This window comes from Canis aureus, chromosome 4, assembly GCF_053574225.1.
Source record: "Canis aureus isolate CA01 chromosome 4, VMU_Caureus_v.1.0, whole genome shotgun sequence".
Classification (NCBI taxonomy): domain Eukaryota; kingdom Metazoa; phylum Chordata; class Mammalia; order Carnivora; family Canidae; genus Canis; species Canis aureus.
The window spans coordinates 6417383-7496986 of record NC_135614.1 but is presented as its reverse complement, the minus strand read 5'-3'; the positions used below and the strand labels follow the sequence as shown (position 1 = coordinate 7496986).

Here is a 1079604-nt window from a genome sequence, read left to right as displayed (position 1 = left end):
ATCGGGCCATGGGAACTGAAAACACTAGGATGACTCTATGAGCAACTATCTGATGTGTTTCCTGTCTTGATACATAAATACATAGACATATAAAAACTACATAAATACATAGAGATGTAAAAACTTGACAGGTTCTCTTGCAAAGAAGAGAGTATTTCACTTCTGAGAGTATTTTTGTATTCTCTTTCAAAGTTGAGGGTTAATAATAAAATGTTTACTGGGTTGCACATTCTCACTTTCCATGCACTGATTGAACACTCACTACCTCATGCAGATCTTTTTCTACCATCCTCTTATTTCTTTGGAGCACTACTACACTAATTTGTGATTCATCCACTGAACAGATTGAAACCTATAGAGTCCTATTGTTGCTACAGAACCATCTTCATCTTGCTGGTGTTCCTATAGAAGCTGCTTTGCATTAGGCATCCCAAGAGACCCATACTCTGTAATTTCTTCTTCCATTTATTCCTTTTAGATGCTTAGGGGAAATACAAACATGCTGTGGAGGGGGAAAGAACATGGCCCTCGAACCCTTCAATTGTATGTCTTATCAACAAAGTCCCGGATGCCATGCTTAGCCCAGGACATACTGCACAGTGAGGCCTAACCATATTACTACTGAAATGGCCTGTGTGTGAATGAATGGGTCTTAGACTATGTTCAAGCCTAACTTCAATTTATTGCCACTTCGGTTTCCATTTCCTCCCTCTTTTATATGCTGTCATTGTTGGCACTAACTCAGGTCCTGTTTCTCCTGACTGCCATCAGCTGGTGTTCTAATAACCTAATGCTGTTCCAGTGCCAGCTTTCACCTTCATGTCTCTGCTGATGCCAGTTATAGCTCTGTCCCTGCTGTTTCCAATTTTCTCTTCCTCCCTCCCCTTATCCGCCCCACCACCTGCTATGCACCCACGTGACATTCATCTCTAGATTCTTCTGTTGTCATTTCATTTTTTTAAAGTTCTTTTTTTTAAATTTTTTTTATATATTTATGATAGTCACACAGAGAGGGAGAGAGAGAGAGAGGCAGAGACATAGGCAGAGGGAGAAGCAGGCTCCATGCAGCTGGTGCCCGATGTGGGATTCGGTCCTGGGTCTCTAGGATCGCGCCCTGGGCCAAAGGCAGGCGCTAAACCGCTGCGCCACCCAGGGATCCCTCTGTTGTCATTTCAAAACAGATCCCTTGAGTAATGCTGTTCAATCTCAACATTTTCTCCTAATCCCTTCCCCTACGTGGTTTGGCTACATCTCCCACTATAGTTTTCTCTTTCTCCCAGATGGATTTTTATATTTTGCTATTAAATGATTTTGTCAGGCCATTGAACAGGAGTCATGTCTAATGCTGCCTCATTTCTTGTATCTGGCAAAAGTGGCCTGAATATATGCCCAAGATAGGCAAGTTACATGGGGAACAGAAACTTCTTAATGTTGTGTTCACACATAAGAACCGTGGAAATGAGGATAGTGAACTAACATTTATTTTAGTAACAAATAAGTCTTGAGTTTACATTCAGGAGGACACTTACCATGTACCAGGACCCATTTAGATAATTTACACATGTTAACTGATTCCCAGATGGCATTGAGAATGTTACTTTAACTGAGTCTTCCTTCTTCGTTATGTGACAGGTGGTTACTGTCTGCCTCATAAGGTAAATGTTAGGAGAGGACGCTAATAATTACTGGGCACCTACTACGTGCCTGGCATCTTTAATGGGTTCTTTGTAAGCTCTTGTCTCAATTTCAAGGTTGAAAAACTCAATTATCGGAACAATAGAATACCTTGCCTAAAGTCACATAGCTCCTAAGTGGGAGACATTAGCTAAAAGCAGCTCCTGCCTGATTCCTTATGCTAACTCAGAAATGGTTCTGGTGGAAGTTGCTGTTTATTGAGTATCTTTTATGTGAAAAGTAATGACAGTACCAAGATAGATTAAAACTGCAGAAATGAAGTTCCTGCCATAAATAACTTCATGATCTCATGGGGGAGATAAGTTTCATCGCAATTGTTACAATTAAAGCAATTTATTAGGCTATGGAAAGGTAGAATAGAGTCCAGATGAATTGACGTAAGACACATGGAGGTTTGCTTTCTGTCCTGGGCCTGATACATACTGGTTTTGAGATACCCCGGGACATTGCCAGTTATCAGCCGAAAGGCAATTAGGCATATGGTCTCAGACAGGAGATCCAGGCAAATCTGAGGCTGTGTGAGCTGGAGCTCTGGAGTGGATGGATTTGCTCTGGACTAGTCCATACAGCAGTAGGGAAAGAAGCTGATCCAGACGGGAGAACCCAAGGGCACCAACATTTAAGGCAGTGGTCCTTAAACTTGACTGTGCATAAAGCCTATGGCAATACTTCCTGAACTTTCTCACCTCTTGGCATCCACAGAAATGATCCCATTGGTAAGACACCTGGGATAAACCAATGGAGCTGTTCATGCAGGAGGACAACCAGCCAGGACCTGTGGCCTTTGTCACCAGCGGGCAGGCACTATCTGTATCTTATTTAATTCATTTGTGGCAGGCTGTTTGGGAAGTTCTGACCTAAAAAATGTATGCTAACAATTCAGATTCTCAGGCCATGTCCCTAAATCTGCTTTAGTAAGTCTAGGATTCTAGATTTTTTCATTAGTACCTACAAAGATTCTGATCCAGGTAAGCTAAAGATCTTCCTTTAAGAAACACAATTCTAGGGACACCTGGGTGGCTAAGTCAGTTAAGTGGCCAACTCTTGATTTTGTCTCAGGTCATAACCTCGGGTTGTGGAATCGAGCCCGACATTGGGCTCTGTGTTCTGTGCTCAGCACAGAGTAAACTTGAGATTCTCTCTCCCTCTGCCTCTTCCTGATCTCTCTAAAATAAATAAATAAAACTTAAAAAAAGAAACACAATTCTAAGGTTCCTATGGCAGAAGAATGTTCAATTCTCTGAGAAGCGGTGTTCAGAACAACAACTACAAAAACAGAACAGGGATGTGGTTTCATGAAAGCCAAGCAAATGGTGTTCCAGAACAGACACAGAGGCTAACAGTCATGAATACTAAGAAGTCAGAAAAATGCAAACTGAAAAGTGTATATCCAGTTACCAGAAAAAGTTAGTGACTGTGACTTTGTGGAGCTCAGGGGGCAGCGAGCAGAACGCAGGAGGTAGAGCAATGGAGACAGTGGGTCATAAAGCAAACCTTGTCTGGTTCAAACAAGAGCTTACCTGGAGAAAAGTATGGGATCGAGAAAAGATTTTTTGTTGTTTCTAAAGATGAAAGACTGGAACATGTAAAGGTGAAGATGTTATAATTTATGAGAAGGATGGGATAATGTGCTCTTTAGAAGTCTCCTAGAGGGTAAGAGATGGAGGAGGGTCAAGGGGCTTAATCCAGAGAACAGCTATAATCATTTTAGGAGAGCTCTTCAAGGCTGCATATCCCAAATGCATAAACATCAGAATTACTAGGGAACTTAGAAAAAAATCAAATGTCTCCCCTTCTTCCCCCTCCTGGAGGATCTAGTTTAATAAATATGGAGATTTCAACATAATAAAAAGGCAGTAACAGATATTATTTTAAAACCCTCCAAGGAAGTCTGATAATTATCCAAGCTTTAAAACTATTGGCTGAATGTTCATTAACTGATGAAAAAGCACTTTCTCTCAGTCTTTCCCAGGAAATTAACACTGTAACACTTCCTTGGGGTGAAAACAATATATTCTGAGTCTGAGTACATGGAAGCAGAGAGCAAGATCAGTTAACCTCTGTTCAAACCATGTTCAAAGAGCAAGACTGATCAATTTCTAAAACATGGTAGAATGTTCATTACCTTGGGGCACCAATGACCTTGAGCATGGTTGCATTTTGTCGTTTGTGGTGGTGGGAGCAAACAAGATGAGAATAATCTATTTAAGAAAGTATAGCACAGGGAAGGACTTATCCTAGATTTCACTGTAGAAACACAAAACGGGCTGGGCAGTGGCATAATGGCAATAGGAGATTAAGAACCAAGGACTCCAGCATCTGAGGCAAAAGAACAGGCTGCTATTGCAGAGGCCTGGTTCAGATTCCAGCCTTTCCAGTATCTGCATGTGTTGTCAGGAGCCAGACATCAGTTTTCTGATCTATATAATTTTAGGGAGTAGTTTCAGTCGCTGACTGCCTTTTGGGAAGGTCATGGCATTAAAATGATATATGAGATGCCATGGCATTTGTTATAAACAGCCATATAGACACAATGATTGTGCTGGCCAATGGCCTCAATGAAAAATTTATTGCTTTGAATAGTTTGTCTGAGAAACTGGACTGTAAATCTTGAAGGAACTTGGCTTTCTATATGACATGCCAATTGCATCTACCTCCTATCAGAAGGAAAGTAGCGTAGAAGCATTTTCTGGCAGTTTACCAGTTTACTGATTATGGTGGCATGCTATGCAGCTGACATAAAAATACATCATATAAAAAAGCGACGTCTACCTTACTCAATTTCTTCAGCTAACAATTTCATGGATCCCTGGTTTCCTGATAGAGATGGAACAAAAGCCTCCTTATAAGCCTTAGGTTTTAAATGAGTATTAAATCTCCTTTTAACCTGCCTTGTCTTAATTGCCACTTAAAAATTATAAGATCAGTCTAAAATGTACGTCTTGGCAAGTTCAAAGTCTCTCCTATCTCAGCAGAGGCCAACAGCATCATGCCTTTATGCTTAAGCCAAAAGCCCAAGATTTGTCCTTTTACCTCCTGAAACCTCATACCTTTGTCTCCTTCAATTCACTAGCTACAAACATATCAGATCATTTTCAGTTGCTCAAGCAAGCCAAGCCTTTTTTCATTTCTAAGCTTTTGCTTTGGTGTATCACACTGATGTGAAGACATAAATTTTAACACATTTTAATATGTCTGAAATCAAAATGTGTTTTGCAATCAATCATGATTTGCAATGATAACATGGCTTTTTTTTTTTTTTTTTCCTTCTTAGAGGTATAATAATGAGGTCTTAAATCCGACAGGGGGCGGAAAAAGACCAAACCAAAACCAGGAGTGCCCTCTTCACCGCCCTCCCCCCAATCTTTGTATGGCTGGCTTGGTCCTGGCCTCCTTGTTCCAGCTCCAGCCAATGGGCCACCTGCTCAGGTAGATGCTCTGGCACCATTTCCCTCAAGGTTTCCTCTCACTCCCATCTCATCATACTGTTTGTTTCTTTTAATTGCTTTTTTGCAATTTTTTTAAAAAAAATCTAGTTATTTACTTGTTTGTTGTCTGTCTTTCCTACAGTATGTAAGCTTCACAAAGCAGAGGTTTTGGCTTGTTCTCTGCTTCATCCCTGGATCTGGTGGGCGATTAATGAGTGTTTCTCGAAAGAATCCCAAAGCAAAGGCATCTCTTCTATAGGAGACTATGTGGCCCATTCCCACTATCTCAGTATCTGAGATGAGCAAATCCTTCCTCTTCCCCATTGGACCCTATCCCTCCACCACAAGCAATTGTTGTTTAAAATCTCCACCATCAAAAAAGTAGCAGAACTTTTGGTTTAGTAGACAGTATCGTGAATAGAATTCCTACAGGGAAAGACATTTGGCAGAAAATGTACTATCTGAAATAACTCTATCCTTAAATCCATCACTGGGGTGAAGGAGTAAGGGAGTCTTAATTCTGAGGTTTGGGTAGCAATGGGTGAGAAGAAATCTCCTCCTCTAACTTTGTGATCTGCAAACCTGAGGGTGGCTGGTTTTATAAATCAGATGTAAGAAAGATATCCACAGTGTACAAATTACTCTAAGACAGTTCTGTTTCTTGGAGGTTGATGGATGGAGAACCAAGTGGGTGCTTGAGGATTGAGATTCAGTTGCCAGGAGTTGTGTCTCCCTGCCCCCCTCACCTTCTGACCCCAGCTAAACACATCCAGAATTCCTGACATTGCAGGGACTGGCCGCAATACAAAATCATGTCTGGAAACTGGAAAGTGGGACCAGCATTCAATGAGCAGACCGGGGCTAGAGGCAGAAGATCAGAAAGGAGAAGACTCTTCCTTGCTGTCTCTACTGAGGTAGAGAAGCCAAGACAAGTGGAAATTACGCTTCTTTATAAACCAGCAAACTGCCACTGTTTCTTTGCTTCTTATGCACCAAAAAGGTGAAGATAAGATGGTACAAGTACTCTTCCTTCAAGATGCTTAAGAGGGGCGCCTGGGGTGCTCAGCGGGTTAAACATCTGTCTTCAGCTTAGGTCCTGACCTCAGTGTCCTGGAATCAATCCCCTAGTAAAAGGCTCCCTGCTTTAGCAGGGAGTCTGCTTCTCCCTCTTCCTCTCCCCTCTCTCCACTCATTCTCTCTCTCTCTCTCAAATAAATAAAATCTTTTTAAAAATGCATAAGAAATCTTCCTCAAAAGAAAAGTCCGTTTCTAGATTCTTCAGAGTGCATGCTCCATGGAGACAGGATTGCATTTCTAGCATTCCCTGATGCTTTTACAGGTTAGTATGAAGTTGACCCTCAGCCTTCTGCATGCATCTGTTCATGGTGAGCCTCACAGACAACTTGGAGCATTCCAGGCCCCCCAAACAGGCTATAGTGGCTGCTCCAGGCACAGGGCCACATGCCTCACGGGCCGCTGATGTGCTGTTCCATTGCATCCTTGGATGGCCTGTTTTTCCCTGAGTCACTCTTGAGTCCTAAGCAATGTGAACATATGCCACATTGGAAACAAAAATGAGAGTCTTGTGACAGGTAAGGACAAGCAGATGGTACCCAGCTTGATGAGCAACCGGGAAAGATAGGGAGTCTGGCATGTTACAATCTGAGGCTTGCTTGCCATCTATTGGTACCCCGACCCAGCAGGGTCTGGAGGTGAGAAGTGCTGATTCTCACGCCTCTGGGTCCCTTGCTTCAGACCTTCCAGCTCTCAGAGGTCTTCCTGACAACCACATGCCAGCCCTGCTCTATCTGGGTGGAGGGAAACAGCTCAGGTCCTGGATTATTTTGTTTGTAGGTGATGACATTTTCTCCCACCCCACGAGCTATTCTGATTCAGTCCCCCACTCTCCTGTTTTGTTTTGACATTTAAACCTGCTGCTAAACCCAAGTGAGCCCCAGAATGGAAAACTAAAGCAGTCACCTTCATCCAAAACTTTCCCTAAGGATTAGCAGTGATGTGACAGCTACTCTTTAAGCCCTGGCTCCCGAAGCTGGGCTTTTTCTATAAAATTGAATGAAGGACCCATTCCTTGAAGCTGAATCCCAGTGCTGCTGATGGAAAGAAGTCAGAATTCCCCAAGGCTGGGAGGAGGTACTGGCTCACTGGCTCCCATGCAACTTTTCCCTTTGCCCCTGGCTCTACTTGTACGCATCCCAAACTGACTCTCCTACGGGTCGCTGTGGCTCCATATTCCTTAGAAGGGGCCATCACTACCGTAGGCCCCCTGATAGATCTTTCAGGTACATCAAATATAAAAACCTTCTGTACCAGGGTCCTTTGTCATGGCTCTCCCAGAACCCCAGCAGCCAGAGAGCAGATGGTTGTAAAGCACTCCTATGGCGATGCTCCCAGGGACAAGGGGGCTCTCGGGACACAGGCCCACAGGAATGGGTCCTGGTGCATTAATGCATCATACACTTCCGGTTTAGATTAAGTCATATCTGAATGAGTCATTTCTCTGCAAAACTCACCACTCCCCTGTGTCAGCAAGGCAGGCAGCCAGAGGGGTTGGGCATGGGCACCAGGTGCTATCTGGGAAAGTGCTATTTGTTTAGTGACGAAGGGAGCCTACTTATAAGAACCAGTCCCCCAGCTCCGCTGGCCTGGCTATGTCACTGAAGCGCCTGCACATCCCTGTGGCCCATGGCCCATCAGATGTCCTGCTAAGTGCACTGCCCTTGGGACAACCACTTGGCAGCAGTGGGTCAAGGTCACCTGCACCAACAATAGATATCCTGTGTAATTGGGAAAAGGCAGCACTAACCCCGAGCAAATGAATCTGCCTACTTCACCTTGTTTGCTTTCCATTTTAAGATAGTCTCTGAGGTCAGGAGATGGAAGATGTTGGTGGACTGTAAAGAGGAAGTCTTGCACCTGATGGAGTGGTAGAGATGATGAGAGGCAGAGAGCTGCAAGGTCAGACAGAGACAGTGCAGGCAGCTCACAGACATCCTGCATGAGAGAGAAAAAAGCAGGGCTGATGTCGAGGGACTGGTCACAGGCTGGCACACCTGCCCTGTGGATGGCAGATCTCACATCCTCACAGGTGTGCCCACCTGGCATCCTGCTGAGCGGGGAGACCCACATCCACATGCAGGACAGCTGCCCCTCTGGCAGTTGTCCCTTCTTCAGCCCAGGTAAAGACCCCCTGAGCTGTCCTTGGAACCGTCCACAGTTGCCAGCTACTCTGGCCCCTGCACCTTAGATGCAGCAGAGCATCCTTAACTGGACTTCTATTTGAGCCCAGCCTCTCACCTCCACCTGTCTCCAAGCTGACCACCAGCTGACCTTTCTAAATGCACATTTTAAGATGTCACTTGTGGGCATCTGGGTGGTTCAGTGGTTGAGCATCTGCCTCTGGCTTAGGTCAAGATCCCAGGGTCCTGGGATTGAGTCCTACATCAGGTTCCCTGCATGGAGCCTGCTGCTCCCTCTGCCTATGTCTCTGCCTCTCTCTGTCTCTCATGAATAAACAAAATCTTAAAAAAAAAAAAAAAAAAAAAAAAAAAAGGTCACTCTTTGGCTTAGAAAACCCCTGGGACTCGGCAGTGCCTGTCTGATGAAATTTCCCCTCCACCCCCGCACCATCCTCCTTCTCTGCTCTGGCACGGGAGGCTTTGAGGGCTCCATCACCCTGGCCTTATCTGCACTGATTTTCTCCCAGGACCCTCCACTGCCCACTCTCCCCATGACCACTGCCACCTCGTGCAGCCATGTGACAGACAGGTCTGTCCTCCCTGTGGGGCTCTCGCCCTGGGATGCAGAGGCCACTGCCACCGGGGACACAACCTGGGTCTGTGCTCAGGCAGACTGGGAGCCCAACAGATGCCCAAAGAACCAAAAAAGATGCTCAACCATCTTTTTTTTCCTCCTGGACACACAGGAAACTTTCCATGTGCCTCTGTCGTGGAAGGCTTTGCTTGAATAACAAATCCAGTCTCCCTCCTGAGCACCGAGTTCCTGAAAATTATTTCCCCACTGTCCAGAGAAGGGAAAAAAATCCTTCCAGGGATTTTCACATTAAATACAACACGAAGTGCCTGCTTTCGTCAGTCCTAAAGAAATTACTTTCTGCTTCTTGGTAACAAATCACTAGAACTTCTCCAATAATGATGTATCAATGTAATAATACTATTTTTGGAAACAGTGGTTTGCTTGAACAATAGCACTCTGGCTCAAACCTGGCTCCAATGGAAAATTCTTTCTTAAAACTGATTACATAAGTACGGAAAAACTGTTTGATAAGGAATTGTAACATAATTTTAAATAAAAAATATGAAAATGGGTTTCAACCAAGCTGCTAAATAGGGAAACTTTCCTTATTCTGATTCTTTCTTTACAATTTTCAAAATTCTACATTTCAAGTTTCAATTTAATTTTAGTTTTAATAATACATTTAGATTTTTTCCCCCAAAAAAACCCCAAATGTGTTTTGTTTGGGTTTCTGTGCTTCCCAGTTTTATCATGTTTCAGAATTAACACTTTAAACATAATACACTAAAGCTGAAAACCCCAAAATAGATGTGCCTTGATACTATAACACTGGCATCTCAAAGTTCATTAGGGATCTAGAAATTTCTTAGGACCTATGATCTGAAAAAGCAAACCCATTTACATGAAGCTTCAAGGGGCACCTGGATGGATCAATTGGTTAGCATTTGCCTTTGGCTCAGGTCATGACCTCAGGGTCCTGAGATGGAGCTGCCAGTTGTATGCCCTGCTCAGTGAGGGGTCTGCTTCTCCCTCTCCGCTGCCCCTCCCCCCTTGTACTCTTTTACACTCTCTCTCTCAATTAAATAGATAAAATCTTTAACAAAAAATAAATAAAGCCTTAAAAAACTGTACTTTCCTTATGAACATTAATAATTTCCTGCACAAGGCATGAATTTGGAGCATAGTTCAGCAGAAGGAACATAGTCATGCCACTGTGACCCTGGGAGTCCTGTGTCATTTAGAGCCAACAGTCCTGGTACAGGTTTTCTGATCTGTCCCAAGATTGCAACCAATGTGGTACAGTATTGCAGCTACCAATTAGAACTACCAGTGGCCAACTTAGCAGTTCCTTGTCCTGAGGGTCCTTCCAGAAATTCTATAAGCATCTGGTTCCCTGTATTAAACCCCTTTTGATGAAAATACCTGGAGTGGTTTCTGGTATCTCATTCAGACTAATACAAAACCAATCCTTCCCATGATATGATAAAGCAGATGTTATGTCTGCCATTTTAGAGATGAGGAATTTGAGGTATCTTGGTGATTCATTTCAGAGTTATTCCTGCTTTTCCTACCCTCCCTCCTCATGAAAAAATACTTATGGATGTGAGAGAAATTGTGTACTTTTCATGCTTATGTGAGAAGCATGAAAAGCACTTAATCAGAAGTAAGACAATATGTGAGAAGCTTATTAAATAAATTGAGGAAATCCACCTCGGACTTAAAAAAAGACTGGCATCAGAACGTCAAACTACCCGACAGAAGATGAATTTGAGGCACTCTAAGGCTGGGCTCAAAGCAGTTAAAACAGCAGGAGTAGAGTGTGTATTTAAATAGTACCAATCTTCCTGAGAATCTGTCTCTTTTATTATCCTTCATATATTTATAATCATATGAGAGAATCCTACCTGGCAAAGCCATGCTACAGGAATTGTTGGTGCTACCCGATGAGGCAGAGGGATTATGTAGACTATGAGTCATGAGAATACATCTCACAGATCTCCAACCATGGAGGGGGAGGGGGCTTAACTAATCAAAGCTTCCAGCTGCTTCTGTCCTGAAATCTACAACTAACTGCATTTGCCCCGAAGCCGCCGATTCAGCCAGTAAATGGAGCCACAAGAACAGTCAAGCAGACCCATTCCCAGGAGCCAAGACACTCCAAGCATCTGATTGGCTTGAGGACCCCCATGGCCCACTGAACCTTCCTTAGATGGCACTGGGCACTGCCACCCAATCTTCCCCTCCTCTCTGTTTCACTCTGTCAGATTTGCATTGTTGTCAAACAGCCTTCCTAGACTCCCAGAGCTCCTCTCTATTTCCTCTCATGGGTGCGGCTCTAATAAAGTCCTTAATGTTTAATCCCATCTTGGCATTGACTTCTCCCAGCACCTGGATTAATGCATTTACTAAGTTTTAAAAAAAAAAAATCTCAGTCTCTGCAGTTGAGCCCAGGGAATTAAGACCCACTCATTTCTAAAATGAACTGTTTTTGGTGGCCCATACGTGTGGGAGACACCTTAACATGCCTTCCTGAGCATTCACTCTGTGCCAGGCACTGGGAGAAGAGATAGTCTGACACTTGTATGAGGTCATCACCAAGGTTGCAACTTAGATACACAAAATCTCTATAAAAGGTTGGTCGTCCTACTGAACCTTACCCACCAAGTAGTAATAAAGCTTTCTAACTTTATTTTAAAATTTAGGCTGATCTGATAATTCACAGAATTCCATCCTACAACTCTCACCTGACCACACACGCGCGCGTGCACACACTGCTGACCAAAGTCTGGAGAGAAGAAGATCAAGTCACCTATGCCTGAATGTCAACTCTGTCCCCAAGATGTAGTGGCACACACTTTTTTTCTCTTGTATCCTGTCTCAGACCTCAGATGTTCCACTAAGCCTTCATGGAGAGCAGTGAGCCCCGGCTTCAGAATATAGGGAGGCGGCCAGGTGCTGGACATGCATCTTGTCAGTGTGGGCAGAGGTAGTGTGTTTAAAAACTTCCCAATTCCTCCAACGGCTTCCTGGCTCTGCAGCTTCCTCTTGTGGTGGGGGGTATTCTTCACAGAAGCTCTGCTAGACTCTACTCTTCTGCAGTGATTGAGCGTAAACTCTTCCTGCACAAGGCAGCAAGAGTGGATTCTGTCCTCTGCTGCTGAGCAGTGACCAGAGCAACCCCATACTGAAGCTGAAATTGCTTAGTTATCCGTCTCATTTCACTAGAGTTCCTTCAAGATCACACAGTGTTTTCATTTCTGCAACCCCAGCAATGATTACCTTACTTGGGACCTAGTAGGAACAGGAAAGCGCTCTTCCTATGGTTGACATAGCATGAAGATATGGAGCAGAGTCAACTAGCAACTGTGTATCAGAGCCTGAAATGTAGCCTTTGATTCTTCATTCAGCCCAGGATCCCTGGGTTTCCAGTTCCTGGCTGTGCTCCTGCACTTTATTATCCACCATCTGTATTCGGTCTTGGAATCTTGGCGGTTAAAAAATCCAACAAACTGTGTTATTCACTCAATATGTAACTTGTTTATCATACTTCCTTAGATTTGTGAGTTAATGTAGCTTATAGTTACTATATTTCTTTATAGGTATTCATTTTATCTTTCAAGTGTGTTCAGTTCTTCAAGAAAAAATAGATTTTTAATTTATTTTTTAAAGATTATTTATTTATTCATGAGAGACACACAGAGATAGGCAGAGACACAGGCAGAGGGAGACGCAGACTCCATGCAGGAAGCCCAATGCAGGACTCGATCCCCGGACCCTGGGATCACACCCTGAGCAGAAGGCAGACTCTCAACTGCTGAGCCACTCAGGTACCTGAAAAACAGATTTTTTCAACAGTTACAACAAATGTTAATCTTTTCCCCCCAAGAAACATCTTAAACTCAGATTAACAAACATGGTAAAAATTTTCATCTGATGTAGATTTTAAAGAAATAGTCTGATATCTTCTCTGAATTGTTATTATGAAATGAAATTGTCCTCCAATGTTCTTAGAGGGAGAGAGTTGCTTTTGGGACCTCTAAAGATTTTCTTTTTTTTTTTTTTTTTAAGATTTATTTATTTATTAATGAGAGACACAGACTGAGAGAGAGAGGCAGAGACATAGGTGGAGAAAGAAGCAGGCTCCTCACAGGGAGCCCGATGGGGGACTTGATCCCAGATCCCAGGATCATGATCTGAGCCGAAGGCAGGTGCTCAACCACTGAGTCATCCAGGCGTCCCTAAAGATTTTCTCCTTATTGATGATAGGTACAAAGGTCAGTCTTCTATATGGCAGTTGGGTATAAGGTTTTAAAATATGTAATATTGAAGAACATTTATTTGTCCTAAAGCCCTATAACGATAATCCTATAACTTTAAAACTAACCTTAAATCGCCAGCTTGTAATCAAGACGAAATTCTCTGCCCAGAAGGCAATATTAAACCACCTTTCATTCTGTGATCCCAGACTTCTCCGTTGCATTGTGATTCAATCCATGTTACTATGATAATGTATTTAAAGATTTTAGAAGAGAGAAAAACAGGAGAAAGCGTTATAAAATGATTAATAACTTCTTGGTCTCCCTGACTACACAACTCGTAGTGCTAATCCCCTGACTACAAGAATACTTGTTGTAGAAAATGATTTTATTGACACCTGCATAATGTCCAGGGAGGTAGACTGGCCTCCTGTGTTTCTACAGAGGGCCAACACTAGCGCTAGGTGTCAGGTTATACATGGTGCACGTTTCACACTCGGTCAAGGAATGCTCACTTCTCCTCCCTCTGTCCCTCCCTTCATCCTCTCCCATCTTCCTTGTCTTCCCTGAGTTCTTCCTTTTTCTTACCCTCCCACTTTTTACTACAAAATATGATTTTATTAAACCCCTTTGAGGTCCTCAACTTAAGTAAGTTAAATGCTGTCCTCATAATTTTGCCTACCATCTGCCACTGATCACAGAAAACTTTATGAAAAAGCATATTTGTGTCTATGCTAAAAACTAAACCTATAAAAAGGTATACTCTGAAAATCCCAAGTCCTTCTCCATGCTCTCAGCTCTCTCAAGATCACTTACCAAAAGCACCATTATTAACCTTTGTATATATGTATTTATATATAGGTATATGTATACACATGCAAAGGTTAGATATATATATATTTGTGTTATATATGTAAGGATAGATTTCATTTGTGTATTTATATATTATATACATATATTATATAGAGAGAGAGATGTGGATTTATATATATGTGTGTTTAAGGATAAATGTATATTTTAAAATTTATAATTATTAGTATATGGGATTGGTGTTTTTACCTGAAACTTTAGATTTCTTTGCATTATTCATAATTGCTACCTAGTATCATTGTATGGGGGAACATACCCTAGTACAGGTTGCTACTCTTTTTTTCATCGAGTTATTTCCTGTTTATAAAATCACTTATGTCCATTACTGAAAATTTGGAAAATACACGCTAGAGTAATGAAGGAAATGAAATTCATCTTCCATGATGTGCTTTGGGACTACCTGGCAGGGCTGCCCATGAAAAACTGTCTCCAAGGAGACCAACTGTCCAGCCATGGAGAGAGAATTCTTATTGAGAGCTCTTCTCAAGGGCTCAGATGGGCCTCTGAAATGACACTGTTCCTCTGAAATCAGTACAGACTATATAAGTGATGAACGTCAAAATATTTTTTTAAAAGGCTTATCAGGGGCAATTATTCTTTTGACTTAATCAGTAATTAATCTCCTTTGGGGTACAGGAGGTGTTAGCCTTGAAGAGGGAAGTATATGGAGGAGGGATCATGAGTTGATCAAAGAAATTCAGTGTGCTATGAAATGAATGTGTCTGGTCTTTGTCCCTGGTTGCTGACACAGCTTCAGAAACTCTTCAGTTTTCTGAGTCATAGGAGTATCCTTATTACGCTCATGACCTGACTGTACTGGAGATGGGCCCCAGAGAGGATCATTGATACAGTCCAATCACCCGGAAGATCAAGCGGGTCATTAGAAGGTTGGAAGTCCTCCAGGAGATTGAGCTCAATCTCATGATCAATGATTTCACCAATCTTGCCTACGTAACGAAATCCTAATAAAAACTCCACACACTGAGGCTCTGTGCTCACATCCCTTCCAAACAACAGGCCCTAAAATCAAGTGTACATAAGCTTTGCCTTATTCGTGGAATGCGTAATATGGGTGTTTTACTAAATTTCTGCAATGACACAATCTTTGTGTGACTAACTACACAAAATTATACTTCCTGTTAGTGTTGCTAAGGGAACCAGCAGAGCTGGTTTCTAATCCTCTGCTATTAACAAGGCTTGGGATCTGTGGAGTTATTTAATTTGCCTATGTCTTCTTTTTCTCATTCAAAATAAAGGGAGTTGACACAGTGAAAGGGAAGAACCAGAAGTGGGAAAAGTGCTTTGAAATGTTCCCAAGCGCTATGATCTTCATCTTCAGTATTCAGATTACTCTAGTATTGATTCATTGCAGTGTATTGAAGGTCTCTAGGATTTGTATTTATGTTGATTTCTTTCTGAGTTTACACATAGCTAAGGTAAGTGAGTGCTTCCTTACTCTTTGCTAATTTGCTCTGGAATTCCTTTTTTTTTTTTTTTTTAATTTTTATTTATTTATGATAGTCACAGAGAGAGAGAGAGAGGCAGAGACACAGGCAGAGGGAGAAGCAGGCTCCATGCACCGGGAGCCTGACGTGGGATTCGATCCCGGGTCTCCAGGATCGCGCCCTGGGCCAAAGGCAGGCGCTAAACCACTGCGCCACCCAGGGATCCCTGGAATTCCTTTTTAAATTTTATCTTAATGTTCGAAACACAGCTGTGAGTTAGTACTCTGATGCTTCTCATTTTATGGATGAGGAAAATGAGGAAGTTTAGCAAGGAGAGAATGAAGCTACTCATGGCTATCTAATTAGTAAGTAATGGGAACCAGTGCAATCTGCCTTCAGAACAGTTGACCTTGGCCACCATCCTCCCCACTTCCTAAAATAGACTGCATCACACCAGATCCCCATTCCTATAACATAGTCAAGGAAGAAATGGAAAACAGGCTGATTGTCAATCATTCTGCTCTTACATTCTTTGCTTTCCATATTTGTCTCCAGTAATAATATATTTTTTTTTCAATAAGGTCATTACTCTGCTTTGCTCAAGCACTTGGATGCTTCTTTTTAAGGAACATAGTTAACCATTTTGACTATAAGTTGCCTTTTCTTCAAAGTATCAAAATTATCCCTGACTGCATTCATTATTATTTTATTGCATTGGTGATATCATGGTTAATTATGTCCTCTTTCTAAATTCTTCTGCCTTGGTTACTCTGTTATTTTCATGCAGTGGACTGTGTTGAATAGAAATTCTATCACCTGCTTAGTAAGTAATTCATATGCTAGCAGCAAAATACAATCTATAAATCCTATAACTATGCTATCTTAGAGATTGCCCTTGATTTGTGAAGGATATTACATGGGCTGAAATTGTTTGACATAAATATTTTTTAGCTCGTATGCCAATGTGCTTTCAACTGTAATAGACCAATTTCAAGAAAGCCTTATATTTTCTATATGCTGGCTGACCACACAGCATGCTGGGGAGAGGAACCATAGTGTGCTATTGAGGAGATAGCAGGAGATCCACATTCATATACATAATGTTTGCATTATCCCACAATGGTATCATTTGCAATAATAGAATCCTTTCTTTTCTCTTGGTCCCTGGACCTTCCCACCCCAATTATCTGATATGGGAAAACAGTAAAAAGTTGCTAAGCTTATGAAGACAAGCAGTTTACAGTTTCCTGTGTCAGCTCAGAAAATTCAAGTTTCTCTATAAAGAGACCCACAAATGCCAGAAGTTTGCAACAGTAGAATTTAATTTTCACTGATGTGACAGTCCCATGTGTATGGACTGGGTGACTTTTGGTGCAGTGACTAAAGATGGAGCTCATTCTCTTTTCTGGCTCCATGCTCTCCCAGGGCCTTAGTGTCCTTCATTTCTAGCTGATAGAGAACGCTAGCATTCTAAAGAATATCAAATTTTGTTTCAATGTCAATAGGAGCTGAATCAAGCAGATGACCTGGACGGAAAAGAATGAAGGCAAGGGATGTTGGTTATATGATATGAATATTCAGTGTCATCAGGCTCTGGTGGCCTGGTGTGTCCATCTTCACAGCAGGGCTATCTGCAGGAAGGTGAATCTCCATACAAACAGTAATGGATGAACATTGCCAACTCTGAGACTCTTTTTCTTGAGCTTCCAATGTGAACCAGCTCCTTCTGACTCATCCTTTTTTTTTTTTTTTTTTGTAAGATTATTTACTTATTTGAGAGAGAGAGAGAGAGGGAGAGCAGAAGCACAGAGGGGAGCAGCAGGCAGAGGGAGAAGCAGACTCCCCACTGTGCAAGGATCTCAACATGGGGCTGGATCCCAGGACCGCAACATCATGACCTGAGCTGAAGGCAGATGCTAACTGACTAAGCCACCCAGGCATCCCTGACACATCCATTCTTTCCTAAGAAGGCCCACCCTACCTGGGAAGATTCAGGTTAGAATTGTTGGCATCAGTTGAGAGCAAATGCTTGCACCATGCCTGCCCTTCCCTCCATTGTAACTACCCCTGCACTGTGCTCACTCTGAGTACCTACATGGATACACCCTCTTGGCCTAATGAGCTTCATACTAAAAGAATTCTAAAGAATGCAGAGGAGATAGAAACATCAGCCACCTTCGATGGCATTTACGTTGTGTTAGGAAATGCTGTAAATGTTATGGATTCACAATATTTATAAATGTGTCTCATGAGCCTATTTAGCTCTGGGTCATTAAGATTCCCATCTCCAGGACCACACCCTGAGCCTCCATGATTATGTCAGGATGTATATGTTCCCATCAATCAGGCTCCGGTCAGTGATCTCTTTTCCATGAACCTATATATTCCTACTGAGATCCAGAGGATCTGCTGTTGTACACTCACTCCCACCCCCACCAAGTGACTACATGAGACATTCACTGATTATTAGCTGTCATCATGAATGATGATTTATTATAACATTTAGTAAGATATTCTATGCAAAAAAACCCCACCATTCTATAAATGCTACTAATAGGAAATTAGGCAGTTTTGTGGGAAATGATTGGGTTAAAGACAGTCATTTTCCATAAAGTGAGAGCATGGCATTTATAAAATTATGGAAAAAAATATATTGGTCTCTGCCTGTGGTTCTTGGCATAGAGCTCATCATAAGTGATGAGAGCACTATGAGCATCTTTGATTCCAATCTTTGGTCTTTGACTAAGGGTCCTGACAGAGTTCCTAAATCCCTCAGGATTTCCTGGGGGCAGAAGTATCTTGGTTCTAACAAGGTGACTCTGGATGGGCTCTGGGATTGGGCTGATCACCAAGAAAGACCAAGCCATGATGAGAAGCTTGGAATTTTCAACTCCCACACTCTTCATCCTCCAGAGAGGGGAGAGGGACTGGAAATGGAGTTGATGATCTGTTATGCCTATGTGAGGAAGCCACCATCAAAATCCCAAGAGTATGAAGTTTGGAGAGCTTCTGGTAAGTGACCACTTGGGGGTGTGGGGAGAATGTGTGCTCACAGAGAGCATGGAGGCCTTACATCCTCTCCCCCACATACCTTGCCCTCTGCATCTCTTCCTTCTGGACATTCATCTCTAGCCTTTGTCACATCCTTTTGTAATAAACTGGTAAACATTAAGTAAATAGTTTTCCTCAGTTGTGTGAGCTGCTCTAGCAAAGTAATTGAACCTGGGGAGGTGGTGTTGGGAACCTCAAATATACAGCTGTTTGGTCAGAAACATAGATGACAAACTACACTTGCAATCTTTGTCTGACAAAGGAGGAAAGAGGGCAGTCTTGTGGAACTAGCCCTTCACTGTGAGATGTGACACCATCCCTAGCTACACAGAATTGTATCTATTGAATTAAAGTGTGGGACTCCCAGCTGGTGTCACAGATTGCTTGGTGTGGCAGGCAGAAGTGCTCTGAGTGTAGTGGCCATGTGGGTGTACAGGACATGCCAGGGGAGAAGTAGGCTTTCCCTAAACAGCACTGAGCACAATTTAGGATGACCTAAGAGAATAGATGGCATCCTGGATTGTGTATTTTAAGAAAAAAAAAGAAAAAAGAAAAGACCAGCTGTCCCATCAGTTTTAGCTCAGACTCAGCATCTCCTCAGTACCTGAAATCCTCTGGTCTGCTGGGCTCAGGCCCAGCTGCTCAAACTGTGAAAGTGTAAGGGTTGGGTAGAGCAGATAACCATCAGCCAATCTAACTAGCCCACCAGAGAAAAGGGCTTGAGGTCACAGGCAGAACCACGTTGAAGACCAAAGTTCAGGGCACGTGGGTGGCTCAGGGGTTGAGCTTCTGCCTTTGGTTCAGGTCATGACCCCCGGGTCCTGGGATTGAGTTCCACATTAGGCTCCGCGCAGGGGCCTGCTTCTCCCTCTGTCTATGTCTCTGCCTCTCTCTGTGTGTCTCTCATGAATAAATCAAATCTTAAAACAAAAAAGAAAAAGAAAAAAAAAAAACAAAGATTTGTAGAGAAAGAGCATGATGCTGTCGCAAATGGCTTGAGTTCATTCGGACAGTCAAGGGTTGGCTGGTCCCTCTGGTAAATATGGGGATCTTCTAGTGATGGGAGAAAGGTAGTGTTTAAACATACCTTCCTGGGGTACCAAATATGAGGTGGCTTAGTGGTTGAACGTCTGCCTTTGGCTTGGGTGGTGATCCCGGGGTCCTGGGATCGAGTTCTGCATAGGGCTCCCTGCAGATAGGGTGTTTTTCCTTCTGCCTAAGTCTCTGCCTCTCTCTGTGGGTGTCTCATGAATAAATAAGTAAAATATTTTTAAAAAATAAAAATAAAAAATAAACATACCTTCCCCAGTAATGTTGTTTTTAGAGAGTAGGTTACAATGACAGCAAATATTCAACCAAAGTTTGCCAAAGGTATCAACATTTTTTATCAAGCAGTCATAGAAACATCAGACCTTTCCTGTAAGTTCAGCAAAGGCCTACTCTGTTTCCAAGCACTCTCTAGGCATCTTGTGCTAATTGTTCTGAGGCAGAGGCAGCAATATTCTGAAGGTAGGATCGGCCAACTTTATGCTCATATCAGGTGCAGTCATCCTTCACTGACCAGCAGGAATTCAGATTTCCAGCCCTATTCTGAACATAGTAGGCTAGAGGGCCTGCCTACTGTTTATATTTGTTCTTCATGTATAGGCAGGACCTGGAGAAACTTTTTAGACCACCAAATGTTTTCAGCACCACCTATTTATCAGTAGAGAAATTATTCCTGATATCCTTTCTTCCAATTATCAAATCCTTTGAATATGATTTTTTTTTTTTTTTTGGAGACAGAAAGAGAGAGAAAGTGTATGCACTGGTGGCTGGGAGGGGCAGAGGGAGAGGGAGAGAGAGAATCTCAAGCAGGATCTATGCTCTCTGCAGAGCCCAGTGCAGGGCTCAATCTCATGACCCTAAGTTCATGACCTGAGCTGAAATCAAGAGTTGGAAACATAATCAACTGAGCCACCCATGCACCTCTTGAATATGATTTCTATAGCTATCTTGGAAATACCTAAGCAAGCACCTATAGTCACCATCAATTGTGATCAGATTGTGGGCTTTCTCAAGGCAGGTGATTTAATTTGTTTCATGCATTGGTCTATCCCCAGTTCCTAGAATAGTGTCTAAGTGATTTTATGCAATCCACATTTGATATTTGAATGAATGAGTGAATGTTAATTATGGTTAGAGTGCTTTGCATGCTAACTAAGTTAAATCTTCACATCCAGATGAAAGCTAATTTGCATACACACATCACATATTTATGCTAAAGAATTTTAAAGTAGTTACCACAATGACAATATAGCAGCAGCACTGTTCAGGAATGGCCTCAACATAAATGGGTAGTGATATGATAGTAGAGATGAGAAGAAAAGCTCCCTGACTCTGCACAGGCATTAGAATTTTATTTATATGCTTTATATCTAGATTATCACTCACTGCTTCTCAGACATGGAGACATTTTTATAATACTGTGTTTAATACCTGTACGTAGTTCCTGCAGGAACCCTTGAGCGATTCTAAGAATGGATCTTCCCCAATCCAATCCCTATTTCTGACTAATCTCTTAAACCTTCAATTATCTGGGATGCCTGGGTAGCTCAGCAGTTGAGCGTATGTTTTCAGCTCAGGCTGTGATCCTGGGGTCTGGGATCGAGTCCTGCGTCGGGATCCCTGTGAGGAGCCCGCTTCTCCTTCTGTCTATGGCTCTGCCTCTTTCTCTCTCTGTGTCTCTCATGAAAAAATAAAATCTTAAACAAAAAAACACCTTCAATTATCCACGTGTGTTCATATTCAGCAAAAAGTTGATAACCATTACTTCTGATATTGTTAGTTCTTCAAAAGTATAACTTACAACTATTTTTAACACAAATGTACTGTATTCCTTGTATCCTGTGTTTGGGCAAAAGCTCTTCAAAATCATCTGAAAAAAAAGGTGTGCTTATCACATGCATTTTGGTTGATTGACACTTCTCCACCTACGCTTGCTCGTAATTATTTTGAGAATCTGTCAAAAAGAGCATTTCTCTTCCACATGCTTAATCTCTCTGTTTGCAACTGAAAAGCTGATTCCACTATTCCATGTATTCCAGAACCATCTATCTCATTTTATTTTAACAAGATGCATGCTAATTAAGCAGGAACAGGGCCAGACCGAAAATGCACAGCAGCTTAACCAAAGTGTCGCCAGAGAGAGGCTCCCCCAAGGGAACAGCACCATACATCCCAAGTAAAGAGATGGGCTCCATCATAGTGAGCACCTGACAATCCTGTTCTGATGTCTCCAACCCCAGATCTCTCCATCTCTCACCAGAAGCCCCCAATGGGTAAAATGTGTTAGATATGTGCCGACATAATGGTGAGTATTGCTTTTGTTCATCCATCTGTCTATTCATAAGACAAGCACTTTTGAGCACCCATTTTGAGCACTGCTATGAACCAGCCACTCTGAATCAAAAATAAATAAAACCCAGTTATAGCCCTGAAAAAACACAAGGTATAGTATGGGGGAAGCACATATACAGTGTGTGGTGACAGAGGTATCCATAGGGAATTATGAGACCAGTGAGGTGAGCCACAAAACCAGCTTGAGGAGGCAGGGAAAGATGCCCAGAGGCAATAAAAGTGGTACTTTCCGAAGTTATAATGTTTTTTATTTCATGGAGATGACACTAATGAGGGGACTGTCAGGCAACAGGAGAGGTAAGTTGAGTAAATATTTCAGAGAGATGGGGAATTGGGATGACTCTTATATCACAATATTTGAGTGGTGTGTCTTCAGCACAGAAATAATTCTTTTGAACTCATATAGATCCACAAGAATTGTAGATTCTCTGTTAAAGGAATAGAAATTTCTCAGCATGAGGTGTTGTTTTTTTTTTTTTTTTTTTTTTTTTTTTTTTTTTTTTAATCTCAAAGCTGAGCTGGGTCCACAGTAGTACTGAGCTCTTCCCTTCCCAGCTTGGTAACCAGCAGGCATTTTATTTTATTTGCTCCTTTCTGTCTGGCTTGCTGGGACCAGACAGCAGTCTGCTATTGCGATTGTTCTTTTCCAGAGAAGCCCGTGACAACATGCCCTCTGATGGAGAACCAAGGGTGATAATGGCAAACACACCCCAGGTCAGCCCGTGAGCAGCACAGACTGGGGAAGACCATGGTCATGGCATCTTTCAACACCATAGTGCTGCCCCTGAGCTGGGTGCACGCCAGGATTTACACGTTGGCACTACTTGTAGAGAGATTCACTCCTTAAAATTTGTGTTGTTTTTATTGTTTTCTGGGGAAAAAAGTAGTTGTGGTAGGGTTACCATTTTAATCCTAAATTGTGTGTTCCTCTGAGGATGCAGGCATGTCAGATAGATCTAAGAGGCTGGTGACCAGGCATCTGGGTGGCTGAGTCAGTTAAGCATCCAACTCCCAATTGTGGCTCAGGTCATGGTCTCAGGATTGTGAGATGGAGTCCTGCATCAGGCTCTGCATTGACTATACAGCTTGCTTAAGATTCTCTCCCTCGGGGGGCATCTGCGTGGCTCAGTGGTTGAGCCTCTGCCTTTGGCTCAGGTTGTAATCCTGGGGTCCTGTGATTGAGTCCCACATTGGGCTCCCCGAAGGGAGCTTGATTCTCTCTCTGCCTATGTCTCTGCCTCTCTCTGTGTGTCTCTTATGAATAAATAAAATCTTCAAAAAATTAAAGATTCCCTCTGCCTTTACCTTCCTAAACAAATTAATTAATTAATGGCTGGTGATTGGGGCCCCAAAGGGCTTTATTAACGTGATGCATAAAGAAATTGCTTGAGAAAATGAATTACTTTAAGACACTTGAGGGCAAAGGTATTGGAGTTTATGATGGAAGGAAGCATGAGAGTGAAGGATGATTTTGTAAATAGTATAATCTTTGATAAGAAGAATCTCAGGACAAGACAGCTACCAAAATAAAATGTGTGACTTGGAAACAACAAAAACAAACAACCCCATTAAAAGAATGGGCACAGGAATCGAGCAGACATTTCTCTGAAGATACACAGATGGTCAAAAAAAACCACGAAAAGATGCTCAATGTCACTCAACACTAGGAAGATACAAATCAAAACCACCATGAGATAGCACCTCACACCCATCACAATGCCTACTATTGAAAAGGCAGAAAAGAAGTATTGGCAAGGATTGGAACATTTGTGTACTGTTGGACTGTAAAATGGTGCAGCTGCTATAGAACATAGTAGGGTGGTCCCTCAAAAAATTAAACATAGAATTACCATATGATCCAACAATTTCATTTCTGGATATGTACTCAACGAATTGAAAGCTGGATCTCAGAAAGATATTTGAGCACTCAGGTTCATAGTATTATTCACAATAGCCACAAGATGGAAACAGCTCAGATGTCCATCAATGATGAGTGGATAAACCGATTGTATACATACAAGCAAAGGAATATTATTCAGCCTTAAGAAGAAGAAAATTCTGACACAGGCTACAACATGGATGAACCTAGAAGACAGGACAATAAGTGAAATAAGCTAGACACAAGAGGACAAGTACTGTATTCCACGTATGAGGTACCTAGGATAAGCACATTTATGGAAACAGGAGGTAGAAGGGTGGCTGCCAAGGGCTGGATGGAGTGGGAGAATGCAGTTACTGTTTGATCAGGACAGTGTTGCATTTTCCAAATGTTTCAGGTGGTACATTTTATGTTATGTGTATTTATGTGAGTAAAGATTAAAAATAAAATTTTTGAAAGGTGGGGGAAGAGAAAGAAAGCATAGTAAATGCATATATGTAGTGAGTGAAACATGAAGTATCCACAGTGATTGGGGAGCCATGGGCAGGACACACCACACTGATTCGGATCCCAGCAAGGAACCAGCAGACCCTAGATCATGTGGCTATTAGGTGAGTATATCAGGTATGCAGAAAACTTTGTTTTCGTAAAATCAAGTACATTTGCCTTCTAGGACTATCACCTCCCACATGGCTGCCCTAGCCCCAACCCAGGAGGGAAATTCAGTCTCAGTGATTACTGCTGCTCCACCCATGCCTATCCTCCACCCATGCCTATCCTTGGGGCCCGCAGGTTTACCTAGCCCTGTCATTTCTCTGGCCACCCCCCAGGCCACACTGAAGAGATTGCGAGATTGCAGGAGCCCTGCCCCACCCTTGGTCTGCCCTACATGATCCTTTCTTATCCAGAGGCTCTGCCACTGCCCAGCCAGGCTCCAAGAGGCAGAGTTTCTGGCAAAAGTGGGAGTCCCATAACTGAATCTGATTTCCCCTGAGGATTATTCCTTCTCCCCAGAGGCCTTGTCCCCTTGTAGACACATTGCCAGAGGACCTGGAAAATATCCCCATAGATCAAGGAGCCTGCAGATCTCCCTGTCTATTCCTTGTTATTTTGCTTTTCAGAAGCATTTTTGGATCAGGCTGCTCTTGGCTTTCCAAAGCGCTCAAGTCTCTGAGGCAAGAAATTCCAAAGCCTGGTTGCTTACTTGGTAAGGGGAGAATGGGGCAGGTGTAGGGAAAACAGTTGGGCTTCCCAGAGAGTCAAGATTTCATGTCACAGGAGGAAGGAGCGATAATTCAGTTCTTAAGCAATGTTGAGGACCCCTCCCCTTTTTTCCTAGGATCTTCCCCCAAGGGGAAGCTCAGTCGACTTCAGAGATATGGCAGGAGAAATTGCCTTGTCAACAGGATTACTTCGAATCTACCACTGATGGTTCATTCAATATGGTTAGGATACCTCCTGTGTTTCAGGATATAGACTTACTTCTAAGCAAATAACCTTATAAAATGGAAACTCCTTGTGCTAAAGGACCACTTCACCGAAGCCTTCCCCAGAGATACCATCACTAGAGGATAAGAAGTCTCCTCCATTAGTGAACAGGAATGGCTCCAGTGCTGCCCAGCTGCTGGCTGTGCCTTTATTGGTGACTGTTTTTAGATATTCAGTATCTTGCCAAAGAAAATCTGAACCTCAAGAGTACCTATCCCTGTCCCTTTTGAATCTGTCAGCACTAAAGAAGTATTTGATGAGTGAAGTGAATGAAGGTCCTTAGGGTTCATGCATTTGTAATTCTATTCAGGCTCCTTATCCTACCTTTCCAGACAGTTTCCCAGAGCGAAAAGAGCCTCTCTGCCTGAAGGGATCATTAACTCTCTCCTTTGATCTGATTTTCCCTCCGGAATGCACAGTGCTAAGGACAAAATCAACCAGCCCCCGGCTTGAATGTGACATGGATCCTTTCCGCGCTGGCTGCCTGGCAGACTGTGTTCCCGCTTGGCTCATCTGCAGAGTAAGAGGGTACCTCCCAAGGGCCCCTGTGATCCAGTCATTGGGATTCTGATGCTACAAGGAAGCATTTTGGATGTGCTTAGGAAATCTCAAAATTTTGGACATTTGGTCCACAGGCAGAAACCTGGCAAGTATCTGTCCCCATCCCTTCTAGACAGTCATGAGGCCCCTACACATCTAGATGCCCCTAAGCTGCATCTTCTAGTTTGCCTGCCACCAGCACCTTGATGTTCTCTAGGAGGAAGGAACTGGCTAATAGCAAGTTATGGTTCCATGGTTCAGTACATGAGACAGTCTGTTCTGTTCACACAGAGGAACGGTTTGCCATGCATGCCTAGGACACAGGTGTTCCTCAGAATCTGGTAGTGCCTGCCCTGGGGGAGGCCAGGGCACTTCTGCACAGTGGCCCCGTCTGCTGGTCATGGGGCACTGCTCAAAATGCCATTTCCCCGCGTGCTTGTCTCTGTCTATATGACTCTACACAACTAACATCTAAATCCCTCTGAGTTCCTTGAACTCATAACAACCACTGTGAATCAACCATCTACTATGTGCTGGGCAATTCCTGAACCCTTTCCATGTTCTTAATTCACTTAATCTTTAGAACAACTCTAGGAATGAGTGTTATAATATTGTCTTTTCTATTACATAGAGCTAAGTAACTTGCCCCTTATCTCCCCAATGATGGACATGGGGTTGAATGAGGCCTCTAGATACCAGAGCTCAGGTGCAATGAAGCCCTGCCTTTCCTACCTGTGTTTCTTTGTAAGTTACAATGTATTTAGTCCCATGAGGCAAGTGGAGGAGCATGTAGCACACATTTTTAACCTTTTTAAAAGAGTTATTTATTTATTTATGAGAGAGAGAGAGAGAGAGAGAGAGGCAGAGACACAGGAGGAGGGAGAAGCAGGCTCCATGCACCGGGAGCCCGACGTGGGACTCGATCCCAGGACTCCAGGATCGCACCCTGGGCCAAAGGCAGGCACCAAACCACTGAGCCACCCAGGGATCCCCTAACCGTTTTTTTTTTTTTTTTAATATTTTATTTATTTATTTGACAGAGAGAAAAAGAGAGAGAGAGAGTGCACAAGCAGGGGAAAGGGCAGAGGGAGAAGCGGACTCCCTGCTGAGCAGGGAGCCCAATGTGGGGCTCCATCCCAGCACCCTGGGATCGTGACCTGAGCCGAAGGCAGATGCTTAACCAACTCAGCCACCCAGGCACCCCCATTTTTTACGTTTATGATCAGCAAGCTTTGTCTACCATGGTAAAGATGCTTGAACACTGTGCAGTTCCTAATCAGGTTTTTCCCTTTATCCTCATACCCAGCTCAACCCCTTGGCTTCTACAGCCACTGGTTTTCCCCAGCTTTTAGGGGTGAGCCATGAGATAGACTACAAGACAAAAACTAAACTGAAGAGAAGTAACTGTCTATTTCCAGTTTTTGCCACTACCTAAAGGGACTGCGAGAAGTGATATGTAATGGTCCAGAGCAGCTCTGCCCAGAAAGTCTGCTTTACAGCTTACAGGGAACTGGGTATCATTAGGAATGATCTGCCCTTTCTTTGCAATGACCCATCATTTTGTGACAGCATCCCTATTTTGTGTGGTCGTTTCTCTTCCCATAGTGACACCCTCTTCCCTTGAGATGCCTTGATACTCATAGTGACACCATGACATGGGCTCCCAGGTTCACTTTGTCCATAAAGCCAGGTTAGCCACTCCAGCCTGCTTTCAGGGTTATATGGTGGCCTGCAGGGCACTTATGTGTAGAGGCAACATGTACATGATTAGCTGTGGTCATTCTCCATGCATATGTTACTAATGATCTGTTTTGATTCCAAACAGGTCCTTGAATCCTCATGTAGTCCAGAAAAGATGATCCTTTGCCCTTGGCAGTGACTGGCAGGTCTTTTCAGACACTCGGAACAGCCAAGATTGCATTTTTAAAAGTGCCACTCTATATTTAGCATGCCGAACTATCTAAGGCTCATTCTCCCTTTGTATTAGCACCACCTAAAAAAAGCTCACCTTCACATGCAAGGTCATACAGATCGGACACACATTGATTTCGCTGCCCACGGGACCCAGAATAACTCCGCTATGGGAAATGCCATTCAGGGGGACCAACTGAAGAAAAATGGATGCCAACCCATTCAATTCTGGCAAAGCATGGAGCAAAAGAGAATTTTAGCAAGGTTAGTGCAGAGAGGTCCTGGCTTACGCCGGGGAAGAGGATTCCAAGTAGATGTCAGGCCAGAACCAAGTCTCAGGGTCAGCCTGGCAAAGTGCCCTGGAGCTCCCATTGCAACTTTTCTATCTCCTCTTGTAATCTCTTATTTGTCTTTTATGATTGTCCTCTTCTTATGTTCTCCTCCTTTCTGTCCTCTTTCTCTTCCTTTCTTCCTCCCTCTTTCCCTCCTTCCATTCTTTCATTCCCTTCCTCCATACCGTTCTCATTTATTAAGCTTTACAGTACTTTGTGGACCAGTATTATTACCAAAGGTTATTAGACCAGACATTACTGTGCCCACTGCAAGAGCAGACACAAACAAGGTAATATGGCCCAGTAACAGGGTGCCACAGAGGGAGGAAGGGCACTCAGCTGGCCTCAGAGGTGCCAGGGAAGGCTGTGCTGTGAGGGAGACACCAATATGAGTGACTCCTCACTCCAAAGGATAAAACCGGTCCAGTCTTTTTTTTTTCTCTCTCTTTTTAAGATTTTATTTTTATTTATTTTCAAGAGAGCAAGCTAGTGGGGGGGAGGAGCTGAGTGGGAGGGAGAGAGAGAATCTCCAGCAGGCTTCACACTGAGCGTGGAGCCCAATATGGGGCACGATCTCACAACCCCAATACCATGACTGGAGCTGAAACCAAGAGTTGGATGCTTCACCAAGTGAGCCACCCAGGCACCTCAAAACTGGCCTAGTCTTACATCATCAGATGCAGAGGGGGAACACCTCCCTTACTTCTCCTTCTAAACCCAAAAGGTAAGTAAGAAAGCAATGTTAGAGACACTTATCCTGCCGAGCCCTGTCTCCAGCTAACTTCCAGCTTCCCTTCCACTCCTCACGTTCTGGCCTGTGGTTGGAGAACTTGCCCCTTTCCTTAGAGGTTAAGAGAAAGTCTAGAACTCAAAAATCACAGAATGAAAAATAGTCACACTCCATTATATGAGAAAAAATATTTTAAAATCTATTACCTTCATTTTCAAAGAACGAGAGCTCTGAGGGCTAATGGTGTGCCTCATGGCTGCAATAAGCAAAAACCTGTTTAAAGGGTGAATAGAGATCTCTAGTACTAAGTAAGCTTTTTTTTTTTTTTTTTTTTTTTAAATACAGTGAGGCTTTTAAATAAGAGAGTTTGCCCTTGGCTGCTGTCATGAAAGTTAGAAGATGTCTCAGGGTGTCTGTACACTTAGATCTAGTGTTGATAAGAACCTGGGACCAGAGTCTCCCACATCTTGTGATTCTGCTAGAGAATTACTATGTGGATTATCACACACATAGACAAGAACTTTATTTTCTGAAAACGAAGTGTACTTAGGTCTGAAGGCCCCACTTAATTCTGCTTGTTCAAGGAGATCTTTCAGGTTAGATCTCCAGGGTTTTCAGTTCATCCAGGCTTTAAACTCTATCAAACTCAAGTTCAGATTCTCTGCGATTTCTGTTCTGCCCCAGTATCCCAGGATGGTTTCTACATGAAGGGGCGCCCGGTTTGCGTGCGTTCACCTGGGTCCACTGCCTAGACTTCAATGCTTGATCTTTGCAAGGGGGTCTCTATTCCTACTGCGTGTGCCATGGACCTCCCCAGTCCCACCTGGCCTCAGTGAGATGCCAGCACCTGCTGCTCAGGTCCCTTTCACTGCCATATCTGGCAACGTCTTCTTACCAGCCCCAGGTGCCTTCTAATGCCTAGCCCCTCTCCTGACCTGTGATCTCCACTGGGCATGCAGGAATATCTGCATCTCCCATATGGCAGGGCACAGGGTCTAGGGTGCATGCCATATCAAGCCTTTTCTCTCCACAACCCACCCTGCTGCCACTGTCTGAACCCATGATAAGATTGGGGTTCCTTCTGAGGTGGTTCTCTTCCAAGACTTCTGAATAAGAAATAGGGGGCACTTGCTCCTTACCCATTTTCTGCCACCTCCACTCCATTCACACACCTACCCATACAGACATGAGGGTGGGTCAGGCACTGGGTCTTGAATCTCTTCTACATCCTTTCCAGGCCAGGAAGGGTTTGCATGTCTTCCTTTGAGCAAGGGAAGTTAACGTATTTTATCCCCATCTTCATTACCTATGATTCAGTTTATAAACCTAGACTCCAAGAAGTCTGGCCTCACTAGATTTGCAGATCCCCTTTTCACCTAGAAAAGTTTAGTTTTACCTTTTTGCAACTGTTGTCTCTGAAAAGGGCTTCAATGGCATTTTTCGAAGGCACAAGGCACATTCCTTTGTTCTTGTTTGGATCTTGTCCTTCCTCCTGAAGCAGAGGAGGCTGTCTCAGTCTCAATGTGTGGACAGCCTCAGGGCTGCAAAAGTGCCAAGAATGGAAAATGCTCTCAGATCATATATCAAAATATCTGTCAACTGCCTGCAAGCTCTCTATGTGCTCCCCCTCTATGGCTGGGTGATCCCTTCCTCTTGTCCCTTGACACCTGCTCCATGGCTTCCCAGCCACAGGCAGCCCTCCATTCAAGGGAGAAATGGCTGTGGTGGCAAATGTCCATTCCTGTACTTAGCAGTATTTCCTCCATCAGAAGAGGGAAGGGAGTGTCAAGGAATGTCATTCTGCCACTGTCACAGTTTTTATCTAGATCAAAATTGTATCTGCCTCCCATATGTGAAGGCAAAGTTCAAAAGAATAGGTTTGATAGAAAGCTTGTTTGATTTAACTAACCAATGGGTGGGCCAACAGGAAGAGAAATAGGGATATATATACTCACTTGAGATAAGAATGGATAAATGAGATCGCTAAACTAGATACAAGTTAAAAAAAAAAACTCTGGTGGTAACTTCTCTAACAGGTAATCAACATCTATCTTATCTTTTCCTAACAGGCTATTAACATAACTCTTACCTTTCCCTGAACTGAAGTAAGCAGTAAGTGTCTCTGTCAGCTGGGAATTGATACACAAACATATCTTGACAATACAATGAAATGCCACTGGACTATTAGATGATGGCCAATTCACAAACAGGAAAATCCCAGTTTCTTCAAAGTGGCTTAATCTAGCATGGTATGAAGCAAAGAGTTTTTCTTTTTTTGTAAGTTTAGTTAACATATATTATCTATCTATCTTTATCTCTATATTTCCTTCTCACATATATAAAGGTTGAATCCCTTAAACATCATGAATCTTACTGTTGAAAAGAAGCAAGTTACAAGCAGACAGATGTCACCCTTCTGAACCTGCACATCTCAAAAATCTCTTTTGATCGGTTCACTTTGAAAGAACCCTGTGATGGTCAGGTGCTGATTTGTAAGTCAGCTCTCTTTTTTTCTTCTGGAAAATTCTCCTTCTTTTGCTCCAAGCACATTGATTTAGTGGGAAGGAAGAGAAGAGGGCTAAGAGTGCATGACCCACTCCAGGGCAGAGTCCTGTTCCAAGGTTTTCCAAACTGGAGCCGGAGAAAGAAATTTAGTGTCTCTCTGGGGATGAAGCTAGGAATCTTCACTACTTTTCACTACTTTTATCTGTGTAACCTTGGGTGAGTTGCTTAACCTTTCTATACTTCAGTTTGCCAGTCTATAAGGATAATAACAGTATTTACCTGATAGAGTTGTTGTGAAGTTTAATTAGTTAGTACATCTAAAATGTTTAGAAATGTGCTTGGCATATAACAAGCCTACAATAAATTTTGTGGGAAGTGAGTGTTGCCAACATCCGTGTTCCTTGACTATTGGAGAAAGACAGCTCTAAGAACATGACATATCAGATAAAGGGCTAGTTTCCAAGATCTATAAAGAACTTATTAAACTCAACACCAAAGAAACAAACAATCCAATCATGAAATGGGCAAAAGACATGAACAGAAATCTCACAGAGGAAGACATAGACATGGCAAACATGCATATAAGAACAGCTATAGGTAGAGAGAACAGCAGAAGAAAAGAAGGTAGAAATAGTCCACAGGGTCTCCTGAGTGCCTGGATTTGCTGTTCCCTGAGGCCAGGCTCATGACTGTCTTTTGTGAGGCTATTACCGGACCTTCCATAAATTTCTGCTTTTGCTAAGGTTTGCTTTTTTCTTTCTTTTACTTTGAGTCTACTTTTAACTTCCAACCCTTTTAAATATGTCAGTATTTCTGGTGGGTTTCTCATAGGCAGCATATAGTTGAATCTTGCTTTTTTTTTTTTTTTTTTAGCCTGTAGCCATAATGCTACAACTACCTAATTGTTCTTTTATACTATTTGTTCTATGAGCTTGCGTACATACTCCTTCATTTGATCAGAAGACCAAGGCTCAGAATATTAACTGGTTTGCTGAAGAATTTGAGCTTATCTTAGTGCAGCTAAGACTAGAACCCCAGGGCTAGAAACGCCATTTGCTCTTGTGTTTTCCCAGGATATAGTCCTTCTTAAAGAAAGGGTGCCTGGACCTTGGAAAGCAAAAGTTATTAGGTAGAAACCAATGGCAAAGATTCCAAGAGGAGTTTACTTCCATCAGGAAGAAAGGTGCCACTCATTTAGTCTCTCTAGTTCTGTCCCACACCTGGGAGAATAATCCTCACCCTTCCCTTGCTGGCTTCTATGTGATAACTTTTGTATCACTGGGCCCAACATACATGTTAAGCAAAGATCAAGTCATGTTCATTGTGGAGCGTGTGGAGAGTTTTTGGTGCTGCTTATGTTTCTGCGCCATATCCACCACTGCCCCTGCTTTTCTGATCTCAGATACGCCCACCAGGGATTCCACCAAAGAAGAAATTATAAGAAGTTCTTCAAGACTATTCAAGAAGCTAGGTATAGTTGGAATTGTCCTTGACCTGCAAATTAAAACCATTCCAGGAAGATTCTGGCATTTCTAACTCTTGCCCCCTGGCTAACACTTCTGTAAGAATGATAATATTTTCATTTATTTTCCCCACTCATGTTAACTGAGTACCTGTTATATACACCAGGCATATTCCAGGCACCAAGGTACAGGAGTGAACAGGAGAGATATGGTGCCTGCCCTCACTGACTAGGTTCATGCCCTATTTAAATAAATATTTAATGAACTATAGTTCACTCAGAAGTGTATTGAGTATGTGGTGCCAGGCACTGGTTTAAACTGTGGGAATACAACAGTGGGCAAACAGTCCCCTCCTGTCACAGAGTGACAGTGGTGATAAGCCAGCAGGGCCAGGAACAACACAGCACTTCTCTGCCCCCTGCCACCCCTGTGTTCCTCTCCTGCCCACATCACCCAAGCACTTGGAAAACTACCTCTAAGAGTTGAAATGAAAAAAAAAAACCCTTTCCAGGGTTTACATGGTCACTAAGGATTTTTAGTAGGTGAAGGGGGAGGACTCTGAGAGCATTTAGTCCAATTCTTTCATGTTACATTTGTAGAATCTGAGATTCAAATGGGTTGTAACTTGGCCCTAAATCATTACTGCATGGTGCAACCAACACGAGGACTTAGGTTGCCTGATTTCTATCCTTGAATTCATTCTACTTGGTCCATTGTTTGTGTGCAAACAGCTGACGATCACTGTATTTGTCATAAATGATCAATGATTGACCTTTAAAATAACAATGGACTTTTTTTTTATATGGAAAAGTGTTTTTGACCAAAAATTAATGAGGTGTAAAAAAGGTGAAAGTTTGTAGAAACACTGTTATCTCTAGAGAATATTAATAATCAAAACTTACAACTTGAAAATCATCATGATTGGGACGCCTGGGTGGCTCAGTGGTTGAGTGTCTGCCTTTGGCTCAGGTTGTGATCCTGGAGTCTGCAGATCGAGTCCCGGAGGGAGTCTGCTTCTCCCTCTGCCTATGTCTCTGCCTCTCTTTCTCTCTTTCTGTGTCTCTCATGTATAAATAAATAAAATCTTAAAAAAAGAAAAAGAAAATCATCATGATTTAGACTGTCTTTTGTAGTTGTTAGTTGGTTGCAGAAAGTTTAGACAGGATATATTTTCCGGAATTAGGTCATTGCCAGTAAAAGATCAAGCCTAGTATTAAAAATTTGCAACCTAATATTCTTGGGTTTGGAAGGATGTTATTATTTGTATATTTATCTACTCATTTAAAGAATTATTTTCCAACTTATTGAATTCAGAATTGGTACAGAAATCCCTGGAGCATCCTTACAGCCACCTAGAATTACAACAGCAGCAAGAATCTAGCATCATAACATGTAGACGAAAGAAAATGGGCTAAGAGGGGCACCTAGGTGGCTCAGGGGTTGAGAGTCTGCCTTTTTTTTTTAATAAAATAATTTTTTATTGGTGTTCAATTTACCAACATACAGAATAACACCCAGTGCTCATCCCGTCAAGTGTCCCCCTCAGTGCCTGTCGCCCATTCACCCCCACCCCCCGCCCTACTCCCATTCCACCACCTCTAGCTCGTTTCGCAGAGTTAGGAGTCTTCATGTTCTGTATCCATTTCTGATATTTCCCACACATTTCTTCTCCCTTCCCTTATATTCCCTTTCACTATTATTTATATTCCCCAAATGAATGAGACCATACAATGTTTGTCCTTCTCCGACTGACTTACTTCACTCAGCATAATCCCCTCCAATTCCATCCACGTTGAAGCAAATGGTGGGTATTTGTCATTTCTAATGGCTGAGGAATATTCCATTGTATACGTAAACCACATCTTCTTTATCCATTCATCTTTCGATGGACACCGAGGCTCCTTCCACAGTTTGGCTATTGTGGATATTGCTGCTAGAAACATCGGGGTGCAGGAGTCCTGGCGTTTCACTGCATCTGTATCTTTAGGGTAAATCCCCAGCAGTGCAATTGCTGGGTCGTAGGGCAGGTCTATTTTTAACTCTTTGAGGAACCTCCACACAGTTTTCCAGAGTGGCTGCACCAGTTCACATTCCCACCAACAGTGTAAGAGGGTTCCCTTTTCTCCGCATCCTCTCCAACATTTGTGGTTTCCTGCCTTGTTAATTTTCGCCATTCTCACTGGTGTGAGGTGGTATCTCATTGTGGTTTTGATGTGTATTTCCCTGATGGCAAGTGATGCGGAGCATTTTCTCATGTGCATCTTGGCCATGTCTATGTCTTCCTCTGTGAGATTTCTCTTCATGTCTTTTGCCCATTTCATGATTGGATTGTTTGTTTCTTTGGTGTTGAGTTTAATAAGTTCTTTATAGATCTTGGAGACTAGCCCTTTATCTGATATGTCATTTGCAAATATCTTCTCCCATTCTGTAGGTTGTCTTTTAGTTTTGTTGACTGGATCCTTTGCTGTACAAAAGCTTCTTATCTTGATGAAGTCCCAATAGTTCATTTTTGCTTTTGTTTCTTTTGCCTTCGTGGATGTATCTTGCAAGAAGTTACTGTGGCCAAGTTCAAAAAGGGTGTTGCCTGTGTTCTCCTCTAGGATTTTGATGGAATCTTGTCTCACATTTAGATCTTTCATCCATTTTGAGTTTATCTTTGTGTCTGGTGAAAGAGAGTGGTCTAGTTTCATTCTTCTGCATGTGGATGTCCAATTTTCCCAGCACCATTTTTTTTTCTTGTTTTCCCAGCACCATTTATTGAAGAAACTGTCTTTCTTCCAATGGATAGTCTTTCCTCCTTTATCGAATATTAGTTGACCATAAAGTTCAGGGTCCACTTCTGGGTTCTCTATTCTGTTCCATTGATCTATGTGTCTGTTTTTGTGCCAGTACCACACTGTCTTGATGACCACAGCTTTGTAGTACAACCTGAAATCTGGCATTGTGATGCCCCCAGATATGGTTTTCTTTTGTAAAATTCCCCTGGCTATTCGGGGTCTTTTCTGATTCCACACAAATCTTAAAATAATTTGTTCTAACTCTCTGAAGAAAATCCATGGTATTTTGATAGGGATTGCATTAAAGGTGTACATTGCCCTGGGTAGCATTGACATTTTCACAATATTAATTCTGCCAATCCATGAGCATGGAATATTTTCCCATTTCTTTGTGTCTTCCTCAATTTCTTTCAGAAGTGTTCTATAGTTTTTAGGGTATAGATCCTTTACCTCTTTGGTGAGGTTTATTCCTAGGTATCTTATGCTTTTGGGTGCAATTGTAAATGGGATTGACTCTTTGATTTCTCTTTCTTCAGTCTCATTGTTAGTGTATAGAAATGCCATTGATTTCTGGGCACTGATTTTGTATCCTGCCACGCTACCAAATTGCTGTATGAGTTCTAGCAATCTTGGGGTGGAGGCTTTTGGGTTTTCTATGTAGAGTATCATGTCATCGGCGAAGAGGGAGAGTTTGACTTCTTCTTTGCCAATTTGAATGCCTTTAATGTCTTTTTTGTTGTCTGATTGCTGAGGCTAGGACTTCCAGTACTATGTTGAATAGCAGTGGTGAGAGTGGACATCCCTGTCTCGTTCCTGATCTTAGGGGAAAGGCTCCCAGTGCTTCCCCATTGAGAATGATATTTGCTGTGGGCTTTTTGTAGATGGCTTTTAATATGTCGAGGAAAGTTCCTTCTATCCCTACACTCTGAAGTGTTTTGATCAGGAATGGATGCTGTATTTTGTCAAATGCTTTCTCTGCATCTAATGAGAGGATCATATGGTTCTTGGTTTTTCTCTTGCTGATATGATGAATCACACTGATTGTTTTATGAGTGTTGAACCAGCCTTGTGTCCCGGGGATAAATCCTACTTGGTCGTGAATAATTTTCTTAATGTGCTGTTGGATCCTATTGGCTAGTATATTTATTTTATTTTATTTTATTTTATTTTATTTTATTTTATTTTACTTATTTATTTATTTATTTATTTTTTATTGGCTAGTATCTTGTTGAGAATTTTTGCATCCATGTTCATCAGGGATATTGGTCTGTAATTCTCCTTTTTGGTGGGGTCTTTGTCTGGTTTTGGAATTAAGGTGATGCTGGCCTCATAGAATGAATTTGAAGTACTCTGTCTCTTTGTATCTTTCCAAACAGCTTTAGGAGAATAGGTATGATTTCTTCTTTAAACGTTTGATAGAATTCCCCTGGGAAGCCATCTGGCCCTGGACTCTTGTGTCTTGGGAGGTTTTTGATGACTGCTTCAATTTCCTCCCTGGTTATTGGCCTGTTCAGGTTTTCTATTTCTTCCTGTTCCAGTTTCGGTAGTTTGTGGCTTTCCAGGAATGCGTCCATTTCTTCTAGATTGCCTAATTTATTGGCGTATAGCTATTCATAATATGTTTTTAAAATCGTTTGTATTTCCTAGGTGTTGGTAGTGATCTCTCCTTTCTCATTCATGATTTTATTAATTTGAGTCTTCTCTCTCTTCTTTTTAATAAGGCTGGCTAATGGTTTATCTATCTTATTAATTCTTTAAAAGAACCAACTCCTGGTTCCTTTGATCTGTTCCACAGTTCTTTTGGTCTCGATTTGGTTGAGTTCTGCTAGAATTTTAATTAACTCTCTTCTTCTGCTGGGTGTGGGGTCCATCTGCTGCTTTTTCTCTAGCTCTTTTATGTGTAAGGTTAGCTTTTGTATTTGAGTTCTTTCCAGTTTTTGAATGGATGCTTGTATTGTGATGTATTTCCCCCTTAGGACTGCTTTTGTTGCATCCCAAAGATTTTGAACGGTTGTATCTTCATTCTCATTAGTTTCCATGAATCTTTTTAATTCTTCCTTAATTTCCTGGTTGACCCTTTCATCTTTTAGCAGGATGGTCCTTAACCTCCATGTGTTTGAGGTCCTTCCAAACTTCTTGTTGTGATTTAGTTCTAATTTCAAGGCATTATGGTCTGAGAATATGCAGGGGACAATCCCAATCTTTTGGTATCAGTTCAGACCCGATTTGTGACCCAATATGTGGTCTATTCTGGAGAAAGTTCCATGTGCACTTGAGAAGAATGTGTATTCAGTTGAGTTTGGATGTAAAGTTCTGTAGATATCTGTGAAATCCATCTGGTCCAGTGTATCATTTAAAGCTCTCGTTTCTTTGGAGATGTTGTGCTTAGAAGACCTATCGAGAGTAGAGAGAGCTAGATTGAAGTCACCAAGTATAAGTGTATTATTATCTAAGTATTTCTTCACTTTGGTTATTAATTGGTTTAAATATTTGGCAGCTCCCACATTCGGAGCATATATATTGAGGATTGTTAAGTCCTCTTGTTGAATAGATCCTTTAAGTATGATATAGTGTCCCTCTTCATCTCTCACTACAGTCTTTGGGGTAAATTTTAGTTTATCTGACATAAGGATGGCTACCCCTGCTTTCTTTTGAGGACCATTCGAATGGTAAATGGTTCTCCAACCTTTTATTTTCAGGCTGTAGGTGTCCTTCTGTCTAAAATGAGTCTCTTGTAGACAGCAAATAGATGGGTCCTGCTTTTTTATCCAGTCTGAAACCCTGTGCCTTTTGATGGGGTCATTAAGCCCGTTCACATTCAGAGTTACTATTGAGAGATATGAGTTTAGTGTCATCATGATATCTATTCAGTCTTTGTTTTTGTGGACTGTTCCACTGAACTTCCTCTTAAAGGGGAATTTTAAGAGGCCCCCTTAAAATTTCTTGCAGAGCTGGTTTGGAGGTCACATATTCTTTTAGTTGCTGCCTGTCTTGGAAGCTCTTTATCTCTCCTTCCATTTTGAATGAGAGCCTTGCTGGATAAAGTATTCTTGGTTGCATGTTCTTCTCCTTTAGGACCCTGAATATATCCTGCCAGCCCTTTCTGGCCTGCCAGTTCTCTGTGGAGAGGTCTGCTGTTACCCTAATACTCCTCCCCATAAAAGTCAGGGATTTCTTGTCTCTTGCTGCTTTAAGGATCTTCTCTTTATCTTTGGAATTTGCAAGCTTCACAATTAAATGTCGAGGTGTTGAACGGTTTTTATTGATTTTAGGGGGGGATCTCTCTATTTCCTGGATCTGAATGCCTGTTTCCCTTCCCAGATTAGGAAAGTTTTCAGCTAGAATTTGTTCAAATACATATTCTGGCCCTCTGTCCCTTTCGGCGCCCTCGGGAACCCCAATTAAACGTAGGTTTTTCTTCCTCAGGCTGTCGTTTATTTCCCTTAATCTATCTTCATGGTCTTTTAATTGTTTGTCTCTTTTTTCCTCAGTTTCCCTCTTTGCTATCAACTTGTCTTTTTTTTTTTTTTTTAATTTTTGTTTTTATTTATTTATGATAGGCACACAGTGAGAGAGAGAGAGGCAGAGACACAGGCAGAGGGAGAAGCAGGCTCCATGCACCGGGAGCCTGACGTGGGATTCGATCCCGGGTCTCCAGGATCGCGCCCTGGGCCAAAGGCAGGCGCCAAACCGCTGCGCCACCCAGGGATCCCTCAACTTGTCTTCTATGTCACTCACTCGTTCTTCCACCTCGTTAACCCTCGTCGTTAGGACTTCTAGTTTGGATTGCATCTCATTCAATTGATTTTTAATTTCTGCCTGATTAGCTCTAAATTCTGCAGTCATGAAGTCTCTTGAGTCCTTTATACTTTTTTCTAGAGCCACCAGCAGCTGTATAATAGTGCTTCTGAATTGGGTTTCTGACATTGAATTGTAATCCAGATTTTGTAACTCTGTGGGAGAGAGGACTGTTTCTGATTCTTTCTTTTGAGGTGAGGTTTTCCTTCTAGTCATTTTGCTCAGTGCAGAGTGGCCAAAAGCAAGTTGTATTGGGAAAAAGAGAAAAAGAGAGGAGAGAAAGAAGGAAAGAAAAGAGAAAGAGAAAAAAAAAGGGAAGAAAAAGAAAAAAAAACGAAAAAAAAAAAGAAGAAAAAGAGAAAGAAAAAGAAAGGAGAAAAAAGGGGGTGGGGGAAGGAAACAAATCAAAAAGCAAAACAAAATAAAAACAAAAACAAAAACAAAAACAAACAAACAAAAAAAGAACCACCGGGGAGTATCTTCTGATTCTGTACACTTCTGGCTTCCCCTGGAACTTGTCCGTCTAGCTGGTGTTCTGGGGGAGGGGCCTGTTGTGCTGATTCTCAGGTGTTAGCAGTTGGGGGAGCTGCTGTGCCCCTGCCTGGTGCAGGGCTCAGTGGGGGTAGTTTACCCCGTGAGGCCGCAGGAGGAACAGCCCCAGTGGCGGGGCAGCTCTGGAAACCTGGATTCAGCTCCGGCAGGAACTCCGTCTGCAGGGCCTGGAGGCTCCGGGCGGGGCCGCTGATCTGCTCAGCTGGGGCAGGAGCGTCCTTGCTGTCCTGGGCCCTCCCGGCCTCTGCCTGTCCCGGGGGAGGCGGGATCCTGGGCTGTGTCCCGGCGCCCAGTGCTCCGGGGCCTGCGCTGTTGGATTCGCGCTCCCGCCCCGCAGCCCCCTCCGCGGAGCCGCCCCCGAGCCCCCCCGAGCTGCCCCTGGACCGCAGCCCCCTCCGCGGAGCCGCCCCCGAGCCCCCCGAGCTGCTCCCGCCCCGCAGCCCCCTCCGCGGAGCCGCCCCCGAGCCCCCCAAGCTGCTCCCGCCCCGCAGCCCCCTCCGCGGAGCCGCCCCCGAGCCCCCCGAGCTGCTCCGGGTCCGCCGTGCGCGCTGCAGCCCTTAGGGAGCTCGGCGCACTCTCCCGGGGCGCAGGTGCCTGTTAGTGTCCCCGGGAGCCCGAGGGCATCTGCTCCATCCTGGGTCCTGCTCCACCTCCCCGGGAGCCCCTTTCCCCCGGGAAGGTCGGTGCAGCTCCTGCTCCTCCGGGACGGGGCTCTCCTGTCCTGGGGACACTCGCCCCGGCCTCAGCCCGGCTCCTCGCGGGGCCCCTCCCCCTTGGAGGCCTTTTGTGTCTTTATTTCTTTTTCCCCGTCTTCCTACCTTGATAGAAGCGCGAACTCTTCTCACTGTAGCATTCCAGCTGTTCTCTCTTTAATTCTCAGGCCGAATTCATAGATTTTCAGGATGATTTGAAGGTTACCTAGGTAATTTGGTGGAGACAGGTGACTTGGGGACCCTACTCTTCCGCCGTCTTGCCCCTCCTCCGAGAGTCTGCCTTTGGCTCAGGTTGTGATCCCGGAGTCCTGGGATCGAGTCCTACATCAGGCTCCCTGCAGGGGAGGTTTCTCCCTCTGCCTGTGTCTCTGTCTCTTTCTGTGTGTCTCTCATGAATAAATAAAATCTTTTTTTTAAAGGGGGCTAATAGAAGATAAGAGATTGGCATATGTTTCAGGCCTCATCTCTGGTTTTTGTGACATCAGGGAAACCATTCTCAGCAGAGATTTGCCTTTCTGGGGAGATAGATAATAAACACAGCAAATGGGAGTGATTGTGGAGCTGAGCTGCTGAATGACAGTGACTGTGGTAGAAGTGTAGTGTGTGAATGCTCAGGAGACAGTGTCCTCTTCTCTGTATCTCAAAACATCTGTCCACTTCGGGGGGTTGGCATCCTATTCTTCTCAAGCCATTGACTCCATTTATGTTGCAAGACAGAGAATAAGGCACAAGTAACAGATTTTAGTAATTTAACTCTTTAACATACAATGTTTAGGAGTCTAATTGAAATATAATAAGATGCACCCATCTTGTACCAGTGAATTTTGCCACATGTATACATCTGCTTAGCCACTATGCTGTGAAGACTAAAACATTTCCAGAAACTTTCCTCTCCAGTCTTTGCATTCAATTCACTCACTCGAGTCGGTTTCTGTTCTAACGATATAGCTTAGTCTTGCCTGATCTAATACTTTTTATAAATTGAATCAAAGATGGACTTTTTTTTTTTTTTTTTTTTGGCCTGGTTTCTTACATGTGGCAGGACGTTTTTGAGATTCAACTACATTGCGGTAGCGGTGAATTATTTTTCACTGCTGAGTAGAATTGCACCTGAGGCCTAGTCACTTAATGTTCACTGAGGTGTTCTCTAATTTGGGGCCATTATGAATAAAGCCGCTATGACCATTCTTCTACAAGTCTTCTCAGAGATGTGTCTCTTTTTTTGAAGAAATATCCAAGAGCGGAATTTCTGGGACACGGGGTACATATGTAACTTTTTTTGCTAATTGCCAAAATTTCCAAGTGGTTGTGTTAGTCCGTGCCCTGGCCAGCCATGTATGAGGGTTCCGTTCGCCCTCTGCAGCCTGTCAACTTCTGCTGTCAAGGCCGAGTTTCTGCTTCGGTCTCCCGCCCTTCTGGTGGTCGGGTAGTACCACCTCGACGTCTGCAAGGCAGCTAAGAATCCTGAGCCTCTTTCCTTATGCTTATAAACATTTTCACGGTCTTTTGTGTTTAAGTTTTTGTTCAATTTGTATTGGGTTGTTTCTTAAAAAAAAAAAAGATATTTTAATATGGTGAAGTCCAATTGTCCTTTTTTTTATGGTTCCTGTTTTTGATGGCCTAAGAAATCTTTAACCTAGGGTGGCACAAAGGCCCTGCCTGTCTTAGTGGTTTCCGCCCCCTCCGGGCCCGCCTACCCGGCGTCCGCGCCCCGGGCCGGTATCCGCAGCCCTGACTCCGCCGCCGCCAGGGACGCCCCAGAGCCCGAGGGCGTGCGGGCTCCGGGAAGGTTCTGGGCCCTGCCGCGGGCGCGGGGCGCGGGGTGCGGGGCGCGGGGCGCGGGGCGCGGGGCGCGGGGCGCGGGGCGGGTGGGCAGCCAGCCTGAGTCTCCCTCGCAGACGCCTCTTCCTTTGTTGCTTCACTGTGTTTTCTTTTAGGGACTTTATGGCTTTATGCTTACGTATAGGTCCTACCCCAAGTTAATAATTTTGCATTAGTGTAAAATAGGAGTCAAGGTTCATATTTTCTGGTGTTTATTCATTATTTCAGCTCCATTTGTTGAAAAGACTTTTTTTTTCATGAATTGCTTTGGTTTCTTTTGGAAAATTATTTTTGAATATGTGACTCTATTTCTGAACTTGGTTTTTTTTGTTTGTTTGTTTTGTTTTTTTTTTTAATTTATTTTTTATTGGTGTTCAATTTACTAACATACAGAATAACCCCCAGTGCCCGTCACCCATTCACTCCCACCCCCCGCCCTCCTCCCCTTCCACCACCCCTAGTTCGTTTCCCAGAGTTAGCAGTTTTACGTTCTGTCTCCCTTTCTGATATTTCCCACACATTTCTTCCCCCTTCCCTTATATTCCCTTTCACTATTATTTATCTTCCCCAAATGAATGAGAACATATAATGTTTGTCCTTCTCCTACTGGCTTACTTCACTCAGCATAATACCCTCCTTTTTACACCGGTACCATTCTGTCTCAAATATGTAGATTTTAATGAGTCTTGGGATCAGAGTTTGTTTTCAAGATTGGTTTAGGTGATCTAGGGCCTTGGGCCTTGGCATCTCCATACAGACTTTAGAATGAGCTTGCCAATACCTACAGAGAAGCTGCTGGGATTAAGTTTGTGTTGAACCTGTAGATTTGGGAAAAGGGACGTATTAAAAATACTGTCTTCCAATCCCTGAATATGTTATATATGCCCATTTCTTCAGAACCTAAAAAAAAATTCTTTCTGCAGTTCTGTGGTTTTACTATATAGATCTTACACTTCTTTTGTTAAAGTTATTCCTAGGTGAAATTCTTTATAAACGTATAAATTGTATTATTTTAAAATTTTATTGTAATTACTTATACCCATTACGTAGAGATACAATAGACTTTTTGTAGGTTGACCTCATATTATGCAATGTATGATGCAAGGTTCACTTATTTCTATTGATTGGTTTGTAGACTCCTTATGTACATCATCATGTCATCGGTGAATAATCATAGCTTTATTCTGTTTTCTAATCTTAATACCTTTCATTTATTTTCCTTGCCTTATTGTGTTAAGATATCCAGTGCAATTTGAAGAGAAGTATATTTGCCCTGTTCCTGATCTTCTGAGGAGAGGGTTTTGAAGGGTAGCAGAATATGCATGCCACTTTGATATATGAGTCTTTTGAGCTGTAGACACTTGAAAAACAGCACATGCAGGGAGATGCTTTTTTCTGAACTCCTCTTATATGCCTACAGACAAGTCCTCTAAAGGGAACACAGGTGACATAAATGCCTTCCTTGGAGAGTTTCTTCATCCAGGAAAGATGGAGTCTTGTAAGAGTAGAGGAGACTACAGGTCAACACCACCCCCAAACTGTCATACCTACTGTCTGTTCTTCTGCAGGCCCATCCACCTTTCCTAAAAATCATTTACATCCCCTTAATAAGCCTATATCCCTCCTCCTTTTTCCTTATTAAGATGGTATATAAATCTAAATTCTGAGACAGAGAGCTGCTCATTTTTCCTTAAGTATCTCCCATGTATACATGTTAATAAACTTCTGTTGTTTTTCTCTTGGTAATGTGTCTTTTATTACAGGTGTCTCAGACAAGAACTCAGAACAACAGAGGGAAAATTATTTTCCTCCCTTACACCATTTTGTGTGTTGTAGAGTGCTGTAGAGGCAGGTCCTTTACAAGAATGAAGAGTCCTATCCCTGTTTGCTAAGGAATTTCATTATTCTCTACGAGAATGTATTTTTTCCCAAATGACTTTTCCTGTACCTGTTGAGATTATCCTATGATTTTTTTCCTTTATTCTCGTATTTGGTATGTTAATCTGCCAAGTTACATTGATTTTTAAATGTTTAATTAATCTTGCATCCTTCAAATAAATCCCATGTGGTGGTGATGTATTATCTTTTAAAAATACTTCTTTTTTTTTTTAATAGTTATTTATTTATGATAGTCACAGAGAGAGAGAGAGAGAGGCAGAGACACAGGCAGAGGGAGAAGCAGGCTCCATGTACCAGGAGCCCGACGTGGGATTCGATCCTGGGTCCCCAGGATCGCGCCCTGGGCCAAAGGCAGGCGCCAAACCGCTGCGCCACCCAGGGATCCCTAAAAATACTTCTGTATTCTTTTTGCTAATATTTTGTTGAGAATGTTTGCCTCTTGTCGTGTCTTCGTCAAGTTTTGTTATCAGGGTTATACTGACTTTAAAAAATGAATTGGAAACTTTTCTTTCCTCTTCAATTTATGACTTTGTGTAACTCTGGTTTTAATTCACCAGTGAAACCATTTGGTTCTGAAGTTTTCCTTGTGGAAAGATTTGTTTATTTGATTAATTGATTTTGATTACACATTTAATTTCCTTACTAGATGTAAGACTATTCTGGTTTCTGTCTCTTCTGAGTCAGTCTTTGTGAGTTGTGTTGTTTGGGGAATTTGTCCAATTCAACTAAAATGTCTAATTTTTTGACATAAGTTTTTCATTATATCTTCTGTTATCCTTTTAAGGCTGATGGGTTCACAGCCCCTCTTCATTCCTGATATTGGTAATTTATGTCTACCTTGTTTTTTTCTTAATCATTCTAACTAAAGGCTTTTAATGTTATTGATCTTTTCTCTTTTGTTAGTTCTATTTTCTGTTTCATTGATTTTTGCTCTTATCTTTAATGATGTGCTTTCTTCAACCAACTTTGAGTTTCTTCTATTCTCTCTTTTTTTAAACTTCTTAAGATGAAAACTTAGATTGTTAAATTTTACCATTTTTAAAAAAATATGGACATTCATGCTATAATTTTCATTTCAGGCACTGTTATAATTGTATCCCCCCACATTTTGATATATTTTCATTTTCATTTATTTCAAACTGTTTTCTAATTTCTTGTGTGATTTATTCTTTGACTTATGTGGGTTATTTAGGAATATCTTGCTTAATTTTTTTAATATCCTGCCATTTTCTGGATATCTTATTATTATTAGTTTCTAATTTAATACTGTCATGAGGAGAGAACATAATTTTTGATCCTTTGAAATTTATTAAGATTTGTTTTAGAACCCAGCATGTAGTCTGTCTTGGGGAATGTTTCAAGTGGATCTGAAAAGATTTTCCAGTTGTTAGGTATAACATTCCATTAAATATCAATTAGATCAGGGTGGTTGTTACTGCTATTAAAATCTGTTATATTATTACTGGTATTTCTGTCTAAGTGTCCTATTAATTATTGAGATGGAAAATGTTTTAAAATATCTAATTGAGGGGACCTTGGGTGGCTCAGTTGGTAAAGGGTCTGACTTTTGATTTCGGCTCAGGTAGTGAGATCAAGCCCTGTGTTGGGCTCTGCACTAAGTGGGGAATCTGCTTGATATTCTCTCTCTCTCTCTCTCTTTCTCTCTCTCTCTCCCCCTCTCCTTCTACCCCTGTCCCCCATTCATGTGCATTCTGTCTCTCAAAGAAATAAATAGAAAATTTTTAAAAAGCTATCCAATTGCAATTGTGTAATTGTTTCTTTCTCCCTTTACATCTGCTAATTTCTGCTTTATACCTCTCATATTAGAAATATGTACACAGAGAGTTTTTGTACGTTCTTAATGAATTCAACCTTTATTATTATTAAAGACCTCTCGGGATCCCTGGGTGGTGCAGCAGTTTAGCGCCTGCCTTTGGCCCAGGGCGCGATCCTGGAGACCCGGGATCGAATCCCACATCTGGCTCTCGGTGCATGGAGCCTGCTTCTCCCTCTGCCTATGTCTCTGCCTCTCTCTCTCTCTCTCTCTGTGACTATCATAAATAAATAAAAATTTAAAAAAAGACCTCTCATTGTCTTGAATCTTATAAGATTTGGTTTTAATATAGTTATATCAGCTTTTTTATGCATTGTTTGCATGGAATATTTTAAAATTTTTACTTCTGGGGTTGCCTAGGTGGCTCAGTCAGTTGAACATCTGACTCTTGGTTTCAGCTCAGGTCATGATCTGAGGGTCAGAAGATCAAGCCCCACATTGGGCTCCCTGTTCAGCAGGCAGTCTGCTTCGGATTGTTTCCCTCTCCTTTTGCCCTTCCCACTCATGTTCTCTCTTTCTCTCTAAAATAAATGGATAAATCTTTTAAAAATTCATTTTTTTCTTGTGATTTCTTCTTTGACCCATGGGCTTCTTTTTTTTAAAGATTTTATTTAAATAAATAAAATGAATAAATATTCATGAGAGGCACAGAGAGAGAGGCAGATACATAAGAAGAGGGAGGAGAGGCAGGCTCCATGCAGAGAGCCAGATGCAGGACTCAGTCCAGGGACTCTGGGATCACGTCCTGAGCCAAAGGCAGATGCTCAACTCCTGAGACACCCAGGTGTCCCGACCCATAGGCTTTGTAAAAAAGGTGTCAATTTCCAAATATTTGGAGATATTTTGGTTATCTTTATGTTACTGATTTCTAACGTAATTCTGTTGTAGTTAAAGAACATAGTCTGTATAATTTCAGTCCTTTGAAATTGCTAGGACTTGTTTCATAGCCCTGCCTATTTTCTCTCTTAGTGATAGGTTCGTAGAGGCTCTTGGTCTTGTGTAGGCTCTTGGGTTTAGATTTTGTTAAAGCAGGTATCTTTCTTGTTTTTAGTGGTAGGGTAAGGAAAACTACTCCTGAGATATGATCCTTATTCCTAAAGCATGGCCCTTCTGGTGTCCAGTGAAAGCAAAGTGGGTTTCCCATGCCTCTCAAGTAGAGCTAGACCCAAACCCAAACTCAGTTAGTATGGGGCATTACTGAAATCTCTATGCAGCCATCTCAGCCTTTCAGGGTAAATTCTTTGATTTACCCCACACATGTGCAGTTCAGGTATAGCCAAGGACTGGGGCTCTTCTTATTATCATTTTTTCTGTTCCAGGATTTAACCTCTAACTTCCGTCTCCTGCCCCCTCAGACCAATATAACTAGGTCTTTCTACTTGAGTTCTGTTAAAGATTATGCAGACCTGGAAGTGTCTTCAGGGGAAAAGCTATCTAAATGTGCATTTCATAGAAGTGGTTCTCTTCTTTGATTGCATGATCTCCATTGTCAGCTTGCTTTCTTTGCTCATCAGTGCCTTCAAGTATTGTCTTCAGTTTTTTATCCAGCATTTGTAATTGTTGTTTACTGGAGGGTAGGTAAGTATGTTTTTATTAGAAGTCTGAACCTGTGATTTAGTTTAAAACACAAATGGAGTATGGATACTGCATTTGGAATCTTGATCTAGACCATCTGGGTTTGCATCCTGGCCCTGTCACATTACCTATGGCACCTTGGCCAGTCTTGCTGCACTCTAACATTCTTACCTGTAAAATGGAGGTGATAATAGTCACAAGGTTGTTGTGAGAATAAAGTGAGTTAATTCACACAAAACTCTTAGAACAGTATCTGACTCTGATGTTTAATAGTTATTAGCCATATCTTTTTGGAGGCTCCCTGCTTTTCCATTATGAACAGAAAACATTGTATCTTTAGCTACTTCTCTTTGACTTAATTCCAGAATGTGATTCCAGTTAATTAAGGTCATATTAAATTCTACAACTTGGCCGGTTGTCATTCCAGTGTATTGCACTTGAGGTAAATTATATTTTATATATACTTTTCATGCCAGCAGAGCTCTTATTAATGATGTAGGTAGTTCAGTGATTTCTTTTATAGACTGAAAACTTAAGATTTAGTTTCCAATTGAAAGTATATTTAATGTGCTTTTCTCTTCAAAATATGTATTAAAAGATCTTCAAAGCTGACAGTTTATAAACAGCATGCCAAAAATAAAGGAATGATCATATTTTTGCTGCTCATTTACTTTTAAAATAGAATCAAGGTAACGTTTTTGAACTCTATTATCTCAATGCCATGTTGGGATTTTTTATTTTTATCTCCAAACAAGCATTTTTTTTTTCTTTTGGACCAAACTTAAGTAGCAATGAGTCACCACACTAATGGAAGCAAGCTCTAAATCCAGTTGGATAAGGCAACAAAATACGCTAATGTGGTAGCATGTAAGCGATAGTTGGATACGTCGTTCCAAAATATGGTTGAAGGAGTTCAGGATGTGCCACCCCAAAATATGCTGCTTTGGTATATTGATTATTTTGAACTGTAGGCACTTGAAAAACAGCAAATGCAGAGAAAAGCTTACCTGCTAAAGACAAATCCTCCTCAAGGAAGTAAATTGTCATAGATCCTCCTTGGGGAGTTTTATCAACCAGGAGAGATTGCTTCCTCTCACATGTGAGGGGACTAGAGGTCAACACCACATGCAAACTATGTCCCAAACTATCATACCTCCCATCTGTTCTTCCAAGGGCCCACTCATCTTTCCTAAAAATAATTTACTCTTCTTTAAGAAGAATTTATTTTTACTTGAGTATAGTTGACACACAATGTTACATTAGCTTTAGGTGTACAACATAGTGATCTGACAAGTTGATATGTTATGCAGTGCTCAGGGCAAGTGTATCTACCATGTATCACCTAAAGGAGTTACTCATTTTCTCCTGAGTATCTCCTATGTAGACATGAAGTATATGTGTCAATGAATTTCAGTTTGTTTGTTTTTTTTCCTTGTTAGTCTATTATTACAGAGGTCTCAGCCAAGAACTGAGAAGGGTAGAGGGAAAGTTATTTTTCTTTCCTTACGCATATAAATTATGTCTAGCTAGAAATCAATATGAAGTGCCTTGTATTTGACTATTTAAACTGCAAAACTCATGGGAGGGATTGTCTTTTTACTTTGCACATTGGAGGAAGATATCAAGAAGGTTGTAGAGATCTGGTGATAATCTGACAACCCACCATAACTGGCTATGGCAGGCATGAAATTGTATGTGTGGAAGGATGCTAAGTGAAGATGCTTCTCTAATGTATCCTCTGACAAATTGGGAACTCACCTTCCCTAGGAGCCAGTGTGGTCAGATGGAGAAAGCCCCAGACTGGACATTAAGAGGGAGTCCCTTTGCTATATGATATAATATTCAATATATATATTAGGACATTCAAACTGACCTGTAATGACTTCAAGATTGATAATAGAAATTAATGGATGCAAAATAACTTCTCATAAGACCTTTGTGAGGAAAAAATGAAACAGTAGACACAGCAGGTACTGGGATGAAATATAAAGCCCAGTGCAAACATAAGACAGTGTAGTTACTCATAACTATAAAGCAGTAGTTTCTACTTTAGGAACTGGTCTCATTTCACATCTTCATCACTGTCTTCTGTTACAAAATTGTGCATAGTCATGTCCTAATATCTGGAAAAAAAGTTAATCTTCCTAAGTCACAAAAAATTTAGTCATAGAATCAAATATACCATGAGATTTCTCTTTCTAATGTCTAATCCTTTCACTCCACTAATTTTGGTGGTGATTTGTAATGTAGAAATAACTACTTGGTACAAAAACTGGTATCCAGAAATGAAGTGCTGCCATAATAAAACTCTAAAATATGAAGCATTGGCTTGAAGACTGTTAGACCAGTGATCACTCTTTTTAAAAAAAATTATAAAGATTTTATTTATGAGAGAGAGGAAGCACTAGCAGGGAGAGAGGGAGAAGCGGTTCCCCACTGAGCGGGCAGCCCAATGCGGGGCAGGTCACCAATCATCTTATAACTCTGAGTACTTAGAATAAGCCAGGCCTTGGAAATTGAGGAAATAAGTAGCTGACTCTCCATCTCTACTTTCCCTCCACAAAATCTTCTTCTGAACTTATTATGATCACATATAACCCATCCTTCCAGAAATCAGCAGCTAGAAGGATGAATAAGAAAGGAAAGGCCTCTGGAGTCACAAAATTTAAAAACCAGCATAGCAATGGGATTTAATTAGATTGTTTTCCTAACATGTAATATAAAGGTGCAGGGTGGCTAGATCAAACCTGAATGAAAGCTGTCATGAGAGGAGGTAGAGACTGACCAGCCAGAAAGCAACAGTACTGCATGGACCATGAAGTAAGGAGGAGAGTATGGTGGGCACCAGGGAGCGAGAGATCCAGAATGGAACATGTGCATGTGCCAGACTCAGGCATTTTTCAGATCCCATCTGCTCTTTCTGTCCTCTGCGTCCTGGCATGTTCTGGCTGGAGTGGTGAGGTGACCATATGGGGAGGAATAGACCACTGTTGGAGAGCTGGCTGTGTGCTGTTGTTTAACCGGAAGCCAGACAGGAGACCAGCAGAAGTCCTGAGCCTAGCCATTCTTTGTGCAGCTCTGCACTGACAATTGGTAGGCAGAACCTGTGTTTATAGGGGTGGACTGTGAGATGAGGTCATCAGAAATAAATTTTTCTCTAATAGCAAGTATTATCTCTGTCTTCTTTGTTATCGTGGAAATCACTTTCTAGGCTACTTGTTTGTTTTTCCTTGAGGTTTTCCTAGAAAATTTTAGATTCCTCTTTGCAATCTTGGAAAAAGGTATGACTCAACAGTTTTGTAAAATGTGAACCCAATTGTGTCTGTGGAATCTGTCCCTGTGATAAATTCAGAAACAATAACAAAAAGGTAGGCCTGAAGGATTGACAGTTTATATGTCCATTTGCCCCAAAGGCTTTCAAGCTAGGAAACGAGTTAAGATCTTTCGCTAACATAGCATCAGCTAAGGTACAAGAATGTCAGATTCCAGTCAGATGCTTCATGTTTGTGGCTTCTGGGCACTGTTTTTGCAACAGTCTCTGTTATGACCTCTCTTTATCCTTTACTTACCCAAATGAAATTGGCCATTTCCAAGAAAGTCAGGTCCCAAGCTGGCTCAGAGCTTTAAGAAGGAACATGCATTGTCATACCAGGCAAAACTCAGCAAAACGGGGCATCCTCCTGGTCTGTTTTTCATTGACTGCATTTTCAATTACTTCCATTTTGCATCTAGTCCAAGTGGAGAGGAAATTAAAATAAATATAAATCACACTACTGTAGTTTTAGGAATTAGAAGAAATAGCAAGCGTTTCATTATAGCTCTATGTCTGTAAAAAGAGCAAATTCTCTCAAAGCACAGACATTGTGATGTCTTTGATTCTGTAAAATAGTAATTGATAATAGCCTAGAGAAAAATTTGAGAATGAAGCTCAGCTCTGATTGTGCTTGCTAGAGGCTTAATGTGACAGCACAAAAGCTATAAAGTGGATTTAAAATCCTAAGACACGTGAAAAGTATGTTCAGTGTTATTATTTTAAATATACTTCCGTTGACAAATTCCTATATGCATCATATGCAAATCCACAAACCTGTCAAATCCCAAATTTGTAGAATGCATTTGTATTCTCATTCTAATGATGCCTGGTTTCTGAAGGTTTGGAAACATGGAATGTTTTTGCAGCCTAATAATTTGCTCCTAACAGTGGGAATAAATACAAGTTCTTTTGGGCATACACCTAGGAGTGGGATTCCTGGGTCATAAGGTTCTTTGTTTCAGAATGTCCTCATTTTGAGGAATTGCCAACATTTCTCACAACAGCTGCACCATTTTACATTTCCAACAGCAATATGTAGGAGGGTTCCAATTTCTCCACATCCGTGCCAACATTGTCGTCTGTCGTTTGATTATAGCCATCCTAATGGGAATGAAATGAAGTCTAATTGTACTTTTGCTTTGTAGTTTCTTCATGACTAATGGTATTGAGCATTTTTAGGGGTGTGCTTATTGACTAGTTGTATACGTTCTTTGGAGAAATGTCTGTTACAATCCTCTACCCAATTTTAATTGGGTTATTTATCTTTTTGTTACTGAGTTTTCTCAATTTTTCACATATTCTCACTATAATTCTCTTATCAGATACATGGTTTGCAAATATTTTCTACCACTGTGTAGGTTGTACTTTCATTTTCTTTGTATCATTTGCAGCACAAAGCTTTACATTTTTATAAAGTCTAATTTGTCAGATTTTTTTTGTTACTTCTGCTTTTGGTTATTTGTGCTTTTGCCTAAGGCAAGATCATAAAGATTTACTCCTATATTTCCTGTAAGAGTTATAGTTTTAGCTCTTTACATTTACATTTACATTTACCTTTACATTGATATCTGTAATCCATTTTTCTGTGTGTGCCATGAGAAAAGGGTTCAACTTCATTTTTGTTTTTCATTTGGGTACCTACTTGTCCCAGAACCATTTGTTTAAGAGGCTATTGTCTTGGCACTCTTGTTGAAAATCAGTTGACCATAAATGCAAGGGTATATTTTGGGATTCTCAATTCTATTACAGTGGTTCTGTATGTCTGTCTAGCCTTAAGTCACACCTTGTAGTCTTGGTAACTGTAGCTTTATAGGAAGTTTCCAAATCAGAAAGTTTGAGCCCACCAACTTTGTTATTTTTAAAGACAGTTTCAACTTTTTTGTGTCCTTTAAATTTCTATATGAATTTTAGGAACAATTTGTCAGTTTCTTCAAAAAGGGCAGCTGAGGGTGGCGCAGCGGTTTGGCGGGGTGGCGCAGCGGTTTGGCGCCTGCCTTTGGCCCAGGGCACGATCCTGGAGACCCAGGATGGAATCCCACATCGGGCTCCCGGTGCATGGAGCCTGCTTCTCCCTCTGCCTGTGTCTCTACCTCTCTCTCTCTCTCACTGTGTGCCTATCATAAATAAATTAAAAAAAAAAAAGGGCAGCTGAGTTTTTAATAACTTCAAATTGCTTTTAATCTGTATATAAATTTGGGAAGTACTACCATCTTAATAATATTAAGTCTTCTGATCCAAACATCTGAGATGCTTTCTGTTTATTTAACTCGCCTTCATTTTCTTTTAACATTTTGTAGTTTTCAATGTACAAGTTTTACACTTACTTAAACTTATATTTTTTTCTTTTTGGTGTGATTATAAATGCAGTTGTTTTCTTAATTTCATTTTCAGGTTGTTCATTGCAAGTGTATAGAAATAAAATTTAGGGGACACCTGAGTGGCTCATTTGGTTAAGTGTCTGCCTTCAGGTTAGGTCTTGATCCCAGCCTTGTGTTGGGCTCCCTGCTTCTCCTTCTGCCTCTTCTCCCTTGCTCCCCACTCATGCTCTCTATCTCAAATACATAAATAAAATCTTTTTTAAAAAAAGGAAAAAAAATTAATTTTATATATTTATCTTATCTCCTGCCATCTTTCTGAACTTATTTCTCAGGATTTTCTAGGTAATAGACTGTGATCTCCAAATTGAGATAGTTTTAATTCTTTCTTTCCAATTTGGTACCTTTTAATTTCTTTTTTTTTTAATTGACCTATGAAAAACCTCCAGTACAATATTGCATGGCAGTGGTGGGAGCAAATATCCTTATCTTTTTCCTGATATCAGGGAGAAAACATTTAGTATTCTGTGGTCTTGTAGATGCTCTTTATTAGGCTAAGAAAATTTCCTTCTATTCCCACTTTGCTCTGTGTTTCTATAGTGAAAGGGCAAAGCCTCATGAAGAAATGTTCTTGCTGTTTGCATGCCTTCTTCTTTCTGCCTATAACTTGGATTCAATGCTGGAGTTACAGCAGCTATATTTTAACAATGACCACAAAGGCTGAAAGCTAATTTTTTAATTTTATTATTTAAAATAGGTGGAGCCCAAATACTTGATGGCATTTTTGAGCAGTTGCACTTGCCCTAGATGATCCATCTCTGAACTTCAAGCCATGATAGAAAATCAACTGGAATCTGAAACTCTTGGTAAGATTGGTTTAAACCCTTAGTAAACCCTTGGTAGGGTTGCTTTTATTCTTTATTTTTTTATTTTTTAATTTATTTAATTTTTTTCCATCATGATAAATGTACTCTTTAATCTCCATCCTCTATTTCCCCCATCCCCCAACCTACCTCCTGTTTATTCTCCATAGTTATGAGTCTGTTTCTTGATTTGTCTCTTTATCCTTTGCTCATTTTTTCTGTTTCTTAAGTTCTACATATGAGTGAGATCACAGGGTATTTGCCTTTCTCTGACTGACTTATTTTGCTTAGCATTATACTCTTGTTGCAAGTGGTAAGATTTCATGTTTTTTTATGGCTGAATAACATTCCATTATATATATATGTATCATATATATATATATATAATCACTTTATACATTCATCTATTGATGGCTACTTGGGCTTCTTCCATAGATTGTCTATTGTGAATTAGTGTTTTCATTTTCTTTGGGTAAATACCCAATAGTGGAATTACTGAGTCATGGTATTTATATTTAAATTCTTTGAGGAACTTCTACAGTGTTTTCCATAGTGGCTGTTCCTATGTATAGTCCCAAAACAAGAGTTCCTTTTACTCCACACCCTTACCAACACATGTTATTCCTTGTCTTTTTGATTCTAGTCATTCTGACAGGTGTGAGGTGATTGTGGTTTTTTTTAAATGATTGTTTTTTTTAATGATTTAATTTATTTATTCATAAGAGACACAGAGAGAAAGCAGAGACACAGGCAGAGGGAGAAGCAGGGACTCCATCCCAGGACCCCGAGATCATGACCTGAGCCAAAGGCAGATACTCAACCACTGAGTCACTCAGGCATCCCTGATTGTGGTTTTGATTTGCATTTCCCTGATTAGTGGTGTTGAGCATCTTTTATGTGTCTGTTGGCCATCTATATGTCGTTGGATGTCTATTCAGGTCATCTGCCCATTTTTAATCAGATTACTTGGGTTTTTTTATGTTAAGTTGTGTAAATTCTTTATATATTTTGGATATTAACCCCTTATAGGATATGTCATTGGCAAAAATACCTTCTTCCCTTTAGTAGGTTGCCTCCCTGTTTTTTGTTGATGGTTTGCTTTGCTGTACAGAAGTTTTTATTTTGTTGTAGTCCCAATAGTTTATTTTTTCTTTTGTTTCCCTTGCCTCAAGAGATATATTTAGAAAAATGTTGCTGTAGCCAGTGTCAGAGAAATCACTGCCTGTGCTCTCATATAGGATTTTTATGGTTTTAGGTCTCACATTTAGGCATTTTATCCATTTTGAGTTTATTTTTGTGTATGATGTAAGAAAGTGGTCCAGTTTAATTCTTTTGTAGTTAGTTGTCCAAATGTTACCTTCTCTTGATAGAAAGGTTAATGCTTCTTGGGAAGAACTGGTTGAGGCTAACTTAAACTTTTTATGTGTTTTGCATCTTTACAGTGGAATAGAAGAAGCAGTAGTGACTGTGATTACTATAAATTTGTTTTTATGAATTGAGGTTTTGTTTGTCAAGCCATAATTTATCCACCCTTTTCCACAGTCCTGCATTCAAGGCCCTCCCCAGGGCACCTCATTAAATCTTTGTCATTGCACTGACACATGAACCTATGTTCTAGCCAACAAATACTCTCTACTCCTTTCCCAAGTGCCCACCCATTGCACATGATACCTTCACTTTCCAAATTCATGTCTATCTCTCTGTCAGGTTGTTAGACCATGAAATATTTAACCATTAGCCTGAAACACCTAGCAGAGTACATTGTACATAACATTTGTTTAATAAACACCTGTTAAACGAAAGAATAAGTGAATGAGAGAGAGATTTCTAACTCTTCATTTATTGTCATTCTATTTTTCGCATATATATTCATATAAATAATGTTTTTAAATTAAAGAAAACCTGATCTAGTTTGTTCACTCACACATAGTATATATAATAGGTTAAGTGTAAATTGAATAATTTCATTCTTTAAATCCCTTTTATATTCATACATCTGTTAAAGGAAGTCTACAATCCAGTTAAAACACAATTTTTGGTTTTGATATAAAGAAGGACGCACTTTGCATGGCAAAATATCCTCAAGATACAAGGTTTCTTTTTTTAAATATTGTGCAGACAAGCATTAAATGGACAACCTAAAGTTTCAATGTAAGAAGGTAGAAAAAGAAGAGCAATGTAAACACAAAGGATGTACAAGGAAAACAGTAATGAAGAGCAAAATTCAACACAATAGAACACAATCAACAAAGTCAAAAAAGATGGTTCTTTAAAAAGATCAGCAAAATTGATCAACTCCAAAATAGATTGATTTAAGAAAAAAAAAAGAGAGAATGCAAATCACCAATATCAGGAATGAAAGAGAAGCTGTCAATCTAAATTTTGCAGACATTAAAATAAGTTAAAGGAATATTAAAAACAGTTTTAAATCAACAATGTGATGAATTAGGTGGACAAATTCTTCAGAAACTAAAATTTACCAAGATGAAAGAGAAAATTTAGATAGTAAATTTAAAGAAAGAAAAATTGAATTATCAAAAATCTTTCCAGAAAAACTGTAAGTCATGAGTTTTTCACTACTAAATTCTATCAAATGTTTAAGGAGAAAATGACATCAATCTTACAAAACCTCTTTTAGCAAATAGAGGAACCTTTTCCAACCCATTTTACGAGACTAGCATACCAGTACCACATAGCAATAGTTGACAAAGACATCATAAAGAATAATAGAAAAGAAAAATAAAATTACAGTATTCCTAGTATCACTCAGGAACAGAGAAGGAAAATTGCCTCAAAAAAAAAAAAAACACATACCAAATCAAATCAGAACATAAAAAGAATAATACATCATCACCACGTAAAGTTTGCTGCAGTTATAGAATGTGGGTTTGATGCTCAAAAATTAATCAATATAATTCATCCTATTAATAGAATAAAGGAGGAAAATCATATCATTTTAATGGATACAGTAAAAAATGATGAGCAAAATACAGCATCCTTTCATGACACAAGTGCTCCGTAAACTGAGAATGCAGGAGACCTTCCTTATTCTATTAAAGATCATCTATAAAAGTGTATAGCTGGGGCACCTGGGTGGTTCAGTTGGTTGAGCTTCTGACTCTTGGGTTCAGCTCAGGTCATGATCTCAGGGTCAGACTCTATGCTCAGCATGGAGTTTGCTAGAGGTTATGTTCCTCCCACGGCCCCTTGGCTCCTCCCCCCATTTACACACTCTCTGTAAAATAAACAAATAAAATCTTTAAAAATGTACAGTTAACATCATACTTAAGGGATGTCAACCTAGATGAATAGGTAAACTGAGGCAGTCTTGAATTACTAGGAATTGAGTTTATTCAAGAATAGCAGAGGAGGGTCAGCCCAGTGGATAGAGTGTAGAGTGTGCAACTTTTGATCTCAGAGTCATGAGTTCAAGCCCTACGTTGGGTGTGGAGCCTACTTAAAAAAATAAAAAATAAGAGAATGCCAGAGGAATTGCAATTTGGGAATTGCATGCTGTAACAAGTTGTAGGCAGTTCTGTTGATGGGGCAGGTTATATTTATGGGCGAGGGGAAGTCCAGCCAGAGTCCCAGGGGTAAATTCATTGGCTTGAGGATGGGGAGAGATTCTTTGTGGATGTTCATTGGTCAGGAGATAAAGGTATTCTGTAAATCAGGCATTTTAGGAAAATTAATCTCAATTCTTAAGTTCTTTTCTTCTGAGGGCATGTGTATGAGATTCTCCATTTGAAGGTCCACTTTAGATTGAAATCTTTCACATGGTAAAACAGTGAACCTTCCCCCTAAGACTGGAGACAAAGCAAGAATGTTCGCTGTGACTCCTCCCATTCAGTGTTGTGTTATAGGTTCTAGCTGGTGTGATAATGTAAGAAAAAATAAATAAAAGACATGAGAGTCAGGAAGAAGTAAAAGAAGTGAGGAAGGGTCAAGCCTCTATTTGCCTATGGCATCATTGTTTATACAGAAGGGTCCAAGAAATTTACAAAACAAATAGTAGAACCAATAAACGAATTTAACAAGGTTTCAGGACACAAGGTTAAATGTATTTTTATATGCCGATAGCAAAAAACCTAAGAAATAAAATTGAAAAATTATCTTCAAAAGAATTAAAAATTAAATTACTAAGGAATACGTTGAATAAAAGATGTGCACTGAAGACTGTGAAGCATTGTTGAGAGAAATGAAAGAGGAACTAAGCTAATGGGAAGATGCAGCATATTTATGAATTAGAGGACTTAATACTGTTTATATAATGGAGGTCAGTTATTCTCAGCAACACAGACCTCATACATTGTTGTTGGGAGCGTAAAATGATACAAACCCTTTGCGGTTTTATAAATCTTAATATATTTCAAATTCTATCTTATGTTTTATCTAAGCGAAGTGAAAATATATGTCCACAAAAAGGCTTGTACAAGAATATTCAGAACAGCTTTATTTGTAATAGCCCCAAACTGGAAACAGCTTCAATGTCTATCAACAGCAGAATTGCTATAAATTCATACTATGGAATACTACTCAGCTGTAAAATGGAACAGGCTACTGATTGACACAACAGTATGGGTGAATGTCAGAAGCTTGCTGAGTGAAAGAGTACTTCTTGTATGACTCCGTTTATATGATGTTCTCTGATAGGCAAAACTATTGTATGGGAAGAAAAAAATTAGAACTTTGAGGGAGTGGGGTTGGAGAGTTACTGGGAAGGCATAGAGGAATCTTTCTGCAGTGAAGTTAATGTACTATATCTTTATAAGGGCTCAAGGTTCAAGTGAGAAAAGATTTGTGCATTTTATTTATATCAATTTACCTCAAAATAAAAAATATGTAAGCAGATATGGAATTCTAATTAATGATATGCATGCTGGAGCATTTTGCGGAGGAATGTCTGATGTCTTCAACTTACTTTGAAATGCATAAAAATAAGATGGATTGATGTTTGGATAGAGTGATGGAGAGATGGATAGATCTGTAATAAGTCAAGGGCAGAAAGTTTAGTCGTTGAATGTAGGTGGTGGGTCTTCAAAATAAAGTTATTTCAACTTTCCTGTATGTTTGAAAATTTTATAATAAAATAGATAATGCTGGGATGGTAAAAACTACTTGGATATTTAGATTCCATAGGATATAAAAGATAATGTAATAATTATTTCTTAAAATGACAATATGCATAATACTCCAGAAATTATAATCTTTTTAACCATGTACACTTAAAATTTTGTTGTCAATCTCACAACATGCTAGGTGATGGATTTTTTTTTTTTTTTTATTCATGACAGACACACAGAGGCAAAGACATAGACAGAAGGAGAAGCAGGTTCCCTGCGGGGATCTCGACATGGGACTCCATCCCAGGACCCTGGGATCATGACCGGAGCCAAAGGCAGACACTCAGCTGCCAAGCCACCCAGGTGCCCCAAGGTGATGGATTTTAAACATCTTTCAGGGGCACATAGGCAAAAGAGTTGTGAAGACAGGTACGCAAAACCCGCCTGTGGCTAGTTGTGTATATTCACCATCACGTCTGAACCCATTCCCTCTCTGCAAAATTTCATACCTAGGCTATCAACCCTCCTGCCCAATTTCTATTACCTCAGGGATACATGCTATAATATAGCAGTTAATGCATTCAGTGTATGAACTCATGCTGCGCCGGTGGCTCTTCCAGGTAACATGCATGTTCTGCTATGATGCTGTGAAGAAAATGTGTTATCCAAACCAGTGACTCTAAGAGTGGAAAGCTAAAGGGTCTTGGAAACCAGTTGGGGGAGATTCTCAGGGCCAGGCGGAGCCCAGAGAAGGCTGGTTACATCAGTGTGTAGTAGAAATGTGCATGAACATTTCATTGTCACAATCATTAGGGACTCAGGTAGGTATCAGCATTTAGATGTAGGTCAGGAATGCTAAGAATCCTTCAATGCATGGGAGGGTCATGCTCATTGAAGAGTCTTCCCACACATCCTACATGATTGCCAGTGAAAATCTGACCTATGTTTATGTAAGTGCATTTTATTTGTAAAATTTCCTTTGGTGTATAAACACAAAGTATTTTGGGGGAGGGTTTAAATTTTTTTTAAGAATTCTGCTGTAAGATTCAGGAGTGATTTCTGGTTTCAGAAAATTCTGTTGCTTCCATCATTGTCCTCTTGCCATGTGATTTGCTAGTGTAATACACACCTACACACTATGTATGTAGCTGCTGCATTCTTGGTGACTCAGCAGAGACGTGCAAATATCCAGAGGCTGCACCACATCCTCTAGCGTGCTCATACCTGAGCATTTACAAGTGGAAAGATAGACCATTTTATTACAAGTGACTTTCCTTCTAGTTTAACTTATATTGCAATTATAATGGTTTCCTTTATTGAAATTCTATGTGTAGGTGGTAATATTATTTATAGATTTCATTTCCAAATAATAAGGAGAATGTGACAACTTATTTGTTGGAAGAAGGGAACACTGGTCCAATAGGATTGAGAGAGTCTGGCTTGTAATGCCCCTGGAATGTGGCATACCACACTTCGTGACCCTCAAGATCATCGCTTCACCAGTTCATGTACTCAGAGTAACAACCATATGGTGGTTGATGGTTCTTGAAGGATTTCTTTGACGCCCCTGCAGGACTGTGGGTCAGTGTGGTCAGCATTTTTGTATCCCTGCCCCCTCCTATATTCATATGTTGACACCTAACCTCCAGTGGGATCCTGTTAGGAGGTGGGGCCTTTGGGAGGTGGTTAAGTCCTGAGAGTGGAGCCCCTGTAATGGGATTATAGAGAAGACAGGAGACCCTGCTTCCTCTCTGTCTGTGAGGACACAGCAAGATGATCACGTGCAAATGAGGAAGCAGGGCCTCAGCAGACAGGGATCTGCTGGTACCTTGATCCTGAACTTCCAGCCTCCGGGACTGTGAGAAATAAATTGACGTCTAAACCATCCAGTCCATGATGATCTGTTATAGCAGCCTGAACAGACTAAATGGGCTTAAATCCTGTGATGCCTTTTTGGCAGCCTCTGCAGGTGCTTGTAATCTGAAAGAAAGCCAGAGAAGTGCTTTTCAGCACCAGTAAGGCCCTGAGAGCTGGAGCCCAAGATGGTAACAGTGCATGAAGTAATGCAACAATATGCCAGCCCCCAGGCACAGGCACGCAATTCCCAGACAACCCAGTGAGGCCCACTGGGAGGGAAACAAACATGCAAATACAGAGCAGTAGTAAACACAAACACATCTGCTTGTGGAACTTGTGACAAAGGCAGCCAGGCAGCAGGCTGTCGTCTGCGTGTGTGTACAGAGAACGCAGGGTGAGGAAATGAGGGAAATGTTTGATCTTATTATGCTAACCACTTGGCCCCCCGCCAAGCTCCACACCATAAGAGAAAACCAGGTCACTCCTACCCGGCAGCTGTGACCCAGGGTTGAGACTGAAGTGAATGAATCTGGGGACCTCATGAGAATCGTGGTGCCATCTAGGGGTGGAGGCTGAGTAGTCCCTGGGAGCCTGGAAGCCCTTTGTTCAAGTTGTCCAGGATCTTACGCTGCAGTATTTTGCTTTGCAAGCACTATTATTAGGTTTTGCTCACATGAACTATTAGCTCTAATAGTATTGCATGTTTCACTGTTTTCTAGTTTTTTTTTTTATTAATGCTATTTGGATAGGTAGTACTCATGCATGGCATTAGATGTAGAAAGTAAAAAAAGATATCAGAAGACCCCCTTAGCTCTCTGGTCCTCTAGCTGTGTGTGATTCTCCTATCCAACAGTGTTTTATGTATTTTTTCAGAGTTTTGCACACTGTATAACTATGTTTACACAAATCATTGCAAACTATATATACTGTTCTTCACCTGTTTCCCTCTTCCCCTCCTCCATTTAAGAAGATATTTCAGAGGAGTCTTAATATTAAAAAAAAAAAAACTAGAAAACAGTGAAACATGCAATACTATTAGAGCTAATTGTTCATGTGAGCAAAACTTCTAACTCTGGGAAACAACCTAGGGGAGGTGGAAGGGGAGGAGGGCGGGGGGTGGGGGTGAATGGGTGACAGGTACTGAGGGGGGCACTTGACGGGATGAGCACTGGGTGTTCTGTATGTTGGCAAATTGAACACCAATAAAAAATAAATTTATTATTAAAAAAATAATAAAATAAAAAAGAAGATATTTCAGAGATGACTCTGTGTCAGAGTATATGGAATTGATTTGCTCTTTTTAATGATTACATGGAATTTTACTGAGTCATCAAACTGTGATTTATTCAACCCATCCAATTTGGATGACTAAACAACCTAAATAGGTTATACCAAGTATTTTTGTATCATAAACAATGCTGTGAATTATATTCACATCTTCTCTGTGTGCGTGTCATTTTGCACACGTGTACAAGTATGTCTGAGTACACAGTCTGGGGAATGGAAGTGCTAGGTTACAGGGCATGTGTCTTTGCAATTTTGAATGCTTTGGCCAAAGGTTCCTTCAAGGGAAGTGGTAACAGTTTGCATTGCCAGGGGCAGTGTATATGAGTTCCTGTTTTCCCAGTCCCTACCAGCATAGTGCATTATCAGACATTCTTTCTTTCTTTTTTTTTAAATTAAAAAAAAATTTTTATTATCATTCTTATCTTTGCTAACATGATCAGTGAAAAATACTATCTCCATAGGTTAAATTTCATTTACAAGATACCATTACAAGCACCTGTCTCTCCTAATCCACATCACCACCCTGTTAGATACATGTAATTTTATTAATTTTGAACATCTTACTGATGAGAAAACCAAGGCTAGACAGGCTGAATGATTTGTAGAAGGTCACATAGCTAGAGTTAGAACACAAACCCAGAGGTTCTGCACCCAAATGCAGCTCTTCCCACAAGGCCAAAGTTGCTTCTGGATAAAGTAGCTATGGCCCAGGAAGCAGGGGATTTTGGTTCGTTAAAAAAGAAAACCACAGGCCCAGAATGGCGTCATTTAGGCCAAGTGAACAAACCAAGACTTAATACCTAACCTAATTGTAGCTTCAACCTCCCCCAGAAATGTGGTCTTAAGCCACCAGCCTTAAATCTTCTGATGGGCACCAAAGAGGGAATATGTCACTTGGCCCCCTGCTACCCCACCAGAGATAATCTGCATGGTAAGACCTGAGCCCTTCCCTCTTGCTTTTCTTTTGCTCCTTGCCTCACCCTTCTTCCTGTAAAAACCTTCCATTTTGTACATGCCTCCGAGTTTCCCTCTACATGCTAGATGGATGCTGCCTGATTCAGGAATCACTTAATAAAGTCAATTAGATCTTCACATTTACTAATTTGAATTTTTGTTATTTAACGGGTTCTTGCTGGAAGAAAAGCCTAGATGCCCCAGTGGAGACACAGGTTATAAAAGCGAGAAATTGGTTTCTGGAAACAGTCTTCTGAAACCTAGGGACTACAAGCTCTACCCACAGCCCCAGGACACTCAGACCCCGGCATCCATTTACCTGAGTCAGAGGGCTACACAGATAGCACTCAAAGAACATTGAATACTTCCCGGGGAGCCAGCTCTCTTCAGGAGAGGATCCCCCTCTCAGAAAGTAGAGATTGAAAGATTGTACGTTTTCCAGAAGTGAGGGTGCAGTAGGAACCTGGAGACCTCTGAGAAAACAGATCTGCCTCTACAACTTCTTGTTGGAGACTTAATTGCCACTCTGCCCCTGTTGAGACCTCTGGAAACTCCTGTGGTAAGAAGATATGATGGCTGATAAGGAATTGCCAGTGCTAAGGAGCTGGGGTCAAGTGTTGGCTGATCTTAGTCCAGTTTCTGCCACATGATCCCTGAGACAAGGGGCTTAAGTGCAAGTAGTTGTCTTGAGAGATACAGAGAAGACCAGGAGGGGAGTGGGGAAGTGACCTAGGGATGGGAAGATGGCCCCTAAGCGGGAGTTATTAAACCAACTCCATCTGCATGGATGTGGGGGACTCTCCATCCTTTGGAGGGGGACCTCTGGGAAGCTGTATGAAAAACACATCTCAGAATTATCCCAACTCATGGCTGAGGAAGCTTGAGAATACACCAGTTCTCAAGAGTCGCTGGTCAAGGTCTATTCTCAGGGAGGTGAATTCCCTAATGCTTTGGGCTCACGGTGCAGGAGGGCAGTATGACTGCCTACATTCCAGTAAAGGGCCTAGACATGCCAATCATGGCAGTTGCCAACTGGCAGGAGTGTATGGAAATGGCCCTGTGAGGGACAAGGGGGGGGCATAGACAGGGCTGCAATGGCTGTGCTCTGTACTCTGCACCCCTGTCCTGATCAGGGTTGAGCTGAATCTCTGTTAGCACAGTTTTCCCCACCCCTCATCTCTACTCCAGACTTAACCGTTCCTGTGAATACCACTGTTGAATGTTCACCCTCAGAAGCTCATGAATCATTTGCGAATTTGATGAAAGTTAAACTTGTGGCCCACACAGCATTTTGAATACAATTGCAAAGGTTTCCCCAGAAGATCATCTCTGGATCCCTGGTAGGTCCTTTGGAACCTGAGATCTAGATCTACCTTCCATCTGAGTGTGGCACCTGGCCAGTCTAGTGGCCATGCAGACCCTCGTTCTCTTTCCTCCTTGTCAGACACTCCTGATTACCTTGTCCTTAAAGTTGATGACAGTTGGATTGAATTGCAAGGTGATTGTTTTGAAAGGTTTTTATTTTTTTCAGTTTCACAATACAATTCTCGATTTCCACAGTTTCATTGGGGGAAATTAAGAGCATTTATGCAAAAGTTCAGCCAGGAAATACATGACAGCTTGTAATCAGATGTAGTCCTAGCAGTCAAAGACTTGAACTTAATTAGTGTTCTCCTGTTTTGAATTTTTGTAATGTGCATTTGGGCATCTTTTTTTTTTAAATCATCTGTGCTCTAATTATGCATTACTTGTGTTGATTTAGGTTTTTCTTTAGTGCCCATGTCACTACAATTATTAATCGAGGCATGTGAACTACTGATCTTCTAAGAATTTATTTACTGGAATAATATGCTAATGCTGTAGTGCTACTGTGCATGAATAATTACTGGATTGCCGGAATTCCCTTAGCGTGCATGCTGCACCTCAATTTCTCCATCTGTATGTATGTATGTATGTATGTATGTATTTGACAGAGAGAGAGCACAAATAGGCAGAGCAGCAGGCAGAGGGAGAGGAAGAAGCAGGTTCTCAGAGGAGAGCCTGATGCAGGGCTCAATCCCAGGACCTCGGGATCATGACCTGAAGCCACAGGCAGACGCTCAACCACTGAGCCACCTAGGAACCCCTCTCCATTTGTAATTCTGGATGAATACTCGGACTTAACTCTCAGGAGATTTAATTAAATCACTTTTTAATTTTCAGGCTGCGTTTTCTGGCCAAATCAAAGAAAGTCTGATTTGGAAGAAAAAACTAATTATTGTAATGTAAAGCCTTAATCATTTCCCATGTTCCACATCTCTCCTGAAATTTGCCTCTTCATTTTTTTTTCCATGGAGCCCACTGGGAACTTGGAGGGAAGGCAGGGACTAGCTGGATTCTGTCTGAAAAACAGTGAAGATAGAAGCAGTTCAGATTTCAACCTGGGGCATGGGTCAGGGATACAGACTGTACACTGATTTTATCATTTAGTAGGCTAGCCTTTGAAGGGGATAGTGGATAGTGTAAAGCTGGGGAGGAGGGTGAGCAGGTATTGGAGTAGCAAGAGTAAAAAAAGCCTGGCCACATGCAACCCAGACTAGATCATTGTTCACAGTTCCCACTCCTGGGGACTGAGAGATGGGAAAAAATAATCAAGCATTTATCTCATTGGAGGATTTGTTTTTGGAATACAGAATCCTAGATTATCCTATAAGTTATATTGATTTTAACTCTGTATCCTTTTTGGTACTACACAGAAGACTTCAGTTTCTTCACATCATTAAGGAATTAAGTAATACCTGAACATGGCAAATGATTCTCAAGACTGTGTGGAAGAGAAGATGCCTAAGAAGAGTAAAGACAATTTTGAAAAAGATACCCTGTGATAAAACTTGTCCAATAAGATGTCACAATAGATTATAAAGCTAAAGTAATTAATGAAATGTACCATTGGAATAGGAATAAAATAATGGATAATGGAACAAAGTAAATGGTAATACGTGGTTCCCTGCATGTTGAAATATTTTTCCTTATGTTTAAAATGAAAATTTTCATCTTTACAATATGCAAAAAAAAAATCCATTCTGTACAGTAAAGTTCTAATTTTATGGAAAAAATCATAGAGAGTCCTCTTATGGTTTTTAGGTAAGAAATTATTTTTAAATTAAAAAGTAAGGATCCAAAATACCTACAAAATTCATATAAGTCAGGAGAAGGACAAACAATTTAGGAATATATTGGAACAAAGTTAAGAATCAAACATTTCACAAAAGAGGTTACCTAAATAACTCAAAAAATATTTGAAATCTATGCCCAAACTTACTAACAATTCAAACAATGCTAATTATGACATTAATGCTATTAACAAAGTAATGACTATTAAACTTATGCTTCTACTCAGCAAATTGGATAAAATGAAGAGAATGTTCATGGACCATGGACAAGTCCTGTGATTCTTGAGACAAAAGAAATACAGTGATCCAGTCATACATCCACCCTGTCTTTCCACTCTGTGTCTGGAATGGTGGCTCCAGGAACTAGAGTGTGAATGTAAGAGTAGTTGGTAGAGAAAACAGAGATAAAATTTCAGGGGACTTGGAAGTTCTGACTGCTAATTTCAACAAATGTATTATCTCTGTATCTGTTTCAATTTTTTTCCCGTTATTAGTCACATTTTATGGCTTCATTGCTAGTAATTTTTTTTTATTGTAGGCTGTTATGAATACTGCATTGTTGAGAACTGGATTTTATTGTCTTCCTATAAAGAGTGTTGAGGTTTCTGGCAGGCAGTCAATTTGCACATTGGTGTGATCCTACAGAAGTCTGTTCTTGGGCTTTGGTAGGTAAGTTCTAGAATAGCCCTTACTGTAGGTCTGGGCATAACCATTACTAGGTCTCAACAGAATACCCAGAGTGTTCAGCATGCTCTCTCTACTGAGACTGTTTTGAATTCTAGTATCTCCTTGGATTTAGGACCTCAAAAACCTCTATCCAACTCACATCTCCTTACTCGCTGTTTTCTTCCAAGCTTTGCCCTGTGTTTATATGGAATAGTAAGCCCAAAGATGCAAGGATATTTTATACAGATTCCTGTAGTTCTTTCTGCATATAATTCCTTCTTTTTGGAACCCTGACTTGCAAGTTCCAGCCACCTTAGCACCACTGAGTTTTGAGTTCAGAGAGGGCAGGCAGGAGAACTGAACTATGTCCACAGAAAAATGTTCAAATTTGGCAAATGTAAGTATTGAATGCATGAGTGTTGGTTGTGAATATCCTCTTTTGTTTCTCCATTTAAATTCTCTAAAGATTTGATTTCTTGATTAACAATATATTTTCATGGCTCATAGTTCAAATGATGCAATGTCATATAGTAAAAATTTTATCTTCCAACTCTATTCCCTGGCCACACGTTTGCTTCCCTGAAGGCAACTAGTTTTACCAGTTTCTTACCTATTGTTCCAGAATTATTCTGTTGCATGTTCAAGAAAGCTATATGTTTATCTCATTTTATTATTTACACAATGCATAGGATTTTATATGTTACTTTGTATAATTTTTTCACTGTAAATTATCTTGGGGTTTATTACATATTTGTACATAAAGAACTGCCTTATTTTTTATTAGCTGCATAGTATTCCATTTAATAATGACAATAATGTATTTAACCTAATTATGAACTTTTAGATTAGCTCTAATATTTTTCTATCCCAGAAAAAGGTATAATGAAAAACTTTATACAAACTCATTTCATCTGCTATATGTGTGTATATTTGTAGGATAAGTTTGTTCTTTATTTTTAATTGAAATACAGCATTATGTTAGTTTTAGGGGTACAACATTATTACTTGACAATTATTTATGTTATGAAATGATCACCATAAGTGCAGTGACTGTCACCATACAACATCTTACAATATTATGGACCATGTTCCCTATGCTGAACTATTCTTCTCTGTGACTTACTTGTTTTAGAACTGCAACTTTGTTCCTCTTACTCTCCTTCATCTGTTTTGCCTATCCCCCTACACACCTCCCCTCTGGCAACCACCAGTTCTCTGTATTTTTGAATCTGTTTCCATTTGTTTTTTAGATTACACATAAATCACATGGTATTTACATTTCTCTCTCTGACTTATTTCACTTAGCATAATACCCTCCAGGTCCACTCATGTTGTCACAAATGCCAAGATTTCATTCTTTTATATGGTTAGTATTCCATTGTATATATATGCACCATGTTTTCTTTATCCATTCTCTATTGTTGTACACATAGGCCACTTCCAAATCTTGACTATTGTAAATAATACTGAAAAATACATAGCGGTGTATACATCTTTTCTAATTAGTATTTTCATTTTCTTTGAGAATGAAATGATTACTGAGTGAATGAAATGAATAAATGATTACGAATCATATGATAGCTCTATTTTTTATTTTAATTTTCATGGTGTTTTCCTAGTGTGAAAGCACCAATTTACATTCCCATCAACAGTGCATGAGTGTTCCCTTTTCTCCACATCCTTGCAAACACTTGTTTCTCTTTTTGATTCTAGCCTTTCTGACAGGTATGAGGTGATACTTCATTGTGGTTTTGGTTTGCATTTCCCTGATGGTTTCTTTCCATCTTTCCATATATCTTTTGGCCATCTGTTCTTTTTATAGAAGAAGGTCTATTTAGGTCCTCTGCCCATTTTTAATTGGGTTATTTGTTTTGTTGATGTTGAGTTGTATAAGTTTTATTTATATTTTGGATATTAACTTCTTATCAGATATATCATTTGCAAATATTTTCTATTCAGTTGGTTGCCTTTTCTTTTTTTTAAGTTTCCTTTGCTGTGCAAAGCTTCTTAGTTTGATATAGTCCCAATTATTTACTTTTTATTTTTTTCTTTTGTCTAAGGAGACAGATCCAGAAAAATATTGCTAAGGCCTGTGTCCAAGAGTTTACTGCCCATGTTTTCTTCTAAGGAGTTTTATGGTTTCAGAACTCACGGTAGGTCGTTAATCCATTTTGAATTTATTGGAGTGTGTGGTGTAAGAAAGTGGTCCTGTTTCCTTCTTTTGCATGTGGCTGTCCAATTTTCCCAACATTATTTTTGAAGAGACTGTCCTTTTTCCATTGTATATTCTTACCTCCTTTGTCATTGATTAATTAATCTATACCATACATTTCTAATTATAGAATTGCTTCACTTAAAAGATATGAATTTTGAATTTATAATTCGTAATTCATAATATCTATGGATCTACCAAGTTGCCCTCCTTAAAATACATACCTGTTTATATTCTCATTAGCAATACATGAAAATGCCAGCTTTCCTTTGAAAAGCAATAGCTACAATGGACAAGATTTGGTCACTTACTTTAACATATGACATATTTTATCATTTATAAAATCAAAAGAATGGAAACCTGCATTTTCAAAAATAGAAAATGCTTTAAAGAAATTATAATATATCCCTCTGACGGTATGTCATACAGTGATTAAAAATCAAGCTGCTAAGAAATATATCTGATAATGAGAGAATACCCATAAGGAAAGCTAAACACAAAAATTGGATACAAAACTGAAAGGAGATCTCAATTTTGCAGTGTTACACCAAAATATTTTTTAAGGAAATTCACTGAAATATTAACACCATTTTATTAGTTATCTGTTTTCCTGAATGGTTGAATTATAGATCATCTTAATTTTTGCTTTACATATTTCTAAATATTCTAGACATTTTTCACAAACATACCATTTTGTATGAAGGAAAAGCTGAACGATTACATTAAAAGGATGAGTTTTTGTTTTGTTTTGTTTTTTAAAAGATTTTATTTGTTTGAGAGAGAGACAGAGAGAGCATGAGGGGGTGAAGGAGAAGCAGACTCCCCACTGAGTGGGGAGCCCAACTCAGGGCTTAATCCCCGGACTGGAGATCATGACCTGAGCCTCAGGCAGACGCTTAACTGACTGAACCACCCAGGTGCCCCTAAAAGGATTATTTAACAAGAACTGCCAATTCCAGTTTGATATCTGTGACTTTTAAGTCATGGCTATTTTTACTTATCTGTCTTCAAAGCTAGTTTATCTGTAAGATTTTCTAAATATAGTTGAATTATGTTACCTCTGGAAAAGTGATTATGGTACTTGTACAATGCAAGGCAATAGCCCTGCTTGATGTAAGTGATGGAAATAAGTTCTGCAATTATATATAAGTACTCTTAAAAAGCTTTCTAAAAACCCAGACTGTTTAACTCTTTTACTCATTGAACCCAAACCAGTTTTGATTCTCACTGTGTCTGTAATTGCACAGACCCACCAAGAATCTGATTTATTGTCTAAGACACATTAAGTGAAAGCATTCTGAAAAATCTGTTTTTATTTAAAGTTTCTGCATTTATTTCCCAAAACTGTTGCAGTATATGTCTTTTTAATGAATTTATATTCAAAAGAAAAAAAAGGCAAAGTTACATTGTTTTGTTTATTATGTCCTTTTGAGATAGAAAATGTGCTTTATGGACATTAATTAGTTAATTCTCTAAATTTTGCTATAACTGGATGTGGGCTAGTGTTTTTGACTTAAAGAAAGGAAAGAATCATAAAAAAGGAAGGTGACATAAAATAATGGCTAAGTTCAGTAATAATTTGTCCTTATTAATATTTTAAAGCAAAATTTCTTTTAAAAAATTCTTCCTTTAAAAGTTCACCTTATGTTCCCAACAAATAGAACTTTTACTTCCAGATTATAACCATCTTCAATGTTTAACTAATCATAAAAGCACAGTGTTTTGCCCAAGCACTGTTTTTCTAAATAGCAAGCACTTAAGTTACCCTTCTGTAAGTACCCATGACCAAAATTCACGCCTCCTTTTTTCTGATTGCTCTGGGCCTGTTGCTTCTTTCCTCTTCATCTCTGTTGTGCCTTATGGGGTAGCAGCCTTAACTCAGAAGCAGCTGTCAGCTGTAGATGAGAATAAAATATAGCAACCATGTCTGGAAAGACACTCACAGCCTTGAGTTTTTTGACATCTGTTGGCATCAGTGGAAGCCTGGATGGTTTATAAACTGTTGACACCTATTGAGGCACATTTCTGTGTGTGCATGGTTAGATGACACAAGCCATTGTCAAAAGAGAAGAGCCATAAATCATTTCACCTGGGTCTGAAGAGACCACTGTTGCTCTTAACAGGATGTAACACCTGCAGTGAGCCATTTTAGCCAAACAGAACTTATTGCTTGCAGAAGTTAGCCAACTTCTGCAAGCAATACTGTGATTGGTCCCATGGAATGTTCAATATTTTTCATTCTGCTCTCCTTCCCTCTGGCAATGTAAGAACTTCAGGAGTTAGAATAATATGCTTTTAAGGATATGGAATAGATAGTGATCACATTTCTAGAACTGAAATCTGGCTTTCAGGTATAAAAAAAAGGAATCGTCTTGTAGAATATATAATGCATTATGGTATCCTCAGTAATGCAATTAGTAATATCAATGAAACTTTCTTTAAGAACAGAATGACTCAAGAGAAAACGTACAATTATTGTTAATAGTCCCTGAAAGTATGCCTCTCAGAATGTGCTGAGCATTTAGAAGAAAGTTTTGGTTCTTTTTAATTTTCTTTTTTTTCTTTTCTTTTCTTTTTTCTTTCCTTTTCTTTTCTTCTCCTTCTCCTTCTCCTTCTCTTCTCTTCTCTTCTATTCTCTTCTCTTCTCTTCTCTTCTTCTCTTCTCTTCTCTTTCCTTCCTTCCTTCCTTCCTTCCTTCCTTTCTTTCTTTCTTTCTTTCTTTCTTTCTTCCTTTCTTTCTTTCTTCTTTCTTTTTAGATTTTATTTATTTATTTTAGACAGAGTATGCACATGCAAATGTGCACGTGAGAGCTAGGGGAGGGGTGGAGGGAGAGGAGAGAACCTACCAACAGACTTCCCGCTGAGCCCAGAGCCAGATGCAGGACTCAATCTCACTACACCTGAGATCATGACCGGCGCTGAAATCAAGAGTTGGATGCTTAACTGACTGAGCTACCTGGGTACCCTGGTTCTTTTTAATTTTCAAAAGAACAGAACCACCTTTCATTGCATAAGAGGAGTCTCAACAATATTATTCAAGAAGAAAAATTTTTATTTTTTTATTTTTATTTTTTTAAATAAATTTATTTTTTATTGGTGTTCAATTTACCAAGATACAGAATAACACCCAGTGCTCATCCCGTCAAGTGCCCCCCTCAGTGCCTGTCACCCATTCACCCCCACCCCCCGCCCTCCTCCCCTTCCACCACCCCTAGTTCATTTCCCAGAGTTAGGAGTCTTTATGTTCTGTCTCCCTTTCTGATATTTCCCACACATTTCTTCTCCCTTCCCTTATATTCCCTTTCACTATTATTTATATTCCCCAAATGAATGAGAACATACAATGTCCTTCTCCGATTGACTTACTTCACTCAGCCTAATACCCTCCAGTTCCATCCACGTTGAAGCAAATGGTGTGTATTTGTCATTTCTAATGGCTGAGGAATATTCCATTGTATACATAAACCACATCTTCTTTATCCATCATCTTTCGATGGACACCGAGGCTTCTTCCACAGTTTGGCTATTGTGGCCATTGCTGCTAGAAACATCGGGGTGCAGGTGTCCCGGCGTTTCATTGCATCTGTATCTTTGGGGTAAATCCCCAACAGTGCAATTGCTGGGTCATAGGGCAGGTCTATTTTTAACTCTTTGAGGACCCTCCACACAGTTTTCCAGAGTGGCTGCACCAGTTCACATTCCCACCAACAGTGTAAGAGGGTTCCCTTTTCTCCACATCCTCTCCAACATTTGTGGTTTCATGCCTTGTTAATTTTCCCCATTCTCACTGGTGTGAGGTGGTATCTCATTGTGGTTTTGATTTGTATTTCCCTGATGGCAAGTGATGCAGAGCATTTTCTCATGTGCTTGTTGGCCATGTCTATGTCTTCCTCTGTGAGATTTCTCTTCATGTCTTTTGCCCATTTCATGATTGGATTGTTTGTTTCTTTGGCGTTGAGTTTCATAAGTTCTTTATAGATCTTGGAAACTAGCCCTTTATCTGATACGTCGTTTGCAAATATCTTCTCCCATTCTGTAGGTTGTCTTTAGTTTTGTTGACTGTATCCTTTGCTGTGCAAAAGCTTCTTATCTTGATGAAGTCCCAATAGTTCATTTTTGCTTTTGTTTCTTTTGCCTTCGTGGATGTATCTTGCAAGAAGTTACTGTGGCTGAGTTCAAAAAGGGTGTTGCCTGTGTTCTCCTCTAGGATTTTGATGGAATCTTGTCTCACATTTAGATCTTTCATCCATTTTGAGTTTATCTTTGTGTATGGTGAAAGAAAGTGGTCTAGTTTCATTCTTCTGCGTGTGGATGTCCAATTTTCCCAGCACCATTTATTGAAGAGACTGGCTTTCTTCCAGTGGATAGTCTTTCCTCCTTTATCGAATATTAGTTGACCACAAAGTTCAGGGTCCACTTCTGGGTTCTCTATTCTGTTCCATTGATCTATGTGTCTGTTTTTGTGCCAGTACCACACTGTCTTGATGACCACAGCTTTGTAGTACAACCTGAAATCTGGCATTGTGATGCCCCCAGATATGGTTTTCTTTTTTAAAATTCCCCTGGCTATTCAGGGTCTTTTCTGATTCCACCATTAGCCATTAGTCAGCCTTATTAAAAAGAAGAGAGAGAAGACTCAAATTAATAAAATCATGAATGAGAAAGGAGAGATCACTACCAACACCAAGGAAATGCAAACGGTTTTAAAAACATATTATGAACAGCTATACGCCAATAAATTAGGCAATCTAAAAGAAATGGACGCATTCCTGGAAAGCCACAAACTACCGAAACTGGAACAGGAAGAAATAGAAAACCTGAACAGGCCAATAACCAGGGAGGAAATTGAAGCAGTCATCAAAAACCTCCCAAGACACAAATGTCCAGGGCCAGATGGCTTCCCAGGGGAATTCTATCAAACGTTTAAAGAAGAAACCATACCTATTCTACTAAAGCTGTTTGGATTGATAGAGATGGAGTACTTCCAAATTCGTTCTATGAGGCCAGCATCACCTTAATTCCAAAACCAGACAAAGACCCCACCAAAAAGGAGAATTACAGACCAATATCCCTGATGAACATGGATGCAAAAATTCTCAGCAAGATACTAGCCAATAGGATCCAAGAATACATTAAGAAAATTATTCACCATGACCAAGTAGGATTTATCCCCGGGACACAAGGCTGATTCAACACTCATAAAACAATCAGTGTGATTCATCGTATCAGCAAGAGAAAAACCAAGAACCATATGATCCTCTCATTAGATGCAGAGAAAGCATTTGACAAAATACAGCATCCATTCCTGATCAAAACTCTTCAAAGTGTAGGGATAGAGGGAACATTCTTCAATATCTAAAGGCCATTGATGAGAAGCCCACAGCGAATATCATCCTCAATGGGGAAAAACTGAGAGCCTTTCCCCTAAGATCAGGAACATGACAGGGATGTCCACTCTCACCACTGCTGTTCAACATAGTACTGGAAGTCCTAGCCTCAGCAATCAGACAACAAAAAGACATTAAAGGCATTCAAATTGGCAAAGAAGAAGTCAAACTCTCCCTCTTCGCCGATGACATAGAAAACCCAAAAGCCTCTACCCCAAGATTGCTAGAACTCATACAGCAATTTGGTAGCATGGCAGGATACAAAATCAATGCCCAATCAATCAATCAATCAATCAGTGGCATTTCTATACACTAACAATGAGACTGAAGAAAGAGAAATTAAGGAGTCAATCCCATTTACAATTGCACCCAAAAGCATAAGATACCTAGGAATAAACCCAACCAAAGAGGTAAAGGATCTATACCCTAAAAACTATAGAACACTTCTGAAAGAAATTGAGGAAGACACAAAGAGATGGAAAAATATTCCATGCTCATGGATTGGCAGAATTAATATTGTGAAAAAGAAAAATTTTTAAATCAATTAGTTTCAATTCATGAATACTGTTGGGTATGTGCTATTTATGTGTTGAAGCATAAAGGGAATGATAACAGATTAATGTTTGGTCTTCACGGAAGCACTTGGTACGTAAACTGAGTAATCTAGGACCTGTCAAGTGTTTTTTTTTTTTTTGGAAAATGTTAATATTTTTTAGCTATGAAAATGGCATTATGGATAGGTTCTTTAAAAAAAACCCAAACCTTATCTTTTAGAGATCCATACTGAAATATTGAAAGATGAATTAGTACAGTGTCTGGGATTTGCTTCAAAAGAATCTGAAGGAAAAGGTAGACAGACTTGATGGGGAAGAGACAAATCCCATTGGCCATGAGTCGATAATTGTCAAAGCTAAGAGATGTGTACATGGAGTTCATGATACTGTTTTCTCTGCTTTTGTTTACATTTGAAATTTTCCATAATACCAAGTGTTTAAAAAAAAGATTTTCTTCAAGACTTATAGCTAGTGACAACTAACTTACAAAACTCTTGGAATGTCAAGCATTGTTTTAAGCACTTTACCTATTTGTGTAACGCTTACAGGAATCCCAGTGAGATAAATGCTGTTATTTACTTCATTTGATTTTAGGGGAACTGAAGGCACAGAAAATTAAATAATTTGCCAAAGGCCGTGTGCTGACTAACTGGCAGAGCAGAGACTGGCATCTTGGCAGTCTAGTGTGGGGATGGGGTGCTTCAGCCTCTTGGTAAAGAAACATTCTGTCTTGTTTGGCACTGATGCATGACAAAGGCCCGAGTGCCTGTATTGAGACCTAGTGCTACACAGCTCCCTCCCGATGCTCTCCTCCTGGGATACTCCACTTCTGCAATCTCTCTTCATGGTAAACTAGTTCTAGTTTAAGAACACATTTTGAAGGACACCTGGGTGACTCAGTGGTTGGGTGTCTGCCTTTGTCTCAGGTCGTGACCCTGGGGCCCTGGGATAGAGTCCTACATCAGGCTCCCTGCAGGGAGGCTGCTTCTCCCTCTATCTGTGTCTCTGCCTCTGTGTGTGTGTCTGTCTCTCATGAATAAAAAGTAAATAAAAATCTTTAATAAAAAAGAACACATTTTGAAGGACTCATTTACAAGGGCTCTATATTTTTATATTTTTTTCTGCTTACTTATTTTACTAGGATTTTTTTTTTTTGTTAAATAAGTCTTCTGTCACCTTGGGTTGTGTTTGGGCTAATGCGTCCTATAGTCCTGATTTGTGACACAAGGTGCAGAGGTACAGGGGAGGAGGGTGGCACTGAGTAAAAGGATGACTTACAGCACAGTGATGGAGAAAAGGCACTGGGATGAGGAAGAGAGGGAAGATGGGCATGGAGGCTGAGTCAGATAGAAGCCTGGGTGTTCATCACAGACAGATGCTGGCAAAAAGGAGACTGCGGAAGGTGCCCACATCATTTGACCATAGAGATTTAGAGAATTGGACATGGCAATCACCAGCTTGGAAGGGTCGATGCTGGGGGCTCGAAGCCCGAGGGGCTCATTTGGAGCAACCACGGTTGGCAAGTGCAATGTAAACCGGAAATAAATCTAAGAGAACCAAATGGAATGAGAGGCAAAAAGATCAGCAGGGAAATTAGGTTGGACAGAGATAATGACTCTGTGAGTATCACTAATGGCAGTGGCCACACGTCTCCTGCCTTTTGGACACATCTCCTCTTTGGCTCTCCTTCCCCTGCCCAGTGTGTGATGAGAGTTCACAGATGGTCCGCCTCCAGTGTTTCTTCTCTCGTTTATGCCCTGGGATTTGAGTTATTGAGAAACTCTGGTCTGATGATATCCTCAGTTGTAGGCAGAATCATGCCATCACTGCCTCCTTCCTTCACACAGTAGCCTGCTGTGGCCACAGTTTTCCTCCTCTGATGACCCCCCACCCCCACCTCAGCCATCCTGAGTTCTCCTAGCATCCTCAAAAGCAGAGGCTTGACTGTGTTTGGGGAATCTCAGAGACCCCTTTTTTTTCTATAAGATTTTATTTGTTCATGAGAGACACAGAGAGAGAGGCAGAGACATAGGCAGAAGGAAAAGCAGGCTCCATGCAGGGAGCCCGATGTGGGACTTGATCCCAGCACCCTGTGATCTTGACCTGAGCCAAAGGCAGATGCTCAACCACTGAGCTACCAAGGTGCCCCTAGAGATCCATTTTTGAGAGCTGCTATTTCTTTAGGCTGATAGGAAGGAAGTGAAATGCTCCACCATGTCCATAGCCACTGTCTCACTGGAAGCACAGTTAGTGGAAGGGGTGATGCTACTGTAGATGGAGAAATTAAGTCTCACAAATTAATAGTCACATAACCATTCAGCAACAGATCTCAACCTAGAAACACCAGATTGCCTGGCTGCTTGTATTATATTTTATTTCTGTTGGTGGTGGTGTTTACTTTACTTTTTAATTTTAATTTATTTCATTTTATTTTGTTTTATTGCAAAAAGGACCATTTGAATTAGAGGCAAATAATAATGTTCTTCAAAATTGTTACTACCAGAGCCAATATTTAACATTTTTGAGAGCGCGAGCTTGATAGAAACTGTGTTCCTACCCTGACTGTAAAGATCAGATTCCCAGGAGCCTAACTAAAGCATTAAGGTTTGCTTTCCTCAGAGCTGCTAAAAATTCAACACTGATTTGCATTTACACAGCTCCCCTTTCTTTTGGGGCCTCAGGGCCTATAACAAACATGCACCCCTCTGGTTCCATGTGAGACAGTGCCCCCCTCCCAAGGTTCCGAAGGCAGTTTGCATGTATTAATCTATCCAACCAACCATTAAAGCAGTGTGGGAGTTAAGTTTAAGGCAAGATAGACTCCTGAGGCTGCTCGAGTTTAGGAGCATTTGATCCTTTAATGTGAGAAGACTCTCAAGCCAAATTCAGGTTAGATTTTCATAAAGGTGTTACCCAAGACAGAAGATCTTGGGACATGGAGCTTGGTGTCACTCAAGTAGGGTCAGGAGACCACCCATCTTAGAATTACCTGGGTGCCCAGTTAAAATGCATTTCCTTGTCTCCACCTCAGACCTGCTGAATCAGAATCTCTGAATGGCCGGATCTGGAATCTGTTAACAAGCTCCTTTGATCTTTCTGTGGCTCAAATGTGAAAACCCCTGATCCAATTTATCCTTTTATTTCAAAGGCGATCAAAACATGTCAGCTGCAAGTGGCTGTGCTCATCCTGTCCCTGCTGTCATCACAGTATTTGCCGGCTGAGAGCCTCAGGGACATTCTCCATCTGACAGACAGGCATCCCGTAGTTTACAACTGTCTGAGTCTTTTCCAGGAATTTGAGCCTTGCCATATTCCATATGTGGGGAAAAAAGCCTTCTGCCTATCAAGGTTTATTCGAGCTACTAGAAATTATTATACTTTATTACGTGGAGCTGCCTACAACCTGGCCTGGGCTTACTCACTTTATATGATGGATGATCTCACTGAGGGTTCATGATAAAAATTCTACACCATGGACACCCTCCTCTCCATTTATAAGTTCTTTAGTGAGCTATAGTGAGGTATAGTGACTTATTCTGGAACATGCAACTCTTCGTGGGTAGCTGAGCTATCTATTTGGACGGAACCCCCTTGCTTCTCAGATTCAGCCTTCCTCCTTAAAAGACCTGATCCACTGTGGTGACCACTTGGTCAGCAGGATCTGTCATCGATGGTCACTGAGCACTTCAATTTCTTCATTGAGTTCATCCCTGACCTTCTAATTAAAGCAGCCACCCCCACACAGAAAGGCATGCACCTGTGCATGCATACATGCACACACACACACACACACACACACACACACACACACACACAACACCCTCCTCATTCTCTAGTCTCTCCCTGTTTTGTTTTGTTTTCTTCAGGGAATCTGTCACAAATGGAAATGGACTTACTTATACCTATGTTCTTGGCTGTGCTCACCCTGGAATATAGGCACCATGAGGGCAGAGTTTTTACCTGTCCTGTCCACCATTGTATCTACTACACTTAGAGCAATGCCTGGCACATAGAAGGTCCTCAGTGAATATTTCTCAAATCAGTTAAGTGAATGAATGCTTCATCTTTGGTTTTAGTGTTTAGGTGCCGGACTTGATCTACTCTTTTTACAAAGGTGGATTTTGACCCACTTTTCATTCCTGACCTTCTAGGAGAAAAGTGTACAGCATTTTAAGAAAGCCCATGTATATGTGATGGTTATCTTCTCTTAACACTTAAGATTGCTATTCTGTCTTCTGAAATCCTTTGATGAAATAGGTACGGCTTCCTATTTGTCTCTTACCCCTGAATTTACAAATGTATAAGTAGGGTAGATTTTGGTATTGTTGTCAGCGGCTCTGGAACCATCTTTAGATCCATAAGAGGAGCCCCTACCCTAAGCCCCAAAGTATAGAGACCTTTTCATGGTTGTGCCTCTTATGTTAGAATGAGGAGTCTGCAGGACCAATGAAGCATGCCCTCCAGGACCCTGTGCTATCCCCACTAGACTGTGCTTCACGTATTTAAAACCTGGGAATTCTCTGCCCAAATTGTTCCTCACCTCATGGCGTGATGAGATCTGCATCTGGATCCATTCTCCCCAAAGTGCACTGTGTTGCTGGCATGCATGCCACACACACCCAGGCCCAAGGGGCAGTTATGCACTAGGGGGTGTTCACAGAGCATGGCTGTGCTGCTGAGGAGTTTCACACATTCACACATGCATGTAAGGCCTTTGCAGGGGAGGAAGGAACCAGAGGTGGGAAGGGGAAGGGCTGAGGCCAGAGGCAGCCAGCTCACACTTCTGAGCATCCTCAATACCAGCCCAGTCCAGATCATCATGAAGGTCTATATGGCGAGGTAAGAGGAGAGAACATATTGTAGTTAAGTTTGGTGACTTAGTTTCTAAATTTTAACTATTGTAGTCTTCTGGCATGTAGTCTCTATTTTTGTCCTTGTTCTGGGTCCTGCAAATCTGAGTAACTTCTGAAAATTATGCTTGATAATAGCAGTATTTATATGTTCCATGTGTGCCTCTTAATTAATTTTTAGGTGCCTCAACTTAATTTTTAGGTGTCTGTGTGTCTTTTCTTGCCTCAGTCATGCCTAGCACTTTAATATTTAATGCCTGCTTCTCCAGTAATGACCAGATCGATGTTTGGGGAAACAAGGGAGCCAAATCCATGGTGAACTGGAAACTGGCCTTTAACGTTCCTGACTCCCAGGTCAGGATGCAACATAACGTTTCCACAAGCAGCAAGGCCGATCATGTGAGAACTCAGTCGTATTTATGTGCCTTCCGACTCATGCCTGCTCGGGGGCGGGGGGGTGCCATTTGCAGCAAACACATTTTCTGTCCTCAGTTTTTCAATCATTCTCATCGTGTGGATGGAAATGGTTTCACAAATTCATGTGCTAAATGAGTATACAACCCTCTTAATGCAGACACATTTGTACTTATTTTTAAATGTCTTAAAGGATATTTTTGGTTTTGTCAAGTCAAGCAACTTATGGAGCATCGTGCAGGCTCCATTTACAAACCCACAGATGTGGATATAGGGCCATGCCATTTGAAGGGAAAAAGTAATTATCTGGAGGGAGCCCTATAACTTCAGAGAGTCAAGTCTGCTTCAAAAAGTTTGTGTCCCGTAGAGATGAAAATGTTTCCCCCCATCCTCGAATCTGTTGATGCCTTATTTACCACTGAAATAGCTTTGGGACCGGCAAAACATTCCATTGGCCTTTAGATTTACCATATCATAAAGGCATTGTCATATATTTTCATTAGTGTTCAGAAAAGTGAGACCAAAAAAACCTCAGAATCCCAAACTCAAAGACACAGAGAACATATGGGTAGTTGCCAGGGGAGGATGTGGGGGTACAGTGGATGAAGGGGATCAAAAGTTACAAACCTCTAGTCAGAAAATAAATAAGTCCTGGGATGTAATGTAAGCATGACAGCTATTATTAATAATGTCGTATTGCATATTTGAAAGTCTCTAAGAATAGATCTGGAAAGTTCTCATCACAAGAAAAAAAAACCTTTGTTAGATATATGTGATGATGGATATTATTAACTAGACTTATTACGGTCATTTGGTAATATATGCAAAATTGTATACTTGATGCTAATATAATGTCAGTTATACCTGTCAGTTTTTTTTTCTAAAGTGAGACCAAAAGGGGGTTAGATATAGTCTTACAAACACAGAGACGCTGATTTCTCCCATGGGATTCTTCCTCTGACTCTCTTGGCCCAGCCTATACATGTGGCCAGTTCCTTCTCCATTTCTTAGGAATAGCTTATTTTCCACATCATTTTCTTAAAGAGGTTGACATGGAAGTGATTCTCACAGTATAAAGATACTAATAGCTATTACCCCTTGAAGTATGTAGGACCTCATCAACAGGAGTTTAAAAAGAACCACCAGAACCCTAGGCAGTCAATATCTACGGAGGACCTACAAAGTAGATCAAGTTCTGCTACATTGCCTTCTCCTGTGTTTCGTCTGGATTTTGAGAAAAGAGATCAAGACATAGGCTATGAGTACTGACCATGGAAGCAATGTACAGTTAATGTGCTGACCTGTGCTCTGCAGTTCGCTGTGAAAGGCTCTCTGTGCTGCTGGAATCTATTGAGGATTCTGTACTTCTGTTTCTAGCAGCTTTGCTGAGGTTTGATTAACACACAATAAAATCATCTAATTTTTTAAAAAATATTTTATTTTTTATTTATTTGTTTGTTTGTTTATTTATTTAAGAGAGAGAGAAAGAGCTCAAGCAGAGAAAGGAGCAGAGAGAGGGACAAGCAGACTCCATGCTGAATGCAGAGCCAGACATGGGGCTTGACCTCACATCCCTGAGTTTATGACCTGAGCTGAAACCAAGAGTTGGAAACTTAAGCAGCTGAGCCATCCAGTTGCCCCTAAAATCACCTACTCTTTTAAGCGTTAAGTTCAATGAGTTTAGACACTACGTAGAGCCATGTAATCACCACTGCAATCCAAAATCCAAATCTAGAGCATTTCCATCACCCCTAAAAGTTCCCTTTTTGTCCCTTGCTCTCCCCTGATTTGGAAAGTGGGATAACAGATTCAACATTAATCAGTATTAGGGCTAAAATGGAACCACAGACCTCCATTGCTGGAGTGTAGAGACAATGTTGTTTACCCAGTTCTGTCAATGGGAAAAGAAAGATCACTGCTTCACACTAGAGATTTCTTTCTTTTCTTTGAGAAAATAAACATTAAATGCCAGAGGGCCAGTGTTTTTTTGTTGTGTGTGGATATTTGGGTTTATTTGCAGTGCGTGAAGTAGAACTCATCCGAGGTGTTTTGAAGTCACTCTTATCTGGTAGACCCATGGGATCCTTCATTGCTCCATGTAGAGTTATTTTGGTCAGCTGGGCCCCTCAGAGCACCCTGAGGATGAGGTTGTAGGTGGCAGATGGAGCACAGGCCTTGGGAGTCAGGCAGATCTGGGTTTTGGTCCAAACTTTGCGGTCTTCTCTCTATGTGACCTTGAGAAAGTTATTTATTTCCTTTGTTTTCTCCTCTGTGGGTGGTAATAAAAACATCATCTCATTATATTATTATGAGAGCTAAAAAGTTTGACATGAACCTACCACAAGGCCTGGCACACAATACGCCCTGCAAGTTTTGTGTCCTAGCAGATCAACTGTAGATAATATGTGTGTCTCCAGGTGAGGCCACTACCTCCACCATGAAGTCCACCACCCGGGCCATGTGAAGGCAGCAGCACTCAGAACCCTATTGCTGCTTCAGGGGAGGCAGATAAGCAGTGCTCATGCTGCATTTCCAGCCGTGATACCCTTATGTTATCAAGCCACCACTGTCCATCTGAGCCCATCCCTTCACCAAGCCTCTCAAGCCTTTACTACACAGACACCACCAATCACCCAGAGGTGACCCTGGAGATGAAACCTGTTTGTATTCCTGGGCTGACTATGAGTTTTCTGTCTGTGTGTAAAACCTACCATACATTTTTTTGGAAACAAGACTCAATTTCATTCATTTGTGATTTGAAAAAAATACAGTTTCACATGTAGAAATTTACAGAAAAGCACATGTCAAGTGGCTCATGATCTCAAGACCCAGAGGAACCACTTTGATTTAAGGGTGACTCTTTTAGGACAAACCAGTGAGAAAGAGCAGCCAAAATGCAGCAGCAGAGTGCACACAGGATACGTGGGAAACACTTCCTGTGCCTAGTCCTGGACCATGTGTGACCTCTCTTTAATATAGTATGACTCTGAGGCACAGGAAACCTAACAAGCTTTCATAACATGCAAAAGATAGAAACTTAGCCAAAATGACAAGATGGAGGAAATCTCCCCAAAAGAAAGGTCAAGAAAGATATCAGAGCCAACAAACTAGAGTCCAAGGCCTGATGGCTTCCCAGGGAAATTCTACCAAACATTTAAAGAAGAATTAATACTTATTCTTCTGAAACTGTTCCCAAAAATAGAAATGGAAGTAAAAACTTCCAAACTCATTCTATGAGGCCAGCAATACCTTGATCCCAAAACCAAATAAAGACCCCACTAAAAAGAAGAATTACAGACCCTGATGAATTACAGGTCCCTGATGAACATGGATGCAAAAATTCTCAACAGGATACTAGTTAATCATATCCAAAGCACATTGAAAGAATTATTCACCATAATCCACGAAGTGGGATTTATTCCTGGGCTGCAGGGGTGGTTCAATATCCACAAATCAATCAATGTGATACATTACATTAATAAAAGAAAAGATAGAAACCCTATGGTCCTCTAAGTAGATGCAGAAAAGGCATTTGACAAAATACAGCATCCTTTCTTGACAAAAAGCCTCAACAAAGTAGGGATATAGGGAACATATCTTAACATCTTAAAGGCCATATATGAAACATCCACAGCTGATCTCATCCTCAACTGTGAAAAGCTGAGAGCTTTTTCCCTGAGGTCAGGAACATGACAAGGATGTCCACTCTCACCACTGTTGTTTAACATAGTACTGAAAGTCCTGGCCTCAGCAGTCAGACCACAAAAGGAAATAAGCATCCAAATCAGCAAAGAAGAAGTCAGATTTTCACCCTTTGCAGACAACAGGATAACTCTGTATAGAAAACCTGAAAGACCCCACCAAAAAATTGCTAGAACTAATTCATCAATTCAGCAGTCGCAGGATATAAAATCAACACACAGAGGTGTGTTGCATTTCTATGTACCAGAAATGAAGCAGTAGGAAGAGAAATCAAGGAATCATTCCTGATTACAATAGCAACAAAAACCACAAGATACTGAGGAGTAAACCTCTGACCAAAGAGTAAAAGATTTATACTCTGAAAACTAGAAAACACTTATGAAGGAAATTGGGGAAAACACAGAGAAATGGAAGAACATTCCATGCTCATGGGTTAGAAGAACAAATATTGTTAAAATGTCTATACTGCCCAAAGCAATCCATTATCTATCCTTTAGATAAATACCTAGTAGCACAATTGCTGGGTCATAGGGTAGCTCTATTTTTAACTTTTTAAGGAACCTCCATACTCTTTTCCAGAGGGGCTGCTCCAGTTTACATTCCCACCAACAGCATAAGAGGGATCCCCTTTCTCTGCACCCTCACCAACATTTGTTGTCTCCTGTCTTGTTAATTTTTGCCATTCTGACTGGTGTGAAGTGGTATCTCATTGTGGTTTTGATTTGTATTTCCCTGATGATGAGTGATGTTGAGCATTTTTTCATGTGTCTGTTGGCCATTTGTATGTCTTCTTTGAAGAAATGTCTGCTCATGTCTTCTGTCCATTTAAAGCAATCTCTATCAAAATAACACCAATATTTTTCACAGACCTGGAACAAACAATTCTAAAATTTGTATGGAACCAGAAAAGACCCTGAATCGGCAGAGTAATGGTGAAAATACCAAAGCTGGGGGAATCACAATTCCAGACTTCAAGCTCTATTACAAAGCTGTAATCATCAAGATAGTATGGTACTGGCACAAAAACAGATGCATTGATCAATGGAACACAATAGTGAACCCAGAAATGGACCCTCACCTCTAAGGTGAAATAATCTTCAACAAAGCAGGAAAAACTATCTAATGGAGAAAAGACAATCTCTTCAAAAACTGCTGCTGGGAAAATTGGACAGCCACACGCAGAAGAATGAAACTGGACCACTTTCTTACACCACACACACAAAAATATCCAAAATGGATGAAATACTTAAATGTGAAACAAGAATCCATCAAAATCCTAGAGGAGAATACAGACAGCAACCTCTTTGACATTGGCCGCAGCAACTTCTTGCTAGACACATCTCCAGAGGCAAGAAAAACAAAAGGATAAATGAACTCTTGAGACATCATCAAGATAAAAAGCTTTTGCACAGCAAAGGAAACAACAAAACTAAAAGGCAACTTATGAAATGGGAAAAGATATTCACAGGTTGCCTATGAGATTAAGGGCTAGTATCCAAATTCTATAAAAAATCAAACTCAACACCCAAAAAACAAAAAATCCAGTCAAGAAATGGGCAGAAGACATGAGCAGACATTTCTCCAAAGAAGACATACAAAGGAAAAAAAAAAGAAGACATACAAACAGCCAACAGACACATGAAAAAATGCTCAACATCACTCATCATCAGGGAAATACAAATCAAAACCACAATGAGATACCACTTCACACCAGTCAGAATGGCAAAAATTAACAAGACAGGAAACAACAAATGTTGGTGAGGATGCAGAGAAAGGGGATCCCTCTTATGCTGTTGGTGGGAATGTAAACTGGAGCAGCCACTCTGGGAAAGAGTATGGAGGTTCCTTAAAAAGTTAAAAATAGAGCTACCCTATGACCCACCAATTGTGCTACCAGGTATTTATCTAAAGGATAGAAACAAAAAAATAAAAAATATAAAGGATAGAAACATAATGATCTGAAGAGGTACATCCACCCCAATGTTCATATCAGCAATGTGCACAATAGCCAAACTACGAAGAGTCCAGATGTCCATTGACAGATGAATGGATACAGAAGATGTGAGGTGCACACACACACACTCACACTGGAATATTACTCAACCAACAACAAAAAAATGAAATCTTGCCATCTGCAACAATGTAGATGGAACTAGAGGGTATTATGCTACGTGAAATAGGTCAGAGAAAGACAAATACCATATGATTCCACTCACATGTGGAATTTAAGAAATAAAACAGAAGATCATGGGGGAAAAGAGGGAAAAGTAAAATAAAATGAAATCAGAGAGGGAGATAAACCATGAGATTCTTAACTATAGGAAGCAAACTGAGAGTTGCTGAAAGGGAGGGAGTGAGGGGATGGGGTAACTGGGTGATGGGCATTAAGGAGAGCCACATGATGGGATGAGCACTAAGTGTTATATGCAACAGACGAATCACTAAATTCTACCCCAAAATTAATAATATACTATATGTTAACTGACTTGAATTTAAGTCAAACCAAAGAAATGGGGTGACTCTTTTTTACAACCTTTTCTGAGAGTAATTTGTACAAGTATATAAACAATTCTTAAATCATTATATGTTCTTTTAAAGAAACTATAGTGGTCAATCAGTTTAGTAAATGTTTTTTCAGTCCCTGACTCTGTATTAAAAACTCAAAGGAATAGAAAAATCCAGAAGTCTTGGTCCTCCCTGCAAGGAAGTTGGAATAAGTGTCAGGGAAGCTGTCATGACACAGGTCAGAGACAAGCAGAATGTGATAGGAGCTCCAACAGAGCAAGACGGGCATAGAACGTGGACATATTAATTCTAAGTTGATGACATGGTGGGGCAGCTAAGTAAGAATTCCTACAGGAGGTGACATTTGAGCTAGATCTCAGAGTTGGGTAGAATTTCACCAGGGAGTGAAGGGAAAGAGAATGTGGTAGGAACATAAAGGGGACAAACACAATGATATGGATTAGTCAGTGTGCAGGCTGGGTTTGGGAAAGCCACCTTGTCTGCTGTGGTTCCAGAAGAGGGTGGGGGGAGTTTGGCAAGAGGCAAGGCTGGTTAGAGAAGTTGGGGAGGCCCCTAGGAGACAGAATGTGATAAGGAGAGTCACCTGAAGATATGCACAGCTTTACATCATCACCCGGCAGTGCCAGAAGAGACCAAATACTTCGATGCGGGGCAGGACTGTGAGAATGTGTGTATATGAACAGAGTTCCTTTACTGCTATGCACTCTGTTATTCACTGGGGCGGGGGAACATCACTGAGGCAGAACAGCAAGTGGAGGTCATGGGCAGGTAAAAGAGGAGGCACGTGTCCATATGTGGCCAGGCGGTGAGTGCAGAATTCTGCCCCGACCTGTATCCCTTACCCTGCCTTGTTAATGTCCCATTGACTGATCATCTTGTCACCTGAGGGGCCTGTGGGGTCTAGCCTTCCTTTCTCTCTTCTTGTGTGATTGTTCTTTTGCAGTGTTTCCAACCCTCCCCTAAAGGGAAACACTGAATTAAATTTATTTATGTATTTATTAATTTAATTTCTATATAATGAGGGAAAGTAAATGCTAAAGAATAAGACTTTTTTGGGTAGAGTTGAGCTTTCACAGGTCACAGACATTATTATAATATCAAAATTTTTAACCTCCCCCCACCAAGAGCCAGTTTTCATCACCTTGGTGGTGATATCACCCTCATCAAAATGCATGTCCTTTTGAGTGTATGTGCGAGTATAAATAAACAGACACATATTTTATTATAAACCATTCTAAATTTTTCTAGAAATAACTTCAGTATAAATTATAATCTTCATTTATGACATCGGTGCAATAAGCTTTCTTAAAGCAGAGGCTGAATTTGAGATACTAAACTTAGCCAGTGGGCTCATTTACAAGGGTAACATTAGTCCGGGAGTGATTTATTGCCCGCGGGGGGCTGTGGACCTTTATTTCTTAATTGCTCCCATACAAAATGTTCTGGGACTTTCAAAGAGCATAACATAAAAATAAAATTTTAAAATGGCAATGCCATTTTATAGGGAAAGCTGGGATGTATATCGGTAATATGACAGTATGAGCTGCTGATCCAAGACATTGGCCTGAAATTCAGTGAAATTAAAGGCAAGGATAAGATGAAAAATCATTACTTAATGAGAATTTCCAAGACACTTCTAATAGAAAAAATTTGAGTTGGGATTCTTTAACTCCAGGAGAAACCAAACGGAGCTTCTCTGCCATGTGAAACCCATGACATGACTTAGTTCCAGAGCTCCTGGACATGAAGACGTCAGGGACTTTAAACTGAAGGATCTCAGTGTAAAAAGGGTGTTTTCTTTGCAGACTGCAAGAATTAATGGTTTTTTGCATGCATTTGTTTTGACTAATTTTTTCTTACTGTGTTAAAATGTGCATAACATAAAATGTAACTGTCTCAGCCATTTTTAAACGTATAGTTTAATAGCATCAAGTACATTCACACAATTGTTTACCCACCACCACCATCCATCTCTAGAACTCTCGTCATTTTGCAACACTGAAACTCTGTATCCTTTTTTAAAATTTATTTTTTATTTCTTTTAGAGAGAGAGAGAGAACGTGAGTGGGGGGGGGGGGGTGCAGAGAAAGACAGGGAATCCCAAGCAGACTCCATGCTGAACACGAAGCCTGATGCAGGGCTTGATCTCAGGAACCTCAGATCAAGACCTGAGCTGAGATCAAGAGTTGGACACTTAAGGTACTGAGCCACCCAGGTGCCCCTGAAAATCTGTACCTACCTGCTCCCGGTTCTCTCTCCTCTCAGCCTGTGATCATCACCATTCTACTTTGTTACTATGAGTTCACATATACATATACATGTAATTCTTCTTTTCCACCCACAAAGAAGTGAGATCCTAGCAGTATCTGCTTTTCTGTGGTCTGGCTTATTTCATTAGTATAATGTTCTCCAGGTTCATTCACGTTGTCACAAATGGCAGGATTTCCTTATTTTATTTTATTTTATTTTATTTTATTTTATTTTATTTTATTTTATTTTATTTTATTATTTTACTTTTAAGTGGGCACCACATGGGGTTTGAGCTCAAGACCTGAGCTGAGATCAAGAGTCAGATATATAACTGACTAAGCCACCCAGGCGCCCCTTGAAATTGTTTTTTAAAATTGTATGAGCTGAGAAGTCTAGTTTTATATTTTATAAATGTATATGTTTTCCCCAAGAATTGAGCAGTTCCCCTAAATCTAAATATTAATCCTCTCTTTTCCACATCTGCTCATTCAATGTTTGAGAATTTTAGTTATACCACCTTTTGAATTGGCTATTAGTACTTCAGATGAGTTAATTAAGTCATACGTAATGTTATACCTTCCCCATTGAAGACTCAAGTTCCGGAAAATGATTTGACCTAAGATTTGGAGGTTGTTTTTGTTTGGAATGATTCATAAAAATTTTCTTCATTTAAATACCAATGAACCTGGACGTGGTCAAACCAGTGACCCAGTCATCTCACCTTTGAAAGCTTCTGGAAGCCTAAAAGAACATTTCTTGGGCAGCACAGGTGGCTCAGCAGTTTAGCGCCGCCTTCAGCCCAGGGTGTGATCCTGGAGATGCGGGATCAAGTCCCCCTTCCGACTCCCTGCGTGGAGCCTGCTTCTCCCTCTGCCTGTGTCTTTGCCTCTCTCTCTCTCTCTCTCTCTCTCTCTCCCTCTCTCTCCTCTCTCTCTCTGTTTCTCTCATGAATAAATAAATAAAATCTTTTTTTTTTTTTTTTTTAAAGAACATCTCTGGGATCCTTGGGTGGCGCAGCAGTTTAGCGCCTGCCTTTGGCCCGGGGCACGATCCTGGAGACCTGGGATCGAATCCCACGTCGGGCTCCCTGCATGGAGCCTGCTTCTCCCTCTGCCTGTGTCTCTGCCTCTCTCTCTCTCTCTCTCTGACTATCATGAATAAATAAAATCTTAAATAAAATAAAATAAAATAAAATAAAATAAAATAAAATAAAATGAACATCTCTTTGTTTCTTGATACCAATAATACAGCCATTCACATGACTTGGTGCATGCTCCTTAAATCCTCCACACTGGTTTCTTCCCTTGTAAAAAGAGGGATAATAAAGAATAGCCTAGGGGCATCTGGGTGACTTCAGGTCAGGTCAGGATCCTGGGGTCTTGGGATGGGGCCCCATATTGTCAGGCTCCCTGCTCAGCGGGGAGTCTGCTTCCCCCTCTCCTTCTGCCCTTCCCCCTGCTGGAGCTCATGCTCTCTCTGTCTCTCTCTGTCTCTCTCTCTCTCTCTCTCTCAAATAAATAAAAATCTCAAAAAATAAAAAATAAAAAATAAAGAAGAATGGCCTGCTTTTTTATACTGTTGCAAAGACTAAATGCATTATTCAGAAGGCATCTAGTACTGGGCCTAGCTGCTAGCTGTGATTAATGCTTATTAAATTTCAAAATCACCTATAAGTTAAGACAAAATTAATTAATAAATTTTAATTTAAAAATATTACTATTTCATTACTAATCAATAAAATTTTATACTTAAGGCCTCAGTAATCTCTAGCTGAAATCCATGCTCCCATCATACTAAGCTACCTGCAGCTTCCTCAGTGTGCTTAGTCTTTCATAGCTCAGCATCTCTGGACATGACCCTCCCTGTGCCTGCGAGGCCCCATTCTGCCCCTGCTGCACCCTCTTCTTCCTGGACCCCCTGCCTTCCAGCCATCTTTGAGGGCTCAGCTCAGGTCTGACCTCCTCTGAGATGCTTTCCCCAAATTCCCCCCAGCACCTCCTCTCCCCAAAACTTCCCCTCAGCACCTTGTACTTCCTTCTGTTATTCATTCACTTACTCATTCGTTAATTCATTCATGTAATAAATATCTATTGAGGGGCTATCATGTGCCAGACACTTCCTGTACCACCATACTACCAACCGCTGACTCCTGGTGGGCATGGTATGCAAACTGGCATATTAAGAACTCAAGGAATGATGACTACATGACAAGATTCCTTCCAGTATATATTCTTAAATTTTGTTTCCTGAACTCCGTTCTTTACTCCATCAAGATCCTTTTGGGGAATTCTAAAGTACTCTACAGTCTAATTCGAGCTTAAGAAGGAAGGACGCTTCTTACTAGGAAACAGATGAGAAAGCGATAATGTAACTTGGACATTCTACTATCTTCCTGGGAGAAATAAATTACTTAATCAATTTCGCTAAATGAGTACAGACAGTACTTCATAGGAACCAATTTTAGATATTTTTAAAAAAGCGTTCCCTGCTGCCATCCTCATTGGAAAACTCTTTGTGATTATTAGGATTCCCAGCTCCTGATCTGGTAGGAGGCAGTGGAAAGAATTCGACCAGTCAGAACCTGTTTCCTGCCCTGGAAACACACACACACACACACACACACACGCACTCCCCTTTCTGTAGCCCCTCTGTCCCCATGGGTGCTTACCTGGATTCTACATCAAAGAACTCACAACCCCTGCCCCTGCTCAGGGAAGGGGGCTTGGGAAGAGGCCCTTGTTGAGAGCTGTGCATTTCTGGATGCTCTTGCCCTAAAGCTCCAAAACTAGGGTCAAGTCTGGTATCTTCCTGTCTTTCTCTGGAGTTTCTAGGAAGAGGATGCTCTATAATGGGAAACATTGTCTTCCTGGTCTTATGATTAACTACTTCGCTTAGTGGTTTTTCAGCACAGACACCAGGATGGAAGCCTGTGCCGTCCTCCCGAATGTAACTGCCTGCATCCTCAGAGGCGCCGGGCTCTGGGACCCGCACGTTAGTTACGTGTGCTCCCTCTAGTGGCTCTGCAAGAGCACAACACAGGTGTTCACGTTGCAGTACGTGGCGTTTTTTTCTTTTTCTTTCTTTTTTTTTTTTTTTTTTTTTTTTAAGAATTTATTCGTTTATTTGAAAGAGTGCAGAGGGAGCAGAGGAGGAGAGAGAGGAAAAGAGAAAGAATGCTAGGCCGATTCCCTGCTGAGAGAGGAGCCCGACACTGGGCTTGATCCCAAGACGCTGAGATCAGGACCTGAGCAGAAACCAAGGCTTGGATGCCTAACTGATTGAGCCCCAGTCCATGACCCTAATGCACTTTGTTTTCCTGGTTGGGGTGAGCATGTGTTAAATTGTTGTTTATTTCAAATTTTAAGGACAGCAGGAAAACCACACCTTGCAATTTAACATTGAAGAATAGTCAAATTTAGTTTGGGCTTCCTTCTTAAAATGATTTCACTTTTAAAAAGTAAAAGTCATAGGGTACCTGGGTGGCTCAGTTGATTAAACATCTGACTCTTTATTTTGCCTCAGGTTATGGCCTCGGGGTCCTGGGATGGAGCCATGCATCCAGCTCCACCCTCAGCACAGTCTGAGATACTTTCTCCCTCCCTCTGCCCCTCCCCTCACTTGAGCTCTCTCTCTCTCTGTCTAAAACAATAATAATAATAATAATAAATAAATTAATTAATTAAAAGTCATAATTTGAAAATAATGCATACAGTGATGCAGAAATTCTCATTCATACCCTTCTCTCTGAATTTCAGTTGCTCCAGAATACAATACAACCTGCTTCTATAGTATGCTTTGAATAAAGTGTGCCAAGGCAGGAGGGAGCTGTCATTTTCGGCATGGCAAACTGACACACTACATAGGAACAGAGAAGTTGAAATCAATGCTCGGTCAGAGCCATGCTGAAGCTGCGAATGTGACCATGAGTGAGTCCTCTGTTCCTCCACATGTCACTTGCTGCAGAATCTGTTGCCTTAAAGGCAGCCCAGCCATGCATCCTTGATGCCTCCTGGCCTGGACAATAATAAACCAGCAAGGCCAGCAATGGTTCCTGTGCCATAAGGTGGCACACTTTATGGTTCTGCCCTCCTTGTTGTCGTGTGATTTATCTACCTCCATGTACTGTGCACTGCTTGCTCCTTTTATTACTTTGCAGAGGTTTGAAAATAAATATACTCTTCCCCAAGCCAATTGCCACCACACAGATGGCTGGCCTTGTCGTACAGCCTTTAGCAGTTTGAGCAGGGCTCACACTACCTATGCAGTGGCTACTTTTATGTAGCAACTTGACTGGGTTAAGAGAGCTCCACATTGCCAGTAAAACACTGTTTCTGGGTGTGTCTGAGAAGATATTTCTGGAAGAAATAGCATTTGAATCTATACAATTAGTAAAGAAGATTCACCCTCAGGGGCACCTGGGGGGCTCAGGGGTTGAGCGTCTACTTTTGGCTCAGGTTGTGACCCCGGGTCCTGGGATCAAGTCCCACACAGGGCTCCCCAGAGGAAGCCTGCTTCTCCCTCTGCCTGCATCTCTCATGAATAAATACATAAAATCTTAAGAAAAAAAAAAAAAGCATACAACTCAGAAACAGCCAGATGGAGGAGATGAATAGAGCATGGTCTGGGAGTGGGGTTGCTCAGAGCTTCCATGTCCTCTCCCAGGGGGCCATTCTCCCCAAATCTCCATGTGTTCAGCTTCCTGGAAACTCTCCAAACCCTCTCCTTTTGGGTTTTTATGGAAGCTTCATTACAGAGGCATGATTGGCTAAATCATTGACCATGAGTGATTGCTCCAATCTTCTCTCTCCCTAATCTCTTCCCCAGAGGTGGGGGTGATGTGGGACTGAAAAAATTCAAACCTTCTAACCGTAAGGTTGGCTCCTCTGGCAACCAGCCCCCATCCTTAGATACTTTCCACAAGCCACTTCATTAGTATAACAAAAGACACCTTTTGGCTCACATCAATTAGGAAACTCCTAGGGTTTTCAGAGTACTGTCCTAGGAATAGGGACGAAGACCCAATATATATTTCTTCTTGTAACTCACAATATCACAGGTTTGTTAAGAACTTCTTTACAAAGTAGCAGTGACTTTAGTAATTTAAAACTTTTGGAAAGATTGGTGTCACTTTGTAGAATAGAAGGTTTTGGACACAGTGGATTGTGTTCTGAGACTCAGTAGGACTGGTGGTATCTGTGCTCTCATATTCAGATCCCTGCATGAAAGGGCAGAGTTAATTAGAATAGAGCACATAGTAGTAGAATAGTGTTAGTGGCATTTACTGAGAGCTTACTGTCTGCCAGCCACTGCTCTCACTGCTTGAAATGCATTAGCTGCTTTCGCTAACAGGCCATGAGCTGGGTGCCTGACTGTCCTTTGACTGTCCTCTGCCTGACTGGAGCATGGAGACTTCAGTTTCAAGGTCACACTAGTGGAGATCTCAGGATTTGTACATAAGCTGTCTGGTCCTAGGTCCTAGGATCCTAAGAACCTCCCATTTGCACCCCAGGGCCTCTCCCAAGGCAAGAAGAATCACTGACTTTGGTGTAGTGAGGACAACTGGTCTACCTCCTCAGAGACCAGGGCAGGAATGATTGCTTTCAGAAAGTTTGCTCCATAGTATTGTGAAGTCCTGCTTTACTAACTCCATCTTTTGGGCTTTTGCAACTTCTTTTCTTGATACTGGTATTAGGATAACCTTAAAGCATTTTTAACTCAGTGGTATCTCCTCTTTCACCTGCAGGAGAGAGCCATAACTGTGGAATGGGCCATACAGCAGTTTAAGTGCTTGATGTTATCCCAAGGATTAAGACGTCCCCTCTGAGTGCATAGCTCTCACCTCCCAAGGGAAGATCAATGCCATTCTGCAGGCACACTGCAAGGTAAGATGCATCTAGGCTTGGTTAATTTCATTTCTCTAATAGATGTGATCTCAGAGAGAGAAGCAGCCTGAGAGAGTGAAAGGATGTTGAAGTTAGTCTTTGAGCCCCGTTTCAACTCACCTGTTTACATAATGACATGACACTAGCAGGACCATTAATTTCCCTGAATCTGAGTTTTCTCAGAGCTATGCACTGCTGGGCCTCTGCTTGCCCCATTCAGCACAGACCTCACACAGGAGAGGTGCTCAGTGAATATTTGTGAAATGAGTGAACAAATAAATGGTCAACATAGAATACCTGGCAAGCATAGGGTACAGTCAATGGATGATGGTGACCTTCACTTTTCTTCCTGCCCCTTCTTTGGTGTCATTCTCCCCTGGTACCCTTCAGGGATCAATAGAGCCTGCACCGACATTCAGAGATGATCTTTGTTACCAACAAGGTGAGTTGTACACAAGTACTCATCCAAGTTGAGGAGCCATAGCCCTTACCAAGAGGCCAAGTATAGATGCTCCAGTTTGTGTCTCTCTGAATGCCACCAGGCCTGGTTTGGGCGAGGACTTGGCTGTCAGGGAGAGGAAAATCTTTGCTGAATCCCTGTTAGGTAGCTCTCCCAACAGGGACACAGAAAGGCAGGTTTTCCTACCTTATAGTAGAAGTGCCCTAAGAGGGCCATGCTTGTACTCTTTCCAGTGAAGGGGTAAGGGTCCTGTCTCACAGCCCTCCAGCTCCCTCACCCACCATTAGCATTTGTCAGCAAGAAGACCCACACTGATACCCACCTGCCCTCATGGGTTGGCTTCAAAGGCTGCTGCTCACTTTAGAAAGCACGAGTCCATTCTGTCTTCCACCCAAGGTGGTTCGCTTTTGCAAGATGAAGCATGGTGAGGCCCTTGGTTGGTATGGAGATAACACTGAGAAGTTGTAGAGGGAATGGTCAGTAGGTCAAGATTCCTGCTTCCCCTGCCTCCACAATACATCAGACTCTTGGGACATAGCTTCCACAATGAAAAATGAAAAGTGGCAGTAGTTGCCCTAGCTTGCTTTGCTTCTCTGTGTCTTGAAGAATGTTAGAGAGCTATTAATTGCAAAACACTTAAGGCTGTTTTAGGGACATGTGCCTGATGCTCTTTCCACATAAACATTTATGATTTGGGAGAATTTATTTTAGCCATGCAAATTTCAACTGGCCAACAAGAAGTTAGGGGAGGCTTAGACAAAGTCATTAAAATCCAGAATAAAAAAAAAAATCCAGAATAAAGCAGCTACTTGGTTCTTCTCAGATTTTTAATTGCCTCTTCCTGCCATGCATCCCATCTGCATCTCTCTGCTCAGGGCCACCATCAGGGGCAGCTGCTCCCAGGGGTGGGGTCCCATGGGCTGAAGCGTCTTAGCACTCCTGCATAACTGTGCAACTCCTTTCCCAGTGGCTTCATGGCCTTTCCCTTCCTCCTTTCATGTTCTCAGCCTTGGAAACATTTCTCTTCCATATTTATGTCTTCCTTCACATTTCCTCCCTCCTCCCAGATTCATTAGTCACTGCAGAGGGCAAGCCTGGCTGTGTAGTAAGGCGTAGCTTTGCCACATAGGTGCCTTTAGTGCAGGGGCGAAAGGCAGGAGATCTAATAGTGAGATTTTGTGGTACCATCGAATGATCTAGATAGGTGTTGGGAGATGGATGGAATCCCATCACAAGGATACTTCCCATGTCCTGTAAGACTGAACTACTTTCCAGGAGTGGTGAAAACTGGGTCAGGAGTCCAGACCTATTCTTAGCATCTTTCCTCATGGTACATTGGCTCCTCACAACCTGTGATCTTTGACACTGAGCCTCCTACTGTAGTTAATAATATTTCTTGTTTTTTACTATGGCCTTGTAAAACCACAATAGCCATGGATTTAAAAAGCCTTGAATAACCGTATGTAATCTGGTGACACGGTATAAGACAAAACAGAGACTTTTTTATTTTATTTATGTATTTTTTTAAAAGATTTTATTTATTTGAGAGAGAGAGAGACCGAGAGAGAGAGAGAGAGAGAGAGAGAGAGAGAGAGAGAGAACTAGCTGGGGGAGGGGCAGAGGGAGAAGCAGGCTCCCTACTGAACTGGTAGCCCAACATGGGGCTCAATCCCAGAACCCTGGGATCATGACCTGAGCTGAAGGCAGATGCTTAGCTTACTGTTGGGGCCCCAACTGATCCAGGGGTCCCAAAATAGACTTTTTTTTAAAAAAAAACCTGTAATAAAGAAAGACTTAAAAGGAATCATACTAAACTAGGTGCAGCCCAATCTGTTCCTAGACTGGGGCTTCTGAGGCTGACTACTTCTGGCGTGGGGACATGTGTTGAAGTTTGGTTATTGCAAGATTGTTTTGTTAGAGCAGTCCTTGGGGGTGTGTTCAGTATTCCTGTGGGGGTGGTTTCACACCACCATTTGTTCTGGAAAGAAGTCACTGTTATGCCAGAAAAGAAGCACTTAGGGGGCCACTCTTAGGCTACAAAAAAGGAAAATCCTCCTCCTTTATGTGGCAGTTGGAATCAGTTTTGCCAGAAATCTAAGTTAGGGGGGTACCAGGTGCCCTTCGGGCCATGAAGGTGTGAGCGCTCCTACATCCAAGAGGAAGGCGAGTGAAAGCAGAGCAGACAGTCCTCCTGAGAGGGGCCCTGAACTTGTGGCCCTTTGTAGCAAGTGCAGACTTACTCTGTATTGTAGTTCCCTTTGGTCACCTTTTATTTAGTGGTTAAAGCCAGATATATCTGACAGCCGCAGTAAATCAAAGAGAAGAACTTCATTCTGTGGAGGGTGGAAGGAAGGCTCTGTGTTTTTGTAGCATTTGCCAATGTCTCTGGTATAAATACTCCCACTGTGGCCTATTTCAAGCTACCAATGGTTTAATGTCTGGCTTCAGAATTCCTCGTTACTTAACAGCATGTCCTTGTGAGCCAGCACAAGTCGAGCAGGGTCACCTCCTCCTGACTCCCCTCATCCCCGCCTCTCCATGCCTGCCAGAGTAGACACAGCAGGAGTGTAGGTAGGGGGCAGATGGGTCCAGAGGAGCAGCCCCTCATGAGGGTCATTGTTAGGGGAGGCAGCAGAGTTGGTCTGAGATGAGGAAGCTGGAACAGGTCACGATTCTGGACAGTAGAACTGTTGGGAGCTCATGACCCCGGCCATACCCAGTAGTGAGCTGTCACTGGCTCATACCAGCTCCTGAGTTTGATTGTTAAATACTTTAAGGAAGAACTCTGTCAGCCTGTGCATGTCACATAGGTAGCTTAAAATCGGTCCTCGCTGGAGACCTCACCTAGACCTGGAAGTCAACAAAAGCTACAAAGTAAGGCCTTTCGTTCCTATGAACACACCGCTGCCTAGAAGGCAGGTAGAGTGGATGGAGGATGTGGCTTCCCAGGAGTCACGGTGAGATAAATATCCGATGAACAAAAAGTATCTCTTGCACACGAAAGAACCACTTCACACTTGTATTATTCCCTTTAATCCCTGCAACAGTCTTGTCAGACACTGGGAGAAAATATTATTTTTTCCCATACAAACGACTAAGGAGTAAGAAGAGAAAAAGAAAGGATGCCAAGGCTTTTTAGAAGCCAGCTTTATTAAGAAGAGTATAGAGCTCAGGTGGAGAGAGGGGAATAATTGGTATAGAGCTGGTAACAAGCAGCAAAAATGGGAGAGGTCTGGAGTGTGAACAGATGGGGTAGGAAATGATTCAGTGGGAACTAGGTCAACCTGAAAGCTTGGAAAGAGAAATGCTGGAGCCTTGTTCAGGAAGCACTACAGAACACCAGGGAGGGTCCCCCAGCTTGAGCTCAGTATCACAACACGTACCCGGGAAGATGCCCGGGTGTTCCCTCCAATCTCCTCTCACCTTCTATGGCTTAGAGAGGGCCCTGCACTGATTTTCTGGGCACTGACTCCGTGTTTTCTCCAGAGCTCTGCATGGTTACAGTTCAAGTCTGGAGAAGTGGGGACATGGTGGCCTCATGATCAGGACTAACACAAGTTTATTAGCACACTGATTTTTGCAAATCATCCTAAAGCTTCATTAATTCAGAGCCACTAATCTGGACTTGCAGGATGATTTAGCCAGACGGAGATTGGCCTTATCCCACTGGACTTTAAGGAAGTGAGTGAGATCATGATGGGGAAGTTTCACTCGAGGATGTATTTTAAAGAATGTCAGTGATGCACATTCCGACAAAAAACCATCAATGTGCAGAATACACTTTCCGTAAAACAGGCTCAGAAACCGTATGAGCTGAAAGCTCCTGATCTGATGATAGATATTATGTAAAAAAAATTCAGTTTGAAATGGTGCAAAGGACATCTGGGTGGCTCAGTGATTCAATGTCTGCCTTCGGCCCAGGGCGTGATCCCGGGGTCCTGGGATCCAGTCCCGCATTGGGCTCTGGAGCCTGCTTCTCCCTCTGCCTGTGTCTCTGCCTCTCTCTCTGTGTCTCTCATGAATAAAATCTTTTAAAAAATGATCTGCAATTTGAATTCTCACCATTTCTAGCTGGCCTTTTCTAACTGCTCAGGCTGGATTCAGTTTAATCAGTAGATGTTAGAGCTAAGAGAGCCCCCACAAGAGCTAACAAATGAGTCCTGCCTATTTGAACCCTTACCTGTATTGATCGTGAACATGTCTTAAACCTCTTCTCAGTCTTTGATCTGTGATTCCTGTTTTCTCCCAAGTATCTTTAATTCTTCATTGGTAAAATAGGGAAAACTATGAAAAAAATTACTAAGAATTTTTTTTAATTTGTACAGTATGGCACAAAGAATATTTTAATCTGTGGAAGTGCTGATTGACTATAAACAATGGTTGGGAAAACAAACCCTTCTTTCCTTGAGAAAGGTGTCTCATGGCAAACAATTATGTACTGACTGGAATCTGATCTCTTGTAAGCTCCAAAGGGAACTGAGAGAAAAGAGAATTTAATCTTTATTCATGAATTTCTTTCTGTGAGGGAAAAAAAGGTAAGAGGAACCGAGATGAAATTTGTCTTCTGGGAATGGTTCAGTACGATGAGTCAGATAGGAGCTCTTCTTTTGAACATTGAGGCTCTGTTGCCTTAAAAGCACTGTACTCTTTACCTGGACGGGAACATGAGTAGGTGGGCCAAACGTTTATTGAGCAGCTCATGGTTATTTTCCTTCACACCATTTCAGAATCAGAGTAGTGGTTGGTAAATGGATTCTGGGCATTAAGGACAAAAGGGATCACAGTTTGGCATGTCTGATAGCCCATCTTCAGGATCCAGCATGGATCCTCATTGATGATGCAGCTGCCATAATGAATGGAAGGCCACAGAATCTTCCAGGTCTCACATCCATTGGCATCCCCAGCAACCTGTTCATTTCATTCCACTTCACAGCCCCAGTTAAAGAAATGCTTATCTCTCCAGATTTTATCACTATCATCAAATATTTCTTGAGGAAACAGGCAGGGTCTGCCACTTTACTAAATTGTTTCCAGCAGAGATCCTTAGGATTTCTGTTTCCTGGATTGCACACGTACTGTGGGAGCTCATTTTGACCAGAGTTTCTTCTCTTCTTCCAGAGAACATCCCTTTCACAAAGATGCTCTCTGAAAGTTTTACAGTTTAAGTGAGAAATATAGGATTTAGTCCTTGGTTGGTAATGAGAACTGCTTGCCTCTGTTTGAGCTCCACATCTTCCTCCATTACCTGCTGCACATTTGCAACAACTGTATCGTATCTGCTCTCATAGTTGCTTTGCTGACTACTCTTCTTCCTGGGATCTTCCACATGATTCTAGAAAAGCTGAATCTGGATAACCTGACAGACAGAATGGTACTACTTCCCAGGTCTGACAGTGTGTCTTGGACTGAGTGATGACTTGCATGCTAAGTTTTGCCTGTATTTGTCAAACAGTAAGCAGGAAACATTACCTTAATGCTGTAACTAGACAAAGATATTATAAGAAAGAAAAACTGTAGGCCAATATATCCCATGAACATAGACTAAAAATCCTCAATAAATGATTAGCAAATAAAACCCAACAGTTTATAAAAGAATTATATACCATGACCAAGTGGGATTTATTCCAGGAATGAAAGGCTCCTTCAACATTGGAAAAGCAATTAATGTTATTAATCACATCAATAAGACAAAAAAGAAAAATCATTATATAAATGGATGCAGAAAAAGCTCTTGACAAAAATCCAACATCTTTCATCATTAATAAAAGGTATTATAGGTTGAGAAGGTCAAATAAAACTGTCTTTGCAAATGGCATGATTGTCTATGTAAAAAATCCCAGAGTCAATGAAAACACTTTTGGAACCAGTAAGTAATTTAGGATTCAAGATTAATATATAGAAGTCAATTTCTTTTCTATATACCAACAATGAACAATTAGAATTTCAAATGAAAATCATAATACCATTTATATTAACATCAAAGAAAATGAAAAACCTCAATATAAATCTAACAAGAATAAGATCTTTATGAAGAAAACTATAAAACTGATGAAAGAAATCAAAGAACTAAATAAATGGATAGCTATCCTATGTTCATGGATGAAATGATTCAGTATAGTCAAGATGTTGGTTCTTCCCAGTTTGATCTATAGATTCAGTGCATTTCCACTCAAGATCTCAGCAACCTGTGGATAGGGACAAAGTGTGTATGCAGATGTATTGATATGTATATTTCTAGGAATTTATTTATTCTAGGTCATCCAATTTGTTGACATTTAATTGTTCAGGTGGTCTTTTATGATTTTTTTTTATTTCTGTACTATCAGTTATAACATGTCTTTAATTTCTGATTTTATTTATTTGAGTCCTCTCTTTTTTTCTTGATGAGTCTAGCTAAAGGCTGGTCAATTTCGATTGTTTTTTCAGAGAATCAGCCCTTAGTTTCATTGATTTTTTCTACTGTGTTTATTAAATCCCTAATTGTTTTATTTCTGCTCTAATCTTTGTTATTTCCTTCCTTCCACTAATTTTGGGTTTCATTTACTCTTCTCTTTCTAGTACCTTGAGGTGTAAAGTTAGGTTCCTTATTTGAGACTTTTCCTGTTTTTTGGTTTGTTTGTTTGTTTTGAGGTAGACATTAAATTGTTATGAACTTTCCTCTTAGAACTACTTTTGCTGCATGCCACAAATCTTAGTATATTTCTATTTTAATTTGTCTCAAGGTGTTTTTATATTTCTCCTTTATTTCTTCTTTGATCCACTGATTGTTCAGTAGCATGTTATTTAATCTCCACATAACTGTGAATGTTCTAATTTTCTTCACATAACTGATTTCTAAGTTTCATACCATTGTGGTTGGAAAAAATGCTTGGCATGATTTTAGTTCTTATTAAATTGTTTTGTAGCCAAACATATGCTCTATCCTGGAAAATATTCCATGTGCATTTGAGAAGAATGTGTGTTTTGTTGCTTTAGGATGGAGTATTCTGCATATATCTGTAAGTCCATTTGGTCTATTGTTTCATTTAAGGCTGATAATTCCTTATTGATTTTCTGACTGGATGATCTATCCATTGATGTAAGAGGGGCATTAAAATCTCCTGCTCTTAATGTATTACTGTCAATTTCTTTCTTTAGGGCTATTAATATTTGCTTTAGATATTTAGGTGCTCCTATGTTGCATAAATATTTACAAACATTGCATTCTCTTGTTGAATTGATCCCTTTATCATTATGTAATACCCATCTCTGTTTCTTATTATAGTCTGTTTTAAAGTCTATTTTGTGTGTTGTATTATTACCCCAGATTTTCTTTTGGTTTTCATTTTCATTTTCATAGAACCTTTTTCTCCCACCCCCTTCATTTTCAGATTATATGTGTTCTTCATCTAAAGTCAGTCTCTTATAGACAGCATATGGTTGAGTCTTGTTTTTTTTTTTAATCCATTTGGACAAAAATGGATTTTTGGATTGGAGAATTAAGTCCATTTACATTGAAAGTAGTTATTGATAAATATGAACTCATTGCCATTTTGTTAATTGTTGGCTGTTTCGAGCTCCTCTCTGATTCTTTCTTCTCTTGCTTCATTATGATTTGGTGTCTTTATTTAGTGGTATACTTTTATTCTTTTTCTTTATCTTTCCAGTGTTTATGATAAGTTTTTGCTTTGTGGCTACCATAGGGATTACATACAACAACTTATATCTGTAACCATTTAAGTTGACTAGTGATAAAGTTTGATCCCCTTCTCACACTCAACATTTTTACACTCCCCTTCAATGTTTTATTTTTTGTTTGTTTGTTTGTTTTTAGATTTTATTGATGTATTCATGAGAGACACAGAGAGAGGCAGAAACACAGGAAGAGGGAGAAACAGGCTCCATGCAGGGAGCCCGATGTGGGACTTGGTCCTGGGACTGGGGTTGCGCCCTGAGCTGAAGGCAGACGCTCAACCACTGAGCCACCCAGGTGCCCTTACCTCTAGTGTATTTTTCAGTCAACTCTGTGACTTCTGTTTGGTACTTTCTTTTTTTTTTTTTCCAGTTCTTTGTTGAAGTTCTCACTGTGTACATTCATTCTTCTCCGCAGGTTGGTGAGCATTGTTATGACCATTACCTTGAACCCCTTATCAGGTAAATTACTTATTTCTGTTAAAGTTTTTCCTGAGACTATTTTGTTCTTTTATTTGGCACATGTTCCTTTGTTTTATTTTGCTTGCTTCTCTATGTTTGTTTCTGTATAGTTAATGAAACAGCCACCTCTCTCAATCTTAAAGGAGTAGCTTTGTATAGGAGATAAACCTTGTCATTAAATCTCACCTCAGCTCTTTGCTACCTCTCAAACCTCTGTGCTGGTCCAAGCGGTTTATATTTTTAATAGCATCCAGTAGTCAAGGATGTGCCAAGACCTGTCAGTGTCTCTAAGGGGAGGGTCTCAGGACCTAAATTCAGATAATCTGGAAGCCAGACCCTCAGGCAGCAGCTTTTAGTAGCATGCTTATGTAAGTGAAAGAAGCCCCACTGGCCAAGCAATCTGGTTGTATCCCCTGGGCTGCAGTTCCAAAACTTGGGGCTCCAGGTGGATACAAGTGTTTCCTAGGAGATGAGTGGGAGCAAGGTGGTGGAAGAGCTCCACGTTGGCACCAGGGCCTGTGTTCCTTGAGAGCAGTCCCATGGTCCACTAGGTGTGCGCCAGATCTGAAGCCTGCCCCTCAGGCCAAAGCTCTAGGACAAGCAAAGAGGCCTCCTTTACAGAAAGACCTGGGGGCTTTGCTTCAGTCTGCTGTCTGCAAAATGCTATTGGGGTGTCAACTTGCCACAAATGTAAGCCCCACTGTCCACCAGAGCCAGGCCATCTAGAGTTGTTCCTAGCAGCTGCTGAAGAAATCAGGGCACCTGACAAGATATGAGCTCCTTCCTGAGTGACAACAATTATTATGGTTACATGGGAACAGGAATGCAAAGTTCCTCCCTGGCTTCCAGAGCCAGGCAGTCAAGAGGTGTCCCTTAGGTGTCATCTACAAAGATCTGGGCACAGACTATGTGTGAAAGCTTCTTTCTCAGAAGTACTGGTGTTCTGGAGCATGAAGCACCAGGATAGTGCCTACCGGTCTTCTTCCTGAAGTGTTCCAGCAGAGATATGTGTGCAATTAGTCCCTAAGGGCAATGTTTAATATAAGCAAATGAGCTTCCCTCACTTTAAGTCTGGGCACCATCCATCTGAGCTGGGCCTTGGGGTGGGTGAGTCCAAGCGTACAGGAACTTTAAGGGCCATCTCACAGATTGCTCACAGTTCTGAGGGTCTTGGGATGTGAGCCCTACTTGTTTTCAAAGTTAGGTGTTTTGGGGACTCCTCTCTCAGGTACAGGTCCTAAAAGTTGATGTGCCCAATATGGGGTTCAAACCCTTCACTCCTCAGGGAGAAGTTATTGGTTTTGAGTTTTCTCCCAGTTGTGGGTCACCATGTGGGAGGTGGGGTTTATGGTTAGATTGTGTCTTAGTCTCTTCTACCCACTTTAGTGTGGTTTTCTTCTCATTTGCCCAATACGTAGCCATCTCTCAGCCAGCTTTTGGGTTTTGAAGAGGAAACTGTTCCATATGTATAGCTATAGACTCAGCATGTCAATGGGAGGAGGTGAGTTCAGGATTTTCCTGTGTTGCCATCTTGAACTGAAACCCCATCAAATTTATTCTAAAGATTATATGAAAAGCAAAAGATCCAGAATAGCCTACACGATATTGGAGTTGATGAGCAAAATTGGAGGACTGACATTACCAGATTTCAAGGCTTGCTCTAAAGCTGTGGTGATTAAGATAGTGTGTATCGGTGAAAGAATAGACAGATGGATGAGTGGGACAGAATAGCAAGCCCAGAATTAGACACACACAAATATAATCAACTGATCTTTGACAAAGGAGCATAAGAACTTCAATGGAGAAATGATAGTCTTTTTAACAAATGATGCTAGAACAACTAGACATTCATATGCAAAGAGGTCCAAACCTTATATCTTACCCCCCCCAAATTAATTCAAGGTGATTCATAGACTTAAATGTAAAATGTAAACCCATGTAATTCCTAGAAGAGAACAGAGGAGAAAACCTCGGTAACCTAAGGTTTGGTGATGACTTTAGATACAAAAACAAAAGCATAATCCTTGAAAAAAAATCATTGATAAGTTGGACTTTCATTGAAGTTAAAAGCTTCTTGAAATTCTGTTGAAAGATTTCACATTGGGAGACGATTTGGTAAAAAGAAAAAGAGGGGTGGAGACAGTTTGGCAATTTCTTACAAAACTTAAGAAAGATACTCTTAGCATATAATCCAGCAATTGCATTCCTTTGTATTTACTCAAGGGAGTTGAAAACTTGGGTCCATACAAAAACTTGCACACAAATATTTATAGCAGCTGTATTCATAATTGTCAAAGCTTAGAAGCAATGAAGGTGTCCTTTAGTAGGTGAATGGATAAATAAACTGTGCTTTAGACAATGGAATATTTATTGAACACTGAAAAGAAATGAGCTATCAAACCATAAAAAGACACGAGGGAACCTTAAATGCATATTACTAAGTGAAAGAAGCCAATCTGAAAAAGCCGTGTGCTGTGTGATCCCAACTATAAGGCATTCTGGAAAAGGCAAAACTGAACAGTAAAAAGATCAGTGGTTGCCAGGGGCTCATGAGCGGGGAGAAGGAAGGGATACATTGGTGAAGCAAGAGAATTTTTAGGGAAGTGAAACTATTCTGTATAATACTGTAATGGTGAATATAGGTTATTATACATTAATCCAGACTAGTAGAATGTATGATATCTAGAGTAAATCCTAATATAAACTATGGAGTTTAGTTAAGAATAATGTATTGGGGCACGTGGGTGGCACAGTTGGTTGAGTGTCAACTCTTGGTTTTGGCTCAGATCATGATTTCCAGTCGTGAGATAAAGCCCCGCATTGGGGTGCTCAGCAGTAAGTCTGCTTAAGAATCTTTCTCCCTCTCCCTTTGCCCCTACCCCTATGTGCTCTCTCTCAAATATATAAATAAGTCTTTTAAAGAAAAAGAATAATGTATCAATATTTGTTCATCATTTGTAACAAATGCACCACACCAATTGAAGATATTAATAATAGGAGAGATTGGAGGGGACAGAGGCAGCTTGTGGGGGTGCTCTGTACTTTCCACTGAGTTATTCTGGAAATCTAAAATTTCTCAAAAAAACAAAATCTACGAGACGAAGGAGATTGGTACCTAGTCCTTATGTATCGCTGTACCTTTCATGCAGCCCTTTGACGATTATATGTACTTTTAATCTCTTCTGCACACACAGATGTAATCCTCCTCACTGAAATCATGTTGCTGCTGCCATTTTTACTGATTATATCAGCATTTCCAATAAAACAATAGAGTAAACCAGCACAAATAATTTTTTGTGCTTTGTTAGGCATGAAGTAACCCCTGTGTACCTGCCATCATACATGTTTTCTTGTAATCACTGTGATGTCTCCTTCCCAGAGGTCCAGGGAAGGCATTCAATCTCTAGGATGATGTTTCTGAACTTTCTTGTCTCAGTATATAGTGAGAAATGCAAATATTACCATTCTCCTTGCCCTGGGAACTTAAATATGTCTGTAAGTCCCCATAGCAGGGAGTCTGATTGGAGTGTGCCAACAGACAATCCTGTTTGAGTTCATTCCCCCAAGAAAAGGCCTTGTTTTTTCATGGAGAAATGGAATTAATATTGGAAATAGAGTTAATAATCAACCATGCCTTCATGAGGAAGCCTCCATAAAATCCCAAATGTGCAGGGTTTGGGGAGCTTCCAGGCTGGCAAACATATCCATACCTGGAGGGAAACACATCCCAACTTCATGGAGACAGAAGCTCCTGTACTCCGGGCTCTCCCAGACCTCACCCTGCGTATCTCTTTACCTGGCTGTTCATCTGTATCCTTTATCACATCCTCTAACATACTGGTAAGTGTAAAAAAAAAAAAAAAAACCCAAGTTAGTTTCAGCCTTATTGTTTAAAAGCTGATATGGGGCAGCCCCGATGGCCCAGAGGTTTGGTGCCACCTTCCGCCTGGGGTGTGATCCTGGAGACCCGGGATCGGGTCCCATATAGGGCTCCCTGCATGGAGCCTGCTTCTCCTCTGCCTGTGTCTCTGCCTCTGTGTGTGTGTGTGTGTGTGTGTGTGTGTCTGTCATGAATAAATAAATAAAATTTTTTTTAAAAAGCTGATATGATCTTTTTATGTGTGTCTATTTTTAACTTTTATTGATAAATGAATACCTTTCTTTTCTCCTCTGCCTACAGAAGATCTTTTATTAAAGACCATTCCTGACTAGACCTGACTAGATCTTAAAACTGATAAAGGGCTAAGATTGTTTTTATAAAGTATCTTTCAAGAGATGAGATTCAGTTTTTTTTGTTTTAATTTGTTTTTTGCATTTTTAAAAAAGATTTTTCTTTATTTATTTGGGACAGTGAGAGAGAATATGAACAGAGGAGAAGGGCTGAGACTTCCTGATGAGCAGGGACCTGGACCCAGGACTTGATCCCAGGACCCAGAGATAACACCCAAGCCAAAGGCAGACATTCGACCGACTGAGCCACCCAGGAACCCGTTATTTTTTTGTTTGTTTTACCGTTGCCTCCCTTGCACTAGAGCTGGAGATAATAGACTGAGAATCTTCCCTTTCACCACAGAGTTGTAAATTGGAGGAAATGGATAAATGGATGAAGCAAGAGGTCAGTGTCTAATATTCTAAGCAACAATTGTACTGTTTTCCCATTTGTGCAGATAGAAATATCATGAAAAATCTTGCTCTTCAAAATATCACTGAAGGGCAATGGATAACAGAGAAAACACAAGGAGAAAAGTCAAATGTTTACAATGAAACAAATAAATGAACCTTGTAGAGTGCAGCTTATGGGACTCTTTCTCCAAGGTTCTACTGCTTTTATTTCTGTTGCATCTGATCTGGGGACTTACCATGGCTTGCTGTTTCATTTTTAGTTGTTTAATATCCAAAAGATGTGATCTGTACCATTCTTGACTGAGAGCTATGTCTGTGCTACTGGTATATTCCCTGAAGCCCCTGGCAGAGCTCATGTAGACAAACTCTGGACTGACTAAAACCATCTATTCAGTGTTCAAGCCAAGTCTGATTATCTGCTTCAAAGAGGAGAATATAGCTGTGAAGCTGGAGCATGGGGAGAGCTGGTAGGTAACAAAAGGTGCTCCTCTCTTTTTCTTTTTCTTTCTTTTTCTCTTTCTTTTTCTTTTTCTTTTTCTTCTTCTTTTTAAAAAAATTCTCCATAAGGAAATCTTCCACCTACCCTTCAAAATGCATTTTAGCTGTCACCTTCTCTGAAACCTTTTCACATCCCCAGGTAAAGAATTTGCTTCACACTTCTGTTTTCACATGTAACTCTGTTCCAGCACTTTTTATATTGCATTGAAATTATTCTGTTCAGGGCACCTGGGTGCTCAGTCTGTTAAGCATCCAACTCATGGTTTGGCTCAGGCCATGAGCTCAGGTGGTGAGATCGAGCCCCATGTCCAGCTCTGTGCTCAGGGTGGAGTCTGCTTGTCCCTCTTCCTTCCTCTGCACTCCTCGCCCACTTGTTCCATTCGTACTCACTCTCTCAAATAAATAAATAAAATCTTTTTAAAAAGAAGTTATTTGTATTCAAGTTTGCTCCCCTTCCAAGGTAAGTCATTCATCTTCATGGCCCTCATAGTAGCCCTGGCTTGGCACGAACAGAACTTCACTGAAAGCCTTAAACTAATGAATAAAATAGTGCAAATTCTCATCAGGACCTAGGAAACAGATTTCACCATCACATGACCAGTCTGTCTTCTCTACACCTCAGTTACAGACTGTGCCTCCAACCCTACATGTTCCTAACTGCAACCAAGTAGCTGGTATGCATTCTTAAGAGATTGTGTATTTTTCACTGAGAATCTGTCAACACTGCTGAAAAAAATCAACAAAAACCCCCAACAAAACCCAGTATTGACAAAAGACAGCAGCGATAAAAATGTTGAGTGAATGTTCTTCTAAACGACAGATCAATAGTGCCATCTTTATGGAAGCAGAACAGGTTATACTATTTATTTAAACAATCAAATAATGTTGCAGAAGATTGAGTGATCCTCAGTTCTTCAGGACTTCCCAGACTGTGTGTAAATTCCATTAAAATGTCACTGCTTCCTGCTCCCACTCACCATTGTGGACATCCCTCCTCTTCTCAAAGTCCCATGAGGCACTGCTTCAGGTCTCGAAATGCACCTGTCCTGTCAGGCCCTATGGTGATGTCCACACAGGAGGAGTCCCTGAGAGCTGGTGACCAGCTGCACTGTTGTGGAGGCCATTTGTGGAGGCAGCACTGACTCCCAGCCAAGGGCCTGTCCTCTGAGGTCACCAGTGGCAACCCGCCACCCCCAGTGTCAAGGCAAGGCCACACTCTCTGCCACCTGCTGGGACCTGTATCCAGGTGGAGAGATTTCCCTGCCCCACATGCATCATCCCACCTTTGTCCCCTGGCTTCACTGAGCACCTCTTGAAACTCTTTGACTTTTGCTCACCTCTTGCTGTGGGGATCATTAAATAGTTTGTGGAGAAAGCTGGGAAGCAGGGGGATATAGGTTCCTCTATAGGTCTCATCTCTGTCAGTGGGAACTCGTACAACATTCATCTTGGAAATAATTCTTCTTTTTTCAAGATTTTATTTATTTATTTATTCATGAGAGGTACAGAGAGACATAGTTAGAGGGAGAAGGAGGCTCCCCACGGAGAGCCTGATGCAGGGCTCAATCCCAGGACCCCAGGATCACATTCTGAGCCAAAGGCAAAAGCTCAACCTCTGAGCCACCCAGGTGTCCCTTGGCAAGACTTATGATACCTAAATATGAAACGTCTTTTGGCTGCTGTCATGTCTGAATCCCAGTGTAGTCTCCATAAGGACCTCTGTGACAAACAGAAAGTTTACTATGTCCTTATGTTGGAATGTATGGATTTGATACTCCTAGGTGTCATAATCTGAATACAAGCAACATACAACTAGGCCTTGTGCCTCCAGCCTTGAGGCTGGTCTCCTCCTGGTGTGGCACCCAGAAGGAGCACAAAACAGACCTAAGAGGACTACTGAGAACCAATCTCTACCTAAGATTGCCCTGTGAGGAGTGAAGAGAGTGTCTGCACATCACCCACCAGGACATCTAGAAAATCCACTTTACACAGCTCTCCTTCTTCCCAGTTCTCCTCATGGAAGTGGTTGTCTCTCTACTCTGGGGCTGGGGCTGGGGCTGGGGCTGGGGCAGGCTGTCACCTGCCATAGAGCTGGCTCTCAAAACAGGCTCACGTGCTTTGGCATAAGCAAATGAGGAGCACTGAAATCCCTTTTTTGAAAAAAAAAAAAAAAAGAACCTTGGTAAAACTATACCTTTCTTAAAATCACTAATCAGTTTCCAGAAACCCCACCATTTAGGTGGAAAGTTGTTAATTATTTTTAAACCCCAAATTTCAACAACACAAAGTATGGTACATTCCATTCCCATCCAAGATACCCAAACAATTTTCACAATATAACAAATATAAATTGCATACCGAGCCTGGGTAGCTGTCTTGGGAAAAACACACTGTGGAGGGTTCCTGGGGGGAGCTGTGGGTGTCTTTGCGTGCTTGCAGGGGCTAACATACTGCCGGAGAAGGATGAGGTCTTCACAGAGTTCTTTCCACATGGATACAATCTGCCACCAGATGTTTCTTGTCATCAAAACCATGTCTGGTACAAGCGTATATCCATTGTCCAAGCCCCAAGTGGTGTTGAGTTGCTTAGTAAACACATTCCCTGAGTTCTAGGTCCAGTGAGGCACCACAGGCTTAGTGCTCAGATGTTCATTATTACCTCCATCACCTGGAAGCGAATCAGAGGCATTGTGTATGATCCAAACCTGAAGATGGGGGTGAGGTGCGGGGAAGATGAAGAGGGAAGGAAAGAAGGAGTAGGAGAGGCACTGATTAGGGCTGGGAAACACTCTTACTGTCACTTCCCTTTCAGGTCTACACTGCCAGTTTGGGCTCTAGTGTTGTCATTTGATCTTATTTTCTGAACATAGACATTGCTATCTCTATCTAAATCAGTTTTGCTAGTGTCTAGAATTCACATGGCTCTTGGAGAAGCTTACATTTTTAAAATAACTCCCTGGGGTGCCTGGCTCAATTAGTTAAGCATCCAACTCTTGGTTTGGTTCAGGTCATGATCTCAGGTTGGTGAGATCATGCCCCACATCGGGATGCATGCTGAGCATGGAGCCTGCTTAGGATTCTCTCTCTCCCCTCCCCTTGCCTTTTCCCCCTCCCTCCATCTCCAAAAAATAAAATAAAATAACTCTGGAATATAAATTGCTCTTACAGTAATGTGATACAGACATGTCTAATGTTCCACGCTGGTTCTAAACCTGAATCACCACCCAGGCAGCACAGTGGTGGCCTCAGCTAGGATACAGAGCAGTGGCCCGAAGGGAGTCAGATACCTCTCCCCTTCTTATGAAGTATTCAAACCCTGTAGAATTGCCAAACTGTGGAAGGAGCCTCGGTGTCCAATGAAAGATGAATGGATAAAGAAGATGTGGTTTATGTATACAATGGAATATTACTCAGCCATTAGAAATGACAAATACCCACCATTTGCTTCAACGTGGATGGACCTGGAGGGTATTATGCTGAGTGAAGTAAGTCAGTCGGAGAAGGACAAACATTATATGTTCTCATTCATTTGGGGAATATAAATAATAGTGAAAGGGAATATAAGGGAAGGGAGAAGAAATGTGTGGGAAATATCAGAAAGGGAGACAGAACGTAAAGACTGCTAACTCTGGGAAACGAACTAGGGGTGGTGGAAGGGGAGGAGGGCGGGGGGTGGGAGTGAATGGGTGACGGGCACTGGGGGTTATTCTGTATGTTAGTAAATTGAACACCAATAAAAAATAAATTAAAAAAAAAAAAAAAGAATTGTGCCTCCCAGAATTTGGGTGAATCCTGTGAATTTGTGAGGAATCTTAAGCCTCTCCCAGTCAGAAAGGGGCAGATTCATGTGAAGGGTTGGTTTCCTGTGATACATGCAGGGGTTCATAGCGTGTTTTCCCCAAAACTGTAACTGAACTCAGCGTAGTTTCCTCTGCTGCTCTTCTACTGCGGTATTCCAGGGGTTGAGGCAGATTGTGCTCGTTACACCCTCAGGCCCCTCCATGCACCAGTCCGGCACCTGGGAAGTTATGAATTCACTCTCTTGGCTCACTTCTAGGTTGGGGTTCCAGCCAAGGTATGATTAGGGATCTAGGCCCCAGTTCCTGGCTGGAAGTCCCCCTCTGCTCCTGTGCTGAAGGCAACCTGTGCATGGAAGAGCATCCAGAAGACACAACATCCAACACCAGACAAGCATTGCCAAACGTTGGTGTTCTCGGAAAGTTTCTTGGGGACGTGCAGAGAACATGAAAGTGAGGTGGGGGTTTCCATCATAAGACACATGAGAGGCTCATGGAAAACCTGTTTGTCTCTTTCTGCAATAAATCACTTATGTTGAGGACTGTCCCCAATACCTCTGCCCCCAGACCCTTCCAGGGCTCTTCACTGCTTGCTCATGGTTCTCTCACTTTAACTGAGCTTCTCTCAGCCCCCCCACACCTTTCAAGTTGTTGTTGGTGGTATTTGCCCTGGGAATCTGTTCTGAGGACTTTCCTTCTGCCAGCCCAGCCTTCCACATTTCCTCTACCTCAAATGCTATCAGAGAAAACAAGACTAGTGTGTGAGTGGGGAGAGAGCGAGTTCTCCTCTGGAAGACTCATAGGAGAGTAAGGTTGAGGCCACCAGTGGTCAGCATCCCTGTCCCTGTCACACAGTCAGATTGCACCTCAGTGGAGGGCTGGTAAAAATGCTCACAAGCTTTTCTTTCCCTTGGGTGGCTCACTCTGTCTTGCTGTGTCTAGCTGATGAGAAATAACATTCACCACACCCACCCCCCAACTTGGCAAAAGAAACTTGCCCAAGCACTGGTTTACACTTTGCAGCCCTCAGCTCGCTTTCTGCCTCATGCTTTTCCTACCAAAAAGGATGTAATCAAGTGTTCTGGTTGGGAGATGCACTCTGAAACTCCTGCCTTTCTTTCTATGTTCCACAGGGATGTACACAGGGATGGAGGCACCAGAAATCACGTTCCTTGAGAAGTGGAGCTGAAAATGTTACATAGGAGGAGACAACAGTGTTCGCAGTCACAAGGCCAGAGCCCAGGAAAGAAATTGTGTGAACGTGGAGTTCCATATGTCATTTTGAATGCAGCTGGGATGCTGGAGGGACCTGTTAATAAGGGCCCTCTGGGATTCCATTCGGACATCTTTGTGGAGGTGGGTTTTGATTACTCTCTCAAGGAAATAACATTGTATTTTTAAAGAAAGAGGTAGAAACAGGGTTTCAAGGTAGCTGTGTCCACCCCACCTGAATACTTTATGTAAAATCTCTACATCTCCCAGAATGACTGACATGTAGGAGGTGGAGGGGATGATCATTAAGGGAAGAGATTAGTCCCTGGGATTCCACGTGGTGTGCTGATTATTCACCCCTGCTCCTAAAGCTGACAACTACCAGGTACAGGGATAAAGGAAGAGACATTCCAGGAGGGACTTTTGATAACTGCGCCAATGCCAAGAAAGCTTCTAAATTAAACATATTGCCTGTTTATCTCACCTCAGAGGGACACTTCCTTGCCCTCGAATGCAACCACTGAATTCTTAACTTTCTGGATTTCAAGACAAGACTTTTAGAAAAGGAATGATGTTTAAGAGGTAAATGTGAGGGCAGCTTAGTGGTTTAGTGCCGCCTTCAGCCCAGGGTGTGATCCTGGAGACCCAGGATTGAGTCCCATGTCAGGCTCCCTGCATGGAGCCTGCTTCTAAAAAGAAAAAAAAAAAAAAAAGGTAAATGTGAGCGATGGAAGTAAGCGGAAGCTTGTGTGGGAAGTGGGGTTGGGTGAGTTAGGGAGAAGGGATTGGAGGGAGTTTGGTAAAAAAAAGACCCTGTGGCCCATTTAGAAACTCAGTACTATAGGCTGCTTACAATTTCCTTCTGGCTTCTTCTAAAATATTAGTGTTAGTGCCATATGGGTACAACTATTTCCTAATAAAGAGAGTAAGAATAGAATATTGATGTAGATAAATTTTGTCAGCCTTTGCTTTCTTTGCCATATTCTAATTATCTAGAATATTTCAAGTGTTGATAAGGTGATTGGTGATATTCACATTTCATTGCATATAATAATTTTGGATACAATCATAAAGTGGGGGCACCTGCGTGGCTTAGTTGGTTAAGCATCCAGCTCCTGATCTTGACTCAGGTCATGATCTCGGGGTGATAAGATCAAGCCCCACGCAATCAAGCCCCACGCATCGGGCTCTGCACTCAGCAGAGTCTGCATGAGATTATCTCTCTCCTTCTTCTGACCCCACCCCCAGTTTTCACTTTTTCTCTGAAACAATAGATAAATAAAAGTAAAATTAAATAAAGAATCATGAGATTGCCTATGGGTAATAAGGAAAATAATGAGTGTTTTGCTGGATGCTACATAGAGTCTGCGTGTGTGTGTACAGTTTGGAAATGCACACACAAGTCAGCCTATGTGTGGCGAGTTTTCAAGGAGACATTTTATTGCTGTGGTTATAGAGTTGTCAGTTACTTGTTTTCCTTTTCTTTCTATTTTCTTATTATGAACCTATTGGAGATTGAAACTCTTTCCCTTAGATGTGATTTTCCCCTCCTTACCTCATCTTTTACACCACACAGAGGAAAAACTAGGTCTTTACTTGCATCTATGTCCCCACACCAATCTGCATCCACGTCTGCACCCATCCTTACTGCTGTGGCTCACAATGAAAACTGTTATCGGAGATAAAAAAAATGCTGCTTTTATCTTCTCACATTTCTACATTATTACCCCAAACCAGTAATCTGGTGCTACCTCACCCCTTTCAAACAACCTTAGCTTTCTATTGTTCATTCTTGAGAGTGTGCCCAGAAAAACACTAAGAAGGTAAAATCTGGAGCCAAGAGCTATAGATGAAAGCCCATGAGTCTGATTGACAGTGTGGCAATAAATGAAGACCCACCAAATGAGAAGAGGCAAAGGCTGTTACTGAGAGCTTGCTACAGCAAGGGAGTCAGCCATCACTTGCGTTTCGGTAGAGACTCAAAGGCAAGCAGAGCAGTGGGAAAGCTTTGCAGTGAACATAATGGAAGTTTCCACGTATTCCTGGAGTGGATGCTGTCTTGGGGTGGTTGGAGGTGGGCTAAGTGGAAGCAGGACATCCAATGTTATTGGTTAGGGAAACATACTCGGCTTTCTCTGGTTGGTCCTCAGTCGGAAGCAGGAATAAAAATTAAGGAAGCTGTCAGTTATTATTAGTCAAGTCCTGGCCACTTGGGGCCAATTGTTACAGGGATTATGATCTGGCCCCCTGGATTGTTACTAGAGATAACAGCCTGACTTCCTAGAAGTCTGATTTATAGCAGGCTGGCTTCCTAGGTTGTTTGTTGTACATAGGGGTCAGTTTCCAGACCTGGTCACTGCAGTTTATGGGTCAGAGTTTTATTTTTTTATGCATGCTCTAGCTGTCGCCCATTTGCATTCAGTCTCTCAGCAGTACTGCAAAGAGCTGGAGGTAGAGCTTGGCTGAAATTTCTGAAGGCACAGAAACTCAGTCTGGATTATTCACCAATTTATGTCACCTCATGTATCAGCAACCAAAGCACCACTGAGGCTTCAGTATTGGGATCAAGCCCTCCCATTGACTCTGCCATCCCAGACAATTGCTGGCGACTGTGGGCAGGAATTGTCTCTGAGCCACACTCCCATGCTATGTCCTGGGTCCCTTCTAGTCATTGTGGCAGGAGCAGAGAGGGAACACTCCCCTCCCTTGGGCTGTAATTGTTCAGTAAGTTATTCAGAAAGAGGGCACTGTGTACTCACCATGCCAGACAGAAGCATCTGAAAAATATCTGCAGACAGTGGGCGTATTAAATTTGGCTCCCGATATTCCCATCCATCTGCATGAGGTCAGCGACAAAGTCCAGCTCCCTGAAAATGAGACAGTGAGCTGGGGAAGCTGTGGTTTTTCCTTCCTTTCTTAATTTGATCTGACCTACATCTTCTTCATTCCATGTCAAACTCTGGGATTCCAAGGTTTTGAACAGTAAAAGCAAAGGTCCTTTTGGTGCTGGAGATTGAGGATCTGATCAGATGGCTTCTTAAGGAGCAGCTGTGAAGCAGCTGATGAGAGACTCATTCAATAAATGACTGAATGGAGAATGGAGTGAAGAAATGCTTGAGTTAAAATCCATCTTGAATGTCACTGCCTCCAGGAAGTTTGCCACGCAGCCCTGGTTGGAGTGCTGCTCTGTGGTCTGCTCCCCAGCCACTGGGTCCTGTACCTCATGCAAAAGGACTTGCTCAGTTAATGGTGATGATGTCTACTACCTCCTCTCTTACTCTTTAAGCAGCTTGGGGTGAGGACCATCCTTACCTCTGCCCTCCAGCACCTGTTACTGGACCTGTGCATAGCTAGGACTTTCCTGGTATTCACTGAAGGAACACAGTATGAGTATGAATACCCCACAAGAGGAGGCTGGCATTTCGGGAATATTGGAGAGAATGTTCAGAGTATCATCATTCCTGTGCTCTTTTCCTTTAATGATCAGCCAAATGTTTTTAAAAGTTTTAGTCTAGCATGCATGAACTATTCATAAAAAGTTACCAAATGATACGATATTACCTCATCTCTGTGATGCATTTGGTCTGAGCACAGAGTCAGACTACGTTGATAGATTTAATCAGAATTTGTGCCCAGTGAAGTTCCCACATAATGAGGCAATTGTCAAGTAGTGAGATGTTTGAATGGTGTGGGTAACAAGGGGGTTTCTAGCAGAGCCATCATGGTGGCATCCGAGGGACTAGAGAATAAAGGTTATGTTATGGGGTTTGGGCGATGACAGCTTTGGGCATGGTGAATTGGAAGTACCTACCAGACTTCCTCCTAAGTGGGACTCAAGAGAAAGGTTCACACTGAAAATATTGATTTGGGAGGGATCAGTAGCACAGAAATGTAATTGAAATCTCTGAGTGAATCCTGTCCAGGTACGGTGAATAGTAGTAGAAAGATTAGGATCATGCCCTGGAAAACATACATATAATGGACAAGAAAAGAGAACTTCCAAGAATACAGAGAAGTATCTAGAGAAGTAGGAGGAGGTAGGAATAGAAACCAGGTTGCAGAATGTGTAGCTACTGTGAAGGGAAAGACTTGGAATCATGATTTTTAAAATGTCGGAGGTCAATCCTGACCCTTATGAAGAGTTACTTATATAGGTAACGCTGTGGAGAGAAAAGAAATGAATGTCTTCTTTTAAAAAAAATATATTTTATTTATTTTTTCATGAGAGACAGAGAGAGAGAGAGAAGCAGAGACATAGGCAGAGGGAGAAGCAGGCTCCCTGTGGAGAGCCCGATGCAGGACTGGATCCTGGGACCCCAGGATCACGACCTGAGCCAAAGGCAGATGCTCAACTGCTGAGCCACCCAGGTGCCCTGAATGTTTTCCATTTTGAAGCCAGAGAACTTTTCCAAAAGCCCAGCAGACGCAACAACAGAGACGATAGTTTTGAGAATAGATGGACATACACAAGTTTTCCTTGCTTGCAAAATAATAATAAATAATAATAATAGCAATCACCTTGTACTTCCAAGGTAACCTATCAGTTAAAAAAGATCCTGTTTCTTTTTAAGCCACAGACAATAGTACAAAGTATCTGGCACCATTTCTATAAACATGATTAATCCAGATATTTTGTTAAGATCCAATGGTTTATGACACCCATACTGCCTGTAAAAATTGTGTTTCCTCAATTCAGTTCAGAGACTGAGTGATGTTTGCCTGGAAAAAAGGCTGACCCAGAATAACATCCTGGTGGAGGCAGAAGTCTTCTCCTATGTCAGGAAGCAAGGAGGAAAGTATGGAGGAGGGTACAGTTAGGATTGGAGGTGTGGTAGTAAGAAGTCCAGGCATTGTTTTACTGAGAGCTTCTAGAAGGGGAGGTAATTTACTGAGAATGAGATAGGAGAGGAATGCCAGAAGAGAATATTTGGTGGAGAACAGAAAGGAAAGTTGACTAGGGAATGCGCAATCTCCAGGTAGTTAGTTTTGGATGGGCACCCCTTTAAACGTTCTTTTTTTAAGAAAAAACTATCCTAATTCCTTTTATCTGAAAGATCTTAATTTTGTCTCTTTTTTTTTTTCAAATAATAGTATAATAGTCACATGTGCTTCCATTTACGAATAGCTCTTCTGCCAAGGCACCTGTGGCTTCCTTCTGACAGTTCATGATGCTTTTCTTATTTTGAGCACCTTCCCAGTACTGCACAGCCTGGTGCTTCTCCTCTTGCAAGAGCTCCCAAGAGATCGTAATCTTAATGATTGTGATACAATCTGTCCCCACAGACAATATGCCACTCACATCTTCCATCTTTGGGGGCCATGATGACTGTCATGATTTCCTTTCCATGTACACAATAGTCTGTTACTTGTTCTGTGTATGCCCCCCCAAATGAACTGTGAATGAATCAAGAGAATTCCATCCTTAGCTATCATTTGCTAATCCAAAATCTCTGTCACTTCACCTTGGATGCTTTCTCAAAGATGTTCAGTAATCTTGTGACCTCACAGAATGCTCTGTTGGCTTCCATCTGGAATCCCACTGCTGATGTCTGCTGTTGTTGGTTTGTGGAAACCATTCAAGTGTGACAAGTCTTGTCTATGAGGCCACACTTCTCTTTTCATTATAAGGACTCTCTGTAGAGCTCACTTCCCATGGATTATTGCTTGAATTAAAATCAATAATTATCACCTGTTTTCCACCTTTTTGAGTCCACTAAACCCAAAAGCAGAGAATATCACCATATTACCAGAAAACATAATCCAGCTCTTCTCAAAAGTACCCTTCCTATTAGTTACTGACCAGGAACTGATGACTTTGACCCATTGTAGGTTACCCCTCAGTGTCTTTGTTTGGGGCTTGCTCAGAAGAAACAGGGATGTTTTACCTGAAGTAGTCTACTCTAGCCTTCAGTGACCTCCAGGGATGTCACCCCCATTGATCTCCAACTTTCTCCTCCTCCAATTAGAGAGTAAGGTGTTTTGTGCAAATTAGGCACATGGGAAATAACAATAGCCACTGCTGTGAAACCAACAGCCAATAGGGATCACATGCTTATATGTTTCCCTGTATAGTCCATGTTCATTCATTAAACGAACATGCTTCGAGCCTGCTTTGACACACAGCAAGGGAAGGGAGTGAATGAAATATGGTCTGTCCCTCCACCTCTGTCCCAATCTAAAGGACGAGATGCCATTGTGACATTATCTAAACCATTTGGCAAAAGCCAGAGTAGCAAGTCATCCTTTAATTTAGAGTGATAGGACAGCATCACAGTGTAGGGGTGTGAGACTGAACTTGGCCATGAAAATTTAGGGGAGTTAGGACAAAGGAAGGATCTAGGGAAGACCATGTGCTCCCTGGGCATTGGATAGTGCAGAGGGAGGCACAGGGGTAGGTAGATCAATGAGAGGTGAGTTAGGCAGGCTATGTTGGGTTGCATTTTTTTTTTTAATGGCTTGATTTTTATGTTAAGGAATTTGGTATTTTGTGTAAACAAATGAGTAGCACTTAAATATTTTTAAAGCAGAAAGTGATGAGGTTTGACTTGGGTTGACAATATTGAGGTTCTTTTATGTTTTCCTTGTGTTGTTTATGTACTTCAGTGTTGCCTGCATTAATCTTAAATCAGCTGGCAGCAGGAGCTGGATATGTGTGACTTGATTTCTACAGGGCTTAATAGAAGGTCAGGCACTGATGTTTGCTTTATTTCAGTATCGTTTGATGGTTACTTCTGGAACTAGATGATCTCTCAGGCTCCTTTCAGGTCTGAAGTTCTAGAAGTCTAAGACATTAACTTTTCATTACTGTATTATGGTTCTCTAGAACCAATAGAAGACATTTAGATAGAGAGAGAGATACAGAGGTACAGAGTTAGAGATAGGTATGTATAGAGAGAGACAGAGAGAGAGGGGGAAGAGAGAGAGAGACAGAGACAGAGAGACAGAGAGATAGGGGGAAGAGGGAGAGAGAGAGACAGATTCATTTTAAAGAACTGGCTCATGGGATTGTGGAAGCTAACATGTCCAAAATCTGCAGAGTTGTCCAGCAGACTGGAGAACAAAAAAAAGAGGTGATACTGCCGCTCAAGCCCAAAGCTGTCCGCTGGCAGAATTCCTTCTTGAAGGAGGTCAGTCTTCTATTTAAACCTTCAACTGATTGGGTGAGGCCCACACACATTATGGAGGACAACCTGCTTCACTCAGCCTACCCATCTAAAGGTTAATCTCATCCCAAAACACCCTCCCAGAAACACCTAGAATAATATTTAACTGAGTATCTGGGCACCATGGCCTAGCCAAATTGACATATAAAATCAGCTATTATAACTACCCATATGTGAAGAACAATGATATTATGTTGATTTCATTTTATGTAAAAATGAATCAAATATGTTTTGAGATTTAACTGGAGATTTTGGTGGTATATTGTTCATTTCTATTTAATATTGTAGATAAATGAACCGCATAGTTGTGAGTATATTTCTGTTGATATCTTCCACAATGCTGCACTCAGGGAGCACAGAACACTGAATGATGATAACAGTGTTGTCCTTGCCATTTTGAAAATCATTCAAAGAGCAGGCAGTATCAACTGTGAATGCAGAGAACTTTCACTTTTAAAATGGCATGTAACTGGTGAATCCTTTGTGACCTCTCTCATAACCACACTAAAGTGCTTGTAAAAATAGAGAAAGGGAGAATTTTTATTAACTGTGAAGTTTAACACCTATCCTCAAGCTGTTGCCATTGTGTTTGATGCAAAAATGAATGTAAATTCTTAAAAAGTGTGAATTAGTAAAACTGAATCAAAATTAAACTGGAAATCTAAGCAGAGAAAAATGTATGAAAGATTTGGAGGAAAAGATAAGCAAATTTTTCCTTCTCTTCTGGTCTTTTCAGTATTGAATTTTCATTATGTTTAATATTTTATGTATACTATTGAATCTCCATGGTTGGTTCAGCACATAGATTTCACAAACTTAATTTGATTTCAAGAATCCATTGTAGAAGCTGTGTTCATGAGACAATTTGGAAAATTCTAATATAGATAAAATTTTACTATGGATATATATAGGGCAATAATAAATAAAATGCTAGGAATTTAAAGTATAAAATACTTCAGAGGTGGTTTGATGTTAGGCAATCTATGAAGTCATCACTTCAATTGGTCCAACAAAAAATTATATGATAAGCTCAATATATTGTCTAAAATTGAGTAAAGTTTAACATTTATTCAAGATTTTTAAAAATCTTTAGAAAATTAGGAATATAATGACATATTTTTCTGTGTTCAAGAGCTTTATCTTGATCCAATAATCCATTTTGTTCTTAACTATGAAATATTGGAGTCATGTCCATTGAGATCAGGAGTAAGTCAAGAATACTTTCTAGAACCATCATTATTTAATACTGTTTGAAAAGTTCTGGCCGATGAAATTGTGTATGAAATAGAAATGAGTAACTCTGGGGGTGCCTGAGTGCCTCAGGTGGTCAAGTGTGTGACTCTTGATTTTGGCTCAGATCATGATCTCAAGGTCATGAGATCAAGTGCCATGTTTGGCTTCATGCTCTGTGGGGTTTCTGCTTGTCCCTCTCCCTTTGTTTCTCCCCCACTCAAACTCATTCTTTCCTGTCTTTCAAATAAATAAATGAAATCTTTTTAAAAACAGACTGCACCTAAAAAAAGAAAGAAGAAAATTTAATTTTCTTACAGCTTATGCAATAATATATCTAAAAAACAGAAAGTCTCCTAAAAATAGCTTGTAAGGATTCAATGAGTTAGCTGAAAGGGCAAAGCACAAGCTAAATATATAAAAACAAATAGTTTTTCTTTATATTATTAATAAATTATTAGCTGACATAATGGAAATATATTTCTTTTATCGAAGAAACAATGAAAAAATGCATCGTATATCTAGAAATATTCTGGAAAAGAATAGGTTTTTTTTAAAGTTCTCACTTATAGGTAGAATTTTGAAGAAAAAAAATTATAGAATAGATTGGTGGTTGTCAGAGGCAGGGGGTGGGGGTGGAAGGGGCTCAAAGATACAAACTTCTAGGTATAAAATAGTAAGTCCTGGTGACATAAAGTCCAATATGGTGACCATAGTTAATAACACGGTATTGTATGTTTGAAAGTTGCCAAGAGAGTAGACCTAAGAAGTTCTCATTGCAAGAAAAAAAATTGTACCTGTGTATGGTAACTGATATCAACTAGACTTATTGTGATCATTTCACAATGTATACAAATAGTGAATCATAATGTTGTACACAAGAAACTAATATAATATTATATGTCAATTATGTATCAATTTAAAAAAAACTCCTGAAAACTCTAATAGACATTTTAAGTAATTACCCCCTCTTCATATAAAAAGCTTTCATAAATAATTAAGAAAAGTATTCATATCCCAGTAGAAAAACTGGGCAAAAGCCATAAAAAAAAACTCATCAAAGAAACATAAATGTTTAATAAATGTAATAAAAATGTTCACCCTATTAATCAGAAAAAATAAAAATGAAAACACGATGTCTATCAAATTAATATAAATTTAGATAATTTAAATTATAATACTCAATATTGTGAAGGTAAAGTAAGAAGAGCATTCTGTTATACTGCCAGTGGAATTATACATTGGGACTACTTCTCAGGAAGGAATTTAGCAATGTAAATTAAGAACCTTGAAAACTTCCTAACCTTTGATTAGTCATAACTACTTCTAGCAATCTGTCCTAAAGAAACAGTGAAGGATGAAGCCAAAGAGTTATTTGTCATTTCTAATAGCTGAGTAATATTCCATTGTATACATAAACCACATCTTCTTTATCCACTCATCTTTCATTGGACACCGAGGCTCCTTCCACAGTTAAGCCAAAGAGTTAAATGCAAAATTTTAATTGTAATATTTATGACAAGGAAAACTGGAACTAAATGAATATACAACAAAGGAGAAATTATATAGTAAGTTGAGATACATGCAAAAATGTAATATCATGTAGCCATTATAATTAGGTTTCTAGGGAATCTCAGTGGAAATTAATATAATTATATTAAAAATTGCTATATAAAGCCATATAAAATAATATATAAATCGAAACTTTATTCAAAGAGCATATTTGCAATTAAAATGTTAACTCTTTAGATAGGACAGGAAATAAGATTTAAATTATATTATTTTTATTCTTTATACTTGTCTGCACTGTATGAATTTCTAGAAGCACATGTAACACTTTTATATAAGTGGGAATGTGAACTGGTGCAGCCACTCTGGAAAACTGTGTGGAGGTTCCTCAAAGAGTTTAAAATAGACCTGCCCTACGACCCAGCAATTGCACTGCTTGGGATTTACCCCAAAGATACAGATACAATGAAACGCGGGGACACCTGCACCCCGATGTTTCTAGCAGCAATGTCCACAATAGCCAAACTGTGGAAGGAGCCTCGGTGTCCATCGAAAGATGAATAGACAAAGAAGATGTGGTTTATGTATACAATGGAATATTCCTCAGCCATTAGAAACGACAAATGCCCACCATTTGCTTCGACGTGGATAGAACTGGAGGGTATTATGCTGAGTGAAATAAGTCAATCAGAGTAGGACAAACATATGGTCTCATTCATTTGGGGAATATAAAAAGTAGTGAAAGGGGAAAGGAGGAAAATTGAGTGGGAAATATCAGAAAGGGAGACAGAACATGAGAGACTCCTAACTCTGGGAAACGAACTAGGGGTGGTGGAAGGGGAGGTGGGCGGTGAGTGGGGGTGAATGGGTGACAGGCACTGAGGGGGGCACTTGACGGGATGAGCACTGGGTGTTATTCTGTATGTTGGCAAATTGAACACCAATAAAAAATAAATTTATTAAAAAAAGAATTATATAATACAATTTTAAAATATTGAAATAGTCATACCTCATTTTATTGAGCTTCATAGATACTATTTTTTACAAAGTGAAGGTTAGTAGCAACCCTGTATTGAGCAAGTCTACTTGACATCATTTTTCCAACAGGATTTTCTCACTTCGGGTCTCTCTGTCATAGTTCGCTAATTCTTATATTATTTCAAACTTTTTCAATATTATTATATTCATTACCATGATCTATGATCAGTGGATATGACTTGCTGAAACAGATGTTGATTAGAATTTTTAGCAATAAAGTACATTTTTTATAAGAAAAGTATTTTTAAATTAAGGTATATATCTTATATTTTAATTTTTTAATTTTTTAATTTTTTTAAATAATAAATTTTGTATTGGTGTTCAATTTGCCAACATACAGAATAACACCCAGTGCTCATCCCGTCAAGTGCCCCCCTCAGTGCCTGTCACCCATTCACCCCCATCCCCCGCTATCTTATATTTTTAGACATAATGCTGTTACACAACTAAGAGTCTCCATTGTAGTGTAAACATAACTTTTATATGCACTGGGAAACCAAAAATTTCATTCAACTTATTTCATCACAATATTCACTATATTGCAGTAGTGTGGGATCAAGCCCACAATATCTCTGAGGTATGTCTGTAATCTATCTAAAATGAGATTGGGAATTATAAAGATGGCTCTCATCTGTCAAAGAACTGAAAAATAGATAAATGTAAAATGAAAAGGCAATAAGCTGGGGGAATTAGCTTTAAGACTGTTAAAAGTATATTTATATAAGAAAACAATGAAGAAACAGAAAACATATTTCACTATAAGTACAATAAAAAACTGATAAAAATCTGTAATAAATTTATTTAAATCTTGTGAAAAAATACCAAAATTGTATTAACATACAAACCCTTGAAGTGTTGACAACTCACAAGGCATATAGTTATATTATAAGCATGAGAAATTATTCTCTTTTTTAAAAGATTTTATTTTTTATTTGAGATGGAGAGTGAGCATACAAGAAAGCACAAATGGAGAAGGGAAGGGCAGAGGGAGAGGGAGGAGCAGACTCAGCACAGAGTGGGGAGCATGACTTGGGGCTCAATCCCAGGACCCTGAGATCATGACCTGAGCGGAAGACAGCCACTTAATTGACTGAGCCATCCAGCCACCCCATGAGAAATTATTTTTAATTAATAATTCTTGTGTAATGTAATTTTGAAAGCCTGATTTGGTCTTTACAAATACATTCATGACCATTGCTACTAAGAGACAATTTCTCCATGCTGCTCACACTGTCCCTCTGTCCTATGGGATACAATTATAGATGTGACAAAAACAAAACGAAATCAAAATCAACAACAAAAAAACAGTGGAAATATTTTATCAAGTCATAGCATTGTAAAGATTTATTATTTCTATATTTTTGAGGGAGGTATGTTGCCATGAGAGGTCTTTTCAGTAAGAGCCCAATTTAAAGTATGGTAACATTTCTATATTACATTTAAAGAATAAGTATGTGTAGAAAAGTGACTGAGAATTAGCCTGATAAGAATATAGTATCTCCCTGTTTGTGGCCTCACATTTTTACCATTTGTTTAGGTCAGAATACAGAATGAGTAATTCCATCTATGGGCAGACCAAAATAACCAAAAATTTTTCAGTTGTATAAAAAATGTTTATTCATATGTACAGAATCACTTCAAATATCACAGACATTCAGCACCACTGAACCTTATTTAGATGATGATTATTCTAATACCATTAGAAAGATTGAGACAAAGTCATGTAATGACTTGCCCTGCCCTTAAACAAAAGAGCAATATGAAAAAATATAAAGAAATTATAAAAAATATTTTCAGATATCTTCAACTACTTATATAGTTAATGATAAAATGAATGCCTAAATCAGTATCTTTTTCTCTTTTTCCATTTTGCAAAAGCAACAATGAGGAAAAAGAATTCTACAAATTCACTGAAACAGCAGTAATTTATGGATTCAAAAATATGTCTAAGGATACAAATGACTGACACTGGTTGGGCTAAATCTGTGCAGATAGGAATAAAGAAAAGAATTATGAAAAGCAGCAGGGGAATCCAGAGGAAGTGGCATACAAGTGATCAAAGATAAAAGTAAAAAAAAAAAAAAAAAAAAAAGATAAAACAGCCACATTTTCACCAAAAGCAAAAAAGAAGAGAAAACAAATGTATAAATAACATCTTTAGTGTACTCGAAGTAAAAAGCAAGCAATCTAGAATTCTATATCCAGTGAAAACATTCAGTAAAAATGAAGGTGAAATAAAAAATTCTCAGTAAAATTCTCAATAAACAAAAGCCAAGAGAATTCTTCCCCACCAGATCCACATTGAAGCAAATGCTAAAGGAAATAGTACTTCAGGCTAACAGAAAATTATGTCACATGGACATTCAGATTGAAAAAAAATGATCTAAAAACAAATAACATCACTGTATATAGTAAATGCTATGTAAATAAGTATGAGAGATTTTTTCCCTTTTAATTTCTTTAAAGGGTAATCATTAAAATATTGTAAGGATACATATGTAGATGTATGTATGTACATATGTTCTCAACATATGTAGAGAAGTTAAATAGAAACACTATTCTTACAATATATGTGAAATTATTTAATATTTCAGTTGAATTGTGGGTAAAAATTGTAATCACTAGAGCAATAAAAAAATAATACAAAGAGTTATTAGCAAAATACTAATAGATAAAATAAAATGGAATCTTAGAAGTGACTCAATTATTCCCCCCACCCCAAAAAAGGGCATAAGAAAGGAGGAAACATATTCAAAAATAGCAAGATTGTAGATCTAAACCCAATATATCAATAATTGCATTAAATATAAGTGGAATAACACTCAAACTAAAAGGAGTATTGTTGAGTACAAATCCTTAGATTTGTTGTATTAAAATACATGATGCAACTATAAACTGTATACAAGAGATACACTTTAAATATAAGGAAATAGGCAGATAGAAAGTAAAAGATAGAAAAAATGTATACCAGCATCATCCAAAAGAAATCTGAGATGGCTATACTAACAATCATATGAAGTTGTCTTCAAGAAAAGAAGCATTAGAAGAGTTAAAATTTTCCTAATGGTGAAAGGATGGATCAATCAAGAGGATATAACAATTTAAAATGTATAAAACATCCTAACGAACTCACAAAAAGCCTATTAGAGCTAATGCATGAATTCAACAAAACTACAGAATACAAGATCTGTATGCAAAAATCATGTGTATTTCTTTACACTAACAATGAATAATTTGAAAATGAAATGAAGAAATCAAATCCATTCACAATAGCACCAAAAGAATAAAATAGTTAGGAGTAAATGTAACCAAAGAGTGCAGGACTTTTACACTACAAAGTACAAACTATTCGTGGAAGAAATTAGTAAGACTTGAATAAATGTTAAACTGTCCATTTTCAGGAATTGGAAACTTTCACTTTTTAAGAAAGGCAATACTATTCAAAGTGATCTACAGATTCGGTGTAATTTCAGTCAAAATCCCATTGGTCCCTTTTGTATAAATGTAAAAGCTGTTTCTAAAAATCATATGGAAGGGCAGCCCCGGTGGCGCAGCGGTTTAGCGCAGCCTGCAGCCTAGGGCGTGATCCTGGAGACCCTGAATCGAGTCTCACGTCGGGCTCCCTGCATGGAGCCTGCTGCTCCCTGTGCCTGTGTCTCTGCCTATCTCTCTCTCTCTCTGTGTCTCTATGAATAAATAAATAAAATCTTTAAAAAAATAAAATTCATATGGAAGAAACTGATTATGTACTATTCTATTGGCTAAATGAATTTAAATAAAATAAAATAAAATAAAATAAAATAAAATTCATGTGGAATAGCCAAAACAACCTTGAAAAAGAGGACTCACAGGTCCTGATATCAAAATCTACTACAGAGCTACAATAATTAAAATAGTGTGACACTTCTATAAGGACAGACATTGATCAAATAGAATAGAATCGAAAGTCCAGAAAGAAACCCATGCGTCTATGGTATTGATTTTCCACAAAGGTGCCAAGACCATTCAGTTGGAGATAGAATAGTTTCTTCAACAAATGGGTTGAGCCAACTGGATATCCACATACAAAAGAATGAAGTTGGTTCCTTTCCTCACACCAAATATAAAAATCACCTCAAAGCAGATGAAATATCTAAATATCAGAGCTAAACCCATAGAACTAGTAGAAGGAAACATAGGTATAGATATTCAAGATCTTGAATTTAACAATAGATTCTTAGAAAAGATACCAAAGCACAAGCCACAAAAGAAAAAAAAATAGTTAAATTGGATTTCATGCAGATTACAAATTTTTGTGCATTAAAGTCCATTATTAAGAAAATAATAGTCTACAGAATGGGTAGAAATATTTGTAAATCATATATCTGGTAATGATCTATTATCCAGAATGTATAAAGAACTTTTACAATTCAACTACAAAAAGACAAAGCACTTTATGCCTATTAAGATGGCTAAAATAAAATAAAAATAAGTGTTGACAAGGATGTGGAGAAACATTGCTGTAGTCATGTAAAATGGGGTACCCACAGTTTAGCAGTTTCTTGAATATTTAATTATACATTTATTATATGATCCTGCAATTCTTAGGTGTCAATTCCAGAGAAATGAAAGCAGATATCCATACAAAAGTTTATAAACACATATTCTTGGGATGCCTGGGTGGCTCAGAGGTTGAGCATTTGCCTTCGGCTCAGGGCGTGATCCCGGAGTCTTGAGATTGAGTTCCACATCAGGCTCCTTGCATGGAGCCTGCTTCTCCCTCTGTCTCTGCCTCTCTCTCTCTTTCTGTGTCTCTCATGAACAAATAAAATCTTTAAAAAAAATAAACACATATTCTTAGCAGCTCCCTCAAAGACTGTGATGGAGAGAGTATATGCAAGACTATTACCCAGTTGGAGGCTTATGGAACATAATGTAATCACGGGACTGCAGTTCCATTCTCTATTCCATCAGGAGAAGCAAGTTGTAGGTTCCACTCACACTCAAAGGATGAGGATTACACAGGGTGTGAACACCAGAACACAGTTGGGTACACAGTCCGGTGCAGTCACAGCAGGATCATTAGAGGTCACTTAGTGTCTTTTTCTCCATTTCCTTCCCAGAAAAGTATTCCTTGATTATCAGATCATGACTCCTTTCTACTCCCATTCATCAGATTCTGTCCCCTCATCTGTTTTTTTTTTTTTCCAATTACTTACTCAGTCATTTACCTGACATTGTACATATTTATTTGCTCCTTCTCTTTCTCCTTATGCTGGACTGTAAGCTCCGTGGGACAAGGGCCTTTTCAGTGTAATGTTGTATTTCCATCACCTATAAAAGTGCCTCACATGTGATAGGTACTTCATAGCTGTGAATGAATGAATGAATATGGGTAAAGGCAAGATTTTTTTATTTTTTATTTTTATTTTTCTATTTTTTAATTAATTAATTTCATTTATTTTATTTTTTTAAAGAGAGAGAGTACATACGTGTGTGAACTCAGGGGTGGGGGAGCAGGGGCAGAGGGAGAAGGGGGGAGAGAATCTTAAGCAGGCCTCATGCCTAGCACAGAGGAGGACTCCGGGTTCCATCTCACCACCCTGAGATCACACCCTGAGCCAAAATCAAGAGTTGGAGCGTTAACCAACTGACCCACCAAAGCAAGATATTTTTAAAAGGAGAATGGCCTTGTGTAAACTTATTTCAGGAACAAGACTTTGGCTCCATGAGGAAGGAAGAGGAGAGGCTGAAGGTGGAGAGATCAGTTGTGTGCTGTCATAGCAGGCCTAATGCCTGAAGCCAGGGTCTGAAGAGAGCGGGATCCCAGAGAAAGGCAGTAGACCAGAGACATGACAGAGGAAATAGAGTTTCATGGGTCAAGTTCATGAAGAGAGGTGGACAGAGGTACCAGAGGGGGAGTGGGGTCTTACTGCTCTGAGGAGGTCTCAGAATACCCTACCTCAGCCCTCCACTTTTGCTTCCTCTCTTCCCTGTGACTGAAGGCACAGCAGCTGTTATAGTGAGAAGGAACCGCGTCATGGTAGGTGAGGGCCCTGGTGCCACACTGGAAGAGTTCTGGACATATTCTGCCCCTCTGAGGACACTGTGGACCTGTGACTAGTGAGGGAAATGAATCTTTTTGTGGAGAGAATGTCTCATGAAGACAAAATCCTGACTGGATGCCTGCAGCCACCTAGAAAGCATTACAACTTGATTAAAGCATCAGACCAGTGGCGGCAATGAAGTCATGGTTCAGCAGGCCAAATGCAGTCAGCAGTGAGCATTTATCATATTTACGGGCGAGGGCCTGAAGCACCATCATTTCATTAGCAAGGCTTGATGGATATGTAGTGACTTCATGAGTCCAAACTGTGATGGTCCCTGGCACTCAGCAGCCTTAAAGCTGCTTGAGACTCCTTCCTCCTGAAGTTTAACCAGACCCAGAGAAGTGGGTAAACATGCCTGAGTGTACTGGCCTGGCAGAGAGAAAAGAGATGCATGGGGAGGGTGGTTAGAGGCCTCTGCCATTCAAAGGCCTACACTGCCCAGGACTCAAAGCCCCCAAGCCTTGTGATGTTTTCATGTGCTGATTGTTATGTTCCCACATGACCCAGCATCATGACCACAGAGCAAAGTGCACTTTGGAAGAGCTTTTCCAGTAGAAGATTCAGGGCATTTTAAGGGCTATTAACCCCATACCCAGCGGCTTATTGTACCTGCCTATTCACCTGTAGCTAAAGATATGTGTGTGAATGAGAAGAGGCTCCCACCAGAAGACAGTGTGAGGCAGTGGTCAAAAGGAGTCAGCCCACATGAGCTTGAATCTCAGCTCTGCTGTTGATGAGTTGCTTGAATCTCTGCCATTGATTAGTTGCATGACTTCAGACAAGTTCCTTAATTTCCCTCTGCTCCACCAATTTGTTTTTAACTTCAAAATCAGAATGATAATAGTAATCCCAACTTCAAGGAGTTGTTGTGAGAATTGAGTGCTTACAACGACCCTACATACCTTCCTAAGAACAATTTTTTTTAAAGATTCTATTTATTTATTCATGAGAGATGGAGAGAGAGAGAGAGGCAGATACATAGGCAGAAGGAGAAGCAGGCTCCCTGCAGGGAGGCCGATGTGGGACTCGATCCCAGGACCCTGAGATTACAACCTGAGCCAAAGGCTCAACCACTGAGGCACCCAGGTGCCCCTTAAGAACAATTTTAAGTGCTTAGAACTGTTCCTGGAACATGTAAAAACAGCAAAGGTTAGCTATTTTAATAAGGGTCTCAGTTACTGTAAATATTCCAGAACTGAGAAGAAAGAGCTAAGTTAGGTGCTATACTAATTTCATAGCATTCATAAGAAATTATAGGGATGAGAGTCTATGTATTGCCCCTTCCTTCCTGGACTCTTAACAATAGATCCAGGGGTGCCTGTGGGGGCTCAGTTGGTTAAGCGCCTGCCTTGGGCTCAGGTCATGATCCCAGGGTCCTGGGATAGAGCTCCACATCCCAGCAGGAGCCTTCTGAACAGGGAGCCTGCTTCTCTTCCTCCCTCAGCACCCCCCACCTCTGCTCATGCTCTCTCTCTTTCAAATAAATAAAATCTTAAAAAAATAGATCTAGGGGCAGCCCGGATGGCTCAGTGGTTTAGCGCCACCTTCTGCCCAGGACGTGATCCTGGAGACCCTGGATCGAGTCCCACATTGGGCTCCCTGCATGGAGCCTGCTTCTCCCTCTGCCTGTGTCTCTGCCTCTCTCTCTCTCTCTCTCTCTCTGTGTGTGTGTGTGTGTGTGTGTCTCATAAATAAATAAAATATTTTTTTAGAAATAGATCTAGATCATAAACACAGGATCTAGGGGACCCAAAAACCTAGTTTTGTCTTGTCCTGACAAAGCCATCCTCACTATTCCTTTGCTGTCTGCAGAGACGATCCTAGACTTAGCTTTGCAGTCTACCTCATGATGCAGTCTTTGCTCTCATATTCTCTCTGGACATATCCTCTGATTTACTGGTCTTTACTTCTTGAGAATTGACTCCAAGGCTTCTGCTGTTCAATATATCATAGCGTCAGGTGAGAGGTGCTGGGCCGTGGGACAGAGAATGCAACCATTCTCCCTCTGATGGGGGAAGAATTGGACAGATAGAGGCTTGAGGTATTTTTCATGTTGTGAAGAAGCTGAAAGCCAGCTTCCTAATGCCTTCCATTTTTAAGACATTGAAAGGCAACCAGTATATATCAGTAAAAGGGAGGATGTATTAAAGAGTTTTATAAAGATTACTCTAGAGAAAGTATATACATTGCTTATAAACCTAAAATGTTTGAAAGCATGCATTATTAATTATTTCAAATCCTCTATTTTCGCATTTATTTTTTGAGTAGCATTGTCAAAGACTTGATGGTAAGGCCTGCCTTTAGATTTTTTAATCTGGGACTGAACCTTAATGCAAGCTTGTACATGGTTCAAAAGCAAAATCAGACCAGCACTCAGACCCAGTTAAGTATTTTAATGTCACAAATCAAGCAAATAACTGTCAGATATCTCTTTATGCCTCTGCATTGACAAATATACCTTTTTAATGACTTAAAAAGCCAAATAGAACTCACAGAGGTTCTCATCATCAAGATTGGAAGGTTGGAAGAGGTTGGAAGTTCTGTCCCACATCCCTTTCCAGCTGTGGCTCCATACTGCATCACGAAGACTCACCAGTATACAGGCCTTTAGGTGCCCCCTCTACATGCCAATTCACCAAGGTAGCTCCCCTTTGGCTACCTCTCAATCCTGGGGTGCATATGTTGGCATAAGGGGCTGTCCTTAGGAGACTAGACCTTGGAAAGGTCTATACAGGTCCTGGAAATATGCATGGGGCCAGTGGAACAGGGAATTCCTGGGCCATAACTCCCAGAGTGTGACCTAGGTCTGGCCTCCAGAAAGACATGCCTCCTTGGTCTGGTCATCTCTTTACCCCAAGACTGGAGGGGCAGAGACAAGAAGTGTCCAGATAATGGAAGACAAGAGCAGAGCACACGTAGAGGAGGATGCTACTGGTCTTGGCCAGGTCTAAAGAGTATTCAAGTAGTGCCTTAACAATTCTGAAAGTTTCCCTTTTTAATTTGTCCTGGTATTTCTAAAAAATGTTGTTTTATATGTATTTCACACTACGGTTTTAATGCTTAAGCAATTAGTACAGTTATGTCATACTGGTAATAAAAATGATAGGGTTTTCTACTTGATAAAAAGAAAAACAGTATGTAAATTGATTTGATTTTGAAATTCCAAGTAAGGATAGAAAATGCTGGATCTGATTTTAGGTCCTATGTTAGAGATTATCTCTAAATCTATTCCACAATTCTAGATGATGAAGGTACAATATTATTTTTCACTTGTCTATATTAATATTATTATTGATAAACCAAAATATAAAGGTCATACATACAATTAGAAGGCCAGCCTTCCCCCATCACCCACACTTAAGTTCTATTAACAGCAGAATTTGTTATTTTTACATGTGCTTGCAGTAATAAAGTAACACACCTCCTTTTTGCTTCTGGAGTGGGATCAGAAATAAACAGCTAAAACAGAGGTTTAAATAAGATTCAGAGTTTCAGCATAATACAAAAATGTCATGGTTTCAATAGAAAAATATCTCACCATACTGAAAGCCAGTAAGATCTTAAACGGAATGAAAAAAGACACCAATTAGAAGACAGAGATTGATGGAGTGGGTTTAGAAAACACAACCCAATTATATGCTGTCTATAAGAAACTCACTTCAAATATATCAGTACAGGCAGGTTGAAAGTAAAAGAAGAGGAAAAAAGATGTATCACACAAACATGAACCACAGCAAAGCAGGAATGGCCAGATTAATACCATATCAAGTTGACTTCAGAGCAAAGAAAATTACTATAGACAGAGTGGTACATTATGCAATAGTAAAAGGGTCAACCCACCATGAAAATGTAACAATCCCTACATGTGCATGCACCACACCACCAAGCTGTAGTATGTGCGAAGTAAAAATTGGTAGAAACTGCAAGAAGAAATAGAGTATTCTTGCAGACTTCAACACCTTGCTCTCAACAATTTACTGGACAGCTTCAAGAAGGTCAGCAGGGACATGGAAGAACTCAAAATCAGGTTCAACCAACAGAATCTAACTGACATTTATAGAACATTCCATCCAACTGCAACAGAACCCACATTCTTTACAAGCCTTCTATTAATAGAATGAAGATGGGCTGCAACTTAGGAGGAAATATTTGCAAATCATATGTCCAACAAAAAGACTGCATCTAGAACATACAAAGAACTCTCAAAAACCAAACATTGCTTAAACAAACAATCCAGTTGGAAAATGGACAAACAACTCAAAAAGACATTTCACTGAGGAGAGAACAAATAAGCACATGAAAAGATATTCAAGATCATTAGTCATCAGGGTTAAATGTGGTTAAAACCACAGGAGATATCACTACACATCTGTTTAAATGGGTAAATTTAAAGAATAGTAGAAACACCAAATATTGGCAAGTATATAGAGAAAACTGGATCCCTCAAACATTGTTGGTGGAGATGAAGTCATAGTCACACAATGGCCTGCACACAAGTGTCTCTAGCAATTTTATTTGTAGTAACAACAAAACAAAACAAAACAAAAAACCCAACTGGAAACAACCTAGATGTCCTTCAATGCATGAATGGTTAAATGAACTGTGGCATATCCTTACCATGGTATATCACTCAGAAATAAAAAGTAATGAGTTATTAATAAGTACAACAACCTGGATGAATCTCCAGAGAATTATACTGAATCAAAAATAAAAGGCCAATTCCTGAAGATTATGTAGTATATGATTCCACTTACATAACATTTATAAAATGATAAAATTATAGAAGTGAAGAAAAGGCTAGTAGTTGCTGAAGTGGGAAGGAATTGTGTATGCCCATAAAAGGGGCAGCATGAAGGATCTTCTTGTCGATAGAAATGTTCTGCACTCTGACCAGAACCGTGTCAGCATATTGGTGTGATAGTGACCATGATAGTGTGGTAGTTCTGCAAGATGGCGCCATTAGTGGAAACTGCGTAAAAGGTACATGGGAAGTCTGTGCTGTGTGTTATTTATTACAACTGCATGTGAATCTACAATTATTTAAAAATAAAAAGGTCAATTAAAAAAATATAACTTGCTCCAGCAAAGTCCAGCTCAAATTTTGTAGGCCCTAGAAAAATTCACCATGAAATACAGAAGAAGTGTAAAGAGTGTTTTAAGTAATTATTTTATTTTTTTCTTGTACTTTACTTTTTTTAATTTTAAAAATTCAATTTATTTAAACTGAATAAAAAACAAAAACAGTTCATCTCTCTCCCCCACTTTTGGCAACTACTACTCTATTCTCTGTCTCTGTAAGTATATATACATAGAGATAGATATAGATAGGTATAAATTTCACATATGAAAGGGATCATATGATATTTGTCTTGCTTTGACTTATTTCAACTAGCATAATGCCCTCAGAGTCCATCCATGCTGCCACAGATGGCAAGATAGCATTCTTTTTTTGGCTGGATAATGTTCCATTATATATATCACAACTTATTTATTCATTGATGAACATTTAGCTTGGTCCTTCCTTGGTTGTTACTTTGACTATTTTAAACAACGTTGCAATGAACATGGAGGTGTTCATATCTTTTTGAGTTAGTGTTGTCATTTTCTTTGGATAAATAGTGGAAGTAGAATTCCTGGATAATCTGGTATTTCTAATTTTAAGTTTTTGAAGAACCTCCATGCTGTTTTCCATAGTGGCTGTGCTAGTTTGCATCTCCACCAATGGTGCACTAGTGTTCCCTTTTCTCCACATCTGCTCTAACACTTGTTATTTCTTGCCTTTTTATGATAGCCATCCTAACAGATGTGAAATGATATCTTATTGTAGTTTTAATTTGATGATTGATAATGTTGAGCATCTTTTCATGTACCTGTCAGCTATCTGTGTGTCTTCTTTGGAAAAATGTCTTTTGGATCTTCTGCCCATTTTTAAATTGGATATTTAAAAATTTTTTAAAGATTTTATTTATTCATGAGAGACACACAGAGAGAAGCAGAGATATAGGCAGAGGGAGAAGCAGGCTCCCCACAGGGAGTCTGATGTGGGACTTGATCCCAGGACTCCGGGATCATGACCTGAGTCGATGGCAGACACTCAACCACTGAGCCACCCAGGTGCTCCCTCCTTTTTTTTTTTGCTGTTGAATTGTATGAATTTTGTACGTGTTTTGGATATTAACTCCTTATTATATACATAATTTGCAAATATTTTCTCCCATTCAGCAGTCTGCCTCTTCATTTTTTTGATAGTTTCCTTTGCTGTACAGAGCTTTTTAGTTTGATGTAGTCCCATTTATTTATTTATTTGTTGCTTTTGCTTTGATGTCAGATTCAAGAAATCATTGCCAAGATTTATGTCCAGGAGCTTATTCCTATGTTTCCTTCTACAAGTTTTAGGGATTCAGGTTTTACATTCAAGTCTTTACTCCATTTTGGGTTGATTTTTGTGTATGATGTAAGATAGTGATTAAGTTTCACTCTTTTGCATGTGACTGCCCAATTTTCCTAGCACCATTTATTGAAGAGATTTTCCATATTGTTATTCTTGGCGCCTATGTTGTAAATTAACTGGCCATATATGTGTGGGTTTATTTCTGGTCTCTCTGTTCTGTTCCATTGATCTAGGTGTCTCTTTTTATGTAATACCATACTGTTTTGATTACTATTGCTTTGTAATATAATTTGAAATCAGGGAGCATGGTATTTCCAGCTATGTTCTTCTCTCTCAAGATTTCTTTGCTCTTCAGGACTTCTTGCGGTTCCACACAAATTTTAGTAATTATTTTACATTACTTTAATGACTTTTTAAGTGACCTTTTCCCCCCAGTGGAGCGCAGAAAGCCATGAATGATTTTTAAAAGTCAGAAGATCTTTATGAATACAGAATCTCATCCAAGCCCCATGTTAGAAAATCACCCTTGAAATCTGAGCTTTATATCTTAAGTTATATTTTGCATCCCATGGATTTTAGTCACCTAGCAATTTAAATGATATGCAAATTATGCATGTAGTTTATAGGGGATTAAAATACTAAAAGCTGGACATCTTTCTTCATCTGACATTAGCACTCTGGACATGAAAATAAAGTCAGCTCTTCCTAGCAGATATTAAAGGATTCAGTGGGATATGAATTTTAAAAGTCTTGCTTTTTATCCATCTATCATATTATGGTCATTTATAAACAGACATCAAAGGCAATATTCTCATTTATTGCTCATTGGACATTTTAATACCTACACTTGACTCTATACTGACTCAAATTAAATGATTTAGTTATTTATTTTCCTCCCAGTTCAAAACCCTGTTAAAATTGACTGTACTTAATAAGCCTGTAATGGCAGAGAAATTGAATCTTTGATTTCAAACATCAGGCAAAAGTGAGCTTGCCTACCAATCAAGATTTCTTGTCTTGGTTCTTTCATACTTTTGGTAACTACTGCAGTTTTCTGAAATCCATGCAATTATTTTACTGCCCAGTTTGTATTCATTAAGAATGCCATAATATAGAGATAGAATAATGAAACTCAGGAAGGAGTGACTTCTAGTCCATATCATGGTGACTTTGCAGTCAGCTACTGAAAAAAAAAACATTGAAATATTGATAAGCCATATCTCTGGCAGGAAAGAATGTTTGTCCCCTAGGGTCATGAGCTTTTTATAGGTAATTTTTCAAGTTCTGCTTGAAACTCAGAACAGGAAAAGCATATTGAAAAAGCATATAGCATATCACTAACTTCATACAAATTAAAATTTTTTAAAACCCTATATCCTTTCCATCATTCTCAGAGTTAGAATGCTCTTTATTTCATGATTGATTGATTGATAGGGCTTTGGATCATAAAACAGAGGCAGTTTTAGAGTTAGTATTCTCTTTGTTCAGTAATACGATCAATTATAAATAAGGAAAAAATAAATGTGTGATTTGCTTCCAGATACTTCTGAATTTTCTCCAAATTTGTAGTTCTCATCATGACTTTAGACAGATGCACGTGTACACACACAAACACACACATGCGTGTGTGGTATTAAACAAAGCTCCCTATGTAATTCTGATCTTCCAACTCCCTTATTGACAACCACTATTATGACATGTATAACAAAAGAAATTCAGATGTGCATTATAGGAGAATACTCTGAATATTAAGTATCAAGACACATGCCCTAAGAAATGGTTATTGTAATGATTAAATTGCAGAGTAAAATCTTGCAACTAGAAAATAACTTCAGTGCTCATGAAGACATTCATTTTTATAGGTCCTCCTACCAAGAGTTTCCATAATGCTCATCACAACTTTGCAAACTCTATGATAAAGGGATCAGCTCTCTTTATTGACAAATGAGTACCCAAAGCATAGCCCTAGAGAGTGTCTGGCATATAATGCATGCTTGGTAAAATTTTTGGAAAATGAATAAGGCAAATGCCCAGCATGACACTCAGGTTTCTGGTCTGAAGACCTAATTGAATGCTGATGACAATAACTTATAGAAAATGTAGAGTAGGGACAGAAAGACTGAGAGGGAGAATGGATTTGAGGCAGCTATGGGAATTAAAAGTCAAAGTCATTGCTGGTGAGCAGAAGGATGTTGGTTATCACAGCAAAAGCATTTTCAGAGGAGAGATGGAATAGAATTCAGCTCTACACTCTCCTAAATTCTGGCACAACCTCTACAGCCTACTGAGATATTCTTTTCTCCATAGCACTGATCACTTCTTATTTATTAATTTATCTGTTCCTTTATGGAGTCAAGCAGAGCAGTCCAGCTAGTCCATTGTGAGCTAGCTCTGCAATGTCTGGCAACAATCCAGCTGGGACTAAGGGCTGGTCCTTCCCCCGTTAGAGAGACTACACACGAGCTCAACTTCCCAGGGGACTAGTGGCTCCAAGGTCTGGAAGTCTTCACCTAAATAGCTGGCATCTAAGCTCATATTGTGTGGTACCTGAACCATAAATGTTTATTCTCCTGTGTAATGTTAATCTCATTTCTACCTGATGAAAAGGAGACCAGCAAGAGTCTGGGTGGTCTGTGCTACAACACTGTCCCATGGTGCGTCACCTGTTATTTACCCAAACATTCTTGTCTGTAGGATGTTGTGAAGATGAGGGACAGGTAGCCCTACTGCTTGTGAGTTCCAAATGGCATCAAGTGATAATGGCCCAAGTCGCTGTATGACAGAGAGGCTGTTGAAGTAGGGAAGAAGTTACTTTCCCCCAGAGTCTGGCAGAAGGCCACTTTGAGATGGAAGACATCACATAGGCAGCAAGAGGAGGTTACTGGGAAGGCCACTTAGTGGAGGTGGGATCTCGTTATTCATGTCCACAGGCTCTCCTGACTAAGCATGGTGACATGGTATCCATGGGCCACTTGAGCCTGGAGTGAAGAGGAGTGATGACCGAATCAAGTGATGACCAGGAGACCATGGTTGCCTAGTCTCAGAGGGGCTTCCCATGAAGCCAAGTGGCCACCAAAGCCTCAGTGTGGGGAGAACTGACAACTAGATTTATGGACCTCCAAAATCTACAATCAGTTAGGTCCTTCCTTCAGAAGTGTCAGAGCAGGAGATTCTCCATGGAGAAGGAACCTGTGCCGATGAGGAAACTGACCAATCAGAAAGGGTGGTGTACCCAGCCTATTCTGAAATTGGGTGCCACCGAATTTGAGCTCACTGTGAACAAGGGAGGGAGATGTCTACAAAGTCATAACAAGGTGAAGCCCCTCTCTAGAGCCCGCACCAGGTGATGCCCCTGGTGTTCACTCTGAACCTGTTGTGAGACACTCAAGACATCAGCTCCACAATAATGACAAGGGGCCTTTCTTTGGTTCCTTGTTTCATTGCTGCAGCACTGGGTGCCTAGAACAGCTGCTGGCACAGGTAACTGCCCAGTAAATATTTGTGGAATAGAAAGAATGAATGAATTTTTTGAATTGAGGAACAAAGGAGAATTAGAGAAGTGAAACCAAAGAGTGCAGTTCCTACAGCAGAAGAGTAGTACAATTTCTTTTGATGGCCACTTTACTCTTGGTTTAGCAATTAGGTCATGAAGCCATATAGTGTGTGTGTCATCCAACCATGGTGCATTGTAGTACCTTCTTAGAGTTCACCTTATCCTTTTTAGCACCGTACCTTACAGAATTGAGTTGGCTGTGCCCCTTACTTCACGCAAGGCCCTCACTTCCTTCTGTATTACATCTTCAACTCTCATTCCCTCTGAGTCAAGCTCACTTGAATGCCCTGCACATATGCGTTCACCATCCACATTCTAGGCGTACACTGGTATGTAAACTTGGACTGATGTTCCATGGCATGCATGGGCATGGAATTCCAAAAGGAGCCAATTTTGATGGATTGGTGCTCATGGCACATGAATTTTATCTATTTTAAGTATTTCCCCTGTAAATAGCCTTGGAAAATATATAATGCTCATTTAAATATGCTTTTAATTTTTACTAACAAAGTTGAAAATATGTGTCTCTGTTTCTATTTTTTCTTCATTCTACTTTTCCGTTCTTGTTTTTGCATGCATGCTGCTCTTACTTCTGACTGCTACAAAATGTTTCATTGCAAGCACTAACATTTTGCTTATCCACTTCTCTAAGCACAGACACAAAGGTTACCACCTTCCCCTTGCTGCCATCAGCGCCAGTGTGGTTAGGAATGTCCTACAGCATCTTTTGTTATGGAGCTGTTTGTCAAATTTTCCCCAAATATATACCAAGGTGGATTCACTAGATACAGTGGTATACATGTCTAATTTCATTATATACTAATAATTATTCTCTGTTGAGATCATCTTCATTTACATTTTCTCCAGGAGTGCATGAGGATTCTTGTGTCCTCTAATGATCTCCAGAATGTGGTATTATCTACCTTAAAACTGTCAACGATAGTGATATTGTAGTGTTGTTTTAATCTCTGCATCTTTAAATTCTAGTGAATATAAACCTGTTTTTATTTTTTTTGAACCTGTTTTTAAATAGCTGTTAGCTATTCAGCTTGTCAGTTCTGTGCTTATTCATATTCTTTGCCAGTGTTCTAAAGGGCTTCCTGATTTTTCCTATTTATTTTCATGAGTTTCGAATGTGCCAGACACGATTCCCTTGTAAGTTTTTGGAGCCTGAAAAAAAATCTTTCCCATCCATTGATATTGCTTTCTCAGTATTTTTACAAAGTGGTTAGAGATCCAGGTACAAGATCCTATTAATACTTGAACATCTACCCCCCTGGGAAGTTGGCATCTAAAGAAGGGGACCCAGAGAGTACTTGTTCATCGAGCCTATACCAGACATCAAGGTCCCTGTTTTTGGCCAGCTGCTAGTCTAAAGGGAGAGAGACGTAACAAACAAAGACTCATCCAGACAGTGAAAAACATAGGGAAAAATAACCAGTGCAAAGTAAAGTGATCACTTGACATATCTCCCTCCCCAGCAGGCCAATAGATCTTTGAAATAAGCAGCATCCCTCCAATAAGTGCTGCGGGCATAGTGGCTCAGGATTAAGTAGTATAGTGTCATGTTGCTCTAGAATGCAGCTTGTGGGGCCAGGTCCTACAGACCTTCATACACGAAGGTGGAATTCGTTCCTCTGGGCATGATCTTCCTTCCACCACCTAGAGGGTGTATTATTTTCTGGAAATCAGCTACACTGTTCTTTGGCTTGTCCTGCACAACTCTTATGGAAGGAAGCCTAGGGAGAGAGTGCAGAGTCCATTACGTGCTACCTAATTCCCAGCTCCTCCCAGCGGGAAGCCAAGTGCCGGGGACTGTCCATCCATTTGTTGCTTCTTCCTTTAAGCTTGTTCTAAGCAGGTACTCACAGAGGCTTATCTTGTTTCATCTTCCAACCTAACATGTAGTCAGAGCCCTCTGGGCTGAAATGAAGGACTAGAGTACATACTTGCTTGCTTACATTGTAATATTATGCCAATTCTTCTGTACACACCAATACCTCCTGTTAAATATTGTAAATGAAGATAGCAACTCAAAGAGATTTTCTATTCCTTCTCCATAATTTCCTTCTTACATTACCTTCTATCTTTCTTTCTTGTTTGCACTTCCTAGAGGCATACAGTCAGCTCTAATTTTTAAGGAAATAAACACGAAGAATGTGTGTTATCTAAACCTCTTGTTTCACCCCTCCTCCTCCTCTGGCTGGTCCCTGCCCACTGTGGTCATGGATATACTTAGAGGGCAAAGAGCAGTAAGGAAACAGAAAAATGGGTTCACTTTATGACCTTTCTGTATCTTTGGCTTAAAAACAAATGGGGAAAAGGACAAATTAAAACTGTCAAATAATATTTGAGATTATCTGTGAGTTATGAATAGCCATGGCCCCCATTACCTTATAAACAAATGGTTAATTTATTACCCCTTCTTTTCTTCTTAGAGTATGTCTTTCTAGATCTTTATTATGAGACTTTCCTGGGAATTCTAGGTTGGAGCTAACTCAAGAGTGGTGCCTGTGTGTAGGTGGGCAAGCTATGGTATATGGGGATGAATCTGACCAGAGCCAAAATGGAGTTGTTTTTTTCTCAGTCTTCATAGCTCTTGGCAAAGCTGAACTGAATCTGTATTCTTGATAACACTATCAAGATTCTAAAGACATTTTGAGTTTCCAAAAGTACCAAACAAAGGAGATTCACTTTCTCCAGTCTGTGGCCTGAAATCTCTCTTTGCTTTCTTCGTCTGGCCATTGTCATGGGAAGATGTATTAGTAGGATAGAATAAGAAACTCCAACAGCCATTTGATTAATCTGAGGCTGATGGCAAGTCATCATCTAAGGAGGAATCAGGCTTCAGTTGTAGAATAAGGAGAATAGACTGACTCTTATCTTAGCAAAAAACCATGGGTTGTAAAATTTACTCTTCCTCCTTGAGAAGGTACACAGTCCTTAGGATTTTAGGGTCAAAGGAATGATATTTTGCTATACCCAAATATAACAGACTCACTCCTTACTAGAGTTTTCTTTCTTATTTTATTTGTTCAATATACCTTAAGGAACTAGAACCCTGTTTCTTAACCCTAGATACACATTACCTACCATTGTTTGGTAAGTAGTATGTGGATTTTTTTTATCAATGCTTGTTTAATACCCTTTTAATAATTCCCCTGCTGAAGAAAACAAAAAGAGTGTTGAAATTATTTTTACTTTCATTCAGTTAATCAGAAAATAGAAGAATTACCAGTGTTCTCCAGATTAGCTCCAGAGAGGGTTGACAGATAAAATACAGGATGCCTAATTAAATTAGAAGTCCAGATAAACAAAGAATACATTTTTTTAGTATTAAGTATGTGCCAAATACTGCAAGGGACATACTTACACTAAAAAAAAAAAAAAACATTTATTGTTTATCTGAAACTTGAGTTTAACTGGGAATCTAACATTTACCTTTAACTAGACATCTTATGTTTTATTTGCCATCTCTGGAAACCTAACTCTAGGTCTGTATTTAGTAAACTATAGATTAGATCCAGATTAGTTTTTCATTGTAGTTTTTTAAATACATTATTCTAGGGACACCTGGGTGCCTCAGCAGTTGAGTGTCTGCCTTTGGCTCAGATCATGATCCTGAGGTCCTGAGATCGAGTCCCACATTGGACTCATTGCAGGGAGCCTGCTTCTTCCTCTGCCTGTGTCTCTCATGAATAAATAAATAAAATCTTTTAAAAAATGCAATATACTATTCTAGGCAATGAGGTGTGAGTGTTTCCATGCATGGGGAAGGCAATTTGGCATTGTGGAAGACACAGGTTAGCACCTGGGAACCCCAATGTTGTATGGGTCATTCCCTGGTTGGTTGTCCTTGGACAAGACACATGACCTATCTTAGCCCCCAATTCTTCATCTACAGATTAGGGGGCTTGTACTCTAGCTTCTCTCTAGAGCCCTAGGTTTTCACCCGAAGCTTTCCTGAGCCCCTTGGAGAGAGGCAAGCGAGCTCAAAGAGCTGGGCTTCTGTGTCAGCATTAGATATTGCTTGGATATCATGTTTGGAGGCTTAAATTAAAAAACAAAAGATCACAAGCCATCAGTATAGATATTTCCAAGGATCCTTCCAGTTCTAAATGTTACAGGAATCCTTAAGGGACGCTGCAGAGAAAAGAGAGGAGTGGGGATCAAGGGTCTGACAAAAACTAAAAAAAATGAAGCATGTATTGACCTTGACTATCACATTCTGCCAACAAAACCTTATTTGCTTCTCTTTTCCGTGTGCTTTGTATTCCTCTTGTGGGAAAATTGGTTATGTCTCCCCCACAGTGAAATACCCCTCCAGCAGAAAAAGCTCTGGCAATGCTAAGGAAGCTTTATGGATAGCCAATTTGAGGATAGAAGCTAGACAGAGAGGAGAATGTGCAGGTATCCCAGGATAGAGCTTAACTGGAGACAGAGAGATTTTTCTAAATAGCATTTCTGCTACCAGGTTATTGAATACTTTCCAAAATAGGAAAGACTCATCCACTTCTGAAATGTTCTTTCTTGTTTTATTTATTCAGTACATTTTCAGGAGCTAAGAACCCTGTTTCTCAACCCTGGATCCACGTTACAATCTCCTGGGAAGCTTTTATTTATTTGTTAGTTTGTTTGTTTATTTATTTATTTATTTATTTATTTATTTATTTATTTATTTATTTATTTTAAAGCAATCTCTACACCCAACATGGGGCTCAAACCCACGACCCTAAAGGGTCATATGCTCTACCGACTGAACCAGCCAGGTGCCCCATTTCCTGGGAAGCTTTTAAACAATGCTGGTGCCAAGGCCTCACTTCCTATGGTTGTGATTTGGTCAATGTGAAGTGAAGTCCAGGCATGAGGCACTCCAGAAACTCCCATTTCCCTCTATTGTGCAGTCACAGTTGAGAACCACTTAGGATATGTGCAGATCTGTCCTTCGTGCTGAGAAGGGACCCCCACCTGCTCAGTGTGCCTCATCTGTGCCATCAACTCACCCTTCCCTGCTGAGACAAAGGAAGACAAAGGCCTCTGTCAGGGCTAAGGCCAGTTTCAACAGTGAGCAGTGGGTCCCATCCTCCCTACAATCAGAAAATAGCAGCTTTCCTGAGCCCCTAACTTTCTTATGTCATCATAATCTCTCTCCTGACGATTCCATTGACATTCAAGCATGGCGATAACAGACTTGTCTTTATAATCATCTCTCTTGACGCTACATCTACCTTCAACCACTGCCCAAGTTTTTCATTGTCTCTTAGATCAGAGTTCAAGAGTTCTCTGCACTTGAAGTTTACACATCTTTACCTCCCAATCTCTTTACATTTTATTTTGATATACTTTATACTGATAACAGGAGTCTCATATGTATTGATCATGAAGCCTCATAATAAAACAAATGTCTGTTTTTACTTTTTGAGTTATTTTTGAGTTGAATGGGTACAAAGGATTGTCTACAATATTTGTGCCAGGCATAAAAGGTATGAAGAGTTACAAAAAAAGTGGACATCCATGTACATACACTATGTACGTGATATGACGTTCCCAGTCTGAGTCAGCTCTGGGACTCCCAGTCCCATCTTCTTCTCCCAGCCTAATTATGTACTTGGCTGAATCTTATATTCAGCATTCATTTGCTTTCCCTAGTGATTTTGTGACAGTTGTAACCTTCAGCAATGTTTAATTTGGCTTTTTTTTTTTTTACACTTTATCCAAGGGCCTCCTTGATTTCACTCTCCTTGAAGACCTAGGACGTGTGTTCTCCTGGTCTTCCACCCACCTCACATGTGCTCCTTCTCACTTCACTTTCTTAGATACTTCTCTATTTCCCGTATGCCACATATTGGAATACCTGGAACTCACTCTTCACACTTCCTTCCTAGCTAAACTCACTTCCCAGGTGACCTCGACCAGTTCTGTACTCGTACAAGCCACCCGTATGCTGATAACCCTGAATTTCCTCTCTTCTGAGCTGCAGTTTATTTAGCCAAAAGCCTCCTTGACATTTCCATTTAGATGTCTAATTTAATATTAGTGTGTCAAAGATATGATCCTTCGTTTTCCCTACCAAACTACTTCTCTGCCTAGCCTTACCCATTTCAGTAAATGGCATTTGCATTCTGCCAGTTATTTGGGCCAAAATTCTTGGACTCCTTCTCTGATCCTCCTTTTTTTCTCAAATATCACTTCTAACCCATGGCAAATCCTGTGAGTTCACTGTTTGGAACCCATCCCGAATGTGCCCACTTTTCACTTCCCCCACCACTGCCATCTAAGTGAAAGCACCTGTTAGGTCTTGCCTGGATCCTGCAAAAGCAGCCATACCGGCCTCCTCTCTTCCATCTTGCTTGCCTTCTACCCACTAACATTCCAGTCAATTCTCTACACCCCAGTCAGAATGATCATTTTAAAACATTAATCACACTGTTCTATTTAATGCTTCTTTAGTCATGTTGCTAAAATAATAACTCACACTTCATTATAAAAAACACACTCATCAGACAACTGTGCAATACATATGACAGTTGTGATACATATGTATGTGTAATACAATACATATGTTGTAATACAATACAGTTGTAATACATATATACATATGTAATATAATACATATGTTCAAGCCCTCCAGAGACTTCCCATCACACTAAAACCCACATCCAGGGGTGCCTGGGTGGCTCAAGTGTTGAGCATCTGCCTTCAGCTCAGGTGTGATCCCAGAGTCCCGGGATCGAGTTCCACATCGGGCTCCCAGCATGGAGCCTGCTCCTCTCTCTGCCTGTGTCTCTGCCTCTGTGTGTCTCATGAATAAATAAATAAACTCTTTTTTTAAAAGTAAGTAAAAAATAATACATAAATAAATAAAATAAAACCCACATCTAGCCTTTCCAACCCTGCTCCCTACCTAACTTTTCCTTGTTCACTTCACCTCTCCACTTTAGCTTCTCTTCCTCAAAGGCCAAACAAATTCCCATCTCAGAGCCTTTGCATTTATTATTGCTTTCAATAGATTATCAGTGTTTATTCCCTGATCCTTATCAAGTTACTGCTCACTTATCTTCTCAGAGAGGCCTTCCCTAGTGATCTTATCTAGAGTATATCATCCAATATAAGCATTTTCCATATCTTGTTCACTATTGTCTTCTAACCCCCTATACCACTTGGTACCTAATAGGTGCTTAATAAATATTGGTCAATGAATGAATGAATGATGAGTAAGTGAATGAAAAATGGCATGTTTCCTGCTGTCAAGGTCTTAAGAATGAAGTTGTACTCCTTCATGCCACACACACATTCATTCTACTAATTAGGAATTTGGTTTCAGAGTACATAAACAGATTGGAGCCATTTTACATAGGAAAGGAGAATTCATCATAGATGTAGGAATCTATCATTGAAGCTAATGGCAAAAATGCAAATGGATTTCTCAGTAAGAGAGAGACTGAGGGTGGAGTTAAAGAGATGTCCACCTTCCATCTCCCACCATCACTCCATGCCACCGTATCCCTGATGACCCATTCCTCCTGTTGAGTGGCTTCACAATGGGTGAGGGATGTCCAGTCCATAGTTTTCAAGCAAGCTTTGTCATCTGTAGAAAGAATGATTCCTTTCTTAAATTCTCTTCAGAAGAAAACCTTGCTTGGCTAGTGGGTGTGAGGTACCCCACCGTGGCCAGGAAAGCAGCATCACTGTGTACTGGAAAGCTTCCCTGGTCCATCTCAGCTAATCGGGAAGGGAGGCATGGAGGAGTTCGTGGGGATCGAGGCAGACATTTTTACAGGATAGCCATGACCTGTTCAAACTACAGTCCCAACCATCATATGACATGGCTTGCATTTTCATCTATCTTCTGTATTACATTGTCAAACATCTGTTGTCTTTATACTTTCAAGTCAAGAAATGAACACATGCAGGAGGTTTGCTTATGACTCCCAATGGTAAGCTACCCTCGTGAGGTGATTTCTTTCACTGGGGCTAAAGCAGAAAGCCTCAACTCTGAGAATGTTTGATTGACATCAAGATAAGCAGTCATTTTTCTCTCCTTTTCTTTTTATAAAAATGCTTTGCAACAGCAGATTTTGAACATTATATTTAGGAGCGATGCATTAGAGCAACTATTAAAGTGATCTGTAGTTTAAAAGCCATTTGGGGGCCTTTTCTCTCATCTCTGATCTTATTTTCAGCTTTTACCTAATCATTATGTTCTTCAAGTAAAATAAAGTGATTTTGCTGACTTTTTTGGGGAGCTAAGCTGATGATGGAAGCAAGGGAATTGGCCAAGCAGGGGAGATAAAAGCTGTCCCAGGACAAAGGGAAGCACAGCTACTGGAAGGAACTGAGCCAGAGGGAAGGAAAAGGGTTTGATTGATATGGTTGGCATGGGCCAACCTGGTGAGGCCTGACCTAGGGGAAATCTTGGAGCTATTTTAATAGAGATAATTTCCTCTTGCCTTTTACATTTGTCAAAAGTAGTGCCTTAGTTTGTTGCTTACCTCTTAGTATTGTGATGTGTCTTTAATAATTGCTATGTCTTGCACTTCCTCTATGATATGGGCACTATTAAAAGCACCTTGTATACATTATATATTATGTATCATGTTTAAGCATCCAATTAAGCCTATGAGGAAAGTAGTTTTACTGTCTTCACATACAAAGGGATTTACACTTGTGTCTATGATCATACAATAATAGGTGATAGAAAGAGAGTTTAGATGGAAGGAGTTTGATTCCAACTCCTAAGGCTACCCTGTGCTCTCCACTGTGGTATAACCAAATTGCTACATTCATGCCAGCAACCAAAGAAAATAATTTATTCTGTATATAAATTAATTGATGTAAGTGCCACACAGACTTTTGCTCTATCTTTGTCTTTAATTTGTGCATGTGTATTTATCAAAAGAAGTTTTAAATTTTTGCAAAAGATTTATTTATTTATTTTAGAGAGAGAGAGAAAGGCAGAGAGAGAGTGCATGCAAGCATGGGGCAGAGGACAGAGGGAAAGGGAGAGAGTCTCAAGCAGACTCTCTGTTGAGTGCTGAGCCCAAAGTGGGACTGAATCCCATGACCCTGAGATCAGGACATGAACTGAAACCAAGAGTCAGACGCTTAACCAATCATGCCCCCCAGGTGCCCCAGATGCTTTTAATTTGTATGTGGTCTAATTGGCCACTGTGTTCCTTGAAAGCTTCTGAGACTTGAGCTTTGCTATGGATACTGAGTTGTAGAATGAGCTAAGGACTTTCCATGATTCCCAAGCTACCATTTCTAGTTCTTTCTTGGCCTCTAGTTTCAACTCTTTAGTAACTAAATCTCTAATCCAAGTCTCAACTTTCTCACTTCCCAATGAGGATGAGGTTTCCTCTGTGGAGGTCATCATCTACAAAGTCATCATCATATCCAAGGTCATCTATATATTCTCCTGTGTTATCTTCCAGGAGTTTCATAGTTTGTGTTTTATATGTAAGTCTCATTTCTTTTTTTTTTTGTAAGTCTCATTTCTTAACCCAGTTTTCCAATTTACATACATTGAAAAAAATTGCCTATATTGTCTAAATTTTCAAATTTATACTTTATATTATATTAAATGTGTAATTTACTGTTTTTCTAGTTATGTCTCCTTTTTTGTACTTAGTATTGTTTATTTGTACCTTTTTCTTTGCTTTTCTGGGTCAGATGTACCAAAAATTGTCTGTTTTTATTGATCTTTTAGAGAACCAGTGTTTGGTTCTCTTGACTAATTCTATTTTTTTTTTCTTCTTTGATTAACTTGTTTTTAATCTTTATTAGTTCTGTCTTTATACTTTTTCAGTTTATTTTTGGCATCCTTTCTTTAGCTCTTTGAGATAATGCTTTGTTACTCTATTTTTGATATATTTTACTTTTTAATGGATGCTTATAAGACAAGAAAATTTCCTCTGGGTATCACTTTGGATTATATATGAGCTTTGTCACATAGTACTCTCATTTTCACTCATCTCTGCTTATAATTTCAGTTTTGATTTTTATCTTAGAACAAGAGTTGGTTAAAAGAATATTTAAATTTTTCCCAAGGGGTAGTTTTTGGTTATCTTTTCATTTTTAACTTATATTATCATATTATGATTAGCGAATGTGCTTGGTATTATCTGGTTTTTGAAATATATAATTTTTTCTTTACATCTTAATACATGGACAGTTTTTATTAATGAGCTATAGTTATTTGGGAAATTGAAAAGATTTTTGATTTTTGGGTAAGTGAGGTCAAATGTGTTTGTATGTGCATGTATGTGTGTACGTGCATGTGTGTGGGTATATATGCTTGTAAGCTGATGGTTATGGGTATGTATTAAAACTTAATTGAATTATGTCCATGCTTAAAATCCTTAATCTAATTTCTAAGACAGACACTTAAAAAAATCTTGTTATGATTGAAGGGCACCTGGGTGGCTCAATTGGTTAAGCATCTGCCTCCTGCTCAGATCATGATCTCAGGGTCCTGGAATCAAGCCCTGCATTGTGCTCTCTGCTCAGCTAGGAGTCTTTTTTGTCCTTCTTTCTCTCTGTTTGCCCCTCCCCCCAGTTGTGCTCTCTCTATGTCTCTCAAAATAAATACATAAATAAATTTTAAATAAATCTTGTCATGATTGTGAATTTGCTAATTTTATTTGCATTCCTGTCCATTTTGCTACATGTATCTATTACTTTGTTAAGTGATCAAGGATCATGACTGTTAAATCTTCATTGAATGAAATTTCTTCAAATGAAATTAGCTTTTTGGTCCCATTTAATGCGTTCTCTTTTAACAATGTTTTGCTTTTTGTTATAGATTTTATTTTTACAATTTTCATGGCATGGTTTCTTTTTCATTTCTGCATTTCAACAATTCTGTTTTTATAGTTTTTAAAATTTATTTGTTTTAAAATATCTCTTGTAAATTGGACTTTCTTTTTTTTTTAATTTTTTTTTTAAATTGGACTTTCTTTGATTTTTTGACCCAATTTTTAATCTGAAAATTTAATTTCTTCATGTATATTTTCTTTATTGATATGCTTTAATTTATTTTTTTCATTTTATTTTTTCTCTTCTTTATCAATTACTTCTTTTTTGTTCCTTTCCTATTTATAGACAGGTTTTCATTTAATTGTGGTTTTAATGTTTCACCTCCCCCCCACACATATGGAAGATATGTCTTCTGTTTCTAATCGTCTTCCCAGTTAAGCGCACGTATTCAGATACAAATTTTTTTCAAATGCTAAATAAGTCATTCACGTCTTCCCTATTAATATGAAAATAAAAGAACTCACTCATCCCCTGTTCTGTGATGTGATGATTTTACTATGAGATTGTGATTAACTCGTTTTTACCTAATGATTGATACTTACGTTAACTCAACTTTGGTTGTTCAGTACTCTTTCTTGTATCCCACAATTTTGTCTTTCTTGAGAATATTCATTTGGCTAGAATATGTATGTTTTCCAGTGACTTTTTAGAGAGAATTCATGGTTAGTTTATTTAGACTTTCTAGTGAATATGATCTTTACTTCAGCCTTACATGTGACTAATAATATAGCTGGTTATAGAATTTTAGGTTCAAAATCTGTTTCCTCAGATCTCTGATGTGATTTCTCCTGCTACACATTATAGCCAGTGAGGCCTGGGGCCCACCTAATTGCCATTTTTCTGTAGTGTGATGTTGCTCAATAAACTGCCTGCCAGCAGCTATTCTACCCTCTCTTCTTCATATCATTCAGATTTCCTTTTGTGTATCCCCTTCTCTCCCTCATACTCTGAATACTTTCTCCCCTAACCCTACCCACTGTCACAGCTTTAGGGCCCTAGGTTAGCATCAATACAGCCCATTCTGTAGGCCTCTTCACTAGTCCAGTGTGGGCATGTGTCTTACAGAACTGCAGTAGGGCCAATCTCAAGTTCTTGGTTGTTTTGAGAAAAAAGCTTGCTCTCTCTTCCTTTTCATAAACAAAGAGGATGTATTTCTCACTAAGAATGGCAGTCAATAGATAAGCTAGTTCTAGAAAAAAGAAAACTAATTCTGTGTCTAGCAGAACAGAGATGGAGGGGCACCTGGTGGCTCAGAGGTTGAGTGTTTGCCATTGGCTCAAGTTGTGATCCAGTGGTCCTGGGATGGAATATCGCATTAGGCTGCCTGCAGGGAGCCTGCTTCTCCCTCTGCCTATGTCTCTGTCTCTTTCTGTGTGTCTCTCATTAATAAATAAATAAAATCTTTAAAAAAGAACAGAGATGGAAAGAAAATGGTTCCTTGGCTCCATCATTGAGCTACCAAATCAACCAACCCTAGACAGTGGTTTCATTACTAGGCTTTTTTTGTAGGTGCCAATGCATCCCGTTTATTCCTTAAGCCTGCTTGAGCTGTGTTTTCTATTATATTTCAGTAAATTGAGTGAACAGCATATTACAAGAAAGTAACTTGTTTTCCTCTTCCTAGAAGTTTTAGAACTCCCTCTTCATCTTCGGTGTTATTAAATACCATTGCATAATGATTTTTCCTTCTTGCATCCAGCCAGAACTTCTTGATCCTTTTTATTTTCATGATTAATTCACTCCTTTAGTCATTAAACAAGTTTTTATTAAATACTATTGCCGGGCAGCCCTGGTGGCTCAGCGGCGGTTTAACCCCACCTTCAGCCCAGGGCCTGATCCTGTCGACCCGGGATCGGGTCCCATGTCGGGCTCCCTGCATGGAGCCTGCTGCTCCCTCTGCCTGTGTCTCTGCCCCTCTCTCTCTGTGTCTCTCATGAATAAATAAATAAAATCTTAAAAAAAAATAAATACTATGTGCCAAGTAGTTTTTATAAAGCACTAGGGATGCAGCAGGGGCTATGATAAAGTCCCTATCTTCGTGGAGAGACAGTACACAAGAAAATGTATAATATAATATATAAAATATAATTACGGGTGTTCATTACGTGTTGTGAATTGAAATAAAGCAAGGTAGGAAAACAGACTTGCGGAGGATGTTGCTACTTGGGTATCAGAGAAGGCCACTTCTAAGAGGTGACATTGGAGCAGAGGCCAGAAATGACAAGAGAATGAGTCATAGCAGATGTCTGACAAAGTGGTCTTAGGAGAGCAGTGAGCAAGATCCTCAGACTGCAATCAGTTTTATATGTTCAAGGAGAAAAAAGAAAACTGCTGTGATCAGAGAAAGGGAAAAGGAGAAATTGGTAGGAGAGATGGTCAGATAAGCAGAGGTTAGATCATTAAAGGCTTATAAGCCATAGTGAGGAGTTCAAACGTTAACATGAGCTTCATAGGAAACCATGGGGACAGAAGGGATCAAGTGAGCAGAGAAAGGACAGACTCTCGTTTTAACAAAAGAAAACAAAGCATTCTATCATCTGAGTGAAGAACTGACAGCATCAGGTACTACTTAATGGGAAGAGTGGAAGCCTGAAACAGGTTATTGCAGGTGGGCTGGGATGAAGACTGCTTGGATTTACATGACAGTGGCAGGGCTCACAAGGCTCCCTGTGGTTTGCTGTGGCTAGTAAACTTCACAGGAGATGTGAGCATGCTTGGTATTTCTGGTTTACCCATGGTACACTTGTTTTAAATCATCCCTGTTAATGGATTTTGTTTTCTTTTGATGTATCTATTTTGTCATTTTAAAAATTTCAGGTGGTATAAGTGACATGTACATTTCTCAGCCTTCTATCTTTCTCTAATAATAAGGTCTATTTTCTAAGAAAAAAAAACACATGAAACACTGACAATTTATCTTTTACTCAAGTGGAACATGTAGAATATGATTTAGTAAGATATCAACTATTTCGTAATAATTAACAAATGTTTTAATAGAAAACTCAATCAGTTTTCCATAATAGCAGTTCAGCTTTTCTGCATACTAATTAAATTTTCTTTGATTTTTCAACTCTCTAATTTCATGAATTGCTTTAAAGTCTGTGCTTTTGTCTCAATCCCTGCTTTACAATGTTAAAATGTATATGTATTCTTAGCACAAAGATTGAGGGTTTTTATGGTGCAGTAGAAACATTTTCCTAAGAGACACCAGCAAGCGTTAAGCCCTACTCTCATGGAAATCTCCATGGTCCGAAAGAAAAGAAGGTATTTATTTCTTCTTCCTTATCTGAGGAAAGGGATCAAGCTGAAAGCATCTCCTTATCTTCCTCTCTCAGGAAGTTGGCAGAAGGATGTTTGGCTAATTGCTATCTTAAATTTAACATTATGAACGTTAGCATTGTATCAGATAGGCATTGGAACAATGGATTTGTCTAGCAAATGCGCTTAAAGCTGGTGAGGAGGTGCGGTGTTGCATGTCTGTAGTAATGCTGGCAAAATGGGAAAGACATTGCCCTCACTTGATCATTCACAGCACATTGAAAAGGTGTGCTGAGGGGTGCCTGGTGGCTTATCTGCCTTTGGCTCAGGTCATGATCCCAGGGTCCTGGGATGGAGCTCTTGGTGGGGCTCCCTGCTCAGTGGGGAGTTTGCTTCTCCCAATCCCTCTGCCCCTCTCTTGTTCTTTCTCTCTCTCAAATAGATAAGTAAAATCTTAAAAAAAAAGAGAGAGAGAGAGAGAGAGACAAAGAGAGAGAGAGAAAGAAAGAAAAAAGAAAAAGAAAGAAGAAGAAGAAGAAAGAAAGAAAGAAAGAAAGAAAGAAAGAAAGAAAGAAAGAAAGAAAAGAAAAGAAAAGAAATGGTGATCTGAGAGTGGGTCACAGCGTTTGCTCCTCTACGTATCCTGTGCTCCTAAACCAAGGACAATATAATTGAAACTTCAAGTCCCCCTTCTCTACCCTAATACCCTCCACCCTGTGTCTCTGGCCGCATCAAGACCTTTCAGTTCTCAAATACCTTTTTTATAATAACTTCTAAAATTGAAGACACTTGTTCCACATTTGTGCACCAAATTTCAGTGAGCTCTTTAGGTGAACCGTGTTTTTGTTGTCCTTCTAAAACTGCTCTGTTATAAGTGCTAGACTACAGCACACAATGGCTTTCTTTTCTACAAACTGTCTGGCAGAATCTGGTCACATTTCATTTGGGATCTTCCATGATGTTCTATGTTCATCTGGGGTGTGAAGGTGAGCAGGGGTGGAGAGGTAACCTGCACTGCTTTGGTATCTGAAAGTATTCTTGGAAAAGAGGCAGTAGTTTTGTTTAATGTTATGCCAAGGAGGAGGCAGATACAAGAAAGAAGCATAGAAAACCACAATGAAGCATTTCTTGGGTGCCTGAAGCCAATATCCATTTGTTTCCAAGCGAATCCCTTTTTAATTACTTTTCATTTAAATGCATGGGATGCCCAGCAGCATTCATTCATGGCTAAGAATGGACAAGTGCTAAGGCAGACAAGACTCCACAGGTCCGGGTGCAGAGCTCTGGACATTGGGAGGACTGCCATCTGCAAAGTGCCTTTCATGCATGGGCTGAGGTCCCTGCCCCTTCGGAGGAGAGGGTACCGGATGGTTGATTAAATTTAATTCTACAGATATTTATTAAGTACCTCCCTTTACTAGGCATAATGTGGAATACTGAATATATGTCAGAGAATACAACAGACAAAATTGCTGCTCCCAATGGCTAGACAAAGAACATAAGAGGCCTTGTCTCCAGAGGATGTCAGAGTTTTCAGAGGGCAGCAAGGAGGCTGGTATGGCTACAGATCAGTGGACCTCCATAAGGAGAGTAGATAATGAGGTTAGAGAGAGCAGAAGGCCTTTGCAGCTGCTAGAAGGTCTTTGGTTTTTACTTGATGAAGACAGAAACCATTGGAGATTTCTAAGAAGGGGAGTGATGTAATCTGACTTGCATTCTAATAATTACTCCAAATCCTGAGTTGGGAATAGACTTTAAGGAGCAGATGATAAAGATAAAATCATGGAGAGTAATTAGTAGCTCAGTGCAATAATGCAGCAAAAAAAGGCAGTAGTTGCTTGGAGTGGGGTTGAGGGGGTGGCAGTAGAAGTCATAAGAAAGTAGAGCTAATATGTGAGGGGGTGAGTGAAAGAGGGGATTCAAGAATGACTTCTAGGAAGCTCAGTTGGTTAAGCATCCGACTCTTGGTTTCAGCTCAGGTCACGATTTCAAAATCCTAAGATCAAGCCCCTGCTTCAGTCTTCTCGCTCAATAGGGAGTCGGCTTGAGATTCTATTTCTCCCTTTCCCCCTGCCACTCCCCTGTTTACATGTGGTCTCTCTCTCTCTCTTTTTCATTCTCTCTCAAATAAACAAGTAAATCTTTAAGAGAGAGAGAGAGAGAGAATGACTTCTAGGATTTTGGCAGGAGCTAGAATGGCTATTAATTGAGAGGGCAAGACTATAGGAAGAGTTGGTTTTACAGAGAGGGGGAAGATTGGGAGTTTGATTGAGGAGGGCATGCTGGGCCTGAGATAGCCATTAGACATTCACATAGAGATGGCCAGTGGAGAGGTCTGGGCTGGAGATACTCATGTTAGAATGTCAGATGGGTAAGAAATTTCCCTCTTCCCTAAGCCCACTCCTTTCAGAAGGGAAATGATGGTTTTCCTGTTCCTAAATCTTAAATCTACGCACCACACTCCCTGACTCCCACCCCAGGCTGCCTCCATGCTGAAAGCTCAGCTTTTCTCTGATTGATGAGTTAGCAAATTTTATGTTTCAGTATCATCTCTGCCCATCCTAAGTGTTAGGTATTCTCCATTTCTTGCACTCAGGATGAACATCTAATCAAGATCTTTCCAGGTGTGTACTCTGGATGGATCCCTGAAGAGATCTTGGATTTGCAGCAGCAGTAATTACAAGCTGATTTTTCCTTTGTGGCTTCAGAAGCAGAGAGGAGGGGTAATGGAGACATATGGCAACATTTAATTGTAGACTTCTGCTGATAAAACATTGACTTTCCAGCATGGGAAATGATAACCACTTCAAAGTGAACTTTTAAGTTCATTTAAGTTGAATGAGACAATGTCTAGGAGCATGTCTCTATAAACAAATGTGAAGGATAATACATGTCTTAAGGTTCAATTCCTTTCACTGATATTCTGAGAAATAAAACCACTGGATAAAGGTCTTAAAGCTGTCTCATTCCAGTGAAATCTCTGGTCAGCATCTCCTGACTTTCAGTTCACTGCTCCGTCACCAAGGCCAAATGGAAAATTTCAGCATGCACAACAGTACTTGTACTTTTAGTTAGGGCAAGTATGAGTGCATATTGCTGCATTTCAGGGTACCAGTGAGTAATTGTTAATCAGAAAAAGGAATTCACATAAAATTTTGAATAAAGTTAAATCAATTTGCCAAGTAGACAGTTGGCACGTTAAAATAAGTATATGAGTAAAGAATGTCAAATGAATGTTTTTGATTGTCACAAGGAGGTTTTTGGACAGATGTTGCTTGAAGTAACTAAGTCTTCATTTTTACTCAAAGCAATAAAAATAGATAAAGGTACAGACCCATTGCACAATAAAATGTTAATGGTGTAGAAAGTATATACTAGGATGGGGTTGTGAAAAGAATAGTATCCTGGGAGTTCAAACATTTGGTTCTAGAATGTGCTCCTTCTGAACAGCTGAGTGATTTGGGTCTTCTCTGGTACCATCTGCAAAAGAGTGAGTTGTATGAGGCGAGTATTTGAACCTAGAATATTCTATAATACTCTAGGGACATTTACTGGTAAAGACTGTGTGCTTCATTTGGGTAACAGTGAGAAAAATGGGAAGAGGATATTGCATGGTTCATTTTATGTGTTAACATGATTGGACATGGGGTGCCCAGGTATTTGGTCAAATGTTATTCTGGGTGTTTTTGTGAAGGTGTTTTGGATGAGCTTAACATTTACATTGGTTAGACTGAGTAAAGCAGATTGCCCTTCATAATGTGGGTGGGTCTCCTCCAATCATTTGAAAGAAGGGAGAATTCTTCAGCTTTCTGGCCTTTGGACTCAATGCAGGACATCAACTCTCCATAAATTGCATGAGTCAATACCTTATTGTAAGTGTCATTCACAAACTCGTGAGGAAATGCCCAGAGATGAAGCCAGAGGATTTTTGGTTTATTTTGTTATTTTGAATATTATCTGAAAACAAAAGCTAAGTTAACATTAGAAAAATTGCAATGTATTAGAGATTCCAGAAAACACATGTGGCAGAATTGGCAAATGACTTACTGTCCATTTATTTCTTTGACACAGTGTATTATTTATATAGATTTCACCTCCTATCATCAAACAGTCCAGGAGAATTATTGTGTAAAAACTGAAGCATCTGAAAGATTCTGTAGAGTGGAAGAAGATTGCACCATGACCCTGTGATTTGCTTTTGTCTCCTGACAATTCTCCAAATGAGTGAATATTTGGCAAAAAGAAAAAAAAACACCTAAATTGATTTTTACTTCAACTTAATCAACCACATTTTAGCTAGAGTTTGCTCCAAATGACTTTGGACTGTTTTCCAAACCCAAAGCCACCCTCTATGAATAAAGATTACTACCACAGAAACATTGAAAAGTTTGTGCTGTAGATTCTAAAAGCCATTTTAAAAGCAGAGTTCAGAAAACCTTTGGAGCAATAGAAGTGGGATTGAATTGACAGACTAACTCCCTCAAGGTAGACACTGAAGAAATAGCACTTATTTGGGTATATATGTTATGGATACATATATACATATTTGTATTTATACAAATACATATTTACATGAGCCTCCCTCTATATACAGCCTTAAGTCATGTATGTTTTCATTGTATGATTGTTCTGTACCCAAATCACTGATATCTGAGGTCCCAGAGCAATAGGTAGAAATAACAGTGATATGATATTTGTACAACATTCATCCTAGTGGGCACAAAACATGAAACCCCAGAGAGGCAGTACATGAAACTCAGTGCCAGTGTCCCAGTGCCCTGAGATGGGAGGATGTAAATGGCTTTTAAGTAGTGGAAACATTTTTTCAGGAGCCACCCAAACTATAAGGGTTTCTCTTTCCACTAGCAGCCATGAGACTTCTGGTCTGTTTCCCATGGACAGAGTGAGAAAGCCTTGTTGCAGAAAACTGGGTCAGCTATAGGAACAGAAATATATGGGGATCTCGAAATGCAATTAACAACTGTGGTACTTGGAAGTCTTAACCAATTCAGGACAAAACCTCCCAGGAATTTCTGTAATTAATTAGCATATTGGCAATGACAGGTGAGTGACCAGGTGGGGATGAATGGAAAGCATGGACTGGAGTGGTCTTCAGAAGAGTTCTGAGGCCAGTTGACAGAGGGAGGATGCCTAGGTAAGATCATCATCCTGGACTGCCTTGGCTGGGGGTTCCATCATGCCTGGTAGCACATGACACAGGGTTACAGCTTATAGCAATGTTTTATTTATTTATTTATTTATTTATTTATTTATTTATTTATTTATTTATTTATTTTAATTTTTATTTATTTATGATAGTCACACAGAGAGAGAGAGAGAGGCAGAGACACAGGCAGAGGGAGAAGCAGGCTCCATGCACCGGAAGCCCGACGTGGGATTCGATCCCGGGTCTCCAGGATCGTGCCCTGGGCCAAAGGCAGGCGCTAAACCTCTGCGCCACCCAGGGATCCCCTTATAGCAATGTTTTAATTTGTTACATAGGTATAAATAGATATTGATGCATATTTATATCCTTAAATTAACTGTTATGTAATCCTCAATCTTTTGAAGTCTACTATTCATAATATCTGGAATAACAAGAACCTCTTTTGCTATTACTAGATGTTTCAGACCCAGGTGAGCCCAGGTGGCAAAGCCAGGAGGGTAGAGGTGGTGGAGTGAACAGTGCCCGTTGGCAAAGCGTCCAAGCACATGATGAGGGCTATGTGCTGCCCTGTTATAGGCTTTTATTTTGCCCACTGGGGCCTAGACATGAGGACTAAATTGCCTTGTTTGAAACTCTTTTCTCTACTCCTTTATCAGAAGTCAGAGCCAAGAATTATGACTTCCATGGCTTTGTATAGATGCTACCCTGATGGGTGACACTTCTGCCTGTGAAGCAACTTCACAAAAATTCTTCAGGACTGTTCTAACTGGACATCTTTCTCAAGGTTATCTTCCTTCTCAGAACCTGGTCCTTCCCACCTCTCTACAGTTGTGCTCCAAGAATATGATGTGCAGAGTTTTTTCCACAGCTGCCCCCTGGTAGGATGCATCTTTACTATTCAGTTCTGTGTGGCTCCCTTCAACTTAACCAAAGTTCTTTATCTTTTTATTAACTCTGAAAATAAGACCTGCTTGCAGAGCTATTTTGTGGCCAAAGAGTCAGCCAAATCACGTCGTTGTTAGAAGAAAACTGCTCTGAGAGATCATAGAGCACTAGGCCCACCCGTGTTTCTGAGGGGCTATATGAGCTGGAGTGACATGTAGGCTCAGTCCTGAGCCTGAGCTCTCCAACGTTGGGACTTGTTCACGTGGTTCACATCAGCTGATTTCATACCTTCATTCACCCTTGCCATCCAGACCATGGACATGAAGGCATATTTAAAGTGGGGCTCTGGGTTAGCTCAACTGGTTGAGCCTCTGACTCTTGGTTTCAGCTCAGGTCATGATCTCCTGGGTTGTGGCATTGATCCCCAGGTAGAGCTCCAGGTCAGGCTCTAAGCTCAGTGGGGAGTCTGCTGAAAGATTCTCTCCCTCTGCCCCTGCCCCCATTAACTCGCATGCATGCACGCTCTCTCTCTCTTTCAAATACATAAAATCTTAAGAAAAAAACCCCACAAAGTTGCATAAAAATTAGTTTATATTTATGACAATACTTAATGCGATTAAAGATTGGGTTCGGGCAGCACAGGTGGCTCAGTGGTTTAGGGCCGCCTTCAGCCCAGGGTGTGATCCTAGAGACGCCGGATCGAGTCCCTGTTGGACTCCCTGCATGGAGCCTACTTCTCCCTCTGCCTGTGTCTCTGTCTCTGTCTCTCTCTCTGTGTCTCTCATGAATAAATAAAAATCTTAAAAAAAAAAAGATTGGGTTCAATGTCTGTGGATTCTACCTCTGACCCTGCGCTAAGGTGCAATTGACCTCAGCATGTTTTTATCCTCCGGAAGTGAGTTTTTATAAGGATATTAGGTTGTTCTATTTATCAAAAAATCTTAATTATTCAGAGGCTAATTATTTTGCCTCTGCAATGCCTTGGTTATTCTTCTTCTTGGCTGCCCATCTCTGGCAGTCTTTCCCCTGAAGATTAGTAGAGTAGGTCACAAATTTTCCACCCTGCCCTCTGTTGTGCAGAGAAAACTGGCTCTGGTAATCATTTCCCCTCCTTTCCACCTCACTGGGTAGAGGGGAAGCTTAAACCTGCCTTTAAACAATCTGTCTTTTCTAGCCTAAACAGTCTCCATTTGTGTTATAATGATTGCTTTCAGAATTCAATATCTTCTCCTTCTTCTCTAATGAAGTATCTTAGAAAGTTTTGACAGTCAGTTGACCAGTGTTCCTGATTGATGCAGGGTTCTCTGGATCCCTTCTCGTCTCTGTTGCAGAATAGCAGGCTGGGCTGGGACCACCATCTTCTGAGATGCAGCTGGCCCCATTGGTCTTTCAGAATGTGGTGGCAGCCACAGTCCCTGACCGCTGCCCCTGCCTTGCTTCTAGTCATTGATAGTGCCATCCCCAATGGGCTTCTCTTGCAGACCTTAGGACTCTGCCAGTCCAGTGGTCTTCTCAGTACTGGGACTGGTAGCCAGCATTGGGCAGAAAGGGGCTAATGCTTGGGCATGCCCTATCTCAGTCTTTCACTCTGGTACAATGTTCTTTTTGTTTCAGAGGGCACTGAAGCGTTTTTAGAAGTTAATGGAATTACCATCTAAAATTATATAGAAATTTATCACCAACATTTCCAAGCCTACCATGGGTGAATCTCGTTAATGTCATGACAGGGAGGGTGGCAAGGGTGTGCCAATGAGAGATGAATGTAATAAGACTTGCTTTTTGAGGGAGCTTGTCATACATTCCACAATGGTCACAACTGTCTTTCAAGATGCTACCCATCTTGTCTCATGAGTAGCACTTCTCATCAGTGATATACATGACACACTGCTCTATTAAAACTAGGTGTATGTCTGTTTCCCTCTCTATGGTCTGTGTAGGGACAGTGTTCTATTCATGTCTGACAAATGACCAATGCTGAGTTCGGCCTGAGTCAGTGCTAAATAAATTCCTGAGAATTTGTTTGAATTAAAGTCCCTCAATTTTGCTGTAAGACTTGGATTCATCACTTGAGATTCATAGGTCTCATTCAGAGGATCTGTGACTTTCTTGAAATGATGTTCAAAATTGTAAGCATGTGCATTTGTGTACTTATATACGTCTCCCACTGTCACTCAGGGAGGTATTTCAGTTTCCAGCAGTAGAATCTCAAAGGGGTTGAAGGGCCAGTGTAACAGAGGAAAAACTGTGCTGTATGGAGTGTCTCACCAGTGTCCCCCAAAGTCCCGCCCTCCCTGGAGGTCCTGAGGGACACCAGGGCCTGAACAGATAGAAATTGGAAAGCCTCCAAACAGAAGCCTTGGCATAACTAAAGAGAATGAAATGGTTCTGAGTGATCATGATGGAGTGAGTGGAACTCCCCCGGACCTAGAGGATAGCAAAACAAATATAAATCACCAATGAAGCCAAGAGCAGGAGGCACCAGGGTGTGATGTCTCTATTTGTGAGCATAAGGGCTCTGGACAAATATGAGCTGGTGTCATTCCTTTTTCTTTTTGTCTTTTTTCATCTGAAGATTTATGTATTTATTTTAGAGAGAGAGAGAGAGATAGAAAGACAGCATGCATGCACGTGAGTGGGAGAGGAGGGGTGGAGGGAGAGAGAGAGAGAGAATCTCAAGCAGACTCCCTGCTGAGCATAGAGCCTGATATGGGGTTCGATCTCACCACCCTGAGGTCACGACCTGAGTTGAAACCAAGATTCAGATGCTCAATGGACTGAGTCACCCAGGCACCCATCCTTTTCCTTTCTAAATAGGAATTTGTTTCTCTTTACTTTCTATAACAACACTTCCCTGATGAATCACTGAGGAATTGTTACAAAAAAAAGTTAAACAGGTCCGAAATAAATGTGATTTATCTGCTGAAATTGATAAAAATGGAGCTAGGTTTTGAGTTTTCCATCATCAGAAAAACCTTCTTTGAGAAGGCATGAGATTTTGGACATGGGGGTATTTAAGCAGAGACTAGATAGATTTCTCCCTTTCAGAGATGCCACAGAAGAGGTTTCTCACTGGAAACAGAGCAGGAATAGCTGCCTACTCAAGTCTTTCTAGAAAACCTAAATTTATTTAATTCTTAGGAAACTTACCTTGATTACCTGTGTGCATAGAGGCAAAGTAACAAAGTATATAATACTTAAAGAACTTGTGTTTGTGGGATTTGTTTTTGAAATTATTTTTCAGCTCCTACTGATACCTGTTCTGTTAACACTGGAATTGGTTTAATCCCTAGAGTCCACATTCAGATAGGAGTTGACAGTTCTGATACACAGATGCTGGTTAGCAGGCAGGAATCAGCCTAGGATTTAAAATCTGTAGTAGATATTTCACAGAGCAGGGAAAGTGCATGTCCAGGGGATAAATAATCTATCAGGAATGGAGGGAGGGGCATATTCAAAATTTTAAGAAAATAAATTAGAGCCATGGGTTTATTTTCATTTAATTTGCAATATGAGAAGTAATCATTTTGGCCTCTAGATTCTTACAGAACTTTGTTTGTGTCTAACTTAAGTACCCTACACTTTTTACTTTTTATTTCAGTCATGTGTGTATGTGTCTTTCTTCTACTGCTTTGCAATTTCTGGAGGGCATAGCTTTCAGCTTTATATCATTCAGTGTTTGAAATATAGAAAAGATACAAGTAGGGGTACCTGGGTAGCTCAGTCAGTTAAGCATCTAACTCTTGGTTTCAGCTCTGGTCATGATCTCTGGGTTGTGGGATTGAGCCCTACATAGAGCTCCACACCCAATGGGGAGCCAACTTTTTTTTTTTTTTTTTTTTTTTTAGTTTTCTATGATTAAACAAAGATGCCAAATGCAGGAACTATCCAGCTAAGAGGAAATACAGAGCTAAGTGAAAGGTGAGAGGAGAATCATTGAAAATTTGTGCTAGTATCCTGTATTAGTCAAGGTAAGCAAATCAAGACAATTCTTCTATACTGTGGTAACAAAGAAATTTGGAAATGTCAATGGCTTAGTGGATCTAAAGACTATATTTGTATTTTTCAATACAACTAAAGTTTTGCTTTTTGCTTGTGAAATGTCCAAAAGGGATGTTCCTAGTTGGGTGGCTCTCCAAGATAGGTGTCCTTCAAGTGGAGACTCAGGGACCCACGATTCTTCTACCTAGTGACATCATCATTCCCGAGCACCAAAATAATGGGAAAACATGTAATGTATTTCTCAAGAAGTTTTAGGGGGCAAAGCTGGAAATAGCACACATAACTTCTCCCCATATTCCATTGGCAAGAGTGCAGCAGATGGGCACACTTTTCAGAGAGGCGGAGATATGAAGTCTTTTTATGTGCCCCGGTTAGAACACATAGAATAGATGAAGTAGGGCTGGCAAGCACAAAGCATCATTTGTCATAGTGGCCTAATATCCATTTTTTTACAAGATGAGTGTATAGAATATGTTCACCCTTCCCTTAAGAACACAGCTCAAACTCCCATGGAGCCACTGCCTCCAGCTTAAAGTCCAGGATCTCTCAGTTATCTGTTAATTTTTCAGTTTTCCTTTCCCTCAAATTCAAATGTGGCTGCTTAAAGCAATCTCTGACAAGTTATTTGGTTCTCTCCACACACTCAAGGTACAATAGTGGAATAGAGACAGGGTGACAGCAACACATACTTCCTGACAAAGGGGTAAGATGAATACTATACAGAAGTCATTGGACCATGGCAATGATGAAATCCTGTAGAAGAGCCATTGAGTTGGCTGTCTTCCCTGGGGTGGGGTGGGGAATTCTTGGACTAAATCCTGATTATGCTCTTCAAGAGGAGGTCCTTTGTCTATTTGTCTGGCTTTTGGCTCAGTCCATGGATAAGTTCATCCTTTTCAGATATCTTCCCTGGCTAGAACTGGAATCAGTGTTGAGGAGAATGCTCTCCTTGAGGCTGTTAAGCTTTTCCAGCTTGCTTCCTGTTCTCAAGTCTGGACCAAAAGCTTGTAGGAGGTATCTAAGAGCCAATGGACTTTTTAATTGGGATTTGTGTTTTTTTTTTCCCAGTGTTTGTTTGCCTTAAAATTTGATCTGTTGGCTTCCAGTTGATATTATGTGCTATTAACTATACCCAGAATTCTTTCTTTAGATGAAGTTTTCATGTCTCCTTTGTTTTCTGGCTTCCTCATCCACATCCTTATCTTTCTCAATTTAATGGCAACTACTCTGAGGCTATTAGGGCCAGGAATGCCCTACATTAATCTGAGAAGATTCACTGGATCTTCATTTTTCAGAGTCTCCAAAGTCCCTTTTCTTATTCTTTGGGGTCTAGAAGCAAATGGCTTTCCCAGTTCTGGGAGATTCCAAACTTCTAGAGTATATCTGTTTTGTTTCTTTTCTCTTACAAATCGATATTTTTACTTGAATTCATCTTTATTATAATGCCTTGTCAAACATAAATAGAAGCTAACTCAGAGGAAAACTTTGAAACACATAGCATTGTCTTTGCTACGTTGAAATATAAATCCTGAGGATTTTGGTCTTAGCTGGTGTGATCATATTTGTGCAGGACCAGAGTAAAGACTTCCTTCCCTACTGTATAATGTATAACATTAGAAATCTACTTCTCTCTCATCGTGCTTTCGGTTAATCCAACCACAGCATTGACTTAGTCATTGAGCATTGGAAGAGTTAGAAAATAAGTGAAAGACATGGCCCCTAATTTAAAGAAAGTTACCATCTATTGGGGGTAAGTATGTGGGTATTTGTCCTTCCTTCCTTCCTCCCTCCCTTCCTTCCTTCCTTCCTTCCTTCCTTCCTTCCTTCCTTCCTTCCTTCCTTCCTTCTTTCCTTCCTTCCTTCTTCCCATCTTTTTATTCTATCATCTATCTATATCTATCATCTATCTATCTATCTATCTATCTATCTATCTATCTATCTATCATCTATCTAAAATGACCCATTTATCTTCCATAAGCATGTCAGAGACATTCATCACAGTGACTAAATTTTCTGAACCCCAAATTAGAACATATTGTCTAACAATAGGAGCACATTTTTGGGAACAATGGAATAGGATATTTAAAAACAAGACCAAAAAAAAATAAATAAATAAAATAAAATAAAAACAAGACCAACTTCAGACATTGTATTGCTACACATATTACCTGGGTTGAAAAATTAGGATTATCGAAAGGCTGAAAGAACCCCAGAAGAGAGACTGGTAGGGAATTAGTAGTAGAAATCACTCCCCTGATAACTTTATAATCTAGTTTTAGTCTAGAAATGGGAACTGACATGAACAAAAAAATGAAAATTTCCAAACTGTGTGCAATATATTTCATACATATATTATTGTCTCATTCTTTCATTTTTTTCATTTTCTCAGTCATTTAAAATTTTTTATTTATTTTTTTAAAGATTTTATTTATTTATTCATGAGAGACACAGACTGAGAGAAAAGGCAGAGACACAGGCAGAGGGAGAAGCAGGCTTCACGCAAGAAGCCCAATGCAGGACTTGATTCCGGGACTCCAGGATGACGCCCCGGGCTGAAGGCAGGTGCCAAACCACTGAGCCACCCAGGGATCCCCCAAATTTTATTTTTAGAAGAACCTAACCAGGCATTCTGTTGATAAGAGGGTCATGAGGAAAGCAAAACAATCTATGCCTCATATAACTTTTAGCCAAGTAGGGAGACAGCTTTTAATCAAATAATCTTACCAATTAATATGTAAGAAAGCTCTAATAAGGGTTATAAAAGCAATTATAGAGTATGATATGGTTGCATAGGAAGGACCTAGACAGCTTGGAGAGGGTCAGAAAAATACCTCTTGGAGGAAGAAAGTCTGAGCAGCAGATGAGAGCCAGTTGAAGGAACTGACAAGGTCATGGAGGTAGGAGGTGGATAGGCAGAGAGGGTATCTTGTGTAATATTCTGGAGGCAAGGGCAAATAAAACAAATTATGTGGGTTCTATGAGGCTGGTGTGGATGGAGAACACAGAGAGCACAAGTCAAGAAGCAGCTCAGGTGGGGCAAGTTTCCAGATTTGGGTCTCTAACTTAAAGAAGTGAGATATCTCTCACTGAAAGGGTTTAACAGGAAAGCGACATGACCAATTCAGACTTCAAAAGGCTTCCTCTGGGGTAACTGGGTGGCTCAGTCAGTTAAGCATCCAAATCTTGGTTTTGATTCAGGTCATGATCTCACAGTTGTGGGATTGAGACCTGCATTGAGCTCTGTGCTCAGTGCAGAGTCTGCTTCAAATTCTCTCTCCCTCTCCCTCTGCTCCGATCCGCTCATGTACTTATCTTTCTCTTTCTCTCTCTCTCTTTTCTCCCTCTGTCTCTTAAATAAATAAATAAATAAATAAACAAACAAACAAATAAATAAATAAATAAATAAAATCCTTAAAAAAGAAAGCCTTACTGTAATAAGGCGGTAGAAAGAAATAGATGTGGCAAGACCAATTAGGATGTTACTTCAGAATTCTTGGAAGCAGTAGCAGTGGCTTTGTTTACAAAGTTCTTTGATTTGACCCTGTCTACCTCTCCATTCTTATTACAGCTTATCCCCAGTCATATTGTTCCCTTCAGACAGGTGGCTGTCACATATTTCCAGGACTTTGTACCCATTGCTTCTTCCTTCTGTATCTTCTTTTCCTTCTCCTTCTCTTTTACTCTCTTCTTCTCCCTTTTGTCCTCTTCCCCTTTCCCCTCCTCCCCCTCTCCTATATCTTTCTCTTTGTCCTTCTTTTCCTGGCTAATTTCTATTCATTTTTCAAAACTAGTTTGTGTATTAATCTAATCTAAGAAGGCTTATCTGACACGTCCCTGATGCTCCATCTCCTGTCCTGCTCTTCCCCCAGCACTGGCTCAGAAACCCTTCCTACATGCTTCCATAGAATCATTTGTATACATCAGTCACGACCAATATTACACTATATCACAACTGTTTGCTTATTTGCTTGTTTGTTTACTATACTATGGGTTTGTTAAGAGCAGAAAATGTCTGTCTTGTTTATATTATTAGCTTTCATCATAGAACCTGGCACATGGTGTACATTCAGTAAATATTTGTAGAAGAGTTACCTAAAAATCCTAATTTTTAGGATTCTTCACTTTTGTGAAGAATACTTAATTTCACGTCAAAGAATCATGTTTCTTAATAAAGTAATATTAAAAAGTTAATGATTTAAACTTCATCTCATGTTTTTTTAACAAGCTATAGAAACATATATGAAGAATATATATTTTTATTAAGAAGTAGTAGTTGATTAGCTTAGCCCTCAATACAGGACTGATTTTGATTAACTTACTCATCGAAGTTTTATTATGGGGAGAAAATGAAAAATATATAACCTCATTTAGGAAGTGACTAGAGTTGCTTCTAACACAGCATAAAAATATATTGACTGATGTCAATACTGTAATCTCACAATGGAAATCCTTCAGGGGCACCTGAGTATTGCATTCAGTCAGTTGGGCATCCAATCTCATGGTCCTGACAAGCCCTGCATCAGGCTCTGTGCTGAGCAGGAGTTTGCTTGGGATTTTCTCTCTCCCTCTGTCCCTGCCACTTGTGCATGTGCTCTTGCTTTCTCTCTTTCTATCTCTGAAATAAATAAATAAATCATTCAAAAAATGAATAAAATATCAACTAAGCAAAAATAAAGCCAGTGCATGATCATTTCATCCTGATCCTTTTCCTTCAAATTGGCCCAGGAACCAAGGGAAGCCAGCTGAAGAAAATGAATTTCAATGTATCAAAGTGTAGCCTGATAAATATGTTAGCTTTGATATGAAGACATGGTTGCTTTAAAAAAGAAAAATAAATAGAGGTGCCTGGATGCTGCAGTTGGTTAAGTATCTGATTCTTGGTTTCAACTCAGGTCATGATCTTAGGGGTCGTGAGATCAAGCCCCATGTCATGGTTTGCATTCTGCACATAGTCTGTTTTGGATTCTTTCCCCTTCTCCCTTTGTCCCTCCCATTCGTGCTCTTTCTCTTTCTCTCTAAAATAGATAAATCTTATAAAAAGAAAAATAAACATCTATAAAAATATGTATCAGGAAAACATCGACATTTATTTAGGATATAGCAAGTCTTGCATTTAGGTAGGATGCAGCAGGTCTTGGCAGATCAACACTTTCACTGCAACAACTTGAAAAGCCAGGTAAATAATATTTGTAAAGGTATCAGAGAACTATGAAAAGAACAATAATTAGTTGAATTTATATTCCTGAGAAGCAAAACTGTTCTAAGTTAGCTGATGGTCACCAACTGTCTTTTCCTCCAGGTGTATGTGTCAATTCTGTGTATAAACTGGAGGTTGAAAATGGCCTTGGAAGAGGGCATCTGCCAAAGATCAGTGAAATCAGCAAAGCTTTTAGTGATTGAACAGAGCTGGAGGATGGAAACTTGAAGAACCAAGTTTTCATGTGAAATGTTTGCTGAGTTCTGAGTTTACATGGGAGGCTGGGAGCTAGGTCAAAAGCTTCTAAAGGAAGAAGGAGCTCTAACATAGTCACTTGGAGAGTAAGCCACAAAGATCTACTAGGAGAAGGGGCTTGTCTAAAGAACACTCACAATTTCTTCTTAAGATATTTAGCAATTTTGGGATGCCTGGGGGACTCAGTGGTTAAGCGTCTGCCTTTGGTTCAGGCTGTGATCCCAGAGTCCCAGGGTCGAGTCCCACATCCGGCTCCCTGCATGGAGCCTGCTTCTACCTCTGCCTGTGTTTCTGCCTCTCTCTCTCTGTATCTCTCATGAATAAATAAATAAAATCTTATAAAAAAGATATTTAACAATTTTAAAAACTGTGTGGTGGGAAGCTGGAGATCTGGGTTGAATCTAGGAAGGGAAGAGGTGAATTTCCTGCAGTTTTTTTAAAACTCAAGAGATTAATACTTGCAAAGCTTTCAATCAAAAGTCTGGGAAGACTATGCCTAGGAGAAAGGGCAAAACAGTTGTGGATCTTACTAAATTGCAACCTAATCCCAATTTAGTATAATTTATGATTGGATTTTGGTGATTAATTCCTCACTCTACTTAAGAGAAGAAGGAAAACCTTCTTTGGTGAGAGATGTGGTCACCTAGAGGTTCTATGGTGGTTCAAATAACAATGTCTGGAATACAGTAAAAATTACCAGACACGTGCATAAGAAAAAACGATGATTGACAATCAAGAGAAAAAATAGTCAATAGGCACATATTCACAGATGATCCCATATTGAAGCTAATCTAATATGTTAAAGAATCACCAGAAAAACTGTTTTAAAAAATGTTTATATGCACTCCATACATAGAAGTTTCTTGTTGAAGGATCTGGAGAGAAACCTGGAAATTAGATTCTTTTAAATGCTTCCACATGGTTTTGAGGCAGTGTAATTCACTGATTATCTTCATCAGCCTCTTTGAGGATGCTCATTAAAATGCAGATTCCCAGGCTTACTGGGAGCCTCACTATGAGTCCACATTTTATTTTTTCTTCTAGTTTTATTGAGATATAACATAATTGACATAATATAAAACATTGTATAAGGTGCACAGCATAATAACTTGACCTATGTATATATTGCAAAATGGTTACCATAACACATTTAGATCATTCATAATTTCATATAATTACAAAAAATATTCCTTTGATGACAACCTTTAGGATTTACTTTCTTAGAAACATTCAAATATTCCATACAGAATCATTATAGTCACCATGCTGTAATTTCATCCTCAATACTTACCTATTTTGTAACTGGAAGTTTGTGCCTTTTGATTATTTTCACCCAATTCCCACAACCTCCTCTTATCCTTCCACTTTGGGCAGACACAGAACTCATATCCTTTTCTGTGAGTTTACTTTTTTAAGATTTTACATTTAAAGGAGATCATACATATTTTTTCTTCTCTACTTGACTTATTTTGCTTAGCATAATGCCCTCAAAGTTCATCCATATTTCAGTAAATGGCAGGATTTCCTTCTTTTTTTGTGGCTGAATAATATTCCAGTGTGCGTATGTGTGTGTGTGTGTGTGTGTTTGATTTATTAATTCATTCATCTATTGATGGACACTTAGTTTCTATAACTTGGACATTATAAATAATGCCACAAAGAACATGGGGGTGCAGATATTTCTCTGACATGGTAAAATCATTCCTTCAGATACATACGCAGAAGTGGAATTGCTGGATCATATGGGAGAGAAACCTCCATACTGTTTTTGATAGTGGCTGCACCAATTTATATCCTAACAGTGCATAAGTGCACATCCTCACCACTCTTGTCTTTTTTATGATAATCATACTGACAGGTGTGGGGTGATATCTCATTGTGGTTTTGGTTTACATTTCCCTGTTGAGTAGTGATGTTGTGCATCTTTTCACATATGTGTTAGCCATTTGGTTATCTTCTGTAGAAAAATGTCTATTCAGGTTCTCTGCCCATTTTTAACTGGATTATTTGTTTTTTGTTTTATTTGCTATTGAGTTGTATGCATTCTTTATATATCCTGGATATTAACCCCTTATCAGAGATTGGTTTGCAAATACCTTCTTCCATTACATAGATTGCCTTTTTATTTTGTTGATTGCTTCTTGTGCTGTGCAGAAGCTTTTTTTCCTGGATATAGTTCACTTGTTTATTTATTTATTTTTATTTTGTTATTTGTGCTTTAGGAGTCACATCCAAAAAAAAAAAATCACACAATGGAATATTACTCAGCCATTAGAAACGACGAATACCCACCATTTGCTTCAACCTGGATGGAACTGGAAGGTATTATGCTGAGTGAAGTAAGTCAATTGGAGAAGGACAATCATTATATGGTTTCACTCATATGGAGAATATAAAAAATAATGAAAGGGATTAAAGGGGAAAGGAGAGAAAATGAGTGAGAAAAATCAGAGAGGGTGACAAAACATGAGAGACTCTTAACTCTGGGAACCGAACAAGGGGTTGTTGTAGGGGAGGTGGGTGGGGGGATGAAGTGACTGGGTGATGGGCACTGAGGGGGGCACTTGATGGGATGAACACTGGGTGTTATACTATATGTTGGCAAATCAAACTTTAATAAAAAAAATACATGTAAAAAAACCCAAAAAAATCACAGCCAAGAACTGTGACAAGTTCTTTCTCTGTGTTTTCTCCTAAAACTTTTATGGTTTTAAGTCTTACAGTTAAGTCTTTAATCCATAGCACCTGAAGCAATTCTGAAAAATTGTACATTTTTAGAACCACCAGTACAAAGATTTTTTAAAAAATATTCTCATGGTTACTTTTTGTAATTCTGGATGTTCTCAGATATCCCAAACAGAACTTGTATCAGGATCTCACTTTCATGCCTAGAGTAGCCAAAAGTCCTTTATATACTGCTTTGTAAATGATATATTGCAAACTGATCTAAGACAATGAGTTCATGCACAGCTCTTGGGCCCTTTGGGTGGATAGTGTTAGGAAATGCATTTTTTACATAAATGGGAAAGTAACACTCACTCCAGCCAGAAGGACAATATTCTAGAGCTGGATTCCATTACCCTTGTAGTTATCATCAGGGAACTCTAAATCCTTATACCTCTTGACTGGAAAAAGAATGGCAAACTTTGGATACCATCTCTAAGGATAAACATTTATTGGTTCACAGCCCTGTGAGTTTCCTGAGTGAAATCGGAAACTGGTCCTCATACACAGAGAGCAAGGGAAAACCAGAAAGAGAGCACTTTAGATTGGTAGGTAGGTGGCAGGTTTAATAAACAAGGGAACTTGAGGTTTAATAAGCAAGGGAACATGAGGCTTGTTTGGGTGGCCACAAAATGAGTAAATCTCTGCATCTGCCCATTAGAATTTTAAAAGTTTATATAGAGGCCTTAACTGGGTTCAGTAATACACCTTACTCTCTCAAGACTGCCTCCTTGAAACAGCTCGTACTGTGTGGGAACAATGGGTAGAATGTCCAGTCAAGGAAGGGGAAGTGGGGAAGGAGCCTCCAACCGCCTGGGTGGAGCTCATGGGCCAGATGGCACTCATATCTTCTCAATGACCTCCCCCAACAAGGCTACAAATCCTACATAACCTGGATCTTTGAAATACTGTATCTGATCCACATACCTTGAATTGCTATAATTCTCCAATGGGAGCCCATTCTTAACCCCTATCATGCCAAGGGGTTAAGCAAGCAAGTAATTTCACCAGTGATAACCCCCTTCTGATATTTACTGTGCCCCAAAGCAGAGCTTCAGGTGTTGAATGACATGGGTGACAGGAGGGCCTGTAGAAGCTGTCTCTGCATGTGGCCTTTACTGGATAATGCTGGTTCACCACCACACCTGATTGGAAAGGTAGTTTGCTGGCCCTAATATCGACAAGGGAAGCTGCACATATAGTATCACATTGCTCCTGAAGAAGTATTTAATACCAGTTACAGACCTCAGAACAAGATTTAAAGAGGACTGCTTATGGAGGTGAGAGGTGCCCCATAGTACTTGGTGAGGTGGGGGCAGTGATTGCAGTGGCTGACAAAGTTACCAGCCCAAATACCCTGAGATGTCACAGCAGTGACTATATCTGACAGCGTAAATATTAGAGAAGTGATAATAATTGTCCTGGCTAATATTTATTGAACACTAAAGCCTGTGCTAAATTCTTTTTTTTAAGAGAATTTAAATATTTTATTTATTTATTTAAGAGAGAAAGAGCACAAGTGGGGGAGAGGTAGAGGTAGAGGGAGAAGCAGACTCCGACTGAGCAGGAAGCCTGGTGCAGGGCTCCATCCCAGGACCCTGGGATCATAACCTGAGCCAAAAGCAGACGCTTAACAGACTGGGCCACCTAGGCACCCCATAAAACCTGTGTTAAATTCTGAATGTACTTGAACTTATTTAATCTTTTTAATAACTATTTGAGGGTGATGTGCAAAAAGGAGGCTTAAAGAAGTTAAAGATCTTTCCCAAGGCTATCTAACTGGGAGTGGAGAACCCAGTAGTTAAGCCATTTTATCTTACTCCAAACCCCATGCTATTTATATAAAAGTTGGTGCGGGGGACATTGTGTGGCTTAGCACACGTGAGCATTATATAGAGATTTTAAGCAACATGAACATGGATATGAGTCAGCAGTTTGATGTGGCTGTCAAAAAAATGATTCAACCTGTAGCTCCATTGCTAATAATAGCTCATATCTATTAAGTACCGGCCCTCACCACGTGTGAGGCCCTATTCTAAGTACTTCACATGTCTTAACTCATTCTGTCTTCGCAGGAAGCTTGGAAGGATCATCTCCTTTACACAGATACAGGAGCGGAGCCTTAGAAAGGTTAAAGATCTTGCCTTGATTTACAGCAGCTAGAATGTGATGATTAAATGGGGAGTGGCCTCTGTCCTCTTCTGACTATGCCCAGAACTTCCCTTGAGTTCAGTAAATGTGTCTGTAAAAGTAAGGTGGGGGATTCAAAGTTCACAAAACCTCAAGCATTGTTTACATGATTGGTTCTTGGTGTGCAAAGTGTGCAGAGGGTGTCCACCTGGGGATTTCAGTGAAATGAGAGAGTTCCCATGCCCACACTGAGAAATGATTCAGAGTCAGCATTTTTAAACAACTGTCTTGAGTGATTTTGACTTTAGGCGGTCCTCGGAGGATACTCTAGAAATACCAGTTGAAGTGTTTTTCATGGCAGTCCAAGACTGGCTTAAGATGAGATATTTCAGTTACTGGGAAAAAAGATTCGTCCCAAAGAAGAAGGGATTATTATTTTTTTTAAAGATTTTTATTTATTCGTGAGAGAGAGAGAGAGAGAGAGAGAGACAGAGACACAGGCAGAGGGAGAAGCAGGGAGCCTGACACGGAACTTGATCCCGGGTCTCCAGGATCACAACCTGGGCTGAAGGTGGTGCTAAACCACTGAGCCACCCGGGCTGCCCCAGAAGAAGGCATTAAAAAGAAAATATACACACATGCTCATGGAGAGAGAGAGAGAGACAGAGAGAGAGAGAGAGACAGAGAAACATGTTGTTCCTAATGCTTTCACAAAAGAAAGGTTAAAAATTATGTACAATTATGTGTACAGTTATGGAGGATGTTAAGTTTTTATTTATATACCTAGGTATTTCTTGTTGCTTTTTTTCTTACAATGGCTTTGTTACTTTTATGGTCATAACAGCCATAAAAATGTGTGTACGGTGAAAGTAATATTTTAGAAAATATTGTGATACTGGAAAGCTGCATAATTTTTAAATGAATAAACTTTTTTTTAGAGCAATTTTAGGTTCACAACAAAATTAAGGAAGAAATACAGAGTTCCCAAATCCCTGCCACCCCCACATACACACACAGCCTCCCCACCAGCATCAACATCCTGCATGATTGTAGTATGCTTGTTACATACATCATTAACCACTATAGTCCATAGTTCACACTAGGGTTCATTCTTGGTGTCGCACAATCTATAGATTTTGACAAATTATTATAATGATATTAAAATGGCATGTATCCACCATTATAATATCACTCATAGTTTCACTGACTTAAAAATCCACCCCCCAACTTGTGCACACTCATTCATCCCTCCCTTCCTACCACTACTCCCCCTACCAGGAACCCCTGGTGGCCACTGATCTTTCTACTGTCTCCGTAGCTGTCATTTGGTGGGAATCATATAGTATATCACCTTTTGGGTTGGCTTCTTTCACTTGACCATATACATGTAAGGTTCCTCCCTGTCTTTTCATGACTTGAAAGCTCATTAATGTACCTTTGTACAAATGTATCATACTGTTTGCCTATTGAAGGACATCTTTGTTGCTTCCATGTTTTGGCAATTATTAATAATGATGATTTTTTTGTGTGCAGGTTTTGTGTGGACATCTATTTTCAACCTAATTTACAAAAGCACCAAAGCATGAGTTTGCTGGAGTATATTTGGTTTTGTAAGTTTTGTAAGAAACTGCAAAACTTTTGCGTTTCCACCATCAGTGAACAGGAGAGTAGCCTATTGCTCCATATTCTCAACAGCATTTGATGGTGTCAGAGTTTTGGACTCTGTCCATTCTAGCAGGTGTGCCGTGGTATCTCACTCATTGTCTTACATTGTAATTGCGTGATGACATATGTTGAGAATCTTTTCACAAGCTTATCGGCCATCTGTATATCATCTTGGGTGACATGTATGTTAAGATATTTTGCCAATTTTTAAATTGGGTTGTTCATTTTCATATTGTTGAGTTTTGAGTATTCTTATTTTGGATAATAGTCCTTTATCAGATATGGCTTTTGCAGATTCTCTGTCATTCTGTGAATTGTCATTTCATTCTCTTGACTATGTCTTTTGGAGAGCAGTTTGCAATTTTAATGAAGTCTAAATTATCAGCACTTTTTCATGGATCGTGCTTTTGATTTTGTGTTGAAAGTCTTCACCAGAGGTGCCTGGATGGCTCCGTTGGTTGAGTGTCTGCCTTCGGCTCAGGTCTTGATCACAGGGTCCTGGGATGGAGCCCAGCATCCAGGTCCCTGCTCAGCGGGGAGTCTGCTTCTCCCTTTCCCTTTCCCTCAGCCCCTCCCCCCACTCCTGTTCTCTGTCACTCACTCTGCCCTCTCTCTCTCAAATAAATAAATATATAAATAAAATCTTAAAAAGTCATCACCAAACCAAAGGTTGTCTAGATGTTCTCTGATGTTATTTTCTAATAATTTTTATGTATTTTCAATTTATATTTAGGCTTCTGATCATAATTTTTCATCCAGATGTCCAGCTGCTTCAGCATCATTTGTTGAAACATTCTCCATTCTCCATTAAATTGACTTTGCTCTTTTGTAAAAGATGACTTGCTTGCATTTATATGAGTCTGTTTCTGAGTTCTCTATGTTGTTCCACTTATCCCTCTGTCCATTCTTTCACCAATCCCACATGGTATCATTTACTGTTGCTTTATAGTAAGTCCTGAAGTTGGGTACTGTCAGCCCTCCAATTTTGTTCTTCACTACTTTGTTGGCTAATCTGGGTCTTTTGCTCAGATGAGAATTTGCCCAATTTAGAATCAGTTTGCTGATAACCACAAAATAACTTGCAGAGAGACTGGTTGGGATAACTTTGAATCAGTACATCAAGTTGGGAAGGACGGACATCTTAATATTGGGTATTCTTACCAATGACCATGAGATATCTTGCATTTAGGTCTTCTTTGATTGTTTTCATCAGAGCTTTGCAATTTTCCTCATATGTATCTTGCACATATTATATTGATGCCTAAGTATTTCACTTCTGTGTGCTAAAGTCGGTGATATTATGTTTTAAATATTAAATTCCAATTGTTCATTGTTGGTATGTAGAAAGTAGATTGACTTTTGTACATTAATCTTGTATCAGACAAACTTGCTATAACCAAGGCTTGTTCCAGGTTAATTTTTGTTCAGTTGCTTTAAATTCTCTCCATAGATGATCATGTCACCTGTGAACAAAGACAGTTTTATTTCCTCCTTCCCAAAAGATACACTCTTTCATTCTCTTTTCTTACAGATTATATTAGTTGGACTTGCAGTCTATACTGAAAAGGAGTAGTGGGAAGAGACATCCTTGCCTTTCTCCTGATCTTACTCAGGAAGTTCCTTTCCGTGAAATCCGGTATTGGCTGTCGGCTTCTGTAGATGTCCTTTACTAATTTAGGGAAGTTCCCTTCTATTCCTAGTTTGCGGAGACACAACAGAATTTTAGTATAAAACATTATACAATAAATAGTGTGTACAATTGGATTCTGATTTTGCGAAAAATGTATTTTATACGGGTAGAAAAGAGTGGAAGGGAATACACTTATAATTCAAAGCAGTCATCTTTAGCTGGACGATGAGTATTTTCTTTACACGTTTCTTTATGTTTTAAAATTTCCCCCAATGAGCCTATGTTGTTTTCTGTAACAGAAAAATAAGAAAGTATTGAGGTGTTCTGGAGGGAATGGCTTGCGGACAGAAAAACGGATAGAGGCCAAGTAAAATGGAAATCTAAGGAGACAGACCTGATTTAGTGATTGCGTCGTCATCGACGAGAAGGCAAGCCCTCTGAGGGCCGGGCCCCACTGAACTAGCCCCACAGCGCAATCCTTCGTTTTCACCACCCGGGGCTCGGCTCCGCCGAGGAGACGCTACTTTTCATTTGGCATCTGTCTGGAGCAGCGTTTTCGTGCACACGGAACCAGGTTTCTGTTTCTGCAAGTAGTTTTGCCTATTGTTTTAGAACGAGAAGGAGCTAGAGGGAGAAAGTGATTGATGGAGCCGGGAGCCGGGAGCAGAGTGACCCGACAAGTCGCGGGAGGGCGCGGGGAGGAGGAGGCGGAGGAGGAGGAGGAGGAGGAGGAGGAGGAGGGGGAGGAGGAGGGGGAGGAGGAGCAGCAGCAGCAGCAGCAGCAGCAGCGCGCCCCGAGCCCGGGCCCGGAGCGCTGCCGCGGGGTCCCGAGCCCCGCGCACAGCCGGCAGCGCGAAGGGGGCAGCAGCGCCCCCGCCTGGCTGCGGCTCTCCGGGCCGAGCGCCTCCCGCCGCCCGGGTGCCTCGAGAGCGCACGCAGCTCTGGGCGCTCTCCCGGGGGCCGCGGCTCCCGCGCCCGCGTGTGCTGGGCGGCGGCGGCGGCGGCGGCGACAGCGAGGGGCCCGGGCCCGCCCGGCCCCGCCCCGCCCCGCCCCGGCCGCCGGCGGCTGCAGCGAGCGCCGCGGACCGGCTGGAGCCGGGGAGCCGGGAGCCGGGAGCCGGGGAGCCGCCGCGCCCGCGTCGCGCCGCCTGCCGCGGGGGAGGCGCTCGGGGCCGGCGCTGCGGGCGCGCACGGGCGGCGGGGGGCGGCGGGGGGCGGCGGGGGGCGGCGGGGGGCGGGCAGCGCGCCCACCTCGCCGGGGCCGCGGCTGCGGGCGGCTCGGGCCCGCGCGGCCCCTCCGCCTCAAGTCTGGGGGCGCCCGGAGCCAGGCTGCCGCTGCCCATGGGGATCCGAGAGTTTCCCGGCGGCGCGCCCAGGGGCAAAAGCATCGCCGCGTGAGTAGCGCCCGGGTTCGGGGGCGCGGCGGGCGGCGGGCGGGCGGCGGGCGGGCGGCCTGGGGCCCGGGCAGGGGCGGCGCGCGGCGGAGCTGCTCGGGAAGTTTCGGGCGTCCCCTCCGTCGCCCCGATCGGCGCTGCCCCGAGGCTCCCGGGGCCGCGAGCGGGAGACGGGACCCGACGCCGAGGCTGCTGGGGTCGCCGCGGTGAGTGGCCCGCGGCGGGCGGGGCGGGGCGGGGAGCGGAGGGGAGCGGAGGGGAGGGCGCCGGCCCTGCGGCGGCACCTGCCCTGCGGCGGCACCTGCCCTGCGGCGGCACCTGCCCTGCGGCCGCACCTGCCCTGCGGCCGCACCCGCCCTGCGGCGCCCTGGCTCGCCCTGGAATCTGCCCCTCACCGGCACCCCCTTCTCTCCCTCCCCGCCCACCTGCCCGCGCGCGGCCTCAGTGGCATGAGGAGGTCACCGGACGTCAGCCCCCGGAGACTGTCGGACATCAGCCCCCAGCTCCGGCAGCTCAAGTACCTGGTGGTGGACGAGGCCATCAAGGAGGATCTGAAATGGTCGCGCTCCGTGGAGGACCTCAGCAGCGGGCCGCTGGGGCTCACGTCCATCGAGGAGCGGATCCTGCGCATCACCGGCTACTACGGCTACCAGCCCTGGGCCGCGAGCTACAAAAGTAAGATCCCACGTCCGCCTCGTCTCCCCCGCCCTCCGTCGGGGCGGCCGCCCTGCCCGCAGACACAGAACCAGCTTTGCAACTTCTAGGGGAGCCCGGAAGCGGAGTTCTCCAGGACCTTTGGGAATCTCCGATCCATCCGTTCTCTCACGCGCCTCCCCTTCCCACACACGCCCCTCTGCTCTAATCCCCTCGCTCCTCAGGTGTCGCGGTGGGGAGACAGACTGGAAGCTCTGTGTCCCCTGCACTGTGCCCCCCCCCCCCATCCGAAGTGTTATCGCCCCGGGTGGGGCTCAGCTGGCTCAGAGACTGCAGACTGCGGGCCTGGATTTTAACTCTTCCCGTTGTCTCCTGGCCCTGATGATAGGGGAGGATTCTGGGGCCTTGATGTTAAACCCCTTGGCTCCCTTTGCCTCCTGTCTTTATCTGTCCTTGGTGTAGAGGTTCTGTCTGGATCATTCTAGATAATGGCATGTGGTCCCTGAGAGATAAACGGTTGGTGCCAGGTGGAGCAGCTGAAACTTTTCTCTGCCAGTGGGCCCCAGCTGATGGCTTTGGCAGTGCTGGGATCGGTTGTACAGATCGTACCTGTGCCGGCAGGGCTGATTGGATGGGCATTTGTTTCTCTCACTTGGAAGGAAGAAGTTGGCCACAACCAACTCCAGGTACCTTTAACTGTAAAACCGTAATTCTTAGGTGGCCCCATCCCTGTCGTCTGGCATAGCAGAAACATTGCCGTTTACCACCCCAGTGAAGAAAGGAGTATTGCTTCGTTCCATGTGTAGTAAAGACTAACAGCTTAATGATTTTGAGACGTTTTCCCCCTTCGTTGCTTGAAATTGAAACAGTTTATTGGCCCTTAGGAAAAAAAAAAAAGTCAGGCTTCTGTGAATTAGTCGTATTCAGCTCTAAAAATATGTCTTATTTTCTCCAAAACCCTTGATTCCAAGCCAGAGGTCAGCTGTATGCTAGCAATTAGCTGGTTACTTTTAAGGTATTTGCAGGTATAGGATTTTAATGTTTTGTTTTCATGCCATTACTTGTTTTTAAGGGACTGTGGTGATTTTATTTAACTCTATAAACCTTTAAAAGGTTATCTGTGTCTCCTCTCATCTCTTCTGCTGCTAAAATTGTAGCTAATAAATTGGCTTTGGATCCCAGAAGGAACACAAGGGACCAAGTTCTCTTTTCAGCAGAATACTGGGCATAGAATGAAACAGTACAAAAATAATGCAAACCCATTGGAAACCATTTCTCTTATAGGTGAAGATAGGACAGCTCCTTTTTCTGCTTGCTGAATTTCTCTCACAAATTTCCTAGATTTCTTAGTTCCATTCTTTGCTTACTTAACAAGTATTACTTAGACGATGGTGTAAATTACAGCCTTCGTGGAATCATCTAGTCCCTAAAATCAGCAAAAATTTATCATTGTAATTTTATTTGCGACCTAGCCCCATGTGCTTTGTAGAAATTTCACCAGGGATTGTGACTTTGCAGGGAGGCAGGGAGCCACAGCAGTGATGACTGTGTTTGGTACAAGCACACTTCATAATTAAGACAGGAGACAGGCCATATGGAAAATGAGTTTCTTGTACCACCAGTAGATTCTTAAATATCCTCTCTCTGAAGCTTTGTTGTTGAAGGAATAATGTTAATATTAACAGACAAGGCTACAGAGATCATTGTGATTGAGTAAAGTCAGCTCACTCCCCTCTTTCTTATTCCTATGAAGATTCTTCTTTATTCCAGTGTAGCTCCTTTTTTCTAAAATGCTTTAGGTGACAACTGACATTTTGATGAATTAATTAGATTTTAAGTTTAAATTTAGAGAAGCTAATGTTTTATTAATATAGTCAAAGACATTTTAGGGCTGTCCTTTGGCTGTTTGCTATTTCTGTCAGAGCAGAAAGAAAAGAGGCTTGTCTATATGTTAGTATCAGTTCTTCTGTTGTTGGTTACTAATCATACTGAGCAAGCTGGGAGACATGATGATTTCAGAATAAATATTATTCTTATGGTCTGCAGAGCAGGCTGTGGGCTGCTGCACGCCTAATCCTTGGTTTTATTAGGTCACCTTTCGACCATTTTTCAAAGTGGCTTTTCTGTGTCTCTACTGAAGGAGACGCCAGTGAGGATTTCTATTTGACAGGTGCAAGTGAGCTCCCTTGGTAGCAGCAAACATTACTAGAATAACCATGTATTCATTCTTCATTTTTGGTCTTTATTTTGGGTGGCTAAGGTAAATGAGGTAATTGTCAATGGTGCAGAAATGACCTTTGCTCAGTAATTCCTACCCAATCAATGAGATGAACAAGTTTCCAGCCAGACAAGGGACTTATTGTAAGGAATTGTTGAAAAAAAAAAAAAAAAAACTCCTAAAGGCCACTGGGTCTGAGAGGGTTGGTGTGCGTGGAGCAGTCAGCCGAGAATTAAAGTAGAAACCAGCAAGCCGGAGGGGTCAAGCTGTTCTCTTATCAGTGGTTTAAGTCCTCCAAACTCCACATTCCATGTTTCAGAACCACACTGCTGGGCAGTATTCTTGGGGGATTTCTTGGATTCCTAGCTGTGAGTGGATCCAGAGCCCAAAGAACAGGTGGTCCACAGCAGTTGCTTAGTAAATGTTTGTTGAGTGAGTGAGTGAGTGAGTGAGTGAATACTGTCTGAGATACTGACCTCCAGGAGAGAGAACTAGACTAGACCAGAATTCCTGATGGCATGCTTTGGTTTTGCCCAGGGTTTCCCAAGCTTGACGCTATTGACATTTTGTACTGAATAATTCTTTATCCATGGGGGCTGTCCTGTGCATTGTAGGGAGCAAAGCAGTGTCCCTGGCCTCTGGCACTCCAGGGCCAGTCCCCCTGCATTGCGACAATGGAAAATGTTTCCAGACAACACCACGCGTCCCTTGGGAGTGTACCTTTAGATAAGAAACCCTGGTAACCCAATGCCAAATGTATGCTCCAAGTGAACTCTTCTGTTGACCAGTAGTGCCAGCTTGAAAAGCCTGCCTTCCGGATTCCTGACCTCCTGTCTTCCTTCCTCCTGGACCACTTCTTAGGTTTTTGTGATGGGCTTGGTTAGAATAAACAACCTTCTGAAAGAGCCTGTTGCCTTTTCAGCTGACATGATTTGGTACCCATTCACCAGATATTGATACCCTGTAGAAAGTACTTTCAAATTCAAAACAATGTGCATAGGTGCATGGTGTCTCTCAATGGCTTCCTTTCCCCTCCCATCTTGTATAACTGTGGGAGAGAAATGACCAACTGGAGTATCCTCTGCTGCCCCCTTGTTTTCTCCTCTTTCTGGTGTAGACCACTTAGGGAGGAGTGGGGAACAAAAATCAGGAATAAACCATCAGTATAATGGTAGCTGGACCTGACACAATGGGGACCAGTGGCATTTTGGCAGAGAGATGATTGAAGTAACCTACTTTACGGATCCCAGATGGAGACTCTTATGCAGGATGAAGGGCATTTATAAATGCTTATTTTCACTTACTCCTTATTTTCATTTACTCATTTAACAAACTTTTCTGGAGCACTTACTAAATGCCAGAATACAGTGATCAGTGATGAGAGAGGAGACTCACTGCACAGATGTGCACAGATGTGCCTTTGTCAAGAAGCATAGACCCAACAAATGCATGCATCTAAGAAATGGATACACTGTTTACAGTTAGCAGGGATGTACTTTTTAAAAGATTTCCCTATGGGTGGATTCAAGTAGTGAGTTCTTGAATATTTTTCTAGTAAAGCAACTTTTTAGGAATAAGTTAGTCAGGGGTGTGTGATCATGTTTATTGCTTAAAATGAGGTACAACTGTCTTTTGAGCAGATTTATTAATATCACATGGTGCTGGCACGTCCAGATAAAGATGATTTTATTTTTTGGAAACAATGCTGATGGGTTTAGTTTTAAGTCATTTGTAGAGAGGAGGGTGGGCTAGTCCCAAATGACCCCCCCTTCCATGTCTAGCCCGCTCCGGCCTGCAGTTGGCAAGTTGAGCCAAAGTTGGGCACACGGGAATTACTGAGCAAAACCATCCATCTAGTGGGGTGGAGGTTTTATAGTGCAAGCTGGGAAAGAGGTCACCAAATAAGTCTCCTGGTAATGACGCAGTCTCATGTTTTGGGATCCTCCAGGTTGAAAATGTCAGAAAGGGTTTGTGAGGTAAGAGGAAGTAGCTGGTGGAGAAAAACCATCTTTCTACTCTGTGTGCTATTTCAGCCAGAACCTGTGAGTATAGGTTGCTGACGTTACCAGCAAGAACTGGAACGGTGGCTCATAGTATAATTGAACTCATGGTGAGCAACTTCTTTTAGGTCCTCCCAAAATAGTAAAGGTCAGGTCAGCAATTCAGAAATGACCCACTTGTAAGAGATTTATAATTTGGTTGTAAACGTTTATCCTAGATTGGGAGCCTGGCATATTGAAATACTAGATCGAAAAGATTTTTAAAGGAAAGGAAAAGTTGGAGGTGGCAGGGGTGGGTTGCAGTGAGCAGCGAGCATAAATAACATTTTCTCACGTTTCAGAGAGTCCAGTTTATTCCTGAATACGAATATGTGTTAACAATGTAGTAAATGGTTTTCTGAGATTCGGAAGAATTAAAGAGCAGAACTGTTATCTTTTAGGGAAACGCAGTGCTCCCCACTATGCTTCAGTCATAGATGGGGGAGTTGTATTAACCCTTTGCATCTGGTTGTGAAGGGCACATGGTTCATGTTCTCACCTCCAGGGAAGCAGAGCCAGAGCAAGGAGATTTGTCATTGTTCTTCAGAAATCTCTCCTGGTTCTATTTGCAGGGCACTCAATCTAAAACATCAGTAGTGAACATTTGTCCATTCCTTAAGCAGCTGAAAAAATTCAGGTTAGTTGAGTTAAAAAATTAATAAACATGTGGATGAGCCATTGGGCTCTGATAAGCATTTTTACCCAGTGTCGATAAGGCTGCTCATTTGAATTGTAGCCCTGAGTGCAGGCAGGGCAGCCTCAATATCCCATGTTCTTGGGAGAAGCAGATGAAATGGATTTCAGGCAGCTGCCTTCATATCCTGGCTTTATCCCTTTGGAGCCCTGTCACTGCTGGCAAGTCACTTACCTCTGTGAGCCTCTCTTTTCTTGTCTATAAAATGGAGGAATGATAATGTCACCATTCTTGAAGGGTTGTATGAGGAGTAAATGAAATAATGTATATACAGCATTTGGCCCTTTGCCTGGCATATTAAATAATCCTCTATTTTCATTTATTCATTCGCCAAACTTTTTGAGCACTTAGCGTGTGTGCTGGAATCTAGAGAGAGGTGACATAGTCCTCACCCCTGGGTCTTCCAGACTAGAGGGAGAGAGTGAAACCTGAAGCTAGCTGACACAAGATGAAGACAGGCTTAGGAGTACTTTGAGAGTCCTTTCTCACAGTGGGGAGTGTGGTTCAGTAGCTGGAGGGGGAATAAGCCACAGGAAATGGATAGAGGGGAAGTTTGCCTTCCATGCAGATGAGTGGCATATGCACAGAAATGTGCAGGCACCACCCCTGGAAGGTAATACGGCTTGGCTGTAGCCACTTGTGAGTGCCAAAGATGAAATTGGTCTGCTAGCAGAAACTGACTCCAGTGCATTATGCTCCATTCATGTGATGTGTGTCATCAGGAGGGCCACTGATGCCTGTCCCCTTACCCACTCAGTTCCCAGGCTAAGTGTCACTTCTTCCAGGGAGCCTGACCATCTCAATCTGGTGAAGTATTCTTGCCAGGGGCTCCACAGTGCTGCCCCTTCATATACGTGTTGTCATGGCTGGTTCAGGCGTGTGGCAGAAACTGACAGATGGTGAGCCCTGTGGGGGCAGGGCTCATGGCTGCATCTCTAGTCCTCAGTGTGGCTCTTGGTACCTAGACTGACTCCAGTCCCCAATAACAGAGTATCTTTGGCACCTAAAGCAGTAAATGTTTGCTAAATGTATCAATGGAAGGTCTCGTACACACATATACACACACACGGCTGATATATATATCTACATTTCTGTGCTGTGGGGTATTCCAGAATTATCCTGAATAGAGCACTTCTGATTGCATTTCTCTGTCAAGAAATGAGCCTTCCATTGCTCACCGTCCTGGCTCTTCACCTTGACTCAGCTGAAAACACTGACAAGCAGTCTCACTCCTCTGGCTTACGTTAGCCAACGTCCTATCAGCATGTTTAGTATAGTTTTGATAAGCTCATGTTAAAAAATGATATGGAAAAATGAACAGAGCCCAGGGAAGAAGAGAAATGGATCAGTGGGAATTGAAAATGTGTTCTAAAGGCAAGAGTCAATTTTCAGGGGAGGGAGAGGTGAAACAGGCCCATAACATATCTTTATGAGAACAGTTGGAGTTGACACCTTTGGGAACGTCTTCCTAGCTCTCCATGGTGCCCTTCACTGTCTGGCACCACATCCTGTGGGTGGGCTCTTAGCAGCCAGACTTGTATCACCTGCGTCCTGGGCACCACGGATTAGATTGGCATGGACTCTTGACACATACTGACTCAATCAGTGTTTCCCTCTTGGAATTCCACCTTAAAATCTGAAGGTTATAGTCTAGTTTAGGGTGGTCTTTCAAGTGGAGGAGATGCTATGAAGGGTCTCTTTTGGCTTCTGTGTGGATGGCAGGCAGAGAAGGCTGATCTACATAGAAGAGTCAGGCAGGTGTGCAGAGTGACCCAGAGGGACCTGTGGTGATTTTCAGGACTCCCTGCTGGGTGCTCTTTCCCTCTTAGGTCAGGGTCGTGATGCAGCTCATCCTCTGAGCTCCAGGAGACACCACTGTGGTAAATAGCCCCTCGTGCTAAGTGAACATAAGCTGAGTTTTGTTCCCTGAAACTGCAGACTCCCATCTGAATAATATTTCTGAGCGACTTCTAGTCAGGCCCATACTAAAGAATTTTCCGTTGGATATACATATCAAAGAATTTTCCATTAGAAATAAGAAATCATGTCCTGACTGCTGAGATAAAAAAGATTATGGAGCCTCCGCCACTGGAGAGCTTCAGAAAGAGGCACTCAGTAACCTCAGCTGGATTGTTTACTTATCCTGTGTTAAGGGGATGGAGAAGATTTGTTTTTTGATTTTTTTTTACATGATGTCTTTTAGTTCAATGGTAAGTGTGCATTGATCAATAGAGTAATAGACCAGTTTTGTTTCCTTACCTTATTGCTGAGCCTAGAAAGGAGCTTGTCCAATTAGGAACATGGTAAATTCTTTCCGTTACTGACAGTGACAAGACCTTGAACAGTTGCCTAGGACATGGGCACACACTTTTATGTAGCTTGAGGTAGCCTTAACTTATGACAGCATTAGGAATTATAGGGAATAAATTGCTCCTCTCAGGTGATTTGCAGTGTGGAATAGAGGCTATTTTGAACTCCTGAGACCGAGAGATTCAACGGAACTTCTCAGAGCACTGTTCAAGTTTTGACAAATGTTTTCTGTGACATTCAAATTTTCTGCCTGTCAGGCCGCTATGTATCATCTACCATACGTGACTAGCTAAGAATCTATTAGGAAATTATTTTTATCTTTTTTCATCATCTACTTTGCAACAGCGTTGTATAATAAAAATTTGGGTATGTCCTCAAAGCTTTATCCACAAGGGTGAGAAGAGAGATGATTTTTTTTTTTTTTTAGATTTTATTTATTTATTCATAGAGACAGAGAGGCAGAGGGAGAAGCAGGCTCCATGCAGGGAGCCCGATGCGGGACTCGATCCCGGGTCTCCAGGATCACACCCCAGGCCGCAGGCGGCACCAAACTGCTGCACCACCGGGGCTGCCCAAGAGAGATGATTCTTGATGGACTTTGCTTCCTTATTTTTCTTCTTAGAAAATTGAGTCTGCTCAGGTTCAATGAATGTATATTAAGATGTCCTCTTCTTAAAAAAATGAATATAATTACAATGCGAGGTACAAAACACTTGGGTTTTCTGCAATGTTCTCATGCCATGTGCATGTGGGAGTTGAAGAAACACTATTCATTGAGCAATGCATTACACCAGAGTGCAGTACCTAGAAAGGACTCGAAATCCCTACCTCTGTACATTTCGTTTTAAAGAAGAAAATAGTTTGAAGACTATTTAAATGCTATAATCCAGAGCAGCAGATTTCAAGGGCTCATCCAAACTCTTTGACTTTAAGTCAGCATTTTGCTTTATTAAATATTTAACATGCAAAAGCTTTTATGTGTTTATCTGATTTTATGTGGTGCGTATGTTTTCAGTTATGTGTAAATAAAATTATGGAATTAGAATTTGTTCTAGAAAACATTAGGAAGACTTGGTACTGGTGTCTGTGTAATTGTGCTTGTTGTCTCTGTAACCTGCCTTGTATCTTGGGATTCTCTCGGATGATATTGAGGACTTTCAGTGTGGTGGCTGAAAGGTGGAGGAAGGGTCACTTTCAAACTAGACCCCACTGCCACCTACTCCCTCCTGAGATGCCCATGGACCGGGCAGAGGCTTCAGAAAACCGCTGCATAGGATTTCAAACACTGCTCACAAAGGCATTTATTTGTGAATGGTTTGCAAACAGATCAAACAATTGAACTCACCGTGAATATGTATCTATCCACCCCCCACCCCTAGCCCAACCCCCCATCCACCCGGTCCTGCATCCATTCACTCATTCGGACATCAAATAGTTCACTGCTTCTAAAGGGCAGCAAATATATACATATCTCTAACATAAACATAAATGGGTGGTGTAGTTACAGTTTTCTGGAAAATTATACAGTGGGGAAATAAGATAGACACTTACCAATCTGTAAAGTCCCATACTCTCCTTGTCTTTGGGCCATCTTACTACATGCGTCTTTTTGGTGTTTCCCTAACCTTAATAACCCATACCCTAAGTGCCTTGGGGTATTTGGGATCAGTATTGAGCAGCCTTACACTAAGCTCTGTATTATATACATGATATTGCACGAGAAATGCATGAGGCACGAGAAATGGTTCATAACAGGGTAGTGAGCCACAGTGAACTTCTTTTTCTGTCCTTTTGGAAGCTTGAGCTCTGCAGCCATAATCAGAGTTCTTCTATTTCATTTATTTGATGTATCCCAGCCAGTCAACGCTTTTTTTCCCCTCTTTCATGAAATCATGCAACAACCAAGATTTTTTTAACAGGGTTGATGAGATTAAGCCACTAACCCGGTACATTTCTCCCTTAATGCTGTATGCTTCAGGCATTCTGGTTCTTTCCAGTGCTGAAGTAAGCTGGCCTGAGACCTGAGACATTCTTCTTCCTCTGAGTAGGGGCCAAGCAGAGAAACAGGGGCCTGGAATTCAGAAGGGTTGGGATTACTGTCCAGCTCTCTCTGCTCATTGCATCTGTGTCATTTGTCCAGTACCTGCAGGAGAAAATTCCTGTGTCCACAGAAATTCTTTTCTACAACTTCTTCCCCTGGCTCTTTAGCTTAAAAGTCACAGCACTCTCGCATTCATGTAGCTGTGAAGGGAGTGATGTTTCTAATGGCCGGCTCTACTTTTATACACTAAGAAAAATCCGAATGTCCTGATTACCGTGACTGTTATTGTACGTGACCGCAAGGATGGTGAAGATCTGGAGTTCTGCTCAGCGGCTTCTTGCGCTATTGGTTCCCTCCTCTCATGTGGATGAATCTAAGATTCAGGGATGCACGATGCACTTAGATTGTTGGAGGACATCGTGTGCTCCCTTCTCTCCCCCTGTCTGGCTTGCTTGTCTTTGACACTCACTTTTTCTTTATGCTGAGCACGCGAGGTCTGAGCACCAACAGAAGGCTGTGTGTCTTTGGAACTGCTAATCCCTGATGGTCAGCAGGTGGCCCAAGGTTACTCCAATCGATGCCTGGGGTCCTAGATTTCTCTACTGCTTTTTGGTTGATGTGGCTCCTGCAGGTGAGGGAGGTGACTTAAGCAGCTAGGGCCCTTGGCCGCCTGGAATCTAACCTGAAGCCAGGATGTGACAAGATAATAGTTATCTCGTAGTGGCTTGGCTGTCTTGTCTCCAGGCTGGCAGCAGTGCCCTGGGACTGCCTTGTTTTTTATCTATAGGTGTCTGTATTGCTTTTGGGGGAAAGACCATATAACAAAACAAAACAAAAAAAAGACACACTGATTTTCCATTGCTTTACATGCAACTTCTCTGTAGAGTGCTTTACTTCTGACATTTCTGGTCACCAAATATATAGTAGGTTTTTCCACAGGAAACAATCCTGCAGAACCAGCTAGATATCTGGCAGTTTAACTCAATTCTAATGTTATATGCATGGAGACAGCATTGGATTCCACAGGCCAAGGGCTCCATCCTGCGAGACTGTACCCACCTCAGAAACCAGTCACAAGTCCAGGTTGTCACTGGTGCTTCTAACCTCCTGACTGTGATTTGGAGGTTCCCCCAACTCCCTTCTCAGGTTTAATTAACTTGCTACAGTGGCTCCTAGAAGTCAGGAAAGGAGTTACTTATGAGATTATCAGTTAATCTTAAGAGGGTGTAGCTTAGGAGCAGCCCAGTAGAAAGATGCAGAGGGCAGGGCAGGTGGGAAGGGGCACAGAGCTCCCCTACCCTCTCTGGGTGCAGCACCATCCCAGCACCTCCATGTGCCTGCCAGCCTGGAAGCTCTCCAAACTCCCTCCTCCAGGGTGATCGTGGAGGCCCAAGACAGAGGCGCGAGCGGTGAAATCATTGGCCATTGGTGCTTGGTTCAACATCTATCCCCTTTATTTGCCCTGGAGGGGCAAGGACTCAAAGTTCCAACCCCCTCCTCACATTTGGTTGGTCCCCTGGCAACCAGCCCCCATCGTGAGGAGTTCCAGAAGTCACCTCATTAACATAAACTCAGAGTGGCCCAGAGGGGCTTCTCAAGAATGAATGAACAGCAGAAGAGACTCATTTCACCTTTACTGTTCCTATCACTTAGGAAATTCCAAGGGTCTCAGGAGCTCTGTGCCAGAAATGGCAATAAAAACCAAATATATATATCTTTTGTTTTTTTAATCCCAGTGTAGTTAACATACAGTGTTAGTTTTAGAACTACAGTATAGTGATCAACAGGTCTATACTTTTACTCAGTGCACTGTACTCTCAACCCTTGTCCTTATTTCCCCCATCCCCCATTCCTACCTCTCTGGTAACTATCAGTTCTGTATAGTTAAGAATCTGGTTTTTGGGACACCTGGGTAGCTCAGTGGTTGAGCGTCTGCCTTTGGCTCAGGCTTCTCACAGGGAGCCTGCTTCTCCCTCTGCCTATGTATCTGCCTCTCTCTCCATGTCTCGCATGAATAAATAAATAAATTCTTTAAAAAGTCTGTTTTTTTGGTGTGTTATATGTTTCTTATTTTAAGTCACAGTACAACAGATAGATATAAATAATTTTAGAGACAGTAGGGAAAACTTGAATGTCTGTTGTTTATAAAATTATTTTATGGACTATTATTTTTCTTGAGCTTCATATTAGTGTGGCTATGCAGGGGAATGTCCTTATTCTTAGGAGACACTGAGGTATTTAGGGGCACCTAGGTGGCTCAGTAAGTGAAGCATCTGACTCTTGATTTCAGCTCAGGTCATGATCTCCCGGTTGTGGGATCAAGCCCCATGTCATACTTTGCACTCAGCAGAGTCTGCTTCTCTCCCTCTCTTTCTGCCTCCCCCCCCCCCCCGCCACACACATTGTTGCTCTCTAAATAAATAAATAAAATAAAATAAAACAAAACATACTGTGGTATTGAGGCGTAAAGTAGCATTATGTCTATAATATACTTTCAAGTAGTTCAACGAAAGCAAGGGTAGGCAGGCAGATGCAATGACAGGTGACTGAAATGTGGCAAAATTTTAATATTTGGTGAAGCTAAGTGATAGGTATATGTGTGTTCATTTTACTGTCTTCTCAGCCTTTCTGTAAACACGAACATTTTCAAAGTAAAAGATGTCATTGTTCCAGCCAGTGGCATAGCACAGGCCAGGCCTCAAAGGATTGGGTTAGACTCACATCAGAATCAGAATTTAGCCAGAAAGTAGGAAGGATTCTCTGAACTTGGCCAGGTCATCTCAGAGAAGGTGAAGGTTCAAAGGCAGCTTCCAGGCACACTCAGCATTCAGAACCACCTTCCAGATTGTACCCAGCCTAAGTGTTAGGGTCTGAATGTTCATGTCCGCCCTCCCCAGCCTCACATGTGGAAATCCTAACCCCTAGTGGGAGGGCAAAGGGAGATGTGGGGCCATCGGGAGGTGATTAGTTCATGAAGCAGAGCACTCAAGAATGGGAGAAGTGCCTTTATGAGAAGAAGACAGAGAGCTAGCTCACTCTCTTTGTACCGTGTGAGGATATGAGAGCCCTCAGAAGGGCTCTCCTCGGGGCCCAGCCACACTGGCACCTGATCTCAGACTTATGGCCTCCAGACTGTGAGAAATACATTTGTGTTGTTTATAAGCCACTCGATCTGTGGTAGCCTATTACAGCAGCCCAAAAAAGTTAAGGCACAAAGGCTGTGTTTGCTTTGGTTTCCCTCTGCCACCTCCAGCTGCGTCACGGTCCCTCACATGTGCTCATCATCTGGTTATGTTTATGAAAAAGAATGTGGTGGTGGTTTTGTGGGTGTATACCCATCTCCACACTTATCAGGTGGCATACATTAATGAGATGTGTATAGAATTTTCTATGTCACTCATACCTTAATAAGGTGGTTTTTAATTAAAAAAAAAAGACGTGTTCTTTGCTATGTGGGATGTGTTTCAGGTTTCTGAATTCTTTTGATGAAGGAAACCTACTTTTTTCCAGATACTTAGATTTCTAGCCCATTTCTCTAAATGCTTTAGCTTTGTACCCTATAAAATAAAAACATACTCGAATCCGGGGACAACTGGCCTTTGAGAGTGGATGGGTAGCATTGCATCTGAGTTTGCAAAACAGGCTGTTTTCAAAGGATTCATTGGCCTGTAGGGCAGACTGTGTTTCCAGAGCTGAGTCTGGCAAGACTCAAGAATGCTGGCATCTCATCTCTGGTTATATCTTATTCCTCTCTGGACCAACTCTCATTTATGCTTGAGCACTTTGTCTTTCCTCTTGGCTCACAAGGATTAGGGTGAGGCCATAGAGAGAAGGCCTTTTTTTTTTTTTTTTTTTGACAGATGATCCCAAGGATATTGTTCTTTCAGCTGCTACCTGGAGAAGGATGCTCTGGTGGCAAGAGCAAGAGAGAGAGAGTTAGTTTCCTGGTTTCCATGGCTCCGCATGCAAGCTACAGATGATTAAGAATTGCCATTTGCCATTCTTGGCAGAACTCATCTTGTAGGGTCCCTAGGAAGGCATCATTATTGCTTTTAGTAGCTTGAGAAATGAAAGCACAGACTAATGAACAGACCACACAGGGATAATACTACTTTTAGGGTCTGAATGTTCATGTCTTCAAGGTGAACACACGAGTTTCAGAGGCCATCTGATAAGTTACAAGGGTTTCTGTGTTCAGAAAGAGATCTGTTCCTTGAGAACAGGGAAAAGGGAGACCCTTTTTGGAATTTGCAATGGAATAGAGAAAGCCCAGATGCTACAGTGTGTGGAGAAAGTATTTATCACACTGGGAGTGGGAATAATTGATTGGTTTCAGAATAAGGTATGTGCAAGGTCAGAGAAAGGGTATGGAGCAAAAGGCAAGAGTGGGGTTTTGAATCTCAGACCATACTTGTGAGAAGAAGCACATGTGCTAAAACCAAGGAAGGAGAGATGACAGCTACTTTGTAGAGGAGCTGTGAACATTTTGTAGTTGTCCCAGATGAATATTAGCACTCACATCTGTTGGATACGTGCCCTGGGATGGAATTTCAGGGCTGCATAGACAGGAAACTGACTTTAGACCTTCTCTGTCCCTTGCCAGCCTCAGTGAAACAGTGGGAGGCCCAAATGGCAAAGAACTGCAGGTGGCCTTTAATAGTTGAGGGCAGTATCCAGCCAACAGCCAGCAAAAAACTGAGCTCCCAGCCCTACAACCACTAGAAAGTGAATGCTTCCAGCAGCCATGCTGGTGGAAAAGCACATCCTTCTCTAGTTGAACCCCTAGATGAGAGCTGGTCCCGTTAGCATCTTGCTTTCAGCCTCTTGTACAGAGAGAGTAAAGAATAGGCTGATAAGCAGTCTATCACAAGGGTAAAGAAACAGAACCAGACAAGAGGATACATCTGGATTCTGGTCTTGGCTCTTCTATTTCCTAACCGGGGTATCATTGACCAGGTCCCTTATCCAGCCTGGCTATCCCTTACTTCTTATGTTCAATGAAGGGATTTGGCAAGATTACATCCTCAGTCCCTACCAGCATAACATTTTGAGGAGTCTAAGATTTCTCTCCAACAGCTGAGGAACTCATGTATTCCCAAATGAATGTTTATAGAGGTTAAAAAAAAAATTAGGAGGCTAACCAGATTTGTGTCCTATCTAGAAAATTAGCCCAGTCTGAATCACCTCTGCAGTATGTAGTGGTGTAGTGGACAAAGCCTATGCAACTCCACTCTGATACTAAGTCCCCGGAAAGGGAAACACATGGATTAGAGAGCTCTTTTGATTCCACCCCTCATTTTCTTATTTCATTTGGTATACTGACCAAAAATATACTGACTAAATCTTCTTTGATTATGTTGAACACTAAAACATGGTATATGTGGTGTTTGCATTTCAAAGCTCTGAAAAATAAGAGAATAATAACCTAGGTTTCTAGTGAAATCCTTGAAGAATATGAGGATTACTTTTGGGCCATAAGAGCACCTGTCTTTGGGTTACATCTTTCACAGATAGAAGGAATGGCCTGGAGACTTACCACGGGTTTTGTTGTTCCCATAAGATGATTACAAGGCTTTGAATAAGTTCCCTGAGAAAGAAATTGCACCACTGTTGTAGCCACTTGAAATCTCAGTGGGTCTTTATGGTGAGCAGCTTTGTGGAGGTGTTTTCCATAGAAGACTCTGGCATGAAGCTGTTCTTGGAGGGGAGAGTAGAAATGGAAAAAGTTTGAAAGGCTGTTGACAGAACCAGCTTTGGGGAGCTGCCCCTTTGAGAACAATTGATAAAGGAAGCTCCGGCACCCCCTGATCTGGAGAGCTTTATCCTACCACGGGCAGATCCTAATGCACAGAGTTGTCCCTGGGAGCATCTTAACAAGTGTTGAACTGAGAAGGACTCAGCCCTTCTTCTGTGCTTTGCAGCAGGACTTAACTTTGAAATCTTGGGGCAAAGTTAGCTATGATTATCTTTCAATTTTCTCTCTCACTGTAAATAAGGTATTACAGTTTTCCACTCAGGAAGCTCTGGATGTTAGAAGGCTGGCATTGGGACTATAGAACAATTCATTCATTGTATCATTATGTGCTTCTTATCCCAACATACTATATGATTCCATCTATATAAAGTTCGAAAATTAGCACAATTGATCTGTGGTGATTAAAGTCAGAAGAGTGGTTACATGTAGGGTGTGTGGGCTGGGAAGGGTCACGAGGGAGCATTCTTCCTGGGATGGTGGAAATATTCTCTATGGTAGTTTGGATGGCAGGGCCTATGCATGCCAAAAGGTGTGCATGCATATAAAAAGTCACCAAGTGCTTTGCTGTACCTTATATATACCTCAATTTAAAAATCTTTGTATAAACAGTGGTTGTTTATAGCCATAGAGAGACATTGGTCCCTGGATGAATCAGGTTATTTATGGAGGATGATGACCATCTAGGACCCGTGGAAATCACAACTTAAAATTAGCACTATGGTTCCTTTGTAGTCCTTTTTGCTGTTCATTGAAATCCTGAATAGCTGGGTAGGTAACTTTTACACATTGTCCCATCTATTTTAGACATCTAGATGTTTGTAAAGAGAAGTGTATCTCATTTCCCTTTTTTGTAGAAATGCTGCCTCCTCTTTTTGCATATTCAATTCACTAATTTACCTACTGCTTTACTGCACTGGAAGTTCTGAAGAAGGTATGCTTAAAGAAAAGCATAGGTTTTGGCTGTTTACATAATAAGGACACTGAGACCATAGTAAAAATAAAAGGGATATTGTGTATGACCTTCTCTCTGTACCATTCCTTGCCATTTTATTTCTGCTTACTAGTTTTCTTCCAGATGATAGAGGACGTACAAGAATGGTAAAGCACAGTTGGCCAGCTTAGAATTTCTGTCCATTTTTAAAAGATTTTATTCATTTATTCATGAGAGACACAGAGAGAGGGGCAGAGACACAGGCAGAGGGAGAAGAGGAATGCTGGACTCGATCCCAGGACCCTGGGATCATGCCCTGAGCCAAAGGCAGACACTCAACCACTGAGCCACCCAGGTGCTCCAGTTCTGTCCATGTTAATTTTGAATTTTTATGAAGGAAGTGGCCCAAACTAAAGTTGGAGTGTTTCTCCTTATTTAAATTCCCATGCTTTCACTAATTCCAAATAGTCCAACTTATTCTTGGCCTTAATGTTGAATACCATCATCTCTGTGACTTTTAGTCTTCAGATGATTGCCGGTGCGAAGTAGAAGTTCATTTGAAAAAATATAGTCTATCAGCCTGTGATATTTAAATTAAAAAATTACAAAGTAAATTCAGTACTTACAACCACACTTTTCACATAAGAGGGGTAGAGCAAAAGATTTGTTTCCCAAACCTAGGGACTGGGAAGTATTCTAATCTGAGGACTCTAAAACAGGAGACAGCATGCCAGAGACCAGGAGTAGGAAAGGGGAAGAGGAGCTAAGAAGGGGTGGGGCCAGCCTGGAGGGAATGGTGTCCTGGGTACGGTGGGGGTCCAACCACATTTAGAAACCACATAGAGATCATCTGTGGTTTTGATACTATTCATTCCTTTCATCCTACTCCATTGGAACAAATGGTCTCGAGTTCAGCATAAAGTGCTTTATTCCCTTGGAACGTGATTGTGTAAGCCATTCACTTCCTTCACATGCTGCCGAGAAAGGTGATACAGGGCATTCCGCTAAGTGAGTTCAGGTATGTCCAGGCTATTAAATGGGTGCATATTTTATCTTTCAAATTAAAAGTGGTCTCTGCCCATATGAGCTTCCCTGAGTGAGATTTCAAAGCAAAGTGAATGGCCCAGGGACCAATGTCTCATTCCCAATTTTCTAAGACATTTTTGCTGCTCGTGTTTCCATTATATCTGCTACTAGATCTTTTCTGTGCTCTTAAGTTCCTTATTCCAATTTTAATTTTTTTTTTGAGAGAGAGAGAGAGAAAGAGAGAAAGGGGGGAGGGGCCACTGGAGAGGGAGAGAGAGAATCTTAAGCAGGTTCCATGCCCAGCACAGAGCCCGATGTGGGGCTCAATCCCTCGATCCTGAGATCATGACCTGAGTTGAAAATCAAGAGTCAGGTGCTCAACTGACTGAGCCACCCAGGTACCCCACGTTTTTTATTCCTAAAAGAAGTCTTCACAAACCCACTTATGTATTCCAGAACATTTCCCTAATAATAACTAGTCAGCTAAATGGGTTGTATTGGTGAATTGTATAATCCATATGCATTTAATTTGCTTTAAAAGAAAACTACCCTTAGACAAGAAAATAAATTCTTACTTGAAATATTTTAATGAGCTATTTTTAAAATATATTCTCATTGGAGTAAATATGCATAATGAAACGAATATAAGTTCTAAGTATGCAATTTGATGAATTTTTACAGAGTGTATATACTCATGTTTCCTGTATCCAGATCATGAAATAGAATATTACAGGCATGTAGACTATTTATTTTTGCCACCCATATAGGAGCTCTGCCCACTTAATTTTAAAATGCTCCACTCTGATGCAAAAGTAGCTAGCTTCCTACAGAGGCAAAAGCCATTTCAATGAAAATCTAGCTGTGTCCTGTCCTTTTAAAGGAAATTGTATCTGCACAGATATTTTGTTGCAATGATCCAGGTATCTTTCTTGCATCCTAATGAGAAAGTCATGTGAAAAATGGGATCACATCATGCCTCTTAGAAACTTTATGTTTACCTCATAATTTTCATGTCCATTTGAAAGAACTGTATTCCAGAAAGATCTCTGCTGCAATGCCCATCTATTTATGCATGTTTGTCTACCTGTTTTACTAGATGCCTTAACATTTAATCATAGTTATGTTAAAGTTCCTGTCTTTAAAGAACTGATGTCTGGTAGTCTTGGCATATGATTCTATTAATTGTTTTGTTTCATGACAAGGGGTAGGGGTTTCCCTTGCCTTTTTGTGTGTCTCATAATATCCTATTGGCTACTGGATCTGGCATGTACACAGAGTAGACTGTTATATATTACTCATGCCCATGGGCACACATCTTTTTGTCAGGCCATTAGTGTGGGAGGTTGAGTCAATTTAGCTGAGTTTGGGTTTTCTTGGGTTTTCCATTTTAACCCTCCTTCAGCAGCAGTGGATCTTTACCTGCATTGTGGGGGCAAGGTGATCTTCTATTTTACCAACAGAATGAGCTGCCTTTGCTCCTATTTCTACACCAGAGGCAATAGATTTTTTCCCCTATGGCTCTGGGATAAAAGAGTTTGCTGCCCAATGGCTTAAGACTTTTGCTTTGTAGGAGGGCAGGGTTGAGGAAGTGGACAGGGTGCTATGCCTGTCTCCTAGCAGCCCCATCACCTGCCACAAGTCTATGCTACCCTGAATGGCTCTTGATGTCTCTGGCCATGCCCCCAGTCCTCCTAGTGAGCTAGTTGGTGGAGGCTCAGGGTAAGAGCTTGTGAGTGGGTGCAAACTCCCTCTGTGTCTGAGACTGTTAACTCTTGCAAATTGGCATACTAGTTTACACTTTGCCTTTAAGAATTCATTAAAAACAGCTAATTTCTTCTTACCCACTGGGATGGAAGCCTCCTCTTTCTTCCCTGTTCTGCTAAAGGTAAGACAGATGGTGTGTTTCATCCCTACTTGTCACTCTTTGGAATTCAGTTTGTCTTTGACCTGTGACCTCTGCTTTCTGATAGGCTCAATAAATATTATAATTTTTAGATTTTCTAGCTCTTCCTCATTGTTTGAGTAGAGTAAAATTTTCTTGAATCTTCCTACATGCTAGCTTCGTTTTAAGTTCTAAATTAATATTAATTATGTATTTATTTTTGGTGTTGGTAAACATTACCAACTTACCAAGAGGTAGGAGTTTCTTAGTATTACTATTTATGGAAATCCTTCCTTCTTAGTTGCTGTGGCTTCCTTGGAGTCCCAGGTTGGCCTAGTGAAGACAAAAGCTACCTGTCTCAAGAAACATTATTGATCTTTAGATAATTATATGTAAAAAGGAAGCAAAGTGACATTGCTGAATGTCTTATAGTCCATGCCTGTCATTATAAAAACCCACGTCTCAGCACAGGAGAGCAGGAGGTGAGCGAGCAGGTGATTCTTCCCCTGTTGGGTCCCATCCAGTGTCGCTGTCTTCTTATAGACTCTGGCATTTTTGTAATAACCATACCTGCCACTTAGCATTTAATAGTCTCTACCCCTTCTCCCATCAACTCCCATGAGTCCAGTGGTTTATAATGTTTGGCACCAGATACGTTCACTACATCAAAACAAGACACTCTATCACCCCAAGTTTCATAGAAAAGGGAAAAATAAAGAACCCCACCTTAATACAGTAAGCGGTAGGGAAAAGCCGTAAATGAATTCGTATGCCACTCACGTGAGGACCCAGCCTTAGAAAAGGAGATGAGGGTGTTTTAGAAAGTGGCATCTTCAATAAAGGCTTTAGCCAGGCTATAGAAAGTAGCTGAATGCAGACTAAATGATGAAGAGGGTTTAGGATACCCATTCTATTTAAAATTCAAGATGTGATATACCTTTTTGATTTAAAAAAGGATAAGCAGAAAATCGTTTAAGACTGTCTGTATATCTTTGCTCCTGCCAAGTTAGCAGTAAAGACACTCACAGCCCATCTGATCAGCTCTTTGTCTATGCTTTCCCACTATTGTGAAGTTTAAGGCTTTTTTCCCCTACAAATTGGAAGACATCAGTTATTTTATGGTCACACCAAAGTGTCCTGTTACAGTAGTCTGATGCTTTGGAAGAGCAGGTTTGAGATTCTCTCATGTAGGTGAAGAGCTTTTGGCATGGTTGGCAAAGGGAAGTGATGGGGTCACATCTTCATTTGGGAAAATCTATCCAGAAAAAGAATGGAGGCTGAAAGCATCACCTGGTTTGGAAGCTACATCCTGTTGTGTAGGCAAGAAGAAAGGAAGGTGATGAGTTAGGCCAGGTGAATGGGCAAGCAGAAGGCAGGCTAGAGGGGAACACAGTGAGGGGTAGAAGTGATGGAGTTTGAGGTTGATGGCTCATATGGTGGGTGCAGGAGAGGGCTGGGAAGGGGATGATATTCACATTCTGACACGGCCACTGGTTGTGGCCATTGGCCACAGAGACCAGCGTTCATCAATTATCTGGAAGTAGTTTCCAGAATTCAGAGAGAGGTTTGGGTTGACTCTCCTTATCAAAGTACAGGACACAAGAATTAATCAGTGCCATGGCTCCCTTTGATAAGTCAGGGTTCTTGTTCACAAGAAGAAGATAGACTATCTCTTAATCATATGCAGAAAGGTAATTTTTAAAGAGCACTGAAGATTCATGTACACCATAGGAGGGCAAATAGCCTGGCCTAAAAAGTGGGCATGAATGGGGCTCCCATTCTTTGTTACTTGGGAAGCAGAGCCCATGGCAAAGCACATACCTAAGAAGAAAGCCTGCAGTTGGGTCCTCTGTCTTTGCTTTGCTTGCTCAAGATTTACAGGCAATGATTGGCTCAGTCTGGGTCACATGAGCTTCCTCTGGCTATGCTAGAAAGTTGGAGAATCTTGTGCCCCTGGCTTAGGTGGTGGGAAGCTGCAGTGGGAGGCAGGCTCAGAATATTGCCTTCTGTCAAGATTATAAGCAATGGGAATTGTCCCCCTAATGGACTTTGGGACCAACAATCAGAGCAGATAGATGCTGGGGGACAAGAAAAGGGTCATTAGACCTAAGAAAGGTATGGTCAGTGAAAAAAATTAGGCTAAAAAGTGGATGGATGGACAGACATATGGATGTGAAGGAACTAGCATGGGAAAACGAAAGAGCATCAGAAAGACAAAAGGAGAAGAAGGAAAAGAAGGTAAGGGCACAGAAACAAGGGAAAGAAAAAGCGATAAGAAAGTAGGACTGGTGAACATCAAATGCAACAGAGCATTTAAGGAACATGAGGACTAGAGAGCAGCCTTTGGGCTTATTAGTAGAGTGTTGGCTCTCTGAGCACCCACTCTCCATTATCCACTGTAGAATTTGGGCTGACAAGCATATCCCTGCTTCCCATTCTTTGTTACGATGCTTCAGTTTCTTTCGGCTTGCTAGGATCTCAAAGTGGTAGCTAGTGCTTAAGAAGATCAAGCTAAATAAATAATACTTCCTGTCTAATTGGCTTCGACACCGATGTAATTAGGTATTGTTGAGAACTCTGTGAATCCCTAGCACAGGGAAGAGGTGGAAGTCTCAGCTCCTGTTAGAAATGTCTTCTTCCCGTGGAATAAAGAAGAGCGTGCGTCACAGAGATTTGAGGAGTGGCTTTGCCACAGCTCAGAGATGTCAAAGTGCCTTAATCATAGTCATTGCTCAGTCCCTGCTGCTGACACTTAGGGCTTCTCCCGCAAGTGAGCCACTTACAGAAATCAGCGGGAATCCTGTTTAGAAGAATGGCTTACTTAAAGTGCTCTTGGGACTGAACCTTTTCGGAAGCAAGGCTGAGCATGATAAACTCCCAGGAGGAGGAGAAGCCCAAAAGCTATGGAAACCATCAAAAGCTTAGAGGTCAAAGGTCATAGTGCCCCCCCTTTTAAATTAAAAAAAGGTTTTAATGGGGAAATATTTTATGAAAATATTAATTTTAATACATATTAATGATGTTAAATATGAATATTGAAATATTCATTTTAATTGTTGAAATATTTTTTGAAATTCAAGCAGAGCGCACAGAGGATAACATACAATAATTACTTCCACCCAACTTTCTGAAACTACCTTGTAGAGGTAACTACTGTTTATATGTTGGTGAGGCTAATGAATCTACGCTAGGCATCCACATGCAAATACATACATTCACACCTATATTTTTCGTGAGGATGGGATCATAATTTGCACACTGTCCTGCAGCTTGCTTTTTTCGCTTAGTAATACACATACACATGATATTGTTGATATCTTTCAGTGCCAGTACTTGCGAGTCGTAGAGTGAAACAGCGATGCATGAATACCAGACTTATTTTTCCATTTCATTGTTCTGTGTTTCCATTAAGGAGACACAGAAAAAGGAAAACAAATACAGAGGTGCACACAAAGAGGACAGGAATGAAATATGGTGTTGGCGGTTCCGTTCCACCCAGTGGTCCCTTAGGAGCTCTCAGTCTTCTGCAGAGTTGAAAAGTGTGCTTCCTTGGTGCCTGGGAGCTCAAGCCTCTCCTTCAAAACTGGGTTCCAAGGCATAAACCAGCTCCTTCATTTGATACTCACCTGAGGAAGCAACAGTCAGATGTGATTTTGACTACATCAAACCTAACTCCTACATGAGAGGTCTTGCCATGGGCCCCCTTTTGCACTATGCTGTGTCATCCCTTTGAGCCTCTCCCCGTTAAGGGGCAATTAGGTTTTTTTTTTTTTTTTCCGATTTTTTACTCGTATTAAAATTTTTACAGTAACTCTCCTGGCACATTTATCTTGTAGATTTGTCTTTGGTTTCTCAGTGGGTAGCTGCTGGGAAATGTTGGCTAAAGGGAATGCACATTAATAGTACTGATAAGATACTCTCACTACAGAATGCTTTCCAAAACGCATGTACTGATTTTCAATACTTGCCTAGTTCCTCATATACCGGATAGGCCACAAGCTTATTTTCCGTTATTTTTCTCCATTTGCAACCCCTAAGAATCCTTTGACTAGCTGCCGCATTGTGTTTGCAGTGAGCGTAGGCAGTTGGAACAGTTAGGGAAATGAACTGTTCTCTTTCCTCACACCTTATATGGTTGTAGCTAAGATGCCAAGTCCCCGTGAGCACGCCTTCCTCTCATTTTTGTAACTATGGTTCTTCTGCCCCTCGTTGATTCTTCTGATCTTTCATTTATTCCTCACAGTACATTAGGATCTTTTTTTCTAGAAACCCATTTTATCTGAGCGGTTGTGATCTTGCATCATAACTTTGTCACTGGAATAAATGTATAGATTTAAAATCTCATCACTAGGTATGCCGAGAAGAGATAAGAGATGTGTCTTTAACCCCACGACCTAACAACTGTCACTGACTATGTATTTAGTGTGAATCCCTCTCATTAGACCAACCCCCCTAGGGGAGCCTGTGAAAAGGGAGGGATCACTGTGCTGTGCTTTTTTGCACCCTGATGTCTGGAACAGTATTTGACACGTGCTCTATGCTCACAACGTATATGTGAAATATCAATCCATTGAGTAAAGCTTTGTGTGTTGGAAAAAGCCAATTAGACCACAAATTTGGACAGAAATGATTACTACAGCTACACAGTGGTCATGTTGAGATCCATCAGTAATTATGCCAGTGCTGCCATTGCTCAGACTATTTTTAGAACTCCTTAAAGGGAGTTTCCTTTGTAAATTGCATTAGAAGGATATTCATCTTTTGAATATCTGCGGGGTGGCAAACCATAACCTTTGAGGCTAGGTTTTGTTTTTGACAGCTTTAAGGAGGGGATAGTTGATACACACACAAAAAAACCCCATACATGTTTAATGTGTATTATTTGATGAGTTTCAATATGCGCGTATACCCGTGAAAATGTCACCCAATGTACTTGACTTACCTATCCTCTACCCTAAAAGTTTCCTTTTGCCTTTTGTTTATTTTGTTTTGTGGTAAGAGCACCTAACACATTGTTAAGTGCACAGCACTGTATTGTTAACTATAGGTACCATTTAGAACTTACCTTTTATAACTGAAACTGTATACTCACTGCATAGTAGCTCCCCATTTCTCTCGCTCCCCACTCAGCTCCTGGAAACCATTCTCTGCTTCTCTCCATTCTCTGCTTCTGTGAGTTTGACTATTTTAGATAACTCATGTAAGTGGAATCATGCAGTATTTGTGATTCTGTGCAGGCTTATTTGACTTTGCATAATGTCCTCCAGGTCCATCCAGGTTGTCACAAATGGCAGGATTTCCTATCATTCACAACAACCCTGCAATAGGAAACAACTCCTATTTCCACAGATGGGTGAATGGAGGCTAGATTTTTTTTTTTTTTTGAGGCTAGATTTTGTTTTAGAAAATATCCAGGCATCATTCTGAGGTAATTTTAGCAGTGAAAATGGGAGGCTATAATAGAAATGCTCTGTAACATTCAAAACTATTTATCTCATTTGGCTCTTTAATAAACAGATTCAAAGTGGTCTGCATATGTCCATCAGCTATCAGTAGTCCAAAGGCAATTTGGTGGTTTTCTGAATGAAAAGTAGGGAAATAATCTTGTTCACAAATATTTCCCCAACTTGCAAAGATTCTGGATGGTTTTGTCATAGTCTCATTAAATTCTTAATTTTTTTTTCCCCAAGGCTCAGTTAGCCAATGCACAAATCACGTTTAGTTAACAAAATGCATGTAGACTTGGCCAACATTTGCATTTTTTACTGTGTTAGTTCTGTAGTATTAGGTCACTAATATAAGAATATGGGTGAGTGGTGGTTCCTCCCAGTGTGGAAGCATGGATAAAAGAGGAACATATAACAGTTTAGGAAAACCTCTTGAATTTCAAGAATGCCAGGGGCTCCAGTGCAGAAAATGAATAAATCGGTATCTGTTAATGTGATAACTTGGCATAAGCCAGTGAAAAGAAAAGCCAAAGATGAACCTCAGTGAGTAGCTAAAAATTGGAATTTTTTGGTTAATTAATCCATTTATAAATAAAAGTTTACAAATATTGAATTTTTTAAAAAATTGAGTTCATGGGGCACCTGGGTGGCTCAGTTAAGTGTCCGACTCTTTATTTAGACTCTGGTCAAAAATGGTCTGGTCTCAGGGTTTTGAGATTGAGCCCTGCCCAGCGTGAAGCCTGCTTAATTAAGATCCTCTGTCTCCCTCTGCCTCCGCCTTTCCCCCAACTTTCCCAAAAAAAAAAAAAAAATGTTTGATTTTAATTTTTTCCTTTATTTTTCTTTGCAATTTCCTCCATAGCCTATTTTGCCTTTTTTTAAGCTTCTTCAGTTGAACACTTGCTTCAGTGCTAGGATCTATTCTTTCTTAATTTATGTATAAATGCCCTTGGTACCCATCTAATTGCATTTCGTATTTTGGTATGTGGTCTCGCGTTGACATGCAACTCCAGATCTTTCCTAATGTCCGTTGTGGTTTCCAGTTTTCACTTCAGCATCTGGGCTCAGGGCTCGCACATCTAGGAGAGAGTGTGACAGCCGGAGCCGTGTGCCCTCACTGGCGCCGCGCAGGGGCTGCCGTTCCTCCTGGGTGACTTTCTGCCGTGGTGTAGGGCAGGCATCCAAGGTCTGTGTAGGTCAGCTTCGAGCAAAGTGTGCTGACCTCTCGTAAGCCGAGCGTTTTCGGAGAAAAGCAGATCCAATTTTCCAGTATGAAAGGGCTGAATTTTGCTGCTAATGGCAGAGAAGAGATCAAAGCTGGGACGTGTCATTAATGCCCTCCTGGTTGCAGAAACAGGTACAAGTCGTGCCGTTGCTGAGGAGCTTGTAAAGCCAGCTGCAAAGTTAATGATAAATTATGCTTTTATGATTGCGGAGGGAACAGAAAGAACTACAGCAGAATTCCTTAGCTAAGAACAGTGTTGGAACTTCTGTGACGTCAGTGTGTGACTGTGGGACATCGCTGCCAGGGTGCGTCCTCGGGAGCGTTTGGCCATGAAGTAGTAGCCCTGCTTGTGCCCAGGCGGCGCGAAGGCCGGGTGGGGGTCTGTTGTCCTGCTTGTAACCCAAACTCCATGCAAGTCGAAGAGCGTTTCCGTTCAGTGGGTAACTGCGTTGTGGCCGCCGATGCACAGCAGAAGTGGTGCTTCAGGGTGGTTCAGGGGCAGTCCCGGAGGAGCACAAGTGAAGTGTGCAAGCAGAAGAGCCGCTGGTTTTTGAGTGAGTCTTTGCCGCTGACAGCAGGGCAGCACGCAGCTTGCTCTCACGGAGCACAGCCCGAGGTCCACAGCGGGCCTCCAGGATGTGATTCAGCGCGACGGAAATAGTGAAAAACTCATTCGCTTACATTATGCACAAGAAATACACCTGTGTTCAGAGGACGTTTCAAAAGAAAGAAGCAGCAAGCATAAAGCTGTTCTTCCATTATGCTCCTTGCTGGCTATTGAAGGGAAGATTTTGTTTTCTTTTACTTTTTGACATGATACTGCACCTCCCACCCCCACGCCCCGGCTTTATTGAGATACAATTGACATAAAACCCTGTGTGGGTTAAGGTGCACAGCATGATGATTTGATACACATATATATTGTGAACTGATCACAATAAGGTTAATTAGCACATCCATCACCTCACATAATTACAACTTTGTGTGTGTGAGGTGACATTTAAGATCTGCTCTCTTAGCAGCTTTCAAGTATATAATACAATATTGTTAACTGTCATTAGATCCCTAGAACTTACTCATCTTGTAACTGGAATTCTGTCCCCTTTGGCTGACATCCCCTTACCCCTGGAAACCACCTTCTACTGTTTTGACATGGGGATGAGGTAAAATGCTTCTTCCTGAAACCCAAGCCTGGGAAAATTACGTTCCTATGATCTCAGGTAGCTTGCTCAGGCTGCCTATCTCAGGGATATACCCAGCATTTTGAAGAGCCTGGATCTACCATGTTGGGGCCAATATATGATAACTTTTAATGTTGAAGATAGGTTTTCAGAATTTCTTTCTTTTTGGTTTTCAGAGTTTCTTAAAGAGACCAGACTGTGGCACATGCAACCTGATTGCTAAATGTTTGACTTTTCCGGAAATCATGTTTTCTTTAATAGTTGAAGTAAGAAGTCTGTGATCATACATATGTGCAGAAGAAATAATGGACAGAATGACTTCACTCCAGCACATCAGAGAGTAGCTAGGAGTCTGTGGGCAACTCCCAACTCCAGCTGTTGAAGGGTACTGGCTATTCTGGTGATATAATATCTTTGAAACCAGGATTTCTTCAGTGAGACATCTCTATAAAATTCAGAATCCATCTTCAGTTTGAATATCCTGGACTATCTGACAGAGCCAACCTATTCTTGCTGACATTCAAAATGGCCTATAATTTTTTGACTTTCTAATACAATAGAAATAAAAATTAAGAAAACATACCTGATAAACATAGTTCAAGCTGTCAGTCTTGGAGACAAATATATTCATGAATAGTTGCAAAGAGTGTTTGGAAAGTGGGAAACACTTGATGGGAAAGTGTTATTGTCATTTTATTTTTATTTATTAATTTGGGAGAGAGAGAGAGAGAGAGAGAGAGAGAGAGAATGAGCAGGAGCAGAGGGAGAGGGAGAAGCAGACTCCCTGCTGAGCAGGGAGCCCGACCAACCCACCCGGGCTCCATCCAGGACCCTGAGATCATGACCCAAGCCAAAGGCAGACGCTTAAATGACTAAACCACCCAAGCACCCTGTCATTTTTGTCATCTCAAGTGTTTTCTTATTTAAAATTTTCCGTTGAATCTTTTAAAACAGTTTAAGTTTACTTAAGACTAGTGGCCCATGTGGCAGCACCTCTTAGTGGTCAGTGCATATGGGGAATTTGGAAAGCACTCTTCTGAGGTACTTTATGGAGAGAATTGCTAAGAGTGTGTTGAACAGTGGTAACCACTGAACCATGTGCCCCAAATAGTGGCTATGGTAGGTGGCACATTTAGCAGGTGCAAGTTCATTTAGAAATGGTGATGTGACCAATACAGTAAAACAGGGGAGCCTGTGTTCAAATCTTATTAATACTGTTGCCCAGCTGTGTGATCCAGAATATGTCGCTTATCTCTTCATGGCTTAATTTTACCGTCTGTGAAATAGGAGACCTGGATTAAATTGTGGGCAGGATATTCAATATAGTTGAGAACCAGGTAAAGTAAATGACTGAAATGGGTCATCTGCAAGAATAATTTTTGCTTCTACAAAAAAATCATTTTTCCCCCACTTGTAGTGAACCTGGAGACTCTGTACTCTATGTTGCTGCTTTTGATGTACTTATGGATTCAAGAGATACTAAACTTTTCTCTAAAATCTGTCCCAATAAAAAGAGCAGTAGAAACACAGTGATAAGTAGAAACTGAAATCTGGCCTCAGTTTTGGTAAGGGAACCACAGTAAGGTGTGGTAGGGACTACGGTAGCCTGGACAGATGTGCCCTTCTACTGAGGACACCCTCTACTCACTCCTGCCATCTGTCACCATGGCTAGATGTTGGAATTTTCCAAAAGAAGCTTAAAAGTAGTGTTTTTGGGTAAAAAAATCATAGAATTTTATATTTGCAACTAATAAAGTCTTTTAAAAATACTTTTCAAAACCTCATGAGTCATAAAGAACAATTCTGTGAACTGGATGCTACCTAAGATCTACCAGCTTCTGATTTTTGATAAATGATCTTAAAAGTCCATTCCAATTAAAAAATATTTAATCTATGAAAATTTATCTTATTAGTTAGCTGTGTTTCATGTTGGAGACAGGATGATCTGAATTTTAACAGGGTATCCTACATAGCATACTCCTTGGAGCAGTAAAAACAAAAATGGTATAAAGATCTGCCACTTGAAACCAAGTACAAACACATAGCAAGATGATTGGTTCTCAGTGCTAAGAGCCAAAGAGAAATCTTGGTGGGTCATTAAGTTTATTTTTCCTCCAGAACCATCTTTGGTTCTGTTTGGCCTCAGGAGGGGCAGTTCATCTCTCGGCAATGTCTTACAAAGTTAGAGGCTCAAAAGGGTTTCAGGATAGTTTAGCTGTGAAGGTTAGAAATTTAAGACACGTTACAGGTGAGGCTAGGAAGAAGTGGAAAGTTAGCTGAGGTGCTTCCATGATAGACTTACTTGCATGAATACAAGCCCAGCCCAGCTTGAGCATCTAAGATGTCTAAAATTTCTCTCCCCCACCCACTGATTACTGAGCTCGTTTTCCTATAATCTCACATTCAGACTTTAGAGGGAATGTGCCTGCCTTCCTTCATTCCCTAACTTTTCCTCAAGGATCTTGTCTTCTTTCCCTTTTCTCATGTTGGTGTCTCTGCCTTGGGTTCTCAGCCTCCACCCTCACCTTGTGTGATCCCTGAGCACACACAGCAGCCAGGGAGAAGGGGTGAGGGTCCCAAATCCCACATCTTCCCACAGTCTGCCCAGATCTCCAGGGCTAGGGATAAATGTGGCAGGTATTTTAAGAATATTGATGTTCATGGGACAGGATGCTACGAATGAAATGGCCCAGGGTGGAGGACGACCAGTGAGGAACCACGGTGGGTTTGCTCAGGTAGCATTTTGGGGGCACGAAGGACAGCCATCTATTTCCATCATTATTGACCCATCCTCGGAGGAAACAGTCTGTGGTAGAAAAAAAGAAAATGAGGCAGAAAGTGGCCACCAGTCAAGAAATATTTTCATCCCTCCCTTTCTCCATTCCTTCTTGTTGTAGATGGCATCTCAACCCAATATGGCACAGAACAGACTTTTCTTGGAAAGAAATGGTCTAAAACAGCATTTCCTGCCATGTTTATCCCTTTACTCCCTTGACGCTATGCTATTCTGTGTCTTTATCTGCTGATCTGTGTGTTGCCTGTCTTCCTTTCTCCGAGTGGAAGCATTGATTTGTTCACTGCAGTATCTCTGTGATTCTAGGAGATGTCTGACTTTAAGGACAGACCGAACAATCCTCGCTTTTAAAGCAACAAGCTCTAATGATAGTAACTCAGAATAAGGAAGTAGGAAGGCTTTCCAGTAGGCACATTTCTGCCTGGACAGTTTGAAGTGGGAGGAGAAAGAGGGAGTGGGGACAGATTTCTTGGAGAGAAGTGCTTTTCATGTACATGTTCGTCCTCTGCAATGTGAGGTATCTCTTAGATCAAGTATATCTAGATATGGTACATCAGGCTTTTGAAAGAATACAATTATAAAGGACAATACATTATTAGCTTTTAAGGCATGAGGTATAAGGTACCCCAAGCTGCAGTGGGCCCTACGTGTCTGAACAGAGACTTGAGGAGGTCTATTCTCGGGAAGGTTCCCCATTGTGAATGGGTGGGATCCCCTGTCTCGTAGAAACAGTAAGCTCTCAAAATCTTGGAAAATAGGGATTGTTAGGGTCATCCTTTCCAAAAAGAAACTGCTCAATCACCTCATTCATTCAATTTTCTATGTATTTTGGGGTCTGGGCACCTGGACCTAAGATGAGTTTGAGGCAATGAGGCTCAAGAGTCATGGAAAAGCCTCCGGATGGAGTGATGAGTGACCTGGGCTCAGGTCGTGATTGTGCTGCTTCACGGTCTGGCCTGGTGCAGGCCTAATGGTCTCCCTCTCACTGTGGCCAAAAGAGCCCTGTGCTGTCCCTAGTTGTACCACCTTTATTGCTGGCTCTGTCACTTTCCTGTGGCTGCCATAACCAATTACCACAAACCTGGTGGCTTAAAACCACAGGAATTTATTTTCTCTCAATTCTGGAGGCCAGGAGACCAATAATCCATTTCACTGGGCTGCAGTCAGAATGTCAGCCCAGTGGCACGAGTGAGTGAGTGAGAATCCAGCCTTGGCTTTTTCCAGCTTCTGGTGACTACTCCTGGTCAATGACAGCATGGCTCCAGTCTTGCCTCTGTGGTCACACTGCCTCTTCCTCCTCTGCATGGTGTCTGATCTACCTGTGCCCCTCTAGCAAGGATGCTTGGGATGACTTTTAGGGCTCACCCAGATAATCTACAAGAACCTCTTCATTTTGAGAGCCTCAACTTAATTGCAACTGCAGAAACTTTGCTATAAAAGAGAACATTCTCAGGCTTCAGGAACCAGTAGGCAGTGACATATCTTGGGGGATCCATTATCAGCCCACCTACTCTTGGATCGCCTCAGTCTCAAACTAATACACATTCATTGACGTTCTGCGATGTGCAAGGCAATGTGCTAATATGAAGTAGAAACCAGTGCGTACATACAGTCATATCCTCAGGGAGGATGCAGTAACCCAACTGAGGTGAACAAAGACATGTATGAATGAAGGACATTTCTGACAAGGAAAGAATGAAAAAAAGTAGGAGTACATGACATGCGGGAATTGAGTGGATGGTGGTATTGCAGGAGTTCATAAAGGAGATGCCTGCAAGACCAGCGGGGGTCTGTGAAAGCTTCAGGAGTCATGGAGTGAATCTGGAAGCCTGGGTGGACAAGAAAAGGGACTTGCAGGTTAGAGAAGGAAGCTTAGGAGCAAGATAATAAGTGAATTGCCGGGGTGGAGGGTAGACCGCTCTGGTGACAGTGTGTGTACGTTGGAGGAACATGAAAGGGGGAGCTCTGGGCTTGAAGTGTCCGAGTGAGTACTCAGAAAGCTGTTTATCTATTGGCTAAGTCATTCATTCATGTGGCCCTAGATTCTAAAGCACCAAGAGAGCATATGCTACTATTCATTTATATGGTTCTTACCCGACGTGACAGCTATGTTATGTTTATGTCTCACATACAACACATACACAAATGGTGGTTCATACATTCACATGTAATTAATCTCCTTGGTCATTTTAATAACTGCTTGGGATCCCTCTGCCTAGCAAAACCATAATCTCTTTCACCAGCTCCTGCTGATTTTTCAGTTAGATTGTTTCCAGTCTTTGGTTATCACAAGCAGTGCCGCAAAGAATAGCCGGCATGGATTCTACTCCCATGTTAACGAATACTTTTGTGAGATGTATGTCTGGAAATGAAATTGCTGGTCAGAGAATATCCATTGGTAATATTGATAATGCCACATCGTCCTTAATAAAAGCCATCCCGATTGCTATTCCAAACAGAAATGAGAGTACCTTCTCTCCCCCCACCCTATCGTTGTCAAAATGGTGACGTCTCACTGTGCTTTGCCAATGTGATTGGCAGGAAAAGTAGGACCTTTGGTGGGTGTTTAATATGTATTTCTCCTTTGTTGAGTGGGTTTAAGTGTCTTTCCACCTATCTAATAGCTATTTGAATTTCCTTTTCTGTGAGTTCTTTCTTTGTATTCAGTTGATTGCCTTTCTTTTAAGTGATTTACAGGCATTACAAATATATGTTAAATGTGTGATGGGATTAAAAATTCCCCCAGAGTTACAGTTTTTTCCCCTCTAGTGGTAGAGTCTGTTTCTTCATGCCTTGAAATGGGCCTGGTGTGGTGACTCACTTTGATCTGTAGATTGTGGGGGGAATGATGTTGTAGGACTTCTGAGCAAGGTCTCGGAAAGACTTGCAGCTCCCTCAGTCCCTTGAGAGGGTCATGGGAAGAAATCTGGCTCACCTCTTCAAGGATGAGGGACCATAAAGTACTGCTAACTGTGAGGCATGTGAATGAGGTCATCTGGCATCATGGAGCCGTTCCCGCTGCCGGCAGACTGCGTCTGTAAGAGTGCCCCCAGGAGAGACTGAGCAGAACGGCTTAGCTGAGCCCACCCTGAATTGCCACCTCCAGGAATGTGAGCAGATAAATGATTATTGTCTCACATCTTTAATTTGTGGGCTTCCTCTCCCCCTCCCCAAAATAGATTAACTGAAACAAAAAGGAAACTATTCGTTTGTAATAAAAATTACAGATCATTTCCTTAGTTAGTCGTAGATCTTTTGATTATCTTTGTGGCCACGGAAAAATTTTTGTCATGGTCAGATTTATGAGTGCTCTTTTGTTTTTTGGCTTCTGAGTTTTGCGTGTGAATTAGAAAGGCTTTTTTCACTCCGTGCTTCAAAAGGCACACACCTTTGCTACCTGTAGGTCTTGGATGCATCTGAAATTTTCCCGGCGTTGAGTGTGAGGCATGGATCTAACTTGATGTACTTCTGCGTTGCGACATTTGCCGTCTGTTCCGTTTCCTGAAGTCTCCGCACTTGTCTTAGCCTTGCTCTGAAATAAATCTGAGGCTCATTCCCATCTCTCCCTCTGACAGCGCCTTTATCCTATCCTAGGTTGTTGGAAGACTGTCTTCTAGTGCTTTCCTCTAGAAGGGATGAGGGCGCTATGACTTCACAGTTAGGTTGGGCTATCCCTTTCCTCCTTGAGGACTGTGTACCGCTGGTCCCATGGTGTTCTAGAACTGACTGTTGCTCTGGAGAAATCTGAGGCCAGCCTGAGTTTTGTTTCTGTTCTAAGCGGCTTGATATTCTTTGCCTGTCTGCCCCAGAAGTGGTTTTATGTTGTTTGTTTTCCAGCTTTTCGAAACACAGGAATTGACTATTCTGTGTCAGTTTCTCCTGGGACATACCGTATCCTTCCAGCGTGTAGATTCACATCCTCTTTATGACGAATGGATCTTGAAGTATTCACTCTGTAGTATTGTCTCAGGGTCCATCCTCTGAGTTATTGCTGTTATTTACATATTTAAACAATATATATGTGGGCTGTCCTTTGCCACCTTTCTTTTTTAGTCTTTCTATTTATTAATTGAGTCATATTGAGTATATATTCTTTTCTTAATTGAGCTAGAGTTGGCGCACAGTGCTCTAGTGGTTTCCCGTGTGCCACAAAGTGGTTCAGCTGTGCCATATGTTGTGCTGTGCTGGCTGCAGGTCCAGCTGCCATCTCCCAGCATGGAGCCCCATTATGGGCTCTTTGACCATACTCCCTGTGCTGTGCCTTTCATCCCCAGGATTTACTCATTCCAAAGCTAGAAGCTTCTCCCTCCCACTCCCACTCATCCAGTTTCTCCAGCCCCCTGCTCCGGCAGCTACCAGTTTGTTCTCTGTATTTACGAGTCTATTTCTGCTCGTTTTTCTTCCTTTGCCACCTCTCACATCTATCATTTCTCTCCAGTACCCTCAAGTATTCCTCTACTTTCTTCCCATTTTGCTTGTTTTTTCACTTCTAACCTCTGTTACCTGTGCCTCCAGCAGGTTCTTCCCTGCGTTTCTTATGGTTTTACCTGCGTTTCTGTAACAGTTTTGTTTCTCCTTCTGCTTCTTCCCTGCTGTCAAAGATCTAACTTCTTCAGAGGTGTTGTTTTTTCGTTATGTTCTTCTAAATGCCTGGCACTAGGGGCACATTTTTCTGTCTGCTCTATGGAAACACTTTTGGTGACTGTTCTTTATCTGCCATTTGCTTTCACCACATGTTTGCTCGCTCTTTGATGACTTATCAGCAAAGCAGGTGACGTTCTCCTAGGACAGTCCTGTTGTGTGGGAAGCTGGGGTGATGTGGCCATGGGCCATGGGCCACGGTGGCTCAGAATTCCTTAGCATCCAGTGATTTATGGTTAAATTCACTTAGATTTTATTTTCACCTATCCAGTAGGACTAAGCTCTGGGATTTCACTGTGACAACACTCTCTTCCCCACCTCTTCCACTGAGGCAGATTCCTTCTTGTGTTTTCTCCTTTATTCCTGGACCCCGTCCATCCTGCAGTGACACCTGGCCCGGGGTCTGTCACTTGCCATACCTCTCCGGGACACACGGAGCACTTAGGTGTCCCACTTCAACAAATGCCTCTCACCTGCGATAAATATATTCTGTTTGCTCTTTTTCATCCCTCTGATTCCTCACTCTTCCTTCCTCATTCCCACATGTACCCCTCTTTTCGTTTGCCATTTATTTAGATAGGCTTTCTTTTTTTTTTAAGATTTATTTATTTATTCATGAGAGACACAGAGAGAGAGAGGCAGAGACATAGGCAGAAGGAGAAGCAGGCTCCATTCAGGGAGCCCAATGTGGGACTCGATCCCGGATCATGGGATCATGCCCTGAGCCAAAGGCAGACGCCCAACCACTGAGCCACCCAGACGTCCTCATTAGGTAGGCTTTCCACCAATGTTTGGAATTGGGGATTTTAACTCTTAGCTTTATCCAAAACGGAGGTATCTTCTCATGCTTTTTCATTGCTTTGGAATGATTTCCAAGAAGATAAGGGGAACATATTGACTTTACGCCACTTAAAAGAGTGGTCCTCCCAAATGGAGGGCTTTGACCTTTAGCCTACAAGTGATGGATGACCATTAAAAGGCTTTGCAAAGTGGAACAAAGTGAAGAAAAATCTTGAGGATTAATAGTGTGGCTGTACTGTGAAGAACCATTTGACAATAAGTAAACACTAGAGCCAGGGGATAAGCCTAAAAACCTAAGGTGATATCCAAGTGTGAGACAGTCACAGCCTGAAATGAGCGGGTGATAGTATGGCCAAGGTAAGAAAAAAATACAAAAAATATTAACAAGGAAAAATCAATAATACTTGAGGGCATATTATATTTGATGGGGGGTGAGGAGTTAAGAATGATTTAAAGCTTGAAAGTAAGTGAGAAATAGAATAAATGAGACTGTGGAAAGATAGCTGGGGTTTCACTGAGGATTCATACTTTTGATAAAAGAGAAATGAGATTATCTTTTGAGAGTGAACTTAAACATCAACACAAAAGTAATCACAGTGGATCTGTACAATTACCTTAAAATGATAGATTAGAGAGAGAGAGAGAGTGCAAGGTGTTGCAAATGCCCTTCAAATCACATTCCAGAGGAGTGGAGTTGTGGCTAAGCATCCATCATAGCTCTGCTGTCCCCATGCTGTCTTGGCTGATGGCATGTGTCTGGCAGGCAGTTTTCTCAGCAGAAGTGAGGTTTAGAAGAGAGGTGGCACCTACACAGATACAGGTGATAGGTAATCTGTGAAGTTGCACAGGATAGAATGAGACATCGGTGGCTAAGGCCGCATCCTTTGGGAGCAGTGACATTTACAGAACGGAGGGAGAAAGAGGACCTGGATCAGAGTCAAGTCAGGGAGGCAGGAAGAATGTCGGAAAGGTACAATATCAAAAGCGAAAAAATATGCAAATAATGTGAGCCAACAGCAAGACATGGCTGCCGAGAAAGCTCGGGCAAGCCTGAACCGAGTTCCAGAAAACAGTGCTTCCAGACAGTCCTGATAGGTAATAATAAATCCATCGTTTTTGCTCAGTATTAGGCTCTATCTGAACCCGGCTCCAAAATAGAACCTCTTGTAAAGAAAGACACTGAGATTCTGGCAAAACAGGGTGTGCCACAAAGGGATGGGGGCGGCCACCAGATGGTAAGCCATGCCCTGCATCGTGTGGAAGTTAGATCAGGGAAAGAGGGTACCAACGAAGATGCATTACAGGAAGCCTCCTCCCTTCCACCCATGCTGGGGAGGCTGTATTGGCAGGCAACTCCGTCTCTAAGCACCTTTATGCTAGAGGCAGACACGTGCCGTGGTTTCGGGCAGCGAGATATTCATGGGAGGGCCTGAGGGGCAAGTCCCTTAATACGTATAGAGAAGCCTCCCTAGGAAAAAGCATGGTACCCTTTGCCCTTCCACCTCACACTAGGATTCGGACCCCATGCCGTGGCCCTCTTGCAACCATAAGGCTAGAAGCTCCCTGATGAGAACAGCAGACCAGGGAGGTGGAACAGTCTGGATCTTGGCTGACATCCAGAAGTAGCCACACCAGTTCAGGACCATGTATTTCCAGTCTTAGCACATAAGAAGCTGTATCTGTTTCAGCCACTGTTGGATGGATTTCTCTGATGGCACCTGATTTTGTTTTTAACTGAGAGAATTGTCCTGTTCTGAGTTGCAGGAAGGACGACGTGAATTCAATCAAGAAGGCCTTTCTGTTGATCAGAGTCATGCAGCTATAGAATGGACGTCCTTTATCTCAGTCTCTGAAACAGCTCTTCCTCCCCGTGACCCCCACTCATGCCTCCACTTGAGGAGTCCCCACTGGCTATCTGGCCACCCAGACCAGAAACGAGGAGTCAGCTTCCATTCAGCCTCCTATAACCTGTGCATCTAATTGGGGGACAGCTTAGATCAGTCCTGTCTCTGTAGCACATGTGGGTCCTGATCAGCAGTTTCAGCAGTTTACAAACGATGACAACACTTGTGAAATGTGTGATGTCATTTCATGCCACCCATGCCTCTCCTCCCTCTGACTACCTTGGTCCAGGCTCTTACAGACCCTTGTGTGTACTGCTAAGGGCATTCCTTCCTTCCTTCCTCCCTCCCTCCCTCCCTCCCTCCCTTTCTTCCTTCCTTCCTTCCTTCCTTCCTTCCTTCCTTCCTTCCTTCCTTCCTCTCTCTCTCTCTCTCTCCCTTTCTTTCAGCCTTCCTTCCTTTCTTCTTCCCTTTCTTCCTTCCCTCCTTCCTTCCTTCCAAGATTTTATTTATTTACTCATGAGAGACATGGAGAGAGAGGCAGAGACATAGGCAGAGGGAGAAGCAGGCTCCTCGCAGGGATCCCAGTGCAGAAGTCAATCCCAGGACCGCAGGATCACACCCTGAGCCAGCCAGAGGCAGATGCTCAACCACTGAGCCACCCAGGTGTCCCGCTAAGAGCATTTCTAACTGGTCTTGCAGCCCCTGCTCCTTCCTGTTGATGTTAAGTAAACCCTTCTAACTGCACGTCTGTTCCTATTCCTCCTGTGCTTGAAAACCCCACAGAGTACCTCTCTACCACCCAAACTGTTAACATTTGTTTAGAAGTGAAAAGTTGCATGTGGCTTTCCTGTGACCCTGGAACGGCCAACAGAGTCTGTATTTTAAACAAAGTTGGCAAACATTGAGGCCAGAGTACCTCGTGTCCCTCCTTCCTCATGCTCAACCCGCCTGTGGCCACCCAGCTGGCCATGCTCCAGTGACCCGCTGCTCCGGTTTCCCCAGGGAGGGGACCAGGGTATGCCTCCTGGAGCAGTTGTCCTCACTCCAGGGGAGGGCTCTGTGCTGAGCCTTTCCATTCCCTCCCTTGGGTCCTTCCTTCCTCCCCAAGTCAAAAGAGGGAAGAGAAGCACCACAGGAGAGTGGACATCTGCTTAGGTGCTGAGCCTACTTGGACAGGATAAGAAGGACTGGAAAGATGTGGCAGGGCAGAGAGGGGAGCAGGGGGGCAGCGACCCTCAGGTGTCTGTACAGTGGTTGATGAGGTGTGAGTTTTCCATGGAAGGTAACTCGACTTGAGACATCCTGCCAGTACTCACCCCACCCCCACCTCTGCTGCTCCAAGGAGGCTGCCTGCTGTGTGTGTGGGGGGGGGGCGGGGGGGCTCCAGCACCTACCAGCTGTGGACGAGGTGGCTGGGGGGCTGCAGGGCTCTGTGTGGTAGGAAAACTTGCAGGGTCCCTGGGACCCCAGGAAGGCGCCCCATAGCAGAGACAGCACACAGAGGACATCAGCCACTTCTCCTCCCCACAGTGACTGACCAGGGCCAGGTTCCAGCTACTCTGGGCTAAGGGAAGAGGCCTTTGCCTGTGTCCTGGCCTGCTGTCCTCTCCTTACCCTGAAGGACTGAGATGCTAAGAAAGGTGGGTGGGAGCACAGTAAAAGAGCCCCTTCCCTGCCCCAAGACTTCCAGTTCACAGTCCAAATACCCAAGTGGGAGGAGGCTGTTGTATATTAGACATGAAGCTGGAGTTTTAAATGGGGCGAGTTTACTAATGAAAGGAGGCTGGCGAGAGGAAGATGGCGCCTAACGCAGTCAGTGCGGTGACAGGGAGAAGCGAGAGGCCTCCCTCGTCATCCCATTAACAGGATGTGGTCTGTCACCTCTGCCTCACTTCCTTTCCTCCCTGCAGGATACCCTGCACCCAGCCTCACAGAAGCAGGTGATATTTTCTAGATGTTTCACTGACCTATTGCTGCATAACAAATCACGTCACAACTCAGTGACATGAGACCGTCACCACTTGGATGATTGCCCATGGCCTGCGTGTTGGCTTGACCCTGTTGGGTAGTTCTGCTGCTGTTGCTGCTGCTGGTGGTTCTTTGGTCTCTTGGGGTTGTGGTCAGGTGGCTGGGACTAGACGCATCTAGAAGTTCTTGGACCTGGACCTGGGTGCCAAGGACACGGGGTCTCTGTTCCAGTGTTACAGCCTCTCACTCCCCATGGCCTCTTTGGGGTCACTCGGATATTGCAAAGGGAGGAGATTTGCTGCCTGTCATAGATAAGGCTAGAGGTGTGTGTAGCATCACCACTGCTGAATTCATCATCCTGAGTGCTATTACATTTCTGTTTTTTTGCTTATAATGTTTTTTTCTGACAGGTATGTCCTACTAGATTCCTAAGCCTTCTGTGAATAGCACTTATCAATTTAAGGTAGGTCTGATCACTTTCTTTAATGTGCCTTGGACATAGACTTTTGGGTTAGTTTCTACCTTCCTCTGAGTTGGGCTCTAACTCCTGAATGGTCATGACTTAACTTTTGTGTCTTTAGTGCTGGCAGCAGGGGCTAACAGATGTGGGGTAGGCATGTGATAAGTTCTTACTTAACAGATGAGTGAATGAATCCATTCATACCCACAAGGCCTTTTCTAGCAGGGACCATATGACCATCGTAAGGATTTTTGTAGGATATATTCCAGCAAGGACGCCTGGGTGGCTCAGCAGTTGAGCGTCTGCCTTTGGCTCAGGTCATGATCCTGGAGTCCCAGAATCAAGTCCCTCATCAGGCTCCCTGCATGGAGCCTGCTTCTCCCTCTGCTTATTCTCTGCCTCTCTCTCTCTCTCTGTGTCTCTCATGAACAAATAAAATCTTTTTTTAAAAAAAGGATGTACTTCTGCAGTTTCAACCAGGTGACATCTGAGATCCTTTCCAACTCAAAGGTTTTATGAGTCTTGGTCAAGGGAGGGAAGAGTTTCAAGGCAAGAGTGAAAGGACATATGGTGTGAGGTAATGCTGCATGAGGAGGTATTTTTAAAATTATGAAATACAAAGGCAAAATGTTGTTAGACCATCAGTTTCAACATACCATTTGATAACAGTGTCATAGGACTTCAATGCAAGGTTACCCCAGAACCTCTGGAAAGGAGTGAGTTAAAGATTAGTTCTGAGTTACAGAATATAAAATAAATATACAAGCAAGTATTCAAACTCGCTGGAGTTTTACTTGACCTTTAAATACTGAGCAGACGCACAAGCTGCTGCCCTAAACCTTACCCTTTTTTCCATAGCAGAAAATAGAAAACCATTTCAAAGAATTGTTTATGTTATTTTTTTTGAACTGTGGATGTGGATACGATTAGGTACCTCCAGATGAACGAAAATAATGGAAAAAAAAAAAAACACCACAATGCTCTTGCTTCCTAACTGGTTTACTTTCCATTTGCCATTCATTCCCAGAGGCTGTTACAAAGCAACACATGTTTGAGTAGCTGATTGAATCATTTTTAATGGGGGGAGAGAGAGAGAGAGAGAGAGAGAGAGAGAGTGAGACTAAAGTTTATGCCTGTTTTCTCATCACCTTATTCCCACATATAAAGCCGTATACACTAGTTGTGCATTAAAGTTAATTATCGCTGAGTTAGGTACTTTTTAAAGAGAAGGCAGCTGAGCCTTATCTGTAGTTCCAACATTGACTAGTTTGACAGCCAGATATTTCAAAACTACTTAAACACTTTTTGCCCTTAACTACAGCTGCAGAAAACAGGGGGAAAAAAAAAAGGCAATAAGTGCACATAATGGAAATCTCTCCCCAGTGGCCTTTTCATTTCCTCTAAGCCCAGGGGAAAGCATTTCACTGGGGAGTGGGACAGGAGGGTTAGCAGCAAATGCTGTAAAAGGGGAGATAAAGATATAAAAATTTTTTTTCAGTAGTGAGTCGCACTGGGGAACTTGGGTGGGTGCCAAGTGAATATGGGGTCTGATCCCTGGGACTGTGAACATCAGTCACCTTTTAAAACTAATCAGGTATAAGTAACTATAGGCTTTAAAAAGCTTCATGGAGAGACGCCTGGGTGGCTAAGTGGTTGAGTATCTGCCTTCAGCTCAGATTGTGATCCCAGGGTACTGGGATCGAGTCCCGTATTAGGCTGCCCGCGGGGAGCTGGCTTCTTCCTCTCTCTGTGTCTCTTATGAATAGATAAACAAAACCTTAAAAAAAAATCTTCATGGAATAATAGAACATTTATTGCTGGAGGAGACCATAGAGATTGATTTTGTCCTGTTCCACATTCTCACTGATGCCCAGAGGTTGAGTGACTTGACCAGGACTATTTGGTTGGTGGCAGGGCTGGGACCAGATCCTTGGTGTTCAACCACGCCTGTGCCTCGAAATCACCAGGGAGTTTCAGAAATACCGAGGCCTGGGTCCACTCCAGATAATCTGATTTAATTGGTATGGGTGTCCTGGATGTTGGGGACCTGGATCGGCAAACTTCTGCTGTGGTTTGTTTTCCCATTGTGGTTTGTTTCCCACAGCATTGCTGTGTCATGGTGCATTTTGTGGGTGGCAGGATTTAGACATACTTGCTGCAGTGTTCCCTCTCCCACATGCATGTGCTTTCATACTCCATTTCCTTGCCTTTAACAGACTCATCTCTGAGTCTGGGGCCTGAACAAGATTATCAAACTCTAGATCACCACCTGTTTTCTTGGTGGGAACCCTGCTCACACGCGAGTGTGCATTTTGTCTATGTGTGATGTGCTAATTGGTACACAGAGGTTCGCTGGTGCTGTGCCCCCTGCTTCTCCCTCCTTCACCTGAATGAACAGTTGTACCTTCATCAGTACCTTCCCCCCTGAGCAGGTGGCCTCACTTCCCTCATCCCTGACCTTGCCAGGAGATGACAAAGTAAGAAAGCTCTTCCTTGGTCTTAAGGTGATGTAGCTATTGTCTCTCTCTCTTTTTTCTTTTTCCTCCAATCCGGAGAACCACTTTTCTCCCCAGGCAGGTAAACCTGTATCACTTTAAAATAGAATTTAGCATTGGAAAGGTCCTTCAAGATCAGCTGGGCTGATGTCTGTTTTGGCGGAAGGCCTGGCAGATGGCTCTCCAACTTGGGCTTGGATGCCCCACGGTGAAAGGAGTCATTTCCTCCCACCTTGGCCCATTTAATTGTTGGACGATGCTAATTATTAGCAATCCATCTGAGGTTAGATAATTTCTCGCATTACCCTAGCATATTTCCCTCATTTATTTATTTATATTTTAAAGATTTTATTTACTCATGAGAGACACAGAGAGAGGGGCAGAGAGAGAAGCAAGCTCCCTATGGGGAGCCCGATGTGGGACTCGACTCCAGGACCCCAGGATCACAACCTGAGCCAAAGGCAGATGCTCAACCACTGAGCCACTCAGGTGTCTCGATTTCCCTCATTTAAATTCCACCATTAAGTCCTGGGTCATGCTATGCTTCCTCAGGGAAGACAGGCATAGAAGACTGACTGGAAGGGGGACCCACTGCTAACATCCTTTTAGGGGAACAAGGATATGAAGCTTGTCTAAAATGCTTGTCATGTGGACGTTCCTTTGACCTTGACCTTGGGTGACTCGTTTTCTACTTGCCTGGGAGCTGCAGCTGCTTCCCTTGTAGGAGCAGGGTGGGGAGGTTGCTACAGTGAGCCCCATATCTCTCCGGCCCCACACACCTGCACCACTTACCCAAGTCCTAGCCTAGACCACAGCCACCCCACAGAGGTGTGCCTGCTTCCCCACAGGACCGCGTGTCCTTAATAAGTAGGACCAGTCCAGGCACTATCTGTCAACCTCTGTGTTCCCACAGGAGGCTGTCTGTGAGAGAATATTCCATGGAATCCTTCTTCAGAAAGCTACAAATGCCAACAGTGGTTTCTAGGTTTTTGCCTCAGCAGTAGATGAGGCTCCAGAAAGAAAACCCATCTGGCCTGTGGGTATCAGGACAGGCGTGGATCTGAGAAAAACCGTGAGCCAAGTGTAGTTTAACTTCGAAAACTCTCCACTCCCTTCCCCACCCCATGTTGATTGCTGTCTCTGACACCTACATTCTTCCTTCCCAGCCCATTCCAGGGACCCATGTCTTCATGTCTTCATGTCACCCTGACTGTCTGAGCTTTAGTGGGCTTCCTCTGTGTGCCTTGTACCCTGGTGTGGGCTGGGCAGCCCCTCAGCTCAGGCTACTCCTGGGAGCTCCAGCCTGGGCCCCACTCAGACCTCCTGAATTCAAATCTGCATCTCAGTGTCCTGATTGACACTTTGGGAAGCCCTGCTCTAGTGGTCTTTCACAACACTTGCCCTGTCACTCGGGGTCCCCATCTTGGCTTTCTTATAGGACCAGCTTTCTGCCAGGCGGTGGCTCTCCAGCTTACTATGATAATGTGTTAGTACCCTCCTGTGAAGGCCAGGTGTGTTTTAACAGGAATGGAGTTTCTGTCTTAACCCAGAGCAGTGATAGAAGCAGTGTGACAAAGAAGCATGTGGTGATGCGGACATAAGAGCTTGCTGGCATGTTCCAACCAAAATTTATAGGGATGAGGCTACAGAATAATCATTCTTGAAATCCTCATGGAGTTGTTCCTTCCTTCCTTCCTTCCTTCCTTCCTTCCTTCCTTCCTTCCTTCCTTCCTTCCTCCCTCCCTCCCTCCCTCCCTCCCTTCCTTCCTTCCTTCCTTCCTTCCTTCCTTCCTTCCTTCCCTCCTTCCTTCCTTCCTTCAAGAGTAAATATTGATCCTTATAGCAACGTGGTTAAACACAGAAACATATGTGTCAGAAAAGTAAAACCATCTATATTTCTACCACACAGAAAACCATCATTAGCATTTTATTTTGGTGCATATTTTTACAGATATTTTTCTAGGAAAAGCCTATGCTTTATGTAATATGGGATTCTGTTTAATTTTAACATAATGTCTAGATCAGTTTTTTATCCTTAGTTATTCTTCAAGGATGTGATTTTAAATAGGTGCATTGTGTACGTTTATCAAAATATGCTTATCCATGTCCTTATTGCTGGAAATTTCATTTCTTTTATTCCCAGCTCTCCTGTGTAAGCACATTGCGTTAAACATTCATGTCTATGAATCTTTGAGTGCACATGTCACATTTATTGAGCTCCTACTGTGCCTAATGTGGCTAATTGGTAGTCAGGCAAAATGAAGCCAAAGGGACCTCAGTCTTTGTAGGGGCTTCATATCCAGAATTTGGAGTAAAGGAAATTGAGCTCTCTGGTAGTTTCTACAGGAGGTCAGAGTTGGTATGTTAGTGTTTTTTTTGAGCACATCTTCCTTGTATATCTTATGCTTTGAGGACTTGCTTCTTTGGATGTTGTACAGGTGACATAGTCCTTAGTAAGTAGGCAACACTGATGATCACTCATCGTTAAGCATACGGTGTTAACGTCTCACAAAGGACAAAAGGTTACGTTTTCGAGATGTTCTCAAACCTCTCCAGTGCATCCCCTTTCATCCGTGAGCCTGGTGACTAAGAAGGGGATGGAATAGAAGTACTGCATGTTTTGGCACGGTAGTGATGAATTAATTGCCACACCCCACACAGGCCTCATAATAGAGCTGTAAAGAGCATAGCAAATGGCGTAGCATTTTGGAACAGCCACGGTGAATTTGGTGCATAGCTGCAATCTACTGTGAATTTGGTGCACAGTGATGGGGATGCTGTCCCAAATCCTTAGCTGTGGAGAGCTCCTAGAGCACAGAGACAGAGAGTAGCCAGATGGCTCTTTCTAGCAGTCTGTGGTCCTCTCTGCTTTTGCTCTTTCAAACTTCGTGGGTATCATTGGAACTTCTCTTCCTCCATCATAAATGATGGACCACTAATAGTGGCGGCCACACCTACTTGAATCACTTCACCCACTCTGTCTTCCTCTCACCCCCAGTGTGGAGAGCCTTTCAGGGAGAGGGGTGCTTCTGCCAACCATGAGGGTGCCCTTTGGTGCAGGCCAGCTGCTGTAAGGGGAGGTTGCCAGAATGAGGGCAGAGTTTCACAGGCTAACTAACACAGGTGCCTGCAGGCCATTTGGCCTTACAGATTTGGGGAGGTGAAGGTCATATTTTGCTTCATACTGCTGACAAATCCAGAACTATGTCAGAGTATCTTCTCTGTGTAGCTAAAAGTTGGTCATTTACTATAACCCAGTTACTACCCCACGTTTGCACCAGAAGCTTGCTCTCCAGGTCAGCTAGAGATGCCTTGGGCTCAGAGCCTTACTTCTGCTGTCAGGTTGGCCAAGACCCATTGTGGGCCGTGCCCCAGATCTGGACTCCCCCACTGTGAGGAGGGGTTTTCCCACTCAGGGAAGATTATAGGAATTTCCATAATGAATAAAGAGTTTAATGCAAAAACAGTGCCCCTTGCTGTATGAATATGGCAGTTAAAACTTCTCAGAGTGTACTGGACACATCTGGCAACAGTCTGAGGAATTGTTCCTTATACATCTGGTAAAGCCAATGTTCCAGCCCAGTGAGCAAAGTGATTTGTCCTGGCCCACGTCCCAGAGGAGACCACTGGTCAGGAGGCAGATACGGGATGTGGCTCAAAGTAGGTGCATCAGCACTTAGGAGCTACTGCCAGAAGTTCTTGCTGAAGTGGCCTGGAACTGGATGAAGGTGCTGGTCCACTCACATGTTCATTTAGAGATGCTCCCTGGGAGCCTTCTGTGCCCAGCACATTGGCATCATTGAGGACCTGACCACATGTGAGGCTGATGTGTTGTTTCAGGTGAGGGGAGTCCAATAACAGCAAAAAAAGTAAGGAGTGAGATTGCTTCGAGGGTCATGGAAAATGCCATGAAGGCAGCAGCATATCAGGAGACAGGAGAACCAGAGATTCAGGAGGGCTGCTTTGCCTAAATGTGCAGGGAAGTCTTTCTAAGGAGCCAACATTCCAGCTGAGACCTGGAAGATATGAGAAATCAGTTGTGTAAAGGATCAGGAGACGAGTACCAAACAGAAGGATGGAGAAGTGGAACAGCTATGTGGGTGCATGATGTGAGTCCTGCTGTAGTGCCCCGTGCTGTTCAGATACATCCTACATCCCTCCCAGGTCTGACCCACACTGGCCATCATCACTGCTTGCCCTGCCTTTGCTCTGACCGTGATGTTTCCCACCTTGAGAAATGATACTCATCCCAGCAGGTGAGATTTCAGAGGACCACACCAACATTAGAGCAGGGTGGAGTTACACTAACCTTCTGTGGAAGTGAAAGGAAATTGACCTGCCACCAGGATTCTTACCAGTAAAATTGTATCCAACCCCCTATTGCCACCAATGTTATGATAACTCTGGCCAGTGGGGTGTGCAGAAATGTCCTGGGACTGGAATTGTTTTTAAAAGAACCTTTGTCTATAGCCTGGTTCCATTCAACTACTATTCCAGGCTCTAGGCATGGGGTCCTTCTTAAAATATATAACTAAATGAGTTCTGTAAGAGCTTATATCCTTTTAGAAGGTTAGTAAATGTTTGTTCATCAAAAATTTGACTCAAAGAAGACTCCAAAGATATACAGGTATTCTTTAGTATTGTTTCTTTTACATTGAATTCAGAATAAAATGTTTAAGTAGGTTCAGAGCTGGAGGGCTGAAATTTTGATCCCACCCTCGTGGTGCTTACCTCTCTGCTAAATCTCTTCTCCTTGAGTGTGGGCAAGAGCTACGATATGTTTCTAAACAACAGAGTATGGCAGATGTGATAGATGTCACTTCTCTGGTTATGTTACATTAAGCAAGACTTTGTTTTGCTAGGTGTCACTGGAGAGACTCTCCTTGCTGGCTTGCTGAAGTAAGCTGCCCCATTGAAGAAGCCCATGTGAAAAGCTATGAAAGGTGGCTTCTAGGAGCCAAGGGCAGCCTCCAGCCTTGGGCCAGCAAGAAGCCATGTCCCTCATTCTTACAACCTCCAAGGAAATGAATCCTACCCATAACCTGAATCAGCCTGGGAGTAGATTCTTCCCCAGTTGAGCCTTCATATGAGAACACAGCCTGGATTGAACTGTGATTGCAACAGAAGCTACCTTTCAGCTGTGCCCTGATTCCTGACCCACAGAAACTATGACAATAAGTATGTGCTGTTGTAAACCACTAAATAAGTGCTATTCTGTTATAGAGCAGCAGGAAAAGATGAGAAAAAGTGTTCAGTAAAGAGATCTGGATCTGTTAGACCTAATCTGAATGGGGGATACACACCCACTGCCACTTTTTGACCAGCTGAGTAGCCTGAAGAAAGCCCACTCCAATGATTTCTAAAGATTCTTTAAGAGAACCATCTCTGGTACTCTTAGGAAAAAAAAGTAAAAACAAAAAACAACTTATCCATTCAGAGAACAACTTTAGAATTTCCTAAGTCACAGAAAGCCTTTCTCTGTGTGCAGGCTAATTTTATTTGGGGTCAAATGCAGATTTATGGGAGTGGAAGTGGTTCTAGGAATTCTATAGAAAAGCTAAGGAAATTCATGATTATGCTTCAGTTCCTTTGTTTTCTTTAGAGAGAAAGTATCACTGCTGGCCTTGAATGAACAAGTGTCAGCAAATCTCTAGCTCTGTAAGATACTGTACTAGTGTTGCCTTTTCCTGGGTCAGAAGCTCCTTTGTAGTTGTCCATCTATACTTTTAGAGTGGGGTTACTAAATTTAGAAAATAAAAATACAGGGTATTCAGTTATATTTGAATTCTAGGCCAAAACCAAACAATGTCTTAGTATAATTTTGTCAGATATTGCATGGGACATACCTATTCTCAAAAAATTTATTGTTGATCTGAAATTTGAATTTTATTGAGCATCCTGTATTTTATCTGGCAGTCTTATTGTAGAGGCATTTCAGTTGAAAATGAGATCCCTGTCTCAGGGATATATTTTAAACACTCTTTTAGGAACAGTATTTTATTTTAAAAGTTTTTTAAAAAAAAAAGAGATATGAGGGCACTCTGACTGCAATATCTGTTACCCTGTTGATAGGGTTGATGCGACTGATCCTACTGGCTAGATGGGTATCCTCTTGTTCCCTCACCATTCTGTGTGTCCCTCATGAAGCTGTATGTTTGAAGAGGACAACCTTCCCTGATGGAGGAGGACCATTCTTTGCTCGAGGGTTTACAAATAGCTGTACTTCCCTGCTAGATCCTCCAAACAAGGTCCATTTGTAGGAGAATGTAGGGTAGTCAAGTTTCTAGATTCCAGACACATCCAAATGAGGTACTGCATGTGGCAGTCTGCCTTTCTAGAAAACAAAAAAGTGACAGAGAGAGAGAGAGAGAGAGAGAGAAAACAGGATCATTATAAGGAATTCTGAGCATTTATAGGTAGTTTTAATTTTAGGTAAGAATTATTTTTTAAACACTATTTTTTAGATAGATGAGCTGACCAATAGAATATCATGAATGTTAATAGATTATGTCTTATAGTACCTGTTCCTTAATCTCTGTTTACATAGGAAGGAAATGTAAACTTCAGTACATGCATGGCTGCATCTGTTCAATATGGTAACCGTATTTTCATGATTACACTTATGCTAATCATTAATGTGATAACATTTTATGAGTTGAGACCAATATGGAACCCAGTCAGAAGAAATTTTATGCCAGAAACTACACATAGGTGCTTTTTCGCTTAAAGTATTTTTTCAAAGCAGATTTAATCTAGTCTTAGAAACTACAGCCCATGTTCAATAATTTTTTTCATTTGGGAGTATTAAAAGGTATTTATTTATTCTGAAGCCTGGGATAGGCTTACCTGCTAATGAAAAAACTAAGTTCTTTAATGTTTCCATTTTAAATTTGTGTTTTTTTCCTTAAAAATAATAATAATAAAACTTTGCTGATAAGATGAAACTATAATTTCACTAGTGAGTAGAAACTTTTAGGAAGATAGGGGTGTGTTATTTTCCTAGGGCTACTTAACCAAGTACAAGAAACCAGGAAGCTTAAAATTGCTAGTAGAGATTTATTGTCTTCTACATCAGGAGGCTAGAAGACCAAAATTGTGGTGTTGGCATGGCTGGTTCCTCCTGGAGGCCTGAGGGAGAATCTGCCACAGGCCTCCATCCTCATTTCTGGCTGCTGGCAATACTTGCTGTTCCTTGGCTTTTAGACACATCCCCTGGTTCTTTCTCCATCTTGCCATAGCATTCCCCCTGGCTGGCTTCTCATAAGGACACCAGTATGCTGGATTAGGGGCCCCTCTACTCTACAGTGACCATGTCTTAACTAATTGCATCTGCAATGATCTTGTTTCCAAGTAGGATCAAAATCTGAGTTACTGGGAGTTAGGACATCACAGGTTTTTCTTGAGGACACAGTTCAAACTGTAACATAAAGTATGTACATCGCAGCTGAACCAAACTTAACAAAATGTTGTTGAATTATCCTTCCTTTGGGCAGTGTTCATCCTGGATGGATTTCTCGTGGAATGTTTATCCTTCCACAAGCACTATTCGATTCAGAGGACATATGGGGAGGGCCCCTCCCACCCCACAGTGGGACAGAGTTCTTTACGGTGGCTGTGGGTGTAATCCTAATCGGCACTGTCCGTGAAGAGCTGGTGTACTTTCCATTAGGAAGCACGGCTCAAGGATTGGCATAGATGGTGCCTCCTAAGCTTAGCCTTGCTCTCTGGCCTGCCCTTCCTCCTTCCTTTCTTCTCCCCAGTGCCCTTCCTGCCTGTCTGTGGCCACCTCCTGTCCTCCCTCCTGGTGTTCCTACACCTCCTCTTTGACAGTGGGAGGAAGATGAACTGTGAAGTTTCTCTGTGCAGCTCTCCTGCTTCTTCAAAGAAAAGCTGTCACATAAAAGCCACAACTAATTAAATACTCAATGTGGAGAACAGCACAGGGCATTGGGCCTGGTGTCAGAAGGCAAGGCTCTTTTTAACACCTTTGTTAATAGAAGCCTGAAATAGTCACTTAGATCGGCATCTATTTTTCGCTCACTTAACGTGAGTTCCAGAAATATGCCATTCAGCATTGGTAAGTGCCATGATACCACGAGGCTCAGGCTCATCCTATCTCTCTGCCCCACCTTTGCTGATGCTGATTTCTGTTGTCTGGTCATCATGGCTGCACCCCAGACAGGAGGAATGGCCAGAGAAGGAGGGGGGCACACTCCTTTTGAGGTGGCCTTCCTAGCACAGCTCTCCTGGGCTTCTGCTTACGTCTCATTGAACCACCCCCACCATAAGGGAGGCTTGCTTCTAGTGGGGCAGTTTACTACTTCTTAGCCACACAAGGGTCCTGCTAGTAAGGAACTGGGGAAGAAGGTGATGGGTTGAGGCTGGTGGCCTCTGCCACAGTTTGACCCACCCTTGTAGCAACATGGGGACCAGTCAGGATACCACTGATCCTCATAGTTGGCACCCAGCCACTCCCCAGGGGTGCTGGGAAAAGGAATAGTGGTGAGGGTGCTTAGCAAGCTCTTTCAAAGAAGCTACCTGTTTCAAGGGTCTATACCCTAGAGAAAGATAAGACCTGTGGCCTCAGGATGAATCCTGCCTCAGGTTTTACCCACATCTGGTTTTGATGAGGTCTTAGACTTCAAGTTGGTGCCAAAATGGGGTAGGACTTTCAGGACTTCAGGGATGTGGTTCAGTGTATTTTGCATGTGAGAAAGACATAAATTTGGGGGCAAAGAAGGCAGAGTGTTATGGGCTGAAATGTGTCCCCCTCAAATTCATAAGCTGAAATCCTAACTGCTATTACTTCCACGTGTGGCTATATTTGGAAACGAGGTCTTAAGAGATCTGATGAAGGTAAAAGGAGATCATTAGAGTGAACACTAATCCAGTCTGATAGTGTCTTTATGAGAATGGGCAGTTAGGACACAGACACATGGAGGGACAGCCACACGAGGGCACAGGGAGACGGTGGCCATTTGCACATCAAGGAGGGAGGCCTCCAGAGAGACCTACCCTGCCCACACCTGGATCTCAGACTTCCAACCTCCAGAGAGCTGTAGGAAAATAAACTTCTGTGGTGTAAGCCCGCTAGTCTGTGGTGTTTTGTCACGGCCCTCCTCGTAAACCAAGAGAGGTTTTTGGATTAGATTAGATCCCTAAACATGCTCGCTGATCTTTAGCTGGACTTGTTCAATTTTTTTCAAGATTTTATTTATTTATTCAAGAGAGAGAAAAAGCATGAGCAGTGGAGAGGGGCAGAAGCAGAGAGAGAAGCAGGCCTCTCCCTCATCAGGAGCCTGACACAGGGATCGATCCCAGGGAAGCTGAGGCCATGACCTGAGCCGAAGGCAGATGCTTAATTCAGTGAGTCACCCAAGCACCCCTGGGCTTGTTCATTGACACTTAACAAGCAGAGTTGTTTTGTTATTACCTTCATGTACATGGTTATTCTCTTCCTCATGTCTAGACCCCAGTTCAGGAGCAGACTGTCTAAATCCAGGACATTAAGGGTGATGTTCGGGATTTGACTGCTTAGCACATCCGGGTCACACTGATGTCCACGGTGCCTTCTAGTCCAGTTATAGACTTGCCAGCCGTGAGAAGGAAGAGTCAGATGCCCAGAGAGAAGAGCTGCCCCTTTCCCATACCTGGCGCATCATGGTGCCCTCTGACTACAACCGAACATCAGAACAAAGGGGAAGAACCACTTCTGAGAGCTGTTGGCAAACAAAATCCTAATGTAGCATCTGGTGACAGCAATATAAGAGAGGAGGAGAAAACTGTTATTCTGGTCAAACCCTCTGATAATAAGTAGAGTTGTCAGAAGATGCCCAGGCCCCTCTGGTGGCTCCATGTTGTAAGCCAGGCCACAGTCAGTCTTGGACCAGGCCTCCTGAGTCTGGGGTATGGCTGGGTGAGATGAGACCCGGGGCATCCTGCAAAGGACCAGTCATCCACTGATACCCTGATGTCCCAGGCCTGACACCCCAGTGGGAAGGGACAACTCCCACTGCCCCAAGAGCTTGGTGGGAGCCCAGGGACCACATCCAGCCTCAGCTTGTGTCTGTCACATACAGGGGGCAGTAACCCTGAGTGTGAGGAGCTCCTGGCAGCCACAGCTGTCAGCCTCCTCCCAGCCGTGGCTCCCTTGGCAATGGTATTTGAAGCAATGTATTAAAGCTCTTTGGCTGGGGGCACCTGGGTGGCTCAGTGGTTGAGCATCTGCCTTCGGCTCAAGTCATGATCCTGGGGTTCTGGGATGGAGTCCCACATTGGGCTCCCTCCAGGGAACCTGCTTCTTCCTCTACCTATGTCTCTGCCTTTCTTTCTGTGTTTGTCATGAATAAGTGAATTAAAAAAAAAAAAAACACTTCTTTTGCCATTAACATCCAACGTTGCCAGCTTCACATGTGTGACTGAGTTCTTGCCATGGAGGTCGTGTGGTGGGTGGTTAAACCATGAGCTTTGGCATCACACTGCCAGGCTTCAAATCCTGCCTCAGTTTCCCCAAGAATACACTGGAAAATTGTAATACCCACATCAAGGGACTTGTGTGAGGATGAAACAGCATAATATGTCAGAAAGCATTTTACATAATGCCTGACACAGCAGCACTCAACGTGAGCTCTTTATTATGGTTTTTATTTTTAATTTTTTAAAAGATTTTATTTATTCATGAGAGACATACAGAGAGAGGCAGAGACACAAGCAGAGGGAGAAGCAGACTCCATGTGGGGAGCCTGATGTGGAACTTGATCCCAGGACCCCAGGATCATGACCCGAGCCAAAGGTAGATGCTCAATCACTGAGCCACCCAAGTGTCCCTTTATTATTGTTTTTAAAATCTCTTCCCTCTTCCCAAGGTCGTGTGAAAAGCAAAGCAGTGATTAAGGGCACCATCAGGTTTGACCTAGTAGCCCTGCCACCATCTCTGTGCCTTGGCTACCTCATCTTGCAAACGTGGATGCTGCTGAAGTGTTGTGGCTGCTGAGAGGAGAAAGTGAGCCGAACATGCCATGTAGTGAGCTCCGCACACAGTGTGCATATCCTCATACCACAACAGAGTGAAGAGAGAGGTGGCGATGGACAGGAAGGATGTCTTTCTGGTTTCTCTGTTCAGGCATGTTATTTTGGTGGGTTGGGTTATTGAATGCAGCATCCAGGTGATTTACATGCATGATGTAATTTGTCACCAAGCTCTTACGGTTAGCTCTTAAGACCTGTGACCTTATTTTAGAGATGAGAAAAGTAAGGTCCAAACAGTAGAGCCATTTAGCCATGTCACAAAGTGACAGAGCTAAAACCGAGCAGAGAGTGTCCTCACCCCTGCTCTCTGGCAGGACTTCAGGAGGAAATTTGGGCTTAACACGTTTCCATAGCCAAATCTTACTGCCCTTGTTGCTGGCATTGAATGACATGGCTAGGACCTCAAGACATAGTCATCTTGGGCCACCATACACTTGTGTGGTTCAAGGGCCACAACTTTAGGCCCATTAGTCATCAGAGAAGCATGATTCCCATGTCTCCTGTCGTACCTAGACTAATACCTTTTTGCTGCTGAAATTGATAGCGTGCGAGATTCCTAGGTTGGCGTCCAACAGCCATAGGAGTTGAGGTCATAGTCTGGGTGTCTTGGGCTGAGAGGAGGCATCATGGAAAAGGGAGCAGATACCAGGAGAGATGGCAGGTGCTCTGGGCCACCCAGAGAAGTGGCCCCAGGGGGATCATGTCTATGCATGTGAAGTGGACAGCCAGTCCTGTCACCTTGAATATCTTGGCAATCACACCTAACCCTGCAGAAGGGCACCTGTCATCCTCAACTGTGACCTCAAAGGATCCCTCAGAAATACCCAGATGTTTATAATTCTTCGATTACATCTCAGATTCTTGGGCGGAACTAGGGACTTAAAGTCCTGTGTGGGTGGTTCCTGTTGTCAAGAAGCTTCTGAGTTAGATTGAAGACAAAAGAGAGGACGGCGATACAGACAGGAGAGCTAAGGGGGCCCCAGTCGCTGTGGCCATGTGGATGGCAAAGCAGGGTGGAGGCTCTCTTCCCTTGGGATGGGGAAGAGGTGGGGAAGGAGGTGTTCACATGCATGTGGGCATGCTGGCTTGGTGGCAGAGCTACGGCAGTTTTGGTTTTGTCCTTTTTTTTTTTAAAGCTGGCACAGACTGTCCTCTTATTACATGGTTGATGCAAAAATTTTCAGAAGTCTCATTACAGGCTTGGCTAGACAGTCAACTCTGAAGAAACATTATAATTCCTCAACACCTTCATTCTGATTTTTAATTTTTTTCAGAGAGCCTCTGAAAAGCCTCTGGCTAAACTTAAATCTTGTCTTATGACTCAGTGTGTTTGCTCACTACAGAAACTTTTTCTGATGGCAATGTGCTCTTAAAAAGTGAGTTTTTCAGGAAAACATTTGAACCCATTCTAAAGGCAGTGATTATAACTTTGCAGGGTATGTTTCTGTTTGGTTTCTAAGAAAACTAACTTGAGTGGTTATCCTGTAAGCCAGGCTGGGCTCTTCCTCCTTATACAAAACCAGGGCACCACATAGTTTCCCCATTTTTACCCCATGGTTCTGTCCTGCTCATTCCCTGACTCAGTGTTCTCGATGTAGGTGTCCATGAGGACAGCATGTGTTCTTTCTCATTTCTTGCCTTTGTTGACTCTTGGAATGAATTTCTGTATTTTTTGAGCAGAACTTTATGCTCTCCACAAGCATGTTCGTGGCTTTAATAGATGGAGCATCTAGCAAAAGCATCTGTTTTTCCAGGAGCCACAGTTGAGTTCATTCTGTGTCTCAGATAAACTCAGTAAAAGGCTTAGTGTTGGAGAAGTGGATGTCATCGGCTCCTATCTGTGTGGTGCAAGTGGCAGATGGCAGACGGTTCTGAGACAAGATGCCAAGATGGGCTGGGGTCACTGTGGAAAGAGCGCTGAGGTGTGGAAGGTGAGCCAGCTGCAGAGCCCGAGGTGCTGAACTTCTGTGAAGATGGTCGACTACAGAAAGGCTGAGACCAGGCTTTCCAGGCCCCATTCCAGAGATCAGGAGTCAGGAAGTCAGGGTCAGTGCCTCGGAGTCTGCATGTTAACAACTGCCCCCACTCTTCTGATACATAGTTTGAGAAATACTGCCGTAAGAGATAGTTAAAGGGTTTCTATAAGTGAAGAAGATAAAGGAAGACATTTTGATGTTGAAAGGAAAGCACTCCACCCAAAGCTCACAGGCAGGTGCCAAAGGCATGTGTCTGTCCTCATGGGAGGTGCTTCTGCTGGAGCCCCCCCACGTGAGTGACTTGGGATCTCATGAAAATAATTCAATTATGGAATATCTGAGCAATACATGGCTCTAAGAGACTAAGATGAGCTTTGTCAATCACAGTCCCATGAGTTTGGAGGATTATGTGTTGCAGGGGAATGAGGATGAAAGTCTCCCTCTCTCTCTCTGTCTCTATTTGACAAATGAGGCTGTGGCAGTGCCAGTAGAGGCCACTGTGACTGTGTATTAGTGATGGACATGCTATCGGTAAAGGGACTCAGAGCACAGGGGCAGTAGGAGGGCCTCCAGCTCTTCCTTCTGAGCTGCCAGGGTGATGGTTGGAAGGTGAGCAAAAGCTGTCGACTGAGGAAGTAGTCAGGGGCTGCTGCTCTCAGGGCTACAACACAAGCCAGAAACTAGACCAGACACAGGAGAGACTGGAGGTCCTCACGAACAAGCTCACATGTTCAGTTTGAAGGTATTGGTTGCTAGCAGGGATGACTATGGCATCTTTCTTCTCTTGTGTCTGCCAGCTTCTGTCTGTAAATGGCAGCTCCATCTCACTCCCAGGGACTGGAAGGGTGTGCATCGATAAATGACATGCATATATATGCATGCATTGTGTTTCATGTACGTGGGAGATAATAGAGATGGAGCAGCATGAGCAAGAGAAAGGAATAAGCCAGCCGTGAGAGTTAATGTCATTACCATCCATGAGCCAGAGCAAAAAAAGAAAATATATGGGGTTATATTTTTCTTATTAAAAAAAAGAAGGGGAGGAGGGAGAGGGGATGAGGGAGAAGAAAATACAACAGATCTTCAAGAAAATGTCAATTTTTATAGCACAAATTTTTAAGTGGCCTGGCTTTTTATTATAAATATAATATGGTCCTATAGAAAAAAATGAAACTGCATGTAAAGATAAATAGGAAAAAATAGAAATCATCACCAATCCTCCAATATTAAACACAGTCAACATTTCACTGCATTCGACAGCTCGTTTCAGTTTTTTTTTTTTTTTTAAACTTTCTATTATGGAAAACTTCAGCCTTTACACAGAAGTAGAGGGTGGTGTATCTATTTCTCATGTCTCTGATTTGGAGCAGTTGCTGGTGTTCTGCGATGCCCTTGTGGCATTTTAAGCTTCAAAGTGTATATGAAGGTGCACTTTTTGTTTTTTCAATTAATGTCTTATTGTGAGTTGCTTTTTACTCCCATGTTACAGGAAGACAAAGCTAAACATAATGTGTAACACTGGGCATTATTTCCAGGTATGGCTGCCATTGAATTATAAAGAGATGTTATCATCCAGATGTGATGCTGGGAACATTCTGAGAATTGATCTGACAACGTCACGTTTACAGCACATATAACAGCCAGCTTCCTGAGACCTTTTCTGGAAGCATCTTTGCAAAGGGGATAACCTTCGAACTCACTTGGTGGAAGGGCCACTGCGCATGCCCTGTGGTTAGTCCGGCTGTGTGCGTCCGCCTGCCTCCCTGCGGGTCTGGGAGGTGGACCTGCCCCCCCATCCCTGCACCCTGCTTCTCTCGGGGCTTGTCCTGGGGCCAGGATGCTTGCCCTAAGTAGTTATCAGGATGCTTTTCCCTTCCCACAATAGCTGTTGTGTGCAAGTAACTTTGTTGGAAGGTTGAATAAATCCTCCACCTCGAGATGCCTGTGGGATTCCGAGTTGCAGTTCTGTCCCTTACGGGGGGAAAATGACAGTGAAGTCGGACGTTTGTCGTCCCAGCTCTGAGATGGAAACAGCGCGGGACCTTCAGCCCCCTCCCGCGCAGCCTGCCTTCCTCACCTGATGGGGGAGCCGCACTGCACAGGAGGCCCCGCTGTGGGATGTTTCCTCTGCCGCAGTGATGTAGCGCCTGCATTCCGGACAGTTCTGAGGTCTGCTCTGCACTCCGCGTTTCAGGCACTGTTACTACGTGCTGATAAATCATGCTAATATCATCCTTTATGAAGCATTTTTAGCCAGTGGCTTGCATCAATAAAGGCACGGAGCCTGCCCTGTGCCGCAAGCCATGGGAGGTGGTTCAGTTCCTCAGCTATTAGGGGCAAGCCCTGGCCTGAGCTCTGGATGCAGGTGCAAGTCCTGTAAGACCGGGGCGGAACAAGAGGTTGTCGAGCCGCGATGTCTGGCTCGGGACAGCGAATGCTTTTTGTTGGACGTTGAAAACAAGAGGGACTCTGAAGACCTCAGCTGCCAGGAGGTGGGGAGGGGACTCCGTATATGCTTTATGCAGGTTCAGAGACCGGAAGGCATGGCAGTCCTTAGGTTTCCTTCTCAGTTGTCCTGCCAGGTGTCCCACAGGATGTCCACATTTCCAGCATCATCCCACGTGGACATGGGATGTACTAGACTCTGGGGGAGCTGGACCACGGTGGCCAGAGGCTAGCAGGTATCTGAGGGAGGAAAGAGGTGGAGAAAGAGGGGGACCAGAACGAAGCAACGAAACAGGACACCTGGTGGCTGCTGGGACCTTACTCCTTGCTGGCCACTGCCAGTCTGCACGGCCCCTCGCATGCTGGGATCACCGTGGCTCTTGTATTTGGAACTACTGCTTCATTAACCAGTGCAGAAACTGTAGCTTTCCTATTTTGCAAAAAAGCTTTCCATTAAAAAAAAAAAAGATTTTATTTATTTACTGGAGAGAGAGAGAGAGCACGTGCATGCACATGAGTGAGGGGATGGGCAGAGGGAGAGGGAGAAGCAGACTCTGCTGAGCAGCGAGCCCTATGTGGGGCTCGATTCCAAGCCCCTGAGATCACAACCTGAGCTTGACCAGATGCTCATTGACCAGATGCTTAAATGACTAAGCCACCCAGGTGCCCTGCAAAGAAGCCTTCCTAAGGAAATACGTAGTGATGGGGCTTTTGGTGCCCCATTACCTGTGCAGAGATTGTGTGTGGAAGAGCTTAGTTCTCCAAAGCACCTGATTATTACCATCCCTCAGTGTGAAAGTCACTGGGTAACTCCCAGACAGAACCTCAGTGGTGCTGGGATGGCCATCGCACGGTCCCTGTTGGGGAGCAAGTGCTCCGGGGGGGGGGGAGATTTGCAAATGGTTTCATGTCACCAGACTCTGCTCCCAAGGTCCTGCCTCTTTGTTCTGTCCACGATTTACTTGGGTTTGTGATGTGTAAGGGACATCACCTCTGTTTATTTCATGAGGAAGTGGGGGCCAGGACCGATCTGTTTTGTGTGGTTGTTGAGAAATAAGCAAAATGGACAGTGTAGTTCAGGGCACAGGTCATGGGAAGCAGTCTCTAAAGACGGCTTTGAGTCCTTACTCAGCCGGCCCTTGTGTGCGCCACCAAGGACCCCAGAACTCTCAGCCTTGGTTTCCTCATCAGTGGGAGGAAGGAAGTGATTCCAGGTGAACTTCAGGTCTCCCTTCACCTTGGATTTTTAGCTTCACCACCCCCCCCCCCATGATTAGAAAAGCGATTGGAGTGTAAAAAGCCCACAGGAATAATAGAAGTGAGCATATGGTGAATTATTCAGGCCACACAGAAGCCAGGCCTGTCAGGCCGCACGATCTGAAGAGGAAGGACGTTTTGTCCTGATGACCGGCAGCCTCGCTTTGTTTCCTCGCCTCTGCAAATGACAGCAGCAGGCTCACCTATCTTCCAGAGACCTTACCAGGGTGGACAGGTGTTGAACAGTCTGCTCTCCATGGTTAGCCACGTGGTCTTGTCACCAGGGCAGTGAGGGCAGGGTGGTGTGACCCCCAAGCAGCTCGGCTCCCTGCACCTCACTGAGCATGTTGGACGTTGGTGGCAGTTCGAGCTGAGACCTTCTCTCCAGGTTCAGGAGGTTAATGCATCTGGACCACCTGCTCCTGGAGGTGGGTGGTCGTGGCTTCTGCAAGGTCTGCCTCCCCTGACACGGGAGGTGAGGGGAAATGTGAAGGGATCCCCTTGTGCTCTGGTTTGATAGATGAGGAGACTTGGTTACCGTCCACCTCAGCTGACCAGAGTGGCTAAAGTGGGCTCCCAGAGCACACGAAACTATCCCCTCCCATCTTGGACCCACTCATTGTGCCTTCTCCCCACATGAGTGTGCTCCCTAAGGTGCTTGAGCTCCTTCACATGTGTAAAGGAGTGTGCCAGCTTTGCCTTCACACCCGTGTCATTGGATCCGCACGAGGGGCACATGATTTACCCTTAAAGACAGGTAGGATTTTGCCAATTGGAGGGAGTATGGAGGGCATTCCAGAGCTTCCACTCACCAGGTATTTATTTTGCTCTTACTTCCACACCAGAACCTGTGGTAGGTTTAGGGATCGAAGTGTGAGCAGCCTGGCCCTGTAAAAGCTTATGATAAAGTGGGTTCGATGGCCCAGAGTCACCCCGGGATGCCTCCTGAGGGAAGATGAGTCACTGGCAACCATGGCTCAGCCTCCACCTCTCTGCTCCACATCGTGCTGGCTTTTGCAGGGCCTGTGATTCCCCAGCCCACATCCCTGGCAGATTCTTTTGACTGCTCCTTGTGGATCATGCTGGAGGTCATTGCTTTTCTCCTACAACTCTCTCTTCTTCTGAGGAAAGCAGTGGATCCAGGCAGTGGATTCTCAGCCTATTTCAGCCCACATTTCCAAATGGAGTGAAATTGTGGGTAATCATCATACCTGTGTGAAACTGATTTTTTTTTTTTATAGTGACTGATTTTAGGTGATATACCAAAATAAGCTGGGCATTTGAGCTCCCTTTGCATCATGCTGTCGATGTCACAATGATAGTAGTCATTATTGTAATGAGATGATAATAGCTGACATTCATCGGGCACTTAATTTGTGCCAAGCATCGTCTTACCATCTTTTTTTTTTTTTGTCTTACCATCTTTTATGCACTAACAAATTTACTTCTCATGACAAATCTACTAAGTAATACTATTCCACCTATTTTGAAAGTAAGGAAATTAAAGCATAGATCAGTTACTGTTCTCCTTCCAAAACCCACGTAGCTGGAAAGGGGCAGGGATAGGATTGGAACTCTAGGCAGTCTGCCTGGAGAATCCAGATTTTTAACCATTTTCTATCTTGTCTCCTTTTAGATCTAGCTAAAGATAAATTTAATAATATGTATCACTTCACTCTACTAAGATTGCCAAAAGTAAGAAAAATAGTAATGCACAAAGTAATATTCTAAAATAAAAATTTTATTTTGCATGCATTTAATTTTTTTTTAATCTGTCCTTTAAAACAATGTAAAACTGCTGTTTTTTTTTGAAGAAGAGCTGTCCTTTATTTTGAGATTTTATCCTTTCTATGTTTTTGGTGTTAAATTTTTTTATTTTATTAATATATAGTCACTAGAGAGAGTAGTGAGTATTTTGAATGCCTTACCTGGCAGAATGACATGATGTGAAGTGTGTTGATACCCAACATGTTGGGAGGGCTGTGGTCTGAAAAATGCAAGCCGCATGCCTCCATCACCAGGGCTAGGATTGACATACTAAAGACCCAGTAGTCAAAAATAATACAGTCAGTTCTCATTATTCTCAGTATTATGTTCTTAAAGTCATTGTGACCACTGGATTAGTGAATGCTGAACCACTGCTCCTGGTGGAATTTCAGAGTCAGGCTCCTGAGAGCCTCTGGTCACCTTTGGTTAATCTATCAATGCATCATAATCCTGTTTTGTGGGTTATTTCTTGCTTTAAGATACTTTAATATATATATTATTTATTTGTTAATTTGAACTCACAGCCATTGGCTCTAGAACTCATGCCCAAATGAAGCTTATCTACTGTCCATATCTTCTCTCTGAGGCACACTGCAGTCTTGTACGTTTGGGAACACGAGATAGCATTTCAGCACCATGCTTGGGGACCATTTTGAACAGCAGTATTGCCATCAGAAAACACAAAAATGTGAAAAATGTGGCACCAAGCTGATCGTTAAAAGGACACCTGGGAGCTGAAAAGAGAAGGCGGAGTGTTGCCTTGTTCCCTGGTTGGGAACATGAATGTTGGGTGATTTCGAATTTTTCACTACTCTGCATGTGTCTACAAATGACCATGGAACCTGCAGATTTGAGGTTATAAATCAACTATAGTTAATTAGACAAATTCACAAATATGTCATCTTCAAATAATGACAATTGGCTATGTTTTAATGTACTATTTTAAAGAATCAAAATTAATGCCGAAACATCCATGAGGAATAAAATAGAAAATTTTAAGTAAAGAGAGGGCTGGTATTTCTGAGTTTTTCTCCTGCCCCTATCTCTGGTGTGGCTTGCATGGACCCTGCTTTCTCTGTCCCAGTCACTTCCCAAGCCCTTACCAGACCTCCTTTTCTGGAGTCTCACTCATATCCTCACTCTCATCCTGGTTCAGAGTTTGTGTTTGCTCAGAAAAGCATGACAGGGTCACCCCTGAGAGTGTCTGTATAACTTCTCATAGCACCCAGGGCCCTCCTGAACATGAAATGCCCTGTGAAAACTAATTACAGGGGTTAATGGATCTTTCCTGGATATAAATTGAGATGCAATGAGGTGTGATGTCACCTTGCCCTGACCCGAGCTCTCGGGCTCTGACTACCTCTATCCAGAGGTGCTTGCAGTGCTCAGCAGACCCTTGGGAGCACGTTGATTCAATGATAACACCTGTGTCCTTCTTCCCAGCCACAGCCCTGCCGTTGCCCTGCTTGGCTCATGTTCCCCCCATTAGCCCTCCTATGTGGGTACCTCGTTCATAGGCCGGGTTGCTCACCAAGGATGCTGCTTTTACTCTGAACCTGTAGTTTCGCTCCCCACATTCATTCATTTTTACCTTTTCCTCTTGAAATAATTTTAAAAAGACAGGAAGGTGCAGAATGAGCACAAGGAGTTCCTGGACACCCTTCATGCAGTTTCCCCTGGTGGTCACATCACGTATGACTGTAGGACATTTCACACCCAGGAAGTGGACACGGGTGCAGTGCACAGACCTTTATTGGATTTTACCAGTTTTACATGCACTCTGTGTGTCTGTGCGTGCATGCATGTATGTAGATTTGTGCAACTACCACCATAATCAGGATATAGAACTGGTCCCTCACATAGGGGTCTCCCTCACGAGACACCATCATAGTCATACTGGCTCCTCACCACCATCCCTAACCCCTGGCCATCCCTGACCTCTTCTCCATCTCCACAATTTTGTCATTTCAAGAATACTCTGCAAATGGAATCTCAGAGTACCTCATCTTTTGAGGTCAGCTCCTTTCGCTCGTCGTACTGCCCTGGAGACATATCCAGGTTGTTGTGTGTTTCATGCCTGTGTCTTTTTCCCACTGAGAGGATTCCATGGTGTGAACATGGTATAGTCATGTGACCATCCACCCATCCAAGAACGTTTTGGTCGTTTTCAGTTTGGGGCTGTTAATAAACATTCATGCATGGATTTTTATGTGGACAGAGTTTTTCTTTTCTCTGGAATAAATGCTCAGAAATGCAACTGCTGGGTTATTGGTAAGTGTATGTTTAGTTGTTGAAGGAACTGCCAAACTTTCTAGAGTGGCAGCACCACTTTACATTCAACAGCTGTGCGTGAGGGATCCCCCTTCTTTGTATCTTCATCAGCATTTGGTGTCACCACCATGTTTTCCTGTGTTCTGATGGGTACATAGTGACATCTCCTCATGGTTTTACTTTGCATATTTCTAACGACACACGATGTTGAACATCTTTTCATGTGTTTATTTGCCATTCATGTATACTCTTTGATGAAGAATGTGTTCATCTCTCTTGTGTCTATTTCCTTTTCTTTCCATAATGCTAAATTTTGTTGGTTAAGGTTGAGTTAGGAATTTTATATCTTTAACTAGCATTGCTGTTTTTTTTTTAAATTTAAGTATAGTTGACATGCAGTGTTATATTAGTTTCAAGGGTACAACATAGTGATTTGACAGTTCAGTATGTTACACTGTGCTCACCATAAGTGCAGGCATCATCTGTCAGCGTACCACGTTATTACAATGTTGACTATATTCCCTACGCTACTTTTCATCACCGTGATTTACTTGTTTTGTAACTGGAAGTTTGTACCTCTTAATCTCATTCACCCATTTCACTCATCTTCCCACCCCTCTGCCCTCTGGCAACTACCAATTTGTTCTCTCTATTTATGGGTCTGTTTTTGGTTGGATGTGTGTGTATGTGTGTTTTATTTTGTAGGTTCCACATATAAATACGGTAAATGTCTTTCTTTGACTTATTTCACTTAGCATAGTAGCTTCTAGGTCCACCCTCATGAATGGCAAGATTTCATGCTTTTCTATGGCTAAGTAATATTATATATATATATATATATATCACATCTTCTTTGTCCATTCATCAGTGGACACAGGTTGCTCCAAATCCTCCATATCTTGGCTATTGTTAATAATGCTGCAGTGAACATAGGGTTTGCATATACTTTTTTGAAAACTAGTGTTTTCACTTTCTTTGGGTAAATACCCAATAGTAGAATTACTGGATCATATGGTATTTTTTTTTTTTTTTGAGGAACCTTCATACTGTTTTCCACAGTGGCTGTACCAATTCACATTCCTACCAACAGTGTACGTGGGTCTTTTTTTCTCCACATCCTCGCCAACACTTGTTATTTCTTGACTTTTTTATTCTTTTGTCCATTTTCTCATTAGATTGTTTGATTTTTTTTTTTACTATTTAATTTGAGGGTTCTTTATATATTCTAGATTAGAATCCTCTGTCAGATAGCCACATTGATTTTTATTGAGAATCGACTATATGCAAGACACTGACCCAGGACCCAGGGATTTAGCAATAACAAATGCTATTGTCCCTACCCATAGAGAGCTTATAGTTTAGTGGGGAGGGAGATTTTATCAGTTATTCACAGCAGTAGAGATTTTTAGCTGGTGTTATGAAGGGCCATGATGGAGGACTGCAGGGTCATTAGAACACATGGTGGGAGAGGAATTTGCCAGGCCTAGGAGCCAGAGGCTGAGCCAGGATCTGGAGGGGCAGGTGGGCTGGGGGCTTCCTGCAGCCCTCCAGGAGGCTCTGCATCTTCCCAGCTCCTGTTGGGAGCTGACTCATAGTCCCTGTTGAGGAACAATGAAGAACAATAAAGCCATCATAGCTCTGCTGCATACTCCTTCCCCTCTGAGGGCAGATCTTGCCCCACCGCTCTGTATCTCCATTGTTCAGCCATCAGAAGGTACATTTCAAATTTTTGCAATCATGAAAACGTGTGATGTTAAGATGAAAAATTGGCAAGAGCCTGATCAACCCAAAAGAAGTATTCTTTATTCCTTTTATTACCTGATCCTTGATTGAACCTGGGAACAAGTGCCCCATTACAGGAATGAGGTGATAAATTCACTTTGAACCGAATTGGATTCATAAATAATGCCCCTCATACAAATTTAATGTTTGAAAATCGAGTAATTTCACAAACCACCTACATTCTGTTTGCTCAGTACCTCCGTAGGAGCATAGCAGGCTTCCAGAATACAAATTTGTAAGACTTTGATTTTAATTCAGTTTATTTCTTAGCGTTTATGCCTTCCTTTACAGATAGAATTGCTCCCAGCGTATCATCTTTCCTGCCTCTTAATTTACACACAATAGCCAAGGTTGCTGGCTTCACATTTCCCTTGCAGCATTCCTTACCAACCAGCTTCTTCAGAAACTGCTTCACCAACAGAAATGAAGAGTCCTCATGTAATATACTTAGCTTGGGATAAAAGCACAAACTCCCACTGGTTTCTTCACCATAATAAGCAATAAATAGGGCTCATTTCTCTCAATTGAAATCTTAGAAGCAAATAAAAGAGTCTCAGGAGGTGGACTTATCTAAACATGTGTGGGTTTCCTTTAGATTTGGAAACACTGCTTCGTGAATGAAATCAAGACTGTGTGGCCTGACACCAGGACACGGTATAACCATGACTGTGGCAGTAAGTTCAGGAAATAGGGTGACCGTGCTCAAGACATTTGACTTGCTCCTCACTGTCATTCACTCCCATCCCTCCTTGGCCTTTGCTCAGGCTGTTCACCCCTATATACTGTCACCAATAGAAATGAAGTCAAGGTCAGGTTCATAATGCTCAGTGGCAGTGACGTGTTATTGTTTTTCCTGAAAGTGAGGATTCAGAAAGCTACTTGACTCTTGTCTCTTGGCTTCTGAGCTCACCACACCATGGACAACCCTATCTATGTCACTGCCATCTCTCCATAGATTTAAGCCAAAACCCAGGAAAAAGAAAAAAAAGAAAACAAAGAAAAAAAAACATGAGATCAGGAAGAGTGTATATTTTGAAGAGTGTAAAATGCCACATGGAAGACTATTAATGTTGCCAGTGCTCCTGGGGTGAGGTCAACTCAACGGCACATGAAGGGTAGGAAGAATTCACTATGACTTCGATGAAGCTGCTTTCCTAGGAGATCAGTAAGACCCCTCAATGACACATGATATCGTGTCTTCTGATTCCAGATGAGCCTTCATGTCAGAAATCATACCACTTAACCAAACAGCACACAGTATAGCTTGAGGAGACAAATCAATCGACCAGACAAGACTTGTGCTCCCTGGGGATTCTTTTTATGTGAGTTAATTACTGCTTGCATGATGCAATCACTTTTTCTCCTTTCAGATGTTCTACAATGATTGAGTCTCTATTGGAAGATGCTATCAACCGCTTCTGGAAGATTGACTTAACTCTTAATTTTCTTAATATTTTATGTGGACGTGCAGTCCTTTTGTGACCATGAAGAAAAAAAATCCCACTTTGATTCTTGCACCTTCTTGAGACCCACACAATTCTTTGTCCTCCTACCTCTTATTAGAGTCACTGCTACATGTTGTAACTTAATGAGAGTATGTTTCCAACAATATGCCTTTCTTTAGGCATTCTGGGGGTGCCTTATTGAGACTTTTTAAATGGCCATGCTAGATTGCTCTCAGCTAAAATCATGCATAGAAGTATAAGGCAGAGAATTTTGCAAACACAGCTGCCCAACAATTTTTGTGTGGGCAAAGACCCAGAGCTGTTCTCTGAGAAGCCTCTTGGTCCTGCCTGCAGAAACTCGTTGCAGAGGTGGATGCACTTTTAATCAGACCAAATGTTCTCAGTATGCCTTTTAAATATCTTCCTCTCAGGATAGCAGGGTGGTGAAGAACGCAGGCTCTGGAGCCAGGCATGCAGGTTAAAATTCTGTCACTGCCTCCTAACTGTGCAGCCTTGGGCAAGCTACTGCAGATTTCTAAGTCTTACTATCCTAGTCTAAAAGTGGGGGGTTGAATAATAGCGCCTACCTCTCATAGGGCTTTGTTTGGGGGGTAGAGAATAAGTTGATATATGTAAAGTGCTTCAAACACAATAAATGTGCAGAATATGTTAGCGTTTCTGCTTTCATCCTGTCCTGAGTATTCTTTTTGTTTTTCTTTAGTTTGTATTTTTATCAAGAATACATATAGCTTTTAAAAAATGCAAATCTTTGTTTGAGGCTTATAAGACTCTCCCTAGATTCTCTCCACTCCAGTTTTCAACTTTTGAGAGGCTGCCACCTTCCATTCTTTTTTTCTTGTTAATTACTTCCACTCTGAATATTTTTGTAGTTTTTAAAATGACTGTTTGATTTCCAAATACAGAAAATAAGGATTTAGCTTTCATGCTCTCTGCATTCTCTAGATATCCAATTAATATGTAGACTTCGTATGAGCTTGGCTCTTCTGTGTATGTGGCTGAGTTGTCCTGTGTACTGGAGGTGTGTTTCCTTTATTGTTTACATACTTTTCCTTGAGTTTTAGAATCGAATAATTTTCAGCAATTGCTTAGTTTTTATTTACATATTACTGACTGAGCCCATACTCTCTTGATGGGTTCCAACATCGAAGTCACTTATTTGTTTTATTTGTTTCTTGGAGACTTGCATCCTGGAGTCCTCTGCTCTGCTCCAATCTGAATCGATTACTCTCTGGGCCTCTGGGATTGTCCTCCATCATCATCACCATCTCAGCAATTCTCTTTTGTATTGGATCCCCTGCTTCCTGATCTCATGTTTTTTTTCTTTGTTTTCTGCCCTCTCTTGTAGAACCACATCCTTCAGTAGCTTCTTGAGAAATTGGGTAAGATTGTGGTATGCCTGTGTGGCTAGGGAGTTGAGCATCTGCCTTTGGCTTGGGCGGTGATCCCAGAGTCCTGGGGCATCAGGCCCCCTGCAGGAAGTCTGCTTCTCACTCTGCCTACGTCTCTGCCTCTCTGTGTCTCTCGTGAATATATAAATAAAATCTTTTTAAAAAGATATAAATTAAAAAAAGATATAAATAAAAAGATATAAATAAAATCTTTAAAAAAAAGATATAAATAAAATCTTTAAAAAAAGAAAAGAAATTGGGTAAGATTGGTGCTGTTTTTGTGAGCTTGTAGGTAGGAAGCTTTCTTTCTACAAGCCTCTTCTTTACAAAAAGATTTGCTAAGTATGGAATCTTAGGTAGGAAACCATTTCTCTCTGAATTTTGAAAGCAGTTCTCCATTGTACTCAAATTGGATCATGGTATTGCTGTTGAGAAGTCTGAAGCTATTGTGACCCCTCATCTTTCAATTTTCATTTATCTTTTCTCTCTGAAACCTTTTGGGATATTACTTCTGTCTCCAGTATTTTGACACATTACAGTAATATAACTTGGTTGTGAGACTTTTAAAATTATATTTGCTAGTCACCTGGTGGAATCTTTCCATCTAAAAACTCCTATCCTTTCCAATTTGGGAAATATCTTTGTTGTGCCCAAGGTCGAATCCGAGAAACCACCGAGGAGCCGACACCGATGCAAGTACACGAGGGTTTATTAACAAGCTTGAGCTTGGGTCTAAGTGTACCCGACACAGCAGGGACTTGGACCCCGAGGTTAAGAGGCCTAGCAGTGTTACAGGGGCCAGTGGTCAATAGGATAGTAACACACATAGAAAGTTGCATAGTCATGTCGGTCCGCAAGCAGGTGGCCAATTGAATTACAATTTACCCTATAGTGACCGTTTGAACTGGCCTATCACTCTGGTCAGAATTGGCGCGCAGGTTTGGGGGGCACAAGGCGAGGTTTACATTCTTTGGCGGTTAGGGGTTCCGCATTCCTATATGAGCCGGTTCGGTAAGGGTGTGCTCAGCGGCTTGACTAGGGTGGGGGAGGGCCTTAAGCAACAAGCAGGTCCTATGGGGGTTTTACATGAGATGGCGGGTGTAGCACAAAATGGAGTTAGTCCTGCTCTCCTTGTCCAGGGGTAGGGGATTTTTGTTAAATTCCTTGGGTCCCACATATTAATAGTATTTTTTTTGATAATTTCTTCCCCCTCGGTTTCCTTTTTAAATCTTTTGAGGACATCTGTCACTCAGATGGTGGAGTTCCTGGATTATTCTTAAATATCCCCTTACATTTTATGTCTTATCTTCCAAATGTCTGTCTTTTAGGGAGAGTTCTTCAAATTAACCTTTTACCTCCTCTATTAATTTCTTTCTTCCTTATATTTTAATTTTGAAGAGCTCTTGTATATCACTTTCAGTTTCTTCCCATTTCTCAAAGTCTTGAAGTTTACTGATTATAGAAATCATTAAAAAAAAAAAGATTTTATTCATTTATTCATGAGAGACACAAAGAGGCAAAGACATAGGCAGAGGGAGAAGCAGACTCCCTGCAGGGAGCCTGATGTGGGACTCAATCCTAGCTCTCAGAATCACGACCTGAGCCAAAGGCAGACACTCAACTGCTGAGCCATCCAGGCGTCCCTATAGAAATCATTCTTAAGTTTTCCTTTGTTCCAAAGGGTGCCTGGGTGACTCAGTTGGTTAAGCATCTGCCTTTGTCTCAGGTCATGATTCTGGAGTCCTAGGATCAAGCCCTGAGTTGAATTCCCTGCTCACTGGGGAGTCTGCTTCTCCCTCTTCCTCTGTCCCTTACTCCCGCTCATGCTTTCTAAACTAAATAAATAAAAATCTTTAAAAAAAAAGTTTTCCTCTGTTGTCTGTGTTGATTCTTTTTCTTCCAGAGTCCTTCCTTTGTTGTCTTGCTTTGCTACCTTTAATGTTAGGATTTTTACTCTACTGTCTGATTTTTGCTATTCATTCATACTTAAGACAGACACACAAAAAGGTCATGTGGGAGCTCCCAAGTACACGGGTAGTGTTTATCAAATGGTGAGCTCCACTTCGAGGTTGTTGGCTAGGGATCAGATGGTTTTATGAAGGACTCCAAAATCATTATAGTAACTGGAAATCTTTTTTCTTGTTTGGGTCAGTTTCTCTAGAAAGCAGTCATCTAGTGTGTTGCCTGAAAAATATGGATATGGCTGCTACTTTTTTTAGTAAAAGAGTAGAGAAGGAGGTTGAGCAGAGTCTTATCACTTGATATGTAAGCTTGAACTTAATTCCTCACTTTTAGTTGAGCAAGCTGTCCGTCGTATCCGATATCTTGCCTGGCTGTACAAGGGCTCAGGTCTAACAAGAACCTTGCACAGACTTTCTACCAGTTTCCCATTTTCAAATCCCTCTGCACCTTTGCCTCCAGAAGTACTTGGTGCCAATAATGACTGAGGTCTTCGGGGGTCCTGGCACTTAGAATTACTTGCTTCCTTGCTTACGGCCCTCCCTACCCACACACTCTCTCTCTCCTCCTGTCACTGGCAGATGTTCAGCTTTGGTCTGCTAAGTCAGTTACCATTTATCATCTGCTTTTCTGCTTCTGATGATGAATGGATAAAGAAGATGTGGGATATCTACACACAAAATATATATATATATATACGTTATATACACACACACACACACACACAAGCACATACATGTATACACACACACTAGAATATTACTCAGCCATAAAAAAAGAATGAAATCTTCTCATTTGCAATGACGTGGTTGGGCCTAGAGAGTATTATGCTAAGTGAAATAAGTCAGAGAAAGACAGATAACACATAATTTCACTCATGTGGAATTTAAGAAATAAGACAAATGAGCAAAGGGGAAAGAAAGATAGAAGTAAACCAAGAAATAGACTCTTAACTGCAGAGAACAAATAGATGGTCACCAGAGGGGAGGTGGGTGGGGGATGGGGGAAATAGGTGAAAGGGGTTAAGAAGGGCACTTGTCATGTGAGCACTGGGTGATGTATGGAAGTGTCAAATTGCTGGATTACACACATGAAACTAATATGCTCTCTGTTAACTAACTGGAATTTATATAAGAACTTAAAAAATAAAATTATATAGACATCTGACTGTTACAGGTTTTCTCTCCTATTCTCTCTGTCCTTGTGGAGTTTTGCTCTTGTTTCCCTTTTACTACTTCAGTGCAATTTGCAGAGAAATTGAGGTAAACCATGGGTTTACTCTGCCAAGCCTTATCAGAAGGCTCCCCTTGATTTTCAGAGGAGAATTTCAACTCTGCTCTTTGCCTGGCTGATTGTCAAAGCAGGGCAGCAGAGTTGATTGGGAGGTAGTAGGACATGGTGGCCTAGAGCGGTGGTCTCCGGGAATGGAAATACTATTTTAGGGGGTATACAAGATGGTCCGTTGATGTCAGGGAGATAGTAGAATTTCCATTTATATTTTTAATCTAAAAAAAATAAAAAAAAAACCCTTAGGCTTTACTGTTAATAGTGTAAGCTTAGCACTTGATACTGGTTTGATATGTTTGTCAGATTGCTCATGGGTTATATACATGGTGCACAGGACTTCCTGATAACGAAGGGGATAGGGGAGTTCTACAACCTGGCAGGTGGACAGTGGGGCCTCCTTTCTTATCTTTTGGAATACTGAACTGTATTGGCCTTTGATAGTACTACCTGGCTAGTTTTATTTAAAAAAGAGAGATGAAATAGTATATTTATTGTACTTTATAATGAAGTATAAAAGTTCCATGAGAATCATCCATTTCATCCTGAGATTCTCTGGTTTCTTGTAACACAGTACTTAGCAATGTTATCAGTCTTAAGCATGTTACACAGTCATGTTTTCCTTTTACAAAAGGCAAGCAATGTAAATTGGGCCCTCTCTGTTACAACAGGGGCTATTGGAATATGATACTAAGCGAATATTACAAACAAACACAGTCCAATTAAGGCAAAAGTAATGTTTTTACAATGAGAAAATTAAGTATATTTGGAAAAGGACCTGCTTGTCTCTGGGGAGCATTTTGAGACTAAATGTTTTGAAATGTTTCGTGAATATTTCTGTTGAATACAAGGTGTCACATATTAAACTCATACCTATGTATTTAAAAGAAAACTTGAAACCAAATCTTCTAACCAGTTTCAAGGTATTCCAAATGAAGAGTTTCAGTAGGTTTTGAGCCCATTTGTGAAAAATATGAAAAATCATACCGTTTGATTAGTTTGTATCTGAGTCCAAGAAAAATGGAAATTTTCTACCTGCATTATAACAGACATTTTCCTAACTTGTGGATGAAACTAAAAAATAAATATCATTATTTAATAAGAACAAAAATATATCTACATTTTTATCATTGTATATGTGTATATTTTACAGTCACCAGTGTCAAAACATCAAAATAAGCTTAATTTATAGCTAGCTCTTGGATCACTGTGTCATAAAGTAGTAACACAAGGTTTTTAAAAAGTCATGATGTTTTGTTCACAATTATTAGTGACAGCAAAAGATTATACTGGTAATAAAGTAAAAAATTTAAATATTGTTTATTTCATCTTAAGCTAATGCTTTAAAATACATATTTTTAGCAGTTTTATAATGGATAAAACAATATTTATTTATTAGTGTATATAATGTATTTTTAAAAGTGTGCAGATACTGAAAGGTGTACTCAAATTCTGGTTTTAGTAGTGGAGGTGTATAAAATAGGTAAAAAAAATGAAGATTGAATTTAAAGCCAAGAATTTGTTTGAGACTGACCTCAGTTCAAAGCTCAGCTCTGTTACTTATCAGCAATGTGAAAGTGGGGATATTAGCATCTAATTTTCTGTTTCTTCAACCCAAACAGTATATACACAGTTTATATACTGTGTATATTAAAGTGCCTATGATTGACTGCCTGGAAACTAGAAACTGCTCAATACCTGATCTATTCATAATAAGGAAATGTTGATGATGTTGGTAGTGATAATGATAATATAGCATGTGGACCTGCTATATTACGTGGTATATTCCAGGCCCTTGCCATATGTGCCATATATTCCAGACCCTTGGCAAAATGAGGATCTCGAATGCGCTGGTGCCTTGCCTTTATCAGAAGCTGACGTGTGTTAAATGGTGTGGGTCTCCTAAAGAGACAGACAAACTTTGGGCTGAATCCTGCTTTTCTCCCTGCACTGGGTAAATTAGTGAGCCCTAATTTCTTGGGAGCAGAACCTTGTGATGGCCTTGGAATCCTTCTCCAAGGAGCCACTGTAGTGAACTTAAGAGTTGGAATCCAGCCACCAACCTCTGACCCAGAGTGTTCAGTTTCTCCTTACTTTCTGGTTTGTCTATCTCGTTGACCAGCTGTGGTCTTTGTCACATCATTCAGCCCCCTTGTGCATGGAATATCACTAAGGAAAAGTTGTGCTGACTTGTTTTTTACATATAGACTCTACAAATTCTTTTTACTAGTTACATTTTCTTCTTTGCTCTGGCAACTGGGAAGCTCAGCAGCTAACATAGTCCATGCTTTATAACTCTACAGAAATCTTTCAGTCTGTATTTGTAGGTCTAAACTTGGTCTGCACCTACTAAAAAAAATAATAATAAAAAAATTAGATTTTTCTTTGCCCTAATTTCCTTGTCTATTTAATTTAAATTACTATATTATGTACCTTTATGAAAAAAAAACTCGAATTCTGTTTTTGGAACGAAGTTGAATAAAATAAAAATGTAAATCTGTTATTCTCCCAATATGAAGTAAAATAGCTGATGGATAAAGCTTTCATTGTACTGGCAACTGGAAACATTGTGGACAATAAATGAAAGAATGTAAAGTTGGTTGGAGAACAGAAGACACCTGACCCACAAAGCTGGTGAGCGATCCTCCCAACTCGAGAAGCCAAGGTGCTCCTTGAGCAGGAATGTGAAAGGACCGGTATGTAGGCAGAGGGCAGGAGGGGCCCTCCTCTGCTACTTCCCTGGAGATTGTCTGCTCCATCACACTAAGTAAATACAGTCAGTAAATAATATTTTATTTGGCATAGGAGCCCATGGCTGACAGTCCAGTGATGCAGCTGTTCTTGGGAGAGTTCGCGCAGGTGGACACTACTGCATGTCTGGGAATTCCAAGAGCATCTGAGAACCCAGAGCATCTGGCGTGGGGCTAGGGATGAGGGAGAGCAGGCAGGTGGGAGGAGAAGAGGGGGCTCATTGGGGCCCCAGAGAAACCCTGTGAGCCACAAACTTCAGGGCCGTGCTCTCCATGCCATGGAGGCTCTCACTAATCCACTGTCCTTCAAACGCATGTGATCAGCCTGTGCCTTGTCTGATGAGCCATTTGCTACTCACACGGGGAGTTCTTAGCTCATCAGAGCCTGAAATTAACTTCAGGTGAAAGAAAAAGACAGCCAAAAGGGTACAACTGATCATATCGCCAAACTCAGCGAGCACAGCTTGATCAGTTTTCCTGGACCAGTGTTTGAGAGCAGCCTCAGCCTTGGAAAAGGACTCCATGTACTGAATTTGAAGATCTTCTGTCTTTAACCTTGTGAAGAGCTTGTTTGGAAGCCCTAACCCACTACCAAAGTCGTGGGTTTGTGTATAATAGATTGAACAAAATCTCTTAAATCTGAAAGGCTCTCTGTAATGGATTTTTCCCATGTAAGTAGCCCTTCTGACTTAATCAGACAGATTTAGAGCTAAGAGGCCCTTCGAGACATTCTCTACACCAATACCCTCATTTTACAGACAAGCAGAGACCCGGCCATTAAATGACTTGTCTAGGCTTGCCCAACTCAGCGGGGGCACTTGAGAACAGAGCTAGCCAGTCCCGTGTTTAAATCATCAGCGACATACTTCCTCCTACAAAAGCTCTTCCCCCGAGTCAGCATGGGGTTCATCTGCTCTGAGGGTTTCTGCATCTGTTCTTAGCTTAGCCTAATACCTGGGGAATGATCAGTGGTTCTGCTAAAAACCAAGGTCCCTAATTGTACCTCTCAGGAAGTACAGATGACTCAGCTGCCCGACCTGCTGCCTGCTAAAATGAATCAGAGTGAATGAAGCATTTGGAACATTTTCATTGTACAAAAAAGACTGTCAGTTGCCTGGTTACCAGAGTGACAAATAAAAAGTAATTGTGCTACTCAATGGCCATGGAGGAAGGGTATTTAATTGTCCCCATGAAGTCTGAGAAGTGGAGTCAAAGAGCACCGTCCCTGACAGATGTGAAAATTTGTTTCTTTTGTTGAGTTTGTCTGGGTACAGTATGGGCACATGTCCACAGTGCTGTGCAGAGACAGGCCAGTGGAGGTTAGTAATGATGATAATAACAACGATAAGCTAATTTCTTTTAGCCTTTGCCGTGGACAGAAATGGTGCTAAGGGCATGATCTTTGAAACTATAAAAACACCTTGAGGCATCCATTATCCCCATTTTACAGATGAGAAAACTGAGGTGGAGAAACATTATCCAAGGTGGCAGACCTCATAAGAGGTAGAGTAATAATTTATATATAAATTGATGTAACTCTAAGTGCAAACTCTTAACCACAGGCACTATTCAGCCTCTCCGTAAATGTAGCAGGATGTGGTGTGTTTTAATTCATCTTCCCGTGCAAGCCTATGGCCTATTTCCTAAAACCTCTGGGCATGAGGAGGTTATGATCCAGAGCAGAAGTAAGCTGCCTGATTTCTTCTTGGCTTTCAATTGAAGAGTCTGTTCAGCCAGTGGGAATTCAGCAGGCCTCTTTAGCTATCTTTGTCCTCATCTCATGATGTAGTGAAATACTGTGTCTGGAGAGACTCCCCAATAAAAAGTACTTTGTGGGAATTAAGTGACTGAGTTGTAGCCCAGCGTCAGTCACGGACGCTGATGTGACATTCGAAAAGCAGTTCCCTGGGCCTCAATTTTTTCATCTTAAAAATGAAAGATTTTTGGGGCACTTGGTCTGGCTCTTGGTCTTGGCTCAGGTTGTGATCTCAGGGTCATAAGATGGAGCCCTGTGTCAGGCTCTGCACTCAGTGCAGAGTCTGCTTTAAATTCTCTCTCCTTTTGCCCCTACCCTCCCTGCTCAAATAAATAAATATAAATAAATAAATAAATAAATAAATAAATAAATAAATAAATATCTTTTAAAAAATAAGAATAAAATAAAATGAAAGATTTTCAAAGAGCTTATTTTTAAGGTTCTTCTCCCTCTTAAAAATAACAATCACCACCCAAATATAAAAGTACATCATCACCTGTGGGCAGACCTCAGGCTCCAGAGACAGCTCACTTTGATTTGAGACCCATACCTTCAGTTTCTAGTTGTGTGTTTTTGTGCAGATTTCTTCCTATGAGCTTCAGATGTCACATCTATAAAAATAGGAGGACTAGACAGGGTGTAAGATGTGTAGCAGGGCACCGGCCACACAGCAAATGCCCAAGAAATATTAGCCACCACCATCACCATCACCATCACCATCATCATCCCTATCACCATCACCAAAGGATAAACAATAGTCTAGAACTCAGTACTAAGACTGTATCTAAAACATAGCCATGTGTGCATTTTTCCATGGGATGGAGCCAGACGTGGAGATATAGAGGTTTGCAGGGAAGATATTTCCCAGGTGTTTCTTAGTGAGAGCAGAGGGCAATATTGGGAGGAGGAGGAAATGGAGGGAGAGAGAGGGTCAGGCAGCGGGCACCTGGCAGCAGGTACCAGTGGGAGGGACTGACCATGGTGGGGGTGAGAGGTGGGGACCCTCCTGTGAGGACAAACCTGCACCTGGCTGCAGTGTCGCCTGCATGTAAACAGGAGCACCCTATAATTTAAATGAATTGTCAGCTGTGCCCGGAGCCTCCACTGTGTTAAGATTGACTGCTGGTCTTTGATGGGGAAGCTGCTCTGGTCTGTGATAGAGTCGGCCAAGTGGTGACCATCTGGGTTGTTTTTAAATACTTTCTGGTGCCCTGAGAAGGGAGGCTTTTCTTTGGCAAATCTCAGGGCGTTAGCAGCAGAGGGGGCTGGTTAAGGTTCCCTGCTTTTCCTGCATGTGGCATATGGGTAACAGCAGATATGCCTGCAAATCCCCCACCCACTGGGTCCCTGAGTCCTGCAGGGGACCCGCTCCTGCTGCACCTCTTCCCCAGTGGGGAGCAGTATTGGAGCAGCACCAACACAGGCTGATGAGGCCCTGCTTCTGCTGAACCCAACTTCTGCAGCCTCTTGTACCCCCTTCTTGACCACGTGTGCATCTTTCTACCCAGTCTTTCTGGGTCTTTTTTGTTTTGTTTTAAAGATTTTATCCATTTATTCATGAGACACACAGAGAGAAGGGGAGAGACACAAAGAGGAAGAAATAGGCTCCCTGCGGGAGCCCATGGTGGAACTTGATCCCAGAACTCCGAGATCACGACCTAAGCCAAAGGCAGACACTCAAAAACTGAGCCACCCAGGCGTCTCTCTTTCTGGGCTCTTTAGGGACAGCATAGCTGGAGAGAAGTGGGAGGCAAATGGAGTTTCCCCTGTCTCTATGCCAAATGCCTGCTCAGAGTTTGCTGCTGAACTAAATTGATTTGTCTTCACCTGTATTTTATTGTCATCTTTGATCAGATGGAGCATTTTATGAGTAATACGTACATGCACACACAGTATTCTAGTGCTCAGCAATCTAGTGGGAATTTGGAAGGATGGGTTATTTAGCTAAGTATAGGTGAGCTAGGAGAGACCCTCAGGAAGATAAGAACGTGGGGCAATTTGTGGCCTCCCTTGCACACCATGCTGATTGCTAGAACCTTCCCTTTCAGGCATGTATCAGCACCAGGCATTTGTTTGCTAATGTGGTGAGCATTTTTAACCTCCTAAACTATTTTCATGCACACACAGGGCTTTTCTGAGCATGTTTCACTCTACGGTGATTGATAATGGCTCATCATCACTGGGGACTTATGAGCGATCCAAGTTCTGTGCTGAGTGGCACTAATTTGGATTCTCTCATTAGATACTGACAGCAAGCAGGTAATCTTTTTTTTTTTTTTTTTAAAGATTTTATTATTTAGAGACACAGAGAGAGAGGCAGAGGGAGAAGCAGGCTCCATGCAGGGAGCCCGATGTGGGACTCGATCCCTGAACTCCAGGATCATGCCCTGAGCCAAAGAGCCGCTCAACTGCTGAGCCACCCAGGCATCCTGCAAGCAGGTAATCTTATCTCATTTTAATAAGGTGATAAGCCAGATCAAATTAGTTAAGAAATTTGATGGAGGGGGTTTGAGTGTCTATGGGTGAGCCGCAGCCCACGCTTGTGTGTCCACCTCCGTGCGTTGTGGTGCTGCTTCTCCTGGTCACGATTATTCCCTAATCTTTGGAGGCTTTAGGGTTTGTTTGTTTTTCAATGAAATTTAAAGACTGTACATTTAACATCTAAATTTACAAAACGTTTTATGAATGTTAGGCACATGCAGAGCAAGACCAACACTTGTGTTCAGTTACTTAGCTTCTCAGTGATTTCCATTCTGAGGGAGTCCTTGGGGGTTCATACATGGAACATACATACATTTTATACAGTTCGTACATTTCCATAATTCTTCTTTTTAAAAGATTTTTTTTTATTTGAGAGAGAGAGAGAGAGAGAGATCTTGCATGGACAGGGAGAAGGGCAGAGAGAGAAAGGGAGTAGCAGACTCCTGGTGATCAAGGAGCCCGATATGGGGCTTGATCCTAGGACCCTGAGATCATGATGTGAGCCGAGGTAGATGTTTAACTCACTGAGACACCCAGGTGCCCCAATAATTCTCTTTTTTTAACTACTAAGGAAGGACAAGATTCCATCTGATCTAAAGCACTCTATTTGCAGCAAAACTCCATTAAGCATTTGCTCTGAACGAGCTGCTGAATGAGGCCACTGCCTTCAGGGTTGAGTAAGGCAGCAGCAGAGCAGGATCAGTTGCTTCCAGGGCAAACAGACATGTTGGTATCCTCTCCTGACTGCTGCACAGGGATGAATTTTGCCAGTAGTCATGCCCTTGCAAAATCTCTTATGCCGTCTGGGCCCTAACTGCCCTCCCCCCATTTTGTTATGTTCTTGCCCTTGTGGAGCTCCCAGTCTAGTGGACAAATGGCATCAAAATGGCAAATGTTATATAAAGCAGAATTTCAAAGCTTTGGTATCAGTGTGATCCAATCCAGACACAGAAAGCACACAAGTGATTCGAGCAGGGAAGTGTCGTGTGGTGACAGAGTGACTCTGAGATAGTATAGAGAGCTCTCTGGGATGCTTTAGAGCTGAGGGGGTGTCCAGAGGAGGACAACCTGGAATGGAGACACCTCCCCAAGGCTGGGGACCACACCTCGTTGGTGAATGTTAGGCTGCTGCCCCCTGGAAGGCAGAGAAATGTGCTAGTTCTCCAGGGCTACAGGTGCTCTGCAGTCGGTGGGCAGTCAGGAAGGCACAGGCTCGCTGCTGGCACTGGCATGGGTTTGCAAAGGGAGTGAGGGCTGGTGGGAGGCCTGGCACACCTGGTGTCTGAGTTGAGAAGCTGCCTGGATGGGGACAAGCAGGCAAGGGGAGTCAGGGCGCTGATGCAGTGGGAACCGCAGGCAAGAGGTCACCAGGCTGGGCCAGGGCCGCGGGGTTGCAGTGAGGCTTTGGGTTCTGCAGGATGCCAGAGACAGAGCACCTCATCCCTGCCATGTCCTCACTGCCAGTGTCCCTGACCGCCGGCATGACCCTGGAATCAGGGAGAGAGGCCCCTTCTTCCTGTGGGTCTCAGTCCCCAGTGCTGAGAAAGCTGAACCTTGTGATCATTGCAGCACAGAATGCTCCCATGAATCCAGAGTGAAGGGTGAAGTGGGAGCCCAGAGACAGTAACTGGCATCTCTGTGTGGAAGTTAATTCCAGGGCCAGCTTGGCGGTGGCCTTTTGAGTGGAACCTTGAAAAGATTCCACTAGGCACCATCTCCAGTCTCACTCAGCTTGGCTTTCCTCACCTCATCTGCTCCAGACCCTCTGACTTCCCAGCTGCTGGGTTTCATGTGGTGTGAGCACTGCTGGAAAGGCAGAGGTGCACTGTCTCTCCAGCCTTGCTGGACCCCACGGCTGATGGTCTTTAAGGTCTTGATTGTGATAGCCCAGCTGTCCTGCAGCCTAAAATGCTTCCATAGCTCCCCACTACCCACGGGGTAATGGACCAGATGTTTAGGACAGTATTTAAGATCCCCGGGACCCAGCTGCTAGCTGCCTCTGCAGTACCTTTCGTCACCTCCACCTTTCTGCTCTGCTTCTGGCCAGGCTGAACTGGTGTTTGCCGCCCATATGCCTGGTCTTCGCTCCTGCTGTTGGCACCCACTTGACTTGCCCATCCTGACTCCTTTCCAGCGGCCCTGCCACTTCACACCTTTCCTGATCTTCTTGCCCCACAAGGACCTGCCTGCTCCTTGGTCTGCTGCATGCACACCATTCCTTCGTCCTCTCTGACATGGAGGCCTTTGTTTTATGTTTCACTTACTGCTTTTATTTTGGAAAATATAGTAGCCTTCATTGAGAATGAGTAACTGCTCACATGTTCATATTTGCTCCACGCTTGCTTTTTTTTTTTTTGAAAAGATTTGTATTTATTTATTTGAGAGAGAGAGCAGGAAGGGAGAGCATGAGTAAGGGGAGGGGCAGAAGAAGAAGCAGATTCCCCGCTGAGCAGGGAGCCTGACACGAGACTTGATCCCAGGACCCTGGGATCATGACCTGATCCAAAGGCAGCTGCTTAACCGACTGAGATGCCCAGGCACCCTACACCAAGTGTGTTTTTAATTAAAAAACAAAACAACCTTACCAACACCTAGGGGCACTGGGTGGCTCAGTCAGTTGAGCACCAGACTCTTGATCTCAGCTCAGGTCTTGATCTCATGGTTGTGAGTTCAAGCCCCATATTGGGTCCCATACTGGATGTAGAACCTACTTGAAACAAAAAGCCTAAAGCATTGTGAATAAATATGTTTATCCATAAACAAGATATACCATTGTTTCGTGTCTTTAAATTTTTTCATGTATCACAGTGTAAATGTTGTTCCTCAATTTAATTTCTGCCTCAATATTTGCTTCTGTGATGTGTCCATGTTGACATCTGTGGTTCTGGTTCAATCACTTACACTCCTAGAAAATTCTAACCAGTGAATACACCACCATTTGATCACTTTCCTACTGAGGCAGTTACTTATGCTTTGTATATTCTCGGTATCACTCTTTTGTTATATGTGCTGCAAATATGACAACATCTAATTATAACTAAATATTTCTTCTTTGTCTGCTAGGCTGTAAACCCCTTTCAGGGCATGTTTGACTTTGCTTTGTAACTTTGCTTTGCTTTAATGAGTATGATACCTAATGCAGAGCAGATGCAAAACAGTCATTTGCTAAAATAATGTCACTGGGGTGAGATGCAGAGGGATCTTCAGATGAGATGCTCTCTCTGGCCAGGCAGTGACTTTCCAGTTAGGGAAGTGTTTCTCCTAGGAAATCCTATGAAATTATGGAGCAGTGCTGTCCAAAAGAACTTTTTGCCTTCATGAGAATGTTCCGTAATTCCACTAACTCAGCAGCCACTGGTCATGTGTGACTCCTGAGCACTTAAAATGTGGCTTTTATAAAAAGATTTATTTATTTATTTACTCATGAGAGACACAGAGAGAGAGAGGCAGAGACACAGGCAGAGGGAGAAGCAGACTGCCCACAGGGAGCCCCCACACGGGACTCAATCTCAGATCCCAGAATCACGACCTGAGCCGGAGATAGGCGCCCAACCACTGGGCCACCCAGGCATCCCAAAATGTAGCTGGTTTTATTGAGAAACTGAATTTAATGTTTCATTTGATTTTAAATAAGTTTAAATGGACAGCTTTAGACACAGGAGTTAAAGAAACATCTATTCATAGAAAGAGAAATGCCACATAGTATTGCTTGTATGTATCAACTAAAAAAATTGAACTTATAAAAGCAGAGAGTAGAATAGTTGTCAAGGTAGGGGAGTGGATGGGGAACTGGGAGACTGATCAAAGAGTATAAGGTTTCAGTTACCCAGGATGAATTATAGCACAGTGTCTCTGGTTAATAATACTGTGTTGTATACATGAAATTTGGGAAGAGTCTAGCTATTGAGTGTTCTCACCACACAAAAAAAGATTACTATATCAGGTGGTGAAGATGTTAATTAATTCGGTCATAGTGGTCATTCCACAATGTATGCATATGACAAAACATCACATTCCACATCTGAAATATATATAATTTTGATTCATCAATTGTATCTTAGTAAATCTGGAAAACACAAATTAATTTAGAAAATACATGCTAAAATTTTTAAAAATAACTGATATCTGCTGATAATGGAAACTACAGTGGTTTTTGTGGATAGGTTCTCAAATGACCATTTTGCTTATGAATGAAGAGTAATTTAATAGATATTTAGCAAAGATAAGCAGAAGCTTATCTGGGTGCCAGACAGTTTCTTCTTCTATAGAATGAGACCCTTGTTGCCTGTTTGCTAGGATTATGGATAGAGTTAAGTGAGATAATTATACAAAGCCTTTTAGTGTACTGCTCATTTAAAGATGGCACCTCTTAGTGTTTTCACTATTACATTTTTTTTTAAGATCTATGTATTTATTTTAGAGACAGAGTGAGTGAGTGTGTGAGGGGGGCAGGGGGGATAGAGAGAGAGAGAACTCAGACTTTGCACTGAGTGTGGAGCCTGACGTGGAGCTGGATCCCAAGACCTGAGATCATGACCTGAGACAAAACCAAGAGTCAGACACCCAACCGACTGAGCCACCCCGGCGCCCCTCATTATCCCATTCTTACCAGGCATTAGAGGTTTGGGTATGACTTAACAGTTCCTGGCCTCAAGTCTGGGGAGAGAAGACAGGATGGATGCAACTCATGGTACCCTCTTTTATCTGAGCTGTCTTCCTGGGCAAGTTGGTGTAATCCCCGTTTTCCCACTCTGAGTCACGTTGACCCATTGGCTTAGAGTGTGAGCTTCAGGATGTTTGAGCACCAACTCTTAATGATCATTCCAGGCAGAATATCCTTATTCTTCTAGGACTTCCTTTTCTAGAATCTTGGGACTTGTCACCCTGTGTCCATCTCTTGCCTATCCCATCCATCCTTAAGTGTAGTGGCAGAGCACTTTCCCTGGAGCAGCTATGATCATGCTCCTTCATTGCTCCATACTTGCCGGGAGCCGCCTCATTCTTAGAGGCCAAAGCTTACATTCCTTGTATTGGCACTCAGTGCCATCCCAGGCAAGTCTGTTTTTCCACGTGTGGTTTCTGTTCTCTAGCTCAGCTGAGTGCCCTTCGCTGTCATTTCAGCACGGCTCAGCTTTCTGACCTTGTGCCTTTGCTCATTCTGCTTCTTGTCTGCAATCACTGCCCTGCTCAGGGCATCTCTTCTCCCTCCTGAGACTGCCTCCCAGAGCCCAGCTCAGAGGCTGCTTCTACTGTGCAGGTGGCCAAGCCCTCCTGTGCTCTTCTCCCACGCTTGTTCATACCTCTGTTTGTGTGCTTGCACTGTCCCACAGTGTCTTTATTTGGGTACGTTTCCTTTCTGGACTCTGAAATCCATGAAGACAGAGATGGTGCTTTTATCTCTCCGTGTCCCTCCCAGCATCACTGTACCAAATAAGGCAGTTGTTGACAATGAGTTGAAATGAATGATGCTTTAACAGAAATATTGAAACACTTATGATTCTCCTTTTAAAGCAAAGTCCTTTTATAATGAGAATAATCCTGGTATACTCAAGATGCGACAGTTGTCCTTGCAAAGCTCTTTGTCTCTAAGGTCACAAAATACATCCTTTTAATCACAGAAGCTCAAATCCCTATATAACAAGGATATTTAAAGATATTTAAAGTGAATATGTACACCCACAGTGAATGACAGAGGTTCTAACCCAGCAAATAATTTGTACATGCAAATAGCAGGAAATACAGGCTGCTTTTAATTTCTTTGGTGAAAAGCAGCTCCCTGTTTCTGGTTTAGTAAGTGTCTATATAGTTAATTAGGGTTGCAGTCCAACTCAGAAGCTAAAGATAACAATTTAAGGCTTTGCCTTTGTCTTTGTTTTAGATTTAAGTTTGGTGTGGTCATTAATATGGAAATAGCCTACCTTTGTTCCTAGTTTTAGGCCCTGGCTGGGGACATGTTGCTGGTTAGCTATGAAAGCCTGTATGAAATTGGCAGTCTGTGTATTGACATCCTGATGTGTGGGGCCCGGTACTAGGTGCCATAAAGAATTATTAGGAGAGACATGGGAACACCCATCATGTCAAGAGGAGATGGTTTTATAAGCCATTGCTCTGTATAAGGAAAGCTATTGATTTCTAGATTCAAACACAAAAGCAACTGTTGAGTGCCCCTCTGTGACCAAAAACGGTAATGGAACAGGAGCTATGAAAGGTCTGAATTCACTGCAAATGGAAATTTAAAAATCCAGCTGTTCTGATTTGTTTTTTATAGGAGAAAAGCGAATTAGCATATTACCGAGCTTATAAATGAAACCGCACAGTTAGACCTTTGTCGAGCCTGTGGGGCCCAGGCCAGAATGGGTGAGGTGCTGCTGGGGAAGCTAATTTCTTTATTCAAGGAGAGCTGCACCCCCCCACCCCCCTGCTGTTGATGCTGTAATTGGCAACAAGGGAGGACGCTGCTACTATTCTACAGTGACAGTGATGTTCCCCTTGAGGGCTAATGCTTTAATTTGTGAAGAAACAAAGAGAAGGAAGGAGCCTTAAGCCGAGAGGCAGGAGGCAGAGAACTTGATCCTCGCTGAGGTTGGCTTCTTGAAAGGAGAGCCCAGGCTGGAGAGTGGGGCTGTAACATCTGTATGGCCACACAGAGGACAAAGCCCTGGGAAAAAGCGTGGTCTCCCGAGGGTCATGCCCACGGTTAGCCCGCCGGACCAAGACAGGCAGGAAGGCAGAAACCTGCCAACCCGACAGTGTTGGCACTTTCAGAGGTTCATGACGTAACAAGACCTTAAATTATTTTGTGAGCATGTCCCTTAGTGTAAGAGGGAAAGCCACTAATGCACATGGTATCTCCTCAAGCATCACTTGATAAACAAGCAATGCTTACTGACTCAACTCTGCAAAAGAGAGGCAGGGCAGTAGCACATTGCTGCCTATTTAGCCATCCCACGCATAGTAGAGATTGCACGAGAAATAGCGTTGGATGAATGGCTCTTGTCACAATTGTTACCAGCTATGCCACTGGAAGTTTTCATGTGGACTGTGCTTCGTGAGCCCCCAAGTGTGTTTTACGTAAGGAGTCCTCTGTTACCCAGCAATAACCCTGGCCGCAGACTGTGACCCGCATGACCCGCATGACCCTGGGTCATGTTCTGGCACTCTTTCTTTGTTTAAATCTAAAACAAAGACAAATGGGAGGGCGCCATTCCCATCTGCTACTCAAGAAAATGGAGGCATATAGAGCTTCTCAGGAATATCACTGATACAGTAGAGATACTATCACTGCCGATAGCTTTTTCGAGGTCCCAGGGTTTAAGAAATCTTTTTCCCCATTCTGTGGAAAAGAGTTTAGTGAGGAAGGTAGCAAAACCCTATATTGATGGCACTCTGCGTACTGTGGTGTATATTTGAAGGTTCCTCATGAATCCTCTGGTTCTCTACCTTGGGGGTGCTTGAATGAGTGCTGAATTATTGTTATTTTGGCCTGTGCATCATCTGCCCCACCGGCTCTCATCATCTAGCCATCCTGAATTTCTAAAGGCTTGGTAAGAGCAGTGGAAGGGCAAGCCAGTTTAAATAAATGTGTTGGCTCCAGGTGCTGAAAAGCGCACATTGACTCATCCTGCAGGAAGGCCTCCAGCTTCTGCTCGGGTGAGCTGTGTGCCTGGTGATGGGGTTTTCAGCCCATCAGAGATGTCACTTCATGAAAAGATAATCTTACACCTCTTCATTTTCTTAAATAAGCTTTTTTATTTTAAAATAGTTTTAGATTTATTTACAGAAAAGTTGTGTAGTACACGGAATTCCTAGATACCCTTTCCCCTCCTGTTAACATTGTACATTACTAGCACAGTACTTTGGGCACAATTGAGGAACCAGTAATTATTTTTAATGTTAAGTCCATCCTTTATTCACATTCCCTTAGTTCTTTCCTCAAGTCCTTCTTCTGTTTCAGGGCCCCGCCCAGTGGACCACATCACCTTTAGTTGCCATGTCTCCTTAGGCACCTCTTGACGGTGACAGTTTTTCAGCCTTGTGTTTGATGGCAGTTTTGTGGAGTACCAGGCAGACATTTTTTAAACTGCCCCTCAGTTGGAATCTGATGAGAGGGCAGTATGTGGCAGAGTTATGTGGTGGAAATCATTCTCATTACTTCACATCAAGAGTATATGCACCAACGTGACTTCTCAGTATTGATATTGGCCTTGATCCCCTGGCTGAGGGAGCGTTTGTCAGGCATCTTCACTGAAGAGGTGTGTGCTCTCCTCTGTGGAAGGATGTTACTGTGTGCAGCTCAACTTGAGGAGTGGGGAGTTGTGCTCTTCCTCCTTGAAGGCAGGAAGCATTTGGATTTCTTCTACAAGGGAGAGCTTTCTCTCCTCCTCCTCCCTTTTACTCATGTATTCAGTCATTTATTTACATCACTATGGACTCAGAGATATGTATTTTGCACATTGGGTCATGTTCTGGCACTCTTTCTTTGCTTGCTCAGATTGTCCTGGCTTTGTCCATTGGGAGCTCTGTCAGTTAGCCCCCATGTCACTGACTTTACTCCACCATCGTGTGCAGGATATTTATTGTTAGTGTTTGGTTTTGAGCACTTGGCTTCTTAGCACTACAAGGTGCTATGGGCCCATTTTGTAGATTTCCTGTCCTAGTCCTGGAACCAGCTGTTTCTCCAAGGATCTGTAGCTATTTATTGGAGAATAGTATTAGAAACTAAGGTGAGTCTCCATTTTTAATGGTGTTTCTCCATTTTTAATAATCAAATATTTATGGGGAACAAAAAATAAAGCATATAAAATATTATGGCATTTGCCTTTATGGTTTAATACTAGAGAGTCATGAAAAATGTTTAATCCATCTGATTGTTCACGTTAGAACTTGAGACCTTGAGAGGGTATGCTCCTCTAACAGATGACTCCCATAGTCAGTGGAAGAGAAGAGGACTTCTTTTTTTCTTTTTCCTTTTCCTTTTTTTTCTTTCTTTCTTTCCTTTTTTTTTTTTTTTTTTTTTGGCTATGGGAGAGAAAAGACAGTATATGATTGATGGCTTTTCCAACAGGTGGGAAAGAACAGATTAATCAATAAATGGAATTTTCCAGTGTGTGAGCCTTAAAAAACAAAGTAACATTAGAATTCATCCACAACCAATATGTATATTCCATTGAATTAAAGACCCAAACGTGGGGGATAAAAAAAACCTTTAAATTAATTAGAAAAAAATGTGGAAGGACATCTGTACAGCGTTGGAGTAGGAACTGCTTCTTCAACAAAACACACACCAAAGGGTAAAATCCCTAAGGGGCAAATATTGTTACATATAACTAGACCACGCATTTAGAACTTCTGTATCACAAAAAAAAAGTGAAGCCAGATAAAGCCTGGGAGAAAGTATAATGGAAGATATATAAGGAATGCCTACAATTAATAATAAAGATAAAGCAAGAAATGGCAAAATGAAAACTGTAAACACTGAGCTCCCAGAAGAGGAACATTAGAGCGGTCAAGGAATAAAATGCTGACTAGGAGAATGCAAATTAAAACACAACAGCAGATTGTCAAAGAACTTAATGATATGAAAATATGGTGACTTGGCGAGGTCGGGGGAAGCAGTAATCACCATCCTGCTGGAGTATAATGGAGAGGGCTGTTGGATAGAACGTACTAAGACTGTAACTCCTTTCCCTATGACTCAGATACTTAGCTTCTGTCTGTTCTAGAGAGATGCAAACATAGACTCATGTAGATAGGTTGAAAAAGAAGGCTCTCTATATTAGTGTAACAGCAAAAACTTAGGAACAGCCTAATATCCACCCCTAGCAGGATGAATAAATAAAAGGTAGAAGATGCTTATAATGGAAAAGGAAACAGCATTGTAAAGGAATGACTGAAATCTATCTTACCTATTTGCTATCTTCATTCCAAAATGGATAGATCTCAAAAATAATTCCCATAAAAAAATAAGTTGCAGAGTGGAACACAATAGTAAGTATAAATATAATGAAACACACAGAAGAATGCAATGTACTTTCTATGTATATCCATATGGATATAAAAGTATTTTTTAAAGGTGAGTAATAATTTGGGGCTTGTGGGTAGCTCAGTTGGTTAAGCATCTTACTCTTGGTTTTGGCTTAGGTCATGATCTCAGGGTTGTGAAATCAAGCCCTGCATCGGGCTCCACGTTGGGCATGGAGTCTGATTGGGATTCTCTCTCCCTCTCCCTGTGCCTCTCTCCCCTGCTCTCTCTCTCTATATAAATAAATAAATAAATAAATAAATAAATAAATAAATAACAAAAGTGGGTAACAACATTCAAAATAGCATGGTATGGCTGTCACTGGGAAGGATGAAGGAGAATGGGATGGGGAATGCATATCAGGATGCATTGTGTTGGTCTAATTTTGAATAAAGAGAATGTATTTCTGTATTAATGGCAAAATTAAAAATTGATTTTGGAAAGGAAAAAATACAGAAAGAAATTGAAGAAAAGGTAAAAAACCCAAAGTTACCCCCTTAATAAATGGAAGTGTGTGTTTTTTTTTCCCAAATACATATTTGCCAAAGTTCCAAGAGCTGTCACTTATTGCTTAAGGAAAATATCTCTCTTAGTTAGAAATCAGGTAGTTTTCTAATAAATACACCTGTTTCATGCCCATAGTACATGAGTCACTGTAATTTTCCTTCCTTATTCTCATGTGGCTTTTCTGTCTTACAGTTCCTGAATTATCCTCTCACATGCACATTTGCACCTTGTTAGGTATGCATTAATATGGAAAGTCATTAATCCCAGAAGCAATAATCTTCAGATAAAAGGAATTTATTTAAGAAGATCCTACAGAAGGAATCTTTAGCAGGAAATTAAAAAAAATTTTTTGGTCCTGATTAAAAGAATAAAATAGCAAAAGTAGAAATCCTTGAGACTTTTCTAAAATTGTTTCACTGCAGATTTGTATTTCTCATTGTGTTATCCAGACCTGGAGTGGACCTCCAGAGGTTGAGCATGATCAGGCTCCTAAGAAGCTAAGCTCAAATCATATATGCCATTTTGTAGGTCTCTGGGAATGAAGATTTGGGTCATCCACATGTTCTAAGACAAAACAAGACTAATGATAAAGAAGCAAGCTTTTCTTGTGAGGATTAACTAATCCAGATCCTATGGAGAAACCATTTCCTTGAGTTTTGTCTCATATGGTGTAATTCATAGGCTTGTAGGGATTTGAAAGACCCTGGGGAAAGCTTGTGCCAGCCCCTGAAGCACACAAAGGTTGAATTGACTTGGCACATTGGCACAGTGAGATGCAGAACTGTGTCACTATGTAAGTTTGCTTGCTTAACAGATTACTGCATACTTGGAAGATTGTTCCCTGCCTCCTACAGATCGAATTCTGGTTTGTTTGTTTGTTTGTTTGTTTGTTTTTGTGTGTGTGTGTGTGTGTTTTGTTTTTATCAGGTGGAATGAAAATGAGTACGTCTGTTACTGACATGATCATGATGATTTGATGATGGTGGTGGCAGCAGTGGTAATATTGTAGAGCTGATAGGATTTTTTGAATCCCCCTTTGTGACTGTGAAACAAATGTCTGTCTATAGGCATATGCTGATTGGGATGCATGGCTAAGCTGTTGCCAGATCCTGTTGGTACAAGGCCTCTGTGGGCAGGAGGCAGCCTCTTAGCCTGAACCTTGAAATGGAAATTATAGGATTTGCAGTTCCTATCTCTAAAAAGATGGGACGGAGGGATTGGTCATTGAATAAGTCTGTGGTTTCTGTGTGAAGATAGGGATGTGTCATGGGCAGAGCACAGCCCCCAGAGACAGGAGATGAGGAGACTCAGCCTGACTCTGCCACCAGTGCAGTCTGACTTGGGACAAAATTTTGAACCACACGATCTCTGGGAGATGAACACATTGGCTTAGATGGCATCCACGGTTACGTTCTTTCTACTACTACATTCTAGAATAATTCCTTGATTCTGTAAGACTTGGAGAGGTATCCTCAGTCCTTCAGAAGAAATCAAACTGAAGCGCTTTCCTCGCTCTTCTCTTTGAAGGTATCAGAGGTTTGAGTCTGTGAGTGCCAGCTTCTTCTCTCCTAGTCTGAGATTGGGATCAGGGATATCCCTCTCTGGAGGCTTCCCCCTGGAAAATCTTGTCTGTGAACCAGGCACTGAGACACAGAACCATATAAAGCCACCTATAGGGACTCCTGGGTGGCTCAGCGGTTGAGCATCTGCCTTTGGCTCAGGGCGTGATCCTGGAGTCCTGGGATCAAGTCCCACATCGGGTTCCCTGCATGGAGCTTGCTTCTCCCTCTGCCTCTCTCTGTGTCTCTAATGAATAAATAAATAAAATCTTTTTAAAAAATTAAAAAAAAAATAAAGCCACCTATACTTACAGGAAGGGGCCAGACAAAAATTAAGAGCCCTGATTTGGTGGCTTGTGCTGCTTCTCGGTGTCATGGTCATGTCATGTCATGGTCACGGAGCCCTCTTTTTTACTTGCTCTCCTGGTCAGACTCCTTATCCCTGTGTTTCCCAGCCTTGAGAATATATGTACCACTTTTTATGAGGAAAAAGATTCTCATAAATACCCAGTGTTTTCTTAATTGGTATAAACCTAAAAGACACTCACTGCTGCTAATCAGAGCTGTTTACTTTCCACATGTGATTTAAGGTGTTGTGGCATGGTGACTCCATTTTCTCTATATAAGTTACCAGACATAAAAACAGACTTCAGGGGCAGCCTGGGTGGCTCAGTGGTTTAGCGCCGCCTTTAGCCTAGGGCGTGATCCTGGAGACCCGGGATCGAGTCCCACGTTGGGATCCTTGCATAGAGCCTGCTTCTCCCTCTGCCTGTGTCTCTGCCTCTTTCTCTGTGTGTGTGTGTGTCTCATGAATAAATAAATAAGATCTTAAAAAAAAAAACAGACATCAGAACAGAATTCATAGAAATTCTTTCTACAAATGTCTATGACTGCTTCCCACATGAGAGGTACTTGGGATACATGAGTGAACGTATCAGTTTCTTGTCCTTGCAGAGCTTATATTCTAGACCAGGAGTTGGCAGGCTTCTTCTGTAAAGGGCCAGAGAGTGAATAGTTTCATCTTTGTGTGCCATACAGTCTCTCTCACAACTTCTCAAGTCTGCCATTGTAGCATCCAAGCAGCCACAGATACTGTAACCACCGATGAATGAATGTGTGTGTGTTCCAATGAAACCTTATTTGCAAGAACACATGGTGGGCCAGATTTGCTTCCATAGCTGTAGTTTGCTGGCCTCTGTTTAATAATAAAACTAATAAAAAGGTAAATTATGGTTAAAAGATAAATGCTGTGGAAAAGAAAGCATTGAGCAGGGTAGAGATGAGTGGAAGGGCCGAGGGAGAGAGGGCTGCAGTTTTAAGTAGACTGAGGAGGTGATGCCTGAGCTGAGTTTTGAAGAAGGTGAGCGAGCCGTGTGGCAGTCTGAGGGAAGCATGCTGGGGGCAGAGGGAACAGCTATAGAAGAATGCCTGGTTGTGAGTGAGACCCCAGCATGGCTGCAGCAGAATGAGGAAGCTACTGGAGTGGAAGCTGAGATGAGAGGGGGAGACAGAGCAGGAAATGGATCCTGGTAGCAAACTTCTAGATGGTGGTGAGCCATCTGGGTGTCATTTGGCCTTTGCTCGTGTAACTGTTCACTTGTGTACTATGTTTGCTTTGGTTCCTTTGCTCTTAGCAAACTATTAAAAAAAACTGTAAGGAATAGCCTGGCTTGGAACTTACAGGATTGTACACTCAGATGTACAATTGTACACTCAGATTGTACACTCAAAGATGCTGCTCTTTGAGCTTTTTGGTTAGTGGGTGGTCATGGACATACTCTGAATCCAGTTTCATTATTGTATTGAAAATGATCATCAGGGGTGCTTGGGTGGCTCAGTGGTTGAGTGTTTGCCTTTGGCTCAGGTCATGGTCCTGGGGTCCTGGGATCAAGTCCTGCATCAGAGTCCCTGCAGGGAGCCTGCTTCTCTCTCTGCATGTGTCTCTGCCTCATTCTCTCTGTCTCTCATGAATAAATAAATAAAATCTTTTTTAAGAAAAGAGAAAATGATCATAAAAGTGAAAGCATAAAATGTTTAAAATCTGTCATAGAGAATTCAGAGTCCCGTGGAATATATCCATCCAGTCATTTGACTGCTTTGCCCTATTACATACTTTCTTTTTTTTTTAAGTTTTTATTTTAATTCCAGTTAGCTAACATACAGTGTTGTATTAGTTTCATGTGTACAGTATAGTAACTCAACACTTCCATACATCACCCATTACTCATCATGACAAGTGCCCTCCGTCATCCCCATCACCTGTTTCCATCATCCCAGCTCCCACCTGGTTACCATAAGCGTGTTCTCTGTAGTTAAGAGTCTGTTTCTGGTTTGTCTCTCTCTTTGTCTCTCTTATTTTTTCCCCTTTGCTTTTTTATTTCTTAAGTTCTATATATGAGTGAAATCATGTGGTATTTGTCTTTCCCTGACTCATTTATTTGGCTTATCATTATACTTTCTAGATCCATCCATATCATGCAAATGGCAAGATACCATGTCTTCTTTATCCATTCGTGTATTGATGGACACTTGGACTGCTCCTGTCTTGACTATTGTAGATGATGCTGCTGTAAACATACGGGTGCACGTATCCCTTTGAATTAGTGATTTTTTTAAAGATTTTATTTATTTATTCATGAGAGATACACAGAGAGAGAGAGGCAGAGACAGAAGCAGAGGGAGAAGCAGGCTCCAGGCAAGGAGCCCGACGTGGGACTCAATCCCCGGTCTCCAGGATCACGCCCTGGGCCAAAGGCAGGAGCCAAATTGCTGAATTAGTGTTCTTGTATTTTTGGGTAAATACCCAGAAGTGTGATTGCTGGATCATAAGCTAGTTTTATTTTTATCTTCCTGAGGAATCTCCGCACTATTTTCCACAGTGGCTGCACCATTTGCATTCCCACCAACAGTGGACGAAGGTTCCTTTTTCTTCAGATCCTTGCTAACACGTGTTGTTTCCTGTGTTGTTGAGTTTAGCCATTCCAACGGGTCTGAGTCCTGTCACACACACACACACGCATACACACTTTCTCCCTTGAGGCTTTATCAGAAATTCAGGTTGGAGACTGGAGACATCTAGGGACATCTTCAGTTAGGGCTAAGTAGATGAACATATTTAGTGAACGATCAGGCTTAATAGTTAAAAATTGATCAGCATTATTTTTTCCATGTTCTGAATTCCAGAGTTCTGGGAGCAGACGCCCTAGGTGCTGTGGTTGCTTTTGAATGGGGAAATGGCTAGGAATACCCTTACTTCTCTTATTCCTTACTTCTTCTCTCTCACCCATTTGGTTCCTCCCCAAAGGCAACTTTCAGCAGCCTTTGCTTCCATAGCTGTAGTTCGCATTCTGGGGGTCACTCAGTAAATGCCAGTAGAGGATGGCAGGATCCCACGTGTACAAGCCCAGAAAGATGAGACACGGAGCCACACATCCTGAAGCCCAAATACCATTTCAGGCACCAGTTGTGATATGCCATCGATTGTGTTTTCCCTGGAAATGTGCCCCTTTTGAGGACTGCCCATTCTGAGCAAAAGCAAGCACTTCTCCCAGCCAGAAGCAGGCCCCATCTGGTCAGGGCTGTGCAGATTGTTCACTCTTTCCTCTCTCCTCTCCTGTGCATCCTTTGGGTCCCAGCCATTTGTTTATGAAGCTCGCTGTCAAGTTCCCTCTGCTCCAGGCTACGGAGAGCGGGTCTCATTCCCCTCGCTCAGACCCGCACGTTGCTCCTAAAGAGACAGAGAACCTGGCCTGGACCAGCCTCCAGGTACAGCGTCCCTTGGAGAAGGAGCCCACGGCGCCCTCCTTGCTGGCTGCTCTTCATGTCCCTAAGATGGCATGTGCTCACGCAGCCGCCGCTGGCTGTCACCTAGCACCCTCGGGAGCCCTTCTGGCACATCCGATCTTGGTCACCCCAAACCACAACTCCACTCTCCTGCAATGCTGCCTACTTGATTTCTCTTTCCAGTTTCTGATGGACCAGGAAGTGAAGGATGGGAGCGAAGTCTTCCCTGAGTCTTTAGACCCATTCCTGTCTCTCTCCTTCCCTTTTTTTTTATGGAGGTAAAGAGTAAAAGTATATTTTTTCTCACAGCAAAACACTTGCCTACACAGTTTACATAAAGTAAGTATTCTAAAAAGTTTTTTTTCCTTTGGTTTTAACTTCACCATTGGTTTTTCATGACACAAAAATTCACAGAAACCCAGATCCATTTCTGTATTATTCCCCAGATTCCTGTCTATTGAACAAAGCAGACCAGAACTATTCATTTCAGTTTTTGAAGGGGAGACATTAAGTAAGAAATGGAAACAGGCTTTCTTATCTCAGTTTTTTTAGATGTGTTTTGCAAAGCACTCCAGCCTTCCAAGCTGGATGCCACTGGCAATGCTTTGTTTGCCGATGCTTGTGGAAATTAATTTTCTTAGATGCTTGTTATCAATTTATTTTATGTTCAAGTTGATTCCAAGTGCAGTGCTAATAATTCCATTAAGTTTGTTACTGTTCTCACATTGGTCAGAAGGATGACATGCAATCATACAGAGTTTCCGCTAAGCCAGAATTTCCTTTTAATTTGCTTATCTCAGTCTCAAATTGTTTTCTGTCTTTTTGATCAGGCTAAATAAATCAGTGCTCACTCCTCAGCCCCTCCTGACAGGGGAACAGTGTGATCCTGGCTACCTCCTTCTGCTTTACTGATAACCAGACACAGAAAAACACCAGAATCACGTGGTTTATTTTTAGGGGCTTACATACCCAAAGAACCCATGCTTATCTGTGGGATGCATGTTAACTCTGTATTGGTGGCAGTCCACAGAAACTGCTGCCCTTTAAAAAACAGTCAGCCTCCACTGTGAGAAATTGCTAAGGGTCTGAGTTACCATAATAGGTCGAGAACTATGGCGTGGACTCATGTGTGCTTGAGTTTGCTTACAGATACCTCCACCCTGTGAATGGTGCATGTGCCTTCAGAGGTGGCTTCCTCATCTCACGTGCAGGAAAGAAGGACCTTGCCCAGTTTGGCCTCTTTCCCACTGCACTCTTTTTTTTTTTTTTCTTTAGAGATTTTTCTTCACTTATTTGAGAGAGAGAGAGAGAGAAAGAGAGAGAGAGGGAGAGAGGACACGCAGAGGGAAAGGGCAGAGGGAGAAGCAGACTCCCTGCTGAGCAGAGCCCAACACAGGGCTGGATTCTAGGACTCTGGGATCATGATCTTGAGCCAAAGGCAGACACTTAACTGATTGAGCCACCCAGGTGCCCCCCAACTACACTCTTGATGTTATTCCAGAAATCCTTCTCAGATCCTGAAGTTAAATAAGTAGGACATCCCTCCCAGCCTACTCATTTCCACCACCTAGGACATGAATTAAAGATAGAAAAAGTGATTTCTGAGCCAAAGGATTTCACCAGCCTCTTCATCAGATATGATGCTAGCTGGTGCAAGGGCCCTAGAGCAAGTGTTCCATGTAAAGATGCATAGGAAGAGGGAGTGTGTGCTGGGCAGGGGGTGCTGGAGGACACAGGCTAGTGTGCCAACTTGTAACTGAAATGTAGTGTTGCCTTTGTGTTGGATGTTTGCAGACAGGAAAGTGATAATTACATTTTAGTAATTCAATAAATATTTCAATAAAATTGATTTCTTTTGTCATCCTGTGTGCTTTACAAGATTAAAAACATTTTTCTGGAAGGGAGTCCTTAGGCTTGCCTTACCAGTCTGCCAAAGGAGTCTGTGGCACAAGGAGGTTAAGAAACCCTGGTCTGGTATCTCTGTAGCTACTCACCAGCCTCTGTGGCCCTCACGTCCATACTCCCACCCTGACAAGACTGGGAAGATGGGTGATAGGCAATCAAGCTCACAGAGTGTCTGGAGACACACTGTCTGGGCTCGAATCCTGGTCCCAGCAGTTACTGGCTCTTTGGTCATTTAATTCTGCTAGAGAGCATTTCCTCAGTTTGCAAGTCTTAGCCATAACAGCCCATACCCTACAGAGCTACCAGTGAAGATTAGGTGAAATACGGGCTGTTCTCATTATTCATGGTAGTTATTCTCCACAGTCACTGCCAACACCAGAGTGCAAGCACCAGGGCCAGGATTGGGGATGGCAAAAAAACTCAGCAGTAAAACAAAACAAAAAGTCAGTTCTCATTATTTGCGATAGTTCTGTTTCATAAAGTCACCATGAACCTAGGATCAGGGAATACTGAAGTATCACTCATAAGAGTTAGATTGCTGATCAATAGATAACCTTCCTTTCTGTGAGTTTTCGTGTGAAGACGCCTTCTCTAATGCATGTTATTGATTCATGAACACTGAACACCCTGCCAACAGCATGATGACGTGTGCCTACTCGACGCTCATGTAACTCATGTAAGGAACATCACAGCCTTCTTGCATCCAGGAGGAGTAAACTGTACTTTGGTGTGATGCTTGAGGATCATTTTAAACAGTCAACTTACCAGGAAAAGTACAAAAATGCCAAACACGTGGCATACAGTAGAGCACAAAAAGGATGTCTCTGTATAGTATCAGGGCTGAAACAAGAAGGCCTTTGTTCGAACTTGGCTGGGAGCATGCTGTACCTGGCGACACAAATATTTCACCTCTCTGTGCATGTCGGCAAATGATTGCAGAAGCACTTTGAGTGTTAATTTTGGAGTTAAAAATAAATGTTAGCAAGTAGGTGAACTTGCAGAAACGGAACCTGTGATGAGGATCAGCTGTACTTGACATCATAATTTCTAGAAAATATTTGTTGTTGTATTACTCTCATTACTTTAAGCTCCCAGAGAAAGACAGGGGCCAGGACTGAGTGCTGCTTCCCCACCCTCCACTTAGCTGGCTCTGCAGGGTGTGTGGCCAGAAATGCAGGAGCCAGTAGGGGAAGGATCATCCCCAGATTTCTCTTTGCTGACCATCCCTCATTTTCCCTATCCATATATTCTCCCTCTTCTCCATCCTTCTTTATATCCTTCTACACTTCTTACCATGTGTGAGGATCAGCTGAGTATAATACTGAATGCAAGGACTGTTAAGACATCACCTCTTCCCTCAAGGAATTAGAAGGTTCTGGGAAGAGAGAATGCCAGGAGCCATGTAGCCAGTCCAAAAACTTTGCCCAGTCTAGTCAGAGCTCTCTAGATCCATCCTCCTAACCTGCCTTCCTGTGCTTATGAATGAGATCATTCACAGGAAGCAATGATTCATGTATCTTCATGAATCACTCCAAAAATTCGTTTGAATCGGCATTTCTTGGACACACCTTATCTTGACAGTATGGTCCAGGGAATCATTGAGGAAATTCTTTAACTTGCCAATAAATTTATTTCAGCTCCTGCTTTTTTTTTTTCTCTCTCTCTAATAACATTTCCTCATCTGTTGTCTGCACCGATTGCAGGCTGTCTTTCTGGGAGGAATCCATTGCGTGCATGCATCAGTTACATTGATAATTCAGGTAACAGTAGCTAAATGTTTGAAGATGAAAGAAGACCAAAATAACTTCCATCTGGCACTTGTTCCAACCTGACCTGATGGAAGCAGACTTCCATGTAGCCCAGAGGAATTGCCTGGTGTATGTTTGCCAGAACCAGAATTGAGACGAAATAACAGATGAATTTTGGCCAAGTCTAAGAGGAGACTTTCTTGGCAGCTCCTGCAGCCTTCACGAGGTGGTGACCTGTGATATATACATGCACGCATGTGCACGTGTGTGTGTGTGTGTGTGTGTGTGTACATATACAGAGACTGAGAGAGAGGTTTATTTTAAGGAACTGGTTCAAGAGATTGTGGGGATAGGTAAGTCCAGAATCTGCAGGGTAGGTTGGCAGACTGGAGATCCAGGGAAGAGTTGTAGATCAAGTCCAAAGGTAGTCTAATGGCACCATAGCTTAGTCAGGTGGATGCCTAATCATTATAGTCCCTTCCTCACTAGATATCTTCAGACCCAATACCCATAGCTTACCATATGTGATTTAAAATCAATCCTCAGAAAAACCACATATTTCCACTGTCTTGAGCATGTAGGTTCCCCTGAGGGGTTGAATGGTTAAAATTACAAATGTGAAATCTGCAAATGCCAAGAGCCAGGGGTTAATCAGTTGGCAGATTCTGGTGGTCTATTTAAGGGCAAGTGAGCTGCAATGTGGCCTGATAACTGTGGCTCCAAGTAGTTCATGAGCAAGAATGTGAACGTTTCCTCTGGTGATAGCAGCAGAGACAGCTTAGCACTGATGATTCTGTGTTCTGGACCATTTCGGTGGCCACGTGAGTCAGCTCCTGCTGGTCTGCCGCTCCATTTCAAATGAAAGAAATTTGAAATCCCAGTTTTGAAGAGGATGTTTACTTCATTGTTATCTTGGGGGGTGGCTTATCATGTTGTAGTTTTAGTCATTCTGACCTAATTTTTAACATTTTGTGTTCCTATTCATCATTTCTTGGCTTTTAAAGATTTCACATTTCATTGTATTTATTCATTTACCCTTGGATAGATTCTCTGGTATGACATATTTCTATTTGCATCGTAAAATACTCTGCTTGTACTTAGAAATCTAGATAAAACCATGGACAAAGGCGAGTTATTATCACAAAGTCCTTTGGTCTTCGTGAAGTTCAGAATCAAATATTCAGGCAACAGACTACCTTTCCCTTTCCTCTTTCCCTTCCTTCCTAATTCCCTCTTCTCTTTTAGAGACTATGCTTTCCTACATTGTAAACTGGCCGTAGGAGGAGATTAGCTTGCTGAATGTTTGCTGGTATTCAGACTACTCTTTAGAAGCTCATTCTTTCTCTTTCTGTACCTCCTAGGAACCTTAGGTTTTAGAAGATTCTAATTAGCAGCAGTTCTTTCAGTGCGACAGAATTTTTTTGTGAATTATTTTCTTTCTTCTGAGTAGAATAAGAGGCCGGGATTATAGGCTGGGAAATGGCTTCAAAAGCTGCACACTGGTCTCCAGCAGCCACTCCTTCCCCAGCCTTGAAAATTCACCGCAGTGTTTCTAGGCTTATCCTCCCTGAATAAAGGCATTTTATAGTTCACACTTGAAAGGTGCCATTTAGCAAATGGCCCCAGAGCATTCAGTGGCTACTGCAGGATCCTAGAAATGCAAGACTAATACAGTAAATGAGCAGCTGGTTCTCAGAAAGCCTCATAAAGACATAGTTATGAAGATTGTAGATTTTAGAAAGAACCTCTTTCCAGCCTTTCTTCTTGAGGTGAGGAAATTGAGGCTCAGAGACACTTGCCCTGCCTGGCAGAACAGGTCTTCCAGACAGGTCTTCAGGTTCTAAGACAAAATTTCTTTGTTGGTTGGCCCTACAAGACACACTCCCATCCAGAGTACCCTCAAGACTTCGGATGTAAATGTCACCACTGAGGCTGACAGAATACCCCAGGCTCGTGCTCTGGGAAGATGGGTTCCTAGGATCAGACGGTAATGGAAGGAAGCAGGCAGCAGGGGTGAAGTAAGGGATTCTGCTTCTGGGTTCTTTTTTTTTTTTTAAGATTTTATTTATTTATTAATGAGAGACACAAAAAGGGATAAAGATAGAGAGAGAGAAGCAGAGACATAGGCAGAGGGAGAAGCAACATCCCTGTGGGGAGCCTGATGCAGGACTCAATTCCAGGACCCCAAAGGCAGACTCTCAACCACTGAGCCACCCTGGAATCCCCTTCTGCTGGGTTTTGTCATTCTCTGGACATGCTCACCTACCATCACTAATGCAGAACCCCTAACTCCACACAGTATTCCTTCTTTGAAATGAAAAAAGTAGAAAATCTTCCACAAGAACTCTACCTTTTGAAATATTTAATCTACCAACTGGGGATCCCTGGGTGGTGCAGTGGTTTGGCGCCTGCCTTTGGCCCAGGGCGCAATCCTGGAGACCCGGGATTGAGTCCCACATTGGGCTCCCGGTGCATGGAGCCTGCTTCTCCCTCTGCCTATGTCTCTGCCTCTCTCTCTCTCTCTCTCTCTCTCTGTGTGACTATCATAAATAAATAAAAATTTTAAAAAAAATTTAATCTACCAACTGGATTTATTGAGTGACTAGTTATTGCCTTCTTGTTTGTGCACAGTTGTAATTACAACTATTGACTAGCAGGATAACCAGGCCTGGCACCCAAAGTGACATGACTCACCCTGACATGGACACTAGATATTGTAATTAGGCTATGATGCTTTTGCATCTCTTGAAACTGTAGAAGAGAGCTCAAGGACTCTTGTGATCTTTGGGAATCTGTTGGGTCTGGTGGAATCATCCTTTGGTCACTACTGACCTTGCCCTTCCATGTGTACTATTCAGGATTTTATTTTTGGTTATGTTATTCCCATTGTAGAGCCATTTCTCAAGCTTTTATCTATCAAAAAATGATTTTTTTTGACAGATGTTGCTGGAACATGTAATGTGACCTACCTCACATTTATACTGTCCTAACTGTGTGTATTGTGCCCAACTTTTCACTCATAATACAGCACCCCAATGAATATAAGTCTTGATCCTTACATTGAGCATGGCCATCAACAGCTGGCTCAGGCAACTCTCAGAAGTGTTTTAGCAGTGACAGTGCTCATTATTCCCAAAAGATCAATGGAAAACATCAAAATATTTTGCATACAACATAGTGAGACATGTATTAATGCGTTTATCAAAAAGAAATGTTTAGTGATCTTCTACCCTATGTAGGCCTATCTAGTGTCTGACTCTTTCTTAGAAGCCATAAACTCTGTCTCTGCCCAAAAGTAGCTCAGTCCAGTGGAGAAGTCAAAGAAGTGAGCACATTAGTACAGTACAGTGTAGTAAGGGGTGATGAGACCATAGAGCAGGACCAAATATTTTGCCTTGGGAGGGAGTTAAAGAATTTCCCTGGAAAAGGAGGTACTTTCCCTGAGTTTTGAGGATGGTGAGGAATTATTTTGGCAAGGAAGGGGGATGAAGGATGATGGGAGGAGGGTGTCAAAGAGGTAACCCATGGAGGAAACACAGAGGTGAAATACCACAGAGAACACCCAGTACTTGGGTCATGATTTCTAATACCCTTCTCCAATAAGAGGAACCAGGGATTCTTGGAGACATACCGATTTTAGGACTGGAGCAGAAATGTGCCAATGAGCCTGGAACATCTTATCGTGCTAGGAAGTGAAGAAGTACTCAAGCAAATAAACAGGCAAACACTGTTGGGGGTATGTCATAAGGGCACAGGAGCCACCTGAAAGAATTTCCAGTGGACATTTGGAATGATTTGAACAACAACAAAAGAAGTAGTATTTAATTATAACACAAGGGATAGAATAAATATACATGAGTCTATCCTCATACAAATAAATGATTGAATACGTTAATAAGTAAAGACAAATAGACAACTCTGCCTTACAGAAAAATTCCAAATAATTTATGGAGACACTCTGCTCTCAAAGAGGTGGAGTATATTTCCTCACACCTTAAATGAAGGCTGTACCTAGTGGCATCCTTCTGAGGAGTAGAGTATAGAAGAAGGGAGAGGAAAATAACTTGACAGAGAAACCTGACAGACACTACCTCAGCCAAGTCAGTGGGGTCAGCGTTACAGCAATAAGTCATGTTGGTGGCATGTACCCTTGACATGATGTGATGAGAAGGGCACTTTACATCTAGAGTCTTCCTTCCCAAACTTTTAACATGAGAAAAACATCAGGCAGATCCCGAATGAGGGAAATTCTGCATGATACCTGACCATACTTCTCAAACCTGTCAAGATCATCAAAATACAGAAAAACCTAAGAAACTCTCACGGACCACCAAGAGGAGTCTAAGGCGACATGACCATTAAGGACAATGTACTGTCTTGGGTGGGATCCTGGAACAGAAAGAGGACATTGGGTAAAACTAAGGAAATACGAATACTATGGATGTTAGTTAATAATAATATAGCAATATTGATTCATTAATTATGATATGTATCAAAGTAATATAAGTTGTTAATGATTGAGGAAACTCCATGTAGGATGTATGGGAATCCACTGTACTATCTTTTCAACTTTCCTATAAATTGAAACTATTTTAAAATAAAAAGTTTGTTTCAAAAAAGCATGGGGCATCAGGGAAACTTCAAATGGTTCAATTTAGTTGGAGCAGAGAGAGGGAGGTGGAAAGTGCTAAGAAAGGGTGCTGAGAACAAGAGGGGGGCTCAGGTCACAGAGGGCTGTATATACCAAGTTCAGGGCATCAGGATACCTAGGATAGATGAGGGGAAGCTATGGAAAGGCTCCAAGCAGAGCAGGGACATGATTAATCTCATGTTCCAGTCCATCTAATAGTGATATAAGGAATGGAGGATGGGGTATTAGATTAGCCATAGGTTGACTAGAAGGCTTTTCTCTTGGCAGGAAAAAGTGAAAGACTGAAGTACAATGGTCACAGATGATGGAGAGAAAGGAACAGATGTGAGAGATATTAAATAAAATTGATAAAACAGTGACTAATTGTTTAGACAACAAGAAGATTTTGTTTATTCATTTATAATTCATTTATTTAACAAGCATTAAGTGAGAACTTACCATTTTTTAGCTCTGAGTATTTAGCAGTGAAGGAAAAAAAATATTCCTCCACTCACAGCTTGGATTCCAAGGAAGGGAGATAGATAGTAAAAGAATAATCTGGTACAAAAGCAAGATAGTTTCAGATGGTGATGGCATGCATGTTGAGTAAGCAGGATTGGTCAAAGGAGGAATTCAGAAGGGGAATCAATCACATAGGAATATAGTATCAATTGGGCTAGCAGGAGGAAAGAATTAAGTTAATAAAGTCAGTAAAACTGTACAGGTGAGCTATAGCATATGAACAAAGACATGATAAGGAGAGACAGCAGGCAGAGCTGTCTGGAGCACATCCTTCTGAACGTAAACATGAAGACTGAGAACACAATGAGGATCAAGAGACATGGGGATGGATGTCAGTCAGGGCTCCAGTACTGTCCTTCACCTCTGCTTGGGCTGGCCATGGCCCTGCCTTACTCCAGCTTCTGATCCTAGCAGCATTTCGATCAGATGAACTTCCGTCAGTGAAGGAAGCAGTAATTAGAGCTGGAGACCACTGTGAGGTGTGGGTAGCTCTGCTGTGAGGTAATGGTCAGGAGGAGTTGGGAAAGGCTTTGTGGACCAGATAATTAATGTGAGCTTGTGAGCCTAAGAGACTTTCCCGATGCTGTAGTTTTCCCCAACCAATGAATAAAAACTCTGAACCTGAGTGTCCACATGGCCTTGCCTGTTGGTATAGACCCAAGGGCTGGATGAGAGAGGAGACTTACTGTCCCCATGTCCTACAATGGAAGGGGGGCCAGAGACTGGGGCAAGTGGAGCTCCCCTGTCTCTACCAGCCCCAGGAGGGTTTGAGTGGGGAATTGGGTTTTAAGAAATGAGAATGTTTTTATGCAGAAGGGGGAAGAGCCATTACAGAGGCCTAAGAGACTATACAGAGAAGAAAGGCCACTGGCTAAGTCAAAGGAGGTGAGTTTCAGACAGCAGGTGAAAAGACTAGCTGTAAAAATATGGAGCATCTCTTCTTATGAGAATGGAAGACCACAGTGTCTGTCAGTGTGAGGGCAGGAAGGAACAAGAGCTCATACCAGACCACCTCAGTTTTCTCTGGGCAGTGGAGTGAGAGGAATGTTGCTGAGGCAGGGGGTTGGGGCCGGGGCATTGGGCAGGCTGGAGTCAGAAATGTAAGGCCATAGCAGTGGTTTGGGAGAGGGAGTGACTAGGATCAAGCACAACAACTTGTGGGGTGCTAAGACCAGCCAACACTACAATGAGTTCAGGCCTGTGAGACTTACATGGAACTACTGGAAGCATCTTACTTTTTATAAGTTGACTCTGAAAAGCTGCCTGTATATAACACATTGACACATTTTTTCCTTTGTGTTCCATTCAAAAAACATTTGTTGTCAATTTAGGACAAGGGAACATAATGGGGAAAGGATGGTCTCTTCAACAGATGTTGCTGGGCAAACTGGACCCTTTCTAACACCATACATAAAAATTCACTCCAAATATATTGAAGACTGGAAAGTCAGACTGACAACATAAAACTTCTTGAAGTAAACATAGGTGGGAAGCTCCCTAATGTCATCTTGGCAGTGATATTTTGGATTTGGCTCCAAAAGAAAAGACAACAAAAGCAAAAAAACAAAACAAAAAAAAAAACAAAACAAAACATGTAGACTATATCAAACTAAAAAGCTTCTGCACAGCGAAGGAAACCATCAACAAAATAAAATGGCAACCCACAAAATGGGAAATATTTGCAGAGCATATATCTGCTAAGGGGTTAATATCTAAAATATGCAAGGAGCTCCTACTACTCAAATAGCAAAAAGTGGATAGACTCATTAAAAAATGGGCTCAGGATCTGAACAGATATTTTTCCAAAAAAGACATACAGATGGCCCCCGGGTATGTGAAAAGATGCTCAACATCATTAATTGTCAGGGAAATGCAAGTCAAACCCACGATGAGATACCACCTCACACCTGTTAGAATGGCTAATATCGAAAAAAACAAGAAATTACAGGTGTTGGAGACGATGTGGAAAACAGGGAACCCTCCTGCATTGTTGGGACTCTTAAGTTGGTACAACCACTGTGGAAAACTGTGTGGGTGTTCCTCAAAAAATTGAGAGTAGAATTACCATATCATCCAGCAATTTCACTTCTGGGTTATTTATCCAAAGGAAATGAAAACACTAATGCAAAAAAGGTACATACACCTCCATGTTCAGAGCAGCATTATTTATTAGTAGCTAAGACAGGGAAACAACATGAGTGTCCATTGATGGATGAATGGATAAAGAAGTTGCAGCATATGCATATAATGGAGTATTGCTAGGCCATAATAAAGCAGGAAATCCTCTGCCATTTGTGACAACATGGATGTACCTTGAGGGCATTATGCTAACTGCAATAAGGGTAAGACAAATATTGTATAATCTCACTTACACGATCTCACTTACATGTAGAATCAAACCAAACTCATAGATATGAAGGACAGATGTGTGGTTGCCAAAGGCAGGAGTGTGGGACTAGGATTATAGGCAAAATGAGTGAAGGGCATCAGAAAGTACAGACATCAAACCAAAAAGTAAGTAAATCTTGGGGATGTAATGTAGAGCATGGTGACTGTAGTTAATAATGTTATATTGTATATTTGCAAGTTGCTAGTCTTAAAAGTTCTCATCACAAGAACAAAAATTTGTAACTATGTGTGACCATAGATATTAACTGGACTTATCTGGTGATCATTTTGCAATAGATGCAGCTAGCAAACCATGTTGTATACTGGAAACTAATATAATGTTATATGTCAATTATATTTCAATTAAAAAAAAACAACATTTCTTGTTGTGTACCTGGTTGTGCTTGGGGCTGGGCAGTATCAGTAAATAGGACACCTGGACTCCAGCCTTGTGGACAGGCTCTCTGTCTACGGAGGAAACAGATGGGCAATAAGCAGACCCGAGCCTGAGGGTGGAGCATAGTAAAGTGATGAGGACTCCGAGCCTTGGAAGCAAAGTGGAGGATGTGCGTGACTGCTCTGAGCCCCAGGTGCCCAGATCCACAGATCCTGCCCTGCCAGAAAGCCATGTGTGCAGTTTGGAGACTCCTGACAAACAGCCAAAAACCCACGTTCCTCTATTTTATTGGAAAGAATACAGTAATTGAGATCAATCTGGGAAAAAAAAATCTTTCTCTTCTTGCTATTCCATGCCCCCCTTTCTTAGCTATGTCCCTGTGCTGTCCATTCTTTTTAATTTCTGAATCTGTGCTAAATTTCTTCCTCTGTCTCTTTCCCTTTATTTTCTAAGAAATAGTTTCTCTGTCATGCTCCGTAGCCAAAGAGATTTTGGCCAAATATTCCTAGAGTGCTATTTAAATTATATTAAATAAAATGAATTAAACAGTTGACATTAAATGTAGCACTTGGCTGTCACTGTCCTTTTTCTTCTGAAGTCTGATTCAGCCAGACAGAATACATGATTCTCAAAATGATCATCAAAATGATCTTTTATTATGCTATTAAGCATAATAGCAAACTATTATGCCTACTGGATTCTAATGAGAAAACAACAAGAACAACAATAACAAAAAACCACCATCAGACCACTCTCCCCTAGGCCAGCTCTGAGCTGCATCCCGTGGATGCACGTCCCTCGACAGCGCTGCCCTGTGCTCTCACTGTTAGTTTGGATACAAGGAAACAGTGAGCCTGTTTCCTGGTGATTCGTGGCAGCATCAAATAGCAGCTGAGAAGAAGAATGCACCTGCAGGTCCCCATGGCACTGCCAGCATGCAGAACTGCCCCGACATGGGGTCTACCTGCAGACCCTCGGGCCATAGACTACAGGAGCTCACTGCTTCTACACAACTCTGTTCTTTAGGGCTAGTTGATTATTTTACATTCAGTTGGGAAAGTGCAATTTTATAAAGCACTAGCTCCCCCGAGGCTCATTCTTCATCTATAAAGTGGGATTAACCAGTCTAACACTAATTCAGAGGACTAGCATGAGAATACAATGAGACTGTTAGGTTCTATAACATGAAATTGCTGTTATTTGACGAGTTGTTGATGTTCATGTGGCTCACCTGATACACACACGCACCACGTATGCACCCATGCTACGTGGTACTATATAATTCTAACACCTACAGGATCATGCATAAAGGCATCAACTTCCTGGAATTTTAGCAAAGGAACTTGGAGTTGGAGACTAGGAGAAAGATGGATGGATGGAGTCTAACACTTCCTCTCCTGATAGACATGCCTTTCAAAGTTTGCCATTTTTAGGTCTGACCTCTGATAGCAGAGCAAGGCAAACTAAATCTTACTTCTCTGACAGTTTTCTGCCTATGTGGATGGGAATAGATTATCAGTGTATTGCTTTCCCAGCCCGTGGCCATCATTTGTGTCAATGGAGGCAGGACGAGAGAAGAAAAGCAAGTACATACATGAGAATTTGCTGGGAGTTTACATCACTTGCACCCAAAGATCCACAGATGGGTATCTTCATGCTGGATCCCCTCTCTCATTCCAAATGATCCCCTTCCTACAAGCCCACCCACTTTCTTGGTGTAGATGATCTTTCCCATAGTCATATGAATGCTCAGGCATACCACAGGGCTCATTCAAAGCCTGCTATGTTCACAAGACCATGGTTCTCACGCTGTATTGTGTGTTTCATTGTTTCTTTGGAGAGAAGAAGTCACCCCCCCATGTGTGAACTCAGAAAGGACCGAAGTCTCCTCTGGGCCCGTTGGACCTCCTTTTTGAATCCAGGCTGCATACAGGGGAGGAGCATATGACTGTCAAAGCCATAGAAGGGTCCCTTGGAAGAGTCACAGGGGAACAAGTGCCAGAATGACCCTTCTCGTTCTCTAATACTAAATTTCAGCTCTATCCGGGATAAGCCACTTGCTTATTTCCTGCTTTTTAAAATTTATGTTTCATGTATGAATGCACACGAGTCAAAGAGGTTCCATCAGGTTTATAGTCAGAAATAGCAACCCACTGAAACGCTCATCCATTTTTCCCATTCCTCAGGGCAGTCTGTTTCAGCTCTTTTAGTTGATTCTTTGGGTGTTTAATTCTGTATTTCTAAATAGAATACTTGCATTCATCATTCCTAAGTGTTCCGCCTTGGGCATTATCTGTTGACTTTGTACTATAAAAAGTAAGAATTTAGCTGTCTTTTCTTCCAGTGTTCCCAAGCACCCTGCCCAGCTGTCTGTTCTCCTGAGTCATTCAGATCATAATTTTTGAAGATCATTATTCCTGTTTCTCTTACTTAAATCCTGTTTTCTCTTGAACTTATGTAAGGTGTGATTACCATTCTTTTCCTGAGCAAGCTTTGAGTTTTCCTGAAAATACTGTATTTTTTGTTTCTTGGGTTTTAACTATCTACCAATTTTTTAAACTTTGCTTGGACATTTAGGGCACATAAGCATTCCAAAAATTTTATCTTCTTAGAGAAACCTTTTAGCGTTGGCCCTCTGTGCCTAATGCATAGCTGTCCTCTCATTCTGGGTGTTCACTCCCCTCCCGCCTGAGTCCTGCCTCACAGGGAGTCCTGTACCTCCCCGTGTCTTAGCCCCCCTCTCCACCTCCCACACTTTTCTTTGGTGGAGCACATCATCTAGAAGCATGCAGCAAAAGGGTACATGGGAAGGAGATGTTGAGATTGTGCACTTCTGCATGTGCCTTTAATCTGTATTTATATTTAAGTGATAATTTGGCTAGATTTGGCAGTAATGATCCTTGCGAGTTTGAAAGTCTTGCTCTTCTGCCTTTTAGCTGCCAAAGCTGCTGTTGGAAAGTCTGAAGCAAATTTAATTCCCGAGATGTTGAGTGCAGCTTTTCTTTTCTGTTTTTGATGTCATCCTTTCTGGAAGCTTGTAGTATTTCCCGTGTTTTAAAACAGTATGCCTCAATGTGGGTTTATTTTCATCAATTGGACCAAGCATTCAGAAACTCACGTGGTTCCATTCTACTGAATTTTCTTGAATTGTATCACAGATAATTTCTTCCCTTGTCCTTTTCTTTTCTAGAACATCTGTTATTTGAACATTGGGTTTCCTAGCCTGGCCCAGGTCCTCTAATTATCTTTGTTTTTCTATTCTATTTTCTACGTCCTTGTACATTGACTCTGCCTTCTGGATTCCTCAACTTTATTTTATGATCCTTTCACTGAGCTTTAAATTTCTGTCTGTGCTGATGTCCCAAAGCAGGAGTGGGCTTGGCTTATTCACAGAACAGAAAGGAAGCCCCTGTGTCTGGCAAGAGTGGCAGGGGATGAGGGTACAGATCAGCTGGGTCAGGTCCTGCAGAGATGTGTAGGCCAAGGTAAGGACATATTTATTTGAAATATGATTGGAAGCCATGAAGGCATTCAAGGGGGAAAGGGATGAGATTGGGTTCAAGTTTTAAAAGGACCTTTCTGGCTCTCTCCCAGAGCTCTGTTGTGTGGCAGTTATGGTATCCAAACAGGAGGTGATGGTGGCTCGGATTGGTGGATGGGATAAGGAGTGCTCAGACTCTGGACGGTGACACCCACAGGGTGTTCTTAGAGTTAGAAGTGGGGTATGCAAGACTGGCATTTAAACAGCAAGGTCTCAGGACTGGGAAAATAGAAGAAAAGCATTCTAGTTCTCAGGTGGGAAGATTAAAGAAGAAGCAAGTTGTAAGGAAGTCCACTCCTGGTGGACATAGGAGTTTGGCTGTGCTCAGAGATACCCACTAAACAGTTAATTGGAGGTGGGTGGATATTTTGAATATTGATGCTTTGAGCTCAGGGAAGAAGTTTGTGCCAGAGACATAAACTTGAGGGACATTAGCTTCTAGAAGGTCTTTGAAGCTCCAGATGGGAGAAATCATCTGCAATGTGAGTTAGACTGCAGAAGAGAACGGATGAGTAACTCTGGGGACCTGAGAGCAGCTAATGATAGAACCCAGAGAGTGGAGTGTCCAGAAGTCAAAGAATAAAGTCTTTGGATAAGGAAAATGAGCACATCCCCTGCTCCTAAGGAATTCACAGTTTGGGTGGGAAGATGGGCTTTCAAACAGATAAGTGGAAGTACAAGTTGATAAATGCTGAGTTCTGTGGGAGCCCAAAAAGAAAGCTCTCCCAACCTCAGGGAAGTTGGGGAGGCCCCACAGAGGCAGCGTCATAGTGTTACCAATGTTGCATAGGAACAACCGGGTGAGAAGGTGGTTGGAGGGCATTCCCCATCAGGGGACAGCAAGTAGTCCTGAGTCACAGTTGTGTAACTACAGTGTTAATGGAAGGGACAGCTTAGCTAAAGGAAGTACGGAAAAGACACACAGGTACTGTGTTAACAGTGAGGCAGCTACCTTCAGGCTTTTCTGTGTGGTTTTAGCTGTGGGGAATGCTGTCTTCCTGGGTAGGGGCCGGAGAGCCTCATGATGGTAGGCCTGGCTCTCCCCTGAGGGACACAGCAGCATATGAGCCTTTGGTCTTTGACATCTTTGGGTTGTTAACCCTCTGGGACAGGGTTGCCCATGGTCTGTGCCTAGGAGGACCTAAGGAGGTGCAGTTCTAGGGAGATGCTGGGGGATGCACACTGTCCTGGGGTCCACCTGAAGAAAGGACCTGAGAGAAACAGTGTGTGGGTCTGCTACATAGAAGGCACCCAGAAATTAATTCAGCCAGACTCTGCAGCTGCAAACAGACAAGACAGTTACTGGTCATACATAGTGTCCCTCAGAAGAGCTGACCGAATAAGACCTTGTAAGGTATGCATAACTTTCCATGGATAGAAACACGTGAGCCATCTCTTCAGGGGTCTATCCATCTGTAATTTTCATCTGGGTAGCTCAGGAAGATAGAAGCTTTCTTTTTGGTGACGGCCGTCATCAGCATCATTAGCCAGAGCTCACCTTGTGTAATCATTCATGAGTAACCCTGGATCTCAGTGGCTTATCTATTAAAGGTTTGTTTCTTGCTCTCATCATTGTGAACCCTGGACTTACTGGGTCTTGTTCCTACATGTTCCTCAAGGGCCCATGCTTCTTCCATGTTGAACTGCATGCCGCCATGATCTCCATGGAAGGGAAACAGTATGGGGGAATATTCTTCCAGACCTCCAAGTGTTGGACATTCATGCATACTTCCAGCCTAAAATGCAAAGGAGGCTGATGTGTGCCCTGTAATCTTGCTTGTCCAGAAAGAAAAAAGGGGATTTGAGAGCATGCATCCAGCTACCCATTGAGTCAGTCTGTTTGTCTGTCTTTCTGCACACATATAATGGTATATCTACATGACAATAGCAAACCATAGCATGTTTTATAGTTGTTCTTATAAATGCCCTTCTAGTCCCTTGCCCATTTTATATCAAAGCTTCTGCTTGCAAAGCAAAGTGGCATTATAGCTTATTTGAGGGTGTAGGAGATTGTATTCTATTATACTTAATAATTCCTGTGAAGCCTTGGTTTCCATTATAAGTACTTCGTATCTGGCACTGTGCAAAAATACATAGGTGTTCAGAAGTCATATTGATGAGTAGGTCCTTGGACGGATGGATATAATGGGTGGACAGAACAAGTTAGCGATCGTATTTGTCATTGTTTGAGAAAAGTTATATGACCTCCTCTGTGGTCTGGGTAGAATTCTCTCATATGGCCTTTTGTAATCAGTTCTCTGTTATTTACAACAAGAATCGGATCCAGTAGTGTGTGTCTTTAAAACTTTGTTCCGCTTGGCCCCGTGTAGTGGATTGAATGGCAAACCGCCCAAACTCATGTCCACTTGCACTCTCAGAATGCAACCCTATTTGGAAATATGTATGGTCTTTGCAAATATAGTAAATTAAAGATCTCCAGATGAAATCATCCTGGGTTTAGGGTGGTCCCTATGTGCAATGACTGGTGTCCTTATAAGAAAAGCAGAGGATCCCTGGGTGGCGCAGCGGTTTGGCGCCTGCCTTTGGCCCAGGGCGCGATCCTGGAGACCCTGGATCGAATCCCACGTCAGGCTCCCGGTGCATGGAGCCTGCTTCTCCCTCTGCCTGTGTCTCTGCCTCTCTCTCTCTCTCTCTCTGTGACTATCATAAATAAATAAAAATTAAAAAAAAAAAAAAAAAAGAAAAGCAGAGGACACAGATAAGGCCATATGAAGAAGAAGACAGAGATTGAAGACATGCAACTCCAAGCCAAGGAAAACCAAGGATTGCCAGCTGCAGCCAAAGCCAGGAGAGGTTTGGCTCAGAGCATCTAGAAGGAACCAGCCTTGCAGACACCTTGATCTTGGGCTTCTCACCTCTTGAACTGTGAGACAATACATTTCTGTTGTTTTAAGCTACCTACTTTGTGCTAATTTGTTTTGACAGTCTGAGGAAGTTCTACAGTCTCTGACCACCTAGTGAAATGTTCCTTTTTTCCCTCAAAAATTCTTTACTTTTGATTCCATGTGTGGAAATTCTTTTTTTTTTTTTTTCAGCCTAACCTAGACACACTATAGTAATGGTCCTTTTAAGTTTTGTCCAAATAAGATCTCCACATCTACCTTTGGTGGGGGGGGGGGGGGGCTTCCATGAAACTGTCTTCCCTTAGTTTATATGGTATTCTGGGAGTCATTCTTTAGATGGTCCATGTTAAAGACAAAACAAGACAGAAATCCCATGGACCTTTTCCTGTTACCTGTGCTTCTCATGATACTGGGGAGGGAGTCCTGGTCATGGTCCTCTGAGCTCAAACTATCATCTTGACGTATGTGCATGTTCACCTTCTTTGCTTTGGTTCCTGCACACAGAGCCAGGCCAGCTGCTCCCTGAACCCCTCCTCATACAATGTTCTGATTTTACCCAGCAAACAGCTGTCACTGACACAGAGGAAATGGTACATAATAAAGGATACAATACATAGTTCATTTGAACCTCCAGTGTGGATTATTATCAAGTTATTTATATCAGAATTTATATTTGATTTAGCATGATTGTAAGAGAACACTGAAAGACATGGTGCCGTGCTTAACATGCTCTGATGACATGGAACCAATTTTGTATTATTCCACGAAGTTAATTGCATCTCTAAAGAGAGGCTCCTACAGTTACAAGTTAAAAAAAGAATCTATTTGTGATCATAGTCTTTAAGGTATAAAAGGATGGCAGTGATGTAAAAAGAGCCCAAAGAATAAAAGAAACCCAAATGACAGCCATCATAAGTTTCTTCCTCAGGAGAAAAGAATACCTCTACATCTTTTCTTACATTGCTAATTTTAAAAATAATCTCATACTGTATAGACAATACAACTATGTTACAGAATATATGGTAATGAAAGGAAATTTATCCATAATCCCAACATCCTAACACAATTGTTTCTTAATTCTACTTTCTTTCCAGATTTTACTCTCATCTATATTTTTTGCATAGTTCATGTAGTTTTCTCCTTTTTTCCATTTTCCTTTTTTTTTAAAAAGGTTCTATTTTTGTGAAAGTGTGGTGGGTGTGCACAATAACAAATGAAGTAGCACAAAAGAACCTGCTATGAAGAGCAGTCATGTCCCATGCTGCTCACCCACCTCTAGTCCCACACCCCACTGGAAACTTCTTAACTATTGTGGCTGTTAGTATTTCTGGTAATTACTTCCATCAGCCTAAGTAATATGCTTATGACTTTATTGCTTTTCATTATGAACTATTTTCGATACACCAGAAGATACAAAAATACAATATTACTATCACCCAGTGCTATTGAATTCTATTTTGCTGTTAAGTAAAAAATGTTGCAGATGCATTTGAGTCCTCCCTCCCCCAGATCCCATCACTGTGTCTATCCTTGCAGCCCTGGAGTAACCAGAACTTTGAACTTGATGTTTGTCTCTCCTATATATACTCTTATACCAGAAATTCTCAAACAATTCGGCCTCAGAATCCTTTTGTGTTCTTTGAATTTATTGAGGACCCCAAGTATTTTTCTTGGTATGGATTATAACTATCAAGATTTACAGTGTTTGTAACAAGCACAGAAACCTTAGTGATATTTATGAATTTATTTTAAATTATAATGAACTTATTATACATTAATAGAAATAACATTTTTATGAAAAATAGCTACATCTTCCAAAGTAGAAGAGTGATGCTGTTTTGTAAATTTCTTTATGTCTGGCTTAGTAAGAGACAAATGAATTCTCGCATCAGTTTCTACATTCAGTTGTTGTGATGTCACATGTCCCATGTCAATAGAACATTCTGTTGTACATTTATGAGGGAATGAGTGAAAACAGTGTCTTCATATTATTATGGAAATAATTTTGACATCACAGAATCTTTGAGAGGGTCTCAAGGATCCCGTGAGAACTGCCATTTTGTGGCATAAGTAGATAATTTAAGCATAAACTCCATGAAATTATTTTGTTCTGTTTCAGAACTTATGTACTTTGTATTCTCTACATAGCATCATGAAATTTATTCTCTCGGGATCCCTGGGTGGCGCAGCGGTTTGGCACCTGCCTTTGGCCCAGGGTGCGATCCTGGAGACCCGGGATCGAATCCCACGTCGGGCTCCCGGTGCATGGAGCCTGCTTCTCCCTCTGCCTATGTCTCCGCCTCTCTCTATCTCTCTGTGACTATCATAAATAAATAAAAATTTTAAAAAATAAATTTATTCTCTCAACATTAAAGAAATTTATTCTCTCAACGTTATCTTTTATATTTATGAACTCAAAACACAAGCTCAAACTAATTTGGTTTAACAACTATACAATATGTAATTCTATGACTATATCATACTTTTCCTAGTCTTTTGTTGATGGATAATTGGATTGTTTTTAGTTTTTCTCTTACCAAGAAAGTTGCAATGAATATTCTTGTTCTTGTCTTCTTGTGAGATTTTGTAGCACAGGGAGTTAGATGGAGAATTGTCCTCTTGAAAGGAATATGTGCTTTCTTTCTTTCTTTCTTTCTTTCTTTCTTTCTTTCTTTCTTTCTTTCTTCTTCCTTCCTTCCTTCCTTCCTTCCTTCCTTCCTTCCTTCCTTCCTTCCTTTCTTCTTTTTGGATTTATTTATTTATTTGTGTATTTATTTGAGAGTGTGTGCAAGGAGTGGGGAGGGGCAGAGGAAGAGGAACAAGAGTCTCAAACAGACTCCATGCCAAGTGTGGAGCCTGATCTGGGGCTCTATCCCATGACCTCAACATCATGACCCATACTGAAACCAACAGTCAGACACTCAATTTACTGCACCACCCAGGTACCCTTGGCTTTTTTAGATATTACCAGATTGATCTCCAAAGTGGCCATGCAAACTTACACATCTCCTAGATGCCTGAGAATTTCTGTTCTTCTACCAGATTGATACTTGTTATCATCAGATTTTCAATTTTGGGCCAATTTAATGTGTTGTTTTAATTTACATTTCCTAAATTACCAACACAATTAATTTCTCTTTCCTTGTCTCTGCATTTCCTATTCATTTTTGTTGCCCATTTTCATCATTTATGATTTTTTTATGAATTTGTCAACCCTCTTTATAAATTCTAATTTTGACTCCTTTTGCTGGCCATATGGTAAATATCATATATTTTTAGAAATGAAATATTTATTTAAGAAGCATATAGAGATTAGGAGCATAGACTCTGGGGCCAGACTGGTTTACATCCCCATTTGTAATTCTTTGTATATTCTAAATCCACTTCTCATTTGCCTGCACTGCAGAATCTTTCCTCATGAGTGACGTTGAGCAAGTCACTTAACTTCTTTGTGCTACAGAGTTACTGTGAGATCTGAATGAGTCACCATATATAAAGCATTTAAATAGTGCCTGCCACATTAGGAAGCATCATCTGTGTGTTTGCTCTCATCACAGATTGTTGAAGTGCTCATTGGCATCCTTTTAGATCTCATTTCTCTCTCCCTCTCCAGAGGTAATCAATGTGCTAACAGGTATTAACCTCACACTTAATATTTCCTGTATTGACCTTAGAGGTGTACGTTGGTAAACAATAAAGCTTGCATAAACAGAATCAGCTTATTAATCCATGACTTGTGTTTTAATGTTAACACTTTTAATGTATTTTAAATCTCATAGCAATAATGTTTATGGAGGGCTTACTGTATGATAGTCCCTAAGGCTAAGTGATTTTGTTACATTAACTCATTTAATGTTTGCAAAGATCCCTAAAGTAGGTACTATAATTATCTTTGCTTTATAGGTAAAGAAACTGAAGAACAGCTTATGTAACTTGCTAAGATCAAACAGCTATTAAGTGTAAGAGCCCAGATTCTCAAACAGACAGTCTAGCTCTAGAACTTGGCTCTCATCACCGTGAGCTATGTACCTAGAACAACATACAAAGAATAGTAGTAGACAAGGCATAATGAATGTATAGGAATGCACCATCCGCTTAGTGAAAGCCTTCCATTGTGCCATTTTCATTGCAAGTATTTTTATTTTTTATTTTTGGAGGATTTTATTTATGTTTTTATTTGATAGTGACAAGTAGATGGAGCAGCAGGCAGAGGGAGAGGGAGAAGCAGGCTTCCCACTGAGCAGGGAGCCCAATGTGGGGCTTGATCCCAGGACCCTGGGATCCTGACCTGAGTGGAAGGTAGATGCTTAACTGACTGAGCCACCCAGGTGCCTCACAAGTATTTTTAAAGAAATAGGATATTACAGATATGACTGAGGCTTTCCTACATCTCCAGAGATAATCACTATTTCACTATTGCAAACTGAATGTTTATCATTTCCATACATACTTTATGTTTTACCATATATTGGTAGATGCATACAAGTTATATAGCACCATTGTGCATGTTTTCAAAATGTATATAAGTACTGTGAAACTACACTAGCATTCAGCAACTTCCTTGTTCAACTAATATAATTTTTTGTATTTATTAATGTTGATATGTAGCTATGTCTCTATCTCCATGGTAGCTGAATAATATATTGTGTTATCCTTTTCCTATTGATAGACATATAAGATATTTACCAGCATTTTACTACTTAAAACAGCACAGCAGAAATCATTTTATGTATGTTTCTTTGTGCATATGTAGAAGAGATTCTCCAGGGTGCGTACTGCAAAGTGGAATTCTGATGTCAGAAGTTATGAGCATATTCACCTCTTAAAAATATTGCTAAATGGCTACTATTTAATTACCAATACCAAATTAGATAATATCTAATAATATCTCATCAGTGTTTATACAAATCTAAATTTACACTGGGAATGTATAAGCATGTATAAGGTTCATTATTCTGTATCTTTACTAACATTTGGTCTTGAAGACTGGATTTTTTTTTTTTTTTTTTTTTTGCCAATCTGATGCTTATGAAGTGAATGATATCTTCTTGGGTTTTTAGTTAGCAATTCCCTACTTACTATTTTCATACACATATTGGCCATTCAGATGTCCTCTTTGGCAAATTGTTGCTCTCTGTTTACTCACTAGATTGCTGGTTTATTATAAAGGATATTAAAGGATATGAATGTATAGCCAGGTGAGGAGATACATAGGGTGAGATTATGAACAAAGGAGCTCCTGTAGAAACACTCTGGTTCACCAACCTGGAAGCTCTCTGAACACTCAACTTTTCGCTTTTCACAGAAGCTCTATTACATGAGCACAATTGACTAAATCAAGCCATTGGTGATTGTTTCAACCTCCAGCCTCTCTTCTCTCCTGGAAATCAGGGGGTGGGATCGAAAGTTCCTGTTTGGTTCCCCTGGCCACCAGCTCCCATCCTTAGGAACTTTCCAAAAGTCTCTCATTAACAAAAACCCAGTTGCAGAAAGGGGCTTGTTACGAGTAACAAAACTTCTCATTTCAGCTTTATGGCTCTGAAAAGATGCCAGGAACTGAGGACAAGAGACCAAATATTATAACAATATATAACAATGTATGTTCCCATTGCTCTTATTGCTCAGGAAATCAGCCAGGAACTGTGGACATGAAGACCAAATATTTAGGAGAAATATACTTTAATCATCTGAATGACCAAATACGTATTTCTTATGAATCACAACATTCACATAATCACAAGATTATGAAGATACTCTTCTACACATTTTGAAGAATCTAAAGATTTTTTTGTACTTAGTTCTTTAATGCCTAAAATTCATCTTTTTGCATAGTATAAAATAGACACTTTTTTTTTCAGTGTGGATACTCCTAGCACCATTATTAGAGTCCCATTGACTATAATGCCTTCTCTCTGTTTTCAATTCTTCACATATCCCTTGTACCTCAGCACCACACATCCTTAATTACTCCAGCTTTGTTATAATTCTCATCTTAAGTCACATTCCGTTTTTGGTCTTCTTCTTTAATCATGTCAATAAACTCATCCATTGTTCTTTCATGTCAATTTCAGGATCGTTTTGTCAAGGTCTGTGGAAACTCTTGAGATTTTGATTAAATGTGTCTTGATTTTTAAGATTATTTTGGTGGAGCAGTCAACAGGTTTATGACAGTCAGTCCTACAATCCATGAACATGATATGTCTCTCCTTTATTCAGTTCTTTAATGTCCTTTCTGATGATTAATTTTATGTGTCAATCTAACTGGGCCACAAGGTGTGAAGACTTTGTTTAAACATTCTGGACGTGTCTCTGAATGTGTTTTTGATGGCATACTTTTTATTTTTTTTTATAATAAATTTATTTTTATTGGTGTTCAGTTTACCAACATACAGAATAACACCCAGTGCTCATCCCTTCAAGTGCCCCCCTCAGTGCCCATCACCCATTCACCTCCACCCCCCGCCCTCCTCCCCTTCCACCCCCCCTAGTTCGTTTCCCAGAGTTAGGAGTCTTTATGTTCTGTCTCCCTTTCTGGTATTTCCCACACATTTCTTCTCCCTTCCCTTCTATTCCCTTTCACTATTATTTATATTCCCCAAATGAATAAGAACATATAATGTTTGTCCTTCTCCGATTGACTTGTTTCACTCAGCATAATATCCTCCAGCTCCATCCACATTGAAGCAAATGGTGGGTATTTGTCATTTCTAATGGCTGAGTAATATTCCATTGTATACATAAACCACATCTTCTTTATCCATTCATCTTTCTGTGGACACCGAGGCTCCTTCCACAGTTTGGCTATTGTGCACATTGCTGCTAGAAACATCGGGGTGCAGGTGTCTCGATGTTTCATTGCATCTGAATCTTTGGGGTAAATCCCGAACAGTGCAATTGCTGGGTCGTAGGGCAGGTCTATTTTTAACTGTTTGAGGAACCTCCACACAGTTTTCCAGAGTGGCTGCACCAGTTCACATTCCCACCAACAGTGTAAGAGGGTTCCCCTTTCTCCACATCCTTTCCAACATTTGTGGTTTCCTGCCTTGTTAATTTTCCCCATTCTCACTGGTGTGAGGTGGTATCTCATTGTGGTTTTGATTTGTATTTCCCTGATGGCAAGTGATGCAGAGCATTTTCTCATGTGTGTGTTGGCCATGTCTATGTCTTCCTCTGTGAGATTTCTCTTCATGTCTTTTGCCCATTTCATGATTGGATTGTTTGTTTCTTTGGTTTTGAGTTTAATAAGTTCTTTATAGATCTTGGAAACTAGCCCTTTATCTGATACGTCATTTGCAAATATCTTCTCCCATTCTGTAGGTTGTCTTTGAGTTTTGTTGACTGTATCCTTTGCTGTGCAAAAGCTTCTTATCTTGATGAAGTCCCAATAGTTCATTTTTGCTTTTGTTTCTTTTGCCTACTTTTGAATCAGTGGCCTGACTTAAGCAGACTGCTCTCTCTAATATGGGAGGACCTAATCCAGTCAGTTGAAAGCCTGAAGAGAACCAAAAGGCTCCTCTCTAAGTAAAATAATTCTTTCTGCCTTGTAGCCTTTGGACTGAGACATCAGCTTTTTTTTCTCTTTGGACTTGACCATAAACATCAGCTCTCTCTGGGTCTCAACTCTGCCAACTTTTGGACTAGAATTACATCAATGATGGTCCTGGTTCTGAGGCCTTTGGATGCATTCTGGAACCACATTGGTGGCTTTCCTGGGTCTCCAGCTTGCTGACTACACATCTTGGAACTTGTTACTCTCTGTAATTGGGTGAGCCTATTCATTATAATACATATTTTTACATAATCACAACCCATTAGTTTTGTTTCTTTGGGAAACCCTGATTAATGCAGATCTGGCAGTGAGCAGGGGGCTGCTGCTGTTACAAATGCCTAAAATTGTGGGAGTGGCTTTGAAACTGGGTAATGGGTAGAGGAGGGAGGAGTCTTGAGGTACATGTTGGAGAAAGTCTGAATTTCTGTGAAGGGCCTTTTGATGGAAAGATGAATGTTAAAGGTGATTCTGGTGAGGTTTCAGATTGGAGAGAGGAGAGCTGTACAGAAAGCCTCTATCTTCCTAGGCAATACATAGATAGTAAGAGAGAAAGTTGGTAGCAATGTGAGAGTTCTGGTGAAGTCTCAGACAGAAATGAGAAACATTGCTGATTCCTCTCCTAAGGTAGTAGAGCACTTGGCTGAATTATTCTTTTTTGTGCAAGACAACTTTCAAGCAGTGAAATCAGTTATCTGGTTTTTAGTTGGGTTCTAGTATTTAGTGGAAATCTCTAAGCAAAGTATTGAAGGAGTAGCTTGGGTTTCCTACCCACCTACAATAAAATGTGAGGAGAGAGATACATTGAAGGGATTGTGAAGTCCAAAGGAACCAGAACTTGGAGATTTGGAAATTTTTTAACCTCACCATATTACAAAAAATGAGGATGCTGGTTCTGGAGAGAAAACTAAGGATGTGGTTGGACAGTCATTGTGTAAAGAGGTTACCCCAGGTGTCAAGCAGGGGCCAGGAACAGAGGAGATTATTTTGACAGATACACTTCCAGTTTGGACCAAAGGGAACAGGACCAACAGTAGAGGTCTTCAGTCATAAACATGCATTGTCTTTACAGGGAAGGGGAGATTGATCCCAAAGGTGATCCAGAGATCATTAGGGCTGCCATTTGCACCAGAGGCCTGGTGGGGCAAAGAAAGCTACCTCTACCTCAGTTTCAAAGAGCAGGGCTCTTTGAAACCATCATGGTTTCAATAGGTGAGGCTGCCACTGCCTGGAACCTTGGGATTGAACCTGTCTGGAGCCTTGGGAGTGGAGGCTTGGAGACTAGCCAGCAGGGCCACCCAGCAGAGCTACAGGTATGGGACCCCTGACCGACAGACCTGCCTCAGTGTGTCCTGAAGACAGAACTGCCACCCCAGTGGACCCAGGAGGTGGGATATTAAGCCGAGAAGGATTATTCTTGAGCCTTTAAAGCTTAACAGAATTTGCCTTGCTAAAGATTGAGATCCCCTCAATCTTTCAGATTTTCGTAGGACCTATCACTCCTACCTTCCTATTTCTCCCTTTTGGAATGGAAATGTCTATCCTATACCTACCCCACTGTTGTATTTTGGATGCACATATTTATCTGGCTTCACAGCTGTGGGCCCCAGCTAATCACATGAATCATTAAAAGTAGAGAGTCTGTCCCAGCTGGATCAGAGAGAGATGACAGCACAAGAAGGACTTGACACCCTGTTACTGGTTTTGAAATGTCAGAGACTATGTGCAAGGACTAGAGAAAAGCTTCTAAAAGCTGGGAAAGACAGAAGGACCAGATTCTCTCCCTTGAGCTGCCAGAAAGGAATACAGCTCTGCTCACACCCTGAGTTCAGTCTAGTGAGACCCTTGTAGGACTGCCACACACAAAACTGTACAGTCATGTTCGTGTGCTAATGGCAACATTAGAAAACAAGTATACCTTTTGGTATCTGGAGGTAAGGTGCTCTGTAACATACTTAAAAATGTGGAATGGTTTCAGAATTGAGCAGTGGAAATAGATGGAAGGGTTTTGAGGAACCCAATAGGAAAAGCCTAGATTGCCTTGAACAGACTGTTAGTACAGTTTGGCATGTTAATTGTAGCACTCCTGAGGACATAGAAGGAAAGAGAAGAACATGGAGAAAACCTAACCACCTTTCCAGAATGTCTGAATTGTCATGCACAGATTGTTATGCAATAGCAATGTGAATGCTTAAGATGCTGCTGACCACGGCTCAGGAGGAAATAAGGAATGTGCTATTGGAAGTTCCTGGAAACCAGAGGAAAGGAGATGTTTGTGGCAGGAAGATTTTTGTCCTGCTTTATGCAGAAAGCAGAATTCATAAGCAGAGACCTTGCATATTTATTGTTTTAGTAGTAGCTTTATTTTTTAAAAAGATTTTATTTATTTATTCATGAGAGACACACACAGAGAGAGAGAGAGAGAGAGAGAGAGAAGGGCAGAGGGAGAAGCAGACTCCATGCAGGGACCCCAATGTGGGACTCGATCCCGGGACTCCAGGATCATGACCTGGGCCAAAGGCAGGCGCTAAACCACTGAGCCACCCAGGGATCCCCAAGACCTTGGATATTTAGCTGAGGAAATTGCCAAGCGAATATTGAAGGTTGAGATGCATTAAGAGGAAAATGTGTTCTGAGAAAAGCCAAAGGTGTGGCTGTACAGCTTTTTGCTGAAATATTAGAATGATTGAGAGATCAGATTATTCAGCCACAGGAAAGGCTCTTTGAATAGATCAAGGGTGTGACTTGCCCATCCCCTCAATCTTAGAAACTCAGCCAAGCAAAGTGAGAGAGGAAACAAGGAGAAAGAGAAATGAGAACTTCCAGCTTCAAGATGAAGAAAGAGGATAAATTCTCTGTGAGAGACATTTCTGAAGTGTGAGGGGTCTGACTTGTCAGAAAAAGTATGTCTGGAAGTTTGGGAGAAAATTAAGCTAGGATAAAGGCACAAAATAACATAAGGAAAAGTGAGACAAGGTATAAACTTCAGGAAAAACACAAAAGAAAACTATATAAGACTGTTGTGGTCCAAAAGAAATAAACTAAAGCGGGGCATGATTTTAAGCAGTAGATTAAAGGCAAAAAAGGAGGGAGGAAGGAAGGGAGGAAAAAGAGTATTTTTTTTTTTATGAGTGTTCTTTTGATATCAAACTGGAAACATTTTCTTCACATGCCTCAGGATTTATTACATTGAGCCCCACCAAGAAGCAAAGTATATTAAATATGCTTCGTGGCCATGAATTGAATAATAATGTTTACATTGCTGCAATAGAGTTTTTTCTCTATTTATTCTCAGATTTAAGCATCAGAGTGTGTAGTCAAAGCTGGAAAGATAGGGCTGCAGGTCAGAAGGTAAATGTCACTAGACTTGATGTTACAATAGTAAGGGTGTGAACTGACAGAAGTGGGGTATGCAAGAGGGAGCGAAGGGATGGGGTCCAGTGTCCTCATCCTGCATGTCAGGAATCAAGAAATCAAGAGGTGCTAGAAACTGATGGGATAAAATGTAAATTTAGGAATATCATTTAAAATTAATAAGGAAATCAGGCAGCCTGGGTGGCTCAGTGGTTTAGCGCCACCTTCGGCCCAGGGTGTGATCCCAGAGACCCGGGATCGAGTCCCACGTTGGGCTCCCTGCATGGAGCCTGCTTCTCCCTTTGCCTGTGTCTCTCTCTCTCTCTCTCTCTCTGTGTGTGTGTGTATCTCTCATTAGTAAATAAATAACAAACCTTTAAAAAAATTAATAAGGAAATCATTATTTATATATACATATATAAAATGCATATGTCTTACGTATATAAAGTATATATATATCATATTATAATATATACAAATTGTATATATATTCTTTTTTTATATATTTATTCATGAGAGACTCAGAGAGGCAGAGACACAGGCAGAGGGAGAAGTAGGTTCCCTGCAGAAGCCCGATGCGGGACTCGATCCCAGGACCCTGGGATCACAACCTGAGACAAAGGCAGACGTTCAACCACTAAGCCACCCAAATGCCCATGTATACATATTCTTATATATAAACATTAAAAAAAGGAAGAAAAGGAAGCTATAAATAAGTTTATATCTTTCAGACTGAGGGAATGATAGGTATAATCTAAAGTTGATAAATCTGGAAACACAGTTTTGGTCAAAATGCATCTGCTGTGCATTTATGCTTTGAAAGACTTCCTCTATTAATCATACTTTTATTTTATGTATTTTATGGTATTTTGACATCTTAAAAAAACTTTTTGGCAGGGGTGTCACTGGCCCTTCCTGGGCTAACCAATCCTTTGAGTGACCAGTGGGCTCAACTACAACATGTGTTTGATTTGCAAACAACCCAGAGCCATCCCTCCTGTGTCTGATGCCTGCAGAACACAGAACAAGGCTGAAATCCAGAGCCTGGGTAAAGAAGATGTAGTGTGTGCGTGTATGTGTCTGTGTGTGTATACATATACATACATGTGCATATACATATATACACATACACATATAAATGTGTGCATATGCACAATGGAATAGTACTCAGCTGAGAGAAAGAAGGAAATCTTGCCATTTGTGACAACATGGAGAGATCTTGAGAGCATTATTCTGAGTGAGATAAGTCAGACAGAGAAAGATAAATACAGTATAATATCACTTGTGTGTGGAATCTAAAAAGCCGAACTCATAAAACAGAGTAAAATGGTGGGGTTGGGAGTGGAGAAAATGGGGAGATGTTTATCAAAGAGGAGTTAGAAGATTAATTAATTCTGGGATCTAATGCACACCATTGTGGTTGTAGTTAACAATATTGCACTAAATACACGGAAGTTGCTAAGAGAGTAGATCTTCTCACCACAAGAAAGAAATGGTAATAATTTAACATGATGGAGTAACAGGTTGTAATTATGTAATGAGATGGAGTTATGTAATGCTGTGGTGGTAATCAATTCCCAGTATGTAACTGTATTAAATTTATACATCATACAGCCTAAACTTAGGCAGTGCTCTATTCCAGTCCTATCTCAGTAAAGCTGGGGGAAAAAAGCCAGAGACTGGGATGGAGAGGTTCTCCCCAACCTCATTGCCCATGAAAGAAAAAAACAAGGCAGTATATGTACTGCCAAGAGCTTTATCAGAAATGGTAGGGTCAGGGTCTGGGTGGCAAACGTAGTCAGACAAATACTTAAGCTCTTAAAAAGGAGCTGAATCAAGCCACATGGTGGCTGTGTTGCATATCTAAAATATGCCCAATATTACAATGAGGTAGGAACTCCAAAATGCCATTATAAGACCTAATTTGGATTAAGGGCCAAACTGTAATCACAAAGCATCTCACTGAGGGGCACCCAGGTGGCTCAGAGGTTGAGTGTCTGCCTCCGGCTCAGTGTGTGATCCTGGAGTTCTGGGATCAAGTCCCACATTCAGGCTCCCCACAGGGAGCCTGCTTCTCCCTCTGCCTGTGTCTCTGCCTCTCTCTGTGTGTCTCTCATGAAAAAATAAATAAAATCTTAAAAAAAAAAGAACACAAAGCATCTCACTGAAATATAGGAAAGAAGAGAATGAAAAAATGCAAAAATTAAGAAAAAAAAACCCTCTCTTCCAAAATTAGTGTGCTGGTCAAAGCTGCAAAATAAATGAAGAAATCTAATGGCAAAACAGACAAAGAAAGCAATAAGAATATAAATTCACAGCTGATGAAATTAATTTTCTAGAGCAGAAAAACAAAAGCCTTTAAAATAAATTTAAAGATATCTCTTCAGGGATAAATGATAACAGAACTTCCTTTTAAAAGCACAAGAATTTATGGGGGAAATAGAGATAAAACAAGAATAGGTAGATGTCTTATTACAAATCTTAAAAAGGAACACTTCTGTCATTGAGATAAAGAAATGCAATAGATGAGAAAATCTCTAGACTAGATGCAATTGAAGGCAATGATTAGTAATACGAAGATAGTACTGAGGAGCTCACATGAAAGCCACACACCAAAAAGCAATTCTTAGGAACTGGAGGTAGTAGTAAAAGATAAAGAGAAAAGATTCAGAAAAGAAAATTTACCATTCAATTAACAGGAGTTACGGAAGAAAAAGGAATAAGAGGAGAGCAATATTTAAAGAGAAGACAACCAAGAATTACTTAGAATTGAAGACGGAAGTGCTCTCAGTGCACACTAATTCCTGAGCAGATCCACACAGAAACTCCTCATACAGATCAAGACAGAGATGCCAGAAAGAAAAGATATATTTTGGGTGTGTGAAAAAAAAAATCTTTTTTTTCTGATCTTACCTTCACAGGTATTTGGATATAGAATTTTGGTTAGAAAATAATTTTTCTACAAACTTTGAAGGAATTTGTCCATTTTTTTCCATGTCATTCAATACTACATTCTAGAATGATCTTTCTCCCTTTGAATTAACTTCCCCCCCGTCTTTCACTGGAAGCTTCTCAGCTTTTTAGAATCCTTAGGCTGACATATTATAAGGCTGTGCTGACTCATAAATTTTGTTCTTTTAGGTTTTGTTGTTTATTTGCTTAAATTCTTTGTGCTAGGAATTCTGTGGAGCTGTTAACGTGAGGATTGGTGCACTGTAGCTCTGGGGAAAATGTTCTTTTTTATTTTTTTTTCCTCCTCTCTATTCTCTGTATTCTTTCACTTTCAACTCCTATTAAATTGGATCTCCTGGATTGATTCATGTCACTTTTCGTTTTCGTGTTTTCCCGCTCTGTGTTTTGCTCAAGATTCTGGAGGTGTTACTTTGATTTATTTTTCACCTTATTGACTCATTTTATTTCCTGAAACTTCTTTTTTGTTCTTTTTCATTTTTATAAAATAATCTTGTTTTACATAATGTCTATAAATCTCCCAGTTTATTAGATCTCTGAGGATATTGATCACAGTTAACTTTTTAATATTCTGTTTCTTGAAACATCTATTTCTAATAGCTTTTTGAGATACAACTCACATATTGTGCACATATGTCACCATTCAATGTACAATTGGGTGGTTTTTAGTACATTCACAGATAAGTGCAGCCATCACCACAGTCCACTTTGGAATATTTTCTTGACCTCAGAAAGAAACCCCACACACTTTAGCTTTACCCCTCATAGCACCTAGCTCTAAGTAACCACTAATCCACTTTCTCGCTGTACAGATTTGCTTATTGTGGAAGTTTCATGTAAATGGAATCACAGGGTGCCTGGGTGGCTCAGTCAGTTAAGAATCTGCCTTCTGCTCAAGTCATGATTCCAGGGTCCTGAGATTGAACCCCGCGTCTGGCTCCCTGATCAACCAAGGAGTCTGCCTCTCCATCTGTGCCCCCCACCTCCACTTGCATGCTTACATGCACTTGCTCTCTGTCTCTCAAATAAATAAATTATTTTAAAAAATAAAAAAGAATGGAATCGCATAATATGTGGTATTCCGTGACCAGCTTCTTTCTTAGTGTAATATTTTGTTTCAACCAATTCATTTTTCTCCTTTTGTTGCTGATACTTTCTGTGTCATATCTAAGAATCCATTGCCAAATCCAATGTCATGAAGATTTATCCCTATGTTTTCCTCTAAAAGCTTTATAGTTTTGGTCTTATATTTCTTATATTTAGGTCTTTGATCCATTTTGAGTTAATTTTTGTATATGATGGGGTAAGGGCCCAACTCCTTCTTTTTCATGTGGATATCCAGTTGTCCCAGCACCTTTTGTTAAAAAGACAGTTTTTTCTCCTTTAGATGGTTTTGGCACACTCACTGAGAATCAGTTAACCATAGATGTATGGGTTTCTATCTGGACTCTCAATTCTGTTTTCCTGATTCAAATGCGTATCCTTATGCCAGGACCACAGTGTCTTGATTATGTTTCTTTGTATTAACTTCTGAAATCAAGAAATGTGACTCCTCCTATTTTGTTTTCCTTTTCGAAGATTATCTTGAGATATGGGTCCCTTGCAATTCCATTGGAATTTTAGAATTGGTTTGTCAATTTCTATCACAAAGTTAGCAGGGATGATGATAAATTGCATTGAATATGTAGATCAGTGTGGGGAGTATTGCCATTCAACAATATTAACTTTTCTGATCCAGGAACATGGGTTGTCTTTACATTTCGATCTTCTTTTATTTCTTTCTACAATGCTTTGTAGTTTTTAGAGTATAACTTTTGTATCTATTATATTAAACTTATTTCTAAGAATTTTATTCTTTTTTATACTTTTGTAAATGGGATTGTTTTCTTAATTTCATTTTTGAATTGTTTATTGTACAGTATAAAAATACAATTGACTTTTATATAGAGATCCTGTGTCCTACAAACTTGCTAAACTCACTTATTAGTTCTAATAGTTTTTATTTATAGAAGAATTTATTATTTTGGAGAAGTTTTAGGCTCACAGCAAAATTGAGAAGAAGGCACAGAGATTTCCCATTTATTTACCCCTTTCCCCTCACACACATAAAGTCTTTCACCTTATCACAATCACTCAAGATGGTGTCTTTGTTATAGTTAATGAGCTTCCTTTTGCAATTCATGATCACCTGAAGTCTACAATTTACATTAGGGCTCACTCTTGGTGTTGTACATTCCAGCGTTTGAACAAATTATAATGGCATATATCCATCATTATAATGTTATACAGAATATTTTCACTCCTCTAAAAAGAAGTGGAATTTTTAATTCCCACCAGCAATAAATGAGAGTTCCTATTGCAGTGCATCCTCACCAGCCTTTGGTGTTGTCAGTGTTCTGGATTTTGGCTATTCTAATAGGTATGTAGTGGTGTCTCATTGTGGCTTTAATTTGCATTTTTCTGATGACATGTAATGTGGAGCATCTTTTCAGTGCTCATTTACCATCTATAAATCTTCTTTGGTGAGGTGTCTATTAAGATCTTTGGCCTATTTTTTAATCAGGTTGCTTGTTTTTTATTGTTGAGTTTTAAGAGTCCTTTGTATATTTTGAATAACAATTCTCTATCAGGTTTTTCTCCCAGTCTGTGGCTTGTCTTCTAATTCTCTTGATACTATTTTTAACAGAGAAGTTTTTAATTTTAATGAAGTCCAGCTTACTTATTTTTGTCATGGATTGTGCCTTTGGTGTTTGGGTTGTGCCTTTGGTATTTAGAAAGTTGTTTCCATACCCAAGTCATGTAGGTTTTCTTTTATGTTACTTTCTAAGAGTTTTTGTTTATTTGTTTGAGAGAGAAAGAGAGAGAACACACGCACTTGGGCGGGGGGCAGAGAAATTGGGAAAGAAGCCCAACCAGGCTCCATGCCCAGCATTAAGTCTGATGCAGGGCTCAATCCCATGACCCTGAGATCATGACCTGAGCTGAAATCAAGAGTCGGACATTTAACCAACTGACCCACCCAGGCACCTCATTATATTGCAAGAGTTCTATGGTTTTCATTTTATGTTTAGGTCTGTGATTCATTTTGTGAGAGTTTTTTTGAAGGGTGTAAAGTCTATGTCTAGATTCAAGTTTTTTGCATGTGGACATCCAGCTTTTCCAGCACCATTTGCTGTAAAACCCATCTTTGTTCCATTGTATTGCTTTTGCTCCTTTGTCAAAAATTAGTTGATTGTGTATTTCTTTCTGGACTCACTATTCTGTTCCATTAATCTATTTGTTTTTTCTTTTGCCAACGCCATATTGTCTTCATTACTGTAGCTTTACAATAAGTCTTGAAGTAGGGTAGCATCAGCCTTCCAACTTTGTTCTTCTCCTTCATTGGTATGTAAGCTATATTGGGTCTTTTGCATTTCTATGTAAACTTTAGAATCCATTTGTTTATATCCACAAGGTAACTTGCTGGGATTTTTAGTTGGATTGCACCAAATCTAAAGATCACGTTGGGAAGAACTGACATGTTGACATTATTCGTGAACATCAAATATCTCTCAATTTATCCATGAAAATCAAATATCTCTCAATTTATTTACCTAAATAGTTATCTAGGTTTTTGTAATGGATTTCTTAAGATTTTCTATATATACAACCTCATATCATCTATGAACAGAAAAGAGAAATTTTACCTTTTCCTTCTCAATCTGGATGCTATTTCCTTTTCTTGTCTAATTGCCTTGGCTAGCACCTTCACTACCATGTTAAATATAAGTGGTAAGGATAGATATCCATGTTTTATATCTGATCTTAGCAGGAAAGCATCTAGTCTCTCACCAGTAAATATGGTATTAGCTCTAGGACTTCATAGATGCCCTTATCAAAGTGATGAAGTTTCCTTGTATTCACAGTTTAAGGAGTGCTTTTATCATGAAAAGGTGTTGAATTTTGTGAATTTCTTTGCACCTTTGACATGATCATGTGGTTTTTAATTCTATTGTTATGATGTGTGTTACATTTATTACTTTTGGATGTTAAACTATCCTTGCATTCCTGTGATAAATCACACTCAACAATGATGTATAATGGCTTTTAATATATGTAGCTATATTGTTTCCTAGTTTTTTGTTGAGTCTTTTGGCATTCATTTTCACAAGAAGCATTGATCTATAGTTTTCTTTCCTTGTGATATCTTTGTCTGATTTTGGTATCAAGGTAATGCTGGTCTTGTAGAAGGAGTTGGCAGGTCTTCCTCCTATTTTTGAAGGAATTTATGAATAATTGTATTGATTCTTCTTTAAATGTTTTGTAGAATGCAGCAGAAAGATGTATAAGCCTGGCCTTTTCTTTACGGGTAGTTTTTGGGTTTTTAGTTTATTCTTACTAATTTTTTAAAAAATATTTTATTTATTTATTCATCAGAGACACACACAGAGAGAAAGGCAGAGACACAGGCAGAGGGAGAAGCAGGCTACATGCAGGGAGCCTGATGTGAGACTCGATCCCAGGTCTCCAGGATCACACCCTGGGTTGAAGGCAGCGCTAAACTGCTGAGCCACCCTGGCTGCCCTATTTTTACTAATTTAATCTCTTTATTCATAATAGTTCTATTTAGATGGTCTGTTTCTTCTTGACACAGTTTCAGTGGTTTTTGTCTTTCTAGGAATTTTTCCATCTCATCCTAAGTTATCTAATTTATTGATATACAGGTGTTTTTAGAATTCCTTAAAAATCTTTTTTTCCTGTAAGGTTATAGGAATAACCTTAGAGCAAATTAGTTTTATTGAGTTTATAATGAGTTTTATTTCATTTCTAATTCTAGTAATTTGAGTTTTCTCTTTTTCTTCTTCTCTAGCTAAAGGTTTGTCAGGGTTGTTGGCCTCTCCAAAGAAACAGGTTTTGGTTTCACTGTCTTTTTTTTTTTAGTATATGTGCTCCAAAGCACAACTTTTTCTTTAAGGATTTTATTTATTTGAGAGATAAACAGAGGGAGGTCCAGAGGGAGACACAGACTACCCACTGAGCAGGGAGCCCAATGTAGGGCTTGATCCCAGAACCCTTGGGATTATGACCTGAGCTGAAGGCAGACGCTTAACTGACTGAGCCACCCAAGGTGCCCCTCATTGACTTTCTCTATTGTTTTTCTGTTGTCTGTATCTTTAAATTCCACCATAATTTTCATTATTTTCTTCCTTCTGATTGTTTGAGGTTTAGTTTGTTCTTCTTTTTCCAGCATTATGGTGGAAGATTAGGTTACTGGTTTTGATATGCCTTCTTTCTTAATATGAGCATGTATAGCTATAAACTCTTCTCTAGGCACAGTTTTAGCTGCATTCCATAGATTGTGTACATTTTCCTGCATCTCAAAGTATTTCCTTTTTGACTGCTTTGATTCATTGGCTATTTAGGAGAGTGTTGCTTAATTTATACATCCTTGTGAGTTTCTCAAATTTTTTCCTTGTTATTGATTTCTAGTTTCTAATTTCATTATATTGTAGTTAGAGAGCTTACTTTGTATTATTTCAATACTTTAAACCTCATCAAGGTTTGTTTTACAGTTTCATGTATGGTCTCTCCTGGAGATGTTTAGGGTGCACTTGAGAATAATGTATATCCTGTTGCTATTGGATGGAGTATCCTATAGATGTCTGTTAGGTATAGCTGGTTCATTGTTTTGTTCAAGTCTTCTCTTTGCTTGTTGATCTTGTCCTAGCATTTCTATCCATTACTGAGAGCAGGGTATTCATGTCTGTAATATTATTGTTGAACTATCTCATTCTCCCCTCATTTCTGTCAGTTTCTCTTTTGGTAGTCTGTTACTAGGTGGGACTTTTGACTGAGAACTTGTGTTTTGGATTATCAAATGTTAGAATAAGAAGGGCTTTTTTCAGGGTTTAATGTTTAAGAGACCAAATATATATATATCTTGTGTTAGCTTTCATTTATTCAGCAGGGTTTTAGAAAGTTCCTCTAAGATCTTTTACAATGGCTTTATTCCATGATTCATGAAGTCATCACAGTTCTGCTCCAGGATTGTAAGTACTAGATGTTTTCCCCAGCAGGTGTGTCACATAAGATATTCCCCTGAGGGATGTATGGCTCAACCCCAACACATTAATCACATGCATTATCTTTCTTATAGTACTTGTGCTATAGCCAATTGTACCCATTTTATGTAATTAAGTCCATATAGGATTTTAATATGTGCTATTAAGTCAAGTTAATATGTGAAAATCATTGACTTAACTGCCTTAGAAAACTACGTTGGTTAAACATCTGACTCTTGACTTCACTGCCTTAGAAAACTATGCCCCAACAGATCCTCGGGTAAATCATGTATTGTTTAGGAATTATATTATCAGAGGAGACGCATTACTTGTTACCAGCATTTCTGCTCTGCTCACAGAAACCCACGACAACAAGGAATTATGTGTATTTATCTCTGTCAGTTTTGGAAGCAGAAACTCAAAGCCAGAGTAGGATATTAGAAGATCAGTATCAAAGTACTGACGGCTTTATTTTACTTTATTGGAGAATAAATTAAAGAGAAGACAGTGAAACATAAGGCCAGTTGCCTTAAGTAACCTGAAGATAGAAAAGCATGGAGAATGTCTATGATGAGAAGGAAGGAGATTTCTGGCATCATTGGGATGTGTCTTTGAAGGGGTTTATTGTACAGTTACAGCACTCACACTCGTGGGTGTGGAAAGGGAGAACATGAGATCTCAGCAATGTGATGCATTCAGCAATGAGATCTGCCTATACAACGTGCTTATTTTTTAAAGGAAATTAGCTTCTGACTTGACATTTACATTTTCAGGTCTGGGAACATTCAGGACCTGAGAATGGAAAATTAACACACATATATATAACTTTTCACTGTTGTTTTTAGGAAAAGGTTTTATACACAATATATGAGTTTGCTCTGAGTGTTATGAAAAAAATATATCATGTTCTTCTTTAGTGGACACGTGGTTATTTAGGAACTGTATGTATGACCCTTGCAAAGAACACATTTCTGACTTTTGACCTGACCACACCTTAACAACAGTTGTTTATTGAAGCCCTACTCGAACATAGCCTTTCAGTTCCAAAATTGACTGTTTCTCTAGAGGAATAAGAGTTTAAATAAGTGTGCTTCCATTTAAGGAAATTGAATGGGGGCGTGGGTGGTTCAGTCGGGTAAATATCTGACTCTTGATTTTGGTTCAGGTCATGATCTCAAGGTTGTGAGATCGAGCTCTGCACTCAGCATGGAGTCTGGTTGGGATTCTCTCACTCCCTCTTCCTCTGCCCCTACCCTGGCCCTTGCTCTCTCTCTTTCTTTAAAATAAATAAAAAAATTTTTAAAAGAACATCCAATGAATAACCATTAAAATTAAACACTATGTTAATACAGTAAAACTTCGCTGTACCTGGGGCCCAGAAATTTCAGTTGCATGAAACACAGGTTCACATTACTGTGAGACAATGAAATGAGGGAGGTGACCCCAACCAAGCAGTAAGCCTGTGGCGGGAGGTCAGATGTCCTCAGGGATGATGAGCCAAATCCATTCCATCCAGGCTTCACCTTGGCACCACCTGGTGGCACTGTTCTGCTTTGGCTTAACTATTGAGGTGATGATTTGAGGTCCTTCAGTGGGCTGGGGCTTAACTATAAATAATCCCAAGGGATTGGTGCTTCCACAGTTTCTTTAAGGACTTATAAAGAGAGACACTGTGACCTGCTAGGGCTGGGGTCTAACTACCTGTTCCTGGGTTTTTCCCCCAGCATAGCAGCTGAAGTCAGGTGAGATCCATTCTTTGCTGGGGCTCCTGCTGTCTCACTCCTGCCCAGTCCCCCAGGCCCTTGGGGTCGGCCACCCACACCCCTGTCTCTCTGGCCTCACATGGAAGCCCTTTCTCGTTTTTCCCTGCACTCCAGCCCTGCAGGCTTTCTTGCTACCCCTCAGTCCCACTAGGCTCCCCGCTGCGACTCTACCTGGTAGCAAGTCCAGGAATTGCCATGTTTGTTGGCATCAGCTCTTTCAGTGACCCCCAAAGCTGGGGATGGGAGGACACTGGGGACACAGAGCTCAGCCTTCCTGGGCCTTTCCACTTCCTGGGCTCATCCTCCTGCATTCCTCTCCCACCTCTCCCTGCCCCAAGAGTTTGTCTCCTGCTTCACTTCCTACTTAACAGGTGTGGTTGGAGGCAAAGCATGGAAGCCAAAGGCTCGCTTTCTCCCTGTCTCCCTCTCTCTGTCTCTTGGTGTCTCTCTCTCTCTTTTTCTCTTTCTCTCTCTGTCTCTTGGTATCTGTCTCTCTCTCTGTCTCTCTGTCTCTCTCTCTCTCTCACACACACACACACACATACACACACAGTATTGAAGTTTGTGTTCTCACAGGGTTTCATTGTTCCTCATTCATGCAAGTCACTAGGGAATGCATAATTCATATGAGTTAATTGTTGTGTAAATACAGCCAGCCCTTTAAAGCATTAAAAATTTCACAAGTAACTCAATGAAAATATTTTGAAAGTCACTATTATGAGGCCCTTGGGTGACTCAGTCAGTTAAGCATCTGACATGGGCTCAGGTCATGATCTAGGTTCTGCAATCAAGTCCTGAGTCTAGCTCCCCCCTCAGCAGGGAGTCTGCTTCTCCCTCTCCCTCCCCCCACTTGTGTGCGCACACACTCTCTCTCTCTCTCTCAAATAAATAAATAAAATATTTCAAAAATGTGCTATTCTACTCTGCTTCTTACAATTTTTGATTGTCAAAGCTCATCATTATGTGCTCTAGGCTGTTTTAATAAGGATATAAGGGTATTTCAGGGGCATCATGATTTCCTTACCTGCCTACTATAAATAACACCTCTGTTTAGGCTTCTTGAAACGTCAACTTAGGCTTTTGGAATTGCCTTTTAATTTTTCTTACTCTGAAGCTTTCAAATGGCTATCACTGGTACTCTTAGCATACCCACCATTAGCAAACAAGCCTACTGACAATTCCCACTTACTATATTAGAATAATGTACTATGGGCTGAAAAAACAAATAAAAACTGTATTATAATTTTATGTAAACACTAGTCAGAAGTCTGTGAATGAGGGTGTGGTATACTGTTCACTAGCATGACCATTGCACATCCCTTCCAGCACACCCAGGAGCTGTCTTTCCCTAAAGACTGACCCCGATGTGTTCAGGGGACTTGCATGGATTAATATGACAAAAGCGACACTTTGTGTTTTTTGGGCCTAGACCACAAGTAGTCTTCCAGCCTCTGCCCTCACTGTCAGTACCCTGGGACCTCCATGTGAGGAAGCTTAGCTCCTCTTGTGGAGGAGGAGAAATCTGGTGGAGAGAGAGACCCAGCCAGTAGCCTAGGGCCACATGGCACACATGTGCATGGGGACGTATTAGACTCTCCAATCCCAGCCGAGCTTCCGTATCACTGCAGGCACGCGTTTCACTCCAGGCAAAGCCAGTGGGAAACCTGCACAGATGAGTCCAGCCCAGATTGCTAACCCACAGAATCACGAGCAATTAAATTGGTTACACTTTCAAATTTAGGCAACTAATACAGGTGACTTGTGTCATTTATCTGCAAGTAAAGTACTTGGACATTAGTGCAAGGCCTTTGAGATACTAGTCTGGCTGCCAGAGGTGGGCTTTGCTTATTCCTGAATGGTGGCTGGGTTTCAGGTAACAGGAGCCTCTAAACTAGGTGACATTTACTCACATTATAAAAATTTCAAGGCCGTCCTAGGGATGTTGAAACATTTTAAAGATAATTAACAACTCGTTATGAGATTGGAAGGGAGACAGATGAGCTTAAAAGCGGTAGGAGCCTTTGCCAACTGAAAATCAGAAATGAAAATGAAACCTTTCTAAATGCGGAAGGCCAGCCGTTGTGAGCGCGAGATTCAGGGTGCCGAATTCTGCACGAACCAAACCTTCTGAAATCGTGAAAGTCCTCATGTCCCTGCCTTCTGCTCTGTGGCTCCTTTCTTGAAATGTATGTTGATGGAACTTCATGTGCTGTGGGTCCGATGCAGCCAGAATTGCTGTGAAGGATGCAAAGGGGAGGAAGTCCGCCCCGCCCCCGGGTAATTAACCGAAGCTGCCTCTAGCTAGAATGGAAGCCAGAATAGCACCCCTGAAATAGAAGGAGGCGCCAACAGGAGCTGGAGCAGGAGGAGGAGCAGAGTGCTTTAGGAACACAAGACCCAGTAATCATATTCCCTGGGAAGGTCAGTGAAGGACTCCAGTGCCCCAGAACTCTACTGCTTCTCCCCCTCCAGGCTCCCCAACACAGCCAGCCCCAGCGCTCAGTCAGTACAGCTTCCTCCTAGCCTGTTGGGTGTTTAGGACCGCGCCTCGGTTCTCAAGGCTCCAAAGGCCTCTGGAGGAAGAGCATCCTGTGTCAAGCCCCTGGGCTGCACCACTGCACCAGATGTGCTGACCCTCAAGATTCACCCAATCAAAACCAGAAGCAAGGAACAAGCAGCCAGAACCACCAGGATCTCACTGACAGCTCACCCCAGTGCCCTCAGGACTGGTTTCCCTGGTCTCTGAGGCATTCCCCTCTTGGGTGTCAATCACCCCGGCATTTGTAACCTTTCCCTGGCATGTCTCACAGCTCGGTCTTGCCTTGATTGCATTGCAGACCAGCTTTGCATGGCTTAGGAGGCCTCATTCTGTGCTCTGGGAGGACACCCTCTTGCCTCACCTGAGCTAGCTTTGTTCTGCAGGAATCAGAGCAGCGTGGCCTTGTGTTGGGCTCTGTTCCATATAAAGTCAACACAATTATTCTTCCAACCATTCCCTTCACCAAGAGACTGGCCTCCATAGCTGGGAGAAGGCATGGAGCCAGAGCGTGGTTTGAGCTGTGCACAGCCGGCTGTACTCCAGACCACCCCCTTTCCTGTCCAGCACTGCGGTCCGCCTTGGACCTGTGTACTGATGTCAGTCTCCTCCTCTTGAAAGTCCATTATTGGGCATTTCCTAGAAGTCTCTGCCCTTCCTTCATGCAAATAGGTCCTGGAAGGCTGTTGTGGGTGCACGCTGGTGAGCCCCTAAGGGACTGACAATTCCAACGTGAAGACACAGTCATGAAAATAGAAAACATATCCTTCACGTCTTCATGTTCCAGCAGAACTTTGACATTATTTGTTTCTTCTATGTACTGAAGAATCTATCCCTGTGTAGTCAAGATTTTTTAAAAAAGAAGCCCATATTCCAAATACTGTGTCCTGGTTTCAGATCATGTGGACTGATTTCTGGTTGAGATAATACGGTCACCATATCCATGTTAATCCTTTTCCATAGACAAATACGGGTGTGTCCCCAGTTTCTTTTTTTCATTAACATCCTAGATAGTTTCCATGTGGATTTCTACCTAATCAGGTCCATAGGATTGGTCTGACAGTCCACACTAATTAACATCTTTCCCTGTTTTACCCTATGTAAAGAACATGTCTGTTTCCTGTAGTGTTTTTGGCAATGGTATAACGGACATCTTTTTTATGTAACTGCATGACCATTGAGTTCGTTGTAGCTGTTGCATATGATGGCTACTTAAAAAGAGACAATGCTTCTCTCAATCTTCTGTATTTGTGCATAGAGTTATACCTTACAGGGTGCAGGGCAGGACCCAAGAGCTTATACTCAACCTCCATTCTGGGACATGAGGGAAAGGGTGCAGAGAATTACCTCTCCCTCAAGAGGCCCTGGCTGCAGCCCACTGTCCTCTCCTGACTCTTGTCAACTCTCTTGTTGCATACAGGGTGAATGTATTGCCCCTTAGGGACTTCCCTTCAGAGGGGTTGTTGTGCCTCTGCCCTGTATAGAGGAGCAATATGGTGGAGCCTAGAGATTCAGCAGCATAACAGCAACACGCGAGCATAGGCTAGCTGCCAGGAGCTGTTCAAATGCTTTCTTTATTCACTCAACAAATAGCCACTTAAAAACGTGTATGTCAGGCACTTCTCAAGGTGCTTGGGATAGCTCATTAATCAGAGCAATCAAAAATCTCTACCTTCACGGTGATGACTTTAGAATCATTTCCAGACAGCTTGTTCCCATCAGGGCTTTGTGAGGGCAGAGATGCCTTCATCTTGCTCTCCATGGTGTCCTGGCGGAGAGCCTCTGAGTGCTCGGGTGGATGAACTGTCTTTAAATTACCGAATTCATGAGTTTCCAAATCTTTGCCATTTCTCTTACCTCCAGTAAGAATGGAGCATTAACACGACAAGTAGAAATGATCAGTGTAATAGATGGGAGTCCATGACTTCCACTCTGATGGTTGCAATAAATACCATTTTTTCAGAATATTTAATAAACATCACATATTATGCAGAGCCATGAGTATACAGTTTTTCACGGACTAGATAAAGCCTCAGGAAGAAAAAGAAGGATTCTTTAAAAGATTTATAGCTTCTGAATCAGATATATTAGTAACAGCAATAGACTTTCTGAACCTATTCCCCCCTCCCCCGACTCTGTATCTCCTCCTGGTATTCCTCATTAAGATGTAATTAATGGCCATGGACCACCCTTTCTATTCTTAACATGGTAGACTCGTCTAAGTTATGGGAATTCAAAGACTCTACTGTCTCTAGGAAAGAGAGTGTCATTATTTTCAAAGGACACAGTTTTTGGCCCTGGGCAGAAAAATGAATCAGGAAGCCAGAGAGAGTACAGTGGCTCAGATTGTGAACCAAAGAACTTATGGCAATATATTTTTTAAATATTTTATTTATTTATTTGAGAGAAAGAGCACATTCAGGGGGAGTAGCAGAGGGAAAGGGTAAAGCAGTTTCCCCCTGAGCAGGAAGCCAGACATGGGGCTCAATCCCAGATCCCAGGTCATGACCTGAGCTGAAGGCAGATGCTTAATGGACTGGGCACCCAGGTGCTCCGAACTTACGACAATATACCTGAGTGCAAATAATTGCTTTTAGGGTCAGATTTATGTTTCTGATGCCTGAAATTCATTCAACAGCCATAGACATTGGAGGCAGCTTGACTGTTTTACGTGCTATTGCTCATTCCAGGGACTTCTGGACTAATAGGACAATCTTAATACTGCGAGTTTATTTTGTGTCACCCCCATCCCCCCGCCGTCTTTTCTAAATAGCCTTCCTCTGAGTTTGCGTTTATTTATCTCTGAAGAAGTTTGAGCTTAAGGAAAGGAGCTTATTGTGGCCATATGCTTTCTTCTGCCTTTTTTTTTTTCCCAGATATACACATAGAATTTCTGTTAGTGACAGTTGCCTATGCAGGTCATTTGGGCCCTTAATTCATTCAACAAATAGTTTAAAAAAAAAAAAATCTGGCTTATTTGAGAGAGAGAGAGAGAGGGAGCATGGGGGTGGGGAGCAGCAGAGGGAAAAGCAGACTCCCCACTGAGCAAGGAGCATAACACTGGGCTGAATCCCAGGATCTTGAGATCATGACCTAAGCTGAAGGCACACACTTAACTGACTGAGCCACCCAAGAGTCCCTCCCTTCAGCGTCCTCTTGATCAAGGTCAAGATGGCTGGTCAGTGGCAAAAGCTTATAACCTGACTGCTAGTCCAGTTTTCTTTTTACTGCCCCTGTGATCTCTTCTGGACCTACTTTTTTCCCCACGGCCAAGTATTTTCCCTTCTGACTTCATCGCCAGTTAATGATGGAACTCCGGGCACTCGCAAAGCAATGGTGGAAGAAGCAACTACCTACAGGAGTTTGTCATATAAGGGAGGGGATCATGTATGAACTTGAAACACAATGACAGAATATGTAACCATCGCCATGACAGCTCAATCTGTGCAGATGTACAAGTGAGTCCTGAGTGTCCAAGTCTGTGGGAAAATGAAGGGTGGTGGGATTGGAATGACTTGTGTGGGCACTGGAGTCCCAGTAGGACTAGTCAGAGCAGGCAGGTGAGGGGTGGGGGGAGCCCAAGAAGAATTTTAGGAGGAATCAAGGCTCAGGATTTCTCAGAGGCAGGAAGCAATCCTTTTTAGAGGAGTAGAAAAGTTCAGAGAAGGTGGAGGAAGCTGAATGTTTATCTAATGGAAGTGGAAGTCTTGGGACCCAAGTGAGGGAAGGCAAATGCATTTCAAGTGTGTGATACAGTTTGGTGTCCTGGGAACGGCAGTGGGTAGCCACTGAGGGAGTGTCAGAAAGGAAACACACATGGCACCAGGGAAGAACTTCTCTTACTACCTCTGGGAAATGTGACCTTGTTCTAGGAAAGAACACATATTTTAGAACACACACAACAGCGCTTGCCCAGAGACATGTCTGTAGTGCAAGTTAATGGTACCATGCCGATAACATGCTAGAATGTTGAGAATGGTTATCTTGAGAAGACTCCAGATAGAATGTGTAGGAGCACTTTCCATCACTCATTCCACACTGAAGGCGTTAAGTGCGAGGAGCAAGCTATCCACGTTGTGCAGCAATAAAGAATAAGTGAAAAAGAGTTCATTGTAGATGGCAGTGGGCGGAATCCAGAGAACATTGAAAGAAGGTTGGAAAGGTAATAATTTCAATAATTCACTACTTGATTTTTCTTTGATAAGCAAAATGCAAAATATGAGCTTATATTTGTCACGTGTTGCTGCCAGGTGGTACCAATGGTGGGCCGTGTTTTAGATGTATTATCAAAGTGGCAGCATCATTAGCTTTGACAGGAAAGGTTGGGACCTGAAGGACGTTTTCTTGGGGGCGGTGGGGGGAGTAGTAGCTCAGCAGTTTTCTTCTGTAAATGAAGGGGAGGGGAGAGAGTCTGACAGGGGTGAATCCTGTGGTGGACATGCAGAACTGTGGTAGTTAGCAAACACTTGTGAAGGATGGATGTGAAGAATCCAGCTGACTGGTAGGTTGGCCACATCAGAGTCCTGTTGGCTTCAGCCAGAGTGTGGAAACATGTGGCCTGCCTGTGTGGGGTGCAGCTGCAGGAAGTCCCCAGCCCAGTGCATTGGGGCCACCATAAACTCATGGCCCTAAGCCCCCACGTGGCCCCTAGCACCGGCTGGCACACCTCCCAGGTTTCTCCACTCAGCTTTTGCACCTGCTTTCCATGAAAAACTTTCTTCACAAACCCTCCTTTCTCTAGCTCTCTCCCTTCCCAGCAGATGACTGGTGGGTTTCTCCTCCTAGAATATGAAAGCTCTAGAGACAAAGTACTTCAGCTTTCTACCACTAAATCTTAAACCTGCCTGCATCCTCCCGCACCGTTTCCTCCTTTCGCTCCTGCTGCAGAGGGATAGTGTCTTCCATCTAAAGCCAGTCCCTTCTCCTGTGGCCTGAAGACCACCATTCCTTTCTGTCTCTCAGTACATTATTTGGCCTTTTCTCTCCCCAGTAGCAGTATCCTTTTCCGTCCTGGCTCCTCTCATTAGCTTTTAAATGGGCCTCAAGTTTCTCAAATTCAAAAAGCAAAATCCTCTCCACACCTTCTTCCCCCTCTCCCATAGCTACCATTCTTTCTCTCCAGTTTTTCAAAATAGCTGTTCACCTTCCACACTTCTATCCTCTTACCTCCTGCTCATTCCTCAGACCTGTCCACTCTGGCTCCTGACCCTGGTCCTCCACCAAAGATGTTCTCACTAAGACCCCCAGAAACCTCCGTGTTTTGCAATCTTCATTTAACTCAAGTCCACAACATCCAGCCCTGTTGGCCCTTCCTGCCATTCTGAACCAGTCTCCTCACTTATGGGTAGAGTCCCTCCCTCTACACTTTCCTGGTTGTCCTTCTGCCTCTCCAGAAGCTCCAGAGAAGGAATCTTCTTCAGATTGCAATGCATTCCATTACATATTTACATTCCTTGGGACTCTAACCTAATTTAATAAGATTTTTTTTCTTACTCTTTCCTCTCTCCCTGGCTAACCCTCAAAATAGATATTTAAATTTTTTATAGTTCATTTACATATGTTTTAGAATGCTGGAATTTCATATTTGGAGCTTAGAAACCAAAATCCAACTTTACACACCAAACACAGACCCACTGAAGGAAGTCATACCTGACCTAATAGGTCAGAACTGATGTCTCTTCATTTCCATTTAAGTGTTCTTTCCCCCTCCCTGTGTTATGACCTACAAAGAGGGCTTAAAACAGCCTCAAATTCTGACTTTCTTTTCAGGAAAAAAAAATCATAGCTGATCCCAATATTCACATGGAAATGCAAGGGACCACATATAGCCTAAACAATCTTGATAAAAAGAACAAAGATGGAGTTACCAGTTTCATAACTTACTTCAAAGAAACAGTAATCAAGACAGTGTAGGGCTGATGTAAGAATAGATTTATAGATCAGGAGAGTAGAATTGAAAATTCTAAAAAAAAAAAAAAAAAGAAAATTCTACTAGAAATAAACCCATATATCTTATAGTCAAGTGATTTTCAATAAATGTGTTAAGACCATTCAATAGAGAAAGGATAATCTCTTCTGAAAATGTTGCTGAGACAAATGGATATCCACATGCAAAAGAATGAAGTTGGATCCTTATCTCACACTGTGTGTAAGAATTAATTGAAAATGGATGTAGGAGCTAAAACTAAAACTCTTAGAAGGAAACATAGACGTAAATCTTCATGATCTTGGATTATGCAAATTTTCTTAAATATGACACACAAAGTACAAGCAAAGAAAAATAGAGAAATTATACTTTATGAAAAATAAAAACTTTTGAGTGTTGAAAGACACTGTCAAGAAAGTGAAAATGCTACCAGGAGAATTGAGGAAATATATCTGCAAATCATATATCTGATAAGAGTCGAGCATCCAGAATATATAAAGAACTCTTACAATGCAGCAATAAAAAGCCAAGCCAATTTTTAAAGAGGAAAAGGATTTGAGTGGACATTTCTCCAAAGAAGATATGTAAATTTTCCATAAACACATGGAAAGATGTACAACATCATTTATCATCAGGGAAATGTAAATCAGAATCACAGTGAGTTGCCATTTCACACCCACTCAAGGATGGCTAGAGTAAAAGTTTTTAATAAGCAGAAAATAAAAAGAGGGAGGATGTGGAGGAATTGGAACCTTCATATTTTGCCAGGGAGAAGATAAAATGGTATAGCCACTGTGGAAAATAGGTTGGCAGTTTCTCAAAATTCTCTATATAGATTCTACTGGGGACTTATGTTCACACAAAAACCTGTACACAAATGTTCAGAACAGCCAAAAGGTGGAAACAGTCCAAATGTCCACCAAACTGATGACTAGAGAAACAAATGTAGTCTCTCCGCACAATGGCATATTATTGAGCCATTACAAGGAATGCTACAGTGTGAATGAATTATGCTAAGTGAAAGAAAAGGCACATAAAAAGCCAGGAATTTTATGATTCCAGTTCTATGAAATGTCCCAAATAGGCAAATCCGTACAGAAAGAAAGTGGATTGGTACTTGTCTGGGGTGTTGTGTGAGCAGAACCATGAGAGACAATGGAAATATTCTCAAAGTAGACAGTGGTGAGGGTTTCACGACATTGTAAATACACCACAGTCCACTGAATCATATACTTTAAAATGATGAATTTTGGGACACCTGGGTTGAGTGTCTACCTTCAGCTCAGGTCGTGATTCCGGTGTCCTGGGATCGAGTCTCACAGGAGGCTCCCCACAGGGAGTCTGCTTCTCCCTCTGCCTATGTCTCTGCCTTTCTCTGTGTGTCTCTCATGAATAAATAAATAAAATCTTTAAAACAAAAATTTTAAAAATTAAAATGATGTATTTTATGTTATGTGGATTTTATTCAATACAAAATATGCAAAAAAGGGAAAGACTTTCCGAGTAATATTTAATACCTCTACCTCTCTGTCTTCCCCACCCCCTACAATTATTCACTCATATGGAATTAGGCTTACTTGGCAACATCTTAAATTCCTTCCCTTCCCATTCTTACTGCCACACATTTAATGATAATACTTAAATGGGCCCCCTTCCTCAATGTCTGGCATTTCACAGCCAAATTCATTTGAGTACACTTCCCCCTCCACCCCTCGCCCAAAGCTCTTAAACCCTATGTGAACTCATGCATCAGCCAGAATATTACAGGCTGTGACCAATTAACAAATGGCGTGCAGGCCAAGCATCCATCTATGACATGGGTAGTTGCAATTCAGAACACATTTATACCATTGAGACCATAATGCAAGTAGAGAGGGGTTAGATCCCCAGATAACTCGTAAGAGCATATGTAATCCTCAGATAACTGGCACTAGAGAACAGAATCCTAACACAATGTTATTCTGGGGATTTGTGTGCCTGGCACCAAGCTGCCAGCACTGGCTCCATGACCAGAGCGAGGACTTGGTAGAGAGGGCTGGGGTTGGAGTTGCTTGCAGTGAGCCTCTGCGATGGGGTGGGCATCCTTTTGTTACAACCACAGATTGTGTTTGGAGTTGCCCATTCACTGCTTTTCCGTACACTGCCATTTCTTGATGGCTTTTAGCTGGGATTTCTGCCCTTGCTCTGGGCCACTGTAAAACCACACACCTTTAAGTCTGGGGCACCATCCAGGTCTGGGCTCCTTGGGCAGGCTGGCAACTTGGGACCTCTTCAAAGCAGTGCTCTCTATATTTGTTCTATGAGGCCAGGGAGGAACTGGTTTTTATGTTAATATACACAACAAAGTCACATAATACATAATCTGTGTCTATCAGCAGAAGTGTCCTTATAAGATTTGATTCATAGGTCACTTTTCTATAGCTTTCATCCTCTTCTCAGGTTCTTCTGTCATTTTTTTGAACAATTTCTTGAAAAGTATATCTCCAATGACTTTATGTGTAAATAAGAATGCCTATAAGAACCACTACATCGTGCATTATTGAATTCTAAGATATCAACTCCCTGCCTGCCCAGAGATGAAACTAATTGCCTGTGTCACAAAAACTCAACCAAGACAGAGCAGCAAGATGAAGAGTGTTTGGTTTTATGTTTGCTTTGCTTGGTTTTAATTCCCAGGCTAAGGTGGTACCCTGTGGTTTATATAAGCATTGTGTGTGCAAACCGGAGTTAATTGATGTTCTTTTGTAATATCTGTTCCAGTGATATTTTAACTTACCCAGATATTTGCACCTGGGGGAGTCACCCAGTGGCCCCTCTTAGCCCTAATCTATCACCTGACCATGAACAATCAAAGAACTTTGGGAAGCTTGTCTAAGAATTATATTTTATTTTTTATTCAAATTACCTCTTGGGTGGGAAGAGGAAAAGAGATAAGACATTTTCATTCTCTGTTTCCACCTTATCTCTTCTTCCTTAATTCTGTAGGGAAAAATGAAGCCATGCTGGTAATAATGTGGGCTTGGGCAGAAGTCTTTTTTTCTTGCTGCATCTAAGCTGGCAGCTAACTTTCAGTGGTTATCTGGCTATCCAGTGGTGATTTTTTCATAGGTTTAAAAAGCAGGAATGCTCATTTGCAGAGCACTCCTTGATAGGGTGTTCTGGTTAACTGTTTTCTCACTTAGGCTCTTACATGCTGGTTTCCTATCACTTGTTCTGCTTTGTACTTCTTTATATCTTCTGTTTGTTTTTGACATGCGGTGGAATGTTATTAGCATCTGTCCTGGCTGCTCACTGTTGGACTATCTTATTTTCCTGCAGCCACATGCATTCTACAGTGTTTCTGACACAAAAGGTTCCACACAGGGTGGCAGTGATGAGGAATGCCCTCTTTTCTGTCCAGGTGTCTCCTCTGACCCCATTGTCTTCATTCCAGCGGGCTTGTGAGACAAGGCTGCCATCAGATTTCCAATCGTTTCTTAGGAAGATTTGAATAAGCTTTGGACTTCCTCCAAGAAATTTCTCATATGTATGTCTGTTCCAGAAGCACTTCATTCTTGCCATCAGAATAGCTGCCTGCTTTGGGCTGTGGTGGGTATACATTTTGAGTGGGGAAAGCATCATGAGGCAGGAGGTGAAGTAGCTTTCTAGTACAATTAAATTTTTTAAAAAGTGATTATCAACAATAAAAAAAGAAAAAGTAAGTATCACTCTGTTGAACCATTTTCTCTAATTATTGATCACAGTTATTGCTCAGGAATATCTCCAAAAAAAATGTGTGAGTGGAGAGGAGAGCAGGTTGCTCACAAACAGTTTTTTGTCTTGTAGATATTATACATACCTATGTGGCTAGGCCTTCCAGTAGATCCCGCTCAGCTGTGTCTAGGATGCCAGTACAAGGCACAGAATCCTAAGGCACACAATTGACCGGTTCCAAAAGCCTAGTCCACATAATGAAAAACAACATATTTTCCCAGGCCTAGAACCAACTAACTTTTGTGGCCTCAAGTACATGGCCTTAAGACATATATATTTTTAAAGAAACCATTCTAAAGAAATAGTATGCTATAAGAGCTTCCAGAGAACATCTGAGTTTGTTTATGGCAGGGAAATTAGCAGAGAACGGAGGGAAATTCTTGATGGCTGAGTGAAACTCCCAGCTTCTAGACTCTTCCCAGACCTTTCAACTCCAGGACTTCAGGGGTTCTATGGAAGTACAAAAGAGGTTGTCATATTTTTAGAGTCTGAAAGAAGTTAGGTGGAAAATGGATTTCAGAAGAGGCATACTGCCTAACCAACACTGGTTGTTCTTGATGCTGGTTGGACATATTATAGGATCTTCAGATTGGAGCACCTTCCTGGATTTTTTGGGGCTGTTTTTGCCCTTAGTAGGACCAAAGGGCCATATCAGAAGTAGACTTTCTAGACTCAGTCTAAATCCTAAATGTGTATGTCAGGAGCTCCAGGGGCAGAGAGTAAAGAACACCAATGACCTTGGGTTTCTGACTGTGTCTTGTGGAAAAGCACCAGTTCTGTGCTTATGATGAAGGTTTTCCTAGGCTTCCCCATATTCATAAACCAATATTCAGTCTTTAGCTGAAGAATAGTCCCATGTCTATGACATACAGCTGCATGAAAAAGCAGGAGGCAGTGGAGATTTCCCATCTAGTGATGGTAATTAGAAATTATGCATACCCAGATCTTGATGGTCATCTTGGGCCTTCAATAATAATTGGGTTTTGTTTTCTAATTCATACTGAGATTTTTGGGTAGCCAGATTTGAAGATAAACATTTTCCCAAGAATTCTTATCCTATGGCCCCTATTTCCCTCCCATCGTAATTGGAATGGGCTATTACTGTTTGACTTGAGTTCTGGACTATCTACCAATTTTAAGGTGTAATATATACCCAGGCCATCTAGTACCCAGACCTCAATATCCCTACACGTTAGAGATTTGCCCTTATTTGAAGGCTATAAAGTTTATAAGCCTTATACCTCTGTCAGTGATATTTCCTTGAGTAGGGCTCTCACTGTAAGCTCATTGTGATTATGGCTGCTCTTTGAGGGTTTCAGGTGCTGTCTGATTCTAAGAAGGAATAATTTCTGATCCTTAGTTGAGAAATCACCTGGAACTAGGTGATGTTTAGCATAACCGTTGAATTGAACCATATGGAAACCCCTATATTGTAGGTCAAAAACAGTAAAATAAATGTCAGCAATTCTGTATGTTTCTATGACAAAGAGTATAAACTTTTTGAGGTCAGAGGTATTGTGTTCATTGTTGTTTGTACCCTTCATTTTGTTTGTTGATACACTCATAGCATCTTAGCTGGTGCCTGATAAAATTATTGGAGAAATTGAGTGAGTGAGTGAGTGAGTGAATGAATGAATGAATGAATTTGGTCCTTATTTGAATTGCTTTTGTCTGACTCGGGATCTCGATATATCCCTATATGCTACATCCATCTCCTTAAAATCAGATGACCCTTCATGACACCTGAACCAGGTTCTGGAAATGGCAAACTGTCCTATTTTCTTCAAGTCTGTGGTGTGTGCTGCTGACTGGGGAGAAGGCGGACATTATGAAGGGCTCTGAGAGTCAGGTCCAGAAATTTAAACCTTCTTCCCTAGCCAACTGGGAGTTGTCATTGCGTTTCGAAGCAGAGGAGTTAGCTGAATACATCTGTATTTTAAAAGGAAACAAACAAACAAAAAAAGGAAATGCTTTTCTTAACTCGAGGGACAGAATGCTAATATTGAAAAGAGAGATAGATTTGCCTCTAAGAAAGAGATAATTTATGTGCATTCAATCCCATAGCATCTTTCACATAACACAGTATAAGCTTGATTACACATGATTAATCATTGCAGATTGCTGGAGTGCTGGGTTTTCTGGCTGGGATATATTTGTAGATCATATAAGATTTATCCAGGTTGCATAACCCTGTGTCGGCTGAAGAGTGGGTTGTTGTTGTTGTTGTGAAATGTCATTACATTAAGATGGTTGGTGAGATTTCGGAGACACCACCTGGGCTGCTGGAAAATGGACAAGCCTGGTGGACAACCTAGAGATTTACTATGGCCCTCACTCTGCCCACGCCACAGCTTTCTCTTGCTTCATAGCGATGTCTGATCCATTGTCACAGCATTGTCAGAATGTGAGGTAGACTCCTGGAAGGACTGGCAGTCAAATTTCTTTGGGTGTAATAAGTTGCCCCTTCCTCTGATCATTTTATTTCATATGCTAAGTCCTTTGGGAACTCTTTGAGACTGACCTGTGAACCTGACACGACCTGTTTGAACTTCTGGGCAGGGCAGGTGCTTGACAAAGGCATGAATAACAGGAAGTTTCTCTCCTTTGCTGCCCACTTTTCTGGCCACCAGCCCTCCCACCCCCCTTGTTACCTCTAAGCCTTTGAATGTGCTATGCCCTGTGGGGGTGGGGAGAAGGATTCCTCTGTTAGTTGGTCATACAGGATAGGGATTTCTGTCTTACCTGTAGAGCTTCTAGAAGTTTACCGTCTCTTGAGCCAGGGTAGCACCAGGGATTCTTGACTTTAATCTACAACTCTTTTGAGCCATACTTTCCTCATTCTGTTCATTAGGCAACAGCTTTCCTGAGTCCTTCAAGTATAAACCAAACTGAATCATCCCTCTGTTAAAAATCCTTGAATGGCTTCTCAGCCTACCTAGAAGCAAATCTATAGTCCTCACCTGTGACCCAGCCTTCTCCCACCTCATCTCCCTCTGCCTTCTTCTGCTCACTCTGTCGGAGCCCTGGGGCTTGCTTGGTTTCTGGGGACACACCCAAGTCATCCCTGTCTCAAAGCCTCTGCACACATTTGTCCTACCTGGACCGTGCCTGCCTTAGATAATGGCCTTTCTTCATTCATTGTGCAGGGGCCCCACCTCCACCAGTGCCCCCTCATTTTGATGTATTCTATAGTTATTTCTTTGCATTTTCAATCCTACTCCCAGTCAAATGTAAGTTCCATGAACATAAGGACTTTATGTCTTCCTAACCATTGTATTTCTGGCATCGGCAACAGTGCCTGGAGCATACAAGGAACTCACTAAATGTTTCTGAGTAAATGAATGACTGGATCTGCTGTAATAATATAGAAGCCATGGATTAAATTTTTTAAGTTTGTTTTGTCTAGTACTTTTGGAGGAAGCATTTTGTGCTTTACAGTATTTTATGTGTCTCTGTTCATGGGGAGCTTACGGGTTCCTTAAGGAATGCTCCAGGTCCGTAGATTCCACATAGTTGTTCGTGCACATGGAAAGCTGGTGGCCTTCAGTCAGGAGGTTTTGACTATATCTTACAAGAATATGGGCTCGAAAATCCCACACACTGCATTCTCTTCCTCACTTCTGTGTAACACTCAGCCGTTTAGCCTGTGTTACCTGGTCAGCCCCTGAAGGCACCTGAGTGTGCATCACCTGGAAGTCAGCATGGGCGTGGGGATTGAGAGAAGGCAGGGTTCGCGGTGGAAGAAGGTGACTAGAGAACACTTCCTGGGAATTGAGGGTGAAGCTATGGGGTTCCTGGGGGTGCCAGCCATGCCCAGCCCGTGGAGGTGGGATGACCAAATTATATGTGGGACCTTCACATGGAGGGTGTTGAGTGCAAACAGAAGAGAAGATACACTCCTGGGTTGTCTCCTACCAGTCACATGGTGTTTGGGAAGGGCAGTGGCCTAATGCATTTCAGAAGGTTCTTCCACCACCTACAGGGGAGCCAGGTGTGGCCTGGGTGGTCAAGCCTTGGGATAGATGGAGCTCTCTGGCATTTGTACCTCAAGGAAGACATAGAGAGTGTGTAGGCACACAGGGTGGGAGCGGATGCATCTGCCTCCAGAGAGGGTGGCTTGGGCCTATGACCACTCAGAGATCAGTATCTTGGCACCTCAGTCACCATGTGGCAGTGAGTAGAAGCTGTGTGTAAGGTATAGAAATAAAGGAGAGGAGACACTGGTTTCCATATGAAAGCATGAAAGATAAAAAAGAATGTCAAAGCTCCACGTGCTCAGGTCTTAGAAGCCAGGAGAACTCCTTCTGAAAGAATGCCTTCCTTTGGAGATCATATATACTTTCAAAGTAGATGGAAAGGTAGAGTGTATAAACTCTTCTTTAAAGAGCCTTGACATGAAGCAGTTCCTAAATTATCAATAAGTACTCTGGTCCAAGAGTTTGGCACTGTGTTGTCAGTCACAGGGCCACCTGACATCACTGCCTCTTTTGCCCTCAGTCTCCTGGATGACCAAGCATCAGCCTCGCTTCATGCCTTTCATTCACTCAGCAAGCATACCAGGTGCCAGGCACTATGTGCTCTGTGCTAGAAGTAAGGATTTGAATAAGACCTGCATCCAACCCACAAAGCCCCCATAGTCGAGCAAAGAAACAGGCAGGCGCACAAGCCTTCACTTTAGAATGGGCGAGAGGGATGCATACAGCAATAACACAGTGAGGAAAGAAGAGATTTTCTTCCATGGGTCCTAACACATTGTGGAATTGTTCAGGCCTGGAAAGTCCAATGTGCAGTAATGACTTTGCTTTAGCTTTGGTTTTGTTTGTTTGTTTGGCTTTTTAACTCTACAAGTGATAAATGAATATGTTTGCATCATAAAAGATTCACTCGATACAAAGATACATGGAGTAAAAAGCAAAAATATTCCCTTCATGCATTCCTACTAACCAAACCACTACTCCTCAGAAATAACCACTGTTATTAATTTGGTTTGTGATCTTTCAGACCTTTCTCTACTCATTTAGACCACATAATGTACATCCAGACATAGTGGATTCCTTGTGGGGGAGAGGGTGTTTATATTTACATGAGATCATTCCTTCTTTCCATATTATTTAGTAACTTGCTTTTTTCACTTACTCCATCTTAAATTTCCAGGTCTCTCCATATCTATCTTAAACTATTTTGTTAGCATCCTGTGGGATGATGGGGTTATATTGAGCTTATCCTGCCTGACTTAGTGCTGCACACTGATTTCTCCGAGCACCATGACTGCCCATCTTGTCCCCAGGCTGCCTGTACTGGGCTTGCCCTGGGAATGAGCTTTATGGGCTTCCCATAATTAGGAGAAACAAGATTCCCCTCCCATTAATGCCCAGCATGAACTACTGTTGCATGCCCTATTGCCACATCACAAAGGGCTCAGGCATTTAGTTTTCAAAATCCTGCTTCCAGGAGCAGTAAGGCAGCCCAACCTGGTGGAAAGAGAGCTCAGCCCCTCCCGGTAGAGGACAGGTCACACCCAGAGAGAGAAGCTCCTCCTTGAGATTTAAGTTCCAGGGACATGCTCTTTAGGAATTCCCTTCTGTCAGCCTCTCTCTCCACCTTGCTTTATCTGCAGGTTAGTGTGCAGAAGCATCAGCAGGATTTCAGAGAAGCAGTGGAGTAAGGTATTAAGAGAGAGTGGAATGTTACTCTTGGAGTCTTTCCTTCCCTCTTTCACCTCCTCTGGAGCTCTTAGACCCACACGCTATTGTGCAGTTAAGGGAAGCCCCCCCCACCTGCCCCTGAGGTTTCTTGCTATTTCTGAATACTTGCAGAGACTGTGTTGTTATAGAACGTGATCTTGGGATCAACACAGTACTGGGAAGACTTGACCTGATGTCTAGGCTACAAACCTGTTTTGTCAGGGATGCAAAGTGCTGCATGTAAAAGTGAGCATCAGGGAGCTCCTGGCTGGCTCAGTCAGAAAAGCACGTGACTTTTGATCTCCAGGTTGTGAGTTTGAGGCCCATATTGGATGTAGAGATTACTTAAATTTAAAAAAATAAATAAATAAATAAATAAAAATTAAGCATCAGTCACTGAGGAAGCATTGGTGCTGTCAAGGTGGCAGAGTCTCCACTGCTTCCTGTCTGCAGTGGACCTGGCTTCATCTATGTATGCTCCCAGGCTAATCCCTACAGGCACTGAGTTCACTTCCCTGTGGATAAACTTCAGAGTCTTGGCCTGGCTTTGCCACATAAAGTTTCTGGATTGTAGGAAACTCATTTCACATCTCTGGGCCTCAGTTTCCTAATTTGTGAAAAGCTTCTCAGGCTTTTATGTGAAGTCAGCATGAGATCATGTCTGTTTTGGCCCCCGTAAACTGTAAGGCCCCTGTAAACTGTAAGGCCTCCATAAACTGTAAGGCCTCTGTAAACTGTGAACATGAGGGACAGTTGTAACTCTTCCCAGCATGCCCTCCGGCGCCATACCTTTGCCAGAACACATGTTTGAGACCAAGATGCTTTATATGACCCAGGATGGAGCTCTTCTATTCCAAGATAACTTTCCTGACTTCTTCCCACCCTGTTCTGATGAGATGACATACCTACACAAACACTCACCCAGGCCCTGATGGTGCCCCTCCTGTGCAGTTCAAAAGGGAGAATCAGTCCACCTGAGCAAGAAGGAGAACACCAGCCTCTAAATGTGCTCCAGGCAGGGATGAAGATGAGTGGGCCTGCATTTTGCCATAGCCCCTGCGTATGTGGTGGCAGGAGTATCAAAATGAACTGGGAAGGGCTAGAAAAACTGGAGCTGTTAGAAGGGGAATCTGCAGCTACTGGATGTTTTGCCAGATGTTGGCCAAGGCCAAGGACTGCTCCTCACCATAGCTGCTCTGAGCAGGAACAGCAGAAGCAGACCACCCAGGCAGTGGGGCCCCTGCACTCCCTGCACACATGGGCTGCAGCCAGCTTGCACTCAGGTGTCAGATCAGAGCTCTAGGGGATAGGTCAAGCCAGGGGCTCCCTCATCTGGTTTCCTAAGATGCAAACTTGCTTTCACCTCTGGGGGCTGAGTGGTTGCCCAGAATTTGGTTCTGTCTGTTTCTGGCAGTGACTTCAATTTAGAGAGGAATCTTAGAAGCCTATTATTCTGAAGACAGATGAGGGAGTCTGAGCTGGTTTCTTCTCTGCCTCTGTTCTGGAGGGGGGCCAAAGAAATGATATTCAACCTCGGAACCCAACTGGAACTGGTAGGAAATTGATTTGCCTTTTAAATCCTCTACCTTCATGCTTCGTGCAGTGAATGATTTGAAGCTGGGCTTCAGAGAGCAAAAGCACGATGTGCTCATGGCAATTTCCTAAGCCAGCTGTGCATCAGAGGAGGGGCGAACTGTTATCATAGAGGCCGTCGTGGGTGCTACAGGCACTTTCTGGTTGATGCCTGTTTGTGCTAGTGAGCGGTTTCCATAGAAACAGCATGTAATTGATGGTTGGTTTCTGGGGACAGCATTCCTCAACCCTTAGGGCAGCTGTGAGTTGGTCTGAGGACCTCTGACTTCCAGACCTGTCTCTGTCTAGGCAGTTCCTAAACTTCATGGCAGCATGGGAATGGGGAGCAGGGGTGATGAAGCATCAAGGAGGCTTGGTGGGCTTTGTGGCAATTGTGGAGGTAGATTTTTATCTAAAGGGAGCAGGAATGGCAAGTACTTTGCCAGAACACATGTTTGAGACCAAGATGCTTTATATGACCATTAAAAAATGGTAAGCTCTTTCATTCTCTCTGTCTACATGTGTACACAGATCTACAGGTATATAGGCCTATGTATCTCCATACGGACATATAATAGGCACATATGAGAAAATGTGCCTCCTTACCTGTTACAGCTCTCATTTTTGTAGCTGGTCATTGCTACTAGGACTCTCACGTCTCACTATGCATCACACTTTGCCTTCACCCTCGGCCGGGTACTTGGCGGGTTGGGATGCTTTATCTGATGGGGCATCTCAGAACTACATTCCCAAAAGATATGAACTCTCAGTGGTGCTGCCATTTTTAGTTGCCATGGTTTTCCATTAACTTTTACTGCTGTATCTGAAATTACCCCCGGAAAAGAAAGGAGTGAATCATCCAGACCTAGGAAGCTGTAGGAAGATTCTGGGATGATAACCCCTTGAAGTTATTGATCTTTAACTTAGAGTAGGCCAGCCAGTATGGCTACATGCAGCGAGTTGGATTTAGCCACATTTGGGTTTTGTGTGGTGAGTATGAAGGAAGGAGAGGGTGAGGGAGCTGTGGACATATCCGAGAATGTGTATATCACAATGTGCCAAGGTGTTCCCACTGGCTAAGGATGGAAGAGCAGGCATGACAGGGGAATGGAATGTGGAAAGGTGGTAAGACCACTGGAGCCCAGGTCAAGGGAAGTGATGTGACTTGTGTTATTCCACAAATCCATCCATGCAATCCATGCATAAGTCTGATCTAATAATTTGGAGACTATAACGAATTTCTTAGGCAGATTTCATTTAAACGAGATGATTTGATGCTTAAGAACATGGGACTCAGTATCACAAAGGGCAACAGATTGTCGTAGGTGATGGTGGCATCCCTGGAACCCAGCTGCTTAGGGGCCCATCACGATTCTGCTGCTTACTGGAGGAATTCTGGCCAGTTATGAACCTCCCTGTGCCTCAGTTGCCTCCTCTGTAAAAATGGGAATAGCAGTAGTATCTGTCATAGAGTTGGTGAGAACGAAGGAGGTAATAGATGTGAAGCGCTTAGAAATGTGGGTATCATACATAAGAACTCCTGAAATATTGGTATAACTCTTGCAATCTGTCTCATGGGGTGGGTTTAGTCCCAATTCCATCCTGAAATAGGTGGAAGATTCTACTTAGATTTTTTTATTCATATATGTTTGTGTCTACCTAAGCAAGAAAACAAGTTTCTAGCCCCAAACCTGGCTATCTGTAACACAACATGCAGTTTATATTTACAAAAGCAGGACTTCAGCACCTTTTTCTCTTTCTAACATTTTGTGTGACACTCCATGTGTTCTGTAAATATTTGCTTTCCCCTTCTCAGTGTTCCCTCTGAAGCTTTTAGTGTCTGCAGGTTCTTCCTGAACTCATTTGTGTCTTTAGGAATCAAAACGTTAGCAGAAAATGGCTACCTTTCCTTTCCCACAAGCACCGTCACCTCACTCTTTCCAGCTTCCCCGGGGGAAACAGCCACCCCTTCCCTCAGTTTGACTACAGATGAAGAACCAGTTGTAAACCCTCCTTTTACATGGAAGGAGAAGGATCCTTTTAGAAGGTGACGGTGCATGACTCTGGTCATGCTGTGGAGGGTGCTTCCTGTCTGCTCACCTCCTGGCTCATCTCCACTCAGCCAGCTCTCTGTCATGTAGAATTATAGAGAGGGTAACTCCAGCTTTGTTTTAATGAGTTTGAATCTCTCCACAGCCAGGACGTGAATAACTGTTTGTGGGACATTGAAGGAACTACAAATTGTTAATCGTGGCTGGAACAAAGGACCCCATGGGCTATGGTGGGACACAGGACCAGAGAGGTGGGGGGCACCGGATCCTGAGTCTAGAAAAACAAGCATCATTGAAGCATTTATCTTGAGATGTAAGATGAGCCGATTCTGCCCTTTGCAAAGTGCCCTCTCATAGTGGTGTGATGCAAGGAGCCAAAGGTGCTGAGCCAGTGTGGTCTTGGGGAACCCAGTTGTAGACTATTTCACAAAGCTCATCATACAGTGATGGAAACAACATTTTCTGTTTGTTGAGCACCTACCTGGTACAGAGCACTTTGTATACAACATTACCACATCTAATCCTAACAACAGCCAGAGCTTCCAGTATCCCTGGCCCATTTTAGAGAGGAGCCATCTGTGCTCAGAGAAGTTATGAGGTAGCACCATGTTCAGGGCTGAGACTTGAGCTAAAGGCTTCTTCTTTCAGCACCACATACTACCTAACATCAGTAGCCTCCCCAGTCTGTGGATAAACGGGACTTAGGAGAACGGGACTCACTCGGTCAGTGGCCATGGGAATGGAGAGGAGGGTGTAGAATGGACTTGGTAATGGATTTGATGTGGAAGAGGTGAAGGAAAAGGAGACCAGTGTGACTCCCAGAGCTTGGGTTTGCCTGACTGGCAGATAATAAAACTATTTATAAATATGGGCCCTTATAGGTAATGCAGATTTGATGGTAAAGAGAATTTATAAAAGAGATGAAGAGACTAATCAGTGCCTACACACTCAAGGCACTTGCCAAGCAGAGCTGATGCCATGGTGATGATGGTGGTAAGGGTGATATTATAGAGTAGTGATGGATGGTGGTGATGGTGGAGTTGGAGGTGAAGGTATGGTGTTGGGGTGACGGTGATGATGATAGTGATGGTGGTAGGAATGATGGTGGTGGGGGTAGTGGTGATGGTGGTTGCAGCTGCATAGAAGCAACAGCTGTAAGAGTAGAGACAAATTATTGTCATTATTATAATCCTTTCATACTTTCTACTTTTTCTGGTTGAGAGGAAAAACATATTGCCAGGGAAGGCAGAAATCAATTCATGCGCACAGTGATTGAGGTCTGAGTCTCTTACTGGCAAGCTAAAATTGAATCCACTACATTATCCTTACCAGTGCTTTCTGCGAAGCAACAAAGAACAGATATAACATAATACTTAGGGTGATATGGGTTTGGCTCTTCTTGAGACAAACTTTGAGACACCAAAAAAACCCCAGTGACACTTCAAAGCAGGTTTTGCCAAGATGCACTCACTGTGCCTGTGTTTGAAGAGCAATACCAGGATCCCTGGGTGGCGCAGTGGTTTAGCGCCTGCCTTTGGCCCAGGGCACGATCCTGGAGACCCAGGATCGAATTCCACATCGGGCTCCAGGTGCATGGAGCCTGCTTCTCCCTCTGCCTATGTCTCTGCCTCTCTCTCTCTCTCTCTGTGTGTGACTATCATAAATATATAAAAAAAAGTTTTTTTAAATGAAGAGCAATACCGTTAGAGCACGGAGTGGTATTCTTTCCAACACACCTATGTCCACAAATAGTGTCTTTTCTCCAGGTATGAGGCACCTTGACCTGTGTGTGGAACAAAGATGAAGTTCAGTAACTCTTGGATGACTTGGAGGAAGTGATGGGAAGATGGTTCCATTTTACATCCTGCACCTTTGAGTTGGTGGGAGTTTGTTATCACAAGCCTAAGTTAGAAATATGGACTCAGTATGGCACAGAGCCTCATAGAATTCTGTTAACAATCCAAGAAAGTGGTAGGAGTGCTAGCAAGCTTTAAATAACAATTGCTTTCTATCGTACATGGCAGTGGTAGGACATTAATATCCAACATCTTCTGAATGATGAAGGCACGCACCGTAGTTCTTAATCAAGTAGATACAGATTAGGTCTTGTGCTGGTCATGAAACATGGTGGCTAGATAACCCTCAAAAGAAGAGACAGGAACAGAATGGAAACAAGCAAAGAGCATCATCCTCACCATCACACCCTTGTTTTCCCTAAACATTCTGAATAAGACTTCTGTGTCTTTCTCCAGCATTCCCAAGAAATAATCCCCCAGTCTCTGCTGCAGTATCTCCAATAATAGTTGGGGTACTATTATGTGTATGTATACGTATCACCTTCTCAATACATATACATTGTTCTGCAAGTGGTATGTATGTGTGAACATCACTACAAAAAGTAAGATGCCCAGGAAGCTGGTGGTGTTGGCTTGCAGACAGATATTCAAAAAAGTGTGGTGAATATTCTGCTTTCTAATACCTGGGAGTTTTTGATCGGCTCCTCTGTGCATTTTCCACAGAAATGTGCAGAACCTTCCCTAAGTCCGTTTGTTGTTATAATGAATCTAAACAGTCCTTGAACAACTTGGCTATCTGACTTAGAAATAAATAGATTAAGAATGTGGACACATACACACATTTCTTTCTGTGGAAGGGAGACAAGAGGGAAGGGGGTGTGGAGGGACTCCTTCTATCTTCAGCCTAGGCTGGTAAACGGAAACATGGTCTCCCCATGGCACCAGAAATTGATGCCTTATGCAGGGGTTGAATTATGTATGGGTTTCTTTCTACAGAACATGTAACTTCTGCCAGAAAGAGCTGTGTCAGGGGTGGAGCAGGGACACCAGCTAAGCCACTTTGTTATTCATGCTCTTTGTTGCATGTCCTGTATGTGTCTTTTGGAGCCTGTCTTTGGTGACGACCTACCTCATGAGCCTCCTCTCTCATCCTTCTTCATTCTGCTAACTCCACTCCAACCACTTGGGTCCTCTTCCAGTCCCTGGAGTGCTGACTCCTTCCTACCAGGTGGTCTTCATCTATGCCTTTCCCTCCACTGGGAATACTTTTCTGCCTAGCCTTTCCATCCCGAATTAGCTAATTCCTTATCATCCTACATGTCTCTGAAAAGGCATCCCTGAATCACTGAATAGGTCTGAGCCTCTGTACTTCCCAGGATCCCCTGTAGTGGCCATTCATTCATTAAACAGTTGTGTTGCTTTCCTTTACATCCTTCGAGCTCAGTGTAGGCAGAGAACCTCCTTTCCTCACTTGGTAAATACTCTTCCTCAATGAATACCTACTGTTGATTGCATTTATACAAGAAACACGACATCATGTTCTTGGCCTCAACACTCCTTGGAACTGGAATAAGGTAGCAGTAATAATAGAACCTCCACCGGGTTGCCATCTCACTGTCATGCCACTCTCTCAACCCATTATGTGTGCGGTTAGTCTCCTTCAAATTCAAGTGCACTTGGGACATATGACAAACACATTCTTAGCAAAGTCACTGTGACTTTGTATAGGTTGTTGTGAGGATTAAATGAGAAAATATATGTTGAGAATAGTTCTTGGCACACAGTAAGTGCTCAGTATATGTTGGTTATTTTCCTGAGCTGAGGGAGGATCCATATAGTGCTCCGACCAATCATCTAATGCCTAGTGCTTTCAACTGGGGGAGCCCAGGGCTGCTGTGACACAGATAACTGCTATGCAAATTTCTGGATTCGGCTCCCAGCCCTTCAGAAAGTATCAGTGCCAATGGCTACACAGCAAGAATTTACTCTTCCCCCTCTCCATGTGGGAGCAAAAGAGGAAGCTCATGTCTCCCAGAACTGCCATTGCACTCTTGAAAACTTGAGAACAAGATCTCAGTCCAGATTCATATCTAGACTCAATTTGTTTGGGATGTTTTGGTTGCTGTTGTTTGTTTTTTACTCTTGCTTCCTGGGTTTGAAGGAGACAGAAAAGCCGATCAGGGAACATGTCCTGGGTTATCTGAGCAAGAAAAGAGATAGAAGGCCTTTTCCAGAAGAGGCCAACTGTGTGCAAGATCCAGCCTTTCTGCAACTGTGTTTTCTTAGTCTGTACATTGGGAACATTATTTCCTCCCCATGGTGGGTGAAAGGTGGATGAGGGAGTGGCTGAGCTCTGATGCGTCTTAATGGCCAAGACGTGAGTTTGAAAGCCTCAGAAACCTTAAACATCATCCTGCCGTGTGACTCCTGCCCAGGACGTGGTCAGCTCTCTCATCTCCTCTCCGACTCCCTCTGCAGTTCAGACCCCCAGACAGGCACAGAGGCAAGCTGCCCAAGCAGCTGTCAGCTTTCCACATGAAGACTCCAAACCACAGCAGCTGAAGCCTGAACTTCTGAAAAAGTTTTTGGCAGGAAACACATGCAGATGGCCAAACAAGCTCATTTATCTACTTGTAACTGAAATAGAAGCCAAACGAATGGGAGAGAAGTCAAGATGAACAGGACAGAGCACGGGAAATTCCCTGACATCGGGATTGTCTTCCTATCAAATCTACAGTATGGAACATTATATGTCACACTCAATATAGCCATTCAAGTGCTTTGGGAAAAAACCCTCCACAAAATATATATGTAAAAGTAGCCTCACTATAAATAAGTTGGTGGAGAAGTAGAAAAGATGGGTGCAGCTTTAAGGGTAATATTTGGAACATGGCCCTTAGGTCCATACATGATAGAGACCGCAGTGAGCTGAGGTTCAGCTGGCTGTTCCTGGAAAGGTGACCAATCAACGGATGTGCTTTTGCCTGCCTTGATTATTCCCCTTTCTTAATGATTCCCTGATGTTGCCTTGGCAATCCCATGTCATTATTATTCGTGAGGGAAATGCACTGCATCTAAGCATCTGCCTTCAATCACAAGTACATCTGGCTTTCAGGGACATCCTCCAAGGCCATGGGTCTCAGAGTGTGTGGGTATGGGATAGTGTCCAGTCCTCAGAGTTGTGCATAAGCAAAAGTGCTCAGGACTCTGCAGCCTTCAGAGTCATGGGCCTCCATGGCAGTAACTCAGAAGCATCATCAGGCTGCATCATGGTTACAGGTAGAGATATACAGTGTGTAAACCCTGATTTTTTTTTTCTTTTATGTGATACAAGTGTCTGGCTCAAGTTTTTTGATTGCCGAGGCATTCATTTCAAAGAGGCATGCACTTCAGCTAAGGCTCTCTGGAATAAAACCTTGCCAGACACACAACTAGATCAAGAGCCAGGCTGCCTTCCCCCACTGAAGCTTCTTTGCTTCAGAGATCTTGTTTGATTTAAAAAACTGACCATTTGGGCCACATTTGAGGTATTTTCTCTCCCATATGCTTCTGTACCCCAGTAAAAGCAGAACCTCTGGCCTGTGAGCGAGCTGCCTCTCTCTATACCAGTGACCTACCTGTGTAGGCCCAGGGGTATGATGTAATTTCTAGGTCTTGCAAGCAGCAAAACTTTTATTTTACAGTTTCCCTCTGGCTGTTGCTGAAGGGCATCTTGCAATCATATGAAGAACCACAAGGATCGGTCCACTTGTAACATTGGTTTGGAAAGGAGAAAATGCAGCAAGATAGTCAAAAAGGAACAAAGAAACTACAGAATATCCAGAAGACAATAAGATGGTGGTAGTAAGTCCTTACATATTTATAAGTATTCTAAATGCAAATAGATCAAATTGTTTAATCAAAAGTCACAGAGTGGCTGGATGGATTTTTAAAAAAGACCCTTCAAGGGACTCACTTATATATACAAATTACAAAATTCTAAAGACTCCATTGAAAACTTTTGAAATGAATAAATGAATTTGGTGAAGTTGCAGGATGAAAAATCAATGAACAGAAATCAGTTGCATTTCTGTACTCTAACACTGAAACATCTGAGAAAGCAATAAAAGCAGTCACCTTCATAATAGCATGAGAAAAAAAGATCTATAGGAATAAATTTAACTGAGGTCAAATATCTGTACTCTGAAAAATACAAGACATTGATGAAAGGGAATTGAAGAAGACACAAACAGATGGAAAGGTATTCCATACTTGTGGATCAGAAGAATGATTATTGTTAAAATCTTCATATACCTGAAGCCCACTATAGATTTAGTGCAATCCCTATCAACATTCCAGTGTAATTTTCACAGAAATAGAAAAGGAATCTTCACATTTGTATGGAGCCACAAAAAATTGGAATAGCTAACCCAATCATGAGAAACTAGTGGCATCAAAACTCCTGACTTCAAACTATACCACAAAGCTATATTAAATCAAAACCAAATGATACCACCATAAAAACAGACACATAGGTCAGTTAAACAGTATCAAGAACCCAGAAATAACCCCCCATATATATGGTCAACTAATATTTGACAAGGGAGCCAGGAATACCTCATGGGGAAAGAACAGCTTCAATAAATGGTGCTAGGAAAACAGGATATGCAATGCAGAAAAAAGAAATTGGATCCCTATCTAAGAGCACTCACAAAAATTAATTAGAAATGGATTAAAGACTTAAATGTAACACCTGAAACTATAAAACTCCCAGAATAAAACATAGGCGAAAAGCTCCTTGACATTGGTCTTAGCAAGATTTTTGGACATGCCACCCAAAACACGAGCAACAATGGCAAAACTAAACAACAGCAAACTGCATAAACCACATAAAACTAAAGGGCTTCTGCACAGCAAAAGAAACATCAACAAAATCAAAAGACAGCTTATGAAACAGGAGAAAATTTTTGCAAACCATATATCTGACAAGGAGTTAATATCCAAAATACGTAAAGAACTCATACGATTCAGTAATAACAAGGAAATCACAAACACTCTGATTTAAAAAGGGCAGAGGCATTTGCAATGATGTAGATGAAGCTAGAGCGTATTATGCTAAGCGAAATAAGTCAGTCAGAGAAAGACAAATACCATATGATTTCACTCATATGTGGAATTTAGGAAACAAAACAGATGAACATATGAGAAGGGGAAAAAAGAGAGAGAAGCATAAGAGACTTGATAGAGAACAACTGAGGGTGATGGAGGGAGTGGAAAGAGGATGGGCTAGATGGGTGATGGGCATTAATGAAGGCACTTGTGATGAGCACTGGGTGTTGTATGTAAGTGATGGATCACTGAATTCTACTCCTGAAACCAATATCACACTATATGTTAACTAACTAGAATTTAAATAAAAATTTGGGGGGAAAAAGTAAAGTGAAAACAAAGTTAAAAAAGAAACTACCAAAAAATATTACTACAGTTCCCAACAAAAATACTGGCTCTGAAAAAAAAAATAAGCAGAAAGTCTGAATAGACAATTCCAGAGAAGACATACAGATAACCAAGAGGTACCTGATAAGATGCTAGATATCCTTAATTATCAGGGAAATGTGAGGCAAAACCATCACAATGAAATATCACCTCTCACCTGCTAAAAAGGCCATAAAAAAGACACGTGATAACAAATTTTGGCAAGGATGTGGAGAAAAGGGACCTTTGTGTACTGTTGGTGAGAATACAGATTGGTGCACCTGCTGTGGAAGACAGTATGGAGGCTCCTCAAAAATTTTAAAGAAGAAGTACTATATATGATCCATTTCTGGATATATATCCAAAAGAAATTAAAACAGAGTATTAAAGAGAACTGTACTCATGTTCATTGTACCATTATTCACGATAGCATGATGTGGAAACAACCTAACTTATCCATCACTGGGTTAATGGACAGAGAAGATGTGGTCTTCATATACAGTGGAATATTATTCAGCCATGAGGAAGAAAGAAATCCTACCATTTGCAGCAATAGGGATGATCTTTTTTTTCCCAATATACTTATTTTTATTTTTTAAAGTTTTTATCTTAATTCTAGTAAGTTAAGATTCAGTATTACATTAGTTTTAGGTGTACAATATAGTGATTTAGTGGTTTCGCACATCACCCTGTGCTCATCACAAGTGCGTTGCTTAATTTCCATCACCTATTTCGCCCATCCCCTCTGGTAACCATCAGTTAATTCTCTTTGATTAAAAGCCTTTTTCTTGCTTTGACTTTCTCATGTTTTTTCCTTTGCTTGTTTGTTTTTGTTTCTTAAATTCCACATATGAGTGAAATCATGTGGTGTTTGTCTTTCTCTGACTTACTTCACTTAGCATTATAATCTCTAGCTCTATCCACATCATTGCAAATGGTAAGATTTCATTCTTTTTTGTGGCTGAATAATATCCCATTGTATATATGTCTATCGTGTATACACACACGTACATCTTCTTTATCCATTCATTACTTGACACACTTCCAGCTGCGTTAGTATCTTGGCTTTTGTAAATAATACTGCTATAAGCATAGAAATCCATGTATCTTTTTGAATTAGTGTTCTTATTTTCTTTGGGTAAATACCTAGAGGTGTGATTGCTGGATCTTATGGTATTTCTATTTTTAACGTTTTTTGAGAAACCTCCACACTATTTTCCACAGTGGCTGCACCAGTTTGCATTCCTACCAACAGTGCACAAGCATTTCCCTTTCTCCACATCCTCACCAACACTTGCTGTTTCTTGTGTTGTTGACTTTAGCCATCTGACAGGTGTGAGAATTGTAGTTTTGATTTGCATTTCCCTGATATTAAGTGATGATGAGCATCTTTTCATGTGTCTGTTGGCCATCTGGATGTCTTCTATGAGAAATGTCTGTTCATGGCCTCTGCCCTTTTAAATTGAGTTATTTGGGTTTTTTGGGGGTGTCGAGTTTTTTAAGTTCTTTATATATTTTGGAGACTAGCCCTTTATCAGATAGGTCATCTGCAAATCTCTTCTCCCATTCCATAGATTGCTAAATTTTAGTTTTGTTGATTGTTTCCTTTGTTGTACAGAAGCTTTTTATTTTGCTGCAGTCCAATGGTTGGTTTGTTTGTTTGTTTTTTGCTTTTGTTCCCTTGCCTCAGGACCCCTATCTAGAAAAAAAATATTGCTATAATTAATGTCAAAGAAGTTACAATATTTAGGGTTTCAGGTTTCACATTTAGATCTTATCCATTTTGAATTTATTTTTGTGTATGGTGTAAGAAAGTGATCTAGTTTAATTCTTTTGCACGTTGCTGTCTAGTTTTCCCAGTACCATTTGCTGAAGAGATATCTTTTTCCCATTGGATATTCTTTCCTGCTCTGTCAAAGATTAGTTGACCATAAAGTCGTGGGTTTACTTCTGGATTTTCTGTTGTGTTCCATTTTCTGTTGTGTTCCATTGATTTATGTGTCTTTTTTTGTGCAAGTATGGTTAATACTGTCTTGATGACTACAGCTTTGTAATATAACTTGAAGTTCAGAATTTTGATGCCTCCAGCTTTGCTTTCCTTTTTCAAGATTGCTTTGGCTATTTGAAGTCTTCTGTGGTTTCATACAAATTTTAGGATTGTTTATTCTAGTTCTGTGGGAGATGCTGTTGGTATTTTGGTATTTCATAGTTAGCTATGAAAACAATATCTGTTCTTCCAATCCATGGGTATGAAATGTCTTTCCATTTATTTGTGTTGTCTTGAATTTCTTTCCTCAGTTTTCTGTAGTTTTCAGAGTATAGGTCTTTCACCCTTTGGGTTAGGTTTATTCATAGGTATCTTATGGATTTTGGTACAGTTGTAAATGGGATTGTTTTCTTCATTTCTTCATTACTAGTGTCTAGAAATGCAATAGACTTCTGTACATTGCATTTTTTGTATCCCATGACTTTACTGAATTAGTTTATCAGTTCTAGCATCTTTTGGTGGAGTCTTTCAAGCTTTCTATATATAGTATGTCATCTGCAAATAGTGACTGTTTTACTTATTCCTTATCAATTTGGATGCCTTTTATTTCTTTTTGTTTGATAGCTGAGGCTAGGACTGCCAGTACTATATTGAATAAAAGTAGTGAGAGTGGACATCCTGGTCTTGTTCCTGACGTTAGGGGAAAAGCTCTCGGTTTTTCCCCATTAGGGAAGGTGTTAGCTGTAGGTTTTTCATAAATGGCCTTTATTGTGTTGAAGTATGTTCCCTGTAAACCTATTGTTAAGGTATTTTTTAAAAAATCATAATTGGATGCTGTACTTTCTCTAATGCTTTTCCTGTACCTATTTTAATGGTCATATGGTTCTTATCCTTTCTCCTATTGATGTGATTTATCACATTGATTGATTTACAAATATTAAACTATGCTTGCTACAGGGGACAGAGGAAGAACATAAAATGCCATCATGAGAATATAATCAGCAAAATCCAGAAGAAGAATTTCCACAGAAAACTAACCAGTTTCTTCAAAAAATAAACTGCAGGGACAAAAAAATTAAGAGGGAAGGGTACTCACAAATTAGAAGAGAATGAAAAGGCTTTGTCGGAATACTGATTTGAACAAACCAACTATAAAACTCAAACCACTTATGTGATATACTAATGTCAAATCTGAACATTTACTGGATATTTGATGATATTATGGGATAAATGTTTATTTCTGGATTTAATAATGATACGAGGTCATGTTTAAGAAATATGTTTAAGAAATATCATTTTATGTGATATAATGTCTGGAATTTGCTTCAAACTAATCCAAATGTGTTGGTGGAATGTGGGATGGGTGAGAGTATAGATAAAATAAGATTGGACACATACTGAAAGTTGGCGAAGCTGGAGAATGGGTATATAGGATTCTCAGGTATACCTTTATGTTTGCAATTTTTCACAATATAAAATGAAAAGAAAATTTGTACAATAAGGGCGAATAAAATCTTAGTGCATGTAAATATAAAAAATAAACCATGCCTGCAACCCAGGAGTAAATCCCAATCGATTGTGGGTAATGATTTTTTTTTAAGATTTCATTTATTTATTCATGAGACACAGAGAGAGAGAGAGGCAGAGACACAGGTAGAGGGAGAAGCAGGCTCCATGCAGGGAGCTTGATGTGGGACTCGATCCCGGGTCTCCAGAATCATGCCCTGAGCAGAAGGCAGCGCTAAACCGCTGAGCCACCCAGGCTGCCCAATTTTTTTAATGTTAAAATTCAGTTTGCTAGTCTTTTGTTGAGGATTTTTGCATCTATGTTCATCAGGGATACTGGCCCATAGTTCTTTTTTACTGGTATCTTTATCTGGATTTGGTATTAAGGTAATGCTGGCCTCATAGAAATAATTTGCAGCATTCCCTTCCTTTTCTATATTTTGGAATAGTTTGAGAAGAATAGGTATTAACTATTCTTTAAATGTTTGGTAGAATCCACCTGTGAAGCCATCTGCTCCTTGACTTTTATTTGTCTGGAGTTTTATTACTGACTCAATTTCTTTGCTGGTTACTGATCTGTTCAAATTCCCTACCTCCTCCTACTTCATTTTCAGAATATATTTCTAGGAATTTATCCATGTCTTATAAGTTGTCCAATTTTTGGCATATAGTTTTTCATAATATTCTCTTATGATTTTATTTCCATTTCCGTTTATTTGGAAATTTCCATTTATTTTCATTCCCAATTCCATTTATTACTGTGGTATTGGCTGTTATCTCTCCTCTCTCATTTGTGATTCTATTTGCCTATTTTCTCTTGGTAAGTCTGACTACATGTTTATCAACTCTTATTTTTAAAGAACCAGTTACTAGTTTCATTGATCTGTTCTATTTTCTTTTTAGATTCTATATTATTTATTTCTCCTCTAATCTTTAATATTCCTTTCCTCCTGCTGGTTTTAGGTTTTGTTTGCTGTTCTTTTTCTAGCTCCTTTAAGTGAAAGGTTAGATTATTTGAGATTTTTCTTGTTTCTTGAGGTAGGCCTGTATTACTATAAACTTCCCTCTTAGAACTGCTTATGCTGCATCCTAGAAGTTTTGGATCACTATGTTTTTGTTTTCATTTACTTTTTAAATTTCTTCTTTGATTTCCTGATTGACCCACTCATTGTTGAGTAGCATGTTATTTAACCTCCACGTATTTGTAGTCTTTCCAAATTTTCTTCTTGTGATTGAGTTCTAGTTTGATAGTGTTGTAGTCAGAAAATATGCATGGTGTGATTTTGATCCTCTTGAATTTGAGGTTTGTTTTGTGGGCTAATGTGTGATCTCTTCTGGAGAATGTTCTCTGTGTACTTGAAAAGAATGTATATTTTGTTATTTTAAATTTGAATGTATGAATATATCTGCTAAAGCTGTCTGGTTCAGTGTGTCATTCAAAGCCATTGTTTCCTTGTTGATACCCTGTTTAGATCATCTGCCCATTGATGTAGGGGGACATTGGGGATCTCTGGGTGGCTCAGTGGTTTGGTGCCTGCCTTCGGCCCAGGATGTGATCCTGGAGTCCCAGGATTGAGTCCCACATCAGGGTCCCTGCATGGAGCCTGCTTCTCCCTCTGCCTCTGTCTCTGCCTCTCTCTTTCTCTCTTTCTTTCTCTCTCATGAATAAATAAATAAAATCTTTTTTTTTTAAGGGGGAGGATGTTAAAGTCTCCTACTATTATTGTATTATTATCAGTTAGTTCCTTTATGTTTGTTATTAACTATTTTACATATTTAGCTGCTCCTATGTTGGGTGCATAAATATTTACAATTGTCATATCTTCTTGTTGGAGTGTCTTCTTTATTACTATAATAGTGTCCTTCTTGTTAGAGTCTCTGTCTTAATGTCTATTTTGTCCAATATAATATTGCTATTCCAGGTTTTTTTGGACATTGTTATACATGATAGATGTTTCTTCATCCTCTCCCTTGTCTCTCAAGGCAGCAGCATATAGATAGGTCTTGTTATTTTAGCCACTCTACCACCTTTTGTATTTTGATTGTAACATTCAGTCCACGTACGTTCAAAGTAGTTATTGATATATATGTATTTATTGTCATTTTATTGTTTTGTGGTTATTTCTGAAGATTTTCTCTGATCCTTTCCAGTCTTTCTCTCTTTCAGTATTTGTTTATTTTCCTAAGTGATTTATTTGGATTTCTTTTTTTTTTTTTTTTTTTTTTTTTAGAAAGAGAGAGAGAGAGGCAGAGACACAGGCAGAGGGAGAAGCAGGCTCCATGCACTGGGAGCCCGACGTGGGATTCGATCCCGGGTCTCCAGGATCGCGCCCTGGGCCAAAGGCAGGCGCTAAACTGCTGCGCCACCCAGGGATCCCCTGGATTTCTATCTCCTTTATTCTTTGCCTCTTTGTGGGTTTTGATATATGGTTACTGTTAGATTTTTTATAAAACCTCTTCTGCATAGTGCAGTCTATATTAGGTTGATGACCATTTATGTTTGAACTTACTCTTTTCTTCTTTCCTCCCCATATTTTTGGTATGTTATTATATCTCGTATTCTTTTTTGTGAGTTCCTTGACTGATATTTTACAGAAATACTCATTTTTACTACTTTGTGTTTCCTACCTCTATGTCACTTTTGGTCTCTCCTTTCCACTCAAAGAGTCTCTTTTTAATATTTCTTGCAGGGCTGATTTAGTGGTCACAGACTCCTTTAGTTTTTGTTTGTCTGGGAAACTTTTTATATATCCTTTTATTCTGAATGATAGCATTGCTAGATAGAGTATTCTTGGCTGCAGATTTTTACTATTCAGTGCTTGGAATATATTTCTGGTTTGCAAAGTTCTTGTTGAAAAATCTCCTGTTAATCTTATGGGTTTTCCCTTGTATGTTAATTACTTCTTATGTCTTACTGCTTTTAGAAGTTTTTCTTATCTCTATATTCTGCAGATTTATTTTTTTTAAAGATTGTATTTATTTATTTATTTATTCATGAAAGACACAGAGAGAGGCAGAGACATGGGCAGAGGGAGAAGCAGGCTCCCTGTGGGGAGCCCGATGCATGATTTGATCCCAGGACCCCAGGATCACAACCTGAGCCAAAGGCAGACACTCAGCCACTGAGCCACCCAGGTGCCCCTATTTTGCAGATTTAAGTACAGTATGTGTTGGTGTTCATCTTCAACAGAAATGGATCTTGAGGACATTATGCTAAGTGATAGAAGTCAGACAGAGTAAAACAGATAGCATTTGATATCAACTCCATGTGGGATCTTAAAAAACGTCAAATTTATAGAAACAGTAGAATGATGATTACTAGGGTAGATGGGATGGGGAATTGTTAGTCTAGAATACAAACTTACAGTTAGAAGATGATTAAGTTCTAAGGACCTAATTGACTATAAGTAACAATGCTGTACTATATAGTTGAGAATTGTTAAAAGGGTAGATCTTAAGTCCTTTCAGCACACACACACACACACACACACACACACGAAGAAATAGCTACTATGTGACATTATGGAGGTGTTAGCTAACACTATAGTGGCAGTCATATCACAGTATATGAGTAGTCGTATCAACACACTGTGCGTCTTAAAATTATACAATGTTATATGGCAATTTTATCTCAATGAAGATAGAAAGAAAAGGCAACCCTTGGACCCCAACCTTTCATATGTAGGAAGTAGGCTAAGACTGTGCCTCAGTTCCCAAAGAGGGAATATCCTCCAATGTTCTTTTCAGATTTGGCCAAAAAAGAGTTTTAAAAAGGACTTTCTAGAGGATAGAGTCATTGGCAAGGAGACCCATACTGGAGAAGCTGCTCCTACAATGTAAGATCAGGGCCTCATCAAGGAACACCCTCTGTCCCTAAGGCAAGGATCCTGACCTATCTGCTCAGTTGGTCTTCAAAATAATTATAGTCATTGGTTAATCTATGTATCCATTTCTTCCTCATTCAAATGGGAATTTTGGTTGAAGGGATTCTGCTCCTACCATCAGGTATTCACATTGTGTATCACTTTAGGGTGGGGGAGGGACAAGAGATGGTCCTCCAATAAAGAAGAGTCATATATGTAACTCTTGCAAGATACTAGTAGGCATTACCCAGAGACTCCTGCATTTTGACCTGGAAAGTGATAGGATGGGCTTTTGGGGCTACTTCCTTTGAAGGAGGGAAGGAGGGTATTCTGCACGTGGAAAGAGAAGGAAGTATATATGATCAGGAAAGCAAACTTATTGATTATATTATTTTTCACAAGGATCATTTCCCCTTCTCCCAGGGAAAGATTGTCTTTCCTTGCCTTATTGCCATCAGGATTAGCCATGAGGTTTTCCCTGGGTAATGAAATGTGGGAGATCATCCATGTCAGTTCTGAGCAGAAGCCATACAGCCAGCTTGAGATTTCTCCTCTTCTCTGTTCCCTCAACCACGAAATCAACCATGTTCCAGTTTCAGCCACGTTCTATGTCCCATCATCCTGGGTATCAGAGCAAAGAAAATAGAGTAGAGTTGTAGCCAATCTGTAGTAGATAATGCCACATGACTATGAAATAAGCCTTTGTTGGAAACCACTGAAGTTTGTAACTATAGAGTATCCTAACTTGTTCTGAAGGATATACACCCTAAATTTGTTTGGGAGGCAATGTTCCCAGTCCTAGGTGATTCGTCATGAATGATCTGAGGCAATCATGGCAATACTATTCTTGTTTGCCAGTGATTGGCCTGAAGTGGTCATGTGTCCAGTCTGCTGGAGTCTGCTGGGGAACTTCTGGGAAGGATTTTCCTCAGTAATGAGAGAACAATATAAAAGAAGCCCATTTTACCTTAACTGTCTTGGTCTGCTAAGGCTGCCCTAACTAAATACCACAGGAGGCTAGAAGCCCAAGGTCAAGATTCCTGCAGAGTTGGTTTCTTGGAAGATCTCCTACGTGCCTGTAGATAGTGCGTTCTCTGTGTCTTCCCCTGGTTTTTCCTCTGTGTGTGTGCAAGTACACAGAGAAAGAGTGAGCTCTGGTGTCTCTTACTCTTCTTATTAGGATACTAGTCCTATTAGATTAGGTCTTTACCCCTATAGCCTCATTTAACCTTGATTACCTCCTTAGAAATCTTATCTTCAAATACAATCTCATTGGGTTAGTGCTTCAACATATGAATTTGAGGAAGAAGGTACAATTCAGTCTATAAGAAGCACCATTGGGATGCCTGGGTGGCTCAGTGGTTGAGAGTCTGCCTTTGGCTCGGGGCAAGATCCCAGGGTCCTGGGATCCAGTCCCACATTGGGCTCCCTTCAGGGGGCCTGCTTCTCCCTCTGCCTATGCCTCTGCCTCTCTCTGTGTGTCTCTCATGAATAAATAAATAAAATATTTTTAAAAATCATCACTTTTCTTTCTCTTTGCAATGCTAGCATTTGAAGACACAGTGCTTGAAACTGTTGCAGCCATTGGGCTCCCATGAGTGGAAGCATTGCTAAGATCCTTGAGACAGCCAAGCAATAGAATGAAAAAGAATATGTGTCTTTGTTAACACTGTGGATCCACCAAACTAATCCTGGAACTCCTGAACTCTATACATATTGCCGTGTGAATTTATTTAAACCATTCTAATCCATTCCAATCATTAATATTAACACAAATGATGCTCTCTAGCAAGCAACCTCAAAATCTCAGTGTCTTACAACAGAATCATTATTCTCACTCCTGGATCTGAGCCTGGCAGATCTGTGATGAGCCTGGCTGAGTGCCTCCACTATACATGGGAAGTATTTGAGTTTGACCCTGGGCTGTGGGTTAGGTTCTACTGGGCTCCACTTGCCAGTCATCATCCTTGGACTGGGATTCACTCTGCATGTGTTCTCTTGGCAAAGCAAGTCAGTGGCCAAAACCAATTATGTTAATGGGTTGGAAACGTGTTCTCCATCCACAGTAGGGAAGATACTGCAAAGGTAGAGGACAGGCTATGGGGAGCAAAGAGCTGGGACCCAACAATGTAACATACCACACCAAGTATTATATTATGTACAGCAGAGAGCATTTTAGTTGATTCAGTAGTATGTGTATGGCTGTGAAATTAAGCATAGTAGGAGAGAAAGAACACAGACCTATTTACATAGACCCGGGGTCAAACCCCAGCTTCATGCATTTCTATTTGTCCTCAGTCGATTTACTTAGTTCTCTGAGCCTCAGTTTTCTTGGCTACAAAAGAAGTTTTACAAATTAAATGAGAAAGCATACAAAGGCAATTTGCAAAGGCCCTAGCTCACACTAGGTAAGCAATAACATGGTTTCTCTTCCATCCTTTTATTCATGGCAGCAGAGTACAAATTATAAATAAATATGACTGGACTGAGCGAGCAGCTCTCTTTATGTTCCCTATTTATAGTATTTGGAAAATCTGACTTGCTTATTTGGACCGTTCTCTGTCAGAACAGTATCGATAATTCCTTTTCTTTTTTTTCCAGGTATGAATGATGGGTGTCATAAGCATAAGCTCCTTAAGAAAAAAAGACTGCCTTAATGTTATTATTTCCTAAAGTAAACGAAAGACTCCTAATCTTTAATTAAAAATATTGTTCACTTCCAATACAACCTCATGTTTGTGTCCAGAAAAATGAACTACTTTGTTTTTTGGCTTCTTTTTTTTTAACAGAGGAAAAATATATAATCCTAGTGAGGCCCCTGATTGCTTTCTGTAACCAGGCATTTTGATTTTTGGATTTCTCCCCATTGCCCACAAGTGATTGCTGTAGCAGTTACTAGATGCATGGACACTGTTATCCTAATTGTCTATGGACTTTATTTCGGGTAACAGGTGACTTGACAGAGACTCCTTGCTTGAGAAGGGTTTGAAATACCTGTCAGAAATCTCAGGGGGAAAAATATTCTACTTGAGAAAGTCATTCTGCTCTGACCACCCTGCAGTAGGGTGACATAGGTGGTTGGCACACACCAACGTGATTTTCTTTGCAGAAGGCAATCTGCTGGGAGCAGTCTTCCTTTGATCATCACTTGCAGTAGGAGTGAGTCAGGTCTTTGGCTAGAGGCTGGGATCAGGAGATCCTCACACGGCCTAGGGACTTCTGCAAGAAAGAACATTCCTGCTAAAGTGGCTTAGGGCAGGAAGGAATTTTCGAATGTGTAGGTGTCCTCTCTGGAATTTTTGCTTTAGAGCCCACAGGTTAAACCTCCCTCACCCTTTGGACATCATTCAAAAGTCCTAGTCTGAGAGAAAGAACGGAGATGCAGGTGCGTCCTCTGAAGTTTATCTCTATGTGGCTGAAGGGTGGCACTGCAGCTGGGCCTCAGAGACCCCTGTCAATGAACTTGAGCCTCTCATTGCTATTTCTCTCTACATTTGCAGACTGACTTCTCTACATGGCCTCTGGCATATTTCTTTGCCGGTACATTTCTTCATTCATTCTTTGGGCTAGCATACATTTATGGAGAAACAGCTGTATGCCAGGACTGTCTTAGGTGACAGGACAAAAATGAGCAAGTCACTCTTGGTTCCTCAGTGGTTGCATTGAGGGAAGGTGGACAAGGAGAGGGGGACGGTGTCCTTTGGGCAGGCTGGGGAGGGTGCAGTGGACACCACCTGGGTTCCGAAGTCGGGAGTATCCGTGCCATGAGACCAGGGATAGCTTCCTGGTGAAGGAGGCATTTGAGCTGGGCTTTGGCCTTGGTAGGCAGAGCTATAGAGAGATCACATGGCCCAGGGCACCCTCTGCTGCAAAACAGCACAATTCAGAGTACAGCAGCAAGGTCAGGTTGGCAGTCATGCCGCATGATGGGGAAGGTGATGGAACTAAGACTGGAAAGGTAAGATGGTTCCAGAAGTTCAGAGGCCTTGGAGCTCAGGCCAGGGAGTTTGAGGAGAAGGTAGAAAAAAGGGAAGGATTTCTGAGTAGAGGAAAGATAGAATATTGCAGCAGATAGCTTATGTTAGATACATAGTAGGATACCACTTTAGGCCTTATAATCCTTGCAAGAGTTCTTGGGTGCCTGGACAAGAGTTGGTGGCCATGGGAACAGAGAGAGGAGGAAAACTCTTAGAAACATGGGATCCAAGGTGAATTTCATAGAATGTGGCTCAACATGATGTGTGCTTCAAGATCATGTGTTAGGTTTTAGAGCAATGTCTTATATTTAGTAGGTGTTCAGTAGACATTTGCTAAGTGGATGGACAGGTAGGTGAACTTATGTTTGAATACATAATTAATGCATAAAAATAGACAGTAAATTCAATCTTTCTAGTAATCAAAAGAACCAGTAAAGACATACAGGTTTTTGACAAGTGACACAGAATAAAAAATGCTCTGTAAATTGCGTCAAACAGGCAGTTTCATCCACAGCCAATGGCAGTAGGAGATGGAAGAGCTTTTAGCCATACAGATCATATACCCTTAGGCACAGTAATTTATTTCCTGTAATTTGTCCTGAAAAAATAATTCTAATTCCAGAACAATCTTTTCTTAGCATAACAAAAATTTTAAACACTCTAAGAAGGGTATTGATCAAGTTCATTGAACTTAACATCCATATAATAGAATTGTGTAGCCCCTTAAGCCAAAGTTTGAAAGACAGAGACTCTTATTTTTATAATTCTGCGAAAAATCTGGTATAAATTCAATTGTGTGAGCAGTGGTTATCTCTGGATGGTGTGCTTTAAGAAGAAAATAATCTCCCTATTTCTTTTGCAATCAGAGGAAAGAAAGGCACCATTTATTTATTTATTTATTTAGCCAAGAGTGAATTTAACTTTGGGAACTTAGCTCCCTCTCCGCGTTAATAGAGCTTGTTTGAATGTGTTGAAGGAAAGGCTTCCTGGCTTTTCACCGGCTTCTTTCTCGGGAGCCCCTGCCTGCACTTGCACACCATGGGACCCATGCGCCCTCTGCTGGCTCAGGCAGACCTTTCCCCAGACCAAGGCCTCAGAGCAGAGAACCACAGATGGTTGAGAATTTATTCCAAGGAAAAATAAAGTCTCCGTTTAAAAGTAAAGGAAGCAGTGAAAAGGGGCTGTGAGAACATACTGACACCTATAGGGGGAGGTTGACTTTGTCCACCTGTGTCCCTGGAATCCCCATCAGGATTCTGGGAGAATCCAGTGCAAGGGAGGAGGTCTTCCTGGAGGTGGGGAGAGAGGTGAGCTAAATGCAGACCATCCCATTCTGCAGCGCCACCCTTGCAGGACCGGCTGGTTAAATCTGCACTTAGACACACAGCGGTTTATTCCTGTCATTAAAATAACAACTCTATGGTCAACTAATATCTGGCAGAGCAGGAAAGAATATCCACTGGAAAAAGGACAGTCTCTTCAATAAATGGTTCTGGGAAAATTGGACAGCCATATGCAGAAGAATTAAACTAGGCCATTCTCTTACACCAGACACAAAGATAAACTCAAAATGGATGAAAGATCTAAATGTGCGACAAGAATCTATCAGAACCCTAGAGGAGAACACAGGCAACACTCTTTTTGAACTTGGCCACAGCAACTTCTTGCAAGATACATCCATGAAGACAAGGGAAACAAAAGCAAAAATGAACTATTGGGACTTAATCAGGATAAAAAGCTTCTGTACAGCAAAATAAACAGTCAACAAAACTAAAAGACAACCTACAGAATAGGAGAAGATATTTGCAAATGACACATCAGATAAAGGGCTAGTATCCAAGATCTATAAAGAACTTATCAAACTCAAAACCCAAGAAACAAAGAATCCAATCATAAGATGGGCAGATCACATGAACAGAAATCTCACAGAGGAAGACATAGACATGGCCAACAAGCACATGAGAAAATGCTCTGCAACACTTGCCATCAGGGAAATACAAATCAAAACCACAATGAGATACCACCTCACACCAGTGAGAATGATGAAAATTAACAAGACAGGAAACAACAAATGTTGGAGAGGATGTGGAGAAAGGGGAACCCTCGTGCACTGTTGGTGGGAACGTGAACTGGTGCAGCCACTCTGGAAAACCGTGTGGAGGTTCCTCAAAGAGTTCAAAATAGAACTATCCTATGACCCAGCAATTGCACTTCTGGGAATTTACCCCAAAGATACAGATGCAGTAAAATGGCAGGACACCTGCACCCCGATGTTTCTAGCAGCAATGTCCACAATAGCCAATCTGTGGAAGGAGCCTCAGTGTCCATCGACAGATGAATGGATAAAGAAGATGTGGTCTATGTATACAATGGGATATTCCTCAGCCATCAGAAAGGATGAATACCCACCATTTGCTTCAACATGGTTGGAACTGGAGGGTATTATGCTGAGTGAAGTAAGTCAATTGGAGAAGGACAATCATCATATGGTTTCACTTATACCGGGAATATAAGAAATAGTGAAAGGGTTTATAAGGGAAAGGAGGGGAACTGAGTGGGAAAAATTAGAGAGGGAGACAAACCATGAGAGACTCCTAACTCTCGGAAACAAACAGAGGGTTGTGGAAGGGGAGGTGGGCAGGGGGTTGGGGTAACTGGGTGATGGGCACTTGGTGGGATGAGCACTGGGTATTATACTATATGTTGGCAAATCAAACTTCAATAAAAACAAATGAAAAAAATAACAGTACATAGAACACCTTGCTTGCCCTTTTCCTACGAAAATTCTGTCAGAGTTTATCTTCTACCCTTTCCGTCCAAAAGAAATCTCAGGCAACCACCCTCTAGCATTCTATCTGGGAGTTCTCCTCATCTCCAGGACTGTATGACTCGCCTTCTTAGTGGCTGGTTCCAGGAATAACCACCTCTGCCATTGCTTAAAGTTTCTGAGGGAAGCAAAGAAGTCTTATGAGCATCTGATGATCCTCTGTATCCAGGGCAGATTAAATTGTCCCGGTCATCAACAGAAGCACTTGGCCTTACACCCAAGACACAAAAGAATGAAAATGGAGCTGGCGAAAAGCTGGCAGTCTTCCTGGAGATCCACCTACACTGGCCTTTTGCTTGCCTTCCCAAGAAATTTGTATTTTGGGGGGAGAGAAACTCTGAGTGTCCTCATTATAGGCTAATATTTACAGTCCGTTAGTTTATGAGAAATGTTAAGAAAAGATGATAGTTAAGACAGACACTGTTACATGTAGATAGCATTGGAAGATGTAATGGGATTAACGATAGTTAGCGGTTTCATTATAGGATGCCCTAAAATGAAGTCTTTCTCTATACCAAGGCTCTAATTCATGGTGCATGGTGATGGGTAAGATCCTGACAAGGCGTCCCTCCCATGCCCCATGTAGCGCTGTGCTGGTGCACATTGCACAGCTGGCTCTCCAGGAATGGACCTGGGGGCCCTGCGTTGTGGCACAAGTCTGTTTCCATAGTGAAGTTGCTCCCACCGTAGCTGATTTCAAACTACCAGTGTGACATCACTGAATGCATATTCAGGAAGATATGCCCACAGTGGTCTTAATGAGCCAGCATGAGTTGGCTTGAGCACATCATGCATACCATTACTAGATCTCTACTGCTATTCTGGAAGGCGATAGCGTGCATATTTACTGCCGATGAGTGTGCATATATTGTATCTTTGCCCAAGTTTAGAGATGAAACAGATTTGAATAATATACACTTGAATATCTTTGAAAGGCTTATAATTTTTTTCTTTTTTAAAAAAGATCGTGTAGGGGTGTCTGGGTGGCTCAGTCAGTTAAATAAATATCTGCCCTCAGCTCAGGTCATGATCCTGGGATGGAGCCCCACATAGGTATCCCTGCTCAGTGGAGAGCCTGCTTCTTCCTCTGCCCCTTCCCCCTCATATTCTCTCTCCTCTCTCTCCCTCTCCCTCTCTCTCTCTCTCTCTCAAATAAATAAATAAATAGATGGATAAAGTAAGAAACAAATAATCTTTTAAAAAGATTGTGCATTTAAAGGGAATATAAGGGAAGGGAGAAGAAATGTGTGGGAAATATCAGAAAGGGAGACAGAACACAAAGACTCCTAACTCTGGGAAACGAACTAGGGGTGGTGGAAGGGGAGGAGGGCGGGGGGTGGGGGTGAATGGGTGACGGGCACTGAGGGGGGCACTTGACGGGATGAGCACTGGGTGTTATTCTGTATGTTGGCAAATTGAACACCAATAAAAAATAAATTTATTTTTTAAAAAGAAAGATTGTGCATTTGCTTCTTTAAATATAAAGAAAGGAAAATCTGTGTAATTATAAGCTGATATATTTATGAGAGGTTCTTTATAATTAAGGACTGTTGGTTTGAGAGGAGAATTGCAAAATACTACGTGATAGTTAAAATATCTGGGAGTGGTGACTGACTTGGTTTTGTTATTTTACTTTGTATACAACCATAAATCTCTCCTTTGGATTCATGAATGCTTGGCATTGAAAATGATGCCCTTGTTTGCTGATTGATTTAAAGTGTTAAAAAGAAAAACAATTAGCCTCAGAATAAGAGAATTAAAGTCCCTAGCAGAATTTTAGATTGGAATGAGAAGAAATGTCTTATTTTAGGTGTCTGGGGAGAATTTTTCATCACAGAAATATGCAGACACAAGGTGGTGCTAAAGGAGTATCTTTTAAGTCTTGTTCCTTTGTTTCAAAACAGTATCTGGAAATGAGTAATTTCTAAAGATGTGCATTTTTGCCACATGTTGAGGTTTTTAAAAGTATCTTCCAGGGGAGATAGCTACTGAGTTAGTGGTAGGAAAGTGCTCCTAAGGTCTATAAAACAAATAGATCAAAGTGAGGAGGTCATCAGGCTTTATTTACCTCTGTTGCCCTGACTTCCTGTCCGTCCAGAGAAGCACGTTGGTCTCCCCTGCTTTTGCTTGCGGCCGCCTAAGTATCCTGTCAGTTTCTGCTCCAATGGGAAGAGTGCTCGACTCTCCTGGAGGAAGCATGATGTGCAAGGGTTCTGTCTACCTTGCGGGAGCGCTTCAGAGCTTCCTTTCTGAGGACCCATTCCACCTTTCCTTGTCCCTAGCTCTGCCTCTTTTCCCCACTGCTGCCCATATATCTGTTTATATAAGATGCCTCAACTTGTGGTGCTTTGAAAATTTGTCGTTTTAATTTATGCCTTGCTTTGTTCTCTGGTCCCCGCATACATGCACATAACGGACTGCTCAGAGGACCAGAAATCCTGGTTGCTTTCTGATGGCTAACCCAAAGCATTTACCTCAGACTACTCCTCTACTTTTTCTTTTTTGGCCTTGTATAAGGGCTTAGAACCCCAGTTTGTTGCCCTAAATTACCACCCACTTCCAAAGTCCGAATAATGGAGAATAAGGTAAATCTAAGTTCCAGTGCTAACCCCTACTTGACAGGTACTGTTATTTTGAAATAAGTTGAGACTTATGAAAAAAGTTCTAAAGACAGTAAAAGAGCTGTCATATAGTCAGATTCCCTAAATACTTATCACTTACCATGCTGACTTTATGTTATTTTGCTCTTTTCTGAACCATTTGAGAATGAATTATGGATTGAATGCTTCTTTTTCCTTTACTTGTGAATACACCAAAGAAAGACATTCTCTTACATGACCGTAATACTTTCATCAACATCAGGGAACATCGGTACGATGTTATTCTCTCATTTACACATCCTCCAAATTTCACCACCTGCCCGACTAGTGTCTTTCATAGGAAAGGAAAATGTGGTGTTGGTGCAGAACTTCATCCAAGGTCACAGAGGGCATAAGTTGTCATGTCTCTTTAATGTCCCCTAATTTGAAACTGTTCCTCTGCGCATCTCTGTTTTCCATGGCCTTGACACTTTTGAAGAGGCCATTTGTTTTGTCGAATGTCTTCATTTGCTTTGACTGATCTTTCCCCCAGTATTAGCTGCAGGCTACGCATCTTTGTCAGGAACACAACAGAAGTCTTGCTCAGTGAGTCAGATCAGGATCACCACCTATGTCAGTATCCCATGGGAAAGTAGTGTTTACAGTTCTCTCCGATATAAAGTTGCTTTCTCTTATCCTTGTGATTAATCCGTATGTAAAAGATACAGGAGACTGGGTTAATATCCTGCTTGTCATCAGTCATTCATTTAATTTTGCTCTCCATTGATGATTCATATCTGAAACAAGGATTTTTAGGATCTTTGCCAAACAGCAATTTTTAAAATGCCATCATTTCTTCTGAGTAGCTTTCAACATCGAGGAAAAGTTTCCCTTCCTCCTCCCCTTACTTATTTATTTAGTTCTATTAGTGTGGGTTCGCACACTCTCATGATTACACGGGCGATAGCTTATTACTATTATTTTTTCTTCCCTGCTTATATTGCCCCACATTTGGCCAGTGGAGTCTTCTTTTAAGCTTGGCATTTATGTTCTTTCAACATATTCCAATCATTCTTTGATTAATTATTTACTTACTGTTCCAACAAGAAGTTCTAGGCTTCCCTGGAACTTTCTCAGCCGCAGCTCTGCGGTCAGCCATTTCTCCAAGGAGTCCGGTTTGTTTGGTGAAAGATGATCTTTAGGAACAGAGATCTGGGAACTACTAGAATTATCCCAAGGGAGACTGCTTTTTTTATAGCCCATCTTCACTCTTGTCATCAAAATCAGAACAAATTGAGTAAGAGAAAGCGCATTCATATTTTTCCCTGGCTTTATCAACGTATTCTCTGCTCTAGAATTTCTGGGTTCCTCTAAATGCGAGACTCGAGTCCTCTGTTGGGCTTACTTCTCCTTCCAGGACACCGGGCGTGACTCAACTCTGAGTGCTAAGTTCAGAGGTTGATCCCATACAACTCTGGTTTGAAGGGCTTTGTGCAAGTATCAGGTCTATACAATAGAGAAGAAGCCACAGAAAACTTTGAGCTCTGCAGAAGGAGCCCAACCTACCCCCAGACCCAGAGTTCATTTCACTATGCCAGGGTATGATAAAACATGGGATACCCAAACTCTATTGAAATGACTGGTTGACATTTTGTGTGGGTTTGGTTTGGTTTTCACTTAAAGAGTATCTAGTTTTCCAGAAGATAAAATAGTTAAGAGTGCCATCACTTCATGTGTCATTATGAGAAACGTTAATTGCATGGTAGATGTGAAATAACTGAACGTCATCCTGATTCGGTGTTAACATTGGTCCATGCTTGTCCTAATGCACTTTTCACCCCAAATTCCTGCTGACTCCAGGCAGGGCCTGGGATCATATGTTTTCTGCAGTGAGTTTATCACCTGATTTCCACCACTCCCCATCCCAACCTTTGTGCACATTAATGATCCTTTCAAATGTCAGGGTTAGCAAAATATGGCCAAGGGCCCTGATTTGGCCCAAGGTCTGCTTTTATATAACCAGTTAGCTTTTTGTATAACCAGTGAGCTAAGGATGGGTTTTTTAGTTTAACTGTAAACTGTAACTATATAAACTTTAAAGTGTGGATGAAGGAGGAGGAAGAAGAAGAGGGGAAGGAGAAAAACAGGAAGGTGAAACAGTGGCAGAGACCAGACGTGACTTACAACTCCTAAAATATTGGCTACATGACCCCTTATAGGAAACATGTCCCACTCTGGCTCTGTTTGATCCTCTTAGCAGCTATGTGAAGTAAAGAGCCAAGAAATTCTTATTCTCATTTTTAAAAGGAGGAAACCAAGACTCGTGGAAGTGAAGTGACTTGCCTAAGGTCACACGCAGATACTTGGAAGAACAAGAACTGGACAGCTCTTCTGACACCCTTTTAATATATTTCTTCATTTCTCCTTTAGAAGTGAACATCGTTTGTTCTTCATTAGAGGAGGTTTGAGTGAGTTGTCTAAGTCATACTGTGTTTGGCTTGGCTGCAGAGGGCAGAGCGAGAGTTGGCAGGAACCAGTGATAGCGCTGGAACTTTCTGCTCGGATGAGGCACGCGTTTTCTCCATGCACATCAGTTGCTGCCCATCCCATGACTGAGCTCAGATCACTGCATAGGGGAGTATTGGCTCTTTCCCTGGGCTTCACAGAAACCACACAACAGGGGCTGGGTGTATCATGTGCAGGGAAGGGGGAGTGCATCCTTGTGAAGGATGACACAGCCTGCTACATGCACACAGTGCTATGCTGACTGGGCCTTGGACACTAATCTTGTATCCTTTCTACAGCTCCACAGAGCCTGCCAATTCATGCTGCACATTTTTTTCCTCAAAGGGTTAAAACAAAATCTCTTATAGAGATTTTCACATGTCGTGAAGACATTGGGGATGAAAAACCAAATAACCATGGAAAACTCTGACTCGTGGCAACCTGTAGCTAATTAGTTAGGAAAAATGTTTAGAATAGCGTGATGGATCAGCCCTTGCATAGAAGTTTCTCAGTTTTGACCGTAGCATCTCCAAAGCTCCAGTGTAGGGAAAGGGAAATTAAGCTCTGGTACTTGCCATGTGAGCTTTTCACCTATCATTAGATAATCTCTTACATTCACTTCTGGTAGATGTCATCCTCTGGATCCCGTATCAGGTGACTTGCTCTTCTAATCTGAACTATCTTTAAAAAATATCTGAAGGAACTAGTATCATGGTGAGGATATGAACATAATAGCTGAAAGAACTAGAAAGGTAGTTGATGAGAAGCTGAAAAGAGCACAATCACCTGTGCTTATATTCCTTATATAGGGAATGAAGTTCCATTAGGCAGTGACATGCACAGATTTTCCTTCTTTGAAGCCCTGTCCTCAACAATTTCCAGAGCAGAACAATTGTATTTTCCTTCTGTGGTCTAGCCTGTAACTGGTGGGCTGCCCTTGTGAGAAGTACCAGCCCTGTCCCTGTGAGGGCTTTGCCAAATAGAAGCCCTGCTGTGGGCTTGCAGCATCTTCCCCTGTGGCTGGCAGCAGAGGGGACAGCTCACGCTTTGCCTCACATACTTGGTAAATACTGGAACTCCCTCTTTCCAGCAGTGGGCAGGGAGGACTGCAGCTAGAATGGTACATTAGGTGGCCTCTCTGAGTTTCTTGGAGGTGAAATGCAGTCAGTGAGAAAGGCTTAGTGGCTCTCTGCTTGTATTCTTTCTGCTACTGAGTGGAAGGTGTGTATGGGGATTCCATCTCTTATGGAATGAAGATGAATTCTCAACTTCTTCTCAAAGTATTGAAAGTCTGTGCTGACAGCACCAGATTAAAACTATACTAGGGTATATTGTTCTGGGAATCATCTTATTAATAGCAGATCAGCTAACACTTGATGGGCATCTTCTGTAATCCAGGAACTGCACTCAGCACGTTGGCACATAAATTTGAACCCTCCTTGGAACCCGAGTTCCTCTGAGCCTCTAGAACATATGCACTGTTTCCCCTTCAATTGTCGGATACAGCCAAGCATTCAAGTCCAAAGAGACAAAATTGCTCTTGCCACAAGCAGTCAAGGTCCTCTGCACATCTGGAACCAGTTCCCTAGAAGGACACAAGGACACCTGGCTTGGCGAATGTTACTGGTCTCATTTTGCAGAGGAAAAGTCTAAAGCTTAAGGCTGTCACTGTTCTCCTTCTCCTCAGCCAGAGAGAGGCAGAGTCAGGGCATACCCATGGCTTCTGTGAATCATACCAATGTTCTCTGCAGGCCACCTCATGGCCAGAAACTGTCCATGAAACTGTCTGTTCACATTTTTCTACTCAAAGTGCTCATCAGCTTTGCTCATAATCAAGGTTCCTTTAAGCATTTACTAAATTTAGCAATTGCTAAATCTAATACATTCTGCCAAATGCCCTAAAATGTTTTTGGTGTGTCTTGGTATCAATTTCCAGCACATTCCTAGTAGTTGGTCTCTTTGGGTTCAAACATGGGATGGCATATATAAGAAAAACTTAGACACTAAACCTTTTGAGGCTTATGCATATTTACAGCTCTTCAGTAGGAAAAAAAAAGCATGTGACAGGTTTCTTTTTCTTTCATTTCTGTCCATCTTATGTTCATCAGTTATGAAAATGAAAGAATACCTTTTTTTTTTTTAAGAGAGCACGAGCAGAGGTTAGGGACAGAGAGAACTTCAAGCAGACTCCACGCCCAGCATGGACCCCAACATGGGACTCAATCTCATGACCTGGGTATCATGACCTGGATATCATGACCTGAGCTGAAATCAAGAGTTGGATGCTTAATCGACTGAGCCACCTAGGTGCCCCAAAAGATGACTTTCTTGATGGCAGGGCAAATGTCATGTATTTTTGAAGAGAAACCTGGAAATGTCAGTACTTGCTGAAGCTTAGTAGTAATTAGCAGTATTGATTAAAATAGTTTCATTTTGACTTTAACATTGTCTTTACAGTAACTAAGAATTTTGCAGGTTAGTCAAAAGCACTTGTGTTGTAACAATACATCAGAGAGCATTTGCATATGACCAGTTACACTCTTTCTTCTTTTAGAAGTTGTGTGCTCCACATCATGCTTACCAGAGATGAGAGGTACTATTTTACTAGTACTGATTTTAGAAAAATCTTACTTCCACAGCCTCATATATTTAACCCTTGGGCATTTTTTGCAGTGTCACCACATTAGTATGCATAGAACTGAACACTGTTAGTCCAGAGCTTCTTGCAATGACATTCTTTCCATCTGTGCAGGGGAATTAGGAAAAGCAAAGGAATTAAAAAAAAAAAAAAAAAGGAAGAGCAAAGGAATAATGTGAGAGAAGAACAGGAAAGTCGACCTTTGAGCCTCCAGATCTGGAACTTAGGAAGTCAGCCCATCTGAGGCCTGGTGTGCAGCTTCTACAGGTGTGATTTAGGAGAGTATTTGGTTTGAAAGACCCAGTTCGATTATTAGCGATTTGAGTTAGCTAAGCAACCAGCTGAGTCTCGGTAACAGTTGGTTGTCTTGAGGCTGACCTCTCAGATGTGCTCTCTGCAGGTAGCATCTGGGAGTCGGACTTCAGTATTTGATGATGTCACAGGGGAAAGAGCCTGCAGCAGAGCATAGGTGTAATAGAAGGCATAGAGTTTTCCTACTGAGGGTCATCAGGGCTAGTTTTGCCAGAAACTTTGCATGCTTACTGGACACCAGCCACTGAGCTGGGCACTGGGGATAAAAGATACAAAGAATGCAGTGTCAGTGAGCTAGAAGCCTCGTGTGGGGCAGCCAGCTGCTGGACAGTTCCCGAATGCTCCCTAGGCAACTCAGTCTTCTGGGCTAGGGCAGCAGAGAACAGCATTCTGACCAAGACTCAGAATTTAGAATTATTAATCAGATACCTTTGATTCAATATTCCTGCTGAACTCCACCTGCAGCTCATGTTTGTACAACTTTGAAGGTAAACAGGGAAGTCACCTCTGACTTTTTTCTCCCTCTTCCCCCACCAAACTAGAATCGAGCATGTTGTCCCCTAGAGCCTGAAATAAGTTATTACCCGATTGTACGATACACAGGTGGAAGATAGTGAAAACAGATATGAGGGATAATTCTAGAGAAAGGATGAAGTGACAGAAATTGTGAATCACAAGACCCACAATTCTGGTGGTGGAGGCATGTGTGCTGTGCATGTATGTGTGTGTGTACATATGTGCCTACATGTGTGCACATGTGTGTATGTGTTTACATGCAGCTACTGGATGTAGGCATCTTTTTCCAGCTCTGTTTTGGTTCATAAATGAACCCCTGGTGTTCTCCAAGGTTGCAATGCCGCATTTCAGATTGTGGGCATTGTGTATTTTAGTTAATCAGTTCTACTGAAATTGAAATAGAATGTCTCAGGAAATAATCTGGTGTGACACCTTTATGTCTCATGCCCACCCTCCCTCATATCCTGGGTACAGTGTCAAATGATGAGACCAACACTGCCACTTTTTATGGACTCACACCTGGCCTGGCTACATTATCCTTCTTGTATCACTCAGGATTGCCTAGTTTATGCTATAGTGACAAATGATCCTCAGATCTCAACAGCTGACAACTATATAGTTTGTTTCTCACTTAAACTGTGTGTCCATTTTCAGTGAGCTTCAGCTCTGTTCCATATCATCTCTGTTGCAGAACCCCTCATCACATTTCAGATGACTCCACTTGGCTTCATGTACTCAAAAGTTACTCTTCCCCCTGGAGACGCATGATTTGTCCTATAGCTGTACCTGATGTCCGTGGGGCAAGGAGATATAACCCATCCAGGCAGAAGCAGTTGATGTTTGAGCAACAAGACAATCGGGCATGATGCTCAAGACTTCCCCACCTCCTAACTAAGCAGTGACTGCGAGACCCCCCTCTCTGGTCTTTTCTTATTCCCAGACCACCTTCCATGATGCCAATGAAATGATTTTCCTAGAAAACAGGTCTGAGCATGTCACTTTTCTTCAGAAAGATTTTTCATCATGTTCACTACTCACAAATTATAATCAAAATGAGCACAGTATGGGGGCTTCTGGGTGGCTCAGTTGGTTGAACATCCAACTCCTGGTTTTGGCTGAGGTCATGATCTCAGGTATGTGAGATCGAGCCCCATGTCAGGCTCCATGCTCAGCATGGTGTATGCTCGATATTCTTTCTCCATCACTGTCTGCTCCTCCCCCTGCTTGTGCTCTTTCTCTCAATCTCTCTCATAAATAAATAAATAAATAAATAAATAAATAAATAAATAAATCTTTTAAAAATTATCACAGCACTCACAAGCCTTCTCAGATCTGGAAGCAAGCTGTCTCTCCATTCCCATCTTATACCACAACCCACAGCACCCTTACTCTGATTACTCAGAACTCTTTAGCTCCTCTGGGAACGTAAAGTATGGGGCTAGAAGCATATGGAGTTATATGGCTCTGGGCCCAGAGCCCTGTGCTTCTGCTTGTTGGTAGCATGATCCTGGGCAAGAGCTCTACCTTCTAAGTCAGCTGTTGAATGAGAATGATAACAGTATCCATCTCACGGGGTTGTGTGGTCTGAAATGATTTAAGAATGACGAGCTCTGTGCCTGGCCTCGATGATGCTCAATAAATGGAAACCATTATTTCTGTTGCTGTGATTGGTTTTATTATTACCATTTCCTGACCACATCTTTAAGGCTCATGCATCTCAACTCAATATCTTCCTCCACCTTGAAGTCTTCTCCTCCCACACATCCCTTCACACACTGACTCATCTCTACCTGTTAAAGTCCTGCGTGTCTTTTTAACTGAATTTTTGACTGAAATTATTGTAAATTCTCATGCAGTTGTAAGAAGTAATACAGAGAGATCCCATGTACCCTTTACCTAGTTCCCCTGTGCTGACCCCTTGCAAAACTCTAATAGAACATCACAGCTTGACATTGGTGCAATTCACTGATCTTACTCAGATGTCACCAGGTTGACTTGTACTCATTTGTTGTGTGTGTGCACAGTTTGCATGCATGTGTGTATTTAATTCTGTAGAGTTTTATTGTTTTATTGTGTATGTAGGCTCATGTCCACAACCACAGTCAACATACAGAAGCTCGAGAGTGACTCCATCACCTGTGTCACCGTTGTTACTTTTTCAGAAGTACACCTGCCACAACACCCCCTTCTAATCCCTGACAGCCACTCATCTGGTCTCCATTTCTGTAATCTTGTCATTTTCAAACCCTGCATAAATGGAATCATACAACTGGCAGCCTTGTGGGATTGGCTTTTTCCACTCAACATAATTCCCTGGAGAATCATCCAAATTATAGGATGTATTAATAATTTGTTTCTTTTTATTGCTGCCTGCCCATCTTCTAAATTCTTCCATGACACCTTCTCAATGCCCTGGATCAGAATTACTCACTTCTTCCACGCTTGCTTCCCAATCTTCAGCCCTTCTCTGTGATTCAGAACTATTTAATAACCATGTCTTATATTTGCATAACTCTTTAGGGGTTTTAAAGTACTTTTGCATGCATTATTTCACACACTTTCATATAAATGTCACTCGTGTCATTGCACACATCTTGATGAAATAGAGATGTGCCCTCTCTCCTCACTTCGTGAACATGGAGTGCAGCGCCTGTCACACCATGGCCCCCAGTAACTGCCTGAATGCCGAGATCCTTTCAGACATATTTTTATAGAAAGCCATCTCCTGGGCATGATTCAAGCAGACTGGATAATGCTGTCATTTCAGTGCAGCTGAAGGGGCAGATGTTCCTGGCCCCATGTAAAAGAAAAATTGTAGAATAAGGAGCTTTTTTAAAAAAGTAAGATAATATCATAAATAGACTGATTTAAAATCCTCCTTTGTGGGATGATAACTTAGGTGTTTCAATATACAAGTATTACCATAATAAAAGCAGGGTATTAAAAATATGATGCCCTAGATTTTCTTTGAAGGGAATAAATTAAACACAGAAGAGATTTGTAAGCACGACAGTGTTCTTTTTTAGCATAAATCTGGAAAGATTATATGTTGCCTCAGAATGCACCAGAAGTGTCTAAATAAATATTGCTTAAATATCACATATACACAAGCACACACATGCATGTTTATTAGCTAAGGTCCTAACATGGCATGAGTCAGTATACCTAGTGATTTCCAGCATGCTTTTGAGAATCATCTGTCCGTTGCTTCCTCAAAGGACCAGAGCACACCCTGAGGGCTGATGGTTCAGAGGGGAAAGATGGTTACCAGGAGTTGGAAAGCCAGGGGGCAAATGTCGAGCCCAAATTGGAGAAAATGAACTGGCATCAAGTCCAGAAAGAAGAGTCCAATCTAGGAAGGCCAGGAATGAAATCTCTTCAGAAAGACATCGGAAGTTAGGAAGGAAGTGAAGATCCAAGATATTTACTCTTCAAGGAGGTGGTGGGTCTGGAGGTGTTTTGATTGGATTTCCAACTGTTTGATGAACATTTTACCTTTTGCTGTCTATATTACCTGGCTAAAGGCAATAGGAAGGTTCCAGCACTGAAAACCACAGTTTCTAAAATTGACAAACAGGTTATAAAGTTTATAGCAAGAAATGTAGACTAACCAAGAATAAATCTACATAATGATACTACCAGATTCCAAAAATTACAATGCTATGCTGATTAAGATGGTGTAGAATTGATGTTAGACTAGACAAACACACAATAGAAAGGAATATATAGTTCATAAATATGGCAAGTCATGAAGCCACTTAATTTTTCATGAAGGCACCCATGCAATATAATCTGGATGCTGAAATGATACGGAACCAGCTGGATATCCATGTGAGAATAATGAGCCTTGACCTATATCTCTCACCATGAACGAAAATGGATTCTAGCTGAACCATAGACTGAAATGTAAAAGCAAAAACTATAAAACTTCTGGAAGAAAACATAGAAAAATAAATTGATTACCTCAAGGTGATATTTCTTAGAAAGGACACAAAAAGCACTGACAATAAAAGAAAAAAGTGAGAAACTCACATCACCAAATATAAATACTTGGAGACACCATTAAGAAAGACAAGATACAAGTGCAAAAAAATTTACAATGTATACATCTGACCAAGAATTCACCCTGTTCAGAAATTATTCTTTCAAATTAGTGATAAGAACTCAAACAATCAACAGATTTGACAAAAGACTTGAGTAGGTGTTTTACAAAATAAATTCTCCAAATGGACAATAAGCATATGAAAAGTTGTTGGACATCACTATCAGAGAAATACAGATTAAAATCATAGTTTATCTCACCTAATGTTTCTGCATCCAGTTCCAGTGTGGTTTTTTTGTTTTTTATACCCAAACAGTCAGTTAATTCCATTCTGACCATGTCTACCTGGAGATAGCATCACACCCAATAAGTCAGGGGCTCAGTGTTGCAAGTCGGCCTTCTCCCTTCCAAACCCGCCCACCATCTCCAATCTCAAATTCAGGTCATCACCCGTGCTTCTGACCAACCAGCTGTAGATTAGAGGTTTCAATGACCCACCTCTTTGGATTTGAGTAACTTGCTAGAATTGCTCACAGAGCTCAGAGACATATTTACTAACTAGGTTACTGGTTCACATCATCACACACCCACTAAGTAATCGAAATTGTAAAAGATGTTCAAGACCAAGTGTTGGCAAGGATGTTGAACAAATGAAACTCTTAGACACTGCTGATGGGTGTGTAAATTCAGACACTCACTTTGTAAAAATGTTTGGCAGGATCATTAAAGATGAATGTGCTCATGCCAGATGACCCAGCAAGTCTGTTCTGAGGTATACAGCACCAGAAATGTGGGCATATGTGGGCCAAAGACATGAGAAAGAGGCATTCCCTTAACAGCCGGAAATATGGAATCTGTTCACATGTTTAGCAACAATACAATGGATAAATAAATCATAGTATATTCATATATTGGAATATCACCCAGCATGAAAATAAAGAAATACTGTTAAAAGCAATGTGAAAAAAAATTCTCGCAAAAACATAGCCTACAATTCCATGTCTATGTATTTCAAAAAGAAGCAAAATGACTCTGTGGCGTTAGAAGTGAGGATATTAGTTAACTTTGAGGTAAAGGAGGAAATGGAGATGAGGAGCATGCGGGGAGTTTCTGGGTCCTGGGATCTTCTATTTCTTGATGCGTGCACTTATGATTTGTCACTTTTCAGTGTATGTATTATGCTTGAATAAAACATTGATTAAGACATTATTATCTCCTTAAGAAATGTTTAAGAGTTTAGAAAATATGGAAAAGTAAGTGAATATTTGCACATCTGTGTTTCTGTTTTTTGACCTTGGTGCTCTAAGTGAAGGTCACAGACAGGCTGTTGGCTGCTCCCCTCACCTCCCCACTCCTCCCCCGCTTACCCAGCTCCATGCAACATCCTCCCTCATCCTGCTTCCCTCCCCCCCAGCCCTGTCTCAGCAGCAGAACTCTCCTGCTTGACATCCTGGGGGGGGGGGGGGTGCGGGGAGATGTTGATGCCATACAGTGGATGTAGGAAAATATCAGCTAAGATAGAAGGAAACCAGAGATAGAGCTGGGATTCCAGATGGTGACTGTCATCCCCGACACCTCTCTAAGCTCCCAGTCGCAAAGAGAAGGGGGCCACTATCCCTCAGTATCGATGCTGCTAGACTCTGAACACATTCAACAGTGCTGTCCACCCAGTATCTTTCTCTTGATTGTAGAGAGGAGCCTGCGGGGGGGATAGTTTTTAATAGACCCAAAACTCAGAAGCGTTTGGCAGGTGGCTGTGTTCCCGAGAGCCAGGCACTTATTAGTTGGCTTAATTTAGAACAGATCACTCGTTGCTTTTTATAAAGAACTGTTGATGCTAGGCAAATAATAAGTAATAATAATAAGGTTCTCCTGTGAAAACAAAGTTTTTGTTTATTCCAGACTATGTATAAATGTTGGGGTGAGGGGGTGGGGGTGGAGGAGAGGCCAGGCGGATTTTTTCCCCCAGCGGCAGCTGGAATGGGGAACATCACATACATTGCCTAAACACGGAGGTCAGAAGGAAAGTACAAGGAGAGGCTTCGGTGCACCTAGCCCATGGACTCCCTTCATCTCACAAGATGGAAGTCAGAGAGGATTGCTCAAGCAATCAGATTGTCCTGCTGCCTTTATGTCTGTCTCTCTGTCTCTATTTGTCTCTCTCTCTCTGTCTCTCTCTGAGTGCCTGTGTTATAGCTTTTTTGCTTATCATGAAATTAATCCATACCCAACAGGGAACATGTCAAGTAAGACAACCAGAAACAATATACCTACCACACCTCATTGCTCAGAAATGGCTCCTGTTTTTCCAGTTATTTCTTCTTCTTTACAAAACGGGTGCTTTTTATAAAACATTCCTGTTGTGCATCCTGTCTATTTCTTTATTCACTGAAAAATATGTTTTGAACATTTCTCACATTATAGAACACGCTCCTTCAACATCATTTGTAATTGCTGCTGAGGAGTTTGCTAATTGAAATTATATCTTTTTGTTATGTATATTTCAGTTGGTTAAAATAGTTCCTTGCTCTAAATAATGCTTTAATGAGCATTGGTAGGTATCTATAATTACTATCCTAAGATAGTTTCTGGAAGTGGACTTGCTGAATCTTAGAGGACAAAAAATGTCAAGGTTTTGGCATATATGACCAAGTTGGCATCCAGAGATCACAATTTCTGGCAGCAGTGTGTGAGCACACTTATTTCCCTGCATCTCCACAGTGTTTGCATTAGATTTCACCAAATCTTTGTTTTTGGTTTCAGAGAGGAAACATTACATACTGCTATTTAAGTATTTATATTTTCTTGGAACTTTTTCATGTTTGGACCATACTTCTCATTTATCCCTTAACTTTTCTATTCCTTTGCCCATTTTTATAATGGTGTTAATGTTTTAATTGTTGTTTCAGTGGAACTCCTTGTATATTAGAACTGCATCCTGTGTTGCAAAATTTTTTCTTCATTTTGCATTTGTGAGTTTTATTCATGATGATTTATGATTTCAATCTGGAGTGCTATACTTAGGGCATACTATACTTCCTGTTCCAATATTAGATTAACATATTTCTTTTAGAACTTGAATGTTTCCATTTTTGCACTGAATTTCCAGTGATAACTAGAAATTTCTAGCAATCACTAACAATTATTGCATGTTAACTTCAAGCTAGGTGTTGTTTGAAGTGTGTTACATGTACTGACCTATATAATCCTTATAACTGTCTACAAGGTAGGCGAATGTTATTGTGCCAGATTTATAGAGGAGGAAAGTATGGCACAGATTGATTAAGTAAATTAAGGACCCAAATCCAGGAAGTGACAAAGCTTGAATTCTAATGTCCTGAGTCCAATTCTGCACATAATATAATATCATCTTCAATTTTTTTGGAGGGAATGTCTTTTCAAAGAATTATAGCAACTCCCTTTTTTACGTACGTAAAATTCACCCCAGAATAGCTGGAATAACTTGTAATATGATCCTGTTTGTTCAAAGATTAAAATGAAAAAGACCTCATATACATTCTACAATAAGAAAATCAATGTAAGTTTTTGGGAGACCCACAGTAGTGAAATGTCCCTTAAATTCCTCAAGGAGCCTTCATTTGGCTTGTGTTTCAAGCATCTGGAGACCAAAGTGAAAATTGTGCACACCTCAGAGCTGTACTTGATGAAGCACTCTGTGCCACAGGGGCACCTGCAGGGTCCCCAGCTCTTCCTAATCAAGTTCCCTTTGGCACCTGAACAACAGATAAAGTTGATGTGGGGTTCCAGTAGTGCTGGAACTCCCACTTTGACAGCCTGGGAGACCCATTCTTGCCACCAGTGTCCCAACACTGGCCCAGCTGATCAAGAGTTAAACGGAGGAAAAGCAAGGCATGCATCAGGCAGTGATGTCAGGCCTTGTAACTATTGGCAGTTTTAATCAAGATTCTGAGCTAGGAGTGAGATAGTAGCTGCAACCCTCTCTTCCAGTGAGCTATTCATCCAATGGCTTAATTGAAAACCAGTGGCTTAATTCAGTGGCTTAATTATCCTTGCTCTGAAATGTGGTTGATTTTATGGATCCAGGATGCGTTCAGTGCAGCTCAGAGGCTGAACACCTGCACTGAGCCAACCATGGTGCTAAGAGAATCCTGGGAGACACGAGACCTCCCATCTCATAGAGAAGGCAGGAGGATATGTGCTCCAATGGCTCCAGTACAAAAAGACCAATAAATATGAAAAATAAGGTGGAACTGAAATAGTCCACAATGGGTAGGGTGTATACGAGAGAAGGGAATGAGAACAGGACAAGTTGTCTTTTTCAAATCATGGGAGAGCTCTGAAGGCCATACTAAAGAAAATAATTTGTTCTTTCATTTGACAAATATTTGCTGAACGTCCATTATATGGCAGGTGCTGTTCTAAGCACTAAAGACATCACAGTGAACAAAAGAGATCAATTTCCTGCTCTTATTAAAATATATTTTTTTAATTTAGAAGACAGGCAAAATTTTAAAAACAAATAAATAAAGAAAACTTACCATGTAACACTAAGTGTGAAGAAGGAAAATCAGCTAGAGTAAAGGGGTACGTCTGTAGTCCTCAGCCTCAACTTTGCCTGCATGCTGAAATCACCCAGGAGGTTTGGAACACAATGTGCCCAGACCCCTTACCTGAAAACAAGGGGATTCAAACCTCACGGATTAGTCCTGAGCTTGATACAGTCTAATATGCAGTCAGGGTGAGAATGACAACTGTACCCTCTAGAAGGGCTGCTCAGGGAGTGCCTGATCGAGAGGGAAGGAATAGGCCCTGCAGATCCTGGGAAAAGCTGTACTGCCAGCACCTAGCCCTACTTCTGGCCCTTTGTAGGCATGAAAGAGTGAGTGAGGAATGAATGAATGAATGAGTGAACTGCATCAATGTATGGAAAGGTAGCGGAGAAGCTTGTTTGGAGAAGATTAAATTAACAGGGTACCTTATGTTGGTGATCCCCCAAGCCCTCCTTGAGATTGCACGATTTACTAGGATTCACCATATGGTCATGCTCACGACTATGGCTTATTGCAGCCAAAGAACACAAAGCAAAATCAGCAAAGGGAAAAGGCACATGTTACAAGATCTAGAGGAAACCAGTTGCAAGCCTCCAAGATTTTGCCCTCAGTGGAGTCCCATAGGACATGCTTAAGACACAGAGCAATGAGTTGTGACATGTGTAAAAGATCATCTACCAGGGAGGCTCATTAGGAACTCAGCATCCATGTTGTTTTGGGGATGCTGGTCCTGTAGCACCCTCTGCCTCACAAGTACCAACGTTCCAGACTCTAGAAGGAAAATAGATGTTCAAAATAAACCACATTTTTGCCCAAAGGCAATTTGATTTAACCCTCAAGTTGCCAAGGAGTCATCATTCCCGGGTTGACAAAACAATTTACTGCACAGAAGTCTCTTTGGAATCCCTGATGGGTGGACTTGGAATTTCAAAGAGAAAATGACAAGAGTTGTGGTCAATTTGAAATTTGAAACCAGAGTTCATAGATGCCAGCCAAGGACCAACCAGGTGAACAGGACTTTTTTTTTTTTTTTTTTTTTTTAGGATTGTATTTATTTGACAGAGAAAGAGAAAGAGCATGAGCAAGGGGGAGGGGAGTGAGGGAGCAGCAGATTCTCCACTTATCAGGAAGCCTGGCATGGGCCTCGATCCCAAGACTCCACTCTAAGACCATAACCTGAGCTGAAGGCAGATGCCTAACTGATGAGCCACCCAGGCACCCCTGAACAGGCCTTTCTAAGGAGAGCAGTGTTAAACCTGTTGTGTTAATAACTCTTGTTCTGCACAATGCCATATACTACGGACCAGATGGCCTCTTTATATTCCTTTAACAACACTATATAATCTGAAAGTGGCCATTTCTTGTAAGTTGTTTAAGAGTTAGTGGTCACAAGACTAAAATCTATTACTATATTACTATGTATAGTTCATATTTTTCCTAACTGGAGACATGAGGACAATTTTTGAGAAATGTGTAATGTAACCTCTGATAACTCTTACAGTTCAGCATCCAGTTCAGGTTCTTTTGTAAGATGTAAAAGGCTCAAATGGGCAGTAAAAACTATAACTTCCTGAAACAGTGCTGTATATTCTAGAAAGAAAGGTATTTTACACTTAAAAAAAAAAAAAAAAAAAACCACTTCCAAATGGAGGCACTGTGGTATTCTATGGAAGTGTCATATAGGACGCACTTGCATGCTTATAGTTCTTATATCAGCTTTTTATATCAATATGTCATCTTTTCAATGAATAAAGAATAGTGAGATACCAGTTTCAGAGATACAAGTTATAATGAAATGGGTAGGAAATATCAGAAAGGGAGACAGAACAGAACATAAAGACTCCTAACTCTGGGAAACGAACTAGGGGTGGTGGAAGGGGAGGAGGGTGGGGGGTGGGGGTGACTGGGTGACGGGCACTGAGGGGGGCACTTGACGGGATGAGCACTGGGTGTTATTCTGTATGTTGGCAAATTGAACACCAATAAAAAATAAATTTATTATTAAAAAAAAATGTCTCTCTGCTCCCACTGATCTGCCTCTCCCCATCCTCTCTAGATTTTAGGCTTTAGCAAGTCATCCAGAAGTTCAGAAGTGATAGATGAGCACTCAGTGAGATATTCATGTTAAAAACTCAGCCAGGAAAGCAGTTTGATGTATTGGCTTAGCCATCTTTTCTTTGTAAATCTTTCATTCAAGTCCCAGGAAAGTTACTGAGCCTCCTTGCTTAACATAAAACATAAGAATAATAAGTTTGACCCTGTCTGTCTCACAGGCCTTCTTGACAATTTTTGCCTAAAGGCAATTTGATTTAAGCTTCGAGTTGCCAAGGAGTCACCATTCCCCGGGGTTGACAAAACAATTTACTGCACAGAAGCCTCTTTGGAATCCCTGATGGGTGGACTTGGAATTTCAAAGAGAGAAGAATGACAAGGGTTGTTGGCAGCTATTAATTGGACTGAATTAAATGTATCACCGGGCATTTTGCACAGGGTGGCAATTTAATTATGGAGCTACCATGCGGTGGAACAGAGATTAGTTTTTAGAGCAGTCACTGAGGACGGGCCTGGCGGACTGACAGCTCAGCGCTTTCTTGTTTGCTATGCTGATGGCAGCGTCCTCCCTGGCATTTTTGCCAGATAATATATTATCAGAAGAAGGCCAGTAATAGATGAGAGAGTAAAACTTGAGTTGATTATGAAGTTTTATTAGCTGGTGACTGATGTCCTATCCAAAGCCTTTGGGGTGTTTAGTAGGGCTCTTGCTGCATGTGGTGGAGGTGGAGGCGGAGGACCAGGCTCCACGCTGCCCCTCCCTGGCCCTGCACGGTAAGCAACTCACCTCTCCTTTGTCTGTGCTTCAGTGGCTCCACATTGCCTTTCAGAAAAATTCCAAACTAGGTCAAAAGGATCTTCATCACTGGATGTGGCTCACCAGCACTCCAGCTCATCTTTGGAGGAAACCCCTCTCCCTTTGCATTCCAGGTTACACCCATTGAACCATTTGCTAAAGCCTCTATGATTCCCAGGTGGAATACTCCTCTCTGCCCCCCTCCCCTTATGCCCTCAGCCCTTCTAGCTTCGATAGCACCTGCTCACCCTTTGGGCGTAGGCTCCGTGTCATTTTCCCACAGTGGCCTCCCTCCTCTCCTGGGAGCTCCCAGAGTCTCCTCAGTTCCTCTCTGTGGTATCATTCATTTCACTGTACTGCAGTTCTCTTTTGGCCCCATTAGATGTAAGCCAAGCCACACCAAAGACCACGTCTGTCTCATCCTCCAATCTGTGCCTTACTGCCTGCCACCAAGCCTGGCAAATGGCCCTTCGGTAAATATTCATTGGACAAGAAGAGCATAGATTATCAGAAGAATAAGCTCATGCTGCTAGAAGGCAGAGTAAAGGAACAATTATAGTCTGACATGGTTCTGAATGCCTAAAAGAGGCTTGGAGGGGGCATCAAATTTGACATAGCACTTAGCAGTTCTGTGCTTCCAGGCTTCATGTAGGGCATGATGAAAGAGAATGACAACTAGAGCTTTGCAAAAGGAGGATGTGGGACACCTGGGTGGCTCAGTCGGTTAAGCATCTGCCTTCGGCTCCAGTCATGATCCTGGGCTCCTGAGATCAAGCCCCACAATGGGCTCCCTGCTCATTGGGGTGTGTGCTCCTCCTTCTGCTCCTCCCCTTTCATTCTCTCTCTCTCTCTCTCTCTCTCTCTCTCTCTCTCTCTCTCTCTCTTCCCAAAGGCTCTGGTGAGAAGCTCTTCAGGAATCAAGAACAGGGAAGGTGCTCACCCCACAGGACTGAGCAGCTTAAGGTAATAGGAATAGATAGAGGCACTGCTGTCTGCATCAGCACTGGTGCAGAGGGCCACCCTGGTGAAGGAAGTGTCTAAGGAAGGCTTCTAGGTCCAGAGGCAGACTGCTGGAATCAGACATGGTGCTTGCTCCAGGAAAGGAATCCCTTTTCAATTGAATGGGAGTATTTACCGCCTGAGGGCATATGGTAAAGAACAGTTTAGTGTTGGGAAGTGAGCCCAGGCTCCTGTGCCTTTGATAAAAATTTCATGCCAGCCTGGAAAAGAGAGCATGAGGCCTCACTTGGAATGTGGGACCCTCGGTATGTGGTTGGAAGCCTTACAAATACATTGTGGTCCAGCATACTAAATGTGGGCCCTTTCTCCAGCAAGTTGGTCACCATAGTATTTACCATGTTCTGGATTGTAGGTATCTGACCTCATCATGGTTGCTTCTGGTCCAATGTGTATTACTCTCATTGAGAGATCAGTGTTATGTATCTGATACAGAGGGACCTCTTGTTTACAGGGGTCACGGGATGACACTTGAGCAGTGCCCTGGGGTTGTGGGGATGGTTCAGCGGCTCAGGCTAAGCAGCTAAGAGAAAAGGTGCTCCCACTCCTCTCCACTGGACCTGAAAGATGGGCCTCCATGCCCTAGAAATGGAGATCTTAAGGAGCAAAACTGAGCCTGGCAGGAGAGATGGCCCAGGATAATCCAGAGCACATGCCCATTCTGGAGTGAAGTTGTAAGCTTCCTGAGCTCCAAGTACTACTTATAATATTATTTTCACAGCTCCCTGCACCCAAAATACAGAGGTGCCCCATGGTTTCAAGTTGAATGTTTGGATGTGCAGAGCTGACTTCAGCATTCCTTCAGTTTTCATAAAGTGGGAGCAGGGGCTTAGTGGACATCAGTGCCTCTCTTAAACACAGAGTTCCTCAGAGGAAAATGTCCTTCCTGCCTTCCCAATGACAGATCGGTGTTTCTAGTCTATGATTCCTTGCAGCATGCTATCTGTACCTCTGAGCAGTGGCTTTTGTCACCGGATCTGCCACACTTGTGTATGCTTCTCTACGTGTTGTTTTTGCTTGGGTGAGTGTTTATGGTCTCTGGATTGTTCAGAGCATTAGTTGAGTAACTATTTCCAATCTTGCAATTCTTGTAGCAGTTAAATACAGAATTTTCCTTTCTTTAATTAGTCTCTGATTCACTTAGTAAATATTTACTAAGATCCTCCACTAGAATCCAAGAATAGAGAGATGAATCGATCAGGGCCTCCTTCTTATGGAGCTCAGAGTCTGGTGGAGGAGACACACGTGAAACAGATAAATGTGATAGAGCACAAGTATAATGATAGGGAGGTATCCAGTAAACTGTCTAGTGAAGAGAAGGATGGTCAATCAAGAAGATGGGGAATATACAGTGTTGGAATGAGAGGGCATGCCAGGAGCAGGAAATAACATTTGGAAAGGAGAGTCAAACTAAACTTTGTAATAATCACCATCCTCGCAGTACTGATCTTTCTGTGTGATTTTCACTGTGCTCTTTTTAAATAAGATGGTCATAGCATTTGCCAGGTTAACAAAAGTAATGTTAAATAGCACCAGACTGGGGACCAGCCTCCATCACAGCAGTCTGGGAGGTTTTCACTGTATCCTGAGAAAGTGACTGGGAACCTCATGGTGACACTAGATATGATGCCCCTAACACACTGTAGTGCTGTGAGTGGTGCAGTGTTATAATAAGGCTCTTCTAGAACTTTCAGGAGCAAAATCCATTTGGATGACATCCTAGATCACCCCCTATTGAAGGAGTTTTGGACTGAAATGGATCAGGCTTTGGGGAGCTCTAGAGCATTTTGAATTTAACCAGGTGTCCACACAGTCTTCAGATCTTCAGTACATCTGCTCATTTTTGTCTGTTTGTTCAGCTTCTGAGAGCAGTGTCGTAATATCCATCTGCATTCTCCCTATGGTTTGGTCTATTGCTGCTTTGCCTGCTTGCAGGCTGAATTATTAGAGTAAAGGTGTTTATGTGGTTATATGACCTTTGTCTTTGTTCCTTTACCACGTGTATCGTCGTCTTGTGTATCTTATGATAATTATGGTCTTTAGTTGTATTTGGTAGTAAGATTATACCCCAGATTTCTTTCTAATTTTATTTGGATAGGGTCTCTTTTCCAAAATTTTAAATGTCAGTTTTTTAATGTCATTTTATTTTAAAGTGAGCCTCTTACAGACATGTAGATGTGGGGTTTTTTTCCTTCTTCTTTAATTTATCTGGTGGTTTCTATTTGTTTTTTAGTTTAACCATTTAAATTGATGACAATAACTATAATTTTAGAACAGGTTTCTGTAGTTTTATGTTGTATTTTTCATTTAATGCTTTTTTTCTATACCCGAATTCTACTGCATGAATGAAGTTTTCTTTGGTTTCTTCTGATGAAGTATGTCCCCCTGGTAACTGTCTCTACATTTAGAATGTCCGTTGAGTCTTTAAATGTGTCAATGTCTATCTCTTCCTGCAACAAGACAAGTATTTAGTCATATCTAACATCCCATCTGTCTTTTCTTTTTTTCTTCAACCCAAGAGTTTGCTATTGCCTAGATTTTTAGTTCTTAATTTTTATGGATACACTTTATCTTTTGCCTTTTCTCTGATCCTTTTTTTTTTTCCTTAAAGCTAAAATAAATGTTAACAAGTTTCTTTTTCACATGCCTTCCCATAGCATCAGTAGCATCAGTAGCATCAGTTTGGTTTTCTTCTCTTCTTATTTAAGGCTATTTTTGGTACAAGTCATAGTGCAAGAAAACTTCCAATACATTTTATGCCTGAAAGAGTTTTGCTACATATTCATATGACAGTTTGGCTGGACATAAAATTCTAGGTTCCAGGATCCATAAAGCTGTTACTCCATTGTCTTCTTCCATCTAGTGCTGCTAATGTAGCTTCTGACATAATTTTCTCCCAGTGCTTTTGTAGATAATCTGTTCTTTTTCTAAAGAGACTAGAAGTTTCTCCTGTCTTTAATGTTAAGTTTTACTATGTTTAACAATGGCTTTATCCTTATAGCTCCTCTTTGGCACTCTTTAATTCTAATAATTAGTAACTTGCACTCTTTCTGTTTTTTTTTCTGCCCTCCTGGAATTCATAGTATCCAATGTTGGTACTTCTGCCTCCATCCTCCACATATGTTAGCTTTTATTTTATATATTCTACATCCAACTTGATTTTTATTCCGTCTACTGTGTTTTAATTTCAAGTGTTATGTTATCCATAGCTAATATTTTTACTTAGTTCTTTGTTATGGTTCCATATTATTGCCTCACATTGATCTTCCTAAATACGGTTTTCATATGTACTTTAAAACTTTAAAATTTTTCTATATCTCTTTAATACCTCTCCTTTGCTCCCCCGCCCCTCCAGTTAGGAGTCTTTCATGTTCTGTCTCCCTTTCTGATATTTCCCACTCATTTTTTCTCCTTTCCCTTTCATTCCCTTTCACTATTTTTTATATTCCCCAAATGAATGAGACCATATAATGTTTGTCCTTCTCCGATTGGGGTGGGGGTGACTGGGTGACGGGCACTGAGGTGGGCACTTGACGGGGTGAGCACTGGGTGTTATTCTATATGTTGGCAAATTGAACACCAATAAAAAATAAGTTTATTTAAAAAAAACCTCTCCTTTGCATGGTGTTTATTGTTTAGTTTTTCAAAGTCTTTTTACAGCTTACACTCCTCAGTTGTTGAGTTATTTTGATCTGTAAGCTCATGTTTCCTTGGGAGATTTGGATACTCTGGTAAAGATTTTGATAAAGGGCCCAAGGTCAGCTTAGGGCAGGAGAATTTAAGGAGGAGATTGAGGAATAAACCTCAAGACCACCCAGGTCCTGAGACATCACAGAGCCACCCTTGGTCATGCTCAGCCCTACTACTCTCCTGCTCAGGGTTTTACTTAGAAACCCTTTGGGAAGTGGTTTCAGACTTCTGCTTGCTTTAGAATCAGGTGACGAACTTGTTACAGATTTCTGGGTCCCACCTTCAGGGCCTCTTGTGTGATACGGCTGGAGTGGACCTGGTAATCTGCATTTCTAGCAAGTACCCTGGTGATGCAGATGCTGCTGCTCTAGGGACCACTCTTTCAGAGTGATGTCTTAAGGAGATGCAGCAGTGAGAGCAGACAGGCACTCTGAATTATTACTCACTGGTTCTAAGGGAAGGGAAGAGAAAGGAAGAGGGAGTGATTGCCATGGCTAGCTAACCAGCACTCACCCACCTTTACTGAAGGTTTACCCCAGCAGGGGTAAGTCATTACATACACACACCCCTGTGGCCTAAGCTCTTGCTGCAGACATCTGTAGTAGGGGACCCCCAGTAATGATTCACTTGAGGTTGTGAGGGAGAAAGGCAAGAGCAGGAAAGGCTTTCCCCTGACTGCCCCCCCTGTGGTCTCCAGCTACCCTCTCAGCACCTCACACATGGGTTCAGGACTCTTTAGGGACTTCCCACAGCTTTGTTTCCACTTGTGTTTTGGTTGTGAATTCTTCGCACTCATCCTTCAAGAGCTCGTTTGTAGAGAGGGAGTAGCAGTCGGTGTAGCTCACCAACTTGAACTCCGACACTGTCTCCACTAAGAAATCTTGTTTGACATTTTCTTCTTAAAGTTTAACTAGTGAGAGAAAAGCCACATGTTAGGAGGAATAGGAGGTTAGTGATATATCACATCTAGGGAGAGCCATGTTGCATGGGTCCTCCAGGATGGATGGGCTTATATTCAGTGTATTAGGAGCCTTGACATGTAATTAGGAAAGAGTCATCACCTGGTTTACACTTTAAGAAGGTAACTCTGGCTGTTTTGCAAAGAATAAATGATGGTTTGGCGAAGAGTAAAGCAGCGAGACCAGTCAAGAGGCTAGCATGGTAACCTAAGAGAATAGTGTTTTGGACTATGGTGGTCAGAATGAAGGTAAAGAAGAATGAATTGAACATATATATTGGTGAATGGATAAATAAATATCAGTGTATCTAGATAATGGAATAATATTCAATGCTAAAAAGAAATGTGCTATCTAGCCATGAAAAGATGTGGAGGAACCTTAAATGCATATTTCTAAGTGAAAGACTCCAGTTTGAAAAGCCTACATACTTTATGATTCTGAGTGTATGACATTCTGGAAATAGCAAAACTATGAAGACAGTTAAAAAGATCAGTGGTTTCTTGAGGTTAGAAGAGAAGGCAGGATGAATAGGTGGAGCACAGAGCATTTTTAGGACAGTTAAACTATATTGGATAATACTATAGTGATAGATTCATGTCACTGTACGTTTGTTAAAGTAGAATCTACAGCACTAAGAGTGAACGCTAGTATGAGCTGTGAACTTTGAATGGTGATGATGATGTGTCAGTGTAGGTTCATCAGTTCTTTTTTTTAAGATTTTATTTATTTATTCATGAGAGACACACAGAGGGAAAGAGGCAGAGGGAGAAGCAGGCTCCATGCAGGGAACCAGATGCGGGACTCGATTCCGGGACTCCAGGACCACGCCCTGAGCCGAAGGCAGGCGCTAAACTGCTGAGCCACCCAGGGATCCCCAGTTCATCAGTTCTAATAAATGTACCACTGTGGGGGATCCCTGGGTGGCGCAGCGGTTTGGCGCCGGCCTTTGGCCCAGGGCGCGATCCTGGAGACCCGGGATCGAATCCCACGTCGGGCTCCCGGTGCATGGAGCCTGCTTCTCCCTCTGCCTGTGTCTCTGCCTCTCTCTCTCTCTCTCTCTCTCTCTGTGACTATCATAAATAAATAAAAATAAAAAAAATAAAAGTTACATTTAAAAAAAAATGTACCACTGTGGTTGGGAATGTTAAGAGTAGAAAAGCCATACATAAGTGGGGGCAGAGAGATGATGGGAAATCTCTGTACTTTATGTTCAATTTTGCTGTGGACTTAAGGGCTCTAAAAAAATAAAGCCTATTTAAAACATATATGTATTTTGGAAGTAAGTATGATAGGATGAACTTATGAACTGGATATGGAAGTGAGAGGGAGAAAAATAAAGCAAAATGAATTCTAGGTTTTTAGCTTGAGTAATAGGGTGGAGACCAGTGCCACTTCTTGGGATGGGAAATCTGGGAACCAGTAGGGATGTGAGGTAGAGGTAGGAAGTAGGGTAATATGCCCTAAACAGAATCAGGAGTTCTGTTTAGGGCATATTATGTTTAAGATGCTTAGTTATCCGTGAGGAGAAGTTAGATAGGTGGCTAACTGTACTGGAGCACACAAGAGTCCAGTTAGAGATATCCATATAGGAATCCTTTGCACACAAATGGATGACATCATCTAAGGAATCTGCGCAGATTGGAAAGAGAAGGGGACTAGTTCTGAGTCCTGGGGCAGTTTGTATCTCTGCTGATGCTCAAGCAAAGCTGGGTAAACACCTGTTGAGGGCACTGTGGATAGGTTTCCAGCAAGAAGTGGGAACTTGGGCAAAGTGACTTTCTGGTCTCAAGCTTCTAAGGGTTTTTCTTTTCCCCAAAGTCCAATCTGAATTCTTAATCTTTCTTTATGGCATTGACATTTTTAGTTATTATGCATCAAGGACTTAGTAATGGCTTCAGAGCCTGGTGATGTGCCTACCGATTGTTATGAGATATTCCAAGAGGCTGTGATATTATGACATTTAGATGAATGGCTCCAACACAGTAATTCAGTCTTAAGAATTCACTAACAGCTGTATTCCCTCCCTCCCATCCATCAGCTCATCTCTGATGACTTCCTTCAAGAAGCAAAGAAAGACATCCCTGATCCTACAAATTCTAGGAATCCATTTCTTGTGCTCTTTTCTTCCTCCCCTTTAAAAACACCCCTGAGAATTACATTCTCACAATTAATATTCCCCAAGGAATGTGAGCTGCCTCACATCATGGGCCAAATCCAGTAGAATCAGGAGCAGGCTGTGTTATTTTGTTTTGTTCTATAGGAAGTCTAATAGAGACACACTAAAAATGTACAAATAACTAAATACTTTGTATTTTGCCATTCACACTGTATTATAAACTGCCCAGAGGAGTCTAATCTCAAACAGACTGGGTGGTACCTAGAAACCAGATCCTTTCAACAGAATGAGTGCCGCAGATGGCATTTTATGCCTTCCTTCTGAAAAATTCATAGTGCTGCTTCTCTGCCATAGAAAGGTTCCAGAGCCACCTGGGATTCCCATACATCCTGATCCCATGGGCTTTGGCTCTCACACCAGCCATGTAACCAGCAATAAAACCTCCTTCTGTTAGTACTTTGCTTACCTAGACTTCATACTTGAAACAGCAAGCTCTAGGGAACTAGATTTATTCTCTAACAGTTCAACTAATAGTCTGCACTTAAATTTACTCCAATGTAAAGGGTAATTAATTATCTGTACTTCCACCAAAAAAAATTTATCTGTACTTCCTAAGGCAGAATATATATGTGAATGTAAACTCATTGTAAATGAAGCAACTAATTTTCTCTGAGTTTCTTAAAGAACTAGCCTACTTTGGTGACCCAAATTGTAGGGAAGAGTGCTACTGGTTTTAAGGCCGTGGGTAGGAAGGCCTGGTGACTGTATCTCTTTCTGAGTGTTTCTTTATCTCCAACCAATGCTGTACCATTATCTCATACATTTTGGTCAGTTCCATATGTCTGTACTTTGTATGATTCTGTGTTGTCAAAGTATACTTAAAGGATCTCTATGTGATCCCAAGATTTTTTAAAAATATTATTTATTTATTTATTTATTTATTTATTTATTTATTTATTTGAGAGAGAGTGCACACACAAGCAGGCAGGGAGGGGCAGAGGGAAAGAGAGAGTCCCAAGCAGGCTCCATACTAAGCACTATAGAGCCCAATGCAGGACTTGATCTCATGACCCCGAGATCATGACTTGAGCCAAATCAAGAGTGAGACACTTAGCTGACTGAGCCACCCAGGCATCCCCCACCAGGATTAAAAAAAAAAAAATCATTACTCATTTTCTTTCTCATTCCATTCCCCTTTCATATCTTACCTGATTGGACAACCACATTGGAATATATCTCATATTTGCCAAACTGAAATCCACCACTGTTTAAAGCTTAGCCAGATAAGGAGAGGGTTCCAAGGCAATGTTAGCAGTGGCAATATAGCTTTCACCATGTCTTCATCCCTGCATTAAAGCAAGTAACTGGATAGCAAAGACAAAAGCCTGTGGACATTTGTAGTGGAAATGAATGAGAAGATACCCCCAGGATCCCAGAATGCACAGGTGAGATGGACCCCCAACAAGCCACCAGTCATTAAGGTATTGCTATCTGAAAGAAAGAAGCAATGGAGCTGCAGCTGATAGACCTGAGAACAAGAAGACCCTGAATAGCCAGCAGGTGTTCCCTGGAAAGAACAGTCCATTTTAAGAACCACACTAAAACTGGGTGGAATTTTGCTCACTCCAGTTCCAGGTCCTGGCAAGAAGGGCCAGATCCATTGAGTCCCCAGGATGCCAGAAAGTCACCCAGGGAGTGCCCCCTAGGACAGGACCCACACAGGACGGACTGCTGGGAGGGATCAAAATTGAATACGACGACGACGAGGGTGAACAGGGAGAGGAAGAGATATTCCAGGCTACAGCCGGGGAGGAAGACAGAGTCAAGAATTCCCAGAGAGCAAGTTGCTGTATGTGCAAACTACACAAAACAACAGAAAGAAGTCCTGTGAAATGAGAGACACGTCCTGAATCCCATTTCATTCTAAAAATAAAGAAAAACAAATTTCAAATAAAAATGAACAACAGAAAAATATTGAAGTAAAATCCCAGGCAAAGTTATTATAAGACAAAAGAGACCATGGAGCAGAATAAAAACCCTGCGTAAAAGAAGGTGGCCAGACATGTCCACAAACATCAAAACTGTATCCTGGCATTTCAAAATAGTAGAAAATTATATCAGATATGAACAAACAATATAAATCAGGACTAATAATACTCAGAAATGAGGTGATATAATTAAGGAAAGAATTAGAAATAAAATTTATTTCAGAAATTAAGCCTAATCTAGGGGTACCTGGGTGGCTCAGTCGGTTGAGCAGCCAATCTTGATTTCGACTCTAGTCATGATCTCAGCATCATGGATGGAGCCCCATGTCACGCTCCACACTCAGCAGGGAGTCTCCTGGAGATTTTCTCTCTCCTTCTCCCCCCACCCCTGCTTACTCGATTGCCTCTCTCTCTCTCAAATAAATAAATATTTTTTTAAAAAAAGAAGGAATTAAGACTAACCTAGAAGAAACATAGGAATAAACATAACTTATGCCTTAAGAGAAATAGAAGGTAAAAAAAGAGGAAAATGTCTAATTGTTTAAGTTCTTTATATATTTTGAATATTAACCCCTCGCTGGATATATCATTTGCAAATATCTTCTTCTATTCAGTAGGTTCCTTTTTTTGTTGATTGTTTCCTTTGCTCTGCAGTGTTTTTTATTTTGGTGTAGTGCCAACAGTTGAATTTTGCTTTTGTTTTCCTTGCCTGAGGAGACATATCTAGAAAAATGTTTCTACAGCTGATGTCAAAGAAATTACTGCCTAGGTTTTCTTCTAGAAGCTTTATGGTTTCAGGCCTCACATTTAGGTCTCTAATCCATTTTGAGTTTACTTTTGTGTATGATGTAAGAAAGTTGGTGGGGATGCAAATTGGTGCGGCCACTGTGGAAAACAGTATGGGAGTTCCTCAGAAAGTTAAAAATAGAATTACTATGTGATCCAGTAATTCCACTACTGAGTATTTACCCAAAGAAAATGAAAACACTAATTTGAAAAGATATACACACCCCAAGTTTATTGCAGAGTTATTTGCAATAGCCAAGATACAGAAGCAGCCTAAGTGTTCATCCATAGGTGAATGGATAAAGAAGATATGAAATATTACTCAGCCATAAAAATTTGAGATTTTGCCACTTGCGACAACATGGGTAGACCTAGAGAGTATAATGGTAAGTGATAAAAGCCAGACAAAGACAAATACCATATGATTTCCACTCATATGAGGAATTTAAGAAACAAAACAAATGAACAAGGAAAAAAGGAACAAACAAAAAATCCCAGAATCTTAAATACAGAGAACAAATTGGTGGTTACCAGAGGGCAGAGGGAAGACACTTATTGTGATAATCACTGAGTAATGTATAGAATTGTTGAATCATTGTATTGTATAACTGAAATTAATATAATACTATATGTTAATTATACTTCAATTTTATTTTATTTTATTTTTTTTTAAATTTTTATTTATTTACTTATGATAGTCACAGAGAGAGAGAGAGGCAGAGACACAGGCAGAGGGAGAAGCAGGCTCCATGCATCGGGAGCCTGATATGGGATTCAATCCCGGGTCTCCAGGATCGCGCCCTGGGCCAAAGGCAGGCGCCAAACCGCTGCGCCACCCAGGGATCCCTATACTTCAATTTTAAAAAAGACAAAATGTTAAAGTCAGGAAGAGATGAAGAAATAAGAATTTGAGAGAAAGTCGCAAATGTTGAAGATGGGCAAAAAAAGATAGATCTTATGGCTTACAGGAGCTCCCTAAGAAAGAAAAAAAAGCAATGGGACATAAATACTGAAAACTGTAATTAAAGAAAACTTTCTTGAAATAAAGAAAAAGTGAAGCACATATGGAAAGTATATACTGTGTTTTTGAGAACAATTACTCCAGAATAGCTAACACCAAGACATTTTCTTGAAGAACAACTGGATTATAGAGAAAAAGAAAATAAATCCTTTCAACATTAGAAGAAAAAAGAGTAAGTGATTTAAAAGGGAAAGAATAATAGGTTATCAACTTTTTCACAGCGATTTCAGAGGAAAATGGAGTAACATATTTATCTACTCAAGTAAAGAAAGTGTGCCAAGGATTTTATATCAAGAATAAAGGACATGAAGGAGCCTCGGTGTCCACTGAAAGATGAATGGATAAAGAAGATGTGGTCTACATATACAATGGAATTGCCATTAGAAACGACAAATACCCACCATTTGCTTCGACGTGGATGGAACTGGAGGGTATTATGCTGAGTGAAATAAGTCAGTTGGAGAAGGACAAACATTACATGGTCTCATTCATTTGGGGAATATAAATAATAGTGAAAGGGAATAAAGGGGAAAGGAGAGAAAATGAGTGGGAAATATCAGAAAGGGAGACAGAACACGAGAGACTCCTTAGTCCAGGAAAAGAACAAGGCGTGGTAGAAAGGGAGGTGGGCGGGGGGTGGGGGTGACTGGGTGACAGGCACTGAGGGGGGCACTTGATGGGATGAGCATGGGGTGTTATTCTATATGTTGGCAATTGAACACCAATAAAAAAAACTGAATAAAAATTAAAAAAAAGAATAAAGGACACAGCTCTTATCAACGTATTAGAATTCAGGGGATGTTGTTCCCATGAGCACTTCATGAAGAATCTTCCAGAAAAGTAGCTTCAGACAACCAACTGACTGTAGAGACATTGACATAAGGACTTACATTGAGCATTAAACTAAGCCCAGGTAGACTCAGAGGACATAGTGTCTGCTCTGACAGTGCTGATATAGCACGAATGTAACAATGGGGGCAAAGAATGGGAAGTGCTTACCCCCCAAAAATGTGTTAGTGTTTTCAGTAATCACATGGGTAGTAGTATCAGGATTATTATTCAGGGACTGTTACGTGTGCACTATAAGATAAAGTAGCATGATACAGTGCATTTTAATTCCATCATCCCCTGCAGTCTTTGAAAACCCACATTCTTAGTGTGCAAGAAAGAGGACCAGATAGAGCAGGAGAAGTTAAATAAAAGTCCTGAAGTCTTAGATTTGAACTGGAAGTCTCCATATGAACTGATGATGTATTTTATGTTTGGGCCCATTTATCTATCTGCATATGCAATTATTTCCTCATTCAGTGGCCAGCCTGATAGCAGTGAGTATCCCTTGCTCATTTTTAGAAACCTGCGCCCTTTGAAAAAAAATATCTCACTTCCAGATCTGGGCAGGAAATATGAAAAATGAACCTGGGATCTCTTGTAATACCAGATAGTGAGGAAGCGATGAAAAACCACAGGGGCCCTACGGGGACTCCAAAAGCAAATTTAAGGAGAACAAATTTGATGTTTGGCATTCTTCTTGTCCCCTTAAAATCTAGCCATCATAATTAAAATTTTAAAAATCAGATCTCTGAAAGATTTCCTTACACTTACTTTAATCTCAATAAAATTTATTTTCATACATGGGGATGAGGTGCCCCCATAATCTTTTTAGGGCTTAGTGTTTCTGAAGGTTTTAATCCAGCCTCCTTCAGCCTATCCATGAGCCCTGACCCAGCATTAAGAGGGGGCGAGATGGGGGCGGGTTTGTGGGGTGGGGTGTCCCTATCTGCTGTAATGACAAAATAAATCCACCAGAGGGCAAAATAGGCAAGTATAGGTAAAATTGATATCCCTGTCTGTTTTCTGTCTTCCTTTGTTTTTTGAGACAACTTTATTTCAGGGAGAATTAGTACTTTGGGACAGACTGTCTAATAAATATTTCTCTTGGGGCTATTTTCTTGTTCCATTCTTTTAAAGACTCTTGATGAACCTCCCTATCCTTCTAAATGAAAAATGCTCTTCAGTTGAGTATTATTTTATATGGTGAATGAAATCATTGGTCGAGTCCTGTGCTTTATCAATTATGACCTTGTACACACCCAAAATATCCAAGGTAAGTGATCAGAATTTAAACTGGAGTCATTTAATTGGAAGCAAGTTCTATCGCTGGCAATAATAGATTTTGAAAATTGTTAGTCTGTTCTTAAACTGACCCAATTCTGGGTTGTAAGATTTTAAAGGATTTCCTTTCTTTGTTTTCATAATTCCACTAATGCCTAGCGTCTGTTCTCCTGCCTACTTTCAGAGGTCAGATCTCTGTATTTACATAGTTGATTAACCATGTCTTAGGTGCAAGAGTATTGTTCTAGCGAAATTTCTTGGGTTCTTTCCTAGCCCCTAACAGAAAAATGTATGTGTATCTCAGAATTGGGTAGTCCATTGAGTTTTACAGTCCATTCCTTTCGCATCTATAGCAGGGAGTCCTAGACTGGGGATCAGTGACTTGTGGGGCATTTGTCCCAAATGCTGTTCTGCAGCCTGCTTTGCCCTAAGCACTAAGGGGTTTGAGAGCATATCAGCATATCTTCACACCATCTGAGATTCTCTTACAGTCTCTAGAGTAAGACCTAATGTCAAGTGCTTTCAGAAGTTCTCCAGGTGATCAATGTGAGGCACAGCCAGCTTTGCAAACCCCTTACCAGGTAACATGACTGGGTTGGAAGGGTCCATGAACCTCTTAAAGTTTTCTATTGTTAAGCTGGTTATGCGTGCATATGCACATGCATATCTTTTAGACAGCAGGGGCTATAGTTTTTATCAGATTTTCAAAAAACTGATTAGCCCACAAAGGGGCACAAACCACTACTGTATCAGGAATCCTCCTGCCTCCATTGTGCATCTATCCTGGGTGCACCAGAGGACTGATCACCACAGTGATGACAAGGAATGTCTCCCTTCCACGGAATTCTAGCAGTTAAATTTCCAGTGCATTACTCAGGATCCTTGAGTGGTTCTGGTTATGCTTCTGGTTAATAAAGTCTGCAGCCGATCAGGCACTTGATGGCAAAAAACAAGAAGACATGAAGAGCCTTATGAGCCTCTTAATTACTTGGTTTGCAGCATGCTCTTTGAGGGGTTTGCTTGAACATGCTCAGAGAAAATACTAAAAATTCTCATGTCTGCATTTTGTATTTTTTCATTTGAGCTACTCATATACTTTAAGTAGTTGGCAGATTTTTGTTTGGCCATTAATCCATAAATATAAATGTGGGACCTATTTTATGTGGAGTTGCCAAAAAGATTATGATTATGTAAATAACGACTAGAAAGGTGATGGTAATATAAATAGGAGGACTCCAATTTCAGAGTGGTCAAGGCAATCTAGAATCCCGGCTCCAAACAAGTCGATTTTTTTCAGGGGCACAATAGGATCCTGTGAGTCTTGGTTCTAAATTATGGCAAACACAGCTAAATAACACTTAAAGGTAGTTAAGTATCATTTCCTTGTCCTCCAAATGGCAGGACTGAAGACCAAGGCCTCTCTTCCTGGGAATGGCAGGGCTGGAGTGGAGTGGGAGAGTGGGAAGGGCACAGAAGTACACCCAGGCCACCACCACATGGTCCAAAGCACCCCCCACCAAGGGTTTATGATAAAGCAGACAGCACTATAGCATGCAGGAAGGACCCAGGCCACCACCAAATCCGAACAGGCTAGCCCGAGAGAGAAAACTTAAAGCAAACCTGTTAGATAGATAGATGTAGAAATTCCAAATTAAAAAAAAAAAAAGGCAAACCAAAGCCAGCAGTATATTAAAAAAGGATAATGTAGCTCGGCATGGCTGGGGTGAAATCCCAAAATGCAAGAACCATCTGATATCATTATATGAATATACCAACAGTACAAATACATATGATTCCCTCGTTAGATGTTAAATAGCATTCATTGGTCGTAACTGATTCCTGACTTCAACAAAAACAGCTCTCAGTAAACTGGAAGTCAGCAGCTACTTCTGTACAATGATGATGTATGTATCTCAGACCCACAGCCAGCATTGGATCTTGTAGAAAACAGTAGAGGCATTCCCAAAAAAGTCAGAAGCAGCCAAGAACTGTTGGTGGGCCAAGGGTGCCCACTATGATTGTCCTTATTAATGTCTGAAAATTCTGGCCAGTGCAGAAACACAGCAAAAAGAAGAAGCATATATTGGAAAAGAGCTGAAAGATTACTCTGTGGGCAATATGATTCTCTACCTGGAAAACCCAAGACAATCAACTAAAATCTATTAGCATAATGGGCAGCGATAGCTTTTCTAGCTACCGAAAATAACCAACAGGAAATACATTAATTTAAAAATCCTATTGAGCCCAGCTACAAAATATAAAAAGTTTAAAATGAACTGAAATGTGTAAGATCTGTGACAATAAAATAGCAAAGTAGCCAAGAACCATTTAAAAAAAGAGAGAGAGAAAAAAAATGGAAAGTTCTCTCACCCTGCATTGCAAGATTCCATATTATAAAGATGGCTGTATTTACCCCAAGTTAATCTGATTTAAACTGTGTTACATTTATAGATTATCAATGGAATTTTGCAGGGAAGAAACTGAAAAAAATTTAAAAATTCATTTCAGGGCAGCCCGGGTGGCTCAGCGGTTTAGCTCCGCCTTCAGCCCAGGGCCTGATCCTGAAGACCCGGGATTGAGTCCGACGTCGGACTCCTTGCATGGAGCCTGCTTATCCCTCTGCCTGTGTCTCTGCCTCTCTCTCTCTTTGTGTCTCTCATGACTAAATAAATAACATCTTTAAAATAATAATAATAATAATAATTCATTTGATAGAAAATCAGGAGAAAAGAATCAGGAAACTTTGAAGAGGGGAAAATCCTTATGGGAATTTTTGACTAAACAGATTTTAAAATAGGTTTGTAAAATATGACAACTAAAATATTGTAGTACTTTTTGAATATCTCTAGTTTAATGGAAAAAGAAAGTAAAGAAAGGGATTAAAAAACATACAGGTTTCTTCTCCCTTCCCTTATATTCCGGCACTGGGTGTTATTCTGTATGTTAGTAAATTGAACACCAATAAAAAATAAATTAAAAAATAAATAAATAAATAAATAAATAAATAAATAAATAAAACAAACAAACAAACAAAAAAAACATACAGGTTAAATAAATGCTAACAGTTGCCTGACAAATTGGTAGGGAAAGGATGGATTATCGAAAGATGAAAAAATTAGAGATCTACTTCGTACCATATTTTTTAAAAAACATACAAGAGAATTAGGGTAGAGTAATTTTTAAATGTGAAAATCAGAACATAAAAAGACATGAGAAACAATTTTTTATATTTATATGTTCTTGTGGGCAGACTTTTCTAATCAAAAGGTACATCACAAATTGGATAAATTATCTGCAATTTATACAATAAAAAGTTACTGCCCTTAATGCATGAAAATTTCTTAAGTATAAAATAATGGATAACCCCAATGAACACATTAAACTATATTTCAGATTAACAGTAAGTCAGAGAAATATGGTAAAAACAGGAACTATCTTTTTTCATATTTAAAAAATTAAAAAGAATAGAAACACTGCTGGTGAGAATATGGTAAAATAAAAAATCATACACTCTCTGTGCAGTTACAAACTGGCACAACCTCTATGGAAGATAATTTTGCAGTATATATCTGAAGCCTTTTCAAAAGACACACACTCTGACCCAGCAGGACCACTTCCAGAAATGTACCCTACAGAGATAATCAGGGGTACAATATGGAAATACAAAAATGTCCAGAATTAAAAGATAATGTTGGCAAGAATGTAGAGAAATTATAACAATCATGCAGAACTAACATAAATGGAAATGGAAAGCGGCCTGGCAGTTTGACAAAAGGTTAAACATGGAGTTACCATATGACCCATCAATTGGACTCCTAGGTGCATATCCAAGACAAATTAAAATGTATATCCACAAAACAATCTGGTACATGATGTTCATAGCAGCGTTATTCATGGTAGCCAGAAAGTGGAAACCACCCAAATCTCCACAAGCTGATGAATGGATAAACAAAATGTGGTATATCCATACAATGGACTATTATTTGGTAATAAAAAGAAGTATACAGTATGACATGGGTGAACCCCGAAAACATTATAGAAAGTGAAAGAGGTCTGTCACAAAAGATCTGAATATTGTGGGATGCCATTTATAAGATGTCTAGAAAAGGCAAATCCATAGGGACAGAAATTTGGGGGAGGATCATGAAAATGTTCTAAAATTGATTGCAGTGATGGCTGCCTAACTATAAATATGCTAAAAACCATCAAAGTGTGTTTTTAAGTTTGTGAATTGTATGGGATGTGGCTTATATCTCAATGCAGCTCTTAGGGAAGGAAAAGGTTTGAGATGATTTTTCTTATAATAGGGGAACATCTACTTGTGTTTTCTCCTCATCTGCTACCACCTCGGCCACAGTCCTCTCGTGCCTAGAGTATTGCATGGCCTTCACATTAGTTTTCCTTTCCATATTCTTGTCTCCTGCAAAGTCTGTTTTCCACACAGAAGTCAGAGTGATCCTTGTAAACACCAGCCAGGTCCTGCAGCTTCTCTGCTCAGAACTCCCCCAACACTCCCATCTCGTACAGAATAAAAGCCAGAATGCTCACAATGGCCCTCTAGGTACTTGTGGTCCAGCTCTTACCTTTCTGACATCATCTACTTTTGCTATATGTTTGACACTCTTCTATAATTTAAAAAGAAGAAGGAGGAGGAGGAGGAGGAGGAGGAGGAGGAGGAGGAGGGAGGAGGAGGGGAAAACAGAAGGGAAGCACCTACTTCCATGGTATATGTTTATGTCAGGAGACCCTGATTCTGAAGACACCGAGCAAAAGCATGATTGCTTTCTCCTGGGATAGATTCACTGGTCATTTTTTTTTTCCACTGGTCATTTTTAACATCGATGTCCTTACACAGCATCCGAGCAAGGGGGCCTGTTTCCTCTGCACATCATCTTTTCCATGTGGTTTGTTCTGAGTTTGGGTTCTTGACTTCTTTGGTCTCTTTGTTTCTTGCACTGAGAAGTCATGATCCAGATTTCAAGCAAAATTCATGCATTTGGACCAATATAAAGTAATGTGGGCAAGGGGGATAACTTTATGTCCTCCACTCTATTGACTCATATTAATCCTTCAGACCATCTTATTTCTTCTAACTAGGCTGAGTACTTATTTCCACTGACAGAATTACTTAAGAATAGCTTTTATGGTTTTTTTTTGTTATAAAACTAATACACATTCATTTTAAAAGCTTGAGATACCATGGATAAACAAGTTTACCTATAACTCTACCCCAGCAATGTGGTATTTGTCTATCCTTTCAATATTTTCCTATGAATTTGTATTTTTACTTATATTAAACATTGAGATGATATTCTTATTTCACTGAACAATATATCTTGAATATTTTACCTTAGATGTATAAAGAACTGTATAGCATGTGTCTATGTGTCTGTACCATAATCTATATAACCATAAACCCTAATCGTTGGTGTTTTAGGTTACTTTGAGTTTTTCATGACTGGACATAAGCTTTGTGATGAACATCCTAGTGGTTCAATATTTGTGCATATTTGTGATTTCCCCAGCATCATCTCCTGGACATGGAATTGGATTGTGAAAAAGCAAGCACACATTTGCAGCTTTCAATACATTTGCCAAATAATTATCTTTATTTTTTTTTTCAATTGAGTACATTACCTGTGGTGGATGAAAGTTCTGGGGACAGTGAATTGTTCCCAAAACTTGGGAAAGTTCTGGGAACAGTGAACCAAGGAGTCTGTGTTTCACTGCTTTATAAGATATTAGAATAGAACCCCCTCCCCCACTTTTTTTTCTTTTTTTGCAGGTGAAGAAACTAAGGAACAGAGAATATTTTTCCCCCATGATATCCCATACTTCTATACAAAAGGGAAAAAATAAAGTTAGAGTTTCCTGTTAACCAGTTGAACCTTTGGGCCAACATATCACTATTTTTTAATGGAAGGGGACCACACTTCTAGCTGGATCATCCCAGTTCCACTGTATGCTCAGGCTGCATGTGACCTCTTATACCTAGAGCATCATAGAAGTTAGAGAAATTTCTCACCCAAGGACTCTTCATGCACCATGGGTGTGAAGCTTAAGAGAAGATGTGTGATGTATTTGAGACCAACATTTATTGGCTTAGACTTGAACCTGCCCTGAGGATCTCAGGATCCCTGAAAAACCTTCAGCCTTGCTGGAGAAACAAGCAGTTGTAAGAACTGCTGGCACTGGGGCGCCTGGGGTGCTCAGTCAGTTAGGCATCCTACTCTCGATTTTGTCTCAGGTCATGATCTCAGGGTTGTGGGATCAAGCCCCACATCGGGCTCCAAGCTCATCAGGGGGTCTGCTTGAGATTCTGTCTCCCTCTCCGTCTACTCCTCCCCCTACTCATGCATGCTCGCTCTATCTAAAATAAATAAAATCTTAAAAAATAATAAAATAAAACTGCTGGTACCTCAGACACTTCCAAACTGTCAGATCTCCCTAGACAGGAAAGTTTTGTAAGTTAAAAAAAAAAGAAGAAAAAGGGCATTAAAATAATGTCACCTTAGGAACTGCCCAGCACATTTTGTAAAGCAATCATATCCCCTTGTATGTTCATCTCACCCCCTTAATGACCCTCTTTTCGTATCTTAATCAGAATTTTGGTTCAGTTCTAGAATTTCTCTTCTAGAACTTGGAGACCTGTGATTCCTTCCTTTCTCCAATCAGCCACACACCTGCCCACACAGTCTAGGTGGGGAGGTTGATTGAGCACCACACAAGTTCATGGCAGAGGTGCATGTTGAGGCTCGGGGAGCACCTGGTTGTCCTCGTGAGTCTGGACTGATTTGTCTTAGAATTTCAGATCCAGTTGAGTCTCAGAAATTCTAAAATCATTATTATCAACTAGGAGCTAGATTTGAAGCCTTCTATTTCCCCTTTAAGGGCTCAGTTTCTTGCCACACAGGGTGTGAGAATTGCCATGACAACTCAGGATCCTCATTAAGCAAACTTGATTATTTGTAAGATAGAATAGGTTCATACAGAACAACTTATAAAATACGATCCCTGCCCCCCTGCCACTTCCTTTAGTGCTGGAGCAGATACACCAACATCAACACAGAAGCCATGAAAGATCCAGGGCGGTCAGAGACATCTGCTGGTGGTCGCTGCTGACTGCCATTGCAGGGGACAAGGCTGCTCCATGCTTTTGTGGTAGAAGCAATACCAGTTCTAGAGCCCAGTACACAGCATCCAGAGGTAAAGCTCATGCCTAGAATAAGCATTCGGGCTCCCCGTGTTGACTTTCCTTTAAGAGCTACACATAGATCATCCACACTAGGGTACAAGTGAGAGTGGAAGACACCGTTAATATTACAGGGAGGAGATCAGCAGAGACCAGGACTGTCCCAGGCAAACCAAGACACATGGTCACCTTACTTATAGTGATTCCCAGACCTTCTCCCAATGTCCCAGCCAACCAAAAATATCCAGAAGCTCAGCAACTTGCTAACACGTGTTTCAGTAGCTTTCCCTACGGCTGTTTCCTGCTCTCTGACATAATTTCAGCCACATTCCTAATATACGTCCAGGCTGACAAGCTTCTATTCCACAGAAACATGGGTGCTCTTCCTCTGTGTGTGGATCAACAGTTATCCTTGACAGTGCAGATGACACCTCCACGTCTCCTGGGCCCGGCTTTCCTTGCTTCTCTGCACTTCTGCAACCATAGTGACAGAGGCCCAAGCCCCGGACACCGTGGGGGCCGCCTCGCTGTCCCCCTTGCTCTCTCGGCCTTCACCTTGGACTTCTGCTGTCTGTTCCACAGTCAACCAGAGGAATGACCGGCATCTGCTCAGTCACCTTTAACTATTTAGTCTGTGCCAGGCACCAGGCTGAGTATTTTTTAGTTAGTATCTCACTATCTCAAAGATAGGAGTAGTATGATCCCAGGTTTGCAAATGGAGAAACAGCATAGATGTGTTCATTGCTGGCGCAGGGTCAAACTGATAGTAAATTTGGAGGCTGGGATTTGACTCCAGATGCATCTTCATCCAGGGGTGGAGCTCTTAGGACTGCACTACTCTGCTTCCCATCATTTAGGCCAATGCTGCCTCTTCCTGGGAACTGGCAGCAACTGTTGGTGGTGGCTCTCTTCTCAAACCCAAACACCTCAGTTTGTAATAAACTCCTGGCCTCCATTCCCTTGTATCCTTTCTGGACCCACTGCTGAGTCGAGGCTCTGATGTGTGCCACCCTCTCTTCCCACCCCACCCCCTCGCCCCCAGAGTAGTGGCAACCTGACCCAGCACTGCTATGTGCAGTGCCTTCACTCTGTCTTCGCTGCTGTCCTCATCTGATTGTTCCTGGCTTTCTGAGACCCACAGCTGCCTCTTGACATTCATTCATTGCCCTGTGAGCACAGTTTGCCATTCCTGGGGGCAAGCTTTGAGAGTGGCAACCCAGGCCCTCCCCTGATGCCGACTCTCCGGCCACAAACTCCAGGGTGCTCCCTGGTCTGTGGTGTAGATGCACAATTACATGCAGCACCAAGCCATCCTGCAGTGTGAAGTGAGCTTAGGAATGTAGGCTACGTGTCCTCCTCCTCATGGGGCATACAGTGCTTTCTCTCTCACCCACTCTCAGCTCCCCAAGGTCACAATGAGGAGGGGGCTTCAGGGATTCCAGAAATTTGTCTGGAAATCCGAGGTCTCTGGCCTCGGATTAGGAGAAGTCTTCAACAGGGCAGGAAAAGGTCCCAAGGGGAATCTGAGCCCACACCTTCTGGAGTCTTCTTCTTCTTCTTCTTTTTTTTTTTTTTTCCAACATTTTATTTATTTATTCATGAGAGACACACACAGAGAGGCAGAGCCACAGGCAGAGGAGAAGCAGGTTCCCTGCGGGGGAGCCCTATGTGAGACTTGATTCCAGGCCCCAGGATCACGACCTCAGCCAAAGGCAGATGCTCAACCACCGAGCCACCCAGGTGTCCCTGGAACCTTTTTCTTTTTGAAGGAAGGCTGTTGCCCAGATCAACACTGTCTTCTGGTACTGCTCTCTGAACACATTTCTGCTCAGAAAGGGCTGACATGGGTCTCGGAGTGAGCAGCTGAGGCCACTTCTGCCCTCTGGACCTTTGGGGAAAAGACCATTTCTCTCAGGGTCTCTACTTGCTCTTTCCAGCCACCGAGCCTTAATTGTTCAAAGCCTTAGAGATAGGGACACAGGACGTTGGAGCAAGAACATCACAGAGGAACGATCAAGCCCAGAGCAGCTTGCTGAGAAGATACAGAGGATGAGTGGCCTCAGCCCTCTGTAATTAGTAAGCACTGTCTGTTTGCCTGCACGTTTCTCCTGGAACCCCAGGCATGGGGACAGCCCACCATGGCCTGGTAAATAGTGAGGTGTCGGGTGGTCTGCTTTTCTTGGGGTTCCATGGAGTGCTGGGTGCAGTAGCCCTCTACCCAGAGCCGATTCCCCGAGAACGGGAAGGGTCCCTGAGAACTGTGACCCAGACCCTGCTCAGCACAGACCCTGGGCTCTCCTCTGCAGCCAGTGCAGCTGTTTGCACCCACAGCTCTGCCTCTTGGGGAACATGTCCCCAACTTACAGGGCCTGTGCCCCAAAAGCCTGTCCTATTCTAAGGCCTCACAATGTTTTGAACTTCCATCAGGTTTTTCCCCACTTGAAATATTCAATATGTCTACCACCAATCACCCCATGTATTTGGGTGTTGATGTTAGCACCTTCTCCCCTCCTGAACACCCTGCACAGGTCAGGCAGCATGCCTCTTGCTTGTTGGCCCCTGGGGGTTAGGGAGGAAAAGCCAGAAAGCCATGTGGCGGGTGGCGCTGGTGGACAATGCAGGCAAGGTAGGGGAAAGGAAGACAGAGAGGTGAAGACTGGGGGAGATGCCCGGTAGGCAGGGCCTGCCTTGCTGGGGCAGAAAGGGCAAGGGACAGTGTGCTTTTTGGTCGAATAGGGGAGAAAGGCAGGGAAAACAAATGCACCTGAATCCATGAGGCCTGGAGCAGCCCCCACTGTGCAGTGGGTGGGAAATACTCTCCTCTTCGTAGAGCTCCCAGAGAAAATTCTTCCTGTAGAGGAGGAAGCTGTGAACCGAACAGATTTTTGTAGTGCCCCCTCGAACAGATGGCCTTATTTTTAAATTCATCAACACAACTTGGCAAGGCTCTCTCTCTCTCTCCTGAGCCACCTTGTGAACGAAACTGGTTCCCTTCCAGCCCAGCCGTGCCTTGCTCTGCAGAGGGCTCCCCTCTGGCTCAGCAGAGCTCTACAGCTAACATCTTCCCTTCTTCCTGTTGCTCAGAGCCCAGGAGAGAAGGAGCTTATCCAGAAACAGTCTGCTTTCTCCCCTCAGTTCCAAAAATAAAAGTAATATTTCTTCTCAAAAAGAAAGAAAAAGAAAATCTCTCCTTTCTAATGCAAAAAAAAAAAAAAAAAAAAAAAACGATTAGAATGCAGAGGAGAGTGTAGGAGAGGAATCAGGGATTATAGAAATTTCCCTCATCCCCTCCTCCCCTCTTCCCCTGCCCTCCCTGCCCCAGGCTCATGAGTCACATCTGACATGTGTCCTTGACCACCTGCATCCTGTCAGGCATGGCAATTAGATGGAGAGGTTGGTCCTCTCTCTGGGGCTCAGACCCACTACAGGGGCTGGTGTGGGAGCCACAGACCACCTCGTTCTTCATTCTCCCTCCCTCCCTCCTCTCAGTTCCCCGATGCAGATCAGTCACACCCTCCCAGCGGTTCAGTCCAGCTGTACCTAGAATCACAATGAAAATAACAGCTCACAATTTCTAGCTTCCTGCGTGTAGCTTTCTCTACGTCATTACATCTCATTCTGTCTCTCCTCTGAGAAAAGTGTGAGTTACATCTCTACCTCAAATGAGAAACTGAGGCTCAGAGAGGCAGAGGTTGGAATGCCCGGGGCTCCCCGGCTCTCATGGGCTGGAGCCCTGATGGGAAGGTGGACGGCCCCGGGCTGCCCAAGGACGGTGCCTCTGCATTCTGATCGGTGCCGGGAGCCAACAAATCCCAGAGGGGCACCGTGTCCAGATCTGCGGCTGGGCGTGCTGCTCCATGACAACCAACCCATCCGGAACTATTTTGATTCCCCCAGGCGGGCGGCTCCACAATATCTCAAGAATTAGACTTGTGGTAGAGCCTACAACCACAAAACACCTTTAATTTTCAGAGCTCTCCCATCTACTGTAAAGTTATAACCACTTTTGTCACAGTCAGGGCAGCCATCACAAGCTCCATTTCACAGTGAGCAGAAGCAAAGATGAATATTGAATACATCCCTCATGCCAGGAAATCCCATCATGTAGCCCCCCCGCCCCCGCCCACACACACACAGAGGCAGGTAGGACGGTCGCATTACACAGAAGAGGATGCCGGAGTGTGGGGAGGCCGGCTTCTTACAGTTCAAAAGGAAGTTGTCCTGCGGCCCAGCCCCCTTTTCTGGAAAGGACCTGATGGAACAACTTAAAGCTTTGTGGCCAGTTGGGCCCCAGTCACGACTACAGCTGTGCTGTTGTAGCTCAGGGCAGCCAACAACAGAACCTGAGCGAATCGGTGTGGCTGTGTCCCATGGACATGGCAAGCCATGTTGGGCACTAGCGCCTGCCCTGGCCATCCTGTTGTTTGGAGTCGAAGGCCTCTGGTATAGATGGCTGTACTTCACTCGAGCTGGACTGACCTTCCAGGGCCAGAATATGACTTTCAGATGATTTCTGAAGGTCTGTTCAAGATTCGTTGCAGCTTCATGTCCTTGACCTTCTCAGGGAACTGTGATGGCCAAGGGGCCCCCTCTGGGGTCTGAGTGGCCGGTGGCCCTCTAGACCCTGATGGCCTACACATCACCTTTCCCCCATCACAGCTAGGCTGCCGCTGCCTTCCAGTAACCCCCAACCCTTGGTATCCTCCTCCCATAATGAACGAGGCAGGAGTGCAGAGCCATAGCTAGGACCACCCTATAAGTGCCACTGCCCTTCTGGCTGGCATGCAGCAGCAATCCTCCCTGATTGGCATTGCAAGTGGACAGGACAGGACAGCCTGCCAGAGGGTCACCGATATTTACAGCAGTAGCTGTTAATGGCTCTTGGCATGTGGAGCACAGTGTCTGATTGTGCTGCTGACTGCCTGCCAGGAAGTGTGGAGTCAAAGTTCAAGGCTAGAATTTGCCATTCCTGGTGGGCGGCTACAGATGAGGCTTCTAGGCCTGAGAGATGGCTTTGGGGTCTCAGGGACTTAACCATGTAGAAAGTAACCTCCCCATGAGGACTCCTTCCAACCTGCTTGCTCCAGGCTAGAGCAGTCACATGACCAAATCACCCCACCCCTGCCTCCCTGAGTTTAGGATTTGGTACAGACAAAGGAGGCACAATAGCCCACCGATTAGTGGGCTCCGCACCTACACACACAGCACTGGGACCTGGGGCCGGGGTCTGGCCAGGCCACCTTAAGCACAAAGGAAATTCTCTGAGAGGACCCAGATATTTCAGGCAATCCATAGACTTACCTGACAGCCAGTCTAGAGAGAGGGTAGGACCCCTTTGAGGTATGACCTACATGATATCATGGCATGGGTTGCCCTCTCAAAGCTTGGCCCTCAGGAGGCCCAGTCTCTATGTCCTGCCCCTGTGATCCAGTTCACAGGAGAGGGAGTTAGATTGGGCTAGCTTTGGTCAGGTGTCTATCCTGGATCATTACCTAGAGCTGGGACAGATGCCACTTGAGGGGCTCTTCAGATGTGTCTGCAGCTTGATGTAAGAACCATAGTCACAAGGCCTGGGCCTTCACCAGAGCTGTGCAGCCAGTTAATGATGCAACCTTAGGCAAGCCATTCCCCTCCCAGGGCCTCACTGTTCTTCCCATCAGGTCCCGTGAACTCTGACATTCTGTGCTTCTATAATGATGGGCACCTTAAAGGACAGTGGCCTCTACCTGGAAGCTTCGTTGGGTCCCCAATGTGCCTGGCTGTGACTGCCTGAGAATAACGTTCTAGGAAGGGGTATTTGTGCTCACAGATGCCTTGTGAACCATGGGGCCCACAGAGTCATTTCAGGAGACAGGCACTCACCTGCTGCACAGGGAGTCCAGGCTCAGAGGCTGCCAGCCTCCCTGGGCTCTAGGGGATGGATACAGAGGCCCCCAGTGCCCACTACTGAAGGTGAAGCACATCCTCCTGGGTGGACATCATAAACCTTCATGTGTCTGCTCCAGCCCTGCTCCCACTTGGCCTCTTTGATGATTAATTTTATGTATTCACTTAGCTAGTCTAAATAACCAGATGTTTAGTCCAACACCAGTCTGGATGTTGCCCTGAAGGCACTTTTCAGATGAGATTAACATTTAAATCAACAGACTAGGAATAAGGTAGATTACCCTCCATGATATCAGTGGTCCTCATCCCATCAACCAAAAGTCTCAACAGAAAACAGATGACCTCCCTTAAGAAAGATGGAATTATGCCTTTAAGTAGTTTTCAACTCAAGCTACAGCACCTAGCTGACACCAAAGCTATTTCTGCCTCACCATGCCACCTTCCAAGTAGGTACTGAAGCTGAGTGGCCAGTACAAAGGTGAGAATTCAGCCATGCAGCCCACACATCTTGGGCAGATGTCCTTAGCAGGCTCCATGGTAGTAAGGTCACCAACTGAATCAGTCAGAATCCAGGGTATGGAGTGCCCATTCTGACCCAAGACCAGTCCCAATTGGCCAATGGACTGCCTCCCAGGTGTCCATCCTCTTACTGGGCATGGAAGCAGAGCTTCTGGCTCCCTCTGGCATCCTCAGCCCTTTCCCTGCAGCCCTGAGCATGTCCTGGCTCCCAGGGGTCCCCAGCCTCCAGAATTCAGCTTTATAGATGCAGGGTCCACAGCACCTATAGACCAAAAGCCACTGAGATCCAGAGTTAAAAACCACACTACAGAGAGTGCCAAGGAAGTGTATTTATACCAGGCACTTCCAGTTGTAACCAAGCATCATTTCCTTTCCACCCAAGTCACTTTGATGTGATCCTGCCATGGGGACAATAGCCCTCTCAGGCTGTTGGCAGGCCAAACCAGTCCTTATTGGGTGAAGCCAAGAGTTCAATTAAGAAATTTCATTTGCAAACTCATGCTTAGCTCACTGAAGAGGAATTTCTGTACACCCTGTAATAATATAAATAGGCTAAGTATCTCTTCATTCTGCTCACTCTTCCCTCATCCAGTGATTCTCAGAGTATGGTCCTCAGACCAGCAGCATCAGCATCAGCTAGGAACCTGTTAGAAGCACACATTCCCAGGCCTCACTTCAGACCTCCTGAAGCCTGGGTGAGGCCCAGAGACCGGGGTTGTGGTAAGCCTTCCAAGGGAAGGCACACCTTCCTGGTGTGTGCCTCCCAGACTTGGCTTGCTCAGTGTGATCATCTGGGGGGCTCTGATGAGTACTGATGCTCCAGCCTAGCCTCGGAGGCCTCAATTTTCTTGGTCTGGGAGCAACTGGACATGAATACTCTTCAAAACTCCCCTGGTGATTCTAATAGGCAGCTGGAATGAAAATTACTACTTCTGAGGGTTTTGCACAGTGGAGTGACACGATGTGATATATGTTGAGATAGATGGAAATTCCTTATGCAGAGGGGAGGAGGCCTTCCTGCACCTGGTTTTCACCACAAGCATCAAGAATGGGGCCTGCCACTGTGTTAACCATGTATGCATAGTTACCAAGAGAACAAATTAGTGTATTGATTTCTGACCCAAACTCTCTAAAACAAGCACTTTCTGTGCTAGAACCTGATGTTTTCTACTCAGAGTTCTGTTGCTCCAGGAAAGAAGGGATAGAAGAGACAGAGTCTCTCACATTTTCAGGGGTGTGATGGGGGTGGGGGTGGATACTGTGTCCAGGCTAATTTAGGAATCAGGTACTTGTATGTTTGCCCTTCAGGACTGATGACATGGAGCAGGGGAAGTAATCCAGCAGAGTCTGGGCTGCCAAGGATACAGCTAGCTGATGGATGTACCATTGTGAGATACCCAGATTGGCAGTGAGAGTCCTCACCTGGAAGCCTGTGTGTTTAAAAGCAGAGCCATCCACTTTCTACTTGTGTGGTCTTAGGAAACTTGGTTAACATCTCTGAATCTGTTTTTTCATCAAAAGCATAGGATTCTAGTCTCTGCTTTGTCCTGACATTTTGGGATGAGTTAATGCTTCATGCTACAAAGGCCTTGGGGTGCCCTGTGGGGGTATTCAACACATAAGCAATGCATGATCCATACATCTATTGCTTTTTCATTTAAAACACAATCCATCATGAGCTTGGGCAGCTCAAGCAAATGTACCCTGCTCAAATTAACTCCCAGGGAAATTAATAAGCCTGAATTTTAGGATTCCAGAAGCTGAGAAGTTGAGGAAATTGAGGTCCAAAACCTATGGCAACTCTTCTCAGACTATGATTTGTGTAAAAATTACCTGGAAAGCCTGTAATGAATGCCTGTTCCAGATCTGGACCCTCCCAAAGATCCCCATTCTGTGCAGCTGAACTGCATCACAGAAATCTGCGTTCTATAGATGATTTTTAAAGTAGATGGCCTGCCAAGCTCAGTTTGAGAAATGTAGGCTCAAAACAGCCAGCTGCCCTTAAATGCCCACTTTCATTTCAGAATACAGAGCATGGATATATCTATTTCTTAGGGATGTTGTTGTTAAATTTGTTGGCTTAAAACAACAGAAATTTATTCTCTCATAGTTCTAGAGGCCAGAGGTTGGAAATCAAGGCATTGGTAGGGCTATACTCCCTCCAAAGTCTCCAGGGGAGAATCCTTCTTTGCCGTTTTCAGCTTCTGGTGGCTCCAGAAGTTTATTGACTTGTGACAGTAAAGCTCCAATCTCTGACCCAGTCCTCATTTGGCTGTCTCTCTGTGTCTGTCACTGCATCTCTTCTACTCTCTTATGACAATGCCAGTCATATTGAATTAAGGGCCTTCCTACTCCAGCATGGCCATATTTTCACTAATTGCATGTGCAATGATCCTATTTCAAGTCACTTTTGAGGTGCTGAGTGTTAAGACTTAAGCATATCTTTTTGAGGAATGTGATTCCACCCCAACAATGGAGCAGGTTTGAGAAAACGCTAAGTGTTCAGGTGGGGGAGGGCATAAAGGTAGTAGGAATGGAGGGAGTGAGAAGCCTGACATCCCTAGAGTAGAAGTAATTCTTACCACCCCTTCCTCAGTGCTAGGACAGGGAAGTGGGAGTAGGTGCTGGCCTGATGGACCCTGAGCTCTTGCTCCCTAGGCTCCTCCTTCTTCTCTCCAACCCCCCCTTCTCTCTGTGAAATCTCTTGGCCCACTTATCTCTTGTCTGCAGAGCAGACAGCCCTGCTGAGCAAGAGAACAAAATGACACCAACCTCTTGTCTGGTCTGGTTTTTATTGGACAAACCCCAGCCACTCATGTTCCTCACTTCATTCCATCTAGACAGGAGGACACCAAAAGCCATTCATTGTAGAGCTGGGCAGACCTGGAGCCATGCTACCAGCTCTGACCCATGAGGAGGGCCTCAGCATCCCCTCCCTATGTAAAGGGTCATTCCGTGGCAAAGCTGTGTGTAGCACATGCAGGGCTGCACCGACCTGCAAGCACCTGGAGAAATGGTGGAATGGGGCCTCCACCTCATTCTATACGGAGCCATCATTTCTCCATTCTTAACTTTTCTTCTTCCTGAGGAGTGTGCAAGTTTATAAGCTTCTGAGCCCGAGTGGTATGGTGTCAGGGAAGTTAGAAGTCCAGTCCTGCCTGAGGGGCCTGGTTCTCTGCAAGCACCAGGTCAGACAGCCTCCATGAGGGTGGCCAGGCATTCAGCAGCAGTGCCTACTGTCCCCTCCTCAGCCAGCCTTGACAAGTGCCAGAGGTTGTCCCAAGAGGCCCTGGGCAAGTGTCTGTGTTCTCTGGGCTGAGCACTCCTCTCTGCCACCTTTGGTCCCCTCCAGCCTCTACTTGAGTCAAAACTAGGGTAGTAGTCACCAAAAAGGCAATCAGGGCCATTTTTTTTTCACTCAGCAAGTATCTACTGAATGCAGATTTTGTGCTAGCCAACTAACAACTCTTTGTTCCTGTAGCAATTCAAGCTACCCTGAGAAAGCTCTAAAAGAATTCAGTCTGGAACCTCATCCTTGGCTACCTAGTACTTGGCCACCTCCTTGGAAAGACAGGAACATTTTGGAATGTCTGGGGACAATTTTGGTTCTCATAGCTGGAGGGGAGGACGTGCTACTGGCATCTAACCATAGAGGTCAGGATACTGCTAACTATCCTGCAGGCACAGGACAGCCCTTACAGCAAAGAATTATTGGCCCAAATATCAAAAGTGAGGAATCCTGGTTTCGAAAATGCCTTTCTTTTTCTTTTTCTTAAAGATTTTATATATTTACTTGACAGAGAGAGATAGAAAGAGTGAGTACACAAGCAGAGGGAGCTAGAGGGAGAGGGAGAAGCAGGTTTCTGGCTGAGCAGGGACTCAGGGCTTGATCCAAGGATCCTGGGATCATGACCTGAACTGAAAGCAGACACCTAACCAACTGAGCCACTCAGGTGACCTGGAAAATGCTTTTCCACACTGTGTTACTGCCCCCTCCCTTGCCTTGTCCACTGTGCTCTAGCCTGTCAGCCTTGTCCAGTCTTCAATGCCAAGTTGTGTCCATCTTGGGACCCTGACACTCACTGTATCCTCTACCTGAAAGCTCACACTCTAGGAAATCTCCCCCAGAGTTGTGTCTTCTTGTTCCTTGGGTCTCCACTTATGAGCTACCTCCTCAATGAAGCCTTCCCTGACCTCCTAGTTTGAAGTACCTCAGGCACGCTGTATCACATCACCATATTTTTCTCTGGTCCTGGCACTACCACTGATGACCTTCTGTTATTTACATATGTGTTATGGGGCTCAACCTCTAGAAGGGAAACTTCATGAGAGCTGGCCCCTTATTTGTCAGATGTCCTTCTTGGCTCTAGTTAAGTGTTGAAATGCTAAAGCAATTAGTGATCCAATCAGATAGTCACATGGCTTTTCTGTTTAATGATAGGCTCAGAGTGAGCTATTAAGGGGTGCCTCATTCAATGACACAGTCAGTTGAGCATATGACTCTTAGTTTCGGCTTAAGTCATGGCCTTATGGGTCATGGGATCAAGCCCCATGTTGGGCTCCATGTTCAGTGGGGAGTCCACCTGGAGATTATTTCTCTCTTCCCCTCCCCCTGTTCTCTCTCTCTCTCTCAAATAAATAAATAAATCTATTTAAAAACTTAACTTCTAATCCTGTCTGAAGCAAATAAGCTGCAGTGTCCTATCAAACACACTGGGTTACTGCACCACCTGCAATAACAGCATCCTCCTGTGCTTGAGTTCACCTAGACTCCAAAATCATCCTCAGTGCGCTTCTGTCACTCTCTACCTTGTGTCTGTGACCTGGGTTCTCTTCCTACCCCAGATTACATGACTGAAGGAACCAGTGATGGACCCTCCCCAATGCAGAGTAATAAGGAATGTCCAGTCATCTCTCCCTTAGCCCACAGGTTTGCCTGGACAGTTGCTTTCATAGAGTTCTGTGTCCTCACCTTTCCTGACCTTTAGCTCCATGCTAGCCATGAGCATCCATCTTTTTATTAATGTCAAGATTCCCACCTGCCCTCTTTCTGCTCCACCTGGTTCTTCTAGCTAGTTCCTGAGCTGAGATCTCAGATGCTTTGTGTTATGGTCAGTGCCACAGCCCCAGAAACACAGCAGTCACTTTTTAAAACTATTTATTTTTTAATCATTTTAGACTCACAGGATATTGCAAAAATAGTCTGAAAGGTCCCATGTGCCCTTCATCCACTTTCCCCCAATGTTATTTGACCATAGCAGGAAATTGTCATTGGTACAATAATGTTAACTAGATTGGAGACCTTATTCCAATTTCACCAAGCAATGATTTTTCAGGCTTTTCATATATATATATATATATATATATATTTCTTCTATATATATATATATATTTCTTCTATATATATATATATTTCTTCTATATATATATATATATATATTTCTTCTATATATATATATATATTTCTTCTATATATATATATTTCTTCTATATATATATATATATATATAATTAATTTTATTTAAATTCAGTTAATTAACATATAGTGTATTATTGGTTTCAGAGGTAGAGGTCAGTGATTCATCGATCTCAAATAATGCCCAGTGCTCATTACATCAGGTGCCCTCCTGAATGCGCATGACCCAGTTATCTCCTGACCCCACTCCCTTCCAGTGACCCTCAGTTTGTTTCCTGTGATTAAGAGTCTCTTATGGTTTGTCTCCTGCTCTGATTTCATCTTGTTTTATTTTTTTCCTCTCTTCCCCTATGATCCTCTATTTTGTTTCTTAAATTCCACAAATGAGTGAGATCATATGATCTTGACTGGTCTTGACTTATTTCACTTAGCATAATATCCTCTAGTTCCATCCACATCATTACTTCTCTAATGCCCATGCCCATTCACAAAGGGTTCTGATATCTAGCTTACCAAGGAATGGAGTTCCTTGTCCAGAGCTTGAGGAAGTGGAATTAAAAAACATGTCTTTTAGCTCCCACTTGAAAGCTCACACATGAGAATCATAAAAATATTTTAAAATTATGATGTTATTACATGCCAGGCATGGTTCTTCGCACCTGATATGTATTAATTCATTTAGTCCTTACAGAGGCCTCAAGGGGTAGATACTCTTATTATCATCCCAAGATTACAAATGAAGAAAGAGAGGCACAGAAAGGCAAGTGACTTATCCCAAGTCACACAGCAGTAAGGAAGGGAGCCAGAAACTGAGCTAGGCAGCCTGGCTATGCCCGTTTAATACTGTTATGCCCACCTTTCCCAATCAGGGACACAGACTGTCTGGGGTCACAAGGTGGAAAATCAGGAGCAGGGAGGACAAGAGCAGAGGCTAAATATGGTGCCAGATTTGAGGGAGGTAGAGTACCTATTATTGCAACAAAAATAGTCATATTAAGGATGACAATGCAAATCCTTGGAAACTTTTAGGATATGATATGAGATTTTATTTTATTTTTTAAAGATTTTATTTATTTATTTATTTATTTATTTATTTATTTATTTATTTGAATGGTGGGGAGGGGCAGAAGAGGAGGGAGAGGGACAAGCAGACACTGTACTGAGCATGGAGCCTGACATGGGGCTCCATTTCATGACCCTGAGATCATGACCTGAGCCAAAATCAGGAGTTGGAGGTTTAACCGACTGAGCCACCCAGGTGTCCCTAGATTCTTAAATAAATCTTGCTGTGACCATGAACCATTCTGATCATAGCCCCTTTCTTCACCCCCTTGGCCATATTAGGATTCTCCCAGCAGGAGTGTAGGGGAGTGCTACCTTAGGTCACTGTCCAAGCATGGACTTCCTCTTCTCTCTTACAAATTCATCAGATCTAAGAGCAAGATGCGCTCAAGAGCAATTTCCTCCTCACCTCTCCAGACACTGGGGGAGGTTCTCCCCATGCCTGCTGGAGAAGGAGAGGGCTTCCCTTCCATTCTTACAGCTGCTGCCAGCATCTAGGATTCCACGCAGAGTAGAACAAGAGGCCTCTTCCAGAACTGTGCTGGGTTGGGGTGGGGAGGGTGGCTTGGCAAACAGAGCCTGGGCTGGTGTTGTCCCTGCCCATCCATCACCCTGGTGCATCCCAGTGCAGGCACAACCTGAGCAACTCCATATAGAGGTCCTATGCTTCTGTTCATGTGGTGCCACAGGGAAATGCTTGTCCACATAGTGGACACTTCCTTTGCCACTTTATTGCATGTGTGTGACCAGGAGGTAGGACCAACAAAAGGAGGCTCCTGGGATACCTGCTCACCCCATGCACACACCAAAGCCAAACAAGCAAGGCCTGAAACAAGACCGAGGAGAGATTGAGTCCATAGAATGCCCTGTCCCTGCTGCACCAGCCTTCTGGACGTTTATTACAACCTGACCTCACATTAGTAGTTTTACCCACTTTGGATACATAATGATTATGATAGCTTCTATTTATTGAGCACCTACTGTGTGCCAGATAGTGTTTTATGTTTATGTGTAAGGACACCTCTTATTGAATTGTACTGATTTCTCCTTGAAAGGGGTTTATAATCCCCATTTTGCATGAGGAACCAGAGATTCAGAGTAGTCATCTGCCTGAGGACACACAGCAAGCAGGTCCTGAAACAAATTCTACTCTACTATATTGTACGCCTATGAGCATCTGTGCCTATGCATACGCTCACACCTCCCAGCCAGAGATCCCAAAGAAACCACTTCACAGAAAAAAACCAAGGTATTCATGACTAGGAGGCTGGAAGTTCTCCTCTATGACTCAGAAACCTTGGGAAACATTTGCATGAAAAGTCGTCAGTGGGATCCCTATAAACCTGACTCAGGAACAGCCCCAGTGCTCATCCCTCAAGAACAGTGTTTTGTTTTGTTTTTTTAACTTAACCAAACAGGAAAAGTGTTCATGGTCAGGGAATGAGGGAGAAAAGGCTGAGGCCCTCGTCTGACAGAGGCCTGTCCTAAAGGAGGCTCTTACTGTCTGAGATGGCAGCAGACCTGGAGGAGGATTTTACTGCTGCTTACTATCCTATATTTTTCAAAGATCTGTGAATTTCAGTTTTCTTAGGCTCAGAAACAGGCATGCAGCTTCTGTATCTTGAGTGGGGATGTCACCATAGTTACCCTGCCCAATAAACTTTTTATTGAATGCCTCACTTCATTGGAATCTTTGCAATTAAAGTAGTTCTGTAGTACCTTCCCTGGGAAAATCTTTTCATTTTGATCAGAAAGAACCATATTTATTAACTGTTTTTCCCCTCTTATCATGTCCAGAAGAAGTAGGACAATTAATTGTTTTTCATCCTTAAGTACCATCTTAATTGCCTCCTGTGAACAACCAGCAAGAACCATTTCTGCATCTTCTGGCAAAAAAAAAAAAAAAAAAAAAAAAAAAGAAGAAGAAGAAGGATACTGAAGATAGAGGAAGTAGTTAGTTAGAACTGCCCTGCCAACCCACCTTTCCACACAAGGTCCTGGAAAAAACAATGGCTTCACACCTACTGGCTAGAAGTCTTGATCAGCCATTGGGTCTGAAAGTATGTCCATGGTTTCTTAACAACAAGGAGCCATGGCCAGAGCCCAGCCGTATGCCGAGAGCAGATGCGCAACTGGATGGTTTGTTCATGGGTTCTTGACACCAGGGGGCTGTGGCCAGAGCCCAGCTGTATGTAGAGGACAGACACGGGAATGAGTGGTATGTTCATGGTTTCTTGACAGCAAAGAGCCATGGCCAGAGCTCAGCTGTCTTCAGAGGACAAAGGAAGGACTGGATGGTTAGGTGGGCAGCAGATCTCAGAGCCTAGAGATACCAGCAAGAAGGAAGAACAGCCCAGGGCCAGGTCAGGAGTATAGGAACACGGGTTCCTATACTGATTAGACCCAGACACACCACACCCTCTTTTCACACAATCTACTCTCAGTACTTGCCTCCTTTCTGCCTCATGCCTCTCCCTCCCCCAGACACTGGGGAACCCTATAGGGAGTCCATCCCTCCCCCCAAAGGTCCCCTAACTTCAAAAATACTTCCCAAGAATGAGCACCCCATCCCCATCCCCAACCAGCCCAGCCCTTCAGCCAGAGATTGGAGGGGACTAGAAGGCAGAACCTGGTTGTTTCTCTGGGATATGATGGATCTCCTTCCTGAGCCAGATGCTGGACTTGTGTGTGTATTAACCACCCTGGGCTAAGATGATCTGAAGACATCACACACACTCCTGCTTCAAACGGCAGTTGAGGAGCCTTTACCAAGAGACATCAATTTCACAGTGGTTGTGGATTGCTTAGACTTCAAGTGTTTTAAGTAGTTAACTTTTGAGTAGAACTGAAAGCTGGTCCAGCTCTTCTTAGGGTGTCAGGATTCTACTGCACACTGTGGAAAAAAGCAATTTTTAAGCAGGGACAAAGAAAAACGTCTTACAGTTTTTAGTGTGATATTGAGAGGAAAATCGGTCATAGGAAGTCTGGGTTCCACTTGTGAAATTTTGAGGACCGTGCACCCTGTTGGCCATGAATGGTGTTTCAGGCCTTCCTGATTTCCACTTCTGTGAAAGAACAGCATCCCCTTCAGAGCCTACTGAAAATGCCTTCAGACAGTACAGTCACTCTTAAAAGCCACCCCCCATGCACTCTGATAGCCCACCAAGAGAGAACCCAGCTGGGGGGCTGACAGGTAGCTGAGAAGCAGGCTCTCTCTGTTATGAATCATCTACTTCAGAGCCACCAAGTCTCCACCTGGGCAGTTGCAGAAAATGCAGTTTCCTGGGATCCAACCCACACATACTGAATTAGAACATCCATAGTGGAGACCAGTAACCTGCCTGAAAATACTCTCCTAGGGGCACCTGGTGGCTCATTCAATTGACCATCAGACTCTTGGCTTCAGCTCAGGTCATGATCTCAGGGTCATGGGATGGAGCTCCACATTGGGCTCCATGCTCAGCACAGAGTCTGCTTGAGATTCTTTCTTCCCCTCCCTCTGCTGCTTCTGCTCTTTCTCTCTCTAAAATAAATAAAAATTTTTTAAAAAAATAATAGTCTCCCAGGTTCTTGTTATGTTCCCCAAACTCTGCTGACTATTGTCCCAGAGGTTCCAAGTTGGATCTTGCCCACTACAAAATGGCTCCATCACTGGAATTTGCAATGTCTTTGCAGACTGATTCTAGGGGGTCTTGGAATGTTGGCTGGAAGCACTGTCACACCAGGTCCTAATAACAGATGAGCTTAGGTAGTTAATGTGGCATGTCTACTTTGGTGGTTTTTCCATTGTGCAAGTCAAAGTTTAGGTTTTTTGAGTATCGTTTCTCTTTCCTTTCTCATAGCCAAACAAGGAAGCCAGCTCATGGGAATACTCAAATAGGATTCTGGAAGCTTGTTCCACAAGAGGAATTCCAAAAATGTTGGAACAGTGATAACAATTTAGTAATACGAGCACCATCCCCCAAGTCTTTCATCCCCTCTGAAAGACCATGGGTATCCATTTCCGGGTGAGTTCATAGTCCCATCCAGCGCTGGGATGTGCTGTTGATCACTTGAAGTAGGAATGAGAGAGGCAGCCTCCAGCCCACACTGTACCGGAGCTCCTACCTCCTTCACCTGCAGTCAATTGGAATAAGATTTCTTTTTTTAAGATTTTATTTATTTATTCATGACAGACACACAGAGAGAGAGGCAGAGACATAGGCAGAGGGAGAAACAGGCTCCCTGTGAGGAGCCCAATGCGGGACTTGATCCTGGGACTCCAGGATCACGCCCTGAGCCAAAGGCAGACACTCAACCACTGAGCCACCTAGGTGTCCTGGAATAGGATTTCTTATTAAGACTTTTAATAATAACCACAGTATACATATTTATCTCCCCATTTTCAACTGTTTGTATGGTTTCTCTCATAGTTCAAGGGGAGAAAATTTCTTTTTTTTATAATTTTTTTAAAGGGAAGAAAATTTCATCTCAGCAATCCTATTAGAACACTTCTACCATCTCCTTTCTCTTAAAAAAAAAAAAAAAAAAAAAAGAAAAGTAGACTTTCAGGAGTGCCTGGGTGGCTCAGTCGGTTTAGTGTCTGACTCTTTATTTCAACTCAGGTCATGATTGCAGGGTCATGAGATAGAGCCCTGTGTTGGGCTCCACATTTAGTGGGGAATCCACATTGTAATCACCCCAAATCCATAGTGTCCATTAGGTTCACTCCTGGCATTTTACATTCTGTGCTTTTGGACAAATGCATAATGATATCTGTCCACCAGTGGACAGGGTAGTTTCACTGCCCTAAAAAATCCTCTGTGATCACCTGTTTATTCCTCCCTCCTGCTCATCCATGGCAACCACTGAACTTTTTGCTATCTCTATAATTTTGCCTTTTCCAGAATGCCATATAGTTGAACTGGCATCTCCTTCTAATGGACATGGAGACTAAAGCAGAGGGGTGTGTGGTGGTGCAATGTGACATGGCCAGAACCTGGATCTTTGGGCTTCTGGCCCCACACTCCCTCTGTGGGAATGCTGCCTGAGAATTCCCTTCACTGTGATGATTTCAGACCTGAGTGGGACAGAAGTAAGGTGATGATTTCAGTGAATGGAAGAATTTTAAAGGAAGTTCTGATTAGATAGAAGGTCCACATTCTTGAGTCCCACCTGAGAGAAGCTGAAAGGTGGGAGCTTAAAAGCATTTTAAAACCAAGGCAAAAAAAAAAAAAAAAAAAGACACTGTGGTAAAAATCAAACCTTAATTCTTGAAACAGCAAGCTTAAAGAAAATGTTCAGAAATTCCTTCGTTAATACCTGTTTTCTTATCAGCACCAAGTTGAAACACACCCAAGGGAATCAAGCTTTTGATGAGCCCAAGAGCACGGTGTTCAGTCTCTTGAATTTTTACGAGTTATGTTAAAAATAATCGCACAGTTCCAGTTCAATTAAAGAAGAGAATACATGGAGTGGAGGGGCATGTAGTGGAACAAATACATGCATTATCTGAGACTGATTGCCAAGGCGGCTGTGACTTCAGCAGTGGAATTCAGGATGCTTTATTAGAAGGAAGCAAAAGGGGGGGAAATTGCTCCCCCTGACTCCGTCTTCTTCCTAAGCTCTGTGACTTTGGGTTGTAACTTAGACTCACTGCAGAAAGACATTTCAGCAATTCAGCAGTAGGACAGGACACATAGAAATCTATTCTAGAATTGTTTGGACTTGATTTCTAGATAAGATGTTTTTCACCCCTTGTCAACCTCAAGAAAGCTCAAGAAAGTGAGTGCAAGTGATGGGAGCCCATGGTTTGGGAGTATCCGGCTGTAGTTCTAGGTTGGGACATCTGTTGCTTCTGCACATGACCTCAGATGATCATTTCAGTGCTCTGGGCCTTTCTCTGATATCTATCCTTTCCAAAAGGAGGTGGCTAATTCTTCATACTTGATCTTGAAGACTCCTGCATCGTCTAGGGGTCAGTGCCTCCTGTGGCCTTTTCTTGTGCACGAGGTTAGGGCTTAGTGAGATAGGGACAGGGGAATGTCTGTGTTGACCTTCAGGTTTTTTTAAATCCTTTTCTAAAGAAGGAAGGAACCAGGAGGATGAAAGACATGACTTCTACATGACTCCTTAGTGGCTCAAGAAGAATACCCATGCCCCATCAGGACTTTAAAGTGCACACACACACTCTCTCCAAATGCCTGGTTAGGTATGAGTTTAGAATCATCAGGTCCATTTAAATAAAGTCCTGGTTCTGGGGACTTCACTCACCTCTCTTTAGTTCCTGCATCTGCCATCTTGTACTGCAAAGTCACCTGAAAGCTGATCTCAATTCCATGAAGTTCACAGAGTTCTTGGAGTAAAGAGTTCAAGAAATAAAAATCATCACACACCCAGGCAAGGAAGGAGGGTAGACTTAGGAGACTATTATTCTTTTTGTAAAATTTTTCATTTCTTATTTATGTTTTTTATTATGGAAAATGCCAAGTATACAAAGTGTAAAGAACAGTTCAATGAGCCACCATGTACTCATTATCCAGCTTCAGCAGTTAGCAGCCATTGACTAGTCCTGTCTTAGTTGTCCTCCCATCCATTCTCCTCCCATCATATTGCTTTGAAGACAATTCCGGATGCCATATCATTTCTTTTGAACTATTTCTAAATGTATGTGTTTCTAAAACTAAAAATAAGTGCCCTCTTTTTTTTAAAAAAAAAAAAAACCTCATATCATATAAATTACTAGTGTTCAGATTCCCTGAATTATCTCATAAATCCTTTTTTTTTCTTTGCAGTTTGTTTGAATAGGATTTTTTTTCTTAAGTTTCTATTCAAATTCTAGTTGGTTAGCATACAGTGTAATATTAGTTTCAGGAGTAAATTTAATGATTCAGCACTTCCCTACATTACCTGGTGCTCCTCACAATAAGTTCTCTCCTTCATCCCCATCACTTGTTTCCCCCATCCCCCCACACCTCCCCTCTGGTGACCCTCTGTTTGTTTGTTCTCTATAGTTAAGAGTCTGTTTCTTGGTTTGTCTCTCTCTCTCTTTTCCCCCCTATGCTCATGTATTTTGTTTCTTAAGTTCCACATATGGATGAAATCTGACAGTATTTGTCCTTCTCTGACTGACTTATTATGTTTAACATACTATTCTCTGGCTCCATCCACATCATTTCAAATGGCAAGATTTCATTCTTTTTATGGCTAATATTCCATTGTTATATAGGCCACATCTTCTTTATCCATTCATCAGTGGGTGGACATTTGGACCGTATCCATAATTTGGTTACTGTAGATAATGCTGCTCTAAACATTTGGATGAGTGTATCCCTTTGAATGAGTATTCTCAATCCTTTGTGTAAATACCTAGTAGTGCAATTGGTGGATGGTAGAGTAGTTCTATTTTTAAATTTTTGAAGAAGCTCCCTACTGTTTTCCAGAGTGGCTGTATCAGTTGCATTACCACCAACAGTGCATGAGGGTTCCCCTTTCTCCACATCCTAACCAATACCTACTGTTTCCTGGGTTGTTGGTTTTAGACATTCTGACAGGTGTGAGGTGATATCTCATTGTGGTTTTGATTTGTATTTCCCTGATGATGAGTGATGTTGAGCATCTTTTCATATGTCTGCTGGCCTTCCCAATTAGGGTTTTTTTCTTTTTCTTTTTAAAATTTTTTCCCCTTGCAATCTATTTGTTGAAAAGAGCAGTTTATTGGTCTTGAGAGTGTTCCACAATTTGAATTTTTCAGATGACGTCTCTGTGGTGTCGTTTAGCATATTCCTTTGTCCTCCGTATTTCTATTAGGTATAATAGAAAAAAGCTGGTTTGGATTCTGTTCTCATTCTCTGTGTGCTTTTTGTTTTTTGTTTTGTTTTGTTTTGACAGAATAATTAATATTTGGTTTTGTGTATTTTCATCACAAGATACATATTTTTGGGTTATCTATATATTAGCAACAATTAATGAATTGACTAAATCCAGTAATTCATCAGAGACTGCAAAATGTGATATTCTATCATTTTCTCTTCATTTTACTCACTGGAAAACTTCTGCAATCAGAAATTTCCCTTCACCAAATATTTCACTTTCCTGGAGTATAGTTCATATAGGAGTGGTGACATAAATTGTTTTCTGTTTTTTAATTGTTTTTTTTAAATAATAAGTTGGCTCCATTCTCCAAAGATAGCCAAGAAGTTTCTTTCTAATGAATTTTTTAAATAAACGAATGGATTCAAACATGTTAATATATGTTTGAATCTATTTCAATCTTTAGCTCTATTGACATTCTATTGTCTTGTCTTTGGCCAGAGGAGTCTTGTGTCCTTTTGACTTGACACTTTGATAGCTTCCTTCCTTCCTTCCTTCCTCCCTCCCTCCCTCCCTCCCTCCCTCCCTCCCTCCCTCCTTTCTTTCTTTCTTTCTTTCTTTCTTTCTTTCTTTCTTTCTTTCTTTCTTCCTTTCTTTCTGCTATTACAGTATGTTCCAGGATAGTCTTGCATATTTATTGCTCCAAACTCAGAATCACCCATTTTTTCTAATGAGCCTTGTGCCTTCTAGTGGGAAACAGTATTCCGAGACCCCAGGCAAGGTTCAGGGAGTGCTGTTTGCTTTCTTCAGGGGCTTCAGACTCTGGCATGTTGATCATGGCCTGGCTTATGCTCTGTCCCCTAGTGGTGAACATTTGTGTACTTTCCAGTCTTGCTGTTTCAAATAATGCTACAACAAATACACTGTGCAAATGTCTTTGGTACCTCTTGGGATTGATTGCTAGAAGTGGGATTATTAGAGCAAAAGGTAAATACATACATCATTTTGCTGGATGATACCCAGTGCCCCTTCATAGGAACTGTACCATGTTACATCTCCACCTGCTATGATTAATAGTGCCTGTTTCCCTGCGGTCTTGGCAACTGCAGTACATTGTCAAACTTCTGAACTTTTGCCAATTTGATAAATGATGAATAGTGTAGTTTAAATTACAACACATGAGGTTGATCTTTAAGTGCTGCTTGCATTTCTTTTTTTCTTCCAGTTTTATTGAGTTATAATGGATATAATAACACTGTCCAGGTTTAAGGTATATGATGTGATGACTTGATATATGTATATATTATGAAATGATCACCATAAGTTTAATTAATATCCATCACCTCACACATAGCTACCATTTTTTTCTTGCATTGAGAACTTTTTTTTTTTTTAAAGATTTTACTTATTTATTCATGAGAGACACACAGAGAGAGGCAGAGATATAGGCAGAGGGAGAAGCAGGCTCCCTGTGGAAAGCCCAACGTGGGACTCGATCCCAGGACCCCAGGATCATGACCTGAGCCAAAGGTAGATGCTCAACCAGTGAGCCACCCAGGTGTTCCTGTGTTGAGAACTTTTAAAGTCTATTCTATTATCAGCTTTCAAATACACAACACTGTATTATTAACTATAGTCACCATCTGTGAATGACATTCCCAGGACATATTTATCTTATATACATTTCTTTATCTATGAACTGTCTGATCATATCTGTAATCCATTTTTTATAAGATTGTTTGGGTCTTTTTCTATTTTCAGAACCTCTTTTATATTAATGATATGAACTCTTTTGTGTTATAATTTACATAATTATCCCCACATATTTATCTTTCTACTTTGCTTAGGGTTTTTTTTTAAGATTTTATTTATTTGAGAGAGAGAGTGTGTGCACATGAGCAGTGGGGATAGTGAGACAGGAAAGCATACTCCCCTGCTGAGCAAGGAGCCTGATGTGAGACTTGATCCAAAGACCCTGGGATCATAACCTAGGCCAAAGGCAGACACTCAACCGACTGAGCTACCAGATGCCCCTAAGGTATTTTTCTTTAAGCAATGCAAACACTTTTTTTTTTTATGTAGTCATATTTATCAGTCTTTTCCATGATTTTGTCTGTTTTTCAGAGAAACCATTCTCTTAAGAAAAATACATATTTTGTATACAAATACTTCAGAATGATATATTTTAACTTTAAAAAGGGAGTTTTCTCATGTTACTATCATTGTGAAAATCTAAGGCACCCAGGGCCTGACATGGCACTGGTAGTAAGTCAGCAGTGCCTATACCAGAATTTAGTCAGGTAAGGACTAGCCATACAATGTAGGGCTTGTTATTTAATGGTGATTGTGGCCATACGACTATGTCTGTCTCATATTTATATAACTTCTAATTTAAGTGCAAAACACCACATTGTGGGCCCACCTGCAAGGCTATGAGCGTGCCCTGCTTATGCCTTTATCCATCCATCCATTCATCCATCCATCCATCCATCCATCCATCCATCCATCCATTCATTTGTGGTTAAAAACATTGCTTCATTGAATATCTACTATGCCCTGGGCACAGGCAGAGCAGTTCACAATATATTATTTTTATCTGTTAACTTGCTTTCATTGGCATTATGAGAGGTATGAGCTACAACAAAAAAAGGATACTCAGTTCAAATCTATATTGGTTAATGATTGCCTATGTGTTAGATGTTATGAAAATACATCTAGATGTTTGTAAAGGCAACACTTTTCTAGTTCATGCTCTGCTACCACACAACATGGTTTGATGCATTATATATTGCTGTGTCATGTATCATCAGTAATTGGGTCATTCCTGAACCGTAATGGTCATCCTTTGTTGCCATTGTTTAGCTTATTGGTATTTTCTGCTTTTTATGGGAAATAGATCTTACTAAGTAAATATTCAATCTCATAGCAAAATAGTCTCCCTCTGAGTTAGTTTGGTGTCTTAAGTATTCAAGTTATTTTGCATGCTTTGTGAAGTCTACAAAGCATAGTGACTCCTGTGATAGAACATACACTGAACCTACACAAGCTATCAGACCTATGACTTTAATTTTTAGTCCTGATGGAGAAAATCTGAGAAATGAATCTCTAATGGGGAATAGATTTTGCTATTTTGAGATTTTTAAGGCCTAACATTTTGTCTCTTTTTTCATCGCCACATCACATAATGCCCTTTGCATATTGTTTGGCACATAGAGTGAACCCAGTAGTGCAGCCAGCAGGCTAGAGCAGATGGGATCAGAGGACATTCATGCCCATCCTGGCTAAAGGATGATCCTTAGGCTGATACTCGACTTCCAGGGCCTGTGCTCATTTGTTCCTCAAAGGGAGCTGAGGCCACAGCTCCATGGGCCAGATGAAGGATAAGAACAAAGCACATAACAAGTAACTATTTATTCAAAGTCTACCATAAGCCAGGTTGTGCCCTAAAATGAGAGTCCCTTGCTACTCAAAGTGTGGTTCTCTGACAAACAGCTTTGCTATCCCCTGGGAGCTTGTTAGAAATTCAAAATCTCAGGGGCCTATCCCAGATAGACCTACCGATTCAGAATCTGCATTTTAACAAGATCCTTGGGTGTTTGTTTTACACATGAGGTCTGAGAAGCATTCTCCAGAGAACCAAGATGGACATGACCCAGTCCCTGCCTCAGAGGACCAGGAAAGCAGTCCCACAATAGGAGGCAAGCTGTGTAATCCTCCTGTATCTAGATATAGATGGTGGAGAATATGAGACATAAGTGGGACTAATTGGCAAACTGGTTCACAGGAAGGAGGAACTCTTCAGGCCGGAGTGCTCAGGATTGGCCTTCTGAGGAGATCCAAAATGGTTCCAGAGTGCTGGGTAGGAGTTAAACTAATAGAAGGCAGAGAGCATTGCTGGAGTCAGGACCACCACTGCCAGGGCAGGAAAGGAAGCCCCAGACGTGTCCCAGGCTCAGTGAATTACCAAATGTGGTTGAAGACAAATGTGTAGCCAAGCAGTTTGTGGGATTCCTCACTTCATAGAATAGAGAGAAGTAGCCCTGAAAGATCGTGAGTGTTTGGCGGGGGGGGGGGGGGGGGGGGGGGGGGGGAGACTAGCAAATGTGTTTCATTTTACAACTTTAAATTAGGCCATTCTAGAGAATGCATCTCTATATTATTCACTTAGGTTGAACTTGAAATATTAGTTCAGCTCTGAGGTGGAACTTTTGGCTAGAACCTACCCCCAACTTGGCAGGGTGTGGGTCTGCTCAGGGAGCCCAGCCATGGAGCCACCACATGGAGAGCCACTGGAGTGGCTCTGTCCTGGAGGCTGAGCGCTACCCCCAGGGCTGTCCTGCCTTGGAGAATTGCTGGGGGTTATGATGAGGACTTTAAAGAGGATATTTAGAGCATCTTCCCATGTGCACCTAAGGTGTTGATTCTGAAGATATTTAATGCTTTGATTCCACGGATCGCACCAGCATCCGAGTACTTGCTGAATTTCAGGTCCATGCCTATCGTGGCTGTATTCCATGTTTACTCTGTCAGTACTGTGTTAAGATGAGATTATTCCTTTTGATTCTAGCACTGACTCTTTTATCCCTCTCCTGGCCAAACAACTGGGGGTGTCCTGCTGGTTTTAATTTCCACAGTCTGTGAAAAGAAGACTTTTAACAAAGCCTCCTATTCTACATTCTTGCTAACATGAGTGCTGGATGGACACTGCGTGAGGGCAGCATTTTCCCGGAGGTCCCCACTGACAGATGAAAACAGGCACCAGGGAAGGGCCACTGCAGTCCACTCAGCCATGGGGAAGCTGCCAGCTAACGCTCCCACCTGCAGGTGTTCGGTGTGGGGCTCACGGGCAGGGCGCAGACAACTAAGCAGGCACCTTGCCTTCATATTCCTGACTTCCTCTAAAGCACTGCTCGAACGTGCAATTGCATGGCATGGCCGGAATTCTGTTCCTGGGTTTGGTTGTTACCACTAAGCAAACTTCAAACTGACTGGCATTTGGTTTTCAGACATGGCCAGCAAGCATGGCCAGTGAGAGACTGAAGCCACATTTCAGGGGGTGCTTAGCGAGATCCAAGCACAGGGCTGACTTGGGGCCTCTGCTCAGAGAGTGGGCCAGGCAGGGTGCCATCTCCTAGCCCTGCTCTGTCCTCCTGGTCTTTCTGATTCTCTCCATGGGCCAGCCTGGCACCCTGTTTAAGCTTAGACACAATGTCAAAAGACTTGGAAGTGTCCACTGTCAGGTCCAGAAAGTGGACATGTCATTGGGATCACTGGCCATGGCCTTGACTCTTTCCAGTAGCCCTGGTCTCAAACTTTCTGTTCTGTTGACAAAACTTGAGTGCAATCATAGAGCCCACCATTTTAGCAATTACTTTAAATAACAGCAGTAACAGCAGTGAAACTTACTAGTCCAAAGTGCTGTGCTGGGTGCTTTATGAACATGTCTCATGTCAGCCTCACGACACCCCTGCCTTGATTAGACAGGATGGCAGGGGGCCCGGGATGAGCCCCTGTGAAAAGCACATAGGCTGCAGAGGCCTTCCCTTGTGCTTAGCTCCTTGTGTGCTCTCCCTCTGCCCTCTGGGCTGGCTCTAGGTTCCCCTTCCCTGTCATTCCTCCTTCCTCCTCTCATTCCAGCTCTCCTCCTCTACCTCATGTGGCCACACTTCTGGCTTTGGATTCCAGGGGAACTGGCCTGACTCACAGAGCAACTGTCCTACCAGGAAGGAAACAACAGTGGTGGGTCCTCATGTTCTGATTCCAGGACTCTTGTCCTTGCTGTCACTTTCCATCGGCACCACTGCAGGGTTCTACATGGATGAAAAAGCAAGGTGCCAACCACCACACCAGGTTTTAAATCAGATGCTCTACCTAAAGTTTCCAGCTGCCTGAGTAGAAGGAAAACCAGTCAGCCTCGCCCACATAAGCATAGTGTTGTGAAGAAGCAACTCAGTGGAGAAGAAAAGAGGATTCCAGGCCAGAACAGAAAATCAACAAGGAGCCCCTAGATACCCAGAGGGTCAGCAGGACCCCTTCAGGGCTTGGGAATGGATGAGAGCACCAATGTGGAAGACTGTTCAGACATCCCCAGACCCTGTGATAGAAGGTGACTCGCCTCCTTCCCCCGCACACCCTGATCTCAGAATGTTCCACTTATGGTGACTTTTAATCTGTTTCCCTGTTCCTGTCATGGTAGCCTATCCCATGCCCAGTTCTGCAGAGGAGTGGTTAGAAAGAGAAAGAACAGACTTCTGTGGGTCTGGAGGAAACACATATTCTGGAAGCCACTCTTGGCCCCAGACACTTCTTTTGGAGTGGGGGTACAGCAATGGCTCAGCATCCCTGCCTGTGAAAACGGTACACATCCCTGAGAAAGGCAGGGGAGACCAACCACACCTTAAAAGCAAGTGAACAGGTGGGAAGGAGGGGCCAGAGGACACACGTGGTTAGAGTGCTTCCACTGTCTGCGTCTCCCTTTGCCCCATCACTCTGCAGGCCAGACCCCTTGTGAGCAGTTGCCAAGACAGTCTTTGTCAGAGAAGTCCCAAACCATCTTGGCTTCCATTTCCTCCAGCCACAGAATGATCCCGACGCCACATTACAAATTCATCTCTTGCCTTATTTCCATCGAATTTTTGTAGCACGATTTCTTGATCGAAGCTTGACTTTATTCCACCTGATTTCCCTGTCTTGGAGCTCCCAAGCATGAAGCTGACAAGGAGCAGAGGAAAATCAGGGAACTTTTTTTTTTTAAGATTTTATTTATTTATTCATGAGAGACACAGAAAAAGAGGCAGAGACATAGGCAGAAAGGAGACATAGGGAGAAGCAGCCTCCCTGCAGGGAGCCCGATGTGGGACTTGATCCCAGGACCCTGGGGTCACGACCTGAGCCGAAGGCAGACACGCAACCACTAAGCCACCCAGGCATACCAGGGAACATTTTTTAAATCCAGATTTATCAAGGCCTCCAGTCCATGTGACGTGGGTTTCTACCTGCTTTTCCAACCTCATCTCTCAATGTGCTTCCTGCTCACTCCATTCCTGTGAGTGTCCTCACTTTCTTGTGTCCCCACTAGCTGGAGTGTTCTTCAGCCAGCTCTTTAAAGCCTGGCTTATTCTTTCAGGCTTCAACTCAATTTTCGCATTCTCTAGGAGACCGCCTCTGACACCCACAGACCTAGCACATCACCCCACCTTCCTCCTTTCACTTTCTCGTTGTTCAGCTCCCCACTCAAATGCAAGCCCCACCAGGGCAGATGCTTTAATTTGTCAAAGATAAACACAGCAAGACATTAGTTAAAATGGATTTTATTCAGTGACTGCTGCATAGGGGAAAGTGCTGAGCTCCATTCCAATCTGTACAGAGGTGACAGCTATTTAAAAGGAGAGCGAGGTGGTGGGGAGGGAGGATGGTAGACCAGAGTCAAGGAAGGGGAAAATTGCAAAGAGCAGGACATGAGGACATTGATTCATATGAAACTCATTGGTGTTTGTTAACTGGCACTTATCAAGTTAGGTTCCTACTCTCCCATAGAGGCTGAAATGGGAGCCATATCTTCGAGTGTTGGCTGGAGCAAAGAGTAGATTCTTCTGGCAGCCTTGAGTCTTCTCAGATAGGCACTTGAAGGGGGGCTAGGGTCATCCCAGTGATGGAGGCTTGAACTATTAGAAATTATGTTAGTGTTTGTTCAAGTCTTCATAGCCCAAGATCGAGGCCCCATTGAGGGCTCGAGGAGACTGGCTGGAGCTTAGGTAAGAAGGGAGTCTTTGTTAATCCTTAACCACCAGTACAGTACCTGGTATATAGGAAGTGCTCAATTAACGATTATTGGATCAGTGGACAAATGAGTGAATAAATAACAGGAGGGGATGTGGGTAGAGGGGTGGGTACAGAAGTTCTCTCACCCATGAAGGACCCTAGGGTGGAGGGTGACAGCTCAGCAGACCTTCAGGCTGCCTGTGCCTGCTGTGGCTCTCCCACAGAGTACTGCAGTCCCTGTAAGATGAGTGTTTGCAGAGATGCTTCAGAATCTTCATTGACCTTGACTCAGTATCATTGATTTGAGGGAAAAGAAATTTCAAAAGAACCAGCATCAGGCTTTAATGTGAGCATGTTTGCAGCAATAACACATCTGTTGTGTTGAAAGACCAACCAGAAAAACAGAGGCAGCTGAACGACACCCACATTTTTTTATCCTTAACAAGCTCAAATAGATCTATTCCTCTGATAAGCCACACAAACCAAAGTGGGAATTAACACCGAGATGCCAGAAATCCCTGCCAGGTCTTGCCCTCACCTGTGATATACTGTAAATATAAGTACAAGAAGCTGTGTTGGCATGTGGAAACCCACTGGGACTCCAGGAGCATTGGAGAGATTTGTAGCAGGTGGTTAACCTGTTGGATATCAACTCAGGCAGCTGAGTGATTTCAGAGTAGAAAGAAGAAACATGTAGGACAGCTGCAGGCATCGTGTTGTGCATTACATCGCTAGTACTCATTGATCTTATAAATGAATTTTGTGCCTTTTGACCAGCTTACCACCACCCCTGCTCTGTCTCTGGTAACCACAAACCTGATCTCTTTTCCTATGGGTTTGGATTAGTTTGATTATTTTTTTAGACTTTACATGTAAGTGAGATTGGAACAGTATTTATTTTTCTCTGTCTGATTTATTTCACTAAACATAATGCCTGTAAGGTCAATCCATGTTGCCGTAAATGGTAGGACTTATTTGCTTTTTTATGGCTGAATAATATTCCAACGTGTGTGTCTGTGTGTGCATGTGTCTGTGTGTGTGTTCCGACCATTGTTGGGCTAGGCAGCATATTGTTGGATCTTTTTCTCTTTTCATTTGGTTTTTTATCCATTCAGCCATTCTGTGTCTTTTGATTGGAATTTAATTCATCCACATTTATAGGAACTTTTGATAGGTAAGCATTTATTATTGCCATTTCGTTAATGTTTTCTGGACGATTTGTAGTTCCAATTCTTGTTTCTTAACCTGCTGTCTTTTTGTTGTTGTTGTTTCGATGTTTGATATCAGTATGCTTTAATTTTTTATCAATTTTTTCTTTTGTATAATTATTATAGGATTTTCCCACATGGTAACCATGAGTTACATAAAATATTTTAAACTTATAATACCCTATTTTTTTAAAAGATTTTATTTTAGACAGAGAGCACATGCATATGCAAGTTGAGGGAGGGGCACAGGGAAAAGGGGAGAGAGAGAATCTCAAGTAGATTTTGACCTGAGCATGGAGTCTGATGCAGGGCTCAATGGTACGACCCTGAGATCACGATCTGAGCCAAAATCAAGAATCAGATGCTTAACTGACAGAGCCACCCAGGCACCCCTATAACACCCTACTTAAAACTGATAAGTTCAATAGAATTTGTAAACTTTACACTTTGCTTCCTCTCCCCCTCACATTTGAAGTTTTTGCTGTTACAATTTTGCATATTTTAACTTAAAACAGATTATTGTAGTTATGTTTTTTACTTCATTTTTTTAACATTTAAACTAGAGTTGTAAATGAATTATGTAACCACTATTACCATATTGCCGAATCTAACTATGTATATTTACCATTACCAGTGAGATTTACATGCCTTTTATGTTGTTAATTAGCATTCTTTTACTTCCACATAAAGAACTCCCTTTAGTACTCCTTGCAAGGCAAGTCTGGTTGTAATGAACTCCCTCAGCTTTTGTTGTTTGTGAAAGTCTTTATCTCTTCCTTGTTTCTGAAGGACAACTTCACCAGATATAGGATTCCTGGTTGAGAGTTACTTTCCTTCAATGTATTGAGTATATTATTTCTTACTCTTGTGCCCTGAGAAATCCACTGCTGGTACGGGGATTCCCTTGAATAGAACTTCTCTCATTTCTTTTAAAATTCTTTGTCTTTGAGTTTTGACAACTTAAATATATGTATCTCTGTGTAGCCCTATGTAGGTTTAGTCTGTTTGAGATTCTTTGGACCTTATGGATCTGGATGTCCATTTCTCACCCCAGGTTTGGGAAGTTTCTAACCTTTATTGCTTTAAATATACTTTCTTACTCCTTCTCTTTCTCTTTTCCAACTGGAATTCCCATAATGCGAATATTGTTTATATGCAATGTGTCCCGTAATTCCTGTAGGCTTTCTTCACTTTTTTATTCTTTTCTCTTTTTGCTCTTCTGACTGGGTAATTTCCAATGTCACTGACTATTTCTTCCGCATGGTCCAGTCTTTTTGGAACTCCATTGAATGTTTTAGTTCAGTTATGTATTTTTCAGTTCTCAGAATTGTTTGTTTATGATTGCTATTACCTTATCAAACTTCTCATTTTTTCCATGCATTGTTTTCCTAATTTCATTTTGTTGTCTGTTTTCTTGCAGTTTACTAAGCTTCCTTAAGAGGATTATTCTGAATTCTTTGTCTGACAGTTCATAGTTGTCCATTTTTTTAGGGTCAGTTATTGGAGCATTATTAGTTGCCTTTGGGGATGTCATATTATAAAATCATATCAGACTTTTCATGATCCTTGATCCCTTACATTAGTAAATGTGCATTTGAGTAATGGGGCTCCTTTTCCAGACTTTACAGGTTTGCTTTGGCAGAGACTGATCTTCACTGGTCAGCTCAGTTTGGGTTTCTGAGTGTTTCTGCTGGCAATGCCCTTGGGCAGGTGGGGCCTGCTATATGGTTGATTTTTAGGTGAAGCAAGTGTTTGAGCACTGAAGACAAGGATAAGGAGGTGGGGAGCGCCACTGGCTGAGAACAGTTGGATAGGACTGCTCTGCCCAAGTGAGGCTGTAGGATGGTCTCCATGGTTGCCTGGATTCTCTGATCAATCTTACTAAGTATTCAGAACTGGATACTATATTCAGGAAGGGGGCTATAAATTAGCCTGCCCGTCCTGGAAGGGTAACAGGCCAGGATTCAGGGCCTGTGCATCTCCTTGTTTGGGATCCTATATCAGTCCAGCGTATGCACTGAACTCCCTGGTCAAGTGAGGCTATTGGCATTTCGGCAGATGGAGAATGCTGGGAGCTATGCTGTGTTCAAGTGCCACTGTATGTAGGGCTATTGAATGGGCTTCATAGCTTCCCATGTGCTCTGGTTAGGGTCCCTGATCAGATATGCTTAAGGCTGCCCAGCATTCAGCCATGAGCAGGGCTATGAATTATATTCTCTGTCTAGACACAGCAGAAGCAGCAGCCCTAAAGCTGCTACAGTTTTTTGTTGTCTTAACTCAAACTGGCCTATACTCCCAAGTTCTCTGGCCAAACAGGGCCACTGGTTTTGCTCTGCAAACTATCAGCTCTATCCATTTGCCTCTCTGCTTGAGTGTCACTGGGCCATAGAACTTCTAGAATTTGTCTCCAGCCCTTCTGGTCAGATGGGGTCTGAAAATACTCTGCACAGTGGGTGGATGGGGCTCTGTCTCTGGGTAGGAAGGGGAGGGGTTGCTCCAGGCTATTCTTAATTTCGCAAACAGGCTTTTCAGTTGGGAGGGGCCAGGAACTTCCCTCAGCTTTGGCTATGAATAATCCCTCTGCCTGTACAAAGCCCAGGAATGCTCTGTGCTAAGTACTGGCTTTATGCTGGGGGCGAATAGTCCTGACTGCCCGCCTCTTGGCTGGAGTGCGGCTAAACTGCACAGCTTCCAGGATGGGAAGATGGGGCCTGGAAGGCACTCTCCACAGCAGGTGGGGCTGTGACTCAGCACTCTGCCTGGGCGTGGGCAAGGGAAGAGCTCTAGGGTTGGCAAAGCTCTCCTTTGAGGATCCGGATCTGAGGATCTGATCAGGCAGATCTATACAGTGCCAAATTCCCCCGCCAGGGGATGGAGCCGGCAATAGGGCTTAGGTGAGTGCTTTTGGTAATCACAGGTGAAGTCCGTATAGAGGTATTTTTACTATGAATGCCATTACATCTGCTAGCCATAGGGAGACGTTAGATTGAGAGTTTGGTATCCCCCACCTGATTCTGCAGATGAACAGAACCACCAGTTGGGATGACTACATGAGCACTGCAGGTATGAACTTGGCCTGCCAAGACCTCTGTGATGCTTGTCCTAAATCCCTCCCCCCTTCTCCATCACCCGGATCCTCAATGGTTGAGCCTCACAGATTCACCTGCAGTCTCCATGGTACGTACGAAATCAGAGTAGTGGCTCCTGCACAGTGACCCATGATCCTGGGAGGGACTGATTTTTCCTCCTGGGTTCCCACTGGAGGAACCAGTTAGTTGCTCAGGGGAGACCTGTCTGCATGGTGTTGCTGGCCTGGGGTAGAGGCAACATGGGCAACATGTAGTCATTTCTTTTACCCTTGTAACACAACCAGTGTTAGTCTCTGTAGTCAGGGGTTGGAGGGCGGGGTGGTTCTTCAGTTTCAACTCCACATTGAATATTTTCAGTGGTGTCTTGTTCTGGAATAATTGTTAGTTGTTTTTCTTGGGTTGGGGAATGAAGTCAAGAACAACCTATGTCATTGTCTTAGTGACACCAGAAATCCCTTTCTCCTTTCCTAATGCCTTCCATCAGTTCTTGCACAAACATTTGTGTGGCCCCCTCCACACCTTGCATCCTGTAGGCAGTAGAGATCGGTCCTGTCCTCCTGGAGCTTATTCAGACAGAGCAGGAAGACCTAAGACTAAAGAAATATGTGCCTAACGGCCAATTTGGGGAGAAAGCAAGTGTTACGGACAGGTGACCACCCATGAGTGACTGCCAGCATGCTGACCTGACCAGGGGTGAGGGCCAGAGGAGGCATGCTACAAGAAGTGACACAAGCCAAGGGTCAGAGATAGAGTAGAAAGAAACAGGTCAGAAAGAAAATGTGTTCCAGCACAGGTGAAGGCACCAAAGGAAGACGAGCATGTCTGCAGGGAGGAGGCAGGTGGGTGATACACAGGGATTGGATCACCTGGGCCTGGAGGGCTGACACTTTAGAAAGACCCCTCTGTGGCAGTGAACAGTGAAGAGAGGGTAGGATTTGGTGTCATGTGGCCATTTAAGACACTCTAGTAATAGGGCTGGCCAACGTGCATTGGAAAATGAACTGGAGTTGAATTAGAATAGACCCAAAGGAGACACCAGACTGTTTAAAACACATGTATGAGAGAGAATCAGCAGAATTTAATGAAAAACAACACTGGAAGAAAGAAGGTTTAAGCTACACTAGACTAGCAGTTGGCTCCATTGCACACTGCCAGGCCCAGGGTGCTTGGCACCTGACAGACCACAGATTGGCCTGGCATCAGTCTGAGGACCCCGGTAGGCAGCTAGGATTAAAGAAATCTATTTTAGTTGATTTACCAATCCCCTTACTGATATGTCCTCAGATTCTGATGCTGCAGTTGCTGAACTGGGTGGTCTAAAATTTTATTATCATTTATGCATCATTAAACTCACATTGATAACTTGAAACCATCGTATTTACATCAAAGCAATGAAAAAATGCTGCCAATCAGGGCTTTTATTTTCATAACTGGTGTACCACTTCTCAGGATATGTAGTAAGCCATCTACATTGTACTGTTTGGCCTTCAAGGATTTGAACAAAGAGGCACATACAAGATTCTTTTTAAGACATTTCTTTGAAAAAAAAAAAGACATTTCTTTGTATGTTTGTCATTAAAACTTCATCCTCTGTGGCTCTGACGAACTAGTTCCCTCAGGAAGCCTCCTGCTTGGTGACTGAAGAGACGTGGACAGAAGGTATGAGTCCTACTGAGTTTGACTTCAGCTTCTAGGAATCTTTATGAAGGGGTGGATGTCCCAGTTCCAAGAAAGACAAAGTAGTAATTAGGCTATAGAAAATCTTGCACTGTAGGGGAAGGGAGAATGGGTCCTTATTTTTTAATTATCCTCCCCATATTGGCACTTAGGGAAAATACACAGAGAGACAGGGAAAATATAAAAGTTTGGTTAAATGTTGGCAGGAGAACACTTGTTGGAAATCTGTGGAGCCAGATACTGCAATAATGTCAAAGCCTAAGGGCATGCATTAGCATGCCCAGTGCACTGAACATCTGGCAGGTAGGTGCACTGAACATCTGGCCTGAAAGGCTGTATGTAGTCATTTGTAAAACTGGGCCAGCTTCTTTCTATAACATTTTTAGTATATGTATACTTAAGAAAGATCAGTCCAAAAAAAAAAAAAAAGGAACAAAAGCAATAATTTTAAAAGTCACCTATGGTACCACCAAACACAATTAACTACTAATATTTTTGTGCAAAACCCCATTATTGAATAATAGATCCCAATAGCTATACATGACCATAGTTCAGAACAAACTTTTTATCTTCGGTTTTAAGAAGCACATGAGTTTTTATTGAGCTATGACTAAGAAACCACACAACTCACCTACTTGAGTACAACTCATTGTTTTTTAGTATATTCATAGAGCTGTGCAACCATCACCACAATTAGTTTCAGAACATATTTATCACCCCAAAAAGAAACTCCATAGGCATTAGCTGTCACCCTCAATTGTCCCCTTCTCTCATCCTCTAGCAACCAGTAATCTACTTTCTATCTCTATAGCTTTGTCTTTTGTGGATATTTTATGAAAATGGGATCATACAAGATGTATCCTTTTGGACCGATCGATGTATCTGGCACCTTTTACTTAGCATAATGTTTTCAACACTCATCAATGTCATAACATATATTAGTTTTTTGTTGTGGTTGAATAATTTTCCATTCAGTGGATATACCGTGTTGTCTGTATTCATTTATCAATCAATAGACATTTGGGATATTTCTGTGTGGGGCTATTATGAATAATGCTGCTATGAACATTCATGCACAAGTGCCTGTATATGTTTTTTGTTTCCCTTGGGTATTTACCTGGACAGAGAATTTCTGGGTCATAGTGCAAGCCTATATTTAACCTTTTGAGAAACTGCCAGACTGTTTTCCAAAGTGGTTGCACATGTTACAGTTCCTCCAGCACTATATGAATTTTTCTTCTCAGGTCTGTCCACATTCTCCCCAATACTTGCTATTGGCCAACATTTTGGTTCTAGCCATCCTAGTGGGTGTAAAGTGGCATTTCATCGTGGTTTTGATTTGTATTTCCCTGATGTCTTGTTGATGTTGTGTATTTTTTCACGTGCTTACAAACCATTTGTGTATCTTCTTTGGAGAAATATCTATTCAGGGCATTTGCTCATTTTTCCCCCATTTTTTAAAAGACTTTATTATTTGAGAGTAGTTTTGGTTTTGAACAAAATTGGGAGGAAGGTACAGAGATTTCCCTGGCCCCAAACATGCATGGCCTTCACTATTACCAACATTGCTCACCAGAATGGCATTTTTTTAAAGATTTTATTTGTGTCCTTGGTGGGGGGGTGGCAGGGGGGAGAGGGAGAGGAAAAGGGAGAGGCAGATGGAGAGGGAAAAGCAGCTAAGCAGGGAGCCCAATGCAGGGCTTGATCCCAGGACTTCAAGATTGTGACCTGAACCAAAGACAGATACTTAACTGACTGAGCCACCCAGGCACCCCCAGAATGGTACATTTTCTTCAAGGATTAACCTATGTTGACACAACATCATCACCCACCCAAAGTCCACAGTTTACCTTAGGGCTCACTCTTGGTGCTATCATTCTGTGGTGTGGACAAATGTATAATGACATACATCCATCGTTATAACATGATACAGAGTATTTTTACTGCCCTAAAAATGCTCTGTTCTCTGCTTATTCATCTCTCCCCCTTTTTCTCCCATTCCTGCCCCTGATAATCAGTGATCCTTTCATGGTACGTACGATCCTTTCCATGGTACGTACGAAATCAGAGTAGTGGCTCCTGCACAGTGACCCTCTGTAGTTTTGCCTTTTCCAGAATGTCATATATTTAGAATCATATATTATGTATTTTTTCAGATCAGCTTCTTTCACTTAGGAATATGCATTTAAGATTCCTCAATGCTGTTCATGGCTCGATAGCTATTTTTTTAGCACTAAATAATATTCCATTGTATGGATGTACCACAAGTTCTTTATCTGTTCACCTACTGGTCCAAAGTTTTGGCAGTTATGAGTAAAGCTTCCATAAACATCCATGTGCAGGTTTTTGTATAGACATAACTTTTCACTTCCTCTGGCTAAATACCAGGGAGCACGATTCTGAATCATATGGTAAGAGTATGTTTAATTTTGTAAAGAAACTGCCAAACAGTCTTCCAAAGTGGCCATACCATTTTGCATTTCCAGAGCAATGAATGGCAGTTCCTACTGCTCCACATCCTCACCAGCATTTGGTATCGTAAGTGTTCCAGACTTGGCCATTCTAATGGGTATGCAGTGCTACTTCTTTGTTGTTTTAATTTCCATTTCCCTGGTGATATATGGTGTGGAGCATCTGATGTGTGCATTTGCCATCTGCAGATCTTCTCCAGTGAGGTGTTCCTATGACCATTGGCCCATTTAAAAATCACCTTTGCTGGGCAGCCTGGGTGGCTCAGCGGTTAAGTGCCACCTTCAGCCCAGGGCCTGATCCTGGAGACCTGGGATCAAGTCCCACGTCAGGCTCCCTGCACAGAGTCTGCTTCTCCCTCTGCCTGTGTCTCTGCCTCTCTCTCTCTCTCTCTCTCTGTCTCTCATGGATAAATAAATAAATAAACAAACAAACAAACAAATAAATAAATAAAATCTTAAGAAAAAAAATCACCTTTGCCTGTTTTTTAATTGGGTTTTGTCTTTTTCTTACAGTCAGGGAGCTTTATATATTTTGGGAAGAAGTCCCTAATCATTTATATGACCTATAAATATTTTCTCCCATTCTCCTTGTTGTCTTTTCTCATTCCTGTGGTGAGAAACATACAAGTTTGCTATGTTGCCTGTGCCCACTACCTTTGTGACAGAGCCATCACAGAGCCTAACCTGATGGAGTTAGAAGCACTCACACTGCCTTTTATTTCTTAAAGTTGAGGGAGTTTTTTGGTTTGTTTCCCTAGAGGCACAACAACTTCCTTTCCTAAAACCAAGGAGTCACTTTGAAGACACTGTAATTTTCCTGCATTTGGCCCAGAGTTTAAAAATGAAACTCAAGAAAGAGTGGCCTCTTTATTTCACTTTCTGAAGAATCTCTGAAACTCAGGCAGGTCCCATCCATCTGAAATGCTCCTGGCTTCAAAGCAGCTGCAGCTGTGAGATGGACCTTGTGACGAGGTCCTTGTGCACTCCTGGAAGTATATTTAGAATACTTCTATTTTTTTTTAAGATTTCACTTATTTATTTGAGAGAGAGAATTAGAGTAGAGGGAGGAACAGAGGCAGAGGGAGGAGACTCCCCACAGAGCAGGGAGCCTGATGCAGGACTTGATCCCAGGACCCTGGGATCATGACCCCAGGTGAAGGCAGATGCTCAACCAACTCAGCCACCCAAGTGCTCCTTGAATACTTCTATTTAGTGTTCCCAGATAGCCATATCTTTTTGTTTCTCATCGTCCTCTTAGTTTTATTTTTTCCTGGCCCAAAATAAAGGTGATGTACTAGGTGATTTCCAAAACTCTTTCCACCTTGCAGGGTCCATGCTCTTAAACAGTGTCCAGGCCCTCCTTTGCATGGGCATGTAGTTGTGTTGCCTGCAAGCCATATCCGAAGCCTACTAGCAAGCAGGATTGGACTGTCACCAGAACGCACCTCCCTCATGCCATAGCTGTGAATCCCAACGTGATTTGATCACCACTAGCCAAATTCATAGAGAAGTTTCCTACAAATTAAAACATCTAGATGAAGATAGTTAGGCTTACCTATATCATTCCTAGGCAGAGTTGTAGATAACTATTTTGCAGTGAAAGTGGTTTTTTTAATCCTAGTTTATACTGACACCTTAGGTTTACATATTTGTTGTCTTCAGTTAGCTCCAAGGACAATTGAATTGAACCCTTTGTGGTTTATTTCTCCCTTGTCATTAACAAATCAAATAATGCTTCAAGGGCCATGGGTGAAGGGTGCCTTAAATTCTGCAGATGTCACTGATGGAGACAGATTTTCAAGCTACATTCTTTGTGTCTTAGATGTTTTAGGTTATTACTGATCCCAAATTAGAATTCTGCTATCAATAGAGCATTTGATGCCAGCTCACTTTAAATAAGCAGTCAAGGTTAAAACAAAGATCGATGAGCTTGTATTGTGAGTATTTCCCATAAGCTAGCCTCCTCACAGAGCTGTCACCACGATTGGCCCTCTCCCCAGTGAGCAAGGAGTTCAGGACTTGAATGTATTATATGTACACAATGAGTATCTTTTGATGGTGTGTTTTTTGTCTTCTGTTTTCACTTTTGTAGTTTTGCAGAAAGAGTGGGCTTAGAATAGAGGGTAAGGTGTAGATAGAGGAAGCACACTTCAGGCAACAGATTGAATTGTGTCCCATTTGGTTCATTTGAGCTTCCAGGAAGTAGAGAGAACATATCAGACCAAAGAAATCCTTGCTGAGAAGTATTTATATGAATACAAAACATGGAATTGGTGTGCAAAAATCCACTAATGGAAACTACGCCTAATCATTACCTGTGCCGACAGGCGTGGAAGCAGTGCATTGTGGGGCCGTTCTGTTTTTCCCCGCCATCATGTCAGAGTGCGGGCCTCCCTCATGGGCTGGAGCCCTCTGGGTTTCAAACACCTGCCACTGCAAGGTGCCCGGGGCACCACAGAGCCAACCAGGGCACAAGGAGATGGCAGTCCTCTCATCTAAGACATACTCTACACAATAGCCCTTTCATTCATGCACACTCAAGGCAAGATCTAAAACTACCTATAAGCAGGAGGGAAGAGAGAGATTAGACAAGATTTCACTGAGGTTGGAGTAAAGACAGAAGCATCCTAAGGAAACAGTCTGAAGGGGAGGTGCTGGTCCTTGCCTCCCCCAGGGGGACTCTACCAACTCAAAGCTTTTGGGGCATGTCCCTTCACTCTTGCAGCAAGAAGCCAACACTGCTACTCATTCTCTCTTCTCTTTCTTTCATTACGGGCATCTTCTAAACATTTACACAGCAAGGATATAAGGATATTAAAAGGATGTGAGGAAACAAAATATTCAAAATATGGAAAACAGAACTGTATGTTCCTTTTGCTGTTGGAATAGACACTTCTATGAAGACAGAGGAAAAGTGGCTTTAAAAGCATGGGTCTAAATGACTTTTAGAAGAAAAGAAATTGTCTAAATATTTTAAGAGAAAAACCACTTACAGGATTATTTTATACATCCCTGTACGTGAAGACTTCCTATTTTATTAGCATTTGTATCTGCTTACAACAGACACCTTTTCAGACCCTGTAAACTATGCTCAGGCATCATTATTGGTGTCAACCTCATCTACCACCGAACTGAGCTTCGAAATGTTGATTAACTTCTCCTTTAGAGAAGTCTCAAGGAGAAAGTAAATGAATCCATATTTTTGTGGTAGTTAGGAAAAAAACAAAAAATGGCAGCCTATTTAGGTTTTGTCTGAATATATATTATATGTGTGTGTGTGTGTGTGTGTGTGTGTGTATGTGAATGATATGGCCCACATATAAAACAAACATGTAATATATATAGAAATCATATTGGACATAAAGTGCATGCCTTGTTTTCTCTCCTTAGCATTTTCCCTATTATTGGAAGCTCATTTTATTGGCTGCATTATACTCTCCTTTTTTAATATTTTTTTACTTATTTATTCATGAAAGACAGAGAGAGAGGCAGACACATAGGCAGAGGGAGAAGCGGACTCCCCGTGGGGACTCTGATGCAAGACTTGATCCCAGGACTCTTGGGATCATGACCTGAGGCAAAGGCAGACGCTCAACCACTGAGCCACCCAGGTGCCCCTGCATTATACTCTTTTGTGTAAATACACCAAACTTTATTTTCCATTTTCCTGTTCCACTTCCCATTTGGTTGTTGCTAATTTTTCACTTATTCATAGTAAAACTTGGATGGACATCTTTTTTGATATATCTACATTTACATCAGATTATTTCCTGAGGAAATTCTTAGAAATGGAAATAGTGTGTAATAGGCCATAAACACTTGTATTTTTTCAGAATTTCATATATATTGCAAACTTTCAAGAAGGGCTTATCAGTTTTACTCCCATCAGCAGTATGTGAAATTTCCAAGGATCATGATCTTCAAATCGAAATGGGGATTGATCAAAAAATCCCAACAACAAAGTTTGACTACATCATTTCAAAAGGTTCCCATCAAACTGGAAAATTATTATGGGGTTGATGTGCTATGGCAAAGTCAGTCAAGCCTGGTTTTCTCAACAATGAGTGCTCTGGGCTGGTCACTCGGTGTCACATGGCCCCAGATGCCCCACTGAAGCACTGACAAGACCATCTTTGTCAAAGTGACAAGAAGCTAGTGTCAGAAGGTAGTTTTGGAATCCATGAGCTAGAAATATTCTGACAACAGTAGGATAATTTTGGGGAAGAATCATGCATACATTTAATCCTTCAAACCTGACCAAGAGCTTTAGAGAATTCTTGGGACTTTTTCCCTTGCCCTACACTAGCCGGTCATTTTGGGGAAAGGCATGACTAATAGCTTCAATTAGGAGCAGGGTAGGTCAGACCTCTGGTTTCTCCTTGCTTTTGTCCAAAATTTGTGGGATCTCCTCTTTGAGCCCTATAGCAAAAGCAATCTTTGCCTTAAACAGGATTTTTGTTTGCTTTTGGGAAAAAGAAAAAAAAAAAAAAGAGGTGTGTTCCTCATATCCAGTTAAATTGTAGAACATCTCTCTCCTCTGGCCCTACCCCTCCTTCCTCCAACGAGTACTGCAATTTCCTATGAACACCCGTGCCTACACATGCCCAGTGTAGCTCAACTAATGTCTTGTGCAACACAAGGAAGAAGAGTGAGAATTCTCAAGGCTTATTTTTAGGAAGACACAATCGTTTCTCAGGAGCGTTTTGTATTTTTTTGGCCAACAGGGTCATCTGGTAACCCCTGACGTGCAGAATGTTTACTCTCACCCAGTGAGTTCCCAGAGAGTTATATGGGGACTTGGTCAGCTGTGCTGTGAGGTCATAGTCTCAGTATGTCCCACATGGAATGTTGCTGGTCATTGTCCCTGAGCAAGAAGCACCCCTTGGGAGCAGAGGGTAAGCACTTAATTGAAGGCTTTCAGTGAAGTGGTGGCTGAGGGTGAGTCTAGGGGGCAGCTGGCACCAGGCCTCCTGCCATCACACTCTTGCTGGCCTCTGCCAGGGTCCCAGCTTTCTCTGAAGACAGCCCGTGGTAGCAGGAAACAGCCAGAAGCCAGAGGCAGTGCCTGAGGGCTTCTGATGACAGTAGTTTAGCCAAGAACCAGACCCACAAATGTGGGCAAGTTGGTCTGTTCTTGGGACTAGGGAAGCAGAGTGCACCAGTATGCTAAGGATAGTCCCCTGTAGGGGCAAAGTAAGCCCCAACCAAGATTCAGGGAAACAAGTCTGGCAGGAAGGAAGCTTTAGTCACTGGAATGCCAGAAGGCTTTCCTTCTAGTCCACATCAGCAGAAGACACTTTGTAGGAGGTTCTGAGTGACCAGAAGGACAATGAGCCTGGAACCTGGACTCTGTGAGCCATACAGGGTAGAGGAAGGAGAAGATGAGGGTATCCTGTGGATGGGGAGGCATAAAGAAGCTTCTGGGTCTAGGAAGATGTGGAAGGTAAGAGGTATGTTAAGAATTTTCAGGCACCTGTGTGACACTGTGTAACCACCCCACACACCCCTACAAGAAAACACATTACACAGTCTCCATGGTCCTTGGAGGCTTCTGGTGGTTTTAGATTACACAGAAAAGCAAAGCCAGGCCTGGCATCATGAGGACCCAGCTATTTCCTAGATCCAGCCTACCTGGGGAATGAAGGACAATAGCCAGATTCTACGAGGAGGAAAGAACCCATGGGGATCAGGGTCACTGTGAAGAGTGGGGTACCCAGACAGGGTTTGTGCTGCCTAGAGCTCCAACAGATGGGCAAGACTTTCCTAACTCCTGAAGGGGCTGATTCCAGGGCTAGTTCAGGAAGCTGATCCTGACAGTACTTGCCCCCACAGACCTGCTGAATCTGCTTCTCTGGATTCAGCTTCTTGTCCACTTGTGCCACTGGCAAGTTCCTGCTTCTTTCTGCCTTAGTGATTTTCATTCATTCATTCATTCCTCCATCCATCCATCCATCCATCCATCCATCCATCCATCCATCCATCATTCAGCAGTGCTTTTTGAGGCCCTGTTCAGGGGCAAAGTCTTTTTTTTTTTCTTTTTAATAATAAATTTATTTTTTATTGGTGTTCAATTTGCCATCATACAGAATAACACCCAGTGCTCATCCCGTCAAGTGCCTCCCTCAGTGCCCGTTACCCATTCACCCCCACCCCCCGCCCTCCTCCCCTTCCATCACCCTTAGTTTGTTTCCCAGAGTTAGAAGTCTTCATGTTCTGTCTCCCTTTCTGATATTTCCTACCCCTTTCTTCCTCCCTTCTCTTCTATTCCCTTTCACTATTATTTATATTCCAGGGGCAAAGTCCTGAACTGACAGTGCTTACAGGCCAGCAAGAAGCTGAAGCAAGTACACAGGTAACTCTAGGGCAGGACAGAGGTGATCACTGCCTTCAGAGAAGTGCAAAGAGCTCCCTGACTCCAAAGGAGGCCTTGCTCCCAGAGATCAGGACTTCTGAAACCCTATCTGCCTAACTTGGAACCTCTTGTCCTCCGTGAACATGATCCTTGCCTGCTGATCCTGGCCTGTCCTGTGCTTAGGAACTAAAGTGTAGAGCAGGCGCCTTCCCAAACCTATACATCTTTCTCATTTTCAAGCCAGTCTGATGGCCAATCCCCTTGATTCACCCTTGGAAACAAATACTAGCCAAGGGAGTCTGTTGCTGGCATTGACAAGGATCCGATGTAGGTCAGTATTCTAATTCCCACTCCACAGAGGAGAAAGAGCAGAGGAATCAGACTGGAGTCCAGCTGTGGTCGATGAATCATCCGGAACACAGCAAGCAGCTATTTCTGAACTAAATAGCATCAGATCTCTCTCCTCACCTTGAGTCCAGTGTCCTGGTCTCCAGAGCACTTCCTCTGGGATGAAGCCAGCGAGGGGCAGAAAGCCTTGAGCAGAATGGAGTTGACAAGCTTGGCTTTGTCACTGCTGTTCCCATGCAGGTACAAAGGGATAGTCTGGGAAGCAGTTGAAGCACACAATTCTAGAAAACTCCAGAATTCCAGGTTCTATGAACATGCCCCTTGCTTGCTTGCTTGCTTCCTCCCTCTTTTCCTCCCTCCCTTTGAAGCTTCAAGTCTCAAGCACTTGCTTTGTAAGCTGTGTATGGTGCTTAGCATCTGAAATGCAACAAACCAGAGCCCATCCCCATTAAAGAACCTAGTGGGAGAGTCTGGAAATAATGACTCTGTGTTCTGAGTGCTGCCTTTCTGCCAGGTGCGCTTCTGTTTAGGTTACATGTGTTACTTATTCTAGTCTTTGCAACAATGCTGGAGGGTACCCGATACTATTATCTCCATTGTAAGGATAAAATGTTGAGCAGAGAGAGATTAAACAACTTGCCCAGATGAAACCATTGATTAAGCCGCTCCCCCTTTGCCTACTGATCCACAGTGTTGGAAGGGATCTGTGGAAGCTAGCCTGTTCATTTCCCAAAGTGGAAGAGAATGATCATTTCTTGAGTAACTTCTGGGGACCAGACATCATGTAGTTTCTCTATATTGATTATCTGTGTTGGCATCTAGGTAGGTCTCTGAAGATCACAGGAATGGGAGCCCCAGCCTACCCCTGGTGTCCTACCTAGCCCTGCTGCTCTCTCAGGCAGCTGCCCTTTCTCAGCTCCCACCATTCCACCATGCCAAGGCCTGATCCTGCATAGGGCCACCCTGTGGTGTCTGCCACTGGACACAGGACAGGCTTCTGACTAGGATAGACAAAGGAAGTGAAGAGACATCCCATTTCCATCTCTGTGCCTGTCTTTTTGTTCATCATGATCCTGACTCTGGGCTCAGAATGGCCATTAGCTGTTGTCTGGTCACCATGGAGCAGTCATGGAGGTGCCTGGAGGGGTGTCTGCAAAAGCAATCTTGACATTTCTTTCTAGCAAAAGAGGAAGAATCCTAGTGGGACACTGATGAGCCTGAGCTTGTCCTGGTGATGCACAATGCTGAAGAAGGAACATGTGAAGATGGGAAAGGCCACCAAGACCAAGTGATCTAATGGTTCTTGTTTCCCTGAACTTACACATGGAGTTATTGAAAAAAAAGTTATCAATTATTCCTGCCAGATCAGGGGAATGAGCTGCCCAATGCATGGAGTTAATTTCCTCGATCATTAGATCTTCTGTTCTATTGGAAATGCCAATGCATGCTCTACTTGAAAGCTTCTAATGCTACAGACTGATTTTTTTGGGTAAAACTCCATTTCTGGTTCCTGGAACTACTTTAAGTGATTATTTTTAAACATTGGTAACCACAAAAATAATTTGTTATTCTTACTATTTAATACTGTGAAGGACTATCAAATAGTGTTAATATTTCAGAGTAAATTAATTGAAGTGGTCTGTTTTCTGACTGTTGAAAACCTTAGCTGAGTTTTAAATTTTTTATTATTTATTTTGAAGAAGTAAAGTTCTCCACATAACTTAAAAAGAATGTAATTTTTAATTGTATTCTTCAAACCACATGCATTATGCCCCACAAGTGGATCATACTAAAACCAACTTACTTGATTACAATCTGCATTTTTTTTCTTTGCAATGAAAGAACAGAACAAGATAAATTGGAATGGAATGGAATGAATAGAATAGAATAGAATAGAATAGAATAGAATAGAAGAGTTCATGCATGATAAGGGTAGTATTTATTAAATATTCAAATCAGTTATATATGTGTTTATATATATACAAAATATTTTTGCCAATTTTTAAATTGATATATAATCTACAAACAGTAAAATTCATCCTCGTTAGTGTGAAACTCTATGCATTTTAACAAAGATAAATTTATTTCTGACTATGTCAAAAAAGTGAGAAAACCACTTAAAGCAAGAGTCTACTTAACTAAATATTCATTGAAGGATACGATTCTTTTAAGATCTTTGGAAGCAGTGATAACTGTCTTATCTTGGAAGATAATTTCACACACTTCAAATTTTAAAGCCAAATGAGACCTGAGAGATTGGTCAGTCAATGATTTTCAAAACGTTCTTTTTTACAGTGATAACTTTTTTATAAACTAAATCTAACATGGAACCCCAACATATAAAAGTAGAATTGACTTGCACAGAGACCATGAAAAACAGTTTGAAAACTACGAATGAGGTCTGTCTTGTGCCCAAGCTGGGAAACTGAGGCCAGAATAGGCTGACCCCTCAATGTTGGCCACTCTTTTTGGCAGAGCTGGAGCTCAAACTCAAGCTGTTGTTGGCTGTTATTCAGGGCTTTTTCATGTCTCTTGGACTCAAGAGAATTATGAGTATTACTTAACTCCACCAAGGGGATTGGGTGGATACCTTTTTGGAATAGTGCAGCGTGTCTGTAGATACTCACATACATTACAGAAGAAAGGATAGGCCAATGATCACCATGGACAGCAGAAGTATGACTCAGTCCAAGAAGACCAGAACAGGTTGTTTGGGCAACATAAATTATTTAGGGAAGCTAGAGCCTGAATATAGAGCCAGGCCTGGGAGCCCAGTACCAGAAAGAAAAGTCGTAAGCCTCCAGAACTTGAGGAATCAGCCAAAGCCTTAGAGCTACCCACTTCTGATGATTCATCCCTGGGTTGTCTGCCTCTCTCTTCCTAAAGGGCCATGATGAGGCCCCCACCTGAAGTTGCAATTTAAATGTAGCCTCTTGGTCATACAAGAAACTGACTGATTTGTCTTCTTTCTTATCTGGGACTCCTCTTTCACTTCCTTACTCTTTGGTTTGTGAGTGGGAAGTGGGGGGCAGGCAGAGAGGCTGTTGTGGGCAGGTCAGGGAATATAACACTCATACTCATGGTATGTAAGTTCTGCATCATAGGCTTATTACTCTCTGTATGTATTCAGTGAACTTGCTTCAGTGTTTGGACCATAATGCTTTAAGAACACAAAACCCACCAACTCTTTAGAGCCTGCTATACCAAAATGCCACAAATTGCCATTAAATATCCTACCTCCCCAATGTCATCGATGAAAAGAGAAAAAGAAACGAAAGGGAGGGGTTAGTGACAAAGAACATTCTTCTATCACAGCAGATACCATGTCATGTACAGCTGAGAAATGCCATATTTGATGAGCAAACCATTGTACCATACCTTTTAAGAAGATGACATTAATGAATATGACCTTGAAAAAGTCACCCCAGTTCCTCTTTTCAGATAAATTCCTAGACAAGTATCTACCAAATGACATCATTCAGTTACTAGCCCACCAACATTCTCCAAAAAGGAACAGGGTCAAGTGAACCGTCCTCTTGCCTACTACATATACAGGGTTGTTTCCATTGATATGTAGGGATCATCTCTCTCTCTTTCTTTAAGATTATTTATTTATTTATTTATTTATTTATTTACTTATTCATGAGAGACACCGAGACAGAGGCAGAGACATAAGCAGAGGGAAAGACAGTCTCCCCACAGGGAGCCTGTTATGGGACTTGATCCCGGGACTCTGGGATCATGACCTGAGCCAAAGACAGATGCTCAACTACTGAGCCACCCAGGTACCCTCATGTCTCTGTCTTTATTGAAAGAATTATTAGCAACGTTTTTTGTGTGTGTAATTTGAGATTTGAGTTTTTAAGTGAGGAACTTCTGTGATTTTCTAGGTATTCCTGAGTTAGATTAGGGTAGCCTCACTCTAACATAGTGTTTTAAATTATTGGAATTCTCAAAATACTGGTGTCTGATCATATTCCAGCACACAGTTAACATTCTAGAGTAATTTTCTTTATGTGAGTTTTTAACTATGCAGCTTCATCACACTCACTCCCAACAAAGGTGTACACTGAAAGTATCACTTCTCATATGGTTAAACAGCGGGAACTCCTGTTTTAAAAAGGACTATAGGGAATATTGGTGGGGGGGGGAAGGGGAGATTTTTTTGGCTGAAACAGTAAGTGTGAGCTGATTGAGTTGAGTGTAGAGGACAAGAAACAGGAACAGCTGGGTGGCTCAGTGCTTACGCATCTGCTTTTGGCTCAGGGTGTGATCCTGGGGTCCTAGGATAGAGTGCTGCATCAAGTTCCCCGCAGAGAGCCTGCTTCTCCATCTGCCTATGTCTCTGCCTCTCTCTGTGTGTCTCTCATAAATAAATAAATAAATAAAATCTTTAAAAAAAAAAAAGAAGAAAACAAAAAACAGCATTCAGTTCTTAAAATTAAGGAGAGGAAGTTGAGATAACAATAAGTACCTCCTCTTTGATAAGCAGAAGTTGACAGACACAAGGAGGTGATGTCCTCTCAGGTATCAGAACGTTCTGGGGTGTCCTGTAGGGGGAAATGGGTTGAGGTATAATTACTTAAAGAGTGAAGTCAATGACAGGAGTATTTAACAATATTTAATCATCTATTTAACTTACACATGACGTTGCAATAAATGGAAAGCAGGTATATTAAAAAAAAGACAAATATTTATTGGGCACTTTTGTTGTGAGTTTCCCAGTAGAATGTGGACAGGTAATTTGAAGTGCTGGGAGTGTTTGCTTTGGCAGCACATAGGCTAAAAATTGAAGTGCTGGGGAGACTCAGACTCTAGGAGGTACAAGAGCATGATGAAATCAATCAAAACCATGTTCAAGTGAAAGGAAATGGATTATGGATTATTTGACTGGTATCTCCCACCTGAACTGGAATAGGTAAGTGGGATGTTTGCATTTTGCATCTATAACATAAGAGAATTGCATGGCAGGCTTTTGTAAGTGTATTTAGTGAGTTCGGTTTTTTGATTCATTCAGGCTGGGATTTGAATCCCTGGTTGGCCAGTTACTCAGTCTATGACCTGGGACATTTTATATGACTCCTCTTAGCCTCAGGTTCCCCATCTATAAAACAAGGTAACCAGGATCTCACAGACCTTTGTTAAGTGAATAATCAAATGACTTCTATAGAATAAATCAACATGGAACTTGATGCATACTAAGTACTCAGCAAATAGGTATTGTTCTCTGTGGTATCTGTTTTAGTTACTGTTTATATAATAAATGTTGATTGATGAACTTGGTGAAATATGGTGTATTACAAAGGTCCTCTTTATATAAGATGAAATTCTTTTCGCTAGGCTTTATTTTTTTTATTAAAAAAAAATTTTTTTTTTTACAAAGAAGGGAATAGCTTCTTGATTTAAAGTGTCGTTTCTAGGGGTCTTGGGACAAGTTCCTTGAGAGAGGCAGATAATGTAGAGGCTACCACTAGAGGGCTCTGAAGGGACCCTAACATCCTTCCCTTGGCTACAGTGATGAAGAGGAAGCAACTTTGAGAAGCCCTGGCCTTTCAGAAACCAGGGGCCATTCTGTTCATCGTGGATGTTCAAGAGGGCAAGTAATAACAAGCCAACTTGCCACTCCTGCCAGGCACCTAGGGGGATGCCGGTGGATGTCACCAGAACCTATTGCTCTACTGTCACTCTCTGCCTCTACCACTCCACTGATTACCCTTCTGGGGGTTGAGAATCGCATTGTACAATAGAAAATCAACTTTGAGACAGGAAACCAGGTAGAGTGGAAGTTTCTCAAACTGGGTAAGGATGTAACAAAAACAAAACCCATCTTGAATGACCACTGAATCTTCAGTTTCCCAGAGGAGGCTGGGACCCAAACTGATGTCTGGGCAGGTCTGAGTAATATGTCCATAAAGCCTTGTAGACTTCTGGGACTGCACAAGCCCTGTGCATCCTACCTGCAGGGTGGTGGCAGGGCACCTTTAACGAAGCATTATCATTGGGTAAACGCCCTGGGACTTGGTCATTTAAGGATCACTCCGGCCAGTGATGCAATAGGGATGTCATTGGTTTTCTAGCACACATCATTGGCCAGTAGCTTGCCGTTGGGTCTGGGTGGGAGCACTGAGACTAGTGCCTACAGAGGAAGTGCCAGACTGGCGCTGAGGCTGTACCTGGGAGCTGGGCAGAAATGACATTTTCTCCACCTCCAGGGAGCTGGATCTTGCTGGACCAGGCAGTGGAGGCAGGAACAGAAATCTCAAGCCTTGGTTTTCTTGTTGCCACATTGCTGTATGGACTCTGCATCTCCTCCGCCCCCCTCCCCCCAAATCGTTGTCCACTGAAGCCAGACAAAATAATGTGCTCCCCAACTCTTTCAAAAAAGTGGAACGCAAGTCACGGGAAGCTTTGCTTTTCTTCTGACTTCTTCCTGTAAACCAGTTCAGGACTTGGTGCAGGAAGAGTCAGCTCTCAAACCGAAGCCAGACCTTGCTTTTTAACCCCCTGGGACACCGGGGCTAAGTTCTCCGCTGTCCCCTCCCCTGGGCTGGGGGTGTGGTGTCGGGCCGAGCTGACCGGGGCCGGGGGCCGGGGCCGGGGGCGGGCCAGGAGGGAGGAGGGCCCGGGGCTGCGGGGCTGCGGGGCTGCGGGGCTGCGGGGCTGCGGGGCTGGGCGGCCGGGGCGGGGGGCGGAGCAGGTGAGCCCGGGGGTGGGCGTGGGGAGCGCACTTTGTACGTGACGTTGGAGTTGGCAGCCGCCGCCGAGCAGGAGGCTGTGGGCGTGCGTGCGGAGTGGCTGCGCGGCCGGGAAGATGCGCTCGGAGGGGCGGCCGCAGTGAGCCGCGGCGACGGGAGCCGGGCCGGCAGCCCGGGGGCAGGGCCTGAGCGCCCGGCCGCTCGCGCTCTTCCGCGGCCGAGGCCGCCGGGACCGACCCGACAGGCGCGCCCGGCCGGCCCCAGGATGTAGGCGATCGCGGCGGCGCTCCTGCAGGCGGACGGCTCATCATGAAGAAGCACTCGGCCCGGGTGGCCCCGCTCAGCGCCTGCAACAGTCCGGTCCTTACCCTCACCAAAGTGGAAGGTAACGGCCCGGGGCGGCGGGGGCTGGCTAGAGGTCTCTGCGCCCGGCGGGGGGCCGCCACCCTGCAAGGGCTGCCCGGCCGTGGGTGCGCTCGCTCCCCAGGAACAGCCGCCCGCAGTGCAGCGCCCCATGCTGCCTCCGGGGGCTGGGGGGGTGGACAGCTCCGTAGCTCCCGGGCCGGGCTGTCCCCGTGCTGTCGGGACACAGGGCTGGCCCCTTCCTGCGCGGCCCCTAGCGCATCTGGCAGCAACAGTGGCAGCGGTGGCCTGGGCTCCTGCCCATCCTGTCCTGAGGCACCTGCCAGCTGGGGCCCGAGGAGGGGTCTTGCAGACACTACCCAGTGCTCTCCAGCACCCCCACCACACATGCACAGTCGTGCACACACACACACACACACCACTTGAATCCCCTGGGTTTGAAGCAACCCCTCCAATCGCACCCCCACCCCCCAGGCAGACCAGAGGTATTGCTCCTCTGGTGGGGGCAGGAGATACTGCCGGAGGCCGGGTCCTCTCTCCTGCCCCTCAAGCCTAGCAGCCCACCAGCAATGTGACTGCCCAGCAACCTGGGAATGGGCCGGCGAGCAGGTGAGCGAGAAGCCACCAACAGCCTGTAAACAGGTCCTTTCTGGGACTCAGGGGAAAGACACAGACACTCAGACACAGCTGTCATTCTGTGGTAGTAAAGGAGACCTTCCTTTCTGAAGGGGGTGCAGGGGGTTTGCAGAGACAGAGCACTCTTAGTCCTGAACTGCTTCTAACAGGAGGTGGAATGACCAGTCTCTGTAGAGCTGGCCAGTTTGGCCAAGCCAGGGCTGGGAAGGGGCCACCAGCCAGTGGGGAGAGGAAGGCAGACCCCCTCCATTCCAGACCCTCTTACCCTGAACTTACAGAGCCCAGGGCAACCAGTGTGTAAGGGAAAGCCCGGCTTCTGCCGTGCTCTGGGACTACAGCCTACAGCCCAGACCTGTATCCCCTTGCAAGCGCCTATTTTTACAGTGAGACAGAACCAATAAGAACAAGATAGAAGCTAGCAGGACAGTTGTGTGCTCCACATGCAACCCATCCACTGAGGTCTGCCAGGAGCCATACTGGTACCATTACCCCATCCTGCACATGAGGACTGTGACACCCGGAAAGCTTGGATTGACTTGTCCAAGACCTATCACTAATAGGTGGTGAAACGGGGATCCTAGGCTCTCTGATCCCAAACCCATGCCTTTCAGAACATTATTCTGCACTACTTACTCTTTTCATCATTTTCTGTGTATAGAAGGTTGATATTTTCCCCCTTCATGTAGCTGTCTCTTCCCCTCCCCCATCCCAATCTCAGGAGAGACTTGGTATCTGTCACTTACACCTGAATTTAGTGCATGTGCCAACTTTCCTAAGGGGCTTGGCACTTCCAAGTCTTCTCAAGGATAGCATCCAGATGTCCATCTGGACATCTAAGGGGGAGAAGGGGTAGATATGTATTTCCCTTAGGGGAGGTGGCATTGTCTACTCACTCTTGGGGACTTTGTGGGAAGTCACCCCACCTCCACCTTCTAAGTAAGGCAAGTCAGGCTGCTCTCCACCAGCAGTGCCACTCCTGGTCATCCCCAGCCCATTGTGCAGGATGGGTCTGAGCTGCACTTGGAGTTAGGCTGGACACAGATGGTGAGGTCACCCAGGCTGGGTGCCGTGACCCCCAGAGGTGCTGCAGGAGGCAGTGAGTGACATTCCAGATCCAGGTTCACTTCAGGGAATAAAAATGGAGATACCTTCCCCGGTTCCCTTAGGGCTGCTGTCAGGTGAGCTTTGAGATTCCTGTCCACGCTGACAAGGTTAGCAAGCCATGGACTGGGTTTTCTTAACCAACAGGTGCACGCACATGTGTGTGGTTAGTGGACAGAGAATCAGACAGATCGGGGATCAAGATTGTGCTCTTCTTCCTGTACAATTGGACTTGTGTAAACCATAAATGCTGAGCCTCCATCACGTAGTTTGAGCCCTGGTAAAACAAAAGTAACAACCTACCTCAGCTGACTTTTGGGAATGCACTGAGGTAGGAGAGGTGATAATACCCAGCACCTCTCTGGCACACAGTAAATGCTTAATAAATTAAGCAGTCCTCCTGTCACAGATTGTCTTGCGCCTTCGACAAATACCTTCTTGCTGTTCTCAAGGAGTACATGTGTGGGGATGGTATCTAGAAGCATCTACATAGTCTCAGTGAAACTAGAAGGCCCCCAGTTCCTGTTTTGTATGGGATCCCTAAGTGTATGTCAGCAGAGGTCTTCAGTTCAGGGCCTGATAAAACCTGCCCTTGGTATGCCTGGGCACATGTGTAGCACTTTTTTCTCTGCCTGTTTTTTTTTTCTTTCCTTGATGTTTTTGTTCAGTTTGGATTTTGGTCTATTTTCTGAAACATTTGCATCTCGTGTGCTTGCTGTGGAAGTGCTGAATCATTTTGTTTTGCCTTGGATGCACAGGGCAAGGTGGTCCCCACACTGTAGCTGTTTCTGTGTGGATGGCAGACAGGCTACAGTGACAGAACACAGCCAACAAGGAAGATTTATTAGGTTTTGGAGTGCGTCTTCTATGGGGAGGCAAGAAGGCACCAGCATGCAATACGTATAAAACCAAAATAGAAAATGCAGTACTTAGTTGAACTTCAACACAGAAAAATGGACAAGATGACTACATTTACTCAACAAATACCTCATCCAACCTTACTCCATCCTACTTCATGTCCCTTGTCTATTTAGCAAGGCCCTAGAATTACAAAGATGGACATTAGCTTCGTTCCCTTAAGGAAGTTTTAGTCTATAAAATAAGAGACATTCAGACAGATGTATTTTCTCGTATAAGACAGTAAGTTCCGGTTCAAAGGTAAGAGTAGAGTGTCACAGGGATACTGATAATTGAGTAATGTGAGGAGGCCCTCCTGAGAAGGAGGCCTTCTTGAGGTGAAGACTTTCCTGAGCAGGAGGACTATCTGAGAAGGAGGCCTCCTTGAAGAGAAAGACTTTCCTAAAGAGGAGGCCTGTCTGAGGAGGAGGCCTTTTTGAGGAGAAGACCTTGTGAGCAGGAGGAGGCCTGTCTGAGGAGGCCTTCTTAAGTAGAAGAATTTCCTGAGCAGGAGGTCTGTCTGAGGAGGAAGCCTATCTGAGGAGGGGGCATTCTCCAGGAGAAGACTTTCCTGAAGAGGAGGAGGCCTCTTTGAGAAGGAAGCTTTCTGAGGTAGAAGTGTTGTAATTGAAGTGAGAAAACTTGTTAGGCACAGAAGGGCGGGAAGGCTGTTTCAGGCAGAAGGAATGGTGTATGCACAGGCTTGGCCAGGAAGCATGAGGAGAGAGCAGCTGGGCCCCAGTTAGGGCTTGAGTCTTGAAAAGTGGTTTCCAGCCAGGTTGATGGCATCTGTCCCATCTTACAGTATATCTTGTTCTCATATCTTTTTCCTCTCCTTCCCATCGGACTCAGACACTGAATATCGATCAGTAACACATCTCTAGTTGAGGGATCATCTATGTTCACCACCAGCTAATCCACGTTCAATGCAGTCACATTCAGTAGGAATCAGTAGTTGAACATAGTACGATACATTTCCCCAAGAGGCAGGCAGCAGGTAGTAAGATGGGAAGAATGAGGGCTTTGCAATGAGATAGACCAGGTTTAGTGCCCGCCTCTCATGCTGAGCCACGTAACTTTGGCAACTTTGGCGAGTGATTGAAGCTCAGCGGGAATGTGTTCTCGCATATGGAAATGAGCGTGACAAGATAGTCCCTCTACCTATGAGAATAATCTTTTCTGCTGATGAGCCTACCATGTTGCAGGCACTTTGTTTGGGGAGATTGCTACCCTATTGCTATTTCTCCCAAAGGAAGGATAAGCACCCCAATTTACGGACAAGGAAGCTGAGTGTCGGAGAGATCATTCATGCAAGGTCAGCAAGTGGCTTCGTATCCGTATCTACCTGGCTCTGAAATGTTGCAACACCATTGTACAACTGCATTCCATTTGAGGAGCAATGAGAAGTACATCTGCTTCTGGCACTTTGCAAGTGCTGAGGAAGTTTGCTCACTGAAGCTCCCCCACTTCAATATGATGTAGAAGTCTGGATCGCCCGGGGGCTCACTGTTTTGTGGGCTCATCCCCATGGCTCCCTGCTGTTGATATTCTTAGGACCTCTGCTCCTGGGCCAGTTGGCCTCTCTCAGCCACCTCCGGTAGAGGTGTGACTGCTTTGTTTCTATTAATGGGGTAGGGCTGTCATCCTGGGATGCTCCATTATTGTGTAAGTGGAGACGAGGCCTGTTAGTCCAATCGGAGAGGAATCTTGAAAAATATGCTGCCAGAGTGTTCCTGTACCCAAAAATGTTTCCCAGGTTGGATTGTCCTAGACCTGAAACCTCAATAGCAAAAGTCACTTACATGTTGAACAAATATGTTACCTACTCAGATATTACTGAGGATGAACCAGGTATTATTGAAGATGCCCGGGGGAGTAAATAATAATCTTTGACTCAACAGAGCTTCCAAAAGGTGAGAAATGTCACAAATGCATACAAATAACAATTACATGTTGGAATCTTTTTTTTTTTTTTAATTCCGTGAAAGGGTTGTAAAATAAATGGTGTGTTTCAGCAGAGGGCGAGCTCACTTCTGGCTGGGACACAGATGGCCACTATGTAGCTCCCTTGCCACCATTCCCCTCTGTTTTGCCAAAAAGACATCATCAAACGACCATCTTTCCTACTAAGCCTGGATGTGGCCTCAGCATCCTCCTTACCACCAAGATCCTGGTGATGGCTATATGTTCTTTGGAATGGGACTTCCACATGATCAGGGTGGTGTGCTAGAGGTTTTCCTGTGCCCTCAATGTCGTGGGCGGGAACTATGCATGCCTGGCAGAGGCAGCCCATGGACACAGGTGCAGAGCCGGAAAGGGCAACCTGCCAGCCGTCTGCTGGGGCCTGAACTCCCATTATCTGCAGAAGTTGGGGGATGAGGGAAGGGGCCAGGGTTCGCAGGCCTCCTAAATGCTGGGCTTGGGAGAGTAGACTGAAGCAGGCCATAGAAGTGGGGAGAGACTCCATCAAAGTCTGGGAAAATTGGACAGTCTTCTCTAGCTGCCGTGTTCCAAATGGGTCATAAAGTCTCTTTCAACTGTCACAATAAATATTCTTTTAATAAAGGATGTTTAGGATAGAATCAAAAAGACCAAAGTGTCTCCCAGATAGAGTTGCAGTTGGAGCCTGGAAAGGGAGCCAACAAAGACAGCTCTAAAGGTTAAGCTCAGGGAACAGAGTTGCCATTAACAGCAACTGTAACCACAAGGGTAGGAGGGGAAGCACATCGGTGAGGGAGACACTGGAAGTCAGACTTAGATAGGCTGAGCCAGAGCCTTGGGCAGTGGCTTCAGGTGCCCCTGTGGAGCAGGCCAAGAGGTGGAGGAAGAGGTGGTGAAGGCCAAGTGACTGATGCCATGAGAGATGGCTCTGTGGAAGCCAACGGGCAGCCGCAGCTTCCTGACAGCCGCAGGTGACCCGGAAAACAGGGCAGGCAGGAAAGAAGTCTGATAGGCAGAACCAGAGGACCCACATCATATGGCAGCATAGAAACCACGGGAAGAAAGCCAAGAAAGAGGGGAGTGGGATGTGGTGTCAAATCCAGCCAAGGAGAGCGGTTTTGCAGAAACCATTTTTTTTTTTTAAGATTTTATTTATCCATTCATGAGAGACACAGAGAGAGAGAGAGGCAGAGACATAGACAGAGGGAGAAGTAGGCTCCCTGCAGGGAACCCAATGTAGGACTCGATCCTAGGGCCCTGGGATCATGACCTGAACCAAAGGCAGACACTCAACCACCAAGCCACCCAGGTGCTCCTGCAGAAACCATTTTAAGTGGGTGCTGGTCTGCAAGCCAAAGGGCAAAGGGTGAGTGCTGGGTGAGGGAGAGGAGCAGCAGTTGTGGATAGCTGGTTAAAGTGTTTGGAAGTGAGAGCACCTCTACGGCTTCAGAGTTTTGAGAAAGCAGGCATTGCAGCAAACCAGAGGAAGCAGATTCCAGCCCAGGTGTGAGGCTGCCCTGAGAGAAGGGTGGTTGACTCAGCAGTGTGCTAGGAAGGGGAGAGGGTAAGGGGCATCGGAGGGGTAGGGGGGATGCCTAAGACTAGAGAAGGGGGTGGTTGGCTTTGAAAAGGAGAATAAGAAAATGATGGATGAAGACTCAGAGAAATGTGGACATGGTGGGGGAGGGAAGTCAGGGACCTGACGGCTTTGATCTTTGTAACGTAGGAAGTGGAACCATCTGCCCAAAATCCTGGATGAGGACTGAAGGCCTGCAGAGGTGGGAACAGGTTCAGGAAAGCTGCATTGGAAGAGCCAAGAAGAAATGTAATTCTTAAAAGCTTTTTTGGCGAGGGATGCGTTTTCACTGGTTAAGACACTGTGTGACTTGGGAGAAGATGTGCGGGGGAAGAACGCTGGGCGAGGGTCAGGAGCCTGACCTTTCCTTTCCTGTTCCCCCACTTGCTAATTAATATACCAGACATGTCGCCTCACCTCTTGGAGCCCTGCCTTCTCTTCTCCGAAAAGATAGGAGATTAGAATAGATCTTCCATCGGCTCTTTCACAGGAAATACTCTGAGTCTATTAAGCAGCTTACTCATTAACAGAGATGGGTTTATCTGATTAAAACCCTTCACTGGCTATCCTCAGAGTGCAGAGCTCTGAGAAAAAGAAACCCGGGACAAATAAGAAATTTGGCCTGTATGTGTATTTCCCCGTGCCCAGTGCATGTGTGCATGTATGTGCGTGCGCGAGCACATCCATGCAGATGCACATACTTTCAGAGGTGACTTTGCATTTGAACATGGGGAGGCAAACCCAGCTATGTGAGTACAACTTGCCGTGATTCTTCAGCAGCAGGCATCTGATGGCCCCCAGAGAGGACTCCCAAGTGATAGGGTGGTGCAAAAAAAAAAAAAAAAAAAAAAAAGGTATTGGAAGACCTCAGAGAGAAGCTGCAACTTCCAAGTACTGCCCAGGGCAGGCCTGAGTGTTTTCGTAGAAAAGCCTCCTGGCCTGGGGATTAGCTGAGTGACATCAGCCTCAGTTGCTGCAGAAGGTAGAAGATAAAGCTTAGGATGAGGAGTTTCATATCTTAAGGCCGATACCACATTCATCCTCGTTGGAGCACATTTGTCCTGCCTGTGTCTGACCCTGCTGAGAAGTTGGTTCAGAAAACAGTGCTTCATTCTTCCAGATTAACTGAATAAGCATCCATGCCATCAGTTAAAATACGGCCCTGTTGTCCCCCTATCTGCCAGGGGAGAAGGCCCCAGGGCACTCCCCTTCCTTCCTGCAGAGCTGCAGTCTTCCTGGAAACGGTGGCTTTCCCTGTGAGCCCCACCAGCCTGAACCAGCCTGAACTCCAGTTCACACACAAGTCCAAGGAATCCTCTAACCCAGGAAGAACCTCAGCAATGGGGATTGGTGTGTATTTACCCGTGTTTGTGTGTGGGTCATTGGTAGCTCACAATATCACCAGTTTGTGAGTACCTGCTGTGCGTATGGAGGCACTGTGTCCCAGATGGCAAGGTTCCTGGGAGCTGCACAGGCCATGCCTGGCAGGGCACACAGATCAAAACTGGCGGAAACACACCCCTTGCTTCCCTCCCAAGGCAGACATCGACTTTTCCTTCCCCAGGGCACACACAGCTTTATTTAAAGCTTACCTGTAGCCAGTCATTTTCTCACATGTCACATTTGCCTGAGGCTGTGTACACGCCAGGATTGTCTTAAATCCGCTACATCAGGTGGCATTGTTTGGACACCTGGGGATTATTGGGGGACCTCCAAGGAAATGGGGAGTGGGGTGCAAATGCCTGTGGGATGTCTGAGATGTCATTACTGACATGGTAGTGATGGCAGGGGCAGCCGGCCACCACCCCACTCCACCCCCCAAAAAGCAGCTTTCATTCACCTCCCAATTCTGTATCCACACTCAGCAAATAATTCAGGTTTTTAAAAACAACTTGGCAGCTGCTGTGTGTTCTGTCTCTGCAAACTGCCTCCAGGACTCACTTTCCAACAAAGGCATAAGCAATGCATGGGAGGCACATACATGTGAGATAGTATCGAATTAAAATTTAATCATTGGTGTGGTTATTTCTCCTCCTAAAAGGTTATCGAAATAAGTACTATGTCATCTGCAGCTTGTTCCCACATCCTGCACAGTGGTGCTCACCGTCTGTGCCTCACACCCCTACAAGCACAGCACACACTGCTGGGACATCCCCAGGTAGTCTTCTTGGGCTTCCATAAGTAAGTACCACAGCCTGGGTGACTTAGATGGCAGACACTGATTTTTCTCAGTTCTGGAGGCTGGAAGCCCAAGATCAGGGTGTTAGCAAATTTGGTTTCTGGAGAGGTTCTCTGCCTGGCTCGTAGAGAGCCACCCCTCACTCTGTCCTCATATGACCTTCCTTCCAGGAGAATGAGCTCTCTGCTCTCTCTTCTTTTAGGCCACGCCAAGTATCAGATCAGGGTCCCACCCTTAAACCTCATTTGACCTTAGCTACTTTCTTAGAGGCTCCATCTCCAAAATGCAGCCACACTAGGGGGTTGGGACTGCAGTGTATGAATTTGGTGGGGAGGACACAAATGTCCAGTTCCTAACAACCCCCCATTCCAGCATGGAAACTCGTGGCTCAGAATCCCACACGTTGTCAGACTCCTCCAAGTTTAAAAAACAGGGTCTGTCCTCTGGAAACCTGAGGTCCATCTTTAGTGATCTGTACTTCTGAGTGGGGTGTTTGGCACCATGACCCTGAATCCACTTTTGTCCAGGAGAATAAGGATGCTTTCCCTTCCTGCTGATTCTTTGGAGTCAGACGTGCTTGGAATTGCATCTCAGCCACTCACTAAGCTGTGACCATGGAAAGTAACTGTCTGAGCCTCTGCTGTCCAATCCACAAAACAAGAATACTCCTACTGATCACAACATGATGACAGGTGAAAAAAGATCCATGAAATCTCTTTGCAGAGAGCAAGACATGTATACTGGGTATTTAACTGTCCCTTGTCCCTTTGCTTCCCTGTGCGTGCCCTCCCTTCCCCCCTTACTCAGGGTCAGCATCCAACTTTAATTACCTGTGTATTCTATGTTTTTCCTGTGCCCAGTGCTAGTCAGGAGCATGATCGGGGCCTCACCATGTCTGAATAATGGGAGTATTTTCAGACCCCGAATCCAGAATCCCAAACAGATGGTCTCACAAGTATAGGTGGGCATAATGGGTCAGGATATGAGAAATGGGGATTGCTTTGGGACATCCAGTGCCTGTAGTGGCCTATAGTGGATAGCTGCTTCTTCCCTCTTCTCCAAACCAACACAAACACACACACACACACACACAAAAAAAAAAAAAAAAAAAAAAAAAAAAAAACAGGGGCACCTGGGTAGCTCAGTGGTTGAGTGTCTGCCTTTGGCTCAGGGCGTGATCCCGAAGTCCTGGGATTGAGTCCCACATCAGGCTCCCCACAGGAATCTGCTTCTCCCCCTGCCTATGTCTCTGCGTCTCTCTGTGTGTCTCTAATGAATAAATAAATAAAATATTTTTAAAAAACAGTCATATGTAAATTCACTGAGCAAGTATTTAAAAAGTATATGAGCTAAACAAAACCAGAATTTTAGCATTTTTAGGAGATGAATTACACTTGCAAACGGCCATGAACCAAAGCTTTCTTCTGGGCTCTTCATTTTACAAAAGCTACTTAGTTGGGTGGCCTGGTCCTGAACTGGTGTGTGCATCAGTGATCGATAAATGGGAAATGTAGGCCATCTTCCCTAGGCAGTCCAGGAAAAAACAAAAAGTAGGCTCTAGTTTCCAGAGCAGCTCTCCACCGGGTCCTGTTTGGACAAAGCTAGAGGCACTGAGCCTTCTTAGACATGGGCATGCAAGCAATATCATGTGTACTCAATGGAAAGTGTCAATAAATATTAGTTGGATAAGCAGCCCCGAAACATAACTAGTCCACTCAGGAGAAATGAAAACTTCAGTCATACTGAGAATGCTATAAAAACAGCATTCACTATGAATGCTATCAGTGAGCATTCCTAGCAGCATTATTCACAGTAGCCAAAGACAGGAAATGATATATATTCATCAACTGATGAATGAGAAGTGTCCATACAGTGAAGTACTACCCGGTCATGAAAAAGAATAAACTATTTTTACATGCTATGACATGAATGGACCCCAAAGACATTATAGCAGATGAAAGAAACCAGATGCAAAAGTCTACATATTTATATGAAATATCCAGAATAAGCAAATCTGTAGAGGTAGCAGCTTTGTGGTTGTCTCGGGTTGGGAGTAGAGGTGGGTAGTGGCAGGTAGGGCAACAGGACTCACTTTGATGTGATGGAAATGTTCCAAGCATGGATAGTGGTGATCATTTCACAATTATCTCCTTTCTTCTGGGAGGCTGGGACTAGGCCAGCCAATGGGCCTTTGATCCCAGCTCTGAGTTCCTTACCCCTAGGAACCCAAGACATCACTTGGGCACTTTCTAAGTGCAAACTTCCCAGATGCCTTTTCAGAGAGTCACCAAGGACCTACTTATTCCTAGGGGACCTCAAAAAAAAGGTTAGTGTCTCTTGGGAGTTTGGAAGAGCCATTTTATGTGAACTTTAAGTTAAAAGTAAATGCTTTTCTAATTTTTCTTGCTTTCTCATTATAGAAATTGACTTTCACTAAACATTAAAAGCCCCTAATTCATTTTCTCAGGGAAAAGCAGTAGACAGCTCATGAGACAAAGGACTTGCCTTGGTCTCAGAATGAGTTGGTGGCTAAACCAGACCTCCAGCTCACCCATTATGCCCTAGAGTTTCCTCATCCTGAGCAGACACTGTCTCTAGTTGCTGCTGGTACTTGACCCAAGTGAATGCTTTCTAAATGCTGGTAGGAGACTAGCATTGAGTGTGATTTTGCAGGTGGTAGGGCTGATGAGTGGTTTCAATGAGCGCAGAGCTCAAGATGGAAGTTCATGCATGGATACGGTTACATCTCACCATGCCATGGAGTACACATTGTGTACAAGAGAACATTTCTCTAGCACGTACACACCTTTTTCTAAAATGGCCAGTGGAAGCAACTCAGGCAACAGAATAGGGAAGACCCCCCCACCTGTCAGCCAGTGCTTCTGAATGAATTATGTGGCATAACCAAAAGGAGATGCTTGACTCCACCCTTACAGCTTATGTCTGTATGACCATTGAGCCACAGTGTATAATCTACTTTGCATCGTTCCCAGAACTGTTAGCTAAAGTGCAAGGTTAGAATGGAAGGCACAAGGTCATAAATAGAGGGGTAGTTAGTGGGAGGGAGTGTTGGGACAGTGAGGGTGACATAAATAGCATTCCTAGTGCTATAATAATGGCCAGAGGAGCTGGGGCAGGAAATAAGCGTGAGGCTAATTCAGCGGTGATTTCTTGGAGGCAATCTGGACTTCGTCTTTAAGCTGCTATACTAAAGGAGTGAAGTCAGATGCTGAGGAATCGCTTGACTTGCAATTCAAGATGGGAAGGAAAGTCAGCAAAAGTTTCCACCACTTGAAGATTTGAGAGGCTTTTGAGAAGGGGCACTGCCCCCCGACTTCACCCCCCGCTATAATTGCTCCTTTCTGAGACCCAAGCGTAAATTGGACAATGCATTGAAAATGACCCTGAGGATGGTGCATGATGTGGGACACATATGCTGCCTTTCAAATAGTGGAGAATCAGCACACCTGCAAACCAAATCTATTACATCACTCTATTCTTATTCCTTGACTCATTTTAGGTGTTTGTTATAGACACTAGGGCACATACTTCCTAAATAAAATAAGACATCCGAATTTTCTCCAGTCCTTTTGGCCAATCTGGCTGAATGAGCAAGGCAAGATCAGGTGTCCCAGTGGGGCAAGGCAACAGTGGCTCTCGGATCCCACTGCATCACTTGCTGCCCCTCAGCAGACCATGTATATTCCCGACTCTGAACTTTGCTTCCCTTTTTACTCAGAGTCTATTTTCAAGACCCAGGCCACCCTTCTGCTTCATCTGGTTTTTTTTTTTTCACTGTTATCACAGCCCACACTGGTCATGCTTTGTTCAGGATTTCCATTACAGCCAAATCTGTTTTGCACATAATTGTTCTGTAATTCTTTCATAGGTCTGTTTTGTCACTCCCAGACAGACTGTAAGTTCCTGAAGAACAGTAATCATGCTTTATATTTATTTTATTGACTGCCTGGAGCTCTTGGCCCAGGGCAGATGCTTCATGGCGGTTTCCTAGCCAACTGAGATGTTCCTACGATATGTCACACTGTAGCCCTCTGAGACTTACAAAGCCCATGCCTTGCATCCAGTTAAATGAATGCTGGATGAAATAAAATACGATCCCAGTTTTGCTGTGTGTGTGTGTGTGTCTGTGTGTGTGTGTGTTACAAAGACACAAAAGACTAGGGAAAATGCAGCAAAATCTCAGTAGTATTATCTTTGGGATACTCAGATTAGTATGTATTCCTTATTATTTATGCTTTTCAGTACTTTTGTAAATAAAGAATATTTTTAGTTTATGTGAAGTAGATCCACTCTATCAGAAGTATTAGGAATGAATGAGGTAATGAAGTTGGTAAATAGTTATTATTATCATAATAAGCTCTGTACAGTGAAGTGAAAAACTTGCAATGAATTCAGTTTGGATGCCTAGGATTCTTTGTGGGTCTATTCCAGTGTTTCCCAAAGTGTGTTCCAAGGGACACCATTCCTACCACAGGTGTTACATTAAATAGTATGGAAAATAGGGGCGCCAGGGTGGCTCAGTTGGTTAGGAGGCCAACTCTTAATTTGAGCTCAGGTCATGATCTCAGGGTTGTGAGTGCCACGTCAGACTCTGTGCCCATCACGGAGTTTGCTTGAGATTCTTTCCCTCTCCCTCTGCTCTTCCCCTGACTCATGAGCACACACTCTCTGTCTCTCAAATAAATATTTAAAAATAATATGGGAAACACACATTCTGTAGCTGTGGAAATTCACAATGTCCATTAACCCTGCTATTCCTAAAGCAAAAGAACCTGGCTCTGATCTACATAGAGTTTTCCAAACTTTTCTGATCATAGAATCTTTTTTCTTATAGTGCCTGTTAACATGTTGGGAAAGCATTGTTCTACCTGATTTTTAAAGAATAGCATATATTTTTAGTTTTGAATGTCTTTATATTGTTTGTGTATTATTAATTTTCCCTTGGTTAAATGATTCAAAAGGATGACAAAGTTAAAAGTATAACTTCTTTATTCCAAATCTATCACAGTATCACGTGATTTGGTGACTTTTTCTGTCATCATAACAGTACACAACATCTGTCATCGCTTAATGCTTTAAGTTTTAAAACTATATCTACCACTAAATGAAAAAAAAAAACAAGCCACAAGTCTGAATTTACTCACCCTCCTCCAGAGTCCATCTTCAGTAGGAAGTTACCCGTGTGAAACTGTATTTTATTTTTCCACAGATTTTTCATCATCTCCATAATCATCTTTTCCATATGTTTTTGGTAGTGGTAATGATAGTTGAGAGATTACCCCCAGCACTGCTGGGAAATTATCCCAGTAATAAAATGTCGCAGGGCTAACCCACAATGTCAGGTAATACAGTGTATAAATTGAAATGTGTGGCTTCTATCTGAAATTAAATGTGCCTGAAGTTGTGGGGATTCACTGGGAATGAAGACAAGACATCCTAGTGGGAGGACGTAATGCAGAAGGATGGGAATCTGCTTTGCTTTTGCCCTTCTATGGTTCTCCTGTCCTCCAGTCCATGACAGAAACGTACAACTTGCTGGAAGCTTGGAAGGCACTTAGACATTTGATTTTCCAGATGCTTTCTGGCTATCATATATACTCACATGAGAAGTAAGAGGAAGAGGGAAGTTAAACATTAAAAAAGCAGGTAAGGAAGCACAATATAGGTAGTGTCAAGTAGGATTTGGGCTAGTAAGGACATGATCTCCCCTTGACTAGCCATGTGAGGCTTGGGCTAAAACAGGTACAGCTGGGCTGGCAATTCATAATAGGATTAGCTAACACCTGTATAATAGGCTACTCTAAGGATTGTACCTCATGGAATTATTTTGTTTTAGAAAGTATGATATACAAAGCTCAGTTTAATGTCAAACAAAATATAAAGAGTATGTTTGACCCCCGTATATTTTACACCATCCCCCGTACCCCTGTGGTGGAGACAGCCTGTTAGCACTAGGTGCCCCTGTTTAGCCCAGTGCCAGGGCAAGTGCATGATCTCCTGGAAATTTATGTCTGTCCCTGGTTACACCCTATGCAAGTTTCAGTTCTGTTTAAATTTCCAACTGACTGACATGCACACACAATCATGAATGAAAACCAAACAGTGGAAAATAACATCTTCTCACCTCCTCATGGTCTGTGGGAACAGCACTGCCGCAGAGCCCCACCGCGGGCTGCTGCCTGGTTTCCAGAAGTCACATGGCTTGGAGTGGAGTGTCTGAGGCCTTCCGCAGCACCCGCTGCCAGAGGCTGTGGTTTTTAAGTAACACTTGGAAGTAGCACTGAAGGCCATCAGCAGGAAGATGAAACAAATAAAGGGATAAGAGAGGAAAGTCTGTTTTGGCTATGCACGCAAAATAAGATGAGCTTCTTCACTCTTGGACCTTTAAGTAACAGGCAGGAGGAGCTTCTTTCAGTGTCCTGGGAGCTTTTAGAGGTCAGGGCCTAGGACCTTCTCCTGCAGGAATCCCCAGCTCCCGGGATGCCTGGTGCCTTACAGCACAGCAGGACATGTGAGCTGACACAGACCAGAGTGAAAATATTTCAGCCTGTGTGTGCTGGAGAAGCATTTCCTGAACACAAGTGTGTACGTAGATCACCTGTTGAAATGTAGCTTTGGCTCTGCACTTCTGGAGTGAGGCCTGGGATGCTCTGTCTCCAGCAAGCTGGGGGGTGGCTGCTGATGCTACTAGCCCATGGACCACACTTTGAAGGTCAAGATCCTGGAGGATAACAAAACCAGCGAAATGTCTTCTGTTTAAGTTTGATTTCAGAAAGCTGCCTCCATAACCCCTCATCCCCTCCCTGGGGTGGCAGGCCATGATCCTGGCAGTGTGCTCAGGTGCCTTCTGGCTCCTGCTCACCCTTTGGTCTGGGTCACCAAGGAGAACGTGTGGCGCCCCCCCTGGTTAACCAACCCCTTCTTTTCCCCCAGGGGAGGAGCGCCCCCGGGACTCCCCGGGCCCGGCGGAGGCCCAGGCGCCGGCTGGGGCAGAGGCCGGCGGGAGGACGAGCCACCCCTGCTGGAGATGCTCCCGGGCGCAGCTCAAGAAGATGTTCTGGGGTGTGGCGGTGGTGCTGTGCGTGTGCTCCTCCTGGGCAGGCTCCACGCAGCTCGCCAAGCTGACCTTCAGGAAGTTCGATGCTCCCTTCACCCTGACATGGTTTGCCACCAACTGGAATGTTTTATTCTTCCCGTTGTACTACGTGGGGCACATCTGCAAGTCCACAGAGAAGCAGTCTGTGAAGCAGAGATACAGGTAGGCACCTTCCAGATGGGAGGCCCTGCTCTGGGCTGCTCTCCTGAGCACTGGTGCTGCTGTGCTGTCCTGGCAGCTGGTGCTCTGTCGGGTCGGTGGGAGCAGTGGTGAGAGTTCACAGTGTCACTTGCTGTCTGAGTGGGGCAAGGATCAGGATTCTCCCCCAAACCCAGGATTCTCCCCTGCTTCCTATGTCTTCTGCCCTAGGAACTCCTTTATATGAAACAAAAGGCAGCATTTTTTAGAGAAAGGCTGATAGGTTCCCAGAAAGTGTAGAACTGGAACAATTCTGTCCCAGGAGTAGCTCTGTTACCACTCCTCAGGCTGGGGTGAGCAAAGTGAGCCCATGGAGCCGGGTGATGTGGCTGCTTCCTGCAGCTTACCTTCCCTCATGGAAATGTTCACTGCAAAGAGTGGATTGCTCATTTTCTTTCCAACCCAAGACATTGCCTCCTTTCGTTATGCGATTGCATGGGTCTGATTATCTGGCAGTGTGGTTCTCAAAATCAAAGCAGCATCTGAACTTTGTTGACAGCACTTTCTCAGATGGAGTCTATTGGTGTGACCTTCCTTTCACAGAGAAGCCAGAAATCCTGACAAACCTCTTCAGAAGTCAAATCATTGGTGTTGACTTTGAGTCCTTACCTTACACCAGTTGCAGGATCTCATGGTTGCCCTAATTGGGGGGCCCTCTGTGGATTGTGTCAAGGGTTTCCTGCTGCCCCAAATCGGATCTACTCAGAAAAGAAAAAGGAAAGAATGCTGGCCAATGTGACTCAGTGGGCCCTGGGAACTTAGCTTTGGTCAGCCCTGGTGGTGGGGAAAAGATTTGAAAGTTGAAAGCTTCTCACTCCTTCCCCACTGCCTTTTCTCCCACTTCACCCCACCTCACCAGACACATGCCCCATAAAACCACCATGTCCCCCGTACCATCTGCTTTAAGCTTCAGCCCTATTCTGGAAATGAGTAGAAGTCACAAGATAAATGAAACATCACAGGTCCAAGGAGCAAAGAGTTTGGGGGAACAGAGGTCTAGACTCTGCTCGGGATCTGTCTGTGGCAATCTACCATTAGATGTCACTGTAAAGTTACAGGTGGAAGTGTGAGGTGCCCAACTTTTTTCACGGTTCAGACGGAACTTGGATTGGCTCCTTTGGAAGAACAAGTTGTAAGTCAGACTGCTGATTATAGAGGAAGGGGCTTGAGGAAGTATGGACTGAGTCATGAGGCAGCCTCACCCATCCCCTTAGTGGAAAAGACTCCGAGCAATGTCTGGGAACAAGACCTGGTGCAGGAGCAAAGATCCTGGAGCCCAGACCTGGGGCCCAGGCCTGGGGTGTTCTCAGGATTGAATTAAACCAGTGGCTCCCAGGACCAGCCAGAAATTACTAAAGAGGCACTTAATGCATCTCTCCTGAAGAGCAGCCAAGAGCCAACTGAAGCAGATTTAGAAATGTTGATAAGGCCCATGATTGTCCCCAAGGCAAGAGGAACATTAACGGTCCACTTTTGGTCACAGACAAGAACAGATCCTCAGTAATCGGATGTATTTAACAGCCGTGGAGCTCTGAGCATAGTTTGTAATTAGGAGTTTGCCTTTCTTTAAACCGACTAGAATATTGAGCTCCTTCCTCTTAACAATAAGCTGAAAGTGAGCCTAGGTGCCCTTTCTTGAGGGAGAATCACTGGCTGAGAAGATGACATGTTTTTCCTTGCCCCCTTCTCCCCTGCACACTGAAACAAGGGCTCCCCTAAGGGTAGCACTGGTGGCCATCTGGGACCCATGTCTTCCACATGACGTGGCTCACCTACCTCTGGACAACGCATGCACTGTCGGCCCCTGGGGCAGGCCCTGCATCCCTTAACCGACTGCCAAGAACAACCCAGAAGGAACCATGCTTGGTGGTGGTTAAAAAGTCCAGGTAGGAAAATAAAGAGGTCACTGAAGTGGAATTAGTTCAACACAGACGTCGGTCACCACCACGTCAGCTCACTGGCTCCCGGTAGACAGTGTCTGGGAAGGATCATGAAAAGGTTATGAGGCTAAGTGGGCTGGAGGGCAGGGGAGGGCAGGGCCGGTAATCACAACAGGGTCAGGGAAGCCAGCTGAAACCCTGCCCATTTCTACAATAAAGCTTAGCTCCACCTCTTAAAAAAAAAATCTTTCTTAAAACCTTTTTAAAAATCAGCTCTAAGCAGAGCTGCTCATTTACCACTGAGTTACTGGGTAGCTGGTCAAGCCCAGCACACCGCTGGAGGGGCACAGGAAGATTCTTTCTCAGGAAAGGGAGAAAGAATGAACATCACTGACTTCACTGAAGAGGTCATAACTCTGTCACAATCACATTGGGAGTCCCCTAAACAGACTCAGGGATTCTCAGAAGTCAAGGAAAACCAAAATTACATCTCCCATTTTTGTGCTTTTATCAGAATTAGTGCCAGCAAAGGAAAGATCTAGAATCAACTGAGGAGACCTGTCTGTCTGCAATTTTTCAGCAGGAATCTGGGCAGGAAAGGGCAAAGGTCTCTTTCTTAAAGAGAGGGAGGCAGTGAAAGGAGCTCTTCAGGCTTTTGGGAAGCAATCAGATGGGAGTTTCTTTTCCCCAAGGCCTGTGCTGCTAGGCTTCTTCCCCAGTGTGATGCTAGAAGAGTCAGCCAGAGCACAGAGGAAGGCATACATTGCCGGGCACAGAGCTCCTGAAACCCAGCCAGCTCACGTGGGATCTTGCTGAAAGGTGGATGCTGACGTGGTAGGTCTGCATGGATCTGAGATTCTGTTTTCCTAAGGAACTTCCAGGGATATTGGTGCTGCTGGACCACGGGCCACACTTTGACTTGAACAGCCTGGTGTTGTGAGTCTTAGCTACAGGCTTTTAAATGCTGCCAATCTGACCAAATGGAGGAACCAAGATTCATGGTACCACGTAGAACTGATGAGTGACTCACTTTGGGGTCCTGGAGATGTTTGAGCCCTGGTTGTGTGCCACTTTCGAGGGAGGAGAGGCTCCCCCGGCAATTGTTTAAGCTCTGGGAGCCTCAAATGCTCATTTGTAAACGGAAGCTGATGACACATGCACCATCCTGCACAAAAGATTGTTGCGTGATTAAATGAGACACTGTATATGCAAGTGCCCTATAAACTGAGATGCCATTAAAATGTTAGGAACTGTCACTGTCCTGTGCTGTCCTCTGTGGGTTACATCCAAGGATGTAGCCCCTGCTTCATTTAGCGACTGCTTCGTGATCTATTTACATGACAGGAGTGGGTCTTAGAGCAAGGGCTAACTCAGCAGTGTCATGCAGGTGTTATTATAAGCCTTGGGGAAATTAGCTCTAGGCCCTGCTAGCTGCACAGGGCATCCTAGAACTGACCCCAGCTTCTCATGCTCAGGCACTGTCATCAGGAATTAAGAGGGTGAATGTGAAAACCCCCCAGCCCAACCATCGTGGGTTTTCAGTCTCATGCCTGTGGTCCCCTGTTGCCTGCTGACAGCGGGCCACGTGAATGCACCAAGGAAACAGCAGTGCCAGGGATCCAGATAGGCTCTGGCCATGAAGATGCATGTGGGTGTTATAGATACTGCAGACGTAATCGGAAGAGGGGTCCCAGGAGTCTCCTACTGAGCTGGGCACCTGGCGGGGAGGCTGCATGAGGTCCATGCTCTCGAGGGGTATGACTTGCCATGACAAGAGGACAGCTGCTCAGGTCCCAGGGGCTGCCACAAGCAGCAGAGAGCAGCCAGAGCAGATCTGGGGCTCCTGCACGCTTGTCAGGTCTTCCAGGAATTTCTACCGGTAGTGACCTCTTTTCATGAGCAAACGCTAGAGCCTTCTGCTGTCATGCAGCTGCCAAGAAAGCAAATGATACAGTGGTGATAGATGTTTTTCTCTGCCTTCCGTAGTTTCAGGCTACTGTAAGCTAGCCAACTGATTCCGTTTCAGAAACACTGAGAAACATTCTGAGCCCAGAAGGGGGAAAGGGCAGTTTTGATGCCATGCCTTTCATCTCAAATTCTACCAGGGCCCAGTGTGTATGTAGCTGCACAGACGTAATGCAGGAACCGTGTGTGGTCTCACAGCTCTGATATCCAAGGTCTAGGAAGCAAAGTGGAGCAGTGGTCCTTGCATTCTGGAAGTGGCACTGCATGTCTTCTCTGGGTGAGGCATCAGGGACACACAGTGATAAATGGGCGCCCGGTGTGGGAGTCAGACAGGCAAACAAGGCTGGGGGGGCTATGAGCAGGGGAGCAGAGAAAAGGGGAGAGGCCAGGTGTGTGGGGCCCGGGCCCGGGTGGGAAGGCTTCTTCAAGCAGACAACTGAGGAATAACCTCCCTAAAGAGAAACAGATGGTACTGGACCCTGGGCAGACAGAGTAGCACGAGGAAGCAGAGGCTGCAGAGAGCATGTGAGGGAGGGAGCTCGACTTGGCTGTGGGAGGTAAGTGGGGTGGGGGAAGTTGGGCAGGAGCAGCCCCTGGTGACCCTCCCACACCTTGCAGAGAGGTTTGAATGCTGGCATGAATACTGGTGGGGGGAAGGGTGCATGGAAGGGTTCTAGGTCCAACAGAGAAGCCATCGGATGGAATCTAGAAATACCAGCAGTGATGTGCTGCAGAACATGGAGTGGAACACAAGGCTGCAGGCCGGTGCAATTGAACAGACTCGTTGACACTTCTCACCATAGGAGCACAACTGAGTGGGACAGAGACCCACATGGAAACCAGACGAGCTGTAGGGAGGAGGCAAGTGGGAGGGTGGGCAGCCAGTGGCTGCAGCGTGGGTGCGTGGACAGGGCAGGGTGGATGGGAGAGCTATAGTCAGATAGTGGCCCAGACCCGAAGGGCTTTGGGTGCTGCTGGATCAAGGGCTTTGTGCCCTAAGCAGAGGGATCCTTGGGGATGTTTTGAGTAGAGGACAGATAGCATCAGAGCTGCTTTGAAAAAGCTTCAAATGCTTATTCCACAACTGGTTACGGAGTATGCCCCATTTCACATCAACAGTACACTGACTCTCGTGTTTTCATTTTTTATTTCTTTGTAGGATTCTTTTAGGGATGGGGAGAGAGAACCCAGTTCCTGAGAGAGGCCAAGATTTTGAGTATAAATCTTGAAGTATTGCAAAGCCAGATCTCTTGCTTTGGATGGTCACTTCTTCAGCCTAAAGCAAACCTTTATGTTGGTGAAAAGCATTTCAGTGATCATTTTCTTGCCAAACTCAGGCATTCTGAAAACGGGGGAAATCTTCTTTCCAGGAAACTTTGGCACATGTTTGTGGGCCCAATGTGAATGCTAAGGCATCATCATGGCAGCCCTAATTAACAATGCCCCAGCACATTTCTGGCCTTCCTGGTGCCATAGGGCCTTCCATCTGATGGGAGCTGGTGGGCCTCTCTGCTTGCCCTTTCTTACCCTGAGCCCCAGACATGCTCTGGCCTGTTCTCCCGTCACCAGCTCTCTAAAGGGTGGAATCATGGCAGGAGGGGACTTCCACTCTAGGAGGTTGTGGCTATGCCTTCGGTCATTCTACAAAATTGGCCAAGTTTCTAGGTGCTACAGATACCACAGTGACCAAAACAAGTGAAAATCCCTGCCTTTGTGGAGCTTACATTTTAGTGGGGAAGCAAACAATAAGTAAAATAATGATAGGTCACGTAAAGCAAGGCTGGAGGTGCTGAGTGGGGAAGTGATGGTGTCAGGCTGGGGACGCCTTTGTCTGTTGAAGGGACCTGTGGTTACCCCCAGCATCTCCCCACAACACCCAGATCCAAATGCCTGGGTTAGCCCTGCTTACCCACTGGCTTGTTCATTCTTAATTCCTACAAGCATTAATCAACAAGCTTCACCAACTGCCTGCTCTGACCCTGCACCATGGGGCACAGGGGAACGGAAGTTCCAAGCACGTTCTTGCCCTTGAATTGCTCATAACCCAGTGGGTGAAGCTACCTTTGTACCCCTGTATACAGGGGCAAGGAGGCCTCCACTGGGACTCAGGAGCCCTGGTTAAGCCACCAGCTCAGAGGGCCTGAGGGAAGGAGGGAGGGGCAAACTGTCCTGTGCTCAGCACATCCCTCTGCCTTCACCCTTCCTCCTGACTCGTGGCAGTCTTGTTTCCTGTCTTATTTTCAAGAATCGTCAACCCCAAAACAGCGATATGTCCAGAGCCTTACAGTTGATATTTGATGTTTTGTTGTTTGTTTTTGTAAATGGTTTAGAAAAAAAATGGGCAAAATTGGGAAACTTTAGTTTTTAATTGGCCTGTGTCTTCCAGTTGGTGACAAATAATGGCAATGGCATATAACCATTTTTATGCCAGGAGACTTTGATCAGGCTTGCTGCTGAGGAAGTGCACCTTCTCCTTAACCCCCCCCCCATACAACACATGCACACATGTACATACACACACATACACACATGCTCACACACCATCACTCACGTCACACACGTGCACACATAGCTGTCTGAGCACACAGGCAATGGTCCAGGTCTAAATGGGAAATCATAATGGATCCTAGTGTCAGCAAAAGAAGAAATGAGATGGATGTAGCTGATTTAGATGTAGATTGTCTCTGCCTGTTTTAAAATATCATTTCAAATATTCAAGGATATATTAGTGGAGAAACAAACACAGAGCATTGTCCTCATGACCCAGATGTTGACGCCCTCCTGTTTTTCCACCAGGTCTCCCGGCTCTACAAGGTCCAGCCCTGTGTCCTATTATCACGGTGTGCATAGTTTAGCTGATTTGCTTCTCCTTACATATGATCCCCACCTCACTGATGCATCTCAGCTAGACAGCTGCTGGCTACATCCCAGGGAAATGCAGTGACAGCCAGGGTCTCCCATACATGAGTCCAGAATATACCACAAGTGATTCTTCAGCTCTCACTGAGGCAAGAAGGAAATATCATATTAGCTCCTAGTCTCCTCTGTTCCCGTGTACTCCAGCTCCCATTCTTCCCCTGGTTATCTGAGGTCTTTGTTAATCCCTGAAAGGATATCAAGGATTTGTCAATGAAGTTCAGCAGTTTATGGAGAGTATGCAATTGTGTCTTGTCCTTTCAGTACAGGATGAATTCAGCTGTAACAATGTTATGCTTTCCCAAGTGGCTTCATGGAAGTTTTGTAAAAGGTCAGATCCAAAGCTCATGCTTGTGGGATTTGAAGAATAGCAGCCATTTAAGTATGTGCCATGTCAGTGTGATTATGACTCTTTGGGGGGTCCAGAAGCCCTAGGCTAGACTCATCAACAAGAGATAAAGTAAAATTGTCAGCACAAAATGCCACGGCCCTTGTGAACATTTGCAAAATCTGTGTTGCACAGCAGGTGTAGAGCAAGGAGGGGTGGCTTTCCAGAGTGAGAATCCTGCAGCCAGTGGCTCTTGTGGAGCAGTTAACATTGGTACAAGTCAGACGATGGAGAAGAGCCCCTGTGCATGGAGGCAGGAAGGTTCAGAGGGGCATGTGAAGTGGGTAAGGGCTGCCGAAGGGTGCATGCAGCTGATGTGTATGGGAGACATAGACCCCACCCCATCCTACCCAGGTAGTGTTGAGCCATTTCTTACTTTCCATGTGATTCTTAGTTGTACAGTCAGGGCTAGTAAGCCAGCTCATGGGCATACTGAAATTTAAAAATTTCACCACATTTAGGGGAAAAAATCATCTGCGTGGAGATCTCAAAAGGCACTTTGAGGATTCTCTGATCCAGCTCATCCATATTATCAAAGAGGCCACAGATGCTTAGAGAGAGGGCATGAGACCTTTGTTCTCTTCAGCTCCAGACATCTGCAGAAATACTGCTAGAAAGGAAGTAGGTCAACACTCTTTCCTCCTAGGGAAAGAACATGGAGGCAGTGCCCGGGCAGGACGGGTCAATAGTGAGGAATAAAGCCACCAGCCAACACTTGGGGCACAGTGATAAAATGGTAAGAATGCAGGCTTGACATTGGACAGCTCAGGTTCAAAGCTCAACTCTGCCTTTATTTTGCTATGTGGCCATAGATTGGGCAACCAAAGGCTCCAAGCTTCACTCCTTCTCTGTAAAACAGAGCCCCTAATACTCCACCTCTGAGGGTTGCAGTTGAGATCACCCTTCCTCTGGGCTCTCAAAGCTCTTGTCTAGAGCTTGTGCTCCAACTGCTCAGGCTTAAATATGATAGGATGTTTAAAGACCTAAACTGCACTTGGTCCAGAGGTGGTGTATCCATCTTCAACTGACTTCAAATGTGAATCCCCAGACTCACACAGACCATGGTCCCTGCTCTCTTCAGATTATAAGATGATGGTGATGGTGATGATGAAGGTGATGGTGATGTTGGTGATGGTGGTGATGATGATGATGGTGGTGGTGATGGTGATGATGGTGCTGTGATGATGATTGTGGTGGTGATAATGATGGTGGTGATGATGGTGGTGGTGGTGGTGGTGATAATGATGGAGAATATTCCAACCACAGATAACTGAATCTTTCTCTTCATGAATATTCAGATAAGCCATGTAGCTGGTGTGGAACCCACAGCAGAGAGACCAGTATCATACCCTGTCATTATTTTGGGCTGTCAGGATGGAGGCATTTCTTGGCAGAGGTGAGCTTGGAAGCAAGTTTGACAGGCAAAGGACAGGGAACTATGTGGAATCTGAGCTGAAAGCCAGACAGAAATTCAAGGTGATTCATTTGTCAAAAAGCAATGTCCTGTCAAGGTCTTGATGTTTTTTATTTTTTTATTTTTGGAAGCTAAAAAAGACAAAGGGGGGAAATGCTGGTACTGTGCAGAATACTAAAACAGATGCATGTCATTTTTCTTCCACTGGTACTACCTAAGCCTTTATTGTACACGGCTCTCAGCTAAAGTGGAATGGCCACCCATGCCCCTAGGAACAGACATTATAATGGTTTCCAAAGCCCTTGACATTCTTCCTGCCCCATACTAGCGTGCACTTAGTAGTGTCATCCCACACCAGGCCCCAGGGATACAGGGAGTTAACAGGGCCACATGGCGGAGGGAAGGGACCCCATGCACTGGAGTCAGGCTGGTTCACGTTCTCAGATCCACCACTTACAAACTGTGTGATTTAAAATAAGTTGTTTATAAGTGCTCCTTTTGCTTCAGCATTATCATATTTAAGAATGGGGGATGCTGGGATGCCTGGATGGCTCAGTCGGTTAAGCATGACTCTTAGTTTCTGCTCAAGTCATGATCTCATGGTTGTGCAGTCCAACCCCACATCCAGCCCCATGTCAGGCTCCATGCTCAGTGGGGTGTCTGCTAGAGACTCTTTTCTCTTCCCTCTCCTTCTGCCCCTCCCACTTATGCACGCATTCTCTCTCTCAAATAACTATTTTAAAAAGAAAAAGCAAGAAAGAAATAGGAAGGAAAGAAAGAAATAAAAGAAAGGAAGGGAGGGACGGAGGGAGGGAGGGAGGGACAGGTGGGCCAACGAAGCCTGTTTCCACAGGCTGATTGCAAGGTTGGGGGCACTGTGCACAAATCAGCTTGCCAGAACTTGGCCATCGGTTGGTGTTGAACTGATGCAGTGGTTACGCTCCCTGTACTGCTGGAGCGATGGTTGCTGGGATGATGGTGGTGAATTTGCATCCTCTGCCATAAGGGCCTTACCACACCTATCATATTTCTTTCAACTGTTTTCTTTCTAATGGGGCCACAGAGCAAAGGGACTTTGGGCACTTGCATTTTCTCCTGTGTTATTTCTTTATATTATCTTCCACATAGGCTTTCCTCAGCTGAGGAATCGGAATCCTGTGGGCAAAGCAGTCTCTGAAAATTGTTTTGCACAATTCTCAAAGCAGAATCAAACCAAACTCTCTCTGTGGACAGTGTCCATGCTGAGTGCTTCACAGAGGCAGCCCCCTCCCCTTCAGCAAAACACACATCACCCACTTGGTGCATAAGCCAGAGCAGACCAGGCTACACGTGCAGACCCTGTCAGGCCAGTCCTCCACCTACCTACCGCCCAAATCCCTACAGGTCTGGAACTGAGAAGGTGGAGTCTCTCCCACAGAGTCCATGGGAAACTTCACATGCCTTTTCCAGCCTGATCATGCTCCAAGTTACACCTCAGTGGTTAGTGGCTTCCCTGTGCCCTGGAGCTGGTGAGCCTGGTCCTGTACACCTTTCAGTCATTGAGAATGAATATTGGTTTGGTGGTCACATCCCAGATGATCTATTTGGCTTTGTCATAGAAGATGGCAGATCTTGGCCAGCTACCTTTTTTGATGTTTGCACAAATTCTATTCTCATGCTTCCTGGACATTTTAAAATAGAATTATAGTAATTACATTTACCTTCTGAGCTGTTCTCTACTTTAAGTACACAGTAAACAAAATGATTTATATACTTAATGTAACATTTAGGAGCCCATCAGGATCATTTCACACTTTTCTTATCTGAGTGCCTTACTTTATGACACTTACATTTAATGAGTTACTCTCCCATTACAAATACATTATTAATTTATAACACAAAATAAATTAAAAGCAATGGAAACTAAAGCTCCCTTGTTGCAGGAAGACATCATTAGAACCATTATATTATGCTGCTACATGCTTCTCTAGGAGGGAAATGGAAGAGAATTTTTTCAGAGAAAGGCTTTAAGTTCTCCACCAACAGAATGGGGACAGGCTTCTTAATATTTTGTTATGAAGCAGTGTTGAGGGGATTTGGGTATTTTAAATGTTTATTGGTTGTTTCTTATGCATTTGCTTTTTTTTTTTTTTTTTTTTTTGCATTTGCATTTGCTTTTATGAAAGTCAGTGTGTTTAAGCCCTGCTTCGAGAGTGTCCTTGTTCCTTGGTAAAGATGTTTTCTCCCATGTAGATAGCAGAGGGAATTGACAAGGTACACATTTTACAGAATCCTTTCTGTAGACTTGTGGGGCTTTATAAAGGATATTCCCTATGGAGATGGGATGAAGCCATCCACCTAGGTTTCCCAACTAAGCCCCCAGCTCTCAGGAGTCCTAAGCAAGCCACTATCATTCTCTAGTGCCCTGGCACCAAGGTAGACTGAAGTCATCTAACAGCAGGGATGGGGGACCGCATGACAAAGATCCCTGCTTCTCCTGCAGTAGTATAGGGTGGTTGCAAGGAGGGGCCATCCAGCCAAGGATTGTATCACCCTGCCTCCCTTGGCATCTAAGTTGAGCCAAATGACTTCTCTCCAAAGTGATATGTGTCAGCCAAGGCAGATAAAAAGCAACCAGGTGGGGCAACTTGGTGGCTCAGTGGTTGAGCATCTGTCTTTGGTTCAGGTAGTGATCCTGGGGTCCCGGAATCGAGTTCCACATCAGGCTCCTCGCACAGAGCCTGCTTCTCCCTCTGCCTAGGTCTCTGTCTCTCATGAATAGATGAAAGAATGGAATCTTTATTTATTTTTTTAAATAATAAATTTATTTTTTTATTGGTGTTCAATTTGCCAACATACAGAATAACACCCAGTGCTCATCCCGACAAGTGCCCCCCTCAGTGCCCGTCACCCATTCACCCCCACCCCCCGCCCTCCTCCCCTTCCACCACCCCTAGTTCGTTTCCCAGAGTTAGGAGTCTTCATGTTCTGTCTCCCTTTCTGATATTTCCTACCCATTTCTTCTCCCTTCCCTTCTATTCCCTCTCACTATTATTTATATTCCCCAAATGAATGAGACCATATGATGTTTGTCCTTCTCCGATTGAAAAAAACAAAAGCAAGCAGGCATTTCCTCTGTTGCTCCACTTCCTTATTCCACTGGCTACACACACAGGGTTCCCAGGCTCCAAGGGACACCAGAGCTATCAACAGAAGGAAAGTCACCAAGTGGAGAAATGCCACCTGTCTTCCAACAACAGGAATCAGAATTGAACTTCTGTTGTGCCAAGCCTCTGAATTAGGGGATTTGACAAAGCAACCAGCATCATGCTAATTAATGCAGTCCCAATCCTTGCACCCCAGCCCAGAGAGTCAGAGTTGATCTGAAAATCTATATCCTCAGCCACGGACGCTTGGATTTCCTTACTACCCTTGAGCTTCCATGTGGCTTTATATATATATATATATATTCTGAATATTTTTAAAAATTTAAGTATATCTAAGATAAAAATGGCAGCTTCTAAACACAAGGATAGGGATTATGTCTCTGTTTTGCTCACCTGACTGTCCCCAGCACCTACCTCAGTCCCTAGCTCAGAGGATACACGTACTGGATGCTGAAAAGAGGGAGGAAAGCAAGGGGGGGGGGGAAGGAAGGAAGAAATGATCACGTGGCCATGTCAGGGTTGTCATCCTCCCACTCACTGTTGGAGTAGACCTGCTGAGACAGCTCCTAACAGACATTTTCCAGAGAGCGGCCCTGGAAGTGACCCTCTATCCTGACAACAAGCGATTTCCTTATTGTCCCAGAATGATAAACTGATCCCATCTTGAAAGAGCTCTCTAATTATAAAGCAGTTTTAGAAAAAGAAGTGCTTGATTATCAGACATGTTTTGGAATTAGTCTGGTCTGAAATGAGTAGGCTCCAGCTCAGAGGGTGCTCCTCTGTATGGTGTGATTAAAGCCAGGATACGAACTCTCCCTTGTGGAGATTCATCTTGGCATTCTTATTGGCTGGAATTCCAAATTCTCTTAAAACTACATCCTCACAACGAGTGGAGGAATTTAGAGGATGTGTGCCTTTAGAATCTTAAAAGTGTTACACACATTTTAACCTGCTAGGAAATCTGAGATTTTACATCTGTTCCAATTACTGTTGCTATTTAACAAGATACCCTAAAACTTAATGCTATAAACACCCTTCTTGTTAAACCACAGGACTCTGTGGGTCAGGAATTGCAACAGGGTATCAGAGATGGCTCTCCTCCACTCAACAAAGTTGGGAGCCTCCACTGGGAAGATTTGCTGGGCTGGAGGAGGGGAGTGACTTGACAGCTGAGGTCTACAATGATCTGGGCCGTCTTTCCTCAATGTCTGGCAGTTGTTGCTGGCTGTCACCTGCTACCTCAGCTGGGGCTGTCAGCTTGAGCACCTTGACGTGGCCTCTGTGGTGACCTGGACTTCCTCACAGCATGGTGGCTTAGAGAAGTCAGAGTGCTTCCATGGTGGCTCAGGGTCCCAACAGTGACAAGGGGCCTCGTTCTTCTTAGCACCTAGCCTCAGAAGTCACCAGTGACATCTCCACCATCCTCTTTCTGTCAAGGCAGCCACAAGCTTGCCCAGTTGCAAGGAAGACATAGACCCCACCCCTCAACTGGAGGGTGGCAAGATCCCTGGAGAATGAACACAAAGATGAAGAGGTATTGTTACCACCAACGTGGAAAATAATGGTCTATCACAACATCTAAAGCACCATGGTACGTGAGGGAGAGTGGTAGGCCTGGCTCATCAGAAAGAGGTGATTCTGGGCTCCACGAGTCTTGGGGTGTAGGAGGCAGAGGTGGATTCTACAAGGGAAGCAGCTGGTCCCGAGGAACTCCTCTTGTCCTGAAGTGGGAGAGAGGTCAGAATGCGGGTTTGCTCCAGAATCTGGTGGATGTGGGCCTGGCTAGCCCTCCAGCGCACGCGAACTCGGTGGGGTCTCTGGGCCAGGTATCTGCTTGCTCTCCACCCCAGGCTTCGGCAGCTGCCTCAGCCACTCCATTCCCCAAGAAGTGCAGCCTTTATTGTAAAGTAGAAAATAATGTCAGCTTGAATGAGAAGGCTAATAGAAGTGATAATAGATGACTCAGAGGGTGGAAAACTGCTCTAGAACTGCCAAAGTGTAAGAACAGAGATGTGATGTGTGTACTTTCCGGGTGTCTCCTTGATCCCTGTTTCCATACTGATTTTTTCCCCCTGCTAAATATGTTAATTATTTTCATGCAAATGGTGTTCAAGGACTACAGCATTCCAGGCCACTGTTCACACAGTCATTTATAACCCAAAGCACATCCCTTTATGCACTGAACTGCCAGAAGACCTTGCATTAGCAAAAACCACAGAGAAGACAAAAAGAGCCATATGATGAGTTAAGGCATGAATAGAAAACTGATCCGAGAAGCAGCAAGGACAGCAGAGCAGAGAGTTATTGCAGCTCTGTGGGATTGAACACTCTTGAGACCTGGGAGTCTGTGTTGGCTGCCCTGTGCGTTCAAGTCAGGTGGTATAAGTAGGGCTGGTAAGGCCGTCCTCAGACCCAGGCAGGGTGCAAGAGAGGTGACAGGCACGGCAGGATGGGGTGCCTCAAAGGAGCAAATCCACAGCCAAGTCCAAGATGGTAGCAGCTCACAGAGCTGGAAATCAAGGTTTGAAACCAAATGAAGTGTAGCACAGGCCCCAGCAATGGCTTCCTGAAAAGTTCAAGGCTAAGTGCATGGGGACACTGGGTGCTGAGTGCCTAAAACAGAAAAGTGTGGGAAATGAGGGAGGAGGCAGTGGATTTAATCTTTGTTTGACAGGTTGCTTAGTTAGTTGCTCGATTGGTAGATTGGTTGGTTGGTCAGTTGGTTTGGTCAGTTGATGGGTTTCCTTGGTTGATGGCCTAGTTGGTTTTTGTTTGGAGGTGTTTAGCAGAGAATAATAAATCACACAGGGAAATGCAATATGGAAGAGCTGTTCCAGGGGCACCTGGGTGGTTCAGTCATTTAAGCGTCTGCCTTTGGCTCAGGTTATGATCTCAGGGTCCTGGGATCGAGTCCCACATCAGGCTTCCAGCTCAGCCTGGAATCTGGAAGTCTGTTTCTTCACCTCCCTCTGCCCCTCCCCCTGTTTGTGTTCGCTCACTCTCTATCTATGTATCTATCTCAAATAAATAAATAAAATCTTTCTTTTAAAAAAAAAAAAGGAGTATTCTGGCTGTATGGAGAAGGCACTAATCTTTCTCCCAGGCACATTTCTGTTCTTAATCTTCGTATCTTAATCAGATACAAAGGCCCAGCATACAAGTCTGTTCCTGCCAGCAGCACGTCACAGTCCAGAAACCAGACTGTCCTTTGCTGCCACTGAGGTGAACAAGATGTTTTCCCCCACCCTCTTCCCGAGTTAAGGACCTCACTCAGAGTGGAGGCCAGCTGTGCAGCCCTAGTAAAGACTTTCAGATGCATGTGGGGTGTATTCCAGGCTTCTTCTGACAGAATCTCTCGCTTGTTCTTGTATCAAGAGGACAGGAGAGTTGCTCATTATGTGGGTGAGTCTTTGGGAACAAGCCTCGAGGAAGCACGTAGTCACGGGTAAGTCAGTCAAAATTCCTGAGCACTTGCAGGGAACTGCTGACTGGCACGATTCCCTGCGCATCCTCCTGGAATATCATATCCCACTCCACCCACTAGGGCCCAGAGTCTCCTAGATGTGCCAGCTCTGGTGCCTGCTCCTCCTAAAAAGGTTCGCTTCTCCAAGCACAGAGAGCCTCATCCTCATTTCCAGACATGAAGACTCAAATTATTCTATTCCATTTCCCTCTTCCTCCTTGTATATTTGTAGCTTCTTTCCTAGTTTTTCCCTCTATCTCATGTAGAAGTTTCCATCCCTTAACTAGAAAGAAGAATCTCTCACTTCCGTTTCCTTCTCTAACAGAGAGGACAGCCCGCATGCATGCCTCACATCACTGGGGACCCCTCAGCCAGGAGAGGTGCCTCCCTCTTACCTTGTGAGTCTGAGATGATTCCTTTTGGTTTTCACTCCTGGTGGCACATTTGGTGAGCATCTCAATAGGAGTCTCTTGCCCGCCCCCATCCAGCACCAAATACATCTTGGCATGGAGGTTGCAGTCCCTCGGGTCACCCATCTGGCATGGATTTAGGGCAACAGGTTTGTAGGAAGGGGATATTGACTATCCTGCTCTGGCCAACACTGTCATATTTATATTCCACTGAAAAGAAGAGTAGGTCCTGCAAATTCCGTAGCCATCCTGAGGGTAAATAAGCAAATTTGAATTTAAGTGTTCTCTCCCAGTTCACAGTTCATAAGTGAACTTGACACTTGAGCCCAGGTAGATAACTGAAATCACAGGTGTCCCCAGCAGAGTGACTCAGGCAGACCCAGGAGCTTACTGTCTTAAGGCACCCTAAAGTGTGTTCCACAGAATGTGAGTGGCACAGGGAGTTAATTAATTAGGCTTCTGTGGCCAAATCAATCTGTGAAATGTGTAGGGTTGTTTGGGTTTTTTTACTGCAGAAATTCTCAGTCTTTATTTTTTTTAAATATTGTATTCATTTATTTGAAATAGAGACAGCACAAGTGGGGAGGAGAGGGAGAAGCAGTCTCCCCATAAGCAGGGAGCCCCATGTGGGGCCTGATGGCAGGACCCTGGGATCATGACCTGAGCCAAAGGCAGATGCTTAACCAACTAAGCCACCCAGGTGCCCAGAACTTCTCAGTCTTTGAAGTGTTAATGTCCTAGGATCTTACAAGTGGCATAAGCATGGAGCACCTCCAACATAGTCGTAGCACTCTTTTTTGTACTGAATATCATATGTGCACTAGCATTCTCAGAAGCAGGATTTTAAAGATAATATTTAAATAATGATTCCAAGTAGAAGAAGAAATTGTTGGGATCATACAGTAAAAAGAAATGCACTGTGTGGCATAAGGTAAGCCTAGTGGTAGATGAAAGTAGAGTAAAGGCAAAGAGGAGGACAGGTGGAGCTGGAGCTGCCCCCACCCCCAACAGAGGGAGGCTACGAATGAAGCCTGCTTGGTACAGATTACAGTGCCAGCAATCCACTGGGAACAGGCAAGAGCAATGGGCTTTTTCAACGTCTTGACTGTCTTTGGATGCTGTGTTAAGTTAAACTGTGGTCCCCTCATGAATCCCTGACACACTTTAGGATAATTTCATCACTCACGAGGGAAAGGAAATGCCTAGAAGTGGTGCTATTTGACTAATAAGGAAAGACAGCTTAGTGGGTGACGTTTGTGGAGACACGGGGGAAAGCAGAGACAAGCATGTGTTCAATGAGCAGGCCATTTAAGTTGGGCCCTTTGCCCCTAAAGCCTAATCACAGGAATAGCAGCCAGACAGAAACTGTATGGAAGAAAAGAGCCCATCTACAAGCTCAACCAAAACAATTCCAAAGCCCTGGTTAGTGCTATAAACACGATAGAAATTTATAGGACCTTGATGAGGAAAAATTTAAAATTTGCCTGAGACTCAATGACATAAGAATATCAATCCTCCCGATATTCATTTATGGGTGTAATTTTATCCCAGTTAAAATTAGGTTTGTTTTAGGAAGTGGGCAAGGAAACTCTGGAAAAGAAAAGCAGGAAGGAGAACTAGCTGTTACTAGCTGTTCTGAAAGTTAAATACGTGATGAAGTCTCAGGAATTGAAGCTGTGTGGTCCTGACACATGTTCAGACGAAGACCGATTGAAGGTAGTAGAATATCCAAAGTAGATCCAAACACGAGAATTTGAGTATATGGTAAATGCAGTCTCTCTTCTAGGAGAAGGAACGATGAACTCTTTAGTAAGTGATATTGGGACAAGGAGGGAGCCATCTAAGGATAAAATGACTTAACCTCCTGCTGTAAGTTTAGATAAATTCCAAATGGAATTTAGGTGTAAAATCTGAAATTTTATGAGTACTAGATAAAAATGTTGGATAATCCCTTTATCCAACATTTTTCACTGTGATACAAAGCCTAAGAATCATCAAAGGAAAGATTAGTAAGTTATAAAGTAATCTACATTTTTTAAAAAGTCTAAAGTCTAGTCCTTGGCAAAAAAATAAAAATCACCATAGACAAAGTGAAAAAAACAAACTGGGGAAGCTATTTGCCATTCATGTAAGACACAAAGAAACTCTCTAATAAATAAGAGCCCTTGGGCAACCCAGGTGGCTCAGCAGTTTAGCGTTGCCTTCAGCCCAGGGCCTGATCCTGGGGACCCAGGATAGAGTCCCATGTCGGGCTCCCTGCATGGAGCCTGCTTCTCCCTCTGCCTGTGTCTCTGCCTCTCTGCCTCTCTCTCTCTCTCTGTCATGAATAAATAAATAAAATATTTTATAAATAAATAAATAAATAAATAAATGCTTTATAAATCAATATAACCAACAATTCACTGGAAGAAATGTGCAAAGTATATGATGGATAGTTCATAGGAAAGGAAATGCAAATGGTCTATAAATGTATGGAGAAAATGCTTAATCTCACTCATTATGAGAGAAATGTAAATTTTTTTCAATAATAAATTTATTTTTTATTGGTGTTCAATTTGGAGAAATGTAAATTAAAACTTTTTTTTTTTTGCTTGTCAGATTGACAAAGAAAAATAAATGACTAAAAAGATTTGATAATATGCCATGTTGGCAAGACTTTGAGGAAACAGTAAATTGCTCATAAGGTGTAAATTAGTAAACCTTACGTAAGTGATTTTGTATGGTAGTTTTATCAAAATCACAAATTCAAACCCACTTTGACCTAGTACAGCACATCTAGGAATTTGCATTACAAGTAAGTATGGATCATGAAGTATGAACAAGATATCATTGCAACATTGTTTGTAATTAGCTAAAGATTAGAAATAATCTTTCATCAGTGGGGAACTAGATAAAGAGGTACACCCTTACAGTGGAATGCTATTCACTATTCAACTGTAGATAAAGAGCAGGTGCTTCCAGCCCACGTCAGTCAGCTAAAACCCCTTCCTTTTCCTTTCAACTCATCTTTCTTTTTTTTTAAGATTTATTTATTTATTCTAGAGATGGGGGGAGAGAGAGAAAGACTGCACACATGCAAGTGGGGGGACAGGGGGAGAGAATCTTCAAGCAGATATCCCACTGAGCATGGAGCCCAACACAGGGCTCCCATGAGATCATGACCTGAGCCAAAACCAAGAGTCAGAGGCTTAACCAACTGAGCCACCCAGGCACCCCTCCACCCATCTTTCTGCCCTGTTTTCCATCCTCTACTCTGACACATTCAGTAACCACCCATCACAGATGCTGAATAAACTTGACTCTTATTTCAAAACTTTTCACAAATATTAGCCTTGCTTCTATTTGCCAGGATGGGGAGAACAGCAATGACTCTTACACAGCAAAGATCAAACAGTTTGATACCCCAGAGTAAAAGAATTTGGCAGTCTCATATGCTATGGGTGACAGGGTAAACTGGTACAATAATTTTGGAGGACAATTTGACAATATCTATTGAAATTTTATTATTTTTTAAAATTTAAATTCAATTTAATTAATATGTAGTGTATTGTTTGTTAGTTTCAAAGACAGAATTTAGTGACTCATCAGTTGCATACAATACTAAGTACTCATTCCATCAAGTGCCCTCCTTAATGCCCATCATCCAGTCACCCCATCCCCCTATTCACCTCCCCTCCAGCAACCTTCAGTTTGTTTCCTAGAGTTAAAAGTCTTTTATGGTTTGTCTACCTCTCTGTTTTCATCTTATTTTTCTTTCCTTTCTCCTATGTTCATCCGTTTTGTTTTCTTAAATTCCACATGAGTTAAATCATATATTTGTCTTTCTCTGATTGACTTATTTCACTTAGCATAATACCCTCTAGTTCCATCCACCTTGTTGCAAATAGCAAAATGTCATTCTTTTGATGGCTGTGTAATATTCCATTGTGTGTGTATGTGTGTGTGTGTATCTTACATCTTTTTTATCCATTGAAATTTTAGGTGCCCATTAACCAATCGATTCTGCTTCTAGAAATTATCCTGGTGACACCTGCGTTTAAGAGGACACTCAGTGTGTGTTATTTAGCTTGGCTCTAGGGATTTTGGGTCACTGTTGATTGGCAGTAAGAAAAAAGGTCCTAATGCCTTTATCTGTCAGTGGCTCATCTCTACCCATAATACACACTAGTCTGTGTAGCTAATATTGCTATCAGATTATTGATTTTACAGCAATAGATGAAACGTCAACTGCTGGTCAGTCAGTAAAAAAGAAGTGTCCTACCTTTAGAAACCAAACCCCCTTCTCTAAATTCAGTCCTGTCTCCTGTCTTTCAGAGTACAGTCTAGAACACTAGTAATGATAACCAGGTGGTATCGCCAGGAGATTTGTCATGGATATATTACATTTGACCTAATTAACTGAAGATATTTCCCCAAGAAAAAGTAACTGTCGAAAAATAAAAGAAATTCATTATTCTATTGAAGTAAAGGTGTGCCTGCTGGCTTGGTTGGTTAAGTGTATGCCTTCAGCTCAGGTCATGATCTCAGGGTCCTGGGATAGAGCTCCATGTCAGGCTCCCTGCTCAGTGGGGGGGGTCTGCTTCTTCCTGTCTTTCTGCCTCTTCCCTGGCTTGTGCTCTCATGCTCTCTCAGTCTCTCACTCTCAAAAATAAATAAATAAAATATTTTGTAAAAGCTCAAGTAAAAAGTAAAAGACTAGTAGAAACAAGGACACTTGGGGTGTTGCTTTACAGTATAGCCCAAAATTTTTTGATATTCTTTCCTTCAAGAGATAGAGCTTAATTTTCCCACCCTTACATCTGGGTTGGACTTAATGACTCTTCCAGTGAATAAAACATGGTAGAATTGATGGTGGGTGACTAGGTCATCAGAGACACATGACATCCTCTTTTGCTTTGTCTTGGATCATTTGCTCTGGGAGAGGTCTGCTGCCCTGTTGTGCAGACAGTCAGATGGCCTTATGGAGAACCTATGGAGAACAAAGCAAGTAATTGAGGCCTCCTACCAGCCCCCACTGACATCTTGACAGCAAATACATGAGAGATTGAACCAGAAACATCCAGAACTATTCCCAAGTTCCTGGCTCTTAGGAATTGTAAAATGATAACTGCATTTTCCCTTAAGATGCTAAATTTGGGGGTGACTTGTTATACAGCAAAAACTAATACAAAGAAGGAAAAAGCAGTTTCAGGTTAATAAAAAAAGTGTTTCATTAATGAATGTTCAGCCCATCCCATGCTCAGGGAATGTCTTAATTAAGCCGCATTTTAAAGATGTGTCATAAAGGCTCCACTATGGCAAACATTATTACTGTGGTCAGGGTTGACCATTAGCTTATGGTATATAATTTGGTATAAAAGAATAATCTGAAGAAATCTAAGTTACAAGAATCTTCTGATGCTTTCCAGATAGTACTTGATCCCTCTGTATTTTACCTTAAATTTTCACCTCTCATATCCTTAATCACCAAAAAACTGTGATCATTGACATTTTACATTACAATTTCATAGTAAAGCCTCATCAATTTAAATAAAAAACCCAAACCTTTAACAAATAAATAAATGAATGAATGAATGAATAAACAAACATCAGGTGCGATTACAATGATAAAATCTCCAAGAAATATCGTTCAGATAAAATCTCCAAAAAAGCAAAGTATACTACTATTGTATTTAAAAACATAAAAATAACAACAAAAAAAGAATAGACACATATATGACTCGAATATGCTTTAAAAATTTCTGGAATGATAAATGAGAAACTAAAAATACTGATTACCAGGGGCACCTGGCTGGCTCAGTCAGAAGAGCCTGTGACTCCTGATCTCAGGATTGTGAGTTCAAGCCCCATGTTGGGTGTAGAAATTACTTAAATAAAAAAATTAAAAAATAAACCAGTTGAATGCATTATATAGTCAAAAAGACATAACACATTTTTAAAAAATTAAGCAAATAAAATGAGAAGGGGCACCAGAAACATGAGTATGAGCATTCAGAGTGCTGTCTCATTGAGCTCAGATTTTTTTTAAAAGCAGGTACAGAAATTAGGAAAGGCTCACAACCAAGACTGGATGCCAAATAAGGGCAAGAATAACCCCCAGGATGAGCTAAGCCTCATGAAAGATGTCTGGCACAACTATTTTTGGTTGTTCCACGTGAGAACGTAACAAGAAAGGCTCATGCCATCACTGCTGGGGGAAGATGGCAGGATGCTAATTGGTGACAGGCAGAAAGTAGAATTGTTTTCCTGTTATGACCCTACTGCTTCTTACATGTGAAACTTTTAAGCTCTACTTGTAGGTAGGCCTTGTAGCTTCTTCCATTTCCAAAACCAGGCAAAGGCTGCTCGTGCATTATTAGAGCAATACTGTCAAGCTCAGAAGGTACCCAGATGATTCTCCCCCGTGTGGCTATCTGAGTTCTTGGACTTATGCAAAGACTGGCCTGGGTTGTTTCATTTCATTTTATTTTGTTTTGTTTGGCTTAATCCCTGGGAGTACTGTATTTGGCATGCCCATGTTCCTGTGGACTGATTATCCCCTTTATGCTTTTGGCTCCTTCAAAGCCAAAATGTGTGCCTTCTGTATCCTTGAGTGCTCTTCACACTTCTCTCTGGTATTGACCTCATTCTGAAACTCATTTTGGCCTCTGAGCAGTTACATCGGACCCGCTGAATCAAACATGAGTGCCTCCCCTGGGCCCTGCCTCTTCTTTCTTGAGGCCACTAGTAGTACAGGTGTGGGTGTCCCCTTTCGGGTATCAACCCTCAGACAGAAGTGTTTCACCATCTTCTCCAATCCAAGGAGAGTTTTCAATTAGAATAAGAAAAGTGAAGCACAAACTATGTGGAGTTAAAATCTAAGAAAGGAGACAAGGGTGATAAAGTACACTTAGTCAATTCTAAATAACTTCAAGTCTTTCGGGCCAACTGAGTTCTACCCCAGGGTAGTGAAAAAGCTTGCAGACATGATTGTGGAAGATATTATAAGATAAGGAAAGACATTGGAAGATCATTCCTCACTTTTCCAACTGATGGGAAAAAAGACTCTTTACCAGCTAGGCATAATGTTGGCTCATGATAAAATTCAGGAATTAATTATTAAATGCTTTGTGAGCACTTTAACAAGAAGAGCATAACTAGAAGGCACCACAATTCACTTATAAAGTATGCCAACTGAGCTGTAGAATTTTGGTCAACACCTTTTATTTATTTATGGTTGTTGTTCCAGTATAGTTGACAATGTTTCATTAATTTCAGTGATTCAACGACTCTATACATTATGCAGTGCTCACCACAAATGGAGCTACCCACCTGTCACCATACAATGCCATTATAGTACCATTCACTATATTCCCTATGCTGTGCCTTTACTCCCATGGCTTATTCATTCAGCAACTGGAAGCCTGTACCTTCCACTCCTCTTCACCCTTTTGCCCATTCCCCCACCATCCTTCCCTCTGGCAACCATTAGTTTGTTCTCCATACTTACAGGTTCTGATTCTGCTGTTTGTTTTAGATTCCACATATGAGTGAAATCATGGTGTTTGTCTTTCTCAGTTTGAATTATTTCACTTAGCATAATACCCTCTAGGTCCATTCATATTGTCACAGGTGGCACAATCTCATTTTTTATGGCTATGTAATATTCTGATGTGTGTGTCTGTGTGTCTGTGTGTGTCTGTATCACATCTTCTTTAGCCACTTTATTGATGGACACATAGGTTGCTTCCATATCTTGGCTACTATAAATAATACTACAGTGAAGATAGGAGTGCATATATCTTTTTGAATTTATGTTTTCATTTTCTTTGGGTAAATACCCAATAGTGGAATTACTGGATCATATGGTAATACTATTTTTAATTTTTTGAAGAATCTCCATATCATTTTCCATGGTGACTATACTAACTTACATTCCTACCAACAGTTCATAAGGATTCCCTTTTGTCTACATCCTTGCCAACATTTGTTATTTCTTGTCCTTTTTATTTTAGTCATTATAACAGGTGTAAGGTGATACCTCATTGTGGGTATGATTTATATTTCATTGCCGAAACTTGGAAGCAACTAAAATGCACTTTGCAGACATAAAGAAACTTTAAATGTAAACTGCTGAGTTTAAGAAGCCCATTTGGAAGAGCTATATACTGTGATTCCAACTGTATGCCATTCTGGAAAAGGCAAAACTGTAGATAGAGCAAAAATACAGTTCAGTGACTGGGGATGAGGGAGGTGAATAGAGGGACAAATAGGTGAAGCATTGGGTGTTTTAGGGCAGTGGGACAATTCTGTGTGATATTGTAATGGGGGATAACATAACTATGCATTTGTAAAAAACAAACAAATGAAACCTTGTATAATACGGAGTGACCCCAAGTTTAAATATAGACTTTAGTTGGGGTGTTGTTTAAGAGTCAGACTCTTGGTTTCAGTTGAGGTCATGATCACGGGGTCATGAGATCAAGGTCCCCAGAGGGCTCTGTGCTCAGTGAGGAGTCTGCTTGAGATTCTCTCTTCCTTCCCTTTACTCCTTCCACCCACATGAACTCTCTCTCTCTCTCTCAAAAATAATAAATCTTTAAAATATATATAGACTTCAGTTAATAATAATGTATTTATACTGGTTCTTCAGTTGCAACAGATGTACCACCATCACAAGATGATAGTAATGGAGGGGAGTAGAATATGTGGGAACTCTATACTTTCTTCTCAATTTTTCTGTCAACCTAAAACTTCTCTAAAAAATAAATTCTATCCATTTTTAATGTCAAAATTAAAAGTAGAAACAATATTTGTTTGGGGACTTCTGAAAATGAAACTGAAATTATGAAAATAAGCTTTCTTAAAATGTAGTTTATAGGGGCACCTGGATGACTCAGTTGGTTAGGCGTACAACTCTTGGTTTTGGCTCAGGGTCATGAGATCAATCCCCTGTGTCAGGCTCTGAGCTCAACACAGAGTCTGCTTGATATTCTCTCCCTCTCCCTCTGTTTCTCCTCCCACTGTCTGCACTCCCTCCCTCCCTCCCTCCCTGCCTGCCTCCTTCTCTCTCTCTCAAATAAATAAATAAAATCTTAAAATGAAATAAAATGTGGCTTATAAATGCTGCAGTGAATTAAAATGAACCAAAAGTGAATCAAGTAGGTTTTGGGAGTAATGTAAATGTTCTTTATGTCAATAGTGGCAATACTATCATGGTTGCATAAACTGATAAAAAATTGTGGATATTTACAACTTAAAATGTATTCATTGTATTGTATGTAAGTTATATTCAATGAAGTTATTTTTTTAGTGAGGTGAGTGATTCATAATTTAATTGTTATGCCAAAATTATATGAAAGCAGTGCATTATCATCCTTCATGTTATGTTTGACTTTGATGGAGTGATCCTAAAGAGAATTATTTTGATGGGAGCCTAATCGGTTTTTTGCAAGTCTCCTCTAAATATTCTAATACTCAGTCCATTCTCTTCCAAACCCTCTGTGAAGTCACTGTCCTTGTTAGTCATCATCCACTTTAGTTGCTAACTCTTTCAGTTCCTCTGACCCTCATTGACCAACAGCATAGTATATGACCTTACCTCTTCTCCAGCACCACTACCATGCTGGTTTGTTTTGGTTTGGGGATTTATTTTTTGTCAAGATTTGCCATTTATTTTGTAACTAATCCAGGATTAGTTTTGCACTCAGCAGAAGAAAATAGGGATATTGTATCAAAAGATGAGCACAGGGATCCCTGGGTGGCGCAGCGGTTTGGCGCCTGCCTTTGGCCCAGGGCGCGATCCTGGAGACCCGGGATCGAATCCCATGTTGGGTTACGGTGCATGGAGCCTGCTTCTCCTTCTGCCTGTGTCTCTGCCTCTCTCTCTCTCTCTCTCTCTCTCTGACTATCATAAATAAATAAATTAAAAAAAATTTTAAAAAAAAGATGAGCACAGATGTTAGCATTGATTAGGGAAAGATACTTGAGTAGGAAATATTTTTATACTGCACTAGAGTTGGTTCATTAGGGAACAGTTTCAAGTTGGGATAATTTTTTTTAGGATAATTTTTTTGACAGAGAAGGAGAGAATGCCAGAGAGCACACAAGCAGAGGGACTGATGTGGGGCTGGATCCCAGGACCCTGAGATCATGACCCTAGCAAAAGGCAGCTGCCTAACTGACTGAGCCACTCAGGCACCCCACGTTAGGATGATTTTTGCTTTCCCCTACAACTTAGTAATCACAGAGACTGCAGTAATAAAGGTGTGAGAATGCCATAGTGAAACAGAATGTATTTTTTTGAGAGAGAGAGAGAGAGCAAGAGAGCTTGCAAGCAGTGGGGAAGGGGCAGAGGGAGAGAGAGAGAGAATCTCAACCAGGCCCCATGCCTAGTGCAGAAGCTGATGCAGGGCTCAATCTCACAATGCTGAGATCATGACCTGAGCCAAAATCAGGAGTCAGACACTTAACTGACTGAACCAATCAGGTGCCCTCAGGATGCATTTTTTAAATCAAATTTATAGATGAAACCAAGCTGAACTAATGGCTGAGACATTAGTGGATGACCCAGTCTGGATTCAAAAAGATATTGACAAGATCAGCTTAAACCAGCAAATGGAGATTTAAAACAAATTACGTGTAATACAGAACCTATTTAAGTTTAAAATGCTCATTTCAGGTGTTCATTGAAGATCACATCTGTGGCTTTTTTTGCACCTATGCTGACAGAGCAAGTCTCGCTCTTAGCTGGTGTCCAGACGAAGACAAGCCGACAGCATCACACAGCCCCATAAGAGGCTGGTGTCCTTTTCATCTGGACTAATTAAAGTACTCTGGAACTAAAAGCTATTTTACATGAAGAACGGTTGACAGAACTGCGAATATTTATCCTGGGCAAAGCAAGACTTTAGAGGGCTTGTAGTTGCCTCCAGACATTCAAACTGAAAAAGAATTCTGGTATTTTGCTGTAGGATGAGATGACCTCTAAGTGTCCTTCCCTCTGGAAGATTCTGGTACTTACTGTTTTGTTAAATCTTCTGATTCTTATTGTTGTGTTAAATCTTACTTTAAAAGACCTTGTCTCGTACATTCTAATTCTCCCTGCAATATTCCATGTCAGCCTTAAACAAAAGCATATCACTGCAGTTTGGTAGCAAACTAATCACTTCCCACCTCCCATTAGCTAATTGAAACCGACAATAATAGGAGGGAAAGAAAGAGAGTTTTTATTCAGTGCAAGCTGCCGCACACATAACTGAGCTTCTGAGTACAGTTTCAGAATGCTTTCTCCAGATGCAGGGTGGGGATGCTCGGGCTCCTCTGGGGCAGAGACACTTCAACATAAAGAAGCCATCTCCTGATTTATGCTGACACCCTTGTCTAGGCAGAGTTGGGCTATTTTTATTCTCTCGTGGTTGTGTTCCTATTAGTCAGACTGCTATAATCAGAGATATCTTTGTTTGGATGCTGATGCCCTTACCCAGTGAAATCACAGCCTCAGTACAGCTAAATCTTATTAATTCAGGCATCTTTAGTTCAGGATTAATATTGGCAGAGATTAAACTGCAGTATTTTGAGCTACTCTCTGGTAATGGATAGTGTACATAAGTGGGGAAAGGAGGGCAGTGTTGAAGTGAGAAAAAAATGAGCAGTTTTTTTGCATCTGTTTGAAACAGCCATTGACTTGGGGTGCCTGAGTGGCTCAGTTGGTAAGCATCTGACTCTTGATTTCAGCTCAGGTCATGATCTTGAAGTCATGGAATCAAGCCCTGCAATGGGCTCCTGCTGGGTGTGGAACCTGCTTGAGATTCTCTGTCTCCCTCTACTTTTACCCCTCCTCTGATCACACTCTTGCTCTCCCTCTCTCTCTCTCTCTCACCCCTGTCCAGAAAAAGTTTAAAAAGAGAAAAAGAGCCATCTACTTGGAATGAGTTGGTATAATTTGAATATTCTCTCTTCTGTACATCAGACTCTTTAATACTGGTTACTGTGTCTCACCAGTTTGGTGTGTCAAAGAATCACCCAATGAGGTGGTTCAAATGGGATTCCAAGGCTCCATGTCCAGACTTTCTGAGTCCTGCCCAGCATGGACCTGGGGATCTAAATTTATAACAAATGTCCCAGATGATTCCACATTTCATAAAAAGCTGCTGTATATGGGATGCCCGGGTGGCTCAGTGGCTGAGTGTCTGCCTTTGGCCCAGGTCGTGATCCCGGGGTCCTGGGATTGAGTCCTACATCAGCTCCCCGCAGGGAGCCTACTTCTCCCCCTGCCTAGGTCTCTGTGTCTCTCTCTGTGTCTCTAATGAATAAATAAATAAAATCTTTTTAAAAAAAAGCTGCTATATGGGCTCAAAAGTGAAAATCTGCCCTTCCATTCTTTAACTATGTTCTCACTTAAAAAAAAAAAGATATATCAGTTTAGACCAAAGGAGTGAAGTTTTCCCTTAGAATTCAGAAATGAATTTAGTAATAATCTGGAGTTAAGTCACTTGGGGCATTTGTGATTTGTGCTCAGGATCCTGGAGAACCCACTGGATGGAAGTTTTGGTTTTGATTCCAAGTCTAACTAGCCTAGGCTGAGGGATGAAATTCCAGTGTCAGGACTGGCCATATGGAATTCAGATATGAGTACTTCGGGCAGTTTGATTAACCTATTGGGGCCTGGACTCTTACCTCTTGAGCTGGAGAAACCAATCATCTGATCGTAGTAAGGCTAATGTGAAGTTTGGATGAGTTTAAGAGTGAGCACGTGCCTCATGGGAGGAGCCTACCACATTAGCTCATTTTCCCTCACTTCCCCTGCACTGTGATTATCTGAGAACAGAACACATTGCTTGACTGGGCTTCTCCGTGCTTGCTTCCTTGGCTGTAGCCTTACGCATCCACAATAGGCTTTCCAGCAGAGAGAAGAAGGTACAAATCAAAACGTCGATCCAGGCAACTTTTCTTTTTTTCTTTTTTCTTTTTTTTTTTTAACATGAGGCTAAACCAAGAAAAATGGAAAGGTTTATAGACCAAAATTATTTTTCTCTTAAAAATGAAAATAATTGGGGGCTCTTTAATTGCTCAGTTGTCTGCCTTCAGCTCAGGTTATGATCCCAGGGTCCTGAGATTGAGCCTCACATTCCTCTACCTCTGCCACTCCCCCTGCTTGTACTCTCTCTGTGTGTCAAATAAATAAATAAAACCTTTTTTAAAAATGAAAATAATTATATTAAGTACAGTTTTGGTTAACACAATGCCAAATGGGGCTTACTGCTGGCTGACCCTCAGGCTGCCTCCAGCACCTGCTTCTGGGCAGGCCTGGAGTCGCGATGGTGAGCCTGCTGGTAGGGTTCAGGTGTTACTGTTTTGGGGACACTACTGCACCCACCCTCAAGGATATGGCATGGATAAATAGAAAAATTAAAGGATTTACCTAGTGTCCTCGAGCCAGCATATCTGAGACTCAAATTTGGGTTTGGAGGTGACAAATCTTATGCCCTTATATCCTCACAAGGTTGACATCTCTCCAGTTTCTCAAGCTCTCCACAGGACTATCCCTTAGCTAGGTAAGGAGGAGGCTCTTGGTGTTCAAAAAAAGCTCAACTGTCAAGGTGTTCTGTGAAGCAAGGCACTGGGACACACCTGCTGTGGCAATGACTCAATGTATATCTGGCAAGGGACTTACTGAGATGAGGTTCATAGGATTGACATCACAGGCTTATTTGCTGTGATGTAGGAAATAATTTGAGAATAAATGCATTAATAAAGAGTGCATTTAAAAGCCCTAACCTGGTTCCTGGCATGGGTTTGGCACTCAAGAATTGGTTGGTGGTGGAGGCGGTGTTTTATGGTGGTGGCTATGGTGGCAGCTTTCAGGAGTGCCAGGTGGCTTCTCTTCTGGCAGGAAATGGAAACAGCTCCATTTCCTTCCAGGTGAGCTATCCTCATTATCCTCGCTCTTGGTCCTCTGGAGGTCCCTGGCATTTATTTTGGCAGAATCAGCACCGGAGTGTGCCAAATGTAGCCTCTCTTGTGCCCATCCCATCAGGTCATACCCTGTGGGTAAGCTACGACACATAACAGCTTCAGGTGCTGGTTCCAGAACAAGGTTCTGGTGTGGCTCTGGGGCTGATGGTGGGACCCTCAGCAAGGCCAAAGCATGGGCTCTGATCCCCACCTTCTCCTTCTCACCTTTTCCCCAGCCCCCAGGTGGGGGCAGAACTCAGTGTGCTTTAGGGAAACAGAACTGTTTGTGTTCTAATATTTTAGAAGTTAGTCAAATAGAGTTCAGTTTTTATTAGGCAAATAGCTATTTGACTAATGGGTTTGGCCTTAGAGCAAGAGCAGGCTGCTTACATTTCCAGGTTGCTGCAGTTCTGGGTTACAATTTGTATCTGGAGCAGGTGTGTTCCTGGTCATGGGGTTTTGCATTTGGTTACCTAGCTGATGGAATCAAACAAACACACACACACACACACACACACACACACGCAGAATTGCTGGTGAAAGAGAACAGCTGCTGTGTACAATAACTCAAATGATTGATCCTGTCAACCCTGCTCACTGTGCAAGATGCTACCTGCAGGGCAAGGTTGGGTGAGCTCCATCTGAGGCAGGGGAGAGACACAAAGAGGCACAGAAAGAAAATCCCAGAGTCAGGATCTAGAAGTCAGGGAAGAATTCAGTGCCAGTGAGAATGAGCATGCTTAAAAGAGAGGAGGAAAGGGGATCTTGTGTGGTGCATTTGGTTGAGCATCCAACTCTTGACTTCAGCTCAGGTCATGGTCTCAGGGTCCTGAGATCTAGGGCTCCGTGCTCAGTGAGGAGTCTGCTTGAGATTCTCTCCCTCTCCTTCTGCCCCTCCCCCAGTTCACATATGTGCACACGCTCTCGCTCTCTCTCTAAAATAAATAAATAAATCTTTTTTAAAAAAAGAGAGAGAGAAGGAAAATTTTAAAAGAAGAATGTGATCAAGAGATGAAATAATTTTAAAGGGGACCAAAATTTTATATTATTAAAATGTCCATACTTTCCAAATGTCCATACTAAAGGTTCATGCAATCCCTATGAAAATACCAACAGCATTTTTCACAGAACTAGAACAAAAAATCCTGAAGTTTCTGTGGAATGACAAGAGCATTTTAATTCTTAAAATTATCAGCCAGTATGCAACACAAGCCCTCTGATCCACTTCCCATGTGAAATCTTGCATAAAATTTATCTTGCTTGCTTCTATGTTGTTTTTAAAATAACCACAATACTACTGCCATACCTAAAATGATTAATAATTCCTTAACAGTATCAAATATTCAGTCAGTTTTCACATCTCCAATTGTCTCCTAAATTCACTGATCAAGGGACACCTGTGTGGCTCAGTCAGTTAAGCATCTTCCTTTGGCCCAGGTCATGATCCCAGGGTCCAGGGATTGAGTCCCATTCAGCAGGGAGCCTGCTTTCCATCTGCCCGTCCCCCTGTTCTCTCTCTCTCTCTTTCTCTCGGATAAATAAATAATAAAAGTCAATGTACCTTTTAAGCTTTTTGATCTATAGTCTCTCTCTCTCCATCTCCTCTCTTTCTTGAGTTTATTTATTGAAGTAAGCATTGTTCATTCTGCAGAGGATTCTGTCTGTGATTACTTGACCACTTCAACATGCACCATCATGCTTTTTGTTTTAATTTCAAGTAAATGTGTGACATCATGGATCATTCACCCTCCTTCTGATCCTCATCTCACTTTACCATTTTACCCCTCTCCTTCATTCATTCCCTGACCCCTTTCCCATTCCCTCATCCCCTTCCATGAGCCTCAGTCCCCTCATTCTCTCTCTCTCTCTCTCTCTCTCTCTCTCTCTCGAAAGAGAGTGTGCAAGTGAGGTGTAGGGGCAGAAAAAGAGGGAGAGAGAATCTTAAGCACCTCCATGTCCAGTCCAGAGCTGTATGCAGGGCTCATTCTCAAGACCCTGAGATTACGACCTGAGCCTGAGATGGAGTCAGACACTTAACCAACCACCCAAATGCTCCATCACTTAATCCTCATTCTTGATTGACATTCAGGACCATCTACATAATTTGCCAGGCCCAGTGCAAAAAGAAAACACAGGGCCCCTTGTTTAAAAGTATGAAGAACTTCAAGACCATAACAACAGAACACTAAACCGGTATGAGGCCCTCCTAGTCTTGGGGCCATGTGTGATTACTTACATAATGCCCATGAAGCCAGCCCTTTCAGCATCCCACCCTGGACCCTTACTCTGTCCCTAACTACATCCCATTTCCCCTCCCCACCCACTGGAGATGAAGTAAAGCTCAGGAATAGGTGGGGCTCCAGATGACATAAAAATAGCCTTTCCCTGAGGAACTAGAATACTTTGCTGACAGCCCAGAGATGTGGCATGGAAGTATACTGCCTGTCCTGGGTCATAGGTTAAAAAAAAAAGACTCCTATAAAAAAATGGAAATCTAGACTTTCCCATGCTCAGTGGTGAAATCAAAATTAAAATCTGCTGTGCAAACCCAGAAACCAAAATTTAAAAATGCCCAGAACTGTGAATACCACAGAACCTTGACAAAAATGCCAGTAAAACTTCCCTTTAGAAAGTCCACAACCCAGAGGTTCTTGGGTGGCTCAGTTGGTTGGGTGTCCAACTCTTGATCTCAGCTCAGGTCATGATCTTAGGGTCATGGGAGCAAGCCCCATGTTGGGCTTCACTCTCAGTGGGGAGTCTGCTGAAGATTCTGACTCTTTCTCTGCCCCTCCCCACTCAGATAAATAAATAAATCTTTAAAAAAAAGTTTACAAGCCCGAGCTCTCTCCTATAGCAAATGAATTCCATGAAGAGAAGCTCACTGCTCTGAGGAAAAGGTAGAAGATGGGAGAAAAAGTTCATACTCCATGAGCTGCAAATAATAGAAACGGCATGCTCAACATAAGTATTTTTAAAATAAGCAAAGACACCCTCTCTAATTTTTCCCACTCATTTTCTCTCCTTTCCTCTATAATCCCTTTGATAAAACATGAGAGACTCCTAACTCTGGAAATGAACAAGGGGTAGTAGAAGGGGAGGTGAGTGGGGGGATGGGGTGACTGGGTCACGGGTACTGAGGGGGGCATTTGACAGGATGTGCACTGGGTGTTATACTGTATGTTGGCAAATCAAACTCCAGTAAAAAATATATACAAAAAATAAAATAAAAAGAAATAAAATAAGCAAAGACATAAAGGAAGAAATCTAAACCATACAACAACAGATATGGTGGGAAGAGTAATGTCACCCCCAAAGATGCCCATGTCCTAATTCCTGGAACCTGTAGATGTATTCCATGACATAGCAGAAGAGACTTCGCAGATATGGATAACCTTGCGAACCTTGAGATAGGGAGAACATCCTGGATTATCCACACCCTGGATGTGGGTCCACTGAAATCAGGTCCTTAAAGTTGGAAGAGAGAGGGCACCTGGGTGGCTCAGCCTGCTAAGCATCTGCCTTTGGTTTGGGTCATGATCCCAAGGTCCTGGGATCAAGCCCTGTTTGGAGCTTCCTTCTCAGCAGGGAGTCTGCTTCTCTTCTTTCCTCTGCCCTTCCTCCCTACATGTTCTCTCTCTCTCCTCCAAATAAATAAATAAAATCTTTTTAAAAAATTGGCAGAGAGAGACAAGGAATGAGTCATAGCTGAGAAGACAGAAGAGACAGGAGAGATTAGAAGTATGAAAAGGATTTGACCTACTTTTAATGGCTTTGAAGATAGAAGAAGAGGACACACCAAATGTGGGGCAGCTTGTGGACAGACTTTGGCTGACAGGCAGCTGGGAAATAGGGACCCTAATCCCATAAATACAAGGCACTGAATTCAGCCAACAATCCAAATGAGCAAGGAAATGAATTTCCCAGAACTTCCAGAAAGTGGACACCTTGATTTTAGTCCAGTAAGACTTTGTGTTGGACTTCTGAGCTACAGAACTGTAGGAGAATTTGTGGTGCTTAAGCTTGTTTTTTTGTTTGTTTGTTTGTTTAGTAATGCATTACAGCAGCAATAGGAAACTAATACAGCATATTTTTTGAAGACAGGCTTGGAAAAGTACCAAGAAAAATCTCTAAATAAAATGTGTGATAATTGAAAACTTACACTGAATAAGTAGATTATAAAGTAGATTATACTTGGCTGAAGAGAAGACTCATAAATTCAAGGGAAGTCTGAAGAATTTACTAAGAATGTAGCACAGAAAGATGGAATCAAAGAAACCATGGATGTATAAAGACATTGGTAATAATTATTGACCACAAAAAATTAATGGAGGATAAAAATGAGATGGAATTAAAGTACTGAATTATAATGAAATGAAAAAAATAAGTGGGAATTTCAGAGGGAAGTTAGATATTCTATAGTCTTTCTTATTCAAGAAAAAGCTGGAGATGTTGATAAACCTTTTTAGACTTAAGAAGAATACAAGCGGAGGGCTGGGCAAGAGTAGCGTCCCCAAGTCACCTGTCCCCACCAACTTACCTAGACAACTTTCAAATCATCCTGAAAACCTAAGAATTCGGCCCTGAGATGTAAAGAAAGGACAGCTGGAACGCTTTAGAGAGAAGAGTTTGCACTTCTAACAAGTACAACTCATTTTTAGCCACTCTGCACTGAGCAAAATGACTAGAAAGAAAAACTCACCACAAAAGAAAGAATCAGAAACAGTCCTCTCTGCTACAGAGTTACAGAATTAGGATTACAATTCAATGGGAAAAAGCCAATTCAGAAACAGAATTATAAAGCTACTGGTAGCTCTGGAAAAAAGCATAAAGGATTCAAGAGACTTCGTGACTGCAGAATTTAAATCTAATCAGGCCAAAATTAAAAATCAATTATATGAGATGCAATCCAAACTGGAGGTCCTAACAATGAGGGTTAATGAGGTAGAAGAACGAGTGAGTGACATAGAAGACAAGTTGATGGCAAGGAAGGAAGCTGAGGAAAAAAGAGAAATAAAAAAGACCATGAGGAAAGGTTAAGGGAAATAAATGACAGCCTCAGTAGGAAAAAAAATCTATGTTTAATTGGGGTTACAGAGGGATCCAAAAGGGACAGAGGACCAGAAAGTGTATTTGAACAAATCATAGCTGAGAACTTCCCTAATTTGGGAAGGGAAACAGGCATTCAGATCCAGGAGATAGAGAGATACCCCCTAAAATCAATAAAAACTGCTCAACACCTCAACATTTAATAGTGAAACTTGCAAATTCCAAAAATAAAGAGAAGATCCTTAAAGCAGCAAGAGACAAGAGATCCCTAACTTATATGGGGAGAAATATTAGATTAACAGCAGACCTCTCCACAGAGACCTGGCAGGCCAGAAAGGGCTGGCAGGATATATTCAGGGTCCTAAATGAGAAAAACATGCAACCAAGAATACTTTATCCAGCAAGGCTCTCATTCAAAATGGAAGGAGAGATAAAGAGCTTCCAAGATAGGCAGAAACTGTAAGAATATGTGAACACCAAACTAGCTCTACCAGAAATATTAAGGGGGACTCTGTAAAAGAAAGAGGAAGTCCAAGGAAACAATCCACAAAAACAGGGACTGAATAGGTATCATGATGACACTAAATTCATATCTTTCAATAGTGACTCTGAACGTGAATGGGCTTAATGACCCCATCAAAAGGTGCAGGGTTTCAGATTGGATAAAAAAGCAGGACCCATCTATTTGCTGTCTACAAGAGACTCATTTTAGACAGAAGGACACCTACAGCCTGAAAATAAAAGGTTGGAGAACCATTTACCATTCAAATGGTCCTCAAAAGAAAGCAGGGGTAGCAACCCTCATATCAGATAAAGTTTATCCCAAAGACAGTGAAAAGAGATGAAAAGGGACACTATATCATACTTAAAGGATCTATCCAACAAGAGGATCTAACAATCATAAATATTTATGCCCCGAATGTGGGAGCTGCCAAGTATATCAATCAATTAATAACCAAAGTTAAGACATACTTAGATAATAATACACTTATACTGGGAGACTTCAACATGGCACTTTCTGCAAATGACAGATCTAAGCACAACATCTCCAAAGAAACAAGAGCTTTAAATGATACACTGGACCAGATGGATTTTATAGATATTTACAGAGCTTTACATCCAAACGCAACTGAATACACATTCTTCTCAAGTGCACATGGAACTCTCTCCAGAATAGACCACATACTGGGTCAGAAATCAGGTCTTAACTGATACCAAAAGATTAGGATTGTCCCCTGCATATTTTCAGACCACAATGCGTTGAAACTAGAACTCAGTCACAAGAAGAAATTTGGAAGAAATTCAAGCACGTGGAGGTAAAAGAACATCCTGATGAAAGGGTCAACCAGGAATATAGAGAATAATTTTAAAAGATGAATGGAAACTAATGAGAATGAAGATACAACCATTCAAAATTTTGGGATACAGCAAATGCAGTCCTGAGAGGGAAATACATCGCAATACAAGCATCCCTCAAAATACTGGAAAAAACTCAAATACACAAGCTAACCTTGCAACTAAAGGAACTGGAGAAAGAACAGCAAATAAAACCTACACCCAGCAGCAGAAGAGAATTAATAAAGATCCGAGCAGAACTCAATGAAATAGAGACCAGAAGAACTGTGGAACAGATCAACAAAACCAAGAGTTGCTTCTTTGAAAGAATTAATAAGATAGATAAACCACTAGCCAGCCATATTAAAAACAAAAGAGAAAATACTCTAATTAATAAAATCATGAATGAGAAAGGAGAGATCACCACCAATACCAAGGAAATACAAATGATTTTAAAAACATATTATGAGCAGCTATACACCAATAAATTAGGCAATCTAGAAGAAATGGACGCATTTCTGGAAAACCACAAAGTACCAAAACTGGAACAGGAAGAAATAGAAAATCTGAACAGGCCAATAACCAGGGAGGAAATTGAAGCAGTCATAAAAAACCTCCCAAGACACAAAAGTCCAGGGCCAGATGGCTTTCCAGGGGAATTCTATCAAACGTTTAAAGAAGAAACCATACCTATTCTACTAAAGCTGTTCTGAAAGATAGAAAGGGATGGAGTACTTCCAAACTTGTTCTATGAGGCCAGCATCACCTTAATTCTAAAACCAGACAAAGACTCCACCAAAAAGGAGAATTATAGACCAATATCCCTGATGAACGCAGATGCAAAAATTCTCAACAAGATACTAGCCAATAGGATCCAACAGTACATTAAGAAGAATATTCACCATGACCAATTGGGATTTATCCCCAGGATGCAAGCCTTGTTCAACACTCATAAAGCAATCAACATGATAGGTCATATCAACAAGAGAAAAAACAAGAACCATATGATCCTCTCAATAGATGCCGAGAAAGCATTTGACAAAATACAGCATCCATTCCTGATCAAAACTCTTCAGAGTGTAGGGATAGAGGGAACATTCCTCAGCATCTTAAAAGCCATCTATGAAAAGCCCACAGCAAATATCATTCTCAATGGGGAAACACTGGGAGCCTTTCCCCTAAGATCAAGAACATGACAGGGATGTCCACCCTCACCACTGCTATTCAACATATTATTAGAAGTCCTAGCCTCAGCAATCAGGCAATAAAAAGAAATAAAAGGCATTCAAATTGGCAAAAAGAAGTCAAACTCTCCCTCTCTGCAGATGACATGATACTGTACATAGAAAACCCAAAATATATTTGCAAATGACCTATCAGATAAAGGGCTAGTATCCAAGATCTATAAAGAACTTATTAAACTCAACAGCACAGAAACAAACAATCCAATCATGAAATGGGCAAAAGAACAGAAATTTCAGAGGAAGACATAGACATGGCCAACATGCACATGAGAAAATGCTCTGCATCACTTGCCATCAGGGAAGTACAAATCAAAACCACAATGAGATCCCACCTCACACCAGTGAGAATGGGGAAAATTAGCAAGACAGGAAACAGCAAATGTTGGAGAGGATGTGGAGAAAGGGGAACCCTCTTACACTGTTGGTGGGAATGTGAACTGGTGCAGCCACTCTGGAAAACTGTGTGGAGGTTCCTCAAAGAGTTAAAAATAGAGCTACCCTACGACCCAGCGATTGTACTGCTGGGGATTTACCCCAAAGATACAGATGCAGTGAAATGCCGGAACACCTGCTCCCCAATGTTTATAGCAGCAATGTCCACAATAGCCACACTGCGGAAGGAGCCTCGGTGTCCATCGACAGATGATGGATAAAGAAGATGTGGTATATGTGTACAATGGAATATTCCTCAGCCATTAGAAATGACAAATACCCACCATTTGCTTCGACATGGATGGAACTGGAGGGTACTATGCTGAGTGAAATAAGTGAATCAGAGAAGGACAAACATTATATGGTCTCATCATTTGGGAAATATAAAAAATAGTGAAAGGGAATAAAGGGGAAAGGAGAGAAAATGAGTGGGAAATATCAATGAGGGTGAAAATACAAGGTTAGGGCACTTGGGTGGATCAGTGTTTGAGCATCTCCCTTTGGCTCAGGGTGTGATTCCAGGGTCCTGGGATCGAGTCCCACATCAGGCTCCCTGCAGGGAGCTTGCTTCCCCCTCTGTTTATGTCTTTGCCTCTCTCTGTGTCTCTCATGATTAAATAAATAAAGCCTTTAAAAAAGATTTAAAAAAAAGAAAAATACAAGGCTATATTTTCATGCTAAAAATGTAAAGATAACTACTGTTAAAAATATATACTTGAAATGCATAGAGGAAATCAAGCCATGAAAACATAGGAAAAGAGAAAGAGAAATAAAATGTAAAGCATGGTACATACAAACAGTAAGATGGTAGAAGTCGTCCCAGACATACCACTAATTGCAGTAAATCATAACGTAAACAGATTAAGTTGGTCTATGAGGCATAGAGACTAAAGTTAGATTTTTTAAACTCAGCTGTATGCTATTTTCAAAGGTGGCAAAGTAAAGTTCTTAGGGTTTATGTAGAATGTTATAGATTGAGAGTTCCTCAGGACTGGCACTGTTTACATAGGAAAATGGATTTCAGCCCCAAAGAGAAATGGCTTTCAGCAAGGGTCTCTGTGTGGGCCAAGTGGCTGTCCAAACCAAGAGTCACCTACCTAGCTCTACAGTGGGGAATGTCCAGTGAGCCAGACATCCTTCCAAAAACAAGTCTATAACCCAGTTCTCACATGGCAGATGAGAGCTGTGATCTGTGCCAAGATCTTTTCCATGATACCTTAGAGTGAGGAGACTGTTCACAAATCAGAGTTTCAGAGTCTTTCTTTCTCCAATTTCCTTTTTTAGAAATATCAGTCATGACTTCTGTTTCTGGCATTATAGTCTTGATATCCTCAAAACCCTTCCAAATGAAAATAATGCTGGATAAAACTTTTTAAAAACATTTTTTAAAGACATAAGCCAAAACTTCAGTGACAGCAAGAATTCAGAAGATGAGCCTTTGATGCACCATTAACCTTGAGGACATGGGCCCAACCCAGTAACTGTGAGCTTCCATCCTAGCAACCCTGTGGGATTCAAGGGTAAGGCAACCAATCCAAGGGTGTGCATGGCCAGGAAGGACTTCAGTAGGTTATGAAGTGAAGATTGGTCAATTTGACTACATTGAAATTAAGAATATCTTTCATTAAGAATAAATTGGGAGAAAATATTGGTGACAAAAATGACTGACAAAGGACTAGCATCCCAAATACCATTCACCATGCTCCTATCTGATGCCTACCCTCCAGGTGAATGCTGGAGACCTTCACTTTCTGTCTCCTCAAGGACATCACCCCAGCAGTTGTCGTCACTCTCTCCTGCTAATCAACTTCTACCCCTTTTTTTTTAAAGATTTTATCTATTTATTCATGAGAGACATTCATGATTTTAAAGGTTTTATCTATTTATCCGTGAGAGACACACAGAGAGAGAGGCAGAGACACAGGCAGAGGAAGAAGCAGGCTCCATGCAGGGAGCCTGATGTGGGACTTGATCCCAGGACTCCAGGATCGTGCCCTGGGCTAAAGGCAGGCGCTAAACCGCTGAGTCACCCAGGGATCCCTCAACTTCTGCCTCTTGATGGAGCATTCCTGTCAGCCAGTTATGACATGATAGCTCTGAGAATTTAAAAACTACTCTTCATTAGTCTCTCTGAATACAACAAACTCCCCTGAAGAGTAGTGTATACTCTGCCTCATTGTTTCTCTTAAACACTCATTACTACCAATAAGGTCTTATCAAAGGCATATGTTGCCAAATCCAGTGATCATTTTCAGTTCTGCTCTTACTTAACCTATTGCTTGATCACTCCTTCCTTCCAGAAACACTTTCATCCCCTGGGTCCTGGGACACCATACTCTGCATCAGCCCCTTTCCACCCTGGCTATTCTTTCTCAGGCTGCTTTACCAGTTCCTCCTGCCCTAGCCGCTGAGCAGTCCAGGGCTTGGTGTTCATCTTCTATTCTCAACTCTGTGATATCTACATTCCCTCACTTGTGTCTGCAGGATGAAGACTCCTAAATGTATGTCCTCAGCTGGGACCTCTTTCGTGAATTTCAGCACATGCAATCAACTGCCTACCCAACATCTCTCCTTGAAGACATCTCCAATGTAACACGTCAAAAATCACTTATTAATCACCTCCCCAATCTGTTCTTTCCATAGTCTCCTTCCATCTCAAGTTATGACAGCTCCATCCTTGCAGCTACTCAGGCCAAAAATCTCAACATTCTCTTTGATGCTTCTCTTTCCCTCGTGCCTCCATCCAGTCACCAGAGATCCTGTTGACTATGCTTCCATGACATATCTCAAAACTGACCACCTCTCACCATGATTCCCCATTCTCCTTTCCATGCATACCTGCAGTCTGTTCTCAACACAGCACAAAGTGAGCCATTCCAAACATGAGTCCTCTTGTTACTCCTGTACTTACACCCCTACAGTGACCTCCCACATCACTCAGAATAAAAGCAAAAGTCTGCACTCCTGTGACAGAGGCCCTGATTCTTCTCCCACCTCACCCTGACTCCATCCTGAGATTTCAGCTCCCCACATACTTCAGCCTCTTTGTTTCTTGAACCTGACATGGATGCTCCTGTCTCTGAATCTCCACTCTTCATCTTCTGTCTGCTAGGAGACTCTCCCCAGGCATCTGCACAACCTAGTCTCCTAACAGCTCTCTGCTCAAATCCCACCCCATCGTGAGGCTTTTCCTGACCCTACAGCCCAGCACTCCCTATATTTCTCTCTCCCTGCTCTGTTTTCTCTGTAGTATTCAGAAGCCTCTGGTATACTCTATATTTACTCATGCGTTTGCTTATTTATTCTCTCTACCAGGATGTATGAGGAGAAGGACTTTATTTTGTACACTGCTATATCCTAGAACCTCAGATACAGCCTAGCAGAGAGTAGGCGTTCAATTTTTTTCAATTATGGTAAAATACACATTACATAAACTTTACCATCATAGTCATTTTTAATTATACAGTTCAATGGCCTTAAGTACCCCATAGTGTTGTGTGACCATCACCCCCGTCCATCTCGAGAACTTTGTCATCTTCCCAAACTGAGAATTCATTCTCATTAGACACTAACTCTCATTACTCCTCCCTCAGCCCCTGGCTACCATTCTACTCTCTGTTTCTATGTGTATAACCATTCTAGGTACTTCATACCAGTGAAGTACCAACTTCATTTTGTGACTGATTTATTTCCCTTGGCAGTATGCCCCTTATGTTACTTATTTTCCCTCTTAGCACTACACATAATTAATGTTATATTCTCAGGGTTCATCCAGTTGTAGCATATGTCAGAATTTCTTTCCTTTTTAAGACTGAATATTCTATTGGGTGTATAGACCACATTCTGTTTACCCATTCTTCTGACAGTGATCACTAGGTTCCTTCTACCTTTTGATTATTGTGAATAATGCTGTCATGTGCAAATAACCTCTGTGAGATGCTGTTTTCAATCCTTTTGGATTTATACATGGAATAGAGGCATTTGGCCGGCTCAGTGGGATATATACATGGGTTTGCTGAATCATATGGTATTCCATAGTGGCTGCACCATCTTATATACCTACCAAAACTACTTTCTCCCATTCCTAAAATTGCCTTTTCGGTCTGTTAATTATGTCATTTGATGCACAGGTTTGTTTTTTTATTTTGATGTTAGTCCGGTTTATCTATTTTTTCTTTTGTTGCTTGTGCTTTTGGTGTTATGGCCAAATCTAATGTCATGAGGCTTTGTCTTCTGTGTTTTCTTCCATAAGTTTTAGGTTTTGTGCTTATTTATTTTTTTATTTTTATTTTTTTTTATTTATTTATGATAGTCACAGAGAGAGAGAGAGAGAGGCAGAGACATAGGCAGAGGGAGAAGCAGGCTCCATGCACAGGGAGCCTGATGTGGGATTCGATCCCGGGTCTCCAGGATCGCGCCCTGGGCCAAAGGCAGGCGCCAAACCGCTGCGCCACCCAGGGATCCCTGTGCTTATTTAGATCTCTGAATCATTTTGAGTTAATTTTTGTGTGTGGTATAAAAGGAGGATCCAAATTTATTCCTTTGCATGTAGTTTCCCAATACCATTTGTTGAAGACTATCACCTCTCCCATTGAATGGACTTAGCACCCCTGTCAAAATTATTTGATCATATATGCTAGGTTTTTTTTCTGGGCTTTCTATTTTTTTGTTGTTGTTCTATATGTCTGTTTTTATGCCAGTACCACACTATTTTGATCATTGTTGCTTTATAATAAGCAGCAATGAAATCAGAAGTGCAAGATCTACAATTTTCTTTTTCACGATTGTTTTGGCTATTTGGTATCCTTTGAAATTCTATGTGAATTTTAAGATGACTTTTTTTATTTCCTAGAATGTTCTATTCCTATTTTTCTATTTCTTTGTTTTTAAAAGCAAACTTTAAAATATCTAAATATTTTGCATATTATCAAAAAATAATAGAAAATGAGCAGAGTTTAACTTGCGTAGTATAGAAAAGAAAACACATTGGCCAAACAATAAACATAAGAAATGCTAAACCTTATACGGTAATCCTGGCACTGCATATGAAAATCAGTGGGAGATGCCTTTTGTGCCCACTGGATTTGCAAAAATCAGCAAATCAGATGGAATCCGGTAAAGAGAGGACGTGCAACATCTAGAACTTATATTCATTGTTGGAAGAAAGATAAAAATATTTGACCTTATGTACATATACAGACCTATGACCTAGAAATTTCATTCCTGGATTTACACTCTAGAGAAATGTTCACACCTGAGTCCAAATAAACTATACAAAAAAAGGTTTCATAGCAGCAGCAATGTTTGTAATAGCAAAATACCAGAAAACAACCCAACAGAAGCATGGAAGTAATCTGTGGTATACATGTAATGGAAAACTATAGAGTAGTGAAAAGTAAGTGAAATTCAGCACTAAGCATCTCCAAGATGACTCTCTGGAACATCATGTTAGACAAAAAAAAAAAAAAAAAAAAAAAGGCGGGGGGGGTGGAATCACAGAAGAATACAGTTAGTGTTATTCCATTGATGTGAATTTCAAACATGTAAAACTAAGCTACATATTGTTTAGGGATATGTATGTATATGTGTGTAGGTACTATATGTACATGGATATATATATATTAGAGAAATATTTACTATAAATAAACATACAGGACAAACCCAGAGTATCAGAAATCTGTTAGGAGAAAGGAAGGACACATGACATAAAAGGGTGGAGGGGTTGGAGTTACTGGAAATACTCTGATTCTTTCTGTTGAGAAATCCACTCTTATGGAGGTTCCCTTATATACTTTTTTTTTTTCCCTTATATACTTATATACGACTTTTTTCTTTTATCTTTCTGATCTTCAAATTCTTTCTTTGTTTACGACTTTTGACAATTTAATAATAATGTGTCTTCATATAGCCCTGTTGGTGTTCAACCTATTTTATTTGGGATCCTTTGGGCCTTTGGATCTGGAAGTCTATTTTTCTCCCCAGGTTTCAATAGTTTTTAGCCAGTATTGTTTTAAATATGCTTTCTGGGGGCACATATGTGGCTCAGTGGTTGAGCATCTGCCTTTGGCTCAGGTCGTGATCCCAGGGTCCTGGGATTAAGTCCTGCATCAGGATCCCCACAGGAAACCTGCTTCTCCCTCTGCCTATGTCTCTGCATCTTTCTCCGTGTCTCTCATGAATGAATAAATAAAATATTTTTTAAAATAAAATAAAATAAATAAAAATAAATACACTTTCTATCCCCTTCTCTTTCTCTTTTCCTTCTGCAATTCCCATAATAAGAATATTGTTTCTTTTTAGTGTGTACCATAATTCCCATAGGCTTTCTTCATTCTTCTTTCTTTTTACTTGTTGGACTGTAATTTCCAATGTTCTGTCCTCCAGGTCACTGATTGTTTCTTTTTTCTTTTCTTGTTTTTAAAGATTATTTATTTATGTATTTATTTATTTATTTGACAGAGAGAGGGAGAGAGTGCACAAGCAGGGGGAGCAGCAGGCAGAAGGAGAAGCAGGCTTCTAGCTAAGCAGGGAGCCTGACATGGGACTCTATTCCAGGACCCTGGGATCATGACTTGAACTGAAGGCAGACACCCAACTGACTGAGCCACCGAGACACCCATCTATTGTTTCTTTTGTGTGGTTGAGTCTACTTTTGAAACTCTCTATTAAATTCTTCAGTTCCATTTTTGCATTTTTCAAGTCTAAGATTTTTGGTTTTGTTTTTAATGGTTGCTATTTTTTCATCAAACTTCTCATTTTGTTCATGAACTCTTTTTCTAATTTTATTTAGTTGTCTGTGCTTTCTTAAGATTATTCTGAATTCTTTGTCTGGCAGTTCATAGATCTTTATTTCTTTCAGGTCAGTTACTGGAGCTTTAATAGTTTCCTTTGGCAAGTTACAGGAACTTTATTAGTTTCCTTATTTTTCATGACCCTCAGTTCCTTGCATTGCTGTCTGCACATTTGAGTAATCAGGTCCCTCTTCCAGATTTTACAGGTTTGCTTTAGAAGAGACTGTTCTTTACCAGTCAGCTAAGTTGAAATTCTGAGTATTGCTCCTGGTAACGTTCTTGGCAGGTGGGGCCTGCTATTATGGTCTATTTTGGAGCAAGCCAAGTGTTTGAGCTCTGAGGATGAGAATAGGGGGGTTGTGCCACTGGATGAGAACTATAGGATAATACTGTTGGCTCGGTTCCCTGCCAATGTGAGACTGTAAGATAGGCTCCATGGTTGCCTGGATTCTCTGGTCAGACTTAATAGATGATCAGAACTGGGTATTATATTCAGTAGTAAAAGATGCTATGACTTAGCTTCATTGCCCTGGCAGGGCAACAGAATGGGACCCAGGGCCTGTACATTTCATTGTTTGGTGACCTGAATCAAGCCTGAGTATACACTAAATTCCCTGGTCAGGTGAGGCCACTGGCTTTGCTCTGCAGTTGGGAGAAGCTGGGAGCTATTCAAGTACTACTGTATGTAGAGCTGTTGAATGGGCTTCACAGCTTCCCATGTGCTGGTTAAGTTCCCTGGTCAGATATGCTAAAGGCTATATTCAGCAATGAAAGGGGCTATAAATTAGATTCCCCACCTGAGCACAGCAGGAAGAACAGCTCTAAATCTGGTAAAGTACTTTGTTTATTGTCTTAAGTCAACTCATACCCCAAGTTCCTTGACCAAACAGGCCACTGGCCTTGCTCTGCAGACTATTGGCCCTGCCCAGCCTTCTCTCAGCTGAGGTAGTGCTGGGCTGCAAACCTTCGTTATTTTTTTAAAGATTTTATTTGTTTATTCATGAGAGACACAGAGAGAGGGAGAGAGGCAGAGATACAGACAGAGTGAGAAGTAGGCTCCCTGCAAGAAGCCCGATGTGGGACTCAATCCTGGAATCCGGGATCACTCCCTGAGGCAAAGGTAGACCCTCAACCACTGAGCCACCCAGGTGTCCCAGCTATTTTTGCCAGCCCTTCTGATCCAACAGTGCTCAGAGCTATGGGGGTAGTGCTGTGTCTCATCTTGCCTTGGTGGGAGGGGAAAAGGCTGCTCCAGGCTACTCTCAATTTTCCAAACAGGTAGGAGGGACTGGAAGCTACCTTTAGCCTTAGATATGAATTAATTCCCCTCCCTGTATATGGCACAGAATCACCCCATGCCTGTTACTGGCTTTGCTCTGGGGGCAATCAGCTCTACTGCCTCTCAACTGAAGACCTACTCTTTATCTAATAAGGATCTCAATCAGGCAGACTTATACCCTACCAAGTTCCTGGTCAGAATGTACTCCCAGACTTGGTTCTGCAGATGATCAGAGCCGCTCTTTGGAGTTACTACATGGGCACTGCAGATATGATCTGCCAAGATCCAGGCGGTGGGTTTGCAAACTACCGCCCATCATTTCTGTGTCTTCCAGAGATAGAACCCCACAGGATTCTTGTGCAATCCCCATGGTGCAGGATCACACTAGAGGCTTCCAGAAAGCAACCCACAATACTTTGGAGGGGCTAGCTGTCCCCTCAAGTTCCCCTTTGCTACTGGTGGAACTTTCGGCTCAGGGAGACCTCTCTGCATGGTGCTGTGCTATTCTGGGGGAGGAGTATTGTCAATGTGTAGCCACTTCTCTTACCTTTCTAATGCCATCTCTCCATCTCTGAGGTACACGGAGATGCTTCAGTCTCATCTCCATGTTCTAAGACTGTTTCAGAGGTGTTTTGTTCTTGAATAATTATTAGTTCTTCTTGTGATAGGGAGTGAATGGCCTATGTTGCCATCTCGGTGATGTCAGAAATGTTCTAGTTCTTAACCTGATTGTCAAGCATTCTATAATTTTCCCTATATATATGGCATTTACTTCTACAAATCTAATAATGCAATATTTTAAAGAAGGAGAATCCCGCTATAAACAATTGGATAGAAATATTTGACAGAAGGAGAACTGTTTCTTGTATAGAACTATTAACAGATCCTCAAAACTGTGGTTGCTGACAGCCAGCATTTGGAGAGACTCTTACAGAGGCAAAGTAGGAAGAAACCAGAGTAGAATAGATCCACCAGGTGGCACATTTTCCAGTGACCCCATTGTCAAGTGCAGGGCAAGCCCATGCTGAGTACACAAAATTACCTATTTTGGCCACTTTCCACCCTTCCATACTGGCATCAGGCCAGTTCATCCCAAAAGCCACCCATCTCTCCAAGGCTCCCACGCTGTCCTTTTACATTCCTAAAATGGGCACCACCTGGTGAGTTCAGAGGATAGTACATTCCTAACCTTTATTTCTTCATTTAAGTGTGTAAACCTATGCCCATTTTCATGTATTATCTTAGGATAAATTGAGTTACAAGGACTGTCTTCTAATTTTTTTAAAGATTTTATTTATTTATTCATGAGACACACACACACACACCCACACAGAGAGGCAGAGACACAGGCAGAGGGAGAAACAGGCTCCACACAAGGAGCCTGATGTGGAATCCAATCCCAGGTCTCCAGGATCACACCCTGGGCGGAAGGTAGTGCTAAACCGCTGAGCCACCGGGGCTGCCCTGTGTTCTGATTTTTAAATCCCCATTAATGTGCAAGATCTTTCAAATAATACCTTTGCTCTTTATATGTGCATTTGTTTCAGTTATTTCTGGTCATGCAGACTTTTTGGCATCCCTCAACTCATCCCTCGCCAAGAAACCAGTTCACAGTCCTTGTGCTTCTGCCAGAGAGTCAGAAAATCACTGTGGCTTCAGAGAGGGTAGCAGCCAGCCTAAGGGGAAAGGTGTCATCCCATAAACTTTGTAAAAGAGTTCTTAGGTTATCTCAGCTTCTCAGAGATAAAAATAAATAAATCTGTCAAGTTGTTTACATATTGATGGCTGTGCCAGAGTTTGTGGTTGGGGGAATAGTTAGTGATACAAATAAAAAAAATTTAGGATTACTTAACCATTTCACTGGAGTGATCTGTGGCAGCATAAAACTTTCAAAACATAATGCCTGCTGCTCAGATGACAGTCCCTTCACTCTGGCCCTCCAGAGTCCATGGAAAGGCTGATAATTGCCCACAAAACTCAGTGCACATTCTGGAGGCCTGTGATGGTCCAGACTTGCTAATTGTGATAGATAACCTTTCCAAGCTGAGGCCAGAGTAAAGACTCTCTGGGAGAGATTATTTTAAGCTTCACACCTAAAGGTGTTCTGTGTAACAGCTATTAAGGCCAATCGGGGATGCTGCCTGCCTGATGCAGGATCCCATGAAGGTGGGAAGCAGGTGTTATGGAAGCCTGAGAGAAGGAGGCTTGATAAATTGCTCAAAAACAGTACTCATCATGCTTATGGGGGTTTAGTGTGAAGCAATGCTAATTCCAACAAGTTTTAAAATTGAAAAATGTGGCCTCTTCCCATGGAAGAAGGGACCTTCTCGCTGACAACACAGTTAACAGTAGCCTAAGTGCACACTTCTTAGGTTCTTTATACCTTCGTCATTGGAATTTTATTGAAATTAAAAATTAGATAAAGTTCAAATCAGAAGCTTCCTAAAATAGCAGGAGAGTAGCTGTAATTTAAAGAGGGTGGGGCAGGGAGTATATAGGTTGATTTAATGGACTGAGTGACTCTGATGGTTAGCACCAGGATACATTTTCCATCAGGGCTTACATCTACTTTTGTGAAGAGGTCCTGGGAGGGCAAAAGAACTGAAACAAAGAACTGTTATTTTGTACCATGTGCAGAACATCAACAGTGTGATGAGTCATTCTTTATTCTTTTCAGATAGTGAAAAAAAAAAGTTCTTGAAATACTTGTCACTGGAAACTTAACAGTATCAATACAGAAACTGAAGGTATCTACAATTTGATCTTGTTGATAATAGATTCATTCCTGGGATTATTAATAAATGTCTTGTTCCACACTTCTTCCTTTTGAAAAATAGAGATAATGCTTTTTTTCTTCTATCTTTTACTTTATAGCTATTTATGAGGTCCTTTGAGACCCATAGGGGAAAATGGAAAAGATGCTATAAAATTCACAGTGTAATTTGTTATGCGTAATATTTAAAATAAATCTGGCCTAAAACAAAAATCTCATTCATCAGAGTTTTGAGTCTTAAGCTTCATCATAATATTAATAAACTTTGCTTGCACAAAAAAAACAAAATAGTGCTAGTGAATCCGATGTCATCATCCCAATGAATAATCCAAGTACCAGGATTTTCAATTCAGTGACTGAGCTCTACTAAATAAATGTGTAAGGACCACAAGCAGAGAGTGATAGAAACCATTACAATTTAAGATTCATTGGTTGGGGGCAGCCGCCCCGGTGGTGCAGTGGTTTAGCGCCACCTGCAGCCCAGGGCATGATCCTGGAGACCCTGGATCGAGTCCCACGTTGGGCTTCCTGCACGGAGCCTGCTTCTCCCTCTGCCTGTGTCTCTGCCTCTCATTCTCTCTCTGTGTCTCTATGAATAAATAAATAAAATCTTTTAAAAAAAAAGATTCATTGGTTGGCCATCCTAATGGAACATTCTAGAACTACGTATGCTTGTCAGAGTATGGAAAATAGGATAAGAGAGCAATGGGTCACTATAGTGAACCTCTTCAGAGAAGACAGATAATAGAACAATGAGGGGTTTTGGAGAGAACAACTTATTTCAGCATAGATAGACTACAGAATCAGAAAAGTCAAGAAATAGCACATCAAGAGCATCTTCTACATTACCTTGCACACATAATTTTGGAACAGTTATACCTGTGACCTCTTTGTAGTCCTTTCCTGCATTTGAAGTTATCCTGAGACAGAGTGGGCCAGAGGGTGGGGTGAGGTTTAGGTATAAACATAAGCCAGTGCAACCACTGTCACGTGAGTTGTGAAGGAAATCAAGAAGTGGATGTGGGCTTAGTCCCCATGTTCTTAAGATCTCTTGCACCTCTGAGAGTTTGTATCCTATGACTTCATCACAGAAGTTTTATCACTCTAAAGATGCATGAAAATGGTTTCAGATCTTCCTTTAATCCTACATTTTCCCAACCTCCTTTCCTTTCCATGATGGTGACATTCTTAGATAGATTTGCTTTACAAATGAAACATTGTATGGTTCCATATGCCATGTAGGTGGGGCCTGGGTGACTGCTCCTCTTCATTGTTTCTCTTGCTGGATGGCTGCTTCTCTCCACCAGCTTGGACAGCAGGGATGCTGCCCCTGGTGAGCCAGAATTATGAAATGGACTTTTAACTCCTCATAGCATGGCCACAGCGCCTGGGATTTATTAACTGGATGGGCTGAGTCTAGACTGCGGGACATGAGGAGACTCTGCGGTCAGCACTTACCAGTGCCTCTCTTGCTTTTCCTTCAGCCCCTTCCTTCTGTTTTGTGATCCATTATTTCATCACAGGACCATTATGTAATCTGATACCGCCTGCATTCCAGAGATTTACCAGCATTGGCTCCCTGGCTGCTCCTGCCTGTTTTTCTGTAGATGAACCTTCAGTGCACTGATTCTATTTTCTTTTTTTTTTTTAATTTTCTTTTTTTAACTTAAATTCTAGTTAGTTAAGATACAGTTCAATATTGGTTTCAAGAGTGGAGGTCTGTGATTCATAATTTACATAAAACACCCAGTGCTCGGGATCCCTGGGTGGCGCAGCGGTTTAGCTCCTGCCTTTGGCCCAGAGTGTGATCCTGGAGACCCGGGATCGAGTCCCACGTCGGGCTCCCGGTGCATGGAGCCTGCTTCTCCCTCTGCCTGTGTCTCTGCCTCTCTTTCTCTCTCTCTCTCTGTGTGTGACTATCATAAATAAATAAAAAAAACTTAAAAAAAAAACACCCAGTGCTCATCATAGCAAGTGCCCTCCTTAATACTTATCACGCATCTATCCCATCCTCCACCCGCCTCCTCTATCAACTATCAGTTTGTTCTCTATCCTTAAGAATCTTTCATGACTTGTTTCCCTCTCTCTCTTTTTCCCCCTCCCATAGGCTCATCTGTCTTGTTTCTTAAATTCTACATAAGTGAAATCATATGGTATTTGTCTTTCTCTGACTTATTTTGTGTAACATAATACCCTCTAGTTCCATCCATGTCATTGCAAATGGCAAGATTTCATTCTCTTTAACGGCTGAGTAGTATTCCATTGTATATATGTACCACATCTTTTTTTTTTTTTTTGTACCACATCTTTATTCATTCATCAGTCAATGGGCATTTGGGCTCTCTCCTTAGTTTGGCTATTGTTGATAATGCTGCTATAAACAACAGAGTGCATGTACATTTTGTATCCTTTGGTAAATACCTAGTAGTGGAATTGCTGGATCATAGGGTGATTCTATTTTTAGCTTTTTGAGGAACTCCCATACTATTCTCCAGAGTGGCTGCACCAGTTTGCATTCCCACGAACAGCAATGAGCTGATTTTTACTTGACTTATTTCTAAAGCCAGATATCTGACTTCCAGCTGTGTCTTATTTTTCCTACCCCTGGCATAGGCTGTTGCCTATATGATTTCACAGTCTTAGTGATGGATTCATCTGAGGCCCTTTACAAGTGACCCGCAGAAGGGCTGACACAACTGTGAGTCATAAATTATGTGCCACAGATTATAAATAGTGTAGGATTTGGGGCAGGTCACAGTGAAAGCTGGAGTGGCTGGGGAGGCTTGGAGAAGGGTGTTTGTAGCAATCCTTGCATTGGATTGTGAGGGCCTGAAATAAGGTAGGAATGGGTTGTAGAGACACTTGAATGAACACATGGAGCCTTGAAGAATGATAGCAAATTAATGAAATGATAACTAGAGCATCTGAAGATGTAGTGGGAGAGGAGAAGAGCAGTTTAGAAAGTCCCTTAGCCCAAGAAGTGCCAATAATCAGTTCCTGGAGGCACCAAGGTCCAGGAAAAGTGAAGACTGACCGAGAGTGGTTTTGAACCTCTTATTCATCATATACCATTTAGTAACATTTGTGTACAAAACAGCCTACACTCAAAGGTGTAGAATTCTGCTTAAAAATTTATTTGTATACATTAAAGTCTGCTTTATTTTTTTAACTTTTTATTTAAATTCAATTAGCCAACATATAGTACATCATGAGTTTCAGTTGTAGTTCAATAATTTATCAACTGCATGTAACACCCTGTGCTCATTACATCATGTACTCACCTTAGTGCCCATCACCCAGTTATCCCATCTGCCCAGCCCTGCACCTCCAGGGACCCTCGGTTTGTTTGCTATAGTTAAGAGTCTCTCATGGTTTGAAAAAAACATGAAGTCTGCTTTAAACCCACACACACACACACTCAGTCATTTGAGCATCCGACTCTTGATTTCAGTTCATGTCATGCTCTCAGGGTCATAGGATCAAGCCCTGGTCAGCCTCCATGTTCAGTATGAGTCTGCTTGAGATTCTCTCTCTCCCTCTCCCTCTGCCCCTGTCCCCATTCATATATGCATGTGTTCACTTGCTCGCTCGCTCTCAAATAAATAAATAAATCTTTAAAAAATTTTAATTTAAAAAGAAAAGGAAAACACAGAGATGAAATCAGCAACCTGTGATACAGCTCAACTCTTTTTTTTAAATATATTTTTAAAGATTTTATTTATTTATTCATGAGAGACACACAGACAGACAGAGAGAGAGAGAGAGAGAGAGAGAGAGATTGGCAGAGACACAGGCAGAGGGAGAAGCAGGCTCCATACAGGGAGCCTGATGTGGGACTCGATCCCAGGTCTCCAGGATCACACCCCAGGCTGAAGGTGGCACTGAACCACTGAGCCACCAGGGCTGCTCCAGCTTAACTCTTAAAATTGTTGGTGGTAAAATTTTGATAGTTTTAAGGGATATTTTTGTTCTAATTAAAACTATCCTGTTGGCGTTTCTGGGCTGCTAAAAGAACAAATGCAGTCTTAATAAACACTTGCAATGAGCTATGACGTGTGTGGGTGCTGGTGTAGGCATCAGGAAATATGGAAACCCATACACAAAAGACATGGTCTGATACCCCCGGCAGAGTATGATCCCTTTAGGGAAAAAACCGCACATAGATGTATACAATGCTAGGAAGAAACCCAAGAAATTTCACAGGAGAGAGCACATAATTTCTAAGTGAGATAGACAGTAATTTTGGGAGAGAGGAATCTGTTTGAACAAGCACACTCAGTCAGGGAGCATTGGTGCTCCCTGCTGTCAGTAGGATGATGCATCTGCTAAGCCCACCCCAAAACCCTAGTATAGAAAGCCACCCAAGACAAAGGCAAGTGTGATCGTGCAGACTGCATTTGCTGAGGAAGAACACCCTGGTTGGTGGTAGTCATTGTCTGTCTTGTCCTCCCAAACACTGATCTTTAGACAGAATCCTGCTGTTCAAGGACATCACATCTCATGAGTTGAGTAGGATTCCCTTAGATACCAATTTCATCCCCCTGAATTCCCTACCTTATAGCATTCCTAGTTCAGGGTACACAAATTCTCTTTCAACATTGCAGGTACAGAGGAGTAATCAAAACTACAGAAGCTAGCTACATACATAGGTGCATGGTACATAAATACGTGGATGGATATAGTTGGTAGGTGGATGCATGGAGGGATGGACAGACAGGTGGATAGACTGATATATATACATATATGTGTATGTGTGTGTATATGTAACACATTCACACACGTATATATACATGAGTATATCACAGATACACACACAGAGGTACTCAAGTCACTGGTGTGTGTGTGTGTGTGTGTGTAAAGCTGAGATGCTGGCAGCTCTCCTCATGTGCCCAAGATGACACATGTATGTGATAGAAGAGTCAGAGCTGAGCCTAGCTGCTCTAAGCCCAGAGCCCCCTCTCTTACCCCTTCATACATAGACAGCATTTCAGTGAGTGATCATCCCAAGCCTGATTATGGTCACTGTACTGGCATTTTATTACTTCTTCATGGTCATGTAAGTGCAATGTTTTTATACAACAGAAATCAGAAAAAAAAATACTAAATTCAACAGTCGAAGTCTCTTCTAGTTCAGAAATGCTGAAAGTAGCATAGATTCCAAGCTCTCTGGCACAACGTGTCCTTGGACCCAAGATGAGCCTTCAGTGCCTGTCTTTTCCCATCCACCAGGAGACTAACCCACCAGGATCTGTGGATGCTCACAGCAGAGAGCCTTATGGCCTTAGGAGCTAATGGACAGCAGTGCTTGGAGATCCTCCCAGCATCTCAGTGGTTCTTTGTCTCTACCTTGCATGAGGCACATTGTATACTCTCCCTGACATCACAGCTTACTGCACATGCTTTCTAACCAACTTGTAGAAAGCTCCATGAAGCCAGAATCCAGGTCCTGTTGATCTCTATATATCCTTTGAGACTGGTTCAGTGCCTGAGACTGAGCAGGTAAGACAAAACGAACAACAGTGGGTAAAACACAGGAGAATGGGCAGGGTGAGCCTCGGGCCATATCATTACAGCTCTCCCTCAAGCAGATTAATCCCTGAGGCGGGTCACTTTGTGCCAGTTACTGTTTTATAAATGGCCTCCAGAGCTGGAGGAAGCCAAAGGAGAAGAGAAGAGTGTCATGCAGAATAAAAGGTAGAGATTTTATTTGAATTAAATGAAAAATGACAATGAATCTTGCTTTGGATGTTAGTGGAATCCAGAGAGTACCTTGTTATAAATAACATTTGGTGCCCATACAGGTCAACATCTGGCCCCTTGCCACCAGCATCAATAGTAAAGGCAGGTACAAAGCACAAAGGGGCCCCATGCAGAAATGCCAGGGGCAGTTTCAGGGTGTTTCTGTCCCCCGAGTGCTGGTTTCAGAACACTGGTAACTTAAAATAGCAATTTCTCAGCTATTTTAAGAGGAAGGAATGACACAGGAGCCTGAACTGGGGTTTTTCTGACCTATTGCCCCTCTGCAAAATGGGAGGAGATTCTGAACACCTCCCTTATTTCTTTTCTGCTTTATTTCTTATTCATTGGTGTACTCAACCACTTATTTGGTTTTTTCCCTGGTTTTATTAAGATATAACTGATATACAACTTATTCGTTCTTTCAGCTAATGTTTACTGAGTGTCTAAAATGTACCAAGCACTATTCCAGACCCTGGTGATTGCTTAGCAAACAGGACCAAGTACCTGCCCTCATCAGTGTACATTCGTGTGAAGGTGGCAGTGAATCCACACATGCATACAGGCACACACACATCAGCACATGCACACACACTCAAATACACCTACACACAATGTACACACATATATACGTGCAAATGCATACACAAATACTTGCACGTATATATGTATATACTTCATATGGAAAGATATATGAAGATATACTTCAGCTGATCCTTGAACAATGTGGGGGTTGGGGTGACAATCCATCATATAGTAAAAAAGTCCACATATAACCATAGACTTGTCAAGAACTTTACTCATACCCTACTATTGACTGGAAGCCTTACTGATAACATAAAGCCAATTAATGTTTATTTTGTTAATCTACATGTAATCTATATGTTATATATTGTATTCTAACAATAAAGTGAGAGAAAAGAAAATGTTATGAAAAAAATTGTAAGGAAGAGAGACCACATGGACAGCACTGTACGTAAAGATTCGCATAGGAGTGGACCTGCACAGTTCAGACTCAAGGGTCAGCTGTACACATGTTCATGTGACTTCACACAATGTGGTCCTCTGAAGCAAATCATTAAGAAAGACTCTGGGGCGATAACAGACTTGACAGTTGAAAGGACAAAGCAGTGCCATGCGGCAGAGCAAGGGGGTTGGGGGCGGCGGGAGGGAATGGGAAACACAGGGCCTTGAAGTCTGTGGGAAGGGGCTACTTTGATTCCATCTGCAGTGAGAGGCTGTCACGAGCCTGCGGGGGAGAGGAGGACTTACAGAACTCTGTGTGCACAAATTTGTCAGACTTTCACAGCATGTTATTTTGGAGAGTGTACATGTAACCCAATTCCCTGGTTTTAATGACAGGGAAAAAGCCCAAGTAGGCTAAGCAATCAGCCCAGGCCAGACAGTCAGAAGTGGGACCCAACCTCCAAATTCCCAGGGTTCTTCTGACTCCAGTTTATGCTGTTCCATAGGGAACCACTTGTTCTTCCCACCACGCCCCACCCTGATCCCCAGCCACCAACCAATATTCTCTCCCCTGGGTTAGTTTCCTCTGCTTGTATGGCCACAAGCTTCCCCAGCTCTGGAGTCCCACATGGCAGCTGCCTGGAGCTGTTCACCCAGTGTGGACCCATCTCCCTCTCCCCTATGCTGCTCTCGCTGCTCATTCTCTCTCTCTCACTCTCAAATAAGTAAATCTAAAAACAAAAAAAGAAAGGAAAAGAGATAAGTATATTTCAAAATACCACAGGTAGGCCACATTTGGCCCACTTTTACATCTAAATCTCTTTGGGGGCTCGTTCAAGTGCAGAGTCCTAGATCCCAGCCAGACTCGCTAAATCAGAATTTCTGGGGGTCACTTTCTTTGAAGATGTTCTCTGACAAACTCATTTCCAAATTAGGCTCTTTGGTTTCAGCTGTTGAATATTCAGTATGAGCTACCCTAATTAACCCAACTAAATATATTAGGAATTATTACCCAAAAAAGTGCTGGGTTTTGAGGGTTCTGGTAAGAATTAGAGACCCTAATGGTGGGAGACATACATCTTCAGTAGAAGTAGAACCTTATAGATAGATGCTGTCTCTTCCACATCTCCTCCCACAGTAGCATATTGGTCTAATGAGGCAATCAAAGCTCTCTAGACCTATGGCAGCATTAGCACTTTTCCTGAAAAGGGCCAGGTAGTGAATACTTTTGGTTTCTATTGCAACTACTAAACTCTGCCATTATAGAGAGTATGCAGCCACAGTAATATGTAAATGAATGAGTGTGGCTGTGTGTCAGGCAAACTTTATTCACAAACCATCTGTTGAGCTGGATTTGGCAATGAGCCATGGCTTACAGAACCCCCTGATCTAAGGTATTATATCCTGGAACTAGGTTCAATATTTAAAGACCTAATATACAATTTCCAACAAAGCCCCAGACCTAGAAGGGTATACTCACTGTATTTAGCATGACCATAAGTGCTAATGGTTGCTCAAAATTCTTCACCAGAGTGACAAAATTTAGATCATGAACTAATTGATATCTGTTCACCACTTCTTGAGAATATGTGCAAAAGAGGATGATCGTGATGGTGTTGTGTCTAGAATATATGGTCAGTTGGACCTTGGATGACCCATAGAGCAGCACATCCAATAGAACTTGCTGCAATGGTAGAGATGTTTTGTCTGCACTGTCTAGCAAAGCCCCCAGTGGGCACACCTTACTTGCACATGCAAAATATGGCTAGTTCCACTGAGAAGCTGAAGTTTTAGTTTTATTTCACTTTACTTAGATGTAACAAGCTACATGTGGCTAGTAGATACCATACTATATGGCAGACTTTAGGGAGAATTTAAAATGCTTAACTTGAAGAGAAAATTCTGGGAGAGTCTCTCTCCAGTATTTTCAAATATTTGGGGGCATTATCATTTACAAGGTAGGCCAAACTTGTACTATTTTTAAAGTTACCTGAGAGGGCAAAATTAGTGCTCTCCAAGAAGGCTGGATATTACTTGCAGTGCTTATGAATACTGACAGTGGAGTTCAATATCTTGAGTTCAAATCTTGCTCCACCATTTCTTAGACTTGTAGTTCCCATAATTATTATCACTAATTATTAATACCATGATGTTGCTACACAAAGGCTCATTAAAAAGGGAATGTCTTAGTCTTGGAGCTGTACAATAGCAAATGGCCTTCCCACCCCCAGAGGGGTCAGTGAGCTTACTGAGCTCCCGCCAACACTGCTAGAGGTGAAAGAGGCCAAGATGAGAGGCAGGTCACCCCACACAACCTCTAAGAGCAGTGATGCTTAAGGCTGAAAGGATCTGAGCAGAGAGTAGCTGCAAGGTGGGGCCTCCCCAGGTGGAATTCTCTGAGTTTAGGGAGCTGGTATCAGCCAGTGAGAGATTGGCATTCCAGAGGGTCTTTGAGGGGAGGAGCAGGAACAGAGGACAACTTGGAATTGCTGGCAAGGATGTTGGTACCTCCAGCAGAAGAAATTCTGGGATGTTGTTAAGCACATCTACAGACAGCACAAAGGGCAAAACTCTATCAGAAAATAAGTGGGACCTGTATTCCCCAGATTGAGGACCCAGAAGGAAAGCCATCTGCTTTCTTGAGGATAGAGAAAGTGAAGAGGAATGCCTTTTTGGTGGTACAGAGGAGATGATGGCGAGAATGAACCAGCAGAAGGGATAGAAACTTCCCAGGATCTGGTCACAGGAGGAGCCTACACATAATACCAGGGATGCTTGGAAGAGATTTTCAGCCAATTGAAGTTGACCCGAGTTGCAGAACATGTGCCAGATAACTCAAATCTATCCATTTTTGAGCTAGCCAGTGCCCTCAAAGTCACAGTGGTTTCAATAGTATTTTAAACTAACAGTGCATCCCTGTGCAGCAGGTTATGAAGGGGATAGGGTGGTGTGAGAGAAAACAAGAAGAAAGATCTCCATCCCAGGGGCTTGACCTCTGGAGAAGTCCTGCCTGTCCCTATGGATAATGTTGTAGAGAGGGAGCAGTGGGCAGTGAAATCATGGAGGTGGAAACAGGACTCCAGTGGGGTTTGGAGGCCACTTGAAAAACATTTGTCGCATGTTGTTGCTTTCTAATTAGGGAACTTTAGAGTGAAGGCAGCTCACCACACACCACATTTTGTTCTGTTGTGATTTTCTAAAGGGGAAGAGGAGGAGAAAAGATCGGATGAGATATGAATGTGGAGGCAAACGCTTTGTGCTGTAACTAGAATCTTGAAGCAAAGAGAATGTTCCTCACACCCAGACACATGGGCCGGCTCAGCCTTCACTCAAAGCCCTATGTGCATCAGTCCTATGTAGGTGGCAAAGCATTTCCACACTTTTGGCCCTTTGTTTTAATACTCTTCTAAATTACCAGCTTTGGGCTCTAGCCTAAAATCTTATTAAATGCTAATCTCACTTTTCTAAAGAAGAAACAACAGAGGGTACACATGTTGATCCCACCCTCTATAACCTTCAAAATAGATTTCTCTCATCCTTGCCATTATAACCAAGTGAATATGACCTGCCTAAAAAAGATTGTGGCTAGAAGTTAGGACACACAAGGGTCATGGTTTATATTGGTTTTCTGGAAGGCAAGAGACACTACAAAGTAAGGGAGGCAATAGCTGAAGCCAAAGTCATTGACTCTATAAAGGGGACATGGCATCATTTGGAAGAGGGAAAGAGCAGTGCTGGAATGTTGTTGTTTAGGTGTCTTTCTTCTAAGATAACTCTTTGTAGGGTTTGGTTGGATTAGTGTGGTTTTTAAAAATAGATGAAAAGACAGAAGGGAGATGAACTTCTGGATTCCAATTTTTTTTTTTTTTTTTTTAGTTTTTTTTTTTTTTGGATTCCAATTTTTGACCCCTGGCTAGGCTGAGGGCTCCTGGGCCCACTGTGCCAGTGATCAAGAGTCCGAGAGCTAGTGGGCAAGGCTGGTTTTGGGTCAGAGAAGAGCATTCATGCAGAGACCTGCATGGAGAGCAGGAGTTGGGGACCAGCATAGGGAAAGCAGAGGCCAGAGCCCACACAGAAGTAGAAGTGGGCAGGATGATGGGGAAATGTCCAGGCTCCCTGTGGAGGTGAGGTTTAGAACAGGAAGAAAAAATATGGACTGTCTTACAGTTGAGAACAAAGACCAAAAATGCTAATTGTGAATTGGTCCCATTTACAACTGTGCTATCTGAACTTGGCTTGGCTCCATTATGTAAATAAGTGATGTGTTTTTATTTCACAGCACATTAGTTAGACTTTCCTGGATTAGCCAGCATGTCAGGCACCATTACCCAGCTCATCCTTGCTTGAGTAGCAAATGATCATGCTTGACAGTGGCTGTGGGAAAGGCACCTGGCTCATTAACTGGCTCACCATCATTCTGGTCCCTGAGAGTTCTTGATCCTTTATCCACCAGGAGCTACTTCCCTCCAGGATAGAACACATTAGCCTTTTGATGGCCAATATTCTTTATTTGATTCTCTCCAGTGCACTATCAATGGAGATGGCTCTTGCTCATTTTCAGCTCATGGCTTCACGCCAACCCAGGACGTTCACTAGATCACTTCGGGTGACAAATAGACATCCTTCTAGACAGCCTATATGTGATAGTCTCCTCACTCTTGTTCACCATCTCCTTTCAGATGCCTGGGCACATTCACAGTATGGAGAAGAGCGGTAATTAGAGTAACTAATGGCTGTGTTAGCTTTTCTAGTGAGATTCATCATTAAGTGAACTCACCCTGTAGCTTAGGCAGGCTTTGCCAGTCTGTCGCAAGCCAATGGAGGAAATAACAAGTGAATGCCCTTGCGACCAGAAAGGCACAACTCAGTATTAATTGAACCGCAGGCTTTCTGAGAAGGGAGTGGGACAGGAAAATAGTTGGGTAGCACTGAATCAAAGGAAGATGAGAGCAGGGTGACTAGGCCCCTAGATAGTCTGGGATGACCCTCCCAATGTGGAGACATTCTCTTTACTTTGTACATTATTATAAATAGCCTCATCCCTACACACTGGCCAGGTGCCGTCATGGTGCTAAGCACATGTACAAGCTTTATGCCATTTCAATCACCCAGTTATCCTAGGTGGTAAGTATTGTTAACATCTCCTTCTTAAAGATGGAGAAACCAAGGCTTGGACAGGTTGAATATTTGTCAGTTTTCATAGGCAAGATTTGAACCCAGTGCAATTCTAGATGCTGCCTTGCTTCCCCACTACACCATCCTCATCCCAACTGAAATGCTGTAGTGCTTTCTCAGTGGCTGGGCCTCTGGGACACTGATAGGAAGCACCTTCAGATTCTGTGTGGCAATTTGTCTTCAGTGCCAAATGTTCTCTTAAAGGCAAAAGTCAACACAGGTCATGGTGGGGACAGCAGAGTGCCTTGCCAGGCTTATGTGAGCATTACAGACTGATCTGTGTGCCCCCAAAATTCAGATGTTGAGGCTCTAGACACTACCTCAAAACAGGCAACCAAGTTCAAACGAATGGGCTATGAACCACTGAAGAATGGTGACCTTATAAGAAAAGGAGGCTAGGATACCAACACACAGAAGCATGGCCGTGTGAGTACAGAGGGAGAACACGGCTGTCTACAAGCCCACCAGAAAGGCCTCAGGAGACACCAAGTCTGCCAGCATCTTCATCTATGACTTCCAGCCTCCAGACTGTGAGGAAATAAATTTCTGTTTCTAAACCACCCAACCTGTGGTAGTTTGTTACAGCAGCCTGAGCCAACTAATCCACATGGTCTGAGGCTTCTGTTTCTTCTTTGTCCCCAGTTGGCAGAGAGAAGAGTGGACATAAAGTCAACCTACATCAACTATGATACTGCATTGGAAAAACAGAGATTTAATGAAGTGTTAAAATAGTCTCACAAAAAAAGCTGGTAGTTTTAAATAGAATCTTTAGACACACATCATGGAATAAGTGTATGCAAACAAAGTAGACAACTCAGGTTTTTTTTCTTGAACCAGAGGGAGGTCTATGGTCAGTGGTAAAATAGCCCACACCTCCAGGGTGACCTTCAGAATGGCTTGACCTTTCACTTGGAAAGAGACACTCTATGTTGTCAGATCCTGCGAAGCAATCATATCAAGTTTGCATGAAAACCTCTGTGTACTTTCTCTCAGGATTATGATGCATTGTGAAGGCCCAACCAAGCACTTTCTCATCTATTATTCATCACATCAAATTACTGTCAGAGCTACTGTGCTGGCCAGGGAGTAAAGAACATGCTTTGGCTGCTGGGCTGAGGCTGAGTTTAAGCCCTTAGTCCTTTTCTGATGCCAGCATTCCCTGGCACATAGTGTAGAGGAGCATTTGGCCTCACAGCCCTATGTCATGAGCAGCTAGGCAGAATAAAGCCCCCTCCCAATATTTGACGTTGTTGCACACAGATACATACAAGCCCCAGTTGGTTACTCTTTACGGGAAAGAAAGAACCCTAAATCCTTCACCAGACACTTAGAGCTGTGCTCAATTCTGGAGGACTAAATAAACATTCAGAGGACTCACAAAACTGATGCATCAGTCTCTATTGCTGGCCAGGAGTAGAGCTTCAAATGCTTATTTCATCCACAAGCCTGACAGTGGACCTGTGTGAGCCTACAGGTCTCTTCTGGGTTTTCAGCTTTTTATCCGGGTGAGGTAGAACTGGTGGTATTCTACAATGCTCTTCACTTGAGTCCATCCTTGAAGGAGAGCCTTTTTCCTGGGTCCAGAATAGAGCTTTCCCATGGGTCCTATAGAAGACTGCCTCGATGACCATCTTCCATCAGGCCAGCTCAGGCCAAAGTGCACATGACCATAATCCAAGCCCTAATTTTGCAGGAACTATTTTGAATAAGCTGCCTTACCTCCTTTGACTTACCTAACAAATATTCTTAAAACACAAAAGACAGATATTTTGTGCTAATTCCTGCCATTTTCTCCACAAAAGATTAAGAATAAACAATGGTATGACTCACTTCTAACTAGTAGTTGTGAGTTTACATCTACTTGATGCTTTATTGAAGGTTCCAGGGAATGCAAAATAGCGCTGGAGGCCAACAGACTATTGGGTTAGTCCATTTGTTTCTAAGGCAGATCCTAATAACAATGGGATTGAATGGATTCCATAATGTGGGCCACCACTGAAAGGCAGCTGAATTCTGGAATGCTTGAAAGGGCAAAAAGTCTTTGAAGGGAGAAGAACCCAGTCTTCCAAAGAATATGGGCCTGGAAGTTCAATCCTTTCAATTCTGTTCACTTGCAACAATGTGCAGGCACTCTCCATGGAAGAGTTGATTGGTGGTAAAAAGTTTGTTGCCCAGGCGTTATAGCAGGAGAACAATCACCCTCAGTACCTAGAATTTTTAAGCACACAATAATTGCCATGATTATGGTAACTATAATTGACAGCACTAGCAGTCCCAGATACCATTTTTGGAGCACTTCCTACTAACCATTGACCCTAACTTTTTAAGCTAGGTTATAAACAACAAAATTTTATAAATTTTATCAATGACAAAATTGAGGCTCAGAGGAGGAAATTGACTTGCCCAAGATCACACAGGTAGAAAGTGATAAGGGCAGAATTCATGCCCGGGTATGTCTGATGTCTCTAAGTCCATGCACAAAGCAACTGTTTGCTGTATGGCACACATTGCCTCCTCTGGCTTGTGTTCCACATAAATGTTTACCTTGAACTCTTTACCTCCCTGTGTGAGTTGTTACTGGAACTGTTAATTTGGTTTCAAATAGAATTCATACAACAAATGTTAATTGAGCTCCTTCTTTCTACGTGCCTGGCTAGTCTCATGGCTTACTGAATGTGGGAAGATGTAGAAGAGAAGGCAGAAGGTCTTTAATTGTGATTCTGTCTCCCACGTTAAAGAATTCAAAATAGGGGCACCTGGTTGGCCCAGTCAGTTAAGCCACTGGCTCTTGATTTCAGCTCAGGTCATGATCTCAGGGTTGTAGGGTTAGCCCTGAATTGGGCTCTGCACTTAGCACAGAATCTGTTTGAGGAGTCTCTCTCTCTCTCTTTCTCACTTCTCTCACTCTCTCTCTATGTCTCTAAAATAAAAAAATCTTTTTAAAAAAATAATGCAAAAGAATAGGAGAAAAGAATTAAAGGCCACTGAAAGCCCAGAGTGAGGAGATGAAAGAGTGCCTGCCACCTCTGAACGCAAGTGTCCAGGTCACTTGGACCAAAGGATGATGTTCCAAGATATCTTTGGAATAGCAGGTGAGGTCATGATTCATGTTAGATCTTAGAGAAGCTAAGATCTAGCTAAGATCTCATGTGATCTTAGAGAAGCTCTAGGGAAGAAGTGGAGAGCAAAAGAATAAGGATAGGCAAGGGAAGAAGAAAATCTCGACATTTTCCAACTTGTATGCAACATGTGGCCCCAAACCAGATGCAAGGGATAGTTTGTGAGCCTTTAAATTACCACAAGGGGTGATCGCTAGGAGACAGCCCATATTTTCTAAGCATCTGTCTTGTCAACGGGGTGCCTTTTGTGTGTGTGTGTGTGTGTGTGTGTGTGTGAGTGAGGATTCCTGAGTGGCAGCTCAAGAGTATGTAGTAGATACTGTGTAGCTGAGCTTCAGCAAAGCAGCTTCATTTTATAAGCAGTCTGGGTGAAAAATGGAGAAATAAGGTTGGAAGCAAGACCTGCAAGGGCTAGAATAATTGCCTCCAAAGATGTATGTCTATTAACTATGTCAACTCCAAGGACAGTTTCTCTGGGCCTCTGCCTGGGGTTAGCCCACTGTGTAGTCCTATTTAACATTCTTACCAATGACTTTGGTAAAAATATAAAAGTTATATTTGTCAAATTTGTAAATCATACAAAATATAGGAGGGGTAATGATGTTTTCTTTGATACAATCAAGATCCAAAAAGATCTATCTGGCTGGCTAGAAAGCAATGTCAAATATAATAAGAAATTTAATAGGAATAAGTATAAAGTGTCCTCATGTCCACAAGGAGCAGAGCTGGCTGCAGAGGATGCCGCAACCCAACAGCCACACATGGGAAAAGAACTTCAATTGATTATAACTGTAACATGAGTTATTTGTATGATGAAGTCATCAAGATTTTTATTTAATCCAGATTACATAATAAAGTATAATAATTTGAACTAAGAAACTGACAGTTTTGTCTAATTTTGCAGTGACCAGATTATACTAGTAATGTTGTACTGGGTCACAAAGAGAGACATAAATCAGTGGTAATGTGGGTGGCAAGAAGACCCTAAAATCAAGTCCCACAAGATGTTACAGGAACCAGGGATAATTAGTCAAGAAATAAGAAACCTCCAAATACTTGATTTTCTAATTAAATAGAAAAGGTATGAGGTTGGTTTTAAAAGGTAGAATTAGGATCCATATGTAGTAGTCATATGAAGCTAGATCATAAATCACTATAAAAAGAACATTTCCTCAGAGCTCTCTGGGTGTCCTTAGAAGTAGTGAGTTTCTCATTAGTAGAATAAGTAATATTTATGAAGCACCAGACAGACACTGACCTTTCCCACATACTTTCTTATTTTACCTTCACAGTAATCCTATAAATCATGCCTTATGCCCATACTGGACAAAAGGAAACAGATTCATAGAAGGTTAAATATCTCAAAGGAGTCACATAGTTAATGAACAGAAGAGTCTAGATCTACCCAACACCCAAATCCATGCTCTCCTGGGACGTGTTGCCTAGTGAGCTTTCTTGAAAGAGGGCTTTATATGCCTAAAGTCACTAATCACAATCATAGTGGCTAATGTTTATTGATGCTTACTATGCACCTGGCACTAATCTAAGTACCGTAATCAAGCAATTCATTTAACAACTGTATGAGGGGGAAACTATTACTCCCATTTTCCAGATGATGAAGCCGAGACCCGGTTATGTAACTGACCCAAGTCACTATACTACCCTGGATTTGGACCCAGGCAGTCTGGCTCCAGAGTCTGTGCCTTTAACCACGTTTTTGCTCCATGTCTGCATTACAGGCATCAATGAAGGGCTGCTGGGGTGTAGTGAAGACTTTTGCCCTAGGATATAAGACATCAGTACCTGAATAGGATCATTCACTTTGACTCTAAGCTTAAATTCCAGTTCCTTCATTTACATGACTTTGGGGTGAAAGTTGCCTCCATGTTGAGACTGGTATGGGGCAAACCTTTATGTTGCCTAAATGTTCCAGTATGCAGGATCTGTGCCACAGTGTAGACACCCCTTTCCCCAGGCAGAGTATTGTACCCCTGAAAACAAAGGAGGCAGTAAAACTCACAGCGTTAGGAAATTGAGCTGAAAACGGTACAGAACTTGGTAGAAGTTTAAGTGCTCAGATACAAATCATTATACCTTTAGTACTTTTGAAAAAAAATTCCTTGTGAGTTCTGTGGTTTAACGACTATTAATAAAACTCTCTGAAATGCAGTCAGACTAATCACTGTGTCTACTGTGATTTGGTACAAAATGCTAAGGACATTTTTAGTCTGTGACTCTTGGCAGCATGAGAGATTAGACTCAAGCCTCAGAGTCGTTTCCTTAAATTGAAGTCTGTCCTCTTTGAAGGGAGGGATGTGGGGGAGGATGATATATAAGGAGTTTCTACCATGTCAGCCACTTTGGTAATTGTTAAACTCATAATTGCATTTAACCACCACCATGGTCCTCTAAGGTTACTATTAAAATACCTGTTTTTTGATGAGAAAAATAAGAATCATCAAATTCTGTTAAGATGCTAATGGCCCCACTGGTGACAAGTAGTGAAGCAGGGTTTAATCTTCATTTCTCTAGCTTCAAAATTTTTTATGTTTTGTACACCAACTCATTCTCCATCCGTGAGAGGAGATTAGAAACACTGCCAACAAAACCTTGGGTGAGGCATGAAAAACAAGCTGTCCACCCTTGATACATAAGAAGAAAGAGTCACCCACTAGAAATGGGAACCCCAAACTCATGCTACATGTAGATATAGAGTTCAGTTAACATAAACCAAACAGAACCAGACCATGAGCTAAGAAACTAATGAAAAAGCTGCCCAAGTGGTGGAAAACCCATAGGATCTATGCAAAAACAAGCATGATACTGCCCTAGGAAGACATCTCCGTAGTACAGCACACATGGTATTTTTGCAAAAAAAAAAGCTCCCATGTAAAATGAACCCAGAGTCAAAACTTATAAACCACAAAGTAAAAAATAATAATAATAATAAATAAACAACAAAAGACAAAAGACAAAACAAAACAAAAAAACAACAACAACAAGAACCCACCACAATGAGTGGTAGACTTCACACCCAAGGAACTACTAAATAAACCAAAAGATGTTTATTAAAAGTCTATTTAAAATGTTCAAAGAAGGAGGAGAGGGGGCATTGTAGCTGGGGGATGAAAACTAATTATGTAAACATTCTAGAAACGGATGAGTTAAACAGAAAATAAGATACAGCTGAAAGGAACATTAGTGAATGGGAAGATTTTCTGAGGAAAGCACCCAGAATAAAACAAAGATATAAAGACATGAAAAATACCAAAAAAAAAAAAAAAAAAAAAAAGAATGAGAAGGGACAGTGGAATGTTAAGAAAATAGGAAAATTAAAAGCTACAACATTCATCTCATAGGGGCTCTAGAAAAAACAAAATGGAAAGTAGCAATTTTTGAAAGAATACTGGTAAGAAAAGCTTTCCAGAAATGATGCAAGATTGTAATCTCCAGATGACAAAGTATAGAAAACCATTAGATAAGCATATATACAATGTCATCAGACTAAGACATTGTAATTCTACTCTGGCAAAATGAGTCCTACAAGCACAGGGCAGACTCCATGGTGCAGGAGAGCCTGAACAGAAGTGATGCCTTCACTGCCCTGTGTCTTGGAGTCAGGGGTGGGGACATTCATCAGCAAGGGAGATCCTGTGGGCCATGTCAGCTTCCTTTCTTCACTCTGATGCTCTTCAGAGACCCCAACTACTGACTTTGAGGGCACTTACCAGGACCCTTAAGGTTAGAAATAAATAAAGCCAGATAATCTTAAGAAAAAAAAGAAAGATAAATTGTATTTACTAAACAGACGTTGTACAGGCTTAGAGACTTGATAAAGGAATCTAATACCTGGCCTCAGGCTGGAATGAACCAGAAAATTCAAGAATCTGGAGGTACTGGAACCAGGAACTTAAAAGCTAGAGCTCAGCTTGGGTTACATGCCTAATCCTTCCCCCCACACATTAATCACTGTGGCCAGAAAGGCAATGGGCTACACTTGCCATCCAATCCAGATGGCTAGAGGAGTGCTTCTCAAATGCTAATCAATGTGCAAACAGATCCCCAGGTTCATGTTAAAATGCAGATTCTGATCTGGAGGAGGAGGTATGAGGTAGAGCCTGAGCTTCTGCATTCCTCACAAGCTCTGAGATGATGCTGATGTTGCTGGTCCTGGGACCACACATCCAGACCTTGGCAGAGCATGGAAGGAGGTGGATTGCATCAGGAGAGTAGCAGTAGTAGTGCTGGCCACTAGAGAAATTTTGTGATTGAAGAAGACCCATAATCAGGGTCTTCTTGCATCCAGGAAGCAGAAACGACTACAGTTAGACCTGGTACTTTCCAAATACACTTTAAGGTAAAAGCCAAAAAGTATCGGGAGCCAGTGGCAGTCCTATGTGTAAAGGACAGAAAGGAGCTCCAGGCTTCAAGACGGGATGAGAGCAACAAGGGAACATGAGGTGAGGAGTGGCAGAGGGTGATGCCAGATGTCTTGGCTCCAGGGATACCATAGCTCACAATCTCAGGCATACCTGCCTGGGCTTGGCTGTAAGTCTGGTGGCTCGTACTTATGCGTCTTGGGATGAAGTAGGCAGGGATTTGTGAGACCTTGATTCATCCATCCTTGTAGACATACCCCTAGCACCTGTCTGCTGCCTTTTGTGCCGAGTTTTGACCACTCAGCACGTTTAGAACCTCGGCAAGCATAACAGTGGTGGAGGCTGATCCCTGCCAAGTGACTGAGGACAACAGGGAAGCCATCTGCTCCTGAGGTCTGCGGGCCTCTGCAGACCAGTGGGGGTCTGGATTCCAGGCTTGCAGGGAGAACATGGGCCGAGAAGATTTGGGTTTGCTAAATCATCTGCTTCCTGAACTGTTACCCAAAGCTGATAGATGGTTGTGGTGCTTGTAGGGCATCCTAGAAGGCCTAGATGGATGTTAGAATTGGACACAAGTATGTGGTACATACCAAAGGCCCCGCACGAGAGGGGAAGGGCCCTGACAGTTTGCAGCATGGGGCCTGAGGTCCACACTGGTCTGGGATTAATATTCCCAGATAAAGGCTCATCACTTGTCAGGGCAGCCCCTGGGATCAGAGAGGAAGGAGCTGTGCAAGCTTGACCCATCGTCCTGCCACGTTGCAGACCAGAGCCTTCTTACTGCAGGGCCCAGGCCTCCACTCCAGGGAGGTATTTCCAGCTCTAGACTTTTGATCCACTAGGATGTAAATCACATATTTATAGATGATTGACTGTAAATGGATTGTCTGAACTGGTCCCACATTTCACAGATGAAAAAACCAAGACCTAGAGACATATGGCTTATTAATTATTCAGTGTAAGATTCCTAAGGCCTAAGTTAAAGGTAGGTAGGTTTCGTTGTAAATCATAATATGCTTATGGAAACTTCTTACTTTCTTAGTTCTGTGACTGTAATTTTTCACAATCAGTTTATGATTATGTGACTAGTAATGCTGCTAGGAAAAAATAATGGACATTACCACATGGCGTTCTTTTTTTTCTGTATTTTGCTTTTTTTAAGACTAGAGAGGCAAATATCAAAGATTTTCCCCCTTGTAGGTTATGAACAATTTTTGCTTTCTCTTGAAAAGTGTCGTAACTTTATGCTGACAGATTTTAAATCTCCAAAATCCGCATATGATTATTTTTAATTCTTACTTTGTCTTCTGTCACATAACCATTTAAAAGGGTCTTAATTAGTTTTGAATACTGAAAAGATGATTAGATGGGTAATATGTATTTCACTGAGATGTTTCCATGTAAACAGAATAGTTATTTTAAAAAGTGAATAAAGTAACATTTTTTAGACTGCCCCCAATAGATTAAAACCAATGTGTGCTCCAAAAGCAAAAAAAAAAAAAAAAAAAAAAAAAGACTCCTAAGTTTTATTATTATCAGGTTTCCAAAAAGGGTGCTCAAGCAAGATCCTGCCTCAAGACACCTCTGCCTCCCATGGCAGATGGGCTTATTTTACTTTGAAAACCTTCACTTTCCTAGAAAATGTAGACTGTCTCACACAACAAGAGCTGGCTGGAACTGGGTGCTTGTGGACTCTGGGTGAACAGAAAGGAACCGTAAATAGGAATTACAGTGAGGTAGGAAACAGAAAGGCCCATCAAGAAGCCTCTGGAGTAAACAGGACCCCTGAGAACAACAGCTACTTGGGTGCAAGTCTGAGTCTAGTGTGAGAAGAAACCAGAGCAGGAACTTCGTTGTACCCCAGAGTTTTCTCTAAGCTAGAGAAATACCCCAAAACAAGAACAATTTTCTCTCAGCCATTTTTTTTTTTTTTTGAATCTCAGGGAAACACCAGTGACTTCTTCAAAGTCAATAGGGCAGGGCCAACCAATATGGATTTAGACAGCTCCTAAGGTCCAATTTAATTTATTTCTGAAAGGATCTATCAGTGTGTGCCATGGATATCCATCCAATTCTAAAGAAATCTCTGCTGTTCATTTGGATCGAACAGTTCTGGCTGCGTGTATAAGGGAGAAACAGACAGACACATGCACACAAAGAGGAAAATAACCTTCAAAATCAGTAGACACACATCCATATACCAGTCTCCTGCTGCCAGCCTCAAAAGGATGCACAGTTAATATAAATCAGCTCTTTCCATGATGGCTCATTATGGAATTGGCCCTAGCCTGTTAGTATTTCTGCTCTTGAGAGACAGCAGAATTTCATTTCAGCTCTTGGGAAAGTATTCTTCTTAGTAAGAACACTGATTTTTTCAGCCCCTCTTGAGTTTGTGGCATCTTTGCTTTACTCTGGGTTCAAGATCAAGAAAACACAGCCTGTTCATCTGACGCTGAATTACACAAATCTTTACATCTCTTCAGTTTGAAGAAAGCTGTTTTTTAAAAGCAGAAATATGTTGATAAAGTCAAGAAGGTAGCCTGTAGGCTAACTTCCATGAGTTTTTCTTTATAAAGATAAATTTATGCCCATGATTTTAAATATCTTTGACACATCTCCTGAAAATAGCAAAGAGCATTGCCCATATATCTGCATAATTAGTTGCAGGGAATATACCCTAAATCCACATGCCCATTCCCGCAAAATCCAGAGAGGCAGGCTCTTTGCACTCAGCAATACACACACACACACACACACGCACGCACGCACTCACGTACACACCCTTTTATAGTCACTGAGCTTGAAATGGCAAGGGAATCATTGTAAAAGGCTCTGCGTTGTTTTCTCGTTCTGTCTTGGCCAGCAGGGTGGGTCAAGAGCTACTCATTCCATGATAAAGATTGTCTACTTTACCTGGCACATCGGCCACCACTAAGGTTTCACTAAAATAAATGCAGAGAATGAGGAAGTGAATCAGAATCCCTTGGTTCTAGGCAGAACCAAGTGAATCAGAATCCAAGTGAATCAAAATCCCTTGGTTCTAGCTGTACTAATCAGCTCCCCAGCCCTGGACAAACCCCATCACTACCTGAGCTTGCCTGCATCTAAAATAAGGAAGCTGAGTCTCTTATGTCCCTGCCAGAACTGATAGTCTACAGTTCTACAATAGTCACTTGCTAAACCTTCTAGTAGTATAAATGTACTGGCATTGGCAAAATATGCCTAAATACGAAGAGCTAAGTGATGTGATTTATTCACCAATATCTGTTGAGTACACTTTTGAGTCAGGCGCTGTCCTATGTCCTGGTGGCTGCAAAGGTGGACTAAGATACATGCTCCTTCTTCCAGGTAGAAACCAATGGTCTATTGGAAGAGACACTGATCCAAGAAGTATTATAAAAGACTGTGGAGATGTGAGGGAGTGGGGCCTACAGGGTTAGGGGCACAGATTTTCAGGGTACCTCTGGGGAGCTAGAGGTAGAAGAGGAAGCCCTGGAGGAAGAGAAACCTGGGACCTCCATGAAGGGGACAGCAATAGAGGGTTGACTCTGAACTTCTGAAGCCCATGGAGTGTAGCCCTAAGTAGAATTGAGTCCAGCCCAGAGAAATGCCTTGATTCCTAACAAGGTGCAGCCCCCTCTCAGTGCTTTGCTCTCCAAGCTGGGCTCAGCAACAGGAGCTCTGCCTTCCTGTAGCCAGCTTTAGCAAATAAATTATAGGTCAAGATATTGCACATACTTCTCTGGGAAAGTCCAAGGACAGCAGATAACATGCATGATAAAGGGACAAAAGTCAGGCTAAAGGCCTTTTGGAATCCCCATAGTGTAACTTAGCTATCCCATTATACTATTCTTGAATATCTGTGGAGTGGATATACGAGACAGCTATATAAAATATCTCCTGGTACACTGCATTATTCCCCTGCATAGCTTGGGCTCTGAAGATTGCCATTCTGGCCACTGACCTTTGCCAAAATGCCATTGCCTTTCACAATGACATATGTAGAGAGCACTCTGGTTATTGATCCAGGCCTCAGTCTCAAGCCTGGGACTTTCCACTGCCATGATGGGAGACACCTGAAACAGAGAGTGAGGGCTGCTCACCAAATTGATCACATTTTTGGAATTTCTGCCAGTCATCTTTCTACACCGACAAAATCCCAGATACCTAAAAGGTGGTATGGGAGAACAAAAGCAGGTGCAATGTTGTAGTGCCTAGTTCTTCTCTTGTCAAACTATTACTAGAATCTTCTTCCTTGTCATGAGCTAAGTAGGCTTCTTTCTACCACTCCTAAGACCAAAGCAAATAACCACCCACTGGGAAGAAAGTAAGGCTGGCCAGCAGGTGAATGCAGGCCTCTGCTATGGCTGTGGGAGTCAATTCTAGGACTCTGATGGCACCAACAGATTCCATATCAGCCCACGAGCACAAAGTCTGAGCTCCAACTTCTTTTAGAAAGCCAAGAAAAGGTCTGCCAGATATGCCATGCCTTCTCCTCTCTGATAAAAATGCTGTTGGGTCTTGTGTTATAAAAAGTATTCCTGGTTCAGCTTCTGACACTTAGAAAAACTCAAAACATGTCATGCTGCAGTAGAAGTAGCAAAAAAAAAAAAAAAGGTTAAAACCCAGCAGCCATTATTTTCCAGGACCTGTTGAACCAGTGCTTGGTGCTGTGTCCCTCTGCTTCTCAGGGGGACGTGCTTCATTAAAGCAGGTTGACTTTTTCCTCAGCCACTGGTTCCATTTCAGCACTAGTGACTGTCATAAGAGCCCATCTCCAGCCTATTGATCTCCTACCTGCACAGGAGAGAAATTCCATCTTGCCACAAAAGGTCCTATATGTTGTTCTGCTACAGAAAACCTTGTCCAATCTCCTGCGTTTAGTGGGCTATCACAAACCAAAGTTCTCAGAGGAGCTTTATTCCATGCAGCAGATATTTGAATGAACTCCCTCCAGCAGGCAGAAATAGTTTCTGATACTGAGAGCTTTCTTCAGATCGGAAGGAAATGCACAGAAATTCTGAGAGCTTGTCTTTCTTAAGTGGCCAAGCTGCTTCCATTGGCACTTTAGTCACTGCACGCAAATGGAAGCTGTGGGTCGTCCTGTCTCTGATGTTTTGATCTTCACCTTTGGCATGGAATGCAGAATTTCTTCATTCTAACTAGCAAGTTAGCCAGGAGCCATAGGGCAAGATGATGTTTACTCTCTGCACCTCTCAGATACTTCTGCTGTTCGATTGTGCGTGCAAAATACCCAGCTAAGCCCCAAACAAAGAACAGACTCCTGTGGAGGAAGCTGTGAAATTCCAAGTTAGTGGGACATGTATGCAATCTGTGATTTTTGAATATTCCCTAAGATGTGCTTAAAGCTACACCATTCCTAGAAGGAAATCCGAAGACCAAAATTCTTTGTATGCTGTTAAGGCCCTCTATTTATCTTGGATCCCTTTCCCAAAAGGACATTGTCACTAGCATCATGGAAGACTGACTTTTTCTGCCTCTATGTGTCTCAGGCATGTGTTTTTAGAACTGACCAATAATAAGATAAATAGATTAAACAGATGATAGATGGATGATACATAGAAAGATAGATGGATAGATAACTATATAGACGCATGATACAAACTTCTGGACTCACTGGTAGCAAAACTGCTAGTTGCTTAGAAAACCTACATGTAATGTAAGAAATCAAGCTTAATAAAATGATTCAGTATTTTGTTTCTAGTTGTGCTGTAAACATTAATCTTTTTGATTGTTTAGGCAAGTCCTTACAACTTGATTCTAATATACAAGGATACTTTGGCAGAAGCCCAGATCTGCTACCGAAGGGAAGATATGTAACACTGAAACATGCTCATGTAGAATGCAAACACAATTTCACTTACTTATGAATAGTAGTGGCTTACATCGGAAGATGATTCTACTCAAAATTCCCCAAAAGATATCTTAACATTTTCAAAATAAACAAAAGCCTGATTCACAACTTTGGTAATTGGTCTCTGCTGCTTCTGTTACCTTAAAGCTCTAAATAAATGCAGGGAAAAAAGAGGAAATAAACATTTACCCAGCAGTTCACTACTTATAGCTGCAAGCCACTCTAAGTTTTGTCTATTAGGTTTTATTTTCTAATCTCAGAATCTCAAGGTTGAAAAGCATTCAATTTCACAGAGTCCAACTTTCTCGCTAATGCTGGAATAAATATCTTTTTTAAAAGATTTGGTTTATTTATTCATGAGAGACACAGAGAGAAAGAGGCAGAGACACAGGCAGAGGGAGAAGCAGACTCCATGCAGGGAGCCCGATGTGGGACTCGATCCTAGGAGCTCGGGATCACGACCTGAGCCAAAGGCAGATGCTCAACCAAAGCCACCCAGGTGCCCCCTGGAATAGATATCTTTTATGACTACCTTACAATCTGCTTCTTGATACTGGATGAAGATATCAAGTGCCCCCGGTTATATTAATGTGCTCTGCTGCTAGGCCATTCTGCCGTCTATTTCCAATAAAATCCTGCAGTAGATGCTGAAGTCTGGGGAACTACCTCTTAAATAAAAAGTGATCATCCAAGCACACTAATGGGGTCTGGAACCTCATTCCATGGCATGCATGTATTTTCTTTATAATACAGATGTGCCTTAATCATGTGAGGTGGTTGGGAACTTTATAAACACTTGAGTCATCTGTAACTCCCCCTAATACTCTATTATGAATACAATTATTCTTCAGGAAAAATTCTAAAATTTGTAGAAAACTAGAAGCATGAAGATATTTTTCACCTTTTTTATTATAATAAAAAAATTGGGAGTAACATAGTATCTAACTGTAGAGTGAGACAATCACACTATATTCACCAGCCCGAATTCTTTGAAGAATATCACCAGAATATCTATGCAGGTATCAATCAGAAGGTCACCAATCCTAGTTCTACACAAAAACAAATCCAGTAAGTAGAAAACCATGTGAGCCCAAGGGAACATTCTTAGGAGGAGCTGTCAGTTAAGAAGCAAGACACGGCCTTGCCTGTGCATAATGCTCACATGTGGGGGAAAGACCTGAAGGAAATATGTCAAAATCACAACTGAGTTGAAATGATTTCATCATGAGTAACATTTCTTTTCTCCTTTCATATTTTTCTTTTATATTGTTTTTTGTTTTAAAAACTTGCTTTAAGAAAGCAAACAAAATGTTCCACAAAGTTAGTATTTTTAAAAGCGCATTGTAGAGAAGAGGAATCCAGCTGGATCATTTCTTGAAATTAAAGTGCAGCCTCCTGTTGGCCCTGAACTTGGATCTTCTTTTATTTAAATATTTGCTTTTATTTCTCCTTCCTCTTCACCAGATAGAGCAGGGACACCCATAGGCACAGCCTGTCCCCCAATGCCTCTATCCATTCATCCTGATTCTTTAAAGGTAAAGGAATTATTTTACATCTTTAATCACACTATGTGTAAGTTTATTATTTTACTGTATAATTGAATTATATATAAATATCTGTGTGGTAAAACAAAAGTATTCACTTATGTTTGACTCTGAATAGGCTCTTCTCAGAAGGCAAAAACCTGTCATGGTGGTGACTCTGAGCAGATCTGGACATTGAGGGCTAGGAGCAGGAGATAGTTAATTTTCGGTTAATTTCGGTTAACTTGTAATCCAAGTTGTTGTTTTTCTTTTCTTTTCTTTTCTTTTTTTTTTAGCATATAGAAGAAGTTTAAGGATGGTAACTAAGGCAAAGCAATCATTACAATCAGACCCTAGATCTAATTTAGCTCTGACCACAACCCATGACCAGGTTGCAAGTTGGCTTTTCCAATCCCTGGGATGACGTCAGTGTTGGAATGCAGTTTTCCTGTTCTGTGATTGTATCCTCTCACCTCTTCTGGCTTTTGTATGAGGTTCCAGCCTCTGTCTATAAATGTCTCCATGAGAGACTCTTCTGTTTGAGGGCCTGGCTTGCTGCAAACCTAATTAGCTCTTTTTTTCTTCTTCAGTAATGAAGTTTTTTCCCCTCACAGACCTCATTTTGGCTAAAAGAAGTAACTTCCAGGCAAAAAGTCTTACCTTAGAGAAACAAAATACATCTTTGATTTAAGGCACTCCTAACCTCCCTCAACAGTCCTCTACTCCCACAAAACGGCAGCACACCCAAGCTCTGGAAGATGGGCAGAGCTTCCTCCTGGCTTCACCCTTGTTGCTTTCCTGTCTCCTGAGTGAAGCTTGCGAGCTATGGCTGACATCACCTTTAAATGCATTCATAGTGCAGATGCTTCAGCACCTGTTTTGGATTAATCTTTTTGTTAAAAGTGAATGCTGGTAATAGACTAGAAAGTGAGATCCTGTCCATGCTTTCCTAGGGATGCACTGATCTGCTGGTTTGCACTTTGAATGAATGACCATGGCTTAGCTCAAGGACTGTACCTAGAGTACTTGTAGGGTGAAGTGCTTTTTGGAATTCCAGACGAAATAAAATTTTTTTATTTTCTAAAATCTTGATCAATCTGATATGTAAATAGGCTACAGTCAGCATATTGCCTTTCAGACCAGTCACAAAGTGAGTAGGTGTCAAATTTCTTAGTTCTTATAAGCCTGCCCCACCTACTTGGCTTCTTCTGGGATGCCTCTGTTCACATATGAATCACGTAGGTAGTCTTTTGTTCATCTGCTAAAGGCAGGCTATGCCGCAGGTCCTCTTCCAGTGTAACAGGAAAGCTAGCTTCTGTCCACAGGGGTATGTGTCCATCTCATCCACCACATGCCTAGGGATTACGGCATTTCCCAAAGCTCCTTGAGAGGCTATGGTAGAAAGGCAGTTCTGTTCCAAGAGACTAGTTTCCTTGCCCTTTGGTTTCCAAACACCATCTCAGCTCATTGCTGAATAATACTTTGGGAATTTATCCTGCATCTCTACATCCCCGTCTACCCCCTGCCTATCCTAACTACAGCTCTATTGATTTACTATTTTTCATTTTTCAGAATCTATTTTCATTTCTTCCTTATCACAGTTTTCTAGATTTTTATTCCTTGTTTAGCTGCTTGCTTTTAATTCTGCCATTTCTTTATTCTTTTTAATGTGCCAGAGCCCACACAGTGAACTGCCTTTTGCATATCAAATATATTGAAATGACATTTTATCTCAACTGACCATATTCCTTAAGGCCTTGCAAAGGAAGTAGAAAAAAGGTATAACTGGAATAATCGTTCCAATTTTGCTGTGTTATTATTTCCAAACGTTATTTTTGGTAAATATAGCTTATATTTGTGACCCAAGGGAAGCCCAAATTAGTAATTTAGTTTAATTTTTTTATTTTGTACATTATTCCATCAGTCTCTTTTTCTATCTTTTTATGTAAATCTATATATTTTCGATCTCCTACTATGTATGTGTGTGTCCCTGGAATTGGATAATATATTGTATCACCACCAATGTATACTAACATTAATGCAAGTTTATTTCAGTACAAGCCAGGAACAGAGATGATGGGGGTCAAAAACTTGGGCTAATGGAATTATTATTCTCAATGAGCTTGACAGAAAGAACCTAGTACAGAGATTTGAGCCATAGGTACAAAGGCAGGCCAGAGTTGCTCAATACAGAGAGATCCAGAAGACAATCAGTAGTTTTCCTATCCAATGCTCGACTGCATTTGTTTCCTAAAGATTTAAGCTATGTCCTTAGCTTCCTGCCCTGGCACTGAATCACATCTTCCTGGTACCATGCTGTGTTCAGTGGATATCTGCCTGGTTTCAGCAGGCCTGTCCTGCATGTCCTCCCAGGCATTTTAAATTGCCATGGTTTTAACAGTGGGCCCTTTAGAAACTACCATTAACTTGTTTCTGATCCAGAGGTCCTTACAAAATGTATGAGTCTGCATGCCTCAGGGACTTTCCACATCTCCCAGAGCCATCTTCTTGAGTTGTACCTGCCTCTGCTGACATGAGTTTGTACCAAACTTCTTGGGTTGCTCCTGCCTCTGCTGACATAAAAGTAGCCCAAGCGTTTGCCTCACATTTTTTTTCTTGTTATTTTTCTAGAATGTGAGATCATGGTCATGTTGTCTTTCAGCAAGTACTATCCTAATGGTTTGTATTTGGAGATAGTTTTTGCATGTGAACAAAGTTAAGAGTCTGATTTCTCACCTCAGCATCGAGTTGCCTGGAGTGCCTTAGCATCTGCAGTAGTGATGTTCCCTCTTTCTTAACCCCGCCCCACCTACTTTCTTTAGAGACTGCATTTGGAAAATATATATTTCCATTTCCACTTTCATAAATGGTAGTAGAATCCTCTACTTCAGAAATCCTCTACTTTAGAAATCATTCTAGATTTTTTCTTCTTAACATAACATGAAAATAAAACACCAAATCGCACAATATCTTTAAGTAGATCAAATAATCAAGTCCTGAAAGTGACAAGATATTAAATAACCTGGGCTCCAATTTAAAGAGCCACATGAGTGGCTCAGTCAGTTAAGCGTCTGACTCTTGATTTTGGCTCAGATCATCTTGTTTTTGGCTCAGGTCATGATCTCAGGGTCATGAGATGGGAGCATCCATCTGGGTGTGAAGCCTGCTCAGGATTCTCTCAAATGAAAGAAGGAAGGAAGGAAGGAAGGAAGGAAGGAAGGAAGGAAAGAAAGAAAGAAAGAAAGAAAGAAAGAAAGAAAGAAAGAAAGAAAGAAAGAAAGAAAGAAAGGAAAAAGAAAGAAAGAAAGAAGAAAGAAAGAAAGAAAGAAAGAAAGAAAGAAAGAAAGAAAGAAAAGAAAAAGAAAGAAAGAAAGAAAGAAAGAAAGAAAGAAAGAAAGAAGAAAGAAAGAAAGAAATAAAGAAAGAAAGAAAGAAAGAAAGAAAGAAAGAAAGAAAAGAAAAAGAAAGAAAGAAAGAAAGAAAGAAAGAAAGAAAGAAAGAAGAAAGAAAGAAAGAAAGAAAGAAAAGAAAAAGAAAGAAAGAAAGAAAGAAGAAAGAAAGAAAGAAAGAAAGAAAGAAAGAAAAGAAAGAAGAAAGAAAGAAAGAAAGAAAGAAAGAAAGAAAGAAAGAAAGAAAGAAAAAAAGAAAGAAAGAAAGAAAGAGAAGGTTCTATCTTTGATAATCTATAGTCACCTGGCTTGAAGATGGCATTAGCTATGTCATATTTAAGCCATAGCTGTTTCTATAAAGATTTCCTTCAAGAAATTGTCTTTTCTTCCCCTGCTTTCATTTTAAATATTTTAATACAATGAGCAAGACAAAGACCCATACATCAAGAAAGTAACACATGCATAAATATACATCACAGAATTTGGAACCCCTTTTACATTTCTTTATATTAATTCTCTGAGAATACCACTGTTCCTGGCAAAGCCAGGAATAGGATGACACTTGAAACTAAAGATGGAGGTATCAATAGGTTTGATTGGCTTACATTTGAAAATTTTTTACCTTTTAAAACTAATTTTTTGGATATGAATTACATTGGAGAATTTGGAGTACATACATTTGAGATGGCTGGTAAAAGTGCATATTTCTGGCCTTATGCCCTCAAATTCTAATTCAGCCATCAAGTGTGGAAACAGGAACTCACTTTGTTCACAAGAAATTTATAGAATATTTATGATGCACTGGGCATTGTTCTAGGCTCTGGGGATTCAGCAGTAAGTAAAACAAAGTTTCTGCCTTCATGGTACTCATATTTTGCTAGAAAAATAAAAACGGTAAAAAATATGACCATATAATATGTCACAGAATGTGAGTTCAAGTGATGAAGAAATGAGGGGTGGTAGAGGTAGTGATGTCACTATTTTATGGAACAGTCTAGGGAGGCCTCTCCCCCAACTCATGTTCTTTCTCTCTCTCTGTCTCAAATAAATAACAAAATTTTTTAAAAAAGAAAAAAAGGGGGTGGAAAATACAAAAGAAGTGTAAGATAGATACTACAGGGAATAGTAGAAAGGTCTGGTATGTGTATAATTGGAAGCCCAGGAACAGAGGGGAATACTGGCCAAGAATTTTCCAAAACTGATGAAATACATCAAGCCACAGATTTAAAGTTTATAAATCCCAAACCAATAATAATAATAATAATAATAATAATAATAATAATAATAATAATAAAATACAAGAAACTACACCTATGAACATCGTGGCAAGTCTGTTGAAAACTAAGGTACATATAAAATCTTCAAAGAAACTAGGAAAACTGAGACATTATTATCAAAAGAGCAAAAGACTTGACAAATTAACAATTGATTTCTTAACAGAAAAACTGAAAGCCAAAAGACAATGGAATTATTTCTTCAAAGGCAAGAATGAACATAAATGCCCATCTCAAGTTCTAAATCCAGCAAAAATAGCCTTTAAAAAGTGAAGGCAAAATAGATATTTTCCTACAGACCAGTAGGAGAAGAAACACTTAAAGGGACTCTTCAGGCAAAAGGAATCATATCAGATGGAAGTACAATTCAGAAAAGAATGATAAACTTTAGGAAGAGCAAGTATGTGGTAAAATATAAATGGATAATGACTATATAAATTCATAATCAAAACTATTCAATACTTATCAACTTAAAAATAGGTAAATTATGGTAAATTCATAGAGTTAGACACTATAAAGCAAGTGAATTGCTGCTACCTACAGCTAAAATGTCTCAGACATCATATTGAGTAAAAGAAATAAGACATAAAAAAGTAAATAATGTGTGGTTCTATCTTCATAAAAGAAAAGTAAACTATTGAAACATAACTCTCCATAATTACTCTATATTTAGAAGGGCAGGTAATGACTAAGAGAGGGCACAGGGGAAATTTATGGAGTGCTGGCATATTCTATATCTTGGTAGAGATGGTGTTACATGTATAATTTCTCTTTATAAGAATTAATCAGACTGCATACGTTAAACCTTGTGAACTTAAAGAAATATATTTCATATTTCAATTTTTAAATTTATTTCTAAAAGTGAAAGACAAGAAAACAATTACATTTGTAATATTATCAAAAAGGATAAAATACTTAAAAGCAAACTTAACCAAGGAAGTGAAAGATGTGTATTTGAAAACCACACAGATGTTCCTGAGAGAAATTAAGAAGAGCCAAAACAAATGGAAAGACATTTAGTAGTCATTGATTGGAAAACTTAATATTGATAAGATAGCAGTACCTAAAATGATCTACAGATTTAACACAATCTCTATCAAAAATCCAGGAGCATTTTTTTCAAAATAGAATAATCCATCCTAAAATTCATATAGAATGTCAAGGAATTCCAAATAGCCAAAATAAAGATTGAAATAATGATGAAATATAATGATGATTCAATAATGATGAAAAATAAAAGCAAAATTAGAGGTTTCACATTTCTTGATTTCAAAACCTATTGTAAAGCTATGGTAATCAAAACTGACATGAAGTATGATACTGGCATAAAGACAGTTTTATAAATCAATGGAATAGAATAGAGAACCCAGAAATAAACGGACATATATGGTCAAACAATTTTTGGCAAGGATGCTAAGATTATTCAATGGGAAAAAAACTGTCTTTTCAACAAATAGTGCTAGGAAATTTTATGTTATGTAGATTTTACTACAATTTAAAAAAAATTTTAAAGAAAGAAAACAGAGAGACATAGGCAGCATGATTTTTTGAGTCCAAACTTAGGTGTACATGAGAATCATTTGGAAGTTTTAAAAAATACAGTGCAGTCACATTTTAATGCAAATTCACAACTACAAAATATAAGGATGACTCATGTTTCATTTATGCAAAAAATTCAAATAATGTGGCTCCCTCAAGATTTTAAAAGTTAAACAAGAATCACAATATCAACTCTGGGAGCCCAAGGGAACTAGAAATGCCAGGTGGCGATGTTAACATTAGCTGGCAAACAGAAAGGCAGTATACTATGGGAAAACTAATCAAGATTTCTAAATTGTGATTTAGAAATGGAATGTTGTCAAGAATGTACCCCTTCTATAAACTGCACCATTGTCTATAGGATTCTAGGCCCCTTACTAGACAATTTGATCAAGCGTACCTAGGGTTGAATCCAAGCAATCTATATTTTTAAAGATCCTTGGGAAAAAAAATAAAATAAAAGATCCTTGGAATTTCTAAGACTAATGGTCTATGCATCATTGTTTGAACACCACTGGTCTTCCATAAAGGAATAAGCACATTCATTCTGTTAAAAAAAATTATTGACATACATTACGTCTTAGGCTATGAAGACATAAGGTGAAGCAAAAGTATAATGATCACATGGTGGTTATGCCTTAGAGAAGAAGTCAGATGATTAAATAACCAGTTATAGTAAAGTGCAGTTATAATAGAGGGTCATGTATGTATGATAAGGATTACCGGGTATGTGGGGAGTACGTATCGGGGGCACTTCACTGAAGAGGGCATATGGACTGGGACCCAATGGATGGAAGGACACCAACCAAAGAAAGAGGGGAAAAGTAAGAATGTTTCAGGAAAAGGAAACAGAGAACCCATTGAGACCTGGTGCAGAGGGAGAAAGAGCACTAAATTCACAGAACTAAAATGAGTTCAAGCTGAGGGAAATTCAGAGCAAGGATGGAGAAGTGGTGATACATAAATCTAAGGGTAAAGCTAGATCAGAGAGGACCTGGCACACCTTGTGGAGAGCTTGGCCATTATTCTAAGGGAAAGTAAGTGGAGAGGAGGATCTCTATGGCTAAAACATGGAGAATGTGATGGATTGGATTGAAGAAGAGACAGCAGTGGAGAGAAAAACTCAATTAGGTTTTAGCAGCAGTGGTCCAAGTGAGAGGAGAAGAGGTATGGGCCAGCATAATGGCCATAGGAATGAGATACTTAAGAGAAATAATCTATATGCCTTAGTGATGAATTAGATGTGAAAAGGGAAAAGAAGTTAAGAATGATTCCCGAGAATGCAGCCTGAGCAGAAATATGAATCATGAGTACCATGTTGCAATTGAAGGTGGAGGGGGAAGATATTGCATCCATTTGGGAAGGCCAAATTTGAGTTGTCTGGGATGTCCAGGATGCAGGATGGTATCCAACAGAAGAGATGTCTTAACTAGAGAATCATCAGTTGAGCTTTGAAACCAGAATAGTAGATGAGGTTGCTCAGTGACTGCTTGCAGAATAAAGAGAGGAAGAAGTAGAAGAGAAATCTAGGAAAACACTAAAGAAGTCTTTTGAAGGAAGCCTTGTAAGTGTGTAGAGGGGTTGGAGGACACCAAGAGGGGTATGTTGAGTTAGAAGCCAAGAAGGATGGATATTTGAGGAGGAATAGCCTATTGGATTTAGCAGTGCAGAGCTTGTTAGTAATCTGTCTAAGGGTTTGGGTGAGAGGCCCGAGTGACACGGGGTTAGTAAGCAGAGGAATGAGAGGCAGTCATGGCAGACGTGAGTGTAGACAACCATTCTGAGAAAGCTTGGCTCTGAAAGATGGGATGAGGGAAGACGGGGCTGACAAGATGCTTTCACTTTGGGGTGTATTTTAAGGTTGGTGAGGCTTACACCTATCTAAATGGTGATAGAAAGGATTCAAAAGAGAGGGAGGATCATTGAGGGTTCATTGGGGAGTGAACACAGGCTACAGGTCTGGTTCCACCACTGTCTGAACTTGAGAGCATCATTTGTTCTGTCTGGACTTGCAGGGCTCTGCATCTTTATCTGTAACTTGCAGGGCTCTAAATCTTTGGTTTTTCAAACTGCACTGCTCAGAACTGTCTCAGGGCACTCAGCTTCAGCCACAGCAACTTGATCTCTCTCTTGTGTTTTTAAATAATTTTTTATTTCTAGCAATTTAATAGATGTAAATACTTTGGAAATGCAAAATAGCAGTAAAAGAATCTTAAGAAAAACAGCAACCCCTGTTCACACCTGCTCACTCTCAGCCACTCCCAGTTCTTGTGATATTTATGCCAATTTACGTAAATTAAAGTCTCATCTCCGTGTTTCTTAAGTGTAGGCATCTATTGATTTCTGTCCCATCCTATGCTCACTTGCCCTGACTCTGTTTCTTCCGATGTAATGCTACCCCAATGTTTGGTTAACAGTGTTTTCACTATTATCATCATGCAAATATTGCTCACCAGCTCTGTCTCCCTTTGTAAGCAACCTGTCATTTCTCCTGCCAGTAACATTTGCCTCTTTTGTCTTGTTTGCCCTGATTTCCATTAATGATTGCTATTTTTTCCTGAATGTTCTTCCATCTCAAAAACCTATCAATATACTCCACATGCTGGTGTAATCACAAGACTTCCTTGGAGGCTCCACTCCCAGACACATGCGTGGTCTACCATGGAGCCTCTCCCTGGCACTAGCTTTGACTCTTGGCTGTGTTGAAGCCGTGCCCTCTGCTGCCATACCTTCCTCTTTCTTGGTTTATGCCCTTATTCTGGTGCAGCCTGTCCTCTAGTGGCATAGGAGTCAGTGTTTTCGAGTTCTGCATAACTGAAAATCTTTATTCTCCATCCCATTTGATTGATAGTTGGCTGGTTGTAGAATTCTGGCTTGCAAAAAAAAAAAAATCCATTGAAAAATGGTAAGGTCATTATTGTTTCATTTCTGTTTTCATTGTTGAGATGTCAGATGCTACACAATTTCCTACCCCTTGAACCTATTGGGTTTAAAGCTCTTGGGAGCTTTTTATTTTTGTTTTTATCCCTTCGTGTCACAGGGATGTGCCTTGTTTTGGTTCTTTCTTCATTCATTTGTCTTGATACCTGGTAGGTCCTTTTGTTACAAAGACTCATATCCTACGTTTCTAAAGAACTCTCTCAATTTACATCTTATAATTTTCTCCATTTCACTTTCCCCATTTTCTCTTTCTAGAGCTTCTTTTAGTTTAATATTGGACCTTCTGGCTTGGCCTTCTAATTTTATTCTCTCTCTCTGTCTCTCTCTCTCATGGAAGATTATCTTGGCTTTATATTCCAACTCTTCTACTTAATTCCTTTTACTTATCCATCCTTTATTTAATTTCTAAGATTATTTCCTTTTTTATAACCATTCATTCTTGTTTCATTGGTACATTTCTTCTCTTCTTTCTCCAAGGACATTCTCTCCCCCCCAATCCTAACTATAAATCCTACCTATGCTTGAAGGTTCAGCTCAAAATCCATATCTTGTATGAGGCCTTCTCCAGTCAGTTCAAATCTCTCCACTAAACATGAATTCTATAGCTTTATTACATTCTACACCACTGAATGAATATATGATTATATTTAAACTTACACTGCTTTCTGTTGAGGAAATCAGTTGTATCTCCTCAATCACATTATAATCTCAAGAGCAGGGAATGTTTACTTGTTATTTTTTTAATATTTTATTTATTTATTCATGAGAGACACAGAGAAAGAGAGAAAGAGAGAAACAGAGACACAGACAGAGGGAGAAGCAGGCTCCATGCAGGGAGCCTGGTGTGGGACTCGATCCCAGGACTCCAGGGTCATGCCCTGGGCTGAAGGCAGACGTTAAGCCACTGAGCCACCCAGGGATCCCCTGTTCACTTGTTCTGTATCAGCCATAGTACCTTGTCTAGAATTGTGGATATAACAAGTGATAAACAAGTGCTTACTGATTTGAAAAAAAAATGATTGGCCATCTAAATCCACCAAACCAGGCTATCCTAGTGAGTGTTCTTTAAAAAAAAAAAAAAAAAAGATTTTATTTATTCATAAGAGACACACACAGAGAGGCAGAGACATAGGCAGAAGGAGAAGCAGGCTCCCTGCAGGGAGCCTGATATGGGACTCGATTTCAGGACCCCAGGATCACAACCTGAGCCAAAGGCAGACATTTAAGCACTGAACCACCCAAGTGTCCCTAGTCAGGGTTCTTTAAAGAGTACCAAGAGCATAGGTATTTGTCAAATAATATGTGTAGAACTTACAGATTTTTATAATTTTTCCAGTCTTTCACAGGGTTTCATTCATATCTAATTCAAGGGCAATATTTTAGTGACTTACTTTTATTGACTCTTCCCTGAAATACTCAGCTCAGATTTCATAGGAAAAACACAACTTTCTTTTCTCACTCATATTTCATTAGTTTAGGAAATATTTAATAAATTATGCAATTGAAATAACCAAGAACAATTGGCACAAGCAAGATTGGAAACAAACAACATCTAAAACTTGGCCAAACACATGACTAAGTTGGTAGGAATCAAAGGACTTGGGCATGCTGAAGAGTAACCTACCAGCCTTGGGCACTTAGCTGCCGAGGAAGGAAGGGCATTCAACTGTCGTGTCATTTAAATGGAAATCAGTCAAGAGAGTATCTATTATATTCTATTCTCTGTATAAGAAGAAGAAGTATCTGGAAGAAATGAATTTGTGCTCATCATCTATCTTGGGTCCCCTTGCAATCAAGGGTATATGTGGGCAACCCAGCTGACACAGATTAGTGTACAGTCTTTGGTCTGAAAGCAATGCTAGGCTTACTGGCTCAGGGGCCAATCATCTTTGTCTCCTTAGAACCAAGATCTGCCCACTTGAGCTGTACTCCTCCGTCATGAGCCTACAAAGGGCCAACAGAGCTCTGCTGGGCCCAGAAATCTTACCATTTCCATCTCCAGGATGGATCTCTCTTCCCCACCACTTCTACAACCATCACACATTGGAAGAATCACACGTAGATTCTCAGAGAGGACATAAGGTTGCCCAATTGACTTTGGATGGCCCCTGCCACAGTATGAATCACTTCTTTTTAATATTCTGGGGAACTTGGAAATCCTATATGCATTGTGGTCCCTTAAGAAGGGTAACCTCTAAGTAGAGTAAAAATAGGTTGACATTAGGGGGCACCTGGACTAGGTGTCTGACTCTTGCTATCAGCTCAGTTCTCAATCTCAGGGTCCTGAGTTCAATCCCTGCATTGGGCTCTGTGCTGGGTATGGAGCCACTTTTTAAAAAACGTAAAATAGGTTGACATTAATGGCAGGAAAGATTTGTATTTCCTGTCGATCATGCTGAAAGGACTGGTACCACTTTATAGCTTCTAAAAATCACAGGTATGAAGGAAGCCATCCCTGGTCACTGTCTTTGAGGGAGAGAAGGCACCTGAGAGAACCCCCTATAAAATATTGTATTTAAATTGTGCAGCAAGAGAAATACCAGCCAATCAGATGAGAGTTTTGTCTACATATACATAAACTTAGTGATTCAAATGTTTTCTCTGGTGCTGGTTTAAAGCAACATAGGACTCTGAGTTCAGTGAAAGGTAATGAATTTCCTGTTTCTTCTGTGGCTATCCCACAGTCAGATAATGAACAAAGGTTGATTTCAGTTTGGACTGATGATAAGAACAAATTAAATTACATTTTAAAAGTACTCCAAATGCCCTTCTACTCTTGTTTTTAATTTTTCTCCTTTCCTGCTGCATTTTAATCTTAAGTGGCAGAGGCCACATCTGTTCTCCCAGACTGGGGTATTTGGCTATTTGGCTTATTCTAGTTTTATCTTTTCTTTCACTGACTCCCATCGTCGCTCACTGGTGCATCAGCTGCACTGGGCCCTGTTGTGAGTCTGGATATTGGCAGCCATAGGACCCGCACTCCTTGCCCATCTATCTTCTAGTCTGGCTGTCAGGACAGCAGAACAATGACCTTGGCTCCCCAGAAGTGCAGGTAACTGTCTGTAGACCAAACTTTCCTCAGGAGTCTCTCCACTCTAAATACCCCCTGGTCTCTTCTGCTACCTTCTTCTGTGGGTAGAAGGGTGGCTTTGTTTTTCTGAAATGGTTTTTCGTACACTGGTGGTCCTTTCCCCTGGAGTCCAGAATGGCATCGAAAACATTCCTTCTCTACCTGTTTCCTCTCTGTTCAGATGCTGAACTCTTGGATATGTGCTAAGTTTCTCAGGTGGCATGGAGACCTGAACTTCTCTGTGGTGGAAAAACAGATTCTAAAAACAGCCTCATGGAGAAAATGAACAGAGCATTAACACTAGTTGTATCACAACCAAAACGTATTAGATGCACCCAAGAATTGACTGCCCCTGCCTGATCACAAGACAATTCCAGCTGGAGACAAACTGTTTAAAAATACGTTTCAGTGAGTTCTTTTCAAGTATGCTCCCCCCCCGCCCCCGCCCAAAACAGAGGTCTAGTGACTTCCTTCTCTTACCAAAAAAGTGACAATTCCTGTCAGTCGCCATGGAACTGGGTCCTTTTCAGGTCAGACAATCCCAACACTACACTGCTTTCTGTCTAGAACCATTGGTTCCAAACATAGTACAAACAGAAGGAATAAATCTATGATGTCAGGTCACCGTGGGACATTTTCTTCAATGGACTAAAGGAATAGATCAAAGAGCTATTTAATAGATGTTCATAAAAAAATAATTAAAAAATAAGAATAAACAACTCCCCCCTTCCTAATTCGCTTTAAAAATGGGTATAGGGAAAAAAAATGGTCTGTCTCAATCCAAGAATATAATAACACTGCCTCTCTTTCCTTGTTTTAGGGAATGCTGTCGATTTTTTGGAGACAATGGCTTGACTTTGAAGGTGTTTTTTACCAAGGCAGCACCCTTTGGTGTTCTTTGGACACTCACAAACTACCTGTACTTACATGCAATAAAGAAAGTGAACACTACGGATGTCTCCGTGTTGTTCTGCTGCAACAAAGCTTTTGTGTTCTTGCTCTCATGGATCGTTCTCAGGGACAGGTTCATGGGAGTGAGGGTAAGTTCCTTATTATCTGTCTTCCTCCCTCACTGGGTCATGTCAACCAAAACCTGCCCATTGGCTTGCTTAGCTCCATATCATAAGCATAAACTGCTGACCACTCTCCTTCTGATTTGCAGCAGAGAAGGAGCCCGGCTCTCGGTGTGCCTTGCAAACTTTCTTGCTTGCAAACCATACTCGACAAGCATTCATTAAAGCACCTTTCATTTCAAGCATTTCAACAAGCATTCCCTAAAGTGTGTGCCCGTCGGGGACCCAACCTGGGGATGGCAATGAACTCCCCTCTGTGCGTCCTCTCCCCGCTCTGTCACAGGCAGCAGCGCCCTGCAGCCCGGAGCTCTGTGCTAATCCTGTCACTCTTTGCTTAGGATGTATGTGAAAGCCTGGGGAATCCTTCTGCATCCACACGGACGCACCGTCTGGGACGTGCGTGAGCTCCGTCTGGACTGTGTGTGCAAAGCCAAAGTGGGCCAGATACGCTTGTGCTAAATCCAGATGGTGGAGGGGCAGGTTCCTTTCCTTCACACCCCAGGCGAGGGGAGAGTGAGACTGTCCTCAAATGACCTCTTGTCGTCAGACTCAGCAAATCCCATTAAAATCTAGTCAAACTCCGCTAGTCAGATTTCCTAACAGTGGTGTGAAATAGGATTATGCGACATATACAGGGACTCACCCTGAATAAAAGGAACGAGGTGACAAGTTCATTTCAATAGAATCCTGGTGACTTCTGCTTGTCTCCCTCTGGTGGCCAGGAGCTGCTACTGCCCCATCACCCCCTCGCCACAAACAGGGACAAAAGAGGATTGGGCCCTGCAGCCAGTTCTCTCTGTAGTCAGGGGGGCATCCCTAACTGCTTCCTGCACTGTCAGGCCATGTGGGCCTGCGACGCAGCTGAGAGCCCTTTGGATGGGCGGTCCCATTCCAGAGAGCTGTGCTGGCACCTGGCAAGGGGCAGACTCCAGGCCCCCTCTTGGGTCCTCTGCTCATTGTCCTGCGAACAATGACATCACCCTGGTGGAGGATTCACACCCACCTAGTTACTCAAACAGCAGTGGGGACATGAGTCAACTGCTGAGGAGTATTTTTAGTTTGCAGTAGGGGGAAAATTTGTTTTGAGGCTTAGTGTTTAATTTTGGAATAAAAACTCACTCACTGTGCTAACCACCCAGAAAAGCTTCCGGCAAATAAATGATCTAATACATCTCCACAAGAAATGCAAGTAATCTTTCCAACAGCCTGCCTGCCTGGACTCTGGAGAGTCAGGAGTTCTGGTGCCCTTTGTGCTTTTATTTGGATGCAAAATGCCAAGGGAATTCATGAAACTTTCAGCAGGACTCTGATGTCCAAAACAAATTCCAGAGGAGACCCTCTTCATAGGGAAGAGAAATTTCAAGGTGAATTCTGCCTCTAAGCAGGATTTTTTTTTTTTTTTTGAGGTTAAGAGGAAGGGTTGGAAAATACTTGAAGCCCTCCTAGATTCAGAGAACAAAATGACACACTCCGATCTTTTCTTTGTTGCTCTTCATGGATAAGAGGGTTTTCTCCTGATACCCACAAGCAGTGAGCCGGCCTAGCCATCCATTCCCCTTCCCTGAGGGCCTGAGAGTCAGATAGAAGATGAAGGAGCATCAATATTATGTTTGTGGGAAGAGACAGCACAGAGCACCTGTGTTTACTAAGACAATTACTCAAATCACAAAGGCTGTGGTTTCTGCGAAGCATCAACTGGTCCAGGTCCCACGGACTGACCAAGAAGCAGCAAACATATCTTCTCCTGCTGGAGAGATCCCGGCCAACTACGGCATCAGAGGCAGACTGTCCAAGGGAGCCCAGGTTGGCCGCTGCGTCACCCTTCCACTCTGTGCTTAGATGTGCTCTCCGGGTGTTCCCTAGCTCTCCAGACTAAGGCTTCCTGATGCAATAGGGAGGTGCTCTAGTTTAGAGTCTAGTGATGAGGGCTTGAGTCTTGAATCCACTCTTATAAGCTGTTGGGCCTTGAGCAAGTTACTTAATGTCTCTGAGCCTCTGTGACCTCATGTTAAAATAGGTTACTACTCATTTTGGAGAAGAGTTGTGAGAATAAAATAAAATGATGTATGCCTGGCACATAAAATTTGGTAGCTGTTCTTTCTCAGTGTTATTTTTCTTGTTCCTTCTCCCTTGGAGGGGCCTGTTGGATCAGCCCAGCTCTTTTGGTGAGAGTGTCTGAAGCTGGCAGATGTCTAAGGAGGCAGTTTTGTGTAGCAAAAGTAGCAGTAGAATGAGAACAAATAGAAGTCTGGGGGCATGAAGTATGGCCTCTACTAAAGCCGAAGCCCACCCAGCTGTTGTCAGCAGCTGGACAGAGAAAGGGTGGGCTGGTTGAGACCATCCCTCACCCACAACTCAGGGAAAACAGAAGATGGGAGCCTCTGTTTGCTGAGCAGCTGATCGTAATTGCCCACAGTAGTCAGGGCTTTCCAACCAGGAGGGACTGATGCAGGAGAAAGGTGGCACGCTGAGAGATTGTTCCCATGGGCCCTCGAACCACCCCTCACCCCCAGCACATTCCTGGGGAGCCTGTGCCTTTTCCAGGACCAGTTTCTTTTTTTTTTTTTTTCAATTTTTATTTATTTATGATAGTCCCAGAGAGAGAGAGAGAGGCAGAGACATAGGCCGAGGGAGAAGCAGGCTCCATGTACCGGGAGCCCAATGTGGGATTCGATCCCGGGTCTCCAGGATCGCGCCCTGGGCCAAAGGCAGGCGCCAAACCGCTGCGCCACCCAGGGATCCTGCCAGGACCAGTTTCTATCTCAGATTCTAGCCCGTGTTTTCAATAGTTACAGCACTCTCATTGTCTCACGAGGGGCCATCCCTGAACCGGAGCTCCAGCGTCTGATCCCCACCACCTTTGTGTTTGACCCCCACCTGAGATGGCACGGGGTGGGGCACAGAGCATGAGGGGAGCACTGGGCGGCTCATGGCTGGCCCCTTCCCATGCTGTGAAATCAGAAGGGTCAACCTGAAGATCCCCAGCAAACTCTAATAGTCTGAGTGGCTAAGAGCAGCCGGGAGCTGGGAGGGGAAGTGTCAGGGGAAGTATATTTAAAATTTGTCTTTTCCATTTCCCAGAATTGTCCTCAGATTGCACACATCCCCAGGGCAGCACCTGGGGCTTGGTTTGGTGGCGGACACGCAGCCCATCACAGTGAGCGGAGAGGGGAGCAGTGCTGTCTGAGAGGTGGTCACACTGTGCGGCGCCCACCTGTCTCTTCTTCCGTGACACCCAAGGGCTTCACCTCCTTCCCCTTAGCCTGACATGGGAGAGGGAGCAGTGTGGCCATGGGGGATGCAGGGCACATCACGGGGTTGCTGGGGCTCTGAGTCCAGAGCTCTGGGGTCCGGGCAGGCTCCGGTGGGTTCGCCATGCGAGGTGAGGCCACCACGCTGGCCTTGGTGTCTCCGGTGCCTACACTTCTTTCCCTGCAACAGAAGTAGACACAGCGGCTCTCACCCTTCTGGGTCCCAGGGCCACTGTGGCCCATCGGTCTGAAACCCCGAGTCCCTGCTTTGAGACAGGTCAATGAGATATGTAGAGGGGGTGGGGAAAGGTGGGAGAAGGGAGAGGCAGGGGGAAATTCAGTTGTTTACTTTTCTTAATTTCCTCCTCAAACTCAGGATTCTCCCCCAGGGACACCCTGATCTAGAAGATGGAGGGGCGTGTGAAACCAGGACGGGCAAGACTGGCCTTCCTGGAGGGGACGTGGTAGTGCAGGAAATAGGCAGCAAAACATTTCCGGGTGTAAACCAAGAAACCCCAATACATTATGATATAAATGTACAGTGTGCGTGTAGTTTTTAATGATAGCACTGGGATCTTGAAAGGAATGTCAGACTTGATGCCCCCCAAACCCATACAGCTCTGCTCTGCTGTCAGGGGCATTAAGGCTTAATGTCTCTAGCACTTTGGGTGAACCCCAGGCTCAGGGCTGCTGGTCCCTGGAGAATGGGTGCCCCACATGGAGCAGGGACTCCCAAGAGGAGAACTGGAGGTGTGAGCAGGACCACCACAGTCCCCTGGTACCACCTGTCACAATGAACTCTGGGCGCCTGGGCTCCTCAAGGAGGACTGGACAGCTTTGCCTCTTAACCCCTCCAGCCCCCTGCGTCACAGCACAACCCCGGGCGGGGGCGGGCTGGGGGAGCTTGTAGCCCTTTATTATTGAATCAGTAGAGAAGATAGAGGAAGAGGCTAGAGACCAGCCTTGTAAGTCCTGCGGGGAAAATAAACCCCTGGGTTCCTTCATTTTCTTGAAACTTCAGCCCCAACTTGAGTCCAAAGATTCAAGTTCCTGGAGAGGCACCAAATCATCTGAAATTCAGGTATATTCTTCCCTCCTTCTTTTTTCAATTTTTTCTCTCCATGTGGACCTCCTTTGACTAGCCAGGTTGACCCGTCTCAAGCAGCATCTTTGCATTATATGTGTCCTCAGAAGCCACCTCTTTCCCAACCTGCTTTGTCACTTGCCCCTTCCTTCTCCTGGAAGGAAGAAAAAAATGGTTATTGCCTTACTATCTCTGTTTCTTTCTCTTCACAAACAGTTGTACCTGGTACAGGTAGCATTTGAATATGAAACATAATCAGTGTGTGATCCAGAATGCGGCCTCTAACCAGTGAGTTATGAAACCAAAAAGAACAAGTAGACAGACCCCTGGCCTGGCACTCCTCTAGTAAATGACCATCACCTGCTCCCTCCAGAGCCTCTGTGTTGCATGGGCACATTTATCACTACATGAAAATATTGCACAAGGAATATACTAGAAGTATGTAACCCACTGTGTGAGACTCAACCACATGGCCTTTCATTAACCTGAAAATGTTATGGTTAAGCCACAAAGGAAACCTCAATTCAAACCTCAGAGTATGGTTGGCGGCGGCGTATTATGTGAATCATACTTTCCTGTTTTTATATATATAAACGCTGACTTTGCCATCAGACAGACCTGAAATTCTACATCCCCTGCTCAGCCACATACCGGCTCTGGGACTTTGGGCAAGTGACATAATATCTCTGAGCCAACATTTTCGTGTCTACAAAATGAAATGAATGATAGTATCTACCTATTTTGAGGATCAAGTAAGAAAATGTGACCAATTAGTAAATGGTGGCTCTTTGAGATTGTTACAGGAAGCAGAGGTCAATTTTGAATGATCTATTAAGAGAGATAAAGCTCTCGGTGAATCCAGTAGTGGAAACACATGTCCTGGCTTTCCTGTGTTCTGCCTACGGCACCCCCTCCTCACTTCGCACCAGCAACATTGACACAGCTCCATGACCACCTGAGGTTAGAACGTGGATGTATTCTCTGTGCACTTCTCCTTTGCAAAACATTATCCCAAGTAGTTAGCATCCTGTGTAATCGGACAGTTTTACTTTGCACAGCAGCAGGAACGTGTACATCTCCCAGGAGCATCCATTCATCATGAGAAGTCTGTATCTGGACAATAACAGGATTAAAGGGGGGGCCATGGGAGGATGGCTCTGCCACAGCTAAGAAAAGGAACAGTACCCCCAGGGTTAAGACACCGTAGCCCTTTGGCATGTGACACTCACTCCCTCAGAAGACCCTACTGCTGGCCTGTTAAGCGGAGCCAAGATCTGTGCCCTCTCTGTTGAGATACAAAGTACCCAAGAGCAAGATCACATGAGGTGCTTTCAGAAGGTTGGGCAGGAACCAGGGTCATTCCCAGGTTTGGTCTTTCAAACCGTGTCAGGGCCAGATCCCCCTGCTGTTGGCATTATGACCACCTCCTCCACAGCTTCCAAGAACCACAGAGATCATGTGGAACCACCACATGATGCTGAGCCACAGCACATCTTCTTGCCGCCAACTGTTCCAGGTGGTTCGATCACGCTAAGCTTTACTCAGCAAGAACAGAAATTTGGTTTGTTCTCCAGAGAACTGGAAAGGAGAAGCCACTCTTCCCTTGTATCACTGACTTCTTCCGAGAGTGTCCATCTCATTGGCCCTAAGGTGGCCCGTCAGATTCCTCACCACCTCCCTCACCACTGGTTTCTCCCCCTTCTGTGCAGATTGTGGCTGCCATCCTCGCCATTGCTGGGATCGTGATGATGACCTATGCAGATGGCTTCCACAGCCACTCTGTCATTGGCATAGCACTGGTGGTGGGCTCTGCATCCATGTCTGCCCTCTACAAGGTAAGTGCATGCAGAATAAGCTCTCTGGGGTGGCCCATTACATTTGGGGCATCTTTGATGGCACCCGTGCTTTCAGATGAGCAGCTGTTTTCAGCATGCAGACAGACTTGCCATGATGAGGCGTGCACCTGCTCTTGGCTTTGGCTCTCTAGACCTTTCCATCAGTGGCCATCTCTTTGCGGCATTGGGGATGAAATAGGTGGGAGAGGGGATGGGTAGCATCAGATTTTAGTGTAGTGGCTTCAGTGTTTGGCAAGGACTGGAGAAGGATCGGGACACCTGGGGGGCTGGCTCAGTATTTGGGGAAATGACTTCCCACCAGGTCTGACACAAAGATTTAAATATCTGGTGCAGCCTTGTCTTTGAAATCTTCTATCACATGGTTTTTGCAGCTACCAGTACCCAGCATGGGTCTGTATGCACTTTAAGCATTGCCCGTAGGCTGAATAAATAAGAGCCCGACTACTGTGACACAGAGATTATAACATATGTTTGACAAAATATTGGGAAACCCTGGAAGGCATGTCCCAACTGCAGCTCTGTTGGCATGGGGTTGGCATGTCCCAACCCCATCCTGGATCACCACCCCCTGCTCCCCTACCGCATCGTGGCACCAGCTGCTCTCCCCTTCTTTCCCTTTCTTCCTCTCTCCTTCTTTTACATCCATAGTGAAGAATGCAAATTTTCTCTGGTCTCCAAGTTGGGAAGCTGACCTGGATGATTCAATGATGAATGAGGCTTTAGCTTTGAGACTTACAGCCCTTCATGGATCCAGACAGTAGGACAGAGGAAATTAGGTGCAGTAGAGTGTTAGAGCGTTAGAAGAAAAGGCACTTTTTTCCAGCTGTATGTGTAACACATTTTGTGGTTTGGGGGTGAGAAATGACTGTGCCTTCCCACCCGTCATCAGCTCCCCGCCCTCACTGCCCACAGAGAGACGCGCACGAGCCATCTCCCTGCTCCGGGACACGTCTCACCAAGAAGAAGTTATAGCCCCGCACCACGCTGAGACTTCAAAGCCATGATTCAAATGCAGAAAATATGATCAGGCCACACTCTGCTGTACTCAATTAGCTGCCTGCTGATGGGAAGCAGGGAGCGTATGGAAATGCAATCCATGGTGAACACCAGTACTTCTGATTTCGACTCCCATTTCCCATTTCCTCCACTGCCCCATCTTTATCCAGAGGGGCCAGTGGGTGGAAGGCCGGAAGTAATTTACTTCTCTTTTTATGCTTCTTGCACAAATGCCCAGAAATACCTGAAAGATTTTTGAAGTGGCTGAAAAAGGAAGAGGCAGGCAAAGGAGGAGGGCACAGCAATGCAGAAACTCAGGTTGGAGTCAAATCAGTTCCCCGGTTGTGGATAGTTTGCTGAACACGAACTATCCCAGCTTCCCGGCCACTCCAGGCACGTCTGTCCCTCTCCCTCTGGGCCTCACACACCTGAAATATGTACAGACACAAACAGGTGCAAGAAATCAAATGGGGGAACATTCCACTAAAACCCCTGCTGTTTCCGGAACAGAGGAGTGGGATGGAGCAGAGACAGCTGTGAGTGTGATTATCCCTCTACCTTCGATGTATAGAAATGGTCTTTGCAGCCAAAGCTCTTTTCACTAGGGGCGAGCTGTATAGTATGAAGTCAGGGATCCCTAAGAGGGATGTGTCATGCAGCCGCTATTCCTAATTTCTGTGGCTTCCCCATCTTCAGACACTCTGAAGCTGGGGTGTGGTGTCATGAATACAACACAGACACAGACAAATGAAGCCTAGTGTGAAAGCCGTGACTCCTGAAGATGCCCTCAATGAGGCCAGAGATCCATAACTCTCCCTTGTAGGCGCTGCTGAGATGTAGATGTTTGTACAAGTGCAGGTAGGGCCGACCCCACCAGCCTTCCCCTGAAGGCCCAGCGAGGTGGCATTTACCTGTCACTGGCCTGCATCCCTGTGCTGCAGCCCAGCCTCAGGTGCATGCCCTTCCCCCATGGCAAGGTGGCTTCTGAGGCAAGCCTTCATCTGCACCTCCTCTGCTTTCTCCCGCAGGTTCTGTTCAAGCTCCTCCTAGGCAGTGCTAAGTTCGGAGAAGCCGCCTTATTCTTGTCCATTCTGGGTGTGTTTAACATCCTCTTCATCACCTGTATTCCCGTCATCCTCTACTTTACCAAAGTGGAATACTGGAGCTCTTTCGATGACATTCCATGGGGAAATCTTTGTGGGTTTTCAGTCCTCTTATTGAGTAAGTGGCAATCCTCCCTGCCAAAATCCCCACGCCACATCCCCCCAACAGAATCCCCCTTCCATCAGAATCTCCCCCACCCCCATTCAGAATCCCTCTGTCAGGGACTCCTGGGTGGCTCAGGTCATGATCCTGGGGTCCTGGGATCAAGTCCCACGTCAGGCTCCCTGCATGGAGCCTGCTTCTCCCTCTGCCTGTGTCTCTGCCTCTCTCCCTGTGTCTCTTATTGATAAATAAATAAAATATTAAAAAAAAGAATCCCCCCCCATCAGAAGCCATGGCTGATGAGCAGGACCTGGGCAGCTCCAGGGACATCTGGAAACCCAGGCCCTGGAGAAGAGAGGTGTTCCATTGTTATCCTTAACTTCCCAGCGCTTCCCAAAAGTAGTCTCTCCAAGTAAACCCTTTGTAATGATAACCCTGGATTCTAATTCCAGAACCACAGGCACGGCAGTGGTAGCGATGGTCACTGCCGCTCTGAATAGTACTGTGTGTGACCTATTGATGACAAACAGTCCTTACAGGACCCGGAGGGAGCTGGCAAATTAATGTGCACAGAATTCTTAGAACATTGTCTTTAAGAGTGCGAGTAAAATGTTCTGTACAGTGCAAGTCAGTGTTCAGTAAATTTTATCAGTTATCATGACGATGGATAGAGTCACCACCATGACTTGCAGAAGGCTGGTTCAGGCAGGGAAGGGAGTCAGGGGTGCCTCCCCCACCTTCCATCTCAAAATGCAGAACCCAAAGCACCTGTCCATCCTCGTCCCAGCATCACTGCCAGCAGCAGAGAAAAGCACAGTGTTAGTAGATGGTCCCCGTCCTCTTTTCCAGTGCCTTCTCACTGACAGCCTTGTCCGAATTTCGTGCCCCTTCTTCAAAGCTCAAGGAAGAGAGGAAAGCTGATTAATCTGGATATTTGTCCCTAATCGCTGCCCAGGCTCCTTGCATCAGAGCAAAGGGCAGTAGTAGTAACCTCAGCCTCCCCTGAGAAGCTGGGGAGGGACAGAGCAGAGAGGATGCCAAATCCAGGGCCAGTAACGAATAATGCCCCTTTTCTGTTCTTTATTTCAGCATTCAATATTGTATTAAATTTTGGAATTGCTGTTACGTATCCCACTCTGATGTCTGTTGGAATTGTTTTCAGTGTCCCTGTGAATGCAGGTAAGCCCGTATAGCCTTCTCTCTCTCTGCTCCCAAACACACACACACACACACACACACACTCACTCACAAACCTGTGCCGGGGCTTGCGGATACACATACTCACTCGCACTCTTGCCGTGCCTGATGCGGAAAGCACGTTTGACCTTCTGTGTCGGAAGGTAGCACTTAGGTAGAATGTCGGGGTATGTTAAATCAATGGCATTTCTCCAGAGTGCGTTGCTTTTCACTATCACCCCAAGGTAGAGACGGTCTAAAGCCATCTCAGTTCTAAGTAGTGCAGGAACCAGAGATGAATGTCATTAATGCTAGGACTACGTAAGGAAAATTAGGGAGCAAGAAAAAAGTTTGATTTCATTAGTGGCTTTCCAGGGGAGAAAATGGTCTCAGGGTGTGACAGGGGTAGCGTTTGCAAACTGAAGAAGCATAAACATTATTCTCCACTTCCCAGAAGAGCGGGAGCCCTTTGGCCAGTTACTCGGGACCTTGCTTTGTTTCTGCTTGGGGACTCCTCAGTGCACTCACTTGGCAGCTCTTCCAAAAACTTGTCAGCTGCCTCTCTCACCTCCTTCCTTTTCCTGGCTTATTCTGGTGTTGATTTTGGCTTCTCTTCCCAGAGCCCTTTCCTCACACCAGGTAGCCTTGCTCTCTTAGCCAGAGAAGGGTGTGTGAATCAGTTCTCTCCATAGCACTCACTCTCTTGGCCTGGCATAGCCCTCTCCCCCAAAGCCATCTCCAGAAGCCTCCTACTCCCAGGGTTTTAGAGGATTCACCTCCGAGGAATGGCAAACGCTTATCTTATTCAATGTGGCATCAATAAGGCAAAACAGCTCTCAATTTCCTAAGCCTTTTCCTGTGATTGGTTCCTCACCCATCCTGTTCCACATGTTCTGTGTATGCCTCACCCTGGCCCCGGACTCTTCTAGGGGTACCTCAGTGCCCCGGGGCATCGGGGCACTGTGCTCAGGCCAGCATTGAGTGCCCCCAACTTATCACTCCTCTGGGCCTTAGCTTGTCTCCCCTAAAAGTGAAGGCACTCAACATTTCAAAATTCTGAGAGCCCTGGAGCTCCTGAAGAGCTGGTAAAAAGTGGTACAATCTGCCAGGCTCCAGACACCGCTGCCTTCTGAAAAATAATTTATCAGCTATGCCCTATACCTTACTACAGCTTTATGGCCACAGCGATCTCATTGCAAGAAGGCATATGGCAGGAAGCTCTTAGGTGGATGCTCACTTTGTATCGCACAGCCAGGTGTTTGAGAGATTGATCAGAACCACTTCTTACTACTCACCTGCAACATAAGAGGTTTAATTATGTGTCAGAGAAAAGAATCACATTCAGTTCCCAACCGGAGCAGAGTCATTTTGTGGCTTTCCCACTCTCTGGTGTAGCTCACGTGCCCTGCTAATTGACTATCCACATCCATTGAATTAACAGAACGTTCTGTCATTATTAAAAATTCAAGTATTTTGGGACGCCTGGGTGGCCCAGTGGTTGAGCATCTGCCTTCAGTGCAGGGCATGATCCCAGAGTCTTGGAATCGAGTCCCACGTGGGGCTCCCTGCGTGGAGCCTGCTTCTCCCTCTGCCTATGTCCCTGCCTCTCTCTCTGTGTGTCTCTCATGAATAAATAAATAAAATCTTTTTAAAAATTAAAGTATTTCTGAATAACAGTGAGATAAAAGAGGCACTTTGTTTTTTCTTTGAGGCTATGATTTTTATTATTTTTTGTAGATTTTATTTAAATTCAAGTTAGTTAACATATAGTGTATTATTAGTTTCATGGGTAGAATTTAGCAACTCACCAGGTGCATACAACACCCAGTGCTCATTCCATCATGTGCCCTCTTTAATGCCCGTCACCCAGTTACCCCATCCCCCCACTTCCCCTCCAGCCACCCTCAGTTCGTTCCCTAGATTTGAGAGTCTCTTATGGTTTGTCTCCTTCCCTGTTTTTATCTTATTTCTCCTTCCCTTCCCCTACATTCATCTGTTTTGTTTCTTCAATTCCACATATAAGTGAAATCATATGATACTTGTCTTTCTCTGCCTGACTTATTTAAAAGAGGCACTTAATTCCACAAAAGGGCTGCTAACAACAATTTTTTTCAGGTTTAACTTTTCCCGCTTTCTCTTTCTCTGCCCACCCTGTAGACAAGGAGAGAGTTAGGAAGGGGGGGTTAGGGAGGCCGGGGAGGTGGAGGACCATCAGGGAAGGACAGAGCCAGGCCACATCCTGGGCTGCAGGAGGAGGCCCACCCTGGAGACGCTGGCGGACAGCTGGCCAGCGAGGCGGTTTGCACAGTCTGCACACTCCAACTCAGCAAACTCTCTTTCACAAGATGATCGAAAAAGAAAAGCAGTTGGTGCCTTTTCTGCAGAAGGCAGGCTCCCAATTTGTTTTGCCTGGCTTAATTAAGAAAACAGGGAAATTAAAAAAAAAAAAAAAAAAGAGAGAGAGAGAGAGAAGGAAAGATGAAAACCTTAAGATCCCCAATGGTTTTGACCATTTAGCTAGGAAGAGAATGCTGAGGGGGATTTTTATTAACTGACATTAATCCTGCTTCTCATGTTGTTGCCTCACCTGGTGTGAGCCAAGGCATGAGCCATGTGCCCCGTGGACCTTTAATAAACATTAATAGTCAGGACCCAGGTGGCTTTAGAGCCTCGTGCTAATGATGCCCTGGGGCGGAACAAGAATTTATCTTTATTAGCTTCCAAAAACCAGGTTGAGTTTGGTCTTCAAACCATATATATGCATATATTGGGAAATAATGCTTTTAAATTATAAATATATCCCTGATGGCGATATATGAAATGCAGAGCATTTTCTCATGTGCTTGTTGGCCATGTCTATGTCTTCCTCTGTGAAAGATCTGTTTATGTCTTTTGCCCATTTCATGATTGGATTATTTGTTTCTTTGGTGTTGAGTTTAAGAAGTTCTTTATAGATCTTGGATACTAGCCCTTTATCTGATAGGTCATTTGCAAATATCTTCTCCCATTCTGTAGGTTGTCTTTTGGTTTTGTTGACTGTTTCTTTTGCTGTGCAGAAGCTTCTTATCTTGATGAAGTCCCAATAATTCATTTTTGCTTTTGTTTCTCTTGCCTCCATGGATGTATCTTGCAAGAAGCTGCTGTGGCCAAGTTCAAAAAGGGTGTTGCCTGTGTTTTCCTCTAGGATTTTGATGGAATCTTGTCTCACATTTAGATATTTCATCCATTTTGAGTTTATCTTTGTGTATGGTGAAAGAGAGTGGTCTAGTTTCATTCTTCTGCATGTGGATGTCCAATTTTCCCAGCACCATTTATTGAAGAGACTGTCTTTCTTCCAGTGGATAGTCTTTCCTGCTTTGTCGAATATTAGTTGACCATAGAGTTGAGGTTCCACTTCTGGATTCTCTCTTCTGTTCCATTGATCTATGTGTCTGCTTTTGTGCCAGCACCACACTGTCTTGATGACCACAGCTTTGTAGTACAACCTGAAATCTGGCATTGTGATGCCCCCAGCTATGGTTTTCTTTTTTAAAATTCCCCTGGCTATTCGGGGTCTTTTATGATTCCACACAAATCTTAAGATGATTTGTTCCAACTCTCTAAAGAATGTCCAGTGAGAATGGTGAAAATTAACAAGGCAGGAAACCACGAATGTTGGAGAGGATGCGGAGAAAGGGGAACTCTCTTGCACTGTTGGTGGGAATGTGAACTGGTGCAGCCACTCTGGGAAACCGTGTGGAGGTTCCTCAAAGAGTTAAAAATAGACCTGCCCTATGACCCAGCAATTGCACTGTTGGGGATTTACCCCAAAGATACAGATGCAGTGAAACGCCGGGACACCTGCACCCCGATGTTTCTAGCAGCAATGGCCACAATAGCCAAACTGTGGAAGGAGCCTCGGTGTCCAACGAAAGATGATGGATAAAGAAGATGTGGTCTATGTATACAATGGAATATTCCTCAGCCATTAGAAACGACAAATACCCACCATTTGCTTCGACGTGTATGGACCTGGAAGGTATTATGCTGAGTGAAATAAGTCAATCAGAGAAAGACAAACATTATATGGTCTCATTCATTTAGGGAATATAAATAATAGTGAAAGGGAATAAAGGGAAAGGAGAGAAAATGAGTGAAAATATCAGTGAGGGTGACAGAACATGAGAGACTCCTAACTCTGGGAAATGAACAAGGGGTGGTGGAAGGGGAGTGAGTGGGGGGGTTGGGGTGACTGGGTGATGGGCACTGAGGGGGGGCACTTGACGGGATGAGCACTGGGTGTTATGCTATATGTTGGCAAATTGAAATCCAATAAAAAAATTTTTTTAAAGAAAAAATAATAAATTATAAATATAAAACGTCATTGTAGAAGACGTGAAAAGTGCCAAAAATATCAAGAAAGCAATAATGTTTTTATCATCCTGCCATCCAGGGCAGCCCGGGTGGCTCAGCGGTTTAGCGCCACCTTCAGCCCAGGGCCTGATCCTGGAGCCCTGGGATCGAGTCCCACGTCAGGCTCCCTGCATGGAGCCTGCTTCTCCGTCTGCTGGGTCTCTGTCTCTCTCTGTCTCTCTCTCTGTGTGTCTCATGAATAAATATCATCCTGCCACCCAGAGGTGGCCAAAATTAAACTTTGGGGCATATGTGTCTGTGTTTATTTTATATACATATAATATATATATATATATATTTCCAACTGCCTGTTTGTTTTGTCTTTCATGCAAATCAATGTCTGAACTAAGGTGCCCGGTCAGTTGGGGAAGTGAAATGAAAGTGCCAGGCTTGGGATCCCTGGGAGGCCCAGTCGATGAGCATCTGCCTTTGGCTCAGGTGGTGATCCTGGGGTCCTGGGATCGAGTCCTGCATCAGGACCCTGCAGGGAGCCTGCTTCTCCGTCTGCCTGTGTTTCTGCCTCTGTGTGTCTTCCATGAATGAATAAATAAATATATATTTTTAAAAAGCCCCAGGCTTCACACCAGAGCGGTGTTGTAAAATTCAGAGGCAGCCCCTGCCCCCAGAACGCAGCCGCCCCAGGAGGGTTCTGGTGGAGGAAGACCACAGCGATGCGGCGCGCCTGGCCCCGCCGCCAGGTAACCCGCCGCCCCCCTCTTTCCCGCAGTGGTGGATCACTACACCAGTAAGATCGTCTTCAACGGGGTTCGGGTCATCGCCATCATCATCATCGGCCTGGGCTTCCTCCTCCTGCTCTTGCCCGAGGAGTGGGATGTCTGGTTGATCAAGCTGCTCACCCGCCTCAAGGTGAGGAAGAAGGAGGAGCCGGCGGAGGGCGGCGCAGACCTGGGCTCGGGGGCTCAGAGCAAAGCCAGGAGAGCGCGCCCCTCCTTTGCCCGCTGACCTCGGCTCCTGCAGAGCCCCGCGGCGCCCGCTCCCGTGTTAGGGACCTGGAGGTCTGGTCCCGACAGGGGACCCTCAGTTTGGAACGGTGTGTACATACCTGTACAGTTCCGGTAATCTGCGGTAAGTTATACGGTATTTATTGGCATGTCCAATTTGCTTGCACTTTTTCCACATCAGACCTTTCACCTAAGGGTACCAATTCAAAAGGAAAGAGGAAAGAGGAGCCTCTGGGCCCTTTTGAAATGAATGTAAAGCCGGTTAAAATTATCCTTGCGTAGATTGTTCGGGATGACAAGAGGCGGGGCAAGTGGTTTGAAACTTAGCAACTGCAAATTACATTGCACACTGTGATTATTTTTCAGCTATGGTAGGTCCTATTTTGTTTTATACCAGAGCTGTACTCTTAATTTTAAGGGATTTCAAAGAACCAAAAGATAACTGTAAGTTAATTTGGGTGGATGGAGGGATGGAGGGATGGAGGCAAAGAGGTGAAGTAGAAAAGCAAAGAGGACTTCAGAACCCACCGACCGTGGCTAACCTGGGGTGGCAGGTGGAGGAGGGCAGGCCCGGCCAGGTTACAGAAAGGGAAGGAGGAGTCCGAGCCCCCCGCTGGCCTGCTCTTCCGTGTGTGCAAGATCGTGCAAGAGAAATTACAGTGCCTTCTACAGAATTTTTGTCCTTACCTACGTGAAGCGAGGTGACATTATAAGTCACTGGCGCCGTCTTATCATTTCGATGTACAAATCTTTAGAAACAAAACTATATATGTGTGTGTATGTGTACAACAAAAACGACAAGCTGATGACCAGTGTAACAGAACATGGTTAGCAGTGTGCAATGCACATACAAGGTAGACTACGCAGGACGTGAACTGCTGGTTGCTTTTACTCCATGACCACGATCGAAAAATTATCTACTGAATCTGTACACCTTTTTATGAAACTTTTAAAGCACCAGGCTGTTTACTTATACAATTTAGATCTGCCAGAAAATTCTATCTGTGATAGATCTGTCAAGAGGGACACAGGGGGTTAGAGTTTACTATTTTTGAAGTTTACATTGTTACATATGAAATGGAAACCTTATTTTGAAATGTTGTCATAACCCAATGGTGCACTCTGTAACCATGGAGTCTTTCGTTTCGTAGGGGGAAGGGGCATTCCTGACCTGAACTTTTTAGCAAATTATTATTCTCAGTTTCCATTACCTGTTTGGCCAAACAGATTAATAAACTATTTAAAAAAGAAGCATTTCGAGCTGTGTTGGTGGCCACTTTGCTGCAGCCTTGCTGTGCCGCTTTGACCCTCGCCTTACACTTTGCTCCCAGCAGGTCCCACCCTCCTGCACCTTCGTCCAGGCACGACAACCCACCCAGCCACCCTAGGGGAAGAAATTCATATTGTAACAGCAGTGGTGACTGTCCCAAAAGTAAAATGCAAAAACGGTCAGCTGGGCCTCATAAAAGAGTCTTGAGCGGCATTTCCCTCTACTGTCTTCTCATTGTCTCCCTGTCCCTCCCTCTAGGGGCTTGCCTCACCCCCAGCCCCTGCCACCCCACTTGGCTCTGGGTGTTGCTGCTGTGTCTCATTGTTCCGCACAGACTGGTTCCTCAGCTCTGCTGGCTCTGGGGCCCTCAGAGCTGCCTCCAAGTGGCAGCCTCAGTCCCGGCGTTGACATGGTCCTCCAGCTCCACCCCGTGCCTCCCTTCCACCTGAGCATCCCAGCCTAGTTCTAGCGCTGTAGAGAATTTGGGTAGCAGCCCCAGTAGCATGTACACTTCTGTTCCAGGCAGCTGCAGCCAGAGGCTGGGAGGCCCAATGTTTCTCATCCTGCAGCTGCAAACAGCAGCGTTCTCTAAGTGGGACGGGGCTGAGCAGAGAAAGGACGGAAAGCCTCTTTTAGGGACATCTCATCCTTCCAGCCACACCTCTAGCGACCAAACACCAGGCATCCCTTGCTACATGGGGTCAGAACTGGTGAGCTGAGCTGTCCAGAGCAGAGAGCTCCCTGCCTGGTGTGTCCAATGTGTGCTGTGAGGGGGATCCTCCCCCATCCCCTTAGTGGAGCCTGGATGAGTCACCTCCATGACTCTGTCTGGGTTCTAGACCCCTCCAGTTACCTTGGGTGGGCAAACAAACATCCCCTACGTAAGCCATGACATGAAAAAGTTGGGAAACCGTATGCCCGAGTAGGTGTACCTCATTCTCCTGTTTGGCATAAAAGACATAAAGGCATAAAAGAATTAAAGAATTGGAAGCAGAGCTTCAAAGGCATATTTGTACACTCTGATCATAGCAGCCTACTCACAGCAGCCAACAGGTGGGGGCAACCAAGTGTCCATCAGCGGCTGAATAGATAAGCAAAATGTACACATAATGGAATGGTATTCAGCCTTTAAAAAGGGGGGGGATTTCTGACCCCATGCTACAACATGGATGAATTTTGAAGACATAATACTGAATGAAATAAGTCACAAAAGGCCAAATCTATGATTCCACTTATATGAGACATCCAGAATAGTCAAATTCATAGACATGGAAAGTAGAATGGTGGTTACTAGGGGCTGGAAGTGAAGAGTTATCATTCAGTGGGGACACAGTTTTAATTTCATAAAGATTAAATGTCCTGGAGGTGGACTGTGGTGATGGTTGCCCAACAATGTGAATGTGCTTAATGCCATTGAACTGTATGCTTAAAAATGCTTACATGGTAAATTTTATGTATATTTTATCATGATAAAAAATACTTGGAAGGTAAGGAATGTGAAATAAAATGGTTAAAATTCTCAGAATTGGTTAATGTTCCTTTCAGGAATCAGGTAGGGGAGATTTGAGAGATTTCTTTCCAGAAAGGATACAAACCACAACCTCCCACCCCCACCCAAGGCAGGTTTCGAGGACTGGGATGAGCTGTGGCCAAGTGGAAAGTGATCTCTGGAGAGAAAGATCCCAGAAAAGAGTCCCTCCCAGTGGAACCATGGGGTGACTTGGGGAAACAGCCTCCATCCCCGCTCTGTCTGGGGAATCGTCTGCCCTCTAGAGGCCGGTCTGGATAGCAATGAAAGAATTCTATTTTTACTCCTTTGAGGAGTCCAAATGAAGACAAAGGTACAAAGAGGATAAGTGGCCTCTGCTGCTGACCAAGGTGCCAAAGACTCACGGAGCCTCCGCTCCTACCTTCTTTGTCAAAATATGGTCATTTGGAGCCAGAGGACGCGAAATGACCAGCTGCCTTGCCACAACCAGTCAGAGCTGACTCTAAGGACTCATACCTGCTCACATCTGCTGTGCAGATGCTCAGGATAAAGAGACTCAGGATAGAAGAAATTGTTGCCAGAGACCTACCACCCTGTAGAACAGGTGTGTTTCCAAATCTAGCCAAGGATGCATAATAGCGAGTTCTTCATATTCAATTTTGAAAATAAATGATTTGTTCTAAAATTGGAATGTGGTGGTGGTTGCACAATTCTGTGAATATTCTAAAATCCAATGAGTTGTATACTTTAAATGGAGAATTTCATGGCGTGTGGATTACGTCTCAATAAAGTGGTTTAAAAAATAAATAGATAAATGGTTGCCCCACACAAAATGAGTTAAAATCTTACAAGCAGAGAGGACATTTCCTGGGTCATTGGCTTGTTTTGGCTGCCCAGCATGTGATCTCTATTTGAAACAGCACGTTCCATTGTTTCAGAAGCTGGAGGGAACAGATGCTCCATCTCAGACCCACCACAGTCCAGAGGAGGGAAGGAGGGTTTCCCTGCACGTGGCCAGCAGGCTGCAGTCCCCCAGGATTTTGGTTCTGGAGCAAGAGATGCCAGACCCTGGAGGGCTGCACTGACCAGCCTGTCCCCAGGTTTTCTGCCAGTGCCCCAAGCCCCTTCCAGTGTGGAGATCGGTGGTTGCTTCTCCTTTCAAAATAGATCTTTCCAACTCACACTCCCACAGATCCTTCCCATGCAACCAGGCTTATGATAGCCCAGCAAGACTCCTCGGTCAAACTGCTTTAAAGAATGAATAGGAATGACCTATAAGAAATGCATCAATGATATCGAAATAAAGAGGATGTAAAAATTCACAATGCTTAAAACATTTTAAAGAAATCTTGAACTATAATATTTTTTTCTTACATATTTTCTCATGTATTCAGCTTTGTCAAATTCTTGAGAAAACTCTTTCCTTTTTTTTTTTTTAAGTAATGTCTGCACCCAATGTGAATCTCGAACACAAAACCGTGAGATCAAGAGTCACATGCTGCCCTGATTTAAAGCAGCCAGGTACCCCAAGAAAACCCTTTTCTAGAGTTAAAATACTTGGCCAAGTAAACATGAGCCAAGGTCAATCTTTTTTAAATTATAAAAAAAATGAGTTACTTAAACCATAGGAAATGAGATTTCATGTAATTACATTGTAATGAGTTGTGGATTTTAGTTAAGAACAAAAAAGGGTAATTTTTGTTTTTGTATTGGAAAAAAGAATGTTTCCTGGGAAAATTTGGAAATACCCATGAAGCCTCGAGCCAGCAATAATGCAATAATACAATAATGTGGATATATCAGGAGCCTCAGTAACAGTGATAGCAGGAGCCCTGTGATAGAGAAGAGTGGCCCCAAAGGGAACCCTCAGGTGCTTTCTCTCTGAGAGTGACATGAGGACGTAAGAAGCTAAGCGTACCTACTTGGCTTTTGATTTGTCTTTGTATCTCTATAGATAGGCATCCTGAAGAAGAGGCTCTTCACCATAAGAAAAAAAATCAGAGGAACTTAAAAACCGCCAGAAGGACATTCCAGGAATCCCCAGTGTTTGTTCCTTATTAGAAATAGAAGACCAGCTGGCCCCCTAATGCCTTCAATTTCTTAGGAATCTACCAAATGCTGATGATGTGGGGAACATCAGAGACTAGAGAGAAACTACAGTTGACCCAGGGTCTTCATAGGACCCCGTTTACGCCCACCTGCGGCAGTATGCCTGAGGGGAGAGGTGGCACTGTGTAACACCAGGTGCCATCGTATACATGCCTGCTGAGTAGCCCAAACTCCTTCATGTCCAAAGTATATTCCTGGTTGCCAGAGAGCTCTCCCCTGAGCAGTGACTCAGACCCAGACCCCTTCCGTGTGGCTCTTCATCTTCAACATGCAATTTTAAGATGGCAAAGCCCATCAACAGGCTAGAGAGGAGAGCCCTGAAAGTAGCTAATCTCACTTCTGCTAGAAGTTCAGAAAATGAGTCCATTTGATGGACCAGGAAAGGGGAAATATGGGTACAAAGAAAGAAAAGCTAGTAGTATATCACTATGATATTCTTTTTTTTTTTTTTTAAGTATTTGTATTCATTTATTTGAGAGAGAGCACTAATCGGGTGGGGGAGGGCAGAGGGAGAGGGAGAAGCAGACTCCACACTGAGCAGGAGCCCCATGCGGGGCCCCATCCCAGGACCTCGAGATCATGACCCAAGCCGGAAGCAGGCACTTAACTGACTGAGCCACCCAGGTGCCCATATGTGTTCTTTTTTCAATTTACACCTCTTTCTCAGGGATTAGAGTTTGTTTTCTTAAATCCCTCAACCACCCTTCTCTTGCACCTCTGTTTATAAGAACTGTAAACTTAGTTATATCAACTAGATGTAACTACTCAGTGTTTTCTCTTCTTCCCTGTTCTCTGATTTCATCTCCATTGAATTTGTGGAACACTTCTTTTATAATCTGGAGTGTGTAGAGCAAGAAGCCCTGTGGGGATGCTGGTAGTTCAGCACCTGTCTAGGATTTCACAAATATCTGTGCTTTGCAGGTAGTCCTGCTGAATGGCATTGCGCCAGATGGTCCCTGTGTGGGTGTGGGTGTGCGTGCACATGTGCACTTGCTACATTTACTATAGGCTCTTGATTAGTACCTCTTTCCGGCAATTAGGTTACTTCTATTTGTTTAAAAAAAAATTGTGTTTAAATAAATCATCCACAAAAAACGAATTGCTACATAAAAATCACAAATTTTGAATAAATGATACTATTTAGGACTGGATATTGACTCATCCAGCAGCTACTACACAGTGACCATGTATGAAAGCCCTGGTGTTTTTCTCCAAAGCTTAATTTTTAAAAACCAAATCTTACTGTTAGCACCAATTTAAAGTTCAAAGCCCATTTGGACATTTAACTGTCCCCAGATTTGGCTCACCTGAGGACATTATTGCATCAAAGTTTTTACAGGTTAGTTTCGGATTTCTAGACTTCTCCTAAATTCTAGGTTTTATCTGTTGTAGACTATTTGGTGTAATATTTCTAAAAACTTAGCAAATAACCTATGTTCTGCTATCTTTTATCCTACAGGAAATTCTATTAGAATTTTAGATGCCAAAAGGTAGCTTAAAAAATGTGATCAAGACTCTCAGCACAAGATGAATGAAAATATTTTGAAGGCAGAGACAGTAAGGACATCTGCTTCTTAAATGTCAACTGCTAAGATTAATCAAAATACATAAAATGCTATGAAACTCTGATCCTCAGGGTTGTCAGGGATAGGTTTGTGAACGCAACTTGCAATCTGCAGAATGTTCTATGGCTCTAATAAGTAATTATCAAGGGACTTGCCCAAGCCCATGTGGCCAGGAGAGGCAGAGCAGACTGCTTTCCTCGACCACTCCCCCTTTAGTTTTTGGGGAAACCTCACTTAGAGGGAAAGTTTCTAAGGACAAACTTCTCCGCTGAGTGATTTTGTCTAGGGCTTTCCTGGAAGCATGACAAATAGGAAGGTCTCCTGGGACTTTGAAAGATCTCATTTAGCATGAAAGCTCTGTACAGGCTAGGCATTTTCTACAAATGCCATCATGCCCACAAAGTTCCTTTCTGTAATTGATTTCTAACTGAAGATAATGGTAGGTTTTTTGCCACCCCAGCAAAATTACAAGGCTACCCATCGCTGACGTCTCCTGTCAACTTGTCTGCTGTCATGGACCCCATTCCTTTTCTTTCCCTTCAACTCCCAGTTCTATCTTCTACCAGCGCTTCTGCTTCTGCTCCACTGACTGCACTTCCCTTTGCATACAACAAACACTACAACCCAAAACAATAGCCAGAACAATCACTATTTGTATATGTTTCCGACTCAGCAGGCATTTACAAATGTGCTCACTCACTCAGGCATGGTTCCCATAGCTCTTCCTGGACCTTACTGACCCATCTCTCCCCTCTATGACCCTACTTGTGAGACATGCCCACTTGTTTATTTTTCTGAATACACTGGTATAATACACTCAATCCACCTTGCTTAGAACACTCAGAAATGGAGGTGTGACAACCCATTCATAATCCCTACATTGCCCTGAATGAAGAGTACATTTGTTTGGAAGATTAAATTTGCAACACTAAAAATGTATCATTCAGTCCTACACTTGGATGCATTCAGCACATTGGTGCCACTTTACCATCTCTGTGTCTCTAGTCCTAACTCTTTCCCTTGGTGGCTAGTCTTTGTCTTCAAATTCCTAAAAAATAGAAATCTCATCAGGCAGAGGTATAGCAGAAGAATGCTGTGGTTAATAACATGGAATTTAGGGACAGATAGAACTGAATTCAAATCCCAGCTCTACAATTTATAGTGTTGTGACCATGGGCAAGTCACTTGACATGACTGAGCTTTCTCACCTGTCAAGAATAAAAACAGTCAATGATACACTGGACCAGATGGATTTCACAGATATCTACAGAACTTTACATCCAAACTCAACTGAATACACATTCCTCTCAAGTGCACATGGAACTTTCTCCAGAATAGACCACATACTGGGTCACAAATCGGGTCTGAACCGATACCAAAAGATTGGGATCATCCCCTGCATATTCTCAGACCATAACGCCTTGAAATTAGAACTAAATCACAACAAGAAGTTTGAAAGGACTTCAAACACGTGGACGTTAAGGACAATCCTGCTAAAAGATGAAGGGGTCAACCAGGAAATTACGAAAGAATTAAAAAGATTCATGGAAACCAATGAGAATGAAGATACAACTGTTCAAAATCTTTGGGATGCAGCAAAAGCAGTCCTGAGGGGGAAATACATCGGAATACAAGCACCATTCAAAAACTGGAAAGAACTCAAATACAAAAGCTAACCTTACACATAAAGGAGCTAGAGAAAAAACAGCAAATAGATCCTACACCCAGCAGGAGAAGAGAGTTAATAAAGATTCGAGCAGAACTCAACGAAATCAGACCAGAAAAACTGTGGAACAGATCAACAGAACCAGGAGTTGGTTCCTTGAAAGAATTAATAAGATAGATAAACCATTAGCCAGCCTTATTAAAAAGAAGAGAGAGAAGACTCAAATTAATAAAATCATGAATGAGAAAGGGGAGATCACTACCAACACCAAGGAAATACAAATGATTTTAAAAACATATGAACAGCTATACGCCAATAAATTAGGCAATCTAGAAGAAATGGACGTATTTCTGGAAAGCCACTAACTACCAAAACTGGAACAGGAAGAAATAGAAAACCTGAACAGGCCAATAACCAGGGAGAAAATTGAAGCAGTCATCAAAAACCTCCCAAGACACAAAAGTCCAGAGCCAGATGCCTTCCCAGGGGAATTCTATCAAACGTTTAAAGAGGAAACCATACCTATTCTACTAAAGCTGTTTGGAAAGATAGAAAGAGATGGAGTACTTCCAAATTCGTTCTATGAGGCGAGCATCACCTTAATTCCAAAACCAGACAAAGACCCCACCAAAAAGGAGAATTACAGACCAATATCCCTGATGAACATGGATGCAAAAATTCTCAACAAGATACTAGCCACTAGCCAATAGGATCCAACAGTACATTAAGAAGATTATTCACCATGGCCAAGTAGGATTTATTCCCAGGACACAAGGCTGGTTCAACACTTGTAAAACAATCAATGTGATTCATCATATCAGCAAGAGAAAAACCAAGAACCGTATGATCCTTTCATTAGATGCAGAGAAAGCATTTGACAAAATAAAGCATCCTTTCCTGATCAAAACTCTTCAGAGTGTAGGGATAGAGGGAACATTCCTCAACATCTTAAAAGCCATCTCTGAAAAGCCCACAGCAAATATAACTCTCAATGGGGAAGCACTGGGAGCCTTTCCCCTAATATCAGGAACAAGACAGGGATGTCCACTGTCACCACTGCTATTCAACATAGTACTGGAAGTCCTAGCCTCAGCAATCAGACAACAAAAAGACATTAAAGGCATTCAAATTGGCAAAGAAGAAGTCAAACTCTCCCTCTTCGCAGATGACATGATACTCTACATAAAAAACCCAAAAGCCTCCACCCCAAGATTGCTAGAACTCATACAGCAATTTGGCAGCATGGCAGGATACAAAATCAATGCCTAGAAATCAGTGGCATTTCTATACACTAACAATGAGAGTGAAGAAAGAGAAATTAAGGAGTCAATCCCATTTACAATTACACCCAAAAGCATAAGATACCTAGTAATAAACCTAACCAAAGAGGTAAAGGATCTAAACCCTAAAAACTACAGAACACTTCTGAAAGAAATTGAGGAAGACACAAAGAGATGGAAAAATATTCCATGCTCATGGATTAGCAGAATTAATATTGTGAAGATGTCAATGCTGCCCAGGGCAATTTACACGTTTAATGCAATCCCTATCAAAATACCATGGACTTTCTTCAGAGAGTTAGAACAAATTATTTTAAGATTTGTGTGGAATCAGAAAAGACCCCGAATAGACAGGTGAATTTTAAAAAAGAAAACCATATCTGGGGGCATCACAATGCCAGATTTCAGGTTGTACTACAAAGCTGTGGTCATCAAGACAGTGTGGTACTGGCACAAAAACAGACACATAGATCAATGGAACAGAATAAAGAACCCAGAAGTGGACCCTGAACTTTATGGTCAACTAATATTCGATAAAGGAGGAAAGACTATCCATTGGAAGAAAGACAGTCTCTTCAATAAATGGTGCTGGGAAAATTGGACATCCACATGCAGAAGAATGAAACTAGACCACTCTCTTGCACCAGACACAAAGATAAACTCAAAATGGATGAAATATCTAAATGTGAGACAAGATTCCATCAAAATCCTAGAGGAGAACACAGGCAACACCCTTTTTGAACTCGGCCACAGTAACTTCTTGCAAGATACATCCCCGAAGGCAAAAGAAACAAAAGCGAAAATGAACTATTGGGACTTCATCAAGATAAGAAGCTTCTGCACAGCAAAGGATACAGTCAACAAAACTAAAGACAACCTACAGAATGGGAGAAGGTATTTGCAAATGACGTATCAGATAAAGGGCTGGTTTCCAAGATCTATAAAGAACTTCTTAAACTCAACACCAAAGAAACAAACAATCCAATCATGAAATGGGCAAAAGACATGAAGAGAAATCTCACAGAGGAAGACATAGACATGGCCAAGATGCACATGAGAAAATGCTCTGCATCACTGGCCATCAGGGAAATACAAATCAAAACCACAATGAGATACCACCTCACAGCAGTGAGAATGGGGAAAATTAACAAGGCAGGAAACCACAAATGTTGGAGAGGATGCGGAGAAAAGGGAACCCTCTTACACTGTTGGTGGGAATGTGAACTGGTGCAGCCACTCTGGAAAACTGTGTGGAGGTTCCTCAAACAGTTAAAAATATACCTGCCCTATGACCCAGCAATTGCACTGTTGGGGATTTACCCCAAAGATACAGATGCAATGAAACGCTGGGACACCTGCACCCCGATGTTTCTAGCAGCAATGTCCACAATAGCCAAACTGTGGAAGGAGCCTCGGTGTCCATCGAAAGATGAGTGGATAAAGAAGATGTGGTTTATGTATACAATGGAATATTCCTCAGCCATTAGAAACGACAAATACCCACCATTTGCTTCAACGTGGATGGACCTGGAGGGTATTATGCTGAGTGAAGTAAGTCAATCAGAGAAGGACAAACATTATATGGTCTCATTCATTTGGGGAATATAAATAATAGTGAAAGGGAATAGAAGGGAAGGGAGAAGAAATGGGTAGGAAATATCAGAAAGGGAGACAGAACATAAAGACTCCTAACTCTGGGAAACGAACTAGGGGGGCAGAAGGGGAGGAGGCCAGGGGGGTGGGGGTGAATGGGTGACAGGCACTGAGGGGAGCACTTGATGGGATGAGCACTGGGTGTTATTTTGTATGTTGGCAAATTGAAAACTAATAAAAAATAAATTTATTATTAAAAAAAGAATAAAAACAGTCTTAGAAGATCATCAAGGTAAAACAAACTAATATTTATGAAATCTTAGCACTGTCTCTAGATGTAAGAACCCAGTAAACGAAGGCATTATCATCACCATCCTCACCCCCACCATCATCGCATGTCTTCCAAGTTTGAACAATGATTTCCTTTGAAGAACACTCCAGCCCATCCTTTTCCATCCAAGTACACCTTATCTTCCATTTTTATCCTTTTGTGTCTCTAATTTTCACCTCCTTGAAAATCACTTCCAAATCTCTGCCAGTCTTCAAATCTGAGTTTTTAACTATCTCCCAGACATTTTTTCCAATGTGTCCTAGCAGCCTCTCTAACATGTCCCAAATGATATAATTCATTTTCTTACCCAGAAAACTATTCCTCCTTCTTACCCTATTGGTGTTAACTGGCATCACTATGATCTTACAATAGCGCATAAAATCTTAATACTACTTTTAACTTCTTCCTTACTCTTACACTAGCAATCACTATGCTAATTCACATCCAAATCACTAGTGTTATAACACCAAATCATGTGTAAGCCCTCTCCTGCACCCCATCCCCACCACTACTACAATACTTCATTTCCTAGGACATATCACCCAGGGTATTATGAGTCTTCTGATCTGTCCTCCACATCCTGAGTTGTTTCACTGAGCTGGAGTTGTTTCACTGTCTTACACAAAGATTTTGTGTCTTCCTATGCTTTATTAAATAAACTTTTAATCCCTAGCCTGGATTCAAGACCCACCACAATTTGGCAGTAATGAATCCTTCCAATCTCATCTACCACTACAGCCTCTAACATCTCCTGCTCTTCAACCACACTGGACTGATTACTATTTCTCAGGGATATTCTATTGTCTCTTGTCTTGGTACTGCTGTTAATTCTGCATGGAATTCCTCCTTCCCTTCCCTCTTTCTGCCTAGACAAATCTTACATAGTCTAACACGTCTACTTCAGATAGTTCCTCCTTAATATAATCTTTCTCATTCACCCCTGATGATATATATGCTTGGTCTGTGACCTGCAATTTCTCTTTCTCTTGCATCATACATTATAGTCTAGAAGTCTCTCTCCTTCTAGTATTAATACCCTTAAGGAACAAAGAAACCCCATGTTTCTTATATTGTTGCCCTTTGCACCCAGCAGAGTCCCACATAAACAATAGAATATAAATGTTTATTGAATTGGCTCTTCTCATAAACTTTTAAAATAATTCAATTATGTCAATTCTCCTTGGACGCTATAGGGTAAACATCTCAGGCATCTTATATATGCCATAATCAACATCCTAGAATTCTCCCAGGATCATGTCAAATAACGATTAAGGTTACCTATTTCATCCAAAATGATGCCAATGTTTTATCTAAAATCCTAAAATTCATGAAAATGTTGCTATGCAGTAGACAAAGATAAGACACTTCCTATTCAACGTGAATTGTGTATCCCCTGGACTTCTAGTAACTAGTACACATAGGGTCCAGTTTCCCCATTTTCTGTGGGAATCCTTGTCATTCTAGTTGTCTCTAGTGAATATTAGAAAGGGATCTAATTGGTGCTCGAGTTTGTACTATCACCTAATGCAGAGCTGGCACAGGAAAGACTGTATCTAAAATGATCCTTCCTAAATTGGAGGGATTGCTTAGCTGCTGATGAAACCCAACCTTCAGGTGCTGGGAATGGCTTGGATGTTGTTAGACTTCCTTCAGATCTCTCTGAGTCATTTCAGTTGTTTCCCCAATAAAGATACTAAAGCTCTGCCAAAAAATTCCTACATAATGAAAACTCTGACTTATGAGCTTTCTGTGTCCAGGCCTCTAAGCCAAACTCCTAGTGAAAGCTCAAAGCTCTCCACATTGAACTTAATGTTGAGTCTTGGCAAAATCTCCATTAACTCTCCTAAGCCTATGCAGCTTCAACCACTCCTGCCCTGAGTATCTCTAATTCTTCTCCCCTGACTCCAACCCACCCCTCATCCCCATCTCACTCCCCAACCCCATCCTTAACCTACCACATGAATTAAATAACATTGAATATTAATCATGTGCAGGTATGAAAGAACCCTTTGAGTCAGAAATTTAAAACTCAGAAGAGAAATGGATAAAAAATATGAAAATGTGAAATAAGAGTTAAACAAACTCAAGAAATAAATTGAAGAAAAAAATCATCTCAGAAATGAAGACTTTATAAAATACCTAGAGAGAATAGATTTGAAAATATAGAGACTGAGTAGAAGAATTATAAAAATCAAGAATATTAAAACAAAATAAATCAATAAATATGAGCAAAAGGATCTGGCAAAATCGACAAATGTGTAAAATCAACAAAGAAAACCCAACATTTACAACATGTGAATAACTGAAGTCCCCTGAAAAGAAAAAGAAAACAATGGACCATTATATTTAAATTAGTAATTCAAGAAAATTTTATGGAAATAAAAGAAGATCTGTACATATGTAGAAAAGAACAAATGTATATCTGAGACAGTTGGTCCAGAATGGCCAATCCCAAAATATATTTCTAGTAAAACCATTAGGCTTTAAGAGGGAAATAATGCTGGAACTCCAGCAAAGACAAGCCCACTCACAAAGCTTTAAAAAATCAGGTTGACATTAGATGTCTCAGTAATGACATAAAAAGCAAGATAGCAATGGAGAAATATTTTCTAAAAACTGAAGAGAAGAAAAGTGTGAACCAATGATATTATATCCTGCCAAACTGTCTTTCAAATATCAAGCTGTAGAACAACAGTTAGCAAATTTCTCTGTAAAGGAACACATAGTAAAATGTTCGACTTTGCAGATTATATTGTCTTTGTCACAACTATTCAACTCTGTCATTGTAGCACAAAAGATGCCAAAGACAATATATAGATGGTAGAGTAGCTGTGTTCCAACTAGACATTTTTTTACAAAAACTTGCATCAGACTACATTTGGCCCATGGGATGTAATTTGCTGACTCCCTGTGCAGTCTTTTGGGCATGGCAATAATATGCCTTATTTAAGCAAGGAATAAAAATTGAATTATTCTGCCAAAGCACTTCTACCACTTGCAGTGATAATTAAACAATCCTAAAATACTGATACATATTAAGGTTAACTTATTTTCCCACATGCACATATCATCCTGAAACACTTGAAAATGAATCATCATAAATACAATATAGCAAAACATGTTTGCACTCAACTTTCTGGCTTTGGACATTTGTGACTCCTGGTGTTCTCAGTTTCCTGCAGTTTTTCGCTGTACCAGTCCCCAGATTCTTCATTCCTCAGAGGTTCTTCCAGAGACTTGAAGTTCCCAGATAATAGAATTGAAAGTTTTAGGCTCTCACTCATGCACCATGTTAGCCTAGATGCTCACCAAGATTGCCATATGTGTTCAATAGTTATTTAGCTCTTGTGTCAAGAACTGTACTCTCTTCTAGGCATAAAGGAACTACAAAATCTCAGCTTTCAAGAAAAATGGACTAGACTGACACCAGCAAATTGGTGGCATAGGCAGCTCCAAGTTTTGATCCCACCCCCTCCCCAAGAAACAGAAAACAAGCAGGAACTGTCAGTACCATCTTTATCCGAACTGTGGAAAACAGTCAAACATTTACAGCAACCAGATGAGCACTGACTCAAGTAGAGGGAATTTCAAAATGGTAGGAAAGTTTCATTGTGGTTTTACTCATCTTTCCCCCATGCTCTGCCTACAGCAGCAATTTCAGCCTTAATGCATCAGTAGTACACACTTCTGGAATGAGACCCTGGTCCCTGGCTCTGAAGGGAGTAGTGAAGGCCTTATTTACAAGTTATTATGTGTTATGGATTTAATCATGTCACCTCCAAATTCATATGTTGAAGTCCTAATTGCCAATGTGACAGAATTGGAGAAAGGACTTTACAGGAAATAATTAGGGTTAACTGAGGTCACAAGGGTGGGATCCTAATCCAGTAGGATGGGCGTCCTTGTAAGGAGAAGAGCCTGTGTGAGAACACAGCAAGACATCAGCCATCTGTAAGCCAGGAGGAAAAACTTTACCAGAAACCAACCCTGATAGCAGCTGAATCTTGGACTTCTGGCTTCCAGAACTGTAAGGAAATAAACTCATCAAGCCTGTGGCATTTTGCTATGGAAGCCTTAGCAGACTAACACATGGTGTATATCTGTTCTAATCTGTCTGGTGGGCACCTGAAGGACTGACGCAAAAGGCATACTCATCTTTGTTTTGCCAAACTCAGAGCTCAGGCCAAAAAAAGAGACTAATATTGCTGAAAACATTGCAGGCTGAACTAATGATCCACAGAAGTCTAAGCCAAGAGATTACACCTGAAACCTGTATTAGACTGCCTAAGGCAAAAGTTGAGGTGAGTTTCTTTAGGATATTGGGATATTCAGAAGCAGCCATGTATGCTGGGGAATTTAGAAAGCATGTCAAGGACAAAACGCATACTCAGAAAAAACCCTGAGCTTTCACTTTGGGTCTTTTCAGTGAAACCCTAAACCTTCAGCTTTGGGTTGATTCCTGATCTCAGCGCAAACCTCTGTAAATCCTGAAGGAGGGCTCTGACACAGATCCAGTCTACAAGGATTGCAAGAGGTGCTTTTTTCTGTCTCTCTTATTGTATGTTTGTTTGAATGCTATGTGTGTGTTTGTTGTTTTTGTTTTTAGCTACTGGCATCCAAAGAACTCTCTGCCAAAATACGAGCCAAACAAAAGATAAGTGACAGACGTTAGTGACCACACATGGCAAGAAATACAGTCTTTGAAATCATAGTTTGGGAAAGGCACTGAACAAATGGACTACTACAGCTTTCAACAATCAAAAACACAACACAAACACAGAACAAAACAGAAAAGGTAAGGGGAGAGAGTATTATTTCCAAGGTTACACATTAGAATATAAAAATGTCCAATTTTCAACCAAAAATCAAAAGAAACATGAAATCATGGCCTATTCAAAGGAACAAAATCAATATAGAAACCATCCTGAGGCTCCAGTCCTTAGATTTATCACACAAAACCTTGAAAACAGGGCAGCCCCGGTGGCGCAGCGGTTTAGCGCTGCCTGCAGCCTGGGGTATGATCCTGGAGATCCAGGATCGAGTCCCACATCGGGCTCCTTGCATGGAGCCTGCTTCTCCCTCTGCCTGTGCCTGTGTCTCTGTCTCTGTCTCTCTCTCTCTCTCTCTGTGTGTCTCTCATGAGTAAATAAATAAAATCTTAAAAAAAAAAAACTTTCCTTTAAAAAAGAAAAAGAAAAAAAAAAACCTTGGAAACAGTTGTCTTAGATACACTGAAAGAGATTAAGGAAAACAAAAAAGAAAGAAATTAAGTGAACTATGTATCACAAAATGAGAGTCAGTGAAAAGATACCAGTTATAAAAAGGAACCAACAGACATTCTGGAACCAAATAGTACAATAGCTGAAATGAAAAATATACTAGGAGGGTTCAACAGTACATTTAAGCAGACAGAAGGGAAAAAATCAGCAAACTTGATTATAGGACAATTGAACTATCAAGTTTAAGGAACAGAAAGAAAAAAATGAATTAAGAAAAGTGAACAGAGTCTAAGGAACCTATGGGACACCATCAAGTGGACCAATATGTACATTATGTGAATCCCAGAAGAAAAAGAATAGAAAGGGACAAGAAGATTATTTTTTAAAATTCTCCAAATTTGAAGAAAACCAAGACTCTAAAATTCAGAAAACTCAATGAACTGCAAGTATGATAAACTCAAAAAGACCCACACCAAAACACATCATAACCAAACTATTGAAAGACAAAGGATCTTGAAAGAAGAGAAATATAAAAGCAAAAACTTTAAAATGCTTAGCAGAAAAGGTAGGAGTAAATCTTTGTGACTTAAATTTGGCAATGATCCTAAAAGCATAAGGAACAAAAGAAAATGTAGCAAGTTGGACTTCATCAAAATTGAAAACTTTGGGGCAGCAAAGTACATTTTCAGGAAAGTAAAAATATAACCTACAGAATGGAAGAAAATAATCAAAACCACAATGAGATATCACCTCACATCTGCCCAAATGGCTAATATCAAGAAGACAAGAAATAACAAGCTCTGGCCAGGATGTGGAGAAAAGGGAACTTTTATGCACTGTTGGTGGAAACGCAGATTGGTGCAACCACTGTGGAGGACAGTATGGAGATTCCTCAAATAATTGAAAATAGGGGGACACCTGGGTGGCTCAGTGATCGGGCATCTGCCTTTGGCTCAGGTCGTGATCCCAGGGTCTTGGGATTGAGTCCTGCATCGGGCTCCCTGCAGGGAGCCTGCTTCTCCCTCTTCCTATGTCTCTGCCTCTCTCTGTGTGTCTCTCATGAATAAGTAAATAAAATCTTTTTTAAAAGTTAAAAATAGAAATACCATTCAATCCAGTAATTCCACTGCTCAGTATTTATCCAAAGAAGGTGAAAATGCTAATTTGAAGGATATATGGAGTCCTATGTTAATTGCAGCATTATTTACAATAGCCAAGATGGGGAAGCTACCTAAGTGTCCATAGATGAATAGATTAGGTGTGTATATACATAATAGAATATCACTTCACCATAAAAAAGAATGAGATCTTGCCATTTGCAATAACATGGATGAACCTAGAGAATATTATACTAAGTGAAATAAATACGAAAAAGACACTATAGGACTACACTGATATGCAGAATCTAAAAAACAAAACAAATGAACAAATGAAGAAAAAAGAAACAGACCCATAAATACGGAGAACAACTGGTAGTTGCTACAGAGGGAAGGGGGACAAGGGATGAGTGGAGTGAGGAAAGGGATTAAGAAATACAAGCCTCTAGTAAGTCACAGGTATGAAAAGTACAGCTTAGGGAATACAGTCTATGATATTATAATAATCTTACATGGTGACTGATGGTAACTATGTTTATTGTGGTGAGCATTGTGTAATATATAGAATTACCGAATCACTATGTTGTACACTTAAAATTAACATAACATTATATGTCAACTATACTTCAATAATAAATGTTTTTCAATGAGGGAAAATACTGGAAAATCATATATCTGATAATGGTTTAATATCCAGAATGTATAAAGAACTCCTAACACTCAACAACAAAAAGACAAACCACTTGATTTAAAAATGAACCAAAAATTTGAATAAATATTTCTCCAGTAAAAATAGACAAATTGCCAAAAAGCACATGATAATATGCTCAGCATCTTTAGTCATCAGGGAAATGCAAATTAAAACCACAATGAAATACAACTTCATACCTACTAGAATGGCTGTGATAATTATGTGTATCTTTTTAAAGCAGAAGGTAAGAAGTGTTGGTGAGGATGTGTAGAAACTAGAACCCTTATACATTGCTGGCAGGAATGAAAATGTTATAGCTGCTGGGGAAAACTTTTCCAGTTCCTCAAAAAACTAAACATAAAATTACCATATGACTAGGAATTCTGCTCCTGGGAATATACTTCAAAGAATGGAAAACCAGAATTAAAACAGGCACTTGTACATCAATATTCTCTGAAACATTATCCACAATAACCAAAAGGTAGAAACAACCCTAGTCCTTCAAAAGATGAATTAATAAACAAAATATGATACATACATGCAATGGATTATTATTCTGCCAAAAAGGAATGAAGTTCTGACACAGGCTACAACATGTGTAAATCTTAAACACATTATGCTGAGTGATATAAATCTGTCATAAAAACACAACTACTGTATGATTCCACTTATATAAGGTACTTAGAATATAAGGTACACCATAGACTTTCTGTCATAGAGAAAGTAGCTTTAAGGTTACCGGGGCCTTGGGTGGGGGGGAGGAGGAAATGAGAGTTATTGCTTAGTGGGCACAGGGTTCTGTTTAGAGTGAAAAGTTTTGGAAACAGATAGTAGCAGGTGGTTACATTAACAGCCTGAATGTGATTAATGCCACTGAATTGTATGCTTAAAAAGTGTTTAAGATCTATTTTATTACAATCTCAGGGTTGTGAGATTGAGCCTTGCATGGGGCTCTGCACTGCTCATAGAGCTTGCCTGAGATTCTCTCTCTCCTTCTCCCTCAGCCCCTCCCCCTCCTTGCTCACACACATGCATACATGCATGCTTGCTCTCTTGCTCTCTCTCTCTCAAAAAAAAAAAAAATTAAAAAAAAGTAAGCCAAAAGTTGAGAATTAGTGACATCCAAGTTGTCTTTTATATATATTGGTGACATACATAGTTGTTTTATTTGCACATTTTTCATGTTATTTATAGTTTATTTTCTTTTTTCTGATTTTATTGAGATATAGTTGACATACTGTATTTGTCAACTATATCTCACTGTATTATCAGTATAAATTATACCATGTAATGATTTGATATATTTACATATTGTGAAATGATTGCCACATAAGTTTAGTTAACATCCATCACCCCACACATAGATACACTTTTTTGTTGTTATGAGAACTTTCAAAATCTATGGTCTTAGTCACCTTCAGATATGCAGTATTGCTAACTGTAGTCTCCATACTGTACAAGGTAGTGATTCCATTTCCTTCGGATATATTCCCAGAAGTAGAATCCAGTGTACCCAGTGGAAGCTGGATCATATGGTTGTTCTATTTTTAATTTTGTGAAAACCACCCGCCCCATACCATTTTCCAAAATGATTATACCAGTTTGCATTCTCTGCATTTACTACAACAAAGGCATTTGAGCCAACATTTTAAATTGGGAGATTTCACGTAAAAATATGGAAATCTGATTTCCCTTGAATAACTTCTCTTGAAAGAAACTTCCAACAATATTAGGCCTGCATTTCATAGCAAAAATTAGCCAGCCCTACCTGTGGCTACACCCTTTGGCCTACACACTAATCATTAGTATTTACATCTGTAGTTGTGTTGGTCTTTGCTTCTTTGTATTACTTACCTGGGCTCTGTGCGCCTTTGAGATTGCTACTTATGCTGTATAGAGCTGGGGGATGTAAGTGCATAAGATAGAGAGCTAGGGGGATCCCTGGGTGGCACAGCGGTTCGGCGCCTGTCTTTGGCCCAGGGCGGGATCCTGGAGACCCGGGATTGAATCCCACGTCGGGCTCCCGGTGCATGGAGCCAGCTTCTCTCTCTGCCTGTGTCTCTGCCTCTCTCTCTCTGCGTGACTATCATAAATAAATAAAAATTAAAAAAAAATAGATAGCTAGGTAAATACAGATGAGGCGTATATAGACACATACATAAACAGTGCATAAAGTGTCCGTTAATATCTGTAGCAAAAGATAAGGCTGTAGAGATAGGTAGAGCCCAAATCATGAATAATCCCTTCAAATACCCACAGTTTTCTGGCTAATACAGAGGAAGTTCTGGCTAAAAGGAACTTATGCCAAACATCCCACTGCCAGTGGGTCCCTTTCTCACAAAGCACCATGATGGAACTCCAGGAGGGAACAGGCCAGAGACATCTATCTAAACAGTTTACAAAGAGCAGAAGTAGGGGCGATTTCACACTGTCAGAATAGGTGGAAGCAGGCCGGTTCTAGAATCCCATCTGGGACTGCACATGGGCGCCAATGCTCATAAAATCAGCTAATGGAACTGCTTTCAATACAGCGATGTGACCGGATCAATCCAGCAAGCAACAACACAAACTGCAAAGAATCAATAAGGAGGGTACTTCAGTGTCCTGGCCAAGGCCTGACAGAGAGGGTTCAGTGTGGATTTCTGATGAAAAGCAATCAAGCAGGAAAGGGAAAACTAAAAATAGAAGCTCTTTTAACTTTTATGGGAACTCAGAAGTGTATGCTATATGGATGATTTTATTAACACTAGAATTAATAATAGATGTTTGCAGGAAACACTACATATTTCCAAACAGCTCAACCATAGAGAATCCCAAGACTCTTAGGGTGTTGCCAGGAGGTTACTATATTCTTCACTTATGAGAAACCCATTCTCAAAATTCTGTATATATGAATGAGCATGTTAAGGACTTCGTACATATTCACCCTTTCATCTGTACTAGTCTGTTACTCTAATATATGAACCTGGGAAATGTTTTAAACATTTAATAATAAAAACTAGAAACTAAATTTCTTCATCATCTAAGATGGTTTGTTATAGTGGATTACGTTTGAGCTTTTACTAATTAAATTCAGTACGCAATAGAGTTCCAGTTTATGGCCACGTTAAGAAATAGCTACAATTTCTACTATTCGATTAACATGTCCTTTTCAATCCAGCCTCTACTAAGCCTCTGAGCAGCTCCCTGAGTGGGGTAATAGAAAAGACTCTTTAGATATAGAAAACCCTGATGGACTGTAACTCTTTTGAGGCATAGCACACCAGCTCCAGAAAAGCCTTCTTGAATTTCACAACCAGTATTTGGAACAGGCTCTCCACTGAGCTCACAGAGCCCATTGTTTAACCAGAATATGTTTCAATGACCAGCCACCAAGTCACCTAATAAGCCCCTGAAAGAATGGGACATGGGATGGCCAGGCTTTTCTCTTTAACAGGTATTGCCAACAATAATGCAGCATTAAAAATCCACCTTGCACTCGGTAGCTTAACAAGCAAGTGTTTGCTCACGCTCCCAGGTCTGCAGGTGGTTGCACTTGGGCTGACTTAGGCTGGCTCAGCTGAGCTGCTTGGCAATGGGGCTGATGGCGGGGCTCAGGGATGCTCGGGTCTATTCCATGTATGTAGCCGCCCTTGCTCTTTATGGCTTGGGTTTTATGGTTTTAACTAAGAATTTCATATGCTTCCATTTTCTCTCCTTTCTTAGTTTATCAGTGATACTTACTTTAAAACTTTTTTAAGCAATTGTCCTAGACTTTTCAATGTACACTTGCAACTAATCCAGCTCCTTCCACATAAAGCAACTCCATGTCGTGTGTAAAGTGAGTACATTATTGTAATAAAATAATCTGAATTCTCACCCCATCCCTTGTGTCATTGCTGTTATTCATGTCCTTTATGTATAAGCATACAGAAGCACATATAGACACATATATAAACATATGTACATAAGCTTACGTAATCAAATACATTGTTGCTGTTATTATTTTGAGCAAACCACTATCCGTTAGATCAATTAGGAATAAAACAAATAGAAGTTTTTATTTTATCTTCACTTATTCCTTTTTCTGTGGTCTTCCTTTCTTTATGGAGATCTAAGTTTCTGACCTATTTTATTTTCCTTCCCTCTAAAGAACTTTTAACATTTCTTGCAAGGTCAAGTCAACTGGCAACAAATTCCCTCAATTTTTATTTATTTCTCCATTTTTGAGGGATAATTCTGGGTGATTCAGAAGTCCAGAATGGTGGGAGTATTTTCTCCCACTTCTTCAGATTTTTCACTCCTTCCCTTGTCTGCATGGTTTTGAGGAGAAGTTACCTGTTTCTCTAGGTAAGATGATTTTTCCTGTGGCTTCCTTCAGGATTTTTTCTTCATCTTTGATTTTCTACAGTTTAGAAATGATATTCCCAGGTAGTTTTTGTTTGTTCTGTTTTGCCTTGTTGGCACTTACCGTTTCATGTTCTCCAAGCTTCCCAGATCTGTGGTTTGGTGTCCAACATTATTTGTGGGAAATTCTTGATCATTGCTCTAAATGTTTCTCCAGTTTCCTTCTCTCTTTCTTCTCTTGGTGTGCCCATTATGCATGTTACACCTTTTGCAGTTGTCCTGCTGTCCTTGGATATTCTATTCTGGTTTTATTCCATCTTTATTCTCTTTGCTTTCCAGTTTGGGAGGTTTCTATTGATACATCCTCAAGCTCAGAGAATTACATCAGCTGTATCTTGTCAACTAAGAGGCCCATCAAAAGCACTCTTCATTCTATTACAGTTGGGTTGGTGTTGTTTTATCATTACACTTTCTTTTTTTCTTTCTTGGAATTTCCATCTCCACTTAAATTGCCCATCTGTTCTTGCATGCTGTCTACTTTGTCCATTAGAGCCCGTGGCATATTAATATTGTTATAAATTCCTAGTCTGGGGGGTTCCTGGGGGGCTGAGTGAGTGTCTTCCTTTGGCTCAGGTTGTGATCCCAGGGTTCTGGGATTGAGTCCTGCATCGTGCTCCCCACAGGGAGCCTGCTTCTCCCTCTGCCTGTATCTTTGCCTCTCTCTATGTGTCTCTCATGAATAAGTAAATAAAATCTTAAAAAAAAAAGTCCTGGTCTGGTAGTTCCAACATCCCTGCCATGTCTGGTTCTGGTGCTTGATGTGTCTCTTTAAGCTTCATTGTATTTTGTTTGTGTGTTTTTGCCTGTAGGTATGCCTTGTGAATTTTTTTCTTGATAGCTAGACATGATGTACCGGATAAAAAAGGAAATGCTATAAATAGGCATACCTTTACATTACAAAACAATGGTGAGGTGATGGTGAGGTGTGAGGGGAGGAAGTCTATTCTATAGTCCTATAATCACGTCTCTCTCCGTCTTTTGGTGAGCCTGTGCCTCTGGACTGTAGACTCAAATGAGGTTTAGATTTCTCTCCTCTTTTTATTTAATAAAAAATTTATTTTTTATTAGTGTTCAATTTGCCAACATACAGAATAACACCCAGTGCTCATCCCGTCAAGTGCCCCCCTCAGTGCCCGTCACCCATTCACCCCCACCCCCCACCCTCCTCCCCTTCCACCACCCCTAGTACATTTCCCAGAGTTAGGAGTCTTCATGTTCTGTCTCCCTTTCTGATATTTCCTACCCATTTCTTCTCCCTTCTCTTCTATTCCCTTTCACTATTATTTATATTCCCCAAATGAATGAGACCACATAATGTTTGTCCTTTTCCGATTGACTTATTTCACTCAGCATAATACCCTCCAGGTCCATCCATGTCGAAGCAAATTTGTCATTTCTAATGGCTGAGTAATATTCCATTGTATACCTAAATTGAAGTCAAACTCTCCCTCTTCGCCAGTGACATGATACTCTACATAGAAAACCCAAAAGACTCCATCCCAAGATTGCTAGAACTCATACAGCAATTTGGCAGCGTGGCAGGTTACAAAATCAATGCCCAGGAGTCAGTGGCATTTCTATACACTAACAATGAGACTGAAGAAAGAGAAATTAAGGAGTCAATCCCATTTACAATTGCACCCAAAAGCATAAGATACCTAAGAATAGACCTAACCAAAGAGGTAAAGGATCTATACCCTCAAAACTACAGAACACTTCTGAAAGAAATTGAGGAAGACACAAAGAGATGGAAAAATATTCCATGCTCATGGATTGGCAGAATTAATATTGTGAAAATGTCAATGTTACCCAGGGCAATTTACACGTTTAATGCAATCCTTATCAAAATACCATGGACTTTCTTCAGAGAGTTGGAACAAATCATCTTAAGATTTGTGTGGAATCAGAAAAGACCCCGAATAGACAGGTGAATTTTAAAAAAGAAAACCATATCTGGGGGCATCACAATGCCAGATTTCAGGTTGTACTACAAAGCTGTGGTCATCAAGACAGTGTGGTACTGGCACAAAAACAGACACATAGATCAGTGGAACAGAATAGAGAATCCAGAAGTGAACCCTGAACTTTATGGTCAACTAATATTCGATAAAGGAGGAAAGACTATCCATTGGAAGAAAGACAGTCTCTTCAATAAATGGTGCTGGGACCTTTGGACATCCACATGCAGAAGAATGAAACTGGACCACTCTCTTTCACCATACACAAAGATTTCTCCCCTCTTATGTGGGAGAGGCTGGCTAGCATGGGCTGGAGTTGAGTATTTCCCTTGCCATGTGAGCAGGCTACAACTAGCTATAGCTGGCTACAATTTCCCTTCCTGCTGGTCAGTTAGGCTCTGATAATAATAGCCTGGCGGGTTAGGCTCTGGTTAACTAGTTTCTCCTAAGGACAAGCCTTGTTAAGACCAGCAGAGTGCCCTGATATATTTTAAAATGGTTTCTTCTCTCCTCCTGCTGCCGAAAGTATGAGGAGAATTTTCTCTCTGATATTTATTGTGAGAACCTGGTCAAGATCACGGAGGTCAATTTCACAGTATTGTGCCCACTCCCAAGCCCCCCACCCCCATGATGGGGTCCCCCGAAGCTTTAACCCTGGGCGTTGTCTGCACTGAGCCTCCAGCAATCTGTCAATTCAGTTCCAGTTTTCCTACCCCAGCCCTGGTTCCTGTGGTCCTTTCTGCTTGCTGGTCGCTGCTCTGGTCGGTCTTCATCTGTCTCCCTAGTCTTGGGAGCAGTGGTTTGCCTGTGTCCTTATCTCTCTAACTGTTCCTAGAATAGTTATTGTTGTTGTTGTTTTAGTCTGTTTAGCTTTTTATTTGTTATGAGGAGGGGGTAGTGACTTCCAAGCTCCTTATATGCGGAACTGGAGACCAGAGGGCTTCCTTTACTTTTCATAAGTAAGTAAGTAAGTAAGTAAATAAATAAATAAATAAATACTTTAAGAAAGACCGAGGTGAGGGGAAACATAAATGATTACAGAAGAAACAAACTGCACCAACATAGATACTTCTTCCGCTGACCCTCTGATCCCTCAGTGACAGGGCTGCTGGGCTCCATAGGCTTCAGGCTGCCCCTCGCCCTCCTTTCCTGGATGCCTCTCTCATGGGTTGTGTTTGACCCACAGGTCTTCAGCCTAATTCCCATGGAGGTCACCCCTCTGGTACTGCCATCCCTATTCATGGTCTCAGACTGTCCCTCACAGCCACCAATATGTTTATTTCCCAACATAACCAGGAACATAGGATTTGAGTTCCTTGGTCCCTGGAGGTCCAAGAATGTGTAAAGATTTAATCAGATTCCGGAGTGAGGGATGTGCTGTTATCGGGGCAAGGTAAGTAATAATATACCACCATGTAGGTGAAGCCCTTTCCTTCCAACTCTAAGCTTATTTTATCGCAAACCTTTAAGCATTCAATAATCAGAGTCCATACACAATACCTGCCTCTCATCTGGATAGTATAGTGTATGTTTACATTAGCTTTTGGTACCCACAGTATTTATGACTTATTCTACTTAGAGTCAACTGAGACTCCTATGATTTAGTTAGATGTTCATTCTATCCTATTCAACTAAGATGTTTTGTTTTGAACACAAACAGAATTTCACACTTAACATTTATTTATTTGTTCCATAAATATTTTTAAAAACAGAATCTGTGTAATGGAAACAGCCCCTGTCTTTAAGAAACTTAGAAATTACTAAGTGGACTGATCAAGGTCACAAGACCTCTAATACAAAGCAGTATGACACAATTGACTCTCAGTGTCAGATTTTGTGCTATTCTGATCTGGAGGGATTGGGAACTACTTCATGAAGGAAATCACTTTTTGACTCGAGCCTAACAAGATGAATAGGATTTTCAGAAACAGATGGATGACAAGGCAGTTTGGATGAACACAAAACAGAAAGAGAGGCGGAACGTTAAGGATGAGATCTGACAACAGCAGACGGCTCAGAAAAAAAGATAGACATCTGTAGAAGAGTGGTAGAAGATAAAATCAGAAAACAGGTAAGTCCCAATGAGAGGTCTTTGGTACTATGCTGAGACACTGGGTCATTCATCAGCAATAGAAAGTCACTGGAAGTGATTAAGGAGAACAGTAGCATTACACATTATCTTGTTCATTCCACCCCATCAGTAGAGTCTGTCAGGATCTTTTTTTTTTTTTTGTATATTTTTTGTTGCAGTTCTATTTGCCAACATATACTATAACACCCAGTGCTCATCCCATCAAGTGTCCCCCTCAGTGCCCGTCACCCAGTCACCCCATCCCCCCGCCCACCTCCCCTTTCACTACCCCTTGTGTCAGGATCATTTTAATCTTGACTTTGTCATTAAAACTATGAGCTATTTCCTCCAGCCCCAGATCCCATGAAAGTTTGATAAGCATCTTGAATATGCTTCTCTAATTTGACTACCAAATGTACAAAAGTTATAGCACTTGTCATAGCCCTAAGAGTACGACTTTCCTCTAGACTGATGAATACTCAAATTCTTTGAGCTATGCATGTTTGAACATGTAATACCCATGAATAAAAGCATTCAGCCCACAGTTCTCAATAATGGCAGATATTATTGATTGCTATCAATATCAATACACATGATTTACATTTATTACCTTATTTAAACCTTTCGCTAACCCTATGAGATGAAGCTATCCACACCATATGTTTCCTTAAACTACAATGTCTTTCCTTTCCCAGACACTTGAATCTCTGTTCCATTACTTGGTTTTCCATCAACCTCTAAAGAAAATAAGGACTTAAAAAAAAAAAAAAGAAAAAGAAAAAAGAAAATAAGGACTTTATCGAATATAACCTTCAGGCAACTGTAACTCCTTTAATGTCTATCTGGTGGGGCAGCCCCGATGGCTCAACGGTTTAGTGCCGCCTTCGGCCCAGGGTGTGATCCTGGAAATCCGGGATCAAGTCCCACATCAGGTTCCCTGCATGGAGCCTGCTTCTCTCTCTCTCTCTCTCTCTCTCTCTGTGTGTGTGTGTGTGTGTATGTGTGTCTGTCATGAATAAATAAATAAAATATTTTTAAAATGTCTATCTGGTTATTATAAAGTTGTAGAACTCACAACATCAATTAGAAACTTCATTTTTGTGTTTACTGGGCTAAATTAAAAGTTTTAAATCTGGCACAGGGGAATAGTCAAATAGAGCTTTAGTTTAGCCAAAAAGGATGATTTTTATCTAAGTAGACCTGAATTTTCTGAAAATTTTAAAATAATCTAACACTGCCAGCACGAGCGTTTAGTTGTCTAGGTAATAAGGCAGGTTTCCATGGAAACCTGTGGGTCTGTACCAAAGAAACCCCTTGAATTTTAATGGTATAAAGGAGTATCATCTAAGAAATACCAAATTTTAATTGCTAACTGTGATTTCTTGGTAGTGATGGTGAGCCTTCTATGCTCATATCTGTTAAAAGCGGTGGTTGTTTTCACCAGAAAAACAATCTTTAGATGTACCAAGAATTGTAATAGCTAATAGTATGTTTCCATATCTCTGTGCACCACAGAGTTTCTCTCTCCTCATGTCTTTTGACCTTTACCATAGAGAAAGAAATGGGTTGTTTTCTGATTATTTTATACTTTTGCATTAAGTATGATGAGTTAAGTTATAATACTTTTCTTACCAATTCTCACCAATGAGATTAATAAATGGTCCCCAAACCAAACTATTTATCCTATGATCTTTTTTCTAAGTACATGAGACTAAGAAGGGGTGAGGACTGGGTTCTGTTTCAGAATATGTTTTCTGTCTTATTGACTGATTCTCAGCATGCCCTGCTTCCTATTCAGGGGGTGTTCGGGGAACACCTGTTAACTGCAAGCTTTTCTCACATTGCATTGATGGCTATTCCTTAAAAGCTAATCTTCAAGGGGATAGAGCACCAACTATAGATTTCCTTGCTACAACTCACAGCCAATAAGTACAAAGAGATAAATAACTTGGTAAAAGTCGCATCACTACTAAATAGCAGATCTAGGATTTGAACCTCTGAAGTCTATTATAGAAAATAATAATAAGTACACAGCTTGAAAATTCTTTACATGTGACTATCACCCAGATCATGATATAAAACATATCCACCATCTCCAGAAAGCTGCCTTAGCCCCTTTGCTCATCATACCCTCCTCCCACAAGAAGGAATCACTATTCTGACTCCTACCAACATAGGTTAGCTTGGGCTGTTCAATTGTCATATAAATGGAATTGTACAACATGTACTATTTTGTATTTGATGTCTTTGGGGTTTTTTTAAGAATTTATTATTTATTTATTTATTTATTTATTTATTTATTTATTTATTTGAGAGAGAGAGAGAGAGAGAGAAAGAATGAGGTGGGGGAGCAGGAGAGAGAAGCAGAATCCCTGCTGAGCAGGGATCCCGATGTGATGTAGGGCTCCATCGATCCCAGAACCCTGGGACCATGATCTAAGCCAGAGGCAGATGCTTAACTGACTGAGCCAATCAGGTGCCCCTGTTGTCTTCATTCACCATGATTTTTAGGAAATTTATCTATGCTATTGCATATGTCAATAGTTATTTTTTTATTGTTAAGTAAAATTGCATGGTATGAATACACCATAATATCTTTCTGTGCTGTTGTTAATGGGCATGTAGGTTGTTTCCAGTTTTTAGCTATTATAAGTTAAAGTTCAATGAACATTGTCTTATAAGCCTTTTTGTAAATGTTTGCATCCACTTCTCCTTGCTATAAACCCAGAAGTGAAATGCCAGTCATAAAGAGGTATATATTTATTAGAAATTGCCAGTTTTCTGAGGTAGTTTTTTACATTCTATCATGAGACCTCAGAGGCTCAACATCCTTATTAAAACTTGATACTGTCAGTATTTTTTAATTTTAGCCATTCTGGTAGGATAATAGTATCTCATTATAGTTTTAGCTTCCTATTTCCTAATGAATAATGATGGTAAGCTGCTTTTTATATGCTTGTTGGACTTTTCTGTAGATTTATTTGTAAAGTATCTGAGTCTTTTGTCAATTAGAAACACTGAGTTCTTTTTATCTTTCTTGTTGATTTGTACAAGTGCTTTTTTATGTTTTGTATAAGTCCTTTGTTGGATTTAGGCACTACAAATGTTTTTTCTGAGTCTGTGGCTTGTCTTTTCATTTCTTAGCAACTCATTAATGAGTATCAGTTTTTAATTTTAGTGGAGTCTCTGTTAGCATTTTTTTTTCTTTTCAGTTAATGCCATTCATGTCATGGAGGTTAAAGACTCTTGTTTTGAAAAAGATGTTTATACCTCTCTGAGATTCTGAAGTTTTTCTTACCCCCTGATTGTCACTCTTATATAAATAGCATTCTGTCTTGCTTTTGTGGATGCATATTTTCTTTTTTATCTCTGAGGAGACAAATTACTTTTTTGATATTTTCTTCTCTCTATTTTTCTGTTTACTTCTAGCTCTTTATACCTTGTTTATTCTAATAACGTCATTAGAAGTTATTTTGGAAATCTTTCTTCATTTTGTAAGTCTTTTTGAAACATTATATGATTCTTGGTGTGTGAAGAGTCAGACACTGAATAGTTGATTTCTTGTTCTGTCAGGTAAGTGGAACCACGGACTGGTAGGCTGCCATATGCAGTGGTCAAGGAGCAAGCTAGGCTTTCTGAGGAACCTTCATATATAAGTATCTCAAATGCTCTTCTCTGGAGCCCCTCAGTTTCTCTACAATGGGATTTTTTCATGATCTTGCCCAAGGCATAGTAAAAGGGTGGGAAATCTGTACCTGACACTGGCCTTACAGAATCAAGGCTAGAGAATGGAGCTGAAGGTAACACAGTTGAGCAGATAGTCTCACTGAATTCTCCCATGTGTAGATCCATGCCTTGTTCCTGCCTTCTGTTGTATCCTCAATGTCACAGTTTCTCAGGATCAATTTCTTCAGGAATTCATTAACTCATTCCAAAATGATTTACTTCTATATGCCAAGTGCTGTCCACAGTGCTGAAAATAGGCTGTGAACAAGACAAGCCCTGATCACATGGGCTTAGATTCTCCTTGGAGGAGATAGAAGGAAATGAAATCAATAAATATATAATATGTCACATTAAGAATACAATAAGATAAGGGGGATAAAGGGTGACAGAGGGTGCTATCTTTATAGATGTGAGAAGCCTCTCTAACGGAGACCTAATGGAAGAAAGAAAATAAGTCATGCAAATATTTAGTTGGAGTGTGTTCTAGACAGAGGGAATGGTAGTAAAAGATACAGAGTTGTGACCCTATGGAGAGCAGGGGCTCTGTGTATGAGGAAAAGTAGTTAAGCCTCTAAATCCTTGTTTTGAGAATTTCGTTCACTCCCCCTACCACATTTCCAGCCCTGTGCCTCACCCAGTGCTATACCTAACATATTCACACCAGACTTGACCATATTTTTAAAATTATTTATTTATTTATTTATTTATTTATTTATTTATTTATTTATTTATTTAAGTAATCTCTACAGCCAATGTGGGGCTCAAACTCACAACCCTGAGATCAAGAGCCACATGATCTTCTGACTGAGCCAGCCAGGCACCCCTGGCCTTGATCATATTTTAAATACTCCTCCTCTCTACAACAAAATTATTTTCAGTAATAATCATAAAATGAAACAGTGATAATAACTAGAAAAGAAACAGTGAATGTTTTCTTTTATTGGGCTTTATATATATAATCAATAAAATCAAAGTAATATGAATATTACAGTACAAAAAAAGCAAAATATAATGGATAATGCTTTTACTTCATGAATATATTTTTTGAAAAACAAATGTTTTCCTCTAAATGAACCTATCATAGTAATGAATATGCAACATAACTATTTATGTTTTCAAGACTTTACTTGGACAAAATTTTCAGTGACTTCGTCAAAATGTATCTTCTTTACATATTCATGTTCATTAGATACTTCTAGCCAGATAAGTCAATCTATCTTCAATTATAGCTGATCAAAACCACATATTATTAAATTTATTTCAAATTTTCCTCATACAAAGAGAAGATATATAAAAGTTTAGAAGAAGTCTTCAGTGTAAATTTGGCTGATATTCATAAAATCCCCATTTCACGGTGAATTCCAGGAATTGCAATGTTGTCCATATTTTTATTTTTGGAGGGCTTCATTCTAGCAGCTTTTAAATGTCTCTGCAGTCAAAGGAATTCCACTAGACTATCTCCATATGAAAATCCACCATATATTTCTTTTTTAAATATATTTTTTAAATATTTTATTTATTTACTTGTGAGAGACACAGAAAGAGAGGCAGAGACATAGGCAGAGGGAGAAGCAGGCCCCCTGTGGGGACCCCAATGCGGAACTCGATCCCAGGACCCCAGATCACACCCTGAGCCAAAGGCAGATGCTCAACCACTGAGCCACCCAGACATCCCCATATATTTCTATTTGTTAAAACTTTTGAAGTTTTCTTCTGCAAAAATTGGAGAATTATAATGAGCATTGACATAATTTTATTGCTTTAGAATGGGTACCCAGCTCTTGGTAGAAATGCTGGAGGTTTTCAAACATTACCCTTGGGATTTCCTCTGGCAATGTATGCCCAGCTGCTTTTGTAATTCCTCTTTGCATTTGTCTCTGAAATGTGATTCTTCCATGTGCATCAGTTTTCCTTACCTTATGTTTCCTTACATAGATACTGACCTTTGCCATACATTTTGTGCACCGATTTTCAAGGGACAATGTTAAAGCATGGTGTTTTATTGCCCATTGTTTGAATCTGGCTGTTTGTAAATATTTTGGGGTGTGATTAACCTTTTCTAAAAGTTCACACCAAAGAAACTTCTAAGTTATATCTGTGAAATAATGTTTTATATTCTTTCTTTTAACATACAGTGTTTTCTTAGTTTCAAGTGTACAATGTAGTGATTCAGCATTTCCATTCATCGGCTGGTGCTCACAAGTACATGCCTTGATCCTCATTCCCTATGTCTCCCATGTTTTATTTTGATTCTTTCTTTGGTTTTAAGACAATTATTAAAAGATACATTTTAGTATTAAATATATTCAGTATCAGTAAAACTAAAATTTGTACTTACCAAACAAAAACATTTCCCCTTACAGTTTCCTCTGTTTAATTATGAACACAGGAAGTCCAAATTGTCACAGAGAATGACAAGACCAAAGTTAATTTGCCTCAACAAGTCTCTGGGCTGTCATTTAGTTCAAGCCTGTTGTTTATTTTTTTAAATATTTTATTAAATTCAATTTGCCAACATATAGTGCTCATCTCATCATGTGCCCTCCTCAGTGCCCATCACCCAGCCACTCCATCCCCCCACCGACCTCCCCTTCTGCAACCCTTTGTTTGTTTCCCAGAGTTAGATGTCTCTTATGATTTGCTTAAATGTAAAACTCTGCAGCAGGCCAGGGGTTAGGGTCAGGAACTCTTCTGAGAGCCAGCGATTCTGATATAAATTTACTCTTGAAAAGAACAGGCACAGCAGAAATCTGTATAGTCAGAGGTTGGCTCTAACTGGGAGTTTCCTGAATTGACTTCCAGGTAGAATACAATGTTCATTAAAGAATAACTAATAAAAGTGCTAAGTATGAAGCATATATGCTTTATTCAGGAATAAATGAGAATTGACATCCAGGACAAAGTCTGTAGCAAAACTCCCAGACAAGTCTTTTTTTGCTACCTAGCAAAAGAGGGGCATGCTTTTTAAGGAGGAAAGGGATACATTGGGAAGGCTGTAATAAACCAAAAATCCATTGGAGTGAACTGGGAGTTCCAAGTGGCTTCTCATTGGCTGAGCTGTTGCCACCAGGGAATAAGGGACGTGTCTCCTCCAGCTAGAAGAGTAGTATGCACAAGCAAGTCCATGTAAGGTCAAGTCTGGGTCTTCCTGTTGGGTCTGCAATTGACTAAGACTGGTAAGGCTGAGAGCCCCTTGCTCTTCCGACTCCATTTTGGTGAGTTTTCCATTACTAACTTACACATTACATAACAGATGTTTAAAACTCTACAGACAATGCTCTCCCTTTGGCCTGCACTGGGCTTCCACCCTCACTACTTGTGTCCCTCTGTCCCAGACACTGGTGGTGTCCAGCTACAGCTTCAGGATCCCTGCCAGCTGCGGACTTGCTGCTCACTGAGGCCCCTCTCTGTAGGCACTTTCCCTCCACTCTGTTCTTTCTAGTTCCTGGACAAGAGGAGAACCAGAGGGTGCTCTTGAATACCTAACGTTGTTTTGCTTTCCTTCTGATTACAGAGGACAACCTTAGGGCCTTTTTAAGGAAAGCTGCCCAGCCAGAGGTCCACCACCATTTGGGGGGGTGGGGGGTGGGGTGGGTATGGGGGTTGGGGAAGGAAAGTTGACAGATGGTGTAGGGTGAGGAAAATAGAGTCCAAAACACCTGGGTTCACCATTTGACTCTGCCATATGCCAGCTTTGTAACCATGAGGAAGTTATTTAATCTCTCTGGGACCTCTTCTTTAAAGGTAGAATAAAATTAGCACCTCACAGAAGAGTGCAGATTTAATGAGCTAATACACATGGAAAGTGCTCTTTAAACTGTAAAACAGGGATCCCTGGGTGGCACAGCGGTTTGGCGCCTGCCTTTGGCCCAGGGCGCGATCCTGGAGACCCGGGATCAAATCCCACATCGGGCTCCCTGTGCATGGAGCCTGCTTCTCCCTCTGCCTGTGTCTCTGCGCCTCTCTCTCTCTCTGTGACTATCATAAATAAATAAAAATTAAAAAAAAAAATTTAAAAAAAAAAAAACTGTAAAACACTAAAAACTATTCATAGCCTAATGAAACCTGAGCTGCTCTTTTGCTGACTTACATCTTCTAAATAAATACATTAGAATAGAAAAATGGTCAACTTGCAACATACATCTGACCATGGTATAAAAATGTTTCACAAAAAAAAAAAAAAAAGTTTCACTAACTGGTTCCTTCTGAAAAATAACCTCATTTCTGCTAGTGCTAGTGCCTGGAAAGAAAATTGACACCAAGGCTGGGTCAAATGACCATTTATATAATGAAATTTGAAGCAAATCCATAGATAGGTCTCCTACCTGAGGGTATGCAGTGAGTTGGAACTGGCAATTTAATTAACACTGGTTTCTAAACACAAAATTTCATTCCCAGAAACGCCTGAAGGACTATTATTTTCATTCTGTTTAATGGGAAAGAAGCTTATTTCCTATTTTATCTTCACAAACAGGGGCCTTGTGTAGGAGAAAATCAAAACTTAGCCTATTGAGACAATGTTCACATGGACTGTATCAAAACAGAGCAGTTGCTTTGCAAAGAAATCTTTCATATCCTTGCCTCAGAGGCTGTCCTAGGCTGGAGGGATTAAGTGGGACTATCTAGTGATTTTTTTCCTTCCAATCTTACCTCCACAAGATGGTGTTCTGTTTCCTTCCCAACCCAACCCCAGCCCCGACCCTCACCTCTCCCTCTGACATTGGTAATTTCTTTGAAAACAGGAGAGAGGGAGAGGTGGGGGTTGGGGCTGGCAGGGGAGGAAACAGAAACCATCTTATCCATGGTGGAGGTAATGGAAATTTTTTTGAAATATGCTAATGGAAAGTTCTTTGAAAACTTAAGATAGGAATTTCTTCAACCATCTTCAGAAACCCCTTGTTGTGCTTATTGCCTTGATTTCTAGGAAACTAAATTTTCTGACAACCTGTTTGCTGCCATTAAGGTTTTTGGACTGAGCAACCTGATGAACAGAGTTGCATTTTCTGCGATGGAGAAGGTATGGGAGTAATAGATTTTGGGGGAAATCGAGAGTTTGGTTTTGGACATGTTGGTATGAGATAACCTGTCCTGTGGAGATGCTATTAGGCTGTCAGATATACAACTTTGGAATTTAGGAGATAAGACAGGGATAGAGCTGTAAATCTGGGAATCAGGATTCTATCAATGGTCTTTAAAGCCAAGTTTGGGATGAGCAATTTATACTACAAAAACAGAGCCTGATTTTTGTAGTAGTTATCTCTCTGTTCAGTAGTGAATATTGGATGATTTTATTTCTGTGTGACATTTTAAGGCAATCACAGAGCATACGCGGTGTGAGTAGGCCTCTGGATAGTAAATACCTTTCTGCTGTCCCTCGGCTATCGAGAGTCCTCCTTCAAGATAGGTGTAACCCTCCACCCTCCCTGAGGTAAGGATCCATGCTTTAGTATTTTCTTTCCTCCTTTCCCACCTCAAAACTGAAAAGTTGACATTTTGTTCAGCAAGTGTTCATTCACCACCCCAGTCTACTTGGGGCAGGGGATATTTCCCCACTGACTATGGGCTTGGTCACAGGTCTTCTTTGGCCAAAGGCACAACATGAACATGAGTGGCTGTGATAAGCAGGCTGACTTCAAGTGTGCTTGCATAGTTTGGAGTGATTTTTTTTAACATAATGATTTGATATTTGTATATATGGCAAAATGATCACCATAATAAGTCTAGTTAACATTCATCACCATATAGGTACAGAATTTTTTGTCAGGACAAGTTTTTTTTTTAAGATTTTATTTAATTTTATTTGAGAGAAAGGGAGAATAAGCACAAGCACAAGCACAAGCATGGGAGGAGCAGAAGGAGATTATCCCCAGCAGACTCAACAATGAGCACAGAGCCCAATGCAGGGCTCAATCCCAGGACCCTGAGATCATGACCTGAGCCAAAACCAAGAGTTGATCAATCAACTGACTGAGCCACCCAGGTGCCCCCTTCTCATCACAACTTTTAAGACTTATTCTCTTAGGGGCACCTGGGTGGCTCAGTTGGTTAAGCCTGTGATTCTTGATTTTGGTTCAGGTCATGGTCTCAGGATCATGGGATCAAGCCCCAGACTGGGCTCTGTGCTCACTGCAGAGTGTGTCCCTCCTCCCCTCCCCTCCCCTCCCCTTCCCTCCCCTCCCCTCCCCTCCCTTCTCCTCTCCTCTCCTCTCCTCTTTCCTCCCCTCCCCCCTCCCCTTCTCTCCTTTTCTCTCCTCCTCTCTCTGTCTCTTTCCCTCAAATAAATAATTAAGATGTACTCTCTTAATAATTTTCAAATATACAATTATAGTTATTATTTGCCATAGTCACCATGCTATACATTACATTGCCATGACTTATTTACATAACTGAAAGCTTCTGCTTTTTTTATCTCTTTCATCCATTTTGCCTACCCCCTACCCTTTACTTCTGACAACCACCAATCTATTCTTTGTAGCTATGAGATTGTTTTCATTTGGGTTTTTTATTCCATATATAAGTGAAGTCATATAGTATGTCTCTCTCTTTCTCTCTGACTTATTTAGCTTAGTGTAATGCCCTCAAAGTTCATCCATGTTGTTGCAAAGGCTTGTTTATGGCTGAACAGTATTCCACTGTACACACACACACACACACACACACACACTACATTTTCTTTATTCATTCATCTGTTAATGCACACTTAACATTGTTTCCATATCTGGGCTATTGTAAATAATGCTGGGATGAACATGGAGATGCATATATCTTTTTGAGTTAGTATTTTTGTATTCTTTGGATAAATACCCAGAAGTGAAATTGCTGGATCATGTGGTAGTTCTATCTTTAAATTTTTGAGAAACTTCCATGTTATTTTGCATAGTGGCTGCACCAATTTACATATCTACCAACAATGCACAAGGATTCCCTTTCCTCCACATCCTCGCCAACACTTATTACACACACACACACACAAATACAAACATGCAATAGCCATTCTAAAAGGTGTGAGGTGGTATCTCATTTTGGTTTTGATTTGCATTTCCCTGATGATGAGTGATGTTGAACATTAACCTCTTAATTATATATATTATATATAAATACATATATATATTTATATATTTATAAAATATATAAATATTTTATAAATATTTTCTCCATTCCATAAGTTGCCTTTTCATTTTGATGATGATTTGCTTTGCTGTGCAGAAGCTTCTTAGTTTGATATAGTTTCACTTGTTTGCTTTTTTTTTGTCACCTTTGCTTTTGGTGTCATGTCTAAGAAGGCATTACCAAGACCTATGTCCAGGAGCTAACTGCCTATTTTCTTGAAGGAGTTTAATAGCATCTGATCTTACATTCAAGTCTTTAACTCATTCTGAGTTAAATTTTGTGTATGGTGTAAGAAAGTGATCCAGTTTTGTTCTTTTGTATGTGGCTATCCAGTTTTCCCAACACCTTTTATTGAAGAGACTCTCCTTTTTCCCATTATATATTCTTGCTTCCTCTGTTGTAGATTAGTTGACCATATATATGTGGGTTTATTTCTGGGCTCTTTATTCTGTTTCATTGATCTATGGATCTGTTTTAATGGCAATACCGTACTTTTCCAATTACTGTATCTTTGTAATATAGTTTGAAATCAGGGAGTGTGATCCCAGCAGATTTGTTGTTCTTTCTTAAAATTGCCTTGGCTATTCAGGATTCTTTGTGACTTCATAGAAATTTTAGGATTCTTTGTTTTATTTATGTGAAAATGCCATTGGAATTTTGAGAGAAATTGAGTTGAATATGTAGATTTCTTTGAGTGACATGGACATTTTAATAATATTAATTGTTCCAATTGAGGAGCGTGGGATATCTCTTCATTTATCTGTGTCACCTTTAATTTCTTTAACCAATGTCTTATAATTTTCAGTGTATGGGTCTTTCACCTCCTTGGTTTGATTTATTCCTATTTTCTCTTTATGAAAATATAAGTGGGATTATCCTCTTATTGTCTCTTTCTGATAGTTCAGTATTAATGTCTAGAAACAACAGATTTCTGTATATTGATTTTGTATCCTGCTAAATCTACTGAATTCATTTTTTCTGGGTTTTTTTTGGTAGAGTCTATAGGGTTTTCTATATATACTATCATGTCATCTGCAAATAGTGATAGTTTTACTTCTTCCTTTCCAGTTTGGACGGCTTTTATTTCTTTTTCTAACCTAATTCTCGGGCTAGGACTTCCAGGACTGTGTTGAGAGTGAGCATCCTTGTCTTTTTCCTGATCTTATGAGGACAAGCTTTCAGCTTTCACAGTTGTATTTGGTTTTCTGGGTTTTTTTAAAGATTGTATTTATTTATTCATGAGAGACACAGAGAGAGAAACAGAGATGCAGGCAGAGGAAGAGGGAAAAGCAGGCTTCATGCAGGGAGCCGGATGCCGGACTGGATCCAGGGTCTCTAGGATCAGGCCCTGGGCTGAAGGTGGCGCTAAACCGCTGAGCCACCCCGGCTGCCCTGACAGTTGTATTTGATGTTAGTTGTGGGTTGGTCATATATGGCCTTTGTTATGTTGAGGTACAATCCCTTTATAGCCATTTTGTTGAGGGTTTTTGTCATAAATGGGTGCTAAATTTTGCCACATGTTTTTTCTGCATCTTTTGATATGATCATGTGATTTTAATCCTTCATTTTGTTGATGTGGTGTACTACATTGGTTGTTTTTCAGATGCTGAATCCCTAGTGTGAATGGTACTTGAGCGTGCTGTGTGGTCCTTTTAATGTATTGTTGAGTTTAGTTTGCTAATTATTTTGTTGCTGACTTTTGCAAATGTTCATCAGGGATATTGGCCTGTGTTTTCTTGTGGTGGCCTTGTCTGGTCTTGGTATCAGGGTAATGCTGGCCTCATAAAATGAGTTTAGAAGTATTGTGTCCTCTTTGAGTTTGTTTTTTTTTTTTGTTTTGTTTTGTTTTTTGTGGGGGGGGGGGTTTGGAACAAGGAAAAGGATTGGTATTAATTCTCTTTGAATGTTTGGTAGAATTCACCAGTGAAGCCATCTGGTCCTGGGCTTTTGTTTGTTGGGAGGTTTTTGATGACTCATTAATCTCCTTACTAGATTGGTAATTGGTAATTGGTAATTGGTCTATTAAGATTTCTATTCAATTGGTAATTGGTCTATTGAGATTTCTATTTCTTCATAATTCAACCTTGGAAAGTTGTATGTTTCTAGGAATTAATTCATTTCTTCTACATTGTCCAGTTTGTTGACATGTAATTGTTTCTAGAACTCTTCTATGACCATTTGTATTTCTATGGTATTGTTAACATCTGCTTTTTCATTTCTAATTTTATTTACTTGAGTCCTCTTTTTTTCTTTGTGAGTCTAGGTAAAGGTTCTTCAATTTTGTTTATCTTTACAAAGAACCAGCTCTTCGTTTCACTGATCTTTGCTATTCTCTTTTTAGCCTCTATTTTATTTATTTCTGCTCTGGTATTTGTAAATTCATTCCTTTACCAACTTTGAACTTCATTTGTTCTTCTTTCTCTAGTTTCTTGAGATGTAAAATTAGGTTGTTTGAGATATTTCTTGATTTTTATCTTAATTCCAGTATAGTTAACATACAGTGTTATATTGGTTTCAGTCATACAATATAGTGATTTAGCACTTCCATTCATCTCTCAGTGTTCATCAGCACGAGTGCCCTCCTAAATCCCCATTACCTATTTCTCCCATCCCCCTCCCTCTGGTAACCATCAGTTTGATCTCTATAGTTAAGAATTTGTTTCTTGGTTTCTCTCTCTCTTTTCCCTTTGCTCATGTGTTCTGTTTCTTAAATTCCACATATGAGTGAAATCATATGGTATTTGTCTTTCTCTGACTAATTTAGCATAATACTCTCTAGTCCATCTATGTTGTTGCAAATGGCAAGATTTCATTCTTTTTTATGGCTGACTATAGATATAGATATAGATGATATAGATGATAGATATAGATATAGATATAGATATAGATATAGATAGATATAGAACAGATCGGGGTGCCTGGGTAGCTCCGCAGTTGAGTATCTGCCTTCAGCTCAGGGTGTGATCCCAGAGTACTGGGATTGAGACCCACATTGGGCTTCCTGCATGGAGCCTGCTTCTCCCTCTGCATCTGTGTCTGCCTCTCTCTGTGTGTGTCTTTTATGAATATATAAATAAAATCTTTAAAAAAAGAACATATCAATGAAACCAGGAGCTGGTTCTTTTAAAAAGATCAACAAAATTAATAAACCTCTAGCCAGACTCATCGGAAAGAGAAAGACAAACAAAATCACGAGTGAAAGAGGACAAATAACAACCAACACCACAGAAACACAAACAATTATAAGAGAATATTATGAAAAACTATATTGAGGGAAGGGGGGTGATGAATAGACAGAGCACAGAGGATTGTTAGGGTAGGGAAAATATTCTGTATGACATTATAATGATTGATGCATGTCATACATTTATCCATACTCATAAAATATATAACCCTCAGAGTGAACCCTAACATAAACTGGGCTTTGAGTGATCATTATGTGCCATCAGTTGGAACCCAGGCACCGCTCTGGTTAGTGATGTTGATAATGGGAGAGGCTGTGCATGTGTAGAGACAGGATGTCTTTAGGAAATCTCGGTGCTTTCCTCTCAATTTTGCTGAGAACCTGAGACTGCTCTTAAAAAATGAAATCTTTCTTTTTTTTTTTAATGGAAAAGAGAAAAGCAAGGAAAGGGATCAGATTGAAATGAGAGAGACAGTATGTACTTCCATCCCAAGTACTGAAAATGGAGGGTTAGGGGTAACCAAAGAATTCTCAAGAATAGAAACGAGATGGGATTTTACTTCTGGAAAGAAAACGATGCAAATAACACTGCAATTTAAAACACTCCAGAGGCATTTCCATTGCGCCTACTGTTGAAATAGTTTCTAATTCCCTTATGTGAGAATCTAGTTGAAAGCTGCATTCAGGGGGACGGGGCCCTGATGGCGGAAAAGTAGGGGTTCTCAACTCACCTGGCCCCAAAAGCTTACCTAGGTAACTTTCAAAGCATCCTGAACACCTACAAATTTGACCAGAGATTTAAAGAGAGAACAGCTGGAACGCTACAGAGAGAAAAGTTTTTGTTTCTAACAAGGTAGGAAGGCAGAAAAATAAAAATAAAAAAGAATAAAGTGGGGGAGGGGCACCACAAGGAGCCAGGCAACGAAAGCACCCAGGGCAGGAAAGCCCCGCCTTGCAGAAGCGGGAACTTTAAAAATCCTCGCTGGAGTTTTCCTGGACAGAAAAGCGCTTAGCAGGGAAACTGGGCAGAATCGCAGGAGGGGCAGTGAAGCCTCCAGATTCCCAGAGTCACAATAAGAGGAGGGGCGCTGGGGTGGGGGGAGTAGCTCACCACAAACCGCAGTCTGATATCGGTAAAGGGCTGGAGCGCTGCAGCCCTGGGACATTTGGAAGAAGCCAGTTAGGCGGGCTGGCTCTGGATGGATGCGGCTGTACCCCGTTCCCTTTGGGGGAGGCGGTCCCCGGGAATATGGGTCTAGAGGCACAGGGCCCCGGATCCCAGGGTATCCGAGCAAAGCCAGTGATCCTGCGTTCCCCCCGGGGACAGGTGGAAGCGGGGAGGGCACAGGACACCGAGAACTCTCCCCCAAGCTGTGCAGACCAGTACACCTGCACCTGTCCTGGGAGCATCCAGGCCAGTGCAGACTGGGAGACTGCAGTTAGTTACTTGTGGGGAGCTCAGCTCCAGAGCTGGAAATCTGGCCACTGCCATTGTCGTTTTTCTTCCTTCTTTCACCTCGTGCCTGGGAGGGGCGGGGCCGCCAGGGCACAGAGGCCTCACGGGGTAAACAGCCCCCACTGACCCCAGGACCTGGCAGGGGGCGGGGCAGCTCCCCCAGGCACACACACCTGAGAATCAGGGCAGCAGGCCCACCCACAGAAGAACTGCTAGAAGGACAAGGGAAGAGCAAGTTCTTGACCAAGCAGCGCTGGAAAACTCCAGGACTGAGGGAAAATAGTATATAGACCTAGAGAGTCCTTTGTTTTCTTTCTTTTTCTTTCTTTTTTTTTTTTTTCTTTTTCCATTAGGACTCATTTTTATATCAGACTAAAAATTTTCAATATTTTTTCTATTTTCCCACCTTAACTACAATATTTTACCAATTCTTCATTTTTCCCTTTTGACTTCCATATTTCTACAATTACATGTCTTAGATATATTTTTCACTTCTGGATTCCCTTCAACATATTCAATTTAATTTTGGTATATATACAAGATATGGGTTTTGTTTTTTGTTTTTTCTGCCTCATTTTGTTTTACAATGGTGGAAGTTAGTACCTTCTAAAACATCACCAACATACACTCAGGATCAAGCGGAATATCGTGTTGGTTCATTCTGTGAGATTATATTTTCTCTTCCTTCCCATTCTGCCCCCCTCTTTTATCTTGTTTATGTTTTGGTGGTCAGTGTTGGGTCTTCATATAAATATTGCTGGTTAATAGAAATTTAGATTCAGCATCTTCTAACATACAGAACAAAATACACTCAGAACCAAGAAGATAACCATCTAGACCTCTCAGGTAGACTACATTGTCTCTTCACTACCACTTCCTCACCATCACCATCCTCCCTCCTTTTTTTGTCTTTTTCCTCTTTACTTTTTTGTTCTTTTACTTTTTTCTTCTTCTTTGTTTTTGGTTTTTGGCTTTTTTACTACTTTGTTTTAAAATTTGTTTTTTACTTTAGTGGTCCTTTTGTTTTATTTTGTTCTGTTCCTTTTCTTTTATTTTCTGGTCTCTGACCTCTTTGGAATCATCTAGGGTGTATTTTACTTAGGTCATGGTTGATATTTTTGACTCAGCCTGCTCATACAGCCACTCTGCACTGGACAAAATGACTAGAAGGAAGAATTCACCACAAAAAAAAGAACCAAAAACAGTACTCTGTGCCACAGAGTTACAGAATTTGGATTTCAATACGATGTCAGAAATTCAATTCAGAAGTACAATTATAAAGCTACTGGTGGCTCTGGAAAAAAGCATGAAGGACTATAGAGACTATGTTACTGCAGAATTGAGATCTAATCAGGCCAAAATTAAAGATAGATTAAATGAGATGCGGTCCTAACTGCTAGGGTTAATGAGGTGAAAGACAGAGTGAGTGACATAGAAGACAAGTTGATTGTAAGGAAGGAAGCTGAGAAAAAAGAAAAAGACAATTAAGAGCCCACAAGTAAAGGCTTAGGGAAATAAATGATAGCTTGAGAAGGAAGTATATATGCCTAATTGGGATTCCAGAAGAGGCTGAGAGAGAGAGAGGACCACAAAGTATATTTGAACAAATCATAGCTGAGAACTTCCCAAATCTGGGGAAGGAAACAGGCATTCAGATCCAAGAGATAGAGAGGACCCCCCCCCAAAAAAATCAATAAAAACCATTCAACACTTCAACATATAATACTGAAACTTGCAAATTCCAAAGATAAAGAGAAAATTCTTAAAGCAGCATGAGGAAAGAGATTCTTAACTTATATGGGGAGAAATACCAGATTAGCAGCAGACCTCTCCACAGAGAAGGCCAGAAAAGGCTGGAAAGTTATATTCAGGGTCCTAAATGAGAAGAACATGCAGCCAAGAATACTTTATCCAGCAAGGCTGTCATTCAGAATAGAAGGAAAGATAAAGACCTTCCAGGATAGGCAGAAACCGAAAGAATATGTAACCACCAAACTGGCTCTGCAAGAAATATTAAGGGAAACCCTGTAAAAGAAAGAGGGAGCCCAAAGAAACAATCCAGAAAAACAGGGACTGTATAGATAATACAACAACATTAAATTCATATCTTTCAACAGTTACTCTGAACATGAATGGGCTAAAGATGCAGGGTATCAGACTGGATAAAAAAGCAAGACCCATCTGTATGCTGTCTACAAGAGACTCATTTTAGTCACCTCCAGCCTGAAAATGAAGGGGTGGAGAACCATTTAACATTCAAATAGTCCTTAAAAGAAAGCTGAGGTAGCAATCCTCATATCAGATAAATAAGTTTATTCCAAAGACTGTAGTAAGAGATGAAAAGGGGCACTATATCATACTTAAAGAGTCTATCCAACAAGAACAGCTAACAATCATGAATATTTATGCCCCTAATGTGGGAGCTACCAAGTATATCAATCAATTAATAACCAAAGTAAAGAGATACTTAGATAATAATACACTAATAGTAGGAGACTTCAACATGGCACTTTCTGCAAATGACATATATTATAAGCAGAACACTACCAAAGAAACAAGGGCCTTAAATGATACACTGGACCAGATGGATTTTACAGATATATACAGAAAATTTCCATCCAATGTGCAACTGAATACACATTCTTCCCAAGTGCACATGGAACTTTCTCCAGAATAAACCACATAATGGGTCACAAATCAGATCTTAACTGATACCAAAAGATTAGGATTGTCCACTGCATATTCTCATACCACAGTTCTTTGAAAGTAGAACTCAGTCACAAGAAGAAATTGGGAAGAACCTCAACCATGTGGAGGTTAAAGAGCATCCAATTAAAAGATGAATGGGTCAACCAGGAAATTAGAAAAGAATTAAAAGATTCATGTAAACTAATGAAAATAAAGATACAACTGTTCAAAATGTTTGGGATACAGCAAAAGTGGTCCTAAGGGGGAAATACATCACAATACAAACCTCCCTTTAAAAAAATGGAAAAAACTCAAATACACAAGCTAACCCTTCACCTAAAGGAATTGGGGAAAGAATGGCAATTAAGGCCTACATCAAGCAGAAGAGAGATAATACAGATTCAAGCATAACTCAATAAAATAGAGGCCAGAAAAACTATAGAACAGATTAACAAAACCAGGAGTTGATTCTTCAAAAGAATTGATAAGATAGATAAATCCCTAGTAAGCCTTATTAAAAAGAAAAAAGACTCAAATTAATAAAATCACGAATGAAAGAGGAGAACTCATAGCTAATACCAAAGAAATACAAACGATTTTAAAAATGTATTACAAGCAGCTATATGCCAACAATTAGGCAATCTAGAAGACATAGATGCATTTCTGAAAAACCACAAATTACCAAAACTGGAACAGGAAGAAATAGAAAATCTGAACAGGCCAATAACCAGTGAGGAAATTGAGGCACTCATCAAAAACCTCCCAAGACACAAAAGTCCACGGCCAGATGGCTTACAGGGGAATTTTATCAAACTTTTGAAGAAGAAATAATATATATTCTACTAAAGCTGTTTCAAAGTATAGAAAGGGACAGAATACTTCGAAACGCATTTTATGAGGCCAACATTACCTTGACTCCAAAACCAAACAAAAACCCCACCAAAAAGGAGAATTATAGACCAATATCCCTGATGAACACAGATGCAAAAATTCTCAACAAGATACTAGCCAATAGGATCCAACAGTACATTAAGAAGATTATTCACCATGACCAAGTAGGATTTATCTCTGGGATGCAAGGCTTGTTCAACACTTGTAAAACAATCAACGTAATAGATCACATCAACAAGAGAAAAAACAAAAACCATATGATCCTCTCAATAGATGCAGAGAAAGCATTTGACAAAATACAGCATCCATTCCTGATCAAAACACTTCAGAGTGTAGGGATAGAGGGAACTTTCCTCAATATCTTAAAACCCATCTATGAAAAGCCCACAGAAAATATCACTCTCGATGGGGAAACACTGAAAGCCTTTTCCCTAAGGTCAGGAACACAACAGGGATGTTCACTCTCACCGGTGCTAATCATCATAGTACTAGAAGTCCTAGCCTCAGCAATCAGGCAACAAAAAGAAATAAAAGGCATTCAAATTGGCAAATAAGAAGTCAAACTCTCCCTCTTCACAGATGACATAATACTGTACATAGAAAACCCAAAAGCCTCCACCCCAGGATTGCTAGAACTTATACAGCAATTCAGCAGTGTGGCAGGATACAAAATCAATGCCCAGAAATCAGTGGCATTTCTCTACCCTGACAATGAGACTGAAGAAAGAGAAATTAAGGAATCAATTCAATTTACAATTGTACCCAAAAGTGTAAGATACCTAGGAATAAACATAATCAAAGAGGTGAAGATTCTATACCCCAAAACTACAGAACACTTCTGAAAGAAATTGAGGAAGACACAAAGAGATGGAAAAATATTCCATGCTCATGGATTAGCAGAATTAATATTGTGAAAATGTCAACGTTACCCAGGGCAATTTACACATTTAATGCAATCCTTATCAAAATACCATGAACTTTCTTCAGAGAGTTGGAACAAATCATCTTAAGATTTGTGTGGAATCAGAAAAGACCCCGAATAGCCAGAGGAATCTTAAAAAAGAAAACCATATCTGGAGCCATCACAAGGCCAGATTTCAGGTTGTACTACAAAGCTGTGGTCATCAAGACAGTGTGGTACTGGCACAAAAACAGACACATAGATCAATGGAACAAAATAGAGAACCCAGAAATGGGCCCTCAACTCTATGGTCAACTAATATTCGACAAAGCAGGAAAGACTATCCACTGGAAAAAGGACAGTCTCTTCAATAAATGGTGCTGGGAAAAATGGACAGCCACATGCAGAAGAATGAAACTGAACCATTATCTTATACCAGACACAAAGATAAACTCAAAATGGATGAATCATCTAAATGTGAGACAAGAATCCATCAAAGTCCTAGAGGAGAACACAGGCAACAACCTTTTTGAACTTGGCCACAGCAACTTCTTGCAAGATATATCTATGAAGGCAAAGGAAACAAAAGCAAAAATGAACTATTGGGACTTAATCAGGATTAAAAAGCTTCTGCACAGCAAAAGAAACAGTCAACAAAACTAAAAGACAACCTACAGAATGGGAGAAGATATTTGCAAATGACATATCAGATAAAGGGCTAGTATCCAAGATCTATAAAATACTTATTAAACTCAACTCAACACTCAACATTAAACTCAAACAAAAAATCCAGTCATGAAATGGATGAATGGCAGATGACATGAATAGAAATTTCAGCAAGGAAGACATACACATGGCCAAGAAGCACATGAGATAATATTCCGCATCACTTGCCATCAGGGAATATAAATCAAAACCACAATGAGATACCACCTCACACCTGTGAGAATGGCGAAAATTAACAAGACAGGAAAGAACAAATGTTGGCCAGGATGTGGAGAGGGGGAACCCCCTTGCACTGTTGGTGGGAATGCAAACAGATGCAGCCACTCTGGAAAACAGTGTAGAGGTTCCTCAAAAAGTTAAAAATAGAGCTACTTTATGACCCAGCAATTGCATTATTGGGTATTTACCCCAAAGATACAGATGCAGTGAAATGCTGGGACACTTGCGCCCCAACGTTCACAGGAGCAATGCCTACAATAGTCAAACTGTGGAAGGAGCCTCAATGTCCTTTGACAGATGAATGGATAAGAAGATGTTTACAATGGAATATTACTCAGCCATCAGAAAGATTGAATACCCACCATTTGCTTCAATGTGGATGGAACTGGAGGGTATTATGCTGAGTGAAGTAAGTCAGTTGGAGAAGGACAATCATCATATGGTTTCATTCATACAGGGATTATAAGAAATAGTGAAAGGGATTAAAGGGAAAAGAGGGGAACTGAGTGGGAAAAATTAGAGAGGGAGACAAACCATGAGAGACTCCTGACTCTGGGCAACGAACAAAGGATTGTGAAAGAGGAGGTGAGTGGGGTTTGGGGTAACTGGGTGACAGGCACCGAGGACGGCAGTAGAGGAGATGAGCACTGGGTGTTATACTGTATGTTGGCAAATCGAACTTCAATAAGAACAAATGAAAAAATTTTAAAAAATACTCCAGAGAAAGTATAATCAAGAGTAGAAGCCACCGCCCCTACATAGCTCCAGAGAAACACCACACTGAGATAAAATCATAAAGGGGCAGCACTGGGCATCCGCTCCTAATGGAAAAAGCTAAACCAGAGAAATGCAGGCAGTCCCATTGTGTGCCCCTAGGGGTAAATCCTAGAATGCTTGCTAAACAGAGGGATTATTACGCTGCCAGAGAAAAGCTGTATTTGTTTGAGATGGTGAAGGGAACAGAGCTAAATTGAGCTCATTTAGGCCCCCTAACCCAGAAAAGTTGAAGCAGAAAAGGAAATGATGCAGCTGATTCTGCCACACAGTGATTATTCCCTGAAGGAGGAGTTCTGACACAGGAGACCCACACACAGAATCCACTCAGCCATAATTCCCATCCCTTCCCCTCAATCTAAAGAGTTAGGGTACTGACTAAGACACAATCTAGGAGTGACAAACATGAACAGACCAACTACCGAGATTCACTGAGCATGAAAGCAAACCCAATACTGAATGACACTATTAAACCGAGAGGTCAGGGGGATCGCTGGGTGGCTCAGCAGTTTGGCGCCTGCCTTCTGCCCAGGGTGTGATCCTGGGGTCCCAGGATCGAGTCCCGCATTGGGCTCCCTGCATGGAGCCTACTTCTCCCTCTGCCTGTGTCTGCCTCTCTCTCTCTGTGTCTCATGAATAAATAAATACAATATTAAATAATAATAATGATGATAATGATAAATAATAAACCCAGAGGTCAGGAATAAATTTGCGGAAAGAGAATGTATTAAATGAACATAAGAAGTCTTTAAAATAAAGCATGATTAATATTTTCAGAGGATTGTCTAAAACAATTAGAGTCAATCCTAAATATCACCTCTTGTGACTGACGGTATTCCTTGAAACAGATCTAATATGATCTGAAACTGTATCCAAATACTGTAGAGGTTTTGTGTTATGTCACTGTTTTTTTGTTTTTGTCACTGTTGATATTTGCATGTAGATGCTCTGCTGTGCAGAGATCTGCATGGCTGAAATGCCTAGGTTAGAGAAATAAATAAATAAATCTTTCTTCTCAGAATGCAACCAATTCATGTAACACAAAATATATCTCCCCAGGAGTTGGAAACCCCCCATTTGTGTTCCAATTCATGGTTTTAAAGATACTCACAATTTAGTGTAATATTCATAGCAATTGCACTTGGTGATTAAAGAATATTTTCAATGTTAAGCAATTCATAATCAAAGGTATATGCAAAGTGGCCTAGATTTAACATGAATGAAACATGGTACCAATTTGTTACCTTGGTAATGAGATGAAAATAGCTATAGTTTTATTTTTTTTATTTTTATTTTTTAGCTATAGTTTTATAAAAACATTTGATAAATATTTAATTCAAGGGATCCCTGGGTGGCGCAGCGGTTTGGTGCCTGCCTTTGGCCCAGGGCGTGATCCTGGAGACTCGGGATCGAATCCCACATTGGGCTTCCGGTGCATGGAGCCTGCTTCTCCCTCTGCCTATGTCTCTGCCTCTCTCTCTTTCTCTCTCTGTGACTATCGTAAATAAATAAAAATTAAAAAAAAAATATTTAATTCAATTTTGGAAAATTAAATACAATTTAACTCTTTTAGTAACATTTTTTTGTTTCATAGCCATTGATTACCATTTAAATTTTAATTAATTATTTTATTATTTTAGAAGAACTATACTATGAATGCATGTAAAAATAATTTTAATTTAATTTAATTTTAATTCTTGATTTAATTTTATTCTTTACATGGGCTTCAATCTACATTATTGTGAATATATATTCAAATTTCATGTACTTTGAATAAATTACATTTACTTTTAAAAACTGAAAGATAATTGTTTCAAACGTACAACATAGTGATTGGACAAGTCTATATTTATACAATGCCTGCCATCCGTTGCCATATAAACTTACCATCTATAATGTAGTTACTCTGTCACCATACAAAGTTATTAAAATATTATTGACTGTGTTTCCTATGTTGTACTTTTCATCCCTGTGACTTATGTGTTTCATAACTGGAAGTTTGTACTTCTTAATCTCCTTCATCTATTTCACCCATTCCCCCCTCCCAGCAATCACTAGTTTGTTCATTGTATTTATGAGTCCTTCTGGTTTTGTTTGTTTGCTCATTTGTTTTTTAAGTTCTACATGTGAGTGAAATCATACAGTCTTTCTCTTTCACTGTCTGACTTATTTCACTTAGCACATACCCTCTGGGTATATTCATATTGTCACAAATGGCAAGATTTCATTCTTTTTTGTGGCTGAATAATATTCCATTTGTGTGTGTGTGTGTGTGTACATACACACATTTTTATTCATTTGTCTATCAATGGATCTTAGGTTGCTCCATATCTTGGCTTTTGTAAATAATGCTGCAATAAATACAGGGTGCATATATCTTTTTGAATTAGTATTTTTCTTTTCTTTGGTAAATACCCAGCAGAAATCTGGTAGTTCTGTATCTATGATATATCTATATCATATGGTAAGCTCTATTTTTTTAAAGATTTTATTTATTTATTCATGAGAGACACAGAGAGAGAGAGAGAGGCAGAGACACAGGCAGAGGGAGAAGCAGGCTCCATGCAGGGAGCCCGATGTGGGACTCGATCCCGGGACTCCAGGATCACGCCCACCAAAGGCAGTTGCTAAACCGCTGAGCTACCCAGGGATCCCCCAATTTTTTAACTTTTTAAGGAACCTCCATACTTTTTCCATAGTGGCTACACTAATTTACATTCCAATGCACAAGGGATCTGATTTTTCCTCACCTTGCCAATACTTGTTATTTCTTGTCTTTTTGATACTAATCATTCTGATTAATTTGATTGGCATAAGATGATATTTCGCTGTGTGGTTTTGATTTGCATTTCCCTGATGGTTTCCCTGGTGATGTTAAGCATCTTTTCATGTATCTATTGGCCACCTATGGTAAAAGGTCTACTCAAATCTTCTCATTTTTAATGGGATTATTTAGGGATTTTTTTGGTGTTGAGTTGTAGAAGTTCTTTATATATTTTGGATATTAACCTCTTATCAAATATATGATTTGAAAATACCTTCTTCCACTCAGCAGATTGCCTTTTCATTTTGTTGATTGTTTCCTTTGTCATGTAAAAGCTTTTTGATTTGATTTAATCCCAATATTTTATTTTGGCTTTAGTTTCCTTTGCCTGAGGAGACATATCCAAAAAATGTTGCTAAGACTGATGTCTAAAAGATTATTGCCTATGTTTTCTTTTAGGAGTTTAATGGTTTCAGATCTAATATTTAGGTCTTTAATTCATTTTGAATTTGATATTGTGTACAGTGTAAGAGAGTGGTTCAGTTACATTCTTTTGTATGTGGCTGTCCAGTTTTCCCAGCACCATTTATTGAAGAGACTGTCTTTTCCTCACTGTATATTCTTGGCTCCTTTATTGTAGGCTAATTGACCATCTAAGTGTGGGTTTATTTTTTGGTTCTCTATTCTTTTCCTTTGATATACGTATATTTTGGGCTGCTACCATACTGTTCACTATGTGATTATTATAGCTTCGTAGTAGTTCTTGAAAACTGGGATCATGATACCTCCGCCTTTGTATTTCCTTCTCAAGATTGCTTCAACTATTCTGAATATTTTGTGGTTCCAAATCAATTTTAAGATTATTCTAGTTCTGTGAAAAATACTATTGGCACTCTGATAGGAATCTCATTAAACATGTAGATTGCTTTGGACAGTATGGACATTTTAAAAATATTGTTATAATCCATGAGCATAGACTATCTTTTCATTTGTTTCTGTCATCTTAAATTTCTTTAATTAATGTCTTATAGTTTTTGGAGTATAGGTAACTTTCATTCCCTTAGTTAAATTATTCCTGGATATTTTATTCTTTTTAATGACACTGTAAATGGCATTATTTTCTTTATTTCTCTCTCTCCACTACTTCATTATTAATGTGTAGAAACACAACAGATTTTTATATTTTATTTTGTATGCTGTATCTTTATGGAGTTCACTTATTAGTTCTAACAGGTTTTTATTTTTTATTTTTTTAATATTTTATTTATTTATTCATGAGAGACACAGAGAGAGAGAGAGGCAGAGACATAGGCAGAGGGAGAAGCAGACTCCATTCAGGGAGCCCGATGTGGGACTCGATCCTGGGTCTCCAGGATCATGCATTGGGCCAAAGGTGGTGCTAAACCACTGAGTCACTCAGGCTGCCCAGTTCTAACAGGTTTTTAGTGGTGTCTTTAGGATTTTCTATATACAGTATCATGTCATCTGCAAATAGTGGCAATTTTACTTCTTCCTCACCAGCATGGATGTCTACTATTTTTTCTTGTCTGATATAGCTAGGCCTTCAGTACTATGTTGAATAAAAGTGATGAGAGTGGATATCCTTGTCTTGGTCCAGATCTTGGAGGAAAAAATAATTCCGCTTTTCATAGTTGAGTATGATGTCAGTTGTGGGTCTGTCATATATTATGTTGAGGTATGTTATCTCCAAATCCACTTTATTGAGGGTTTTTATCATGAACAGATGCTGAATTTTGTCAAATGCTTTTCCTGCATCTATTGAGATAATCATATAGTTTTATCTTGCATTTTGTTAATGTGGTATAGCATGTTGATTGATTTGAGAATATTTGACTATTCATGCATCCCTGAATAAATCTCACTTGATCATGGTGAATGATCTTTTTAATGCATTGTTGAATTCAGCTTGCTAATATTTTGTTGAGGATTTTTGAATCTATGTTCATCAGAAATATTGGGCTGTAATTGTTTTTGGTTTTGTTTTTGTAGTGTCTTTGGCTTTAGTATCAAGGTGATGATGACCTCATAGAATGGATTTGGACATTTTCCTTCTTCTTCTATTTTTTGGAATAATTTGAGAAGGACAGGTATTAACTCTTTTTGAAATGTTTTTGTGGAATCCACCTGTGAAGCCATCTGGTCCTAGACTTTTGTTTGTTGGGAGTTCTTTTATTACCAGTTCATTTCATAAGTAGTACTGTAAGTCTGTTCAGATTTGCTGTTTCTTCTTGATTCAACTTTGGGAGATTGTGTTTCTAGGAATTTATCCATTTCTTCTAAGTTGTCCAATTTGTTGGCATGTAATTTTTTATGGTGGTGTCTTATAATCCTTTTTATTTCTGTGATATTGATTATTAATTTATCTTTTTAATTTATTTTATTTATTTGAGTCCTCTTTTTTTTCTTGATGAGTCTGGCTAAAAGTTTACCAAGTAAAAAGTAAATTTTGAAAAGTTACTCTTTTCAAAAAACCAAATCAGGGCTTCATAGATCCTTTCTATTGTTTTTTAACCTATATTTCACTTATTTCTGCTTTAATCTTTATTTAATTTCCTTCCTTTTGCTAGCTTTGGGCTTTGTTCCTTTTCTAGCTCTTTTAGTTGCAATATTAGGTTGTTTATTTGAAATTTTTCTGGTTTCTTGAGGTAGGACTGTATTGCTGTAAACCTCCCTCTTAGAAGTGCTTTTGCTGCATCCCAAGGATTTTGGACCATTGTGTTTTCATTTTTATTCGTTTCCATGCAATTTTAAATTTTCTCTTTTATTTCTTGGTTGACCCATTCATTGTTTAGTAGCTTATTGTTTAGCCTCCATGTATTTATGATCTTTCCAGATCTTTTTCTTGTAATTGATTCCTAGTTTCATACTGCTTTAGTTAGAAAAGAAACTTGATATGATTTCAAATTTCATAAATTTATTGAGACTTTTTTTGTAGCCTAACATGTGATCTATTTTGGAGAATGTTTCACATAACATGCACTTATAAAGTAGTGTGTTCTGTTTTGGATAAGGTGTTCTGTATATATCTGTTAGGTCCACCTGGTTTAACGTGTCATTCAAAGCCATTGTTTCCTTGTTGATTTTATGTTTGGATAATCTATCCATTGATGTGAGATGTTTAACCCCTCTACTATTATTGTATTACTGTCAGTTCCTCTCTTTATGTCTGTTAATAATTGCTTTATGTGTTTAGATGTTCCTATGTCAGTTGCATAGATATTTACAATTGTTACATCCTTTTTTTGAATTGTTTCCTTTTATCAATATTCAGTGCCCTTCTTTGTCTCCTACTACAGTCTTTATTTAAAGTCTATTTTGGGATCTCTGGGTGGCGCAGCGGTTTAGCGCCTGCCTTTGGCCCAGGGCGCGATCCTGGGGATCTAGGATCGAATCCCACGTAGGGCTTCCGGTGCATATTGCCTACTTCTCCCTCTGCCTGTGTCTCTGCCTCTCTCTCTCTCTCTCTGTGACTATCATAAATAAATAAAAATTAAAAAAAAATAAAGTCTATTTTGTCTGATATAAGTATTGCTACCCTAGTTTCTTTTTTGCTTCCATTTACATGGTAAAATTTTTTTCCAGCCCCTCATTTTCAGTCTGTACATGTCTATAGGTGTATATGTCTTTAGGTGTAAAGTGAGCATCTTCTAAGCAGCACATAGATGAGTCATCGTGTGGTTTTTTTATCAGAGCATTTAGTCTATTTACATTTAAAGTATTTATTGATAAGTATATACTTATTGCTATTTTATTAATCGTTTGATTTTTTTTCTTGTAGTTTTCTGTTCCTTTCTTTTTTCTTGCTTTCTTCCCTTGTTTCTTTAATGTTATGTTTGGATTCCATTCTTTTTGTATTTTGTGTATCTGTTGTAGATTTTTAAATTTGTTTTTTTTTTTTTTAGATTTTTAAATTTGTAGTTACCATTAGATTTATATCTTATGTGTATAACAGTCTATATTAAGTCAATGGTTACTTGATTTTGAAGACATCCTAAAAGCACTAAATGTTTACTCCCCCCTCCACATTTATGTATATCATGTGTTTATATCTTTTTATTTTATGTATCCATATTGATTTATTTTTGTAGATATAATTGATTTTACTGCTTTTGTGTTTTAACCTCCATATTGGCTTTATAAGTGATTAATCTGTTTGCTTTTACCTGTGAATTTTTTTACTTTCATTAATTTTCTTCTAGTTATGATCTTTTATTTCAAATCAATCCTCTTTAACATTTCTTGTAAGGCTAGTTTAGTCGTCATGAATTCACTTAACTTTGGGAAACTTCTTTAAAAAAAAAAAAAAGTCGGTTCAGGCGGCGGCTCCATGGGGAGGAGGCTGCGCGACCCTGGGAGCGGGATTCCAGCAGCGCAGGCCCCGGAGCCCAGGGCGCGGGGGACACAACCCAGGATCCTGCGCTCCCCCTGGGACAGGCAGAGGCCAGGAGGGCCAGGACAGCAAGTACGCTCCTGCCAGTGGGCGCCCCCGAGCTGTGCAGATCTTCGCCGGCGCGAAGCGAGCATCCAGGCCCCTGCGGACTGCGGGAGCTGACTCCAGAGCTGGAGAGCTGGCCGCCATCACTGTAGTTTCTCCTCCTGGTGTCACCTGGTACCTGGGACTGAGCAGGGATGTCACAGGATAAACAGCTCCCACTGAGCCGTGCACCTAGCAGGGGGCTGGGCAGCTCCCCCAGGTGCACACACCTGAGAATCAGCACAGCAGGCCCCTCCCGCAGAAGACCAGCTGGAAGGACAGGGGAAAAGCAAGTTATTGACCAAGCAGTGCTGGAAAGTTTCAGGGGAAGTCGAGGGATTTACAATATATGGAATCAGAGGATACTCCCCCTTGTTTTTTGTTTTGTTTGTCCCCTCCCCCTTTTTTTCCTCTCTTTTTCTCCTTTCTCCAGTACAACTTGTTTTTGGCCACTCTGCACTGAGCAAAATGACTAGAAGGAAAAACTCACCACAAAAGAATCAGAAACAGTCCTCTCTCCCACAGAGTTACAAAATTTGGATTACAATTCAATGTCAGAAAGCCAATTCAGAAGCACAATTATAAAGCTACTGGTGGCTCCAGGAAAAAGCATAAAGGATTCAAGAGACTTCATGACTGCAGAATTTAGATCTAATCAGGCAGAAATTAAAAATCAAGTAAATGAGATGCAATCTAAACTGGAGGTCCTGACAATGAGGGTTAAGGAGGTAGGAGAACGAGTGAGTGACATAGAAGACAAGTTGATGGCAAGAAGGGAAGCTGAGGAAAAAGGAGAAAAACAATTAAAAGATCATGAAGATAGGTTAAGGGAAATAAATGACAGCCTCAGAAGGAAAAATCTACATTTAATTGGGGTTCCAGAGAGTGCTGAGGGGGCCAGAGGGCCAGAAAGCATATTTGAACAAATCATAGCTGAGAACTTCCCTAACTTGGGAAGGGAAACAGGCATTCAGATCCAGGAGATAGAGAGATCCCCCCCCCCTAAAATCAATAAAAACCACTCAACACCTTGACATTTAATAGTGCAACTTGCAAATTCCAAAGATAAAGAGAAGATCCTTAAAGCAGCAAGAGACAAGAGATCCCTAACCTTTATGAGGAGAAGTATTAGGTTAACAGCAGACCTCTCCACAGAGACCTGGCAGGCCAGAAAGGGCTGGCAGGATATATTCAGGGTCCTAAATTAGAAGAACATGAAGCCAAGAATACTCTATCCAGCAAGGCTCTCATTCAGAATAGAAGGAGAGATAAAGGGCTTCCAAGATAGGCAGAAACTGAAACAATATGTGATGACCAAACCAGCTCTGCAAGAAATCTTAAGGGGGACTCTGTAAAAGAAAGAGGAAGGCCAAGGAAACAATCCACAAAAACAGGGACTGAATAGGTTTCATGATGACACTAAATTCATATCTTTCAATAGTAACTCTGAACGTGAATGGGCTTAATGACCCCATTAAAAGGCACAGGGTTTCAGACTGGATAAAAAAGCAAGACCCATCTATTTGCTGTCTACAAGACACTCATTTGAGACCTAAGAACATCTACAGCCTGAAAACAAAAGGTTGGGGAACCATTTACCATTCAAATGGTCCTCAAAAGAAAGCAGGGGTAGCCATCCTTATATCAGATAAATTAAAGTTTATCCCAAAGACTGTAGTAGGGAGATGAAGAGGGACACTATATCATACTTAAAGGATCTACCAACAAGAGAACCTAACAATCATCAATATGCATGCCCCGAATGTGGGAGCTGCCAAGTATATCAATCAATTAATAACCAAAGTTAAGACATACTTAGATAATAATACACTATTACTTGATGACCTGAACATAGAGCTCTCTATAATCAACAGATCTTCTAAGCACAACTTCTCTAAAGAAACAAGAGCTTTAAATGATACACTGGACCAGATGGATTTCACAGATATTTACAGAGCTTTACATCCAAACGCAACTGAATACACATTCTTCTCAAGTGCACATGGAACTTTCTCCAGAATAGACCACATACTGGGTCAGAAATCAGGTCTTAACTGATACCAAAAGATTGGGATTGTACCCTGCATATTTTCAGACCATAATGCTTTGAAACTAGAACTAAATCACAAGAAGAAGTTTGGAAGGATTTCAAACACGTGGAGGTTAAGGACCATTCTGCTAAAAGATGAAAGGGTCAACCAGGAAATCAGAGAAGAATTAAAAAGATTCATGGAAACTAATGAGAATGAAGTTACAACCATTCAAAATCTTTAGGATACAGCAATAACAGTCCTGAGGGGGAAATACATTGCAATACAAGCATCTATCCAAAAACTGGAAAGAATTCAAATACAAAACCTAACCTTGCACCTAAAGGAGCTGGAGAAAAAACAGCAAATAGAACCTACACCCAGCAGCATAAGATAGTTAATAAAGATTCTAGCAGAACTCAATGAAATAGAGACCAGAAGAACTGTGGAAGAGATCAACAAAACCAGGAGTTGGTTCTTTGAAAGAATTAATAAGATAGATAAACCACTAGCCAGCCTTATTAAAAAGAAGAGAGAAAAGACTCAAATTAATAAAATCATGAAAGAGAAAGGAGAGATCACCACCAATACCAAGGAAATACAAACGATTTAAAAAACTTATTATGAGCAGCTATACACCAATAAATTAAGTAATCTAGAAGAAATGGATTCATTTCTGGAATACCACAAAGTACCAAAACTGGAACAGGAAGAAATAGAAAACCTGAACAGGCCAATAACCAGGGAAGAAATTGAGGCAGTCATCAAAAACCTCCCAAGACACAAAAGTCCAGGGCCAGATGCCTTCCCAGGGGAATTCTATCTTTAAAAAGACACAATACCTATTCTACTAAGCCTGTTCTGAAACATAGAAAGGGATGGAATACTTCCAAACTCATTCTATGAGGCCAGCATCACCTTAATTCCAAAACCAAACAAAGACTCCACTATAAAGGAGAATTATAGATCAATATCCCTGATGAACACAGATGCAAAAATTCTCAACAAGATACTAGCCAATAGGATCCAACAGTTCATTAAGAAGATTATTCACCATGACCAAGTGAGATTTATCCCCAGGATGCAAGGCTGGTTCAATACCTGTAAGGCAATCAATGTGATTGATCATATCAGCAAGAGAAAAAACAATAACCATATGATCCTCTCAATAGATGCAGAGAAAGCATTTGACAAAATATAGCATCCATTCCTGATCAAAACACTTCAGAGTGTAGGGATAGAGGGAACTTTCCTCGACATATTAAAAGCCTACTATGAAAAGCCCACAGCAAATATCATTCTCAGTGGGGAAACACTGGGAGCCTTTCCCCTAAGATCAGGAACACGACAGGGAAGTCCACCTCACCACTGCTATTCAACATATTATTAGAAGTCCTAGCCTCAGCAATCAGGCAACAAAAAGAAATAAAAGGCAAATTGGCAAAGAAGAAGTCAAACTCTCGCTCTTCGCAGATGATATGATACTGTACATAGAAAACCCAAAAGACTCCACCCCAGGATGGCTAGAACTCATACAGCAATTCAGCAATGTGGCAGGTTACAAAATCAATGCCCAGAAATCAGTGCATTTCTATATACTAACAATGAGACTGAAGAAAGAGAAATTAAAGAGTCAGTCATATTTACAATTGCACCAAAAAGCATAAGATACCTAGAAATAAACCTAACCAAAGAGGTAAAGGATCTATACCCTAAAAACTACAGAACAGTTCTGAGAGAAATTGAGGAAGACACGAAGAGATGGAAAAATTTTCCATGCTCATGGATTGGAAGAACTAATATTGTGAAAATGTCAACGTTACCCAGGGCAATTTACACATTTAATGCAATCCCTATCAAAATACCATGAACTTTCTTCAGAGAGTTGGAACAAATCATCTTAAGACTTGTGTGGAATCAGAAAAGACCCTGAATAGCCAGGGGAATCTTAAAAAAGAAAACCATAAAAAAAAAAAGAAAAGAAAACCATATCTGGGGCCATCACAATACCAGATTTCAGGTTGTACTACAAAGCTGTGGTCATCAAGACAGTGTGGTACTGGCACAAAAACAGACACATAGATCAATGGAACAAAATAGAGAACCCAGAAATGGGCCCTCAACTCTATGGTCAACTAATATTCGACAAAGCAGGAAAGACTATCCACTGGAAAAAGGACAGTCTCTTCAATAAATGGTGCTGGGAAAATTGGACAGCCACGTGCAGAAGAATGAAACTAGACCATTATCTTACACATACACACAGATAAACTCAAAATGGATGAAAGATATAAATGTGAGACAATAATCCATCAAAATCCTAGAGGAGAACAGGCAACACCCCTTTTGAACTTGGCTACAGCAACTTCTTGCAAGATATATCAATAAAGGCAAGGGAAACAAAAGCAAAAATGAATTATTGGGTCTTCATTACGATAAAAAGATTCTGTACAGCAAAAAAAAAAAAAAAAAACACAGTCAACAAAACTAAAAGACAACCTACATAATGGGAGAAGATATTTGCAAATGACTTATCAGATAAAAGGCTAGTATCCAAGATCTCTAAAGAACTTATTAAACTCAACAGCAAGAAACAAACAATCCAATCTTGAAATGGGCAAAAGACATGAACAGAAATTTCACCAAAGAAGACATACACATGGCCAACAAGCACATGAGAAAATGCTCTGCATCACTGGCCATCAGGGAAATACAACTCAAAACCCCAATGAGATACCACCTCACACCAGTGAGAATGGGGAAAACTAACAAGACAGATAACAACAAATGTTAGAGGATGTGGAGAAAGGGGAACCCTCTTACACTGTTGGTGGGAATGTGAACTGGTGCAGCCACTCACGAAAACTGTGTGGAGGTTCCTCAAAGAATTAAAAATATATCTGCCCTATTACCCAGCAATTGCACTGCTGGGGATTTACCCCAAAGATACAGATGCAGTGAAACGCCGGGACACCTGCACCCCGATGTTTATAGCAACAATATCCACAATAGCCAAACTGTGGAAGGAGCCTCGGTGTCCATTGACAGATGAGTGGATAAAGAAGATGTGGTCTATGTATACAATGGAGTATTACTCAGCCTTTAGAAATGACAAATACCCACCATTTGCTTCAATGTGGATGGACCTGGAGGGTATTACGCTGAGTGAAATAAGTCAATCAGGAATGGCAAAACATTATATGGTCTCATTCATTTGGGGAATATAAAAATTAGTGAAAGGGAATAAAGGGAAAGGAGATAAAATGAGTGAAAATATCAGTGGGGGTGACAGAACATGAGAGACACCTAACTCTCTTGGGAAATGAATAAGGGGTAGTGGAAGGGGAGGTGGATGGGGGGGTTGAGGTGACTGGGTGATGGGCACTGAGGGGGGAACTTGATGAGATGAGCACTGGATGTTATACTATATGTTGGCAAATTGAACTCCAATAAAAAATTAAAAAAAAAAAGTTATTTGGTTTCACAGGCTACTAAAACAATATTCTCATTAATATAAGGACTCTTATATCTAATTAATGTGTATTATTTCTTTAGTGATTGCTTACTTTAAATCAGCAATTTTTATTTTTCCTGTTTTTCAGATTTGACATTAATTTCTATGTTGCCCGTTCCACATGGACTAATGCCTGTATCTTGCTCCCAAGCAAAGATAACTCTATGTACATCTCTTATTTAGAACACTGGTCTTCCAAGAGGGGTGTGTAGGCTGTAATAGATGTATAATATGCTTTTTAGGGGATCCCTGCATGGCTCATTGGTTTAGCACCTGCCTTTGGCCTGGGCATGATCCTGGGGTCCCGGAGTTGAGTCCTGCATCAGGCTCCCTGCGTGGAGCCTGCTTATCCCTCTGCCTGTGTCTCTACCTGTGTGTGTGTGTGTGTGTGTGTGTGTGTGTGTGTCTCATGAATAAATAAATAAAATCTTTTTAAATAATAAAAATAAAAAGTTTATTTTTAATTTTTTTTTTTTTTTTTGTAATCTCTATGCCCAACATGAGTCTCTAACTCATGACCCCAAGATCAAGGCACATGCTCTTCTGACTGAACCAGCCAGGGGGCCCTAGGAAACTCTTTATCTCTCCTTTTCTTCTGAGTGTTAATCTTCCTGGGTAGAGTATTCTTGTTTGCGAGTTTGTTTTCCTTTTAGCCCTTTGAATATATTATGCCACTCTCTCCTGGACTGCAAAGTTTCTGCTGAAAAATCAGCTGATATCCTTATGGGGTTTCCTTTGTGTGTAATGGATTTCTTCTCTTGCTGCTTTAAAACTTCCCTCTTTATCATTACTTTTTGCCATTTTAGTTATCACTTGTCTTGATGTAGAGGTCCTTGGATTACTCTTGGTAGGGGCTGTCTGTGATTCCTGGATCTGGATGTATGTGTCCTTCCCTAGATTAGACAAGTTTTTAGCTATTATTTATTGATATAAGTTTTCTGCCCCCTCTTCTCTTTCCCTTATTCTTCTGGGATCCTTTTAATATGAATGTTATTGTGCTTGATGATGCCACTGAGTTCCCTGCAGCTATTCTCATTTTTTAATTATTCTTTCTTCTTGCTGTCCAGTTTGGTAGTTTTCCATTACCTTGTCCTCCAGATCACTGATCTGTTCTTCTGCCTCCTCTAAACTGCTATGGATTCCCTCCAGTGTTTTTTGTTTGTTTGTTTGTTTGTTTGTTTAGTTTTAGTTATTTTTTTCAGATATTTTTTATTTCTTCAAATTTATTTTTCAGGAATGACTGAAAAAAACATAATTGAGTCCCATCAAAATGGAAATGGCTTTACAAGAAAACTGGTCATATGAATATTACTGCTTCACATTTTCAACTAGTAAATAGTTGCTGTTGATAAATAGTCAACAGTCTGTCAAGAATGCTCAAGATATGTTATATAATACAGCATGCCTGTTCACAGGGGCAGGAGAGACCTAGAAAATAACTTATGTAAACTTCTTGATTTCATCAGACAAGACAAGCATAAAAGCACCACCATGACTCTGAGAACACTGGCATATGTGCCCTTGAAAAAAGCTTTGGCTCCTTCATCATGAGCAATCTTCCTCTAGTAGTCAAGCTTGCCTGTGTACATGACGTCAGTTACTTTGTACCCTGACTGTATCAACATATGGTGATGAACAATGTCAAATTGATGGGAAGTCAACCCAGGAATCACTGCTAATATTATCCAACTGATGAAGATATGAGTATTCTTGGGACCTGGAAGCATTCCTTTGCAGTGTCATATATACCAAAGTATAGCTCGGTAGATGATAATACTCTGCACAGACACATTAAAGCCTTGGCACAGACCCTTAATCCCATCAGATTTGTAGATCTTAGCCAGACAGTCACCACGGTCTCTGAATTCCCTTTCAGCTCCAGCTTTGCCTACTCAGTAGGGGCAAAATCAAGAGGATACACAAAATGCAAGGATGTGGCCAGTGGCACCACCTGACACTAGATTCCTTACAAAGTAGCACCAAAACTGGGTTCTCTTGTCCACATCACCCTAGAAGATCTGCTTGTATTTATCTTTGAAGGCAAAGTTGAGAGCCTGAATGGGAAGTATCTGATGACACTGGCCAGGTTATCATGTCAGAAGGAGAGGATTCCCTGCTCCCTGGGTATATAAGCCACGAAGTCTATAATGCCCTTGTATTGCTTATCTGTGGTGATTTGCTTGCTGGCATACTCCATCTACAACAGCAGCTTGACATACTTGATGGGTACTACTGTGGTCTTGGAGATGGCCGTGACTACTTCACCCACCAGGAAGTCCTTAGCAAAGGACACAGCAGCACCTGTCCTGTTGAAAAAGGAGGTGGGCTACTGCCTAGTTATTGAATTCTTCATGGTCTGATTGGTTCTGTTTTATATTTTCTCTGTCTTTGTTGATGTCTCACTGAAATCTTCCACTGTTTTCTCAAGTCAACCATTACTTTGAATTCTTTATCAAACATATGCCTCTCTATCACTCAGATATTTGCTGTGATATTGTCCTGTTTTTCATTTGGGACATATTTCTCTATCTCCTCATTTTGTCTCTCTGTGTTTGTTTCTATGTATTTAGGAGGTCAGCTTTGCCCCCTGGTCTTGAAAGTCATGGCCTTGTGTAGAAAACATCCTATGGTGCTCTTAGCACAATGCCCCCTAGTCACCAGAACCAGATGCTCCAGGAAGGTCTCCTAAATGGGCTGCATGCATTCTACTCTTGTGGCTGAGCCACATTTGCATTCAATCCTGTCTTCTAGAATGACTTGCTTTGCCCATGGAGCAGGGTCTGATCCTTGCACTGTTGAGAGGTCCGTTGGAGACCTCTGTAAGCTCCTCAGTGGGTGGGGTCAGCAGTTGGGCTAAGTGTCTGAAGTTAGCCTTTCTGCTGCAATTGTAGCTACACCAAACAGCAGGGCTTTCTCTTGCATGGCCAGCTTAAAGGTTCAACTCTTGGAACTGCAGATCTACTGGTGAGTTGAGTTATCTCTGCCTCTCCCTCAGTCTTTAGGGTGGCACTAATCCCTGCAGGGGCTGCTTTCAGGGTGTGGGATGGGTGCCTGACTAGGTGGGTTGGATGGAGTGGGGCCATAGGTGAATCCAGCGGCAGGTCATATGGTGCTAGCAAGCTCAGTGGAGAATGTTAGGGCTGATTCTCACAAGTGTGTTGCTACCTAGTAGGCTGGGGTAGGAGAGAAAAGGCAACTACCAGCATTCTTGTTCTTGGAGAAGTCTCCTAAAGATCCCTGTCCCTCCAGCACATGTTCTGAGATTAGTAAATAAGTCTCCTTTATGTATATATACCTGAGGTGCTTTTCAAACTGCTGCTTCTGTGCTGTGCCTCAGGCCAGGTTATTTATTATGCTGGCTCCTAAGAGCATGGACTCAGTTTCCTATCTCACTCTGGCTCTCTTGGAGTTAAGCCTGCTGATTTTTAAAATACCTGGAAGTAAGCCTTGCTGATCTTAAAAGCTTCTGAAGTTAAGCCCCACTGATTTCCAAAGCCAGATGTTATGGGGACTCATCTTCCCGGTGTGGAGCTCCAGTACCTGGGGTGGGATCTGCTCCTCTTGCTTCTCTGTTTCTCTGCACCTGCAATGTCTCACCTGGGATTTGGATCACAGCTGCATCTCCCCCCCCCTCCGATGCCCCTTCCTGTGTGGCCTCATCTCTAGGATTAGCTGTGGAAGGTCTGTTCTGCCATAGCCTTTGGCTCATTTTCAGTTTGTTGCAGAAAAGTGACTGTTAGCTCAGCGTGTCTGTGGGATGAGGTGAGCTCAGGATTCTCCTCCTCCACCAACCTCCTCCTGTCTCTTGTGAAAATACTTATTTAGCAACATAATTTTGCTGAAATGATGGCAAGAAAAATGTATTTTGTAAAATAAATATCTACTTCTGTATAACTTACATATCACTGAAATATTTATGCCTTCCCTCCCACCCCAAACTCGTATGTTGAAATCCTAACCCCTGAGAAGTTGAGGCCTTTGGGAGTTGATTATGTCACAAGGGTGGAGCCCTCTTGAATACAACCAGTGCCATTATAAAAGAGATCCCATAGAGCTCCTACCCTCTGCCACGTGGGGATACAGAGGAAGTCTAAGACCCAGAAGAGGACCCTTACCTGAGTCTGCTAGCACCCTGATCTCAGACTTCCAGGCTCCACAACCATGAGAAAGAATTTCTGTAGTATTCTGTATTCTGTTATAGCAGCGCAGACATCCATCCACTGGACCTCCAGATATGTAATAATTTAATTTATCCATCTTTGACATTTTTGCACTTCTTAGTCATATAAAAATCATATATTTAAACATATTTCATAATGTCACCATACGAAGCTACATTTGTCAAGGTAAAGGATAAAACATATTTTGTTTTTAGGTTGATTCATAACTTTTACTAGCTATGTGGAACATGGGCTTCCATTTGTCCCAAGTGACTAGAAACAGGCCAGGATAGCCTGGAATAATTTAAAATATATTTGTAATCCTTATGAATGAAAATATATTACAGCCACCCATTTAAAAACAGATTCTCAGAGGGGATTTTAAAATGTCACTGTGTGCTACACATAGTAGGTAAAATGACAGGGGAAAAAGAGGTTAAATATAAGCGATTGAAAAATATATATATACTGAGGAAATGCTACAAAAAAGAAAGTAGATGAGATAGTATTAGATAATGTAATAGAATTCAAGGCCAGAAATATTAACTGCATATATATGGACTTTATATTGGTGGAATATATAATTATATACACCTAACAAGACAGCCATCAGCTGTTATAATAGTTTCAAAATATAAGAAGAGAAAAGGCAAATTCATAATTATAGTGATATATTTTAATATGCCTCTCTGAGTAATCAACAAATAATTCAATAAGAGAAATGTATGGGGTTTGAGCAAATAACCCAGTAGCTTAGCAGTCTAGATGGGTGATAGAATCATAGATACACAAAGAGGTACATTTATGCATATGTGGTAGGTAGGTAGGTAGGCTGACTGATTTACCCAGTGGGGGCTATAAATATTACAAACACCCATGGATTAATTTGAGATCTTACATCACATGCAGCAAGAATGGAATGTTTGAACTGGCATTGGGATAATAGAATGAAGGAGGTAGGGGCAGATTTCCATTTAAATAGGGAGATCTGAGGACTGCCTGGGCGCCTCAGTCGGTTAAGTGACCAACTCTTGGTTTTGGCTCAGGTTGTGATCTCAGGGTCATGAGACTGAGCCCCAGGTCAAGCTTCACACCTTGCCCACAGTCTGCTTGGACTCTCTCTCCCCCTGCTCTCCCCCTGTTCTCTCTTGCTCTCTCTCATTCTCTCACCCTCTGTCTCTTTTTCTAAAATAAGTAAGTAAATCTTTAAAAAATGAATGAATGAGTGAATGAATGAATGAATGAATGATAGGGAGCTCTGAGTAGGATTTGGTGATCAGTGACTTGCAAGGAACAGGTGGTTGAGAAGAGACATTCTGGGCAGAAGGACCTGAGGGACCAGCCTGCGCAAAGGTTCTAGAGTAGGGAAGTGCTTAGTGAGTTTGAAGACAAGTAAGGCAGCGCTTAAATCCCTCTGACAGTGCCCTTCACATGTGGGTCTCTCTGCATGAAATACCCTCTGCCCCCTTCATAGAAAATGTCCACACATCCTACAAGGTAGGCTCAGAGTTCATCCTCCATGAAGGCCCTTGGTTCTCCCAGGAAGAATGTGTCCCTCTGTCTTTCATGCCCACAGCACTTGGCCCATAGCTCAGTCTCTGTGTATATCACATTGTGGCTTTTGGTTTTCATGTTTGACTCCCACCACCAAACTAGAACTAATAAAAGGCAAGGACTTAGTTCTGCTTCCCAGTAGGTCAGGCTCAGTACCTAAGACACTCAGTAAGTATTTATGGATCAAATGAAAGATGTCCTGTATTAAACACTACAATTCCTCTTTTTGCTACTCGTTTCCTGTCTTTCATGCAAACGTCAGGTGTGTTCCTGAGCATCTTCCATGTCTCTGTATTATGAAGAGCAATTGGAAAATTATCAATCCCTGCTCTGGTAGAGCTGAGAGGATCGATACAGGTGTGATGGGAGGAGAAAGGGTAATTAACAGCTCTGTTAGGAAAACACAGAACGGATGTAATCTCCAATCCCTGAGATTTCTTGAATAATCTCCATTGGCTGAGTCTGGCAGGATGTATGGGATTGGCTGCTGAGCCGGAAGGAGAAAGGTATCAGGGTGACACAGAGGTAAGAAGTAGTAAAGCCAGGGCAATGAGGGTGTGGGTGCAGGGCCACAAGGGGCCCGAGTGAAAGAGCAGAAAAGAGTGGGCCTAGCCAGGGCAGCTGGGGTTGGAACCCCCTCACCTCAAAGTGAGGCCCAGAGACCAAAGGGCTGTTTGTTCTCTGGGAATGGAGCCACACGATGCAGGCTGCACTTTGACAGCTTTGTCTGGGGGTGCAGAGTGGGGTTGATGGGAAAGAAAATATGGAGCTCAAACCATACAGGATCTGTTCCCCAAGGCCCTGGGTCCTATGGGGCTTGGCAGCAGCCTGAGATCAGGACTGCATCACTCAGCAACCCCAAACCCTACTGAGCATGTGAAATGTGACTAGTCCAAGGTAAAACACGTTTTAAGTTAAAATACACGCTGGATTTAGAAGGCTTAGCATGAAAGAAAAGATCTTATTAATTACAGAGTGAAATGATATATATCATTTAGATTTATTAATTAATTAATTTATTTATTTGAGAGAGAGAGTATATGGGGAGGGGAGAGAGAATATCCAAGCTGACTCCCTGCTGAGCATGGAAATGGACCCAGGGCTTGACCTCAGGAGCCAGACATCAGGACCTGAGCTGAAACCAAGAGTCAGTCGCCTAACTGACCAAGCTACCCAGGCACCCCAATGATAATATGTTAAATCTATTGGGATAAAGGAAGTGTATTACTACACTTAGTTTCACCCAAGTCGTACTTTGTTTATGTGGCTACTAGCAACTGTAAAATTACATGTGTAGCTTGACTTATGCTTCTCTTGGATAATGCAGCTCTCTATTAAATGGGGATAATTGAGTGCCTACTTCCATGGGTTGCTATAAAGATTAAATGAGGTCATAATTATAAAAGGTTTAGCCTGGTGCCTGACAAAGAGCAAATGGTCACAAAAAAAGAGGACCACCAAGCTATGACTGCACAGTGTATTTCATTGCCGCTAACATCCCCATTTTTGTTCCCACATTTCTGCAGCTTGGACACCAGGATGCACCCTACAGTTGACAGTGGAGTCACCTGTTCCCAGTTATAAAACATATTTGTCCCTGCCTGTGTACCCAGGTGCCCTGCGCTTCTCTTCCTTTAAATCCAAGATCAAATGACCCCTAAAATATCATAATATTAATGACTAGCACTTATCTTTTTCTTTGTCCTATAACTCTTCTCTATAATACTAACATATAGAATTTCTTTATGTTTGTTGCTTATTGTCTCTCATTTAGACTGAGCATTCCATGTTCATCTAGGTGGTTCTTTGCTGTCTCTCGAGCCCCTAAGACAGTGCTTGGCACACATTGAATAAATGAGCAAATGGCGATGCCTGGGTGGCTCAGTGGCTCAGCAGCGGTTGAACATCTGCCTTTGGCTCAGGGTATGATCCTGGGGTCCTGGTATCAAGTCCCACATCAGGCTCCCTGCAGGGAGCCTGCTTCTCCCTCTGCCTATGTCTCTGCCTCTCTGTGTCTCTCATGAATAAATAAATAAAATCTTTTTTTAAAAATATGAGCAAATGAATGAAATCCTTTTATGTGATAGGCATTGTTCTAAGTGTTTGGCAGGTATTATTTCATTTAACATTTACAAGAAACCTAAGGTAGATATTACTATCATTCATATTCTCCATTAAGGAAACCAATGTATGCAAAGTTCCAGTCACCTGTCCACGGTCACACAGCTTGTCATCAGGGGAGGTAGGATTCAAGCCATCTGGCCCCAGAACCTACACCTTTATCTGGTACACTTTGCTGCCTTTCCAATAGCTCCTACTCTGGTTCGTTAGAGGACAGTATGGCCTACGTCTTCCACTAGACTGAGCTTCTCAAAGGCTGAGACCCATTCTCATTTGTCCTTTTCCCCCACAGCCTAGCACTGTGCCTGGCACTGAGCATGTGCTTCATGTCTCTGAAATAAGCCAGCTATACGAATATGGAGCAAGAAGCATGAGAGAAATTTCACAGGTTTCTAACTGGCAGACAAAGGACCAGTGAAAAGGAAGAGCATAGAATGGGAAACTCTTATGGAGAGAGGACATTATGGGTCCAATTTTGAGCTTATTGGAGTAATGGAAGGACAGTCCAAGAGGGACTGGGAAAGAGAATAGTGGCCCAAAGTTTCCTTTAGGACAAAAACGTAGACTCACAGGTCTTTCTGGCAGAAGTGGTATCTGAAGCTAGGAGAGTGAATCAGCCTGCCCAGGAAAACAGAGCAAAGGAAATGCAAGCAAAGAAAAAAATGAAGAAGGGAAAAAGATGGCTCCTTGGAGCATAGCTCTAGTTCATGGAAGGAAAAAGAACAGGAGCTGGTGCCGAGATGCAAAGGAAATTCAGAAGGGTCTCTGCAGCACCGCTGAAGTCAGAGGATCTTTCCCCAGTTTCTGTCCCTGTGTAGGTGTCTGTGACACTGTTTTGTAAAACAGTACAGATTATAAATAAAAAGTCCGTGGGCAGCAACTGAAAAACAGCACCTATATTTTCAGCGCTCCCGGGTCTGTCTGGCCCTGCCCAGCAGTGATTTGAGGGATCTACTCAGTTCTGACTGGAGCTGTACCCACAGGAAGTTTTCCTCTGGGTGGCAAGAGCCAGCACAGCCCTCCTCCCACTGACTTCTCTCCGCCTCCTCTCTCCTCCAGGCAGGTTGGGAGACTACACGCCCATGGTGTCAAGACAACACATTTGATATCATCTTTTGGCACTCCCTTTCTTACTAGCCCACAGCCTTCCACATTTTATAAGGGGAATCTAGCCTTTGCAGTTCTTACCCTGCATTGTGTTTTTGTTCATTTGCCTTATTGGCATCTCAAAATTTCTCTTTCCTTAGTCGTTTTGGCTCTGTTGGAGAAATCCGTGTTTCTCAGTTGGTGAAGCATGGACTATTGATTTTTCACCTAGAAGAGCATGTAAGATATTAAATCTATTAAAAATATAGTAGACACATTGTAAACGATCTGGGCAATCATTATTTTTACCTTTCTGTATACTAAAGATGACCTTTTTCAGACTAAACAATTACTCTATTTGTTTAAAAAGTGTGACATATAGGAGGGCACCTGGGTGGCCCAGTTGGTTGAGCATCAGACTCTTGGATTTGGCTCAGCCCCCACGTTGGGCTCTGAGCTCAGTGGGGAGTCTGTTTTAGATTCCCTCTCTCCCTCTCCAAATAAATAAATAAATCTTAAAAAAAAGAAAAGCTATGTATCATTCATACAGAAAACTGGATAAAACACACTTGTACAGTTTATTTAAAGAATAATTATAAAACAAACACCCAAGACCAGAAACAAAACTTTGTCAGCGCCTCAGAAGGTCCCTGTTCATTTCATCCTGATCATATCCCATTTTCCTTTTGTTAATGATTTTACTACTTACGAATGTATCCAGGATAGCTGAGTTTTGCAGTTTTTGGACCATAGGTAAGTGGAAATACACAGTATCTATTCTTTGTTTGACTTGCTCTTTTTACTCAATAGGAGATATATTATTGTAAATAGCTAAAAATGCTCCTTTCATTGCTGCATATTTCAGAATATGACTATACCATAATTTATTTGATTGTTGGTATAAGTTTGGGTTGTATGTTGTTTTTAGCTATAACAAAGATGCACATGTATAAGTGACTGTGCAGAATAGAATTTGAGTCAGAGTGAATGTATATCTTTAATCTTTAAATGCCACACTCTTGTCCAAAGTATCAATTGTATCAATTTATAGTATCATTTGTGTATGAGGATCCTTCCTCTTCATCCTTCTCAAACTTGTTACTAATTTTTAAATTATTATTGGGTCTGGTTGGTGTCTAACAGTGTTGCATTGTGATCTGAATGCTCATGTTTGTGGTTACTAACAAGGATGTATGTATCTTCTTATATTGCTCGTTTGTATTTCCTCTTTGGTACTAGCCCATTTAAGCCTTTTGCCTATTGTAAAAACTATATTTGTCTCTTTCTTGTTAATCGCCAAGTGTTCCTTATATAACCTGGGTACCAATTCTTTGTCTTACAAACTTCCACGTTGTGGTTTTGTCTTTTCCACTTGCTTTATGGTATTATTTGGTAAACAAAAGTTCTTAATTTTAATGTAGCTGAATTTATTGATCTTTTCCTTTATGGCTAAAAAAATTTTTTTTCTTGACCCCAAAGTCATAAAAATATTCTTCCGTAGGTCCATGCATTTTATCTGACATTCTTGGAGCCAGATGTGTTTTGTTCTTTGGACATTGGAAAGGTACTACTATGGAACACATACAACATATTTATGTAACATTCTCAAAAAGAACTGGGAGACCACGTATACTCAAAAACCAATATTTAAACATTACTATTTCTGTAGCAAAACCTATGTTACCTAATATATAAATAATGACTATAAAGAGCTTCCTATCACTAAGCCACATTTTTCACCTAATGAGTTCCAGAGTTTGGTGTTTCTGAAGTGTGGGGATTTTGTAATCAGTACAGGTTATGGCAGCCTCATACAGTAAGGATGGAATTACTTTAAAGTTTAGAGGAAACCGCTGGTGGTGACATGGACCTGGAATTTGCGTGTGAAGATTCTTTCCTACTGATTTAAATTATGGTTTAAGAAGATTCATATTTTCTACTCTTGAGTAAGCCAGTTGTTTTTCTTGAAATTTGTGCATTTGTCTAAATTTTTTTTGTCTAAATGTTAAATTGTTTATAAGATGTCCTTTTTTGACATATATAGCTTTCATTATTGATATAGGTTCAATCTCTTTTATTGTTCAATACTAAGATATTTATCAAAATTGACTAATAGACTAATAAAATTACTAGTCTTTTCTTAAGAAAAAAAAAAAAAAAAAACGAACTTCCGGATTTTTAAACCATTGTGTGCTGTGGTCTGCTAGAGGATTGGCTCTGAACATACCAAAACAAAACACCAGCCTGTTTGTTGATTTCCATAGAGTGAATATTATCATGGACAACTTCAAGCCACTAATTTCATGTTAGTGGCCATGGAGTAGGGGAAAGGTATGCACAGTTGATTCTTCAGAGCCAGTAACAGATGGTTTCCCACGCATTGCTTTTGTTACCCATTTCGTTCATTCCTGCTCTTAATATTATTTCTGTCATTTTACTTTTTGTTTTCCTTTTTCTGACTTCCTGAAAAGGGATGTTTAGCTAAGGACTTTTTAAGCCTCTTTTCTAATATATTTTGGGCTATAAATTTTCCTCTATGTCTTGTTTTAGCTGCATCTCACAGGCATCACTGTTGTATTTTATTGTTCACCTCTTGTTATCATCATGACTCCTTCTCTGACCAGGATTTATATGGATTTGTTATAATTCTTTATTGATTTCTAGCTTAGTTGTGTAATGGTCAAAAAACATGCTGAATGATTTCAATCTTTAAAATTTATTAAGACTTGCTTTACAGCTAAGGATGTGGTTGATTTGGGGATGTTTTGCTTTCAAAAAACATACATTCTAATTTTGGTTGTGTTCTGTGTATATTCATTAGGTCAAGTTTATTATTCATATTATTCAAATTTTCTGTATCCTTACTGATTTTTCTTGTCTTAAAAATCACTGAGAAGGCTTATTAAGGTAACCTGACAGAATCATACTTTTTTCTTTGTAACTCAGTCAAGTTTTACTTTATTTATTTTACATATTTATCACTATGTATAAACTTAAAAATTTAAATATACTTCTTTTTTCAACTCAGAAGTCATCCAAGACCTTTTTATATGTTGATTTCCATAGAGTGAATATTATCATCATGGACAATTTCAAGCCACTAATTTCATGTTAGTGGCCATGGAGTAGGGGAGAGGTATACACAGTTGATTCTTCTGAGCCAGTAACAGATGGTTTCTCCCACATTGCTTTTGTTTCTCATTTCATTCATTCCTCCTCTTAATATTATTTCTGTCATTTTACTTTGTTTTTGTTTTCCTTTTTCTGACTTCTTGAAAAGGAATTTTTTTTTTTTTTGTATCTCATCAGTCATACTTAGCAGATATTATCTTTCTATAAACTGCCCTTGGTAGACATAGTGCAAAAGAAATGAGTGACTCTGGTAAAGATAACACATTCTACTACCCTATAGAGTCCACTAACTTACAGAAATACTAGCCATATTGTAGAACATATGTTTGGTGGTACTTAACTTCATATAGCTGCTCTGAAAATCTGCATATATTTAATTTGGAAAGGATCAAACACGAGCACTGAATGCGGAGCTGTACATTGTCATGAGTTTTATAAGCACTTCAGACCTTCAGCAGGACTAGATGATGCACATGGAACCTGTTAAAAAAAAGACCAGACACCAGATGACTAACTGACCTTTATCCATAAATGTACTTTTAAAGATTCTTCTCAGACTTATCAATTTGTTTATATATTTGAAACAACATCCGAAAGAAAGAAAGAAAGAACGAACGAACGAACATCCTTTTGGGCACCTGGTGGCTCGGCTGGTCACGCGTCTGCTTTCCGCTCAGGTCCTGATCCTGGGGTCCTGGATCCAAGCACATCTGGCTCCCTGCTCCACCGGGAGCCTGCTTCTCCCTCTCCCCTCTGCCTACCACTCTGCCTGCTTGTGCTCTCTGTCTCTCTATTAAATCAATCAATCAGTCAATCTTAAAAAAAAAAAAATAGCATCCTTTCAAAATATCTGGAGCAGCTCTTTTCATTCCTTTTTACAAAATACCTTGGTGTTTGAGAAGTAAAAAAGCCATGAGTAAAATTTTCTTTTAAGGCAACTATTTATTTTCTCCATTCCCCTGACCGCCTTGTACTGCCTTCCACAAGTTTCAGATCTAAGTCCACAGATCCCGCCTGTAAACTCTCCTCAGGCTCCCATCTTAGCTGTCACATCGCTGCGGGATGGAACGTAGGTTTCACATTCCTTCCCTAGACATCTCCAAATCTTCCATGCAGAGAAGCCACTGGAGTTCAAGGTAAGGTGACGACGTGGAGAAACGAACCAGGATGAAACCTCTCCCGGGGGACGAGGAGGTCAAGGCCTGGGGCTCGCAGCTTGGTTCACTTTCTTGCAGACCCTCGCGGGTCGAGGGCCCCCCGCCCACCTTCCTCCGACTCCGCTGCCCCCCCGCCACGCGCGCGCACCGCTCCGCAGGAGGCTCCGAGTTCGCGGCCTAACACTCTCTAACGCTCGGTCCGGCTCGCGTCCCTCGGGCGCAAATTTCCACCCCAGGCCGCCTTGTCCAGCAGGGCTCCAACGTCAAGCCTTCCGGGCGGCGCGGGGAGAGACACACATAGAAAATTAGATTCCCGAAAGCACAGTCCCTCACAGCGGCTAAAAGCCTCGGGGAGAAAGGCGCCGGCCCGCCGGTAAGGCCGAGGCCGCCGGAGCCGCGACGCCGCCCCACCCGGCCTCCACCTCCGCGCGCCCCAGGCCCCGCCCCCCTCGCCCGCCCCGCACGTCCGGACGGAAGTCGGCCCGTAGGAAAGACAGCGGGGCCGGAAGTCCCGCCCTCCCAGCGCCGGGAACGGGATCCCGTCAGGGTCACCCCGAGTCGGCGGCGGATTCGCCGCTGGAAGTGCTCTTAGGTGGTGAGTCCTGCGCCGTTTGAGCCCCCACCGGGCGGGGCGGGGCGGGCCTCCGGCGCCAGGACGGCCCCGCACGCGCTCCTTTCCCCGCGTGTGGGTTTCACGACCGTCTCCTCCCGTCGGCGCCGAGGGGAGCCTAGTCCGGGCGGCCGTGAGTGCCTGCCGGCAGGTGGGCCCGGCTGGTCGTGCCCCGGGCGCGTGGGTTCCACCGGGAGCGGGCGCCGCGCTTCCTGAGCCCCGGGCGCCAGCGGCCCGGCTGCGTGTGGGAGACGAGCCTGGAAAGCGAGCGCCCTTACGGTCTCGTGAGCTTAGACGTGGTGGATCTCAGGCGCTTCGTCAGCGTCCCTGGGTGGGGAGCGGGGGCCGCTTGTCCTCGTTAACGCCGGTGCTGTTCTGGCTGCAGCCCGAGCCCTCGGAAATGGCGGCCCCGACCATGAAGGAGAGGCAGGCTTGCTGGGGAGCCCGGGATGAGTACTGGCGGTGCTTAGATGAGCACACGGAGGACGCGTCCCGGTGCGAGAAGCTAAGGAGCTCGTTCGAATCCAGCTGTCCCCAGCAGTGGGTAAGGCGCACGCGGGCGCGTCTCGCGCTGTCCCCGCGCGTGGGGCTCGGCGTGTGCGGGAGGCGGTGGAGGAGGCGCGCGCCGCGCGAGGGCGTGTGAGCCGCGGACCAAGCCCCGCTGAGGCCTCCGTGATCAGGCCGGTGGTCGGCGAAACGTCCCCTGACGTTTTACAGGTTTGTTTCCAGTGATCTTTAGACAGTAACCAAAAATTCCGATCCTCCCAGTTGGTAGATTTCTCCAGGATCTTAAGAACAATATTTAATCTTGGGCGAGAGTTGGGCAATTCACTGGCGTAGAGCTACTGTCAGAAATAAAGCATTCCCTGTTGCCCACCCAAAATCGTATGGTCATTTAACCGAAATATTAGGAGTGGCTTAGGAAGTAGGAGGATGTTCCCATGATGGAGCTGCCCCCAGCTGCCCGCAGCTGCCCGCAGCGCCTCCCTGACAGGTGTTCCCCTGCTCTGCGCGGCACGTCCTTCCTCTGGGAGAGGGCTGGAGAGGGGAACTCACATTGAGCCCAGGGAATGTCCTGTTTGCAGTGCGTGACACTCGTGTATCCACGTCCTTTCAGGTGTCTGGTTTGCTCTCCGTTTCGGGGGGGAGGCCTCTGAGGGTCAGGGCACATCTTGTTCAGTATTGGTCAGAGGCAGAACTGTGATTCTGAGTCAGGCCCGGCTGGCCGACCTAAGGTTTAAACCTGAATTTGTGCTTTTCTTCTCCGTCATGCTGCTGCAGAGTATGCCACAAAGCTGTGAGGACAGCTCACCTTACAGAGGACACGGTTTAGGGTCTTCACGGTCACACCTCACGTTTCTAGATGACGTGGAGGTGGGGTGCAGGAGACCACGAGGGGTGGGGGTCATCCTGGAGGGCTGCACTGGGAGTGAATGCAGTCAGAAGAGGTTGCTTTAGACTAAGTCTTCTGTAAAATAGCATAATGCAACCGATCTCATGGGATTCCTATGAAGATTCAGTGTCTTACTTGACTTAGAAACAGAAACCTGTTAACTATGGGGTTTTGTGATTGCACTGTATAATGATTTAGGCAAAAAATGTTATACATCCCTGGTTTCCCATTAGGATTGATGCACCGAGAACTCGTGATTTAAGAAGTAGGTGGAGAATGTGGGCGCTTGGGCTGACGCAGACCCAAGTCCTTGAGTGGCCTTTACTGCCTGTGCTTTCCTTTTCTCACTGGGCTCTCCAGCCCCTTGGTCACTGAGAGCAGGGCAGGACAGGGGCCGTGGGGGCCAGGGTGTTGGTGGTGGATTGTTCTCACCCCATCCCCACATTTTCCCAGGAGAATTTTGTCCCCGTGAGACTTGACTTTTGCCAGCCTTGCCATGATTTCCCACTCAGGTGACATGTCATAATTATGTGGAGATTTTTTAAAGAGTTGTGTGCTAGACCTCACCTCAGATTTACTGAATATCTAGAAATAGAACTTGAGCTTTTTTTTTTTTAAACTTATTTTTTATTGGTGTTCAATTTACCAACATACAGAATAACCCCCAGTGCCCGTCACCCATTCACTCCCACCCCCCGCCCTCCTCCCCTTCTACCACCCCTAGTTCGTTTCCCAGAGTTAGCAGTCTTTACGTTCTGTCTCCCTTTCTGATATTTCCCACACAGTTCTTCTCCCTTCCCTTATATTCCCTTTCACTATTATTTATATTCCCCAAATGAATGAGAACATATAATGTTTGTCCTTCTCCGACTGACTTACTTCACTCAGCAGAACTTGAGCTTTTGAAACAGCTCTGGCTCTACAGGTGATTCTGATAACCATGGATGGGAATCTCTGTCTTAACCGCTCTGTAAAGTCACACTTCATCCTGTTTTTAGCCTTTCTCTCTCCTTGGAAACTCCCTGCTTTCTCTCGAGCCTGGTGATTAGCAGACCCTCCCACTCCCCTACTTTCTGGGCAGCTCCTGTTCTCTGTATCATAAAGGATTTTTTACAGCCAGTCAGTTGCTTCCTTATTCTCCGTCCCTTCCACTTGGCACTGGCTGAGTGCCATGCCCAGGGGGCCGCACCGTTCCAGGGTACTCTGTCCTGGGCATAGCTCATTTACTGAGTATGTGCTTTGAGCACTTCAGAGGTGTCCTCCAACTCTGCTGTTCCTCATGGTAACTGTCACCTAGTTTTGCAGACAAGGACACAGGTGCATTGAAATGAAGTCACCATTAAGTGCAGAGCCTGGATTTGAGCTCGGAGGTCTGGACCTCATGCTTTTCCTTTCTCCACATATTCCCTCCTGGACCTGTCATGCAAGAAGAGGATCCATGAAAATAGCCTGCACAAGCCGCATGGTGTCCTAGAAACTTAGTCATAACTGTAGTTATTTAAATACAAAGTGCTATCTCCTTGGATGCCATTATGATTCCTTCCCCTAGTCTTCCTCCTCCATGTCTAGCGGCCATGCCTCTTGGGGAACTATCCTGTGCATCTCTTAAATGCCAGGGCTCTTCTAAGCTGTTCACTACCTCAAGGCAATCTGGTCTCAGGTGTTGATGCTTAGCCTGCAGCTCCAGCCTGGCCCTTTCTCCAACCAGAGGCACTTGCTGAGCTAAAGCTGCTTAACAGGTTCAGATGTTTAGGTGCTCACAGGACTAACTCTGACCTCTGCATATATGAGACTGAACGCTTATCCATCCTATACCCAGCAGGCCTCTCGTCTGTGCTCCTAACCTCAATGAAAGACACCAACATCAGCACAGTCCCAGAGGCCAGGGCCTCTGCCTTTAACTGAGTGAGCATCCTCAGGAGGGAAGCAGGACAACACAGCAGCCCTGCAGTGGGGGCAGGCCCAGGTTGTTTAAGGAACAGCAAGGAGAGAGTAGCAGAAGTTAGGGTCAGAGAGGTGATAGGAGGCCAGGGCCAGTGGTATTTACTCGGAGTGCTATAGGAAGCTACTGGAGAGCTCTGAGTTTGGCAGGAAGGGTACCTGGGAGGATACAGAGGGAATCCGTGGAAAGGTGGTGGGGTCAGTGGGTTGTCAGCATTAGGGTCCTACAGAGAAAAGGAAGAAGCAGTGATTGGAGAATTGGTAGCCAATTCAGAATGGGAGGATTAGGGAGAAGCTGGTGAGGCCAAGACTACGCTGTGATCCTGGGATGAGACAGGTTGCAGGACAAGATCACTGACGAGGTTAAGGAGCTGAGAGATCCAAGCTGCAGGACTGACCATGCGGACATGGAGCCATGCAAGCAATAGGACAGGAGTGCTGGTTTAGTGAGCAGTCTGCAAAGCTGTAGCGGACCCCAACTGAGGAGGGAGGCAGTGTAGCAAAGTGTTCCAGCTGACTTCAGCTTTTGATAGTGTTGTGTTTGTTGTAGGTGTTTAGAACACTCTCACAGTTCTTCCATAGTGTTCCTTCTGAGCCTGCTCCCCCCTCACCTATGAGCTCTGCTCAGAGATTGCCTGTTGAAGTCGTACCCAGTAGCCATACACTAGAAACGGAGAGACTTTTCCAGAGCCAAGTGTGAGAAGGGGGAGGTACGTGGGGGCAAGGGGGGGGGGTCATAAAAGTATTGTTTGGGTCCAGTCTGAGGCATTTTTTTTTATTAGCTTTAATTTTTCATTCAGTCTCGTACTCGTGTGTCTGTTTTATACAGTAGGAACTAAGGCTCAGACTTTGTTCGAGGTCTGCTAAGCAATAAGTAGTAAATAAATGTGTTACATAGTAAGTATGTCATACAACTAAAATGCTGTCATCAGAATGAATTTCTCTTCTCTAGTGCTTTGCTGCTTTGATGGCGCTCAGTAGCCTAACTTGTGTAACAGGCCTGTTGAAAGTCCTGTTGGTTCTTCACTGAGGAAGGAGCAGGGATGAGATCCATCATTCATCCCAGCATTATCCAAGACACTTGATCCCAATGTCACTTTCAGAAATCCCAGTGTTCTGGCATTGGTGCTGCTTTCTGCCTCTCCTGTAACAGCTCAGGGATACCAGCATCACGTGTATACAGTCCTTCTCAGTCAGTGCTCCTTGGCTCCTGAGCCTCTAGAGAGGTCACATTGCCCCACGTTGAGGATCCTCGAATGTTAACTGAGGAGGGGAAAGCTGGAGTGGAGAGCGGTCCAGGCAGTGTGTGGGCCATGCAAAGGCATGGAAGCACGGCGCACAAGAAATAAGCACATCCGGGAACCAGAGCAGTGCTGAACGGCCAGCATTTCAGGGACTGGTGGCAGATTCAGAAAGGACTGACAGGTGGGTAGAGAATAAGCCATGGACAGCCTTGTTTGAGAAGTTGGATGTGGAGCTTCAAGTCTGTAGGGTTGCCCTGAAACACCTTCCAGCAAGGGACATGACCAGATTTGGGTTTCACAAAAGATCATATTTGGCAGCAGTGTGGCCGGTGAATTAAGGAGGGTAGAGAAACTGGTTCAAGTCCTATTACAACAGTCCGAATGAGAAACGAGGGCCTGTCAGGTGTGGAGAGGGAGTGGGATCGAAGCATTTAGGTGGACAAAGGTGCGTTCACTGAAAGAAGTATTAAGAGAAACACATTTGAAAAAGAGCTTGGTTCGGGATGAGTTGGGACCAACGTGCTAATAGGACATCTCCATGCAATTATTGGATAGGCAGTTGGAGATGTGACAGGATCTGTCGCAAAGATCTGTTAACACAAATGTACAGACACTGTCCACTTCTTCCTGTGGTGTCTTTTATGCAGAATACCCATCCTAGCCAACGGGGGGAGGTACCCTGGGGTCTGGTAACCAGGGAGAGTGCACATCACAGGAACTGTGCGCATCTCCCAAGCGCAGGAAAGGAATCATCAGAGGATTTCAGGGCAGGGTGGAAGTTAGGTAAAAGTGAAATGAAGCCATGCTCTGATAAGCTCAAAGCAGTGCTGCATATAAACAGGTCATTGTCTGCTCTGGACTGAGAAAGGGACCCAGGGTCCTATTTTCTTAAAGATGAATGTCATGTTCAGAAATCCCTTATCTGAGATCTTGCTTCTGGGCTGGAAATCAAGGCTGCTTCCTTGTGTTAAATTGCCTTAGATCCCCTAAGCAAAAGTAGGAGATTTCATTTTTATTGATATAATACATTTCTGAGAGTCTTTGGTTTTCAGAGGACAAGGTTTTTTGGCCAGCAAGAAAGCCATAGTCAGAGGGGACTGTTAGGACATTCCATGGCTATTGTCTCCTCAGGAGAAATTTTAACTCTATACCTGGCTTATCTGTCCCTCTCATGTCAGCTTGAGACAGAAGTATACATTCTCAGTCTAACTTTCACATAGACTTTAATTCTTAAGTTATTCAGTGGAGTTAAAAAGCTTTTAACAGAAGAACTAGTGTTTTTTTTTTTTTAAATCCGGACAATGAGAATGGTGTTCTGTCTCTGCCTTGTTTGCAAAGCAGCTCAGATATAGAAACTGTGACAGTTTTGTCTGTGACCTTGATTTTCTACGGTAATTTTACTGTTTCAGGACATGGGGCTTTAAGGTACTTCAAATTCCCTATGGCAAGAGAAGGATATAAAAAAGATAAAGTCTTTATTAAAGTTTTACCATCCACTCAATTTATAAATACAATATTTAACTATTTGTTACAATGTGTGTTTCTGGATGAGATAAATGATCACAGCTGATAAACTACAAAATTTGCTGAACTTACAGTTGATAAGAAAAACTTGTACAGGGCAGCCCTGGTGGCTCAGCGGTTTAGCGCAGCCTTTGGCCCGGGGCCTGATCTCGGAGACCCAGGATCTAATCCTACGTCAGGCTCCCTGCATGGAGCCTGCTTCCCCCTCTCCCTATGTCTCTGCCTCTGTCTCTGTCTCTCATGAATAAATGAGTGAAATCTTAAAAAACAAACAAACAAAAAATTGTACAGTGTCTTTAAATCATGAAGTTTTATGGTCTATGAACTCTCTGAGCCCACATGGCAAGGTTCACAAGTCCAAGCACAGGGACATTTCTCCAGAAGGTTCATGGGTTATTTGAATTCTCAACAGGATCTATAACTCAGAAAGGGTTAGGGCTCACTGGTTTACACTTTCTGTGGGGACTCTTCTACATCATAGGCATTGATTCAGAATGATTTCTAGAATACAAATCACTTATGCCACTTACTCAACTTATGTTGATAAGTTGTTAACATTTAAGTCAGCTGCAAAACTTGCCCTTATTTCAAACACTTTTTTCTCAACAGATAAAATATTTTGATAAAAGAAGAGACTACTTAAAGTTCAAAGAAAAATTTGAAGCAGGACAATTCCAGCCTTCAAAAACAACCGCAAAGTCCTAGGCTGTTCCTGAACTTTTCAGAATGGTTGAAATTATTATTTCTGACCTTGCAAAAATGCTCCATGGACTATGGGACAGTAGTAGTTTGAATCATGGTGAACAATAAGGACTGTTCCACATATACAGCTCTTTAAAATGATCAACTAACGGATTCCATCATTCATACTATGAAGAATTGAAATGGTATGAAGTATGCTTAGTTTTAGTAAGAAAGGTATATTTCAAGAAAAATTAAAGCCTATTATAAAAACCCATGTCCTTTTTTTTTTTTTTTTTTTTCCGGTTGGAGTAGTAGGTGAATATTACAGATCTAAATACAGGCATGGCATACCTTGGAGATATTGCAGATTCAGTTTTAGACCACTACAATAAAGCAAATATCACAATAAAGCAAGTCAGGTGAGTTTTTTAAATTTCTCAGTGCATAGAAAAGTTATACACTATACTGAAATCTTAAGTGCACAATAGCATTAGGTCTAAAAAAAAATGCACACACCTTAAAAAAAATGCCAACCATCATCTGAGCCTTCAGCGAGCCATACTTCTTTTGCTGGTAGAGTGTCTTGATGTGGATGGCTACTCAAGGTGGTGGTTGCCAAAGGGTGGGTCACTCTGGCCTTTTCTTAAAAGTAATGAAGATGGACTCTTCCTTTCACAAGTGATTTCTCTTAACACCTTATGCTGTTTGACAGCCTTTTACCCATGGCAGAATTTGTTTTGAAATTGGAGTCCTCTCACATCCTGCCACTGCTTATCAACTAAGCTTACGTAATATTCTAAATCCTTTGCTGCCATTTCAACCATCTTCACACCGGGAGTAGTTTCCATCTCAAGAAACCACTCTGCTCCTCCATAAGGAATAACTCATCCCTTCAAATTTGATCATGAGATTTGCAGCAACTCAACCCCATCTTCAGACTCCAGTTCTCTTACTGCTTCCACCACAGCTGCAGTGACTTCCTCCCCTGAAGCTCTGAACCACTCAGTCATCCATCGGGGGTTAGAATCCACTTCTTCCAAACTCCAGTTAATGCTGATTATTTTCACCTCTTCCCATGAGTCATGGATGTTCTTCATAGCATCTAGAATGGTCCTGCATCAGGCTCCCCATGAGGAGCCTGCTTCTCCCTCTGCCTATGTATCTGTCTGTGTCTCATGAATAAATAAAAACTTAAAAAACAAAACTCAGAAGTTCCTAGAACTAAGTGAACCTTAGATGGCAAGAAACAAGGTCAGCATACAAAAGAAACCTATTCCTATAAACCAGAATGTAATAATTGGAACATAAGATAAAAAATGTACTGTTTATAGTGGCACTTAAAAAAAAATAAAAGGAATACTTGGTATAAATCTATGTATAGGACCTAATCTGAGAACTATTAAAGCACAAAATACTTAAAGTCAGAGAAGATCTAATTAGATACACTGTAGTCAAGGACTGGAAAACTATTCTTAATATAATGTTAAATTCTCCCAATTTGTTCAACAGAATCCTGATCAAAATCCCAGCAAGCTTTTTTTTGTGTAGACACTATTGACAAGCTGACTCTAAAACTTGCATGGAAAGGCAAAGGACTGAAATAGCCAAAACAGTTTTGAAAAGAACAGACTTAGATGATTCATATTACGTGATTTCAAGGCTTATTCTAAAGGTAATCAAAACTATGGTATTGGCAAAGGATTGATCCCTAATTTAGTAGAACAGAAAAGAGAGTTCAGAAATATACACATGAATAGAGTTGGCTGAGTTTGAACAAAGGTAACTCAGTGGAGAAAGAATCATCTTTTCAACAAATGGTGCTGGCAAGTACACATCCATATGAGACAAAATGAACCGTAACACACCTCACACCTTATTAAAAACAAACTCAAAATGGATTATAGCCCTAAATGCAAAATATAAAACTTCTAGAAGAAAACAGAGAGGAATTCTGCATTTTAGATTTGAAAATAGTAAGTTTTAGATCACAATATCAAAAACACAGTCTACGGGAAAAAAAAGTTTTATAAAAGCTGAACTTTATAAAAACTAAAAATGTTTTCTCTGTAAAAGATTCTGTTAAGAAAAAGATAAATTACAGACTGGGAGAAAATATTTATAAGTCAGATGTCATAAAGACCTTGTATCCAATAAAGAATTCTTAAAACTCTTAAAAGGAAATCACCCAGGCTTTAAAAAATGGACAAATTACGTGAATATTGTCATGTCTATTCATAGTACTGAATAATAACTAATATATTAGGAAAAGATCCTCCATATTAGTAGAGTAATGCAAATTAAAACCAGGATGCTCTATCACTACCCACTTATCAGAATAATTTAAAAAGCTGACGGTACCAAGTGCTAATAGGGCTACAGAGCAACAGAAACTTATTTTCACTGGTGGGAATGAAAAACAATAAAACCCCTTTGGAATTTCTTATAAAGTTAAACTTAATGCTTACTTTATGACCCAGCAATCATACTCCTAGGTATTCTACTAAAGGAACTGAAAACAAAACCTATGTCTATAGCAGCTTCACTATATATAATTGCCAAAGACTGGAAACAACCCAGATTCCTACAACAGAGGAGTGGAAAAAACAGCTACATCTAACAATAGACTACTCAGCAATAAAAAGGGAATGTGTATCGTGTAGCAACATGGATGAACCTTCTATACATTTTTCTGTAAGAAGCCAGACCCAAAAGGTGATGTAGTATATGCTTCATTTACAGGATTTTGGAAAAGGCAAAATAAGTACAGAAAACAGATCAGTGGTTGGGAATGGGTTAAAGGATCAACTATGAGGGGGTCACACCAAGGAATTTTTAGGTGTTTAAATGGTCTTTATGTCACTGGTGGTGGATTTGCAACTATGCACTCATCAAAACCCAAAGAACTGTACACACTCAAGAGTGATTATGATTGCATGTATATTAAAGTAAGATCAACCAGGATTTTGGAGGGATTCTCATTTAGAATGTAGACTGTGATAAATGAATAGAATTATATTATAAATACAGGACATGAACTCACGGGAGGTGGATTAAGAATGAAGCTGATCTAAATAACTTTGAAAAACAGTGTTCTGACAGGATCCTATAAGGCTACAGACCAAAAGAACTTACAAACTCTGCTAATTTTTTTTTTTAACTCTGAAATTTAACAGAGTTCTGGTTCAGCAACTCTCAAAGTACACTAACGAGGAGTGTGTTTAAGTCAGAAAAAGCAGTTAAAAATAAATGAATGTCAGGATTAACCTTGTGGAGCTAAGAATTCACATTCATATTCACATCTAGACATTACACTTGTGCGCACATGGGTTGTAGACACCTAGATTCCCTAGCTCCATCCACCGAGAAGGCCTGCTTCTCAATGCTCCAGCAGCAGCAAGCACATCTAGCAACCAGCGCTCCTTGGAGAACTATTGGATTCTAGAACTGGGGGGCAGAAAATGAAAGTGCCTGGAGCACTGTATACTACCAGAGAGTAAGAAGTTCTAAAAGAAAAAAAAAAAAAAAGAATTAGAAGAATGGAAACAGGTCGAAAGGACACAAGATCCAACCATCCACACTGATCTGAACAAATGACTGAATCTGGGACTAGTATTCCTTACAGAAGGATCCAGAGCCCTAAATGTAGAAGAAATGAGGGAAACACCAATTATCACCGTGAGAACACTGCAGGGAGCACCCATGGATGAGTACTAGAATGAGTGGGCAACACAATCAGGAAAAAGTTGATCAGCAAGCTTCCAAGTCTGTCTCTCACAATACTTCTTAATTACTGTACTTTCAACAACTACCCCCAGTCTTTCATACTCCTCCTTCCAAGAGGTGAAGTTTATTTTTTACCTGTGAGTGTAGGCTAGGCTTAGTGACCTGGCTTCTAACAAAGCATGGAAACTAAGAAATAGCAACTTCATTGAGAAGAACATGGCAAATACTGCCTTGACAAATGACCAGGGGAGTACGTCATGCTGAAATTTGATCACCAGGGGGTCCTTCTGGAAACCCCAAATCTCAGTCTGACCATGAGAAAACAAACAGTAGACAAACCCAAATCATGAGATGTTCACAAAATACCTGACTCAAAAGTGTCAAAGTCAGGGAAGACCATGAAAGATGGAAATTCTGGCAGAGATTGCAAGAGACTAAGGAGACCGGACCACCTAATGCAGTGTCCTGAAACAGAGAAGGGACGTTAGTGGGAAAATAAGAAATCTCAGGATAGGTCAGATCTGTAGACTGCAGTTTAGTGAACAGCACCATTACCAATGTTAATTTCCTAGTTTGGGTAAGTGTCCACAATTCTGTAAGACCCTAATAGAGGCATCTGGGTGAAGGCCATATGCAAACTATGTACTATCTTTGCAACTCTTCTGTCAAACCCAAATTATTTTAATAAACCTACAGAAGAAAAAAAAAATATATATGCTGGTAACAGATTCTGAGATTTAAATATTACTAAAAAGGTCCCAGATATGATTGAAATTCATTGCTGGATGGTAATAAATGGTCACCATTAAATTTTAAAGTAATCTCAATATCAAAAACACCCTCAGAAGAACAGAAACAGTAAATCAGACTTCCTGGGCTCCACTCTTACTCTTGGTGATGATGTGCAAGAATAATTCACTGTCTTTGCGTCGATGTGGACATTTGTCACAATACAGACTATTTCTAACCATTATCTGAACTCTAAACAAAGGCAGTATATGAAAATTTTCCAAAACTTTGAATGATATGAACGATAATGGCCTATTTCATGGCTTTAAGAGGAAATTAAAACCTATTACCTGAGCATTATGAATTCTATAGGGAAGCTGCCTTAACATCTTGCCAAGCGTGTTTCCTCCCCGGATTAAGCACAAATAAAGCAGCAAACAGAGGCTAATGACTCCCTTCCACACAGGACTTTTCCATCTACCCCACTGTGCCTCCTGAAGATGGAAAGGTATGGTGTTCAAAGGTAACAGCTGTTGTAATTCTCCTTACTGCCATCACAGTCCGCGTTTCTGACAATACCAGTTTCTATGAAAGGAGCTCTTTTCTTAAAATACATTGTTTTATTTCCAGTTACTTAAAATATTTTATTAACAAAGCAATGCAATTTAGCTAAAAATATTTATTCAAGGAGACAACATATAGTGATATATTTAAGGCACATGAAAAAGTTTTGGCATTATGTTGGTAAGAAAAAAATACAAATTATCCTAGTAAATTTTATAATCAATTTCATTAGTACACATAGTTTTTAAAAAAATGTTTCAAGAGCACCGATAATTCATCTCAGATAAGGCACAAAGTTCATGACTCGGTGTCCTCATGCCTAAGCAGCTGCTGTCTGGTATATTCCCAAATCAGGAGAGCCCCACTCACATGGACGTTAAGTGAGCGGATAATGCCCTGCTGAGGAATTTCCACACAAACATCCAATTCCTGGATCAGATTTGCTGGAATTCCCTCACGTTCATTTCTGATGATGAAAAATGGAAGAAGAAAGGTTAGTTTTCTTGTAATAAGTTTTTTTTTCTCAGATATCCTGAATGTCACTGAAGAGTCAGATTAACAAAATGAAGTAAAGTCTGTGGCACCAGGGAAATAAGTAACAGATTTGTGGGTTGACTTAAGGTTAATGTGACCATCCCAAACAGGTGAAATAAAACAAAAACTAGAGATCTTTCCATAAATGTAAGTCAAAACTCCTGATGTGGCTATAAGGATAGGAGTCACGGTGAATTGTAAAATTTTTGAAAGCATTTTCTACACTGAGACTCCAAATGAATCTTCTTACCCTAACAAGAGCAGAGATCTCTCCGGAAAGCTGTATTGCGTCAGGTCCACACTTTTGGCAGTCTGCTCCACGCCAATGACAGTGTAACCTTCTGCTTTTTTCTGTTGCAGAAAATCGATGAGCTGAGGTGGTTTCACCTTAAAATGAGTATAAAAAGAGGAGAATAATAAATTATTCATTTACAGCTTTGCTTGGAGTACAACCAGAGTTTCAAAATAAGTTTTATGAAACTAAGTCTTTTTAAAAGGGAAAAGAATAATACTCTTAAACTCCCCCAATATCAAATACATTTATAAAAAGCATTCCTGAGTTGCAACAGGACAATATTAAAGAAAAGAATTCTAAAAATACAACAATGTGAAAGATAATAAAAGGAATGAGAGGATAGAGGGAGGTGTATTTTGCTGAGTATTATTTTAAGCTATTAAAGCTGGACAGATGTAGTACCCATAAAAGGATGGATACTGGAAGGCAGCGAATTACAAAAATTTGGGAAAATAAACGTTTTAATAATGAATTACTTTCCACCCACCTCTACTAAAGGAAGCCACTGTTCTGCTGAAACACTGAGGCTCTGGAACTGTTTGTCTCTGACGCACTGCAGGCTGTCCACGATGAGCGCCGAGGCCCCAAACACCTCGCAGGTCCGGCATAGCCCTGCAGAGGACAGTCCAGGCCACCGCTGAGCTCATTTGGGCCATATCCCTCTGAAGCTCCCAAGGAGGGTTACATATGGAAAATGGGCACAGTGGTACTGGACTGAATAGAAAACTTCAGGAGCAAAAGATTTCAAGCAAGCCCTCTGGCAAACTATAATTTTACCTCCTAAATTAGTTGGCTTATCAATGAGTGAGGCCACTACAATCAGTCTGCTAATTGACTTTCCAAGTCTGGCAACACGATCCTGAAATACTACCTCCAGATCTAAATCTGGAGCACTGTTTTTCCAGGGGATAATCTTCTTCTGAACATCAGTCCATTCTGATTGGCTATCTGCTTCTCCTGAGTGAGAGCCTGGGAAGGAAAAGGAAATAGTCCCATATATAAAAATCTCTTTGTTATATACACACACACACACACACACACACACACACACACACTTAAGAGTTTAAAAATAATAGTTTAGAATGAGATTTATTAACTAAAAATTTTACTTAGATTCAGGTACAACTGCCATTTTCAACAGTAATTTTAAATTTTCAAATCCAACTCCAACAACCAATATACTATATTTGATGAAAATAAAAGATGCACTTGTCTACATTTTAGCATATCCAAAATTGGGAAGGATCTTTGAATCCAGAAGCTATCCTAGTTTGGTATGATTTTGGCATTTTTTTCTTCAAGGTCCATAAAATAATGGTATATCTTACAAACAATAATATATTCCTGAAAATAAATATACACAGTCGTTATCCTAAATTATTTTACAAATACTTGGGGGAACTTTCCTAAAATGAAGCCTCAGAAGCAATGATCTCTTAGCCAATGCAACATGAACACAGAATGTTAGTAACCTGTCTAATGCAGGGTTCTGAGCTGCAGCCCAGGACTGAGACTGTCCTTCCAGGCTCTTCCTCAACTGCTCTACTCCAATCTGTTGACTGAGCCATCAAGGGGCACTTAGTTTACCGGGATGGAAGAGACATGCAAACACTAGAACACGGTACCAGTGTGAGGATATGTAAGGTCTGAGGGAGGGTGGGAAGGGCAGAGAGAAAGACCCAGGAGGGCTCAGGGAGGAGTCTGCAAACAGCTCAGGAAGGGCAGTGCAGACTGGAAACAGTATGTGCACGAGCGCAGGATGCAGGAGTGACCCAGGCAGCAGCAGAACTTTGGTATAACTCACAGCCACGGATGAAACACGATGGCTCAGACCATAAAAAGATAATACAAAACTTGTATATAATGATGAAGAACTGACTCTACAGATAGGAGTCATTAAAGGGTTTTATGAAGGGAGAGAACAGTACTAGTTCTGTGCTTTAGGGAAAAGCCTCTTAAAAGTGAGGTGGAGGACAAGTTGGGGCCTTTGGACCAGTCCAGGCAAAGACAAAAGACAGTCTAAATCAAGTCAAGGCAACAGCAGAAGCAGCCTGATCCAGGAGACAGAATCACCACGATTTGGTGATGGATCTATGCGGTATGAGGGAACAGAATGACTTCTGTGATGACCGAGGCGCCTCATTAACAGGTTTAGGGAGGAGGCAAGTGTGGGCAGAAAGGGAAATCCAATTTGAATATGTTGAATTTAAAGAGTATGGCATATCTGGGTGCAAATGTCCAGCAGGCTCAGGAAAGAGGCTAGGCAGGGATAAAGATTAGAGATTACATTATATAGGTAGTCGTCTCGAGTTGGGGAAATTAATAAAAATGCAGAATAAGGAAATCAGGCCAGTGAAAACATTCAGAGGATGCTAACACTAAAGTCTTGGTATAAAAACCGCATTGCAACACCCTTCTCAGTACCACACACCAAACAAAACAGAGACTTCCCCTTAGCCTGTTCCCCACCCAAGTGACACCTGGCTTCTCTGTTCCGCTACATGGCCCAGGGCAAACCAGCTGCCCACATATGTTGTCTTTCTCTGCTCTGTCTCTGCGCAGCCTGATGTCCTCACCACACTGATGAGACGAGATCGGGCGCGTTCAGGGTGGTATGGCCGTAGACCTCACCACACTGATGAAATAGCTTTTGTCACCATCTTTGCCCCCAAATCTCCCTGTTTGATGTCCTGTTTTGGGAAAGCTCTTTCTCCAGATCTCTGCTCAACTGCTCTCACTTCACATGGGTCTCTACTCAATGTCAGCTCCTGAGAAAGGTCTCTTTGATTCTTGGTCACTATCTCTACCCTGCTTCATTTGTTTTCATGCTACTACTTATGCAGGAATGAATGTAAGCTGTACAAGGACATGGACTTGGCCTAATGCTAGTTTACATGAAGCAATCAGTAAGTCTTTGTTGAAAGAATAAATAAATCTAAGGTGATTATGTCTTAAAATGTATTAGTGAACCATCTAGAGTGTTTGATTTAAAAAATGCACTTTCCCAGAACTCTCTTCCAGACATACTGAATTAAAATTAAAATCTAAGTATCTGTACTTTGCACAAGTTGTCCAAGGATTCTTGAAAACATTATAGTTTTAGGGAACTACAAATGTAGAGGACAAAGAGGAGTGAGAAGAGTCAGACTGAAGAAGAAAATCAGGATAGCCAGAAGCTAGCAAGTTAAGGTCTCATAAAGGGCAGGTATGATAAGAGAATACCCACTCAGGCTCTGTGACGGAGACCAAGACCATTTCTGATTTTCTGAAAGAATCCTCGGTGGTTCTGGGTCAGAGAGAGCCAGAACGAGGACCAAAGGAGTGACAGCGGTGAGAGTGATGGTAGATGACCACTACACCACCATTAACATGAGCTGTGGTTTCAAAAACGGGTGGGAGACTTGGTCCTTGGCTTTTCTGGGCATAACTGGACTGTGGGGATGGGGAGGAGGTGAGCCATAGAAGGGAACATGGATCCTTAGGAAAGCTAAAGGGAAGCAGTAAGCATAACGGAGGGGTGGAGAAACAGGAGGAGGAGGTCCAACAGATGAGTGAGGTCCAACCAGACCCACAACTGATGAGAAACCAGAGTTCTGCTTTATTCCTAAATGGGCCAAGAAATGAGATTTCATAATCTGACCCTTTTTAAAATCTGTATTTTTACATTAATATATGATGGAAGAGTAGTGAATATTAGTTAATAATATTTCAAAGAAAAGAGAAGCTACTAAGCTTTATAGAATAAAGCAGATCAGGCTCTCTTTGGCTTGTTATAGTGAAGCCAACCAATTAGAAGTCCCAAAGTTATACCACATTTTTTCCACGGTCTTTTCTCTAAGTGGAGGAGCAGAGTTCACCACATCAGTGAAGGGAAGTATCAACTCCCAGTTCTCAGTAACTGAAACGACTCAGGCTAATCAAGACAAACAGACGGAGAAAAAGAAAAGTGTACCTATGTCCTGCTGAGCCCAGTCACCTGGTTTTAGTTCACAAAGGTGAGTTGGAGAAAGGTACCATTGAAATCCTGCATCCAAAGGGATATCTGTGAATCTGGTGAATTTACCAATGGCGATCCATTCATCTTCAACCAGGCCTGAAAGGCGTGGAAAGATGTAAAATATGGTCTGAAAAGAGAATTGTAAAATCTGAATGTTTTTCCCTTAAAAAATAACAAAAAAATACATGGTAACATGTTTAAGATACAACTTATTTACTGTGATTGATGTATTCTCCCAAACTATCACAATGATTATATTACATACTTTCATTTATATCTTGTAGCAACTATATCTATACATATTTCTCATCTTCTTTAAGCAATCAGGGGATTAATTGAGGAAATTCTTGAGGCAGGCAGATCGTCCACTTGGGTATTTCTCACTGAATGTAATAAACTACTGTGCTCTTAATAAAAGCAAAAAGTATTTTAGGATTAATCAATATTAATGTTGGGCAACATTTAGGTAAGTGCTATTTGTTGATAATCGAACACCTCTGTAAGCGATCAAGTTCAAGCTATTTTGATGCCAAATCTTTCCTCTTGCTACCATTAGACAAATTTGGAATCTGAACTTTGTCTTGACTGTATATTAGCTGTGATTCAAACAGCCACTCAGCCTTTCTTGGCTTCAACCTCTTCATTTGTAAAACGAGGATAAAACCGGGTTAAAAGAGCACATCGAGGTGTGTGTGAGCTGCACAGCGTGACACCACTGGACCTGGTAATTACTGCCATTACATAAGCAATCCTCCTGGCCTTTTCTTAACCTACTGAAAGAAACAGAACCAGAAAGTCATCCAAGGTGAAAAGGCACATACAGAAGCACAAGTAACAGGCAATTTAAAACTGAAAATAAACGTGACAACACACAAGTCTTCATAATGGTTTTTGGAAGCAATAATGGCTCTCTTCACACTGGCACTATTTGTGCAATGTAAATGGGTGTGACGATTGCCACACAGTGTTTACTGTCTAGGAACCAAGTACAGTCCAAATGCAGAAAAAGGCCGAGTCCTTTGAGCCAACATGTTACACATACATACACCTACGGCTCATATCATTAACAGAGGAGAAGGGAGGACAGGAAGGCGTCAGGGACAGAGTGCAAGGGAAGTGGGAAGAAGGGACTTACTCCTGCTGGACAACAGAACAGAAAGGGCTGACTTAACACTAGAGAACTATGACAAGTCCTTCAGGAAGGCGCCAAAGAAAGCATTCTGGGGCTGAAGAACATGTTAAAATACTTGAAAAATCCTATATTTTTGCAGTGAAGCAACAGAAGTGCACAAATGCCCAACAAAGTGCATTAATATTCTGTAGTGAGTATCTCACAATATATAGATTGCTATTTTTTAAAAGGCTAGTTTATGAGTAACCGACCCCCCAAACTGCATTTGCACAGCAGCTAAAGTTCCTGTGGAAAAGTCCTAGGTCACATGTTTTAAATTCAAAGGCAGAACATTAATTACATTTAAGGTTGAAAAACGGAGAAAGTGATACAATTCATACACATTTTAATAATTTATATATTAATTCACATGCGAATGGTAATAAACATATTTATGGTTCCTAAAATTATATAACACACTCGGATAGATGGAGGTGATGTCTCATGTGGTATGATTCCAGTCACCCAGAATCCAGACACCAGAAGTAACAAAAGGACAGATCTCTCTGCTTTTTCATTAACAATGGGCTTCATTACAACAAAATCTCACCTGCACAAATGTTCTTACTCATTTCCTTTTAATGTCAGAACAGATTTCTGTTTAGAGTTAAATATTCCCCCTTCCAGGGTTTACAAGCCAGACACTGCCTGAGGAACAGAAAGTGACAATGACTAGCCAATTTTCACTGCTTGAGTGAACTGCAAGTCATCTGCATGAAGGAACAAAATTAAACTTAGAACTGTACAACTTGGGGGTGATATGAAATTTACCTAATTATAACCCTCCGAGAACAGTGGCAGAAGGGCAGGCCAGGATTAAAGACATACTCAATAGTTTACAAATGACACTCTCCGCTCACCTCCAGACAGTAATCTTGAAGTGGGTGAAACGTTGCAAAAAAGAAATGCTCTTGGATGCGTTGCCAGTTCTTCTTGGCATTCCTAAGGGTGAAACATACAGTATGAGGGGTGGGTGGGGAGCCTAGGTGGCTCAGTCGACGAGCATCTGCCTTCGGTTCAGGTCATGGTCCCAGCATCCTGAGATTGAGCCCCACATTGGGCTCCCTGCCTGGGGAGAGGCTGCTTCTCCCTCTCCCTCTGCTCCTGCTCATGTTCTCTTTCTCTCTTGCCCTCTCACTCTCTCTCTCTCTCTCTCTCTCTCAAATAAGTAAAGAGAAAGAAAGAAGAAAAGAAAAGAGAAAGAAAAAGAAAAAGAGAAATTAATTTGGGTTGGAGTCTTCAAGTCTCCGTCTGGCAGTGAACACTTCGATTCTGAAGATCCACAACACAGAGCCAAACTGTACCAGCATTCCTCAACCAAACAATTGTGATTTGAACGGGCTATAAAGTCTTAATCCTTAATTGAAAAACAATGAATGCTACCAAAAATAAAAGCCCTCCTCTGACTGTACATCCACCACAACTGTTCTTCCTGTGACATTTCACAGAGGAGTTTTCGGAGAGAATTATCTACACCACATGGCTGTGTTTTACTTTCTTCATCATCCATTATTTTTTTTTTAATTAAAGACATGAAGTAATTGAAATAGTCAAGAAAAGAAATGAATAATAGACAGCTCTGAGACTATCACTGGACTGAACAGATAACACACTGTCCCAGCCCCTAACCCACTTGAATTTGGTGTGGGCCCGCCAACAAGGCTACTGACAGGCTCTCAACAAAATCCAGCAGGGGCTTTTAAGCTCTCATTTAACTTACCTCAAACCTGGTATTTCTCTGCCCCCAAATAATCTAACACACGATCTCCTCCCATTTTCTACTGCCTGCCTCTGCTCTCTTCTTCATACTTTATTTTTTCTTCATACTTTAAAAAATGGCAAAAGCAAACCAGGCAAGGTCACTCTTGAGTTTCAACAATTACCTCAACAGGAGCTGGCCGCTGCCCTGCCTGCACTCACTGCTCTGGGGCCAGGCCACCCCTTCCCCGGGCTCTGAGCACAGCCTCACATGCCCAGGACTCACTGTGCCCCACTTGTCATCTGCCTAGCTCCTGCCCATCCCCTATGTTGTAACACACGTATTGTGTTGCTCAGAAAAGCCCTCCCTAGCTCACCCAGCCTAAAGTGTGCACGTTCTCATCATAATCTTTACTTCTCCACTTAGAGTGAGCCACATGACGTCGGGGAATCTACCAGGCCCATGGCTGACGCCTCAGAACTCAGCCTGCACAAAACGATTCTGCTGTGTACTTGAAGAGCAGACATGGTCCAGAGCCCAGGGACCTTTATTTTTATGGGTTCTATCTCATACCCAGTACTAGGATTTTAAAAAGAGTAAGTTATTTTATAAAAGGGTGTTTTACTGCTTAATAAAAAAAAAGAGCTGAACCAATTGTTTTTAGAAATCAAAACACAGGGTAGCCCCGGTGGCGCAGCGGTTTAGCGCCGCCTGCAGCCTGGGGTGTGATCCTGGAGACCCGGGATCGAGTCCCACATCGGACTTCCTGCATGGAGCCTGCTTCTCCCTCCACCTGCGTCTCTGCCTCTCTCTTCACTCTCTCTGAATGAATGAGTAAATAAATCTTAAAAAAAAAAAAAAAAGAAATCAAAACACAGCTACCAAGGAACATCACAACACTGAACAATAAATCATGATTTCATCTTAGAGAAAACTCTAAACTGGCAAATGCCTATTTGCATGTAAAACTCTATTTAGTTCCCTCAAACTTCCTTCCACTAAGGGGATGCAGTGGGTAAACACCCACTAAGGAGAAATGGGACGTTTGGGCTTGCCTAAAAAATATCAGGAATTCTAGCTGTCAGAACATACCTGGAAAGGTGGGAATACTAGGCATTGCTATGGTGAACTACTAATTTTAATTACTAGCTTAGTTGGGACCAGAATTTGAGGCAGCTTTCTATATACCCAACTGTGCACAACCTATCAGAGGTGTCTAGCCCCTCCCTTTGGCTTTTGTCTTTCCCCTATAACCTGTCCTTTGTCCCCACCTAACTCTCTTCTCCAGTTTTCTCTATCTCACGTAATTATATTTTAGTAGTTATATCTGAATTGAGTATCCTCCTCCTAAACTGCCAAAACCTCCTTTACCCACTCAATGACCTAAATGCCTCTTAACCAATGTGCTGAGTAAAACAGACAGAGGGGCTAGAAGGTAGTTTGTGGCCATGGAAGTCCTGGCCTCACATGAAGCTTCGTAATGACTCACAGTCTTATTTACACCATCTGTACACTTGATGGTCAAGCAAAGACCTTCTGTATGTTACTGGTTTTCCAAACACTATTTCATATGCTTAATATGCTGCTTCCAACCTTTATCTGTTTGTTTATAAAAACTTGTGCTTTTAGAGTGGGGGAAAAAATTCAGCCACCAGGCAACGCTTGGGAGACTCCTGCCTGCCTCTGGTGAGTTTTAACCAGGGCTGCATGTGGGAGAAGGAGCCTAGATGCCTGCTGAGCCACATAGCTCTCCCCTGCTCCGTCCACAGCAGCAGCACCTTATCTGCTTGATTGTGAGCATCTGTGCAGGATTTTGTTTGGGAAATAAAGACAATCTCTAAGAAAAGACAAAGAAAAAAGCTTTCATTTTTAATTAGTACAAGTGAGAGGCCAGATCATTCTGCTTCTTGGAGCTTCTTGGACAACATTGGATAATAACATTCAGCTCTACTGAAGACAAATATCTAAAGGCATGTAAAAGATTATTTATAAAACAAAGGACCAAAACTAAGAAAGCAAAGAAAGGTCGAGATGGGGCTGACAGCAAATAGAACTGTCATAAAACCACACATCAAATAGTGCAGTGCTTACTCTTTGCCTTGTCTGAGCTCTGATGTCTGCACACAATGGAATAATGAGAAGCAAACGAAGCTGAGGCACCTCTTTGGCACCTCTACATCTCTCTGTGTGCTCTACTGGAAGTAAAGCAAAGGGCATGAGGTTTGCTTACCCTGCTCCAGGCATGTTTTCCACTTCATTAAGACTGGATTCAATAACAGAAGTCAAAGCATCAAATTCTTCCATGTTCAGTGTCTTACACATGCTCCAGATCTTCTTAAGAGCCACTAAGGCATACAGTCGAATACTAAAATTGTGATTAAAACACCACTGCAGGACGATAATAAGGGCTTGCTTCAGAATTGGTTTCTGGAAAGAAAGGGGAAAAAAATCCTTCAAATGTACACATGGACCATTCCACCCCTGACAGTGTGACCACACACAGTAGGCACAGAAGATAAAAATGCTGCACAGTCCTGCTTATTTCACTGGATGTGCCTTAGCAGGGTTCCTCCTTCCTTCTTAGACACATTAGGTATGCTGGCATTAGTGATTTCCTCAAGGAAAAGAGATCCTCTCAGCTCTGTAGTTTCCATGGACGAGGCAGCTGCAGTACACTTTCCCCACACTCCAGCACCTGGGCTAATGTAGACAGAGAGCCTCATGCTAATCACTATGCAACCACAATGTGTTAACAGCAGCCCCTCCACTTACACTTACCACCTCACCCCGGGCTGAAGAAGTCAGGAATGTTCCCTGAGGGCCCCACTTCTGGAGCACTCTGAAGTGCTACCAAAGCAAGGTTCTCATATAATTCTGTTTTCAGTGTGAACAACTGTTTGCCTAATGATGCTCTTGGACCTGGACAGGCATGGAGTGGTGGCAGGAAAATTAAGTAGGAAGAAAAATAATAAAAGTTTACACTTCCCTGTAGTCTTTTCCTGTGAATTCACAGACTGTTCCATCTTCACAGCCTGGGATCTCAGGCAGTGATAGGCCCTGACTTTCAAACCACACAATTCCATAGACAGTGGAAGGCAAAGGAAGTGACACAGATTCATGTGGAAACCAGATGGGCTGAAACTTTTAATAAAATATCAGGGGCTACCCTGATGCTCGTACCAAATGGCTCATCTGTATGTGTTCCTGGAGCTGCACCTAGCAAAGAGTCCTAAAAACAACTGTGATCACAAAAGACTTCACTGATATGCTGGCACGGCCATAGCATGCTTTAATCTCGAAAACTTCTTCAAGAAGGACAGAATACGGACAGAAATGATCCTTTCAGTCCTTGATTCAAAACATGATCAACATTTATCAAGGCCACTGAGCTGTCTGCATCCTATGGACAAGCCTGGGAAACACATGAACACACACACACAACTGTAATCTACCTACGACCATCCCTGCATGATGAGCAACCTGAACCGTGTGTACACAGAGCAAAGTTAAGCGCAGTAATGAGGCAGGTGGGGCCCGGCACGAAGGCTACAGGACAACTGTCAACGAGAGAGGCAAGGGAGGCTGAACCAGATGCATACCTCAGAAATCAGGAAATGCAGTACTGAAAAGAGGTATTTACTCAGCTGAAGGAAGATAAAGAGAAATGTCAGGGGTGGCAAAGGAAAGTGGCAACTTCCAAAGGATACATAATTAAGTATTTACTCGTATTTTAGAAGTTGAAAACCAAGACAAGTTATCGAGGACACGTGAAAAGAATTTATAAAGAATTTAAAAGAATTTAAAGTTATCCAGGACATGAGAAAAGAACTTAAAAATTAAAAAACAGGGAATGTTATCCAAAGGGAATGTTAATTATTGATTACTAACCTTTTATAGTCCCTTACAATTTTACAAAGCATCCCTGTAAGTACTTACACATAAATACTACCGAGAGCATTAGCTACGGACTGCCAGGGCTGTGTACATTGTTTATAAGATGCACAGCGTCACAAGTGGGCCTTACCATCCACGAGCTACACATCAGAGGACATCAGAGGACTGGTGTGAAGATGCAAATCAGATAGTGTTAGTAAAAGGACAGCTGTCCCAAACATGACACATCCAAACCCAAACTCCTGATTTCTCCTATTCCCCAGCACCCCCTGACCTTATTCCATGACCAGCACTCTGACTTCCAGCCTGCGGCCCTCACCTGCTGTTCCCTTGGCCTGGAAAGTCCCTTGGACCTGCGTGTGGCTTGCTCACTTACTGCTTTCAGGATCACCTCCTTGGGAAAGGTCTCTCCTGAACCTACCTCCTGAAACGGCCGTCCTGCCCAGACACCCCATCTCTAACCCGTTCTGCATTTTCTTCAAAACCTGTTATCACCATCTGACAGTATAATGACTATTTGTCATCTGTGCCCCCACCAGAAGAATGGCTGGCGGTGGGATGGTTTTGTTCACTGCAGAATTCCTAAGACCTGGGGCAACTCACCAGGACACATGAAAGGCACAGGACAAATACCAGAGGGAGGAGAGGGGTGACTGCTCCCAAGTACCCCTCCAACGGGGCCTGTGGCCAACTACCTGCACTGCACATGCATCTCCAAGGTCAATGCCTTCTCCCCAAGGAATAAGTGCTTCCTCTCCTCTGAGCAGCTTACACTGTTCTCCCCATCCTTCTACATCTTTCCACTGAGGTTTTGGAGCTGTCTTCCCAAGATGGTCTCCAAACCCTCACTGACTTTTCTCTGGGATCCTCTTAAGTCCCAAGAGTCTGCACCCATTTTATTCCTCAACACTTCTCTGCCATCACAGAAATAGTCACGGCCTTCTGTCCTCTGCCTATGCCAGAGCCCAGGCCTTGTCAGACCCTGTAACTGTTCTTCCTTCTAAAACCTTAACATCAGGTATTCCAACTTCTGACCCAAAGACCCTACGCTCCATCCACATCCCAGCCCTCCTGTTCCCTTCTGTATTCTTCATGAAACTGGTCCCAATTGTAGCCTCCCTGCTGGACACTATGGATAAAGCCCACCTTTCTTGATTTTTCCGGGGTACTGAACACTCTTGGCCTTTCTCTCCTTGAAAAGAGCTCTTCCTATGACCTTTAGGACACCCCATTCCTAAGGCTGCCCCCTCATCCTGCTGCGTTCCTTCTCACTCCTTTCCTCTCCGGTCCCTTCAATGCTGGCACTGTTCTGGGCTCTGTGCCCAGCTTCCTGGTATTGTCAAGCTGCATTTGCTTCCATGGCTTCAGTCCAGACGAGGCTCCAAAGCTTGTGGGCCACAGCTACTCCTCCTCTCCCCACTGAAATGTTCCTGAGTTCACTGCAGAACTGATGCTGTACTGTGAATTGTCCAGTCTCCCCTCCTGCTAACATTTAACAGATCACAGCACAGCATTTGCACAGCCACCATCACTGTCACGAAACCGGACAGTTCCAATGCTCACGGAACCCTCCCGTTGTCCTTTTATCACTACGCCATCTCCTACCCACACTCCTCTCTCCACAGCCACCTTTTATACAACTGGCGCAGTGTTGTAAAAACTACATGGAATTTAATCTGTCCCAGTTTAGCTGCTGACACAGAATCTGGCAGCTAGTCTGGCAGAAATGGCTTTATCACAGAATCACTGGAAGCGCTGAAGAAATGGATTCTCAGCTCTCAGATAAGTGACTGGGAGCTACGCCACTGAGCCAGGCGACCACCTCTCTCTTCCACGGAAGCTGCAGCTACTACGTGCAGACCCTCAGCCACACAGGCCTACTGCGATTCACACAAGCAGAGCAATGAGCTGTATTCTGCTTTTCCGCGTTCACAGGGCCAGGACACTAGACCCCAGCTAACACTGTTCCAGAGAAAACAAATACCTCCATGACTCTACTCGTCAGCAGAGGCCCGCTTCTGCCTTCTGAATCCTATGCAAGTGCAAACTACCTGACGCTCCCGCTACAGAATGTTTTCAAGAGGTTTTTGGGAGCACCTGGGTGGCTCAGTCAGTTAAGCATCTGCCTTCAGCTCAGGTCATAATCCCAGGTCCTGGGATGGAGCCCCACATAAGGCTCCCTGCCCAGGGGGAGGTCTGCTTCTCCCTGCCCCAGGTCACGCTCTCTTTCCTAAATAATAAAATCTAAAAAAAAAAAATATAGAGGTTTTTATATTGAGGCTCTCCAGAAAGAAGGTGTGGTAAATCCTGACCCACGGCTCTCTTTATCTTCAGCAGGGGCAATGGAGCACTCAGTTCTTCCGTGGTCCCCCAACCCCTCCAGCCACACTAACTGCAGCACTCACTGATCCTACATGCCTGCCCTTGAGGTATCAGGAGGTGTGCCCACTTTACATCAGAAGAAAACTGAAGGAATCAAGTCCAAACGTCTGCCTTCCCCTTCAAATTTCCCCCCACTCTCCCAGAACCTTAATCCTCTCTTTATTCAGCCTTCCTTAGTCTTTACTAATAAGGTTCTTGTCCTGTTCCTCCTCCATCCAGGACATGACGTTACCTCCAGTTATCGTGTCTCCTCACTCTCCTCTTGGCTGTGACAGTTTCAAAAACTTTGCTTATTTTGATGACCTTGTCAGTTCTGAGCAGTGGCCAGGTCAGCTGGGATCCAGGTGGTGTCTCTCCCACGACTAGCCTGGGGTTATGGCATTGGAGAGGGAAACCACAGAGGCCATCTCCATCACATGCCAGCAGGGGCACACACTACGCTATGACTTAACCACTGCTGTGGGCACCCCCACAGGAAGGACACTCTTCCCCTTCCAGACTCTATTCTTTGGAAGGCCATCACTAGGGCAGCTCACACTTAAGGACTGGCGGATTGATTATGTGCCCCCTCCTTGAGGCCAGTGGCCACATAAATTATTTGGAATTCTGCACCAGAGGCTTTTGTTTTTTGTTTTTTTATTATGTTTTTTTATTTTTTATTTTTTGTTTTATTTTTTAAAATTTTATTTATTTATTCATGAGAGACAGAGAGAGAGAGAGAGAGAGAAGCAGAGACACAAGCAGGCTCCATGCAGGGAGCCTGACATGGGACTCGATCCTAGGTCTACAGGATCATGCCCTGGGCTGAAGGTGGCGCTAAACCACTGAGCCACCCATGCTGCCCTCCATTTGTTTATTCAGTATTCACTTGTATCAGAATAAACTCATGCATTATTTATTTTATACTTTGGGTTGTAATCCACTATTACTTTATTATGTTATTTGTTTCAGCTGTAGCTACTGAGAGGTCTCTCAGTGGCTCCTGTGGCCCTGTGCAGGTCCCTGTGCATGTCCCTGTGTGTAAAGCTCTTCTTTTCTATTAACTGTGTATATTTTCTGCCCCAGTTCTAGAACCAGCTGTTTCTCCAAGAAGCCCTGGTTCTTTTTATGAGAGAATGGTATTAGAAACCATGATCTGGGGGCACCTGGGTGGCTCAGTCAGTTAAGTATCTGCCTTCGGCTCAGGTCATGATCCTAGAGTCCTGAGATCAAGCTCCACATCGGGCTCCCTGGTCAGTGGGGAGTCTGCCTCTCCCTCTCCCTCTGCTGCTTCCCCTGCTTGTGCTCTCAAATAAATAAAATCTTTAAAAAAAATCCAGTACAATCCTCAACAGGGAATAGAATCCTTTCATGAATCCTATACTCAGATGTGCTAGTACTACCTTGGGCAAGACTGAGATAAATACTGTTCAGGACTTGAACACCAGTGACACCATCTTGTAATTGCTGACAAGGTTTAGACACTGGAACTATATGACACATGCTAAAGAGGAGCCAGGAGCATGCTAAAGAAGATTGTTTTTTTCCCTTCTGCTTTCAATTTCATAAAACATTTAGTGTTCTGACTTCTGTCCTGACAGTAAGTTTTGAATCCCAACTACTCAGCACAGACCTGTGCCAGGTTAAGTGCAACTATTTCCATACTTTGAGGAAAATGAAAAGTCTTGACTTTTGAACAGTCTTGACTGTTTCCAGGAAGTCTTTAACAAAAACACATTTTTCAGGTAACAAGGGAAAAGGGACTTTACAACAGACACTGTGAAGGACCTGGACACAGATGAACACAGTAAACTAGTCTGCTCTTGACTTCGGTATCTCCATTTGTTGTTGTTGTTGTTTTCAGAAGATGTTGAAATTGAGATTATTCTGTTCCACTAATCAGTATTCCTTCTTTTGGATGCTTTGAAAATAAATAATAAATCTAAAATATGTAATATACAGTGAATACAAATAGGGCTGAATGGAAAAATCATCTGTTATTGGGGCACCCGGGGGGCTCAGTTGATTGAGTGTCCAACTCTTGATTTCGGCTCAGGTCATGATCTCGGGGTCGGGAGATCAAGCTCTGTGCCGGGGCTCTGCGCAGAGCACGGAGCCTGCTTGGGATTCTCTCTCATCCTCCCCCTCTGCCTCACCTCCACCTCCCCAGCTCTGTCTCCCTCTCATAAGTAAATAAATAATAACCTGCTATTTATTCCAGGTCTAGCAGGAGCATCTTCTAAGATGAATTCATTTTCAGAACTCATCTGAATGGTTCTTGAAGACAGTTCCTTGTCCACCCTACCTCTCTTGGTAGATGACATGCAAGCCTCTTTCCTGCACATAATTAAGACAGTAAAGTAACACATGATGTTACCTGACGCTAGAGCTTGCCTGATTTCACCAGAAGCTGTGAACACAAGTTTTCAGGGAACTGTAACTCACACACTGCCATCTGGCTGTCAGGCTCTGTAAGACACTGGCAATCTCAGAATTTTAAGAGCCAAATTGTGGTGGGGAAAAGATCTCGGGTCTTAGAATTAATGAAATAGGTTAACAACTAAACTTTGTTCACTGTTTAAAGACAAGAACACTTTGCGAAATTCTAGGAAACCTCTTCTCCCCTGTACTTTTCTTTTGCTTCCAACATCAAACAACACGTCTTGTCCCACATATTCAGGTTTCTCCTAGAGGTCACAGCTCTGTTTCCTGAATTCTTAACAACTTTGCAGAAGCTATTAACCAGAATTAGCTACAATCTCTATTTGTCTGTGGGGTAAACCACAAGGGAAATTGCTCAAAGCCTGAGAAAGGAAAGAACTGGCCTCACACTACAAACAATGACCCACAGCACATCAGCCTTCAATTATGGGTAATTGTAATACTCTGACCATAAGAATCTTTTGCACAAGCACGTGTTCAAGAACTAAGTCAAAGAACATTAAGTGTTCAAGAACTAAGTCAAAGAACATTAAATGCAATAAAGGAAGTCTTACTTAAATAATCTTTGTAAATACTTGTATAAAATTAAAAATCTGTCACTAGAAATTGCCCATCAATTTGTCTACAGATTTAGTATGTGCTCAGGCATACAAACCTCACTGAATATGTGTGCAAGTGGGTAGCACCTGCCTGTCTATTTGTATCTAAGTATGTATGTATAGCAGGTGAGCAGTCGGAGGGAAGAGAAGAAGTGGCAAAAATCACAAGAAATACTCTACATTTTAAAAAATTAGTACAAACACATACAATTCTTTTTTGATAGGTCTAAACTCTTCTACCCATTTAACCTCACCTTTTCTGGAATATTCTGAGTGATGATGTCCAAATGTGACAAAACTGATAAAAATGTACAAATGCTTGTTTTAAGGTTTTCTTCACCCTGAAAAAAAATCAGATAAATGAAACAGTCACTCAAGACTTACAGGGGCCAAAGGAGAGGCAGTACGTGAGGCAGGACGTGACCCACAGCCTGGGCCGCGATCTAGGGTGAAAGGCAAACAAGGGAAGTAACTTCCTGGAACCATACCCCAACACAACTCACAGACACCACAGGCAGGAACTAACTTAACTGTGAAGTAAGTGGTACAGCCAAGGGTGCACTCACAAGAGGCGCAGGCGGCCCAGGGAGCGGGAAGGAAAGAGCACAGGTGAGAACAAGGTCAGGGATGTTGGATGGGAAGGCAGAGGTGGTGAGGCAGAGGGGAGGGGACAGGAAGAGGTGGGTAGTGAGGGAAGAGGGTGGGAGGAGGTGGGGGGAGGGGTTGCGGGCAGAGACAAGGTCCAAAGTTACATGGGACCTTGCAGACAACTTTAGAGCCAAGGACGAAAAACTATGTAGGTGTTCAACTGGGTGGCAGAGACTTTCCCCAAAATGGGGATCAGAAGAACACATCTCTGGTGACGATAAACTGATGGACTTCAGTTAGACTGGGGGGGTATCAGACAGTATTGTCCAGAGACTGCTCCCAAAGCAGATCAGAGGATTAATTCAGTTACTGAATGTCTTCTATGTACCAGACATCAGGGAAAACAATTAGATAGGGTTCCTGCCTTCAAAGAACTTAGTCTAGTGGGGAAGGACAAAAATCACACAATACATTAATATTCCAGTTATAACAAGCACTCTTTACATGCTACAAAAACCTCTAATAAGGGGATCCAAACCACTGTTCCTTTAAGAAATGATACAAAGGACGTGTGGACTGAGATTTAAAGGAAGAAAAACAGTTCTACAGAGGAAGAAGAAAAAGGCCATTTCAGGTAGAGGGAATGGTAGGTGCAAATGGTCTGAGAGCCAGAGGACACATGATGTCTATGAAAGATCAGAAAGGGTCAGAGTGACACTGTTGCATCTGTGGCCTCCAGTGACCCCAGCTTCTCCATGTTCATACCCTAACTGCAGGCCCCTTCCACCTTGCAAGGTTTGGGCATATCATCTGCTTTGGCCCATGAGACATCAGCCAGCAGGATGCAACCAGAGGCTGGGGAAGCACTGCACACCATGACACATCTTCCTAGAATGCTCATTCTGGTAATCCTGAGCCACCACAGAAAGAGGCCCAGCCACCCTGCTGGTCACATGCACGGAGAGCAAGGCCTGGCCACCACAGCTCTTCCCACTACAGCAGCAGAGGTGACAATTGTGGAAGCCCAAGCCCCGGCAGGCACATGTGGAGAAAAACTGCCCAGCCAGGACCACACCACATAGAATCGTGAAATATTAAAACACTGTTGCCTTGGGTGCCTGGGTGGCTCTGTCGGTTAAGCATCTGCCTTCAGCTTGGGTCGTGATGTCAGGGTCCTGGGACTGAGCCCTGCATGGGGAGGGGGGAGGGTCCCTGCTCAGCGGGGAGTCTGCTTCTCCCTCTCCCTTTGCCCTGCTTGTGCTCTCTCTCTCTCTCTCTCTCAAATAAATAAAATCTTTAAAAACAACAACAACAAAAATGTTGCCTACATTCACGGGTTCTGGACTGTTCTAGCAATAGAAAGAGAAGCCCGTCAGAAGGACTAACATGCAGATGGGGAGTGTGGCACACAGAGGGGCTGGAGGGGAGGATGGTGTACAGTCACCTAACATGGGCAGGCCATTCTGAGGACTCTTGTTCTTTATTCTGAGAGCACTGTTTGAAGCAAGTGGATAACCTGATCAAATTTTCATTTTGAAAAACCCGCTCTGGCATCAGCATGGAGAATGGATTGAAATGGAAGCAAGAGTGGGTGCAGGTGGCCCAGCCAAGAAGCCCTGTAATAGGCGGCAGTGGCTTGGACCCAGACAGAATGGTTGAGGCAGAAGAAGGTAACCCAGGAACCCTCGGGACATAGCGTCCACAGAAGCTGCTCCCGAGTCTGATGTGAAGCACAGAAAGCATCAAGGCTTCTGGTTTGTGACTGTATGGAGGGTGGTGTTCACTGCAGTCGGAAGATCATGTATGGGGAAATATCTAATTCCCATTAGATGTCCAAGTCCTAGATGATTTACAAACATTCAGGAGAACATATGGAGAAGGGTCAGCTAGCTTTTTCTGTAAAGGATCAAACAGTAAATAAAAGTGTGGCTTTGCAGGCCATACAGTCTCTGCTGCAACCACTGAACTCTCATTCAGCACAAACACAGCCTCAGACAAGGCTCTGTTCTAATAACACTGTGAGGCCAAACTTTGCCAACTCCTGATTCAGCACACAGGGGAAGATGTCTGGAATGCAGATCTAAGTTAGTGAGCCATTACATCAGATGAGAAGTGACCCCTGAGTATAAACAAGGACAGAGGGATCCCTGGGTGGCGCAGCGGTTTAGCGCCTGCCTTTGGCCCAGGGCGTGATCCTGGAGACCCAGGATCGAATCCCACGTCGGGCTCCCGGTGCATGGAGCCTGCTTCTCCCTCTGCCTATGTCTCTGCCTCTCTCTCTCTCTCTCTCTCACTGTGTGCCTATCATAAATAAATAAAAAATAAAAAATAAAAATAAACAAGGACAGATGAAGGGGGGGGCAGGGCCTAGCCTTGAGAAGCACTGACAGCAAAGCCCACAGAGGTGGCAGGCGTATGACAGGCTGCAGTGATGGCACCATACCTCCAGTGGGGTACAGTGGCATCCCCAGTGGACCAGGTCAACGGCAGGGCTGTGGCTGCAGCCCTGGGAGCCACTGAACCTCCTTTATTTTTATCTTCCAAGCCTGATTCTGCCCTGACTCTGGGCACTTTGCATGCCTCTTAATTCCCAGCTCCTCCGCTACTTAAGAATCCCTTTCTGATTCAATCAAAAGTTGTTTTATTTGCTTACAAGGAATACCCCTGACCAATGTCCAGAGAAAGAGACCTGAAGATGATATACAAAGTCTGAAAGCTCTCTATGATAAGAGAGGCGGTACTAAGTAGAAAAATTTCATAGAAGTGCCAGCTTTCTTGGGGATATAGAAGAGTGAGGACGTCTCAGAAGGACACCAGAGCCAGCCTGCCTTTCCTGAGACTTTCTGAGGCAGATCTTCCCCACTGGAGAGCAGACAAAACAATGAAGCAACAGACAGGAGAAGCAATTCAAGGAAAAATGACGGAGTATTTTTCCCAATTCCACAGACATGAAGAGAGGAAGAGGGAGCCAGATGAGGAACCTTGGAATAGTGAAAAAGAATATACAGCTTTGGGAATTACACAGGTGCTTGATTTAAAGCCTTCTTTCTTACTGGTGTGATGAATTACTTGCTCTCCCTGAACTTCAGTGTCTTTACAAGTAAATTGTAAAAAATAAACCAAAACCAGCCTGACCTAGCTGGTGCCACAGCTTTATGGGACAGCCAGGTTTCAAGCAAAGAGACTGGCAAAGAATGATAGAAAAGAGAGAAGCATCAGGGAAAGATGCTCTTGTCAGTTCAGGTGTGCGTGGTGATGTGAAGCGCTCTTGTGAGAAAGCCTGGCCGGTGGCTGGGGGTGCAGGCAACCGCAGACATGGGTTCATTGAGCAAAGGGAGTACAGAAAGAGAAGCACCGGAGGCTTGATGATTCTTCTTGTTTTCATACTCATATAGAGATTTGAGTTTATTACAAATAGTATAGACAGGGCCATTCTTGTACATGTATTTTTTCTTTCTCATTAAATTCTTTTCTTAGTACAGCCGACACATAATGTTGCATTAATTTTAGTGACTCAACAAGTTTATATGTTTTGCTTTGCTCACAAGTATAGAATGATTCTTAAGATAAAACCCAGTGTAAGGATTGGGACAAGGAAAGGAAACACATGAGAGGAACAAGGAAGTAATCAACCTGACAGAGAGGGGGCATGAGTGCATCACAGCATACATCGTGTTGGCTGTAGAGAAAGCCACTGCCAGTGTGAAATGTACAGAAGAGGAAGACCAAGAAAAAGGCTGTGTGAGCTGCACGTGAAATCCTCACAGTAGTTAACAACAGTGGTTTAAGTAAAGCAAGAGAGGAAGGGAAAGATCACTCATCTCAAAGTTTAATACAGGCATACCTTGGAAATACTGCTGCATATAAAAGTGATGTTTACTAGACTATACATGTACTAGACTATAGCAGACCAGTAAGTGTGCAACATTATACCTAAAGATGCAATGTGCATACCTTAATTTAAAAATACTGTATTGCTGAAAAATGCTAACCACGATCTTAGCTTTCAAGAGATCGTAATCACTGATCTGTTGACGTAACAGATACAATGAAAACGATCAATAACACCATAACAAATACAATGAAAAAGTTTGAGATACTGTGAGAACTACCAAAATGTGAAGCCGCAGAGTGAGGAAATTGTTATTGGAGAAATGGCACCAACAAATTGCCTGACTCAGTGCTGCCCCAAACCTTCCATTTGTCAAGGACGCGGTGTCTTCGGAATGCAATGAGCAAATCACACTCCCAATGCTGTGGCCATCGTAAAGGAAAGCTGGCACTACAGCAATGGCTGGACAGAGGAAAAGTCAACAGGAGAGTAAAGAATTGAGAGTAAATTCCCAAAAGAAAATACAAATAAGGACACAGGGACAGCTGCGACAAAGACAACAATTTCTTCCCCAGAAACAGGAAGGGAGAAATTGACAAAGCAGTACTTTGAGAAGGAAGGCATGTCCACTTCCATATGGAGTAGAAGGCAAGATCGTTTATGTTAAGAAAGGGAAGTGTGCATCTGGGAACCAACAGAAAACATTTGAGGCAAGTCAGCAGGACCCATTTTTGGAACAGTTCACTATCAGGAAGCTGCAATTGTAAACCCTTCTACTTATCTGTTCCTCAAAAATGATTTTCAAGATCTAAGAAATGTAGGAGAGACAGGAATTAGGGGTGTGGATGAGGGTACAGATGAATTAAGAATGGAGATCAAGTGATACTTGTTCTTAGCTGGTGATTGGGGTTCCCTTTGAGTCTCTCTACCGTGCTTGTTCGAAACTTCCCTACACGAAAACTCTCTGTAAAGATTGTGTTTAATCATCGTTCATATTTCTAAAATCAAACAAAGATATTGCTTGGTAAATAAGGATAGAAAAGGCACCCATTTCTCTTACTTCTTTTTGTTTTTTAGACAGAGACATATGCAGGGAGGGGCAGAGGGAGAGAGAGAAGTAGGCTTCACACTGAGCATGGAGCCCCACGTGAGGCTCCATCTCACGGCCCTGAGATCACGACCTGAGCTGAAATCAGAGAGTCAGATGCTCAACTGATTAAGCCACCCAGGTGTCCCTCTTAATTAATAACATAAACCTTTCCATATTCACTTTGCTGGCAGAGAGACAAGACTGATAACTCAAGATGAATGCCAGGGCGCTTTCTGTCTTTTAAATTAACTCCAATCTTGCAAAGCAGAACTTAGGAAGTCAATACATTGGAACAGGACAACAGACAGTCAAAAAGCAAGTGTTAAAATGAAACAAATATCCTAGCATAGCCAAAATCTTTTCATTTCAAAAATTATGAGAAATCTCTTACTTACATAAGAAAAACAATCCCAGAACTTCAGAAGAAATTGAGGGAATTTATGAAGAATCAATATAATAATCCATTCTATAAAATATTTTATGGATGCTTGATTATTGATGAAACCAGCCTGGAAAATCTTGTCAATAATTCTATTCAAGAAATTCTGAGAAAAATAAAGTTCATTTATTAAATGTTAGGTTAGAGTTATTACTTGTTTTATTTTATTGAGATGTAACTGACATATAACACTGTGTAAGTTTCCAGCACCATGTTGGTTTGCCATGTTCACATATCACAATATGATTACCACCACAGCATTACCTCTAGCACATCATAAAATTACTTTTATGGTGAGAACAATTCAGATCTAGTCTTGTAGCAACTTTGAAAATGGTTATTAATTGTAACTTAAAACAGTCACTATTAAAAAGAAAACTCAAAGCTTATGTTTTCTGTTTTTAGTAAGCATTACAAAGTCCAACGTGGTGCTTGAACTCACAACTCTGAGATCAAGAGTCGCACATTTTACTGACTGAGCAGGGGCCCCAGAACAGCTTCAAGTTTTCGTTTAAGTAAATTATCAGATCTACAACTCTCTGTAAATATCAACCCTAAAATCTGTTTACGGGAATATAATGATGAAGTACTTTTACTTTACATTTGGACATCAGTTCTGTGAGGAAGATTATTACTCTATATTTTTGCAGGGGAGAAATTCAGAAAAGTTAAGTGTTTTCCTCAAAACCTAGTAGGTGGCAGAATTCAGATTCAAACCAGCATGTGCCAAAATGTCACGGGCCTAAACCATTAACAAGAATGACTAATGCCTAAGTCTATGGAGGTAAATGAGACCCTGGAGAAGCAGGCCTGGGGCCCCTCACTTCTCTTTTCCGACTTTCCGTCGCCTGCCCAGTTTTGGCCAAGACCTGGAGCTCTCACATCATCCCCTCCCGCCCCAGGCTTCTCCTCAAAATTGAACTTCCATCTGGTAACTGAATATGTCCAAGTAGCAGGTAAAAATATATACATATATTTACTTATATAAGATATAAAAACATTTATTATGTATATTTCTTTATTTTAAGGAACAATCTATCTTTAAAAAAATTTAAAATTTAAAAAATTTCTAACTGGCAGAAGAGGAGCAGAAAAGCTCATGTGAAGGCCCCAAAGCACCTGGCTTTGAATTCCATCTCCACCATTCACCAGCCAGGTTATGTTACAAGCAGGGCCCCCACCTCCCTGTGCGGCAGTGCCCCGCCGTGTACAAAATGGGAATACTCATGACCTGACGTGAAAGCCCGTTATGAAGGTTAAATGCAACCACAAAATACAACAATTTACAATTCTCAGCCGTGGCTGCTCCATATCAGGTGGGCTTGTGTTGCTCTTCCTGACAAGCCCGCCTACTCTGACAGACCCACCCCCACCCCCCTGCAGGAGTCTCTCCCTGGGCGCCTCTCCATTCCAAGACAAAAAATACTCTCAGTAACCTAGCCAAACATTTCTAAAATGTTTTACAGTTTAAATATAATATGTACAGGATTCTAAAAATCAAATAACATGAAGAAGCCTGTGATGAAATTAGCAGCCCCCATATATCCACTAATGCTCCTCCCCAGGAAGAACTCTTCGCCATCTCTTCTTACCTTTATCCAAACAACTGATTTGGATATACTTCCATACTTACAGTTACTGAAATGTTTCTCTCTCACAGATATATGGCTTCATAACATTGAATTAAAAAAAGAGTCTGATAGGTTTTTAAAATTCTCCAAAACATTTAAAAGAGTTTAAGAGAGGAGAACAAGAAACTCTGAAGTCAGAGGGAAACTTTAGAATGCAAAAATGCTTTTTAAAATTATGTGAAATATACCATAACTTTCACATAATGATCTATTTTCTTAACAGGAATATCAAACTAATGTGATTAGAGAAATCAGACAGAGTCAATTCATCTGTTCCTTGCTTCCTTGGGGGAGAGAAAAGGGGACTCTGGGTAAAGACTGTTTTAAGAGATCAAGATCTTGGTTTCAGTATAGTGGTTTATATTACCACGGTACCCGTGAAATTAAGTGGGGGGAGGGAGAATCAGCTACAGGAAACGACAATCTCATCCAAAACGAGAGTATTCCAAAATAACGCAGCTGTGGGAAACAAGAAGCTTGCGTGTATATGCTTTCTAATTGAATGGCACACCAGGAATTAAACAGTTAAAATGTTATGACATAAAATAACGAGAAAAAGAAGAAAAAACTATTAAGTGGTGCCCTGTAAACCAGTTTCCAATTTGTCTCTACAATACCTAATTGCCTTAGGATTCTTTCTAAAAACACACACACACACACACACACACACACACACACACACAAAAAACAGACATGAAACCAGTGTTGAATAACTTCAATCTTAAGAGCTAAAGTATAAATTTTAAGCAGATGACTTTCTCAATTTTAAGACCGCCCATCACAGTTTCTATAGTATGTTCCATATGGAAACATGACGCTTGAAGGGACCAGCAGAGTAAGATTGATACCTCATCAAAGCTGGGGAAAAGCACCAGTAGCGTCTGCCATATTCGGTTCTTCACCCGATGCTGCTGGGAGTTCACATAGTACCGAGTCCTGCACTTGGACACCAAGTCATCCTGGGCAGGAGAGAAGCGGTACCAAATCACCCACTGAACTTGTGATCCATGCAAACAAAACCAATCACAACTTTAATTTTAAAAGCTTTAAGTGGAGTACAGGAGCTTGCTATCCTCCCAAAGGCAGAAAGATATGTTCTTATACACATTGAGTTTCCTTTCAAACAATGGATTTAGCTACTTTCATTTAATTTATCTGCTTCTAAAATTAGAACAGGAACCATAAAACTGTATTCGGTACAAAAAGTATTTGGAAATATCCATCTATATCTTTGTGGCCACTTAAGATGAAGACATGGAGTCACTGGGGTGGGGAGACAAGAAATGTGACATATTTTGTGATGCATCAAAATAGGCGCCTCTCATTTGCTACCCCTTTGTCCTATGCAAGATGGCAGTAATGAGGTCTGCAGTAGGATGTGAACCCCACGAGAGCAGGAGTGCAGTAAATGGACAGTGTGATCAATACCTTCACCAGACACCAGAGAAAGGCAGCACAGAGCCTTCTCCAGAGTTCTCTCTCTGATGTTCTTGCTGTGATGGTTTGTGCTGTCTATATTCAGCCAACTGCCAGGCTGACTTGTGTTCTATAAGTGCTTAGCTGCTAAGTTATGATCGCAGGTGTCCTAAAGATGAAAACATAGGCCATCCACCATCTCTGAAACCACCGTCCCCTAATGTAGACAGTCCTCATTACTTGGTAAATTCTGCGATCTTTCTTCTGGTGTGATCCCATTCTATGCATCTCAGTGTGTATAAAATTTTATAACAATAGCTAAGTTAATGCAGATTTTAATGACTCCTAACCATGATTAAAGTCTTAAAATCTCCTCTCTCTCCATTATTTCTTGGGGAACATTTTCTTTTGGTAGAAGTGTTTCACGTTTCACATACTGCCCAGCCTTGATGCAGCTGAGAATGGAATCACCACTAGGGCAGTTCACACAAGCCTCTGGGAGCATGTGCACCCCAGCATACCTGCCATCAAGGCCCCACTGGAGTCGCTGCTCTCACTCAGTTCAGCTCAAAACCCTCTGTCCTTTTACTTGTTCTACTCACCATGCTCTTTTATATTCAGAAAGATCGTTCTTTTCTCTGTCTACCAACCTCTCTAGCTTCACACACCTCCTGACCTCATCTGAGCCCCAAGAATAATCTCTGCAGTATCTTCAAGAGTACATTCCATTCTTCTCACAACAACCTCAAACCTATTTGTGAGTCCTCTTCTTTTGAATCAACCCAGTGGTCTTAAATAATCTGAACCTACTTTCCAGTTGTCAGGATTGCTGAAGAAGAAAAAAAATCACCTGCCCTTCCTGACTTGATTAAAAGTACGGATTCTAGCTTTGGCTGGACCCTCAGCACCACTAGCCTGCTGGTCTCCAATTCTGCAGTGCTCAGAATCACCTTGAGGGCTCGTGAGGACTGCCAGCCCTACTGCCAGAGTCTGTGACTCAGGAGAATGGGGATGGGGCCCAGGAATCTGCATTTCTAACACACTCCCTGGTGATATGGAAGCTGCTGGTCCAGAGAACAGAAGAATAAGATTGCATTCATAAACGGAATCTTAAAAAAAAAATGAATGAACAATCGCAGAACCAGAACAACAAAACAGGGAGCAAGCTGATGGCAGAGGGGAGGTATGGGGTGCCAGGTAGACCGGGTGAAGGGGGCAGGGGATGGTCCAAGCCTCCAGTTAGGGAATGAATAAGTCACAGGGATAAAAAGCAGAGCATAAGGAACAGTCAGTGATACTGTGCCAGTGTCATAACAGGACAGATGGCAGCTACACTGTCCTGAGCCCAGCATAACGTGAAGACTTGTCAAATCACCTTGAACCAACCTAACGTGCATGTCTACTACATTCAAATTAAGAACAAACAAATGACAGTGCCAGACAGTCATTTTGCTCTTCTCAGGTCTTTTCTCATTCCCATGTCCACAAGGAGAATCTGAAATCTTTACCACCTTCATCACGGCTTTAACCCAGTCCAGTTTCTTACTCTGGCTATACGGTCCTTCCTACCTCAACAATCTTCCTTCAGCCTTCCTGATTGACTTTGTCTTCAACCTCTACCTTCTCGTATTGGAGGAAGAAAAGTCCTTATGTTCCTTTCAGAGGTTCTTCAAATCAACTTTTTAAAAGTACAAATCTTGCCTTGCATGTTTGCTGTCCCTTCACCTACTGCCAAATGGCCATACCCCCATGTGCTTCTGAAAACCCAGAAATCCCCCGAGCTTCTGTCCCCGGTGCCTAACCTGCTCTTGGTGACAGTGGTTCCCCCAGTGACGGCCACCTAGACACGGTTTGTGGTGGGACAGAACAGGCTCTGAGTTTAAACTTCATCATCATGGACAAATTCATGGAGGTTCCTATGCCAGATTTTCGACAGACAAGAATCTCCAACCAGATAAGTTAAGGCCACGAGCAACACCAGACCACCATTCAATTCTGGTTCTATCCTCACTTCTCTGACCTCTTTCTCATGATCTTTCTCTGGTTCCTTTTCCTATGAATACACTTCAAATGTTGGTGTTTCCTAAATCTCCATTCTTGGCCTCTCTCTACGGTCTTCACATTCATTGCTGGGTCTGGGGACTCCCATTTCTTTCCTACACAACATATTCCCACCTGCCTATTATTGGGTAATTTCACATGGATGCACTATAGCAATTCAAATTTAATACATCCAACACTATGTTCTCAGGTTTTCTCTTTCACCTGACCAAAATTGGAATAATTCAAACACTAATAGTAACTATAATGGACTGAAACACATCAATATGTTTAAGCTAAAAATAAAGAAAAACAAAAACAACTCATCATCTTAGAAGAAACTAAAAGACACTAGGAAGCAAATCTGTTATTTTGAAAACTGATAAATAACAGAAATAAGGCAAGCACTTATCCTGTTTTCCTACAGGAAATATATCCCAGGTATCTAGATACTTCATATTCGGATACAATGAACTTCAGCTAACAAAAAGGAACAAGAGAATTAGAGTATCGCCATCCTGCTGCTCCTGAAGAATTCACAGAACAAGGGAATTCATCAGTAGCTAACACCCTGAAAGGAGAAACAGGTGAATATTCTATACTTCCGGATGGATGGATACTCTTGTCCTATATTTACCCCCAAAAAGCAAAATCAAACTTAAATTTGATCAAGACTCTTGATCTCGATACTGTCTTGTACAAAATCAGGGGCCAGAGAAACATAAAGGGCATCATGGAAATTCAAACAGCAAAATTCAGACTGTGAAAGTCCCTAAGATGAAAACAATCTGGTTTCTCCAAAAAATACATTTTCAAGTTTAAAGTGAATGAGACAAGTCTATAGATTAAGAGGCATTAGAGATATTTCAACCAACCAATGGCAGGGTATGGACCTTATTTGGGTCATATTTCAAGCAAAGAAACTGAAAAAAATGTAAAGCAATGGTAAATTTAAACACTGATGGATATTTGATAACACAAAGGAATTATGAATTTAGGTGTGAAAATGGTATTATAGTTATGACTAACAAAAATAATTCTTATATTCCTGAGATGCATATTGAAATTTTTATGGATGAAACTGATGTCGGGATTGGCTTCAAAATAACATGTGTTGGGGGGAGTATCAGAGGTAAACCCAACAAGACTGTCCATTGATGGTAGCTGCTGAGGCCAGCCAGGAATGGACCACTTTCAAAGCTACTTTTTATAAAATATCAGCAAGTTTTCAGTAAAAGGTAAGCAGAAAACTAACCGCATTTGCCTTGGTAAAACCTAGAGAATGGAGAGTGGGGAGGACCACAAAGGTGGGGAGCTCAATAACTGCTGGCCTGCTGGGTGGCCAGGCCGCCATGCGCCCAGAGCCAGGCTGCTGAGGCTCTGTGAATGCGGGGTGCCAGGTGGGCCTTGAAGTACTCCCCAGCTTGCCACAACCTCCTCCTCCTCCTCCTCCCTCCACCTCCTCCTCCACCATCACATCACCACCCACCACCACCCACCAGCTTCATCTCCTCCTCTTCCCTCCATCACCACCATTCACCAGTTCCACTTCCTCCACCATCTCTTACTCCACCTTCGCCTCCTCCTCCTCCTCTACCTCAACCCTTCCTCCTCCTCCACATCCACCCTTCCACCTCTTCCTCCACCTCCTACTCCTCCTCCACCTCCACCATCTCCCCCTCTACCTCCAAGTCCTCCTGATTCACTCTGTCCCTCCGTGTACTTGAAACTGAACCTCTAAAGTGATACATTAGACACACAGCATGGAAGCAGTGACACAGCAGTGCATAGTCCCCACCCTCTGTGCTCTCTGCACTCTGGATGGAAAGGCCTGCTTTAAGCATTACCAGGTATTAATTCTAACTGAGGACATTGATATAACTTCAACCTTCACCTTGGTTTTCAAACACTAACCGTGTTTCTGCCTCTTCTCTTTAGAAACCTGCTTCCTGGCTGAGAATACAAGTGTCCCAGGCGTGCCCTCCTTCAACCCTGCCCTGCTCCTTTCTCCAGCTCAGAGGGCGATCACTCCTGACCACACTTAGAAGGCCCACTCCGCCCTGGATACAATCTTTTTCCACTTTCTCTAGGATTCTTTCATTTTTCTTTATTTTCAAATTACCTTTTCATTTATTAGTTGCTCTGCTCATTTTCATCATCTTCAAAAAACAATTTGGCATGAGCCAGTGTCTAATATATAAATTTTCTGGGCAGCCCCAGTGGCGCAGCGGTTTAGGGCCACCTGCAGCCCAGGGTGTGATCCTGGAGACCCAGGATCAAGTCCCACGTCGGGCTCTCTGCACGGAGCCTGCTTCTCCCTCTACCTGTGTTTCTGCACCCCCCCCACCTCCGTGTGTGTCTCTATGAATAAATAAATACATCTTAAAAAAATAAATAAATAAAATTTCTGTCTTTGCTTTTCCATCTCCTAAATAAAGCTGATCCTTCTAATGGACATTAGAGCCAATCTAGATTATTCAAGGATTTTTAAAAAATATATAATTCACAAATCATAAAAATCACCAATTTAAAGTGTCCAATTCAGTGAGTTTGGGTATATTCATAGAGCTGTGCAAGCATCACCACTCTCTATTCCAGATCATTCTCATTACTCTGAAAAGGAATCCTGCACCATCGCTTCCCAACCTCTCCTTGCCCCCAGCCCCTGGCCCAGCAGCCACTAATCTATTCTGTCTCTGCAGATTTGCCTATCCTGACACTTCCTATAAATCTCACAGTGTGTGGCCCTTTCTTTTTTTTTTTTTTTTTCAATTTTTATTTATTTATGATAGTCACAGAGAGAGAGAGAGAGAGAGGCAGAGACACAGGCAGAGGGAGAAGCAGGCTCCATGCACCGGGAGCCCGATGTGGGATTCGATCCCGGGTCTCCAGGATCGCGCCCTGGGCCAAAGACAGGCGCTAAACCGCTGCACCACCCAGGGATCCCTGTGTGGCCCTTTCTGACAGGCTTCTTCTCACCTAGCATGATGATTTCAAGATTCACCAGTGCTGGTGATTTTCAGGCTGTTATAATAGCCATCCTCCTAGTAGTTGTAAAGTGGCAACTCAAGGGTTTCACCTGTGTGTCCACTTCCAGCCTCTCCATAGCTATCATTTCTCCCCTCTGTTGGATCAATTCCTTCAACATACAAACGAGCCCTTAAACCACATCTCCAACCAGACACCATCCCAGCCACTCCTCCTCTCTCAGAGCAAACTCAAGAGTCCCTATACTCACCGTCTCCACTGGCTCCCCAACCATGAGGTTCTCATTTTCACCATCCCAGGAAAAGGTCTTTGTAGAGGTGACTAATGACAGCCTTCATGCTGAATCTAACAGCCAATGGGCAGCCTCATGTCCCTCCACGCCTCCAGCAGCACTTCCTTCATTTGCCTGGGGACACCAGCCGTTCCAGGCATTCCCCAACCTTACACAGAGTTCCGCCAATGGCATCCATCAGAGCAGCCCTTTCTGACGCTCTAAATAGCTATCCCTCCTCCTTATTGTGCTTTACTTTGCCTCAAAACACCCTTCTATTTTTGTATTGTGCATCAATATTCACTATAATACATCTTTGTGTTCTAGATGATGGTACTATTCTGCTACCTTAAAGTCTTACTCATACTATAGGGAATTAGTAAAACACTATTTCCTCTGAGACGTCTCCCTTGACTCCAATGGTGCAAAGGGAGGATTTTTAAATTAAAAATATACTTCTCAGACTGTGTATAACTGAAGCTTATCAGTTGCCTTCAGAAAATAAATGCATGATGATTTCAACACAAGTGGATTAAGTGGGGGCTACGATCATCAGTTATGTCTCAGTATAACCCAGAGGTGACAAAGCAGACCAGGACTCTGTCTGGTGCAGCTTCAAATTCAGAAGAGAGCATTGTGACTTAATCCGTCCTATCTTCTCCCCAGATTTACAAATGATTTTGCAGATGAAAAAAAAATTCTTCACATTATGCCACTTGCTAAATTTTTTACCTTTTTATCCCATTTCTTACACGAAACAATATATGGATATGTCACTCTAAACCTAACTGTTTCTGACTGGCACTAGCAAATACACTGAGCAAAGTTTAGACAGTACAAGGAAAACCAAACATTTGGGTTGGACAATCACTAACCAAGAGTTAACTAAAACTAGGGAACATAAGCCTCAAGTTTCTTCCTGATAAAAAAATGTTTAGAATACATAGTGTGTCAACATACAGGGCAAATGTTTGATTTTGACTTGTTAACTGCAGAGAAACAAAAACAAAGTAAATATTGTATATTTACTTTATCTAATAGCTTGATTGCAAGATCTTCCATAAACAACTTATGAGATACATTTGAGCCATGTAACAAACACAGGAATTTGACAGCACAAATTCTCACATAGTGGTCTTCTCTTTTAGTACTAAAAAAATGTGAAATGACAAACTATGTTAATACATTTTCACAACAGAAAAATATGTCAAACATTCATTTCAAAATATCAAAATCTTCCGAGGATTTCTAAGTTTAAGTAGCTCCATACTTAATGACAATGCTTTTTCAATTCAGGATAATGGAAGATAACAAATACATATCTCAAAAAGAGAGCCTGTACAGAGTCTGAGCACATATTCCCCCAGAATTCTGGCAAAACAGTACACACACTACCCATTCTGGGTCAATGAGATCTTCTCTGTAGACAAAACAGATCACAGCTCATGAGATAGTTCCTTGCAGAAGACCATGGATGCCTGTTTGCTCAGGGGCTGAACACACACATCAAACACCTGATGGCTCATATTTACTGTGCACGGTATGCACGGTATATGCACCTTCTCCAAGTGCTGGGAACTCGGGAGCACTGCATGCTCTGAGCATCCCAGTACTTTCTGTATCCAAATGTGGGAAGATCAATTAAGTGAAACTGTTTATAGGCATTTCCAAAGTTCACAGCAGCTGTTATAATGTGAATAAGTGTCACTTTAATTAATACTTTGTGATACATATATATAATTATCATTTTTTAAAACATCTAAACACATTTTTGAAAATTATGTGAAATAATAAAATGAAAAATAGCCACATGACAAGTTCCAAAAAATTTAGAAGTTAGATAAGAAAAGTCTTATTCTAGAAATCAAAACTTTAACATAAGATGTTAAAAAAAAGCCTTTAAAAGCATGTTAGGCATAATTTTATTTTTGTGGGTGGGAGACTGACTTGTTAAATGATGAACTGTGACCCCTTTCTTCCCCAAAAAAGAATAACGTGTGTATGCTGATGATCACCCCTCCACCTAAAAGAAGGAGAAGAATAGGGGTTTTATGTTCCCCATCTCATTTTCTTATTTATACTGGACCTTGCACCAAATTTTTTCCCCAAGAAAATATTCATTTATTCCCATCAAGAATGTAGTAACATTGTAAAAAAAAATCTTCTCATGTTATGTTAGAATTTCTTCTTACTTTTTCTTCACCTTTTAAGAATTTTTTAAGCTTATCAAATTTTAGCAAAGAATTTTAGGTCTGATATATTAGCAAGGGAAAATGATTTCTCTCATGCTTTTGATGGCTCTTTCAGTATTTTGTAGAGATTACTAGTAAACATTTATTACATTTAACAAATACAGGATGTCTCTCATCTGATGTTAAATTTTGAATATTCCATTTATATTTAGATATGGAAAATTCACCATACTTACTTTTCAATAACCATGTTTGCTGCACAATCGTGTCCAAGATTTTCTATGTAGGTCTGTACATCCTGAATAAGTCTTCCCATAAAAAATATTTGACAAAGAAGAGGTTTTAGATACAAAAAAATTAAAATGCCAAATTTAATTAATGCTTTATATTTTTCTAATTGAAAGCCTCAAAAGAAAGATCTAATTCTATTCCAATAGGTACCCAGTATGAATTATGAAGGTTAAAATAACGGCATCTTTTACCTTTGATCACGCCTAAACACAGTTCCAAATATACAAGCCTCCAGGACAAGTTCACTATAATTTTTAGCACTTGATAAAGATACTTGGGGGACATCTGAAGCAGAAACTATCCAAGATTTGCAGCAATAACTTATCAGTGTATTGAAGACTCCAGTTTTTATAGCAGACATTTCAATTATCTTGTACATAATCTGGAATGAGAAACAATGGTCATTTTATTCTTTAGCCCATTCAGTTAAAAGAAAAAAAGTGTTACTGAAAACTCACTTGAATGGCTTCAAATGACAGTTTCAATATAACTACAGAGTATAAAAAAATTAAAAAATTATTTATTGCTAAAATTTTGTGAGATCATCAATAATCACAAAATGCTAATTTTTTACTTTCTCAATAAGAAAACTAAATAAAATTTTGATAGCGATATCCTTCTAGGACTTTCCAAGAGAAAGAACTTCCCAGAGTAACAGAATGAAAGGGAGGAAAAACGTATCACCCTCTACATGTACAGTTCTCTCTGCAATTAGTTAACACCCCCTTTCCCTGAGAAGCAATGACCTCAGTCTTTGAGTGTGTCCTGTGTGGCAAGAAAGGACAGAGGGGCAGGGCAGGGATAGCAGCATAATAAAAAGACCTTATTTTTCATTTCTTTTGGATAACAAGGTATACATTAATTCTGAGGCATGATGGCATCCACCACATCATGTTCCCTACTATGTATCAGTGGTCGTAAATGCCAGCAGAAACCAGAGGGATCTTTGGAGAAGTTTATATTCAGAGAAGTATTTCTCTATACAAGAAAAGCAACAAGCATAAGTGTGGTGACAAATGGCACCTGTGGTCTGCTTTTGGTATCCAGGAGGAGTCAAGGACTTGTTGTGGAGTACAGAAGTGGAAGGGGCATGCCCTCTCTGGACGGGCAACTCCTGGGAATGGCCGGTGTGGCCAGGCAGTCCGATTTGCCAACATTCTAAGAGAAGGGGAAATACAGATTTTCTTGCAAATTTCCCAATTCTTAAAAGTTGGAAACTAATTAAAAAATGTTTAAGCATTATGTGAATCAAATAAAGTTAATTTTTACAGCACATGTGGCTCACCAGCTACTCTTCTGCATGTAGTCTTCCATCTCACAGTTTGTTCTAACTCATGACACTGAAGAAGGTTCAAAATATTTAGGGACTGAATGTGTGAATACACAACAACAAATGTATGTAATTACAAACCTAACTCTCTTCTTCCTCATGTGCTATAGGTCACACAAATTAAAAAGAAAATAAGGGCAGCCCGGGTGGCTCAGCGGTTTAGCGCTGCCTTCAGCCCAGGGCCTGGTCCTAGAGACCAGGGATTAAATCCCGCATCAGGCTCCCTGCATGGAGCCTGCTTCTCCCTCTGCCTATGTTTCTACCTCTCTCTGTGTCTCTCATGAATAAATAAATAAGTAAATAATCTTAAAAAAAAAAAAAAAGAAAGAAAGAAAAGAAAAAATGACCGCCTTTTCATCTAAAGTAGTTGAATTCACAGAAATAGTAAAGTAGAATGGTGGTTAGCAGGGGCTGGGGAGGGAAGAAAAGGGAATTAATGAGTTAAGAAAGTTGTGGAGACCTGATACAGCAATGTGAACACACCCTACTGAACTGTACACTTAAAATGATTAAAATGACAAATTTCATGTTATGCATTTTTACCCCTGTAAAAAAAGAAAAAGTTACCTCTTTTATTTTGAAATATGCCTGGCCCTTGATTTTTGCAGCAATGGTAAGAACTTTGGTATCAAAAACAAACTGAACAAAAGCTTTTAAATTAGACCAGAATATCAGCTGAGTATTGCTTAAGGCAGATATAATTTTCCAAGCCGTGTCAAAAGACTCTACACAAAGTGCTTCAGAGGAGGTCAAAAGCTGGAAGGAAGAAAGGAAAGAGAGAAATATGTAAGTATCACTTAATCTCTGCGTTTGCAGTTACTCTTTAGTTTGCGCCTCACTGTATTGTACCTTGGGAACCAGAATTTTCATGCAGCGGAACACAGGCAAGACTTGATCTGAAGGCAGTACTGTGAGGGCCTCTAGCGCAGCCTGCAAAGTCCGGACTGGCATCTGAATAGCAGGCAGGATGGGTTCCAGAACCTCACCCTCTGACGCTGGTATCAGAGTGTGATATTTCCTCAGCAAGAAAGACAGGCAAATCCACTGATCATGGATATACTGTGCAACTATTTTCCCCCATCCTTGGGAAGCTGATGATTCTTCAAAGGAACTGAAACAAACACATTGTCACAGCTCCCTCATGTTGGGTCAGTACCTTCTGCATGCAGTAATGACCTTTACCAGGAAAGAAATTCAACGGTCACTACTAAAGATCCTGTCTACCAAAAAGCAAGGAAACCACATAGACCTCAACCTCTTAACTATTACTTCATGTCATTCACTGAAAACAACATGCAATAAAGTCGGTTGCTTTGCAGTAACAGAGATATGGTAATACATCATCATCTTCAGATTCCTATATTCTATAAACATGGCTGGGCAATCACTCATTATCTCAATGACTAAACAAGAATGAAATTTTCAACAATTAGCAAAAAGATGCCCTTCCCATATATGCTGACCCCTGGCGTGAACACACCTGCTCTGCTTCTCTGCATGGGGCTTCTGCAGTGTACAATTGAGTGGGAGAGAGGAGAGGAACCTTTCTGTAGGTCCAGCATCCAAAGAGTCGAGCTGTAGTTCCGGCTTCTGATCAATGGCCTCACACACCATAGCCAAAGCAGCCATACTAACAACCCTCTGGATCTGCCTTGCAAGTGTCGGATCCTAAGGGAAAAATGGAAGTCTTGTTTCCCACGAGCCAATCTTAACCATCAGGACCCGAGCTCCCAGCCTCTGGATGCCTCACACCCTCCTTCCCCTCTCCCTGCCCGCTACTGAACATCAGAGGCAATAAAAGGAAACCCAGTATTACTAGTCAATCAGTTTCACCACCCCTGTACAAATTGGCTAGGAACAAATTTAAAGTGGCAATAAAAATTCAGCAGTTCCAACTAAGATGACATTTGATCTCTTCAACTTGACAGGTGGGTTCCTGGAAGTAGGAGTAGCTACATACTGAACCTCCACATGTATGTGAAGCCATACTTCTTGGCCTTTTTCCTACTCACATACACATCTAGATACATTTCTATGGATGAGTTTTAACTTTAACTGCTTGGCTGAAGTATGTTAAGAGAAAAAAAGAAAAAGACTCCAGGCATCTGTGTAAATAACTCCTTTGCCAGCTGTATGCTGCTCTTGGGGAGGTGACACAGCCCATCAGCTCAGAGCTACTCATGAACCACAGGGACGAGGCTGTGGACACATCCTCACCTGGGAAATGGGGACAGTAAGAGAATCTATTCATAGGGTTACTGCGAAGATCACAGAAATGGGTGATTTCATGGAAAGCACTTGAAATCTACCTGGAGGAACACAAAAGAAGGAAACCAAAACAGCCTGGTTTTGTACTTGGAGAGAAAAATCAGTCATCCCAAGCTAAGAAGCTAGGAGTGCCAGTAAGAGTCCACACTTTGAAAACAGCTGCCCAGAGAGACCGCAATAATGCTCCCATAGGCTGCCAGCCAGACACGTCTCCACCTGAGAGGAACTTTGTACTACTGCTCCATGCCTTCCCTTACCAACTCCCCTAAAATAAAGCAAGTATCTCTATGTGTAAATTTTACATAACAACACCTTCAACACAAGAAATAATTTAATGTTACTTTTAGCCAGTATGGTACCCATCAACCTTAATGTAACTCATTGAATTACTAAAAGCCATCTTTAAGAATGATTGTGTTAAAAAAATAAATAAATAAAAGGCGTTATGGTTCATGATTTGGGTCTACATAAAAATTCACAATGTCCTTTCATAGCACTAACAGACTAAAATGTGCTAGACAGGATGCACAAGTAGTAACTGGGCCTCTTTACCATTTTATTTTGGGACAGTTCTTTAAAATTACTTTAAAAATTAGATTATCGGAGCATCTGGGTGGCTCAGTCGGTAGTGTGTCCTACTCTTGATTTCAGCTCAGGTCATGGTCTCAGAGTCGTGAGACTGAGCACCTATGTTGGGCTCCGTGCTGAGCGTGAAGCCTGTGTAAGATTCTCTTCCTCTCCTTCTGTTTATCTCCCCCTTCCCCATCTCTAAAAAAAAAAAAAATATATATATATATATATATATACACACATACATATCAAGATGATTAAAGCAAACAAGGACCTCCCCTGCTTTAATCAGCAGCCTGGACTACTCTATGAGTCACCTCAATCTTATTAAACAGTTATGCTGTGTTAAGGTAAAGTAGCTAACATTCAGTGAGCCCTTCTATGTGCCAGGCACTGTTCTGAAATTTTAACATGCATGACCTCAACTTTAATTTTCATTATCAACTTAATAACCCTCATTTTGCAGGTGTGGTAAATAAGGCACAGAGAGGTTAAGTAACTTCCTTAAGGTCACACAGCTAGCAAAGATCAAGCCAAGATCTACACCTAGGAAGTCTAACTCTAAAGTCTATGCTCATAACTATACCTTCGTATGCCATGTTTAAGAAAAGCTTCCAGGTACTAAAATCCAGAGGACAAGACATCTACATGTAAGTTATTCCAAAAACAAGATAAACCCTATGAAGCATAAAGAACAACAGAGAAATGAAGGAAAGAATGAGACATCGATCCAAGTTGGGCCCTAAAGAATTGACCAGACTACTGACACTACTGACACACGCATACTAGAAGAGATGGTGTCATCAGCAGAAGGACCAGACTGAAGGAAAGGCTAGATGAGAAAAGATGTGGCATGTGCTTGTGATCTGTGAGGCTCTAGGAGGTGGCCCCTATGTGTGACTGCAGCATCAGGGGTACTGTGGGATGCGGGGAGGGCAGCAGAAGACCGGGATAGACAACAAGGTAGAGAGCCAAGGATGGGGGTTGCTGGATGTACATATGTTATGTCACATATTCACATATTACATGTCACATTATCATATATCATATCTATTTACATATATTAAACTGTCCCTTAACGGTACCTGGGCAAAGACTCTGTACAAATCCACTATCTGTATCCAAATGGTTTTAAGATTAAAGTCACCATACCTTTGTTATATACCTAATATTAGAAGAGTCCCAATCTTCATCAGATATTATGAACAAAGGACACTATTTTAAATGAAATAGCAGATGCTTATGTCAGAATGTTAATAATCAAATATGTATTTTATGTATGCCTTATTCAACATAACTATACACCTTGAATCGAGGATTACCTGTCCACTGTCCAACTCCTGAAGATGCTGAATGGATGCATTTTTCAGAGGAGAAATAACTCTCCAAATGGGGTTGCCTCTTTTCCACCCAACCTTCAAATGGAGATTTATAAGCTCAGTTAATACCATCAGGTATAAATGGCAACGATCCAGATCTGAAACCTAAAGACAAACAATAAAACACTTAACAGACGGGGTCTGTGATTTCACAAAACAATGAGAGTTCAGACAAGAAAAAAATTACAGGGATTCCTGGGTGGCTCAGCGGTTCAGTGCCCGCCTTTGGCCCAGGGCGTAGTCCTGGAGTCCCGGGATCGAGCCCCGCGTCAGGCTCACGGCATGGAGCCTGCTTCTCTATGTCTCTGCCTCTCTCTCTCTCTCTCTCTCTCTCTCTCATGAATAAATAAAAACTTAAAAAAATTACCGTATTTAAAAGTATTGAAACAAGATATTAATGAGAGAAAAAGTCATTTCCTCCAAGAAGCCCTCCATGATCTCCCCACACAGAACTAAGGACTTCCTCCTCTGAGCTTATAGGGGGACTGTGCATTCAGCACAACTGCAGCACACATCAAAATGTACTCATCAGCTCAAGCTTTGCTCAGAAGACCCTGGAAATCAGAAACTATGCTCTACCAACTCTTGCATCCCAGGGCCAACACGTCATAAGTAACAATTAGAGCAGTGACCTCCACTCTTATTAGAGAGGTTACGATCCCACTTTCCTAAGATGATGACTAAGTTCTGGAGAGGTCACATAGCTCACTCAGCCTCTCAGAGCTGGTAAGTGCAGAGGCAGAATTAACTGCGTCTCCGTGACTTAGAGTTCAGTCTAGTGCTACCACCCACCAGCTGTGACACAACCTCTGTAGGCCTCAGATTCCTCATCCACAAAATGGGGAGTATTAAATCCATCCACCACAGGGTTTTGAACAAACTGAGAGAAAGTACGCTAAGTGGAGTAGCCCTGAGTGGTGGCCCTAAGTATTATCAGTATACCTATTACTGATAATCAGCAGCCTTCCAGGGCACCCAGAAACACAGAATTCATCCACTCTATCAGTTTTTGCTGAGCAACCACGACATGTTAGGCATGTAGCCAAGTGCCAGGACATAATGCAAACAGAATAACAACTGCAGGACCTGGTATAGACCAAAACCAGTACTGAGAGTGAGAGGCAAAGTGTCAGAATTCCTAAATTAGAGGCTCGAGAAATTGGCTGGATGGTAGAACATTCCTGGGAAGGGAATGGTAAGGGCTTCAGTTCTGAATGGCTTAAGTGTGAGAAATTCAACTGGAGTTGTCCAAGGGCACTTGGCTGACAGGGCAGGGAGCTCGGGGGAGCAGCCTGCAGTAGAGATGGTCATGTAGGGTCCCTGGCACAGCTGACACCGCGGGTGCAGTCCAGACCGCCTCGCAGCAGGAGTGGGGGAGAAGGGCATGAGCCACACTTTCTAAAGCTCTGATGTACAAGGCTCTCTAATAGAGAACACACGTTTGAAGGGAAGGTGGGGTTATGGTGGAGAGATGGGATTGCCCCAGGAGAGGAAGGTGTCAGGGATGCTCAGGATGGCTAGTGATTCGAGGGGGAAGTGGCTGATGTGTCCACTGGGGCTGAGGAGTCACGAAAACTATGGTTTGAAAAGTGTCCATCAGGTTTATGAGAAAGAAGTCACTGACAGCTTCAGAGAGAACTGTTTCTGAGCCATGACCGAGGCAGAAACCAGATGAGAGGGGAGCTACACAGTGTGTTTACAGATCAGCTCAGGGAGAAAAGGACATCAGGCACTGGAGGGACCGGGGAACAGACACAGGGCTCCTTGAGATGAGGGACTCTCAAAGCTGTTCTGATGCTCATGAAAAGAACCTAGGAGACAAGGAGAGACTGAGAAAATGACAGACTCTCACCAGTAAGGTCCTGGAGCAGAGGTCCTGGAGCAGAGGGAAGAGGATGAAGGCCAGACTGCTGCAGTCAGCAGCACCAAGGAGAGAGCAGGAGCTGGGCTCACAGTCTGGGGGCTGCTGCTCCCAGGGGGCTGAGGGCAGGGGGCTGCGGTGTGCCCAAGCAGCCTGCAGCAAGCCCCAGGCCCATCCTCACTCTCCAGGTCCAGGGCCTCCTGTTTGTAACTTGAAATCAGCCATGGAAATGGGTACTCAAACGAGGGCTTTTTTCCGTGAGAATGTTGTTAAACAAAAGCACATGAACCCTTCCCCCTTTTAAAGGTATTTTTAGCTTTAAATTCCAAACAAATAGTTATGATCTACAATGGGTATACAGAGGTCCAATTTACTTCTTTTGTGTATGCCAGAAATTTTCCCTAATATAAAGGTAAGATATTGCTATTGAAGCAAAACAAACCAAACAAACTTCTTCATTAAACCCCTTCTTGGAAATGAAGGTGTAGCAAAACCACTATTAATAACTGCTTAGTAAGAAGACAGTTAACATTCCCCACTCCAGAGAGTTTTTTTTTTCAGTTGCCTTGCCTTCCTACCAAAACAGCTCAGGTCTTTCAGTAGACAACATGCCTTTTTGTATTTTCACACCTGCTCACCGGCCTATCAAATGTACTTGAGTATTCTAATAAAAATTAAAGTAAGTATATTTTCTCAATTTATTAACAACCTACTGATTCTAAAGCTTCGACAGTTGTCCCTAAAGATTTCGACCAAAACAAAAAAAAAAAAAAATTAAGCATAATAAACATTTCTAGAAGGATAGGCATTTTCAAAATATTTACGAAAAAGGAAAACTTTTTTTTTTTTGAAATCCCAGTGCAGTTACCCTAAAGTGTTTTTTGTTTGTTTTTTTGTTGTTGTTGTTGCTTTTAAAGATTTTATTTATTTATTCATGAGAGACACAGAGACAGAGAGAGGCAGAGGGAGAAGAAGGCTCCATGCAGGGAGCCTGACATGGGACTTGATCCCAGGACTCCAGGATCACGCCCTGGGCTGAAGGCAGGTGCTAAACTGCTGAGCCACCCCAGGATCCCACCCTGCAGTGTTTTCTTAGTTTCAGGTACTCTTTTTCTCAGCTGTCTTACAGGGAACAAAATATGTGGAAAGCAGAGACAGCAGAAAAGGATGCTCACCTCAGACCCACTAATACCTATTCTGTGTTTCAGAATCGCTTATGGAGCTTTAAAAACAGACCCATACTGATGGCTGGTCTGGCCCCAAACCTGCCAAATGACACTCTGGATGCTAGGACCTAACCTGCCTAGGTATGAGAAGTATTCCAAGCAGGTCATACCATGTGGATTCTCACACCCCGGGGAATGGATATATTATCTCCATTTTGCGGATGAGAAAGCACAAGTTCAGAAAGGCTCCACAACTCTCCCGGGGCCTCGGTTATGACCCAGGTGGAATGGAACGATGAAACTCCAAAGCTTAAAGTTTTTTCTGCTTCCTAAAAGGTGGCTTTTCCAGAAAGTATCACATTAATAGTCTAAATTTCATATAATGCCTGCCAGTAAGTAATCACTCAAATATTAATGAAGAAAAAGTTACTCCTGTGAGTACTTACACTACTGAGTTCATTCATAGTGAGCCGTCGGAGGATAAATTCGGAAACACTTTCGGTAGTAGACAGGACAAAGCTCTGAAGAAGCGTGAACACCTCATCTGTACGGGGAGAAAAGTGGAACTGAAATGCCAGAATATAAGTTCCTTGGTCCAAAATATGCCAGACTTTCTAGTAAAAGTACAACTATGTGAAGCATACGGGTGAGTCACTTACCAAAAATGAATTCCAATAACATATTATTTCAGTACCATATTAATAATAGTAACGTAAAGTGATATAATTAGTACCATGGGGAAATCTCTAATTCACCTTAAAAATCACTCAGGAGTTGTAGTTGTGCAGAAGACGGAACAAGAACACACCAGCCTCTCTCACTATAAAACCCGGACAGAATATCTAAGCATCTATGTGGAGACTCTAAAAGGTAAAAAGTAGCAGATGGATCCAGAAAGCAGCTAACACCCAACAGCAATGAGTTTACCCTGGTCCTCCACAGACTGAGACCACGTGCAACAGCAATCAAGAAAGTGGGCAGCACGAAGGGCCCCAACCTTCTGATCAGAGAATGGAAAAGGGGAACCCCAGAGACACAGACAGTGAGCTCTTAGGAATTCCAGAGCAGGAGGCGCTCAAGAAAACAGCCCCAGAGTGGTCCGTAAACTGTTGGGCTCACCCCGTGCTGCTATGCACGGACCTGCTAGTGAGCAGCCTTCCAGAGACTTTCCAACCTGAACTAACAGAGACAGCTGCCCAGGTCCCAGACCGGCCACATGGATCACACGTGACACAGGTCACGACCACACCACAAAGCTGACAGTGGGAGCAACGTGCACAGACACTGGAACGTGAGGAATTAAGGCCTAACCCGAAGCCGACTGCGACACAAGATTATCAGCATTCTCCACAGGATTTAAATAAGACCAAGAATCTCACAATATTCAAAATATCTAGGATTCAATACAAAATAACAGGGCACATGAAGCATCAGAAGATTTCTAGCTCATGAGGGAAAAAGACAATCTACCAGTGCCAACAATGAGATGATGCTGACTCCAGAAAAACCTGACAGAGACCTCAAAGCAGCTAATGATAAAAATGTCAACATACCCTCTTGAAACATACGGGAAAATAAAAAGTGTCATAAGATACACTGAAAAACCAAATAGGAATTTTAAAATTAAAGAGTGTGATTACTGAAGTTTCAAAAACTCACTGAATGGGAGTAACAGAAAGGAGAAGCAGGAGAAATGAGTCAGTGAACATGAAAATAGATCAATAAAATAAATCATATGCAATATAACAGAGTATAACCAAACTGCTGAAACCTAAAGACAAAGAAACAATCTTGAAAGCAGAGAAAAACAGCATGTTACTTAGGAGAAGAACACAGTGAATTACTACAGAATTCTAATGAGAAATCATGGCAGCCAGAAGCAAACAGAATATGTTTAAATTGCCTTAAAAAAAAAAAGTACAGCATGAGAGGTCATTTTCTTTTTTTTTTTTTTTTAATATTTTATTTATTTATTCATGATAGTCACACAGAGAGACAGAGAGGCAGAGACACAGGCAGAGGGAGAAGCAGGCTCCATGCAGGGAGCCCGACGTGGGATTCGATCCCGGGTCTCCAGGATCGCGCCCCGGGCCAAAGGCAGGCGCCAAACCACTGCGCCACCCAGGGATCCCATGAGAGGTCATTTTCAAAAAGAAATCTAAAATCAATAACCTAAACTTCCACCTTAACTTTTTAAAAAAGGCAAAATAAACCCAAAGCAAGCAGACAGAAGCAAACAAAAAACAGAAATCAATGAAATTGAAAAAAGAAAAAAAAAAATCAAGAGCAAGAGAGAAAAAAAAAAAAACAATGAAACCAAAAGCTGATGTTTTGAAAAGGTCAGTAAAATAGATAAACCACTAGCCAGTCTTGAGAGAGGCAGAGAGAGTGAGGAAACAAATTATCACAGAGTCCAGATGCTGCACACATTTAAAGGAGAAGGGAGTACCATGGACAACTCTAGAAATATAAATATTCCCATTCACAAATGATATGATTGTCTACAAAGAAAAAATCCAGGGGCAGCCCAGGTGGCTCAGCGGTTTAGCGCCACCTTCAGCCCAGGGCCTGATCCTAGAGACCTGGGATCGAGTCCCATGTCAGGCTCCCTGCATGGAACCCGCTTCTCCCTCTGCCTGTGTCTCTGCCTCTCTCTCTCTGTGTCTGTCATGACTATATAAATTAAAAAAACAAAAAACAAAAAAACCAAACCCAAGTATTCTATGTTTTAAAAAAAAAACAAAAAACCTCATAAATAAGTTCTTCAGGAAGGTCAGAGGATACAAACAAGATCAATACACAAAATTCAATCTCATTTCTGTATACTAGCAATACACAACTGAAAACATCATTTACAATAGCTTCCCCCCAAAAGACATACTTGGGCACAAATCTAACAAAACCCGTCAAGATGTACATGCTGAAACCTAAAAAACTCCGATGAATGAAAGCAAAGATACTTCAGTAAACTGAGAGACACACTATATTCATGGATCAAAGGCCCCAATATAATAAAGGTAATTCTCCATAAATTATCTATAGACTTAATGTAATTCCAGTAAAAATTCCAGCAGGATTTTTTTTTTGGAAATACAAGCTGATTATAAAGTTTATATGGAAAGACAAAGGAACTAGAATAGCTAGAAATATTTTTGACAACAAATTTGAAAGTACACTACCTATTTAAAGTTACTATAAATCTACAGTAACCAAAACAGTGTGGTATCGGTCAAGGGATAAACATACAGATCAGAACAGAAGAGAGTCTAGAAGCAGATCCACACAAATGTGGCCAATTGATTATTTTTAAACAACTTTATTGACATAATTCACATAACATAATTCATCCATTAAAAGCGTATAATTCAGTGGTGTCTAGTACAGTCATAGATAGGTGCAACCATCATCAGAGCCAATTTTTTACAATACTTTCATCACCACAAAGAGAAAGTCCATACCATTTAATCATCACCCTCATAAACCCATGGCCCCCTTCCTGTCCTACACAATCCCTAATCTACTTTCTATCTCTTAGATTTGCCTATTCTGGATATGTCATATAAATGGAATCATATAATACATGATCTTTTGTGACAGGCTTCTTTTATTTAACATGTTTTCCAAGTTCAACCATGTTGTAGCATGTATCAATAATTTATTCCTTTTCATGGCCAAATATAGATATACCATTTATCATTCATTTATCCATCTATTTTGGATTATTTCTGCCATGGCCACTACCTGCTTTTTTTTTTTTCCACAAAAGTACAAAACAACAGAGAAAGGACAGTCTCACCAACAAATAGTGCTGAGTAACTGGATATCCAGTGCTGCCTGGATAGGCAGGCAAAAAAAAAAAAAAAAAAAAAAAAAAAATCTCAACCTAAACCTTACACCTTAAAATTTAACTCAAAATGTATCATAAATCCAAAAATACAAAACAAAATATTTAGAAGAAAAAAAGAGAAAATCCTAAATTACCTTGGATTAAAGCAAAGGTTTCCTAAACATGATACCTAATGCACAATTCATAAAATAAAAAGAAAAGCAAACCAGACTTCATCAAAATGAAAATTTTTGTTCTACAAGAGACATCTAAGAGACTGAGAAGCCAAGCTACAGATGGGGAGAAAATATCTGTAAATCACATATCCAACAAAGGACTTGTATCCAGATCATATAACAAATTCTCATTATATATGTTTCATACAAGTATATGAAAACAACTCAATTTTAAAACAGGCAAAAGATTTGAACATTTTGCAAAATGTAGTATCTATCACTTTTAGAAACATTCATTTTTTTAAAGATCACACAGCATTAAAAATTACAGCATTAATTTTAAATTTTCATGTTAATTATTATAGAGACAACAACACTATCTGGCCTCTGAAGGAGGTCATGACTCACTTGTCAGGTCAAGAAGCCACAGCAAATGGTTGAAAAGTAAAGCTTTCTACTATAAAAGTAAGCATTATAACCAACAATATGGAAGAAGAGAATACTCCTTCCAGATTCTCCATCTTTTCTTTTCCTATATGTATTAATAATCACATAAAGAAATTAAAGTTAATCTAAGGTTCCCAGGGAAAGCTAAAGGCTTGCAGGACAAAGAATGAAGAGACATGAAGAAAAGCAGGGACTGTGTTTCCAGCATCATCCTCACTCTCAGGGTGTTTCCCATTAGTTACACCTCATACAGAAGAATGTCCCAGACCCCTAGTCATGCCCACCTCTCCAATTTAACAGCTCATCACGATACACAAACTGTGCACGAAGCATCAACCAAAATGGGGTATACGGTTTTGTTTCCTATTCTGTGCCTCATATAATCAATAGCGGCAATCTGAATCCCAAAAGTGGACTCAGAATTGGTCTAAAGCTGCCTTAGTCAAAATCACGATGACACCACACACACCCATTAGGATGGCCATTATCAACAAACAAGCAAGTGTTGGCAAGGATGTGGAAAAACAGATTGTGTGTACTGCTGACTGGAATGTGTAAGGGTGCAGCCACTGAGGAAAATAGTATGGCGGTTCTTTAAAATGTTCAACCAAAAAAAGAACGGAAGGCAGGGACTTGAAGAGATGTTTGTACATTTGATGTTCACAAGCTGCATTATTCACACAGCCAAGAAGTGGAAACTACCCGTGTCCATCAGCAGAGGAATGGGTAAACAAACTACGGCATGCACATCCAATGGAGTCTTAGCCTTAAAAAGGAATGAAATTCTGACTCATGCTCCAGGATGGATGAACCTTAAAGACATCACAGTTTGTGAAATAAGCCCAACATACGAAGACAAAACTGTGTGGTTACACTTGTCTGAGGTCACTAGAACAGTCAAAATCACAGCAAAAAAAGTACAAAGGTAGTTGCCGAGGCTGGGGAGGGAGGGAAGAAGGAGGAGGCACCTAGCAGGTACAGAGGTTTCAGTTTGGCATGACAAGAAAGCTTTGGGGAATGGATGGTCACTATGCGAATGTACTGAATGTCACTAACGGTACACTTAAAAATGGTTAAAGTGTACATTTTATGCTATGTGTATTTTATCACAATTTAAAAAAATAAAAGCTACCTCCAGAAGAAAAGTTCAAGGAAACACAGAGATTAATCAGGGTCCAGGGACGCCTGGTGGCTCAGCAGTTGAATGTCTGCCTTTGGCTCAGGGCGTGATCCCAGGGTCCAGGGATCAAGTCCCACATAGAGCTCCCTACATGGGGCCTGCTTCTCTCTCTGCCTATGTCTCCGCATCTCTCATGAATAAATAAATAAAATCTTAAAAAAAAAAAAAATCTGGGCCCAAAATCAAAAGCCACTGGGAGAGGAGTGAGACCCTGCACAGAGGACTGCAGGCCCGCCAGGGTGTGTGTAGCGAGCAGTCAGGGTGCAAGGCGTCCATGGCTGAAGGCCAGGTACTCGGGTCCAGGGGATCCAGTGGAGCCAAAGGGGGAGCTGCTATGCAACTAGAGGGCACTTCCACACATATAAGCAGCATGCAGTTATCCTGAATTTTGAAAAACAAAACAAAACAAAAAGATTGGAACAGCATTTTACAAAAATTCCTCATTTATATGTACTGTGGATGCACCAAAGGAGACTCACAACCCGAGTCCAATCCCATTAGATATGGTCTGCAACAGCAACAAATCATAGACTGGTGGCAAACAGCCACATGCCTGCTTCCATTTTATGTTCAAGAGCACTAGCTGCACGTGCACCCTCAGGCCTTCCCGGCAAGCCTTCTACTCCTCCCCAGTCCACCCACTAATCATCCTCTCCCCCAATCACCCAGCTTCCTCGTTCACTATGAAAACACAGCAGCTAGCAAGGGACTGCTGTAGCCTCTGCCTCTGCCTACCCACCTACACCTACACCTGTCTCCCCATCAACACCCTATCTAGGGCCGCCCCTCCACTGGTGCCCCAGATCCCATGTGCTTTCGCCATCTCTCAGCCATCAGGAAGCAAATGTCCCCTGGTCACATCTTCAAAAGTCCCCTCTACTGAATCGTTTCTATCAGCATAAGACACTGCTATTTTCTCCAGCTAAGGAAATGAAACTTATCCTGTCCCACAGCAACAGTCCCATTTCTCCGTTCCCCCACACATAACACCCCTTGAAAGAGCTCCCCAGACTTTGTGCCTCCTTGCCTCCCTATGAGCTGTGCCCAATGCCACCCAAAACACCCTGATTTCCATGTTGCCAAAACTAACGGTTACCTCTCTTCCTTTGGCTGACCAGCAATATCTGGTGCAGCTACCACTCCTTCCCCTGGCTTCCAGAATAGCACATTCTCCTGATTCTTTTCTTCCCATGCTGTAGTGAGTGCCCTCCCCCAACCTCTCAACACTGGCGGTCCCCACGCACCTGGACCTCTTCCCCAACTATACTGGCTTCCTTAGTGTTCTCGTCCAGCATCATGGCCTTACATACCATGTCTATGCTATGATTCTCAAATTTATATTTCCAACCCACGCTTCTCCCTGAACTCCAGACTCAGAGGCTCACCAACTCCACCAGGATAGCCAGCAGGTCCTCTGCACTTAAACTGCCCTTAGCAACTCAACTGTTTCCATGGCTAGTACCTCACGCAAGCCTGGAAGTTGGTCTTTGGAGCTCTGCCCTTGCCCCCTGACTAGTGCACTCTTAACACTAGGGCAGAGGGAAACATTTAGAGTCTTTGCTTATCTAACTGTTCCCTTCACAGGAACATGTCTTCCTCAACAACCTAACTATACCCACAATCCTCGAGCTCTTCCCCAGCATGCCCCATCCCACATCTCTACCTTGTTTCCCCCAACACCTGTGCAACTACCATATATGGTATGTAATCACTGCTTATTATCCCTCTTCCAACCTTGCCCCAGTCCCCTGTAATACATGAAATTTCGACAAGGGCAAGGGTGTTCTATTTTTCATGGTGACATCACAGTGCTCAAAACAGTGTTTGGCATACAGATCATCAGTACATATTTGCTGAATGAATTCCCCAACTCCAGCTCAAAGGCTTTTCACAGTTGGCCCCCTCCCCTATTAAGATTTAAATATCTTCAAAACTTGAAGATCAGCACAGTAACAGCTGCAGGTTAGGGGAACGGCACCCAGCCAGAGATTCCACACTGAGCCCCTTCTTTCCACTGCTTTTGTCCCCATGTGATGTTCTGAGCATTAATAGGTTTTTAAAAAAAAAGGGGAAAAAAAGGAATAAAAATGGAAATCACAGTAGTACTCTCTCAAAGACATAAGAATGACAGTTGTTTTAGCCATGATGGAGATTCATTATGGTATCCCCATTTTTTTTGTATATTTAAGGATTTCCATAATAAAATCCTGAAAATTAGATTAAAAACCTTTTAAACAAAAGGCAGTGTTGCCTCAAACAGCAGCATACTGCCAAACCTCAATCTCACCTGCTCACAGTAAGCACTCCTGGGTACTTCTGACTTTACCACTATTTCTTCATTGACCCTGGTATGGTAATGAATTCTCAGACTGCTTACTCATTTATAAAATGGACATTAACTATTTTCTATTTTTCTCTTGTCTCAATAAAAGAAATCTTTCAGGATTAAGATCTATTTACAGTTAATTAAGCTTGATATGGTTTACCAGTTGTATGAAAGCCAACAGCTACTAAAATTAAGCAGGTACTTCTTTGGCTCTAACTTGGTGACATAAATTCCTGCATGAAGTGCTATAGGAACTCATGTTCTGCTGCTGCTAATAACATAAGATATGCACACATTTTGGAAGAGAAAACTGGAAAAACAGTTTTCATTATAATATGAAGCTGAATATGCACAGACCCTAGGAACCAGTACACATGCTGGAGAGACACACACCCAGGCCCAGAAGACATGTACAACATGTTTGTGACAGCACGATACGTAACAGTATTAACTACAATCCAAAGTTCAGCACTGGGAATATGCATGAACTGTGTCATCTCTGTACAAAAGATGATTATACAACAGGGAAAATCATGAAGTCTAAGAAAGGATGTGGATGAATCTTAGAAACACATGCAATGAAAACAGTTACAGAAGACTTCCTATAGTGAAGTAACATTCCTACAGAGCACAAAAGCAAGAAAACGAGACACTACATGGTTGGGGAATATCTATCGATAAAGTGAAGACATTTTTGAAAGTACTTGGAAGTGATAAAGACAAAAGTCAAAATGAGGCAAAAGCGGGGATTGAGGAGTAACAGGTACATTTGTTCTTGGGTCAGGCAATAAGCTCACTGGTGTTTGATTACTTGGCATCAAACATATAGAACCATCATACACTCGTTTGTGTGTGTGTGTGTGTGTGTGTGTGTGTGTGAGAAATATCACAATTTTCTGAAGGGTACTTGCAACCCAGTCCCGCACTGGAGAGCACCAACCCTATTTTTACAAATAATCAAAACATGTCAAATGAAACTAAATTTATGCCCTTAAGGAGACAAAAAGCTTATAAAAATTACTGTTATGTGTACAGCATTTGGTTCTGCTGCCGTTCTTAAAAATATCAGAATTTGTAAACTAGCTTTAAAATTTCATAAGCATATATTAAAATCTAATCCTATCAATGTTAATCTCAGGGTGAGCCTAATACCGATGTTTCCCTAGGATTCTCAAACAGCAAGTTTCTAAAATTCCAAGTGAAACTGCTGGGAAAAAATTGAGAATCAAGGCTCTTCTGTGAATAGTGTCTCTAGTGTCCATGGGTTTTCAGCTCTTGTCTTGCATGCGTCTTCATTTAAGGAAAGAAGAAAAGGCTCCATGCTTCTACTACCACCATACTTTCTGTATGAAGTATATTCTACTTCGAAGGTGCTCAGAGACAAACATATTTAAAAATAAGTAATTATGAGGGATCCCTGGGTGGCGCAGCGGTTTGGCGCCTGCCTTTGGCCCAGGGCGCAATCCTGGAGACCCGGGATCGAGTCCCACGTCGGGCTCCCTGCATGGAGCCTGCTTCTCCCTCTGCCTGTGTCTCTGCCTCTCTCTCTCTCTCTCTCTCTCTGTGTGACTATCATGAATAAATAACATCTTTAAAAAAATAAAAATAAAAATAAGTAATTATGAAACTACCATTCTTATTGCTTTAGCTTAATCTCTGCAACTCTAGCAGAGTGGCCATTAGAAATGGATCTTGCTTAAACATATATGAAACAGGGATCATTTTCATGTCTGCAAATCAATGAGCAAGCATCAATGAAAAATAAAATCACATTCCAAAATCAACAGTAACCCGCGACTGTGAACATTATGATGCTCGCTCCATGAGGGCAGAGGATCTGTGCCTCCGCTGTGGTATCCCCAGCACCACCAAGGGATACTCAGTCAGGAGCTGCTGAATGCATGAGGTAATCCTTTTATTTGAAAAGATCAGGAATTTCCTCTCATTCTAGACACCAACCATATACCAAGCAAGACACCAACAGAAACTCTGTATCCTCACCATCTTGGGTACTGGAACCTTTCAACATGCAAGTGTGCAATAACTTCAACAGCAACTGGAGGCATCTGTCAGTTTTCAGCAAGGGCATGTAGGCATTTGTACCAAACTTCATAAGGGATTCCAGAAGAGGATCTAAGAATATCCTTAATACATTCTGTGTTCTCCGCTTTTCACTAGATATTAAAAGACATGCCCAAATCAAGCATTTCAAAAGCATGAAGAAATTATTTTCCATCTCTAATTTGTGGAGCTGTTTAGCTACTGGATTCGATTAGACAGAATGAGTCTTATGGACGATCCAGACACCTAGCACCTATTGGAACTGATCTTCCCCTCTGGCCTCCTCGCTGACCTTTCAGTCTGTGCATTCTCAGTAAATTTTCAGTGTGCTCTCAAAGAAAGCACAGGGAAGCACATACCATGCTCGACTCTAGGCACAAGTAGGAAGGAAATCTTATACCCAATTTATTTGTAAATTGAAATGCTAAGACCTCACTATAGTAATTCAAAAAAAACCAAAACAAATATATGTTCACGAAGGAAATGAGGCGTTAACAAAAACTACAAAGAATCATAAGGGTTTATTAAAAAAAAACCCATTAGAATCAACTTTCACACTAAAACTCTGTCTACAAGAGATTTGATGTTAATCAAATTAACTGCCTATTGCACAAATACTCTAGCAAATGGAGCTATTTTGCAATGATTATCATCTGGTGAGAACTAATCTGGGCACATTCTCAAAATATAAATGAGACTGTTTTATCTGTATTACTTTAAAAAAAATTACACATTTTACAAAGGGGTTAAACCCTGTAAATTTCTTTACCTGATCTTATGCTTGAGTCTTATAATCCTCTCTTGTAATATTCTTATACAAAAGCAGTGATTACTGTACATAGTGTTTTTTGACCTTCTCTAATAGTTAAACTTACCTCAAAAGATTAACAAGACCCTATTCCTATCCATTTATTAATTTTAAATAATTCCTTAGTGTACTGCCAGAATTTTAGTTTCTCCCTTTAATATACTGTGATCAATTCCATACCAATCATGGAAAAGTCTGAACAGGCACCATAAATTGGATTAGTCTTTTTAAAAAAAAAAAAAAATAGAAAAAAAAAAAGCTTTCTTTACAAGTTTAGAAACACTTACCTATACTGAGATTTCATTCCTTCCACATCTACAGCCAATAAGACCATCATCGCAACTAGCTTGGCTTCGAACCAGTCAGGCATAAAGTGGTCTTCTCCTGCTTAACCAATGAGAATTGAGGTTTGCAAAGCATTAGCAAAAATCCTTTAAAGATGATGTTTCAAGAAGAAAACAGCCAAATGATTATGTTGTATCAATATCAAAGTACAAGCGCTGAGATAAAATGCAACGGCCTCCAGCATAGCTCATGGTTATAATGAGAGTTGTAGTGAGTGGTATAAAATGGGTGAAGGGAGTGCACACGAGGAGGCTGTGCCCTCATCTGTCCCAGGAACAAAAGAAAGTCCCATGAAGGACAACTGGGCTGAGCAAGAAGACTGGGAAAGGGGACGCCTGGGTGGCTCAGTGGTTAAAGCGTCTGCCTTTGGCTTGGGGCATGGTCCTGGAGTCCTGGGATCAAGCCCCGCATTGGGCTCCCTGCAGGGAGCCTGTTTCTCCCTCTGCCTAGGTCTCTGCCTCTCTCTCTGTCTCTCTCATGAATAAATAAATAAAATCTTTAAAAAAAAAAAAAAAAAAAAGGAGGCTGGGAAATGAATAGGAGGGGGAGGGAGACAAGGCTTTCCCAAGGAAAGAAGAGCATTCTGAAGGCCCTCTGGAGGGCACAGCGGGCCACATTCCAGGGGATGGAAGGATGCCAGTGCAGCAGGGGTACACGTGTGGGAGGGAGTGCCAAAGATGAGGTGACATAGACAGCTGGGGAAGAGACCCCAGACCTTAGCAGGCCATACAAAGAATTTGTTTTACCCTAAAGGCAAGGAGAAGCTACTTGAGGTTAAAGTGAAGAAATATAAACGGAGGAAACATCTGTAGATCCAAATTGGTAGTTTAAAAAGATTTCTCCAGGTACAATGTGGAAGAGATTGTAGGGGAAGCAAGAGGAGATTCAAGGTAACGAGATGTGAGGCAATTCTGGTTATTTCAGTTGAGAGAATAGAATTGGCTAAAAGGAAAGCAGAGGAGGATGGGATGGGTTCCAGACAAAGGCTCTGGAGCCTCAGACCTGTGTCTGACCCCAGTCCTGTGCTTTTCAGCTGTGGGACCCTGGACAACTGTTTCTCCTCTCAGAAAGATTAGGTCTACGCTGAAACTCACAACAATATGTGTCAACTACACTCAAAAAAATAGAAAATAGGGCAGCCCCAGTGGCGCAGCGGTTTAGAGTCGCCTGCAGCCTGGGGTGTGATCCTGGAGACCCGGGATCGAGTCCCATGTCAGGCTTCCTGTATGGAGCCTGCTTCTCCCTCTGCCTGTGTCTCTGCCTCTCTCTCTCTCTCTGTCTCTATGAATAAATAAAATCTTAAAAAAATAAAATAAAATAAAAATTAAAAATAAATAAATTAAATTAAATAGAAGAAAAACCTAAAAAACAAAGTTTAGGTCATCTTCTATGAAATCAAACTACTAAAACCTATGACTCTCCTTGGGTTTATTATAAAAAGTGAATTTACGCAGTTTCTAGAATAAGTTGTGGAAGAGAGAACATGGTAAACAGATTAAATGGTTAAGAGATTAAAATGAATATTTTCCCATCTCTGAAAGCCAATTAAATGAACATAAGCCATTAATAGATTTCTTTCGCATTCGTGGTATATGATTATAGTGAAATCACACTTTTTACCTCAATTCTCAAGAAAAATTTAGGTAGCACATCTAGTTTTCCAGCCCAGAAGCTTAAATACTTAAACCATTTTCTTAAACATCCTCATATACTTTGTAGGTAATTTAATATATTTTGACATAAATGCACTAGAATAGTACAGAAAATAGTAGTAAAAACATACTTGCACGGAGGACAAATCAGTTAAAAATACAACAAAATGATAAACTCTGTTATGTATTATTTATTAAAATGCTATAAATGCGACTTAGGTACAATCAGTAAAAAAATTTGCATATTAAAAAAACAACACCCAATGTGGGTGCTATTCAGAAAAATGTAGTAGGCTAAATTTCTAAGTGTAGTAAAGATGAGTTACTGAAACTTGTTCTCAGAAACATTTTCCTCACATTAATGCTTTCATCCCCACATTTACATTAAAAAGTCACTCATAAACACAGACTAAGATGAAGTCATTCATGAGCAATCATGTAACCAGACACCCCTGACCTCAGGGGAGGTGGGGGTGGGGGTGCTACTTGAGAATCAGAGCTCTCCAATCATAGCCCCACTCCCATAGCATGTAAGCAGGAAGCCTTGGCCTGTAAATACTACCCTTGTCGTTATGACCCATACAGGAGTTGAGACCTCAAAGTGGCTAACCTGACTGGTTTCACTCCCTCTAGCAAAATACAGCAGAGTTCAGAAACACAGATCCTGTTTGAAATCCTAAGCAGTTTTTCACTTTCGATACTGAAAGGGAAGGTTATACATCAGAAGTGTAGTGGATTTTTAATGACTTTGGACTTTTTTTTGACAGGAATGCCACAGTACCAGACCAATAATAACAGAGTACCTTCCTAATGGAAGACACACTCTGGCAGGTATTTCTGCTATAGGCTGCTTCCTCAGTACCCTGCCAGCACACGAAGCAAATCCACGTTAGAGAGCAGTGGCTCTCAAAACTTCAGCACATTGTAGAATCACCTGGAGGCTTTGTTAATACAGAGGGTAAGCCCCCTCCCAGAGTTTGATTAACAGGGACAGAGCTGGAGAATTTGTTTTTCTAAATAGTTTCCAGATGATGTTGGTGTTGCTGGTCTGAAAACCATACTCTGCAAAGCACTGATGGAGAATACCTCTTTACACTCCCTTTTTGCTCACTGAAGCCAGACAAGTGGAGGCAAAAAATGTTTTTTTTTTTTTTCTTAAAGATTTTATTTATTTATTCCTGAGACACACACAGAGAGAGAGAGAGAGGCAGAGACATAGGCAGAGGGAGAAGCAGGCTCCATGCAGGGAGCCCAACATGGGACTTGATCCTGGGTCTCCAGGATCACACCCTGGACTGAAGGCGGCGCTAAACTGCTGAGCCATCAGGGCTGCCCAAAAAATGGTTTTAAAGAAACAAAGGAATTGCTGGCTATTACTAGTCACCCTAATGCATTTTATCCCTGAATCACCAGTCAAATCATATTACCACGAAATTTAAAAATTGAATGTCATGCGAATTAATCTACAGTGTTGGAGAGCATAGGGTGCTCGTCTGGAGCATGGAGGAAAGAAAGGTGAAGAGGATTAAAAAGAGGTATGAAAACACTTTTGAGCATGACAGATATGCTCATTACCTTGCTATGTGGTAGTTTCATATATACATAAGTCCAAACCCATCACACCGAACAGCAGTGTAATGTATGTCAATGATATCTCAAGGCTGTTTTTAAAATTTGTTGTACAACTGCAATGTACTACTTCAGGGCTATTCTGTGTCTCTAGATTTCTTGGTTACATTTTAAGTAGGCACATCATTTAACTACAAAATCTTTCTACCAAATATCCTTTCTGAGGGACTGATTTAAGATACATTTCTTCAAATGTATTTCCCTCTTTGGTTAATCTTAGCACTGTCCAAGGTCTGACAAGCCTTTAGTGCTACTTGCAAACTATGTTTCACTTTCTGTACTTCAGAAAGCCTGTCCTGAAAGCTCTTCAACATTTTTGTTTGTTTATAGGTGATGCTGGTTTTGTGTGGTTTTTGCTGCTATTGCTTTGTTGTCTTACATAACGTGTCCAAGACAGTATATGTGTCCATATGCATACACACGTAGACATAATGTGTGTGTGTACCTCATAGCCATCTTTACCTTTACCATTCCTTCTGGGGCTCCATGCCATAGACAGATGATGGATCTATAAATACAGAGACAGATAGGTGCCTACCTACTTTCAGCTCCTTGGATGCAAGTTCATCCCAGCCTTTTGGGATATTCCTTCCCACTTTTCACCTTTAATCTCTACTCACTCATCAGATGTCACCCACCTGGTGCCTCCCTTTACCTCTGCTGGTCTATCCATTCCAAATAGGTACTGCTTACAAGGGTTCCCCATTCTAGTGCTTGTTATGTCTTTCAAGGCACTGTGCTGGGATTACCTGCTTACCTACCAACTTCCCTGCTAGATCATGCTCTCTCTGAGGGCATAGCTTTTGTATCTCTGAGGGATATAGCTTTTATATCTGACTCCAATGCCTCATCCTTAGAAAACAATTGATATATGCTTGCTGAATCAACAGCGTAAAATCTATCTGTACTAACTGTGCCAACCCCCGCCCCCCCAAAATCTACTTTAGATGTAGAACCTGATTGTATATAGTGTTTTGGGCAATTAAGTCCTCATATAAAAACAAAATTGAATAGTACGTGTATTTTACGTTCAGAAACTCAAGCTAAATTTTGTTGCTTTGGAATTTATTAACTTGCTCTGAAAACTGCCCCAGTAACTGCTAATTAAACCTCATAAAGGCACTCAGCCAAGGGCATTAAAAGTCAAACAAAAATACTAAAAACACACACAAATGTCTCCTTTGCACTTGAAATCAAATTTCAAGTTTTTTAAAAACTTAAAATGGTATATTATAAACAGTATATTTTAAGTCCTAGAAATATTACAGAAGAAATTCTAAAAATCTTGTTTCATCTGATTTTGAATATTTACTCAGATCTGATGCTATTATATATTCTGAATTATAAAACAAGGTCGTAAGTATTTTAGGGACTTTAACATATGTGTACTCTAGCAGGGACTATAATTTATTTATTATTATAGGCCTAACAAACGAATCTTCCAAGTAACAGCATAGAGAGAAAAAAAAAAAAAAAACAGGAAAGAGAAATGTTCTAAGAAGGAAGAACAGATAAACTCTTGTATTTCGGAAGGATAATTATCTGATCATTTAAAACCTATTCCACTATCAGATTAAAGAAATCGGTACATGAAAATGACTTTGTCTGAGACAAAGCCAGGAAATTTAAGATGCGTCAAATTCAAAGATGCAATTTACCCAAATTATCACTAAGGACTTTAATGAAGAAGAGGCATTAGAAATGTAAAAATAATCCTAATTAATGAATCTGCTGATAGTTCTTCCCTCATGGCAGTCTTACACATTTCCCCCAAAGAAGCTAGAAAACTGATCTTGGCTAAGTATCTGGTAAAAAGAAAAAAAACTAACAAAACAATCCTTTCAAACATAATATTTCCTAAAACTACTTTTCACAATCAGCTCATACTGCAGGTGATGCTTTGAAAACAAATGCACAAAAGATGCATAGATTTGTCTACAAATATTTCCACTTACAGAAGCTTTAGAAACATGGCTGCAGTAGCTAGCCTGCAAAAACTAATTGTAGAATAAATTTGTCTGTGTCCAATTCCTACTCTGACAATTTACTAGTTTCTTAAAACATACAAAAATAGTTTAAAATCTCAACTCCTACACCAGATAAAGTACAAGCTAGGAAACCTAAGTTTACATTTCATTATTCACATCATTTGGCTGAAAACCTAAATTTGATTATCAGTAAATTGGCACACATTTGGTTAAGCTTCTGTCTTGATCTGAAAAATTAGTTCAAAGTTCTCTGAAAACAATTTGGTGATATTAATCCATATAAGTGACTTCAGACTTACTTTCCCAAGAAGGTGACTTAATACACTCTTGAACTAGGTTCTTCACGTAAGCATTTAAAGAGGATGTCTCAGGAAGTCCAATGGAGCTACAAGCCGAGGCATGCCTAAAACGGCTTTCATTAACACGCAACCAATCACAGAGCTAGGAAAGAAAACAGTTATTTCTTTATTTTAAAAACCTAAACGAACAAAGGGTTTCTAATTTCCCTGAGACAATTTTCTTTCTTCCACAATAACCTGAAATTTAAATATCTGAACACAACAGGGGCACCTTGGTGGATCAGTCAGTTAAACATTTGCCTTCAGCTCAGGTCATGATCTCAGGGTCCTGGGATCTGAGCTCCACATCAGGCTCCCTGCTGCTTCTCCCTCTCCCTCTGCCCATCCCCCTGCTCCTGTGCTCTCTCTCAAACAAGTAAATCTAAAAAAAAAAAAGTAATAAAACATTTAGCCATGACTGTGCACAGTGCAGATAGAAAAAAAAAAAGCGTATTTGTATGTATGTGTACGTGTGTACATACATACACATGAATATATAAACTTAACAGGCAAATGTTTTAAGGTATCTAATATATAGTGCACATTTTCATAAGGTTTTCTAAAGAACATCTCTGTGAAAAATGACACACTGTGTAAACCAAATTACAACCTTAAATTAAAATTCATTCCTACTTCCTATACTAAAACAAGGATATGTTTGTTTTTGAAAGAATGTAGAATGTATTAGCTATAATTAAAGTTCCTACCTTCCTCACAAGTCTATCATATGTGCATTTTAAAATATAGTAACTAAAAAGAGAAATACCTATCCTTCTCCATGACACCTTTTAGAAGATTTGCAAAACTAAAAGTCCACAGAATTCATCTTTGGTCACGTGTAATTGTGAATTTTGTTTTGAAATCTAATTATGTTCTCAGTTTTCTTTTTACAGCAGATCTCTTACTGTACAAATTCAACATATGAATTTAAATATGAAGTAAATAATTATGAAATAAGTCTTTCTAAAAAAATAATTTTTAAAAGTATTCCTTGCATTAAGGTTGTCCAAAATTATATAGGAGACAATAATACATCACCTGACCAAAGACAAACTTGATGAACAAATTGAATCAGTCAAAACTAAAACTGACATACCTTAGGTCTCAATGAACGAGTAGTTCAGAACACTAAAGAAGTTGCTCTATGTAGGTCTTTATCAAGTTGGATAATCGTGAAATCTAACAGTGAGGTCAGCCAGGATACTGACCTTGCAACAGGATATACTTTTTCTTTATGTTTCTCTCAAACTGGCCAGCTAAGTTTCTTAATTATTGCTATAAAATGTGTGAGGTTTTGCAAATCTTGCATTCCCACGAGCACCATCCTATTATAGCAAAACAACTGACAAACTCAAATTCCTATTTGCTGTTTCTATTAAACCTGGCACAAGATTCAAGATATTTTTCTCTTCAAAGAGTTTTCATTTCAGGATTCTGGGTTAAAATGGCATCTACCTAGCAATTCCTGGGAGACAGGTTCCTTTGATTGCCCTTTAAAATACAAATCTCAAAAGTTTATTTGGATACTGCCAAGACAATGAGAAGATGCCACAGATTGGGAGAAAATATTTGTAAAAGACACATGACTGGTGAAGAATTGGTATCCAAAATATACAAAGAACTCTTAAAACTTCACATTAAGAAACCAGACAACCCAATTTTTTAAAATGGGCCAAAGATCTGAACCAACACCTCAACAAAGATATACAAATAGCAAAGAGCATATGAAAAGATGCTATCATAGGTCACTAGCCAATTGCAAATTAAAACCACAAGATACCACTATACACCTCTGAGAATGGCTAAAATCCAAGCCACTGACAATACCAAATGTTGATAAGGATGTGGGGCAACAGGAACTCTCATTCACTGCTGGTAGGAATGCAAAATGATATATCCACTTTGAAAGACAATTTGGTAGCTCCTTAGAAACTGAACATTTTCTTAACATATAATCCAGCAACTGTGCCCCTTGGTAATTATTCAAATTAGTTGAAAAGATATGTCCATACAAAAACCCATATGTGAATGTTTATAGCAGCTTTAGCCATAATTGCCAGAATTTAAAAACAGCCAAGATGTCCTCCAGGAGGTGAATGAACAAACAGTGGTACATCAGACAATGGAATATTATTTAGGGATTGAAAGACATGAGTTACCAAGCCATGAAAGGACATGAAGAACCTTAAATGTATATTTCTTAGTGAAAGAAATTAATCCAAAAATGCTTCATAGTAGATTCCAACTATATGACATTCTGGAAAAGGCAAAACCATGGACAGAGAAAACATCAGTGGCTGTCAAGGGTTTGCGTGTGGCTGTGTGTGGGGGTGGGGAGGCACGAGAAAAAAGAGGGATGAATAAGGGGAGTGCAGGGGATTTTTAGGACAGTGAAACTAATGGGTGTGATACTGCAATGGTGAACACGTGTCATCTGTCAAAGTCTGTATAACATACAACCCGAAAAGTGAACCCCAATGTTAACCATGCACAGTAGTTAAGAATCCTGTATCAATACTGGCCCATCAATCATGACAAATGCACCCCATTCATGCAAGATGTTAGTACCAGAGCGTTGGAAGGGAGTGGTGAGGAACTGTATGGGAACTCTCTGTACTTTCTGTTCAGTTTTTCCATGAACCTAAAACTGGTCTGAAAAATAAAGCCTATTATTTTTAAAATGTTACTTAGCTTGAGCTACAGGAAATTGCCATTTCCATAGGTTAAAAGTGACTGGATATCAATGATCTTATATGGTTCAAAATAATATTTACACAATAATGAGAACACTACCACCCACCAAGTTATACACTATAGACAAATCTACACTAAGGGACACACATGTATATGTAATTCCTTCTGTTTTTAAACCAAAAGAATTAAGTTTGGGTTCAGTTATAAACCACCAGACGAAAGCTTCCTGAGGACAGTGGCTGTTTATCTTGCTGATCATGTATTCCCAAAACTCAGCTTGGAGCCTGGTGTATACAAGGTGTGCAATAGAGTTTTCAATAAAAGAAGACATAAAGAGATAGCTAATATACCAAGAGAAAGTTAAAAAGAAAGAAGAATATGAAGACACTGAATTAGAGAACAGAGAAAAATCAGAGGAACAAGTTAGAAAATCGGGGGGGGGGGGGGGGTGATCCTTTCTAACCAACAATAAAATAACATCTGGCTGGCCAAAGGGAAAAAGACCATAAAGTGTGCTTACATTCGGTGTGGACCAAGCATGTCTGAAACATCTTCACATGCATTTTCTTAATGAGACCTCACAGCTCATACATATGTCAAAATAAATTCCAGATGGATTAACCACAATTTACAAACTAGTCTTATCAATGAATAGACGTCATTTAAATACTTGAACAAAGCAGAATATCTGAACAAAATGCAAAGAACAAATATATTTACTGGACATCTGGAGAAATTTAAACACTGAATATTTGAAATCAAGAAATGGGTCGTTAACACTTTTAGGTATGGTAAGAGCCTATTTAGTATTTAGGCCCTTTCAAAGCCTTTACCTTTTAGCAGCATATATTTCTAGATGAATTGATAAGATTAAAAGTCCAACAAAAGTAACTGATTAAATAAATTATAAAATATTTAATCGACTGAATTTTTAAATATTACATAGTGGAGATTTAGCAACATGTTAAAATGCTCAAATGTGGGACGCTTGGGTGGCTCAGTGGTTGAGCGTCTGCCTTTGGCTCAAGGCATAATCCCAGGACTCTGGGATCGAGTCCCACATCGGGCTTCCTGCATGAAGCCTGCTACTCCCTCTGCCTATGGCTCTCTCTCTCTCTCTCTGTGTCTCTCATGAATAAATAAATAAAATCTTAAAAAAAAAAATTCAAATAAAATAAAATGCTCAAATGTGAAGATGAAAAATAAAATTCAAAACAGTATAATCCTTAAAAAAAAATAAAAACGTATAATCATTATTTTTGTTTAAAAAAAAAAAATCATACATGTTGGGCAGCCCCAGTGGCCCAGCGGTTTAGTGCCTGTCTTCGGCCCAGGGTGTGATCCTGGAGTCCAGGGATCGAGTCCCACGTCGGGCTCCCTGCATGGAGCCTGCTTCTCCCTCTGCCTGTGTCTCTGCCTCTCTGTCTCTGTCTCTCATGAATAAATAAAATCTTAAAAATATAATAAAATAAAATAAAAAATCATACATGTTAATAATATATCATTTTAAATATACATAGAGAGAAAGCAAGACTGAGAATATGTATACTGAAAAAAATAATTAAGCCAAAAAATATGGATTTAATTTGATTGTAGGCATTACAGCTGATTTTTATTTTCTTTACATGGTTCTGTATTTTTCAGATTCCACCTAATTAGATGTATTATGATCAAGAAAATAAAATGAAATTCATATTTTTTTAAGACCCCAATTTTCTTTTTCTTCATTCCCTCTATTACCCTACTCTATGCCTCATGATTTCACACTTGAATTATTTTTTTTTTTAATTTTTTTTAAATTTATTTATGATAGTCATACAGAGAGAGAGGGAGAGAGAGGCAGAGACATAGGCAGAGGGAGAAGCAGGCTCCATGCACCGGGAGCCTGACGTGGGATTCGATCCTGGGTCTCCAGGATCACAACCTGGGCCAAAGGCAGGCGCCAAACCGCTGTGCCACCCAGGGATCCCCACACTTGAATTATTTTAACACAGTTCAAGCTGATTTCTCGTTTCTCTCTGTGTGTACACAGACGGACCTGCCTTCTAAAAGAAATGATCACATCCCTATCCTCAGTGATCTCTCACATACTGGAGAAATAGAATTTTTTTAAAAAAGCTCCCTGTCCTCAAAAACCATATAACGTGTAGAGGACACAGATTAGAATTCAACCAGCTATACTGATGGGTAAGAGCTAACAGGAGCAGAGTGAATGAAGTTCCTTGGTTTCAGACAAAACAGAGAGGAGGAAGCAGACCACCGAGGACCCCACACAGAAAAGCAGCACCAGGAGGCTAGTGGGACTGCAGGGCCATCGTGGGGAAGTAGCACCTGCCAGGGTCTCCATGAGACCAACGGCTGCAGATGAGGAAGGGTGTTCAGGATTTCATGATACATTTGATGCACCAAGTCAGGAAGAATCAGGAATTACCCTAATGTCAGACCTGGGCAACTGGATAGAAGGAAGTGTCATTAACAGAAAAAGCCAGAAGGAGGAGGTCCTATGTTACTGTTTCTGAGTTATCCAGACTCGAGATCTGCCCATAAGGACTACCTACCTTCTCTTCTAAGTGAGTCTGTCTCTACCCCAAACATTCTGCAGTCTCCCTTTAAGATTCTTGGTAGCATTATTAGTTAGGTTCACTCAAAGCAAATACACAATATTAAAAAATCTCTGTCCATAGATAACAAGGTCAACATATTTTACATAAGTGGCTAGTGGTTGGGTTCAATTAGAAAACAATTTTTTATAACTCTCAAAAGACCTTATCATTAAATTATTTTCAATCTTACCTCTGTCCACAGTGAGGTTCCTCGTCTTAAGGACTCCTCTTGTCTCAGAGACATGAGAAAAGTTGAAACGTCAGAAAGTGACACCTTTTCCTACAAGGGGGGCAGGTTGGGGGAGGGTGTCAGGGCAGTTTAAAAAAGTTAAGTTACTCATTTAAAAATTTTTAAGCGAATAAAATGAAATCACTGTAAAAGCAAGCTAACATACTATTTAAAATAGAATGTTACTAGTTAAATCAAAAGAAAGCTATCTTTTTTTAAAGAAAATAACTTTAGAAATGAAGATACTGACTACAAGCAATCAATACATTGTCATATAAAGTGGAAAATTATTTTATAAATATGTTCCTTATGATCAAGGTTACCAACTTAGAGACAAGATGGTCACTGTCTAAGAGCAAAAACAAAAACATCCTATAAAAAATTACTTATTACTTAAGTTGAAAAGTGATGCTTACTTTTCAAAGCCATGAAAATGACCCCCTATCTTACGAAAACCACAGAAATCTTTTCACTCTTTAGGCTGTATATCTTGAATTAAGATAGCTTGCCCTGGGCCAGGTGTCAGCAAAACCACTCACAGCTCTTTTGTAAATAGTGGCACAGAGCCACTTTATTTATAAACTGCCTATTGTTGCTTTTAAGTAGTTTTAACAGAGACTATGGGATATACAAAGCCTTAAAAAGTAAACTTTTTCTGGCCCTTCACAGAAAAAGTTCGCTGACCCTTATTCTCAGCAAGAATAGTGAAGGGGGTCTGTAAAAAAACAGATACTACATACTCCTTGAAGATCAATTTACAGGAAGATGTGCAGAAAAAGTATAGAGGAAACCAGGCAAAAGCTTCCAAGAGTCCTCTCCCAGTGGAGTCCACCAAAATGGGTTTAATTCCCCCAGCAACAAGCTGTGACAGCATGTGAAATGCTGTCTACCAGCGATGCTCCTTACAGACTCACGGCCCAGGGTTTTTATTGGGAGCTGGTCACAGCAGCACCCTTGCATAGCACCTACCAAGACTCCAAACCCCGAGAAGGAAAGCAGGGGTTCAGTAGGCACAGTACATCACTCTCCCTAGTAGCACAGGGAGAGCCCTGTTGAAACCCACATTCGTGGCCTCCAGCAAAGGCTGGCCCAACCCTACGAGCAGGGCTTTCGAATGATAGCATCACAAACTTGTAAACTGAAGCATCTTAAGTAAAAAATAAATGAATAAATAAACCTACCACATCTACCAAATTCATAGCTGTTTGAAGAAGATAGCACTGAGCTGCCCCTCTCAGCAGAATCTGATGGGTGATCATAGTGCACTGAAGAACATCCCTGATGCCAAAAAACAGAAACATGCATTTACATGCTCCCAAAGACAGTTCTGGTACTTTGTAAATATTGACAAAATTATTCAGAGTATCTACAATGCCCAACATAGAAAGTCACCATCAGTACAACTTCAAAGCTATTATTTCCCATCAAGATCTCTAGTAGAGCTCAATTTTAATAGGGCATATATCTCTTTCAAAGACTATACATGAAGATACTATTAAAGTACTAATTTTACATTTTTTGAAATCCTTTGCAATCAACATTACTGTTTGATATTTTACCTCTAGTTTTCTACATATCAATGTAATTTAAGAAAACCTTACTGGCCTTGTTTTAAAATGATCAAAATCCAAAATCATTCGTAAAACAAAATAAGCTCAATCATATAAACATATTTTTTACTTCTTAATATAAAATTAAGAGCTCCAATTAAGAGCTCTTCAGCTCAAAGCCCAATGCCAATATTAACCAAAACCACTCACTACAGACTAAAGCAGAGGGGAAAACAGAATTTACTGATGGAAAGTGACTACAGATATAACCATATGTGAACATAGAGTAAATTACCTGAGAGCAAGGAGCCCGTCTACACCCAGGGCTTTACATCTTGGGACATTTGCCAAAGCCTTAGACAGAAACAAAATGGGAATGCCACACCAATGTCTACTTGTCATCTTCTGAATAAACTTTAAGAGGAAACTACCTGTAAGAAAATGTTTTAAAACATCACTGTTCCCAAGCAGCACACGGAAAGCTGCTCAACATCATTAGTCAGCAGGTATGAAAATGCAAATCAAAAACTATAATGAGATAGAACTTCACACCGGTGAAGACAGCAGTGGTCAAAAGGACAGACAATAACTATCTGGCATGGACAGAGCAAAGCTGGAACCCTCACACACTGCTGGTGGGAATGCAAATTGGTGCAGCCAATGTGGTAAACAGCTAATGAGCTAAACTGAGTTAAACTGAAAATTACCATAGGAGCCAACAATTGGCACTCTCAGGTATACACTCAGGAGCACTAGAGGTTATGTTCACACAAAAACCTGCATGTGAATATTCACAGGAGCATTTTTAATAACCAGAAGTGGAAACAATCTAGAGGTCCACCAAACTGATAAACGGATAAATAACGTGTGAGGTATCTGTACAGGAGAGTATTATTCAGCCCCCCAAAAAATGAAATATTGATACATGGATCATTACTACTCATTCATGGATGATTCTTAAAAACCTTATGCTAAGTGAAAGAAATCAGACATAAATTAAAAAGCCACATATTATAGGATTCCATTTATATGAAACGTCTAGAATTAGGGAGTGTGTAGAGAAAGGTTAGTGGCTGACAAGCTGGCAGGAAAGGAGAATGGAAAATGATCGATGGGGATCCCTGGGTGGTGCAGCGGTTTAGCGCCTGCCTTTGGCCCAGGGTGCGATCCTGGAGACCCGGGATCGAATCCCACGTCGGGCTCCCCCGGTGCATGGAGCCTGCTTCTCCTTCTGCCTGTGTCTCTGCCTCTATCTCTCTCTCTCTCTCTCTCTGTGACTATCATAAATAAATAAAAATTAAAAAAAAAAAGAAATGATCGATGATGGTGATGAAAATATTCTTTCTAGGGGTGATGCAAATATTTTAGAATTAGTGGTGGTAGTAGAACTTTGTGAATGTACTAAAAACCAATGAAACGAACACTTTAGAAGGGCAAGTTTTATGGTACGCAAATTATAGCTCAACAAACCTGTCAGAGGAAAAAAAAAAATCAATGTTATTTCAATCTCATTCCTATAAGATAAGTACTCTACTATATTGCAGAGATTCTGATACCTGTGCAGCTATAATTTTTTCTAAAAAGTTTAAGGTGTAAGATCAATGTTTTTATTGTTAGAAACCATTCCTTTGTTGGAGAGGTTAAAGAAAAACGCGGTAGAAATTATTGATGGTAACTGGCCTCTGGTATTGCCATATGATAACATTAGATCCTTCTCATTCGCTATTTCTTACCTACTCTGGATCTGATTACTATTCGCCTACTTGAGATACCAACATAAGGTGCTCTGTTGTGCCTCCTCTGCTAGTACGTGATTTTGTACAGACTCTCAAATCATGCAAGTAGTATGATTCTGTTTCCTCTGATCATCACTATAGAAGACTTAAGAAATCCTTGGAAGCTCCTGAAAGGAGCCTGTGTTTTATTTATAAAATAATATTTTATATTTATTTATAAAATACCATGTACTTTAGATCTTCTAAGTACCCAACTCAAAATTAGACACATTTAAGATACTCACTGGAAACTTGACTGAAAAACCTACGAAGTAGTAACTTGAGTTAACATTTTACTTGCTCTCTCTTCTGTTGACTAAGTTCCCACTTTTGTCTCATACCTCACTTGTGGCACAGGGAAGATGGTGATGGCTGAGCTACCATTTCACATTCATGCAACACACTTATAAATGTCCATGTGTGCCAGGGCCACAGACAGCAGGTGTTCATACTCTAGGGGTGCTCCTACCATCCCCTCTCCCTCCCAATCTCTCTCTCTCTCTCTCTCTGTACTGCTGATCTGGGATGTGCCAACATGGTCAGCAAAGTAATCCCCAGAGGGCTTACACTTCTCTGACTTCTGGCAAACCAAAGAACACCTAAGTTAGCTTCCCCATGAACTAGCTTTTTAAAAAAGTAATCAAAACAATTTTCTAGAAACCGAAAGTTGAGACACACACATCTTCTTTTTCCTTTTTTATCCCTGATTTCTGAATAGATATTACCATTGGTCATTGTTTCACCCTATTTGCAGATGAAATACAAAAAGGAAATGTGTTTCCTACCCAGGCTTGCTTTATAAACCACAAAGCCACAAGTGAAAAAAAAAGACCCAGGAAGGAGAGTTAAATCCTGCTGCTGCTCAACAAACAAAATAACAATAGTTTTGCTCTTTGCTTACCAACTTAACTCATCAGAAAGGAAAATAAATCCCTAATCTGAAGAAGTGGGTATTTCTAAGACACAAGGTCTTACATAAAGCAAGTACATTTTTCTTGTACCTGTTAAGTTCCTATCTATATAGGGACAGTTTAACCACAATGGATACTCTGCTTACAACTTTTTCCTAAACCCAGGTCTTCAATCAATTTTGCTAATTTTTTGGAAAGCAAATACAGAAAACTAGAAAAGATGACCAACTGCAACACACATTCTAAAATGACTTCCATACTATTCATGCCAATGCTGACAATACATGTTATATATAAAGGCAAAAATGTGTACCCAATTACAATGAAAACCTGCATAATTCTGATAAAATGTGTATATTCTGGAAAAAGGATAACACTGATTATAATAGTCATAGGATAGTGCTTTATCACAATATACTAAAAATTTTAAAGCTAATAAATTAAAAAAACTAAACTTTACTGACACATACTCTTTATTTCTTCTGGAAGAAGAGAAACATAAGTGACTAAAAACTTCTGCAATTTCAGTCCCAATGGAGAACCACTTCCTATCAGCTGGCCTGGGGACCTATAGACAAATGAGGAAAAAAAACAAATACTTAAAATTTACAAATAAGTATACTGAAACTAAATGAACTACAGCTCAAGAGTCTTTCAACAACAATCAGACCATTTTTTTTGGAACTTGCATTTTATTTTTCAGCGAAATTTTGAATATCCTTCTGAATATAAAATATCAGGGTCTTCTAGGAAAATGGACATGAGTTAGTATAGTAACATACTAAGTAGACACAGATTTCCTTTTTATGTTACTTTTCCTGACACATATATGAATCTTGCTAAAATAGCATAATTTTTTAAAAGTCAAAAATGATCATTTTCATTTATATTTTATTGTTCCCAACATGTAATCCAATGATTTTAAATCTTTAAGTATTAAATAAAAGAAATAACACTCAAAGAAAAACATATATGAGTAATTAATGACTTTTGCAAGAACATTTGGTTGTTAACATCTACTAAAGTCATTTTTTTCCTGCTATATGCTTCTACCAGGAACATTATCTGCTAATTGAACACATTAGAGTGCAAGGAAACTGAAGGCATTTCATAATAAATGTGTCTGTCGACTCCTTTAGAGGCACCAAGCAGGTTTTACTGCTTCTCCAGCTGTCTAATTGCTTCACAGAACTATTCAATAGTAATGAGTTATTTGAAAACTAATTGGCAAATCAAGTATTGCTATGCTCTTTCAATATTTATTAAAGAAAATTAAATATTAGTATAACTTAGCACAAACTAAATTTAAACATTTTAAAGAAACTGGCAGTGGGTGGGGAGGGTGGTCTGTTTAGAGCTATTCAGAACAGAAGACTTGCAAGTATAAATTTAGTTCATCAGTATTCAAAAAACAACTTAAGTTCAAAGGCAGGGGAATATTCTGAAGGTGTAATTCAAGGGTACAGATAATGCTCAAAAAAACGAGGCTCTGGCACAATACTGACAAACTCTCCTCGCTGTCTAACTTTCTGAAGGGAGAGAAGAGGCAAAGAAGTGACAGATTCTTGGTCTCTTGGTCATGGCAGCCTCTGTCACATTTGGAAAGAGCAAGGTTAGTGAGCCCTGTGGCATCAGGACTAGAATCGGATGTACTGCTGGGAACTTGTGGGGCTTTTCACATGGATGGAGGTGGATGGATGGACAGACGGACCCTGAAACAGACACAGATGAGTAAGTCTGCTCAGCAGACATAGCTGGGAAACCGAGAGAGAATAGTCAAGCAAATGTGGTAACAAGTTAACATCGGGGGAACGTGGACAAGAGTTACGTGGGAATTCTCTGTATTATCCTCACAGATGTTTCTAAGTTAAAATAAAATTTTTTCAAAAAAGGGGAAAAAAGGTGTAGAATGTTGGTTAGCCAAAGTCACTACCATTTCCAAGAGAGCAGGAGTCAGAGCAAGGGGAAGAAAGCTCAGCGAGACGTACTCTCCATAAGCCCAAGAGTAGAAGGGTTCAAGGTCAGAAAGACAACAGAAAACAAAAAGAGAAGAATACTTGGTACAACTCACAGAAGAGCAAAAAGAACAAACACAGAAGGGACTTCACAATAAGAAAAAGTTGAATGTCTATTCAGCACCATGTGTGATGTACCAAATATATGGAACAGCCTGGTCATATTTCACAAACGTTCAATTTCTATATCAAGAACATATTACTACATGGCTGCTAGATAACACAATGTTTGCTTACCTGATGTACAGAGAGCTTTCTGAAAGTGCATCCATTAGTGGTCCAATGATAAACTAAAACAAACAAAAGATGTAATTAATAATAAGTTTCAGCTGCAACTTTGAAAAGTTGGCTGCCCTGGCTGCATATCCCAACAAGGCTGCAGACAAGCTGTTCTGAGCAAAGCTGATCTCTTACACTGTAGGCTAATTCAAGGCTAATTCTGGAGGGTACTTTAATTCCGCCACCACAACAAAATAGGTACAGAATTTTCCCATCTGATAAAAACTTAGAAGAAAGATCACACAGGACCAGAAAGGAAGAAAGGAGCCCAAAGGAGAAATACATGGTAGAAAATAAGCATAGTTACAAAGGAAAAGCAAGAGAAATATCAAAAGAAAATGTAAACCCCTGTGCCTGGGAAATAAAATGGGAAAAAATGGTATCTTCAAAAATATTAAAAGACATTGGGTCAAAAAAGCAAGTGTATAAGAAGTGCAGGAAGGACAAGAGAAGGTGGAAAATGATACATATCAAACCATGACAGCATGTCATCAATCAGGAGGGTTACTAGGTTTACTAGAGGGTATGTGCCCTCTAAGTGAGGGAAAATACCATACCCTACATGATCATGTGACTCATCAGCGCTACAGGATCACAGCTACAATTATTCAGTCTCTCCTTTGTGTGATTTCTGACAAATGGAAGTATAGACGCTAATGTAGCTCAAAAGGCAATCTCTGCTTAGTATCACAGCTAACAATAGTTCACTGGCTCAGAATGGGGGAGAAGTATCACTAAACAAATAGTAATAATTCAAAGATTCGGAATGGTGAAAATAGCATCATTATGCAAATCTATAAAATATCACTTGCTATGAGAGAGTCTTTGTATATTTTTTTGAAGATCACATGATGATGCAGCAAATGTCTTTACCTCTCATCTCCTAACAAAGAGAGCAAGGGGGAAGAAAAAGGCTGTCATTACCTCAGAAAACTCTGGTGAAAATGGAAGAATCTTTGTTTCATACAGCTCCAAAAAATGGATAACACCTTCTTTGGTCAGGATTTTATTTTCACTTTCAAACATTCTTTTATAAATACACATATGCCAGGATGGGTGAAACAGCCAACATCCTGTGGAAATAAATGCCTGATGTTGACACTGATTCTCACACTCTTGCTCTACATAGACTATAGTCTCATAAATCAACACAGTTACACACAAACACGCTAACTTCATTAGAACGTATAGTGAATTTATAAATCCATCCAAGGGTGTTCACTAAGAAACCACATTCAGGCATTTCGTTTAGAAAGACTCCAAGCAAGCATCTGTCTGCCTTTGGCTCAGGGTGTGATCCCGGATTCCCAGGATCGAGTCTTTCTCCGAGCTCCCTGCATGGAGCCTGCTTCTCCTCCTTCTGCCTGTGTCTCTGCCTCTCTTTCTGTGTCTCTCATGAAGAAAAGAAAAAAGAAAGAAAGAAAGAAAGACTGCAAGCAACTTTACTGAGAACACAGCACACAGAAGTTAACTATTACCCCATGCACATAGGTTGGAGCTTCGGGTTTAGAGTGATTTCAAACAATCCTTGTCACCCTACTTCAATCCACTTCTCCCACAGAAATCTGAAACTGTCACTCCTCTACTTAAAACCCTTGATGGTTTCTCATACTCTTGAAAGAAAATCTGAATGAGTCATGAGGCAACCCTGACAATAATGCCAACATTACCCCACCCTCCCATGGCCCCCACCTGCGCCACCCTGGTCCTCTGCCTCACTGAGCTGTTCCCACCTAAGGGCTTTTGTACTCTCTGCCGTCTCGATTCTGAGCTCTGATGTTATCCCTGAGGTGGGCCTCTCTCCAGTATACCCCCCACCCCAATGTATATTCCATTTCAGTCCCTTGTTTGGTATCTTCATACGATTTATCATTACAAATTTTTCTTTTCATGGAAAAGAGCCAAAACTTAAGTGAAAAACAGTACATCTGTCTCACCACTTTATCCCTAGCACTAGGCATATACTGGATGCTAAGTGAATTTCTAAATGAGTCAAAAAAAAAAAAAAAAAAACCTCTGCCTCTCAAAAATGGAATAAACCTGCACCTTGGAGATATTTGTTAATTCTTTTGAAATATCCTTTAATTCTTCTAGAAAAAAATTATTCAGTATTTTTAACTCATGACATTCTAGATATGAACTGGTCCATTATTTGTTATTTACGCCAAAGATGCTTGCTTGTTCAACGCATTGGCAATGGTAATTTTTCCACACCTGTCATTGCTATTTGATTTGGTTTGCCAAGGGCTGTGGGCAAAACGTGGTAATAAGAGAATTATTCTAATAGTAAATGCATAAGTGAAGTCACAATAGGATTCAATTAAATTCTAGCCCCAGGTGACTATAGATTCTTACAGTCTGTGAAAAATCCCAGTCTATCAGAAACAACCACAGCACTCGACTGGATAAAGCTCAACTCCTAAGGGGTCGAACTATTAAAGTTGTAATTATCTGGAGTAGGCACTAAAATCCATTTACCCAGGTTAATTCTCACGGGTAAACACAATAATGTAGCAGCTGATCATTTATACGCATGTGAAACACGGTCAGCCTGCATTTAGCTATTTTGCTGATACAAACTTAATCTCATAAAATAATTTTAGGAACCTCCAGTTTTTTTCTATTTCTCCTAAGAAGCTCTCGAAACACAATACTGATTAAAGGCTTAAAAACCATACCTAAAATCATATCATGGCCTTTCCTATGAAGTCCAAGATACAGAATAACCGAAACCCCCAAAAAGTAACTAACAATGAAACAGATACAGAGAATGAGAATGGAAAGCAGTTAAAATATATAATACCAAAGAACCACTATTAAAAATGTAGAATATATCATCATTAAAACATTCCTAAAGAGCTCTTATCTCTTGAGGGTGTATACTCAAATAATGACAGATAACATGATATGCTGTCAGGGGGTGACCGTCATGGTCCGTGGTAGGAGAGGCAACAAAGGACCAAGGCACAGGCTGGTCACGTGCCGGTCACTGCTGAACTGGGTGGTGGGGCTCAGTTTACATATTCCTCTCCTTCTGCAAATGTCTGAAATGTCTTGTAATCAAAAGTTTACAGAATTAACCATACTGCTAAACTCCGCAGCCATTTAAAGGTATGTTCTAAAGGACTATTTGAGGACATAGGTAAACGCATCTGGACATACTGCAAAGTAAGACACAACGTTATGAACAATAAATCCAGAAGGCATGTGTCTGGAATGTTAACAGTTGTTCTCTTGGTGGGAGCAGATGCACGTTTTCTGTTTTACACCTTGATAGTTTTTCCAAATTCTCTATAATGAATGATGGTTAGTTATAATATAAAGGGGGGAAAAGAAAACTATAAATGTTGCAAAAATCAAAATAAAAGTAACCATTACCATCTTCCTCTGACACTGCATATTCAAACAGACTCTTCAGCTTTGGTAAAACTGGCTTTATAACATGGATCTGAAAATAAAAACAAAAAAAACCCCTATGAAATAAAGACTCTCCTTTAAAAATTAAGATGAACTTTAAAACTTTAAATACCAAGACAAAACTTAGTTTCATCTATTATACAACAGTAGTCCTTCTGTTTTCTCCCCACATAAAAACTGTGCAGAAGGTGCCTGATTCTTCCAGTTTTTATATCACATAAATTCCAGTATATGAGACTCAGTGTGGCAAAGCTAATAAATACAACCTAGGATGTAGTGACAGGAATGTCTCATTTGTAGAGTGAGTATCATAAATCATGTCATGTAATCCTCAACTGTCTTGGGAAATACGCAGGGCTGATAATACCACCAGCTTACAAAGAAGGCAAAAAAAAAAATACTCTCTTGAGTCCCTCAAGTGATGTTCAAGGTCACATGTGTAGACTATTGTAGATAAATGTAGGTAAATTAGGGTTTCTAAATAAATTACAGGGGTCCCAGGTATCTACTGATTAAGGAAAACCATAAAAGTGTATCTGAATTTGGAAATGCTTTCTCTGTTCCTCATGTATATTTAGCACATGAGTAATTATTTTGGTCCACCAACAAAGCTTGGTGCTCACTTGGGGTGACACCTAACAATGAGGACACAGATGGCCAGCTCCCCCACAAGTCTGCAGCTGACACACCAGGGGGGCCTGCACCACCACAGGTTCTCCAGGAGTGATCCCAGAGCAGCAGGGGCATCATCTGGGAACTTGTAAAACACATGAATTCTCAGGCCTCACCCCCAGACCTATGGAATCAGAAACTCTGGGGACCAGACAAGCAATCTGTACTTTAACGAGCCATATGGGTAATTCTAAGGAATGTTAAAGTTTGAGAACCACTGTACTAAGTGAGGTCATCTTAAGAGATTCCGCTCAATTTAAAAATTCTGTAAAAGTTAATTCAAAGGTAACTGAAAAAGATTTTTCAAGTTTCCACTTGCAGGACCAGGTACACAGATCTAAGAACTAAAACAGGAAGGAAGGTAGGCAGGCCAGCTACAAAATTAAAGGGCAATTATTTACTTAACTTTACCACAAATTGCCTTAAGTAACATTTTCCTAAGTCTGTATTTCTTTGGAGATTATTCATAACGCTGAGAAAGTACAAACTAACACTTCAGAACTCAAAGTCAAGACTAAAACTCTTTGAGTGGCAATTGAAGTCAATTAAAAAGTATGCTTTAATTTCCTGAGTTAACATTCAGATTTAAATTGCATTTATGCCAGAAAACAAAGTACACATATCTCCTATTTTTTTTTTTTTAATTTTTATTATTCATGATAGTCACACAGAGAGAGAGAGAGAGGCAGAGACATAGGCAGAGGGAGAAGCAGGCTCCATGCACCGGGAGCCTGACGTGGGATTCGATCCCGGGTTTCCAGGATCGCGCCCTGGGCCAGAGGCAGGCGCTAAACCGCTGTGCCACCCAGGGATCCCAGTACACATATCTCCTATTATTCTTTACTCAAACTGGTCTTTCTGCATTGCTTTTACAAATGTTTGAAAAAAAAATCAACACTGCATCGACATAGGATTCATTAAAATATGAAAACGCTTACCTGATTTCCTTCTAGAGTTTCCATAATTAAAATATAGTTTTCCCAAAACTTTAGAAGCTCATCCTTTTTCTTCTCAGACCACCAAAACAGACTTGGGCCTGATATGGTTTAAAAAGGAAAATTAGTTACTCCTTTGTAGACTTGATAAGTTTCTTAATGACAGTCATTTTTAAAATAATGCCACTACTACCAAATATTGTATTCTCTAACAATGGAGGGTGTCCCTGTATCAAAGTCTAGATAGGAGGTTTGGGCTAATAAGAATCTCCAAAGGTTTGGTTTTGTTTTCTTTTAATTAAGATTACTGTTTTAGAGCTTTTGGTAGGAGTCATGGATTTGAACACATAAAACCCTATTTTCTCTCCCTCAGAACCTCATTATAACAGTCAAGGATTTTTCAAAGGCAGAAACCCAGAAGAATGGAGATAAGGGGAGCACACAACAGTAGTGAAACTTAGTTTGAAAATCAGAGAAAAACCAAGCAGTCTCAAGTAAAGTGAATATAAAGTGGCAAATGGTAAGCCAAGAAAAAAAACTGATTTACACTTGAACATCTTCCCATACCTAAGGAACTGGCAGCAAAAGCTACTCTGTAAAGTAGAGGTGAAAAGCAAGGCTAAACTTAAGGGAGTTTTGTTCTGTGTGTTTAAGAAACAGACCCTCTGCGCCCTTTCTGGTGCTCAGACTAGGAAAAAGCCTGGAATTTATTTTCTGGAGAAGGTAAAGTGGTAGGTCTCTGGATTCAGATGCATCAGACCCTACTAGGGTTGGGAATAAGTGAACATGTGTGCTCCCAGGGTGCCAAGACCCCCTTCTACCTGCCCTTTCCACCATGTGAGCCCCTCAGGTCCCAGAATGCTCACCAGACCTTCACTACATGGCAGCAGCCTAGAAGGTCTCCATGGAATCTGGCCAGCCCAAGAGGAAAGACATGAAAATACCGCCACCGGAGATTACCCAATCTGGCGTGGCCAGATCAGCTTGCAGTGAAGTTCACGGTTGCAAACACCACTTACATGTTCTGAGCTTTAAACTTGATTTGGGTTCCTTATTTTTTTTTTTAATTAAAGGTTTATGTATTAGAGACAGAGGGAGAGAGAGCTCGTGAGCAAGCTGGCGGAGGGGCAGAGGGAGAGAAATCCTTAAGCCAACTCCTGCCAAGCGTGGAGCCCAAAGCAGGGCTTGAACCCTTGACCCAGAGATCATGACCTGAGCTGAAACGAAGTTGAAGCAACCTAGGCACCGCACTGCTTCCTTATTCTTAAATATAAACAGGTATCTAAGGATCATGAGCTGTCTGGGGAAACATTTACATTGAAGATCAAGACCAAAACAAAAAGAGGAAATCTGGAGAGAACAAAACTATGCAGGAGGAAGAAAACCTCACGCTGTCTTAAGAACAGGATACTATTAAGGGGACATTGTAAGAACAAAAAAGATCTCATGAGAATAAAAATTTGATAGCAAAACCCAGAAACTCAGAGAAACAAATGGAAATAAAGTTGACAGAGTTACCCAGGAAATAGAACCAAGAGACAAAATCCTAGGAAACAGGACAGAAGACATGTCTTGATAACCAGTCCAGGGGCTTCAATATCCAACAAGAGAACAGAATGCAGAGAGGAAGGGAGGAGAGAAACTAATTCAGGAAAAGTTCCCAGAACCAAAGAACATGACTTCCAAATTGACTAGATCCACCAAGTGCCCAGCACAAGATGAAAACTGACCAGCACCAAAACTGTGAAATTTCAGAATGATGAGGCACAGTCCCCACTAACTTCCATGGAAAAGAAACAGAGCACATATAAACAAGCACAATTCGGAACGGCTTCAGATAGCTCAGAGCAACACTGGAAGCTCGAGCTACAAAGACAATAGATCACTGCCTTCAAAATTTTGAACGGAAACATTTTCCAAGCTAGAATAATACGCCCCATTGAACCATAAATCAAATGTGATGGGAAAACAAAGGCATTTAGACATGCTTGGTCTCAGCTTCCACTTAGGATAGAGAAAGCTACAGAAGAATATTCGTGCCATACTAACAGAGAAAAGGCTGGATAATACACATAATCCTAAACCCCTGAGACTGCAATGCCATCAGGGGATCGGAACTCCAAAAGACAGGAAAACTCTCTCCAAGAATAGACAGGACACGTGAACTGAATCTACCTCTGGCCAAGCGCAGGAAGAAGAGGTGATTACCAAAAAGTAGTTTTAAAAAGACAATGAGGGCCACCTGGGTAGCACAGTTAAGTGTCAGTCTCTTGGTTTCAGTTGAGGTCACGCTCCCAGGGTCACGAGATCGAGCCCCATGTTGGGCTTTGTACTCAGCAGGGAGTCTGCTCTCTCTCTCTCTCTCTCTAAATACGTAAAATCCTTTTTTTAAAAAAAGGGATAGGGCAGCCCGGGTGGCTCAGTGGTTTAGCGCCTGCCTTCAGCCCAGGGCGTGATCCTGGAGACCCGGGATTGAGTCCCACATCGGGCTCCCTGCATGGAGCCTGCTTCTCTCTCTGCCTGTGTCTCTGCCTCTCTGTGTGTCTCTCATGAATAAATAAATAAAATCTTTTTAAAAAAAAGGGGGGATAAAAAAGACAATGAACATTTGATGAGTTTTTCAAGGCTGGGTGTGGGCTAGTTTGACAGCTGAGAACTCCCCAAGGGAGTCTGCAACCACTCACCAGTTTGTCTCCTTGGGCATCCCCCAGGTACTCTAAGAAAGACTGTGGGAAAAGCAAGAGACTTTGGAGCACAGGCATATAGGCCCGCCTAGGTTTGAGAGGACAACAGGTCTAAACCCATCCCAGCCCTACAGGAGTACAAGGTGGTGGTCAACTACTAAAGCCTATCTGCATCCAGGACCCTCCTCCAACATGAGACCAAAGCTGTCTGCCCCTGGAGGAAACCCTGCCACATCCCCCACGCCTGTCCCAGTCCTGACACAGGCAAAACCTGGCTGCCCTAGGGGATGAAGAGAAAACCTGCTTCCCCAACCCCATACTGGCAGGAGGAAACCCCCTCATGCCTGGAGTCCTGCACTGATAAAAAGCAGGTCGGCTGCTGTGGGGGGAGGGCAGGAAACCAGAAGTCAAGGTCCCCAACACAGATAGGAGCAGAATGCAGCCACCACAGGAGGGGCTGAGGGAATCCTACACCCTTCCCTAAGTAGGGAAGAATGGCAGAGGTTATCTGCCACTGAGGAGAGAGCAGAGATGGCAAAAAGGCTGGAACCCTGAGTTTCAGGCAAATGGGGCCTAAGAAGAGGCTGGAATGGAAGAAATGAAAAGATCCCCCCACCTTCACCCTCCATCTCAAGCCTTGCACTACGGAGTAGACATCAGCAGTCTACCCGCCAAGGGAAGGACCAAAGAAAGCATGAAGCAAACCCCATCTGTGGTATTAGCATCAACAACTTCAGAAAAACAAGAACAGTGAGAAAAACCTTTAGGGATTCCTGGCTTCACATTAAACACAAGGTAGCGATACCCCACAACCATACCAGTAAAAAGATCCAAATACAACTTCCCCATAAACTAGTGTGACCCAACCCCCAACACTAACGGTCTCACGGAAGAGGACGAGCACCCGTCTCTAGGAATAAATACCTACTTCACTCTACTGAAAAGAGTGACCCCACTGCCCAGAGATAAAATGAAAAACAAAACCAAACTTAGAGACGGCCCACGTAGAAGACTTACACATGACAACGATTCACGTGTTAAAGGATCTAGTGGAAAAGGTAGACAACCTATAGAAAGAGATAGGGAATGGAATTAAATATCAGAAGGAAATAAAGAAACAAAAATGTACCGGGGTGCCAGCATGGTTCGGTTGGCTAAGGGTCTGGCTCTTGGTTTCACCTCAGATCATGATCTCAGGGTCCCGGGATCAAGCCCCCGTCAGGTTCTGTGCTCAGCGCAGAGTCAGCCTATCCCTCTCCCTCCCCTAGCTCATACTCTCTCTCTCTCTAAAACAAATAATCTTTAAAAACATATCAGACACAAAGGATCCTTTGATGGATTTATCAAACATGCTCTGATAAAAATTATCTCTGGAAGATGCCTACATCAAAACGAGTGCATAACCCCCCCCCCCAAAAAAAGGGGGGGGGGAATACGAATTTCAAGACAAAAATTCCAAGTGAAGGCAGACCTAAGAACGGCAGCTGCACACCAGGCTGAGCTTTCAAGAGACTTCTTCATGAAAGTGATCTGGCTTGTACAAGGGAGATTCAGACAACTAGCTAACACTTTGAAGCCGAACCAGTGATATAGAGAGAACCAAACAATTTTTTAAATGACATTATTCCAGGAAAACCTTGCAGGAAGGAAAAAGGATAATCACAATTCACTTCATAGATCATCTGTGAACAGCATTATCAGTCATAATTTTGTAAATGTTGAAATCACATTAAACCAAAGTATAACTATTGCGAATGATTTTGATGTGTCCAGATTATTGGAAGACACAGAGTTAAGTATCAAAATAATCAGCTAAAAGAGGTACAAGTGGTTCCTCACTGAGGGAGGAATCTGGCCGTGGCCAGGGAGCAAAAACTATTGCGTATCTTTAAAACTCTGCAGAATGACTCTCTAAAATAAATGACTTTAATTTTGGTAATTTAGAAAGTGTTCTCCAGTGAAAACTCTTTGTTGGATGATCAGGGACTTGTGGACTGTCAAAATATTTACAATCTAACATTTCAGACAAACATGAAAATCTACTCACAACTTCAACCAAACAAAAATCAGCTACGTTGAAAAAGTCGAAATCTTCTATCTATTGGGACAATTTTGAATCAATCTATTTTGGTCTTGGATGACTCAAAAAGATGACTGAAGCAGGCTTTCACACAATTCCGTGAACAAACCAATCAACAGTAAGTACCAAACTGAAGGGAGTCACTTCTAGTTCAGCCACTTGTGTAATAAAGGAGTAGGAAGCATAGTCTCAAAAGGCTAAAAAAAAAAAAAAAAAATTCCGACTCATCCTATTAAATCAACAGCGAAAATATCCTCAGAAGATCGACTTAAGGACCATACATTTAATAAACTGTGGCTACCTCTCAGCAAGGAAATTGCCAAGGTTAACTTACAAAGAACGTGATGATTTATTTCTAGGACAGAATTCTAACATTCAAAGCTCAGTGTTCAGTACAGGTAAATGATTTTCCTTTCAATCTGACGGATGCTAACCCTTCCTTCCTATTAGGGTGGACCTACCACGAGATGCGCAAACTTGGGCTGCAAAATCCCGCTTGGGGGCTCAGTCACGTTCCTGATCCTTCCGCGGGGGCAGGGTTGCGCCCTGCTCCGGGTCAGAAAGGTCAGGAAATGCTGACGGTTCTCAGCTGCAGGGATCTGTGTCACCTGGCGCACGCCCGCCAGGTGAGGCTCCCAAGGGTTCCGGGGAATACACAGCAGGCAGGCACGGGGGCTGGAAGCAGGAGCCCGCACCCCCGCCCGCACCCGCACCCCAGAAAGCCAGGCGGGGCTGGCGGGAAGCAGAGAGGCAAGCAAGTACCGGTTCCTTCCTGGGGCCCGCAGGTGCAGGGGGCCCCCAGCTCCGCCGACACCTCCACCGCCCGCTGCAGGAGGTAGCGCGCGCGCCTGCGCGTCAGGGCGTCCTGGGCCTGGGCCAGCCCCGCCTGCACCGTCCTCCAGAAGCGCCAGCAGCGCCGCGCGTCCGGGCCCTCCTCGCGCGCGCGCGGACCGCGGCCGGCGCCGGGCTCGGGCAGCAGCCTCTCGGCCAGGGCGCTCAGCACCAGCAGCTGCGGCCCGACGCGGCCCGGCCCCGAGGGCGCCCCGGCCGCGACCAGCCCGCCCCACACGGCTCGCAGCGCCGCCCCGCCGCACTGGCCCAGCGCCGGCAGCAGCCGCCCGGCCGCCAGCGCCGCCGCGTCCTCCGCGCGCCCGGCCCCGGCCCCGTCCGCGCCCAGCGCCAGGCCCAGGGCGGCCCGCGCCACCCGCTCCAGCAGCGGCCCGTCCTCGCGGGGCCGCAGGCAGGGCCCGACGGCCGCCAGCACCTCCACGGCCGCCTCGGCGCCGGGCGCGGGGCCCGCGGCCAGCAGGTCGCGCAGCGCCTCCTCCGCCAGCGTGGCCGCCAGCTGCGGGCCCCCGGCGAGGCGGGCGCAGGAGCGCAGGGCGGCGCCCGCAGCCCTCAGCACGCGCCGGCGGTCGGGGCCGCCCCCGGGGCGCCCGCGCAGGCCCCGCAGCAGCGGCACCAGGTACCCGGCCGCCACCTCGCGCGCCGCCTCCGGGAGCGGCCCCGCGCCCCCGCCGCCGCGCGCCGCCTCGTCTTCCAGCCGCTGCAGCAGAAAGCGCAGCGTCTCCACGCGCTCCGCGGACGCCTCCCCGCGGCACAGCGCCGCGAGCAGCGCCCGGGGGTCCCGGCTCTGCGACAGCAGCGCTTCGGCGAGGACGCACTCCATTTGCCGCGCGCGCCGCCGACGCCCGGCGCCCGCACGAGGGGCGTGCGCGTGCGCGTGGAGTGCGTGCGCGCGCGCGTGGAGTGCGCGTGCGCGTGCGCGGCCGGCCGGGGCGCGCGTCGGCAGGGAGGGGGCCTGCCGCGGCCGAGCGCGGGCCCCGCCCGCAGCCGGCTCCCCCCGGCCCCGCCCTCACTAGCTGTTCCGAGACCCGAGCCCCCGGTTAAACGTCACTGTAGGTGGAGCTTCGGCTCCCACCGCTTCCTGCTTGGAGGTGGGCCTGCCCGGACCCTAAGCCAAGCAGCTGTGCGGTGCGCACGCGGGCCGCGGGTGCCCCCGGGTGCCCTTCACAGCCACCGAGCCGCCTGTTGTCACCAAGGCGCAGGCTGGCGCCACCCACAAAGATACGGACACGGTGGGTCTGAGATGGTTAGGGACGCGCGCCAAACAAGAACCCCCAAAACCAAACAGCAGCAAACCAACCCACGGAAACGTGAGAATGGATCAGAGGCGCTGAAAAGCACGTTAGCTATGTTTTGGGGACAGGGCTGAAAAGAAGAGGCCCACCCCTGCCTTTGCCAGGCCCAAGCCGTAGCATGCACGTGTTTCTACACGATGCTCGTGTTCTGTGCGATCTCAAAGATTGTCCATCTATGTATTTCCTGCGTTTATGACAGCATCTACTGCTACGTACAAGAACAAAGCCTCACGTTAATTAGCATGACCCTAACTGGTTTGACTCCTGGCTTAGTCCCAGGCAAACTGAACCTGTGAGTTGGGTTTTCTTTGCCTTCTAACCATAAAGATCTCTCCGGTAGTCAGTGGAGAAGACACTATCCCACCTTCGAAGAGCTTGACGTGTAATAAACATAATTGGTAAGGTATAATTTAAAGTCATCTAAAATTAAGGTTATTTTATATCATTTAAAGTCGTTTTTATAGTTTTGATTTTGTGTAATTGAAAGTTTACTTAAATTTAAAATTACCGGACATCTTAGATGCAAGATTTTTTCCCCCGCTTTCAGTCATCCAGTTTTTCATTGACAGAATGCATAAATGGTTCTATTGTAAACCCGCTCGCAATATGTCAATAAATATCAATTGCCTTCAACATATAATATGCCAGTAAATAATCAGTTTCCCTCAACATCCATTTTTCATGTACCTATCAAACAAAAATGGACAAAACTCTGAGAGCGACACCAAATGAAGACAAGAAAATGGAGACCTCTGAAAAGTTATTCGTTGTATCACGCAGATACCACTTCACACCCATTAGAATGGCTGAATTTTTCAAAACTGAAAAGAGCCAAGGATGTGGGACAATTGAAACTTGCATATATTACTGATGGGTGTGTAAGTGGCACAGTCACTTTAGAATGCTGTTTCTAATGAAGTTAAAGTGCACCTGCTTTATAACTTGGTAGTTCCACTCCTAGATATTTGCCTAAAATAAACGAAAACATACTCCAACAAAAATGCTTGTGCAGGAATGTTTTTGCCGACATTAGTCATTAAAACCAAATGTTTATTACCACCTAAATGTCCATCGATGGAGGAATAGATAAATTGCGATCTACTCCTATAATAACGCTTGCTATTCAGCAATAGAAAATGAATTACTCATCCAGGCAACAACATGGATAAGTCGCAAAAACATTATGTTCAACAAAAGAAGCCAGAGAACGAAGTTTACGTACTGCATGATTCCATGTATATGTGAAATTCAAGAAAAGACGAAAATATTTTGGGTAGAAATAAGAATGGTAGTTGCCTATAGAGAATAGAGATTAAAACAGGACACAGAGGAACTTTCTGAGGTAATGGAAATATTTTATCTTGGTGAGGATGTAGGTTTCACACTTGTCAAAACTCCTGGAAATGAAAGCTTGGGATCTCTGCATTTCACTGCGTGTAAGCTTTGCCTTAGTTTTTACAAATGACTCATTAAAAACATGCTCATACATTGGCCCATGTATTCATCCCGTTACCTACAGGAGAAAGCCCGACTCTGGAGCATGCACTGAAGGCTTCTCGGCATCTGGTGAAAGCCAGCCAGCCTTCTTATAATTCCCCCTACTCCGCCTGGTGTTCCAGCCACATGGAACTCCTCCCCATTCTCACATGTTTGCACTTCTCTGCAGGAATATCTCCCACAGCCACCGCTTCACCGGCTCACCAAGGTGGGGTGTGGGTTAGTCTCCTGACCACAAAAGCTGCCTTTTCTGTCCTTATACTTGACAGTTAAGGATTTCCTTTTCCTAAAGCACAAAATGTCTTCCTCTGCTTCTCATTGCGTAGCTTCTTCCTATTGTTTTATTTTCCCGACATTCCCAGCTGTTTCTTCTCCACCTCTTTGGAGGAAGACTCCTCTTCCTCTTCCTAACCTGTTTCCAGAGTTATATCTTCAGACCTCTGTTCTTCTCACTTTATAAATTTTCCCTGAATAACTTCATTAAACCTGTAGATTGGGCTACCATTTACATGCTAATGATGGGGAGGAAAATCTGCATCTCCTGCCCTGATCTCTCTCCTGAGCTCCAAACCTGTCTACCCAACTGCCTACCAGACATCTCCATTGGCATACCACTCAGGGCATCGGTCTCAGTTTACACTTTTACAAACGTGAGTCCATATCCTCATTCCCCCAGCATCCTTACTTCTTCCCACTAAGGGGAATGCCTCTATTCACTCAGTTGCCCAAGTCAAAACCCAGAGAGCCCATAGGCTCCTCACTCCCTTCCTTGATTCTCACATACACCACTCCTCAAATCTATCCATGAATCTTTCTAAAATTCTAGTGTCCCTCCATCCCCAACTAATACCTTAGTTTTTGACTGTTCTCTTTTCTTACTAAGATAACAGCAATGATCTCCTGCCTGAGTCACTCTCCACTCCAATATACACTCCCTGTTGCTACCAGGGTGATCTTCTTAAAATCAAACACCGACCCTCAGAATAATGTTTCAATTTTTTAGCATGACATCCAAGATGTCTTATGAGGTGACCCCTGCTGATTTCTCCAGCCCTATCTCCACATGCCCAGTATATACCAGAATTTTTGAAGTCCCTAAAACATGCCATGTGCTTTCACTTTGTCCTTTCAAGAGCCCTTCCATCATCTGGAAAGCCCTTACCTCTACTCCACCTGACTAGACACAGTTCCTTTCAAGACACTGTTCAGGGCAGCCTGGGTAGCTCAGGGGTTTAGCGCTGCCTTCAGCCCAGGGCCTGATCCTGGCAACTTGGGATCAAGTCCCACGTCGGGCTCCCTGCATGGAGCCTGCTTCTCCCTCTGCCTGTGTCTCTGCCTCTCTCTCTCTCTCTCTCTCTCTCTCTCTCCCTCTCTCTCTCTCTGTCTCTCATGAATAAATAAATAAAATCTTAAAAAGAAAAAAGACACTGTTCAAATGTTGTCTCTATGCAAAGTCATTTCTTAATATCTCCCACCACCAACACCCACCCCCACTTAAGTTAGGTAACTCTCTTCTAAATTCCCCAAACATCCTAGCATCCTAGCATATCACTAACACTGCATTTGTCATGCTATGATGTAATTGCAGGTTTACTTTTTTTACCTGCCTCCCCACCATGAACAATTTGAGGAGTGGAGGTGATGGGGAGGAGGTATGGAGTTATGTCTTTATTCACACTAATCCCAGCACTTACACCTCTAGCTCTATCATCCTCAAAAATGCTATTGAGGGGCACCAGGGGCTCAGTTGGTTAAGTATCCAACTCTTGATTTTGGCTCAGGTTATGATATCACAGTCATGAGATCAAGCCCCAAATTGGGCTCCAAGCTGGAGTGGAGAGTCTGCTTAAGATTCTCTCTCTTCTCTCTCTCTCTCTTTCTCTCTCTCTCTCTTCCCCTCCCTGCCCCACTAGAGCTCTCACTCTCTCTCTCTAATAAATAAATCTTAAAAAAAAAAAGAATAAAAGCAATGCTTATTGACTGACCATCTCTAATTCCTCCATGAAGACCCAAATTACAAGGCATCTCCAGGAAGCCACTCACTCCCAAAGCCCTGAATCATACTGGCTTCTACTTCTGTAGTCTCTAAACCTTCAGTTGTAGTAAGAGTAGTGGCTAACAGTTACCCATCATACTTACTATAAAGAAGACATGGTAATATTTTTCTATATGCATTATTACATTTGACCCTCAAAACAATTCATAAATGAAGTGCTATTATTCTTCTCATTTTACAGAAGAGCAAACCAAGAATGGAAGAGGTTAAGTAACTTGCCCCAATGTTACACAACAAAAAAAGCAGCAGAGCTGACTTAAAGCCATGCACCCTGCTATGTCACCTCTAAAACATCAAGAGACAAAAGTATAAAATCAATATGTCAGGTTTACTGCCTCATAATCTCTGCACTTCCTGTGTTGCACAGAGTAGCCACTCAGTAAATTATTGTTGTATGAGCGGATGAATATGTATGTCTCTACCACAGCTTATGAACCCCTTGGGAATTAGGATTTTGCTTTAATTCACATATTCTACACACCAAAGTACCAGAAACATGGTAACCATGCAGTAGGCACTTGAACCTGGAGAAATAAGAATTCAGTATTTTTTTTAATTTTTATTTATTTATGATAGTCACAGAGAGAGAGAGAGAGAGAGAGAGAGAGAGAGAGGCAGAGACACAGGCAGAGGGAGAAGCAGGCTCCATGCACCGGGAGCCCGACGTGGGATTCGATCCAGGGTCTCCAGGATCGTGCCCTGGGCCAAAGGCAGGTGCCAAACCGCTGCGCCACCCAGGGATCCCGAATTCAGTATTTTTAAAAAAGATTTTATTTGTTCACTTGAGAGAGAACTCTAGTGGGGGAAGAGGCAGAGGGAGAGGGAGAAGCAGGCTTCCCACTGTGCAGGACCTTGAAATCAGGACCTGAGCCAAAGGTAGATGCTGAACCAACTAAGCCACCCAGGTGCCCCAAGAATTCAGTGTTTTATTGTGACAGTATGATAAATTCATTAGTCAGAAAATTTGCAGGGACACAATTACTCTGACAATATGAGCATTTGAAAGCTGATGTCCTTGTCACCTAGATCAACATGTAGTAATAATATGCTGCTTTCAGGGGAGACCCAGAGTCTCTAGCTATTCCTACTCATCCTGGTGAAGGTGAATGTTTGGTTGCAAGTGACAGAGTGAAGTTTAGACTCATTTGTTGTCTCTAATCCTGGCAATTTTCCTGCTTCGTCCATAAATGAATAGAGTCTATGACTAGCAATTATTTTAACAGCAAAAAGAGGTGCCAGTATAGACAAGTTTTAGAGTCTCCCCTGCTTTCTTAGCTACTTTAGTTCAAGGATTCAGGTATTCAGCATTCTTTCTTGCATCCCTTACACCCAAAGCCTGCTGCATGCTGTTTCCTCCAGCAACAAATGTGTATGCTTCTGAGAAAGAGACTCTGCCCGTGCCTTGTCTGGTGGGTGCAAGTGTCTGGAGATGGCCCCTGAGGTGCTATTTCCCAGGATATGCCCCCTGCTCCACCTCTGGCTCTCACAGCTGAATGACCACCAAGCTTAGGCTCTTACAACACAGGTTGCAACATACAAATAATTCAAATTTATGGGCTTTAGCTGCCTACGCCATGTATTTTAAATCTTCCCATGAGATCTCTAAAGATGGATATCCTGGATTCCCTTCTAAGCTGAAATAGTGTGCTTATAAATGTGAATGTTGGCGGTGCCTCTGAATTTTAATACTGACTCTTCTCACATTTCCCATTTACAATGAATACTGCTTCCTCTTAGTAAGGGTAGCGAAGAGAGGTGAAGGGGGAAGAGGAAGTGAAGTTAAGGAAAATCATCCAGGTAAATGTTTTCTCAAATGTCTCTTACTTATGGGAATGTTTATAGGAGCTCTCTGTTTGCAGTTGCTGAGGCACCCTGCAGGTACTTAGCTGGATCCTTCCCTGCTGCTGCCAGGAATAAGTGAACAAGAGCATTACAATATTGTGGACAGTAGATATCCACAAAAAAATAGTGAGTGTTGGTCACATAACACGAGATAGGAACACAGGGCTCAAACCCACTGAAAAAGTCCTTTTGTAAATGCCTGCATCTTGTATGCACACGTGCTCTGGAGTGGATGCATAGTCGCATCACCAAAACCCATCTAGTTAGAAGCTGACATTTCTCTGGATAGAGGATGGTGTGGTTGTCAATGTAGTGTGCTTTTCCATCCTTGATGCTCACAGTTGCAAAGTGGAAGACATGTATAGAAGGAAAGAATAGTCACTAGTAGCAAGATTGCAGCTGGCGCCTTCAGCTGTTTACCTCTGAGGGTCTAAGAATGGGAGGGAGCTGCTTGATAGGTTCTATCTGAGATTTTTGCTTTGTGATGTCTCCCAAGAAAGCCCTCAGAGAATCTCCATGGAGCAAATTGCTGTAGCAGTATCAGGAGTAGGTTTGTTTTAAGGACAACATCCAGAAGACTCGAATTCCTTTGGGGTCTGTGGCAGACACCATTAGTTGTTAATCAAATATCTATCCTCCATCCTCCCTTGCTCACAAAAAGCTGATTTTGTTCCGGATGGTGGCATGTTAACTCCCGGGGCAACAGTTCATGCTTAGGCAGCCAGCAGGATGATCTTGTTCTCTATCCTTAGATTTAGGGAGGAGTTAGAGTTAGGGGACTGGCTGTGGGTGTCCCAGTCCTTGAAAAAGAGATTTCAGCAGAAATCTGCTAGCGATACATCTGGGAAAGCTCTTGCTTTCTGATGAAAGGAGAGAGACCATCAGCACCCCAACCTGCCTCTACTCCTTCTTGCCTTAACACTGTATGTTCCCTGGACCGATGGCTGCCATCTCAAGCCCATCAGAGAACAAGCACAAGGTGAAAGACCCCACATTAAAGGTAGCAGAGAAGAAACCATGGGAAGAACCTGGCTTCCTTGAAGCTGTTCAACCCCTGCTGGGAAGTATCTATGTCAGGACTTAACTATTATATGAGAAAAACAAGACCCTGTTTGCTTGAGCATCTCTCCTTGAGTTTCCATACTTACAGTCAAGTATGGAACAGTCAAGAACTCTTGTCCAGTTGCACATTATTTAGTAGTATTAGCTCAATTGATTCTGAGGATCTCACTGTTTCTGGACTGAAGAGCCTCTTCTAATCAACTGCCATGATCATGTCTTCCTTGAGCCCTACATGCACTGTTGCTAAGTCCTGGGACTGGTGGCCCAATACAAAAGGAGGGAACACAATTCATCTTGGCCATGCATCCCTCCTTCCTCTCTTTCTCAGCTTGTACTCAAGTGGGTGATCACAGAGAAGTTTGCGAGGGACTGCCATTAGCATCCCATGAAGATGGACCTTTTAATTCTGCCTCTCTAGGAAGTCAGATCTTCACTTGTGTTGGCCTAACCCAGAATCTGTTGGCTTTCAATTTGGTGCCAAGAAGAATCACCAGGGATCTTGAATCCCCAGATCGGCTTGCTCATACAGAGCACCTGGACTCACTTTCAACCAACCAGAAACTCAGAGAGGGGGGTACCAGCGTCCGTGTTATGGTTTTTTTTTTTTTTTTTTAAAGCTCCACAAGCTGGCTGAGAACTGCTGGCCTTCCTCATGCATTTCCCACTCTTATGGTAGATATTCACCATAAATTAGGGGAGGAGGAGAGAAATAAACCCTTAAATATTTGGGGACGAGCCATCCTTTTGATAGTCAGCAAAGCAGCCTATTACAGACCGACACTGTCTAACCCCTGCCTGGGACTGCCTCACTCATTTGAAGATGCCTAGAAAGAGAAATGTGAAGAACCTAGAGAGTCAGTGGCCTAACTAAGGGGAGGGAAGGAGGTGTGACCAGCAGTCCCCAGGAGGGACATGTTCATTCTCGGTGGGCTATGTGTTGTCTCTCCTGAGATCCCAATGAAACACTGAGATGCTATGAGGGCTATGAAATTTTCATCCATTTTCAGCCATTTCAGCCATCCATCCAAATTTTCAGCCATTTTCAGTTTATCTTTTTTTTTTTTTTTTTAAGATTTGATTCATTTATTCAGGAGAAACGCAAAGAGGCAGAGACACAGGCAGAGGGAGAAGCAGGCTCCATGCAGGGAACCTGATGCGGGAATCGATCCCAGAACTCCAGGATCATGCTCTGAGTCAAAAGCAGACGCTCAACCGCTGAGCCACCCAGGGATCCCTCAGTTTATCTTTTAAACACAATCTAAGAGCTTTCAGTTTTTATATTTTAGTTTTTTAGGATTTTATTTATTCATTTTGAGAACATAAGAGAGAGAGGGCATGAGTTGTGGGGAGGCACAGAAGGAAAGGGAGAAGCAGACTCCCTGTTGAGCAGTGAGCCTGACATGGGGCTCAATCCCGGGACTCTGAGACCATGACCTGAGCTAAAGGTAGATGCTTAAGCAACTGAGTCAACCACAATCTAAGAGCTTTTAAAAAAGAAAAAAAATTGTCTTTGCTTTTACCACTAAGTCCTTTCCTCTCCTTTTTTGTTTTTCTGCAAACAGAAGGGGTTCTGGGTAAACGTGCTTCCCCGTTCAGCAAATGAAGCATGACCCACTGAGGCTGCTCTAATCCCTGGGCCTGCATCCCTATGAGTTTGGCAGAGGGAGCAGGATTAAGGCTGCTGCTCCTGTTTCTGAGGCCAAATCAGAATTTTCAAACTTTGCTCTTGCTGTCAGCATCTCTCCTTTTGCTGCTGCTGCTGCTGCTGCCTGGGAGGTGATGGCAGGATATACAGTCACACTAGGATCCTTTTATTTTTTTATTTTATTTTATTTTATTTTTTATTTATTTATGATAGTCACAGAGAGAGAAAGAGAGAGAGGCAGAGAGAGAAGCAGGCTCCATGCATTGGGAGCCCGATGTGGGATTCGATTCCGGGTCTCCAGGATCGCGCCCTGGGCCAAAGGCAGGCGCCAAACCGCTGTGCCACCCAGACTAGGATCCTTTTAAATGACGCATTGCTATTCCAGAGCAGGCACTGCGTCACTGTGGGGAGAATGTGAAGTGGAGGGAGTTCTTGCCAATGCCAACCTGTGAGCATGGGAGGGGCCTTTAATGGCTGCATTTGCAATAAAGAAGGGGGTAAAATCCATTATGGATTGTCTCTATTTTGCCAGCCCACTGATAAGCGATTGAACGGTTGTTGCATTCAACCAAACTTGGACATACGAGGCCAAATTCTCACCAATCGTAGCTGATGCCCAGGGAGATTTTTCTTGAAATACTGGAAATTTCCTTTCCCTCATAGACATGGAGGTGTCCTTAGAGATGGTTTGGTGTATGGATTTAAATTTTTATACCTGGGATCAGAGCCAGAGGGCATTAAGTAGATATTGCTGATTCTTCACTGGGGGTGGGACAAGGTTTTTAAGGTGAACTATTGAGACACTTTGCAAGATTTCATGCAAAGATATTGTGTGGTTTATTTTGTTTTCCTGTTGAGTTAGGGCAAGAGTAGTTTACACCCCACAAAGTATACCAGAAGTGTCACTTCTGTAAGGCAGCTCTCAGCCTTGGTCCTAGTGTGTAGTGGGGCACCTACATTTTTTTTTTTTTTTTTTACTGAACTATGTCCTCTGCTGGGTTCTCTTTTTGTGTCAGTGTACACATACAAGATGTGATGGTTAATTTGATGTGTCAACTTGAAGGATGTTTTTGGGTGAGATTAATATTATTTGATGACTTGGAGTAAAGCAGATTGTGGGTGGACCTCATCTAATCAGTCAATGGCCTGAATAGCACAAAAAGACCAGCCTCCCAAAACAGGAGGAAACACTGTGGCAGGCGGCCTTCAGACTACATCTCTGCACCACTGGCCCTCTTGGGTCTCACACTGCAGGCTTGGATTTGCCAGCTTCCACAATCACATGAACAAATTTATCATAAATCTCTTTCTCTGCATATAACATACACATATCCTATTGGTTCTGTTTCTCTGGAGAACGTTGACTGATATACAAAAGCTCTCAAACAGTTAAGTGCTTCTGAAAACATTGTTTGCTAAAGCAATGCTAAGTAAAAAAAAAAAAAGTATTTGCTGAATGTTAGAAGTTTATTTGAAAGATTATGGTGTTTTTCAGTTGATAATCTCATATCTCTCTAGTGATAGCTTTATTTTTTAAGTTCAGCATTGCTCTCATTGGCTAATAAATACTACAGTGTTTCTGAGTCTGTAAGAAATAGGTGTTATGTCACTATTTAACTTTTCTCAATCAACCTATCAATGAAGATAAATTGGTTCAGCATCCATCCACTCTATACTCCCTTAAGCGGTTTATAGAAGCCAGTGTGGTTTACCTCTCAGGTGGCTCTTTGCTTCCTCTGTGCTGGAAAGAAGGGAGCCTTTGTAATGCAAGGCAAGGCTTGAGTGGAAGGAGACAGAGTGCCACTTTACCCAAGACCGTATGGGAGAAATGCTGAAAGGAGGGGTGATTTTTTGGTGCAAAAGATTGAATTGTTGGGATCCCTGGGTGGCTCAGCGGTTTAGCGCCTGCCTTTGGTCCAGGGCGTGATCCTGGAGACCTGGGATCAAGTCCCACATCAGGCTCCCTAAAGGGAGCCTGCTTCTCCCTCTGCCTGTGTCTCTGCCTCTGTGTGTGTGTGTGTGTGTGTGTGTGTGTGATGAATAAATAAATAAAATCTTTTAAAAAAAGATTGAATTGTTTTTTTTAGGTACTCTACCCAGAGACCTGACTTTGGCAGCCCTCTTCTTGCTTCCTTCCTCATCCTCAAAACTGAAGACCACCCTACCCTTTACACACACACACACACACACACACACACTCAGTGCTCTACCCCTTATCCAGCAGCAGATGGTGAGAACAGAGAAAGGATGATGTTCTAACTTTGGGAGACCTGATCCAAGAAGAAGAAGATTTTGGGAGCAGGTGGAGTGGGGCAGTGAGGGGGGTGGGGGGAGGAGAGGAGAGGTATGAGCAAAAGTGGTAAAAAGGACAAATAAACAGTGGGAGAAAAACAATGGTAAGTTGTTATGGAATGGACCATCCCATCACCAACACCAGTTCCTTTTGTGAAGGGGAGCAGAGTGCTGGGGCTGTCTGTAGGGGAGGTGGAAGAAATAGTCCTTGATCTTGTTTGCATTCAATTTGAAAATTAGCTGTTGGTAAACTAACATTTAATCTAGTATTTGGGCAATTTCTTTTTATATCTGGAGCCGATGTTGTGACAAATATCAATGTCTGTGTGAATAAGCGGGGCAGTGAGTTGAACACCTGACCACAGTTCTTTGCAAATATTGATTCCCCTTGGTTAGGAATGATGGCAGAACTTGTTATTGCCTGTGACTTTGACCTTTTTTCGCATTAGGGGATGACCGATGGCTAGCCTGAAATGAATTTACTTTGCCTGGGGTCTTAGCACGTGTCATACCTCTGACAGTGGGGCTGGCAGAAAGAATCTACAACACAAAGGACAATGTGACATCAGGCTGGTTCATCTGGCAAATGTCTGATTGCCTGTGATGTGCCAGGGCCTGTGCTGGGGGCCGTCAGTGTCTGTCCGCACAAGAGTGTGAATGTGCTTAATGCCAGGGGAAACTGTGAGGAAACTGTGGAAACCATGAGACAGGAGGGAGTAGGAGGAAAGACAAAAGAATAGGGATGCATGTGTGAGATGAGGCAGGCCAGGAAGGCCAAAATGTTGGGCTAAGAATTTCATAATTGATTCTAGGTGGGAAGCCCCTGTAGGGCTTTGCAGGGGATAGGAGGGAATGTTGAATGATGTGATTTGCCTGTTAAAAGATTGTTGAAAGAGCAGGACCGCACAGATGCAGCAGAAATCATTCAAGAGCTCCCTAATTCAACATTTAGCCCTTGAAGGTGATTTATTTTTCTGTTCTAATCATGGTAAAATACATCAATGTAAAATTTACCATCTTAATCCTTGTTCATTGTATGTTTCACTGGCATTAAGCACATGCACACTCTTGTGCAACCATCACCTCCAGGACTCTTCATCTTGCAAAACTGAAACTCTGTCCCCATCAAACAACAACTCGCCTTTTAGCCTCCAGCCCCTGGCAGCCACCATTTCACCTTCTGTAGATTTGCCTCCTGTCAGAACCTCCTATGAGTGACATCTGACAGTATTTGTCCTTTTGTGACTGGCTTATTTCTCTTAGCATAGTATCTTCAAGATCCCTCCATGTGGCAGCAAGCATCAGGATTTGCTTCCTTTTAAAGGCTGAATAATATTTCATCATATGGATGCAACACATTTATGTGTCAACTCATCCATCAAGGAGCACTTGGATGGCTTCCACCCCTTGGCTGCTATGAATAATGCTGCTGTGAACACGGATATGCATCTCTACCTGAGTCCCTGCTTTTGAGGAACTATAAACCCTCAAATATTCTTTTGAATGTATACCCTCAAAATCGATTTCTTGAACCTCCTTTCCAGGAATGACACCACACTCAACACTGTGGAGGTTTAGACAAATGAATATTCCACTGCCTCTGCCATCCTGACACAGACAGGAAAACTTAGAACAAGCTGAGCGGGAGTGGACGACAGTCAAATGATTTGGGGTCCATTAGTAAGGTGCACTGGAGTGGGCAAACCTAGATACAGAGGACCCAGATGAGAGGCTATGGGGATAACCCAGATAGGAAAAACCAGTGTCTTAAACAGGATGATATCGGTGGGGATGGAACGAAAGGCAGAGTTTCCTTCGAGGCAGTGTGAGTCATGGCCAAAGGCCGATTGTTCTTGGTCGATTTCGGGGTGGTCCGGTCTTTGAGTCCACATGGTGAGTCTCCCTTCGGGACCACGGCTTTGGCGGAGGTCGAAGGTCTCCTCCTCTAGGGCCTCCTACAGCTCAGGAGCATCTCCCTCCGCTCCAGCCCCTGCTTCCTGTGCGCAGATGAAAGGCAGCGGGAGAACACGGTGGCTCAGCGCACCCGCACCCGGGGCTGCCCACGCAGCCAGGGTCCCCCCGCGGAGCCCCACTGGGCAGCTCCAGAAGCCTCTGGGCAGCTCCGTCCCATTAGCTATTTTTAGTGTGACTTTTAGATTTAGAAACAGGCAGCATTCTCTAAAAATTCATTTTTTTCAGCTTCCCTCAGGCAGAAAATTTCAATCCCAAACCTTCACGCTAAATGGCACAATGTTTGAGAATTTAGCTGCCTTTCTTCCTTCATTGATACCTTGCTGTTCAGACCTCAAAGTATGTGAAAAGCTCCAAATTTTACAGTCCCAACTCAAGTACCAGACGAATTTACAATTAATGGGGTCCCTAACTGTGTGAAGGCGGTGATGCCATTCTGGGGGGGGGGGGGGGAGGGTTAATACAATATCTGTACAGTAATGGAGAGACACAAACCTCATTGCCCACCCTCAAAAGTAGTACGGTAAGCTTGAACATGACCATCTTCTAAGTGGTCCTCAGATCCTGGGCTCATTTGAAAATATTTATTTTATTTTTCAAGATTTATTTATTTATTTATTTATTTGAGAGAGAGAACACAGAAGGAGGGAGAGAAGCAGACTCCCTGCTGAGCAGGGAGCCCAATGGGGGAGGGGGCTCCATCTCAGACCCCAAGATCATGACCCAAGCAGAAGACAGATGCTTAACAGTCTGAGCCACCCAGGCACTCCAATATCTATTTATTTTAAGAGAGTTCTTTAGGAACATGAGAAATCTAGTAAAAAAATCTCTACCTTATTATCTTGTTCACTTGGTACCATTAAGGTCTCTAAAGAAATGGAGCCACATGACAATAGAAACATCAATGTTTCATTTGCCTATTCTTTGTGGCACCAACTCCAGAGTCGTAGCTAACAAAGATCTGTAATTGGCTACTCTCAGAGGTACTGAAGAAATAGAGGCACTGGGGTGGCTCCTTGGTTAGGCATTTGCGTTTGGCTCAAGTCGTGATCCTGGGTTCTGATATTAAGCCCTACATCGGGCTCCCTGCTCACCTGAGAGTCTTTTTCTCCCTCTGCCCCTCCTCCTGCTCATGCTTTCTCTCTGTCTCTCACTTTCTCTCTCAAACAAATAAAGTCTCAAAAAAGAAAAAAAAAAAAAAAGAGAGGTACTGGAGAAACACCCACAGACACAAGATGTGAGGTTGGCTGCATGCAGAGCTGGGAATGTGACATAATCTTATCCCTCCAATTTTTTATTTCGAAAATTGTCAAATCTACAGAAAAGTTGAAGGAGTAGTATACCATTCTAGTGCATCATGTGGCTTTCACCTAGGTTCATTGGCTGTTAATATTTTATCGTGTACCCTTTCTCTTTCTCTCTGTCTTCCTCAACATGCACCTTATATGTATGTGAATATGTACACACATGTGTATATATACATATACGCCGAACCATTTGCAAGTAAATTATAAGTGTCCTGACATTCCCTCCTAAATGCTTTGGTACGCATCTTCTGAGAACAAAACCATCGTCCTTCATAATCCCAATGCTATTATCAGACCCGAGAATAATAACGTTGATGTGTTAAAGGAAAATTTTCAAAAAGGTTAAATCATGACTCTCATCCAGATATAAAATGAATATATGTCAAAGATTTTAACTCATGATTAATGAGGGCACTGCAAGGTGTCACAACCAGTTCAAAAGAGAATCCAAAGAACCATCACATTTATAGATGAGGAATGTTGAAAGGAATGAGCAAGTGGAGGCAGAACTGGCTTTGTGTCTATGAATCAAGATTGTTTTGCATTGCTCTCTACCATCTACAACTTACTGAGTTGTAAAACAGCCCAAAGGCAATGAAAGTGACAGAGCCCCTACAGAAATGGAATTAAATAACCCTGAGGGATGTGCTCTAGACCAGGCATTGACAAGTGTTTTCTATAAAGGGCCAGATAGTAAATATTTTAGGTTTTTGCAAACCATATGGTATTTAAACACAAAAGTAACCATAGACAGTCTGTGAAGGAATGAGTGTAGCTTTGTGCCAATAAAACTTTGTTTATAACATAGGTGGCAGTCCCTATCTGACACCCTAGCTATAGTTGAGGGGACGCTTCCCTAAAGAATGCATAATTTCCCATTGATGCACAAATTTTCTCCAACAGATATAAAACTGAGATGCCATCATGAATTGAATTGTGTCCCTCTTCAAAATTCATATATTAAAGTCCTCTTCCCAGTACCTCAGATTGTGACTGTCTTTAGAGGTAGGATCTTTAAAAAAGTAATTAAGTTAAATGAGATCATGAAGTTGGACCCTAATTCAATAGGACTGGTGTCCTTATTAGAATCAGAGATTAGGACACAGACACATACAGACAGAAGACCGTGAGAAGACACAAAGAGAAGATGGCCCTCCATAAGCCAAGCAGAGAGGCCTCAGGAAAAACCAACCCTGACCACACCTTGATCTCAGACTTTTAGCTTCAGGATTGTGAGAAATAAATTTCTGTTGTGTAAGCACCCCATCCCCACCTCTGCCTTGAGCATGGTACTTTTGTTATGGCAGCTGGAGGAGACTCACACAGATGTCTTTCACTTGTGAAAAGATGGCTATCTAATTAAGAGAGTAGATTAGACACTTTTCTCCCTAAAGTTATCTTATCAAGTCAATATGTCAAGAAGCACTTCAAAGTAAGAATGGGGAAAAGGTTTTGATGTCAAGTAAGTTTAGCAATATAGCAAACAGTAGTTCCTTCTTAAAAATCTGCTCTGATCTCTGAAGGTCGAAGCTCTTGAGATGTCCCACATGTTTTAACTTGGTATGACCAAGAGTTTCCCAAAGTGGAATGCCTTTTTTTAAAGATATGATTTTTAAAAATTTTTTAAAATTTATTTTTATTTTTTAAAGATTTTATTTATTCATGAGAGACACACAGAGGGAGGTAGAGACATAGGCAGAGGGAGAAGCAGGCTCCCGGAGGGGTGTCTGATGCAGGATGCCATCCCAGGACCCTGGGATCATGACCTGAGCCAAAGGCAGATGCTCAACCACTGAGCCACCCAGGTGCCCCTGAATTTTTTAACGTTTATTTTTTTTAAAGTAATCTCTACATCCAACTCAAACTCACAACCCCAAGATCAAGAGTCACAGCAGGGCAGCTCTTCCAGCTGAGCCAGCCAGGCGCTCCAAAGTTACAATTCTTAATAATGAATCCAATATTCTTGGAATATGCTTTGGAAACATGAGGGCTAGCAAAAGGTATTCTGGGAATGTAAAGGCACTTGTGGACTGATTCTTGGGAAGTGGAGGATCCAGAAGGCTAAGACGAGAATGTAAGTCTGTTCCAGGCAGGGGCAAGAGGGGGACTCTTGTGCCCAGAGCTGGGAGACGGTGACATGGGAAGGAGAATGTGAAGGGCCAGACAGCTCAGAGATGATTGCTCACGGTGCTGTGTCAGAGGAAGGGTAGTTATCTCTGTTTTCCGGGAGAAACTGGGGCCTCAGTATCCTGTTGTAGAATAAGTAATGGAATTCAGAACACCTGGCCTTTGGTGTCTTCCTCTGGGGCCCTGGTGATCACCTCCCAACAGGACTTCAAAGCCCTCTAAGCCCTCCTTGCGGCAACGACGCCCCGATGGGGCGAAAGCGGGGATGGTGCCTGCAATGCAAGCCCGGAGCCACCAGATGGCGCGCGGAACCCGCAGTGCCCGAGCGCCGGCCTCTGGTTGGTCCCGGCGCAGGCCCAAGGCCCGTAGGAAATGTGTTCCTGTGTCTCCTCCTACCAGCGTCCTGCAAGGTTTTCACTCTTTAGAAAGCTCATCTCCAGAGGAGCCCGTGAAACCCCATACTGCACAGCTGTGCTTTTCCTGCCCTTTCGCTCCTGGGGACATGTCAGCCGCATTTCCCCTGGTCTTGAGGGTTTCAGAGCCGAGTCTCTTCTTGCCTGTTTGTTCTGCTGGAACTCGAAGTAGGCAGCACTTAGCTTCCATTTTGAAGCCCCCAATCCCGATGAAATGTAATCACTGGGGAAAAAAAATATCTCAAGGATTGTTTATTAGGGCAACCACATCTGGCATGAAAAGAGGCTGCAAACACTTTGTTACTCAGGTCTTCTGACTGCTAAGGGGGGGGGTGGCGAATGGTTTTTACGTAATCCCAAACCTCAGCCTCGAAGAGTTAATGATGTTACTCATGCCACTGGGGCATGAAAGAGAAGCTTGCGTTTTTGGGTGGTTATTGCTTGCCCAGAGCGTTGGAATGAGCCATCAGGCTGAGGGCCAAGGTACTCGGGCCACCCATGCAGTGAAATAATCCTCAAGAAATGCACTGCCTGGAATGGAAATGAAAGTAAAGCGAACAGTCATTCCAGGGCATTTACTAAATATTCCTGACAGTCATTCAGTCTAAAGTTTGCCTGATTCTCAATGCTGCAAATCTGAGATTTGGAATATGTTACAAAGATCACAGGAAATGATTGAAATCAAGCAGTTGGAAAACTCTTGTTCTTGTCAAGCTCCAGGTCGTAACAGTGAGCTCTGTTCTTATTTCAGTTCCAATAGGAATGAATAATTAATAACCCACTTTTTGAATGGAAAGTACATTCCAATGGATGAGTGATGCTTTCAGAAGGCCCTCTGAGGGTTATTGTTTATTTCCTTATTTCCTTCATTCTGAAGTGGGACCCTGGGTGAGAAGAAAGAAGCAATATTCAAATGTAGGATGGCCTACATTTTTGACTCATAGGAGACGCATGTGAATACAGAAAAGCGGAATCTAATGTTGACATCGGCATCTACTGTCTAGGCACTCTGTTCCAGGTCTTGGAAGTACTTGCTTACTCTTCAGTGTGATCGTTGGCATTGGCCTGGTTTTTCAGATGAGGAAATCAGGCTCAGAGAGGTTAAGTAGTTTGCTTAAAGTCACACAGCTAGTAGATTCCAGGACTACAAGTTGGAACCATGTATGCCTGACTTCACAGCCCGGGTCCATTCTCTTTCCGCCACGGCATTTAGCAAACGCGCAGGAGCGCCACGCTGGGAATGATCTAGGAGGTCATTTAGGCGAACCCTCGAAATAATGTAGCCATTCTTCTGGTGTTCTCCACTAAGTCAAAAGCCAAACAGGTATAAATATGCCTGAAATCCAAAGCTGAAGCCTAAAGAAATAAAAGCAACTCTTCAGAATGCAGGCAGAGGGCAACACATAATGCTGCTATGAGTGGGATGGCCATGGCATCCTGAGGTTCTGTGTGCTGTAAATAAGGGACTCGGGGGGAATGCTACTATCTCAGAGTCCTCTGCCCTGGATCCCCCCTACAGGTCCCAGAAGGAAAAGTCATGCTCAATAGCACCCACTCAAATCTACAGAAAGCCACCTAAGTGGAGTGAGTGTGGGTGACGGGCTTCAGGCCACACAAGTTGGTGGCAGAGCCAGAACTATTTCTGCCACTTACTGCCGTGTCTCCATTGTACCCTCGTGCTGCTTGTCCTTGCTACCTCACACGTCTCTCACCATGACTAGCTCTGTGTGAATTTGGTGAGGAAACCCAAAACCAGGTTTCAGTTTTCATTACATACCGGAAACTTGGCCTCAGATCACTAAGAGGTTCACTGTGGTTTGTGAACCTTTTAAGCAGATGGAGCCAGGCTCCTGCCATACTTCTGCCCCCACTGATGCCAGCAGGGATTTATGGGTGTGAGCGGGAAGCGGGACCTGTGGAGCACACATTGCCATGTGCCAGGTGCAGGCTGGCCTGGTGTGACACGGGGCATCCAGGAGCCTCTGCAAATCACAGCTGCGGAGTTTCTCTGAGCTCTGGGTTTGGGGGGAATGGCTTTCCGGAGAGAGAGGAAAGGAGGGGAGGGGATGATTTAGGAGGTGTGCCTATTCATTTGCAAATGAAGTTATGGAAGTTGCTAGTGAGATTTATATAGGTAATTAAGTGATAATGGCTGTGTAAGGCTGCTTGAGTTGGATTTCCTGTAAAACAACTGAAAGGACCAAGGCCTTTTTGAGCAATGTCTTATTGTTTAGCATTTTCAAGAACAATTTCTGTTTCCACAGTACTTTGTACTTGCTAAATAGTGACTCCTCAAAGCACCCTTGGAGGGCATCCCCCAAAGACTGGTGGTCTCCATGCAGGGCACATAGTAGATCACCCCCACTCCCACCCCAGGCGATTGAAGGAGGGACCAGAAGACATCCTTCGATTGGCCTGGCTAAGCAGAGAATGCTTTGTTTTGTTTTAAATCATCAAGATCCTCTGAAAAACCAGCCTAGAGTGATCCAGTTTAATTAAGGGGACCAAGCAAACTATGAAGAAACCAGGTACAAACACTGTGCAAGGATCTTGTAAGAGTTCAAGTCCAAACTGCTGTGTAAAAGAGTGATGGCTGTCTTCCCAAGCCAGCTGTCCATGGGGGCCAGGATACCCACTAGAGTGGGAGAAAAGAATAAAGGAGAAAAGTGAGAGTCTGAGTCCAATCCAGACTGGATAATCAGTCCTCAATTAGATTAATTAATAGCTGCTTTCTCTCTATATATGTTATTCTATATTTGGAAAGACAGAAAGACTCGCTTATCTACATATGTGTGCCAGAATGAGGGCCATTTCTTAGAAAGTGATGGGCTGTGGCTTTCTGATTTCTGATTCTTTCTTTTCCTTTGGTGGAAAGGAAATAAATGGTGAAAGTCGAAATAAATATTCAGCCCCAGGACGAAGCGTGTAGAAGACACTTGAAGAGATAATGTACTGTTTTGAACATTCGAGGTGCAGCCTGCTTAATGGGGAGTGCTGAAAAGCTCAGCTTCTTTTCATGTTTGTCCTCTTTTGGGGTTTTAAAATACTCTTTCAATTCTTTCGGTTCTATGGGCGAGGGCTCGAGGGCTTGCACGTCTGTAAGCTGAGAGACAGGTTTTGAAAATTATGGTGCACCTTGATTCAGTGAAAGAAGGTAAGTGCTGACTTTTCCCTTTGCGTCTTTGGGTTGGTATCTGCAGCCAACATCTATAAATAAACCTCGTAGTAGGGGATTCAGTGAGGCACAAAAGCACGGCGGTGGTCCATATCAGACACTCGCTCGATATCTATCTAGTTGGAATAGAAAAGAAAGTGCCAAACAAGAGGCACCGTCAGAAGTTCAGAGGGGGCCTCTTTTGGATGCTGTGGCAAGATGAGGGAAGTTCAAAGAGAAGAGGAGGTGGTCGTGCTGGGTCCTGAAGCAAACCTATGACTAAGGTCGCAGGAGGGAGAAAAAAGAGAGATCCAGGAATCAAAGCTGGGCTGGGCCCGCTGGTGCCTTGTCAATACTGAGAGGTCACTGGGAGAGGCAAATCGGAGGGCCGGATGCCGGATAAGGAATTCCAAACGTGCCCGTGTACTCAAGAGGAGACTTTATTGTCCTCAGAATCTGAATAGAAAATAAGCCAAATTAATAAATGTGTCATCAGATGTCTAAAAGTGGAACGTGCCAACGCAGTATCGCAACGGAACCCAGCCATTGTGTAGTTATCGATTGACGTGGAGGGTGGGGGTGTTTGAACATGACTTACATGAAAGGGGAGGGGGTGCCTCCAAAACTAAGAGCGACTGGGGTCCAGCCCTTGGCTATGCGGGGAGGAGAACTGGAAGAATGATGACAGTGGTGTCAGAAATATAAGGGGAGAGAATATTTAGAATCTGGGAAGACATTTCGGGGGAAGCACCTCATTGCTGAAGATTTGTGCTTAATCCAGAATGTTATGGCATGCACCTCCTCTTTCTGGGGGTCCCTCGATTCTAGTCTCCCAAGCCCAAATGGTGTAACGCTCTATGTTCTCAGGAGCTTTCCTTTGTCATTTCCCCAGTGTCATACTGGTGTTTTGAGACTAAAGTGACATTGGAGATCTTGAAGGTAATGAACATTTAACCAAGGCCTGTTAATTATAATCTGCTGTGTATATATAAAAACACACACACATACCATACATATATACACACACACACATATATACACACGTACAAACCTTATATATACACACTTACGGCCTGTATACACATACATACACACGTGTACATACATACTTAGGACCTATGGTAGGCACATATATATAGTCATGTAGGAGCAAGATCTTTATTAGTGCAGAATAGTATGTGAAGTATATTTTGAAGATGGCTGTTTGCTAGGGATTTCCAGAGATGAACTGAATTGCCACATCATGTTTAGTATAATTCCCTACATTTTTCTTCTCTTGCTTGGCTAATTCAGGTTCTTCCCCAATGATGTTGGTTTTACAAATTTATTACCAATCTCCGAAACTAAGCAGCAGGCCAAAACCTTGGTTCTTAAAAGACTGTAAAGCACGGTTATCTTTCAGAATTACCCGAAGACACATAACAGAAGACTGGAGGAAAAGATGTCAGGAGGGAGTCTGAATGCACAAATGCATTTATAATGGTGAACCACCCATCTAAGGCTTACTGTGTGGCAGACGTGTTCCTGTGGGCTGTGTACACAGGAGTCTCTTAATATGGAATAAGTGATTGGCCAGCCAGATGGATCGCTGTGATTTCATTGCTGGCTCCTCTTTTCCCTTACCCGTGGCTCCCACTCATCTTTTCACTTCATCATCGAGAATTTAAATATCTGCTTTTCCTCACTCCTCCCCAATTTACGTTATTTTCTGTGTCTTTTCTCCCGTGGCTACAAGATGGCTTTACCTGTAACATGAAAGAGGGGAGAGAGCGTTCCCAGCACCAGCTCCCTGTGGGCAGATGGCCTGGCGGCCTGGGTCAGTCCGTGAATCTCTTAGCTTCAGCTCCCTCACGAGTGAGAACTCACTCTCTGGAGGAGTGTTATGGGTTGAGCTGTGTCCCCGAAGGAGATGTGTTGAAGTCCTAACCCACAATACCTGTGAATGTGACCTTACGTGGAAATGGGATCTCTGCAGATGTAATCAAGTGAAGAGGAGGTCGGGCAGGAGTAGGATGGGTCTTTAATCCAGCAGGACTGGTGTCCTTAAAAAGGAAGAAGAAACACCCACCGACAAGTACTGCAGCCACAAGGCAAGGGTTGCCCACATCACCAAAAGCCAGACAAGGTGAGGAACAATTCTCCACAGGCTGCAGAGAGAGCAAGGTCCTGGCAATACCTTGATGTCAGACTTGTAGCTTCCAGAACCACAGGATGGTAAGTTTCTGTTGTCAAAGCCACCAAGGTTGTGCTACTTTGTTAGAGCAGCCCTAGCCAACTAACAGACATGCGGGCACTATGGGGGAGCGGCTGGGTACCCTGGGCTTTGAGATCAGACAGATCTGAGTTTGAATGTAGGTTTAATTACTTCTCAGCTGAATTATTTGGGACAAGTTTCTCACCGAGCCTCATTCTTTCCCGAGACCGAAATGGCTTGTGAAGGGGGACTCCCCCTGAATCTGGGCACACCTGCTTCTTCCGTACCCCCACTCTCTCCCTCCCTTCGGACCCACTACCTCTACTTTTCCAGTCTTCCAAACGTTGCCCCTTATAGCTCCAGCCACCAGGAAGAAACTCATCAGAATCACCCTGGGTTTCCAAATCCCAAAGTCCAGCCTCAGGGCAGGTGCCCCCACCCTCCCCCGAATCAGCTTGTGCTTGAAGAATGGGGCCATAGCTTCCTAAACTTGTCAAGAAAGGTTGACAAGTTGTGGTGTGTGCTGACGTCACAGGATGCCGCATGTGAAGTGACTTGGAGACCTGTGATAACGTAAAGCAGCACTGTTTTCTGTTTTGACTTGTCACACCCTGGTGAGGACTTTCCACCCTTCTGGCTCTTATACCCTCTACTCTCTCCATGTCCTTCCTCCCATCTTCCTTGCTCTCCACCCACATCCATCCCAGGCTTCTCGTACCTTCTTCAGGACTCTCCTCCTGCCAGAAGCTCCTTCAGGTACCTGCATCCACATCTGTCTCTTCTTTTTTAAGTTCCTATTACCCTCATGGTTATTTCATGTAGCTTAGCTTCTAAGTGCCTTCTACTTGGTCCCTGGCCTAGATCCGAGGCCACCTGAGGGTGGGAAGCCCACCTTACTGCGCTCTTAGCCAGTGCTGCTTGGCCCATTTTTAGGCATCAGGAGGTGCTTGGCAGTGACTGTGGCCCAGCCACAGCCTTGTCTCCTCTTCAGAAGGCCGTGGGGCTGCCGGCAGGCTGTCCCCCCACTCACCTGGAAGTCCAGACAGGCTCCTTGGTAAACAGAACAAAAGCCCCTGTAGCTGCCAACCTGCAATAGACTTGCTACTCTTCTTCTAGGTCCAAGAGCTGTCTCCCCACAAATACTGGGCACAGTAGCCAGTTCACCTATCTGCACCCCATTTCCACTCCAGGCTCTTGGAGCTTCTGTCTCCCTGAGGAACTGGATCTGGGAAAGCTATCACCTCTTCTCTAAACCTGCTGGAGGAGTACCTTCCACTGGTTTCCTGCTTTATCCCTGGGTCTGGTCTCACTGGGGAGGCCAGGGCCGTCCGGATGGGGCCTCCTAGGCTGCTACTGACATGGGATCAAACTGAGAAATGTGATCGAAAAGCTGCATTATGAGGGCAGCAAATTAGGACCTTTGTCAAGAGGACACAAAGCGTTTGCCTGGGAAGAAGAGAGCACATCTGTGAGGCCAGGACAAAGCCTAGCAGGCCAGCGCCGCCTGAGACTCCCAACCCCAAGAAGGTGACGGGGCCCCTCTCCAAATGTAACTTGATACAAGAACAACACTAAACATAACATACAAACTGTTCAGGCATGCTCAAATTAAAACAGCTTCTCACTAGGCTTTTCTGTCAATGAAATTCTAAATATGTTCATTGAAGTTGGACTTTGGTTTCCTCCCTCCCTCTCTCCTTCCCTCCCTCTCTTCCTCTTTCCATGTCTCTCTCCACCCTCTTCTTTCTTTTTGTCCTTGTTTGTAATTTCCCGAGCAAGAGCGTAAGCAATTTATGCAGAATGCTGGAAAGGGATTTGTGCCTCACTTAGAGGCTCATCTAGATGATAGTCCAGATCCCTCCCAGTCTGGAGGTTCTGTGAGTCTATGAAATGCCCCTGATGGTGGAGAACAAATCCTGCCTTCGAAGTCAGACATACCTGGTCCCAACTCCTAGCTCCCATGTTTACTCACTGTGTGACTTCGGGCAAGCTACTTAACCTCTCTGAGGTATGTCATCTGAAAAACTGGCCCTTTGCTGATCACCAAATCACTGCTGTGAGGATGAAATGGAAAAATATTTATGAAACACACAGCGAGGATGGAAATGGAAGAATGGGTCAGAAAAATCTCCTGCTGGGGCAGCTGGGAGGAGGCCTGCCTGAGCAGAGAAGACTGGCCACGGGGGTGTGGTGTGTGGGGACTCAGAGATTGAACTGTGAGTTCCCTTGGCTGGTGCCCAGGGGACTCAGCGTTGTTGCTGAGAGGAGCTACTTGGGTCAGCTCATTTCCCAGGGCCTGGCCCTGCTTCTGTTCTCTTTGTCCTTTTGTGGCCCCTGGGTTCTTGTGAACAATACAGGTCTGCCTCTGGGACCTCTTGCCACCATTGTGCTGTCCCTTGGAGGCCAGGTACGCCATCACGCCATGATTTCTCCTGGGCTTTGCTGCCCCTAACAAGACAATTTATCCCACACCTGTTTGGACTTTCTGATTATCGTTCCTTTTTTTTTTTTTTTAAGATTTTATTTATTTATCCATGAGAGACAGAGAGAGAGAGGCAGAGACATAGGCAGAGGGAGAAAGAGGTTCCTTGCAGGGGAGCCCGATGCAGGACTTGATCAAAGGACCCCAGGACCACCACCTGACTTAGCTGAAGACAGATGCTCAACCACTGAGCCACCCTTGGGCCCATGTCATTCTTTTTCATTTACTTATTTCATTCATTCCATCAATGTTTTTTAGGGGGTGGGAATATCCACAGGGCGCCAGGCCCTGTCCTAGGGCTCCAAGGCCCCCAGCACTTGTCCATCTTCCCCAGGATCCTGCTGCTCTCCATGGGCTCCAGAATAACCCCCAGGCTCAGAATTTCTCCTCCCCTCTGTTCTCCAAGGCTGGCTACGCTGCAGGGTGCCTTACACCCCCTGCCAGGAGCAAATCCTGACACTCAGCCTGATATTTGTTGATTAAATGAACACATAGAAAAGGATTTTTTTTAATTGCTACCTCTTCCAGATCCCCAGCCCCCTTTCAGACTGATGTAATCCAAATTACTGTGCACGATGATGAGTTAAATGCTGGCAGCTTGGTGATTGTGCATATGCAAGTTCCAGCTCTCAGGCAGCCATTATCAGTACCTCTCTGAGTTTCTGATTTTCAAGTATCCCTAGGGCTTAAAAATGCTAATGGTGGCTCTCTTCCTATTACTGTAATAATACTTAGCACTTGTGTCCTGCTACATAAAATCAGTTCAAGTGCACCCACACCCCCTGGTGAGGTAGGTTCCTTATTAGCACCCTGTTGTCAACAGAGCAGCTGAGGGGTGCCTGGCTTGGCTAAGGCACACTTGGCTTTGATCTGAAATCATCCTCCCTACTCCTGCCCCCAGGTCTCTGTGGCCCCTGAGAGTGTAAACAGGCAGCAGTCTTTCCAAGACCCCAGCCCCCAAGAGGTCTAGCAGGAAGGTGACTGGCTGTTCCTCTTACTTTCAGAGGCAGAAACCCTGTTAAAGATGTGATAGCACAACTTATTTATTTAAGTTACAGTTATAATGACTGGCAAAAGCGACTTTTCCAACAGGGCTGAAAAAGTTAGTGACCTGTGGAAGAGGGTGAATGGGGTGCCCCATGGTCACAGGTTAGGAAAGCATCCTGTCGGGAGTGGCAAGGATCCAAGTCACCCAGAACGGTCCTGAGGACTGTAAAGCCAACAACTCCTTACCTGGCAGGACCTGTGAAAAAGTGAGAAAATCTGTGTGCCCCAAAGCGTCCCTTCACCACCCCACCAGGAGGTTGGGGCTGGAGTCCCATGGCCTCCTCTTCCCTGCAGCCTGCCTGGGAGTCTGAGCTCTTGGCCTGGGGCAGCAGAGCTCTGGGAGGCTGGTAGGTCAGCCTGGTAGAGATACCTGAAGGAGAGATGGAGGGGGAGAAGGGGGGAGGTTGGGAGAGGGTAGTGAGCAGAGTCCCTAGAGGGATCTCAAGGAGTCCTTGGCTACCTCACAGTCAAGCCAACCAGGTACACTTCAGGACTACAGATTTTTTTTTTTTTTTCATTTGAAGGAACTAGAAATATCCTGCTCTAATTGCCTCCTTTTACAGTGGGGAAATCTGAAATTCAAAGACTTTAAGGGACTTGCAAGAAGTCACAGGCCATATTAGTGCCAGACTTAAATTTTATATGAAGAATATTTTCAAGATTATTAATAAAGTTGTGACACATATCAGCATGGCAGTTGAATCAGAAGATGTTATTCCGCTAAAGTTAAAGAGACGGGAAAGGATAATCACAAAAAGGAGCAAAATTCATTTGAAAGCAAAACTATGAAAACCATAGTAATGAAAAAGAGGAGTTCCAGTCAGGTCAGCATTTTGACCCCAAAAGCAAATCAGTTGATTGTCCCCATGTTAGTTTACAGAGTTTAAGGCAATTTGTTGTAGTGTGAGCTCTATGTGGGTTTTGACCAAACAGGATTTAGGATTCCACAAGTCCCTGAAAACTTTTGGCACCATCTTCTGTAAAAACAGAAACCTTTATGCCACTTGAATTTGCACTGCCTGACTTATTTGCCTACAAACTAGAAACTTGCCCTCATTAAAAAGATGTGAGTCAGAGCTAGGAAATGCCAAAACCAGTGTGTAGAACAGAGGATTCTGGAGAGGTGGCCTTGAGGTCTGGCAGGGGCTCTTCCCTGGTCATGGTTGCTTTCCGATGTGTCTCCGTGGTAAGGAGGACAGGGGTCTCTGCTCTGGGAGCCCACAGGCTGTGTCCTAATGAGAATCAGCCATGTCATCCCTCTAAGGCTGCCTCCACCTCTGTCAAAAATCCTCCAATGGCAAAAACTAGGTGCTCGGTGTGACTGAACAATGAAAAAAAAGAAGTTCCTATTCTGAAGCTGCCTGCTAATTATTCCAGGGACATTCTTCCTGTCAATCTTTTATTAATTATCCAGGGGAAGTGATTCTATAAAGCAACACACAGTGAAATGATTCATCTGACATAACTTCCTTCATTTCCCATCCAACTGAAACAGGTCCAGAAGCCTCAACCAGGAATGGAGGAGAGAGCAAACGAAACTGAATGTCCTCCAAACACACAGCCGTGTCCTGAGTTGAGATCCCCAGCAGCATCCCTGGCTCGAGCTCAGGCACTCGGGAAGGTCTATGTACCTTCCCTTCCCCAGATGTTTATAATGAATAATGGATTCTATGAATAAATTCTAATAAATGACTGAATACATTTTAATAACTAACGACTAAAATTAGGAGTAAGAACACTGCAGAGTCTTAAATATATATTTAAAGTGCTGCAAATTACAAGTATTTAAATTATAAGCTTTCAAATATTATAGAGGAAACTTTTAAAAATTAAAAAAAATTGTTGTAATGTAAGCATGGTGATGTGATGAACATGTACATTGTAAAAGAAATCCCACAATTGAGTGAATGAACACATCCAACATCTCAGATATTAACTTGCTTTTTTTTGAGAATCCATAAATTCTACTCTCTCAGAAAATTTCAATTATACAATGCAGCATTATCAACTATAGTCACTGTGTTATACGTGAGATCCTCATAACTTATTCATCTTATCACTGAAAGGCTTTAACCCTTTTACCAACCTCTCCCATTCCCCCATCCACCCTAGCCCCTGGAGATCACCATTCTGTTCTGTGTTTCTGAGACCCAATTTGTGTGTGTGTGTGTGTGTGTGTGTGTGTGTGTGTGTAAGACTCCGCATAAAAGTGATCCCACGCATTATTTGTGTCTCTCTGTCCGGCTTGTTTCACTTAGCATAATACCCTTCATGGGTGAATACCCATGCCGCAAATGACAGTATTCTTTTAAGGCTGAATAATATTCCATTGTGATACTATATCTATATACAGATATCACATTTCTTTATTCACATTCATCTGTCAAAGGACATGTAAGTTGTTTCTGTTCCTTGGCTATTGTGAACAATGCTGCCATGAACATGAGAGTGCAGATGTTCTTTTGAGACAAGTGATTTTGTTTCCTTTGGAGATATATATATATATATATATATATATATATATATATATATATCCAGAAGAAGTATTGCTGGATCATGAGGTAGTTCTATTTTTGATTTTTTGAGGATCCTCCATACTATTTTCCACAGTGGCTACACCAGTTTACATTCCCACAAACAGTGCACAAGGGTCACTTTTCTCCACATCTTTGCCAACATTTGTTATCTCTTGTCTTTTTTTTTCAGGTCTCCTAAATTTTTTTAGCTCTCCTTTCTTTTAAAAAATTATATTTAAAGTTTTATTTTTTAAATTCCAGTGTAATTAATTTACAGTGTTATATTAGTTTAAAGTGTACAATATAGTGATTGGAAAATTCTATACATTTTTCAGTGCTCAATGTGATAAGTGTACTCTTAATCCCTGTCATGTATTTCAACCATCCCCCCACCAACCTCTCCCCTCTGGTAACTTCCAGTTTGTTCTCTATATTTAAGAGTCTAATTTTTTGTTTGTCTCTCATTTTATTTGTTTTGTTTCTTAAATTACACACATGAGTGAAATCATATGGTATTTGTCTGCCTCTGACTTATTTTACTTAGCATAATATCCTCCAGATCTATTCTTGTTGTCGCAAATGGCAAGATTCCATTCTTTTTATGGCTGAATAATATTCCATTATATATACACCACATCTTCTTTATCCATTCATCTATTGATGGGCACTTGGGCTGCTTCTATACTTTGGCTATTATAAATAATGCTGCAATAAACATAAGGGTGCGTATATCTTTCAGAATTAGTGTTTTTGTATTCTTTGGGTAATTACCCAGTAGTGGAATTACTGGATCATATGGTAATTCTATTTTTAGTTTTTTGAGGAACCTCCGGACTGTTTTCCACAGTGGCTACACTAATTTTCATTCTCACCAACAGTGGGCGAGAGTTCCTTTTTCTGTACATTCTTGTCAACACTTGTTATTTCTTGTGTTTTAGCCATTCTGATAGGTGTCAAGTGATTGCTCATTGTGATTTGCCTTTTCCTAATGATGAGTGATGTTGAGCACCTTTTCACGTATCTGTTGGCCATTTGTATGTCTACTTCGGAAAATGTTCAAGTCCTTTGCCCATTTTTCACGTTGGGGTATTATTATTATTATTGCTGTTATGTTGTATGGGTTTTTTGTATATTTTAGATATTAACCCCCATCCGGCATACAGTGTGCAAATATTTTCTCCCATTCTATAGGTGCCTTTTCATTTTATTGATGGTTTCCTTTGCTGTGCAGAAGCTTTTTAGCTTGATGGAACCCCCTTGTTTATTTTTGCTTTTGTTGCCGTAGCTTTCAATGTCAAATAAAAAAAATTTTTCCAAGACCAATATTAAGGAGGTTTTTCTTCGATGAGTTTTATGTTTCAGGTCTTATATTCATGTCTTTAATACATTTTGAGTTGATTTTTTCGTTTGGTAGAAGATAAAGGTCCAGCTTCATTCTTTTGCATGTGGATATTTAGTTTCCCCCCTACTGTTTATTGAAAAGGACTATCCTCTTCCCTTTGTACATCCTTGGTCCCTTTGTTGAATAGTAATTGATCATCTATGTTTGGAGTTATTTCTGAACTGTTCATTCTGTTCCATTGACCTGTCTCTTTGTTTTTATGCCAACACCATACTGTTTTGATTACTGTAGCTTTGTTTGAAATCAGGAAATGTAGTGCTTGCATCTTTATTTTTCTCTCTCAGGATTGCTTTGGCTATTCACAGTCTTTTATGGTTCCATACAAATTTTAGGATTGCTTTTCCTATTTCTGTGAAAAATACCACTGGGATTTTGATAGGAATAACTCGGAATCTGTAGATTGCTTTGTGTGGTAGGGACATTTTAACAATATTAATGGTTCCACTCCATGAACACAGAATATCTTTCCATTTATTTGTGTCTCCTTCAATTTATTTTACCAATGTTTTATAGTTTTCAGTGTGCAGATCTTTCACCTCGTTGGTTAAATTTATCCCTAAGTATTTTATCCTTCTTGATGTTATTGTCAATGATATTCTCTTAATCTTAATTTCTCTCTAATAGATTGTGGCTAGTGTGTAGAAGTGCAACTGATTTTTGTACATTGATTTTGTATCCTGCTATTTTACTGAATTTGTTTGTTAGGTCTAACAGGCTTTTTCTTTTTCTTTTCTTTCTTTTTTTTTTTTTTTTAGTGAGTCTTTAGGACTTTCTAAATGTAATATGTCACCTGCAAATAGAGACAATTTTACTTCTTCCTTTTCAATGAAAGTATTCTTTTAAATTCAGAGACTGAATGCAAGGAAGGGACATGAGTGAAAGAGGATGGAGCTGTGCCCACACTAGGACACTAAAAATACACTGCCCCTTAACCACGTTTGGTTGCTGAGTTTCAGGAGCATTTAAAAAGAAGATTTCATCAGTCATTCAAAGGCATGGATTTTAAATGCAATTACTGTATGTAATTAGCTGTTTCATCTTCGGTGCCAGTGAATTTGGAATTTAATCTCTGCACAAAATAGAATACTAAGCAGCTTCCCCCATAGAAGGGCTGGTGTAGATGTTTACTGGTAGCTGGATAATTTGGCCAAATTCTTTATAACCACCATGGACAAATGTCCGACAGAAGAGGATGGAGACAAGGCACTGGCTCTTAGAAGGTACTTACTTTTAAGCTCATGTTAAAGACACAGTGTGAACATCTTCTCTCAAACTGTGAAGATTTGCCCCATGCTGGGTGGAGCCCATCCCTCAACCTCAAGATGGTAACCACAGCTACCCAATTGTCTCTCCTGTCTGCTTTTCTTGCTGGATTATGAGCTCCTTGAAGGCAGGGACCATGTCTTACTAAACATTGTGTTTCTATCACAGAGCACAGTGCCTGGCCCACCACAGCATTCAATAAATAAATGAATGAATGAGCCACCCATTAAAATCAGCAAGAGCCCAATTTACAGACATAAGTAGTTTATTTAAACAGTTGTTTGGGGTTGCCTGTGTGGCTCAGTGGTTGAGCATCTGCCTTTGGCTCAGGTCATGATCCCCCAGTCCTGGGATTAAGTCCCACATCAGACTTCCTATAGGAAGCCTACTTCTCCCTCTGCCTGTGTTTCTGCCTCTCTCTTTGTGTCTCTCATGAATAAATAAATGGAATCTTAAAAAAAAAACAACAAAAAAAACCCCAAAAAACAAAAAACAGTTGTTTCCTTTTTTTAAAAAAAAGTCCTTCAACTAACATCTCTTTAATTAAGCTATATATTTTTATTTTTTCATTTTATTTCAAATTCCACTGTCGTTAATGTATAATGTTATATTAGTTTCAGGTCTACATTACAGTGATTCAATACTTTGCCCGGTGCTCATCCCAACAGGTGTGCTGCTTCATCCTCATCAGTTGTTTCCCCCATCCCTACCTGCCCTCTGGGGACCACCAATGTGTTCTCTCGGGTGGTGCCCTCTTGGCCCTTTAGCCACACTCCTACCATTCCAGAATCTTAGATTTTCTGTGACACAGCCTCCATCAGTGGGGTGCCTGGTGGACATCTGTGGATAGCCCAGATCAGCGAAGTCAGGAAATGAGCTCAGGGTTTCTAAAAAGAAATGAAGTCCCAGTCCTCAACTTTAGATCACCAGTAAGTGACTAGATAACAATATTTAAAGATATGTGAATAAAGATAGGCTATCTTGTTTAAATTTAATTTTATTTATTATGTTTTTTTAGAGAGAGAGAGGGAAAAAAAGCAAGTGTGTGTGTATGTGGTGGGGTGGGGAGGGGTGGCAGGTGAGGAGGGACAGAGAGATAATCTCAGGCAGGCTCCAAGCTGAGAGCCGAGCCTGATGCAGGGCTCCATCTCACAACCCTGAGATCATGACCTGAGCCAAAATCAAGAGTCAGATGCCCAATCGACTAGCCACCCAGGCTCTCGTTTAAGTGAAGCTTCAGTGTATTGACTTTAGTTCTAAGTTTGGTTCATGGAATATCTATGAAGTTCTCTTAGTCTTCAGTACAGCTTCCTAAGGACAACTAATGTGTTGGTGTTGTTCACTGCTATATCCTCAGCTCCCTGAACAATGCCTGTACCATAGAAGATGCTCAAAAAATATTCCCAGGTGACAGAGTTTGTATATATGACAGCCACTGGGATGGAAGATTGCTATTAAAAAACTATGAGCTGGGACACCTGGGTGGCTCAGCAGTTAAGCATCTGCCTTTGGCCCAGGGCGTGATCTCGGGGTCCTGGGATCGAGTTCTGCATCAGGCTCCCCACCTGGAGCTCGCTTCTCCCTCTGCCTATGTTTCTGCCTCTCTCTGTGTCTCTCATGAATAAATAAATAAAATCTTTAAAAGAAACTTATGAGCTACTTTCTTGTTTCCAGGAAAGAGATTTTCAATGAGCCATGAGAAGAGTGTAAGTATCACAGACAAGAAAGATTTATGGTTTTATTATAATAGGGGTAAAAGTAACCCCTAAAACCTGCAGAGAACACAAAGCAAGAAAACTTTCTCCCAAAATATGTCTCAAGTGTTTGCAGAGAAAGTCTTTCCCTTGCACTATGGGAAATGCAGAGGTGCCTCCCAGAGCCCAGCGGCTGACCCCAGCGCATTGTTGTAGGCGACTGGCCAAATCTGCTTTCCTACAGCAGAGGCAAGAGAGGCAAAGCTGCAGCTGATCACAGAGGAAGGAGATAGCAAATGGAAAGAGGAAATCCCAGGGCCCTCCCGCCTGAACCCTCTGCATACATCTGGAGGTGGAGCCCAGCACGTGTGTAGTATGTGGTTCCCCGTTCCCTGTCACACAGCAGAAGTGAGGACAACAGCAGAAGAAACCAAAAACAAACAAAAACCCCACCATGGTTTCCATAGGTGACAGGGAAGGTTTGTAATTTCCCCATGAAGCTATTTGCCAAATGACTCATTCCAGAGCTTGAGAGAGAAAGAATGATTCCCAATGCAACTCACTCTCACTTGTCACGATGGCCGAAGGCACATCGGGAAAGACAAAAGGGGATGTTCCAGTTTTTCCTGTGCCTGTCAGCCCCAGTCCCTTGGGGGACATGAAGCTCCAAACAGTTTCCTGGTTCCTGGTTCCTGGGTTTATCTGATCCTCAGAGCAGTGAGCCCAGAGCCCCGCCTCTGCAGCCACCTCCATGCACTCCTGGGGAAGTGCAAGAAGCAGAGTGCATTGCAAACACCAGGTCTGCCTGGCCTATTTCATGCCCATCTGACTGTGAGTGTGTGTGTCTGCACGCGTGCACACGTGCCCCTGTGTACCTGCATATATATCTGCATGTGTATCTGTGTGTGAGCATGCCTGTGTGTGCATGTGTTCACACCTGACATGGGGCTGGATCCCAGGACCCTGGGATCACGACCTGAGGCAAAGGCAAATGCTTAACCGACTGAGCTACTCAGGTGCCCCTAAAAATGCTTTCTTTTATCTGTAAAAAAAAAAATCTGATAATCTGATAGTATAAAACCCTATGTTGTCTATAGAGAGTAAAGCCTCCCTAGACTGTGATGTGCCATGCCTATGCCAACCATTAATCCTTTTGGGCTTCTTTTGTCTCTTTTCCCCACAGTCATATCCAGTAGTTAGACTGCAAGGCAGAACCAGGTACCTGTAAGCTAGTATGGCTAGAATTTGGGGCTCCCTGGCAAGCTCAAGCTGACTCTAACCCTTTAGGTGGGATGTATGTTGATATGCAGCTTGATCAAGGTCTCGTGGAATTTGCGTTGTTGCCACCCAACCCATCTCCTTGTCTATACTGCCCCTCTCATTCACCAAGCTGATACACTGATTACCAATGCATTCCTACCTGATAACAGAGAAGATGTGTATTTATAAATTGCCTTAAGAATTCTCTCCAGGAGTTCCTGAAGTGATGTGAATAGCACAAGTGATGTGATCACTTTTGTGCTGGTATTCATTAAACTGGTGTTTTCTCCATTTCACAGATGAGGAAATGGAGTCTAAAATCTTGCTCAAGATCACACAGCTATCAGGTAGCAAGCAGAGTGTGGGCCAAAATGCAGGAGGTTGGACCCCCGAGCCCTCCCTCTAAATCATGGTCACCAAGCTCTATGCACCATTGCAGCCCATAGATTTGGGGGAAAGAGAAGTGAAGGGCGAGGAAATCTTATTCTGGATATGCAAGCCCTATTGTGAGGGTTAAAAGTCCTCTTTCCACTTTCCTATATGCATCTCTGTGATTTTTTTTCCTCCTGGGATCCCAAGGGAAAGGGAGCAAGAGTCTCATGAAATGCTATCCCCAGCACCATCCAGGTTCTGTGCCTCTGGGCCTGAGGCCACTGCTAGGGTAACTCTTGCTGCCTCTCCAGTCCTGCCATGGGACAGGTGCAGCCAGGGATGGTGTGCCCTCTCTGGTGTAAGTGGAGGGCATGTAGGAAAGCTCTCCTATGCGTCCCCAGCTAAGTGAGGAAAAATAGAGATGTGTTCAGGTGACTCCCATTCTTTTTTTTAAAGATATTTTTTATTTATTCATATTTATTCATGAGAGACACACAGAGAGAGGCAGAGACATAGGCAGAGGAAGAAGCAGGCTCCTCATGGGGAGCCTGATGCAGGACCCGGTCCCAGGACCCCAGGGGATCATGACCTAAGCTGAAGGCAGATGCTCAACCACTGAGCCACCCAGGTGTCCCAGGCGACAGTCATTCTTATCACCCACTCCCATTGCACGTGGTCTTAATGGTCCTTGAGCTTCTAACTCCCTGGACATGGCACCGAACTAGGGAGAAGAGGGAACCGATCTGCCCCAGGCCAGCCCTGCCTCTGGACAAGAGCTGCTGTACTAAGAAAGGCAGAGGCCAGTGCAGAGAGACAGGTCCTCCTCCCAGATCCAACACCAACCAGGCCACAGCGGCACACTCGGATTTTTCATTCTTAAAATGAATGTCGAACATGAGCTTCACTACATCTCTAAAAACCCCTTTTGATGCTGAAATCCAGTGATCCTAAATCTCCCCCCTTCTGGGCAGTTCTGTTTCCATTCTCCTCTGGGGAACCTTGGGGACCTTCTTGAGTGGGAGAGGATCAAGGGGCTCCCAGGAGGCCGGGCGCTGGGGGCACAAGGCTCGCAGAATAGAAACCGGATTGCTACATCAGCTGGCAGAATGAGGAAGCAGCCTTCTCAGGAGACCCAACCCAGAGGCAGGCTCCATGGCCACAGAACTCTCTTCGCCTGTTTCCAAAAGGACAAGATGAGCACCCACTGGGTGGCTGGTGGTGAGAGGCATCCCTCTGACAGTGGAATCTGAGGCTCACACAGGGCAAGTAGCTTTTCCCCCAATTTTGTACTCCATCATGGTCACTAATGACGAAGTGGATTTAATAGCACCCCCGCACTAACCTTCCAAAAACCAAATGATTTCTTTCCAAATTGAAGTTGCTCCAACTATTGACTGTAATTAACCCTTATAGCAGCTGCGTAAGGATCTGGGGGGTTACTTGAGCAGAGGGAAATAATCCAGTGTCAATGAGCTATATTTACTTGCAGAGAGAGAGAGAAAGGTGGTGTGTGAGCTCGAGGCTTTAACCACTCGGGTATGGTATTTTGCAGCGTAACATTTTCCAAGATGGAAGTGGAGATTGAGTTGCCAGGACGGCAAGAAAGGACACGGGGAAACGAGGAACTAGATGGCACGTCAGCAGCGGTGGGCGAGTCTTTCTTATTTGTGGTTCTCGGTAAGCAGGGGACAAGGCTCGAGGTCACTGCCCACACCTTTTTCTGCCTCGCGGATGTTCTTCGAGCAAGGTCAGGGAGCAAATCATAAATGGGGGCAAATTCCAGCCGGGTCTTCCAACCAGATGTTTTGTTCTATGAAATGTCACACGGTAACAGGATAATTGGAGGGTTTGGATAAGCTGGTGAGGGAATAAGGGGTTTTCCTAAGGAAGATAAAAGCAGAGAAGCAGCTCTCAGCACTAAGCTGGCTGCCCTGTTTCTTCAAAAATAGGTCCTGTAACATGGAGAAGCAGAAACCTAAACCTTCTTAAATCCCTTCGAATGAATGTTTTTGAATAGAACAAACACCTATTTCATGAAAGAAATACATTTCAAAAGATCATAGCAACAGGACGCACCAGCTTCTTGGTCACCTAAGTGTTTTTGGAAGAGGAAAAGAGCCATCCAGCATTAAAGATTCAGGAATGTCTGTTGACATATTAAGGAAACAACCTCAGGGGACAGCTGACAAGGCTCCAAGAAGCATTACCAAGGGAACAGTGACGCAAACACGTTCCGTTTTTACAGGCTGGCATGCTGCCAGGCTTCCTCGCCTGACAGCTGATGTAATGCTAATCCCTATCTGGGTTAGCGTTGCTTAGATATTAACTCAAACGACTCAGTCAGCTGCAATCAATAGCAGGTTCCTTTTATAGAAGATAGTAAAAAGAAAAAAAATATACACACACATATACAGAGAGAGAGAGGGAGAGAGAGAACTGTGGGGCCTGGCATGTTAAAAACCTATTCGTGGTGCCAAAAATGGGAAAAGAAAAAGCAGGAGGGTCCAGTCTAAACCTGAGAGGCACCTTGACGCACACAAGTGTCTTTTTCTTAAGAAAGTCCAGTTGTCCACAAAAATATTGCTCTTTCATAATACCAGTTTCTTTTTTAAGTGTAACAACTAAGGAATATGCCTAATTTCCAGCTGAGCTAAATAATGACAGGAGAAAACAGAAGACATTAGATGGCAATGTGAAAATAATGCTTTGTTTCATCATTGAATAAATGGGCTGGTTCCTTTGGAACCAATGCATAAAATATTGGTTTTTTTTTTTAATTCTTTCTTCAAGACCACTGCTTTTTGATTATTTTAGAACAAATAATAAGTACAATAAGTATGCAAATTTTAATCAGTCTCAGTTTGAATGCGTGTGTCAAGTGTCCTCTATAATATGTTGAGAGGCTACTTTTCATTTTCTCTCAGTCACTGTAATTTTAACTGTCCAAGGGTGATAAAGAACAGCTCATTTTAACAACTCACTTTAGTTATACATATTCTTATTTATTTACTAGATTATATCTAGATGGAAGAGATCTATGTTATCTTACACACAGGACCAGAAGCAAAGCATCCCTGGTTCCAAGGCCCTTAGAGTATAAAGAATAATCATCAAAAACCAGGTGGTGAGGGCCTGGGGGAAGGACAAACACCAATAGAGATGATAGAGTATTTTTAATAACAATGAAATGAGGATAGTAGTGATAACATAGCACATGAGCACGAATGAAGTCCATGGGATGGCAGTGACATGATGAAAATGACACATGATTTATCTTTACATGTTTATAACACTTCTCTTCTATAGTAGGAGTTGTTTTTTTTTTTTTTCTAACTTAAAGGAAGTTTAAGCTTGAGGGAGTCTATGAACCACATGAATTTATGTGTAAGTTGATGGTTATGTATGTATTGTTCTGGGAGGAAGGCTCCTAGCTCTCATTGGATGCTCGGAAGGTTCCAAAGGCCCTCCTCCCCCAAGGGTTAAAACTGAACCATAAGATCAAGTCCTCCAGGAATTTGATCTCAATTATTCTTCACCTTCCAGTGAGATCATTTATTTACAGGTAGAGAAAGGGGGAAATTGAGAGGCTAAGTTGCTTTGCCCAACATCAAGGAAGCAGTCTGGTCTGTTCTTATCTATGATGCTAGATCAGATGGCCTCCTTGTATGAGTTTCTGTGGCGAGTCCATTAGTGAAGAAGGTCCCATTAGAGCCATGCCCACAAGGGAAGGACCAGAAGAGCTCAGAATACCCTCCGATGACTTCCATCTCAATTCAACTGATACATCTCCCTCTCCACAGTCTCCCATGCCCACCGGCCCTTCCCTCCCCATACTCTGCTACCCAAAGTCTCCTTCCAGTAGGGCCAAGGCCAACCAGAAAATTCAACTGCAGTATTTTAACGTTTTAGCAAAGTCTCCCATAAGAATGTAATCTTAGCATCACCTTTCTTTGATAAGGCACTGTTTGCTTCGGAATCTTGAAACACTCCATATCTGGCAAAAAGGATACAGAACAGGAAATTAGGGCACACAGATATGAAGGAACTTCCCAGCATTGTAGAAAATAGGATGCAAGTTTAGTTTTCTAGACTCACAATCTGGTCTGTTCTACATTCACTTACACCAGTTCAGCCTACAGAATAGAGCCTGGCATTCTCTGAGTTTGCATTTCCTCCGGCCTGGGGGCAGAGGCCAACAATGAAAGGCACAGGGAAGTCCGCTCCAGCTTCAAGTAGAGGATGGAGGTAAGGGAGTGGTCTACAAGGAAGGAGAACAGAGATTTTGTCCCTTGTTGACAACAATAATATCTACTGTCATTTTATAGTCATAAAATAATTTATTTTATAATTATATTGTTATTAATTTATACATTAGAAAATATTTTAACTATAAAATAAGATTTTCTAATCACAGAAAACTTGGAAAAAAGCAGAAGTAAAAAGAAGAGGAAGGAAAAAAAGGCCTATAGCTCCCTCTCTCCCAGGTAGCATGCTAAATGAACAAATGTCCCTGTTGTTTGGATTGGCGCCTCTTCTTTCTAAGGGTGACCCTGAAGTCACAAACTCTTGGTTTCATTGTAAGGACAGCGTGAATGATGAAACCTTTCTTGCAGGCCTCACAGGGCTGTTCCATAGCTTGAATAAAATTATGGGTTTGAAAATGAGAAAACTCACTTGTGAATTGTAAATGTCTATATTACAAATATAAGGAATTCCTACCACGGTCGTTAGAGACTGCTCTGCCGGCACTGTACTCAGAGGTGCCAACATGCTTTCCTCAAAAACACTGCTTCTCATGATAAGTCCCTGCTTTAGAACATAGCATGGATCTCTGTGGCCTTTTATTCAAATCCAAGAGTCTCTGGTCAGATTTTTCTCAGTTCAGAGCCCAGTCTTGTCTTTGATGCCACAAACTATGAATGGCATCAATTCTACTCCATCTAAGTGAATCTTCACATCATTGGCAGACATGTTGGTTTTTTTAGATACTGAAATGTTCTATATATTTTCCCTTATATGTACCCTTCTAGCCCATCTTAAAATGGAAATCACTTCTAATGCTTCATTTAATATCATTTCCATCAAAAGGCAGCGTGCTGGGAGAAATGGGGTAACCTACCTGGAACTAGTTTTCTACATGATAATTACATGACACATCGCTTAAATTTACAGCCATCTTCCGGTTTTTTTTTTCTTTTGCAAACTTTTGCTTTCATTCCCTACATCCTTTTCCAAAATGCGTAAAAACTAGATTTTGCAAAACATGGGATGTGAATGTCATTTGTTGTGTATGAATTTGCTAAGAAATAGGGTGTAGCACAGCTGTTATTTTTCCACATATCCTACTCAATCTGTCATGCGTTTACTGTGTTTTATAAATATGTGTCATATTTGGAAATATATTGTTCACATATCTTGCATGCTTTCCATTTGCAGCATGCTAAAAATACAGTATCAGTTTGTCAACATGGCTTTCAAAAACAACAAGATCCCCTCGTTTGGAAATTCCAACCAAGTCCATAGTCCAGACCAGGCAGTTATTACAAGACATTTCATTTCCCATTCCTCACTTTGCCCTCATTTGGCTGTGTCTTTGCGTCCCATGTAAGGCATGCTTTAAGCATCTCAGATATGAAAATATCTTTGGTGTGTGACTCAAAAGCAAGATGGTTTACTCAAATTGCCTCATGTTCTAGAATGCATGTTTAAGTGGGTGCAGGAATACAAGAGAAGTCACAATCCAGCTTCCTTCATTCACGGGCCTGTTCCTTCTGATGAGTCAGGAAAAACACATTGAGATAGCGCTGTTGGGGTGTTTCCACCGAAAGCTCCGAAGTGTGCAAATCATAAATTAAGCTGGCTTCCAGATCACTAAAGATGCTTGTTTTTCTTCCACGTAAACAACTGCAGCCCTGGTTTGAGCTTGAAGTCACATAGCTTCTTGGAGAATTTAGGACCCAGGCGTGGTGATGTGAGGAAACCAGGACAGGGTGGGAGATGTGGAGGGTCGCATCTAAATACTGTTTTTTCCAGGGGGCCTGAGTGGCTCAGGGGTTGAGCATATGACCTTGGCTCAGGTCGTGATCCTGGGGTCCTGGGATAGAGTCCTGCATCAGGATCAGGCACCCCATGTCTCTGCCTCTCTCTCTGTGTCTCTTGTTAATAAATAAATAAAATCTTTAAAAATACATACATACATACATACATACATACCGGTTCTTCCAGAAAACAAAAACTTACTTGACCTTTCAAAGCCAAAAGAACAAGACAATGGTTAAACAAGGATAAAATGAAGCTGTGTTCTTCCATTTTGCCCTTTTTAGTTTTTATTTTTTAAATTTTTTTGTTTTTTTTCATTCTGCCCTTTTTAAATAGTCTTCCCTATTATAAAGCACATCTTTTATGTGTTTTAAAAGTTTCTTTTAAATAAGGGCAAAATTAGCCTAAGAAATCCACACTCTGGAGCCCGTATTTTCAGCAGAGAGAACCACTGCAGTGACAACCACTCTTACGACACCATTATTACTTATTACACGTTTATTTCCTACATTGATCTGACGTTGGCACATGATCCGCCGCCGGCGGCCTCGCGGGGAGGGGAGGCTGGGTCCGCAGGCCCCGTGCGGGTGGGTCCGAGCCTCGGCACCTGTGCCTGCCCCGCGCGGCTGCAACGCTCGGGCTAACTGAGGAGCGGTCCTCACCTGACCGAGAAAGGCCCCGGACCCCCACGATCTCGCTTCCTTTGTGTGCCTCGTGGGGGACTGCGGAGGCCGGCTGGAGAGGCTGCACCGCTGCACCGGGCGTTTGGGGCCCTAGAACTCAGCTTTGGGGTGGGACTCTGGAGGAAGTGTGGAAGGGGCTCTTTCTCCCCAACGTGGGCTCAGAAAATGCATTCCCCAGTTTATGGGAGAGACTTGGCTGCCTCTCAAGAATGCCTCACTGGTTATCATTGAAAAAAACAAAACCACCTCCTGGCGATGTGATCACACGCCCACCTTTTGAGATAGCAGCATATTGTTAACTGCCAGCCAGCTCCTCGGCAGTCCTCGGACAGGACAATGAGACCTTTGTCCCTGCAGTTTATTGGTCTCCTTTTGCCTGGTCAGCAGCCCTGCCAAGGGAAAGCAGGTACGGTTTCCCCTGCTCCCCAAATGGGGGAAGCTCACAGAGCTTTCAGAGGAGCAATTGGGCCGGGCCCTAGATTTCCCAGCTTGTGTTTTTTTTAGCTCATGTACTTTCTGAATTGTCACCTACCCACACTTCCTTCACCCCAACCCCTGAAGACCTACTGGGGGAAAGCATGACCCTTTTCAGGGTGTGCGCTGGAAGAAACTTTGTGTCTTCAAAAACCTTAATTTATTTCCAAACATTAAATTCTCAGTATCCATCCATTGCTTTTCCATCGTGTGCCTATAGCTTTGCTATATAGAAATATATAGCAAATATATATTTGCTAAATAGAAATAGATCAAAAAGTATGCAGATGACCTTCCTACCCAGAGATTCTAAGATGACCCCAATGTCTGTCACCTTTGTATCATCTTCTCCCCCTTGAGTGTGAGCAGGGCTTTAATTTGCTTCTAGCCGATAGAGCACAGCAAAGGTGATAGGATATCATTCTGATGCTTCATTACCTTAGTGGCAAAGGTGAAGGGATTTTGCAGATGTAATTAAGATCTCTAATCGGTTGTCTTTAAGTTAATCGAAAGAGAGATTATCTTGGGTGGGTCTGACCTAATCAGATGAGGCCTTCAAAAGAAAATCTAGAGGTCAGAGACAAAGCAGCAGATTCCCTGTCTCCCTTCTGGCCTCAAAGAAACAGACAGTTAGGAGCTGTATGGCTTTGAGGAAACGAATTCTGCCTGTGGGCCTGCGGAGGAAGGACCCTGAGCCCAGGGAGACCTGAGCTCCAGCTGACACACTGACTGCAGTCTTGTGACACCCTGTGCAGAGGACCCAGGTACCCAGTGGAAGCTGTGAGATAAAAAAGTATGTGTCATTTGAAGCTGCTGAGTTTATGGTAATTTGTTACATGGTGGTAAAAAACTAAGACACTTATGAGCTAAGAAGGAGCTAGGACTCAACCCAATTTAGCAGGTATCTGTAAAATCTTAGATTTACCACCCTCTCCAAAGTATATATATATTTTTTAGCTTCTTGGACTATTACATACATTAAACATAAAGGTGATATGTAACACTAATAACTATCTATACCCATGGTGCTAAAACAGGTCTTGTCATTTAGAAACAATAGTGACAGCTGTATTTTCTCCCTCATTCTCTTCTTGTGTCATACACACACTTTCTCAACCAGTGGCTCCTGGGGAGGTCCTGTTGGTAACATCAGCAATCCCATTAAGAAGCATCAGATAATGGGGCACCTGGGTGGCTCAGTGGTTAAGCATTTGCCTTTGGTTCAGGTTGTGATCCTGGAGACCTGGAATCAAGTCCCACATCGGGCTCCCTGCATGGAGCCCGCTTCTCCTTCTGCCTATGTCTCTGCCTCTCTCTCTCTCTCTCTGTGTGTCTCATGAATAAATAAATAAAAACTCAAAAAAAAAAAAAAAAGCATCAGATAACTGTTCCACGAAGAACTTTTTAATTTCTCTTACACCCAGAGGAGTCATGTGGAGAGGAAGAGTGGGTTCTGCGTGAAAATCACAGGAAGAGTTTTCTCTGGAACGCTGGAGTTTCAAGAGCATGTCCATCCTGTGCATGCGACCTCTTTGAGGCAGTGCCTCAAACAGTACAAGTAGGACGATACTAAGCACAGCAGGTGCTCAGCAAACACTGAATATACAAGAGTGGAAAATCATCTTCACTTCAAAAATGTTGGATGAAATGGTTTGTCTGTGAGCACTTGACAGTGTATTTGACCTGAAAACTTAGTGAGCCTCTCGCATATTAGTTATTGGTCAGATCATGGGATTTTCTTGCTGTCACCAGGGCTAGCGAGCAGAAGGCAGTGAGGGCTGTGGTGGTAAGCCTGCCTGGGAAGGTGCAACCACCTAGAAGCCAAAGCTGGTGGAATCATAAAGCACCCCCGGAATTCAGGGCCGGGGGTGGGGAGGGTTGGGGAGTGTGTGCTTCAACCTCCTCCTATGAAAAGCCCATTTTGACAAAAATGCAAAAACAATATTACTGACACAGAGTAGGGGTGAGTGGTCAGTGGTCCAAAGCCTTGGGTGGTGGCTGTGTGTTAACCAATAGGACACCAGAGAGAGGCCCAGCATGTCCCATGAGCCGTATAGACTTGGTCAGGTCACTTAACCCACCCAAGCTTTGAGTCTCCCCATTGAACAATAGGGGTAATTTTAGGGCCTAGGTCATAGAGAAACGGTGTTGAGCTGCTGTGAGAATAAAGCAATTCACAGTGACAAGCTGGGAGAAGGAGGCCTGGTTCAATAAATATTTATGGCTATTATTCACAGCGGCAAACCTGAAAGGTAAACGGCAGGAGTGGCTGGTTGGATATTACAAAGTCTTGGGAATGCTTCACCATCTGCCTCTTATTCCAGAAAATTCTACGTTCACCCTGTGACCCCACCAACATCAGTGCCAACTGGATTCAACAGAGAAAGTACACAGACTCTGGGGTGCCGGGCAGGCAGAGCCAGCCCTTGTGCTGTGTGTGAGCTGCTGGTCTGTTGTCACCGTCCTTGCCCGGGATGGCAGTGGTGGCAGCCAGGCCTTCTTTCCAGTCATGCCCTCCTGCGCCCTTGCCACCCCGCCCCCAGGCCCCATTCTCTCCCTCTGCATGTCCCAACAGTGGCCTTCTGTGCTCCCTTTTGTTCACGCTTCCGCTGGGCTGGACTCACCCTAGTTCACAGGCTCTAGGTCTGACCTCAGAAGCCCTGGAGCCCCAAGGTTAAAGCGGAACCAGGCTGGCTTACTGGTGCTGTCCTTACCAGGGAGTCAGAGGGCAACTCCTCAAAAGTGAGAAAGGAAAAAAAAAAACCCTTGACCAATGTGAATTCAAACTCCCCCAGTTTGGGCCATCACGAAGAAAACAATAAAGCAGAGGGGAGGCTGCCCACACTGTGGTGTCTGAGACAGGATCCGAGACCTTCCCGGGAAGGGGAGAAATCCTTTCTGGCTGACTCCCCTGACTCTGTGTTTCCTACAATTCTACAACAAAGATCCAGGAACATGAGAAAAGGAAACTGAGAAAATGTGTCCTGGGATCCAAATTTAAGCCAAGAACAGGACAATGTGAGCCAAATGGAAATGAGGCCAAGAGTGCTTTCTCGGGGCCCCAGTGTGTTTTTTTCTTCTTTTTCTTCTTCTTTTTTTTTTTTTTTTTTCCAAATGCCCAAACCTGTTTAACTGCTTAGTGTGAACTATAGTTCTGGGATACAGTTCACTCTGGGAAAGGAAATTTAATTAGCTCAGGCAACCTCACCTCCAATCTTAGGTCGACATAGTCAAATGGCACATTCACAGTGATTGCTGCCAATAGATTCGTGAAAGAAGGAAAAGAGAGAGGAAGAAGGGGAATGAGAGGGTAAGCAAGGGACATACTTTAATTAAGAGTTATATTGAGAGAGGTTGTCCTATATCAGCTGCGGAAAGCGACAGCCTCTCCTCATTGCTGGCCCCAATAAATTCCGGATTACATTATGCATGTGCGTGGACTGCTTTGACTCACACACTCTACGTCCCATTCACAGGAATTTAAGTGATCAAAGTTCTATGATCAGGAATTCCAAGATACTGATAACAACCCACATGTGCAGAGTGCCTTGCGGTTTGCAAAGCAGTTGCCTGGTTATTATTATACTTGGTTCTTCACAATCGTGCCATGAGGAAGTTGTCACTGTCCCCATTTCCCAAGCGAAGACAGTATGCTGACATCTGCCTCCTGGAAGGAGGTCACAGAGTCACAAGGGTCCTGGCCAGACCTGATGCTCAATCTCACAGCCTTTTCCATATCCTGGGAAAATGGTGACCAGCAAACACAGAGAGGGAAACTGAGGCACAGACCCGTGTAGCAGCTTGATGATGGCACAGCTGGGACCATTGGCTCTTAGAACACCTTAGAGTTTTGACTCCCTGGTATTGACATGATTCTCTAAGTTCTCGTGAGAAAGGCTGTATGTCAAGAAAGCATTATTACATCTGGTCAGAACTGGAAGGATTTAGAGGTATGACATTCTGTCTCACAACGTGCTAGTGTGATTATCTGGCTATTAGCTGGCAAGTGTGGTTATCTCATATTAGCTATTAAATGTGTGCTGTGAAGAATGTCATTCCAGAATAGAAGTAGAGCTCCAGGCCCATTTATGATCCTGGGCAGAGTCTGAGTAATCTAGCGCATCTGAATCACAAGAAAGAGGCAAGTCTCAATTTGGAATCAGAAAATGATGCAAACATTTCTGAGCCCTGGGAAAGGAGGGAAGCCTGGGCAGAACCGGGATCTGCCTAGAAAGGTCAGTTGTTCTCTCCTGCTTGCTTTCCCTTTGTCCGGCTGTGGCGTGTCCTCCCGGCCCATCCTCCGCTCGTGTGCTTGTAGGTGCCGGATGGACCCTCATGCAGGGTTACAGTCGTGGGTACAGGAATAGAACCTTCTGTGGATGGGTTGGCTTCCCCCTCTGACTAAAAATCTGTCAGCAAGACCCAAACCCCAGTGACTGGCCTTGGAGAATGGAGGGTGTCTATGTTTTGCCCCTTCCAAGTTCTTTCGTTGCGTTTTATTGTTCTTCCTACTTAGATATTAGGCTGTCTCCATGATGTGAGACATCCTTCCTTTCTAGAATTTCCAGGAAGCCCAGTTCCCTCCCACGTGTTAGATTTAATGTAATTGAAACCAAAGTTTGAGGCTATTTCTCCTAATTCAGGAAAAGTTGTGTGCTTGGCAACCCAAATGGAAAGAGACGAAAAAAATGGTAGTGGATTTTTGTGGTGTTTTTCTCATTTTGGTTGTGTGTGTATGTTTCATAAAGCGCGCAAGAGAATTACACTCAAAACGCAACTGCTGGGAGAGATAGAAACTCTTGTAATTCATGTTGTGCATAATGGATTTGGCAGGCCCAAGCATAGAAATTTCCAGAAGTGTTTGCGTGGCAGCAATTCTTAGCCAATTCACATTTTTTAGCTGTCCTGGCCAGCTGCCCAGCCTACAGAAAAAGTCTTGTATCTCCGCAAGTTTGGCTGGCCTCTCTGACGAGTTTCCAAACTGCATGGCAACATTGGATGAGCTTATTTTCAAGTGCCAAAAAAACTCCTGCTACTTATATTGTCACTAAATACCAGATGTGCTTAATAAAGAGCAAGCAGAGCCAAACCTAGGGTAATCAAATAACCTATCATTAACATTTTCTAAAAACAAAAAATGCAATTGGAACACCAGATTACTGTTTTTCTTTGTTTGCTTTACGCCCTATTACTGGAACCCCTAGGGTGTTGGGAACAGGACTCGGGTGGGGAGGCCAGCTCTGGCAGCGATGAGGACGCTGTTTACAATCACACCCTTCACATCTGAAACATGTGTGAGAAAGTCAAGGCCCCAGCAGATTTCCTCCAGCAAACCCCCCACTCCCCCACCCTCACAACCCTCTCTCCAGCCCCCCAGGGAGGGGCTCTCACCACCCCGGAAAGTGCTGAAAAGTTGAGGTGTGCTGGGATTTGACCTTTTAGGAGAGAAACAGAGGGAGAGGGAAGAGTAAGAGCTGGGCCTTTGCAAGTTAGAGAGATACAAGGGCTGGAAGCCACTGTAGCTGCTGCTGCTGCTGCAAAAATGCAGGGAGGTTCTGGAAGCCTTAAAGGCACACGGGGATACTGTGTGGCTTTGTCAGAGGCCCTGGCTGGGCTTCAGCTGGTAGACTTTAAAGTATTTCTTAACACAAAAAAGCTCCAATTCTATTTTCCCTCCCTCTCATTGCTATAAATTCTCCTCCCTCCCTCCCTCCCTCCCTCCCTCCCTCCCTCCCTCCCTCCCTCCCTCCCTCCTACCTTCTTTCCTTCCTTCTTTCCTCCCTGTCTTCCTTTCTCTCCTAGTTTTCTGGGGATCCAGTGGGAGGAGACATAGGGCTGGCACAGTCCACTCTGGCTGTATTCAGGGTCACTCCCACTGTCTCTTTCCCTCCTCCAGACCCTGATACCCTGGGGGCACACGTTTTTTTTTTTTTTTTTCTAGTCCTGCCTTCCCAAACCCACAGGTGTGAAGAGATGACAAGAACAAACATCCTTCTTGCCCTGAGGTGGGTGACCTCAGGAGATGGCAAACCTGAGTGTTGGGGGTGTTTAAAGAGAAAGAGATGGAATCTCACCATAAGAAATGTGAGAGTCAATAACTATTCCGAAAATATTTGTGATCTGCATTAAGACAACTGTATAAATAAAGAAATAAGTGACTCAGCCTTTGGAGAGTTGTTTCAAGAACCTGTTACTAAAAATGCATTATAATCCAACTGTGCCTTGAACGCCATCGTGCCAAGGCAAACTCAGTGAGAAGATGCACAGTGTTTTCCTGTTGTGTGGAGTCATGGGGGGATAAACCATGAATGTGGCCTAATTAGCAATGAAATGCTTTGAAAATATTTGATTGAAGTGGATGAGGTTAGCAAAACAATGTGGAGCTGACGTCTATAATAATGCCTTTTGAACTTCCCTCCTAGCTGTACTCACATGGGTTTCACCCATCAGTTGTGTTCTTGAAAAGTCGCGTGTGAATCCATAGGCTAAGTGGAATTATGTCTTCAATGCTTTAGGGATACTCCTGGTGTGGAGGAACCAACCCCATGTCAGTGAAGAAGCCACAGAGAGAGTCAGTACCCACGACTGATTTGTCTCTGCTGGGTTTGGACGGCCCCCTGTCCCCTTGGCCCGAGCCGAGCCTTTGAGGACACGCATGAGCAGCGTCTAGTTCTCCTTTGCTGGGTCATGAGAGGAAAGAGCTTGTCTTGGAGAAGGGTCAAGGGCAGGCTGTTTTGTTCTCCAGCAACAAAACAGAGCAGGCTAGAGGAAACCACCCAAGTGACGAGCTCTGCAGAGGGCAAGTGAAGGCTGAGTCTAAACACAAAAGTGGAGGAGCCCATCTCCTTGGAGCTGTTTATATTACATAACTCAAATAAACACAGCAGTGCAAGAACGGTTCCCTTGGCGAGGGCCAGGACCACAGAGCCGAGAGGCAGACAAAGGGCGTCGCCTCCAGCCCTGGTCAGAGAAGCCTCCTTTCAAACAATGACACGGACCACAGCAACCCGACTAACCCACAGGGACACACCAGCACGATGCAGCAGGATACCCGAACGGATTAACAAGAACCGTTTAATTAGGACTTCTAAGGTGTCTTTCTTTGCTCTGGCTGAGAAATAGACCCTGATCAGAGCAAGAAGCAGCAGCAAAACTGACCCCGAAATGGCTCTTTTCATTTGCAAAGGAGGGGTGGGTATGAGGAGGCACCTGTGAGCCCCTGGGAAGCTGGGAAACCAGGCCCAGGCAGGAGGGAGCACAGTCGCTGCCTCCCACCCCCCCGACAACCCCAGGGGAACAGCCTTCTCAGCCCTGGGGCGAAGCAGGGGGACCCCGGCCTTCTGGGAAGCATCGGGCAGTTTCCATGGCGTCAGTGCGAGCAAGAAGAAGAAGAAAAAAAATAAAAGTTTCCAACTCCGTAAATGAGCACAGGCCCACAGGCCCCACGTCTGAACGAAATCAGAGAGTCTTGAAATTGAGAGCAGGCGAGAACCTACTGAAACCTTCTTTTTCATCAGCAGCCTGCAGCCTCCTGGGACAGCAGCCCCTATCATATGCCAGGGGACAAGAATAGAACTAAAAATTGAGAGCACAGCCCTCAGCACGGGCTGATAGTCCTGGTTGCCAACAGTTGCCCCATTAGTAGGCTATGGGGACATGCTAGGGAACATTTTCTCTACAAGGCTTGTGTTTAAAAATACATCTTGCTTCAGAGCCGGCCTGGGGCGTGGCCGGGGAGTCAGCCTTCTCTTCTGGGCTGAGCAGGTGCTTGTCACTCTGTGATTCACTGCAGATCACTTACCCTCTGGGCTTGCCCCTTCCGCACCACGTGACAGCGACCCAGACCTCCACGAGGGCCCCTCGCAAGTTAATGTCTTAGACGATTCCTGGATGAAAGCCACACTCCACAGTCGCCCTCCCCAGGGTACACACAGGATGCGCGCGTGGCCGGGGCTGAAAGGCGATGGTGACCAAGGTCACACTTCACTGCCAAGGGTGCCGACCCCTTCGCACTCTGTGGATGTATCCCTGGAGATAGTTCTCTCCCTGTTTCCTTATTCTTGAGAGGAGGACAAGAGCTCCCACCCCCATCCCGAGGACGGTTAGGAGCAGTAGCTAACGGAAGTGGCCGAGAAGCTCTCGGCAGATGCCAAATTCAGAATCAAGTGCTGAGTGATGGCCTCCCTCAGCGACCCTACGCACTGCACTGCGTTACCTCCGTGCCCCGCTCTAACTGCTCCGATGACAGACTGCCCCGTGGGGCGTGAAGCCGGTCTGCCCAGAAGTCCCGGGTTCTGCTACAGAAGGTTGCCTTTGCAGGAACCACTGCAATCCCTGCGTGTCCAGACTTATGTTCTGGGTAGGAGACAACAGGTGATGGATGAGCTGCCAAGGCGGGGAGGCTGCCAGCATCCAGCCCAGGCACCCGGGGCTTGGCACCCCTTTCCCGAGGGGAGGTGGAGGTGAATACATCAACATGGTGGGGTCAAGTTTGAGTCCGCCTCCATGAAGCCCTGGGGAACCTCCTTTTTGAAAAACAACTGGGACAGTGTGACAGCTGTTTAAGGATGCAAAGGAAAGGGTCCCCCGGGAAACCTCCCCAGGGAAGGCTCTGCCTGCAGGAGGCTGTGAGTGACACACAAGACAGCCGGCAGGAGTGGGGACAGCCTGGCCTGCGTGACCGTCTGCCTCGTCAGTGATCGGAAGCAGAGTACATGTGTAGAAGCTGGTGGTCGCGATGACCACAGCAGCAGTGCCATTGACTAGTACCGGTGGTGGGGCCTATAGAGCAGTTAGACGGCTCTGAGGCTGTGGCCCTGCAAGGACTTGACCGTGACATGGTTGCCACATCGGAGTCCTCGCTGCTCCTTCAGCAGTTTAGTTTGGGGCCTTTATAAACAAGACCCAAATCGGGTTTTATGGCTGCCAGCTATCTGCAGCCACTTTAACATCCGGTTCCTTATGCAATTGTCCCTCATGACAAATGAGTGGTGGGGCACAAAGATGTGAAGGATGGGGACAGAGAGCTCACCTTGAGAAGCTAAGCACTGGAGGTAAGAAGGGACCTGGTGACACACCCTGTTTGCATGGGAGTAGCTGCCTCTGAAGCAGGCTGAGAGAACTATGGAAGTCCCTGGACTTAGATCCCAAAGATCTAGGTCTGACTTCCTGGATCGACCACGTCCTAGCTGTGTGAGCTGAGGCACATTAGCTAATGTTTCTGAGACTTCATGGTCTTCCCTGTGAGCCAGAGCTGATGATGCCAACCTCAGGGAGGTGAGGGAAGCTCAGGGGAAGAGACAACCCCAGGTGGCAAGGCAAATGAGCAACATCTGATTCTGTATGCAGGCATGACCTCTTAACCTTTGAGGGCAAATAACCCTGTGGGGTGTGCAGAGTCGTCTGCCTCAGCCTGGGGAGTAGGCAAAGAGCCTTGGAAGTCAGTCTGCCCGCCTCCCCCTGACAGCTGGCAGCAGACCGGGACAGGATCTGCATGTCCCTTGCAGCCCAGAGTGCTTGTCACCAGGCCGCGGCAGCCTTGTCCTCGGCTCACCAGACAAAGGATTGGTCTTCCCCTCGTGGGCCGCTCTCCCTCCCGGCTGCCCAGGGGGCACTCCCTCTTCTGGGCCCCTAGGGTACCACCCCCGGGGAACTGAAGGCCCAGAAAGAGGGCAAAAGGGAGTAAGCAGGGCACCAGGGAGAAGGAGGCTCGTTATTGTCTTTCTAGATGAATCTCCGGGCCGCGGCAGCGCAGGGCGCGTACCAGGCCTGCAGCAAACCTGTCTGCTGTGGGGCTGTCTCAACATGCCATTTGGAAAGTCAAGGTTTTCAATGTAAACTTTGTTCTCCCTACCCTTTCTTCAGGGATTCACAGATGCAGCGTCTCTCGGCACTTCCTTTCCACGTCTCTGGGCTGAAATCCGAGGTCACGTGGTATCTCTGCCAGAACAAGTCTGCTCCGCGGCCAACCATCCTATGGGACAGGGCAGGGCCCGGATGGCGTTGGCTCCCGGGTCTGCCCTGGTGTAGGGTTCTCAGTGGCCCTATTTTTGGCAGAGCTTTTTTTTATCCTTGCTCTTTATCACAAGCCTGTCGGGCAAATGACAGAGGAATTGCAAGCTTGAATGGGCTTGTCTGACAGGCCAACTTTCATCCTGGGTGCTGCCGCCTGACTTTTAAAAAGGCACTCGGAGCAGAAGAGAGTAATTTCACACTGATTCCTGGCTGTAATTTGCTTTTGGGTTTAAAATGTCGCATTTCAATCATCCTTGCTTCAGGCCAGAGGGGAGGAGATGGACCACGCGCGCCGTCCGTGTTTGTAACAGACACACGCAAAGGCAACTGCTTCGCTCCGAAGCCACCCTGGCAAGCACACCGAGGAGCCCTCTCCCAGGGCAGACAAGCGCGTTCAAAGGCATCCGTGATAACTTAGCAGTTCTAGCAGGCAGAGCGAGCGAGCTGCGGGTGACACAAAGCCTGGCCTGGGACATCCCCATCAGCAAGCGTGTATTAGACTACCTCTCTCCCCCAGGCCGCGGGAAGCAGAGGAGATGCGGAGCTTTAGGCAAACCTCAGAAATGGAAGGGTCAGAAACCCTGTGCGCACCTGACTGCACCAAGGACAAGACAAGGTCCGGCTGTGGCTGTGGAATTCAGCTGGGGCAAGCGTGAGCCAAGAGGTACAAGGAGAGACGCAGGAAGTGGCCTCCCTGCTCATGCGGGCGGGTGAGCTTGTGCGTGGAGCATCCTCGAAGAAAAGGGACAGAAGTGCGTGGGAAGGTCAGGGGCACGGTTGTGCCTGGTCAGCAGCAGGAAGGGTGACTTCTCCCGGCGCAGCCATCATCCCAGCCTTCGCCTCCTCTCACCAGGCTTCCTTACAGGCCACATGCTGCCTGACATGTAATTCTTTTTTCCTGGGATGGCTTCTAATGTCCCCCCACCTTAATCTTGCTCCTCACCTGCTTATAAATCCTTTGAGCTCAGGAACCACTATCTAGCCCTCTCTGTCCACTCCAGGCTGACCCAACCTGACCTCCCTTGACCCTCCCCACAGAACTGCCAGCATCCCTTGGGCAGGGGGTGACGCCTCGCTCTGTGGATCTGGGGTGCTTTCTGGAGGCCTGACAGGGAAGCTGGACTGGTGGCATTGCCAGGGGTTGCTGCTGCCTCTTCTATCCGGCTGTGGGTGCCCTGGGAGCAGGATCCACCTTCATGTCTCAGCTCTTGGCTCCTGGCACAGTGCCTGGCACTCAGCAAAGGTTTACTGAATGAATGCATTCCCCACGTTTGGCCCATCCTGGGGGAACGGGCCCAGCATGTTTGGGGGGACAGAGTCAAAGATAGGAGACAAGATGAATGCTTCAGAGGGAAATGAGGCCCCAGGACCCTCCTGATATGCTGGGGGCACCCGGGGCCAACCCTAGATATGATGCTTTGGGAAGTGATGCTTGCTTTCTGGAGCCCCTGCCTCATCTTGAGACCGTGTTCTACTTTGTCGGGTTTTTCCAAAACTTTCTGTCAGCTTTCTCTTATGGCCTTCAGTTACACTGCTGGACTAATTAACAGTCTCCAGAGATGGACTGTGGGGTCTGGGTGTACAGGGGCCATGTGTCAGGGTGGGGAGCTGGACAGAGAGGGTGGTGAAGATCAGGGGCTCAAGGCTGCCCCCCGCCCTGCCATGTGATGTGGATGGGGGTGCTCAGCTTCCCTGCACACGGAACTCTAGAAGGGATGCAGAGAGTCTCCATTGAGTCCTCCAGAAAGTTAGGCACACTGATGCATGCGAGTGTCCCAGGTGATGCCCAGCACATCGTAAGTGCTCATTAAAAGCCAGTTCCTGCCATTTGAAACCAGAAGATGAAATCAAGTCTGGCTTTTTCCACTTGCAAGTTGTGTGGCCCGAGTGGGTCAAGGTGCCTTACCTCTCCCCTCACAGTCTCTGGTTTCTGAGATGAGGACAGAACTGCTGGCCTCGTTAGTGTTGTGAGGATCAAGGAGATAAGGGGAACGAGTGTGTTCTGTGAGCCAGGAGGTGTTTTCCTGAGGTAGTTGTGAAGTTACCTGAGTGAAGGCATCGAGAGGTGAGGCTCCGTGGGGATCCTGCCATGTGAGAGCTATGCCTTCACGGGGACAATGGCTGTGTATTAACCAAACTTGTGATTTCTATGAAGTACATGCTTTAACAGCCACCCATGAAGCTTTTAGCAACCCCTAAGCAAATTGTGACTCTTCCAATGTGAAGGTCAAGCCTGTGTGTCAACTTGGCTGAGCCACGGTACGGTATATGGTCAAGCATTATTCTGGATGTTTCCATGATGTTTCCATGTTTCCATAATATTCCATGAAATATTATTCTGGATGAAATTACATTTAAATCATTGGACTTTGAGTTGAGCACATTCTCCTCCAGAATGTGGGTGGGCCACATCTAAACCGTCGAAGGCCTGAACTGAACAAAAGATTGACCTCCCCTGAGCAAGAGGAAATTCTGCCAGCAGACAGGCTTTGGACTTGAACTGCAGCATTGGCTCCTCCTTGGGTCTCCAGTCTGCCAGCCTATTTGTCAGATTTTGGACTTGCCAGCCTCCATAATCACCATGATCACATGAGCTAATTATTTAGAATAAACTTCTTGGGGATCCCTGGGTGGCTCAGTGGTTTAGCGCTGCCTTCAGCCCAGGGAGTGATCCTGGAGACCCGGGATCGAGTCCCACGTTGGGCTCCCGGCGTGGAGCCTGCTTCTCCCTCTGCCTGTGTCTCTGCCTCTCATTCTCTCTCTGTGTCTCTCATAAATAAATAAATAAATAAATAAATAAATAAATAAATAAACAAAATCTTTAAAAATAAGTAAAATAAAATAAACTTCTCTCTCTTTCTCTCTCTGTCTCACACATACACACACACAGACATACACATGTTCTGTTGGTTCTGTTTCTTTGTAGAACCCTAATATACCCATAAACATTTGGAGTCCTCAGCTTTAAACTGTACAGTCTAACAGTCCCAGTGAACGTGAATTTCACACGGGGGCCAGTTTCAAACCTAACCAGCCAATCCTGAGCCTGATTGCTTTGCCTTGCCCGATCCTTTCCACAGAAACCACAGCTGAGGTTCTTGCCTCCAGGTCCCCCCTACCTCTGCCTCCCGACCGACCCTGGCGCTTACCAGCGTGGCCCTGGGTGGTTCACCATGTTCTCTTGAGCAAACTATGAGTACAATAAAACCTGTACAATTTCTCAGTCTCTTTCTCTTCACTTGTGTCTGGTCTTCCCATACCTCACCCAAGATAATATAATAAAACAGACAGTGAAGCCCCGAGGAAGCCCTGGGCCAGCCTCCAGCAATGGGCGAGTAGCTTATTTGCCCCCTCAGGTGGCACTGTGCTAGATGCCACAGGACTATTCTACATGAGATCTAGGGCTGGTGGAATGCCGGGCAGCATTTTAAGCAGCTTGTGCCAGAAGAATCGTTCCTTGCTTAAAACAAAATTCATCATCACCATCATCATCAATGAGATCTGGCCCTCCAGAGAGCCCACATGAGCCATGTTCTCAGTGAGAGCAAGTGTGCATCTGGAGGCTCTTTATTAACCCTTTCAGGCCCCACAGCATTTCCAGCATTCAGGAACATTCCTGAAGCATCTTTGTCTAAGAGCTCATTCACCTCACCTGGGGTCGGGTGGGGGTGGGGGGTGGGGGGTGGAAGGGTGGGGAGAGGAGGGCCGTGACCTCCTAGGAAAGGGTTAAACCACCCTGGGTGACCCACAACGTCATAGAACTACACAGTTATAGAACCCAAGGCTTTCAGAGCCTGGGAGGAAGCTACCAGGTCCTCTGGGCCCAGTACCCCTCATTTTGCAAAGGAAGAAAGAATCCCGACCAACACAAAGTCATGCACTCACCTGTACCCCTGCCATGGAGCCCCAAATGAATGCTGATCTGAAGGCTGGATCAGGGAATGGCTTTTACCTGCAACCAGCAGCTCATTCTGTGGGCTCTCTCCCTGAGTGGGTTGGTTGTCGTGGGGGCCCGTTCCCGCATCCGTCCAGGTCGATCAGCCTATGCTTCTCTCCGTCCATCTATTCCTCACCCCCCAAAGACACTAAGGATGCAGATTTGCCTTGCACTCACTCCCTCCTCTTTGCTGTTTGTTCTCCTGTCCACCCCAGGGTGGAGAGGGGTGCTGCTGCTGCGGAGGGCTTAGCACAGGGGTGGTGGTGGGGTGGGGTTTGGGGGGAACGGCCAGCCATAGCCAGCATCACTGCGGTGGTTTTGAAACCCTCCAAGTCCCTCATATGTCTGTGGTTGGTGTCACCCAGGCAGGACTGCATGGCCGAGTTAGAAGGGACTTTAATGAATATACCCCAAATAATAAAGGGCTGAAAATAAGCACATCACTTGTCTTGACAGTATCTACCAAGGCCAGCACAGGAGGCCAGTAGATGGCACCAAGGACCAAAAATGTAAATAAACCTCTCACTGGGAGCCACTGCTTCCCTGTCTGTCCCCCATGGCCAGGAAGACTATCTACCAGGCTCCTGCTGGGGGCCACTGAGTCAAACCTACAGCTGATGATGAAAGGGGCCGCAGGAATCCATGAGATCAGTAGTGACACTGCTTTTTACAGGAGCTAAGAGAAGAGCAATTAAATCTTGTGCTTCGGGCCATATAAACTGATCTCCACAGGAGGGCAAGAATTAATGTGATTCGAAACGCACAGCCCCGCCCAGGCCCTCCAACAGCCTTGTACACGGACCAAGCGCTGGACGGGGAAGATTTGTTCCGAGCACTGGGTATTAACCAGCACACAAATCAGGAGCTTCAACCTGATGGGCCTCAAGGCTGATCCAGTGTGGCAAACCCAGAGCTCCTTACCGCTCCTCCCCGCACTTGGTTTATTACACGCAATCTGTACAGGGGCTGTTTTCACACTTAATGGCAATCCTGAATCACTATCTATTTCCCATCTTCGCCTGCAAAACAGCAACCTAGAGCTCGTGCTGCACCATAAATACTCGGCCCCATAAAGCCACTGCTGTATAGATTTGCCTTTTTGTGTATGTGTGTGTCTGATTCGCTAGCACTTTGGCAGCCTTCCAGGCTCTAAGAGAGGAAAAAAACCATCCTGAGCATCCCAACAGCCTCATTTTGATCTGTGATATTGAGCAACTCATTTCCACTTCACAGGCTCTGCTGAGCTGTGCCACAGAAAGACAAATCCCAGACGTGGAAGGGGTGGGAGGAGGTGGAGGAGGAGGGACCGACGGGGAGGAAGGATGGTGGAGGAGAGGGAGGGAGGGAGGGAGTGAGGGGAGAGAAGATGAAAGCAGAAAAGAACCGCATTTATTAAGCTGTTTTTCTTTTGGTGAAAAGAAGCATTTATCAGTGATTTCATATATCATGTGAGAGGTGGCTTCCTGCCAATTTCCAAGAATCCAAACAACCCACTGACATCATATGCTAAATATAGCTCAGCCTTTGCTTTAGGTGAATAAATAATGCGGCTGGAAAGGAATAGGTTCTCTTCAGTTACATGTTTATTATGATCAGGCTGTCAGGCTTGTGTAATCAAAAGAATAATGCCCAGTTCCAGGGAGGGACTGTGGGCAAAGGGAGGTGACCGAGAAAGCCCCCTTCTGATTGCCTTTCCAGATGGCCAGCTGAGCCTGGCCCGGAAGGGGAGGTGGGCCATTCAGGTGTGGCAGGTCTTCAAAGCCCTGACGAATGTGCATGTGCATGTACGTGTGCGTGTGTGTGCGCGCACAAGAGTGTGAGGGTGTTTCTATGTCTGCCCTGCCCTCCAAACTGGTAAGGAGAACTGGCTGACCTCTTGGAGGGAAATGCACAGAATGAAGATGTTCAAACGCGTGGACAGGGTCATCATGAGCCTTCCGTGAGGCTGGGGCGGAGGCCAGTGCGCCTGGAGGAAGAGCAGGTGCAGCTGGTGGTCAAGAGGGCCGAGGCGTTGTGTCGGAGCCACCTGAAGAATTAAGGTTTATGAGCCCCAGAGATGTTGGCCATCTCCCGGGTCCCCCAGGCTCCCACTGAGGACAGACGGAGCCAGGCTAAAGGGCTGGCCGGTACCTGGGTGGGGGGTGCAAAGAGGCAGCTGTAGGAGAAGAAAGGACAAGAAAATTAGCGCAGGGAGATAAGGAGGCTGTGAATCAAAATAGCTCCTGGAAGGTGTTGGATCCCTACTAACATCTGCAAGATTTCTCTTCACAGTCAGAGATACAATAGAAGTGGTTACCATGGAAACGTGAAAAGCAGCGCGGGAAGGGAGAGGGCTGGATATGAAGAGGAAAGAGGAGAAGGCACAGAACACTTTTAAATCATCAAAGAGGAATACTACGGCCCTTTCCACCCCCGTGAGGAGAATGGAAGTTGTCTGAGCCCAGAGAGCGGTGAATACTACGATCACGGGCGGGGTCAGGGACGGTCAGACACCAAATCCTGCCCCCCCTGCAAGCCGGGCACTGAACCTGCCTCCCTGCAGCTAAGATCATCCACTGGAAAAGCATCTCCAGGCTGCTCCGGGCGGTTAACTCTGCGGTAGACTGCACGCCCCGCTGGGCTCGGCCACAGCCTTTCCAGAACGACCTTGGAGAGATCAGGTCATTTTTCTGTGTCATGGTCTCATCACTAACCAGCCTCCCAGAGAGGAATGACGAAACACTCTGCTCAAGAAAGAAATGATAGGGTGGTTTATGGCAGAAGTGTTGCAGGGTGTCAAGAGCTCCAGGTGTGGCTGGGGAAGGCGAGAGCAGAGCCCTGAGCGCGACCTGGAGGGGCCAGGACGGAGGGACAGGCCCAAGCCCTATTTATGGCTGACCAACTTTGCTTCATTTCTGGGCAGGTATTATTGGGATGAAAGTGTTTCTGGAGGCTGAGGAGAGTTTCAACAAGTCACTGACCTCACATCCCTTAATAATGACCTTTCAGCCATGGATATGCCTACCTTTCCTAGTAGCCATATTAAAAAAGTAAAAAGAAACAAATAACATCATATAACTGCAGTATATCTAAAATATAATCACTTCAGTAGAATCCATATAGAAATGATCATGAGGCATTTTATATTCTTTTTTTTCATATTAAATCCCTAAAATCTGGTGTGTGTTTTACGCTCGCAATACATCTCAATGATGCCGTTTTTCGAGGGCTCAGAAGCCACAGGCGGCTAATGGCTACTGTACTGAACTTTACAGCTCTAGAACTTTTCTACTCTACTATGAGGAACACAAAGCAGTAAGAGTAGGCCTATTTTGTTCAGACACTAAATCTAACCACTTGCCTTGTATCATTCTTGGATCAATGACTACACACACACACACACACACACACACACACACTTTGAATAGGTGGCCAACGTTGATTACTTCTCTCTGACCTTGAACAAAGATCATCCTGTGATTGAGATGACTTTCCATCTTACACCTTCAGTTGTTGGGCCTGAATCACACAGACTCAGTTCAAGCCACGTCTCTGTCGCTTTCTGAGTGTTACTTTCAGAGTTTTCCTCAGTTGTAACATGGGAATTAGGCCACACAGTTGCTTTTAGGAGCATATAAGATAATGCCCCACACTAGGCCAAAGAAACTAGAATTGTCCATGTTTTCATATGAAGGAAAGCTCTAGAGAAGAAAAACACTTTAAGAACTTGATGGGCTTATTTCACTAATTCAGTGCAAGTTACACCCGAGTATTTTCCCAGCGAAGAAAGATACTAAGACGAGCCATCCTGAGTCCTTCTTTTGATGGCCGTGGACTACATGGTCAGATACTTGGGAAAGATAATTAAAACATGTCCTTGATCTTCTGGAGCTGTGATGTCCAATACAGTAGCTATTAGCCACATGAAGCTATTTAAATTTACATTAGTTAAAATTTAAAAATTTGGGAGGCCTGGGTGGCTCAGCAGTTGAGCATCTGCCTTTGGCTCAGGGCATGATCCCGGGTCCCGGGCTCGAGTCCCACATCGAGCTTCCTGTGAGGAGTCTGCTTCTCCCTCTGTCTGTGTCTCTGCCTCTCTCTGTATCTCATGAACAAATAAATAAAATCTAATAAATAAATAAATAAACACAATTTAAAAGTTTATTTTCTCAGGCACCCTCGCCACATGTCAGGTGCTCAGTAGCCACGCGAGAAGAGAATAGTGGCTGCCAACTGAACCGTGACTGGACAGACACAGAACGTTTCATCATCACAGCAATGCCACCCTGAAGCTTTTAGTCATTCATTCGCTATGCAGCCAGTATAAAACTTAGAGAGACTAGGACATGATAAGTAACTCATAGTGGATGGGTTTGATCCTGACTTTGCCAATTTGAGATAAGTCAACTTAAGTTTCTTAGCCTCTCAATACTTCAATACCAGTTTTTATCATCTGTAACATGGGGATAATGTTAACAGAATTTAATTCAGGGAGTTTTGTGAAAATTAAGGAATGGAATGCATATGTAGTGCTTACCACAGACCCTGGCACGTTGTAAGTGTTTAATCGATATTAGATATCAGTATTAATTATGCCATAGTCACTATTTCCTAAAATGAAGAATGGTTGGGATTGTACTGAAATGTAGAAGTGCCCTTGGTTAACCCTAAAAAAGCTTCCTGGGAGGGGTAATCCCTTGAGCTGTGATTCAAAGGAATGTAGGGAATCCTCCAAGCATTCAAAATACTCAATAGCCATTTATTTAGCACTTACTGAATATTAGGCTCTGCTATCGATACAAAGATGATAAGACCAGGTCCCTTCCACCTAGAAGTCCTAGAGGAGGAGAAAAATAGAACGTGCTGTTAGGAGTAAGGACTATGAAAGATTGACTCATGAAGTGCTAGGTGAGCCTGGAGGAGCCCCCGACTCAGGTGTGGAGATGAAAGAGGACATACCAGAGGGGTGGTCCCTGAGCAGCTCCTCAGAAGGATGGGAACCAGCAGGGGGGTGGAGGAAGGCAAAGCAGATGAGCGGTCAGGCCTTATCAGCGACTAACATCACACGTCTCAGCCTCTGAACCTCTAGTGAATCCACCTCTTGCTGGTTGACAAGACAGCCTCCAGCCTGCGGACAGCACCCCTTCTGTAGGCAGAGCTCCCCAGGAGGGGGTAGCATCACACAACACCACCCCCAGATCAGCAGCCCTGGAACCCACCCCATTCTCTCACTCACCAAAGAGGTGGGAAACTGGGGAGATCATTAAATGTGGCTCGATTCTAAGACAAGCTTGAGCATCATGAGTCCAGGAGACTCCCCCCATTGTTATTCCAGTCACTGTTCATTCTTTTAAAGCTGGAAGTTTAGCATCTACCCCAGCGTCTCCTCTGAAAAGGGCCAGCATGTCCTTGTGAAGCCTGCCTCGGGGGTCAGGATGGGCCTGTCTGTCTAGTAGCGACAGGGGGATGTGCCAGGTTGCTACCCCAAGGGCCGGATCGGTATGCCAGTCAGGCACTGACAGCCAAGTTGCAAAGGAACACCCAAAAGAGCATGTTTGCGGGGACTGGGAAATTTTGAGCGGACTGAGTGGAGAGCCCCAGAATATTGATGAGCCTGCGCAGATCTAACAGCCAGGAGGCAGGAGGCCATACCAGCCTCCCTGCAGGACTCCACCAATGCCTGGGGCTCACCTTCCTAAAGCCCTGGAGATTAGGTAATTGGGGTTCTAAGTAAGCCACAGACCGAAGCTTCAGGCCCCTCGTTGGTGCACAAGGATGGAGACACTGCATTTCTCCTTGGGACTTCTGGTTCCTTCCTGCTTTCTCCTGTCCTTTCTAGCTGCTTCCAGAAAAGGAAGAGGCCTTTCCAAAGACCTGCCTCTCCTAATCTCATCCGGTGTCTAGCCTCACTGAAAGAAATGATCAGAGATGGCCTGAGGGTGACCAAGCATCTAGGGTTGTCTGGGACCAGAGGCCCTCAGTGCTGGGCCATCTGGGACACCTGCTCCCTTGCCTCTCGTCCAGCTCTCTGCTTGACCGTCAGAGCTCAGGTGGAGACACTGCCTGAGCAGCAACCGTACCTCCCAACTAAAACCTCTTTGGGTTCTAGTCCACAAAGGAAACGCCTGCCATGGCCATTCACCTCACTGCCTCAGTTGTCTGACCAGGAAGAGAAGGTGGTCAGGAGACATGGACACAAGGGAAGGAAGCTTCACCTGCCACACTGTACAGAGCTGCCTGGGGCCAAGGTGGGCACTAGGTGTCCTGGTCAGCAGGCGACTGCAGAGCATTGGCACCCCTCCCACTGAGCTTTGAGTCATTGGAGGCCCCCGCTGGGCAGGGGTTAGAAGGGAGACGGTGGAGCATCAAGTCCTGACCCCTGTCCGTGTGCTCGGTCATGTGCCCGCTAAATGTTTAACAGCTGGCTCTCTGGGGTGGGGGCGGGGGGCAAGGTGGAGCTCTGATTTGTGGCACTGGCCCATTTCTTTGGCGTAAATGTTTCATGGCTGATTTCCAGTGACCAGTGATGCCGCTGAACACAGAATGGGAAGAGAGGCACACAGCTGGTTCTCGCGAACCGCGCAAGCTGCGTCCCTATGCTGTGTGTAGGCTGGCTGTCCCACTGAGACGCACAGCCAAGCCCTGCGCCGATCACCTGAGAGGAGGGGGCCGCTGCAAGCCAGGGTCAGGCCGGGAGTTCCAAGAGCCACTCTGCAGCAGCAGGAAACTTTCTTACTCTCTGTAATTGCAAGCACACCCCCAGAAACAGGAGCTATGAGTGATGGGCCCAATTCTGAGACAATGAGCAGATCTACTTGTGGCTGGGGTAGGACTTATTCTAGAGCAAACTTAGGCAGAAGCAGATCTGTATTCTCCTAGGCAGATATTAAAAGATGTGGTGTGAAACTCAAAAAAAAAAGTTGGGGGGAAGCAATTATTTGTCTTCATCACTAGAAAATGTTGTTTTTGTGGGTATAACTTAGAATCAATTATTAAAGCCCCCTTTTGTGTGAAGCATAACTTGTAGTAAACTGCAAAGACAGTCGTTCATATCACTTAGTGATAAATAAAATGATGTTTGACCAGTTTGATGAAGACAGTAAGTCAAACTTAAATGCTCCGACATCTGATGTCACTGAAACCACAAATCTTATTAAAAAGCTTTTTACATTTAAAATATGCAAAATGCAAACAAAATTTAGGAGTGAAAGTAAAATTAAATATTTAATGACATAATTAAGTCTTATTAATGGTATGTTCTTTATTTTGCAGATTAAATATTCACAATGATTATCATCTCTTTCATCTTTATCACTTAAGCAATGTGTTTTTCATAATTATTTGTTAGGTATTTTCATTAACATTTGATGAATATTAATAGTTAAAATAAAAAACAGTTTTTATTTCTATCGTAATGACTTTACAGTGATCATAATATAGAACTAAGTGTTTACAATGTGTTCCACTTGTTAATATTTAGATCACTGGTTTCATTGGCACCGCGAGGAAACATGGAGCTCTGGGGGTGATAGATGACAATCGTCACAGTCTGCCATTACTCTTTATTTATTTATTTAATCTACTATTCTTAATGTGGCTTCACCATGGGAGAGATATGAGTTGCAAACTTCCAAATAAGACTAATAGGTAGTGCTTTTAGGTTTAATCCTACTCTGGTGTGATGATGGTTTGCCTACCTTCTTCAACGTCCTAATTCATTTCCCATTTTTACTCCATTTTCTTCACCGTTTTGGCCCATCAGCATGGAAACCGCTCTGGCACAATCTCACTCCGTGACATTTAAGGCTTAGACCGATGGCCTCCTACATGTTTTCCTTCCGCCACAAAGGATGGGGGTTTTCCATCCTGGGCAGAATGAAGCAAATGCGTATGGCTCTCCTAATTTTCCATTCAGGCGGCGATTGCAGAGAGCAAATGGGAGTAAGTCTAATCAACATGATGGCACAGAAGGCATATGGTGACCACCCTCCCTGCGCCAAGTGTGGTGGCCACGTTGTGAAGCAACATGGTCTAGAGAGCCTGTCGCTTCCAGGCAGCCCAGGAACCACATGCTTCCCCATCCCTGCACCTGGGGCTCCCACCCACGGATTGCTGACCCCCTCAGAAACTTTGTGTGCATTTTCCCTGACGATGACCACCAGGGAAAGGGTGGTGATGGAGCCCGACCTCACAGCTGGGCCTGCCACCACCCCGCAGAGTAGCCCTGCTCCGGCGCCCTGCTCTGCATTCTGGGCCTAGCAGACAGTCATGCTCGTCAGAACACGGCACGCTTTGGCTTTTCTGGCCAAGGCTGTTCTCTTCTGAAGAAGACAACCCGCATTTTTAAAGCCACAGCTTGTTCTCAAGAGCTCGGAACCACAAAGCTGCAAGCAGGAGCGAGGAGGGTTTCTAGCCAACATCAACCTACAGGTAGTTTATCATTTCAAATGAGGGGAACCCCAATTCTCTGGATTTCTTAGAATCTACCATGTTCCGCCCTTATGGGAGGCTTGTTCTGATGCTCCTGAAAACCCCACAAAGAGGGAGAGTTTGCCCTGTTTTATGGGGAGCGAGAACACCCTCAGTTCTCACAGCTGGTAATAGGCTCAGCTGGGATCCTAAGACCCAAAGCCAGATCTTTCTGCTTCAAAATCCTGTGCTTTTTCGCCACAGTGTGACACTCCCTTCCTTGTCAGCTCTTCTCCTCTGTGCTTATAGCAGACATGCACTCCAGAGAAATCTCATTGTTAAGAAAGCCTGAATACACAGGGCAAGGGACAGGTCCCACCGTATCCATGAGGCCAGTGCACCTGATGTGTGGGAGGACAACCCCAGATGCATCCTGGTCCTGCTGCCCTGCACACAGGTCGGCTGTCTGGCTCTGCTCTCAGATCTATCCATGTGATGGCTCATCTCCAGCCAGGCTGTGACCCAATTCCGTAAGGAGAGGCCAACCTTGGGTGTCCACGTGTTCTCCTGACCCCTTACAAACATCTGTCTTGGAATATCAGAAACTCTCGTTTTAATAAAGTGGGCTTCAACCACTTATACCAGAAAACTTACCAGTTCTGGTGATTTCCAGGCATGACATCTACTGTTGTTGCCACTAAGAGCCCACCTGTATATGGCCAACGTTGCCAAAAGCAAAAGCAAGTCAAGACATGACACAGGCTCAGCTCATACCAGGTCCCACGGGACATGTCTCCATAATGACACATGGACCTCAGTTTCCCCTTCCTGCTCTGAGTGCATCAAGAAGAAAGCACATGTGAGCCCAACAAGGACAAATATGGAATTCCTGCATGCGGGGGTGAGCCGGCCTGCTCGGGGCTGCACGCGGTGACGTCAGGCTGGCCCTGGCTCTCATCTGTAATGTCTCTCCTTGTCAAGCCCGCAATGTGACTGTTGTTTATTACCTATTGAGCCCCAGCACCATATTTGGCTCTACACACAAGATTGATAGAGTCTTCCTGTCACCAGCCTCACTCGGGTGGCAGGGCTCCAGGCCTCCTCCCCGGGCCTCCCCTCCTCCTCCTCCTTCCACCTTCCAACAACTCCAGAGGCTCTGATCGTGCCTCCCCATGGCCGTGGCTGCAGACCCTTTGGAAGAAGCTATTTTGGGGACAAGCGGGAGCTGATGTCAGCCTCCAAGTTCAGGACCCAGCTGGCCCAGTGAATCCTCTCTGCCATGGAAGCTGCTGACAGTAGTGGGGTCTTTCTGGAATCTTCCCCCTTCCCACCTGCCCTTAGCGCCCACGTCTGCAGAGGACAGAGGCCTTAAGGCTGATAGGCTTGTGATTTATAACATCTGGTGGGTGGGGAAGTGGGCAGCCAAGGGCCAAGTACACTGCCTGATGGAAAGAAGTCCAAGATGGAGTGCGGAGTGGAGGTGTCTGACAAAGCTGGTGACCGATGACGTTGTGTGACCTGGAGGGAGTCACGGCAGCTTCATGGAGACTCCGTTTTGCATAGGTCCCATGAAACTGAAGCATCAAATAAGGAAGGATACTTTGGAAAGTTAAAAGACAGTGAGATAGGGGTAGAGGGTGTCCCAGGCACAAGACTGGGAAGCCTTGTCCTTGCTCCATTACCAAGTATCAGTATGACCCTAGGCATGTGCTGAAATTTGCTACTACCTGTCACTTGAAGGTCACACTCTCTATAACCAACCCAGTGAATATTTATCTCATCAGCTGAAGGTAAAGAGAAGGTTCCAGAAGCCACACATGGAGAACTAGAGTCTGCAATTTGGGGATTGAAAGGTGAACCGTGCTAAGCCCATGCAGCACTCCAGGAACTGTGCTGGCCTCCCTTGTTCTTTCTTTTTTAAGATTGTATTTATTCATGAGAGACACACAGAGAGAGGCAGAGACTAGACAGAGGGAGAAGCAGGCTCCATGCAGGGAGCATGATGTGGGACTCAATCCTGGGATTCCAGGATCACGCCCTGGGCCATAGGCAGACACTCAACCACTGAGCTACCCAGGTGTCTCCACTAATTTTTTATTTAAATATTTCATTTATTCATTCATAAGAGATACACAGAGAGAGGCAGAGACACAGGCAGAGGGAGAAGCAGGTCCCCCTGTGGGGACCACAATGCAGGACTTAATTCCAGGATCCCAGGATCACGACCTGAGCCAAAGGCAGATGCTCAACTAGAAAGCCACCAAGAGGCCCCCTCTTGGTTTAATGGAGGTTTCATTTAGTAGACATGATTGATTAAATCATTGGCCATTGCTGAATGAATGCAATCCCCAGCTCCTCTCCCCTTCTGGAGGTTGAGGATGAGGTGGGATGTCTCTGAAATGCCTCCTTCCCCCATCATGTGTCTGGTTCCTCTGGGAGCCTTTATGAGTCACCTCATTAGCATATAAACTCAGCTAAGGTCAAAGGGGCCTTTATTTATTTATTTTTAAAGATTGTATTCATTCATTTGAGAGAGAGAGAAAATGAGTAGGGGGAGAGGCAGAGGGAGTGGGAGAAGCAGGGAGCCTGGTGTGGGGCTCGATCCCAGGACCCCAAGATCATGACCTGAGCCAAAGGCGGATGCTTAACCCACTGAGCCATCCTGGCACCCTATCAAAGGGTCCTTTATAAATAACATTCCCTTCACTTACAAAACCCTAAGGGTTTTAAGAACTCTGTGCCAGGAACCAGGGACAAAGACCAAAGATACATGTTTCTTACTGTACAACAGGTAGACAGAAATACAGATGCCGATGGGGGTGCTACAGAGAACTGAGAGCCCACCTGCTGGTGGGAGGCTGTGAAGCGAAGTGGTCCATGAACCAGGTTGTACTGGGATGGAATCCTACATGCAGAGGTTCACCACCCCGACAGCATGGTGCATGGTTCGAATCCTAATATGTGTCTGACCTGGGACAGGTGACTTGCACCTCTGAGGTTCAATCAGCCCATTCATAATGGAGTTAATAACTGCAACACCTCAGGCTTATTATGGGATACAATGGGACTCTTTAGGGAGGACACTTAAGACCATGCCTTGCACATATTAAGCATTCAATACATTTAGTCTATTAACAGTGAGTGATGATGATGATGATTAAGGAAAAGTTCAGGCAGAGAGTGAGAAATTGTGTGTGGTTGAAGCACTAGATTGACTAGTGGCTCCCAATTACCCTGTGATCCACGAGACATCTGCTTACTCAGGCAGCCATTCACAGACCACCAGACAACTGGCTCCCAGACAATTGTTTAATCATCTATGGGGTGACCTGTCCTTCTTCATGCTGTGGAAACCACGGGGCTCCCCTCTCTGTAACAGCTTCCTTGAGGCCTAGAAATTTTTGCCTCGTTTGGCTGGCATGGGATCCAAATCTGATGATGCCCTTAATTAGAAAGAACTAATTTTTGAAACAACAGCCATAAAATATTTGTTCAACAAAGCAAGAACACTAATCAAAACAGGAGAGAGAAGGCCAAGTTTTTGTGAGGCGGTCTTCCAGCTTCTGGTAGATATGTCTCAAAATAGGCCTGAGAGAAACTGGTGTTGGGGTGGCCCAGATGCCTTGAGGAAGGGCAATGGGGGGACCCAAGGGCTGGAAGTGGCTTGCTTGTTGTGGGGCTTACAGATCTAGGAGGCCCTGGGGTTGTCTTGAGAGTGTGGCTGGCTGAGACCCCTGGGCTGAGATGAGGTGAGCCCAACATGGAGGACACACAGGCAGCTCCTGAGCTGTACCTGCCACTCCCTCTGTCCACCAGGGAAGTGGGAGTGAATGACAGTAGAAAATTTTAGGCCGTTGTTGGTACCTTTGTATCTGCCACCCAGGCACCTCTTCCTCTCCCTGCAAAGAAACACCCAGCATCCTGCATTGAGACTCAGGGCTGGAGTGGTCTGTCATCCACATCTTTCCGGTATCTAGGTACTGCTCTGCAAGCTCAGGCTTAAGAGACAGGGATGTGAGCTCTGTCAGGCTTTGGGCACAGCTCCCCTGACTTCTGTAATCAACACTCCCAACGCCTGGGCTGGGACTGGGGCAAACACATCCAGAGCCAAGCTCACTGCTGCCTTGCACCATGCTGCCAGTCTGGGGCCTCGTGGGGCCATTTGCAATCTCCTTGGCCTGCAGCTTGCACCGGGGTCTCACATGAGGGCTCTCAACCACAAAGAAAATGAGATTCTGTCTCATGCACACATCTGTGGAGAGAGCATCATCTCTCTCTCTCCTTCTGGAGCTCTTTGGGAAGCCATGGCACATGCTTAGGGTCTCCCTTTGGGGTTCAGAACAATGGAAGCCAAGGATTTACCGCACACCAGCTGGCAACTTCATGCGGAAAGTGCCAACCCTGTGGGTCACTCCTGGGGTTCAGGGCCAGGCAAAGAGGCCATGTGGAGATGTATTAACTCTGAAAGAAATGGAGAGGAGGCTATGAGGACCCAGGAGTCAGTGAGAAACACATGGAAAGAAGGCAGACCTTAAGTTGGAAGAGTTCGCTCAACCCAGCAAATAAGCATCAAGGTGTATGAAGTGCCAGGCATTGTGCTAGATGCTATGGAAACGGAGGAGCCAAACACAGTCTTCATAAGGAGACCGGGCAAGGGCCATTTGTTCTCAAACTTGCACGTCCATTCTGGAGCTTTCCAGGGGCAGATGCCTAGGCTCCACGGCCTGAGATTCAGATTCACTTTCACTACCACCCCAGGTGCTTATACAGCATGTGGTTGGCACCTCAGCTTTTGGGAACCACTGGTCTAAAAGGTGCTCAGAGGAAGAAAACTCACCCAATCTTGGGGACACTGGGTTGCAGGTGGGAAGTCTGGGGAGATTTTCTGGCACAGACACCCAAGCCAAGTGAATCTTAAAGAACAAGGAAGAGGGCAGCCTGGGTGGCTCAGCGGTTTAGCACCTGCCTTCGGCCCAGGGCATGATCCTGGAGACCCAGGATCGAGTCCCACGTCAGCCTCCCTGCGTGGAGCCTGCTTCTCCCTCTGCCGGTGTCTCTGCCTCTCTCTCTCTCTCTCTCTCTCTCTGTGTCTCCCATGAATAAATAGATAAAATCTTAAAAAAAAAAAAAGAAAAAAAAAAAAGAACAAGGAAGAGAGAGGATGATAGAAGCAGAGAATAGACAGGACATTCCAGGCCAAGTATCACAGGAGCAAGGAAATTGAGGTGAAAACATGTGGCAGGTCAGCGGGACTTCATGGGCATGTGATACAAGTAGTCACACAAGTTGTGTGCGTGGAGCTTAATGCTCTGTGGTCGCCATTTTGAAAATCTTGATTTTATCCTTGCATTTTTGTCTTGGACAAAGGGCCTGCCAATTCACTGTGCTCTGGGCCCTGCTCTTTATGGACCCAGGGCCTGACAGGAAGTTCGGGTTTGAAGTGGGAGTGGTTGAGGTGGCTAAAGAGATAAGTGGTGGCTAAGATCCCCAAAGGCCTCATCGAGGAGCTCAGGTTTTGTCCCAGAGAGGAGGGTGTCTTAAGAGGGAACAGTAGTTCGCAGATTTGTCTTCCACAAGGATGGCTCTCATAGCTGGGCAAGGTGGGTCTGCATGTGGACACAGAGGGTGGCCAGGAGGCTCTGAGGACCAGGCTGGGACACCAGCGTTGGCCGGGGAAGAGATGGTCGAGAGAAACACTTGGTGAGTGTTTGGCAGTAGAGGTGGGGTGAAGCAAGGAAGAAGTCAAGGATGACTCCCAGATCTCTGGCTGGAGCAACTGAGCTGTGTGGCGCCACATAGAAAGAAACACGTTGCAAGCTTTTTCTTTTTTCGTTTCCTCATCAGGGATGGCATCTGAACACACGTCAACATTGTTCATATTTGTCAATAAGAGCTGTGTCCTTTAAGAAGAGGGAAAAAGATGAGGGAAAATGTAATCTGGTCCCAAATTCATGCACCTGTATATGATCTGGGTGAGATCCAGTTTGTGGGTGCACATCACAGAATGGCCCATGAGAGGCATCCCTAAAACTGGGCCCTGGACAGAGAACTTTAATAGTAGGCCTGCAACTCTATTTGCTTTTTTTCTATCCTGAATACCAATTATTTTTTCCTTTTGCTAGAAACCCAGCATTGACCTTGAGAATATCATTCGTGTTGGTAAACACATGCTGGTTGTTTTACCAGACATGGAAATCTGTGCTTTAGCTCTGACCTTAAGACACCCTTGCTCCAAAGACAGACGCCTCCAGGTCTCAGCCCAGATGGGCAAGCATCCAGTGGATCTGAGGCTTGGAGGAGATGTAGTCTAAAGTTAATGCATTTATCTGAGCCCCTTTGATCTAGAATCAGGCTGACAATCCTGTGAGGCCAGACTCGCCTGAAGATTTTCAGGCTTTTTCTTGGATTCAGCTGGCTATGCTTGAGAACTGTCTTCCCTCCGGCATCTTAGGACTTGGGCTTTGAATAACTTGATATTACAAATTAAAATCACCCTGAAATATGAATGAAAGATTTAAAAAAGAAAAGAAATTAGATTTTGTTCAAATTAGATCTCTTGAAACTGACAAACGGGCTGCCTCTGAGCCGGCTTATTTGCTTGCAAGATAAACTAAATTCAGCCAAGAAAAAAAGCCCAAATCAAGCAGAAATCACAGAAGGCATTGAGAAAATATTAGTCTCAGTAAATAATAATTATTCAATTTTTCAGATCCTCTTTTAAAAAAGTTTTATTTATTTGAGAGAGAGAGAGAGCACACATGCATGAGCGGGGGGAGGGGGAAGGGAGACGGAGAGTCTGAAGCAGACTCCATGCCCAGCACAGATAGAGGGTGATGCAGCGCTTGATCTCACAACCCTGAATTCACTACCTGAGCTGAAATCAAGAGTTGGACGTTTACCTGACTGAGCCACCCAGGCACCTCTGCTCTGAAGCGTCTTAAAGGTAGAGATCATGGGTTAAACTAGAATGCTCATTTGAAAACCAGATGAGCTAAGTGCCCATGTTTTAAAATCATTTTTTTCCTGATACTCAGTAAAAGAAATATGTAAAATACAGAAAAGCACAAAGGAAGACAGCAAAAAATTACTTGGATTCCAATCAAAGAAAACTATGATTAATGTTTTAGCATGTACCTTTCAGTATTTTCTTCCTTGTGTATATATATGCCTTTCTTATATATTAAAAATAGCAAACAGTATATCCCAGTTTACTGTTTGCATTTTTCATTTAGTAATACAGAAATGAATATTTCCCTTAAGAATAAATATTCTTTTACCTGATTTTTAATGGTTGCCTAGACCCTATTCCTCTGTATAGATGTATAATAATTTACCTAATCAATCTCCTATGTGGAATTTATAGGTTGTTTGTAATTTTTCGTATTATAAACAATGTCACGATTAACATACTTAACGAATAACAACTATTTTCTCATAACAAATTCCTAGAGAGTAAAATTGTATTAAAAGATATTTTTTTTGATAGATAATACTAAATTGCTTCCAGAAAGGCTCTATTAATTTATATTTTCGCTAGTTCAAGCTTTTGAAAACATGATTCAGTGGCAACTACAATTATCTCTGTTTTGCCGTTTGAAAATATTAAGGCAGAAACCAGTATCATGGTAAGTGAGACACAGCAAGTCCACAAGAAGAGTCACCATCCCGTCAATCTGGGATATATTTTCCCATGTGCTTGTGTATGAGTAGGGTGTACTCTCATTTAATTCTTACAACACCCCCAAAGAATTATTTTAATCCCCATTTTGAGACAAGGAAAGCGAAGCTCAGAAACCTCGCTTTTGCACCCAGGACACCATGCTGTCTCCATGACCACAGACTTCCGTGTGGTGACCCCTCAGTGATGTAGTCAGGGGATGCTAGTGCATAACCCCGGTCCTACAAACACCAGGCACTTCGAACTGGACAGGAACAAATGCTTCACTTTAAATAGGTCAATGATAGAAGCATTCTCCTCTTTGAGAAGTGTAACATAAAAGGTCTTGCCCCTGGATTTATTTTTCAGGTTAAAAGGGCTCCAAGGTTTTGTCCTCCTCTCGTGGGGACGAGGAATGGGGGAAGAGAGGGAGGCTGGGGAAGAGAAAACCAGCTTGCTCAGAAGCCTGGAACAAGGTAAAGGAGCGTGTCTTCCAGGTCGACATTGGCAGACCTCCCGCTTTGAATCAGAAGTAGGGAATTTGCTTTGGTTTCCTGACTGGGTTGCCTTGTTTATCAGCCACAGGGCAAGAAACATGCCACAGCAATGAAGTAAAGTTGACATGTCATAGTGGGGAACAGGGAGTGATTCAAGAGGCTGAGTCACCGCTCTGCTGCAGGTACAGAATGAGGCACCCTACAGAAATTCCAAGCAGACTGCCAGACTGCGGGGTTGAATAACAAAGAGAGACAGGTCTGTGGATGACCTAACACACCCTTATTGTTTTGAAATTCCTGGATTGTAAAAACTGCGAATGACAAAGTTTCAAGTGGATCTCCGTTCACTCGTCCTTTGTAACAGAAATCAATCCCACAGTTGCATAAAAGTCAGACATGTCCTTAATAGTGGCAGCCGCGCAGACTATTTATCTGGGGAAGGGTATCCGTATAACTGCAGTCACCCACGTGTGCTGGCGCCCAAGCTCTACTTTTTCCTGCCTTCTTCTCTATCAGCTATCGTTGACATCCATCATCCATCTATGTGTTCTCTGAAAAGACAGGATGCCAACAGCGAGCCCAATAGGGAGCCCAGGCAAGCATAATGAAGAAAGCAGGCATCAGGGCTTGTCCTGTCTAGCCGGAGACCTACGAAAACCTGCTTTGCAATTCTTCAGGACGCCAGCAATGCCTCTAGAGGAGCCTCCACCACCTGCTGGCTGTGTGACCAAGCCAGACACTCATCACTCTATGCCTCAGTTTCCTCTTCTATAAAACAGCGGTAAGAATAGATTTTTTAAAAGTGGTGGGGGCGGTGCCTGGGTGGCATGGTTAAGTGTCCAACTCCCGGTTTTCACTCAGGGTGTGATCTCAGGGTCATGGGATTAAGCCCCGTTTTGGGCTCTGCTTAGGATCCTCTCTCCCTCTCCCTCTCTCTCACAAGCAAATAAATCAATCTTAAAAAAAAAAAGAATAGATTAAAAAAAGGGGGGGACATTGACCACTGGCCTGTGACAAGCATCCAGAAGTGCCAGTGTCATAAGGCTGCTCACTCAACTCCTTCATCTGCCGCCACATCCCACTGTTTAGTAGCCCTTCATCCACGAATGGCAGGAAGAGCTCTAGATCGGGCATCAGAAGGCATCATTTTAGTTCAGAATCTATCATTTATCACCTATCTGTTGTGTCCTCTTAATATTGGTAGTCGTAGCCGTAGTAGTAACAGACAACCTCACTTCGTGCTTGGCATTTTATACCAACCTAATCCCCACAATAACTTTTTGACTTAGGTAATATTATTCTCCTAATTTTACAGTGAGGCTTAAAGAGCATATATAATTTGGTCAAGGTCCCACAACTTGTAAATGTGAATTTCCTGGAATTCATCCAGGAAAACTTTCCAGAGCCCGTGATCCTAACCATTATTCTGCCTTAACTTTTCCGAGTTTTTTTTTTTTTTTTTTGCCCACTAGGACCTTTATATTTGATTAATGGGTATAGAGAATATTTGGGGGGCCTATTCAACACATTTTTGGGAGGAAGAGCCACCCTTCTATTCCACAAGTTTCCGTTAGAGCTATGGGTTAAAGGGCCTTTGGCTACAATCATCCTGTCCCCCAACCATAGAGCCTGGTGGAGGAAAGTCAGACTCTTCCCCTTCAATTATTGTATACACAACATGAGAAAGAATTTTTCGACTGGAGTTGCTTATCTGGGGGTACCAGGGGCCATATTTCCTGTGGTGTGGACAGGGCCTTCCTTGCTGGAAAAGAATAAAATTTTCAGATAAACAGAAATGGATAATCAGAAATAAAATATGGATGGCTACTTAGAATCCATAGTTCTAGTTCAGAGACCTTGGTTCTATTCATTATGCTTCAACTCCGCAGTCAACCCAGCACTTCAACTGTGTAAACCAATAGGCTCATGTTTGCACGACTGTGAGCTCTTTATTTTTTTGCTGGCAATCAGAGAAGCAGGGAAGGGGCGTGAGGGAGAGCTATAGACAAAAGGTGTGCAGAGGTGAAGTAAATTATTTAATAGCGAATAAAATAGTATTAGAGACAATACTTTGAAAAGTCAAGTTAGAAGGAAATCATGTTAGAACCAGAACACACTTTAAAAAGCATTTGGTGCATACCCCTCATTTTGCAGATGGATGACATAATTTGCACAATGTTAGGCAACTGGCTAGGGGTGAGCTCAGGATCTGGCTAAATTCAGGTGGTCTCTCACTTTCCCAGGACTCTTCCTGTCACTTGTCCTACCTTCTCAGATAGGTAGGTGGATAGGAGATGAGTGCATTACAGATGAATGTATAGACAATGGATAGACAAATGGACAGATAAATTGGTAGATGGACAAATAGAAGCTAATAGATAGATTTAGAAGAAGATTTAATTGTATAATTAAAAGCCATTGGAAAATTGGGATGAAGCAGAGATGGCATAGTCGAAAAAATACTAGACTAAGAAAATATTCCAGATTTTATATCTGGTCCTATGCTCACTAGCTGTGTTAACTTAGGTGAGTGCTTGAGCTTCTGTGAATCTCAATTATAAGGTGGTCACAAATATACCATGAAAAAATACACGTGACTCCTTTTTTAACTGTGAAGCTTTTTAAAGGAGATTTATTTATTTATTTTAGGGAGAAAGAGAGAGAGTGCATGAGCAGAGGGGGAGAACAAAGGGAAAGGGACAGAGAGAGTCTCAAGCAGACTCCCCGCTGAGTGAGGAGCCCTAAGTGGGGCTCGATCTCATGACTCTGAGTGAGATCATGACCTGAGCTGCAGAATTAGATACCCTGCCAACTGAGCCACCCTGGTATCCCAACTGTGAAGTTTTAATGAATGTAAGGCATTCCCATCCATTTATGAAACTCCACCACAATTGTGTTCAGATTAAGACTGAGCTCCTTAAGATAGGGATCATCCTTATTCCTTTTTGTATACTGGTGCCAGATACTCAATAGGTAATGTTAAGGTCAGTAAACAAATTAATAGCATTGTTTTTATATAAGTGCTCTTCCTTACCACCATGACCCAACCTAGCCCATGGGCTTATCTAGTCAATACAGATGCTAAACTAAACCAAAATGACACATGCCAAGAAGGACATGAGAGCAAGGGGAAGGCCCATGATTATCCCTTGGCCTGCAGAGCTTCATCTTAATATATTAACTCTGGGGACTGGTCTATTTTTCTGAGCTGCTGTAGCCTCTAACCCAGTTTTGTATGTTTTTTCTTTCTTGTAACATATTCACATTTCCTACCATCTTGGAAGTCTCTTCTACTTAAAAAAAAAAAATACACATACAGAGAAGAGAGATATTATATACCTACTTTACATAATCATAGAAGTTAATTCAAGTTACATTTCAGATCCAAATGTCAAAAAACAAAAACAAAAACAACCCCAAAATACCAAAACACAAAAAACCTTCCAAACTTTCTGACCATGGAGCAGGAAGAGATTTTATAAAACTAGGCCAACCAGGAAAACAAAGAAAAATCATGACTCATAAAATAAAGATTGATAAATTAAAATTCATTAAGCTTTGAAATTTCTGCTTATCAGATGATCCCACTCTCCAACTCCAATTTAATCAAGTTAAACATGTGTTGGTGTATGTGTGTCCTGTCTGGGTATCAACACCACTGAAGTGAGGGGGTGAGTGAGTACTCAGCCAAAGGTTGTCACCACACTCAGTATGGCGATAATTTAGGATGTCATAGTCCTGGAGGGATCTTACTCTTCCCCTCAGGGCTTTCTCGCGATGACTTAGGGAGTGGGAAATGGAGTTTGGGTGAATGTGTGCAAATCCTTTGCTACCGATGGAAAGAGAATTTAATCCACATGATCAAACAGATGTCATGAACACCCTGAGGGAATGGAACACATCTTTCTTTCTAGAACCTAAAGGCCTTGGACAGGGTCAGGCACAAAAAAAGACCCTTCATACATGAAGGGACAAAAGATAACATCATCCTCATGCAGAGAAGAAAGCTATTGCTTAGCTCAATTTCACCAGGGACTTCTTACTGTTTCATCTTCATTAAACTGTGGCTGTCTTCTCTGGGATCTATTGGTTATGAATATTATATCCCTCCCCCAAAAAGCAATCAGCAGAACACCCCCAATAACAGTGACATCTATATTGTGTTTTACAGTTTGCAAACCACTTCCAACCTTGTGCAAATGTGCTTCTCGCTTCTGTTTGATCTGACTTCCGTAACGCTTAGATCTCGTGGATGAGGACTCTGGCTCCTAATATTTGTCTCACTCCTTTCTCCAAGTTTGCTAAATGATTAACATCAATGAGGGCTCCAGCTGCCACCATCCACCCAGAGCCCTGCTTTGGTGGGCTAGCACTCCGAGCTTCGCATGCATTATCTCATTTAGTCCCGCAGCCACTTACGAGGTAAGTACTATATTTGTCCCTATTTGGCAACCAATGAAACTGAGGGACAGAGATGAAGTCATGTGCCCAACATCCTGCTGCTGGTACGTGGAAGACTGAAGACCAAGTGGCCTGTCTCCAGAGCTCTCACACTTACCACTAACCTCAACTACCTCTCCTTAGGCTTTGCTTGTCCTCCTGGGATGCTCTGCTCTTGTCATTCTATGTCCCTCAACCGCTGGCTTTCACCACCTCTTAGTTTTGATGGGCTCAGGGCCCTGGGTAGAGGGCCTTCCCTCTACCAGCCTGCATGCCAAGGGTCTCAAAACAGACAAGGCAAATCCTCAGAGAGCAGATGATGCTGTAGATACCGTGGCACGCCTCTGAGACCTCTCCTTCAGAACGGAGGCTCTCATTCCCCTCAGCTGCTGGAAGGGCTGGCTGCTGAGGGCTCAGGGCTGAAACTCTTTCCAGGAGCCACTCCTGCCCGATGGGCGTCACCAAATCCCCTGCCCCACGCACCCACCTTCCTGGGAGCAGGCAGCAGTGATTGGTGGATGCAGGATCCGGCCTTCTAGCCTCAGCTGGGGCCAACTCCAAAGGGCCATTGTGACTCCAGAACTATTGCAACTACTTCACAGTTCCAGTCTTCCCTGTTCCCAGGTCTGCTTCCTCCACTCCCCAGCGGACATTAGTACCAAAGGGTACACCCCAGTAAATGTCCTGCATGCATCTGAGACCCAGATTCCCAGGAATCTCTCCAAACGCATGAGTTAATCAAACAGCTCTGAGCAAAGCTTCATCTCCTGATGGCAGAAGGAGGCCTCATGCAGGCTGGGGCTCAGACCTTTCCCAGTGTTCCAGTTTTCCTGTACAGCCAGTCTTTGGCACTGTTATGTATGGCATATTGGCTCTTTTTCTTTCATTCTTTCACTTCACTAGAATTTTCTGATATTTGTTACTGTGTCTATGGGATTCACCTACACCTATAGCCAACAACAGGGCTGTGCACTTCCTACAACACTTCTCCTGCATTGTCTCTGACAATGCCTGGAGTGTCCCAACCTGGGACCCAAGTCATGCTGGTCATATTCTTGACATAACCCACACCTATGGGTGATGGACATGCTTGTAATTTACATGCATAAAGCATAAAATAAACAGATATGGGCAGGTGTAGGAGTATTATTCAGTCTCAAAGATGGAATGTATCCCTATAGGTAGCCCCAAAATCTTTAGCTAGTGTCCCATCTTCCTCTCTTAGCTCGGACCCTCATCATTTCCATGTCAAGATGCCATCGTACATTCTGAGAAGGCTCTTAGTCTTCTCTTTCTTTCACTTGAATCTGTTGTACTCTCTGCCGCCAGATTTATCTTCCTAAAGGAAGCTCTCATCATACTCCTCCCTGCTTAACCACCTTCGTGCTCCCCACTCCCCATTCTCATGTCATCTAGCATCCCAAACCCTATCCGACACGCCTGACATCCCGAGGCAGCCAGCATTTCCCTTTGAGATGTTGCTCATTCTCTTTTCTTCAAACACTCATCAGGAAACCTCCTGATCCATACAAAGAGCTGCCAACGATCTGGTCTATACTTCTCTAATAACTTCGGCTCAGTCTCCCTTAATTTATAGTCGTTTGTATACTTGACTTCTCTTCCCTCCAAGATTATGGGCAGCTCCGGAGAAGATATACAAGCAATCTTAGCGCTAGGATGCTATCAGACACGTAGTGGGCTCTCAAGAGAGATTCATTGAAGTGACTTATTATCTTCCTGGGGAAACAGATTTATTCTCTTCCCCTTCTCCCTGCCTTTCCATCAGTCTTTATATTCCTGAAACCCATCTATATCGATGTTATAGGATATAATTATTTAATCATATTAAACATAAAGCAACACACAGCATATTGAGACACTGCCCTGAAACACGCCTTGGGAGAAAGATGATTTGAACGCTAAAGCAGAGTGGAGGGAAATGAGGGCACTGCTTTAACCTAATGATAGAAAATTTACAATTTCAAAATGATGATTTTCAAACAGTGGACTAAACCGAGGGTGGGGAGGGGTCCTATAAAATACAGTGTAGGCTAGAAATCAAAAATAAGCAGGTAGTAAATGCATTAAGAATTTCTAGAAAAAGAGGTGAATATTTTTTCTGAAGTAATTCAAAGCCTAGTGCACTACCTCCTGCCCTTTCCTAGACAATTGGACACTGGGCCACTCCTCCTGGCTTGTGGGGTGGGGTTCAGGGTGTGGCTCTGTGGGCTCTGACCATCCCTGCCGGCCAGTGCATGTCGATGTCCTGCCCTGCCCCAGGGCCTCGAGTCCCAGCTCCACAGATACAGATAGTACTCTATCATAGCCCAGGCTCCAAACACAACTGCCCCCCATTCAAACACACTTCCCCTTATTTCCATGGAGTCTTGTTCCTCTGACAAATGTCTGGAAACTTCTGGTAGAAAGTCAAGCTCAATTGAGCTTCAGAGATAATGAAAAAAGGGCAAGATTCAAAGAGTTTCTTGATGAACACAGTGGTGGCTCTGAGTTGCAACTGGACCTACTGACCTATTCCTCCTTCTCTGAACTTTTGCATCTCTGCTCTAGGTTGTGGGGGTTTCCCTCCAATGGCAGCTCTGCTCCCGCTGGCTGTCAAATTCTGGAATTGGCCCTGGTGGTGAGAAAGGAAGGAGCTTCTTTACTATTTCGAACAAACTGTCAGAACTGACACAAGCTGGGTTTTTAAACATCAAGCCATCCAGGATGGGTAAGGTATTGAGAAATATTCTAGAATATATTCAAAGTCAATGAGGGAACAAATGTAGATAATGATATTTGTAAGAAGGATTTGCACAGTGTGGAAAATTTATTCCAATAAATATTTGTCTATAACATCCCTTGTTTCTTTGTTTTTTTTTATTTAAAGATTTTATCTATTTATTCATGACAGACACAGAGAGAAAGAGGAAGAGACACAGGCAGAGGGAGAAGCAGGCTCCCCTCCCACACTCCCGATGTGGGACTCGATCCTGAGACCCCAGATTCACAGCCTGAGCTGAAGACAGATACTCAACCACTGAGCCACCCAGGCATCCCTCTTTGTTTCTTTGTTGTAGAGTTGCTTTTACCAGACAGTTTCTGATCCCAGCTACACACACACACACACACACACACACACACACACACATGCACACACACACAATCACTGGAGGCCCAGTGCTCAATGCAAGCACAACAACTTCTAATCCCAAACATCCACTATTGTGACCAACACCGCTCAGGCCCCAGGGCCATCTCCTCCATCTCTGTCCTTGAAGTAAAAGGGACTGCATCTGAGTATCAAGCACCAAGAAGATACGTTTGCACCACTGCTGACTTTGGAGATGACCACAACTCTGGAGCATACAGCGGATTAGAGTAGCCAAAACACCAGGGTAAGAAAAAGACAAATTATTTACCTTGTTAATTCTTCCCCTTCTGTAGCAAGGATGTAATAAATTCTTGCATAATGAAGAATTATTTGGGCAGCCTGGGTGGCTCAGCGGTTTAAGCACCTGCCTTCTGCCCAGGGTGTGATCCTGGAGTCCCACACCGGGCTGCCTGCGTGGAGCCTGCTCCACCCTCTGCCTGTGTCTCTGCTTCTCTCTCTCTCTGTGTCTATCATGAATAAATAAATAAAATCATTTTTAAAAAAAAGAAAAAGAAAAAGAAACATGTAGGGTCCACTTAACTGTGGATTCTTTTTTTTTTTTTTTTTATAACTGTGGATTCTTAAAAAAAAAAAAGAATTATTTTCCAATACTGCCAAAAATCCACTTTCTTCTCTTCACATGTCCAATTCAGGGTTCCAGGGGGTATGCTAAGAAATTACACATAGTATTCCCAACAGGTGCACATATATTTTGGCTAACATTTTCCAATATCATGTAACTTGTATTTCTTTAGTTTTGTACACAAATATAGTTCTAGCTTGAATATATATGATCTGTAAAACCAGTTCTCGATATTACCAGCTAAATGAACTTTGCTAGAATTGCAAATAGTTTTATTTTTATAAAAAATCTCACTGAGGTGTAATTAAATCTTTTAAAAATATCTTTTAGGGGAGCCTGGGTGTCTCAGTCAGTTAAACATCTACCTTTAGCCCAAGTCATGATCCCAGGGTCCTGGGATCGAGTCCTGCATCAGGCTCCCTGCCTAGCAGGGAGTCTGCTTCTCCCTCTTCCTCTACCTGACTCTTCCTCTGCTTGTGCTGTCTCTCTTTCTCTGTGTCAAATAAATAAATAAAAATCTTAAAAAATGTATCTTTTAAAAACCTTCAGATGAGGATGCCTGGTGGCTCAGTGGTTGAGCATCTGCCTTTGGCTCAGGTCATGATCCTGGGGTCTTGGGATTGATTCCTGCATCAGGCTCCCCAAAGGGAGCCTACTTCTCCTTCTGCCTATGTCTCTGCCTCTCTCTCTGTATTTCTCTAAAATCCTTCTTAAAAAAACCCTTCATATCTATTCAAATAATTTTATTTTAACTTTTGATATTCACTAAGTAAATTATATTTTGCATTTCGGTTGCAATGGATAATGTTGAGTATTTTGGAAGAAAAATAAGTTTTTTTGAAAACATAGCTAAAATAATTAAATTTCTAGCTTCTCACATTAACATTAATCTACATATTAAAATATATTCAAATTTTGTACATTTTAATATAATTGCATTTATTTTTAATCTCAGATTATTGCTATCAATGGAACACACTTTGTGAAAATCTTGATTATAAGAATATAATTAATGATTTTGCTGAAACAAAGGCAAGAAAATGAATTTATTAAATAGATATATAATAATTTATAAACTCATGTCTTTATTCTTATTACTCATCCAAACATGGCTTGGCAAACAACATTGCAGACAGGCTTACAAAGGATCATATTCTCCCCTTTTGATATTTTGCTAATTTTTAGTCATAGAAAAAACATAGCTCTACAAATATTTTTCTTTTGTGTTGTGAAGCATATGAAGGGGGAGGATAGAACACTTTTTAAATGGTTTATTGGCTTGACTTGTAACTTTTCAATAACTAGACATGTGGTGCAAGAGTGCCAGGCCTGGGAATGACAGGAGTGGGCAGCTCCCCGATCTCTATGGCTGCTGATCCCTGTAGCTCATGGGTCTCCAAAGCCCGGCTCAAGAGTTCTGCAATTTTCTAAGGGTCTTATGATCTCATTGCTTTTGCCTCTGGGATCCAGTGGTGTTTTCTAACTTTATTGAGCAGCCATATGAGGACGGGCACCCTAGTAAGTGTCTTGGTGTTTTTCCTTCATCCTTGACCACAGGCTTTCAAGGTAGGGATGGTTCTGATTTAGATGGGGAGGCCAGGATGGAAGGAGGGAAGTTACTGGCTTGTGGTCATAATGTGATGACCAGATGACCCTCACCCTGGCCTCTGGGACTCTAAATCTCTCTGCGACCATGTCGCCACTTCCCACTTCTCCCCCTTTGCACCCCCTGTCTGTGGCTGAGCCTGGCAGTCCATGTCTGTTCCTTGTTTACTTCCCATTCTCTGACAAATGCTTTAATCAGGTCACCTGCTATTTACCTCTTTAAAACTACCTGGATCAATACATCTGCTATGGATTTCAAGCTCATTAAATAATCTAAACACACTGTATGCCATGACCAAACTGGCACTTGATAAATTACATTTTTTTTGATAAATTACATTTTTGCCACAACTATATTTGTAAAACTTTAGAAAGAAACAGCTTAAACGCTTGATACATTTTGCTGCATTAAGAACTAAATTAATAAACGTTGATATAACCATTTGATCAAGCTGGAAGTGAAAGTATTGGTCATGAAGGCTACAAAAACATGGAACACACTTAAGACAGATGCAATGGTAAGTGAATATACGTATAAAATTACACACATCATATGTCAGAATTAGGTAAAAATTAGTATCCACGTGAAAACAAACACACAGGAAAAGAAAAAGACAAATTTGCAACTAAATGCTAATCGTGGTTGTATTTAACGGTGGTTATTAATGTACTAGAGTGATTTTTTTCTTTTCTTTTCTTTTATCTTATTTTTTAAACCATTCGGGCTTAGGTTAGTTTCATACTGAAAACATACTTGTTTAGAATGCATTCTTTCCTGCAAATAATAATGATGGATCTTGGCCCAATTTCATCTGACCTGTGCTACCACCTAATCATTTGCATGACATGCCTATCTCCCTGGCTCTGTGCCTTCTTTAAGATGAAAGCTACCCTGGCCGAGGCTCTCCTGTTGGCAAGATGCATTTTACAGATCAAGCACTTTAGGCTTTGTCTTATAAATTAGGAGGAGCAGAGATGAAGAGAACCGAGGGTCTTGAGGTTTTAATACAAACTCTGCCAACAGAAAAGTTCTCTCACTTTTTTTTTAATGTTTTATTTATTTATGATAGTCATACAGAGAGAGAGAGAGAGAGAGAGAGAGAGAGGCAGAGACATAGGCAGAGGGAGAAGCAGGCTCCATGCACCGGGAGCCCGACGTGGGATTCGATCCCGGGTCTCCAGGATCGCGCCCTGGGCCAAAGGCAGGCGCCAAACGTTCTCTCACTTTCTAAAGGCAATGCTGTCCATCAAATGCTCCCCAAGGACATGGAACCACACCACTTGGTCAGCGAGCTCCAGCTAAAAGCAGCTTGTGATCGGAATGCCCCCTCTGTGCAGTGACCAGAGCCTCTGGGCATGTCAGAGCTCCCAGGTCTTTGAGAGAATTCTGGCGCCCTCATATGCATGTGCCAGATTGGAAGCAAGCCTCGAGGGCCATAACAACATCTGTGAGTAGCCCGGAAGAACCCTTCAGAAGGAGCTGGGATGAAACCCTCTCTAAAAAGCCCTGCCGCAAGCCTGTGTTACACATCCATCTCACCTGTGCCGGGCTTGGGTTTTAATATCAAGAACCCTTACCCAACGGTAAGCGTCAAGAACAGGAAAGACTGAGTCAATGGAAAACTCATAATGTCTGCTGTCTCTTCGCATCTCCCTTCTTTCCTTCCTGCCCTCTGAACATCCACCATGTGCCAGCTACCGGCCCGAACCCGAGCAGCCAGAGTCACGTTAGACATGGCGGTGGCCTGGAGGAGCTTGAGGTCTACCCCTTCCCACCAAGAGTGTGGTCCTCGGATTGTCTGGAAGCTTGCAAGAAATGCAGATTCCCCAGGCGCCCCCCCCCCCATGGAGCTACTGACTCAAAATCTGGATTTTTTTAAAAGATTTTATCTATTTATTCATGAGAGACACACAGAGAGAGGCAGAGACACAGGCAGAGGATGAAGCAGACTCCCTGCAGGGAGCCCAATGCAGGACTCGATCCTGGGACTTTGAGATCACAACCTGAGCTGAAGGCAGACGCTCAACCATGGAGCCACCCAGGTGTCCCTGGAATCTGGATTTTTAACAGGCTCCCCAGGTGCCTGACAGAAGGTTGAGAGGCACTGGCCAGTAGAGCTCTGTGAAGGCAAGTCCAATGTCTTCCAAGTAAGATTAAGAGTTGACAGTATTATTTAGTGTTCATGAACTATTTTAGTTGGTTTTACACACATCATCCAAAAGTACATGTGACTGTTGAAGGGTTCATGGACACAGTCACGAGGACAGTGATTGCCTGTGGGAGTGGAGAGTCCCTCTGGGAGGCTTTATGGAGGGGACAGACAGACAGGGATGCAACATGGAGAGGAGGAAGTGGGCATGAGTTTCCGTGGAGGAGCACCAGGGAATCTAGAGTGTGGACAGAGCATGTGCACACAACCATGGCAGTCCTGGGCCTGAGCAAACAAATCTGAAGGGACGCCTTCCTGGTTGCCTCATCTGAGCAGCATGTGCCTTCGCTTTCTTGCTTCCTTCGCTTTGCCTCCTGAACCTGCAGATGGCTGCTCAATAGAGGAAGGCATCCAAGGGCACTGGAATATGCCAGGGGCAGGAGGGGCAGGAAATCCAGGGACCTCCACCTCTCCCCTCCAATGCTGCTGAAAGAAGAGTCCTTTGGGATTGCAGAGACTTAGATTTTTTGTTTGGAGTTGTTTTGTCATTGCTGTTTGTTTTGTTTTGTTTTTAGAGAGGGAAGTTTTATTTTTGCTCAGGTCAGCCTCCCCTCTATCTAAATAAATTGAACAGGAGATAATACACATTTCAGAAAGGATGCTTCAGGAGTAAAAAGGATTTTGGAATTTTGACCAAGCTTCCGCACATCTTGGGTGGCTCCAACCCTTATTGGCAATAAGAAGTGGCACAAGTATCCAAATTAGGAGTCTCACCTGGGTCTTCAGAATGCCTAGACACTGTCCTGGGCATTCCTCATCACACAGGTGTTATAAAGAATGCCTGTGATCTTTTCCTTTTGGTCCTCTGACTTTCTATTGCATTGGGTAGAAACCAACTCCTGGCATTGGAAGTTATTAAGCAAGAGAGGCACAGATGAAGACTTATAAGTCCTCCTTCTGTAGGAAATTTTATATATGGACAAAATATTGCATATAACATCTCATATAACATCCCCTATTTTTTTTTGGCATGTCCAGAAAGAATTCAAGCACATTTATTCTAGATGAGAATAAAAACAGTGAGTTTCTTCTTCCTATAGTCTTTGAAGAAATAATTTATAAGGTGCCAATCTCTTGTATCTGAGAGTTGTACTCTCTAAACTGTACACAGACCTTTAAGAATCAGCTGAAAGAGCCAAGTCCAAGAAAAAATTCCTAAGAAAACCGAACAACCTGGTATGGGAGAGGAAACATCCGGGCCTGAGAAATAAAATTCCCTGAAAATTGTGTTGACATATAATTGCAGTATACCTAGCACCGCTATGAAGACAAACTACGCTGTTCTTTGGAGGAATGTGGCCATTAGTCACCCAACACTACACTTGTGAACCCAAGTAATGCTAAGTCAAAACCCAACAAGACCCATACTTGGCATCGTGAAGGCAGAAAAGCATATTACTTGCTGAAAATTTTTGTGGATTAAATTCACATTAATTCATCTTAAGCCCCATAATATCTTTTCTTGGATGTACTGAAAAGTGTTCGCCCATTGTGCCCCGGAGACTAGATTCATGCCTCTGCTGAAAGTTTCGGGAGGCTGACAAAAAGCTCGACCTATCTATTAGAGAGAGATGAGCGCAATCCTTTTCAAGAGAATAAGCAACACACAGGTCTTCGGGACTGTGTCCACTCATACTATGTCTATTTTGATGAGGAACTGAGTTCTTGACAGAAAAATAACTTTTATTTATATTACTTATATTAATGCATTTTGGATTCACTCAGGCTGCTATAAGAAAATACTGCAGTAAGGCTTGAACAACAGACATTTATTTCTCATTGTTCTGGAGGCCAGATGTAAAAGGTCAAGGTGCTAGCAGATTTGGTTCTGGGTAAGAGCCCAATTCCTGACTTGCAGATGGTCACCCTCTTAATATGTCTTCATGCAGCATGGAGAGTGAGAGAGAGTTAGAGAGAGTGAAAAAGAGAATGAGAGTGAGCTCTGGTCTGGCTCACTCTTCTTTTTCTTTAATCAAAAAATTTTTAAAAAACATTTTATTTATTTATTTATTCTTGAGAGACACACAGAGAGAGGCAGAGACACAGACGGAGGGAGAAGCAGGCTCCCTGCCAGGAGTCTTTTGTGGGACTCAATCCTAGGACCCTGGGATCACACCCTAAACCAAACGCAGACACTCAATTGCTGAGCCACCCAGGCATTCCCTGGCTCACCCTTTTTATGAGGAGGACACCAATCCCACCTTTCCCTTGGGTCCTCACCCTCATGATGTCATCTAAACCCAATCCCTTCCAATGGCCCCACCTCCAAATACCAACACATCGGGATCTAGGACCTCAACATATGAATGGGGAGGAGGCACAGACATTCAGACCACAACAACTCCCAATGGAAAAGATAGAGCAGAGCATGAACTTACACTCCACAGAAGTTCTCAGAGCCCCCTGCAACAGTATTTATCCAATAAATACTCATTTATGCACCCACAAACACTCCTGGGCCACAACATTAGTTACTTCTCTCAGATACAAGGAACAGTGACTCACCCTTCTACTTAAAAATCACAGCTTCGCATTTGTCTTTCCATTAGAGTAAAACTCCTTCACATGGCTGACAAGAACATCTGAAATTTAGGTTTGTTACTTTCCCAAGCCAGCTCTCACCATCTCTCCTTGTTTTCTCTCCCGCAATTTAATGCCTCCTTTCGACTTTCTGGAATGTGCGACACTTCCCCTGGCTTGTACAGATTCTATCCTCCGCCTGCACATAGCCATCAGCCATCTGGTTGACCTGCCAACTCCTCACCAAGCCAAGCCCAGCTCAACCATGGGACATTCAGAGATGGGACGGCACCTGTCTTGACCCTCGGGACCTGTGGACAGTCATGTGGAGGAGGCACGTTTTGAACTGGATGAAAGGACAAATAGAATTTCCAAAGGAAGGGCCCATGTGAGTGTTTTGGGGGGTAGGGGTGCACACACAGGCATGTGAGGCCAGAAGGCAATCTTGGAAGTGCAAACACCTAAAACTTGTGCTGAAAATGGACAATCTTCTATTTTACAGGGTTCATGGGCAGCTAAACATCGATTTCCTTACAAAGAGGAATCAAGTCTAAATATTTTAAAGACTTCTTCATCAAAGGTAATTCTGAGGGCCTGCGATCATGCCAACCTAGTGTTTGGGCTTCCTGTCTCTCACTCCATTGTATGATTGGGAAACTATTTGATATCTTTCTTAGTAGTTTCCACAGAAGAGGAGGCCATACATCTCCCCATGCTCTACTGGAATACTTTTCAAATGTGTACTAAAAGTCTATGACATAGCAGATGATCATCTGGACTCTGTGCCAGATGTGTATGCTTGCCCGGATGCGTGTGTGTGTGTATGTATGTGCACATGCGTGTGCTGGTCAGGCTGAGTTGGGAGGGATATGTGGTGGGACAGGCCAAGTGAGCTGTGTTCCCAAACATGGGCAGTGCCTTGGTTCTGATAGTGACACCACAGTGGGATGCACTCCCCGGGAATGGCTTAAGCCAGGGTTCCCTTTCACCCACTGCCGACAGAGCATAAAAATATCTCCAGCAGGCATTTTTCCCAAATGGAGGGGAGGCAATGCACTTTCAGGCATTTTAAATAAAAGGAAGTCCCCTGGACGACGGGGAAGGGGGTGCTAGATTTCACTGCGGTTTATTTCCTAGGCTGTTGGGAAGGAAGAAAGTGCCTGGTGGCCTTTGGGAGACCTAGGGGGGAGGTCAAGATCTGACACCCCTGTTCAGGGAGAGAGGTTGAGCCAGGGAAGGTGAAGTCTCCTTAGGCCAAGTTGATAATCCCCCTCCCCCACACCCCCTTCCTCCACCCCTCCCTCCACAGCTGGCTGTCCCCACCCCGCATGGGGACCACTTGGGACAGAACCCCACCCCACCCCAGCTCCTGCTTCCTGCAAAAGCCACTCGGGTGTGCTCATGCCTCCACCAGACTTATTTTCAAGCCACCCAAAAATAACAACATTTGATATGAGGCCTCCGAAGGCTTTGGCTGGGGTCAAGTTTCCAAATTCTTGACTCAAGTATTGTAAATGAGAACTCCCTTTTTTTTTTTTTTTTTTTTTTTTTCCAGTCAGGCTATTTTTTGCCTCTTTCTTTTTTTTTTCTCAAGATGTTGGGAGAACCCCAACCCAGGAATCAGTGCTTAGTGGGTCACAGGGTATAAATAGTAGTGTTGAGACCATAACACAGGGCTCTTTGTACTATCATGCAACTAAACCTAAAAAAAAAAAAAAAGAAAAAAAAGAAAAAGAAAAAAAAAGCTTCCAAACAGACCAGTTAACATACCAGCATGGGGCTCTGTGGGAGTGTGGCATTGCTGAGCACCAGCTACATTCTATATCTGTCCACTCCAGCATTCCACTACTGACATCTATTTAAAGCCTTCCCCATGTACACAGGATACCCTATTCATGAAATAGGTACTCAGAAAAAAAATCATTCTGTATGTATTTTTTGTGCTGCGGATAGTTCATAAACACAAATTCAAGCCAATAAACTCAACACCGCAGGGGGAAACCCAAGCTCTGGGCTCACCTCCCCAGCCCCTAGCTCTGGAAAGCTAGCTCTTCTCATCCGTAAAATGGGAACAAGCATACCTGATCACTGAAAATTGGCTCTGCGTGACATGTGGTGCAGCTTTGAAAATTAAGAGATTGAATCTGGGAACTTCTTTGCTTTGAGGCACTCCTTAAATATGAGATATTATCTTAATTAAACTAAATTCTCATCATGGGGTCAGCTCTTTGATGAAGTTAAGCGGGATGATCCAAAGTATCTATTAATTTGCTACCAGTCATTGTATTTGGAGACCCTGAGGGATCCTGAAAATTGATTAATTGTGACAGGCCTGATGGTATATTTCTGGATGATTATGGCAAGCCTTGGGTGGTATTACAAGGGATGCCAATTTTCATGTGACAGTGAAATTCATAGCTCTAACACGACTACTATTATACCAGTAGAAGGGACCAGGCTGAGGGGCATATGACTTAGCAGCTGACAAGTGCAATAATTCTCAGAACTCTGTGGCTCAGAATGTGTGCTGGCTGCTAAGAACTGGGATTTTAGAAATAGAGAGTTCAGATTACAAGCCTACTGGGCAGAAACTTGGGTACTCGGGGGTGGGCCAAGGTTCTAGTCACTTAGTGTTCTATGTTTGAATTCTGAGCCTGTGAGCAAAAAAAAGTAAATAAATAAAAATCTTCTTTGGCAAAGAGCCCCTCTCTTTTGCGAGCTCTCCCACAAGGTTTCTTGGGCAGGATTTACCTCTGGCTGCCATCCATGATCCCACCTCCCCACCTTTTAGTGAATGGTGTATGGGGCGGATAGGTGGGGGGGATCAGATGGGAGGTAACACTTTTGTTCCAGTTGTTGGAATAACCAGAAAATTAGCAGAAGAACAAACCCGTTGGGGGCCGAGTGGGGTTCCTCAGAGGTGACTCTCCATCTGTTAATGAGGTTTAGTATTTCAGGGGCTGGTATTTGAGTCCCGTTGCCAGGGGAGAGAAGTAGAGAAGGGTCCAGCCAGCACGGTTTCCTCCTAGGGCTCACACAGAACATAGGTACAGCCACACTCCCATACCAGGGACCAAGAACCACACATTGAGTGCCTCCTAGGTAGTGGACACAGTGCCAACAAGCACTTTCCATAGATCATCTCCTTCAATGTGCACAGACTTCCTACGGGAATGAATAGTGCTATTCTTATGCCCAGTTTACACATGGGAATAGAACCTTAGAAGAAAGTGTGTCCAAGATCACACAGTTAGTGACATTGTGCAGGCAGAAAGGGAACCCAGACTTCTTGCTAGCAAAACCTAGGCTTTTCTTGACTTGGCCAAACTTTTTCCTTTCCCCAGACCTCTCATGCACAGTACAATGCAGCCAGGACTCAGGATATCTCAGGGGTGATGTCAGAGGAGCCTCGAAGAAGAAAGGTCACCATGCCATACAGACCCCAGGATAACTGTGGAGGAGAGGGCTCCTGGGTCCCCTCGATGCTCAGAGTGCTGCGCAGCCCTACTGGACCCAATCAGGAACATCTGGGCCTAGAGAGGAAATTTTGAGGTGAGATTTTGGCTTATTCTCTGCACCATAGATTGATGAAAGGAAAACCTGCATTTCAGGACACGTGTGCACACCCACAAAATAGCATCTAACAGGATCCCAGGGGCACCTGGGTGGCTCAGCCAGTTGAGACTCTGACTTGGGCCCAGGTCCTGGTCTCAGCCCTAAGGGGGTTTCCCCTGCTGGCAGAGTCTACTTTTCCCTCTACTCCTCCCCCTGCACATGCACTCTTTCTCTCAAATGGATAAATGGAATATTTAAAAATAAATAAATAAAATAAAAGGATCCCAATGAGTAAAGATGAAAACAAATTTGTTTTCTTTTGCTTGATGTCGCCCTCTAATTTAGATGGAAACTACTGGCAACCATGTGGTTCCACAGGGACTCGAACCCAGGAGCTTCTGTGTGTAAGGCAGATGTTGCTAACCACCACACCCTAGAACCTGAAAGGTGGCCTCTGCTTTAAAAAGCATAAACACCAGTCCCCTGTGTGCACGGTTTCACTTTCCCTACTTTATTACCTGTGGCTAATCAGTTGAGAAGTAAAAGATCCTCCTGACACCAAGTCAGTAGCCTGATGCCAGGTCACGATCCCACATCACTCAGGTCATTTCATCTCATCTTGTAGGCATTTTATCATCTCCCAACATCACAAGAAGTACAATAAGATATTCTGAGAATGGGATCACATTCACATAACTTTTATTACAGTATATGCCTCTAGTTGTTCTATTTTATTATTATTTTTTCATCTCTGCCTGACTGATAAATGAAATGCGTGTTTATCATAAGTATGTATGGATAGGAAAGAAAATATAGCATACACAGGGTTGGGTACTATCCCTGGTTTCAGGCAGCCGTGCAGGTCTTAGAAGCCTCTCCTCGGATAAGGGGGGACTGCTGTATTCTGCATCTTAGCCTCCTACACTGGTTACACTGCTTGACTTCCTCAAGCTGCTGTGGTCACTGCCCTAGACTCTTATATGTTGAACTTTGAGACACAAACTTCTCACCCTAAATCATGCCACCCTCTGCTCCTGCCAAGAATTTCTGAAGGAAGATGGGCACTCTGAAATCTTCACCCCCCTTCGAAGCCAGTTCAACACAGCATCCCCCAGGAAATACCCGAAGAGGCTATCTCGGATGCTTTCCTCGGATTGATTGCTCCTATTTTCAGAGCCCCCAGTCTACTCCTTTCTGCCTTCCCTGGTACCCCGAGAGCCTGCCGAGCGCCCCGGAGCTGGCACAGCCCCTGGTGCACTAGGTGAGCGGGCCGCATTCCTTGAGTGGGGGTCACAGCGGCGGAGCTAGAGAAGGAGCGGGGCCTGGGCAGCGCGGGAGCAATCGGGGTGCTCAGCCCTCCCTGACATCTGGGCAGCCTGGTGCTTTGGTATCATCTCCTCGCATCCCTGACTAACCTCGGGGGCTGGAGAGGACAGGGCAGCTCTGATTTCTGCCCCGAGGCATGTCCCAGCTTCACATCAGGTCGTTCTGACTCCCTTATCTAGGCATTTGTCATCTCCTGCTAGGACGAACCCTGCTCCAGTTTGCGGAAATGAGACATATTCGCAGCCTTGGAGTCCTCTTCCACGCCCTCTTCTCACCCCTGCCCGAAATCAGATCCCTCTCTAAACCTTATCAACAAATCTCTTTGAAATTCTCTCCTAGCTCCTTCTCTGCAGCCATCCTGGGCCAGTTCCGCACAAGGGGAGTGACATAATGGCTTGTTGGTGGCCTTAACTCTGGAGCCCCTGGCTCTTCCCTTCTCCATCAGTATCAGGATCAGGACCGGCTTCCTCACCACCACTCCTGGACTCCTGGCACCTCCCTATGCTTGGGCCTCTGGGTCCTTGGAAGTCCTACCTTCACCCATTTAGTCAATCTCTATTCCCCATTACCCCCCAGTAATTAACCTGCAGTGATAGATGTCATAGGTTTTCCTTCTTGGTCCCAAAACACACAATGCCAATTTCTGCTCTGCCTGACATCCTCATGCCTCCCCTCTGCAGTGCCTCCTCTAAGGCCTCTCTGGTGTCCATCTTCTGCATGAAACCCTCCTAGTCCCTTCCACCCCTGCTTGGCCCATTCCCTTCTGTGAACTGCGCACCCAGGGTGTGGACCATGCTGCTCTGCTCTGCACCTGCTTAGCTGCTGTCTTGGAGCAGATCCATAATTCAGTGTGCATTGCTTGAAATTTCCAAATAGATTCTAAGTTCTTTGAGAATAGGGTGTGAATCTTATTTATCTTGTGTCCCTCACTGTACCTTGGGAGGGAAGAACTTACAGAGGCTCGTGCGCAGGATTGACCTTTGCTCAGAAAAATTAGGAACATGTTAATTAAGAAGCAGGTGACATGTCTTATTTGGGGAAAAAGGGCTTGCCATGGGGATTTTGTTGGCACTGACTGCTGCTGCTACTTATTTTCATTTCTGCTTGTTTTTTCTCCTTTTCCTTCCCCTTTGCCTTCATGTTCATCAACTCTCTCTCGTGGACCAGCCCTTTTACTGTAGACTATGAGACTGCTAGATCTTAAAAAAAAATTGTTGTCAATCTAAAATCCTCAGTGCCTTAATGTATAGGATCCATATGATAAATGTTTGTCGAATGAATTAGTTCATGAAGTTTCTGGTACCTAGAATCCACAAAATCCCATCCCACCGAAGCCATGTACCTCCTTCTTTGTTCTTCACGCTTGAACACCTGCCTTGTAGGGTTTCAGCCTTAAAGCACTTTATCTATTGCTCTTCCCTGTTTTCCTGCTTCCTTCCACCTCTGCTCTGTCCTACTCAATTTTCTCGTGTCTTCTTAAAAGGGACTATCTGGCTTTTAAAACCCCCTCTTATGAAATAAAGTTCCATAATTATTAATTATAATCATTGGACATGATCATGTTTACTATAGCAAGAGGCAATCCACAGAGATGAATCAGTGGGAAATATGCCATTTAGGAAATGACCTCTATACATCCTATGAAAAAAAATCCAACATATTAATTGGAGATGAGATTGTGGGTGCATTTGTTATTAGAAACTCCAAAGGATATATATATATATATATATATATATATATATATATATATATATATATATATATAATATTATGTTTTAATTTAGAATACATTTTTAAAATCACCCTTGCCTTCCGGATCGAAGCTGCAGAGTCAAGAAGTCAAGATGGGTGTGGTTACTGATCTCTTCCCTAAAGCACTGCGTTGACTCTGAACACCACCCAGCACCTGCAAGGGGGCTGTCAGTGGACGCTAAAAAATAACGTCATACACCAGGATGTTGCACGTTGTTGCACCGTACTGCCACTGCCACAGCAGGGCTAAGGACCCTACGGGAATGCCCCCTGATGAGCCCAGGTAAAATTCTGGGAGAGGAAATGAGAAAGAGTCCATAGGACATTTAGCTCCATGCAGAGACATTACATATTTTAAAGCTAATAATTTATGTTTTCTTTGCAATAGCAATTCCATATTTTATTCAGCATAGCAATCATCACAATTGATTCATAAAAGCAAAATTGCCTAATCAATGGACTAGAAATACAGTCACTGTGAATATAAATTCTTTCCTCTTCTAATGATCCCCAGCTAATCATTTCAGCTCTTCTGGCTCGTTTTCCTGATTAAACCAGGAGAATAAAGACAACAGGAACATGTGACTCCTACATTAGCAAACTAAGCATGAAGAATGAGAATGAATCAGTGGGTAAGCAAAGGGTTTGGTGGGATTTGTTTAATCCATTCCGTGGCACATCTAAACTAATTTTCCCCACACTGGCAGGGGCCCCCCAAAGTGTTATCTTTAAATGCTGAAAACCAATGGTAAGGGAAGAGAGGATTTAGGGTTAGAACGTCTGGATTTCAAAGGAGGCTTCACCGAGTAACTTTCAGCAAGTGGCGACTTTTCCTTGCCTCAGTGCTCTGTTCTGCCAAAGGGTTTCTGATGCTTTTGTTTCAAAGACCTCAGAGAAGCAAAAGGCTTTATAAATCACCCAGCACTGCATTAGTGTTCAGCAGAATAATTGTTTTTTTTTTTTCTGCACACCTTAAAAAGCTATGCCTGTTTACGTAGGCAGCATCCTTGTCTCATTCCAGCAACGTTTTCCTCCCCGTGTATCTCTCCCCAGCCCAGAATGATATCCAGGCACAACTCTGCTGAGTTTTTTTTTTTTTTTTTCTGAAGTCTCAGGTCCAACTGGTGGCACTCTGTTTCATTCAACACCACATCGATGCATGTCTGCTCAAACGGTGGAAGATTCTCATCATCCAGTGACTGAAGGGAGTGCCAAGTGCACAGGGCCCAGCTGGGCTGGCCAACACGCACTCTCCATACACCGTAGGAGGAGAACGCTGCGCAGGAGGGATCGGTGGACTTTTCAGCCAGGGTGCAGCGCTACCCCTCCCCTGGCATTCCATGTGACATGCCTGTGCCAGTAATTACAGTGGCATCTTGGTAGAGAGGGAAGTGGCTCAGACAGAGGGAGGAAGGAGAGAGGCATTTTATAGCTAGTGAAGATCGAAGTCCTGCCACTTCAGGTTTTGTTTTGTTTCATTTTATAAAAACAAATTACAAGGGCACCTGGGTGACTCAGTGGGTTAAACGTCTGCTTTCAGCTCAGGTGATGATCCCCGGGTCCTGGGATTGAGCCCTGTATGGGGATCCCTGCTTAGTGGGGAGCCTGCCTCTCCCTCTTCCTCTGCCCCTCCCCTGCTCATGTGCACTCACAGGTTCTCTCTCTCTCTCTCTCTCAAATAAATAAAATCTTAGAAACAACAACAACAAATTCCAGGGGAGCCTGGGTGGCTGAGTCAGTTAAGTGTCTGACTCTTGACCTCAGCCCAGGTCTTCATCTGTGGGTGGTGAGTTCAAGCCCAGAGTTAGACTCCATGCTGGGTGTGGAGCCTAAAAAAAAAAAAAAAAAAAAATTACAGATCAGAATCTCGGAGGCAGCCCCCTCACCTGGGCTGTTCCAACATGTCTTCATGACACCTTCTTCCTACGTTCTCTGTCTGGGCCACGCCATCCCTGTCAGCAGAGCATGCATGAGTCACTCTCTTCAGTTTCCAGTGGCTCCCAGTGGCATCCCATAGTTGTAGAGCTGACTGCAGGGACGTAAGGTCTGGGGACCACTTCCCTCAATTGCAGAGAGGCAGAACGAACTGGAACAAAGTCTGAAGAAGCGCACATCTACCAATCTACCAGCCTACCAGCCACCAACCGGCCTCCGCGCTGGACCAACTCTGCCAACATCAAGGCGGGAAGCACCCCTCCTTCGGGGCAGCTGTCCTCTCCTGGGATTAGGGCTGCTGCCTGTGACCTTACAGGAGGAGATGCTCAGCCCCAGGGCTCACCACTCCGTGGGCTGCAGTGTTGTGTGTGGCCTTGGGTAGAATGTACAGCAGCTCTATTTTGGGGCCTGATGCTGAGCGCTAGGGTTAGCTCCGGGCACCCCAACCCTCCGCCACTTGTTTTGCTGGGATCCATTCTACTCCAGACTCCAGGATCCGTCCCTATCTAGGTGGCAGTCAGGGCAAACCCATCCCCTACTCTGGGATTGGATAGGACAATGTGGACCTAAGCCTATCAGAACAGACTATTCTCTTGGCCTCATGATGATGTCAGGACTGAGCCAATCAGAGAGAAGCTTGGTGCTCGCCCCCACCCTGCCCCGCCCCAGTTCTGGAAGGGATGTCCCGCTCTCTTGCCTCTTGGATGTGAAGAAGTGTGTCAGCCAGGTCACAAATACAAGGAAGCCCGCCTGAAGATAACATCAACACAGGGAAGGTAGAGCCAAGAGACCCAGGGAGACGTGGGCTCAAACCTGAAGTGAGTCCAACTTAAAGCTGGCCTGCCTGTGGATGTTTAGTTCCAAGAGCCAATGAGTGTGAGCCTATTTGAATAGGATTGCTTGTGACATTGCATTTGAAAGCATCATAACTGATAGAAGCAGCATGGCCTGGGGAGGCCCAGGGAGCAGGTCAGGGAACGTAGAAGGTGGCCCTGTCAGGTAAGCTTATGTGTCCATTCGGCTAGGCCATGCTGCACGGTTGTTTGGGCAAACACCGGTCTAGATGTTGCTGTAAAGATATGATTTAGATGTGTCTAACATTTAAATCAGTAGACTTTGAATAAAGCAGATTGCTCTCTGTAATGTGGGTGGGCCTTGTCCAATCAGTTGACCGCCTTAAAAGGAAAGACTGAGGTTTCCTGAAAGAGGGAATTCTCCTCAGGACTTGCAATGGAGAAGCCCTGCCTTGATTTTCCAGCCTACGGATTTCAGACTCCAGACTGCATCCCCAGCCCTTCTGTGGAATTCCAGCCTGCCACCCTGCTCCCACAATCACAGAAGCCAATTTATTAAAATCTCTCCGTCTGTCTATATATATCTGTGTAAAATATATATCACAGAACTAATAGAGATACACGTGTGTGTTTGTGTGTGTGTGTGTGTGTATTGTTTCTCTGACCAATATGATGGCGTAAGACTTGCCCACTACGATGGGACAGGCACTGAGTTCAACTGATTTGGTGGCAAGGTGCACTTTGGGAGATGATGGCGGGGAGCCCTTAATTTTTGGGAGTATCAAGCACCACCTAGCAAGAGCAAGAGGTTGTCACCATGGAGCCCAGAGTCTCAGCAGGTAAGCACGGCATTATGACAGGGAACCTGGGGCAGAAAGCCATGCCCTAGGAGATGTTAGGAAAGAAACCAGGTGAGCAGCAGAGTTCTTACCATGCCCTGGGGCTTGAGATGGATCTCCTGCCCTCTAAGATGCCTAGGCTGGAGAGCAGGATGACCAAGTAGAATCTCAGAGTAGGACCAAGGGAGAGCCCCTTGTGTGGACCTGGGCAGCATGGACCAAGAAAGGGAGGGAGTAGCTAGAAGCTGTGACTGAGGGGCTGTGGAACCATCTGGAGACCTTCCCCAGGGGCAGCAATTCTGGGGCAGGGCAGGGCAGGAGACTCGGGGAGTCACATGGGAACTCAGTGACGCAAGGTGATCCTGGGACCAGGAGAGGCACTTGGGTGTCCTTCGTCCTGCCTGGATCAGCCTGAGGGACTGGGGCAGACGTGAGCCTTCTGGGTGAGACACCAGAGCCCAGGACAGAGGAGTTTCATGGTCTCCTCTCTGTAGCACCCCTTGCTCCCCCTGAAAGAGCGACCATGTCTTCCCAAACCTCCGACTTAGAGATACATTTATTGTGGCCCACAGGGAATAAAATAACCAGGCATAGCTCCCATATTTGTAATCCCATTGAGGCAAGACCCTCTTGGTTTCACACACTCCCTTGACCACACCTTATGTATTTTAGTAGCAAGGGTACTGCCAGTCTCTTGTCAGCTCTGCCCAAAGGAATAAACCTGTGTTCAGACTTCTTTGTCCCCGTGGGGACTGGTGTGCAGGGCAGCCAATCCTCAGCTTCTCCCAGCCTTGTGGGGAGGAAGTCTGTGATTTTTCCCAGTGCCTTTGGCCTCTTGTCCCCTACCAGGGACCCCATGGCAAATCTGAGCATCCCATTTCTGCAAGGCCAAGTAGAAATGTGACCCGGTGGCTTCTAACAGCACCAAAGCCATGAGCAGCAGCTCCCAGGAAAGGCTGTGTCCTTGGGATGAGTTTGGGATCTGGGGGGAGCAGTCCTGGATCAATACTTTGCAGATGACCAGAGAACGGTTGTCCAGAGGTCAGTCTCTGTCTTGGTATTTCTGTAAATCCCATGTAAGGGGAAGGAAGTCCTAATTTTATGTAGGGTGGAGAAATCCCAGAGTAAGCACTGAAAGTATTTTTACATTGCCTTCGAGCCTACCTGGCATTTTCACAATCTTGATCACCATACCCAGTACTGCAGGGGTTAGCATCCCCTCCACGCCTGCCCTGCCCTGAGTGATACGCATATTTAGTTAATTGCAGGTAAAACTGGCCTTGGTCCTGGCTGCCAGAGACAGACAGATCCAGAACTGGAACACCACCAGGCCTCTTCATGCCAGCCTCTCTTCAGCTCCATGAACTTGGTGGTCCCCCAGAGCCAAGGATGGGCCACAGATCCCTGCAATGGGGCTGGGCAGAGGAGAGCCATACAGACTCCCAAGCAGAGCCCAAAGGGACAAAGAGCTGAAAACCCATTCCCACTGTAGGTGGTAGGGGAAGGTTCCATGCAGTGGGGTTTGGATAGAGAACTCTGGAGGTGGGGGGGGGGGGTGCAAAAAATATTTATTTTAAAAAGACAGAAGCGGATGCCTGGGTGACTCAGTGGTTGAGCGTCTGCCTTCAACTTAGGTCTTGGTCACAGGGTCCTGGGATCGAGTCCTACATCAGGCTCCCTGCAGAGTGCTTGCCTCTCCCTCTGCCTATATCTCTGTCTCTCTCTCTGTGTCTCTCATGAATAAATAAACAATAATTAAATTAATTAATTAATTAAAATACATAAGAAAGAAGCAATGGAATATAATCAATGCAATGTGTAAGTGGCTATAAGGGAGATCAGATGAACTATTCATAGATTCAGAAACCAATTACCAATTGATCCATTTAATCTGAGCATTATTTTGACCATGGATTAGTCATAACCACATTGCATCAAATATTTAATCCACTGCTTTAAATGGGCATTTCACGAAGGCCTATCAGAGAGATCCTGCCCACAGAAGGCCCCTGGGGAAGCCCGGAGTGGTAAGGTCTCGGGCGTCGGGTGAGGGAAGAGAAGATGACTGGGTGCCCCCCACCCCATCCTCTGATGCTTCCCGTTCTGGAATAAAGAACTAGACTGCAGGTTTATCACGTGAGCCCCAAGGAGACTTGATGTGCCACTGCACTTAGCCCTCACCATCAACTTGAGAAGTAGGTGCTGTTCTGTCCCCATCCTACAGACAGGAAGGCTGAGGTTAAAGACATCATCACCCGGACTTCTCCAAGGGCACGGCCAGGCAGTCGTGAAGCCAGGCTCTGCACCAAGGCAGTTGTGCCTTTGACCACTTCACGCTGTTCTTAGCAAAGTCTTTCGATAAAAGAACCACCTTGACCAGCTCCGAAGGCCCCGTGGGGAGCCATTCGGTGAGCCAGGCTGCTGCACATCCTTCCTGCCGGCGTCCCTCCGCCCTGCCGCACTCCTCTCTCCTCCCGGGTCAGGAGAAGGTGGAGGGCCAGCCACACCCTCTTTGGGTTCAGCCATTGGAATCCATTCCCACCATTGCTGTGGGCCACCCGGAGGGAGACTGTCACCACCCGGCCCCAAGGAGAACCTGCTTCCTGTCCACTTCCTCCTGCTTTACCTGAACCCCCTAGCTCCCACCCCTGTAAAAGCATCGCAGGCTACATCACCCGTCTGATTCACACTCTGGTGTGGCTTGTTAGCAGATGTCCCTGACCTTCTCTTCCCGGTTTTGCTGATCCAAGTCTGTGTGGACCCTCTTGCCGGGGTAAATGGTTTCTGTAGGATCCCGGTGCCTGCTTACCGTCCCAAGATCCATTTGAATGAGCTGAGTTCTGTTCCTTCTCCCCACTCCTTCTGGGAAGCCCTCCCCTGTGGCTGGCCCCTCTCAGTTTCCTCCTCCGTGCAGCCCTCCTGGTGTTCTCCCTCCAGCTGAATGAAGATTCAGATTCCACTGAATCTACCAAATACATTTTTATGATTCTTATCTTACTGTTTACTATTTCACACCATACTTCTCTCATAAGATTAGAGACTAAATTTATTCCTTTAACAAATATTTACTGAGAACATTCACATGCCACACACTATTATGCCACAGGGAGATGCTTTGCCCTGCCTTGTAGGGTTTACACTCTCAGGAATGCAGGGGTTGAGGATTGGGGGGAGACAAAAAGTTATAAACCAGCAGATATATACAATGTCTGATGGGGAACAGTGCCAAGGGGAAGAATCAAAGAGGGACCAGGACTCAAGAACGGGGGGTAGGCTGGGATGATTATTTTATATAGGGTATAAGCTGAATAATGACGCCCGCAAAGCTGTTTGTGTCCTTAACACCTGGAACCTACATATATGGGATGTTACTTGGTAGAGAGACTTTGCACATTGGATTAAAGTTAAGCATTTTGAGGTGATCAGAGTATCCCGAACCACTCAGCTGAGCCCAGTGTAATTCTAAGAGTCTTTATAAGAGGGAGGCAGGAAGCAAGGTGAGGACAGAAGCAAGGTGAGTGGTGGCAGGAAGGGGTCACAAGCTGAGGAATATGCATGGGCTCCAGATGCTGGAGAGGGCAAAGAAACAGGTTCTTATCTGAAGTCCCCAGAGAGAACCAGTCCTGTCAATGTCTTCACCTTCTGACATCCAGAACTCTAAGATTTGTGGTAATTGGTAACAGCAGCAACAGGAACACTGGGCCAGAGACTTGAAGGGAGTGAAGGCATGAGCTATGTGTACACCTTGGAAGACCATTCTGGACAGAGAACAAATGCAAGGGCCCTGAGACAGGAGTCTGCTCAGCAAGATCTGAGAAGTAGCGGGGAAGACAGTGTGGTTGAAGGGGAGTGAGCGGGGATCCAAGCCAGGTCTGAAGGCCAGCAGAAGACTTTGCATTTGACTCTAAATGAGATAGGAAAGTATGGCAGGGGGTTGAGTGAGGAAGAAACATGATCAGGCCAATATTTTAAAGATTTATTCCGGCTGCCGAATTGAGAATCGATAGCAGAGAAGAAGGCCAAAGGTTGGAAGAACAGTTCAGAAGCTTCTGCATTGCTTCAGACAAACAATGATGACAGTTTTGACCAGGTGGCAAGAGGTGATCAGATCCATGACTACGTTTTTGAAGGGAGAGCCAAGAGGATTTGCTGAGAGATTGGATGGAAGGTGTGTGAGAAACATAGCACTGCGAGGTCTATGACCCAAGCAACTAGGAAACCTGCCATTTAGTAAGATAAGGAAGCCTGAGAGGAGGGGATTTGGGGGCTGGGATGTGCAAGACTTGGGGCAGGACATCAGTCAGCGTATAAATACAATTTTGAAACCATGATGCTGGACAAGATTACTGAGAGTAAATGGACAGAGAGAAAACCCATCGGAGGACTGAGCCCAAGTCCAAGCTGTCAATTTACTGGGGGGGGGGGGGGGTGTTGAAGAAAGGGCTTTCCAGAAGCCAACTGAAGACGAAGGTTTTTAACAACTATCTGACTCCAGCCCAGAGCCCAGCACCACCAGGTGACGTGCTCACATTCACCAAGCACCTCATTCGTGCTGGGCACCAGGGTACGGGTGTTACACACCCTCAGCATTTGATCCCCTCAGCAACACAAGGTAAGTCATATCCTTAACCCATTTCACAGATAATTAAGTTAAGGTCAGAGGGTTAAAGACTAGGTTAAAAAGAGGTGGAGCGGGGGCTAAAGCTCAAAAGCCTGCATTAGGTCCAGGAGCTAGGTGGTGGGGGGAGGAAGTGAACCAATGAGGGGATGCAAGCAGGGCTACACCCCCATAGGAGGTGATTCTCCTCCTGGGGGACTTTTCCTCTTGATCTCTCAACGCTTGCCTGTGCCATCTCCCTTCTTTCTTCAGTGCTTGCAATTTGTCCTCCTCCACGAAGAGCTCCGACTCTACTCATTCCATCGAAGCCCCCAACCTCTCTGCCAACACACAGCTGAGTGACCCCCTGGCTCAGTCTGGTCACAGCTGACACTCCACTCAGGCAAGGGGTGTCGTGGAGACTCGGGTGAGTTCTTTCCAGGGCCACAGATGTGTGGGGTTCAGGAGCTCCCAAAGGCTTACTTCTGGGGGTAAAGACCCACGTGCAGAGAAGTGTGATATGCAAGAAAATGAAACTTTTTTTTTCTTTTTTACAAATTTAACATTTTTACTGAGGTTAAAAAAAAAATCAGTGGTGTGCTTTTCTTTTTCAACAGACATCTTTTTTTCATTGATTATTTTAAAAGCCACAATACGCTCCAACGTGTCCTCCCCCTCCGCCTCCCCACCTCACCAGGAGGCAAATACTACCCCTGCCTTTAGAGCCATCTGGGTGGGGACTTGGGTGAGCCAGTTTGGTGGTTTATGGGGTAGCTGGCCCTTCAGTACATAAGTCTGAGCATAGAAACTTTTAAGAGAAGTATTTGTTTCCTTCATCTGTGGTCCGTATCTTTATTTTATTTCCAATAGAACTATACATCCCCCAAGGTGATGCTACCTTCAGGAATCCTCAGCTGTTAGGCTTTACACTGGGTGAGTGTCCTAGGTACAGGATTCTAGCCAGAGGCACGATGCATCTTCTATGATGACAGCAGGGGGAGCCCCTTCTCTCCAGTGTTTCAAGGCTGTTTTCTGTTTCCCCCTTTGATAGGATAACCAAGAATCTGTATTTTTAGTGGTACACATTCACTGCGCTCAAGTCACTAGCTGGTATCATACACACCCAGTGCTTTCTCACGTCTGGCTGATAGATGAAACTCAAAAAGCTGTCATTGAGACAGTCCAGTTTGATCTCTGTGCCCGTGCCCCTACTAAGGTAAATATATGGTAATTTAATAATGATGATGATGATGATGATGATGATGATGATGATGATTGTAGACAGAAGCACAAAGCTTAATTGAATTACTTGAAACGGCCACACAAAGCCCAAGGGCATCTGGAGATTTCCTGACCTATATTCCAGTGTCATGTATCTGGCTCAGAACTGGACAGTCCCGAGACATGTTCTCATAAAGCCTCTCAAAGATCTTTGTGAAGGGGCCAAGCAGGTGATTCAAGTGCTGCCTTGTCAAGAGTGACAGTCACAGGAAAAAAAGCAAAACCAGCTTCCTAGGAACCCAGATGCAACCGGAGAAGCCTTCTGAGTTCCTTGATAAAATATATAAGAAGAGGACTGCTTTGTAGGAATTCATCCGGAGCCGCTCAAATGTTTTTGTGCCTGATGTCTGGAAAGAAATATACGTCGGCGAAGGAAGGCTTTTGCTAGACTCGTGCCTAGGTATTCTCAAGCCTGGAGCACGGCTTTATTTTCTTTTATTTTTTTTAGGTTCCCATCCGTCAACTGCAATCACTTTTAAACAATGACTAAAACTATGAACACAGTCCACAGTGAGGCTCCTCAGCCCCCACTCCAAGGCTGGGAACAAATGGCATTTCAGTGTCATTTTTTTTTTTTTTTTAAAGAATGGGGGCCACGCTTCTTGCATTTTTTTGAGATGTTACTGCAGAGTATTAGATTTAATAATTAACAAAAATGAGAAGTGAACGAATCGCGCGGCACCTCAAGAGCCCAGTGCTACTCTGATGGGAGAAAAAAACTGCTGTTCTAATTGAAGGAAAGGTTTCTCTATAAAATAAAGCAACTCCCTGTTAGGCAGTCCGTCGTTACAGTACTGTATTTGACTGTAGTACCCATATGGGCATGTCCTGAGGTCCGCTTAGTAAACACATTTTTCCTGGACACGCACGGTGCATCGGTGTGCTTGCCCCAAAGACAGATGCCCCTTAAATATGAGTGTTTACTCCACCAGCATGGAACATTTGCCTTATTTTAGCCACAGTCTTAAAAAAAAAAAAAAAAAAAAAAGGCAGCATCATGATTTCCAAAAAGGGAGTGACATTTGGGGCAGCTCTTGTCATGCGCCCTCCCCAGCTTAGCAGATCCGCCCAGGACAGCCGCGCCGCGCGTCAGGGACCCTCGCGGCGGCGGCCAAGGCCCTTGCTGACGCGCGGCCGGTCTTTTCTGGGCAGCGGGGGGCTCGCCACACCCCGCCCCCGGCCGGAGCCAGACCTTTACTTTATTTGGTTCACTACGCGGTAACCAGCGCGGAGCGCGCCGCCGGGGACGCACGCGGGCCGGGGCGCGCGCACAGCCCTCGCGGGCACGCGGGCGGGGGCGCGGGCGGGGACGGGGGCGGGGGCGCGGGCGGGGGCGGGGCGAGGGCGCGGGGGGGGCGCGGCTCCTCGCTAATTACAGGCGCGCGGCCGGCTCGCTGGCGGGAGCGGGAGCGGGAGCGGGGGCCGGAGCGGGAGCCGGAGCGGGGGCGGGAGCCGGAGCGGGAGCGGGGCGCAGCCGCCGCCGCCCGGGGCCGGTCCCTCGTCCCCGCTCCACGTGCGCCGCCTGCCCGGGCACAAGTTCTGGAATAAATAAACACGGGCGCGGCGTGAGTCAGGGTGCCGCGCTGGAGACCGCAGCGAGGTCTCCTCGGGGGCGCAGGCCCTGACGCAGGCTGCCGGAGGGGCAGGGCGCCTCCTCCCCTTTCCTTCCCCTCCAGTAAACACGGCTTGGCAGCGCTGGCGGCTGTTTTCTTTCTTTGCAGAAACGCCACCGTGAGCCACGATCAAAAAAAAAAAAAAAAAAAAAAAAAGTAAAAAAAAGAAAAAGCTACCATTTGACGATTCTGATCTGGCCCCGATGTTTTCCAACGGCCTCTGGGTTTGTAAGAAGATACGGAGGTCCCGAAGCCCCTTTCCTGCGTGACGGTTGCAGGCTGCGCGTAAAGAGTTTCTCGCGTGCAAGCCCTGAGGACTCCGGACCGTGTTCCCGTGCTGGAGTCCTACCGAGCTTCCAGGTAAAAGTTCTAGAAAGAGGCTCAGTCCTCCACGTGAGAATTTAGCCCTAACTGCACTTTCCGAACTCGTGCCAGGAAACCACCGCGTGCTTGCCTTTCCTCCCCCAGGGCTCGTAATTAAGCGCACTGACATCCCTTCCCTATCTGTGGAATTGTCCTTAAGCTCCAAGAAAGCTGGGCCCTAGACGCTCAGCTGTTCAAAGCCTAGAGTGATATGCCTACTTACTAGGTGTCAAGTAAGAACGGTGACAACCCATATGGTGCTTATTAAGAGAAGAGTATTCCAAAACTTCTTTAATGACTGTGACCTTCCTGTGAAATTCTGATTTCAGATGTATATGGGTTACAATAAATCTTTATCTTTTATCGAAAAAAAAAAAAAAAAGCTAATGGGTTGGCTGTTGGGAGGCAGAAATAACAGAACGGAGGTAAGAGGCTTTTAGACTGGGCTAAGGCTCAGGACGCCTGTTTCTATTTTGCAGCACACATAGTCTCTCTCTCAGGCTTTGGAGAACACGAGAGGCCCCAAACCAAGACTGTGCAACAAAATGCTGATTGATCCAGACCCAGACCATCCCTACTCCTACAATTCACTTTTCTGCAGAACTCTTACTGGTGTGGCTAGTACTTCAAAATCATACAATGAAAGAAGGTAAACCTCGGTAAATCTGAAGCTCTTTTAATAAACTCTTATGACACATTAAACTTACTTTTAATAAACTCTATACCTTAAAATAAATTTAGGGGAATGCCTGGGTGGCTCAGGGCATGATCCTGGGGTCCTGGGATCGAGTTCCACATTGGTTCTGTGAGGAGCCTGCTTCTCCCTCTGTCTGTGTCTCTCATGAATAGATAAATACAATTTTTAAAAAATAAATTAAGGCCCTGAGTTCTGATGAAATGCTTCTGAACTTATTTTTTCCAAAATAGCCACATTTACAGTTCAAAGTATCCGATTTGAACTCATGGTAAAGAGATTTTCCAAAAGGCAGAGAAATATGCAATGATCCAAATATTTATCTGCTGAACTTGCTACCTGAGTACCTACACAACAAAATGTGACTCCTTGGTTGTGCATGATGCCTGTCCCCTCATGTGCATCCTAATGTCAACTGGTAGTAGTGACATAAAGAATGACATAGGGGCACCTGAGAGGTTCAGTCCGCTAAGCTTCTGCCCTTGGCTCGGGTCACGATCCTGGGGTCCTGGGATCAAGTCCCAAGTTGGGCTCCGAGCTCAGTGGAGAGCCTGCTTCTCCTGCTTCTCCCCACTTGTGCTCTCTCGCTATCTCTGCCTCTCTCTCTCTCTCTCACATAAATAAACAACACCTTAAAAAAAAAAAAAGTGAAATAGTCATTGGTTAAAAAAAAAAAAGAATGAAATACTTCTAAAGTCCATTCAAAAGACGAGATCAACCAGTGCATCGATGCTTCCAATTTAAAGTAGGAATCCTGTAGTCTTTTATCCAGACCTTGTCTGACCTAAAAGAAAATCACCTCCTAGAGGATTTTCATGGCTGACTTTGTGATAAACTTGATGTGCACTGAAGACTCATTTTACTAAGACTTTGAGTTTTAAAGAGCTACATTTCTTTCAAAGCATTATTTAAGTCTCTATTATAGAAGAAATTGTTTATCACCATTCTAAAAAGTTTGTTCTATTAAGATTTTACTCAGTTGTTTCGCAGAACCAAAATAAAAGAGTAGCTTTAAGACGAATATCCACATGATTCTAAAATTGATTTTGCCTATAGCATACTTTCTTGCCCTAATACCTTTTCTGTAGCTTGTAAGGGTTGTTTTATGCTGCTTAGTGCCATACCGAAGCACCCAGTATTCTGTGATAAAGATCAGTGCAAATACAGATTCTGTACTCTATCACTTAAAAAAAATACATTATCTCTCAATTTTAAAAAGGGAAGCTGTTTTAAAATCAAGCATGTGAAGTTGTACTGACACAGGGAAGGAGCAGGCAACAGCAGACTAATGGGTTAAAACAAAATCCACTGTTAAATTAGGTACGAATTAGTTAACAGTAAATAGGGATGGTGTGGATATCCCTCATTAAGGATTTATCTGGGGATTATTAGAGAAATCCACAGATAATCCACAAATCAGTCACTTTCTACCTTCCAACCTCTGAATTTACAAATTGATTTTTTGTATATTTTTGTGCCTTTGAAATTACTGCCTGGGGTTCCTAACTGGAGGAAAAATGTAGGCTATCAACAGAAACAACCATGAAGGCTCTAGATTACTGATAATCTGGGAAGCCACATGGTAATTTCTATTTGATCATAATCAGTACTGTTGCTGTTAGAGGCCCAGCCAGTAGCACTGAAAGAGTTAAATAGCATCCCCCACCCCACCTCTCACTTCTAGAACCCCAGATGATGAAGTAGGTAAATATGTATTCCATTCATTGGTTTCTTTGGTCTGTGACAGAGGGAAGGCGTGTCTTCTCACACTGTTCCCTATGAAGAAAAGGCGAGCAAATGAGGGTGACTCAGGACTTCTAGTGGCCTACACGCGACTGAACATTTTTCTGAATGATTCCACGTATACACTTTGGAATTAGGAAGAGAAACATTTTACTCTTCACTAACCAAATAAAACCATCTATAAATCATATGCAAAACAACTTTGAGTAACGAGGGACTTAAGTCTAGGAATTGAAGAGTTCTGTATTTTCCCTTTAACTTTTTCCCTCCTTTGGGAAATAAACAAAGACATCTGCCACATCAAGAGTCTGTTTTTTTTTTTTTGTTTTTTTTTTTTAAACTGGAAACTGAATGCAATCCTTAAGGTTTACTTTGGGAAGAGATTTTGAAATCTTAATAAATGACTTTTGCAAGCTGCAGTCTTTTAAATTTTCCTAAAAATAAAATTTAGCATTCTTAAGTTTAAAAAAGTGGGCAGTTCGACATTTCTTTTAACCTGATTACTAAATGAAACATCGTGTTGTATATCATAAGCTATAATTAACTTATTAAGAATAGTTTCTTGAAAACTGCCTTAAGCAGGCTACTAGTAAAAAAAAATTGACACACACGTAGCGATGGGTCCCCCAAGTTCCCAGACCACCCCTGCTGAAAATATATTGTTACACATTAACTGTTACTGTTTAATTTAAAACACATAGTCTGTGTGTACCCTATCCTGAGTCTTTGTCAGGTCCACAACTTCCTTTCTAGAAGTCGGCCAAGCCACTGATCAATAAAATGAGTAAAGGCTGCAAAACATCTAGGAACTGTCTTACGATGTCTTGCAAATGCGTCCTGGTGCTTTGCACGTCTTCTTATTTATAAATTTGCGTTTCGGGACATCGAGAAACCTTACACCTGGCTTTCGCCCTGACTTTATTCCAAAACTTTCCAAAAGGTAGGCTGCTTTCCCTCTTTTGTCTTCCACACATTTCACACAGCTCAACATGGCTGTTTCATTCCAAAGCTTTCCAGAGAGCAGCTCCGAGTCTCGATAGCCTTTGCAGCGTTGTCAGGATCTTTTCCGTCCAGTCTACAATTGCAGAGTGGCTGGCTCTACTGCAAGTTGAAAAATAAACAAGTGCTTTCTAGCTGTACTTTGTTCAGCTCTTCTCTTTATCTGTTTCCCTTATCCAGCTGCCCTTTCCCCCAGTCCCTAGCACTTTTATTTTTTTCCTCCCCCCCCCCCCAACCATCAGTTGCCTTTTTGTTCTGTGTCTTTTATCTCCTGTTCTTCTCCTGCTGTTCCAGGCAAACCCCAACCCCAAACCCACACATCCTTTGGTCACGTTGCCATTAGTGATTAAAACAATAGCCATTCTGAGCTTACTTTAAAAAATTAAAAAAGGCCTCAGAAAATGTTCAGTGCTGCCAATTTTATTTTTATTTAATGCTAAAAGTTAAAGAAAAAAAAAAGTACTGTAAATCTGACAAATGACAGAATGCAGGTGATTTTTCCATAGCGTGATTTTAAAATATAATAATGTTGGTATCTGAGATTACACTCACTTCAGCTGACATGAGTTTCATCATATATAGAAAAAGTATCACCTTCAACTTAAAAAAAAAAAGTAAAGGTTAAAAGGTGGCACACTTTAAAAATACTTGGTGGCCAAGGAAAGGTATATAGTAAAAGTTGTAAACCGTGTGAACGTTCTCATAACTTTTAATGTGAGGCCACATGAAAGACAGTACATCTGTTAAATTCTGTAAGTTGTTAAAGCAAAAAAGGGAAAGCTTCAACACCCCATCCCCTAATATTTTGAGTATGAAAAGCACAGCTGAAATATTTAGGATCTGAAATCTGATACTGCCCACGTACAGTAAGTAGCTTTCTGACATTTTTATCCAGCTGTGGAGAATCTCTGCACTGTCATCAGGTACAACCAAAGATCAAGCCCATGTCCCAGCGTTAACTTTTTAACTTAAGAGAATGCCAGAAAAATAACCCAGATCAACATTTTACAGCTGCAAGCCTTCCACGAAGGCCACCCAAGGGCCAGGTGGATTCATGCAGACCTCCTTTTTTTTTAATGGGAGCAACCTCAATTCTCAGCCCTTTAAAGCTATTCCTGTTCTCCCCCCCTCCCTCCCTAAACACCAGCACAGAGAAACCGTAGGTTGTCTTTTCCACAGCTGGATAGACTTATTCAAAACAGCAGGATGGTTCTTTGTTAATCTTTTTTTGGCAAGCTTATCTGTATTAAGATTGCAAAGCATACAGATAGCTACCACAAATTAGGTCAAATAACTGATCAACTTGCAAAATCTATGAGGTCAAATTCCAGTTTATAATAAAGTGCTTAGATACACATTTATATAACAAACCGTAATTGTTGAATTCTTTACAAATGTCTTTATGGGCGTGTAAAATCGACTCTGTGTTTCTGCATGTGTGCATTTACATAAGAGAAACCAGTCTGATCTGAGTCATAGATGCGCCAATTAAAAAAAAAAAAAAGTGTAACAACAAACTGGTTAATCATGCAAGTCTGTTTGTAATATAACAATGACCGGTAACATGAATTTGCACAGCATTAATAATAAGTGCACTCATTAAAAACACACACAAAAAAATACTGTATTTGGTGCAGTATCTGATTTTCAAGTGTTAATAACTCGACCATTAAAAAATATTTGAGCAATTTAAAAAAGACAAAAACGTAACTAAAAAAGAATCCAAAGAGGATAATAATCTCTATCTTCAAATTAGAATAGAAGCTAGGTCGTAAACAATACACTTAAGTTGTAGACCTTGAAGCCATGATTCAGCCTAATTATAGGGCCAAGTTACAAACACCTGAACATAAAAGGATATAAAATAGTGTTCCTGTCAATGTTAAATTGTAACAGCACAAAAGAAAAACCAGTATCATTGTGAGACAACTATTTCTAATAACAGATGATTTATTGGTTTAAAAAAAATCATTTTACTGATGCAAAATAGTGATCAAAGAAATTAGTTTACAAAAGGTTTCTAAGAATAGTTTGAGAGGTGGGGCGCCTGCCTATTATTAAAACCCTTTCTTTAATTTTCACTAGTTTATCATTTTTTTTTTTTTTTCCAGAAGAACAGTATTATTCACTTGGTATTTCAAACACACATAAGAAGGAAATTACAGGTTTCCTCCACCCCCATCTGGGCTGTCACTGATATGCCCACGGGCAGTCCTGGCAGCACCATGCGCCGTTACTGTCATTGTACCATACTGTATTTAGCACTCACTAGAAACAGGGTGTAGGTGATAGTACCAACAGCAATAGCACTACAGGTAAATGATAAAAACAAAACAAAACACAAAACAGAAATGAAACCAATCCCACAATCTCCAAGTTCACCTGAACTGTAACTTCTCTTGCAACTCTTTTCAAAGGAAAAGACACCACCAACAACAAACAGAGCTCTAGGGTGTTTAAAAAGATAAAGTGGCGCTGCAGAGCCAGGCTCTGTTCAAAGATGGCAGTGCCATCTTGTACACACCACCATCCATTATCACCGCCTTCAGTCACTGAATTGTGTATTATGTAACCAACTAGCATGCAGCATTGTAATCTTACAACTGATCACGTGGTCAGTGAACAGTGGTCAACTTTGCCTTTAAAAAAAAAAAAAAAATCCCCCCCCCCCCCAAACCACACAGTCCTGAAAATCTCTCAGCAGCAACTCTCAGGCAGTCAATACCCCAACAACTGAACTTTCAGAACAAAATAGATAAAAGATTCAAAATCTATTTTCCTACTACTCTGAGAGGACAATGTTTTGGGGTAAACTTGGTGATATTTCTCAGTGGCATGCCACCCACTTCACAACAGTGCCCCCTTGGCTCCTTCCCTTTCCTTCTCCACCAACTGGCCTCCAGCCTGAGAAAGGGGCCAGCATTAAGGAATAACAGACAGTAAGGCAATCTTACAATGTCAGAAAATGTATTTGGCTTTTTTTTTTTTTCTTTTTAAAAGAAGTGCATACAAATACAGCTAGAAGCATTTCGGATTTGCCAAGTGCTCTAAAAAAGCAGCGCAAGTCACAGCCTACATTGAACGGTAACTGTCACCAGGATAATAAAGCACAAAGATATGCTAATAACATTAACAAAAGAAGAAAATGCCTTTATAAGTACATACCTTTTGTCGTCAAAAAAAAAATATAGAAACACAATGTATTCAAAAAAAAATCAAAATTATACAGCCATGTTTATGAAGTCTACATTTCCCTTGTCTTGGATATATATATATATATATATATATATGCACATATATATATATATATGAGTGTGTGTGTGTATATATATGTATATATGTATATATACATATATATATATATATATATGGAGATATATACACAATTCAAGCAGTTTTAGTTAAGGGTAATCATTGGGTTTTTCTGAAACCGGAAAGTCACGAGTCTCTCTCTTTTTTCACTTTCACATCTCCAGCAAGGATGGTTGCAATTTCCCCTTGCATAAAGGCCCAGGGGACATTGGAGCCCACAAGAGGGCATTTTTCCCCACTGGGACAATAGACCTCTCCACTAGCTCCCTGCTGTTTGATGCTTTGTCTGGAGCAAGGGAAGCAGAACTTGTGCGAAGGGACAGACGGGCACTGCACAAAGTGGGTGTCCTCCAGCCGCTCGTGGCAGAGGGTGCAGCATAGAGGGGCGCTGGCTGCCAGAGAAGAGTCTGGGAGGCTGGCAGGGTGCACTGGCTCCAGTCCTCCTGTGTTGCCTGCCCCCTGGCCCCCCACCTCTCTGGGGCCTAGCCTTCTTTGGTTCATAGAGGACGGAGAGGGTGGACTGCTGCTATTCCTCCTGGTGGTGGAGTGAACCTGGTTGGCATCTTTTGAGGCATGACTGCCCCCTGCATTGTCTGCTACTAAGATCAGGGCTGCCATGGGCGACTGGCCGTTCTGAGCCGCTTCAGGCGGTGTGGTCCGGTTGGAATGAGGTGAGGCAGTGGGTGGTGGTGGAGACACAAAAGAGGATGTAGGAGTAATGGGGATCTTGAGCCCTTCGGTGGGTGTGGACAGCCATGGCTGTGCCTCTCCATTGATCTTAGGGGGGCCGACTTCACCTTCTGGTTCTGGCGAAGGCTTTCTCTTCCTTGCTGTTCTGGCAACTGAGAAGGGGGAGAAAAGAAAACAGTAAACGGATGTGCACTGAAAAGGACCTTTCTTTCACGAACACAAAACAAGATCCGCTAAAGAATTTCTATTCTCCCCAAGCCCCTATATAAAAATCTCACTCAGGAGTTTCAAGTGCACGTGCAACTCCCAACACTTAGGACTCACGGGGCTCTCAGGCGGTATTTGAAAATAAGCCACAGAACGCAGCACCGCAGTGACAGCCTGTTTTTACACATGCACGCACGCACGTCCGCCCCGTCCGCCCCGTACCTACACGTGGAACCCGCGCATTCAATTGCTAACGGCCCCCAGCAAGGTAAAGGGTGGCTGGTGCCCTCCCGCTCCCACCCAAGAATGTGCTGGGAAAGGAAAACCCTGTGTCAGTGCCTATCAGCCCAGTCTGACTCATCTCTGTTATGCTGCTTCAGCACATGAACACGTTGCCACTAAGCACTGGTTCCGCCTCGGGCAGATCAGGAAGTTGGGTGTTTGTTGTTTCTGGGCTGGGGTTGAGCGGCGAATGGCAAGAGCACCCCCTCCGCTGTTCGGCTCCCCCGCTCGCCCCCTAGGTCCCCTCGCACTCCGCAGCCGCCCCTACCTGCTTTAGACCCGTTGGCCCCGTTGGCCTCGAAACCCAACAACCTGCCTGCAGTCAGGGCCGGCTCCTTCTTAAACTTGCTCTCGAAGGGCCCCGAGTGGCCGTGCTGGTGCAGCGCCAGCAGCGTGTCTCGCACGGTCTTGGGCCTGTTGACCCAGTCCTGCTCCCCGGGCCCGCGGCCTTTGCCCGCGCCCTCGGCTCCCAGCTCGGTGGCCCCGGCCGCGCCGGCCAGGCCGTCGGCGGCGCCGCGGTGCGAGGGCGGCGGCGGCGGCGGCGGCGGCTGCTTCTCCTTGGCCACCGCCTCGCGCGGCTCGTGCTCCGCGGCCGCGCTGCTCGACACGGACGCCGGCCGCTTGTGCGAGCTCAGTTCGGCGGGCTGCGCCGAGCCCAGGCCGGCGGCCGCGGCCCCGGACACGGCGGCCAGCGAGGCGGCGGCGCGGCCGCTGAGGCCGAGCGCGGCGGGCAGCGGCGTGGCCGAGCCGTTCATGAGCGGCACCAGGGTGGGCGGCACGGCGTGGCCGCGCCGCGGGTTCGGGCTCTGGCGGTTCAGCTCCGGGGGCTCCTCCAGCTTGGAGAAGCCGTTGGGCACCAGGATGCCGTTCACGGGCGGCGGCTGCGGCGTCGGCGGCTGGGCCAGGCCCGCGGCCGGGCGGCTGCCGCCGAAGTCGGAGGCGAGGCGCGGGGGCCGCTCGGCGGCGGCCGCCAGCGGGTAGCGCTCCAGGGCCTGCGGGGCGCGCGGGGCGGCCTCGGGGCCGCCGTGGCCCAGCTGCTGCTGCTGCTGCTGCAGGAGGATGTCCTTGGCCGACAGCGGCGGCGGCTTGGCGGCGGCGGGGGCCGCGGCGCCGGGCGGGGAGCGGCCCTCCGGGAAGCAGCCGTGCGCCCGCTTGAGCTGCCGCGCCGTCTCGATGACGAACTCGACGCGGTCGGCGCCCTCGTAGTTGACGCAGCCGCGGCACACGGGCTCGGTGAAGTCCCAGATCATGGCCCAGGGCATGCGGGGCAGGTCACACAGGTAGCACGACTGCCGCCGGGAAGCGGCCGCCACCGCCACCGCCGCGGCCATGTCCGAGGAGCCCGCGGCGCTGGAGGTGGAGGCGGAGGAGGAGGCGGAGGCGGAGGCGGAGGAGGGGGCGCCGCCGCTCCCCGCCGGCACCACGCGCGCCCTCCGCCCCCCCCAACCCCGCGTCTCTCCCACCAGCGGCGGCGGCGGCCGCAGAGGCGGCGGCGGCGGCGGCAAAGCCCGCGAAGGCTCGGCGCCCGCGCAGCGCCCCCGGGGCACGAGGGGCGGCGGGCGCGGGGCGAGGGGCTGCAGCCGCGGCAGCACGTCCCCCCGGCCGGCTCGGGCTCGGGCGCGGGCGCTGGCGGGCGGCGGCGCGGCGCGGCGCGGCGGGCGCGGCGGCGGCGGCGGCGGCGGCGGCGGCGGCGGCGGCGGCGGGAGCTCGGCCGGGGCCGCGGCCGGCCTCCAGACCGGAGCGAAGACGGGCCGCGCGGGCGCGGGGGAGCGCAGCAGGTCGCGGCGGCGGCCGGCGCGGAGTGCAGGGCGGGGGGCGGGGAGGCCGGGGGGGCGGGGGGCGGGGGGCGGCCGCCGGGGCAGGCTCAGCCCGAGCGGCGGGTCATGCCGCGCCGAGGCAGCGGCCGGACGGCGTGGAGCACGGGCGCGGCGCGGGCCCCGGGTCGCTCCGCTGTTCCCTCACAGCTCCTGGCGTCGCCGCTCTCCAGCACCCGCGTCAGCGCCCAGCCCGCCTCAGCTCCGCCGCCACCGTCGCTGCTGCTGCTGCTGCCGCCGCGGCCGCTCCACTTCTACAGACTTGATTCTTCGACAGCCTCGCACCGCGCCTGCGCGGGCCCCCTCCCCTCGCGCGCGCGGGCGCGGGCGCGGGCGCGAGCGCGCGCCCGTCCTCCCCCGCGCTCGCGCCCTCCCCCGCCCCCTCCTGCCCTGCGCAGGGAGAGCGGGCGCTGCCGGGAGAGCCGGCTCCGCGCCGCCCGCGCCGCCAGCCGTGTCCCTGGCGGCTCACTTCCCTGCGGCCGCTCGGCTGCCTCCACTACTCGGTCACCCTCCCTGCCCTCCGGAACGTTTGGGCCGAACGCGGCTTCCCGCTCGTGTTTCTAAGAGCAAGGCCGCTCTGATTCGGGGCCGTCGGCCTCTTGAGGGTGGGGATTTTCAATCTAGCGTGGTTCACAGTTTTGGTGCTTTTAAGGAGTTACACTCGAGCGCCACGAAGTGCTTTCACACTCGCACCGGCCTGGGAAAGGACACACGCGCCGGCGCTGCCCTCCAGCTTTACTAGCAGAGGCGGCTGGCCCTGCCCACGCCTGGGAGCGCGTGCACACGCCGCTCGGCGGACCCCCCGCCCCCACGGCGGGCACCGAGGCCTCCCGGCGGCGCCGGCCCACCCGACCGCCCTAGGGAGAACCGCGCGGCGGGCGCGTGACGTGGGCGCGGAGCCGCGGGCCCGCGTGCGCCGCCGCCGCCCAGTGCGCACGCTCCGCGCGGACGTGACTCGGCGCGGCTGGCCCGGGCTGCCTCACTGAAGGAACGCGCGCTCCGGGGATCCGGGGGTCCGGGGGTCCGGGGGTCCGGGGGTCCGGGGGTCCGGGGATCCGGGGTCTACGGCCAGCGCGGCCGCGTCACTGCGCAGCTCCGCCCCCTCCGCCGGCCGTGGGCCTCCAGGCCCCGCCCCCGGGGCCGAGCTCGGAGCCGCGGGGGCGCGGGGCGCGGGCGCCGGGTCCCCGCCGGCCGTGGCGGTGGCGGTGGCGGCGGCGGTGGCGGTGGCCGCAGGGGCGCGGGGCTGAGCCGTCGGCGGAAGTCCCCGGCGCCGCTGGGGGGCGGGACGGACGGCGCGGCCCGGGCCGGCGGGGGCTCGGCCGGCGGGGGCTCACCCGGCTGGCGCGAAGGCGGGGTCGCTCTGCCACGGCCCGCGGCCGCAGGCGGCGCCCGGACTGAAGTGAGCGCCCGAGCTTCACACTTTTATCGGGAGGAGGAGCTGGTGTGTGTTATGGTAAATCACTCCTGGCTGGTCCTTAGTCTTCCTAGTAGACGCGGGCTTAGTCACTCCCGTTTGGGGACCAGACACTTCAGCTCGGTAAGGGCGGCCCTTTGGAGTTTCCTTTGTTGGAAAACAGGCCCACATCTCTCCCAGAGACTGGAAGGGGCTGGTTAAGTGTGGGAAGAGCAGGGTACTAATTATATTATCTTTCCTACAACTGGATTGGTAGGTTGGAGAGAGAGAAAAAAAATCCTGCTGACGTTTCCCTCTAGTTGTTGCTATTGAAAATGCCAGGTTGCTTCAAAGGATTAACCACAAGGAAGAGGAAAAACACCCTCAGAGAAACAGTGGAGGGAGCTGCTTAAAGCACATGAAGAAACCTGTTGGAAAGTGGCACAGACAACGTAATGCCAGACCTAAATGTGTTCACAGGCCAACCCTGCGTGTCTTCTCTTGGGGATTTCCAGAGAAGGTGTACTTGCCATAAAGGTCTCCCCATCTGTTCCGGGGTCTTGCTTGCCGTTGCAATCCTGCCTCAGCCTCTTCTTGCTGGGAGAGTTGGGCCTGCCCAGATACCCTCCCTGCCGGTGGGCTTGGGCACTCCTCGTGGTACCTGCTGTCTGGAACCTCTTTTAGGACCCTGTGCCTCTGGTCACTCTCCGTGGAGACCCTGGGCCGCTCATTGTAGCACATGACTTCCCAGGCCACTGCCCAGAGTGGGCAAGGTCCCGCCTTTGCGCTGCAGAGAGATGAGCCATCTGAACACCCCCGAGAGATGGCCCCCACTAGGCAATGACTGGAACATTTAAACCGCCACCACCACCACCCTGTGTTGGAGCCATGGCCTAATTATACTCATTTACCTGCAAGCTGGTACTGTATGTAATGCCCTCAAGGGAAAGCCTGCCGTTCCATCCCAAAATAGAAATTCTGAGATACAAATTCTGCCTCGAGAGGGACTAAGGAAGGATTTTTGTAGAACAGAGCTTTTCTTCTCCAAGTGAAGGGCATTTCCTTTTTATTTTACACTAGGACCTGAATGTCGAAACCATGTTGTTGTAACTTCCCTAATGAAATGCCTGCTGGAGAATGGAAAGGCTATTTTAGTTCTGGTCTCTCTTGCCATAAAAGGCTCCGGAATCAAGGGGGTTAAGGCTGGCCCTGGAACCGGGGCAGCTATTCCTTATATTGTATCAAAAGTCTTTCATGCTGCCTGGCCTTTCATGTAGCTCTGAAGCAGCTTTATCGATCTATGCTAAGTAAACATAGCTTTGTTTTCGTCTTCCACCCTCCGCCCTCCCTCCCGGCACAGACTGGAGTTGGATCCCTTCCAAAGCGGCTGCTGCAGCAGCTCCAGCCGCCTCCTCCACACACAGAAGCAGGGTTTCTAGGGTGAGGCAATGCGTCTGCAATTCGCAGAGACAAGGCAGGAATTGTAATTGTAGTTCATCATGTGATGACTTATGAAAGAGGAAGTTGGTATGTTTTAGTCACGTAGACCCTGCCCTCTTGCTTAAGGCTGCAGGTCCTTTGAGAAGAGCATTATGATAATCTTTGCCATCCAGAGTCAAGGTTACCAGGTTGGCTGGCTGCAGGGTGCTCCTGTACATTCGGACATGGACAGGCAGGTGGATGCTGCATGACGGGTTGGTGGGGCAGTGGCTTGAGGCTGGCTTTTAACCAGAACACTGAAGTGCTGCAATTTGGTCTTAAGAACTAAAGGAAATATTCTTTGGGGAACACTTCTGCTGAGGTTAGATGAAGCAACAGTCCTTTCTAGCTCTAATTTTTAAGATTTTTTTTCTTTTTAAAGTAAAAACCACAGTTGAGCAAAAGGAAAGCCGCTCTGTATGATACCATCAAAAAGAAGGAATAAGGGAAGTGATCAGTTGTTAAGACCAAGGGAGCAGTTCCAGGTGAAAGCTCAATGGATGGAGCAAATCTGAACTCCCCGCACTGAGATTTACATGGGCTTCCACTGCGTGAGCATTAAACATCTCAAATCGGAATCTGGTCCCCGGAGCTTACTCCAGTCGAGATGCTCTTGTTAACACACCACAGCCCTGTCCTGACAGTCCACAGGGCAGTGTAAAAAAAGTGGTTCCTTCCAGAGGACCCTGAGGGAACTCAGCCCTGAGAACACGCAGCTGGGGGAGGGTTGCATCTGTGTGCTGTCCACGAGGTGGTATTCCTAGAGACTGCTGAGTTCATGCACTTCACCCTATACCCACATGTGGACTCACAGCCTTCATTCTTTAGAGTGCAGTTTCTATTAATAGCATGATGTTGCAACCATACTAGAGCTTCTTAAACTCTGACCCTGGCATATTTGAAGGAGAAAAAAAAAAAAAAAAAAAACGCCAAACGCAGCCGCGTGTCACTTGGATTTTTGTGAATAACATCCTTAGCTCCTTGTACTTGAGCAAAACTGCCATAAGACTGGAAGAGCACATGTGCTGCTCAGGGCTTTTCTACTTAAAAAAAAAAAATTATGAATATGTACTTGAACATACTTGTTTAATGAATACATCTATACATGATATGGAGAGTCCTGACATAAATGAACCTTCTGTAGTAGATAGGAAAGCCCTTCTTCTAAGTAATAGCATTTTATGAGACAGTTCTACTGGTTTTCAAATTGCAATACACTTTTTTAGAAATACTTTCCCTCTGTTTGACCTCTTCCTGTAGCCTGCCTCCCCTGTGCACAGAAAGCGTTCGGATATTAAAGAGACTTTTGCATGTGGAGGAGATAAACTCTCTGTGGAGGGTCTAAGAATCAGGCCAAATAAAATCACAGGAGCCCTTAATCACCCACATATTATACACAGAAGCTGTTAGTCACCAGCCTATGTATAAACATATGTATAGGTCCCCATTTAGAGTAAAAATTAGGGTCTTGATGTAGGCTAACTACTTACTGTGTCAGTATTTAAAGAGCTAAGTGAAAAATACAGACAAAGGAGAGATTGAGGTCACACACTCGCTCAGTCTGCAAGGAAATTTGTAGGAGAACTGGAAGGGATTCAACAGCCATTTGCTGCCAGAACCCTCCTATTGACTTTTTGGAAAGAGTATGATGAAATGTACTTTTCTGGAAAAACGTCTGAATGCGGGTTTAACCGATATTTAAGACACTCACCAAAATCTTTTAAAAGATATCACTAGGAAGATGCTAACAAAATAGTGAACTAACTTCAAGGACAATGTTTGAAAATACTAAGATGGTAAATTTTCTTTTCATTAGCTTATCTACTTAAAATGTGACTTTCCTGCATACACATTCAATAGTAAGGGACCGAAAAAAATGGAAGATGTTACAATTCTAAAAGGTTAAGGATAATATGGTCACTTGGTGTTTATTTATATCTTTCATCTGGATATTCAAATAAAGATATTTCAACCATAAATTCTGTTATCTGGTCATCCTTTCCCAGAAATGAAAACCTAAGGTATTGAAATATTAAGTGATATGCCTACAGTAAATTAAAGGGGAGCATCAGAACTGAAATCCAGGTATGAGTCCTGTTGTCTAATGATATAGTCTAGAAGATTCTACTTTCATTTTGAATTTAAAAGAAAATCATGTAAGCACAGTGTAGAAACCTAGCAAGAGAGTGTTAACATTTGTGAATGTTAACAAAAAGAATGTTAAGATGTGCCAATCTCTGTCTATATTTATAGGAAAAAAAGCAATTCTAGGGTAGTTCACGGGACATGCAGTCCAAAGAAAAGTAAACAATCACAATAGATAGAGGGAGATGGTAGAGATGAGAGACAGTTGCCACCACGCCATGGCTGGTATGGGACTCCTTAAATGGCAAGCTATTTTGCACTGGTCTTTATAAACCTTAAATTGAAATCGATGTTGGTGGTAGGATAAGAGATTTCCATTCTGGGATTTAGCTGGGTGAGAATATGGTTTGGGCAATCACCAAATTGGAATACTGCACCTTCAGCTCCATATGATGTGTTTCCTTAAGAACAAAAAGGAAAATCTCATGAAATCATTTAATTCCTGTTATAGGATTCCAATCCTGGCTACTTTGCACTCAGACAAATACATATAAGGCGCTTGTGGGCCCTGAAAAGAAAAAAAAAAAAAAAAAACACAACATGTGAAGTCAGATATTCCATAGCATTTCTGGTTATAAAGTACCTATAGAAAACAAAATGATCATAACTTATTCCAAATAGGCCTTCATTGTTATTGTTTGTATTTCTTATGAAAACGAAGTGAGCCAGTATGAACTATACTGACTTTCCCTTGACAAGCTGAGAATATATTTTGTAAAAGAATGCCAATCAGCAGCAGGAAAATTTGGCCTTTACCAATGGGGTTTCAATAACCTCTTCTGGTGGCTTACTTGGCTCTCGTCTAATGTGTTTAGAAAAAAAAAAAAAAAAAAAATGTAGGAGGAGGAGTTCCAGTCCAAGATGGCCATGTAGGAAGACCCTCAACCTACCCGGCCGTGGAACACACTAAATCACACCTATCACACCTGAAGAAGCACTAAGGGCCAACCCAACATCTTCTCCACAACAAAAGATAGAACAGAAAAAAAAAAAAAAAAGAGAGAGAGAGAGATAGTATTGTTATTGAAAACAAATGTTTTATGAGTACTGTGTACAGGCGATATTCTAGTAATATCCAAAGATCTAAATATTTAACAGTAAAATTATTTCTCTATTTTTTTGTGTGTGTGGTCAGTTTTATGTACAAAGGAGACACAGCAAACTCCCTGCAAAAGGAAAAAAGGAAGAAAATTTTTAAAGACTCATTGTGGGCTGTAATTTATTAATTGGAGTAAGTGTGCATATGCATTCACACATCCGATCCTGTGCCCACATGGCAGTGCTTCTTTGCCAAGGGGAGTGCAAAACCATCGAGACGGTTCAAATTCACACTCAGAACTGAGCCGACACAGGGAGTAAGGAAACGAAATACATGGAAACAGACAGCCCGCGTTTGCGCCCTAACAAAAGACCACTGGTAGACAGAAATAAAGAGATTTCCTCATGAGACTGCCTAAATATAGTGTGTTTACTAAAAAGATTGTCACAGACAGCTAAAACGCAAGCACAGATGAACTTTGATGGGCTTGTTGGCCAGCCTTGTCAGCCTTTCAAGCAAATTCCTCAGTGAGGAAATGGATCTGAGACTTGCCTGGGAACTACCCCCATGTGAACTTCCTAGGGGCTATCTCTTAGCATTTCAGAGATAGCTAGATCTGGAACATTTTTCAGGCTGCTTTTATTCCACTACCTCCCTATTTGCCTATGTTTGCATTAACAGACCAATCCGTTACTCTTCACCATGACAAGATGTCATGTTCACTCACTCTATCAATTTGGTAAGTTGGGCAACCAAGAGAAGGAAGACTTTGCCTTCAAAGAAAATGTGCGGGTGAACAACAACAGCTAGAATCCGTGTTTCTCAGACTGCAGTTCTTTCTTTAGCCCACTGGTGGGCTACCTCCTATTTCTGTTTTCTTCTCAGGTTCTTTTTACGTCCATGTCAATACCTGCGCAGGAAGTGGCCCAGGAACCATAGGTTCTGTTCACACACCTGGCAGATCACCTGAGGCAGGTCACCTGGACACCCTGAGCCCACGTTCTACTCTAGTGGGAGAGGAGATGCCATCTCTACTCAGACCCTTCCCATGGTGGGTGATTTAGTAGGAATACGGGGGTGGGGGGAATTTGACAAATCCAAGGCTGACATTTCTTCTGACACATGTGGTATCACAAAACAATGCAGAAAAATGACCAGCCAGGGTCTGCCCATTATTTTGGGGCATTCTGCCATCCAAATAAAGTTGTGAGGTTAAGTGGCTACCAGATCATCACATCATCTGAGAACATTATGTCTGCTTGGTTTGGGCTCAGATCCCAGGCTAGGAGTGCCTAAGCCATGGTCTGTACTTAGTATAAGTTAGCCAGGGCAAAAGCATCTGTATCAGCATTACTATGTCCAATTAAAGTGTCTTTCAAGACTTATGGAAAATATTTCTTTCCACAAGAGACCGCCTTATTTTACATATATAGAGAGGCAAAGGTTATGTATATACTTCATAGAAAATGGGTGAAGATTCAATATACTATTGACAGGCCCTTCAGATTACTCAAGAGGACCTCAGTTGAGAAAAACAAAAAACTGTTCCATATACTGACAGTCATTTGACTGAATAGAGCAGCAGGATGTGGAAACTTGTTTTGAGGGTTTTTTGGTGTTTTTTTTTTTTTTTTTTTTTTTTTGCATTCTCACCCAGGATTCCACTACTTAATAGCTGTGCGGCTTCTCTGCTGGCTGTATACTGAATTTATAAAGGATGTTAGGGGAGTTAAGTTCTAAGAATCCTGATATTTTGAAATCTCTTAACTGTAGTGAAATGTTACATTTATAACCTCCTTTATGTTTGTCATTTATTTGGGTCTGATTATGAAGAAACCTAATGAATTTTCCTAAGTTCTGTATAGTTCAAAAATGGCGTTGGCGGGAAGCACTTATATGGGGATGTTTCATTTCAACTATTTTTTCTAAAAACCAAAAAAGAGCCATATTCCTTACTTTTCATACAAAAATTACTCATTATCTTTAAAAATGGGTGTCCCAGAATCAGACTTCCAGATCCCATGAATTCAGAGTGTGGAAAAGGAGAAGCAGCCCCTTTTAGCTGTAACAGGAGACATTCTTTTAAAAGCCTGGAATGCTGAAGCCCTCTTATACTGAAAACATGTCAGGACATGCCTTTTTGGGATGCTGTCAAGTGGTTTAGGCTCAGAATTCTACATTCCATACTTTTGAAGTTGTTTTCTGTTGGCAGACGGCCTCTTGATTATTTTCATGTGGTGGGTATTCAGGCCAACCTCTCTGGTTCCCCATAATTAACCAAAAAACCCCACAAAAAAAACAAAAAACACCCCCCCCAAAAAAAAAACAACCCCCAAGCCCCACACCCTGTGAAGTGTCCATATTTTAGCATGAAGTTACGGGTTGTGTGAGTGCTGGGCTTATCATGGTCTATTCTGTGAGTCTTGTCATAGGTCATAACAAAAGTTAGTTCCAAATCAGATACATGTGACCTAGAGGGCTCTATCCGCCAGTGCTTGCTTCGACTTCTTAATAGTGTCACCACGTTAAGGAATGAAGAACTACAGCTGCTGCGAAAAAGTCTTCACCTTTAAGGAGCTATCGTTTCCCTGGTAAAATTAAATAGCAATTTCCATGCACCTCAGCCCCTTCTGGGATCAAGGCTGGGAATGGGTTAGCGGACAAAGAAACAAAGGGACTGTTGAATGAAGTTTCTTTTTCCTGACTCAGAAAAGTGCAGTTTCCCTCTCGTGCAGGAGATACCAGTTAGGTGCAAACCAGTCCTCCCGGCTCCAGAGAGCCCCTGTTTTGTAGGAGGTCGTGATTCACAGGTGGGAGAATTACACTACATTACAGTACACTGTATACTACTGTATACTACGCTGTACAGCAGGAAGCTAGTTAAATTAAAAGTAAATGCTCCTCCTCGCCTCCCAACCACCAAGAACTCATTTCGCAGGTGCTCCTATCTGTGGGTCCCAAACCAAGGTAGCCCACTTTAAAACCCCGACAACATTTGCCTTATTACAGAAGACACGTGAGCAGATGTTTTGATATTTCTTGAATGCTGGCAGAATTCTCAACATGCCCCCAAATGAAGAGGTTTGATCTTGAGTGATGGTTTAAAAAAAAAAAAAAAAAAGTCTCATTTCATTTCACTTTGTGAGAATTAGTTCTTAATTGTCTGTTTTATTGGGAAATTTCCCAGAGATTGATTCGCTATGAGAAACTAGCCTGGAAGAAACTAAACAAGACAGACATAACAGTCAGAGGTCTTTTAAAACATTTCGTCTTGCAGACCAAGAATACAACCTGGAAATCATTTTTATGCTTTTATTATGGCATATAAATTATGATATTTTTAGGTGAAGCCAATAAAGCCAGCACAGGGAAGAAAATCAGTTTCTCTCTCTTCAAGCTTTCCATAGGTAGTATAATTTAAATAATTCTATGGTAGAGTTTCAACACCTCTGATTGAGTACTGTTGTTTACGAAGTAAGAACAGTAATCCTCACGTAAAAAGGTAGTATTGCTACCCTAGACAGCAGATGGTGTTACTAAATACACAGACAAAGTCTAAGGTCATAAGGAACTAACAATTAACCAGAAATACGATCTGTCACACTCGTTTAATGGGTAACCTACCAGATATATGCCACTTGTATTATGGTGAGTGCTGGGGGGTACGTCGTCAAGCTTCAGAGCAGTTACACAATCAGTTTGGAAGTATTGTGATTATATTCTCATTTAAGCGTTTAGTGAAACCAACAAGCTAGAAAGAAAGTGAAAATTGGTGTGATTTCCTCATTGTCTTGCTTTCTGTTGCCTGCTTTAAAAAATACTTGACCGTTTCAGATTGGATAATTTCACAGTCACCCCTGAATATAATTAGTCTACGCAAATTAATACCTGTCAAAATTTTGGGTTTTATACTGCTAATTTGAGTTGTGCCAAGGCCTCTTTACATTATCATAGGTATTATTTTTGCCCCCTGCAGATTTCATCACCATGTGAAGGTGATAAGAAAAGATTGGCCATACGTGGCAGCAGCACACAGGGGGGCCTCCGGACACTGAGGAGTGTGGAGGAGGAGCATTGAGTTAGGAGGGGTGGGGGGCCGGGAAGTGTAGTCAAAGACTTACCTATAAGTAACGGGGGCACAATCCAAAGCTGGAAGTGGACCCGTTTTGACTGTAAATCAAATACAGATATATCAGTAATGTTAAGACTTTCACAAGGACAGCCCAATTCCTTCTGAGGGTTTTCCAAGGAGAATTTACCACCGAGAACATGTGAACAGTTTCCTTTTCAATTAGGCTTTTGAGGACGAAGTACTGAATTCTAAATTCACACAAGGAAAAATGACCAACAGGACAGCAACCAAGGTTGGAATCATAAAGAGCAAACTCTTTGCTGGGAATTTGGAAGGGTAAGCAAGCCTTGGCCCCAATGTGTGTCAAAGGGTTGTGACTCCAACCTTTGTTGTCGGCTAATCTGAAAACCAGCATCTGGAAAAGCTAAAACATCTCCCCCACCCCCCAGTGCCCCAGGTGAATAGAAGATGAACAGTGAAAACAAGGTTCAGAGGCCCCTGGCTCATCAGAGTAAGTGGGTGGGTCCCAGTCTGTGGACAAAAACCTGTTCTTAAAATTTCCCTGCTTCTGGATTTGGCCAGGAAGTCTGAATCACAGAAAATGCATGCTAATAAGATTTTTTTTTCTTATGCAGTTTCACATATTTAAATATGCATATTTACATTTCTCCACATTTACACTGAATAAGAAAAGCACAGCATCGGAAGGCACCGACTCCCAGTCTGAGACCTTCATCTACGACCTCAGGGAGCTTGATTCTCCACGTGGCCAGGACTCCTGCTGAAACTTCCAGCAGCCCTCAGAAAAGCCAACTTGGTACCCTTGGGCTGAATGAATGAGAACTTTCTGGAGAGCGGAAGACTGGTGGAGGTCCAGCTGGAAAAACATATGGCAGCAGAGGCGGAAAGAGCGCTTCATGACCGAGAGCTTTATAAAAAATGTCTGGAGGCTCAAGGCAGCCGTTACAACCTAAGATCTTGCTAAGCATGATGGATGTTCTTACTTCTAGGACTGCCTCCAATTTACCTGGAGCACAGCCAGCGCTGCATCCTCAGGCGCCCCTTGGGACCGTGCCCGCAGAAGAACAGCATCGCACCACATCCTACCTCCAGGGCCCGGCCCCCCACCCCTGCTCCGCAGCCCCCACCCCAATGCAGCACTCAAGATGGCAGCTCACTGGGTTGTCCTGAAAGAAAACAAAGTTTGCAAATCACTGCAATCAGGAGGGAAAATGACTATGGTAAATTCTCTTCTTAACCCCGTGTGAACTCAGAGCATTTTCTGGCTGCGCAGTGAGCAAAACCAGGCAGCCTGAGTTTCAGGCTAGGACACCATGCCAAGATGGCCTCTCCAGATACATGCACAGCCTTGAAGTTTTATGTCAGCCCCTCCCTGCCCAGCATTTCCAAAATAATGGAAAGGCAGATTTGATTTTTCCATGTGAATTCTCCATAATAATCTTCTCTTAATGCTAATAACCATTGGTGTTTGTTACCAAGCTTTAGGAACATTCTACACAGAATGCTATGTCCCTTAGAAAAGACATAAATTAGGAGTTGGTTATTCAGAATTAGAAAACACTTTCTAAACTCACTAACTTACCCCAGCATTGTGAAAAAAATACAGTAAGTTCCCCTAGAATACTTAAGTAGTATTAGGTTTTTTAAAAATGTGACCAACTAATACTTTTTAAAGTAACGCACAGAATGTATTGGAAAGGTAGGCATGTATACCTCTTTTTATCAGTAATGTAGTTACAGCTGACAATATGACTTTTCTTCAACAGATAATACTGTCTCCCTTTCCATTTCCCTGATGGTTTTTTCCACCACCATTTTCCTTAAGTGTGGCAAAAGTAGAAGCAGCAATTACTGGAGTCACGAAACTCAAGGCCTGACTTTATTACCCAATCATTATGTCAGTTATTCTTCCAGTTTTCATTCTGTGTATGCACATTTCTGTGTACACACATTTCCAAGGCATATTTTTCCATTACTGGAAAGAGAAAGGCCAATGGATCAGTCACATACACTCTGTACTGATAAAGCAATGTCATTAACTTTTGATAAAAGAAGAAGCAAACTATAGCCCTTTATGCTCAGTCTGTAGTTTCTCTCTTAGGAACTCAAAGCAAAAACCAAGATGACCAGTGTGTGTGTACATAAATATTACTCTATTGTTATTTAGTTATCATATACTTCTAAAATGTTTTGAATAATGCCAGGTTCAGAGTGAACTTTCCATCCATCTGACCAAGGGGGTTAGGGAATGTGGACCTAAGACTACTTGGGCCTAATAGAGAAATGGCTTTGAAAGCCCAGAATTTTCTAGATGTTCAGAGAGAGAGAACAAAATCACTTCTTCTCAAGTAAAGCCCTTTGCAGGGCCCCAGAAATGCAGAGATAGACATGAGCTGGGGGCTAGCTAAATGTTCTTTTTGACAGAGGCCCAGCTTCCCGTTGGCTGCCTGGCTCTGTTTCACACCATACAAGGAGCTCCAAATCCCTGTCTGCAGACACGCTGAGATTTAAGTCCTGGGAGGGTAAGTCATGCTCTGGGGTGGGTGCCGCTGCTGCCTGTGCTGCTACATTACTGTGTAAACACAGGCCAACCCCTTCTCTCTGCTTCACTTCCTGGGTAAGTTGATAAACAGTTGACCCTTGAACAATGCAGGGGTGAGGGGCACTGACCCACCTCGTAGTCTAAAATCCACATACAACTTTTGACTCCCCCAAAACTTAACTACTAATAGCCTGTTGTTGACCAGGAGTCTCACTAATAACATGCACAGTTGGTTAACATGAATTTTGTGTTTTGTGTGTTGTGTGTATTATATACTATATTCTTACAATAAACTACAAAAAGGAGCACCTGGGTGGCTCAGTGGGTTGGGTGTCTGACTCTTGATTTTGGCTCAGGTGGTGATCTCGGGATCATGGAGTTGAGCCCCACGTTGGGCTCCATGCTCAGTGGGATGTCTGCTTGGGATTCTCTCCCTCTGCCCCTCCTCACACTCTCTGCCTCAAATAATAATTTAAAAAAAGAACTACAGAAAACATTATTAAGAAAATCACAAGAGGAAATACATTTACAGTACTATCCTTTATCAATAAAACAATCCACCTGTAAGTGGACCCTTGCAGTTCCTACCCACATTGTTCAAGGGTCAGCTGTAAATGTGAGATTTACTAATATGTCCAGAGAACACTCAGAATGGGTAAGTTATCCCCCAGTGGTTAAGAGTGCAGGGCCTGGGGGCAGAAAGCCAGGGTTTTAATTCCAGTTCTCCCACTTTTACCAGCTGTGTGATTGGAGGCAAGCGACTTAAGCTTGTCATGCCTCAGTTTCCTTGTCTTTGAAATGAGCATAAAAACAGTCCTTACTGCAGAGGTTGATTGAAGTGTGAAATAACACACCAAGTGCCTCAAACAGCGTAAGACACATGACAAGCCCTGGACTGACACTGGCCTTTGTTATGTTAGGGATTTCCAGATGAGGCTGGAGCAGACATTTGTTTTTTGTTTTTGTTTTCCCTAAAATCAATGAGTTCTTCTACCCTCAAGTGGCCAGACTTGAGGACCTTCCTTTAGGAACAAGCCCTACTACTTAGCCTCCCTCCACACCCACCTCTCCAGGAAGTAGTTATCACCAACACTGCCAGTGACCTCACTGTGACCATCTCCAAGAGACTCTTATCTCTCGAATCCTTCCTGAGTCATGCTTGGGATCACTCCGTGAATTCATTTTCTCACTTTGGCTCTTAAAGGGATATCCTGTAGCTACTGAACTTAATTAAAGAAGGCGAGAACTTCAGGAGTGCTTATAGGCTGTGTTTTACCTACCCCCACCATAAGCCAACCTAGTCTTCAGTTTCTGGCACATAGTAGATGCTCAATAAATGCCCGGCCCGGCCTTGAACTTTGATGTTGGAGAAGTTATTCAATCTCTGCTTTGATGTTGGAGAAGTTATTCAATCTCTGCTCCCCTTGTATTGTTTGCTTGATATTTGGACCCTTGCTGCTTTCCCTGGAATCTCTGCTAAGCAACGTAAACCCTGGAAGTCCATCTGACTTATCATCCATCTTCATCTTCATTTGAGACCTGAAATTCTTTATCATTAAACTTCATCTGCTTCATGTTTCCCATTTCTGTACATTGTTAATCCCCCTCTTTTTTTTTTTTTCAGTAAATAGATGAATAGGAATTAAGCCCCTACACCATCAAAACCACATACAAGTGTTCTGAAAACTCCTTTTGGGATGTATAAGATGAATCCTAACAAGGGAATCATATTTTCTGAGAGACAGAACCCAAGAATATGCATTTCAGAAATCAAATTCCTGGGGTGCCAGGCTGGCCCAGCTGATGGTGTGTGCAATTCTTGATCTTGGGGTTGTGGGTTTGAGCCCCATGCTGGGTATAGAGAGAATATAAAAATAAAACCTTAAAAAATAAAATAAAAAATAAAAATAAAATTCCTTTCTTATACATAGTATAGTATTATACCCAGTGGTTCAATCTCCCCCTGAATTGCCTCTGCCACACATGTCAATTCAGGGCCACTTCAACTGAACAAAGGTTATGTACCTGTGAGGATCAAAGTTACTTAATATATCAGCTTGCAATATTAAAAAAAAAAAAAGAGGCAGACATCCCCTTATACTCACACATACACATACACATACACACACACTTTGTGAAGTCAATTGTACATGGATTTTAAAAAATTACCCATTATTTTGGATTATTCACACCGTTAGGTATAGCAGGGCCAATGATACTTTTAGGGAAAAGTTTTATTTTTAAAACATTTGAAATGTTTCAAATCTTTAAAATATATTTTATTTATTCAAGAGAAAGAGAGAGCACACATGAGTGAGGGCAGGGGTAGAGGGAGAGGGAGAAGCAGACTCCTTGCTGGACAGGGAGCCCAATGTGGGGCTCCATCCCAGGACCCTGAGATCATAACCTGAGCTGAAGGCAGACGCTTAACTGACTGAACCACCCAGGTGCCCAAAAATGTTTTAATTTTAATTTCTTTTAAAATCAGAAGGGATAAAGTAGTATAACAATAGCGACTATATATTAATTAATTCAGGCTACATTATATTTATCTTTATACCACTGACGTTGTAGGACATAGTTTTTAAAGGAGGAAGGGACGCACACAGGCAGAAATGTACCTGCAGCATTTCTGAGAACCACAAAAGTCGTAATACAGCCCTGGTAATGACAACTGACCTTTTTAAGGTCCATGTGTCATACTAAGAATTCCTGGAATATTTTCATATTTTTAATTTATACATTGCCTTAGACGTAGTCTTTAACAGTCTGCTTTCTATTTTTTTTTTTTGATCCCCTAGAGACCTCATCTCTTGCACTGCTTTTGTTCACTGTCTCCATATGTCTCTCCCCCTCTATCCTTGTGTCAGATTCTAACTTGGAACTTCTAACTGCCCAGGGGCTGTTTTCCACTTGTGTAGCTCATGACTGGCTCAAAACCAACAAACATATCACTGAACTCACCTTTCCCTTCCCCTGCTCTTTGGCTTTCTCTCTGCTCTCCCATCTATTAGAATTACTACTAATTTTGTCGTCATTGTGAGCTCACGTCCTCTCCTACTCCTTTATCTGAAGACCGGGCAGGGCCTCGGGTCCCGTACTCACCGCATCCCCGTCTGAATCTCGCTGCCCACCCCTACTCGCCTCTCATCAGACTCTGGCAGACTTCTGTGCATTCCCGTTTCCTCCTACAACACAATTCCTTAATCATCCTTGAATTGACCTTAGTGCTCTTTTCATCATTTTTTCCCTCCACTCCGTAATTCCACTACTTCAACCCAAACCCTTTATTGGTTTTTAAGGCCTTGCTCAGGTGGATGCCTTTGTTCTGGCCAATGTGTCTCCCTGCACATGAACACCTATCAAAGGTGTTCAAAGACGGTTAAAAACTCTCCTCTCCATCCCATGAACTGGATTCACTATCCTTGTGCTTTGTTCACATTCTATATTCATTCACTCATTTTTTGGCAGTCTGGGGGGATTGCTCTGTCGGACACAGTCACCTTACACATTCCCTTAGTACCTATTCCAACCTAGATAGCTTTCAAAGCTCAAGTCAGGTACCCATTTATATAGCCCCAGGCCCACCCGTGATCACTGGTCTCTGTACCTGCAGGGTACCTGTGTGGTGTCCCAGAATCTAGCACTTAGTTATGCAACGGTGTGGAATTTTTCGACTATGTCATATATGCTGTTTATCTGAGTTTTGTGAATGCAATAACCTTCATAGACAATCTACCTTTTCTATCACCCCGACAGTACCCGATATCAAATCCAGAGCTGGGCTACTGGCGCTAACCCACTGATTATTAGTAATAACCCCTATATTTCATGTAGGACACTGATCTCTAGGAGGTTGATATTTTCTTTTTCTTTTTTTTCTTTTCAAAAATTTTATTTATTTATTCATGAGAGACATAGAAAGAAAGAGAGGCAGAGACACAAGCAGAGGGAGAAACAGGCTCCTCGCAAGGAGCCTGACGTGGAACTCGATCCTGGGTCTCCAGGTCACACCCTGGGCTGAAGGCGGCGCTAAACCACTGAGCCACCTGGGCTGCCTGGAGGTTGATATTTTCATCCCTCTTTTACAGGTTGGAGAAACTGAGGCTCAGAGAGATTAAGTGACTTGGTGAAGTTTGCATAGTTGTTAAGTAGCTAAAGTAGAATTTAAGGCCTGACATGATCCAAAAACTGCTCTCACTTTGCTAAATTACCTCTGCTTTTGGTTGATTTGTAGACATTCAAATATACTCATTCCCTCCCCAGTGATAATTGCATTTGTTTTCTATCTCCCTTTGTATATATATTCTTTTTTTTTTTTAATGCAATCTCCAGGCCCAACCTGGGGCTCGAACTCACAACCCTAAGACCAAGAGTTGCATGTTCTACCGACTGAGCCAGCCAGGTGCTACTCTCCCTTTGTATTTTTTATGGCCTGCTATTCTATCTTTTCAGGGCTTTACACTTATATAAGACCCACTGAATTCTTCTAGAGTCTTATTGTAAATGTCCACCACATATTGGTTATTTGGACAATGTTTGTATAAAATAATTATAAGCATCAAACTCACATGCGGATCTACCCAGCCACTACCTTTCTCCCTTGCAAAGTAGTACATTTTGTCAATAAACAAAACTTAAGATTTAATGAGAAACAGCAAATCAATAAAAGTACAACAGGAAACAGAAATTGGGAACATACAAATAGTATCTCAAAGTGAATACATCATATATAAAAGTCCCCAACTGGGAATTCTACAGTTGGGTTGGTGGTAATGTTAAGTCATTAATCCCATGTCTCTCAGCTGTTTTCCATGTACCCTAATCTGGTGGAGTTTCTGTCAAGCCTTAACACTAGATAATGGAGTATTTCTAGGCCAGAGCCTTCAATAATATTAAAATAAAATAATAAAATTAAATTGCTTAATTATAAGACAGTCGTTTTATTTTAAGAAATTTTTAGGGGGCTGAAAAACTCCTGGAGATATTTCTGGTGAAGCATCATTGCAAAAGAAAATCTGTAGTAGAAACTGTGTCATCTCTGGGTTTTAGAGCATGCTGCCTCATTACTGGGAGACGATAAATATTTGCTTACCAGCCCTTCGGCACAACTTGTCTCCTTGTGACAGAAACTGTCACTCGCTTCCTGTGACTGAATATTACCTGTCTCCCAGTGTCTATCTTGTTCTCTTTCTTGGTACCCTTGTCCTTATTATGAATAGTGATTGCTTTCCTCTTTTTTTCTCTTTAAAACCTGAATCATGATTTGCTCTCTGTTCAAAAATAACTCAGCCAAAGGGATTTTCCTGCTGAAGCTGTGATGTGAAAACAGACATTTTCACCGTAGCCTTTTGTTTTGTTTTGCTTATTTTGTTTTTATCTACATCTGTTTGTCACCTTTATTCCTGAGACAAGAATTCAGGGCCCTAGAATAGGCATTGACAGGAAATGTTCCTGGACAACTTTGATTTGAAAGAGAAAACAAAGCATTTATTGCTGACTTGGTTACTAGCAGCAGAGTAATCAGAAATTCTATGAAGGAAGCTGGAAGTTGACCTCTTTTAAAGTTACTTTAAAAAGCTGGGGTTGGTTTTGTAGTGCTCTGTCAGAATCTCACAGGAATTTACTTTTGTTGTTGTTGTTATAGTGTCGTGGACATCTGCTGCTTTTTCCTGTTCAACTTCCATTTCTTCCTGTAATACTAGGATCCTGGGTTTTCTTTAGGGAACTACCCTTCCTTGACTCTCCGTCCTCGCAGATCAGGAGTGGGTGTGTGGTTCAAGTCTGGCCAGTGAGATTGTTAACCGTGCTGAGTGGCTTAGAAATGAGCAGGTGCTACAAGCTGAGTCTATCAGAGCCAAGGCTGTCAGCCCCGGGAATAATGCGTCAAGTCCCAGGAAAGAATCATTTTTCTGGAGTGATTAAACTGATGGAAAGTTAGCCTAGAGCTTCTGTGGGACACCCTATCAAAAAACAGGGAGTCCCTGTTTGAGGACGAAGTCAAGAAAGAGAAGGCAAAGCTGAAAGGCTGGAAGTATGTTCCTGAAGATACTGTTTGACTGGCTGGAACCAACTGTACCTGAAAGCCTATTCCTGAATTTTTCTGTGTACACATTACCTTTTATGTGAGTTGTATTTCTGTCACTTGCAACTGAGAGTTTTGACCATACACTTGATTTGTTACTAAATGAATGAGGATGTAAAGACTTAAAAAAAGAATTCCTCTACGATATTTTCTCCAGTTAGAAGGAGGATGGTCCTTCTTCCCCCAAAGGACCTCTTAGGACTTGTATTCATTTCCCAGAATTTGCATACAGTCCCTTTGCTTGCACGCCATCTAAAGATTTTAAAACATATCTGTTTGTTTGCCTAAATGTTCTTAATACACTGTCTTCCTTTGCCATTCATATTAGGTAGTAGGGACTAAGGTCAAAGTGGTATTACAACACACAACAAAGTGCCACCTGCTATCAGAAGCTTGCTAACAATTTCTAGTGGCAATAAAAGACCATCATTTTTCCTACAGCCTGGAGCAGAAATCTTCCTGCCTCTCCCCTGAGGAAACTAACCACCAGGAAGCCTTTTCTACAGAACACCACCTTTTATCTGGGGAATGCAGTGTTTTTCTGATCACACCCTCTGTGAAGGCATTGGGTCCACCACAATTTTCCATTTATGAGTTTGGGTCAAGCAAAGCACCACACAGGTCAACAGAAAAGCCCCTTGTGAGGAGCAAGAGCAGGGCCGGAATGAAGGAAGGCCGCCTACACGTGCTGTTTGCCTCTACTCAAGGGCTGTAGGACAGGTGAGCAGTCCAGAGGGCTGGCTATTTTGGGTTCTGCCAGTTGGGGTTATTATTTGCCAACAGTCCAACTGATGCCAGTGGAACAGTGCTGCAGGCCAAACTGGGTTCTTTACAACTGTGCATCCATTAGGGGGGGAAAGGCTTCCAATACAAAGGATTGGAATGGAAACTTGATGTGTGATTTGCTGCTTCAGGCAGAGCTGGCACAGTTACCCAGACGAATGCGGGTGCTGAATGGCACCTAATTTACAGCGGGAGCTCGGCACTCTTCCTCTATTTGTTACTTCACTGGAACAAGGAGAGAGAGATATTAGGATGAAGAATAATATGCTATGGACACATAAAGATGGAAGAGAGAGGGACACATGAAATGTCACTTATTCGAAGGTCTACTTTTGTCTCCTCTGTCCTCTTGTTCCCCAAAACACATGCCACATTATTTTCACTATCTGTGGCCCACTCTAGAGCTAAGGCACCCGATGCTTCTGGTTTATCATTGAGCCCAGCCACATGAAGCTGCGACCTGCCATCTGAAGCAGAGTAACTGGTGTGTTTTATTGTCTCTGCTAAGAAGAGGGCATTGACATATCAGATCCCTTGTGATGGGTTGAATTATGTCCCTCCAAGAGATTCATTAAAGTTCCTAAACCCTGTGAGGTGACCTTGGGGGTTGCCCAGTTCAGGGTCACTGTGAATGTGACCTTATTTGCCAGTAGGGTCTCTGGAGATGTAATCAAGTGAAGATGAGATGATTTGAGGTCAGCATGGGCCTAATCCAATGTGATTGTTGTCCTGACCAGAAGAGAAGAGCAGGAGAGGACACCATTTAACACCAGACATGGAGATTGGAGCTATGTGTCCACGAGCCAAAGAAATTGCCAAAGAGTGCCAGCTACTCCAAGAGCTAAGAGCTAAGGTGCGGGACACATTCTCCCCTCAAGCCTTCAGAGAGAGCATAGCCTTGCTGACACTTTGATTTTGAACTTCTACCCTCCAGAACCTTGGGAATAAAATTCTGTTGTTTCAAGCCCTCCAGGTTGTGCTAGTTTGATACAGCAGCCCTAGGACACGAATACACTCTGCTGAAGAGTAAAGGCATGAATCTGTAAGACCCACTACACAGAGGAAAAAGTCACCAAACAGCCATCCCACGTGGTCATAATGAACCCTGCCACCTTCTGCAGAGGAGGTGGAACTCTCCAAGGATTGGAGATATCTCCTCTAGAGGTGGCTGCACAAATGTGCCACTGGACCGGGGGCACTTTGAGGGCAGGATGCCCTTTGTTCTCTGCATCTCTCCCTCTGTGCCTGAAAACCAGAAGTGTTCAATAAACATGGAAAATACGAATTCATAGGACAGTATTTTCCAGATGAGTGATTAGCATTACTTTACGACATCATGGAAGTATTGACCATCCTCTTCTGTGAAAATATAAGTGGCAAAGAGATCACATCCAATGCCTTCATTGGTGAAACCCACTCTTAGATCTTGAAAGACACAACCTTGGGCTTCTTTGAGATCTGCTTTGGTCCCTGGCACTTTTAAGTGGCAGACATAACCCGTGACACCTTTTCTAAAAGATCTGAAAATCTCACTGATATTATGATTCTGCTGCTCAGATGTGGCCTCAGTTTCTTGACTTTTTTTTTTTTAAGATTTTATTTATTTATTTATTTGAGAGAGAGAGAGAGAACATGTGAGTTGTGGAGGGAGGAGCAGAGGGAGAGGGTGAGAGAGAATCCCAAGCAGACTCCCTGCTGAGCATGGCGCCTGACATGGGGCTCCATGTCAGGACCCTGAGATCATGACCTGAGCCGAAATCAAGATCAAGACACTTAACACACCGAGCCACCCAGGTACCCCTCAGTTTCTTAATTTTTAGGGCACAACGTGCTTACTCTCCATTTAAATACCAGCCCACTCAAAATGATAACCTGCTGTTTTGTGCATGAATTCATCTTAAATGCCTTTTGAGGCTCTACGTGAAAGATACCATCACTAGCAACAACCAATAAATGAAATAAATACCAGATATAAAATCAGCCACATGGGATCCTAGAGGGAAATGGAATGTATGGAGGTTTCATTTGCTAAAAGTCCAGAACTGAGGTATGTCTTAATGTTGAATATGAGTGTATTTTATAAACTGTAAAAGGCTGTAAAGAAGTCAGTCGCTCTGACTATTATTTTTCCTATTCCATGTCCTTGATTAAATGACAAACCCAAAGAGTTAGTAATCAGCCTTTTCTCTTCCTTGGACTGTGATTTCTTTACCCATCAGTAAGTTATGGCTGATATCCCAAGATCCCAGCTAACTCCATTTTTTTCTCTTGTAATCTATGATTTTATCAGCAGAGGTGTATATATACCTAAGTTCCTGAAATATGAGAATACTTTTGGTGACTCTACTGGCACATAATAAATTGTTTTGCATAAATTTTTCAGAATGTAAAGAGGGGAAGTAGAACATGAAAAAGTATCAAGCATTTAAGAAAATATATGTATTCTTATAATAATTAAGATTCAACTTACCTAAAGAGGAGAGGAAGAGTATATTCATGATTCACATGAATAGAATTTTAGAAGAAACAGAAGAGCAAAAGCTACCACAATACAGTTAGAAATCCTAGCTGCCTTTTAAATATAAACAGCAAACTCAATCTTTTTATTTCGTAAAAGTTGAACTGCCCCTAACTTCATTTCATAAACCAAATGTCACATTCAGAAATGACCATTGTTGAGTTTCTTTGGAATCAACAACTTTTTCTGTGGCTAACAATGTTTCTAGATATTCCTGATATCAGCTAAAATGCCGGAAAGAGCATGTAGAGATGCAGTCAAGAGCCTATTAGTAGAGGATTTTGATTTCAGTGGAATCAGCATTTCTTGTATATTTTATTTGCTTTTTAAAGACAGTAAGCCTTTGATTTGAGTGTGTGTTCTAGCCTTGAAATCAACTCCTTACAGAGAAATTCCTGGTTCTATGCGGGGTTCATCAGAGTGCCCTGGAACCAAAGGTCACAGGTCCCCAAATGTGGGCAAGGCAACACAGACCATTGATTATAGAGGAATCTCTAGGGTGAGTGCTCCCCAGACGCAGGGGAAAAACATGAAAGCAGGAGGAATTCTAAACTCTAAAGATGACAAATACTTAGACTGGCCCTGGCTAAAGGAAATGAGGCAATAGGGCTAAAAAAACAAACAAACAAAACAAAACAAAAACAAAACCCTCAAGCCTATCATTTCTCTCCATGACTTTCTTTAGATAGTCCTTACATGTTTTAAGAGAAAAATTTTAAAAATATTTTAAGAACTAAGTAACAAGAACTGTTAAACATGTTTATATCTCTTGCCCTGGTGATTCTGCCTCTAGATATTTGTTTTAAGAATATATCAGAAGTGTGTAGAATAATTTTGAAGATGTATGTTTAACTGGCATTATTTGTGGTGTAGGGAAAGTGAGAGACAAGCTCAATGTACAAAAATAGGGAAAAAGCTAAATAAATTACAGTCCATCCATAAGACAGAATGTTGTGAGGATATTTTAAAATTCTTCTCTCAAAGATAGTTGTTTATAATGGAAAATGCCCAATCTGTAGCTCTCAAAAAAAGGGCAGATACACAATCATATATTCCATATAATAATGATTTTAAATATCTATATATGTCCATGTATATATAAAGAGAAAAACTGGAAAAACACACCAACATGTGAACTACCTCTAAGTGGCAGGATTTGAAATTATAGGTGATTATTTCTGGTTTTTCAAGTATTTTAAGTAGTATTTTTTAAGTCCTTTAAGATTTTTCTACACTAAGCCTGTATTGCTTTTAATATCTAACTATTGACTTCCAAGGTTAGGATACTCATGGACCTTCCCTTAAAATGATAGTCTCCCCCCTGAATCAGAAACGTGGACACTGTGCTTGGGGTTTAATGTAGCGAGGTGGAGAATTATGATTCAATGCTAGATTTTCATACATAAAGACTCAGTGGCTGAACGGATATTTACAGGGCACACACTCATTCATTCAGTCAATCAATGCTTATGGAGCACTTGCTCTGTGCTGGCCACTGAATCACCCCCAGGAGCCAGGGCAACTCCAGTGGGGCTGGATGATGGTGAGAAGCTCCTACTCTGGGTATTCGAGAAAGTCAGAAATCACTGAGGAATGAGACGTTCCTAAAGGCTGGACAAATTTGCCCCAGCTGACTCCCTGGGAGTTGAACCTTTGCTTGCAAGCCTAAGACCCAGACCCTGCTGAGCATGGAAGCAAAGTGTCTGTAGGTTTGCGGCAGGATGTCATGGCTGCTTCCTCGCCTGCCCTCTTGTCTCAGAAGCTCCATTGGTCCTAGAGGCTCAGTCTGTTGTAGCATTGCACAGCTTAGTACTTTCTTAGCATTCTGTTTTAGTTTTGACAACTTGATATTCTGACCAATGGTTACCATATTTCTCCATATATTAGTTTGATACGTTGACTTCCCAGATCAGCTCCACTCTCCTTTCCTTCCCTCTCTTTCCCCACCTCTTTCCAGGTTGCAAGCTTCTATTTTCCAGTTGCTTTATCTGCATTTTGGAAATACCTCAAAATAGGAGAAAGCAGGGGCCTGGGACCCCATAGCCATCCCTGCACAATCTGGCCATCTCTGAAAAATCAGACTCTTGGGCCTTGCTATTTCTTTGAGTCACTGAGGATGGAGCAGAGGCAGCCCTTCATCCCCCAGAACGAAGGCTGCTGTGTGATTTTCAGTGGCCTGTGCTCTGAGCACAGGGCTCAGGGTCACATACGGTCTGTTTGCAGGGAGCCCCACACTGTAAAGGGTAGATCTGATGGTAGACATCTTACTCACTTTCCAGAGAGCCTCTTGGTGAACAGGAAAACATTAAGCAGGTGGTTTTGTGCTGCAGAAGCCACTCAGATGTGCCTTCTTCCTACATGAGCCACAGCCTTTCCCAGCCCCCATCCTTGAGTCCCCCAGAGAGGCTGTGTGCCACTCGTTAAAGGGCTCCGGCACACCCCACAATCTTGTCTTGCAGAGAGCAGGGTCCACCGCCCGGTCTGGGTCTTTACAAAGTGGCTATTTTTCCTGAACCTTTCCCTGCCCCTTGGGATAAGAGAATCATTTCCAAGGATAAACGTCTAAACCTCAATAGGAGATGGCATAGCCTAATGATTAATAAGCACCCTTGTAAATCCCATCTCAGTGGGCGTAAGCAGTGTGTCTTTCAAGAAATTTACTTAAGTTTCCTTGCAGGGTTGTTGTCAAGTGATAATTAGTGTTGCCCCTTGACCCAGTGCCTGGCTGATAGGAGGTTGGCAGTGAAGGTGGCCCTGATAGCGATTCCCGGTTCCCGCAGGACCGCGTCCCTAAGGATGCGCACCTGCGCACCTGGGAGCGCACACACGTTTGGTGCACGGGAAGAAATGGAGGATGCACCTGATGAGGCTTGCTTTCAGAGCTGCCGTGGTTGGTGCTTTCTTTCCCTTGGGAAGATAGAATGTGATATTTCTTACGTATCATATGGGGAGATGACTTCGATTTTTCTTTCAGCTCTTTGTCATTTGAAAGGGCATTGGGTGACAGTGAGCTGTTTTAGAGGTCTGTCTGTGAGCTGGGAAAAAGTAAAAATAAATGGGACAGTGAAATTTTGTTTGTTCTCTAGGAAAACCTCTTTTTCCCTCCCAACGGCCCTGAGAGTGTAATGCGCATTCTGACATGCCCTCTCCTTACAATCCCTTCCACACATTTCTTTTCCCCATTTCTTCTCCTTTTGAGAAATAAGATCTTTTGAAGAATAAGACAGTGCTTCACCTATCCAAATTTGGGAGAATCAAGATGATTCTCAAAAGACATGAACTAATACTAATCTCCTAATATGTAATAATCACACCCCTGTACATGGCACATGGTAAACAATGACGGTAACAATCCCAGCCTTCTTTGGGAAAGTAGCCATTCTGGAGAGCTGAGTTGTAAGCGATTGAAGGCTGTCCTTCCAAGCACCAGAAACTAACTAAATTAATTAATAAAATAAATTATTTTTTAAAAAAGGAAGGAAGAAAAAAAAAAAGATGTTTTGGGTGGAAAACTTTCTGAAATGTAACTCAATCTCTATTGCTTTCCGAAGGAGTCTGGGAAACTTATATTTAATACTTTTTTTTCTCTTTTCTTGGTCTCAAAGTTATCATATGAGAACCGATTCTAATGCTGTTGTAGGACAAAGTTATGTGCTTAGGCAATTGAGATAGGATGCTTGCCTGCTAAGTAGATGCAAATTACTGTGCCTTTTCGAATCCTTGTGTCTGCTTTCTTCTTTTTTTTTGTCTTTTCTTCTTCTTCTTCTTCTTCTTCTTCTTCTTCTTCTTCTTCTTCTTCTTAGATTTTATTTATTCACGAGAGACATAGAGAGAGGCAGAGACATAGACAGAGGCAGAAGTAGGTTCCCTGTGGGGAGCCTGATGCAGGACTAGATCCCAAGACCCCAGGATAATGCCCTGAGCCAAAGGCAGATGTTCAACCACTGAGCCACCCAGGTTTCCCTTGTGTCTGCTTTCCACAGTTTCCTATTTCCCTCTTCTGTGGGCTGTCACCATCACCTTTTGTCAGCATGTATGTCTATAGCAAAAGGCCTTTCTACTTCTAATTTCCTAAGTGCTAGAGAGGTGAAAGTGAAAAAATTATACTGGTTAAGGTTATGTGTGCGATAAGCATAAATATTTCCTGACTCAGGACCTACAGGCTACTTCTTCTTACACGTATAAGAAAACTACTTCTCAAGTTGTGTTTTAATTTTAAAAAAGTCCCTGCTCCCAAGCTATTTTTTGGGTAAGTGAGCTTATGCAATGGTCAGTTCTATGTAAATAAAAAATAAATAATATACTGTGGACCTACCCAGTCCCAGCTCTGTCAGTTATATGGTTATATGAGGCCTGTTAGCTGTTATTCAAATGCTTGCATTCAGATCATATATTTCTTCGGTGCCCTGAAGTTTTGAAAATTTTAATAGCTCTGTGGATTGAACTGACATGAGACGAAGCTATTTCAAGTCTCCTGCAGTGATTTTTACATTCATAAAAATGTTCTCAATGTATCACAGGCACTGTTTGATCACAGAGAAATAATGTTCTCAGAAATCTAACTCAGGTGTGATCTCCTTTTGGGGAAAGTTTCCTCTTTTCTCCAATGCTCTTTAAGATGCATTTTCTATGACTGGCCATTTCTATTGGTCACAATTGGTAAGATTCTATTGGTCACAAATGTAACCTAGGCCATTGACAGGATTTTCTGGCAGAAACCATCATGGGTATTAAAAGTCAGTGGGTTGGGAGCAAGAGTCACCAGAAACCATCACATTCGACTGTGTGAAGCTCCTGATTTACAATTTTGTCTCACTTCCTTGGGTTGTCTCCCATGAGCAGAAGTAACTCAGGAGGCTGAGGAAAACAGCAGATTGTGGCTGGGCCGACCTTCTAGAAAGGTCCACACAGTGGTCCCTGGACCCTAGGAGTTCTCCACTCCCCCAACACTGTTTATATTAGCTATCATGCACGGAACAGTCATGTGGTACACTTTGCAGTCAGCAAGTTTATCTTCTGTTAAAGTTTTACCAGTAGAAATCAAGTAGTATTTACCCCTGTTCTGCGGCAAGTCATGTGCAAACAGCACCTGTGAACATTTTCAGCACACATGCTGGACTTTCTCCTTCGTGTTTCTCATCACAACAAATGTTGGGGGGAAAGCCAACAATTGTCGAGACTCTGGCAAATGTGGAACTCCTCACCAGAAATGACTCACAATCACTGCTGTCAAGGTGCATGGGACTTTGCTTTTGCCGTCGTCAGAGCACCTTCGTTGGTTACAGACATTCGTCCTTACATAAGGCCAAACTCAGCACACCCATAAGAACTCTGAATGCTGCTAACAGGTATTTCCTCCACGAAACAAGAGTACTTTGCAGTTAGAATTTTTTTTTAAGTGTTAACATTTAAGAGGATTCTGTAAACCAGATTTCATGGTACTTTCCCATCTCTTTATTTAATATTTATCTATCAGTCACAATGTGTGAAGGACTGCTTTCAGTGCTTTAAAACGCTAATTCATCTGGTACTCATAACAACTTTGTGAGATAAGTCCTATTACCCTACCTTACATTTATGTAGAGTGACACACGAAGAGATTAAGTAATTTGCCTGAGGCCACATTGTTAGTTAAGTGATAGAGCAAGAAGTTGAACCCAGGCCCAGACCAGGGCAAGCATAGAACCACTGTACTATGTTGCACCCTGCCCCCCACCCCCTGCATGATTATAAGTATTGGTAATACTGTTCTTTTTTTCCCCCAAACAGAACCAAAGTTGAGCTTTTATAATATCTACTGTATTAGCTTGCTAGGGTTACTGTAACAAAGTACCAAAAACTGGTCATAATTGCTAGCCATTAGTATGCTAGATATTATTACAAATGTCAAAATAAGGGTGGCTCAGTTGGTTATGCATCTGCCTTCAGCTCAGGTCATGATTTCAGGGTCCTGGGATCAAGCCCTGCATTGGGTTCCCCACTCAACAGGGAATCTGCTTGTCCCTCTCCTTCTGCCTCTCCCCCAGTTCGTGCTCTCTTTCTCAAATAAATAAATAACATCTTTAAAAACATGTCAAAACAGGGATCCCTGGGTGGCTCAGTGGTTTAGAGCCTGCCTTTGGCCCAGGACGTGATCCTGGAATCTCAGGATCGAGTCCCACGTTGGGCTCCCTCCAAGGAGCCTGCTTCTCCCTCTGCCTGTGTTTCTGCTTCTCTCTCTCTGTGTCTCTTGTGAATAAATGAATAAAAAATCTTAAAAAAAAAAATGTCAAAACAGGGGGTCCCTGGGTGGCTCAGAGGTTTACCTCCTGCCTTTGGCCCAGGGCATGACCCTGGAGTCCCAGGATTGAGTCTCACATCAGGCTCCCTGCATGGAGCCTACTTCTTCCTCTGCCTGTGTCTCTGCCTGAATAAATAAATTAAAAAAAAAAAAAAAACATGTCAAAACAAGCTCCATGTTCTTTAAGGAAAGATAACATTCAAAATGGTCATTGGCATGGCAAAGTTGGGAAGTTCTTGGGTATTTTTGGGTAGTTTGTTTGACAGAAGCCTCTCCAATTTGAAGTGGGTACTACAGCTATAAGAAATAGTGCTAAAATCACTATTTTACCTTGATTTCTTCCCTTCTATTTCTTATACCAAATGTGAGGGTATGGGGAACTATTCATCTATTATCTATTTATCTCTCTTTCTATCTATTATTTGTCTATCCCCATCTATCTTCTCAATAGACCACAGATTGAAGAGTGAAGTAGTCATCTTATTAGTTAATTGTTTTTTTGGCAAGTGTTTAGCAAGACTTCATTTTAGCTTTGTCATCATAAAATGTGTCCTTTAATCTAACTGTAGAAAATATGAAGTCATATAAAGGGAAAGAGCTTTATGGCAAGAAATCTAAGATAAGCCATCTTTTATGACTATAAATAAATCCCAGGTTATAGTGAAAAATCAGTGAGATGTAGAAATAACAGGTGTGTATATATGTAAATGTGAAATATCCTATGGTGTCTGGCATGGAGCAAGTGGTTAAAAATATAAAGGGGAGGCAGGTAGGTAGGCATGAGGTCCCAGTTTCTCCTGGCAAATGGCAGAAATTGACACCAGCAATGATTTTGGTCCCCACAATGATGAATCACATGTAACATTATAATTTTACTCCTCATATAAGGACAAATATTATCCTGCTCCTCCTAATCCTTATTCAGATTCTCCAAGTAGAGCATGTCTGTCTTAGCTGTATTAATCATTTCTGCAACTACCACTCTTAGCAGTGGAAGAACAACCTAGACAAATCCTGAAGCATCAGACAAGTGTGAGCAAGAGTACTCACCATTCCCTTCCTTTCTTTTGGTTTTGAATGCCAAGAAACTTTAAAACAAATTGAGCACTAGTGAAGTGGAGTTGCCAGCATCATGCTGAATAAACTATAGCGATCCTTTGACAACCTTGGTGTTGTGATCATGTGGTTTTATATTTGTTCATGAAAACTCAAAAATATGTGAGCCTTTACCAAATGCTGCAATTAGTTCAGTGCCCTGAAAATGATGGCTTTCTTTTCTCCTGGGTTATATGTGCCAAGTGCAGAGCTGTCTCTGTTCTATTTTTCAATGAATGGACAGAAAAGTAGACCAAAAAAAATTTATATATGCTCTCAAGTTCCTCAGTATTTTGGGCAATAGCCAGGTAGTTAACTGTGGTGGAGCATAGTATTGTTTACAATTATTTGTTCCCTCTCCTTTATTTTTTTAAAGATAGATTTATTTATTTATTTATTTATTTATTTATTTATTTATTTATTTATCGGAGAGGTAGAGAGAGAGAGAGAGAGAGAGAGAGAAAGCACACCAGTATGGGGAGGAGCAAAGGGAGGAGAGAATCTGAAGCTGATTCCATGCTGAGCACAGAGTCTGACACAAGGCTCAATCCCATAACCCTGAGATCATGAACTGAGCCAAAAACCAAGAGACAGATGCTCAATTGACTGAGCCATCAAGGTGTCCCTCTCTTTTATTTTTGTTTTATGATTTTTTACTTTTTTAAGTGATCTCTACACCCCACATGGGGTTCAAATTCATAACCCTAAGATCAAGAGTCATGTGCTCCACTGAGCCAGCCAGGCACCCCTATTCCTTTGCCTTTAAAAAAGATAATACATGCCAGCCCATGTCAGAACCCCTTATAGGTCAAGTATGCTTCCCCCGCTCATTGTCTGGCTTGATCATATGATTGACTTTGAAGGACATGTGAATAGACATGATACATGCCATTAAAAGCAGAAGCTTTAAATGTAATTCTGTGGTTCAGCTTGGTCTCTTGCTCTGCTAACCCCTTCTAAGAGAACAGCATGTTCCAGATAAGGACTACTCCTTCCACTGCAACCTGGAAAGAGAAAAAACATGGGACAGAGGCACAGCAGACCCAAAATCTATATGTATCATGAATGAGAAATAAACTACTTATGTAAATTACTGAGATTCGGGAGTTGTTCGTTATGTAGTGAAGCTGACTAATACAGTCACACAAGATTTTGCTGAGATTTGCATGAATAGAACAAGGGAGAATGTGAATGAGAGAAGATTACATTTCAAGCCAATGAGGACTACTTTATAAACATAAAAAAACCCAAAGTTTACATAGCATAGTATTTGTTGGAAGAAAGTGCCTCAGAAAATCATGATGCCCCAGATATATACCAAATGCCTGATGCGGATTAGGGAGAGCAGATCTTTAGTATAGACAGAGCTTGTTTCAAAATTGTAATTTTTTAGAATTTTTGTTTTATGTCTGCATATTTATGTGTATTTATGTGCATGTGTGTGAATACTCACACACAATACCATTTTTATTTTGTACTCTAACACCCAGTTTTCTGAGTTGTTGATCTTGCCAACAGAGGTTTTGTCAACATTTTCCAGGAATGTATGCCTGATTACAGATTATAGCTCTGCATTCCTGGAAGGTTTTTGATAAGTGTTTATTGAATATAATTATTAGACGGAGAAAATTGGAGCACCATGACAAAACTGGAGCCCAAAACAATGCTTGTCATAGAGTAAGTGCTAAAAAGTACTTGCTTATTGAATGAGTAAATTTTAAGACCATAGAGTTTAGGTAAGAGGAGGGGTTATCTTTGTAGTGAGGTTTGTTTGCTATATATGTAATTATGAATTAACACCCATCTCATCTCATAAAGACTTTGGGCCAGCTCACTCTAGAAGACGTGCCTCATAGAAGTGATTTCCTTTTTCTTTTCCTGTTGGCCCACACAGAAAGGGGAATCATGGGTAAGAAGAAAATATCTAAAATGTTTTGAGAACTTTTGTGCTTTGTAGTTATATTCTTTTGCCCTGTTTCTCCGCTTGTTGAATGTTTTTGGATTCTTGCTTTTCTCCCAATGATTGATTCAAGCCCACTAGGATGGTCTTCTTGGATACCAATTCCTGTTCTTAAAAGGACATTTGTTGGAGGAACATGACTTGAGAGAACACATTCTTTGAAATTTTGAAGTAGGTGGATCCCAAAAGTATCCAAGGATCCATTTTCATTTCAAGGAAGCACATAATTCATACAGCACAAAGGAGATAAGATAATTCATTGCTCCATTCCCATTCTGTCACCTATGGATTCTCTCTTCTACAAGATCAGATTTATCCAATATGGCCTGTCATGCAGCTAATTTGTGGCTGCTTTGTTTGCTTCTCAGGGTGATTATGAAAGGCTCATGAAGTCAGGAGCTGGGGCAGCCATCTTGCAATCTCTGAAGAGGTAAGCCTGAAGACATAAGACAATAGTGCTGAGGATGGAGAAACCAAAAGATGGGAAGAAACTGGGTCCTCGGTACCAGCCTCTAATTTCACTAAGTAGTCCTTGAACTCCTCAGTCCCCAGACTTCTTGTTATGCGAAGATGATAGGCGTCATTTTGCGTAGGCCACTTTGTCAGGTGTTCTGTTCATAACACCTAGAGTCATCCAGAATGATACCTTGGCCTTTTATCCTTTCACAGATTGATTGTTGTGCCCAGACATGTCTGGCTCTCAGCAGAGGAGCTCACATTGAGCTTTTCACTACAGGCGCCTCTGGTCTCTGTGAAGAAATAAAAAACTCTTCATGGGTCCATACTTCCTGCTCCTTTGCTTTGTCTAATGTATTGGCCATAGTGAGCACTAAAGAGTAGCAACTGCTAATTTTTAAAAAATAGTGGCTAAATACATGAATATATACTTTTGAGACTATATAGATGCTCTTACAAAGAATAGTTAAACACCCTGGAGGATGGTCATACTCATGTGAGTCCTAGCTCTGCCCACCTCGACTTGGGCTAGGTCTCCCAGGAAACCACGGTGTCACCTATGTTGTGAACCTAATCCCATGAGGTTGCCAAGAAGTTTACTTCTCTGCCTCTACCTTGCATGAGAGCACACTTACTGCATCAGTAAGTTTCATCAATATAAAATAGTAAATGTGTTTTAATTAAATAAATTAAGTTGTTCAGAAATTGACCATAAAAACTAATAACAAACCTCCCATTTACCCCCAGCAATCATGTAGGTTTACACCTCTCCTGTTAGCAGGACTAAGAGCCCCAAGAATGATGGAAGCTGCCATTTCTGTCCAGATACCCTCAATAATTTGAAGGTATTAGCTATGTCTGCCTAGTTCAGCCAGTCCCTACCTGAGCTTCTGTCTCCTTGTAGGTGCTAAATACCTACACAAAGGTTGAATAAATGATGAGCCATAATGAGAGACCCAGAGCTGTGTGAGGGTCAGCCATATCAGATCATGGCAGGGAGTGCTCCTAGGGGAGTCCTGCTCCGTGAGTTCCAGGAAAACAGCAACAAGGATGAGTTAGTACATTATTGGCAAAAGGGCTTCGCTGAAATCTTGCTGTAAATTTGTTGCAGAAAAGGCACTTGGGCATTTACTGTTAAAGACAGGAATCTGTAACATTAATTAGAACTTCTGTTTACTGAGCAAATGCTGTCTCAAACACTATGCTGTGTGATTTGGACATAAATTCATTTAATCCTCCTGACCATCCCACCAGTGCTGTGGTTGGCAGCCTCTTAAGATGTCTCCTGATGATACTCATCTCCTGACAGTCACATCCTTGTATAATTCCCTCCCCTTGGGTGTGGGCTGGATTTATATACTCAATTCTAAAGGACAGTGTGGTAGAAACCATGGGATGTCACTTTCAAGTTGAGGTTATAAAAAGACTGGCTTCTAATCTTGGGTTCTTCAGCTGCCCTGTAGGGAGGCCTATGTGGCCAAGAACTAAGGGAGATCTCCAGCCAATGGCCAGTGAGGAGCTTCCACACACTGACATGGAAGAGGGGCCTCCCCCAGTCAAACCTTCAGATGGGACTGCAGCCCTGGATGACAGATTGACTGCAATCTCATGAGATACCTGGAGCCAGAAGCTCCCAGCTCAGCCATGCCTGGATTTATAACCCACGGGAATTGCAAGATAATAAAGGATGATTGTAAGCTGCTATGTTTGGGGATAATTTTTTATGTAGCAATAGATAATATAGGGAGGTACTAGTATTATTTGCACTTCACAGAAGAGGAAATTGAAGTTCAGAGTGGACAGGAAATGGTGGAGCCGGGATGTGGACTTATGTGGTCTGACCTCGGAGGCTACACGATCAATTACTAGAGTCAGTTTCAGTTGGTGTTAATCACGTTGCTGCTGTTTAGCCAGGTCTGGTACCATGCAGAATTTGGAAAAGCTAATGTGTCTCCTCCCAAGCCAGATAAAAATTTTGAAAGATTCCAAAGGGGAAAAAAAATTACACAGCACTCAAGTGATGATAGAGCAATACCATTTAATTTCTAGCAAAGATGACCTCCCTGCCTCCCAGCCCACCACTTCAAAAATAATCACTCTGGAAGTTTCTTCTCTACCCCCTCACAATTATGCAAAATACAGCATGCGTGACTGAATTTATACAAATTTCATAGAGTGTGTTCACACACACACACACACACACACACACACACACCAATCTATGAGAAATTGAGATCATCATTGTTCCTGTTGCCTATTGCTATGTAGCAAATCACTCCAAAATGCAGAGGCTTAAGGCAACAACAGCATTTTCTTATCTCCCTCACATGGTTTCTGAGGGTCAGGAAGGTGAGAAGGGCTTGGCTGTGGGGTGGACTTGGTGCTGTTTGCAGTAATGGCCAGACAAAGGCCAGGGTGACCGGGGGCTGGCTGGCTGCCCTCCCTTCCATGCTAGTTTGGTGATCCCAGGGCAGCCTGACCACTCACTTAGTGGCTGAAGGTTTCATGAACAAGAGTTCTAGAGACAAGGCAGAAGCAACGACATCTCTCATGACGTGGAGCCTGAATCACATATTGTCATTTCTGCTGAATGCTGTCGGTCAGCACAGCCACAGAAGCCTGCCGGTTTGAGGGGGAAAAGGCATAGACCTCACCTCCCAATGGAAGGAGCGTCAAAGTATCTGTATACGTATATGTGAATTGCCACAGTGCTACACTCCACTTCTCTCTAGCTAGAGGAAGTACATACACCTAAGGGGTGGGGGTGGGGGGGAGTCCCTAGAATAATTTGAGGGAAGGGGCAGAAAAAAAAGATAGCTTATATTTCTGTGTTTCAATTCACTCATTTTATCTGGTTTTTGAATCTATTTATAAATAACACATATTTTTGGGAATATGCTCAAAAGTTTTTGCTAATGAGGTGCACCATTTAAGAACTTTGTCAGATATTGCTAATACTTGTCCAGAGCCTGACTTTCATTCTCTGCTTATTAAAAAAATCAATGACCTCCCTCCCCCCTCATATCAAGATCTACCAATCAACTTAGAACCTTTTTCTAAAAACTTCTTCATAAAGTTCTATTTTCTGACTGGCTCAGTGGATCCCAGCTTTTTTGCCATTCCCAACAAGGCTACAATGTACATCCTGGTCCCGTGTGTCATGTTATGATTTTGCCCAAGGTAGTTGTGGGCTAAATTCAAGCAGTGGAATTCCTGGATCAAAGATTATGTACATTGAAAATTATGATTGACATTGCTAAATTGCTCTTAGGAGAATCCTAAAATTGGCAAATGATCACCAGTTGACAGTCCTGGTAATAATATTTGCAAATACCTGTTCTTCCACATATCTTCACTGGCAGTAATTATTATAAAATTTTACAGTCTTTGCCAAGTAGGTGAAAAATGGTGTCCTGTTATCACTTGGATGTGCGTCTTCAATTTCAAGTGGAAGTGTTGGACATTTGTGTTCTTTGTCTTCTAAACTGCTCATTTATATTCTTTGCTCAGTTTTCTGCTGGGTTATTCTGCTTCTTCTTTATTGATTTGTACCAGTTCTTGGTAATTTAAGGAAATTAGTTTCTATTACATGTTGCAAATAATTTCCCTGTTCAAAAGTGCTTTTGTCACACAAAAGTATAGATGCTTTTATGGTATGGAATTTATGGTTTTTAAATCTATGGCTTCCTTGCTAGGCAAGACTTCCTGTACCAAGTTGATCAACAATGTACCCATGACTGTTAAATCTTATGGTTTCAAATGTTATCTTTAAGTTTTATCCTCGAGGAGTTTATTGGGAGCAAAGAGTAAAGGAAAAATCAGCTTAAGCTTAATTTGTTTTTCCAAATGGCCAACCATTTCCAAATGGTTCCAATACCTCTTTAGGCTACTTTACAGTAGGTCTTGCTACCTTTACCTGACCTTCACTCATTGACCACTCTGTGTAGATGGTTATTCTGACAGTGACCTAGAATTGGGGTAGAAGTGATTTGAAGCTTTAGGAAAGGGGAGAAAACTGAGAAGGCACACCGTCCAGCTTCTCACTAAAGGCAGACGCATGCTCTGCCTTGGGTACTGAGTGGGAGCCACCCCACCCCATTGTCCTGGTCCCCCACCCTGGGCCTGGCTGAGAAAAATCTCTGTTATGTCCCTTTGGCAGTTCTTGGCCACAGGACCCTTTTGGGTCAATGCATTAGGCAGAGCCACTGTGTAAGTTGCTTTCATAGAGCATCCTGGAAATTATTCAGGAAGAGCTAGCCATGAGCAAATTGGAATTTGAAATAAATCATTTGTCTCTGTGAAGGTAAACAACTGTAGGATTTTATATGGATGTGGCCCTGTCTTTAAGAAGGTGGAAGGCACTTTGCCCTGTGCATTAGCCCATTTGGCTTGGTGGGGGGTAGGGACAGAGGAGGCCTCTGGTGAGATCTTTACCTCCACCCTCCTTCGATATGACAGAGGCTGGGTTTGAGCTGAAGATTATCTTTCCAATTGGCCAATCTAGGCCGCTTGGAAAAAAGTTAGGTTGGTGCTGGGATTCAGCCCTTACCTACCTAGACAGAGACAGCTGCTGGGTCCCTGGCATGGCACCAGTGACTGCAACGTCCAGGACTCAAGCCAGCTGCCTGGGGTGCTTAGGAGAGGCACAGGGCACCTCCCGGCCACACTTGAAAGGTGCCAGGACTGGAGGCCAGCCCCTGGTTCTTGTCTGAGACAGAGAAGCCCCACCCTCCACCCCAGGATAATGCTTGCAATTATGCACTCCAGAAGAAGCAGGAGGACCTGGGCTCTCCCATACCCTGTGGCAACCCAGAAGCCCCAGAGCAGGAATAGGAGCTCCCTGTAATATCTCTGTCCCACTCATGTCTCATGCAGGAGCTGGGCCCACTGAGGCCTCCCTGGCACCCCAGGCTCGTCCAGGGCCCAGATTTCCACCCGAGGCTTCTGGGACTCAGCCCCCAGCAGGGGCCTGGGAGAGAGAGGAGTGGGGAGAGCCAGCAGATGACATTTCATCCCTGTGGGACTGTGCAGGTGGCCTCAGGGCCTTCAGCTTCCCAGATAAGAAACAGAAGCACTGCCACCCCAATTGAAAAACAATTTAAGATAGCATGCTAATTAAAGGGGTTTGCAGGCCCAAGACCTGACGAGATTTAGATCTAGCAGTTAACAAAAATCAGATGGTTGAGAACAAGAATTTCGTGTAAATAAAAATATGACTCCACGATTGCAACTGAGCAGTTGCAGTGGTTTTCTGTTTTTGTTTTGTTTTGTTTTTTGCTTCCCCAGGCTGGGGATACTCCCCATCACCAGACACACTGCATCTGACAGGGGAGATGATAGCTGGGGCTACTGATTTTTTTATTTACTTAAAAAATCACTGCAATTGGGGCACCTGGGTGGCTAAGTGGTTAAATGTCTGCCTTTGGCTCAAGTCGTGATCCCGGGTCCTGGGATTGAGTGCTTCATTAGGCTCCTCATGGGGAGCCTGCTTCTCCCTCTGCCTGTGTCTCTGCCTCTCTCTCTGTCTCTCTCATAAGTAGATAAATAGATAAAATCTTTTTAAAAAAATCACTGCGATTTGCTAAAGAAGGTTGCATGGTCCTACCTTTCTGTTAAAAAAAAAAAAAAAAAAAAAAAAAGGCAGTCCTAAAATGAATGGTTTCAGTGAATCAAATCACTAAAGAAGTGGTACCAGCAGGACCACCCAGGCCCCAGCACCACTTTTTCCTCCAGCCCTCTTTGAAGGCAAGAGTTTAGTCTTGTAATTAGAGGATGCCTTTGTTTCTTTAATGATGCTAATCCCCATCTTGAGGGAAATCACCTTTTAGGTAATACAGCAGCCACCACCCCTGAGGGCATGAAATAAGGGAGGACCACACTGAAGTGTCAGCCTCCCAGCTTCTTTGCAGAAGAGTCTGGTCACTGGGCAGGTAAGAGGGGGGTGGCATAGAAAGGTGGCAAAGGACTCAAGCGCCAGCATAGGAGAGGACAAAACACTGCTTTGCAAAAACAGAACCATGACCGTTTGGGTCTTGAAAAGTTGACCTGGCCCCCATCCCTCCCCAGACAGCCATCAGAAACCTAAGCAGGCGCCTGCGGAAAGGCAGGCCTTGGGGTAGCACCAAGCTACCAGGTCCCTAAGGTACCAAGTTGAATTTCTCAATCTAACTTTGTTTAGTTTGGGGAAAACATTTTTTTGGTTCCGGAAAAAAAAAAATCACTGTGGTTTCTCTGCTACTCCCACCCTCTATAATCGTTGCCTGCAAGAAAGAGTTTCACCATTTTCCCAGAAAACCAAAAAAATGAGGATGCTGGGCAGACATTCTTTGTTTCTTTTCTTCCTTCTTTGTCGATTCCCCCCACACCAGTCTTCTGCTCCAGGCAGGCCTGTCTGCCCACTGTCCCCACACATCCTTCATTCGCTCTGGGCTCCGGCCAGGCATTGTCCTGGCCCTTTCTCCGGGTCACACTTCTCTTCCAGAAGCCAGCTCAACACCCACCTCACTAAGCAAACCCTGTGGTCAGGTTGGTTATAGCTCTGGGGTCCTTCGGAACCCACGTTGCCAGAACAGCCCTGTGCCACCTGCCAGCGGCACGGGGAGCTTGCTGCTGCCTCCCTGCAGGCTCCTGGGATTGTCTGCATTGACTCCTTCACGCTTCCCTGCTCCCTGTGGTCACTTGTGACTAATTCACCAGTTGGCCCATCACCCCATAGCTCCTGAGCTCCCACTATAATGGGTCAGCTCGTTGCACACTATTATTTTGCACCCGCCCCTTTGCAAGTCTCCTAAAGCCAGTCCACCTGCACAGGCACGTGGGTGCTCTCTTCTCAACTGACACATTTTGAGGGATTCCCTTTCTCTTCCAGTTATTTTCAGTTGCTAGTCTTCTCCCCACTGCTTTACTCACACCTTGGCACGGGTGTGCAGTTTCAACCAATTATTGTCCTTTCTACTCCCTGAGCAGGGCGGGGTCAGGGGTGAGTAGCTCCTTAGTCAAAGCTCTTGGATTCTCATTAATTGCTCTGCTACTGACTCACCGCATGAGCGTGGACGAGTCACTTCCCTTTCTCAGCCTCGGCCTCTCCAGCTTTACCAGGCTCTCTGTCTATCTGGAAAGTACGCGGCTGGAAGGAATGTGATGTCTTCCATACACTGGATGACTATATAATCCACTGTCCAGCTGTCACTTTTGAGAGCAAAAGGGGGTGTTGATAATCATGCTGAGATAGGTTTAAACAGATTGGTCCCTGGCAGATTCTAGAATCTGATGTAAAAATTGGGATAGGAGCAGGCTTCCCTTGGCTTATCACCTCCCACCTCATGGAACTAGAAGAACATCAGCTCGCCGCAGTCTGTGCTATTAGCTTTGCTCCAGAGGAGGGCTGAGAAATTCAGACTGTCTTTCATACATTTCTAACCTGAGAGCAAAAATAATCAGATGCACCCGTGTAACACAGGGTGATCTGAGAAGTGGTGGACGACAGTGGGCAAAGCTGTCATTGTGACAAAGAAGGCTCTTATCTGCTCATTGTAAGCCCCAGCCTCACGCATTATGCCAGGCCCTGCCCCTCTGACATTTAAGCCACCCTGATATCAAGCACTTGCGTACTTGAGGTATCTAAAAGAACACCTGGCCATGTTGATTAAGTGGGGCCTGGAGGAAGGACTAACAGAACTCCAGAACGGCTCTAAGGGGCCTTCCTATGTTCTGAGAATTCAGTTGGTGGGAGTGTTCTCATGTAAGATCTACATCTTACCACTGGCTGTAGTGCCCCTGGCCTGGATTCCTTCCCCTGGGAGGAGAGCTCCAGGAGAGAACAGCCAGCCAGATGCAGTGTGCAGCATGATCAGGAATCAGCAACAGAGCTATCCATGCTTGGCTCAGGAACCAGATACCAGAGGGCAGGAATTTGCCCTTGGGGAACTGTTGCTTAACCCCCTGGCTCCTTGGGCTCCCTGTCTCCTCAACAGAGGCCAAGGCAAACAGGGGTCTTGGGTGAGACTGGACCAACCAGCCAATTCCAGCTCACTTGGGGGTTGGACAGGGGCTGGGAGGGGCCCAGCAAACCTGCAGGATGCCAGGGTGCTGGGCAGAATCCCAGGGCTAGGCAGGTTTCTTCAGCTCCCACTCCCCAGGGGAAAAGTGCAGGATTCCCCAAGATTGTAGAACAAAAGGCTCAAATTGTCTTCAGACTGGGTCTGATCTAGCTAGAACCACTCAGGATTCAGGATGGAGCTGGCTCCGATTAGGGACCTTCCTGAGAAGTGGAGAGAGGTCCGGATATACCTAGATCTCCAGTTAACACAGACTCAAGGGCGAGCCCAGTCCCCTGGCGTAGAGTTAGGGTCTGTGGCCTTTGCCCCCAGCCAACCATCGACATTGTAAAGGGTTTATTCCATTATCAGAGGGAGGGGAAGGGGGAGAAGCACAGGGGATGGTGTGTTTATTTTCTTTTAAAATATAAGCTGAGTTGGAGACATCCACAGGGACACACAGGGTCCTGTGATCGTCGGCCTGTTGGGTGGGCAGGCCATGTAATCTCTGTTCTGTGCGGCAAAGTGCTGGCACTCAACAAATGGGTGAAGCACGTCCATCTTGACTGGCCTTCTTTACACCAGGATCCAGATGGCACACAGGGCGTCTGGACATTCATCAGGACTTCTTTCCCATTACAAACAGACAGGCTGCAGCCATCTGGAAGGCTACCAGGTAGACTAACTCTAAGTTGAAAACGTTTCTGCTTTGTCCGGAAACCCAAATACAACACTGGAGAGATCCTGGGGAATATAGAGAGGAGTTAGCTGACAGTCAGTGCTGTCCCCAGATTAGGTGCCTCTGATGAATGAAATCCCAGGAGTGCATGTCCTCCTGGCATGATTCTGCTCTTCTCCGTTCCAATGATGAATAACTAGTATGTGTTTTTCGTTCATATGCACATGCAGGGACCCTGTCTCCGGGGAGGGAGGTAGGATTAGGCAGCTGATCCTTCTCTGCTGGTTGATCTGCTGCTGCTCAGCCCCCAGTGCAGAAACTCTGAGGATAAGCTGCTCCCAGGAGGTCACAAAGAGCCTCTACATTTCAAGACGCTAAAAGTTGGTGGTTGGGGAGGAGAGAGCCTGGGTGGCTCAGTCGGTTGAGTGTCTGACTCTTGATTTGGGCCCAGGTCATGATCTCAAGGTCCTGAGGTCGGGCTCCCCACTCAGTGGGGAGTCTGTTTAATATTCTCCACTCCCACTCTCTCTCTCCCTCTCGTTCTCAAAGTAATGAATCTTTGGGAAAAAAAAAGGTTGGTGATTGGGGTGAGAGACCCTGTCCCAAGGAGGCTCATCCGCCCTATTGTCCAGTTCTTAAAACTCAAGTTTGTTTCCTTAGGTCCCTTGGCTGTGAGGCTGTCCCAACAGACACGGGGAAGGCTCTGTAGGTGGGAGACAGGCCATCTGGGCCAGAGCCAAGACTTGCAGATTCTCAGTGAGTTAGAGTGAGTCACCAGCCCAGGCCTCTTTCTAGTTAAGCAGAGGCCATGCCCCAGTTTTGAACGCCTAAAGGGCACGCCAGTGGTGGGTGAGGAGCCGCCCTGATCTGCATACAATGGGGATAATTGCAGGCCCAGGTTTGGGAACCAGAACTGGGAACCCACTGCTCTCCACACTGCCCAGGGTCCCCGGGGGTCTTATCTCCATATTCACGCCAGTGCCTCCTAGTCTTCTGAGCCAAGCAAGCCTAGCTCCCCTCAGTTCACACACACACACACACACACACACACACACACACACACACATGCCTTAACAGTCCTCAGCCAACCCGTGTTCCACAGAGCAAGTCCATTCTTCAAGGCCAGAAGTGCCACTGTTGACATCACCTTGGTGGAGGGAGGAGAGACACCAAGCAGGGGTGAGTCGGTGACGTTGCCCTGTGTGCTCGTAGGCTGAGGAGATTTGTTCTCCTGTCAGGTGCTCTACATGCTTTGGCCTTGGCTCCAGCCAGGGCACCTGCAAGACCGAATGGAGCACAGCCACCCTTGGACATCAGCATCTTCTATCAGGGAACCCAAAGAACACGGAAGATAAAATGCATAACAATCTCAACTGGATTAATTAATTAATTAATTAATTAATTAATTTAGCATCTGAGAGGCCTTCTGGTTCTTTCTAAATGAGGGAAAGTTGCAGGCTGCATGGTTTTGGATGGCATCTGATTAATGGAAGACAGATACGTATCCAAAATCTGTGAGGTCTCCAATGCCAGGCTGCTGCCTGGACAGCCTTCAGGAGGGGAGCCACAGGAAGTTGACAAGTCAAAAGAAGACGGTCATGATTTTCTCTTTCCTAATATCTTCCCCTGCATGTTAAGAGTTGCCTGCAGATTCAGCGAACCCTGCAGTGCTGAGTGGCTCTGAGGACTGACCGGAGTGGTGCAGGCTGTGGGGTCCTTTGCCTCCTGAGGCCTGTCCTGGGGATTCGACCAGCTGCCCGCCCAGTGTCCTGCGTCCTGTGGCAGGAAATAAGGAAGCAGAGGCAGGGAAGCAGGGGGAGGGGGAGGGCTGGAGTGACCTGACCTCTCCATTTTAGGTTCCAGGCCCTCCCTGAAGTCGCAGACTGTGGGAGCGATGGATCCATGGCTCAGGAACCCAAACAGACACACCCAGCCCGGTGACCTCCCCACCAGTCAGTGACCCGCAGCAGCTAGCTCTCATTGAGAGGTTCCCATGTACATGACGCCATGGGGGATCCGAGTGCCTGCCCACCATGGCTTGAGGCTTACATAAGCCGAATTAGGGAAGTGAGAGGCGCCCATGAGAAGTTCTGGAAGCTAAGCTGGGGAGGGCAGTGAGACAGCACAGGGGAGGGCAGGCTCTCAGAGAAGGCCGAGCCGGAGCTGGACCGTGAAAGGGAAACAGAATTCAATCAGCAAACCAGAGATGGCAGGGAGCTCTAGGCTTAGTGGGCAAAAGAATGAATAGATTATGGACAAGGGACGGTTTGGAGAAAGTGAATACTCAACATGGCGGTGCTGGGGGTCCTGGCAGCGGGGAGGCTGTGGGAAACATAGCAGCAAAAGTAGGTTCACATCAGCCGTCAGACGTTCCTGAAAGTCAGGCCAGGTGTTTGGAGTGTTTCTGAGGGGAGCTGTGGAGCAGTGTTGCTGAGGGGGTCAGTATTTCTTGAGATTTTATCACAGGCCAGGGGCTGCAGTTGGAACTGGGGGTTCAGCCATGGCAAAGACAAGGTCTTTTTTCCCCGAGACACTTTCTAGTCTAGAGGACACAAGGTGTAAGAGACAGATGTGTTCAGTAAATGTGCTGAGTGCTGTGGTAGAGATAGTCACCGGTGCTGTCAGAGCTCAAGCAGAAGGCTTGAAGGCCGCTCGTGTGGGTCTGGGTCTGGGACGCGGGGAAGGGTAATGAAGAAGCCGTTGGCTCCAGAAGGAGTTGGAAACTTCTGGGCTAGTGGTAGGCCCCAGAAACAAGGGAGTGGCAGGGAGGGTGTGCCTGGACGTAGGAGGGAGCTGAACGAGGTAAAGGAGTAGACTAGCAAGTGCCCTTCAACGCAGGTCAACGAGTCTGGTAGCAGCTGAAGGGGAGGCAGGGCAGGAAGATCCTAGGAGGTAAAAACACCCTCCAGAACATGACTGGACTTGGCATGGAGAGGAGACAGAAGCTGGAACCGAGAAGGAGCTAAGCAGAATGAGCAGAGAGGGACAGGCCCCTCCTCAAGGTGGTGGGCCGCCCAGCTAAGAGTGCTGCAGGAGGCCTCTGGTGAAAGGGGCCATCCTGGTGCCACTAGTTTTCTCTTTTAAATAAATCTATTCATTCTTTTTATTCTAGAAGAAGGAGAAGAAACTCCCCCCCACCCCTTCCACCCGGCTTCCCACAGACCACCCCCACTGCTAACACTTTGGAAACACTCCTGTCAATTCATTTTCAGCTTTTATTTGGTTTTCACGTTGTTGTAATCATAACATGTTTACAATTTTGTATCCCACTGCAGTTAACATCCTGGCATGTGTATTTTTCTGCATGTTAAATTTATCCTGGTTATTGCGAAGCCTCATATTTTTATATACATTTACACACAAAGGCTCACTTCACTGGTTTTCCCTTTCTTAATGGCAGACATTGAAAATGTCCCCCCCCCCCTTTTTTTTCATTCTCTGTGACCTTCCCATCCTTTCTTTTTCTCACAATTTCTAGTTGTCTCCTCACTGCCTCCTTTCATTTTACATGTCCTTCTCTGGCTTCATGAATGAACATCTCTCTAAAACCTGCAAGGATCTTTGTAAGACACACACCAGAGGATTGCTCTAAGGTCAAAACTCCTTCAAATTTTGAGGTACCTGCTGGGCAGAGGGAAGATTTCTGGTGATGGCAGTTCTCACCCGGAGGGACTAGGGCCAGGAGGCTCATGACTCCAGGCCAGGGACAGTTGTCAAGATGAAAAAGGACAGGAAGGCGAGTATGGGCCAAGGCATGTAAAGGTGTTTCCTGGATTTTTCAAGACCCTAGAGTGTCAGAGAAAGGGAAATGTAACATATTCTACTTGGAGAGGAAATAAATACGTGGTCTGTCAACTAAGCCCTGGACTACAATTGGAAATAGACTTTTAATATCAGATAGTGTTTACAGCGATGTTTCCCAAGAGCCAGTTTGCCCTTCCTTTGCTGGGTACCATGACTAGGTAGGCACACACAGCCCTGTGCTCCCCCCTTCTCCCTCTCCTTCTTATCTGTCCCTGACCCCCCTGAAATGTCCAAAGGAGTCTGTGTTCAATAATCAGGACACCAGCTCTGTTCATCCCTACGTGTCTGTCACTGTCCCCAGCCCTTGTGTGAGTGTTTCTCAGGACACTACCAGGAGATATGTGCTATCATCATGCTTAAAGAGCAATGTCCAAGGTCACAGGGCTAGAATGTGTCAGAGACTGGATTTAAACCCAGGGCTAGTTTCCAAGATCTATAAAGAACTTATTAAACTCAACACCAAAGAAACAAACAATCCAATCATGAAATGGGCAAAAGACATGAACAGAAACCTCACAGAGGAAGATATAGACATGGCCAACATGCATATGAGAAAATGCTCTGCATCACTTGCCATCAGGGAAATACAAATCAAAACTACAATGAGATACCACCTCACACCAGTGAGAATGGGGAAAATTAACAAGGCAGGAAACAACAAATGTTGGAGAGGATGCGGAGAAAAGGGAACCCTCTTACACTGTTGGTGGGAATGTGAACTGGTGCAGCCACTGTGGAAAACTGTGTGGAGGTTCCTCAAACAGTTAAAAATATACCTGCCCTACGACCCAGCAATTGCACTGTTGGGGATTTACCCCAAAGATACAAATGCAATGAAACACCGGGACACCTGCACCCCGATGTTTCTAGCAGCAATGGCCACGATAGCCAAACTGTGGAAGGAGCCTCGGTGTCCAACGAAAGATGAATGGATAAAGAAGATGTGGTTTATGTATACAATGGAATATTACTCAGCTATTAGAAATGACAAATACCCACCATTTGCTTCAACGTGGATGGAACTGGAGGGTATTATGCTGAGTGAAGTAAGTCAGTCGGAGAAGGACAAACATTATATGTTCTCATTCATTTGGGGAATATAAATAATAGTGAAAGGGAAAATAAGGGAAGGGAGAAGAAATGTGTGGGAAATATCAGAAAGGGAGACAGAACGTAAAGACTGCTAACTCTGGGAAACAAACTAGGGGTGGTAGAAGGGGAGGAGGGTGGGGGGTGGGAGTGAATGGGTGACGGGCACTGGGTGTTATTCTGTATGTTAGTAAATTGAACACCAATAAAAAATAAATTAAAAAAAAAAAAAATAAACCCAGGGCATCCGATCCTAAAGCCCATTCTCTTAAATGCTACCCCAATACTCCTTTTTGTCTGCTATGCACTCTTAGCCTCACCCTTTTCAAATGCAGAACAGAATTCTAGTGGGATTTTTTTTTTTTTTTTTTTTTTTTGCAGAGATATACATGAAGTTCAGAGCTCTTTTTTAGATTATGTACCAAGAATTCTATATTTTTTGCACTTCAGTGTTGGGTGACCGCTTTTTTTTGGGCCAGGTGTAGAGCAACTCAAAAAGACTCTTTGCCTTTTCCTGAACCATCCAGAAAAATGCTTATGAGCTTTGCCTAAGCAGTGAAGCCTGGCTACAGATATGTCAAGGCTTTGTGTTCATCTGACATCCAGGGCCAAGGGCCGCAGACTGAGGACAGCATGTTCCACTGGCCTGATCTAATCAGAACACTGCCGCCACCGCACGTCTGTCCCCCATGTGTCATAGAGTCCATTTCCCATCCCCCAACGCCTCTGCTCCTGTCCCTATCGACTCACAGAACAGGGTTTATGGAGTAGAGAACTTCGTCTCTAGACGAAGAGGAAGTCACCAGTGTTGATTTCAAAAGATCCCTTCTGCACACCTCCCTTCTGTAAGACCCTTGAATGACTTTCACTGGGGGTAGCCGCCCTGCCTGAAGTCCACCCACCACTACTTGCCACATGCTTCCTGCCCCAAATGTCAAGGTTTTCATTTGACCACGATATAATGAGCTGTATAAAATTAAAAACAGCTAAATACCATCTTATTTACAGTAATTTTCTGAAGTCATCACAAAAACCTCTCCTTAACGACGCCAACCTCCAGATCATACCAATCACCAAGGAGAAGCCCAATCACTACAGCCACCGACCACAACATAAATCAACCCGGATCCCGAGAGCCTGCTCGCCCTCACTCTGTCCTTAGCCCAGGCGGGTTTTTCCATCACGTGTTTTTTCAGCAACAGGGAGCTGGGGTGCAGGGAACGCTCAGTTCCCTTTCCAAAATCTGGGGACACTTAAAAATATCTCCAAGCAAGCAACCAGGACTCAGAGGAATGCTGTTCACACCTGCAGGAGCTCAGTGCTGGGTTTCAGACTCCTGAGTGCCCTCCAACCTGGGCCGTGGCCGAGGCACCACGTGAGCACCGCTGGCAGAGACCTGCTGCTCTATGGTTGTATCTCCAGCTGGGTGGATAACCGAGCCACAGCACTGACTCCTTTTAAGGCCTGTTATGGGCTGAATTGTGTCTCCTCCTCACCTATCCCATTCATATGCTGCTGTCCAGACACCCAGTAACTCGAAACGTGACAGTGTTTGGAGATGGGGTCTCTAAGGAGATAGTTATAATTAAATGAGGTCATAAAGGTGGGCCCTAATCCTATAGGAGGGAGAGACCCCGGGGGAAGAAAGGCCATGTGAGGCCACAGTGATAAAGGTGGCCACCTACAAGCCAAAGAGTGAGGCCCTGGGAGAAATCAACCTGCTGATACCTTGATCTTGGCCTTCTAGACTATATTCTGAAAATAAAATTCACTCCATAATTTTTTGTACATACTGGACTTGAGGTTTTCTCAAATATATGTCATGAACCCATACCTCAAAATAGATCATGGATACCAAACTTTAGTATGATCTACTGACATATTTCAGTCTGTTTTTCTTTCTCCCAAATTACCTGCCCCCTCAGTCATGCTCTTTTACTTGTCGAGTGTAGATTTAATTATCGTCGTATGCAGTGAGTCTCTGCTTTTTATCAAGTTTCATTCCTGGAGAGTTTATGGCAAAGTGAATGGCCTGAAAGTAGATTATATTTTACCATAGGAACAACAATGTAATTGAGAGTTTTATTCTTGATTTAACATCAAATGAATTCTAGTTCGGACCATAATATGTCACAAAAGCAAAAACACAACAGCTTTAAACCCCCAGAATCAATTGCAAGAGTAAAATTAATGTCCAAGCCATTTAAAATGGGATTAAGTGGGTTATGTATATTTTGTAATGAAAAAGGCTGTGTGTGTGTGTGTGTGTGTGTGTGTGTGTGTGTGTGTGTATAAGATACAAAATTTCCCTGTTTTTCCATCTCTCCCCTGACAGTCCATTCTACACACTGGCACCAGATTTATCTTAATAGATGAGCCTCCAAGTTGACAAAACTTCTCAATCCCCTTCTCTTGTAGGATCAAGTTGAAACCCTTGAATTAGAAGATCCCCACAAGAGAGAGCCTCAGCTACCTCCTGGCGCCTCCTCTATTCCTCAACATTAACTCAATGCTTAGCAAACTGGCTAACCACTGTCTCCCGGGCCTCACACAGCGCCTCTCCAGCCCAAGAAGACTCACATGCCCAACCCCAGAGCACTGATTGGCTGGTCACCTTCTTCCACGTTGGGGCATCGCTCTGTGCCGTTCCTAATGGGTGGTGCTATCCATGGTGGACAGCTGGACCTCAGTAAAGGAAAGGGAGAGAAACCAACATTTGTTGAGAATCTACTATGTGCCAGGCACCATGTCTAGCATTTTTATACATTGAATCCTTACAACAACCTTACGTAGTAGATATTTGCATTTTAACAACTGAGAATGCAGGGGTTCTTTGAGTAACTCCGTTAAGAAGTGATGGAGCCAGAATTTAAACCCAGAAAATATACAGGAAGGATAGAAAACTGGAAATCAGGAGAGCTCCAATTCAATTAACCTCTTCAAGTCTCATTTCTTCTCATTAAAGAAGAGGACTAAGAATACCCACCTCACAAAAATGGGCAAATCAAGGAAAACAAACTTTTGAAAGGTTTTATCAGCCATTGGAGGGGTTATATCTCATGGTGCTTAGCACAGCATAGCGCTCACCAAATATTTGTTGTTAGACTGATTTCTATTTCTTCTTGTTAGAGTTGTACTGTCTGCTGGCCCCGCCCACCATGTCTCCCTCCTATTGGCTGGTTGCAATAATATTCATGTTTTCAACTTTGAAAAAGAGATCACACCATTGCTGAGAACCATTTCTGGTCCAGAGTGATCAGATAGGCAACACTTATCTGCACACATTGGTAAATATTGCTTAATGTCCTTAGGAGAATTCCTCCCTATACTTTGTAATCTGTGTTGGCGAATGCTAATGAACCCAATGTGTAAGGTCAGTTTGTTTCTCCTCCTTGAAAGGGAACGATGGTCAATAATCCTTTCCTTGTCTCCTACTTGTAGGGCTCACTTAAATGGGCTGAGAGCCCTCGACAGGGAGTGATTAGCAGCCCTTTCTTTCCCTACAGTACCTAAGAAAAGCAGTATGGGTCACATGCTAAGTCATTTATTTTTACTAAGAGTTCCGTTGTTCCTTTGCATCATAATGGTAACTGAGTTTTGGTTTCTAACTTATCTTTCCACACCTTCTGAGTATTTGTACACTCTACTCAGCATCTTTTATGGTCTGGGTTCTGTTATTTATTTGGGGCTTCAGGTTTCCTCCTCTGTCCTTGTCCTTCCTTTGACGATTGACTCAAGTTAGCTCCTTGCAAATACATCTTCTGCATTCATTCTCCTCACGATATGATTCTGACTCTCAGCTGTCTTTAACCTTTCAGAAATTTCCTGAAGCAGTCTCCTCTTGCTCTGATGTAATTAGAGTTCCTGTCTCTGAGCCACTACAGTCAGAATTTGCCCCATCCACAATTTCTTTCCTGCTTATAAATTTCTTTTCATCCAAAGGAGTAAAATCGGTAACTCTTTACATTTCTTAACTGTAGTTTTAATAGCTTGGATTCTTCTCATAAGAAACATGCTTACCCTTCAGAGCGCCTTTTCCACTACAACTACCTCTACAATGTCAAAGTTCTTTTTAAGACAGAATGGCACACAAAGAGTAGGCACTGGGGCACCTGGATGGCCCTGTGGTTGAGGATTTGCCTTTGACTCGGGTCCTGGAATCGAGTCCCACAGGGGGCTCTCCGCAGGTAGTCTGCTTCTCCCTCTGCCTATGTCTCTGCCTCTCTCTCTGTGTCTCTCATGAATAAATGATGAAAATCTTTTTTTTTTAAAGAAGAGTAGGTACCAACAGCACTTTTGTGCATAATGCTAATAACTTCTAGATATAGATTTTCTTTTTCTTTTTTTTTTTAAAGATTTTATTTACTTATTCATGAGAGACACAGAAACACAGGCAGAGGGAGAAGCAGGCTGCCTGCGGGGAGCCCGATGTGGGACTCGATCCCAGATCCCAAGATCACACCCTGAGCCAAAGGCAGAGGTTCAACCGCTGAGCCACCCAGGAATCCCTAGATTTTATTTTTCTATCCTATATCCCTGTTCTATAAGCTAACTTGGGAATCAAAACCAAAACCTCACCCAAACAAATTCACTTTTCCCTTATCTTTCTCATCCAACCATGCAAGCCTTTTTCACTCTGCCTCGTTCAGCTTTTCATGAATATTAATCAGTCTCACTGATTCATCTTTCCACTTTCCATCCATTAATGGACATCTCTCTGGATGGACATCAGATAGTTTATCCACCCTAACTAGGCTCGCTACTCTCTTTTGGGAAGAATGCTTGCTTTAGAGAAGTCAAAGGATATTCACTTCCCTTCCTGCTTTCCTTGACTGGTCTCCCATGGACAAGTCCAAGGGGAGAGGAGGCCTAGCTCCATGTCTCTGCTTTCTTCTTCTCTGTCCTCACAGTACCCCTTACTTTACCCCAGCATTTTCTCCTGTTTGTCTAAAGGACTCATTCCTTGCCTTTTTCTTACTCAGCTTCCATGCTGCCTGGCTGCCATGACAGTCCTCACCCTTCTTGTTGGCCTGGGTGGCCATCATTCTTGCTCCAAGTGTCCTCTCAAGAGCCCTGTGAAGTGGAGATGCACTAGGACCAGGGCCACTTATGGGACTGCTAATGGATTGCTGACAGACTGGGCGGACAGAAGGTCTGTCAGAGCCACCCTGGCTGCTAGTGGCAACTGGTCTTCCTTGGTCAAACAGGCTTTTTCGGTCTCCTCATGGGAGACTCTCTGCCAAGTTGGTCAGAATACATTGAGGTAATATTCATCCTCCAGGCAGTGGCCCCCTTCTTTTGCTAACTTTACTGATAGGTAAGTCTCCAGTAGAGAGGGGTCTTCTCTTTCCACAGGGCCACCCGAAGCAAAGGGCCTATTTCTGTGCTGCTTGCATGTAATTTCTTTGGGAAATGATTTGTTTAGTAGCTAGAAGAGGTGAGACTTATGTTAGCCTGAGACATAATTAGGCTGTAGGTACTCAGCAGACCCACTGATACCAGCTATTTTGGAAGGAAAAGCAGATACGTAAATGAAAGAAAGAGGTGTATAAGAGGTTACAGAGCAGAGGTCAGTGGTGAAAACAAGAAGTGAAATTCAGGTTTCTCACCGTCAGATTCTCTCCAAGCTCCCCCTCCTCTGCCAGGGAAATAAGGAATAATAGATAATAATAATAATAGCTAACCTGCCAGCCATTATTCTGATGGTTTAAATGTATTAACTCATTTAATCCTTACATCAACTAGAACAGTCCCCATTAACAGATGAGAGAGAGAGACCGATGAATTAAGTGGCCAAGTTCACAAGAGAAAAGAATATGGTACCAGGACTCAAACCCTGGCAGTCTGTGTCCAGAGGCCATGTTCTTACCCACACGTGAGTGTGGCTGTGTGCATGCATGTGTGTGAAGACATATGTGTGAGAAAAAGCAAGTCATATTTCAAAGACAGATGTGGAGGGATTCTGGGTGGCTCAGGGGTTGAGCGTCTACCTTCGGCTCATGGTGTGATCCCAGAGTTCTGAGATCAAGGCCCACATGGGGCTCCCGTGGGAGCCTGCTTCTCCCTCTGCCTATGTCTCTGCTGCTCTCTGTGTGTCTCTCATGAATAAATAAATAAAATCTTAAAAAAAAAAGACAGATGTGGAGATGTTGATAAGCATATGGCTCATCTTGTTCCTCTTCAAAAAATATTCCCAGACTAAATGACAGCCTCAAGAGCTACCATTTACTGGGTGCCCATTAAATCTCCAATCCTTATCACAAACAATCCAGAGAAGTGAAGTGAATTACCCAGGAGTACTTAAGGAGTATAAGGGGAGCACCAAGATTAGAGCCCAGAGGTCAAGTTCTTTCCAGGAAACCCAGGGCCAGGCCTGGAAAGGACCTCTCCTCTTCCCAGGGGCATGAGCCAATCAGATAGCTCATAGAACTCTTTCATAATTAAAAAAAATTTTTCATTGCACATCTGGCTGATTAAATTTAGTAAGATCTCATCTGATCTTAGATCATTGTACGAACAGTGCGGACTCCTCTTTGCTGATAATTTTTGCACAGAGTAGCAGTTCATTATTCTGGATTCATCGACATCCACAGATTTACAGAACTAAAGAGTTAGCCTAGTAATAGTCCCTGAAGGCTTATCTTTGAGGAGGAGCTGTCCCCAAATTCCAGGAAAAAAGATGCCACAGGAGAGTATTTCTACTCCTCAACATCACTTTGGATCTACTTGTTTTTATCCTCACCTTTCAAATGTTTTGACTAGTCTGTAGATGAAGGATGTCACCTGGGTCCTAATCTGGATGTGAGCTAGAATCTACACCTGACTGGCAGACTCGTGCATGGCTTCGGGGAGCATCATTTTGTGTGGGGTTTCAGGTGAAGGAGGAGGAAGACCAGGTAGCTGGGGGAGAAGCTGAAACGGCGAGGCCACCAGTACTATGTGTCCCGGGAATTGTCTCTAACTCAGCATTTGTAGATTCCTGTTCAGTCCCTAGACAAGAGTGTCTTCTGGAAGGGCTCTATGAGTTGACTCATAGCATCTGAGAAGAATGTTCTACTTTGAGAGAGAAGAAGTCATAAAGCAGGAGAGGACTGTTAACTCCACTAATGTGGGGGTCAGGGTACTCAGGGAAGACCTGGATGTTCTCTTGGGGGAATGTGGGGCACAGACCTTGACCATCAGTGGGGTTGGGTAGGGAGGCAGCAGAACAATAGCAGGGCTGTTAGGGCACCTGTGAAATGCCGCTCAGGGCCCACAGATATTCTCAGGGGTGAAAATCCTGTATTCTGTGTGTTGGTGTGGGAGGTGGTCAGAGCCTGTGAAAACTGGATCGTTGCTATTTAGGCAACTCCTTAGTATCCACAGATCCTCAGGGCGTGGGCTGATAAGAACACCATGCAATATGGATGGGGTGGTCCCTGAATATGGGCCCAATGGATTCTCCACCACCAGCCCGCCTGTCAAAAGGAGGTAGATTTATATTCATGCTTGGATATAAGCATATGTTAGAAGAATATATAAAATAGACATATATATTTCTCTTTAAAAAGATATCTTAGGGGCAGCCTGGGTGGCTCAGCAGTTTAGCGCCACCTTCGGCCCAGAGCCTGGTCCTGGAGTCCTGGGATCCAGTCCCACGTTGGGCTCCCTATGTGGAGCCTGCTTCTCTCTCTGTGTCTCTGCCTCTCTCTCTCTCTCTCTCTGTGTCTCGCATAAATAAATAAATAAAATCTTTAAAAAATAAAAAGATATCTTAGGGTTGGGGCACCTGGGTCACTCAGTGGGTTAAATGGCCAACGGCTCAGGTCATGATAGGGTGGTGGGATAGAGCCTTGCATCTGGGCTTCACACCCAGCGTGAGTCTGCTTGAGATTCTCTCTCTCCCTCTCCCTCAGTCTCTCCCTCCTCTCTCTTTCTCCCAAATAAATAAATACATAAATATATTTTAAAAAAGATATCTTAGAGTTTTTAGTCCCAAGATCATGGCTATGATCCAAGTTTAGGAGCCCTGATGATGGAAACCTGTGCCTAGTAGGCTCAGAGAAATAAATGTTAACAGACTAAACCCTGAGAACAGCACGGGCCCTGGGAAAGCTCATCCATCCAGAGGCTGAGAACACCTGGGCTGAGTAACTGGTGCACCCACCTCAGCAGTGTACTGTGTGATTGAGCCTGGGGAAGCCCCCACCCAATGCTTCCTGGACATCCGGGGCATTTCCATAGTCATCCATATACAGACACTTTTGGAGGGTGGGGATGGGGGTGCTCAATCTCCAGGAGCTCAGCCCAGAGCTCCCACCCAGGCTCTCCAGCTCCCCTGACACTGTCCCCCAAACCCTCGAGCAGATGTTAGAGCCAGACTCCACAAACAAGCTGGGACAGAACCCTCCTGTGCCTCCACTAGTTCCAGGCAGACCACCAGCAGTGCTGGGCACAGTCCACATATCTGCTAAGTCTTTCATCTTAACCCTGTGTCTCGATACTTTAATTAAAGGATCCCAGAAAGCTGATTCTTAACGGAGGCTGGTATTGAGTGAGGCCCTCACATAATACACATGTATTGCTGTAAACAAGAATGCCGGAGAAAGATCTATGGGATCAGAAGTGCTCCCTTCTCTTCCTGCAGTTTGGACAGCAGCCTTAAAATAGTTACATATAAGAACGACACCATCCCACGTTTATTATCGTACTTAGGTGTTTCCTCCCTCTCTTTTCTCCCTCTTCTTACTCCACCTTGAACTTCTCATCTTGGAAGGAAAAAAAGTTTCGTGGGTTGTTGTCGTTTTTTCTCAGCATCATGCTCCTCAGCAAAATGCGAGGCCTCTTACGTGGATCTCTTACCTGGAGCGGTTACCTGGGGAGGGGTGTGGATAAGCCTGCTGGATGGGAGCAAGAGGGAAGGCCTCTACAACACATCTTTGTCCTTCCACTGCTCTTTCCAAGGTTTGGTAGAGGAGGACTCAGCTTGGGGGCTTTAGTAGCTGCCTTCATCTCGGCACACAGAACAATCAGGCAGAGATGAGAGGAACTTCCCTGCAAAATGAGAGGCAGAGCTGGATGAAGCAAGGAGTAGAGCATGCCCTCTCTTGCATCTTAAAACTGAGTTGAGGATGAGAGTGGTCCTGTGGTCAGCAGGGCTGGCTCCTGAGGGAATGTTTATTGACTGGGGAGGTTGGGGAGGATCTTTTCAGAGCACTTAGAATTCTTCAGTTTTGGTCATCAGGGTGGCTCAGTCAGTTAAGCATCTGCCTTTAGCTTAGGTCATGCATGATCCCAGGGTCCTGAGATAGAGCCTCACATTTGGCTCCCTGCTCAGTGGGAAGTCTGATTCTCCCTCTTCCTCTGCCCTTCCCTGCTGCGCATGCTCTCTCTTGCTCACTTGCTCTCTTTCAAATAAATGAGTAAAATCTGAAAAGAAAAGAAAAGAAAAGAAAAGAAAAGAAAAGAAAAGAAAGAAAAGAGAAGAAAAAAAAAGAAAAGAAAAGGAAAGAAAAGAAAAGAAAAGAAAAGAAAAGAAAAGAAAAGAAAAGAAAAGAAAAGAATTCTCCAGTTCCACCATGCTCCTGTTGATGGAGATATGGGAGACACAGGTAGGGTGCTGAACCACTTCCATCCTGCTAGGAGTAAGGCAGACACCAGGTACGAGGCCACATTACCTGGAGCCCACAGAGCTTGAGGCTCCTTTACTCCTGTGGCGGAGGCAAGGATTAAACCAAGGAATGGGAGAGTCCAGAGCACCAAACTGTCTTGTGCACAACTTATGGAAGTGGAACGTGATAACTTGTTTCTGGAAAAAGAAAATGTAAATACATAATGAGAGCCTTAAAATTGTACCCATCCTGCTTCAGTGATTTCTTTTCTAGGAATTATGGTAAAGATACCATCCAAATCATTGACAACCCATTTATAAGTGTAAAATGTACATCATGACTTTATTAATATACACAAAAATAAATGAAAAAATTAAACAATAAGTGACTTGTCCGGTAAATTATGACACATCTGCACTTTGGGATAACAAGAAGTTTTTAAAAATTTACGTTTCATAAAGAAAAATTGTGTTTCACAAGAATGGCAATAACAGAGAAATGCCTGTTACATCATACAAATAAAAAGCAAGTTCTAAAAATTATATGTAATTTTATTTTATATTTATCTAATTAATAAATATAAAATTTACTTTTATATAAATTGTATTATATATATGTATATATATATATATATATATATATATATATATATATAAAATAAAACCCACATTTTGAGAAGAAATAAAAACACATAGAGAAAACTAGAAGGGAATACACTTAATAAACTTTTTATTTGGAGTAAGTAGAAGGTAGGATTGTATTTTTTTATATATATATTTCATGTACTTTCTTTTTTGGAAATAGTTTATATTTTGCTTTCTAATGATAAAAGTAAAGATCTTTTAAGATATTGAGCAAAATTTATTCAAATAAATGAGCTATTTAAAAATCAGTTAGCAAATGGAGTTACATTGCCTCCATATCACCTTGTTGCCAACCAGGAATTATTTCCCTCCAATAGAATACTTTCATTATTTCACTAAACGAGGACTGAACTGGAATTTAAATCACAGTCCAAAAGGCAAAGAATAACAGTGGTGAAGTACCAGAAAAATAACCCCAATTATTTGCAAGTCAGAGCTCAAGGTTTCCTTCTGTATCTACTATGGGAGTCCAAGGTCTTTAGGGAAGGCAGAAGCATTTCATGCCCTGTGCTCCTCCCATTCCCACCCTGAATCACTTTTTTCCCAGAAAAGAATAAAGAAAACTCAATGAAAACTATTAAAATGCTTGGCAAAACTACACAGACAAACACAGAGGCCATTTAAGTATAAATAGTTCATACCAAAGCTGTCTTTTTGACCCAGCCATGAATATCTACCCAGATCCAGATTTAAATGTTTGGATGAAAATGACAGAGCAGGGAAAGACCGGCCAGCCAGTTGCAGAGGAGTGCCCATTAAGAGCGATTACATCTGTCTGAAGAATATGTGTGCAGTTTGCAGTATATTTTCCTAAATTCATGGAAGAGGGTATAGATATCTGACAGTCACCCTAAACCTGAAGAAAGGGATTTGTTTTTTTCCACCACCCACTCTGACTTTTATTTTTATTAGTTTGGTCTAAAACAGGAGGGTCCGTTACCCTCTTTGGATTTTGAAGTTATCGGTATCCTTTATTTTTTTCCTATTATGGCTTAGCTGCTTTAGACTTTGCAAATGAATACACTAATAATCATTCCGAGAAGACAGCCTGGCTATTTGGAGGACAAATGCTTTGGGGTTCTGGAAACCTGCGGATTCCATTCCTGGCCTTGGTATTTAGTGTGTGAATCTTGCTGTATTCCCTCATTTCCCTGGGCTTTAGTCTTTCCATCTGTAACTACAGGATGGCAATACCTGATATGTTGTAATGTTGTGAGGATAAAATGAGAAAATACTTTGTAACCTCTTAGACTCAATGCAGGTTAAGATGATGCAGTCATCCTCACTTAGCTAAGTGCTATGGACTCACTGCTCTTGAGGTAAAATTAAAACAAAATACATGGTAATGCCAAAAAAGAAAATCACTGTGTTAACCATTTATGTAAAGATTATTAATGTAGGAAATATATTTTTGGGTTTTTTTTTCTAAGAGTGAGGACAAGGGTTACTATCATTCATTTGTAATACACACTTGGGGGCACTTGGCTGACTCAGTCAGAAGAGCATGCAGCTCTTCATCTTGGGGTCATGAGTTCGAGCCCCACATTGATTGAATCTGTTGAATCTCATTGGTACCCACGTTGGATGTAGAGATGACGTAAAGAAATAAGTTAACTTGAAAAAACCCCACATGTACTTATAAGATGGTATTTGATAAGAAGATACCCACCATATAGACTGCCTCCCTGTATGTTAAAAAAACAATTAAAGCTATTTTGAAAGCACAGCTAAAATCCTCAATTTCTAAAACTAGGGTGGATTACATTCTCTGAAATCTCTCCTACTACAAAACACCTAGCAGTGCTGAAAACCTATAATATCTTTTAAGTTAATCATCTAAATTCCAAGAAAGTAAAAGAAATCTCTAGGGGTTAAAAAATGAAGATGAATATGAATACCAAATGGTAAGCATGAACTAATGTAGCAACTGCCTGGATTGGAAAGGACGAGTCAGAAGATGGGAGGTTGCCAGTCTGATTAGGCAACAGGACTCCTCTCTCTCTCTCTCTCCTGTCTCTCTCTTTCTAAAAATTTCATAAACACATGTAGGATACTCTGAGTCCCCCATATACGACCAACAAGATTCGACAGATTCAATTGAGATTTTGCAGCATTTATATTTCCTTTTTTTTAAAAAAAAGTTGTGTTTTTATCTTTGCTGAAATATTTTACATCAAATCCCAAACATCATGTTTCTTCACTCTTCATGCTTCAATCAGACATGATGTGCCTCTGAGGTGGAGCACTTGGAAGTAAACAGAACTACCTATGAAGTATTGCTTCCAAACAAACATACAAAATTGAACCCAAACCTATATTTAACCATTGCTTTAGGGAAATAGAGGACTCAGGAAACATCTAAGCTTTGGGATACTGATTTTTATAACTCAAATCACAAAAGACTGATGCCAATACATGAATTTATGTTGCTCAGAGCTGCTCAGACATTTTCTAGTAAATGAAATATTCATGTAGTTGCTTTTGGGAAAGCCCCCCCTCTGCCTTTTCTGTCAACTAGGTATCCAAGAAACTCTCAGACTTCAGCATGCTGCTTGGTGAATATAAAACCAGAACATAGAGAGTGAGTGTTCATAAGGGTATTTGACCTTGGGTAAAACAGAGATTTATGAATTAATTTTGCTTCACTCCAGGGATTTCCATTCTAATATCAAATGACTACAATCAGAAGAATCATGCCCTTAAATATGTTTTTAGATTTGTGTATGCCCTAAAAAATATGTGATTTTTTGTGTTTATGCTCATGTATCCTCAATTTACATAAATATTGTTATAGATCTCATTTTGTTTATATCATTGAAAAATGTAGAGTGTCATTTAGTATATATATTTAATAATGACAACAACAACTTATTGAGGGTCTACCCTGTATTGGGGACTTTTTTAGCTGTTGGGGATATGGTCAATTTATAAAACTGTTTTGAATTTGGATTTATGTAAATGACATTATGATGTATATCTCAATCTGCTTCTTACTATTGTTAATCAGTACTATCTTATTAAGATCCAACTATGCTGAATGTACATCCGTGTTATTATTCTAATTGCTGCATCAAATGTCCGTATCAACCCTCCCTGTGCTGGAAACGTATACTGCCTCCACTCATCACTACCGCAAATAATACTGGATGGGACAAATGTCTTTGAACATATTCTATTATAATCAGAATGTATCTGGGTTATTAGCCCAGTTATGGAACTCACTAAATGTTGCCAGATTGCTCTCTGGAGTATTTGCACCCATTTCATGGAAGTTCCTATTTCTTGGGACACTGGCTGGCTCAGTCAGTAGAGCACAAGACTCTCTTGATCTCAGGCTGCGAGTTCGAGCCCCGCATTGGGTATAGAGATGGCTTAAAAATAAAATTTTAAAAAAGTTCCTATTTCTTCAATCTTCAATAACAAGTGGCATTATTTAATTTCAGTAGTTTTTCCCAATCTGATGGATGCAAACAGGGATCTTACTATTGTCTTAATTGCTATTCCTTTTATTTTCATGTGACTGTGACCTCAGGTTTGAGTTTCCTCTAGTATGAATTGTACATTCAGATCCACTGCCCACATCCTTACCTAAATCTCCTACATTTTTCTTCTTTGAAAGATATCAATTCTCCCTTAAGTTAAGATGTTCCATGTAATAACAATCCCAATTCCAGCTTGAGTTTGCTTTGGGTTTGAGATATTCTATGTCCTATTTCTCTCCTTCAAGCTCCTGAAGGGCAGGCTGCCATGTTTTGGGGTATCCCATGACACTCAGCCTCAGCCCTACTCAGAGCAGGCTTTAACTAGTGCTTGTTGATTGACTATGAGCTGGGGGCAGGGGGAGGAGGATGCCACTTAGTAAGTGGGCACTTTGGAAAAGGCAGAGGCCAGGCATGGTGCTTGAGTTGGCCATCCAAGGCCAGGGGAGGGAGGGATGGACTAGAAGTAGGGACACCAGGAGTCCTATTCCAAGGGACCAGGACAAGTGTCCTTCACAATCCCATTTTTAAAAATACAAATAAGGAACCCAATGGAAATGGCAAAATATATCTATAACTTTTTCAGTTAGAAATATTCTACCTAAGTGAAGCCTGCATGGGTCAGTGGTTGAGTATCTACCTTTATTATTATTATTTTTTTGAGTGTCTGCCTTTTGCTAAGGGCATGGTCCCCACGTCCCAGGATCGAGTTCAGAATTGGGCTCTCCGTGGGGATCCTGCTTCTCTCTCTGCCTATGTCTCTGCCTTTCTCTGTATGTCTCTATGAATAAATAAATAAAAAAAAATTTTAAAAGAAATATTCTACCCAAGAGCTGCTTTTCTCCACAGTTCTGAGGGTCTGTGTTAAGTTTGGTCCTGAAGCTTCCGTGTCTTGTGGTCAATGATTATCTTAGACTCACACTGAGTCCTGTCCTAGACGACAAGTATGATAAGATCATTCCTTAGAAACAGCAGGCAGCATGGAGAACATGGGAAGAGGCTGTCTTTGCTCAGCAAAGATAGTTGTACACTATCTTTTTGGGGGCTCCATCTTTGCTGTGTATGTTGATTAATTGGACTCAATTAATAAATAATAAATTGTAATAAATTGCAGAAGACTTTACATTTCTCTAGCTAAGTGCTGCAGAAAGACAGCGATTCTGTCAATGCTGAATGAAAATACTGGATTGCGCTTACATGGCATGTTGTGCTGGATTAGTTGGACCAGGTTTGTTTTAACACAATGCTGGCTAAACCCACATAATTCTGAGATCATAGAAATTACCTGAAATTGTATGTATTTGCTTAAGGGCGTACCTCTTGGTTTCCCAGATAGAGTGCAAGCTGCCTGAAGATATAAACCATAGATTATACCTATTTGTTTCCAGTAGAGAACTATGCTGATAATTAAGCACTTGATAATTATCTGTTAAATGTACTAATGGATGAGTTAATTAGAAGGAGTAATCAAGGCTGGATTTTCAGTCTCCTCGCCTAAACTCTTTGGAATTGTATACAGGCACCTGGCCTGGCAGGCACAATGATCTAGTATTTGAGGATTGTTCAATCAATTAGGAGCAATATTGCTTTGTAGAGATGCAGAGAAAGGTACCATGGAGGAAGAGGAGAGAAGTTAAAACTACATAATATACTGGGGATCCCTGGGTGGCTCAGCAGTTTAGCACCTGCCTTCGGCCCAGGGCGTGATCCTGGAGTCCCGATCTAGTCCCACATAGGGTTCCCTGTGAGGAGCCTGCTTCTCCCTCTGCCTGTGTCTCTGCCTCTCTCTCTCTCTTTCTCTCTCTCTCTCTTTCTGTGTCTCATGAATAAATAAATAAAATCTTTAAAAAAAACCCTACATAATATAAACTCTACATTAGCATAGAGGGGTTGAGTGCATGCTATGTCAGGTTGTTCAGGACCCTTTATCTCTGCATTGGATGACCGGGTCCAATTTCCTAAGCCCCCAGCTTAGCTTGCTCTATAGACAGCCCTGGATAACCAGCCCCTGCAGGCTACAGTTTATTAGTTCGGTGATGGATAGATTCAACCAGCCAACTTATCAACTGGTCAGCAACCAGAAGTCTCTCAAGGATTTGGAGTGAAGAGACACTGGGGAAAGAGTAAGCAGCCCCGAGAAGCAGAGCCACTTTGTCATATGAAGATCGGTGCTGTGCCAGCATAAAGGCGGTGAACTCTTGCAGCAGAAGGCACATTGTCTTTCAGCTCTGCCCTTCCTGAGTCCTAGTGCTCAGCTTTTCTTGGGTTTCTGCAAACCTGTTTATATCCTGGAAATGCACACCTATATACTTTTCCCTTATTCTTTCTAACACCTGAGCTACTTCGAACAGGCTTCTGATCTCTGCAACCCAATGAGCTATGTCCGAAGCACTCCTCTTGATGTCGATTTCGTATCTTGTGCGCTCCGTGGGCAAGTGGCAGCCCCACTGACCACTCCAGCAGATGGTCACCCTGCAGGGGGCGGGGAGGCATGAATGACTCAGAGCATCTCAGTTGAAGGAGACTTGTCTCAAACAGACCTGAAAAGGCCCAGAATAGAAAGAATCCAAAGGGAGAACAGGGCAACATGCTGTTCCCCAGGGCTACGGCCACTTGGCATCAGCTGATACCTCCAATCCAAATGACTACACACAGTGGCTTTTGCCCATGTGACAGCAATCAATTCAGCCAACGGGTTGTACCTGCAGCAGGTCATAGAATTCCAGCACTGGGATAAACTTAGGATGTGTCTTAATTCATTTTAAGAGCTTTCTACAGCTTTCCCTACAAGTAATCGTCCCATCTCTTCCTGAACATGACAGAACAGCCTATTTCTAGAAAACTAAAGGGTAGAATGTTGACCCTAATTTTAAGCCAAAATCTATCTCCTTTTAATTTTTACCCATTGGTACTAGTTCTGGACCTCTGCAAACATACACAAACAGAATGCTCTAGAATCTGAAGCCAGCCCTTCAAATATTTGAACAAAAGAATTGCATCGCTTTTAAATCTTTCTTCTTCCAGGCTACAAGTACTAAGTCCCTCCAGTCATTTCTCCTGTGACATAATTTTGAATCCTTTTGACCAATCACTGTCACTTTTTTTTCTGGCTGTGTTCTGAATTATCTCTGGGTTATTCTTAAAATGTATCAGTCATGTACCTTTGGATGATACCTGACCAGGGAAGGAAGGAGCAAGGCTATCATCTCCTTCTTGCTTGTGATTACTCACCTTTGGAGCACTCCAAACCTTCCATGGAAGTCGTATCTGAGTTCCCAAACTTTCTGGTCATCGATCAACCAAATGCTAGTCTCGAGTTAGACCTGCCTGAACTTTTCTGGGAATGCTAGTGTGGCCACTCCTGTGCAGCCAACCCTTCCCCACTCTTAGACAATCAGCCTTTGTCAGCTCCACAGGGGATACCTCACTCACTACCAGGGCCATGGGCCAGAGACAGGCCTCTGAACCAAGGTGGGCCAAGAGACCCCTGCTGGTCAGTAAGCTGGAGGAGCCTAGCTGGAAGGTCGTGGAGACATGGAAGAAACTCTGGCTTTTGGGATGGTCAGGGGATAGTAGAGATGCCAATCTTCAGAAGACAAAAAGGAGGCTCCTGGAAGCAGAGAGAGGAGTCCAGAAGGCCCATGGAAGTAGAGTCAGAGAAATTAACCAATGTCTTGCCAGTTTCTACAAGTTCCCACTAAACCTCTTTCAACTAGTTTCCATGAAGCTCCTCTGTAATAAACCTTCTTTGAGGGCCCCTGGGTGGCTCAGTTGGTTAAGCATCTGACTCTTGTTTCAGCTCAGGTCATGATCTCAGGGTTGTGAGATGGAGTTTCTATCTCCCCCCTCACCTCTCTCAAAAATAAATAAATAAATTTATGATTCTTTGAATGAATTTTGGTTCTGGACAATCTTTTTTTTTTTTTTGGTTCTGGACAATCTTTAACCAAGACTTTAGACAAGTCTTTGATCCTCATTGGGCTTAATTTTCCTATGGATAAACTGAATTGCTCATATACATATGTATATTTACATATGATTTGACAAATATTTTTGACAAATATGATTTGACATCATATTATTTTTATTATTAATTTAACATATTATATATTATTAATTTAATATATTAATATATTCATATTAATATTTGACATCATATTATTCCCATTCTATACTTGTGTACTTGGGAGGGGTTAAAAAGAAAAACCTAAGTTATAATTTTATAACTCCAAGTAAATTCCATCTCATATATTGGATGATGTTTGGGTCTTTGATTATTCAGTTATAAAGGGGAAGAAGCTTGAGAGCAGTGGGCTCCCACAACTTCATCGAAATCTTGATAGTGATTGTCTTTCACACCTATAAATAAAATTTCAAATCCAGAAATTTCATTTATAGGTGGCTTAGAAACTTATTCATTCATTCATTCATTCATTCATTCGATAAGTCCATCAAAAGTTGGTTGTAGACTGAGGGCATGTTTGTTCAGCATTAGCAGAAAAGCCACGTGAGCAGGAGGTGCACATACTTTACTGTGGTCTGTGAAGATGGCCACCTCCCCACCAGCTGCCCGCTGGACCCAGGAGGTAGGTTCCGGTGTCTCACACTGCCTGAAATACTCAGTCACAACCAATTATACAAGGGCAGACACACCACACGAAGAACTGGGGAAACTCAGATTAGTCAGGTTGTGATTTGTTAGCAACACGGGCCTAGAGATTTGGTGGGAAGGATGCACCAATTTTGGCTAAGATGAGCTTTGGCTTTTCTTCAGATTTTAATTATGCAGAGCTGTCCCCATCCCTCATTACCACAGATAAATTTAAACATCAGCTTAGCGTTCAGTTTGGTGACTGGGAGAGAGAACAAAGAAGAAATCTTTGGCAAGATGTGGGCTGTAGTTCTCTGAAGTTCATAAACACTTCAGAAAGCCAGGCAGACAGGAAGCACAGCGGGCTCTCTCAGCCACCGTGGTGAAAAGTAAAGGCAATGGGCACACGGGGTGTTTCTTGCACACACACTGTGCTCTGTGGGAAACACATACTTGTGGATATGAGGTTCAGGGAGGTCTGAGGAGAGGAGGGAAAGCAGAGAGACAAGTGTCTGTGTCACTGTCACCCGCAGCCACCCGTGCAGAAGCCTTTGCAGCTGGCTCATACTAGGTAACTAATGCTCGTGGAAGCGAGCCATTGAGCCCAGGTCCTTGCATCTGGTCTTTGTCACCAGCCAGCACTGCACCAAGTCCCAAATCTAAAAGGTAGTCAATCATTCCTCGCCCCCAAGGACCTCCCCCACCACACCATCCTCTCTGCTTCCCCTGCTCAGCCAGTCCCCAGCCCCTCCGACCCCCTCCTGGGGGCATTCACTGATTGGTCACGTCTTTACTTGGAAAATGGGCATCATTTCATCTACCTCACTGGCTTGATGGGAGGCTGAAGTGCCATATGCGTGTTCAATGTGTGGTCGAGGCCCACCCCTAGGATCCATGCAATAAATGGCAGCTCTACCACACACTACAACCTCCCTTCCCTGCCGTCTCTTCCCCTCTCCTTATAAAATGCTCTTTCCCCTATTTTAGAAAAATCCTCAGTGCTCAGAGTCTCTAGCCCTTCTCTTCATTATTAAACTTCATAAAGGACTCATCTATACTTGCTGCCTCTTCTTCCTCCCATTCCAGAAGCCACCAGAGTCTGCCTTCTGCCCATCACTGCCGTACTCCTGTCCTCATCCTGCCTTGACTCCTGATTCTAGTCTCTCAAGTTCAAAATCTCAGTGTGAGTCCCAATGCCTTCCTCATTTTCTCTCCCTGTATTCACCAGGTGTCTGGATTTGGTGGGCCCTGTCACAGAAATGTCATCTTCCTCTGTGTCCTAGTTGCTTCAAAGCCAGCGTCCCCACTGTCTCTGACTAGGACCATCATGACTTGTCTCCCTGACCCAGTCTTGGGCTTTCTGATCCATACTTCACATCCTGCTCTGTTACACACCTTCAGTAACTCTTGATCATCCTGGGATAATGTCTAAATTCCTTAGCATGCATATGGGGACTTGTTAGTGGCCTCAGATTTCCTCACTATTGGCCAGGCCCATCACACATAAGCTGCACATGCCAATGTGTGTTAGAGCCCATGGGGCCACGTGCCCTCCCACCCTCCTTCTAGCAGGACCACCACAGACTTCTCATTGTTAAACGCTGAGTCCTGCTTTAAGACCCACATTGATGGTCACCACCTTTGTGAAGACATTCTCACCCTCCTCCTCAGGGGCCCACAGTGCTCTGCTCACACTCTGCCACTCACCCATGGATGTATCTGCCACCCCTAGAGTAGTAGGCTCCCAGTGGAGGTGATCAGGGGCCAGGCTCCTGCTGGGTGACCAAATACTGCATGATGCACAATTTAAAAAATAAGAGGAAAAATGCTTTGGGGACTTTGAGCCCAGAGTCTGAGAAAGCATATGAAGAAGTGAGTGGCATTCCAGAGAGGCATGAGGTAGCCCCACTCCTTTCTCTCTTTATGTTTCAAGATAGACTCTAGAGCTAGAGAAAGCCCGGAAGCTAAATAATGACATTATACTCTGGAATGGAGTTGTGGTTTTGACTGGAAGCTGCAGATGAGGTCTAAGTTTGGTTTGGCCAGTGCTCCTCAGCTCGCCAAAGAGGCAGGCCTCATGAAGAGTAACACATTGCTACCACCACTTGCAAGCGAGTGTCTGGTGTGCACTCACTGCCATGGCCATTCAGGTCAAGGCCACAGAGAGAGAATGTCACCATCAGTCTTAAGAGTTTAGCTAAGCAACAACAAGGGCTGGTAGAAGGAGGCCCAGGCCTAGGAAATAGCCTATTCACCTTTGCAGTCACTCCTCTGGTGGGCTGTGCCCTGGGGCCTTTGGTGGGGAGGGGGTGGGAGTGGTTGTTGTGGGGAAGTTTCCCAAGACAAACCCAGTCCAGAGATTTAAAAAATTCAGAACAATGAGGTCTGACCTGAAGGCCAGCTGGCAAAGCAGTGCATTGCCAAATAGCAAATGTGTGGCTTACAGCAAAGACCGAAGGAAAATACAGGATTTGGAAACTTTCATGGGAACAGTAATAAGAATAAAGTCCACTTTGCTTAGGGTGGTTCTGAAAGAAACAGGCCTGGCCACATGGAGCAGGACAGGTGGGCTGTAAGGGAGGAGCGTGCACCAGGACGGCTGCGAGGGAAGGAACACCACAGAAGCCTACGTGGTCCCATCAGGGATTCTAGGTGACACTTTTAACATGTGACAGTGGACACGGAGGTAGCGCCAGCAGAGGTTAATGGCTGACTCGAAGACATTATTTATTGTTGTTTTTTTTGTCCTCCCTCACGGTGGTTTATAGAAAGCACTTGTCAAGATTTCCAGGCCCTGCCATGTGCAAATGGCATAAAGCTGATACTCAGGGGAGCCCCTCTCTGAGGCTAGAAGACAGCATGGAAGCAAGAGGGAGCAGAGCATCAGCTGAGCCCCACCAAACCAGAATGGCAAGTGGTATCCTGGCTCCGACCAGACTGGAGAGGAAGGGCCAGAATGGCCCTGCAGGGGATTCCTGGGTGGTTCAGCAGTTGAGTGCCTGCCTTCAGCCCAGGGTGTGACCCTGGAGTCCCGGGATCAAGTCCCACATCAGGCTCCCTGCATGGAGCTTGCTTCTCCCTCTGCCTGTGTCTCTGCTTCTCTCTCTCGCTCTCTCTTTCTGTCTCTTATAAATAAATAAAATCTTAAAAGAAAAAAGAATGGCCAATAGCATTCTTCAAGGTGACCAAGCCTGGATTGGTTTAAAAATATCAGCAGTCCTGATGCCACATTGATGACACTTGGAAACATTTGCCAAGGGACTGATGTGTCCTATGATTTACACAAGGTGATAGTTGGTGATTTTATTAACAGAGATGGTGCAAATTCCAGGCCATTCTCTGTGTGTGGTAAAGCTAGGCTCTCCTTCACGATGTGGTGAGTCACTTTAAGGAGAGTGATGCAGAACGATTATTTCCTTTGGATCAGTTTATCCATCTACCATCTATCTGTTGTTGGACATGAGATTGGAGCAGGCAAGGAGAGAAGGCATTTACATAGATGTGCATCAATAGGTGGAAGAAACAGAAGCTTTCTTGAATCTTAGAATATTTTCTTTTATTTGTTTGTGCATTTGTTCCTTCCATTGTTTCTTTCTGTATATTCTGAGACTCGAGGCCTTCTTTTGGATTTGGGAACTCAGAAGGATGAGTGACCATTTTATGACTTGGATTTTTGGTTCCCTGAGTCCGAACATACATATTAATATGCTGTGATATGACCAAATTAGTTTTGCACAGAGTTTACCAAGGCTTTCCATGAGCCAGGGAAACCAGAAGAAGGTTTTTGTGATAACTTATAAGCTGATCGTGAATAAGACCACTGAACACTATGCAGTTGCTTGGGCTAAAAATGTGTCTGTGTGAAGCCTAAGAAGTCAGTGAAATCCTCAGGACACAAACATCTTCAAAGGGATAAAGCTTATGCTGAAGAGGGTTAGGGGTTCAAGACACTCTTTCTCTTGGGTACCATCTTGTTAGCTTGGCCAAGTTTCTCCATGCTTGCACAGCCTCATGGTGCATAGCAAGTCACCCCTGGCAGCATCTCTGGAACATCTGGAGCCCACAGCAGCTGGGAGGGTGAGGAGGTAAGAATGAGTGGCCAAAAGGACAGGAAAGATTAAGAGAGGACAGGCTCTCAAAACGCATCTTGAAAAGATTGCTAGAACAAGCCAATCCCTTAGAGGTTGGGTTTTCCATCAGTGTGAGGTGGATCCAAATAGTGCCCTTCAGAGAACTAATAATGGAGCACGAGCTGTACACACAACTCCTGTGCTTGTGCGGAACAGCTTAGAGGAGGATCTTAGGAAAAACCTCAGTGCAGGCTGATGCTGCAGTGCTGTCCACTGATCTCTCAGCCAAGAGCATTGGATGGGGCCAAGGCCAGGAGGACAGGCAACAGTATTGAGCTCATGGTACCAAAGGGACACAGCCTTAAGGACAGCAGTATTCCAATCACACGATAGCAGGAAAGGAAGCAAGAGATGGAGAAACCCATGTAAAGGCCCAGGATACTTCTTTGGAAAAACCTAACAGTGCCCTTGAGCATTGGCCAGGATTATACAAGGACTGTTCACACTTGGCTGAAGAGTTGACTCTAGGGAGAACTCATGGTCAAACACTCCCTGGATCTGTGCTCAAAGGAATGATGAACACTTCTGATTCTGGAGCTACTCTGGGGCCCAGCAGAGCTCCAAGTTTCCTTTGGTCCAAGTAAACAGAAGAAGGCCTCCCAAACTCCCGGCCCTAACATGCAGGAAGGTTGTTAGTCCATGACTTCATGTTGGCTGCTCCATGCTTCTCATGACATTCTGGACAGCACATCTTGATATTTCAGGCAGTAGTCATCCCATCTGGGTTAAGAAAAGGTAACAGAGTTCAGTGATGGATTCAGGGCCCTGGAAGGAATTAAAAGATAGGCTTCATCAGAGTAACTAGCACTTTCTTGTTTCTAGGGCGTACAATTATGTCTGTGTTCAGTTTGGGGTTCAGTTTCCCTTACTGACTCAGCCCACAACAGCCCCTCCCTCCTTCTGTATTCCTATGGGACATGTGATGCCTTGAATTCTTCCTCAACATTTCCTGTATTTGACACACTCTTTCCATTTTAATGATCCTATAGTGTGCCTCAAATGGAATTCAAAAGCAAGTAAATAATGTCTTTGTCCTCAAGGAACTTAAAATCCAGTGGGAGAAACAGATACATACGTAATCAATCACATTACTCTGGAAGCAAAGGTGGGATATTTGGGTCTGGCCTGGCCAGTGGGGTTAACAAGAGTAGGAATGGACTAGACTGTTTCTCTGAGAGGCAATGTGTATGACTTTAAGCCTAAAGCCAGAGGTATAAGCCAGGTGAAGGATCATAGTGGGAAATTACATGGAAATCTAAAGCCAATGAAGCCAGAATGGCCAGAAATGGAAAAGCAAATGGGTAGCACAGGGCAGGAATCAGGAAGCAAAGAACTGAGAGCAAAGAAGAGGGGGATTGGTTCTTGCCTAAAATCGCTGTTGTTCACAGATTTGGGAAGAAGATTTGGATTGGATTGAAAGTTCAGAAGAGAAAGGTCATCACAGAGAGCAAGAAGGTTCAGGGAGGGACAAGAGACAGATCAGGTGGCAGGGCAGCCAAGACAGAGGAAAAGTTTTCAGGATGGATGAAAAGCTGAGTGAGGTGGGGGTGGGGGGGAGAGCTGTCAGGCGACAGAACACAACTCTGTTCTCAGGGCTTGTGTGTGTGTGTGTGTGTGTGTGTGTGCGTGCGCATGCACACGCGTGCACGCACGAGTGAGGTGCAGACCATACTATCCTGCACTTAGGGGTACAGTTTTCTCTGCATGATTCAAGCATGAACATTTCCTGTCCCTTACCTAGTCATCCCTTTGCAGGCAAGGGCTGTGGCTTCCACTTCCTTCACCATCCCAGCAGCACCAGGTACAATAATGGAATAAGTCATGACTGCTCCTGGCTGGTTGCCTTTTTCTATCAGATCATCCAGGCAAGTCTCTGAGAAGCACCAAGTACAAGGTAATTTTCATCTTTTGAGAGCTAGACTGGGCCTTTAAATGTGACATGTATCAGTCTGGCACATTTTGTGTACATTAATTTAATATGAATAAGAAGGGGAGAAGAACCCAACTTACAATTGGCATATAGTAATAATTACTCAGGGACGAGAGAGAATATTAAAAGAAACAAAGATATTTTCCTTTTCTAGTTTTTTTAGTTAAGCTGCTATCTTCTCTAAAGTCAGGCTGAGCTGGAAGTTTCCAAGGTGGCAATGTGGTGCATTTGCTCTTTTGGCTCTTCTCTGGGTCTCTGTCTTAGTCATGACAGGACACACAGTACACTCCTCATCAACATGGGCTCGGTCAAGTTTGTGAGCTTTCACTAACCAAGCCCAGAGTAGGGCATGGGACTGGCTTCACCATCCAGCTGTGGTTAGATGTTTGGCACAGGCCTACAAATTCCCTCTGTACTGCCACCTGCCCGCAGTGCTTTCCTTCTTGGCCACTTACAGCATTTGAAGTTCACCCTATTCATTTTTAGTATTGAGTATAGTCCACTTAGCCTTGCCATGGTCTCACAACTTCTTACCACAGAGAAAGTTATTGATGTTCACTCACATCTTATCTCCCTCACACATCAAATCCTAAGTTGCTGGAAAGCAAGGCCTATGACTGGTTCAGCTTTATATTCCTATATAAGCAATTGGATTAGACATTGAATAAATATCTGTTCTTGAGGGAATAAACAGATCACCGTTTTCTATGCTCGTGCTTCTCTGAACTCAGCTTTCTCGACTATAGGATGAGGGAGCTGAAATAGACCCTGTACAGTCTTCCCAACTCAGAATGCCAAGCATTTTATGGGTCCTCCCTTACTGACTTTATTTATGAGTTTTCCCTACCTGACCTCATGTGCATTAGAGAGTCATTCCTGACACTTAACCAACATGTCAGCCCTGTGCAAGGACAAAGTGGGTTTAGAATTTAAAATCTAGGGACACTTGGGTGGCTCAGTGGTTGAGTGTCTGCCTTTTGCTCAGGTTGTGATCCCAGGGTCCTGGGATCAAGTCCTGCATCGGTCTCCCTGCAGGGAGTCTGCTTCTCTCTCTGCCTGTGTCTCTGCTTCTCTCTCTGTCTCTCATGAATAAATAAATAAAATATTTAAAAAAAATTTTTAAATCTAGACAGAGAGATGGGAATAACCCTAGGAAAATGGCCCCAAATATGGCAAGCTGCTTGCTTATACACTGATCTCTGAATTGTGTGACAGACCCTAGAGGTGAGGACAAATGGATAATCAATGCTGAGGTACAGGTGTGGGCAGTGTCCCCTTTGAAGCTCTCTGTCATCACTCAAACCACCCTGGCAGAGAGCACTTTAAGTTGTGTCTGCCCTTAGCTCCGAGAGAAAGCTAGGGAGTGGAATCAGTGATCAAGCCTCTTTCTCAACAGCAAACAGAAATAGGGAGGAGAACTGTTGTGTTTTGATGGGGGAAAATGCAAAACACTTGGCTCAGGGAGGATCTGGATACACGGTGGGGCATCAAGGAAGCCAGAAGAGCCTGAGTTGCCGAGAACATGGGGCCCTAGAAGAAGGGGGCGCAGGCAGGGCCAGTCACTGGGGAGAAAAGGTGAGGGAAAGGATATGATGGAGGGCCAACATTGTCTAGGGCTGATGGGCTCTGCTGAGGAGAAGGGTCATGAACAAGGCTGGACCAGCACTTACCTTACGTGGGAAGTATTTACCTTATGATGTGGGACCAAGAAGTGGGCCATGGCCCCTGAGTGTATGATGCGGACACATTTCCTGTGCCGCTGGCCAATGGGATGAATGGATATGTGCATGTCTGAGAGGGATCCATCTCCCCCCACCAACAGAACCGGAGCCAACCCTCTCTTCTTTTCCTCCTCTACCTCCCAAGAATGGACTTGAGTAAGCCCCAAGGAAATCTTTCTGAGGTGGAATGGTGGGATTGCTGGCCCCATGGCTCCTGGTTCCCGGTAACTGAGCAAGTGCTCCTGCCCCTGTGAGTCTGGTAGCGTCGTTCCCGCAGGCTCCTCCTGGGCCTGGGAGCAAGATTGAAGTCCTGTACACCCCGGGAGGAAGCCCTGTGAGAACAGGTGAGAGGTTGGGAGGGGACTTTTCAGCTAGCAGGAAGATTTTCTCTTTGGAGCTTTGGCTCTTCACCATCAAGATGCCAGCCTTGAGAATTCTGTGGAAAATGCGCGAAGCTGTTGTCCAGGTTTTGCAGAGTTTAAACCTGCTGCCTACTATGCCCAGGAACATGAAGTGGGGTCTGGCACTCAAGCTGCCAGCATCATGAGGTCTCTTCAAAGTGCTAAGCTGAGCCTATAACCCCTGGTCCCCCAACCCAAGTCCACAGTCTCGCTTTTAGGGGAGCATTTCTGTCTTTTGTGCTTCTTTGCTTGTCTGTTTTAATAACCCATCTGGGGTGCCCCTCTCACTCCTAAAAACCCTTCCTTAGCTGGTGAAGATTCCCTGCACACGAAATCCACAAGGCCATGAGCCAGAGCACAAGTTCCAGCTTTGCAGAAGGCCCAGGCCTCGGGGAAGGAGGGACAGTGGGAGACACAAAGAAGCAGAGGCAGTGGCTGACCCCTGGGCCCAGTCTGTCCTCTCCAGCGTGGGCCTGGGCAGGTAATAGTGGCACTAGGCCACTTGCAACATCAAGGAAGTACCCTTGATTCTTGGCCTGGGGCTTGCTTTGGATTTCCTCCAGAGGTTCAGCTTGAAGGCTCAAGGGTTAAAGACTACCTCCTTTCAACAGCAAGTCTAGTTTTCTTCAATTCTGAAAATATCTGGATTTGGGCCCAGGCCACAAACCATCTAAATGGAAATGACAAAGACTCATAATGAATCCGTCCATGCCACTCTGTCCTCATTGTGCCCACAGTCCAACGAGGAACTGGGAAGAGCTGAAGTGAACAAAGAAGAAAGGAGAACTAATTGTGCTAAGTGATGTGATGAAACAATGCTGGGAACCTCTTCTAGACACCTTCCTGAGGAGATGACATGAAAGCTGAAACCTGGAATATGGATGGTGAGGATTCCAGGGAAAAGGAGGGGAATAGCCTGTGCAAAGGGCCTGAGGTAAGAGGGAAGAGCTGCTAGCAAGCTGATGGTGCTGGAAGACGAGGGTGGTGTGGAGTGAGTCAGGGGGGCACCATGGGATGCAAGGTGGGGCCTTCCTAGCTCAATGGGGAGTGCAGTGATGGCAGAGCCTGAAACAGGCTTAAGATGATTGATCTGGTCCTGTGGGGAGAGGAAGTCAAAGAGTACATAGAAGGAGCAGCCAAACGGGGGGGGGGATGCGAGCCAGGGGAGTTTACCTGCTAGAGGACGGCCCACCGCAGTCTGGTGGATGCCCAGGAGGTTGCTGAGAGGCAACAACATGAACTCAAGTGAGGAATATGGTAACCGCACAGTGTTGCCTGGCAGAGGCACGCTCCCGGAGGGGAAGCGCAGCAGAGGGGAGGCAGGGAAGCAAGGGGAGGCCTGCGGGTTGAGGCCAGGGCATCTGGGCCTGTGGCCAAACTGAGGAAACAGCCTGGTCCTGTGGGCGGCAGGACCACATCATGTCCAACTGTTCCCGCATGGCCTCCTGAGTTGTCCACGGGGCCCTGACTCAGCTGTGGTCAGTGTCACTGGGCCCAAGGGCCCCGAGGCTGTCGGTGAGGGTCATCATCCCAACAGCAACAGAGACTAAACACAAGGGGCTAAAGCCAGTGCCATTTGCATGTGATCTGTAAGTGTCCCTGCACTGCTGCTAGGCGACCCCCCATCCAAGCAGGGGTTAAGGAGTGCGCAGGCTCGAGACTCCAGCCGCCTTCCATTAAGACCTCCTCCCACCTTGGGCCTCTGCTTCTCCTCTGAAAGACTACCGCCCATCTCCACACAGTGGGAGCATCGGTGACTGTTTGTTTTTGCCATTACTACCACCCACTCAGCCCTGGCCACCCTGCTGGCCACCACTGCCCTGGCTGTGGGGTCCGCCTCAGCCCACACTGGGACGTCAGAGCCTATCTCCCCACCTGTCTTCCCAGTCACCTAGCTGCACCACATGAGTTGCATGCTGGTAAAAGTCGGCCCCAAGCAGTCTTCCCAGGGCCCAGGGAAGTGCACAGCAAAGTTCCAGCCATCAGCGTCCCTCCAAGAGGCAGGTTTGAGGAGCCCTGGGAGGGTCCTACTAGAAAGCACCAGAGTAGGCCTGGTGGTGAGCACCACCCCTGGTGACTTCATAAGCAAGCATGGCCTGGGACAATGTGAATCAAATATGCCCTCCCAGAGTGCAGGGACCTCTCATGTCATACAGGTGGTGGCCTCACCTCCCAGATGCTCCAGGACAGCTCTCATCTCAAATATCACATCCACTTGTGTTCCTACGAGTACACTCACATTCGTTAGACATCGTATTTCACTTTTTGGGTCAAAAAATGTCCACCATACCTCCTTCTATTTTATTTTTTGCCAAATTACAGCAGTATCGTGCACAGAAGAGGCAGATTATTATCTCCCAAGTGATTGATTAAGTAAATTATAGAAATACCTTTCAGGTGAATGATTGAAGACTTTTATTGAAAAGTAACTTTGCACTGTATTTGGTTCATGGTCACACCACGGCCCCAGCTCAGCTGTGGAGTGAGAACAATATGTGACAAAGGGCAAGATGTGGTTATTTACCTGGAAACCCAGTGACCATAGAGCTGGTCCAAGAACGGGTCCCTGAAACCAGGTCCTAGCACAACCAGTCCCCTGGGCTGGCATGAAGCACATGCCCAGCTTCATAGATTTTTCTCTTTCACTTTCCAAAGCTGATTTAAAGACTGACTCGTAGTTATGGTGAAAGAATCCTGGAAAGAATGAAGTCGAGATAATCTGTTTTTTTTTTTTTAAGATTTTATTTATTTATTCAAAAGAGACACAGAGAGTGAGGCAGAGACTTAGGCAGAGGGAGAAGCAGGCTCCATGCAGGGAGCCCGATGTAGGACTCAATCCCAGGACCCCAGGATCACGACCTGAGCCAAAGGTAGACACGCAACCACTGAGCCACCCAGGTGCCCCCAGGATAATCCATTTTTAACAGTTGGTGCCAAAGTTCTATCCCTTTGCCTAGGTCTGGTTTCAGTGATATTAGAGTTTGGTTAATTATGAATGAATGATTTGTACGGTTTTGTAGGGAATGCAGCATGAGGGAAATATAAATGGAGAGAATGATACTGAAGGTTAAAACCCATAAAGTTACTGATAAGTCTTCTTAAGGCTTTTCCCCTGGATCTGCAGCTCATTAATAGTATCTCCTTTGACTGAAGTAGAATCTGTGGGTCAGCCTGGACCATCCCCATCCTCCATCCTCTATCCAATTTTCCATCAAATTCTACTGATTTGGCCACATTTCTTCCTAACCTCTCTACTCCTTTCTGTAAGACTGAGGACATCACACCTCTCACCTCACTAGGTGGAGGGAAGGATGAAATGCCTCCATAAAGTAGACAGCATACTTGGTGAATGTTAGCAGATACTATCAGGAAATGCCTGGTATCTGCCTCTGGATAATGAAAGACTGAGTCTTCCCAGCCCCAGAAAAGGTAAACTAATTCCTAGACTCTGAACTGCCCACCAGAGCTTCCAAATGAGCCATGGAGTGTTCTACAGGAAAGAAAAATGCAGAGAAACCAGTCTGTGCTGTTTGTTTGTTGGTTTGTTTTTGATAGGGGTGAAATGGGGATGCAGAACAGAGAGAGACCCAGCCAATGGGCTGGAGAAAGGACTAAGGATTTGCAACTTGAAAAGTAACAGAGGGGTGCCTGGTTGGCTTAGTTGGGGTGGTGAGTTGTAGCTGCACATTGGGGGTAGAGTTACTTTTAAAAAGGGAGCAGTGGGATGCCTGGGTGGCTCAGTGGTTGAGAATCTACCTTTGGCTCAGGTTGTGATCCCAGGGTCCTAGGATCGAGTCCTGCATCAGACTCCCCATGGGGAGCCTGCTTCTCCCCCTGCCTATGTCTCTGCCTCTCTCTCTGTGTCTCTCATGAATAAATAAATAAAATCTTAAAAAAAAAAAAAAAAGGAGCAGACACCCCAGTCTTAGACCATTCAAGACCCAGGATAAGCAAATGGCTATGTGGATTCATGGGGATGCTGGATCCCCAAAGCCCTGGTCTTGGGGTTCAGTGGAAAGGCTTGCAGAAAGGGGAGATGACCATAAGGGACATCTCTGTGGACACAGCTCCTCAATGGGGAGAAGGGGAGGCTCCCACAGAGGCTGGCCATGGTAGACCCGGTGTTCTTCATGAGATCTAAGCCAGACCATTGACCGAGCTAGGCTTTTGAATCTACCTTTATAAGATGCTCAGTCATGATTAGTTTTCGAAAAATAAAGAAAGATAAAATTTCTTAAACTTCAGTGCTATGGAGAAATATATTACCTGCGGCGTGTGAGTGTTTTGATCAAAATAAAAATTCATTTAAAAAATCATGGAATTTGTCATAATTTTTTAGTCTATATGCATTTTCTCAGTGTACTAAAAGTGCTATTGCTACTGTGTGAGACGCTGAGAGAACTTTTTTTCCTCATAAAATATGGATCCTCATTCATGATCCAGCTGAGAACAGCTAACTTATGGGTAAACCACATGGCCCCAAATTTCACCCACGTCAGGGCTCTTGTTGGTCTCCCTGCCTCCTCTCCTGGCATCCCCTCTGTTCTTGAGAAGGCAATGCTCATGTGTTCATTCGTTCATTCATTCATTCATTCCACAATATTTTTTCTGTTCCTGGAGTTGACATTCTAGTTCCCGACAAATCGTGCTGCTTCACACCTGCACACTGTCCTTCCTCCCACCGAAATGTCGTATCTCTTCCCCTTTCTGTCTGCCAAGGTCCCACTCAAAATACAAACCATTTAGGCTTCAACCTTTGCAGGAAATTTTCACAGCTCTCCCAGAGAGTGGGGTCCCTGTACTGTGCTTCCTGCACATCCCCTGTAGCACGACCAGCTGGTACGGAAACAATCCTGAATCTCCCCTTAAAGTGTAAGGCTGCCTGTGCTTCATGCCTTGATGTATTTCCAGAACCCAGGCATACATACAACTTGCATACAGTGGGTCTCCTTAAACCAATAAAGACTTGCCTAAACATTGGCAAGAACCTGTCTCTTCTCCCAGAGCTATGACCATTGACCTGGCAGTTCTCAAGCCAGGATACACATAAAAATCATCTGGGGAGGGACGCCTGGGTGGCTCAGTGGTTGAGCATCTGCCTTTGGCTCAGGTCATGATCCCGGGGTCCTGGGATCAAGCCCTGCTTTGGGCTCCCTGCAAGGAGCCTGCTTTTCCCTCTGCCTGTGTCTCTGCCTCTCTCTCTGTGTCTCTCATGAATAAATAAAGTCTTTAAAAATAAATAAATAAAATAAAAATAAAATAAAATCATCTGGGGAGCTTTCTAAAAAGCACCATTTCCAGCTTTCCTCCCCAGAGAATCTGATCTAATCTTCAGAGTGGGGAAAAGGTGGGGGTTCGAGGGGTGCCCAGGCATACTAATTCTTTAAAAGCTCTCTAAGCAATTCCACCAGCCACTCAGAGAGGGAAACAATTTCTTCAGAGGTATAGAAATAAAGGTCAAATGATCTGGTCCTTCAGGAATCTCCTGCCACTTTCACGGGCACATTTTGGCCATGAACCAGGTCATCAGGACAACATGGAATTTCATAGGCACCTTGTTACAGATCTCCATCTTGCAGCATCACTCTGGGGCCCGTCTCCTGCCTGTGTCCGGGTTAGCAGGGGCCAGAGCAAGGACAATGGTGCCCAGGGTTTAGGAGTAGAGAGGCTTCCCCGCTCCAAGGGGTAGGGATCCATGGTTGGCGGTGGGGAGTGAGTCTATGTTAGTCTTCTTATTGGGAGGAGCACTAGGGAGGTTGTCCCCACATTTGCCATCTCAGTAAGTACTTTCAGAACCTTCCAAGATGTGTTGTGGACAGTTGCATCCATCTCAGAGCAGAGTGCCCCAAGAACTTCACTCTGAATCGTGTGGGATGAAAGCCCCATCCCTATAGCTGTCCTGTTTCTGTCCCCTTGACAGCTGCAGGTTAGGTACAGAGCATGTCTCTGCTGTGATTTCCCCCTTCACAGGGAATGAGTCAGGTCCTCTGAAGACAAGGTGTTAAAAGAAGAAAAGTGTGTATTCTCAATACATCTTCCCTAGGAAAGATGTGATGTGGGTGGGATAATCCATCACTGCTTAATTTGCATGGGTTTCTGCAGGATACAGACACAGAAATTAGATATTGGGCCTTCTGAGTAGACCATGAACCTATGTCAGACTCCATGGCCAGGGGAGAGAGCAGTACAACATCTTAAAAAGAGCAAGTAACAGAAAGTTTCTCAAGCCCACACTCTGACACACTCTGCTCTGCAGTGTAGACCCTACAGTGTCCTTGTACAACCACAAAGTAGGTTTTAATACACTTTTCCTAATATCTTGTCCTTACTTCCAAAAAACCCCTTTGAAAATCTAGTAAAGCATTAGCTGTTTTTAGGATTTTTGCTCTTCTATGATTTGACCTACATTTTTCCTGCACACTTGAAGTTGGTTTTCATATCGTGTACTGTTTAGCAGTAAACAATGGTATGTAACCTCAACAGAACACTTTATGCATTTGTAGGCCAATAATTCAGTCAATCTTCAATCCAGACTAAGCAGTATCACTTCCATCTGCATATGCTCCCTAAGTTATTGCAAAAAAACAAACAAACAAAAAACAAAAAAACAAAACAAAAAAAAACCCACTTGTGTTCGTGAATGGGAAGTATAGACAGCACTCATCTAAAATCATAGTCACAGGCCAGCTTCTCACTTGAATAAAATTCAGGTGCCATTTAGTTCACAAAGATAATCTTATTTCAAGATATACAGCAAGTGCCTCTCTTCAGGAATCTCCCCCCAACTCCCCCTACCCCTGGCTACCCGCCCAGCCCCATGTCTTCCTTTCAGGCCCTTAAGCCCACAATGCTATATTGAGAAATGGTGAACCTAGAGTACAACATAATAGGAATAGCTGCTGTGTTAGGAAAATGCACTGGGAATTTCTTGAAAACCAGAGGGAATATATTATGCATTTCTTTTATAATACCAAAAAAGGGTAGGCCATGCCTTTGAGTAAGGTCGCGAGGGTGTTTGATGCAGGGAACACTTCTGAGATGCCACGCTTCCCAGGCCCACATTTGATTCTTTGGCCTAAATGCTCACTTCTAACTGGAGCGGGAGCAGCACTCCTGGAAAACTAAGCCATGTGGGGCCACTGCCAAGGTATAGGAAATGCCCAGCATGCACCTACACCTCTTCATTGAATCAACACTCAGCTTATCACCTGGGACAGCCCTACCATATGACAAAACACAGGTTTTGTAGATGACCTGTTAGATTTCCTTCTTTGTTCTCCTGGAGTGAGGTCTCTATCCTATGTTAGGCTGGTCATTTCATGTAGAATGGGGATAGTTGCACGTGCTCCTACACAGCAGTAAGAATAAAATGTGAAATATGAGTGGAGTATTAGAAATCTTCAGACAAGGAACATGGGCAAATTCGCAGTGTTAGCCACCTTAATGGCTGAGCAGCACAGCAAGAGCACAGGGGAGAAAGGGTGCATTTGGGTGAGCTTATGGGTAGGCCTTTAAAGGTTTGGACTTAAGGCTTGGCTCTATGGGTGTGAATAAATATGCTGAAGGCATTGGGAGGAGCTGATTCTCTGGGTTCCTCATGTCTTGCCTCTAATTCAGCAAGAAGGAAGGATGAAAGAGCTTCCAGTCTCATAACTGTGAAGACTTTAAAAAACAAATCAACATGAAAAACCACATTTTTCTTTTCACACAACCCTAAAGCCAACAGCAAGGGACCCAATGATGGATTTAGCTGAATTGCATTTCTTACTCCAATGGATTAGCCAGGTAACAACAAAGAGCATTCAGAGGAACAGAATCCCAAGGCTCTACCCTCCAGTCTTTCCTTTGGCCACATGCCTCAAAGTGCTCTCGATTGTCACGGAAAGATAAGTGACAGAAGGTGGCTCCTAAAATGGGATCTGCAGGTGACTGTGCCTTTGAGGGTTCCATAGCCCACCCGACAAGAAAGGAAATCCAAGGGATACCAAACAATATAAGAAGTGCTACATGGGTGGGGGGGCACCTGAGTGGCTCAGTCGGTTAGGCATTTGCCACTGGCTCAGGTCATGATCTTGGGGTCCAAGGATTGAGTGCCGCATCAGATTATCTGCTCAGTGGGGAGTCTGCTTCTTCTTCTCCCTCTGCTTCTCCCCCTGACTCATGTGCTCTCTCTCTCTCTCTTTAATAAATAAATAAACTCTTAAAAAAAAAAAGAAAAAAGAAATGCTGATGGAAACAGTCCAAACGGGATAGGAAGCAGAAAGGAAAGGGTTATCAGGTCAGCTGGAGAGGGTCCGGAAAGATTCCCTGGAATGAAGCCGCTGAGGTGAGTTTTAGAGAATCGGGAGAAACTAGCAGGTGACCAGGAAAGGTGGCAGGTGCAAAGCCCAGAGGCCCATGGGAAGTGTAAAAGTTCGTTAAGGCTGGAGCCCTGAGCTCAGGTGCCAGGCTCAGACTGTGTGCATATGGGTCTTGGATAAAAGTGACATGATGGCGGTGCGTAGATCATATATTTCTGAAAGATATGACAGGGGCGATATGAACATGATCAGGAGGCAGAGTGATGAGCAAAATAGCTACAGACACTCCCAGAATACAATAAGGATGATAAGGAGTTAAGAGTGGATACAGGTTTCGGTGGGAAGATGATGACATAACCTACTGTAAAGGGGCTGCAGGTTATCCACGTGAAGATATCTAGTATGTTTTGGGGAACCATAATCCAAAGCTTTGTGAAGTGGTGTTTTCTAGAGATGAAAATCCAGGGTTCATTCAAATGTAGAGGTATGTGGGAGCGACAGTTAGGATAGGGGTGCTGAGGAAGCACATACAGCTGTAGGAGAGGAGGGGACCCAATGTCAGCTGGACTTGCAAGGTTCTATGAAAGGAAGAAAAGCAGAAGAGCATCATAGTATGGACACCAAGGAAGGGAGTTCCAGTGGTAGGTGACCACTGCTGGCGTCACCAAATATTTGGGGAGGACTGAATAAGATACATCCTGAAAAATGCCCTTTGAAATTTAGGCCTTTAGGAGGTTCACAGTAACGTGAGCAAGAACAGTGACAATGGAACAGTCACAGGTAAGGGAAGAATCCAGTTTTCATTGAACTAACAAAGAACAGGAAGGGAATAAGTGTAGACATTAAGAAAGATACGTACAGATCTTCTTAGACTCACAATGGGGTTCCTTTCTGATAAACTCATCATAAGTTGAAAATATCCTGAGTGGAAAATGCATCGAATACACCTAATCTAACGAACATCAGAACTCAGGCCAGCATACCATAAAAGTGCTGAGGACACTCGCATGAGCCTACAGTTGGCCAAGAGGTCTAACACAAAGCCTCTTTGATAATAAACCATTGAATATCTGTGTGGTTGATTGAATACTGTACTTAACATGAGAAACAGAGTGACTTGTGCATGTGCCCAAGAGTGGGAAGTGTGTTCGTTGTTGAGCCTCAGACTTGCCAAGGAGCTGTGAACACTGCCCAGCTCAGGAAAAAAATCTAAATTCGAAGTACAGTTTCTACTGAATATGTATCACGTCCACACCATCGTAAAGCCAAAAAATTGTAAGTCAAAGCCCCATAGGTGGAGGAGTAGGGGGGTGTTGAGAAGGCCATGGGGACACTTAGCTCTTCTGTCTATACGTTATGCAACTCCAGTTGTGCAACGGGCATTCGCGCTCCCTCAGTGAGACAGGCAATCTTTTATAAACAACACTGGGGTTACAAACAGAAACAAAACAGTCCATGTGCCCAGAGAGCTTTCCATCTATGGTTCCAGAGAGACACCTGAGCATGGGCATCAAAATGCAAAATAGTACATTCTGGACAGAGCAGAGTCCTTGTCTGTGGGGAAAAGACACAATCCTTCTGCTCAAGGAGCTCACCATTTGGATTGCCCACAGGCAGATAACTACAACGTAGAAGAAGGGATGAGGCTTCAATAGAAGGGCGCTGTACTCTGGGCACCCATCCAGAAAGAAAGCAAATCAATTTTAAGCAGGGATTGAGAAAGATCTCCAAAAGAAGGCAACATGGGATTCAAACCTTGGACAATGGGCTAATGAGTTGGTAGAGATGATCGTTTCAGGCAGAGGATGGAATATTTTAGGAAGAAGTTTTATGGAGAAATCTCTGGAGACACTGTCTTAACATAAAGGAGTGAGCATACAGTTCGCGTCTAGAACACAGTCAGGGGCGCCTGGGTGGCTCAGTAGGTTAAGTGTCTGACTCTTGGTATTAGCTCAGATCATGATCTCAGGGTTGAGCTCCAAGCTCAGTGGAGAGTCTGCATAAGATTCTCTCTTTCCCTCTGCTCCTCCCCCACTCGTGCCTACTCTCTCTCTCTCCCTCTCTCTCTAAAATAATAAATAAATCTTTACAGCATAAAATCAGACTTCTTGAAAAAGTTACTTGGATCTAGGCCCCATCACATCTTCTCCAATCACCCAGGTCCAAGCTCCAGGACTGCTCTTGGATAGAGGGCTGGCTGCACACAGTAGAGTCGATGCTAGCATTTGATCTGGCTAGGAGCCCATCCCCGTGGTTCCCCAGTGAGGGCAGTGGCACTAGCCTACCCTTCGTCTGAGCACACTCGTGTCTCTATTCTTGTGACCTCTCCACAGTGCTCCTCAGGCAATGATGTCACATTGGCATCCAGGAAAATAAAACAAACATGTTGGTCCACACTGGTTAGAAATAATTGAGCAAACCTGCAATAAACTCATGTGTCCCGGTCTTGTTTGTGGTCCTATCATGAAGATCACATATCCTCTCTCTTAAAAAGACCTCAAGTCTTGATTTAAATGTTCGTTTTAGAAAACACTGTATTGTGTTGAAGATACCATATAAAGATAGGGTCTCAGTATAAAATATAGGAATGTGGGGTTTAAACACATTGTATAATTTTCAAAAATCATATCCCAACTTTTAATTAAGGCAAGGGAGCTTAATTTAAACAAATACACGATTAAAGTTGACTACCAATGTGCCAATAGGACCATAATTTAAAAATATGATCCTCATTCTTTCCATTCGAGGCATCATCCTGGTCTGAATTTCTAGCCCTGTTCTCTCTGTACAAGAGGCTGAGTGAACTGAGATTTTGGCCTATATTACCAGCCACTTTTTTGGCAAACAAGAGGACAGAACACACAGCAATCAAATCAGCCTCAAAATTGGCCCCAAACATCAACTAGGCCTGGACACGATGGTGTGTTTTCAGGCACATATAAACTTGGCCTGCATTCTTCAGAGTGTGAGTCTGGCACCTCTCTGGATCAGTAAATAAGCTTTTTGAAAAGCCCAAACAAACCATAAGGAAATCCTGCATTTTGAAACAAAAGGTATAAAAGCTAAGTAAAGACCCGCACCACCATTGTCTGGTTTGCCAGGATGTGAGCTATTGCCTTGGGAGAAAGATAACAAGATGCCATGATTGCGGGCCAGGACTACAGGTCCCATGAAAACAAGACAAATAATAGAAGAAAGAAGTGCTCCGTGGGCTTTCAGCTGTGCCAGGAGAGGAAAAAATTGCAGGGAGCAGCTCCATCCTGAACTGGTTTGAGAAACAGAGGCATGAGGAATGGAAACAAGAAATAACATGAGGACTAAGTCAACGTTTTCAGGAAAAACATGAGGGCAAAAAGAGAGGGGAGGGAAAAGGCAGAATAATGTAATACCAGCCAAAGGAACTGAGGGGGTTACGGTGTGTTTTTTAGAATGTGTTTGCTCCCCCCCACCCTTTTTTTTCCTTTTTGATTCAAGGGGAGGAGTGTGGAAAAAAGAAAGAGTAGGCCCACTTCTTGAATGGAGAGGAAGTTGAAAGGTAAATGACTCCATATTAGCTGATCTTTTGAACCACTTTTTGTTTTGTAATGATATCTCTCTCTTTTTTTTTTAAGATTTTATTTTTGCATAATCTGTGCGTTCAACATGGGGACCGAACTCATGACTCGAAGATCAAGAGTTGCACATTCCACCCGACTGAGCCAGCCAGGAGCCCCTAAAAATTTATCTTTACCAAGAAAAAGAAAGATAAGGGGGAAGGGCAACTGAGAACTAATGAAGATGCTGCCGATAAGCTATTTTTTTTAAGATTTTATTTATTTGAGAGAGAGTGCACTAGAGAGAGAGAGAGAGAGAGTGTGTGCTTGCATGAGTGGGGGGAGGGGCAGAGGAAGAAGCAGACTCCCCGCCAAGCAGGGAGCCTAATGTGGTGCTTGATCCTAGGACCCTGAGATCAGGACCTGGGCCGAAGGCAGATGCTTAACTGACAGCTTACCCAGGCGTCCTTCTATTTGATAAACTATTGATAAGGGCATGTTAAGGGGGTTATTTGGAGAAATTGAAAATATGCAAATGAGAGGTTGAACTAACACACATCCCAGGGTATTTTATGGCACTAGCCAAAGGGTTTACAAGAGCACAGAGGCAGTTATTTTTGAATCTCATCCACTGGGATGTGCAGGGACACTGGGAACAGATGTCTTAATATTATATCACATTTCATGTTAATATCATGCATGATAAATGCATTGCTTGTTCTCAGAATCAGACATGTTAGCCTGGGTCCCATCCTTCCCTCCTCTCTCAGTAGCAATGTGATAGGATTGACTAAGGCAAAAGATGTTTTAAATGCCTTTTGGTTTTAAATAGAAACAGAAATGTGTCTCCCAAAAAAAGGAAGGGAACTGAGGCATTTGGGGAAACCAAAGGAATTGCCGAAGATCAAAGACCAAGTCAAAGACGAAGTGATGACCCGTCTTCTAGAAGCCAGACATCTTCCAAAATAAGGAATAGCACTGAAGGTGATCTGGGTCTCGGGTGTTAATGCAGGAGTGCCTGTGGGGAGCTGGTGGGGAGAGCTCACATTTTAGCAGCAGCCGCCAGCGTGGGGAGCCACTATGGAAGCAAAGCTCGCCTGCCTTCATAATGTGACCACTGCCTTAGCTGGCTCTCTCCTTCCATTCTCCTACCCTACGTATACTCGGCTGATGGCAGAGCTAAAATGATGAACACCAAATCATTCTTTCACCCCCTTCCCCAAAAGAATTTCAGCAGGACCCTCCCTAGGCTTCAGGACTTGCAGAGTGCATCTCTGCCTGTCCCCTTTACAGCGCCAGAGCTGCACGCTCAAGAGAGGGGTGGCAAGTGTTTTGCTGGTTTCTGCACGTAGACCAGACTGAGGGAGAGACATTAACCCCAGCCAGTGGTAAGGCTTGGAGGATTCCGACAGTGAGGAGGTGAAGCCGGTTAGTGGGCACCCCTGTGCACCTTATCAGGTCTCTCGCTGACCCACCCAGTGCTGAGCTGGCCGACAACAGATACAGGCCTGCACTACATCCTGGACTGGACTCTGGGGCCCCTGCCAGCTTCGGCCCCTCCAAGCCGGCAGGGCACCCTAAGCCTCCTGCTCACACCTGTTGCTCGTCCCCAGCCACCTGATCTGATGCGCTGGGCAGGGTCAGTGTTTTGATCCTGCCTGCTCAGGCGTGCGCACGGATCGATGACAGTCGGCAGAGAACAACCCGTGCCGAGGAAGAATGTCCTCTTCTGGGCTGACTCAGCTTGGGACAGGAAGGCAGGGGCATCTGGCCTTCGGTGAAGCCCTGGGTCGTCCCTTACGAAATATTAACTGAAAATGAATTTGCATTGGCCTGGCCCTAAGGTCGCTCAGGTGGGATTTGAAAGGCAGAGGCACTGTGTCAACAAAGAGAAGCGATAAGCTGTGTGCTGTTTCTCTGAGCTAATGCGTCCAACCGTGTACCACAGGGATCCGGTTTATATCTCTCTACAGATCGGTGTGTTTTTATGACAACCGTCTCCATAGCAACCAGGTGTCCAGACACTAAATGGATCTCAAGGATATTAAACCCAAGCCTGGTGCCGGAAGCCCACTCTGACCGCTGTTTCGCGGGAGCCACTTCTGATTGAGGGTTCAGGAGGCATGGGGGGGGCGGGGCCCAGGGCCCAGCTCTGCATGGTGATGGGGTGAGGACCCTTTTCTTTATCATTTTTCCTAATGATCCAGAAGAAAGAGTGAACAGCAGGTAAACACCACTCTCATGGAACTAAATGGGGAAGTGTTGCAAACGCTGGAGAGGCCGGAGAAATTATGTCAGTGGCCGTGAAGAAATAGCCAAGAGAGAATTGTCCTGGAAAGGCCTGAGTTGGCACGTCTGGAGGCCAATATTCCAAAATGGGAAGGTGTATGAGACTTACAGTGCAGGAATTGAGGAAATCGGGGTGCAGGAGCTCAGAGCATAGGGTCCCAGCCTCTGGTGGAGCTGAAGCTGAGACCCCAGCAAGGGACTGGCTCCTCTCCATTTGTTGGGGTAAGTCCAGAGAGCCAACCCAGGGAAGAAGAGTGGGGAGGTGCCCAGGACACAGGAGGGGATGACAGCATCACCTCAACATCTTGTGGCGGCAGCTCCCTGTCACCGGATCACATGGGGTTCTGCCCAGAGGTGAGTCTGGCCAATGCTGGGCCTCTGGTCCCAGCTGTTCCTTACCTAGGGTTTCTCTTGTTCTGAATCATTGCCCACGTGCTAACTGCACAAGGAGGATAGAATAATGATGTTCCAGGCAGAACCGGAAGGAAGGCACAGCAGATGAAAATGGAACAAAGAGATGTGTGGTTGGAACCCTGGGAAGAAGTTTCCCCAGTGACATCCAAATAGGCTGCAAATGGCCTTTAGCAGGGAACTCCCTGTCATAATCTAAACCAGAACCCAACGAGGCGGGGTGGATGGCTAAGAGCGAGCACATGGGTGCAAGGGAGGATGGCGGCGAGGCCACCACTTGGATCCCCCAGAACTAGGTGTGTCCCCACTGAAGAGAGCTGCCCTCTCCCAAAGGAAAGATCAAGGTTAAATCTGCAACTGTCAGTGTGTCTGGCAACAAAATAAAAGGAAACCACATTCTCCATGAATGAAGGAGGAAGCAGGAGGAAGGTAGTTGTTGGTTTTTTTTTTTTCTTTTTTCTTTTTTTAAAACATGAGTAAGATCCTCAATATGTTTGAGATTATTTAGCAAATTCTCTGAAAAAAGCCTCGGGTCACAAACCAACAGATCATGGATGTAGAAACCATATTCTTCCGATGTCCCTCCCCTCCTCAACCCCAAAGATAGCAGGGTGGGCGTCGTGGGGGTCTCTGTTTAGTTAACCATTAACAATTCATAAAAGTCCAGACCTCTGCACGATAAGTCCAGTCCTTGGAATGTTATTAGAAAATCCTATTTCTGGTCTGTTATGAAACAGAGGTTTTGATGTGCTGCCAGGTTTATGGGGAACTCTGGAAACAGAACACTTGCTGCTCTGAGGAGCTGAGGCCAGTGGGTGTTACATAAAGCTTTCCTAGCAACTCAGGTTTATCACAGAATGTGAGGCTGCAGTGGAAAAAAGCAAACGAGTTAATGCAAAACATGAGCCAACCCACTATCCCCATTTGCTCTGAGGCCAGCCAGCAAATTTGTGGGAGTGATTTTAACCCATGGGGCCCCGCAGGTCTGGGACTCTGCTTGGCTGCAGGTTCAGCCCAAAAATGCTTGGACGGCTCAGAGCCCAAAGGCACCTTCATGTAGAACTCACGGAAATGCAAAACAGCTCTGTTTTTTGTTTTGTTTTGTTTTGTTTTGTTTTTGCCTCTGAACCAACTGCTGATTGAAATTCACACAAACACATCTTCTTTCGCCGTCCTGCGCTGCTCTCGCTTTCTCTGGGCATCGCAGGAATAAAAGCGAGTAAGGTCACATCGTCAAATCCCTGCCAAGTAAAATGCATCTAATGGCGCGACTGTGTGTCTGAAGTAAATGGATAAGAATCTCATTTCTAAGCTCTTGGACCCCAAATTATGCAGATTAGGATCGAATCTTTCTTTGGATATGGTTGCCGACTTTTGTGGGGTTTCTAAAAAGCATAGGTCCAGTCAATAGTTGTACACCTCTCGGGCGTGGGAGGGTAGGGGTGGAAGGACATGTGGGCAGCAACCACACAGAATACCATTTGAACTGCAAATCAAGGCCAACAGTCTACTAGGATCTGCTCGCATATGACCAGTGTTACAGACAGGAGGAGATTGCTCAGCTGGGAGGGTGGGTCTGACATGTTGGGCTGGGTGGCGGTGGGGGTCACCCGTCAAGAAAGAAGCTGGTTGCATTGGAACTCAAATGGAGAGAGGAAAGGCAGTTGGAGGGGAGCAGGTTCCTCAGTGGACAGCACTCAATAAACCTGCCTGGGGACCTAGAGCCTCTCTCTGCGCCACCCCTGGACCAGGGTTCAATGCCTGCTTCCGGGACAATTGGGGACAGAAGAACTAATTACTTCATTTGGGAAGGAAAACACCCATTTCATAAAATCCCAGAGCTCCGTGTCCCTGTGAAGGCAGTCAGCACAGTGGGCAGATGATAATCTTTCCTTACATAAACCAGATCACCCCAAATCTAGAAGATCCATAACCGCCAGTCATTCTTGCAGAAGGTGAAAACAGCTTGTTTGCCTTAAAACAAAGAAACCCCAAGACCTCCTCATTGGCTTGGAAGTTGAAGTCGCTCAGTAGAAGGTGCATTTCTATTTTCGGTAGGCCTTGAGAAGTCACCAGAAATCCAGAAAAGAATTTGCCCCGAGATGTCTCTTAAAAGATTTAATAAAAGCACAAACAAAGACAGACGGAGGTCACTAAAAGCAGCAGCAGATCTGCCTGAGGAAGACGGTGGCGTCCAGCCACAGTCCCTTCACCATCTAATAATAAGGTCTTATTATGCCCATTTGATGATAACGAGGAGGGGAACCCTCTGCAGAAGGCTTCGCCCCAGGATTCCTGCCCCGCCCGCAGGTGGGGGCGCCGGCCTGCAGGCCTCGGCCGCCGGCCAGTGTCTGGTCGAGCAAAGCTGTCTGCAGCCGGAATGGCCGAGTGAGCCAATTGCAATTGAAATGAGATCAATACTACTCCTTTTTCTCTTGCTGGCTCCCGAGTGATTCATGAATCTGAAAACCAGTTCATGAATCAGAGTGAGGTGGGGAGGTGGTGGGGGGGTGGCTGGGGCGGGGGCGGGAGCACATTTGTGCTGTCAGGAACCTCAGTTTCTTTCGTGAACCCAGCCATGAGTTGCATAACGCTTGCCTGCCTGCGAGTTCTAACCGGTCTTTTCGGAAGTAGCTTTTGGCTTCCATTTGTTCCTTCTTTTCCTTCTCCAAAAGGGAAAGAAATGACACCGTGTGCCGATTGTGTGTTCCTCTGTGTCGGTGGGTAGCTTCACGCCCTTTGTGTAGCTGAGAATGTGTGTTCTTTGTATGTACGTGAGCACGAGTCCGTGTGTGCGTATGTATGTGTGCGCGCGTGTATAAATGGCTTTTGGATGCACGTTGTATGTGTGCCTGTGTGCTTGTGTGTGTTTGTGTGTGTGTGTGTGTGTGAGGGGGGGGCGGAGAGAGAGAGAGAACAAGCAACGTGGGACCGGCCGCAGGCCCTTTAAACCTGAACAGGAGCCAAGTTGATTTCTCAGCGGAGCTTCATAAGGAAGCAGGAGATGGGGCAGTTGGAAACCACAGCCCTGTGAGTGCTGATTACAGCCTGCTAAGGAAAATGAGATTTTTATCTCACAGGAATTCAGTTATAAAAATAAAATACAACGTCTGGCTTGATTCAGCTAAATGTACAAGCACCGGGGCGTTTTTAATTTAACGGGGAAGTTGGACAAGAGAAATGACCTAAACCATTGCGTTTCAAGAAAGTCAGGGGAGAGGGGGCGGTTACAGGAAGGAAGTGGGAGTGGAGGTGTGTGTGTGTGTGTGTGTGTGTGTGTGAGAGAGAGAGAGAGAGAGAGAGAGAGAGAGAGAGAGAGAGATGGAGGGAGAGAGGGAGGGTGAGCAGGAGGGAGGTGGATAGAGAGAGAAAAACCACCCTGCTGGCAAATGGATGCAGCAGGGATGATGTCACTGAAACAGTTGGAGGAGAGCAGAGAAAAACAACTTCGGAGCTGTGCTAATCCTGTTTGCTGCCCTGAAGGGGAATGGAAGGCAGCCAAGGCAGGGAGTTCTGGGAAACCATATAAGGGTGCCAAACAAGCTTTGCCGCCAACATTAGGAACTGACAGCTTTGTTCTTTGTAAGTTGGCTGCCCGCCAGAGGCCTCATTTCAGCTCAGCGGCATGATTACCCTGGCGGGCAGCCAGCCCCGCGCTCAGAGCTCCTTTTCTTCTCCCCGAGCCTTTTTTTTTCCTCTTTCCCTTTGCCAAACATGGAGCAGTTACCATGGCAGTGGAAAGTAAAGTTTAAAACACACACACACACACACACACACACACGCATGCACACACACGCACAACCAAGTAGAGAGGCACGCCTTGATCCAGATGTGCCACATGAGAAGACAGCAGAGGCAGGGAACCGATCCATCAAGCTTCGGAAGAAAACGCTGGAGCGCTCGCTTGCTGTCAAGCTCCGAGGTGATGCCGGGATACAAAGAGGACCGGACACAGACGGGGCTCGGGCTGGCTGTTTACAGAGAGAGGGGGCTGGCTCCCAGGCCTTGTTTGCCTTCCCCCCTCCCCTTTCCTGAGGCATTGTGCAGTACGTAATGTGAAACGGAAAATGTCATGATTTCCACTGGGAATGCGTCCACAGTTTTGAGAAAGCTCCAGAAAGCTGGGTCGGTGAAACACTACAGAAAGCAGGAAGGAGGGGGAGGAGTGTGGACGGTCACGGTGCCCCCTCCCCCCCATCACCAAGGTAGAGCCTGGAGCCGGCGGTCAAGGCCAAAAGGGCCATCAGGGCTGCTGGATTTGAGCCAGGCTGTGACCCTGGGGCTCCAGGCCCTGCAGGGGCGCGGGGGGCCGTGCAGGAGCGCACCGGGGCTTTCGGGGCTCTCGGGGCAGTGGGAGCCTGCCAGGCCCGCCGGGTCCTGGAACCCAGGGGTGGGGGCAGGCCTTCCTGCCACTTGGCAGAGGGCGGTTGTTTCACTTTACGAGGGGACTCTGTAAAGAGTCCAGGCGACTATTTTTAATCGGGTTCATTTTTCACCTGCTTGGAAAGTGGAACATCTCCTGGGAGGTGACAAGTCGTGATCAAAGGCAAGTCTCCAGGCAGAGAGAGAGCTGGCAGGCTTCCGAGGTAAAGGTTACTTAGAAGTGGAGGCTGGGTTGCCCTTGTTCCCCACTGCAAAATCTGACACTCCTCACCCTCGGGGTTCAGCAAGATTCTCGGAAAGGCCTCTTCTGGTTCTAGAAGGTGTCGTGGCAGGGGCTGACTTGGCCGTTTCCTGGCGTCTTCAGTTGGAAACCGGAAAGGCCGAAGCAGGGGCCGCTGTCACAAGGCCTGTTAGGGCCTCCCCCTAAAAGCAGACGAGCCGACTGCTGCCTTCAGACGGCCCACGAGGGGCCCCCTGAGCGGGACCTCCTCTGCCTTGTGAGAGCGCGCACCCGCCTCCCGTGTCCAGGGGGGACAGCAGAGGTGCCAGCCAGGCAGGAAACAGCTCAAGGTCATGGAGGAAAAACTAAAACTTGGCAAGTAGGAGACAGATCCCAGAAGTCCCTGTTCCTGCTCCTCTCTGCTTCTATCACGGGCCCGACTGCCTTTCTCAGGAAGCACGGGGCTCGCTGGGACAGGTGAGGGGGAAGCCATGACCTCTTTGGGGATGTTCCCCAGGCAGAGCAGTGGCCCTCAGAGGGCGGTTACCCTCGCCCGTCCCTGTCGGGCCGAGTCCCGCGCCCTCGCTGCCTCCCTGGCCTCCCATGCCCTGGCTGTCACCAGAGCCGAGGACATGGCACGGAGAGGTGACATGAGGAGGTGGCTTCTTCCAAACAGCACCCACAGCCCTGTGGTCCCGAGAGAGTAGCGGAGCCCGGGAGGTGGGCTGCCACAGAAGTGGCAGGCGGAGAAGACGGAGCAAATGAAAACTTGTTGCAAGGCAGAGCTGATCCAAAGACAAACATTAGTTTCTTCAGACTTAGGAGACAGGGGTGGCCTGGGTCTCCAAGCGGAACCACAAAGCTATTGTCCCCTGTGCTCTGCAGGTGACTCCCAGGCAGGGGCAAGTGGCTCTCTGGCCTCAGAGCAGGGGCAAGCTCCTGCAGCTCCCTTGAAGTGAGGAGGGCCTGGCCCTGTCCCCGGAGCTGACTGGAGTGCAGGGAACGCTCACCGGTGACTTTCCAGAAGCAACAGGGAGTCCAGTCCATTCGGCACAAGAGAGACCCGGAGTCACAGGATGTCTGAGCCCATGAAAGGCTGCAGATTCCCAACCCCGTTTGCTTTGTGTGTCTCCCCGGGTGCTGCCTGGAAGACCAGCCTATGGCCAGGATGTCTGAACCTGCCCTTCCCACTGTGGACAAGGGTGGAAATAGAATCCCCCCGGCCTTGTTTTCAGAGGGGCAGTGTTCCCTTCTCAGTCTAAGAGAAGGCCGAGTGGTGAGGAGTCTGTTCCCCCAGGGTGGGGGAAGCAGCGACCCCTGTCCCCCTCACCCAGCACCTCTGTGTAGCAGGTCACCTGGCCCCACAGGGGTGAATCTGTTTCCCCCAGGGGCTCCTCCTTTCTCAGAAGCCATAAATTTTACGTGGCATGAATGAAACAGCAGAAAAACCATTACCCTCGCTTACAGATTAATGTAAGTTTCCTATTAGGTTTGTCAGGCAGACAGAAGAGGAAGATCCTCGGGGATTTTTCTTTCCTGAGAAACCAAGGGAAAGCAAAAACAGATCTCTCTGTACGTGTGTGTGTGTGTCTATGTGTGTGACAGGGGAAATACCCAGCAGCAAAGGCCTAAAGTAAGAACAGTTTTTGCAAACAGGTTAGCTGCTCAAATTCTCCTGTGATCTTTTATTTCTGGTGCTGGTTATTCTCCCTCATTAAGAAGCTCGATTTAATTTCTTGAGCCACCTGCATGGTAAAAATAATGACATACAGACACGAAGCCGGCACGAAAAATCAATATACAGAGAGATTCCACCTTTGCCTTTGTTGCCTTTGGTCACCACAGCACTTTACAGCCATAAATGGAAAACATCTCAACTACTTCTCCTTGCACACAGACAAGGGAGACTCATCACTAGCCCCCCGTAGCTGAGAGACTTTGCCTGTTAGTGAAAGTCAAGGGTGAGAAATGCAGATAAGGCTCTAACGTGGATTTCATGGAGACAAGGCCTGACCGTTTACAGAGTGAAGGATTCAAGGATAATAATGTAACGAAAGAGTCTAACTTCAGATGTGGGGCCCCAAGGTGGTACTGTCGCTGTAATGAGTGCAGGACTCTTCCCCATTACCTGGGGCTCAAGCTGCAACCAGAGAGGGGCAATAAAGAGAGCCGTGGTAAGGCAGTGCCAGCCCCAGCTCCCCACACCACCAGGCGCACGCCCCTTGTCTCACCTTCCTTTCCTGCAAACTCTCCCTGGAGTCTGAGCATCCTAAGCTCCAGGGGTTCAGGACGGGTTGTTTGCCTGGGGAGGGAAAGATTGGGGCCATTTGCCTAAAAGTGTCTTCAGGACTCCACCCAGATGGGTTTGGTGAGTTTGAAGACCCATCAGGTCGGGGGAGATACTTGGAGTATCCATCCCCAAATTGATGTTTTGGAGCTTGCAGTATTAGCTGTGTCTTAAGAAGCCTGCCCTGACTGCTTCTAGCAGGAGGGGATTAGGAGAACTGCCATTTACCAAACTGGTTTTGAGGATTTTGAGAAGAGACTCAAGGGTTTGCCCGAACATTTGAATGTTCGTAATACGCTGTACTAAATCATGTCTCTTCCTGGTACAAATGGTCACAAGGTGGATCAGCTGACGCACGCATACCTGAATCTTTGGGTAGTCCTATTTAAAACTGTGCCACCTAGACACTTCTGGCGTTCGCCAACAGGTTCATTTTTCTAATCTCTGCAGCTTGCTACTAGTGCCACCAAACCTCCCACCGCAAGATGGAGAGAAGAGCTGCGCCACCTCTGTGTGTAAGGCCGCGTGCACGCACACTTAGCCCCTGTGTAAGGCCGTCCCCACATCCCAGCAGGCCGTGGGGATAGCTGCTGTCATTCTGCCCTCTCAGATAGGGACTGAGTAGCAGGAGTGCACCCAGGGCCCAAGTCTCTGTGGGCCTCCTGCTGGCCCTGAAGACCACCACGGAGGTAGGTCCCAATGAAAAGCCATGGAAGACACCACCTGGCTCCTTTCCCAAGGAAGCCAATCCAGAATGCCAGGGGAAATATCTCATGTGACCACAGGCTGGGCACAGATTCTTAGGCTGCTTCCTGGTCCTTTTATATTTACGCAAGAAGGCATCTGTTAAAACTAGGAACGTTCTTTCGGGCCACAGAGTGAGTCCTGGTGCATAAATCTGGGCTGACGTCACACACTGCGCTTCCATCCGCCTGTCTGTGATAAACATGGGACAGGACCGGAAGGGGGGGAAAAGGGATGTTTCCCTCACTTGTCTGCAGAGAGGGGCTGCAGGGCTCTAGAGGTGACCTGGCCACTAAGTGATCCTCCCTCAAGTGTGGGGCCTGCAGGCTTAGCTCTAGGGCTTGTGTGCTTTTCCCTCCAGCCTGGGGCTGGCTTCTCAAGGCCCTGCATGAACCGGGAGCCTGGTGGCCCTTTGCAAATCTCCTATGTCTCTGGTTGTCTCAGCTTCCGCACTTCGGTAGATGACGTCTCCAAAGCATTTGATGATTCCACCATCAAGGGAGAGCTACTGGGCAGAAGCTTAACAATCACCCGTGGCAATGCACAGCGGTGCCAAATGAGTAGGGCAGATCACAGAAGCCTGTCAGCATTTTGGGGAAGGAAAGCACTTATTAACTCTGCCAGTGAATGAGCTGGATTCTCGGAGTCTGTGCACCTAGACTGAGGGCTCCGTCTCCGTGGGTCCTACACGTGTCTGGAGATCTGATCCAGGTGCAAGAGTCCCTATGATGGGTTCCCTAAATGCTGGTGCTGTGACGGGCAGCCTCTGGGCACATCTTGCTTTTTCAGCCACGGTGTGAGCTCTTTGAGGGCCCAGGGTGCATTTCTGTTTTCCCCTGTGTCCTTGGAAAAACTGGCAGGACCCAGTGCCTTGTTGGAAGTCCCAAAAATCTCTTCTTGGAAGACTGAACAGAGAAGGGGTGAGGCTCTGAGAGGCACTGGGCTTAGATGCGCTATCTGGACTCTGGAACTTCAGGATAGCTTCTCAGACGATCAAGCTTAGCCTTAAAGGCAGCTGAAAATCAGGTAGTCTCAGGGCCACCGTGCATCCCACCCCCTACCCCCTGCCTCCGGGCAGCGGCAATCCAGCGGCTCGCCCAGCCCGCCGTCCACCATCCCATGGAGGTGAAGCCTTGCTAGCAGACCAGAAAGTGACCCATCCGGTTGTGCTGTTTAGTCATGGTCCAAATCTGGAGTATTTAACTCGCCTAACTGGGGCTTTTATTGCAGCAACCTGTACACTTATACTATTTTATGTGCAATGGCAGGGGAGGGACTGGTTTGGGTTTTTTTGTTTTTAAAGATAATTAGAAAAGTCTCTAATGTTCAGCCAGAATGTATCCTAGTGGTCCGTGTAGGTTTTTAGCCAAGTGATACTGTATGTAATCAGGAAAAGGTAGACGTGTATATCACCTACATCTCCCCGCAACTGCGTGAGATAACATAAAACTGCAGGAAGTACCGAGCAAAATGAATAAAAGCAGTCTATTCAACCCTGAGCATGCCCTCTCTCCCCTGCCTGCTCTAAAAACACCATTCCGAAGATTAGGATGGGTGACGCTGGGCCGGGCTCCTATTTCCCCAAGTCACAAATCACCTTAACTTCTATGTTGTAGCTGTTGGAGTTTAGGTGAGGTCCACGAAATGCTTCCAGCAGAAGTTATAGGCTGGCTTTGGCTGCAGGGATTTTGAACCTTGTGCACATTTATTGAACATTGCCTATGTGCAAAGTCACCTGGAGGGAAATGTGACCTTAGGGACAGTACAATCGAGTAGGGGTCAGGAAAAGTGATGGAGACAGCATCTTTGATTCTCTGGGAAAATTCTGATCTGTGAGTATGACCTGTGATTAGGATGGTGCCTTGCCTCCCGGTGAGGAGTTCTGCCCGGACTCACCAAGTGCAGTTGAGCAGGAACGTGGTCCTTGCCAAGGGCCCCCAGAGACATTTACTGCATGCTCCCCTGCACAACAGTCCATGGCAACCCTGCTCTGCTTGACAGCAAGGACAGACTCTGCCGTCCTGAGGCTCAGCTTCTCCAAGGCTGTAGAGGGGGTGAGGAAAGAATCTCCATGGCACATCCAAACCCAGAGATACTGGGCCCGACTCCCAGGGAAGAAGCTATAGCTATATTTTAGGCTATACTAGGGGCTACTGATGGAAATCAGTGGGTTGGCTAAGTGAACTCTGGCAACCGGATCCAACCTAAAGGTAGGGAAGTCCATCCTGCATTGTGGCCACCTGTGCACCAGACAGTGTGGGCTTTCGAGCCAAGGACTCACTGATCAGAGAGACACTTAGGGGTGTGTTTTCCCTCCAGGGCAGCCTTCTTTGCTGTGCCTTGCAGGGAACAGCAAGGGCAGGGGAAGCCCCAGGCTGGCCTCTCCTGGACATATGCAGTCCCTGGAGTAGATGGTCAGGAAAGCCCAGCATCTTTATCACGAGAGAGGCAATGGACTAGCACGGGATCCGTCAGCCTCTGGGAGGAAGGATCCACCAGCAGCAGCATTCCTTACCACGTGTGCACTTTACAATTTCCAAAACGCTGTCAGAGCTAGGAGCTCAGTGGAAGGCAGGGCACATTCTCCATGCACACTGCCCCTGGTTTCAAAACCAAGCCACCAGAAACCCAAAGAGAAAACAAAAGGAGCCACCAGGAAAAATCAAGGTATCCAGCGGTTTCACGAGACCCAGCTCTAACTACTGATCAAGCTGAAGACAAAAAGACCCTGCCAGGCAAATCCTCTGATGCCCTCACTGATCTGTCTTTCACTATCAGAAAGGAATGCAGTGAGGCCAGCAGGGGCAGGGAAAAAAGGAAAGGAACAAGAGTGACTCGGGAAAAACTAGTACCGTGTTTCCAGCGCTGAGTCATGTTTTACAGTGACCCAGGCCTGCGGCCTTAACTTGTGACAAATAATGAAAATCCACACACAGTTCTTTCTGGCATCATCACTTGTGAGTAAATGCAAGAACAGGCCTGTTTGTATATAGTCACATCGTCATGATTCATTAGAACTCCCCAAAAATATTTAGTTACCCAGCTGGTCCCTAGAGGCAACAATCACAAAGTTTGAAGAATAGTATTGTCAACGGTAATTTCAAATTTTATCTTATTTTATTTATTTATTTTTTAAGGATTTTATTTATTTATTTGTGAGAGACACACAGAGAGAGACAGAGACACAGGCAGAGGGAGAAGCAGGCTCTCCACGCGGAGCCTAACAATGGACTGTATCCAGGACCCTGGGATCATGACCTGAGCCAAAGGCAGCCGCTGGAACACCGAGCCACCCAGGTGCCCCTAATTTCAAATTTTAAATAGAAAAGCATTCTTGACATGACTCTTAAGATGGCAGTGGGTATTGGGACAGGGGGGACTCTGAGCCACCAGCCCTCCAGCCCTGTGCTGCTGGTGAACAGGGAAGACAGGGGCCTTGTTGGGAGCAGTTCTGTCACAGTGCTGTCCTCTCCACCCTGGCTCGTCCCTACCTGCTGGGTTCCTGCATCTTTCTGGAAGTTCCTAATCTTCTAGGCAGCTTCTTCCATCTCCAGGTCCCCTTGTGGAAATCTGATATTTTCAAATGTGCCCTCAGGTATTTCATTGGATATGGAGGATGCAATCCTATCCCTATCCCAACTCCAAGCCACCAAGGATAACCTCCCTGGGAACCCAACCCACAGTTCTCAAATGGGGAGGCATCCTCCACTTGACAGGCCTCCACCTGGCCCTTCTCTTGACTTGGAGAGAGAGAGCAGAGATCACAAAGTGCCCACTCCCAGGGAGTTCCCAGACTAGCGGGTGGAGACCAGGAATAGATAAACAGCCACACATAAACTGAGAAATAGCACACAGTGATAACCACTCTTCAGAGGACTAAAGCAGGATGAAAAAACACCTGGGCAGGCAGCAAAGGCCTCTGGAGAGATGACCTTTAGTTCTGGATGGAGGAGGGAGCCAGCTCTGCAAGATCTGGGGAGCAGCATTCCTAGAGAAGGGAGCTGTTGGGTCAAGGCCTCAGGGCAGGAATGAGTCTACTGTCTGTAAAACAGAGCAAAGGTGACTTGGGAGGAAGGTAGGGAGCCTGCAGGACTTCCAATATACATTCTGGAGAGGATTAAAACCAATCGTTGGATTAGAGGGCCTCAAGGGCTGTAATGGGTTTGGTCTATAAGGTTTTGCCATCACTTTGGTGGTTGTGTGAAGAAGATGTGGGGGTGGCGGAGGCCAAGAGGAGGCAGAAGCCTGGTTCAGAGGTATGTTCTAGGTCCCAGCAAGAGAGAGAGCTCTGACAGTGGCCTCTACTGGGCTGTTACTGCCACAGGGGCTCTAGCACAACCCGTGGCAATGTTCCAATCTGTTCTGGGTATGGCATGCTGGGATTCTGGTCAACTGATCCAGGTGGTGCCCTCCCCCATGTGCCATCCTCCCGAGCTCTCCCACCGCAGAGCTTGATTAAATCCAACTAAAGAAGACCCCTATGTCATTTCTGGCTTTAAATGGCCTCACAGAAAAGATACACCTTGCCAGAAGCTTCTCTCGCTTGACCCAGCATAGCATGCACCACATGGTTATTTCTTGGCTTCCCAATCCTACCTGCCACTGGCCTGTCCAGCTCCCCATACAGAGCCTGGCTGCGTTCTGGCATCTAACCTTTGGCTCCATCTTCTGGCTTCTCATCCTGGCTTTCTCCCTCAGCCCAGTAGCTCCAGGGACAGAACATGCAGCAAGGATCCTCTTGTTTGACTTGGCCCAGCAGCGCCAACACGGGTCACCGTCCCTGAGGATGGATCTCACCCAGTCCTGGCCTCACTGCTGGGCAGCCCTGAAGGGGCTGAGGGCCAGTGGACTAGGCTCAGAGGTAAGACAGGAAAAAGGGAAAAGATTCGCCAGCCAGAGAGGGGGCAATAGAAGCATGAAACCCTTTCATACAGATTTCCAGAGGGGGAGATTCTAGAATGATTGTAAGAATAGTAATAAATATTGCCAATCACTGAGTGCCCACCCTGTGCTTGCTCCCAGAAGACATTTTGGATCCAATTTCTTATTTCACCTCAATTGTAAGGCATGGGGGTAGTCACAAATAAGGAAACAGGTTTGGACTGCCTTAGAAGCACACCAAGGCAGCACATCCAGCAGTGCGGAGGGACATCCCAACCCAGGTCCCTGTCTGCAAAGCCTGGGTCCTGGAGCACTGCTCCAGCGGATGGTGACCCCTGTGGCCTGGACACGTGGGTGGGCAACTGAGGGTCTTTGCTCCCTTCTCAGAAATTGAGCCAAGAGAAGGGTCCTGCGTGTTCATCTGTCCCGGTTTCTGTGTGCATGCTAATGGGCCCCCGAGTCCTTCTCGGGCGCATCTGTCCTCTCTCTGTTTTCCTCTGATTCTCAATAACTCAGACAAGACCTGAACTGCACACCTCTGGTTTCCCGTTCCACAGCACTGGGCTCTGGGCTCTGGGCTCTGTACCGAGGGAACACTCGATGAGTGTTATTGACTGGCTGACTCAGGCCCTGTCTGCCCACAAGAGCCATTTTGAGCAGCTTTGACTGAAATACGGATGGAGTCGGTTAAAGTCAAATAAGCAGTCTGGTCGATTCTCTCCTTCCTTCCCACCCCCATCCCCAACGCTGCCTGGAGACGGTAGGTTTTCTCCTTCTTGAAGGAGGACAAGAGGCAGCAGAGCACCCCCGCTCCCCTGAGAAAGGCAGCCAGCACTCTCTCCACCACTGGAGCTTGTCAGGCAGATCCCAATTCTCCAAAGGAGTGGGCTCTAGGCCTGTGATGGCCTTCTTCCCCTCTCCTGCCATCTTCACCTGGCAAACACTATGAGCACCTGCTCCTTGCCAGGCAGCAAGGAACAAACACAACCTGGCTCTCTGTGTCCCTTCTCTGTCATTCTGGGAATAGACAGGGAAGGAAGGTGATTCTTAAAATCAAAAGAAGAAGAAGAAGAAGAAGCCTGTGATCACCCAAGAACTTACTTATTTGATCCCTACACAGATACTTGAATAAAGCATAGACTTCATTAATAAAATAAGCTGGATACAAAACAAGTCAGGGGATATTCATTGGGTGGGATCTTCTAAACCCTGAAACCCTGATTTTTAGGACTTAATATTAAAAGGAAAAAGAAAAGAAAAAACACACATGTGTTTTGCTTGTGCACACTTGAAATGTCCCCGATGGGAACTAATGATATTGGTTGGCTCTCAGAAGGGGAATGGCTGTGTGGGGCAGAGGAGTGGGAGGGAGACTGTTCATAATAAATTCTTTGAAATATTTTAAATCGTGATCATATGAATAGACAGCTTATTTAAGAAATAAAGAGAGACACTATTTTAGAAAGCAAGAGCAGGCAAAGCAAAGCGACACAGAGATGAAATCATCCAAGCCCTAGGCTACCCCAGCAAATGAGTCTCCTAAAAAACATGCCATCACAATAATAACCTCGTCATATTCAGATTTTGGTGGCATTTACGCATAACTTTTTCTGTAGGGACCAACTCTTTCAGAGCTGCTGAATGCCTTTCTCATGCTCTGTAAGGCACAGACCAGAGGCATGGGTAGTTAATCTTAGGGGAAGGAAAATGGTAGAAAGGAGGTGAGTTGGATTGACCCCAAACCATTGTTTGTAACTTCACAGAACTCAGCAAAAACAGAGCAGGAGGTGGGAGCGAAGGGATAGAAATATTGCTTCTCCACTGGGCCCTCCCTGAGTCAACCTTGAATGAGCCCCATCCTTGACCCAGCCTATTTCATCACCCATTGCTTTGGGCCTGGGTTGGGAAGGGAGGAAGAGCATTTAGAAACAAGGAAGGAAAGAAAGAGAACCAGACTAGAGAGAAGACAAGGAAGCAGCGGGGTAAAGGGAAGGCTGTGGGCACTCAGACTCAGCGGTTGGGGCTGGAAGTGTTACATCTCACCTCACCTGTCCCCCTTCTGCCTGCCTGACCCCAAAGGAAGTCAAGGGAGCTTGTAAAATCCCGCAGGCAAATTCCCTAGTTCCTAGTTCCATAGCCTTTAAAGAAGAGCTTTTCTTGCAGCAAAGGTCAGATGCTGTGGTGGGTTCCCAGCCTTCCCCAGAGGAGGATCTACCTGCCCCTCTGAGGCAGCTCCTTCCACCCCTGGGTGAGGGAGTGCAACCAACGGAGAGAGGAAAGGAACTTTGCAGGAGCGGGGGGACACCCTCCCAAAAGAAAGGCTCTTGTCCCCTTCTTCCAGAACCATCAGCTTCAGGGTGGCGTCACTCATGAGCTGCTTTCCACTTACAGATAAAAAGAGAGGGGAGAGAGGAGAGGAGAGGAGAGGGAGGGAGAGAAGCAGGCACAGATGTGAATTACCGGGTAATGCTGAGTGGCTCCCCTACTGAGCTTGTTGCCATGGCAACACACTCTGGTTATGGACCACTTTGGGAGGGGGTGCAAAGAATCACAGGGAAATTTCACGAAAACAGCAGTGTGAGTTTGGGCCTAGGCTTTCTGTATTTCTGGAAACGTTTTTTTGGTGTGTGTGCAGATGCATTTTTTTACCCCTCCCCCTGGTCCTCCCCCTGCATATTCAGCTGTCATGAAGCATGCCCAGAGCTCTCAGATCTTCCCCATCTTCTTTTCCATACTTACACCCTTCCATCATTCAGAGTGCCTCTTCAAGCCTGTCTTCCCTAAATAAACCAGGAGGCTGTTGGATGTTTCCTCCAAACATGCTTTATTATACTTGCATTTTCAATATTGCTGTATTCAACCTTGCATCTATACTATGGATTTACTAAATTTCCTGGGTCTATCACATTTGTACCTGGTATGAGTTCTCGGAGCACATCTTTGTTCTGTGACTTTGTCCTACAGTGACTACTCCAGAGTGTGACAAGTCATGAGAAGGCAGAGCTCTGTTTCTGCAATGCCAAGAGCCCAATCAGGTGACTAGTCGGTGGGGGGGCAGGGGGCTTGGCAAGTGGCAACGAGAGGAGGGCAACATCACTGCAGTCACAGATTTCAGACATGAAGAGGCCTAAGGGAGAGCTGGTCAACCAACAGTGCTTGTTCAATTTCTTCTGGAATACCTCCACTTTCTGCAGGAGAGGACCTTTCAATTACTAAGCAAGTCCCTTCTCAAAAATGCAAAAAGTGCCAGCTATCTCATGGATGGGATTGGCCTATCATGTCACCAGGTCTTTCTACGATGTATTGAGCGCCCAATGGGTATAAGGTGACTTGCTATCATTTGATTCTCATATAAACCCCGTTGAAGAGAGTCTTATCATCTTCACTTTACAGATGGGAAAAGTGAACAAGTAGCAGAGCTGAGATTGGACCCCCATTGTGTCTGACTCTGAAAGCCACACTATTCTGCTGCCCCTTGCTGCCTCTTTGGAATATAATGATGATGAAGAAGCCAGTTGGAACCAGCTGGAGGAGGGAGGAGAAGGAGAAGGAGCCTGACTCTGTCTGCCAGCCACTGATCTGCTCTCAGCGCTGCAGTTTAAGTTGTGGGGTTGGAGCTCAGTGTTGCTGAGAAAATTATTGGCATGGCAATTACATACCTTCTCACCACCTCCCTCTTACTAAACAGAGGAGCAACAGGGATGGGCAAGAGGGAAGCATGGCAGGTGCCAGAGACCATTCACTGAGTCCTTAGTTTATGGTCCGACTTGGGAAGGTAGGCTTTAGTGAAATATCCTTCGAGGTTATTGCCATGTTATAGCAGGTATGGGCATATACAACAGTAATAACAATTCCACCAAGTGTCATTTACTGTTTTTTGTAGTTATCAGGCACTATCTTAGATGCTTTATAGTCAGGACTTTATATAACTGGCTCGAAAGTTAAAGCGATTTGCTCAAGGTCCCATAGCTAGTAAGTGGCAGGACTTCAACCTGGTCCATGTGGTTGAAAACCCGTGCTCTTTTCAACACTGAGCACTGACTCCCTGAGTCATCAAATGGTTCGACCAATATTTGTTGAATACCTACCATAGCAGATACTGCTCCGGATGCTAGGGATACATCAGTAAATACAGATTCTGGCCCTCATGGGATGTGAGGGGGAGTGCTATGGGGAAAAAAATAAAAATAAAAAAAAAATCCCCTAAGCCAGAGTGAGAGAAGATTGCCCAGGAGACAGATGAGGCCGGTGATGCAGGCAAGTTCAATAAGCCTGGGAGGGCCCAACCAGCAGGTGAGATCAGAGCCAGAGCTCGGGGAGGGACTTAGCCACAGCACTATCTGGGCAAGTGAGCAGCAGACAGAAAAAAATGATAGGACAAAGGCCCTATCTGTTCTGAGCAGGTGTAGTGCTACCTGCCTTATGTTTTCAAAGGATCGCTGGCTGGCATGTTGGGAGTACAGTGTTGGTGTCAAGGACAGAAGCAAGAACACCTACTAGAGGTCACTACTAGGACCCAGGGTGACATGGTGTTGGGCCAAGGTGAAGGTTCATGGAGCTGATGAGCAATGGTCAGATTCTGGATATATTTTGAGGAAAGAGGATTTTCTGACAGTTTAGATGTAGGGGATACGAAAACGAGAGAAGTCAGTATGACCTCAAGTTTTGGGGCTTGAACAGCTTGAAGGAGGATGTTCCCACCAGGGAGTTAAGAAAGCTGTGGGCGGAGCAGGAGTGGGTGGGAGGGGCCAAGGGGGCAGTGAGGAAAACAGTTTTAGACACGTTGAGTTGAAAATGTCTATTCACTTAGCAGAGATGTCCAGAAGGCCTTTGGGTATATTTTGAATGTGGGAAATATTTTAGAATATCTATAAATAAGTATGACTTTTAAGATTTCAGGTGTAAGCTTCATTCACCAAGGGAACAAAAAAAATGATATCAAAACTTCTTATTTTACATAAAACACTTCATGGATTAAGTGCCATAGTATTCAGTACAATAGAAATTCCTGACCTGGGTGGGCAGGAAAAAAGGAAGAAAGTCACCCAGAAGCAGAAGAGGAAGCTGGTCTAGGATTAGTCATTTCTGTTCCAGGTGATCAAGAGCTGGCTGACTATACTCAAAGAAACCTTATGTCCAAGGAATACAATGCATTTGAAATAAGTATTTTTATCTGAACAGAGGATTCAAATATCACATATAGCCCTGGAAATGAAAAGCCTGACTAACTCTACATTGAGTCAACAAAACTCTTGGGACCCAGTTGTTAACCTGAAGGTAACCAGTGGGCCAACAGGCACTCATTGGTGGATCTTTCTCTGAATCAAGAAACAATGGGAAGGGTCATCACTACCGGCTCCACACCAAATGTGCTTTAACGTGTCTCCAAATTTCTCGACTGATTGCTACAAGTCTCAGAAAAAGGACAGAGCTGTCACCCAAGGGTTGGAGCTCCTGCTTTAGAGAAGTCACCACCCGTGGTGCCTTACCATTTGAAGCCCTCACGGTCGCATGTACCTTTTTGATATCTCTACTTTTTGATGTGTGCAAAAGAAATTCATCAATTCAGATCTTGGGAAGTTACCAGCCAAGACTGTGATGTCACGAGTATACAATAATCACCAATAATTGAGAATCGGCAGCACTATCTCAATCTGCACAGCATTCAGAAAGTTCATATGAAATACCTCTCAGCAAGGCAGAGCTGAGACCTCAGTGTGATAAGCAAGATTTTAAGTCTTCCTGGAGAGAACTGGGTGCCTTGTCATGGAACCTGCTGTAGACATATTGACATTCTCATCTGTTTTTCTCCTGGGCTCTGGATTCCGTTTATAAAACCTCTCATCGTTATCACCAGCAGGATCAGTAACTAAGGGGGTCTGGATGCATTGAGTTAAAGAATGCCTGGGCCTCTGTGGTCACTGGCAATGGTTTTTGGATGAAGAGGGACAAGGAAACACCCCTAGTAGTTCGTCTTGGCCACCCTTCCGTACACATCACTGCACTAGCTCCACTGTACACAAGGGTGACGGCCTCTGTCACTATGAGCCAACTTAGAATATGGAAGGGGGTTTGCAGGCTCCAAAGAACCAGGGGACACTACCAATAGAGGGCGATGGGTGCCAGACCACCCCCCCCCACACACACACACCATTCTCCCTGACTATCAAATGTCCACTTACATTATCCCCATTACTGCTAGATGTGGAAGCCAATGAAAACTCTTCCATTTGAGAAACATTATGTATCCAGGCTTTCCATACTACAGTGATAACTGTTTGCATGCCCCTATCCTCCCCAGTCTGTGAGCCCCATAAATACAAGGATGAGGCTCTTCAGTTTTATATCCATAGCAGAAGGCCCTCAGCCCTGTGCACAGTGGGTGCCCAATAAACATCAACCAATTGGATGGGGAAACTAAGGCACAGGTCTTGTCCTGGGGTCATTATGAGACCACAAAATCTGGAAACAAGCTCAGAATTTTTCCATTTGCAGACCAGAGGGCAGATGAGAGCATGTGCTCCAAGCTCGACATGATCTACAAAGAATGTTTTCTAAGCTCATTTCTAAGAAGGGGGCCAAGGAGTGAGGCGTCTTTTTCCCCTGGAATCGGGCTTTTGTGCCTCTGCCCAAAGGAGTCGCGCTGCCGTCATGCAGAGTGCTGTTCCCGCGTCATCTGCTGGGAACATCACAAGAGGAGGCTGCTTCCCCTAGTCACCCCGCCCCCCCCAGCTGCAGGATAAATGTCAGGGGGAGGGAAGCGCTGCTGCACTGGCAGACCACATTCTACTCATTCTGCTGAGGGTCATGCTTTGAAAATATCTCTAATTTTGTTTTCATAGCTTGTTAACCTTTTCCTTCCCAAAACAATGCCCGTGTTTGTTTTGGCTCCTTTCACGTACTGAGGACGGGTCTGAGTTGGTTGCACAAAAGCATTTTTCCCTTAATCTCATTACAAGGGCTCCTCAGTCTTGAATTCTTCCCAGGGCTCGCTTGCTGTGAAGTGATTTCCTCTTGGAATCGGTTTCTCTTTGTGAAGCTGGGAGAGCAAGTATGTTTGGTTTTTTAGGGAAACAGGGACAGAGAGAAAAGACAAAAGCAAAGAAAGCAAAAACAAGTGATCTGTGATAAACAGAGAAGCTCCAACAAAAAGTGGACCCAACCTCAGACTCCCGTGGCTTTGAGCAGTAATATTCACATTCGAATTTGTCCTAGGATGCCACACAGGGGTCATTCTTCGTACTGTTGTTTCTTCTCTACCTGAAGTTTATAAAATGTGTGATTAAGAGAGCCAAAGCTTTTGCAGCTGCTATTTCCCATGTGTTCAGAGTATCTGATTTCATCCTTTTTGCCCTTTGAATGTTGTGTGTCTGCCCGTTGGCCATGCTGGCTTGGTACTCACACACATGGCTTTTCCAACATGTTCCTTCTAAGTGTTGTGGACAAATTCACATTGGATTTTTACTCTTATGTCTTAATGTTCATCATCAGTTCTTGAGGAATTTTATGTTCAACTCTTGGGGTGAGGGTGAAATTTTCTATCCTTCTTCACTAAAATATTTCTTTTCCTTTCAATTGTGTCACAGATTGTACCTGCAAATACAAAAGTGAAACGAGGGCCAAAAGACTCTGGAAGATAAATGGGGGCCCTGGGGGAAACTTACACCAAAAACTAAACCAATCTGCAGTAGCCTGACTCCCTGAATGACCAAGGGAAAAAAAATCAGTCATGTTTTCCCTATCATGTGTTGTACAAACCCCTGTAGATTGTATGCACACTATTCTATATAACAGGAAAACATACCGTTGCCTTTCTCAGGCCCACACTTTACTTCTCACAGTAAATAGAAAAATGGGATGACTGCCCTTCGAGAGGCAGCAGAGCCAGTGGTTCTCAAGTGCACTCAGCTTTCTTTCTGGGACTGAGCCCTCACTCCTCTGGGCAAGTTTCTTCCTCATCAGAAGGGGCTGATAACAGCGCCTGCCACATGGGACACCAGGTAGCATTTCTTCTTCTCCCCTTATACATGAATCTGGATGTGAACTGAAAGACAAGAAATATAAAGCAGGGTCCCTGCTCTTCAGCAGCTTCCAAGCCCGTGAATCTCACAAATGAAAGAAGAGACTACAAGCAAATTCTTGACAGCATCTCCCATGTCCTCACACAGTTTCTCCCACTATCTCTTTATTGTATGTTCATGGAAAACGTGTGTGGGGAAGGCAAGGACTCCGGAAGCCAGAGTCCTGGCCCTGCAGCAGCTTATCAATCACCATTCATCTTGGAAGCTCACAGCCCCCCATGCCCATTTGCTGAAGGGGAGTGACTCACCGTGACACCAACAGCAATGCTGACAGTTAATTGAATTCCGGAGCTAACGTTTCTTCCTACCTATAGCAATTCTTCACAGCTCCCAGCTCAAGATTGCTCTAAGCAAGCTGCTGTGTTTATGAGAGAGAGAGAGATAGAGAGGGTGGGAGAGAGAGGGAGAGAGAGAGAGAAACAGAGGAAAAGAGAGGGCATCTTTCTCAAGTGATTGAAAGATCAGCATTTGTATGTAAGATTTCACTTTGCTTTGACTTTCAGGCTTAGAACTTATGCAAACTTGGTCCAGAAGCAAATGGACCAGACAGTTTTTATGGCTGAATATTGCAGTTAGCATCATCCTGTGAGGCACAGGGCAATGACAGACCAGCCTTAACCGGCAAGCAGCTGGCCCCTGTTTTGACAGTCTTTTATCTTCCCAGCAATGACCAAGGGCGGTTGTTATTTGCTGACTGCCTGGCTGCTGGTTAGGAGTATAGAAACTAATACATGTGTAGAGAATTTTTTTGAGCAAAGATTTATTTCTAGAGGCCCTTCACAACATGTGTATATTTCAAGAGGAGAGTGACTATGCAAGGTGAGGAAGACCAATATTTCTATTTGGAGCATTGAGTGTTAGGAAGTGGGCTTGATTGGTCTGATGCAAGTCAGGTTGCTCTGGATTATGGTGGAAGCAGGTACTTCCATAAATAACTAAATAAATAACTAAATAAATAAATGTCACAATAGATGATTCATTCAAACTGTTTAGCAAACCGCCTCAGAGATCATGTGCTCACAAAAGCAGATAAAGTTTTTGGGAGATTACAAACGAGGCAGTAGGGTCTGAGAAAGGGACCCCCGCCCCCATATGGGAAGCCTCTCTGAATGGTTCTTCAGAAGCTCTGTTTGACGGCAGCGTTTTTTCATGGTTGGTCATGGACGCATTCTCTTTGGTTCCTGGTTATTCAGGATTTATCTGGGGCAAGATGACGACATAGGTGAGCTCGCCAGGGCCATCCCTTCTGGAAGCCCTTTTCGTTCCCAGGGAGGTCCTGGTTCACAGCTCACACCTGTCTGCTCTGTCTGTCTGGGACCCTGCCCAGGCTGAGAGCTCACCACTACAGGAGCAGGAAGCAGCTTTAGGCTGGGGGGAGCTAGTGGGCAGAGGTGAGGCCAGCGTGCGGGGACGGTCGGTCCATGTCTGGGGCTGCAAGTCCTGCACCCTTGCAAAATGACTTAGGGGTCCCTCCCAGCTCTGATGGTGGCCCTGAGGATTGGAGAAGGGCAAATGGCTACACTGGCAGAAAGCATGGCAACCCACATCTTTGACGCTCTGTTGTTACAGAAGAGACTTCTGACTCACACACGTTCATAATAAAGCTCTGCCTCAGACTTGTTCTAAACCCCTCTCAGATCACCTGCAGGCAGACAGTGTGCTGGGAAGGAGTTTGGGGAGGGCTTGAGACCAGCTGGTTTGGTTTGGTGACACTGGTCTTCTAGGCATTTCTATCCAGTAGAATCCTTCCTCCTTGCTCTCCAATAGCAGGTTGTAGAAGTTCATTCAAGAGATGTGGATCTGAGTCCTGGCTAGTTATCTGAAGTTTCTTCAGAAATGTTCATAACTCTTTGGGGTTTTGAGTTTTTTTCCCTGAAAATTCCAGACTAATTATAGTAATAATTCAACTAACAACAATACCTGACTTGCTGAGCTGTCAGGATTATGGCGAGGGTCTAGTGACATAATGAATATGAGATCTCTTGAAAAATATAAAGTCCTCAAAGTATCATGTAGTATTATTGAGAGTAATAACATCACCACATTTCAATCCCTTAGAAACAAACAACCCAACTCTATTTCTACGACTTGCACAAAAAAGGCTCTCTCTGACCTTTACACTCTGGGATGTTTGTACCTCACATGCTTTTCCCCCCTGCTGTGCATAAAGACCACAGTTACCAGAAATCAGGGCTGAACCCTGACTCTGACATTCCCCTTTGGCATGACCTTGTTAAATTCCTTATGTCTTTTAGCTTCAATCCTTCCCCTGTATCACTGATGTAATAATTCAGTGATGGTGGGGGTTTTGCCTTGTCAAGGGCAGCACCATGTAAGTGTTTGATGGGCTTGTAGTGTGTGTGACTTATGCCTGAGTTCCCTAGATTAGCATTCAAGGCCTTCTGCGATCTGAGCCTATCCTGTCTTCCCAGCCCCCAGTCACTCCCTCTATTTCTCACACTCTGCTCACACCTACCAAGCAGCCACTTCCACTCATGTCCAGTGTTGCTTCTGTGACTTCAGTCCCTTTCCTTCTGCCACTGGGAATCGTTCCCTTTGCTACCCTTGCATTTTCAGCACAGCCTCTGATGAACTAGGGAGTAGGTGCTGTAGATCCGTAGTCTGCTCACCCTCTGAGGCTGTGCATTTACTCCTCCTCCCAGAAGATTTCCCTGAATGGCTCCACAAAAGGCATTACTGTGCTCTCCATTTCCACGGATCCTCTTCTGAATTTCTTTAACACCACATTTTACTTTTGGTGCTATGTTTCAGATATTCATTGTCATGTCCTCTCTCTTCCCTAAAATATTGCTAAAAAACCAGATAAATGTATTGCCTTGGAATAATTGATTTATGTTTGTAGCTGCCTCCATAATTAGATTATAAGGCTCTAACAGGCAGGGACCACATCTTATGCACAAATATAATTCAACGAAGCAACACATTTGAGAATCCAATCCAACGTGGCTCTGGATAAGGTGCTTCTGGGTGGGGACAGAGTATGAGAGATACATCCCTGCTCTTAAGCTCACAATCTGGTTGGAAAGGCAAGAACGAAACAACGCATGGAGAAAACAACCCAAATGTCCCTTAGTAGGGGAAGAGGAGCTGAAAAAAAATTTCTATCCTTATGTGCCACACCACTCCTCAGCAATAGAAATTAACAAGCTACTGATACACGCAGCATTGATAAATCTCAAACAAATAAAACCACCAAAGCTACCCTGAGCAAAAGAATCCAGGCACAAAAGGTTACCATCTGATTCCATCCACAGGACATTCTGGAAGGGGAAAAATGGAGCTATGATAATAGAAGTCCGATCAGTGGCAGCTTGGACTGTCTGGGTGGGCGGTGAAGTGGTTGGCTGTGCAAAGGGCACGCGGGAGCCCTCTGAAGTGATAGGGGATGTTTTACTGCGTTGCAGCGGTGATTGCATTTGTATGGTATACACATTTGTCATCAAACTGTATATATTTCAATTCTGGGCATTTTATTGTAAGTAAATTATATTCTAATTAAGTTGACTTAAAAATGACTAGAGAACTAAATCATACTTTAAAATGTAAATAACAGGGTGCCTGGATGGCTCAGTCAGTTGAGCGGCAGACTCTTGGTTTCCACTCAGGTCATGATCTCAGGGTGGTGAAATCAAGCCCTGAGTCTGACTCCGGGGTCCACAGAGAGTCTGCTTGAGATTCTCTCTCCCTCTCCTTCTGCCCCTCCTTGCTCTACTTTCAGGCTGTCTCATAATTAAATAAATAAATAAATAAATAAATAAATAAATAGTAAATAATAATTCAAGACAACAATGGAAGGGCTATAGCAAGTCCTGATTAATAGTGAACTTCATAATGGCTTTGAGGGTTGTGAGGACAGCATCATCCCTTCAGGCCAAGGCAGTCCTTAAAGAAGGGATCAGAGAAGAATCTGGAGAATAAAGGAAGGAGGAGTGTATGCCAGGTGGGGGCATCTTATGCTCCTCCTGTATTGAACACAGTGCTCACTGCAGACCTAGAACCCCAAAAGGCACTTAAATAATTTTTTTAATAAATTGAGGAGCGCAAAAGAACGCCTTCTTTCATTTGCTGTTTGGGAAATGTAGACACATGCCAAGCAAAGGCCACTTGGGCACGTGGCTGTGTGGGCACTTTGTGTCTCTGCTTCTCAGCCCTAGCTGTTCCCGCTGCCTGGAATTCCCAGCCTCCCACCCCTATGTCTGGAAAATCCTGTTTATTTCTCAAGACTCAGCTCCTCTTCCTTGGAGTCTTTAAGGGCCACCCCTGTTGTCCCTCTGGGCAGGGTTCTTTCTCCTCAGACCAGGTCGCCATGGCCATGGATTCACTCACCTTCCCGATCTTCTCCCTTTGCACCTGATTAGTGGCCCAGGTGAGTCTGGAGCAATTCTTAATTAGGTGCTTGACAAGTAAGCAGAGTCATTTTTAAAATGTGTGCAAAGGCAATGCCATGTATTCCAGTCTTAGCTAGGGGCCAGTCTGGTTTCATTTTCATTCTAACTCTGTTGCTTGGTAAGATACTCAGCCCCTCCAACTGTTCACCTATGCAGGGTGGCTGCATCCTGTGTATTCCTTTTTTTTTTTTTTAAGATTTTTATTGGTTCATGAGAGACACAGAGAGAGAGAGAGAGAGACAGAGACACAGGCAGAGGGAGAAGTAGGCTCCCTGGCAGACCCCGATACGGGACTTGATTCGAGGACCCCGGGATGACGACCTGAGCCAAAGGCAGACACTCAACCACTGAGCCACCCAGGCATCCCATCAGCCTGGGTATTCCTGACCCTCAGCAGGCCCAGTGACCTGCAAGAGCAGTTCTCTAGAAGGTTCCTTGAGTGCACCGTATCATGACTTCAGAGGGATGGGAACCATCTGTTGGCATGCAAGTTTGCAAGTAGTAAACTGCATGCAGTAAATTGCCCCTAGGTCCATCCTCCTGCCACTCAGCCCCGGCAGCCTCAGGGAGGGATACCAAAAAAGGGCTATTGCTCCTGGACTCAGAGGATGTTTAAAATGGTAGAAGAATCCAAAAGGATTGTCTGGGCCAACAGATGGGGAGACTGAGTTTCAAAAGGTAAAATGATAGTCTTACTACGGGGATCTTAAACAACGAACAGAGAAGCGAAAGAAACCTTTTTGTCCTCCTCTCAACTCAGGAGGTGGTGAGGGAAAAAATAAATCAATCATAGTCACCTGGAACAGGACCCATCCATAAGGAAAGACATGCTATTTTCAGGTTTCTAAAAGGATATTAGTAACAGTCAGGGGGTAGGAGGAGCCCACATAAGCACTGCACTTGATAGAGGCCCTTTGAAAGCAGATAAAGGTGTGTTTTTCTGCCTTGTGGCCTTGAGCCTTTTCACTCTGCGTTGTCCAGCTGGGTTGGAAGATTGAGGTCTGGGAGTGTGATTGTCTATTTGTTCCAACTGATACTGGTGTTGTTTGCTTTGAACAATGTGACTTTGTTCCTTTGCTGGATATGGCCAGCAGCGTATCTGTTGCTTAGGAAAGAAACAAACACAGAACTTGCTAAAAGTAAGACAATGTTTTATATGTTTTAGATTGGCACAAGGGCTGCAGTGCCGGCCAACACAGTTTAGTGTAGCTCTCAAGACAGAGATTCCCTCTCCAGGTGGCAGGGAGGGAGAGGCCGGATGATCCCTCTTCAGTGCCACCCTGAGGCATATGCAACTGGCCCTGGGTTGTTTCCAAGAAGGTGGCTAAGAATGATTTATCAGAAGCCAACAAAGAGAGCCTCATATTATTGAAAGATCATTTGCATTTGCTTCCTCCGCAAGAAGAACCATTAGCTGCATTGGGAAGGGCAAGAAGAGAAGCCCTGTAAGCTGAGAACCCTGGCTGAAGTGAGCCACAACCATAATAAATATACCTAGTGTGCGGGGCACTATGCTGAGCACTGCCTCTGCATTACCTGGTTAAAGCATCCCATAACTTCACTGGACAGGTTCAGGGGTGGGCCAGAAGGCAGCTCACAGAGCCCCCTCCCACCACTCTGTTCCCAGCTCCATGTTCAGGGACTCAGTGTATGCTAGCTTACAATCAGCCACGATGGAAGTATTTACACCATGGACAGTGGCGAACGCTATTACAATCAGAATTTTTTTCTCTTTTTTTGAGAACTAGTGGTTCAACATTTATGAGCACACCACTGGGTAAATACAAGAATATCCCCACTTTGCAGATGAGAAATTGAGGTCTTAAGTAACTTACAGGAGGGGTCACACCGGCTTCAAATTCAAGTCATCTGAAGACCAAGCTGTCTGCTGGCAATGCCTGCAGCATGGGTTTGGTTTCTAGGCGAACAGTTAGAAGGGGTTAAGGATTTTGGAGATGAGGGGTACAAAAAGGAATGTTTGCAGCTAAATTCTTAGAAAGGATGAAGGGAAGTGATTCTGTCGGATAGGTCACCTGCCACAGGTATACAGGACTCAAACAATGGGATTTTGCTCAGAGACATCCTGGCTGCCCCAGGAGCTACTGGGGCTAAAGACAAATGAGACCTTTCTGAGATGAGGGGGAGAGCAGGAGGTGGGGCAGGGCAGGAAACCCAGGGGATTCCTGGTGAGCAGACCCACAGAACCTGCTCTGAAGGGCCACCGCCCCCCAACCAGGCTGCTCTGGGGAAGGGGGGAGGATGGGGATAAAGTGACTATGGCCTGGCTCCAGCACTCCGCCTTCCTCAACCTCTGGCTTTTTTCGTTTTCTCTTGGGGACAAGAAACTAATACTCCATTCCAACAACACTCGAGGTGCCCCAGGCATTCCTCAGGTTGCCAAGCTCTCCGAAGCAAGGAGGTGAAGGCGTGGTGTGTCAGCAGTGACCACGAACCTGGTTTGCAAACCTCAGACCTTTGTGACTAGCTGAGGCAGGGCTGGGGACAGGCAGGTGGTCAGGAAAGTTTACCACCGATGGTCAAGAGCCTTCTTCTAGGTGTGACTTCTGGGTCACGCACACGGACTTGTCACACGTGTCCGAAGATTGCCATCAGGGAAAGTGAGGGACATTAAGAGAACCTGTGTGTTCTGGGGGGGAGAAACAGGAATGGAGCAGACGTCCAGGGGTTCTTCAGCATTACTGACCAGCTGAGGAGGAGGAGTTGCCTTACCCACCTCTGTCTCCCCCATCTCCTTCCTCCTGCTGCAAACAGGGTCCCCAATCTTCTTTCTGGTTTGATCACAACCCAAGGATGGAGAGTGGCTGCCAGAGAGAACTGGCAAGCTTCTATTACTTCTCAGCCACAGAGACCCCCAAATCATCTCTAGGGCCATCTTGGACAACCACAGTACATGGGTCTGATATTTGCTTTCCATTCAAAACTCAGCTCTGGAAAATCCAGGTTTGGGTCACTTTTTTCCAATAAAGCCAGTAACAAGTACAAAATGCTAAAGAAACACTGTTTAGCACCATTTTGCCCTTACTTGTGTAAATCACAACAGTCATGGGTGCCATTATAAATTGCTTCTTGTTGTGCATCAATGAACTTTACAAGATAATGGAGACAGAGTAGTGATGTGGTTGGAGCATATTCCCCTCCTTTCTTAACTTTCTAAATCTTTCCTGGCTTTGTAGAATCGCTCCCTAGCACAGTAGTAAATGATATATGAAATGAAGTATTGCTTGCCCCCAGCTAAGCATTAGAGTTGCCATCCTTGTGCCGACATTTATTATTTGGAGTCATGTTCGGGTCGACTACAGTCAGTAAAGCCCATCAATGTAAAAAAAAAAAAAAATTAAACCAAGAAGGAAGGTGAGAGGGACAAGAGAGATTTGTGTAATAAGAAAAATAGACTGGACCTATGATATCAAAAGATCGTGTTGACTGACTTTCCACTAATGTTGTGGGATGATCCAAACACAGAGAAGAGGCCTTCTACCACCGCCATGCTGCACACTCATCTCTTCCTTATTGAAGGAGTTATGTGTGTTGTGTTCCATGGGGCTTCCCCAACAATAGTTGTCATCCTCATGGTGATTCCCGACCCTTTCAACTATCCCAAGTTATAAGAATGTGATGGCTAAAACCCAAACTGACAGAAGAAAACAAAAAGAGAGTTTTGGAAGTAGTTCTCACTATTTCCCTGAGAAAAACAGCTTGTCAATCAACAAACATCCAATACTGTGCATGATTCTACAACTAACATAAGAAATTTGCAGAATGATTCTTGACTTTATGACATTCATAATCTGCGAGGGGTAGCACAGGAAAAGGCTCAGACATGTTCTTTTAGCACTTGTTGTCCGGGATCACATAATTAGCTTCTAATACGTCCATTCTCGAATTATCCATATACAAAATTTAGCCATCTTTATTTCAGCACATAATGCCATCATCTCTCATTCCCTAATTATTACTGAGAAGACTTCAGGATCTATTGTCTGAGTCCAAATCTCAGCTTTGCTTCTTACTGGATGTATAACCTGAAAAAACCAACTTCACCTCTCTGAGCTCTAGCTTCCTTTTTGTGGAAGCAAATTATAGCATATCGCGTGTTTGCAAAAGACACTTGTTCTGTATGTTCCTTCACATGTCTGAGCCTTCTCCTGTGCTACCCCTTACAGATTATGAACGTCATAAAGTCAGGAATCATTCTGCAAATTTTTTGTGTCAGTTGTAGAATCAAGCACAGTATTGGATGTTTGTTGATTGACAAGCTGTCTTTTTCAGGGAAATAGTGAGAACTACTTCCAAAACTCTCTTTTTGTTTTCTTCTGTCAGTTTGGGTTTTAGCCAGCACATTCTTATAAGCCAAACAATTACTAGAGTTACTAGAAGCAACACAAAACATGCTCCCAAGTTCAATAAGCAAAAGCAATAGATCTAAATGACAAGCTCCATGTACCAAAGGAGGCCACACATTCATCTTTCTGGGTGATCAATTTTGGGCAGATGTGGTATCACTTTTCTTGTAAAACAAGCAGTGATTTTGTGTTCCATATAATGGATGTATTCTATTTCTACATTTTGAATCAACATGGGTTTTACCTGAGTTTACTAATAATAGTTATATTTATTGAGTGCCTACTATGCTGTAGTGTGCTGATAAATTGGCTCTTGGGGAGAAAAAAAAATAATCCCTGCTTTGTAGCATTTGCAGATTTCCATGGAGGAAACACTCTTGCCGTGGCCATTTTCAAGCTACCAACGTGACACTATGGAAAAGACGGTCAGCTCTCGTCCGCCAGTAGGAGGCTCCTCTCCTACCACCACTCCAACTCTGGCTGGTGCTATGTGTGTATTAACAATAATTCTCACAGGTCCACAAGGAAGATATTATTGTTCCCATCTTACCAGTAAAATATGCTTGGAAAATCCTTTGCCCCAAATCACGTAGCTAGGAAGAGGTGAGTTGAAACCAAGGTCTACTCCCAATCCATAGTCTGTGTGGCACACCACATCTCCTTGTCATACCACTGTGTATTGACAGATGGATGTGGGGATCCCACATCACAAATTCTGGCAGGGTGGAGTAGGAAGGATCGCATCCACCCAAAGACCCAAAGGTCCAAGAACTCCAAACCCAACCTTGAGAGACAGGAGCTTTCTTATGACCTACAAGATGGATGCCTATTGAGTTAATTGGGGCAGTTGGTGCTTTGTTTAGCTCTTGCACTTTTCCATGTGATGTCGTCAACCTGGCCGCAGGGGACCAATGAAGCGGCCAGGGGCACCATGTGTTGTCAGTATGTCTAGAGAAGGGTGAGGAAGGAAGCCCTCCTCATAGAAGGGGTCAGAAGGGACATGATCATTCCTGCCCTTCCAACAGGTGCTGGCCAACAAAGTGTGTCAGCTTTTCAGGGGTCTTGTGCGACCAGAAAGGACATTGTCAGCACATCTCAAAGGTCTCAGGTAGTCAGTCCTGCAGTGTACGGATCTTTCTTGTGGTGACTCCAAGGTTGATCAACTTCTCCCTGTCCTTAAAACTGGGAGCAGTAGCCCTCGTCTCTCTATAACCTTGGGGAATTAATGAATTAATGTCTGTGAAGGCTGCACATCCTTTAGATGACAGGAGGCATACAGACACAGAGAGCTTTTATTTTCCTCCTGTGACTTGGTCTTTGAGACATCACACCTTTCTATCATAAGACCCAGATGTAAGCAAAGCAAACAAAATAATTGCTTCCCACACTTGCTGCTGTTTTATGAGCCCTGTGTTAATAAATAATGATAATGACAAAAGTAATAATAACTTGTGGTTAGATAACACCTTTCTTCTGAGGAGCTCACTGCACTTTACAGAAACAAGAAAAGTTGTTGATAGACAATTTATAGGGGAAAAATTGACTCCTGTTTTAAGGAGTTCATCTGTGGGAGATAATGTGGACTGTGATTTTTGCAAATCAACTGGCAAATACAATCTCTGTTTCTGGTCCGAACCTGGAATAAAAATGCCAAATAGAAGGAAGCAGAGGGACCTGGGGAGAGTAAAGAGATCAAGAGGGCTTCTCTCCCCAGTCATTAACCTGAACACAGTCTAGACACAGTCTGGGACAGTTTTGACCCTAAGTGATCCTGTGACAAAAGGCTGCTCAGAGGCATGGATATTAATATGAGAGGACAACTGTCTGCTTTCTAGACCGTCCTTGGGCTTCTCTCTGTGTTCAGGTAAAGCCCATTGGATCATCTCAGCAGACGCTGGGAAGAAGGGTGAAGCTGGAAGTCCACCCCAGAACCTGTCTCCTAAACGAACCCCAGCCCCCACCCTGCTTTTTGAATTCTTCCGTCCCCTCACTTCCCTATGCCTCAGAAGGCATAATGCCTGATAATGCCCATCCCAGATCCTCGAGCTGTGCACAACCAGGGGACGGGAGAGAGGAGAAGGGGAGAAACTGAGTTCGCATGTGCCGGGTGTATTCCAGGTATTATCCCATTCGATTCTCATCAAAAACTGGATGATAGAGACGTGTCATCCCCATGTTCACAAGAGGAAATCAAGGCTCAGAGAAGTTAAATCATCTGTCAAAGGCCACACAACTATGAAGAGGCAGAAGCAGCATATAAATCCAGGGCAGTCTGCTCTTTCCAGTCCAGTAAGAAGTCTGGGAGGGGAGCTGATAGTAGACTGGTGCTGCTGGCACCAGAGAGCCCTGCCCTAAACATCAGTCAGGCCCAGAGTTTGAGAATCTGCCCCAAACCTGGGCGCCTGAGGACCAACCTGCCAGCAGCATCATGCAGAATGGACTGCAGGTGGGACACAGACTGGGAGCAGGGAAGTGGCATGATGTCTCTGGGCAAGAGATAAGGGAGCTAGCATCACGTGGACAGGCAGGGAGGGAGGCTGGGTCTGGGGGACCACTGTAGAGAAAGAACTTTGAGGACAGATTGTCTGTGGGGTAAAAGACAAGGGTCAAAGTTGATCCAGGGCAGTAGTCTTAATCTTCATTGAGTCAAAAACCCCTTTGACATTCACATGAAGGCAGTGGGCCCCTCCCCTGGAAAATGCACGTGGCCAACTCACAAACACTGACGTCATTTCAAAGGGATGGCTCGTTCCAGGTTAGTGATCCTTGTTCTGGGAAGGAGCCTAATGGAGTGGGAACATCAGTACTGTGTATTTTTGGCTTGGAGGGCTTTCAAGACAATTGTGCACTTATTTTCAGAGAAGAGAGGAAAGCTCTCTTAAATAGAAATTTAAAATCTTATTTATTTTTAATATAAGGGAGGAGTCGCTTTCCTTTTTCTGTTTTATCTTCTGCAAATCTGACAGCAGGAGAGTCATGAACACCACAAAAACCCCTTCACAGATCCGCAGATTCCTCTAGGTTTGGAGACACCTAGACAGAAAAAGGACACAAATCCAAGTTACTGAAGGTAGAACATTTGGGGACAAAGGGCAAAAAGGAGGGGGATCGGGGTGGGTCTAAAGACATTCCAGAAAAGCTGATGTCTCAAACTCTCCAGGAAACATGAAGCTTTAATATAGCCAAGTGTGCATCCAGGATACCGAGAGTATTTGCAGATCAGGACAGTTACATAAGAAAATACCACTTAAATACACAAGAAAGATACAGGATGGGGCAGAGCTTGGTTGGGAAGAAGGTGCACTTGGGTGTCTCTGGCAAGTCCCCTTCTATCCTTCCCACAAAGATGAAGTAAATTAAGGGAAGCTAAGGCCAATAGGAGAAGAAGGCAAGGAAGACGCTTGGTAGCAGCTTCCATCTACATAGAGGAGAATCAAAAAGTCCTCAGGTCCAAATTGGAGCCCACTTTGCTTCCACCAGTTCCATTTTGTGAGAGTAGCCAAACCCCACTGACCCCTCGGGGGACGAAAATCTAGGGATGGAGTAGAGCCACCACACTGGGGTGTGTTGTAATGTGCCCGGAGCCCAGCCTTGCGACTCACACACATCGGTTTCTCCCGATGCTTCCCATGGCATTTTCTGCCCAAACATTGGCTGATCCATCAGCTTCCTTCTCAAGCATGTGATCCAGGTAGATGGGTCTTCGTGAGATGAAGCTGGGTGGGGACCGTCAGGTGAGTCTGGTCATTGGTTCTGTACACCTATTCCTGCTCTGTGCTCCATGTAGGGGTGTGTGTGTGTGTGTGTGTGTGTGTGTGTGTGTGTGTTTAAGGGAGAGAGAGAACAGGGTGTGGAGCACGCATGTGTGCAAACCACCAGAGCAGGGGGCAAGGGCCATAGGCTTCCTTCACTAAAACCAAGAGTTCCAAGAGGCATCTGGGTGGCTCAGTGGCTGAGAGTCTGCCTTCGGCTCAGGGTGTGATCCTGGAGCCCTGGGATCGAGTCCCACATCGGGGTCCCCGCAGGGAGCCTGCTTCTCCCTCTGCCTATGTCTCTGTCTCTCTCTGTGTCTCTCATGAATAAATAAATAAATCTTTAAAAAAAAGTTCCCATTTATAAGCAGGTGCTCACTGTTTATATAGGCCATAGGATGGGTGGCGGGGGGGTGGGGGTGGGGCAGCTACATGTGAGCTATATGATGCAGGTGACAATGGCTTAAGGCATTACTTCCCAGACCTTCTTGAAGCCTCCAAAGACTTTGAAGCTCCAAACAAATGGATCTCGCTGAAATGTGAGGCACCGTCTTGCGCCAGGGAATATAACACTCTTTTGTAGGAAGGGGACAGCCGAGTTCCAGAAGAGCTTGCCTAAAATCTCTCTGTACCCCAGGATTTTAGATGGTACCACTTAAGTACTGTTTCCTCTTGGAGCCAGCCCTGCTGGCTTCCCCAAACCAGCTCTTCCCCTGCCACCACCCCCATATGCTATATGTGGAGACTGGCCAAGGACAGGGCACACATTTGAGCAAAAAAACCTCCCAAACTGGAGCTGCTTTTCTAGAAACTTCTATTGTTGTGATGCTTCTTAGATCATGGCTGTTTAACTGGGACATACTAAAAATAATAAAAGCCAGTGGACACTGAGCATTTAATATGTGCCAGATTTGGTGCTAAGTGTTTTACATACATTACCTCATTTGTCCTTAAAACAGCCCTATGAGTGAGATACTATTATTATCCCCATTTCATGGTTGAGAAAAATCGAAGCTAGGAGTTCAGTAATTTGCCCGAAAGTCACACAGTCATGACAGAGCCAGGGCTTACCTGAGTCTGTCCGATCCGAAAGCTTCCTCTTGTACCCTCTCTGTGATACACAACAATATTCTTTTCTGGAAAGTTCCAAACCTCTTGCATTCAATCCTAGGTACCAGTAGCAGAAAAGCCTGGAAGACACAGAGGCAGGGAAACACATAGGCAACAGAAGATTGGTGGCATCAGTAGAGGGTCAAAAATCTCAAAACTCCTAATACTTGGTCACTCACACGTAGCCTGACCATGAGCAGGCACGTCCCAGCAGCCCTCCTCTCTAGAAGGGCTGGGATTCGATGACTCTCCTCAGGCCTGAGTATATGGCCCCTCTGAAATGTTTCCAGTAAATGCTTACAGCCACATTCTCTCCCTTCCATTCTTCCCATTGGCCTCTTCATGCCCCTCCCCTTTGTGACGCTTCAAGGACAGGGCTTTGCTGTGTGACCTTGACAAACCGTACCATTCTGCATCTACTTCTTCGTTTGGTTTGTAAAATGAGCAGAGTAATTCCTACCCCTTAGAGTGGTTGTGTGAATTAACTGTGGTACAAATAATAATAATAATAAGTGTGATGTGTCTGGCACGTAGCAGGTGATCAGAAAATGTGGGTGTTCTACTCTTTCTCTTTCCTTCTCTCTCCACTTTATATTCTCCTCCCCTTCTCTGGACAGTGGACCACAATGGCAATTTTCGACCCCCTGGATCTTCCAATCACTTCTATGATGTCATGAGTCAAGGTCAGTGGACATGAACCATGACCACCATCTGGCACTTTCTCTTTGTAAGTAATGCATCTTGCTATCTGGGTGCTAAACTTGGTCTAGCTGCATGACGTAAACAGGTAAAAATTCGAAACTATCTTCTAAAATAATTTTATATTTTGAATTGGAAAGTAGCTTCCAAGAGCACATCTTTCTCAGATGCCACTGGGAAGGGAGGTGAAGCAAATCAGCACAGTGCAAGGAACTGCCTCAAAAGTAGCAGTTTCCCAGGTGCCTGGGTAGCTCGGTTGGTGGACTCCTGATTTCAACTCAGGTCATGATCTCAGGGTCGTGAGATCAAGCCCCATGTGGGGCTCTGCACTGACTGTGGAGCCTGCTTGGGATTCTCTCTCTTTCTCTGCCCATCTCCTAAAAAAAAAGCCGCAGTCCCCATTTCTGGAAAGGTTTCATCCAGTTGCACCGCACAGCTCTTCCCTCATCCCCACTGCATCCTTGGGAACCGCATGCTTGGGGGACAAGTGGGCTCTCAGCCCCCCACCTCCACTCCCATTCCCTGGCGCTTTGCGACCTCCTCATGGGTGACAGCAAGTTCCATGTCACAAAGACGGCCATCCGGGTACTTGGCTGTTCCTTGGTAGACTGCGCAGACCCAGGGGAACGGGCCTTCCCGCCTGGACCGTGAGAAGCAGGAGGAGGCTGAGAGCCCCGGACGGGGGAGCCGGTGGGGCCTTGCAGGCGGCCAGGCCGGGAGGGTTCTTGGAGACTTGGGGACAAGAGCTCTGCCTGCGGGGTGGTGGCCGGGGTGGTGGCATCTCTCTGGTTTTCCAGGCCACGCCCTGGAATCGTCGGCGGATTCTTTCTGACGTTAGGCTGAACTTGCAGACCTTGACGGCGGCGTTGGGGGCACTCCAAGAGCAGGGCTCTAGTATTTCCCGCAAACCACATTCCACAGAGCCCTGGACTTGGCAGAGTCACCTCGGGAGCCCCTGAGGGGGCGTGGTTCACCCTTCACTTCTGAGAACCCTCCTCATCTCCAAGGACAGCAGATCCTCTTTCATCTGCTTTAGGTATTGGAGTTCCTCGTTGGATTTCATGTCAGGAAGAGCTCGGCCACCAGGAAAAGCTTGAAAGCCTTTGCCTAGATGGTGTCCAAGGTCACTGACCTCAATATGAAGGTGACCCGGGGCACCCTGGCTCTTCCTGGAAACCCAGTCAGCCCCAGGGAAGCGCCCCAGGCTTATGCGGCTCAGAGAGGCTGCCCTCCCAGCCCCGACAAGTAGGATGGCAGCTCATAGCACAGCCGAGCTGAAAGCTGTGATTTTCATTTTTAAAAGCTTAAGAAAAAATGCACAGGGGCCAAATGTACAGGAACTTCTGCTAAGGACCTGCTATGTTAACTGCAGATCGTCTTCTCATGAGCCCTGAAAATGGATCCTGGGAGCACATGACAAAAACCCCATACATCTAACCATAAGTTGGTGTTCTAAGAGTGTCCCCCACTCCCCTGCAAGGATGCTCCCCACCACTATTCTTGGGTTCTTGCTTGGGTGGCTAAGGAGTCAGGCTATGGAGGGGTCAGGGGTGACCCACTTTGGTCCTGGGTTTTTTTAAAGATTTTATTTATTTATTTGAGAGAGAGAGAGAGAGCTATGGGTCAAGATAGCTCAAGCAGGAAGGAAAGGGAGAAGCAGGCTCCCTGCTCGATTCCAGGGCCTGAGGATCATGACCTGAGCCAAAGGCAGACACTTAACTGAGCCACCCAGGTGCCCCTTGGTCTTAATTTACCAAGGATGAGGTACAGAAGTTCACCCAGGACAAAGCCAGGCCTAAGAGAAGGATATTCTCTAGGCTCAGATTAGGAATCCCAGACCCAGGGAGAGACAGTTCCAGGACACTACAGCTCCGGATGGTATCCCAGGGTCATTGGGTCCCTGGGTCCTCCTTCCTGGGGTTCCGCCCTGAGTCCAGTCCGAAGCTGCATGTGTTAGCATAATCGGAAACACAGTCCCTGCCAGCTCTTTGCCAGGCTGGACAGAGCAGCATTCACAGATCACTGCCCTGAAGAAGTTGATGAAAGGCAACTACGCCACAAGCAAACTCCCTGTCACTCCCCAGGGCCTGCAGTGCTCCAGGACTCCCAGAGATTGACACCCTAGCTGCTCAGACCCCCAACATGCTCTCTTTCTTTCCGCCTCATCCATGTCACTCTTTTGAAGCTCTGCTCCTATTCCATGACCACTTAGATCTTAATAGCCTTCTCTCGCATGTCCCCTCCTTCCTTCCAAATGAGAAGCAGGTATAAATGCTGGGCCTGCATTTGTCAAAACCAACAGGAAGGTGGGATACATGTCTGGGAGGGCTGACGAGAGAGAGGGAGAGGGGGAGGGAGAGACGGATGACACTCTAGGGCTGGAGCTTACATACTCTAAGGGAGGGGGGAGAAGAGGTGTGTCGGGTTTATAAGGTAGTGGAGAGGTGGGCTGGGGTCCCCGCACATCCCCCAGGCCAGGGCACTGTGGGGCCAGGGCTCAGAGGCTCCTCACAGCTGGAGTACAGTCACTCACTACCTTCACCTGACAGCACCAACTTGGGGCTATTTCTCCCCTTTCCCGTTACTCCTGGATGGCAAATATAGGTGGATATATTGTACTATGCGAGCACTCAAGGCGTGTGCATGTGAGCATGTATGTGTGTGTACCCTTACAATCAAAACGTATCCTCTGTCGTTAAAACAAGTAAAATAAAAACAGTATTAATTATGTTTTGGATTGATTCACAGAGATCTGGGAGCATAATTTCAATAAAAACTAGACTTGTGACTCCAATGCTTCATTCTTATTTGAATTTTAACGTAATTTTTCAACCGTTCCGCCAGACCAGCATTTGGCCAGATTGACAGCTTTCGAAAGCTAAAATCTTTCCAATCTTCTCCCTACTTATAGAGGCTTGGGATGCTGGGGCTCAGGCTTGATGGCCTCCCGACATGCGTGCTCCTCCCTCATCATTTTCTGTGGCTTCCTGCCTCACAGCCAGCCCCCACAAGGGCGAGATGCTCCTGAACATGGCAGCAGATCTGCCTTTGAGTCCATGTGTATGGCGTGCTGCTTGCTTCTTGCCTCTTTCAGTGTGCTCCGGGTCCCGTGACCCCATTCACAGAGCTCTAGGCCAAGTCCATTCTGTTCTTCCACCCTCACTGCTCAAGGGGCTGTTGCCTGGGACAATGACAGTGACTCCCTCTTATCCTCACTTGTAAGCCCCTTCTGAAGACCTAGGAAAGATCCAACTATCCCTGGAAACTGCCCGGGGTAGGGACACGGGAAACTCTGCTTGTTAATGGATTGACCCAAGAATCCCAAATTCTGTAACCCCTGTGACAACCAAACCATCAGGTACCCCTTGACTTCCTCATTGTTGGGAAATAAAGTTTGTAGCATATATACATCTAGATCTCCTCATCTAGACATATAGAAAATATAGGTTTACCTGTTACGGAGCTCACACACATACATGTACTTTACATATATATATTAAGCAACAGAGACCTCCCCCATCCCCCCCCACACACACACAACCACCATCCCCTAAGGGCTCCATAGCCCCACATGTGTCAATCATCACTGGCTCCCAAATGCCCCCCTTGCCTCCATACGTCAGCTGTGTGCATTCATAATTGTATTTGCTGCAACCCCGGATATATTCCTGACAGGAGAATGCTTTCCTTTTGACTAGGTGTCAGCAAAACCAGAATTTTCTCCATATGATTTTACACATCTGATAACTGAAAGAACTCTCTGCAGTCCAGATTCTGGCTTCACACATTGCAAATTCTGCTTCTGCTGTGCTATCGATCTGCTTCTGGATGCGGATGCCGCAGGATCTACATACACTGGGTATGCGCCCAGGCCCTGCACCTCCACATGGCAATGCCACAGGAGCCAGCACAGGGCCTGTAGGGGTATTCGTGGGAGCCATTTCTATACCAGAACAGTGAGTAATACCTTAATGTATGCTGAGGAGACTGCAAACTGCATAAATATCTTACTAAAGCCAAATTAAGTGTCTCCCCAACTCACTGTTCCCTTAGCCAGATCCGCAAGATGCTCAAAACCACTTCAACACCCTAAGAAACTAATGAAGCACGTGGAGGGAAAGTTAAGGTGGAAAAAAAAGACAAAAACCTTAACCTACTTACCCTGCTTTTGCCAATTTTGCAAAACATACACCCAAGTGACCTGATAGCTCCAGCGCCTCCAAGTCCGCAGAAGGGATGTTGCACGTGTGGGGGGTCCTGACCCTTCAAATTTATTAACCTCACAGTCAAGCCACCACCACAAGTAGGACTTGGCCGCCGTTGATACAAGGGATGAAGGAAATCAAGTGTTCCCACTGCAAGGCAGAGCTAGAGCAAAGACGTGGAAAGCTCAGGATTGTGAGTGTTGAGCAGGAAAAAGCTCATTTGGCAGGAGAGTTGTGGGCAAGATATGAGGCAGAGGAGGGAGATCTAAAAGGCAGGCCAAGCGCAAAGCACAGAGGTGGCAAATGTGGGAGTAGGACGTCATAACGTCAACTATATAGCAGGAAGGTTTGACTCGCGCACCCAAGGCCGAGGGCAGGGACTGTCCCTCTCAGTGCCTGGGTTGGGGTGGGTGGATGGGAGACAGGGAGGCCAGCCCAGGAGCATCGGCTGCTCTGTTCTGTATTTCAGAATTCTCTGGGACAGGAACAGAAGGGTGTTGGGCAGAAACACACGCTCACCGACTCGCCAGCTCTGAGGCAGTGCCCACTCCTCTTCCTGCCCTGCCCTGGTTCCTCATTACATGTGACATGAGCTCTTCTCTCTGAATCCTGACCGCTCGGATCTGTCCTCACTCTGCGGGTCCCCATCTCTGGAATTGCACTCTGCACCTCCTCATGGTCCTCCCAGGGCACTGAGTCTCAGGAACACGGTCCTGCCCTGACCTCGCCTCCGCGGGGTACCATTTCTGCCAACCTTCTGAGACCAGGAGGCAAGAGGAGGCTGTGGCTTCTTTCAGTTGTAGCAACTGAGTATATTGGCAACCAACTGTGCAGATGGCAAGGAGGGGGGATGGCTCAAAGAGGATGCCAGTGCACACAGGTGGAAGGAAGAATGTGCGTTTAGCTGAAGGAGCAGCACATGGTGTGGGAATCAATGCACTTCATCGTGAATGTGTCCCATTAGAGGAGAGTAGCATCTCCTATTTGCCAGCCAGCAGCTTCGTTTTAGAGCTTTATGTTCTTGAGCTTTGATCATGGAGAAGTTGGGGTGTCTCCTTTAGGTTTTGGCGCTGCTCCCCTGTCCCACCACCTACACTTTCTTCCCAGGTGATCTGACATGTGCTCTGGTTTTAACACCAGGTTTACACAGAGGCCTGGGCCTCTGCTATCAACTATATACTCATTAACAGGGGCTGGCACTGGCAGGGCACCCGCTATCGTTGGGTATTCTTTGTGGCCAGCGCCCATTCCGACTGGCTGGTATCCCTGTCCACAGTGAATTTTTTTTTATTGCAGAAAATGCATATAACTTAAAATTGACCATTTTAACCATTTTTAACAGTACATTTTGGTGCCATTAAGGATATTCACATTGCTGGGCAACCATCACCATCAGGTTTCTCTAGAACTTTTTCATATTCCCAAGCTGAAACTACATCCATGAAATGTAAATTCCCCATTCCCTCTTCACCGGCCCCTGGCAACCACCATTCTACTTCCTGTCTCTATGAATTTGCCTATTCTAGGTCCCTCACATAAGTGGAATCATACAGTATTTGTCTTCTTGTGACCGGCTTATTTCGCTTAGCATCACATTGATTCTACCATGATGCAGCATGGGCCAGAATTTCCTTCCTTCTTAAGATTGAATAATATCCCATTATATATACGTACCACATTTTGTTGAACCATTCACCTATTTTTTTAAGATTTTATTTATTTATTCATGAGAGGGACAGAGAGTGAGAGGCAGAGACACAGGCAGAGGGAGAAGCAGGCTCCCTGTGGGGAGCCCGATGCGGGACTTGATCCCGGGTCCCGGGATCACGCTCTGAGCTAGAGATAGACACTCAACTGCTGAGCCACCCAGGCATCCCGATCCATTCATCTATTGATGGACACTTGGGTGTTTCCATCCCTTGGCTGTTGTGAATAGTACTGGTATGAACATGGTTGTACAAACATCTCTTTGAGTCCCTGCTTTCCGATCTTTGGGGCATATGCTTAGAAGTAGAGTTGCTAGATCATATGATAATTCTATGTTTAACTTTTGGAGAAACTGTTGAATATTTTTAATATCACACTTGTTATAAAATAGATACAATTGCTACTCAACATCTCCACTTGGGTGTCTAGTCAGCATCTCAAAGTCAAGATCCCCGAAACCAAAATCTTAATTTGCCCCAGTGCTCCCCACTTCTATGGATGGACTCACCACACAGGCAAGGCTAAAACCCTTGGCATCACCAGTGGTTCTCACTTTCTCTCACTCCCCACATCTAACCTTCCAGAAGATCCTAGAAGCTCTACTCTCAAAATAGAGCTGGGACCAAATCCCTTCTTGCCAATCCCACTGCCATCATTGGACCCCATGCATCATTACCCTGACTGTGCAACAGCCTCCTAAAACATCTCCACTTTTTGTCCTTCCACCATCTAGCTTCACACAGTTGCTATGGGCATTCGTTCAGAATGTCAACTAGATGACTTCACTCTAATCAAAGCTTCCAATGGCTTCTCATCATAATTAGAGAAAGAGTCCCACAAAAGTCCCAAGTCATGACCATGATGAGACGACCCATTCCATGGCCTCCCGTCCTACCCCTCTGGCTCACATCTGGCCCCACTGGCCTTGACTCTTCTTCAAACATCCACTGGGTCCTGCCTTGGGGCCTTTACCCTGCAAGGTGCTTGTCACAAATCATCAGACTAAATCAAGAGGGATCACCCAACAATCATGTCTAAGACAGATGCTCCAGCCTGCAGTCTGCTGGTTCTGCTTCCCTTCTGCTCACACACTCAGGACTCCCCAACTTACATTATCTGATTGTTTAGTGGCTGGATGTCTAGAAGGAGCTGTCGTTCTTCTAGAGTATAATTAGGGCAGCGAGAGGTCAGACGGCTGTAACCCCAGGGCATGGAATAGTATTGGCCACCGAGCTTAGAACTCCGCGTGACAAAGGCCCTTCCCATCATGAGGCTCACAGGCACATCTTTTTCTCCAGGCTGGTTCAGATCTGTGGACACAGGGAGAAGAGAAAGTGCTGAAATCCACTGCTGAGACACATGGGCAGATTCAGTCAGTGCTTTGGGATTCTGGGCGTCTGTGTCTAGTGACTCTGAACTTGTGGGGTCAGAGCCAGCCCTGTCAGCAGAGGGAGGAGAGCACATAGAGGTGACTTTAAGTGCCTTAGGAAGGCCTCAGGTGCACAAACAGCTTCATCACTAACTAACCTACTGTCACAGCTTAAGTTTTGCCATTAGTAATTATTTTATTTGCTTACACAAACCTTAAATCCATTTGACTCATGAGAAACCCAGGCATTCAGTCATCCAGCCTGTGTAGCAGGGCTGGAGCTCTGTCTGAGCTCTGCCCCCTGACCTCCCCCTGAATGTGATTATTCTGAAACAGCTCTGCACAGCTCTGTCCTAATACGATGTATTCTTCACAATGCTCAGTTTTCAAGCTATGGAATGAAGGGAATGGATGCTTAAGGAGGGACAGAGGGTCATGTCTGGAGAGACAGAATCAAGGACGGCCTCCAAATTGCTACCTGGCTGCTTTGGGCCTAAATAATCTTTGTTCTGAGGGCCAGCACTTTGGTGTAAACCTGGCATTGGGAAGTGCTATGGCCTGATGACAAATAGCCCTAACTGAGAAGCACTTGGAGCATTTTGGAAAGAAATGGTTGCATTGAAGAGGGCCAGTTCTTGGTCATGTAGTGGCACCTCGGTTTATTCTTCCAGAAGCTCATCTCCCCTATTCTAGTCACCTGGCCTTTCAAAGTGGTCATTTGGTTCAGCTCTATATAGACTATGTTGCTCAAACAAGTGTGCTTTTGAGAGTAGAAGGCAGAGTATTTAGTTATGCTAGAATAATGGCAGGGGCGGGATTGTCCAGGCCAACAGGAGGCCAAGTCCCCTAGTCATCTCTTCTGACCATGAGGGATTGAGTCATGATCTAGCATTTTAATGTACCAAATAAGAAGAGTCCCCAGCCTCTCCTGCAGGGTTCAGCCTCGCCATGGGCACTGGCCTCCTGGCCTCCCCTGTTCTGCCCATGACCCTGGGTCTAACCCTTGCATTTTCCCTAGAGGCCTAAGTTCTCCCCTGGGTCTCTAGCATCACCTATCAGCATAGGAAAGCCTGTTTCACCTACTCTTTCCTGACCACCATTGGTTTTCCTGGGTGCTCCCCTTCATAAGGACCTCTTTGGGTGGTTGTGTATACTCACTAGTCCTGAGAAATGGCTTGACAGTCTGGCGGTGGAGCCTGTCTTTTCTGTCTTTTCTGGTGTTGCTCTAAGTCCTTGGCCACAGTCTTTGAACAAACCTCTTCAGGAGGGAACTACTTACACTGATCTGTTTAAAATTGGTTCCCACACCCTAAGGAGTTGCTGAGCGCACTGGGGCTGCTGAATACAACCTGGCTAAGATCAAAGTTAGAACTTGCTGAGGCTTTATGTCTGCAACTACCCAGAAATCCTTTTTGTGTTCCCCGGTGATCAGCAGAGATGGTGAGCAAGTAAGTGTTCAAGGAGCAGCAAGCCCCAAGGAACACCTTCTGCAGCTCGTTTTCTACAGCCTCTGTCAATGGACCGATCCCACCGCAGCCCAGCACATAGTAGGTGCTCAGTAAACATCTCCAGAGCTATTGCCCAATCATCTCCATGGGCCTGGATTTGTTGGGTCAATGCTGTGGTCTGGGGCTTCACAGAAAATTCTGCAACATCAGCGCTCTTAGAGAAAGAGCTTAGTGGAAAAAATGATCAAATCCAGTCCCCTCATTGGTTTCAGGTAAGAAAGCCAGGTGAGGGCCCCAAGAAGTGAAGTGACCTGTCCAATCTCACTAATGTCAGAGGCAATACTAGGCTTGGGCCTCCCAACTGCTCCTCTGTCCACACCACGTGGCCACAGGCCAGCTGACTCTCTGACACCATGACTCACCTGATGTCTCAGAACTGTGATCCAGAGGCTCAGGCTCAGCACCAGACACCCCAGCTCTGGCCTGTAACCTTGGCACCATGGTTGTCCATATTCCTTCATGGCTCCCTGCCCAGCAAAATTACTCTCTGCCTCCTCTTGGTGTGATTCATCCCCCTGGCCCACTGACACCCTGTCCCTTTCCCCACTGAATTCCTGTTGGCTTGAGATGTACCTGCCTTCCTGCCCATTTTACCAGGAATGATATCTTTTTCATTTTCCTTCCTCTAATGCTTCAATGATACCTACCACTCATATATTATGTGAATGAACAGCTTGCTGTGTGACCATAGGCCAATTGTTCACCATCTCTGGGCTTTCTCTTGGATCTAAAAAATAAATATGATGCTGCTAACCTGGCACATAGCATGGCCATGCTCTGATATGTATGTTATTGTGCAAATATCTTGGAAATACAGAACCTGACTATGGTCCTCAACAGTAAATGCCTTGTGCTGAGAGCATTTCTTGGAGTTCTTGAAAGGGGACTTTTCTATCTAAGATGAAAGAAACAGAGGGTGGCTCTGAGCCGTCCTAAGCTATGTATACTCTGTGTCTGAGCACCCAGCCTGGAGCCCAGCATCGGCTTCAGGGAGGGGTGGGGGAAGGAAGGAACTTGTGTAGGTCTAGGGGTGAAGACGTCATGTGTAGACACTCCTCTCTGAGGGGTCCCCAAGTGCTCCTTCTCAGAGTCTGTCCAGGCTACCTGCCCCCAGTGCTGGCTGGCGAGGGCCACAGCCTTCTTCCTCAGCTGGGCTCCCATTGCTGCAGATGGAGCTGGGAGTTGCTTTTAATTAGAGACACTCTTTTCCTGTTTTCCATTGGCGGCTGCTTTCTGAGTTTCCTGCACACCCTCTGTTGCTTCCCGAAAGCATTTTTTTTTTTTTTTTAAAGAATCCAAACTGTTTGGAGTAAGAAAAGAGAAAGCTATCATTATGTGAGCTGCATGGTGGCTTCTGCTGGCTTCCCGGTCATTTGGAGGTGGTCAAAAAGATGACTCTAGTGTCCAGGCATGGCCTGGGGAGCTTAGTACCACCTTCTCCTTCCCAGGCCACCAGCTCTGTTTGCCCATATTGAGTACCTGCTATGTGCCAGGCCTACAGATAAACCAACATGGTCTCAACCAGAAGCTCTTAGGTCTAGAAACTTGACTAATTGCACTCATGCCACGACAGAGGTATAGACAGTGCTCCCCTCGGCACAGAGCAGGGCCAAGGAGAAAGCAACAAGAGAATATCTGGCCCAGTGGGTTGTCTTCCCTAGGGCCTCACAGGGAAAACACAGCCCCACCAGGCTCTGATCTGGATTAGAACCTGCCCCCTCACATAGCTGGTGGAGGCCACATTCACTTAGCACACAAGGGATTCTGGGAGAGCTACCAGATTTAGCAAACAAAAATACAGTGTGCCCAGTTAAATGTGGGCTTCAAACAAGCGGTACATAATTGTTCAGCATAAATATGTCCTAAATATTTCATGGGACATACTTATCTTAACATAGTATTTAGGGCCTATTTGCACTGAAAATGATTCATTGTTGATCTGAAATTCACATTTAACTGGGCATCCTGTGTTTTATCTGGCAACTCTTTTCCCAGGTCAACAGAGAGTCCCAGACCATAAACCAAAGAAGTCCACTCTATCCGGCAGTGGGTTACATGGGATGCATCACACTTGGGGGAAGAGCAGCAAAACCAGGAGAAAGAAAGGGACAAGTGGCCTCCATGTATCAGCAGGATGAAAAAAAACAGGGTTCTAATCACAGAAGCATCCACATTGTAGGTACCGAGGCTTGTTTGAAACCATCAATATCCAAGGGGAAAGTGACAGAGATGATCGCAGGCCGGGCCTGCTGCTCACCAGGAGGAGGAGGAGGAGGAGGAGGAGGAGGAGAAGGAGGAGGAGGAAGGATGGTGGCTACTTACGAGAATGCAAGCCTTAGTCCAGTAATTCCCAGCCGTTTTGCTACTGCTGTTCCTATCATGGTCTATTTTGATGCGTAATCCAGCCCAACCCGAAATATGTGTCCTATGGCTGACATCGTTCGTTAACTTTCCCTTAGCGCAAGTGTGATTCTGTTTGAGAATGGTTTCTGAATATAGAGAACTCTCTGACATCAAAAGAGTAAGATCAGAATGTCTGCTGAGCGTGGAGCCTGCCGCGGGGCTCCATCCCACGACTCTGAGATCATGACCTGAGCTGACAGTGAGAGTTGGACGCTTGATCGACTGAGCTGCCCCTAAAGGTTGTCAAAAAAAAAATGTTTAAATTAAAAACAAGGGATCCCTGGGTGGCGCAGCGGTTTGGCGCCTGCCATTGGCCCAGGGCGCGATTCTGGAGACCCGGGATCGAATCCCACATCGGGCTCCCGGTGCATGGAGCCTGCTTCTCCCTCTGACTATGTCTCTGCCTCTCTCTCTCTCTCTGTGACTATCATAAATAAATAAAAATAAAATAAAAATAAAAAAAAAATAAATTAAAAAAAAATTGCTGAGACTTTCTGAAAAGAAAAAAAAAATGTCTGCCAGGGCAACCAGAAAGTTCTAGAAGATCACTGAAGGAGATCTGGGAATGGGAAGTGAGATGAGGAGGGCAAAGCCTCAACCCTCCGGAGTTCCTTCCTGGGGTAAGAGGCCAAGTGGAGTCTAGAAGAAGAGAAGCAACCCCCAAACCAGCCCTGGCTGGGCTGGGAGTGGTCCGTATGGAGGAGAGAGGCCCCAGGCCCCGGGCAGTGCCGACACATCCCTGCTTCTCAGGAGGAAGAAGGTGCAGCCTGCTCTTACCTCTAATGTGCTTTCTGGACTGTGAGGAGCTCTCCCACGGTTTCTTCTGTGTGTTTTATTGTTGTTGTTTTTATAGAGGGGAGTGGGGGAGGGCCAGAGGGAGAGAGAGAGTCTCAAGCAGGCTCCACATCCCGCAAGGAGCCCAATGGGGGACTCGATCCCATGACCCTGATATCATAAACCGCAGCCGAAACCAAGAGTCGGCCGTTCCACCACTGAGCCGCCCGGGCGCCCCTGCCCCCGGGGGTTTCCTCTATGTAAACGATCATCAACAGTGCCCTGGGCCTACACATTGCACAGACCAGGCCTGATATTTTAAACCCTTTCCGTTCACGGAGCATTTTATGCTTGGCTTTGTTCTGCTCTCCAATTTCCTACTTCACCAGCGGGGCTCTGAAGAGTCGCACGTGGTCGATAGGGAAGTGCCGTCTGAGCAGCTCTAAGAGGCCATCCCCTCTTTGCACATCTCTAGTTTCGGGCGAGGAGATCAATTATAGGCTTTTACATAAGAAGGCTAATGCGTTTTCAAAGCAGGCAGATCGCCCTCCCATGTTTTGACAGTTTGGCTTTAGTTGAAATATAATTAAACTTTTCTAAGACAAGGGCTTTGAAACTCCATCTACACACTGTTTACATGTCTTTTTTCTTTTTTTCTTTTTTTTTTTTTTTTTGCTTGAGAGTTGGGTTCTTACTTGCTGCAGTACAATTAATTCGCCCTTCACTTTCTGCACTCAAAACAAACACTGGTTTTCAGCGTTGAGCTTTTATACTCTGCATAGCTGAGAGTGGAAAAAATAACATCTGAAACAGGATGGGCTTTTGATGCTACCTCCTTATGACAGACACGTTTGAAAACCACCGCTGGTGAGTCACTCACATTCTGTGCATACCCTCTCCAAGGAGCAGGAAGTGTGGGTATTTGAAACCCTTAGGCCATGAGAAGTTTTCAGATGCGTTTTAAGGATTGGCCAGCAACCCCTCCCAAGCACGAGCGTGCAGTGGCCTTGCTAAGTGTGGACCAGCCTTCCGCCAGCCTCTCTTCCTTTGTTCTCCTTGCCCTGGTTTTGCTTTTCTGCTAGCAAGCCAGGTCTGTTAAGTACAGAGCTAGCGAATTTATAAAACCAACAAAAACATTAAAAAAAAAAAAATCGGCAATGACAACAATCAGAGCCTGGCGGTTGGTAGGGCGGGTGGGGGCAGGCAGATGGTGCAACAAGATGTCCCCAGGCGGCTCGCTGGGGACCCAGCCTTGTGGCTCTGTGGCCAAAAAGAAATAAAGAAGTCGGGTCCCAGCCAGTGCTTTCACTTCTAACCCGACTCATCAGCTGTGGGTAATGAGTCCCCACGCCTCTGCTTCACTATCTCCAAAGGCCAGAAGAACAAGAAAGGGGATGGGGTAGGAGTGGGGGGCTGGGGGGATACAACTGAACTAAACTGAAAGGACTTTAGATGAGAGATTTAAAAAAGAAAGAAAACAAGAACTTGGTGGAAATGAGCCAGATGTTGCCATGAAAGAAGTTCTTAAATCCTAACCTTGTTTGGGGAAAGGAAGGAGTCCCAGGGAAGGATGAGTTTCTGAGGATGATGAGCCCCCAGAGGGAGACCTCGGCGTCCCCCGTGTGGATGGAAGTCTTTCCAGAACATCAGCGTCTGATATCACCAGAGGGAGTGATCTGGAGGGTGGTGGATTCACGGGACCATCCACTTTGCGTTTACGCTTGTGTTGCTACTGATGGTTGTCTGAAAGCGAAGGAATCGTGTGGGAGGCAGAAGCCCAGCCTTGAGCACTGGTGGTGGTCCAGGAACGTGGGAAGAATCCCGAACCCACTGGAGCTGTGTCCGCCACAGGAGCAGCCCGAATGCTGCAGGCCACGAAGGCCAGCTGCCTCCCAATCCTAAGAGAACCTAAAGTCTTCATTGATGAAAAACATCCCTGGAGTCTTAACCAGCAGCTCCGGGAGAGGTGAGATGGCTGGTGGCGTCATGCAGTCCTGGACAAGCTGATGGAGAAACGCACACTCCTCGGGTTAGCACAGTGCGGGCTCGTGGGGTGTCCAAGCACAGCACGGGCAGTTCTGAGCACCTGGGATCAGTCACCAAGGCAGCACGTGGGACACACAAGGAATAGCTTGGTGTGTCCTCTCCCCGCTGCAGCTGAAACAAATCACCATGTATTTAGCGGCTTAAATAACATACATCCGTCATCTTACAAGTCCTGTAGGATAGAGGTCTGACTCAGGGCTCACTGGGCTAGATTTGAGGGGGGATGGCGGGGCTGGGTTCCTCCTCAGAGCTCTAGGGAGAACCTGTGTCCTCCCCTCCCATCTTTTCGAGGTCACCTACATGCCGTGGCTCGTGGCCTCCTTACTCCTTGCTGCACTTTTCTTCTATGGCCATGCCTCCTCTGGCTCTCTCCTCTTCTGCCCCCCTCCCCTGGTAAGGACCCTTGTGGGGTCCCCCCCACTGGGTCCACCTGGAGAATCCAAGACAGCCTCCCACTCCTAAAGTCAGCTGGTTTACAGCCTGAATTCCTTCCCCAACCTTCATTCCCCTTAGCCATGTAGTGTAACACATTCCCAGGTCCTGGGGAAGGATGTGGCCAGCTCTGGGGGCCATTACTCGGTGAGAAACCGTGGTATCCTTTATCGGTGATTCTCACGGGGCATGAGATCATTTCTTGTTTGTAATAACATAATACAAATAACACACACTTAGCATGTGCCAGCCACTGCTTTAAGCGCCTGTGCTTTTAATCTTCCTGACAGCTCCACGAGGCAGGTGCCGTTAGTCTCCCCACTGTATAAATGATGAGAAAGTACAACACCCATGGCTGGTAAAGGGTCCAGATAGGGCCAGCACCCAGCCCTCTGGCCCAGACTCCAGGGGGTTTTCTCTGAAGAGATACATATAAGGGCATTACCTTCTTGGCTCCTTGCTCCCCGTAAGTCCTCTTGCAGAGAGAGGGGGCTCCCTCTGTTGTGTCAAAGGCCCTTACACAGCACGGGAAGGTTAGTTATAAAGTTATGTTCATCCTACTGCCCTTGACACTGTCCAAGTCCTGACCACACAGAGCTGAGTTTCCAGCTGAGAGTTTGGAGGAGCCAGAAACATACCCAGCCTTGTGCACTCTGCTTCCACCAGGAGATACAAGGCCCAGGAAGAGCTGATGCATGGAAATCGCTTTGCTGCCATTTTCCATGAATGGAGAGGGCCTCCGCATAGGAGAGGAAGCAGAGTGTCATAAAATGAAGTGTGGGCCACCCTTCAGGGCTCCCTGGGGTCATTTGGTTGATGGGGACAGAGCATGGTCACACAGGGGAAGTTGGCTGCCATCTGTGTGCCCCCCTCAACGGTGGAACCCCGCAGAGACAGCAGGTTGGCCTCTGCAGAGGGAAGCCCCCACCCCCCACCTATGGCTTGCATGACTTTCCCACAATAACAGAGGGGAGGCAGAGCCAGAAATTCAGACCAGACGTGGCCTCCTAGAGCCCCTTGATTGTTTTAGAACTCATTGCCTCCTTGGTCCAACATGCAATGGCCTGGCCCCTGTTGGCAAGATCAACGGTAAACTGGAGAGAACGGGGAGCCAACTCAAAGCTCCTCGGGGCCCCAGGGAAGCAGGACAGAGGGAACCTCAACCGCCAAGTTCCGCAAATTTCACAAGTTTATTACAAACCCCAGAAGTGTTGTTTGGTTGCTTAAAAACGATTTAATTTTTGCAATCTCCCAGAGAGAGGGTGCCTCACTTTAAAACGGGTGTTGAAAAACAGTGGCTCTGGGGGAATGAAGGGTGTCTGTTCTCCAGGGAAGGGGGCAAGTAGGCAGAGAGAAGCACCCCCGTGTTGAAGCTGTAGGAAACTCGGAGTTCTGACACCTGGGGCACAAGGCGTCTGCTCCCATGGTGGAGCCAACCCTCCCATTATGTAACCAGAATGGTCACCTTCTCCAGGTTTGCCTAGGATTCTGTGTGATTCTCATCGGAACATTGCACACCATGAGTGGAGAGGAGGCCTCTTGTCGTGGTGGAGAGAGGGCTGAGCTCTGACATCAGATGGGCCTGGGTCTGAATCCCAGCGCCGCCTCTTCCTCCCTTCATACCTCCGACAGTTCCCTTAGCTGACAGCTGCCCAGTCGAAGGGATACAACACCTACCCTGCACCCCTGGGGGGCTAGGCTGAGACAGCTGTGCTGGGAGGCGCGTGACAGCACAGGAGCTCGTGCTCTCTGGGGCCTGGACGGTGGTGGTCGCCACTATTGCTGTTTCTTTGCATACTGCCAGCAGGATGGCCTTCCTACCGCAGAGGTCATCCACAGGTCAGGGCCGTTTTGACCTCTCACTCTGCTCCTGCCATTGTGACGCCTCCAGGGGCTATGGGCCCTAGCTGAGTGAAGTGCTGCGCAGGCAGCTCTGTGCAGGCCTAGGAGGGGGCACAAGGTGGCTTGGGCTCAGGGAGCTGGTCCCCAGGCCTGCGGGTATAGACAGACAGCATAGCTGCACCTGCAGCAGGTCTCCCCAGGTGCCCAAGGTAGGGGCGCCCACTCCATGATAGGAAGGTTGGCATTTGCGCTTTGTGAGCCGGGAGCGGATGCTGGCCGCTGCCACCACGGGCACCCTGGGGGACATGTGCCAGGGGCGTTCCTTTCCAGCCACCTCGTTTGGATGAAATGCACACGGCACATAACCTGGCCCCATATTTTGTAGTTTAACATCAGCTCGCGGTGTTGACTGAGTTGCTTTCAACGTATTTCAATGGCTTTGGCTGCCTAACATCATTCGAATCACCGTGGCCTGAATTGCTGTGGCTCGCCGAGTGGCGAGCTGCGTGCAGGGACCCGGCAACACTGGCTGCTACACAGCGGCCACAGGTGGGAAGTCCGTGAGCTCTCGGTGTCCCACGGGATACTGAGTCACTTCCTACCTGGAGCCCTGACTTCTCAGCCAAGCAGCAGGTGGGATGGCTGGAGGGGAGTGTGATTTGGGGCTACAGTAAATCACAAGCGCTGGCACCCGCTCCCCACAAGCCGACTGCCAAGTGCACGTGACTGCGAGATGGCTGTTTGCTAAATGCCTGTCCACCAGCCCCAGTTACGATACCGTGTTCACCCCTGCGGTGGGCAAACTTGAGAGATATTGCTCAGTGCCAGGGAGGGGAAAAGGCACAGGGCACACCTGTTGCCGGGGAATCAGCCTGGCTGGCTACTGAGAAGGGGACAAGTACAAATGTCAGCCAGCGGTTGTCAAAGTAGTCTCTACAGGAAAGAGAAGCCGAGAGACAGCAGCATGAGCAGTACGGGGCTGGGCATGGTCTCAAAGGCTGTACGTGTCTTAACCCATTTGCTCCTCGTGGCAATCGCGTTTACCATGGGGAAACGGAGGCAGGTCAAAGAACACACCCCAGGTTATAAAGCTAGCAGGTGCTGCAGGTGCTGGGATTTGTACACTGGGTCTGACTTTTGACTCCAGCGTCCATATGCTTCACCTTGACAGTGAGTCAGCCAAATACACGAACTTTCTTTTCCTTTCTATCTTGCATATAAAGAGGCACCTGAAGATGTCAAAACCCTCCCTTGGGCAGAGGGAAGGAGCACATGGTCAGCAGCATGAGGTGAATGAGCCAGGGCAGGTTTTTAAAGGCACTTCCCACCCAGAAGATACCTTCTTGTCCCCAAGCTTGAGAGGACCTGGAGAGACTGTCTCACTGCCACCAAAGTGCATCTCACAACCAGTGAAGCACAGCCACCCCCTCCCGTTCCCCAAAACACTGCCCCCAATGCCATTATGCAAGTGCCTATTTCAGTGGCCTGTGGAAGTCACTTTCGCGGTCATGGTTTTCAACTGCAAATAAAAGAGGAAACCACTTCAGGAAGAAGCCGACGCTGCGTTCAGGTGCGCAGGAGAGCCTGCTACAGATGAGGGGGGACTGCAGGCAGAGGATGGCCTGGGGGCTGGCCGGGCCAGGAGCAAGGACGGGAAGCCAGTGCTGAGGGACACGACTCTAGAAGTTGAACCTCGCTCTAAAGACAAGGGCACTTCCTAGGAGCTAGTCTCTGACCCCTGGCCCCTGGCCCCTGGGGCAGTTCTGAGGGCATGTTTCAGGCCCTCTCAATGGGTTTCCTCCAACACACAGCAGGGCTGCAATAGTCATCCCCTTAGTGAGTGACATTCGGTCCCAGCTATAACTAGGTGGGCCAGGGTTTATGCACACCAGATATCCAGGAACATTCCCTGCAATTCCCTCCAGCCTCTGGGGCCTGTTCACAGCCTCTTGGATCTGCTGTGCATCTTGACTACAGCAAGGGCACGTCACGGGTGGGTCCTTGTGGGCCCAACAACACTTGGGGCTGACTCCCAGGTAGATGAGGCAGCCCGGAAGGAGCTGACAGCAGAAGTCTCACCGTGAGACGGGGGGCTCATCACTCATCTTCAGGAAAGGAGGGTAGTAATCCCTACCCTGCAGAATTGTATGGATGTAACAGGAGATGCTTGTTCCTTTCCACTGAATATTTGAGCTCCCACTGTATGTAGAGCCCGAGGTGGTAGGACTTTAAAATCATTGGCTGGAAGGAGGAGGGGTGCTTATTTCAAGGAGCAGAGCCCCTGAGGTGAAGGGTAAGTAGGGGCACCTGCCCACACAGCAAGGGGGCAGGAATTGGGTGTCTCCCACATTTTTGTGGTGCCAGGTGGTTTCTGCCAATGGGGCCACTGCTTCCCTGGCCTTCAGGCACCTTCCTCTGGTCAGCGCCTGAGGTGACGGACTGCACCCTATCCCTGGGAGCAGCCTCTGAGCCAGCCTGGGCAGGACCAGCGTGCAAGCAGGAGAGGAACACTGCCCCAGCCAGCGTGCAGCCTGATTGTGCTCCTGCCCCAGGAGCCACAGCCATATCCATATGCCTTATGCTCCTCAGGTGGTGCTCCAGGTAGCTATTGACCCAAGACAGCCTCGGTGGAAAAGGATCAGGCCTGGGGAACTACCTGCTTGCCCAAACACCACCTCAGAGACCACCACCTTCTCAGTTCCCCCGTCCCTGGACTGATGGGCTTTCTAGGACTTTGGGAATTCAGAAGCTGCTAGAGACAATGACTGACCCCACACGCCATCTCCTTCATCCCAACCTTGGTCAGCCCCATCAAGTGGTGGCCAGGGAAGCATCTTCAAGTGGCCCGGCATGTGGCTCACAGAAGAGGCCACCTCTTCCCTAGAGATTATGCCCACACCTGGAGGTAGAGGCTGGGCCTGCAGGAGATGGCCACATGCCTACCAAAGAGCATCAAGCTAAGCTCCTAAGCACCAGGTCTTGGGCTAAGGCAGCTTTCCAGGAGAGTGAAGCTAACTAGGCTCCCCAAAGGTCACATTAGCCCTTTGCCCTTTTAAGGAGAACACTCCAGATCTGATGCAGAGAGTGCCAGGCATGAAATCACCTGATCTGAGCCTCTCCTCTCCCAGACTTACTGGCCCTGTGACTTTGGGCAAAGCCATTCACCCCCTGGGGTCTCCAATTCCTCATCTATAAAATGGGCAATAATAATGGTTGCAGATCAAAGCCAACCCCTGGGTATAAAAATGCTTTGTGATAGTAAGAAGATCTAGGAGCGTAAAATAGTGGTAGTATTGGTATAGCCTTCCCAAGGACATGAGGGGGGCAGGTAAAAGGTACTTACACCTATTCATTTATATTTCTGAATTCCGGAATCTTAGCTTGTTTTTGCATTTCCCAGCTAGCCCATGACAAGCTCTTCACTTGTGAACGTTCAGTCAGAAAGCAAATTCCTGTCTAGAATACAAGACCATGGCCGACCTCAGCCCTAGGTCCCTTTCACACTTCCAGGGTGGAGGCTGGAGTGGTAGATTTTGTGTCTGGGCAACCACAGTAAACACCCCTGGTCTCTACATTCAGGGGCTAAAGAAAATTAGCCAGAACCCCAAATGAACTGAACCTTGGCCAGTGGATGTTTCAAAGTAAATTGAAGTTCTCATCTACATCGTGAGTGCTGTGCATCTTCATGTCAGTGATGCTTACCCACTGGGATGGACAATGCATCAGTGAATCCTGAGAAGTGTGGCGCATTTAATGGGCTGCTGACCTTGGGCAGGCTGGTGAAATATTGGAATCTATGGTGCCAGGCTCCGTTAGGGGAAGTCTACACTGATTGATTGGCTCTTCTGGGTAAAGTTTTTTTAAAAAGCAAAAGTCTTCTTGGTAGGAATCTAAGAGAACCAGTTGTGTTGGGAAGAACATGGCCTTTAAAGCCAAATGAATTGTGATGTAGTGTGGACTCTGGGATGCCTATGTAGACAGGGCTTGGGCAGCCATCTCTCTGAAAGGGAGGTGGCAGGGAACATACAAAGATTCATGTTGTCCCTTGCATATCCTTACTCAGATTGTGTACGTATTTGGGGAAGTGAATGTTGCGGGGAAGGGAGCTGCTGGAGATGACACCTGCAGGGAAAGCCTCCCAACCCACCCTTCCATGAGGCCACTGTCTTGGATCAAATTCAGAAACTACTATTTCCCATCTATGTGACCTTGAACAAGTAACTCAGCCTCTCTGAGACTGTTTTCTCACTTGTAAAATGGGAATGATTCCACTCTGGCAGGGTTTTTGAGGGGGATTATCGGAGATAACATATGGGAAAGGGTTTAGCATAATGCAGGCACACAATAGACACTCAACATAAGCACGATTCTTCCATTGCTGGTCCCCAGATGTCTTAGGATCTTAATGAAGTATCCAGATGGGTCCTGAGATCTGGAAAGTTAAAAAAAAAAAAAGAAAAAAGAAGAAGAAGAAGAAGAAGAAGAAGAAGAAGAAGAAGAAGAAGAAGAAGAAGAAGAAGAAGAAGAAGAAGAAGGAGAAGAAGAAGAAGTTAGATTTTGTAGGGGTTTGCCTTTGGATTTTGTTGCTCAACAAGTATGTTCCAAGAGGAGGCCACATGTGCCCTCCACACTGTAAGCCCAGAATGCCAAGCAGCTGGCCTACTTGAAAGCAAACCTTTCACAGACTGAGCTACACAGGCAGCGCCAGGCCCATGGATGAAAAAGTCGCCAGAGTGAATGAATTAGACCAGTGGTTTCCCTAATGTCTAGAGGCAGCAGAATCTTCCTACAATAGAAGCTTCTGCTTTTTTTCTGAGTTTTGGGGGGTTGTGGGTTTTTTTTTCCCTCCTTCTCTCACAGAACTCCTAGAGTCTGGGCAAGACAGGATGATGGAGGATTAAGTTATAAGCATGTCCTCAGTACCAAGTTCTCTATAAGGAACCTCCAGAGGCTCCTCACAGAAGTTTTCGGGGTGGCAGGGAGCTATGGAATTTGCTAGCAGCCAAATAATGAGCTCATTCATTCATTCATTAAAGCATTCATTCAAAGGGCATTTACCTTCTTAGAGATATTAAGATAATACCAACACAGTCCCAGTCCCCACAATCGAATGACTTCCTGGGTTAGGAAGGGAAACTTGCCAAGTTATCTGCCTTGAGACCTAAGCCAATGGACTGCCCATGGGCACATACCTGCCCATGGTACATGCTTGCAGGGAGCCAGCCCCCCTCTGAGAATGCAGGTCCCCAACTTCTGCTCTACCCCACCCTTGGTGGCATGCAGTGTCAGCCTGAATCTTGGGAAGTGCCTTTCCTGCCCGTGAATTACAGCCTCCCACAGATTGGGAGTAAGGGGAATAAGCCATTTAAACAAAACTACTTTTGGAATACAGATGAGTTCGAAATCTAGAAGAAAGGGTCCTTGGCAAGCGATGTTTGGGATTTGGCAGATCCCGCTGCTCATGTTGTTTGATGCTTCCATAAACCAGCTGCTTCCACTGTTCCCTGAACATCAGCTCCGGAGGGAGCAAGTCGGCCCAGGGCTCTCTGGGCAACAACAGTTGCCTGAATAACATGTAAGCCCTTCTGGAGCTCCTGTCCAATCAGCACTCAGCAGACGGACCCCAGGGGAATGCAGCACCCATCCAGAGAGTTCATTCCCTTCCTCTCCATGGTTTCCCTAACAACAGACCATACACACATGTGCGCACATGCCCACGTACACGCACACACACACACATACACACGGGCAATAATCAGTTCAACTAAGCATGTTTCCCAGAAATCAACACAATCCACCCCTCCCCAGGAGCAGAGCTGTCTCCTTACTGGGATCTCTGGAAGCCCCTGCCTCTAAGCACCACTGAAGGACATGGCACAAGCAGCTAATCCTGGGACCTTCTCTTCTCTTACCAAGGGACATTTTTCACCAATCTCCTCCCCAGCCTGTTTTCTCCCATGTAGATGGTACTTGGCTTCATCAGAGAAGCCCCAGCCAGAAGGATACTTGGCCTTATCTTCCCCAGTCCCGGGGTTCCTTCCAGCCTACCCCTCTCATCACCACCCCAGTTCATAACCAGCTCACAGGGAAACCCAACCAACACCTTACCTTTGACAGGCTCTGATATAACAGCTAGAGTTGTGAACCCCCTGGGACTTGGGTTCCATTCACCAAAATGAGATCAGAGGGGTCTGGGTAAGAGTTTGTCAAGCTACGTGAGGCCAAGCCAAGGCCCCATAAGGAAGCAGGCTTTGCATAACTACAGGGCCTCTGGAAGCTTCCAGAGGTCTGGGTCAGAAAGAGAAAAGTCAGCCTTCCCTTTACGGCTTGCTAACCCGTGCTGTGTGGTCCTAAAGCCTCAGGATTGGGGTAAGGAGGCCTCAGGCCAAAATTTCAGGCTCAGATCTACAGGCCCAAATGGGTAGGCTTTCATTATGGTGGAAAATGCAAAGTTCAGCGGGTGGTTTTTGTTTGCTTTTGTTTTTAGAATATAGATAGGATTTAACACAGTTGTCTTGAGGGTTTGGAATAGAAAAGCATACCTAGCATAGTTCTTGGCCCCCGGTAGGCACTCACTGTATGGTAGCTATTAATTTCCCCCGTCTCGGCCTGGGGCAGGGTCCTGCCCTGCCGGGTGTGGCCTGACTCCGTGGGCTGGGGGCTGCTGGGGCCGCTGGCCGTGCCCCCTCCACCTGTAAGTGGGTCGTGTCTTACTTAGCTGTCTTATCCTCAGCAGAAGAAGTCAGATGAGAGTGTTCATTGAGGACTGGGTGAGTCAAAACTACTGCTCTTTTCTGGTGTGCTCTGTGAGAGTGTAAGGCAATCCCCGCGTACCATGGGGATTCGATGTCACCGAGAGCTCCAGCGCTTTGTGGCCGGCGCATTCATTGCAGACAAAGCATAATGAGCAGCATCTCACGTTACTTAATCACATGGCGCCCCAGCGCAGCCCTGGGCACTACTGTGGTGTGCTCCATCTGAAGCTCAAAGGGCTTAAAGAAAACCCTTTCTTTATTCGGGAGGTATTATTATCCGGGTTTTACAGAGAGAGAGAGATAGGGAGAGGTGAGCTGACCTGCTTTAAGACCACACAGTAAGAAGGGGCTGGGCCACAGATGGGGCCCCCCCAGCAGTTGAATGATGTAGCTCCTTGGCAGGAAGAAGACAAACAAAAGCTGCCCTCCCGGGAGGAGCCTGAACTTAGCAACAGAGCCCAGTGTAGATGAGACTAGAAAGCTCTGGCTTCAGGAAAAGGTGTGCAAAGGATACCTTTACCCTGGAAGAAGGGGGATGGCCAGGAGAGAACATCCGGACGCCGGAACTCAGGGTCGGGGGACATGTCCTCAGCCTCTAGCAGACGCCCACAGCCTGCTTCAGGATTGGCCCCCAGAGAGGACACGTTATGACCCTGCTTCCATATGACCTTGTTTTTAGCGATAATGGTAACTACGGCGATATTAATAATGGATTGAAAAGAAAAGCAGATAGCGATTTTTTTTCTTTTTCTCACCGTTCTATAGATGGTCATGCTTGTCAAAGAAAACCCACAAAAAAATACAATAAAGAGTACAGTACCATATCATATATAATGGATTTGAACTTCTAATTCCATTAATTACATTTTATTTAGTACATTGATGAACGTTTTTAGGGAAAAGGAAAAACGTGTACACTTACATGTTGGTGTATTGCAATAATGAATAATATTTATAGTTTCTGTCTTTGATATTTAATTTCTTTCCATTCTGTATGACTTTGTAAAATTAATCTCATATTTTTGTGCTCGGTGGCCAGCACAGCCAGGTTTGTCCGTCTACCCTTATTCCTGGTTAATTAGAGAACACTGCTTATTAATTTTGATTTTGAAATATGTTTTCCATAGAAAGCCATATCTAGTTATGAATGATCTTGAATGACAGAATATGTAGGGCAAAGATTCATGCAAATCTAATTTCACAATAAATTCTATAAATTATAATTCTGCTCACATCTTTGTTTCTCCAGGATCCGTTCTGTTGTTGGTCAAATGTCTCCAGAGAGGAAAATTTTTAAATAAATAAAAACTCCAAGTGTTTGCATAGATTGACAAAATTGAAGTAACTTCAATGTCATGTAAAGTCACAGAGAGAGACAGAATAACACGTTAAAATATATAAAAATAAAGAAAATTCAGAACTAAGGAAAAGAGAAATAAGTAGAAGTCTACCCAGGGAGCAAAAGTCACACCCAGTCTCTACCCATAGATATAGCTGCCAGAGGTAACCTATAAATATTGCTCTACACTCTGAGCTTCCTGGCAGCCAAAAGGAAAAGAAAGATGTGCCCAGTCAGGGCATTCACAAGAACAGAAAGGAAGCCACTGTGGGAAAAAGCCTTAAGAATGGGTCCTTGTGAACCCCACAGAATATTCCCCTCAGGGGCCCTCACGTCTACCGAGGGAGATAAAGAATTACAGGACAGTGTGATTCTGCTTTTGCATCCTCTAGAGTTTGAAATTGGTGTCAGACCTTGGAAGGATGAACTTGGGAAAGAGGCAGCAGAGGTCCCAGAGGCCCTGTAAACAACCATTGGAAAGTAAGTGATCCAAAAAGACTAATTTTATTAAGAAATTAGGAAAATTGTGTTTGGCACATTTTAAAACTGAGGTTTGATAAATGACAATGCTTTACCTGAAGGACTAGATCGAGAATAACGTGGAAGGTAAAGCAGAGAGTTGAGTAGCAAGGATGGCTTAACATTGCCTTTGAACCCTATGTTTGGTCTCCTCTGAGCCTTGGCTCTGGGGTCTGAGCACGCACAGACCTGGGTCTGAATTCTGGCTCCAGGGCATCTTCCCTGAAGGCAATGGCAGATTGGTTCATCTTGGACACCCTCCTGGCAAGAATGTTGGGTAATGTGGACAAGATATGATATTTTTTAAAAAATCTAGTGGAAGTCATCAAAAAACTACCAATGTGATGAGAAACTAAAAAGCTAAGATCCCAGAAACAAGGAGTGAGCAGAGAATGAGTGTCATCCATGTTTCTCCTTGGCATTTGGCACTTCCCAAGCAGTGGCTGAGAAGCTGAGCAGAATTTCCAGGAGTCTTGGGCAGCTGAGATGGCAAAAAGAGAACTCAGGACCCAGCAAAGAAGAAGGAGCAGGTTAGACACCTCTGGCTTACAGTTGAGACTCCCCCACAGGGGTGATCCAGAAAGAGAATTAGCTGGCGGCAGAAATCCTGAATCATTTTTAAAGAGCTCAGTGCTTGACTGGATTAATGTTATGTAAAATGAAGCAATACATTTCTAAACAACCCGTGAGTCAACATAGAAATCACAGTGGAAATTAGGAAATATTTTAATGAAAAGATAATAAAACTGTAACATATCAAAACTTATGAGATGCAGCCAAAGCATGCTTAAGAGAAATTTATAGCCTTAAATGCATCATTAGAAAAGAAGAAAGGATCAAGAAACAATGAACCAAGTTTCCATCTTAAGATTTTTAGTAAAAGAATAACAAATTAAACTTTGAGATAATACAATAATGGAAACAATAAACAGCTGGACTTAATGAAGGAGAAAATAATACAACAAAGAAAACAGACAAAGCCAAAAATTATCTTTTGAAAAAACTAATAAAATTGATAAGCTCCTGACAAGGCTGATATCTTTTAGAAAGGATGAGGCACAAATAATTAATATCAGGAATGAAAAAAAGGCATATCAATATAGCCTACAGCTATTAAATAAGAGGCTGTTGTGAACCAATTTATAGTCTTTAATCTATTAAATAAATTAAATCCATAATGAAAAATCATTCCACAAGGAAAAATTCCTGACTTCACCAGTGAATTCTTCCAAATACTAATTAATCTTATACAAACTATTCCAAAGAACAGAAAATGAGTGATCTGTGAACTCATTTTTGAGAGCTATACTACCTGAATATCAAAATATGCCTGGGAGAGAAAATTACAGGCAATTTCTTTCTCCTAAACATGAAGGCTAATCCTAAACAAAACATTATCAAACTGGATTCAACAAACAAAATGGGTTTTATTCTAAGAATATGAGATTGTCTCAATGTTCCAAAATCAGTTGATAGAATTTACCACAGTAGCAGAATGAAGAAGAAAATCAAGATCAACTCAACAGAATCAGAAAAAGTGCTTGGTCAAATTACAACCCTAGTGAGGGCAGCCCGGGTGGCTCAGTGGTTTAGTGCCGCCTTCAGCCCAGGGTGTGATCCTGGAGACCCGAGACTGAGTCCCATGTCAGGCTCCCTGCATGGAGCCTGCTTCTCCCTCTGCCTGTGCCTCTGCTTCCCTCTCTCCTCTCTGTGTCTCTCATGAATAAATAAATAAAATATTTTTTAAATAAATAAATAAATAAACCCCTAGTGATAATAAAAAGAAAAAAGAACTTTTAGGAAAGTAGGAAGAGCGGGGAAATATCTTAATATAATGGAGTATCTATAAAATCACCTCTAGTGTATATCATACTTAATGTCCAAACAGTGATACTTTCCCCTCAATATTGGGAATTAAAGTAGGAGGCTCCCTTTCTCTACTTCTTGTCATCATTATACTTATGGTCCTAGACTTTGCAATAAGGTAAGACAAAGAAATAAAATTTGAAGAATTGGAATGAAAGACTAAAACTGACATTATTCACAGACTATGTAATTGAATACATAGAAAGTATAAAATATTTTGTAGAAAAACTATCAGAATTAATGAGGAAATCAGGCAAGCTTGTTGGATAAAAACAGTACACAAGAGTCAATCACATATAACAGGAAAAAAGGCGAATCCCCAAAGAAAATATTGATAAATTGGACTATATTAAAACTTGAATCTTCATCTCATCAAAGGAAACTATTAAAAATGAGAAGGGATGCCACAGAGAAGAAGATATTTGCAATCCATATAACTGACAAAGGATTCATATCCAGATGCTATAAAGAACCACTACATCACCAAGGAAAACAGACAACCCAATAGAAAAATAGGCAAAGAACCCAAACAAGCCAATAGATATCCAAGTGACCAATAACATTTAAAAGAGTGTCCAGTTTCGTGAATCATCAGGGAATTGCAAACTAAAATACATTGACCAGAATGGTAAACATTTTTAAAAGTCCAACAATATTAAGTGTTGGTGAGGATATGGATCCTCCCAGACTCTCATAACTATCTGTTAGGAGTATGAACTGGTACAACCACTTTGCAAAACTATGTAGCAGTATCTACTAAAACAAAGCATGCATATCCTATAATCCAGCAATTCCATTCCTCAGTATATATCCCACAGAAATGTATATACCGCACAAGACATATATGGGAATGTTCCAAGCACCATTATTTGCAACAGGCTCAAATGAAAAGCTGCCCAAGTGACAAGCAGTCCATGAATATATAAATAAGTTATGGCAAATTCATACTATGGACATTTTTACAGCATTAGAAATGAGAAAACTTCTTGCACCCTTAACAATATTAGTTCAACTTTACATACACAATACTGAGCAGAGAAAAGGCCAGATAAAAAAAATACAGCGTGTATGATTCCATTTCTATACAATTCACAAACAAGAAATCAATCTTTGGTGAGAAAAATGCTTACCATGGAGAGGAGGTGATTATTGGAGAGGACATGGGGAGATTTTTCTCATGCTGGTATACTCTAGCTCTTGATTTGGGCAATGTGTTCACACTTGTGGTAATCCCCTAAGTAACACACTATGCATTTCTCTTTATGCAGATTGTATTTCAATGTTAAAGAGTTTCTTTACTAGCTGTGTGGCAGTAGCAAGTGCCTTAACTACGTTGAGATTCTGTTCTCATCTGTAAAATCAGTATAATAGTAACTACCCCCAAGAGATTGCTCTAAAACACAAACAGAGCAGCCCGGGTGGCTCAGCAGTTTAGCGCCGCCTTCGGCCCAGGGCATGATCCTGGAGACTCCAGGATTAAGTTCCACACTGGGCTCCCTACATGGAGCCTGAGCCTGCTTCTCCCTCTGCCTGTGTTTCTGCCTCTCTCTCTCTCTCTCTCTCTCTCTGTGTGTCTCTCATGAATAAATAAATAAAATCTTAAAAACACACACACACATACAAACAAAGGGATATAAGTGAAGAGGACAATACAGGAGTGGCTGAATAAATGATACCTGCATTGTTATCACTGTCAGGATTTCAGCTACTTCATTGTCTCCTTCCGAGGTTATCTGGGCTGGGCTGCTATAACAGCAGCCAGTTCCCTTCACAGGCACACAGACTGGCAGCAAACCTAGGATTTTCAAGGCCTTCTGGGATATCACCCCCAAAATGTTTGCGGGCCCCAGGTTCTCACACCTATGCTGGGATCAGCTGCTTGGACGTGTGATCAGGATGGGGCTGGAAATGAAGCTTCTGTCATCCCAGATGACTGCAGGCCTCTGGCCTCTGCATGGGAGTCAGCGCCAAGGCTTCAGGAGGCCCCAGGATGGGGGAAATGTGGTCATTTGATCCGGAGCAAGTCCGCAAAGTGTAGATTTTAGTGAAAGATGGAGGGAGTGCAGACGGCAGCCCTTGCAGTCTGTCAACTCCTGGGAAGGCAGAAGGGAGATCATCCAAGGAAAACCAACCTGGGACTTTGGGTGACAGGGGAGATCATAAGGAATGGCTCATTGGAGCACCTCAGTAATAATGTGTACATTGTGATGGCATCCAGAGGAGCACACAGACTCCATTCATCCTGCATTTGAACAGGCATCTGCAGACTCAGCTCTTTTCTGGAAGTCATGGGAAATCATTAAATGCAGGCTACAGCTGCTTTTGCCAATTCTTTTTTTTTTTTTTTTTTTTAAAGGTTCATGTTTTCATTCCTGCCTTTTTGACCCAGAGCCCCTCCCTTGGACTTCACTTGTCAAGCTACTTCTTCACCTTGAGAGGCACCATTCTCAAATGCAGAACTTGCCCACACCTTTCCTGATTATAACAAAATCACCTAGAGGCCTGATAAAAATACAGATTTCTGGACATCAACCTAGAAATGCCTAATAGAATCTTTAAGGAAGGGAGTGTCCAGGAAACTATAATTTTAAAAAGAGCCCCAGGTAACTCTGATAATCATTCAAATTGGGAGACTCACACTCCAATTCCTTCAAATTCCCAGGAACTTTCTCTGGCAACTCTTCTCATTTGGGATCACTTCTCTCTCTCTCTCTCTCTCTCTCTCTCTCTTTTTTTAAACCAACTCTCTCTTTTTCTATGAAATAGTCTCTCCTGATGGTAGTTCCAAGCTCTTCCCTTCTATTTAGATCTAGAGCCTCAGACTTAGGAGCTGTGGCCCCTACTTGCATTCCCATGGTGCTTTGCACTCCTACACTGGGGAAATCTGGCTAAACAATGTATTAGAACTCAAACTAAAGTTGATTTCTTTTGAGGATTTTAGGATGGTTGGCAACAACATGAGGTAACTCAAAGCCATCCTACGAAATCATTGCAAACTTCCAAAACAGCATTTTGGGAGCTACCAACACTACTACTAATCTTTCTCTAAAACATTGCAATATACCAGGTGTGCATACTTTTCCTGTTCAGTATTTCTCACTAAGCATTTCTCCAGGGTCTACTGCTCAGATTTTAAGAGTCAAACTATCTGAGTCTTAACCTAAGTTTTTATATCAATGAGCTATGGGAGATATCTTTGACCTAATTGGGTTTCTTCATCACTAACATGCACAGGTGAGAATGGTTTACCTGCTTTCCAGAGTCTTTATCATCAAGTGGGACCAAGGGTCTCAGCCTATGGACCACAAAGATCTAATTGAATAAATGAATGAGTGGGAGAGTGAGTGAATAGTGCTAGGTTAAGAAAGTTTTATTAAGAATAATTAAGAACAAATGTTGTATCTTTAAAAACAATAATAAATCCCATAAGGTATGAGGCTGAGATCCTCTGAAGTGGTGCCTAATTTAGAGATGGAGTCCTGCCAGGAGAACGCTCTTCTCTGGCGGTGTCTGTGCTGACCCTCTGTGCAATCTGCTGGCTGCCCAAAAAGACACGTTGGCAATCTTCACTTGGGTTTCAACTTCTTTTGTCTCCCAGCACATTATTGCATTGGGACCGTCAGGGAGCAGAATTTGGTGACAGCTTTTGGGTTTGATTTGCCAATGAGAACATTTGGCCGGGTATGAGGCTCCCATGGTGTAGCTGGCCCACGGCCTTGAATTTCTTCCGGTTTCAATGGGCCCGCTGCATTACCTAAATGGCCTCTTGCAAATGGTGTCTCACAAATGAAAAAATGTGTGTGTGTGTGTGTGTGTGTGTGTGCGCACGTATGCACAAGTAGGGAAGATGGTCCTCGGAACATCAAACCTCATAGACACCTGGCCTTTAAAATGTTGTTAAATCATCTGCAAACATGCCTTGAGCATGCATTATTTGCAAAGCACTGTTCCAGATGTGATGAGAAATGTGCAAGATATGGGACCTTCCGTGGCCTTCAGAAGTTTACAGTCTAAGGTAGGTGGATAAAACATATATACATGGATAATCAACCTTATTCCATTTGTGTCACGTTTCTTGGTTGCATGCCTTAGAAACCAATTCTGGATAATTTAAGCAGGAAATGGAATCATTGGCAAGGCTAAAGGACCAGGCTTAGTAAATGGGGTATAAGCCAAGAGAGCCAGGAGATAGAAGCGACCTTATGCCATTAATGGGCACAGCCATGATAGCTGGGCTGCTATCAATTTTAATCTCATCATCTCTGCATCATTAGTTCATTCACTGAGTAAATAATTTAGTAAGAGGCTGGCAGTGTTCTAGACCTGGGGATTCAAGCGTGAACCAATAGAGACAAAGATCTGCCCACATGGAGCTTACATCCTAGTTGAGTCATCTTCTCACTCTCTCAGGCTTGGCCAAGCTCTGTCATACACTGTTGCTTTGGCTTCTCTGTGCCCCACAATGGCTTCCTTCAACCCAGAAGAGGATGCAGATACAACCATTTTCTACTATGCCTTAAGTTGCAATCCAAATCTAGATAGTGAACGTAGAGGGATTCAGGAGAGGTCAAGCTCTCCTCCAGGTGGGATAGCATAGTGTGGCCATGCATCTAGAATGGGCCTTGGGGGAGTTTGTCATTTTGTGGGGAAGGAGTGTGCTTAAGGGACCAATTGGGAATGTGTACTCCAAGCTCACTGCATTAGAAGAAATTCATAGAATGTAACTGTAAAAAAGATCTAGAACAAAGTGCCTATCTTGAAGGACTGGAAGGGGGAGTGTTTTGCCAACAGCTGCTTGAGGTCATGGGTTTCATAAAGCAGTTTCAAGTAGATGTGAAAAAACCATTTATATGAGACCACCTTTCAACCCAGAAGTAACTGGCGTGAGCCCCGTTGGATGCAGAGGGCATGTTGGAGCTAAACAACCATCATGGCACTGACAGTAACAGTGGAGATTCTGGACCTTGAGAGCAGAAATTACCCTGCAAAAGGATTCCTTGCTCTTCAATGAGAAAGGGATGTAATACCATCAAAAAGAGGGAGTTTGCAAAAGGCAGGAGCCAAAAAGTTTAATTACATCTTTGTGTCAATTTGTTCTTCTGTAAAATGAGGTACTAGACACTTCCCTGCTAAAAGCAAATGGATGGGGATGATAAATTGAGATAAGAGAAGTATAATGGAAAAGGCCTAGGATATGAAAAGACATGGGAACTGGTATTGCATCCATTATTTACTAGCTGTGTGACCTTGGGCAAGTCACTTAATTTTTCTGAGTCTGGTTGCTCATCAATAAAATGAAGATAGCCATTCTTGACAGGTGTGTAAAGAACAAATGAGATAATGTATGTAAAAGTCCTTTACAAATTATAAAGGGCGCTGCCAGGATAAGGAGGTACACTTATCATCCTGTAATAAATGCATATGGCTATTATTAGTAAACTACAATGAAAGGTTTTGAAGATGTTCATTAAATAACTGATTCCTACTGTTCCCTTCCCTTCATTACACATCAGCTGCTGGCCTGCTGAGACCCTGCCTGCCTCCAAAATAAGCCAGTGGCCAGAGTGCCCTGGAACCCTTGGAGCCACACACTTCCCGGGCCAGCATGGTGGTGATAAATCTTGTGTATTGACCCAGGAAAAAGCCCTAACAACAAAGCCCAATTTATTATCTTAATAAATCACAAATTGTTCCTGCAGCAAATTCCTGAGACTATGCAAAGCATTACAGTCCCTGGGATGAAAAAGGGAGGGCCTAAGTGAACCAGAGCTGAACTGCTTGCCCATCAGGCACAGGCAAACTTAGAGTACACCCAGCTGACCACATGAAACAGTCCTATGAAATGCAGATGTTTGGTAAGATTGAGCTGTTTTCCCCCATAATCTAAAAGCCTTCCATGCTGCTACTAACATATAGACTCCTTTCTCCCTGGACTGGCTCAGTGGGTTAGAGAGGCAGTTTCAGAGTGCTTGGGTAACAGTGCAATATGGTGGGTTCATCTTACAACATTAGCCATTCTCTTCCACTCCTACAAAGTACTGCCTGCATAGCCCATATTTAATGTTTAAATTAAAGTGAATTAAAATTAATTTTGTTTGGGGAATTCCACAGCTCTCTCTTGTGATAAGTGGAAACACCCTGGGGTGATATAAAATTGAAGCTGGGAATTGCAGTGTTAGAGTGCTGTGCTAATGAGGTGAAGGTCAGGGGTTCAATCCCTATGTGAAGGGAGCAGTTAATTTCACTCTGCCTCATGGCCTCAGATTCCACCCTTAACCCTGGCCATCTGCCTCAAAGATGAGCCACTGGTCACCAGCAGGACAAAGTGAGATAGAAGGGCCAGATCCATGCAAATCCATCAATGCTGTAGGAAGACAACCCAAGGCATGACCTGTGGGTAATGTGCCAGGATTTTTAATTTTGCAGATGAGAGCACTATTCATTATTACTTTATGTCAGAGTAAACACACAAAAATATGGATGGGTCCAATGAATCAGATGTCCTATGGTCCATGATCTCTGTGGCATGACTCTTAGCTCCCAAGCCAACTTAATAAATGCAACATGTATATGATAGTTACACAGATGATCTTTGTTTACCTTTAAGAGAGAGAGAAGTGGTGTGGGTATCTACAAAAAAAATACAAATATCAACCCTATTTAGTTTGGAATAAATGATATAATTTAGGGACAACAGATTGCCCTTCTTAATTATGTTTTTCTTTAGCTAATAGTAGTATTAGCTTGCATTCCCTGAGCATGCTGACTGATGGCAGAAAAGAGAGCCCAAATGCCCAGCTGGATGAAGAAAGGGAGGAAGCCCAGGATTAAGCATTTGTCAGGGATAATCCGCAAAACAGAGACAATCCATCTCCTTAAATCAAAAGCTAGTTGTATCCTCCTAATTATTGACTTACCATTATCCTTGTTGGAAAATAGAATTTCAGGTCATCTAGATTTCCCTAATTCTTTCTCATATACTTTCTCTGTCAGGTTCTATTCATTCCCAGAGGCCAGTCTAAGTACCACCTCTGGCCAGGTTGCTACTAGCCTTTTCTACTTTGGATCTTCTGCAGATTTACAATATATGCTCAATAGCAGAATAGAAAATCATGTCTCCTTAATGCTTGAGGGCAAGGGTCAAGTTTCAAGCTCCTAGATCTCACAGGCCTAGCATAGCATACAGTGTGTGCTCAATCAATAACACACCCATTGAGGGATTGATTTCACTAAGGAATTTGGAATAGTGAAAGAATTATTGCCCTTTCCCAAGTTTTCCCATTCATTAGAAAAAAACTCTCAGAAAAATAGAAATGGAGAACTTCTTCAACTTGCTATAAAGCCCTAGAGGGATCCCTGGGTGGCGCAGCGGTTTGGCGCCTGCCTTTGGCCCAGGGCGCGATCCTGGAGACCCGGGATCGAATCCCACGTCAGGCTCACGGTGCATGGAGCCTGCTTCTCCCTCTGCCTGTGTCTCTGCCTCTCTCTCTCTCTCTCTCTCTCTGTGACTATCATAAATAAATAAAAATTAAAAAAATAAAAAAAAAGATTTAAAAAAGCCCTAGAGCTAACAAAACAATTATTTTAACAGTAAAAGAAAAAGGAAAGAATATCCACTCTCACCACTCCAATTCAATATTATACTGGAAGTTCCAGTCAGCAAAAAAATAAAAACACATAGTTTGGAAAGAAAGAAATAAAACTTTTCCTATTTGCAGATGGCATGATTGCATAGAGTCAATCCCAAATAAAAAAAAAAAAAAAAAAGAATCACCTAGAATTAATAACTGAGTCCAGCAAGGTTGCAAGAACAGAGATACACATACAAGCTACATTGTATTTAACATACCAGAAATGAACAAGTGGACACAACATTTTAAATGCAATACTATTTACACTTGAAAAAAATTACTTAGGTGTAAATCAGACAAAAGATGTATAGTACTTTTATGCTTAAAATGCTGATGAAAGACGATCTGAATAAATGAAGAGACATACCATATTCATGGACTGGAAGACTTAGCATAAGAAAACTGTCTTCTCAAATAGATATATAGTTTAATACAGTTCCTATCAAAATCTCAGCAACATTTTTTTAAATTATAGACAATATTATTATAAAGTTTATATGAATGGCAAAGAACCTAGAATAGCTAAAACAATTTTGACAAAGAAAGAGGGGACACCTGGGTGGCTTAGCAATTGAGCATCTGCCTTTGGCCAGGCATGATCCCACAGTCCTGGGATCAAGTCCCTCATTGGGCTTCCCAAAGGGAGACTGCTCCTCCCTCTGCCTGCGTCTCTGCCTCTCTCTGTCTCTCATGAATAGATAAGTGGGGTCTTGAAAGAAAGAAAGAAAGAAAGAAAGAAAGAAAGAAAGAAAGAAAGAAAGAAAGGAAGGAAGGAAGGAAGGAAGGAAGGAAGGAAGAAAGAAAGAAAGAAAGAAAGAAAGAAAGAAAGAAAGAAAGAAAGAAAGAAAGAAAGGAAGAAAGAAAAAGAATGAGGTGGAAGGAACCAGTCTACCCAATTTCAAAACTGATTATATAGCTATAGTAATCAAGGCTATGTGACATTAGTGAAGGGATGGGTACATAGGCCAATAGAACAGAATGGAGAATCCAGAACTGTAGCTATACAAATATGTTGATTTTAGTTAAAAGTGCAAAAGCAATTCAGTGGAGGAAAGATCGCTTTTTTAACAGAAATTGCAGAGCCATTGACATCCATAGGCCAAAACAAAACAAAAGAAACTTAATCTAAAGTCTCACACCTTAAACCAATATTAATTCAAAATGGGTCATGGATTTATATGTAAAACTATAAAACTTAAAGTGGGGAAGAGGATAAAATATTTGAGATTTAGGGCTAAGCAAAGAGTTCTTAGACTTAATACCAAAAACATATTCTAATAAAGGAAAAATCAATAAGTTGGACTTTATTAAATGAAAAACTTTTACTCTTTGAAATTTCCTGTTAAAAGGATGAAAATATAAACTACAACTGGTAAAAAAAGTATTTGCAATCCATCCATCTGATAAAGACTAATATCTAGAATTGACAAAGAATTCTCAAAACCGAACAGGAAAAAAATCCAGTTAGATCATGTTTTTTCAAAAGCATTTAACTGAAGAGAATATACAGATGGCAAATAAGCTCATGGAAAGATTTTCAAAATCATTAGCATTAGGAAAATACAAATTAAAATCACAATGAGATACTGCTACACATCTATCAGAAAGGCTAAAATAACCAATGGTGACAACATCCAATGCTGGTGAGGATGTAGAGAAACAGAATCACTCATTGTTAATGGGAATTTAAAATAGTAGTCACTCTGGAAAACAGCTTAATAGTTTCTTATAAAACTAAACATGTAGCTACCGTATGACCCAACATGTGCTTATTTCTGTGGGATAAATAAAAATTTATGTTCACACAAAAATATGCACATGAATGTTGATAGCAGCTTTATTTGTAATAATCCCAAACTGTTAACAACCCAGAAGTCTTTTAACAGGTGGATGGTTAAACGAATTGTGGTACATCTATATCATGGAACACCATGCATCAAAAGGAAACAAACTACTGATACATGCAAAAACATAGATGAATCTCCAGATAGTTATGTTAAGTGAAAAAAAAGCCACAGTTACATGCTGTATGATTCCATTTAGATAAAATTCTTAAAATTACAAAATTATAGAAAGGGAGAGCAAGTCACCAGCAGTTAGGAATTAAGGATGGGGGATGGGTATGTGTGGCTATAAAAGACCAATACAAGAGACTTTTGTAGTGATGAGAATGTTCCATATTTTGAATGTATCAATGTCAGTACCCTGGTTGTGACATTGTACAGTAGTTTGAGAGATGTTATGATTGGAGGGAAACTGAATAAAAAGTAGACAAATCTCTCTAAATTATTTCTTATGACTGTACGTGAACTTTTCAGAACAAGAAGTTCAAATAAAAAATCATTACCACTTGTCTGCCAATGCTGAAGGGAGGTATTATACACCCAAGGATTCTGATCTGTTTGGAGCACCATGATCTGGGCTTACTCTAACCTTCATAATATGTTGCCTGTTGTACTCCTTGGATCGAAACAGTATACACATAGGAGTAGGGGAGGCTGTGACGGGAATTGTACCAAAGTGGCAATACATCATGTGGTAGGATTTGCTGTCATGGGGTTCTGTGTAGTTATAGCAGCCATGAGGTGTAGAATTAGAACAAGAAGCTACCATATGATACCAAGAATCAGCAGAGAGATCAAAGGACAGGGTTAGGGGATAAATCCACAAACAAGAAAATAATAATCAGAAATCTGAAAGTATTTTTTACCAAATATAAGGACTGGGAACCGCACTGGAGGCCCAAGACCATGGCTTTACCAAGCAACAAGGGAAGAGTTAAGACTATGTTAGGCAAGAAAAGCTATTCACTCATTCATCTCCTTCATTTAACAAATATTTAGTGAGAAATTCCCACACACCAGACATCAAGGCAAGTGACCAGGTCTGTCTCCTGGTCACAAGTACATTATATAATAAAGAAAAAAAGAAGAGCAAGAGTACTTGGGATCACATTGGAAGAACACTCATTCCAGTGTTGGGTAATCAGATAATACAAGGAAGTGACATGGAAGCTGAGACCCAATGGATAAGTGTGAGATGGAGGGCTAGCAGGATTCATGCAGGGGAAGCAGGATCACATAGCTCTGAGATAAGAAGTTACAAAACTATCACCCTTAAACCAAGTTATTAAGTTATTCTGTAGAGGCTGGAAAATTAACTCGCCAATTCAGGAATCAGGGCATTATGACTAGTGTCTATGGACTATCCTAGTCAGGAGTAAAGTCCAAGACAGGAAGACACTGCAAAGCAGGCAATTGGCGAACACTCTCATTCAGTGGATCGAACAGAATTGTAGGCCAAATAGGCCAGAACTCTGGATCATTGTTCCCTGGGAGAGTCACAGGTCTGAAAAATCTACAAGGCCCTGGTGGTTTCTTCTATCCTCAGAGCTCCAGGTGTAGCTGATGGACCTCCTGCCTCTGCTGGCACTCTATCAAATGGAGCTCACATATGAGTGAAGACATTATCTCCATGGAGCTGGGAAGTCATGTGAATCCTTAGATAACTTTCTATTTATTCAACAGATGGGAAGATTACATCGTCTAACCTAATTTGAGGCTTACATTCCCAAAGGGTCCTTCAGCTGGACAGGGACTCTCTTTCTCTGAATTTTCATTTCCTTAGAACATTCCATACTTGGCCCATGACAGAGACCATAGTAGTCCAAGTGAGCAATGGATCAAGAGCCACTCACTCTTTGGAAAGCAGAGGTCAAGATGCCAGAGTAAAACAGTAGCTCATTCATACTTTCAACAAATATTTATTGACTATATACCATGTGTCCAGTTCTCTGTAACAGTGACTCAATGGTGAGCAAACCATGTTCTCTGTCTCATGTAACCCACAATCCACTAAGTCAAAGAGCCTGGAGAATTCATTTCCTAGAATGTAGGTTCATCAGTCCTAACAGACCTCAAAACAATAGGGCTTAAGAAAGATAGAACTTTATTTCTCTCTCATATTTCAGTTTGAGGGTAAGGAGTCCAGAGCTCATGTCAAGACCCAAGTGTCTTCCATCTTGTTGCTCTGCCATCTTGAGTATATTGCCCTTGTCCATTTAGTCCAATTGGCTCACCACTAGATCCACGTTCTGAGAGTAGCAAGAAGAAAGGTAGAAGAATAATGGGCACAAACCTCTCTCCTTAAAGGCTCAGAAATTGCACACACCATGTTAGCACAAACTCTATTTAAGAAGTTAGTCACATGACCCTGCTGCAAGGGATACTAAGAAAAATAGTCTCTAATGGCCACATGCCTAGCCACACTTTGAATTGTTGTTGAGGAGGGCAGGAGTGGATATGGAGACAAGTGGTCATCTCTAATTAAGCAGGGAGGTAAGTAGTAAGAGGACACAGCTCTCCAAGACAAAGCACATGAGTGGTCCAAAGCAGAGCAGAAAACGAAGAACCTACAGATGCACAGGAAATAGTTCCTGTGAAAGGAGGGGTTATATCAAAAGACAAAGAGAACACATTGACTCTTAGTCAAGCCTTTAGAATATCTAAGAACTCCATCTATATTTCCTTCTGAGACGACATCACCCCACACAACAGTACAGGAGGGAAAGTGATGAGGATGGGGTGACGTCAGAGGCAGGATGAAATAAACTCCTCAAGGGCTGACCCTTCTAGTTCCAGAACTGCCCATTATGAAAAATTGATCAGAAATAGTGGTGCTGCCCACTGGTAGTGTCAACTCGTTGCCTTACCAGCAGTTCTAATGGTCATCACGATGCTAGTTATGGTGACAATGTTGATACTGGATGAACTCTATGTCTCTCTGGAGTAGTGGTGAATTCGCTTAGCATCCTTGGCTAAAAGGTGCAGTGAAGTAGAAACCTTAACTGGAATGATGCTGGTAAAGAAGGGAGAAAGTCACATTTGTGGACACTGTCCACAGCAAACTTAAGCCCTTCTCTGGAAATCAGGAGCTGGACCTATAGCAGTCAGTCTGACTGTGGACAAGACCAGACTCCCAAAACATGCTCACCTGACCTCACTCGGTCCCCAGTGGATTTCAGATTTATCTTGCTTTTTACATTTTCATATAAGAAGCACAGCAATAGTCAAGAACAGCTCCCAGTTACTGTGTCCTACTATGTGCCGAGCACTGTGCTCAGTACTCATTAGCATTTCCTGTGGGTTTTCTGCTTTACAAAATGCTTTCACAACATCCTCATTGGTCCTTCCTCTGTAGGGTAAGCATATTGGGGATCAGCTATTCCCATTTAATAGATGAGGGAAATGTGATTGGTGATTTACTTAAGATCATGTGGTGAACCCATAGCCAAGCCTGAACAGATCCCCTCCTCTCCCTCTGTCACTTCCACTGGATCAGTCTCTTGTTCTTGCCAGTTTATTTTGGGATTTCCTCTCCAGTACCATTTGGTCCGCTACTACACAGTGATTTTCTAATGTAGGTCAAATCCCAGAGCAGGTATATTCCACTCATCATCTATAAACTCTAATTTATAAAACAGAGAAATTAGAGGGTGACAATTTTCTTTAAAAAAGGGTGATTTGCAATAGCAATAGGGCAATTATATCATATACTCTAGAATGATTCCTTTTCCGTTCTGCTTTCAGAAATGCACCTGCTGTCGGAAGGAAGCACACCAATCAGAGAACTTGAAGGCAGCACTATGGCACTGAGTGGTTTAGTGAAGTCAAATGTTAAGTGCACTGTGCTTTGGGACTTGGGATTTTTTCTGCTAACAGTTTTTGGCATCTGTCATCAGTCAAATACTAAGGGAGTGAACAGTGCACAGTAGTTTTGGGGCTGCATGGGGCTGGGCTCAATCTCAGTTCTCATTTTACATTATGTGATCTGCTAGCAACATTTGGTCCGGTTGATTTCTCCATCCTTCTTTCTCCTCTGCCCCCTCTCCTCCTTCCCCTCCACCTTTTTCTCCTCCTCCCCTTGGCTGCGGGGCCTACCTGCCTGCCTTTCTGTTTGATCTTTCCCACTTCCTTTGCTGGTCCCTCCTCCCCACCTCCCCGCCACAAGTGCCTCAGAACTCAGTCTTTGAATCTCTTCTTTTCTACATTCCCGGTCTCCATCAATGAGCTCACCCAGCATCAGGATTTCAAATGCCTTACTTACACAGTGATATAAGTAAGTGTCTTACCTCCAGCCCCTATTTCTCCCCACCACTCCAGGCTCAGAGATCCAACCATCTGCTTGGCATCTCCACTTGAATGTCTGACTGGCATCTCCAATGTAACACATCCAAAACAGAGCTCTTGCATTTTGCTCCCAAGTATTCTCTCCCCTAGATCCCATTTCAAGGAATGGAAATCTCATTTTGCCAGTTGCTCAGGACATCTCCTTCTCTAACACCTCGCATCAAATCTATCAGCAAATCCCATTGACTCTAATTGCACCACCCCCCTACAGCCATGATGCGAGCCACCATCTCCCTGGCCTGGAGTGTTTCCCCATCCTCCTGATCAATCTCCCTGGTCTACCCAGGTCCCCTCAGTCTGTCCTCAACCCAGCAGCCAGAAGGATGCTGTTGAAACCCCAAGTGGATCATGTTGCTGCTCTGCTCGAAAACCTCCATGGCTCTTGTCTCCGTGGGAGTACAGTAGGATCCTCAGGACAATTTACAGGGCCCTTTGTGGCCTATGCCTTTGCACACCCTCACTCTGACTTCACCTCATCTCACCTTGCTGTTTCTGGAACATGCTGGGCACATTCATGCCTCTGGACCTTGGAATTCACTTCTCTCTCTGCCTGGGCCCCTCCTCCCAGAGCTCTCTGCTGCTTCTCGAACCTCCTTCAGGTTTGTAGTCATATATTACCATTTGGGTGAGGGCTTCCTTGCCCCCTACACACACACACACACACACACAAATTGCAGCAACCCCTAGCAGTCCCTACCAGCCCTTCCCCTTCTCTATCTTATTTTTCTCCTTATACTTATCAACCTCCAACATATCATATATTTTGTTAATTCTCTTAATTACCATTTCATTTCCCTCCACTAGGACCAAAGGTCCAGGAAAGCAGGAATTTCTGTCTGGTCTTTATGGCCATTCTCTCAGCACCCAGAGTGGTGCTTGGGTCTTGCCATATAGTAGGCACACAATAAATATTGGCTGAATAAGTGAATTGAACGAATGGCTGTGCCACTTTTTAGCCTTAAGCAGGATGCCCGATCTCACTGAGTGTTCATTTCTACATCTGTGAAATGAAGATGATAATGCCAACCCTACAATGTCCTTATAAGGATTAGAAATAGTATGTGCAAAAAGCCTGGCATGCAGTAATTCACCTGTACTGCTGTTACTATTTTAGAGGAAAATGGAGCTGCTTGAAACACACAATCCTATATAATCCAGTCGATGAACATTTTCCAGTAGATCTCAAAACCTCCTTGACCTGGTCGATCCTCAGCTTGGTTACCATTACCACGGTAATCTCCCTGCCAGGGGAGAGGAGTCCCAGCTAGTATGGAGCCCCATCACTACTCTGTTCAACAACTTCATTGTTGTACCTCCATCATGCCATCGACAGTATTTCTTGAAACGTACAGTATCTCAGAAGCTAAAAATCCAGAGAAAAATAAGATTTTGCCCCTCTCCTCATGGAGCTCATTGTCCTTCAGGAGATGAGCAAATGGACAACTGATGTCAGAGAGCGTGGTAAGCTCTAGGAAGTACTAGGGCCAGTCTATGGCCTGCCCAACATCCCCTATTCCATCTCCATCTCACACCCTCACACACACAGAATATGTTCAAGGTTCCAAACAATCATAAATGAAACAAAACAAAGACTGAACATACGCTGTCATGTCCCAGTGGCAGACAATCCTACAGTACAGTAATCCTACAGCAGTAGCCACAGCAGCAATACCACAAACTCTTGAGAATTCTTCTAGATGCCGAGAGCTGAGTGTCTCAGCTCATCAGGGCTTCATCACAATGGCCACAGCCTTGCACTGAGGTAAGTTAGTCTAGAAAAGAACGATGGTCCACAAAGAAAGAGATTGTATGTGCCTCTCTGGGCCAATCCAAAAACCTAAGGGAGCTTAAATGAAGGCCAGGGAAGGTCCTGGTTAGCCTAGCTCCAGGGGAAAGGAGCCTAGCTCCTGGTTTCCCCTAGCTGAATGGGGAAAGTGCCATGCATTCTGGCTCTTTTTGGACACAACTCTCTTCCCCTCTTCACAGAACTTCCTGCCTAGTTCCACAGAAAAGTTGTTTAGGATGATGGGGGAGTACAGGTTGGGGGGCAGGTGCCCACCCCCACATTCCTTGGTTCTGCTCCAAAGCAGGCCCCCACCCCTTCACTTCTCAGCTGCCATTTTGCCTGTGGGGCCAAGGTCTTTCCTCAAATGGGTGCCTAGGGTGGGGGTGGGGGTCAGGGGGGAATGACTCACCCAAAAGATATGGGAGGGCCTTCAGTAGGAGGGCACTTGGCTCCCCTGTAAACGCTTGAGCAAGGAGTGCTGTCATGAGGCCATAGCCGAGGGCTAACCCTTCTCTGTTCGGGAAAGTCTCTGTTTGATGAAGGTGTTTTCCTCATTGTTGCTGAGGTACCAGCAGTTCCTACAAGATTCCACTTGATAAGGCAGGACTGGAAGTGTGGGGTGGGAAGGGAAACACAGGGATTCTGGTTGGCAGGTGGCAAGTGGCAGCCTGCACAAGATTTTGGTGCCCCAGGCCCTCTTGCTGCCATGCGTGAGTGGCTTTCCTCCCAGAGCAGGTCTCAATGAGCACATCCAGAGAACGTGTGTCTGGCCCCATGACAAATCCTCCTCCTCAGTAGGGGAACAGAGAGCTCTGTGCGGTCAGCAGAGCCCAGCTTAACCTCAGAAGCTTCTCCAGGTGCTCCCTAAAATGACTGGCCATTCTGAGATGCACGGCCTCTGGAACCCGAACCCAGGGCGCCCAGTTACACCTGGGGCCAGGTCTGCCTTCACCAGCACTGAGCTCCCTTCTGCACCAGGAAATGCACCTCCAGAAAATGTTTGGGGGGCCCTTGTAGGCTGGGGGCCAGGAGCTGTCGCGCAGATCCACCATCCACACAGTGGTAAGAGTCCGGGTTTGGGTTGCACGTAGACAGCACTCGGCTCTCAGCAGCTGCTGGGGATGGGATGAGTGACTGCACTTCCCTGAGACTCATCTGAAAGCACAGGGGTGCTGACAGCGAGGTGACAGTGCTGTGGCGAGAACGAAGGAGTGGGGCTGTGTCCAGCTGTTCACATAGTGGCGGGCACTGGGAAAGTGCTGGAGAAACCGTGGCCGCCACCCTCACTGGTGTGAGGACACAGCGAGGCGGCATGAGGCTAGTCCCCAACCACCCAGAGCCCTGAAGTGCGGAGAACCTTCGCCCTTGCTGCTCCTGTCCAGAATGTGCTTTGCGACTTCTTCAGCCTCCCAAACTCCAGCATCTTCAAGGTCTCCCCTGGGTTCCCCAGAATTCCACAGGCAGAGCTGGTGGCGCCTCACTTCTAGTGCAGCACAGAGCTCTAGCTCTGCATTCGGGCCTCTGCCTCTGCCTCTGCCTCTGCCTCTGCCTCTGCCTCTGCCTCTGCCTCTGCCATGTGCCTCCATCCCTTGGGCTCTAGGGCCTCTGAGTCTTTCAGCGTTGCCTCCCCGGGTCCTACCCCTTCCCTGGCCCGGAGGCGCCCAACTCCACCCCGAGCGTCAGCTCCGCCTCGGGAGACGCCAGCAGCCCCAGGAGCCAGGCGAGCAGCCTCGGACGTGGCTCCTCAGCGGAGGGCGCAGGAGGCTGATGGGGGCAGAACGAAGATGAAGATCCGCCTCAGGGCCAGGCTGAACCCGCACCACACTTTTTCTGTCACCACGTGACAACCTCAGACCAGGCCAGAAAAACGGTGGGCATCGTGAGAGCTCAAACCAGGCCACCTCCTTGTCCAGGGAACGTTTGTGTCTTCGAGAGCGGAACCAAGAGAAGGGACGTCTTGTCCTCATTCCAGCTGTGCCTCTCCCCATGGCTCTGCCTGCCCCCGAGGCTCAGCTAGGTCCCCGTTCTCCTCTGTCATCACTCCCTGGACTTCTAATGCCATAGCACCCACTGTAGGACCCGGTTATGCTTCGCTGTGTGAAGTGTCTGTTTAGTGCCCAGCTCTCCTCCGCTCCCATAGGTAGGGACTGGCGGCGATCGAAGAGGCTCGGGTACTACGCGGTCTATAATAAGCTCTCAGTGTACTCACGTCTTCCACATGCAACATCCTAGTCTAGATGTTAATCAACAGAAACAATAGACAAATGGATACTTCGTTAAATTAATACAAGACAGGGAACTGGGCTGTGTGACTGCATTAGCTTCCTGTTGCTGCTGTGACAAATTCCTACAAACTTCGTGGCTTAAGTCAAGATAAATGTATTTATCAGAAGTGAAAAATCAGTCTTGCTGGGGTAGGATCGAGGCATCAGCAAGGCAGGTTCCTTCTGGAGGCTCTGAGGGGAGAATCCACTTCCTTGCATTTTCAGTTTCTGAAGGCTGACCCCATTCCGGGCTATTTGTCCCTCTCTCCATCTTCCAAGCCCCTCTGTCTCTAAACTCTGCACATGACCCGTGGTCATGTCTCCTTGGATTCTGAACTCCCTCTTATAAGGACCCTCGTGATGACATTGGGCTCACTTGGATAATCCAGGATAATTGCCTCATTTCAAAATCCTTAACTTAATCGCATCTGCAAAGTCCCTTTCACCATGTCAAGTGACATATTCTCAGGTTCCAGGGATTAGGACGTAGACATGTCGTGAGGGGCCATTATTCAACCTGCCACAGGGACGTGTATAACATGTATTTGGAAATCTTTGAAGGAAGGAGTCTTCCTAAATTCCAGCAGGCTGTCACTCCAAACCTCAAAATGCTTTTGTAAATTGTGTGTCCCATACTTGGAAGTCCCGTCATACTCAAGCTAGAGGTGATGCTTTCTCACCAGCTCTGCATGTTTGTGAAATGTGCATGTGATATGACTACCCACAGAGGAGCAAGAGGACCCCTCCTGCATGGGTTGAACTGTGTCCCCCAGAGAGGTGGAAGTCCTTACCCCACTACCTATGAATGAGATCTTATGTGGCAATGGGGTCTTTGCAGATGTGAGCAAGTTAAGATGAGCTGCTCCTGCTGGAGTAGGGTGGGGCCCTAAACCCAGGGACTGGGATCTTTATGAAGCAGTGAGATTTGGACACAGAGACTGGGACAGAGGGACAAATGCCATGTGACGGTGAAGGCAGAGATTGGACAGGTGGAGCGACAAGCCAAGGAATGTGGAGATCTCCAGCCACCTCTATAAGCTGAAAGAGACAAGGAAAGATTCCCCCCTAGAGCTTATGCAAGGAGCGTGGCTCTGTAACACTGATTTCAGATTGCTGGGCTCCAGAACTGTCAGAGAAGGTGTTTCCACTGTTTTAAGCCACACGGTGTGTGGTCATTTGTTACGGCAGCTGTGGAAACGGAACGCACCCCTTCCCCAGCCCTCCCTTAGGGCCCAATAAGTACTCCCCGAAGACCCTGCTAGAACAACTGCAAATCACTTCTACCCCCCAGACTATGGCCCATTTCTTCACTGCCCATATACTGGGCAGCAAGGAAAGGCTCTGCAGTTAGGAATGAACCACTGACTGCCCCTCAGCAGACTCAAAGTCATCACTTCAAGTTCATTTTTTTTTTCTTGTTTCTTGGAAAGCACCTCTCAGGACCATTTCAAGAAAAACAAATTGTGAGTTATGCTTCGGATCTGTCTAACGTGAATCATCAGTGCTAGTTCCAATAACAAACCAGAGGCTGGTTGGAGCTTTAGGACAAGACTGGAGCGTCTGGGAGTGTGCATGGCTTGAGCAGGGCTCCTGCACCCCCATCGTCCTACACACCCCCTCTTCACTGGCCTCCTTCCTAGGTTTCTGCCCAAATGGACACAGAACTGCATAGTCAGCAAGCAAGAATTTTCAAGCAGTATTGCTGTAAGGTTTACGTTTGCAAATTTGACGGGAACATTTTGAACTCAGATGGTTCCTTTCACCCAGAAATCCCACACTGTTTGGTTCTCTCCAGTTCTGTGTGCAAAGCCTCTTGCTAGCCCTTCAGAGGTTCCATCAGGTGAACAAGAACTCTCCTTCTAAGAAGAATGCACCCAAGTTGAGACCTAAAGGAAATAGAGGAGCCATGGGTTGACTCAGGAAATAGTCCCGGAAGCAGGAAGAGTGTATGCAAAGGTCCTGAGGCAGCATAAAGATTGGCCAGTGTTTAAGAAACTGAAAGAAGACCAGTGTGGCAAGAGTGATGTGAGCATGCAGGAGCATGGAGCAAGAGGGGCTGGAGAAGGGGGCAGGGGCCAGGTCATGCACAGCTTTGCTCTAAGTACAATGGGAAGCTATTGAAGGGTTTTGATGAGGCCCAGAGAGGGATGACATAATAAATTTTCCTTCTCCTTTTTGCCCTCCTCCTTCTCTTCTTCCTCTTTTCCCCTCCCCCTCCCCTTCCCCCTCCTCCACCTCCTCATCCCCTCTCTTCCTCCTCTTCCTCCTCTTTCTCTTCCTCTTCTTCTCCTACTCCTCCTTCCTCTCCTCCTTCTTCTCCTCCTCTTTCTTCTTCTCCTCCTCTTCCTCTTCTCCTCTGCCTCTTCTTCCCCTTCTCCTCCTCCCCCTCCTCCTCCTCCTCCTCCTCTTGCCCTCATCACTTTTTCTGCTGTGCTGAGGGTAACTAGAAGTGGGCAAGAATGCAGGAAAGGGGACATCTTAGGGGAGATGGCACAGGGCCCTGCACTTGGGCAGTGGCCCCAGTAAGCAGCAGAGAGCACAGTCAGGTGTGGGCCAGCGATGGATTGATAGCATTTGCTGTGTCCCGGGCAGAGTGGCACATCCAGCACACCAGCTAGTAGGTGACCCTGGGTAAGCTGTCCTGAGCCGGCTGTCAGAGTCCCACCCAAGCCTCACTGTCATTCATCAGGTCGGATAGCTCTACTATTCTAGAGTTCCAGTCTGGTACAGGACGCATCAGGAATATTTATGTCCCACAGGATAGACACTAGCTCTTCAGATGAGATGGACTCCTTGTACACAATAGAGCCACCTTCCATTGTTTTAATTGGCACTAAAAATCTTGCCTGAGAGTAGCTCCCCGCCCTGAGCAGGGTCCTACCTCCAAATCAGTGGTGAGCTGCTGAACCAGCTAATTGGTGAGGGAAAATGAATCCCTGGTTTGTAGATTTACCAATTTCTGTGGTGCAAATACTCTTACTGGGGCCACTTTCATGCTATCAACAGTTAAGGGACTCATAGGATGCCTGAATAGTTGACAGTTGGTTCTGGCCAGCCTGCAGCAGCTGGCTCTGTGCAATACTGCATGACTCCTGGTCCAGAAGACTCCACCAAGCAATCTCCTCTGCTCTCAGCATGCATGGCTACCCAGACCAGAAGCAGAGTTTCCAGGAAACATGGTGACATGCAGTCCATGCAGGCCAGGGAACACCCAGTGACTCCTCTCATGCTCAAGTGTGTCTGTATAAGTTCGCTACAAAACCACACCTGTTACTCAAGGTGACGTCTTTCCACTGACAGTGAAGAGATTGGCCTAGGAGAACATCCCCCATGGGTAAGTTTAGGGCAGTACACAGAGTCAGGAAATCTGGGTGCTGGCTCTGGCTCTACTGCCAGTTGGCTAAACAACTCCAGACAAGTCACTTAACCTAGGTGAGTCTCAGCCTCCATGACTGCAAAATGAGAGGTAGAGGATGTCTGTGGACTCCACATTGCCAGGTTTCCTGGAGAATCTGCTCCTGACCCAGGCATCTGGGGCCTGAGAGGCTGGAGAATATTGATAAGCACAACCTTCTGGGCCAGTGGCCATGAGTATTGACTAGAGCTGGCTCCTACAGGTGTCCCTTCCCCCTTGACATGTACTCTGGGACCCAGGGAAGGGCTATGGGGACGGGAAGGGAGAAAAGATAGCCAGCTTAGGGAAGGATAGCCAGGTTTGGTGACCAGGTGAGCCTGGGAAATGGAGACAAGTAAGCACTCCAAGGTGGCTCTCAAGGTTGAGCCAGCAAAATAGTTTCCCGTGTAGACTGTGTGAGCACCTTTTGGATTTCTCTGGACAGTGAAACTGTCAATGACTGTCAGAGGCGATGAAGAACTTCCTAGAATGTCTTCCAGTACCCCTCCTATGAGATAGACCAACACGGCTCTGTGACCTCTGTGACCTCCAGGTCACTGGACCTGTCTGCCCCCACAGATGACTCCCCACCCCCCCATTCCTTTCTCCTCCCCAAGTGCACCCTGAGTGCTCCCTCCACAACCTGCACACCCACTGTCCTCTTTCCTCTACAACCTGTGTCCTCTGCCTTCAAAACCACAGAAGTGAAAGCCAGTAAAGGTCAGAGGAGGGGACTGAAGGTGTTTAAACACCTAGGGGGCAAGGACTGAGCTTTCCCCTTCCTTCCTTGCTCTCAAACTCGTCTATGTATACTGGGAAGACTGGCTGTTGACACATGAAATATTAAGGCCACCTTGTTTATGCTCTTGGCACCTTATGTGGCTGAATGCGCCTTTTCAAAAATCAAGATGTTCTGGGCTTTTTAAATAAGAAAATATCCCCAAACAGAAAGGAGTAGTGAGGGTAACCATATAAAAACAACTTAAACTGAAAAAAAATAGCACACTCCCACCCAGTCCCAAAGAGAACCTTGGTTTCCAGGAGATGTTAACAAAGTGTCAAGCTCCTAGCAGTGGGTGGGACGGGACACTAACCCTCTGTCCAAATAAGCAAACTTCCTCCCTGAACCCAGAATCCTTGTCCCACATGCCTGGTTCCAATTTGCTTCCTGTTTTTGGCCCTCCCAGAAATACATCTTACGGCTCTTTTTACTTGCAGCTCCTCACCTTGAAAAGCACAGATTTGCAAGTGTGAGTAGCTTAGCAGGGAGACTAATCCAGCAGGCATTCAAGACACTCAGGCGCGAAGAAATTCATCTCCTCGGAAAATTTCCATCGCTAGCACTTTTTTAAAAAGTTTCCAAGATAAATGAGTTTTTACTTATAAGACTAAGGGCTCCATTATTTTTCACTTTGCTGCTTCCAAGGAGCCAAGAAAATTGGTCATGCACCTGGCCAGCTGATCCAACCTCAAAAATCTTCTGACCTTAATGAAAAGGGCCCGATTTTTCCTCCCCTTTAATGAATGTTGCTTCTCTTCTTCCCGGCAGCATTCAGCGTGTGGGGCGGACAGGCCCGGTGGCCAGGTCATGCAAATGGGCAGGAACACCTGATTCTCCAGGATTCCTCTTACTGCCTTCAATCCAGGGGTCCCCCGCTCTGGAGGGCTTGGGAAGGGGAGCAGATGACTCAGCACCCATCTCCAGGGGGCCAAACAACAAGTACATTCTGATGTGGATTTGAATGTTTATATAGGTATGTGTGCGTATGTGCGTGTGCGTGTGTTAAAAGGCCAAAATCTTAGAGACTGCTTGAAGGTGTCATAAAAGCTAATTCAGGTGGGAAACTCCCTGGAAAAGAATTCTCCTGCTCTACAGATGCCTCCATCCTGTCTTTCAGAACCTGGGAGAGCATAGCGAGGATTTGGGTTGTGGCCTACAGGCAGAATTTGCAATTTCCCAAAGAATAAATCACAGCCCCCCAGGCTAGAACAGGCAGGTGCTATGAAATCTGTCTGATAGGTCAACTTCAAGGTGATCTGCCTGCCACATCTTCCCTCTGCTCAGCTAATCTCCCAGCACACCTTTGGTGCCTGGTAAAGGTAAATCATTATGACTAAGTGTATGAAGCAGGAGGGTCTTTGCACACCTGTAATTACTACCCGACAAGTCTCTGCACAACCTGGGAGTTTCCCAGAGGTACAGCGGGGCTGTTTCTGGAAATGGGAAGTCAAGGTGGGTCCTCCAGGCAACATCTGGCTGCAGGTACCAGAATTCAAACTTACAGAACTGGATGTATGTTTTGTTACATGGCTGGAAGACTCAGCGTCGAAGTTCCCAGGCTTGTAAGCTGTGATAAACCTGACTGAGATGCTCACCTCTACCTGTAAATATCTCAAAATAAATAATGCATAATTCCCTTAAAGCAGCACTGTCCCACAGTAATATAATGTAAGCCACAGAAGTCATTTTAAATTTTCTGGTACCTATGTTAAAAAAAAAAAAAAAAAAAAAGGAACAAGCCAGGGACACCTGGGTGGCTCAGTAGTTGAACATCTGCCTTTGGCTCAGGCCTTGATCACGGGGTCCTGGGATCGAGTCCCGCATTGGGCTCCATGCAAGGAGCCTGCTTCTCCCTCTACCTGTGTCTCTGCCTCTCTCGTGAATAAGTAAGTAAGTAAATAAATAAATAAATAAATATATTTTTAAAAAAAGGAACAAGACTAATTTGAAATGATGTAACTCTATCGACAAAACATAAAAATATTTAATATAAATATTTAAAAATCATTTGTGAGATATTTTTATCCTTTTTTTATTCCTTTTTTTTTTTGTTTAAATCCAAGGGCATGTTATATTTATGTCACATCTGAATTTGGGCTAGCCACATATCAAGTTCAAATAGCCAGCCACAAGGGACACATGTACTGTGTCACACAATAGTCTCACACGGTGATATTTCTACCTTACAACATTTTGACTTCCTGTGAATGTTTCATATAGAAAAAAGAAATTGTGATCACATGACATTTTATTTGATTTAAAGTCCTAGTGCTCAGGATGCCCAGGTGGCTCTGTGGTTGACTGTCTGCCATGGGCTCAGGTCATGATCCCAGGTCCTGGGATGGAGTCCCACATCCGGCTGCCTGCAGGGAGCCTGCTTCTCCCTCTGCCTGTGTCTCTGCCTCTCTCTGTGAGTCTCTTGTAAATAAATAAACAAAGTCTTTCTAAAAAATAAATATATAAATAAAATCCTAGTGCTCTTAATAAAATAAGAATTGTGAAGCTTCTTTTGACTAGTACCAAGTAGGTCTGAAGCCCAGACTTGGTGAGCACTTTCTTTCAAGTGCTGATAATTGCAGTCAAATCATCATGACTTAAGCTAATCATTGTGTGTCTCTTGCAATAGTGAAATAAATAAAACCAGGTTCCAACTGTGTGATCCCTTAGGGCTGTTCACCCGCGTTTGGTTGAGTACATGTGCTGTCTGCCTGGGACCCTGGGCACGGAGACTGCGCTCAAGGAGGTGAGAGTCTGCAGGGATATAAGACTCTGGGTCTGGATCCTTTTTTTTTTTTTTTTAATTTTTATTTATTTATAATAGTCACACAGAGAGAGAGAGAGAGGCAGAGACATAGGCAGAGGGAGAAGCAGGCTCCATGCACCAGGAGCCCGATATGGGATTCGATCCCGGGTCTCCAGGATCGCGCCCTGGGCCAAAGGCAGGCGCTAAACCGCTGCACCACCCAGGGATCCCTGGGTCTGGATCCTAAAGCGTGACTTAGAAGTTCTGCCAGGAGGAAGGCAGGAAGGAGGAGGACAGGAAGGTAGGAGGAGATACTGAGCCTGGAGCCACCCTGCAGTCAGGAAAGTGCAGGACTAGGAAGCACAGACAGAGCAGTTTGTAGAAGGGACAGTCTAGAGCCTCGCTGTCTCACTGCAACACAGCACAAGCCACACGTGACAATTTATAGTAGTTACCTTAAACACTAAAAAGAAATGGGTATGTGAATTTTAATAACATTTTATCTAACCACTTTATAGAAATTGTTTCCACACGTGTCATATTCTACCTTAAAAAAAAAGAGTTTATTTTTTATTCATGAGAGAGAGAGAGAGAGAGAGAGAGGCAGAGACACAGGCAGAGGAAGAAGCAGGCCCCATGCAGGGAGCCGGATGTGGGACTCGATCCCAGGATCCCGGGATGACGCCCTGAGCTGAAGGCAGACGCTCAACCACTCAGCCCCCAGGTGGCCTCTACCTTCTTTATTAGGTAAGCCCCAATGCTCTGGCCTAATGTAACTTACAGCCCCTCCCGGTTTGGAGCAGCCCTTTGTCGGCGCCCGCGCCACTGGCGGCTGGTGGTACCTTCTGTGGCTGCGCCCCCTGCGCGTGGGTGTGTGTGTAAGGAATACGAGCTTCTGCTGCGAGTTTTGGGTCCACAAGGGAAGTCAGGGCAGCTTCAAAGGAGGGAGCTGGGGCTGAGAGGGAGTTGAAGTCACGCGTGTTTTCCGGGAGGGCGAGCCTGGGCCGGGCGCTGTCACTGGTGCGGCCTGCGAGCAGCGAGCTCCTCTCCCACGTTCCCGGGCGGCTGTGCAAAGAGCGTAGAGGCGAAACCGAGCGCCCAGGAACGTTTGCTACATTTTGCCAAGTGCCTGGACACCGGATCACAAGGGTGACCCAGAAAACAGCCAGTGCACCTGTGGGGGCGGCTTGGCCGGGAGCCGGCCGCCGAGGTCACCCGAGGTCACTGCCAGGCCGCGGAGCGAGCGCCGGGGCTGCCTAATGTGGAAATGCTTGGATGCGTAGCGGCGCGGCGCGGGCGGGGGCCGGGGGCCGGGGGGCGGGGGCCGGGGGGCGGCGGGGCGGGGCCCAGCACAGGCCGCGCAGGGCCGGGAGCGCAGCGCCTGACTAAGCAGACGGGGCTGGGCGCCGGGGGGCGCCGCTGGGAGCCCCTGGGAGCCCCCGGGAGCCCCTGGGAGCTTGCCAAGACCCCGCTACATCTTTCCTAATAAGTCTGGCCCGGCCCGTGTCCTCTCGCTGCAGCTCGGCCTCTCCCTCGCCCTGATTTAAGAAGAGGGGGTGGGGTGCCGAGGAGAGGGAGAGCAGCCAAGCCGGCGAGAACTTGGAGCATGGCCCTCCTTTCCCCTGGCCTCCCCTCTCTGCAGCAGATCGGCTTTGTGAATGAAGGGAGCGTTTTCTCCAAGGTGGCTCTCTAACCCTTGGGCACGCGGGGCACGCTCCAGATGTTAAGCTGGGCTCAGCTGCTTCAGCCCGTGGGGTGGGGGTGGGCCTCCCCACATCCTTCTTCCTCCTCCTCTCCTCCAGTTCCTGCCTACCCCAGCCCGGGAAGGGCGCCACCCACCTAATTTCAGAAGGAGGTCACCCCCACCCCCACCCCCACCCCCACCCCCAGCCAGTGGGTCTGGCTGGCGGATCCTGGGGACCCGAGCTGCGGCGGGGAGGTGCTTCCTAGCGGCTGTCTCAACCCCACACAAGGGAGGGCAGGGTTACAACACGTGTGTGTTTGGGTCAGGAGCACTTTTGAACTATGGCTCCAAGAAGGAACAGCCTGTACAGCCACTCTGGGTCTCCCAGCAACAAGGAATGTGCAATAGATTAGTCCTGGCTTGCAAAACAGTTTTTTTTTTTTTTTTAAAGAGGTGCAGCCTGGTCTCTTTATAGGGTCCTGGAGCAAGGGTGGCTGGATTGAAAGCACCCTGACGGCCTGGACAGCAGAGCACCAGCGTCACTCCCACTCTGGGCCTTGTGACCTTGGCTAACAGCCCTAGTAACACCATCGCAGTCTGGGTTCTGCCAACCTCTAGACCTGGGTTGGTCTGAAGGTCAGCTCCCAGGGGACAAGGGCTCTCCCGCCTTTGGGAGAAGGTTACAAAGAATCATTTTCCTGCCCAAGGGCTTGTAGATGATTAACATGTTTCTGTTAACCAGAGAGTTAATAGTTATTCAAGCGCTCTTTGATAATGAGGGTGGAGGGGAGAAAATGAATGTGTTAGCCATTAATCGAGGGAAATGTCATAAAAGTTAGGATGGAAAACACAAAGTCTGGGAGAAGAATTCACAGGCAACCCTGGTGGGAAGGAGGAGGACAGAGAGCAGAGTGAGGCCATAAAGTTCATGCATACTTAGAGCGGGGCTCTTTCTTTTTTTCTTTTCTTTTCCTTGTTTCATTGCTCCAAAGAAGCAGAGTAGAGGCTAACAAAATAACAAGCACAGGCACATTACAAATAAAGCTGGGTTTATTGGCTTTGCTGCTCCAGCCTCCCACAGCTGAGGCCTTCCCCTGTGTGATTTCTTCTTCAAGTCCCTTCGGGAGGAAGGAGCGGAACCCAGGCTCTCGTGCTGGAAGAAAGTAAGGGTGTCCAGGAGGCCCAGGCTGAAAGGGGCCATTGGCCAGTGCCGTGGTCCCTGACCCAAATCACCCCACTGGGCCCTAGAGTGACCTCACCTGGAGGAGAGGCTGCCCATTCCCTGCCCTGGAGATGAGCAGCAGTAGCCTCAGCTTCTTGCAGCGAGGTCCCAGCATCCATGAATGCTTTCACAGCCAGCTTGCCTGGGAATCGGGAAGACATAGGGACAAAATTCTGCTTTGCACAGACAGCTTCCAGGCACCGCTGACAGCGGGGTGACTCTGAGGGATGAAGAGGAGCTTTAGAGATATGGTGTTCTTCTGGGACCACCATGCAGAATGGACCCTTCTCTCTGTGCAAAGCTAGCATAAGGTGCTTGCATGATAAAAGCCAGATCCTGCCCTCAAAGGGCTTATAGTCCATTAAGGAGGTGAGAAAATCTTTGGCAAGTCTTGGAAGAGCAGGACACACTGCTATGCTGCAGAACAAATTCAAAGAGAGGAGCCCCCCCCCCCCCCTTTATTGCTAGGCTGGTCCTGGAGCTCATGGAGCTGCATTGAGCTGAGCTCTGAGGCTGGATGAGGCTTTGACAGGGAAAAAATGGGAGAGACAGAAGAATGGCAGGACATTTTTAGGGAAGAGATCTAACTGGAGCAGAGAGGCGAGAAGAAAAGAGATGATGTTTTAAAGTGAAGTTGAGGCCTCATCTGTGAGAAAGCTCGCATGCTCCACTCCATCTACCTTGCTCACTGGAACGTTGGAGAAGGGTATGGAATCACCAAAGTGGACATGGTGAGGGAGGCAAGGCTGAAAGATGAGAACAAGCGGGTCAGCTGGGAGGCCACCAGGGTGGCCCAGACCATGATCGAGGGGCCTGGAAGGCAGATGCATTCGGTGTCAGGTGATGGCTGGGAAGTCAGAAAGGAGAGAGCGCACAGGTTTCCAAGACAGCAAGTGATGGAGGGTGCCAGCTGGGAATTGGGACTATGTCATCTCGGGGACTCAGGCTGGGGAGGGGAGCCCAAGGCTTCTGCCTTCTGTCCCCTTGAAGGGAAAGGATCAAAGAGTGAAGATCACAGACCTTTGGGAGCAACAGGGGCAGGGGGGACGCCAGCCAGGAGATCTTGAGAGTGTGATGGTGGTGTCAGGAGCACGGGGGCCAGGCCATCTGCCAGGAGTGTGGCAGGGAAGGGAGAGGGCTCACAGGTCAGGAAAAAACTTCCACAACTCCTGGGAAGGAGTCAAGTCACAAGAGGGGCCAAGGACAGCAGCTGTGGACCTATGGGCCCAGTGGGCCAGATTATCTGGCTCTTTCTAGCATCCCAGAAGTCCAGACAGCCCAGAGTAAAAGCCATTTATTTACTTCACTTCTTGAAGGGTTGACTGTGGGCCGAGGGCTATTCTAGGAAGTGCAGGGAACTGGCGAGTCAGAGATAATGTTCCCTGTCCTTGCTGAGCTCATGGCAGACCCGAGACAACAAAACAGGTGGCTGCCATCTCGGTTCTGCGCGTCAGACTGACCCCTGGAGACTTGCAGCATGACAGACTCCTGCCAACTGCCCAACAACCCGCCACCCATGCCACCAAAGGAACCTCTTAGGACAGGGCACGAGCAAGTGTGTTTTTTGCAGGCTGATTCGAATGTGCAGCCAGACTTGAGCATCCCTACAGCATAGCATCATCATGAGTCCAACTGCCTCGATTTCTGTTCCTGCCCCTTACAAAGTATATGTGTGTGGCCACTCTTGACTCCATTTCCTCATCTGCAAAATGGGATAATAACAGCATCTTTTTCATAGGGTTATAGTGACAATTGAACATAATCATTCATATAAAACCTTGAAAAGCAGCCTAACACAGAGCAAGTGCTTAGTACATGTTGGCTGTCAGCTAGATGGCAATGCTGCGGTGACGGTTGTGGGTGACACAGTGCTGGGGAAACTCAGATGGGGAATCTGCCCAAGGCCTGACAGTCAGGAAAGACTTTCTGGGGAAGGTGACTTTTGGGCTGAGACACTCCGAGAGTAAGGGGTTAGCCAAGCCAGAGTGGATGAGGGTGAGATGGGGAAGGGGGTCACATTTCAGGCAGAGGGAACAGCATGTACAGAGTTTCCAGGAAGCAAAGCCAAAAGCACAGAAGGGACAGGAAGTAGTTTGGTGAGACCAGAGTCCAGGGAGAGGCCGGACTGCAGAGGGAGCGGGAGGAGGACGGGGACCAGCAACATGTGAATTTTATCCTGAGGCCGCCAGGGAGCATCTGCATGGTTTGAGCAGGAGAATGATCTATGTTTTAGAAGCATCTCTCTTGCCGCAGTTTGAATGTGGAGTTAGAAGGGAAAAGCCTAGAGAATGAGGCGAGCTTGGGGGGCGGGGGGGAGGTTGACATGATCCCAGTGAGGGAGACCAGTGGCCTGGACCCTGAAAAACCACAGAAGACAGTGGGGGGGACAAAAATGGGCAAACTGAGATGTCCCTGGACAGCTGATTGGACGTAGGAATGAGAGAGACAAGCTGACCAAGGTTGATGCCCAGGCTGGGCATCCTGATGGCAGTACCATCACGGTGAGAAAGGGAACATGGAAGAAGAGCAAGTATGGGGGGTGCCTGGGTGGCTCAGTAGATTGAGTGACTGACTTCTGATTTCTGCTCTGGTCATGCATGATCTCAAGATCATGAGTTCAAGCCCCGCATCGTGTTCTACACTCAGCAGAGTTTACTTGAGATTCTCTCTCTCCCCTCTCTTTCTGCTCCCCTCCACTTGCTCTCTTTCTTTCTCTCTCAAATAAAGAAATAGAGAAATCCTACAAAAAAAATTTTTGGAGAGGGAATGATGAATTCAGTCTCAATGTGTTGAGTTTTCAGTGCTCATGAGATGTCCTGGTGGAACTGAGTGTCCCGGTGGGCAGTTGGACATCAGGGTTTGAAGCTCAGGAAATATGACTGGTTGCAGATATGTTTTGGAACAATTAGAGCCAAGGCAGGATGATGTTCAGCAAAGAATCAGGAGATGTGGGAAGGCGTTCCATGTGTTCAAGGAGCACTATTAAATGGACTGAACATCATCTAGAGTGGAGAGTGAGGTGAACAAGGTCAGAAAGAGTTTCTGGCAAGTGGTGGCAGTGATGGAAGTCTGTAGTCAGAGAGGGAGTCCTCTGAGTCCAGAATTTTTGAAGTGAGACGATTCTGAGTGACCAAGACGTAGCCACCTGTATGACCAAGAAAGGGCAGGAGGAAAGTGAGTGGTTGAACTATGATTGGCACTAAGCCTGCCCAGGACACCCAGAGAGGAAGAGTGTCCTAGATATGGCCCTCACTGGGGGTATGATGTGGTGGCCCCAGAGGATGACAGCAAGGACAAAGATTGTGTGATAATCATGGATGATCAAGACACTTTGGACAGTGGTGGCATGATACTGTGGAGGCCCCACTGAAGAGAGAGCCACCCTCCTCCCCTCCCAGACACTTAGAAAGACATGGACAAAGATATGAAAGCCTTTGGACCCAACCCCTCCATACACTTCCTGCAGGAGCACTGACCAGGAGCGCTGACTTCAGGAGGCATATCCCAAGAGCATGTGACAGTGGACTCATCTCCTGGTGTGGACAAAGAGAGATGGCTTCTCTCCTGAGCTCTGTGTTTCTGACTTGCTCCATGAATGAAAGCCTTAGATTTTCCATCTGTTAAATTGGATAGTAATTCTTGACATCAGCTTGCCTTACTTGGACGGTATGAATATAAATTTTTTCCCAAGTGCTCCGGGTTCACAGTAAAAGGAACTAACTAGACATAAGTGCACTCACCACTGTTTTTTTGTGGACACCTATCAATTTAAGTGCTAATAATAATAAATTTTTCTATCTTTGCTGAGAGATTAAAAGAGCACGAATCCCACAAGACCTTGGTTCTAGAATTCTCTGCTATGTAAAATCTCATTGAAGAAAAAGGTCTAAGGGTATACGCAGGGCAGATGGAAAGAACTATCTCTGGAATTGTTTGTTTTTTAAAATCCCTTTCTCTGAACCATCTAGACTAGAGCATTCAGCACAGAAGAATGAAAATGAAGATGAGTAATGTTTTGGGACCATGTATAGACAGAGGTAGATTCCACATTCATGCACTCATTCACTTATTCATTTATTCAATAAAAATTTACAGAGCATTTATCATGGGCTCTCTACAAAGCATCCAACCACCAAGCCCAAGGTTTGGTCACCACTGTTTGACTCCAGAACCAGCTGTCCCTGACTTAGATCTCCCACAGAATCAGGTTGTTTGCCTGGCACCCTCAGACTTGCTCACATTTTGCTCTCATTCCCCATGGTCCATGGGGCAAGGTGGCTGCCAGGTAAAAAGAAGTTGTTTTCTGGTGTGTGTGTGTGTGTGTGTGTGTGTGTGTGTGTGTGTATGTGTAAGAAAGAAAGCAGAGAGACAGAGATGGAGAGACCAACGGAGGGAAATAGAATAGAGTCACCAAAGACCACTGCTCTGGTATCGTAAGATGGGATTTCCTAGGGTGAGGTGTACAGTGAGCCTGTCCAGGTAAAATTTCCCATCTCCCTAAAGAGTATATAAGTGTCTCAAGCGTAAGGATCTGAATTCCCTTGTCTTAGGAAGGGCTGTTTACACAGTAGGGGTTTATTGAATGGCAATTGAATAAATGATTGACTCAGTGAATTTGAGGAATAGATCATTCACTTTAAGCTCCTGCTGATGTAGACAGATGCCGAAGAGTCTTCCCTGTTCTTGTGCAATATGGCGGCCTATAGTTCCTTACCTTGACCAAAAGTGAAAGGCACAGAAGAACAGCTGCAAAAATGCCGTCCTTGAAGAGCCAATCCCTGTAAATCAATCCTAAACTTTGACTCAACTAAAGGGGCAGCCACTCTCCCTGGTTTGTAAAACTGAGTAGAGGAAGAACCCAAACAGAAATAACTCTTGGGTCCTGTGTCGCACCTCTTTCTGCTCAGGAGCTCAGAGAGGCTCGGGACCACCAGAGCATTCTGAACCTCTCAGGCTACCAGCTTCTGTGGCCAACGTGGGAAACCAGTGTTCCCTGGGACTCCTCACTTGAGCATAGCCAACACATCTGTTCACCTTTAAGACCATTTTATGACCAGATCCACCCAACCACACAATGAGATGCCTCCCAAAACAGGGAGGGTGGGCCCCATATTTGCCTACAAAGTCTATGCCACCGCATGCCCAAGGCATTGTAAGAGGGATTCCCACCCTGGGTCAGTTACACCAGTCTGAAGCTTCTTTCATCTTCTGGGTTGGGGTCATGGGGCCTCTGGAAAGAATGTGGTGAGTCATAGACTGACCCCACAAGAAAGAACAATAGGTTGAAAAACACAATTGATTTGGTGTTTGGAGCCATCCTAACAGATCCAACGTGTGCAAGCTAATCCAATTCATGGGTCATTTGGACAGCTAAAAAAAATCGACCGTGGCACAGTTTCAGTGGCAGTGTATAGTAATGGCCTCAATTAGGCAGAGACGGCTGGTATTCTTGTTCTGCTTGTCTCCACCCTCATCCTCCTGAGCACTTTATGCATTGACTGAAATGTGCAGTTGGTACATGATGTGTGTGAAAGGCGCTTGCATAAAAGTGATTTTATGGCCCTGGCTTGGGTTTGTAAGCCAAGCAAACAGAAAAATCTCAGGAATAAAAGGAGCAATAAAATAATCACGTAACTCTTTGAACTCCCACTAAATACCACCTTTATTTCAAGGTGCTCGGTGTGTTTTGCAAACAAGTTTAGAACTGTCATTGTATCCCCCTTTTATCAGGGAAACTGAGTCACAGCGCAGTGAGGGCTTGAGAGCGCAAGTTTTGTTTCAAGAGAGAACTTTGGGAGACACCTCTGAGTTGGGCCAATGGGAGAGCACCCTCTGACCACGTCTTTGTTCTGAGCTTCAGTGTTTAGATTCTTATCCATAAGTGTCAATTTTACCCACAGAGCCTGACATAGCTGAACTCCAGTGGGTGGTTCATTGATTCTGGAGTTAACAATAGCAGTTTTCATGCTTATTGTACATCAGACACCTGCTCCCCCGCAACTTGCCACTGTCCTGTGAGGTGGGGATTGCTAGTTTCATGTGTAAATGGGATGATGAGGCATGAGGCTATTGGTACATTTGCAAAGGACTCACTACTGAAGGGGGCAGTGCTGGGGTCTAAGCTCAGAGCCTACCACTATGAGGACCAGGGACACTGACTTTCAAGAAAGAGGACCAGGGCAGCATTTTTGTTCAGAGTCAGAAATGCTAATGCATTACTCTAGTCTTGGAGGAATATTTCAGAATATGGAGAAGGCTGGGACAGAACTAGATAGGTTTCCCTCAGAGTCCAAGGAAACAGTTTGGGAGACAAACAGCTAATGAGCAAAACCACAAGGTGAGCCAGACAAGCATTTCTAAAATTATACAGGTATAAAGCACTCAAAAACAAAGTCATGGGCAGCCCAGGTGACTCAGCGGTTTAGCGCCGCCTGCAGCCCAGGGTGCGATCCTGGAGACCCGGGATCGAGTCCCACGTCGGGCTCCCTGCATGGAGCCTGCTGCTCCCTCTGCCTGTCTCTCTCTCTCTCTCTCTCTCTCTCTCTGTGTGTGTGTGTGTGTGTGTCTCTCATGAATAAATAAATAAAATCTTAAAAAAAAGTCATGAAAGATTGTTAAAATGTTGGGGAAAATTCTAAAATACACATTGTTCTTGTTTTCTGTTTGGTGTGGGGTTTTCTACCATTTAAAATTGTCCCATTGAATGTATTTTAATTGTCCAACAGAGGGACAACTCAGCAGTTACAAATTTAGATACCACTGGCCCAAGCACCAGCCACTCTGGATTGTGTGGTCCTCAGTCACCTGCTGGGCACAACTATAGCCCCTAGTGTCTCCCCATGGGACTCCAGCTAGCTGAGCACCAACTCATTTCCCTCTCCTCTGGACACACTAGCCTCCATTTCCCAGACTCCCTTGTGGTCGAGTAAAGCCATGTGACTGGTTGGTTCTGGCCAATGGACTGTGGCTTCCAACAAATGCTCTTTTAATGTTCCTGGGCAATTCGCCACTGTCTTTCATTACTGTCAATCTCCTGAGTGTAAACAGCTAGGGTGACTGGTCTTGGAAGCCATGCACTGAGGATGGCAGAGCTTCCATCAGCCTGGAGCCTTAAGGAATGGGTGGAACAGAACTCCTTCCCCGAATCCTGCTACTGATCAAACGCAGTTGATTTGGTGTTTAGAGCCATCCTAACAAATAGACCCAACATATGCAAACTAATCCAATTCATGGGGTAGAAGCTGGTCATTTGGATGACTTAAAAAAAAAAAATCGAACTCAGAACAGTTTCAACCACAGTTATAATATGTTATAAAATGTCATAAAATGTTAAAGTAGCTAGCATAACCTTAAACCAATAGAGCAATTTAGAGATAAGAATCCACCCTCTCCAGGCTAAAAATGAAAGGTTCTATAACATCTCCCTGTGACAGAACAGAAAAAACTTGGGGCACAGGAAGAGCCCATTATTTTATTCCTTTGTTGAGTTACTGGCCTGTGATAACACCCAGCTTCTTCAGTTCCCCTCCTGCATACTGAAGGAAGATGACAAATTGATTTTGTCTTGAAGCCATCTCTTTGTGATTGTGAGTCACTACCTGCATTGAGAAGGATTCTGGGGCCAAGTCAGGAAAGAGTACAATGATCTAGAAGCATCCTCTGCCAAGCACATGGAAAAGGGAGTGGCTACATATGCTCTTGTGTGGGCCAATGGCTGCCCAATACCTGCCCATGGACGGATTCCTTCAGAATCATTCGGGATGCATGGTAGCAGCTCAATCTCCATGTTGTATCCCTCACCCTCCCAAGATTTGCTGAATTAAAACCTGGGTGTGGACCCTGGAAATCTGTATTTTTAAATAATATTTCCATGGAGTTGTGAGAGTTAACTTTGTAAGCCTCCCGTAGCATGCAGGCACCTACACAATTCACTGTAGCCTAGTAGTAGACTCCCTGGCAAGTCACCTCACCTCTGTGCCTCAGTCATCTTACCTGTAAATTAGAGATAACAATAGCACCTTCCTCATAGGGTTAGTAGGAAGACCAAATGAGATTCTCCATAAGAAGCACTCAACAAATATTATCTTTTATTCTGTTACCTTCTTCTGTGAGTCTGTAAGAGGCATGTTGCCCACTGCCACTGGTATAGGTGAAAACACTGTTTCCTAAGATTTCCAGACTCCCTGGACAGCATCCTCATACCCCCAGTAGTGGGAAAGGCAAAAGCATGCAGGGCTCTGGGGCACATGTGTCCTTTTCTCCCCACTCTCCCCTGCTGCGGGCAGCCTTTCCCCAACTCCACATGCAAGCTGTGTCAGGACCCTGGTTGGGCGGCAACCTGCTGACAGGAGTCTAGAGGAAGACCGGAGATGAGTACACATTGAAGCTGGTCTAAGGCACCACCATTATGGTTAGAATGTCAGGGGCTGTGGTGCTGGTGATGACACTGGTCATGCTGATGGCAGTGAACTCTCACTCACAATGTGATGTGATAGCAATGTGCCAACCAACATCACTGATGTGGGTTCAGTGTTGTTGGAGAAGAATGAGCCAGATCATCCTCAAACACCAGCTCCTAAATTTTTGAGCCTTTTTTTCTGTTTCATGGCACATTTACTATCTGCTGTCTCACTGGTTTCTTAGAACCCATCTCTCAGTAATGTGAGGGAGAAAGGAAAAAAAAAATACCTCTCTCATCCTGCAACTTATTCCTAGCCAGATACAAACAAAACTCTTGACTCTGGTGTACTTCAGGAAGGAATTTGTTGGAAGGAAAACTGCTAACTCACAAACAATCCAGAGGTTTCCAGAAATGAGCAGGAAGCCAAACGCACCCAAGACAACAGTTTTAACCACAGCCAAGGTCATAGACAACAGCAATCTGATGGTAGAGCTGCCTCCTTGGGACCCAGACCACCCTGCTGGCCCCACAGCACCACCACTGACAGGCATGGAATGCGGGGATCTCCACCCGCTGCCAGGCAAATCCCGCTCTCCTTCCCACTCACTTGAGTCCCAAGCAGCACTGCCAGCTGGCCAGGCTTAGGTCCTGTGCCCGCACCCTGGTGCCAGGGTTCTAGAAGAGTGCATAGTCAGCATTTTCTGTTGACCCTGGTGGTTGGGTTGGTGGAGCCTAAATATAAGTGGAATCAAAATGCCGGGCAGCCAAAAACCAGGAAATGTTTACTACACCCCTCAAATCTTGGCTATTTTCAGGCAGAAAAGCAGAAGACCAATGTCTGACTGTTCCACCTGCTGATCCATCTGTGGGCCCTTATAAGCAGGCATCAAGAATCAGTGAGATGGCTGGAAGGACATAGGTGGCTGTTGGACACATGTTTTGATGGCTTTTTCAAAGCAGAGCTTTTGCCCCTGGACGGTGGTATTTCAGGAGCCAGGGGACCTCAGCCAGTCGTGGACAATGGGTTAACAGAAGGCTGTGGCCCTGTGGGACCCTGAGAGGTCAGGAGCCTGGACGTGGCCAACCCCAGCACATTCTGTGGAACCGCTCACCAGATCAGGAGCCAGGGTGTCTGAGCTCTGGTCCTGCCCTGTCTTTGCTCCTGGCATAACTTTGAGCAGATCTTTCAACTTTTGTGACTCAGTTTACTCAACTGCCAAATGGAGATAATCACGTGGAGCTCAAAGGACTTTTGTAATACTCTAATGAGTGTTTATAAACCACTTTGTAGGAGTTTATAGTTATTTGAGCTGGGAAAGGAATTACAAATTATTCCGGAGTAAACAGTATTTAGACTCTGGATTTTCAACAGTCAACAGGTTTTCCTAGATATTTACAAGACCCGGAGCCTCCAGGATGCAAACTGGTTTCGTCGAAGCACTTCTCCTCCCCGAGCAGCATATTACATGCTTCGGGAGGGCCATTTATCTACGTCATGTGCATTTTGTGACAGATGAGCTAACAGAACAACTGGTTTCAGAATGGAAGCCAGATGCTCGTTTTGTGTTGTTTGTTTTGTTTCAGGGATTGGAGATGAAGAGGCAATGGATAATTCTCCCCAACTACATCCAACGTCCTACACACCTCCAAGGGAATTTGAAATGAATATGATATTATTAGATAATCCTTCACCAAAAAAAATATACATTTGTATCCCAGTAGAGTTTGGAATAGAAAAGGTAAAGTACCAATGTGCAGGGAGAAAAAGCATAAAGTACGGAAAGTCCCTGCACAAAGCTTTGTGCTTCTCTCTGCCCTTTACCTCCCTTGTTTGCACAACTTTGTGAGGGTAGATATTACTGTCTCCATTTTATCTCCATTTTACTTATGGAAACTACAGCTAAGGGGGTGAGCTGCCTCACAGGCAAGTCACACACAACCAGCCAGTGCATGACAGAGTTCATGTTCATGCCCACACACGCCATCTCTTCTTCTGTTTCGTTACTGTGGTTGCTGCACACCCTCATCACCCGTCACTGCATACACAATGGCTGTACGAATGTCCCAAACTTTGTCGTGTTCCCTGCCCAACAATCAATACCTTCAGCCACCAAGCCACAGAGGCAGGATGTGGAGGAGCAGGGGAAGAAACGGGGTGCTTGGGCAAAAGTTGGCGCTCTCTGGCTTTTCTGGAGTTGGCCAGAGGAGAAGGGGATAGGAAAAGAGATATTCTTGGGACTTTTCATATTGGTAGAAAAGCCAAATTCAGCTCTCGTTTTGCCCTCCACTCCAAAGATCAGCTTGAATCAGCAGAATCATGTGCAATCTGTTTCTCTGGTGAACATGAGTCAGGGCTTCCTACCCCCGGACCTACATGTAGAAGAAAGAATAGATGGGAAATAGGGACCTATCTTCTCAGAAGATAGTGTCCCTGTCCAGAAAGCATTTTCATATCTATGATTCCAATGAAGCCTAAAAGAGCGAGAAGTCTCTGAAAAGAAAGAGAAGACACTGACCAGAAGGATTGCAAGTCCAGGGTAGTTCCCACAAACCACCCAGCCTGGCTGTCACAACCCATCATGATCTGACAAGGAATTTCAGTTCCCATCATAAGGTTATCTGTTCAGATTCACTCAGCAAGCCTTTACTTGGAACCCCTACCTTATTCGAAGTATATAGTCTATAAAATGATGTGAAGGATGGTCCCTGGTCTCGAGAAGATGATAATCTCGAAGGGAGAAAGAAAAATGAAATCCACTCCAGAAAACTCCTTTAAAGGTGAGATGAATTACCTTAAAGGTGGTGCAGTCACTAAAGTGTCTGACTCTTGATCTCAGGGTTGTGAGATCAAGCCCCGAATCAGGCTCCATGCTGACTGCAGAGTCTGCTTAAGTTTCTCTCTATATATGCCCCTCCCCACTGCACATGTGCTGTCTCTAATGTAAATAAATAAATCTTTTTTAAAAAAGGAAAAAAGGTAAGATGAATAAAGTACCCTGGAAGAACATTCCATTCTGCTCAGCTGAACCAGACTCTTCACAGCTCAAAACCTTATAAGTTCACAGCTCTGAGCCTTGGGTCTTGCCACCCTCCCTGCCTGGGGTGTCTTCCAGGCTCCCTTTGGTTTAAGTCTTCACACACACACACACACACACACACACACACACACCCTAGCTTATCACAGCACTGCCTCCTCCAACAAGCCTTCTGCATGACCCACACTCTCTCCTTTGAATTCTTATGACTTTTAGCTAGCATCTCCTTTATGACACCTCTTATTTTCCACTAATTTATCTTGTCTTAAGGCCCACATAGCACCACCCCCTTAAGGGCAGGGACTATATCTTACACAGGGTAGAAACTCAATAAATATTTGTGGGATTTAATTAGATCCTATTGAAAATCCTAACAAATAGAATAATGAGGGAACATAATCTACTGGCATTAAGAGATTCCTATCACAGAGCACTGTTAATTTTAAAAGCTGGTAACCAATTAAGGAGTCAATCCCATTTACAATTGCACCCAAAAGCATAAGATACCTAGGAATAAACCTAACCAAAGAGGTAAAGGATCTATACCCTAAAAACTACAGAACACTTCTGAAAGACATTGAGGAAGACACAAAGAGATAGAAAAACATTCCATGCTCATGGATTGGAAGAATTAATATTGTGAAAATGTCAATGCTACCCAGGGCAATTTACACGTTTAATGCAATCCCTATCAAAATACCATGGGTTTTCTTCAGAGAGTTGGAACAAATAATATTAAGATTTGTGTGGAATCAGAAAAGGCCCCGAATAGCCTGGGGAATATTGAAAAAGAAAACCAGAGCCAGGGACATCACAATGCCGGATTTCAGGTTGTACTACAAAGCTGTGATCATCAAGACAGTGTGGTACAGGCACAAAAACAGACACATAGATCAATGGAACAGAATAGAGAACCCAGAAATGGGCCCTCAACTCTATGGTCAACTAATATTCGACAAAGCAGGAAAGACTATCCACTGGAAAGAAAGACAGTCTCTTCAATAAATGGTGCTGGGAAAATTGGACATCCACATGCAGAAGAATGAAACTAGACCATTCTCTTACACCAGACACAAAGATAAACTCAAAATGGATGAAATATCTAAATGTGAGACAAGATTCCATCAAAATCCTAGAGGATAACACAGACAACACCCTTTTTGAACTTGGTCACAGCAACTTCTTGCAAGATACATCTATGAAAGCAAGGGAAACAAAAGCAAAAATGAACTATTGGGACTTCATCAAGATAAGAAGCTTTTGCACAGCAAAGGATACAGTCAACAAAACTAAAAGACAACCTACAGAATGGGAGAAGATATATGCAAATGATCTATCAGATAAAGGGCTAGTATCCAAGATCTATAAAGAACCTATTAAACTCAACAGCAAAGAAACAAACAATCCATCATGAAATGGGCAGATCACATGAACAGAAATTTTACAGAGGAAGACATACACCATGGCCAACAAGCACATGAGAAAATGCTCTGCATCACTTGCCATCAGGGAAATACAAATCAAAACCTCAATGAGATACCACCTCACACCAGTGAGAATGGGGAAAATTAACAAGACAGGAAACAACAAATGTTGGGAGGATGTGGAGAAAGGGGAACCCTCTTGCACTGTTGGTGGGAATCTGAACTGGTGCAGCCACTCTGGAAAACTGTGTGGAGGTTCCTCAAAGAGTTAAAAATAAACCTGCCCTATAACCCAGCAATTGCACTGTTGGGGATTTACCCCAAAGATACAGATGCAGTGAAACGCCGGGACACCTGCACCCCGATGTTTCTAGCAGCAATGTCCACAATAGCCAAACTGTGGAAGGAGCCTCGGTGTCCATCGAAAGATGAATGGATAAAGAAGATGTGGTTTATGTATACAATGGAATATTCCTCAGCCATTAGAAACGACAAATACTCACCATTTGCTTCGACGTGGATGGAACTGGAGGGTATTATGCTGAGTGGAGTAAGTCAATTGGAGAAGGACAAACATTATATGGTCTCATTCATTCGGGGAATATAAAAAATAGTGAAAGGGAATAAAGGGGAAAGGAGAGAAAATGAGTGGGAAATATCAGAGAGGGAGACAGAACATGAGAGACTCCTAACTCTGGGAAACGAAGTGGAAGGTAGTAGAAGGGGAGGTGGGCGGGGGGACGGGGTGACTGGGTGACAGGCACTGAGGGGGGCACTTGACGGGATGAGCACTGGCTGTTACGCTATATGCTGGCAAATCGAACTCCAAAAAAAAATTAATTAAACAAATAAAAAATAAAAATAAAAGCTGGTAACCGGCTAGAAAGTATGGTACAACACGCCATGTATGTACATACAGGTATGTATGGTTTTAATCGGGCCAGAAGCAGACTCCATCCCATATGGTTCCTACAAAGGAGCTTTTGTGAAGGGACCAATTCAAGAGCTGTGGACAGCAGGGGTATCCCCCAGCAAGAGGGATGGTGATACCGAGACCAGCAATGGTGGGAAGCCATCATGACCCCATGAGCATGAAGAACAAGGAGGAGATAGTGTGTCCTGGTCCTGGCTAGGACTGGAGCCATGCAGGAGGGGCCAGAGGTCAGGCAGGACAGTTGACCTCTGGGAGGTCATGGCGAAGGAGCAGTGTACTGACTTCTGTTCCTGCCACAGGCTTCGTTCTGGCCAGTGCCTTCCCCACCATAACAGGAAGGGGAGTAGGGTGTGCATAGAAGCCTGCTATCTGCCATGATAGGTCAGTCTCCTGGGCACAGAGCATGGCAGAGAAAGGGTCTGGGGGCTCTGAGGAAACCTTGCCGAGTACACCCAGGGTGCTCTGGAGAGGTAGGTGTGCTCACAGAGACATGGAGGTGTGGTGATAAGGACAGTCAGCCTTTTCTTCACCTCGTTAATTAAATTTTTTTACAATGAGCATGTGTTGTTTCTATAATCAAGGCGGGGGTGGAAATAGGATTTTTCATTTAACACTCTGAGCTTCTATAAATCCATATGGGCAGTAAAAAGGAAAAAAAACTGAATAGGCACATTTAATAAATAGTGATCCAGACTTTAAAATCTCCTTAAAACTTTTTCAATCTCTAACTTGTCAAGTCAAAGTCATACTTAACTATTCATATACTCATCCATTCACTGATTTATTCACTCAACAAATATTTTTGAATATATCTTGTGCTGGACCCAGGAAAGAAGGCTCAGCAGACACAGCCTGCATGTACAAAGCCTAAAATCTGGCAGAGGAAATAGGCATGGAACCTGCAACTATATGACAGAAGGGAAGGGCCCCAGGTGACAGGCCAGAGGGTGCTGAGAGGCTCCACCCCACCAGGAGACATGTAGCAGTGTGGGACAAGCAACTTGGTGGCATCTTTCCTTGCCTTGAGAAAGGACATGGGGGGCTGCTTCCCACCATCACAGTAGATAATACCATTTTTTCCCTCTGAAAGGTCAGAGGCACAAAGTAAGTCAGCATCTCCATTTCTATTGGATTAGCTGTCCCAACAGACTGGGTTCACATGGCATGAAAATGAGTTTAGATAAAATCTCATTTTTTAAAAAATCTTTTTAAAAGATTTTTAAAAATTTGTTTGAGACCAAGAAAGTGGAACGGGGCAGAGGGAGAGGGAGAAGCAGACTCTTCACTAAGCAGGGAGCCTGACATGGGCCTCGATCCCAGGCCATGATCCCTGAGATCATGACCTGAGCCAAAGGCAGATACTTAACCAACTGAGCCACCCAGGTGCACCTAAAAGCTCATTTTAAAAATCACCAAATCGGGCAGCCCCGGTGGCTTAGCGGCTTAGCGCCTGCCTTTGGCCCAGGGCCTGATCCTGGAGACCCAGGATCAAGTCCCACGTCGGGATCCTTGCATGGAGCCTGCTTCTCCCTCTGCCTGTCTCTCTCTCTCTCTCTCTCTCTCTCTCGGTGTCTCTCATGAATAAATAAATAAAATCTTTAAAATAAAAAAAAATCACCAAATCAAGTGGGTGTTTCATAAACATGATGCCACAAACCCCACAAATGAGTGAGCTTTTCCCAGACCTCATTACATAGAAGTCTCTCCTAATTCCTGCTGTCCTCTTGCTGGGCTCCCCCATGCAGGATGCAGACGTCTGCCTTGCTGGGCCTGGGGTTTCAATGGTTTGTCACCATATTGACCTTGGTTCTCCTCTGTATTAACAGCTACTATATCTCTATATGGGAACCCCTTTGTACATGGCTTTGTAAACCCCCAAAATATGGCAGACTCTCACATGATAATGGTTGTGTGTTTAATTTTTTTTTAAGATTTTTATCCATTTATTCATGAGAGACACAGAGAGAGACACAGAGACATAGGCAGAGGGAGAAGCAGTTTCCCTGCCAGGAGCCCAAATCACGTGCCAGGGATCACGACCTGAACCAAAAGCTGAACACTCAACCACGGAGCCACCCAGGTGCCCCTAATATTTCTTGATTAAGAAAATACATAATGACAAAAGCTCATAAAGAATTCAGGTATCCCAGGACAGCCGGGTGGCTCAGTGGGTTAAACATCTGCCTTAGGCTCAGGTCATGATCCCAGAGTCCTGGGACTGAGCCCCATGTCAGGCTCCCTGCTCAGTGAGAAATCTGCTTCTTCCTCTTCCCCTGCCCCTCCCCCTGCTCATGCTTTTCTCTCTCTCTCTCTCTCTCTCTCTCTCTCAAATAAGTAAATCAAATATTTTTTAAAAATAACTCAGGTATGCTTACAAGCAAATATATATTTTATTAACCATAATCATCTACATATAATTTGACAAATAATAGCTCACACGAGTGGGAGGCAATAGTTAGCCTCTGCAGGTTTGGCCAGCACAGGTACCTCAAGTCCCTGCAATGACTCTGGCGGACCCCTTCCTCCAGGGACCTGAAGCTCACAGGTTAGAAACCTGAGAGTGACAGAAGTACCCTCACAGATCAACCCACCTCGGTTCCAGTCACCTGCAAAGAATCCTTTGGGGCCTTCTCCAAGGCAGAAGGGGAACTGGCAAATCCAACAGAGATTTAGACCTCCAAAAAATCTCTGGCTAATTAAAGAGGTAGAGAAATGCAGGAAAATGTGAGTGAGGCCTGGCTCTGCTACAGACTATGGGCCACTGTCTTTAAGCCCTCGTTTCTGTGTCTACAAAATGTATCCTCATCACCCTTACCTCCATCCCTGTTAACCATCCAAAAAACATCTGTGTAGCAACTTCCCCGAGTAATAGGATGAAGAGTGACTGAGTTTTCTTCTTTAATTCTATATTGTCCATATTTCTGACTACTGTTATGTACGGCTTGGTACTCAAAAAAGTATATGCTATATTCAAATGCTTTGTAAACCATTAAGTGCTTTCTCTATGACTGTTTCCTCATCTGTGAGGCAGGGATGAAAACAGCACAGAACTCCTAGGGCTGCTGTAGGAATGAATGTGTGAGTCCTGGTATTTCTGCAGAGGTCCTGCTGTGGAATCAGAATGGAAATCACTTACCACAGTGTCCGGCATGTAGAAAACATCCATGATTTTATTTTTTGGTTTGCTGATTGACTGATCGATCATTACTGCTGTTGGCACAGGAGCACAGAGATACTGCCCATGGATCACAGTCCACTCTCTCAACTTTGTTTGGACAGCTCCCCATGGGCCTGTCAGGGACCGTCCAGTCCATCTCCCAACCACAAGAAAGCGAAATCACAGGTTAGGCTCCTAACACCAACATAGTCAGGATATTGGCTTCACAGAGGCAAAAATGCAGCACTCTGAATAATCATTTTCAGAGTCAGGGTGCCGTTTGAGTCCTGGCAGCCTCAACCCAAACAAAGCTTGCCCTGTAGGCCTGCTCAAGGGGACCTGGCTTTTGTGACAAGTCGCTTTCCCTTTGCATGTGAAGAGGACATGAACCAACATTTGCTGGAAATATTCCAGGACTCTGGTAATGCTCCAGACTGTGCAAAGGGCTTTTTCCTCCTTTGTTTCATTTTAGCTAACAGCAGCTCCATGAGACAGGCGTGGTAGCATCCCATTTTTCAGATGAAGGACCTAAGGATTGGAAGGTATAAGGAATTTTCCCAGAGTCAAGCAGTTTGTAAGAGGCCACGCTGGGATTTTTAACCTTGGTCCAGTTAATTCAGCATCCTACACACCTTCGTCCTAATTCCACATACATACGTGGTGAGGTCACTCTAAATGCTGATCCTAATCTGCAAAGCCCCTTCCAGGCTTCACATGGAAGAGTCCACAAATCCTGAGGCATCAGGCATTTTGCTCCTTTCTTCTTCAGCATCTTTATCCTCTGAATGACAAAGACGAATGACCTGCCAAAACAGCAAATTTCTCTGGGGGTGTGGAGGCCCTGGGTCAGTATGAGACATTCTTTAGTCAAAAGGTAATGTGCATGAAAAGCTCCACTTAGTCTTCTCCAGTTAAGTCTTCTCCCCATTTAATTCCAAGAGCAAATTGAAGGAAGCACAGGTGCCCAAGACAGGCTTTTTCAGAAAGAAGGATGAGGGATTTATTTCAAATAAATGCTAGCCAATTGTGAACTTTAAAAAAGCTTTGAAGGATAGAAGTGGCTCAGTCGGTTAAGCATCTGTCTTCAAAAAAAAAAAAAAAAAAAAAGCATCTGTCTTCAGCTCAGGTCATGATTTCAGAGTCCTGGGATCGAGCCCCACATCAGGCTCCCTGCTCAGCAAGGAGTTTGCTTCTCTCTCTCCCTCTGCCCCTCCCCCTGCTTGTGCATTCACGCACTCTCTCTCAAATAAATAAATAGAGTCTTTTAAAAAAAATCATTGAAGGATAAATGATAGGCATTGAGCCTATCATTCAGTATTTATAAATCTGTGATCAAACTCCACTCCACAATCACCCCGTCTTCCTCCTAACTGGGATCTACTGAGGTCAATTAAAATTCTCAAGCCAGTAATCCCTCAGAATTATGTGCTAGAAAAATAATAAACTCCTTTATCAGCAGAGATCGGAAATTTCCTAACTATACCAAACCACAAAATGTTAGTCCATTAAATGTTGCCCATTAGAGGTGACAATGGGAGTCAAGTGACTTCCCAGAGTCTTGTTGCTGGATTTCAGAGATGTTGGTGCCTAAAGAGAATTAAGCTAAGCAAACAATGCTTTCTGATGGCCACCTGTCCAAAAGTCTTGTAACACACAACTGTCAGGCACCTTGATAATTCAATTCAGGACGAATGAAAGTAACTATTCACTTTTTGCTAGAACCCTGCATTTCCTTAGATAATAGACTCTGTCATAATCAAGGCCATCAGAAGTAGGCTTGGAAGCCACAAGGAAGAACTGGGGAGAATGGCAGAGCCTTCCACTCACACCATGTGCATCCTCCCGAAGAGAGCAGACTGAACTGTCCACAGACCAGAGCAACATCTGGAAAGACAAGTATGAGCTGCTGTCCATCTCAAAGCCAACAAGATTCATTACTGATGTGCTTTGTCCAACCCATCAGCTTGGAGATGTTCTAAAAGATCAAGTCAACTGTAGGACAGCTGAGGTTTGGCCCTTTTGAAGGCTGTCCCAGAACATATTTGGACAACATGAGTTCTCAATTCCAAAAGTTAAAATTATTATAAGTCCATGGGGTGTCATGTACAGCCTACAGTACTACACTGTACTTCATATTTGGAAGTTGTTAAGAGAGTAAATCTTAAATGTTCTCATCACAAGAAAAAAAATTCTGTAATTATGGGTGGTGACAGATGTGAATGAGGTTTTTTTGTGGTGATCATTTCACAATACATACAAATATTGAATCATTATGCTGTACACCTGAAACTAAAATAAGGTAAGATGTCAGTTATAGCTTAATATAAGAAAGGTAACTCTCTGTGATTTCTATGGTGAATAGGAGCTCAAATAATCCAAAGGGCAGATAATAATAGAGCAAAAGTTGTCTGACCTGAAAATGAAGTTATGATGTTTATACAGAAGCTTCAGCTTTCAAATTATGTGTTTATCCAGATGAACATGTAAATTGTCTCTTGGTACAAAGCATCCGATGCAGAATGGATGTGACCACATGCCTCCTGGGTGACAGTGAGACCCTTCCTCCAGATGAAAAATGGGCATCCTGGGTAAAGCACCAAGCGGGATATTACAGGGATAAATCCAGCTGTCTGATTAGTGAGATTTAGTTACCCAACTTGAGTTAGTGACTCACCAGGAAATCGATAGATGTTTGTTTGGAGCATGAACATGGATGAAACTTTGTCTTCTCTTTCCATCACTCCTCTTGGTTCTCTGTTTCAGTTGAGTAAACGCCCAGCCTGAGCCAGCAGCAGTCCTGTCAGCACCATCTGTGGCTCCTCTCAGTGGGGTTGGACAGCATCTTGCGCTGTCATGTGCGCAAACTCTTGCGAACACCCAGACGCCCTGCCGGTGCTTGGTCACCCCAAGTGAGATCTCACATGGAGCCAAAGGGGAAAATGAGAGCCTCTTAAGGAAAAGTCTGTTGAACCCAAAATAAAAAATGCCTTTGGAGACCTAGACCTACATTGATACTTCAAGGTGTGGCCAGGGGAGGAGAGGAATGATTTGGGCAGACTGCTAGAATACTGGAGCTCACAAGTATGTTAGTAGGTAGGGGAAATGTTCCTGAATGTCATCCAGTAACGCAGCCCCTGCCTCATCCACCAAGCTGATAGGGATCAGCATCTCATGTAACTGAATGCAAAACTAACTGCCAGGATTCCAAACTCCCTACAAATTCCCAGGGATGCCAAGCATACATCCAAGCGCTTCACTGAATCCATCTAGAATAGTCTCTCCTCTGATGTTGAAACCAAAGAGAAAACCTGTTCCCAGACAGAGCAGGGGCTTTAGAAACTAGGTGACTATTCCCCGAGGAGACATTAAGGACATTTGCCTGCATGCAAAATAAATCGTGATCGAGAGGAATCAATTATGGACCATCTGCAGTTCATTAATATGATCTGTTGAAAAGGAGGCCAGATTCACCAAGTCAATCCGAAAATCTAAAAATAGAACTAATGTGAGCCTGGCCCAGTGCATGCAAAGCAATAAAAAGATGTCTACATCTGCTAGAGCTGGAGTCCCTGGGCGCTCCCTCACTCTTTACTACTTATCCTCAGTGGTAATTGGGAAGGGAGTCATTTATTCGCTTTCCAGAAAAAGCAAAAAATATTCCATGAGGATCACTGTGGCCAAAAATACCATGCTGTGCTGATGCAGGAGAATAAATGGACATTGTCTTCTTATTGTGCAAATCCTACGTGATTCAAAGATCTCGGAATGGTCTCCTCTTAAATTGTTCAAAGAGATACATCTCCTTTAAAGAGATGTGGGAGTTCCTTGGGCAGCAATTGCCAAAGCTTGGTGTGGCACTGAGGTATGAAGAGCGATTTTTTAAAGAGTTGATTTATCATGATGTGTTTATTCAAAAAAATATAACTGAACACATACCCAACCCAACTCTGAGACATTGCTCAGGATTAAGACAGACCTAAAATGGTTTGTAGGTTTAGAAGTGAAATTGTTCGGTATATAAATGTTAAATAAATTAGTAAAGGCTGTATGCAAAGATGGGAAAAAGGAAATCAGAAGGTGGCACATGGATGTGTGAAAACAATATCCTAGGGCCGAAGTCAGATGGGTTCCTGTGATGTGGATGAGTGACATGGTGCATAATCATTGAACGCAGAACCACTATCGCCCATCTGGGACTTGAGCACGGTTGCAAGAACCTCCTGGTTTCCTCACTACATTAAAAAGTCTTAATCCAAATGAATGGAGCAGCAGAAGAGGATTCCTTTTCTGATCTACCTTTCTCTGGGCCCAGATCTCTGAAGGTTGAACCAAGTGTGCCCAGTGCCCTGGAGGAGACAATAAAGATTGCTTTGCTATTTTGAGCCAGCTTGAGGTTACAGGCACAGGGAAGGAGTTCCTGCAGACTTCTGACAGTTTATTTCACCCCGCCCCCCATCCCACACTCCTCCCCCCACCCCTGTGACTTCATCCCTGAGAGAATAAGCAGGAGCTTTTAAACTACACTTGTTCAAGTCCTGGGATGTTGAGGGATGCCCTGGTAGGAGGCACGTGAATCCCAGAGGCACCCATATGGGATTGTGATTTCAGGGGGCACCTGCAATTTGCTGGGGAGGTCAGCTTGGGGAGTTAGCCATCAACTCACATGGACAAAAGGAGAGTTTGATGCCTTTTTACTGACAAATAAAGCTCTTGCCTCTGGTTAAATAAAATAAACTGGGGCTCAGGCCATGATGGAATACTGTGTGGCTGTTAAAAGCAGCGAGTAGAGCAGACAAGGAAGCAGAAAAAGGAGTTGCGGAATAACATTTTAGCATGATTTGCTTTTGTGTAAAAAGAGAGGATTTAAATATACTTGCATATAAACACAGAGTATTTCTGGAAGGATTTGCCGAAAGTGTTAACGATGGTTGCTTACCCAACAATGGTAGGAGAAGAGGCACTAAGTGTGGGAAGGAGACTTTTAAGCTCCACTTTCTAGCTGTCTGTGTGTTGGCAATTTTTGCAGTGATCTATATTGCTTTGATAAACAAAAGTCTTTTGAGAGGTAGCAAACAATGGGAAAATATTCCAAAGCTTATGCCAATGCCCCAGGAATATTAGTCCATGGGACATATGTTAGAGTAAGCCATTCACTGGCACTTACAAAATGATCACAATACCTAATACATATTACCTAATAATCATTATGACATAGACTCACATTTACATAATAATCATGATACAGAATGCATATTGCATAACCGTCTTATGTATGAAACCTCTTTGCACAGAAGCACAGGATAGACAGGGAGCCCTTGCAGTAGTTGGGGCACACGTGAGCCTGAACCACCCTGGCTCCAGCAGATGAGACAGGCCCTCTCCCACTGGCTGTAATTGCAGCCCCAGGTGGAGGGCCCTGTCCACGTCAGGCTCCAGCTTAGCCACATCACGTATGTTAGCACTTGTCCTCATGGTGACTCTCAGATGTAGGTTCAATTTCTGTTTACAGATGAGGAAATTGAAGCTTTGGAAGTTTATCCCACTACTGTGACAGGGAAACTAACTGTCCATCAACACTGGCACCGTCCCGGCCATAGCACAGAATTCTCACTGGGATTACCTCTCCCTGTTCTCCAGTCAATGGAATGTGTCACTTCAGGCTAATGTAAGCTTAACTTTCTCTCACCTTCAGTGCAGAGATCTTCAAGGGCCTAGGAGACCGCAGAGCCACAAGCTGGAAGGAGCCTGGGTTCCTGCATCATCACCTGAGGATGGTCACCCATGAACCTGAACAGGACGTAACCATCAGTGTTAAGGCTCTGGTGCTGGAGGCTTTATTTGCTACTGCTGCTACCGTTCCCCTAAGTAATGCAACAAGCAAAAGGAAGTGCTAGAATGCCGTTAGATTTCAAAGAATAGAGGGGAGGGCCAGGGCACCAAGGCCATTCGCTTTCGAAGTACCCTCCCTTGCCACCATGCTGAAGTACTCCCAAACCATCCTATGTACTCAGTGTTCTGTGATGTCAGCCAGTCACCTGCTCAAAGTGGGGTCCAGGGACCCAAGCCAAGTGGACAAACAAAAGTGGTCAGTGCAGGTAGCACCCCAACCGTGCAACACCTCCCAGTGATCTTTCTCTACACGAAGGATGACCTGAGGGTGGGGATGACCTCCCAGACAGGCTGCCACAGCCAGCAGTACATCAGCAGTGTCATCAGGAATCATTACTCCAGGGAAGGCTCTGATCTCAGGTTCCCTTCCCATCACCTGCCTCAGCACCTGCTCTGCATCGGCTGACACAGAAAGCACTGCGCTTCCAGCCAGTCTGCCTCCAGGAGGCTGTGGGGCCTGGTCAGTGACAGCCTTCTTGACAACCCCTTCCCACACTGCCCCGATCCCTTAGTCCTTGTCTAGTCACAGGTGAAGGGGTGTGATGAGGCCCCAAGAATCTGAGGAGGTGGCTGTCTAGTCCAAAAGGGACTGGGGATGTGGCGGTCAGGATCAGAGCTCCAAAAATATTCTACATTTTTGAAGATGTCTTATCCCCAGCATGACGGGTGGCCCAGAAAGATCTGTTGTCCAGGGCGGGGCCTTGTACTGAGCTGTGGGGAGCTGGAAAGCCAACATCTTTGAGGAACATGGAATGCTGCTTCAATTATAGGCTTAGTCTTTGGCTTATTTGTCCAGACATGGTCCCTGCAAGTACAAAAGCAACGTGCACTGATAACCATACAAATAAAAGGAAAGAAGAAAGAAGAACTGCGAGGATTCCTTGATGACATTTGTGGGCATCCAGACAGGAAGTATCAACCCCTGCTCTGTTCATAAGCCCCTGCTCTGGCGGACCGCACGGCTTCCCTGCACCCTCTCTGAGAGCAGTGCGCTGGTGATGGACTTCACATCTGTGCAAGGCCCCAGAGGAGTCATGGAGAATCACGTCACCTTCCACTGCGTGACTTCCATGAAGACAGCATGGCTGGCTGGTGGTCAGAAAACAGAAGTGAGGCCCAAGCCCCAGAGACAAAGGAAGAACTGCCCACTCAAAACCAATCAGAGTCCGTTGGGGAATGAAACAGCATGCTTATGTGGTAAGCCTGTAGAGAGTCTATTTTCTAATGTTTTCCAAGACCTCAGCTTATTAGGGGTTTTGTTATTGTTGTTGTGCGTGTGTGTGTTTTTTTTAATAAAATCCTACTCAAGAAAATGTTACACAGAGGCCCTGTTATAACAATTGCTTCACAAGCGCAGCATCACATTCTCAGAGACAATATTAACATTTAACCATATTAGAGAACCAATAGATAACAAATATCCTGAAAATTCACGTAGTTAATTTCCTCTTTCAATGCTAAGTGTTTCACTGATACATCCAGAAGACTCCACAACATTTGTTAAGAACAAAGTGATGTTATTTTAGGAGAAAACAACTAATTTTTTTAAAAGAAGAAAAACATTTATTTTTCCTTTCTAGTTTTTTTTTAAGATTTTTTTTATTTATTCATGAGAGACACAGAGACACACACAGAGAGAGAGAGACAGAGACACAGGCAGAGGGAGAAGCAGGCTCCATGCAGGGAGCCCAACATGGGACTGGATCCCGGGTCTCCAGAATCACGCCTTGGGCTGAAGGCAGCGCTAAACAGCTGAGCTACTCAGGCTGCCCACCTTTCTAGTTTTTAAAAAAAATTTTAAATATTTTTAAAAGATTTTACTTATTTATTTAAGTGAGAAAGAGTGAGACCACAGAAGTAGGGGGGGAGCTACAGAGGGTGAGGGAGAAGCAGACTCCCTGCTGAGCAGGGAATCTGACATGGGGCTCCATCCCAGGACCCTGGAATCATGCAAGCCAAAGGCAGATGCTTATCCAACTGAGCCACCCAGGCTTCCCCCATTCTAGTTTCTTAAAGAACTAGGTAGTTGGGGATATTTCTTGATTAAGTAGCTTGCATGGATGCATTTAATAGTGGTATCATTTTCTGGTTTCTAGCAACATAATTTTCAGTATGTTGATTGACTAAATATCCTGACAATGGATATCTCCTCCAGTTTGTAGGAGATATTCACATTTTGTTCCAGGCTCTTTTGTAGGCACTGAAGATCCAGGACTGATCAGATCAGCCCTTGTAGAGCTTATATCCTGGTGGAATAAAGAAGTGAACCCCAAGAAACTGAGCCCCTTGTTCATGGCATGAAGCTGCCATGTTGACTCCTACTCAATAGACCAGACTTGCTGTAAGGTATAAAATTCAGGCTGCTGACTATCTAGGTGCCCCAGAAACACAGTGGGAAACCTGAACCAGCCATCCTCATGACTTCAGGCCTTTCCCTAACTCCAGTGAGACAAGCCAAAATGTTTCAGCTCCCAACATAGGGCAGATCTCAAATGTAACATGTGCTCAGAAGCAGTCGGTGAGATATTGACCCTTTGACGAGTGCCTGATTGTTTCCAGAGGAAAGATTTTAGACAGTCCGGTTCAGAGCACATGTCTGGAGAGGAGTCCCCAGGGCCTGGGCTTCTGGCAGGCATCTGAGCTGAGAGACTTACAGGGCTTGCTATGTGCTCACATGTGAAGCATTGTGAGACATGCAACCTGTGGAAGCCAGCAGGTCTTTCCACAGAGCCACCACACGCTATCCACCTGCAAGCTGCTAACTTCACCCCACCACCCCCTGAGAAGGGAGGCTAGGACATGTTTTCAGGCAGTGGCAACCTCTTAAGGCTATAATCATGTCAATCAACTTGATTTAACTAATATCACAACATTGTGATGGAGTCTTCAAGAAAAGATACTAAAATGGTCGTGTTATTGTAGAGCTGAGCCCATAATGGAAAGTTAACCGTCTTACTCTGGGCCAAGCCAAGTGATGAGTCAGTCAATGACAGGGTGGACATTTTCTCTTCAGTAAGTCGTATTTCCTTCGATTAAAAAGGTAATGGATAAACCAGACACAAAACGACAAATGCTGTAGGATTCCACTTATATGAGGTCCCTAGAGGCATTAAATTCATAGAGACAGAGAGTAGACCAGTGGCTACCAGGGGCTGAGGGAGAGAGGGGCGTGGGGATTTAGTGTTGAATAAAGCAGAGTTTCAGTTTGGGAAGATGAAAAAGTCCTGGAGATGGATGGGAATGAGGGCGGCACAACAGTGCAAATGTACTCAAAGCCACTAAAAAATGGGTAAGAAGGTAAATTTCTATTATGTATGTTTTATCACAATAAAAAAAAAAGTGGTAGGACTACTCATTCTGATTCTTTAATTAGATCATTTGAAGATTAATTGCATTCCATTTAGCATTTTCCTTCTGTATATGTGCTGGCCTTTCTACAAGGCATTAAACAGAGATTCTTAAGGACAGGGACTATTTATCATTTATCATTTGAGCCCCACAGCACCCGTTCAAAGCCCTAATACATAATGCCGGATGAGTGTTATTTGAAAGAAAAAAAACAAAGAGTGAACACAGGGACCCAGAATTGCCTCATCAGCAAAGGCCAGGCCCCTGCACTGTGTTTTTCCTAAAAGCATGTTCGCAGAATAGTAACCACAACAAAAACTGTGGACATTACTGAGTATTTTTCATTCAGAGTAATTAAGATTTCCAAACCAAAAAAAAAAAAAAAAAAACAGCAACATTAAGTACACATCTGTAGTCATATTGAAAGTTTCCTGCCTACATTTCCCACAAAGCCCTCCTCACTCCACTCTAAGAAGAGGGAGGACTGATGAATGAATGAATAAATGAATGACTTTCCTTCCTGGTCCAGGGGGCTAGATTGTCCCCATCCAGATAGCAGAACCTTCCATGCAGAGAGCCTTATTCGCCCCTAGAGAGGTAAAGGAACCATCTAAAGTTTGTCTGGTGTCAATGTCCCTTTCCGGGGCAGCTCCTTCCTCTGGGTAAGACAGGAAGTGATCACCAGCTGCCCTCCCGCTGACTCAGCCATGAAACCTTTACAGTAATCTGACTTCATGGCTCTGGTGCTTCCCTGGGCAAAGAGTTTCTCATTTTCTGGTAAAGTAGATCTCTAAGGCGCGGGAAACTCAACAGGAAGGAACAACAGAAAGAGATGTTTGCATTATTCAAAACCAGAGAGCATGCATGGCACAGGGAAACCAAAATACCTTTTTCCTCGGTTCGCTTTTCAATGCTGAGCAACCCTCCCAGTGTCCTCAAATTCCTAAGATTCTTTTTTTTTTTTGAAACATGTCACATTTTGGTACTAAATAAATCCAACCATTTGTGCACTCTAGTCATTTTTAGCAAAGCGTACATTAGCTGTTTTCTCTGCAGAACAAAACCAAAACCTCATCTAAATTAAAAGCTGCATATGAAAATAAGGGAATCTTCTGGTTAGTGCAGCAGAATTGCCATGAGTTTGGCCAGGGTTCCTGGCCAACTTAGCCATTTTTTTTGGTGACATTAGGTACATTCACCCTATTGTGCAACCCTTACCACTATCCATCTCTAACAACTAGGGAGATCTCAAAATATGTAATCATAGTGAGAAAGCTTTTTCTGGGCTCAGAAATTCAGAATGACATTCAGAATGACAGAAACTACCATTTGTGGCATTATCATGGAGGAGAATCTGAAAAACCTCCGGCCACAAAATACCTAGATATGCTGTACAAAAATAACAAACATGGTTTAAAAGCACAGCTGAGATCAGTAAAGGAAATCCCTGAGGGCAACTAGCAGGCTGAGCACCGGAGCAGGTGCTGACACTTTGGCTGCTGGTGCAGTGGGAGCTCTGGCAGGGAAAAAAAAAGTCACCTTGAGTTTCATAACCTCAGGCCACACTGCACACAGCCCTGGGGTTTAAACTGACACACCTGTATGGTCTGAGAACTCTCAGCCAATTAATTAACATGAAAACAGTCCCAATCTAGTAATACCACAGGGGCACTTGATGCAGCAAATGAGAAGTTTCTCTGTGGTGACAGATCCTTAACCCTGGCCACTCAAGATTCCCATCATGAATGTTCTTGGAAATAGAAGCTCACAATCAAAAACTACAAAATGCTTCAAGGGACATGAGCACAAAGAATCAGAGTCAACAGACACAGTAGACGGCATGGGTCATATCAAAAACATTGGATAATTAAACTATCAGAAGGGGCTAAAAATTTTGGTTAAGATAATTTAAAAATGTGAAAGGGAGAATCAAAATTATGAGCAAATAATCAGACTCTGCTAAAAAAAAAAAAAAGACAAGGCCTATTTGAAAAAGGACCAAATATAAGTTCTAGAAATGAAATGTATATCATTAAAAACAGAAATCTAATGAGTGGGTTTTACAATAAGATTAGACAGCTAAAGAGAGACCTGTGACCCAGAAAATGGTTTGGAAGGAGATCACCTGGAGGACAGCACAAAAAGACAAAGTGATTTTCAAAGTGAAAGAGAAGTTAAAGACACGGAAGATAAACAAGAAGCTCTAATGTGCATCACACAGGAGCTCTGGAAAGACTGGAACAAGAGGCAATATTTTAAAGATAGGGGCTGAAAACTCTCTAGGATGAAAATCAGACCGAGGAAGCAAAATTGACTTGAAATAAGATACACAAAACCAGACACATTGTAAGGAAAAAGTGTGCCAAAGGGTGAAACCAAGGGTGGGGGTAGACTTTGACAGTAGACTTTTCAGTAGTGCCAATAGAAGCCAGTAGTCGGTGGAATCTTTTCAAAGCACTGAGAGATACAGGATGATCTTACCCCATTTACAAGCTAAAAATAGCAAAGGAACAAAGTCAGGCTAAGTCATAGATCACGCTTAGGGTTAGTCATAAAAAGTTCCTCTGTAGGAATGACAGACTTCATGGGAGTGTGATCTGTACAGTTGCAGAGTCCCCATTGGTGGCCCAATGTTCTGCTGTCACCAGCTTGAAATTCCTCATATCAAAGAGGGAAGGACTCCTGCAGTTCTAGTTTCCACTGGACCCTACAAATTATACAGCTGCTCCTGTATGCAGGCCCTGAAGACTGCATACAGGATTGCACTCAGAAGCAAGCAGGAAACATCCTATCCAATGTGTGGTCAAGTTCATTAAAACAAAGCAAACATCATGAGAGAAAATCTAAGTCTTGTAGTTTGAAAGACAGAAAAAAAAAAGGATTTATGCAAATAGATTTGACAGTTTTTCAATTGCAAGCATTTAAGTCCTTTGTACATGGGGACAAAAGGGGAAACCAAGCTCTGTCAGTGATGGCATCAGAAAAGAGTATGATAAATCACCAATAAGCAAACACCTGTTAAGCCTGGTGACTTGCACAATGCACCCAGGAGCTGAACAAAAAAGAGTGGATAGAGGGATAGAGCCTATGGCGGTGGAAAGAAATATATCTTTCTCGAACACATCCATAGAAGCACTCCACAGCCTCACTGGTGAAGTCTAGATATTAGTCCAATCAGACACAGTAATCCTAATCAAAACAATCTAGAGGAAGTCTCTCCTCTGCTCCTTCAGATTGTAATAGGTAATGACGAGGAAAGGCTGCTTTAAAAATTGTCATGATGAATCTCATTATTTAATTCTTTCATTATCAGAAGATTCTGGTAATATCAGAAAGTGCTTTAAAAGGCAGGAAAATGTAGCAATACTGGTATGAAGCTACCTGATTCATTATTTTTTCAAAGGCTCAAGTTTAAAGCCTCAAATGATAGTGGGCTCTCTCCATTAAAATAGGTTTTCACTATTACCCTGACTTCTGAAGAAATGCAGAGTTAATTAAACCACATGCTTTGTATATTCAGCCATCTTGTTCCCTTAGACCAAAAAAAAAAAAAAAAAGTATCAAACCTCTAATAGAAAGTACCATTTTTGGACTAACAATTCAGAGTCACAAAATAGATAGCCTCGTAATGTCAGAATTAAAATGGAAACTCTTCTTCTGTAGTTTCTGAGGTTATGTGGGTGGGATGGAGAACGATGGTGAGCCACGGTGAAGTGGTAGATGGGAGAGAGACACACACATGCAGACAGACACGGAGACAGAGAGAGAATGATGGCTGCAAGTCTATACTGGGTCCTGGGGGCCATGTCTATAGTTTTTCATCTGGAGATAGTTTTTTGGGGAATGGCTTACGACAGTCCTTGTGGAGGCAGAAAGTGAAAATTTTCTAGGATATGAAACTACCAAGCACTGGTAAAGAACCTAATTGGATATAAATGCTGATCTTCAGCCAGCTGTCCTCCCACTGGAAGGGGGGAGTGCAGAGGGCCCTTTGGAAGCCTTTCACAAAAATTTAACTCTTTGCTGGTCCAAGACACTCCCTCCCAGATGGAATCTTTGTGGGGGTGGATGGGAGGGATGAGTCCAGAAGGAAGGCTCCCAACTGGCCGCACCCAAGCATCCCAGAGTCCACACACATCTGTGTTTCTCCTTCCTTCTCATTCCTTCTGAGGAATGGCTCTCTTGACAGGTTTCTTTCCCTCCCAGGACAAGCTATGGGGGGAGGTGGGGATGTTCACACATAAGAGTTTAAACAGAGATGCCTAAGATCGGGACTTGCCTGAAGACACAAAGAATGGCCTTCTCACCACAGCTTCCGCCTAGATTTTTAAGCCGCCTCTTCCTTTAAAAATTCCTCCAGTTGGCTTTGATGGCCAAATGTCCACTCCTTCCTCTTTCAGCCTTTGCAGGCATCTTGAGTAAACAACGACACTATGATCCAGCATGTGCTTCTCTGTATGCTTTGGGGATGTACATTTTGTGGAAATAAAAAAGAGAGAACCTGTCCCTGCTGGTTTCCCATGCAAGGAAGTCGAAGGTTTGGCAGTGGTTTGCTTGTTGATTTCTAGCCCGATGGCCCTGATGAATCACACGGATGGGTCCTTTCATCAGGATGAGCACACCACCTTTGCTAGTCCAGTGAATCGGACCTGATTAAAATACAAGGTGAACACACAGCAAAAATGCTAAGAGGAAGAGAAAGAGAACATGACTGGGTACAATGGGCCATTAAGACAATGAAGACAAAGGGAAGGAGGAAGGAAGATTTTACTGGAGGTACAGTCTAGAAGGGTCTCTGTCTAACCCCCTTCTCCCCTACAGGTCCTGCTGTGAGGACAGCAAACCAAGGACTAAAGCATAGCTCAGAACAAGCAGCCAAAGTTTCCAAGTCAATATCTTTTAAAGATCTGATGCACAGTGCACAGAGGACATTTTTTCAGAACACGGTACAGGTATACAGGAGATATTTGAACACTTCCAGAACATTGCTCGTAGTACAGATCAAATAGCAAGTTCACCCTCACATTGATTCCTTATTTATATTTAGTATATTTATTGAATGTGCCTCTTGCATTACAGTCCATGGGCCTGTAAGAGGAATGATAGTTTGTTTGTTTTTTTTAAATGGGCAGTCCCTGCTCTTAGGACTCATTATCTGAAAATGCATGCCAATGCAAGAGGCAGAGTATTGCCTGCCTGCCATTAGACAGCTTTACTTGCATATATAAAGAACTAGAAAAATGTGGGAATGGTTAAGATGCAGGCCTCACCCAATGATCAAGTATACGCAATGGAAGAAGTATAAACCCCCCATCCCCTTGCCCCCAGTGAGGGCATCCATGAAGGGGGCATCCACTTTCCCCTTGCAGAGCCAAATGCAAAATGAAAATGCAGGTCCTTTTTTCCAAAGTTATTAAGAATTTCAAGACAGCAACAGCAGAGCATCAAGGGCCCTTCTGAGCATGGGGCTCTTCTGAGCATGGAGCCTGCAGGCACAGGATGCACACCCATGAAGCCAGGCTGGCCTGTGGGACCTCACAGAAGCCACTCGCCCAGGGAATTACCTGAGATGCTCCCCTAACTTCACTGGCCTCCCAGTCTGGCTCACCCCACCCCCTCCAAACGAGTTTCTCCAGGAATCACTTGTCCAACATGTCACCTGCCCACAAATCCTCATCTGAAGGTCCACTTCTGGGACCCTGATCCAAGACAGGGCCTTGGACATGCTACGTTGAAACTTCAGTTTCCTCCATCTGTAAAAGTGGGAGGAAAACAGTGTCTTGTTGAGTGCTGGAGAAGCATGTGAGATAATGCATGAAAAGTGCTTAGCACCATGTCGGGCATCACGCATGCTCCATGAACACTAACTAGCTAACAGCATTTTTACTATAATGACCAACAAAAGTAAGTGCCCTTGCCTTCACAAAGCAACTATGAGTATGTAGAATCCTGCCTGTTCCCTCTTTCCCCAGCTCTGAATCCCACACCTGAGCCTGTGGTTCAAGTTTGATCGCTAGGATTTGACAAAGACAGAGGCATCTGAAAATGGAAGCAAGAGAAGTCTCTTTGACAAAATAATTAGAACAGAGTGAATCCAACATAAGGGTGCTCACAGCCCTAGCTTCCTTGGCCAAAATGAATTATGTTTATGATGAGATTTCTTGACAAGATCCTTCTAGAATTGCAAAGTGTCATCAACCCCGTAAGTTCTGCTGAAGCAGAGATGAATGCATGGCCACCATGGATAGCAGAGGTGGTTGGAAGAGAACATTCAGTGATTAGCATTCTCTTTATTGTCACCCACACTCCTGTCAACATTACAACTTAAGCAGACATCTTATTTGAAATCCTACATTTTCCCACACAAGAATTTCCCAAAAGCCATGATTGGCCTTCCTCTCCAGCACCTTAGACTTCTCTAAGCCAAGGTGGGATACTGGGATTGAGCCATTATGTAAAGAACACCCACATACTATTTGTGCTTTAGAAAATTCTCCATTCCCTGGAGAGTATATCCCTAAAATACACATTCAATCACAAAACCCCAGTGAGAGCCGAGACTCCAACCAAATCAAGACATGCTTAACCACTTAAAGCCTAACAAACAAAAGCAGGCTTCAGGACAGCAGAACTTGGTTTGACTTTATCAAATGTGTATTGATTGACCGGATTGGTCCTTGCTCTATGTGAGGTATCTAAGGAAACCAGAATATCTAAGACCCAGCCCAGCCATCAAGAAGTTCATTGGGGGATCCCTGGGTGGCACAGTGGTTTGGTGCCTGCCTTTGGCCCAGGGCGCGATCCTGGAGACCCGGGATCGAATCCCACATCGGGCTCCCGGTGCATGGAGCCTGCTTCTCCCTCTGCCTGTGTCTCTGCCTCTCTCTCTCTCTGGGACTATCATAAATAAATAAAAAAAAATTTTAAAAAAAAAAAAAAAAAAAGAAGTTCATTGGTTCATCCAACCGAGTCAGGGAAGCCCAACTTTTCTCAGACTTGCAAAGACTTGATTTTTGGATGACCTGTATGTGTCAAGTGACATGTGAATAAGGAATCACTTCTGCCCTTTGCCCTTTGTTTCTTGACTCCTGAGACAACATGTAGAAATGCCTGGCTGAAGCACAGTCCTCCCTGAGTATCTTGTAGCACTGTCCCCTCCCTCCCACCCAGGCACCCCCCTCACTGTTGCTGTTCAGATCAAGAGAACAGTCTTGGCATCCGTGGTGACTTCCTGGTGTATAGCAGGCAATGACTGACTTAATAAATGAATGAATCCATCGGTTCATTGGCCAGTCAACCTACCAACCAACAAAGATACTTGGAGTGCATTTTTCCCAAAGAAACAGCATGGGGGGTTGCCTGCTTGCCCACACACAGCCCAGGTGTTGCTCACTGCCAGGTGAGTATCCTCAAGGCAGTCCCACACCCTGATTCTACCATTAACACAGCAGAGGTGCAGCTGGGAATAACTGGTCCATTCCAATGCTCCTGTTTAACATGTTCCTCTCAAACGAACTCTGGGAGCGTGCATTCACACATAGCAGACTTGCTTAAAATATGGGTCCCTACCTGACTTTTCCTGGCCAAGGCTTGAGCAGAAGGAAATGCTGTGTTTTGAATTGGCAAAGCTTCAAGCTTTCTGTGAAGGTATCCCTGAGGTTTAGCAAGGGGCCTAGAGAGACAGCCAGACTCGCTGAGTGACAAATCTGTTTCATGGAGCAGCCTTGTTCAGAGGAAAACTTTGGGTTTCATTTGACTCTCGCCTGGAATAAGGTCCAAGTGCTTATCACCATAATGTGGCACTGAGGCAACTGTCCCCAGTTTGGAAAAGCTATTTTTCCCCTTTGATTTGCTTGTAAAGGCTGTTGTTGTAGCTAATTGGGGTGGGTAAATTATAGCCAAGGCCATTTGTAGGCTCCTCTCACAGGGCACTCTCAGATACCAGCAGAGCCCGTCAGAGGCTCTCCTGTCCCTGGAAGTACTTTCAGCTACTCCCTTGTGTCCTTGCTTGTCCACCAGTCCTTACACCATTCCCATAGCAGCCTTTTCTGTGTCTCACCAGAGGACTGGGATAGGACGCCCTCACCATCCCTGCAGATGAGGGCACCATCTCCGCAGATGAAATGGGTAAGTGCCAACTCCTGGCCATGACACTTCAGAAAATGTTTCTCTGTGAATAGCAAATTAGAAATGCTATGCCTACCATTCAGAGCTGTTGCAAGAATCATCACGTGCAAATTTCCAGCCCAACTCCTGGCATGACGTAAGTGTTTTGTATTATACACTGGAAGTGGTGGCATGCGGTAGGATGGATGAGCCTTCCTGCTGGAAGGAGGGACCTTATCCTTTCCAACTTACCAACCATGAGCATGTAGAGATCCGAGCCCAGGACCAGGGTCAGAATTTCTGAATTCTCAGATTCAACTCCTTTCTCACATGCCATGAGGATCACATAAGAGGTATCTGCATTACAGAAATCCTACAGAAGATTCTACTGTTCTCAAACACCTTTGTTTATGTTCTGGCCACCTGTTTACAGAACTCATTTGCCACTGAAGAATTTCATTACCGAGGCTCAGAAATACAACTTTTCCCCCTTGCATTCGGCAGGGTTCTCCAGAGGAATAGACCAACAGGGCATGTGCATAAAGAAAGTGATTTATTTTAGGGAGGGGGCTCACACAATTGCAGGCAAATCTGAAACCTGCAGGGCGGACTGACAAGCTGAAGACCCAGGGAAGAGTTACTTTTGCAGTCTCAAGCCTGGAGGCAGAAGTCCTTCTTCCTTGGGAGCCTCAGGTTTTCCTCCTAAGGCCTTCAACTGATTAGATGAGGCCCCCCAACATTATGATGGGTAATCTGTTTTCTTCAAAATCACTGACTTAAATGTTATTTATACCTAAAAAATATCTTCACAGTGACATCTAAACTAGTACTGGGGTACCATAGCCTACCCTGGCTCATACATAAAATTAGCCACTACATCCCTGTAGTATTTGTTTGTAATCCCTGTAGCTGAGTGAGGTTGATGTAGCTGTACAGAGGAATGAAGTGTAGGAGATGAGGTATAGAACCTTATAGGGCAAGACTTCTTTTAAAACATAAGCCCTTGGGATTCCTGGGTGGCTCAGTGGTTTGGCACCTGCCTTCAGCCCAGGGCGTGATCCTGGAGTCCGGGGATTGAGTCCCACATCGGGCTCCCTGCATGGAGCCTGCTTCTCCCTCTCCTGTGTCTCTGCCTCTCTCTCTCTCTTTCTCTCTCTCTCGGATAAATAAAATATTTAAAAATAAAAATAAAATAATAAAACCTAAGCCCTCATTGACTGTAAGTTACTAGAAAGGAAGAGCCATGCTGGATTGGATTCTCATCTCCACTGCCAAGCCCAGGGCACCTGAGAGATGTTTCATGAATAGTAAGTACATCCTAGACTCTAGATCCAAATGGCCTGGACACCATTCCAGCTCTCCAATAGACTGGCTGTGTGATCTTGTTCTGGTTATTTAACCTCTCTGTGCCTCATTTTCTTATGTGAAAATAGGAATAATAAAGTGAGAACAATAATTGGTATGAGGATTAAAAATAAATTAGTATTTGTAAAATGCTTGCACCAATGACTAGGTGTTTGGGTTGGGTTTTTTTTTTTAAAGATTTATTTATTTATTTATTTATTTATTTATTTATTTATTTATTTATTTATTTATGAGAGACACAGAGAGAAAGGCAGACACACAGGCAGAGGGAGAAGCAGTCTCCATGCAGGGAGCCTGATGTGCGACTTGATCCCAGGACTCCAGGATCAGGCCCTGGGCTGAAGGCGGCGCTAAACCGCTGAGCCACCTGAGCTGCCCCTAGGTATTTGTTAATAGAATACAACTCTTCTCCAGCTGTGGACCACAGATGATACATCATTGCTTATTTTGTTGCAATCCTCACCAGTTTGAGCCTATTCCCATCAAGCTTGATGGAAGGTCCTTGCATCCCCTAATCCACAACAAGAGTATAAGGGTGCAACACATGGCTGCTTGGTTCTGAGCACACCTGCTTGCTCACACACAGCCCAGGTGTTGGTCACAAAATGCTGCCATGCTGCTATGGAATTCTGCCCAGACACAAGATCCTCACAAGCTGTAACTGCTTCCAATCACTGGAGAGAGCAGAGCACAGTGTTTTCTAAAGATTTCCTTTATCTTTGCAAGGAATGTAGAATAAATGAGCTCCTCTCTGGATGGCCATTTTCCCTATCTCCAAAATTTGAATTTTCTGAAGGGTGGTGTTGGACCTAGCCTATTGAGCTTCTCCTATAGAGGCTGAATATTTAATTCAGCATGATTTTATTAGTAATGGTGGTGAGAATAATGGGGCTGGCTTCCCCCATCCACATTAGATTCAACCCAGCTTAGAAGCCAAAGGGGGTATCATCATGATAATAATGATGATGAGGAGGAGGATATTAAAAATGTTTTTATTTCTAGTATTCTAAAACACCTTTGAGTAGGATGATAACAGAGCACCAAGGACCCTTGGTTATTAGATGCAAAAGGAAATTCAAACTCTAAAAGTATACAATGAGCTCAAGTACCTTTAAAATTCCCTCAACTTGATTTGAGTGATTCCTGAGTTTCTAGTTCTTCCAAAGACACTGCTGAGTAACTGACACAGCTGGCTGGAGGACCCTTTGGTTGTGATGTGGAAGAAGAAGGGAGAGAGTGCCCACAACAATGTCTCCCTATTATACCCCTTGGGGAAAATGTCAGCTTTGCTCCACTGCTGGGCCCTCCAACACGGCGCTGGTTGTGGCAATGGGTTGGAGGACCAGACTGGGCTGGGCAGGTTATAGAATCACCTTTGCAACTGCCTTAGCTCTCTCTCAGTCTTGAGCTCCTCTGAGCTTTCAATTCCCAATAACACCCTTCAGTGGGACCCCTCAGATCCACTAGGATCCAGTAGGAGCAAAAGTAGCAGGAGTGAGGTGGGGGCAGGGCAGGGAGTCAGGAGGTGCTGCCAATTCAACACCCCCAGGATGGGGGATAATGAGAAACAGAATGGACCTGTCCAGACAACACAGACTCTTTCACAGTAGAATTCATTCTTCAAACCAAAATGTAATGGGAGCAACATAGGTGAAGGCAGAGCTGTTTTCATTAAAGCAAGGGGAAGAGGGACTCCAGAGCTCCGCTCTTGTTCTCCTCCCTGGACCCAGCATCAGTCACTTACCAGCCAAATGGCCTTAGGCACGGTGATTGCCCCTCCGAGCCTTCATTCCTACCAGTAGAACAGAGAGGTTTCAGAGGACTTGTTTAGAGGATTACATAAAATGACATACAAATGGCACCAAGCATTATGCACAAGTACTTGCTAACAGCTCCTTTCCCTTCTCTCTTTTTTTCAAGATTATTTATTCATTCATTCATTCATTCATTCATTCATTCGTTCATTCATGAGAGACACAGAGAGAGACACACACACACAGGCAGAGGGAGAAGCAGGCTCCCCACAGGAAGCCTGACGCAGGACTCAATCCCCGGATTGGGGATCACACCCAGAGCCTAAGGCAGATGCTCAACTGCTGAGACACCCAGGCACCCCTCCTCTCCCTTCTCTTACTTACGGTGGGTGAAAGTGAAGAAGCAGCTAAGCTTTGTTCCCTAAAAGGTTCCAGAGTCCCAGATGAATCTCTAAGCCCTTGGCCAGATAAACTATATGGGAGACTGCAGAGGCATTAGGGTGTTGGGGCTGGGCCTGCCCTAGACCGCAACCAAGATAGAGTGTAAGGTGGTAACTGTCCCTCACCAGGTCATTTCACAGGCCACCTGTTAATTCCACTGTCCTTCCATCTCCAAGGGAACAGGTGCGTGATGGAGCTCTATTCTATCCCCTGTGTTCTAAGGTCCTTCCGCTGATGGGCTCTGGTGAGTGGTTCTGAAAGCTAAGGATGCATCAGTGGCCAATGCCCCCGCAGTTCTTCTGTAGTCACCAGTTTTGTAGCAGGTAAGAACCTTGCATCTCACTGCAATCAGCCTTGGGCATTCTCCTTCTGTGCTTTGAGGCTTGAAGGAATATCGCCACATACGAGTTCATCACAAATTTATTTCCAGGTAACTGGTTCTGCTTTTACATCTTTTAAATCTTGGTCTAAAATGGAGTTCTGAAATTGGATTTCATTCCCCCAGTTCCACCTTACTGAAGGGAATTCAGTAAGTCTCAAGAGACATACTCTTTAGCATTCCCACCCCAATTATGGCTTTCCCCAAACCCATTTGTGGCTGCCTTCTTGTGATTGCTAAAACATCCATTTTGGATAATTTCCCAAATAACATTGTTATTCTTTAAATTAAAGGTTTTCTGGAAAAAGAAACTACAAACAATGAGTTCATTAATGTAGCTTGGTATACAACTAACATACTAAATAACAGAAAAATTGGATATCCTTCAAGAGTTGGCTTTTTTTTTACAATAGCAACACAACAAAATATCTGCAAAAAACTTAATAATTTCTGCAAAATGTTTCAGAAAAAGACCTTTAATAAATGCTAAAGAAGAAGGGTGCCTGGAGGGTTCAGTTGGTTGAGTGTCCAACTCTTGATCTGGGCTTAGGTTTTGATCTCACAGTTGTGAGTTTGAGCCCTGCATTGGGCTCCGTGCTGGGTGTGGAGTCTGCTTTAAAAAAATGCAGGGGCATCTGGGTGGCTCAGTATATTAAGCATCTGCCTTTGGCTCAGGTCCCAGGGTCCTGGGATGGAGCCCCACATCAGGCTTCCTGCTCCAAGAGGAGTCTGCTTCTCCCTCTGCCTGCTGCTCCACCTGCTTGTGCTCTCTCTTTCTCGCTCTTGCTCTCTGTCAAATAAAAATAGTAATAATAATAATAATTATTATTATTATAAATAGTTTTTTAAAAAGCCAAAGGAGAGTAGAACCAATGGAAACACACTACGTTCAGGAAAATTCATTACCATGTCAATTCACAATCATGTCAATATCTTCATAATTAACATTATCGTGTCACTTATGTTAATATATAAACAATGTGATTTCAATGCAAATATCTGCTTTGTTTTAACTAAATAAGCAGATTTTAAAGTTCATATGGCAAATTAAGCAATCAAGAATACACAGGAAAAGAAAAAAGAGAACAAAAAAGGAAAAAAGGAAGGAGAAGGAACAACCACCTCCCATGTCGAAGCATGCCATAAAGTCTCAATAAGGAAAATAGCACTGTACCAGCTAATGGACAGACAGTCCAGTCAGTAGAACAAACTAGAAATAGACCCAGTTCTGGTCAGAAATTTAGTAAATTACAAAGATGACATGTCTAATCATTGAGCAATAGGCCAGTAAATGGTATCAACACAACTGAAAAAGAATTAAGCACACCATACCTTACCTCCTATTTTGACACAGCATCAACTCCAAATGGATGAAAGAGAGAAAGATTTTTAAAAAATGAAACCATAAAAGTACTAGAAGGAAACGTGGCAAATTCTTATAGAACCCTAAAGAACGGAGAGCCTTTCCTTTATCCAGAATCCATGAAAAAAATTTTTTTAAAGATTACAGTATCCTACCACCTAATTTTTTAAACTTAGACATACACAACATAAGCAAAATAAAAAACAACAATGTGGGGTAAATATTTGCAACTCTTACACAGAGAGCTGATCTTTTCTTGCCAGGAAAAGAGTTCCTAGAAATGATTAAGGAAAAAGATCAAGACAACAAGACAATTTTTGCTTAGATGGGCACAAGATACGCAGAGGCAGTTCATGGAAAAGGAAATGCAAAGTGGCTCTTAAATGAGTGGAATGATGCTGTCTCACTGTTATAAGAAGAATGCAGATTAAAATTGCAATGAGGGGCACCTGGGTGGCTCAGTCAGTTAAGCGACAACTCTTGATTTTGGCTCAGGTCATGATCTCAGGGTGGAGCCCCAGGTGGACTCCGTGTTCAGCAGGGAGTCGGCTTGAAAGATTCTTTCCCTCTGCCCCTCACCTCTCTCAGTGAGCTCTCTCACTCTCTCTTGCTCTTTCTCTAAAATAAGTAAGTAAGTAAACCTTTAAAAAAAAAAAGCTGCAATGAAATGTCCATGTGGCGAGGCTGTGGGGAAAGAGTTCCCTCCTCGGTTACCAGAGTCTGTGTATATTGTACAACCCCATCCAGAGCATCTAGAAAGCCCTGTAAATATCAAAAACACACTTCTTTTTGACCCAACCATCCTACTCACTGGAATTTATCCTACAGACATACCTGCACAAGCAGGAAATGTCCCGGGCTGGCACTGTTCATAGTAGCAAAAGATTGGAATCAACCCAAGGGTCCCTCGATAGGAAACTAGTTAAATAAATTTATGGCGTGTCCATAAATAAGACACTATAAAGCTGTAAAAATGAATGGAGACACTCTTTAGGCACTGATTTGAAAGGTCTCCAAGATATATAATTAAGCAAAGAGAAGAAATTCCAAGCTCGTTTGTGTAGAATGCTAACTTTCGGCAGCCTTGCCACCAGGGTATTCCGCTGGAGTTTCAATTTGCATTTCTCCTTCCTTAAGTGAGACTGAGGATCCCTCCATTCTTTCATGAGCCATTTTCATTTCCTTTTCTGTAAAGGCAGGAAAGAAAAAGAAAAAAACTACACGCGCGCACACACACACACACACACACACACACACACAGAGGCACAATAAACATGCCCAAGAAATTGCTCTAAGCGTTCACTTGGATTGGGTTGATGGGAGCAGGGCTAGAAGACAAGCTTTTCACAGTTTTGATTTTTGAAGCGAGAAAATGAATTATCCATTCAAATATAAACGCAAACTAAATTAAATCTTTCCCTACCAATTCCTCAGGCTCCCGCTAAGCCTCTCATGTTCCCATCTGCCAAGTATTTTTCCCACCTCTAAATCTGACTTTGGAGGACGGGGCAAGGTCAAGGGTGAACAGGCAGCGGGGGTGCCCGCGAGACCCATACGGATCGCCCCATGTGAATGGACTCCTGCCCATTTGTAGAAGATGAAGTCAGCAGTGGGGCTATTTTTGCCACAAGGGGAACAGTGCCTGCTTTGGGAAGAAATGGGCCGCTGAGTTGGGGCATCCAGGCAAAGCAACTTCAACCATGGACAGCATGTTCCTGCCGCCAGCCAAAGAGAAGGCTCTCGATCCCAGAATATTTCCTCTCCAGCCTTCTGTGCTGCAGCTAGACCCAGACCTGACCTGACTTCCCCGTTGTGCTGAGAGCTTTGCCCGGATTACAAATGTGCAACGGCTCTCAAGCTTGGCTCAGGAATCTGCATTTCTCTTGGAGCACCCGGAATGGCAGCCTGTCACCCCCAGCTTTAAATATTTTCCCCGCCTGAGGGACCCCCGGCCACAGCTTTGTTTTACCTTCCTTTGCGGAAGAACAAGAGCCAGCCAAGGCTCTGCAAGATGAGCCAGCACATCTGACGCACACGGAAAGGAAAAAGCAAACTGGCGTCTCTGACATTGCTGGTCCCCGCAGGCCTGAGCACTTGCAGCTCCCCCTTTGATTCCTCTGACTTTATGAGCTCAGAGCACAACAGGCTGGAAATTAGTAGAGCAGCTGCCCCAGGAAAGAATGTGCTCCTTCCCCCTTTGGAACTTCAAGGGAAAGCACTGAGGGGTGCGGGGGCGCAGGGAGAGGGGAGACGCCGTTTCTGCAGCTCCCACCAGCCTGACCGCTGCCGGGTGGACGAGCCCGGGGGGCCTGGGCACGAGCCTGGGGAGGCCCCATCCTCGGGAGGCCCCATCCTCGGGCTCCTGGGGCAGGCTGCAGAGGCTGCATTTGCTCCGTGGCTAGCCCAGGGGACAGATTCGCCCCCGCCCACCCGGGGCTGCGGGACACGAGGACACTGGCCACCCGGCGCCGGCCGCCCTGGAGACAGAGGGCCGCAGGCTGGGAGCCTCGAGCGGTCCCTCACGTCCACGCCCACGTCCACGTCCACGACCACGTCCCCCACCCAGGCCTCGGCCAGGCCACTCGGTTTCCCTAATTAAAAACCGCACGGGAGGGAGGACTCGGGCCTGGTTCCCGAGCTCAGCGGCAGAAAGAAGCTGGCGGGCTCGCTGGGGTGGGCACCGCGACGTCTTCCCCGCTCTCTGCCAAAGCGCCAGGGAACCAAGGACCCTCATTCGAGGCGAACGCGCCATTGCCCCCCGAGGGCAGCACCTTCCTCCTCCCAGCCCGAGGCCGCCCCACCTCTCGGAGTGTGGGCCACCCTCCCGGGAGGTCCGCGGCTGCTTCGCCATCTCAGCCATCTGGCTGGGGCCTGGCGACTCCGGGGCGGCGGTTCATCCCTCCCTGAGGGCTGTGGTGTCCCTAGCATCTGTGATGTCCTTCTTCGGGACATGTGGCTCTCAGAGTCCCTCCCGCCCATCGCGAGAGGGCACGGGAGGGCCCGTGGGTGACGTCCAGACTATGGTGTGTCTGTGGGTCTCCCTTGCAGAGTAGGAGTCCTCGGAGCTCCACCAGCCTCCCTCACTTGTCACCAGCCCCATGAGTCACCCCTACTCACTCCAACTTTCCCACGTCCCTCTGTAAGTGTGGGCCCCACAGTGCCATCCCCTCCGCGGTGTTCTGTGACCAGGGCAGAGGCTAGGAGAGCGCGGCTCCTCAGTCACCAGTTAGCTGGATGTGTGCCAAGCGCTGGGCCCCCCACGCCCGTCAAGTCGGGTTTCTAGTGGAGGATGTCTCTGCTAACTTGTGGACAAAATATGTCAGCCCCATCTTCTCCAGGTTGAAACTCAGAGTTCTTGGTCCCTGAAAAGTACCCGTGAGACCAGGCTCTCTGTGTGCCTGAGGTGGCCTCCTGCAGCCCGTGGAAGCACCGTGGGAAGTGAAACTTCACAAGGAGGAGGTGGGGAGAACTGAGGCCGGGGCTCTGGAAGCCCATCTGCTATCGTGTGCGTCCTCCTGCCAACCTGCTGGCTGCCTTCACGGCCCCTCCATTCTGTCTGTCCACAGTCTGAGGCCTTTGAGAGTAAGCCCTCCAGCCCCCACCATGCGCCGCTGTGAAATGAGCTCCCGAGCCTGGACTCCTCCTCAGTGGCCCAAATAGCAGTAACACAAGGGACCAAATGCCGCTCTGCCGCCTGCACAACAACAGAAACAGCACAGGGAGAAAGAGGCAGATAGGCAACGGTGTTGGAAGAAAACACAGGAAAATGTAACCTGTGCCAGAGTCCAGACGGGCCCATAAGTCCATGTGTGCATACCACGGATGAGTTATCCGTTGCTGTGTAACAAATTAGCCTAAACTTAGCAGCTTAACACAGCAATGGCATTTCTTAAGTTACAATTTCTGTGGGTCAGAAATCCAGGAGTGACCTAGCTGATTGGTTCTGGTTAAGGGTCTCTCCTCAGATTGTCACTAAAACGTCAGCAGAGGCAACAGTCCTCTGAACGCTTCACCAGGACGGGAGGGTCTGCTTCTAAGACGGCTCCGTTGTCACACGCTGGCAAGTCATTGCTGGGAGGAGACCTAGTTCGTCACTACGGGGGAACTGTTGGTGGATCTGTCCACAAGTGTCCTCTTGTGGCAGCTGGCTTCCCAGAGGGACTTATCCAAGAGAACAAGGCAGAGAAGCTTCTGTGTCTTCTATGACCCAGCTTCAGGGGTCAGACTAGTTCATTCCCATAATATTCAGTGTGGGAGGCGACTCCTGAGGGCCTGACTGCCAGGAGGTGGAACTCTGGAAGGGTGGGGAGTCATTCAGAGGCTGTGTGAGGACTGCGATGGGCGAGCCAGACCAGCAGGAATAGTTTGACCCACCGTCAACATTTGTCTCCCCAAACACCTCTCTACAGCTCTACTCCCGTATCCCTTTGGTTTGTTTTTGTAACAGCACACCGGGTATCAAGTGTGTGTCAAAAGACACCCTAGCCTGTTCAGCAGAGGGCAGAGGGACTGCAACTCATTCAGGAATAATGCAGTGCATGCTCCATTCTGCAGTAGAGCCGCCACCACCACAAAGAGAGGGCACAGGCCGCATCCAGCCCGCCCTCACCCCCACCGCCACCAAGGGCCTGCAGGAGTGTGTGAGTTTAATACAGAGACACTGGCCAGTTGTCAGGGAGAGGGACAAGTTAGGATGCAATGCTGAGTGCTTTTGTATGTGCTGTCTTTCCACACACCCTCTGGACTTTGTCCTAAATTCTTGGAGCACAGGGGACATTGAAAGAAATGGCATAAGTGAAATTCAGGGTCGTAATCCTGAGAAGAGTGTTAAGAATTAGTTGTGTTCCGTAACTGAGTAGGAGCTGGTACTTTTAGGGGAGGGAGCTGCCCCTTATTCCCATCAGGTGGCATGGGACCGTGGAGGACATAACACTAGGAAGACAGCAGGAGAGACCTCCGTGTGGCAGTGGCAAATCTCAAGGTCCCTTCACCAGCATGACAGGAGCTCAACAGCACAGCAGAGGCCTGGACAGCAGAGCAAAGGACTCCTGAGTGGCAGCTGCTGTGCCAAACTCTCTACAGGGCCAAGGAGAATCTTTGAGTCCTCTTGGGACCCTTCCCTTCCAGGGGAAGAAGGTAGGGCTTAGGTTCCAGAACTTATGCGGATAGAACTTCTAGCCACAAGCTGCTATTAGAGGAAGGCCCTGTCACTCACTGAACATAGACCCCTCCACAGCCCGGGAGACTCAGGTTGCCGTGGCCACTGTCCAAACTGGTGTCAGATCCAGAAGCAGCAATAGAAAGCTGATCTGGAGCCGCCTCAGTTTCTCCATCTGCGGAGAGGAAGAAAGGGGAAAAATAGCAGCTGTTCTTCTGCTGGAGAAGCCAATGCCCCCATGGCCAGCAGGGTAGCCCACCTCGAATCTGACCACAACCACTTTTGTTAAACATCTCAAGGAAATACACAAAACTGTCCACACTACTCAAATCAAAACTTCTTTTTTTATTTTTTTAATTTTATTCCACTTAAATTTTAAAAGAATGTGCTGTGATGGAAAGAGTTTTGAGCCGAGAGTACAAGTGTCTGGTTCCAGTTCCAGCTCTGCCACTAACTGGCTGTGTGAACTTGGTCAAGTTTCCGAGCCTAGAATTTCTTGACCGCACAAACAGGATGATAACAGCTAGCTCACATGTTAAATATTTGCATAAATATCCTGCGATCTATATGTTTTCATGTCATTTTTAGTTATTCCTGTCACACTGGGCTTTTAGGAGGGCAGCGGTCACATGGCCTCCACACGAGGCGGGGCTGTAGGCCCAGTGAGTGCCATCTCGGGCCTGGCATCAGGGAGGTCTCAGCCCTCAGAGATTGGAGGAGCATAGGAAGTACTCGATGGCAATTCATGGGTTGAGGGGGCAGAAAGGGACCCAGGCACCATCAGTACAAATGCCCCTACCCCCTGTCACAGATGGGGAACCCAGGGCCAGACTGCTCAAAATTACATGACCACTAGGCCAAGCCTTCTCTTGAGCACTCTGTTTCCTCGTCTACGTTCCAGAAGGCAGCCCAGGGAGCCAATGAACAAGGTGCTGACCAGGTATGTGGGTACTTTCCCTGGGGAAGACAAGAGCTTCTCACTCTGGCACTTCATAAAAATTCTTAAGACTAAATCTTACTGGGACACCTGGGTGGCTCAGTGGTTGAATGTCTGTCTGTCTTAAGCTCAGGTCATGATCCTGGGATCCTGGGATCAAGCCCCACATTAGGCTTCCCACAGGGAGCCTGCTTCTCCCTCTGCTTATGTCTCTGTCTCTCTCTCTCTGTGTCTCTCATGAATAAATAAATAAAATCTTAAAAAAAAAAAAAAAAACTAAATCTCACTGTGGGTCTGCCCTGTACCCTGAGGCCTTCCCTCCTGTCAGTGCCTGTATCCCAGCACAGCTCCCAGGGGTGGCAGCTGCACCGATGCCCAGCGATGATCCCGCCCTTCTGCCCACTGTCAGCCACCCCGCTACACAGGGCAGCACCCCCCCAACCCCCTCCTGCGGGCTGTGCTGGTTCCCTCCAGGCTGCCATCCTGAGCCCACTCCGCTCCTCCTTTGTCAGCTTCCGACCCAGTGAAACCTTTCCTCCACTTGCCTTCCATCCTCTATGCTTCCCTCTCTCTCTCCTCCCTCAAGAGCTGTCTCTGCAGATGATGCCCCCATCTATATGCCCAGCCCCCACATCGCTCCCCAGCTGCCCCATCTCCCTGGAACCCGAACACCAGCACGCCCTCTCCCTGCCAAGCCAGCTCCTCTTGCGCTGGTGAGGATACTTCCCTGTGAGTCACCTCCTCCAGCACCTCAAAGTCATCCTACACCCCTCCTTGACCCCACCCTCCCCGCCAACCCCACATCCAATTATTGCACGCTCCTGCGGGGGGCTTCCTTCCTAATGGATCTCATATATATTTCTTCCGTTCCATTCCCACTGTCAGTGAAGAGCCTCCAGAAATACTCCTTTCCCGTCACCTTCCCTCTTGGGAAGCTTCCAGATGTTCTCCACTTGCAGGTATATCATTCAGGTATATCAATCCGTGAGCCCACCATCCCGATGCATCAACAACCAATCCCAACCTGCGTTTCCACTTCCCTACTCCTCCTTGAACCCCTCACCTTAGCCCGACTACCTGTTCACTTGGGGTTTCAAACTGCTTCTTTTATTCCTTTCCCTAAAGGACTAATAACAGGAGCCCACATCTCCATGGCAAGTCCCATGTTTCGGGCACTGCTCTAACCACTTTCCACACACTCAGTCATGGAATTGTCACACCAACACTATGAGGCACAGAGAGGTTAAGTAAGTTGCCTGAGGCCACACAGCCAGGGAGCGGGTAGAGTCAGCGTTCAACCGAATGCCATCTCTGGCTCCAGGGTCACTGAACCAAGATGCCCATGTTGACAAACACACCTGTCTGTGCATAAGCGTTCCCTTACAGTTCAGTATTTTAACATTAACCAAGACCGGCACAGCATTATGGGGATTTTGAAGTGTAATTCCTGGAGGAAAGTTTTCCCACTGACCTCCAGGCCTGGGAGAGGATGATGAAGCAATAAGTCATCCTGCCATTAAAATTAAGTCCAATCACCCCTAATGGAATGTCACCTCTGAGATAGCCATTAACGCCACCTGGCTCACGCACTGACAGGGGGTCTGCATATATCACCATTACCTTGTCTAACAACCATTGTGTCCGAGGAGCGGGGAGACCTGAGAAGACACCAAGTGAACCCGGGACCCTCCCTGCAGGTGGCACCAGGCAGAAGGAAGCCTGCTGCTTCGGCACCGATGGAGGCGCCCACGTTTCCGTGTGGTGGAGGCCGGAGGGGCAGCCGAGAGACCTAGGCGGGACCCGCACGCAGAGCGCTCACTGCCTTCCAGGGAATCAAGCTCCAGGAAGAGGTGGCCTTGCCGGGTCCCTGGGCAGGATGCCAGACCCTGCCACTCCCAGCCCCACCATCACAGCATCCTGGAGGGCCTAGGTCCCCACTAGGCCCCCCGGCCCTCGGGGAGCACTCACTCTGCATCAGACTGCGGTTCTCTAACAATTTTGGTACCAAGAGCCTTTGCATGCGTGATGAGATAAGGTGGTCATTTTTATCCCATTTTGCAGGTGAGATGAACGAGATTCGGGGAGGGGAAGGGACTAGCTAGAAGAGAGTGGGGTGCAGGGAGAGAGCTGGTCGTCAGGCACCTGCACAGGCGTTGTTTCTGTAACGCCTGCACTTGGCCCTGTAAAGCAGATAGCGTGATGCCCATTAACAGAGGGGAAACCACAGACTTCACTGGGCCGAAAAAAACTGCACATCCAGCAAGTGGCTGAGTGGGACGTGGGCCTGCCCTCTTCCCCCGAGCGAGCGAGCATGGTGCCCTTCACGTGTCGTATTGTTGCTGCCACACCAGCCCCTCTCTCTCCAGGACCCCCATCTTCACTCGCCAGAGCTGGAAAGCCCAACCGCCCCAGTACCAGCCTGGTTTCCAGCTCTGCCCTCATTTGCTCCTGCTTGGCTTCGCTGGTCTCTGAAGGTTTCTCCCTGGGTCCACTCTGACCCTCAAAATGTGGCTCAGCAAACCCTGCCACGTGCGCAGTGCCCCCACTGCTCGGCCTGGCCCACTCCCGCTGTACTGACCAGCCACCTCCCTGGCCCTTTGCCCGCCTGCCCTGCAGGTCCTGCCTGGCTCTCTCAGCCCAGCCCGACTCTGGGCCTTGGTCTGTCGTCCCCGGGCGGCAGGTCCACGGTCACCTCACAGCCCAGCGGATGAAATTACCGTCTCGCCTTCGATTTCTGGGCAAGTCAGCTTTGACATGAGCCTTGTTCTGCCCACGCTGGGGCTGGTTTGGCCCGTCTCAGCAGGTGGAGGCCTGCCCCTGCTTGATCCCCCAGGAAGCACCTTCAGCAACCTGTGGTATCACGGCATTCACAGACGTTTCCAGCTTTTAATTATTTTCTGGAGCCTTTGTCTCCAAAACCAGGTGTTTTTCCAGGTCTGGCTTCTCTAATGGATTTTTCCTGGACTGACCCCTTGAATCCTTCCTGTGAGGAAGGCACCACGATGCTCCCATGCACAATAGGAATGCTGAGGAAAAGGTGCAAAGAAACTCGTCCAGAGTGAGCAATCTGCTGGAGTCCGGGTTCAAACCCAGAGAGTCTGATCCCAGGGCTTAGTCTTGGCCATCACCTCACCATGTAATCATGGTGATCAGGGAAGAGTAGACTTCGGGGTCGGAATTCTAGTTTGCTCCTTATTCTGTGAAACTGGCAAGTTATTTAACCTGTCAGAATATTGGTTCCCTCACAGGTAAAAATTAGACTAATAGTGACCATATCAGGTAGGGCTTGTTAACGAGAATTACAGAGCACACTGTGTGGAAGTGTCTAGAACAGTGTCTGGTACGTGCTGGGTTGCTTCCCTCACTTCCTCTCAGAGAGTCTTCAAAGCGCCTGCTGCCATGGTGATCACTTCAGAGCCAAGTACCTCAGGGTCAAGGGGTTTTTTAAAAAGCTCATTGAACTGTTCTAGAAAAACACTTCTAAGTTTCCAGAGATTTTTTTTTTTTTTTTAATCATCTGATGAGGAGAAGAGAAGAAAAATCTTGGTCTTCCTTGAGATTGTGGCTGGATTGACTGCATTTACTATCATTTCATGTATATGTAATAAAACACAGTGGTTTTCATATAATATATAAACCATCAAATAATCCTATTTGGTCAGTAGTCTGGTATTTCTAGCTTGTCAGGAAGCCAACATGCAACAGTCTGTGTCGGCTTCAGGAAGAGAAACTTTTCCATTCTCTCTGAGATAAGGCTTGTTGTCCTTGGTTCCCGGTCCCAAAGAGGACTGTGGGGATGTTGGGGGGAGGCCGTAGGTGATTCCTCTCACGTGTAAACGAGGCCTGAGCTCCTTCCAGAAGGCAGCAACCACGTGCTCCCTGAACCGGGCACTCCTTGCACCGGGCCCAGCCCTCCTCTGATTGGCACAAATGAGAATTTCGGAGTTGCTTCACAGAGGGATGGGTCCTACGTGGGCACAGAACAAAGCCAGGAGCTGAGCTGCTTTTCAGAGAATCCGTGGCCATAATTCTAATTCTTCTTCCTTCCCTTGGGCCAATATTTAACCTCCCCAAGGCCTATTTTTTAAAAATCATTTGAAAAGTTTGAATGACACTATAAGTGTCTCTGAAAATGCAGGGTAAAAAAAGATGCAGAGTAAATACAACTTCCTTTTCCTTAGGTTATTCTGTATCCTTGGACTATATCTGCAATGTTCTTCCCTCTTCTTCCCCTTCCTCTTTTTCCAGCAAATTCCTATGTATCCTTTAAGGCCCAGCTGAGAAGCTGCCTCCTCCAGCAAGCCCTCCCATATTCCAGCAGTCTGATAATGGCTGTCCTTCTCTGTCTTCATAAGGCCCAGACTTCTTTCTATCAAGGCACTAATGACCTATTCCATTAAACAGTGAACTCCTAGCTGGTAAAATGGGCCTTGGTCACCTTTGGACTCCCAGAACCGAGGCAGGTAAGGCCTGGCACATGGTAGACTCTCAGAAAAAAAAGCTTGCTGAACCAATGAATCATAAAGCTGAATTCCATAATCCAAGCCCTATTTTCTCATTCGCTCTCGATACGACGTACAGATTATACCCTCTAGAAATAAACAAGTCAAAGGTTGTGAGATCAGGGAATTAGGTCAAAAAGCAAGGTGAGGGGCAGGAGGTGCCATCACCCAAATGCACCAGGCCCTCGGCTCTGGGCAACCTTACTTAAAATGACCCAGCCCCACGGAGAGAGAAGGATAACCTTTCTGTCCCTTGCCAAGCTGTAAAAAGTGATGGCAAGAAATCATGCCCTAATTTTCCTCCTCAGATCACACCAGCTTGTGGAATTTAAATACGAGAATGTTGATAAATCCCAGAACAAAGTTTGGAGGACGAAGTCAATGTCCAGCACCTGCCAGATTCTGGATCCCAAAATTGCAGAGTCATGCTGAGTCGTAAAGGTAATCCTGTCTGCCCTCTGCTCTGGGTACAAACCTCTCTGGATCCAACGGTCACTCCCAGGCGTGGGGGTTTCTAAGTCTCAAGACTGAAGTTTTAAGTGGCAAAGAGAAAAGTCGCTCTGATATGGTGACATGTGTGAGAATCAATGGCATGCTTATTATGCACAAAGCACCACGTTGGGCATGAGGGCACAGAGATGAAGCGCATACATCATGCCTGCTCTCAAAAAGCTCGTGCTGCGGAGAGTCTAAGGGCCAGGGCAGCAGTGGCATAATTGAGGGCACCTATAATAAAGGCTGTAAGACAAGCATAAATGGGAAGAGGAGGCAGAAGCCACGTGTGGGAGTTCTGCAGAACAATTGGCCCCATTCCTTCAAAAACTCCACCGAAGCAAATGGTAGACTTGATTCAAAAGAATCGACTGTTAGCAAAAAAAAAAAATTGGGACAATTGGAATCTCAGTATGGATCGGGTATTGGATGATGGCAAGGAAAGGAACTGTTGGTAATTTCTAGACCCATAACCATATCATTATGTCTGAAAATGCCCATACTGCTTAGAGAGCAAAATCTAGTGTGCAGAAGTGAAATTACATGCCGCTATAAAAAATTCACAAAGACAGAGAGATGAAGTGAGTGTGGTAGAGTCTTGATTCCAGGTGACACACGGGTGGTGCCCATCGTACTCTGCTCTCCAGTTTGGGGAATGTTTGAAACGTTCATAATGCAGAAAGGTTAAAAATCAGGGTAGGGAAAAGGGAGCAGACAGCAGAAAAGGCATTTTCAGCGGAGTCTTGAAAGGTGAGCAGGATCTCATGGGTGGAAAAGGATAGGACCATTATTTGGGGATGGGGTGGAGGTGTGGGATCAGCCCAGCAGAGGCCCTGGGGCAGGAAGGGCCGGTGGTGGCTAGGTTGCCCTTATGCGGATCAGAGTTCCAAACATCGGCCCAGTGGGTAAAAAGGGGTGACTGGGTGATGGGCACTGAGGGGGGCACTTGACAGGATGAGCACCGGGTGTTATGCTATATGCTGGCAAATCAAACTCCAATAAAAAAATATACAAAAAAATAAAAATAATAAAAATAAAAAGGGCCACCTGCGTGTTGACCTGTTTCTCAAGGATGTGGTAAGTGCTGATCAACAAATAAGGCAAAAGACACGGAAAATGCTGCCCCTTGAATGCAGGCTGAGGGGGAGGGTGCCAGATGATTTTCCAAAACAACCTGTTTGTTCTTAACGGGTTGACCCTTGCCTCGAGGACAGTCCCTGGCACTCGTCACTGCTTACATAATGGCCCCTCCTGCTGGATCCAGGCTCCCTCTACAGAGACCACCAGCCCCGCGTGAGACTCACTGCCTTCTTGGGAGTACAGTTCCCGTGGCCCCTCATTCTGTGGATTGGCCAGCATCTCTGGAGAGAGCAGATTGGAGGTGACCACATAAGAGCACACCTGTCCAGGAGTGCATCCACCTGCCTCTCCCCTCCACCTACCCTCTCCACCCCACTCAGCTCTTCCCACTCCCCACCTGGATCCCTCTGCTGGAGCAGGATACGTTTTCAGGAACTGACACGATGTCCTCCCTCATCTCTAAGCCTGATCTGCTTCTGGCTTATCTGGTTCTGCTGAGATCATGGAAAAATGAACCCCAGTCATATCTACAGAGTGGCCTCAGTGTTCACCTCATGGGGTCATTCCATTTGACAGCCTGAGAGTGACTCAGAAACTGCCCTTGGTTCACTAGGGCCAGATGGGAGGTTCCTCTCTTGCAAGCTTATCTTCCCTTTGCAGCCCTGGTCTCTAACTGCCGTGGGTTGCAAAATCAAAGAAAAAATATTTACAATGAGAGTTGACCTAAAAAAGACTTAGATGGGGGTCAGCATACTTTCAGCTTGGCTTGACCTCCTCCTGACAAAGCCCTGGGGAGAGGGGGCACTGTGTGGTGAGAAGAGTGTGGGTTTCAGAGTCAGCCTGAGAACTGGGTTTGGATCCTACCTCCCCACCTACTCGTTTAGATGACAGAGCTAACCTCAGATTATATTTCCTATCCCGGAGGGTTTTGCAGACTACCTGAGATGCATGTGAGCTAGACGCTTGGCGTGGAGTAGCACACGTTGCCTCCTCCTCCCACTATGGACATCAGGTTCTCCATCTTTCAGATAAGGGAGTTGGAGGACGTGAGTATCAAGGCCAGTTTCGCTCCATCTTTCTGTCATTCCATGAAACCCCAGGAGCAGTGAGTCACTTTCCTTGGAGGGCCCTGTTGCTACTGCATCTGTCATCCAGCCTGTCCCCATGCCTTGGGCACAGCTGCTCCTGTAAAACTACAGAAACACAGGGACCTGAGTGGACCGTTAGCCTTCCATCCAGATAGGCTCTTGAGCTCCCCTTCTCCATCCAGAGAAGCTTCTCTGTTCCACAGCACAGTGGGTTTCTCCTTCCTAATTCCCCGCACTGCCTTGAAGGTCACTAATTGGGTAGAAATACGCTGTAAGAAACTCGGACCTTAGCCATGTTTCTGGTTAGGTAGCACGGATGGAACATTCCCTCAGACAGATGCTGGGAATCGAATCCACTCCCCACAGGCTGAGGGCTTTGGGCCCATCTATGATAATCTGCCCCAGGCCCCTTCGGATGGTTGGGTGGGGTTTCCCGATTATCCTGTGGACCCTGTGAAAGAGCTTTGGAAAGTGTAAAACCCCAGGAGAATGCACAGCAGCATTAGGATAACCCCAGTTTGGGTCTT

At 43.2% G+C, this 1079604-nt stretch overlaps 4 protein-coding genes, 15 long non-coding RNA genes and 1 pseudogene across 48 annotated transcripts; 11 read left to right on the top strand and 9 right to left on the bottom strand.

Moving 5' to 3' along the window:
* Positions 1 to 12589: 12589 nt before the first annotated feature.
* On the bottom strand, positions 12590 to 30326 carry LOC144311774 (uncharacterized). Its single transcript, XR_013377296.1, has 3 exons — positions 30195 to 30326; positions 13282 to 13396; positions 12590 to 12728 (listed from the first exon to the last, which is right to left on the bottom strand). It is a non-coding gene; the product is annotated as an uncharacterized LOC144311774 (long non-coding RNA).
* A 144348-nt stretch (positions 30327 to 174674) lies between these two features.
* Positions 174675 to 180965, bottom strand: LOC144312125 (uncharacterized). Of its 2 annotated transcripts, XR_013377566.1 has the most exons (4): positions 180322 to 180954; positions 178801 to 179006; positions 178369 to 178696; positions 174675 to 178239 (listed from the first exon to the last, which is right to left on the bottom strand). It is a non-coding gene; the product is annotated as an uncharacterized LOC144312125 (long non-coding RNA). The 2 variants fall into 2 exon arrangements; XR_013377565.1 differs by having other exon boundaries at positions 178369 to 179006; positions 180322 to 180965.
* On the top strand, positions 178876 to 640970 carry SLC35F3 (solute carrier family 35 member F3). 11 transcript variants are annotated; one of them, XM_077894467.1, is made up of 10 exons: positions 178876 to 178980; positions 180246 to 180475; positions 463063 to 463387; positions 471871 to 471968; positions 551646 to 551865; positions 557943 to 558068; positions 560114 to 560306; positions 561381 to 561470; positions 566587 to 566726; positions 569637 to 570387. In XM_077894467.1, the coding sequence occupies exons 2-10, from the start codon at positions 180357 to 180359 to the stop codon at positions 569808 to 569810; spliced, it is 1485 nt and encodes a 494-aa protein (XP_077750593.1). In that variant the 5' UTR covers positions 178876 to 178980; positions 180246 to 180356; the 3' UTR covers positions 569811 to 570387. The 11 variants fall into 11 exon arrangements, with proteins under 11 accessions (XP_077750593.1, XP_077750590.1, XP_077750588.1 ...); XM_077894465.1 differs by lacking the exon at positions 178876 to 178980 and adding an exon at positions 179663 to 179800; XM_077894466.1 differs by lacking the exon at positions 178876 to 178980 and adding an exon at positions 179927 to 180006.
* On the top strand, positions 219368 to 242675 carry LOC144312126 (uncharacterized). The gene is made up of 3 exons (XR_013377567.1): positions 219368 to 219574; positions 219662 to 219714; positions 236746 to 242675. It is a non-coding gene; the product is annotated as an uncharacterized LOC144312126 (long non-coding RNA).
* On the top strand, positions 438844 to 447115 carry LOC144312122 (uncharacterized). Of its 5 annotated transcripts, none has more exons than XR_013377559.1 (5): positions 438844 to 438915; positions 440313 to 440372; positions 440731 to 440960; positions 446236 to 446494; positions 446933 to 447115. It is a non-coding gene; the product is annotated as an uncharacterized LOC144312122 (long non-coding RNA). The 5 variants fall into 5 exon arrangements; XR_013377562.1 differs by lacking the exon at positions 438844 to 438915 and adding an exon at positions 438923 to 439463; XR_013377563.1 differs by lacking the exon at positions 438844 to 438915 and adding an exon at positions 438923 to 439470.
* LOC144312124 (uncharacterized) lies at positions 621896 to 641681 on the bottom strand. The gene is made up of 4 exons (XR_013377564.1): positions 640716 to 641681; positions 640419 to 640557; positions 637048 to 637173; positions 621896 to 622750 (listed from the first exon to the last, which is right to left on the bottom strand). It is a non-coding gene; the product is annotated as an uncharacterized LOC144312124 (long non-coding RNA).
* LOC144311977 (ADP/ATP translocase 2 pseudogene) lies at positions 629150 to 632281 on the bottom strand (annotated as a pseudogene).
* COA6 (cytochrome c oxidase assembly factor 6) lies at positions 641671 to 678883 on the top strand. 3 transcript variants are annotated; one of them, XM_077894473.1, is made up of 3 exons: positions 641671 to 641829; positions 642230 to 642388; positions 672003 to 678883. In XM_077894473.1, exons 2-3 carry the CDS (start codon positions 642245 to 642247, stop codon positions 672306 to 672308), a joined length of 450 nt encoding a protein of 149 aa, XP_077750599.1. In that variant the 5' UTR covers positions 641671 to 641829; positions 642230 to 642244; the 3' UTR covers positions 672309 to 678883. The 3 variants fall into 3 exon arrangements, with proteins under 3 accessions (XP_077750599.1, XP_077750601.1, XP_077750600.1); XM_077894475.1 differs by lacking the exon at positions 672003 to 678883 and adding an exon at positions 648556 to 648904; XM_077894474.1 differs by lacking the exon at positions 641671 to 641829 and adding an exon at positions 641838 to 641995.
* TARBP1 (tRNA guanosine 2 -O-methyltransferase TARBP1) lies at positions 653747 to 736299 on the bottom strand. 6 transcript variants are annotated; one of them, XM_077894458.1, is made up of 30 exons: positions 735373 to 736299; positions 729850 to 729947; positions 728201 to 728270; positions 725747 to 725895; positions 724781 to 724833; positions 722999 to 723096; positions 720138 to 720273; positions 719474 to 719570; positions 718254 to 718343; positions 712728 to 712869; positions 707102 to 707201; positions 705947 to 706119; positions 696437 to 696534; positions 692907 to 693068; positions 690227 to 690414; positions 689596 to 689857; positions 689314 to 689502; positions 687608 to 687798; positions 687362 to 687433; positions 685963 to 686083; positions 679067 to 679177; positions 676544 to 676693; positions 670893 to 670979; positions 663573 to 663769; positions 660504 to 660585; positions 658428 to 658599; positions 655253 to 655444; positions 654963 to 655087; positions 654431 to 654567; positions 653747 to 654112 (listed from the first exon to the last, which is right to left on the bottom strand). In XM_077894458.1, exons 1-30 carry the CDS (start codon positions 736277 to 736279, stop codon positions 653944 to 653946), a joined length of 4818 nt encoding a protein of 1605 aa, XP_077750584.1. In that variant the 5' UTR covers positions 736280 to 736299; the 3' UTR covers positions 653747 to 653943. The 6 variants fall into 6 exon arrangements, 4 of the variants coding, with proteins under 4 accessions (XP_077750584.1, XP_077750586.1, XP_077750587.1 ...); XM_077894460.1 differs by lacking the exon at positions 735373 to 736299 and adding an exon at positions 733548 to 733573; XM_077894461.1 differs by lacking the exon at positions 735373 to 736299 and adding an exon at positions 733548 to 733572 and having other exon boundaries at positions 707102 to 707198.
* A 125-nt stretch (positions 736300 to 736424) lies between these two features.
* On the top strand, positions 736425 to 767492 carry LOC144312116 (uncharacterized). Its single transcript, XR_013377556.1, has 3 exons — positions 736425 to 737149; positions 746941 to 747155; positions 763336 to 767492. It is a non-coding gene; the product is annotated as an uncharacterized LOC144312116 (long non-coding RNA).
* A 6148-nt stretch (positions 767493 to 773640) lies between these two features.
* Positions 773641 to 783632, bottom strand: LOC144312114 (uncharacterized). The gene is made up of 3 exons (XR_013377554.1): positions 783301 to 783632; positions 774470 to 774605; positions 773641 to 774341 (listed from the first exon to the last, which is right to left on the bottom strand). It is a non-coding gene; the product is annotated as an uncharacterized LOC144312114 (long non-coding RNA).
* LOC144312115 (uncharacterized) lies at positions 781549 to 790780 on the top strand. Its single transcript, XR_013377555.1, has 3 exons — positions 781549 to 781778; positions 784059 to 786596; positions 787408 to 790780. It is a non-coding gene; the product is annotated as an uncharacterized LOC144312115 (long non-coding RNA).
* Positions 790781 to 808271: 17491 nt separating this feature from the next.
* On the top strand, positions 808272 to 815289 carry LOC144311773 (uncharacterized). The gene is made up of 3 exons (XR_013377295.1): positions 808272 to 808817; positions 812208 to 812458; positions 815045 to 815289. It is a non-coding gene; the product is annotated as an uncharacterized LOC144311773 (long non-coding RNA).
* Positions 815290 to 837690: 22401 nt separating this feature from the next.
* On the top strand, positions 837691 to 843337 carry LOC144312113 (uncharacterized). Of its 2 annotated transcripts, none has more exons than XR_013377553.1 (6): positions 837691 to 837770; positions 838214 to 838276; positions 838395 to 839842; positions 840346 to 840597; positions 841080 to 841259; positions 843042 to 843337. It is a non-coding gene; the product is annotated as an uncharacterized LOC144312113 (long non-coding RNA). The 2 variants fall into 2 exon arrangements; XR_013377552.1 differs by having other exon boundaries at positions 837699 to 837770; positions 841080 to 841249.
* A 1103-nt stretch (positions 843338 to 844440) lies between these two features.
* Positions 844441 to 849998, bottom strand: IRF2BP2 (interferon regulatory factor 2 binding protein 2). 2 transcript variants are annotated; one of them, XM_077894456.1, is made up of 2 exons: positions 848844 to 849998; positions 844441 to 848190 (listed from the first exon to the last, which is right to left on the bottom strand). In XM_077894456.1, the coding sequence occupies exons 1-2, from the start codon at positions 849856 to 849858 to the stop codon at positions 847475 to 847477; spliced, it is 1731 nt and encodes a 576-aa protein (XP_077750582.1). In that variant the 5' UTR covers positions 849859 to 849998; the 3' UTR covers positions 844441 to 847474. The 2 variants fall into 2 exon arrangements, with proteins under 2 accessions (XP_077750582.1, XP_077750581.1); XM_077894455.1 differs by having other exon boundaries at positions 848796 to 849997.
* A 27101-nt stretch (positions 849999 to 877099) lies between these two features.
* LOC144312111 (uncharacterized) lies at positions 877100 to 883913 on the top strand. Its single transcript, XR_013377551.1, has 3 exons — positions 877100 to 877766; positions 882122 to 882183; positions 883662 to 883913. It is a non-coding gene; the product is annotated as an uncharacterized LOC144312111 (long non-coding RNA).
* Positions 883914 to 941178: 57265 nt separating this feature from the next.
* On the top strand, positions 941179 to 958525 carry LOC144312110 (uncharacterized). The gene is made up of 3 exons (XR_013377550.1): positions 941179 to 941422; positions 949169 to 949331; positions 956938 to 958525. It is a non-coding gene; the product is annotated as an uncharacterized LOC144312110 (long non-coding RNA).
* Positions 958526 to 969090: 10565 nt separating this feature from the next.
* Positions 969091 to 988662, bottom strand: LOC144312108 (uncharacterized). Its single transcript, XR_013377548.1, has 5 exons — positions 986447 to 988662; positions 985269 to 985889; positions 978790 to 978988; positions 971029 to 971147; positions 969091 to 969238 (listed from the first exon to the last, which is right to left on the bottom strand). It is a non-coding gene; the product is annotated as an uncharacterized LOC144312108 (long non-coding RNA).
* Positions 988663 to 1026034: 37372 nt separating this feature from the next.
* LOC144312107 (uncharacterized) lies at positions 1026035 to 1064263 on the bottom strand. Of its 6 annotated transcripts, none has more exons than XR_013377545.1 (7): positions 1064022 to 1064263; positions 1063628 to 1063675; positions 1048862 to 1048962; positions 1045850 to 1046137; positions 1045589 to 1045759; positions 1026262 to 1026444; positions 1026035 to 1026189 (listed from the first exon to the last, which is right to left on the bottom strand). It is a non-coding gene; the product is annotated as an uncharacterized LOC144312107 (long non-coding RNA). The 6 variants fall into 6 exon arrangements; XR_013377544.1 differs by having other exon boundaries at positions 1045850 to 1046091; XR_013377546.1 differs by lacking the exons at positions 1045589 to 1045759; positions 1045850 to 1046137 and adding an exon at positions 1029701 to 1029841 and having other exon boundaries at positions 1064022 to 1064262.
* Positions 1063870 to 1078810, top strand: LOC144312109 (uncharacterized). Its single transcript, XR_013377549.1, has 4 exons — positions 1063870 to 1064401; positions 1073613 to 1076378; positions 1076726 to 1076858; positions 1078124 to 1078810. It is a non-coding gene; the product is annotated as an uncharacterized LOC144312109 (long non-coding RNA).
* Positions 1078811 to 1079604: the final 794 nt, after the last annotated feature.

Coding starts and splice junctions, on each gene's coding strand:
- SLC35F3 (XM_077894462.1), top strand. CDS start 179,748: ATGGGGATCCGAGAGTTTCCCGGCGGCGCGCCCAGGGGCAAAAGCATC. Junction 463,388..551,645: donor TCTGTGAAGCAGAGATACAG/GTAGGCACCTTC, acceptor TCCTTGTTTTAG/GGAATGCTGTCGATTTTTTG. Junction 551,866..557,942: donor ACAGGTTCATGGGAGTGAGG/GTAAGTTCCTTA, acceptor CCTTCTGTGCAG/ATTGTGGCTGCCATCCTCGC.
- COA6 (XM_077894473.1), top strand. CDS start 642,245: ATGGCGGCCCCGACCATGAAGGAGAGGCAGGCTTGCTGGGGAGCCCGG. Junction 642,389..672,002: donor CCAGCTGTCCCCAGCAGTGG/GTAAGGCGCACG, acceptor CCCTAACTGCAG/GCCCCTTCCACCTTGCAAGG.
- TARBP1 (XM_077894458.1), bottom strand. CDS start 736,279: ATGGAGTGCGTCCTCGCCGAAGCGCTGCTGTCGCAGAGCCGGGACCCC. Junction 712,870..718,253: donor GAACCTCACTGTGGACAGAG/GTAAGATTGAAA, acceptor TTTCTTTCCTAG/CTCTGTGATTGGTTGCGTGT. Junction 707,202..712,727: donor TAAGTCACCTTCTTGGGAAA/GTAAGTCTGAAG, acceptor TCATTGGTTAAG/CAGGAGAAGACCACTTTATG.
- IRF2BP2 (XM_077894455.1), bottom strand. CDS start 849,858: ATGGCCGCGGCGGTGGCGGTGGCGGCCGCTTCCCGGCGGCAGTCGTGC. Junction 848,191..848,795: donor GGCCAACGGGTCTAAAGCAG/GTAGGGGCGGCT, acceptor CCCCCTTCTCAG/TTGCCAGAACAGCAAGGAAG.